Source organism: Thermobia domestica, chromosome 13 (genome assembly GCF_964235325.1).
Source record: "Thermobia domestica chromosome 13, izTheDome1.hap1.1, whole genome shotgun sequence".
Classification (NCBI taxonomy): Eukaryota; Metazoa; Arthropoda; class Insecta; order Zygentoma; family Lepismatidae; genus Thermobia; species Thermobia domestica.
In genome coordinates, this window is record NC_137466.1 from 8,021,634 (window position 1) to 9,175,066 (window position 1,153,433).

Below are 1,153,433 nucleotides of genomic sequence, written 5' to 3' on the forward strand. Positions count from 1 at the left end.
ATTTCTTGACCTAACTGGGAAGGAAACAATTAATTTATGTTTGTATACATTAGCTGCGTAGCTACATCCGTTAGTGGTCACTGTGTAAAATTCCATTTCTCTATTGTTTCAACTGAGGAGTTTACGAGGCGCTAAGTCAGCAGAAGTAAGGGAAATTTGTAACATGGAAAAAATTGAGCATCGAGCTGTCATTAAGCACTTGCATAAAAAAGGCTTAACACAACAGTAAATTGATGTGGATTATGGACATGGTAGAAACACTAAGAAACTCCACGCCCTCGTATTCCTTGATGAAAAAACAATATTGAAGATGACGCCCGCAGTGGAAGACCTTCAAAGTCGACCACTACAGAAAATGTCAATAAAATTTGTGATCTAACTTTGAATGACCGCAGAATCAAAATTTGAGAGATAGCTGAGACAGTGAGTATTTCCTATGAACGAGCACAAAACATTATCGCAAACGAATTAATATTTTCTAAGGTGTCCGCGAGATTGGTACCCAAGTTGCTTTCTATTGAACACAAACGCAATCAACTCACCCTTTCCCGTGATTGTTTGGAACTGTTTGAAAGTGATCCGGAGGAGTTTATTGGCAGATTTGTGACTATGGACAAGACATGGGAGTAGCTTATTTGCTATATGTCCACATACCATTGAGGCAGGGGGTCCTTTGTTATAACAATAGAAACCTTTTGTATTCATAACAGAGAAGCATCAGCGGGTTGCACCACAGACAATGAGTAGATAGTATAGTTGTATAGAAATACACTATTGTTTAAATGACATATGATGACAGGTAATGGTTGTTGTACTATTGTATGTATAGTAGTGACACAAAAGAGAATAATAAAAGATGTCAAAGTTGAAAAGATAAATGATTTTAAAAAAACCTTGGAAAACTTGTTGAACAATGCTAGCTTGTTATAAAGAATAATAAAAGAGAAACCTTGCAGGTGTATCTTTTAAAATAATAAAAGAGAAACCTTGGGAAAATTAATGAACAAGGGTAAATTGTTATAAAGAAAGAATAATAAAAGAGAAACCTTGCAGGTGTATGTTTTAAAATAATAAAAAGAGAAACCTTGGAAAACTTGTTGAAGAATGGGAAGCTTGTTATAAAGAATAATAGAACTATAGAATACTTTGCAGGTGTATGTAAAGAGAAACCTTGCAGCTGTGTGCGTTAAAGAATAATAATTTAGGTGATGAACAATAACGGATTGTTATAAAGAAAAAGAAAAAGAAAAAACTTTTTAACCCGGCGGCGGCGGAAACGCGGACGCGGCGCGGGAAGGCGCGGGGGCGCGAACGGAAAATACTCGCGTGCGCGGGCGCAAGCGCGTGACGTCATTTGAAATTTTTATTTAAATATTGGTTTTAAAAAATAGACATGTATAGTTTTGTTAGCGATGGAGAACCGTCAGTTTGTAGAAGACATTGATGTGAAGCATAAGTTAGTGAGAATGAATATCCAGATTCTCCAGATTGTACATTTGATGAAAATGAATTAGAAAGATATGAAAACGAAAATATAAAAGTTTATGCAAGTGATAGTGAGGCTGGAATAGATAATGAAGTGTATGAATTTTCGCAAGATAATTCAGATTTTGAGGCGGAATCAAATGACGAAGTGGTATCAAATGTGGATACGCCGCCATGTTCACCTGATTTATCAGAATTAAGTTGGAACTGTGAATGTGGTGTTAACTATGTGGATGTGAACTGTGTAAGAGACTGCATTGCAAAATGGAAACCAAATGATTATTTAATATGCTATGCATGCTATTGGCATGATACATGTGAATGGTCTCATGAATGTTTTTATTGTAATGAAGACGTTTTAGACATTCGTGTTTGGTCTGTGGTAGTGAATCCACGTGTACAGGAGGAATTATTTGATATTTATGCAGAAACACATACAGTTATTACAACATTAACAAGAGATTATTTTAATATTACATTTGGTGAACTATCAGTGGATGTGAATGTACGAAAAGAACTTTTAAGTATTTTCCTTGAAAAAGACAGATCGAACGACTATAGTGAGGTGTGTTAAGAAAACGTACTGTACATAATGTATTTAGAAAATAATTTTTGTGTATCATGTAGTGAAGAACATATTAGTGAAGTTTGTGTTTTAAAAACTATAAGTGCATACTTACGTTTTAATAATAATATTTGTTTTGAACAATGCTTGCTGCATCTTGAACATCAATGTTTATTTCACGATGATATTGGAACTTTTGCTGTAGGATATTTATCCAACGACATAACTCTTATTGATTTATTTGAAGTGTTTGAAGAACACCATAGTGAAATTTCAAGTATAAACTTTATACGCAAAGTGCGTGATTGTTTAAAGAACACTGAATTTGTTGGACAAATTATACCATTTTTCTTAGAACGTAAACATAAAATTTCACCATGTGTTAATGAATACATTATTGACATACAAGGTTTTAAGATTTCAAATAATGAATTTATTATACGTGAATTTTGTTTAACTGCGTGTGATGATACAGTAAATTTGCATTGTTTAATAAAATCACCAGTAGAATACAATATACTTCCATTAGGTTGTCAAAAACAAATTGAATGGTTAACATTAAACTTACATGGATTAACTTGGAATGATAAATGCGGTTATACTGTATCACACATACGTAACCTTATATATCAACTTTGTAAACAAGATGCAACCTTTTATTGTAAAGGTGCAGAAAAAACACTTTGGATTAAAAATATTTTTGCACTAGCTAATGTTATTGATTTGGAAAGTAAACAGTGTCCACCATTAAACACAATGCATGCAAACGTATTTAATGATTATTGTGCTTTTCATGAACAAAATATTAAACTTGAGAAAATATCAGGATGTGCATTTCGTAATGCACAACAGTTATGTTATTGGTGGAAGTTTCAACGTACTATAACATTAACTAATGCATTTGCAAAGTTGTAAAAAGGAAATGATATGTTCTTGTAAATAAAAATACAAGATTTTAAATTGTAAATAAAAAATTTATTAAACTAATCTACTTGTTTTTCTTTTTCATTATATTGGATACATGATTGAATACAATTTTATCATTTTGTTTAAGATTATTTTTTCTGAATAAATTTAAACATTCTTGAAAGCTTTTCTTTCGTACAATATGATGCAAAAAGTACAACACAAATTGTCCACACAAGATTGAATTATCATCTTGATATGCGGAACTATTTGTAAAATATATTTTACAATTTTTATTTTAAAAAGTTTTTATTTCTTTTGGAAATGGTAAAGCTAAGCTATCGAAATAGTATCCTCTTTGATTTTCATCAATGAATACACACACCCAATGTGTGCCACCTGAAGATGAATTGCTTAAATTTATAATAAGTCCAGCCGGTGGTTGTACAGTTTTTGGTATTCTATCAATAGGATAAATGCCATGCACATTTGCACCAGTAAGTTTATCACGAAGTAACACTTTTATTAAATCATCCGTGTACATAACTTTTCTTTTTAAATTTACATCACTTCACTTCACTTTACATCACTTCACTTCACTTTACATCACTTTATACGCGTATATGTTGGAAGACCTAGTGGAGTATATGGAATATTCTCATAAAACGAAATAATATGTTTAAAATATTCATGACAGATTTTTTTATAACTTTTCCAATAACGATGAATGGTGCTAACGCATAAAAAATACTTTTGAGAAACTTCATAGTATGATACCTTGCAACTCTTTGAATAATCAAGCAAAAATATTACAATATACAATGTTTAACACACTTTGTACCAGTAGGGCGCATGTAATTCATATGCTTAGAAGTGAACAATTATACTTCTTTTATTAAAATGATACTTTTAAAAAGTATTATCAGTATATATATTTCTATCTTTATCAATTTGAATTAAAGAATCAAACTGAGCGTAAACAATACATGTTATAGGCTCAGTTAAATTTTCAGAAAAGGAAACTTTAACATTTACAGGCGCATCACGCACAAGGTCCCAAGTGCAATCATCTAATGTTGCTGTAGGTGATAGAATAAATGCATAAAGAGTATAGCCGTGTGGATATTCTTCAGGAGTAATAGTATGTGCATCATCTTTATAATATAAACCAGTACCGGAAAACAGAGAATGGTAACTTAGAAGGTACAAATTGTTTTGAAAATCGGGGGTGAGGGGACTGGGAGGAAAAGATTTTGATCCAACTTGTAGCTGCAGTTTGTTAACGTTAAAGTGTTGAAAATGAAATGGATTTAGTTCAGATTTTCCATTAAATGCCGAATTGGAAACAAACCCGATAACAACACCTTTAGGTACGTTACCCAGAAAAATATTATCAAGATTGTATGAATTAACGTTTGCAGGAATAGTATACGATCTTGTTTGTACTCTTGTAAGGGGATATTTTGCTGTTTCATGATTCATATTAGTATTGATTTCCATTGCCAAATGAGGTGCAACATCAATGCGACGTATATGTAGAGTAACATCTTCAAGTTTTACTTTATAAGAAGTATTTGCAGGAGATAATAAACAAAAAGCATCTTTACTACGATGTAATTTTATACGAAGACCTACTTTATTTACAAGTGCTCTTGGTAATCCAGCAATATCTGTATACAGACGACCATACATTTCAAACGATTTACTATTTTTAATATAATTAGCACGTTGTTGAAAACCTACATTAGCATTACCAATGCTATCAAATTGTTTAGCAGTATCTTTATACCACATACCTAATTTCAAATGTGTATCAGAAGCATCACGGGAATAATTTAATAATGTTTCAAGGTACGCACGATAAGGATAAAATCCTGATGAAGAAGTAATTAATTTATCATTTAATGAAATGTCAATTTGACTAAATAATGAATGTAGGAAATTATTTGTTGGTGCTACAACATCAGTGTCAGCTAATGGTGAATCATCAGGTTTTGTAATTTTACAACGTACGTAAAGATAAAGATATGCAGTATGAATAAATTCTCCTGTTTCACCAGGAATAAAAAATTCAATAGGTCCATCAGAACTTAATGTTGAAATTGGACGGTATTCAGCATTAAAGCAAGATTCAATTGCAGTTTGTGTCATTGGAGTACTAAATAAATCGAAATCGTTGGTACAGCATTCCACACTGTTCGAATTAAGTAGTGCCATTATGAAAATATATCTGTAACACGACTTATTTTTCTTTTTACTTTTCTTTTGCTTTTGCTTTTGTTTGTACGTTTACGTTTAGTTGGAGGTCCAAAACGAATAATTGTCGGAGCTTTACGCTTGCGTGGCCGTCTCTTACCACTTCCAGTTAATAACTGACCAACTTTGTTAGCAGCTTTTGTCTTTAATGTTTCACCAGCTTGTTTTACACGTGCACGAACAGATTCTTTAAATGGTTTATCTTCTAATACATCACCCGCTACTTGTATTCCCGTTTGTAATGCTTGTCGACCTAAAGTTTTTGCACCCTGTTTAAGAAATGGTAATGCAAAACGAAATAATCCTTGGAAGAAACTACCTATACCATGTCCCCGTTGATATACAGGTCCTGAAAAGTATGGGATACCATGTCCGTAATGTCGTCTAAATTTCATTTTTAAAATATAATTAATTAATTACTTTTTATTAGGAGAGCGCTTAAAATGAAGTGTAACACTTAGTGTCCCAGAACGAAATGGCAAATTTCGTCCTGCATGGCCTTTTAATAGTATTTCAATACTGTTAAATGAAAACTTTGCAAGTGGAAGATAATGAATATCTTGAAATGTTAATGTTTTCACTTTACCGTATTTTACATTTGATATTGTTGCAATACGTAATAAAGGTGCTTTTGTATCACCTAGAAACTGATATTGTATGATATCAGTATAAATAAAAATTTGATGAGGATATCCAATATCAACATATGGTTGTTTAAATCCAAGTTTATACAAGACAAGATCTTTATGTTGACGAAGTCCTAATTGCATTGCTAATGTTGCTGATAATAAGGCCGATTCAACACGATCACTACAATCTACTTGTACAATATTTGATATAGAAAATTTTATATCTTTTGATATTTTTTTTAATTCATCAATGATATGATGTGCAGTGTGATAATATCCACTTACAATTTTACCTTTTTGTGCTTCTTCATTTTTTATTTTATACCACATAACATTTTCTCCATCGTTAACATTATAACATGTTAAAGGAACATGTAATTCACTTATTCCTACATGCCAATCGGTTTCTGATAATTGAATATTATTTTTTAGTTGATTAATAAAATGTGCTGGACTATTTGTAGGATATACATCAGTACTTGCGTTTGATACAAGTGTAATGTAAAAACTATCATCAATACTTTCAGAAATCATTTTCGTTTAAAGTGAAGTGTTAAGTTTGAAGTTCCAAATTGAAATGGCAATTTTAAACCGTGCTCATCTTTTAAGTTTACTTCAATCGTGTTAAAATAAGATTTTACAACTTTAACATATTGTGGTGTGTGAAATAGAAAACATTTTACATCCCCGTGCTCAATATTATATGCACTAACTTTACGAAGTACTGGTCCAATATTTTCTTGTTGTTTTACAATATCAACACAAACATTAAAAACGTTTGGTATATTATATTCTAAATTGCATGGAAATTTTGCGCGTGTTACGGTTGGAATATCTTCATTAACTGGTTTTACAAAAACAGCATCTGTAAACTCTGTTGTATTTTCATTTATAAATCCAAGTAAATGTTGTAACCCACGTGTCATTGCAATAACACAAAAATCTTTTAATTTTAAAGAATGTCTAATTCCAACTTGATTTTTATTTTTATAATATTTTAACATGCGTAATTCTTCAGGAATCATTTCTAAAATGGATGTAATAGAAGTATAGTATCCTGGTGTAATATCAACATCTACAATTTCAAGTTCATCATTAACGATGGTTTCAATTGTATTTTTTTCATTTTTACCAACATTATAAAAACTAAAAGGTACATTAAGTTGCGTTAAGGCAACATACCATTCTCCTTCACTTAAGAGAATAGGTTGTGCTAACTTTACTATAAATGAAAAAGTTGTATTATTAGTAAAAATTTCACTACTAGCATTTGAAGGAAGAGTAACATAGAAATCATGTTCTATCATTGAACTCATTTTGAAGACTGAACAGAATTTGTTTTAATCCATGAATTCATACTTGATGGATATCCCAACCACTTTACATACATCATATCTTTTTTTCGTTTTAGTACTTTTTCAATTAAAAATGTTTTGTTTGAATTTACATTTACTTTTTGTAATTCTTCTGTGTAAAATATTCCTTTAATTTCCTCATCATTCCAATCTTTTAATTTATATGTAATAGGATTTGTCGGAATACATTTATCAACAATAAAAATTTCTTGTGACCATTTTGGTAAATATCCCTTTTCTAACTTATGTTTATATTTACTAACACGCACATAATCACCAGGGTAAAATTTACATGTTAATTTGTTTTTATTCGTTTTATCACCGTACAACGTATTCAAAACTTGATCAACATTAGAGTAATTTACATTTGCTGGTGCCATTTTAATACTACTATGATAGGAATGATTATAATTTTTTACAAATTGATCTAAGACATCTATATAACGGTATGTATTTTTAGCCGTAAAATAACGATACAATTTTTCTTTTAATGTTCTTATAAAGCGTTCAGCTAATGCACATTTAATTTCTGAATGTACACTGTAATGATTAATTTCGTATTCTTTAAATAAACGTTTTACATGCCGATTATAAAATTCTGTACCTAAATCCGTTTGTACATTAAACACGGGTAGTTTAAAATTTTTTAAAATTTTTTTGATTGCTTTTGCCATTTCAGGACCTGTTTTTGTTTTTAAGGGAACACAATACGCATACCGTGAAAAAATATCAATACAACATAATATATACTTATAATTTTTGTTAGGCCTATACTTGGCAATATTTTGCATATCTGCTAAATCCATTTGTAATGTTTCATTTGGTGCACTAACATAATATTGTTTACGTTCAAACACTTTACGTGCTGGTGCATGTAATGTATATGCATCTTGAGATGCTAACCAATTTTTAATTTTCTTTTTTGATAATTTTGTTTTTGTTTGTAATGTTTTAATACTTGATAAAGAAGTAGGATTCGTATAATCATAATATAATTTTGACAATTTTCCCATTCTTATTTACATTTTATATTCTTTCCAGTTTTTAAAAATATTTGTTACTAGTGTTGGACTTTGTGATTTTTTAACTTTGCTATGTGATTTCACTATAGGAGTAGAAATAAATTCACGTGGTACATTAAGATCATCCAATAAATTTTTAAACTCGTGAATGCCTATAGGATTTCTTGAATATTTTCGTGTACGAACAACATCATTTATTAAATCAATAATATTAGAACCTGGTATTATTTTTCCTTGAATACGTACTGTTCCTGATTGATCCCAATGAATTTTATCAGAACTTGTTAACTGTTTTAATAAGAGATCTGTTTTCCTTCGTTGTGTTTTTGGTACTGATTGTAAAATGTCTGATACAAAGGGTAAAATAGAATTATTTTTTCTTCTTCTTGAGATAATGATGATGATGATGTTTGAGGAACATCTTTTTCAATAATAGGTAATGTAATTGGATTTTGTGAAACTGATGAAGTATAATTTAAATATTGTTGTAATGCTTGCTGATACAATTTCCATTTTTCTTCAATACTAAGATTACGACGTTGTAAAATACTATTCATTTCTTCATCTAAACGCGATTGATGTGAATCTATTGATTTTATATTTGCATGCATTTGTTGCATAGCATTTTCAGGCACTAATATCATTTTACGAAATTCCGACATACTTATCTTCCAAACAAACTACTTGCTACTGCACCAAGTAATGGTCCTAAAATTAATGGTAAAAATGCCCCACCTTTCTGCAATAAAATTTTCTTTTTCTTATTAAGTGCTGTACGTTGTGCAGATAAAGCACGCAAGATCTTTTTATGTCTACGTAAACGTTGCTTCTGACGTGAATTCAACGGAATGTTTCCTTTTATTGTGTTTTTAGCAACTTGTGAAATAGTACGTATTAAATCACCAGATGCATGTCGTATAATTTGTTTTCGCTTTGCGCTTTTGCATTTGCACAAAGCACGGAGAGTATCAAAGTGTTGTTTCACCTTCAACATCTTGAACTAAACTAAACGTAAACGACTGAATTACTGTCTTTTACATTTGCATATACATGCAGTGTTTCATTAGGAAAAATATTTGTACGTAATCGTAATGCATCATTTGTTTTTTGAGTTAAGTCAAATAACAAATAAGTGTGAGGTTCACGTGTTACATCTTCGAACACATTCACAACTTGTTTACTATATCGTGGCATAATTTGTCTTGCTAAATATTGTATTTGTAATTTATCACGAGGATTTTTAAATACTATAATATAATGTGCATTTAAACTTATATCACGAGCATGTTTTCCTTTTAGAAATAAATTTTGAACAATAAATATTACTGTTAATTTTTTATGATGTGCATATTTTGTAAATAAGTTTGCAACATCACCATTGGTTTCAGACATTAAGTCATCTAATATTAATAATGAATTTTCATGTATTTCAAAATTATTCATATCTGGAATACCTTCTATAAATCGAATTTCTGAACTTGCATCTAAATTTGGTATGACTGCACCATAACACCAAACAATTTCATTAAATTTCATAGTAAACATTTGATCACGATCATTTAATAATCGATTTACAAAACATGTTTTACCTGCACGTGAAGGACCAGCAATTAAAATGGTTGATGGATGTTGAAACTTTAACATCTTGTATTAAACTGAATGCACACAATAGATACTTTACTTTATATACAGTCATTCACACACTCACTCACACAGTTAACAAAATAAATTAAAAATAAATTAAGAATAAGTTAAGCAATAAATATTAAAGCTTGAAATGACTATAATCACAGCTTAGCTGTTATGAATATACTTTGGTTTACAATTTATAAGTTTGCACAGCAAACGATGGAATAAATAAATAAATAAATAGTGAAACTCTACTAATGATCTGTTAAAAATAAATAAATAAATAAATAAATAAAACCAATCACTTATAAGCCAAGCTAAAATTATTATTGTACATATCCATGAGGTAAACTTTTTGTCTTTGGTATTGGTTCGTCACTTTGTATATCGTCAATACGTTTACGTTTTTTGTTTACCTCTTGGTGTGTTTTTGTCTCTTTACGTGAAAAGATAGTGAAGCCCTGTTTCCGCACAATGCTATTTGGATTTTCTATAATTGTACAATTAATATTTTCTGTCACTAATCCATAGAAACTCTCAAAGTTTATTCTTTGAGAGGTCCTATCATTTAGTGTAATTCCCCGAATTTTGAAAATATTTCGAAATTCCCCTGCGGCATTTTTAAGCCGCATACTATAATTTTTTGGCCCTAACCCTATAAACGTTACAAACTCCCACCCTTCTTCAATTTCATCAGTAAGATCACCCAAATAGCTTCCAAGCTTTAACGGAGGTTCCCTATCTTGTTTACACGTAAACATAATACTGTCTGTGTCACAAGTAAATCATATAATTGTAGCCTGGCCCATGAAGTAATAAAACCAGCAAGGATGACATTGGAAAATTGTAAAGGTACATTTTCAGTTTCCAAGTCTTTATATGTTAGAATAAGATGTTCATCACCAACTGGAATAACACTATGAACCTCATATCTCGGTGCAGCAAGGTACCTATGGAACTCTGCCCCACTATCAATAATTACACACTGTGTCATATCTGTACGCTGTCCCCATTTTCCGTATAAGGAATTGAGGTACAACTTCGCGCATTGTCTAAGTCCAGGGTTCGTCCTAATATTATCTTTATTTAATTTTATGCCTTCGTGAGCATAGTAATCGTCAATATATTTATCTTTGTCTTCTTCAGTTTTACACCAAGCAGGATAGCCTGAAGCTTCCTGCTTCATTTGAAGAAACGTATTCACATAGTCCCGGAATAAACTAGGTGAATTCCGATCTTCAGAACCCATGAGTTCGAATTCCCATATTTCATAAATTTTGACGATTTTATATCCGTTTTCAAGAGCACGGTGAAGCTTTGGTGTACAAAAAGTTCCAGTTAATGCACGTTCAGTATCACTATGTGTGCAATTATCAATAGTTTCTCCTTCCATACATAGCCTACAAAGTCCAAATATTAATCGGCTTTGCGCTACATACGGTAAGATGGGAAAAAAGAGTTGTTTAGGAGCCAATACAGTACATTTTACAATCCCATGAATTTTTCCCACATCTGGGAAAACTGGCCCCTTATGCACCTTAGGTGCCCCCACCGGAAGAAGTTTCCTTGCCATTACGTAGGGGTATAATGATGTAATATCATAATAAAGAATGGATTCATCGTCCGCACAATTCACATATGAACGAAATACTTCAGTACGGCCTCCGTTGTAGCAACTCTTAGGAATAAGAAAGTCTGCAGTAGTATCACATTGTTCTTTAAGGAACTTTTGTAAATCTACATCTGTGCGTACTTTATTATCCCAAGAGCACTCCCATATTTCATACAAATTCATTTTTAGAATTTCTGTGAAATATTTTCGCCGGATTTCCGTATGTTCGTACCTTTTTTCAAATGTGTTGTACGGACCATGTGCATTATCTATTATGGCATTACGGTTATTTGGATAACACGTTTTACAGGCATGCCAGTAGCATCCCATAAATTCGAACACGGCATTAAGTTCTGCATTGTATCCGTCAACATTATACCTTCCAAAAGATTGTTCTCCGTTTCATCCAGCATGCTGGATTTCTATACCCAATTGGTGTTCCATATACTTTAGCCATTTCATTGCTTTTTCACTGGTTTTCGTTTTATAATGGTACCCCAAAGGTGGTATAATAGAAATACTTTCTTCTGGAAGGTATGATGTACGATATGTTTGCATGGCTAAACTTGCAATCGTAGACGATACTAGAAAACATTGTAACCCACCCGTTTTCTCTTCTATGATATTACTAAATTTAATAACAGCTTCTGTGAGAATTCTCACATCATTTTCACAATACTCCAGCATTTCCATTTGCAAATTAAATTGCTTTCCCAATTACACCTGTTCTTGGTGCCATCCCTCCAACCGCTTTCTTTCTTCACCAGATCGCGATTCAGGATCATAGTACTCTATTCCCGGATATGGTCCTACATAATTTTGGTTCTCTACTGTATTAAACAAGTATGGGAAATCTCCCTTCTTTAAATTTTCTGAAAGGCCTAACGTCTTAGGTAATTTTGATAATTTTACACCAACAAACAAATAACTATCTCTAAAAATGATTTTATTATGAATAGAAATACTAAAAATCTTTTGACCCTGAATTAAAGTTTTTGGAATGATATGCTGGGACTCAATGAGAGATCTCAAACAGAAAATGTTATCAAATCGACTACCATTATGACTTATGACACATACTTTACTAAATTGGGGTCTATCTAATAAAATATGTGTAATAAATTCATCAATGGTTTTAAAAGAAAACGAACGGTTACCGTTTTCATCACCACATGTACTGCAGGCTTCATCAATGCCTGTGTTCATACATTTATGACATACATGTCTAACGCATACCAAGCAAACAACGTGTTCTCGCTCCCCACGCTCATTTTCCGGTTTGAGCATGGTTTCTACGTCAAAGACAATATAAAGAAACCTCTTGATATGAGTAGGTTTTACTTTCTTCACATAACATGAATGACCTTCCTGTACATGTTCACGACACGTACTACAAAAGTATTCACCACATGTATGATCAGATTTACGTGTTCTTAAATCATAGAGTGCATTACAGTTGATGCAAACTTTCACATATTCACACACATTCTTGCCAATTTTATTACCTTTTAAGTGATTGTCGAAACATTCACCCCTAGTAAAATATCTATTGCATGCATTGCATTTCATTTTATACATCGTAACATCAAGTTTATGCATATGTTCGCAAGATGAACACATTAACTCACAGTTATGAAAACGATTCAAACCATTAAAACCCTTTAAACAATGCAAGCAGTACTTTTCTTTTCTTAAAAATGACGTTATTGTACGAATAGGACGGAGATGTCCAATACTTCCCCTTTCATCGTAATAAATATAGATTGGTTTTGCATTTTGTAACTCTGGTCTTTGTATTTCTGTTTCCGGATAACGTACTCTAAATTCACGCTTGCTTTCGGGTACTTTTTCATAAATAATAATTTGATAGTTTGGAGTTAAATGTTTCTGAAACAATTCTACGTCATTAAAATCGCAACCATCTTTTCCTTTAACGCTAACACCTGCCTGACTACAAAGCTTAATTGCTCTACCTTCTAATGTATCTCGAGTTGGATCTGTTAAATTACTCAAATTTTGACGTGTTTCGGTATGCTTTGCTATACCCCAAGCAATACTTTTAGGTAAACAAAGTTTTTCATTATCGGTTCCCGGGAGCTCAACCAAATGTTGTACTAAAAATTCATTTAAAGGTAAATATTTGTTTAGTATGGAATTATTATCTCGTGTTCTTCCAGCACCAAACATCGAATTTACTATGTGAAATCGAAAGAGGACATGATTACCTAAAACGAAGTCTTCATTACTATTTAACACTCTAGTAATAGAAGCTAAAACGGACTTAGCAGAAATGTCTTTGCGGCGTCTCCATGGAACATACACTGCTTTCTTATCCTTACTATTGGAGGAATCAATGTACATTCCAACAAAATCATTAGGTCTCGCATTGTTCAATACATTATCCAATGCGAAGTTCATTAGGTTTTCAATATAGGCCGCAGGATTTCTAATTTCTTCATTTCCCATTGGCCTTACCGCAATTTCATGTCCCACCAAGTTAAACTTAGTGAAACTTTTTCTGCTTTCATGTACTACTTCGAAATTACCTTCCCCTGTATTTTGAACATCTGTATGTCCGCTACGTTCACTTGGAGGAACGTAACCGGAAGTACTAGGCTGTGGAGAGCCCATTCCGTAACCACGAGTATCCCGTGAACATTGTACACTTGATACCTGTAGTTCATTATTTACAACATCCACAGGATTTTGTCCGTTTTCACATAACTCGTTTAATAAAGCCTCCACATAATCAGATGTTCCAAACTCATCGGAATTTACTAAAACTGCGGAATTTTCAATTGTTTGTGTACCATCTGTTGCTTCATTTTGTATTTGTTCATTAATAATTTCATCAATTAAATTAAAATCTTCTTCTTGAAGTATGTTTTCCAAGGGTTGACTTTCTTGGTGGACCGAGGTTACGGAATTTTCAACAGATGGCGACACATTATTATGAACCAAAATAAAACGCGATCCATAATTACAAAATTCGGCTACCTCTGCTGCATTCATCCTATCACCTTGTGCACAATTAAAATAATTAAAATGAATAAATTTATCATATGCCCACTGGTACATGATTTGCTCACGGAAAAATCCGTGAGCAAATAACTCAACAATGTCAGCACTAGACATTGTGTATTGTAATATAAGTGCTTGATTATCATGGTAAAAATTAAAAAGAGCTGATAACAAGGTATCATACCTTTCACTGCCACGAAATCCTTGGCGTTGCTTATCCATAATACGCCACCAAGTGTCCAACACGCGCTTCTTAGTGTGCAAGCCTTGTATAACACCAGCCAGGTAAATTTCATCAATTTCGTTGAACTCGTTTACGTATGATGCACCCAGAAATTCCATCTGTAAAATATAAAAACAAAAATTACTATACATTAAAATAAATACAACAATATATAAAAATATAGTGTTATTCAGTTAACAATATTATTTAGTTTTCTTCTAAGAAGCTCTACTTATTTTTTCTGTTAATAGAGCACTCATAGAGTGTGATCATCATTAAAATTCTGCAAGAACTTCATTGTTAAAATGGAGTGTGATCATTTTAAAATTCAGCAAAAAGTTTGTTCTTAAAATGATGTGTAAACATTTTTAAAATTCTGCAAGAACTTTGTTCTTAAAATAAAGTGTGAATCTATTAAAAACACGTTTTGTGCAATGGTAAAACAAATTTCGTATGTTTTAAATAAAATATTATTGTAAATATTTATCACATTACAATTTAAAAATAATATTTTTTTATAACTATATTTAATCAAAGTATAAAAACATTATCATTCAAATATGTATAATATATAAATATACTTACGATGATCTTCTAAGTAAATCTGGTATGTATTCTAAACTTGATAAAAATCAGGATTTCTTCCTTCCTTCCTTTCTTCTTTTGTTTTTTTCTTCTTTTGTTGTTTTGAATTTCAACAACTGCAACAATACAGTTAATATTAATACTCTTTTTTAAATATAATATTTTAATATTTCTTTTATTATATGTTTGTATAAATTTAATCACTAACTAAGTAAATATTGTGTTGAAGGTACGGTTACCAACATTCATATGATAATATTTCGTCAACAACGGGGGTATATATACACAATGCCTAACAAAAAAAAACAATAAAACCAGTTTAAACCAGTTTAAACACCTGCAGCAAAGCAAACAAATGAAATTCCTAGCATTACTAACAAAGAAATTTTTTAAACCCAGTAACATAAGGTACAAATTACATTATATTGTGTAATATTACTAATACTAATTTAAAATATGTTAAAGCACCTGCGTACGAGATTACAAAACCAAATGCCTTTGGGTACAAGATTACAAAACGAAATGTGTTTGGGTACGAGACTACAAAACGAAATGCTTTTGGGTACGAGATTACAAATTGTGTTGTAGCCTATACAAGTAATAGTGTTATATTCCGTGTTAACATTATAATTATTATTTTCGACGGCAAATTATAATACATTTTTATGTTTATGTTCGGTTAGGTTCGGAACCATTCGTGTAATACATGTATAAACATGTACACAAATTGTAAATAAACTCTTATGTTTATGTTTATGTTCGGCAATGTTCGGGAAACTTCGGTTAAGTTCGGCAATTTTCGTAAAACTTCGGAACCATTTGTGTGGTACATTAACCAATATGCACAAAATTGTGGATACATTTTTGTTTGTTCGGCAATGTTCGTAAAACTTCGGTTAAGTTTGTGTTAACTTGTATAAATTTTTAATTATTACTAATTTAAAAATAACATTTACTAAATATTTTCAAAGTTATACATATTATTAATGCAAAGAAAACACATTGAAATCCAACCGCCATCTTTGTTTCTTCAAACAACGCCATCTGTACACATTACATTCACATTAGTGTGTATAACACTGCGTGTGTGTACATGTACCATAGCAAGTTACCGAGTGTTTATTTTTATAACCGGCAATACCCCGCGCAGTTTCCGGGCGGTAATATTTTACGCGTCCCGCGTCCCGAAAACCTTTTTCCGGGCGCAAATACCGCGCGGCGCGCACCGGTCGCGGTAAAAAACGCGCGGCGCGCACCGGTTGCGGTAAAAAAACGTGCAAAAATGGTATTTATTTTAGTAATATTATTCATTTTATCTATTTATATAAAAATATATCCTTTAATAAGCATATTTCCAAAGTTTCAAAAAAATCGACGCCATATTGTTTATGTAAATTCATTAAATTTTTATTTTAAAGTTACATTGTTCTAATCTGTATAGTAGTGTTCGTTAGGTCCTAACGATTAAGAAAATACCTTTCTTTTGTTTGTATGACCAATAGTTTACCGTAAAAAGCGAAAAAATAAAAAACTGTACTTTTTGAACACCCGGTATATAAATTTCAAAAAAAATAAAAAGTGTTCAAGTTTATCATGTAGGGTGTCTTTGTATATAGATTTTGACCTGACAAATCGATTTCTGTAGTCCATTTTCACCTACGATGAATAGTTTACGAGTTACACCCATTTAATATTATTTTAAAGTTACATTGTTCTAATCTGTATAGTAGTGTTCGTTAGGTCCTAGCGATTAAGAAAATACCTTTCCTTTGTTTCTACGACCAATAGTTTGCCGTAAAAAGCGAAAAAATAAAAAAATTTACTTTTTCAACACCCTGTATATAAATTTCAAAAAAATAAAAAGTGTTCAAGTTTATCATGCAGGGTGTCTTTCTATATAGATTTTGACCTGACAAATCGATTTCTGTAGTCCATTTTCACCTACGATCAACCGTTTAGGAGTTACACCCATTTAATATTATTTTAAAGTTACATTGTTCTAATCTGTATAGTAGTGTTCCTTAGGTCCTAACGATTAAGAAAATACCTTTCTTTTGTTTGTATGACCAATAGTTTGGCGTAAAAAGTCAAAAATGTAATGGCACACCCCTTACATAACGAGCCGCCACTTTTAGCCCCCCCAAAAAATTGTTCAAATTTATTATGTAAGGTGTCTTTCTATATAGATTTTGACCTGACAAATCGATTTATGTAGTCCATTTTCACCTACGATCAATCGTTTACGAAATATGATCATTTAAAGTTAATATACGGAAAAATCTTAGTTATTTTGCATCAACGCCACCTATATAGCAACACATGTCAGTACCATGCATGCTTTTGTGCCGATAACATCAAACCGTATCGCTCTAGTGTTATTTGTACAAACGGCAATACCTCATACGCTTACCGACAAAAATATTTTGTCGTTTCCCGTCTTTTTTTCCCGCCATATATTAGTTCTTCGTATACAGTTCCCGTATGTGCTTCAATCATCAAAGAAGACATTTTATGTTAGGTAAGTACATGTATCAACATTTTAACATTTCTATACTTCACATGTGCTTTCCCATACACTATAATGTAGCTTTACATAGGCATATTTGATAAATCCATTTCTATTATTTCAAATGGTACACATATTTTTAAAGTAACGCTAAATAGCTAAAGAAAAAAATAGTCACTCAAAAACATTTACATATTCACTTAGAATCTTAATAAACCGCGCATATACGCCACTAATATTAACAGATAAATTATTCGTTTTCGTTCATTTAATTCAATCAATTGGTATTCGTTTTCTCATGGGTTACACAAACTTAAACTTTTCGTGTTCAAAATCAAGCTTTCTCCGTTCCTTTTTAAAGACCGTAAATTCCATTCCATTCAGCTAGGAATAAAAAAAAGGGCCTCAAGCATCATTCACGTTAACTCCGCGCCTCCCCCTCTCTTCCGCTCACCAGCGCATGTGTGCATTCTTCCCGCATTCTTTCTCTCTCTCTCTCCCTCTCTTTTTCCTCCCGTCTCTTTCGCTCTTGCTCTTTCCGTCAAACTACATACAGAAACTCCACTGCGCCTTTCCTCTCCTCTCACGCACACTAATGCATTTGTGTGTGTTTCCCGTATTCTCTTTCTCACTCTTTCCTTCCTCCCTCACGCCACACCTCCGCCCGGGTCCCTAGCCTGCACTCAAGCAAGCTTTTTTCTTTTTTTTTCCTCCCTCTCTCGCTCTCTTATGCTAGGTAAGCAATCTGTCCACTTTGGGCTTCTTAGCGTTTTAAATCGCCTCATAAAAACCATTGAGGAAATGCACAACATTTCCGGTTTGCGTATTTCAATCTTAAAATTTCCCGTAAAGAAATCTCAATGTCTTTTTCAATCATAACAACGATTATATCTGACATTTGTCCAATAAATAAAAGCAAACACAAGTCATTTTAATACATGTAAATACATTTAAAATCCAAGTTCAATATTTTTTATCATATTTATTTATATAAATGGTAAATTTTAACTTACCTTTTTCCTTCCAGTAATTCCAAAATTATTCTCCAAACAACACAGTCACAGAAAAATACACACACCAAGTTTCCACAGCGCTAAAAAGCACACTATATAATCTGGTCTCATTTCAACTTCCTTATATATATATATATATTCGTTAACCTGGGTGCTTCAAGCGTTCACACACACCCTTCCGTTTTTCACAAAAACAAGTACAATAGCTATTCTTTAAAGTTAACAAGAATCTTTTCCAGAAAAATGGCTTTTTCTTTCTTTCTTTTTCCATTCTATTAGGGTAGAAAAACATTCTAAATGAAACATTTTTCTCTCTAACAAGTCAGAAAAATCTTTTTTTTCTAAAAAGAGTTACGTTCAACTCAAAATTACAGGGGGTCTCAACCGTCAACAATAAATGTCACATACGTTTTCTCAAATAACTTTCTACATCCTAACAACTTAAAAGATCTTTTTTTTAACTATTTCAATTCTTTCTTTTCTAAAAAGAGTTAGTCATACAGGTAAGTCGCAAGTAACATGACGTTTTCTCATCCACACAAAATTCACTGTAGGTGTTATAATCCTTAACTATTGCCCTAACAAAACCCACGCCAATTTAAAACCAAGCCTTTGCTTAAAATAACAATACAGTTCCCATGCAATCTTATGTCCCGTCTCCCAGTATGAGGCAATACATTAACTTTTAAAAAGTATCCTTAACTTTTACCTAACAAGTCCCACGTTAATTTAAACTGGTCCTTTGCTCAAAAGGACATTACAGTTCCCATGCAATCGTATGTGCTCTCCCTCAGTATGGGGCAATGTAATAACTCTCACAAACTGACACGTAACTATCTCATTCTTAAAATCTCTCTTCTCAAAATAATGAGCGGTATCTCTCCGTAGGGTGCAAGTCACAGCCTCAATTAAACAAAATCTTTTACTCCATGGACACCACAGTTCGCCCCCTCCATCACCTTGGAACACACACATACAAGCAGATGTCTATGTTTCTTTCTTTCTTTAGTAGGCATCAAAGGGCTCTCTCACTCCCCCGCCATTCTAACCTATACCTAGCATATAGCTGTGCTTTTAACATTTGTTCTTTATCGAGAGTTTCCCATGTTTTCTAAATACATTAAACTGAATTATTTGACACGTTTAAAATACTCTTTTCTGACTTCCAACAGTTAAACTTTCTCAGACACACATATGTCACGTTTAAGTAACAATATATTCTTTCTTTAATTGACAGAAGGTTCAAATTGTAACAGTGTTACAAAAAGCTTGTCAATTTCAAATTCTATCCTTTTCTTTTATGTTTCCAATGTTTCTAAAAGCTATTTCACATGTCTCTCTGCCTTCCAACAGTTAAAGCATTGTGCAACATCCATATGTCACATTAAATTGACAGTTTTCTTCTTTCTTTAATTGACAAAATGATGGAATTATGTGACAGCTACATAAGACCATCTGTTACATATACAAGCCTTTGCTATACATTGAACAATGGACCCCCTGCCTCAATGGTATGTGGACATATAGCAAATAAGCTACTCATGGGTACACCATCATACACCGGCATCAAAACAACAATCGAAGGAATGGAAACGACTTTGATCTCCTGTCCCAAAGAAAGCCAAACATGTTTTTTCGGCAAACAAGGTTATCGCATCACTTTTTGGGATACTAGGGAGTGGTTGATTTTTTGGAAAAGGGAGAGGCTGTTAATTCTGAATACTACTGCACTCTTCTGCGACGTTTGCGTGTGGAAATCAGATTTCAAAGGCTAGGAATGCTGTGAAGAAAGGTGTAATTTCATCAGAACAATGCGCTCGTTCACACGTCCCTTGCATCCATAGCAGAAATACATTTCTGTGGGTTCGAACTATTGGCGCACCCGCCGTGTTCGCTTCATCTGTTCCTCTCAGACTTTCACATGTTTAGAAATTTTAAAATGTTTTCTGGAGATCAGTGATTTTCTTCGGATACAGAGGTGAAAAGTGCTGTACTGGGATATTTTGCCGGGCTCGAGGAATCATTTTTTAAAAGTAGTATAGAAGCGTTACCGGAGAGGTGGTATAAATGTATCTCGGTTGAGGGGGATTACATTTTCTAATATGTAGGTCAGACCACGAACTTTGCAATCCACCCTCGTATCATAACGTGAAAACAATATAAAATTATAAATTTGAATACAATGTGACTAACCTTCCTCCTTGTATGTGTCAGTGAAGCATACAGTCATGATTCTATATGAACATTAACAGGGCCGGATTTCTCAATAGGCCCGGGCCTATGGGCGCAAGCTTGCAGGAGGCGCACGGCCGAGAGAAAAAAAATATCTAGAAAGAAAAATAAATAGCCATAACTTAACATATTTTTTGAATTGATTAAAAAAATCAGGCTAATTAAGCATTCTGATTTTGAAGTTCATTGGAACAAATAATTGTTGGTAAAGTTCACCAATCGTTTGTTAATACATTAACGGTATTTTGTTAAGCCCAGAACCAAGTAAATTGCTCAAAAAACTTGCAATGATAAAATTGCATCGTGGAGTGGTGTTTAACCAATTAACATATAGGCCTGATATAATTTTTTAATAAAGGTTTTTAGGAAAGTAACTTTAACCAGACAAGGGGGCGGAAAAAATTATTGGGCCTAGGGGCGCCAAAATGCTAAATCCGGCCCTGAACATTAATGTAATCAAAATTAAAATTTAAGTTCTAATTTAAAGAAAGCACATAGTGGACAAAGGAAAGATCAAGGTTTTTCACTTACATCGAAGATTAGAAAAGGCAATTACGAGAACGTAAATGCATATTCACTGGAGAAATTATTAAGATGAAGATGTAGTGACATTGTTTGGTATGGTGGAAATTTATCCAATGAATTATCTATCTATTCTAGTGCTACAAAATTTACCCTAGAAACAAGGAAGTATTTTACAAACATATTCAATTTCACATAGTTTCCCTTATTACCAATAGAGGGAAGAGAAGTACAGATCACAACTTCTAAAAATGTGTGAAAGCTTCACTAGATGTCTCTGGCGTCAACATTTGAAACTGTGTTTAGCAATGATCCGTAAGAACTGAAATCTGTAAGAACTGGTAGAAAATACTAACGATTTTAAAATATACGAAATTCATTTTTATAGCTATGAAAATCATTACTCTTAAATACGATTTTCCATTAAATTATTTATTTCGTGCATGGCAACTTAATAACGTTTTGAGCATGAAGTTCTTAAAGAGAAAATTTTTGTTTGAACGTAGTTTTGTGACGGGATACGGAAGAGATAAGGATTGAAATAGGAACAGATACGTATACATTTCAAGACTGGACAGCACTTTCACGACACTTCTCGAGAGGAGATAGCCAAAATGTTGTTTCATAGGAAACACTATTTCTAATGTATTTGACCCCTATGTCTTCATGTGTTTTTCTCTATTAGTACTGTAAATGTTCAGTTATTTGATTATTAGTAATAAGAATAGCAGCTGTTAAAAGAGACGTGAACGTATGAGTTAATATGATGTTAATTGGAAGCAGGGGTGCACAAACGGGGATCCAGCGGATGCGGATCCCCTCTCAAAATTTCTTAACTCAGCATACGGTACATTTGTACATTTTGTCAATGAAACTATACTCGCTTAATAGGAAAATGGTTGATGTAACATAAAAATTTGATCGTACATTTCATCCGAACTCTTTCTCTTATAAAAACATTTTTTTAAATATAGGTGGAAGTATTTTACAATTACTTATCGGGTGCAGAATAATACTCCTTCAATACTGCGTCTCTGGCGGGGGGGATGAGGGGAACGCGTCCCCCCAATATTTTGAAGCACAAAATATTCAATATTTTATTCTAATTTAATTTATTTACTAACTACAGAATATCATATAATAATTAATTTATTTGGAATATAATATTCAAGCTGTGAAACGATTGTAATACAATTCTTGATATACCTTAGGGAGTCCGTGAAGGTAAACAGAAAGGTAACAAATGGAATCGAAGTTAATAAACAGGTTGGGCTAGGTAGTACCATTTAAATCACTTTCTTTGATGCCCCCCTTCCCCCAAATTTTACATGACAGAGACGCCATGCTAATACTCTAGCTTAAATAGAGTCTTTCCGAAGAAAATTGATATCAAAACAATTCCTCGAAATATCCAGAACATTTGAACATCAGAATTGAACATTATATGCAGCATAGAGCATAATAAATATGTAATCACTTAATTATTCTTTTTATTAAGCGCATTGTGTGTAAAAAAAAAATCTCAGTAGGAATCTATTACATGATTCATATTGTGGCTAAAACTAAAATTATTCGTTTTGGATATTATTGTAAATATCAACGATCTATGAAAAGCATATTGTCTCCCAGTTTTCTCCCTCCATTTTTTGCCATAAATATAATATTGTGATATTTTAAAAATCAGAACGAAGAATACTCAATAGTCCCTTGTTACATAAACTTTAGTTCTAGCATCTATAGCATCATTTAATCCAAATTTCTATAATTATTAGATCTTTGATTCTTGAAGGCAAAACGTTCACAAACACATTTTAGATGACGTGAACATGGTTTACATACGAACCCCCCTCCTCAAAGCTTGACCCTCCAAACACACATTTGTGGGTGTGCCCCTGGTAGGAACCAATGATCATGCACTGTAACTTTAATTCTGATCCCCTACACCTAGGGGCGTCATTTAGGGGGGCAGCGAGGGGCAATTACCCCTCCCCGAGTTTGAGATTTATATAGATTTTATCAATAGAACAATAGTAAATCAGTGAAAAACGCGAAATTGTACTTATATCAAGGAGTCTTGCCCCCCCCCCCCCCGAAACAAAATCTGAAATGACGCTCCTGCCTACACCTCAGGGAAGAGTACTAACCATTTAGCCACCAGGATTAATTAATACAGAATTCCTAAATTCTAGTGACCTTTACCCTGCGTTAACGTAAAAACGTGCATCAAAACTATGTAATTTTGATGAATGCTGCAAGCGTGTCAATATAATTGATTCCAAGAGGAGGACTATTTTTTTTTTTTTTTTTTTTTTTTTTGTGAATACTTGTTTCAGTGGTTACTAACTAGTCTCGCGACAGATTGGTGAGTCAAAAATCAATTTTAAAGATCATAAATTATTTTATAGTTAGTAAGAATCAATTTTAAGACAAAAGGATGTGTTTATCTGCTGTATCCTTCCTGTACTTCACACTAATATAACTATACATATCACATCTACTGTTAAGGAACTGTAAACGCTCCTAAATCCCATAGCACTGTTTCTAACAGAAATATCGACAACAACAATAAATGATAAAACTATCGAACGTTCTAGTTAAGTCACTTAGACCCTACTTGCGCTATTATTGAAGAGTACATGTATTCAATATGATAGATTTGTCGTGCAGGTTAGTACGATACATTACTTATACCTGAAATTGTTTTTCTAGAAGAGAAAGGTATTTCTCCAATTATTTTTTCGTGCTGCAGTTTTACACATCCGTCTCCATGCACAGACACTATGTGTAGATCAGTCATGTGCAATAACAGGCTCCGGGCCAGTCTCGGCCCACTGAACACTTTCATCTGGTCCACTGGCCCCTTAAATTTCTTACATAATGTTAAACTGAATAGAAACTATTTCCTGGATAATGGATGGCCAACTTGGGAAGTATCACCCGCGTTGCATCATCCAGTGTACCACAGAACACTGGGAAACATTTAGTGAGGAAGAACCAAATTCCTCACTAAAATGATAAATAAATAGATTTCTTTCTGCGTCTTTTTAGTAAATAAATATTTTGGTTACCGTTATAAAGATTTTTGTGTTCCTGTGATGCAAGGGCACCAATCCTGGAGGCCGGGAAGTCCCCCAAAGCTCATGTGGGCCCCACATTGTATTTATGAATGTACAATATTTGGCATAATTTGAATTCAATTTGTTTTAAAATCCTCATATATGCCTTCTGCATCTGAAGGAGGCCCCCAAAGTTACAGAGAAATCGGCGCACTTGCTGTGATGAACGAATTTCTCCATTAAATATGGCCATTCGATTGTTATGAAAATGTTGTACATTGTCTCATACGGCCCTCAACACCAATAATTCCTCTGTGATTGGCCAACTCCCTGTTTCAACTTGCACATACCTGGTGTAGGCCAACCACTGTAGTCAGTCAATGCACAAATAGAATAAAAAATCAGTAATAAAAAGCAAAAAATGAAAATAATATGTATAATATATATAAGTTTAGCCAATCATTGCCTTATTTCATAGAAATCATATACAACACTTGAATATACATTCTATGAAATAGAGTACCAACAAAAGTGTGGAATGAAATATACTGCTCAAGCGCATATGTTACTACTTTATAGACTAACTCAATACATAAATCAACAGTTGAACATAGAATTATCACATCCAAAAATTGATATAGCTATCTGTTGTGGAATAAATACAATAAAACTTCTTGTTGTAACATACAAATATATACTTACAGATAAAGTGCCGTACAAATAAAAAAGAATTATAATGACGTACAAAGAAATAACTTTGATATTGTTTATCTTCTTCTTCATACCCTGAGGTAGGGTCAGTCCAAACTAATTCAGATTTTACATCAATGGGGTAAATATAGTCATAGTAAATAGTTTATTTTAATCATGTATATTTCTCTTAATATTTTCCTAAATACTGTTTTCTGGAGTGCCAATTAGGAAAAGAAAGCCCCTCTACCCCTCTCATGTCGTTGTCCATACATACAGCTAAGTCGACAAGTCGAAGCTGAAGAAAATAGACAAAAATTCTTGTTTTTCAGGTAATCAAGGTGACCAAAAAATGGTCTTACCAAGGTTCCGCGTTCCTCATTAAAAGTGATTATATAGCCTGTACAACTCGAAGTTTTGTTCGTTCAACCTCTAGAACTAGAAATTCTGAAAATTCCTTAAATTAACGAAGATGATTAGCAAAAATAAAATATTGTACATGTAACTGTTTTGGAGGGGGTTTTCATGTCGAGATTAGTCATGAGTATGTCTAATCATGTCATGAGATTAGTCATGAGTATGTCATGTCATGAGTAAAACAGAATTACAGTACACATTAGCAACAATGATAATTACGTAAAAGCAGAGTTTTAACTTCGAGTTATCGAGGTCACATCAAGGGAAATTCAAATTATAGAAGTAAACTTCGACTCGTAGAGGTTCGTAGATACGGAAGCTCGAAATACCGATTTTTTAAAAATATGATTACGAAAGTCTTAAAGTTCGACTTATTTTAATACAAGTAGAGAATAGTACTTTTAGTAATATTGTGCAGCAAAATTAAACTTGGTTGGTTAGAAAGCGTACATTATATCACGCACATTCAAACGAACAACATGATATCGATGGACTTATTTTCGATTCTGAAGAAGATCTACAAGCATCTATCACTGCTAGTGACACATACAATATAAACCCCGAAAAAGGTAGAGAAGGTAGAAAAGAGGAACAGACAGATAGAATAGTCGTATTAAGTGTTTTCCACATGTTCGTTTCACTATAGGAAACAAATATCAATTCGGTATTGGCGCTGTGATGTTTTCGTTTAACCCTTTAATTGGCAAGCATTAATAGCATTACCATTAAAATATTTAGTTTGCTTTTATGCTTGAACCATTCTTCCTGATCATAATTTCGTAATTTTTAAAGTATTTTTGTACTTAGGTTACAAAATACAGGGTGTTTATTTCAAAGCAACATTGTCATAAAATAGGTTTTATGTGTAGCTATTGAGCAGCATTGCGATATTATGGTAAAATATCATAAGAATACTCTCACTAATTGCCAACAGTTTCGTTGAAATATTTTCCTAGAGAGCAAGAAACCACAAATAAAAAATAAAGAAAGAACTTTCGCGCAACGTAGGAGATAAAGCTTCTACAATACTAACTTTGACTGTCCCCTGTTGACAAAGATTAGAAGTATCTAAAGAAGCGACTCGCAAATCATGTATATGAATATTGTATGAAAGCAATAAGGCAAAATTAAATGATCACTGACGTTATAATTCGTGTGGATACCACAATAGAATGCGATGTTGCTTGAGAGCAAGAGTGCCCAATAAAGGGTTAAATTAAAATCTTTTTCTTAGATTATATTCTCATAATTTGAGATCAAGGTAATTTGATTTCAGAATAGTAAAATTAATTTTTCAAAACCTTTTATTTTTCTAGTCTATTCTTTCAATTTCTGATTGGTTGAAAGCTTTTTAGGCATGGTTTCAACTTCAATTGTTACACATTCGAAAGATAAATTGGTAGTCATTAGAGATGCAAATGCTTCTAAACTCTTGCAGATGTTTTCTAAGGAAAAATGTATTTTCACAGCTTTCTTAACTGAGGAATTTTAGATTATCAAAAACGGGTAATTTTAATAGTCAAACTAATATTTCATTTCTTCTTTCTTCTTATATTAAAATAGAAACAAGAATTATTTATTATATTCTGAAGAAAAAAGAGAAAATTTTCTGAAGGCAAAAAAAGGAAGAAAAAACGTTCATTTGATGAGAAAGTAGAAGTTCAAATAGTTCACAGGGTTCAGTTCCAGTAAATTGTTTGTAGAACTATCACAGGAAATCATTAACGACAAAAGGTTCTATGTATTACAGCAATAACCGTACTAGAAATATGATGATTAGATTTCGTTCAACGAAAGCAAATTGTTTTCAATTCAGGTTATGTTCTGGTTTTAGGGATTGAAGTTACATATGAAAACAAAACAGCCTATGTTGAAATATTCTTGCATCGATATTTTAAATTCGGATGATAAATACGTACTTTTACTGAACTTCCAAGATACTCCCAGGAGATTATTTTGCTAAAGTAAATTTACAACAATGTTATAGCTACTAAGTACCGAAAATGAATAGTTTTAATTTTCCAAACGAAACTCACATGAAGTTCTTCGCACGTAACATTGGAAAAAACGTGATATGAGCGTTAGCTTATACCAAACCAAAAATGTTGATGTGGCAGTCTCTTCTTTCGTTCAAGGTACTATTGTTTCCTTGGTACAAGTTTGAATTTAGGAAATCTCAAAAATGCATAAAAGGAAATGTATAACTATCAAGTACTGGCAAGATAGTAAGCAATCAAAATCACAACCATTTGAACGCTTTATGGTGGTTTGGATTCCAGTCTAAACTGTAGGTCCACGTCTCATACAGCCTCGGTGCTGAAAGGGATGCTAATCTCCAACCAACCAAAATCAATTAAGATAGTCCACGTCGGATTGAACAGATGAATCTCAAGTTCTGTATATTGTGTAGGTGTATTTTCAATTATAGAATGTTGTACACGATAATTGCGTGAGTGAGAGGATAAATTAAAGTGATAATTGCGTGAGAAAATAAGCAAAAACGAAAAACAAATATAAAAAATTCCCATTATTCTTGAAAGAAAACATCTTTTAATGGGAAATAAGCTTCCACTCTAAAAACAACACAATTTTCTTAATTACATCCCTACATAGTCATTACTTCCAAGAAGTGGAAAAGAAATTAAAGACTTTTTTTCAATATTCTTCGTGTTGAAACAACATTAAGGGATACATTTATTACTACCGACCGAAATCGTCAGTTCAATACCTCAATCAGGGACTTCAGGGCGTATGTCTAGTACAAGTTATTTTGTCCATGGAATATATTCAGTAATTCTTATGATTTGAAGACGATCCTTCACTTAAACATTGATGAGAAGGTGTTCGTCGAGTGGAAGTCCAAACTTGGCGAATTTCGATTAAAATTCTGACTCATGTCGAAGCTGAAAATGATGATGTGACAAGAAAGCGATGATTGTGGTGAGGTAGGTTGAAATACTCAATTTGGTGACGCTTGTAAGTGAGATCTGCATGTAACACATGGTCGAAAATATTTTTAATATCGAGGAAGACTGCCAGAAATAGATCGGTCGTTTAATCCTTGAGTTTCTTTTTCCACGATCTTGATGAGTTGGAGGACCTGGATGAACAGCTCTCATAATGCTTTCAATTTTTTCTCTCAGTTTGTAGATCTTTCGGATCAGCATTTGGCTAAAACTGATTATAAAGTTGAAGTACAAAGACTGCGGCTTTTTCTTCAGAGCCAAAGTCAAGTCAATTTTGATAGTGAAGTTGCTGAACCTGGTTATTGGTAAGATTGAGGAATGTTATCACCAACTACCAGAAGTCAGGTTGAGAGCCTAAAATGATCGTACTTTCTCATTTCACTGCTTGTATTATTGACGTTGAAAACGGTTTTTGAGCTTCTCAGAGAGGTGTTTAAAGGGTCGATTGTAGACTGTCAGACGAACATGTTGCCATTGTTTCCTTGTGTAATAGTTATATTACTCCGGAGATCATGTGGTGATGAATAGCTCGCACTGGAAGAACTTGTTATAGTGGAACGTGTATGAATACTTCGGATATGAGCAGCGAGTAAAAGCACAATTTGATCTATTTCCCCTGGCTTGGTCAAGGGCATGCCAATATCTATGATGGAATAGAGCAGTTACCTACAAATGTCTCAGTTCGTGATAGTCATAGATGGTAGATGTACTTGAAGAGTTGAATGCTGATGATGAATTGTGAACAGATGCTAAAGGTGTGACTGAGAGCGTATCACATCTGAAGTTGTTGAAGAAGTCTGAATCATGATGGGTGCTATTGTGGATTCTAGAATGCTAGGCTGGGGTCTTTCCATTAATGTCTCTAAATATAAAAAGTCTGTAAAACTTTCCTAGTCGAGTTTGTGAAACTTCGTGGAACCCTATGAAGTAATTAATGATTTCAATTTATTGTTTCTGCAAACAACATTGAACCGAATATTTTTGTTCTGGATATTGGAATCCACGCCCCAGTCTTGTGATGATATAGAATAATTCCAAGTACGATATGTTTTTTGTTGCCAGATCATAAACGTGAGATCTTTGTATGTACATAGAATGAAAAGAAACCTTCTTTCACAGATACAGAAAACAAAGTCCAAAATTTAATCAGAATTGTCTGCTAGAAACTGTTGAAGCTATTCATAATAATGAATTCACTTCCCACACTCTGTGATCAAGACACTCAAACCTGCTTTTACTATATATGAAATGATGCTGAGTTTCCTATGAACTACTTTGTATGCAGTTGCTATACCAATATCCTTCTGTTGAGCCAATTTTTGCATCTGCTTGTTGGGACTACGTTTCATACCAGCTGATATGTATTGCAGTTCTTCTCCATTAAGTATAGATGGTCTATCACTTCGCTCGTAGCCCCTTACCGATCAAGTTTCTCTATTAGTGCTTTAACATGAACCATCGTATCTGGAAATTTAATGGAAAAATGGTCTTCAACTTTCGTGTGTAATGTACGCACCATGCTCGTGGAAGACGTATTTCATGAAAAATACTTGCTGTTCTAAAGTTAATATCATTGTGAGTGTATACGGAAAGATATCATTCGAAAGCAATGAACACACAATGAAGAGCAAAGAACTAGAAACACACCTTCTTGTTTCAAGCTCTCTAGGCTGGCTGGCTCGCGGGAGTAAACTGCACACAAGGCAATATTCGCAGAAAATTTCTCGCAGAGCACGGAATACAATCTTTCAACATATAATCTTGTTTATATAGGTGTTGTTAGTTTTTAAACACAATGTATTAAAAGTATCAATATACTTTTGATTTAATGTCGTTCTAAATGTAAAAGAAAAGAACTAAATTTTATGTTTAAGCATTACACAATTCCGTGGAAACGCGCCCTTACGGGTCAGACTAGAACAAAGAGAATTTGAAAAGTATTTGGGAAGTATTTTTGATTAGAGATTCTTACTGCATCAAAGGGATCAGGTCAAGAATAGCCACAGCCAAAGAAGCACACAACAAGAAAAGATCACTCTTAACTAGCAGGCTCAATATTGGACTTAAGAAGAAGTTAGCCAAGTGCTATATATGGAGTATTGGACTGTGTGGTTCACAGATTTGGACATTACGGAAGTTAGAGAAGAAATATTTAGAGAGCTTCGAAATGTGGAGTTGGAGGGAAATAGAAAATATAAAATGGACAGACAGAGTAACAAACGAAGATGTTTTAAAACAGATAGGAGCGAAGAGGATGTTTCTAGTTAATTCGATTGGACACATCTTGCAAAGAATTTATCTTCTTCATACCACCATAGAAGGAAAGATGGAAGAAAATCGAGGAATGGGAAGAAGAAGAACACAGCTGATCGATAATTTGAAAAATAGAAGAAAATATTGGGAGTTAAAAGAGGAAGCTGAAGATCAAGAAACGTGGAAGAAACATTTCGAGGACCAAATCTAAAATAACAACAATAATAATAAAAAGACTAGTCCCAGGACCCGCCAAAAGGTAGAATACTTAATAACAATCAAAAAACTAATATACATGCACACATACATACATACATCTATATATATAATAAGTGTGACATATAAAGGTAACAATGTTGGCCCCAATTATTAACAACTTGCTAAACTTTTGACTCCTTTAACTACGCCATACAATATTATTTTCTAAATGCTGTTCTTCCGAAAGTTTATGGAAAGCTTGAAAATAGTTTACAATCCCTGTTCTTTTACATATCAAAGAACGCGCCATTAGGATTTATTGTTCGTGACGGAAGAGAGAAGTTTGACTGCTGTTTCCAACAGTTCTACAGTCTTTGCATAACGAAGTGGTCCCATTCTTCCTTCATTTCGGATTCTGTCCGCAGAAGCCTCAAACATCTGGATCTTGAAATGAAAAGAACTTTTACACTTCTCCGTGGCTTGTTATCCATTCTGTCACAGTTATAAAGTGAACGTTACATTATTCGTCTCTTGTCTTCGATTCGGAAAACATTTGGGAGCAAACCATGTTACACTTACAGAATATCAAATTCTTTTCTCTTTGTAGGGAACCCTTGTGCTTTTTCATTCGTTATAAATCCCCTTTAGTTCTGTATTTTACTGTTAAATTTTCCTTTTATACAATTATACGTACATGATGGATTAGATACAACTATCTGCCTCCGAAAACTAATGAAATAGTAGCTTGAATTGTTTGCATCATCAAAAGTTAAGTTGTAACTCCAAGTGTAATTTCCTTACCTTTTATGATATTACTCAGAGCAGAAATATATCCCCAAGTTAATGTACAGAAAGCGGTGAAAGGAACAGTAATACATGTATGTATAAAGTATGTATGTAGTGAATTTTAAACTAAAGATATGTTATCTTTTACTTTCACTGTCAGCCTCAATATACCCCACCCCTGACTAGTCTAATGGCTACCCTACTAGTTCGGCACATGTGGTCCCAGGTTCTATTCCCGTGGAAGAGCTATGAAATTTGAAGGCATTATTTTGCTTCGAATACCACTTTAAATTGTAGGTCAACGTTTTATACACCTAAGTGTTCAAAAAGTCGCTAAATCCTAATCTAACGCAATCAAAAATGAAAAATGTACTTCTTGTAACTTTTCAGTACCATAACAATGGCTTTTTTGTCGACGAAGAACATTTCAAGGAGAACATAATAATATTCCGAGTTATTACGAGAATTGCACTCTTAGTTTGTATCTTCAATTATTCTTTCTTTCAGCTTAACGTCTCACAATTATGGTCATTAGGCTAAGGGAGACGATGATTAAGGGAAATGAATGTTAATAGAAGAATTGGTGTAATGTTGCAGGACACTGAAGTATCCCGAGAAAATCATGGACATGATGTCCACCACAAACTTACTTGTTGGAGAATCGAACCAGGGACCTCACACACCAGAGGTAAGCGCTCCACCACTGAGCTACTATGCCTGCAACTATTGATTCAATGTTTGAATGTACGGAAAGTATTTATGACGTTCATTCTGGAAAACAAGTGAAAGTATTTGCCAACAAAAGGAAGAAAAATATTTCTCTTCTCTCATTCCAAGCTATCGTTCCACAAATTTTTGATTCAAACACTTTATCTGCTCCATCACACGTAGTGATGAGTAAATTCCCGGGAAGATATTTTTCGGGAATATTCCCTGGGAAGATTCCCGGGAAGATTCCCAAGATGGGAATTTATCCGGGAATTTATGTTCAATCAGAAAGAAAATTGCATTCTATTACTATATTACGATTTCAAAGTTGAATTAATAATTATATCACAGCATATTATTACTATTGGCCACAGAGGATTCTTTAAAATGTATATTCTGAACGATACCATGTTACTTTATTAACACTGTATTATATTTAGAGAGTACGCATAAATGTATATTTATTTACAATATGTTCTAACAATTAAATATGTGTGAAAAAATTATATAGCAACAGTTTAAATTTATATGTAAGTAGATTTGCTCAACTTGACTCGATTGCTGATATTATAAACACATTAAATTTATAAATGTTATAAACTAATTAGATTGGGTATATGCTAGAAGATACATGTCTCACCAATTTACCAACAATTGCGCATACATATTTATGTTCACAAAATTTGCAAGATACTTACTTATCTTTATATTTTAGCACTTAACATTGCCATACACGACCTTTCATTCTACCTATTTCTCGAAATTCCATACGTTAATTCACATGTAAAAGAGGTCCGGGTACTTCTTCAGAAATTCGAGTCAGAGAGAGGAGACAGACCGACGTCTATTACTAATGGTGGTTCAGGGTTTGTTAATAGTACTTCGTCTCTATTTCTACATAATTCTAAATTACTTTACAAAATGGTTCCTTTTCATCATTTGTAAATTAGTACTTTGCTAATTTTGGCTGTTCTTTAACATTGGGGACAGATTTGCACCTACTTTTTTTGCGATATTCTATTCCGATGCGGTTGTTTTGTGGTTTCATACGTTAAATTACGTTACCAACATTAAATTCAGACAGCGTTGCAGAGCGAGCGTTAGCGAATGAGGGTGGGTTAGAGCCCCGCATGGCACGTTGTTTTCTATCTTCGTTACCAACAATTCTTTTCTTTCGTTTCTCACATAAATCACTTCCACTTACCTTTACGTTTTGTATAAATCCCCTACTGCCCTAAAAAAAAAAGTGTTCGATACTTTCTTGACTACTTGAACATCACTATCAATTCAATTCTTCCGTAAATCATCCTAATTTTTGCTAGTTTTGGCCCCCCAATTCTAAACAATTACCTTACTTTTTAGTGCAAATGAAAATGGAACAAAAAAAATATTATTAGTTATATGAAGTACAGTCAAAGAATTTTGAATATTTTAACCTCCAAATTCTTTAAAACCTAAAATTAAATCATAATATATTAAAATAAAGTAATTAGTCATATGGTTCTTATAATTTGGAAGAAAAAGTAAAGAAATGGAAATAAATTCCTTCTCGGGAATTTCTAGGCCAGGGAAAAAACCCGGGAATATTGCCATTTTTAAATTCCTTCCCACCGGGAATATTCCCACTGCCCATCACTAATCACACGATCTCAACAGCATTTTTCCCCTGAAACTCCAGAACCTTTCTGAAATATCTACAAAATATTTTATCTAGAAAGAAATCTTTAACAAGTTGATATTTGATACTTCTAATGAAGGAATAAAAATAATACATTGATTCTTTGTAATAAAAATGTGTTTAGTAGAGCTCCCTTATGGCTACATGGTTGGCGTACACGCCTTTGATGCAGGCGGCCATGGTTCGACTACTGGTGGGGTAGTTCGGATCCCGTGGTGCGAAAAGAGACACTAAACCTCAAACCAACCAATAGGCACATTTAGTAAATAGTGTAAAATGTGGAAATGATGACCCCTCTATCTTCATGAGTGAAACCAAGAGTATAGATATTTTTTGTTCTTAATAAATAATATGGGGGTATCCTGGCTGAGTAGTAGAGTGTATATGTCTTGTCTGTGTGGTCCCTGGTTTGATCTCCAGCTAAGTAAGCTTGTGGTGGACAGTACTGTGTTCATGGGTTTCCTCGGAATACTCCCGTTTCCTCCCATATTCTCATTCCAGCAATTTTTCCATCATCATTCATTTGCCATAATCATTGTCCCCATTAACCTAAGCGGCATCTGAAAGATTTTATTTTAAATAAATAATTTTTAAAAAAAAGAAAAAGAAAGATAGATAGATAGGAAAAGAGAAATACTTACTTTCAGGGCTCACAGGTTGTCTGAAAAGTCCTCATCATAAGCAAAACGGTAAAAATATGTATTTCTTTTTTGTTCTTTTATTTTAATGAATGCTATTGTTGCAGGATAAACGTATGGGAATATTAGTGCTGCATGGCCCGTGAAGGTTACTCACACGGAGAGGTTACCACCCCGTGTGCAAAGTGTCGCCAACTATCATCGCTCTGCTGTCGCCTTTTGATGGATAGCCGCCGAAATGAAGGAAAAATGACTGTCGGTATCGGTCCGCTTTCGGTTTCAAGCGGAAAGCCACCGAAGCGGAAGCGAAGTGGCTGCCGTCGTCGTAAAGTTAGATGGCAATGTCGTTTTTCCGCCAGGCGGTGTTACACAGATTTTTCGACGAATGACCGCTGAATGATTGTGAGAAATCGGTAACGTCTGCTGCTAGAATATAAGAACAACAGGTGGCAGTACTCCTACTCATGTAACTGCTGTCAGTTCATAGGCTTACAAAACTATTTTTGAGACCGATTACAGCAGAACATGTTACGTTATTCGTTACTTTTCAAAAATGTCAAATATTCTGCGCAAAGCTTTGCTCATTGCAAACAATAAAATCCAATTAAAATTCTCACTGACGCTTACTAGTTACTTCTGATATGCCCAGGAGGCCGTGTCTTTGGTGTTAAATTAACATACAAGTATCGCGCTAAAGTGGTAGTTATTTTGTGTTTTTACCATGTATTGGCATAGAATTTTCAGGGTATAAGTACTAATACAATACGATGTAGGCAAAATTGAGAGTAAAGGATTAAAGGCGGCAGCGAAGAGCTCATGTGGCAGGATAATGCCGGTACTGGTGGTTTCAAGCCTGCACTGGCGGTTACATGGAGACCACATGCCTCTTTAATGGCGGCACTAGCGGTTCAGACGACGAGAAACGGTGGATGCCGCCTTATTACCGCCATGGCGGTAAAATTGCGGCGTGTGTGTAATTTCGTAACGGTACCGTCATCGGCGCTCCAACCTTTCGGCGGCAGGCTGCCGCGGTTCGCAGTCGATCCGACTACGTCTTGCACATGGTGCAATAACTTCAATCGACGCCATCTCGAGCGACAAGCATTATCCCATTCTACTATAGGACGATTGCTGGAGAAATTCAAAATAATCAAGAACATATGTGAAGTATTTGTCCCAGATTATGTACCCCATGTGTTCAGCTAATTGCGATTCCACCTATCAACATGTGAAACTCTATGGAGAGCACATTGAACAAATAGGTCTACTGGGATTTTGTCTATGGCGTGGCACTTTTTGGACACGTGTAAAATATATAAACATTATTAAGAGGTAATGAATCCCTTTGTATATGGGAAAAGTTAGTTGTATATTTCATGTAAAGTGGAAATAGATAACTAGTAATACATCCTGTAATGTTGCTAACTGAAGCGTTACACATTGAATAAACTATTCTCATTTTTTATCAGTCTCCTCCACATTTTAAAATTTTCTTCGTTTTTAAAATGTAGATTAATTTTAATATAGTGGCAAGACAATTTACATGATATTACGTTTTTTCTTCGTTATTATAGGCAGTTGTGTAGATATTCGAAATTGTGAAGAGACTTGAATGTTTGTTTCTGTTTCCATGACCATTAATGTCACGTGGAAACGATATATGGAGCGATAAACGTGCAAAACAAAAGGTTGAAAATTTATCAGAAAAGTAATTAAAGAGATCCTTGAGCAGCCGTTTATATTTTCGGAGCGCTGGAGATGCTACAGAGTTCAAACTCTTAAGGACATAATTAGCAATTTGTTCGTTGAAGAAAATTGCTTCTCTCAAGTCCTCTGTATATGAAACATTAAAGAAATTACTCCAGGAAGATAATTAACTGATGTTTCTTTTCTTTAAAATTACATAATGCCTGTAGCTTGTTCTAATTTTTAGAGCAGTGTATCTCAAGCTTTTCCAGCTTGGGATCCACTTTGAATGATACGGAACTTTACGGAATCCAAAAGTATAAAGTTTGAGGTTACTGCAGACATGATAAAATTAAACAAGTCCATGCGACGAATTAATAGCGTGAGAGGTCTCTAATTTGATTCCAGGCAATGTTAGTTGTGGTAGACAACATCGTGCCCTTAGCTTTATTCGGAGTTTTCCAATTTTGTCCCACAGGCTCCTTTCATCATTTTTTTTCACTTTCACCTCTTTACTTTACTGGCAAGAGCAACCTATGACGTCACAGAAAATCGGTTTGGAAATTAGTACCTTAAAGAAGGCAAGATCTAAGAGCATTAGGGCGGCTGCATATTGACCAGACGGAGGCAGGAGATGGTGTGGAGAAAGAGGTTTGAATATCTCAGCCACAACGTTAGAAAGAAATTTGACTAAGACGTGCTTCAGTGGATATGCGGTAACAGTTTTTGTTGTGTTGCTTATACTATTAAATCTCCGTTTCGTTGTTCTGGCCTTTGGCCAAAATACGACTGGCCTTAGGACAGTTTGAATAGGGCAGAGAGAGCTGAAGCCCACAATGGATTCAGCCTCTACAGTCCACACGTTTATTCACTATAATTACAACCTCTGACAATAAAGTTCGGTGAATGATCCTGTACATAGAAACTAAATAAAATATGAATGAAACTTACCTTGCTGTCCTTCGAACTAGTCTCCTCCCGCAGCTATACAATGCTGAGCACGGCTGTACAGTCCTGGAAACTTTTTGAAAAGTCTTCTTTCGGGATGGTGCTCAGGAGCCTTGTTACGTTTCGTTGTATGTCTGGAATATCGCCAAATCTTTTCCCTTTCAACGCGAGTTTGAGGGGTGAGAACAGGAAGAAGTCGGGAGGACTCAGATCTATCGAGTATGCTGGATGATCAATTTGCACCACCCCCTTTTGGGCCAGGAATTCTCTGATGATATTGGCTATGTGAGGTCGAGCATTGTCGTGAACCAGAAACCATGAGCCTTGTTCTGGGTAATGGGGCCGTACCCTTTGTACACGTTTCATAAAACGTCTCAAAATTTCAACGTACGTAGCAGCATTCAATGTTGTTCCCTCAGGTAGAAATTCCTTGTGGATTATGCCATTACTGTCAAAAAAAAAGTGATTAGCATCGTTTTGATGCGTGATTTTTCTGCTTTGACCTTTTTATGACGATGTGATGCAGAAGATGCTTTGCCGTTTTGTTTCCGGATCGTACCTCACACACCAGGATTCACCCTCAACAACAATACAGTTCAAGAAATTTGGATTTTCATACGCCATAGCGATAAAATCCTGTGAGGCAAGAACACTTGCGTGCTTCTGGTCATTAGTCAAGTAATGCGGCACGAGTCGATAACACGTTTTCCTTTTCCCTAAGGGTAGAGACATGCCGAAGAGACCTCGCGATCGAGGTCGAGGTTTAAGTCTCAGTCACACCCTCGATACTGGCACAAACACATGGATTCAAATCGGTAAGCGCATACCAAAGATGTACGCTATATCGCGACCTAGAGGTCGATCGCGAGGATGAATTAGTGGTCGCGGTGATGAATATCTGAGTTTGTTTTTACATCGATGTTCAGCAGAAGCATCGCTTTGGCTCGTGTTCTCATTGGCTCTCCCTGACGCGCTGCACGGAATAAAGTCTTCATTTGTTTAGAATTTCGTTTGCAGAGGATTGTGTGTGTCTATGCTCGAGAGGTTTTGCTGCACTATTGTATTTGATTATGAAAGACGTATTAATAGAACTAATGAGGAATGTTCCAGCTGTATGGAATAAGAAACACAAACATCATCATAATAGGCACGTTTTAAATAGAGAATGGAAGAAAATAGCAACTGAAATGGGAGACAAGTTATTCATATTTATATGAGAATTATACTGTAGCTTGTTATTATATACAGCGTGATTCAAACTGATGTGAACGATAAGGACACGTTCTATAAGTGATAATACTCTATCAACAATGAAATCTCTATGGAAATACTTTCAATATTATCCTCAAGTTTTGTTTGGAACGAGCGTAGTACTTTAAAATTTATCCGCTAGGTGGCAGAGTGATTAGTTCCAAGATGGCTGCCTGTGTTGGAGAGAGAGCATTTTGCGTTTTACAGTTTCACGTTTGTCGGTCTGTTGTTAGTGTTCAACGCGAGTTCCGCACAAAACTTCATAAAGATCCACCCTCAAAGAACTCCATACGCAAGTGGTATGACAAATTCAACAGAACGGGATGCATTTGTAAAGAAAAATCACCCGGTAGGCCGTCCACTTTTGAGGCAGATGTCGGTTGGGTTCGAACCAGTTTTCAACGCAGCCCACAAAAGTCAACAAGGAGAGCTAGCAAAGGGCTTCAAATGCCTCAAACAACTGTTTCGTGTGTAGTGCGTAAACATTTAAAGATGTATCCGTATCGAGTGGAGTTGTTAGAACACTTAACACCTAATGGTCACACGTGTCGCAAGACATTTTCTGAGTCATTTCAAGAGTTGTGCAGTGTTGATGATGATTTTTAGGGCAAACTTTGTTTCAGTGATTAGGCTACGTTCCATGTGACAGAAAGAGTGAATAAATTAAATGTTCGCATTTGGGGAATTGAGAAGCCTCAACAAATCTGTGAAATTGTGCGTGATTCACCGAAGATGAATGTATTTTGTGCAATTTCATTTTCAAAAGTTCATGGTCCATACTTCTTTGACGAAGGAACTGTGACTGGACAAATATTTCTACAAATGCTTACTACGTGGCTTATGCCACAGCTCGAACATGACAGTGCAAACTTCATCTATCAATTGGATGGAGCTCCATGTCACTTTCATCACAATGTCAGAAATTTCCTCAAGAACAGACTGCCACACCGCTGGATTGTGCGGTCAGGTAAAAATGATCATCAGCTTCTACGTTGGCCACCAAGATCACCGAACTTAAAACCTGCGATCTTTTTCTGTGGAGACATCTAAAAGACATTGTCTACAAACCCCCTCTACCTCAAGATATGAATGAACTGAAAGGGCGCATTACTGCTTCAGTGCAAACTGTTGATGCAAACATGTTGAAACGGGTCTGGGAGGAATTGGAATACCGAATAGATGTATGCAGGGTAATAAATGGGGCCCACATAAAACATTTGTGATGTACTGTTTTCATTTTTTATCACAAAAACTTGGAGAGTTTTAGCATTTAACTGTAAGATTTGAAGCTAATGTTATTTGGATGATTAATAAAAAAAAGTTACGAGGAGTTTCAATCGTTCACATCATTTTGAATCACGCTGTAAAGGAGTGGTGGTCACACGGAGGAAGCTTTCGGACTGAAGTCCGTAAATTGTAGAATTTTTAAAGAAAAAAGAAGCTACTGTTAGTCCTATCTATGTTTAAAAACTCCACGCCCCTCTCTCTCTCAATTCCGAAATTAATAAAAATGGTTTATTCTAAATTCGTTATTGATATAAGGTATACCTGTAAAGACAGGCACGTATCCATAGGGAGGAAACGTAGAATAATGGAATTGCAGTGCCGAAACTTCATTTGCTGCAGTTAATACCCTCTCCGCCTCAAAACCTGAAGACATACATGATTTATTTATTTATTTATTTATTTATTAAATTTTAGTGGAAAACGATTTCTCGCCTGAGTACTGGAAGACGGCATTTCTTCACAGAAAATTGAATAAAAGGTAAAAGTATTTGATTTAGAATATTGATAGGGATGAACAAGAAATGAGACTAAAATATTTTTGCGAATCAAGATACGAGACTTTGGTGTTTCTCATATCTCGTCTCGCGTTCATCCCTATTTATAAACTGGTTGGTTCTTTCAATTTCAAAATGGGTTTCGCAGTAATTTTTATGCACTGACGAAATAATTTCACATGCGTCGCAGCCATATTTCTCCTTAAACTGAGAATTTAACAGCGAAGGTGCGACCTCCTCGCTATGTGTGCCCTTCATACATCGTGACCTAGACATCGAGGTAACGAACGCGACTTAAACCTCGACCTCGATCGCGAGGTATCATTGGCATGTCCCTACCCTAAGTCGTTGGTGAGGATAAGTCTCGCAGATTCACGGCTAATATTCAATTCCCCAGTAATCATTCGCATAGTTAATCGACGATCGTTCGTTATTAATGTCCTCACCTTTTCAATGTTTCCGTTTGTGCAAGAGCTTGACGGCCTTCTGCTACGGGGGTTATCAGAAACATTATCCCGGCCTTCTCAAAAACGGCTGAACCACTCATAAACAGACTTCAAGAACACTGCTTGATCTTCGTAAACCTGTACCAGTATATCATGGGTTTCTTTCGGTATCTTGTCAAGCTTAAAACAAAACTTCAAATTGACCCTTTGTTCGTTCATTTTACTGTTATCAGTTAGGAACCGGGCACATTAGCCTTCACGTGGTATAAGAAATATGAGTGAAGTGCTGACTTCATCACCTTTACGACTCCCGATTTCAGGAAAGTGTGAAGATAAATACTCCTTGTGTTACCCACGAAACGAGATATTTCCCGTCTGGTCTCGTATACGAACCAAAAAGTATAATTTCGAAATCCAGACGAGGCGAGAAGTTTCGAAAGACTTTAGAGCAACATTAATTCACTCAACTCTTAGATGTTAAATATTGTTCTGGGAACACTGTGGCTCTGTGGTAGAGTGCTTACCTCTGGTGCATGGGGCCCCTAATTCGATCCCCGGTCAATTAAGTTTGTGGTGGAAACACCATGTTCATGGGTTTTCTCGCGTTACTCAACTTTCCTTCCATTTTCTCATTCCACCAATTCTTCCATCATCATTCGCTTGCTTTGATCATTGTCTCGCTTAGCCTAAATGGTAGCCCTATAATCCTGGGACCGAAAGATTTTATTTGATTTCAATCGTTGTTCTAGTGTTACTTCATTTATATATAAACATTATAAATTGATAAAGAAATTGTACGAGCCAAATAAAGAGCATTTATCGACATTTAAAGAATACATAAGTCATTATACAATATATGTATTCTAATAAGAAATACGGTTTGAATGTTGTTGCATCACACCTTTCGTGGACGCAGATTCCTAATAACTTTTAGTTGAAATTAAGAAAAAATTAAACATAAATTTTGTGCATTCATTTACAAAACGAGACGAGAAATGTTATTTATTTATTTTTATAATCTAGAAGACACAGAAAAATGTTTCGACAAAAATGTACGAAAACCATGGGCAACAGTAAAAGACTCCATATTATCTTGACTTCGATAGTCATGGAGGTGAAACAGTCACTATTTTATTCCTCAGGTTTCCATAGATATCCTTTCCGAAGAAGCTGGCTAAAGCTAATTGGAACGTTAAAAAAAAAAAAAAAGCGTGACCAGGGACAGAACCCGAGCCTCCAATTCAACAGACGCTTTAGCGACTAAGTTACAACGACTCATAACTAGAGACGCATCCACGAGGGTTTACCGAGTGCTGACCCTCCCTCCCCAAAGAAAAAAACTTCGAAACTCAACATACATGTGTGCACTTTCTCAATAAATGTATACTTTAGCAGAGAAATAGTTTATATAGATTAAAATTTGACCTTAGACAAGAGACCTGCACGGGCGGAATTTTTCGGCCCGAGCCCAATCCAGCCCGAATGTACCTAGGCCCGGTCCAGCCCGGGCCCGATAAATTTTAAAAGTTTCATTTTTCACGGGCACACTTCTTCAACGTTTGCCTTTATTCTAATTATCGTTTAACGAAAGTCAATAATTATTAAAGAATTGCAATTAGTCGACCCCAACCCGGCCCGACATAAAGAGAAATCAGTGTCAGCCCGCCCAAGCCCGGCCCGTGCGGATCTCTATCTTACACATCATCTATACTATTTATTTTCTGATAAAAACAATCTAATTGTATTATTTCTCGTGAAAATGTAGCTGTCATTACTTATAAAGTACTTATATTTTCTTTCTGCTGTAGAATAACACAACTTCGATTCTCCATAAACATAGTGTCTTGTATGATTGGACCTTTCCCCCAACCTTGGACTCCTCTCAACAAGAATTTCTCGATGCGTGCCTGTAACCGAATATATGACAACTTAAATACATCGTATCAGTCTGGCGACACTAGGGGAGAACAGATATCCAAAATCTTATGAATCTACCTAAAAATAATCAGTATAATAAATTTAAAACGTAATAAAAGTTTCACTTGTTTCTGTATACGACGCATGTAATGATTCTTCTTCATTATTTTGACTTAAATTTATAGTAGTTGGCAACATTGCTTTTCTGTCAACCAGGACTAAAAGAAATGAAACATGAATCATGGAAACCAAAGAGTTATTGGATGAAAATACGTTGAAAGACAGAAAAATAGTAGATACAAGAGATATTAGCCTAATAATATTGGATACAAAATTCCGAAAAACATGTTCCATGTTCTTCTTCTCAGAGTATCAATCATTCTTATGGCTTTTGTATTTTCAAAGCCAATCAAACTGAATGTATTCAATACAATTGAGCGTTAAATATTTCCCATAGTCTATCAATGTTCATGCATTCTCAACATTAGAAAATGGAATGTACTGTTTTCATGCACTCTGAACATTCGAGAACAGAATTTATACTTTATGCAATATTAGTTCTAACATCACTGGTGTCATGCCAAATAGAAGCAAGAAAAGAAGCTCTATCCGATCTTCATCTTTCTGGATTCAGTATTTATTATACTTTTATCCCGACTTTTGTAAGTATTGCATTCTGTAGCCTATATCTTTAAGTAACGTGAAGTTTACAAAACTGAGTTTGTAAATTACCAAAGCATAATTTTATCAGAAACTACAATATCTATTATCATTATACACTGCACACGATATTAACACAGTATGAAAAATGTACATCAACATCATCATCATAGGTATTTTGCCATTATTTGCAGGTTACTTAGTGCAACTGAGAAGCTTCCATGCTCCAGGATCTTCCACTAACCTTTTCGTCTTCACGTACTAATTTCCTGTTTTGATATTTTCTTTCAATTGTAGTCCCCTTCTCCCTCTTCCTCTTTTTCCTGCCACCATCTCCTATATCACGTCCCTCATGATAGTTTATTCTAATCCAATGTCCCAAACAGTTTATTTTCCTCTTTCTAATAAAATCTAAAATTTTTCTTTTCTTTTCTTCCTCACCATTAGTAACACACTCTGATTTGTTTTCCGCCCGATCCATTCTCCACACTTACATTTCAAAAGCTTCCTGTCCTTTTTAAATATTTTTTGCTCAATGTCTATATTTCTGCCGCATACAAAACAATATCTCGCACGAAAAATACGTAAGCTATGTGTAAAGTTTCTTTTAAATATATAATACAACCTCCAACTCGTATCCCTCTAATTTGGACACATTTTCTCGGAACGAGAGAAACTATTTGTTTCTATACATTTAATCCTCTATAACCAGCCTGTCTTGGATATTGAACATCCATTGTGAGAAACGTAGACAGCTTTTTTTTTCTAAGATACACTGCCGTCTCTGGCGGGGGACAAGTGGGACTCGTCCCCCCAATATTTTGAAGTACAAAATATTCAATACTTTATTCTAATTTATTTACTAACGACAGAATAACATGTAAATAATAATAATTATATTTATTTCGAATATAATACTCAGGCTATGAAACGTTTATAACAGAGTTCTTGATATACCTCAGGAGGTCCGTGAAAGTAAGCAGAAAGGTAACAAATGGAACCGAAAATAATAAACAGGTTGGGCTAGGAAATACCATTTAAATCACTTTCTTTGATGCCCCCCCCCCCCCAATTTTACATGTCAGAGACGCTAGTGCTAAGATGGAAAGCATTGTAAAGGGTAAAACCGTTGTGAACAGAAATAATTCCAACAGAAACGTGGACTAATACAGCAAACGATTTAGTAACCAGGGCCGGCCTTAAGCCGATTGGACCGATTGCTCCAGCATATTAGGCCCCAGAGCAAACAAGTGTGTTGTGGCTCCTATGACTAAATATTTCTCCTAATACATGTAATTAATACATGCCATTCTGCTCCCAGGACCTCCAATGCTTGCCGGGCCACCGACCAAGTGGTTATGGTACCGTTAAGATGGAGCTGTCACTCTTGGTTGTCAAGTGAACAACATCATATTGCAATACAGTATTCCACAAGGGAGGGTATGGCTTCTCCCTAACAAGTAAATGAATAGTTTGTATTAAGTTTGTGGGCATAAGCAAATATTTTCTGAATTTAATGCTGAAGTAGTTTATTTACCTTTTTTAACGTTTACAACTTCTGTTATAAAAATAAATATTATGTTCATGGAGTATTCTGCACACCCTAACACTGCTAACACTCCCCCAAATTTCCTTACACAAGTCCCAGGGGCATAAAAATATTGTTTTCTTTTAGTTTGTGTAAAAAATGTATATCATTAGGCCTATACTGGGTGCACACAATCTTTTATTTTAAACACCTCACTTGTAAGTAAAAGTTCCTGGCATTCTTACTGATTACGTCATGTGATACTAAAGTGAATGCCGAGATGACATCAAATAAATCAGCCTCAGTGCGATTTCTTTGAATATCCTTTCTCTTATTATAGCTATATTAAAAATACAAAACCAGAGGACAAATTTTGGCCTCTCCTGCGAAAAATTATGTGGATGTTTTTTTCTTCTTTCTTTCTTTCATCAAGTCAGGAAAACCGAATATATACTAGTGCGTACTGAATAGGTTTCTGCTTATGAAATGTTGTCTTCTAATTCGAATAATCAAATGGAAAATATGTGATCCATCTTCTATCTGTTCCTTAAGGTTTGTGATCGTCTCATCACCATTTCATTTCGTCTGCAGTCGATAACGATTTCAAGCTGATTATACCTTTGATAAGTAGCTACCTATGATGTTCTCACTAGCGAGGTAGCTCATTTCCTGATATGAATTCTGTTCAAAAAGATACAGCTGTTAAGAAATCTTTGAACCAACGAATTCATATCAATGTGCATTTCATTATGTCTTACAAATATAAACTTATGGAAACATCGACTTCACCATTGTATTTCTCGTAAAATTCTAGTCGAATTTGGTATATTACATAACCCCCTTCCTATTTAAAAAAGTTGAGCAAGATACAAGATGGCTGACTTCAAGATGGTGGGCATGATAACCATACCCTCAAATAGATGTCTACTTTCTCCCTGTGTCGGTTAATGTGTTTTCGTTTTTCATCCCTTTACAAGTTTTACAAATAATATGAAATTTTCAAATATGAAATACATTGTTATGGCTTATTCTGATCAATCAGGTTTTTGGCCACTGCGGCCGTTTTTATGGACGGAAGCACTTTAAATTTTACTCACTCTCATTTCTTCGTATTCCACACTTCTCTGCCAAGTTTCGTTAAGAAACTAGATTTCGATATTGATAGGTTTACTTGTAAGTGAAGAAAACTATGAAATACTGATGCAGAACCTTCTTGAAAAATTGCGAGGCACAAATGTGAAATATGTATTTTAATGTTTGCATTTCCATTTGAGTTATTTCTCTGAAAAATTTGCTGCTATAAGCAATGAACAGGGTGAGTGTTTTCACCAGAACATTTTCCAGGTGGAAAAACGTTATAAAAGGAAATGGGACCCTCCGTGATGTGAGATTATTGTTAGTTTTTCCTGACAAAGGAAACGGGAAGATGTTTCGAAACTGTCTTTGCCGTTAATCATTTTTCTTAATCAAACTTATAAGTGAACACGGAGGGTGTCCCGGGGATAAACTGACAAACTTATATATGTTCAGGATTAGTGTTGTCACGAGACGAGACGAGACGAGACTTCAAGCAGTCTCGTCTCGTGTCTCGTCTCATGTCTCGTCTCGAAAAGATATGCTCGTTTCGTCTCGTGTCTCGTCTCGAAGGGTTCTGTCTCGTCTCGTCTCGTTTTGTCTCGTAAAATTTTGTAGCATATCATACGAACGAAAGTAAAATGTAGCAGACTGCACCATGCTGAACAAGATACAACAAAGTTATTACTCAGAACACAAGACAAGAAATGTCACGGTAACTACACCGTGAAGCATTCGCCTCTGGTGCGTGTGGTAGTCGGTTCGATCTCGGTAGTGCCATGTGAGCTTTGTGGTGGAAAACGAGTGTGTGCGTTTTCTAGGAGTTGCCTCGTATCCTACCACTTTCTTCATTCTACTAATTTTCTCATCATCATCCATTCAGAGTGAGCCAAAGTTGCCTAAAGGCCTTAAAAATAAATTCAAAAAATCTCACAAGGCAAGGACAAATAGTTTACAAAATAATATTTCTCTGCTGTTAGTTGTCTGATTCTCCTCGACCCTGACTTCTTTTCTTTTCTTTTTTCTTTTTTCCTTTTTCTTTCTTATTTTTCTTTTTTGCATTCTGAAACTGAAATTTATTTCACGAGTTTCAGTACACGGATATACAGTAAAATGCTCATAATTACATCGAAGACGAAGACACTTGATTCCATATATTCCAGAAAGATATACCTAGGTATATACTTTGATTTCATATATTCCGGCCTTTAGGTTTTGCAGTGTTAACCCAGACCAATCCAAGAACTACTTTCCATTTTAGCATGTTTAGATGTGTTGCAATTATTTTTTTAAAAAAAAACAAAAGCTTGGAATAAAATAGTTTTATTGAGTAATAAAAAGTATGTAATTGAAATTTTATAGGTTACTGCACAATAAGCTCTATTTAAAGTGCCATAGCACTGTAAGCTGAACGATACATCCTAGGAAAGAATGCTTGGGGGACATTCTACACCCCCATTTTACAAATCTGTCCCCATACACACGGGGTCTGTGCCCCGTTTGTGTAACATACTCATGACGGTACACCCAGATTAGCTAGTGGTGTAAAAAAAATTATTTTTGGGTGGCCAGTTTCGATTAAAGATGGCGACTTTTTTAAACATTTTCTTATATTGTCGTGATCTATTTGTGATCGTACAATGTACATCTTCATACCAAGACGAGCAGTCTGCGGCGATATACCATCGGCTCGAAGGCCCCGGGTTGAGTCCCGGAAGGGTCATGTGTATAGATTTTAACAGCACTTGTCTTTTCGCATCAGTGTCAGAGGGCAAAATCGTGCGGGATAAGAGGATTTCAGTCTGAAATATTTGGGGAGAATATCCTCCCCAGGTTACTTTCATGGGGGTAAGAAATTAGTAAAAATATAGGATTTTATAGCAGGATTAAAAATATGGTTTGGTATCCTATTTCTTTCTTGTTAATTATGTTCTTTAATGTTCGAATTTTGCCCGTTCTCATGATATTTTCTGCTTTCGTTAGACTTCCATAAATTTGTGTTCATAGTTTTTAGGGGTACACTGGAAGTGTTCAAATTTTAAAAGAGCGTATCCTACGAGTTATACACCCTAACACCGCATATTTGTATACAGATGTTGTTTCATGGCCAAATGATAATGAAATATGAAGGATAACCATTTCTCCACTGTAAGATGAATCTCTATTGTTCGGAGTATTTTGCCCAATGAACACCATATATCATTGACATTAAAATTAATAATGTGTGTACTATATTCCCTAGTAGCAGAAACAACTTGAAAAACGCTTGCAGTAAGCTTGCATTGGAAGTCGGCAAGCTTGCATCCGGCTTGATTGAAAAGCGTGATAGCATACCGCAAGCTGAATTCCAGTAAAGAAGTTACGTGAGGTCAATTTTGGATTCAGTGTTCCATTCAAGCTGTGTAGAGGGCGCAAGTTCAGCTAACTAGCTAACTAACTCTATGGCCTATGGAAGTCGGAGGTTCAATGCCGCGTTCACAAAAGCTCTGCACTGACTTCTATCCTTAGCCAATTGGATCCAGTTTCTACTTTGTATTCCAATCTCTGCGAGATCCATCTTAATATTGTCCTTCCATCCGCGCCTAGGTCTTCCTAATGGTCGTTTCCGATTGGTCTTCCAGTCAAGACTTTGAAAGCGTCTCTACTTTCTTCCATTCTAGCTACATGACCTGCCCACCTAAGCCTCCTAGACTTGACGACCCTAACAATGTTGGGTAAACCCTATAAATTATGTAGTTCCTCGTTATGAAGTTTCCGCCATTCCCCATTCCTGTTCCTCTTGGGTCCGAATATTCGTCTCAGGATCTTGTTCTCAAATACTTTCAGTCTATGTTCTTCCCTCAGAGTAAGTGACCATGTTTCGCAGCCATACAGAACAACAGGCATGATTATCGTTTTGTATATTTTAAGTTTCAAATTCCTCGACAGAATTCGCGACGACAAGAGATTTTGAACCGAATATTAACACGAATTCCCTGCTTTGAGTCGACATTTAATTTCTCCATGAATATGATTTTCCTCTGTTCAACTAGTCTATATATTAAAATGATAGGTTTATATGTTTGTGGTTAAGGAAAGTTTATAAGTTTGTGGCCAATCCTTTCGGTTATGAGATCTCGAAAATTACAAACGTTCCGTTTTCGTTTGTCGATTCCAAATTTTGTGTACATTTGTCAGTTCTCATTCAAATTTTCAAAAAAAAAAAAAATCTTTATTTCTCTATTTCATATTTTATGTGTCATTTTGAGCCTATTAGTTTAATATTGCTACGAGGAAGTTACGGTTGATATCCTTGTGAAAGGCAACCAGTAGAAGAGTTACGTACAGTGGGTTGATGGACATTTCAGGCGCTTTGCTTTAATCTCAATGGCAAAACCTATTGCTTGCTGGCAATTTCGAAGGCTTGTGGATCCACAATGAGGCGTACTCAGATATGAATTCATAAGGAAAAATATTTGCATTTGGTATCATCTATCACTTATCCAGGTTTGCCACAAACTCACCCCAACATTCTATATATTATAATACTGCATTTATATTTTTGTCTATAGCAATTCACTCACTTTGAGAGTCTTCCTACCCCTCTTTACAATGCAGGGACTCTGAATAATTCCTATCTATTGGAATCCATATTAGGGTCTATTCCCTTTTACTTTCAATATAAATTATTGATTCAGCGAGGACCGTAGATCGAATTAAGTCTATAAAGTCAAATCTGACAAAAAACGTGCGTTTCTCTAATTCGCGTCTTACAAAATAAACAGTAGACCATATTTAACTTCGGAGATACAAATATTTCACATTTCAAGAGGAATGCAACTTATGCCGTCAAATGTCTGTTTTCCTTAACTTACTTTCCAAAAAACTGACTTGCGTCTCTTTGTTCTAAAAGGTATATGCAGTGCTAGTCTTGCAGTCATAGGATAGTGAGTAAAATGTAAGTTACATAAAGCTAATCAACACCTTAGGGAAGTACATAATAATAATAATAATAATAATAATAATAATAATAATAATAATAATAATAATAATAATAATAATAATAATAATCCAGACTGAATAGACGCACCACGAGATGTAATCCAATTGAAGGCAGTAGAACGGTTGAATGGTGGAACGCTTACCTCTAATGCGAGGAGTTCTGGTTCGATCCAGGATATGTGAGTTTCTGATAGATCGTGTTCATGGGTTTTCTTTAGATTCTTCCATTTCCTCCCACATTTTAATTCCAGCTCATTACTCGTTATTTCACTTTCATCAATTATCCGTTACTTTTAGCGTAAAGACCATAAAAGTGGGGCGTAAAATTAAAAAAAAATAATTTTATTTCAATCCAATTGTGAGCAATGGTGTCTGCGGCACTGAACATTCGGTTTCTTTAATCCATAAATTTGAAAGCCATTAAGATTGAGATGAATATCGATGTAGTTACTACACACATCACCCAAGCTAGATGGTGTTTCGTAGTGCTCCTGAGATATAACGGGAAAGAGTTTAGATGAATAAACCATTGAAATAGGCAAGGACATTCTTGATGAATAGAATTTAGTTTAACAAAACAAAATTGCTACTTATATCCAATTAGCAACAGAAACTATACACGTTTCATTTATTAAACTATTAAATAGTGAGTAGACAGTGGCAACACTGAATTTTCCCTGGTTGTGTGTGGGAATGAAAGGGAGAGTATGTGTATGTAGTTCTGCAGAGGCGTGGTTCCTGCGCAGGTAGGGAAGGTGGAGCCATTAAAACCAGGATCAATAACATGCCTCGTTCCCTTTCCCCCAAAATACTCCTGAACTTCCCATCCGCCCCTGACATTTCAACCCTTGACTTTAATAATAACATAATAGAAATAGGTTTTTCTACACCAACGCTTGAACCAAATAGTACAACAACGCCCACTGGCGGTTGTAGCAGAAATTACGATGCTCAACTTTTGTATAAAGCAGTGTTGGGTAAGTTACTTGCAAAAATGTAACGCGTTACAAGTTACTTTACTTTCTTTTAAAATGTAACGCGTTAGTAACACGTTACTTGCCCCCAAAAAGTAACTGTTACTTTACTTCGAAAGTAACGCGTTACTAACGCGTTACTTTTAGGTCCGAAACTTTAAAAATGTGAAAAAAATATGGCTTCAATTTTCCGTACTACTATTACTATCGCTATTATTATTATTATTATTATTATTATTATTATTATTATTATTACTGCACGTTCTGAATCGCTTTATGTAAATGCAAGGACAATTTTTTACTTGATATATGAACATTTTCATATAATGTAACATTGATAAAATGCCATACTGCGTTACTCGTAGGGATGGACACGAGCGAGTTTTCTTTGACACTCGATTCGACTAGAAACAGACATCTTTGAGCTCGACCCGAGAATTCGACTCGAAAAATTTCCTCCAGCTCGACTTGAATTGGGGTCGAGTTTCGAGTCAACTCGAGCCAAATCCGGTGTGTAGTTTCGAGTACATTCTTCAAGTATATTGCATAGACAGTATAATTATTATCAATTACACTACTACAACTTATAATAATAATAATAATAATAATAATAATAATAATAATAATAATAATAATAATAATAATAATATAATAATAATAATAATAATAATAATAATAATTATTATTATTATTATTATTATTATTATTATTATTATTATTAATTATAACAACAAAAAGAAAGATAGGCGGTTTGTATTTGAATACTAAAAAAACTAGTTGATTGCCAACCTCGGTAGCCGTGAAGTCTAGGAGTCAAGGACATTGTTCACGAGCTTCTAAATTTGGGTTGAGGGTTTTGAGTATTCGGGCTCGAGCCAAACACTTAAAAGTTATAGGGCACTGGCCAGATATCTTCAAAACTGCTCGGCCTGGGTTTAGAATTGTCAATGACTCGAGCAGCTCGGCTCACAGCTCATTCACTATCGACCCGAACCGAGAAGTGAGCCGAGCCAACAGCTTACAAAACCGACTCGGCTAGAGCCCTCGGCTCAGTTGAGCCGAACCGAGCAAATGGCTCATCCCTACCAAGCCAACTCGAGGCGATGGTTCACCCCAAGTGAGCCGGCTCGAGCCATCTTCTCAGTTGAGCCGAGCCGAGCTGAGCTTGTTACAAAAAATCTCTTGTGGTCTCGCTATCGAGACGAGACTAGATGCAAGCAGTGTCCCCTCTCGTGAGCAAAACTAAAAGTATTCCATATTACTGTTTAGCTTATATTTCTCATGGCTTTCAATTCCAGTGTAATCAGGCCATGATTTCAAGGCGACCTAAAACGAACGAGCCATTTATCAAACTCGACTGGACTCGAAAATTGACGCGAAAAACTGAATCAGCTCGGAACTCGACTCGAGGATATTACCCTTGACTTGACTCGAAACTCGACTTGAATTCGAGTCGAGTCGAGTTTTAGCTTGACTCGTGCTCATCCCTTAGCGTTAGAAAAAAATGGTTGCTTATTATTCTGCTAAACTAATTATATAATAATAATGTTGTTATGTAAAATTAAAAATAAAGAATATAGAGAAACATTACACTACTCTATAATCAACGGGACTGTAGGATAAGCAAACTGATCTGAAAGAACTCCAATATTACATACCATCAGCAAACTATTTTCTAGTAATAAAGTAGGCCTGCTCATCAGAACACAGTTTATTCATATTAACCCCTTACTGTAAATCGTTAATTATGGCACCCTAGTTGTTGATAAATATTTTCCGCCGGGGCACTTCAGACACTTTACTTTTAAATTCTGTCCACCATCATCCTCAGCTCTTAAGAAAAAAGTATTCTTAAGAGTTGAGTAAAATGTTCGAACGGTAAAATATTTTCGTTCTACACCTTTATAAAAACAACACCAATCAAAGTAAAATAGACTACCGGTATCATTGCACTTCTAGTTCACTCACTGAATGTATTGATTTGGAGCTGTCAAAATCTACGACAAAATCTTCCGGGTGCTTGCAATCAGTATACGTGATTTCCCTAAGGTTGTCCTCATCTTCAAAAAACAGCAAGTGGCACTACGAACTTATCTGTTTCTCTGTGTGTCTGTGACTGTTGGTCACTGACATAGGTAGTTCATGCTCGATTGTTTCATTCTGAGAAATTCACTTACAGGAAAGAAACATTTATTTCCGAAAAAAATATATACATATATTGTAGTTACTCATCCGAAATGTAACGCGAAAAAAGTAACGCAAACTAGGTACGTTACTTAAAAATTTGTAACGCGTTACCGTTACAGTTACTTTGTAAAAAATGTAACGCGTTACTAGGAAACGTTACTTAAAAAGTAACGCGTTACAAGTAACGCGTTACTTGCGTTACGTTACTTCCCAACACTGGTATAAAGTATGCCAAATATACTCCTACGTAACTGATTTCCAATATCAACCCACATACGTAGTTCTTTGCTTTCATATTCATGGTTATATTTACACGATGTTCATAAAGATAATTTAGCCAACTGAAAGCACTATGGGTGTAAAATCTCCGTTATTTATCTAGATTTGTAAAGTGACATGTTAAGCTAACTACAACTCCCTTATCGGTTAAATTTTGTGCATTTCCCCATTGTTAATAATCTTGAAGCTTAGATTTCCAGTTCGTATTGTTTTTTTTTTAATACCACACAGGAAGATTTATGTCCAAGGAATCTACAAATTATTTCAAACTAGACTTAAATAAAATGAATTTTATGGTCCAGGTAAAGGATGATTGTCGGTGATGTAATAATATGAAAAGATTCTGAAGTGACCGTAACTTTCTTTTATTCTTCCATTTCGTCTGAATTACTTTGAAACGTCAGAAGATGAATTCTCTACAATGTAATTTCGGCATTTTTCCATTTTGTTTCCATAAACAATAAGGAAAAACCATTTCGAAAATATGTAAAAACTTTCTGGATTTTTGTAAGTGTCCAAAATTGGGAACTGATGAGAACAGAATGTGCCAGCAACATGTTCGATTTACATTTGTAACTTAGTACCACACAATTGAAAACGAAGATTAGAGATAAGCTTAGGTAAATAAATGAAATCTTTTAAGTTTTACGTCCCACGGTTATGCCGGTTAGGCTAAAGGAGCGGTGATGATGAGTAATGAATGAAATGGTGGAATGAAGAAAGTGGGATGAAACGGGAGATCCCCGAGAAAACCCACGAGCACGGTGTTTCTCCACCACAAGGTCCACACGGCTCGAGCTGGGATCGAACCAGGGACCCCAAGCACCGGAGGTGAACGCTCTACCACTGAGCCAACGCCCTCCTTAGGTAACTAAGAAGTCATTGAATTATTGTGCACTTTTGTCCAATCTCAGTACATGTATAGTGGGCTTATGCTGTACATGTAACCTAAAATGTAAGTACCATTGACTTACAAGAATATTTGAAAAAGCAAGTTACGTTTTTAGAGACAAATATTCGAAAGTCTATGAGAGGAAAAGGACAATAATTCATGTTGTTTACACTTTAAAAGTAAGTAAATATTTAAAAGTAAGGATCAACATTCTTCAATGTGAGTTGTCGATCCTGGTTAAAACACAAAAGAATATTTCAAATATTCGATAACAACTGACACAGAATTCTTTTTTGAATAAGCTTCCCGGCTTTTCTGTTTAATTTCTAATTTTGATTTTGAGTTTAGTGCCCCTTTCAGCAACGATGCTATATGAGACGTATACCTATAGCTTAATGTAGAATCCGAACTACATGAACTCCCACCGGAAACCGAACTATCGGGTCTTCCAACCTGATTTTTCCGTAAATTTAGTCTACTTTTAGAGGTGAGTCTTCAAATTTTAATTTGAGTTATCCTCATAATGAATTTAGACCCCTACAGAAATAAATTCCTTCGTACGTCTCTTCACTCTAGATAGGCTACTTCCTTCTCGAATAACGTTACTCTTCCTGAAAGTATTTGAGAACAAGATCCTTAGACAAACATTCGGAGCCAAGAAGAGTAGGAATAGAGAATATCGGAAATTTCACAACGAAGAACTGTATAATTTATATCGTTTACCAAACATTGTTAGAGTTATCAAGTCTAGGAGACTCAGGTAGGTAGATTATGTAGCCAAAATGGAAAAAAGTAGGAACGCTTTCAAAGTTTTGACTGAAGACCACTCGGAAAACGACCATTAGGAAGACCTAGATGGGAGGACAATATTAAAATGGATCTCGGAGAAATAGGAATACGAAGTAGAAAGTGGATCCAGTTGGTTAAGGACAGAAGGCAGTGAAAAGCCTTGTGAATGCGGCGCGGTGGCTCAGTGGTAGAGCAGTTACCTGTGGTACATGGGGTCCCTGGTTCGATACACGGCCAAGTAAGTTTGTGGTGGACAACATCTTGTTTGTGATTTTTCTCGAAGTACTTCCGTTTCCTGCTACTTTCTCACTCCACCAATTCTACAATTCCACCAATGCATACTGAGTATCTGGCTGTGGGTTGGGTGGTAGCATACTTTAATGGATAATTAAAAAAAATTAAGGCATTCTGTTAGAAAAATTACTTTTCTCTTAAATTTATCTAAATTCAAGTTCAAATTTCGTGTAATTGGCAGAAAATTTCTTCTTCCTAATTTGAGGGTGAACATTATAATCTACGAAAGAAATAAACCAAAGAAGAAAAAAAACTTTTGAAATCCGTTCTCCCTATTTGTAAAACGCAAAGAGAAAAATGGGAAGTGAAGTGGATAAAACCTTGCAACAACAAGAGAAAGTACTTAAAATCTCTGCCGACAGATGTCTCTCTTCCCAGGACCCTCAGGACACTTTCTTCTCTATAATCTACTTTTACAGAACATCTCCATCTGTGGCAAATGTGGCGCCCCCCGGAGGAGAGGATTTAACGGATCAAGGGCTGCAGGAAGTCATGACTTCAGTCCGAAGGCTATATAACCTTTCCAAACAGCTCTGTTTTTTCCCATCTTTCTCTGTTGGTTTATAACAGCAGCAAGCAGTGAAGAACAGATTTGAGTTTTTTTTTTTTTTTTTTTTTTTTTTTTTTGGGCTCTGCTGCGGCATCTTCAAGTGTATAAAAGATTCCGATGTATTTTCACATTATTGACGTGTCTATATGTATGTTATGCTGCACATTTTTTTTCTTAATTTTCACAGACGTGCTGCCATTTCACCTTTGTTAAAAGTCACACTGATATCTAACAAGAATAATACTATTGATAACAAATAAAAGATCGATAGCTATTCGTAGCAAATACTATTTTTAGCATCAATCATTTTTATACCAACCGTATTTTTCGTGTAACTGACCGATGGCACTATGCTTGTCGAAGATTTATTTCAATTTTGGTGAAAAATAATTTGCTACATGATGAGGAATATTGGATACTTCAGCAGAATCTGTGAAGAGTTTTGAAGATACTCGCATGGTGGAATCTTTATGGTCTAAACAGCTAAACAAGAGAAGAATAATAAGTCTATGAAAACGCAGACTGGGAGCGCACTTATTACAGTCAGGCAGCCATGTTCAAATTGTGTGCCGAGAGAGTTGAAACTAATTACAGATATATATGCAGTATGTTACAAACTGAAAAATCATAAGAAAAGACTCAATATCCTTCTTTGGTTGACATTAGTAGTGTTTGTTTCTAACCGCTCCTTAAAGCAAAAGATGATGAGCAGCGTGCCTAATGTCCAGTTCAATCTCCGTGACGCACATTATCAACTCATTTTGAGCTGATAAGCGATTATCTGTTTTTGTTTTAATGCTTAACATGGAAGAAAAATCTCTTTCGCACAGGTACGATACAGCAAATGGAATTATTAGTTTTAAAGCAACAGATACCAGACCAAGTTATTCTCTCCTCTTCGTCCAGAACTTATCCAAGTATTCGTTACAGGAAACCAGGTGCAAGGACTTGTCGGTCTCAACCCATTCGCTTTTAGGGAAGTTGTTGTATCCACTGTATACAAGAAATAAATTCTACTATTATAGAAATAGATGAATATCGTGAGATCGCAATATCTATATTAAAAATCCCACAGAAGCTTATTACAAACCAGAAATTATAAGGGGGTTGCTGGTAAGAGGATGTGATAAAATGAGGGTAGTGATATGAATTAGGTTGAGAACCACTGGCGTAACCAATAAATTTTCTGTTTACTCACTGATAATTACTAATTGTTTACTATATTAATATGATTTTCTTTCTTTAATTCTTCTTGCTTTTTAGTTGAAGTTTTGCGTTCTATTCAGCATTGAGCCTACAGTTTAAGGTGAAATCCGAACAGCCATAATGCGGTCAAATTCCAAGGCTCTCTGACCGGAAATCGAATCTGAGATCATGTGCACCAAAAGCATGTGCACTACCCACTAGCCAGCAGGAAGGGCCTTATACGGTATCTTCTTAGTACTTTGCTCTTCGAATCCCATATCGTGGTTGTTCTCTTCAAGTTTACCTTGCCGATGTAAATGACCTCTTCCGATATATATATAAGGTGTCCAACAAGTTTCCATACAGAAGAAAATATTTTTTTATGACAACCATATTTATTTATGTAATATGCTCTGCGTGGCTGTCATTGTTTTGAAAAGGCATTTTGATGCATGTCCTCCACTGCTGAAAAACACCTGTAACCACACCTGGAGTTATGTATTAGGAAAAAATTCAAAAACAAAACTTCTCAAAGAACTTATTATAAGCATTATTCATGAGACACCCTATTTAGGATTCCTGTGATAAACAAGGGCATAGTTTCATTGTATTTGAGCAACACTTCTTGTCTCTGCAAACCTCGACACACATTGTGCCTTTTCGGATGCCGAAGCCATTTTCGTTTCGGTAATCCTACAAGCATGAAAATTTGCTGAACGAAACTTTATGAGTTTTCCTTTAAAATGCGTGATTTCTGTTTTCCCTATCTCTTGCCATACTGGAGCAACACACTTCGAAAACCGAAAGCCCTATTTTCGTCTTCTCCGGGGCACTCTCAGAGCTCCGGAGAGCAATAACCCCCCAAAAAGTCTGGAAGAAACACTGCCTATATTTCTCTTCTTTCAAGGTAGAAATAAATGTAAAGCTTTAGAAAGAACTTAGAATAATATTCTCAAACCGTAGTAGCTACGAAATTCTTCTACTGCTACATACGCGTATTCATGACCATTATTGCTGAAGTATTCTAGACAACAAGATTGTGTCTTCTTCTTCTTCTTCTTCTTCTTCTTCTTCTTATAAAAAATAAGTTGGATATATTTAACGTATCCGCAAAGATGCGTGGAACAATCCAGCTCAAGGGAATTTCATTAAGATGGCCTTTGCTACTAGGGATGGCCAAATGGCTGTTTCTATTGGGAAAGTTTTTTCTTGTATCTTGCCGTGAAAATTCTGTCTCGTCTCGTCTCATCGGCAATTCTACTCATAAAGATCCAGACCTAGGTCTTCGGATCTCGGTTCAAAACATCCCGGTCTAGGATACCAGTTTTTATAATGCTTGTATATTTGAATGAGCCTGGAACTATTTCGATTATGAACACACTTTCGTTTTAGGATTTAAGATTTTGATTTCTGGGCTTTCGTCATCTATATCCATGTTAGTTTGTCACGTATGAGGGATGATGTCCCTCGGGGAGCACACTATCCCAGGTAAGAAAAGGAAAGAAGCGGTCTGGGGAATATATCTTAGGCACTACCACGGCATTTGCCCAGGAAAACCTCATTCAGGATGTCTGGCCTGAAAAGATTTTATATTTTTTGAACAAATGCCCCACCGGGAATCGAGCCCGGGACCGCTCGCACCGAAGGCGAGAACATTACGGAGGGCCACGAATGCACTTCCGTATCTCCATAAGTGTATGCATTACACAGTATGTTCTTTACTTTTCATCTTATCAAATACATGAATATATGTCAGACACTATTCGGATATACCCGGACTGGACAGTAGTTGAGTATAATTTAATTAGATCCTGATTCGGATCCATTGCTCTTCGAATATTGCACCAAAATTGGTTTTTGATTCCGGATTCTTGGATCCAGATTTCGAATATCCAAATCTACATCCGATTCCAGTCCAGATCCATTTTGATCCCTACCAATAATACAGGAAATGCAGGGAAAATAATTAATTCACTGTACTTACCACTGAAGTACATTTTAGGAATGATCCAAAAATTGGATCAAAAGACTGCGATCTTGGCAAAGAATTTTAGGAATGATAAAAAATCCATCAAAAGATTGTGATCTGGGCCAATAATTAGTTTTTGGATGAGAGGCTACAAAATTTTTGAACGACCAGTAGATTGAGTTTTCATATTGTTTATGGAATAAGCGCATCATATTGAGTTAAGTGATAGTTTGGGTTTCGATGCAGTGTATGTACTTATCGAGATATGGGGCGTACAAGAAAATTTTTGATTGAATGGAATATATTGTTTTTTTTGGACCAGGGGCCACAAAGTTTTTGAATGGCCCCTAAATCGAGTTTTCGTTTTTTAAAATTTTATTTATTTATTTATTTACGGAATAAGCACATCATACTGAGTTAAGTGATAGTTTTGAATTTGGCTACAGTATATGTAGTTATCCAGATATAAGGCCTAAAAGAAAATTTTTGCCTGAAATACATTATATCTTTTGATTCAGAAATTAGTAAATTTTATAGATGATCCAATGAATGTGTAAAGTGAACATGATTCGATCATTGATATGTTTCGGTTTTAGATTGTTTCTAATATATTTCTTTATTGGAACTAAGCAAGCTTGCAAGACTACGTACGTAGGGAAAAATAATTTTTGCTTCATTTTGCATTACAAAAACTACACTCAAATGAAAGCAGTGACAAAATACGAGTGTATTGGAGACGATTACAGGAAGTACCCCATTGGCTGGAATCTGTGTGAGAATTGGTTTCTGTGCAGCGGGAGTAGCGAAAGAAGCGATGCTCCATCCATCAACAGTATTGACTTTGCTGTCCGTTTCATGCGCTCCTTCTGTATCACCTCTGTCACGGGCCATTACTAACTACCAACAACCACGAAACGCTGCGTTAAAGTACACAAATGCTCTCACACACTGAGGAATAGAGATAGATCCAGATACACAAAAGTGTCAGTCGATACCAAGGTCCGTCGACCCTACTGTTCCTGAGTCGATACTGTTTTTTAATAAACAATTATCATAGTAAGGAAACAGAGAGATACATCAGACTAATACAAGAAAGGATATATGATGCAAACATTTGCTGCTCTTATGTAAATATACTTTATACGGCAAATACGAAAGTAACATATAAATCGTTTGAATTATGATTAACAGATCATCATATTTTCCTAAAACATTAAAAATGATTTTAAAAAACTAAGCGCATGTATCTTTTGATATATTGAACGAGGTTGCTTGTTTTTATATTTTAATGTCCGTTTGTGGTCCCCATATTGTATGAGTCAGTAAACCACACTTTAACATTTATTTCAAATTATACGTCTCTAGTAGAAAATCGAATTGCAGATTATATGCATAGAAATCACGAATTACAATAAATCGGTAACTTGAACGTAGAAGACGTGTACCACTTAGGATTATAACAAATAAAAGCGACGTAACGTCATAAGCCATAGTCATGTTCACTTGCAAAAATTTATCGTTCAAATTCCTTACACCACACATATTATGGCAACTCATAAAGGCTTTTTTCTTCTGCAATTCAAGAAAGCTAACGAACTTTAACGTGAATGGTACACGTCTAGTTGCACAGCAAATGTCAAAAATAATACTGTACCTTAATCCAAAAGTTAGTAACGATGTTAATTTCTTTAACACTCTCACAAAGTTTTCATTTTACATAAGTATTTCTTTCATGCAAGGTCTTCCAAGTTTTGAACCTAAGTAGAATAGACTTGGGCCTAAATACATTCCTACAAGAAAAAGTCACACTCACACAGAAAGATCTGGTAATCGTTGGGACCATTTTATGAATTTCGAAACTTTTTCAATTCATCTTGTGTTCAAATGTTTATCCGAAGAAATGCGAAATCTCTGACTACGTTAGAAAACTGACATGGAGCACCGTCTTCTTGGAAAATGGCTTCGGGTGAGAGTTGGGGTAGGTATATTGTTGCAAGCCAAATTCCTCTGAACAAAATTTAAAGACTTCGATTTTACACAGGACAAAACACTTTTTGTTCTGGCGTTCACATGACTATTGCTTAGTAGCTGACATGTAGTTTCAACGACTCTGTAACTAGTGTGCTAGCCCTATTGCCACCTCACGTATTCTTAACAATACTTTCTCAATTATTTTTCACAATATTACAAACTTCCCGTCATTCTAATATAACGCTGAGTCATAAGTCTTGTAACATTCTGGCACATAATTGTATCTGAATTTATTACAGTACAATGTAAACAAGTTAACATTGAAAGTATTGGACTGTCTGCAGCCAACTTCCTGTGGGTTCTGCGATTCCATGTCGATAGTCGATACTACATCTTGTCCTAAAAGGCAAAGAAGTCAGTGATTGACGTTTCCACCTCCTGCTGATTAGTGAAGCATCGTTATTTCAGGAAGTGCGCCATGGGACCAGATAATAATCCGAAGGGTTAAGGTCACGACTAACTTATATGGCGAATGTGGCATCAATTCAATACCATCATGTACTTGCATTTTTGTTGCGTTTCTCGAGCCGATTGTAGTGTTGCGTTATCCTGTTGGAGTAGGATGCGCTTTCGGTTTACCAATGTACGAAATTTTTAGTGTACTGCAGCATACATCCCTAGTGATGCGCACGAGACAAGATTTGAGACTGTCTCGTCTCGAAAATGTGCTGTAAAAGTGATGTCTCGACTCGAAAATTATATATTTTTCTATTGGAAGAGTTCTGTCTCGACTCGACTCGAGCGCATCCCTAACATCCCCTCCAACTGTTCGGAATGAAAGTTATCAATGATGTTACGACCGTTCCGAATAACCCCGAAATGAATTATCCCTTCGTACTTCCACCACAAGCAGTACATGACTTTATGGTCGAAACGACCCGTTTAACGATCGGTTCTAGAAGTTGGTTCTTGCCCAACATATGGTTTTGCATATTCGTACTTCGGAAAATACTCACTTTTCGTCGCATGTGGCAATCCGTTTGAGGAAATACATATCACGTGTATTGTGCAGCAGATGTCGGCGTACATCCACTCTCCTCTGGCCCTGAGCTCAGGTCAACTCATTTGGTATAATTTGGTAGCTCTGATGGATTTGCAGAGTTTCTGAAGGTGACGCATTACACTAAATTGGGACATATTGAGTTGGTTGGATTGATTTTCGTCAATGGAGTGTTGCATGAGCTCAAAATCTGTTTCACTGGAGCAGCTGGATCTTGGATGATACTTGACATTCTTACAATCTGAGTGAATTGTCTGGAATCAACTAATTACTCTGCTATGGTTCAGTGCACCATCCCCTTTCATATGACAAATGTTTTGGGTTGCTGCCGTAGCGTTACGCCGGAATTTGTACTGATAGAGTAATCGTTGGCCTATCAGACATTGTTAAGCACTTCACTGCACTGAATGCAGTGAACTGCACGTCACCCGTTAGTGGTCGTGAATCGTTAATGTACATCACTGCACTGAAAACTGAATGAAGATATTGGCCGAGTGATGACCCAGAGTTAAATAGTCCGCTTGCCATAGTATCTCTTGGTCAGTCTGATCTTGTATTTACGGTCGATCACGGCGTATACATGCCCCTGCTCTTTGGGTTGTGAAAATGTTGCTAAACTTATGACTCTGCCTTGTAATTTGTTACATTGTTATGAATTTCTTTTTTATTATAGTTTTAAGCGAGACAGGCGCGTTAATATTCTTCCGGAAAGCAAGTTCTATCCTTCTCACCTTAACAAGGGCCACTAGAGTAATGGTAGGATAGCCAGTTCCTTTTCTTGTAATAAAAAGGGCTTCTGTTTTTCTTTTACATCCTTATGTATCAACGAGATTATCAAGGATTATCCACTAAATTTGGTGGGTGCGCAGATTATCAAGCAACATTAACTTTTACAGTAATGGATTATTCCCCACCACACTACATTGCTTCCAAGGAAACTGGGTTACAAGATTATGCCACTAGTCCGTACTGTTCTAACAATGCTATGGCAAATTAGAAATTAAGAGTTGGAATAGAAGAATAGGTTGAGAATTGGGATTAGGGTAACCACGTATACAAGAACTACGTGATATTGGCTTCATTAGACAAATAGTTAGTTATTCAACTATTATCCTTCCGAAATATTTTAGTTTAATGTCCTTCCATAATGCCATTAAGGCTAAGGGAAACGGATGATCAAGGCAAGTGAATGACAATGGAGGAATTGATGGAATGAGAATTTGGGAGGAAACAGGAGTAATGAGAGAAAATTCTCGGACACGATGTTGTCCACTAAAAACTTACTTGGCTGAGGAACAACTAGATCCCTCACGGGTCAGAGACATGCTCTCTACAATAAAGCCACTGTTTTTCCCTATTATGCCTTCGATATAGAGCACTTTCTATAAGATCGAGCAATCAGATTCTTCAAACAGGATTATTATTACTCGCATTAATTACATATATAATTACATATTTATACATTTCTTTATTTGAACAAATTTTTGAACATTTTTGATTGTTACTAGAATGTCCTACGTTTCTAGAGATCGGAAATTCTACCCCGATATTTTGATTAAGACTCTCGGGAGTTTAAAAGCATGTATAGGAAAAAAAAAAACCTTACAACATTTGTAAATTATTATCCCATCCAAATCTTTCACAGAGATAATTTACCTGAATACTTCACTACTGAATATATATAAAAAAAATCAATAAATATTTTATGTACCTATGGTAAATAAAAATAAAAGTAATACTAGGAACCATATTCTTACAAAATACCAGCCCTTATCATCCGATGTTACATATACTGTACCTTTATACCATTTTAAAAGCACTATGGATCCCTGGGTAATCAGGATACTGGGTCCCTTACAACTAAATTTTACACATAATGCATGTAATTCTGCTCGTGAGGTCCCCGGGCAAGTTATTTTCAGACTAATGCGTTAAGATGGCGCTGTAGTACCTAGTTCACATCTGATAATTGTAGGGGAGGTGCTATACTCACATACTGTATAGTAGCTAAAGAAAATTGGCCCCTTCATAAGCCAGACTACTGCAGTGCCGCTATCTCAATCTGTGAATCTCTCCTTCGTATTATTCTCAAACATCAGTTACCTAAGCTAACATCAGCACTACTAAAACACAGCAGCCCAGTGGCTGAGTGTTGGACACCACGTCTGATGTTAGAGATCCTGACTTCAATGTCAGGTCATGAGTTTCTATTTATGCGTGTTCAGGCTTTTTCTTCTCATTTTCTCATATTATCTCATTACACAATATTATACACAAGGAGAGAAGTTATATTTTCTCTTTCTGTAAAATATAATAGAGAGATAAAAAAAAATATATTATTCTAAGACATGAAAGCAAAGAACGTGTGCGCCCGAAAAAGGAAATGAAAGTGGGGGCTTGAAATCCCACCCTCAATCGAATTCTGTGACGCCACTTGTCTCACTTATTCATTACTTGATCTCGTTATTCATTTTCATTCCCCTTGGTCTCTTTTAGCTCTTACAAAGCATGTCCATTCACAGACGTGAAAAAAAAATATTTCATTCATACAGAATTGGCGGAGGCAGGGAGGTCAGACGGACAGTGCGTCATTAAAATTTTTAGAGCAAGAAGGACGAGAGAAATTAAATTGAAACTAGTGAGAAACTAAAAAGTAATTTATGGAAGAAAGTTTTTAATCAAACTATTCATGGGTTGGAAGAAGGGTGTCGGAGGTCAGAATCATTAAGAACGTTTAAAAGTAGGTAATGTTTAGAGAGGGAATTATGTCAGATGGATTTAGGTGGAAATACGTTATGCAATAATAGGAATGGACAATCTTAATGCAGCACTTAATAATTCTCGCTCATTTTCTTAAATATTATTTTTTATTAGTATTCGTTAAATCAATAGCCCAAGAAAACTAGTAAAAGTTCAAAAAATTCGAAACAAGCTGGATATTTGTTCAAACCTTTACTTTGATGTCCTCAGTACATCATGAAACATAATTTTGATTTGAGCAGTAGGTTATTGTTTTTAGGAAGAAAGAGAGCGAATTCTATTTGCAATCATCTCGAAAATTATCGATTTTTCGAAAAAAAAAAAAAAATACCCCAGGAAGCAAGCACGTCTACGGTAAATCAAAGTTTGCCCTTAATTTATTTTGATATACTTAACTTTAAAGATTGTGAGTAGAGGTTTGCCAAGTGTAAATTTCAAGTCATGCTTCGAGTTTTGATAGCCTTGACATATAAACATGTATACGATCAGACTAGATCTGAGAATGGAGGCTACATAAAATGCGTGTGCATTAGACTTAGCCTTCAGAGATTCTCTTTGCGTATGCTTTTGCCAAATGTAAGTTTTAGGTCATGCTTGACAAATGAATGAATTTAAAGGAATTTAAAGGCTAGACTTGTATGCCGTATTATTGATAAATCTAAAATAAGCTTTCAATCGCGGAACTAGCAAGTTTGCTATTGCCTTGGTTAGGACTACAGCTATGCAAATCTAAGCTTGTGCAAGCCTACAAACTTATCCTTGAAGACTTGAGTAGATCTATTAAAAGTCTGGAATGCTATTAGGATAGTTATGAGGAAAATTGTAGTTTAAAATATTCTATACAGAAACGTCCTTCGATTTTTTTTTTCCATAAAATCAACTGTTTGAATTATATAGACCGAATTATGTCTGAACAGAAGTAAAGTAAGATTTTTAACTTGGGACTGCAAAATATTTGGAAAAATAAAGATCGAAGGGAAAAAATGCTGGAAATAAAAACTTAATATTTTGGAGTAGGAAATTCTCCTCTGATAAAATTAGCCCGTTCCCACTCTCCTTGGGAATGGAGTAGGGACAGCTTTTAAAACTGAAATAGAATCCCCCATTTTTATTGCAGATTAGAATTGTACGAGGAAAACTAAGTAAATTTTATTCGAAATACTTTTCTGGATTTGTGTTACATGATTATGTAACGAGTGGAAGCTAGTTTCACTAAGATTTCTTCAATTGGGAGCCTCCTCGCACAGAAAAATTAGAATCAAAAACCAAAATTTCTAAAAAAAAACAATCCTCTGAGAAGACATAAAGAACTGAGTAGTATAAATAACGACGAGGTGTTGCTCATGTCGTTTTCCGAGTCAGCTGACACGAACGTTCTTTGCTAAACTTGGTCTGAAATGTCATCAGAACTGTAACCGATCACCTAAGGACCTCGAAAACTATGGATTCATCACTAATCTCAGTCATTTTGGACATTCTATTTTTCTTCTCTTTCTCGTCCTCCATGGAAATGAGGCTGAACTTGGACTTCAACGGTATCAGGAGTGTCGCTATTCACCTCATAACCTAGAAAACTGTGAATTCGACACTAACATCGAATTAATTTGAATTATTTTACGTTACCCCCTTCTCACTCCACGTCTAGCGGTGCCAGGAGTATCTTACACGCACAATATTTTTTCCATCATATGTCTATGCCCACGTATTTTTATAAATGAGTTTACAAACCTAATTTCATCTTCCTAATATGAGGAGCTCATGAGTTATTCTATTTTTGTCATAAAATCTTAAAACACCTCTTCCTATTTGAAGCACCTCTTTCTCTCTTAATGTACGCATCAAACAATTATACTGTCTTTTCCGAACTTCTGTCTCTTCGGTACAGGTACTTAGAAGTATGCCAAGCAAAGGTGTGGGATTTGTATACCGGACAAACAAACAAATACTCAGCTTATGTAAAATAAAGCATTTTTCCTCTTTGAATTTCTCCTCTCCTGTAGAATGTGAACCAAATAATTTTAAATGGCTTACCATCTCTTCCAGACTATGGTAGAGATGAAGTGGGTCAGTGGGTCGTGGGCCAAAAGGACTTGACTCACTGCGACCCACCACCGACCGTAATCCACTCTCACCCACCGATCCACGCTACTCAGTGCATTGTAGATAGGACTTACAATGTCCTTAATAGCAATACGACTTACTATTTGGCTTTCGACACAGTCGAATTTTACACTTTTTTAATATGTTGGCATACTTTACCTTAATTTGAGACTTTCAAATTTTATAGTATTTTCCACTCAAAAGTATCTGTAATTCAACAAGGAAATAATTATATATGATAATATAATAATTAAATTGAAATTGATCGTGATATGGTCTTGCGTCAGTGGGTTATGAGTCAAGTTTTCATTGCCCTACGACTTCTCTGGACTATAGTATCTTTAATGTAGTTACTTACAAATATGTGAAGTAAAAGGGATGGATTTGTACACCGGGCAGACAAATGAACAGACATTTATGTTTTTTGTAATATGGTAGTGGTGTGCGCTACTTCTGTTCATATATGAGGCTAATTCAGTCTATATCTTTGAAACGACTGATTCTACAATATATATATATATATATATATATATATATATATATATATATATATATATATATATATATATATATATATATATATATGTGTGTGTGTGTGTGTGTGTGTGTGTGTGTGTGTGTGTGTGTGTAAGGTGCTTTTCATGTCTTTACAAACTACAGTTTTTCTCAACTATAGGGTTTATTCCTCCAAAAATAGATAATTTTCGAGATAAAAGCAAGAAAATAGAAATCCTTCACTTTCGACTCTGTTCCCCAAACCAAAAAAGAAAACCTGCTCAAATTAAGGGTACTTTTCATGATATGCTGGACATCAAAATAGAAGTTTCTACAAAAATTGAATTTTTTAGGATTTTTTAAAAAGTTAGTCTGATTTTACTTTGCTATAAGTATATTCAATTGAAGTTAATGTCTTTTTAACAAGAGTATTGAAATGGTATTTCAAAGCAATTTCGCTGCGTATTCCTTATCTCAATTTGTAATACATTTTACTGATATTCCTAAAAGTATTAGATGAAAGAAAGTTATTAAAATATCTCAACTAAGATAATAAATATAATCCCGATTTTCATTGGGAAACTCCGCTTTAGCATTAGACTAAGCGCATCATCTACGTGTGCCATTAACTACAGCCTACTCTATGCGAACAAGAGCCTTTTTTAACCCAACATACTAACTTACCCGGAGGTTTTAATGGTTCTGAGAAAGGGAGCAGATTTCGCAGGGATTATGTCAATTTCTAATGGACGCATTATGACGTAAGACAGTGTCGCGCGCGTTTGTGTGCGTGTTTGTAGTACAAGGGCGAATGTGTGAAAGTTGGCAAGAGGAAAGGGGGAGTGAATAGTAGTATTGAAAATCCTGTCGAAAGTTCTCCCCTTTCCTTTCAGACGTCACTTCCGCATCGCAGAGCAGCTTGATAAGTGTTGTGTGTGAGTGAGTCAATTAGGAGCTCCCGTAGGCGTCTTTGCCCTTCTGCTTTCCTAGAAAGCGTTTATTCTCAACTGTCAGGAGGAGGGCGCTGATAATCAACTTCAATTAAAGCTAATGATCGAATTTGTTCTCGCTCAACCACTTATACTCACAAATACATACTCATAACTTCTGACAACGGTTAGGTTTAGATTTTTAACACTATATCATTATCTCGTAAGTATTTTGCAATCACTGGCAGAACGCTTCCTGGAAATTATAGCCTTCCAAGGCTACAGCTTTCTGCTAATTGTTCTTATAACAAACTAATTGTGATATGAAGTGCGAGCGTGAAATAAAAGCCAGGATAGGAGTGGCGAAATAAGTCTTTCGGAGGAAGAAAATAGCTACTATTTTGTGCGAACTTGAAAGAGTTGAGAGCAAGACTCATAAAATGCTTCGTGTGAGGTAGTGTACTGCAGGGGTGCCCACAAGGGGGGCTATGACGCAAACTGGGTCATTGAAATATTTGGGGGGTAAAAATCTATATAAATATGTTTGAGGGGGTGTAAAAATTAATCGAAAAGTTTTTTTTTCATGGAAGAACACCTACGAATATACAATGAGGGGTGGGTGGGTCATGGACATGAGGGGGTGGGCACCACTGTGTACTGTATGGGTCAGAAACATGGACATTACGCAAGAGTGATTAAAAATGACTGGAAGCTTTTGAAATATAGGTGTGGAGAAGAATGGAAAGAGTTGGCTGGGTGGAGCGGAAAACGAGTGAGAGGGTGTTATTAATAGTGGGAGAGAAAAGAACAATTTTAGATATTATTAAGAAGAGGAGGAGAAACTGGTTGGAACACTGATTAAGAAGGAACTGTATTATGAGGGACGTACTAGAGGGTATGGTGATAGGAAAGAGAGGGAGGATGCGAAAACCACTACAATCAATGGAGGATATAAAAACGGACAGATCGTATGTGAAGACCAAGACGTTAGCAGAAGACCTGGAGCATGGAAGGTTCTCGGTTACGACAAGTGACCTGCCAATAATGGCAGAATATGATGATAATAATAATGATATATCATCTCCGGCTTCTCTCTTTTACCCATTCCTTCAATCACTTCTCTAATAAAGCTATTCTTTTCTAATAGAAATAGTTTTATTAGAGTATTGTGTTAACTCTATTATGTAACTGTCTCTAGCATTGTTTTCTCCTTAAACGTTGCTAGTACTTTGTCTTTGAATTTTCATTCCACTCACTTCTGGATATCACTGCCTGCACCCCTTCCAGTCGGTATCCATCGCTCATCCGGAGCTTTTATCTTGCTCCTCTGTACGGACACACAATACTCAACACAAACTATTAACACTTAAGTAACCAAAAACTAACGAAATTTCCCAAAACAGTATTACTTTCTCTCACGTACACGAAAATACTAATAACAATGAATTCTTTATTATCAATATTTTTACGATGAAAGGGGCAGGATGGCTCAGTGGTAGAGTGTTTACCTCTGGTGAGTGAAGTCCCTGGTTCAATCCCTGCCAAGTAAGTTTGTGGTGGACAACATCGTGTCCATGGGTTTTCTCGGGGTTCTCCCGTTTCCTCCCACTTTCTCATTCCACCAATTCTTCCACCATCATTCACTTGTCTTAATCATCCATCTGCATTAGCCTAAAAGATATAATCATGGGATATTAAACTAAAATATTTATTTTTTTCACTGTGAATAGGATGGGCTTTGGATATTAATGTATGAACTAACGTTTCAGTTGCAAGCTTTTTACACATTGATTTAAGTTTAAACTAAAATTTGAAGTGATGAGAAACTTCAAATTATCTCAGCTCAAGCTTATAAATCTGAATAGAGACGAACTTACATGACTTTCAACTGGATTAAACTTTGACTTATTTTGGTGAAAGTAAACCATCATGGCTACTGACATTTGATACACAAAAGAAGCTCGTAATCTGTCATGAGGGCTAATTACGAAATCCACAACTTCCAACTTTCTCTTAAATATATCTTAGTGATTTATAATATCATAATTATTATGTTTAATTAAATTGAAGCGTTTGATGTAATAAGGGCGTAAGCGAGTTTACGTCCTTTTTGCATCAAACGCATTTATGGCTTTTGCCATGCTTGTTTAGCCTCCTGGTAACATTCCAATTCAATATCAGAATAAAATGCTGCATATTACATTGTTTTATGTAACAACAAAACACTATTGAAATGTTCAACATCGTTTTTCTCCAACTGCATGTTTCAGACTTACGCCCTTATTGCATCAAACTTCTCAATTATACTTAATATATTGCTCATCCATATCTTTTCCTATTGTTGCCTACCCTAAAGATCTACTTGTCAACATTGCTATACATTCTTTTCAGAATAGATTTCCCACAGTTACACTTTCATTCTTTTATGACGATCGAACATATTAATACCATGTTGGAATGTGTACTCGTATTAATGAGTTGATAAATTTTAAAAAAAGTACATTTTTTTGTCATGTATAATTATGTATCAATAAGTATACTTTCTTATAAATATTTTCACGATGAAAAAGATCGGCATTGGGTATCAACGTATAAATCTATACCAACGTTCGAGCTGCAAGTCTTTTAGGTGTTTATTAAAGCTTAAAACTAAAATTAAAACTGAGCAATTTCCCAATAATGCCTAACTATCAACGCCAATAAATGTTTGTAGTTCTCTTTCTTTCAGAATGACGTGCAAGTTAATTCTATCGTATTTCCTCTTAAGAAATATTTATAGTGAGGGATTCCAGATGCATCTTAATAAAAGAGCGAAATATTTAGATCTAACATTTGACAGTATATTGGACTTCATTTTAATATAACCAGCCTAAAAGTCAAATATCAACGAAATCGACTAAAGAGACTAACTGGTTCAACTTGGGGTCCATACTCGCATCTATCCAATGTACAGGGTGTTCCCAAAATAAAACGACAAACTGGGCCTCAATAAAAGAAAAAGTTTATCTGCGAATTTGGTCTGAAACGCCTATTTACGGACATGAGGCCAATTTAAGGCAATTAGTGAAAATGGTCGTCGGTTGGTTATCATGAATTTGTCCCATCTCCGTAATTAGGCGTTTTAGATCAAAGTTACAGATAATTTTTTTCCTTCTATTGACTTTCTGAACATGGGTCCAAAGTTTATCGATTCTTTTATTCGATGTAGCTATTTTTCGTCCGATTTCACTACTTACCTTAAATTGGCCCCATCTCCATAATTTGGATTTTCCGTTGCAAGAGGTAGATAAACTTTTTTGTTATATTGAAGTCCTGTACAATTATGCGAAATTTGTTGGTTTATTCCAGGAAGACCCTGTATATAAAACATTTAAACGTCCGAATATCTCATAAGGCCTGGGCCTCAGCTTCTGGAAATTATTTTTAAGCAGTTAATGTTACTTGAACGACATTTTGTCCGAATAACCTATCGCGTTCGAGTAAGTCTATGCTACACGGTTCCTACATAGTCTTACAAATTGGTTTCCACACAGAACACCTATAATAAATTCGAAAGGTACAGAAGTGTTGTTCACCATTTCATATTGTAGGATGCAATTCATCTTAGTGTGTATCACTATATTATTATACTGACTGGGCTAAAAGTACCCTTATAGTTATTTCATCATTAATTTCATATTTTAGAAATAATTTTTCAAAACAATAATTCCAAACCAGTGTTCTACATTCTTTATCTAAGTTTTAGAAATGTAATTAGGCTATTTTCTAATTTGTTGGTTTTGATTTTTATTGTCTTTTATATTTTACAGGTAATTATGGGTAACTGCAAATACTGTAAATCAAGAACGAATAAAGTGGGCTAAAGCAATATTGGAAGTAGAAAATGCGAAGGACGTGCACACAGCATGTCAAGGAGCATTTTCCACTCCGCAATCCAACTTCTACTTTGTATTCCTATTTCTGCAAGATCCATCTTAATATTGTCCTCCCATCTGCGCCTAGCTCTTCCTAATGGTCGCTTTCCGATTGGTCTTCCAGTCAAAACTTTAAAAGCGTTCCTACTTTCTACCATCCTGGCCAGATGACCTGCTCACCAGAGCCTCTTAGGTTTGATGACCCTAACAATGTTTGGTAAACCTTATAAATTAAGTAGTTCCTCGTTATGAAGTTACCGCCATTCCCCATTCCCGTTTCTCTTGGTCCCGAAATTTCGTCTCAGAATCTTGTTTTCAAATACTTTTAGTCTATGTTCTTCCCTCAGAGTAAGCTACCATGTTTTGCAACCATACAGAACAACAGGCATGATTATCGTTTTATATATTTTAAGCTTCAAATTCCTCGATAGAATTTGCGACGACAAGAGATTTTTAACTGAATAATAACACGAATTCCCTGCTATTAGTCGATATCCAATTTCTCCGTAAATATGATTTTCATCTGTTAATATTGATCCTAGATATTTGAAAGTATCCACTTTATCAAAAGTATTATTTAATAATTTACGACGAAGTCCATGTATTTAGTTTTCTCTGCATTTACTTCTAAACCCATATCCCTGCAAGCGTTTAATCCTCTGCATTTCTTTCTATTGTTCTCCTACGTATATCACCTATCAAATGTACATCATCAACATACGACATAACCTGGTGAATACCATTCAACTCTAGGCCCTGGTTGCTATCTTTGATTTTCCTTAAAGCGTATTCCAGGGCAAAGTTGTATAATAATGGCGACAACGCATCTCCTTGTTTCAGGCCATTGTCGACGTGAAAGCTCCTGAAGAGGAGGGGTTATTTAAGGAGGGGATCAACAATTTGACTTGTATCCGGGACCAGGCGAACCAATTGAGGCATGGAAACGAGTTATAATATTTATTTTTTTTAATTTTAAGATTAATATTTCCATAAACATCGGATAAGCATCCTATTTCACAGAATGTAGCTAGTTTAAAATGAATGTCAAATTACCTGCAGACACGAGGTAAATAAACAGTAAATTACTATCCATTGCCCACCGCTTCGCTAAGAGAGAGATTTCCTATACATTTTTAACCGACGGCCTATTAGGGTTATTTAAGTAAAAATAAGAATAATTCATTGTTACTCGCATCCAAAATGTTACCACTTTTGTAATGCTATCAGCAGGCACAAAGGGGTTTGTTTCGTATATTTTAAGTGATTAAGCTTAGGGTCTTAGTCTGTCATAATTGGTTGCGTAATGAACATATATAGGATGTTTCAAAACAACACTGACAAGTGATTCTTGACACCAAGGTAACATGAAAATTATAGATCAACCTGGGTGTACAATTTCTCCTTTCGGAGTCATAGGCTGCCGAAAACATGAAAAAATGAACTTTAAAGGTCTATAGCTCCAATGCTTTGGGACTACCGTAGTCAGGTCAATACTTCATTTAGGAAGTAGTATGTATACTATCCAAATATCCATGTTTCAGAATCCTGCGATATTTCCACATCAATTTTTATAGAGATAGTTGGTGAGTACTTCAAATTATATGCTCGCCTCTATAAAAATTCTTGCGTGAGTACCTTAGCATTCTGAAACACGCACTTTTGGAGAGCGCACGTATTAGTTCCTAAATGAAGTCTTGACCCGATTTCAGTAGGTCCCATAGTATTGGAGCTGTGGATCTTTAAAGTTCATTTTTTCATGTTTTCGACTAGCTATAACTCCGAAAGGAAGCATTTGTGCACCCAGGTTGGTCTATACTTTTTGTCTTATCTTGGTGTCATTAATCACTTCTCAAACATTATCGATGTTGTTTTGAAACACCCTGTATAAGGTATCATATATTTAAAAACTTAATAAGTTATATCACCTGCACGTGAGGGATCATTCTAAACTAAAATTGTAGATCGGTATATCCCTTTATGGGAGTTATTTTCTTGAAGCAACGATTGCAAAACAAAACAAAATATCGATTCTGAAAACAAGAGAATGAGCAAGTTCCTCACAGTGCTCTTTTGTGTGTCCTTATAGCAACATAAAGCCAAAATCTAACTGGATAAACAATTATTGTCTGCAGCTACTCTAAGTGTCATTGGAGACTTTCCTGATCACATCGATTAGTAAGATGAAGCAAGAAATAAAAGCAAACTTTAGTTAAATTAGAAAAGAAAAACAAGATTACAAGAGAATCAAATCCTCAACTTCAAGTGATTCCGTGCATTTTCACGCGGTGCAATTTCGCACGGTGCTCATTATCGAGCAATTTCACATGGTCCTGTTTATCGGTTTAATCATTCTGCAGGTGTCGTGCACTTTCACACGATCCATTTATCAATCACCTGATTCAACCTAAAACCGCTTTCACTATAAGGGGAGGGAAGACAGAACAAATATGAACTAAGAAAGAACAGAAAAAGAGCACACACAAGTTAAAATAATAGGAACAATTGCAGTTAATACTTGAGAAGCTGGGGAAAAGAAAAAAATAACAAACACAACTTATAATAAAGAAGAGGAAGATAACTTAAAAAATAAATTAAAACTAATAAGGAAAATAACAGCAAATTAAAGTAGATGAAAATAAAAATAAAAAATTCAGAAAAAAGATAATCTTGCAAGAACAGACTAAAATGTGTTATTGGTTTCCACTCCATTGTTTTCGGAAATTGATATAGTTTCTATAGGTCGGCTTTTAAGGCATTCTGTGGCTAATTTGATCAAAACCTGTATTTTCGGAAATTAACTCATGTCAACAATAAATTCACTCTCAACAGCAAAGAATAAAATAAGCACTTTGTTAATCAAATCTGAGCCCGTTGTTTAATAAATAGGAAGATGAATTAAATAAACTTTTATTTTGTGATCGTTCTCTTTCTGTTTTTGATTAGTTCGCTGTGCACTCTGAAGGACAGCAAGTAATGGTTTCTTGTTTAAGAGTTGCTGCAAATATTTTTCCCAATTGTGCATCACACATGCAGATATAGAAAGCACACATGATAAGACATTGGATCTACCAATCTTGTATGCATTGCTGCCAGATAAAACAGGACAAATATACAAGTAACTGCTTACATTTCTTAAAATATGGTCTGGCCAGAACGAACCTCGAGTGCTGAAAGCAGTGATGCCAATTCCTTCAGAGCCGTTTTCCCTTCACAAGCTTCAGAATTTCCCTTTTCCGGGCAAAATTTCCCTTCATCCAAACCGTTCAAGTACTGTATTTAGTAAACGAATTTTAAATCGTTTTCGCTTCCACCCACTCACCCCAATCTTATAACCACATACAAGCAGATATCTGACAGCCTTCCTTTTAGCTTACGCAGAATTTGAACTTGATTTGTTTTTTAAGCATCTAAGGCGTCGCGATAGAGGAGGGGAAAGGATATGGAAAGGTGTAGGCTAGGACCTATGTTAAAGGTGCAATCTCTGCATTTGCCTGGTGTAACTGAGGAAAAACCCTATAAATAACTCGGTGAGAATGGACAACCTAAATAAATCATAAAAAATATAAAATAAATATTACGTAAATTTAATTTTTATCCTAGATATCATGATAGATTTTAATATTAATGTAACCTAAGGTACAAAGAAAATATTAATTATATATTTGATATGTACTTACTTAAGAGCAGCATTCCCATATTTACTGAAAAGAACAGTTACAAAGAAAACTCTAGCTGCTACTGTCTTTGGGTGTACACGAGGAATGTTCGTAAGCACAATACAAACTAAATCAAAGTTTAGAGATGCGGAATTCTTAAGAATTTATCATTCTGTGCGCACAGTCACCAGAAAATGTGTAAACTTGTACAAACACACATACACTAATGACCCAGCATTCGCCCATATATACATATTTACATTCACGACACGCAGATTTTCTTCTCTTACATCGATTAATCCTCTTCATAATCAATTTTCTGGTTGGGAAAACCAAACTGATATAATAGTTGGAGTGATAATTTAATTGAGAAATATTTCATCTTATTGCATTGCATTAATTCAACAATGGGAAGACTAATTTTGATAAAAGATTTTAAATAAGCATTGTTGTAATGTTTCGAATTTAACTGAGTATGTTGATCGATGTGTAATGTTGATAAATATTAACGAATGCAAAGCAAGATAACTTGTGAGAATTTATGTGAAATATGTGCAACGGATTATGTTTGGAACAAATAGGGTGTTGAATTTATACTGCATTTTAATGAGTTTAATCAGATACGTAGATACATTCAATCTATAATTGATTGAAGAGAGGTTCAAATTTCCCTGCAATATTGAGAGATTACAAGCAATTTCCCTTTTTCCCTTTTCTCCAAAATTTACTCAAAATTTCCCTGCGCCAAGGGAAATTTCCCTTCAATTGGCATCACTGGCTGCAAGTGGATTTTGAGCTTCGTGAATCAATGCATTGTGTGCGGTGTTTCCTAATTCACAGGTTTCCGGCTGCCATTACCATTTCAACCAGAACATCTGGCGGAAGGTTCTGAAATAGGTCTCGTCGAAGAATGCCTCTACAATGAAGGTGTACGCCATCATGTTGGTACGTGTAGTGCATTAGCATTAATATGAGCAAGCAGGATCGATGAAGGTTGGCTCATCGTCATGGAGAACTGTCCGTCTGACCAGAAAGTCGAAGAGTTCAACGATTATTTCATTAAACAATGGATGGACATTCCAAATATTAAGAGAAATATGGAACTGCAATGGTCAAAAGGCACAGAACAACCCAGTGGAGGGTTGTAACAATAAGTTAAACCGCAGAGTACACCACATATCTTGAAGTTTGTGAGTGTACTAAAAGCAGATGCTACGTCTAGTTTTCATTTCTTTACGAGACAGGGCTTAGATTGTAATCCGGAGAAATGTAAAAAGTCCATTTACATCCGTCTTGACGGACAATTGGAATTAGTCCTGAAGAAACTAGAAAATGGCAGAGACTTTAATAAGTGCTTGAGAAGCGTTAGTTTTCTCCAAAATCTGGAATGGTAAGCTATGAATTGAACAAAATGGATTGACGATGTGCAGAAGTATGAAAGTTCCACCATAACGACGTGCTGTTCGCTCAGAAAATAATAAGATGACAAAGTTCTTAGAACTGCCTTGGAGTATGGAGCTAATGTTGTGTGTTTCACAAATCACAGCGTCTGTTTATGCTCTGAAGTGGGCATATTTTTATTCAAACAATGCAAATACTTACAGCCAGTAACGATGTATTTCTGATATGCTTTGAAGGCAATGTGGTTGATGTTGAATTGACACACAAGTAACACGCTAAAGTGGTAGTCATTTTATGTTATTTCAACACCTCATTTTTTGCTGTGTACTTTCACATTGAAGTCCTCTAATAGACATTTCGTATGGTATCACGGGAGTTGGTCAGATACTCGTCCTACTTCTTTGTAAAAATATGTCTTTTGCATCGTCACCTTTATCTTCTGCTTGGACATATACAATGATATCACACCACTGGCCCTTAAGAATAATAAAAGAAAGTATATAATTAAAAATTCAACCCACTTAATTTCTGATATTCGTTTGTGAAGAAAATAACTTGTTCTTAATTGATTTTTATTTCTTTCCCCGTAAAATTTCCGGACAGCACTACTTCCTTTCCTTCCCACCTAACTTTCTGAACTTCTAATAGGTCCGTCCTATATTTCTCTAACTTACTCGTTCCGGATTTTAACGCGCCTACCCTATAAATACTTCTTACATTCCATGTTCCTGATCTCATGTCCATTTTACTTTGCTTAGGTCATACCAAGTTATCTGTCCTGCTCCAAGGCTTCTATGAATGTTTCTGAGCAAGTATCCTTACAGAATGAGATTTGTTAGTCTCACGTCAAACCCCTTGTCGTCTCTCCGCGACCCCTTATTCAATCTATTTGCAGCTAACCTCTATATCTAGAGGCAACCTGAGGACGCGCCTGTCGTGGTGATAGAAATCAACGTTACATAGTTCATTGAGTTCTCCGTAATCAAACAAAGAACAAAAAGAAAACACAACATGAATCGTGTAACAGAAATATTTCCAGTATCAAAAATTTAAATTTCGGAAAGATGATGGCATAGATCAGACTCTTAAGAAGATTCCCTAAGCCATATGTTTCATATTTATTTGCGGTAGAAATATAGCAGAAATAATCCCGAATATATTAACTGTTGCTAACAATTACTGTTAGTAGTTGTAACTGTTACAATTATTACATATATTGTTTACTACCGGTACCATTCACATAGTTATAAGTGATTTTGACGCGGTCATTTTTAAAACTAGTCAATCATGATTAGCTCTACCTAAAATCGATTTTCATCATTATTTTTCAGCGATACAACAATGATTTTGTATTTGTTTTAAGCTCTTGAAATCCCAAATAACGATTACTTCAAGATATTTTACCGTATATTAACTGGTTTTAAAGTTACACATTTTAAGTTTTAAAATAAGATTAAGAATACAAATTTGTTTCACCATATTTGAAGATTCTGAAAGCGTATGACAAGTGGTTGTTATGTCTAATGTATTCTCTGTCAAATGAAGCAAAAATTTAGTTTTTATCTAGAAGTGTCAAAAAGATACAACGTTTTAAAATTTAAAGGATAAATACTGTCGGCAGCCATCTTGATGATGTCACATCTCGGTTTCCCCAAGCGGGATATATTTGAGCTTTGAGTATAGTGTATATAAGACAATATTTTCGGAACATTTTCATAAATTTTCACTTGTTATTGTAAATTTCTGTGTTACAACCTAAATGCACTGGGCTGTAAAAGTTCTTAACACATTTTAAATTATATGCAACCCAAAAGCCACTGAAGCCACTTGGGTTGTCTAATTTTAGAGGCTTTTGACATGCTCTACGTGATACACTTATAATACACATTTTAACAATTCAAAATAACCTACATCATCTTCCCTACAGTTACTTACAAGTTTTTCAAACTAAAAGTACGCCAAACGAACAATGTGAATTTATGTTAAGATTAAGCAAACATTCAGCTTTATACAGGGTGTCCCAGAAATTACTGTTGAAAAGCCCTTCAACATTGTTTAAGAAATTTACTCTACAAAAGATATAATCATGGAGTTTTTTCTTTACTTCTTAAAATAAAGATTATTTAAGTGCCTGCCATTTTCAACCTCATATATTCTTGTTCCTTCTAAGATGCTTTCCATTACAAATGTTAACATTTCCTCATTTAAGAGCCTAATTTCAGCTCGTATGTTCTCTTTCAGCTGTTCACGGGTTGTGGATTTATTGATGAAACCCACTGAAAAAAGTTGGAAGCTGTCAGGTCAAAGGAACGTGCGAGTATGGAATTCCCAAATTTTTCGAAACGATTCGTTCACTTCAAATTTTTGAAGACTGACCCATACCGTTCCACTAACAGTTGCAAGATTTCTATATTCTCTTTCTAAACTAAAAAGTCCTGTAACTTCTTGACCTCACACTAAATGAATATTTTGTAGGATGAAGTTGTCCTTCGTGCACAATTCTTGAGATTTCCGTGGTCCAAAATCTAAATTTTTTAATCAATCCATTCAGATGGAAGTGGCTCTCATCACTCATTATTAGTCTGTTGAGAAAATTGTTCTGTTCTCAACACAGTTCTTGAAGTCGTTCTTGGTGGTCTACAAGTAGCAAATGATTGACAAATAGAATTTTACTAGCAAATACATGCAAATGCCTCAGCATACGGTGAAGACTTGATTGTGACAACCTTAGCTATGCAGAACGGCGTCTGATGGATGTAATGATAAATGACGATTAGGCTGTAAATAGCACTGTATTGTTGTTTAGAGATTTTCTTTTGTTATAGTTATTCAGTAAAATTATTACACATTAAACTAGACAAGAATTAATATTCATTGTTTCACAGGAAGATAGGTCAAAATACATAAACTGCAAGCAATTTGTTTCCGAATCATTTTACTGTTTGTATATCGTAGCATTTTGATCAGTATTAATATGGGTACGCAAGAAAAACTTTGTGGAAAAGAATTTTCAGAACCTTTACGGATTGTGTGTTTCTGGCTTCGGAAACAATATCCAAGGTTTGGGTTTTCAGGCCAATACAAAATCAGAAACATTTCCGTAGCAACAACGTCTTTAAAAAGAAATAGTCAAAATTGTAAAAATTATTTTTGCAATATTTTAAGTACAAAGTTATGATGTACAGTAATTGAAATGTTCGTAAGCACATTAAATACTAAAAAGAAGAGAAACAAGTGTTATCACGAGATAAAGCTGAAAACATAAAAAAATACACCTAGAAATACGTATATAAAACGATTTTATCCTATTCGTAAATATCAGGTTGTCTAAAAAGTTTGAGCCCTGGAAGGCGAAAATTGAGAATTCATTTACAATGATTTCAAAACAAAATAATGAAACCACAAATGCACTAATCTACTTGATGATCTTTTGTCACTTTTTGGACAACATCATAATAACGTCGATATGGATCTTATGTGCTTTATAGTCAATAAATTGTGACTCGTTGTTATTACAGACCTCTTTTGAAACTAACTTAATTGAATTCAAGAACTTCTGCAGAACTGAAACAAATTATAGTCGGGCGATACCGTATCAGGGTTTTTACGGTGTATGGATTTAAACCTCTGAGCCAAGTTCTCTAAATTTTTGACGGGTTCTTAAAGTTGTATGCGGTCTGATTGTCAGTGTGGCATACAACGTGTTGACTAGTTCTGGCACTTTCTTTTGACTTCGTAGGTGCACTCACGCTAAATATCGACGATACAGAGTACAAGTCTTTCGTCCTACACAGTGGCAGCAGTTTGAGATGCATGATGCCCTTCCAATCCAACAAAACGCACAGCACAATGTTGTTGGGCGTGTGGATATTGTCACAAACTGTGAAGCTTCTTCTCGCTATAATCACGATCTTGTTTGCACATCGTTGTGGTAAGTTATCCACCTTACTTACTGATGATCAAACGCTTCAAAATTGGCTTGAGTTCATTACGTTTCAGTAGAGATTTGCAGATAGAAATTAGATGGAGTAAACGCTTTTGAGTCAGATCATGTGTCACCGAAATGTCGAGCTACTTTTTGTAACCAACTTTCTCCAAATGATGTAATATTGTTTAGTCATACATGTTTAAATGATTGATGATGCCATGACTGTTTATGTGGCGATCTTTCTCACTTTTACTAGAATATCATACACGTTTACTCTGAATGGTTGCTCACTGCGAGGAGTATCTTGGTCATCAAAATTTCCAGAACGAAAACACCTGAATCATCTTTTAGCTGTTACATTTGATAGCGTATCATGCTCTCAAACAGCAACAGATATCTTCACAGAGCTGTGCAACATTTGCGCCTTCATCGAATTAAAACTGTAAAATGTAGAGCTGATTGCGGAAAGTTCATTCACCTTCACGGCGCAATACCTTACGTCTAATTATAACAATTCTAACATTTCTTGTACATCTACTAGCTTCAACCTTCAGCTGTCCAATGACGTTAAACGTGATTCACTGCGACTGATATATGCTAAGATTTGAGATAGGAACGTCATGTTGTGCGTAAATGGCTCAATACTTTTTAATGTACTACCTGGTACAAAAAAGGAGGGTAAGTAAATATCTAGTTAAAATTTCTACGTGCATTTCCTTTTATTCTTAAGATATATATATCAAATGAATTAACATATACTGCTTATTACAGGTCACTTCTAACTTCTTTTTTTATTATTTATACACACATTATCCATCCTGTTTCACATTTTATGGTATACGCTATATACATAGCATGAACTAAATATTTATTCTCTTACATAGATAGAACAGATGAAGGCACTTTATACATTTTTCTTACAAATCCAGAGAAACATTAAACAATACTTTTAGTACTATTCTCTTATCATGTTATATATACAATAGGATATGGATGATTCAATATTAAATTTAACAATTTCCTCAATCGTAGAGAAGATGCTTTTAAATGAGACATTCCTGCAGCTATCGTTGCCATATCGTGCAGAAGGACCAAACAGAAAACATTCAGGGGATGAAACAAATAATAAAAATAAGATTTAGTTTGTTGTCTTGATAAATTAACAGCGAACAAGGAATTTAAAACATTCCAACTGTCCAATTATTAGTACTAAGTTGTATAACAATTTTTATTTTGTTAAAATTACAAATTACTGACTTCTTTGTTATTTCAGTATATCCTTATCAAAACACCGAGATAGAATCTTAGGAACTTAGTATAAACCTGAGAGTGGTATGCGGTTTTGGTTTTCACGATCAAATATGCACATATGAGGTTGAAGGATTTCCATGAGAATACGGGTATTTTTCGTGATTTGTAACTCGTATATTTAAGGAAATATACTTCATTTGTTTGTTTCATTTTTTTGTACATATTATTAACATTACTATCTTTGTTACCACTACAACATTATATTGTGATCCGGTTCAGAATTATCAGAGGTAGACGAAGTAGGATTTCAAATCACTCTGCCCTAGTAAAGAAAATGAAATGAAATCTTTGAGTTTTACGTCCCACGGTTATGCCGGTTAAGCTAAAGGAGACGGTGATGATGAGTAATGAATGAAATGGTGGAATGAAGAAAGTGGGAGAACCCCGAGAAAAAACACGCACACGGTGTGCACTAGTAAAGAGTAGGCCATGTTAACCAATAAAGAAAACACAACAATTTGGGATTTTTTGCATATTTGTTCGTATGTGTAAAATTTTTAAATATCGGGGTAAAGAATTTTGATTCTCTAGTGTCATATACATGTAATAATTTTTCCTAATATACGAAGCTCAAAATTAACTCTTTTGTGCTACGAATCAGGAAAGCCCATGGCATTTCCAACTGTACGATTTCATTTAATTGTAAACTTTCCACAAAATGATACCCATTTTACTGAGTTTGGAATGTTTATATGCATTAGTTAAAGAATTATCTTATAGGACAGAAGTTTGTGACAATTCCTAACATTTGTTTAAAAGTCTTAATTAGCAAATGCAATGCTGAAATGGTACATATGTGAATTTGTGTTAATCATTTCTACTATTTATTTTTCTTTTGACTACTCCAGATGAGTGCTTACAGGTTGATAATATTGTCCCTAAATGTCCATATATTTCATAAAAGTTTGCGCAATCGTAATGTACGTACTTTACCGATAAAGTTCAACAAAATGTTTCTGATTTAAATTTTTATATGGAATTAATTTGGTGTGTGCATGTGCTTGTCTTCAGTAAAGTTTGACACACACAATCCTGCATTTGCTTTTCGAATTCAAGTAAAGCCTGCAAATAACGTTGAATAATAGAAGTTACATTTTTAGCATTTTAATGTAATTTAGATTTCTTAAATTCAACATTCAATTTATTAGAGTTATTCCTTTAAATTAACTCCTACTGTTGTTTAGATAAAGGTATTTCATCAAGACAACAAAACAATCTTCTTCACAAGGAACGGAGAGGAAGAGAGAGGGAAGCTTGACTTTCGATTTTTATTTATTTATACAATTATGTGGTATTGTGACATCAAAATGAAATGCGATTTAACGTCCACGGTTACGATTTTTTATAGGTTAGTAGCCATTATTTTAAAAGTTAAAAAAAAATCTTCAATATTTATTAAAACAGTCATTATTCAGTGTTCGTAATAATGAAGAGGTTGACATATTATTATTACTATTTATTCTTTTTATTGAAATAAAGATTATTAGTTCCTATTAATTACAATTTAATTAAATATCAACTTCTCTTTATAAAAGAATTTAATTTGAAAAGTAAATTAGTTCCTTTATATCATTTTTTTTAACATGCGACCTCTAGAATGGCATTGGCTTATCCGTCAATTGTTAGTTTCGGATATAAAGATTGCAGAATTATATAAAGATCAATGCTTGTTGTATTTGAACTGAAATTTCACTCGTATCCGTAATACGTGAATCAATAACCTCACTAATTATGTTAAGGTTCATTGAATGTGCTGACCAAAAAATGTAGAAATAAACATGTATGTACATACGTCATTGCTATTCTAGAGGAATAATATATGCATATCAGAACAATTACAAGATTAACTTATTGACCTCATGATTCTGGATCAGAATATGGAAGAAAACATAATAATTAACTCGTCAATCTTATGTTATGTGAAGCTTCAAGTTGACATCTGTTTCTTCAACTGTTAATGTTTCGCAAGTATATCAGTTAGTGTAATTAAGAAAAGTTATATCCTCAGTACAAATAAAATAATCCAGTATCTAAACTTGTATATTTGTCTTTAAATACCTTACATATGAATAATTATGTGTTTTTAAGGTTTTAAACGATGAAGTTTATCATGCCAAGAAACGAAACATTAATTATATAACGACATGCTTTAAAACACGTTTCTCTTTCTTCATATACTGGCTCATTTAAATACTAGCCTGGGAATAATATTTAGAAACAACATATGTTCACTACAGTCCTTTCTCCTCTATTTAAAAGTAACATAATATTTGTTTTGTTCATTATTTATATAAAACTGTAAACTACTTCGTCGTCAAAGATTTTCAAATTTACAAGCATTTCATGACCATATTAATACTTGTAATTTAAATGATCATTTTTCGTTCATAAGTTTATATTTATGGAAGTATCGTTCTTACTTTTAAAATAACTTCATTATTGCTTTTAGATAGTTATTACCTTATTTAAAGAACTAGGATTATATTAAATTGTATGGGTGGTTGCTTCTATTGATCATGAGTATGGAGCGTCTGCTTAATCATTAGAATATTATATGAAATAGTAATCATGACCAAATTTCAAACACTAATTTTCATTTTGAGAGAATATACTGTTTTATAATTACATAAAAACCGAACAGGCGCAAGCTAGTGGTTGGCATTTGTGTTTCGCAATCGGGAGGTCCTGAACTCGAATCCTGCGACCTGTCATTCTAATTGAGACTTTCCTTTGTACTGTATAAATAAGTTCTATATATCTATATTTTAAAGTTTTATGAAATGGGATTCTTTATTAAAAGATTTCAAATCAAGGGAATAATTTGTTCATTTCTCATTTCCATCTCCTCATCCTCTCCTCGGGAAAAAATGAATTGGAGGACATATCTCATGGCTGAAAGAGGAAGGGTTATAATATATAAGCTCTGCTAATTACTCTACATTGCACTAACTACGGATTATTGTCAACTCACAAAGTAAAGTACCGAGGCATTTTTATATAAATACCTGGCATTCCGTATTGAAAGGTTAAAATAAAATATTTTAAGAAACATATTTGTTGTCATAGATACATTATAATACATAACACGACAATGTATTAGTATATCACACATGGTTTAGTTGAAAGGATGACTTTATATTACAGTTTATTTGTACAACAATTAACTTTATTACAAACTCTGTTATTCCTAGAATGAAAATACGTTTAAACTATGCTACCATTTACTGCACAGATCTGTAAGGCCACAAGGTATAGTATTTCACTGTATTACTTTTAACGAATAGGATTTTTTAAATAATTATTTTTGACTGTCATTTAGGATTCTTTTGTCACTGTCTAATGTACTTTGTTTCCGTTGGAAGCTACCAACTTCCATGTAATATTATAATATTGAGGAAACACTTCTTTGTCAATAATTACATAATCATAGCGATCAAAAGCATCTCATGTTCTAGATGTAAACAATACAAGACAATACTACATTGATTTGATCTTAGGAGTTCGAATCATATCCTATTCTATACCTTCTGAGAAGTTAGCATGAGGACTGACAAGGACACTTACGGAAGTGTCACTCGCCGATTTGAATGAAACTTTGCACGTTTGTAGAACATCGAAAATTAATCGACCCGTATTTTTTTTATTTCGGCAATGATGCGGGTTTAAGGGTAGAAACCACCCTTTGAACGTTAGAGGTGGTCTCGAAGCATAGACAAAAACAATCATTCAATATAGAAGAAAACATACTGTCATAGGGTCTTTAGGACAGCTGATTCAGAGTCTGACGTCAAAATGACAAAATTCAAAATGGCGGATCCAATATGGCGATTACAATTAAAAAAGGCTTTCTAATTTGAAATGCTGTACATTCAACCAAGAACTATCATAGTTGGCATGGATTACTGCGAGAAAGTCGCAGACCGTTTTGAAACCCCTTTCTGTACTTATTTTAACGAGATGCTTGATTAAATTGCGTCTCTGCACCTTCACTATTCGGGGTGCGTATTTAAAGTGAGTCCCCTTACCTACCACTTTTCGAGGTGCTTATTAAAAGTTACTCCCCTCCCCTCTCACTAGTCGGGGTGCATATTTAAAGTGAGTCCCCTCTCCTCTCGCTATTCCAGTGCTTATTTAAAGTTAGTCTCCTCTCCTCTGACTATTCCTCCAGCGTCTAATGCAAAATCGATTTGTTATTAAATTCGTGGAATGGTCACAATTCATCAATTTTTGAACCTATTTTAAGAACAAAGGAGTACTTCAAATTAGAAATCATTCCTGTATGAATAATTAGTAAGATTCATCCTCTTGATGTGTTGTTCTTTAAGCGATAGAAAAAGAAACTTCTTGAGACACTTTTCTGACATTATCCTTCTCTACAACTATAAAATTAGTTTACATCTCTGTAATAATATAACTAAGATTCTGTCACTGATTGCTAATCAGTATTCTTCTCCCAAATTTGTAAATCTTGTTAGGTATTCGTGGTACAAAAGAGGTTATTTGAAGAAAAAAACACCTGCATTTGAAAATCATATATCATTTTGTTTCAAAGATAGTGCAGCATTTTGCGATTTGGGCACAGTTATTGCCGTAATAAGGCGTGTGTGGTGTAAACAATGTTTATGCATCACACAGTTTTTTTTTTTTTTTTTTTTTTTTTTTTTTTTACGGAATATCATTGCTACAAAACGTTTTCTATAACAATTGAGGATAGACTATGAAGTCCTGACATAGTGAGAGTCGAGGGGACTTACTATACATGAATTAAATGAAATTTTTGAGGTTTACGTCCGACGGTTATACCGGCTAGGGTAAAGGAGACGGTGACGATGAGAAATGAATGAAATGGTGGAATGAAGAAAGTGGGAGGAAACCCACGCAGACGGTACTTGTCCACCACAAAGTTCACTTGGCGCGAGCCGGGATCGAACCAGGGACCCCAAGAATCGGAGGTGAACGCTCTACCACTGAGCCACCGCGGTCCTCAATATACATAAGCACCCCGAATAACACGGGAGAGGTACAGAGACTTACTTTAATCAAATATCATGTTAAAATAACTACAGAAAGGGTTTCAAATCGGTCTGCAACCTCCTTGCAGTAACCCCTGCCAACTATGTTTGTTCTTGACTAGCACAGTATTTTAAACGAGAAGGCTTTGTAATTGTAATCGCCATATTGGATCCGCCATTTTGTATTTCTTTAATTTGGCGTCAGATTCTGAAACAGCTGTTCTAAAACTCCCTGGCATTATGTTTTCTTCTACATTAAATGATCGTTTTCTGTCTATGCTTCGAGACCACCCCTAACGTTCAAAGGGTGGTTTCTACCCTTAAACCCGCACCATTGTCAAAATAAAAAAATACGTGTCGATTATTTTTTGATGTTCTACAAATGTGCAAAGTTTCATTCAAATCGGTGAGTGACACTTCCGTAAGTCTCCTTGTGAGTAGTTTACTGAGATCAATATAAACACTATAATATCTCTACTCTCATTCGTTCACTACGCAAGTCTAAGTCATGTAGATTTCCTTTCAGTATCGTATAAGATTTTTAGAACATTTTGTTCATACTGGCTACGTGTAATTAACGTGTGTGATAGTGATAATCGTGTCTGAAGTAAGTCTAGGTGTGAGTTGGATTCTTATAACTTTGTGAATAGCTTCGTGCGTTTTCTGTTATATTACTCCTTTTTAAAAATGTTTTAATATACGAATACTTGCATATCAGAGTACATATTACTGTTTCATCCTGAATATTGAAGAGCAATAAGAATTATACGAACATTTCTTCTTCATGCATAATTGAGGAATCACGCGTCCAGAGTGTCTTAAATATGTTGAAAGATAGGTGAGTCCTTAACATTTTTCATTTATCTTATCGACCCTTATACCAACTATATTTGGCATATTCACAATCTCTTTAAAATTTCTTTTTTCGCTACAAAAAGTATAGCAAAACTATATCAATTTTCTATAATAATTATAATAATTTCCTATAACTTGTCAATTTGAATTAACATACATAGCTCCTATTAGTGCAATTAATTTCATTCCAAGAACACACACATATTACCATTTTTCACATATAATGCAAAACATTCAATAGACATGAATACTATTTACAATCACACGTAACATTCAATCACGACATCCAAAACATCGTGTGCTGTATTTTGCACGTTACATTTTTTATGAATATAATTACATTTAGCTGATGTAGTATGTACATGCAGTAATAAGAAATGTAAAATATAAATAACATGTTTTCTATTTTCTTTTAATTGTAAACTTCTCATAACTAAAATGCCCATTCTACAAATGATTAAATTATTTAAATGAATTAGTTAAAGAACTAGTGTACGTGCATAGAACGAAAGTTGTTGAAGATTTTCCATGCAGTTTCAATGTAAAATATCTCTTTTGAAATATTCTCAGTTCAACAACTCAATACGCACTTACAGACTTCCAAGTTTAGTAACAATCAGAATACAAAGGTATAGGAAACATTCCTTCCTTCAATTGACAATACAGAGAGTTCTTGTATTTTGATATTCAATAAATAAAAGATGTCCCAGACAAAGGGTTGGGTAACATTTCGTTAAGGAGTAATTACATCATACTGCAACTTTGAAGTAATTTTTCTTCTTCTGTAATACTTACTAGTTAGATGCTTTCTTTCATAAATATATTTCATCCATAATAGTAATTATCTCTTTACTATAGATTTAGCAACAGCAGCATTGCTAAAGATTTGTGTATTCTTGAATTGTTTCTTTCTGAAATATCCACAATATATTAAAAACAACATAGTAATATTCTGACTTATTGTGCGATACCACTTGATGCTTGTTTCATAAAGTAAGTTTCTTTTAAACTTACAAATATTTTTCAATTAACGACTCATGAATATACTTTGCCGCGAAAACTCTGTTAAACAAGCAAAGACTTGGATCCTAAGCTCAAAAGAATATTAGAGAAAGAAGTTTATTGGAAATTTAAAATAATAAGTCCAATTAATAAGTCATGAAGACACTTAGCAGAAAGGATTCAATTAAACTAGCAAAAAGCCGGACACAAAGCTCAAAAGAATGTCAGAATAATAATACTGGTTAATATTTTGATAGTTTAATTGCGAGCCCAAACTCCAATGGCTTTCAATAATAAGATATAAATCAAAAGTTTGTATTATTTGCTCAGAGGAATTAAATCACAATCGCAAGCAGCGCCTCCATCATCGTTTTCACAAAGAACTTTGCATCTTTCGTCCCAATCATCTTGGTTTTCATCACCTTCCCTCGTGATGTCTTCAACCAGAACAGAAGTTGATGTTGTTGAAGATGTTTCTGACTTCTGTTTGACCGTTTGTTCACCAACGTAGTTCTTACATTGTGGACAACCATCCAAACTCACACCAGACATACAGAATGTACTACAAACTTCATACCAATCTCCCTCCTCCACAGTTCCTTTGACTTGGACTGAGAGAGTTTCTTCACAGTTGCAGAGTGGTTTACCCAATTGCAACCTACACAAAGTTGGACATAGTTCTCGTCTTGGTCTACCAGCAGAGTTTGAAGAAGAGGGTTTCTTGTTCTTTCCATAACTTTCTAGATGCACCCATTTTGAGAGTGAGCATTGGTCACCACAAGGCGGTCCACCTAAACCAGACACGCAAATTTGATCGCAAACAGATGCAACATCAACTGTTGATTTAATTGGTGGCACGTGTTGATTTGGGCCAACTGGTGATGTCTGAACCTCTGTTGTAATGGTAAAGGCCAGAAAACAGAAACAACAGAAAATAGCGTTGGAAACAGAATTGCCTATCCCTGCCATGGTAACCTTGGTCAGTAGTATCGCCACAACCTCTGTTTACTTCAAGAGTAGTAAAATTATCTGTAAAAATAAAAAGATACAGAAATGCTTAGTGATATTGAAAGAATAGTATCACATAAATAAAATATCAATACAAAGAGAATAAACCGAACTAAAAAATGTAGATCACAAGTATATTAAATTAGAAACATTTATATAAGTGTTATACAATCACTTTTAAAAGCTGTCTGTATTTTATGTTCGAAGAAGTTAAATACTCATTACGTATTATTTCAAGAATCTTCAAATAATACTAAATAAAGGTCTTGCTATTGAAGTCATCGTTATAGATCGCCGTACTTAAATTAAAATATAAGTATATTGTCTTTATGAAATATCGAAAACAACACTACAAGTTGATTTATGGGGCTAGAAGGTACTTTAGTGTATTGAGAGTTAAGAAAATAATTTAGAATATTAATACATAAAATTACATTTTCAGAGGATATACATATTCTGTGTCGAATTTTACTACTCATTCATACACAAAATATTTTCCTATAAATGTTCAACTCAATATCATTTTGTTGAAGATTTATTTCTACTTTTATTATTAATAGTAAGATGTAAGCGAATCAAAGTTTTGATTTTATCTTCAATAGTGAAGCGAAAAGTAACATACTAATTTGAGCGTTATAGACAACGTATATATATAGAAAAATGGTGAATTCCATATGCATTTTCTAATTTTTTTTCAGTAATACGACGGAAAAGCTATAGGTAATTTGTGTTTAAAAACTACTAAAAATATAAACTAATAAATAAAATATACCCCGATCTTGACTTTGGTACGAAACTGACACACTCTCGAAAGTTAGGATCTATAATGCTGAAATTAACAATGTATTATATTAGTTTTCACTCGAGCATGAAAGAGTAAATCAAAACTTTGATTTTGTAACAACACATTCATTCACTTGTGTCTTACTATTAAAAATAGAACAATAAATAAATTAACTCCCTCATGCTTTTTGTTAACCTTTCGGGGGACAGTGATTTTATGATCAAAGCAGCTATGCGTGTTACTGTAAAATTATAGCTTCCAGTACAGTGGTTTTAGGCTCTAAGCCGCTCAGGTTGTGAATATTAATATTCACTACCTTTGTTAATCGTAGTGTTCAGTTGAGTTTGATAGGGTTTTTGAGTTTTATTACATAGATGCCTATGTGCTTAGAAATGTTAACCAATCGAAAATAATTAATAAAAGGTACGAGCTAGTGCACTAAAATTTCTTTATCTCACGTCTTAAATTGAATCCTATTACTGTATGCTGTAGTTATTACGAGAACGTTTATTTGCTGAATGTTAACTAAATTATTATTATGCTACTGATTTTTATTCTTCTTACCTTTTATTTGTTTCTCGTATTCCTAAATGTATGTGAATATATTATGTGTTTATTAGTAATAATCTGTGCGTCCGGGTGTGTGAGTGTGTGTCTATGATTGTGATTGTAATTTTTGTTGTCATTTCAATGTGTGTGTGTGTGTGTTTCAATTATTATTTTATAAATACTTAATATTATGATATTAATTTTGATGTTTGCGTGATGAAGTGGGAGACAAGGCATGATTAGCCTTAACTTATCCATGTAAAATAAGACTAAATAAATAAAATAAATTATAACAGGCGCTTTCGGAAAACCATCCCGAAGAAAAGATCTCCAAGTGCAAACTACCTCTTGTGGATTTTTTCATGAGAAATTATTCAGACCATATTGTAGGGTTGTTAAAGAAATGTTTATTTACGAAAAAATTGGTTGAGTCGTTTTTGAGTGTCTGTAAAGAACTCACCCCGAAGAGTAAACTATCCTTGTGAATTTTTAAATGGTAAAAGATATATATATCATATTGTAAGTTTCCCTATGGACCATTTGTCAAGTGTGAATTAAATTGCCTGAGTCATTTCTGAGAAATTCGTCCAGGAAAAACTCACTCTCAAAGTAAACTACACAGTGGGAATTTTCTAATGAAAAAATGATTTGTATCTTAGTGTAGGTTTCTTAATAGATCATTTATTTATAAAATCTGAACAAAATTACCTGATTCATTCAAAAGACACGCTCCAAGAGTAAACCACCCCTCATGATTTTTTCGGGATAATTTAGTTACGACACATTGTGAGGATAGTAATGTAATATTTATTTCTCAAGTATGAACAAAGTTGTTGTAGTCGTTCTTGAGAAAATTGTCTATGAAAATTATTTGTATAGTATTGTAGGTTTCTTAATGGGACATTTATTTATGAAATATTAACAAAATTGTTTGAGTTATTTTTCAGAAAACTGTCCGGGGTAAACTCGCCCTGAAAAGTAAGATAACCCTAGTGAATTCTTAAAATAAAAGAATGATGTATACTATATTGTAAGTTTCTTAATACAACGTTTATTTATGAAGTGTAAATAAAATTGCCTGAGTCGTTTTTGAGAAAATCATCTGTGAAAACTTACTTCCAAGAGTAAACTAACCATGTAGTGGATTTTTTTAGAACAAATTAGTTATGACACATTGTCAGGTTAGTAATTAATATTTATTTATGATGTATAAACAAAATCGCCTGAGTTATTGAAAAAAATCGTCCAAAACCTCGTCGCTTCTGGATTTTTCTCAGAGAAACGTCTTATACCACACTATGGTATTGCTAATGAAATATTGATGTATGTAATATAAACAAAATCGTTAAAGGTGTTTTTGAAAAAAATCGTATATTTTTTATTTTAAATTTTCACCTTTTAGTAAACTACCGTTAATTTTAGGAGTAGAGAGAAACCCCCACTGAAGCATCATATAACACACTTAAGTTTAAAACTGGTCTGGATACATTGAACGGTATGGCCTTTGGATGAGGGACACTTTTAAGCCGGGAGGAATGGACGAACATCCAAAACTAACTTTTTCTTCTTGTTGGGACCACAGTACACGTAAACCCGTCAAAATCTCGAATTCGTTTTTTAAAGGACCGACACACTTGACACACTTTTTTGTCGCTCGAAGGAAAAAGTGATGAAGCAGGAGCTAACACGAAACTACTCGCGTCATTATATACATATATATACCGATCCAGCAGTAGGTGGACAAACGAAAGTAAGAAAATCAGCTTTGTCTTCTTGGTCAGACAAGAAACTTTATCCAACCACATGATGACCTATGATCCCCAATTCGACAAAAAAAATTACTTCATAAGACATACGACTAAGTTTGGAACATTGAATGCGGAAATTGTCGCTGATCACTACTACAAAATAATTGGAACCATCTGTGAATAAAACACACCTCTGTATATAAATTTGACCAAACTTTGTGGTTAATATATCTATCTATCTATCTATCTATCTATCTATCTATCTATATATATATATATATATCTATATATCTATATATCTATATCTATATATATATATATATATATATATATATATATGTGTGTGTGTGTGTGTGTGTGTGTGTGTGTGTGTGTGTGTAATTTTCCATAACAGCCGGACTGACAGAAACGAACATACCTCGTGTCTCTTGCCATCCAAAACGAGGTGAAATCTAGTTTGCTAAATTCGATAGGAGTTTAATCCCTAATTTAAGTGGGGTCGAAAATCAATTTGAAGTCAATTTGAAGCCGTAAACATTAAACGTTTGTAATCAAATAAATCATGAAGTAAATTATTAACGTCTGTCTATTTATTTATTAAAATTTGTAATCTAGTGGACACTAGAATGTTGCAATAATAGTTTGTTTACTTTTACCACCAAAACAAGCGAGTCTACTGGAACTGGCAACACTGCTAAGGAAGGAAATTGCTTTTCTAAAGGTGGCAGCACATGTCGACCCTCATAACCCTCGAAAACTGACGAATGAACAAAACGAAAGAAACCAGGGAAAACATAAAAACTTTTTTAATCAAGACGGCTTCTGTTGAAAATCATTTTCACCTACAACTCGTGCGCCACCAAGCGGGAAAAAGCGGAATTAATTTATGACGACAGTTTGATCCTCCAGGATATTTTAACCTCTACTCTCAGATCTCGTCTTCCTTTTCTTTCAATATTTCTTTTTCAGTGTTTGGTTGAATTTATTGATGGCATTACCCTTTCGTAAAGAAAAGAGATTTCTTTAGAGCAAAAATTATAGACTCCTCCAAGGGAAAATAAAACAATGAAAGTACGAATTTTGACGTCATTTTTTCTTGGTTGACGAAGTATTAACTTCTGGTTGGGATGAAAGAAAATTTGTAACTTAACTTGATTTTGCATAACTGATAACTTAAGCTTGTGTTCGAATCGTATGAGAAAACGCGTAATTTTCCTTAAAATTATAATTTGAGGGTTGATAGTTTCTAGTGACGTTAAAGCTCCACTGCAAATGTTATAAAGAGAACTGAAGTTTTGGCTGCATCCGGAAAGCTTCCAGGTCATCGTAAATTTTCAATTTGTCACGAACAGACAATAACACTGCTGTACTAACCTTCACCAAAGGAGCGTACGATTTTATAGTGCGAAGGTAGTTTGATGTTTTTAATTATTTCTGTATTACAATAGTTTTCTTTTTTATTTGAAATGATTTGGAAAGTTATTTAATGTTATTGCATAGTTATTTAATGACATTATGTGTAATTTAGACGCTGGAAACTGGTGTAACCAAAGGACATCCTGGAGAGAGTAGATCCTCAAAGAATAAGTTGGGTTCCTACTGAAAAAGTTAGAAGGTGTTTCATGAGAAAATTAATCCATGGGTTTCAAACAAAACTCTTCGAAATTTATTCATTCAGACATGCTGTATGCATATTTTATTTACGCGTAAAATAGTTATTGAGGTACATTAATGTTTCACAAGATAATATTCCGAACGAGTATTATTAAGTATTCCATATTTTCAACGAACTTTAAAGTTCGTTACTGAATTCTGTAAGTCTGTGTATCTCTCTGTCTGTTATCTGCGATTTTTTTCAATTATGAGCCCTCCATTCGATAGAGCATCAAAAACTTTCTGAGAAAGTGATGGAATTTCTCGCGTCACTCTTACCGTTCTCCAAATATTGGCCAAAAAAAGTTTGAATTTCGATAGATTTAAGGAACCATATTTCGGCAACCGTAAGTCATAAAAAGATGATATTTTGCGAATTTTTGCGAGAAAGAGAAGAAGATGCGTATTAAAAGATTTACTTTCGCCTATAGAAACAATCAAAGTTATCTTTCCCTCTTCATCTCTCCATTTTTTTAAAGTTCGTTCTGGCTATGCTCTTCGAGCATTCTTAACTGGTATAATATTGCATTGAAATTACTAACATTTTTGTTAACATTTATTATCTTTAAAATAGTAGTTGATTATGTACAGCAAAATGTTTTTTTTTTAATTACCAAGGTCTCTGATTTCACACTGCATAAAATTAAAAATGGAATTTCTATTTTACAACTTTAGAAATATTTACCAAAAATGCATGAAAGCTCAATCAAAACAATATTGAGATAAAGGAGTTACACGAGATAACTTAGACAATAATAATAATAATAATAATAATAATAATAATAATAATAATAATAATAATAATAATAATAATAATAATAATAATAATAATAATAATAATAATGAAAACATGTGAAAATTAAAGCACAAACATCTTGCGTGAAAATCTATATTTTCAAGACACATACTTATTCCAACATTAACAATAAATAAACGTGTATCTGCTATCGATTAGATTATTAATGGATTTGAATAGACGTAGGTTATGTGCGTAAATTAATAATCAAAATCGGTAACTACAATTCCTTCTAAATAATATTTTGGAGCAAAATTTGTTTGCAATATTTCATCAATTTTTCACACTAAAGTTACTATATTTCAAAACGTTTATAACGAAACTCAGCGATATAAGTGAATGGATCCTAGTTTGCACCTTAAGATCTAAAACTTGATATTAAGAAAGGAGAAATTATCTTTACATATCGAAACTTTTAATTTGGTAGTCAAAAAGGAGCAACCAACATTTCGCAGAAAATTGAAACAGAGAAGGATATGTTGAACTATCTATCTTATTTACATAAATAACAATTATTTAGTAGAAAATATCATACTATGATTATACGTAATCTTCTTGTCTACCATTTAATGAATCCACATTCTTCTGCAAATTTTGGAAAAAACGTCTGTCAAAATTACAAAGAAACCTATTCAAAAGTTTCTAAATGATGAAAGTATTCTTTTTCAATATGCACTCTCTCCGCCTTAACTAAATTTGATTTGATATCTTTCTCCTACGTACATGTTTTATACACTATTCCGCGAGGTTTAAAAAAAGTCTAAAAATCTCAATTTATGCATCAAACGTATCATTGTAGATAGTGTATCCTCTAGGGAAGATTGAGGAAAACAGAAATTTGTAATTTTTTAAACTTAGTTTAAGAACTTAGCATCTTGACGCTCCATCCTCCAAAGACTGCGACTTCAACTGAGTGTGTCTTGGTACCAGAGTCAACCATGTGCCAAGAGGCTAACGCGCCTGGTTTCTGTGCTCATAATCAAAGGTTCGATTACCGATGTAATTCTCCCCGTTGATCTAATGGCCCTTCCACTCAAATTGGAAGTGGTAGAAATGAACGATTTCCGATTTCAACGTTCATCGCTATAGAAAGAAATTGTAATGGATATCAACAAGCGGGTTTTACCAATCAATACAGTGGCTCTAGAGAACGTACCATTACCATCTACAACGCTCTACCAAAACCGGAAGTGATTGGAATTAACCACTACCTCCGGCTTCAATACCTTTCTCCGTAGAGTAATGACAGTAAGGTATATAAAAAGCACAGTTTTTTACAGATTCATCGCTCGAAGAATGACTTTTGTCTCGACTTTTATCTAACTGTTGATACCGGAAGAGGTGAAAATTACATTTATTCGTTTACAACATTGGGGAGGACGGTGGTTCAGTAGTAGAGCGTTTACTTGCTGCGTGGATCCCTTGTTCGATCCCCGGCCAATGTGTGGTGGAAAACATCGTGTTCGTGGATTTTCTGGGAGTACCCCCACCTCCTCCTACTTTCTCATTCTACCAATTCTTCCATCATCATTCATTTGTTTTTATCATCGTCTCCCTTAGCTTTTAAGGGGTATAATCGCGGGCATAAACTGAAAGATTTCACTTACAATACTGATCGCATAATGGATGAAACAAAACTAGTTACCAGCAAGTAGCCTTTTCATATGATTCAGTACCAAGAATACGTTTTATGTCTGATTTTATTCTTTTTATTGCAACTAGAGGTAATAGGCATCAATTGTCACTTCTGGTTTTAATGTTAATCATCATAAAGCAAAACAGTAAGGGATAGCGAGTAATGACTTTTTGATACGGATTCAGCGACCGAGGAACATAATCTATCTTTGATCTTTTAAATCTATTGCAACCAGTAGTTACTATAAATTTGTTACTTCAAGTTCAGTACTGAATTCCTATAGTTCGGAAGTCTACTGTAATTTCACTGTGAAACGAAACTCATTTGTTTTAAAATTAATTTTGATAACAACTTTAAAGGGTTTCTGTGTGCTTGTGTAATTATAGGATTAAAAAAAATGTTATGCTAACGTTTTGTTGTAAATAGATGTTGGCGTTCTTGTTTATCGTCCCTCGCAACAACCAGTATTTTCAGTTTGAATTGCGTAGCATTGAAGTTATAGTACACCTACCTTTCGACGAGCGAAAGAGCAAAAATAACTCACGCAATTGAAGGTTAAGCACCGATATACGTTTGAGTTTTTCGTTTCCTGCCTTTAGGAAAAATGATTTCGTCTTTTTTTTACGTTCAACATATTAATTAGGAATAATTGATTGAATTTAGTCTAAGACGAATTTTTCCAATAACCCTTTTCAAATCTACCTCTTTTAAGAAAATCATATATTTATTTGATTAAATTAAACTTTCAAATTAGGTTACCAATAGTCTTGATTAGGTTTCTTCAACATATTTTATACCATGACCCCCTTGCCAGTGATCCTCACAACTAAGTTCCGGTTTGTAATAAGCTCTTTGATTATCGATTCTTAACGCTCACATTTGTGTTTGTGTCTAACCCTCATTTTCAATTGCATTTCATTTTACAGCTTTCGATGCATTTGTGTTTGTTGTATTTCAGAATGCAATTTCTCATAAGTTGCATTCCTCTTTTCTGTTTAATACACAGAGAAAAATCTGTTTTCCGGACAGCGGTATATTGTACAAATATACGGTTTCCTCTTGCTTACTATAGAAATCAGTATGGAGCATATGCTATCCGTATGCTACCTAGGCACTGTCCTTAGATGTTACATCATGCCGTTGCAGGATGTCTGATATCTAACAGTGTTCCGTATATCACATGCATATACTTATGTTACCTTTGTCAGCTATTTGTTATATACGTCCATTTGTATATGAGATCCTGACCGCCTACATTGTTTCATACAGAAAGTACGTATAGATGGAACACTTATACAGAAAGTATTATAAAACATGCGTTTTCAGTTATACGTCTGCTGTACGTTAAGTTCAAAAACTACAGGAATTACACATGTAACCTATGTTTTTAAGTACGCCACCTACATTTTTTCTCAGTGTATACTTATCTATATTTAACAATAAGTATGATCAATGAATATCCCCATGAGCAATTGACCACGCAATCTGCCGTATCATTATCGGCCCGCAATCGTCAATTGGGCCCACCATCGACCCGAGGGAATCACGCTCGTGAGAATCTCTATCAAAATAAGAAATTGAAAATATTTTTTTAAAAAATTGTGATACTGTATCCTAATCTTTCCTAGAGGTCCCTGGAAATGGATTCTAATCACAGCCATACCCAATTTTTCCGAATTTGGTAGAGTGGTACAGGGGTAAAAACGCTTACCTTTGTTGCATACGTTTCTTGGTTCGATCGCGTCAAGTAAGTTTGTGGAGGGCAACATCGTGTGTTTTACCGAGATACTCCCTTTCCTCCCACTTTCTCATTCCACCAATTAATCCATCATCATTCATTTGTTTTATTTATAGTCTCCCTTACCCTTAAGAGCATAATCGTGGGACGTTAAACTGAAAAAGTTTCAAAGAAAGATTTTTTTGTACCGACTCCAAATTTCAAAACGTTTCTCCTTCCAACTCGCGTTCCGCATTGAACTTCGTATCTAGGTGCTCTACCTTGCATATTCATATGCGCGTATCGTTTCCATAATTATTGAACACCTCTTGAAACTCTACAAGTTTAAAGAAGATTTCAGAGAAACGTCCACCCTGCTAGCTACAATCTTTTTGGAAAAGCTATTACATATCAATATAGTTCCTTACATCTTATTATAGTTTTCGACCTCACAGGTGATAAGCACCCCATTCATCACTTCTTTATTATATGAATAACATTTATACTTTAATTTATATAGGGGCCGCGGTGGTTCAGTAGTAGAGCGTTCAGCTCTGGTGCATTCGGTCCTTGGTTCGATCTTAGCTCGCGCCAAGTGAGCTTTGTGGTGCATAAACATCATGTGCGTCGGTTTTCTCGGGGTTCTCCCGTATTCTCCCATTTTTTCATTCCACCATTTCATTCATTTCTTATCACCACCTTCTCCTTTAGCCTAGGCGTCGTAACCGTGGGACGTAAAGGTTTCATTTTTAATTTATACATGTTTCCCTTGTTGTAAATAGTATTCACTAGTTTGCATACAACATATTTTTAAATAATAACAACAAAAACAGGAAATAAAGGATCAAAAGAAATTACGAGTATAAAATTATTATTAGTAGTAGTATTTTTCTTATTACTTTAATTATTATTACTTTAGATTTACCTCTCACGGTAATGTCATGCAGATAATTGTAGATAGTAAATTGCCTAAGAGTTCGTAGAGTGATAATGTGAGAGAAAAAGGAGAACATCAAGAAAAATTATGGATCCTAAGCTGCGCACCACAAACACACACAGCCTGGTATCAAATCAAGGACCCCTTGCATCAGAGATGAGAGTAAGCCACAGTGTCCACATTAATTATTACTAGCCCTGCCCGTTGATCTACTGTATAGCACAAGTTCCTTCGGTTCGATTCCCGGTGGGAGGGCATTGAACTAATCACGGTGACCCTACACCAGAGGTTAGCGCTCTACCACTGAGTCGGCGGCCTCATTATGGTGATTGGAATTCTATTTCAAACTAAAGGTCAAAGTCTCATGGTCTCAATGCTGAAAAACAAGGCTAAACTTCAATGAATGAATAATAGTTATTATCTTCTCACATAACTTCTACTATATTGGTCGTATGATTTCAATCAATACCACACACACTCACGATTTCTGTGATTGTATCTGTTTGCATATTTTGTTGCTGTAAGATATTTCTGTCCATTAATTTATGAATCCAATTCTAATGTTAATACATTAATTTAATAACTAACACAGTGTCAAAAATACATTACCGAAAAGTAGTTGTTACTGTGTAAAAACAAAACAAAAAAATAATAATGTTCAGTACCAGTGTTCAATTTTTTTCCATTATCAGGGTTCGAGCTATTAAATGCGAAACGAAACTACCAATGAACGAATAGAGCTCATGCTGAGTTCAATAATAAGAGCTCTACATTCTTTATATCGTACAGAGTTTTGGTTAGCTGTACTCACTTGTATGTTAAACAATTAGTCTAGGAAACTATTAAATTTAGTTTAAAGAAAATGAAGATATAATTTTATTTTCTCTCTTTAGCATTTGCTTCACTTTAGGTCTATTGAAAAAAATAAACTGATTGGTAAATGTTCTAAAGGCTTTTACAATAAGAAATTGTATGATTCAGGGATAAACTGCAAGTGTTTGAGGCATATACCGTATATTAATACGTAATTTCTCTATAATACTATGAGTTAAATAGTATTGTTGTGGTATTGTATCTACCAATTGAAGAAAATTTATAATGACGAATAAAAGGTCAATTTCCAGGCAGATGAGTTTTCGTACAATTTGTGTCCACCACTGATATGGCTTTTCAAATACACTTTCATTTTTAATCCTTACTTTGTTCGAATAGGCAATGTAAGAATTTGTATCACAATTCTTACAGTAAAATATAGCATTGAAGTTTGTAACCGTTTGTGAATATTGGTCACTACATGATAAGGATCAAATTGTGTGAATTACGACCATTACTATAGCTTCATTTGATTGGCTTTTTTTTTTTTTTTTTTTTTTTTAACTGTCTAAATTGGTACATGGCAGGGTTTACTGCATGGGTTGCGAGCCTTGCAGGCTTAAACCTACTGCTTCATATATGTGATTACTTCAAGATCATATTGTGGCACCACCTTTACATCTATGTTAATGTTATATCACAAGTTAGTAATCGCCCATTTTCAACCATCCCTATTTCACAAATTAAGTGTTTCTGTGGAGTCTTTCATATTAAAAATCGATCATTTTGGTGTAACTCAAAGAAGAATCTGATTATCAAGAACACCTTATCATAACAACCAGGATCGTCCCGTGGGTGGGGAAGGTAAGGCGATTGTTCCAGGCCATAGATCCCGTGCCATAAGAGGAAATAGATAAATTAATAAAAATAAATAAATAAATAAATAAGAAGTTTACTATTTCTAATTCATACTTGAGATTCAAAAGACATTTTTATGAGTGTATAGCATTAATGTCACGAAAAACATTCATAGAGAAATATCATACGTAAAAAAATGTCGAAGTTCGTGCATAATAATTCTCATGCTGGATATGTAATTCTTACCTACATCTTTGATCCTGCAATTTACTTTTACCCCAGGCCTCATCAATCGATAGGGATCTCATAATAGTTCAATACACCGTTCAAAATCTGTAATGTGTACTATTTGACTTCTTTTACTTCAAGTGATGGAGGGATTTTGATCAACGTGGAATACGTCAGACATGTCAAACTGGGCTACTCTTTTGAATTGCAAGCTACAAATTCACGAACGAGAAATTAGGCCACTCCTTTGGTCGTGTACGACAAAGTACACCAACGACAAACTGTTCCACACTAATTCTGTACTACGTTTCAGTTTGGTTTCATGTTTCACGTAAGCACGACAAAATTGACCATATTTACCTTTAAACAATCAAAGACAAAATGAACTAATCTTATCAAACCACAAAACTTGGTATATTTTGCAGTGGTGTACCTTTGTTATCATCTCGGAAAATCGCTCTGCTTACTCCAAGAAAACTTGTGCCTCCATTTGTTGATTGATCCCAGAAACTTCCGTCGACTTACTTAAGATACGTCTATAAACGTTACTGAATCACGTTAAGAAATTTGAATAAGGTATTAAAGTTAGGTAATTAATTGTAATGACATGTTTTAACTACTTGTATGATGAAAAAGTATGTGAATAAAACTTACGTATGCTTATAAAACTTACTGATATAACATACTGTTTACGGCATGGTATGGTCTATCGATACTTGCGAATCCTTTCCAAGTACCAATGGCAGAGCAGAAGACAAAACTGCAGTAAACAATGAGATTGTCATTAATTTTAAGGTTATGCTGGTATCTTATTACACTTAACAGAGATAAGTTATGTCAACAAATTTGACAGGTATTGTCCAGCGGTTATCTCTACGAGAAGTGATAACACTCATTGGTCGTTATAATACCAAACTCATAGAAAGAAGGGGGGGGGGTGATCACGTGAAATTCCACGAACTACAGCACTTTAATTGAGTGATCGTGACACTGAATATAGTGGGGGAAACACACAGATTATACTTCCTAATTTTGGTATAATTGGGTCATCCAATGTTACTATGATTGACATATCAGGAACGAATGTTATTGTCTCTTTAACATCTCAACACGAAGTGGGAGTCTGTTATAAGTTTTATTTAGCCTTGTATCTAAGCGAAATATTGTAAAGTGAAAATTACCAATTTAATGTGCATGGTGACCTGGAGAAAATTTGTGTCACTGCAGTTCAGAAATGTGAAATGTTTGTTCCGAAGAGACGGAAGAACTTATTATTGTACTTCACTTCTACCATGGAAAGAAGACGTCTTCTCTTTCTTTCAGACATCTTTCTCCGAATTGTCTGTTAAGACTGAAGACTACGGACGTTACACCAAAATTTAGTCCCAATGATTGGGAATCAAGTTTATCTTAAAATAAATTGGAATACTGAGTTTTCGATTCACTAGGTATCGCCGGCACCATTTCACTTATTTTGTAGAAACGAATAATACTTTCACATAAAAACGAAATTGTAAACAATTGAATTATTTATTGTGAGAAGGGAATGTATCTTTTAAGCATATCAAAATATATTTCCTTTTAGTAAACATCGAGTCAATTGTATAGTCATTTAAGTCCCGTAAGTACTTGTGCTCTTTTTGTGACAGCAGTACTCGCGCGGGGGTCCAATAGACCCCTAAATTGATATTTTTACAATAAAAATAGTTTTTCTTTATAATTAAGACAATGTACCATAACTCTAGACATGTTTTTAAAAGTATTTGCAGCAATTAGATTTTTTGTACTCGTTTTGAGACATTTTTCTTATATTTTTTCGTCAGGACTTGTGGCTCATAACACAAAATTTACCTGTTTGGGGGTCTGTGTACACCCCGCGCGGGTACTTAAGGGTTTTAACCGTATGAATCCAGAGCCTAAATAACTCTCGATTCGATTATGGAAACTACTTACTGTTTTACTTGAAATGAATTCGTATGGTGATGATCAGAAAAGAGGTTTCCTTTGTCGTCACACGTTTTGTATAAATTTTATTCTATTTCAATTCTATGTATACAATATTAATTGTTTACCGATAATTTGAAAAGAATGTGTAAACATGAGATATATTCCACAAGGCAATCTATAAATGGTATTATTATTATTATTATTATTATTATTATTATTATTATTATTATTATTATTATTATTATTATTATTATTATTATTGTTGTTATTATTTGTAAACCTAAACATTATGTACGGTAACCCACCATCTATTAAGATGAACCTGATACTGAAGGCTTTTGATTCTAATAGTACCGAGATGACAATACATACGCAATATGTTTAATGAAATACAGGACAAGTCAAAATGTTTGACCAAATTTCAGAAATTTATTCCGCGAAATCTGATAAGCATATGTAATTGTAAGACCTGCGCTTCGAAAGGTTAAATTTCAAAGTTGAGTTTCCACTTCCTACCGTTAAGAGTGACCAGCGTGCAGTTAAGGAAAACGGAGTTGACTGCAGAACAAATATCTTTCTGTGTGCTTGATTATAAAGTATACAAGTCTGTGATTAGTGTGCAACGGCATTTCCGTACGAAATATCAGAGAGAACTATCTATATGGAAGGCCATTAGTAAGTGCTATGAACATATAGGCGTAAGAGATTCGGGCTGCATCTATAAACGAAAATCGACTGGTTCGATATTGACCACAATAAGCTACAAAAAGTTTGGCAGGAGATAGAATATCGGCTTTATGTGTGCTGTTACGGAAGGTGATCACCTAGAACACTTGTCACACGTTTAAAGAACACTTTGATAGTTCATCTTTCTTAGCGCATGTCTCACAATATACGTTTATTAGATTTCACAGAATAAGTTTCTGAAATAGAGTCCATCATTTTGACTCGCCCTGTATAGTGCAAAAGTATGATTAACTCTTCGAGTCTTGTTTAACGATCATACAACCAAATGGAATGAAATCTTTCAGTTTAACGTCCCACGATTATGCCCTGCAGGCTAAGGGAGAAGGGTCATTAAGGCAAGTGAATGATGATGGAAGAATTGGTGGAATGAGAATGTCGTAGAAAATGGGAGTAGCCGAGAAAATCCAAGGACACGATGTTGTCGATCACAAACTTATTTGCCCAAAGATCGAATCAGAGGTACGCACTCTACCCCTGAGCCACCGTCCTCCCTAATAGCTGCTTTCCAGCAGAACACTCAAACTATAATAAAAAGTAAATTGGAAAACCTCAAGAAATGGTAAGATAATTGTTCATTTCCTTTTGGGTGTGAAGAATACACTTTTATTCAGTTGAATCGAAAACCTCGAGAAATTCATCACCGCGACATGGACCACTCTCAATAAGGACTGAGTGTCCGCCTCCAACAGTTAGGCCTGCGTCTGCCATTCGTGACAGACCGTTTGTGATCCTTGACTTCTACTATGGAATAAGTAGCTCATGGCTACAGGTGTCTTATTTCGGAACGATAGTTAAATATTAACTTCACTTCACTTGACTTACTGAATTAAAGCAATAGAAATATTCAACTGAATAAAACGTATCTGTACTATTAGTCAATATTATATTATTAGTGTTTAATGTGGGTGTGAAGAAGAATGGAGAGAAACTGGTTGGGCCAAGAAGAAATTGTATTATGAGGGACGTACTAGAGACTATGGTAGTAGGAAAAAGAAGGTGGGGCGAAGGGGACTACAATTAATGGACGACATCAAGACAGAAAAATCGTACGTGTTGACGAAGTAATTAGCGGAAGTCCGTGGAGCATGCAAATTTCTTACGGCAAGCGATTTGGTAATAATAGCAGAATATCTATGATGATGATGATGATGATGATGATGATTGTTTAATTTAATAATTCAAATATTACTATGCGTTAAAACTGTTAATCGTATTTGCTACGTATAACATATATGATGTACGAGTTTGCTTTAATAAATCTAACGCGATCAGAATTGGAACTTCCTTTTCTTTTTTCTTTCTTTTTTCAGAAATTTCAAGCAATATAAGGTTTATCAGGATGATATAATTTTAGGCTCAGTTTTATATATCTGTTACCAGTATCCTGAAAACACCTTATCACTACTAAGGTCAAGGTGATATATGCATAGAAATGACGTAAATTGCAACGTTGAGAAACGTTGTAGAAATATACGATTTTATATCGGAAATCGCATACGATGAACCTTAACACACATTGCAGATTTCTTATTGATGTGTTCAAATTGTGACGCATATCTAAGTGTTTCAATTCTTATGAATTAAATTTCGCAAGTGACGCGTGACTATTAAGATTATTGTGACTCAAAATAATTTGTACAAGATTTTGTGTTACAGAAAAAGAAACAGTGTATATGTGAATGAATACAACAATTTGCATATAGGTATAAAGTAAAAAAGAAAAGATGAAAATTTCGCTAAAATCTGTTTCCGATCACTTAAACGCTGCCCTTATTCCTATGAACAATAGAAATCCTTCGTATAGAAACAACATTCTTTTTTGTCGGTGTGAGCTCCTTCGTGGCTAAGCGGTTATTGTACGTGCCTTTGGCGTGGGAGACCCGGCTTTCATTCCCGGCAGAAGCTCATGTGGTTCGGATTCCACGTTAATCAGTAGGTGCACGTCTCATATAGCCTCGCTGCTGAAAGGGACGCTAAACTAAAATCAACTCTTTTGTCGGTGACGATTAGTAAGGAAAACAAATACCGAAGCTTCAGGAAAATCGACCACTATGACACATGTGTTGTTTTGTTAGTGAAAAAAAGTAAATCTGAAGAGGAAACAGTAAGTGATAAGATGGTGTATGGATGTTGCAAATAAAATGAAATGAAATCTTTTCAGTTTTACGTCCTACGCTTATGCCGACTAGGCTAAAGAAGACAGTGATCATGAGGAAGGAACGCAATGAATAAAGTGGGAGGAAACGGGAGAACTTCGAGAAAACCCATACACACGGTGGTTGTCCACAGCAAAGTTTACTTGGGGCTTAATGGGATCGAAAAAGGGACCACTCGGCGACAAGATTCATTAAAATCCGAACTTTGTCCTACAGAAATTGAATATTTTTTGTTAAAGAACTCATGCCAGTACTAAAAACCTCCCACGCTTTGATAAATTTCTAATTGCATTGTTTATACTAATTATAGCATATTTTTTTACGATACTTATATTTAATTATAGTCCAAATTTGAAAAATAAAATGAAATGGAATATTTCAGTTTTACGTCTCACGATTACACTATTTAGGCTAAGGGAGACGATTGATTAAGACAAGTGAATGATGATGATGGAATAATTGGTGGAATGAAAGTGTAGGAGGAAACAGGAATACCCCAACAAAATCCATAGATATGATGTCCACCACAAATTTACTTGATCGGGGTAACCCAAGTTTCAGATCAGTTTTCTAGGCGCACCAGGAACACGTATTCGGATGTTCATGTAATGCCTAGAAAAGTTATTTAGATAATTTCCTATTTTCCCCTTTTAACAATTAAATCCTAGTCTTTTTAAAAATCGTAATATCTGAATGTCTTGCATCCATTTTCTAGCAGGCTGTCCCATTCTTTAAGTCATTTTAGGATCAAAAACCGTGAACTCCGCTCTGCCAACCTTTCTTTAGATCAAATCCCAACTTATTAATTCTATGTTGTAGTTTGAATTTTATTTTGAGTAATTTTCGATGTTGCTTATTGAGAAGAAACGATTCTTGGATATGCACTTTTTTTTAATGTGCATAATTTGAAAAAAAAAGAAAAAGAGGACTTTCTTTAAAATCGGAATTAATGATGATATTAGATCCTGCTGCTGAAAAGTGCATATACGTAAGAGCTCAACAAAACTCCTCATTTTAAGGTGGACCTTGAAATTCTAACTTCTTACGAATGTGATGTCACTTTCAGATAAATTATCAAGTGGAAACTGACAATCAAAGCTTTTGCAATATTGTTTCAACAGCTATTAAGATTGTACCAAAGTTTGTTTTAATTTTTCCCTCTTTTTATTTTATTTTATATTATTTTTTTCGTTGTTTAATAAAATAATACAAATGGTAAAAGAGCTTTGGCCTTTGATAAATGAAAAGTGATTGTCGCTTCCTATACACAACCTAATATCTAATGTCCACTTAATTTCAAGTGTTGTAACTATCGATGGTAATAGTCAGATTTTTTTCTTCATTCATACTCATATAAAAAAGAAAAAAGAGAGAAAAAATCCGCGTCTTATCAAGATTATCACTGGCGATAGATAAATGCGTCATTTTTAATTTTTTTTTAACTTCTTGAAGAGCTTTGCTGGGCTGAGATCAGCATATAAAGAGGACTTACCCAACTGCATTGAGAAACCAATCTAAGCACCTGAAGTACATTTGAAAGGAATATGATAATTTGTGTTGTAAACAGATTGATATGCTAATGTTATATGTAATGTCTGTCAATCATACTCTTGAAGATCAAAACACAGCTCTTAATCTAAAAATTACAAAAATGACTTGAAGTAAAACTCATTTCAGATTATTTTTCATCATCATATAAATAGGATTACTCAATCAGCATTGAGAAAAATCCGTTATCCGGACAGCGGTGTATTGTATATACAAATATACGGAAATCCATATGATTACTATGAAAATCTGTACGGAGCATACGTTATCCATATGCTACATGCGTACTGACTTTTTCCCGCTTAGATGTTACATCATGTCGCTGCAGGATGTCTGACATCTAACAGTTTTCCGTCTATATCTTACATACGTCCATATGTGTGTGAGATCCTAACCGCTTATACACTGTTCTTTCTTCCATACGGAAAGTACGTATAGATGGGACACTTATACGGAAAGTACGTATAGATGGAACACTTGTACGGAAAGTACGTATAGATGAAACACTAATACGGAAAGTACGTATAGATGGAACACTTGTACGGAAAGTACGTATAGATAGAACACTTATACGGAAAGTACGTATAGATGGAACACTTGTACGGAAAGTACGTATAGATGAAACACTAATACGGAAAGTACGTATAGATGGAACACTTGTACGGAAAGTACGTATAGATAGAACACTTATACGGAAAGTACGTATAGATGGAACACTTGTACGGAAAGTACGTATAGATAGAACACTTATACGGAAAGTACGTATAGATGGAACACTTGTACGGAAAGTACGTATAGATGAAACACTAATACGGAAAGTACGTATAGATGGAACACTTGTACGGAAAGTACGTATAGATAGAACACTTATACGGAAAGTACGTATAGATGGAACACTTGTACGGAAAGTACGTATAGATGAAACACTAATACGGAAAGTACGTATAGATGGAACACTTGTACGGAAAGTACGTATAGATAGAACACTTATACGGAAAGTACGTATAGATGGAACACTTGTACGGAAAGTACGTATAGATGAAACACTAATACGGAAAGTACGTATAGATGGAACACTTGTACGGAAAGTACGTATAGATAGAACACTTATACGGAAAGTACGTATAGATGGAACACTTGTACGGAAAGTACGTATAGATGAAACACTAATACGGAAAGTACGTATAGATGGAACACTTGTACGGAAAGTACGTATAGATAGAACACTTATACGGAAAGTATTATAAAACATACGTTTTCAATTATACGTTTGCTTCAGGATATTAGATATAATTGTACGTTAAACCCTAAATACAGGATTTACGCATGCAACCTACGTTTTCACATACGCCACATAGTTTCTTTTCTGTGAAAGTTTGTCAAAGTTTGAAGATTGGATTCACAATTAGAAAATATTTTATTCTCAAGTTCAACTAACTAGTAAGTAAACTGATTTCAATCGCCATTGTTCAATGAAAAAGAAAAAAAGAAAAACTAATCCATACACACACACACACACACAACAAAAACTACATTAAACTAAAGTTTGTAAATTGACATTACTATTTATTGTTGTTACACTTTAAAAATTCTAGTAATTTCTCCCCAAATTTTCAGTTCTCTGTACGCCGTAGCTTAAAATTGTGATTATTTAAAAGTTCTAATTCTTTGCATTTTTTCTCTAAAGTTTGCCCATTAAGTAATTTGCGGTTGCAGAATTTTAATGCTCAAATCTAAATGTAGTTACGGCCTGTTACTGGTAGTGTGCTGCATGTTGGTTGGCGGTAAATTTGCTAAATGTTGCACTGTCATAAAGGTAAATGGTAACAACTGTCTGTAGTTTATATACTGTGTTCATAATTCTTAGTTACTAAATTATATTGCACTTCACTTGTGGATTTTATATAAGTGATTATAAGCTTATTTATCTTTAATGAACGCCAAAATACACCCATGTTTAGCATTTTCACTATTCAATTTCAAATAAAGCCAGGCAAACAGGGAACGTAGTGAAACGGAGCCTATTTGCTGCTATCCTCGCTCGACTGAGTCGCAAACGCTTTCGCGTTTCGTGTGAGGTTCTGGGTTAGATTCTCGGTGAAGAGAGTCGGTGGGAAAGGAGTAACAGCTATTCAGCTCAGTCATTCTAAATGAAGTTCTTTCTGGGTTTTCTTTATTCACACCGGTCAAATGTCGGGATGATTCCTGTCATGTAGGAACCATGATGCTTGCTCTTATGAACTACCGTTATTCACAAATTGAGATCTTTTCGTTTTAGGTTTAGAATAATGGTTTTGGCTTCATACTTAAGCCGAACTATTCCACTTGAATTGTTATGTTTTGCTAAGATTTATATCACATATGAATAGACTATATGTAGAGACCCCAAAGAAATCTGTAAAGGATAAAAATCCTTATTGAAACCGGACAAAAAAAATCGGGAGTATTGTCAAAGAAAGCAAATAAATTGTCATCAGAGGATGTTAATTCATTTAGTTACGCCTAAACTTGATCTTTCTCTGGGCTTCTGATTGCTAATATGCATTTCCTCGACAGACGTTTCTTTCCTGCCATGCACATTCAGCGCTATATCTTTCCTAACAAAATGGTCGACTAGATTTTATAGTTTCTACGTCAATAATTGAAGCTTAAGTAAAAATTTTCAAGAATTTAGGCTGAGAAGGCCCGGATATGTAGAACGAAGAAACAACGACTATGTGGGAAAGAAAACTGGACAGACCAGGTAAAAGGAAGACTGGAAGACCTAGCTGCAAGTGAGATGCAGGGACAAGATACAAGATAATCTAAGGGAGAGGAGATGGATAATAGAGGATATCCAGAATAGAAGAGATTAGAGGAAAAGAATTAAATACGAGAACGTCGATCCAATATAAACATGGCAAAAGTTGGGGACAAAGAAGGAGGAGGAGAAGAAGAAGAAGAAGAAGTGATAATCTACATCACTCTTTTTTTTTTAAAAAAATATATATATTTAATCCCCTATTGATATTACTAATAACTTTCTCATAAAAGTGTATGATTTGAAAAAGATGGGAAATTTTGACCATGTATTTCAAGCAAAATAAATAGAGGATTGCACAAATTCAAAATAAATGTTTTTGATCAATATTTCCCATAACATTGTGTGTCAAATACAGTAAAAATAATATTACACTAAAAATAATAAAATAAATAATATAAATACATTATTATACAAGCTAATATTTACTTTTATCCATATTCAGGTTATTTAAATTGAAGATATTCCATTTTTTTGCGTTCTCAACCTATAATTAATTGAAGTTTAATGTTCCTTATGCAGAAGCTATTTCTGACAATTGTGCCTAATGTGTCATATGAGTTACAGTTTAATAAACGAAATATCGAGTTAAAATCTTCGTCTTTCCCGATATATGATTGGTGACCCGAAAATAACGGGCACATTTCAACATTATTCTGCAACAAGAACATTTCGTAGGATTGTACTCGTATATATGCACAAAGGAGTTAGATTGCTTTAGGTTACAGTACCTAAATGATGATTCCTTATTCTTAGCTAAGCAAAATGGACACTATGAGCGTTTCTTTCTTTCTTTCTTTCTTTTTTCTTTCTCTTTCTTTTTTCTTTTCTTTCTTTTTTTCTTTTTTTTTTTTTTTTTTTTTGCTAGAACAATATAGTTTTAAAGTAATATTTTAGAGAGAACAATGATAGCGTAACTGAAAATATCACACAGAACATTATTCATCTTTTTAAAAAAGACAAAGAGAAAATATAAAAGAAAAAAGAAGGGAGGAGAAAAGGCAACTTAAGCCAGAATATAGAATACTAGAAAAACCGTAAATAATTACTTTTTGGTTTCGACAAGCTTGACACTGACATTAGAACCAAAACTAAACTTCTAATTTTACAGAACAACGTATTTTGCTACTTAAAACATTAATTTTATTAATCTCTCCTCTTGGTTAATCTTGACAACCGCATTGTTCAGATACGGATTTAGTTGAATATATATAGGGTGTTTTAAAAATGGGGCCCACGGACCAGAGATTACTATTTTGCAGGTCAAAATAAGGCGAAAATGATAAATGATGGAATGCCCTCCGGGGCCTCCTTCAGCCGCTATGAGGAATCAAATTTTCACTATGTGGCAACATCGCATATTAACTTGGAACTATTAGCATTGCTCTACAAATCCATTATTAAAAATTTACATCGATTGTTAAAGTAATTAAGTGGTGCTAGTGTCAACGTCTATTGACTTTAACTGTCATCTGGCAAGAATCCATTTAATTATTTCATGGATTGGTAAATCTAATCTATGGTTCTTTATCTACTAAGTTGCTACATACTGCAATTCGCGTCTCTAGATGAGGATCCGAAAGGTATACAAATATACATATATTTTTTTGACTTGTAGAATAGCGCTATATGGTCCGTGGGCGACATTTTTAGAACACCCGAAGAAGAGAGAGAGCTATACATATGAGAAGAGCTATAACGCAAGTGGCTTAAAAGCCAGTTTGTTACTGAACTACAGAATATCTGAGACAAATGTTTGGAAACAAAGAAATAAAATAATGTGTAAAGGATAATTCTACGATTGTTCTCAGAAAAAGCATGACAACTTTTCTTTTTTCATTTTTTTTTTTTTTTGTTTGTTTACAAAAATGGAAACTAAGCAAGTTGTAAAATGAGCAAGTGGAATGTTGTAGATATTTAGGGAGTTGGATGAACAAACATATTCTCATCAGGATAAAGCACGAGAAAAACAAAGGCAGCAAATCGTTCATTTGATTCGTGTTTCAGCCCATAGGGCAGCGTGAGCAGAATCTTTTTAGCGTGATGCGGAGGGGAAGTACTGAAGCATCCACCATATTTCCCAGACTTTTCACCTTTCGATTTTGACCTCATACTAGAAGCGAAGTAGCGACTGTGTGGAACAAAGAATTCTCTGTATCCATTTTCCTCTTGCTATATCCTGATGCTTATATGTATGTTCATTCAACTCTGTACATGTATCGTTTACATATGCACTAGCCCAGTGGTTCTAACCTTTTCTTCACTGACGGGTACATTTTACTGAATGTTCAAGGCATTGTGACAGTGTTGTTTGTTTGATATTATTATTATTATTATTATTATTATTATTATTATTATTATTATTATTATTATTATTATTATTATTATTATTATTATTACTATTATTATTATTATTAATAGTAGTAGTAGTAGCAGCAGCAGTAGTAAAAGCAATTAATTTCTATAATGATTCTATGTAGCCCTGAGCGTTATTGCTACTACTAGAGGTGTTGACTGGTACAGTCTGTCTCGATTTTAACTAATTATTATTATTATTATTATTCTATTATTATTATTATTATTATGATTCTTACATTTTAAAATGTCACGTCACAGCTTAGGGAACTGTGTGATACATTTGTTACTCGCGACACATCGGTTGAAAAACACTCCACTAAAGTTCCATTTGCATATTTAATAATTTCTTGTTTCGTTCTTTAAAAAAAATGTCATGGCTTCTGTGGAATCCCTCATATTTGTAAGAACTGTTTTGTTTTTTTTTAATATTATTTATCCCTGGTTTTAAATACTTGTTTTGGTATATAGTCTGGTCTCTTAACAACAAAAAAGGCTCGGATCGTGACAGACCGGACACAAGTATGAAACTTGGCAGACTGAAAGTAATTCGGTATTCAATTCGCTTTAGGGTCGGGTGCCAAAATTTTCTGGCCGCCATTTTGAAATATGCCGCCATATTGGATTTTATGTAATGTTCTCTTAAAAGATCATTATCTCGGTAACCAATGGTACGATTTTGATGATTCTTTTTCTAAATTATAAGTTATGCCCGAATTTAATCGATTATAACAGTAATGAAGACAAGGAAATGTGATAAAAAAAACGAGAAAATTAGAAATATTTAAGATTTTATGAAACATATTTACATATAAATGAATTTTTCTCCAAAATGGTCCATCTTATGAAAGCATGTACCCTACAACATTTGAAAGAGCATATAAAGGGCTTCAATTTGATGTATAATATGTTAAAATGCGATGAAAAATAACCGAAATATGGTTAAATTAAGAAATCAGTACAATAGAATACAAAGAGTGTGCGGAGAGTCAACTAGACGAATCTTAATGTTATGTGATAACAAGCATGCTCGGAACCTGGCATATTAATATTTTTTCTCCACTTTTGTAAATTGTTATTCAAATCAATATTATTTGCATTATTGCTATTGTTATTAAATGAACATTATACTGTTCATATAAATTATATTATGTAAGACACTAAAAAGCCCATATCATAAATACGTCTTTGCATATATGTAAATTTTCAAACATAATAAATAGCTACTGAAAAACTGAATATTCCAAATCAAAATGCTAACAAAGTGACAAAAATTGATAACATCCAATTGCCTATTCCACAAAGAAAAAATACTTCTTAGTCACATTGCTGTTCATCACAGGAGCTACCGCAGCAGCATAGATCTGTATATTGAACACCATTCGTTGAAGTTCGATTCCCGGCGGGAGCTCATGTGGTTCGGATTCCACGTTAATCAGTAGGTCCACGTCTCATATAGCCTCGCTGCTGAAAGGGACGCTAAACTAAAAATCAAATCAAATCAACCATTCGTTGAACATACGCACTGTTTTGAGCAAAGAGAAAGAGCTTTGCAGCCATACTTTAGCAATTCTCTTGAACTTTTAGACACTTCTGGTTTGGTCATCCATAAGGGATTCCACGATCCACCTTCTTTCACCCAGCCGAAGTTTTCTGGACTTGAAAATATTCAGTAGTTCAGACTTGTTTGACGACAGTAAAAGATTCTCGTGATCAATGATGATAGCCAACTACGATTTTCATGAGAAAAAAGTCTTGCAGATCACCCTCACGCGGTTTGCATAATATACAGCCCACTGAACAAACTGTAATCATTTCTCAATTCATTTATCTTCTGTTAGGATGATCCTCTACCCTTCTTTAAGTTTTCTCAAGAAAAAAAAACTATTCCTTTTTATAGGAGACTAAATTGACTTGCTTCGTTTTACAAACACCGAGTAAACAAACTCTTCATATTGGTTTTTACCAATCACTTTTATTTCTGCGACAGTTTCTAAAGATCCTGTATTACCTGTTACGTACCTAAAATAGGATTTCCTGCAGCAGAAATTGTGTCATGCAATGTTTGACAAAGAGTCTTAAAACTTACATCACTTCCAACATAATTTTCGTTAATTATTTCCTCAATGTGTGCAGCATCTTCAAATTCTTTTGTGGGTCTGCATAACTCAGGAGCAATGAGCATCCATCGTTGAAAAGCACGTGGATTTTTTGTTAATGGCTCCACTAGAGTCTCTAACACTTCTGTTATTTTGGTCGAACGGCATGAAACAAAAATGTTGGTTAGTCTTTGAAAACATCCAGTTCTCTTAAATTCTGCCTTTCCTTCATTTAAACTCTTCATGACCCTGAGATGCACAGATAGAGGCAGAAGACGCTCCAACACAGTTACATATAATAGGAAGTTACTTTGTCGGTGAGCTCTAACAAATATCAAAATTAGAAGTTCCAATTACAGTACAAGATCCCAATATGAAAACATAGATCTGTTCTGTATCATTCCTTTCCGCCACTGTTGGAATTCTTGTTTACAGTTTCTGGACTCTTGTTCTGTATGGAACTCTGCCATTTGAAGAAAGCCTAGAACTACAGCTGGTTTCTGCTGTACTCTTCTGGTTCTGGTTAGGTGTGAGCAGTTCAGGAATGAATCAACTGACTCTGAACCTGCTACTCCGGCCTCAGCTAAGGAGCTACTCCTCCATTCAGTGCCATTTAGTATGTGGTCTAACACTCTTCAAAGGGCCATTTCTATTTGTAGCCCACCAAACATAACGATAGAACTTCTCCATAGTATGAATCGGACCATCTCCACTTTATTTGTTTTGCTATTGCAAAGAGAGGTTGGTCAAGGAAAATAACCTGTATTTGGTTAGGATTACATCGATCAGTAATTTTCTTTATGATAGACATACCATGCTTCACCATTGAAAGAAACTCTGCTTTTCAGTAAAAATTGGCAACATGACGTTGGTACCTTTAGTAGAACGTACACTTCCTGATTGAGTCAAATGATACTCTGCCCACAAGCATTTATTTCACCTAGCGGAGAATTTCTTTCAATCCACCACCTCTCTGTCTAAAGTGCTTCTTCGAGCCCTGACCGTATTTGTTCTTGAACTGTAATAGGAACTTGCAGTTTGTCAAAATCACATGATGATACTGATGGCACAATAACATAGACATCTGGTAATAAGTAATCTTATACTGATGAAGAAACTTCAGTTCGCATTGGGGGTAAACCAGGGTTGGAATCGGAAGGCAATTGGAATACACTAATACTTGTTCCATGGAAAGATCCCGTCGAAATAGTTGATGATGTGTTGTGGTATAAATTGTCCAATGCACCGATGGTGTAGACATTAGTCATTAATGGAAAGGGGCACACAAGACCCTCTAATTTGTAACGTCTGCATGCCCTGCTGCTATTTGATCTTCAATTTGGATCACACGATTATATGTTACAAAAATGTTTAAGTTATGTAAATTACTGACAATCTTTTTTTCTAGCAAGTAAGAGTGTGTACCTGTAAACCTACATACAGTGAGAGAGGGGGTTCATGAGATATGTTGTGCCTTTTTTTTCCTGGTGCTAATCTTCTGTTCTTAAAATTAAAGTATATTAATTGTCTTATTGTTAGGGCAGTTTGAGAATATGTTATAGAGATTTTTTCTATGTTAGATTCATACAGCAGCAATTGAACGAAATTCTTTAGACTTTCTGGAACACTTTCATCTTGACAGTTTTCTGTAAAGTATCCTGAAAATGTTTGGCACTCCCAGTTTATCATATTTCTTCTTAAAGGCTTTGAACACATTGAGAAGGCAAAAATCTCTCTTCATTTGATCGTTTAGACATGAAATCCTTGAGTAATTTCTAGCGTCCTTTCTTTAAATGCCAATAACATATTTTGCCATCACTGTTTAGTACAATCAGAAATAAAATGAACGAGAATTTTGTTCTTTAGTCTTGTTTTATTCACTGGTTTTGATAAACCTACCGCTCTCAACTTGTTTTCATATAGACTGTGCAGCTCCGACAAATTGAAAATGAAATGAACATCATCTATTTTACATTCCAAGTGATCTATGAGTTCAGCAAATACACGAGATTCTAAAACATCATCATCTTGACTTTCGGTTTCATTTAAAGATCTGTTTTCCCTTTTCCAACTTCTGTGCCTATTTTTATGCATCCATAAGCACTGTATATGGTATGTAGCCTCCATCGCTACCAAGTCTCCTCCGGAAATTTTGAAAGCAGAAATATATCCTGTAATTATTAAACCATTTCCTTAAGATTTTTGTCAAACGTAAGTGACAGTTTTTCTAACCCCTTTCCCAGAATTACAAAAGATATAAACCGGTGGAATTACGTTTCCTCTACTTTCATTTCTCCTCTTACGCTTTGGTTCATTATTTTGTTGATTTCTGTTTACTTTTTGTTTTCTATTCTTTTGCGATTTCTCTTTTTAGTTTTGAGACAACAAACTTCAGTCTGCACTGTTTATGCCACTTCGCTGCAGTGTGTTTACTAATTCTTCCTTTCCAGTGACAAGTTTCACAGATTTCTTCTAAGTTATCGAAATATTTATAGATCCTCAGGAATTCTGAACACGAATCGCCTAGAAAACACTTAATAAACATATTATTTCAAATACTGCAAGGAATGATATTTTTCAACTTAAAAGGCACAATACACTTTTAATGTGTTCACAGTTACATTATAATAACCAATATTATGAAAAAAATGTTCATGTTTACATAGAACTGCTGCAATGAAAACTCCCGTAACATTACAAAGTAATAATTAAACGTAGTTATTATTAAGTAATCATGACAAGAATAATAACTAGATAATTTAATGATAAAAATTTCTGCCAGACACCGCTAAATTTCACAACGTTGACCGATTACGCAGTCTTCCTATTTGCATTGGGTTTGTTTCAAGGCTTATATTTCGACTATTTCTCATCGCATTTTAACGTATTATACATCACATTAAAGCTCTTTTTATACTCTTTGAAACGTTATAGGGTGCATGCTTTCATAAATTGGACTATTTTGGAGAAAAACTCATTCATATGTAAATATGTTTCATAAAATCTTAAATATTTCTATTTTTCTGGTTTTTATCATACTACCTTGACTTTATTACTGTTATAATTGATTAAATCCTGGCTTAACTTATAATTTAGAAAAAGAATCATCAAAATCGGACCATTGGTTACCGAGATAATGATCTTTTAAGAGAACATTACATAAAATCCAATATGGCGGCATACTTCAAAATGGCGGCCAGAAAATTTTGGCACCCGACCCTAAAACGAATTGAATACCGAATTACTTTCAGTCTGCCAAGTTTCATACTTGTGTCCGGTCTGTCACGATCCTATCCTTAACAGACCAGACTAATAGCAAAGATAGTGTATGACAAAGAATAGTGAAGAGCTTCCCCCTTTAAAACTTCTTTATCTTCCTTTGACGAGGAGAGGGGCTGACGACTGAGATTGGACATCAGATGCATCACCCTACTCTTTCTGTTTTTGCACATCCCTCCCTCTTCCACTGATATCGCAATATGGTGGTCATCAGTTATAAACTATTCAGCTTCTCCCTCATTCTTCATTCACTCTACTCCAGATAAGTCACTTGTACAGTGTTGCAACTCTCAAGTTCAAAAATCATTTTTCACAAAAATAAATAGTAATAATAATGAAATTTGATATGTGGTTTCCAAGGTGGAGTCCCCAGTCTCCAAGAGTAAAATAAGACAAGTGTTTGTGATGTGAAAGTTCTTCTCCCTCGATCGCCGCCCTCGATTGCGTTGTCCTCTCAGAAAAGAAAGGTGATGTAGTTATTATGGGAACACCACACTCTAGTACTTAAAGTGTCCACGTGGTCCCGGGTTCGATTCTCGGTCGGTACTTCCTAATTTTCGGCCTTCACCCAGTGTTGTGAGGCAAACTGGGAAGTCACGTGAATAAAAGACGTAACGGCTACTAGGTCTGCAACGCTCCTGATTGGCCTGTTAGAAACGTGCGACGCAGCGCGCTGACCACGTGTTCGTAGCTTGGCTAGACGTAGTTCAGCTGGTCGCTAACAGATGGCGTTGGAGAGGATCAGCACCGTAAAAGAAAGGCTGTTGTGTTAAGTGGTTTGGATGTAGTTAAACTTTCATGTGATAAACCTTATTGTTCCCGTGTGAAGAACATTCTAGTATGTAGTATAATTAATAAGGAATTTATTTTACAAAATCTTAAATATTTCAAGAAGTTAATTAGATCTGTTATAACCACATATTTTCCATTTCCACCGTTCATTACGATGAGTCTCGAAAACAGTTTTCCAAGAGCAGAAGAGCGCGCTATCACTGGCTTAGAAGAATACATGCAGAGCGTTTTCATTTGTGCAACTTTACGCAGTTAATTTTACACTTTGAAATCAGCTGGTTTAGGAATTATTGTACGGTACTGAAATTAATCCATGTATGATAACTATTTTAGACTTCTTAATCCCTCGTTGGTGTCATGTAGTGGAGACGGTGTGAAATTGCCTTTCTCCCTAAGTTCCAGAGGTATCTGCTATATAGCACTTAGTTTAACGAGTAGTATAGCAACATACTAATAAAAAAAATGTGAAACTTTGCTCACAATGATGGAGAATCTTGCCCCCCCCCTCGTGAAACCAAAACCTCAAATAACAATCCTTTCATTTCTAAGGTTCAGAGGGAGCACGGTGGCTCAGCGGTAGAGCCCTTACCTCTGATCAATGGGGCCCGTGGTTCGATCTCCGGCCAAGTAACTTTGTGGTGGACAACATCGTGCGCATGGGTATTCTGTGAGTACTCTCGTTTCCTCCTACCTCCTCATTCCACCAATTCTTCCATCATCATTCACATCTCCCTTAGTCTAAAGGGCATAATCGTGGTACGTTAAACTGAAAGATTTCATTTCCTAAGTGTTAGAAACTAATTTTCGCATCCATACAAGTAGGTATTACAACAAAGAAAACTTCTGTTTCCACAAATTTTCAGTTTTAAATTCTGTAAAAGTAGACGCGACGCTTAATAGCCTCCATCGCAAGCAATCTATTTCTTCTTTCTTTGTGAACTCTTTGCTTAGTTTGTTTATTCTCGTAGTTGCGCTCGGTAGAATTATTTTCAGTGATGTGAGTAGCTGAACCTGCGCTGTGTACTCAGCGAATTATTCTGATATGACCATGGATCTTCTTCCCATTTCTTCGCTATATTTGTGATGTCGTTTACACACAGGCAGAAGTAAAGAACAGGACGACTTACAAAGAGAATGAATTGCTATAGACAAACATATAAACCTAGCATTTTAATGTATTAATGTTAGGTTGAGTTGGTAGCAAACTTGGAGAAGTAACAGATGATGTCAAAACGGATACTTTGTTCTCCTTATAAATCCATATCCGTCCGAATACGCCTCATTGTTGCAAATTACCAACATACAATAGGTTTTGCCTGCATGCAATACATTTAAGCAAAGCGCCTCCAATGTATGCCAACCCGCCATACCTAACTTCTCTACTGGTTATCTAACACAAGGATATGAACCGTAGCTTTGCCCTAACGACAATGTTAATCGTATGGGCTCTAAACGACCTACAAAATGTTGCATAAAACAATAACGGCTCACTTCTTTTTAAATTTTGAATTAGAACTAGCAGGTGTACACAACATTTGAAATAGACGAGTGAAAACAGCACGTTTCTAGAGCATGTGGTTTCCGAGATCGCATTGTCAAAAGGAATTGGCCACAAACATATAAACGCAATTGACCCAAACTTATTTTTTTTAACCCCAAATACATAACCCTACAATTTTAATATATAAATGCTAAAATTTTTGATGGGTATACACCAAACTGTAAAACTATGGCTTATAGCCACCCCCATATACGCTCTTCTGTCGTAAATTTAAGACAAGTATACGCTACACTTATTAAGTAGGTAAATACCGTATACCTCAATTACATTTTTTTTCCTTCTCACATTCATTTAATTATTATAATGTTTCCGTCAATTGCATGAATACCTATGGTTTCGACCTGTCACTATGTATTTCGTCTCTTCTAACCCTAGACAGACTAGATCTTTTAATTGAGTTGTTAATAGTCCCAGGTGCGATCCCAGAAATTTTTGTTGGGAGAGTCCAAGCTGTAAGGGGTGTCCAATAATACAAAGTACTAAGTATTTGTAATGTTGAACGGATACTATTCTCTACCAGAAAAGATATTAAGTAATTCTAAACCAGTTACATCTATATTTTCAGAAAAAGAAAGTGATGAAAACTAGATTGTTTTTATAAGGGAAAGAGTAAGGATGAAGTGGAAGATCAAATTTTGACGCTACATCAATTATTTTGCTCAGGCAAATATAATTTTATTGAGAACATGTACAAACGTACAGTCAGATAGAAAATGATGGAGGGGTTCCGGACCCAGCTCCTGCCCCTGTGATGCGTGCCTGTCCAGTCCGCTGTCGTGCACTCAAATATCCGGGATTTTGCAATAACAGTGTTAAATTCCTGCAGTAGCTAGCTGACTTGAAAATTACGAGGGCGAGTCAAAAATTATCACTTTTGTCATAATTTTTCTTACATTGCGCACTTTGTCTTCTGTCCTCGCATATTTTGTTGTTATACTGTTGTGCTAATGTTATGAAAGTGTGATCTTAATTCCTCCATTTTTCTTTCTTCTGTTGCAGATATATCATGGCTGCTCCATTAGAAGTTTGCACCAAAGAGGAGCAATGAACAATGATCCGATTCCTCTGGTCGAAGGGTGTCAAAGGGTCAGACATTCATCGGAGACTATCATCGCAATATGGGAAAATAGCACTATCACGTAAAACTGTAATATATATATATATATATATATATATATATATATATATATATATATATATATATATATATATACCATTATACGTTAGTAAATACGATATATAGTGTTACCTCCTATTCATGGGAGGGTTCGAATTCCATGTGTTTTGATGGTAGCTATTGATCAACTTAACACTTTCTTGATGTAATTCGTATGAATAACCTCCTGGAAAAGGAAATAAACACACTGAAAATAACTATGGGGAGCAGTGCATGATCATGGAAGTTGGCAATGTTTATTTACAGAATACTTAATGTGTCAGAAGTACAAGGGGAATAAGTAGAGTCTAAGAAATCGCAATGTCTACTCGCATGCCTAATACCAAAGATTAATACCTGTACTTAAGATATTGAAAGTGAAACTAATCGAAAACTGAAAGTAAGAATTTTCGTGGGGGAAAAAAAAATCATAAGAAAATCATCTGGTAGGAGAGAGAGACTCTGAATGTACGTGCACTTTACAGTATATCGAAATGTCTAAGATAGGGAACACAACACACACTACCTGCATTGTAACATGTGTGGAGGAATTTCAGTTGACAAAATGCTCGACAGACGATGCTCGATTGTTTTTGGGCTTCATTGGGTTCATACGAAGATACGTATGGGCAGATCCTCTATTTTATAACATCCTTGCAGAACATGAAGTGATAATAGGCGGTGGCGGAAGTGCTTCATCAGTTGCGTCAGGTTCCTAGTTCGATCCCCGGTCAAGTAAGTTTGTGGTGGACAACATCATGTCCTTGGGTTTCCTCGGGGTACTTCCGTTTCCTTCCACATTCTCATTCCACCAATTCTTCCTTTATCATTCACTTGCTTTAATCATCATCTCCCTTAGGATAAAAGGCATAATCGTGGGACGTTAAACTAAAGATTTCGTTTCTCTTTTTCACATTACTACAATATACGAACAACGAATTTAACATTTTATTTGCAGCAAGAATAGAGTTAAGCATTTCAACAATAAACACCTTAAGGATTTTTTTTTTTTAATCTTACATCTATATTGACATTTCAGTGAAGAATTTAAAACTATACTATAAGGTACTATATAGCGACGATTACCGGCTTCGCTGGGTTAAAATAAAACAATTAAATGCACAACTCTTTATCTCATGTGTTTGGTACTGTTTTTATTTTCAGCGACATAGATTTAAACGGTATCGAAAGTAGCACTGTCCCACCTTCCCCTTCCCCAAGTTGCGTAGCTGAATTTCATAAACCGCATCGGAAGTGTCACTGTTTATCTCAGCGACTCCAAAAACTTTGGATTCGAAACTAATATCTGTTATTTTCGATCATTTTTAAATATCTCGCTTTCCTTCCCCTCCGCTAAGTTGCACCATAAAAATGATATGATAAAAGTCATCCCAGGTTCGAACTTCATGAATGTTGAAACTTTTATCGAGATCGTTCGGGTGGTTCAAGAGATTAAATCAGAAACATAGCCACTTTCCATTTTAGTAACATGAAATGAAATCTTTAAATTTTACGTCCCACGATTATGCCGGCTAGGCTAAAGGAGACGGTGATGATTAAAAAAATGCATGAAATAGTGGAATGTAGAAAGTGGGAGGAAACGGGGGAACCCAGAGAAAACCCATGGACACGGTGTTTGTCCATCACAAAGTTCACTAGGTGGGCAAGATGGGATCGAACCAAGGTCCCCATGCATCAGAGGTGAACGCTCTACCACTGATTTTCAGAGTAAGATTATAATTTTAAAAATGTGTTTAGAATGTTTAGAATAATATTTGTATTTCATTATTTTCACTTATTACAAAAAAAAAAATAAATAAATAAAGCACAATAAAGCATATTTTACAAATAGACAAAACATTTATCAAAATAATAAAGTACAATATGAGTTTCTCTATTGATAACTAACATAAATATTTCAACTATTTTTTTCTTTCTCTGGCAATCTTTAAATTCAATGCTATATCTAGTCTTGCTTTCAATAAAATTACTTAGAGATCAATGGAACACTAATTGTGCCTTATATTTGTGGTTCTAAATCTCTTTTTTGAAGGAAATATACCTACTATCTGCAACCAGAAAACATAGTACGAGTCTATAAGTAAAAACATTTTCTGATCGGATTATTCTATTCTGTTTCCAACATCAGTTGCTAATGTAACTTCCGATTCCCTCCCCTTTTCATGTTAGCAGTTAGAAACACTGTCCATTGTTGGTTGTATCTCACCCTGGAAGTGAGCAGGCCTCCCGGGGGAGAAATTAACGCCTGCCAAACATGAAAAAAAAAAAAAAATGTATAAGTAGGGAGGGGAGAAGTTAGTCTTGCAATTGTTTGGCGACAAACCCAACTCAGAACTCGGCGGAATATCAATCTGCAGCAAGAGTAAAAGTTTAATCAACACTGTCAGATGAGGGCTATTGTTGCGCCATCTGAGGCCCTCCGAGCGAACAGAATAATGAAGAACAAGGGAATGATTGGGTCGCACAACTCACACTCTCGATGTAGGCAGTTAAATAGGAAGACGATTATTGAAAAGTGATCCGTTGAGATTTCTTTTCTATCTTCCTTTTTCATGATTTTAATTTTCCAAACCCAGATTCAGAACAAAAGAATAAGTACAATGTACTGCTTCACTATTTTAGCTTAAGTAAATAATTCGTTCGATATATATATATATATATTAAAGAACTTGCGTTCAAATCAGATATCCTACTCTGATATACAATTTGGTATAATTATATGAATGGTTCGGGGGAAAACAACATTAAATCATTTTTTCTAATCTTTGAGAGTAAATTGGAAAAGAATGTTCAACAATTTCATGCAGTGCAATTCAATGACATATACCAAACATGCTTGCACATACCGGACATGTATATTTCCAAAATTAAACCACCTACATACTGTTATGTGCTCCAGTCCCAAATCATTCTTCCTGATAACTCAATTTCATTGGATGTGGCACTTACTACTGTCTTCTCCGAAGCTTTACACACACACACGGTTGTATACGGTGAACTAAACATACGGTCATAGTGTAAAACGGGCAAATTCACTGATTTGCAAAGAGGAGAAATTGTTGGCGCTCGGTTATATGGTGCGAGTGTAACGAGAGTGACAAGTGTGTTGAATATGTTCCGAGGCTGCATGACATAGATATACAAGGTGGAGTTGCACGGGGAATGCCGCTAATAGGGAATTATAACGCTTTAGCACAACGTCAATGGTACCGCGAAGATGTACCATGTATTCTCGATTAGTGGAAACTTCTGATATGACCATCGTTCACCTTACTTCAAAGCAACGCCCTGTTAAAGAATGTAACCAAGGAGCATTTTACTAGTATCTGTCAGTTTGGTGCATTTAAACACACCACTCCAAAATGTAAGACTGGTTTAAAACTATAGTCACCCGTGATGGTGAACAAAAGAGTGTGTCTTTTATATGGTTACTTCTCAATTTATTGCCAAAGATGCCAGAGTACTTATTATTTTATTACTTGTATTTATAATGTAGTAAGTATTTGTATTTGCATTTTTAATTGGAAAATGAAATTATCCCAAATTGTTCCTTAGAGATGGTGCAGTCTTACTAAGAAATATTAAAAGCTACTGACATTGCTGAGAATTTATGGAAATGAATAAATTTTATCTTTGGTTGTGTATAGTGACTAGTATAGCGTAAACCATTACTTAATGAAGATTTTTTTTTTTATATATATATATCAGTCAACTATTTTTGTTTCAGTAGAAATGTCTGTATATCTCCTAAAAATGTGAAAGCAACATGAAATTTGTTTAATATGTTTATGAAACTAAAACAGTAACCGCGTAGCCCATGAAGAAAGACTTATTAGCATGTCTAGGCATTCTCGCCTTATGTTAGAGGGATATGTGGTAAGCCCATCGACTGCCACATGCCTCTAACGCTTTCTTTCAGATAGTTCTAAGTTAACGCTGCAATGAAGAAATAATCTGGTATCCGAAATAAATCATCTATCCACTTTGGTCAGCTGCTTGAACTAAAGTTTAGCGTCTCCCTTTTTTTAAGATGCGAGGCTATATAAAATGTTGACCTACAGTTTAAAGTAGAAACGGACCCACAGTAATGTATTCAAATTCCTATGCTGTCGCACCGAGAATCAAACTCACGGCCTCATGAACTAAAGGCTCACGTGTTAGCTACTAGCTGGGAGGGCACACATCCCTGTACTGACTCGACTTAGTACTGCTGGGCTTTGTGGCTCACTGAAAGCGGTAAATTAGTGCAGCTATGTCGTTGGGTATTTAAAATGTATATATTGTACTTAATAAAAATAGATGTTAATGAAAGTTTAATTTGCATGGAATTATTATGAATAACAAAATGTAATTCATAATAATTCAATAGAGTAAGCTTGTATATTGAAAAAACTCTCATGATGTAACATTTTAACCCTGGAATACACAGAGGGGTGCTGGAGCACCCCAGACGTTATACTCATCGGCATTGTGGCTCTGTTCTCCGGCACTTTGATTGGTGCTTCCATGTATTCTCATTTTGGTGCATGACATTCACGGTGGTGGGTGTGAAGCAAATTGTCTCGTTTTAGAAGAGAATATATTCAAGGGGTGGGGTTCTCCAGCACCCCACCTGTGTATTTACGTATGTGAAATTCAAATTTTGACGGAATTCGTTTTAGATACTTTGCGTTCATATTTGTTTAATTGAATGATGGTGAAAGTGTGCGCAGGTTCAAGCAAGTTTACAGACTTTGTACTGAACACATTAGAAGAAGATTATGATTCTGAAGGTAATTTCAAAGAGTCCGATGACAATATTGAAGTATAATCGGAAGTCGATTATGAAATTAGTGGAAGTGACACGAGTGACACTGAGGGTAACATCGAAAATGATCCAGCTATAAGGGGGCCTCTATATTAGGAAGAAACGGTCATAAATGGAATTCTCAACCATCCGTTCGGAGTTTCTAAAAAAAAAAAAAAAAAAAAAAAAAAAAAAAAAAAAACTTTGGTTGCAGTTAGCTAGACCCTACATGCTGGAGCGTCTCAAGAAAAATCTTCCGACTAATTTGTCTGTTTGTATCAGCAATATCCTTTTAATTCAAAAAGAGCTGCCATCTGTAATTGATTCAACATCTAGTCTTCCAGAGCAAGCACGATGTCGAACGTGCCCTAGGAATAAGGATAGAAATTTTTTTTTTTTTTTTTTTTGTTTCAGATGCAAAGAGGCTGTTTGTGCCGAGCACAGAAAGGAAGTTGCATTTCGTGCAGTAAGGAACAGCTGTGTCTGTTCAAAAATATGTACAAACTCATATCGTGTATTCTTGTGTAACTGATAAAGTAAAATAAATATATTTAAGTTCGTGTATTATAATTTTAGTAGCGTTTAATTATGTGGGGTGCGCTGGCATCCCACCTGTGTATTCACGTAAGCTTTTTTTGTCTGTGTATTCCAGGGTTAATATAAAAGTAGCTGAGCCTGCGCTATTTAAACAGCGCTCAGTTCTAATATGAGCGCTCAGTTCTAATGTGAATCAAATCCCCACTTCTCACTATATCTGTGCGAGTCTCTTTACAAACACAAGTGAAGGACAGGAAGACTCTCAAAGGGAGTGGATTGCTATAGACAAACGTATAAATGTAGTATTTTAATATATAGAATGTTGGGGGGAAATTGTGGTAAACTTGGTTGAGCGATAGATGATACTAAATGCAAATATTTTTTTCTTATAATTCCATATCCGAGCCTCATTGTGGGTCTACAAGCCTTCGAAGTTACGAGTTTGCGACAGGTTTTGTCATTCAGATTAAAGCCAAGTGCCTGAAATGTCCATCAACCGTAACTCCTCTACTGGCTGCCTTTCAGTTGCCTAATAGGGCCAAAACGACGCCTAAAATGTGGAATAGAAAAATAAAGACAAGTTATTTGAAAATTTGAGTAATAATTGGCAAATCTACACAAAATTTGGAATCTACCAGCGAAAATGGTACGTTTCTAGAGCTTATGGTTTTCGAGATCACAGGAATAATTACTTGTAACTCCAATATACTTTATCTTTTACATATTAAATTATCTAAACCGAAAACTACCCATGCAGTGACCTTCCTATCTATCAAAATGACTCAGTTAACAATTTCTCTAGATTAATGGTATGATACACTCCTAAATTACTATTCTTCTACTTATTTATAATTAATCGTTCAAATAATTTACTTTGATTTTGTATCAATTGCGATATTTTCTTCCATCTCTTTTTCCTTCTACCACTTTTTTTACCATGACAGCAAGCATATGATAACGAATGTACTTTTTCATGTAATTAGCTTCAGTATATTTCACAAATTAGTAAATTGTTCATTTTACTACTTTCAGTATAAAAGTTAAATTAAATGTATCTTCTGTTTGATAAATTCAGTTTTTCTGTTGTATTTGCTAATATGTCTTAAAATATTATTTTAACTCCCTATTTCCAAAATTAAAATAAAGTATTAACACCATTCTTTACAGACTAATTTCATACAATGATTTACCAGTTTCAGCTACTTTGTAATTTGAGCCACAATCACTGCCTTGAGTGAATCCCACACGAAGATTTAGTAAAGCCAGTCAGAGTTTAACTTACCACTTTTCAAGTGGGTTATCACTTAAAACCATTTAATTAGAAAAGTTAACTGAAAAGCCAATTCACTCGTTATGTCAACAGAACACGGGGAGAATCTTCTCAAATGCACTGACAACACGTTCTACAAACAAAGGTTTTAGTAATCTAGTGGTTGCAGAAGATTTTTCTTTTGAATTTCAAAATATATTCATTTCCACACGCAACCGACTGCTCGTGCAAACTTAGCTTTTGAATCTTCCTCTTTTCATTTTAGCTGAAGAGGGGATGACTACGCTGCCAGGAAGTAAAATTCTCTCTTTCCCTAACATATGCACAATGATAACTTGATGATTGTTGCCTAGAAACTGAAAATCTATAGTTGTTGCTATCAAAAAGACTTGACGAAAGAATATATCTATAGAAAGTTTCTTTTAAATAAGAACAACATTTTAAAAATTACTTTCAAATGAGAAACACACTTGATTTGCTAGAATGATGATGTAATATAGGGTTTGAATTCATTACTTTTAATTGCATTTGAATATTGCTTAATCTATTTAAGTGTGAAATATCGGAGCTCTACAACAAAGTTGTGTGAAAAATACGTTCATTCAAGAGTAAATTGGTTAGTTGTTTCTATATGTTTTTTTTTTTTTTTTTTTTGCCAAGAAATAAATTTTAACAAGACAACGTTCATATTACGGTTTGCATATTTTTTAAAGTGCATTTTCATTCCCACTCGAATATAGTTGGGCCGCAGAAGATAATACCTTCTCTTGGGCCATGAGCATTCGTTTATTGGTAGTTTCATTGGGAGATGGGTAACAGAATGTATTTATTTATTGATATATTTATTTGGTTATTAATACAGAAGGTGACCTGAACACGGTATGTAATATATATGATGAAATGAAGTGCTGGTAACAGAACAAAGGATATATGATGTTAGTTGCGACGATGGTATTAATCTTCTGCTCTGGGGCTACTCAGAGGGGCTTAGACACTTGGAGCCCTGTTAGAAAACAAAGGAGTGTATTCATGATAGACTAGTCAAATTTTCAGAAAAGAGGCGAGATAAAGATGCTAACGGCATTTTTGGGGAATTAGGTCCAAATATATTAAAAAAAAAAGACTATTGACATATTCGTATGTGAAAAATGGGATTGCCAAATTTTCTGACATGTAGGGGCGCTTTTATACTGTTACCAACCATTAGTGTTTATTATGAAGGAAACATTCAATTATTATTACAAATTGTTTTCAAATTGTAGTTTGTTGTTTCTTTCATTAATATATGAGTTATATTTAAATTGTGAAACATTAATTTTTAACATGTTCATGATGCTCTATCAAAAATGTCAGTGTTGCTATCGGTTCTACTATGTACTGTAGAAACTTTCCTCTATAAATTGGTTGTCCGCGTAGATACTTTTTTTTTCAGTATTGTGTTAAACACATTCCTCTATGAACCTTTGAATTATAACAACTTGCTTTTCAATATATTTTTCAAGCAGTCTTGAAGAACATTAAACTAGCTATCTTGTCGTTTTAAATGAACGTAATGGAGCCTATAGCATAAAACATAAATTTTCAGATACATATGATCCGGATAAATGTATATTTTGTCAAGTAACAAATAATGAACATGTAAGAGCGGCCAGCGACGATGGAGCTGATTTATTTTGAGTTTAACGTCCCTTTGTGCAGCGAGGCTATATGAGACATGGGCCTACTGATTAACGTGGGATCCGAACCCCATGAACTCCCACCAGGGATCAAACTCGGGTCTCCCACGCTAAAAACGCTTACGCTAACTGCTTAGCCACGAAGGAGCACTGCAGTGGCGATGGAATATTAAAAGTGAAGGAGTGTGCTGTGCGTAGAATGAAGACTCGGGATGTATAAAATGAAAATATTGAATGCATTCAGAACGTAATTGCAGAAAATACATATGTTAGTGTTCTATGGCATCATTCTTGTTATTCTAACTTTACTCATGAGCAGAAAATTGATCGTAAGCATCGTAGGTTTGATTTGCTTCAAAGCGGATCCTCAACAAGTTACAGGGGGAGATCACTCGAAAGAAAGAATAGTGAGAGTGTGGGTAACAACTATAGTGCATCAACATCTTCATGAACGCTAAGAAGTGATGTACAGCCTTTAGATTTTAAAAAGTGTTTATTTTGTCGAAAAGAAAGGAAGGACAAGTTACTTAATATTACCACATTTTCAGTTAATGACAAAATTCTACAAAAAGAAAAACTCATAAAACACTAACAGTCTAGTTAGGAGGAGTAAATGATCTAATTGCCACAGAGGGAAAATATGATTCCACTTGCCTTAAGTCATACTACAGAGAACCTTAGAAAATGATTTTAAAAAATTAAATCATGTGATATACCAATAGTGTGGCTTCTTCAGGAAATACAATGCCAGATAAACAGAGGAATATACTGGAACTAAACGATGTATGGGGTCGCTACATTGAATTAGCAGAATCCTCTTCAACTTCTATGTTTGTTAGCTATATAAGCCTACGCTCAACATTTAAAGACCATCTACAGTTAGAACTTGGGGATACAGCAATCTTCATAACCAGAGGAAAAACCAACGTCGAAACAATGTCCATTCATCTGATTCCATCTCAATATGCCTTTATGTCTTATTATGTATTCAAAGAATTGAACAATGGAGACAAGACATTCGTTCTCACTTGTAAGACTGGTGATAACTGGTTTCTTCCTCTCATTCATATAGCCTTGAAAATACGAACCGACATCAAAAACCATTCAGTCACAGTGTGTTCACATTAGCCGAGAAATTGCTCCCGATTTAGTCTCTAAAAGTCTTGTAATATTTCTAGGAATCATACACTGTTAAAAAATACTTTCTTAAATCTGAGAAACCGTTTCTTATCTGTGCACCGAGAATATCTTTTCTTAGAAACAAGAGTTTAAAACTCTCATTAATGAGAAATGAAGTAAAGTAGATGAGGTTGTATAAAGCGAAACGAGAAAATATACTGTTACTTTCCGTATGAATGAGAATTGCCAAATCTCATTTCTAAGAAAATATTATCTCGGTGTACAGATAAGAAACACTTTCTCAAATTTAAGAAAGTATTTTTAACAGTGTATTTGGAGGAATGGATGTACTGGATCTTGAAGTGGTAATGATGAGTGTGACATCATTTTTAATAGTATTGATCGCATCCTGAGCGTTGCCCAAGATATTATTTATTGTGTAAGCAAGGGAAAGCAACTGACTCCAAAACACATTGATCTTGCGTCAACTCTTCACCAAGCTACCAGAAACAAGCTCCTGGTGGAGCTTTTCCACAAAGCAGGCCATGTAATCAACTATTATAAGCTACAGAAGCTGGATACAGCATTAGCAGAAAGGACACTGCAATCTATGGATGGTATTACAGTATCCTCATACCTTTCAATCTTCAAACAATAAAATTCACTTCACTGTCAATAACATAAATATCCCAGACGCATCTTTAAGAATTGGCCAAAATTGTTTGTTGATGAAGGCATTAGTATCTGAGGAAGAAAACGTTCAAAATATTAACTTTTCAGGTGAATGAGTTATTATCATTGATGGACATGCCCTGATTTCCTCCTTAGGCAGCCCTAAAGATGAAAATACATTTGGTGATTTTGGTAATAGATTTTCGGCTTCAGTGCTTCAGAGTGCCAAGGTGTACGCTAGAATTGATGTCGTTTTTGATAGATATGACAATGTTAGCATTAAAGATGAAACCAGACAAAAATGAGCGAAACAGTCAACACAGATTCGTTGTGTTGTAGAAGATGAAAATGTACCTCTTCAGTCAATTGGAACAACTTCCTTGCACTTCCAGATAACAAAAAGATCTTTCAGCACTCTTAGGCACAAAACTTTTAGATATGTCTCCTTCTGATGAAGAAATTGTTGTAGTCGGAGCATTTGACGATCATCCAATCCGAACTTAGAAATTAAACCTTTACAAGAATTACACGTATCTCGCTTCATCTGGTAAACATCCCACATAAGACAGTCGTAGTCGCTTTCCGTAACACTGATGCAGTGTTTTACTAGTCCACTTTCAAAAATTATCTACAAAGGACGTGTGGACGAAGACTGGTACAAATGCAAACGGAAAGTATATCAACATAAATAAAATCCACATGACAATTCCATAAGGTTGTGAGAGATTTCTAATCCCATTTCACGCTCTCACAAGATGCGATGTGATGTCATTTATTACGGGTCACACGAAATTGTCGTCTTGGAAAGATTTTGAAACCCATTACTCCTTACTGGAAGGCGTTGGAGAAAGTGAACTTACATCGGCGAAGATCGTAGCAACACAGAAATTTATATGCTACATATTTGGTTATGGTGATGTTATATCTATTAATGATATCCGTTACCTTCTCTATTCACATGTTGGAAGTTAAAGACCAACAAAGGACACTCTACTTCGACACATTAAGACAACACAATACCAGAGCTTAGTGTGGAAGCAGAGTTGCGTTCCCTTTCCCAAACTTACAGAGCTTCAAAGCATAGGTTGGTATGATAGTGACGATATTCTTAAACCGATCGTAATGACATTGGATCCAATCTTAGAAAGTTATTTTGAACTTATTGTACACGTAAGAAAGAATGTTTAACAAAGAGGTGTAACTGTAAACGTAACATCAATGTGTGTACTAGTAACTGTAAATGTGGACGTGCTAGTATTAACTATAACAACAAACTTGATAGTTAAGTGTGAGCTGTGTGTTTCAATCCTTTTGTTCGTTTATATTTTTGGTTTCATTATTTCATATATCAAAACCTGTCATCTTTACGTGTTTACAATTTTCAAAATATGACAAAAACTTATTAGTAGAGGTATAGGAATTGTAAGCTTATCTAATTATGTATTAAATTCACTTTATGTTCTGTGTTTTGAAACGATTCTTAAATATGGTTCTTTTTCTGCAACCGCTATTGCAAAAATTCACATAAATCACAAGTAGTCTTCACGTATTTAAAGTTCTAAAAAAATTCAACAGCGCTTAGTGCATATATTTATGTGGTAGTGCTAACCCATTATTACGTTATACGCTATTACTTAAATTTCGTGTGCTTTAAGAAGAAATCGTTCTACATTTTCTGTACTAAATCAATGAATGATACTCATTTTATTTTAAAACTACCTGAAATATCCATTCTTCGCATGGAGGCTGTATTTGGATCCTGTGGGACTATCACCATTGATCTCAGCGACCGCAAAAAACTATGGATTTGACACTAATATCAATCATTTTGGATTATTTTTACATGTCTCGGTATCCCCCCTAGCAGGTGACCCCTGCCCGCAGCCGAATGGGGTGAATTTGGAAGTTAATGCGATCGGAGTCTCACCATTAATCTCAGCGACTGCAAAAACTATGAATTCGATACTAATATCGGTCATTTTGTACTACTTTTACAGGTCCCGGTAAACGCCACCCCCTCTCTTGTTTGAAATGAAAAAAAAAAACGCTTCGTCTTGGTCTGTGACCTGACCAAGGTACCCGTGACCTAAATTTGATAACTCTAGGTCCACACGTCTGGTCCCTAGGCCGCACACAGACAGACACATAGACAAACAAACTCTTTATTTTATTGACATTAGATATTGAGGACATATGTAGAAAAAATTGTTCTTGTTTTGAGTTTGCAACACTACAAAGCAAAGTTATTGTAACAGTGGCGCATAATTATTTATAAATAATAAAATATTATGTTTTAATATAATTAACAATATAGTTTATATAATTTCATAATACTATTTTTCATGTTGAAGAGATGGTAATATAGCAGTAGTTGGCAACACTGATATTTTCAAAACCACGCATTAGAATATTTGACAACCATGATTTTTTCTTCAGAACACTCAATTCTTTCAAGCTGCGTAGGTTGCTTCAAATTTCGCCTAAGTGCCGTAAGATGTCTCTTTATTTGAATTTTTGGCTAGTCTATGAATTATGTGCAATGGATGAATAGCGACAATACGGCGATAAAAGTTACAGTCAGTGGTGGATTGATGGTGTTTATGGATACCAAGAAGGTGATATAACGATGAATGTGTGTAACATGGTAGAATTGGGTCTGGTCTGAATTCATGGAGAATCGGATGAGCGTCTGCTATACAGCACTAAATGTAACACATAGTAATAGAATACAACATTTTGCCTAGAATGTCATATTCATTTACACCTGCTGTAACTTTTTTTTTTTTTTTTTTAAGAAAATTTCGTAACTATCTAATTGAGTCCTTCAATAGAAAAAATATATGCCTGTAAATTAAAATTAAACTTCGTGGCACGAAATACTAAAGAGATTAAGACAAACTAATCTGCAATCAATGCAATTCAAGATATGTATACCAAATTTAATCTTAACTTCGTTTGAACTAAAAAATTTAGGTATGGAGTGCCTGTATATACTTAGGGAGTAATGTTAATTCAAAGTTTATATTTTGCAGGAAACAAACAAGACCAAAATGTTTTCTGTACTATTATATACTTGTTGCATTTGGTAGAGAGAAAAATACAGAGAAATTTTCAAAAAGGAATTCTAGCTTGATCTTTCATTTGGTGAATAATGGATCATATAATCTATCTAGTAGATAGATGTGCTAATTAGCTCCGTATTAATTAGGAATCAATATTAAAATTTTGTTCTATTCTCTATAAACTCAAAATCATGTATTACTATCGGGTGTTAAAAATCTATCTATCTCTCGATACTCGGTCGGAAAAGTGTAACAGCTTTTTCAGGCCAGCCATCTTGAGTGGGGTTTTTCCTGGATTTCCCTCATTCACACCAGCCAAATGCCGGGATGGTACCTAACATAAAGATCCCAGGCCGCTTCCTTTCCTTTCGTCGGATAGTGTGCTCGCCGAGGGAGTCATCCCTCATATACGGGACGGGCAAAATGGCCTTAGATACCGACAGCCCAGAAATCTAATTCCTAATTCTATCTATCTCTTGTTAAAGCTTATCATTGACTGGTAGTTAATTTAAGGTGGATCACTATTTGTTCTCGGTGCTATGCTAAACTCTGCTTGAATAGTGCGGCATTGCCAGATAGTGTCGAGTGTTTACTGATGCCAAATAATAAAGGGAGTAATCATGGAATTCTGCTTAGATACTTACTGGAGAACTTAGTTTTCGACCTTTACCGCGATTCCGCTTCTCAAACTGCAACGCTAGAATCCATGAATTTTCTTATTCTGACTACTACAGTAAACGTACAAATTTGGCAACAACGTATTATGGCGTTCCGCGCAAGTTTCATCTCAAAATCTATTTCCTTAAATCTAAATTAATATTTAAATAAAATATGAAACAAAGCACGGAAAACAGTCAAACACTATATCTATTTCGTGATAAGGTTCTTAAACATTTCATAAAACTGAGCAGTTCTATTAAGATCTAATAGTCAGTGCCATCTTGTGTGCTCATTGTAAAACGAATCAAATATTTTTTTTTTATTTGTTACATTTTGGATATCAGGAGACACAACCAAATGAATCAATGAACTCCCTCTGAGCTAACTGCCTACCTACTGTTCTTTTAAGCACTTTCATAATCCATGTAATTTTGAGCATTGGTTTTTCCACTCTCACTTAATGTTCAAATGTTACGTCACACCTTTTCCCCATTCTATGTCCGATGTAAATGAATTGCACAAATTATCTTCTAAAATTCATTCAGTAGAAACATTTATGAAAGGTAAACATAGTTTTTACTTTATAAATTTGAATTTCAGAGCTAATAATAAGTTTCACTATACGTTTGACAATTTTAGTACTCTATCTGCGTAATCCTGAACACCTGCACAACGAGAATGGACAGGAAAATGGTACTGCACAATTGAGCAGTTGATTAAATAGTCGAGCGAGGACCTCACAGAAATGAAATGAACATTCGAAAGGCTGATTTGTGTTTCATTTGCATTACATTTTGTAAAATATCTCCCATCGTTAAGTTGCGTGCATTTTGCATAAATTTTCATTTAAATTGATATATATCTCATTGTATGTTTGTGCTTAGTTATGTAGAAACTTCGTGTAAACGCACAAAATTACATAGAGTTGCTATTAATTTTTCCATTGCTGTATATCAGTTATTTCTATTTGTAGGCAGCGCACCTTAGAAGCATAAAAAAGAAATTTTATGCTTCAGCAACCCAAAGCTTTATTAATATCTATTACCATTTAAAAATACGTTCATATCAATAACACTTTGAGCTTAGCTGTTTAGAGTATGATGAGACTGCCAATCCTGCAATGCATTCCCTAGAGTTGCGCATAAACCCTTGATAGAAATTCGCTGACGAGTTTAGATGCAAAAATGGAGTTCACGTGGAACAGCTTCTTAGTATATTGACGTTGTATCAGTTTTTTCAGAAAGGTATTCTACCCAAAAGGTATTCTATCCTTTTCTAAAAGATTCCTTGAAGAATCTGTTTGTATCTGGTTATACCAACAGCTTATCGATTTATGAAGCACAAGAACGCGGGTTATAGGCAAATTCTGTCTCCTTAAAAACCTCTATACGCTACTTTCTGCATAACGTCATCCAAAGATATAGTTTTATAGTCTTACTCTTCTCTACTAACAGAAATTGAATGATCGGAATATTCTTATACTCGTTTAACTTGTTTATGGTATAGACTAACACGCTGAAGACTAACAGAAAAGGGCTGACTGCAACATAGTACATAAAAAGAATGTCACTTCTGAAGTGTATCATCATGCAAAAACACTTTGTTGATCGACATTACTTTTAGTTAAGATTATCCATCTTAGTTTGTAGTAAGTTATTTCCACAGCCAACTTTACACAACTCAGCTAGTATAAAGAAGGAAATAGGCAATCTTTCGAATAGCCCTAATCATGACCTAATTAAACATTTTTCATCATTACTTTCGTAAATATTAATTGATTTCAAATGTAAAATAGATTTACTTTGAGGCTTCCAGATTAACCTATTTGCTTGGAGTTGAAGTCAGTAAAAAAGTAAATTATTAAGTTATTTCCTCCCCTTCCCATCAATACTTTAGGAAATCAGCTGCATGATAAATTTCGTAAAAATTCTCCAATCCTTGCTGATTTAATGATCTATGGTTCATTGTTAAGATTGGCATCAGTGAAAGCCAAGGGCGCCGATTTCTTTATAAATTTGGGGGAAAGCATTCAAATGCAGAAAGCATATAGGAGGATTTTAAGACAAATTGCATTCAAATTATGCCAAATATTATACATTTACAAATACAATGAGGGGGCCCACATGAGCTTTGGGAGGGCCGGGCCCCCTCGGCCCCCAGAATCGGCGCCCCTGGTGAAAGCAAAGGGGAGATTTTGGTTCCCAACTTTAAGAATGTACCAGGGCTATTTTTAGCCTCCGTTAAGCTACTGGAGGAAATCTACGTGAGATGAGAAAGCTGGGATAAAAGGAATTGTTCATTGGGCGCATATCTCTCGCATACCGATAGACAGACTATTCTAATCAATCATCGAGGAGTAGCAAGTGTGAACACGTATCGCGTATAATCGAAGAGCCCGCCAAGTGTGAACTACGTGGCTAACTTGATTTCTTCAGGCTGCTGAGTTCCCTGAACTTAAAGATAAGACAGTTCAGAAGTCATCGTCTACACCTTTCACGAACAGTCTACTTACATTCAATTCTCAGCAGTAAGTCAGTATGTCATTTAAGGTCTCATCAGAACTTGACAGCCATGAAGACACAACAGAAAATCATGAAAATGAGATGGGAAGTTGTCCCTTAACATCCCTACAGTCCAGATTTTGCTCCTTGGGGTTTCTTCCTGTTTGGTCACCCGAAGACCCACTTGCGAGGAAAAACATTTGACAATGATAAAGCCTTCATTTCTCGTATGAAATAATGGTGTAAAAGTGAGGCACCTGAATTATACCAAAGTGAATTCAAGGCATGGAAACAACATTGTGCAAGATGCGTCGCAGCACGTGAAGACTACATTGAGTGACATGGTCTTGTAGTTAAAGAATCAAAGTACGTTCACCTAAAATTTTATAATTATTTTGCAAATAACAAGAATACTATAACCATCTATGCAAAACTTACTGAACACCCCTCCTATGTTTCATTTTGTTAGTGTCATAATGAAGATCTTAAGACGGTACATCTCGGTATCACTTTCTCCTAAATAGGTGGAATAGTTCTTGTTCAGCGTAATTTTAGGTTTACAAATTATCTCTCTCCATTATCTCGCATGGGATTTTAGACTATATCATTTTGTTCAGCACATCATAGTTTATCGATTCGTCATTGGACATTTTTTATTAAGGGTTTTGACGGCCATGAGACTCAAAAAATGCTCAAGTACCACGCTTCGTGAAGCCGTTTTGGATCTCACCAAAATAAAAAGTTGAGGCCGTGATACTCCTTTGTGGGTTTCACTTGATATTTGTTAACGTGTGCAAACTGCAAACTAGGTTTCAGAGTGCTGCCTTGTGCTTTAGCCTGACCACGCAAAGCAGTAGTTGGTCATGCCTCATACAAGTGGATTCAAAATAATATTTTAGAATTTATTAGTTCTACGTCTGATATTGAAATTTATTATTATTATTGACTACATATGACAACATAATTATCTAATGTTTAAAATACAACAGTTGGTGTATCGCATCGATATTGAAGCACACAAAGTTCAGTTGTCTTCTGATGTTCCGCTATCATTCGTCCTTTCTTTGATTTCATCCTGCTGTGAAATGGCTTCAGACATACACTCTCTCTCTCTCTCTCTCTCTCTTTCTCTCATTCACACGCGGAAGAGAAGAAAGATTAGAGCAATGTATATTTACGTTTCCGTCTCGTCTCTGTGTGAGAGGTTCGTTGGATGGCGGTGGATGATGTCTGTTTTTGACATTGAAGAACTGCGTCAAACAAGTGAAGCGAGACAAAATCTCTTAAAGGAACAACCAAGTGGAAAATTCTGCAGACGACAAAAAGCATACAACCTAAGCACTGGGTGACAGTTACTACAGGATTTAAGGGGAGAAAAAGATGGGATTTTCTAAATCCGAAACACGTTTCTGATTATTTTTCTCTTATTTCGTTTTAAAAAAGGATTGCTTACGACTTGTGCTCGATGTAGTTTCTTTTCGCAGTAATTTGTAATTTTCCCCTTTGTTCTTTCGTAGATAGTTCTACGTTTTATTCCCAATCACACTTCATTTAATACAGTTAGTTTGCAGAGAAAAGTTAATATTTTTTATGGTAGCCTAAAAATGGAAGTTGTTCATGGTGGTTATTATTTTCACTCAAAACTACCCTGTCTAGCTAACCCTAGAACAGCAACAAAGTCCTTATGCTACTACCACTTTCTGTTAAGAATAAAGAGTTCACAGTCTGGCACGTTCAAAATAGCAATAGTATAATAAATTTATTAATCAGTAGGCCCATATAATATGAATGCCCACGATGGAAGAGTATAATGCAATACGTATCGTTGAAATTTCAGGATTTTCGAGTAGAGTACTGCAAAAGCACAACGGGTCAAATGCTATCGAGCAAATTGCACAGGAGAGAGAATCTGAAAGGGTTCAGTTCATGTTGCACCCAGCTGGAACGGTCAGAAAATATGTATCATTGTTTCCTCAACGTTACACAAACAATAATTACTATACAATAGTTACTAAGGATCTCTTTCTCTTCACCAATATCCCGAGATGCCACTGATAATCTCAGCTTTGCTCAATTTGGTGCTTGTTCCGTTGTTCATCCGCAATATTGAAATTTTTGAAACTCTCTAAACCAACAAGCAAATTAAAATTTGTATAAAACTTCAAATTTTGTACGAGTAAAACACGTTCTAACCAAGGACGTATCCAGAGAGTTATTCAGATTATTTGGAAGTCAGAACAACTGACGATGTTTAGAAGTAGTTGTACAGTTTTGAGGGGAACATTTCAACAGATGATTTGAGAAACACGATATGAACCATCGAGGAGTTGGGTACGCGTTATGAACCATAGAAGGACTAAGTACGCGTTATGAACTATCGAATGGCTGGGTACACGTTATGGACCATCGAAGAGGCGGATATACCGGATGAACCATTGAAGGACTAGGTACGCGTTACGAGCCATCGAAGGGCTAAGCCATTGAAAAAAAAAACAAAAAAAAAAAAAAAAAAAAACAGAAGTTTAACCGCATCTGTCTTCTAGAAGTCTAACCTGCGCACAACCAATAGGGAGCACTTTTTGCCCACCACAGTTTTTTTTCTTTTTTTAATCGTCTAATCGTTACTTTAAAATTGTAGAAAAAAAATGTTATTGCACAATATGTTTAGCAAAAAACGTAGATATACTTTACGGCGGTGCAAATTGAACGTTAATGTGTCTCATAAATTTGCTATTTTAAGTTGTTGGGCACAATGTACCCCACCCGTTGGTAGGAGTTATGACTGTCATTTAGAAGTATCACTTCTAGATGGCACTATAATAAATAGCAGTATCACGCCTTTTCTGAATTTAGGGATAGTATTATCCCGTGTACTGTTCATTTTGAGTTTCACGTTAGTGTTCTCATAAATTAGCTGTTTTAAGTTGGTGGGCAAAAAGTACCTCCCTCCCGTTGGTAGACTATGTGACTGATATTTGAAGTGTTACTCCTAGATGGCAGTATAATAAACAGTTGTTAGTTTTATCCCATGTACTATTCACTTCAGTTTCTGTAGATTTTTGTGAGAGGTTCTAATTTGTTTCTTTTGAGAGATTTATTTAATCTTAACAGGTTAGGTACGAAATGACCATTCTCCCCTTTTGTAATCCGCGTTACAAAAAATACTTAGGCAGTGCCAGAACTCCGGATTTTTTTTTTTTTTTTTGCTGTGGCTGATAGAAGCACTAAAAATTATTAATAATAAAAGAACCACATGTTTATTGATCCGTCAGGGCACCTGCGGCAATCTTTCGTTTTGTTGACCTCCTTTCTCATTATCTCATGAAGATATAATTCCCATATTTGTCTGCACAAACTCCAGAAGGTCATCAATGACGACAACTACTCAATTATTAACTTACATCTAACACTACGTCACAGTGGTTCACTCCGACTAAGAATGTAGGTTGTACAACTTTCGTGGGTAAGAGGTGAATTCGATTAAAACTTATCTAAAAGCCGACAAAGGACAAAGTAAAACAAAATTATCACAAGCACATAAACGGTAATCAATACTGTGCGTACGCTCGCAGCTGTCTACGTACGTAATCATCTCTGTAAACAGAAATCTCAATTGAGTAAACCAGCCTAAATTAGATTACTGACATAACATAAAAGTGTAATAATAATCCTCAATAGAACTAATAGTACATCGGAAGGTAATTTAATTATTACCTAAGCTTAGGTCAAAATTTAGTGCAATTGATCGTTTGAATGTAATTCAAAGACAAGGCCCACAGAAATTTGGAAGGGACCATTTCCTTTAAAGAAATTGTATTTATTGAAGTACGTTGTAGGCAGTTGAACGTTTTAGTACCGCAAAGGAACTATTTTTTTTTTATGTCAACTCCTTAAATTCTTTTCTTTTGCCACTTTTTGTACACAACAACTGTTTTTCTTTTCTTTAGCCTTAGCAAAATGATATGGGAGACCTTTTAATACTACTTTAACAAATTCAGTGATTATATAATTGAGATAGATTTAGAAAAGAGGGTGTTTTTTAAAACCTCAGTTTAGCCATGAGAGGAAAACACTTGGGATGGTGAAACGCGGATAAGCCAGATCTGTTCATTGGAATTCTCACATCTTCCCTCCCATACCAGAAGACAGACTCTACACTTCATTCATTGTGCAGTAGTAAGCATTTTAAACTCTCTGTAGCACTTCCTGTCTAGTAATAAATTATAACGTTCTTTTCATAATACTTAATCACTCGACGATGAAATGCGGCTGTATTATGCCCTTCTGAATGTAGAACTCGAATTACATAGTGTAGTTCACACTTGGCGGGCGCTTCAATTGCACTCGATACAGTTTACCTGACTACTCCATAATGATTGAACATCAGAGTCTGTCTTGTAGTTTGGGGCATGTGCAATTTCCAATAAGCAGATTTGAATAATTCGCGTTTCACCATCTGATGCCTTAACGAAGGTTGAAAAAGAAACCGTTCTAGATTAAATAAGCAATATACTTTACTATTTAAATAACTAATTTGAATTATTTAACTAAAAATATTCGAAAAATTTATTAAAGTGAATTTTTTAAAACAAAAACAAAAGCGTCATCTTCTTTCCTATCTGTTTTAAAACATCTTCGTTTCGTACTTTGTCCATTTTATCTTCTCTATCTTCCTCCAACATCACATTTCGAAGTTCACTAAATATTTTTCTCTAACTTCCACAATGTTCAAGTCTCTGAACCAGACAGTTTAATACTGACCAAATTCTTCATTCGTCCAATATTAAGCCTGCTAGTTAAGAGTGATCTTTTCTTGTTCGCTACGGCAATTCTTTGCAGCAATAAGCATCTCTCGTCGAAATACTTTCCACGTACTTGAAATTCTTGACCTCTTCAAGTTCTCTTTGTTCTACTCTGACTGGTAAGGGCGAATTTCCACGGGATATTCTCATGACTTTCGATTTTTCGATGTGATTTCCATTCCATATAATTTCCCAGTGTCAACTATTTACTCAATCATCTCCTGTAGTCCTTCGTCGGTTCTAGCTATAATAATCGTATCATCTGCATACCTGATCTTGTTAATGATCTGCCCTCCAATCTTGAAATCTCAAATTCCCATTAATGCTTCCTTCTTTAACCATTCACTGTAAATTTTGAATAATTGGGGCGACAATCTACATCCTTGTCTGACTTCTCTTCCAGTCTCCACACTATTGGTTTCTCATCAATTCAAACACAACTTCACTCGTTGTCCTGCGTACAGGTTGCGAATGAGTCTTCCGTCTTTCCAGTCTCGATTCCAGTTTCCAACTCTGATTTCTTTAAGCATTTTCAGAAGTTTGGTCCAACTAGCCCGGTCGAAAGTTTGCCCGTCGATGAAGCACAAACACTACTCTTCCTTTACGTCCAGAATTTATTCTGATGTAATTCTCATCAACCTAATAGAATCTCTGTGCCTTTTCCTTTCTGAAATCCAAATTGATCTTCGTCTAATAACTCTCCTGTCTTACTTTCCAGCTGCCTGTTCAGTATGCGCGCAATAATCTTTGCAGCGTGAGAAATAAGGCAATTTCTGCGATTGCTGTACTTCTTTGCTTGCTTTCTCGTTGAGTAATGCAATCATTGTAACATCAAGAAAATCATTATTCAACATTTGGCCATTCACCACTCAGGTAGATCTTGTTAATAATTGAAGGCAGTGGTTTTATTGCATTGTCTCCTAATCCCTTGAGCAAATCTGCTGGAATGTCGTCGTCCACAGTGGCCTTCCTCCTTTGCATGTCCTTGATGGCTTTACTACTTCACTTTTCAATATACTGGTTCCTTTTTCTTCATCATCCACCTCTTCCTCTGCTTCGATCGCAATATCTTTGAGGCAGTTCTTATGATCATACACGCAAAAAAAGAAAGGTTACTAGTAAACAAGAAAAAGGTGGACAGTAACCAAGTTAGTTTGTCAATATATAGACAACAGAGTCGTGTGTCCCAGCAGCCAAGCCAAAAAGGTTAACGAGAGAAGGTGATCGTAACCTTGCGTTACAGGTTAACATTGCTAGGTTACAGTGTAATAACTCACAGGGGTACGCTAACCGATCACGTAGTTACCACTATCAATCATAGCCTGTAACCGGTAACCTTGTTAGTATGTTGGAATAACCGACTGCTCGGTTAACGAAACAGGGTGCAACAACTTTCTAACCGTGTATTTTGATTAGTATAACTTATTTAATAAATAACAGTAACAGATATTCAATCAACCACGAGCACATCAAAAAATACAATAATAAAATAGATAATAACTACCTAAATTTATTTTCATTTCTAATATGTACTTTTTTTTTGTCGTCATCCCGTTTAAAGGGTAACGCCCTTTTTTTTTTTTTTTTTTTTTTTGCTAGCCGACTACGACTAGCACCCGTCCAAAGGGTACCGCCCTTTATATCGGGAAGTGGGGTACAGGGAATAGCTAGGAGTGGAGAACGATGGGTGGGTTTCTAGAGTTTCATTCAACTTTATTAAATCTTATATTTTACATAGCAAATTATAACTTGGTAGCAGTTATTTATTCATTCATCATATGAGCGGGAAAATAATTACATCGTGGAGAGTTGGACATTATGGCCATTAACCATAATCATTATTGAGGTGGGATGATAGGGATGACGGTGAGGTGCACTAGACATCACATCATCGGGTTGTGTTAGTAAAACAAATGCAGGTTATCTTCTGATTCGGGGGCAGCTCCGAATCTGATGAAGACAGTGGGAAGCCCTTGTAGAACAGTAGGACTACTGTGCAAATGATGGAATTATGCATGGTGGGGCTGTATCGGTGATAAAATCATTGATGAGAATGAGATCGGGGCTGTCAGGGGGGAGAGTATAGCGGTATAGTGTAAAAAGTAGTGAGAGGGGAGAGTGACGGAGTTGAGTGTGGGGTCGGATGAGAGCGCACTGATGCATTGTATCGAAAAGCAGAGGGTGGTGAAATTGATATCGTTGTGAGATGTAGCGAAGGCGTAATGTTTCGAGGTGGTATAGGATGTGCGGAAAAGGTGTTTGATTGTAAAGATCTCGGGTAGGACTGGGAAGGCGAATGCGAAAAGCAAGACGAAGAGCATGTCTTTCCAGGATTTGCAATCGAGTGTAGAATGATGGGGCGGCCGATATCCAGGCAAGAAAGCCATAGGTAAGGACGGGGCGTAAGAACATTTTATATGTAGTAAGGAGTGTGTGGGCAGTGAGTCCCCAGGTAGTTCCGGTTAGGCGGCGCAGAAGGTTAAGTCGATTATAGGCTTTCTTACAGATGGTCTTCAGATGAGGCGACCATTTGAGATGCCGGTCGAAGGTGATGCCAAGATAGGTAGCTGTATTCTGTGGTTGCAAGGGAACATGATCGACATGAACGTGAAAGTTAGCTGGATTGCGGTACACTTTAGTTCGTTTGCCAGGCGGAAGGAAAATGATGGTTTGTGTTTTAGCGGCATTGAGTTTGAGGCGCCAGTATCTGCACCAAGAAAGAAAAGTATCGATAGCTGTTTGTAATGTACGGTTAATCTGATGAATGGTTGGGGCAACAGCAAGAAACGCCGTATCGTCAGCATATTGATAGAGATTGATGGAGGGAGGAAGATTGGGAAAATCAGCCACATAGAGCAGATAGAGGAGGGGAGAGAGTGATGAACCTTGAGGAACGCCGGAATGAAGAAAAATGGGATGCGATAAGTGGTTGTTGATGGAAACATAGCTAAGGCGACAAGTGATAAAATGAAAAATAAAACGGATATAGCAGAGAGGAAGATCAAAGGAAAACAGTTTATAGAGAAGACCAAGATGCCAAACTTTGTCAAAGGCTTTTTCTAAATCAAATAGAACTAAACAGGACGGTTGATTGGAGTTAAACTGATTTGTAATGTGAGTGGTTAAGCGAAGGAGTTGGTCATTAATACTGAATTGAGGACGGAAGCCTGCTTGGTGAAGTGGAATGAGATTACGTACGGAAAGATGGGGGTGGAGACGGGAGACAAGGATACGTTCAAGTAGTTTACTGAAAACGAGTGTAAGCTGTATTGGACGATAGGAAGAGACTGCATGAGGTGGTTTGTTAGGTTTCAAGAACATTAACGTGGTAGAGGTTTTCCAAGGAGTCGGTATGAATCCAGTACGCAGTATAAACGTGTAGATGGTAGCCAGAAGGTAAAAGAGGACATAAGGTGCTTCTTTAATATGGCGGTAGGATATGCGATCGGAACCGGGTGCAGAGTTTCGTTTGCCACGAAGACTATGATGAATATCTTCGACGGTAATAGGTGAGGTAAGGGCAGAATCTGGAGGGAGAGTGTGAGTGGAATGGGGTTGGAGTGCAGGAGAAGAAAGCTGTAACCTGTCTGTAGGGTGACGACGCAAGGTAGGATCAGGAGGGAGAGGAGTAAAAATGTCTTGTAGATAAGAGGCGAAAGCGTTAGCTTTGCTGAGATCATCTTGGAGTGGCTGATTGTGATCAAGAAGTGGATAGGAAGTACAAGAGCTTTTGCCTGTTAGTCGGTGAAATCGCTTCCAGAATTTGGAAGGATGAGATGTGGTACTAAGTTGGTTGCAGGATTTAATCCACTGACGGCGTTTATAGGCGACAAGGTAGTTATGCACTATCCGTTGATATTGACGATGGAGGCGGAGTGCTTCGAGGTTGCCAGTACGAGTGAAATCTCTAAAATGTTGGCGAGAGCGATGGATGAGATGAAGATACTGTGGGGGAAGAGGTGGACGAAAGGAATGAAGAGTGCACTGAGGAATATACTGTGCAGAAGCAGTATGAATGGCGCCAGTTATAGAATCAAGAGAGTGATACATTTCGTCTTCTGTTGTAGGAGGGGTGATACAATCTAACTGTGTTTGTAGGGAAGTGCGGTAGGCAGACCAGTTAGCTTTGTCAAAGCGAGGTACAGTGCGAACTAGTGGTGCTGGACTAGGAGTGCGTTGCGGAGTAGGTGTCAGAGTGAGAAGAATAGGGACGTGGTCACTGCCTAGCGGATCTAACACTGCAAGAGTATGCCGGGTGAGTAGATTGGAGGACGTTATGACGATATCGGGTGTTGTGCCACTTTCAGGGCGTGTGGGTTGTGGTAGATCGTGAAAGAAACCTGTAGTATGGGTAGTGAGGTAAGTTCGAAAATGTTCCTGTTGACGGGCAGTACGACTGTGAAAATTAATATCAGCTAAAATGACATAAGTATGAAAATGATCAGAGATATATTGAAAGAAAGGATATGGTATGGGGTGACCAGGGCGAACATAAATTGTAGCAACGGTGATGTTAAGGGTTTTGAAATATAACGTAGTGATGAGATGTTCGGGAAGAGGAGCCAGAGAAGTAGAATGCTGTCGATATGGAATGGATGGTGAAAAGCCGATGGCAACACCTCCGCATGCTCGACGAGCGGGTGCGGTATTATCATGGCGAAGAAGAGTATAACGTGAGATGTGCGGGTTTAAGCGAGGCGTAAGATGGGTTTCATTTAGCAAAAAACAATGGATATTTTCCTCTATCAGAAGCTGTTGGAATAAGATTTTATGTTGCATGAGTGATCGAATGTTGAGAAACAGGAAATGAAGTGCCATGACTAGGGGAGAGAAAAGGAAGATAGAGAAAGGTAGACTTCCGTCTGGAGTTTGTCCGAGTGAAAGTAAACTGTTTGTCCTGAGTATGTGGCGTTGAAATTAATTTGGAGAATATCCTTAGCAGCCTGTTGAACTTGATGCAAGATATGATGGCGGAGAAGGGGATGGATGTTCTGCAACGTAACCGTGATAAATGACAAGAACTGCGTAATGGTGATAGGCTGATAAGCGTCTGTAGGTGGTGGGAGAGTTTGGGTAGCGTGTGGTCGTAATGGAACAGTTAATTCAGGTTTGAACGGATCGGCGGTTGGTCTTGCCTTGCATTTATAACTGTAGGTAGGGTGATCTGTCGCATTACAAGTGGAACAATGCGGAGGTTTTTCAAGGTTAGTGCATTGACGGGTGTTATGAGGCCCTGAGCAGAATCCGCATTTTAACTGATTTGGACAAGAACTAGTAGCATGTGCGTTGTAGGCTTGACATTTTTCACAGCGCATGGGTAGCGGTGAAGGTGATTTAGATGGTTCAACGCGGTGTTTCTTGCGGTAGATGAATGCTCCATTGGAAAGCAAGGAGTCAATGGTTTCTTTGGATTGGGTTAAGACCCGAACCATGTAAGTGTTTCCGGAAGCATTCTTAATGCGGATGCATTTGAGGATGGAAAGGCCGTCAAGACGAAGTTCTTCGGTGATTTCGTCATCTGAGTAAGAGGGATCGACACCTCGTATCACGACAGAAAGTGCAGGCTGTCGGCGTGGTGGAGGCGGTTGTTTGGATAGACGAGGTGCCTGATTGATGATCTTAGCTTGTTTGCCGAAGATTTCGAATGAATAGGTATTGAGGAGATGTTTGGCGAAGTCTGGATCAGTTGTCTTGATTATGATGCCTTTCTGAGTGTTGATGAGTTGAGTGATTTTTGTGCGTGGTACATACTTGACGAGGCGAAGATACAGAATTTTCAGATCTTGGTACTTGGAGTCATAGTTAGTCAGAAGGAAAGAATGAGTTTGAGGCTTCGTGTTGCGTTCCAGAGAGTCATCGTCCATACGAGATCCTGAGGATGAATGTGAAGATTCGCTGAGGGTATGATGACGTTTGGCCTTTGGTGCATGAGATAGATGAGCATGTTGATCGTCATGAATGGGTGGCCCAGTATCATTGGAGCGTTTTGAGCGGTCCTTCCTCATAGCTGACGAAGCAGCCGAAATGGAAGTGTCCGCAGAAATAGGTGATAGGCCAGAAGAAGCTGAGGCCATGATGATACAAACCAACAGATACAACACAAAGTGCTTAGAAAAGGTAGGTGCGTAGGTAAAGACCACCCATTCGGATAGTGGCCAGGTGGAGAGAAGCCCCAGTGTAAAATCTACAGCAGCAGTTCATTATATTTCCTGAACACATTGCAAAATTATTGTTACGAGTGTGTGAATTATTTGAAGACAATTGCATAACTAGTAGTGCTACCATCTAGTGTGGATATTTGTACTAGAAACATGTCACATAACATTTTATTCATTTAAATCTCAGAATATGCATAAACCTCCGTAAATAAACTTTCCTTCACATTTCTCTATTAATTTATGTAGAATCCATATTTTAATAACTGTTTTCCTATTCCTTCGGATGTATTCATAATTCTTAAAACTTTTCGTTCTTAAAATTGCAAATGGCGACCTTGCTGTTTGTACTTCTAGTAATGCAGTGTTACCAGTAAACAAGTTTCGGAGGGTTAAGTTTGCCTTGTGTGAAAATCGGTTGATAACAACACAGTGTTTTAAATTAAATTAACCTTCTTGAATTGGTTACCTTCTTCTAACCTATTTTATAGGTTAATAGCAACCAAACACTGGATTGTTTCTACACATTTTCTAGTAACCTTTCTTGATTGATTACCGGCGACCTCGTAAAATTAACCTTTTTTGTCTCAGAAGGGTTGTTACAAATTATTAACTGGTTCTAGCAGCTAAATTGTCCATTAACCCCCACTAGGTTACCACTTATTTTTCTCAGTGTACAGATCTTTTATGTATTCCTCCCAAATTCCAAGGATTCTTTGATGATCAGTAGCGATATGCCCTTGATTGTACGAGTTACAGAAACGAATTTAAGAGCTTTTACATTACAAACATAGAAGCTATGTTTTATACAGAGTTCATGGTGTTTTATATAAAGTTTAATTTAAAGTAGCCTATAATATTTACTATAGATTTTGAAATACTTCCGGTGAGAATTCCTAATCAATATTTCCGTCGTTTTTCAGGCAAATTGTTCTGTAAATCAATTACGATATAGATTTAGTTAGACATACCCTTTAACATCGTAAAATATGTTAGTCTGAGTACTTTAATGCCAGAAGTAGATTTTTTTCAGAAGTGTAAGAATATTTTCATTTTTTAAAGAAGTACTTTTATTAAAGACTTTTTAAATAAAACCAGCGAGTTTTATTCAATTGAAGTAATGTCTAAATGCACACACTCTTTCAATTTTTCTTTTTTCTTACTCGTTTGAATTGAAGTGGTGAGTCCAGTTTTTATCTATATATTAAAATGCTAGGATTATATGTTTATCTCCAAAGAAAAATTTACATGTTTTTCTCCAATCTTTTTGATATTGAGATCTCGAAAAGCACAAGGGCTAAGAAACGTGCCGTTTTCACTGGTCGTTTCCAAATTTAAAGTAGATTGTCCAGTTCTAATTGAATATTTTAAAAAGTCTGATTGTTATTTATTTATTACAATTTTTAGGGGTACACTGGAAGTGTTGACATTTTAAAAAAGTAAAACATCATATCCTACGAATTATACATTCCAACACAACAAAGTTGTATACATGGATTGTATATCTCTCAGGCGTTTGTTTCATGGTCAAATGATAATTAAAAACGAAGGATAACCATTTCTCCAGGCTAAGACGAATCTTTATTGCCCAACGAACACCATATATCAGTGACATTATAATTAATTGTGTATGTAATGTATTTGATTATTACATACTGCATGCAAGAAGAAGGAAAACATTGATCATACATGAATTAGAAACTCCAACCGGAAGTAGGTTCAATCTTGCAAATTGTGCGAGTTATTGAAAAAATAATGAAGAAACTTTTCCTTTATGGTACCACTTGCCGATTTTTATCAAGACTTCTTTCACTTGTGTCTGTGAAGGGACACGTACAAATATTGTGAGGAATGACAATATGATTCATTCTCATATGTGAATGATGCGCTGATACAGAGCACAGTTTCAGCTAGTAAACTTATAAAAATGTATTTATTTATCACTTTGCTAATTATGAAACCGTAATCAATAATGTTATGTCACTTTTTTTTAACACTTCTGTAGTAACTCCCAATGACACAAATGGTATTACAATACTCACGTGGAGAAACAGATGAATAAAAAAACAATGTATTAATTTTATTAAAACATAGGCAATTAAAACTAATATATTATTTATTAACTTCTCTAAAAGATTATCCAAGACAGATCTATGCTTACGATTTGAAAAGATTTTCTAGGGAGGGGCGGGGACTGAAAGTAATTTTACGAGAGTACTGGGAAACTACATTGAGCACGATAGGATATACAATGGTCTTGGGTGAAGGATTTTATGCTTCCGGGCGCACTGAGAAAAATAAGTGGTAACCTAGTGGGGGTTAATGGACAATTTAGCTGCTAGAACCAGTTAATAATTTGTAACAACCCTTCTGAGACAAAAAAGGTTAATTTTACGAGGTCGCCGGTAATCAATCAAGAAAGGTTACTAGAAAATGTGTAGATGGTGTTTGGTTGCTATCCAGTGTTTGGTTGCTATTAACCTATAAAATAGGTTAGAAGAAGGTAACCAATTCAAGAAGGTTAATTTAATTTAAAACACTGTGTTGTTATCAACCGATTTTCACACAAGGCAAACTTAACCCTCCGAAACTTGTTTACTGGTAACACTGCATTACTAGAAGTACAAACAGCAAGGTCGCCATTTGCAATTTTAAGAACGAAAAGTTTTAAGAATTATGAATACATCCGAAGGAATAGGAAAACAGTTATTAAAATATGGATTCTACATAAATTAATAGAGAAATGTGAAGGAAAGTTTATTTACGGAGGTTTATGCATATTCTGAGATTTAAATGAATAAAATGTTATGTGACATGTTTCTAGTACAAATATCCACACTAGATGGTAGCACTACTAGTTATGCAATTGTCTTCAAATAATTCACACACTCGTAACAATAATTTTGCAATGTGTTCAGGAAATATAATGCGTTTTACGTTGCTTTACGGTACAAATATCAAACTCCTTTTACGTCTTTGCTTATAGGGAAGAGTATCACCCAAACAAATTCGCACTGTTAGTTCTTAAATACTTGTGATATTGGTGGCTTATAAGGGTAGGGCGTTACCCTTTAAACGGGATGACGACAAAAAAAAAGTACATATTAGAAATGAAAATAAATTTAGGTAGTTATTATCTATTTTATTATTGTATTTTTTGATGTGCTCGTGGTTGATTGAATATCTGTTACTGTTATTTATTAAATAAGTTATACTAATCAAAATACACGGTTAGAAAGTTGTTGCACCCTGTTTCGTTAACCGAGCAGTCGGTTATTCCAACATACTAACAAGGTTACCGGTTACAGGCTATGATTGATAGTGGTAACTACGTGATCGGTTAGCGTACCCCTGTGAGTTATTACACTGTAACCTAGCAATGTTAACCTGTAACGCAAGGTTACGATCACCTTCTCTCGTTAACCTTTTTGGCTTGGCTGCTGGGACACACGACTCTGTTGTCTATATATTGACAAACTAACTTGGTTACTGTCCACCTTTTTCTTGTTTACTAGTAACCTTTCTTTTTTTTGCGTGCGAGGAATTGCCCCCAAGCGACCCCTGAAATCAGCACTGCTTATAAGCATACAAATAGTAGTTAATTTCTAATTTGTCCATTGCACAAACTATTCACTTTTCGATTTTTAAGGGATATTTAACAGATCATACTCTTGGATTTTCCCCTCATTATTTGTTTTAAAAAGACAAGTCATTCTCTGTATGTACAGTATAGCTCTTGTGAAATGATACACTTTTCATATCACAACTGTAATTGTGTTTATACATTAAAGGCTGTGACCATGTGAGTGACAATCTTTGCGTCTTTGCAACGTGACTTTCAATTAGTTTCTTTGTTTCAACTAGAGAGCTTATCGATATTGTTATACTTAAAAAAAAAGTAATTACTTACCGCAAGCCGTAATAAATGAAGTACAGAAACGCACTATAAAACTCTTAGTACTACGTTAATCCGTCTCGCAGTGAACCACTGGAGCCCAATATGTGAATGCCCTGTGTTTATATTGTGAGATAGATGGAAATGCAAAGATAACACAGCTCTGTTCCCTTCAATATGATTTTCCCCTCCTTCCGATCACGTTATCAGCGCAGATAGGATAATGGAAACTCACTATTATATCCGACAGGCCAAGATTTCTTTATTATTATTGTTATTAGCCTATCAGCATTAACAGTACTTGAGTATGAATTTACTTCGATACATCTCATCTAGTACGGAAAGCAGGAGGGGATACGGGCAGCAGAAGGAGAAATGTAAGATAACCAAATGTAACACTTCTCAAGATCTCTGGAAACGTAATTTTCTTCTTCTTTCTTGAGGAAGCATGACATTTCAGCAGAAATAACAAGTGGTTTGAGAAACGGAAGTAGAGAATGTTACACCTCGATATGCAATCATTCATTCATTCAACATTGAATTGACAAGATTTTTATCTCACTACTACCAGCTAGTGTTGACACTTGTGTAACATTTTTTATCAATTTTGTAGTTTCTACTGCATAGCTATCAAACTATTCCTACTGTAATACAGTATGAAGCATAGGAAATAACACATTTTTCAAAAGAAAAGTAATCTTGCAAGTTTAGTATGAAAACGGAACCAAAAGTTGCTACTGCTATTACAGTTCAATATTATTATTATTATTATTATTATTAATTATGCTGCCTTTCGGTCGGCAGGTTCTGGGACCAATAGGTATACTTTTATCAGTTTTAGGTTTGCGCCCGGAAATGTTTCTTCCTTGTTTCTCAACGTTCAGCTTCTCTCTTTTAACTCCCGATTTTCTTCTATTTTTCAAATCGTCGATCACTTGTGTTTTTCTTGTTCCTATTCCTCGCTTTTCTTCCATCTTTTCTTCTATGACGGTAAGAAGAAGACACATACTGTATTACCATCACACAAGATGTGTCCAATCTAATTGGTCTTCCTACGAAGAATGCTGGCTAGAAGCGTCCTATTCTCTTCTATCAGTTTCAAAGCATCCTCATTTGTTACTCTTTTTGTCCATTGTATCTTCTCCACCTTCCTCCAATACCACATTTCAAAGTCCTCTAAATATTTCTTTGCTAACTTCCGTAATGTCCAAGTCTCTGAACCACACACACTAATGCTCCATATATAGCACTGGACCAACTTCCTTAGTCCAATATTAAGCCTGCTAGTTAACAGTGATATTTTGTCGTTGAATGCTTCTTTGGCTATGACAATTCTTGACCTAAATTCTTAGGTACAGTAAACATCTTTCGTCAAAATTCTCAGGTACTTGAAGTACCTAAGACCTATTCAAGTTCTCTTTGTTCTAATCTGACCCTCAACGGCGCGTTTCCACGGGACATTCTCATGACTTTCGATTTTTCGATGTCGATTTCCCTTCCATATAGTTCCCAGTGTTAACTATCATCTCCTGTAGTCTATTTCGATTCTAGCTATAATAAACAGTTTAAATTGGAATCTTTTGCTGCTTTTTAATTTTTTTTTTAAAGGAAGAGGCTCTGCTGTACAGATTTGTGTTTTGGTTTGTATTCCCATTTTAAAACTTTCTAAGGGTGCTAACATCTAAATTGTATGTCAATTTCTGCATCCAACAAATATAATCTGATTTATCATTTTAAAAAAAAGAGCAAAAAAATATGTCATTACTTATATATATATCAAGAAATTGACGCATTGGAGCTAAAGATGCATCTTCCATATCGCGAACACTAAAAATACTTGTACATAAAATAAATATTAGTATCTTTCATTTTACGTATTTCGTACGTTCATTTTAAAACTTCTTATAAAGTGCTGAAATTAATGTAATTTAAAACCACGATGCTTGTAAACTACTTACAATATTTAATATAATGATTCGAAAATCAAGGAAGTACGCCCTCTTTCAAGTAAATGTTATAAAGATTTTTGAAAAAGGGAAACAAAGATGAAACGAAAAAAGAAAAAAAACAGCGAATTTTTCCGCAGACTCAAAATGAAACAAGAGTCACAAGTTCTGTTTGATAATAACTTTGAATAGTTTGTTTGAATAACAAATGAATTTTAAATTTGTTTCATTTAGTTACTTAATAAAGGAATTAAAATCTTGAGAGTTACAGATCTAGTATTATATTAATATAATATCATGCTTATTTCTTAAAACTAAATAAGTTTGCTTTCTCCTTTGTTCCCTTTCCTTGTCATGACAACCTTCCTAAAAGTAAAAAATGTTTAATTTTCGAATTTATCTTAGAAAGGGAAAATATCGAAAATGGTCAGAAAATAATATCCGAAAATTTGCAGGTCAAAATATTTGTTTCTGTTAATTACAATTATTAATAGGTATGTACAAATTTACAGAAATCCAAAAATTGACAGCATTAGCAAGTTGAGAAACCCGTCATTTCTCCTATAATTATTGTTTGCCTAAGAGATCTAAGACGTGTCCAACACATCTCTCCAGGCTAAACAATGTTCTCTACTTTTTTTGGGGGGGGTCATTGTTTACCACAAAGTATCAGACCTACATACACCAAATAATGTAAGTATCATGAAATCTTCATAATAGCGTCATATAGTGTTTCTCGCATTATACCAGCAGTACGTAATGTCTAAAATCAGTGATGAAATAAAACTTGCTAACATAAAGTATTCATGATGTATATTGCAGAAAAAGGGAAAGTTTACAGGTCCACATTTTGTCAGTCACAGTATTTGGAATTTGGTACTTTTGATGACGACACATTTTTAAGTGAAAACAGTGCGTCAAAACAAAACATAACAAAGAAAGAACAAAACAAAAATAGAACAAAAACCACAATGAACATGATAACAAAAAAGAAAGATCAGAACAAAGAAGAATACAAAAACAAATGAGAACACGAAGACCCAGTCGCCAACTCGAAACCCCATCGAAATTGTAGCCTTTCATATAAACGAAAATAAAATTAACAGAAGCAACACACGCCAAAATAGCCAATGGTTACTACGGTTATGGTCCTTTCTTCTACGGAAGATAAATTAATATATATTTATTTATTTATAACAGGTTTCAGATACAGCACTAGGCCATTTTACACTGAAACATTTTAACAATTTGATAACACAACAATTCAATAACAATTTGAGGTCAACATGATACAACACAACAGCGACATTACAAAAATAGCTTATTTATAGATGATCTGAAACTATACTCACTTGAAAAAACGTGTACAATTTCTGATAACTGATTATAGGTACTGACAATTCGGTTTAGGAGGGACCTTTGGACAATATTAACTCTCGCCGCTCGAGTGTAAAAGAGATCACTAGCCCGTGTTGTTTTAGTGGGTACACGAAAATTGATCTGACTTAACAACTGTTCACATAATATGTGGCCATTTACATTTTTTTTTTTTTGCAAAAATATTAGGTCAATTTTTTTTCTCACTAGGGGAGGTTTGATATTGAGAGATTTTAAAACGTCATTTTTTCAGAGGTAAGCTACTCGGTAGGATACAATGGCTATAAAGAAATTAATTACGGAATTTATCTTTTTTTAATGAGTAGGGCAGGCCCTAGACAGACATTAAAATGAAATCATAATTATTGTTTGTTCATATAACTCTTCGAAATTTCTCTTTATATTCCGCTTAAATTCGAACCAGTATCGGAAGATAAGTTTCTTTGTCTAAACTACCTTTCGATTCATATTTTCAATATTAATATAAGCACTATTTCAAATCCTAATTATTGTGAAAAATAAATTAGGCAGGTCCATGCAGCTTCTTTATATAAGTCAGCAACTCGCATACGTAATATGAGGCCAAACAGCTTAACCTAGAAACTTAAAATGTTGACACCTAGTGAGCTTTGTGATGGACAAGCAGCGTGTGTATGGGTTTTCTTGGGGTTTTCCCGTTTCCTTCCACTTTCTTCATTCCACAATTTCATTCAGTTTTCTCATCACCGCCGTCTTCGTTAGTAAACATTCTACAATAGTGATTCAAATAATAATAATAATAATAATAATAATAATAATAATAATAATAATAATAATAATAATAAATCTAAGCGCTTACTTGTTTCTTTGAAGAAGGAATAAAAAGAAAAACTAGAACGCTTTTCACAAGCGCAAAACCAACAATAAAAAAATTTTTAAATTAGAAACGTCAAATAAGTGGTAAACAGTAACTTTTGTTTCAAAATAAACCAAAATAAAATATTCACTTAATAAAACAACGCCAAGTCATTTAAAAACGCAAAAGACTTTAATAAAAATAAAACTGTATTTATAAACAATTCCTTCCTCAAGGCCTTCAGCTTCCGTGAATATAAAATTACAAATAAAAAAAAAATGTTTGTATCCTCCAAAAATAACTATAAAACCTCTATCAAATTTTACTAAATCATCATTCTCTCTCCATTCTGGCAATCAGTACAGTTCAGTGGCGTAGGGAAGGGGGGCAGAGGCCCCCCCAAAGAGGTCCGACAATGTACTTTGGTACTATGACGTTTGTAATTTTTTAAATATATTTTTATGTTTATATATTTCTTTGTTTGTAATGTTTCTATATGTACCTATAACAGCACTTGCCCCCCCCCCAACACACATTCTGGCTACACTGCTGCTACAGTTGGTACTTGGAATAAGTGTGCTCATATGAACTCATATGTAAGTACGCTTTTGCATATATCCTCTGTTTACCATAAAGAATCAACACTTAACAAACTTAACTTACACAAAAGGTCTGTCGTTTAAAATCACGTTAAGTGATCCCCAGCCTTAACCGGCGATGCATTGTATTCATTAAATTTTCCTTAATAAATCATTTACGGTGTTAGTAATGACAATTATATATCTATATCAATAAACCCTTTGGGTAGTGTTCATCTAAAAAATCTTTATCTTATCTTTTCAAAATATATAACGAACATGCTATAGTACCCACAGCAACAATTAATTATAATTTTAACATATTTTATTAGCCTAGCCGGCACAACCGTGAGATTTTTCCTGGAAGGTACCACTAAGGAAGGATTTTTGGAAATGAGACGTGGAAGTGGGAATGAGATGACAATTCTCGGAACTTCTCAACGTTAGAGACATATAATTTGACATATGGACTTTTCATCTAATATAAATAAAATAAAGTTTGTCTGTCTGTCTGTCTGTGTGCGGCCTCGGAACCAGATGAGTTATCAAATTTTGGTCACGGGTATCTTGGTCCAGGCCCCGGACCAAGACTAAGCATTTTTGAAAATTCGAACCAGGGGGGTCTCAGGGGAAATGTTTCCCGGGACAGGTAAAAGTAGTAGAAAACGACCGATATTAGTATCGAATTCATAGTTTTCAAGGTCGCTGAGATCAATGGTGAAACTCCGATCGCATTAACTTCCGAATTCACACCATTCGCCTGCAGGCGGGGAGTCACCGAGGTAGCGGATTGCGAAACACGTAAATGATGCTAAATGACCGATATTAGTGTCAAATCCAAATTTTTCCGGTCGCTGAGGTCAATAGTGACACTTCCATTAGTGATAACTTTCAAATACGGGAAATTACCTGCGAGGGGGAGGTATCGAGACATGTAAAAGTAATCCAAAATGACTGATATTAGTGTCAAATCCATAGTTTTGCGGTCGCTTAGATGAATGGTCATACTCCCACAGCCGTTGACTTCCAAATACAGCCCCCATGCGAAGAATGGGCATTTTCAGCTAGTTTAAAATAATTAGACTCATTCTTCAGCGTTTTTTGATATTTGACCTAGAAGGGACGAAAATGGGATGGGAAGTAAAAAAAAAAAAATGTTGGGATTGCAGTTGTTAAAATCAGATGTCTACATCTAGAAATTATTTACGGCTAAAAACATGAAATTTAGCATTTATAAGTTTTATTTAAAATACGTAATTAAAGACGTTTAATGAAATGAAATTAAGGTGGATCACCACCCGGAAGTCAGTGCATATTTTAGCTCATTTCCTTAACTACTGCGCAATGAAACGTTACATATTATAAATATTGTACTATAAGAGATAGTTATATTTCAGCTACAACACAAGACACTGATTCATTTGATTGTGTCTTCTGATATCGAAAAAGGTAGCAAATAAAAGAAAATATTTGATTCGTTTTACAATGAGCACACAAGATGGCACTTACTGTTAGATCTTAGTAGAAGTACTCAGTTTTATGAAATGTTTATTTGTATGTGTAAAGTATTTTAAAGTAATGATCTTATTATGAAATAGATATACTGTTTGACCGTTATTTATGTTATGTTTCACATCTTATTTAAATATTAATTTACATATAAGGAAATAGAATTTGAGAAGAAACTTGCGCAGAACGCCATAATGTGTTGTTGCCACATTTGTACGTTTCTGTGGAAGTCACAATAAGAAAATTCCTCGACGATTCTATCGTTGCAACTCAAGAAGCGTAACTTAGCTGAGAATTGCGATAAGGTCGAAAACCAATTTCTCCCGTAACTGTCCAAGCAAAATTCCATGATTACTGTATTTCCTTTATTATCTGGCATCAGTAAACACTCGACTCTATCTGGCAATGTCCTACTATTCAAGCAGCGTTTAGCGTAGCACCGAGAACACCTAGTGATCCACCTTAACATAATTTCAGCGTTTTCTTTTAATATTTCCTAGAAGGGACGAAAGAAACATAGGAAGAAAAAGGGTAAAAATTAAAACTATTGTAATAGGATGACCTATCTTGAAAGCATTGAAATCTTTTAAGGTTAGAGATACGAAAATTGGAATTTAGCGTTAAAAAAAAAAAGACATACAGCGTTTTTTTTTTTATGTTTCAGTTAGAAGGGGAGATAAAACGATGGGAGTTGCAGTTGCTATAAGAAGATGGCCATATCTTGAAATCTCTTGAAATTAGAGGCATGTTATGGATATGAAAGTTAGTATATAAAGTGTTGTATTCTTTTCCTCGATAAATAAAAATGACTTCGAGGTTATCAGTTTCATCATCAGAAGAAAACGGATGAACCATTTGAAATGAATTTTTGAACACAGCACTTGAATGGACATGAGTTTTCATCATTTCTCTTTGATTGAAATCTGAATTCTGAGGGGGAAAGAAGTTCAAATTTTAGCAAGGAATAATGCAATAAACTTATTTTTGCTGTGTAAAGAACGGGAGCAAAGTTTGAAATATGAGATGCAATGCCGTAAGTCGAGCAAACGCGAAGATCTAAGGGCTAATTCCCCAGCTAGCAAAGGTTAGTATATATATATATATATATATATATATATATATATATATATATATATATATATATATATATATATATACAGGATTTCCCATAAGTCCGTTTACATTGGCCATCTCGGTAACTACTGAAGATACGAAAAAATGATAAGAGAGCAATGTTATTGGAAAGTATGTGTTTTCTATCTAAAATGTTGGAATTTTCCGAATTGGACCAATCATTTGGGCTCTATACTGGTATAGCGCCCAATGGTAAAGGAAAATGCAACGTTGCCACATCTTTGTTCGGCAACAATGAAGGAAAGAGTGTGTAATTTGAAATATCCTGGACCAAGGAGGATAAAAGGGACGACCACAATGAAGGATATGAAGAAGAATCACACATGACGCTAATCCAAGGCGTCACCATCAGAAGGGAGGAGACAGGTACGAAAAAGAAAATGAATTGAATTTAGCCCTTTCTAATTTTATTCAATTGCTCTTGTATAGTTTCGTTAACACCACGTAGCCATTAATACCAGTTTGCCGTGAATAAATTCAATTCAATTTATTTTTCGTTCATAGGGGCCTGTGCTCAAAAGTCGATAGTTTTGGAGTTATAGGGTGCCGAAAAACGTGATACAAGTTAATTTTAAAAGTTCATCCCTCCATTATTATGAAACCTATCGTATTCGGATCAAGACATCACTGAGAAACTGATATGTGAACTATGCAAATATTCATGTTTAAAACAATGCTCCAGTACTTGTACGTCAATTTTTAGAGAAGTTTGCGGGGAGTGGTTAAGTACTCTCAAATAGCCTCTCTAAAAATGATTGTGCAGGTACCGTAGGTTCTTAAACATGGATATTTGGATAGTTCATATACTACAGTACTTGCTCAGTGATGTCTTGATCCAACTACGATAGGCCCTATAGTAGTGAAACTATTGACCTTTAAAATTCATTTTTGTCACACATTCGGCACCCTATAACTGCGAAACTATACACTTCCACCCACATGATCCATATGGACTTTTGTTATTTTGATGTGAGAAATCTATTCCCAAAATTTTCTGACAATTTTTTGTAACACCCTGTACATTGGCTAATATATATATGAAAAATATCTGTATTCTCAGATCTGCGCTCGTGGGGCCGCGGTGGCTCAGTGGTAGAGCGTCCACCTCCGGTGCTTGGGATCCCTGGTTCGATCCCAGCTCGCGCTGTGTGGACTTTGTGGTGGACAAACACCGTGCTCGTGGGTTTTCTCGGGGTTCTCCTGTTTCCTCCCACTTTCTTCATTTCACCATTTCACTCATTTCTCATTATCACCGTCTCCTTTAGCCTAACCGGCATAACCGTGGGACGTAAAACTCAAATATTTCATTTTTTCATTTCCAGATCTGCGCTCACGTTCAAGAAAATTCTGGTACATAACGAACGAAAAAAAAATATCAATTCCATTCTTATAAATGCGATCAATATACGACTTATAAAGGTTTATCTCGATCTGTTTCAATTGTTCGTTGCAAAATTACAAAAAAAAAAAAAAAAAAAAAAGTATAAAGAGGTACACGAGCATTTCATTTCAACAGCTCATCTTTTGCACCTTTTGCAGCAGTAAGGCTTTACGGAACAAGATAAAACATACAGTTTATTAAAACTGGATATGAACCATTGCAGTACGTTCAATAGCTTCTTATCAGAAATCTAATCCTGGACCTTGTGCACCAAAGATATCCAAGCTAACCACTAGACCAAGGAAAAAGGCGACCTCTTAGATAAATAGGTAGCGGTAGCAGTACCACTCTGACGATAGTATCACAACGGGCACCCAGTGAACAGACAGATACCAATAAAATTGCCCCTTCATGCAACTATATAATGTTTAATTTTATCATATAGTTTGAGCATCAGACTGCCTGGTCGTTCCTTCATAAGCGAGGTACACTATGCATTTGTGAGATGATGCGATAAAACTATCCTGATTTCTACTAAAAAAAAAAAAAAAAAAACATGACCATATGATCTATTTAACAAGAGGGCAAATTATATTGGTTGATTGGGGCTTAATCTTCGTTCAGCAGCGAGATTATATGAGACGTGGACCTGCCTTGTGGAATCTGAACCAGAAGAGCTCGAACCTGGAATTGAACCCGGATTTTCCGCGCCGAAGACAGGTATGCTAACCATATAACCACTACAAATGTCGGGAGCAAATTAGAGATGTTTCACTCCACACTCTGCAATTATCTCCTATTTGTGAAAATATAGGAATAATTTCTGCAGGAAAAGGCCTGTGACACATCCATAAGGTGTCTGGGCCAAAACAACCAATTTTGATGAAACTTCGGTGTAGACTAATAGAACACCTTGCAAAACTAATGTAACTAGCAGGAATTTGTCGAAAAAGCTGTAGTTTCTGAGATACAGTCGATTCATTAAAGATGACATTTGTCGTGATATCTCGAGAACAGCTCCACCGAGATCAAGCAAACTTTGCAAGCCATAGTAGATACATGATACCTTTAAAACGAAATTTAAACGAATTGTTTGCACCTGCGCAGACCTGCGCAGAATGCGCAAGTAATTGCGCGTATGTGCATGTCTCGAAAACGTGAGGACTGCGATATATTTTTCTCTTGCCTAGTTTGAACTATATGACGAGTATAACATAATGCAAGAAAAAAACTAGACTCAAAGGTGAGCGTTTTCAAGCAATTGAGGTGAGAAGATGTTGAGGTGGTCTGTCAGTCATACATTTCGATTACACCTGTGTAGAAGTCATATAGTTAACGTTAATAGTCGCCACATTCGGGTCGTAGTGATATCAAGTACTGTGAGTCATCAATGTTGCACAACAATAAAACAGTATTAAGAGAGCGTAAGGATAAACTATCAGGCTTATGGTCGCGACCTATTGAAACTAGTAGTAGCCACAGAAACGGTTTTCCAGTTTTCGGTTTTTAGGAAAACCTAAACCGGGTTTTGAAAACTTTCAAAAAACCCGATTTTTCACCGAAACCGCTTTTAACCGAAATCGGTTCGGTTTTCACCGAAACCGGTTATCCGTTTTCTACAAAGCAGGTTCGTTTTTTTTACCGGATCCGGTTTCGATTTTCTTCAAACCCGGTTCCGTTTTTTTCCAAAATTGGTTCTATTTCTGACCAGAATAGTATCCATTGTTCTCCGGAAATCGAATCCGGTTCCACAGAAATAGTTTTATGTTTTCACAGAAATCAGTTTTGGTGAGAAACCGAACCGGTTTTTGGAAAAAAAGCGAAACCGGTTTCGGTGATAAAACCGACCTGGTGTTGGAGAAAACGAACCCGGTTTCATGGAAAAAACGAACCGGTTTTGGAGGAAATGAAACCGGTTTCGTTGAAAAACCGAACCAATTTTGGTGAAAACCGGACCGTTCCTTGGAGAAAACCGAAATGTCGGTTTTTCGGATTTCGGTTTTTCTAGAAACCGGTTTCCAGTTTTTATAAAAACCAGTTTTGTCCATCCCTAATTGGAACAGGCTATAATTTTTGTGACAAGACTGTTTCACGCGACGAGATGAGACAACTTCAAAGGTCTCGTCTCATGGCCACACTAACTATATATAGGTAACCCTATGGCCTATGATTTTGCAAGTTTCTTTGAAGCATAGATGCCTGCATCACACTGACGTGTTCCAATAGACCGCGACAATAGGCCTGATAGTTTATCCTTACGCTCTCTTAATACTGTGTTACTGTTGTGTAACATTGATGACTCACAGTACTTGATATCACTACGACCCGAATATGGCAACTATTAACGTTAACTATATGACTTCTACACAGATGTAATTGAAATGTATGATTGAGAAGTCAGACAGAGTGCGTAACTAGAGGCGGGTGTCCGGGGGCAGACCACCTCAACATCTCATTTCAATGCTTGAAAACGCTCACCTTTGAGTCTAGTTTTTTTCTTGCATTAAGTTATACTCGTCATGTAGTTCAAACTAAGCAAGAGAAAAATACATCGCAGTCTTCACGTTTTCGAGATATGCGCATGCGCACAATTATTTGCGCATTCTGTGCAGTTCTGCTCAGGTGCAGACAATTCGTTTAAATTTCATTTTAAAGGTATCATGTATCTACTATGGCTTGCAAAGTTTGCTTGATCTCGGTGGAGCCGTTCTCGAGATATCACTACAAATGTCATCTTTAATGAATCGACTGTATCTCAGAAACTATATAGATTTTTCGACACATTCCTGCTAGTTAACATGTTACATTAGTTTTGCAAGGTGTCCTATTAGTCTACTAAGTTTCATCAAAATCGGTTGTTGTGACCCAGACACCTTATGGATGTATCACAGGCCCTTTGTTAAAGATAGAGAAATGCCATTTTGTCAAATGGAACCACACTTAGGAAGTCTGAAATTGGAACAAATCATTTATTTCTATTTATTCTTTATTTATTGACTTTATTTTTACATAAAAAATTAGGAATAATCTCTACCTTATGTAAATCTTTAGTCAAATTGGTTACAAACCTGTACGAATGAATATATTGTGGGTAAACATTGTTTTTTGTCGGCAAGTGTGCAATATACAGTTTAAACAAATATGGATCATTTGCATTCAGCGATGCGATTGGTGCAAGTTTCCGGTTTATTCAATGTTTGCTAATCATGCTAAGTAAACAAAATAAAATTTTTAAATAGAATTTTCAGTTCCAGTTAGTTGTCTATCCGTGTTGGTAATAACAGTGACATATCAAAAAAGGTGTTGTAACTCTTGCTAATAGTCATGTGAACTTGACTTATTTTTCAGGGGTAACACAAATTATCCTTTCTTAAATAATAATAATTAAAAAGCGCCATGGACAGAAAGCTTTGGACTTTGAAATTTAATTCCTAAGTAGGCCTACTTAAACCAACAGAAGTACTTGTATTTTGCGTTATATTTTTTCGTGGAAAAACGGGGAGCAAAGGCCAGTAACGAACTATCAGTGTCCAACTGTGTTTACTTTGACGTTTTTATTTTATTTTATTTTATTTTTTTAAAATTTTCTTTGTTATCTTCGCCAAGTACATTTCACTCAAAGAAACATTATCAAAAATCCTATTACCGTAAGTTATCTAATACTATATATTCCCCCCCCCCCTTAGGAATGATGACTGCAACTTCAAGTGGGTTTCGTGTCTCTTATCGACAGTCTTTATCGATCGACAAAAAATAATAAAAACACAGTTGCCAATATGTCTGCTTGTATGAGTTCTCTTGCAGAATGTAACACATTGTTTGGGAACACTGATGGAGTAAAGAATAACTTTGACATAGTACAGCTAGGTAGGTATTGACGAAACGTGCAGATGCATTATTGGTGTTGTAAAAAGATAAGGTTCAGTGAGTGAGTGATCGTAATTTAATGTCCCATTTAGCATCGAGCCTACACGAGATGAGACCAATAACTTAAAGTGACACCTCACTCAAGCTACTACTTGGGTTTATATATGAGGCTGAGAAACAGCTAAATACGGTAGATGACAATACCCAAAGTGAGGAAGGCGGATAAGTAAAAGAGTATTTGCCCTTGATGCAAGAGATCCCAAAACATTCTCATTCTACCATCTAATAGTCAATCACTCACGTATCCCTTAATCTATGTGGCATGTCCATGAACGACAAACTAAATTCATATCAGGACGCATAAATATAAACTGTTGTTCGATGAGAAATGCAAATACATGGAGGATCAAAGAAACTGGATACATTAAAAGCATAGCCAGTACCAGAGCGTATGTACCCAAATGTTATGAGAGGGGCGCGGTGGCTCAGTGGTAGAGCGTTCACCTCCGGTGCTTGGGGTCCGTGGTTCGATCCCAGCTCGCGCTGTGTGAACTTTGTGGTGGACAAACACTGTGCTCGTGGGTTTTCTCGGGGTTCTCCCGTTTCCTCCCACTTTCTTCATTCCGCCATTTCATTCATTTCTCATCATCACCGTCTCCTTTAGCCTAACCGGCATAACCGTGGGACGTAAAACTTAAAGATTTCATTTCATTTCATTTTTTTCCAAATGTTATGAAATGTTGACGCATAACAAAAAGTTATGTACTAAATATTAAAACTGCATCTTAAGAGCAATACATGAAAAATTGAAAATTCATAGTGAAAATGGAAAGTGAAATGAAATCTCTCAGTTTAACGTACAATAATTATGTCCTTTAGACTAAGGGAGATAATGATTAAAGCAAGTGAATGATGATGGAAGAATTGGTGGAATGAGAAAGTGGGACGAAATGAGAGTACCCCGAGAAAACTCAAGGACATGATGTTCACCACAATCTTACTTGGCCACGGATCGAACCAAAGACTCTACGCACCAGAGGGAAGCATTGTACCACTAAGCCATCGTTCCACCTATAGTAAAAATGGAATAAGATTAATGGGACCATTCAGATGGACTGAAGGATTTCTCCACATTTACACGCTGATGCATGATTTTAGGGAAATAAAATCTTTAAAGGCGAAATCGACGACACAGAAACAGCACTAAGAGAAATAATCACTTATTATTGTAGTTGGATAACATAATAAGAGAAATTCTAAAACTCGTCTGCTTGAAATGACAAAAACGGAAAGTCTTCCCTCGTTTGGAAGGAAATAGATGAAGCTGATAATGATGTCTATATATAAGAAACGGGATAAAAGTATCTTTAGAATGTATGTAGAATATCCTTATTTCTAAACACCTACAATATCTTGCCACCATTCATGCAGCACACGTTAACTCCTATGCATATGAAAAATCAGGAATCATTTACGTGGTTTCAGGGGCAAAACTAGAAATGATTACATTCAACACATGATATTTAAGTTTAGAGGAAAAATAATAATAAAACAGTACAGCATTCAGTAATTTTCATGCGTTTGTAGGAATCTGTCAAAGGAAGAAGCAATGCAATTCTTTGAAAGAATTCTAAAATGTTCAGAAGATTGAAATGAGAAAAGGGTTCTTAAGATTCTTGACTAACTTAATCTATAAAGGTAACCTGTCGCTTTTTGTGGAGGTCTGTGTTCAACTGGCCTTTACATCGTGAGTTGAATGCGAATGGCGATGAGGCGAAGGTCACTTGTTGTTGTAGATATATCCAACATACTGTCTGCTTGTGGGAGTTCAGTTACACCGTGAACTTACGTAAGGACAGAGTGAACATGGAACCTCCACAGAGCGTTATAAGGGCATTTATGCTGTACGAATTCAAACTGGGTTCAATCGCCGCTGCAGCGGGGCGAAATATATGCTAGACCTTTGGTGAGGGTATTGTGACTACGCGGATAGTGCAGCGGTGGTTTAACAAATTTAATGACAGTGACGAAACACTCGAAGACGCACCACGTGCCGGAAGAACAACACATGTACAAAATAAAGATCTTCATGCAGCAATTGAGGCGAACAGTGGTCAGACGTGTGAGGAATTGTGACTACAATTCAGTGTGAGTGGTGAAATCATTCGATAGCACTTCCATCAACTTGGGAAGCACTACAAGTTGGGTCAATGGGTCCCACATGATTTGACTCCGGACCAGAAGGCAACACGAGCAAACACCTGTGTTTCTTTGCTGTCTTGTCTGAGGAAGGAGCCATTTCTAGACAGGTTGTTGACATGTAATGAGAAGTGAGTTCTGTACGAAGCTCCACGGCATCATCATCATTGGTTACCATACCATGAACCGGTTCCAAAACAGCTGAAATCAGCACTGCGTCAGAAGAAGGTCCTCCTGTGTGTTTGGTGAACTGCTCTCGGCACCATGCATCGGTGCTACCAGCTGGTCAGATCGTCAATGCAGCTGTATACTGTCAGCAATTGAGCCGTACTCAAGAAAAATTCAAAAGTCTGGAGTTAGCACATCTGAATCGCAAAGGGGCCCTCCTGTTACAAGACAACGCTAAGCAATACATGACTAGGATGACCTGGACCCCATTCTATGACTTTGATGGGAAACACTATTGCATTTGCCATACTCCCCGGACATTACACCGTCCGATTATCACCTGTTCCATTCCTGAACAAGCACCTTAGAGGACTCCAGTTCAAATCCCTAGTAGAAATGCAAAATGCACTTGATACTTTTTTGTTTCTCGGCCCACGAAGTTCTACCGCAATGGAATCCATGGCCTTCCAGAACGTTAGCAGAAGGTCACCGATGTTGATGGGGACTATTTCTGATCTTCCAGGTACGTGTTAGGTAACATATCGATGTTCGAAGGTGGTGGCTAAAAAAGCGACAGAACTTTCTTGGTTACCTTTATATAACAATCCCTAGTCGACACTATACTAAAAGACATCAGGTACCTGTGGACGCCGGTGACAAACAAATCATAATACTAAAAACTACCGAGTAAACCGAGGAATCTGAATGGAAATCTGAAGCCCATTTTTGATAGCTCATTTCATTTATTATATACAGCCTAAGTATCCAACATTGATTCCTGGCAATGCGACTGGTCAGGACGTTAGGAATGCCGAGTAAATTTCGGGCGTCGAGTTATAGTCTGAAGTCCGTTTTTTAATTACTTTTTTTCGATAGCTCTTACGGTGCGTTTTAGATATATAGTGATGCTCCCCTGCTAATTTAAAATCATGGCATTGAGGAAACCTAGGTAAATGAGGAATGCTGATTCCGTATCTGAAATCCGTGTGTTGATATCTCCTTTCATTTTCTGGTGACTAACGTTGAAAACGGATGAATATATCGAAATGTTAATCCCTAATCTGATGATCGCTTATCAATAGCTGTTTTCGTTCTCGAAATACAGTCCGAATGGCTGACAGGAAAAGCGAGTTTTGTCATAGAGTAAGTATAAAATGTAATCATAATTTTTGCCGGTTTGTAAGATATAGGTGTGAACGTTGATATGAATGTCGATTAGGATTTTGGAAAGCAGTGCTGGTGAGTCACACACAGAGAAAAGCAAGTGGATGAATGCATAGAACCTCTCCATATATACAATTATTAGTGAATACAATACTGCAAATGAAATCGATACTTTGAAAATTTGCAAAACATGTATACTCATAACGAAATAAGCAGAAGATACTGAAGACATTGGAAATGCGTACCGAATGTATAAAGAATATGATTAGACCAAAATTAAGATGGGAGGGTTATATGAATCAGGACCTCTGGGAAGGAGCAAATAGTAAAACATAGATTGTCATAAGTATTCCAAAACACATTAACTGACAAGCATTTTTTTTGTTTGTTTTGTTTCAGTTGTCTCAGTCGATACGGATAGATGAGCACTGCATTGAGGTTGGAATTGGAACAACATAGAAATACTGATTCATACATGGAAGTGAACATTTCCTACAGTACAACAAGGGAATGTACGAATTGGTTTATCATAGACTGACCATGCTGAATAAATGTTTACTGTAAAATATTTCACATAAGTGCTGTAGAAATTTTGCTCTAGTCAAATTTCTTTAAGTGTTGATGTTTTGTAGATAATATGATGCTAATCAAATGGGGAAAAGTAGTTAAAAGGTTATGAGTTTTTGAATAATTGAGCATAAAATGAACAAAAAATAAACAATATATTTTTGTGCTTGTATCAAAGACGATGTAAACTTTTACCGGTTTATTGTGGTTTCGAAATATTTATTGCTGCTTTTATAATGTCTCAACTACATATCATTATAGTCTAATATGACCACAAAAAGGCCCAACGGATGAATCCAAATAATTCTCCATCTTTATTTGCGGAATAGTTCTTCTCCAGACTCATCTTTATTTGCTTTATCTTCACCTCTACTTCTTAACAGTTGCACACAATCTTCGTACTTTTCAACACCTCTAACAAACATTGACCTCAAGTTTTTGTCCAACCATTTGCTTCATAGTGTAATATTCCAAACAAATAAATCAAATACAACCATATACACAGTAAAAGTAATAGAAAATTGTGGTATTAAAACAACTCCCTGAGGTTACAATTTCTTCTTGTTCACCTCAACCATAGATTGGTGATCAACATGAAATTATAAAACATTTTTGCTCCCTTGGGAGAGCTATTTTATAGTTTGATAAGTTCTCTTCTTCGTAACTGTATCTAGATATTCTATCCTTGGTCTTCCTCTTCCTGGTTTTCTTTCTGCTTTTCTCTCTATCAGCACGGTGATCCAATCGGAATGCCAAATAAGATGTCCAGGCATGCTCTTTCTTCTTTTTGCTATTATCTTCATGATCTATTGTCCTTCATTAGCTTCTTTTACTATGTATTCATTCCTTTTCCTTTCGGTACATGTTATGCGCAGCATTCTGCGCCAACGCCACATTACAAATGCTTCCAGGTTGGATATTTCAGCTTTTCTCAATATCCACGTCTCTGATCTGTAAAGCGCGACGCTTCATACCACGGTCTGAAAAAATCGTTTCCAATGAATGCTTGTTTACCCTGCGCTATTATTGAACTTACGTCTTTTTCACTTCTTCCGTCCGAGGATATTAGATTTGCTAAATAGGGGGAACGTCTTAAAATCTTCGATTTTCTCTCCATCTAACCATACGTTTGCCACTTTCTGTTCTGTTCTTGTGCAGTTTATCATTTTGGTATTCTTCTTATTTATCTTTATTTTGCATGTTTTTTTCCAGTTGATCGTTTAAGTTTAAAAGTGAGGTTACCACTAGTGTATGTTACCGTCGACCCCAGATCAGACATATCTAGTAACTGACAGTGACAGTTTATATCATTTTTTTTTTAATTTTTTGCTGCAAGTAAAGCATTACCGGTATATTTGATATTTATAAAAAGTAACGTACAACGTATTATAGGTATTTCCGTTAGTCCCTGACGAAAATAGTGTTGTGAGCATATGAATTTTCTGGTAACATTTATGTATGTATACCAGTGCTATCATTGGTTGCAGATTTTGAATCATTGTGATATTTGTACTGTATATTTCTAGAGTAATATATTGGGACGACTTAATCATAACTTAAACTAAATTGTTGCAACTAAGTTATTTAGAAATGAATAATAATAATCAAAACATCAACGTATTTTGCTATTTATTGATCCTGCTGGGTCAGCTCCATAGTTTGAGAACAACTGGTCTATTGGATCTCGTAAATAATATATATATATATATATATATATATATATATATATATATATATATATATATATAATATGAGATTCGAGACATTGTGATTTATCTTATATGTTGTGAAGCTTGAGCACGCATTGAAAGGAATAAAAATCGACGCTTATGGGTGCTATGCAGCTTCCGTTCTTATTCCAAATATTTGGAGTTACATTAAAATTGAGGCAGTTGTGAATACATTTCTTGAAAGATAAGAAATATCATTTCTCGATTTAATGTTTTTCTGATTTTAGATCAGTTAATCCTAATAACTTACAGAAGGTAGTATTAGCTGCAGAACCGCAAGTTGTAAATATAAACCTATATCTATCTTCTATTTAAATAAATGGGCCGCGGTGGCTTAGTGGTAGAGCGTTCACCTCTGGTGCTCGGGGGCCCGGGATCGATCCCAGCCCCCGCCAAGTGAACTTTGTGGTGGACAAACACCGTGTGCGTGGGTTTTCTCGGGGTTCTCCCGTTTCCTCCCACTTTCCACCATTTCATTCATTACTCATCATCACCGTCTCCTTTAGCCTAACCGGCATAATCGTGGGACGTAAAACTCAAAGATTTCATTTCATTTCATTTCTATATAAAAAAAAAAGTAAAAGTGAATACGTTTCTGACTTAATAACTCTTGAACCACTGGACCGATCTCGATCAAATTTTCAACATAGATGAGATTCGGACCTGAGATGGTATTAATCATTTCACTTTGACGGAACAACGTAGGGCAGAGGAGAAGGGATATATTAGTGTCGAATCCATAGATTTTGGAGTTGCTGAGACGAACAGTGACACTTCCAATCCCGTTTAAATTAAATTCAACCCCACAACTAAGGGGAGGGAGAGGGGATATATATAACGATCGAAAATGACCGGCATGAGAGTGCGCTTCAGTAATAGTGCAAAATGACCGACTAACAGAACATATTTCTAATTTTTCTTATTTTAATCCAGCGAAGCGGGTAATTGAAGCTAGTTTTTAATAAATGCTCTTAAAAATTACAATGTAACAACATAAGGTTAACAGAAAATCTGACTGTTTATGTACAAATATTGCTAAAATTCGTTTTATGATGAGAATGTAAAATGAAACATGTAAGCAATGATACAAAACTAAAGTACATTTCAGAACAGAGTAAAGCTACATATCTTCAAATGATCCTTATTTTTCAAGAGCAAGTAATGATTTTTAACTTATTGTTAATACTTGTGTAGTTTTATCATATATATATCTATGGGATGTAACTTTTAAAGTAAATACGCTTATCTTGATGATAACCCTGCAGTTAAAAAAAAACTTTCACGCTTGTTTACAATGCAAAACCTTCCTCGCTTATTGTTTACGTTATCTGTCAGAAGACAAGGACCTTCTACACCTGCTATAAAAGCAACTGTCTCATCAAATCTCAAAAATATCTTAAGATAAACAAACAAGAAAAGTAATATTTTGTATTCTATTCAATCCAGAAAAATCTCACTTTCTGTTGAGGTTTGTTCCCAAAACTTCCATGGAGATGACAAATGGTGATGTGATTCAGAAGTTTTTCTCTCTATTGTTTTTTTTTTCTTTTTGTCTCGAACTAGAACTTAATTGGCTGCTCTCTTATTGACAATCATGTTATGTATTATCACTTATGAGTGGGTTTTCCAATACATTCAGAAAACTTCAATCCGATTGGTTTAGATTTTAAATGTTGCACTGGCTAAAAACGTCATTATCTATTGATTTACCAAGGATTTGGCTGATTGACTATCAAATTATCGAAGAAGGGAAAGGTGGAGGGAAATTCATTGTCAATTACAAAATAGATAATTCAATAGAAAAGAAAAAATAAAGCAATTTTCTGATCTTTATGAGATTGCACTGGCTATACCGAGATTGAATGATGACAAGTTAGATATAAAACAGAATACTACAACTATACACAATGGAAAAAAGTACAGTATAAAATATAAGACATATACATAAAATACATAAAAATCTATGCACAAAAGTAATGAATACATTCACTGATATGTGATACTGATACCAAGAACTCTATGATCATCTATCTAAATATATATTAAAATGCTAGAAAAGTTTATATGTCCGTGATCAATCTTTTAATAGTGATGTGGGAGTTCTCGGGAACCACAGGCTCTAGAAAGGTGCCGTTTTCACTGATCGATTGCAAATTTTATGTACATTGTTCAGTTCTAATTGAACATTTAAAAAATTGCCGCTATTTCTTTATTACATTCTTTAGGAGTACACTGGAAGTGTTGAAATTTTAAAAAAGTAAAGCATCATATCCTAAAAGTTATACATTCCAACGCCACATATTTGTATACATGGGTCGCATATCTTTCAGGCATTTGTTTCATGGCTAAATGATAATGAAAAACGAAGGATAACTATTTCCCCAGTCTAAGATGAATCTTTATTGTTTGGAGTGTTTTGCCCAATGAACACCATATATCACTGACATTATAATTAATTGTGCGTATAATGTATTTGCTTATTACATACTGTATGCAAGAGAAAGAAAATACTGATCATACATTAATTAGAAACTCCAACCGGAAGTAGGCTCAAATCTTGCAAACAGTGAGAGATATTGAAAAAATAATAGAAAAATCTCCCGTTTATGGTACTCCTTACCGATTTTTATCAAGATGTCTTTCACTTGTGTAAAGAAACATGTACAGATGTGAGGAATGACAAGGAGATTCATTATCATGCTGTGTAGAGAATGCAGGTTCAACCAGTATTATTGATAATGCATGTCCATCTATTTTTCAACAAACAGATGTGAATACAAAGAAATCTGGTATCATTCCTAGTACTGATCATAATTTACATTTATAGAAACAATCTACCATCAACAAGGTGAAATACTCTGTAAACACACAGCTCTTATTTACTTGTATCATTACGGAAACATTCGGAAAGTTATTTTAAGATGATTTTGATAGGAAATGGAAACACAAAATATAATTTTGTACCTCTCAGTAAGAAATCAGTTATCCTAAGAACCTGCTCAGTTAGTTCGCCTGTTTAGTAGCTGTGGGAACTGTGTTCAAAATGGGAAAAAGCAGAGGCGGCATGTTTTGTTATGATTTTGACCCGACATACCGGCTATCTAAATGTTGAGGGTTTGTTGCCTAAAAGATTACATTTCTATTTACAAAATGACTGAACATTATTGCAGAGCTTCTCTTTAGTTCCAGGGGGGGTATGGTCCCTCTCTCGTTGATCCCTCGCCAACAACTTTCTAAAAAAAACTAAAGAATATCCCCTTATATTGTATTATAGAGTATTATATACGAAAAATGCTCAAAAACCAAGTTTTTATATTAACAATTTCCTGCGGGATAGCTCCCAGAACCCCCACTCGATTGAGGAGTATTCCAATCTCCTAGAAAAATTGTCCCCACAGCAGAGAACTCCAAAATTCGGTCATGCTCAAAACCCTACATTTATATGAATTAAGACAATATATACACACACACACACACATACGACAGAAACAATTCAATATGGCACATCAAAATATAAACTAGATGAACTTTTCTGAAGACACCTCATTTTAAAAAGAAAAGGTAGGAAAAAGATAAAAATGTCGATGTTGTCAACTTAGAAGAAAGTATTTCTACATAAGAAATAAAACCTTTTACGTGCAAAGCTGTTCGTCAATTACTGTGTATAGAAATAGATTTGTTAAAGGTATTTAGCATCTACTTTCCAGTGACGGTATGTCTTGATCACTGAAAAATCAGAGGCGGTTACCACCACATACCGTCTCACTTCGACCACTGGTAACGAATCAAAGCAATTGTGTATTTAGCAAGGCGTCACAAGTAGAATTCAACGACAAGTCGTGAATTCACAAGTGTTTCAAGGTTCACCTGCAAATAGAACACCTGCAAATATGGTCACTTTTCGTACCAATTCGCCACAGACTATTTTCACTTGTTTTCTTTGAACCAATGTTGGATGAATATAGGACAAATACTTCAAATTTATGCAACCATGAAATCACATACCATTTTAGCATCGTACAAGTTCTTTAAGTTTGATTAAATCTTTTATACAATATTTGTTGGAAAATATTACATTATATAAAGGCTTTGGATACATACTATGTTTCGAAACTTGTTTTTTATAACAAGACTACGAAAGTAAATTAAAATGGGAAAATAACTAGTTTTCCATTCGATGATATAGCTCTTTAAGCGTCCAATGGCCTTTGGGTTTTGTGCAGTTCGAATTAATTTACGTGAACTTATTGAAATGATTTCTTTATTACATCTATGTTTTATATCATTTTATATTCATTTCGCTGACGTTTCCAAAAGCAATAAGATGTTAAAACTCATTAATTATTAAAATTTAAAAGTGTTAATACAACAAAGAAGTTTTAGTTTATTTAGTTACTTTGTTTAGAAAACATTTTATAGTTACTGCAGGTTATCTTGTAAAATTTTAAAACTCTCTCTAGGAAGCCGAACTGGGGTAGCAGGTTTCCTTTCAGAACGTTTTGGGGTCAAAGCCTCAATATTCAGTGGCGTAGGAGCACTCTTACATCTTCCAGACGATTTCCTCTTCAACGTCGAATCCGTTGTTCGGAAATTATCGAACCACTGCAAGATGTCTGCCAATTAGAAATATTCTCATTACGTGACATAGAAAACTTTGATCGTAATGCTCTTTGCACTGGAATTACAGAACTGCTGCTTTTGAAAACATTTTGACTGCTACCCGCGATGAGGACTGAAAACTGCAGAAGAATAGTGAGCGAAAGCGATTATCCCCAATTCTCTTGCCCCTTCTCTGACAGTCTGGTATTTTCAATTGTTGTGCCAATTCAAAAGTAATTACAAAATGTTTTCAATATAATTTTATATTTTTGAATAAACAAATTTCTATCTGCATACCTTTTGTTTCATTAACCTTTAAAATGTGGGAGATGTTATTGGGACATCTGTACAAAAGAGCAAACATGAATGCAGATCAAATTTAACACATTGACTGCCACATTATAAAAAAAATAATAATTTGCTAAGGCGCTCGGTGTCTTATTACGAAAATACATTAAGAATGTTTAGCAAAAACAGAAATATAAATAATTAAGACTTTGAGGACTTAACTGGAGAGTTTTGCTCAGGGAGCCACCCGTCAGGTTTAAATTATACAACACGGTAGTGTGAGTGAGCTATGTACCACGCACCTTCAAAGCTAATGATACGTGTGAGTTATATTTTATTCAAAAGGCGTTGAGTTTAAAACTTTCACGTGTTAAATAAAACTCTTAGAGCCGTTAATAAGTTAAAGGAACTAATTTTCCATTATCATTATTAGATTTGGAGGGAAAAATAACGTTCCCCACATTAAGTAGGGAATAGACGGACATTCTTTTGGACACGGTGGTAGAGACAAGGAGATAATGATAGATTGGATGCAGCATATACAAATACAGGCGAAGATATAGCGTTAAAGTTAAGAAAGGAATGCTTAGTATTTCAAGCAATATCTTTACGAAAGAATCACTACATGATTAAACGCTTTAAGACAATAAACTTAAAAAATACTATTGATTATCGTTTTTTTCTTTAACATCAATAAAGACGTTATTTAGAATCATGGATATCACTGTAAAACTGTTTAAATGCTATCAAAAAAAAAAAAATGTCATCAAAGTATTTGTTATGATGCAGATGTACATATCGTAATTGATCAACATATAAAAATTAACTTTAAAGTATAAATTAAAAAAAAAACACGAAATGTGCCAAGGGGTAAAATAATATTAACGCTGAGTATGAAGAGATGGTGAAAAAGAGCCTACATAATGAAGATGGCATTTCAATAGGAGGTAGAATGATTAGGTGTAGATGTTTTGCAGTTAATATAGCGTTTGTTGCAGTATCTGAAGAGAAAATCAATAAGATGTTGGAAAACTTGAAGAAGGGCTGCGAAGAATATGGGATGAAAATAAATGTGAGAAAGACAAAAAGTCATGGTGACTGGAACGAAGGGATCGCTGTCAAATATTTACACAGAAGTAGGAGGGGAGAAAATAGAACAGGTGACTAGTTTTCGATACCTGTGTGGTATTACTAGTGATGATACAAAGTGTGAAGGTGAAATAAAAGCAAGGATAGGAATGGCGAAAGATACTTTTAGGAGGAAGAAAATACTATTTTGTGGGACCTTGAATAAAGAGTTGAAAAAAAAAGATTCATAAAATGCCTCCTGTGGAGTATTGTCCTGTATGGGGCAGAAACATGGACATAACGCAAAAATGATGAAAAATGACTAAAAGTTTTCGAAACATAGGTGTAGAGGAGCATGGAGAGAATTAGTTGGGTCGAGTGGACAACGAACGAGAGAATGTTAGAAGTGTTAGGGGAGAAAAGAACAATGATATTATTGAGAAGAGGAAGAGGGAGAGAAACTGGTTGGGACATTGACTAAGAAGGAACTCTATCATGAGGGACGTGCTAGAGGGTATGGTGGCATAAAGAGAGGAGCTGGCGAAGGAGACTGCAATTAATGCATAATATTAAAACAGAAAAATCATACGTGAAGACGAAGGTGTTAGTGGAAGACCGTGGGGAACATGGAAGATTCTTACTTACGGCAATGGACCTGCCAATAATGACAGGATACCGATCATGATCATGACGATCTAGTCCTAACAAGAAGCATTCTTATTTATTGGATTCAATCGTAACTGGAAACATGTAGTACATGGTGTATACGAGTATTAAGAGCGTCTATTCGTTTTACGACATATTGAAAATGCCTTCCTAAGCACAAACTTTCATAAGATAGTAGTGTACAAAACGAAATGATTTAAATTCATACCTGAGGATTCCTTAAACCAAAATCAATGGATTTCTCCGAAACTGTAAGAGGAAACTATTCCATCTGTGTACACCAATCAATATGATTAATTAATGTTCATCTAAAACTACTTCTTTTGCTTCATCTTGGTAATTTTTGTTCCTGCATGACACCTGCAAAACAAATGAATTTTGATTAGTTTAGTAATCAATTAATAAATTAAATCGAATCGAATTTATTTGGAGTATTAGAGACATTAATCCACATATTAGGGTTGAAAATGTAAATAAACATGAGTTACTAATTAGTAAAAATCTTAAATCTGAAATTGACTAAACAAAGAAGGATAAAAATGGTGGAAAAGGCATCTAGGCAGAAGCAAAGCGCATTTATGTGCATCTTTCAGATAGAGTTACGAAAACTCATCAAATTGTTCTTTGTTTGTTGAAATCTCTTTTCTTCACCGTCCCTGTAGGTCCACGTCTTTTTTCTGCATCGAAACTATATGAGACATGGAACTACAGTTTAAGGTACAATTCGAACCAACATAATGCGTTCATTTCTTACGTTTTCCTGTCGAGAATCGAACGCGTTAGGTACTACAGCAGTGGCGAGGGTAGGCTAACGAGTTTTTATTATTATTATGAGAAACGCATTACGAAAAGCAGCTGGAAGCGTTCGAAATGTGGATGTGGAGATAAATTGCTAATATTCGGTAGAAAAGATAATGAATGTGTAAGTGTTTAGTGTGATCTTCCGTTTCGTTTAATAGCTTGTCAGTCGATTGTACGAATTTCTGCCATTTTAACTAAAATAGGAATTACCATCTTGCTTAATCCCATCTCACCCAAGTTTTGTTGTTATTTCTTTACCGCAGTCTTTGAAACATAATATACATAATTGTGGGTCACCCTGTACAGCAGCGTTTCCCAACCTGTGTGCCGTGAATGAGCCGCGAGGAAATCGAAATAAAATTATTAATTCTATAGCAATCAAATTGCAAGACATAGGGAAAAATGAATATTTGTATTTAACATTACTATGAACCTCTACTACGAATCTACAATTTTAAGTTTCAGACCTTTTTTACTTTTCTGTACATTTTTAATGTGGAAAAAAGTATTTGTTATCATTTTATGACCATTATTGCTTCTTTATTGTTGCAGACTATTTCGTAACTTGAAATTTTAAAATATCATTCAATCCTTTCGACAAACATGTATATAAATTACCTACATTTGTGTTTTAAAAGAACAAGAGATTTGTTTGTTCGTACGTTATTTAGTGATCTTCCTTCTTAGTGAAAGATTGGATAGAGTTTTCGTAAAAGAAAGCGTATATTTTAAAAACCTGAACCCAAGATTACATTGCATTTTTTTTCTATTTTTAAATTACAATAAAAAATAAGCATAATGATTAACCAGTGATCAAGCTTTTTCTCTATGAGAAGGAGATCAGTAATCACAGAAAAAAATACCACGGTATTTTAGGTATAAATACAAATACATAATAATATCTCTGAGTGTGCCGCGAGAATTCAAGTTATAACCGTAGTGTGCCGCAAGTTAAAAAAGGTTGGGAAACTCTGCTGTACAGTATGACATATATTTTTGTGAGACTTCTCAACCATACCCACTGTTTGAGTTTAAAACAAAATTTAATTCAGTCTCTTCCTCCCACGATCTACGTAATATGCTCCTCAATAGCTTTTGTAATAAATCTTCCACTTTGACAGAATATTGTGTAGAAATATATATTTTATGAGGCTTTCCCACAATTTCTTTTGTTTGGAGCTAAAATCAGTCAATAATGAGTGGCTGAATTTATTCCCTCTTCCTATTCATAGATATGTTTCTTGATACTTTCGTAAAAAATCTCTGATTTTTATGAAACACAGTGAAATTGGTAAAAGTAACGAGATGGACATTTCCAAGAAGGAGAAGAAGAAGAAGAAGAAGAAGAAGAAGTAGAAAAATTATCATTCACTTCTACAATGCGCCGCGTGACAAGTAGGGGACAAATATCCAAATTTCACGAGGTACTCAAAAAATAAAATAAAATAAAATAAATAAAATAAAATAAAATAAAAGGCCAACAGAACCTGTTACTCTTTAAATACCAAAAAAACACTTTGTTTCAAACAGTTTATCCATCGTCTTCGTGAATTGCAAGATTTATTACATTTCAATCAGCATATTGCAAATTCTCACTTGTGAACACAAATAGTAGATGGTAGGGAATAAATAGTTCAATAGATTTGCATATTTCATGGTTCATACACAGTGCAAAGTTACCCCTGATATATCTCTGTCTGTTCGTCAGTCGTCTATTATTCCGTTCGTCTATTAATAAGCAACGTATACCCCTAGAAACCAAATTTTAAGGTTTCCGTGAGATTCTACATAAGTGGCTTTTCGATATTTTGCTCTTCATCCAAGAATAAACGTAACACTCCTATACTGTAAACTGAAAAGCAAAATTCTATTTACTCAATAACAACTTTAGCAATTTTATTTATATTTTAGAACTCAATTTTTCATATTAATAATGTACCTGACCGAAACTATCAATATTGAACTTAGATTATTATTTTTCATATGAACGATTTCTGATAGTGAAAATAAATTTATTATTCATAAGAAAATACAGTATTTATATTGTTATTATTAGCTCTTATGCAATGCATAAAAATAAAAATGCTAAATGATTCAACAGACTGTAATATACAACATTAAGAATCTTCTCATTGTTATTTCAACGCAACGTTCAACAGTAAGGTAATAAAATAACCAGCGCAATAACAACAAAGGAATCTACATGAATTAAAAAACATTCCAATGAACATAGGACTAAATACTGTATGTATATATATCAGGTGAATGGCAACTAAGGAACTAGACACGAATAATTTTACACATAGAACTTATTTTGTATTAAGTCTGCTGGTAAAACTACAAAAGCTTATTTCTTTGAACAGTGTAAAATTTATATTTTACAGAATATTAAAATATAATTATTTAGTAATGTACATTATTGTGATAAGCTTTGCAACAGCATTTTCAAACTTTCGCCGAGATTACAGAAAAAAGATCTCCACTTCGTTACCAGAGGGTAGCGTTCCCAAAACTGATGCAACGTTCCCTCTTTGTATGCCATACTGATGCGTTGTAGTAGAAAAGAGGTTGCTCTAGCGTCTCCTGACGATAAATAAATGCGGTGTCCAACTTCTTTTATAAAGTTAAGGCCTTCGGGACCCCAGGAACCACCCGATTCGACAGCTATAGCGACAAAATGAAATTTGTCGAGTAAATTGCTATACTTCCTGCGCTTTTCTGTTTCCCGGCGAGCAGCCACGTTGCCAGCTTGTGCTGAGGAAGAATGTAAATTTAAAGGGGTGAAGGTGTCGGAACAAGTAAAGTCCCATAGAAGTGCTTTTCCTTTCTTCCACGGTATTAGGGTCATACCATCTGGTCTCTTGCCGTCTGCACGACTGCATCCCAACGGTTCACATATAAAAGGAACGCCTGCTGAAATTAGTGCTCTCATGATAATGTCGTTGACGCTGGAGTGGCATGAATGTCTGCCCGCACTATTGGCACAGGAGAGTCCATGAAGGCCCTTCTTGTTTACGACACTTCTACAGGCAGGACATTGTGTTGCTCGCAAACATCTGCTCCCAAACGCAGTGCACTGGCAATTCGAAAACTGTCATTGGGAAGATGTAATCCTAAAGAAGGTGAAGGGATAGCATGGAGCCAAGGAGATGATGTAGCTAGGAGTCTGGCCTTATTTTCTGGGTTATCGGATGATTGAAGTAGAGCTGCAAAGTGATGATTTATAAGAGGATCGTCCCAAGAGGATTGTTGTCCTCTCTTATCAAGATCAGGGGGATCTGATCCCACTCTAGATGACCACTTAGCAATGCTATCGTTGACATCCGAATCCGATACTAGGATAAGATCTTGTTGGAGAATGGTCTCGATCAATGGCTTAGCGCCATAGAATGAAATAAATAGTGTAAATTTTATTTAAAAAAATGTTTATGATTTCACAATTTCATAGGGCTGATAGTAATCTAGTACCGAAATTCCCTTATTAGTACTGAAATTCCATAGTTACCATTTCAGGCGAAATAGGATTAGTCAAAACGGGAACTCCATCTTGCCTAAATTGGGGCAAATTCTTATTTTGGAGAAATTAAAGACTGATAAGCTATTAGGTGAGATGGGATTTAATCCTGTTTGGAATGAAGTACAACAGAACAACAATGTTTGAAATAATGAAGAGGAAAGAAGAAGTCATTACGTCATTACATATCAGAAGGAGAGGAATGTAAGTGTGATGAAGAGACAGTTATTGTGTTGAAACTGTTAAGTTATTGTGTTTTTTTAATATATATATTATCATATAACCTTGCTCATTATATTGCTTTGAGGTGATTTTAGTTTAGCATCCCGTTCAGCAGCGAGGCTATATGAGACGTGGACCTACTGATTAACGTGGAATCCGAACCACATGAGCTCCCGCCCGGAATCGAACCCGGGTCTCCTACGCCAAAACCGCCTAGCCACGAAGGAGCTCTCATAATATCGTTGTGTTTAGTTTGATGATATGCAAACAAGGCCTGAGAGAATAATTATTTTTTAAAAATAAAAACATCTATTCTAAGATAGATTATAGAATGGAAAACGGGAAATGTTGAAAATTCGATAGTTGTAGGGTTGTATTCATCGGCGGAGCTATGGGAAGGCATAGGGAGCATCCCGCCAACTCTTTGACAAAAGTGAGTTATTCATATTAACTCCACACTCATCTAAGAAGTATTCCACAGATCCGAGACCGACCAAAAGGTCTGCTCCCCAGCAAACAATTCCTAAGTCTGCCCATGATTGTATTATAGCGGGCAATTCTTATACCAAAACAAAGAAATAATGGAAAATAGTTTTCATGGATTTTTTTTAAATCTGTGCCATTCAAATTGCCATCGGTGGCATAATATTTAAATAGTAATTGTAATAATTACTACACAATCACAAGGCAAGATGTGGAGCCATCTTTAAAATATTGAGAGCCATTAGCAAAGCAGTGCGCTGACACTCCTACCACCTCAAAAGTGCATCATATAAGAAAAGAAAACAACAAAGATATGTGTCAATTGATAAGATTTTACTACGCAGTTTGATTGTCTCCTTACTGTCGCACTAGTAGCATTGGGGTCGAGACAAAATGTCATGAAGCATTTCAAACCTTGTGTAGATCACATTGAAGATATGTATGTAATATTTATTGTCTGTAGAAAAAAAAATGTATTTAACAAAAAGTAGTTGCACCTATCGAAATGATTTAATCTTATCAAACAAATTAAATTGAACTGCTGTGTTTGTGTTAGCAACTAAACACTTGAATAATGTTTTCTCAACAAACAACCGAGCACTTGCTTGTTTTACTTATCTTTTTGTTCGTGTGTGACCCAGAAGCACTAGCCCATGCACCAAGGTCCGTCTATCCTACTATGCCCCCCACACCCTCTGATACACCAAATGGACATCCACAGGGTGCTTAAATAGAATATGAGTAGCCAATGGGTATCCAGTTTTCACTCTTTGGATATATACGTAATATTCATATTATGTTTCTGTTGAATATTTTATGGATGTCATTCACAATTGTGTTCGACCATTATTGGGAGGCCATTTGAAGCAGCTCAGAAGCTTCCATGCTCCACAGTCTCTCGCTTACGTCTTCGTCTTCACGTACCATTTTTCTGTTTTGGTGTCGTCCATTAATTGTAGTCTTCCTCGCCCCTTCCTCTCTTTCCTGCCACCATATCCTCTAGCACGTCTTTCATGATGCAGTTACTTATCCAATGTCCTACCCAGTTTATCTTCGTCTTCTTAATAATGTCTAAAATTCATCATTTTCCCCACCATTTCTAATACTCTTTCATTCGTTTTCCGCTCGACCAGGTAATTCTCTCAATGCTTCTCCACACCCACATTTCGAAAGTTTCAAAAGCAAGTTATATTGAATTTTCTATTTATACGAAAGAGAAATCTCTTAAGGACCTTACAATACTACTGCAACTGTACATCCACCCAAAAATTTGACCACATCAGGTCACAAGCGAATGAATTTTATACAAATATTCGAGCTTTCATTATACATTCTATGTATACTATTTACGTATATATTCTTATAATTTTGTTCCACTTCCATGTTATAATCTTATAACTATTGTTACATTGCGTAATTTGAGTACAGGTTAGCGGAGATACTTCGCTACTCTGTCTAAAATGCAAACAACAGTAACATTAATCGTTGAAATATAGCCAACATATCATAATTATGCTCAAACACAGAGTTAAGGATGAATTTTTAATGAATTACACATATAAATCACTATAGATAATGATTTCTTATAAAATGCTATACTGTATATGGGAAGATTGGTTGGGATAAAAGATTCCTTGAGTTTAGAGAATCCTAAGTTTCGGTGTATCTAACACTATGCCTCTTGACCTAAAGTTGCAGCTCTTTCCAATGATCCTCTCATCCACCTTCTTGCCGTGACTCTTTCTCACTTTAAAGAACATTCTCCCGTCAAAGAACATTCTTTTTTATCTCATGGGAACGTCATTGGCAATCGACTTACTGAGTAGACAAGCGCGATTCTCGAAAGATCTATCTTACGTCAAAAGGAAACCATAGGCTCATCAGGTGTGGAATCAGAAAGGTGAAAAACAGTTACGAGATTTATCTCGGAAGACTGGAATGAAGAAATAAGGTTGTGTATCAATGCTTAGTCAAGTTTAATACAACAAAAATGCAATGAAGGTATCACGGAAATTCTGTTTAACAAATACAGCTTTTAACACTTTTTGCTGTAGGAAGAGACATTATATATAAACACAATAATACACTGAGCAAGGCTATGTGATAACATGTAACAAAACCCACATTCATGTAACAGTTTCGACACAACAACTGTGTCTTCATCAGACTTCCACTCCTTCTGGCTGTTTGGGAATTGGCCACCTCTTATATACTCTCCGGAGATCAACTTTTAATTAGGCTCCGCTCCTTCATTAAAAGTAACACTTGTGTAGTTTCCACTTTCTCTTTTTAGCTTCTGCCTTTAATTATCCGTATTTTTCTTATTAGTTTGTTCTCTTTCTTTCTTCTTTCTTTTCATTTTTCTTCTTTAAGCAGAATCTTCTCCCACTCCTTATTAATCGAGAATCCTGCATTCCAATTCATCACCTTGTCTCCTGCCTTCATAATCTCCCTGCCTTCTTTCCATTCTCTCACCAAAGTTATCTTTTCTACTTCTATGACCTCTGCTCCTTCCCACCCTATTCTGCGTCAATATATATACCCCTTCCCCTCCCCATCCCCTAAGTTACTCTGCTGAACTTGAATTTGAATGGCATCGAAAGTGTCACTGTTCATAAGTTGCAACGTCAAAGCGAACTATCCCAGGGCCCAAGCCTCACCTAAGGTGAAAATTTGATCGAGATCGGTCGGATGCTTCAAGGTGTATTAGGTCCCAAACATACTTTTATTTTTATATGCATAGATTTAGCGCTTACACTGTCCCTAGCTGAACCAAATATGGACAAAAATAAAATGAGAATATAATATGGTAACTAAACTGTACCAAAATGAGGAACCCTACCGGTCCAAGTGTTGACACTCACTGGATACCCGTATATGGGTGTAATATGAATATCTATTAATCAAATGTGGACATCCGATGGATCCGCGTGTGGATTTAATATGTAGTTGTCCTTCCTTGGAGTATGCAGCCACTATACGATAGGTATGTCCACACTAAATCCATTTAATCCTTTCCTCTTGTCTAGTTGCTAGTGCGCGCGCCTTTGGTGCAGGGGTGCAGAGCCGTAGCTAGAGATTACAGTGCCCGGGGCGAAGTAGAATTCGGCGCCCCCTACATGTAAGCTTTTTTTAACATATAAGAAAAGCAGATTTTGTTGTTATTCTATACTGAATTTTTATCAAGCTTCTTGGGAAGACCATTCCAGCAGTTAAAAGCGATCAGTACGTATTCTTTTACAAATAAGAGCTGTTTTCAAGAGGCGTATTTTGGACTTTTTGTTAAACTTGACAAAACTACCTTTGGTTGTATACAAATTCAGTTAGAGAACAGTTATGGAAATTTACAACTATTTTCAATGTTTCATACTATCGATAAGAAATGAAATTTCAATACATTAGAAACTAGGTGTTTTTTTTTTTTTCGAAATAGGTGACAGCATTAATTTCTAATAATATTCGTAATTGTAAATTTTTGTAATAATTTCATTCTGTATGTAACCAGACAAATAGCTTTTTAATTTCGACTCTTTTACGTTACAAAAAATATTTGTGAAATGCAATGGAAATTCAGAAGGAGCATTCTTCGCGAATTTCTCAACATTGATCAATGGTTTGAAGAATATATTTAATGTTTGCATTTAAAATATAGAATATAGTTTGGCTAATGCTTACATTTGAAATTATAGTAACTACTTAATTTCTTAATAAATGACAGTTCCGAATTTAGTGTTACTTATTACTAATTAACATATTAAAATACACTAACACACATACACACACACATATATATACGAATAATGTTTGTATGTTTTGTATGTATGTAGAAAGATAAAAAATATCACAAAACTAGATACTCATGCATAAAAAATATCCTGGCGGTTCAAGTAGTTGGTGGAAAAATGATCCCAATAAATTCCTTCAAACTGGAAGCATTTCATATGTCAATGGAATAAAAAAAAATCACTGGTAGTGATCAGTTTTGAAAAACACAAAATTCGTTGGGTTAAGTTCTGATCCCTTAAGCCTATTCTACAACTGCTTTGAGTTCGAAAATGTTATTATTCCTCTTGTTTAAATTCGTTTTTAATATTCGAGCACACAGCCTGCGTGTACTTCCGTGTCTCTTCAGTCCTTTCATTTTCATACCTACATTCTCACCGTCGGGATTAATCTGATTGGGTAGAAAAGCATGATTAACTAAGCAAATGCATCACCATCACAACGCCGAACACGTATTTCAGACTTTTATCACTTCTGATTTTCAAAACGCTAGTGCGTACACTATAAGTCATTACTCGGCACCTTGTACACATCATCATTAACAAATCATATATAATAACTTCCTTTGAGTAATAAGTAATAACATGTTGTGACTCTTATCGAAACGTTTGGGTTGCAAGCAAAGCGAGCAAGAAAATTTTCACCAGATCTTTTTCTTTGCAAACCGACAAAAATATTGATTTAATAGGGCGCTATCTTTTCGGGGCGACCATCGTTACTCATTTCCAACACTTTTTTCCTTTCTTCTTGCTCGTTTGGCGCCCTCTTGCTATCAGCGCCCGGGGTAACCGCCCCGCTCGCCCCCCCCCCTAGCTATGGCTCTGATGGGGTGTCAAGTTCGATTTGTGGTGAGAGAACCATAAAATTCAACCAATTTATGTGATTTGGATTTCACCTTAAACTATGTATGGGTTATGTCTCATGTAGTCTCAATACTAAAAAAGGACGCTAAACTACAACAAACCAATATACAGTATCCATGACCGTTAAGACGTGCAATGAATGGCAGTGTACATAGTATGTGGGGAGAGAAAAGGAAAATTAATTTTAAAACGATTTCTGGTTTGTGCGAATGGGTGAATAATTTCTGCTCTATTCGAAATGTTTTCGAACTGTTTTATTCAAGAGATTACATAACGTAAGATATGTTGGAAGATTCCTTAAAACAAGAAAATCTTACGTTGAATCCGAATTGTTGAAGTGAAGTGAAGAGTGTATTGTTGCTATTGAATGTTTCATACCCGTAGTGAATTCCTTCCACTCTGTGAACCCATTTGCGACACGTGCCTTCGCCGTTTACTTACAAACCAAACTCACTCCCTGGAAAGAGGGAGAGAATCAATAAGTGTTCGCGGGAAGCAAAATCCTCTTCAAAATTAGCCTCTTACTCTTCAGGTCAGATTAGGCTAACCCTCCTTACAACAGAGTTTCTAACCAGCAGTTTTTTCATACTCCGTTACAAGATAATTCATTTAAAACTAGTAACATCTTTAATAGTCGTTATATTACTACCTTTACTTCAACTATTACTACTACTAATAAGAACAATTTTAGCTTAACGTCCCACGATTATGTCCTTTAAGCTAAAGGGGACGAATAATTAATGAAAGTAAATGATTTTGAAATTATTTTTGTGCTCTTCCACCTGGAAACGAATTCGGGACCACTTACACCAAAGACACACACGCTAGCAACTAGAGCAAAGGACAGTACATTTTATTATTATTATTATTATTATTATTATTATTATTATTATTATTATTATTATTATTATTATTATTATTATTATTATTATTATTATTATTATTATTCAGAAGACGAAGGACAAGAAGCAGTGGTGGTGGTGGTAATCTTCTGAGAAAGGATTACGGTATAACACGATGAAACAGTAAAGAGAAGATCAGCCACTCCGTTGCTTTTCTGTCATTCATTTAAGAACTCCCTCATATAGTCCAGTCCCTGTCCATAAGACCCGTAGGAATTTTGAGGTGGACTAAGTTTCTCTTCAGATCCAAGTAAGACACGTCTCAGTGATGGAAAAAATCTTGGGTGATCATCTGGCAACCCGGGCATAAGTTGGCAAATTGGAAATTCAATATGGCGGCCATGCGAAAATGCCATATTTACCTAAAACACGAATATCTCATCATTAAATGAAGCTAGAAACTTCATTCTTGTACCGAATTCAAGATAATGAACACTGTAATCAAGAAACATTCGTAACATCGAAACATAGTGCCGCCATTTTTAAATATGGCGGCAGGTTTTTCGAAATTTCGATTTTTTTCGTACACTATTATCATTTATTCGAAGATAACTACGAAACTATAAGAGATACCATAAACATACCTCAAATAAACGGGATAGAGCATAATGAGAGCTTTCCAACGGTACCAATATCTTTTCTCTATCTTTAAATTTGATGGAGTTATTGAAATTTTAGTAGCTCAAGGTGTTTGGCTTCAGATTAAGTTAAGAAATGTTAAGCGCTAAAGCGAAACTATCCATGATTTTTCTGCACAAGTTTTAATGCTGATAAATTACTCTAAGATCTTACAGTGAGATTTCTAGGTAAAATTACAAATGGTTAATAATAATAATAATAATAATAATAATAATAATAATAATAATAATAATAATAATAATAATAATAATAATAATAATAATAATAATAAATCGTGGTTGCTAAAACAATAATTCAACAATTTCAGTAGAAAAAAGCAATATAATTAAAAGTGATATAAAGTTAGTACACTAATACAAATAATAATAAAAGCACCATATTTATAATATAACAAATCTTTATGAAATTACTTGGTTTTGGTTTTCTTACAATCCTGTGATGAAATATTTTGATCGGTCTTGTTGAGGGCAACTAATTAATTGTTATTAATAAGTTCGTTGCATATTTTGTCTACATGGATTGAGTTACAGTTCGTAACGTTACCGATTATTACAAATCATTTTGCACTTACAGAAGGTCGTACAACTAACAATTTTTTTTAGGCATTTGCATCGTCTTGTAGAACAGCTCTTGAAAGTATATGTTCGAATAACATCTTCTGGTAGCTCATTAATGCTAATATCCGGTGTGAGCGATGGATCATCTGCATTGTATGTCCATCCAAAATCCGTTGGATCTAATGGTTCTTCTGCGCCTAACACTGTAGAATACGAATATACCATGTAAAAGGATCTTTTCAGGTGACCCTGTAATGACGAACTGGTGTAAGGTAATTCCTGTAAGCTATGAAGACTACTTTGATTCATAATTTCAAATCGGTAAGTGTCAAATGTCTTAGATCTTGAGCCTGATTTTACAACCCTGACCAAATATTCTTCAGCAAGTTCCAAGCACTCAGCACTTGGAGGAAGACTTCGTCCAAATTTGCACAGATACTTTTCCGGTTCTGCCTTAAGAGCGGATATTTTGTTACCTATCTTACTGGTAACATCAGACTCTGTAAGAAAGTGTGCTGCAAGAAGGGCATCTGTTGCTGCACCTATTTCGTTGACAAGTGTGTGAATTGGTATAATATCGGATCTCGATTTTCGCATCCATAATTCTGAAAGTCCATTTTCATGTAGGATTTTGTAAAAATGAATCAGTAAAACAAACACATCTGTGTCATTTGAGAGCACTACAACGCGTTGCATCCCATGCTTAACCTCATGGAAAACGTGAGGGATAATGCGTATGTCAGCCTCCTCAACAGCTACTTTGAGAGTTCCTGATATTTCCGTGAATCTCTTATCTTTGATTGATACAGCTGGAATAAGACCACCGTCAAGCAAGACGCCACTGAGAATAGTTTCTCAATCTCGATTTATTGTAACTGTCTTCAAAAATTCAGCCAGAGTAGCCTGAATCAAAACTTTGTTCTCAGATGATGCCCAAAATCTGTCCATCTGTACAGAAAGTGTTGTGGTAGTGCTTATTGATGTCAATGGTAGTGGCTGTACAGAAGATCTTCTTTCCCTCTCAGCACTTTTGATTGATGTTGGAAGATAGCTATCAAACACATAGTCAACACGGCTGAATTTGCAGGCGTTATTTACAATGGTGTCAAGTGATGTGAACAAGTCTTTATATGTGACATTTCCTTTAACTTTCAGTCTTCGAAACTGGTTTATTACATCAACTACAACACAGGTTTCGAGAGGATCATTTTTCTGGAAATTTATGGCCGTGGTATCTAATCTTTTTATCAAAATATTCATAAGCTGAGACTTTGAGGGTTTCGTAGTGGCGCCGTTCTCATCTAGTGAGGGTGAAGGTGAAATATCATAACTAAGAATTTCTGCCATCGACAATCCTCTCTCCTTGGCAATTTCTACTTTTCTTTGAACCAGTAATTGATCCTTAATAACGCTTCTCACAGTTTCCTTTTTCATCTGCATGCTAGGTTGTGTTATACTTCGAAATGTGGGAAGATTTTATCTGTGAATGGGTGCCATCAGTGGTTTCGAGCGAGATATAAACCTTTCCTGTCGTAATGTGGCAAAAGCTTCTTCGGCAGTCATCAAAAATTGTAAAAGTTTCTTAGCACTCGATTCCGGGACACACTCATTGGTTAAAAGGTTGTGAAGCTTCACTTCGCCATTCACGATATATGGATTTTTTCTCCTCTCAATGTACTGGAACATGTTTTGGATGCTTTCTTCCATTTTATTTCTGAGCCTTCCCGTTAATTCATGATGCATTTTTAACTCTTAATCACACGGTATAACATTAAGAACAGACTGAAATGTTTTTCGTATGAGCAGTACTTCATGGTAAGCAAGCTTCCATTCTGCAATATATTCCTTCCTTTTTGTTTGGCCAATAATTCCTCCAGCTGATTTTTGAGAACGATTTATTGTCTGTTCGAGAGCCATGTCAATACTCACAGCGTTAATTCATTTCGTACAACAAAATGTCCTTGTTTGAACTTCTTATATATTTCAGGATGGCGTGTTTCAAGATTCAGCATTTGCTCAAAGAATAGTGAACCCCATCTCAAATAGTTTATTCTGTCAAATACCTGAAAAACTGGAAGGATATCTTTTAGTGTTTGAAGATAGAGACTCCAATTACCTTCTCTGTCAGCTCTTATGAGGTTCTTTAAAAGACTTATTAGATGTAAGAACCCCTCAAGAAATTGACACTGCTCAGACATCCTCATCTGCTCCTCAGTGAAAACATTTAAGGCTTCCAAAACTTCCTGTGATGCTGCAATCAGCTCTTTAAACTTTGCTTGCGCATCTTCTGTTGTTGAGTGATTCATAGCAGTAAGAAGTGATTTTCTAATTAGCTTTCCAGCCTCTCTGACAGAAGAAAAAGAACATAGTTTGTCAGCTATTTCATCAATAGTGAGGTTTGATGAATAAACAAGTTGGGACTGGTTTCTTTGTAGTGGTTGGCAAAATTGAATAGTATCACCAAATATATTTTTCATGTATAGTTTGACCTTTTTGTTAGTAATTAAATTCTCTCCAGCCTGCTTGTTGACATAATCACGAATCTCAGAAAGGGTTAGGCCATAGCCATTATTTAGAATGTTCTGAAAAAGTAGTCGACTATCCTCCATTAATTGACTTTTTTTTTGGGTTGATTCTCTTTTTGTTGACTTTGCTTTTTATATTTTTGAAGGTACGCTTCCAAACAAAGTTTGTGGTAGTATAAATCTGCTCCAAACACAGCGGATTGATCTTCAAGATCACAAGTTCTCGTGTACATGCCATCTTGGAAGTACAAAGTTGCTGGAAGGAATAATTTAGCACGATTCGTTTCACTTATTCTATATTTTTCTTTGATATTATTGTGTTTCAAATTTCCACAAATAATACATGGAAGACTGGCAGAATCCACCTTAGGAGATGGAGGGTTACGAGACAGTACGTCCCCTCTTAATCTTTTATATCTTGATGTTGACGAATCTTCCATGACGTCTTCCTTTGGTTCTACTTGCAGATTGGCTTCGTTCTCTCGCTTCTTCTTCAGCAAACGATTTATATGAGTATAGTTTTTGTAACACTCATTTGAACAATGATATTTGAACTCAAAATCTCGTCCAAGGACACTGATTCGCTGGAAGGTCTCATCTTGCCATATTTCAGCTGCATCCAAGACTTTTTGTCTTCCTTCTATTGTAGTTGTGGTTTTCTCTTTATTCTTATGCTTTTGGCATATGATGCATTTGGAACCATCCACTTCTGTTTGGCTTCCGCTTCCACGGCCTAATTGTAGGCCAACAGGATGTTCATCATCATTCATTTCAATAAATGGGTCAGCTGAGTACTGAAAAAAAAAAGAAACAAAATGTCAATGCCTACATTTAACGTGTAGGTGGGTGAAACACTTGAACATTACACCAAAATCACGCGTTTAAAAATTACTTTGGTAGGTGAAAATTCAAGGAATATTTTAATTAAGATGCGGATTTAATTACAATAATGTCCCGTATTGAATAGTGATAAAATTATTAAAGAAGTTCATTAGTTAGTAATATAAACCAAGATTTTGCAACACTGCTTGTTGCAAACATTGAGACAAAGGCTTTGGAGTAAGAACAACAATCGTTGAAACTTGATTATTTTCATTTGAAAAATTTATTTCTTTTACAACAGGCAGAAAATATATCAAAAAAGCCATTCCACTGACTTAAATAAACTACCTGTTCTACTCGAAATTTATAGATTTAAAGTATTTACCCACTATTTACACACATTTAGCAGATAAACACTCTTTGCACTATCATCCTTGTGTAAACATTACTCGCCAATGTTTGCAACACTCAGGACAAAATGTTACTAACTTTTACACAGCAGTAGATATGAGGCACTATGGCTGAAATTTGATCCCTCCCGTTCTTAGAATTCGGTATCATTTCCTGGAATTGGGAGGCAAGTTTCGACAAGCCTTTAGTTGCTATGGTCATAGCCTTTTACGGCTACCAGAGAAGTGCGTGGGAAAATTTTGGTTTATCTGAACGTGTATGAGAACAGTTTGTTGTTATGGTGATAGTCTTGGATGGCTTTATCGTCTTGGGTGGTCATACTCTTGGAGGGATCATAGTCCTATCAGTTATCATGATCGAAGCTTCATGATTGATTGATTGATTTTTGCTTTTCGTTATGTATTGAATAGCTAGATGCTCTTGGCCTTCATAGTCTTGGATGCTCATACTGTTGGCCGGGTCAGAGTCCTATTAGTTATCATGATCGAAGCTTCCCAATGGATTGATTGATTGGTTTTTCGTTATGAATTTGAATCCCAAACCCCTCCACTTCCTCCTGCGAAGAACGTAAGGGAACGTTGTTACTATGCTCATACTCTTGGACGGCGAAGCTTCCCAATTGGTTGATTGATTGATTTTTGCTTTTCGCTATGTATTGAATAGCTAAATGCTCTTGGATGGATGAGAGTTCTATTAGTTATCATGATGGAAGCTTCCCAATTGATTGATTGATTGATTTTTGTCTTTTCGTTATGGATTTGAACCCCCACCAAAGCACATCCACTTCACTCCCTCCTGCGAAGAACGCAAGCGAACGTTGTTACTATGCTCATACTCTTGGACGTCTATCACGTTCGAAGCTTTCCAATTGATTGAATATCAAGTTCGAAGCTTCCCAATTGATTGATTGATTTTCGTCTTTTCGTTATGTATTGAATAGCGAAGAGCATTCTTAATGTCTTAAAATATTCAATGCTTTCTCATCGAGAATCGAACCTGTACACTAAATATGTTTTCATTTTGAAAGCTCTCTCATTGAAATTGAACGCAAGACCAGTACTTCACGATTTAGAGGGGTCAGAGTCCTATTAGTTATCATGATCGAAGCTTCCCAATGGATTGATTGATTGGTTTTTCGTTATGAATTTGAATCCCAAACCCCTCCACTTCCTCCTGCGAAGAACGTAAGGGAACGTTGTTACTATGCTCATACTCTTGGACGGCGAAGCTTCCCAATTGGTTGATTGATTGATTTTTGCTTTTCGCTATGTATTGAATAGCTAAATGCTCTTGGATGGATGAGAGTTCTATTAGTTATCATGATGGAAGCTTCCCAATTGATTGATTGATTGATTTTTGTCTTTTCGTTATGGATTTGAACCCCCACCAAAGCACATCCACTTCACTCCCTCCTGCGAAGAACGCAAGCGAACGTTGTTACTATGCTCATACTCTTGGACGTCTATCACGTTCGAAGCTTTCCAATTGATTGAATATCAAGTTCGAAGCTTCCCAATTGATTGATTGATTTTCGTCTTTTCGTTATGTATTGAATAGCGAAGAGCATACTTAATGTCTTAAAATATTCAATGCTTTCTCATCGAGAATCGAACCTGTACACTAAATATGTTTTCATTTTGAAAGCTCTCTCATTGAAATTGAACGCAAGACCAGTACTTCACGATTTAGAGTTGAATTAATTCTTGCATAAAAAAAAAAAAAGAATTTCATGTATTGATTTTAGCGTAGCATATGATATGCACATTGTTCGAAGCTCTTCATTTCGAAGCACTATAATGTTTTCAAGTGTTCAATGATCCCTTTCTCTCTCTATCATCGAGAATCGAACCCGGACCAAAGTGGTATTAAAACATAAATAACAACCATAAAAATAAAATTTAAAAAATACAGCATCATATTATTATTATTATTATTTTGGGAGTGAAAGTGAAGCAGACAACTAATCTTGATTGTAGCTTCGCTAACTTATGAAATAAAGACTTTACACAAAATTCTACTTTGGTAGGGAGCTGGGATCGAATTTGGTACTTCATGATTTTAAAGTTGAACTAGTCCTTGCATGAAAAAAAAAGAATTTCACTTCGTTTTCACGACAGAAAGGATCGAATGACTTTCATGTCTTAAAATGTGTAATGTTTTCTCAACGAGGATCGAACCAGCAGGACACGGGAATCAAACGCAAGACCTGAGAATCAAACGCAAGACCTGTACTTCACGACCATTGAGTTGAATTAATCCTTGCATGAAAAAAAAAAAAAGAATTTCACGTATATAGCACATCGTTTCACGACAGAAAGGAACGAAATAGAAATATTTAATGCTCTTTCACTAAGAATCGAACTAGAGTAAAATAATATATTTGTCTTTATTTTTTAGTCTTTGTCTTTAAAAAAAGAATAAAGTTATAAAGTGTATTTATTCATAGTTGTTTCGTGTGTGATAAAGAAACCAGATTCTACAAACAGACACAGACAGTCATACATATATATATATATATATATATATATATACAGCAGCGTCAAAGAAATGTGTTTTCCCAGTATCTTTTTTTTTCTTTGTCTGTTGCTTCGTATTCAAGAGAAGAGAAGATTAGCTTATCGAAAAGCAAAACACAAACCTATCTACCGCTTTATTAATCAAGCGATGATAAGAAAACGTTGCATTGAAGTGACAAAATGTCAGTGAACACCGGCTGACGTTTGTCTGTCTGTATGTAGCATATGCTAGGAAGAGGAATAGACCAATGAGTCATTGTGTCCCCCTAAATTTAGGAAAGGGAGCCGCCATAAGACTGGTAATTAGGATATATGTATAACACTAGTAACGGAACTTCTTGGTTTATTTTTAATAATAATAATAATAATAATAATAATAATAATAATAATAATAATAATAATAATAATAATAATAATAATAATAATAATAACTTCCAATTTTAAGTTTCATGGATATATTGACTAGACTGAAGAAGACGGTGATGATGAGAAATGAATGAAATGATAGAATAAAGAAAGTGGGAGGAAACGAAAGTACACCGAAAAAAAACCACGCACGTGTTGTTTGTCCAACACAGAAAGTTCACTTGACGGAGGGAGCTGAGGGTTTGAAACCAGGACCCCCCCCCTCAAACACCGGAGGTGAACGCTGTACCATCAATCAACGTACACTCAAAAAGTGGGAGGAAACGGAAGAACTCCGAAGGAAATCCACGCATACGGTGTTTGTCTATCATAAAATTCATTTGTTGAAAGCAAAAGTTGAACACGGGGAAGGAGGGCTTCATTTTCAACTCGGAGACCTATGCACAAAAGATGAACGCTCTTGTTCACCAGAAATTTCACTTGTTGTTAGCTAGGATCGAATTAGGGATCCCAATGCACCAGAAATATTCGTTCGAGTCGAATCATAGTTTTACGTCCAATTTTTAATTATGTCTGTTAAACTAGTAATTTTGTCTACCAGAAAGTTCACTTGTCCGGGGCTGGATTACAACCTGGATACACCATACATCAAAGATGAGCACTGTACCATTGATCCACTAGGGTCCCCACCTGCGATGAGAGAGAGAGAGGTCAAATCATAGTTTGACAAGAGAGTCAAAGAGAAAAGTCTTAGATACAATGTTGTCTAACACTCAAAGTGAGTTTTACGTTCCACGATTATGACTGTTAAACTAATGATTTTGAAAGACGGAACTTTATGATGTGAATGATGTAATAATAATCATAGCTTGTGTGTCTTAAAATTTTGATAATATGTCTACTTGTTTCTCCGTTTGTCTATGTATCTGTAGTACGTGGAGTCCAGACGAAGCGAAGATATGTGTGTTTTAGCAAATGAAAATAGTATAATCTGTGTGGGTGGGACAAGTGAAAAGTGAGTTTTACGTCCTACGGTTACGTCTACTAGGCTAATGAAGGAGAGGTGATAATGAAAAAATGAATGAAATGATGTAATGAAGAAAGTGGAAGGAAACTGGTGAACTCCGAAGGGAAATCGACGCATACGATGTTTGTCCACCACAAAGTTCATAGGGTACGAACTGGGATCGAACGAGGGACCCCCAAGCACTTAAGGTGAACGCTCTATCATTGAGCCACCGTTCCCCATGGAACGAAAAAATGAAATGAAATCTTTGAGTTTAACGTTCCACGATTATGCCGGTTAGGCTAAGTGTACTATGCTATTGGAAGACGAACGAGGGACCCCCAAGCACTTAAGGTGAACGCTCTACCACTGAGCCACCCTGTCCTCTGGAACGAAAAAAATGAAATGAAATCTTTCAGTATAACGTCCCACGATTATGCCGGTTAGACTGAGTGTACTATACTAATGGACGGCGATGGGACAAGTGAAAAGTGAGTTTTACGTCCTGCGGTTACGTCTACTACGCTAATGAAGGAGAGGTGATAATGAAAAAATGAATGAAATGATGTAATGAAGAAAGTGGAAGGAAACTGGTGAACTCCGAAGGGAAATCCACGCATACGATGTTTGTCCATCACAAAGTTCATAGGGCACGAACTGGGATCGAATCATGGACCCCAGCACTTGAGGTGAACGCTCTACCACTGAGTCACCGTGCCCTCTGGAACGTAAAAATGAAATGATAAGGACGGTTTTCCGGGGGCAGTCAATAGCATCTTTTCGTTAAGTTGTAAAGGAAGCAGGGAATTTGTGGTCGCTAAAATTAATGACAAGTATATAGAAAAAAAAGACGTGATTTGAACACGGGACCTCATGCACCAGAGGTAAACACTCTACCACTGAGGCACTGAAGTTAATTTCATAATTTTCTAATGTTAATAAGAGTGAAATCTAACGTTAAATACACATACACAAGTCAACGAACTGAGAGAGAGTTTCTGTATCTGCAATGTCTACTTGCAAAGAGCAGAAAAATAAGATAACAGAACATGTTTTGTATTTCAATGTTGTTCTCCAGCTGTCGCGTCAACATTATCTTAGGTCATGGTTTCAGACAACACGAAGCGAAGATATGTATGTGTGTGTGTGTGTGTGTTTTAGGTAATATTAAAACAGTGTTTGAGATCTAAAACTTGACAAAACTAGTGTTGCTTATACATCTCGGATGCCGTTACTCATGTACACATGATGTTGATTGATTTTTGAGTTTAACGTTCCGTTCAGCAGCGAGGCTATATGCATCACAAAGTTCACACGACGAAAGTTAGGATTGAACCAGAGACCCCCAATCACAGAAGGTGAACGCTTTACCACTGATCCACAGAACCCCACGATTTCATCATGGGGCACAAATCTTCAAGTTAAAACAATTGACTATTCTCAAATAAGAGAACATTTCTTCATTTCTTTAAGTGGATCTAGGAAGTTGAACTTTATACAGTTTTCTCCATATTATAGTCTAAGCTGTATGTGATATTACTTTAAAAGGACGAAAGTAGTTAAAATATTCCCTATTATTATCATCAATTTCTTCTAAAATGCTCAGATTCCCGTCATAGAATTCGTATACTAGCTATGTACACAGGCGTGCATTAAGAAATTTTTTGTTGGGAGAGGTCCAAGCTTTGGGCGTCGAGGCTCAAACACTACAAACCTCTGTGTAGTATTGAACGCGTATTATTCTGCACTCGAAAAGACAATAAGTACTATCTAAGTGTATATCTTTCTGTCTGTCTATCTGTATGATGAGCATAATCGTGGTACGTTAAACTGAAATATTTTCTTACGTTTCGAACGTAAGAAATATGTGAAAGTTTGTGTGTGTGGTTCAGTGATAAAGCAACGACGTATTCTTTCAGATGAATACTTAGAATAGTAGAGCATTGTTCCGCAACCCCCCGTGCATGCGGTCCCTAGTTCGATCTCCGATCAAGTAAGCTTATAATATTTTATTACTAATTGCCGCCCACTGTGGTCGACTTCCGAACATAGTGTCCGTGAGTTTTCATGGTCTACTTATATATTTTTATTTTACTAAGTATTCATTCATTCATTCATTTGTCTTAATCATTCGTCTTCCTCAACATAATGAGCATAATTTATTACTAATTGTCGTGCACTGTAGCAAAGTGCATGCAGTCCCTAGTTTCATCTCCGAACATCATGTCCGTGAGTTTTCATGATCTACTCATACATTCTCATTCTACTAAGTTATAGCAAATTCCGAATTCGTTATCTTTATTTTTTTTAAAAGTAATTAACTGAAGGTGTGATGATTGACAAAATGAGGCACGGATCGCCATTAAGTTCCAACAGGATGCATACCAAGAAGCTTCAGCATTTGAAAAACGAAGTACTGATTTTAAATCCTTTACCACTGAACCACCATACTCCTCAAACCTAAAATGTAATAGGTTTGTACATCATGTAAAGACCCTCGGAGAAATAAAGATACGCCCCCACAAATATACCCTTTCTCGGTAAAAGGACATATGATTAAGACGAAAAAATAATAGTTGATAGAATGACAATGTAAATAAACGTTATATCACAGAGTTATCATGCATCCTGAAATTCATTGAATTTATAAGTAGAAGAACAATACACGTACTAGAAAGAAAAAGATTCATGTTCTTCTAACCTGACATAATTGCTTTAGAAAAATAACAAACATAAAAATAAAAAATACAGGAATGAACAAAGTAGAAGTAAACAGGTGAACTAATGCTCACAGTTTTTGTTTATCACAATTACCTATTAACATGAACTCGGATTGAGGTAGGAACAGATTGCAAAGATGTGATCTGCACAAGAGTAACATTGTATATTTGTTTGGAAATTTTACACTTTAATAAAAGTAAAAGTACTTCACGATTTAGAGTTGAATTAATCCTTGCATAAAAAAAGAATTTCACATATATGGCACTTCGTATTGATTTTAGCGTAGCATATGATATACATTGTTCGAAGCTCTTCATTTCGAAGCAATATAATGCTTTCAAGTGTTCAATGCTCCCTCTATCTCTCTCTCTCTCCATCATCGAGAATCGAACATTTGAAAAAATGAAGTACTGGCTGTAAATCCTCTATCAGTGAGACACCACACTCCTCAAACCTAAAATGTAATAGGTTTGTACATTATGTAAAGACCCTGAACAAATAAAGATACGTTTCACAAATATGACCTTTCTCGATAAGAGGTATCAGCGTATAGAATTAAATGGGATGAAAGCATGAATTTCACAACAAATTTTATCTACAGGGAATTTAAATTCCTTTTCTTTTTATTTTAATATATGTATATATACACAAATATTTACAATTTTCTTTCATTTTTCTTCATTTTGGCTTTTTATGGTAGTCCAAATATCACTTCACCTTTAACCATTTCTTTTCTTTTATCATTTCACTTTGGTTTCGCATACACTTACCCTCTAAGTCTCATTTTACCCCCAAAATCGTTTTATCTACACTTTCTCTTTCTTTTTTTCCTTTTGATAAAGTTCTAATAGCATCACATTGACACAATCATCGTATGTGTGCCATCTTCTTTTTATCAATTTATTGTTTGGACAGACACTAGAAATATAGTACATCTTTTTGTTTCCTCTTCTTCTGATTTTATCTTCACAATACCCTACAATGGTCATTGCAACACTACGGGGGAATGGCATCATCTTTTCTGGAAATAAAGAAATACAAATTTTTATTATCAGAAAATATAAACTAATCTTCAAAAAGTACACTTATCTTATAGCAACATACTATACTTATAAAATTATTTCTTCCCGTAATGAGAAAGAACAAGAACGAGAAATAACAAGTATTCTTGACATTCTTTCATTGTATGTACATTTTCTTATACTCTGTTCAAAATAAGAAACGAATTGACATTTAGACAAAAACTGTTACTCTGTTGCCTCATAATGAGTATATCACTGAATTGTCCTCTTAAAATTATTTTCCATTAGAGAGGGTAAAGTTGTAGAGGATGCCTTAGTGGCCTACTCATGATTGTGACAACAGAATAACAGTTTTTCTCTAAATGTCAATTCGTTTCTTAATTTGAGCATAGTATAGTATAAAAACAACACCTATTCATTAGTTTTCTTTTCTCTTAAGCAAATACCACACGATAACAGTAAATATCACATCTTCATGCAATTTAATTATTAATTCGAAACTCTAGTTTAGTTCTTGAAATACTACAATAATTATGACTCACATAGCACCGATGTTGAACAAAACGTTAAACTATATTTACTTAGCACGAAAAATCAAAATTAACTTTTTTACTTCCATCCTTCCTTCTTTCTTATTTTTAAAAAAGAAATTCGTACAGTTAATACTATAAACTATCATTTTTTACCAACGATATTCCTATACTAACTAATAGTTTTCTCTTTTTTTAAAGCAAATACTATAAACTATCATTTTTTACCAACGATATTCCTATACTAACTAATAGTTTTCTCTTTTTTAAAAGCAAACAACCGTACCGGTGAATATTGCAACTGTATACATTTGACTTATACTTGGAACATCTGAGTTCAATTCCTGATAGTAGCTTATATATCATTTCAATTCCCCGTTTGAATCTTGTAAATATAGGTTTACATCTCATACATCTTTGGTATTGAATGTTATTAATATCTTTAACGAACCGCAGTAACCTATTCGTGCAGTTTGAATCTCTAATGATTGTATCTTGCAAGAAAAAAGGTTTTACGAATAATGTATTCTAATGAACAAAACACCGTATCTATAGGTTTTTCTTTATCTTAACTTAAAAATAAAAAGAAGCAAATGTTTCACCTAAAAGAAATAAGTAAATATTAATATTATCATACATATTTTAAAAGACGAAAAGCAGATATGGATCTTTTTTTTTATCTGAAAGAAAGATAAAACTTACCTATTCGTAAAAGAGAGAGAGTTGCGTCACTGCTCTTTGATCAGTGTTTCGTCTTCGATCAGATTTGACCGTAGAAAATGTTGCTTCAGGTAGTTTTCAGCGTCTCTTAAAGACGTATCCTCTTTTTTAAAGTGTACTGTAAAGAAACAAGAATAATCAGTTACTTTACGCGGTGAACATGAACTTGTTTCCTGGAAGAAAAACAAGTAACTATAATTGCAACACTAACAATCTTCATATTTTAAGAAGATATAAAAATCCTAAATAAAACAATACCTATCATTAATTGTCTTTTCTCTTAAGCAAATACCATTTGATACCAGTAAAGATCGCAATTTCAGTCAATATGCAATCTAATTATTCATTCAATAACTCCAGTTTACTTCTTGAAATACTACAATAATTTATGACTCACATAGCTTCGGTGTTGATCAAAACGTTAAACTATATTTTCTTAGCACGAAAAGTCAAAGTTAACTTTTCTTTCCTTCCTTCTTTCTTATTTTTTAGAAAAGAAATTCGTACAGTTAATACTATATATTTTTTACCAATGGTATTTTTTATCAATATTCCTATACTAACCAATAGTTTTCTCTTCTTTAAAGCAAATAACCGTTCCATTGAATATTGCATCTGTATGCATTTGACTTATTCTTGTAACACACGAATTCAATTCCCGGTGGTAACTTATATAATTTCAATACTTCGTTTTGAATTTTGTAAAAAAAAGAAGCAAATGTTTTACCTAAAAGAAATAAGTAATTATTAATATTATCATACATATTCTAAAAGACGAAAAGCAGTTATGGATCTTTTTTTTTATCCGAAAGAAAGCTATAAAACTTATTTATTTGTAAAAGAGAGATAGAGAGAGAGAGATGATCTTTGATCAGTGTTTCGTCTTCGTACCTGTTTGATCGTAGAAAATCTTGATTCAGTGTCTCTTGAAGACGTATCCTCTTTTAAAGTGTACTGTAAAGAAACAAGAATGAATCGTTAATTTACGTGGTGAACATGAATTGTTCCTTGAAAGAAAACAAGTATTTTATTTTAAATAAAAAGTAATTATTTATCTGTTATTGAAAACAGATATTTAAAACTTACCTATTGCTAAAAGATAGATGCGTCACATTCCTTTGAGCAGTTCATATTCTAACAGGTTTAAACGCAAGATAATCCTGTTTTCATTTCTTCTTCATATATATATATATATATATATATATATATATATATATATATATACGCATAATGTTGAGTAAAATACTATATATAGTTGCATATACATGGAAAGGTAAGGGAAATGACTAAGTGCTACCTTTGAAGTACAGTGAAATAATGAAAAGCAAATGAAAAGATAAAAGAGGAAAGCACAAAAGGGTTTTGAAAGTAATTATTTTTAAAAGTACAGAAATCACCTTGCATTTCCTCAGGGTGATAATATTGGCTTCTTGAGGAGTTTTGTAGAGTGCAGCAGCGCTCCTCACCCGCTGCTGAAAATTAATTACTTTCAAAACGAAAGTTTAACATTAAAAATGAATGACACCATTAAAAGATTGAAATCTATTGTACACGCTCATCATCATCATTGTTAAACATCGCAAGTTTACTTTTTTAATGAATGAACTACATACGTGTAAAGATAAATATTAAAAGTGAGAAGTGTTAATGTGATGATCTCACATCAAGTGACGTAATGCTGAACAACAAAAGATAGCATATATGTATAGAAAGAAACACTGACCTATCCTATATACAGAAGGAGTAGCAATGTAATATTCTGTGATATAATACATGATGCATTCTTACATAGCTCTGTACATGTTGACATTAGGTCCGCAATTTGAATTACACTATTAAAGATGTGCCTACACTTATATCCGGCTAATCGTTTCTGTAGCTATATCTGACTACCAAACTTTGAAAAATTGCACAAATCTGAATTTTTTTTCAGACGAACCTTTAATGCGAAAAAAAAGTTGCATCACATAATGGTCAACAAGATTTGATAAGTGATGACACTACGGATAAAAAATATCTATATCCTCCTAACTCTAACATTTCCTTAAGGTCAATGCTAGCAGGGTAATGTAAATCAAAAACCATTGCTGATAACGGGGTTGCGTGTACAAATTTCTAATTTCGATATCGTTTTTTCTAAATATAATGGTACATACTCTTTAAAGGAACATAAGATACCATAATTCCCTTGGTAATACTTAGATTGTGTAAACAAAGTAGCTGGAATTCCATCCGTTTGTAGTTTAGAAAAATGAACTGAATAGTTATGTACGAAGAACTTCATTTCAAATTCTATTTTAAAACAAACAAGAAAAACGTAATTCAAATGATAATACGTATAAGAATTTAAATAATCACTATCTATAGCAATTAGATACCACTTTAGAGTTGATTAAATTCCCCATTCATTATCAATTCTTTGAAAAACTTAGTCTAGAAGGCCTAGGTTTGATTATATAAGACATAAATCTACAAATCAACGTGGAATACGTACTACATTATCTATCATCGATAGTCGAAAAGCACTGAAATAATAATCAAAATCACTACTATTAAACTATATAAATACTATACTTATAAAATGATTTCTTCCCGTAATGTTAAAGAGCAAGAAATAAAGCCCTACATATACTAGCAGTAATAGTAACTAAATAACTAGCTACCGAATATATAATACAATGCTAATCACTATATTCGGGTAAATATTACATTTAAAATTCATTCTATTCTACAATAATCAGAATATCTCGATGCTATACGAAACATGAATCTACAGATTAACTTGGAATCCAAACATTCATTATCAATTTCTTTGAAAAACTTAGTCTAGAAGGACTAGGTTTGATTATATAAGACGTAAATCTACAGCCTAACGTGGAATTCAATCTACATTAACTATCATCAAGAGTCGAACTCAGGTTTCCCATAATATAGACACGCACATCCACGAAAAACAATGAAATAATTAATTCCAATACTAATACTATCTACGTTACGAAAATATCACTTAAATAAGCACTGAAATAATAATCAAAAATCACTACTATTAAACTATATAAATACTATACTTATAAAATGAATTCTTTCCGTAATTTTAAAGAGCAAGAAATAAAGTCCTACATATACTAACAGTAATAGTAATTAAATAACTAGCTATGGAATATATAATACAATGCTTAATTAAATAACTAGCTATGGAATATATAATACAATGCTAAACACTATAATCAGGTCAATATTACATTTAAAATTCATTCTATTCTACAAGAATCAGAATATCTCGAGGCTATACGAAACATGAATCTACAGATTAAATTGGAATCAATCAAGAGTCGAACTCAAGTTTCCTACACAGAAAATACGTGCTCTAAGTGATTTGACGCGAATATGTATTGTTTTCAGCAAGTAGTGTCAAAGAACAAGAAAATAAATTCCTACATATAATAACGTAATAGTAAACTAAATAATAAACCTGTATAACTCAATGCTAAACACTATATCCAAGGAAATATTATATTAAATTGCATTCTATTCTAAAAGAATCAGAATATCTCCGACGATATATCAGACAAAAATCTGAGCCATATAATCTTTCTGTACAAACGAAAAAGAAAGAATTCTATAATTGACAAATTTTCTTTTTCGCATTACTAATTTCAATATCGTTTTTTCTGAATATAATGTTACACACTCTTTAAAGTAACATAAGACTCCATAAATCCCTTGGTAATACTTAGATTTTGTAAACAAAGTAGCTGGAATTCCATCCATTTGTAGTTTAGGAAAATGAACTGAACAGTTATGTATGAGGAACTTCATTTCAAATTCTATTTTAAGACAAACAAGAAAAACGTAATTCAAATGATAATACGTATAAGAATTTAAATAATCACTATTTTTAGCAATTAAGTATCACATTAGAGGTAAATAAATTCCCCATTCATTATCAATTCTTTGAAAAACTTAGTCTAGAAGGATTAGATTTGATTTGATTATATAAGACGTAAATCTACAGCCTAACGTGGAATTCGATCTACACTAATTATCATCAAGAGTCGAACTCAGGTTTCCCATAATATAGACACGTACATCCACGAAAAACAATGAAATAATTAATTCCAATACTAATACTATCTACGTTACGAAAATATCGCTTAAATAAGCACTGAAATAATAATCAAAAATCACTACTATTAAACTATATAAATACTATACTTATAAAATGAATTCTTTCCGTAATTTTAAAGAGCAAGAAATAAAGTCCTACATATACTAACAGTAATAGTAATTAAATAACTAGCTATGGAATATATAATACAATGCTTAATTAAATAACTAGCTATGGAATATATAATACAATGCTAAACACTATAATCAGGTCAATATTACATTTAAAATTCATTCTATTCTACAAGAATCAGAATATCTCGAGGCTATACGAAACATGAATCTACAGATTAAATTGGAATCAATCAAGAGTCGAACTCAAGTTTCCTACACAGAAAATACGTGCTCTAAGTGATTTGACGCGAATATGTATTGTTTTCAGCAAGTAGTGTCAAAGAACAAGAAAATAAATTCCTACATATAATAACGTAAAAGTAAACTAAATAATAAACCTGAATAACTCAATGCTAAACACTATATCCATGGAAATATTATATTAAATTGCATTCTATTCTAAAAGAATCAGAATATCTCCGATGATATATGAGACAAAAATCTGAGTCATATAATCTTTCTGTACAAACGAAAAAGAAAGTATTCTATAGTTGACAAATTTTCTTTTTCGCATTAACTTGGGAACAAATGAATTAATCTGTTTTTCTTGTCACGTTATCTTTGGAATAGTCATAATTTGATAGCTTGTCAAATTTGGTACTGTAATAGGAAAAGAAATTTTCTCAACTGAAGAATACTTTTTCTTAGCTGTCCGTACGTTAAGTGATTACCCGTGAAGATGTATTGCTTTTAAGACAAACAAGAAAAGGTAATTCAGATGACAAATTACATTAGCCATGTGTTACGTTTTTTGAACAAATCTGCGAAAGCGGATAGGTCTATCAGTGTAGTATTCTGTGATATAATGCATGATGCATTCTTACACATTTCTTCACATGTTGACAATAGGTCCGCAATTTGAATTACACTATTAAAGATGCACCTACACTTATATCTGGCTAATCGTTCCTGTAGCTGTATCTGATTACCCACACCTTGATAAATTGCACAAATCTGAAATTTTTCAGATGAACCTTTAATGCGAAAAAAAGTTGCATCACGTAATGGCCAGCAAGTTTTGATAAGTGATGACACTACGGATAAAAAATATCTATGTCCTCCTAACTCTAGCATTTCCTGAAAGTCAATGCTAGCAGGGGTAATATAAATCAAAAACCATCGCTGATAACGGGATTGCGTGTACAAATTTCTAATTTCAATATCTTTCTTTTCTGAATATGATGGTACATACTCCTTAAAGGAACATAAGACACCATAATTCCCTTGGTAATACTTAGATTGTGTAAACAAAGTAGCTGGAGTTCCATCAGCCTGAAGTATAGGAAAATGAACTGAATGGTTATGTAATAGGGACTCCATTTCAAATTATATTTTAAAGACAGACAAGAAAAGTTAATTCAAATGAGGAATTACAACGTGAAATGCTAATACGTATAATAATTCAAATAATCACTATCTATAGAAATTAGGTAGCACCTTAGAGATGATTAAAAGAGAAAGAAAGAGAGAATAGCAACTATGTTTTATCTTACTAAAACGTAGAGTTTCAGTATGCTGACAATCTCTTCTAATACACAGATGAGCACAACACAATTCGTAAAGGTCTACTTCACACACTTCACTCTGTTCAATGGTTTTATTCTACATTCGTATGACGTCAAATAAAAACGTCACACGAAATTTAATCATTTCAAATATTACATTTCAATACAACCGTTTCTTCTTTCTTTTTAAAAATAATGATTTAATGTATACTTACACCGCAGCGACATGACGAAGCACTCACCTATCTGAGAAAGGAGCCTTACGAAATTTCACAAGCCCTAATCAGAATTTCATGTCTTTCATCTCTACATTCTTCAGGAAATGTCCTAATCGAAGAACAAATATATTTAATTACATCAACAAGAATAAACTGATACCAACGTGATTAAATGTACTCAGCGAAAATAGAATTTCTCACAAACACACGAACAAAAAATTCATAAATCCCATATATACATTAAAGGTAAACGCAATCGCAAAGCAATACGATCACTTATATCTGAAGTCAAAAATAAAGCAAGTTTATTATGATAACTGTTTTCAAGAAACATATGAGCTTTTCCAAACGAATAAAATCTCCCCACCTCTCCCCTGCTACATTTAATATCCTTATTCAATTTCATTTCCTTATTCACACACATTATTTGATAGATGTATCAAAATATCATCTTTAGTAAATCTTATCTATTAACAGACTTATTTTTCATTACACAAACTCAGCGTTTTCGCATTCAGATTACACTATCTTCAGTCGCACGTGAGTATGTTCGTATGTGAAGCCGACAACAAACATACATGTAATCTCAAATGCTGTATACGTTTGAAAATACGATATTCACGATTCATGCAATGCGATATTCCCCTGAGCAACTAAGGTCTATTCGATCAAAGAACAGTCTGCAAACAAATTCTATTCCCATGAACACTTACAAGTGAATTCGTGAGAATCCCAAGACCAAATTAGATAAAACAAATAGTTCATAACCTACAGACATTTCGTGGGGGCGTAATCTTTTGTGCTATGGGAATGTTATAGCGCAATATCTCATCACGGCTTCAACTTAAGTGATTTTAATTACTTGTCATGTGAATATCCATATAATACTTTTCACATGCAATACAATCAACCCTGATGATTTGAGCATACACATTTTCTCATCCTACGTTTTTAAAACATTATGATATGCTATGAGAAGTGCTTCCGCTACCAATACGTTTTAAAAACATCCATGAACCACAACAATCGTCTTATCAACTCAATTTCCTGAGAAGGTTCCAGACGAAAATTTTCCAGCCGTTTCGTGAGAATAAGATCAGGTCACACTCCTCAAAACTCTTCGCAGAAAACCTGGGAACTTCTATTCTTAGCATTACAAGATGGATCTGGGGGCTGAGGTGGGGAATCTAGCTACCCAATACAAGACGACTAGAAAAAAATACGATAAGTTTTTTTAAAAAAATAAAATCTAATCTATATGCGAGGCACTGACATTCAGTGAAAGAGTGTTCACCTCACGGTGGATTACTCCATGAAATTCTTTTTTTCATGCGAGGATTAATTCAACTCTAAATCGTGAAGTCTCGCGTTCGATTCCGATGAGAGAACTTTCAAAATAAAAGCATATTTAGGGTTCTGATTTGATTCTTAGTGAAAGAGCATTAAATATTTCTATTTCGTTCCTTTCCGTGAAGTACTGGTCTCGCGTTCGATTCCGATGAGAGAACTTTCAAAATAAAAGCATATATTAGGGTTCTGGTTCGATTCTTAGTGAAAGAGCATTAAATATTTCTATTTCGTTCCTTTCTGTCGTGAAACGATGTGCTATATACGTGAAATTCTTTTTTTTTTTCATGCAAGGATTAATTCAACTCAATGGTCGTGAAGTACAGGTCTTGCGTTTGATTCTCAGGTCTTGCGTTTGATTCCCGTGTCCTGCTGGTTCGATCCTCGTTGAGAAAACATTACACATTTTAAGACATGAAAGTCATTCGATCCTTTCTGTCGTGAAAACGAAGTGAAATTCTTTTTTTTTCATGCAAGGACTAGTTCAACTTTAAAATCATGAAGTACCAAATTCGATCCCAGCTCCCTACCAAAGTAGAATTTTGTGTAAAGTCTTTATTTCATAAGTTAGCGAAGCTACAATCAAGATTAGTTGTCTGCTTCACTTTCACTCCCAAAATAATAATAATAATAATATGATGCTGTATTTTTTAAATTTTATTTTTATGGTTGTTATTTATGTTTTAATACCACTTTGGTCCGGGTTCGATTCTCGATGATAGAGAGAGAAAGGGATCATTGAACACTTGAAAACATTATAGTGCTTCGAAATGAAGAGCTTCGAACAATGTGCATATCATATGCTACGCTAAAATCAATACATGAAATTCTTTTTTTTTTTTATGCAAGAATTAATTCAACTCTAAATCGTGAAGTACTGGTCTTGCGTTCAATTTCAATGAGAGAGCTTTCAAAATGAAAACATATTTAGTGTACAGGTTCGATTCTCGATGAGAAAGCATTGAATATTTTAAGACATTAAGTATGCTCTTCGCTATTCAATACATAACGAAAAGACGAAAATCAATCAATCAATTGGGAAGCTTCGAACTTGATATTCAATCAATTGGAAAGCTTCGAACGTGATAGACGTCCAAGAGTATGAGCATAGTAACAACGTTCGCTTGCGTTCTTCGCAGGAGGGAGTGAAGTGGATGTGCTTTGGTGGGGGTTCAAATCCATAACGAAAAGACAAAAATCAATCAATCAATCAATTGGGAAGCTTCCATCATGATAACTAATAGAACTCTCATCCATCCAAGAGCATTTAGCTATTCAATACATAGCGAAAAGCAAAAATCAATCAATCAACCAATTGGGAAGCTTCGCCGTCCAAGAGTATGAGCATAGTAACAACGTTCCCTTACGTTCTTCGCAGGAGGAAGTGGAGGGGTTTGGGATTCAAATTCATAACGAAAAACCAATCAATCAATCCATTGGGAAGCTTCGATCATGATAACTAATAGGACTCTGACCCGGCCAACAGTATGAGCATCCAAGACTATGAAGGCCAAGAGCATCTAGCTATTCAATACATAACGAAAAGCAAAAATCAATCAATCAATCATGAAGCTTCGATCATGATAACTGATAGGACTATGATCCCTCCAAGAGTATGACCACCCAAGACGATAAAGCCATCCAAGACTATCACCATAACAACAAACTGTTCTCATACACGTTCAGATAAACCAAAATTTTCCCACGCACTTCTCTGGTAGCCGTAAAAGGCTATGACCATAGCAACTAAAGGCTTGTCGAAACTTGCCTCCCAATTCCAGGAAATGATACCGAATTCTAAGAACGGGAGGGATCAAATTTCAGCCATAGTGCCTCATATCTACTACAGCATCATTTTGTGAGAGTTCATATTATTACCCCTCACACATACATAATACACACACACACACACACACATACACACACACACACACACACACACACACACAAACACACACACAGAGAGAGATTCGAAACCACAGGAGAGTTGAAATGGATTTTTCCCCCACTTGAGGTTACGAAAAAGTGAAATTTACTTAAATTCCCTTTATTTCCATTTGAAAAGTAACTTTTTCCCCTCATTTCTCCGCACATTTCGCACCCTGCACACACACACACACACACCTCCTTAAAATGTTATATATACTAACGTAAACACCATTCATTACTACCAAAGTAGTGTTACTTCCAACGAAACCATAAATTTTAAAAGGGCGTGTCAAAAAATAACGAAGAATGTTCTTACCTTTTCGAGGTGATGTGAGGTGATTTTAGTTTAGCATCCCTTTTCAGCAGCGAGGCTATATGAGACGTGGACCTACTGATTAACGTGGAATCCAAACCACATGAGCTCCCGCCGGGAATTGAACCCGGGTCTCCCACGCCAAAGGCGCGTACGCTAACCGCTTAGCCACGAGGGAGCTCTCTTACATTTTTGAATCTGAACTACAAAAATGGTGTCTCGCAATGTATATGGAGGTTACAGTAGATCTTAGTCGTATTTTTCTGGCACAGTCTACATAAAAATAAGGCGATGCCTATTTTTAATTATTACTTTGGATGAAAATCATGAGGAGATTGGCTTCACCTTACTAAATTTAATCTGAAGCCAAACACCTTGAGCTACTAAAATTTCAATAACTCCGTTAAATTTAAAGATAGAGAAAAGATATTGGTACCGTTGGAAAGCTCTCATTATGCTCTACCCCGTTTATTTGAGGTATGTTTATGGTATCTCTTATAGTTTCGTAGTTATCTTCGAATAAATGATAATAGTGTACGAAAAAAAATCGAAATTTCGAAAAACCTGCGCCATATTTAAAAATGGCGGCACTATGTTTCGATGTTACGAATGTTTCTTGATTACAGTGTTCATTGTCTTGAATTCGGTACAAGAATGAAGTTTCTAGCTTCATTTAATGATAAGATATTCGTGTTTTAGGTAAATATGGCATTTTCGCATGGCCGCCATATTGAATTTCCAATTTGCCAACTTATGCCCGGGTTGCCAGATGATCACCCAAGATTTTTTCCATTACTGAGACGTGTCTTACTTGGATCTGAAGAGAAACTTAGTCCACCTCAAAATTCCTACGGGTCTTATGGACAGGGTCTGTATTAATAGCCTCATGTCTAGAGCACCCGCTTCCCATATACATAATAGGAGGTCAAATATTACTGGGAGTGCAACTAAATCCCTAGCTAAGGTCGATGAGATTGCTCTAGGAGGTTGATATGTATTCCCCATGTTGATTCCCGTGGTTGCGTTTCGTGCCAGTCCGAACTTGGTTTACGGTGTCTTAATTCAAGGAGCTCCACAATTGACTCACGACACTGGGCAAAACCGAAAATTCTCTGCACTTGTCTCGAATAGAAAAGAGTACACGACGCCTCAACAGTAGAGCGCTCCTCTCTGTTGCGAGGGTTCCTTGTTCGTTCCCAGGCCATTTATGTTTGAGCTGAATAACATGGTGTTCGTGGATATTCCCGAGGTTGTCCCGTTTCCTTCCAGATTAAAATTGCATAAATTATTTCATAGTAATTTATTTTCTTTAATCACCTATCTCCTTGGGCCTAAAAAGCATAAATTTGGAAGGCAAAATTTAATTTCGTTAGAATGGAAAATCTAAAAAGTGAAATTTCAACAGGATGTACTTTTTAAGCTATATAAGGACGCAAAGCAAAATATCAACTTCCAAACCACAACCACATAGTTTTGTTTGACACTTTATAATGTTCAAACTAATCTGTTGCGCGTTTCGTTGGATGGGTGGAACAGAAATCTACGTTTTGCGGTCGTTAGAAGATTGAAAACACAAACTAAAACAAAGAAAAACACAAACTAAAACAAAAAACACGAACTAAAACAAAGAAAAACATACTCAAACAAAGAAAAACATTCAGTAAAACAAAGAGGAATACTAAATGAGGAAATAACACTAAAACAAAGAATGTTAATAATGAAAACGATAAAGAACATTAAAACTAAGAAGAACACTCACTAAAACAGATAAAAACACGAAATAAGCAAAGAACACTAACTAAAAAAATGAAAATAAAGTAAAACAAAGTACGTAACTTTATCAAATCTGGACTGGTCTGCATTAATGATCTGCTTTGGAGTCAACTCGTGCTCTGTGATGAAAGACAGTTTCTTGAACAAAGTCTGCGATGCCTTCAGCAGTAGTAAAAAGAGACTGACGAACAGAACAAATTACTAATGTTTTTTTTTTTTTTTAATTTTTAAATATAGGCAAAAAGACCAAATTTCGTACTGAAAGTTCCAAATTCATTAAAAGTAGTGTTTTAACACACACTAAATTAGGAAAAGGGAAGAAACCTAAAAATAATATCAAAATTCTGAACATTTCGTAATAGGATCTACCGGCGTTTGCTGGATCGACATTCTACTCTTTATATTAAGCAAATATGTATACAGTTCACATTTTGAAGAATGATGTATTGAGAATATACGTTTACTTTTGGCTACACTGTTTTCCTGAATCTCACCCTCGGAATGCAAGGGATGGTGGAAGAAATATAGGGGTTGAAAGCGGAAAGCAAATCCCGCATCTTCTACCTCATTGCTTGAGATAGTTGAAAGAGGGAAATCATTTGCTGTTATTTGACATTAAATTGGTAGGGGCTCTGGATAAGAGGATCTCCTTCCCTCCACTAAACACGGAACAGCCGTCCCCTCTCTATGAAGAATGGTAACAAAGTATTAGAGCTACGCTTCGACCCTCGGACGAAGGAATGTGCTCTGTCTGCTAGGTTAGGGTAACAACGAGCATACCGCACATACTACATCGGATTTTTATTTGTTGTATGTTGATTCCTCATGACGTCAAACCAACGAAGCTCTGATTCATGATAGAAATGTTATGAAACATATTCTATGTTTAAAACCGATGTATCGTTTACCTTATAATAAGCCTCTATGGAAAGCTGTTATAAAGGTATCCTTAGCGTAAAAAGGAAGTGTCACAGTCAATGAGCAACGCTAATTCCTAATAGTTAACACTTTCCGCTCTGCTTCCTCACTCCGATAGATGGTACTAGCACGGAGGTCTGACTGCCACAAAGGAAAGTAAGATGAAATGAAATGAAATTTTTGAGTTTTACGTCCCACGATTATGCCGGTTAGACTAAAGGAGACGGTGACTATGAGAAAAGAATGAAATGGTGAAATGAAGAAAGTGGGAGGAAACGGGAGAACCCCGAGGAAACCCACGCACACGGTGTTTGTCCACCACAAAGTTCACTTGGCGGGAGCAGGGTTTGAACCCGCGTCCCCATGCACCAGAGGTGAAAGAAAGTAAGATGAAATTGATGCCCATACCTAGAATAAACCTCAAACCTGCCCACACCTCTCAATCTTGAAGACAACTCTCCTCCCTTGATCCTCCAAAGCATTGTTTTACAACTTCATAAATATTTTGAACATCTCTCTCTCTCTCTCTCTCTCTCTCTCTCTATATATATATATATATATATATATATATATATATATATATATATATATATATATATATATATATATATATATATATATATATATATATATAAGGTAGATGCAAGTAAATACTCCATGATAAGGGTCTTGGATTTTTTTATGGCTTTAATTTCCATGAAACACAAAGAACAAGACATGTGCGTTGCAGAGTAAAATTTTCTGTGTGTAGAAGATGGCAACGATGTGACTCAATTCTATTTTGTACCCAAGGTAAAAGAAAAAAGTGTTACAAAGTGGCGTAATTACCAACACCTACAGATAATTATGCCAAGTATAGAATACTACTAGAAACCTGTAATAAATCTTTCAGCTGTTTACATCGCCTGTATTATATGAACTCAAATATTACTACACAAGATGGCTGAAGCAAAAAATAGAATAACCAAAATGCAAGTTAAATAGATATGCGCACGAGTCGAGACATATCTCGAATTTCGTCTCGCCTCGACTCTAATTCGAGTTGAGACACACTTTGTAAAATTCGAGACGAGTTGAGACAAACGTATCTCTCGACTCGAATTTTTGACTCGAGTCGAGACTGCTCGTAAAAATCTCAACTCGACTCGAATGCCACGAATTTTTTTCTATAATTTTTAATATTATTTTGAAGAAAGTACTCACCCAGAAACACTCGGCACGAGAATTTCGGAAACTGCAGGACTTATTAGGTGTTCGAGGAGTGCTGTGGTGAGTGTCTTCAACAAGTTGCGAAACCAAAGGGAAACGACGTCCAAACGTCGAGGGGTTGGGTACCCCACCTCATTAAGATGTCGGACGTCGTAGGCTGGGCAGACTGGTAAAACAGGACAGGCAGAGAACTGCGTCGGATCTAACATCAAAGTTTAATGCTGGAAATTGGGGAATTGAGGAAATTAAGAGAAGAATACCATCAGATAAAACATGAGGCGACAGCTGTTCCTGCGAAGTAGAAAGTCAACCCTGTGTTCGTAGAAAAAGGCAACCCAAAGTGAAAAACACTTCGATGAACTGGTAAAAGATAATCAGTTTTCCAACACAGAGGCTTGTTTCAGGGTTAGTGTTTACAATAGAGACTTCTAGATATTGCGTGCAATGAAATAGAGAACCGTTTTATATCGTTACAGACAATTCTTAATGAATTTTCAATCATATTCTCAAAAGTGCTTGTGAACATTTCGGACAAAGAAATTTTAGTTAAGACTGAAAACTACAAAAGAAGTACCAGCAAGACCATGGTCCATTGCTACCTTTGGAATTAATTTCCTTTCGCACTGGACTTAGGAACCATATTTCAAAGATCAACACTGTTCTTGAATGGGCGATATTACTATACGTCGAGTTTAATACTATTGCCTCAAGTTATCCTGAAGTTTTGACTACTCTTGTTTTGTTCCTGACTTTACCCGTGACTGTCACTTCCGCTCTCAGTCTTACAGAGGATCAAGAGCTATTTAAGGTGTTCAGTGACACAGGAGAGAATGAACGACTTGGGAATGTTGGCAATCAACCATGATAGGGCTTCGATCATTGAAAAGAGAGATCTTACACGGGAGTTTCTGGATATGAAGTCGAGTAGGAAGGATTTCTTGTAAAACGTAAATGTTTGAATTTCTATTCCATAGGAAATAGAACACTAGGAATATTTCATTAAAATGTACTATTAAAAAAGTACTGAATATAGAGGGGGCTCTTTCAAATTTTCTTCGGGGTGGGGGGGGGAGCGAAATTTCAAGATCCGGTGTCACAGGGATTTTTTACCCCTGGAAACTTTTACCCCCTGGAAAGTTTTACCCCCTGGAAATCTTTACCCCCCTGTCGGTTTCTGATAATTTCAAAGGAAAAGTCAAAAGTTACATTAAAAATTCATATCATTGAAAGTGATCTCCCAGTGTATGCACTCACTTTGGTCAAGATGGCTTTAAATCCGAAGATTTGGTAGGGGGGTAAAAATTTCCTAGGAAATTATTACCTCCCTGTCGGCTATTGGTTACTTCAAAGACAAGCTCAAATGTTACATTATAAATTGATACCACTCCCTAATATCTCTTAACAGACACAGTCAATTTGCGCAAGATGGCTTTAAATCCGAAGATTTGTAGGGGGGTAAAAATTTCCTAGGAAATTATTACCTCCCTGTCGGCTATTGGTTACTTTAAAGACAAACTCAAATGTTACATTATAAATAGATACCACTCCCTAATAATTCTTAACAGACACAGTAACTTTGGGCAAGATGGTTTTAAATCCGAAGATTTGGTAGGGGGGTAAAAATTTCCTAGGAAATTATTACCTCCCTGTCGGCTATTGGTTACTTCAAAGACAAGCTCAAATGTTACATTATAAATAGATACCACTCCCTAATAACTCTTAACAGACACAGTCACTTTGGGCAAGATGGCTTTAATCTGAAGATTTGGAAGGAGGTAAAAATTTCCTAGGAAATTATTACCTCCCTGTCGGCTATTGGTTACTTCAAAGACAAGCTCAAATGTTACATTATAAATTGATACCACTCCCTAATATCTCTTAACAGACACAGTCACTGGTCAAGATGGCTTTAAATCCGAAGATTTGATAGGAGAGTATTATTTCCCTAGGAAATTTTTAGCGCCGGTCGGGTTTGGTTACATCAAGACCAATTGCAATATTACATTATAAATTTATATTATTTCGTGTTATGTCTTAACAGACGCACTCACTTTGGCTAAGATTGCTTTGTATCCGTAAAATTGAGAGGGGGTAATTTTTTCTTGGAGAATTTATGTCCCCTTGTCCGTTCTTGATTTTTCAAAGAAAAAATCTAATGTTACTTTATAAATTGATATTATACTCTGTTATCTCTTAACAGACGCACTGACTGTCGGTATGATGTCTTTATATCAGGAATTTTATAGGAGTGCTTTTTCCCTATTGAATTTTACTCTTGTATTGGTTCTGTGTTACTTCAAGAATAAGGGCAAATTTTTACATTATAAATTGATGTTATACTATTTTATGTCTTAACAGACACACTCACTCTGTGAACGATAAAGGATGGCTTTATTTTCGGAAAGTTCATAGGGAGATAATATATAAAGAAAGCTAAAAGTTGTATTTATTTTAAATGAGATGTTAAACGCTCTGCCACACCTGGGGGGCGCGGTGGCTCAGTGGCAAAGCGTTCACCTCCGGTGCTTGGGGTCACTGGTTCGGTCCCAGCTCGGGCCGTGTGTAGTTTGTGGTGGACAAACACCGTGCTCGTAGGCGTTCTCGGATTCTTCTGTTTCCTCACACTTTTTTCATTCCATCATTCATTCATTTCTCATAATCACCGTCTAATTTAGCCTAACTGGCAAAAACGTGGGACTTAAAACTGAAAGATATAATTTCATTTCTTCTTAAGACAACCTCATCAGACAGCAAATCACATGCAAAATGGAAAAGCAATTATTTCCTATGAAAGCATTACGAACTATCAAGTTTTGCGTTATGAAGTCAAATTTTCGGACATAAAGCCACCTTGGCCAAAGTGACTGTGTCTGTTAAGAGATACTACAGAGTGGTATCAATTTGTAATATAACATTTGAGTTTATCTTTGAAGTAACCAATAACCGACAGGGAGGTAATAATTTCCTAGGAAAGTTTTACCTTCTACCAAATGTTCGGATTTAAAGCCATCTTGCCCAAAGTTACTGTGTCTGTTAAGAGATATTAGGGAGTGGTATCAATTTATAATGTAACATTTGAGTTTGTGTTTGAAGTAACCAATAACCGACAGGGAGGTAATAATTTCCTAGGAAATTTTTACCCCCCCTACCAAATCTTCGGATATAAAGCCATCTTGGCTAAAGTGACTGTGTCTGTTACGAGATACTACAGAGTGGTATCAATTTGTAATATAACATTTGAGTTTATCTTCGAGGTAACCAATAACCGACAGGGAGGTAATAATTTCCTAGGAAAGTTTTACCTTCTACCAAATGTTCGGATTTAAAGCCATCTTGGCCAAAGTGACTGTGTCTGTTAAGAGATACTACAGAGTGGTATCAATTTGTAATATAACATTTGAGTTTATCTTTGAAGTAACCAATAACCGACAGGGAGGTAATAATTTCCTAGGAAAGTTTTACCTTCTACCAAATGTTCGGATTTAAAGCCATCTTGGCTAAAGTGACTGTGTCTGTTAAGAGATACTACAGAGTGGTATCAATTTGTAATATAACATTTGAGTTTGTGTTTGAAGTAACCAATAACCGACAGGGAGGTAATAATTTCCTAGGAAAGTGTTACCTTCTACCAAATGTTCGGATTTAAAGCCATCTTGGCCAAAGTGACTGTATCTGTTAAGAGATACTACAGAGTGGTATCAATTTATAATATAACATTTGTATTTGTCTTTGAAGTAATCAATAGCCGACAGGGAGGTAATAATTTCCTAGGAAATTTTTACCCCCCTACCAAATATTCGCATTTAAAGCCATCTTGGCTAAAGTGACTGTGTCTGTTAATAGATACTACAGAGTGGTATCAATTTATAATGTAACATTTGAGTTTGCCTTTGAAGTAACCAATAACCGACAGGGAGGTAATAATTTCCTAGAGAATTTTTACCCCCCTACCAAATCATCGGATTTAAAGTCATCTTGACCAAAGTGAGTGCATACACTGAGAGATCACATTCAATTATATGAATTTTTAATGTGACTTTTGAGTTTTCCTTTGAAGTTACCAGAAACCGACAAGGGGGTAAAGATTTCCAGGGGGTAAAATTTTCCAGGGGGTAAAAGTTTCCAGGGGTAAAAAATCCTTGTGACACCGGTACTGTCGACTAGTATATGTTTCCTGCAGTAGTTAGGGCTTTAGTATGACGCTAATCATACGTCAAAACGACTCTGCATAAGGTCAAACCTATCTTGTGCATTTACTGCTTGTCCATGCCTTAATCAGAGTGTTATTTTGGAGAGAGAGGGTGCACTTGTAAGGTAGAAGTACTGTTCAGACAAAAATATAGAATTTTTCATAAGGTTAAATATTATTTTATAGTAGTGTTTTGGGGAGAGAAATTAGAAAGTTAGCATTAAACGAAAAAAATACTTTTTTCTTGAAGGTAATTGTCATGAAACATTTTCTATTTAATACATGTCTCAACATTATTTGCATGCTAATCTTTGTTTAATTTGTTGTGAAGTGATATTATTGTAATTATTCTTACATTATAATTAGAAGTTATTGCATCCAGTAACGAATGAAACATATGTATCCCTTTCCTTTCATTTCTTCTAATTTTAAAACAAAAATATGTTTCCAATTGCAAGTGATGTTAAACAATATTAATAAAGAACATTGCAATAAAAAATGATAAGCATTGACCGTGACTTTTACTGTAATAATTAATTCAAATAATACTGAAATTCTTTTCTCCATTCACAAAATCTAGTGAAGCACTAAATCAGAGCTTTCTATTTAGAATTTAGGCCTATTATTAATTTGTGAAATATTTTGTTGCTTTGTTAACAGCGTTCTTTTTCTTTACCATTTAAGTTTAATTTTATAATGTAGCGGATAATAGTGGAATTTCAGTAAGGGTAGTGGAACGTGGCGGAATTTTGACACCACAATAGCGAATTTTCGAGCTAGGAACCTGGCAATACTGGGGTCTTCTTTCTTCCAACATGCACAGAGAGCCATTTGGTTAGGATGTTTTTTGAGTTAGGTTTGTGGGTGGTGCCTCGGAAGGAGAAATCTTGCAAATACAGTGTGTTGGTTTTTACAAGGGCTTCCGGTATATCAGTACTTCAAATGAAAAGTGAAAAGAAAAGAGCAGGGTTGCCACACTTGAGACTTGCGAAGATGCCAAACATGGGCCTAAATTATCCTAGATTTTTGTAAATTATGCCACATTTTCAAATTATCTTCCTAAACTAATTTTAAAGACCCACCCCAAATATGATGCTGTCACGAATGATAAATAAATAAATTGGTAAATAGCAATTAGAATTAAATAAATAGGAATTAGAATTAAATAACTCTCAGGAATTAGAGAATTCCTTTTTCAAAAAAAAAAAAAAAAAAAAAACGCATCTTCAGTTTTCATGCCGAAAGATTACAGAGATCTAGCGAACAGTATGAAAAAAAATTAGCAATCGAATCTTTAAAAATTTTATCCTCAGTTTAGTATTCACAGAAAATATTTTGACAAAATTTAAATTTGATGGGGGAATTAGTTGACTTTTGATACAGTCACATTGTATCCACTGAGTTGCGAAATAGTGTACCTCCAGGCGCACTTTATTTCTCAACCATCCCCAGATTAATCGAACAGTTTAATATATTTGAATGTGGCTTAAATTTCTATTCGTACCTATTCTTATCAAACACGGAGATTATGAAGGAGCGGATATACTATACAAAATACAGCTTGGTACATAAGTCTTAGTGCAGTGGATTATTTTGGAAACGAACACGACTAAAGCAAATCTGACTAGCGGAAGGCGGACTTGGGTAAAGGAGCTACCGATTGCTGCATGCGAGGTGAATGGCGGCCAACTTGGATCCGGGTTAATTTTTTTCAAATCGGAAGGTAAGCATGTGACACATCAAATTAACACAGTTTTTTTGCAGGGGAATGCAGTCCCGCAAGCAGAAATGCGTTATCATGTCCCGTTCCATAGTTATGACGCCCCAAAGTCCCACCTACAGGATGTGCTCCACATGTTGCCTGTCCATTGCAACACACAACCAGAGTCTCTTAATCCAGTCCTCCTGAACCCGTAACAACACAGCTGGAGTGATGCTATCACAGGCGTCCTGAATACGCCCCTGTAGTTGTGCAACATCCCGAATCTTCTCCTGATACACCAAGTGTTTAAAGTGTCTTCATAAAAGATCCAAGGGAGTGAGGTCCGGCAACCGGGCTGGCCACTCCACAGGGTCTCGGCGACCGATCCGACGTCCTGGAAAATGTAGATATAAGCATTCTCGCACAGGCAGTGCATAGTGCGATAGGGAATTATCTTGTTGAAAATATCGCGGCAAGGTGGCAGCAGGGCGGAGAAGCAACGGAAACACCAACTCCTGTAACATGTCCAGATATCGGACACCATTTAGGGTACCAGGAATGAATAAGAGTCCTATGATCGACGTGTTTCATATGCCACACCACACCATGATATGAGCAGGGGTTGGTCGCATGTGGGTTTTCATCCGACCAATATCGCATGGTCTGGCGATTCACTTCCCCATCCAAATAAAAGTTTGTCTCGTCTGTGAAGAGAACGCTGGCTGGGAAATGCGGGTCTCGGTCATACTGTAACAAAGCCCGATTGACGAATTCCATGCGCCTGTCTGGATCATCCTCTGAAAGGTTGTGGACAAGATGAAGATTGAAGGGATGCCACTTGTTCGTAAGGAGAATCTTCATCACGGAAGCACGTGGTACACCTGTTGTCGCTGATAGTTGCCTTGTGCTGCGGTTCGGACTTTTCACACTTCCAGCAAGCACCATTGTGGGTGTCTCCTCATCTGTCGCGGTTCATGTTGGACCTGACCGTGGTCTGTCGGTAACATTACCAGTTACACTGAATTTCCTAATGAGGTAGCTAATGGTGTTGTTTCTTATTGCTGGTCTCTCGGGGTGGCGCGCGTTGAAGTCCTGGGCAATCACACGACTGCTTCTTTCCTTAGACATTACGATGATCTCAATTCTTTCCTTCTTCGTTAGTGCTATCTCGCTCTACCCCAACGGAAAGAAAACCTTTCAAATTTGGGGCGTCACGTCTTTTCCCTTGCAGCGTTAGTGCCATGTCGCTCTCCTTGCAAGGAAACAAACAACCGTCAAATTTGGGGCGTCATACCTTTAGAACAGGACATGATAACGCATTTCTTCTTGCGGAACTACATTTCCCTGTAAAGAACAGTGTTAATTGATGTGTCACATGCTTACCTTCCTATTTGAAAAAAATAACCTGGATCCAAGATGACCGCCATTCACCACGCGTGCATCAATCGGTAGTTCCTTTACCCAAGTTAATAGTTCAGAAGTTAGTATATAAGCCTATTGAGTTCATGGGACCAAAAAGACTATAACTATAAATATATTAAATTACTACTGACTGCCAATTTCTCACTTACGAAATTAGACATTTTATGAAGTTTACTTTACCGCAACAGTTTTATACCAATTCAATATCTGGATAGATACTTAAGTATTGTTAGTATATTAGTCAAATATCACGACATACAATTATTAGTTTTAATTAACTGAAATGAGATGAAAATTAAAGCTCGCTGGCGAAAGGTTAACTTGTAAGTTTACGCATTCTGTATCTTTTCAAAGTAATAAATGCTGGTACGGTATTGGTTTCAAGGCGAATAGCTGTTTCTGAGTGATTAGTTACTTCGAAATAATTTCGAAAAATAAGCTAAGATTTTCGATACATTCAAGTCGAATCAAGATTTTTACAAGCAATCTCGATTTGTGCGCATCCCTGCTTCTCGGTTCGGCTTGATAGTGAATGAGCTGTAAGCCGAGCCGCTCGAGCCGTTGACAACCCTGAATCCGGGCTAAGCAGTTTTGAACATGTTTGACAGACGGCCTACAATTTTTAACAAATTTTGGCTCGACCTCGAATACTTGCCCCTCGAGAACTCAAAATTTCAACCTCATGGACGATGTTCTTGCCTCCTAGACTTCAAGACTATCGACTAACGAGGTCGCAGTCAATTGGATTTTAGTATTCAGACACAAACCGCCTATCTTTATACACAGTGTTCTTATGTTAATAATAATAATAATAATAATAATAATAATAATAATAATAATAATAATAATAATAATAATAATAATAATAATAATAATAATAATAATAATAATAATAATTATTATTATTATTATTATTATTATTATTATTATTATTATTATTATTATTATTATTATTATTATTATTATTATTATTATTATTTATAGTAGAAGTAGTAACGTTGATAATAGTTATATTGTCTATGTAGAACAATTCAAGAAAGTACTTAAAACTACACAGAGAATTTGGCTCGATTTGACTCGTTTTGTCTCGACTCGACTTGAAACTCAACCCAAATTCGAATCGAGTTTCAAAGAAAACTTGCTCGAACTCGCTCGTGCCCATCCCTACCGTTTCCCTTTACGACGGTGCAATATTAACGAACTTTACCGTCAAACAACCTGCAGCATACTATCAGTAACAGGCCGTAACTATATTTAGATTCCAGCATTAACCTTTCTACGCCCGCCAGGGATTTGAACGAAATCGTAGACTCTCACATTGGGGTCCTATAACTCCCTATCACAGAGTCATGATTTATATATAATTGGAAGGCTTATGGAACACAGTTTCCAACGAGGCAACATTTCTCATTCGTACTTCACCTTCGGTAACAAAACTTCTTTTATCTTTTCCACTTGTCAACAACCACCTAAATTCCAGTAAACAATGACGCCTTCGCTGGCTTTCTATTTTTAGTTTAGCTTGTAGACAAGAATGTAGGGGTGAAAATGATGTTAGTTATTCTTTTGTTCCTACGAGAAATTATTACGTGTGTGTGTATGTGTGTGTGTTAAAGAAAATAGAGTTTTTGTATTTTACTAAAAAGAAAAACGTAATGAATTCGTTTTATGTATTGGGTTGGCAACTAAGTTCCCGCCGTTTTTGGTGTGAGGCACCCATGCTCCAAACTTCTGAACTTTGCTCATCGAGTGAAGATGCTTCTCTACAGTAGTGTGGGAGCAATTCATTGTCTCTGCCAGCTCTGTTGTCGTTTGACGCGGATTTTCATGTAAAAGGTGGTTCAATCGCTCTTCATCGAACTCAACTGGACGGCCAGAACCAGGTGCATCTTTGAGGTCAAAATTTCCTTTTCTGAGCTTTGCATACCAATCACGGGCGGCTCTTTCAGCTATAGCACCCATTCCATACACAGCACAAATATTGCGAGCACCTTCTGCGGCCTTAGAACCTTGATTAAAAGCAAAAAGAAGGAGGTGTCGAAAATTCTCATTCTTCTCAACTTGACATTTCATATTAATGATCTGTAAATGGCAAGAAAACGCATCTTAGTAAGAACGAAACATATATTTAGGTAGAACAATACATTCTCTTTCGAATGATGTACAACTTAGTGCCAAAAGTATTTAATGTCATACAGATATTTCCAATTAAAAAACGGCGGGAACTTAGTTGCAAAAAAATATATATGAATAGATGAAAAATTCATTGAATTTGACATTCGCCCCCCACCAATCATAGTACCACGTTATATGCACATCGTTTTTGCTGCATGCATCATATACAGCAACAAGAATTATGCTTCTGGACCAATTCATTGAAAAAAATATTTTGTATCATATGGAACCGTCTTGAAAATAAGGTTTAATGTAATTTACGTCAAACAATCTGAAAGACAAAAAAAATGGCCAACTTTACCCTCTCCTCCTCTATTAAAGCAATAAGTGCACACAGGGTATTAGTATGTAGTAGACTACTTCATTGCTTCACATAGCAATTTTATAAGTGAAGCCTTAAGAGATGGAATGTCCCCCCCTCAAAACAAATGGTGCAAAAAACAGGAAATCTTTTCTTACCTCCGCCAAGGTATATACATTCCATATGCATAAAATGCATATCGGCGGAAAGCTTTATCCTTCAAGTGCACATTGATACTAAAATTATATTCCTAGCTTAATTAGGGACTGAACTATTAAGTTTTAAAAGCCTTAGCGGAGCAGTTGTGTCAACGGGAGTTTAAAGGTTAATATTCACGTAACCACATGTTATTTGGTAGGCTAACAAAGAAAAAGTTAAGCATATACAATTAGTTATTTTTAATAGCACAACTTTAACCTAAAGCGTACAGCAAGCGAAAGGCTCGGTGAGAATACCTAGTTTAAAATAAATAAATTATATATATATATATATATATATATATATATATATATATATATATATATATATATATATATATATATATATATGCATAAACGTGAAATATGCAAAAATAATTAGCAACTAATGCTTGATAAAACTGTTTACTTACTCATTATTTACAGAAACTATATTCTCCAACATTAAGTTACAATAAATTTCTTTGTCTTGAGATACGCAATGGCTAGTAGTAATTATCTCATTCCGAAAGATCCGAATTGAATAGCATAAAGGAAACTTTAATTTAAAAAAATATGCGCCAGTAAATGTGGAAACTCAATATCTTGTTACATCAGCTAGAATTCGCAAGATGTTTGTGTGAACTTATTCGTCGCTGAATAAACTAACTTTCTACCAATGAAATTCACATTGTACCTACAAGGGCCAAATAAAACCATACAAAGCGCGCAGACCTCAAATACTTGACCTATCATAACCATCTTGCTTTACTGTGATCACTATTAAGATGGAGAGTTTAGTTATTAGTTTCAAATAGCTTTGGATAAATCGATAGTAATAAATAAGACAATTTTAGGCTTCAGTTGCTAAACGACACAATTTACCATTAGCGTGAAACTATCTGCACTATAACCGACAGCACCGCAGGAAGTTTGTTGAATATAGCTCTAGCTGCTTCTGACTAAGTCGGATAGAAAGACTAATAATAATATGGGACAACCTTTTTCTCACTATTTGTCAATGATATAATCAATCATAAGTATTTTGCCCTAAAACCGTCTACATTATGACATGTGAAATTAAGTCATTCTACCTCTAATGGTCTTGCAGAAATAATCTTAAAATAAAAACATATTCGTAATATATCAGTTCCCTTTTCTCAGATGAATAAGGACAAGGTTGTCTCAATACCCGTGCATACAATAGAAAACAAGCAAGACAATCCACTGAAGATCATCAAGTGATGATTGGAATTTTGACCCCGATGTTGCACTGTCGAGGAGGATGAATGAATAGATTTCCTTCTTAGTGAGTAGAAGCATTGAAGATGGCGTCAAATATTTCACAAAGGAATTACAGTTTCGTGAATGGATCAGTGGCGGTACGTAATTATACTAGCTTTGTTCATATAGTTTTGAAGATCTGTGGAAGTTAAAGATTTCGAATGACGCCCATAACCTCCTGTACGGGGAAATCGGCAGTGGCTTCTGACCAGCACCATAACATATATTTTTTCTGGAGGGCAACCATTAATATTTGGACCCCCTAGAAAAAGTTGTTTTAGGCCCTCCCGCAAAATTCAAAAATAGGCCCCTTCTTTCCATCTTTCTCTTACTTTTTGTCGTCCCCCCGGAGTTTGTGGGCCCTCTCGCATGCACTGGGCCTATTCCACACACGACAAATTAATTAAGGGGACAATATTGACAAATCTCAAAGTTATACGCATAGGGTCTAAGTATTATTTTTAGGGCCCCTAATAGTAAACATTCTTTTACTGAAATGGGCCCACGATTCATTTCTTTTATTTATCTTTTGTGTCCTGTTTTGTTTATGTATGTAATCGTTAAGAAAATTTTGTCTTGAAATAGGGAGCTTCCTCGGGGAAGAAGTTCCCCCCCTGCCTCCCAACAAGTTGCGGCCCTGGTTCTGACTTCTGTTCAGAGCTGCTCTATGATTATTTCCTCGAGAAAGTGGCTGTAGCAGCACAAGTATGTCCAGACCTATTTTGACCATTTCTGAGACAATTGTCTTATTGGATAAGCGGTTAAAAGTCTTTATCGGTGGTCACATCTTGATTTTTCATGCGGTGGCTAATAATCTTGTGTATGACTGGACATCCTTTAAAATTTCCTGGATGATCTCCTCCACAGTTTGAACAGGTGACTGTTGTTCTGATGCACTCATGAGTAAAATGGCACTTCATGTATCGTGGATGTGTGTTGGAAGAGGATTGGGTGTGTCCCAGACTATGACATCGATAACATTGTAAAAAACAGTTTTAGACGATATCGCTCCACTAAAATTCAATAAAATTCCAGAAATTGAAAATCGATTATCTTCGATGTTGATGTCATTTTCAGGGATATTAAAAATAACGACATGGGAGTGTGTCCATTATCCTCATTTGTTGAACTGATACAACTGAATATTCAGGACTTCTAGTTGGTCTTAATATAATCAATCTACATGCCGATAGGTAGATGCCGGATGACCACTTTGAGAACTAGATCTAAACCTTAAGAAATCACATTCCAAAATATTTCATCCTTATTAGCCAAGAGAAATGCAATGATAGATATCAAGTGCTTATCAACTCTATATTTCATATTTCCATCAGGATGAGTATTCACTGTCTTCCAAATGCAGTGTAAACGTAAATGACCGAACATAGTTTCCTTAATCTTACTGCAAAGTCGCCTCAAATCAGTCTAAAATTTTCTCACGATCAACTACTCTTACAAGAAAGACAAGTGAAATGGAATTTCTTTATGGTCCATGGCTATACTGAGAAAAGTTTTGAAGGAAGCGGAGTCAGTGCTGTGCTCAAGGTATTTTCGAGAGTATAACTGAACTTCCTGTAACTGAACTTCATGTTTCAATCAAGTAACTCTCTACTTTAAGCAGGTTTGCATACCCAGTCTCGTAACTATGAAAACATTTACGATCATTCGAACCACAATCTTTTCCGAGTTGAACTTGTTTTACATAAATTATTATTATGTAAAATTAAACGTGACTTGTAGGCAAAATGCATTTATTCATTGCAAGAGTTGTAATTTCCTATTATTCGCAATTAACATAGTGATACGGTTTGAGTGTGTAGTTTGTTAATCCAATGTTCGTGCGTTCAAAACAAACATAAAATCAATTTTGTGTGTATGTGTGAAATTAATTTTTTGGCGTGCACCTAACTTAACCAGAGGCTGAAAACATTTCTCTAAATATCACTTTTGCGATTTATTTCCTTCCAAATTCTGTTAGGCAAGAATATTATCCGAATTGTGAAAGTAAAATGCTATATTGAAAGAAGCTTACTGCTCGGTGAAAACATTGCTCTCTCCCTCCCAAATCAAGCTAATACTTGTAAGAATGTATACTGTATCAGAGAGTTTCAACCTCGTTATTTGGGTTGGTATCCGCTGTGTGAACCGGTACATTGCCAATGTTAACAGTGGCAATCACCGCTTCGCAAAGTTGAGACCATGTGCTTTTCATGCATATCTCGAGGGGATTGGTAGCTGTTTCAGATATGTCTTGGTACATTGGTGCAGTGCAGTTTCAACGTAGTAATTTTCTGTGGCTGTTTGTATTTCTTTCTTGTACATTTACAACCTATTACATTTCTTACAAGTCTATTGTTAGACAGAGTCTATCACAAATCTGTAATCTGTGATAATTTGTTTCCAGTAGATAATAGTTGTGCAACTAACATCTCTACTAATATCGTAACACTGTCTCAAATGCCAACAATTTTTACTTTTATATAGATGTACGTTTCATTTTGTCCTCTTCTAAGCGGGAAAAGTGAACTTTGTCATATCGGTATTAAAACTTGTTATATCATCAATATGTTTAATTGTTTTCTTTCTGTTTTGGTGTATAATGTGGCAGAATGTCCAAGTTTTCCATACGATGTTCAAACATTCGGTTATTGTGTTTTGTTCCGACAATATTATGCCATTTATAGTTTGTGTATCACTTTGCCCGCCCTTCCCCTGCTCGTGGTACAGACGTAATGTAGTACATGTTATGACTACAGTCATATTGCAGAACTGAAGAAGTGGCTTTTTATACCAGGCAGCAAATTTCAGAAAAGTTGTATTTACAACCTACCAAAGAGGAGAAAGATATGCAGTGTACGTACACAACAAGCAAGTATTAGGTATGACAATCAACTATTTTCTCTTCTGTTCCTTTAATACTCGATGAGCTTCGAAGTGCAAAATAGCATTTTCGTATTGTACAGATATCTAGTCTATAAAGTAGTTTTTCTTTTTTAAAAAAATGGACATTTTTTTTCTAGAATCGAGACGAGACGAGAGGTTTCTACGCTACTTTTCGACTTATCTCAATTTTCGTCTCGCAAACGAGACGAGGATTTTAGTTTACATTCTCTCGTCTCGAATTTGAAATATGAATTTTCGTCTCGATTCACATCTCGAGGACAACACTACCTGGTACCAAAAGATGGAAGTCAGCTTGACTTTAAACGCTACGGTCGGAGAAAATGGTAAGTTCCCATTCCGTACGCGAGTTTTCTCCACCAATAGATAGTCTATAACTAGAAGAGTAGTCTATCACTCTTAATCTCGTAAGAAAGGAATATTCTATTGTAGAGCGAGACGGGAAGTGTGTTTATCCTTGAAGGGGATGCAAGGTCATTGGGTACGACATACGAAGAATATGTAGGCATGAAGTTTTTTTACTAAAAGTAAAAATATTATGGAATATGAAAATTTAGAACACAGTATTTCAATCCAACATACTATGAAACGTTAAGATCTTGTTCCCATTGTGGTTTAAAATACGAAATTTCACATTTTGTCTTCCTCTTGTAGTAATATTAAAGTTCCCTATGGTGTATTCATGATTGCCCTATTAACGCAGTGTCCTCCGTATATTAAGATCGTACCAAAAAATGGAGTGAAAAAATGCGTGCAAAACAAGAATGCTTATTACAAGGACTAGAAAATTTCTTAAAATGTCATTTTATTCTGTGTAAACTTAAAGAATGTGAATGCTTTCCAACTGAAATATCTCCCTTTCTTCTTATCATAACCTTGTTTCACATAAACCGATTTCAATTTTGGTCGTTAATTCTACGGAAATGTTACAACGTCAAGAATATTGTGATTGCTAATTATGTGTCGTTTATAATGATCTCATTCAGGGAACATTAACTTTCAATTACAGCGATAAAAAAAAAGAACAATGAACCAATTGAAGTGTATCTTCTACCCAAGGAGATTTAACTGCAATATGCACGTGCATAACCCATTGAGATGTAGCCTCAAGAAAAAGTGAGAGAGCTCTTGCGATCTGTGTCCAATTATCAGTAAATTTATCTTCAGATTATGTAATGGTTTACACTACAGTTCATTACTCGCTTGAAAACTCATTGTTACAATTATTAGGTACGTACTTTTAAATCAGGCATACTGTATTGTACAGTAGTTCTAAGGTTTATTTTATATTACGAATAAGTATTGAATTAAACGTCTTGAATAAACTTGATTAATAACTGCCATTTCACAACGGAAAATCCAAACCCCCAGAGATAAGGTCTGGCGTGGGGAGGAAATTCACCACTCATGAAGATTATTCCTTCTTAAACATATTCCAGGTAAAGAAATAAAATAATTTAGTCACCGCCCTCTAAAAAAATATATTTTCCGTTTATATCACTATAGATGACATTTCACTGGTAACACGTGACTAGACGACCCGTGACATGTGACAATCACCGCTGGCGCATGACTATTGTAATTTACTGGAATCACGTTTGTCAACTGTATGATAATTTATTGTGATTTACGACATTTTAAGGCTTGATGCTATGTACGATAATGCCCTTGCGATAATACAGGGATGCAAATAACTACTCGCCCGGGGCGAGTGGTTCGTCGGTGCGGACGACTATTTAATATCATACGGAAGGTAAGTAAATGATTTATATTGTAGAATGTGGGCTAGCAGCTTTTTGCTTTGGCTAGTAAAATTTTGTTGCTTATTTGCATTCCTGCGATAATAGGTGAATATACGATAATTTTATACTTTTTTGCAGCCTTTGAATGTGTAAATAAATTTGTAGATGTGCGTTAAATAATTATAAAATACACACATTAAGGTTTTCAATAGCCATTTCCGCTAAAATGAATCAATAATGATTTGAGAATTGGCAAATGGCAACCCTGCGTCCATTCTTTCCATTCAATTATGTTTGCAAGGTGGTGGAAACATTGTTCTTGTTCAGAGTAGTGTTAATAAGGACATTAAAAAAAAAAAAAAAAAAAAAAAACGGTGAGGACAGTTACGCAGATTTGGAATACGAAATTGAAGATTACTGGATAAGTTTATTATATATTATTACTATTATTAGCAAACTGACACACAATCATAGTGATACGTCTTGCAAATAAAATCAGAAAAATAAACACACTGCTGAACAAGACTGCACTTATTAAATATATTAAATGTGTTTTTATATTAAATAAGCGTAGTCTTGTTCAGCAGTGTGTTTATTTTTCTGATTTTATTATTAACAGTATTACTTATTTCTACAATTATCAAACGAGTAACGAATATATGATAATTTTTTTGTTATACGAGAATTTTAAAGACGATAATTTTGTTCGCAACTCGGACTCGAATCAGTGTCATAGTTGTGTGGTGCTGCAGAAAGGCGTTGTGATTGCAGCGACGCATCTAGGCTAGTTGTCGCCCGGGCCAAGAACTCGCCTTCTCCTCCCCCCTCCCTCTGATCTACCAAACCAAAACGCTCTACTACACCTGATATTGGCATCACACAGTGATTCTCCTATTCCATTTTTTTCTTCAAGTGGTAAAGCTTGATTTCAAAATTGCAGTACACAATTTAATTTTTAGTACAAATAAAACACCAAACTAGTATTTGATTGCCAAATAATCTGAGAGTAGCATGGTTGACCTTTTCTTATAGTCCTATCATAATAACTGCAAATCATAATGCTTTTAGAATTATATCGGGATGAGCATATGTGCAGAACGAATCAAGTGCGTTGCTTTAGAATAGAATATTTAATTATGACAAACAGTCAAGCTCTTGTCTTAAGTATTATACTCGAACATTTTACAAATATCTTAAGTTAAATGAAAACACAAAAAGCTGGAACTAAAATTTAACTTTGTAGGCTCTTTTGGCTGCAAAGGTTTCTACAATGTCCTGAAAAGATAGCTTTGAAGCTAACTTATGCTCTATGGATATGATCCTAAGGTTGGTGAGTCATTTTTGTGCTGTTATGTTTCTCAGGTATTTTTTTTTATGATCTTTAGCTTGATAAAACTCCATTCGTTGCCTTATACTGAAAATAAATATTTATCCAGTTTTGTGCCCTCCCAATCCGGCGCCCGCGGCACAATCCCCGTTTGCTCCCGGTGACCCGCGACTCTTAAGCTGTCAGACCACTGACCACAGACCCAGGCCATGAAACTCAGTCATGCACACGGAGATCAACGAGTACCTTGTATATAATACAAAAACACCTCTCTGTGAGCAGGGGTGTAACTTGAAGGGGGCAGGAGGAGGTAATTCGGCCCCCTGAGTTTGAGAAATACATGTGTTTTTATCAGTTGTGTAGTAACATACTAATAAAAGCTTATAATTTTTATCAAGTGTGTAAGTTAACAATTCCCCCTCCCCAGGCTGCTGACGCTAAATCTGAAATCACGCTGTCTGTGGGTAATGTTAGTATCCTGGAATGTTATATAATCCCGCTTAAGATATGTGTAATGCTGGTTGTAGAAAGGCAAAGAGAAAAATGATCATTCCATATAACGATAACTCAAATATCTCAGTGCGGCAAGTTACTTCCTAATAGTAAAGAGTTATGCTAATAGATGTCGTTACGTGCCCTATCACTTACCTCCCTGATACTAATAGAAGTCACTACGTGTGAGGGTGTTGTGTACAGTGGTTCCCAACCAGTGTGTTGAGCAGTGCCATAGGATGTGTGAACCATGTTGTTACTGGAACCTACTAGTGAAGTCATTGTCTGTAGGTTGAGAATCAATGTAGTATAGAAATGTTGGCAGTGTACAAGTAACTATAGACGTACGAGTATAAAACCATCGATGTTCGTGTTTCCTTCTCATAACTGCTTTTCCTAACATCGCGGCTGCTCAGTTTGCTGCTTGTCTTCGCTTGGTTTACTGAAATTGGGAGAAACTGAGTACGATGTCAAAGAGCACGGAGTGAGAAGCGACTGCTCTAGAGAAAGTGACACTTTACTCTTTAACTGCATTCCCTATCACTATTTGAAATCACTAATTGCGGGTAATGAGCTTCTGTTCAAGTTAAGATAACGCAACTGCTCGTTGCAGTCTTTTCATAAATGTTATTTTAAAAAAAAAAGAAACAAGTGAACATATTTACTAGGTATTAACTGCGTTACTTGTATTATATAATCAATAAATTATTACGAATAATGCATAAGGTTTTTTTATATATAATTGAAATAAAACATTTAAAATCATATCTTTAGAGTAAGTATTTGCGTACGCGGAAGGTAAGAAAAAATATTGAAACAGCCAAATGTAACAGTAACCTATGGCCAAGGTTCTGTAAAATAGAAAATAAAATTTTTGACATTTCTTTCAGTCATGTCGGTGAAAGAGTTTTGACTGATTTTTTTAAATGGAGAAGGCATATTAAGGTAAAATAAATGTATTTAAAAAATAAATATTCCAAGCTCCATAGCAGTAGATTTTGACGTTCTCGAGAGAGGCAATTTGTAGATTGTAGAGAGGTTGATTCGGTGGAAGACTGAATGAATGATGCCTGAATCAACAATGATGCTTTTAGTTTGAAAGTCTGACTTTTATATGCACCATCGTCCTTATATAGAACTATTTTTGTTTTCTGGGAATTTTTTGAATTTTAAAAATAATAATTTCTGAAAATATTGTTATTAAACTGAAAGATAAAGTATTGATTGTATTTATTTATTTATTTATTTATTTATTTATTTATTGCAGAAGCACACATCGAGGCCACTTGGATATTATGTTTACGATTCTTCACATTTTTTAAATATGTTACTTTTTCTGTATAAGCTACTTGGTCTCTTTGAATAGTGCATTCTACTTTATAAGACCATGTGTTTTGGTCCAAATAAGCGGCAGGTCCCAGTGTTGAATTTCAGAAGATCTCCTACACGAGAGACTTTCAATACACGGAGGCTGAAAATAGTACTGCGAAAATAAGTTGAACACTATCAGAAATATGCTTCCAGGAGAGAATTTAGAATCTTCAAGAAAAAATTCAACCACGAGAAATCCCCTGAAATCATCACTGGGATGGTCCTATTGACAGATTTTATCCAATGTACGTGACTCTCTAAGTAATTTTGTTAACGTTATCTATTGATTCGAATAATCAGTATTTGGCCTTTTAAACGCAATTATACAGGGTGTTCAATATACAATGCAACCTCGAGTTTGGGATAGTAGAACTTTTGAACCGAAAACGGTACACAAATAATGGTTATACCAAAATGAATCATTGTACATGTATATATTTTTAAACTAGGGAGCAACGTTTGAAGTGCACTAAGAACCACACAGTGTTGCCAGATGTAACCGAAGGTGTAAATAATATTTTTTACAAATCACGTAAATTGGCTCATAACTCATACAAATAGATGTTTTGTCGTTAATTTTCAGTTTGCATAGTTGGAGTAGATTGGAAACTATGGAATGGAAAAAAGAATTTTTCATTTCCACTAATAACTAATCGGATGAAGCCTCTGTAAGGGGTTACTAGGGAAAACGTGGTTTTCATAAATTAACATTCTGAATTGGCAACAGTACTGATGTTTCAGTGCATTAAAAGGGATGTTAAAGATATGTCTACATTATGCAATTCCTGAAAAACAATGAAAAAGAAACTTTGAAATTATCATCATAAAACTTTTACTTACATGTACCCGGCAACATTGCTATTCATCATGAACTGAATTGTCAGTTCTACGGCAGAGTCTGGAAGTGCCTCCGTTTTGTTTCAACGAATAGCAGTGTTGCCGGTTGCATGTAAGTAAAAGTTTTATCATGATAATTTCAAAGTTTCTTTTTCATTAAGTAGCAGAGTTCCAAGCGGAAAATCTTGGTTCGATTCCCCGCCAGGTAGAATAACTTTTTCGCATAAAATAATGGCTGGAAACAGAGATTTTCCTTCTGTTGGAGAACTTACAAAACATCACTGGCGATAATTTGAGTAAACAGTGTGTGCGTTCTTCATCATACACTGTAATGATAAGTATGTTTCATATTTATATTCGTCTCTCTCTCTCTCTCTCTTTCTTGACGTTTCCCTATCCTGTCGTTGCATCTTTCACTTCTCTTCCCTCTCTCTCACGTACACACGCACTTCATGTGCGTGTGCATGTTCCAAAGTTAAAACAGAGCAAGAGACCGATAGACCTGGTCTGGAGAATGTAATTAACTGACAACTTCAACGTCGAGTTTTTCGTGCTCTTGGGATAACATCTCCAGTCCTGGTCATTTCTGAAAAAAATACTGTTTAAACGCAAGGGAATAAGCAAAATATCTTTTTTATCATCTGGGTTACCGGGTCACTATGGGTTTGAATCCTCGACTCAGTGGTGGTCCATAAGCTAACCAACATCATCCGACTGACACTATGATACGTTTGAGCTCTAGCGTGTTCATTCTATCTGTGCAAATTACAACGTTATATCAGCAAGAAATGAAAGTGATGCTGGATGTTCGGAACAGATAAATCTTCGGAAAAGACTAGAAAATGGCAACCTTTGGAAACAAAATTTTATTTATACTAGTTCGACACAAACTTGTTTCCATCCTATAATTAAATGTGATTTATTCACGTTGAAATTTGAAACATGCAAGGTCTGCTACATCTATAAGGAACATCCAATTTTCCATTTGAACATTCGTAACTTTTCATAATGATACGGTTTGGACTTTTAATATAGGATATTTCTGATAAAAATTTACCAGTATAATAGCACTCATTCAATTTTATCTTTCTTTCTTTCTTTTTCTTTTCGTTTTCTTTTCTTTTTTCTTTTCTTTTTTTTGTTAACTTAGCATTAGTAGTCTGGAATGGAAGATATAGCCTACGCTACCTACTGGGTTCATTAGAATATAGTTTGTATCAGTACGTCCAATGAACACTAACGAATTTACAACCGAACCACGCAGAAACAAAGCATGTGTGTTAAACTGTTGACATTATCTTAGATGCGCCTGTGAGATCTACAGTTCTGATGGAAATTGAGTATATTATCCTTTTTGAAAGAGACTTAATGAATGTTTCAAGCATCCTCTATATATCGAATAGTCCTGAATATATATATAAAACTAACGTTATTTCTATATTACTGTTGGATTTCTGGTAACGGGACTTTATAATGTTAGGTTCATTTCTTAGTAAGTTTAAAATTCCACATTTTTATCTGTTCTCATTTTCTTTTTCTTCTTCTCTTGCCTTCTCTCTCTCTCTCTCTCATTTCTGAACCTCTGTGTAATAGACATCCATTGGTTTCAGTTTTTCATTTTGTGTATTTCTCATTGTGTGTATTTCTCCCTAAATCAACTTATGAATCTTGTTTCGTCTCGGTTTTGTTATTTCATTTTATCGATACTAATACATGTGTAGTTTGAAATTAGAATTGCGTTCATGTTGTTAGCTAATTTTAGTATGGGAGAGAAGAAAGGAGGAGAGAGGAGGGTCTCTTTACCAGACAGGATTATGGAATAAGAAGATGTATATTGGGTGGCCTAGCTGCACGGCGTTGCTGTCGCAATTTTTTTTATGCGGAGTGTACCAGCCGAATGGTAACTCCATGCTAAATGCGACCAGAACTGAGCACACAACATGACTCTGCTAATGTTATCGTTTGTTGCCAAGTTGCACATCATGGATAGGAAGATTGATGTCTCATGCAAAAATGAGGCATCTATTGAGAGGCTACCAGTACAATATTATATGATTATGAGAACGTGATGCACCCTCTTTTACTGAATAACAGTTCCATAATAGTAAGAAGAAGCAGAGTATTCAAAGAAGTAGCCATTTGTAGATAGAGGTTTTTCGTTGATCCACCGTTTCATGCTTTCTGTTTTGCCCTCATTTTCACCAAATCAATTTGAAGACTAAGGTCTTCCGTTTACTAATACATTCTTCGGTTATCTGAGTGTCTATTATAAACAGCAGGGTTTTGTGAAAATGGCAGCGTCTGATGCGATATTATCCTTTCTAATTGTTCAGGACTTCAAAGTTACAATCGTCAACTATGGCTCAGTTGTATTGTTTACTTCTCTTATGGAATGATCTGTATCCAATCACTTGGTGGGAATTAAAATAACCCAGTTACGACGAATTTTAATGATATTTTAATGATATTTTTGTAATCATTGTTTTCAAACTGAAAGTCAAAAGATTGCCGAGATATGGTTTAACAAACAAGTCAAAATGCTCTAGAAATTGGAGTACTTCATACTACCAGTCATCATGTAAGGTAATTCATTTAGCGACTACGAGTTTAACAATTTACTCAAAAATGTGATAGAGTTCAAGTAGTAACAGGTATATATCAAAATTAAACACAACTGTGCGATAATACACTGTCATTGTGTTAAATTAACTCTGGTAGTTTTTACTGTGTAGGATAGAACAGACAAAGTAGACACTCATGGTACAGAGTGTCCAATATACAATGTAACCCGGAGTTTGCGATGGTAGAAACTTTGAACCGGAAGCGATACACAAATAATGGTTATACGAAAACGAAGCTATGTTCATGTATATATTTTTGAACTAGGAAGCAACGATTGAAGTACACGAGGAACCACACAATGTTGCCAGATGTAACCTAAGGTGTAAATCAATTTTTTACTAATCACGTAAATTGACTCATAACTCATACGTATGGATGTTCTGTCGTTAATTTTCAGTTTGTTTAGTTGGAGTAGCTTGGAAACTACGGAGCAGAAGAAAAGAATTTTTAATTTCCACCAATAACCAATCGGATGAGGGGTAACTAGGGAAATCGTAGTTTTTATAAATTAACACTCTGAACTGGCAACAGTGTTGAGGTTTCAGTGGATCAAAAGGTGTATTAAGGATCTGTCTACATTATGCAATTTATAAAATCAATGAAAAAGAATCTGAAATTATCATGATAAAACTTTTACTTACATGAAATTTTTCTTTTCCGCTTCATAGATTCCAAGCTACTGCAACTAAACAAACTGAAAATTAACGACAGAACATCCATACATATCAGTCAATTTACGTGTTTTGTATATAAAAAATATTTACGTCTTCGGTTACATCTAACAACACTGTGTGGTTCCTAGTGTACTTCAATCATTGTTTCCGAGTTTAAAAATATCTGCATGAACAAAGCTTCATTTTGGTATAACCACTATTTGTCAAGTTGAGTTGATTTTGAGTTTAACAGTGAAAAAGTGAGAGACGTATATGAGACGTGGATCTACTGATTAACGTGGAATCCGAACCACATGAACTCCCGCCGGGAATCGAAGCCGGGTCTCTTACGTCATTATTTGCGTATCGCTTCCGTTCCAAAATTCTACTATCCCAAACTCCGGGTTGCATCATATATTGGACACCCTGTAGTAGTAAAGAAAATATTGGCTAATAGCTTTGTATACATATCGAAACGACACTGAACGAACTGGAGATTCGAGTTGCAGTGCTGAAATACACAGAAAAGAGAAGCAAGAGGTGAGTTAGTGCAGAGAAACGAAATTTGATGTATTTTTGGTTACAGGAGAGAAAAGAAGAAAGTTCCGTGGCAAAGAAAAGAAAGAAAAGAAATTTCTGTCATTTGACGTCCTAGCCTAGACTAAAGTAATGCTGGAAAGAGGGATCCACAGAAGAACCAGATGTGAAGTAACGAAAGTGAAGTATCTAAATGATATGATTGGAGTAAAGGAAAATCACACCAATAGAATCAAATGGCTCACAATAAATATTAATAAAAAATCTTTTTCATATACTGTCCTAACCTCTGTTTAAGAAAAGAAATACTTTGGATGTATATACATTTGTTCATGTTTTCCTTAAAATTCAAAACGACATTGATATCACATTGAATGTGAATTCAATCTTCGCATATTCTCCTATGTTATTAAATAAAGCCATGTCTGCGATTATCGTTGTACAAATATTTATCGTTACACTGTATTTCCCATGTAACGGAAGAGTAATCCATTTCCGCGTGATGAAGGCGGTTTCCATGGCAACGCATGTAGTTGAGGGTGGAGGAATTTAACGATTGTTGCAGGTGGTTACATCCCCTGTATTTGAAATCGATAACTTCACTTTACAATTTTCAAATTTAAGCTTCGAACTGCTAAAGTAAAACGTGGGTAAACTCAAAGAATTAAAAAAAAAAAAAAGAAACAAGCAAAATTGATTTAAATTTGATTAAAACGGATGAAATTCCAAAATATCATCGCAATTATTGCAAATTTAAATCAAGTTCAAATTTAAATCAAGTTCGAGTATTCCTATTAACATTTGATTAGAAATATGCATCGTAGTAAACAAATCCAAGTTTTCAGTTAATTGTTCCGTTGGGAAACGTTATTCCCAATATAGTTATTACTGCTTGTCACATAAAAGATGGAAAACACACACACACAAAAAAAATTTCGTTTACTCTTGTGGTGCCATCTATTATGCAACTTTGTAAATAGTATTAAATCAGGTTTCTAGAAAAAAATAGTCGTCGACGAATGGATGGATACAAAATTTATATACAGTGTAGCTGCCTTGTATGTTTAACGGCCAAAATATACACTGCGTAAAATAGATGAAATGAAACAACATTTTATATATGAAATTTAGTTATCGAGGTTGGGTTAAACATAGTCATAATATCCAATTGCACTCTTGGAATACCCACTGACACACAAAATGAAGAATTTTAAAATGCAATGAGTTCTAAACACATTCATGGCCAGCAGTTACCCAAGGTATTTACATGCACAGACCACTCATTTTCAAATGCCGACGACAGTCACTCCCACTTATAACGTTCTGAATTAAAATTGATTTTACTCTAATGCTTTAAATAGTTTAAAAAATCTAAAAGTTTGTGCGTAACTGCCGGAAGTCAAACCCGCGTTTGTGCGAACCGTGACGTGTATACTAACCGTATAGGCACGAGCAAGCTTCCGACTCATATTAGATCAAATGTATAGCTTTTGGGGGTTGCTGAGATGAACAGTGACACTCGTGATACTATTGAAGTCAAAATTTAGTCCCCATTGTCATGGGGGATACAAAATGATCAATATTAATGCCAAATTCATAGCTTTTAGGATCGCTAAGTTCATTGGTGACAATTCAGATGACATTGAAGCCCAAGTTTAGGCAAGAAGGACGTGGCAGCTGATACGGGAAAGGCGTTGTTCTTAATTATTTTTTACATAGGTTGATGAATAAAGATGATCATAAATGTTTATGAGGTGAATACAACAGCAAGGCACAGAAAACGAAACACGTCTGTGTATTGGAAGAAATGACGAATAGATCGAGGAAGTTTGAAGGGCATGACGTCAGAAATGTGACGTTGGCAGCCGTTCAAGCACACGTAGTTTCAGTTTCGCATAAGGCAACATGGAAGTGACACGCAAAAAACAGTACAAAAATTCTGTTGACTAGCTTGCAAAGATCAACGTTCTGTGTGTACTCCATCCTCCTTATAGTCCTGATGTAGGCCCTTGTGATTTCTTTCCTCCGGAGACGGTGTTTGGCATCTTCAGGGACAGTGGTGAAAGCTCAGGAAGCGATTTTGAAAGATCTGTCTAAAAATTGCTTCCAGCATATCTTTGATGACTGGCAAAAATGTTGGGACAAGTGCATTGCATATAATGAAAACTATTTTAAAAAGGACCATCAACATTTGGAAGATTAGCAGCTAATTATGTTTTATACATTTACGATCATTTTCATTTATCAGCCCTCGTATTCCACTCATATTGAAAACCGTAGGCGTTCCTCTTCGTTATTTCTTTATTTACTTATTTATTACCATATTAACAGGGGCAACGCCAAAGGCATTGTTCTTCTTTATTTGTTTATTTCACTCACTTACTTACTTTCAAATATGATATATCGCAGATCGTGGGAAGAACGTGTATTTTAACTAGTATACAGTAACACAAATTATACACAAGCACATGTACGATAAGTACAGAGTACGTTACAGGGGCGGATCCCGAGGGGAGGATGATCGTCCCGATCGTACCCCCTCAGAAGAGGAAACTTGCTTATTTTATATATAAATAAAATCCATCCCAGAGTTCCCAGATATCTTAAAAGTAGCTCTAACTAGGTAAGTAGTAGTATTAGAACCCACCGCCCCTCACCAAGAAGTCAATTCTGGATTCTCCCCTGGGGGTATGTTATACGAAATTTTGATTTCTTTATTAAGTATGAGAGTTCTTAAATGTATTGGTAATTTTTCTTTCCTTTTGTTATGATCCTCGCTGAAGTATTTTTCGTCATTCGATCCTTTCACGTCTTACAAGGTACATTCGTGAAGTGTCCCCTCGGGATTCGTGTAAAATTGATTCAAATGCAAAGTTCTCCGCACTCCAATGTGTACTGTATTAATTTTAGCTGCCTATACCGGTAGTTTGCATATTTATGGGTCTTCACAGATAGTGTTGTAAAAAAACGGTTTTTTTTCTGTGAAGTTTTTTTTTTTCAATAAAAAACATCGTTCTTTTTCATGTTTTTTTTTCAAAAGTCTGTTTTTTTTTCTGGCAACTATTATTTATTGATTTATGTTGCAGATTATTGAAATAATCAACAGAACTTGAGTCGAAGTCCTCGTAACTTACAAATCGTTTGTTTCTTTCAACCTATACGAGCAAAATTGTGTGATTATTCCTTTCGGCCCCAGGTCATTTTTGGCGTTTTCCTACATTTCCAGTTAGTGACTTATTGCTCAAAAACTATTCATTCGATTGATATGGTTAAGGCCTTGTTTTTAAGAAAATGGATGTGGCTGTTTTTTGGTGTAAGCTGTATTGCAGTGTTGCCAACTGGCGGGAAATTACTGAGGGAAATGTAGGGGTGAAAATTTACAAAAAGTTCCCTAACCAGAATTTCAAAAAAATTTGTATCTAGCACTACTGCTGCTATATGGGTTCAAGTCACCTAAACAAATCTTTGGTGTGTTGACAAGGCACAGTGAAATCCTGAAGTCGCTGGCTTCCATTCAAAGAGCGAAAGAAAAAATTCTGTCATACACATGAAATTTTGAGCCTCAGAAGCAAAAATCAAATATGCAGGGGTACAGCTTCTCTAATTATCCTATTGAAACTTTTTATGGTGCGTTCTGTAGGGCAAAGAGGAAGCTTTCAGATAGTGGTACGTTTGTTTCAATGTAGCCAGTAAGAGGGTAATAATAGAGAGGAAAAGGGAAATTTTCCTAATTTTTCACCTAATAGCGGGAATTAATTGTTTTGGCTGGAAACGCCGCCATCAGACAGACGAAAACTATCTGAAAATAAACCGTAGTGCTCCAAGAGTATATCCTACAAGTATTATGGCGATATATAACAAAGTAAGCATGAATTTAAAAAAAATCTCATTCTACCTCAGAAATTCACCATATTCTTACCATTTCCAGAACATGGTTTATTATAAACCTCAACTGTACTTCCCCTAATTATTCTAGTAAAACTTTTTATAGTGCGCTGTGTAGGATAAGGATGAGGCTGTTAGACACTGGTACATTTGTTCGAATGTAGCCAACAAGAAGGAAATAACAGAAATAAAAAAGGTAATTTTTCCCAAAATTTGCCCCTAAAATCTGGAAATAAATTTTTTTTGTGTAGCTAGCAACACTACTATCAGACACACACAAACTATCTTAAATTAAGCTTTGGTATCCCTCTAATATATCCTACAAGTATTGTGACGATATCTAATAAAGTAAGCATGTCAATAAAAAATATATCATTCTACCTTTAAAAAAATCACAATTATCTTTCCAATTAGAGAACAAGGTCCACTGTAAACCGCAACTGTACTTCCCCTAATTATCCTATTGAAACTTTCTATAGTGCGTTGTGTAGAGCAAAGACGAGACTTCCAGATACTGGTACGTTTGTTCCGATATAGCCAACAAGAGGGAAATGATAGAGACAAAACATATAATTTTTCCAAAATTTTCCCTTAAAATCTAGAATTAAAATATTCTGTAGCTGGCAACACTGCTACCAAACAGACGCAAACTATCTTAAGTTAAACACTGGTACACCACTAATATATCCTACAAGTATTGTGGCGATATTTAAGGAACAAAGCTTTTAATTACCAAAAATATATTACGGTAAACAGAAAAGTAAGGGAAAACTAGAAAAATCAAGGGCTAGAACCTAATTACGAATTTTACGTGCGTCCCCTAATTACCCCATTGTAACGATCTGTACTTTCGTTTGTTAAGTAAGGACAAATATTCGATTGGAATAAGTTGACTTGCACTCGGACGTATAGGTACGGATTTATAAACAAAAATTTCTAATTTTTGCCCAAATATAGGATAATTTTTATTTCCCTAATCGGCAACAGTGTGCGCAGGCCCATCCAATTGATATCAACAGTTAGGTATCCATGCGAGGTATCTACCTTGCAAGATTTAAGGATGTCTTTCTACAACGAAGGAAGCTACAGGAAAAAAAAGTAAAGGAAATTCGAAATTAGAAAATTCTCGAATTTTTGACTGGGGTGAAATTTGAGAAGGAAATTCGACACCAGAAGAAAAAAAATTAATATGATAAACTATAGTACAACCACATTTTGGAAGAATAATATCCCGATATCTTAATTAGTGTTCACACTGGAGCGGATTAAACAAGTGACACACCCGTGTGTGCCACTTTGGACACCTGGGCCACCGAGTATACATTTGATTACATTTTTTTTTGACTACTAACTCGTGTTGTTGTTGTAGTTATAGTCTCGACTAATAATAATATCGTTGTAAACAATAACTTTATAAGGAAAATTTTCTCTCCTTTTTACATCTTAGTTCCAACACTGTTGGTGAGAAATGTAGGGTGTTTCAAAATAAATTTTGTAGTTTTAAATCTTCGTAGTACTTATTACATTTTACGTACAATTATAAGCAATGCATCAAGTAAAAGAGCACCTCAAACAGTCTTTGCTACAAGTGTTCAATGTGAGATTCATTCGTCACACGGCACACATCTAGTCGATAGGCGAGAAAGGCCCATAAACTTTTTGCCATATGTCACAAAACACATTCAATTTAGGGGAGTCTCGTTTCAACTGTACCATCTCCTGAGGATTTGCTGACGGCCAGATGCAAACATTATGAGTGTTCACGTTAGCTCTTAGGTGAAATGTCGATTTATCACTGACGAGGACACGATCCAGAAAATCTTCATTGTTATGCAGCAATATTTCACTTGCGAAATTGGCACGTAAACCGTAGTCTGTAGGCTTTAGACCTGTAGCAACTGCAAACGATAAGAGCGTAGTTGCAATCGCCTCCTTAATATTCTTCACACAGACGGTTGCACTGTACAGATTCAGTCTTTATTAAAACACAAAAAGCTTTCTGCTCTCTAGTCTCCATCTTTGATACTTGCTGTTTCTAACGGCAGACAGAAGAAACAATGCATGTACATGCTTGCGTACAAAACTGTTTGAGTTGCTCCTTCATTTGATATAATATTTATAATTGTAAGTTAATTTTAATAGATACTACAAAGTTTCAAGACTCTAATATTAATTTTGAAACACCCTGCATTACTTCAAATTGAGTCATCCTATATTCAGGTCCTAATCAATTTGTCGCCTCGTGCAATGGCATAATTTGCCGCCTCCCCCTTTCTCCAGAAAGAACAAATCTTAGAAGTCATGATTTTAAGTATGCTACTCCAGCATGAACAATGAAGGTGAGGGTAAATGCAGTCGCACTCAGAAAGGCATAAATACTTACTAAAAATGCAATTCCGTTGTGTCTGTTTTTTTTTAAATGTTAATCTATTATGATAGTGAAAGATAAAGCAAACACACCTGCAGAGGAAAGATGGTAATCCTTTTTATAGAATTTATTATCGAGCTTCAATCTCAATGTATCAGTTTCCAATTCCAGTGCAACTAGCTCTTTTATCTTTATTTCTTGATTTTTCTTCTACATCTTCTAACATTTAAAAAAAAAAAAAACTTGTTTCTATCTTCAATGATAAGGAACTTGCTTCTGACAAAAACAAGACTACTTTCATATCAAAACTGTGATAACTTACTAAATGGAACAGATATTCACTACTATTCGAGAATTGAATTCTTGCATTTGACAACAATCAAGCAATTTGTGCTCGGATTTGTTCGACCATTTGCTTTAGCATTGTCCATGTGGCCTTCAACTAATGCAACCTAAACATAATTTATGAATGTTGTATTCAAATAGAAGGTCAGCTTAATAAATGTAACTACCATCATCATGAAGTCTGTTTCCAACAAGAAATATTTAATTTAAATAATATACTTATGACAGATTTTGCTGGACCATCTAAGCTTGCCGTTCCACGCAAATGCACGTGTTGCATATATACAGTGGCGTATTTAGGGGGCTTCCGGGCTTAAGCCCCCCCCCTTCCCGAAATCTTACTTACTATAGTAAAGTATATGAAATATCTTGCAGAATTTTCACATTTTCAGGCAAATCCCCCCGAAAGTTAGCAAAGCCCCTCTCGAAACAAAATCGTAAATACGCCACTGCATATATGGTAGAGCCGGCTCTGCATATCATATATATCTAGTCGACAAATTATTTATATATGACATTTAGAAAAATACTATTAGGCAAATTAGTATTAGTTTTTACCTTTAGACAAGGTATTGGAATTTTATACTGTTCGTGACATTATTTTCGTACTTATTAAAGGCCTGCATTCACGAAAACACAAAATTTCATTTCTACTTTTATTTCTTAGTTGATATTGATGAAAACTGCTGAAACCCGAATTGTTAATAGGTATGGTATTCATGTAACTTGTAAAATATTTGTAGCGTATCAGTATCTAGCGTTTAATTTATGTTGCATTTTACGGTGATTACACCTACATAAAAATATTTTATACTTAAATAGACGTAAGATGCATTACAAATGACTATTTGAAAAAAAACGAAATTTAGAAAAAAAACAAGAGGCAATGTTTTTTTTTTCTAAAAAAACGTACATTTCTGAAAAAATACGAACCGTTTTTTTTTTTTTTATTTACAACACTATTCACAGAATTCAATCATACACTACTATAACGCTCGGACAAAATTACTTTTAGTTTATTTAGATGTAACTGCATATGAATATGCAAAACAAATTGGATCAAGTAACTGCTTCTCTGACACATGTTACCCCACCCCAGTAGCCATCTTGGATCCACCATATTGGATTCCACTTTCGGTTTCTCAAATGGGAATAGGTGCATGTGATACATCATATTTATGTACAATTTTCTCGGGAATTCATTGGTGTATCAGTTTGATTATAGCTCGTACCGTTTGGAAGGTATTGCATGTTAAATCTCTCTAATCACTTGGCGAATAGACATAAGTTACGCTTGCGTTTCTGATGTTGACAAATCAAAACAATTTCTTACTGAAAAAATACTGTAGGTATAAAAAACTCTTTACAACATTGCTGTCATAATCTTATTACATTTCTTTGAGTGATTGTTATTACTTCCATGTTATACTGTAACAAGGAAGTATTGTATTAGGTTCAAAATGCCTAGTGTAAATCCAGATACGACAACATTTGGGTGAAAACCCTTATGGACGTCTGTGTGTCTGTATGTATGTACGTTCTGAGAATATTTCGTCAACGATAAATCACTAAAACATTACATATACACACGGGGCCAACTTCTATTTGGTTCAATATTCGTGAAGCTCCTGACATTTAACATGCAATATATCTTCCAAACGGTAAAAGCTACGGTAAAATTCTCTACACCAATGAATTTCCGAGAAAATTGTACATAAATTTGATATATCACTTGCACCTATTCTCATTTGAAAAAACAAAAGTGGAATCGAATATAGCGAATCCAAGATGGCGGCCGGGATAGGTAATATGTGTCAGGGAAGCAGTACTTGATCTAATTTGTTTTGCATATGGCCACATTCATGTCCAGTTACAACTAAAGAAACTAGAAGTAATTTTCGATAGTGTCTGAAGAAGGATATGTTAGATATCCAAAACTGTCACATTTATTATTTTAAAATAAAACGTTGCTTTGCTCAGCATTTGTATTTTAATTTAGAAGTAATTTTGTGTCCGAGCATTATAGTACTGTATGAATTGAATTGCGGATATTTGAAGATCCATAAATGTGCAAATTACCGTATGGGCCGCTAAAATTAGTACAATATACATTGGGGTGGAGAGAACTTTGCATTTGAATCAATTTTACACGAATCCCGATGGGACACTTTGCGAATGTGTCTTGTTAGTGATAACGACGATGTAGAAAAAAAAAAAGAAATATGTTTTGACGGACGGTTAGCAAGACCATAGCGTCGTCTCTCGAAATAAACAAACGCAAGCTGTATAGCCTATGGTTGCACAAATCCTGACCAAAGGATGACTTGGTAGATGGTCTTTCTAGTTTTGCTCTATTATTATTATTATTATTATTATTATTATTATTATTATTATTATTATTATTATTATTATTATTATTATTATTATTATTATTATTATTATTATTGGTCTGAAACATGTTAATATCGCAGTAGTACATTCTAACCCGAAATATCATTTGTACTGCAAAACTAGAAGTTATAATGAATAAATCGGGGTTTGAATTGTGCTGAATCTGTAATGAATAAATAAATGGTAATAAGACAGATAAACTTCCAGTCTGGGATTAAAATTATTCTCATGATTTTACTGGGATGTTACAGGGGAAGTCCAAGTGACAATATTATGCTGTATTTTAGAAGCCATACCAAAAAAAATAAGAAAGTTTTTAAAAAATAAATCGTAAAAAAAATATTTGATTTGCAAGCTTTGAAATAACACACAAAGTGCAAGTCCATTTATAGTTTAAAATTCACACAGATTGCTGTTATCTGTACTCCTGAAATATATACAGAGACGATTTCTGGGGATTATATTTGCAATAGCGTCCTTGAGACGTTTACTTTGGTGCAAAGGTCTTTGGTTTGACTCCAGGCCATGCGAGTTTCTGGTAGATACCATGGAGATCCTCACATTTCCTTCCACATTCTCATTTCGTCGATTATTTCATAATTATTCATTTTTACTATTCATTCGACTTCTTTAGTTTAAAGAGCATAAAAGTGACACGTTAAAATTAACTAATTTCATTTCAGTACACTAGATAAATAGGTTAGTGCAGATGTCGTGTTCACTTTAACGTTTTGTGGGAAACTCACCTAAAGCATGTGATGTGATCCTCTCTACACGTTGAGCAGACTGACTGGGCCGGGAAAGTCAGAATACAGCCCGTTGTTGAAGAGGTTTGTAGGAAATTATGTCATAGATCGCATTCAATTGGGAGTGATTTTTCTTAATGATTTTAAATTGAGATCTTCTGAACATCAAGCTACAAAAAGCGCATTTGCGCCAGGAATAGCTCAAAAAAGCATCATTCGCTGTTGGTTTGTCAAATTTAGTTCGGGTGACAAGCATTGTAGAATGATCTTCATGGGCACTGACCAGCATCATGTTCAGATGAGCTCCTGAGGGTCGCCGTTAAAGACCTCGGAAAAGGATTTGTGCCACTGGAGACGAATTAGACATACACTATACCACTGTAGTTCGTGCAATCAGTGATGAGAAAAAGTTGGTTTCATAGGCTGAATGAGTTTACACTGACCAAGAAGAACAGCCGTCTCGAGATATGTTGTTCTCTGAGCGTTTGGAATAATTGAAAGATCTTTTTTTTTTTTATCGGATTGTCACTTCTGATGGAAGGTAGATCTCCAACAGCAATCTAAATGGTCAGGATACTGACTAAGTCGTGATCAACATCCATACACCTCTCCACCCAAATCATCCTTCTACTCGCAGAAGGCGTTGCTGTTGCTGCGAGTGTGATCCACCATGAATTACCCCGTTAAGGCAAAACCATCACTACGGATCGTTATAGTCCTGATTTCTATGAAATGTAACCGAAATTTGTCCACAAGCATCCATCAATTGTGAAGAGATGGTGTCATGATGTTACATGACAATTCATTCTCCGATGTCGCTCAAAGGACAATAGACTCTCCACGAATTCCCGTATGGAATTCTTCATCATCTCCTATATTACGCTGACGCCGTTCTCTCTGGCTACCACCTTTTCCGTTATCACACACTTCATGGGAGGAAAGATTTCCTCTGATGATTGGGCTGTGTCACGTGCGGTTGACTACTTCTTTGCATCGCAGAATCCAAGTTTTCTTCGCAAAGGAATTCATTCACTAAAAGAGCGATGACAAAATTGTAATTCCTGCCGGCGACTATTTTCATTAACCAGGTATTGTAGCTTCCTTTTTTCTTTTTTTATCCTTTTGAGGGAGGTGGCTTTAGAATTGACGTCCCTGGGACGGAAATTTCTTTGGCACTAACCTAATACCCTTCAGTGAACAACGTGACACATGAAAGTGTAAGGGTTACTTGATGAAATTCCGGATTCGTGACCATATCACTTGCACTTATAGCATGAATACAAAGTACAGCAAAGCGGACACAGCTTAAGTCTATTATTCATTAACCTGATGCATCGTAAGAATTTTCTGCCAGATAACAAATGATTATCTTGGAGTCACTCTGTCTCTCGTTCGTTTCCACCATCGAGGATTCTCAGAATGTCTGCGTTATAAACATGATTATTATCTTGTGAGACCAAATAACTTTAATGATTATATACATAGTTAAGCCAGGTAAACAACTCACCTATTGTCTTAGACAAAATTCCAATTTTTTTTAGCAGAAACAAACTCAGACAGACATCGTTCAGAATCAGAAGAATGAATTGTTGAAGCTTTGAAGTCATATCCGTGTTTTTGCTATAGTAATAATGTCGCTGAAGGCCAATATGCTTCAATCAAAAGATGGAAAGTTCTTACTAATTGTGGAATTAATTACGATTCTTGAATATTTTTTATTTAATATTTAATAAAAGAGAAAAATAATAATCTTTTAACCGCGTGAATTGGGAATTGTTGTTGGGAGTTCTAACAAAGATAGGGTTCGAATGGAAAGATAGAAGACTCATAAGAAACTTATACATGAACCAACAAGTAAGTGTTAGGATAGGGGAAGAACTGATGTAAGAGAGTGCAATTGGAAGGGGAGTTCGACAAGAATGCTGCCTCTCGCCAACACTATTTAATGTCTATCTAGAAGAGATAGTGAAAAAGAGCCTACATGATGATGATGGCATTTCGGTAGGAGGTAGAATGATTAGATACATAAGATTTGCAGACGACATGGCGATTGTTGCAGAATCTGAAAAGAAAATCAATAAAATGTTAGAAAACCTGAGGATGGGCTTTGAAGAATATGGAATGAAAATAAATGTTAGAAAGACGAAAGCCATGGTGATTATAACGAAGAGGCCTGAGTCAAATATAAAAGTAGGAGGGGAGAAAATAGAACAAGTGAATAGTTTTCAATACCTGGGTAGTATTCTTAGTAATGACATGAAATGCGAACGTGAAATAAAAGCAAGGATAGGAATGGCGAAAGAAGCCTTTAAAAGAAAGAAAAGTCTGTTTTGTGGGACCTTGAACAAAGAGTTGAGAAAAAGACTCATAAAATGTTTCGTGTGGAGTGTTGAACTGTATGGGGCGGAAACGTGGACATTACGTAAAGGTGATGAAAATCGACTGACAGCCTTCGAAATGTGGGTGTGGAGAAGAATGGAAAGAATTAGTTGGGTCGAGCGGAAAACGAATGAGAGAGTGTTAGAAATGGTGGGTGAGAAAAGAACAATGTTAAATATTATTAGGAAAAGGAAGAGAAACTGGTTGGGACATTGTCTAAGAAGAGATTGTATCATGAGGGACGTCCTAGAGGGTATGGTGGCGGGAAAGAGAGGGAGGGGGCGAAGGAGACTATAATTAATGAAGGATATTCAAACAGAAAGATCATACGCGAAGACGAAAAGGTTAGCGGAGGACCGTGGAGCATGGAAGCTTCTCAGCTGCGGCAAGTGACCTGCCAATAAAGGCAGAATACCTATGATGATGATGATGAATATTTTGGTGGGAATTTAAACTGACTACAAAACAGGGAAATGATACCATTATCAGAGTGATTCATAATTTTCCTTGTTGTTTGGCGTCAAGTATTGGCACCATGTAAACAGCGTGAAGGTTTGTATCACTCTGCAAAGCAAACTTCACTGTGTCGGATAGTTCTCTGACAACGTTCTACAGCCATGGCTGTAACGTTCGTGTATTTGGAGGAGAAAAACTCACGCATCCCGTTTCCTACATCCTCAACTGTTTGAAACCGCCGTCCTGTAAGGAATACACAAGGGAGTAAAATAAAAGTAATCTAAGAAACTTCACCAATTCGAATTCCTGCAGTACCTGGAGTTCCTGAGTAGCTAACTACTCGTGATCAGTAGCGAAGGAGTTTTTCTACCTGAAGAAGGATCATGTTTCTGATTAACCAATTCGGTTACTTGTGTCACGTTCACTGTGATTGTTTAGTATAAAAGCTTCCATTCATTGCCATCTGGAACGAATTCCCAGAACACTGGGTTACGCATAGAATAATCTTTATTTCAAATTTTTCCCTTTGAACAGTTATCATTGTTTCTTGGTCTAGTCGTAGCCACGCCTGAAATTTGTCTTCAACTCTCGTATTTGCTGAGCTAAATCGTGTAAACTAAATTTGCATTGTCCGAATATTCATGGTTCCTCTCCTTCCAAACAAATATTTACTATCCTAAGTTAGAAACATATTCCGCTTTTTGCATCACATACTCTGTTAAGCTATACGAATTTTAAAAATCTCTTTTTAGCAGAGTTATAAACAAAATTTTAATTACAGCAATAACTACATGTGAAAATGTTGGTTTCCCAACGAAAAACAAACAAATTATTCGTTTACATAGTATAAAAGATACAGATAATCCCTGTTTTACTGGTGAAAAATGAATCACGGGAAAGCACAGACTTCGTTTTAATAACAATAAAGCAGTCGTGTGTTTTCATGAATGTGCAATCCTCGATAGGAAATTGAGCTGCAATTCTGTTCACACAAGTCTTTTTTATTTACTTTTAAAGGGGAGTGTATTTACTGTTTTTGTGGTTAGTACAGGGATGGTTATTGGTATAGAGTGGAAAGTTGTGGGTAATATCAAACACTGTCTGCAGAAGATAACCGTCCAACACTCACTCACACCAATTCCCGCTTCTGCATGTGTACAAGAAACGCGCATTCGGTTTTGAATCTAACCGTAACTCAACTCTTTTGTGAGAAGCAAGAGGGTGGTTTTAATTGTGTCAGAGACATAATTCGCTCGAACAAGAAGTTTCCTTTGTGTGCAACCCTCCAATCCAAAACTATGAACTGCATGCATCCCTCTCTTCTAAAGCAAAATGCTGTATTGTTTCTGGTGTTACAAGAAAATAAGTTTTATTCCTTTCTCAAGTGCAACCGTCACAAACATTGCACGAGAAAATGACAAATGAATGCTTCCCACATATTTCTCATAGTGCTTTACACAGCAAACATCAGCAGAGATTTCACAGAGAAATGGCGTAAGCAAATACCACAGACTCGTTTCTGTATACCAGGTTGGAACGTCAAAATAAGTGTTGCTTTACATTCTCTTGGAAACTCAGAAGGAAATATTCTATTTTCTTTTTGTTTCGAGCCACATAGGGGTCGTATAATTAGGAAAAGAATCGGATCAACTCTCCCAAGGATTATTTATGCATTGGAGAATTACACTGCTCTGCATTTTGAAAAAAGTTCCGATGGTTTTGGTTTGAGTGGCGTTTTCTTATAATTTTGGGGCGCTGATTACGAACATAATATCAATTTTCCCCCCATCACGTCATGTTTTTCTGGAAATGGGGAGATATGTTTATATCAATACGTACAAACTACATTATAATATAGAGTACACAATATATATTTTTCATGTACATACAGTGGTTTCAAAATGACAAAAGTAACTAAATACATACAAATGCAAACAAATACCATAGTTTACTCAAAAATGTACAGTAAAAAAGTATTAAGTATACGTTGGAAGTTAAACAAATGATAGCTCCAACCTATACTTAATATTGTTTCTGACTGTACAATTAATCATACAAAAGCCTACTACTTATGAAACAATTTCCTTCGTTTTGCCATTTTTCCAGCAGTTACAACGCCTGTATTCTCCCTTTTCAGCAAACAACAGTAGTTGGCCATCATGTTACTGATCTAATCACCTTCATACCTCTTTTCAATATCATTTAAATCCTGGTGAAAGCGTTCATCGTGTTCTTCACTGTAGACACAAAGTTTGTTTGGGAAGTTTTCTAAATGTGCACGTAAACCGCATTGTTTGACACTCATATTACACCCAAGATTTCTAAGATCTTGCAGCAACTCTTCTACAATATATTTGTGATCAGGACTTCTTGTATTACCCAGGAAGTTTTTCACAACATTCGTGAAGCTTTGCCATGCTTTCTTCTTCATTTGGGTCATAGTATTCACAAAAAGTGGATAGTTGAGAAGTTTTCTTATCTGTGGAGCAGTAAGTATACCAGTTGTGAATTTTTCGATGCTTATAGTACTAAATACCATGCATATGTACTTAAAACACTTACCGTCCTTGTTTAGAGCACGAACTAACTGTGTCATGATGCCTACCTTTATATGCAGGGGAGGGAGTAAAATTTTTAAAGGTTTCACGAGTGGTTCATGTTGAACATTCTTCACTCCAGGTGACAGATTTTCGGAATGGCCATTCTTCCCTAACCCAATGTTCACCCTTTGCACGACTGTCTCATTCGCAGAGATAACAAGGGTGTTTGGTGTAGTCTGATTGAAGTCCCAGTAGGAGACCTATAACTTTAAAATCGCCGCACAGAAGCCATTGGTGTTCTATGTACTTCACACAATCTATTAAACACTTTTTTTCATATGTCTCTGTCATATGAATAGCATGTGCAATAGGAATAGACCCAAGGATATTATTTGTGGAGTAAGACGCCTTTGAAACTTGATTTCGATGAATCAATAAAAAGTCTCCAATCAGAAGCATTGTAGAGTCACACAAAACCATTCTAAAAGTTCTGGTATGTTACGACAGTAAACCATTGATCCTTATTCAGTAAAATAAGAAAAGGTCTCATGTTCTCTTTGCCTATACGAAAGAAAGTAGTGACGGGTGAAAGTAAGTTTTCGCTTTTAGTTTTGAGCCTGAAAGTTCAATACTTTCTTTCGATAGATTCAAATCACGGGTCAAGTCATTTAGTTCTTGCTAGTTAAATAGTTATCAAGACATCGTAGAACTTGCCCATAGTAAAATTAATGTCAATCTTCAAGCAATTACTAAAATATGTACATGTTTTTCAGTATTTTTTTTCCGATGGACATATGTAATTTTCCCACTAAACCTTGATTTTTGAATATGTCGAATCCTCAAAAAAACTGACGTGATAGGAAAAAAATGATTACATATTTGAAATCAGTGCAAAAATCCAGTTCAGAAAATGTTATTCGTTTGAAAACATCAGAATGCACGCAGAGCGGTGTTATTAATTAACCCTGTAAGTAAATATTTATTTAATGAGGTTATATTGACTTGTTTCATGGTATTGTGTTCCTTGAAATATGGAGGTCACAATGAAGTATTTTAACATATTTTCATTATCATTGCTCAAATAACTTCCTAATATGAACCACATACAGATAAAAATTTGAGGTTAAGTTGCAAAGTTGGTCGTCCGTTTCTAGTAAAATTTTGAAAATTTACCGTAAAGAAATATATAATTTGTTCGTTTATGTGCCTGACAATATGTAAGAAGAGCGGAACTTGCGTTTATTCTTTATAAGCGGATATAATCATGGAATTATTAGTCAAGCGGAGGGGATTACTTCGATCAAGTTACCGCAAGGTCGGATTGTCGGAAAGTAACGAGCATTTGTATTCTGAACATGGCTGCAAGTGTACAGAGACACTTCAGTTAGTATCCTTACGCAGAGACGAGAACTTACTCTCTATTAATTTTAACAAAATGAGGCCAAACTTCCCTAACCCTTACTTAATCCGATCCTACCCTATCCTACTTATCCCTACCCTATTATACCCTTTTATACTCTATTATACCCTTTTAAAGCGGTCCTAAAAATTGATGATTTTTAAATTTTCCTAGCTGTTTAAAATACATTTCTTGTCGAAAACCAAGCGGACGACTAACTTCGGAATAAATGCCAAAATTTGTTTACCATAAGGCCACTACTCCTCCTTTTTATGAATAAGTATGTTTAAGCAGAAAATTATATCAGCCTTTCCTTATTGTTCTAAATAGGAAAAGTTCTTCCTGGCTTCACACATTTGTTTCTCATATAAAAACAAATGTTTTCCATGATAGGCCCATCCTTTTTTCTCTCTCATCGTAGTAGAACTAACAAAAAGGAAATCAAAGAAAAAAGTCAAGTAAATCAATATTGATCATTCTCAAAGCCCTCATCTTTAGTCAGTCTAATAAACACCTACAACCAGTCTCAAAAGTCAACAATGCTATTAAGAAACAAAGTTCCAATCTCAGTAATTATAAGTTTTGACGTTAATTTCGTTCTTATCTTTCAGGTTTCTTACTCACGAACAATGTCCAAATATCAAATAAAAATCAAAGTTACTTTTGTAATACAATAAATAAAATGTTAGATATACAACCGTGTTTATTTTCGTTTATTTATTTATTGGCACTTACAATGTTTCAGTTTACTAGTTTCTAAGAGCTCTTCTTTCCAAAACTTTGTAAGAACCTCTTACTGCAGAAAGCAACATTTATACATTTCCGTTTTTTGTGACGATATTGGTTTGTTATAGGTCAATAGATCGTTTAGCACCGAAATGACACTTGTCCACTAAATAACAATGGGCACTGCGATGCCTTCAATTTTCATGTTACGGTGGAAATATCGTAAAGATAGTTTTATTCAGTTGTTTGCCTCTCCTGCAAACACTACGAAATGTGGACATGTTTGCTTTCTGCAGTAACCGGTTCGTTTAGGAATTGCCTATAATTAGCGATAAGGTAATCTCATAGCTACGCCATCTATCTGTTCATAAAACTTCCTTTGTATTTAAAATGTGTGTGATCACTTGATCAAGAGGATAACTATACATATTCACTAGCATATATGATGATTAAGCCTAACTACTTGTAATAGCAAAATACCGTAGAGATAGTGTTAGATACAATACACTTTAAAAAACTCTTATGAGTTTATTCTTGATGCTCTGACAATTCACAAACAACATCATAAATATTTGAAACCTTATCCTGAGATCACTAAACGTAAGTCATAAACTAACTGTTCATCTCATACAATTCACCATAAAAAATATTAACTGTATATTTCATGATTTTTTTATCTGGCATAAAAGCTAAAGTCTATCATTGCCAACCCTGATTTATCTAAGCATTTCAATACCCAACAACGTAGACTTTAATATTAATTGAAACAGGTTTATAATATATTCATGAAAACTTCTACTGAGAAAAGATGAAATACCAAAAGCCTTATGTGCTGGCTTATAAACATCTGCGTGAAAATTATGTGGAATTATAAGTTACTCTTTAGTTTGTAAATATTTCATCTTTAATTACCATATCATAATTAACTCAATAAAATAAATACAAATCTCTTTATCCTTATTAGTTATAAGCTACAATATCAAACTTTTACTCTACCCGTAGCTGCATATCTATACATGAATTAACTAACCACAATTCTCAATCTATCTCTTGAATCTATCTCCATACTCTTACTTATACTATTTTCTATCATAGACAAAGGAACTAACCAACTTGTCTCTCCTCAACTAGCATAATGATTCCACTAGCAAAGTTAAGCGGAATAGAACTTGTTATGAGGTAGAAAACTAACAAATCATCGATGAAGAGGCTAAGTGGTGTATCTTGATTTTTATAACTTTACAGGAGACCGACTTAAAATTTCTTGTTTAACGTTATTCCGTGCCACATTTCAAGAAACATCATTTTCAGAAAGTTGATATCTCCGTTAACATAAAGAATTCAGCTACGAAATATTTATGGTTGATGGAGGAGGTTAAATACGGATGTATGGTAGTCGTAACTCGGAAAATCCTGTTTTCTAGTTACAACATTTCTCCTTTCCACCGACGAAATAGCAATATATAATTTTTATACTAAGTAAATGAATATGACTACTATGCTTTTTTTGTCACTCCATTGAAAAAGGGTCTGATTTCAAACCAACTCCTAAACAAACTAACAAAAATCTTTGAATAAATGAAATGAACTATTTTTTATGTCCCACGGATATGGCTAGGCTGAAGGAGACGATGATGAACACTTTCTCCATTTCTTTAGTCTCTCGAAAATGCAGAGTGAGATTTGAATTATGTTCACTTGTATGGACAGAGATCAGAGATGGAGAAGGTCGTGGGTCAACAGGATGTGGTCCACTGCGACCCAGCACCCACCGTAACATACTGTGACATATCGACCCACCATGACCCACTCTGACATACTGACCCACCGACCCACTCTGCTGAGTGCATTGTAGACAGCATTCTTCTGAACACTGGTGAATTTTACACTGTTTTTGTTTTCTTTACGTTGGTCTACTTTACCTTGAATTGAGTCTTTCAAATTGCATTCTATTTTTCACTGAAAAGTATTTGTAATTCAAAATGAAAATAATTATATATGATAATTAAATTGAAATTTATCGTAATATTGCCCATGACAAACCTTTACTACTTTATATCGTAGGTCAGATCCATCTACATTGTAACTAAGCGATGCTTGAGCGATTGATCGTAGAAATTAAAACTTCGATTAGTGATAATTTTACAGCCTTGTTTTATTACAAGTGTAAATCTCTTCGTCAGTGCAGAAGAGGGTGTGAATCATGGGTCAGAGTTGATGACGATAGATTTTGGTGGATGATTGGTCTAGAGAGTTGTGGATCACGATGGGTGATGGGTTAGTGAGTCATGGGTCAAGTTATTCATTGACTCATGCCATCTCTGACAGATTTCACTAGCACACAATTCAATACACGAAAACATGTCTAAATGTAAGGAACTATTGATTGTTTAAAATTAGTCTTTACTTAATAAGATTAATACTTAGCTAATAAGATAGTTCTGGATGAACGAGTATTGGCAATTTATACTTTCTGGGAAATAATCCCAAATAGGCCAAGTGAAAGATAGACGAGGCAATCTGCTCCAAGAGATCACAAAATATTGTAATATTAGTACTTCTTAGTTTTGAAACATTTCTCTTCAATTGGACACTGGCTACGGTGTACAGAAAAATATATTGCAATAATTAACTGATATGATAATTTTTTATTTCACGATTCTCAATCAATGATGGAAGCAAATTCCGTAATTGGAAAGGTAGACTAGAAAAAAGGCTCCGGAGAACAGCTACGAAACTGTACACCCATTGCAAATGTCCAATGACCTATAGGTGAAGAGACTAAATTATTTACTGATACAGTAGGCCCTATGCACCTTTCAGTTTGGATGTACTATTTACGAAATGAGAGCCAGATAACTTTTATTATCAACGGCGCCGACTTTCTAAAATTTATGTGGGTGCATATCAATGGCGGCGCGTGTTACGTCTTCAGGGGAGTCTAGATATTTTTTTTATTGATTTCCTGTCAGTTCAAATCTTTTATGAACACTTCATAAAGAACTGCTGTGATAAAGTAAAATATACCATTACTATAAGAATAAGTTAGGGCTACCCTAGCTCAGTCGGTAACACGACTGACTTACACGCAAGAGAAACGGGTTCAAACTCAGATTCAAGCTTAAGGATAAGTTACTGTAATGAATGTTCTCAACATATATAATCATAACATTACACTTACATGATGTACAATGATTGCAAGAGGCATTTATATTACGACAACAGGTTACTAAAACAAACTATCACATTGATACACATAAAAATTTAAAAAATCTGCATAAAAACAAATAATTTTAATTGTATTGTAGAAAGAACTGTGCAAGGATTTTGTTGCAGTAAATTTTGCAAGAAAGTTTATTTATTTTATTTTGTTTCTATGAAACTTAAAATTTTGTAGGGGTGCTGGAGCCCCGGTACACCCACGTAATCAACATACATGATACAAATTATCATTAACGCGTAAGTATCATCATTTAAGTTAGTTTATATTGTTATTTAGAGTTTCAGAATGTTATTGTGGTTGTTCGTTGTTGCAAATTGATACTAATGCTCAATGTAACTTCAAGGTAAAATTGTAAATTGTATGATTCATATGATAATTAGGTTTAGACGTCATTTTATTAATCTAATTTACAACAAGGATAAAATAGCGGCACTATCTGAGCTCAAATGAAAGTAAACAAAGAAAAACTCATTATTTGAAAACGAGCTCGTTAAAAGACAATCTTAAGCACAATTAACTACCTTATTGGTCTCGGCTGATCACACAGGATTTAGCCTTTGAAACGTACAAGAAGTCTATCCTCTGTCTGTGATTGAGTGAAGATATAAAATAACTCTACTTACATAATCGAGGCGCGTAGACCCATATTGTGTTGAAGACATTGAGACTTGCACACAATTACACTGAATTATGCAGACATAGTTTCCTTTTCTGTGTTAACTTCGAGTTCAGTTCTGATGTCACGTCTTCTCTTAAGGCTGTGTCCAACACTCGGAATGCGTTGGGATTTCCCTATATAATAACATGGCATATTTCTTTCCAAAATATTATAAAAACAATTTATTTTATACACTTTAAAATTAGTCTAAATGTTTGTTAGTAGTAATATTGCATGTTCAGTTTTACTTTTTCTTGCTAGGGTAATATTAGAGCGCGCTAATTAAAAATTAATTTTCTTCCATTTAAACACTGTTTAATCTATGGTCTTCATGTTGCAACAGCGCAGAACATCAGATAGGAGGCTAACCAGGTAGGTTTCTTTCATTCTCTGTCCCCCGCTAGGTCACGTGCGTTGAACTTCGGGTTGACCCCGGAGACAAACAAATCGATGGAATGCAGATTGACAACAGACAAGGGCAAAGTCTGTTTTCTCTTTCTTCATAAATCGTAAAGATTCCGTTGATTCTATGTAAACATCTTCGCGAATAATTACCTGTAGAGGCATATTGAATCTGACGACAGACAAACGTTTCAGAAAATCTGTCTATGTTGCTTTCAAGTGAGGGAAGTGTTCATTTTATAAAAAATAGTTTCAAACTGTAGTGTAGAATAAATTCGCTTATTTGTCGCATCTACTGACAAACGTTTACGTAGAGATCAAAAAGGAGCGAACTGCAAAGTAGTTAATATATGTGTAAGAAGAAAACGACCGAGAACTGCTTTTCGATATATTGTATCGCTTTTGCTATGTGAAAATCAATATTGAAACTTGAAATAATAGTAAATTTCTATCAGTTTCGGTTTTCAATAGAGAGATAGAAATGAAGATGATATCTTTTCTAGAGACGTTGAATCAATTCCCTAAAACCGCTTGTCGCTAGCTATTAATTTTTTATTTACGATCCGTAAGTGATCGATCTCTAACACTTGATTGAGAAGATTGACGGAGGAGATTGCTTTCGTATCATCATTTTATCAATTTGTAGTTTTTTTCATATGAATGATGTGACACTCAAACAGTGTTTAAGTTCAAGACTTGGGTGAATTAGTTTTGCCCACGGGGCTCGAGAAATTTCTCGTCTCGAAAACGAGACAATAATTGCCTCGTCTCGAATTAAGAAAGGTACTTCTCGTGTGGTTTTCGAGATTATAATCAAGACGAGATGAGAAATTGCTGGTCTCGTGTACAACACTACGTTCAGAATAGGATGAGCTGGTGGAATTGCGCAGGTGCGTCTATAGGGAGCAGGTGTGTTAGCAACAGGGTCGGACTGAGAAGCTGTCGGAGGCGTTCGCTGCCTCTAACATAGAGACATTTATTAAATATGTGTATTCTATGTAGATTAAGTGGCTGATCAACAGTAGTATATAAAGTCCTCATACAAAAATAGACTCGCAGACCATTTAAACGCTCAACATGTAAGTTTCAAAACCACATAATTTTATTCCGTCACACTTAATAAAACATCTACAGTAAACATAAAGTGAGGACCACTCACTCCGGCGAATCCACTCATCGGTAGACCCTCGAGTGGACTGCGATGTGGCTAGTTTGCATATTGTGCTGCAGATAGTTCTTTTCTGGACATAAACAAACCTTATTGGAAAAGTTGTATATAAAACTTAGATATCGTGTGCTCTGGGGCCCTCAATTAAGCTGTCTGAAATCAGTGAATTAAAAGAGCAATCACGAGTGAACTACTGAGTTTTTCATGATTTGTGATAAAATAGCATTTTTGGAAATACTGGTAGATAAAATCATATGCAAAGTTGTAAAAATGTGGTAATCTATCTTTTTTGTGGCATCTGTATGCTGAGTTTTACACGTAATTGTTGACAGCTTGAAAATGCTGTTACGGTAGTTCATTTGGTTTCAGACAACTTAATTAGTATTGATGCAATGCCATATTATACACATACGTAGCATTCAAATCTTATTGCTTTCATCTGTTTACATGAAAAGAAAGAAGGACATTTTTAACGTACATCAGGAGTCTTTTCAATTCTGCACTATCATGACAGAGATTGTTAATTATGGCTTCATTATTCACTTTACTTAGTATATCCATTTCACACTGCATTAACAGGAACAATTCAAGGTTGTCTTGACCAAGATTCGCCCTTAGTCTAGATTTGCAGGAAATAATCTTGAGTTTGGAAAACGCTCGTTCACAACTTACTTGTGTCAGAACGATTGTAAAGAGAAATTTATACACTTAAAAGAGTTCTGTATAACATAAGAAATACATGCGATATTCATATGTAATTTTGAACGCACATGCGAGGTAAGACTTGCACGGTGTTTTTTAAATTCGATTTCCTGCATCGCTGGGTTCAATATCCCACTCTATTTCTTCTTCATACTCACTAGTTAATTCTTCACTATCATACTCACTCTGAACACCTCCTTGCGATATCTTGGATCAAATATCTGCAAATGATTTTAGTTCTTCAATAAGTTTCCTTTTATCTATGCTGGGAATTAACTCACAGATTTTGTCCATTGCTTTTGAGGGTAGTCCGTCTTTTAAATCAGAAAACTGCCTTGGATCAAAGCACGCCAGGTCTAGATAAAGGTTGTTGTGTTTCGGAAACCGGTTGGTCATACTTTGATTGATTTTGTCAAGGACAGCATTGAAACCCACAATCAGAACTTTCCTCTTCTGTATTCCCTATGATTTCATGATATGTCAGTTCACCACTCATTTTCTTTGCCTTAGATACTCTTCTTTTCGGAAGCTGTTTCAATCCAAAGATCTTCAAATGAAGGACATTTTTCAACTCTATCACTAATTTTTTCGGACACTGCTCTTACAGAAATCTTTGCGGCCAGACTAACTTTATGAAATTTATTCCTTGCTTTATTTAAACCATTCTGTGCAGTGGAAATGAACTTCCAAGCTTGGACATAATCATGAGTCTTGGTTTGAAGGTAATCTGAGAGTGGACTAGTAATTCCAAATATTAATAAAAACATATGATCACGGACACCTGCGGAACTATTCCCAAAAAAGCAAATGAAGTGAAAGGAATAATGTATACAAACACTAAGGATTGTCTGCAGAGATAGTAACTGTATTTAAGCGAAGGACCCAACTTTAACTAACCTGAAACCACAAACTTAATGGAACTGGGTAATGATCTTACCTTTCTTCAGACGCTACTACATTTTGAACTTGAATTTCACCATAAAATCATTGCTCGAGGAGTCTAAACAAAATCACAAATCCTGAAAGTCAAGGTAACTACTCTTTAACCCAAACAGCTTTTCATAGCTTTTATACAGTGTTCAACTTATCAGTTCAGTTTCAGTTATCTCAATTACGGGAGAATTATAAAGGAAGTTCCAGCCTTACAAGGTACATTCGCGAAGTGTCCCCTGGGGATTCGTGTAAAATTGATTTAAATCCAAAGTTCTCAGCGGCCCAATGTGTATTGTACTAATTTCAGCGGCCTATACGGGTAATTTGCGTATTTATGGGCCTTCATATATCCGGAATTCATACACTACTATAACGCTCAGGCACAAATTGCTTTTAGTTTCGTTAGACATGAATGTGGGTATATGCGAAACAAATTGCATAACGTACGGCTTCTCTGACACATGTTACTCACCCCAGCCGCCATCTTGGACCCGCCATATTGGATTTAACTTTCGGTTTTTCAAATGGGAATAGGCGCAAGTGATATATCTAATTCATGTAGAATTTTTTTGGAAATCCACTGGTGTAGTTAATTTTACCGTAGCTGGTACCGTTTGGAAGATAATGCATATTAAATCAATCCAGGCACTTCGCGAATAGACACTTTAGAGTAATATCAGTTAAGGTAACGATGTTGACAGATCAAAACAATTTCTAACTGCAAGAAATCTGTAGGCAGTAGCGTATTTAAGAGCGGGCTTCCGGGCTTAAGCTGTCCCCCAAAATTTTATTTACTATCTTAAAGTAAATGAAATATCTGGCAGAATTTTCTTATTTCCAGAAATAAAGTTGCAAAGCCCCCGAAACAAAATCGTAAATACGCCACTGACTGTAGGTATAAACAAACTCTTTACAAAATTGGTGTTATAATCTTATTACATTTCTGTGAGTGATTGTTATTACTTTCATGTTATACCATAACAAGGAAGTATTCTAAGTTATTACTGTCAAAATGCCTAATGTAAATGAAGATACAACCAGACTTGGGTGAAGACCTACCATTTCCGTATTTATGTCTGTGTGTATGTATGTATTTATGTTCAGGGAATATTCAGGGAATATTTCGTCAACAATAAATCGTTTAAAAGATTACATATGCACACGGGGAACTGCACAATTATCTATTTTTTCAACCTTCGTGAAGTGCCTGACATTTAACATGCAATACCTTGCAAACAGTACAAGCTACGTTAAAACTAACTACACCAATGAATTTTCGAGAAAATTTAAATGAATTTGATGTACCACATGCGCCTATTCCCATTTGAAAAACTGAAAGTTGAATCCAATATGGCGGATCCAAGATGGCGGCCGGGATGGGTAACACGTGTCAAAGAAGCAGTACTTGATTCTATTTGTTTTGCATATACCAGCATTCATATCCAATTATATCTAAAGAAATTAAAAGCAATTTTGTGATCGTGCTTTATAGTAGTGGTTGACTAAATTCCGGATATATGAAGGGGCATAAATATGCAAATTACCCGTATGGGCCGCTAAAATTAGTGCAATACATAATGGACCGCGAAGAACTTTGCATTTGAATCAATTTTACACGAATCCCGAGGGGACACTTCGCGAATGTACCTTGTTAGAGCCTTGTGGACTACTTCACTAAATTTGTTTTAAATCAAATTTGTTTGAAGTAAGCATATGTACTAAAATGGCACGTGCCAAAATGGCCGAATTTGCCTGTTTGAAATATAATTGTTTATCACACTATTAATGTAATAATAAAGGACAAGTGGCGCATGAATATATTAAAATTGAAAAACAGTGTATTAAGTCAGTCAAAAACAATAAAGTTGTCAAAAGTAAAGAATTATAAATAATAAAAATTGAGAGCAAAGCTCCCCAATACTTAGTGTTTACAGCGCCATCTCTTCTATTCAACTTATCTTCCTACAAAACAAAATGCAGTGAACGCAGAGGTGTTAGCTGTCCCATAATAAGCTACCAGAGTTAGAAATTAATCGAATCACAGATACCTACCGTACAGAATCATCAAAATTGCCACAAAGGCATTTATAACCTTTACGTTTGAAAATAAATGTTTTAACTATTATTTCCGATTTAGGCCTACGCGTCCGGGATAACAGTGCTACTAACTTAAAATGTGCAGAACATCGCTATAAAACCAAATATGTAAAAAATGTACAGATTTGGGCGAGGAATCCAAATTAAATAGTTGAATATGATACAATCACAGCGCTAGAGTACTTTATCTCTGTGGATTCAATGTTCAGAAAAACGATCAAGTGGCACTTCACTATCTTCGGCTCAAAAGAAGTTGCTGATAGGGGGGCGTAAACCATTAAATGAGGAGGGCGCACCGACCCGCGGGCCGGTGAGCCGGCAGGTCAGTCTAACGCTGGTTAGCAACGGTGGGTATGCGCGTAAATTAGAAGTTTATCCAATCATTTCGTGAACTAGAAATAAAGAACATATACGTTTTGAATTGCTACAATGTAAATACATCGCCAATATCGACCAATATCCAGTTTTTGGTTTTCTTACGCCATAGTGAAATATTTTCCAGTATAAACCGCCAAGGCGCTTGTAGAGATGTTAGTTTCAAATGCAAATCAACAATATCCCTGATATTTTCATTCAAGAGGTCAATCCTATGGGAGTTCGTTCGGCAATACCACTACAGTTACGAACATCTTACGTATTTTTATTTCTGTGATAATTCAGGTTTGAACTTCCTATAAAGTATTTCTACTTATAATATCGTTTCAAACGTTATCAAAACCAGTGGCGTATTTAGGATCTTGGTATCGGAATGGGAGGCTTGCGAACCAGTAAGAAGCATTTGTGTTGTACGGGAAAAAATAATAATGAAATTATTTCGGGGGGTCTTGAGCCCGATAGACTCCTAAATGAACCACAAATCAAAACATATTTGCTATAATTATTAGTGCATAAATGTAAATTATCCTTCATAATACTGTATTACTAAATGCTTATGTTCATTGCATTGTTCACATAGAACAACATCATGGCGATGGAAGAAATATTTCAGTGGTGTATCTAAGTTACATGAGTTACACGTTACCCGCCTTCATAAATGAGTTCTTCGTTTCTGAGTTAACAGGTTTTACCCATAAATTCCCTTCCCCCCAAAAGCGTCGGTTAAAGACATATTAAAGGAACTAGTACGCTGTCTATCTAAATAACCATGTTTCAGAGTTGAGACGTATCGGCGCAACGGATTTTATAGAGGGAGTTGCGGTATAGATTCCGCTCTTCCTCCCCTCTCTCTAAAATCATATGCGCCGGTAGAACCCAACTCTGAAACATGGTTATTTAGATATATAGCGTACTAGTTCCTCTAATATGTCTTTAACCGCCGCTGATATATCTCCTAGTTTTCCAGCTAGGCAGCCTCAAAGTTACAATTTTGTCGATTTCGGCATCTCGTAACTTTGAAACAACGCGTTTTCCGCCATATGTTCATATGGACTTCTTTTGTTGTCTAAGTGTGAGGATTTCACCAGCGGATTTTGGCTACATAATAAGTTAACATCCTGTATATATATATATATATATATATATATATATATATATATATATATATATATATATATATATATATACACTTTTCAGTCAAAATCAAGTGAAAACTATTTCACTTGCTTATCCTTGGAATATCAATATCGGGTGCAAATGATCTAGACCCTCAAAAATATTTTGATATTTATTTATTTATTTTGTATATAATGATTGTTCTTTCATCTTCCCAGATATTTCTTTTAAAGTTGCATTGCTTATTTTGGAAAGCAAAATATTGATGATAATGCTTTGTTTTGCGTTTCCTCTGACGTGTTTCCTTTTTTCACCGCACAAGAATCAAGATTTAGGGTCAAAAATTGTTCAAAAATAAAACTAGGAAAAGTGCACTCCACAAGGCTTGTAAAATATAAATAAAAAGATGTGTAGGTAGATGAGGTTGTCTCATTTCTGACAGCAGTCAGTTTTGCCTCCCGCAATCCTTTTTTCTTCCGACCATATGATCAGGTTGTTAACTAACAAAACTTCGAAGATATGCATTCTCCGTGCTTTTAGTTGAATGATCTTATCCCATCTTTTAACTTGTTTCCCTCTCCTTCCAACTTTTTGAAGATCAGTGAGGAGCAATGGTGTGAATAGATCAGATATCTGCACCTCCACGAACAGGAAAAGAAACCCTGCTTACAGCGCTGTCATATTTACTTGTAAAAAACAATATTAATGAACTATAAGAACTAGATTAAAAATAAAAAAAGTGAACATGTAGTATTGGGGTAGGTTAACATTTGGAGAAATTTTGAACTGCATAAGACAAATAGTTTTCATAATACTTTGGAAAGAAGTTTACCATGTTGATATATAGGGATTAATGATCTCAGCTCAAAAGGTTTGACATGGTCTTAACGTTAGCAGATGTCCGGCTCATTGAAGCGTTACAGTCGCTGACATTTGGCCTTGAACAAGAGCCTGGCAGGTGCTTTGAAGTTTATACCGTCAAATGGGGTGAATAGAAACACATTTTTGGCTATATGAGAATATAAGTCTGGTAATGTTAAAGATTTCGCGTATCAGATTATTCCAAAAGAAAGGTCTTAATATGCTAATGAATTTCAGTAAACGTCATATTAATTTATCAACTCCACTTTTCTTCACCTTGATTTTTCTTAATGTTTCTATTCACCCCTACCCATGGGGTGAATAGAAACAATTACTTTATTTTCATTGTTGTTTCTTTTATACTATTGGAAAGGTAAAAAAGAAACAGCGTATTTGTTGAAACGAACTATTTATTTGATACCTGCAAGATATTAGTTCAATAAGACCAATATTACATAGGTTACAAACTTATAAAACAATACAATGCACAATATAGGTATAAACGACCATATAGTTTTGATGATATTTGAATAAGATTTAAACCACTGAAATCATCAGGGAAACTTATCATGAGTTGAGTTGATTTTGAGGTTTACGTCCCGTTCAGCAGCGAGGCTATATGAGACGTGGACCTACTGTTTAACGTAGAATCAGAACTACATGAGCTCCCGCCGGGAATCGAACCCGGGTCTCCCACGCCAAAGGCGCGTACGCTAACCGCTTAGCCACGAAGGGGCCCGAAAGTTATCATATACTTAAAGCGTGCTGACGAACTCCTAATAAAACCGAACAGTTTCGTTCTGAAAATTTCATTGTTTATGTGCTCTCTTATAAAATACTCCCAAATATGCATCATGTTCCCATTTTCGCAGTTGGGTGCTGAATAGTCTCATCGAGTTTTAGCTTCTCATTTTACCACAGCAAAATCACCAGCTTTAGAAAACCATCATCTAGTTCGTGATCGTCTGGAATGTTGTCTTCTGAAGTGTTGTCTTTCTCCTCTTCCGACAATACAAAGGTAGGTTGAGTTTCGTTGTGATTTGATGAAAATATATCATTTTCAGAAAACAAACCAAAACTCTTACCAGAAACATCTATTCGTACTCTCTTCTTCCCTTATTTATTTTTTTCATCTTCTCTCATGCTCCTGAGAAGATCCATAAGGGAACGGTTTACAGTCTGAGATGACTTTTGCTGTTCTGTTTCTTCTCGTTCATTGTCTTTTTTTGGCAACATCCTCAGTATTTGGTCTCGACAAAGGGGAAAAATTCCACACTTTTCAAATCCAGCCCTGATATTTTCCTCCTTCAGTTTCACACTTTTTTTTTTTTTTTTTTTTTTTTTTTTTTTTTTAGAAGACTTGGAAATTTGTTCTTAGAGATGGTTGATACATTCCTATCAGGTCCTTTTTTCTGCTCCTAAAGAATTTTCCACTCCTTGAGGAATTTCAAGAATTTCCCAAGAAGTGTTTCTATTCACCCCACTAATTAAAAATCATAACAATAACCCAGTAAAGTTAAATTTTGATTAAAAATAATTTACAAAAGGAAAACTTTTACTATGAACGTCAGTAAATGAAACAACAAACTACAAAATAGGCATATGTTCAAATGCAACAAATATGAAAATGTCATACTTACCAAGAAAGTTTAAGGAGCGCTAAAATACCGTGTAAGATTTCAGTAACACATTAATGCTACTGCCGTCTACCTCAGTGTTCCCAACTCAGTAAAACATTTTGTCTCTGCCCTGGACACTTTAGCCGTATAAGACTATGTTAAGAAATTTCAGTTTTCTTGATTAATTTATCGTCCAGATAAATCCAAAACTAATCTGGGAGTTTTGTTTCTATTCACCCCCATGTTTCTATTCACCCCATTTGACGGTAGTAATCTCTCTAAGCGGTAGGTTGATCTATTTGTGGAAATATGCTGAGTGTGCTGATCACTGACCATGCGGTAGCGATGTCCTTAAATATAAAGGTGAGTCTGTTTGAAGTGCAGTCTGTTTATCAAAGTTCATCTCTGCAATTTTGGATCTCCAACGAATGCTGCACTGTCTTCTTGGGACTTCAAACCTTCGAAATCTTGAATCGATAAAGAATTGTATGCTAAGGCTGCTTCTGACTGAGATTTGTTTGCAATCCAAGATGTGAATACCGACTTCAAATTTTGAATATTCTATCGTTGAACAATTGAGTTTGTCCTTAGTCTTTAACCTCTTCAACAGTTGAAAACGTTATTTTCATAGTCGATCCTCTCCTTTTTCTGAAATCAGGCTATTTTTTCCTTTTAAGCAGGTGGAGGGTAAATGCTGGTTAAAGAGACCAAGAGTCACGAAGATATATTTGTTATTTACATGAAATTTTTCTATTATTTCATGTTAAAAAATTGATATGTTTCATTGATTTTTTAATTATTTATTCTCAGAAAAGTTTTTTTTCTAAAATTTTGTCTATAATCTAGTGTCAACTTTAAAATTATAATTAATTCTAACGTATATCACCCCTATTGAGTGTGCGCTCATTGCCACTCAAATAGCGCACACTCAACTGCTACGTGTTACTTCTATTATTGATAAAATATTTTAGTTTAAACAATGTGATTTGTCATAAATATTCGCTTAACATCTGTCTCCTATTTTGCTTTGTACTCTTCATGCGACTTTCCTTGTAATCACGCTAACTGAAACCACCATCTTTCCTGTATCATACACTGAGAAAAAAATGTATGTAGCGTACGTAAAATTGCATGATACATTTCTAAATGCTGTTGTTTCTGGACTTAACGTACAGCAAACGTATAACTGAAAACGCATGTTTTATAATACTTTCCGTATAAGTGTTCCATCTGTACGTACTTTCCGTATAAAACACTATAGGCGGTCAGGATCTCACATACAAATGAACGTATATAACATATAGCAGAAAAAGTAACATAAGTATATGCATGTGATATACGGAAAACTGTTAGGTGTCACATATCCTGCAACGGCATGATGTAACATCTAAGGGCAGTGCCTATGTAGTATACGGATAACGTATGCTCCATACTGATTTCTGTAGTAAGCAAGAGGATTCCGTATATTTGTACAATATACTGCTGTCCGGAGAACAGATTTTTCTCAGTGTTGTCTACGAAGGTTTATGGGCAGCTGAACACCTTCCACTTCAATAACATACTGTTTCCTTGGCTCCCTCTGTGTACCAATGCCGTAATTTACTTTTTCGTAATTCAAATAGCTCCTTACTTCACGTAGGTGGGTCAATTCCAAAAATTACTTGTTTGACTGGCGATCAAACCAGGAATCAAGCACTTCAACAAACAACTGACTTTTTCTTTAAGAAAGTAACATAATCCTTGCGCTTTAGCAATTATTTTTTTTTAAGAGAACAATGTAATACCACATAAAATGCATGGTTTTTATCCCAGAGACAGGTTAGTATATCTAAAACCAGATTATTTTGAACTAAAATTTTTTAACATCAGGTGTCGATGCTTTAAAATACAGGCGAAAATTGAAATTTTGTAAAGAGACGCTGTTTATCGCACTTTTCTTAAGAGGAAAGGTTCTCTGGTGTGAAATATGTATTTTTGATGAAATTATAGTCCATCGATTAGTTTTTGTGAATTGTGAAATCAACGGGAAAGAAACACTTCCAGTCACTACAATTTTCAGAGTGATGTAATTTTGTTATTTTAATAATATAGGAATGATTATAAAAAGCACATTACATCAAATAAAGTTACTTCATTAGTAAACATTATTATTACATACAGGTGTTTCATTTAATTGATTTTTGGATTTACTAATTATCACTATTATTACATGTATATGAACATATATAGAAGAGGCTATGAAAGAATTCTTTAATAAAAACGAGAAAAGCTTAGAAGTAAATGGCCAGGTTTTCAGCCCAATAAGGTTTGTTGATGATATAGCACTGGTAGCGGACAACGAAAAGGACTTGCAGGAAGCACTTTCAAAGCACCTGAACGACCAACTGGAAAAAAAGCATCCAAAATGAACATAAATAAGAAGGAAACCAAAGTGATAAAGTGTAAAAGAACAGGACAGGAAGGAGCAAAGTATGGTTAGATGGAGACAAAATCAAAGACATTAAGACGTTCCGCTATTTAAGAAGTCTAATATCCTAAGAAGGAAGAAGTGAAAAAGACGTAAGTTCCAGAATAGCGCAGGCTAAAGAAGCATTCAGTACGAAAAGAGGACTACTAACATCAAGAAATGTGTCCTTGGACGTTCCAAAACGATTTATTAAGATCCTGGTATGGAGCGTGCGCTTTTACGGATTAGAGACGTGGACATTGCGAAAAGCTGAAATATCCAAGTTAGAACCATTTGAAATGTAGTGTTGGCGCAGAATGCTGCGCATATCATGGACAGAAAGGAAAAACAATGAAGACGTACTACAGGAAGCTAATGAAGAATGACAGGTCATATAGATAATAGAAAAAAGAAGAAACAGCATGCTTGCCCATCTTATTCGGCACAATGATTGGATCACCATGTTGATGTGGGAAAAGGCAGAAGGAAAACCAGGAAGAGGAAGACCAAGGATAGAATATCTAAATGCAGTTACGAAGAAGAAACCTTATCGAAGTATAAAACAGCTCTCCCAAGTTTTAAAATTTCCATGTTGCCCACCAACCTATGATTGAGGAAAGAAAGAAAATATTTGAACATGTTATTTCCTGGGTTTGTGCAGAGGTACTAAGTTGTTGGAGACAAAACTAAAAATAAAACATGTTACAGAAAAATGGATTGTATGATGGAGTAGCAATACGATATATATATATATATATATATATATATATATATATATATATATATATATGTGTGTGTGTGTGTGTGTGTGTGTGTGTGTGTGTGTCTGTGTATGGAAACATTGCTGAAAATTGCCATGTCGAAAAAACACGCATCGTTTATAGTCTGCATAGTAAGCGGTTGAATTGGGATAAGATAGGGCTCAGTATTTTTTTTAAAACTCAGCAACGTCTCTTTAAAATCATTGTTCGCATCTATATATGGTCAATTCTGATGCATATGCTAACGAGAAAGAGCTCCAAAAGATGAAGAATTAAGGAATTAACTACACTAAGAAAAATCCGTTCTCCGGACAGCGGTATATTGTACAAAAATACGAAATCCTTATGTTTACTACGGAAATCTGTACGAAGCATACGTTATCCATATGCTACATACTTTTCCCGCTTACATGTTACATCATGCTGTTGGAGAAAGTCTGACATCTAACAGTCTTCTGCATTACATAGATATACGTATGTTACATTCGTCAGCCATACCTTGTATACGTCCATCTGTATGTGAGATCCTGACCGCCTATATTGTTTCATACGGAAAGTACGTATAGATGGAACACTTATACAGAAAGTATTATAAAACATGCGTTTTCACTTATACGTTTGCTGTACGTTAAGTCCAAAAAGTAAATGATTTATACATGTAACCTACGTTTTTATGTATGCCAGATATGTTTTTTTTAGTGTAATATATTAAAAATCCTGTATAATATTAAAGATAAGTTCTCGAAAATAAGTTCTTTGAACACAATTGTGCAATACCTGTTTTTGTGTATGTGTGTGTGTGTGTGTGTGATAAATTATAAAATAACAACCTAAAATGAGGGATCAAAATTGGAACCAACTACGCGCAAGCAGAATCCATTTTCAATGTCATTGTTCTAAGAGGTTTTATTTTTCTTTAGCCGAGTCATCCTCCCTGCCTATGCCACTGTTATTATCTATGTCATGCACTAAATTTAAATTAGACTATTCCATTCTGGCTACATGATCTGCCGACCTGAGCTTCCTAGATTGGATGACCCGAACAATGTTTGGTAAACGATATAAATTATGTAGTATATCGTTATGAAGTTTCCGGCATTCATTATTAACGTTTCTCTTGAGTCCGGTTCTCAAACACTTTCAGTTTACATTCTTTCCTCAGAGTAAGTGACTATGGTTTGCAACCATATAGAACAACAGTCATGATTATAGTTTTATATATTTTAAGCTTCAAATTCCCCGACATGATTTGCGACGACAAAAGCTTTTAAAGTGAATAATAACACGAATTCTCCGCTTTTAGTTGACATTTAATTGCTTTGTGAGTATAGTATTGGTCTGTTAATATTGATCCTAGATATTTAAGAGCATCCAAATTATTGTATTGTTTGATATTTTAACGCATCTATAATTTGCAGTAGAATATTACGATCTCGGCGGACTTCCATGTATTTACTTTTCTCTGCATTTACTTCTATAAATAAAAGGTGTCTGGGATTTTTTTAGACATGGTTATCTTATTTTAACAGCAACCTCCACTCTTTTTTCCTTCTCTTATGGAGAAAATATCAGAATACCTATCTTCAATTATTTTAATGAAAGTCTAAAAACCAATTTCCATGTCTCTAGCCTTAACGAAAATTTGACTTCCGTCTGATAGAGACAAATCTCTAATAGCAACACCAGAATAATCAGCACAGGGTAAATGTTAGGGTTTAGTTCGAAATTGTTCATGAACTTCGATATTTCATGCCATACTGTCCTCCTTTGTTTACAACCAAAATACATTGGTGGAAATTGCTGTGTTGAAATAAACAACATTCTCAGATTCAACAAAAATATAGTTCGTGTGTTAACATATTTCTGAATATGAAACCCTCCTCCGTTGTTTTCTTCATAAATAATGTATTTTAGGAAATTTTTTGAAGAACTCGAAAGTTCAAGCGGTTTGCTTACACTTAAAAATTTGTACTTAACGACTGCGTAGCGATTTCATAATTGAAACTCCAGGTAACAAATACGCTATTCTTAGAGATAATTAAAGCTGAGGTCAACACAAATGAGCATTAGGGTATGAGTAATTGTTTCTTTCGTCATTGCAGTACTTTGAGATAACTTACGAAACAACAGAATAGACATAATTCAACAGTAAGAAAGCAATAATTACACCAGTTTTGTTTTTGTTTTCGGTTGCAATTTAATCGCAAAATTTCAGATAAGTCATACAAGAGCTGCAGAAATATTGACAGTACAATTGGGCAATAAAGAACGCTTTGTAGGTATTAAGTAATGATTTTAAGTGAAGTAATCAACAATGTTCATACACAAAACATTTCGTGTTGTGTTACGAAATAAGCGTGGACATTTCCTTGGTCCTTTGAAGATTGACAGTATGAAAAAAAGTTAAAGAGGATAGAGATCGTAGGAAAACCGTGCATATTAAATAATACTTTCAAGAGAAGATTGGATTGAAACTGGAAACGAAAGAAAAACAGGTATGTTTTACATTTTTTAAACTTTGAATTAATTATTAAGTCCGTTAATAGGTGAAAATGCTGATACCTTGAAGGTCGTAACACTGTACATAATAGTATTTTTTTTTATCATTACGGTTATAAATACTATTGATAAAAAAACCGGATAATGTTATAAATCAACATAATAGCATTGAAGTTGACTCGTTCAAGGATAAAGGAAGTAGTCATGTTCCGAGACTGGAATTTCTTACAAATCGCGGGTAAAAGTGAATTGTTCTTACGCAAGTGAACTTCATTCAAAGGTGGACAATCACTTAATGTAAACTGCAATTCTATCTCTATTCAAAATAGGCAGCGCCTCTTCATTCTGTGCCTGATTCAAAAGAACCTTTCATCATCTTAAATGAGATTTCTGATGAAAAGAGTAAAACTTGGTTATCAACTGAAATGATTAGCTCTGAACAATTTCGTGACAAATACTTTATTTGTTAAACATTTTGCACTTATTTCAACTTTTGTTATATGTTTCTCGTAATCTTCTGATAGGCCATTAGGGGAAGGGTGAGTAAAAGAGCCATCCTAAGGAATTTTTTTTATTTTTTTCAGTTCTACAGAAACATGCTAGCAAGTAAGTAAAAGTTTTATAGTGTTATTCCATCCTTAAGTTTTAAGATATATTTAAACGAACCTGTTTTGAAGAAGCTTTACGGAGTAATTATTGATAATTACAAGTCATACAAAATGTCCACTTTACCCGAGCTAGTCGGGCGAAGTGGACATGCTTCTCCACAATATCTATTGCTTATTGGATATCATTTGCAGTGCACAATGGTTTGAAAACGGAATTTAGCAGGACAAAAATATTTGCTGTAGAATTGATGCTACGAGAGCATTGAAAATGTTGCAAAAACTTAAGGCAAACATTGCCCATAATATTGTAGGCAGTTTGGTCCAATACCTTTGTGTAGAATTGTAATATATATATATATATATATATATATATATATATATATAAGTAATTAATATTACCTGTGCTACTTTATGACGACGCAACTACATTTACTTTTTCTAATGATCGTGCGCTAACCGTGGCATGGGCAAATACAGAGACAATGTTAACAGAGAAATTATTAATTGAATTGAAACTTTTATTTTTAAATATAGATATTTAAGAGGGAAATGCCACAACATACACTAATAACAACATCCAACATCAGTGGCGGATCCAAGAAGGGGGCTATAGGGGCTATAACCCCCTTTGACGCTCAGGTATACACTGGATAAAATGGGATTCAATCCTGCTTTACACTGGATAAAAACGGCAAACTATGGTTTATCCCTTCCCTTGATCATAACCTGGATCCGCCACTGTCCAACATGATGCATGTCCTCCCACAATTATGATTACAGAAGCTTATTTCTGCTTGAAATGTTATGGTTTAAACCAATTAAACATAAAGATAGTAAGCATAATAAAACACGAAAATAAGTTCGATTTTATTGTGAATTAGAAATAGTATGAACGTCCACATGCATGTATCCCGATTATATCTGGAGCTTCATTCCGTATCATCATCGCTCTCATCATTTTCGTCTTTTGCGTTATCTGTGTCTACCCCTTCTTCAACTTCAAGAAATGCAGCCCCAGGTGAAGACGTTTTATTTCCTTGCAGCAGCCGAAGTACTTCCTGAGGCATCTTCCTTTTTGGCGTTCGCTTTGCACTAGTAAGGGATAAGATGATTGGATCCGACAACACGAGCAAGTTGTGTAGTATGCCTGTCGTGACATAGATTTGAGAAGTCTTCCTGGAATGGTGTGCCCGGTAGTGGCGGAAATCTTTGTTCCTAGATTCCTGTGCCTTCTCAAAAAGAATAACTATAGGAACTAAAAAGTGTTTGATCACCTACGATCCATGCATTAGAATTTTATGCACTGTTGGTGGCGTCCGATACCAAGCGTAATGTTTTACGTACAGTGAGACAGTTGCCTTAGTGTACTCATCAAATTTATCATTGTTAAGAGGCCGATCACTGGACATAACCATGAGAATGATGCCAAAGCGTTTTATTAGATCCACGTCTACTCCAGTTGCACTTGCAGCCTTTTCTGGATGTGCGAAAAATCGCCTTGCCACATTCCCCGTGTTTGACGTGCCTCTGCCTTAAACAATATTATCTACCGTGATGTCCAATTCTCTCCTAAGTGCTTGCTGAATAACTGTCTTTTAGTCACTAAGGTTTTTCTATTCATTTGCTGTTGTGCCTCTAATAGAAGTTTTCAGCAGTTTCAGCTTGTAGGTAATGTGGAGAACACACTCAAGGAATTTAATCAAAGCGTGTAAAGTGGAGAGGCCATATTGAAGAGTTTCTTCTCGAAGTGGACGATTGTACACTTGTCGAAGATCATTCATATGGGAGGGAAGGCACCCACAAATGTAACACCTCTGACTAGATGATCCGGTTAGAACGTTTATCACTTTGGTGTCTAGCACTGTACTAACTTGTAAGAAGCAAAGGATAAACGTTTACATGTTCTTCCTTAATAAACACTTCCACAGGTCTCAGTTCACTGACTTCCTTCCGAACTTTTTCCACTTCCTCAACTGTATACTGTGCGGTTTCTTTGACGTATTTAAATCTGATTGGTCTGCAGTACTTTGTGGAGGAGGGTTCTGGATTTTTCCACACAATTATTTTGGTACGGGAATTAGTTGCAGCGGTGAGTTATAATGGCACTAGAGTAAACATGAAAACTGTTTCTGTTGAAATCCTGTTGTGTTACTTCGTCGTGAGCACGAGCTGCAGAGCTAGGGAGGCTTAACATGAGCTTATTGTAATTGCTGCTGCCATCACAGTCCCATTTACAGAGCAGTTCCAAACGGGCGAAACACATATCTTCAGGAAATGGAATCGTCTCACACAGGCGCTTTGTGGTATGATTGATAAGACACTGCAGTGGAATAGATGCTCCCTCTTCTGAAACGACAATCCCTGTTGGATAACATTTCTTTTTCACACTTAGAATGTTATCGTATGGAGGGTAAATATCTGCGTTTCGATGTTTAGCCTTCTGTCTGGTATATGAATATTGGAACTTCGACATCCTTGTTTTTATTAGGAAAGCCAATGTTTCATCAGACAATGGCGTAGGTTGGTTTGATTCTACTATAGCTTTTCGCCAAACCTGGCGAACTTTCACTTACGTGAAGGAAGGAGAATATTCTAAGGATTGCGATTACAGATCTGCTGCAGCGTGTTTCCTTCTGAATGAAGAACTGTCTTTTAGTCTAGTTTAGGATCAAGTCATAGTAGCAAATATAAGCTCTTTAGTTGGTGTCCCCGACTATAGTTGTTATGGTTTTCGGCGCTTGGATCTATCTGTCACCGACGAAAAGTCTTTGGAATGTCGTCTTTTAGGCCTGGTACTGCTGAGTGGTTTATCGGGTGGTACAAAAGTCGGAGTAATCCAGGGTACATTGAATCTTCTATCTAGTCAACTACGGTTTTGCGAACGAAATAGGTGATCTCTGTAACCAGCTCTTACCACTTTCTCTGCAGAGTTGTACAGTAATCTTTGAGTCAATTACGAAGCTGAAGCTCGCTCACTTGTGCAGGATACTGTGTGAGCACGAACGTCACCAAGTACTCTAGAGAATCAGCTGACCTAGGTGACTACAGTTTGGAGTTTCGTTTGCGTAGGGCCTCAAACAGCGTTCCGTTTGTCACTACGATTCTTGATTGTTTTTCCTATAAGTACACAGAATAATGCGATTCTGTAATTTAAGACATAACAGTCCAAACATAACTTATAAGCTGACTTATTACAAAGCATCACATTCATACGATGTTTAATTGTTTCTTATAATGATTCCCCATAAAATTCACTACGCACGTCTGAAAATAAAAGTTAGTTGGACAAAAATACCGGCAAATCGTAAAAGGGAGAAAGTGGGACGAGAAAATACGTTGATTGCATACGGAAAGTACTCTTCAAATGAATTCACATGCCGCAAACCTTTACTAGCCCCTTCTTACAAGTTCTAGACTATTAAGAATTCAACTTCTAGAAAATTTATATAATCAAGTCATAGGATCATGTCATACTTAATAGTGTAAAATGTAGGAGCACCACATTGGTGAGAACAGCATAGGAAAGTGTCAACATATCATACATTTAGCCTCTAAAATTACTTTTCGAATGCCCCACTTGTCTTGAATTTATGAACCTTCATTTGGCACAGCTTTTCTTCGGATTAGCATATCTAAAACAGGAGTGGTAACAAAGAAGACAAAATCGCTCGTTCTGGGAAAAGACAGAAAGGGCTCCCGACAGAAATATCATAAAAATGGTATATCCAGTCTATTGGCAGCACAACCCACCAAGATTTATTCAATATCGTAATACTCAATTTTACGACTTTTGTCCGGCTTAATTCCATTTTCAGACCACTGTGCGGCGCCATGATACGCTCTGAAAATTTTTGGATTAGAATTGACTTATTAATTTAGGGGATTAAAGTGCATCTTTATACCTAAGGATGCGCACGTGTCGAATCAAGTCGAGATTTAAGCCTGTCTCGACTCGCCTCGAAAAAATGTTGTCTCGACTCGAAAATATGTTTCTGCCCTGACTCATTTCTCGACTCGACTCGACAATTTATATGAGTCAATTTACATGTTTTGCAAAAAAAGAAAAAGAAAAAGAAAAAAGAAAGAAAGAAAGAAAAGAAATTGATTTACACCTTCGGTTACATCTGGAAACACTGTATTTTTCCTATGTATAGTTCAATCGTTGCTTCCTAGCTTAAAATATATGCATGAACAAGGCTTCATTTTGGTATAAACATTATTCGTATATCACTTCAGGTTCAAAAGTTCTACTATCCCAAACTGCGGGTTGCATTGTATATTGGAGACCCTGTAGAAAGATTTTAGAGACATTTGATTCGAGTCGAGATTTTTACGAGGACCCTCGACTCGACTCGTGTCTCGACTCGAAAATTCGAGTCGAGAAATTCATTTGTCTCGACTAGTCTTAAATTTTACAAAGTGTTTCGACTCGTCTCGAATTTTACAAAGTGTGTCTCGGCTCGAATCTCCACTCGAATTCAAGTCGACTCGAGATTCGAGAATACCTCGACTCGTGTGCATCCCTATAAATACCCAATAGTCAAATATTAAGACTCACCAAAGTGTAAAGACTGGCAGAAACTGTTATTATATTAGGTCGTAAGAAAGGAAGTAGGTGTTTTAGTATTATAGTAGGTCTGTGATTATTGTAGGTCTTGTAGTCGGAAGAAAGTTAGGTGATACTGAAAACAGAGAATTCAAATAGAAACTACCAAAAGCCCACCTTTCAAAAGAGTCAAATGCATTCATTTGTTAACAAAACAAAATACCTTAATATCTTCTATATTACTTTGATCAAGTATATAGACCTAAGTCTATATGCGTACTTAGCATTGCAAGTATATAATAGGTGAACCACTCTTCTAAATTAAAATACTAAGCCTAATTTGTTACACAGTTTAGCAATATTTGGATCAATTGGAAGCGTCGGGCAAAGTGGCCACAGGCATAGTGAGATGGTCACTTTACCCGCCTCTGCCTTTAAATTTTACTGTTTCATAATGTTTTTTTTTTTTAAATCCGTTATCATCATGTGTATTCTGTCAGTGTTGGCAGGTCACTTGCCGAAGTTCAGTAGCTTCCCTGCTCCACAGTCTTCCACGAACCCCTTCGTTTCATGTACAACTTTTCTGTTTTGATATCGTTCATCAATTGTGGCTTTCTTCGCCCCTTACCTCACTTTCCTGCTAGCATGTCCCTCTGATACAGTTCCTTCTTAGCCAATGTCTCAAGCAGTTTCTCTCCCTCTTCTCAATATTATGTAAAAGTATTCCTTTCTTCCTCACCATTTCCAACAACCTCACATTCGTTTTCCGCTCGACTCAGCTAATTCTTTCCATTGCTCTCCACACCTACAGCGAAAGCTTCCATCGCTTTTACGTAATGTCCATGTTTTTGTCCCATACAGTACAATACTTAATTCTTTATTCAAGGCCCCACAAAATAGGCTTTTGTTCTTCCTAAAGCCCCTTTCGCCAGTATCATCTACCGAGGTATCTTATATCTTTTAACTGCTTAGGAATTATGTATGCTTTTAATCTTGGCTGTTAGCTTTAAAGTTGGCGTTCCTTGTATAAGATACTGTCAGATCACTGGTTTTCTCGTAACCGACCCAAATAGCATTACCATTAATTTTCCTATTAAGCCGGTTATCCGTCATCAAAACGTGTACAATACCAAGTTGTATGCAACGTTTGGATTGGTTACAACATTTGATATAACTGTTCTAAAATAAAACATGTTCTATTCCTATCCAAAATTGCATCAAAGAAAACAAATGACAATCACTGTGCGGTGGCACTAAATGTGGGCACGGGAAGCAATTGAAATGCTTATTGATGCCTACAACCAGTATTCTGTTTTGTATAATAGTAAACATAAAGAATATTACAATAAATACAAACACAAAGGAGGCTTACAAAAAATTGTGGTTGAAGTAAGGCTGGCAAGGGCAGAGAATGAGGTTGGTGAGGGCCATGGTTCATATTTCCAAATGCTCTTTATGTTAAGATTTACGATGTAAACAGTTTACTTTTAAATAACTTCCTGAAGCTAGTACTCTATGGCTATCAACAAATGTAACAATTGAATTAAGAAACGTAAAGAAATTAGCATACAAAACGAGAATACAAAATTGTTTTGTATTTGATCGTTTATAGTGCATGTAAAAGTTTTAGCCAACTTATTTGACCAAATGACATCAAAAGTAAGTTTGATACAACATTTGATGGAAAACTATGACCATGTGGGTATATATAATAGGCTTTAAACCCTTAATCAATCAATTAATCAAATGTATGGTTTCCACAGATTGCATTATTATAAGTTGAAACAAGTTTACTCGAAAAAAGGCATGGTTGATACTTTGACCACAGCAAAAGATATGTACAATAATATTCATCTCAGTTTCAAGAGTAATTGCAGTTTAATTGTCACTCTAACACTTTTAGTAGACACATCGTGAAGGGGGAAGATTCGTATTGTATGAGTGTAACTGTTTGTCATACTGGATAGAGTATATTGTTGTTTCACAAAGAGGATACTTCTGTTAATATTTAATTGATGGATGATGATACAAAATAGAATTGTACGTGTTTGTAATTATTTGCAGATTATTCAACCTCAAATGACTAAATAAACAGTTTTTCTTCTCTCTCTTACAACTTACTTCATGAGCTACATCAATTATATATACATGATGCAGAAAGGCCAGAAATCTAGTTCCTAATTCTTTCCTAATTTAGGACAAGTTTTAAGTATGGAAAGGTAAAAAATGGTAGATAAAAATTTATCATAATTGAATTTCCATTTAAATCATTTGGTTGGAATTCACAAGGAATCAGATAGAAGTAGAGCCATTTGATGCGAAACAAGCTGTGCGAAAAAGAAAGAGTGAGTACACACAGAGTATATATATATATATATATATATATATATATATATATATATATATATATATATATATATATATATATATATATATATATATATATATATATACTCTGTGTGTACTCACTCTTTCTTTTTCGCACAGCTTGTTTCGCATCAAATGGCTCTACTTCTATCTGATTCCTTGTGAATTCCAACCAAATGATTTAAATGGAAATTCAATTATGATAAATTTTTATCTACCATTTTTTACCTTTCCATACTTAAAACTTGTCCTAAATTAGGAAAGAATTAGGAACTAGATTTCTGGCCTTTCTGCAGCTATGGCCATGATGACCCATCGCATATGATGGAGGGTGTCTCTTGGTGATCAGGGAATTGGAATTGATTAATTGTGAGTTTAATGTCGCAGTGGTAGAGCGTTCACCTCTGGTGCATGACGTCCTTGGTTCGATCCCAACTCGCACCAAGCGAACTTTGTGGTGGACAAACATCACGTGCGTGGGTTTTCTCAGGGTTCTCCTGTTTCCTCTCACTTTCTTCATTGCACTATTTGCCGGATTCTGTGCACTACTTTTTAAATAATAGTTGTTTAGTTTGTAACAAACAAAATAGTTTTAACATAGTTATTAAAATTAAATACTTATGTTATTTAAAAAGTAGTTAACCGAATACCAAAACATCATGATACGTAATCAAATGCAGTTGACTTTGTTTCTCTAGTTGCTGCCTTAACTCAGATTTTGGGAGAACTTTAATTTTGGCAACACTATAATTTCTTTGGATGGCAACACTGAAAATTTTTCACGTTCATATTTTCTGTTGTAGAATAACATTATTTATGATTATGGTAAGTTGCATTTCATTATCTCCTTTCACTTATGAAAAACGAGCTAATGAAAAATGGTTAATTTTGTATTATTTTTAGTACGTCAGACTTTTAAGGATTTTTTTTTTTTTTTTTGCTATAAAGTCAGGATTCTAAATGAATATGAAGATTTGTGATAAGACAATACTAAATATCTTTATTTTCCTTTTGTGCATTAACTGCCTAAGCAAAATGTTGATTTCTGTAATTTTGTTCAAGTAATATTCGAAAATAGTGCTAGATGTCTCTTCTTAAGGCTGTATATTGTCGCCATCTATCAGTGTATATTTTAAATTTTTCACTCTTGACATCCGAGCGAGCACCTGAGAGTACGAAATGTATTGCTCTCCAAGCCAATGCGACTCATTGAGCTGTCACAGGTAGATGCAAGTTTTCAATGTTATTGTGAATCACAATATGCAAATTTACATTAATTTGTAAACTTAAAGTTTTATATTTGTGAAAAAGATGTTTACTGCAGGGACGCACCCACCAGAGGTCCATCAAGTCCGCGTCCCTCCCCCCTCCATTTCGTAACTCTTTTTAAATAATATAAAACTTGTGTTTTGTCTGCACGAGGGGCGCACTTACAGGCGGTCAGGATTCCATCCAAATTTTCGAATTTGCATCTCACAACCAAAAGTTATAGATGTGCGTCTGATTTACTGTATTATATATCTTAGGGAAGCCGCCTATAAAAATTAAAGTTTCTTTTGAATAAACCATTTTTGTTACGGTATCCCATCAAAACATCGATTGAAGATACCACCATCGACAGCCATAATATCGTGCGTTATGTAAAGTTGTGTATACTACGTAATAAGGTATTGCCATAAGGAAAAGGTTTGAAACCACTAATCTAGATAGTTCGATATAAATTAAAGTATGCTATTTGTGGCATTTTTCTTTGTCCAACTTTGCTCAGTACACCCACATTATACTCTTCTACGATGTGTTTACGTCTTTCAACTGTGTAAAGTTTATTTCTTCAATAGATGTGCAAAGTTTGTATCTAAAGGATGCCGCCTTCTATGTGTGGTGGATAGTGCAACAAACAAGTCATCGTCCACGGGAACTTGTGGAAAACACCCATGATAACTAAATGGACAAACAAAACACTCATTTCAAACATTTGACAGCTGCTTGTCAAGCCCACGTTTACTCTTAGTTGCCACAGTTCCAAACACTGTCCTTTCAGTCAGTGATTAGCTACTTTAACAGGTTGACTGCCAAGGTGATTTTAGGGTACTGGTCTCAGGAGGCCACAAATTTCTTCTTACCTTTGGCTCAATTATGGATAGTCATGTCACATTTTAGTCGCGATATTTTGCTTCTCCCGAAAATGTACCAACGATAGCCGAGTACCATATGTCATGCTCATGGTCTCACAGTAATTTGTGATAATGAGCATCATATATGATGCTCAAGAACCTGAATAGGTTAGTAATTTGTCATATCAAGCGCTCATGGCCCCACAGAAAAATAAGGTGAGCACCACATATGATGCTCATGGCAGTCAACCTGCTAAAGAAAATTGCAGATTCGCATTATTTTCCTTTTTAAAAGAAATGCCTGTTCACAAGATTAGTTTCCTTGTTCTTACATTGCCTGACATCTGTTTCACATTAACGATAGTATTGGGGGAGAGAGTGAGACACAGAGACGCAGTGGGTGTTCAAACATTGCAACCTTGCAAATGCGATCAAAAGAGGGTCGGAGGGAGGGAGGGGTACTGTTGTAAAATCCAGCATGGAAACTTCAAAGAATTAGCCGAATTGCACATCTATTGAAGAAATAAACTATACACCATTTTCTAAAAAATCTGGATCAACATTCTTATGATTGGAATCAAAATTAAAATCCCTAAATCAGCAAAAAAATAACGATTGGGAAACACCTAAGTACGGATCAGTGATTGACATTTTTCATGTTTCGTGTGCGTAATTCTCTACATCAAACAGTAATGTATTAATATTTGTAATTGAAACTCTAGGTACGAGTATAGAGGTATTTCGTCTATAATTTTTATATAGTGGCTTTGTTTATATTTCACTTTCCTGTTGAATGCATTCTTGAACCACTTTTTAATTTTCTTTTTAAAATTTGGATCGAGTTTTCATTTGAATCCAGATTAATTTAATAAGAAAAGAAAACAAATATTTGTACTGGAGATTATTTGAAAAAAAATTAAAAAGGAGAAACAACCTTCTACGTTAAAAAGAACCAGAACTTTACCTTCTACCATTTTTTCCTTTAGTTTTTTCTTTGTGTGTGTGTGTGTCTGTGTGTTTATCTTTTGCTTTCTATCTGCTTGTTTTTTATCTACTTTCTTTGTGTGGTATTTGCGTTTTCTTTTCATCAAATCCACATTATCTTTTCGCTGAGATTCTTTAAACAAATTTAAGCTGATAGGTGGATTTCTAAAAAACAAAGTCATCTTTCCGCTCTCACCCAAACTTCCTTCCGCACCCCCTACCCCTTCTCGAAATAAAAACAGAAAGGCCAAATGCACTTGCGCAGAGAATCCAATTTTTGTAGTACCCATTACGCGCACATGCTAGTGGAGGGAACGCAAATGTTTTCAGGGTGGAGCTGCCATGAGTATCCTGCGCGGTGCTGTTTTCCAGCGTTACATCCGTGGCTGTATTGCGCAGCTTTTCCTAGGATATCTGTTATGAAGAAGAGTTAACCTTTTGTGCAACGAGGCTTGTGTTGTTGTCTCGCTCATCATGTGAAATTTTGCTTTATATATATGTGTGTGTAGGAGTGAATGAGCGAGTGAGAGAGAGAGGGAGGAGAAAATAAGATACTATGAAACAGGGTTGTAAGGTAACTGTGAATTATTGTGTTCACATACCATAATTTAAATAAAATAAATATGATCTATTTGCCTTTTGTCGAATGTACTTGAGTATTTCTTAAGGTCTTTAAATATTTACCTATTATTCAGTTTAAAACCACAAAGTTATTGAATACGTGTTTACTAACAGATACGCGCCGTTATACTTCTTTTATGGAAAATGGAGTGTTAGACTTTCGGAATAAGAGCGTGCACGAGGATTCGCAAATTTTGGACTCGAAAGTGCAGCGTCGTTTGGATTCATCTAAAACTAGATCTTACATTTTGTATAGTTGTACCGTTGAAAGAAGACAAATAATCTAATCAACTGAAAATTCAGTCCGTATAAGGGTACATTCTAAAATCTTAATATGTGAAAAAATTCTACGATTTTGAGATTTATGTTTTATTACATACTTCCCACGATTCCATATTTACATACTACCCTCCAACGTGGCTATATGCACCAAAGGCACACGCACTTGCCTTATGTTAGACAAGCGGGGAGGGCTCCCGTTGGCCGATAAATGAGGATAAATTGAAGCACAACAATTTTATTATTTTACAATGAAGCATAGGGTCTATGGATGAGGTAGTTGATAATGAAAGTTAATTGTGGTATTTCTGATCTCGTTACTAGTGACATCAAATATTGAGTAGGGTGGACCTGGATTCGATTGATTGTGAAAATAAACCGAGTAGTAACCTCTGATCCCGCCTTGAGCAGTAAGTTTTGTTTCATATATTCTCTATGGTAAGATGTTTCACTGATGAAGGACCGCGGTGGTCAGTGGAAGAGCGTTCAACTCTGGTGCATGGGGTCTTCGGTTCGATTCTAGCTGGAGCCAAATAATCTTTGTGGTAGACAAACACCTTGTGCATGGTTTTTGTCGGACTTCTTTCGTTTCCTCCCACTTTTTTCATTTTACCATTTTCTTCATTTTTTATCATCACTGTCTCCTTTAGCCTAACTGGTATACGCGTCGGACGTAAAACTTCAAAGGTTTCAAAGATTTTACTGATAAAAAAGTTGATATATATAACTGCACGGCGTTTGGAACTCGGAGATCCAATGCCGTATTCACAAAAGTTCTCAAATTTAGTTCTCTCCTTAGGCAACTGGATCTAGTTTGTACTGTTTTCCTATTTTTGCGAGATACATCTTAATATTATTCTCCTATGTGCACCTAGGTATTCCTGATAGTATTTTCCTGATAGGATTTTCAGATAAAAATTTTGAAAACGTTTCTACTTACTTTCAATCTAGCTACACGACCTACCCACCTGAGCGTCCTAGACTTGATGGCAACAAAAAGGTTAGGTAAACGGAGTTATGCAGTTCTTCGTTATGAATTTTCCACCATTCCCAATTCCCTTCCCACTTGGGTTCGAGTATTCGCGTCAGAATTTAATTCTTAAATACTTTTACGCTGTGTTCTCTCCTCAAAGTACTCGGCCATGTTTTCCAACCATACAGCACAACAGACGTAATTATCTTTTACATATTTTAAACTTCAAATTCTTCTACAAGATTCGCGAACACAAAATATTTTGGATTGAATAATAACTCGAGTTTCTTGCTTTCAATCAACTTTCATTTTTTAGTGGATATGGTTTTGGTCTGTTAATGTTGATTCTAGTTGTTTGAAAGTATCCACTTTGTTGAAAGTATTATTTGATATTTTAACGTATCCATACTTTGCAGTATTACGGTCATGACGAATTTCCATGTATTTAGTTTTCTCTGCATTTACTTCTCAAGCCACGCCCCTACATGCGCTTAACAAAACCTTTGCAGTTCTTCAATGTTCTCATATAATCTCCTTTCAGATTTACATCATTAGCACACACCATAATATGGTAAATACCATTGACTCTAGACTCTAATTCCTAACTTTGATTTTCCTTATAGTGTATACCATTACAAAATTGAATAATAATGGCGACATATCCTTGTTTCAGGCCATTCTCGAAGTAAAAGCTCGTTGAGAAGTATTTTCCAGCTCGGGCATTACTTAGGTATTCATTTAAACACATGTTAATTAATTTAACTATCTCTCTCGGTGTACCAAATTCGGTAAGAATATTGTACAATGTTTCTCCCCTTTCCGGTGGTTCGATCCCAGCTCGCGCAGTGTGGACTTTATGGTGGACAAACACCGTGCTCGTGGGTTTTCTCGGGGTTCTCCCGTTCCCTCCCACTTTCTTCATACCACCATTTCACTCATCTCTCATCATCACCGTCTCCTTTAGCCTAACCGGCATATTCGTGGGACGTAAAACTTAAAGATTTCATTTCATTTTTCATTTCAATGTTTCCCCCCACAGAGTCATAGGCTTTCGTGAAATCAATAAGTAATTGATGTGCAAGAAAAACACACATCTTTTGAGTAATTGACGAACGGTAAATATCTGGTCGATAGTTGATCGATTTCACATAAAACCGTACTTATTGATTATCTCCAATCTCTTCGTCTGCATATGGTTTCAATCTTGTTAACAGAATGTTTGAAATGGTTTATAGGACGTCGACCGAAGAGCGAAGCGCCTTTAGTTATTACAATCAGTTTTGTCTCCTTTCCTGTGACTTGAAACAATGATGTATTATTTCTCCCTTTACAATCAGTTTTGTCTCCTTTCCTGTGACTTGAAACAATGATGTATTATTTCTCCCTTTAAGGTAATTCCTCCTTGTTCCAGATGAGAAGAATGAGTTTGTTTATCTCATTCTACCCACTCCAGTTAAAATTAGCTCAGATGGAATTTCATCTACACGCGGAGATTTGTGTTTATTTCTCATTTCTTGATAGCAATTTTTATTTCTACTCGGTTAGGCTCTGGTGTGTGCATTTCACTTCCTCCACACATATTATTTTTGACTCCGTATTAAATAAATTGTCAAAGAAACGTTTTCGTCTATTCAAAATTTTATTCGCATCAATAAGAAGTCCTTCGTCAATTATGTTTTAAGATATAAGCGCTAGATTAATAGCCATTTTAAATTCGTTGACTTTCATATAGATGTCCTTCAATAATTCTAGCTTTTTAAATATCATGTTTCTTTGTTCTAAATGTTTTGGAAGTTTTCTATCTGATGTCAGCGACAATTTGTGTATTTATATCTTTCGAAATTTGAAGCAAACACAGTTTTACCTGTTTTCTCTTCTCTGCAAGTTTAGTGTATTCCAGGTTGATTGTTCTATTCGACACTTCAGTTTGGCTTTCCCGCTCGCTTGACAATCCTGTAATTTCTTCAAATTAAACCTCTTCGTTTTCGGATGCTGAATATTTCCTTCTTTTCAACGATAACTTTCTCTTGTTATCGCTGCTACCAGGTAGTGTTCAGTGTCACAGTCAGCTCCCGTGACAACCAATTATGCAACAGAAGAACAGAACACAAATTATGCTGGACGGTCTTCTTCAATCTGCTACGATGTGATCAATTTGATTATGTGTTTTCCTATCTGATAGAGTCCAAGTGTATTTATGAATATTGCGTTGTGGGAATTTTGTACTCTACACGATAAGGTTTTCGGATATTGCAAAGCTCACGAGTTTAACGCCATTGTCATTACTTTATTTAAGCAGACTTTCGTTCCCTGTAATCTGTTTGAGAATATCTTCTCGTTCTATTTTTGTATTGAAATCCCGTAATAGAATTTTCATATGTATTGCGTGAGTTTATCAAATACCTACTCTACTTCTTCGTAAAAACTGGCATGTTGTCGGCATCCTTATCTACTTTTGGACATGTACTTTTAGACAATAACATCGCACCATTGACTCTAAAGAATAACAAAAGAAAGTGTATCATTAATAAATCCAACATTTTAAATGATATTTTTCGTTGATAAGCGATAAACCCTGTTCTAATTGGTGATTTATGTATTTTCTGTCCCGTAAAAGACATACAATTTACTGTCTGGATCGCTCACTTTCCTTTTTATCTAACTTCCTGAACTCCTACCAGATTCATCATATATTTGTGTAATCACTCGTTACGGACCCTACAATGACCTACCCTACAAAGACTTCTGATATACTATGTTTAAATTGTCATGCCCATACTACTTTGCTGAGGTCGTGCCAAGTTATTAGTCTTAATCTGAGGTCTCTGGGGATGTTTATAAACAAGTATCTTCTTCACAGGATGAAGTTGTTAGCCTCACTTCAAACCAGTGTTTCTTTCAGAAACAATGTTCCGGAGGGGATACTTAGTATTCGGGGGGCACTGCTGGTACTATTCTATTTATTATTATATTAAAGATGTATTATTTTTGGTCTTCTCAGGGGGGCACTCTCAGAGCTCCATGGGACAGTGTCCCCTTAAAAACATGCCTGGAAAACACATTGCTTCAAACCCCTGTGCTGGAGGTTTATCTCTTAGGTATGACTGCCTTTCAACATACTCGCAGTTAATCTCCATACCTAGTGGCCTTCTTCTCGATCAAAATATAAACTGAGCACGCTCAATACCGGTGACAGTGACCCAGTATTTTAAAAACTAAAAAGGAGACATAGAAACATACAAACAATATTGTCAGGATCCATATCCACATGCATTGCAAACTACATGTTCTCACTACGAACAGGTGTTTTCACTACCATAAACAAACAATAGCAGATTTTAGAAGGAGACTATAAATCTAGGAAGAAACGAAAAGGGTTCAAATGAAACGGTACACCAATTAACGAGCCTCATAACTATTTAGCGGAGTGATCGCCAATCTCTTGAAATACATTATAACTACGACTATCGTATATCACATTGAATAAAGTGGGATTCATTACTAAATTATATATATATATATATATATATATATATATATATATATATATATATATATATATATATATATATATATATATATATATATATATATATATGCATATTATTTAACCGGTTTCGATATCGGCCTTCCGAATATATAACTGAATCCACATTCATTTAACCGTATACACTGGCAATAACTCCCAGTTATGTCATCGTTCAGGTTTCGAGTTCAAGACAAAATAGGGAAAGATGGGGAATTATGTGGAATGTAAGAGAGGAAGGAGAAGAAGATGATAGAGTAGAAAGAAGGAAAAGGGTTTCATTGCTCTTTTAAGAGAGATCTGTTACCTCAGAAATAGTAGAAAACAAAAGAGAAGTGGTAATAAGAGAAGGATATCAGACGGTCTATGATGCAGATGGGAAGAGAGGAGGGGAAGAAAGAGGAGGTAAGAAAGGGAAAAAGGTGCGGAGAAAGTATTAAAGTATAGAAGAGAAAATTCAAGGAGTATTAGGGGCACTTCTTGTTTTATTAAATTTCCAAGAATCGAGCCTGAACGGATTGTTGTAAACACATGTTAGCTCATATAACGCTGATCTGGATCCAGGCAAGTCCACAAATCGGAGTTACTCAGACCCAGCCCAGGTGGTAAAAAATGTTAATCTGATTGTATTTATTATGATTTTCGATCAAAAGTAAATTTCATTCACCTAATGAATGTTACTCAGCAATTTGAATTCATGTTTGTTTGTCGAAGGAGAAAAAAAGTCAGGTGATAAGCTTACTATTCATGAATGGAGTTCTTGAAGTCTCTGGTTTCCACACCTAACATTGCTGATTTAGAATCATTGTTTCTGACTCCTTCGTAGAGCCGTTCTGTATTAATGAAGATTAATGACCTTCATGACCTAGGTCATGAACCAGACATAACCACATTTTTCAAATGTAAATATACACATAACAGAACTTACCAGTTTACACTACGTTGTAAATTTCTATTTGAACTAAAACAATCATTCTTTCAATAATCTATTCGCACGACATTATACAATGCATATATATACAATGCTGCTTACCAAGGAAACAATCAACTAACTACTGGTTTTACAACATTTGTTACATCTACGGACGAAAGAAAATAGAAAGAAAAACGGAAAAGAATATGCAAAGTAGTTACATACCATTATATATATATATATATATATATATATATATATATATATATATATATATATATATATAGATATATATATATATATATATATAGATATATATATATATAGATAGATATATAGATATATAGATATATAGATAGATATATAGATAGATAGATAGATAGATAGATAGATAGATAGATAGATAGATAGATAGATAGATAGATAGATAGATAGATAGATTAGTTTACGTAAAATCATTAGAGTATACCTAGGTACATTAATTGTTAGGTTTATGAAGCTACATGTATTTCGTAAACTGGATTCAGCTCATCACGTGAGTCCAGTGTTTATATCAAGAGATCGAATTTCTTTCATATTCACTACACACGAGTCCAATTTCTCGTTATTTTTCCAAGTAATGCTACTGATACCGCGTGTCCATGTTGTCACTTATTGAGCGTCCATGCACGCTTCACCTTTATTTAAAGGTACAGTAATTACTAGGTAACACATACACTAGTCCACAACAGACTGGTATTATTGTCGAAGATGTTAAGTTAGGTTCGCAGTATTTAAAGCTACTGAGTATCCAAATTTGCAGTTTAAAATGAGTTTAATTCGATGTCGTCACAAAATTGGTCACATAGTATATATATATATATATATATTAGCGATTATTTGACAAAAAAAATCAAGGTTAATTTGACATATTTCGAGCACAAAGAATCGTGAAGTCCTTGTCGTGAGGGACGCCTTAGATGGATTTGTAGAAAACTTTAATTATGGAGTTTAACATTACTAATCACTATTATAGAACGATCACTATAACTTCGGTTTGAATGAACAACACTATCAAGATTGTCTCTAGGTTCACAGGTCACAGAGAGATTAAGGATATGAGTATCTCAAAGAGTTTTTGGTTTCACAATATTGCATGGATTAGTGATGAGCAAATGCAAAACCAAGACCAAGACCCGGGTGTGGTCTTGGTCTTGGTCTTGCACATCCAGTCTTCGTCTTCGTCTTGCACTGGAACCTTTGGTCTTGGTCTTGGTCTTGGTTTTGCACACCCAGTCTTGGTCTTGGTCTTGGTCTTGCTGCAAGAGTCTTGCAAGTCTTGCTTTTAAGAAATCTTATGCTTTTCATGGGTAAATTTTACTCTGTATGAATTCTACAATGCGCCAATTGTAACGGAAATACAATGTATGTTTCTAAATGAAATATAGTTTACCTTCGTGTAAGAATGATGATAGTATACAACATAGGTGATAACTTTTATTTTATAGGTCCCCACGCTTCGCTACTTATAAGATAAATTACGTTTCGTAATCGTTTTATATTTTTTAACAGATTCAATACTCCACTGGTTCCCAAATTCGGGAGACGTATGAAAGAAAATCAAGACGGCACAGATTACTGAAATGCCATAAATTGCTAAATTATTTTTACACTCTAAAGGTGTCAGATATATATATATATATATATATATATATATATATATATATATATATATATATATATATATATATATATATATATATATATATATATATATATATATATATATATAAATTTTCAATTAAGATTAGCTAATCTTTGTATTGAACAAACTTCCAATTAAATATTGAGATTTTAGATTTTATTTTACTGATTCCCATATGTACTCTATGGGACAGAAACATGGACATTACGCAAAACCGATGAAACAAATGTTGGATGCTTTCGATAAAAGGAGAGAATTAACTGTGCTGAACGGAAAACGAATGAGAAGGTGTTAGAAATAGTAGCAGTAGGTAGGGGAGAAAAGAAAAAATTTAGATATAATTAAGAGGAAGAAAAGGAACTGGTTGGGACATTGGCTGAGGAGGAACTGTATTATGAGCGACATGCTAGAGAATATGGTTGAAGGAAAGAGAGGGAGGGGCAAATGAGACTGTAGTTGAAGGAAGGTATTAAACAGAAAATTGCTACGTCAAGACGAAGATACTAGCTGACGATAATCGTATATCGAAGCTTCTGAGTTGCAACAAGTAACCTACCAATAATGGAAGAATAGCTATGATGATGATATGTTAGCAATATTGCCCAAAAAAGAGAGAGAGAAATTAAAATAATAACGATTATAATCTAACCTCTTAATATTTTAGAATAACTTGAGTAAAAATTGAAAACGACTCAACTGTCCATGTCTTTTGTATAAACTCAACTTATACAAATACTTTTGACCTATATTAGAAATACAAAAACACAGTCTCAAACTCCAAGTTATTTGAAATAACTGTACAAATCACTCTCACTTGTGAATATGGATTATTTATTGTTGTATAATGTTATATAGCTCAATTCTCGTAAAACAATTATTCAACGTATAAGCACCCGCCCATGAAATCAAACTTGCGGTGGCATATACTAAGTTTTTGTCAATGTCATGAAAATGTTAGTTTGATATTAATTTTTGAGCACACATTAAAAATTTCTTACAGATGCTTGATCCTTGGAGCCAAGGCCATGTAGTCAGTACCTATGGTGTACGGATTACCGATGTTCAATACTACATTTCTCTTTAGTTTTAGAAGAAGAACACCACTAATATGTTTTGAAATGATGTAATATCTAGTTTAACGTACCACGATTATGCACCGAGGCTAAGGGAGATGGTGATGATGAGAAATGAATGAAGTGGTGGAATGAAGAAAGTAGGAGAAAACGGGAAAACCCTGAGAAAACCTACGCACACGGTCTCTATCCACCAATAAAGCTCACATGGTGCATGCTGGGATTGAACCAGGGACCCTAGCACCAAAGGTGAACGCTCTACCACTTAGCCGGTACTTGTGCAAGAGTCTTGGTCTTGGTCTTGATCTTGGTCTTGCATCGGGATTCCTGGTCTTGGTCTTGGTCTTGCATGCAAGACTCTTGCAAAAACTGCAAGACGAAGACGCTTGCACTCATCGCTAACATGGATAACTACGTCACAATAACCTGCCTTACGACACCCAATACGAAGTTAGTAAAGACTACAACATAGAGGTGTTAAACACATATATCGGTAATGTTAGAACACAAGGGAAAAATTTACACTGACTGACAATGACGGTACACTCAAACATTAAGTTTATATTTGGCGACAATACGAAAACTATGGCAAACAAACGTGTCAATCGCACAACAACCAACTGGGGGAATAAGAAAACCCTTCGTTTACATCGAAACGACATATTTCAACTTCATAGTATACTTTTCATAATACAGATACGTTTATCACATATTTATATCTCAATACACATATATTTAATCATCTTATACAACTCGTAGTTAATCACCCCGTCTATTCATATTTCAAGGTTGCCTAACTACACTACATACACAAGAAAAGGAAACTCGACAAATTAAACAAAAGAAACGAGTAACCGCATTAGAATATGCTAAATCTTAGTTGATCATCCATAATTTGGGATTTTAATTAGTAAGAATGACAAGCAGGTATACACGTAAAGTTGTTATACACTGTGTAATATGATAATAAATAAATACTACCAATTAGTTAGTCATACTAAGAGTTTTCAGAGTTTACTATACATAAGAATATGATGTAAAGTAATTTAGCTACAAGTTCGTGGGCCCACTAAATACAATCAGAAAAATATTTATCCATGCATGATACCCAAACAAACTGAATGCAATAGCCATGGTCATGGGTGCGATTCGGTACTTATGCATTGGTATAACACGGTTAAAAGAAAATCTGTAAAATATTTCAGAATCGTTCCATAGTAAAGGAAAAATTATACAACTAAGTCACCCATCGGAATCGTTCATGACTACGGTCGGTCAAGATTGACGATGGTAAACAATTTGTCCCTCGGCATACAACGGAGGTCTATAACTCTATGGATTACAGCTCACAACACCTAGTAAAAAAATCAAATCTTCAGATGATATCCTTAGGTTCAAATCAATTATACTATGCGAGTGTATAAGCTGTGAAGTTAAATGGGGGCAGGTTGAAAAAAACTAAGAGAAGAAAGTAGGAGGATAGGTAGAAGGGAAAAGGACAGAAGTCTACAGAGGAAGGTAAGATAAAAGAAGTTGTCTGATTTTAAAAAGTATACAACCATTGCTGATTCAAAGCCAAAAATATTTCTATGCTGAAAGATGTGCGGCCTTCGCCATCCAGACGTATTATCCGCTTGGAAATCGCCTTAAGTCTGTGCCCTGGGAGGTATTAGAAAGAGGAAAGTTACTGAAAACTCTACATTTCTAACGTGCCCTCTTTTCGCCGTATCCGGTTGAACACTCTCCGGAACACTCGAAGAAAGAAATGTATATTGCACAAGAAGGCGAAAACTAACTGTTTAACACATCATTCCTCTCGCTATTGGACCAATTTATTTTACCCGCAATGCTTTCATGCTTCTGAATAGTCGCTATGGTGCAATCAGGTTTCAAAGTATAAATATTAGCAATTATAAATACGACATTCCGTTAGTACGAACTCTAGATGCGGGGACCAATGTTTGAGCATTCATTATTTTGCACTATCATTCATACAACTACATGAAGAACACGACCCTAACCAGTGGCAAAAGAAAATCAATGGGCACACAGGTACAATACAGGTCCCATTACTCGACGATACGTACGTACTATACATTCATCTATAATTATTTATTTGTATTCACTTATTTACATCTTTATTTCATAGGAGGTATATCCCCGGGACTCCCACACTTTTAAAATGTCCAGGACTGCTTAAAGCATTAAAGTCCTATCCATTTATACCTAAACATGCCACTATACGTGAGTATCTAAGTACTAAGAGCTACTTCTTATAATTTGAATCCGTGTACCCGACGAAGGATAACCGGATAGAAATTATAAACTCGAATAAGAAAAATATTTCAAACACTGGCCATCGCATGTAAAGCTTCGAAATATTCAATATTCACCTTTAATAACAGAAATGACACCATGTGTTTACACTTTGTAACCTGTTGAACAGCATATACAATCCAACTTTATACTATTTATTTGTTTACATTATTGGGTAAATGTCATTTCGTAAACACGATTTCCGCATCTGCATCTCGAACTGAAATCTCTTGCTCGTAATATAGTTCGTGAACGTCAGTAGTTAACTTACCTTCTCTATGCTCAGTCACCCGTAAAATCCTAATGATTTCTACGTCAATATGCAAATCGTTATATGAAACATTTCATATTTCAAATCTTGTAATCACACCGATATGTGTACATACTTTAAGATGTATCACTATTCTATACGCACGCATCGATGTTCACTGTCTTTCATCTACGGGGTATTGTTTACATTCTCTGATCCCTTGTTAAGGAGAAACGTGTAGTTCATTTACTGTTGCTATTAGGTTATTTGCTGTCAAAATGGAATGAAACTCTCTATATATACACTTAATAATGTATTCTTAAAAGTGAACTGCCTAACAAATTAATGATGATTATTAAAATTTCATAATAATCAAAAAACAGTCAAATTCAACCTTACCGATCTCACTAACATGTAAGTTGTGTACGTTAACAAATGACTTATGAACTGCGACAATTGGTTCGTGTCAGGCGGTGCTACTATCGGAAAATGGGAATTTGTACTAAGAAAAATACCGTGCACTATAGCAAATGCATTATACACTTTACGTCGTCAAATAAATACACAAAACGTTAGATTAACTATACGGGTCTAAACTATATATATACTAAACGAGATACTGTTCAAGATCGCGCACTAATTTATTCCTAAACAAAGATGAACGATTCACAATTTTGAAATGCACTGTCAGTAGATGAGTAACCTAAAACATTCCATTCACACTCCACATTTACTCACAAAATGTCACATACTATGAATACACATATAAATACAGATATCTACACAAAGGAAAAGACTACATATGTATACTAAATATGGAAACACATTTTTTTAGTTTTAAGAGTCAAAACATTATGTCAAACGGCTCTAACATGAACAGAGGGTGAGCGAAAATGAAAAGTCGTTGTACTCGAATATGAAAGTTTCAACATTTCGTTATTAAATTTTAGGCACCAAGGGCTTGAGAGGGAGATTCCTTTCCGGAGGAAAGAAGCCTTCACTTCGTTATTCAACCCATATCAATTTTTTTGAACCCGCGTCAAATAGAACGTAAATAGGAGCCCCTATCGAAATTTACTGGTGCGTTTTTGAGTTCAAATTATTCAACTAAGCGAAACTATACACCACCATGTCCTGTGTAACTTAAGAAAACTACACATAAAATCTATCTATCTGACAGGTTACCGGTCGTAACTGAACTGTAAAAGGAAAAAAAATCTTAAAAGGAAAACAATCTCCAAATTTTAATTTTTAAAGTATATTTCACAAAATTGAAAACCACTATCTTTAACACAAATCCGGTCCATAAGAGTTTGTCCTCACCAAGGTGGCGGCTATTATTTGGGACTCCATATTTAACGTGTCTGCTTATATTTCCGTCGATGGATTTTTCAGTAATTTTGTCCTATTCCTCACTTAGACTGCCATTTAGATCATATGTGTAACTATTGTTACCTTATATAAGATGGATTTCCACATAGTTCTATATAAATTTAAGCAGCCAGCTTGTTGCTTGCTGTGTCGCTGGTGATAAACGCTATAGTATGCTTAGAAAGGCGCCAAAGCCCTGAGGTTGTGAGCAATTTTCCAATCACAAAACATTATTTTCGCGGGGCGGTATTATAAAACGAATAGAAAAGTGTTAAAACTGGATAAAACCAGATTTCAGCGGATATCGGTATCTCATCGGGCTGAAAAGGGGTTTTAAGTGTCCTACCTGATTTCGGATTGGTGAAAATTCAGAAGAAATTCTATTCAAGTACTGAAACGTGGATTACATTGAAATAATATTATACACTCTATAATTATCCAAATGAGATGCCCATATACGAGAAAATTATGGAGAAAATAATGAATGAATGACATTTTTCCCCGAACATCTACACACTTAATTATTCTGAAATTTTCAACTAAATTTTATTTAAACGAAGGCAAAACGGATTTGAAATATAAACTGCAGAAATTTATACAGTAAAACACAAATATGTTCTCTAATGTTATACAGTCGAGTGCAAAATTATCGGGACAGGGACCAGGGTTAAAAAGAATTTAACACTAGTAACACTGTAAATAGCCAGTTACACGGAAAACTACGAAGACGGCCGACTTTCCCTTCATAGGCCCTCCCTCCAAGAAGATGCGTATAAAAGAAGACGACGAGACAAGAAAACTATCAGTTCAATGCTGATCGCTCACCTTCCAAAATCCTTCTCCCGAGGCCCCGATGGGCTACGGAGATTAATTCTACAAAATACTTCTGAGGCTCTAATGAGCTACGGAATATTTCCGTTCTCCGTCTGAGATCGCTGTGGGCTAAGATACCTATCCTTTATTCCGAGGCCACGTTGTATGCCAACAAACATCAAATTTATTGTACACTGAAAACTTTTAGAGAAAAGACTTTGCAATTTTTTAAGCCTTTTATCTAATCTAATATAAATAAAGTAAAGAGTTTGTTTGTGGGTCTGTCGGTCTGTGTGTGGCCTGGGGACCAGATGAGTGGATCGAGAATTACCAAATTTTGGTCATGGGTATCTTAGTCTAGGTCCCAGACCAGAACGAAGCGTTTTTCTCAAAATTCGAACTAGAGAAGTCTCAGGAGAGAGTTTATCGGGATATGTAAAAGTAGTAGAAATGACCAATATTAGTGTCAAATTTATAGTTTTCGTGGTCCCTGAGATCAATAGTGAAACTCCGATCGCATTTACTTATATATTTACCCCATTCGGCTGCAGATCAGGGGTCATGGGGGGGAGGGGAACACCGAGACATGTAAAAATAATCCAAAATGACCGATATTAGTGTGAAATCCATAGTTTTCGCGGTCGCTGAGATCAATGGTGGCATTCCCATTAGTTTCAAATTCAGCTATCATTGTATGTGGCAGAGTTGGCGTGGGTCAATGAAAACTTGACCCACCACCCACCATGACCCACGACCCACTGATCCACCACCCACCATGACCCACCCTGACCCGCCGTGACCCACCACCCACCATGACCCACTCTGACCAACCACCCACGGTGACCCACTCTGACCCACCACCCATCATGAACCACTCTCATCCACTTTGACCCACTCTGACTCACAAAATCCATCGTCATCAACTCTGAACACGATCCACGGTCTCTTCTGAACTGACTAAAGAGTTTACACTTGTAATAAAACAAGACTGTGAAATTGTCACTAATCGGAGTTCGAATTTCTAGTCAGTCGCTCAAGCACCACTCTGTTACAATAACGGTGGATCTGACCTTTACGATATAAAATGGTAAAGTGTTTGTCAGTGAGGAAATTGAAACAGTTTGAGGTGGGGGAAATTAGTGTGTGCCTAAAATATACTTGTACTAAGATAGTATTCTTGCAAGTGTTAATTTCTGAACGCATTCCACAAGAAACTTCTATTCGCAGGAAAATACCCCTGTACAATATGGAAAAGGTTATGGTTTCTCAGTTCACAGTATTTTTCTCACAAAAGACTTGAAAAATCAGTTGTTCATAGGGTATAAAAGTGCTCGGGTACCCTATGTGAGAGAATCTCCATAAAGTATGCTCATAATTGTAATTTGTGTAATCACTAAAACACCACGTTAAATTTAAGTTACAAATATGCATAATTGAAATTATTATGAATATTTATTGAAAAGTAGTTTACCTAAAGCAAAGAAGAGAGTTAGTAAAAAGTAGGCCATTAGTAATACAAGTATACATTTTCCGTAACTCGTAATTTTCCACCTTAAAACAAATCTGAAATAGGATTTATTTCCTGTTGGTAACTTTTTGGCGGTAAATCATCCGCAGTGGAATGATGTTCATCCTTCAGCCAAGAAATAACTAGGTCGTCTACTTTCAGCTTGTCTAGCGGTGGGCCATTAACATTGATGAGCAACAAGTTAGACAATGTTTGAGCACTTAATCTATTTCTAATATCAGTCATCTGTAAATTCATAAGGGGAAATCCCCGTTCGCACTCTGTCGTAGAAATTGATAATACTTCTACCCGATTTCTGCAACTTCTCATCGACAATCTACTTGTTAGACTTAAGTCTGATAACGATTTTTCTCGGTCAGTTTTGAAATACTCAGCAAGAAGTATCATCTCTCTATCACCATACAACATCTTTTCCATATCGACCATGTTAGTTGGCAATGTCGACCCATGTAGAACAGAAACTTCATCTACCACGCCTTTGATAGGGAATCTTGTGAATAAATTATCAATTAAAGCCTGATAAAATGATGAATTTTTATTTGTTTATAAATTTAATTTTTGTAATTACACATGAAGGTTTGATACCATTACCAAGTTCCCTCCCTCCCTCTAGAAAGCGAAAGAGAACGAGGTTTCTGGAAGGTATTCAGAGGTGAATTGGAATTTCCCTCCTTCTTCAACTTCAATTACCACACTGCTGTTTGCCATGTGCCAAATTACGATGAATTTCAATTAAATTATGATAGTATAATTATTTCCTTGTTGAATTATCAATACTTTTCAGTGGAAAAAAGGATGAAATTTCAAAGTTCCAAATCAAAGTAAGTAGACCAACGTAAAGGGAAAAAAGGTGTAAAATTTTCCATACAATTATGCGTACAATCCAAACTTCAAATTTCCATGTAATTAAGCTTACAGTACAAATTTTATGCCTATTTTTCTCACAACTTTATGGGTTGATTGCCCTGTGCTGTGAGCGCTCCATATAATAAACATAAGCTTCAGGAATTATTATAACAGAAAGCAATGGATATATGAAGCCAAGCACTGTATTTTTTGTTTCTGATTTTTTTCTGAAATAACATCGATCATTTTCGATCATTTTTACAAACCAACTTACTACCAATTTTCCATATATAGAAAGTGCTCCCCCCCCACATAAAGGAGAATTTTAAAAAATGCTAGGACACATTCTGTTTATTTTCAATAAAGAGTTAATACACTGAATTTCAGCTCCGTTAGTTTAACGGGTTGCGAGATACTCATTAGTTTTCGCAAAAATTCGAATCCTCACTACCTCCTTAGGATATTATGCATTATAATGAAAGCAATATAACATCCCAATTTGGATTAAGGCCTAACTATATACCAAAAGTTCATTTGACTTTGCAATTTGACCGTGATGATCAGGCACACATAGTTACATTCAATTTTTCATAAATAATTTATATATTACAGTGATTCAAAAATGTATTTTTTCCAGTAGTTAACTCTAAAAACTCACAGATCTCGAAAGCCAAATTGTAGTGTAAGTCCTATTGCTATTATTACTATTAAAAATATCAATATCCAAAAGTGCCTGAAATTCTTTTTTCACTTGGTTAGATATACTCACCTCAGGTAAGTAAACAGAAACAAGTGGAAAAGAAAGGGAAATGAAGGTCTTGAAAGTAAAACGGAGACAAATTTACCAGTCTTCAGAAGATACTCTCTACAATGCAGTGAGCAGAGAGGGTCGGTAGATCATACTGAGTCGGTGGGTCGCAGTGGGTCACGGTGGATGGTGGGTCACAGTGGGTCATGGTGGGTGGTGTGTCGCAGTGGGTCACGGTGTGTGGTGGGTCACAGTGGGTCATGGTGGGTCGCAGTGGGTCACGGTGTGTGGTGGGTCACAATGGGTCACATGCCGTTGACCCACGACCCACTGACCCACTCAGAAAACTTGACCCACTTGACCCACTGACCCACTGACCCACTCCATCTCTGGTATGTGGGCATGATCTGGATACTAGGACATGTATAAATAATCCAAAATGACCGACGTTACTGTCAAATTCATTAGTAAAATAAGAGTTTCTTTTTCTTTCGTTGTTCAGTTTGTTTAGATAGATATTTTATCTGACCCATGCGAAGTGTGGGCATTTCAGCTAGTCTTTAAAATAAAATATGAAGGGTTAAAACTCTGCATACTGATTTAGACTCTACCAACCAAAACATTCCAATATAAAGCTAAAAAAAATTAAAAGGTTGCTTTTACGCAACTTTTCACTTTAATTATAATTATTTTAGAACCAGTTTGGCTGATATTATACTCGTAGATATCTAAATCTTACGTACAGTTTCATTGCGCATCATATTTATGTTCAAATTGCTCTCTCTTTTCTTCTTTGCCTCTGCAAGTTTAGTTATGTTTCTGTCATTTTAATTTTCTCAAGTAAACAAATTAGTGTTTGGTTGCTTTTTGATGGCGATGACCATTTTTCAATGGTGCTAATAAATTCATGATGTTCGCTTTCCCTCAATAGTTTTCAATTTTTACCACAAAAGCAACCAAATTGATAACCTGTTTTCAATTGAAACACCAAAAATAAACGTTGGTCATATTGTGAACATTGGTTGGTTAAATTCAACGAAATCAATAACCATAAATTCAATTAAAAGTGAAAATTGTTTTTACTTTTTAAATCAACGGTTTTGACTACTACAATTTTTTTTGTGTCTCGAAGTTGTTTCGTGTATCAGTTGATCAGCTGACTCAATGACAAAGAAAACTTGAGCAGGCCTTTTTGGTTACTTGGAATGTATCGTCACTTTTTTTCTATTAATTTATAAATTATCTTTCTTAACAAGTAATATAAGATCCCGTAGACCACCAAATATGTCATAAAATATAGAATATCAAAAGAATTTCTAAAGAAATGAAATGAAATCTTTAAGTTTTACGTCCCACGGTTATTCCGGCTAGGCTAAAGGAGACAGTGATTATGAGAAATGAAAATATTTGATTCTATTTTCTACATTCAGTGTGTTTGGGTGTGTTGGGTAGTCCGTGATATGTTATTACAGTATAAAATATATTATTTTGCATTGTTAAGCACCTACCGATTGTTGCCAGTCTAGAACATGGCGGGTCCATAAGTGGTAGACAATCGAACGTCCCTGATCTAAGTTGTAAATAATCCCCCGAGACAAAATTGGCGATATTAATTACCAATAATACAAGTAATAAACAAATTAATAAAATATAGTAACTTTAATTTGTAATAACCATTATAAATAAAATATTAACTTATCTGCATAGACTATTAATAATGTATATAGATGTATATATTTTAAAGCTAAGAGTTATATTTCGTTCCGTTTGTAATATTTTCGTGGTAAATTGGAAGGGTAATAGTGCTGTTACTGGATTCAATTCTCTGGAAATATCTCATTTGTATTGTCAAAGAGGATTAAGAACTATTTTTTCTCCCCTATTTCTTCTAGAGATTGCAACGAAACTTAGCACATATATTATGTATACACAATAGTATTTTTCAAGGTAGATTATATTCAGGCACCTGTACCTGGTATCGCTTCGGAGGTCCCGAATTTCAAAACAGGGTTCTTTGGAAGGAAATGTTCATATTTACCCCAAAATCCTTTTCTTTCGTACATTATAAACACATGCGCATAGTACCATTTAAAATATTGTTTCATTTTGGAAAGAATGACGTATTAACCATGATACTTGAATGAATAGTACTGTGTTGGAAACTTATTTTTTATATATGTCCCACTTTTTCTTATTTATATATGAAATTAGGTATTGTCAACCAGGATTGAGAAATATTTTCCCTCGTAACTATTCCAGATATTGCAATAAGACTTGGAACACACGTTACATATAGATCATAGTATTTTGCAAGGTAGATTATGTTCAGGTACCTATAGACAGGGTTGCTCCAAACGGCACCAATTCAAAAAAGGGAATTTTTGGAGGAAAAATTCCCTATTTTACCCCGAATTTCCAGTCTCTCGTACGTCATGCAAACATGTGCATGATAACACGTGAAAGCATGTTTTATTGTGAAGAACATAGAGTGTACTCCATGATAGTCGGATGAATAGTACGGAAGTAGTAATTACTTAACGTTCATTATTTCTGTCCATTTCTACATATTACTTGCAAAGACTATTCGGAGTAAATGTTTCATTTTAGTAACTTTTTATTTAAGCTTTGTCATATGATAATTAAAGTTTCAGATGTTTAAGTTTTCCTTTAGAAATGACTGACAATAACTAGAAATGAAGTTTCCTCTTTTCATAAAATTCTTGATAATTTTAACATTAGAAAAGACATAATTCTGAATTATTTGCAAATATTCAGGATGAGACGAATAACAACGAAACATCTTTGGAACAAATGATCGTTGTGTAGCAAAAGCACAGACACATTAAAAAAAAAAGAGAGAGAGAGATTACTTTGGACAATGGTATTGAGCTGATGATCATGGATAAAGCGGAAGGCCTGAAGGATACACGTTAATGAATTACTCTACCAAGGAGAGTTAAAATTTGCGAACTTGATAAATACTGTATATAGAAGCAAATCACTAACATAAAATATCTAATCTCTTCATACATTTTGTGGCTTCTTTCTATTTAATTCTTTGTTTAGATCTCAAATGTTTAATACCTATTCATATTAGACTGTGCTGTATGTATAGTAACTAACACTATAAGAGATTTGCGCTGTATATCAAATAAAGTTTAAAATTCCTTCTCTCTTTGTAAATTTCGATACACGTTTGGCACATTTACGAAAACGAAACTTAGAATGTGGCTATGAAAGTTTCAGAAATTTATTTTCCTAATTATAACTTTCATATCTTTTAATTTTATCTTATAATATCTTTGGAAATGTGTTTTCTTCTTCGGACATTACCAAGACGACATTTTCTCTCATAAGAAAGAGTTATTTATATTTATGTAATTTCTAAAGATGTGCTATACAAATTTTGGACATGAGTGTATCTAGTGAGATTCTAGTACGTTTTCAGTCCGCACCTGACAGGAAATTATCATTATCTGTTAGTAATAATCATATCATCAGAATAGATATTTTCTCATTATTAGTAGGACGCTTGCCGCAACTGAGAAGCCTCCATACTTCACGGTCTTTCGCTAACCTCTTCATCCTCATGAACGATTTTTCTGCTTATATGTTGTCCATTAATTGTAGTCTCCTTCGCCTCCTCCCTCTCTTTCCTGCCACCTCTAGCACGTCCCCCATGATACAATACTTTCTTAGACAATATTCCAACCAGTTTCTCTTCCTCTTCTTAATAATATCTAAAATTGTTCTTTTCGCCCCCAACATTTCTAACATTCTCTCATTCATTTCCTGCTCGACCCACCTAATTCTTTTCATTCTTCTCCACACCCACATTTTGAAAGCTTCCAGTCTTTTTCATCAATTTGCGTAATGTCCATGTTTCTGACTCATACAATACAATACTCCTCCACACGAAGCATTTTATGAGTCTTTTCACAACTCTCTATTGAAGGACTCACAAAATAGTATTTTCCTCCTCCTAAAGGCTGTTATGCCCAATCCTATCTTTCATTTTATTTTACGTTCGCATTTCATGTTATCAATAATAATACTACCCGGCCCGTGTAGCGTAGCCGTTAACGCTCTCGCCTTCGGTTTCAGCGGTCCCGGGGTCGATTTCCGGTAGAGCGCTAGCTCGAAAAGTGTAAAAAGTTTTTTCAGACCAGTCATCCTGAATGAGGTTTCCCTGGGTGTTCCTCATTCACACCTGCCAAATGCCGGGGTGATACCTACCTCATAGGCTACACTTAACTTCACTTACTTTCACTTCGCTTAACAATTGCCGTCATACTTTGTTGAATATCATCAATTGTTGTAAAGATACATAACTTCTGTGAGTGGATTTGGATTCTATATAAAATCTCCTTTAATTTGATGTATATATTATTGTAGGTTTGTGCATATTTAGGTATGAACTTCTTTGAAATCTTTATAAATGCGTAAGATTCTAAAGAGTTGTTATTAATTTTTGCATGACTGTATATACTTCACAGCCCTTCCACAAGTTTTCTAACACCTTATTGATTTTCTCTTCAGATTCAGCAATAAGCACCATATCTAATGATTGGAGATAATACAAAGAACGCCGTCAAGTATATGCAGCCCGTTTGACAATGTTGTGAGGCAGGTTACCTAACACGCTAGGGTTAGAATCATTTTTTGTCTCTTGATGTCTTCAGAACGAGACAGAACATATAGTGCCATGCTTATTGCTCTCAGTTCAGCAAGAATGGTTCCAGGGTTACGTTATCTGCTCCCCCCCTCAAATTGTTCGAAACTCCAATGTTCCAGCTTTTCTGCGAGACACAAGTTGGTATCATTCGTATCATTGATATCACCTTTTTAATTGCTCACTTTTGAGTGTTGGCCTGTTATTTAATTAATTCTGATGTTTCAGCAGAAACGAGTGTATAGCTATGACTATACTGTGAATCTGCATAAGGTTCCCCGGTTAACCTACGATTGGTCCACTTCAATATGTACCATATTCATACAGAGTATGAGAATACAAGTACTGTCAATTGTACTTTCACTATGGGAGAGACGGTGGCTTAGTAGTACACTGCTTACCTCTGGTGAGTCGGATCCTTTGGTCGATTCCCGGCCAACTAAGTTTGTGGTGGACAGCATCGTTCGTTGGTTTCCTCAGGGTACTCTCGTTTCCTCTCTCTTTCTCATTCGACCAACTCTTCCATTATGATTCACTTCTCTTAATCATTGTCTCCCTTAGCCTAAAGGGCATAATGGTAGAATGTTAAACTGAATTTTTCATTTCATTTCATTTAATACTTTTCACTGTTTTTTTTTTCGTTCTTGAGACATTAGAATCACAAAATTTGATTTTTCGTTCCGCTTTTAGTCTCTATTTTGCGCGGCTGTCTCAATATATACATTCTCTGCAACTGGGAATTCTTCCTTCTTAATATTTTACTCTCCAATCCTATTTCTTGTTAATTTCATCTTCACGTTGGGGTGTTCTTTCTTGACGATTACAAAACTTTAGGTCAACCATTCCTGATTTAAAAATAAAACCAGCAACTTCCATGCGCACTGTGAGAACTAAATCCAATATTAACTGAAGCAGGGGTTGATACGGAGCCCTTAGAATTAACTATAAAATATGATAGTATTATTCTTCTACTTTGAAGCAGTGTAGGAAGAATTCTGCACAAGAATCTGCATTTTCACCCGCATAAAATAATAGTGATCGACAAACTTAGTATCACAAAACAAATTGCATGGTTTCTTCTGAGACTTTTCTTAGCATATTGAACAATGACATTATCTTGTTAATGAGTGTCCAAACAAATCTTCATTTATCGGATACATCAAATAAACTAATTTGTAGTTATCAAGCTGCCAGCTGCTTATGACCGTACATTGCTTAGTACATGTGTCACTCTCTAGTATGGTACAATCATATTTCTTTGATGTTAATTGGCAATGTGGAATAAATGTTGGAAGACCATGGTTCCAGCAAGAGAATAAGATATCAAACTGGCTGAGCATCCAAGAGAAATTGTGAGCTCAATGCACCATTACAGTAAAAAAAAAAAAAAAAAAAAAATGCTCCTATGTGAATATATGGTCAAAAGGGCCATACAAAATCTCCATGAGAAACTCAAAGGCGGAGAGGATTTTTTAAAATGTATTGTTTATAATAAGAGGGTGAAGAGAAAAGTGGCATTGTAACGAAACAATCCTTTACAAAAATACTTGCATCGTATTGACCTGTAAAGTAATATTTTAGTTAAATTTCAAAGTATTTTAAAAGCATCACATTTCAGGTTCACTCTGTGTATCTTCCTCATTTTAGCTGCAGCTTGTTAATCATAAATTGAGTCTTCGTCAATCACCGATTGATTATTTGTCATTAATTGAAAATCACCCAACAATCACTATAGTCATGAAATGTCCACTTCAACTGTTCTCTCCTTCCCCTCCCCCATTTGCTTCCGTTCTATATTCAACTAAGTTTCTTTAGATAACCCCAATCTTAATTTTTCTCTCTTACTATCTCTTCTAACTCCTTGCGTTTCACATAACTGATTCTCTAAATGCTTATCTATATTCACACTTCAAAACTTTAAGTTGTTTTACTTTTTAAAAAATCGAAATCTAAAAGATGGAATGCGATAAATGATTCTTGAAAATCAAAACGCAAAGCTTCCTTTATCAGATGTATGAGAGCTTTTGAAAGCAAAAGCTAAACGTTCTGAATACAAGATAAGAAGTAATTATGAAACAATCGTGAAATATAATTTTGAATAAATTAATGCAAAGATAATTGGCTTATTAAGTGATCTGTTGAACTTAATCAAGGTTGATCAATACTAAAACCATCAAATGTGCCAAATGTAAACTAATTTTATGATTTTAATTTAAATCATTCCTTATGGTAATAGATAATATTAATTTAAGTTACTCTGAATCCAAGATTGAGATTAATTGATGGATATCGTATTTTTGTCAGTATGTAGTCAAACTTAAATAAATATAACCTAAAAGTGAACGTAAAGAGAGTTCGAAACAGCATATGGAAAATTATTTCGATGAACAAGGTCACATTCTTAAAATTCAATATAATACATTTTTATTTTAATTTATTTTTTTTACGTGAGAATCTGGCACCTTAAATTAGTATTTTTACCGGAAACTCAAAAGATATTCCTTATGTCCAGGAATAGAATTTTTATGATGAAATATCTTGAATTGATAGTGCCATACTTTTACTGTAAATTTTTAGACTATTCCCTGCAAATATATATTCTACTGTCCTTAAAACAGCCACTCACTCATTTGCAGAAAGCCCTTTAGTCCCCAACAAAGCAAATCCGAAAAATTGAATCTTAAGATCTTTCGTTCCAAAATAATATAAAGTTGTTATGTACTGTTGTAATAATACGGTCTCTTAACAAGATGCGGGTAACCAGGAGCATAGAAGCAAAACCCGCTAAATCCATTTTTCAATTTTGTCAGGGAACGAAGAAAAAATGACGGCCTTATGTTTCAGAATTGTTGAACAACTTTTCTTGTTTAGTGGCAGATTTCACTCATCTGCATTAAGTAGTGACCACTAAACAAAAACAGTGTTCAACACTTCTGAAACTAAGGGCGTCGCTTTTTCTTCGTTTCCTGACAAAATCGAAAAATGGATTTAGCGGGTTATGCATCTGTACCCCTGATATGAAACCTACATTTTCTTAATAAGATCGTTACAGAAATTTTGTTCTTTAGTGTTGAATTACAAATCCCAAATTAAATAACTGCTAAAACTTTAAACAAATATTACGTATAAACGTAATATTATGTATCACGTATTACGCTTTGATTACACTTCCAAAAAATTCGTGTTTTTTTAATGTAATAAGATATGTCTTTTACTTTAAAGAGCATACATAACCCCTGTGGAATTTGCATGAAAAATCGATTTTAAAGCTTGATCTAAACAAAACGAAAAGGCGAGTTAAATTTAACTATCGTGTTCCAGAAACAAACTATTTACAGAAGCAAATGTATACAAACAAAACCTTTAATTTATTAAATTTCAATACATAAAAAGAGTTGTGTTCCGCAATTTAATAGGAAATATCCATGATTTCAGAGAAATTATTTGTTTCCCTGTTTCTCTATTTCAATTCAAATTATTTTTTTGTTTCCTAAAATATCATGTAAAATTATAAGAGAAATTATTTATAAAACTCAATATAATTTACTTCCTATTTCTTTGAACAATAAATTACCACGCGAGTGAACCCTTCTCCTATCCTTTTCTTGACATAATTGCAATATCCACCCTCGCTTCTGATCAGGCTCCGCCTTCGAGGGCGACTAGGAAGCTTATTGATTGGTTCTTTTCCAGAACGAATTCCATTGGCCTAGATAGCGCTGACGCAGGTTAAAGATCGAAACAAATGCTCACACAGAACCGACATGGAATAAGTGAATCTTCCGTTGCTTTCAGGATTGCCAACTAAACGAACATTAAATTTACTAAGTAGACATTATTATTATTATTATTATTATTATTATTATTATTATTATTATTATTATTATTATTATTATTATTATTATTATTATTATTATTATTATTATTATTATTATTATAAGTAGTAGTAGTAGTAGTATTAGTAGTAGTAGTAGAAGAAGAAGAAGAAGAAGTTATTTTCATTATTGTTATTAATATTTCTGTTCTCTTATTAACAATTTTGTTGTTTCATCGTCATCAAAAGTTTACATAACGCTTTAAAAAAAATCTCATACTGAAACAGAACTCTGTGAAGATTTGGTATTTTCCTTAATTTCTTCTCAGATGAAGTACACATAGTACAATAAAGGCTATCCAAGTTGTAGAACAGAGACTGTAGATATGTAAGACTCAAGCGAGATCTTTGCTCGTTTCCTAGATAAAGCGCACACGGTTCAGATCCTACGTTAAACATGATCACCGTGCTGAAGACACTAAAAGAAAAATACATGAAATGAGGCTCATATTTTTCATAAAGCTTTAATTTTGTTTAACAATTTTCCTTTACGCATTATATTTCCAAAAACATAGTAATAACGTTTTTACTTTGAGATAATTATAAAAGTTATTGGACCATCTTTGACTACTGACAATATTCGTGCCGGCCAAAACATTTATGGCGTAACGCGAGTGACATATCTTCCAGGCGTATTCTACTTTAGTTTTCCTCATTTTATACCAAGTTGCACCGCGAGTATCAAACCATGATCAAAATATATTCTAGGGGGGTTGGTGATACTTCTATAGTGGAAAATAGAAGGTGGTTACTCAAACATAAAGCAAAATTTTTGAATTTGAATATTTTCGACACGCTTGAAATTGAAGGGAGAAATAGATTGTTTCTTGTTTTTCATAAGGTACTTGAAGCAAAGCATATTCATATTTTGTTTAATCATCGTAACTTCAGTCGTTTCCGAGATAGGAACATTTTTTTTTATTTTCAAAATTTTAACATTAACTTCGAAATTCGAAGGAATGTGAAGTTGATTTTCTGGCCGAAGTTATGTTTGGATATGAGGTACCTTTGATATAAATATCACAGCAATCCGTGTAAAGGCACTTTTCACCGGCTTATCCGCCTATACCCTTTTAACAGAATGTTTTGTCTTGAAAACCATACTATTTAACGTTGAGAAGAGGTATAGGCTAGCCTCAATTGATTTCTTTGATTAAACCTTAACGTTTTGATTCAGTACTGAACCTATTGGAACATTGGATTCCTACTATATGGAGGTATTTGTGCTGGGAATGAAACCTGGTGCTATCACATCACAAAGAAAAGAATGTAATCTAAATGCACACAACGTACAAAGTGCAACAGCAAAGATTGTAAGTATTTTATGCTTTAATTGATATGATTTGTATGTAAAACAAATTCCGACCTAACAAAATTTAGGAGTTGTCATGGTGGCTCATGGTAAAGTGCTTACCTCTGGTGTGTATGGTCCCTGGTTCGATCCCAGGCGAAGTAAATTTGTAGTAAACAACATCATGTCCTTGAGTGTTCTCGGGGTACCCCCGTTTCCTCCCACTTTCTCATTCCACCAATTCTTCCATTATCATTCACTTGCTTTAATAATCGTCTCCCTTAGCCTAAAGGCATAATCGTGGAGCGTTAAACTAAAAGATTTCATTTTAATTTTTATTAACAAAATTTGAACTGTGCATTTCATAATATGCATATGCAGGATGGTCACATGTTCTGGTGTTACTGGCATAGATATAGGTTTCTTGAATGTTATCTTGGTGTCTGAAGGTAGCTTTTAATTAGGGATTGGCAAAACCGGTTTTTATAAAATCCGGAAACCGGTTTCTAAAAACCGAAACCCGAAAAACCGACATTTCCGTTTTCTCCAAAACCTGTTTGGTTTTTCATCGAAACTGGTTTCGGTTTCCTTCAAAACCGGTTCGGTTTTCACCGAAATTGGTTTCGGTGAAAACATTTGGAAAACATAAAACTATTTCTGTGAAATCGGATTCGGTTTCCGGAGAACAACGAAACATTAGTCTGGTCAGAAATAGAACAAATTTTAAAAAAACGGAACCGGTTTTGAAGAAACCAAATCCGGTGAAAAACCAAACCGGTTTTGAAGAAACCGAAAAACCGGTTTTTGTGCCCAACACTACTTTTAATACAAGAGTTTTATTTCTAAAAACAACGATAAATTTCTTCTGACAATTTATTCATGATAAAAGAAAACGGCACTATTTTTATCGAGACATGCTGTAATTGTGTAAAGACTTCTCGTAAAGCGATTTCTATAATTATGCTGCATAAATCTAAATGTAGATTCATATATTTAAAGATTCATTCAAGATAATAAAATATTGTCATCAAAGAAAACAGTCTTTATCGACTTAACATACCATACTCGTGAAAGTTTTAATACTCGTGTGTTACCAGTAATAAACGTTTAACCATAAAAAGTTTAACCTTTTCTTGTGATAATTTGCTAAATTTTTTCTTAGTATATCTTGAAAGCTTGTAGGATATATATTCTTTCTTTTCTAGAATCAACAATCTTTTATTGCCTTGACACAGTTTTCCACTTTTCCCTATCCTGGGTAATATTGCCAACGAGACGAGACGAAATCAAAAATAAAGTTTTTTTGTTTTCCCTCGTAAATTTATGTCCAATTTTCGTCTCGTAAATCCATATATTTCAGTCGTAGGCTTTCTCTAGTTATTTTTTCCTTCCGCCATTGCCTCCATAGCTATTAACATATGTTCATGTTTTCTGTGTCGAACTGTCCTATCTCTTCTTTGGATATTAGAAAATATTTATGAGATTACTAACAATATAAACATTTACATCAACTTTCAGTTTATTAAACATTCAGAAACATTGCAAAAATCTCTGTTCCCAAACTCTTCAAAATTTAATAGTATTTTGTATGGTGTTAGATTTTAGTAATTAATAAAATGGTCATGGTAGCTCAATGGTGGAACGCTAACCTCTGGTGTGTGTGGTTCCTGGTGCGATCCCGGCAAGTGAGTTTGTGGTGGAGAAGATCGTATCCATGGGTTCTCTCGGGCTATTCCCATTTCCTCCAACACTTCATTCCACCAATTCTTACATCATCGTTCAGTTGCCTTAATCATCCGTCTGCTATAGCCTTAAGGACATAATCGTGGGATCTTAAACTGAAAGTTTTCACATCATTTCATTTCATTTTAATAAAATGTTGTCAAGGATATGGCATGATAATTAATATTATATTAACATGCCGAAGATATGTTGATTGTAACGAAAACAAGCTTTCCAAATGGAAATTGGGCGGAATAAGCTATAAAAAGTGGCTACTTTAAGGTGTTTAAAATGAAATGAAATGAAATTTCTAGCTTTACATCCCCACAATTATGCAATGCGAGCTAATAGAAACAGGTGGTTAATGGAAGAATTCATAAATTGAGAATGTGGGAGATAAGGGAAAATTCTAATAAAGGTCATGTATACGGTGTTAGCCACCACAAATTCGTGGAATCTGGGAGCCTTCACATCTGAAGTGAGTTCTTTACCACTAAACCGCTGTATCCACATCAGTAGAGAAGATATGAAACATGAGGAGGAAATAAAAACAAGTGAGTTTCGTTTCACAGTGTGAAAGTACAGTAGACTTCCAAGCTATAGGCATCCAGTAGTCAAACTTTAAGTAGTACATCTGTAAATGCTGGTTGTAACATGAGAATAAAATTAAAGATAGAACCTCTTTCTCGCACGCTGAGTCATTATCAAATAGCCATTACTCAGCATCCTTCTGTTTTTGTTCCTTGGCGATAAAGGTTGAAAGTAGAAGTCGTTAATTTCAACTTCTTCTGCTTTCAATTGAGGCTCAACGGAGGACCTGAAACCAATACTTAGCACGCTAAATTGATTGCTAGAAACTGCATCGGAATATCTCTTACCAGTTTTGCTGTGCTGCATGTCACTAGACGGACGAACGGATGGACAAAAACGTTCTATAAGACTTCCAACAGTTATGCATAGCATAGTTTGGAAGTCTTACAAGGATTGGAATGTCGATAGAAGTTTTAGAAACAGGAAAAGTGCAATTTGAAGATAGTTAAATAAAAAGTTACCAAATATTTTGTGTGGAGTATTGCACTCAATAAAGAATGCACATGGACAGTACAGAAGAGGAATGAAGTGATGAAAAACATTCGAAATGTGGTTATGGAGAAAATCATCTAGTTAGAACGAAAATCTAATGAAGAGCCGCTCGACCATCTCCAAAAAATCTAATGTTTTCATGAATGTTTATCCTATATAAGAGTACTTCAAAACCACAATTAATTACTTTCTACAACATCCCATGGCGACACAGGGGCTATTGGTTTTGGAGCACTCTCATATAGGATAAACATTCATGAAAAAAATATATTTTTTGGAGATTATCGAGCGGCACATACTTGATCACTTAGAATGGATTGACCTTATTAAAGAGAATACACAAGAACGAAGAGATTAGTGGAGAACCACAGTGTTTGGAATCTAACACGTGACAAGTGACCAGATAATGATTGCAAAATATTGTACTTACTAGTTAGTCTTATAATGATCATGTATAATTAGTGCTGTAGCATGATTTACTACTCAGGGTAAGCTGCTACTTTTAAAATATTATGCTTAATATTTAATGCATTATTCTTAACCTTAAATCATTTTAGCCCTATTTATTTTAATACATTATTCTTAGTGTATCTTTTCGTATACTCACTGGAAGTGGCGCTTTTACAGCTTCCATGGCAGGCGCGTACCCAGAAATTTTTGTTGGGAGAGGCGATAGCGTTGGGACCGGTTTCAATACTACAAGCCACTACATTTATGTAATATTTAACGGATATTATTCTGATCCCGAAAAGACGATAAATAATTGTAAAATACTTCCACCTATATTTTCAAGCAGAATGATAGAACTTGATTGTTTTTATAAGAAAAAGAATACAGATGAAGTGTAAGATCAAATTTTCATGCCACATCCAAACTTCCCCTGGAGTTCCTTCGTGGCTAAGCTGTTAGCGTACACGCTTTTGGCGTGGAAGACCCGGGTTCCATTCCCGACCGGAGCTCATGTGGTCCGGATTCCACGTTAATCAGTAGCTGATTAGGACGTTAAACCCAAAATCAACTCAACCCAAATTTTCACTATTAAACAAATATAGTTTCATTGAGAAAGTGCCAAATGGATGCTGAGTTATTAAGTTTCGGAAGAAAGGCTATACGTAACTTCCCAAATAATGTGAAATATTTTTTACACTTTGGACTGTATAATTATGTGACACGTAATTACAGGATGTCTTGAGAACGATTCTGTGCGTCTTCTCATCAATCCGTTTTTCCGCTGATAAGATATTAAACCTAAAACAGTGACAGAGCAAGAAATGCTTTTCTAATATGGATTCTACGGCTTAAATGTAGGCTTCATATCTGTTGAATGTTTATAGTTTGCAAGCCTATCATAGTTTCAAAATGCGAATCAAAATTTAGTTGTTGGATATTCACTATTCATTGTATTCAAGTAAGTGAAAGCAGCGCAATGAAGAACCTTAAATTAAAACTTCAAGATTCAAAGGAGAAAAAGATAACCCAGTCCAATATGTCCATAGAATTTCGTTTGTATGCCCAGCAGATCCCATATCTGTTCCGGGATATTTAGAACGAAAGTAGAAACTCTGATGACAAGACAGTTTTGTTTTATAATGTGAAACTCCAGTAAGACTTCCAAACTATAGGAATTCAATATTCAAACTTAAGGTAGTACGTCTATAACTACTAGTTACAATGAATTAGTAAGGTCAAAAATACAAGCTGTTCCTCGGACGCTGAATCCATATTAAAAAACCATTTATCGCTATGCCTTACAGTTTTTTTCTATGACGATAAAGGTTGAAACCGGTAATCGTTAATTTAAACCGATTCCAGATTGAAAAGATGGTTATGATAGAAGATGGAAACAATTCTTGAGAAGCTGAATCAATTGCAGAAAACTGCATGTCGATATCTCTTACCGTTTTCGATCTATAGAAATTAGTATTGAAACCAGAAGTAGTAATAAATTTCACTTTCGGTCTTGGTAGATGTTGTGGGTTGGGACAATGTGCTCTGTTGAGACATCGAATTGATTGCATAAAACCGCTTGCCGCTATTTCTCTATCTGTTATCATTTTTGGTCTGTGGTTATAAGTGTTGAAACCGGAAATGGAAAATTTTGCACTAATTCTGCTTTGAATGCTGATTAGTCGATAAGGTTGAACCTATTCTTTAGAAGCTAAATGGATTGAAAAAAAAAAAACAACGCATCTTGATATATCTTACCATTTTTTCTCTGATAACTGTCGATAGACGGACAGGCAAAACCGTTCTATAAGACTTCCGAGATTTATGCATCTAATAATCGAAATTATTGGGGATTTCCCTACAATTTAAATGGGAAAATGATATGAAATCTTTAAGTTTTACGTCCCACGAATATGCCGGTTAGGCTAAAGGAGACGGTGATGATGAGAGATGAGTGAAATGGTAGAATGAAGAAAGCGGGAGGAAACGGAACAACCCAGAGAAAACCCACGAGCACGGTGTTTGTCCACCACAAAGTCCACATGGCGCGAGCTGGGATCGAACCAGGGACCCCAAGCACCGGAGATGAACGCTCTACCACTGAGCCACCGCGCCCTCCACAATTTAAATGGGATTTACCTATCAAAAGTAAGATAGTTCTTTGGTTATCCTGCAAAGAGTCCTGAAAAGTCCCACAAGAATCCCGCAAGAAGTTATGTTTCCTGGACATAAACGGACATTTGCAACTCCACTGGATGTCCCACTGGCAAAAATGAGGTGCTTCATGAACGTCTATACATCCCCGGACTAACATCTATACGCCATGTGGGAAACTGCATGTGTAAATCTATACTAACCGTACAGTCGGTGGTAGAAGTGAGTATTGACTTATATAATTTCTTTTCTTAAAAACTTTAAAATGACCTTAGAATATGAATTTGCAACGTAAAGAGGACATACTTTCCTTTAAGTTATATAAAATCGTCTCACACGCTGACTTTATTTTTGAAAAGAAACTATCCAGGTGCATACTAATTTTGCTATCAACTGTGCAAGTGCATTCCTGCCATCAACAATACACGAAATATTTATGCATTTTTTTCATTCTAACTGAATATTTGTTATCGTCAACTGAGAATGCAACCGCCTGTCACCGCAGCGGTCAATATTTTGCAGCATTTCTCTTTCTTTCTCTCTCTCTCTCTCTCTCTCTCTCTCTGTGCGCGGCCCCCTCACCACTCATATTGAGCTACTGTAAGTGGATGATAGATTCGTATTTTGTGAAGCCAAAACCCACCATCTACGAAGTAGCATCTTTCATATTGTGAAACTATGGAGATGGAATCTATTCACAGGACACTGAATCAATTAAAGAAATCTGCTTCTCTTGTCTATTATTTTTGTTAATTAGTGATCAACGTTAAACTGAAGATTATCGATTTCTATCATTTTCAGTTTCAACAGAGGATTAACGGTGGAATATATTCTTGGAGCTTCAATTCGATTACGAAAAACCGTTTCTCCTTATCTGTTACTTTTTTCCCCCTCTGATACCTATTCATAGACAGACAGACTGAACAGTTTTATAAGACTTCTTATATTAATGAATACCATAGTTTGAAAGTCTAATAACTAAAATTTTCCACTTTTCCTACTCTTTTCGGATGAAATCTCCCAAAGTTGTGCAAGTGAATAAGATGTTCGTATTTTGTGTATAAAATAGTTCCCATATGCTAAAATAACTGTTCGCACAGTCATTTTTTGTGGCTCCGCGTAGCGTAGTCGCTAAGGCTCTCGCCTTTGGTGTGAGCAATTCCCGTGGTGACACTCGGTCCAAATGATATAACAGCTTTTCCAGGCCAACCATCCTGTCCTCATTCACACCAGACGAATGCCGGGGTAGTACTTCCTTTCACCCTTCCCTAGGTAGTGTGCTCTCGAATGAACGTCATCTCCCATACATGACGAGCTTAAGGCCATAGATGGCAATAATGTCAAAAAGTATGTATAAATAAATAAAAGTACAGTCACTTTTTCTTCCATTGTTTTTATGAAAACGATATTACATAGGCTGATTCATCGCCTTACATCTTACTATACGTTAAAAATTCTTTTCAAAAGAACATTTATTTCCACGATTTATGAAAATGAAAGGTCTATATAAAGCAATAAAGAAGTTTCATGCTTAAACTTGGCATCATGTGGCTTGATATTGAACTACCATTCTAAAATAAAATGAAACGTAATGTCCCAGAGTTATGTCATCTAACCCAAGGTGTAATCAATAAAAGAGAATTATCCAATAAGAATTGACGGAAAGACAGCGTAAGAGGAAATGAGAGAACACCAAGTAAATACATGGACACAATGTTGTCCTCCGAAAACTTACATTGCCTTGGATCGATTCAAGGGCCTGCTGAACCACCGTATCCCCTCCCCCTAACCCGGTATTCTGCTTATGAAAGATGAACGGTCTACCAATGAGCTATCTCATTCTCAATATATAAAATAAAAACCTGTCAATGAAGTCACATTCATAAGTTATCTGGGTTATTTTAGACACAATTCGTGTGATCTGACTTGGTAACTCAAATTGTCCAGTCTAATATAACGACTACTAAAATCATGTCAGCTCTACAGCAATATCTCCAAAACTTCATAGTTTCTAAGTTCATTACTCGATTTCGAGTACTCTAGTATTCTATTCTCAATATGACATTTGAGCTTCCTCGTTGTTATGCGGATAGCGTACACACCTTTGGCATGGGAGACCCGGATTCGATTCAAGGTGGCAGCTCATGTGGTTCAAATCCCAAGTTAAGCTGTAGGTACACATCACATATAGCCTTACTAGTGAACGGGACGCTAAATTCAAATCAAATCCCAATACTAATGTGACATGTGTCTTACTTCGGAATCATGATACATTTGATTTGGTTATTTCGACTTTGCCAATTTTAATAAGTCATATTATTAATATGATATAGTCGTACTACCTAGATTATGTAATATTTAACACTCCTTCTTCAGATACGCACAAATAATATAGATACTGAAAGCGTCTTTCTACGCTTATTAAACTAACACTTATATTTCATAAAGATAAAGAAATTACCTTTATTTTGATGTATAAAAATTTGCATTTTGAAGTAAAATAATTAACATTTCGTACTGTATTTTAAGAAAACACTAAAGCATGGTTGAGTTTTTCTTAGTTATTATGTATTTGGTCTAGGAATTAATTCGTGCGGGTGGACAAGAGATGGCGCAACGAACGGAGCGTCCCACAGTTCCGTGTATCCACACATGTGTTGCAAACCCCTGTCATCGCGTATCGTTCGTAGTATAGGGCAGTGGATTAAAGCTTCAACAACACCAGTTTGTAGTTAAGAGAACATGGCGCAATTTGTGCCTGATAAAGTGTTTTTGCGGGGTGTCCTGCTGCATTACTTTAACATGCAGAAAAGTGCGACTGAAAGTCATCGTATTTTGGTGGAAGTGTATGGTGACCATGCTCTAGCTGAGCGAACGTGTCAGAAGTGGTTTGCACGGTTTAGAAGTGGTGATTTCGGCTTGGCAGACCAAGAGCGAGCTGGACAGCCAAAAAAATTTCAAGACGAAGAATTGACAGCATTGCTCGAGCAGGATTTGTGTCAAACGCAGGAACAACTTGCAGCAGCATTAGGCGTTGATCAAACAACAGTCTCCAAACGCTTGAAAGCCATGGGAATGATTCAAAAGATGTCACATTGGGTTCCACATGAATTGAAAGACAGAGACGTTGAAAGACGAAAAACCATTTGCGAATTGCTGCTTCAACGACAGAGCAGAAAGGGGTTTCTGCATCGAATTATTACGGGTGATGAGAAGTGGATCCATTACGAGAACCCTAAACGAAAAAAGGCCTGGATGAAACCAGGTGAACCAGGCCCATCACAACCAAAACGAGATATTCACTGTGCAAAGGTTATGCTGTGCATATGGTGGGATATGAAAGGTGTGGTGTACTATGAGCTGCTGCAACCGGGTGAAACTATGAATGGAGAACGTTATCGACGACAATTAATACGTTTGAAGCAAGCTCTGGCCAGAACACGACCAGAATGGGAGAACAGACATGATAAACTTATTGTTCAACATGATAACGCTCGCCCACATGTCGCAAAACCGGTCAAAACCTATTTAGAAAATGTCGGATGGGAAGTTTTACCCCACCCGCCGTATTCACCAGACGTTGCTCCTTCGGACTACTACTTGTTCGATTGCATGAACAACGATTTGATTGGACAGCGGTTTACTTCTTCAGAAGATATCGAAACATGGGTCTCTGACTGGATCGCTTCCAAGGATGAGGACTTCTTTCGCCACGGAATCCGTACATTGCCTGACAGATGGGCGAAAATGGTGGCTAGCGATGGACAATATTTTTCTTAAGGTATTTATGTATTTTGTGTTTGTACTACAGCTTCAATGTGTGCGTACCAACGCGCACGAATTAATTCCTAGACCAAATATTTAAATACTTTGGGATAAAATGTTTTAAGCCAGTAGTGACACATAGTAGGCTCCCTAATCTGCGTGTGCCGCTAGCTTTTGTGGGTTGTGAGTGGGTATGGGTAACGGTTAGACCGTGTCTATCCGGGTAACCGGGTGTAATTAGCAATGGATCTAGGAAATGCGGTTCCTGAGTCACGGGTCACAAATAAAGTGATTCGTTCCATCACTTCTTATAAGAGTGACTGACGTTAGTCGCAGTAATCGTAGGGCCTTGATTTGCCGAACCACACGCACTGAGACTTCTTCTGTTCCGTTTCCCATTTCCTCCCACTTTCTCATTTTACCAATTTCTCTGTCATCATTCATCTGCTTTAATCATCGTCTCACTTCGCCTAAAGGGCATAATCGTCACACGTTCAACAGAAAGATTTTATTCATATCGTTTTCAGTCTCATCTTAATAGGTCGTGTAGATTTCGCTCAGCATCAATTGTTTTCCAAGACAATTCTTCTCAATTTTCTCAAGAACTCTGCATGAACTTTTTCATTGACGATTTGTACTACTCACTAGGGATGATTCCATATCGGGACCAAGTACCTGGGAGAAAAGTATATATCGTCTGAAGCTCTTGATATGAAAAGTACGAAACCGTTTTCAAATTATGGGCAAATCCGCAACTTGACCCTATAAGGGGCCGGTTTGTTGGTGTTTGTGACCCTATGTAGGGCATATTTGACAGAATAAAAATGAATGTTACGCATAAGCGGCTGAGGCCATCATGTTCCTTTTTTGGCTCATTGCTAGAGCGTGACTCGATCAAGTGTTTGATAATATCACTTTGCACCCAGACATACCCGTTTGGTCAGTGTTGCCAACGAACTATAAATACAATGTGGAAGATGGTTTCTGCACTACTGGATGTATATAGATGAAACGTGGTATAAACATCATTCGTCATTAGAGAAAATATACTGTGGACATATTCCTCTCCCAAGTACCCCAGTTTGTCAGTGTTGCCAACCAATTGTTAAATGAGAAGTTGTAAAACAGGTTCCGTACGATGAGACGTTTATACACCAAGCTTGACAGAAACATCACACGACAGTATAGCAAAAAGGAGTTGAGTGTTACCGTCTCCCAACCATTCTAGGTTGTCAGTGTTATATACAGAAGTACATCCAGTGGTACAAAAACCATTTACCACATTGTATTTATAGTTCGTTGGCAACACTGACCAAATGGGTATTTCTGTGTGCAAAGTGATATTATCAAGCTCTTGTTCGAATCAGGTTCTAGAAATGAACAAAAAAAGGAACATGATGGCTTCAGGCGCTTACGTGTAATATTCACTTTTATTCTGTCGAATATGCCATACATAAGGTCAAAAACACCAACAAACCGGCCCCTCATAGGGTCAAGTTGCGGGTTTGCCCGTGATTTGAAAACGGTTTCGTACTTCTCATAGCAAGAGCTTTCAGACGATATATAGGTTTTCCCCAATTACTTGGTCCCGTTATGGAATCATCCCTAGTCAGTAAGGTCTATCGTTTGGTATACGAAGATTCAAGTCCACTTTTTTTTTTTTTTTTTTTTTTAATCATGTTGAACTTATTTCATATTTAAGAATTAAGATCTCTACCTGAAGCTTCTTTCAGTACTTAAATTATCCGCGTCCACATAATGTGAATAACTGAGGCAGGTAAATAGGCCATGTTAAGGGTGTTTGATTTATTATCACCTTAATTTTCATGAAACACAAAGAACGACGCATGTGCATTACATAATAGCCTTTTCCGCGTGTAGAAAAAAATGTTGCAATGATGCGACTCACTTCTATGTTGTACCCAGGGTAAAAGAAAAAAGTGTTACAAAGTGGCGTATTTACGAACACGTGCAACTAATTACGCCAAGTCTAGGATATTACTAGAAACATGTAATAAATCTTACAACTGCTTATATCATCTGCATTGAACGAACTCAAATATTACTACACAACATGGCTGAAGCAAAAAATAGAATAACCAAAATGCAATATGAACATAAAAATATAAAATGTAAAAACGATAATCTCCAAAGTTCAAATGAAGTTCCAAATTGAAAAGTTTTAGTCCATAAGAAGATAAACAAACAGTGTCGTTGTAAGTAACTTAAAAAGACTATACCGATAGTACATGGAACATGTGAGACAAATGAAAATATCTTTGTCTTCTGCGGTCAGTCCTGCACAAGCCCTAGTGTATTTCGCTGCACCATGCTTGGTATTGATTTAGTAGCCATGGAATCACAAATACTGAAATTACACTTACAAAACAGTGTTCCTAGACGAACACGAAATAAGGCGTATATTGCTGTAAACAATCGACAATTTCTGAGTTAGCACGGTACTAATAACGGATTCTTACCTGTGTTGAAATAATAACGTTCTTCCATGGAACCTTCCCGAAGCAAAGAATACTGCACGGCGTGGCAGTCTCAGCGATGTTTTCCGGAGTATTAGTCAAATTGGACTTGTCCAAAACTGTGGAACATATTGGAAGTATATTCTAGCGAGTTTCATCGGAAACGTCCCATCACTGAACATTGGCGTATTTAGCTGCACTGGCGTATATACCTGCAGTTACCTTAATATAATGAAAAAAACAGTGTTCACTTTTCTATGCATTTGAACGGAGCGTACAAATTTTTCTCTCTTTTTGTAACAACTTTGGTAGTTGGAATTGAGCCCTTGTATTCTGAATGCTTCATATGTCTGATCTTTGCAGATATGTTTCGTTAAATACTAATATAATATTCCAGAATGAAAAGTTACGAACTTGGGAGAATAAAAAGGATCAAAAAATAAATAAGATCGGTTTATATAATCCGATCACGCATTTGCTTTAAATTTCGCTGAATTTAGAAGCATTCACACTTTGAGATACTTTTCTTAAAAATTGTAAGAAATTTAGGTACTCATTGTAAGAATTGACATCCGTTACGTGAGCGGAATACCTTGACCAATTTGAACAATTATTTTTTTCTAAATCATTACCGGTATCGGCTCGAGTAAGATTTGACTACAGGTATTGAATTTAAATATTAACAAGTTACGTAAGATTAAAAGTATCGTTGAAATATGATTTTTTTTTGTTTTGTTTTCAAATTCGGCAAACTTTAGAGCACATACGTGACCGGAAGATATAAACCGATTGTATTTTTCTTTTTTTCTCTTCTTTTCAGTCTCTCTAATTCGCAAGTTTACTCGATATTACCACTTGAGAAAACAGTTTTGCATTTTATCGGCCCACTTTAATGAACAACACAATAAATACATTTTTTTCTAGCACGTAACGCAGCTCAAATAAAAGTGAAGAGAGTATCGGCTTCTATGGCGTAAATGGTTACTGCTTCGGTCTACAAACTTGAAGGTTTGAGAGTACGCCTTTCTTATAAGCTTGCTTTTTTTTGTAATTTAAATAAAGGTTACTTCTAATTCCTACTGCATCCTACCCGTAGATGTGACCAAGAACGTCTCCAAGCAACCCTTTATAATAGATTCAGCTAGAAATTGTTTATTCAGCGATTTTGGTGCTTTATTTCTACATCCACAAGGACAGATAAAATATCACTGTGATGAATTAGCTTATTTCTTCGTTGTGAATCGAAGTTGATACTGCTTTTGTTCTTCATTCTCTGTTTCAAGAAAAAAACTCTAAAAAACAGAGAAGCCTGTCTGGAATTTTTAGTTTAGAATGAGGATGATGAAATTTCCCAAGAATTTAAATAATGAAGCATTATACAGAGTGCGGAAAAAGTCTCGGAACCGTCCAATATTTCGCGAAATATACAGATCACCAAAGCAAACAAAAGCACGTGTTAAATATTTTTATAAGGGTTCCAAATGATACCAAACCCAACTTCCTATCCCCACCCCCTTCAGGGGTACTGGGGTAAATTTAAAATCTTAAATGGGAACCCCCATTTCTTATTGCACATTTAGATTCTCCATAGAAAGGGACAGTGATTTGACCCAGAATTGAAAACAGTGCCTTCATGGATGGCGCTTGAATCCACATACTAAAAAGTGAGGTACTAAAATGTTGTGAAAATATGGAATATCAGTCCCGTACGCAATGGTCATACAGTTAGCGTACTGAACTGCGGAGTCAGAGATTTTGAGTTCGGTCCCCACTCAAGGCAACTTTTTTTTTTTTTTGTTATTTCCCCAAATAATGTCTATACATTTTAACTTCAATTAGTACTTTATTCAAGTTACATACAATGCAAATTTTGATAATTGTTCTGCAAACTAACTTTATGAAGTGGTTCTTAGTAATAGGGATATTAGTTTTAATACGGCTGTTTACAACAAAAACAAACAATTTTTCTCAGAATTTGTACTTTCTTACAAGTTAATAAATTATGGACAAATACATTATTTTTATCGAAGTTAAAATGTATGAATTCATTATTTGGGTGCAAATAATACACATAAAAGATGTTACTCTAGGCAGGAATCGAACTCAGCACCTTTGACTCTGCAGCCCAATACACCAACCGTATGGCCACAGAGTGCATGAGTGCCAATTCGCATCTTCATAATGTTTGGGTACAAACATTTTTTGTGTGTCGATTCAAGCGCCATCCACGAACGCACTGTTTTCAATTCTGGGTCAAATCACTGTCCCTTTTTCTGGAGAATCTAGTAAATGTGCACAAGAAAAAATGGGGGTTTCTATTTAAAATTTTAAAGTTACTCTCGCACCCTTGAAGGGGTGAAGATAGGAGGTTGCATTTATCCTTTACCTTTGGATACCTTTACAAAAACTATTTACCACATGTTTTTGTTTGTTTTGGTTATCTGTGTATTTCGCGAGATATTGGACCATTCCGGGACTTTTTTCCCGGCGGGAGCTCATGTGGTTCGGATTCCACGTTAATCAGTAGGTCCACGTCTTATATAGCATAGCTGCTGAACGGGACGTTAAACTCAAAATCAACTCAACTCATTCTGGGACTTTTTCCGCACCCTGTATATATGTGCACCACGTAACCAGTTACGAGAGAACAATTTCCGAAGTTTAATTTCTTAAAATATACGAAACATATCTTTTTGTGTCAACCGAGCGCATGACGAACACGATAATGTCTTCGATGCATGAGATTCGACCCTACTTTTCTTACTTTCAGTAAAATAACCCTCAAAAGCATTGTATTACGGGTATTGGCTAAAAAATACATAAGAAAACTAGGTATCTCTACTTAAACGAAACAGAAGGCAATGGATAGTAATCTACAGTATATTTGCCTCTTGACGGCAGGTAATTCGACATTTACTTTAGGCTAATTGTATGTTCCTCTATGAGATATGATGCCCGCCCGATGTGTACAAAAAATTTGAAGTTTGAGGAGTAATCACAACTTTTTGAGGACTTTCATATTGTGTGAAACAGTTTTCAATTTTCGATCCGTCATGATCTTTATACAAAGTCATCCCTTAAATTTGATATTTAAAAAAAGCCAATAGTTTTCATGCCATAACTTGTGCGTCTGGTCCTGAGTTCGATTTCAGGTCTGGCAGAGCGATTCGGAGCCCACATTAAATTGCAATTCCCGTCCTTATACAGCTTCACTATGAAAAAAGGTCGTAAAACTACAAAAAATCAAATTACATCGAAGTTTGTAGCTATCCACCTGAAATATTTTGAGAGTTCCACGCAACAAGAGACTAAATGAGTCATTACCATGTTCTTGATAATACATAAATTTATAATGATAAATTTAATTTTCATCGTCATAATTCTATCATGAACAAAACTAACATATCTGTCTTACTCTACCTTAAAATATTAAAATGTTTGACAGCCTATCAAGCACCGTAAAAACTATAAATTAAAAATTGTTCCTTCCACGAATTCATACTGTTGCACTTTAGGTTGGTAGTGTGTTGCCTCAACCAAGAGACCACAACCACTTTCCCCTGAAGACGTTGTCATTAACGTCTTTACAGGCAATTTCAATGTTGTTGTTACTTATTTCTAATATATGCAGTTTGTATTTACAACTTCTGTCCCAAGCATGTGTTTTAGGCTAGAGATGCGCACGAGACGAGTCGAGACAGGATTTTCTTGACAATATTCGAGTCGAGACACGGCTCTTCCAATAGATAAATATACATTTTTCGAGTCCAGACATCACTTTTACAGCACATTTTCGAGACGAGACAGCCACAAATCTTGTCTCGTGCGCATCCCTATTTTAGGCTTTCATTTTCTCTCTCCACCAAACTACAAATTTGACAGATTTAATTCACATGCTCACCATATCAGTCAGTGTATGGATGCCTGTATCATAGAAATGTGTACAGTTTCTATCCTCACAGATAGTATAGTATGTCTTAATAATAATGTATCCTGTAAATTTCATTTAAGTATACATAAATCATTCTCAAAACACATTGAGTTTATTCCACTTTGCTTTTTCGTTTATAGAAATTTTACAATATGAACAGAAAGTCTTCTTTGAATTTCAGCTTTCTGTTGCATCATATACTAAGGTGGAGCTTACAAACACATTTTCTAATATGATTTACGGATATAGGGGGAAATCGTTCGAATCATCATTGGTGTTGTCTTTCTATCGTAGCTATATTTTCACCTCAGAGACTATTCTATAGACGTACTTCATAGATTAAACCAAGCAGATATTTCCTTTAAGTGAGTATTTATGATATATTTCAGTTAGAATTTCAAGTTTTGGAGTTCATAATTTATCTTTCGTTTCGATTTCGTAGAATTGCAAATGCCCCCGGTGTTGCTACGGGCAATATTTTTCGTTCCTCCTTCTGTGTCTTTCATATTGAATTCGTCTAAACTCAAAGTCTTTCACGAAATACGAACATTTCGATACGGCATCTTACTAAACCGTCCCAACCCCCGTTTCTTCCTATTAAGATCAAATATTTAAAAGAAATGCGTCAATACGTGTTTAATTATTTTAAACTAGCAGAATACCCGTTTTTCGCACGGGAAAAATAGTATAATTATGGATGTAAGAGACTGAATTTGGATTTAAACAACATCGGAAGCGTCACTGTTCGTCTCAGAGACCTTGAATATTACGGATTCGGCTAAAATATTGGTTATTTTTGATAATGCTTATACATATCTCTCCTCCCTCTCATTAAGTTGCACCATCAAAGTGAATAGACAAAAACTATCTTAGGCCCAAACCTCATCTATGTTGAAAATTTGATCGAGATCAGTCGGGTGATTCAAAAGTTATTAAGTCACAAACATAGTCACTTTGATTTTTATTTATTTTTATATATCTTCCCTCTCTCCCTCCCCTAAGTTGCACCGTCAAAGTGAAATGATAAAAATCGTTGCAGGCTCGAATCTCATCCATGTGGCAAATTTGATGAAATCGGTCGCGTGGTTCAAGAGTTATTAACTTTCATTTATTTTTATATATCTCCCCCTCTGCATTTTACCGTCAAAATGAAATGGTAAAAAACATTCCAGGGCCGAATCTCATCTATATTGAAAATTTGTTCCAGATGGGTCGGGTGGTTCAAGTGATATGAAGTCACAGAACATAGTGAGTTTTATTTTCACTCATATAGATTAAAAATTCAAATATTAAATTTCATAGACGTCTTAATATAGTAATTGAATCTTTCCATCGCCTCATTGGACGCCTAATTTCCAAAAATCCGTCCTTAGTGGTACCTTATGTCGCAGAACCTATGTACTGTCCAAATTTTAAAGTTTTTAGCTTAAGCAGTTTAACCTAGTGTTAATGAGTCAATAAATCACAACTTCGTCTTTTATGTAGAGATAATAACGTTTTAGACGTTTACTAGATATCAACTTTCAAACGTTTTTCGGCACATGATGTGTAGTGGGAAAAAGACAGAATTTCACTTTGTTTTACTCAAATCTTATATATATATATATACACAGTGGCGGATCCAGGATATGATCAAGGGAGGGGCTAAACCATATTTTGCCGTTTTATCAAGTGTAAAGCAGGATTGAAGTTCATTTTATCCAGTGTATACCCCAGCATCATGGGGGGCTATAGCCCCTATAGCCCTCCCCCGCCACTATATATATATATATATATATATATATATATATATATATATATATATATATATATATATATATATATATATATCCATTATCTAATACCGAATTCCAATCGAAGCTCTTTTAATTTCCAAAATTTTGAAAGGAGAGACATTTTGCCAATCGTAACATTATAAATAATCAGGGACAGAGTCTTTTAACAAACGAACCGATGGTCACTTGTCTACGATAGCACGACCGCAATTACATATATTATGTAATGTAAAATGTAGTTGCAGGGGCCTCAACAAACTGATTTTGTCAGGACCCCATAATCCCGTTAAGATGACATTGATGAAGGAGGAAAACGGGAAATGTTAGTAAATCGATTGTTGAAAGGAAAAGGCAAAAATGCAAATTACTTCCGAAAAATAAAACGATTAGAAATAAAATACGACGTTACTGCTCGCTGGGAGAAAGAAGAAAATTACAAGACGTATAGTTTTTAAAAAAGTTTGGGAGGAATATATAGAAAGCGAAAGTTTTATTACAGAGAAAAAAGTATGTGGCGTACGTAAAAACGTAAGTTACATACGTAAATCCTGTAGTTTTTGGACTTAACGCACGGCTATAGGTAACATGCTCTAGCAAAGGTATAACTGAAAACGTATATTTTCTAATACTTTTTATATAAGTGTTCCGAATAAACATATTTTCCCTTCGAAATAAAGAACTGTATATAAGCGGTAACGATCTTACATACAGATGGACATATAAAACATACAGCTGACGTAACATAGGTATACATATGTAGTGTATGGAAGACTGTTAAATGTAGAATCCTGCAGCGGTATAATGTAACATCTAAGCGGAAAAGAGGCAGTATGTATGAAGTATATGGAGAAGGTATGCTCCGTACAGATTTCCGTAGTAAACATATGGATTTCGTATATTTGTACAATGTAGCACTATCTGGATAATAGATTTTTCTCAGTGTACTTATGTGGATAATTATAAGAAGCTATTATTTGTAGCCAAGTCGGAAAGTCTTTAACTAGGTGTCACATTAGGAAAATTTAAGGTAATAAATTTTAAAAACAAATGTTAATTATGCTTAAGGGAAAACGAAAGAACAAAACACTTGATTCTAGAATATAAAGCAACAAGGAACCTAGCAGTAGCGACTTTTGATGAAAATCAATTTGGTAGCGGTTGAATTTTATCGCTTTATGCTAAGGGGGAAAATTACATAATATAATAATTCTTCTATGCAGATTTCGTCAGTTAGCTTTAAACGATAAAATTCAAACCTTTACCATTGTCGTTTCCTTCAAAGGTCGCCACTGAACCCAAGAAGGCTTAAAATTCGGAAAGCAAAAATGAAATGAAATTAAATTCTTGAGTTTAATTTAATCGACTTTCATATGTAGCCTAATTATAGGAATCAGTTTACGAGGAGTCTTCAGAAAATTACAGCGTCTCGAAAATGCTAGTGCGTTTTTCTTTCATCATGAATAAATTGCCAGACTAAATTTATTATTTTTTTTTCCTTCTGCTTAAGGCTTCCTTGAGACACCAGAACAACATTCAAAAACCCATAACTATGCCGGTAACACCAGGACATGTAACTATCCTTCATATCAAATTCTGTTAATGAAAATTAAACCCTTTAGTTTGAAGTCCTACGGTTAAGCCCTTTAGGTTAAGGGACATGATGATTGAAGCAAGTGAATGATAGTGGAAGAACTGGTGGAATGAAAAGTGGGAGGAAACGGGAGCACCTTGAAAAAATCTATGGGTATTCAGCAATGTTGCCCACCACAAACTTACTTGGGCGGGGATCGAGCCAGAGATCTCACATATCAGAGGTAAGCGCTCCACCAGTGTGCCACCGTTTCCCCCGAAAATATAAGGGAACAGAAAGATGGATTAAAACTACCATTGGGGCTAGGTTATAAAGTTAAAAAAAATATCGCTAAATGGAAAAGAAATAGACAGTAAACTAGAATTTTGGAGGAGAGCTAGAACAAAAAATATAGTTAACGTCATTAAAGAAATTCAAGATAAATTAGAGTTCCAAAAACAGGGAATACAGGAACTTGATCCTTGGTCCTTTATCCAATCACGATCTTAAATAATCGCAGTAACTCAACATAATAAACACACATAACTTTCCTGTAGAAAGATGCAGGTTTATTATTTAAAACCTATGTGGCTATAAAATGTTTTAAATTATTTAAAACTGATAGTAAGCACCCGAGTGGTTGGGTCTTAATTCGGAAACTGGAGAAATGAGAGGAACAAGAATTTTAGGAATGATAAAAAAAAAAAAAAAAAAAAACTGCATCAAAAGAATGTGATCTTGCCCAATAATTAGTTTTTGGATCAGGGACCACAAATGTTTAAATGGCTCCTAAATCAAATTTTCGAATTATCTACGGAATGAGCACATCATACTGAGTTAAAAAAAGATAGTTTGGGTTAAAATATTTGCACAACCCTTCCATTACTCAGCTATTTATCCTCTGCTGTTATGTGAATCCGTAACAGAGAACCGTAGTGCTCGTTGCATACGGGCCGGACGTTCATAGAAACCAGGATTGATATATTTTCATCCCCCTGGAAAATCCCCACTTGAACCCAAAATCGAAAAGACTTCGTAGCCGATTAGCTATCCGTCCACCAAATTTGGTGGATCTAGGTTACTCCTCTTAATATGAAAAGCTGATGACAGACTCACATGTATTATTATTATTATTATTATTATTATTATTATTATTATTATTATTATTATTATTATTATTATTATTATTATTATTATTATTATTATTATTATTATTAAAGATTTCCCATCACACTGACAGCCTATTTTCCTTGTAAATTTGATTTTTACTAATATTTGTTATCGATTCGTAAATATTTATATTATAAATATATTAGTTATGTTGAAATAGAGTCAAACAATATACTTATACATAATATATAGCAAAGCCACTCAGAATTTGGATTACATAAAATGCACGAAAAATAGAAATTCTAATACGGATATTGACTAAATCAACACAAGCTTCAAAGAAGAAATTACGATATTTTTTCGTAGTTTGCAACACTTCCTTTTAGCTTTAGTGGAATGTAATGGTAGAATGGTATTGGCGTAGTTTCCAAGTATCACGTGATTTTCTACGCATAACGTAATTGGTTGTCGAAAACACGCGAGAAATGGAGATCATCCTTCACATGTTTTTAACATTATGTCAACCACGGCCTTATGTACACATAGTAGTAGAATATGTATACTCGTTTGTTTAAATGTATCTATAGAGTATGTGAAAATCAGTCCCATCACAATATATGTGTGTGTGTTTGTATGCGCGCGCGTAAAAAAGGGTAATTTTCACCCACTTAAAAGAATAGATTACGTGAAATTATATTCGCCTACGCACTGCTGTTAAAGTTTATATTCTTGTTTGTGCACTATCATCGTCAATCTGTCTAGAAATAACCACTTGTTACATTAGACAATAAGAAAAGAAAAAGACTATCAATCACAGCTATCGTTAACAGGAAACCGCAAAGATGTGGGTAAAAAATTGACTTAAGATCCGCTTACCTCTTGCTTTTTCTACTTGCAGTCACAGCGACGTCCTTGCGATGAGACACACATGACGGTGTCCAAACCAGGAAAGGACTGCATAGGATTTCACGAGTTATCCTTCTGGACCGCTGCACCGCCGACACCGGCACGACGCTCGGTGAGTCACACACACAGACATACATACTGAACGTCGTGGGAGGTACCTTTCCCAAGGCCACGCCCACCGAACGCCTACGTTTGCCTTTTGAAAGATCCCTGGAACTGCGCGTCCTGGAATCTGGGCTCGGAGAGGATTCACAAGTACAGAAGCCCAGTGCAAAGAGGGTTGTCTCGCAGCCACGAACCCAAGATGTCTTCTTCAATTAAACCTCCTAGTTCGCCTCTCAAAGGAGAGCCTAGGATTGCATATGGACTGGACTTAAGCAAGTTAAAATATACCGGTGAGTAGATTTTATAATCTTAAGTTCCAGTGTTCTAAGATTTCTAGTAAATCCTCAGTGGAATTAGCAGTCTTTGTTATTAGGTCAAAGGGGCATTCAAATGACCTTGAAGGTCATCCTGGTCTTGGTAATTATTCAAGGTAAAGCTTAAGCTTTCTTAATTTTGATTTATAATTTCATATGAATAAAGCAAAATCGTGAAATAGTAAATTCATATCCAGATCTGTAACAACATATAACTAATTGTATATATTCACATGTTTAAAAAAATAGTTTAATGACGTCTATTTATTAATTTTTTAAAAATTTTTTTGTGTGCATGTAATATGTAATTTGTAATGCTAATCTACAACTTCCCTTTATTTTTGCGAACATTTAAGTGTCTCACTTTAAAACAAAAAGTCGCACCTATTTTAACATTCTGTATAAGCAGAGATTAATCACAATTATTATTATTAATAATAATAATAATAATAATAATAATAATAATAATAATAATAATAATAATAATAATAATAATAATGAGAAAATCAACGGATGAGGGATTCACTTAGAATACTATGGAGACTAATTGAATATTTTAACATTCTGTATAAGCAGAGATTAATCACAATTATTAATAATAATAATAATAATAATAATAATAATAATAATAATAATAATAATAATAATAATAATAATAATAATAATAATAATAATAATGAGAAAATCAACGGATGAGGGATTCACTTAGAATACTATGGAGACTAATTGAATATACTTTATTTTTTTTCATCCCGAGTATATATGTTTTTTTAAAACGGTTTCGTTTTCAAATATAATATTCCAAACACATTACAAACTTCACTTGTAAAGACGTTTTTTTTTTTTTTTTTTAGTAAATATCTTAAATAATATTAAGGAAGGAGCCCAGTGCATAGTGCATAGTGCTTGAAGTTTAAGAGTAGCACTTGATGAATCAATAATCAATAAATCGCATCTTTAGATAAATACCAGTACGAGCAGAAAAGTACTTTCCAAAATGGTTAATAGTATATTCTAATTAATGTTGTATTATAGCTAATTCTTTACAACTTACCCAAGGCTCTACATCTTCAATCGAGACATTACACTAATAATTGAGCACTGACAAAAAGTGAGTCTCAACACACATTGCGAGTCCATTAGAATCTCACGGTGTTAGATATCTGTGGAAGTAACGAAGGTCTTTCATTGGTAAATTCCGGCAGAGGATCCCATCGCCATGTAAAAGCCACAAAGACCACGCCCACTTTAGCTTTTACCCGTCCCCTTCACCCCTTTCCAATCCTCTATGCCCAAAACAGAGGATCAATAACTTCCTCCCCTGCAAACACCCCTAAAAGTGGACCCAAAATGGTTAGCCCCTTTTCATAAATGAACCAAATCTAATTCCCTTTCTCCATAGATTTTAAAAACTAACCCTGAATCAAAGGCACAAGTAAATGAAATAAGAGGTGTTTGTCAGGAAAGTTACCAACTTCAGCATAGTGTTCTAGAATTGAGATTAGTTTTTATGTTTAGTGTACATTAAATCAATACATGTACTACAAGGAAACTCATTAGCCATTGCTCAACGATTACTTACATGGTTTTCTGATTCTTAACTTACAAAAACAAAACCTCTTCTACCTCACTCATTTTTTGTTTACATGACATCCACTATTTTAGTAATCAATGCTTTCAAAATCCAATGTTGACGTAAGAGACACAATCCACTTTGCGTTCTCACATTTTCTTTGGTAGTGGCTGTCTCGAGATACATTTTCTGTAATTCGAGATACAGTGCACAATTTACAAGGCGTGATTTAAGAAAAATACGGTGAATATTTTTTTTTATTAGAAACAAAGTAATACATGGGATTTGATTTAATCTCCTTCAAAGTACTATCTTTGGCTTGCAATGCAGTTATCCCAGCGTTCAATCCATGACTGGAAACATTTCTGGAAGCCTTCTTTTGGAAAGGCGTTCAGCTGCTCTGTCATGGCCCTCTCAATGTCAGGAATGGTGTCAAAACGCTTTTCTTTAAGCACAGTTTCAATTTTTGGAAAAAGCCAGAAGTCGTATGGTGCTATACTTAGAGAGCACAGTGAATGTGGACAGACAGGAATATTTTTTTTTTCGGACAGAAACTCACAAATCAAAGCAAGGTGCGGCACGGCGCGTTTTCGTGGTGAAGAAGGAAGTCATTTGCCCATTCAATCGGCGATTAAAATGCTTTTTACGGACCCATACGAGACGTTTAGTTCTTCGAAAATCTCTCAAACAGTCGTTTGCCTGTTTGAACAAACTATTTATGCCACTTTTTGCATGTTTCCATCAGGCCCGTGCTGGCCCACCGGGACACCGAGGTGCAGTGCGCCCTTTACATTAGACGCTCTTGCGAAACCCCATCAAAGATAAACGATTTTATTCACTCTTCTGTACACCACAATCCTGTAAATAAATACTTACAGTTACTGTTGGTAAAGAAACCGTGAAAGGTATAGTGCGCCCTTTACATAAGGCGCCCTATGAAACATCACATTGTAGATAAGTGGTTTTAGTTATCCTGTATACCAGCTTTGTATAATAAATTCAAATAGCGGCTGTTAATAAAGAACCTGTGAAAGATACAAGGCGCCCTTTATATAAGATACCCTGCGAAATATCATATTTCTTTCAATTTTATTCTTCTATATTTCAGTTTTGTATTACAAATTCATACAGTTTCTATTGTCAGAGAACAGGTAAAGAGTATAATCACTTACAAAAATATTATAAAGTTATGTCGCTATAAAACGAAACCATGTGATATATCAAGAATTGTTCGGATAGTCAAACGTACGATGCATTCATGAAATACTACATTGACACTAGTCTCCAATTTACGATTTTTACGGCATCATAACTTTCACAGTCTTAATACGCATACATATATCCGAGCACATTGATTGTTCCTGTGTGTTTTAAAGCAGTCACTACCTATTGTATTTCTAAAATATAGCTATATTAATTTCTGTGAAATGTGGTCTTCCTGTCACCACGACATGGAGCGTCCTCAGGTTGTGGATCGAGGAGAAGGCCTCTAGATATGAGGTTAGCTGCGGATATACTGAATAAGCAGTCGCCGACAGACGACAAGGGGTGATCCTCCAGCTTGGGGACTTGATGTGGGGCTAACAACCTCATACTGTAAAAGAAGGCTTGTTCAGATATATTCGCAGAATTCTCGGATTAGAACTGATAACTTGGTACGAACTCAGCAAAGTAAAATCGACATGAGATTTGGAACATGGAATATAAGAAGTCTCTTTAGGGCAGGCGCGTTAAAATTTGTAACGAATGAGTTTAGAAATAGAGAGTGGACCTAGTGGGATATCAGGATGTTAGATGAGATAGTTCTTTTACGGGGAACGAATTAAAAATTACAAACTAGGAACAGGGCTTTCCGTTCACAAACGAATAATATAAGCAATTACATGGGTTGAATTTGTTAATGATAGATTTTCTTTTACTTCACTTAAGGGTCGGTAGTGTAACATTATTGTTTTAAATGCACATGCCCCAACAGAAAATAAGGATGACGATTTAAAAAAGACAATTTTTACGTATTTGATCATCTCCCGCATTACCATATGAAAATTCTGTTAGGCAGTTCCAATGCGAAGGTAGAACGAGAGGGTATTTTCAAACCAATCATAGGGAATAAATCTCTGCATAAGGAAGGTTGTGACAACGGCATTAGACTCGTGAACTCTGCAACATCCAGAAACCTTATCGTGAAGATTACAAAATTCCCACATTGTGACATTCATAAATATACTTGGACTTCATCAGATGAAAAAACACAAAATCAAACTGATCACGCTCTAGCAGACAGAAGAAAACAGTCTATCACAACTGATGTTCGGTCGTTCAGAGGAGCTGATTGTGATACTGATTATCACCTGGTAGCAGCGATAATAAGAGAGACTATCGTTGAATAAAGGAAATATTCAATATCTGAAAACGGAGAGGTTTAATTTAAAGATATTAGAGGAGAGTCAGATGAGAGGGAAGCCAGATTGAAGTGTCGAATAGATTCTCGTTTTTAGAAGGTTCGGAGTGCACTAGTGTTCAAGATACTTGGTTGAAATTAGAGATAACATTAAAATTTCAGCAAAAGAAATAAAGAAATGTTATGGCACGCAGAAATACGTAGGAATAAACCATGGTTCAAGCAGGAATGCACTAAAGTAGTAGAGAATAGAAAATAGAAGAAACAGCTTTGGCTACAAAATCCGAGCGAAATAACTACATAAAATTTCATTGTCATCTAGCGGAAAACTTCCAAAACTTTTTAGAACAAAGAAACGCAATTTTTGAAAGCTAAAATTAATTAACTTAAAGATGATAGTAAAAACAAAAACATTCGGGACATGTATAAATGCATCAACGAACTTAAGAAAGGCTATCAACCTCGTGCTTATGTATTAAAGAAAGCCAACAGAACAGTTCTCAGTGATCAGAATAAAGATTTCTTTGACGATTTGCTTAACACATAGCCAGAAACTAATGTTCGTGGAGAAAGTGAAATGCACACAGCATAACCGTATATTCCAGAACCTAACCAGACGGATATAGAAATCGCTATTAAAAAATTAAAGAAACACACATCTCCGGGTGTAGACGAAATTCTGTCTGAATTAATCATAGCTGGAAGGGAAAAATTGTAGAGCAAGATACACAAACCCATTCTCCTTATCTGGAACAAGGAGGAATTGCCAGAAAAGTGAAAAAAATCAATCATTGTTTCAGTTTAGAAGAAAAGCAACAAAACTGATCGTAATAATTATTGAGGCATTTCTCTCCTGTCACTATTCAATAAATCATCTTAAACATTCTATTAGCAAGATTGACTAAATACGCAGATAAAATTATTGGAGATTATCAGGGCGGATTTAGGTAAAATCGATCAACTATCGACCAGATATTTACCATTCGACTAATACTTGAAAAGAAATGGGAATACAATATCCTGGCACATCAGTTATTGACTTTAGACTCGGATAAGAGGGAAACATTTACAACATGTTTACAGAATTTGGAATACCGAAAAAGGTAGATTAATTAAGATATGTTTAAATGAATCCCAAAGTAAGATTCAAGGAGAGAAATTCTTGTTCACGAGCTTCCACGTTGAGAATGGCCTTAAACAAGGAGATGCGTTGTCGCCATTATTATTTAACTTTGTTCTGGAGAACACTGTATGGAAAATCAGACAGCAATCAGGTCCTAGAGCTGAATTGTATTTACCAGGTTATGGCGTAAGCTGATTATGTAAATTTAATAGGGGATGAGAACAATAGAAAGGAATTCAGAAATCTTAATTAACGCTTGCAGAGATATGGGCTTAGAAGTAAATGAAGAGAAAACTAAATACATGGAAGTTTGTCGGGATCGTAATACTGGATTACATGGATGCGTTAAAATACCAAATAATATTTACTTTCGACAAAGTGGATACTTTCAAATATCTAGGATCATTATTAACAGACCAAAACTACAATGACTACGAAATTTGATGTCAACTGAAAGCAGGGATTTCGTATTATTATTCAGTTAAAAATCTTTTGTTGTCGCGAATTCCGTTACAGCTTAAAATATAAAACGATAATCATACCTGTTGTGCTGTATGGTTGCGAAACATGGTCACTGCCTCTGAGGGAAAATCGCAGACTGAAAGTATTTGAAAACAAGATTCTTGGACGAATATTCGGACTCCAAGAGGAACGAGAATAGGGAATGGAGGAAACTTCATAACGAGGAAGTGCATAATTTATACGTTTACATTGCTAGGGTCATCAAGTCTAGGAGGCTTAGGTGGGCAGGTCATATAGCTAGAATGGAAGAAATTAGAAACGCTTTCAAAGTTCTAACTGGAAATCCAAATAGGAAAACGACCATTAGGAAGACCGGGCTCAGATGTGAGGACAATATTAAAATGTTTCTCGCAGAGACTGGAATATAAAGTAGAAACTGGGTCCAGTTGGCTAAGGACAGAAATCAATGGAAAGCTTTTGTAAACGCGGCACTGAATCTCCTATGTCCATAGGCCATAGAGTTATTGATATATTTAGCTATATATTGCTATATTGAGTTATTGATATATTTAGCTTCTTTTTATTTGACAGAAATGTTATTACAGGAACTAAAAAGTTTTTCTCTAGTAAAGAGGATTTCGATTCGAGATTTCCACAAATTAGCCTTTTACGTTAATACTAAAACAAATTTGATGGTGATTTTGATATAAAATGACACCCATACTTTCTTTTAAGTATAAAGTGTTTAAAATATATATATTCCCGTTTGTATGTTTGTATGTTTGTATGTTTGTATGGCGCCCTTTTAGTAGACTTGTCCACCGCCCTCATGAGTATTCCAGCACGGGCCTGGTTTCCATCGCTTTTTAACATGGAAAGAGGTCTCGGTCGTTGCTCGTTTTTAACCAACTCCTTGCTGCTTTTTAATCGCTCACACCACTGTAAACAGTCTACGATGCCACCGCTTCATCGACAGACTCTGGTTTTGACACTTCGTGAGCTTCTTTGGCAATTTTTTGAAGCTTAGAACAAAAATGAATGTTGATGCACGACAGACACTCTTAACACGTCTTCACTCTTTTGCCCCTGGAAGCGAACTATTATGTCACAACTCGTTCAAGCTGGACACTCATTGTACCAAAACTTTTGGCAACCGGGCTTACTATTTGAAGTGAATACAACATCGATAGATGGCATTGTGCAACTACATTCAGCGTACTTTTTGATCATGCCTTGTACATTGCTGACGAAACATCATGAGCAATGTTGACACTTGAATTAAATAAGAGTTAGCGAACTCCGATCTAGGAAGTCAGAAATAACGATGAGACGAACCGATGTGTTGACAATACAGAATCCAATGAAAGCTGTCTACCAGACTATAACCCTTCGTGGGTAGGGGCGTCATTTAAGGAGTCGGGGATATTCCTCTTGAGATGTTGATTTTAGTCAATAATATAGTAACATTCTTTTAAAAAAAACGTAAAACTATTTACGCCGGTGAAGAGTCTTGTCCCTCCCCCTCTTAAAGCGAAACCTATAATAATGGTATTATTCGTAGCTCTGACGCTATAAGGAGTCTAATTTCAACTTAGTTTAGAAAGAGCCATACTAGTATGTGAATTCTCTCGAAACAACAACAATAATAATAGAACTTTCTTGCTCCTTTTCTTAAAATGAATCATGTCATGCTGTAGAGAGGAAACAACTATTTATGAAATATGAATAAAATTATAATTGCCGTTTTCAGAATGTTTTATCTGAAGAAAATTTTATTTCTATAACAAACAAGGCCATGTGGATTGTTATATGAAGCGCCTTGTACTATATGGTAGAGGTGTTACAGAAATATTTATTTATGAAATACAAACAAAATCAACTGCCTGAAAAGTGAACTACCCGCTGTAGATTTTTTCATGAGAATCTACTTACGCAACATTATAAGGTAGTTCAAGAAATATGAACAAAATTGCCTGAAATTGTATTTGAGAAAATTGTTTCAAACGAAACTCACTCCCGAAACTAGTAGGGATGCGCACGAGTCGAGTCGAGACAGGATTTTCCTGCCAAAATTCGAGTGGAGACACAGCTCTTCCAATAGTGTAATATACATTTTCCGAGTGAAGACATCACTTTTACAGCATTTTCGAGACGAGAGAGTCACAAATCTTCTCTCGTGCGCATCCCTAGAGACTAGATAATTGTTTGTGGATGTTCCAAAAATGAAAAATCGGTTACGTCAGATTGCGGAGTTATTAATGAGATATGTGTTAGTGAAATATGAACAAAATCAAATGAGACGTTTTTCAAAAACTGTCCAGAAACAATTCATGCCGAAGAGAGAACTACCTTTCAAGAATCTTTCGAGAAAAATGACTTATATTCATCATAGGATTGTTGAAATATCGAATTTTGGAAAATAAAGAAATTCGTTAGAGTCATTTCTTTTAGAAAGTCATATTTTTTTTCCACCGTCCTGTAACTAGTCTTATATTTGAGAGTAGGAAGAAAACTCTGAAGATTCTATTGAAACCTTAAGTTTAAAGTTTCGTCCCGATATGTTGAATGGTATGGGCTCTAAATGAGTGTGCATACTTCAGAACGAACAGACACCCAATAATTGGTTAACCGGTATGTAAAGGGTGCATTGAAATATCAAATTCGATTCTTTTCACTAATACTTTATTTTCTGCTATCCTATCGTCGCTTGAAAGTTTTTATATATTTTAGATTGTAATGTTTAACTCAAATAATTATAATCAATATTTTTTGTTCAGTTTCACTGAAGGATTTCAACTCTATTTTAATATGTAAGTCCATATCTCATATCGCCGCGGCTACGTCACGAGAATTTATGCCCAGTGGGGCGGAAGCACAAGTAACTTTCATAGAATAGCGTTTCATGCAGAACAAGCAACAATCTAAAATCAAGATTATCATTCAAGTGTCTCATTTTTCACTAATAGCCACTGATATTCTTCCTTCTTTTGAACAAACACTTTAACTAATTAATAGGGAAAACCATCCGCTCGCGTCCCACCCCTGGTTGCGGGAGTTGTTCAGACACTGCTTTTAAGACCACGTTTACAATATGAGTATCTTTATAGACTGAAATCCAGTATATTTTCCTGTAATTCTTTATACCGGGTGTTCAGAAAGTAACTATACAGTCATGTTGTGGTGTGCTAAGGAATGATTGTCAATTAGAAAACATGCAGAAATGTGTGCAACTGTGATTCAAGTGCAAGGGGATCACTTCCAGCATCTCTTATGACTTCCATGACATTAAACTTCAGCTTCGATTTAATTTCTGTTGTTTAAAGTGGTTTATGGAAAATAAAATACGGCAAGTTGTGAACTGCATAGTTACTTTCTGAACACCCGGTATATATATATATATATATATATATATATATATATATATATATATATATATATATATATATATATATATATATATATATATATATATATATATATATATATATACTAATATTTCCATCTCCTGGCTAAGTTACCAAAGGAACTGAGGTAGGAAAGTCGTAGGTTTGTCACAAAAGGAGTGCTGCTGTTAGGAGACAACGCACCAGCTCATTCCGTACATACATCCATGATGATGAAGGCAATGGAATTAGAATACGAAATATTGCCTCACCTCCTATACTCACCAGACCTACCACCAAGCGACTTCTTTCTCTTCACAGCATTGAAGCGTCCACTCAAAGGACACAATTTTGACAGTAGGGACGACGTCATTTCTGTGGTTCAAAGCCAAACTGCAGACTTTTACAAAACAGGCTTGCGCAACGTTATGAATCGCTGACAAAAATATGTCGCTAGGCACGGTGACTACATAGAGAAGAACTAATACCATCACGGTGTCACAGTTCTCCAGAATGGATGTCTTATAAATGGTTGCACAAACTTTTTGATACCTCTTCGTATATTAAGCTATAAGCTAAAACGGGTATGAGAAAGTAAAACTAAAGCGAAGTGTTTAATGTAACAGGCGAAATCAACACTGAAAGGGACTGTTTTTTACATTACTTCAAGAATGATGGGATTATGCATCCGACTGTTCCACGTTCCTTTAGGAATTCTTTGGATACTTTGTTGATCAATTATCTCAGCTCTAGGGATGCGCGCGAGACGAGACGAGACGAGAAATGCAAAGTCTCGTCTCGTCTCGCAAATGTGAAGTCTCGTCTCGCGTCTCGCATAAGAGATACGATATGAAACTAATGAGAACTTCATATTCAAATAACAGAAAAATGCAAAAGCACTTTTTTTTTATCATATGACCCATAATAGAGAAGTTTTAAAATTTTCAAACGGTCTATATTTTGCAACAGGATGACGGATCGGATTCGATATTTGTAATACGAATGAACGTACCAAATTTGGTTTTAATCCACTCGTTTTTAGTGAAGTTACTGTATCCACTATATACAAGAAATGGATTCTACTATTATAGAAATGGATGGATATCGTGAGATCTCCGCAATAGGTATATTAAAAATCTGACACAAGCTTATTACAATACAGAAATTATAAGGGGGTCGCTGGCAAGAGGATGTGATAATATGAGAGTCGTGATCGGAATTAGGTTAAGAACCACCGGTATAGGATTATTATTATTATTATTATTATTATTATTATTATTATTATTATTATTATTATTATTATTGTTATTGTTATTATTATTATTATTATTATTTCTTTGTCGTCTTTGTCTTATTGCCGACCGTATTGTTCGTGTTGGTTGAGGTTTCAAGCCAGCGAATCCGGCTGGGATATGATTGTTAGTGGATTTTAAAACCTTTTTAGCAGTGATAGAGGACACTTTAAACGGACCGTAGTCCTTCGTTACTTAACGGGCCCAACAATACATTTGTTGTGTTCTTCGTATCATTATTATTATTTTTACTCATCATACTGCTCATATTACTACTACTACTACTACTACTACTACTATTACTACTACTACTACTACTACTACTACTACTACTAATAATAATAATAATAATAATAATAGTCATACTAATAACAATAATAATATTCATAGAAAGCTATTTTTGCGTTGTGGTTTCAGCGTGTCCCTTTTGTCCACCAGGTAAACTTGTTCGTTTGGAACTTACGATTAGGGATGTGCACAAGACGAGTCGAGACAGGATTTTCCTGACAAAATTCGAGTCTAGACACGGCTCTTCTAATATAGAAATATATATTTTTCGAGTCGAGACATCACTTTTACAGCATATTTTCGAGACGAGACAGCTACAAATCTTGTCTCGGGCACGTCCCTACTTACGATCGTGTATCGTGTTCCATTTAACATCGGTTCGCATCAAAGGCGTACTAGAGATACCAATCGCCACCGACTCTTATCATCTTGAGTTTGAAATATTTATCTTCGTGAGACAACAGGTTCCAGTGTTTCACATTCTGGCATGTATGACCAGAGTACATAACTTTCAGGGGTATGGGAGAACGATCACCTCACTTCTGGTTCGACGGCGTTGCGAATCGTAAGGGTAAGCATACTTCCATCTTTCAATATGTCCTTCCACTTGTGCAAGTTTCAATACGATACTCGTCGAGGAGTTGGAGAGCTTTAATTGTCAGAATAAGTTTCAGCTCGAACTTTACCCTTCTATTCAAATCGGAAGTGGTCAACATCTACGGTTTCTGGTTTGAACCAGGGGTAAAAGTGAATCTGAAAAGGTAGTGGACGCATTACGTCACGCCGTCCACCGTGCCTATCTTTACCCATTGTAATTTTTTAGGAAGTGGGGGACGCCACAGATATTTTCTGGAAGTGGGCGAACGGCATCCGCCCGCTTTTCCCCTCAGTTTTATCTCTGGTTTGAACATTAATCGCCACAGTGGAACAAACTGTAATAGATTGTCGCTCAATCTCCATTTAAAGGCTTTCTGATGAAGTGGCTCTTCCCCACGCACACACTTTCAAATTTCGACTCAAAACCAAAATCAATTGTTTATTATTGATTCTTTTAAAGAAGTATGGTTTCTTTCGAAAAAACATGTATATAAGAAAGTTGAGTGCCAATTTCATACTGGCCCCGAAACTTTCAAATTTTGATTCGAAATCGAAGTTTCGAAAACTGTAAGGAGATATTTACAAACTAAAGTTGGGGTGTAGCTAACTTCACCCTCGTCCCTCAAAATTCAATTTCGAACCAAAATCCAAATCAATCGCTTGTTATTCATTCTTTCGAACAGAAAATAGTTTGTTTCGAAAATTTTCTTCAAAATAGTCAACAACAAACTCATATAAAACGATTGATTTTCTGGTCTTGAATCGAAATTTGTAAATAAAGGGGTTAGGTTAAATTTGGATACATTTATTTTGTAAATATGTCTTTGTAATTTTCAAAACAAAGATATTTTTCTTGGAAATTTTCAGTAACAAACGATATGCTTCGGTTTTGGATCAAACTTTAGGAGTGGGTGGGGAGCAGTGAAGGTATAAACATATCTTTATAGTTTTCGAAAGAAATTATTTTTTTTCTGTAGAATAATAACAAAAGAAAACCCAACGATTGATTTGAATTTTGAATTGGAATTTGAGAATTTCCCAACCTTATATCCCAACCTTAGTTTTAAATATCTTCTTACGTTATTCCAAACAAACGATATTTCTTCAAAACAATTAATAACAAATGGTTAATTTCGGTATCGAGTCGAAATTTGAAAGTGTGAAGTTGGTTCGTTTGTTAAAAAAAAAAAAAAAAAAATATATCTCGGGAGAAATGGTATCATCCTGTCGTACACTGTTCGTTATTCTCGCGATTTTTAATACACTCAAAATGCTGAATATTTGCATTGATTTGTTTATAGGTATTATCTAAAAATTTTATATAACCATCTTCGACACCACTTTATTTTAAAATGATAATAATTGTCGATATATTTACCGAATAGAAAGTTTTTTTTATAACCGATGAACACTGCACATAACGGTAATTGACAATGGTTTCATTCAAATCATTCAATAACCGGTTGTATGATCAGTATATTAAGTTGACTTAGAGTTAATATTATTACTGTATAATTACATTATAATAATAATAATTATTATTATTGATATTATTTATTACAAAGATACTAGTATGACCAGGATTAAGTCACACAGCAATTTCAAATTGATATCTTAAACATTGATTTTTAAAATAGTACTAGGGAATGAAGTTTATTTAGTAAGTATTGGATGTAGATGTAAAGAGACAATTTCTCAACCGATTCCAGAAGATGATAAATTTTAACAACCACTTCAATTGAACCGACTGAACAACTCCGGATATAATTCATATTTTTAAAAAAAATTCTATTAGTTTCCTTCCTACTTGAATATGGTTTACTGCGCTGTAACCACTGCTAGATCCAGCTTGTTCTCTTGAATGGATGAAATCAAACGGTTTCTTTAATCTGAGCGTCGATACTGACGAAAACACTTTGTAATTTGCAGGGAGTAGATTAATAGGTCTACTCAATGAATGTATAGATCTTCTTTGTGTTCTTTTTTCTGCAGTAACATGACAATGGCACTTGTCCACTTCTCGGAAGCTCGATCTCTTCTTAGACGTTTAGTATAAAGCTGCACTAGAACATCTTCCGTTTCTTCAGCTTCCTTTAGTATGTCTAGTCCGACTTCCATCTTCTCTTTGTACCTTTCCTCATTTCAAGCTTTTTAGTGTACGCTACTTCAATTTTCTGGAAGAGGATGGATACCATTGTTTCCTCTTCACTTTCGCTTTCTTCCATTTCCAGTTCAAAGAGTAGTAGAATTTCCTTCAGTATTTCTTCGTGATTTCTAGCGCTTGTGCCATTTTCTTTTTTCTGCGACATAAGCTGATTTTGTCCATTGCTGAAGTCTCCTTTCCCTTACTTAAGTCCATATTTTCTTCAATCGCTTTTGACCTGAGCTTTCTGTTGAGCTTCTTCATATCTTCTGTGGTACATATTGCCTTGCAAAGTCCCACATATTCTATTTTGTATATTGCCTTGTCATTATTAATCTTCATTTCTATTCTTTCCTTTATCAGACTGTTTCTCTTTTCACTCTTTTTCGCCGTAATACTTCCTATCTTCGTAACTATATTCATCAGAATTTTTGTAATATTCGTGTTAGATTCTAAAATGGTTATATCAGCCTCGTTTGTGGCAAAAGGTTTTTCAGTTCTAGCTTAAATGCGTTGGGTTGCTCTCTGAGTATTTTCCTTTCTACACTTCTCTGTTGTCCTACAGCTTACTTCTTTCCACTTTGATTTTCAGGTACAGTTTACACTTTATCATTCGATGATCACTTTCCTCTTAAACATGTTCATAACGCTTGAGTCTTCAATGTTGTATTTCCTGTCTGACATGATGTGATCAATTTCGCTTATCCTTACACTTGAATGTCAGTTTCCTATGCGGCTTCGTTTCAGAGAAATCCATAATGTACAGGGAGTGGACATTGAGATTGAAATGCTTGGCAGAAAGCTATAATTTGTATTTCATTTAGGTGTTGGGTGTCTTTAGCTGCCAGTACAGGAGCAACGTGACTTGAGTCAAATTGATGGAGGCCCTGCACCGTTTGCAGAGGGATTTTCAGCCATTCTTTTTGAAGTCCAGTGACAAGTTCAGCATGTGCACTTGAACGTATCCTCACTCGATCCTCTAAAAAACTCAATAAAGAATCAATAATATTTAGAGCGGGTCAAAGCAGATGTTCAACCTCACTGACATACACTTCGAACCACTCTGTGACAAGTTTAGCAGTGTGAATGGGACCTAGAATACCGCACCAACGTTCGGGAAGAGTGTTCGAAACATGGTGTAAATGGTCCTCCAGAATGGTCCTATAATCCTTGACAGTGCTGTAACTCTCTAGAACAATTATGGGGTCCAAAATATGCCATGATATTGCTTCCCAAACTATTAGTGATCCGTCTACATATTTGACTGTTTGCATCAAGCAGTTTGAGTTGTATGCATCAGAGGAATTTTTCCAGACGAACACTCTCCCTATTGTTTGGAAAACAATGTAGCTGGACTCATCCGAGAATACGACACGTTTAGGTCATCCAGCGTCCAGCATTTATGCTTTTGGCACCACTGAACCTGATTTGAGGCATTTATGCTACTGATGAAAGGCTTCGGTATCGCAACCCTGTCATTTATGTTAGCTCTATGCAGATATCGACGGACCGTTTTCATGTGTATGGGTTCCGTAATGTGTGTATTAGGGTGGAGCGTTTTGCACTTTTGTTGGAAATTCGATGACGGTTAGTGCGGAAAAGGTGCTATTAGTGGCACCGACCTTACTGATTTATTATTTTTTTTTTGGACAACCCCTTACCCTGCCCCAACGGACTTAAAGTTTTTTAAAGTGTTGGGTAGGCAACACGCACAACACCAATGATAGAAAAGCTACTTGTGATCATTTTTAGAGTTACCTGATGGCTATAATACAATTATTTTTAAAAAGAAACTTGTAGCAATGCCAGTAAATTTTAAATGTTTATGAGACAAAGTACAGCCATATTAGCTCAGTTGTTGGAATTAGTGTCCAGATTTTGTTTGGAATGCTACGTTAACGATGATTATAGGCATAGCCCTTGATATAACACGATTTTATTTGTGCAACTCTTCGCTTATTTTGCTCTGTATGCAAAATAACCCAGAACTTACCACGGGGAAGTGGTTGCACATCGAGTTCCACTCACCCAGTAAGCATACGTTCACATTTGACCTTAGGTCACGTAGTTCTTCTTGGTCTCGAAGTGGGGCATTCTTGTTCTAGACTTCAGTTTGGCTCTAACGTAGATATCTCTTGCGTTCTGGCCGTGCTTTTTCGACGCTGCCTCGGACACCAGCTTCAGTGTGCGTTCCACAGCTTGAATATGCAATGGAATGTTGTTGTTAGAGTAGCTGAAGTTCGGATGATTTCCTCAAGCTGCTGATCCGTTATGTTTCGTGTGACGGCGGCTCTGTTAGACATTTAGGCCAATTAATCATGTAGTAATTTTCAGCTGTAAAGTTTAATTTAGGAACAATGAAGTCACGTGGGTGGCTTGATCTTGGAGTCTTCTGGCTGCGGCACTTTTTTATCCTTCTCCAGCCTAACGTTCGAATATGTGGATTTTCATCTGCTGTCATCGCTATCAGCAGATTTTCATGATGAGCGTAGTATCCGTTTATTTGTAGAACAGAATGAACTATGTGTTGTAGATTTTCTGGCAGACTTAACTATGCTAAACAGATGCATGGCGTCCATTTCGCACGAAGGATTTCGCCGTATTGGAAACCAGATGGGAGCGTATACTTTAACAATGTACTGGCAAAGTAGACACAAACTTGAACTAGGTTTATCAGTACTGATGTAGTGGCGAAGCATCCTACACGCCAATGTAAGCCATCGTGAATGTGATAATGGTCCTGGTTTTCTGTTTGCTAGATCGGTAGTACACATTCCTATAGCAACAGCCTTACAAATTTCAAAGAAATAATTCTGGTCGCTGCTTAAACCAACTGTTTTTTCCATTTCAGACACCCGTTCAACGGGAATGGGTGTAAAGGTGAACGTTCACAATCCTTTAATTTCTTTCAGATGGGGCTAGAAATGCGTTGGGTCCGGTCGTCCCACCATCCAATTCGGTAACCAGGTGTCTGAAGAAGGCAAATGAGATGCAACAGCTCCTTTCCTAGGGATCTTCGTAACTGTCTTATCACACCGTTATCCCATCCTGTGTTCGTGGCTTCACCATCGCTGCCGACTGCCTCAAGGCTTGACACGTCGCACTGGTTCTTGTCTAAAAGCTCCAGTATAGAGTCGGCAATATCCTTGCCAGTGCCTGTCTTAGGTGTGGCATGACCCAAGTATTCTGAACCTGGCTCCGATACAACTGTGGTATGCTTTTATGTAACTCGTAGTTTGCCGTTACTTTTTCTAGCACAAGAGTTGCCTCACTTTTTCCATTGAAGTTGATACTTGTAATCGCCCGGCCTAGGTGAGCCTTTTCTTTCTGGATCTTCTCACCCAGTTTATCGTTTCCTCTTCGTATCTTAGATCTGTCAACAACAAGATTTTTGTCCTCTGGCGTTATGAGTCTCGCGTCCTGAAGTACGCTAGAAGCGATCAAAGCAACCTGTCAGTCTGAAGCTCCAGTTCTAAACGCTGCCTCCGCTGTATTTTGAAGACAGATGCGCTTTAGGCTATGTTTCCTTCCCGGTCGCGTCTCGGAGTCAGATCCCGACGTGTTTCCCGATTCAACAGCATCGCAGGATTCCCCTGACGACGGCAGTATCTTTGACCTGTGTCTATGCCTAATATCACTAGTTGATAGACTTGCTTCAACACTTCCAGCGTCTTTCTTGGTTGTCTGCCTCTTAAATCTGCTCACTTCAGGGGAAAACATCTTTGACAGAGATTTGCTTGTTCGGACGTCAATGTTACCAATGCTCATTTTCCCTGACGTTGTCTGGCCTAAAAGAAACTTGATTTCTCGTTTTGGAACCTTGCGTGTCCTCTCACAGTTGCAATCTTCGGCCGTTTTACATTTGCAAGACGCAATATCAAAAAGAGACTTTTCCGCGTGTGCAACAAAACCTGCACGAAGTGTTGCTTCTTGTCCTTGTCGACTGAAATGTATTTCCTTGGAACGACACTTATAAAACGTTTTCAGCATGTCAAAAACTCTCTTCTCTGAAACCACAGGAATGCTTGCTTTACACCAAATATGTGTAACTCTTTGTCCGACTAGTTTACAAATATCAGTCACTGGTAATTTAGTTACACTTTCGTCACCACTTAAACCACTTCGAAACCAATGATAATGTCGCATAATGTTAGCGTACGTGCGTAACTGCCGTTCACTCATTTCACTTGGAGCGCCAAATAAGCCTCGTTTCACACTTTCCCGCGTTGGTCTGCTATGAGGCTTTTTCTTCATTTTGCTTTCCATTCCTTCCTAACTTGGAAACCAAAGTATACAAAATATCTCTGAATCATATGTCACTAAGAAGACTGTAACTTTAGGTACAATGCACAAACTCTCTGTCTTAACAGAAACAGTAGCGAACTAAAACCGTTAAAGCTTAAGCTGCAATAAACTGGTCTGTTGGGTTGGTTGACCAAAGTACGCAATATTTATACCACCGCCGAACTTCGAGCGAGAATATTCTAGGAACGTTGGCGTAGGTTCTGGAGCCAAACGAGGCGAGCGGGAGGTGCGCGAATCTTCTGGACGGAGCCGGACGTTGCGACGATGCTCGAAGAGCGTGGCCAAAGTAAGCAACCACGAAGTTGGGTAGCCTTCTGCTAGATGGCATTTGCTGTCGGTGTACATAACAAGCGAAGAGTTGCCAAAAACAAATCGTATTATATCAAGGGCTATGCCTATAATCATCGTTAACGTGGCCTTCCAAACAAAATCTGGACATTAATTCCAACAACTGAGCTAATATGGCTGTACTTTGACTAATAAACATTTTAAAATTATTTACTGTCATTGCTACAAGTTTCTTTTAATAAAATAATTGCATTATAGCCATCCGCTAACACTAAAAACGACCACAAGTAGCTTTTCTGTCATTGGTGTTGTGTGTGTTGCCTAACCAAACATTTAAAAAACTTTAAGTCCGTTGGGGCAGGGTAAGGGGTTGTCCAAAAAAATTAAAAATCAGTAAGGTCGGTGCCACTAATGGCACCTTTTCCGCACTAGCCGTCATCGAATTTCCAACAAAAGTGCAAAGCGCTTCACCCTAGTGTGTATTCACTTAAGCGGTGATTGCCCATGCGATGGTTTCCGTGCGACAACCTAGTAAATGTCCTGACGTTTTCTACCTTGGCGACTTCCATTTTCCCTTGCAGTTGCTCTTCCTGTATGTGGTTTGCCCTTCCTGTTCATGTGCATACATCACTCCTGGATGCTGTAGCTCGTGAGATATCACAAAGTGTTGCAATTTTGTACACAGATGCACCTACTAGATACGCTCCTACAATCTGCCCTCCTACATTGAGGTCGAATATATCCCCCATTATACCGCTCTAAATACACGATTTGACGCTCACTGTCAAACCTCTTTTACTGGAGTGATTACCAAGAACCCGCACACGTGACTTATTGTCCAAAAGTACGATATAAACTACCTGGTGAGCCTCGCAAACATTCTATGCTATTTGCGCAGGTGTTGGAGTTTCAATGTCCACTACCTGTACATCTGCTCGGCTTCGTGGAATTCTACTCACAATTTTCCATGTTCGCCTCTTGCCAGATCCTAAATTTCCCACTATTTTTTCTGTTCTATTCTGGCATTAAAATCTCCATTCATAACTTTACATAATTAGTTTTTCTATTATTAATCTCTATAAGTTATTCGTAGAATTCTACCACTTCCTTTTCTGAGTGGCTTGTTGAAGTAGCATGCAGTTGGATAAATTGTAATGTGTTATCTCTGAGAGAATTTGACGACAAGCCTCGGTACTCGACTAGAGGTATTATTTATTTCAAATTAAGTTTCGTTTTTAATAATTTTAAGGCTAAGGATGTTTTCATTTTACTTCAAATTAGAGTACATATTGCCCTTCATCCTAGTTTTTTATTACAGTGTACAAGGTTTCGGGTTCGATTCCCAGTGAGAGAGCTGGAACGTACTAAAGTGGTTCAGACCCCAGTTTAAACTGTAGCTCTCGTCCTACATGGCTACACAGCTGAAAAACCATGTAAACAACAATCAGTCAATCAAATTACTTATTAACTTTTTCTAGAAACGAACACATACAACGCAAAAAATGGTTTAATCGTCTAGCAATTTTCTTATTTACTTTTTTCTAATTTACCCTCGTCTATCTTCTTTACATACATACATGAAAGTGAATATGTTTGTGACTTAATAAATCTTAAGTCACGACACCGATCTTGATCAAATTTTAACATAGATGAGATTCGGACCTGGGATGGTTTCTATCACTTCACTTTGACGGTGCAACTTAGGGTAGGGGAGAAGGAGATATATCTTAAAATGATCGAAAATGACCTTTATTACTGGCGAATAAATAGTTTTCGGGCTCGTTGAAATGGACAGTGACAATTTTGAAGCCATTTAAATCCAAATTCAGTCGCTAAACTTGGGAAAAGGGGGACGTGGAGATATGAGGCGCTTAGTATCAAAATCAGCCACATCCATTTAGCTTAGTTTCGAGTTATTTTGCAAAATGTGCATTGAATCTTCATATATACGCATACAAAGACCCGTATTTGAACTAGGTTTTTAGTATGATATATTAAGCTTTTAATCAAAATACTTTTTCCATGGAATCCCTTTAGATCAAATATATATAACAAACGATATATAACTCAATTTAGGTATTAAAAAATGAATTTGACGGTTTTTGATACTAGGCGCCTCATATATAAAAACGGCATGAGAGAGCGCTTCAGTAATACTAAAAAGTAACTGACTAACGGAACATTCTAATTTTTGTTATTTTAACCCAGCGAAGAGGGTAATTGACGCTAGACTGAAATAAATAAGTAAATATGTCTTGCTTTTGAAATGTAGTATGTAAATTATGATTTTTTAAATGTTTGGTCGTTTCGAGCATCAAATATATCTTCTCAGCGCCTTCAGCGAACACAGAGCCTAGGAGATATGCGTTGTCTCCTCCATCCTTGTTGTGACCCTGCTTGAACGGGTCAGAGATTGTTAGCAGAAACAAAATCAGACAAGTCATGCAAGTTAAATGTATTGTCCTTGGTTTGTTCTATCCCCACCCTTATTTGGTTGTGCAGCAGTGATGCCAAATACAATTCCATTGATGATTATTCGCTTAATAGTAAGGAATATGGTTAACTAAGAAGTGTGACCCTTCATATCAAGGTTTTGCTATTTGTTTGTCTACATAGTTTCACTTTGCTTCTACAAATGAATCGAGTTGTATAGTGATTAAATGGTAATTACAATTTATCAGATTGAGGATACGATAACAAGAATTAGGGTTGTCATCTTCCAGGAATTGGAAGATAGTTTCTATTGGATTTAGTTTTACCAGAAGTTAACTAAGAAGTGTGACCCTTCATATCAAGGTTTTGCTATTTGTTTGTCTACATAGTTTCACTTTGCTTCTACAAATGAATCGAGTTGTATAGTGATTAAATGGTAATTACAATTTATCAGATTGAGGATACGATAACAAGAATTAGGGTTGTCATCTTCCAGGAATTGGAAGATAGTTTCTATTGGATTTAGTTTTACCAGAAGTTAACTAAGAAGTGTGACCCTTCATATCAAGGTTTTGCTATTTGTTTGTCTACATAGTTTCACTTTGCTTCTACAAATGAATCGAGTTGTATAGTGATTAAATGGTAATTACAATTTATCAGATTGAGGATACGATAACAAGAATTAGGGTTGTCATCTTCCAGGAATTGGAAGATAGTTTCTATTGGATTTAGTTTTACCAGAAGTTAACTAAGAAGTGTGACCCTTCATATCAAGGTTTTGCTATTTGTTTGTCTACATAGTTTCACTTTGCTTCTACAAATGAATCGAGTTGTATAGTGATTAAATGGTAATTACAATTTATCAGATTGAGGATACGATAACAAGAATTAGGGTTGTCATCTTCCAGGAATTGGAAGATAGTTTCTATTGGATTTAGTTTTACCAGAAGTTAACTAAGAAGTGTGACCCTTCATATCAAGGTTTTGCTATTTGTTTGTCTACATAGTTTCACTTTGCTTCTACAAATGAATCGAGTTGTATAGTGATTAAATGGTAATTACAATTTATCAGATTGAGGATACGATAACAAGAATTAGGGTTGTCATCTTCCAGGAATTGGAAGATAGTTTCTATTGGATTTAGTTTTACCAGAAGTTAACTAAGAAGTGTGACCCTTCATATCAAGGTTTTGCTATTTGTTTGTCTACATAGTTTCACTTTGCTTCTACAAATGAATCGAGTTGTATAGTGATTAAATGGTAATTACAATTTATCAGATTGAGGATACGATAACAAGAATTAGGGTTGTCATCTTCCAGGAATTGGAAGATAGTTTCTATTGGATTTAGTTTTACCAGAAGTTAACTAAGAAGTGTGACCCTTCATATCAAGGTTTTGCTATTTGTTTGTCTACATAGTTTCACTTTGCTTCTACAAATGAATCGAGTTGTATAGTGATTAAATGGTAATTACAATTTATCAGATTGAGGATACGATAACAAGAATTAGGGTTGTCATCTTCCAGGAATTGGAAGATAGTTTCTATTGGATTTAGTTTTACCAGAAGTTAACTAAGAAGTGTGACCCTTCATATCAAGGTTTTGCTATTTGTTTGTCTACATAGTTTCACTTTGCTTCTACAAATGAATCGAGTTGTATAGTGATTAAATGGTAATTACAATTTATCAGATTGAGGATACGATAACAAGAATTAGGGTTGTCATCTTCCAGGAATTGGAAGATAGTTTCTATTGGATTTAGTTTTACCAGAAGTTAACTAAGAAGTGTGACCCTTCATATCAAGGTTTTGCTATTTGTTTGTCTACATAGTTTCACTTTGCTTCTACAAATGAATCGAGTTGTATAGTGATTAAATGGTAATTACAATTTATCAGATTGAGGATACGATAACAAGAATTAGGGTTGTCATCTTCCAGGAATTGGAAGATAGTTTCTATTGGATTTAGTTTTACCAGAAGTGATCAGCTGATCACAAATGCATGACTACTACTAGTAGTTTAACAATTCTATGACTCATACAAAATGATTGCTAACAAACAACTACTTTGAATTTCCAAGAAGGTTGTAATGAAGAAGTCATGTCCTTCTGCTTCTTTCAAAGCTGCTTTTAGATCTATTTTTAGCGTGATTACTCTTGAAATAGTATAATGTTTCGTACTTTTAATACCACCAGTCCGTGATCCTACAACGGCTGGATGCTCATCAACAATCGATTTGCTTGCCCTTCTCATTTGCAGCTCTGAGAATCTCCCTGCTGCTGTCAATTCGAGCTGTTTCAAGCTTCGGCTGTTCCATTGTTAACGGGGAAAATAAATAGCGGGGGTTAATCTCACCACCAAATTCGCTTCCACAAGCTTCCATTGTCAAATCAAAGATCAGTGCAGATAGAATCCGAGTAAGGATACTTCTTTTATCTGTGCTACATGTAAACGGAATCATCATCTCTTTTTCCTCTTTAAAATAGACGGAGTTGAACAAAAATGTCATTCTTTTTTTGAGAGAAGAGTAACAGATTACATCATTCTAATCTTGGTGCCGAATTCTGGATTGTCGTATAGCTGAGTATTGATTTCAAACTCGTCTCTTATGAAATAAGTTGTACAAAAGGCAACTGATCACTCATACTCTAGATTTAGTTTTCAAAAATTTTTGTATTGATTTAATGCGTTATTCTTGTTTTGTTTTTCTCCCTTCATATAACATAACACACATACGTAATTTTATCGGAAATACTAGCCCTTCAGATTGCCAGACCTTACGTTATTCGGTAAGTTTTACGTTTCTCTGGTAGATTTTACGTTAGGTTTATACCATTTTTATTTTCCACGCGAAATGATTCCTTCCGTTTTTTTAATAACTAAAACAATCGATAGTCCTGAACACTTTAAGGATGTTTTAATAAGTTAATGCGAAAAGAAAATATTTAAAGAAACTCATTTCTAGCATACTGTAAACATACTCCAGCATCTCAAAGGGGTTGAGCATGCACTCAATGTGTAACACAGTTCCATTTTTGTAAAAGGAAGAAAAGACTATTTTGTGTGACGTTGAATGAAGAGTTGAAAAATGGTTCATAAAATGCTTCCTGTGGAGTATTGTATTGTATGAGGCAGAAACATGAACATTACGTAAAAATGATATAAAGCAACTGGAAGCTTTCGAAATGTGGGTGTGGAGAAGAATGGAGAGAATTAGCTGGGTTGAGCAGAAAACAAATGAGAGGGTGTTAGATAGAAATGGTGGAAGAGAAAAGAACAATTTTAGATATTATTAAGAAGAGGAAGAGAAACTGGTTGGGACATTGGCTAAGAAGGAATTGTGTCATAAGGTAGGTACTAGAAGGATTAGTAGCAGGGAAGAGAGGGTGAAGGAGACTAAAATTAATTGACAATATTAAAACAGAAAGATCGTATGTAAAGACGAAGAGGTTAGCAGAAAACCGTTGATCATGGAAGCTTCTCAGTTATGGAAAGTGCTGCCAATAATGGCAGAGTATCTACGATGATGGTGATTGGTGACATCAAGTAAATGAAAAGAACTCGATGTTCTCTTTTTCCTAGCAGGTGCGCGACGTGTTGGTGGAGTCGAAATCGCACGCGGAGCTGTTTACTAATCCAATGGTGTGCACAAACTTAGTATTCAGAGAGAAAGTGCAACAGGTTGCGTTTATTTCCATCTGACGACCACTCCCAAGCTTCTATTTAAGAATAATTACATTTTAGCATCTTAGCATTATTCTGACAACACTATTTCGATCATATCACAGTTTTGAAATGATAGTATATACTGATATCAGGAACATAAGCTATTGTAACCTAACAAAAGCAGAACTCCAAGTGATTGTGAATTTCCATATGTTCTACAGGGATATTTTGAAAGCATATATGTATAAAGATGTTAAACTGTTAAGAGATGCAAAGTCGTCATTAAAACATAACAAGGATTTGTGTAATATACTGGTCTCATGCAAAAGTTGAGGGAAAACGTGGAAATATCAGCCAGAGTTGGTGCTTGCCGGATTCATATACGGGATATCGACAGGCAAGAACGTTGATCATTAACCTGCACATGTTCTGGATGCGTGATATTTCATACTCTCTAAAGTGGACTTACAATTTTCAAAATAAAAGGTGATATTTAAGATTGGCTTAGAATTCTAATCATCGTCGTTCAAATGTTCGTTTGAGCGTACTTTGATGGATCGTGTGTAAGGTAATAATTGACGACAAGTCGATGTCTGTCTCAATAAAACTACCACTGTTGGATCACGTTATTGGACAATATCTACACTAAGATATTTATTGTTAGGGTTACCGTGTTTTTAAATTTAAAAATCGGAAGCATTTTGAATAAATGATATTTATTATGTAGTCTTAACATATTTTCCCCTACTTGTTTATTCAGAAAATCTGTCGTAGATACGATATGATTATAGTAACTTTGTACATGCTACATGTTTCAAATTACACAAATATATTTACATCAATCTTACAATATTAACATTCAAGTTACTTTTCTCTCGTCTGTCCACTGCATTTTTACCGTTTACCTCAATACCATATAACGATGATCCTGCGGCGAGGACCACCAAAAATTTCTAACGATCACAGTTCATATTATTTATACTAGCTGAACCTGCGCTCTCTACACAGCGCATCATTCGCATATGAGCATAAATATCCTTCTCATTCCTCACATCTGTACATGTCCCTTTACAGACACAAGTGAAAAAAGACTTGATTAAAAAAAATGGCAAGGCGTATCATAAAGGGGACCTCAATATTTCGCACCGTTTGCAAGAGTTGAGCCTACTTCTGGTTGGAGTTTCTAATTCATGCATTACCAGTGTTTTCTTTCTTTTTCCATGCAGTATGTAATAAGCAAATACATTACAGACGCAATTAATTATAATCGCAGTTATATATGGTGTTCATTGGGCAAATCGCCCCAAAAATAAAGATTTATTTTACTGGTTAAACGAGAAATGCTTATCGTCCCTTTTTCATTATTATTTGGACATGAAATCAACGCCTAATACATATACAACCCCTATATACAACAGCGTGGTGTTGGAATGTATTACGCGTGGGATATTGTGCTTTAGTTTATTTTTATTTCAACGCTTCCATGCGTACCCTAAAAAATGTAATAAAGAAATAACGGTCATGTTTTTAAAATATTCAATTAGAAGTGGACAATCTACGCAAAATTTCCAATCGATCAATGAAAACGTCATCTTTCTAGAGCCTGTAGTTTCCGAGATATCACTGTCGAAAGGATTGCCCAGAAACATAAATTTCCACAACATATAGTTTAAAAGAACTCGGAAGACAGAAGCACAATTCATGTGAATTGATTTTAGAGAAGTCTTATTAAAATACAAAGGCTTTGAAAAACAATTTTATATCACAAACTTTATGAAAAAGATCAATTTAACTGATTTATTTAAAGTACTCGTACTTAAAATGTTTGTCTCTGTTAAACGTGAAATCACTCATGACCGTAAATGAGATTTGAAAGCCATAGTTATACGTTGGAGCTCGGGCGCTTTTAAAGCCCAGAAGAAAGGGTGCAACCCTTTAACCGGGTAGACGACAAAAAAAGCACTTTTAATTGCTATTGTAGCATTTTAATAGATAGATAGATAATAATAATAATCATAATAATAAATATGTGCAAGAAAGTTGAAATTTGGCTTAATACGGGAGGCGAATCACCCAGGCTGTTTGCCGGAAAATAAAACTCGGATCCCTAACACAGAAGCGCATATATTAACGGCTTAGCCACGAGGTGGCTGATAACAGAAATAAACAAATTCCAATATTTTTACTTTTCGCTCACGTTTGAAATTGCTGTTATTGCAAGTCACGTTTTTAACAAAACTGTTCTAACTACAGGAGTGAAATTTCAACCCAAACCATGGCAAACCACTATGTATAGAAATAAAAAAATATTTAACCGGAGTGACACGGAATATACATAAAAACTCATCCATGTTTTTTCTCACAACCCCCCCCCCCCCGCCCTCGAAAGAAAAGATAGGTTTATTGCATCTTTCCGGTCCGATGCATAATCGTAGCAGATAGGTTAAAATTTCATGGGACTTCGTGCACACTATAGCAACAGCAAAGTATATGGGAAGGAACGGCAGAAATCCGATAAAACGCGGTGTTGGCGTGTGCCTCCACGGTAGTGAAAGAAGAATTTCTTTCTGTGAACACGAATTTTTCTCAACGAGATTAAATAAATAAATAATTTAATAAAATTAAATACTTCTAAGGGAAGAACACAGCAAATGAATGAAGAGGTAGGTAAAAGTTCCAAATTGAAATACAGAGCTGTGAAGTTCGAAATAAATAAACCATTATCATACTTAAAAATATGTGGTAAAAATTAAAAAGAAAACGTTGTGATAAGACCTTTGTTGTACTCTCAAGAGAAGATACACACATCGTCTGGAAATGTGAGTCGATAAAAGCTCACAACTGTGAAATAAAACAACCAAATTTAAAACGAAATCACCACATAAGTGTAAGCTAATGAAGTGCAACAAAAGAAAGCATACGGTAAATTGTGGCGGTGATGGAGGGCGCAGTTACCGTCATGTAAACAAGTCCATCCACGCTTAAGTTTAACGAGAGCGAGAAGGTAAACCATGTCGGTGATGGATGGCTTAGTTGCCATCATATAGAGAAACCCCTACCTATCATGAGAACCATGTTCCTCTTGCTAACACTTTTATGTATGTGAAAAGAAGTAAAGATCGGCAAGTGTGAGCGAGTGGGAAAAGGTAAAGTCGGCAATTATGAGCAAATGAAAAAAAGTCAGTAATTATGAGCATATGGAATATTCCAAATGGGAGAATTAAATAAAAATTAAAAGAACATAAAAGTCTGATAAGACACTTGTTGTACTCTCAAGAGGAGATATATAACATTGCGTTATGTATACACATCGTCTGGAAAGTACACAACAACTGTGAGCGAAAGTAAGCAAATTAAGAAAGAAAACAGGACATAACTGAAAGCTAATGAAGTTCAAGAAAAGAAAGCATACGGTAAATTATGGCGGTGATGGAGGGCGCAGTTACCGTCACTTAACCAAGTCCGTAAGCGAGAAGGTAAGCCATGTCGGTGATGGATGGCTTAGTTGCCGTCATATAGAAAAACCCCTGCCTATCATGAGAACCATGTTCCCCTTGCTAACACTTTTATGTATGTGAAAAGAAGTAAAGATCGGCAAGTGTGAGCGAGTGGGAAAAGGTAAAGTCGGCAATTATGAGAAAACGAAAAAAGTCGGCAATTCTGAGCATATGGAACATTCCACATAAGACATTTGTTGCACTCTCAAGAGAAGATATATATATACCTCATCTGGAAAGTACACAACTGTGATCGAAAACAATCAAATTAAGAAAAAGAAATCACCACATAACTGTAAACTAATGAAATTCAACAAAAGAAAACATACGGTAAATTGTGGCGGTGATAGAGGGCGCAGTTATCGTCATGTAAACAAGTCCGTCCACGCTTAATTTTAACGGGAGCGAGAAGCTAAACTATGTCGGTGATGGATGGATTAGTTGCCGTCATACAGAGGAGCCCCTGCTTATAATGAGACAAATGTACTATTTCTGGGAACAGACACATTATATGGAGGTGTATGCCACGTGTACTTGTCGGTGATAGTAAGACTACTGTGGTATCTGGTGTCACGGAGGCAGTACGGACTGGGGTAGGGAATTGACGGACGAGGTCGCCCCTGTCTAAAGTAGGTTCCCTTTAAAGATCTCGCCCACACTTGCTGCGAGGTTCTTCCAACTCTTCCATCTCCTGTAAGACCGCTTACCCGCAAAACACGCGCGGGTCAGACACGAGTCAGACACGTGCGCGTGAGAGGAATGATCAAACGAATGGCACTAAAAAGCGGCCGGAGAGGGGGACATGGTCCCCCTTACTAACCCATTTATACATGGGGAAAAAAGTCAAGTAAAGATGGGCAAGTGTGAGTGAGTGCGAAAAAAGTAAAGTAAAATTCGGCAATTATGAGCAAAAGTCGGCAATTATGAGCAAAAAGTCGGCAATTATGAGCAAGTGCCAAAAAAGCAAAGTAAAATTCGGCAACTATGAGCAAAAGTCGCCAATTATGAGCAAGTGCGAAAAAAGCAAAGTAAAAGTCGGCAATTATGAGCAAGTGCGAAAAACAGCCAAGTAAAAGTCGGCAATTATGAGCAAAAGTCGGGCGAAAAAATTAAAATAAAGCAATAGTGCCTATGTTTTTTAAATATTCAATTAGAACTGGATAACCTACATGAAATTTGCAATCGATCAGTGAAAACGTCATCTTTCTAGAGCCTGTAGTTTCCGAGATCTCATTGTCGAAAGAATTGGCCACATACATATACGCGTAAATTAAAAGAGCTCCAAAGATGGCAGCACAGTTCATTTGCATTTATTTCGGAGAAGGCTTATTAAAGGCAAAGGTCTTCGAACAATAATTTAAAAGGATAAAAATTTTCTGAAAAATATTTCTTTAGGTAATTTATTTAAAATACACTCTTTTAAAAATATTTGTCTTTGTTATAAACGTGAAATCACAAATAACCGTAAATCAAAGGTTTGAAAGCTAAGGTTATAAGTTAGAGCTCGGTCGCTATGAATTGGCATACCTTAGCAAGAAACCTAGCCTCTCTTGTGTCTGTTATTGTGTCAGTGAGGACCAGGTATTGCAAAACGTACCTGTGAGCATAACACAAATACTACACTTAGTTGATTGACGAAAGTTAGCACTTTCGAAGGGTTCCTTGATTTTTGACCTTCATCTAATCATCTTTTCATCTTCTTTCATCTTTGTTTGGGCTTCGGCCCTAGTACTCTTCATCCTTATGGCGGACTCAGGCAATGCTCCCGGACAGTCGAATCTGGTTCAAACATCTCCATTAAATATCGGGCCACATGGTCGGCAAAAAACGCAACCGCGTATTGTTACCGGCACAGCACGACTAGTACAAGCTATCACCGGTGTTCCAACTACTTATGCAACCTGTGTAACTAACGGACAAAGAATTCGCTCGAGATCTCTTTCTGATGGTGAGCAAACATTGGATCCGAAGAAACAACGTCTTACACCAATCGCAGATCCTACTGCTTCTAATACGAGCACTAATATGGATTGGACATCCACTTCTGCTGAAAATCAAGTTTTGCTTCACCAAGACACCATTTATAACTTTTTGTTAACTGATTATGATCCAAAATACGACACAGTGCGCGCTGTCTTTCAGCAACTTGTAAAGTACGTTCCTCGTCCAGAAATACGAGAGATCATCAAGACGCGTCGGGGTATAATCCTGAAATCGACCAATCCAAACTTTGCTACTCACGTCCGCAATAAGGCTACTTTTGAAATTTTTGGGTCGAAAGCGAAAATATCTACTTTAAACTCGAGCGGACGAAAAACCCCACCACCACCACGGCGTCCTCCAATGTTATCAGTTGTCATTCGTGGCGTAGAACCCGACATCACCGATGAGGAAATCTACTCTGAATTACATCAAGAAGGACTACCTGTCAAGCGGTGTATACGTATCAAGAACAACCAGGGTCCAACATACTTAGTTCGCATTCTTACTGATCAACAACAGTTGATCGACCAACTTCTTCTTCACGGTGCATATATCTACAGGCGTCGTTACAAAGTGGAACCATCTCGCACACCAGCACCTCTGCCGGTTAGATGCGAGAAATGCCAACAATACAATTCCCATCCGACATCTGAGTGTCCGAATACCATCAAGTGTGGCTATTGTTCACTGGAACATCCAACAAAAAGCTGCCCTAATCTTAAGGAACCACCACATTATGACCGATGTTCTGAAAAACATCCTACTTATAGCTACAAGTGCAAAGCTAAGCCTAAACCAGATCCAGCTAAGCCAGAACTTGTTGTACCGATACGTTCTGTTGACACTCCAACACCACCAGCAAATTCGCTACGCCACCCAATAACTGTTGAAGATCTATTACGCTTCCTTACAATTTCTTTACAAAATATTCATCCTTTTGATCGCAACCACATCCTGAATCAGATTATGTATGCAGCCAAATTACTGTTTAACTTACAACTTCATGCTACCTATTCCGGACCTACAGTTCATTTTCAAATTCAACCAATTGAAGTCTATGTTTAATATGGGTGCTGCTACATACACTTGTATACTACGTATCATTATGGCTTATAATTTACTTTTTCTCAACATTCGATCAGTCTTAACCCATCACGTGCTCTTCACACAACTTCTCCAAGAAGAAAACATAGCAGCCTTTGCACTTAACGAAACTTATCTCGCACCACATCTTTCCTGTTATTTTCCGAAATATCATCTTCTCCGACATGATGCTCCATCTGGTCCTAGAGTTTACGGAGGTACAGCTATAGGTGTTAGCCAACGACTTCCTTATCGAGCAGTTACTGTTCCACTCCAGCTCGCACACCATCTTCCTGAGCATAATGTCACAACTATTTATTTTCGAGGCCGTACTGTCACTTTCGCCACCATATATTTTCGTCCAGGCAAGGCAATCCACTATGACTTCTTTCGATATATCGATTCTACCTTTAGGCATTACATTATAATGGCGGATCTAAACATCCATAGCCGGTCACAGCGAGATAAAACTAATTTTCTTGAGTTTCTTCACAATGAAACAGTTGCCGAGTTCCATGCTTTACCGAAGCCTACACGCCCCGTCAGCAATACTACTCCTGATGTCATCACATCAACATCTCTCTCGCAGAGTATACATATCGATGTGCTCGATTCTATAGGTAGTGATCATGTACCTATCAAACTTGCACTTCACTGCTCTCCTCGCTCTCAACCGAAGCTACCTCCTCAGAAAGTATTCTGTTACAAACGAGCTAATTGGGAGCAATATCGTTCTGATTTGGACAATGCTATTAATACACTACTCATGCCTACTACACAATGTGATCTTGATCACACAATAGCCGCTCTTACTGAATCTATTCAAGATGCAGCACACCGTTCCATTCCAACAACAGAAGTACAATTACATAAACCAAAATTGCCTCCGCACTATTTACCTTTCATATCCGCTTCTCGTCGAGCACATCGTGAGTACCTCGCTACGGGTAATCTTGAAGCGCTTCGACTTCATCGCCAATACCTTAGAATTACGCACAATTATATTGTTGCCTATAAGAAACGCCATTGGATTCAAACTTGCAACACACTTGCAAGTGAATCACACCCCAGTAAATATTGGCGCAAATTCCATCAACTCACCGGGACAGTATCCCGCACACCATATCCCATCGTTCACAATAATCAGGCAGTGCTCAGTGATATGGATAAAGCAAATACGTTTGCTTCATTTTTTCAAGATATTTTTACACCTCTTCCTGGTTGGTATACACCGCAGCGCCTACAAAATTCAATAAACCGACGTACAGATCCAACATCTGCTTCTCTGCGCCCATCTATCAGCCACTCTTTAGAACCCAATAATCAACTTACCACTCCGATCCAACCAGATGATATTCGCCAAACATTGCTCCGTAAACGAAACACTGCACCAGGCTTTGATTTTATTACCTATGTTCTGATCAGGCAAGCATCACCCGCTTTTCTAATTTTTCTTAGCGCCATATATACTTTCATCCTACGAACTGGATTTTTTCCAATCGACTGGAAATACTCAAAAGTTCTGCTATTTCCCAAACCTAACAAACCTCCAACTGACGTACAGTCCTATCGCCCTATTCATCTCACCAGTTGCCTTTGCAAAATATTAGAACGTATTCTAGTCCGCCGCATGCACGCTCATCTTACAACTCATAATCTACTTCCTATTCATCAAGCCGGTTTTCGACCTCATTTTAGTACGATGGATCAGTTATTACGACTATCTACGGCTGTTTATGATCAATACAACACAGGTTTTCCTTCTTGTCTGGTAGCCTTTGATCTAGAAAAAGCTTTCGACAAAGTTTGGCACCCTGGTTTACTATACAAACTCCATAACTATTCTCTACCATCCTCGTATATCAGATTCATCCATTCTTTCTTAATAGGGCGACTAGCATATATCTCTATTAACGGAACACTTTCCCATCCGATCTTCATCCAATCTGGCGTTCCTCAAGGCTCGTCACTGTCTCCTTTATTATACCTATTGTATGTTGCCGACCTTGTTGTTCCAAACAACGTCAACATATTTCAGTTTGCTGACGACACCGCCTTTTTCACGACAGCCCGCATAGTGCAATCCATCAGTAAAACTATGCAAACGGCAATTGATGCATTCGTTGACTGGTGTAATGTATGGCACTTAAGTATTAATTCTACCAAAACTCAGGCTATTGTTTTCCTGCCACGTAGACGCCGTTCACGTATATACAGGAATCCAAGTCGATTAAACCTCCAAGTGGATCATACACCTGTCGTGGCATCAAATACTCTTACTTATCTTGGTGTCATATTTGACTCCAAACTTACTTGGACCCCACACCTCACCAAGATCATACGCCAAGCGCAAAATCGGCTCAACCTCCTCAAGCGCCTAGTTGGTACAACCTGGGGATTAAAACCGTTAACAGTACTTCATACATATAAAGCATTTATGCGCAGTACATTAACATACGGTCACACTGCCTTGAAAGAAAAACGTTAAAAATAAAAAAAACGAAGATAAAAGAGCTAATGTAGAGGAGTCGCTACAATTTAATTCTCTTTAACGAGGACGATTACGAAACATCACCTACTGATCGAAATCCGAATTATTTTCCATATCGGACTCCCGAAGAAAACTCATCTAAACAACTTATTGACCGTGCCAATAGCGACTACTCTCAATCATGACTCCGTTTTCTTTCATTTAGAAATAGAGAAGAAAGTAGAAGGGTAAATGAAGGAGGTAGGAAAAGAAGAAAGAAAAGAAATAGGGTATGTTAATAAGAAAACAGATTACTGGATAATTCCGGAAATATAGTAAAAGGTCGGGAAAGTCGTTGAAAGATGAATCATTCTAAACGTTATTAACGACTAATCAATTTTGGAATGCTTCGGAATAGACACATGTTCCCTCATACCACCCAGACCTAGCTCCAGGCACCACGACCGTGGGGTTGCCCAGACCTAGACCTGGAAACGAGAAAGGTGAAATCATTCTTTGTACTGTTATTCCAACCGGTGATTGATAACCATCCAGCATCTGAACTCTGTTCTCTAGGATCGACCACACATATGAATTAGCCAAGAGGAAAAAAAAAATCAGACTTATAACTCAATATAAATTTATGTATCGTATCAACGAGAATTTCAACTTCCTGGAAGAAAGATGTCGTATTTAGGCTCATCCTGCTATTTTTGTTTCACTCCTAGAGCCGATTTAAACCTTTAGTGACGGTCCTTCATGACCTAGGTTATTTACCTTAACATATACGTTAAAACATGACACATATATTACAGATGTTAATATGACAAAGGATATCACTAAAATTACCTAAATTAAATCTATCATGCATTCACACGCTCACTCACTCAGGACAGTGTATATATGTTTAAAGGAAAATCAACTAGCTACAAGGGTACAAATAATTTATTACATCCATAGTGAAAAGAAAAGACAAACAAATAATTATGAAGAGAATATTACAAGCACAAGTTATTGGTTATATATATTAATAGAGTACATAGTGTTATATTCTAGTAAGTTTTTATATATTCAATCATCTTGACAAATAAAAATAATTGCATATATTGTATCTTAGGCATGCTAAATCAAAATTATGATTTGCGACATACGCAAAGAAGACATTTATTTCACTTAAAAAAAATTTGACAAAGAGGAAAGAAAAAAAACTTTTTGGTGTATTAGAACTTATATGAGTCTCTACCTCACATTGGGTAATAAAATATTAATGATTTTGAGCGTGCGAATCAAATCACGCACTACTCATAGTGTCCAGAACATTTCGCTCCATTTAACGTCGTTCGTGTTTATATATATCTATATCTATATATATATATATATATATATATATATATATATATATATATATATATATATATATATATATATATATATATATATATGTATTGGTTTACAAAACCACTCATCGCCTATACTTGGTTTATAACTTTTAACAGTTTATATCTGCAATCGCACACTGCGACGCTTTATACCCATCCGGGGATTTCGAAAAATCACTATCGCTAGAGGACGTTTCTCCTCTTAGACGGTCCATTTCCAAACTTATTAATTGAATAGTTTTAAGTTATTTATGCAACACTGGGACACGTTATGAGGCCTTTCCTTAGGATCACTTTCGTATATATTTGTATATGATTCGGATTTTAAAAACGATCTCCCGCAGGTGTACGGAGTATAAAGGTTCAAATTGAGGATAAAAAAAAACTGGTCAAGTCACAGGATACATCTGAAGGTGAGAAGGATTCAAGGTGCACTTTCCACAATGGTTTTAGGTTGGTAGTTCAGGGATAATATGCGTTATGATGTGGGTTACGTTTAGACCTGCCGTTACTTTCCAATACATGCCATTACATAATTACATAAGGTATCATTTACATTTATTCAACAGAAAAGGAAAATTACTTAAGTGCACGGCGGTATTCTTAACAAAATCTACATTCTTACATTCGTCGGAGAACTTACTGGTAAACTATAGCAACCAATACACGTTTTTTAGGGGGACAGACACAAGCGCTCTTACATATATTCATAATACATTTAATATCATACTTTTACTTTAAAATCATATTCACATACTAATTACATATACATCTCGACGTATTCATTTCTCTCTATATATATATTTATATTCAATAAATGCGCACACATTTAAATTAATCACCCCAATAATAAAATTTTTACAAGGTTGCAAACATTGTCCAAAAACAAATGACTTCCGACATTACATATGAAAAAGAAAATAGCTTTTCTACCTGATACCGCGCATCTATAAATTTTTCACGTTTATATAATCAATTCGTGTTTAAATCATGAAGGAAAAAAAACTTTGGAAGGCAGGCACGTAACACAGAGCATTTCTAAAGATATAACTAGATAAAACCAAAGTACAATTTCTGGGCCCAGGTTAACTACAAAGTAATCGAAAACCAACACAGAAAGGAAAGTGACCAACGGATTACGAAAAAAAAAACTTAAGAGGAACGACGGTGAAAGAACGTAATCGAAGTGTCGTCAAATACTAAGTCTTTGTTCATTTCAGCGATAGGTCAAAATGTGATGGAGGACCCGATCATTATCTACTCCATTCATGAATCGTGTCTTGCAACGTCTCAGCTGGTAATTTCAGATCAGAGTTGTACGTTAAATAAATCGTAAGTAACAAGTTCAAAATCTTGGGGGGGCAGAATTCTGAGATCTACCTGCACAGTTATTGTTAACATTACTGCCTTGATCATTACCGTTTTCTCTTCTCCGGTACGCCCCGTTAAAGTTCCTCCTATTATCGTCCCTATTCGGGTTCGATTCCCCCATTGTGCGGTCATAGGGGCGATAACCTCGGCGATTGTTAAACATCGGTCGGTTACGGAACAGACGTCGACCGTTATATTGATTGCTTTCTGAGCCACTCCCACTCGGATAGCGAGATCCAGCTTGGGTGTAACTCAGAAAGTCCGTTTGGCAACTAGCCGTTGCCTTGCTTTTCACGGGTTTCACAAGTTTTGCTTGTCGGGCGAAATACCTCTTTGGTGGGCCTCCAGTTTCTTTCCCACACAGGGCAGCTAGGCGTGACGTAACTTCTCGCACCGTTTGGCACAAGTGGGAAGCAATAGCCCGCGACTCATCTGGTGGAAGAGCGTTCACTATTATGTCTACTAGCTCGGCTTGCGATGGATTTTCCGCGATCTGATAGTACAGTTCGATGATCTTCCAAGCATAGTCCAAAAGGGACCGATACTTGGCTCGATCATATCTTAAAGATTGGAGGTTGCGTTTCTGAAGCCTCTCTATATGTTCGTTGCAGTATTCTTCCTTAAAAAGGATCAGAAAATCATCAAACGTATGAATTCTATATTTAATAGAAGCAAACCATGCGCCTGATGCTGCAATTAAAAGTTTTTCAACTATTTGTAAACGTTCTCTATTTGTCAGCCGATACATTTCTAAACACTGCTGCAATCTACGCAGAAAAACACGAGGCTGTCCATTTTGGTAATATTCCCGTCAAAAGTGGGAAAACGTTCGATGTCCCTCAGTGAAACCTTGGAACCCATACTAACATAAGCAGGGGAATAGTTACTGGGAATTAACATATTATCCTGCACAATCGGAGTCGTCACCGGATTTACCACCGACGACGTCGTAGCGGTGTTATAATTACCCATGTAAGTGAAAGGGATTCTGTTGGTCGTATTGAGTATGTTGGGCTCCATCCCCGGACCAATCGCACCCATGAACAACGACTCAGAATGGCACCCATCTCCTCTTCCCGGCAACACGCTATGTGATTGTATACCTCCATGTAAGGAGGGAGCACTCACGCTAGTGACCGTAGTCGTCACAACACTCGACTGATTCGGCACACTATTGGAATTGAACCACGACTTTGGTTCTGACTGATGCATGGGGTAGTGCGTCGCAATATCCCGTGCATCAACTGACGTTAAATTTTCTTTTCCTGCGCCACGGGTAGTTGTTATAGCGGGTAATATTTCTAAAAAATCGCTACCGGGGAAAGGATAGGTTACCTCTGATTTTTCGCGACTAGATTTTGTCATTTCTTTTTGAATATTTGCTATCTCGTTTTGAATTTTCGAAATTTTCTGGTCAGTTACTTCCAGTTTGGTTTCCAATGATAAGTCTGACAAGGTTGACTTTAAACTATCAATTTCGGCCTGCTGTGTTTCTAATTTATTGTTGATTTTATGCAATTTGGTATCCATTTCTTCAATTTCAGAATTTACATGCTCTAATTTACCCTCAGTCTCCTGCTGAAGTTGCTTTAGGGATTGCTGAGCCTCGCATCTGACCAAATCAATTTCAGTAGACGTTTGCTCCCTCAATGTGGTTATTGAGGAAGCAAAGTCCAAACATATATTGTCAATTTTCTGGGTTAATGCCTCGAATCAAGATTCGGTTTCTCGTTTCGAGGTGTCAAATTTTTCATTTATTTCGCGTCTTATCTCTCGGCTATTTTCATTTATTTCACGTCTCATCTCCAGGCTATTATTATCTATTTTCTCATTTATTTCGTACCTCATCTGTTGATTATCCCGATCTATTTTTTGTAGCATCTGTTGTAATGAAAGGAGGAGAGCGTCATTATTAGATGACACAGTCTTCCTTTGCTCTTCTTTGGTTTTATCACCAATTGAATCCCCATTTCTTTCATCATCATCGAGGTCAGATATCTCCACTGGAGATATTTGGCCTCGGTTCTTCGGGGTACTATACCCTCGCTCACCGTCCGAATCGGGATGTTCATTTTCTTTTTCAGAGGATAAACTCATGGGTTCACGCGACTGGTGGAGCTTCCCCTCACATTCTTTGCAGTATTTAACTATCTCACCAGCCCGGACCTTTTCTGCATTTTCAGCAGTATCCTCTAAATTAATACAACTGAAATGAATCCATTTCAGCCCACATTCGTGACACCTCACTAGCCTACGGGAGACGCGAGCTCTTTTCTCACTACTTTCTAAAGTACATTGTGTACATGAGACTTCCGCGTTCTCGTGTGATACTACTTCCCTATTAGTTGCCATAGTTTCCATATAAAAAGACACAATATAAACACATGCAATTATATCCTTATAAACTAACAATACTTATTAATCAGGTACTATTCATAAATTAAGGGACTCCTATCTAATTCCCTCCTTGGGTCAACTTCCAGCATTTTCAAATTTTAGAATTCACTTTAGCAAATTCCTTCATTTCCCCCTTTCTACAGAGAGAGACAAAGATAGCAGAACAGCCAATGACTATAATTATTTAATCCCACTGTAACTTTTTAATTATGCACCTTTTGTGGCCAAGTCAATATGTGCTCGATCCTAAACAGTGTTTAATAAATAATTTCAAATTCGTTACCAGGGAAAACAATTGTTTCCATGGTAACTGTCCGATGTCAACGGTCGCCAAAATTGAAAGAAAAACGTTAAAAATAAAAAAAACGAAGATAAAAGAGCTAATGTAGAGGAGTCGCTACAATTTAATTCTCTTTAACGAGGACGATTACGAAACATCACCTACTGATCGAAATCCGAATTATTTTCCATATCGGACTCCCGAAGAAAACTCATCTAAACAACTTATTGACCGTGCCAATAGCGACTACTCTCAATCATGACTCCGTTTTCTTTCATTTAGAAATAGAGAAGAAAGTAGAAGGGTAAAAGAAGGAGGTAGGAAAAGAGGAAAGAAAAGAAATAGGGTATGTTAATAAGAAAACAGATTACTGGATAATTCCGGAAATATAGTAAAAGGTCGGGAAAGTCGTTGAAAGATGAATCATTCTAAACGTTATTAACGACTAATCAATTTTGGAATGCTTCGGAATAGACACATGTTCCCTCATACCACCCAGACCTAGCTCCAGGCACCACGACCGTGGGGTTGCCCAGACCTAGACCTGGAAACGAGAAAGGTGAAATCATTCTTTGTACTGTTATTCCAACCGGTGATTGATAACCATCCAGCATCTGAACTCTGTTCTCTAGGATCGACCACACATATGAATTAGCCAAGAGGAAAAAAAAGAAAAATCAGACTTATAACTCAATATAAATTTATGTATCGTATCAACGAGAATTTCAACTTCCTGGAAGAAAGATGTCGTATTTAGGCTCATCCTGCTATTTTTGTTTCACTCCTAGAGCCGATTTAAACCTTTAGTGACGGTCCTTCATGACCTAGGTTATTTACCTTAACATATACGTTAAAACATGACACATATATTACAGATGTTAATATGACAAAGGATATCACTAAAATTACCTAAATTAAATCTATCATGCATTCACACGCTCACTCACTCAGGACAGTGTATATATGTTTAAAGGAAAATCAACTAGCTACAAGGGTACAAATAATTTATTACATCCATAGTGAAAAGAAAAGACAAACAAATAATTATGAAGAGAATATTACAAGCACAAGTTATTGGTTATATATATTAATAGAGTACATAGTGTTATATTCTAGTAAGTTTTTATATATTCAATCATCTTGACAAATAAAAATAATTACATATATTGTATCTTAGGCATGCTAAATCAAAATTATGATTTGCGACATACGCAAAGAAGACATTTATTTCACTTAAAAAAAATTTGACAAAGAGGAAAGAAAAAAAACTTTTTGGTGTATTAGAACTTATATGAGTCTCTACCTCACATTGGGTAATAAAATATTAATGATTTTGAGCGTTCAAATCACAAATCACGCACTACTCATAGTGTCCAGAACATTTCGCTCCATTTAACGTCGTTCGTGTTTATATATATCTATATGTATATATATATATATGTATATATATATATATATATATATATATATATATATATATATATATATATATATATATATATATATATATATATATTGGTTTACAAAACCATTCATCGTCTATACTTGGTTTATAACTTTTAACAGTTTATATCTGCAATCGCACACTGCGACGCTTTATACCCATCCGGGGATTTCGAAAAATCACTATCGCTAGAGGACGTTTCTCCTCTTAGACGGTCCATTTCCAAACTTATTAATTGAATAGTTTTAAGTTATTTATGCAACACTGGGACACGTTATGAGGCCTTTCCTTAGGATCACTTTCGTATATATTTGTATATGATTCGGATTTTAAAAACGATCTCCCGCAGGTGTACGGAGTATAAAGGTTCAAATTGAGGATAAAAAAAAACTGGTCAAGTCACAGGATACATCTGAAGGTGAGAAGGATTCAAGGTGCACTTTCCACAATGGTTTTAGGTTGGTAGTTCAGGGATAATATGCGTTATGATGTGGGTTACGTTTAGACCTGCCGTTACTTTCCAATACATGCCATTACATAATTACATAAGGTATCATTTACATTTATTCAACAGAAAAGGAAAATTACTTAAGTGCACGGCGGTATTCTTAACAAAATCTACATTCTTACATTCGTCGGAGAACTTACTGGTAAACTATAGCAACCAATACACGTTTTTTAGGGGGACAGACACGAGCGCTCTTACATATATTCATAATACATTTAATATCATACTTTTACTTTAAAATCATATTCACATACTAATTACATATACATCTCGACGTATTCATTTCTCTCTATATATATATTTATATTCAATAAATGCGCACACATTTAAATTAATCACCCCAATAATAAAATTTTTACAAGGTTGCAAACATTGTCCAGAAACAAATGACTTCCGACATTACATATGAAAAAGAAAATCGCTTTTCTACCTGATACCGCGCATCTATAAATTTTTCACGTTTATATAATCAATTCGTGTTTAAATCATGAAGGAAAAAAAAAACTTTGGAAGGCAGGCACGTAACACAGATCATTTCTAAAGATATAACTAGATAAAACCAAAGTACAATTTCTGGGCCCAGGTTAACTACAAAGTAATCGAAAACCAACACAGAAAGGAAAGTGACCAACGGATTACGAAAAAAAAAACTTAAGAGGAACGACGGTGAAAGAACGTAATCGAAGTGTCGTCAAATACTAAGTCTTTGTTCATTTCAGCGATAGGTCAAAATGTGATGGAGGACCCGATCATTATCTACTCCATTCATGAATCGTGTCTTTCAACGTCTCAGCTGGTAATTTCAGATCAGAGTTGTACGTTAAATAAATCGTAAGTAACAAGTTCAAAATCTTGGGGGGGGGGAAGGTTGAAAATTAAAAAAAAATATCGAAGTAAGAAGGAAGAAGGAGACAAGAGAGAGAAAGCGGCGCCAACAAAAGGAGAAAGATTAAAGTACTACTCACTACACAGAAGAGTGATCGAATTTAAATATATAACAACTCATAGCCAAAAATATTCACATATGCCGAAAAAGGGTAGTTCACTTAAATACGTAAACTAGGAGGTAGTCCCTGCTGCCAAGGATGCAAGTCTGTGTCCATCAGATCCCAACCCTACAAGAATTTGCTTGTAAGATTGAAATCCGATCCCCGTATCCGGCCCAGACCAGCAGGATAAAAGGAGAGGGGGAAGGGACCAGGTAACTGCGTCCCCAATTTTGAAATCTCTAAGTAAGAGAAAAAAAAAACATTCGACCCCTCAGAAGAACTAAGGAGGTTCTAGGACAGTAATGAAACTAGAGTAATAGCTAAGATATCCCTAATTAGTGATTTGCCGAAAATAAAAAAAATTAAATAAACTGGATTTTGGATCGGTGATTTCAATGGCCAAACCTCACCGATAGCTCCCCTTCGCAGAATGCGCTAAATTCTGAGGCATCGATTAATTTCCATCACTATCTAGTTTGGAAACTAAGAAAAGAAAACGAAAGTACTTAAGGGGGGAGAGGTCGATGCCCGGGTACGGAATAATAAATTTCAATAATTAATTGTTTTGATTCTGTAACCAAGTCAGAGCTGTCGCCTCCATGAATATCGTAAGCTAGCCCGAGTAGGTAACGTGAAGAAAAAAAAATCTTACGGAGCAGGATATTCTATTTTAAAACCGACCAGAAAATATAATTCACTACAGCCCTGTTGTATAACTACTATTGTCTTTTCATAACTTATTATTCAATATGTCTAGTCAACGATTATATGATGCTACCTATTCTATCAGATGGTATTACTATGGTTGATTAATATTATAACACATAAAACTACAAAGCATTACCATAGTCCGACTATATATCGCCCTCCGGTCCACGTGATATTATGGTGCAGGGGTCAGAACCTGAGATGTTTGTAGCTACACGTATCTATTCAATATTTATATATCAACACACGGCGAAGTATTCACTGGGCTACTATATATTTAACTATATGGGTGTCCTATATTCTATATTCATCTACTACAATATTCATATACTTATTAATATTCATATAATATTCATATAATCATTCTTTTCATTTACTACGACGCTATATTTTACAAACACCCTGTTTCCTCTATCTACGCCCAGCCTATATACACATTTCATCATGACACTTTAAAATCTATAATCACTACAAACATTTCCCGTTCCGATCACCGCACGACAACCTCACTCGAACCCAAGACTCTTTCACCACACACACAATACTACGTAATACCTGGTAGCTTTATTAAGAACGAAGAGAAAAAAAATCCTACGTATATTCACTGAAAATAGGATTATCTGCGATAATGTTTAATGTTTATAAAATTCTGCAGCAACAATGAACTTCTGCAGCCACGAAGAAAAATGAACATCTAATATAATTCCAAAGCGAAGAACTAGCATCATATCGCCCGACTTCTGTTAAGAAATTACGGATAGTTTATTTATTTAAATATTTCGATTTCTAGACTAGGCAGAGTGTTGAAATTTTCAGAATATATTAATTTTGGGTCACTTGACCTAACTGTACATTCATATGGGCTGTGAATTATACCTTCTAGGTTTTATTTCGGAAAGAAAGGTCAATTTCATGAAAACTAAATCACTAAGTACCTCGACAGAAGAATGGCGGTTAGTACTGACTTTCGACACTAGAGGCTAGCGACGATATAATCAACCCTTGAACAACTGAATGTGACCTTGTACACGGAATTATTATACTATATTACGTTCGCTTTTGAATATTGTGTATGAGTTCACTTAATGACGGAATAATAAAGATTTATCGCATAGCAAATACTACACTGTCCATATTTAATTATCTCACACACTCTTTCATCACTGAACTACCACTACCACTGATACTACATTACAAATATACACATACTACTTAAACTACAAGACACATCATGCCAATACACACCAATCGTCACTATGATTAATACATGTTATACTAATAAATATACACAGAAAACATTCATATTTTACCATTTTAAATCGGCTCGAAAGGAAAAGGAAAGAAAGGGACAGGGCCAGCTGGCCCTTGTTTTCACTGAATCACATTCTTTACTCAACCTATTTAATTAATGCCCTGAGGGGACATATCGAAGTATTAGCTAACAATTCCCTGAAGGGGCAGGAACCCGGAACAAACTAAATGTTCAACTCATCCCGCTGGAAGCCGTACTCCCAATTTGGGAGTCAGATAGGAGCCCCCTGCTTAATTTACACGTACATGCTGATGGTTACTAACACTACAAACAGACCTAAAAATACCGCCATATATATATATGAAAAAAAAATCACGTATTAACTACACAGACAGATTACTGAACGGACAGGTCTGACCGAACCTACACTGATTCAGGAGGGGCAAGAGGGAAATTTAACTATTTGATTCACTGAACTGCAAACTGGGTTTGGGAAAGGAGATTAAATGCACACACTATCCTGAATTCTGTCCATCACGAACTATATCTGCACAATATGGCGTCAGCGAGTTATGCTTCCTATTTCAGCTTTTTAGTTCAGTTTTTACTATGGAATTTAATAGTTTCTGGCTCCTAGAGACTTCCAACGATGTTAGGTGTTAATGAAATCCAAATATTACCTTGTTTGCAGCTTTCTACTCCCTTTTCAACTTTATGATCGAGAAGATCCGAATCTGGCTGTTGTCAGTAAAATTTCCTGGCGTGGAATGGAATAATTGCGCCCTAATATCATAGCGTGGGTTTATCAGCCAATCAAAACTAAGCATTTTGGCGGTGGGGCTTTGAAACGAATAAAATTTGGTAAAATCTGGATCAAACTAGATTTTAGAAGGACCTAGGTATCTAAAAGAGAGGTGAAGGGTGGTCCTGAAAATTCTGTCGAATTTTAGATTGGTTATTTGATCTGGAAAGTTCCGTCCAATAGTGGATCTATATTTTCGGATAGCACTGACACCGTAAGAATTGTAATAATCCATTTACATATACATATGCAAGACTTATAACTAATTTAAAATATAAATAAAGATATTGATTCCCAAAACTATCATTCCCAATGAATTGTTTACAGTTTTTCCATGTTAATTTGAAATAGAATAATGAACAATATTACGAATTATGTGAACAGCCAGAAATTTTTTGTTAAACGTCAAGTACAGTCGGTGCAAAAAATTTCGGGCACCCTCCTATTAAGAACATAATATCATTAGACTGTAATGGCATATTACAGCCTGGACATCTGCACCGCCAAAATTCTATCAGAAGTTGGCTATCCTAGAGCGCCATGCTCTACGTCTCGCACATCGCATCAGCTTACCGCATCCGACACGGTTACTTTACGAACTGATTGACTTTCCACCTTTCGAACAGCTTCGTACTCGGTACGTTTGCAAGCGAATAAACCAACAGCATCCCATGTTACTTGATATCCTACGGTACGATCGAGATCACGACGCACCCTCAACTTACGTTGATACTCCCCTACAGCACTTCATGACTCTTTATCATTTGCAACTGGATGATGCTGTAGTAGATCCCGAAATCTTTCACATCTACGAACCACGTGAACTTTCATCATTCATATATCCATCATACGCACCGTAAATACCTATTAACATGGGCTTCCTCTGTCTTCATCAGTTCCTGAATCGCCCCAGGAACAGAAGATAACATGCATTCGTCAGTACTAACAAATACCTTGTGATGTGGCGTTCAGAGCACTACATTTCATCTTCATCTCCTTCTCTCCATACTGCCTCCCGTACTATACTCATTCCCGTTTTGCATTCGCCTTACCTCAGCACTACATGGTAATAAATGTATTCTTTTCCACAATATTGTTGCCTCATGCTTATATCATGCTTGTATTTCATTAGATGTTATTGTCACCCTTCAATCACCTCTCTGTGTGTATATGTATTTAATAAATAAATAAATCTTATATACTTGTGCACCTCTTAGACCAGCCACAGTAACATGCAAACTACCTTTTCTCTAAAGCACTTACCCGAAGAAAGGGCAAAACCCTTTAGCGGGCCGACGGACAAAAAAAAAAAGCTATGAATTGGTATTGTAGCATTTTAATATATAGATAGCAACTACAAGGCTTCGAAAATCACATAAACCAGTTTATATGGCATTTAATTTTCCTATTTTTTTATTGTGACACACAATAACTAAAAATAAATACACACCTTTAAAGGTTATATGTATACTCTTTTATAAGATGGTTCCGGAATTATATCATTTATTTACAATTCATTGCTATGGCAACTTAAAGACAAAAATTCATCAAATCACCATATCTACATAATATATAATAATAATCTCAGAATCAATCTGATTTTTTCTTTTTTCATATTTTCTTCTTCTTCTTCAAACTGGTTAGTGCATATTTTAAAATCAGACATTGCCCGGAAATATAAGAAAAGATATTTAAAAATTATATAGAAAATACAAGATATCGTTACAACCATGTGCCATTAAGTTTGCGCATTAATAGTATAATCACATCTTCCTGTATTTCAAATACACTCCATAACTCGAACATTCCAAAAGAAATATTAAAAATATTTTTGTTAATACACAAATGGCAAAATTTCACTCTACTAATAATAAAATATACAAATACTTGTAAATGTAATAAAAGTACGTGGAGTTGGAAGCACTTCAGATCACTGGGGTTAGCAACGATCAAGCGCCGATTGCAGCGCCAAACTGTTGGTGGTGATATGTTAGAGCCAACTGTGTACTACGTGAAAAGCAGTAGAACGGTACTACGTAGTGAACGGAGGAGACAGCAATATTGTAAAATGTTAGATATTATTTGAGGAGGGCAAGAGGGTAATTGATCTCCCTGAGCTTGAAAAACTCTTAAATTTTAGTAAATTGTACACTAATATACTAATAAATGCGTGAAACTTTACGTCGGTGGAGAAAATCTCCTGCCAAAATCTGAAACGACGCTACTGTGTAAAATAAACGATCTTTCTATTTTTTAAAAAAAAAAAAAAAACGGGAAATTATTGGTGTTCAATTATGTTTTCTAGTATGAGCATGGCGAAAGTGAAAAATGTGTCGAGTGTGTTGCGAGGAACAGTCTCCAAGATGATATTGACAGTAAAAGGTGACATTAGTGGTTTGATTAGAATTGTTATTCTGCAAGTGAATTACGAGGGTAATTTAGAAAGTAATGCCTCCAAGGTAATACCTTTCTTTTTCAACATAGTCCCCATTACGGGCAACACACTTGCGTCAACGCGAAACAAAGTTTTTCATGTCGTTGGCGAATAATTGTGGTGGCTGCTGGCGACACCATTGCCGAATTATAGCTTTGGCCTTAAGACTTAGGCTATTTGAGTAAGCATTACCCTCTGTAGCGAACGCTGCCAAAGTGGCTATTCAATAATTTTACTTTCACCAGATGTGTAAATCATACTGTGAGCAGTCAGGGTTTCCAGGTCTTTTTGGCAGGTCCAGGTGTGTAATAGCAGAGTTCCAATACTCTGCACAAACCATCTTCCAAGCAGCTGTTTCTTGCTACAATCCCTTTGCCTGGCAACGCGTTTGTCCTTTTTTTCTCTTTCCTTTTGATATTTTTAAACAGCAGGCAGTGTATTGTTCCGACCCGCACCAAATACGCTCGAGCTGACGTTTTCTCAGCGATTTGATTGCTTTCACGTTTATGATTAGCCATCTACATTTAAATACATAGTCAGCTTATTCCAAGAGTACGCATGAGCAATAAATACGCTTTGCGATCGCCTCAAATAGCCGGATACTAAGTTTGGAAAAGAGCCAAAATTCGCAGGTCGCAAGATCCGGACGTAGATAGAGGCAGATTAGGCAGGAAAGAGGCTGAATATTCGTGAACCTCAGGAGCTGCAATGCTTCCTGAGTTTTGTGGCTTGTGCGCAGACGACCAATGTCGTGTTGCAAAATAGCCTGTTTATCTTTGCGAGTGCGTTGTAATCTGGCCCCCAGTCGCTTTAGGATGTGAATGTTCCTGGATACACAACCCTCCGCAATCACAAATTCAATGACAGCCCGCTGTTTCAACCGGATGTCACCACTGGATATCATGAATTGCTCCATTACTCTAGAACGAGAAGAGATAGGAACGTGAAACAAGCAACATTCTATAACTTAAACATCAGTGAACTAATGGTAAACAGTTCAGAATGTTTGCAATACTATTGGCCAAGTAGTGGGCTTGGAGACATTACTTTCTGAATGCTTCTCTCATTTCTTTGACCTTTCATCACACACTTTACAATACCTTCTTTGGATGAAGCTATGGTCCGGACATCGATGCAAACGGTTCAGAAATGCTACACATACTTCTACAACGCTTTACGTCCCGATACCTAACGTCTTTCTTATTGATGTCCAGGAATGATCATCATCATCATCATAGGTATTCTGCCTTTATTGGCAGGTCACTTGCCGCAGCTAAGAAGCTTCCATGCTCCACGGTCCTCCGCTAACTTCTTCGTCTTCGCGTATGATCTTTCTGTTTTTATATCATCAACTAATTGTAGTCTCCTTCGCACCCTCACTCTCTTTCCCGCCACCATACCCTCTAGGACGTCCCTCATGATACAATTTCTTCTTAGGCAATGTCCCAACCAGTTTCTCTTCCTCTTCCTAATAATATCTAAAAGTGTTCTTTTCTCACCCACCATTTCTAACACACTCTCATTCGTTTTCCGCTCGACCCAACTAATTCTTTCCATTCTTCTCCACACCCACATTTCGAAGGCTTTCAGTCGATTTTCTTCACCTTTACGTAATGTCCACGTTTCCGCCCCATACAGTACAACACTCCACAAGAAGAATTTTGTGAGTCTTTTTCTCAACTCTTTATTCAAGGTCCCACAAAACAGACTTTTCTTCCTCCTAAAGGCTTCTTTCGCCATTCCTATCCTTGCTTTTATTTCACGTTCGCATTTCATGTCATTACTAAGAATACTACCCAGGTATCGAAAACTATTCACTTGTTCTATTTTCTCCCCTCCTACTTTTATATTTGACACAGACCCCTTCGTTCCAATCACCATGGCTTTTGTCTTTCTAACATTTATTTTCATCCCATATTCTTCAAAGACCTTTCTCATTTTTTCTAACATTTTATTGATTTTCTTTTCAGATTCTGCAAGAAGCGCCATATCGTCTGCAAATCTTATGCATCTAATCATTCTACCTCCTACCGAAATGCCATCCTCATCATGTATGCTCTTTTTCACTATCTCTTCTAAATAGAGAATACATAGTGTTTGCGAGAGGCAGCATCCTTGTCGAACTCCCCTTCCAATTGCACTGTCAGTTCTTCCCATACTTTAACACTTACTTGTTGGTTCATGTATAAGTTTCTTATGAGTCTTCTAGCTTTCCATTCCAACCCTATCTTCGTTAGAACTCCCAATAACAACTCACAATTCACTCGGTCAAAAGCCTTTTCTAGATCAATAAATATAACACACACCTCTTTCCCTTTTTCTATAAATCTTTCACCGATCGCCCTTAATAATCCAATTGCATCTCTTGTGCCCTTGCCTCTTCTGAACCCGAACTGCTCCTCCTCAACTTCTTTATTTGTTCTGTCATAAACCTTCTGTTCAGTATTCGGAGCAGAATTTTAGCTGCATGAGATATGAAACTAATAGTTCTATAATTCTCACATCTCTTTGCGTTCGATTTCTTAGCCATCGGTGTCATGATCGTTTTCAGAAAGTCTTTCGGCTATTCTCCTGTTTCATATATTTCATTGCATAGTCGGAACAATTCTTTCTTTCCCTTGTCTCCTATATTTTTAATGAATTCGATTGGTATGTTATCTATTCCGTTTGCCTTTCCATTCATAATCTCGGATATAGCCTTTTCAAACTCATCCCGAAGAATACTAAATTCTTTATCATCCTCGCCTACTTCATTTTCTACTTCAACATTTAGGCTACACGGTCTATTTTTACTTTCATATAAGTCTTCAACGTATTCTTTCCACCTTCCTATGACCTCATTTCTCTCGCTGACTACCTTTCCATTCTGATTTTCTACTGCCATCATAATACCCCCTTGTTTCCTCCGAAATTCCATAGATTTCACCTCCTTGGACATTTCCTCATATTTCCCAACTCTTTCTAATTCTTCTATGTACTCGCATTTTCTTTTGTAAAACTCTTCCCTCCCTCTGTCTGTTTCTCTTCGTAATTCATTATTTAACTTTCTGTACATCTTTCTGCCCTCTTCTGTATCAACCTGTTTCCACATCTTTCTGTCCCTTATTTGTTGTAACATCTGCTCTGTAACCCATGGTTTCTTAGCAATTTTGTGTTCGCGGTAACCTACTGCTTCTGCTGCAGCCTGCTGTAAGCAACGTTTAATATGTTCCCACCGTGCGTTACTACCTGCGCCTATCCTTTCCTCGTTTGAACATTTTTCTTCGAATTTTTCAACAAAAAGATTTCTTATTTCCTCGTTTTTCAACTTTTCAGTATTCAACACTTTGTTACCTACTTTTCTTCTGCCTACATTTTTCAGTTGAATATCTACTTCGGCCAGCACAAGATTATCATCAGAGAAAATATCAGCCCCGGGAAGCTTTCTTTAAGCTATTCCGATACCTATCCTGAATCATAACATAGTCTATCTGATATTTTCCGCCGTCTATTGGTGATTTCCATGTATATCTTCTTCTCTTGGGCTGATTGAACCAAGTGTTCCCAATTACTAGTGAATTCTGTCTACAGAAATTCACCAGTCCCTCTCCCCTTTCATTTCTTTCGCCTAAACCATATTTGCCTGCGACACTACCTTCCTGTTTTTCTCCCACAACTGCATTGAAATCTCCCATTAGAATTATGCACGCACCCTTCTTCTCCCTATCTATAATTTCTTCCATTTTCTCATAATTTTCCTCTACTTCTTCAGTTGCATGCGACGTCGTCGGTGCATATGTCTGTATCACCACTAGATCCTTCGTTTTCCCTTTAAGTCTTAACATCATAACTCTATCATCAATAAATTCTACTTTCACTACCTTCTCCTTTAAGCGCTTTCCAAGAATTATTCCTACGCCATTATGACCGTCCTTTTCATTACCTGAGTAAAACATTCTATATCCTTCGCTGTTCAATACCCCATTACCTTCCATCTAACTTCACAAACGCCTACCAAATCTAAATTATTTTGTTTCATTTCTTCTTTAAGATTTTCTAATTTTCCTCCCTGTAACATAGTACGTAGGTTCCATGTCCCTGTCCTAAACCTTTTGCTCTTCCTTGTCTTTCTTTCTCTGTCTGTCTTCCCCCATTATTACTTTCTCGTCCAATAGTTCTTCCCAAGCCATCCCCCTCCCGGAGATCCGAATGGGGGGATATTTTACCTTCGGAACTACATTTTGACCTGCGAGAAACCATTGTTCATATGTTCTCTTTCTGCTACCAGCAAACTAAGCAGTGATGCCCACCCCCCTTATTTCCATGACGCACCCCCCAATTGTCTACCCGTAGGTGTTCTTCCATGAAAAAAATCTTCTTTTCGATTAATTTTTACACTCCCTCAAACATATTTATACAGATTTTTAACCCCCCCCAAATATTTCAATGACGCACTTTGCGTCATAGCCCCCCCTTGTGGGCACCCCTGAACTAAGGAAAATAGAGTGGTGGTTTCCCGTTGCCTTCCACCCCGCAGTATCCCAGCCGTTAAAGTCACTCTGACTACGCCTGAGGCTAATGTCCAAGTTGCCGTTGACAAACATTAGCCATTTTATACCTGGGCAGCAAGGAAACACTGGTCGCGACTCGCGACAGCTGATTTGCACTTAAATGATGTGTAATCTAATGATTGAATTTTGTATGAAAGCCAGCGTTTTCAATGTTATCCTCTGTATCTGGGAGGTGCCGATAATTCCATTACGGGCTTGGATCTGTTTCTTACGGCTTGGTGAAAACCATCTTCAAAAAAAAAAAAAAAAAAAAAAAAAAAAAAAAAAAAATTAGAGGTATAGTTTCTTGTTTGATCTTAATAGATTCCGTCCCCGACCCTGAATTTTCGAAACCAGCAACATACTCTACCGTCAACTGGATATCTTCCAATATACTTACCGAATGTTGAGGCAGGCATATCATAATCAAAAAATAAACAGTGGTTGATATGTTCCCTATCAGTCTCTGTTTCATCCACATGTAATTCCTCGTTTACATTTAGTGAATGTTGTTTCTTAAAGGTTTTTATTTTTTGATTACATAACTATCGATTCACACACGGCAGTGCCATCTGTGAGATAGGTACTCAAAGGTACTCCACTAAATCGAGGCCTATCAAAAATAGGTAGAATTTTTACTAGTACCTACTTAACACATTTATTATTGCGTAACATAATATTTCGCAGCCAACATCAAGATTCGACATCTCTAGCAAATATGATTGAAATCAAATGTTTCCTGCAAGTAGAAATTTTACACGGGGAAAGATTGGTTACCGTGTAAATATAGACAAGAATTTGGTATCGCATCACCAAAACAATTTTTATATAAGTTAAAATATAGATTATACTACCTTACACTGTGGTCGAAATATAACTCACATTTCACCTTTTTTTATCTCTACACACCAGTTCTGCATTTGTAGCTTGAGCATTACGTCAGAAGTCATGATCGGTTACTAAGGAAGTCATCAAGAAAATATTCCGGTTAATATTTGCTAGATATTTATCCTAAACGAAAAAAAAATGATTCTGTATTTGGCTACACTGCGATGCTAAAACTCCAGGAAAGAAAGCGGAGATTGGGACAAAAGCAAAAGGAAGATTATTCCTGTTTCCCTCTCCTTCTGTTCTTATATAAAATCGCTTCCCTCCCCCTCGCATGCCGCCAGATGAAGCCGAGAGGATTACAACACGAGAAAGATTCGACTTCCCTCCTGTTATCCTTAGTTACAAATGATGGACTTTTTCTCTTTCTCTTGGAATTACGAATCACAACATTCACAAAGCAAAAGAGCGACCAACTTACAAACATTAAAGAGAATAGTCCGGCATTCTTTTGGTTTTTGACCCTTATGCCAGTACGTTTTGTAATTCTACACTTTTGTTTTAACTTTGTCATGATCAAAACAATTCATCATTCACATAGAAAGAAAATATGCGATTAACATTAACACAACGTTTCAAGATTGTGCAACATGTAAATAAAAGCAAATTGCTCCGTACAATGAAAATAGAGGGTTCCTTGGCTTATATCTGAAAGATTTTCAAAGTGCAATTACCCTGTGAAAAGTCTGTCGCCACCACTGGTTGTGCTCTATTGAATAAACAGCATTATGGGCTATCGCCCGACATCAAATATCCACTGTAACAAACTATGTTGGGTGTAACAATAGAAATTCCTTATCTTTCTTCCATGCAAGTTTTCCCTAGACCAGTGAGGGCGATGCGTATAAATGCACTGGTCTGGCGTTAGGGCTATTTAAAGGAACTTCATGATAGGAACATAGGCGTGCCCACCAAAAATTTTCTGAGGGGGACAATACGTTTCATTCAACATTGTGACCCGAATTTAAAGAAAGGCTGATGACACTGCACCCCTCCACAAATTTTCAAAATGCCATATGACATGTATTAAAGTGTTACATTTTGGGATAAATCGTATCAATGATGGGTAACAGATTTCAGGGGCATGAAAAATCCTATTTGTGGTAGTGTTGACAAAATTTATTAAAATTAATGGGGTTTCCAGGGCGATGATATTGACTTGCATGTTTCGAGACCGCACAATGAATTTAAGGTCAGTGACAGAGTATATTACTCAAGTTTATGTCTTCATTTATGGGTTGCATTGTTCCCCATTTTGACACTTGAAGTGGACCTTGAAGTGTCCTGTTAAGAAGCTCCAACTTCTTTAGATAATATCTTTAGTTATTATGAGCGCAAGAAATGCAGATCCTTCTTCAAAAAGCGCAAAAACCCAGCTGCTGATATAAAAGATGTGTTGTATTTCCTTCAGTTTCCATCTCTTCCAACGTATAGAGAATTTCTTTATAGTGTTCAATAACTCCCGTTTTTTGACTGAGTCTACGAATATACCTAGTGGGACACAAGGGTTTAATGTTTACAATGTTTGAGACGAAATCACCTTCATCAGTGCAGCAAATCATGATCTCACTGGAAGTGACTGCGAGAACAGTACTCCTAGTTTATGTACTCTTTGCAAAGAATTTCTCAGTACTTTTTACGCACAACAGGCATTCTTAATCACAAGATTAGCACAATGAGTTCCATAACGTGCGTACAAGGCAAGAGATTGCTGTTTATTTATGGTGGATTGAACACCAGTGTTTTGCACCATTTATATTTCGAGCGCCATAGAAAGTTTGTTCTCTAAGTTGAACAATGGGATGCTGGAGTCTTACCATAGCATCCAGAATAACTGAAATTATAAACTCACCAGTAGTTTTTGATATACTGTAGAACTCAAAAAAACTTTCATGAGGACAGAGATCTTCATCAACATACTTGCCACAAGTACTTAATTGTTCTTCACCACTCACATCACGGGAACCATCACACATGATAGAGGATAAAGGAGAGTTTTGACATTTAATTTTGTTACATTTGTGAAAAACAATTTCTTGGTCCATGATTTCCAGAATTTTGTTCCGGATCTTACCATCTATGAAATTACATCTCTTGTGGAAAATCTTCAGAGCGAAGGCTCATCAACTGAAAGAAATTCCCGGACCTGAAGTCATGTCCTCTAAATGCGAGTCCCTGGCCCTCAAGATAGCGTATACTTGAAATTATTTTTTCCAGACATTTGCTGGCTTTCAGTTGATCATCTGATACTTGTTTGGTTGGTTGGTTTTCTATTGATTTTTTTTCTCTGAGTGTAGCGAATTCTGAAGTTTCGTGTATACTAAATTTATCCTTAGCCTTCTTCTAGTTGCAAAATCCTACAGTAGTGAAAATGTCTTCCATGTTTCTAGTAGTGGTGTTCTTTATTGTTTTTCAAGAAGTCCATACAGTAAAAACAGAAATGCCGTTACTTTTGTTTTGATCGACGTGCAGCCAGTGAAATGACTGGAATCAGGTTGGCATAAATTTCAATGTTTGACCTTTCAGTGAGTATTGTGGAAAACTTGTAAGTAACACTAAAAGCTGATTGGGTTTCGAAAGGTTCAAAGGTATGAAAAAATCTAAACATGGAGATTGAGGGGTTTCTCCCATAAACACTGATGGTGATGGTGACCTCTTACGGAGATTCGAAATTCCATTGTCAGTTTCAGGTTATAATCCATCATCTGAACTATCATTTGAATTAATTTTTCGCTCGTTTTTTTCCAATAATGGCAGTGCTTTGGCCCACAGTGCTAAATTTTTCTTATCAGAAATTTATCCATTTAAAATAATAAAACAACACTAAACACAAGCAACATAAGAAAAATTTCAGATTAACGTTATATTTACAGCCACACACATCGTCACAGCTATCTAAACAACGTTACTGTTGGCGAAAACACGCTGCAAAATAAATCCTCTCAAAAACAGTGCCACACACGCGCGCAGCCCAGTTGTCGAAGTTGAACAGTACGTTAGAAAGAACACGCAAACAGACCTATACATCCGTACACTAAGAAAAAGGTCTCTTTAGGTAGGGTTTCGAAATATTTTTGCTTTGGGAGCAAGTTGTAAGTCTTTTACAAATCGGTAACTGTACAAAATAAAAAAAATGCACTAAGAACTGCGTTTTTAATTACAGTCTAATATTTTCTTAAATGTTGGTTTTCAAAACCTTCTTTTTGCTGCAATTGAACATGTGCCAGCTTTATGGTAATTTTTGATGTATCTAATACAGTCACGCTACGTTCTGTACTTCATTTATATACCATGGTAATTGTTGCAGAATTTTTTTAAAAGAAATTGTAATTCATTACCTATTCCAGGAATCATTAATTGACAATCGATTTTTCCATTTCAATATTTCATCATTTTGCCGAAACATTTGAGGAAGAATCCCACTATAGAATTTCTCGAGGGGCAATTCCCTCCTGGAAAATTTCTGAGAGGGGCGCGTCTCCCTCATTCCCCCCCCCCCCGACGGGCATACCCGTCTTAGGAAATATCATGGATTCCCTTTACCTGGTTCATCCTATGATAAAACCGAAGACTAAGGATGAACACTATCCAATGTGGATCTACATCTGCTTCTTGTTCGCTGCGTACAAAAGAGGAATGTTTCTCCAATAAATTGGAGTTATAATGGATTTCTGGAAGTAATCGGCATTTATCTTCACCTTTTTGCCACTTTACGTACCTCTAAATTTCCTTCATAACCTTATCCATCGGCAGTCATGATTCTCTGCGGAAAACTGTTCCCGCATTGGCTGTGAAACTCACTTGCCAAGAGTATCATAATAACTAACTAACTAACTAACTCTATGCCCTATGGAACCCGGAGGTTCAGTGCCGCGTTCACAAAAGCTCTCCACTGAGTTCTATCCTTAGCTAATTGCATCCAGTTTCTACTTTGTATTCCTATCTCTGCGAGATCCATCTTAATATTGTCCTCCCATCTGCGCCTAGGTCTTCTTAATGGTCGTTTTCCTATGGGTCTACCAGTCAAGACTTTGAAAGCGTTTCTACTTTCTTCCATTCTAGCTACATGACCTGCCCACCTAAGCCTCCTAGACTTGACGACCCTAACAATGTTGGGTAAATCGTATAAACTATGTAGTTCCTCGTTATGAAGCTTCCGCCATTCCCCATTCTCGTTCCTCTTGGGTCCGAATATTCTTCTCAGGATCCTGTTCTCAAATACTTTCAGTCTATGTTCTTCCCTCAGAGTAAGCGACCATGTTTCACAACCATACAGAACAACAGGCATGATTATTGTTTTATATATTTTAAGCTTCAAATTCCTCGACAGAATTCGCGACGACAAGAGATTCTGAACCGAATAGTAACACGAATTCCCTGCTTTTAGTCGACATTTAATTTCTTCGTGAATATGATTTTCGTCTGTTAATATTGATCCTAAATATTTGAAAGTATCCACTTTATCAAAAGCATTATTTAATATTTTAACGCCTCCACAATTTACCGTATTATGATGCGTATGAGTATCATAATGCATGAGATAAAAGTACGCTTCATCTAATGTGACAGCCGTCTTCCATTTTGACCTGCCAAGTTTCTTTCGTTGTGTCTGTGGCAGTTTCTCTAACATCCAGCAATGTTGCTGAAAATGAACTGATAGAGATTAATCTCTGGGCCAACTGACGTAGATGTGAAGAATTCTCCTGGCTTGCCAATTGTCGAATTCCACGAAGCACTTCAGACGATACTTTCGTTGTTACTCTTAAACAGACCTCTCTGATATCCAATGTTTCAACATGAGCTTCATTTGTGTCTGCTTGGCCACGATATCTTTAACTGTGGTCACTTTGATATTTCTTAAACATTTTCGCTACACTATTTAAGTATTCAGTCGTACGTAAAATGTGCGTTGAAAAGAGTCATGACGTTCAGTTTCCACTGATGGTTCACTTTTGATAGCATTACATTAAAATGACACTCTGCTATCTGCAAGCTGAGATGACCTCCTGCTGTCATTTCGGAGATATCGGTTGATTGATTGAAGTCCTCTTTCAACACCAAGGCTACAAGAGCCTGGAACTATCGATTAAAGTGAAATCTCAACCACCTCTAGGCAAGCACTTCCACCGGAAATCGAACATGGGAACACGACCGCAAGTATCTTTACCACAAAGGAACCTTTGAGGATAAAGTCCTTTTTAGACTTGTAAACTATGTTATGCTTAAGTATTGAAAGTGTTATATAGAAAGACTGTGCCCGTCCGTCGACAGGTATCAGAGCAAAACGATAAGAGACATCAAAAAACGGATTCTTGCAATCAGTTCAGCGTCCCACAAATAGATTCCATCTCCTCTGTTAACCTGTTATTTAAAGCAGAAGTGGTTGAAATTAGCCATTTCTGGTTTCAACCTTTTTTTTTTTTTTTTTTTTGCTATAGAATGAAAACGCTAAGAGAAAACGACAAGAGATATTTTGCTAACGGTTTAGCGTCTCAAGAGAATATATCACTACCACCTGCAACACCATACCAAAACCAAGAGTGGTTGAAATTAACTAATACACTCTAAAAACGGTATAGTTACATTCAACCATAATTATGATTGAATGTAACTATACAGTATTGTTAATATAGCGCCAGCAAGCATTATGATTCGGAGTACAATATTATATTGTTAAAAAACTGTAGCTGGGCCAACAAAAAGTGTGGTTATCCTAGACATATTTATGATATTAGCAACTATGTTAATTATGGTACTTGTAATTATAAAATCGCTACACAGTTGGAAATACCATATAGAATGGTTGTCGAAACCATCACAAGATTTATTATGGCTGTTCCAAAATATAAGACATCTTGCTTTAACCATACTCAAAATGTCAAAATTGCTGCTGTAACGTATTCATCTTATTATTGTAACAATCTATTTGGTGCTGTGCTTACCTTAAGCTTAGATATAAAAAAGTATCTTTAGGCTGGTGTTCTCCCTTCAAACACACTGTAATGGTGCAAGAACAAGCATAAAGGACAGTGCGACAATACATCTGAGATTATCGTTATTTATAAAATTGATTTTTTTAAGGTAAGGGATTAGGTTTAGGAAATTTCTCTAATCATCTATTTTTGTTTACTTTATCATACTTGGCTTCATATCAAACAAACTAACCTCAGCCATTAGAGGGTTACGCCCTCTCTTTGGCATAGGTTTCAATATATGTTGGTGGTGCTAATACAGATACAATAGATGCAGAACAACAAGAAATTGAAAAAAAAGAAAAAACTACGTAAAATTAGTCTTGAAAAACAAAACAATATATAATGTTCTGCAAGATATCATACTAATGGTGCAAATATGCAAATATAATATAATTAAAGATAAATGTAACTAGGTATACAATATGATAATGAAATGAAGTGCATTAACGTCAGAAACACATTGGGAACATTAGTTGGGACACATGGTGGTTATATCTTCTGTCTCGGGGCGACTCGAGACTGATGTAAGACGTAATGATAGACCAATGTTAGTGATGAGTGAAGAACACAGTATGTACTAAAATGAAAAATATGAGGTATATGATCTCTGACGACGTAAATCTCAAATATTGCTCTCCCTCTGTGGCGTCCAAATTTGTTGTCTTAACATAGAGTGTGGCGAGTATGTTGAGCGGTGAGTGCTGGTATCGAAATGGAGCATCCGTAAGGGCATCAAGTCTTAAAGTGTCCAGATAGAGTGGATGGGCATTTGTAATGCGTGATTGAATGTATCTTGTCCGGAGTGTAGCAAGATGATCGAAAATGGCTGGAAAGTCTATGTGTTCGTAGGTCATGTAATTTGGATATGGCAAGCGAATCCGATATGCCAGGAGAAAAAAATGACGTTCCATGACTGCTAACTCTCGTAGAGTTTAGGTGAAGCGTGACATCATGCAGTGTGGCCAAAAGTGAGGAAAGATCGGAGGAAAACTTTGTATGTCTTTAGTAAGACATCCGCACTTAGTCCCCAAGCTGTGCCCGTAAGGCGGGGTAGAAGATTTAATCTAATGGATTCTTTTGCGACAGTTTTGGAAGTGAGACTTCGTATCAAATACCACACCAAGATACGTAGCAGAGGCGCTTGGTCGAAGAAAACGCCTTTCAACTGATATAGAAAGATTAGTGGGATTTCGGCGTACTTTAGTTCTACTTTAGGGGGAAGGAAAACAAGGGCTTGTGTTTTCTCTGAATTGACCGTTAATTTACACTTCCTGCACCAAATGAAAAGATTGTCGAGTGTCAGTTGTAGGCTTCATCTGAGTTGAAGCATAGTTTTCCCGAGAGATAAAAATGCTGTGTCGTCAGCATATTGGAAAATATAGACATTAGGCGGTGCTCGAGGCGTATCTGAGGCATATAAGATATATAATAATGGACTAAGGTCAGATCCCTAAGATACGCCTGTGTGCGGAAAAATAGGTCTATATAGGACATTTGCTACTGAAACGTACGCTATTCGATTACTTAAAAAAGAGTAAATGAGACAAATGTACCAAGCGGGTAATCGGAGTGACTGTAGTTTGCGCAGAAAGCCATAGTGCCATGCCTTATCAAAAGCTTTTTCTAAGTCCATAAGGACTAGACATGATGGAAGAGCTTTATTGTATTAATTGGTGATAACCGTGGTTAGGCGTAGGAGTTGGTTGTTAATAGAAAAGTTTGGCCTGAAACCTGCTTGATGTGTTGGTAACACATCGTGTTCTTTAAAATGAATATGTAGTCTGTAGACGAGAGCCTTTTCAAATGGCTTGCTGAAAACAGAAGTTAACTGAATGGGCCTGTAAGAACTAACATCATGAATGGACTTGTTTGGTTTATGAAACATGCACACTTTTGAGACTTTCCAATGTAACGGATAATATCCAGTGCTGAGAATGAAATTATAAATAGATATTAATAAAGAAATACAGAGAGGTAGGGATTCTTTCAGTATCCTGTAAGAGATGTCATCTATTCCTGGAGCCGTGTTGCGTTTTCGTCGGAGAGCTGAATGTTATTCGGGAACTGTAATTGGTCTGGTAAGAGGATTGTAGTGAGATTGGAGAGTGGTCTGTAAGAGAGAGGTGTGTTACAGAGGGTTGTAAAGAAGGTACACTGGAAATATCAACACATTCACTCTGACATGGAGACTCATTTGGAGTGAATACTGCTTGTAGTTGATCTGCAAAAGCATTTGCTTTATCTGTGTCTGAGAGCAATGGAGTTGAGATGAAGCGGATAGGTTAATTGATGAAATTTTTTCCACTAGCGGGTAGGATGTGCTTTGTCTTGCAACTTATTGAAAGCACTAATCCAGTGTCTCCGTTTATATGGAATAAGGTAGTTTTTCACTGCTCATTGCCATTGTCTATAGCAATGAAGATGTGCTTCGTTACCACTACGATGGTATTCTCGAATGTGCTGCCGTGCACGTTTTGCAATGGCCAGATAGTGAGGCGGCAACTTTGGTTTATAGGAACAAATTTTGTCCATAGGAATAGATGCTTCAGCATTAGAGGTTAAGGTATCTGTAAGTCGGGAGATAGTGTTATACAATTCAGATTCAGTAGTTGGTGCTGTAAGATCAGTAATATATTTTTCAATGGTTGTCCTATTCGTATTCCAATCAGCTTTATCGTAATGTTCGGCGGTACGGAATACCGAAGTAGTGTTGCAGTGGCGGCTTTTATTGAGCGTTAGTTTTACTGGACAGTGATCGCTGCCTATTGTGTCTAGTACCTGAATATTACAATCGCCGGCCAGGTTAAGTGACGTAATTACAACATCTGGTGATGTTTGACTATTTGGTCTGGTATGACTAGGTAAGGAATGGATATGTAAATCCAGCTGTTGACTTACGTAGTTTATAAATTGTTGTTTTTCTCGGCCGCTGCGACTGTGAATATTGATATCAGCCATAATGATATTTCGAAAATTATGGGCAATGTAATTGAAAAAATCAAATGGTATTGGGTGTCCGGCCGGATATAGACTGTAGCAACGTTGAGAACAATGGACAGATAATAAATGGACAACAAAAGATGTTCTGGATGAGTGTCAGATGCCTGTGGATGATATTGTCGGAATGGTAATTTTTGTGAAAAACCTACTGCAACTCCACCTTGAGCTCGGGCGGCAGGTCCTATATAGTCATGTCGGTGAAGGAGATAACCCTTGATACGAGTTGTGACATTAGGTTTGAGTGCAGTTTCATTGAAAATAAAATTGCCAATTTGTTCTTCCAGTAAGAGATGCTTTAAGAGAAGTTCGTGTTGCTGGAAAGATCGAATATTAATAAACAATAAATCCATAATTAGGGTCAGAAAGGATATGGCTTTAAACGACGGTTTCAGGAGGCGCAATTTGAAAATGAGCATACTGTCTTGAATATGTACCATGCATAATGATGTTAAAGAAAGATTTTGGAGTGGCAGTTATGGTGTGAAGTATATTACCGCGTTGAAATGGCAACACGTTCTGGAGCACTATAGTGAAGTAACGAAGAAAATCTTCGATACTGAGTGGATGCAGAATAGATTGAGTTGGAGGTGTAGTTATACCAGAATTTCGAATGGGTGCAGTAAACTCTGGGCGAGTAGGTTCTGCCGGGGGCTTCGCCTTGCAGCGGTAGCTGTATGTGGGGCATATCTCTCCACATGTGGAACATTTTGGAGGTTATTGTTGATTTTGGCATAACCTGGTTTAATGTTGGTTGCCACAAGTTCCGCATCGCGGTTGATTTGGACAGCTGTTTGTGAAATGAGAGTTGTAGGTCTGACATCTCTCACACTCAAGAGGCACTGGCCCAGGAGTTTTAGAAGGCTCTACCCTATGAATTTTCTTATAAATATGTGCACCGTGTGCCAGAAGATGATCGATAGCCTTCTGGTTTTGGGGCAAAACACGAATCATATATGTTGGCCCTTTACTGTTTTTAATGAGTGTGCATTTATGAATGTTATTATGAATGTAATTTATGAATGAGCCCTCTTATATAAGCTCTTCGCGTACTTCGTCTCCGTAAACTCTGGAAGAAAACCACGAATAACGACATATAAGATGGGCAATTTCTTAGGTGGAGGGGGTTATTTAGGCCTAGAATCAGACTTCTTTTGTTAGTTTTGCGTTTTCCCCGAAGATTTCATAAGATGCCTTATTACGTAAATAGGTTCCAAAATTTGGATCTTTTGATTTTATAATGTATGCATTTCTAGTGTGGACTATTTGTTCTACATTTGCACAGGGAACTGTTTAATGACCTAGAGAAAGATCATCTTTGGATGTGTATATTTCGGGTCTAAGTCAGTTAGTAGAAAATTGTAAATGGGATCTGGAGTTATGCTGACAGTTGCGGATAATGATTCTGAAGGTGACGATCCAGTGTCCATTGGTTGCACGTTAGAAGATAGAGATCCACCGCGAAATCTCTTTGCAGACTGAGTTGACTCAGTAGATGGATGTCTTTCTTTAGATGTTGACTTCCCCAGGAAAAATGTCGAGTGCGACTGGTAGTTACAGTGGGTGCATCTTGAGCACGCGAAGTGTTAGAATTTGTAGAAAGAAAAGCTGGTAATCCTGTATGTCGACCGAGAACCGATTGTCCGTTAGTATTGCCAGAGTCCGCCCTCACAATGAAGTATCCTAGGGGCCGAAGCCCAAACAAATGTGAAAATGAATGAAAAGATTATGAATGAGATTCAAAAAGCAAGTTTGCTCTCCGAAAGTGAGAACTTCCGTCAACCCTCTAAGTGTTGTATGTGTGCTGTGCTCGCAAATGCGTATGCAACACCTGGTCCTAGCTAGCACATTAACTGACACAAGAGAGGTTAGACTCCTTGATTGAGTTGTAAAAATATGCTTTTTTTTTGCTAGCCCAAAGCTACCCCCACCCAAGGGTTACGCCCTCGACTCGGGAAGAGGTCATCGGGAAAATGGAATATGGACTACTTTTGTTGGGATAAGTGATATTGGTTTATTTATTTATTCATTTATTTATTAACATTTAATTGTCCTTGGATTTTATGATCTTGTGATCATAAACATTAGCATAGGTAGATATGGAATGATTATGTGGTATGAAAGTAAGGAGTACGTGCAATACACATCACAACACATAGGTGAGGTTAGAAAAACAAGTGAGGTTATCTTCTAGCCCCGGGGCAACGCGGGGCATTGATGTAAGACAGTTGGTGCCCTGTTAGTACAGTAGGATTACTGTGGATAATGTGATGGAAAGATGAAATGTGAATGAATATCGAGATGAAATGCATCGAGAAGAGGAATGTCGGGGTGATTCGGAGGGACAGTGTATCGATAAAGGGTAAAAAGCAGAGATAGAGGGCTGGGGCGTAATGGTGTGAGAGTAACGAAGTCGGCTGCAGTATATACTGTGTCCATGAGTAGAGGGTGGTTCATTGTCAGTCGATCAGTGATATATTTTAAGCGAAGATGTTCTATGTGGGAAAGAAGTGTGGGAAAAGTAATGCGACTATAGAGATCGGCAGTGGGGCTAGGTAAGGATATACGGTAAGCGATTCTGAAGTCATGACGTTCTAATATTTGTAGTTTTTTTATAAAAGAAAGGTGCTGCAGGTATCCAGGCTGTGAATCCGTAAGACAGTACTGGTCGGAGAAAGACTTTATACGTAGTGAGAACTGTAGAGGCTTTCAGACCCCAATTGGTGCCAGTCAAGCGACGGAGTAGGTTAATTCGATTATAGGCTTTGGATAAAATAGATTTTAAATGAGGTCTCCAGGTGAGATGTTTGTCCAAGAGAAGTCCTAGATATTTGGCTGTGTTGGAAGTGTGAATTCTTGTTCCGTGAACATAAACATTCAGCAGTGTTGGGTTGAGGTGGACCCTAGTGCGTTTGCCAGGAGGCACAAAAACAATTGCTTGAGTTTTGTCGGCGTTGATCTTAAGTCGCCATTTGGAACACCAGGATGTGAATAGATCGATAGCTTCCTGAAGATGTTTGTTGATGTGCTGTATAGTTTTGCCAAGTGCCAGAAATGCAGTGTCGTCCGCGTATTGAAAAGTGCTGAATTAAAAAAAAAAAAAAAAAAGATGCAATACTCCTTGTATCCATACCAGAAATATCTCAGGAGTAACAGTGATAACCTAAGTTGGTCGTACGTTTTGTTATATGCAAAGCTTTACAATATATATTTTTTAAAAAAAGTTCTACAAAGGAAGATAAAACATGTTCTATTTCTTGTAATCCTTTATGAAAGAAGTGTTATGAAGCGAACTTTTGAACAACATTTACAAGAGTAACAGTGTTGCCATCTCATGTGCTTATTTGTATTAGAAACATGGTTCATAATATTATACTCCTTTACATGCCAGAAAATGCATAAACTTCCGTAAATAAACTTTCCTTCACATTTCTCTATTAGTTCATGTACAGTTCATGTTTTTAATAACTGCTATGCTACTCCTTTGTACATATACGCAATTGGTAAGACTCTTCGTTCTTGAAATTACAAATGACGTCTTTGTTCGTGTTTCACGTTGTTCAGGCCATGCGCGACACGGAATGACATACAACCAGTGGCGCTATTCAGCCGGTTCGCACCGATTCGCTAGAACCGGTTGTTAAAAAATTTCCAGTTAGCAGAACCGTTTGTTATACCCATACATGATAGTAAATTTTACCGTTATACTCAAGATCAGTAAATTTTAGTTTAAGTATCTTTATTATTAGAAATCCTTACAGCTATAAGGTTAAACATTGATCTCTCAGAATAAGGTATAACCGTTTATTTGTTAATCTCAAATGCTCAGACATCAAGAATGAGAACTAGAATCACATGAGTGTAGTATTGAGGGTTATTTATATTTGAAACGCATATATATCATTATCAACAATTGTTGATCCATTCCTGAATTAAGATCTTTTCAATATTTTTTTGACAAGCATCTATCTTGGATAAGTTCTTTCCAAGATATTCGCAGTGCTACCTAATTTCGTCACACTACCTTGTATTCAGATGCTATATAGGTCTGTACTTGTCAGTTGTGGTATTGAGTAAAGAATTTGCTTTTCTCCACCTTCTATGTTTTTTTTCCTAAGAAAGCTACTGTATATCCACATATCTACTCTCTTTCTCTCTCTCTCTCTCTCTCTCTCTCTCTCTATATATATATATATATATATATATATATATATATATATATATATATATATATATATATATATATATATATATATATATATATAGGCTATATATATACATTACACAAGTTATTACAAAATAAATAGATTACTACAAAATAAATACAAATATTATTTAAAAAGTAGTTAACAGGGAACATAGACAGCACGATAAGTGATCAATTGCCGTTGAGTTCATTTTTCTAGTCGTTGCCTTAACCTAGATTTTTGGGTAATTCAAATTATAGTCACACTAAAATTTCTATAGATGGCAACAATGAAAATTCTTCCGATTCGTATTTTCGGGTGTAGAATAACATTATCTATTATTGTGGTAAGTTACATTTCATTATCTCTTTTCACTTACGAAAAACGAACAAAAGAAAAATTGGTAACTTTTGAAAAATATTTAGTAGTCTGCCCCTTAAGGTACAACACCTAAAATTCCTAGTTGTAATCATTAGATTCAAGCATTGAGGGAGAGTTCCTCCAACGCTGAACTGCTGATTGGAAGGAAGACCCTCCTTACTTGACTTAGGCATTTGTTTGTCCGGATACTCCTCCGAAATGCCTGAATTGTTCTTAATTAAATTTGACATGGCTATTCGAGAGCACGCGCTGAGTGTCGTAATATCTTGTATTATCGATTGAGTATACTATTGAGGAATAATCACGGAAAAATGGGTTGCCCATACGGTTAACATTGGAAAAGCATTTGGCGCCCGAATTCTCATGGTAAACAATCAAAAACAGAATTTTCAGCATTAGAGATATTGCGAAGTCCTTTTGTTTGCGTTTTGTTCTGCGAACACAATTTTTCCAAGCCATTATGCTTTTGGTTGATATACCAAATTCAACTATTTGCATGTCGTGTTCGTTTACGAAAACAATTCTGCACTAAAAACAATCTATGAATAAGCAATAAATTTCGATCGCTTCAGTCCAAATTTGTAATTATTGCATAAATACTAATAAGTAAATTGTGATTTATACCATTTAGATTATATAGAGAGCATAAAGCTATGTATTCTGTTACGCAATGCCTCCACTAGTAAAAGCAGACAAGAATCGAAAAGAGTAAGAAAGTAATTTTATGGCATGATTAGGAGACGATGCTTATAAGAATCAGGGTCCAGTAGCACAACCGGAAATTGAAAAGTGAACAACAACAGATTGTAGAAGGAGGGAAGGAAGCAAATCGATCGATCCAATCGAATGTTCTCTGTTTCGTTGTAGAATGACGTTACATGCATGGAAACACAGGTCATTGTTTCCTGTTATTTTCTGTCTATACTTACTCCTCTCTTACACAGCCCTCCTGCCTTAACTAATGTCATACCTTTCTCTCTATCTTCAATATATTTCTTCCATATTGAGAGGGGTAACATTTCAATTTCCTTTCTACAATAAAAAAAAAAAAAGACTTGAAAAATGAACGCTTTATTCCGAGATGGAGAGTGAATGAACTACCCGCAGGCAAAATACTTGTCTGTTGACGCACACATGACGATCACCACCGTTATCAACGTTGCAAATATACCAAATATACAGGTCTTTGTTCAGATATCATCCCTCAAATAGGGAACTCAGAGAACAGATTTTCAACCTGCTAGGATTCTACTAACATGCATTCTTCAGCGTTACATACATGTGATCTTTAATTTTTTGCAATATGTTTGTCCAGTATGAAAAAATAACTTTGTTGGCTTGATACACCTCTAAGTGACTGTATCAAAAAGACCGGAGTCTGACAGAAACCTTAGGTTATTAAGAATTTCTTGTTGCGTATCCTAAGGTTGAGAAGAGCCTTACAAAGGGAACAAATGGATTAAAGTTTATGTCAAAAATACGTAGAATATCGTACAAGCTTCTCATGATAGAAAGATGAAACTGCATATGCAGACTTATTTTTAAAATTACGTTAACATATACAATCTGAAAAAATCAGTGCAGGTTTAGATTAGGGGCGAGAAAAGAGTGACATGTAAAACTAATCAAAAATGATCAATATCATAGTTTTGGTGTTTCCTGAGACGAATAGTGACACTACTAATGCAATCTTAGTTCAAGTTCATCTTCATCGGTATAGGGGTAAAAAAAGAGGGTTAACAATAAAATGTACAAAATGACCGAGATTGGTTACGTGAACCTACTGATTAACGTAGAATCCGAACCACATGAGCTAACGCCGGGAATCGAACCCAGGTGTCCCACGCTAACCGATATTATTGTTGAATACATAATTTTGGGGTCGTTAAGCTGATTGGTGACAATTTCCATGATATTTAAGTTCAATGTTGTGAAGAACGTGCATATCAGCTGACTCGGGAATTGATAGGAGCAATGTTGAAGGCGATGCACGTAGTTATTTACTCTATCAGTTCTTAATTTTCTTACAGAGGCAACGCCGCAATACTTATTCTGCTTAATTCTTTGTTTTCCAACAGGGCAATACAAAAGACGTTGCTTCTTGTTATTCATTCTGCTCAAATTTTTATTTTCTGTATTCAAGAAGGATATTTAGAATTTTTTGATAAGTATCCCAAGGGACGAGGGAATGAAGAGGTCATTTAAGATGTAAATCAAAAATCTTGAGTATCTCGTGAGTTCCTCACTTTAGAAAGATGAAATTCGGTCTGTAAACACGACTTACAATCAGCAAAATAGAACTGTGGGAGTAAGTTATCTGTAACACCCCTAGATGTGGATGGGGATGGCATTTAAAAATAACCGAACACAACTGATATTAGTGTCGAATACATAGTTTTTTGGGTCTCTGAGATAAATAGTGACACTTCTGATCCCGTGTAAGTCCAAGTTAATCCCAAATAAGCATGGGAAAAAGAAGGGATGTAAAATAATAATCCAAAACGACTAAGAATTTATCGAATTCATAATTTCCGAGGTTGCTAAGCTGGTTGATGACAGTCAATCTGACATTTAAGTCCAACTTTAGTCAAGATCGTACACGTCAGTCTGCAGGGCAATTGATTGGTGCAATGCCGAATGCGTTGCTTGTTGATATTTAGAAAATATTCTACTCAGTTCTTTATTCCTTCCTCTTCGAGTTCGTCTTAAACGTTAATTTCTGAGGTTTTTATTGTTTTTACTATTGTTATTGTATATTTTCTTTATTGTTACGATTATTACTATTTACTGTTATTGTTATATATTTTCTCTATCGTTACTATTACTATTATTTATTGTTATTGATATATATATATATATATATATATATATATATATATATATATATATAATTATTATTGTTATATATTTGTCATTTTCATATACCTATTTATTATTTTATGTAATCTTTTAGATTTTTATTTCTCTTTTGTAGCACTATTTTGCTTATTTTGATATTTTGGTTTTTAACTTTTATTTACGTCAGTTGTGTTGATCGTGACGGGAACAATTAGCCTCGATGCTGACGTTCTCATTAAACCTCAATCAATTTTTGTTCTTCGTTTCTGCTATACTTGGTGCTTATTTTCAAATGCTGTACATAAACATTCCTCCCGTGCGAAGCCGGGCACATTTGCTTCAGTTACATAGAATTGCAATTTTGTTTCTATGTCTGTAAACGTGGCAATGAACCTACAGGTGCCGTAGACCATTGAATTAGTTTTATCATAGATCCTTATTAAATGATGTCCCAGGACATTAGAATTAAGAATATCTTTTGGGAAAATAATGTGAAAACATTGTCCGTAGAAAGTTTACCTAGTTCAATTTATCCAGTGAAATTAATAGGAGCCTGTTTCTCAAAACAATAAATCTTGTAATATGCTTTTTACAAATCGTAAGATATCACGAAATACGAGGAGAAGTCAAAAAGTAAAGGTACTTGGTAACACTGCCAGTATCTAGCGCTGAATTAGTATCGTCTGCAGCACTTCTATGTAACGTGTCACTCTTATTCCCGCGTTACCCTGCTGCGTCGTTGGAGTGTAGCAGACCGTTAAATATGCAGCTTTATTGTCGATCTGCACCAAGAAGGAGATATGAGCAGTGATTCGCTTTTTGTTCGCGGCAGGTCAAACCTGCAGAAAATATTCGTCGAATGCAAGCGCAGTATGGTGTTAGCTCTTTATCGCGAAGCAAGATCTACGAATGAATAGAGCGTTTCAAAGACGGAAGAACTTCTTTATGTGACGAGGAAAGATTGGGCAGGCATCGACTTCAACGACTGAAAACAATTTGAAAGTCGTTGAGGGTATGGTGATGGAAAACAGACAAATCACAGTGGACGAAATCGCCAATACTTTACATGTCAGTCATGGTTCAGCGTATTTCATCTTACACGACAGGCGATAGTGTGTGTAACGTGGGTCCAGAAAGAATTGCAACCGATGCACAAGTCATTGATGCAGTGCAAAATTGGTTACAGCTGCAACTAAAAAACTTTTTTTCGACGGAATAAAAAAAAAAAAAAAAAAACTTGTGAAACGTTGGGAAAAGTGAATTGATGTGCAGGAAGATTATGTAGGAAAATAATGTATGTTTCAGTTTTCTATCATTAGAATAAATGTACCTTTTCCCAAAAGTCCATTTAGTTTTTGACTTCCCTCATAGAAACACTAGAATAACGGTAAAAGCCATTTCTAAATACTAATGGCAATACTTCTAATTTATCATAATTGTGTATGTAGTTCTAAGATATTTGATTTTGAAAAATTTAACACTCGTCTTCCATGACTAGTAGTTTTGGAAATAGGCCCCAGCTTATGATAGATACATGTCCTTTTTGTGCTTATTTCACATTTTTTCTTTTTTTAAAAGAATAAAAACCTGTTTCTTCTGCACTAATCGTTTGTTGAAGTTTTTATCGATTGTAAGAAATTAACTTCAAAAATTCATTTGGCTATGCTTTTTAGGGATGCGCACGAGACGAGTCAAGACAGGATTTTCCTGACAAAATTCGAGTCGAGACACGGCTCTTCCAATAGAAAAATATACATTTTTCGAGTCGAGACATCACTTTTACAGCACATTTTCGAGTCGAGACAGCTACAAATCTTCTCTCGTGCGCATCCCTAATGTTTTTCCTGCTGTAGTGTCTTCAGATGCAGCTTCTCCCACAATTTTGATGTTGTGGAGTAATAGTCGCATTTTAAATTTCTTAAACCAAACATCTGATGCTTGAAATTCTCCAGTTGGATGTTCAGTTATACGTTCTAGTCGGCTTTTGGTGATTTCGAATTCGAAGCAATAAAAGAATTAATTTTGTCTTCAGGTTTTTTGATGCTTCGTATAATTGATTCGTTGCTATTAAAAGAACACGATACGAATGCAAACGTCTCACCAAGATGTTAATGATCAATAATTTATATTTTAATCTCAAACGACAAACTTTTCTTTCTGGGTTCTAACTTTCTTCCCTTCACTTTTAAACATGTTAATGTTCATCGTAATTCATGAAAATATCTGGTAATCTCTTGAAAGTATTGTGAAAACAATGATTTGCGAAAAGAAAAACGAAACGACAAGTGAAATAGCTGATACTCGAAAGTGGTATTGACAATCGACGTTAAGTCAAATATATATTAGTGTGTGTATATGTAATAATAATAAATATAATAATAATAAATATAATAATAATAATAATAATAATAATAATAATAATAATAATAATAATAATAATAATAATAATAATAATAATAATAATAATAATAGTAATCATCATCATCATCATCATATCGATAGCAATGAATGTGTTTGAGATAATTAATTAGTCTCAATGAATGCCCCCCCCCCTAATGTTGAAACCGCGAATAACTATATTTTATTTTGCAGGAGAAAGCAAATAAATAATATTACATGATGCAGTATTGTCTTTGGAGTGACAAAATTATCATTATTTCAAATTATTTTACATGTGCAGGTTAAGCCTATGGTAACACTACTTACACCTAAACATACCAAAATCAAGCTATTTAATACAGTTGAGATGGTTGAAATGGTTGAGTGACCTCCGCTTACGACATTTCACAATTAATTTAATTATCATTAGCAATTTCTCATCACTACTTTAACATAATAGTGAAATGGGACGTTAAACTCAAAAATACAATAACTACAATAGGATCATTTGATTTCCGCAAACAATTATTTGATTCAAGCAACCTTGGACAGTCATCCAGACACAGCATGAAGCAAATACTTGTGTGATGGAAGTTCTTTTTAATCCATATAATCATGTTAAATTAGAATTCTTAATCACACATTTTGAAATGAAAATTAAATGAAATCTTTAAGTTTTACGTCCCACGCTTATGTCAGTTAGGCTAGAGGACACGGTAATTATGAGAAATGAATGAAACGGTGGAATGAAGAAAGTGGGAGGAAACGGGAGAACCCCGAGAAAACCCACGCATACGGTGTTTGTCCATCACAAAGTTCACTTGGCGAGAGCTGGGATCAAACCCGGGACCCGAAGCACCAGAGGTGAACGCTCTACCACTGAGCCACCGCGGCCCCAGTCACATATTTTGTACCTATTCAGCACTGAAATGGATAGATGAAAGAGCCTCACTTTTCTCTTTAAATTTAATTAAATAAAGCAAACTTACATGTGCGTATTAAATACGAACACTTATGTCTTTAAAAACGCCATATAGCAACACTGCAATCCCCATCGATATTGTTTCGTTTATTAAAATCGAAGCACCATCTGTGCCAGGACTTCCCCCTTGCAAGAACATGACGTCAGTTCTTCCGATAGAAAGATTCGGAGATATGCAACAACCAAGAATAGCGAAGGGGGAGTCCCTGCTTCACGGCTTCCGTCAACGACCCCTACCTCCAGCACCATTCGCGGTCTCAGGAATTTAGTTATTGCATTCCGTAGGTCTGTTTTAATTAAAAACTCTCCCCTTCTTTTCTCAATAACATATGACCCGATACTGAAACCATGTTACCATTTCCTTTCCTGCGTCCCTCGCGGGGAGTCCCCAGGCTATTGGCAAATAATTTAACGAGCAGCCACTTTGCCAGAGAACTCCCCCTGCTGTGCTTTACGCTCCCCCAAGACCTAAGCGCTCACATCTCTCGTACGTTAAAAACAAACTAATGTACACCCACACGTAAACATATATTCGCATTCCAACAAACTTTTCTCTGAATTGTACGTACGTAGGTATGCCGTAGAAAAATATACAAATAAGGATGTTTGATATCGATATATTGTAATGTTTTTAAAATGATATTGAATATATTCTCATAGGAGAAAATGTTTAGCAATTCACTTTATTTTATTTTTGTTTATTTCTTCCTTTTTAGGTAAAAATGAAATGAAATGAAATATTTCAGCTTTACGTCCAACGATTATCTTGTATAGGTTAAAGGAGAAGAAGATAATGAGAAATGAATAATACGGTGTAATGAAGAAAGTGGAAGGGAACGGAAGAACGAGAGAACAACGCACAGGGTGTTTGTTCACCACAAATCTCATTTTGCGGGAGCTTTTTTTCGTAAAAACTGTGAATATGATTATATTCTAAATTTAGTTCTTGTTAATTTTCAAATTTGTGTTTTGAACCCTTGAGCTTCAGCTCCCCTGGACCCATTGAGGCCTCTAGGCTAGAATAGGCGCAAATCAAATTACCACTGTTTTATTCAATTACGTAACACTATGGAGAGGCAGTTTCCTGGCAGACACTTCTTGTTTCTTTCAAATCGTTTCAGCCACTTAGGAATATTCTTATCTGTTGGTGGGGATTTCTTATACTCGCGAAAGTATAAGAAGTGATCTTTGACTTAGTTTCAATTAACCAAATAACGCTCTATGGTTTCTCGACTGGATTCGCCATCGTTCTCCTGACAGAAACCGTGAGGCCAAAAGTTTTAGATACAAGTCAAGTGAAGATGAAGCTTGGTTACGCAGAAACCTAAGGCAACATTGCAAAACTAAAAATGAATTAGTTTCACACACAAGAAAAATGACAATACGTTTAGAATCAAGTAATTGTTTTATTTTTTAAAAAAAAACAGATACACGATGTTCTCTTGGAATTCGATTTGATTTCAGTTTAGCGTCCCTTTCAGCAGCGAGGCTATATGAGACGTGAACCTACTGATTAAAGTGGAATCCAAACCACATGAGCTCCCGCCGGGAATAGAACCTGGGTCTCCCACGCCAAAGGCGCGTACGCTAACCGCTTAGCCACGAGGGAACTCCCGGGAATTCGAATTTAATGCATTCCAAAACTTCGTTTGAGTTCCAAGAAAATAGTAACAGAAACAAGATTAACCCGTTTCTCGATCCCATGATCTCCAAATTTCAGAAGATTTTAACAGTAAATTCTATGATTAAAAATATTAACAAATAATAATAATAATAATAATAATAATAATAATAATAATAATAATAATAATAATAATAATAATAATAAAAATAATAATAATAATAATAATAATAATTGACTAAATATAGCAATGAGCATCAAATGAGAGTTTCACTACGATTTCCGACAACTAACTGATCAATAAAGGGGCCCAAGCGCTGGAGAAACGAACGCACAAACATATACAAACAAACTGCTGACAAGTGACATCACCCAATTGTCCGGTTCCGATTTTAATAATTTTTTTTAATAGAGGACATGTATGCATTATTTGTGATGATAGAAATTTTTGCCATGGTGCATGTTTTCTATTTTCTTAAATATAATTTTTAAGAGTTGTGATGTGGTTATTAGAGATTACTGGAGAAGTCCTTTACTACCCTTTGTAAACGGATTGTTAATGAAAGAATAACCATGTAGATACATATAAGGCCTAGGAGAAGTCGTATGGAAAGTATGGTCTTGACGGCAGCCATCTTGAAATCCGCCATTTTGAATTAAAGTCGTTTTTAAAATAAGAATAGGGTAATATTGATACATAATTTCGGGCTAGAATTTAATCAGGAAAATAATGGTGAAGTTAGTTTTAAGATACGCACATTTAGAGAAAGGTTACAGGCATATTAATTGTTTACTATGTGCATAAGACACTTACCTCTCGCGTATTAATAATAATAAGTGGATAAATCTTCGGTAATACATATTATGGCTAGAAGCAAGTGGTACGGTAAGGGTAACCTTGACGGCAACCATCTTGAAATCCGCCATTTTGAATTAAAGTAAAGTTTTGAAAAATGAAAACCATAGCATGTAACACCTCATTTTAATAGCAAACTTTCCCAAAAAGCAAATGTTTTGTTTATTTTTGTTCTATAGTTAACCAGTATGAATTTAAGGCTGCTTCTAATATGCAACAAACGTCCATTATTCGATCTTTCAAATTGGCAACACTCCTAATTTTCACCACATGTTTTAAGATTCCAACTGGCACTTTGCAATTGTTGCCATGGCTCATGTTTTCTAAATTTATTACATTTTTTAAGAGTTGCGATTTGTCAGTTAATGAATAGTGTTGGGATAAGCATCAAGCAATCTTTCTGAATTTTCAAGACTTGCAATGTAATTATTTATTTTAAACTAGAATACATAAGAAGCCTATGGACCTACGTGACGTAAAGAAACACAAATGAAATTATAACAAATTGTTGTTATATGAACACAAAATTATCAGGAAATGTCTCTTACATGTTGCGCAAAAGACAGACAATAAAATATGTTTATTGAATACAACTTTAAAGGAACAGCAGCAATGATAGAAAATATCAAAGAGGCATAATATGACTCCTCCCAACACACTGTTTGTACCGTGAACATAATATGAAAACAGGTAACTTGTTTATAAAGAGGTGTAACTTAATCGAGTTCCCGATCAAAACTAATTATAAATCTTACAAATATGAACCTTCGACAACAGTCACTAGAAAACGAATTACATTTTTCTCTGTCTAGCTGAAAAATTGCCATAGAAAATAAATGAATAAATAAGCAATAAAGAAATAAATATGAAACAAAACAAAAGACCATTGATTTACACAACAATCATATTATTTTTTTCCTTTTTGAAATAAATTTTCATTTGATTTCTCGTCTCCATTACAAGCTAGGTCTTCGGTATTACCTGAAATCAAAGTTGGAGTTGTTTGGTTGTGCGACGATTCATGTCAGTAAACGAGTATGAACGGAAGATATAGGAAATAAACAATTACATTGCAAGTCTTCAAAATTCAGAAAGATTGATGGATGCTTATCCCAACACTATTCATGTACTGACAAATTGCAACTCTTAAAACAAAATTTAATAAATTTAGAAAACATGAGCCATGGCAACAAATGCAAAGTGCCAGTTGGAATATTAAAACATGTGGTAAAATTTAGAAATATTGCCAATTTGAAAGATCGAATAATGGATGTTTGTTGCACATTAGAAGCAGCCCTAAATTCATACTGGTTAACTATAGAACAAAAATAAACAAAACATTTGCTTTTTGGGAAAGTTTGCTATTATAATGAGGTGTTAAATGCTATGGTTTTCATTTTTCAAAACTTTACTTTAATTCAAAATGGCGGATTTCAAGATGGTTGCCGTCAAGGTTACCCTTTCCGTAGCACTTGCTTCTAGCCATAATATGTATTACCGAAGGTTTATCCACTTATTATCATTAATACGCGAGAGGTAAAGGTCTTATGCACATAGTAAGTATAAACAATTAATATATGTATTGTAACTTTTCCCCAAATGTGCGTATCTTAAAACTAACTTCACCATTGTTTTCCTGATTAAATTGTAGCCCGAAATTATGTATCATATTACCATAGTCCCATTTAAAAAACTTGACCTTAATTCAAAATGGCGGATTTCAAGATGGCTGCCGTCAAGGTCATACCTTCCATACGACTTCTCCCTAGGCCTTATATGTATCTATATGGTTGTTCTTTCATTAACACTCCGTTTAGAAAATGTAGTAAGGGACTTCCGCAGTAATCTCTAATAATCACATCACAACTCTTAAAAATTATATTTAAGAAAATAGAAAACATGCACCATGGCAAAAAATTTCTGTCATCACAAATAATGCATACATGTCCTCTATCAGAAAAAAAAAATCACTGAAATCGGAGCCAGACAATTGGGTGATGTCCCTTGTGAGCATTCAGATATTCTGGTGGTGGTGTCCCTGGTGGTGTCCCTGGGTCAATTTTACGTTTTTTTTTTTTCGAATTCCTAGCTGTTCAGATTTCGGGCGCAGTACTCTGTATGAAAGTGTATATACATTATAATCTTGTATAATCTGTTGTAGCCTACGGGCATAATCATATGTTAAACTGAAGAGTTCATTTCATTGAATTTTTCTTTTGCATCACCCTTCAAGTAAATTTTCTTTTAACCTAATAGTTACCAAACTTACTTCTGCCAGTGCCACTGAAATCCTTAGAGAGAATTGGAGCACGGGACTGTTTGATTACCAAAAAAAAGGACTAACTTACATCCTTTACTGTAGAGATTACAGAAAGGATATAGTGAAACTAATAAAGTTGCAATAAAATAAATATGCAATAAGTTCTAGTAATTACTCGGACTCATGCAGAAGTTTTGAAATGTTTAGTATTTGATGAAAATTAGGAGATTATTATTATTATTATTAATAATAATAATAATAATAATAATAATAATAATAATAATAATAATAATAATAATAATAATAATAATAATAATAATAATAATAATAATAATAGTAGTAGTAGTAGTAGTAGTAGTAGTAGTAGTAGTAGTAGTAATAGGAATAGCACGGTTGAATAAATTGAATGAGTATCTTACAAATGGAGAAGATGTAGCCTTGTTAGGAACCATAGACGATCTGTGCAACAAACACGCAATATCCCTCAGGAGACGTGTGAAGAAATCTGTGTGAAAGTGAAGATGCGCACACTCGCTGGGATTTATTAAATTTAATCATATCATGCTGCAGTTATTAGTGATCTATATATTTATCTATGAAACACAAATCAAATCACCTGAGTCATTTGTTAACAATTGCCCACATCTAACATGCTTGTATGAATAAACTCTCCTCTGAACTTGCTCCACTTCCCAAAAAATTATTTATACCATAATATAGGTTGAGTTGATTTTTAGTTTAGCGTCCCTTTCAGCAGCGAGGCTATATGAGACGTGGGCCTACTGATTAACGTGGAATCCAGACCACATGAGCTCCCGCCGGGAATCGAACCCGGGCTTCCCACGCCAAAGGCGCGTACGCTAACCGCTTAGCCACGAGGGAGCTCTACCATATTATAGGATTGCAATGAAATATTAACATAAACAAAATCGAAAGATCCATCTCTTAGAAAATAGCGTTTTTTTAACCTTCACCCTTTAATATTCTACCCTTGTTTTTGAAGAAGGTACAAAAATTTTACAAAATGCTTAAGTTTAAAATTTGGTTATGTTACGGTGAATATTGGGGCTTCTACGCAAATATACATATATGTAGATACAGAGACATCTAAAAACACAGTTTTTCAGTCTGTAGGGGGATATGAAATATGTAAATCCGGTGAAATTTCGAATTCGATTTTTTTAAAAAAAGATTACATAACCTACTTTCTTCTTTTCTATCGTTGCTCAAAACTAAAGATGCCTAGAAGCTTTCTATGCGTCATATTGTATGGGTATGATAGTTCATCGCTGACGCGCAGAGAATAGGAGAAAGGGTTTCAAAAACGAAGTTTTGAGAATAATATTTGGGCGAAAAGATGAGCAAACAGGAGAGTGAAGAAGACTACAGAGCATTAAATTTTACAATAGCTACAGTTCATTGAAGATGATACAGAAGAGACCCTGATTTCGGTAATAAGCGCGGCGTACATAAAGTTCTGATTGTGAAGTCTAAAAGAAGAAACCCTCAAACAGGTCTACAAAAATTGAGAGATAAGTTATACATGAAAGAAAATCAAGCTTTTCTAAATCTATGTAATTACTTGTATATCTGAACTTCCTATAATAACAAATCACACATAAAGTGAAAGACTACAGAGGTTGTTCAGCCTATGTTTGGCCGATTGGGTTTCTTCCCCCTCCCGGGCAGAATGGACTCAACCGACCTGGTTCATGGCGTCCTGCAGTATTGTGCAGTGGTTTCCTGGGAACGGAATTGGAATTGTTTTTCCATGCGGACGATAATAACGCACAAAACAGGACCATTTGTTTCCAAGTATGTGGGTTTCCGCTCTGTGACCAAAATGCCGCCCAAACTAAGCCGATTTTGGGAAGGCTATGTTGCGGCTCTTTATGACGCTTACTTTTGTGTTTCTATCATTAGAAAACCGTGCAAGAAGAATGGTTGCAACATCAGTTTAAGTGGAATAAAAAATGTTATTAAAAAGTACAAGGGCAACGAAGCTCCACTATTTGGATCACCAACGAAGTTGCCTAGAAAGCGGGAATGCACCAAGGCCACCTCCACAATGCAGAGGAAACTTTCGCAAAATGGCAATGCAAGAAAATCCGCCAACACAAAGGTGTATGGCTAATCGTCTTGACGTATCTTTGGGGACTGTGAGCCGGACGTTACACCATCAACTCAAACTGGAAAAAGTAATGAAAGCTCGCGGCCCTCTTCTCACGGTTGCCCACCAAAAGGAACGAAAGTGTAACGCCCGGAAGCTGTACGAACGGCATCTGGCAAACCAAAGGTAGATGTACGTCGTAACGCTCAATGAAGTATGGATTTATCTTTCCGACTGCGCAAACCGAGAGCCATCATGTACCGAGAAAAAGGCGCCAAGAACTTCAGAAGGTGGGTCCGTGTCTGTAAAGAATCCTTCCCAAAAGCGTTCATGGTTGTTACTGGCTACTGTTACCGAGGTAAACTGAAGATTCGCACTATTTTCAGGAGCAGATCATGCGGCCGATCTACGAGCATGAGATTCCAACAATGTACGGAAATGACGGCAATCTGGTGCGTATTCACATGGGCAAGGCCTCATCATATACCTCACAATCGTCCCTCGCATTCTACTGGTTGATGGAGGAGGCAAGTGGTATACAGGTGATATCTTTCAATGAGGTGCCTGTTAAATCTCCAGATGCAAGTCCTGTAGACTATTGTGGATTTGGATTGCTGAAGCGGGCTTTTGGGAAAACGGCATGTGACAACTGTGGAAGGACTTTGGAAAGTTGTGCAAAGGGAATGGGAAAAGATTCCCCTCCCAGTTCTTCAGAGAAGATTATTACAGCGCAAATTACGCTATCGGGCTATGGTTAGGAACCAAGGGAAGCACATCCAGAACTTACGGGACTAACGCCATGGATTCTTCTAAATTTTTAGGTAAGTCGAAATTGGCCAAATGTACACTGAACAACCTGTGTACTTACTACCAAACGTTTTACCTTATAAATGTTCAATCTGATTACCTTTCTCAGTGTCACGCAGCACATTTTCAATCGACAAACGAGTTCTTGTAGTTTAACCCTGAAGTAATCAAAGCGACAGCCGTTTCAATGCTGCGTTGTAAAGTGGAAAGGAAACGAAATAGTCTATGCGCATGCATATAACTAAAACTTTGGTCTTTGTTCTTCGATTTGGCCGTGATTGAACACTGTAGGCTTACCTTCGAGACATGATAAAAGTTGAAATTCAAATATCTTGTATGTGCACGAGTATAAAGTTGGATCTAAGAAAGATATGTAATAGTAATACAAAGTAGATTATCTTGGCACAGGACATAACCTAAAGTAGATATTTTTCTATCTGCGGCGATAAATCTTTCGATTTCCTAAACTTAACAGTTATAATAAAACACTATAATAATAATAATAATAATAATAATAATAATAATAATAATAATAATAATAATAATAATAATAATAATAATAATAATAATAATAATAATAAGCATAGTGCATCTTTCTTATTTGTAAAAAGTAACAGGGAAGGATAAAGTGTAATAAACACTTTTGCAAGTTTGGGGTTTCCTTAGCACTTAAGCTCTCCACTGACTTCTATCCTTAGCCAACTGGATCCAGTTTCTATATTGCATATCTATTTCCGCGAGACCCATCTTAATATTTTCCTTCCATCTGCTCCTAGGTCTTCCTAGTGGTCGTTTTTCAATTGAATTTTCAGTTAAAACTTCTTCCTACATGACCATTATTGTCGCTACATGACGTGTCCACCCGAGCCTCCTAGACTTATGACCCTAACAATGCTTGGTAAACTATATAAATTATGCAGGTCCTCATTATGAAGTTTCTGCCATTACCTATTCCCGTTGCTTTTTGGTCCGAATATTCGTCTCAGGACTTTATTCTCAAATGCTTTCAGTCTACGTTCTTTTCTCAGAGTAAGAGTATGCAGTATACAGTATATTACCCTTTAAAAATCCCGGACTGATTACCCTCACCAACGGTTGCGAATTACCCATTAAAAATGTTACCAATGTGGTAAGTAATAGTTACCAGGACAAGTTTGATAGCAGATCCACACTTCTTCTGCTTTCTTCATTAGAATATGCTCCTCTCATGAAGATGGCAGATATTCTCCTTGTATTTCCCCTTCGGCTGCAAATAACTGAGATACGTATTCCTCTTTTTTCTTCCGCAACGAAGAGATAAAAAAAGGAAATCCCAGTTAATAAATTTACGTATCAGAAGTGTCAATGGAGGGTATTAAGTGGGATGTAACTTCCGCCGGGTTAAAATAGATAGTGGGGGAATAGATCCCCCTATTCCAACAACATTTTCTATTCAAATGGAGCTCTAGAGATCTGTGCTACCCCCAACGCAAAGATTGATAGCTGATCATATGAGTAAACTGAAAGAAGATAGACCGCATTCACTGAGGTTATAAAATGAATGGAGTTGGAGAATGATCAGCCTACTCCCAGAGGAGACTTCTTGGAGCCGAATGGAGGGGAATAAAATCAATTTTGGCAAAACCACAAAGAAAACAGTAAAATGAAAGGAAAATTGTGTTAAACATACACAATTATACATAAACAGAAGAGTTTCATAAATAGTTATTAATTTAATTACATTAAAATATCGTGACGAAACTTAGTAGGTACACTCGAATCGCTAATGCTCTTGCTCTATCAGGAGTCCTCGCGTTCAAACGCTGTGGCCAGCCGTTCTCGCTTGTGCTTTTCCAGAATTTTCATCAGTTGCACCAGCCTAATGTCGAATCGTACCTTTGAATATAAACCCTAGTCAATTCCACTTCTTTCCCATTGTTATGGGTTTTATTCTCGATTGAAGCAGTGCATTCTATAAAGCACAAGTCCACTTTTTGTCACTATATGAGTTATATATATCGTTGTAGTTGTTTAACTGAGCTCTATCGTTTGACATTCAAACAACTCAGGTTCCTGTATCTTCCTTATGTGTTGAGTTTCATTAGCACACAAGTACATGGACCTGTGTTTTCCTGGAAAGCAAATAGTCAAAGGTGTTAGAGAGGAACCTTACTTTTAGAGTCTTCTGGACCAGTATGTTAAAGATCAGACTTCCAGTGCTGTGGAATCAGGAAGTGAAGTGTGGGATTCTAATTAAATCAAGGGAAGATGTGAATAAACTAAATGCGTTATTTGTTGTATAACATTAATATGAAAATAGAAACTGCGTTTAAGTATAGTGACTTTTGTTGTTTCATTTCCAGACATTATTGCTTAAACATAAGTATATTTTTTTCCAAATCAGAGTTATAGTATCTAAAACCAATGTAACAAAGTTCCCTAATAACACAAATAAAATATTTCATTATTTTATTACAGGCAAATTACTTCTAATACTCGTTATTTTAATACTTAGTGACACTTGCTATTGAGCAAAGTGTAAGCATAAAAAAAAGTATAATTTCCAAGTACACATTTCTAAGAAATATTCTGTTTTTATACCTAGATTTTCTAAATATTTCTTCAGCTGGACTTGTGTGGTTATGGAAGTCACTGCTTCAATTGTTAATGTAAATTGGCCTGGGAGACTCTTCCTGGAAGTTTGTTAAATGAATAATTAACAATCAGCGTGGTAGGCACCGCGCCCTGGTGCATCTTATCTGACTTACACGAGAGACGGGAAATATTTGAAAAGTTTCACCTAATGATACTTTGCCCACGTTGTTTTCAAGCTCCACTTTACTTTTGCTCATAAAAAGTAAATTTCGGTTAAAAATAAATTCAACTCAGTAATTACGAAAGTAAACATGATCTTTTGATTGTATGTATGGTTGCATATACGGGGAGAATAAAATTTAAAGAATATTACTTTTATACGTTCACATGCATGATTGCGTGTGTTATCGGCATTCTTCCGCCAGGCTGAGGAGTTGGAGCTATTTTCGACTCGCATCCATACGTCTCACAGTGGGGCAAAACCGAAAAAAAAAAGTGCTAAACACTAGATAACGGAAAAATTAAGCTTGAAACTTAAAAGTTCGCAAACTTGCTAGACTCATCTAGCACGTCAATCGTTTAGTGGGTCAAGCCGATTTGTTCATATTAAGGGATTCAAGATAAAAAAAAGTGTGGAAATAAATAAAAATTAATTTCAAACTTAACATTTTCGATGTTGTTTTAACGATTGATAATTTGGTGGCTCATGTATGGAATTTCCTCCCTAAAGCTACGAAATTTCCCACAGAACCATGTCTCCTATCGTCCTAAACGTGAATTTTCAGTACTTTTGTAGTACGACTTTCCATTCCCGTGTGTTGAAATTCCTCTCCCCCTTCACTGCTTGTAACCCTCAGATGTATTTTAGAGTAGAAGAATTGCCTGGCCAGCAAGAATACGCGACAAAACGTACTAGCGACAAAACGTACCACCGACAAAACGTACCACTTACCCTGAGGGATGCTTGTGAAAGGTTTTCTAAAAACACTTTAAATAATGACAAGCGACAAAACGTACCACTTGCCTGAAGGGCTACTTGTGAAGAGTCTTCTAATCAGTCATCAAATAATGACAGGCGACAAAACGTACCACTTGATAGGACGGTATATAAGTATATACCCACCGGCTAAAATAAGGTTAAAAGTTGAACAGATTGCTGGTGAGAAAAGTAGCGATGCAAGACCAAGACTAAGACTAAGGCTAAGACTAACGTAAGACCATGCCTGCAAGATTCTCGCAACACCAAGACAATACCTGTAAGATTCTCGCCAGACCAAGACCAGCAAGAATCTTGCAAATGCAATATTTGAATATTTGCTGATTTCCATCACACTTTATCCAGGCTTTGGACCAGAGACGGATAGGCATTATTAGAGGGACGCGGGCGCTTTCTCCCACAAGGGCCACCAGCATCTCAATGTCGCAAATCAATTGCAGTTTTCTTTCTACAGTAAGTCAATAGTATTAACAATTGACAATTAAAACCTGATATTCTTTCATCAATATATTATTCTCAATTGTTCAAAATATTATATGAAGTTCAAGGAGAACGTATACTATATTACAAAATTAGCAGATGTTTTAGTGTACTAGTTTTTGATGCTACTGTATCTATCACTTTTGTATTCGAAATATTTTTTAATAAATCTTTTTCAATAGACATCAACATAAATGTTTTCAAATGTTCCTGAGACATAGTACTCGTTATCCTATTTTTAATGTATTTCAGTTTATTTAAGTTTTGAAAAATTTCTTTTACATGTTACCTGAGTTACGGGCAAAGTCATTAAAAATTTGTATGCTGGAAACCTGGATAAGTATTACTGCACACATTACAATTCTGCAAAATTAAAAAGCAGCACATTGGACAATTTTGCAACACGTTTTGCATTCGCTTTCCTTGTAAACAAATGTATTTTCTCCTAATTCTGAATCACTTACACCATCAGGACAGTCATTTTTTCTCGGTTGTGCTCGTCATCAAGACTGACTTTCAAGGATATCCACGTCCTTCAAAAGTCCAAGAGAATACATTTATAGTATCCTTGGAAACTTCTTTACTGAAGTTTTTCAGAAAATATGTAAGTTTATCGAAAGGCACGTCTGGAAATTCTGTTACTTGGTTGAAGTGGCTAGGGTCCAAATAATCCATAAAGTACATTGCTTCTTGAATCTTGAAGAAATACTCGAAACTACCATGTCCAATATTGTATGAATGCTTCGATGCAATTCCTGGTCATTGGATAGAAGCAGTTTCATCTTCATATTTACAAGAAAATCTTTGTCCATCTCTGAAGGCGAATTGTCGACAGGTCAATAGAAAAAAAAAAAAAAAAAAGAAATCACGTTCTAAGTCTTTAAATTTGTAATTGGTCCATTCTGCAAAGCTTAATGCTGCATTCTTAACGGATTCAAAATCATCTCTCTACTCTTTCACTTGGAACAGAGTAGTCTGCACCATCCGATAGGACTACACTAGCAGCACCCTCTATTTGGAGATAGGTTGACAGAGAGGTCGTCACTTGAAATATCTTAAGGAACATTTGTGCTGTCCGAGTTGTTTTGAACTTGAGAAAATCTTTTATATATCCTTTCGCTTTACACCTAGCTTTTGGTTTGATATTTTCTGTAGAAGCAATTTTCTTAATTATTATGGTCAACTCTATATACAAAGCACTTTCTGGGTTCGAAAAATGACCAAACATTTTCTGAAAAACAGTGTGTTTTCTACCATATTGTTTCCGCAATAACTGTAAAACGCCTTTGTTAACATTTGATCTTCCAAATGTCCATTCGCTGATAAGACTCACGCATAAATATTCAGCACAGTCATTCAGCAGAACAATGACACAGAATCAATGCAATTTTTTGTCAGATCACATATGACATGATTGAGTATATGAGCGTAACACCACACGTGTAACTGAGTTTCTTAGTGGTTAAGCGGTTAGCGTATGCTCCTTTGTCGTGGGAGACCTGGGTTTGATTCCTGGCAAGAATTCATGTGCTTCGGATTTCCCGTAAATCAGTATGTCCCGTATAGCCTCGCTGCTAAAAGGCCGTTAAACTCAAAATCAATTGAATCACAGTGTAACTAATCATAGGTGAATTGAAAAAATCCGAATATTGTCCTTCCATGTTACTTGAGCCATCGGTTGAATTTCCAATACACTTCTTAATATCAAGGTTCAAGTTCTACAGAATTTCCTGCAGTAAACCGCAAGAACACTGGCCTGTGGTAGATATGCATTTTACAATGACAACAATACTTTGTTTAACAACCATTTTAAGAACATACCGTAAAACAACAGAGCACTGGCCTGAAACTACTATATCTTGAGTAGTGACTAATAGAACAGAAAATATTGAAGGTTGAGAGACTTCTTTCGAAATATCTTCTCTGATAAGTGTGTTGATAGCATTCAAAACAAAATTCACCGTGTGTAGTAAAAGTTATGCGACAACTATCCTGCTTACTTCCTCGTATATGACTCTTCTCGGTGACCTTATCTAAATTACTTTTAAGCGGAAGATCAAATTTGCTTAAGAAAGGAATAATACCCAAAAAGTTTCCATGATCTATAGCTGTGTCTTTCAGTTTATAGGCTGCTACATTTCCTCTGTAAATGAGCCCTCTTTTACCAATGAGTTTCTACACTTTGACAACTCGATACATTACCTGTCTGTTCTTGTCAACCTAATACTGCCGTTATTTTACCTGTCCATGAGGAAGTAGTTTCTTAACATTATGCTCTCTTTTGTTAGATATGTAAGCACCCACATTGGTCTAATGTATTTTGGAAGACTCGTGTTCTCTTACTCGCTGATAAACGTGTTTAATGTTACGTTTGTCACGTACAGAACCTTTAAGAGAAGTTTGTTCGATCTGGAGAATAATCTGTGAACACGCTGAAAAAAAAAAAAAAGCTTGAAGTGGTACGTTTTGTCGCGGATTAAATATCCGAAATGTTTTAATTAGTCCAAAACAGGTTGTAATTTATATAAGTGGTACGTTTTGTCGTGGAATAAATATCAGAAATGCTTTAATTAATCCATGACAGGTTGTTATTTATGACAGGTCGTCAAAAGTGGTACGTTTTGTCGCGAAAATTCAAGTGGTACGTTTTGTCGGGATACCGGCCAGCAAAGCATATTTTTGGATAAGTATCTTTATGTGACAAAATAAATATTAAATGATATAATTGTGTTAAAAAGAAAAGTATGTTTACTTCTTTTAAAAGATCAAAAATACCTGCTCAGAAATGTTTAACCAATGTTTTTACAACAATTAAATCGCATATTCATGTATGTAATGAGGCACATACCTACTTCTTAATGCTAAGTTAAAGTGATCATTTTCGTATCGACAAAAAAAGTATGAAATGAAAGCAATTTTGTCAAGACTATTAATTAAAAGGTATGAACGTATCTACTAAAATACTTAGTGATAATCAATCTTTATGGGATGAAGCATAGCTCTACTTATTTCTTCGACATTATCTACCAAATTTTCGGCGTAACCATCGTCACTTTCAAAAGATCCATTGTTATATATAAATACATCTTGAGAATAACTGATACCAGAAATCCATCTTCCTCTCCGCTTGATTATTTACATAGCAAGAATTCGAACTTGATAGCTCGTGTTTGCACGATATTTTGGGCTTTGTATCCAAAGTGTTAAAGTTTGTGCACCTAATCATGGTAGAGCTTTTCGATTCACATTTCAAAATTGTTTTTAATCTTGAAATGAATGAGACACAAGAAGGTCGAAAAATTGCAGAATAAATGGAAATTCTGCAATTCAGCAATTTTTCACTTCTGACCTTTTACTTCAGATTTTAAATGTTTAAAAAACTTTTTCTCACTTGTGATGTTATACTTTGACCAGGCCAAAACATTCCGACTAATACTCAACTCAAGAAAACAATAGAAAGCAATATTCTTGTACATAAAAATTTACTAAATATTTGTGAATTTTCCACTTTTCCGTATTGCAATAAATCCCCAAGATGTTGAAATCAGTTTATTTTTCTGAAACTTAAATTCTGATGTCCCCAGGTGGTAACCAACACATTTTAACGCTAATTTGTCTGAGGAAAAAAAATTTAATATGTTTTTCAACGTTTTGCTTCACTTGCGTCACCTCTCTCTCTCTCTCTCTTTGTATATCAAATATTTAAAAAACGAAGAAACTTGTATTTAATTATTTAAAATGAAAAATCTAAATACGAAAGGTCATCAAGAGACAAGCAAACGTCGTCATGATAAAAAAAAAATGGACAAAAATAAAAATTAATCTCAACATCACGATCAAGGAGCAAATATTGGCCTTAGGATAAGGGAAACGATGCATAAAGGAAGTAAATGATGATGGAAAAATTGGTGGAATGAGAAAGTGGGAGGAAACGGGAGTTTCCCGAGAAAACCGCAGACACGATGTTATTCACCATAAACTTACCTGGCAAGAAATCGAACCAGGGACCCTTACACCAGAGGTAAGTGCTGTACCGCTGAGCCAGCATGTCTCCCATTTGCTAATTTAAATTGATTTTTCTCTTTCTTCTCAAATTCTAATGGCGCATTTTTTCCTTGTGGGCATCCTTGCATACAGAAAGCTGTAGTTATTTGTCAGATACCAAATCCTTGCTTAGTTTGCTTTATTCATTCCACATTTAGGACATTAGAACTAAAATGAGATGTTTTCTCCATTGATTCTCTTTGTTATGTATTCGTCACAATTAATTTTCATTTAAAAAAAATCTAAAGCTTAAAGTTGGTACTTATAATTTGGATCTTCCTTTAAAACATACTCTCATAGTTCTTCCTAGGTGTATACCGTTTGCTTAAATAAAAAGAATACACGAAAATTATTGAAATCAAGACACTAGCATTTTTAAAGTCTGTTCACTTGTATAGAGTATTATAAAATCAGTTGAGGATAGCTAAAGGACAGTAAGTCGTAGTTAGTAGCGTTCTAAATCAACTAGATGTACGCAATTGAGCAGAGGAAGACAGTGGAAACAGTTTGCTTTCTAAAAATTAGGACTATCACACTTTTATCTTTCTTTCCGTGTACTCTTCAGAAGGAAAGGTTACTACTTTTAGAAGAGTAAAGAGCAGAAAGTGACCAAAAATTTAAGTGAATTTTCTTTAACCAGCACATCTGCCCTAACGCTTAGATCGTGAAATTTCCTCATACGCACAATATGTTCTTTGACTTTATGAATTTCAAATGAACTGTCTGTTATCGACAACGTAGTAGCTGAGCACTGTTGACAGTGTTTTAGAAATGCAAATAAGAAAGAAGGGTGTCCGCTGCAGACGGGTGAATGATGTAGTTTCTCCCTTTTCCTATGTAAACATAGCAATTCTTATCTCTCAGTTACAGAAGTTTCTCTTAGGAATAACTTTACTAAACTCCATATTCATGCACAACATCATTGTGTCTACATTACTAACACATTCAATATCTCGTTTCACACATGTACAATGTTTGGAATATTGCTAAGGCATTCGTAGACTTGAGTAATCAGAAACCATACGACTACTTGTATGTACATTATACATTCAAGTAAGAGAAACTTTGTCATTTTCGCACGAACTTAGCCGTACTATTTGTAGTCTACATTCTAGAATACATCAGTTTGGAGCACACTATAATGCCAGATTTTTAACTCAGTTTTTTTTTAGTAAGGTACTAATATTACACCATTAAAAGAGCTTAAGTTCCTGCAGTTTTCCCCAACTGTTCATATCTTTCAACTCTTTACATAACGTTTATTATGAGTCCAGAGCCGTAGCTAGAGATTTCGATGCCCGTGACGAAGAAACATAAAAGTGTGATATTTTTATCTATCTATATACACAGTGGTGCCCCCCCCCCCAATTGTCTATCCGTAGGTGTTCTTCCATGAAAAAATCTTTTCGATTAATTTTTACACCCCTTCAAACGTATTTATTTAGATTTTAACCCTCCCAAATATTTCAATGATGCAGTTTGCGTCATAGCCCCCCCCCTTTGTGGGCACCCCTGATATACATACATTTTGTATGTATGTAGATAGATAATAATATCACACAACTAGATACGAAAACAAAAAAATCTGATGATACAAGTAGCTGATAGAGAAATGATCCCAATAAATTCCTTCAAGTTGGAAGCATTTTATATATCAATGAAATAAAAAAAATACTGGTAGTGATCAGTCTGAAAAAGACGAAATTCGTTGCGTTCGGTTCTGATTCCTTAAGACCCTATTCTACAGCTGTTTTAAGTTCAAAAATGTTATTATTCCCCTTGTTTACCTTCATTTATTTTAATATTCTAAAGCAAACAGCAACTTTGCGTGTATTTCTTCACTCTTCTCATTTGCATACCTTCATTTTCACCGTCGTAATTAATCCGATTGGGTACAAAAGCGGAATTAACTAACCAAACTTATCACCATCAAAACGTTGAACACGTATTTCAGACTTTCACCGTTTCTAATTTTAAAAACTCCCCTGCGTACCGCCATCAGTCGCACCATGTCATACGACAGTCTTCATCAATAATTTTTTGGCAGAAAAAGCATTCCTGTAGTTGTTCAACCCTATATTGACCGGATTATAGTCCATGTGACTTCCTTTTGTTCCTCTTGCTCAAAAAATCATTTGAAAGAGCTCCTTTTAGGTACTTTGGATAATATCTGTAAGACTTTAACCGATGAATTGAAAGGTATCCCAGAAGGAGCCTTCCAGCACCGCTACGAAATCTGTAAAAAAGGCCTCTTCCGCTGTACAGTTGTTCAAGGCGACTAATTTGAAGGAGACCTATAAATTATTTTTCGTTTTTCAATTGTGCCCTGTGTTCTTCTTTCCCCTACTATTCTCAATGTATCCTCTTTGGTTTTCTTTCCCACCAGCTAGAGGCACGGTGGCTCAGTGGTAGAGCGCTCACTTCTAGTGTGTGGGTCCCTGGTTCGATTCTCGGCCAAGTAAGTTTGTGGTGGACAACATCGTGTCCGCGGGTTTTCTCGAGGTACTCCCGTTTCCTCGCACATTCTGATTCCATCAATTCTTCCACCATAATTCACTTGCCTTAATCATCAGTCTCCCTTAGCCTAACGGATATAATCATGTTACGTTAAACTGAAATATTTTTTCTTCTACCAAGCTAATTTTCTTCACACCTATATTTCAGGCGTCGTTGGTCGTGTTTTCCTAATGTCTATGTCACTACTCTGGATAGTACAGCCCCACGGAAGAATTTCATGAGTTCTTTCGCTCTTCTTTATTTAGCGACAGCCTTTTCTTTTTCCAAAAGTCCTTCACATTTTATATATCCACTAGTAATACTACCCTATGCACACAAACTAGTTATTTTTTTCTAATTTATCTTCAACACTTTTGTTGCCGCAGTTATTTTTCAATTATCATCTCACCATTTGAAATAATTACAACTACTGCAAAATAACTCAGTAAATTCGTTACAGTTCCTTTGTGGTTTTTTCACATGCACTTGAGCCAGTTATATGAAAGGAACTTCATGTTTCAATGTGCAAAGGAGATTGAAATATTCAGCCAAATAATTCTTTCTCTAAAATATTTCTCAGAATTATAACAATTTTGTTACTTCTTTATTTTTAATTGCAGCGTTTCTATCCAACTTGGTCTCTATTGAATTTGATCTTTTCTGATAGGACTGCAACCCAAATAGCAGAAGGGATGTGCAGTGTACCATAACTCCCAGGACACAGTGCACAATTCCCCTATAACACAATTTTCTTAGGGCCAGTAATTGAGCTTAATTAATCGTAAATTAGGTTTATTATAGCTAGAATCGAAGAAATACTGCACGAGATGACTGACAAAATAGTTGACACTGGGAAACTAAATGAAATGGAAATCAACATCGACAAATCGAAAAGTCATGACAATATTCGATGGAAACGCGACCTTACGGGTCAGAGTAGAAGAAAGAGCACTTGAAGAAGTCTATAATGGCAAGTATCTTGCAACTATTTTAAGGAAAGACGCCTGCTGCACCAAAGAAATCAAGTCAATAATTGCCGTAAACAAAAAAGCATTCAACAAGAAAGGATCGCTCTTAATTAACATTCTTAATATTGGACTAAGGAAGACTTACTTTCTGGTCATATAATCAAACGCCATGATTTACGTAATTATACCATGTTTGCACCAACACCACACGAACCTAGTCTAGTTTAAAAGATCTTATTAAATAGATCTTGGACGATTTGATCTGTAATATAAAATATCATTGGTTGGTTCCTTCCCCATATGAGCTTTTGGTAGGCAATATATAAGCGGCTCGGGCGAAAATAATGGTACATCACATTTTCAAATTTTCGAGTAAACTGGAAAAGAAGGTTGATTATTCCCATGGAAGTCAATGCAATGCCATATAACAAACAAATTTCCCCTGCCATCTGCAGGTATATTTCCAAAATAAAACTTCCTACATACTCTTCTGTGGTTCGTTCATAATCCATTCCACCTATTATAATAACTCAATTTCATCGGTCGTTGTGTTTACCCGAACCATTTATATTATGCATGTTTTCTTTCTTATTCTTCCACTTTCACATTTCTTCAGTTGCTTGTCTGTCATTCAAGGGAGCACGGTGGCTTAGTGGTAAAGCACTTACCTCTGGTGCATAGGATCTCTGGTTCGATCCCCAGCCAAATAAGTTTGTAGTGGACAACATCGTGTTCGTAGAGTTACAATCGTTTCCTCCCACTTTCTCATTTCACTAATTTTCCCATCATCATTCATTTGCCTTAATCATAGTCTTTTTTAGCCTAAATGTTATACTCGTGGGATGTTAAACTGAAATATTTCATTTTTGTCTGTAATTTACTCTGTTTATTTATGTTTCGCAATCATTCATCTGCGTTTATCTTACAAGGCCCAACCGTAAAACTCAAGATTTCATTTCGTTTTTAAAACTTGTCTATGGCTACATTTCAAGAAAAACATTTAGAAAGAACATAAATTCTTGTTTCATTAGAGAACTGAAGTCTTTTATTAATACAACTGCCTATTATTCATTTAATGATGTCATGAAAAACGAAACTTTAGTATAACATTTTAACTAAAGTCACTCTATCATGTTGTCGTTCAGTATTGAATATTCCGAATAGCCAAAGCATCACATTAAACATTACATCAAGAGCAGGAGGGGGAAAAAGTGGAGACAATAACTGTCCACACATTCAAACTGCCACTTGTTCCTCTGGGTCTGAAGCCTCCATTCTCTTCTCCAACCCTCGCGACATTTCAACGTCATCTATCTCCCAACAATATGTTAATGGCCAAAGCAACGATCGATAACATGTTTTAATTACATTGCTATCTGCTATTACCCCGTAGACCGAAACAATGTCGCCTAAAAACTCTTATCTGCAATGCGCACTAACTGGTCAGAACATAACAGGGCAGGAGGAAGGTATTATTGTCAGGAGGGTTCATCCGCTAATCAAATACCTAGACACGCACATGATAACAAATATGCAAATTGTTTAAAATATAAAAAATATAAACATTCTGTATGTCCTATGATTCACCAATATTATATGTTAGAAGTAAAACTACTTTTCGTAATACAATTCAATACATTTTTAAACAATTATAATTTATCAAATGCAGACATTATATATGTAGAGATAAATGTCCTGTAAATAAGAGAACAAATATTTCAAGTATCTTTTCGAAACAAATGAATGGAAATTAGTATTTTCAACACCACAACTATGTTCATTTAACTCTGTCAAATTTACAGGATATGTATTTTTTACATTATATAAATTGTGAATATGAAAGATATGTTTTTCATTGCGCTTAAAATTTGTTCACGTTTGAAGCTTTTATGTGTAGTTGATACTTTTTTTTTTACAACTCATACATTTAAGGAGAATACGACAAAACTACAACGTTAGGCAAAAACTTAAACATACATATCTAATGGTTCTTTCAAACAATTTAGTATCTGATTCATGCTTGTCCTTTAATTTATAATTCAATATACCTAGTTATGCTATTTTGGAGCAGCTTAATAAACGTTTCTAAAGATATCACTGAATGGAAACACGCAAATCATTTTTTTGCTAAATTCTACCTAAGTAAAATTTTAGAATGAATGAAAAAAAATGAAAAAAATTAAAAACAAGATACTCCATTTATTAAAAACATCAGGCATTGTTTTTGCAGCTATTATACAGAAAGCCAGGACGCATTTATGGAAAGAAAATCCGGAATTGCTTTGGTTGTGTTTCCACCTCAATTGTGCCCTATGTGACATCCTTGACTAATGACAATAGCTCGGCAGTAAAGTTTCCATTCGGGGAGGATTTTGTTGAAAGTAGTCTGATCAAGTTTGTCTATTTTCTTCTAGCAAACTTTCCACAAAATCAGGCAGTCTGGATGGACGATGACTGAAACACTTTCATATGTTTGATATGTTTCCCTTAAACACCCAACTCACGAAAAGTCGTTCGATGAAGAACCCAACTTTCTACAACAATGTCAGAATGTGGTATAGTCCACATGTTGAATTCATATGTCATACGGCCATATATGCAAGAATTGTTCGAGCCCTTTTGTAGAAAACGTTGTATTGATGAATACATATTTGACACTTCATCACCGCAGAGAGAAGGAATATCTCATCGGACGAAGGCTCAAGGACGCGTTATTGAAAGGATACTGACTTCATCTTGACATTCGGGGTAACCCTGTACAGAAAAAGAAATGCTTTATGACTGAAACCTGCCACTACCACGAATCCGCAGAATAGAACTCCCGTGGTCATACGTGAACTCACTTTTCCCAATAACTTCGTCCTTGGGATAGTAGCAAGTAATACAAATCTGCAAATCTGCCTACAAAATGACAAATAATTCCAGATCTCACCCATACTTACAACATATCACAATTTGGCTCCAGATAAACACCACTCATATAGCCGTTTGCACTACATCTCGTATTTCTGGGTGTGTGCCGTGAAAGAAAAAAGGGAAATATTTAAGTTTTACGTCCCATAAAGTTCGCTTGGCGCGAGCTGGGGTCGAACCAATAATCCCATGCATCAGAGATGAACGCTGTACCACTGGGCCACTGCTGCCCTGTGCCGTGGAAGAGTGAAGAAAAGGGTTTTATGTTACACTTCCAACTTTAAATACTGATAAGTGATCCGCTGCAGTTCTTTCGTCATCTTACACTCCTGGCGATGAATCTTGGTGGAGGTGGATTCACCTTGCTGCCTAGCAGACGCATTTGTCTGGCAATATTCCCTGTACGATATGGTTTTGGCTTGGAGTATCCTTGCCTCTTTAAAACAACCTGTTTCCTCTTTATATTCTTGTTGTGTTTGATTATATAGGTGATACCCTTCTAGGTATTGTGAAGCCTTTCAAAGAACATTGTTCTTAATTACATTACAATTATGTTCAATGTCGGAATGATGTGTAATGTACGTACCCCGTTAGAACAATGTTGTTTTTGAAGCCATTTTACACGCAACGAATTTAATTTTGCGAGTAGGTGCACTCTAATGTACAGGCTTATTGCGTCTACTGTGCTTCTCTTTCAAACATCTCGATTACAGCGCCCTCAAGGATCGTTCAAAATAGTTTCTTCATACGTGGACCAACCATCGGTGGTAATCTCACTTTCTCGAATACGGCTTACCTAGTGCTATTGGTCATTTACTGAAAGACAAAAGAATACATTTTCTACTTTAAATTTCACATAACCTGCTTGGAGCAAGCTCAGACAATTATTTTACCATCATAAACGATTTTAGTTACAGCCTCAATCACAAAAAGTAAAACATGGAAATATCATTAATCAGTGTAATAAATTCATCCTCGTATGCACTTGAGTTAGGTAAGTATCTCTTTGTTCGATTTTAAAAGGGACCTTAATGTTTCGATACTGATTAATTGTCACGAATTTCATTTAAAACTCACTATTTATTGTTTGTATACTTTGAAAATAAGAATCTAACTCTGCAAACTAACCCCATATAACTTTAAAATACAACCGATACCAAACAGTAAATTCTACTAAAATATTTTGGGATTGACAATACACTATATATCAATAAATCTGACTTAATAATTATCAGTAGCGGATCTACGGGGAGGTAATGGAGACGATCGTCTCCCCGCTTTTTTATTTATTTCTTTATTTACTTATTTACAGAATTATTTCATTAGGGAACAGAAACACACTCTTTGTTCCAATTGATGCAGTCTGTGAGATAAACCTGGTAGAACCTAATCAAGATTTATGTTATGTATGCAGGCAACTCACTTGAAATGTGGATATTTCTTGCCCCAGTTGTTTAGGCTGGTCACGATAATCTCCAAAGGCGCGAGCTTAGACTTCATTCTTTGCGCGAATAACTGAGACAACTCAGACTCTTCGAGTTAAAAATTTATATTTTATCCTTGTGTCACAGAAATGGGATAGAGATGGTATGTAGGATCCGAAACACAAGATGTTCAATTTCATCTTGATTAAAAGAAAATAAAAGGAGAAAGGACAGTAAAATCTTCAGAGTTCTTTACAGAAAACCTCATCCAACCTAGAACTTATGGGATGATTGTTTGTTGATCAATAGTGTGCTATATAGGAAGAGGCGTACATTTCAACACATAAAAACTAAACATAAAGCACAATAATAATGCACATTATTTGTTGAAAATTTCTATACACATTATTACATTTTATTTTGATTTGGGATAAAACTGGTATTTCATATATCTATCCTACATTCACCGTCTCGGAGGCAATCCGCCTCTCCCAAACGACACTTTTGAATCCACTAGTAATAATTATGGAATGGTGTGTTAACTTTAAAGATATAATTTTATTGCTCAGACAGTTTTTATTATTTGGTACGTTCCTATCACAATAGTTAGTAACTTCGTTTTAGTATCGCTAAAAATTTCTGTAAAAGCAGCGGTGGGGTAGTAAGTAAGCGTCTACGTATTAACTTTGAAGCTCAGGTTCGCTCTCCAGCCAGGGCTCGTTCCAATGCGAGTCACCTCTGTAAATCGGGTATCTGAGATATTGGGGGAACCTTGATGCTGATTACATCCCCTGCTGTGTGTGCTGAAGGCCAGAAAGAGTGAAGTAACCCTGTCGAAAGTTAGGTCTTCATTGACACAGTGTCTAGATTGACACAGTGTCTTTTACGTTTATCTAGGGATCTCAGACGTCCCAGTTTATCCGGGATAGTTCCGGATGTACATAATTTACTCAAATAATTGGAATAATGTGCTCAGTTTGTAGCATTACGGAGCGACTGACTCTCCTTAAAATGTGCAAATAACATGAATTCACGAGAAACGATAGTGGTTGGAGATTCCCGTAGAAAACAGAAGTGTACGGTAGTATATGATGACACTTAAAAGCGAAATGGCATATTTTTCTAAATACGTTTACGTCAAATTGTGAGAAATTATTTGGTGAAGACTAGGGTGGCCAGATGGCGTAATTTTAGCCGGAAAATCCGGCTTTTAGAAATCCTATCGTGTGTCCGGCTTAGTAGTCGAGCCGGACACCCATTTGTCCTGCTTACCAGTTGTCTCATTAAAATGTTTAACTTTCCATTATTTTGATAACTCGGTGGTTTCAGTCTCATACACTTCAGAATTTGCAAATTATCATCAATACATTTTTGTAAGTTGTAAAGTAAGAAAAGTTTAGACTTCCAACATTTGGAAGGAAAGCAACTAGGTTGACAACCCTGGCCAGACCATATCAATTATAAATATCCATCTGCTTCATAAACAGTCTTCTTCAATAGTTTTAAAAAGAGGTGTGATCGCGTAATATGCACCTTGGACTGCGTAAGAGTTGAGAGAGTTGACAGAGAAAGATTAGCAGAAAGTGGGACGAGTTCTTCGTTTGTGTGGTTAAGGCAGTGATAACTAGGTTTACATTGTCTTTTTACTTGGATTGTTCGTGTTTTATTACGAATATACCGAAGCGAAAATCAGTGTTTTCTAGTGCGTGGGCGAAAGAATTTTAGTGCATGAAAATAAAAGCTCAAAGGTTTGAATTACGCATTTTGTACATATTAGAGAAGTCATATAGATGTGTCGAACCGCGAGAAAGGTGACATTAGCAAACACATGGAAACAAATAACTATAAAGCCAATTCCAGAGATGTGGCTTCAAGTTCAAATTTACAATCTTTTTTCTCTAGTAGTTCGTCCTCAATATGTCCGGCTTTCTAAGTTAATGTCCGGTTTTTTAATCGTTGCTTTCTGGCAGTGCCGTCCCGTGGAATGTCAGCACCCGGGGTGAGAGTATACGACGATCCCCCCTCCCCGGTAATATGAGTGAGGGTGACAGACCAGCCGCGAAGCGCCACTATGGTTGATGTGAACCCTAAGAAAATTTTCAGAAGTAAACCCTGCTTTTCCTTGATTTTGAGCACTTTTTTTTTATTACTTTTTCCTTCCATTTTATATATATATATCTTTTTTCCTCTCGAATGTTGCGCCCCTTACTTCGGCGCCCGAGGCCGTTGCCAAGCTCGCCCTCCTCCTTCCAAGGCACGGTACTGACCACTTTAGTGAAGTCAGCGTTCATACAACAATGAAACTCCATCATTTTTCGGTAATCTGCTTTCAACGTAATTATACCTAGAAAAGTTTCAATACTTACTTGAAAATTACAATCTCATTAACATATGAATAAATCTTTGCAGTTAATGATAAAACACTTTTTTGTTAATTGTTGCAGATCTGCTCCCAATGAACCCAAAAGGATATCCAGCCACTCGAGAGTTCCTTCTACAAGTGGTGGAGACGCTGCTGCAGTTTATAAAAGAAACCAATGACCGAAGCGAGAAAGTCCTGGAATTCCACCATCCAGAGGAGATGAAGAAGATTCTGGACCTAGACAGGCTGGACAATCCAGTGACTTTAGAACAGCTGATCACCGACTGTGGAATAGCCCTTAAGTACCAAGTTAAAACAGGTAAGTGAATGGTTATCTTATGAATAAATTATTTATTCATTCAATCAAGAGTAGTAGGTCAGGATTTACCATTCGACACTGTATGCATTTGTGAACCTGACACCTATTTTTCTGTCCGTTTGTTCATGTATTTGCCTGTTTGTCCGTTTGATAGTAATTTACGTTAAATGTGTTGTGAACAGTAATCCCCGACTTACGGAACTTAAATTTTAGATAAGTCGAACTTGTAAATTGTTAAGCGTAACTTCGTGACAAACAACAATATTAACTATTATTATTATTATTATTATTATTATTATTATTAGTAGTAGTAGTAGTAGTAGTAGTAGTAGTAGTAGTAGTAGTAGTAGTAGTAGTATTTATACCAGTATTATTCTATACTGGTCAAGTGCTATGTATGGAGTATTGGAATTTACGGTTCAGAGATTTGGACATTACGGAAGTTAGAGAAGAAACATTTAAAGAGCTTCGAAATGTGGTGTTGGAGGAAGATAGAGAAGAGAAAATGGACAGAGGGAGTAACAAACGAAGATGTTTTAAAACGGATAGGAAAGAAGAGGACGCGTTTAACCAGCATTCTTCGTACGAAGGCCAATTGGATTGGACATATCTTGCGAAGAAATTATCTTCTTCACACCTACATAGAAAGAAAGATAGAAAAAAAGCGAGAAGTAGGAAGAATAACACACTGATTGATAATTTGAAAAATAGAAAAAAAATATTGAGACAAAGGTGGAACAAACATTTCCAGGCCCAATTAAATTAACCTTAAAAAATCATTAGTCCCAAGACCTGGCAATATATTATTATTATATTCCATAATAATAATAACAAAGAAATGCCTAGGAAACTCAGGACAGCGGTGGGTGCGATATATCGTGTTACATCCTATCCCTAGGATGAGCAACTTTCCCTAGAACTGAGGAAAATCTTTGGAAAGTTTCGATTCAGAATTCGACTTTCTGACTTTCCGACCACCAAACAACATTTCTAATCATTCACAAAACATTCGATTGGTCACTTTTATAATTCTGGAAATTTTTATATTATTATTATTATTATTATTATTATTATTATTATTATTATTATTATTATTATTATTATTATTATTATTATTATTATTATTATTATTATTATTATTATTAGCCTCCTTGGCATGGTGACTAGCGCGTGTGTCTTTGGTGTACAAAACCACGAGTTGGATTCCTGATGGGAGAACATCGAATATGTACAGTAGTTGAGATCCCACCTTAAACGGGAGGTGTTATCTTAAAGAGTCTGCTGCTAACAAAGGAAATAAATGTCAAATCACTAGTAATTGTGACATAGTACATTCTGATATGTAACAATTGGCCCAAAGTTCTTTTTCTTTGACTTAGGCGTTCGTTTGTTCGGATCCTCCTCCGATATGCTTGAACTGTTCTTAAGAGTCTTCATCCCGGCGAAATTAAAATACCGCTAATTTTACAGTAATTATATGATATCTTCAAATAGATAAAAGATAATTGAAATATGGAACAAGAGCGCCCTACACAATATTATTGTGCGTGAGGTACCGTTATCACAAGTCACCTAGTGGCTTTATGTTTTCAGCTGTTTAGAAACGCGAATATAAATGCCGATTTTCAAAATGGCTCGAAATCGAAAGCAGATAAGTGAGTCGTGATAATGGTATCTCATGTAAAATGATATTGCCTAGGGCGTCCTTCTTCCACATTTCGATTATCTTTTATCTATTTGAAGATATCACATAATTACTGTAAAATTAGCGGTATTTTAATTTCGTCGGGATGAAAACTCTTAATGAAACTAGACATGATGATTGGAGAGCGCTCGCTGAGAGGGGTCGCATATCCCGATCGGACATACCATTGAGGAATAATTACCGAAAAACGGGATGTACCGATAGACATAATCTTGGAAAAGCATTTGGTAAACAATGGAAAATAGATTTTTTTAGCATTACAAATAGGGCGAAGTCTTGTTTTGCGAACACAATTTCTTATTATGCTGTTCGCTCATATGCTGAATTCAACTATTTGCATGTCGTATTGGTTCACGAAAACAATTGATTCGCTAAAAAATTTTATGAACAATCAATAAACGTTGATCGCTTTGCTCCAAATTTGTAATTATTGCATGCCTAGTACAAATTGCACAAGTAATATCAATGTGAATTTTGTCACGCTCGCACCAATAACATAATAAAGATGCACTAATTTAACAGTTTGTCCAAAATGGATTTTTACTTATGAAATTAAAAGCTATAATAATGGATAGCGAAGATCTTTCGCTAGAAAACACATACAGCCACTATAAGACATTTCTTTTCTCTGGTTATATTCTGGGAGATTTTTCATTCGGGATCTCCAGCTGTGAGTGACAGTAGTATTACTCGAACTCCATTGAGCCGAGACAGGGGAGGGAGAAAAAGTTTCCCCTGGCGAGAAGCAGGGCAGACACTCACTGATAAAAGAGCAAATAGAGGAGGATTAGTGTCGTTCATGTTTGCTGGACCTTTCCACTCTTCCCCTGGCTCTGTTGGTAAACCCAGGATTCTCTTGGAGCAACGATCCCCAATTACAGCGCCATTCAATGCGGGTTTCTCTCCGTTGACAGATGTCAGCCTCTATCGGAAAACACGATGATTTTCCTTCCTTTATTCACAGAGTTAAGATTCATTCTCTGCTCGTGCGAAACATCTGAGCCCAGCACAACATGTTTCATAAAGTTTCAAGTTCCCCATGCCAGGTTTTCATTTTTCCCATAACATCTTAAAGTATCTCAAACTAATTTGTTTTCAATTTAAAAGGGAGCTCATCATTCATTTAGAGCTTGTTAAAACTGCCTTTGTAAACAATATAACTAGAAAGAATGTAGCAATTTCTTTGACAATAAAATGAATGTAATGTCTTATAATTATGTTGTGTGGTCTGTGGTTGTCAATCCTGGGGTCGACCCCCTAGCATCTTTTTTTTTTTTTTTTTCTTGATGAGCACATCATACTGAGTTAAGTGGTAGTTTGGGTTTGGCTACACTATATGTAGTTCTCCAGATAGAAGGCGTACAAGGAAATTTTTGATTGAAATCTATATTGGATCTTTTGATTCAAAAATACTACAAATCATACTGAAAAGTAAAAGATGATTCTGTTTACAAGAAAATTTTGTTTTATTTTCTATTTATGCCTGGCTACAAAGAAAAGTATGGATAGCTTTTCATAAACAATCAAGTGAGCGTTTCCCATGCTTTTCTCTTTAGTCAGGCATAAATATAATTTTGAAAAAGGGATTTTCTTGAAAAAATATATTGGACTTTTTAGTACGATCTGTTTTATTATTTCAAAAAAAGTTCTTTAAATGTTTTTAAAATTTTATTTTCTACTTTCTAGTCGTAATTAAATAGATTTTCTATTTGCATTTTATTCTATTTCATGCGTTTATTATTAACATTTTATTTCGCATACGATTCATTTCTGAACAGTCCAACTAAAAATCATTCTTAGTTAAAAAACAATATGCAAATATATAGAAAAACATGAAATTAGCAATAGAATATTGTGCGGTCACCTGATCTCTTACTTTGTGCAAATTGTTAGCATTATATGACATCAGAAAATAAATTAAGGTTGCAAAATTTGAGGACAGAGCTTTTTAAATGAAATCTTTTCGTTTTACATTTGAAGCTTTGTAAGTTAAAGAAAAACATGCAAAAACAAAACAGTTCCATCCGTAAAACAAGATGAAGCATACTTGTAAAAGTTAAAGATAAAAAATGTGACATAGAAGAAGGAATTAAGATATGTATATAGTGTAAATAAAAGTTTTCCTCAGTGTTCATTTTCTTATCCATCAAACTAACTAACTAACTAACTGTATGACCTATGGAACCCGGAGGTTCAATGGCACGTTCACAAAAGCTCTTCATTGACTTCTATCCTTAGCCAACTGGATCCAGTTTCTACTTTGTATTCCTATATCTGCAAGATCTATTTTAATATTGTCCTCCCATCTGTGCCTAAGTCTTGCTAATGGTCGTTTTTCGATTGGATTTCTAGTTAACACTTACTTTCTTTCATTCCGGCTACAAGACCTGCCCACTTAAGCCTCCTATATTTGATGACTCTAACTGTAAATGAACTCTTGCAGTTCCTTGTTGTGAAGTTACCGTCATTCCCCATTCCCGTTCCTCTTGGATCCGAATTAGGGATGGGCACGAGTCTAGCTAAAACTCGACTCGACTCGAAACTCGAAGCGAATTCGAGTCGAATTCCGAGCCGAGTCACTGTCTTAAGGTCAAGTTTCCAGTCGAGTCGAGTTTTATAAATGGCTCCCTCGTTTAGCTCGTTTTGAAATCATTGCCTGATTAGACTGAAAAGCGAAAGCTATGAGAAATGTAAACAATAATGTGGATTATTTTTAGTGTTCTCACGAGATGGGACACTGCTCGCATCTCGTCTCGTCTCGATTAACAAGATGGTAATGGATTTTTATAACGAGATAGCCTCAAATGTCGTGATCATCAATATAAGTATATACTGTAGTTCTTACGATCAAGGCTGACACCTGCACGGTCGAAGTTTTGAGCCCAAGCAGAAGCCCGGTTAAACTGAATGAACAGCTCGAGCCGGTTCGGTTGAGGTGAGCTGTTGGCTCAGCTGAATAGCTCGAGCCGCTCTTGCCGTTGACAATCCTAAACCCGGACCGAGAATTTTTGAAGATGTTTGGTCGGCGCCTTCTAATTTTTAACAATTTTTGGCTCGAGCCAGATACTTGTTCCTCCGGAACTCAAACTCAGTACCTCGTGAACGACTCCTAGACTTCTAGACTTCACGACTACCGAGGTCAGCAGTCAATTAGTTTTTAGTATTCAGATACAAACCGCCTAACTTTCATGTTTATACACAGTATTGTTATAATAATAATAATAATAATAATAATAATAATAATAATAATAATAATAATAATAATAATAATAATAATAATAATAATAATAATAATAAGTTGTAGTATTGTAGTAAAGTATCATTTATAATAATTATATTGTCTATGTAGGATACTTGAAGAAAGTACTTGAAACTAAACACAGAATTTTGCTGGATTTGGCTCGACTCGACTCAAAACTCGAGTCAAATCCGAGTCGAGCTGGAGGAAATTTTTCCAGCCGAGTTCTCGAGTCGAGCCCAAAGATGTCTGTTTCGAGTCGAGTCGAGTTTCAATGAAAACTCGCTGGAACTCGCTTGTGCCCATCCCTAATCCGAATATTGGTCTAAAGATCTTGTTCTTAAATACTTTCAGTCTACATTCTTCCCTTAGAATAAGCGACCATGTTTCGCAACCACATAGAACAACAGGCATGATTATCGTTTACACAGGTTGTCTCAAAAGTCCTCTTACATAGGGTAACTCTGTTATTATTAGAGTAACGACAAAATGTAAGACGAAAAACCATATCCAAATATGATGTTTTCAATCTAAAATGAAGGATTTTTTTAATCGTTTGGACTGTACAGTCTTTATGCATCCAATGTTAAATGAAAATGTATTATTGCCTTTACCTGGACCCACAACAGAAGTGAATGAAGTTACTGTTTGAAATGGGGCTGGCCATCGACATGTTAGCGTAAAAGACTGTAACGTCATTCACTTGTGTTGTGGTTCCAGGTACATGACAACGTTTCATTTTCATTTAACATTGAGCACATAAAGAGTGTTCAGCCCAAACGGCTCGTCCGAGTTAAAAAATCCGTCATTTAGATTGAAAACATCATATTTGGAGATGGCTTTTCCTGTCACATTTTGTTGTAACTCTGATAATAACAGAGTTGCCCTGTGTCAGGGGACTTTTGAGACACCCTGTATATTTTAAGCTTCAAATTCCTCGACAGAATTCGCGACGACAAGAGAATTTGAACACGAATTCCCTGGTTTTAGTCGGCGTTTAATTTCTTCGTGAATATGACTTCGGTCTGTTAATATTGATCTTAGTCCTCATCCATTAATAGCAATTATTCACCTTTCCTGTAATTTATAACCTAAATTACTTTTTAAATAATAAAGGGTGTTTACAGTAAGGCAATCATAAGTAATACTATATTAAAACTTACCAGGACTTATTTATTAATTCGTTCAAAATTATTGGTATAGAAACACAGAGATTGGTGTCTTTATATATAAATCGAGATTCTAGTTTATTTTTTCTTTTTTTTTCTCTTTTTAAAGTGAGAAACAAATCTGAAAGAATGTGCAGAGAATGCCAATTTACGTATAAAGAAGGCAGAGCATGCCTTGTGGTGCCTTACAAATAGCATCTGTTTCAAGTGATGTGGATTGCATTTCATCTGATGAGATGCTATTGTTGCTATAGAAAATAACCCCTCAGTCAAGTTGACAGTGTCTTCAGAGGCCCCCCCTAAGCATCGTGTAACTCAATAAAACTCGAGCGGTGGCCAGCCAGGAAGAAAAAAGGAAATGAAAATGCAAGGGAGAAGGGGAAGGGAATTATGGGAAGGGGGCACTGGTTGAGTGAATTGTGTGGATAACAAGGTTGCAAGGACAGTAACAATATCGCAGCAATTTAATTTTGAGTTTTGTGGTCTTGCTGAGGGGAATGTGGCGCAACTTCCGACACGTTTTCCACGCGACAGGAAGTAAGAAGCAAGTATAGAAAGACAACGTACGTGGGGAGTCATTGAATAGCTACGTAACCCAATTTTCGCGCCACAAGGGACAATTGAAAAGACAAGATAGCGGGAGATTATGTCACATAAACACAGCATAAAAGTTCTTTTTACTTACAATATCAGCTCCCTCTGCTTGAGGTACAATACGCAATCTTTTGGTCAAAGATCTATGAAAGTTCGTTAGACTTTTCTTTTAGTCTGGGCGAAGAGACTTTAGCAAAGAGAGTTTGCTTTTTCCGGCAGCAGGATTTGTTTTTCTGTCTTTGTTTCTCTGTTTGGTTTCTTGTCATTTGTTTCTTCAAGAGTTAGATAGGACGAAGCAATGTCTAATGGCTATTAAATGTACTCCACCATCTTCTGAACGTCTCTTATGGCTATGTGGTGAGCGAAAGCGTTTTTGGTTCGAGAGACCAGAGTTCGATTCCCGATGGGAGCTCGTGTGGCTCGGATATATGTTAAGCTGAAGGTGCATGTTTCATATAGCTTTGCTGCTAAAAGCGTCGCTAAACTTCGAACAGAGTAATAGACCATCTTGTGCTTTACATGTGCTTTTTCTACTGCGAAGCCTCAGTGGTGGAACTGCACTACTCAAACGCCTATTGCTTTATGTAATCCATCTCCACCTGAATTGCCCTAAAGTGATCGTCCTGTGCAAAGTACGGTAAGCTGGGGGAGGAACTAGAGACTAAAAGTTTATCTGTGACTTTGGTCGTAAACACTTATTTATGGTAATGGTGCCAACTTAAATAACCACACTACCATCAATTTCACCAAGTCACATATACAGGGTGATTCAGGAATAATGTCACATAATTTGTGAGATCATTCTACATGTGAAAATAAATTAAGAAAGTCCTATCAACATGTGTCCCATTTTCGGTCATTACGGAACTGGAACGGGTTGAAGCCTGCACATGCCCATGAATGATTATGAAGACAATTGTGAATATTATTTGCCAAAATGCTGTGTAGGTGCTGTGGTGCACATAATAAATGGTTGGACAGATGACTGATCCATCCTACAAGAGGTGTAGGGGTTCTCCAACAGATGGCAGCACTGTGACGTTGCACCGAGGTAAAAACTGCAAACGTACCCACTGTGCAATCGTGGGTTGGATCAGTGATCAATCGTAAGGCCGTGTGCGTGTCATGCTTGAGTGTTGCACCGATGCACTGCCAGACAAGTATTCCAGTGTCAGAATATCACATTTCCTTAACGGTTGATTGGCCGCGGCGGACCCATTAACTGGCCTCCCAGATCACCCGACTCTCATCTTCCGATCATCTTCAATTAGACTTTTGTTATGAGGTTGATTAAAGGGAGGTGGATACACGTGAAGAACTTGTCGCTCGCATCACCGACGCTGTTGTCCGCATTAAAGCCCGCTGAGATGATGTTCGATGTGCAATACCACACACCCTCCAACGCGTTGACAAGTGCATTGAGATGGGTGGGGGACTATTTGAATACCTCTTGTAGTATGAGTCAGCCATCTGTCCCACCATTACTCTGTCCAGCACAGCGCCTACACACCATTTCGGTAAATAGTATTCAAACTTGTCTTCATAATCATTCATGGATGTGTGTAGTCTTCAACCTGCTCCAGTTCCGTGACGATCGAAAATCGGGCGCATGCTCATAGGACTTTTCCGGTTTATTTTCACATGTAGAATTACCTCACAAATTGTGTAACATTCCTCCTGAAATCATATATATATATATATATATATATATATATATATATATATATATATATATATATATATATATATATATATCCTATACTGATTGTGAGTTCTAAACAAGTGTACGAAATTTGTCGGTCTCTTCCCAGAACACCCGGTATATATACATTCATACGTAGGAGAGAGAGAAAGACATTAGGATGATCCTTCAAAATCAACTTCCAAGTTTTTTAGTCGTATCCCCTAAAATGTTGCATATCAGGTCAAAGCAACCCATACGAGAAAAAAAAAAAATAACAGTTGAACAATATTAAATGGTACCTCAAGCGAAGTCAAGTTTTGAATCCATTTACAGCTTACGATATGAAGCAAATGTCTGTAATAGACCCTTATAAATTGGAAACGGCTGGTGGGAGTAAGACCATATCTTGTATAGAGGTAACGGAAGTGGAACTGCATCTATTATGGTACAATATCAGCATGACGCTATATTAAAATCCGCCATCCTGGATTCGGGTCGAAAATTTTTAATTGAAAAGGGTCATCAGATATATCGTTTTGGGGGTATTTGTTTACTATAAACACGTATCTGACGTTATTTCCAACTTATCTTTGATAATTTAATAGTCTTACCTTTCCAATGTTTGTTTATTAACATTTTCTTTTGCGATTTGCACACAAGTTTGACAAGTTGCAAACAAAAGGTAAAAAGCAAACTAGAATGCTATTTTATAAGTTTTAAAGTAAAATTATAAGAAAATATAAGATTCATAATGCTGCAACAAAATTACTGCTACTTGTACCTAAGAATATTACTTATGACGTATAATAAGTATTTTGTATTAAATTGTATTATTGAATCATATACAATAGTATAAAGTATACAGAGCAATGAAAATAACAACCACATTTACAATGCAAGGAAGATGATAGTTAACAATAGAACTGTCTAGGGTCACGGTGGCTCAGTGATAGAGCGTTCAAATCTGCTGCATAGGGTCCTTGTTTCGACACCCAGCTCGCGCCAACTGAACTTTGAGGTGGACAAACACCATATGCGTGGGTTTTCTCGGGATTCTCCTAATTGCTCCCACTTTCTCCATTCGACTATTCCAATTCATTTCTCATCATCACCGTCTCTTTTAGCCTAACCAGGATAATCGTGGGACGTAAAACTTAAAGATTTCATTTCAAGAGCTGCCCTCTTGCTATCGGGGCCTTTTCTTTAATTGCTAACAGCTTGTAACAAAATCTGTTTCATATTTTTATGCTGTGTTAAAATGCCACTTATTGTTGGATTAATTCGATACAGCAATATCGTTGTTTATCTCTTTTGTCTTCATTGTCAGTATAAGGTCTATGTATTTTATTTCTTACCGTTGATGGATTGATGAAATTTATTCCTGAAATACTTTAATATTTCACATAGTAACACACTAAGAGAGGGGAAAACTTTAAGCAATATTAAGGAGTTTGAAAAACACAACTTTAAAGAAAATATTGAAAGAGAAGTGAAAGAAGAAAAGAATTTGTTGAATTTACTTCTTTTAAGGGTTTTCAAGAAAGAAACATTAAGCCTTATAGAATTCTCAACGCTAATGGTCTCCGACTGAGCACACAGCTTATGACCTAGAAAAAGAAAGAAAAAATGTGGTGGGGAGAAGGTATTCAAATTGAGCTTTCTCTTGGATTAAGCGAAAGTGCAGCCAGTGTTGCCATAAGTATCTAATATAATACGCAAACAAATATTATCACATCATTTTCCATTGTGGTACGAAAACAGTTTAACGTAATCATTTTAATACGCAAAAAGTGATGCAATGGAATTAATGTTTATGAAAACAACTGTCCAAGAATTGTAGACCTACATATACGAATCGATAGACCTCAAACTGAAGAAAATGACTTGGGTGAGTGTAAATTGTGATGAGTAGTTTTTGAAAAAATTGAAAAGTTATTTATTCATAAACCTAAAAATCAATGTTGTACAATAAACATGTCAGCTATTAAAGCGAAACTAATCATGACGAAAGTTTTCATTAAGCTTTTCATTACGACACTAGCACGGTGACAGCATATACACTATGTTGCCACAACCAGCGGACACCCGGTACTGTTGGTTAGAAAGGTACTACATGTATAACTCACGGGATGTTGGGCTTCTTTTTGCTTGAATTACGTTTATCCTTCAGAGTAGGTTAGCCACTAAGTTCTGGTAAATTGTTACCAGATTTCTCCTGTAGCATGGTGAACAGTATGTTTGATTCTTGGCCGAGTGTGTCTGCAAAGCTCCAACTAATCCCAAAGATGTTCTATAGGGTTTAGATTGGAGTTTTGCACCGACCAGGCAAGCACTTCCACCTGATTATTGTGGACCACGACTCAGTGACGTCTGCTGTTAACAGGAGTATCACTGTGTTGATAGAAAAAGGGGCCTATCCTAAACTTATTTTCCTATTGTGAGCAGCATGCTATTGTCTAAACTTTCGTACACACCAGAAGTCATCGACTCGGCAATTGAAAGTAGCAAACCCTATCCAAACCAGGAGAAACAGCCCAAATCATGACATTAACACCACCAATTTCACGGTTGACACAATCCATTCCGGTAAATGCCATTCGACAATTCTCCAGGTTCACACACGCCAATTAGAGTGCCAGAGCATGTATCATGATTCATCAGTGCACATTACATTCTTCCACTGCTCCAAAGTCCAATCATGGTGCTCTTTGCCCCATTGCAAACGCCTCCGTGCATTGGTGTGTGTGATTAGAGATTTCCTGGTGGCAGCATGACCATGAAAACTAAGTGCTAGCACCTCTCGGCGAACAGTCCTGTCACTGGCCTGCCTATCTGAGCTGAAACAGAAGTCCACTGCAACCTCTGACAAAGATGTCTGCCGCTTGTTTCATACAATACGCTTCAGTCCTCCGGTCTCGATCACTTAGTTTCTTGGGAGGCTTCGGTTCAGTAGTCCCATGGCGTTTCTACTTGACTATGACATCGCTAACAGTACACCGGAGCATGTTTAGTTGCTGAGAAATCTCTCTGACCATATGTCCAAACTTATGGGCACTTAACAATCGTGGTTATTTCGAATGTATTCAACTCGTTCCTTTGACTCACTGTGACAGACAACATTCGTTCCATGCTGCAGCATTTCTACTTTCACCTATATAGCGTCGGTGAGGTATACTGACGTCATTCTGGGACCATTTACTTGACATAAAGGGGTGTCCGGTGAGTTGTGGCAAAATGGTGTAGCATGGTTAGTGAGATGTAGGCCAAAATTAAGATTTTACATTTGGTTAAAACTGTAATATTAGCCAGAGATAGATAGAAACATATAACAATGGATCCATCACATCGAGCTAAACAAAACGAACTGTGTTAAGTCTTATATTATGTAGTAATATTTTTAAGAACTGGAAACACTGTTTTTACGAAATTTAGATTTCATTTGTTATTCAAGATGGAAAGTGTTGAAGAGAGAAGGTGCATAAGGCACGTGGCACGAACATTTCTTCCAGAATTTTTAAGTTAAGTTTGTTATTTAAGTGCAATGAACACAGTGAAGTTGTTATATGTACTTTGTGGTTTATTTTAAGTGTTGGTTGAAAACCAGCGATTAGTAAGGTACAATAAAAACTAAAAACAAGTATTGGAAGTTTCCATTGTTAGAAGACAGTCCATTACCAGTAAAGTAAATGACGCACGTTTAAGAACATAAGCATAAACAGTTTTTTTGGTCCTCCTGTGCCGAATGGAGGAAGTGTTGTGCCAAGAAAAATAATAAGTGAATCATTCAAACATTCATATTGACTATGTGTGTGTAAAGACAGTGAGTGTTACGAATCAGAAGCAAAATTGACCTAGTGGACTTATCACGTACGCGCCTACGCATTCAGCTGTGCATTGCAATCTGAAGAAAAACAAAGGCGCAATGTAGCAGTCACGTAGCTAAGTATATTTTTTTGTTTCTTTTACTTGTGTAAAGGTCTGTTGTTATAAGGACTTCAGGTAGATATATCACAAGCAATGGATTCAAATACTAATTCTCTTATAAAGGCAAGAGGCCTAGCTAAAGCTTCCCTTACAAGAATGAAAACATTTGTTGAACAATTTGGAGCAGACGGTGATGTAATGCAAATTAAAGTTAGGTGTGCACGTTACCCAATATATTCAAAGAATATGATGAAGTGCAAAAACAGCTTGAATTAAAGGACGAAAACGATGAATACACACAGGATAGAGACTTGTTTGAAGCCACTTACTACGATACTCTTGCAAAGATGACGTCAATTGTTGAAACAGCTGAGAAGGCTAGTAGTAGCAATAGAAGTTCGTCAGATGATTCAACCGCGAATACAGGGTGTCTAAAATTACCAGTCATAAAGCTACCAACATTTAAAGGTCAAGTTATAGATTTCAGACATTTTCATGATACTTTCAGTAGTTTGGTTGTAAACAATCAGAGTTTAGATGATATTCAAAGATTTCATTATTTGTTGTCCTCATTATCAGGTGAAGCAAGCAAATTAGTTGAGAATATACCCGTGACAGGTGAAAATTTCAAACTTGCTTGGGAAATGATATGCAAAAGGTATAATAATCCAAAGCTAATAGCAACTGCTCATGTAAAGGCATTGTTTTCATTACCAACTGTCAGTAAAGATTCAGTGGCGGACTTAAGGACATTATTAAATCAAACTATAAGTAACGTAAATGCACTTAAGGCGTTACAGTTAGATACTCCTTTGGAGGATATATTGTTATCGCACCTAGTTTTGGAAAAGCTAGATGAACAAACACGTAAAGACTTCGAAAATCAAACAAATAGGGAACAGTTTGCTAGTTTAGAAGAACTTTATGTATTTTTAGAAAATAAATGCCAGGCCTTAGAATTGGTAAAATCTACGCAATCAAAGTCACATCTCAATAAATCCAATGTTGTCAAGGAAGTAAAAAATGCTAGACAATCTTATGTGAGTACTAATGTTTTGTGTTCGTTTTGTCAACAAAGTCATGCGTTGCACAAGTGTAATGAGTTTAAGAAATTAAGTGTATCTAAAAGATTAAGTTTTGCGAAACAGAACAAGCTTTGTTTTAATTGTTTGAAAGTTATCAACCATGTAGCGAAAGATTGTTCGCTAAATGCATGCAAAATATGTAATCTCAAGCATCACACGTTATTGCATAGTGATTTTAAGAAATCAAAGCCTAATCATGCTGTAAGTGTTGAAAATGATTCTGTTACGGAACCTGTAGGTGAAAAGTCAATGTCTCAAGGACAGGAAGTTGTTAATACTAGTACTTATTGCTCTGTGAAGCCTAAAAGTAATGTGCGTGTTTTACTTTCAACTGCAGTTGTTCAAGTTAAAGATTGCAATGGTAAATTACATATGGTTAGGGCTTTGCTTGATAGTTGTTCCCAATCTCATTTTGCAACAGAATCTCTCATTCAAAGGTTAAAATTAAAGAAATTTCCTATCAATGTTCCTGTACAAGGTATTAACAATGTAAGTTGCAACGTTAAATACGGAAGTAAGTTACAAGTATTCTCTGCTGTAAGTGATTTTAGTGTAGATGTTGAGTGTTTTGTATTGCCAAAAATAGCGGGAAATTTACCTGATGCTGATATTGACATTAAAGAATGGAACTTTCCACCGAATTTACAGTTAGCGGATCCTAATTTCAACAAGTCTGGTAAGATTGATTTGTTGTTAGGTGCTGGAATTTTCTTTAGTCTACTCAAAGCAGGACAACAGGTGCGTCCAGGAGCATTTCCAGTTCTCCAAAATACAGAGTTAGGATGGATAGTTTCAGGACAATATCAGACGCCAAAGCACAACAACTTCACGCCAGAACATCGAACATTCTTTTTGCACAACAACGATGATTTAAGCCATCAGCTGCAGAAGTTTTGGAAAATAGAAGATATTCAAGAAACTCCTCTATCCAAAGAAGAAAGGGAGTGCGAAGAACATTTTATCGCAAACACTAGAAGACATTCAACAGGACGCTTTATAGTGAGACTGTCATTCAAACAAGAAGTGACCCAGTTAGGTGATTCTTATAAGACAGCTGTTCAGCGTTTACAACAACTAGAAAAAAGGTTAAATAGATGCCCCAAGTTACGCACAGATTATGTGGCATTCCTTGAAGAGTATGAAGCTTTGGAACATATGAAGGAAGTGGAAGGCAACTCTAATATTACTCAAGGATATTACTTGCCTCATCATCCAGTTATTAAGGAAGCTAGTACTACTACGAAGACTAGAGTAGTATTTGATGCATCCGCATGCTCAACTAGTGGCATTTCACTGAACGATGTTCTCAAAGTTGGTCCAACTGTGCAAGACGATTTGCAGTCAATTATATTAAGATTTCGCACCTACCCTATAGCTTTTACTGCAGATATAGAGAAGATGTATCGACAGATTTTGATTGATGAGCGTGACTGTAAATTTCAGAAGATCTTGTGGAGAAGATCAGAAGAAGAACCCATTAAGGTATATGAATTAAAAACTGTCACATACGGAACAGCCTCAGCGCCTTTCCTTGCTACTCGCTGTCTCCAGCAATTAAGTGCAGAAGAAGCTTGTGAATGTCCGAAGGCAGCACAAATTCTCAAGAATGACTTCTATATTGACGATTGTATTTCAGGAGCTGAAAGTGTGGAGGAAGCTTTAAAGATAAAGGACGAATTAATACAAATGCTACAAAAGGGTGGTTTTTTGCTAAGAAAGTGGTGTTCCAACAGTACTGAGTTATTGGAATCCATCTCTGAAGAATTGAGAGAAACACAACTTCCATTACGCTTAGACGATAAGGGTCAAGTCAAAACATTAGGATTACTTTGGCATCCAGCAACTGATCAACTTCAAGTGATGAATGGATTCACTCTAAATCAAAGGTCGAATAATAATTTAACAAAACGCAAGATGTTGGGTATTATTGCTTCAATCTTTGATCCGTTGGGAATTGTTAGTCCAATAACAATCGTATGTAAGATAATTCTTCAAGATCTGTGGCAAGCAGGATTGGAGTGGGATGAAACACTTCCTAAAGAACTACAGCAAAGATGCAAGACAGTACTTGAATTCATTCCTTCATTATCAGATATCAGTGTAGACAGAATGGTTCTTCAGTTGGGTACCTTGATAGACATTCAAGTTCACGCTTTCTCAGACGCTTCAGAAAAGGCTTATGGGACATGTGTGTATTTAAGATCCGTCAGCAAGGATGGTCAAGTTACTTCGAAGTTATTATGTGCTAAGTCCAAAGTGGCGCCCATAAAGAAGATTTCCCTGCCTCGCTTAGAGTTATGTGCAGCAGTGTTATCAGCAAAACTTGTCAAGAAAGTAACTAAGGCATTAAAACAACGAATATCCCAGGTGTATATGTGGACAGATTCTATGGTGGTCTTAGCATGGTTAAGAGCAAGTCCAAATAGATGGAAAACATTTGTTGGCAATCGAGTTGCTGAGGTACAAGAAGTGGGAGGGGAATGGAGACACGTCGCTTCAAGTGAAAATCCTGCAGATATTATATCAAGGGGAACAAGTCCTGACAAGTTAATACATAATAATTTGTGGTGGAACGGTCCTCAGTGGTTACAGTGTTCTTCACTTGATTGGCCTAAGACGGAGCCTGCCCCACTCAGAGAGATTCCTGAACAGAAGAAATTAAAATCAAGTTACTTAGTGACAACTCAAGATAATAGTATGATCGAAAAATTCTCTACTTTGAACAAACTTCAGAGAGTCTTGGCTTATTGCATGCGGTTTTTCAAGAATGCTAAAGTAGAAGCATCGAGAAGAAATGTAGACGCTCTTACTTTGGAAGAAATTGAAGAAGTTTTAATCAGACTAATACGAGAAGTTCAAAGTTCAGTTTATGCTAAGGAAATGGCTGATCTTAAAGAAAGTGGAAGAGTTAGCAATAAGAGCAAACTCTTGTCTCTCAATCCTTTCATATGTGATCAACAATTACTAAGAGTTGGTGGAAGATTAAAAATGTCTGAACTTGAATTTGACGCTAAACATCAAATTATTCTACCACCAGATCATCACCTAACAAGACTAATTATGGAACATGAACATAGGCGATTGCTACATTCTGGATGTCAGTTAATGCTAGCATCACTAAGGCAAAGGTATTGGATACCTAATGGTAAAAATGCCATCAAGAAAGTTATTAGAAGGTGTATTACATGTCAAAGATTAAAGGCGTCTGGACCAGAACAATTAATGGGACAACTACCAAAACATAGAGTAGAACTAACAAGACCTTTCACAAATTCTGGAGTTGACTTTGCCGGTCCTATTTACATTAAAACTGGTACCAGAAGGTCAAAAACAAAGGTGAAGTGCTACATTGCAGTGTTTGTGTGTTTAGCAACAAAGGCTATCCATCTCGAAGTTGTGAGTGATCTTACTAGTCAGGCATTTTTAGCTGCTTTGAGAAGATTCATATCTCGTCGAGGTAAATGCAAGCATATCTATAGCGACAATGGAACTACGTTCATTGGTGCCAACAAGGAACTTCAAGAAGTCGAAAAGTTGTTGCATACAGCTGACCATCAAGAAAGGATTAAGAATTTTGCAACTACTGAAGGAATCCAATGGCATTTTATTCCGCCATATTCTCCCAACTTCGGTGGTCTTTGGGAGGCTGCAGTTAAGTCCTTTAAATACCACTTAAGAAGAGTCATGGGAATGTCATATCTCACGTTTGAAGAGTTAACAACATTAACCACACAAATAGAAGCTTGCTTAAATTCGAGACCTCTTGTAGCATTATCCAATGATCCTAATGATCCAGTAGCATTAACTCCTGGTCATTTTCTTATTGGTCAACCATTGACAGCGCTACCAGAACGAGACTTACATCACGAGAAGATTAGTTCAATTCAAAGATGGCAAAGGATCCAACAACAATTTCAACAGTTTTGGAGAAGATGGTATATGGAATATTTGTCACAACTACAAGGAAGAAATAAGTGGAAGAGAAGCTGTGCAAACATACAGCCAGGTCAATTGGTGGTTCTCAAAGAAGATAAGCTACCTCCTCTATCGTGGAAATTGGGAGTCATCACTGAAGTGCATTCTGGACCTGACGGTTTGGTTCGAGTGGCTACTGTTAGAACTTCCAATGGTTTATATAAACGCTCAATTAGAGGACTTTGTGTTTTACCAAATAATGATGAATCGTAATGTCATTCATGTTAAAGTATATTTATTTCCTGTTTTAGTCTATTTTATTTGTTGTTATGTAAAGTTTGTTTTCTTTTCTTTTTTTAAAAAAAAGGTCTCTAGCCCTTTTTTGGCGGGCGGCATGTTAAGTCTTATATTATGTAGTAATATTTTTAAGAACTGGAAACACTGTTTTTACGAAATTTAGATTTCATTTGTTATTCAAGATGGAAAGTGTTGAAGAGAGAAGGTGCATAAGGCACGTGGCACGAACATTTCTTCCAGAATTTTTAAGTTAAGTTTGTTATTTAAGTGCAATGAACACAGTGAAGTTGTTATATGTACTTTGTGGTTTATTTTAAGTGTTAGTTGAAAACCAGCGATTAGTAAGGTACAATAAAAACTAAAAACAAGTATTGGAAGTTTCCATTGTTAGAAGACAGTCCATTACCAGTAAAGTAAATGGCGCACGTTTAAGAACATAAGCATAAACAAACTGTTTGAGGCAGGGCTGCATCCACATGGTGGGCTCCATCGGGTTCAGACCCCCCCTAAAACTTCGTATACTCGACATGCATTTGCACCCTTTCTTAACAAAACTATACCCTTTAGCATAGAAATTATGACTTAGCATAAAAATTTGATTATAATTTCATCTATGTTCTTTCATTTCTAAGAAAATACTCTAATGCTATATTTTTTCTAACAATATAAGTGGTAGTACTTAATAATAACTTATCGTCCTTTTGGGCGCAGAATAGTACAAGTTCATTACTATATATATATATATATATATATATATATATATATATATATATATATATATATATATATATATATATATATATATATATAGTGTCTTGAATAGTGGACTACTCCCAACAAAACTTTCTATTTGCGCTCCTGATTTGAGGGTAAACGTTCATGAGTAGTTTTCAAGAAAATTGTAATAATGAATTTTTACGACGCTAAAATTATCTCGATCGTTGCCAATAACAATTTATTTTTTAAAAAAATCTGCTTTCAAGATCTGAAATTTTCAGTTAATTTCAACCATTTTCTTACTTTTGTATGATAAGCGTTGTTTTCTCCTTTCTTCTCACATGCAGTATGTAGAATACTAACATAATATAATACACACACAGCAAATAATATCATTGATGTATATTGAAGAGTAACCAGGGGAAAATTGCCTTCCAGAGCTGCAAAATGTCTTTCGAGGCAAATCTACGTTCGTGCTCAACAAGTATTACTTTTATCTTTGTATTATTATTTTAAACTCCAGCGTATTGATAGCCCCACCCAGGGCCGGATCCAGGATTTTCTGACGAGGATGCATCAATAACTACCACTACCTTTGCATTTTTTAAATTCCTTTAAGCATCTTTTGTGTAGATGAGGAATACTGGTTGGTGAATCATTTTCGTTCAACCTTCAGAAAATCGACTTAAACAATTGCTTTTAAAAACTCCGCTTTCTTTTAAGCCCCAATGAGAAATGTGAGAGTAGAAAATTTCGGAAAATGTTGCTACTTTCATTGCTAGTTCCTCATTTTAGATAGTATATATATATATATATATATATATATATATATATATATATATATATATATATATATAACGAAGGGGGTGCACGTGCACCGGTGCACTCCTACATCCACCCTTGCCCCACCCGTCTAAAATCATTCGTGATTGTTGATATTTTCACCTATTTCCTCAAATATTAAATCGGGATAGGTCAATTATTGGTATTTTTAAGTTTATGAGCTTTAAACTACACTGAGAAAAAAAAAAGGACTAGGATTTCCGTGTGGATACATCGTATTTACGCGGGTGCGCAACTTAAGTAATGTAGTTTCATATATAAAAGTACAGCAGGTGGAAATACCATGCCAAGTCTGGAGTTCGGCGTCGAACTAGACTCGCTGTGATTGGATAATTTTATTCACATGATTGATTTCGTGTTAAAAAACTATTACTCTCGTAAGGTAGGGAGTCGCAGATTTAGAAAGAACCAAGAGGGGATACTCGTAGGAAGGTAGTAACAACATTATATACCTAAGTTACCACCGTCGGAATGACTATGGCGTTAATTCTAGATATGAAATGGTGGTCCGACAATACAAAATTTTCGCTGGACGGTGGTGTAGATCGTACTACTGATGAAACAACATTACTTAATGTGGTGACCCGCGTAACCTGGTAAAACAGCATTTACATGCCGACTGGATTATGCATTTTTCTCCGTGTAATTACATTTAACAGGAAGTGCAAATTAGAATAGGTTATGCATCTAATTATTCTGGAACACCTTGTGATTTTTCTGCTTGATATCCTTAAGCTATGTCTCCAGACCCCACCATATGTGTGGTCTGCGGATACATATCTCCGTCCTCCCTCAGTATTGAAAATTAAAAATAACATTCCTTATTTCCCGCAGCATCTGATCTTTTATAAGTTGTTATGTTAATATATTAAAAGAATTATGGATATATAATATGTGCAACATTGATATTCAGCTAAAGAAGGTATTCTTCCCTTCTCAATCATCTACTTGCATAGAAGTTTTCCAATATTGGCTTTCTTCCCCTTTTCGACGGCGCCAACCAATCAGAACCCAGACAGCTTGAATCTGTTAACTTTTAAAGCTGTTCTGAGCGACATTTGCGACAGCCGGTGCGATTCTAGGCGTTAGATATATATTAAAGAAGGGTTCCTCAACGTTCGACTCTCAAACTTTATGATGTAGACCTCGAAGAACCACCAACATCTGCACGATGACAGTTATGTTTTAATATTCAGTATTTGCCTATTTTCCAAACACTTCAGCTAAGAAAATGTACATAAAGTGGCGAGGAAGAATGAAGAGATTCTAATTCATGCAGTTGAAAATTTAATTTCATTTGGAATATTGATAAGAGACCAAGATAATTTTAGGAGCAATTTAAGCTGTCAATGCCAAATTATAAAATCCGTAAAATCAAATTTTGTAACTTATAAAAGCGATAAGTAAGACCAACAGGTGTAGCATGATGGCTTTGTAGTACAGCACTCACCTTGGTGCAGGGGGTCCCTAGTTCATTCCTACGCCATGTCAGTTTGTGGTGAGTAACATCATGTTCGAGAATGTTCTTCCACATTTTCATTCCACCACTTATTTTACAATCATTCCCTGCCATTAATCACCCGTCCCCTTTAGCCTAAAGGCTATACTCCTTGGACGTAGAACTTGAATAAGATCAATATATTCAAAGTGATCATTGTAACCTATATAGTGATGAGCGAAAGTTGCTTTGGTCTAATAAGTAAACAAACAATACAATATCCTAATCCTACATTAACTATATAGCGGATACCTCCGGTTTGACGTGGAAAGTTGAAATTTAGCATGATTGTAGTGTTTCGGGACTAACCAGTGGCGTAGCAGCTGCCCCCGCAATCCCCGCAGTGCAGGGGGCCCCCGAGGTATGGGGGGCCCCGAAATCTTGCGATGAATAAAGATTTAAAGAAGTAGAACTTCAACCTTACTTCTATCGGCTTTACAACTAGGGCTCCTTCTCTATACTTTGCGGGGGGACCGCAAAAGTGTGCTACGCCACTACAGGAAAATTATCAAAAGAGAATATTTTTCATTTTTAGGGGTTGTAAAGGGGGTGATGAAGAAATTCCCCATGTTATTTAAACAAGCCATTTTTTGGACCTATAATCTCATGTTTTAGATACTTGAATTGGAATAAAAACTTTAATTTGGTATGCTTGTACGTTTTCTATAAGATTATTTAACAAAATTACTAAAAATAAAAGATTCCAACTTTAGAATGGTTTTATGAGGAACTAAACTAAAAAATCTTTCCAATGTTTTTTTTATATGAGGCATCTTCTACATTCCTAAATGTTTAGGTACTTCCGGTAGGATTACAATGATCAAATTTGGCATGATTGTACCTTTCCGGGACTAACTCACAAGAATATTTTCAGTTTTCTAGGGGCCTAAATGGGAAACTAAAAATCTCCATGTTGTTTAAATGGACGTGATCTTGGAATACAAAATCTTATCTTTTAAGTACATGCAGCTGAAATAGGAAAAGAAACTTGAAATTCAGTGGAATTTTGGGTTTAAGAGGTCCGACGAGACCGTAGGCCTCTTAGGCTAAAATGGGTCTAACGAAAAGCTGTTTTATGTCCTCATTATAATGTTAATTTCCACGGTTATTGTTATCTTACGTTATCGTTATGGCAGTTACTGTTACATATAAGATGCGAAGCCATATAGGCCGAATAGGCCGAGCAAACGTGGGGGTCTGGGGGCGAAGCCCTCCAGCTGGCCAAAATGCTAGTTTACATATATATATATATATATATTAGGAGGTCCAAGAGACAAAACTAACGGTGGTCAGGCGTCCACAAGGCTTGATTCCTTCTGCTGTATACAATGAACGAACGAAATTTCAGTGAGGTCAACTGCCAAATATTGTCCTCCATTATATTTTTCGGTTTTCTGGCAAGGAGTTGAGAGAAAATCTGTTATTGTACCACATATAGTTAGTATATAAACATTTCTTTTAGACAAGTGTTAAACACAATGTGGAAAAACTATATTTACTTAAGTTATTAATTTTAAAAAAATGAAAGAAAGTCAAAATTTCCATTTTTAAAAGAAGTGTCTAAATACCGTCCCCCTGTGTTTTCTTAACATAACCAAGCAGAATGAGGTAAAAAGCAGTGAAATAAAACAAGAAACGTTTGTTTAATTTTCTATATATCTTATTTTGCGAACACGTACAACGATGCTTCAGTTTAATAAGCGAACTAAAGTCTGAAAACTGATTATATTGTAAATAGAAATCAAAAATGGTAAAATTCTCTTTAAAAGAATGTTAATTTTGGTGCCAAGTTCATAATAGACATTGAGAATCACGTTTATCCGTACAAACAGATATCACAGATAAACCTTTTACGTTCTTTAGATGAAGAACACGCTTCGTGACACCACACAAAACACTTAATGTACCTAATCCACTTTGTTGCCAGTTTAGCCTGTGAAAAGAGCTTTCCACACATTGGGTAGGTTACGTCATTGTCGCTATCTTCCTCATCAGTGGAAACACATTGCACTGCTGTAGCTTCATTGTCGCTTTCACTTGATGAGTTTAACGGAAGTCTCTTCCTTTGTCGAGGACCAATATTCTTCATTGATTTTTTTCTTTGCTTCTGTATTTGAGATGTAGATGGTTTAGCAGCAGTAGATGATTGTTCCTGCGTTTCTTAAAAATTGCGTTTCCTATGCAATGTAGACTGAACACTGCTTTGTTGGATTGATTGCTCTTTCTTTTTCTTCTTATCTGATTCCATGATTGTTTCTTTGTGCGGTGAATCAGTGACCAACAATGTAGCTCCAGTCCTATTTGACATTGATGCAGTGATCGCTGGGACTGCCCTAATAGCTTCAGGACTGATGATTTTCAGGGATATTGGGAAGCATATATTTGTTAACAAGTTAAATATTTGAATGAAATTCTGGCCTGCTTGCTGTTTTCTTCACAGCTATTTCTTCCCTTGCAAGACACGGCGTCAGTGAAAAAATATCCGGGTTCAAAGAATGAATACCCGTCTTTCTGAGGCCACTTACTGCAATTTCCAACGTAGCAGCACGTAGATATAACTCTGAAAACGGTGGAGCAACTTGCAATTTGCGAACTATCCATCCAGGGTAATCTCCAAGCCAGTTTTCTATAGCTTTTGCATAATAGGTCTTGAGCGGGTACATGAAATATACATCAAGGGGCTGTAATTTATCCGTAGAATATAGTGGTAAGCATACAATTGATATTACCAATTCTCCAGCACTTTCAATCAGTGCAATGCTCCTTGTATGGGAATGATGACCGTCCAGTATTAAAACTAATGGACGCGTTTTCAAAGGTCGCACTGTGTCAATGAAGTGCTCCAGCCATGTCAGAATAGTGATTCAGTGATCCAACCTGATTCTCTGCAACCACCGATAGAACCTGGTGGTGGTCCATCTAAAAGTTCTGCCTGCCACTTCTGCGGAAATATCAAAGGAGGTTACGCAAACTAACTAATTGCTGACATGCATGTCACAGCTGTTGTTCTTGCCCCTTTCTCAGCCAATGCCAACTTGTGTACCTGCTTCTATCCTTTAGTTGTAACAACTTTAGACGATTTATACTGCACGACAGATATACCGGTCTCCTATGGATTGTACACACGAGTTGGATCGAAATGTATCTTCTGCAATTCACCTTTGATCATCAAGAAAAATGTTTGCACACTTTTTTTGTTGAACCCTTGTATTCTAGCCAAAGACAAATCCTGTGGTTTTCTCAGTGTTAATTCCGGATGTCTCTTGGAAAACAGACGGACACCATTTTTTCCCCGCTGAGTTTGTGTTATCACAAAATGGATGAGGCGCATTGTTTTTGATTGCCAATTCGTGAGCCACTCTTCTTAGATCTGAAATAATTAATACGTAGTAGTGAGTATCCATTTTAACGCAATACGCACCAAGACGTTTCTCAATCATATCAGAAAGAACAGTTTTTCGTCCTAATTTTCTTTCAACACTCAGCCGTTTGTTACGATTTAACGTAATCTTTAAGAGTAGCTCGGGATTGTTGAAACACTTTATGGAAATCGTAGGGTCCCTTACAGCCTTAATAGCAGCAATCATATCCCCCTTTTTTCGACTTCTTGTGGTTCTCCATCTGAAAAATGCAAGAACATATAGGTCGTAATATCATTCCCGGGACGATATTCGGAACTTAATAGAGGGACGGAATTTAGGCATACGTACACTGTGAACATCGCGGTATTTTTCCTGACAGTGACCACCACTACAAGGTATCGGTGGTTTTTAACTTAAAAGTAATACTATAACCTACAGAGAATATCATAACTGATAAAAAAGCAACATACCTTAAGTGAAGCTATCAATATGTGAAGTTGCTATCAAGAATTGTTTTCGGATCGACTAAAATGATAAAACACTACAATTGCAGCACACTTGACATTGCCTCTTTTCACAACACACATACAGGTAATGGCGTTGTGACTCATATGTTGCACTGACTTACACTTTACAGCAGCACCTTCTATCAGAGATAGAGTGGGGGCACAGATTTAGGCACGGGGACGGTTACCGGGCACTTGATCTTACAATAAGTCATATTTACAGGTCGCTCCATTTTGTCTTTTTTTTTTCAGTTGTCAAAACTTTTAGAATAAATGTCACTATTTGTATTCTCAATTTACAAAAACGCTTTCTCCTGTGGAGCAGGAAAATTTGTATGATGGTTCTCAACCAATCGAAGATTAAAATGCTTCTGTTCGTCATCTTTTGTCAAGAGCCCCTTCGTGGCTAAGCGGATAACCTTCCCCGCCTTTGGTGTGGAAGAACCGGGTTCAATTCCCGGTGGGAGCTCATGTGGCTCGGATTCCACGTTAATCAGAAGGTCCCGTCTCATATAGCCTCGCTGCTGAAAGGGACGTTAAACTCCAAGTCAACTCAACTCACCTTTTGTCAAGGCTTCATTATACTTTTTGATGAGACTTCTACATTTTTCAGCTACATCATTCACCACAGCCATTTGTTTTAATAATTCGCAAAATTCTTGGAAAAAAGGATTATCTCGCCAGTGTTGTGGAGTTTGAGAAAAGATTGAGACTTCTCTTTCTTTTTCCATTAGGACATCAAATCTCGACGGTGTTCTTTCTGTTATTAGATCCTCCAAAGTTCTTCGGGTTTCTTTGTCAACTTAAATCGTCGTGGAATGTTCCGTAGGTGTCAATACTATAATGTAATTTAACGCAGTCACTCTGCTAATAGCTGGATAGATATAAGTTCGTAGCTTTCAATATGATCACTAGATGGCGACAGGAGAAGTAATAGTTCATGAAGCTCCAGTTGCCAACCGAGGCTCTCTCAATGGCCTTAACTTTTTGTCAGTTCTGAAAATTTATCTAGACGAATGTATTTCCAGTATTGCATATGCATCATTTTCAAGACATCTCTGCTTCCTGTCCGAACATTTATCAGGATTAGCACTTTTTGATGACAGAGTATCAGAAGAAACAAAGGAAAAGATGGTCCAAAGCCTGTAGCCAGCAACGTTAGGGAACATTACACGATTATTTAAGCTGACAAAGAAACCCAAAGAACTTAATTTGGAGAATCTAGTAGCAGAGAGAACACTGTCGAGATTTGATGTCCTAATAGAAAAAGACAAAAAGAGAAGTCTCAGTCTGTTCCCAAACAAACTTCAAAACATTCGCGAGATAATCCTTTTTTCCAAGAACATTGCGAATTATCAAAACAAATGGCTGTAGTGAATGATGTAGCTGAAAGATGTATAAAACTCCCAAACATGGGCGCCAACTACGTGGGTGCTCAGGGGCTCTAGCACCCACCCAAATAATCTTGTGGGTGCGGCACAACCACAAGATTTTTAGTTTGATAGAAACAAAATAAAATAAATATTTCTCACTTGGCGTCATCGAAAAAATAACAAGCAATTAAAACATTGAGATGGAAGTTAAAATTTCCAATCTCTAAAATATAATTGTTTGTTTCAAATGTGTTTGTGCAGAGGCAACCAAGCAACATACTTTTCCCTTCCTTGCCTGTCTCTGGCCTAGACAAAGGCAGTTCCAATAATAATAATAATAAAAATGGAAATATATTGTGAATAGAATCGAACACAGCCCTTTATGATAATGTTCATAAAAGATTTTAACTAACAGGAAATAAATGAAAACATATCGAGACTCCCTTGAAAACATATAACACGTCCCGCCATTAATATGCACCCACATAAATCTTGGAAAGTCGGCGCCGTTGCTCCCAAAAGTGTAATGAAGCCTTGACAAAAGATGAGGAACAGAAGCATTTTATTCCTAGATCGGTTGAAAACCATCGTACAAATTTTCCTGCTCCACTGGAGAAAGCACTTTTGTAAATTGAGAATACAAATAGTGACTTTTTTTCTAAAAGTTTTGATAACTGAAAAAAAAGACAAAATGGAGCGATCTGTAAATATGTCTTAATTGTACTGAAATTTCGTTCGATCTTTGTATACATCAGAAGGAATCAAATAAGCCTTGTGGACGCCCGACCATTGTTAGTTTTGTGTTTTGGATCACCTTAATATTAATATCTCACTAATTTAGTATTAATAGTTTCTATGTTACTAACGCCTGTATTAGGACTTTTGTAATACATTTCTCTGTTTACATTGACAGTGAATTTCATAGAACGAACCCCATAGTCGCGCTGATATACATTCCTCTTATCTTGACGCTGGCGGGAAATGGTTGGCCATATGGGGATGGGTGACAATTTGGTAAACCAGATGGCATTAGCGTTATCATATTAATACAGCGTCGTGAAAACAATAGGGAACTCCTAAAAAAAAGTAAAGAAAAGATTCTGGTGAAGAATACTAGGAATAAATGGTGATAGGATTAGCTTCAGCTGTACTCATTTATGCAGTGCTTACACGGGCATTCTCTTTCTCAGAACAAGTTTGATATGGTGATCCGGAAGTATCCAATGCAATACAACTTAGAGTGAAATATCCACGTGTTTTGATTACTGGTGTGGCATTTCTTAATCAATGTACGGTGCCTTCAATAGTTGCCTGTTTATTCGCCTTCTCCTAATGAAAAATAATAGTTGTTTTGAACACAGACCATACAAAAAGATTTAATTAAACGCAAGTTGAGATCAGTAATACCTCATATTCCACACAAGCTTTACAGGTTGACTGATTAAGCTTTGAAGCCCCTCACAAGGAAAATATGTAGGCTTTTTGTCTCTAATTCTCACGCACTTTCATTTTGTTAAACCTTGTAGTTATTTTTCAGTGCAATGTTTTGATACATATATACAAAAGAATAAAAAGAGAGATTTAGTGAGAAGAGAGCGTTGTGTTTGTTACAATTACAATATATTAACAGTCTCAAATATACTTACCATAATGACGATGTTTCGTTGCCCCTGGTCTACTAGTCCACACGACTCTGATTTCAAATCATCTGTTGACCAGCTAAAGCCCAAAGAGTTTAATTTTTAGACTTTGCAGTCAATTTCATAAATTATGTATATAGTCTTTGTTTACGTAATTATTATAGGACACTGCTTTTCAGTTAACTTTTCCAATTACGAACTCTCTTTATGCAAGATATATTTAATTGCTTTAAAATGTTTAATTAAGTTTCCACATCAATAACGAGAAATTAAAGTGTAGAAATGACTTCTGTCATATCCTTGTCAGAATATTATTTGTATGTAATAACGTAATGTACATTTGTATTATGTAGTGTAAAACAAATAATTAATTATGTCTATCGACATGTGTGAAACTTTATCTGTATCTTCTTCAAGTTTGAAGAAACTGCTATCTATGTTGCTGAATAATAAGACAGGCTATTAGTGTACTATCGAAAGAAGTGAGAATTGAAAGTTATAAAATAAAAATAGAATTTGGGAAATAAAAGAATAATAATTTGCTGCTAATAGTTTTGGGGGTCGCTAAGTAGATTGAAGGAAGCTCCAATGACGCTTAAGCATAAGTTTATTCAATGACGTGCATACTAGCTGGCCTGGGAATTGATAGAGGCAACGCGAAAGGTGTTGCTTGTGGATCTTTATTTTACTCAATTCTTTAGTTTTGACAGGGCAACGACAAATGTGTTGCTTGTAGTTACTTATTCTACTCGGTTCCTTAATTTCTGACAGGAACTGCGTTGCTTGACATTACTTAAACTACTTAATTCCTTATTTTGTGATAAGGACAACGCCGAAGACGTTGCTCTTCGTTATTTATTCCACTCAGTTCTTTATTTTAAAATATTCTATAAACATTATTCTTCCCATGCCACTTCGGGTATTTCAGCAAGTACATTCATAAATATTAATACCCTTGTGCTACACATTTTATTTAAAAAGATCTACGAACATAAAGCTTACATACCGTTCAAATAAATTCCATTATGTTCTATGGTATTTAGCCAATATTGAGCCAAAATAAATTCCGACATTCCTTTTGGTTTGGAGGAAAATAACTCCTGGACCCCGACTTCAGTCCTTTGTATGCGCTCATTTTGCGATTTTGTGTAGATTCTGCTCTCAGAGTACACTTACCATTTCAATTTATTAGAATTAGGAGGGTTAGGAATTAGATTTGTATTCTTTCGGCATGTATAGCCATGTTAGATCGTCCCTCAGCGATCACACTACCCGGAGAATTGTCAAATTGGGGAGGAAGATAAAAATGGAAAAGGAAGAATTCGACCTGAGAACATTATCTTAGCATCAAGGCATTTGCCTGGTGGGAGTGAGAACAAGTCGGGGAAACTTAACTCAGGATGACTGGACTGAACATGTTTTACACTTTTACGACCGCGTGTCTTCGCCGGAAATCGAACTCGTGACCGCTCGGGCCAAGGCGAGAGCGTTAGTGACTCATTTCAGTTTATTAACCGCATATATCTCCCATCAGTAGTTCTAGTCATGCTATCTTTATGCTTGGCTCAAATTTCAACTTCAAATGCCATGACATTAGTCATTCTGTTCATTGAGGAACCGAAGTAAACTTTTTAAATCAAACTTGCAACATAGGACGATTTTCCTTCTTTAGCATCTTAATGTTGATGGATTCCAGTTCCAAACAATAGGGTTGTTTACGAAGGTTGTAGGAAGGTAAACCAAGTTCCAGTAAAATCCGATTAAGTGTTATGAGAATTATCCTGGAACACAAGAACGGACAGACATATATATGCTGGTGCTGGCTGAGTCAAATGGTAAAAGTTCGATACAATTGTTTCCATTAACTATAATAATAATAATTCACTAAGATTGTAAACTTGGTTTCTGTTAATCTACAAGGAGAACTATCTAACGTTTTGAGAACAAAGTCAATTGTATCTTGAAAATAAGACCTTCGTATAATACATGTGATAAAATCAATCCCGAGAAATAAAAATATTGTATTTTAGATCAAAGGTTTCAGCTGGCTGTTTCTAATCATTTTTTTTTAATGAAATTATCTTTTTAATGTCCCACACTTATGACCTTTGGCTGCAGTGGACATATAATTAATTAAACTGAATGGTTGTGAAATTAAATGTTCGTGGTCGGCCACCGGGAATAGAATACGGGACCACGTTCATCAGAGGCACACGTGTTAGCCACTAGCCCAGCGGAAAGGACATCAAATTTAAAATGCAGCCAAATTAAGGAATGGTTATCTTCCTGAGAACTTTGGTCAATGTCGGTCAACCTGCTAATGAGTAATAGCTTCACAGACGAAGGGCGGCATATAGAAGACTACAGTTCAAATCTCAAGTCACAAAACGTGATAGATTACCACGTTTACTTACCTGTGCTCAAGGGAGAAGTTTGTTCTACTTCTACTTTTGTAGACATTCTTTCTCAGTGCAGACACTCTTTCCGATAACGCTGAATCTCGAAGGAAAAGAGCTCAACAGAATATTTTTCTTTCTATTTTATGTGTATCCTTGATCACTGTCTTATTTTACCCCCTTTTCCTTCCCCTATTCTTTTCTATTTTGTTGCAAAGGACATAATTTCCTATTTTGATAAACCCTTGGAGTGAGTAAGTGCTTCCACCCTCCGTAGATAAGCCTCGTGGTGCATCTCCTGCCATCAAAATCTGTGAGCAATTTTCGCGAGCGCTTTAATGTCCTAATTGAATGTCAGTGGAGTGAGACAATGGCATATTTCACTCCACAAAGCCATCTGCTCTCCACCAAAGTCATTGCTCCTCCCTCACAAGAGACCTTAATCCCTGGGATCAAGGGTGGATCTTGTGGACTGGAGGGGCCCCTGCACTCTTTTCTTTCCATTTCCCTTTGTAAGCATCGGATAATTCATCTTGATTGGGCTGTAATGGCATAGATATTTCCTTCATAAACAGATACAACCATTGGTTACTTCTTTTCTTGCGCTTAAAATTAGGCATAAAACAAAAACCATTAAAATAGCTATCACATTAATCTTTTTTTTTTAAAAAAAAAAGGAGGGAAGGAAACCACATTTATTAAAAGAATATGCAGTATTGCATGTATGGCAAAAAAAAACTTTACAATATAACTTTTGTATTGTATTATACTACTTGTACTTCCTGATAATTCAATAGTACCAAAATACTGCATAGTTTTACCACAAATTGTACCGCATCTGTCAAATATGGTGGTCAACAAGAAGTAGAGTCAATAACAGCCTAGAGGCCTAGTTCTCAAAATTACTAGTCTTCTAAGACAGGTTTGAAATTCTTCTTAATCAAACATGTTACAACAAAGTATTAAATCGTGATAAAGTAGAGGAATCAGTATTAGTGTTAAGAAATGATTTGTACTACTTCATAATATTTTACGACTTGTAAAGGAGCATAATTATTACGAGACTAGTAGCTTTGAGAAATACCTCTAAATAAATAATGCCATTACTGAAACATATGCAAAGAAAATGTGCTTTAAGAAGTAGTTCCCATAGAGTGATGTAATTTTTTTATCATAAGGATCACAAGTTGCTCCTAGAAACCAGTTTGCTTTCAGCGGTGATTCACAAATAACAAGACTTTTGAAACGAATTATCTTTAATTTCAGTTGCACAGAGCACATGAACATTCCTCAGTTGGTACATTCCTAGAGGTAGAGAAAGCTTTTGACAAGTTGTGATACACTGGCTGCATCTATACAATATATGTCCTATCATTTGCATTATCTTGTATAAATATTCCTTATTTAAGGCCGCACATTCAGAGTTAAATCTCCAACGACTTACTCAACATCACACTGGGATACCACAAATCTCCTTTGTGATGTCTCACCTGTCTTGTGCTTCATATACATTGCAAATAGGAATATTTGCTGATGACATCCTAGTATTTGTATAAATCACAAACATCAGTTACCTCATCTCTGATTGTAACGTATTTTGGATAAAGTACAAGAGTCGATCCCAAAAAGAAGAATTAGCAAGTTAAGTGGCAATAAAATGCAAATTGTACGTTGTTTTAACAGAAGGACATTTATCAGTCAACATCACTTTTCACAAGGTTAAACTTCCTCTCCAACTGAAAGTAAGATCATTTAGGTTCTACTTTAACTGGAAGCTCATCTTTCAGGAACTCCTAAGGAATGCAAGAGAGATAGGCTTCACACAGATTTGAAGAGTTCTATTGCTTGCAAAAATTCCATTAGTTTTCATTCAGTACCACAATCCACGTTCACAATACGATGTCTACTTACATTATATGTTCGGTCTTGGAACGCAAAGTTTCTTTCTACAAATTGCAGCTTACTAGTTTAAAACCGTGCTGCAAAAATTCGGACTTGCCGTAACATAATTATAGTCAAACGTCATGAAGACTTTAGAATATCACAGAGCTCCTTCGTGGCTAAATGGTTAGCGTACGCGCCTTTCGCGTACGGAACTCGGGTTTGATTCTCGGCAGCAGCTCATGTGGTTCGGATTCCACGTTAATCAGTAGGTCCCACCTCATGTAGCCTCGCTGCTGAAAGGGACGTTAAACTCAAAATCAACTCAATTCAACCTTAGAATATCACAGCTACGTGAAGTCATTGCAGAGCAATCATACACATTCTGGAGGCGATTGCACGACTCTACGCATGGCATTTTCTACAAAACATCAAACGCCTGGAGTCATCGAGGAACACCTTCGTCATTCCGTTCGAGACTAAGAATCAATCCAACTGAATTAATTCAAGAGAAGAAGCTTATAAAAATTAGTCTTTTGAATAAATTCACAAGACTAATTAAATATACCAATCTAACTTAGATGCAAAAAAGTGCTATGGTGTGTTGCAGCCTATATTGTTCATTTACACCTACATCATGATTAGTTACTATCACTAGGGAACAAGAACTAACATTAAACAAAGAAATGTTATAATAAAACTTGACTTAAGCTTGAATAAGAATAACTATCCAAACGCAGTTAATAATGTTTCGTGGGCTAAACATTTCGAAAAGTTCGATGTTTAATGTACCAATTGCGTAGAGACAAGAGTTTACCAACGGAATGGAATAATTCTAGGTCTCTCATTACGGTTTTTTGAGGAGTTCAATAGTAGCTTTACTTACATTCATTAATATTTCTGCCACTAGATCAGAAAACGGTTTTGAAGTCTATGACCAAATAGTTATTTAATCTTCTGTTCAAGCAGCAAACGTAGAGCTTCCAATACGTCTTTCCACATCCTTATAAAACTAAGCCGACCTTGAATAGCTTTTGCTGAATATGCTGAATGTGCCGAACTTTATATATCTACCCTCAACACACTAAACTTTTGAAATGTAGTCCATATTTGACAGAATTTCTCACAGGAATAGACACATCAGTATTGCCAGCGTTAAGCATTCCTTGTGCAGACTGAAAAGAGCAGAGAGCTGGAAAAAACAATCTATGGGTTGTATTCATAAGTACTGAATCTCAATCATACCATGCGATCCAAAAGTTGCGCAGATCCGAATCCAATTGTCTATACAGAAGGTTGTTCGCTGTATGTCCGACTATTTTCGATTCGGTGCCACCTAGCATATCATGTTGGAACTCTGGGCTTGCTGATGGGAGCAGTGTTGTGTATCACTTTTTAGGTGCGTGAGTGTTATCAAATGACGTCGAAAAACAACCGAAATTGGGAAAATTACTTAATGGCCCTATTCCATGCTAAGTTTTCATAAGTAGGTATTGTGAAACAGTGTTGAGAAAATGGATTTACACCCGGAGTGACTACTGCGAAAACTATTGTGACCCGTTACACACAACAAGCTCCCCTTGCGAAACATTCACCCACGAAAACCACCAGGAGAAGTGATGCAAGCAAAGTGGCACCCGTTGTGCTAAGGGGATCCGTCGATTGGCGTGCCAAGAAATTTTCCTGACACAAACGTAATACGGGCCACAGGTTCCACCTCGCACAAAACAACTGTAAACAGAGCAACTCCCAAGCGCCTCAGATTGAAATATGTGCGGAAGGTACTGAAATATGTACATCAGCTGCTACCGCGTCACATTGCCGAATGTAAGACAAACTGGAGTAAACTGTATGAAAAGTACCTGGCAGGTTCCAAATGGAAGAAAGTTGTCCCAATGAATGAACCATATCCATTTCATTAGTTGTGGTCACATTCAGGCGATCACATACCTTTAACATTCAAGGCAAGGAACTCAGCAACTTTATTCGTCATGTTTCCCTCGTCGCTTTATGGTTGTTACGGGATTCGGATATGAGGATAAAGTTGACAAGGTGGACTGAAACGTGAAGGTGAATGCAAGATATATAGGTATTTCGTACGCCTATATATCGGAGAGACATTCCACAATTGTATGGAATGGACGCGAACCAGATGTATTGCGTATGGACAAGGATGGAAGTGAGAGAGGAATTATTAATTCGTGTCATTCTATTTGAAGACATTCCTGTGAAAAACCCAGATGCCTGTCCAATTGACTTTTGCGCATTTGGACTTTTGAAATGACGTCTTCAACATCGCTGCCCGCGCACGCTGACTTGGATAGTCTCTAGAATGTTTGCAGGGAGGAGTGGGATAAAATTCGCATGCCTGTTCTGTGCCAGAGCTTGTTACTATGGAAACTGCGATACTGTATGATAATCGCCATTGCCGAAGATTCAATAGAACATAATCGGTGGTGGTAGCGCGGTAGCTCTTAAGGTGAGTACTCATCAAAAATGGTCGTATATAAAGCGAACAACCTTCTGTAAATAGATTATAGTTGAAAAATCTCATTGGCTACCGCAATATGGTACCATGAATATTAATAGCAACACACCTAGACGCCATTGAGATGTGTATTGAGCACATGGCGCTTGCATTAGTACTTTGTGTATTCCTTGGTGAAAATGCTATTTTGCCAAGAGGAGATAATTTGTTGAAAATTATTTTGACAGTGGATATTCTTATTCTCATGTTGGAGATGAATTTTGTAGGAAATATCCTGATGTGACAGTGTCCAAAAAGTCAGCCATTACGAAATTAATTGCTCGTTTTAGAGAATGTGTATCTGTTGCAGATAAGAAGAGAACTAGGAGACTGCCCGTTTTGAATTATATTAAACTGGTTAAGGTTTAAAAAGTGATACAGTTTTCGCCGTCAAAAACCTTCAGGAGTCTATCAGCACATTCTCAGATTTCATATGGAAGTGCTCATAGAGCAATGAAAAGGTTATACACTTTCTTATATATGATGTTCGCAGTGTTTATGAATAAAGGAGACCGATAGCCATGGAATTGCAGAGCTTGGCCATGTTTTCTTCACTGTTGACACGTGGGTTCACTTTAGTGACTACGTGAACAATGAAAACATTCGAATTTGGTCAACTGAAAATCAACATGTGTTACACGAAACCCTCCTGATGCCTTCAGAAAATTGGAGTTTGGTGTGTCGTATCATGTCGTCGTATAGTGGGACCCACTTTCTTTGAAACTACTGTGAGCAAGTACTTTGTGTACCAAGATATTATGACACAGTTCACTGTACTTCTTGACAAGGATGAACGTGATTACTGCAGGACAGTGCCATATATCACACATCTAACGACATCATGTATTTCTTACGCGAGATTTTTGACGAGCATATCATCTCTAAAGGATTATGATCCCCACGCTCACCCCATTTGAGCCCGCTGATTTCTTTCTGTGGGAAAATTTGAAAAGAAGGGTCTATAATAACATGCCTTACACAGTAGAGGAACTATAGATGAGCATAACAAATGAGATTACACGTGTTCCACAAGTAGTCTCAAATATGGTAAAAAGAATTCGTGCTTTCATTACTGGACGAGGCAACCATTTCGAGCACATGTTATGAAAATAAACCTTAACATGAGTTCATATGATTTGAAAATATATCATACTATATCAATAGTATTACTTAATCTCGTCTGGTTTTTATTATTATTTTGATGTCGCGACTTTCGTATTATTCGTTAACCTTAGTAAAATATCTTAATAATTAATTTGTTAAAATCCGGCTAAAGAATTTACTGTCCGAGTGGTTATTTCAAGATAAGACGCAAATGGAAAACCTTGAGATTATTGTACATTCTTGAGATTATTGTACATTCTTGAGATTATTGTATAAAACTCTCTATAAGAGACAATTCCTGTACAATACTAAATATCAACTGTTACCTAATTCAGAAAGACCTTTACCTATTTCAATCTTCAATTCAGACAGAAACAAGAAGAAGGATAAAATGTTGAGCAGTTCAGAACATTGCTCTTCTGAAGTAGGTGTAGCGTCCAAAGACAATCTGCGATTCTTATTTACAACATAATTTGAGGTTTGCAACACTTAACCAGGACAATACAGGTTTCAGGAAAAGTACTGTATATAGTTCAACAATTCAAGCATATAGTCCGTAGCCAGTCCAAAAATATAGGGGGAACTCGGTAGAGGTTGGGGGGCCTACTGTTAAAATTTTAGGGAGAGTACAATAAAAATTTGGTTTGTCCGGTACGCTATAGGTTCATTTTTCTCACATATGGCTTTTGTTTTCTTGGTGTTGCAAGTTTCATAAATTTATTAAAGTGTATTTCCATTTTAAAGGTTCCTTGCTTCAAAAATCTAAACAGAAATTACGGTTTTCTTTTTTTTATTATTTATTTATTTATTTACCATCAACAGAGAAAAAATCTCCATTTACAGAAGGCTCTTACAATCTATTACATACATTAAAGGAACAATTACTAGATTAGTAAGTGATAAAAATTAAAAAAGAAAAAAGATAGCATTAAAAAGAAAAATGAAAATAAAAATACAAAAAAAAACACAAAAACACAAAAATGGCAAGAAACATTGTTCTCAGATACACAAAATTAGATAATAGATATCGCTATAAACAACAGTTATGGTTTATGCTTCTGAATATTTCCAGATACACATATTGAAGTACATACCCTACAGGTATATAGGTTTTATATGAATACATACACATATAAGTACACGCACATATACTTAAAAGCAAGAAGACATCAATACATATATAAAGTACATAATTACACCTATATTATTTTATCCTGAACTATTATTCAGTAAAAATTTATTTTTGATTAATTTTATAAACACTTGCTGGTTAAGATTAAGGTCAAATTCTTCTACACTTTGTGCTATATTATTATACAGCTTACACATTCTGACCAATGGTGAATTTTTGTATGTATTTGTTTTGGATGTTTTATACCACAACAGATTTCTTGTTCTTAACGTTCTGTCACTGATATTAAATTTAATATATTGTAAAAATTCACTATTATCAAATATGCCATTTACTATTTTGTGTAGACATATTTCTTGTGCAATGATACATCTAGCAGAAAGTTTAATATAATTAAATTCACTTAACAAATTAGAGTAAGATATTTTATTTACCAGAGCAGACTGTCCTGTTTTCTTATAATATAAGTACCTTAGGAATCTTTTTTGTATTGCTTCTATCTGATTTTCTTGAGTCTTACATTTAGCTGCCCAGATCACTGACGCATATTCCAATTTTGGCAGTACTAGAGTTTTAAAAAGAGTTCCAATGACATTTACGTTTGTAAACAGTTTAGTGCTTCTGATTACAAACCCCAATTGCTTGAAGGCATCTTGTGTGATCAATGAAATGTGTTTATTAAAAGACATTTCGCTGCTAAATGTAACTCCCAAGTCCCTATATGTAAATATACGCTCCAGATATTGATTTCCTATTGAATATGGCAGAATTTCAGTTACAGTTCTTTGTTTTGTAAATATCATAAACTTACATTTTATAATGTTAAAATTTAATTTATTTTTTATACTCCATGTGTATATGTTATTTAAATCTTCTTGCAGTTTTAATATATCAGAATTCGTTTGTATTTCTTTATACAACTTAACATCATCTGCATACAATATGCATTTTGAGTTCTTAACATACCTTGGCAGATCATTTATAAAGTGTAGGAATAATAAGGGCCCCAAGTTTGAGCCTTGTGGTACCCCGGAATTCATATTATAGCAAAATGATTTTGATTGTTGAAAACTTACATATTGTTTTCTTTGACTCAAGTATGATATAAATAATTTGAGTAACTCTGATGAAAATCCTAAGATTGAAAGTTTTGTAAGAAGTATGTCATGGTTAATCATGTTAAAGGCCTTTGCAAAATCAATATATATTACATCTACACGATTACGATTATGAATAACCTCGTGAACAAATTGGGTAAAATTAAGTAAATTTGTTACTGTTGAGCGACCAGGATAGAATCCATGTTGATTTTCACAAATGTAGCTTTTTATGTGATTGAAATTACGATCATATAATATTTGTTCAAGAAGTTTCACCGGTGCACAAACTATGGCTATTGGTCGATAATTTTCTACTTTGCTATTATCCTCACTTTTAAAAATTGGCGATACCCTAGTTGTTTTCCAAATATTGGGAAATGTTTGTGTTTTAAGCACTAAGTTAAATAATGTAATCAATGGCTCATGTAAAATTTCTGAACATGCTTTTATCAGATATGGAGGAATTCCGTCCGGTCCACATGCTTTCTTGGGTTTTAATTTTTTAGTGGCTCTTTTATATTCCTCATCCGAGATTTTATTCATTATCAAAGTATTACTTACTTCCATTTGCATTGGGTCAGAGCAGTTATATGATGCTACATTTTTATCATATACCGATCGGAAATAATTTGCGAAACCGTCAGCTACTTGCTTGTTTGTATCCAATACAGTACCATTCAACGTCATAACATTATTACTAGAATTACTGCTATTTCTTTTACCTTTTATAAAAGACCAAAATGACCTTATATTTTCTGTAATTCCCATCTCACATTTCTTTTATAGTATAGTAAGTTAGCACGAATTAAAATCATTGTAAATTCCACATGTACATTCTTTGGAATCTACCGCAAAAAATGATGCCACAAATCAATTGGTGCCAATTTGTATATAACTTTTATGGCGTCCCATTCAGCTTTGTCAGATATCACTCAGCAACACACGAATGAGGGTTTTAATACAACGTAGCCAATCAAACTTGAGGGTGACTAGTTCTCTAAATTCCCCCTTCAGAGTCGGTGCCCATACAAGAGATTTCGGTTGAAATACGCCATGTCTGACCCATCGATAGGAGTGACGTGCACAGAAGAATATCCTACGAAGTCTCAGTTACGCATTTATTAAAGTATTTTCTTTTTCACTTTCATTATCGTCTCTTTCCTATTCCTCTTTACTTATGCTCCTCACTCTCATATTGATCCTTCTCTTTTCCCTTTTACCGTTGTCTTTTTTAAAGGAGAACTAAACAATGGAAAGAGAAGAAAAATGTATCTGTAATCTCCAGGTCAAGTCCTTTATTCAGTGTTGTCAACTGTCAGCAAAATATCTCTATTACTCTATAAATATATTCATCAATAGAGGATAAAACTTATAATCTAGTGCTTTAAATATTTTATTTCAGGTCAGATCTATAATTACCAGAGATCGGAGACATTTTCGATTTCCATTAAGAACTGTCTTCTTTGCAGTAAAATTTAACTCTTGTCTTGATTTTTCTGAAGTTTAACTTCGTTGGCATGGGGCTTGAGTCCATGTTTTCTGAAGACGGTTCACTGAGTTCTATACCCGGTGAAGGTATTTGCTACCATAAAAAAACAAGTAGTGATTCGAATTCCACTCTCACCGCAGAAGGTCTTGTCTCATGAAGCATCGATTTTGAAAACAGACTTAAACTCCAAGAAATCAAATTAAAAGAAATCAAGCATTTTTTGGGGATCAGACTTAGGAAATTTATTTATTCATTGAAAGACTGCCTTGCAGCTAGCTGGTATTTATAGTATATATTGAGATTTAAATAAAATGTAATTTGTAAATTTATTATTACGATAAAGAGATTAGATTTCTAACGACGAAGAGATGTATACAGGGTATTCAAACCACAAAGGAATCAAATCCAATTAGAGGTTAGGATTAGGATTAGATTTCTGGGCTTTCAGCATCTATGGCATTTAGCCCGACATGTATGAGAAATGACGTCTCTCGGCGATTGCACTATCCGATGAAAGGAAATGAAGAAAGGATTCGGGAGAGAAGCAAACGGCCTCGGACCTATATGTTAGGTACCAAACCGGCATTTGTTTGCTGTGAATGAGTAAAACCCAGAAAATCCTCACTCAGGATGGCTGGTCGGAAAAAGGTTTTACACTTTTTCGACTGAGTGCCCTCACCAGGAATCGAAGCCGGGACCTATCCCTCCAAAGGCGAGAGAATTAACGACTACGTCACAGTGGAACACACAAATCCAATCATCAAAGTTGTAAGGAAAAGTGACAGAATTGTACGGCATGCTTAATTACTTTGAACAGTTAAGACTGTTTTTCTTTTCTCCCCCCCCCCTTTTTTTACGTTGTATGAGTTTTACATTTACAATATTTTGAGATGAATCTTTTAGGGTCTGAAAGGAGCTTCTGATAGAGATTTTAAAGAGGAAATACGTCAAAAATGGCCAAAAATGTCTTTGATTCCCTTTTGCCGTGAACTCGCCATATGTAGGCTACTGTACTTAAAATAATTAGTTTTGTTGTTATTTATAAGTTATCGATGTGCGGTTGACCGAAAATTACTCTTGATCCGTTCTTTAATGTAAAGTCCCACGATTATGCCGCTTAGGCTAAAGGAGACACATAAATAATGAAAGTGAGTGAAGAAATTGATAGAATGAGAATGTGAGAGGAGACGAGACAACTCCGAGAAAAGCCTCCCACACGAGTTGATCATCAGAAACTCGCATAGCATGGAATCGAACCAGAGACTCCTCGCATTAGAGGTCAGCGCTTCACCACAGAGCCCCTGTGACTATTTAATTAATCTTAGGACTGATTTCATACAACAAAGTCTTAGACCATAGGGAATAATGTGTGATTAAATACGATTATATGTGAAACATTACACTGAGAAAAAAAATGTATGTGGCGTACGTAAAATCGTATGTTACATTTGTAATTCCTGTAGTTTTTGGAATTAACGTACAGCAAACGTATAACTGAAAACGCATGTTTTATATAAGTGTTCCATCTATACGTACTTTCCGTATGAAACAATGTAGGCGGTCAGGATCTAACATACAAATGTACGTATATAACATATAGCTGAAGAATGTAACATAGGTATATGCATGTGATATAGGAAAACTGTAAGATGTCAGATATCCTGCAACGGCATGATGTAATATCTAAGAGCAGTGCCTATGTAGCATACGGATAACGTATGCTCCATACTGATTTCTGTAGTAAGCAAAAGGATACCGTATATTTGTACAATATACCGCTGTCCAGAGGATTTTTCTCTGTGTAGATGTAGCATAAATGACGTATTGTTTGTACTTATAGTTTATCTTCCACAAAAACATTGGAAGGTGTATTTTGTCTTTAGGATTCAAATTTTATCGATTTTTCTTATTTTATGGTTCCATTATCCGTAGGAAGACAGAGCCTTTATGCCGAGTAGACAATAAATACTAGTCTCAAAGAAATGCTAATACATCAAAAACTATTCAAATAAATCCCTCCCCCTATGGGTTAGATCAATTAAATCAACCTGTCATAATTATATATTCTTAAACAATAAACAACATCAATATTTAACATCTAACAATCTGTAATCAACACATTCTTCAACGTTCTTTCCTTCTCAGATCACACCAGATCTGTTCATTAATACAATACAATTAGGTACTAAACACTTCCATTACTTAACAAACATGATTATAACTTAGCGTTTTTGTTGTTGCCCTGACTCAGCATTTATGCTCCAAATTTCAATTCTTTGGGTTCTACTTTAAAGTTGCACATGCCTGTCGCCAGGACACTATGACAGGGGAAGCGTAAATCATTTTTGAGAGGTCCCCTACTGAACGAAGTCTCTTGTGATTTTCAAACTGCTGCTGAACTCGCCTACATATTTCTACGGTTTTCATTCGTTAGTTAGCAGTTCTGGCACAACTTTGCTAAAATTTCTCTAATATTGAATTATACAGAAAAAAAATTATCGTAGTTTCATACAACTGTTCTGCAATGTTGAAGCCCTCATACCTAGTCTTGAGTTGTAGTTCATTCAGTAGCGTTACTTCCTGGTGTTATGCCAGTTGATGATTATCCTAAACGACCACGTGTTCTGTGATACGTTTAAACAACTTATAAGAGATTCACCAGAAGCTTATTCTAACGGTTGGTGAATTTCTGCTTCGATTTCCTGGAATTTAAAACAGGTTTCTTACAGATACACTGCTCATTCATACTGGTCATCGCAAAATCACAATCTAAAGAATCCACAACAAACAAAAATCTTCACTGACAGTTACATATACTTAGTATGAAGCTGCTTGGCATAGTGACAATGACGACGCCAAAGGGAATAAGAGGATGCGAGCGTCCCCCTCATTGCCTACGCATAGCCCTTTAGACATGGTGTAGGTAAAGTACCGCCATAGTGCCGGATGTAGCCCGGAACCGGGGGGGAGGGGTATAAGCCCTCTAGTTTTCTGAGCGTAAAAATATTTGAAGTTTTTTGAAAGTTTATATTAAGCGTTGCCTTTTATTGTTTATTGGAAAACTTTCAAACATTAAATACAGTTTCAATTGCAGTTTTTCTGTTATGCAATGTTTAAAACAATACTTGAGGTCCACGTCAACGTCCCCCCCCCCCCCATAGTATCCATAGGGAGAGTTAACTTGGAAATTTCTGCTGGTCCCATCAAAAATTGTAAACTCAAGATATACCTATCATACTGTGGGTCAGTTTCTTACTTTCTATAGACCCGCCACTGAGCTGCCCTCGAGAAAACAAAATATGTTGCCGTTACTGCTGGCATTCTGTTGTACTCGTTCTCTTGTTTTTAGGAGTCAGTGAGGTATTAATACGAACGAGGATGACACAGAAACATTAACGGAACAGAAATACATACCTCTGCTTCATTTCACTCGCAACAAGCAGTCAATAACTTCTTATAATGGAATCAGTGACTGCTTGACTGCTTCGGATAGGGACAATGACTCAATAGTAATCCTGTCTCCAATGTTGCTATGGGGTCAATAGGATTCTCATGCATTAATTTCCATCTGTCTGCACTCAGAAAATGCGGCTGACCAAATGTTTGTTAAAACTGATGAGTATCTAACAACCGCTGTGAACTATTCACTTAGTATTCAGGTGGCAATTCTCTTCGAGATAGAGATACAAAAACTCATGTCCCACAATATTATCAGTTTTAATACGAGACAAATGCGTAAAAAATAGCAGTGATAAGGTATAACTTCTATATACTATAGTAACTTTTGTGTAATATCTGTTACCTGTTTTGTAGCTCTCATAAAAATTCTAGGAAAAAAATGTGTGTTGCGAAGTAAAAAGTTTTCATAACCATAATAGTAAAGGTCATTTGTTTGAGTTGGAAACCTTGTTATTGTTAGAGAGTGTTTTCCAATCCACTTGACTCCCTTCACCGCGAGAAAAACGGAGGATTATCTTCTCCCTCACCTCACGGTTAGATGGAGTAATCTGGGCCAATCTTCTGACGCATCATGTTGCTGCAGACTGTTTCTCTTCTTTGTTTTTCACTCAGCCATTTCGTGCGTTCTAGAGGAGGAGAGGGTGTTCAAAAATTCCTGCTACACGCAATCTTCACAATATGACGTCCGGAATTCAACAAAGTTGCGCAACGCGGGATAACACAAAGTGCAGGAATTTTTGTATATGCGTTTTGGTGAAAATGCACATTCTTATACCTTCGTTCCTTCACTGCGTCTCACACGGTATTAGCCCTAGTGGTGCGTGCATTCATCCCTCTATGTAGTCTACAGTATGTCAACATAATGTGAATGTGGGACAAGTGGAAAGTCGTTTGAAAAAATAATGATGCCGCAAAATAGACGCTTAAGAACTCAGGAATGGAATTATGTATTTAGAAAAAATAAAGCTTAACAACTGTAGTACAAAAAGTAGTAATTCTCAACTGATTCATAACTTGAAGGAGTTATTTTGATGATGCATTCACAGTATTCGTTCATAATCATCTAGATGCTGGCCTTTCCCAAGGGTAGAGCTCCCAGATTTTAAGACTAGAAAAATGGGCATACCGTGCAAATTTATGGTGAAAATCGATAGATACTATGAAAATTTTCATATATGAAAATTTCTCCACTATGAACATTTAATTATACATTTGCTTCTAGCTTATATATCAGAAATAATTAAACAAAATGAAACCTCGATAACTCAAAGGTGAAGAGAATAGACAAAAATTCGACTTATTGAGTGTTTCGAGTAATCACGATTCGAGTTATGAATGTGGCCTCAACAAAGTTCGTGGTATCGAAGTTCCTCGTTCCTCATTAAAAGTGACATTCTATAACTCGAAATTTTATTCGTTCAACTCCAGAACTCGAAGTGGTAAAAGCTTCTTAAATTACGTAAGATAACAAAAATAAAAATTGTGTATATGTTTTATAGAGGAGAGGACTTTCATGTGTAGATATGAGTAAAACACAATTACAGTATAAATTACCAACAATGACAGGACTTGCAACAATGATAATTACGTAAAAAAAACACACACACACAGAACTATAGCTTTGAGTTGTCGAGGTCACATTATAGAGGTAAACTTCGACTTGTAGAGGTTCTCAGACACGAAAGTTCGAGTTACCGAGGTTTTACAATATGATTATGAAACCCTTAAAATTCGACTTATCGAGGTTGTAATTTTTAAACATTTGATTTATAGAGGTTATTTTAATATTGAGTATTATGGAAAGTTCAAGAGAATGTGAAAAAATTCGACTTATCAAGGAATTCGAGTTATCGAGATCCAACTGTAATAGATCAACACTTACCCCAACTGTGCTATTGATGAATAATAAAAGCAGTATTTTTAAAATATCGCACGAAAAATATTATGTTTTGGAGGAAAACCTGCATATTTTGAGTTGTGAACTATTTCCGGGAGAACCGATCGTAAAGGGTTTAAATCAGGGATGTAAATAAGCAACAAAATTTTACTCCACCAAGAAAAAAACTACTAGCCCACATCCCATAATAGAAATAATGTACTTATTTTCAGTATGAATAAATACTCACCCGAACGGATGAACCACTCGCCCCGGGCGACTGGCTATTTGCATCCCTGGTTTAAATGGAGTATCGGATTTTCGACTAGGCAAACAAGGCATGCTAACTAGGTCCGCGGACCTGTGAAAGATGTTCTGGTGTTCAAAACTTAGACATATACTAGTGTTCAAAACGTGAGCACGGAAATTTTGGCAGATGACGAGTGAGGCGCATTGAACCGACTGTACCAAGCATCTGCCTGACCCTGTATTGGAAGAAAGCGAACTTAGTGCTTGGAGCTGAAATAAGCGCTTTCTGTTATAGTGAGCGGAGAATACCGGTACTGCCCAATTCAATGTGACAATATATAGCAGAAATCTGCACAAAGACGTAATTTTGACGCGTTTATGTAAGGATTACATCATCGAATGCATGGAAAGAAGTGGAACTCCGACAGCAATAGCACAGGTCATCAATGTACTATAAAGTGTCGTGTCCGGGTTATGTCCGTAATGTATTGCACTTTAACGACACAGTGGACGTCAGCCGTAGCTGCGGTGGGGGTCGCCCATGTGTGCCAACTCCACAACAGGACTGGCATCTGACCGTAACTTCGTGTCAGAATTGAACCATACAAGGCAACTGTCAGCGGAGCTTGAACCGCCTCCAGGGTAATACTGCCGCACCAAACGTAGTAGTAGAGACTGAGTGCCAGTGGTCTATATGCCCAACGACAAGTTACATATTTTCCAATCACTGAAATGCACAAAAGTGTCAGTTTACAGTGCTGTCGAGAACATCGTCAGTAGACCTACAAGTAATAGAGCCGCGCACTGTTCACATATGAATCTGGATAGAATTTCCAAAGCAATTCCCACTAGACTGATTGGAAGTGAACAATGAACCTCCCGTATTTCTTCGAATATAAGGCGCACCTTTTTATCAGCTATTAGACGTCCAAAATTCAGGTGCGCCTTAGATTCGATAGCATCTTGGATTTGATGTATATACTGCAATATACATATTTATTCATTACACGTAGGTTACAACATAGAATCTACTGCAGTCTTTAATACTGGTAGTTACAACTAATTGCTTAAAATTGGTTGTATTACAACAATGACAGACTGCACAAAGATGGTAATGACTCACGAACGATAAACATTTCGTTTTACTGATAAGAAAATACTTATCGAAATGGGAATGTATTTGTACATTATTTGTGTGCCTTAGATTTAAAGTATTTTAATGAGTTTAAATTAGGTGAAATTTCAGGTGCGCCTTAAATTCGATGGCGCCTTATATTCGAAGACATACGGTAATTTAATTCCATGGACATCGTGGAAACAGATCGGCATGGAGTTGTTGCATAGTCTGGTCTGGACAGGCTAGTATGATGGAAGTCGAACGGTCTTGAACATCTTCGATACAGAATCCATGACTGCCCAGAGGTAAAGAAACGAGGTATACCTATACCTATGTAAGGCTTGTCAGCTTCACAGTCAGAACATAACCCCGCCTCATGAATGACAATGCCTGTCCTTATCTAGCTAACCTAGTGGATAACTATGTGACCGTGGAAGACATCCAACGCATCGAGTGGCTAGTGCGATCTCTTGACATAAACCTGACTGAATATGCTTAGGATGAACTAATGACACATATTTGAGCCCTACAGTCTCACCCAGAGGAGCTTTCCACCACTCTTGGTGAGATTTGGAATCAGCTGCCACAAGAAGCCTGAACAACCTAATTTTCAGTATATAACGTCGGTGGCAGAAATGTATTGATATTCCATGTGCCGTATTAACTTGTTTCCGGTGCGAGCAGTATTTTTTAATGTGAGTTCTGGTCTATTTTTGCGTTTGTGTTGTGTGACCCCTGCTACGATGGTTCTTGCAAATGCGGCCAGTTCCGTCTGATGTATTTGGCTAGGTGGTTCCTTTTGATGCGATTTATTTACGTTCTTCGTGTTGTATGTCCTCAAACAGCCATTATGCTTAAGTTTTGGACACTAATGTATATTAAAGAGTTTGGTTTGGTAAAACTCCTTTATATGTTTACACTGTCCAACTATCCGTTCGTCGGGGACATAAAACATCTCAAGAACTACTTGACCAATCATCACCAAATTTGGTGAAAATGTAGAGAATCGAAAGTTATGAATTGAGTACTTTTCTGAAGTCGTTACTCAAACCAGAAGTGGAAAAATTAAACATTTCGTGTTTTAATGTTCATCGCTATAGGGTGAAGACGGTAACTGATAGTGAGAAGCTGTTTTCTATAATAAATTAAGTGTTTCAAGAATGTATTTAATCTTCATTCTAATCTCTCTACCAAAACTGCTAGTACACAACTCTACTCTTACCTAAGTTCTTCACATGCTGTTCACATGGCACTGCTACTTTTAGATTTCATTGTTCAGAGGCTGCAGAGATTGAGGCAGACCCCAATAGCCCTGTGATGAATGAAGTACGGACATCTTCCTAATCCAATACTTTATATTAACACAGCAATGTTCCGAAAATCGAGTCAACCACTAGGTCTACGTATTAGAATGACATGTATAAGAAAATACTTCCTTCCTTTCTTAGAGTAGCGTTAAAATCAACAAATATACGCCGCTGAAGTTTATTCAAGAAATTCTGATGACAGCCTTCACATATTAGGACATTATTGTAAGACGTATTATACCGCTTTCGTTGTCGCCCGTTATGGCGAGAATGCAGATATTCAGATTTATCCTTTATTTTTAAAGCAATGCTGCATTTATGACCTGTCAGCTCGTTATAAGGCCTTAAATGCATACGAGTGGGGCCTTTCGTTGCTCAATATTTGATTTTCTTGCCAGGCCTGCAGCCAGCCCAAAAATGTAGGGGGGACCCCGTTGCAATCATATTATAGTTCATCACCATATTATAGTTCATTTGCCAGTCTACCGTGAAAATTTTAGGGGGACCAGCCAAAATTTAGGGGGACTCCCTAAACCCTCCTGGACTCTGGATACGGGTCTGTTTCTTGCCACAGATGAGATATTGTTGATGTTTCTAACACTTTTTAATCGAACGTAGAAGAATCATGCTACTCGGTAAAATTGTTAATGAAAGGTTTAGTTATAAAATCCAGTAAAGCTTCCAATTCTCTAAAGAATAGAATCCTCCAACGAAATGTAAAGCTACAAGTCCAGTTCTTCAAATATACTCTCAATTCTAACTTACTATAGTTCAGTGGCGGATCTTGAAGGTAAAAAGTGGGGGCAGCCGGAAAACAACTATGATAGGTATATTATGAGTTTATTATAAACTTTCAAAAATATATAAATAACATCTTAAAATGCTTTTGTTAGTCAACAAACTGGGGTCCTAGATCCCACCGACCCAGAGCTAGATCTACCACAACTTTAACTTAACAATGTATACTATAATGCATTTTATTACTTTTGTACTTTGGATTTTCAATATACTGTTGTAATTTTGTACTATTGTGTTCTTCTTCTTTCTTCCAATAAATTTCAGTTTCAACAATAGAAACATTTGAATGAAGTCTGTTAAAATTACTCGTACTATCCACTTTTCTTAGGATAAAAAATAATAGCGCTTTTGGAATAAAATGCGTACTACCGAAAATAGAGATACCGTGCGTAGCAACTCTATACATTTGCGTTTACTATTGACAATATCGACAACATTATGCTTCTACCAGAGTCGAAGGTGGAGTTCTCAATGCTTAGCCTATTAGTATATTGATAAACACAACTATTGGAGCCGTCGTGTGAACGAAATCTAACTAATTCAGGGAGGAAGAAATGGGTTATATTTAATATGATTTAAAAAAATAATTGGCAAGAGAAATATTTGTTCATTTAGCGTATTAAAGGTAATTTGTGAAATATTCTTATTTTGAATCATTCATGCTGCAGGTCATTTACACGGACTCTCGACAAACAAGGACGTACAAACAAACAAACACAAATTCGTCATGAATGACATTTCTTAACAAGGAAATAAGTCTCAATACGCAAGGCCTGCCGAGTCAAAGAAAAAAACTGTCTTCCTATAACAGTGAAACTACGAAATGAATCTGCAATACCAAAGGATTCGTGGAATCAACGAGTGAGAAAATTCAATCTTGTTCAAGTTGAATATTCAATGTTTAAGTTCAATGTTCTAGAAAAGTACTATTAAAATTGGATTAAAACCATTACTCGAACAATGTATTCTTCGAATATTTGAACAAAATTCGTTATTGGAAAAATTATTCGAGTAATTTTAACAGCATTGCTAAAAACGTCGTCATCGTTACCAACAGATTGCTCTGAGAGTATTGGTGAGTACAATTTTCCAGTTTCTAAGTACCGATTCAGGGGTAAAAGTGAGGGGGAATGTGGAACGACGCCGTCATCTCATTTCTAGAAAATATCTGTGGCGTGCCCCCACTTTCTAAAAATTCACAATAAACGAAGATAGGACTGTAACGTTATGTTTTTATATTTTACCTTGTTACATTTATAGCCCACAGTTCGAATCACAAATATTGATAAATACGATTAAACACCTAAATTGTTTACAACTGACTTTTATTCTTCTTATTGTATGAATGAATTATTCTGTTGCCATATCAACAACAGACAAATACCTATCTTCTTTTTAACAACTGACATTACATGATTATCTATATAAAATCCAAGGATCTTATAAAATAGAGGATCTGCCCCATATAAATCTTCATCCTATTAAATACTGAAGCCAAAAAACAACTGAGCATCAGCACGTCTGATTGGCTGCTCTCGTTTCCGCCATGTTTGTTGGCTCAAAACTTTGCGATCCTATTGGGCGGAGTGGGCAGAGTAGGGGTGGCGAAACTGTGACGTATGGCTTCAAGATTTTATTGTAAGGGCAGATCCTCTATTTATAAGATCCTTGATAAAATCAAAATATATTCTACATTTTTCTTCTTCTTCTTATCAACAAATTATGCACTTTTAAGCGCCGTTGCCCAAAATAACTACAAGAAAATGGAAGTAATTTATAGGTTAGATATACAATCTCGTTGTAGGACCGGGGGACGACATGATGTCATGCGTCCCCCTACCTTTTCAGATCTACTTTTACTCCTGTACCGATTCACCAGTTTCTGACAAGGCCAACTCAGAATTCAACTGCTACCTTCATACCGAAGAACATCTCTATACATTTGATTATGTTCTATTTACAATACAAAGAAGTCTCTGCACCACGTTGGAATTCCAGCTGAATCGAATATTCATTGCTTTATTCCCTCACAATTGGAACTAAACCCACAATCCCTATGCTAGTTGCTTTAGTAATTCGTTTGTCTGGGTGTGCGTGACCAACGCCCCCATAGAATGAGAATTACGATACTAAATTTCTTAACTACGCAAGGTCACATTCTAATATAGTAGAAGATTTTCTTTTCCTTCTTTAACTGGGATAAATATGAAAAGTGAATGAAATCGTTACAGCTGTTGTATGAAATATGATCCGAGAAAATCTCACGAACACCAAAAAAGTACTCTTTGTGTATAGTACCAAGAGAAATGAGTTATGCCACGTTAATGAAATATTTATTTGTAGAATATAAACAAAATTTTCGAGCTATTTCTCAGAAAATAATCCATACCCAATGGTAAAACAGCTCTTTACACAATCTATTTAATTTGTGTAAAAGCAGTGAATAACAACATACTCTGAGGCGTAGGGTCTATGGAATGATCAAAATTATGAGAGCCATTTTTTAACAAATTGACAGTTTTCGACTTTCGGTTTTCAGTGAACTCCTTTGTGTGTGTGTGAAGGAAGAAAATGTGAAAAAGCCCTGGTGAACTCCAAATACACAATCTGTAATTTAAGATATGATCTAGGCACATTGATTGATATGGCTTCACAGACAAATGGATTAACTGAAAACTTTTCAGTATGATAAGTGATATCTTGAAATCTTCAAATGAATTTTCTTCAATGATAAAGAAGTTGTTTCACTTTTATCGTTGCTCGGAACTGTTGGAAAGCAAATCTTCGACTAAATTCAGCTAACCTTACAACATGTAGACTATATTGCAATATCCCTCATATTTGCAAATATTAACATGTGCTTCTCCACGAGATCATCAAACAACCGACAGACGATGTCTACGAAGAAGCACGATGGGGATACGGAGAGCCCCGATGGATCCCTACAACCTCTCGACGGCTATAAAAGAGCAATTGAAGAGGCAGAAAACATTAGTTCCAGTTGATCAATCCTACCTTTCTCATCGCGCTGCACTGGACAGGAGAAACTCCCTAACCTTACCTCTGCTCAGCTCTGCACAAGAGGTTCCAATCGTATCTCCGCGCTGCACTATGCAGGAGATATTACCTACCTCCGCGCTCACACTAGGCAGAAGATACTACCTACCTCCTCGCTCACATTGGGCAGGAGATATTACTTACCTCCGCGCTGCTACGGCAGGAGGTTCCTTTCGTCCCTGAGCTACACTGGGCAAGAGATACCAACCAACTTCTGCGCTGCTATGGGCAGAATATTCCTAAGCATCAACCTCAAAGACCTTCGTATTGCTACGGGCACGAGGTCCAACCTCATAGAGAAAGAATTATTATTTAGAGATACTGTATCTACCTATTTATGGTCACAGTCCACAAAGAACTTGTATAGAATTTTTGGTAATAAAAGGCAAAGGGAAAAAAGGAATCCGTGTACCGTCTCTACCATGTAATACAATATAGTCGAAACGAAATCAATTTTATTCAAATTATGTATCTATTTGAAATAAATGTGTTTATTTTGAACATTTTCTCTTATCTTAGCTCAATTGTCATAGCTAAATTAATATTTTTGTTTACTTTTGAATTTGTAGTGTTGTAATATTAATAGAGTTATCGTTAAAATGTTTATACTAAATAGAATTCTTTAACTACTCTCTAAAATATACTGATAAATAATATAGCAATACCAATATAGATACATAATTGGTATCCATGCTAAAATCTGGAGTTATGAAAATACCAAAATTTATTGCATAAATAAAATGTAAGCTAAACTTTGTATAATACATTTTGATATATTTGTAATAGGCTAGTACTTAGTATGATTTGAAAAAAAGGTTAACACTATAATAATCATACTCATTTTTACTACGATTTTGCAGTGAATTAAATTTCCTAATGGTTCATTAGAATTACCTTGTAGTGTGTTAACTGTTTTGCAGAAATTCAAAATAATGAGATATTTTTTTCTGTTCTATTTTTCAGGCCATCCTCGTTTTTTCAACCAATTGTCCTGTGGCCTTGACCTGGTCTCCATGGCTGGAGAATGGCTGACAGCTACAGCCAATACGAACATGTTTACTTACGAGATCGCCCCTGTATTCATCCTCATGGAACAAGTGGTTATGGAGCATATGAGAGAAATCATCGGGCCAACTTTTAAGAATGGGGACTCCATATTAGCTCCCGGTATGTCTCACCAAATTTCTCCATTTAATATTCCTTTTATATCTTTAGTTTTCGTTTAAGTTTCTCTAAAAAGAATTAGTGGCTCAGTGGTACAGTACTTATTATGGGTGCGACGTGTCACTGGTTCGATCCCAGGCCATATGACCTTTTGAGGACAACATCGTGTCGATGGATTTTCTGGTTCTCTCATTTCCTCCTACATTGCCATTCCACCAATTCATTTACTTTCATTAATCCCCTGTTTCCTTTAGCCTATAGGACATAATCATTAGACATAGAATTGGAAAATTTATTTTCATTTTTTATTTTTCATCCATTGATTTATATGAGGAATCAATCTCGTCTTTGGTTAAAACATCAGTGATTTTACAGTTAATGGTTAAATTTTACAATAGCTTTTTCAGGTCTTTTAAAATGTCCAATTCCTTTGTAAACTCAATTTGTTTTCTTTTTTATATTTCAGATTAATATGATTTCACTTACAAATATTAATATCATGCAAAACATATTTAAATTTTAACCAAGTAAGGACATTAAAACAAATGTACAAATGTAAGGGAGAAATTGGAAATAACAAACCATTAAAAGCCCCGTTCATTTGAAAAGAAAAGAAAAGAAAAATAGTTTTGCAGGGATACGCACGAGACGAGTCGAGACAGGATTTTCCTGACAAAATTCGAGTCAAGACACGGCTCTTCCAATAGAGAAACATACATTTTTCGCGTCGAGACATCACTTTTACAGCACATTTTCGAGACGAGACGGCCACATATCTTGTCTCGTGCGCATCCCTTTAGCTCACAAACATAGGGCCTAGATGGTGGGGATTCAGTTGGATGACAAACATAGATGTTGGGGATACTGAATTAAATGTAAATGACCTGCCATGGTTGTCAGACCTTTGACTATCAGTAGACAGTTAGGGGTGCATACGAGACAACAGTTAAGCCTGTCTAGTCAGGAAAAGGTATCTTCAAAGTGGTCTTACTCAGAAATTGAATGTTTCTATTGGAAGAACTGTCTCGTCTCAAATATCATCACGAGAATTATGTCTTGACTCGAATAATATATATATATATATATTATCGGAAGAAATATCTCGTCTCAAATTTCGCTACGAAAATTATGTATCATGTCCCAAAAATGTGTCCGTTTCTATTGGAAGATGTGTCTGGTCTCAAAAATTATCTTGTTTAGAAAAATGTATTAGTTTCTATTGGAAGAGCACTATCTTGTTCTAAATCTCATCACCAAAATTATCCTTAGTCTCGTAAAATATATCTGTTTCTATTGAGAGAGATTCGTTTCATGTTGAATCTCGTCCCGAAAATTATATCTTGTTTCGAATAATGTATCTGTTTCAGTTGAAAGAGACCTGTTTAATCTCGAATCTCGTTTCATAAAAAATCTCGTCTCGATATAGGTATATGTTTCTATTGGTAGAGATCTATTTTGTTTCGAATCTTATTACGAAAATTATAACTCTCATCTCGAATAATCTATCTGTTTCTGTTGGAATAGATCTGTTTCGTCTCGAATTTCGTCGTGAATATTGTCTCATCTTGTTTCGTACGCAACTCTATAGACATTATTTTAGGGTTATATTAATACTTCTGGGGACAACACAAACACAGAGACTTTATCACCATCGAATCTACGTAAAAGTTTAGTTGCTGTGGTTTGAAACTTTGACCCACAAGTGTAGCTAAACCCATGTGTAACCCGCTTAGTTACTGTGCTTAGTTTTAAATTGCATACCTCTGAGCTTTTAGATCCAAAGGTATGTATGAACGTGCATTAAACATTTATAAAACACCCTCTCTAAAATATTTCCTATACTCATTACTACTACTGTTGTTGTCGAGTTCATGATCTCTGCACTATTAAGTAAGCTTTACAGTCAACAAACACTTTGTCGTTGTTTCGGAACACATTCAGTTTCTTGTGTTTTATATTCTCATTAGCCATTCCGCCATCATTCCTTCGGCTTCCCTTACTAAAATATATCTCATCAAGCATTAAAATGAAACCTTCTTAGACATTAATTATTGACGTCAACAGCGTAAAGAAATTTTTGGAAGAATGAAATATTTAAGGCACAATGTTTAATATTTTAATTTAAAGAAGTTGAATCATGTGATTACGTTTAGAACAATAATTTATTGTTTTCCCTGCTTTCATTAATTGTGATCTAGAGTTATCAACGTAATATTAACAATTATTATTAGGATTATCTCCCAAAATCGAATCACTGAAAACATCATTTCGTTTTGGTATTAAAGTGTCCCTATGTGATCAGGAGCCTTGCGAACGTGCCTTCTGTATTCTGCGTGAGGTCCCGTGTTCGATTCTCGTTGGAAGTCAGCTTCGGACAGAAACCTGAATAGAAGTTCTATTCCACTGTAAACAGTAATGGCTACCACATATACGTAGCCTCATATAGCCCCGAAGCATTAGGAATAAATTAAATTTCAATTAACTCAAATATTTGTATTCAAATGTAATTATTTCTAACAATTTATCATTATTAAATGCCTATAAGGTTTCTGTTTTCATACTATAGCTTATATTTTGTAAATTATAGAAGCAGGTAATTGTATGAACGACTCCAAAAGTGCATTACCACCTACAGTTATCTATTTCCTGCAATAGTAGGGAACCCAAAAACAGGATCGTTGGGGTGGTTGAGAATTAGAAAGGCATTGGTCCAAACCTCAAATTTGTTACAAATATATCAGTGTAGCAAACCGCAAATAAGGGAATAAAATAAATTGTTAAGAATGACGATTTTATTATGAGCAATGGATGACATAAAAAGTTACAAAATGATCTTACTTAAGCAGTTCAAACAAAGTCAATGGTAAGAAATAGATATCAGACGAAAGCAGTTTCTCTCCTTTTTCCAAAAAATAAAAAATAATCTCGTAAAAAAAGAAAAATGTCACATAGTGTAAAGGTTTAATATGAAAGCCTAACAGCACAAAAACAGTCATCCACACGAAACAGAAAGAAAATGAAATGAAATGAAATCTTTGAGTTTTACGTCCCACGGTTATGCCCGTTAGGCTAAAGGAGACGGTGATTATGAGAAATGAATGAAATGGTGGAATGAAGAAAGTGGGAGGAAACGGGAGAACCCCGAGAAAACCCACGCACACGGTGTTTGTCCACCACAAAGTCCACGAAACGGAAAGAGACACAAACACAGGATAAATGACACCAGTGCACTGGTGGCGTAGTAGACTTGCGGTCCTCTTATTCAAAATAAAGAGATGGACCCAATAATTGTAAACCCTATTATTATTATTATTATTATTATTATTATTATTATTATTATTATTATTATTATTATTATTATTATTATCATTAAAAACTCATTTTCTTTACAAAATCTCTAACTCTGCCTAAGAGCATGTCGGCATATAGCGTTCATGTGTGCACTTTTTGTCAATGAGCCGTCCGAAAGGCCAAAAGGCATGGAAATCTTCGAGAGAGAGGAGCAAAAAAAAAAAAAAAAAAAAAATTCGTATGGTAAATTCTAGGTCAAAGTTCGAAACACTTGCTTTTGACAGGTGCTTTTATGTTTCTTGTCTTCAAGAACAGAAAAAAACTGGAGGCTACTGGCGGCTGAGCACAATACTGCAAATTTGCACGTGGATTTATTTACGTTGCAGATTGTGGTAATAAAAATATTCTCCCTAGAAGACATTATTGTAAAAATTAAGTTTTATTTCTTCATCAATAGCAAGTCTTAGGGGCTCCCTATACCTCTCCTCTCCCCGTCTTGAATATAGATATCGAAAATTTAGGATGTTGATATATTGATGCCGATACATGTGCAATATTGAATATTGATATATGTCAATAATGATATCGACAATTTCGAAATATCGACATATTGCACAGGCCTAGATCCGAGAAATGATGCTTGAAATAAACTGGAATCACAATCAAAATCTAAATATTTTCTTCCATTTTCGCACCCAAGGTTGAGGTGGAATTAACCTTTCACTTCCGTTTCTGATTGTCACCATAAATCAGAGACAGCACATATACTTTGCACAGTATAGCAGGAGCCGCGGTGGCTCAGTGGTAGAGCGATCAACTTTGCTGCATGGGATCCTTGGTTCGATTCCAGCTCGTGCCAAGTGAACTTCGTGATGGACAAACACCATGTACGTGGGTTTCCTCGGGGTTCTCCCGTTTCCTCCCACTTTCTTCATTCCACCGTTTCATTCATTTCTCATCATCACTTCCTCCTTTAGCCTAACCGGCATAAAAGTGAGACGTAAAACTCGATTTCATTCAGAGATTTCATATAGCAATATATTATATAATTGTTCACAACTATTCAAGCCGGAAGATGACATTCCTGTGATATTAAAGTGGAATGTTCTACAAAATAATCGTAGTACATTGTCCTTATTTCTATGAGTACTTTTGTCACAGACTCAGAGCTACAAGACTAATAGAAATATAAATTAGAGATTACATTCCTTTTTTCTCAGACTAAAAGACTTCTACATTTTTCTGAGATTGTCATTTTGAAAAAATATAAGTTCCCTATTCCGCAGTAATTCTGGCTACCGGGGTTTCGAGGTAATCGGTATCGGAAAGTGTAAAGTTTGTCGACTCTCAAATCTCGACAGTTTGTTAAAAGAGATTTCACATTTCATGTTGTTATTTCTTCGTTACAAAAGCTCTATTCATGGTGAATTGCTTATACATTTACAATTATTGGAAAATGAATAATTATTTTTAAACATAAAAGAATCATTACAGCTCGGTAGAATGGAGTAGTAGACACATAAAAATAGTAGGGGAATGAAAATATTGTTTATTTGTTGAGACGTGCAAACTAGATATTAGTAATAAGTGTTTATACATCCATACTCTTGTGTAGCAGAGTTCGAAGACATGTGGCTCGTGTGATTACTGATCCTGCTTTCTAAGGATGGATATAGGCATGTTGGAGCTAGTTTATTTTGAAACTTGACTCGACTAGCAAAATTTTCTCCAACTGAAGTCGAATGCATTCAAATTTTGTGTATAGTTTTAAATTTTTTTTCGGAAGAACACATGAGGACGTGAGGCACAAGAATACGAAGGATCACACACTGCACTTCAATTATATCAATAATAATAATAATAATAATAATAATAATAATAATATACAGAGGGTGCTTGAAACATTCATTAAGTCACTTTTGAAAATGAATACCAAACTTGGTGGTCAAATAAAATACTCAACTTCAAGTAGAACGATAGATCTCCGAGACAAATATAGCATAATGTCAAAAGTTTAACACATGCTTTGTTTCCGCGTGGTTCGGTTGCAAATTCGGTAGGGTTCATTGGATGTACTGATCAAAAAAACATTTTAATAAAGCCAGTACGTAACGTAGGTGATACGTTCCATTCCAGACTATTATTGCAAACTACAAGAAAGAAAGAAACGAAAAAAGGGAAAAAATGAATGAGAGCTAGTTTACTGCTAAATTTCTATGACAAACGCCCTATATTAAAAGTCCAAACTGCACCATAATGAAAAGTTACAAATGTTCAAAAGAAAAATTGGATGTTCCTTATAAATATAGCAGACCATGCATGTTTCAATTTTCAAATGTGAATAAAACATATTGAATTATAGAATAGAAACAAATATTTATCAAACTAATATAAATAAAATCTTGTTTCGAAATAACCAAGGAGGGGCCATTTTCTAGTCATCTTCGAAGATTTATCTGTTCTGAACATCCAGTGTCGATTTCATCTATTGTGGATATAACGTAATTCACACAGAATGAACACGCTAAAGCTAAAACGGATCATCGCGTCAGTTGGATGATGTTGGTTAGTTAAAAATTATCACTGGGTCGAGAATTCGAACCCGTAGTGACCCGGTGATTCGATTCAAACTCAGTAACCCACACGATAAAAGAGAGATTTTACTTATTTTCTTGTATTTAAATTGTATTTATTTCAGAGGTGACCAAGACTAGAGATGTTATCCCCAGAGCACGAAAAACACGACGCCGAAGTTCCCAGTTAATTAGATTTTCCAGACCGGGTCGATTGGGCTCTTGCTCTGTTTTACCTCTGGCATACACACATAAAGTGTGTGAGAGAGAGAAAGAGAGGGAGGGAGGGAGAAGGGAAAATTAAAAGACGATAGGGGAACTTCAAGAAAAACAGAGAGAGAGAGAGAGAGAGAGAGATAAAGACGAATATAAATAGGAAACCTACTTATCATTACAGTATATGATGAAGAACGCACACACTGTTTAGTCGGATTCTCGCCCAGATACCTTATAAGTTCTCTAAACATAGATGAATCTCTCTTTGCAGACATTATTTTATACGAAAAAATAATATTACCTGGCGCGGAATCGAACCGAGATTTTCCACTTGTAAGTCTTGGACGATACCATTACTCCACCGATTGCTCTTCCCTAACTTTGTTTAACAAATAGTGTAGTATTTCTTTCTGAGAACGATAACAAATAGTGTACACTGCAGATTAATGAAGTGTTTCGAATGACATGGTAATTTCCCTGCCCTTTCACAATCAACATTCGTAAATCGTATCTATCATGTTACAGGTGTTTGCTTCTACTTTCTTAAGGATTGCTCTAGTATGAAAAGTCGATTCTTCACGATCACTATGTAGAAAGACGAATTTGGCGTGAACAGAATTTGAACCTACGTTGGATGACTGTACTACTCGTAAGTCCACTACGTTACCCCTACGCTATCAGTTCACCTCGAAATTAACCCAGATATTACTAACTTCAGCCCTGATCTTTCTTCTGACAAACCGGCTTCTTCCTCTAAGGTTATTATTATTATTAATGCACAACGAAATTCATTTATTCGACAACCTAGAGACAAAATAGTGCCCAATAATAAACGAAATAACATACAATCCAGGAAAAATCACAGAAATAATAACATTATGCAGTAATTTCACCGTGCAAGTTCAAAAGTACGCGAATAATAATAATAAATGTTCACCTTCACAGTATAGTTGTCTATTATTATTATTATTATTATTATTAGCATCAATTACCCGCTTCGCTGGGTTAAGAAAAAAATTGCATTATGTCCCGTTAGTCAGTCAATTTTAACTACTACTAAAACGCTCCCTGATATCGGTCATTTTCGATGATTTTTATATTTCTGCCCCCTTCTCTCCATCACGTGGCGTGACTGAATTTAAATTTAAACGGAATTGAAAATGTCACTGTTCTTAGCAAGGTTATCTAAGAACTTATTATCTAGATTGTAAGAATTTATATTTGAAAGTATTGTATAACATGTTGCTTCAACTATTGTTAAAGATAATTGTGCAGGATTAACTAATATTTACGTTATTATTTCCACAGATATACCATCAACTAAATCTTTACATCGTACATGAAGGGTTACATTTTCAATCTTAACTTTATATGAAGTATTTTCGGCAGACATTAAAAAAAAGTATTTTTACTACGATGTAATTTTAAATGTACATTTACTTTATTAGGTAGCGTACAATCTAAAGTAATAATATCAGTGTGAAGATGTATATACGTTTCAGACGAGTTACTATTTCTTACCTTATTACTTCGTTTATTAAAACCTTTATTAGTATTATATAAAGCATTAAATTTGTTTGACTAGCATCATCAGAATTATTTAATAATGTTTCAATGTATGCGCGATAAGGATAGGAATCTGAGGAAGGACTAACTAATTTATTATTTAATGAAAAATCAATTTGATTAGATATCGAATATAAGAAATCATTCATTGGTACAACATCATCATTATCTAAATTTCGTCATCGAGTTTTACAAACTTACATCGTACATAATACTAAAGATATGCAGAATCAGTAACTTTAGCTGCTTCACGTGGAAGTACAAATTCAATAGGTCCTTCTGATGTGAATGTTGAAATTAGGCTGTATTCTGTATTTATACATTCTTCATTATAAGCATATTGGAACAGAAAATAAATACATTTGTACAGCATTGTGTACTTTTTAAACTTCGTAAAGACGTTACGAGAAGATCTCTTTATACTTACGTTTTGCTGGTAGTCCAGAATCAAGAGCTTTACGTTTATGTGACCCTCCCTTACCGCTTCCAGTTAACAACTAAGCAACGTTCTTCATAAACTTTGGTCTTTAATGTATTGCCAGTTTCTTATACTTGTGCACGAACAGCTTCTTTAAACGGACGGCCTTCGAATACATTAGCCGCAACTTGAATTTCCGATTCTAATGCTTGATGACCTATAGCTTAGGGATGCATTCGAGTCGAGTCGAGTCGAGATTTAAGCCTGTCTCGACTCGTCTCGAGAAAATGTTGTCTCGACTCGTGTCTCGACTCGAAAATATGTTTCTGTCTCGACTCGTGTATCGACTCGACAGTTTCTGTCTCGACTCGACTCGAATTCGAGTCGAGACGTCTCGAAATTCGAGTCGAGACAAAATGTACGAGTTAAAATATACGCACACATCAGCCAGACCATCATGACTACCTACCTAATTTTCAGTATGTCGACTTTTGGCATGGATAAAAACGGCGACACGTCTTGGCATACACGCAATGATCCTTGATAGGTCGCTGGAGAGAGCTGGCACCACATGTGCTCACTCAGCTCACCTAATTCCCGTAAATTCCGGGAAGGGGGGCGATGTGTTCTGACGTGACGTTCAATCACATCCCACAAGGGACATCACTCAAATGTCCGGCTCCAATTTCAATGAAACTTTTTTTGCTGATAGAAGGCATGTATGCATCATTACTTGTGATGAGAAATTTTTGCCATGGTGCATGTTTTCTATTTTTTTAAAAATAACTTTTAAGAGTTGTGATGTGGTTATTAGAGATTACTACAGAAATCCCTTACTACCCTTTGTAAACGGAGCGTTAATGGAGAAAAGTGAAGAAAAACCAAGTGGATACATATAAGTCCTGGGGGGAAGTCGTATGGTAGATATGACCTTGATGGCAGCCATCTTGAAATTCGCCATTTTGAATTAAGGTCAAATTTTCAAAATGGGAATAGGGTAATATGATACATAATTTCAGGCTAGAATTTAATTAGAAAAATAATGGTGAGGTTAGTTTTAAGATACACCCATTTGGGGGAAAGTTACAGGCATATTAATTGTTCTTACTTACTGTGTGCGTAAGTCCCTTCTTACTTTCGTCTCAAGACCTGTAAATCGATCGCAACGGCAGAGCCCGGTTTCGCACTAGTGTTTAGAAATCTTTAAACTCACTTGAGGCAATATTTGAGGATTATTGTATTGTATTTTGCCTTTAATTAAATTTGAACGCACTTCATGATCTTGTGTAAAGTATCACTAAAAGAGAATTTCTGTCTTTATGGAGAATGTAAGCATAGCAATTATAAAAGGTGAGTAAGGTGCGTATGTATTTATAAGAAAGTTTATTTTACGAGTCTTTTGTGGTTCCGTCAACCTATTCTTTAGTTGTTTTTTATTTTCAAAATACTCATATCTCATAAATAAAAGAGCTATTATAAAATCTCTTACCACTATTCTTTAATACTTATAAAATTTTATTTATTGTAAAAGCACTGGCGAGATATTTCTTATCGCCCACTAAAATTATGGTGGAGCTCCTTCGTGGCTAACGGTTAGCATACTTGCCTTTGGCGTGGGAAACCTGGCCTTGATTCCCGGTGGGAGTTCATGTGGTTCGGATTCCACGTTAATCAGTAGGTCCACGTCTCACATAGCCTCGCTGCTGAACGGGACGTTAAACTCAGAATCAATTCAACTCAAAATTATGGTTTTGACTTTATTATGATGTCATTAGTTTAAACGCCCAACTGCCCAGTAATTATAAACATTGACTACATTATAAAATTGTAATTTGTGACGACTAAAATATCAGAAATTAAAGATTATTCTTTGGGTTTTGAAACATTTTGAAAAACGTGAAAAACTGGTACTGCACCGATACAACACACCTTTTGGATTTGTCATTGTGTAAAGTGATACAAACTAAAGAAGAATTACAACTTCATGAAGTTGTATTAGGACTTATTATTTAGAAATAAACACCAAATAAGTGTAATAGTTCATATCCGTATCAAATACCAAGTTTATGATGAATCAACTACACAAAGTAGGATCCAAAAACGCTCATTGCAATTTGTTCCATCCTTCAGTCGAACCAGGAACTGAAACATAAAGAGTGACATTTTCTTTTTAAAGATACTTTGTCCAGCTAACAAGTAAGGGACCATATGGTTGTCGCGCAAATCAGATGCAGACATACGCCATCTGAGTGAGCATGAAAAGATATGGAGAACACAGAAATTTAAGGTGCTAAGGGCCATAGGGAGCGGAGCGAGGAAGGGGGAAACATTGAATGTCAGCAAAATTGAAGAAAGTCAGGAATGACGGGAAAAGTTAATTTCTTGCAAACAGGGAAAGAAAGTCAACCAAAAGAAAGAAACTAAACATAACAAGGGCATCAAGGACGAAGAAAGATCATAATCAGGGTTGCCATCCGGACCCCAGTGTTGCCAGCTCTGCATAACATTGATATGCAAAATATCGCACACTATAGCAATTCATGCACAAGGAAAAATATTAGTAACACAAAAGACAATTGAAAAGACTCTGTACACGTGCGTGAAAAGGTTTAACGATAGTCGTGAGTGAATAATGTACATGAGGGAGGACAAATATAGACATGAAAATGAAGGGGGTACACATGATAACACAGAAACGAAAGTGTTTGGGAGCATCGTTCCATCATGGTGATGATGATCGTTCATCACAGATACATTAGTGTTCTCCAGTATTAATGTGTGGCAACGTGAGAACTTTCTCCGCCTTCAGTCATTTGTTCATTACCAGTTTTCCTCTAGGCGATTCCAAAAGATGATATCCTTTGCGTTTTTCAAATGTGGCTACTCCAATGAACATCCTGGACAGTTTGAAACACCTTCCGTATATTGCTTTGAAAAAGGACTCACAGAGGAATGCTGTAGAGACGCGTGTGACCAGCTTGCTTTTATCCGCTGTGCTGACTGCGAGAAATGTTTGTGTGTTGACCACGCATTCATTCGTGATCTTCACATCAACTGCAATTAAACTACAAATGGTGCGTACTGTTCTCTATTTTTCTCCATTTGTATTCACGCGGGTGTAATATTCACTCACGACTATGTTAAACCTTTTTACGCACGTGTACAGAGTCTTTTTAATTGTCTTTTGCGTTACTAATATTTTTCCTTGTGCATGAATTACTATACTGTGCTATATCTTCCATATCAATGTTATGCAAAGCTGGCAACACTGCGGTCCGGATGACAACCCTGATTATGATCTTTCTTCGTCCTTGATGCCCTTGTTATGTTTAGTTTCTTTCTTTTGGTTGACTTTCTTTCCTTGTTTGCAAAAAATTAACTTTTCCCGACATTCCTGACTTTCTCCAATTTTGCCGACATTCAATGTTTCCTCTTTCCTTGCTCCGCTCCCTATGGCCCTTAGCACCTTAAATTTCTGTGTTCTCCATATCTTTTCATGCTCAATCAGATGGCGTATGTCTGCATCTGATTTGCGCGACAACCATATGATCCCTTACTTGTAAGTATTGTGAAGGTTTATGTCAGTAGAAGGAATTGCACTCCATTATACAAGCGCAATTTCACAACTTTATGTACACATTACTAAATATCGAACACCCTTGTTGATATGATTAGCGTACGCGTCTTTGGTGCGGGAGACCTAGGTTCGATTTCCGATGGGAACTCCTGTGGTTCTTAACCCACGTTAATTTGTAAGTTCACGTCTCATATAGCCTTGATGCTGAAAGGGACACTAAACTCTAATCTAATACTAAATACAAATATTTAAAGAAAAATGATGACGCACCAAGATGACGTGAATTTGGCTATCAAATCCATTTTGTGTTTTCAGTTTGTATTTTTTCTAGGCATCCTTTCAAAAGACAGTGATGCAAATTTCGTAACTGCGAATTCCTGTTAGAAGCCATGAAATTATCCGATTAGATGCAAAATTTCCCGTCCACTAAACTAGATACCGTAAATTTACAATATCTAACAATAAATAATTTTGAAACATATCGCTTTCGAGGGAAAAAATGAAGTGAAATCTTTGAGTTTTACGTCCAACGGTTATGCCGGTTAGGCTAAAGGAGAGGGGTGATGATGAGAAATTAGTGAAATCGTGGAATGAAGAAAGTGGGAGGAACGGAAGAACCCGGAGGAAACCCACGCACACGGTGTTTGTCCACCACAAAGTTCACTGGGTGCGAGCTGGGATCGAACCAGGGTCCCCAAGCACCAGAGGTGAACGATCTACCACTGAGCCACCGCGGCCCCGCTTTAGAGGGGCCATGACGTATAGTTGAACTCATTCTCGTAGTATGAAAGGCATTATTTATAATTATGCATGATAGGATCACAAACAAAATTTAAAAATATTATGTGCACTTTCTTTTAACAAACATTATATTGTCTTTTATGGTGTGGAAGGGAATGTTATGTTCGAAAAAAAGTCCTTAACACGATTCTTGTTGCTACACACTGCATGTTCCTAGCCACAGAAAAGATGCAGCGATAGGTAGGCTATTTTTCAATTGCTTTACATTAGCTTGATGTTTCAAGTCTTTTGTGTGTTTCTGAAGTTCACTTTTACCACAAAAGAGCTCAATATTAACATGTCTTACATAGCTTTGGTTCGATTCTCAACACGGACTGCAAATACCCGTTAAATTGTGCATCCGAGAGGCACTCTTTGTTAAACCGCGCTTATCACCGCTCATCTTAATAATATATATAACTTCACCGCGAAGCAAATGTTGCATTTCTCTCTTTCATCCTAACACAAAACAAAACTAACCACAGCTGTGACACGAAGGAGCTATTTCGAAAAGAAACAAGCTGTGCTTCATAGAGATGTGTACCAAATGATAGAAGTTTAAGTATTTTTTTCTTTCCTGTTTATTGATATCAGTTGGTGTTCTTAATGAGTTTACTCATTAGTTTAGAAAGAGTATATATAGAATTTGGACATATGTTGTACGTATTCTCCTGAGAAATTGATGAGACCAGAAAAATTATATGGACAGATGGAATAGGTTTAAGCGCATCTACGTGACTTTATCAAATATTTATTCTCCATAATGGTACCACGCGGAAAACTTGGTATAGGCCTACTTTTATCTTTGCCTCCCTCTGTTAGCTGTTTTGTATCATATATATCGGATGGTTTTGATATTTCTTCTGATCATTAAAACAACAATGGTACCTGTGTGCGTGCAGAAATGCAAAAGCACAAGGTAACTTCCTATTTGTTTTGGAAACAACAAACCCATTTCACGTGTGCGAGAGAAATTGAGCACAGCGAGATCGGGTGTTTACTCACGGTCAGTTCGCAGGAGGAGTCCATGGTAAAAGATTTGACTATCTCGAAAACACTCGCAAAACCTTACAAATACAAAAGACTGCGCTTCAAAGAAAGTTTAGACACAGATGTTTCAATTTTCTTTTAGCATCTTTCTTCAGCAAAAGAGTCGGTTCATTGTATTCGAAAAAGGAAAGGGAGAAAGGGTGAATTTATATTTTATGTTGGGGGTAACGTTGTAAGTAGTATAAACAATACATACCGCTTCCGACTCTGTACTGAAGCACTTCCTTTAGCGGTATATCACTAGATCTATCCTGACCCTCATCCCACCTCAAGTTGTAAAGTAGAAAGGGACAGAAGTATTCAACATGACTGCACACTTGAGTTTCAGTTCACAATACTAAAACCAGTGAGCAAGTAAACAGTCTTTTGTAGGATCGTGTTTTACTTCTTGAATTTATTTTTGAACATTTTTGTGAATTCAACAACAGAACGCAGTAGAAATACGGACTAGTTTTTACTCCAACCATTACTTTCGCTCCAACCCAGGGATGCCACATTTATGATTTCGTACTAGATTTAGTGATTTTACTATTGAACTAGTGATCTAGTACGTACTTTGGGTAAATAGGCACATTCTAGTGATTTTTTTGCATTTTTGTTTCTGATGCAAACAAATGAGAAGGAAATGGTTCTTAAAATAAAAGGAAGAAGTATATTGCACTTCAAAACAAATGTAGAAACCTTAAATTATTTTTTCTTTTCCCTCTGACTGAATGAAACCCCTGCTGTGTCACGACCTTAGGTAAACAACGGCTATCTTTGGTCCGCTACCTCCTTTTGTTAGCCGACATGAGATGGGTTACTTTTTTTTCTGGAAGAAAGTGAAGAAATAATTATCCAGTACATTTACGTTTTGTCAGGCACACAGGCGCAGTCTGTACTTGTTTCCTAACGAATTTTAGCAACATAACATAAATGAAACATATGTACCAGAAAATAGAGGCAGTACAAACGGAAATTTTCATCTGTGACACATTTGATGAGAAATATAGTTAGATGTCACGTGCAAGCACTCTAAACATGTCCTATCCTGTAATTCTATTCGTATGTTTATGTAGGTGAGACTGAGAAATCAAGAAACAATAATAACTGGTTTTCTTCCAGGGGAAAAATCTAAACGTGAAGGGGTTTTACACTGGGACTTTAATTGCGTCCTTTGTACAAGATTAACAAGTAATAGCAATATTTTAATTTATTTTAGTTCTTGGGGAGAGGAAGATGGAAGCGAACCCTCGTAAGGACCTCTGCAAGGAAACATGAATACTATCCGCCACTGTTTGTTACATTACACAAACTAGTTTTATATATATATATTGAGTTTTAGTCAGGGTTTTCATTCTGCAGGAGAGGGGGGGGGATAGTAATACCTGACGAATATTTTCTATTCTCAGAGTGTTGCAATGATAGCATTTCCTCCATTATAACTTGGCCAAGCTAGTTGCATTATATGTAAGGATTAAGTTAGCCTAAAAAGCTTAAATTTCTTTGGCTGTTTTACTCTGTAGCCATGTTTCTCATTTTCGGTCTACGGGACTCTGTGTCCGGAAATTTTCGATGGCTTCCAAGTCGGAAAATAAGTGTATCAAAGGCATATATATTATATCTATGGTTATATGAGGCATAGATCTACAGTTTACCGGTGACCGTGGGATACCGGTAACAACTTCATGAGCTTCCACCGTAAATCGAACCAGAGTCTCCCCGATCAAGGCGTATGTGTTAACCATACAGCCACGAGGAAATTCACATAAGCACACACATATATATATTGTTGAGTTGATTTTGACTTTACCGTCTCTTTCAGCAGCGAGGATATATGAAATGTAGACCTACTGATTAACGTGGAATCCGAACTACATGAGCTCGCGACGGGAATTGAACCCGAGTCTTCCACGGCAAAGACGCGTACACTAGCCGCGGAGTTCACACACACACACAGAATCAGAGTCTTCACACACCAAGGGTGAGAGCTGTGCCACTGAGTCACAGCTGCCACGGGGCTAGGTCGAGTCCACTTTACGTTCATACTTTCTTAGTACATAAATGTTACGATTATGAAATAGATTTTCCTTAATGAGCTGCATAAAAACAAAAGCTTTCGAAATGCATTAAACAATTAGCTCGATTTGAGTGTGAACTTAGTTATATCAGAGTGTAAATACGGATACGCAAGAAAGCTCGAAAACTTAATACACTATTTCTCCTATATAGTCAGCATGTATCAAGCAATCGTTCAGCTTTCATTTGAGAGGATGGAAATCGAAGGCCCCTGAACAACTATGTTACTAATGTGCGGAATGTATTTATCTTACAGTGAACTGCTTTGATGCCAAGTGGCCTAACTCCAAAATTGAAATTTTCCAGGAGTGAAAGTTGAAGTTCAATATCTCATGAACAATCCATATTTCTTTTATGTTGGGAACCAAAACCATAACTACTGTATGTAGTTCATTGTTTTATAACTTAGTGTTTACAAAAATCCTTTAAAAAATACCTATTCATAGAAGTGAATGGTACTTATCTGTACTAGTTCTTGGCATCGAAGCAGTCCATTTATTGTAATACTAGCTTAATATACCCATTCTTCGCATGGGGGCTGTATTTGGAAGTCAACACCTGTGGAAGTATCACCATTCATTTCAGTGACCGCGAAAACTATGGATTTGACACTAGTATCAATCAATATGGGCTATTTATACATGTCTCGGTATTCCTCACCCGCTGACACCCGGCCCGCATACAGTAGTAGCTGAATTTGCAAGTCATCGCTGATGGAAGTGTCACCATTGATCTCAGCGACTGTGAAAACTATGGATTTGACACTAATGTCGATCAATTTGGATCACTTTTAGTACATGTCTCGCTAAACGCCACCTTGAGACCCCCTGGTTCCAATTTTAACAAAAACGCTTCGCCTTAGACTGGGACCTGGACCAAGGTACCCGTGACCAAATTTTGGGAACTCTCGGTTCACTCGTCTGGTCCCCAGGTAGCACACAGACAGACAGACAAACACACAAACAAACTCTTTATTTTATTTATATTAGATAAGATATACTATGTAAAATAGTCTCGTATCATAATATGTGATGTACAACAAATGTTACATTATATATTATCCGTAGCTCGTGATATGCTGCAACATATTAAAGCCTCAGAATAGTTGGGCAAGCGAATAATCCAGAAGTTACGTAACCCTATTGCGTTCATGGGAACGAAAACACAATAATTATAACTAGGCTAAATTACTATAGACTATCAACTGCTCATTCAGAGAATTTATGAAGTTCACTTTATCGCAATAGTTTTATACAAACTAGATTTAGACTACTGATAATAGTTTTATACAAACTAGATAATCAATTATTATTATTATTATCATTATATTTGCAGTACAACCAAATACAACGACATTAACTATTAGTTCTAATTAACTGAATTGAGCTGAAAATTAAATCTTGATCTTTAAAGATTAACTATTAATTTTATGCGTTCTGTACCTTTCTGAAGGAATAAAAGCTGGGATTGGTTTCAAGGCTGTTTCTGAGTGAATACTTTCCTCAAAATAATATTAAAAATTATAGAAAGATTTTCGAGACATTCGAGTCGAGTCGAGATTTTTAAGAGCCGTCTCGACTCGACTCGTGTCTCGACTCGAAAATTCGAGTCGAGAAATACGTTTGTCTCGACTCGTCTCGAATTTTACAAAGTGTGTCTCGACTCGAATCTCGACTCGAATTCGAGTCGAGTCGAGTCGAGATTCGAGACATGTCTCGACTCGAGCGCATCCCTACTATAGCTTTAAAACCTTGTTTAGGAAATGGTAATACAAATTTTATTAACCCTTTAAAGAAACCCTTATACCGTGTCCCTTTGAAATAATTGTCCTTTAAAGTAAGGTATTCACGACCTCGTTGATAATATATACATTTCGAGATCATGTTGTTTTGTTTAAGAACAGAGTGTTTAAAATGAATTGCTTGGATCAATGTCCTAGAACGAAATTGGAAATCTTGTCCTTCGCGATCTTTTAGTAGTATTTCAATAATGTTAAAATGTTAAAATGGTAAATAATGACAATCTTGAAATGTTATTCTTGTAACTTTACCACATTTAATATTGTATGTTGTTGATATACGTAATAATGGTGTTTCTGTATCACCTTAAAATTGATATTGTATAGTATTCATATAAATAAAAATTTGATGTGGATATCCAATATATGTATATAGTTGTTTAAATCCATAAGGTTGTGCAACAAATTTTGTATTTTCACTAAATCCTAATTGTAATGCTAAGATTGGTGATAATGTTTCTAATTCAACACATTTATCACATTTACTATATACAATATTTGATGCAATAAATTATATTTTCTCCTTCTGGAACATTACAACATATTAATGGTACGTGTACTTCACTTACAAATACACAGTAGTCAAGTTGAGACAAACGAATATTGTTTTAATTGATTAATAAAGTGTTTTATCCAACGCCCTTCTCTATTTCTTCGGATATTTCGCATCTAATAACATCATCCGCAAATAGAAAACTCCATAGTAGTCTACTTTTTACCTCCCTCGTTAACACATTCATTACATAATTAAACAAATATAGACTGAATTGTCCGTGATGCAAACTAATTTCCACAAGAAAACCTTCTGCCATTCCCAAACTACTCTTCATTTGAGTCTCCGCTACTTCACACATATCGTTTACCAGCCGTGCATATTTCTCAGAGACTTTCTTCTTTCTCGCGTATAACTTTCGTTCTTGTCTGAGCACTCTGTCGATACCTTTTTTCAAGTATATGTGAACGACGTGTAACTTCCCTTGCATTTTCCTGCATAGCTCCATCAACTGCCTTGATGCAAATATCACCTTGTTGATCCTCTTACTGGCATGAAACCAAACTGTTCCTCTCCAACAGTCTTCTGTTGTCACATGCTTTCTCCAACTATTTTTTTCCCAGACCTTCATAGTATGAGACATTAATTTCCCATGTTATTTCGACAATTTTGCACTTCACTTTTACCTTTATAAATTGGTACAAATATACATTTCCTTCATTCATGCGGTATCTTCTCTGCTTCCAAACTTTTTCATGAGATCCCATTAAGATATCTATTCTTCTTTGCCCAGGCTTCTCCAAACCTTTACAAGGATTTGATCATCACCTACTACTTTCCTGCTTTTCATTTTCCTAATTCCATTTTCCACTTGTATCCTGCATTGGTTATGAGGTATAACAAAGTCTATAACTTTAATTTCAAATATCTTTCAATTAATGCATTCAAAATTGTACGTCTTTCTTGTAATAATAATAACAATAATATATTCAGAAATCACTTTTTTCCTTTAACTCTTATAACTTTTTCCTTTCTACCAGGTGGTTCGATATCTAACTTATATGCCTTTTTGGCCGCCAGACATAAGATGTTCCCCGGATACAAAGAGAAGGGTCTCCATTCCATCAACGGCCAATTAGTTTTGTATACTTCAGATCAGGTGAGGATACATAGTAGTTTATTAGGAATAATTAGATTCTTGAATAAGTGTATGTGTTTAAAGTGGTCTTAGAATTTAAATTAGTAATCAAAGTGGTTTTTCTCAGTCATCATAGGAAAAATTAAATTTAATGCAGTGTAGCAGAAGAAATTCCATTTTCGTTAACACAAAATTATGGTGTTAAAAGTAGATTTAGTCATTCTCACAATCTTAGCTGGATCTTTTTATTTGAATGAATGAAAGTTAAAATGGTGTAAGTCATATTTTCTTGTCTAACTAACAGCGCTTTTCTGAAAAACAAAACAGCTGTTTCCTTTATCACAGAACTTCAATAATCATCTGTTGAAATCAGCCATCTTCAGAGTGAAACTGTGATCTACTTCACATTTCTGTTAACAGGTTGACTTACCTAGATCTCGTTTTGTGTCTACTGATAAACCATTTCTCTGACAAAGTGATATACACCACTATTAACCTTCACTCGTCCATTCAGTGAAGAATATGAAAGAAAACACTCTGGTTAAGATTATGAGGAATTGATTATAGCCAACTAAATGGCACATGTTCAACATCCAATATTATTATTTCTGACTTTTAAAACTAACGTTCTCTGCATCTCATTTCAAGTAGCTCTTTATACTTCACAAGTTGCGTAAGCACCGAAACCCTGTTTATCTACTCAATTACTACTCGTACTAAAGATCCCAGTTTCTAACGTTTTACTAGTTTAGAAAATGGCTTGTTACACGCCCTAAGTTTTGCATAATTATTCAAATACATTACTTTGAAAAATTTACAAAAAATCCAAAGCACATAGAAAGTAATTCGTATTCATTAAGTATCATTGTAAATTACTTAGTGTCGGAAGAATATTCACGACTATCACAACCACTGCGGTGAATTAAGTCGGCATGACTGTATGAGAGATCACAGAATTTCCTGATACTTCTTTCAGAAAAATAGCATTCATTTTCCTTTTTTTCTTATTCACATCTTAATAACTCAAAAAGCCATATTCTCTAGAGAAAATTTGTTCATTCTCATTATACAGATATTTTCACATCACTTGCATACTTTATGAAAAGAATGAAATGAGTTTTAGAAAAAGTTTGGAACTGTTTATGAAAGAATTTTCCAGTCACACGAAAGTATCAAGAATTAATTGCTGAGATCAATTTTTTAATAGTGTACATTTTTCATGTACTTTACTTCATTAAAATTGAAGTAACTATTTTTAAATTTCAATTACTATCAATATTATATTACAAAGACATAATTGTATCAATAATAAAATAACTATAAACAAATATTTTAAGTGAAAATCCGATTGACGTAATTTCAGTGTTCGTACTAAAAAGAATAGCTTTGAGGTCAGTTTATTACAGTATATTCTACAGAAAGGTTTAATTTTATCAGAACTCCCTAGTGGACAGATGTTAACATACCCGAGTTTGACTCCAGATAGAAGCTCATGTGATTCGAATTTCACGTTAAGCTGTAGTTTCACATCTTATATAGCCTTGTAGATGGAAGTGGACAGTAAACCCAAAACTAGCAAAACAAGTTTAACTTAACTCAAACAGTATATTTCCATCTACGCTTTTATTTGACGTTCACAGTCTGTAAAAAGTTTATGTTTACAGTGCTTATGTTATCGTTTATCTGCTTATGTTAATTCTGAATATTATACCAGTTTGCTTTTACTATTTCCATTTAATATTTTTTCAATTAAATTTGATTTCCACAGTGCCATTATTCCATAAAGAGCTGTGCCGCTGTCTGTGGTTTGGGAACAGATCATTGTGTTGAAGTCCCATCAGATGAAAGGTTAGTGTATTCATATTTCAATGTATGGTAATAATTCCTGAGTTTTATCTGTTTCTTTTCCCCCAAGGCAGGTTCTAGACATGGAGAATGTATATGGGAAAAAGAGGAGGACTTGTCTTTGACAGTCCAGAAGTTTTACAAAAGAATATAAAGAAAAGTTAATGAGTACAGGAGGATGAAAATAACTAGGTGTCTTCTTCATTACTTCTATTTATATTTATTACTTTGGACTGCCTCTATCCGTACACAGAGAGCACTCGTATTGCACGTTTTTACATTTCCTTTTCATTTGTACTTCATATATCATTGTACCTTTGTCTATTAAAATAAATAGTTTTATTGTATTTATTTCGTAAGTACTTATCGGAATTTTTCTCAGTTTTTAATGTGCTAATTAAATGGGGTAAGGTCTATATCACATTTCATTTAATTCCAAGGAAATGAAACTATTTTTGCCGGTACACTATTTCATATAACTAATACATACAGGGTTTTCGTGTGCACGGTTAAGAACGCGTAAGAGATTAATCTACTCACAGAAACATGAAATAAATTCCAGAAAATATTTATTTGTAAACTCTTAGTTTCATAGTTACAGGCTGCGAAAGCATGGGAAAATGAGTTTTAGGGAAGTATATCTCTAAACCTATCAGCTATTGAGCTCAGACGGCATGTTATCGTCTTAGGCTTGTGATATGCTCTATTCAAAAATGTATGATTCAGAATCTTTTAGGGCCGGCGCAAAGGACATCACCACACGAAGTAAGGGGTTCCCGGGTACTCAGTTGGGTTAGATAGTTTCTATTCATGATATATGGAACGATGTCTCAGCAGATAACAAAAGTTCGTTGAAAGAATATCGATATCTTAATCCGAATCAAGATGGCGAAAGATTTTTGGTGTGTTGTGCGTGGTTGAATATCTTTTTCAGACATACTTTATACGTTTCAGGGGCCGAATGATTCCCTCCGAATTGGAGCGCCTTATAATAGAAAGGAAGTCAAAGGGCCATATACCATTCTTCGTCAACGTGACGGCAGGGACCACTGTTCTCGGAGCCTTCGACCCCATCGAGCCAATTGCTGACATCTGCGAGAAGTATGGACTGTGGCTACACGTCGATGTAAGTATTATATGCGTTTACTCTTATGTGTATAGGTAGGAGGATCACATCGATGGTTTAGTACAGACAAAGATAGATAATTTCCCTAACACTCACTCACCGTCAGTCTCAATCACTATTTTTCGCTCGATCTCATCCTTATTTTCAACAAACACTGTCACCTTTAAATATTGAAGTTGTCGCTCTCCTTGGGATTAAATTGAGGTTTTCACTTTGTAAAATACCCATGCTAGCCCTCACCTTCATGTCATGAATGATGAGGTATGAATGGGAACAAAGTCAGTTAAAAGTGCTCATATTTAAGCAGGGATGAATTCATTAGAGGGGGTTTTCGTTGGGAAATTATTGAACATCTGAATTAGATGGTTGTATGAGAAAATCTCTTCCTCTTTCAAAGGATTCATGTAACCCTGCGGGTGAAAAAAAAATTTAAACCAGAATAACTTTTCGAAATTCATGGAGGATTATATCTTTAATACGTCCAGAAAATTGTATTCAAATCGATCAGAAAACTTATGAATGGGGGTTTCCGCTAATACTTCGGGCATTATTTATTCCCGGTAGGTTCCAAACATATCAGCTACATACGAAACTTACAGAGGTAATGTTTTGTATTGGTTTATAAACATTATAATTAACAGATGGAGGAAAGTGATCCCGAAAAGCCGACCCCAAGTAACTGCGAAAAAGGTTTACAAGATGAAGAGGGAATTGAAATTTTTGTTTAAATTTCCGAAAGAAAAAACTTTAAAGAGCAAATTGGTGAAAGATAAGGTATGTAAGAAAATGTATTTACAAAAAAAACGCATATTGACCTATGCTTTATTTACTTAGCAGACGTATTGTTTTCATTGAAAGTAATATAAAACGAGTATGGATACATTGGCGTTCCCAAAACTATAAAATCAGATAATTTCTTTCCGATGTTTGCTGAAAATAATTCTCAACTGGTTAATACATTTTAACATATTCAAATTCTTCTCATTTTCTCTCATTCAGCTAAATAGAGATTTCTCTGTGCTATAAAATGAAGTTCAAGTTTCCTTCAAATATAAACGATGGCCTATTAAGTATTTTCTTGTAGTGGAAGCACTCAGTCACAGAATACCAATTAAGGTTTCCAGATAGCATTTATAAATCGTCAGTGTCACCCGTTTGAAACATATAAGAGGAACTGCACCTCGACTAGTAAGGGCACAATGGAGATAAAAGAATCTAAGGTTTCGTTTGTGAATCGTAGGATATTTCTGTACTAAATAACCAACTAACTCTATGGCGTATGGATCCCAGAAGTTCAATGCCGTGCTCGGAAATGCTTTTGTCATTAGACAACTGGATCTAGTTTCTAATTTGTATTCCTATTTCTGCAAGATCCATCTAATATTGTCTTCCCATCTGCGCATCCTAAGTCTTCCTAATGGTAGTTTTCCAATTAAACTTACAGTTAAAACTTTGAAAGCGTTCCTACTTTCTTCTATTCTGGGAACATGACCTGACCACCTGAGCGTCCTGAAATTGATGACCCTAACAATGTTTCGTAAACGGTATAAATTATGCAGTTCCTCGTTATGAAGTTTCCACCATTCCTCATTCCCATTCCTCTTGGGTTCGAATATTCGTCTTATGATCTTGTTCTCAAATATTTTCAGTCTACGTTTTTTCCTCAGAGTAAGCGACTATGTTCTGCAACCATGCAGCACAACAATTATGATTACCGTTCTTCTGTATATTTTAAGCTCAAATTTCTCGAAAGGATTCGCGACGACAAGAGATATTGAACTGAATAATAACACGAATTCCTTGCTTTTAGTCGACGTTTAATTTTTTTGTGAATATGGTTTTGATCTGTTAATATTGATCCTAGATATTTGAAAGTATCCACTTTGTCGAAAGTACTATTTGATATTTTGACGCATCCATAATTACCAGTATTTTCTATACTTGATTGATTTGATTTTTTTTAGTTTGACGTCCCTTTCAGCAGTGAGGCTATATGAGACGTGAACCAACTGATTAACGTGGAATCCGAACCGCATGAGCTCCCGCCAAAAAATGTCTCGGGGTACTATCGAATGTAATAGTATGTAGAGCCGTCTTTGCTACTTTTAGCCTATTGATTTATATGGAGAATTGTTTTCCTACTTTCTTTAAGGTAAGTGTAAAGAATCGAGTATAATCAACAGATGGCAACACTTATCCCCTATCTTAACCTTATTTTGTAGAAAGTGACAATATTCAAAATAATTCAATCAAATTAAAGAGAAAATTAGAGAATAACCCGTGCACTTTTTGATTATTTCTGATTTATTCATTGTTCAGAGCAGTTAATTTAACTCTATAGATCCACGCTTCTAGCAATAAAACTTCCTCAACAATGAAACGAACAAAATATCACAAAAGTGCAAGGATTATTCTTTAGTCACTGATTCAATTTGTCTTCGGAGAAAGCTGGAATATTCTTTTCTTTAATTCGATTCAATTTGTCTTCGGAGAAAGCTGGAATATTCTTCTCTTTAATTCGATTCAATTATTTTGAATATTGTCACTTCCTACAAAATACATTGTTAAGATAAGGGATATGTGCTGCCATCTGTTGGTGATTAGCGGTCTTTTAAACTCGCCTTAAAATAATCTGGAATTTTAATCATTTCTTCTTCAAATCTATTTAAATAGCCCTTACTTCTTGAAAATTACATTTTACAATAGCTTTATAATGATCTTTAATAGAAGTAATTTTACATTTACATGTAATGCAAATTCCTTTTATAAAAGCGAGGGACTTTTAACTGGACTTGGAAAATAAATCAGTAAAATAACAGCAGTTTCTCAGTAAGCAATGAACAAATCGTTACAAAAATTTCTATGAAGTCCGGTCGATAGTAAAGGATTGGATTCACGAAGTTATAATTTTACTATAAATCTTCAATTAAATTATCCATTCCCCCTTTTTTTTACATGTGAAGATTTGCAACACCGCATTGACAACTCTAAGTCCCCCCCCTTTCTCTCTCTCTCTCTCTCTCGTAGCACATTGCAGTAACTTGGACGATCTTTGAATTTGGTCCACAACGGAGGGGCGGCTCTTTTCAACAATGACATATTTATGGCATTTTTATGGGGCGGCTTTGGAGGGTTTCTTGTTTATGGAAGTTAAAACCTCGAAAAGATGTGAAATAAAATGTCAATCAAAGAAGGTGATGATAAACAATTTCTGAAAACCCTTACAATCTTGTTTTAAACTGATGTAATAACGCACTACAACTAATTTCAGAATTTTCAGTTTTAATTTTGAGGCTAATGTATACAGTATGCATTCACCAGTAGTAAATGACCACTCATAGACCTTTCTTTTTTTTTTAAAAAAAAAAAAATTGTATTTAAGAATATTTATATATTGATTTTATTATATTTCAGGCAGCTTGGGGAGGTGGCTTGTTATTTTCCAAGAAATACAGGCATCCGAGGTTGACAGGAATCGAAAGGTAAGTCCCTTGTTATATGTATATCAACAGCAGTAGGCACAATTAGTACAAGTAACACTAGATACCACTACGAGCGGTGCGATATGACAACAGTTAAACCATATTTATTATTGAAATATATTATGTAATGACCTGCGTATCTTTAATCGTTGATGAATGATCATTGTGTTCGTACAATCACATTATCAATTTATATTTTTTGTACTATGAAAACTATAAATTATGTACAAAGGTAACCAAGAAAGTTCTGTTGCTTTTTGTGGAGGTTTGTCTTTGATTGGCTCTCACACAGTGAGTTGAATACGAATGGAAATAAGGCGAAGGTCAGTTGTTTGGTGTGGGTATATCTAACATACAACCTGGTTGTGGGAGTTCAGTTACACCGTGAACTTGCGTTAGGGCAGAGTGAACATGAAACCTCCACAGAGCGTCATAAGGGCGTGTATGTTGTACAAGTTCAAACTGGGGTCAAACACCGCTGCAGCGGGGCTAAAGATACACCAGGCCTTTCGAGAGGGTATCGTGACTACGTGGACAACACAGAGGCGGTTCAACATGTTTAAGGACGGTGATAAAACACTCGAAGACATACCATGTGCTGGAAGATCAACATGTACAAAATGAGAATCTTCAGGCAGCAATTGAGGCGAAAAGTGGCAAGACAGTGAGGAACTGGGACTACAATTCAGTATGAATGGAGAAGTCATTCGGCAGCACCTCAATAAACTTGGGAAGCGTTACAAGTTGGGTCGATGAGCCACGTGATTTGACTCCAGGCCAGAAGGCAACGTGAGCAGACACCTGTGTTTCTTTGCTGTATCATCTGAGGAACGCCCATTTCTGGACATGGTGTTGACATGTGATGAGAAGTGGGTCCTGTACGGAGCTCCACGACGTTGGTTAGCATCCGATGAACCCGTTCCAAAAGAGCCGAAAACAGCACTACACCAGAAGAAAGTCCTGTGTGTTTGGGGGACTGCTCGCGGCATCGTGCATCGGGAACTGCTACCATCTGGTTAGAACATCAATGCAACTGTGTACTGTCAGCAGTTGATCCGTATTCAAGAAAAACTTAAAACTTGAAGCCAGCACTTGGGAATCGCAAACGGGTCCCCTTAATCTCGTCTCGAATTTGAAAAGGCACATATTGTCTCGGCTTTCGTCTTATTCCAAAACGAGAATCAAGTTGAGACTAGAAATTTCTCGTGTCGTGGTTAACACTATACGTAGACTACATGGGTGCCCGAAAGGGAGAACAATGTCAAACCCGGTTCCCTAGCTAGGTCACGAAAATGTATACGTAATACAGCAAACCTATTATACTCGTACTAAATACTAGAAATAGCAGATATAATATAGCAACCATGGAGATGCCAAACTTAGAAAATTTTCTTCGGGCTCCCCTGTAGACAGTATACTAACGATCAGAAGGTTGAGTTTTACCTCTGACTGAAAGTGGTTACTTCACATAAAAGTGAGCGACTCGCAGTTCGAATATAATAACTTTAATTACTTTTACTAACCTTACTTACAATGGCGGATCGAAGTGGGGCTAAGGGGCTATAGTCCCCCTTGACGCTCAGGTTTATACTGGATAAAATGGACTTCAATTCTGCTTTACACTGGATAAAACGGCAAATTATGGTTTAGCCCCTCCCTTGATCATATCCTGGATCCGCCTCTGCTTACTTATTACAGTTTTGGTTGAGTGGGAACATGTAACTTTTGTAGTCTATCGGAAATAATACATCGAATTTAAAACAGAAAAGCAAATATAATTGGCAATATAATTATAGTTTGAAGACAATGTACTTGAACAAGAAATTTAGAAATGATAAAAAAAAAAATGGATCAAAAGATTGCGATCTTGGCCAATAATTAGTTTTACACAACCTCTAACGACTGCTCCCAGAAAACTATCTATGGCCTACGCTCATGTCACAATTTAATCACAATGGCAACAGGAAGCGTGTTGGACCAGTTTTTATTTACCAATTAATAATTACTTTCTCCAGATATCTATAAGGCCTACAAGAAAATTTTTAATCCAAAAATATAATGGAACTTTTGATCCAATAATTAGGTTTTGGGTCAGGGGCCACAAAATGTTTGAATGGTCCCTAAATCGAGTTTTCGTATTTTTATACGGAATAAGCACATTATACTGAGTTAAGTGATAGTTTGAGTTTGGCTACACTATATGTAGTTCTCCAGATATAAGGCCCACAAGAAAAATTTTAATTGAAATATAATGGATCTTTTAATCCAAAAATAAAACAAGTCTTACGAGCTTCACTGGGGCTGGTAATGCCTCATAAGGCCTACATATTTTACTGGATCTGGATGCTTTATTTAATTGGGAGATGTAGCTGAGGATGAAGCAGTGCTTTCGAAAATGTACTTCTGTTGATCTTTAGCAGTTTTGATAAGTTCAGTAAATTTTCCTGACTTCAACTCTTCAGCAAATTCCGCGCACGACAGGTCGATATCAAAGCGAATTATATAAGCTCTGTTTTAACCATGTTCATCAACAAACGATCTTTTCGTCACTCCAAAATAATTTGAATAGGACAGAGAATAGGACTAGAAGGAGGAAAATTTACCGGACATTTAACGTCCTCCGGACACCGGACAAGCAGGTCAAAAACCGAACTGTCCGGTAAAATACTGGACGGTTGTCAATTCTAGTTGCTGCAAGAAAAAATATATTGGAATAGCTATTTCTATTTTTTTTTTTTTTACTTTGTATATATTTACATAGATATGTAACGTATAGTTTATACATAGGTTACATATTATTGAAATTGACTAGATATTTTTATTATACTGTATATTAAATGTTGTATAGAGCCTATAAGATTTAGCTTGTCTAAGTTTTCCTTTATCAATTATACATTATACGCAGTACAAAGACCTACTACATTATATTATTACCGAGAAAGAAAAGCTGGTACATCTCCCCCTTTGACTCCGCGCCAATAACTGCTCGAAGTGTTCTTACATTTTGCTTTGGAAAGGTTTAAACGCTAGCACGGACACTGTGTTTTTTTATACCGCTGATTAATATATGGGGAGTTATTTTTCTGGTTTCTTGTATTTCAACTGGAACTTTCAAGGTTTGATTTTACTGATTACTAGGGCAACCCAAAAGCATAAAAAGCATAACAGCAATTTACACATAGACATGGTTGGTACCTTGAACATGGTTGTGGTTCTCTAAGGGTCTACAAGAAACTAATTTTAAAGCATAATTTTAGAAAATAAAGCACAATGCATAATTTAAAATATATAGCACAATTCTTGGAAAATTTTGTTTAACTGTAAGTTTAACACACTTTATTAATATTTTTTTAAAAACAATATTTACAATACAAAATCATTGAGAACACAACAGTGCAACAATGAAAAGCTTATTTTTATTTCTGTAAACTTTTTTGTGTAATCCTTTGATGTGGAGAAAAGAAAAAAGGAAAAGAAGAAAACTTTCCGCCAACAATGAATAGTGCACAAGAACTCCACACTATATTGTTATGTGTACATCTTGAACTTTAGGACTTCCTGTACTTTTGGTGGCATCTTTTACTTTCCCTTTTTGTATATACAGTATGCACCTCTAAGCTGCACAGAAGGGATAGCAAAAAAAAGCTGACTCGAGTTAAGCATATCTCTTTACAGTGCATTAAATAGAAAGTTCATTAAATATGAAAGAAAGTGGTTGCATAAAATATTAATTAATAGATCAAGATGTTTAGAATATTTAATGTATAGTAAATATTATGCATTATACACGATTAATGTAAAACAATGATTGAAATTAACAACAAAGCATAATAAACCATGATTTGAAAAAAATAAAGCATAATGTGGGTTGCTCTACGGATTACTCTCTACATCTGTTTAAAGTCCCTTTCAACGTGAAAATTAAATTTCGTTGGATGTATTGTTAATATTTAATAATCAAATTTAGTTTAACTAATATCGGGCCTTATGCAGAGACGCTTTTAGCATTGTATTAAGATCTTGACTAATTTCCGTATTTAGTAACACTTAAGTGAAGTTAACAAAAATTTATATCGAAAGAGAACAATCACGACTTTTCAGCAGGGTTGTCCAAATACAATAGGAGAAATTAATATAAAAAAGAAGATAACTCATTTAACTTGATTTTTTCCAAAGTGTTTTGTCCTCATTAAAATCATTGATAGAATGTACAGCTGTTTCTCTTCATATTCAAAACCGAATGTGTGAAGTTGGCCCTGCAAATGTTTGGTATAATCTACATTTTTGTTGGGTTGGACAATTTTTCCATTTGGAAGTGATGGAACTAGCAACTTTTAGCTTTTGGGCTACTCTACTTCTAGAGATATGGGTTTCTATAAAATGAGTTTTTTGTGTTTCCTTTGTTACAGATATCTTCACTGCTATATTTAGCTGGAATTCTTAAATAATCAGTACTCTCCATAGGTAGTTGAGTTAATCGATTAATTAGTATTTACATTATTAATGAGGCCAGGGCCGGATTTACGTATAAGCTAAACAAGATGTAGCCTAGGGCCCCCAAAAACTAAAGCAAAAAATTGAATACACATTTCCAAAATATAAGAAAAAACAATAAATTATGTAAAATATACATATAGCAACAGTGTTTCGTTTGTGTAGGCCCCTATGATGTAAGTAATGGGCTGCTAGCCTCCTTCCTAAAATATCACTAGTTTTTTTCAATTTTGTATATGTGGTCCTACGTTCATCTGGACACATAAAGGGCCCCATTATCTTCAGTAGCTTAGGGTCTCATCAAACCTAAATCCAGCTCTGAAGCAGGCTATGTAGTATTAAACTTACAATACTACATAGTCAAAATCAGTCATAAATTCTTGAATACGAAATTGGAAGCAGGAAATCTTGTTATTATTATTATTATTAATTATTATTATTATTATTATTATTATTATTATTATTATTATTATTATTATTATTATTATTATTATTATTATTATTATTATTATTATTTGCTGAAGCATGTATGTTTATATACAATGAGTGATTTTTGCTTTGCAAAAGTAGAACAAGAGTGGAAGGAATCGTCCCAAATATACGTGTACTGGTATACTAGCCATCTTGACTTTCTTAATTATTTATGAAATAATTTCTTTGTTACTTGCAATTTGTATATGTGATTACAATATTACGATGGAGTCAATTTCCAAACGATGGGATCAATTTCTCAACATGTAATATAAATATCGGCGTTTCTCAATATCTAATACAAATATCGGCACACTTCCGCTGCAGGATAGATTTTCCACAAACCTATGTGAAAAATAAAATTTTTCATCCTGCGAAACAGGAGCACATTCATTGGGTTATTTTTCTGTTCTTGGAAACACGGCAACGCTCAGCTGAAAAAACAGTTTGAACTCCTTACTGTGAAACAGGAGCATACGTCCCCGACCGAGTAATTTTGTGGTGGACAATATCGTGCCCGTGGTTTTCTGAGGGGAGGGCACTCCCGTTTACTCGCACTTTTTCATTCCACCAATTCTTCCGTCATCATTCACTTGCTTTAATCATCGTCTCTCTCAGCCTAAAGGGGGCGTGAAACTAAAAGATCTCATTTCGTAACAAACGTACATTTTCTCAAAGTTTATAAGGTCAACTTCACGCCAACGTTTTCGTACTGTTGTGTGGCCAAATGACTAGCGTGCATGTTCTCGAGTTTGATATCCACTAGGAGCACAGATATTCTCCCATTATAAGATAATTGGGGAGTATCTGAGTAAAGCAATTGTGATCTCCGGTCAAGAAAACAAGAATAATGACTAGAGATGCAAGGGCTCGGAAAAAAACCGGCTTTTTTGAAAAAAACTCGGTTTTTTTCTGCTTCGCTTTTTTGCTTGGGAAATTTTGGACTTTTTTCAAAATTCTGCTTTAAATTGATAAAGCAGATTTTGTTTCACTTCTCTATAACACAAAAAGTCATTTAATTAGTGGTTGATGCCGATAATAATATAAAACCTCGAAAATAAACCATGAATTTCGAAAAGATATTACACACAGTTTTACTTCTCAACATATTTACATTATGAATTCCAAAGGATTAACCAATGTATATAATAAGATTTTTTTTAACCTCCTACATACAAAAGTAAGCAGGGTTGGCAAGAACCATGGTTGTTTTTGAAAACGCCAAAAACCCGTTTTTGGGGGGGGGAGTTTAAACTAGGTTTTTCTTGTTTAATCCAGGGTTTTTTGGGTTTAGATATTTTGCTTTATGTATTTATATTACATATTGACAGAAATAAGTTTGTTTCGCCTTGGTGTTGTTATGCAACAACGGGGTTATGCTGGAGGAGGTCACATAAGCTTAAAGAAGTCCGGCCAGTAAATTTCTTAAATTGGGAAACTCCCGCCCTAGCCATCGGGAAAATCCCGTCATTATTCTAAATGTAAAACAATAAGGGAGAAATCCTGTTATTGCTTTGCATGTAAAATTTAAAGGTCAACGTATCATAATCAGTACACTAAAACTGAGGTTTTAAATTACAAATTTAGTACGTACATATCATTGAAAGTCCAATCCAAGCTAATGTTGGAAGCTACGTAGGCAATCGATAAAGTTTGCAATTTCTATCAATATATTTAAGCAACCTTGGCTTCTTTATAAAACAACAGGCGTGCAGAAATATACAATTTGGTTTTGTTTCGTATGTTCAGGCTTAACATCCTTACGTAATACCGAGGTTATCAAGGAGAAGACTTTCGCTTAAAGTTACATCCGAACCGCTACTTTGTTTACGCATGACAAAAGGGTTGTGGTTCGACCGAGAATTGAACATGGGACACTTTGATTAAAAGGTGAAAAGGAAATAAAACTAATGCAGATGGTTTGATGTTGGGAAACGTCAGCATGAAGTTCATACGATTCGCACTTTTCGTTCTTTTTGTTTTTTGGTTTAAACCAGTTGTTTATTTAAAAAAAAAAAAACAGTTAGTGTAAACCAGCCAACCCTAAAAGTAAATACTTCTATTAAAAATACACAAATAACTAGCAAAATTCTATGTAGTAATTTTCAAAATATTCCATACTCTCTTTTTGGAACAAAATAAAATTAAAATAAAACATAAGAAAAATACTTAGATTTATATGATACACTTAAAGGCTGCACATCTAGAGCTTTTGGTTTTGTATATTCTTGAAATTCTACAGTTTTATATAACCACCATCACGGTTTACTCAGTCCTCAAGGTTTCTGAATTTTTAACAAGAGGGATTCAACATATGAAGGGTGTGAGGCAAGAACATGGTAACCCACAATTTTACTATTTTAAGAAATTAGAGATTTTCTGCTGCACAATCCATTTTTAAAGTCGGAAAGCTGATTTTTCACATAAGACTATACATGAAGGATTAAACGAAACGGAATGCGTTGCTGTCTATCTGATGCTGCATAACTCAGCAATTGAAAATTTGTTAGTTACCATGTTCTTGGCTCATACCCTTCATATCATTATGGAACTCTCCCCACCCCACTACCACAAAAAAAAAAAGGACTACGGAATATATTTAAGTTAAGATAAATACAACTGCACATCAAACATGACTGAGTGGCGCTTTTGCGCTTCTGTCGGGAAGTCCGGGATTCAACTCAGCATTCGACCATTCTGACAAAGCTTTTCTTCATTCCATCTGTGAAGTAGAAATAGTGCGTGTACTGTGAGTTGGCCGACTTCCTTCCTTATTGTTTTTAAATCGTTATTATTACTAATTACCAGCAGTGACGGTTTTGCGAAGGTTAGGGGAGCGGTCTTTCGGACTGACGCCTGTTATCCAAAATTACGGAATGTCTAAAACAAACGAAATATCTATTAGTCATGCCTTTACTCATAAACTTTAAGCTTCCGTCAAATGAAAATTACGAATGTTTAGAAAAACTAAACATTAGTAAGAAAAAAATCCCAAAATACTTTTCTAAATCCGCCACTGATTCTCAGTATAAAATGATCTTCAAGATTGTATCCGGAAGATTATTGATAAATATATAAACGAAACGAAATATTAGTTACGCTTGTACTCAAACTTCAAGCTCCTCCCAAATAAAATTAGGACATTTTAGAAAACGAAACTATCAGAGAAACCCCTCCCAAAGTACTTTTCTAAATCCGCTACTGATTATTTGTATAAATTAGTATTCAAGGTTGTGTCCGGAAAATTATTGCTAAATCACTTCACAGCTACATTATAACAGAAATGTTGAAGTACGGTTTGACGGATATATAGAAAAACGTAAGTTTAACTTTTGCGCTAGAAGCTAGAGCACTAAGTTCTTAGAAATGCAACACGGATGACAAACTGAAATGACCCCGAGAAGAAAAAAATATCGATAACTCAAAAGTTAAAATAAAGTTAAATAGCCTCTAAAATTGCCCTCAAATACTACATTCTTCATATTAGCTTTAATTCGTAAACCACGTGCTCCATCCATCTTGATGGTGAATTTTAGAGCGAAATGTGGCATTCAGGTCGTGGAATTCTTATCTAACTATAGAATATACTATAAGAAAGCTATTTAGATAGAAAAATCATGAAAATGAAAAAAGCCAAAATTTCCAAAATTCTCGTTTTTTCCCCTAAAAGACCGGCTTTTTATGTGAAAAAGCCATCGATTCAAAAAAGCCGGCTTTTTTGCATCTCTAATAATGACACCCAGTGTCATGTTCTGACCATACATCACAGAGTTTATCATGCGTCGTCTGATCAATCGGCCGTAACTATTAATTAATTTAATTCTTTTAGTTTTAAATCTTAGGGTTTTAGAATTTAGATTTCTGGGCTTTCGTCATCTAAGGTCATTTAACCCTTCACGTTTTTGAGGGATGACGTCCTTCGGCAAGCACACAATCCGGGGAAAGGGAAAGAAGAAAGGATGGGGAAGGAAGGAAGCGGCCAGGGACCTAGAAGTCAGGTACCACCCCGACATTTGCCTGATGTGAATGAGGAAAACCCAGGAAAACCTCATTCAGGGCGTTTTTACACTTTTTCGACCGAGTGCCCCCACCGAGAATCGAACCCGGGACCGCTCACACCGAAAGCGAGAGCGTTAGCGACTACGCTACGCGGGGCCACAGTTTTAAATCTTAATGCCAATACCAATAATATATATATATATATATATATATATATATATATATATATATATATATATATATATATATATATATATATATATATATATTTCATTGAACGTTCTTATCCCTCTCGAACCCAGTCGCTGATCTTACGCTTACATTCTAATAAATCTGTTTCGCAGTGGGGGAAGGAAAGTTCTCTTACTCTCTCTCTCTTCCCATTTCGCCCAGATGGTTTTTAATAAAAACATCAACAAATTTTGCACTTCCATGACTAGGCTAATGCTAGGTCCATCTATGTTCCATTGTATTTAATCCTGGTTGAAGAAGGGAAGTGGGGATGCTATGAGAAGGAGGGGAGGAAGTACAATGGGAAATTAGCTTTGTGACGGGAGAGTTGTTGTTTCACGCGTGAGAGGCATCGTGTGGCTCACACGTGTCACAGCAGCTTAGCTCAGTTGCTCATCTAAGTGGAAAGGATTATCAGAAGGGAAATCAAACACTTCACATTAGCATTCGGTGAATAACATTAATACCAATATGTGAAGAAACTTCATTGGATTTAAGATCTAAAAGTGAAGAATTTGTGCGCGGTAGCACTTGTGCATCCTAATGGCTAACACACTCAGCAACGTCATTCAACGGTCTAGGAGGAGTTCGCGGAGGATTTTGCTTGGAGGAGGAGGCGTAAGTTTGTCCACCGACATAAGAGTTTCAGTGTTTTTAGTGCCGTATTATTATACAACTGATTAAACGTATGCCTTTCTCATATTCAAAGGAAGGGGAAGGAATTGAACTTACATGAGATCATTCGGCTTCTAATCCTTGGTTTCCTTTAGCCTCATAATCAGCACAATCACAATGTGCTCTCATTCCTAGGTGAAGACCAGTAGCGTAGCCAGAGTTTTGTTTGGCGGCCTTAGTGTTATTATATACCGGTATATTATATAGATGCGTTTGTATATGTTTGTCAAGGAAAACATTTAGTATACACTATTAATAAAACGAAATATAATAAATTTATATAAAATGTTAAACTGCATTTTACAAGCAACAGAAATAACCACAAAATAAATTCAAAACTCTGGCTTTGATAAATGAATAAAACAGAATAAACAATGAGCAACGATCGAGCCTAAGTATTCACTAATAACTAGGAATGCAATGGATATACCCGATTGCAATGAAATGAGCTGAGCGAGCTTAAACTACGTAATCATGACTTTTTCCCCATGTTAAGTCTATGGAAGCGTTTTTCGGTGATTATTCCTCGATGGTACATCGGATTTTTGATTTCGACCTATGTTGTCACTCAGCACGACATACTCTATCAGCGTGCTAAGTTTGGTTGAGATCGGCCAAACGGTCTAGGAGGAAGCGTTTTTCGGTGATTATTCCTCGATGGTACATCGGATTTTTGATTTCGACCTATGTTGTCACTCAGCACGACATACTCTATCAGCGTGCTAAGTTTGGTTGAGATCGGCCAAACGGTCTAGGAGGAGTTCGCGGACAACCAAACGGCTAACCCGAGTATAAGAGCTTCGCTTCGCTCAGCTCAATAAATTGCACAAAAGAAGACAAAAAAAATACAAACATCAAAGTACATTGTCGGAACTCCTTGGGTGTTCGGCCCCCTGAACCACCCTTTCTTACGCCACTGGTAAAGATCCTGCTGGAAATATTATATAACCTCCAGACAGAACAGTGTTTCGGGTCTCCCACTCTTTCACTAGCTGTTTATTCCACTAGCGATGGCATAGGCCGCGGATAGCCGGGTCTAGATCTCGTTCCTCAGACCCGGTCTAACTCGGACAGTCCCGACCCGGAAGGAGCTGAAATACCAACTCTACACCATTACTGCAGATTATAGTCGCTTAATGTTGGACACTACTCAAGCTCACACATCCACGTGTTTTGATTGCTTGTGTGGCATTTCTTAATCAAGTTACCGTGTCTTCAATATATTTTCCTGTTTGTTCGCCTTCCCGTAATGAAAAACAATACAGTGGTTTTGAACACAGACTACACAAAAAGATTTAACAAAGCAGTGTTTGGACCCAGAGACATCTCTTATATCCTACTGTCCGTTTTAAGACATAAGAGTCTTGTTTCATAAGACAACCTAACTCTTGTTAGGACGGTGGTTGGTGGATGTTCCCAGATGTCTGATATCATTAGGTAGAAGAAGAGAGAGAGAAAAGGAAAGGAAAATAAGACATAATGTTATTACCTTTTGTGATAAATTAAAGCGAAACGTTTAGAGAAAAGGGGACGTTGCCTTTTCTTTCCTCTTTCCAACCGAGGGTCACGTATTGTTTTCTTAGATTTGTGATCTGTTGGAAGGGACAGGGCCGTCTGGGTGTTTTGTGCATTTCGAGGAATCGTGGCTCTCTGTAGTTACTACAGTATGACATGATTCAATTATAAAAGTTTAGTGCGGCGATCCGTGCCCTTTTTTATTTATGCTGAAGTAGGGCCTAAACTTATTTTAGACTTATTTCGTCGATGTTTTGTACGTAACCATATAAACACATTAAGAATGTAAAAGAAATGTAGTAAAGAGAAAGGTCAGTAAAAATGTATATTGGGGAAAGGGACAATATTAAAGTCACGTCAATGAACGGGGGAAAAAAATATTCAGATTGTTGAAAAGAAAATAAATCCTCAGGAACGTGACAGGTGGAAGGAGAAGTGAAAAAGTTAACAGAAACGTGACAAGTGTAAGGAGAAGCGAAGAAGTAAAGAGGACGTGACAGGTGGAAGGAGAAGAGAAGGAGTAAACAGGAACGTGACAGATGGAAAGAGAAACAAAGAAGTAAACAGGATCGCGACAGGTGAAAGAAGAAACGAAGAAGTTAACAGAAACGTAACAAGTGTAAAGAGAAGCGAAGAAGTAAAGAGGAAGTGACAGGTGAAAGGAGAAGCAAAGGCGTAAACAGGAACAGGACAGGTGGAAGGAGAAGCAAAAGCGTAAACAGGGACGTGAAAGGTGGAAGGAGAATCAAACGAATAAACAGGGACGTGACAAGTGGGAGGAGAAGCGAAGGAGTAAAGTTCATCTGATAGTTCGTGTTACAAAGGTAATTCCTGCAAAAAGATGAACAGGTTTGTGGAGAACTGTAGTGAGTGGAGTTTTTAATGTGGTACAAGTGGTCCTCTAAGAATAAAAGAATGATTTTTATGCTTATTGTAAACAAAAAAAAACTTTATTACTCAGCAGTTCGTAGATTGAATGACTAAAGATTAACAATCTTTTCATACCACTGCGAAATTATGTAATAAAGTACCCTTAGACTTGACTGTGATCCCCCGCCTGTTTTTTTTTTATTTGAGACAAGTAGTAAGTACTATCGAGATCGAACCCGTGACACGCAAAGGGGCTCTAGTACATTGTGGTGTTTACAACAAATTTTCTTGTAACACCATATCAACGTAAAGTTTATCTGATGTCTGTGTTGTGCATTCCATTTTGCTTACACTATTCTCTCTCTCTCTCTCTCTCTCTCTCTCTCTTATATTTGCGTTCGACCATTTTGAAGAAGGGAGAGGCAAGAATAAAAATCTGTCTCATCGAGCGCCCGCTGTTCAAACGACAATATTTTTTAAGAGATTCAGGAGAGGATTTCGGCTGAGAAGGCATAACATAAATCTGTTGCAGCATCTCTCTGTTCCCAGCATCTGTTGGCCTCCGTCCCTTGACACAAGTGGCGCGCATATAAAGTACCATTTCATTCAGCCACGCTAAGAAGGAACGAAGGGGAAAATGTCTCTGGGTTACTTTCATTCAGAGTTGCCATCAAGTAGCAAATCCAGTGCAGTCTACTGACACTCTGCATGGGAAACAAAACAAGCCACTCTTCTCTAACAATTTTTTCACTTCTACTTTAGCCTTACAGTGTTGCCAAGTCACAATGTTTCTTTCCTGTTTATATTGGCAACTTTCTTAGTATACCCATAAAAACTAATGGTGCGATGCATGCTTTTCGAGTTGGTGGTTTCAGCGATTGCAATGAAAGTTATCAGAGTAATTCATGGAAAACTAACACATGCCACGTTACAAACCTTTTTTTTTTTTTAAATTCTTTTCGTACGAACTTTTTGAGATGGGGTAAATTCACCCAACTGCACTTGATAGATTTATATATCAAGCAATAGGTCTATTAGGAAGTCTGAAAGAAAGCCATGTCTAAAGAGCTGAGCCGAGGCTGTCCCTGACCGAGCATGACCACTAAATATATTGATCTTTATTCCTTAGAGGATAGGCTACTGGCCCATTAAATTTCGTTCAGATCCGGTCAGTAGTTACCCAAAAATAAAGTAACATGTACACACACAAATACATAACCTGTAGTAAAACAATAACCGTCTGTATGCTTACACCGGGAACTAATAAAGCTTTGAAAAATTTATTGGCAGTATAATTAATAAAAATCAAATACATTTAAAGAAAATAATTGTTTAAATTTCTCTAGGATAAGACCACTCAACTTATAGGACTACTGACTGATTGTAATCCGAAATGATTGTCCCCGTAAAACAATTTTTAAGAAGAGGTAGTGAGACGTAGAAAGTACATTACTAAAATTTAATTTTATCGCGACATATTAAGGGAAGAAAGTTTACCTACTTACTGAACCTATGTGAAGCTTGTAGCGAGAAAGTTTATTATTTTTTACCAATGAGACTTCCCTCAAAAGCCACCATTAAGGTAGAAGAGAATGAATTCACTCACTATTTTATCCAATTTCAGCTCGAAGTGGTGAAAATGATTGTTAAATCTCAAAGGAAACATACTCAATGTTTGATCTATAGGAAAAGCACTTTTTTCTTCAACGAAAATTATCGCGAAAGAGGCAAACACAAACAGGTTGTATGGGAAGCAAATGGGCTGGCCTGAAAAAGCGTTTTACACTTTTTCGAGCGAGGGCCCCCACCGGGAATCGAACTCGGGACCGCTCGCACCGAAGGCGAGAGCATTAGCGACTACGCTACACGAGGCCACCTCATCGATGGTGCACTGGATCTGAACTTGACGCATGTGGCATCATTTAAAGCATTTTTTTCTATTAACACTTGCTAAATATTTATGCACCAAACATTGAAGAAAAATCCACCACTAAAAATTATTCCTAGACCTACAAAGCTTAAATAAAGTGTTATTGAGAAACGTGGGTTGGGGGGGGGGAACGGTGACTCAGGTGCTTGGGTCCCTGGTTCGATCCCTGCCCAAGTAAGTTTATGATGGACAACAGTGTGTCCATGGGTTTTTTCGAGGTACTCACCTTTCCTCCCACTTTCTCATGCCACCAATTACCGGTATTTCATCATCATTCATTTGTTTAATCATCGTCTCCCTTGGCCTAAAGGAAATAATCGTGGGACTTAAATTGAAATATTTCATTTTCAAAAGTGGCTGAAAAAGTTGATTGCAAAATTTCAATATGGAAAACAAACAGCAAAGCAAAGAACCGTGTACAAACATAAACTTCAATTTTAATCCGTTGAACGGTCTGGCAGCCAGTCTCTGCTTATATAAAGAGACCATGGGCGTCCGAAGGGAGCAGGAGGCGCTCCCTGGTTCATGAAAATGTATACGTAATATAGCAAATCATGTATATTAAATACAAGAAATACCAGACGTAATGTAGCAACCATAGAGATGGGCCTCCCTAGAAAATTTTCTTCGGGTGTCAGTGGAAGAAACGCACATAAGAAAGTTAGTTTTCCGTAGTTAAATATTATAAAACGAGTAATGCGCTATAAATCTCACGATTAACTTTCTGATATGTTCATTGTATTTGTGGGCATAAACAAATAATAATACTAAATGTTCTCTTATATTGAAATGGTTTCTGCGTGATGTCTCGGATTTGATTGCCAGGGGGCCAGAGTTTTACATCATTACTCGAGGACCTGGACCAATGACAGAGCAATTTGAAATGAAATGAAATTTTTGAGTTTTACGTCCCACGGTTATGCCGGTTAGGCTAAAGGAGACGGTGATAATGAGAGATGAATGAAATGGTGGAATGAAGAAAGTGGGAGGAAACGGGAGAACCCCGAGAAAACCCACGCACACGGTGTTTGTCCACCACAAAGTTCACTTGGCGGGAGCAGGGTTTGAACCCGAGACCCCAAGCACCAGAGGTGAACGCTCTACCAGTGAGCCACCGCGGCCCCCGACAGAGCAATTTGAATTAAGAGGATTGAAAGTATAGAAGAAACAGAAGTAATGGTGTTAAAGTCTATGCACTGGCTCACTAGAACTTCTATTCGGCGAGCCGTAGCACTTCATGGAGTATGCGGTCAGGGATTTGAGCTTTAACAGCGGCTGACTTTAATAAATTGCTACACTGACTTTTTAAGATGTGGTCAAGAAAAATTAATGGAATCATTTCCTTAAAAAATCATTTGTATTGTGGCTATATGTATAGGATACCCACCTGCACGGGAGACTCAGATTTGATTTTCGGTTCGAGCTAATGTCTTTGGAATATAATTAAGCTGTAGATCTACATTTCATAGAGCCTTGTCGTTGAAAAGCGATGTTAAACTCCAAACCAAAGGAGGAGGGACAAAGTAATATAAAAAATATCAGTTATTGCGGCCCGCTGTACACTACATGTAAAGTTGTGCTTAATTAAAAGCTCTAATTAAACAGATTTATTTAATTGAGTTTCGCCACCTCAAATTTAAAACAAAATTTTTGACAGTTATTGAAGGATACACAAAGAGTGAAAACTGCAGGACTGCAGCAAGACTCGAACCCGGTCCATCGCCATATCGTGCTGATATGTTAACTACTACGCTACCCAGTCTGCCCCTCCTCACTCCGACTTCAGGAGTAAGAAAGGGAATGAAATAATCTTTCAGTCCATCCCATGATTATGCCCTTTCGGCTAAGGGATATGATGATTAATTCAAGTGAATGATGATGAAACAATTCATGGAATGAGAAAGTAGGATAAAACGGGAGTATCCCGCGAAAACCCACGGACGCGATGTTGTCCACGTAAACTTACTTGGTCGAGGATTAATCGAAGGTCCCCACCCATCAGAGGTAAGCGCTCTACCACTGAGCCCCCCTTAAGGAGTAAGAGAATGTATGGCTGTTCTGGGGGCAGACAGGGTAGCGTGTGGTTACAGCATCAGCACGGTACGCCGAAGATCCCGGCTTCGAGTCCCAGTCCAGTATTTATTTTTTTTAATTTTTGTATATCATTGAACTCACACCTATAGAGGAGTTGATGGGTTAAAAATCGGTTGTTTCCTCCTTCCATTAATAAACTGATACTCAAAATCTCGCAGACAGCGACATCTATTAGTGTTAGCAAAGCAAGTGATAGCGCACTAGCGACATCTATTAGTGTGAATGTTTGGTAATAAGAATTAGTGTGAGCCACAAATGTTTGCGTTTATTATAAGGAATTCTCATAGTGCCCCTTGTCTCTCTACAACCACATTACACATCTCTTAAGCAGGGTCGTATAACATTCCAGGATATTACCGTTACTCATACAGATGTTTTTAGAAATGTATTCTTTTAAAAACAACGTGGAGATATCTCGGGAGGTTTAGAGGGCGGATCGTAAACAGTGAGAGAAAGAGCATCCCTCGATAAATGAATGTTTTCCTTCAACATTGTAATAGAATTTAGGAAGTGGCCAGTAGGTTACTTCCATCTAAATGAAGAAACACATACAATTTTGGAAGAATGTTGATTGTTGGAAGTTAGCAACCCTGGCGCTGTGCAAACAGTGTATGAAGGGAAGAAGAACGAGATTTCTTCCAACATGAGCACGCGCCAAGATCGTCATCTGTTACTGACAGCAACCACATTCTGAATGACGGTAATTGAATTTTAATGCTTGCTATTAATCATACGGGGATGCGATATACGAAGAGAGGGGAACGAAGAGTGCTTACAATGTGTTTTGTGGAAGAATACTGTAAGCCCTTTCTAAACAGAACGTAGTTCAACACGAGGAAACTAGATGGGAGCACAGTCTAGAAAGAAATCTATCACGCACTGAACTCCTAGATTCCGGTTCCAAGAGTACCTGTGACAAAAGTGAATTGGATGCTTTCATTCAGCATGGCACAGAAAGACGTTGGCGGGTGATAATTTCAAATCCAATCCTCACTTACCTTGCAGAATGTTATCCCATTCTAAGCAAGCTTCTCATCTTTTAAATATTCCTTCATATCAAAGATAATAGCATAACGATTTGTTTAAGTACAGTACTCATAAAGCTTTACCATCTTCACTATTATTCTAATAAAGTACTTAGGCCTGAACACCAGTTAGGTATTATTTTTATTTACTGTTTAATTATACTATTTTTCAGTAATTACTGTATGTTGTAAAGGTTATTAAAGTTCTTTTATAAAAGTGACTATTTATAATTTAAACACTTGTTTCAGTGCAGGGCCGTGCCGTGGGGGGGCAACGGCCCCGGGCGCCGAAGAAAAGGGGGAAATTCTGGAGAGAAAAGGAAAAAAAGATAGGAAAAATTGCTTGGAATATATGTATGAGGCCACCGTCGTATACTCTCGCCCCGGACGCTGATTTTCCACGGCACGGCCCTGTATTCAGTGTTTACTTTCTTTTCTTTTCTTTTCTTTTTCTTTTTCTTATATATATATATTTGACTTAGAAGAGTAGAAAAGAGCTAAAAATGGTTCATCAAGATGCTGCTTCGAGGTGTTCGAATTTCGTGCGAGACTTTCAGTTGACACGAATTCTACAGGACACGTCAAAATGGTGAAGCAGATTTCAGAAATGGTGAAATGTAATAAACGTATGTTATTGTGAGAAATGTGCGCTTTTAAAGGTTAATTTTCAAAGTTTAGTTTCTACGCAGTGTTTCCACTTTCTATCGCTAGGAGTCAGCAGCGAGCAGTTAAGGAAAATGGCGGTGACCGAAAGATCGACTCTCCTTCATTGGCCACCTCGTTATCCCCAACTTGTTTCCATGTGATTTCTTCATTTTTTAAAAGGACTATGCTTACGTACCATCACTTCCAACAACATTGAATGACTTGCTTGCCCGCATCACAGCAGCAATTGCTCCAAACAGGCGCGTAGCCAGGATTTCGTAATAGGGGAGTCCGTGACGAAATACTGTGGTTATCACACCAGGGGCTTGATCATTCTAAACTATTTTACTGGCAACATATATTGGTTCGTTTAGCCAAGATTTCACAATGGGGGAGGGGTTAATACTGTGTTTACACACCAGGGGCTCGATCAATCTAAATATTTTACTGTAACATACCCATATTGATTTGTTAGGACAATAAACTGAGGATATGTTAGTATTTTAATAACAAACTACGAAGAAATCTCGAATAAGAGAACATAACAAGTTATTGAAGAAGATAGTCTTCCGAGGTCATTCGAGCTCAGTTCTTCTTGTATTCTTCTTTTTCTTATCTTCGTTTAATGCCGTCAAGGATAGTAACGAGATCTCTTTTGACATAAAAATATCCTATAAAATGGACTAGTGTTGCCGCAAAATTGAAAATTTGTTTAACAAGTGTAACTAGAATCTACGTTGCCAGGCTTATATTATTGGTGATTGTGGACATTTCTAAAGTTCTACGTGAGAGTCTATTTGATCGAACTGGTTTATCGATCGTCATTTGTAGTCCATAGGATTAGCATGGAGCTAGATTGAATTCGGAATACTCCATTACAATAATATGCATTTTCAACTGGACCCCACCTCCCGTTTCTTCACACAAAGCTCCTCACAAGAAAGAGTAACCAAATGCTTGCTGTAGCTTTATATTTTTAACGCTGATTCTTCTTTTTCTGTTTTCTTTTTGTTTTATTCTTTCTTAATTTTTTCATTTGTGGTTCCGAAGGAGGGGTTTCCGGACCCCCCGGACCCACCCCTTGGCTATGTGCCTGGCTCCAAAAGTTTTGGCAGGAGATAGACTATCGGCTTGTTTTTTGCTTTGTTACTCGAAATGCTCACATAAAACACTTGCAGTGGCGTATTTATAATTTTGTTTTGGGGGCACTATGCACAACACGGATAAGCAGGGGGGCAATTGCCCACCTAAGTTTGAGAATTAAATAGATTTTAATGTATGCATAAATTGAAGGTTTAATGGCAAGAATTGCAGACTGGCGGATCTTATGTGATATAATATTACAAAAATTAGCAGTGAATCTAACCTTTTATTCTATTCATAGAAGTAGAAGGAAGCATCTTCTTGGCCTACCTAATTTCATGGGCTACTTTCCCGAATTGATTTTCTTTAATTCAAACATTTAGGCCTATCTTTCTTTAAAACTAAACGATGTAAATGTTTCCTTGCTATAACAACTAAAGTCCGTGATGTTGATATCCGTGCAAGTGGCTCTCAAAACCAGTTTCTCTTATCAGCTCCTCTTAGTTTTGGTGTTACTGACGATGGCTGGCTTGAATCACAACTAACAATGGTCGAAAGTATGATAGAAGAAACGAAAGAAAGTAACAACTAAGAAAAAGAAACAGAAGAGTAGAATGGACGAAAGAAAGAAAAAAAGAACGCAGTTCTTACAAGAAATGAAATTTGACAAATACAGTATTATTTCTCAACAAAGACGATAAGAAAATGAGAAGTCAATGAAATTCTTAGAAATGGTAAGAATTGTTGTACATGGTATGCGACAGAGTAACAAATTTATTTCGGGAGGGGGGACTTGAGCCCGATAGTCCCCCGTAAATACGCCACTGAACACTTGTGATATGTTTGAAGAAAACTTTGACAGTTGACCTTTCTTAGAACATGTCTCAAAATAACAATATTTATTAAATTTCACACCAGATGCATCATTTTGACTTGCCGTGTATATGAAGGACGAAGAAGGAGGAACGCAAAATATAGTCCAGAACAATCTATGGGAGCATTCGCTATGCTCTGCTTTATGCTGGTTATGTTGTTTTTTTTAGATTAATGCTATTTCTGAGCATGAAAATTAAGGAAAAAATCTCAAATTACGTTTTGCCCTATTTCGCCACTTAGTGGCATCTTTTTTCTTGGACTGTACAAGCATCTTATAGTAATTATATCCCAGAATCGATCTTTGAAGTGATTAGGTCTATTCTGCCATTTAGAAAGGATAAGGAAACTGTTGAACGACAAGTTGATAAATGGTTTGGTAATTAGCATCCTCTTTGATTGCTCTGCCAAACTCGCAACGGTGCTCTAATTTTAACAAAAGAACAAAGCTTTTAAAAACTGTCAAGGGAGAAGTGAAGGGTCGACAGTGTTCCTTCCTGCCTATTATTTTGTTTAGTCAATTGAATCTATCAATTACAGTCATTAACTCATTACTTCCACTCTCTGCTATGGAAAGGACATTTTTTTATTCTTTTTGGATCAAATCCCACTGCCCCTTTTAGTAACAAACAATGAATATCCTTTCTCTTTGCACTATATCATATTCCCAAATAACATAGTGTGTGTGTGCATGTTTTTGTGCTGCTTTTCCTGCCATCTAACGTTTCATAGTGTAACTTCGCTGAAAGAAATGAACAACGTCTGGATCTGGATTTCAGTTCGGAACTGGAACTTCGAAACTAACTTAGCTTTTCAAAGTTCCAACAAATTGAACGATCACGTGATATCATACAATCTTAAGGCTATTTCATGAAATATGTTCGATATAATGAGATTCCAGAACTTCATGACACTCTCATTCTCCGTACACCTGATATCGGATTTAAGCTCTGCTGAGAGTAGTTCAGGTCACATTTTAATTATGCATGGTCCCATTTTAATAATCCCTGTATGCTTTCCATGCCATTTTCCTCGATGTTCCATAATTGCGTGTCATAAAGTAAAAATTACCATAAATTACATCCTATATGCAGGATCGGATTTACCATAGTCCAGGGTCTAAAGACATACGTTGAGGGAAAACTAAATAAGTAAGGCGGAAAAACTGCAAAAGTTGAATAATAATAATAATAATAATAATAATAATAATAATAATAATAATAATAATAATAATAATAATAATAATAATAATAATAATAATAATAATAATAAAGTCAGAGTAAACGCTCTCCGATTATAATAATTCCTTAACAAGTCTATTCGATTCAGTCATCGGTGGTTGAAATTGACTTGACCTCTAACGTTGTGCTTGCAGTAGGCACTTGCGCAGAAGCGAGCACGTAACGTTCCTGCGCACGTGTGCTTCACAACATCCTATCACTATACCTAAATTCATGAAAATTCATACAAAAATGTTCTAACGAAAGTATACATCAAATATGTTTACATTTCATTTATTTATTTTCTGCTGTGATAAAATTTTGTTTGTAGAGGTGAAGAGCATTAAAACTGGCCTAGGGGAGGCGAAACATTAAATCTGGCCCTGCTGATTATTTTAATGGAAAATAATTATCGTATATACGTCACTATACGATGACCCTGAATACGACTTCCATCCTCCGATTTTTAAAAGGTTTCTTGAGAATTTTCTTATTTTTAACTGTTCTTAATAATCAAAATTACAATTGATATAAAATATGTTAAGATACAGAAGAAAAGTTAAAATCTACTTATTTCATCAAAGTTATGGATATGATTTGTATGCATTATCGATCGCTACAATTTCCGTCCGTCCCTAGGCAATGGTATAATTTGCCGCCGCCCTCCCCACCTCCTTTCTCCAGAAAGAATAAATCTTAAAACCCAGGATTTTAGGTCAGTTTTCCCATCACAATTTTATTTACTGTATCGTTAATGAAAACAGAATTCACTGAATAAAAATAATACCTAGTAAACTATTAATCAAAAGATTATAGCGTCCCTAAGAACGTATAAAATACCTCATGTTTGTCGGGAAATAAGTTTGAACTACACACATTATCTCGGTGGGCACATGCTCTACCAATTTCATACCGGAAAGAAAGCGAAACTTGAAAGTGAGTGAGAAAATTACGTTTCATGTTTTCATGAGGATACATTTAGAAAAATGTTAATGATTGTGGTCAATTCAGTCACGGATTAACACCAAGGCTGAGTAGGCTGGAGTCTATGGGGGGTATCCAGTCTAGGAGCGGGAAATTTGTTTTCCTATACCCACCTTTATGTATTAAAGAATAAACTATTTATTGTATTACATACCTTCCACGTCGATGTTTCCGCATTACAGATTGTACAGGGTGATTTTTTAAAACTCAAGGATTTCATTTGAGTCTAGAATTTCTAACTGAAGTCCGATTTTCATGAGGTTTGTGGCGAATGATCAAGGAAGGATGGGAAATTTATGAGACTATGTTTACTGGTTTAAATTCATCTGGTTTAATATCAGCCACGTCTCAAGAAAGACACCAAATATTCGCCAGTGTACAATTGGAATGAAATGCGGTGCGGTGTGGATATTTGAGTTTTTCTTCGCTAGATGGGAACCTCTCCAAGGTCTATAAGGAACAGGAAACTCGGCCGTTGTATTAGGAATTGTTCTGTACAGTTCTGTGCTACTGTGTGAGTATCATCAGGAGACAGTGAGAATAGTGTACTCTTTGGAGCAATATGAGTTTATCGTTAAAAGTTTTTGGAGAATGGAATCTGTTGTTGCTACGCAAAGGGTATTTGGAAGGAAATTTGCCGCACGTTCTGCCCCAGACTGGAACATAATATAGTCGCTAGTGAATTAATTGGGAGAAACAGGATCGCTTCTGAGTGAGACAGGGAAGCATCGGATCCCACAGGCTGGTGGACTGGAAGATGTCAGTTATTGACTCCTTAGGTAGCCCAAGAAATCTCTCCGTCGTTTGTAGGAAGAAACTGGCTATAGCTATTCAACATATGATTTATGAGTGTTACCACTAACGCTTAAATTGTATACTCACTAACACTTAATTTGTATTCTGCAATTTCGCTTTAAAAATCCAAAATCTCATTCCAGTTGTAAGGTACACTAGCGAATATTTGCTGTTTTTCTTGAGGCGTGGTCGATATTACCCAGGATGAATTTAACCAAAAAACATAGTCCTATAAATCTCCTACACTGAGAAAGAAAATTTAGGTGGCGTACTTAAAAAGTGAGTAATTAGTTACATGAGTAATTCCTGTAGTTTTTGGACTTAACGTACAGCAGACGTACAACTGAAAACGCATGTTTTATAATACTTTCTGTATAAGTGTTCCATCTGTACATACTTTCCGCATGAAACAATATAGGCGGTCAAGATCTCACATACAAATGATCGTATATAACATACAGCTGAGGAATGTAACATAAGTATATGCATGTGATATATGGAAAACTGTTAGATGTCAGACATCCTGCAACGGCATGATGTAACATCCAAGGGCAGTGCCTATGTAGCATACGGATAACGTATGCTCCGTACTGATTTCTGTAGTAAGCAAGAGGATAACGTATATTTGTACAATATACCGCTGTCCGGAGAACGGATTTTTCTCTTTGTATCCTTCCTTGATCATTTGCCATAAATCGCATGAAAATCGGACTTCATTTAGAAATTCCAGACCCAAATGAAATCCGTGAGTTTTTTTAAAAAAAAATCGCCCTGCACTGTTTGCCTTTTTCCAAATCAAGATTTAGAATATTCTGAATGTATTAAAAAAGTGAACAACATCGTCTTTAAATTTGGTATGGAGAAATATGTTTAACATTACTTTACACTACTTCTTCTAGCATAAAAAAAGAGTAACGAATAGGGGTCTAATCCAACCTTCAGTCCATTAATACACACGAAAATCATTTTTAAGTTAAACAATAAGGATAATTATGTGTAAATAAAATTCAAAAACTCAGATTTAAACTTGTGTAAAACTGGTACACCCACGAATATAAGGATCTTTCTCTTGACAAAATTTATACTTTTAGCAGCATCTATATTGTAGTGATAGCCGATGGTGTTCAGGATTATAATGTATTACTTTTTGTAGATCCATATTAAAAATATGTAGATTTTAACTGAATACAGATTGCACATAAAAATACGAGTAATCTATATCATAAAATTGATAGTAATGATGTTTGTGACTCTTAATCTCTTGAACCAGCCGACCGATCTCGATCAAATTTTTAACATAGATGAAGTTCGGGTCTTGAATGTTTTTCATCATTTCACCTTGACGGAGCAACGTAGGGGAGAGTGAGTGGGAGATATATAAAAATGAAAGTGACTTAATAACTCTTGAACCACCCGACCAATCTCAATTAATTGTCAACATAGATGAGGTTCGGACCTGGATTTTTTTTATTATTTCACTTTGACGGTAGAACTTAGGGGAGGAGAAGATACATAAAAATAAATAAACTTAGTCCTACTGAACCACCCGACCGATTTTGATCAAACTTTCAACGTAGATGAGTTTCGAGCTTGGGATGGTTTTCATCACTTCACTTTGACGGTGCAATGTAGGAGAGGGGGAGGCAGATATATATATATATATATATATATATATATATATATATATATATATATATATATATATATATATATATATATATATATATATATATATATATATATATATATGAAAATGAAAATGACTGTCTTTGTGGCTTAATAACTCTTGAACCACTCAGCCGATCTCGATCAAATTTTCAACATAGATGAGATTGGGATCTGGGATGGTTTTATCATATCACTTCGACGTACAATTTAAAGGAGGGGAATATATTTTAAAATGATTGAATATGGCCGATATTATTGTCGAATCTATAGTTTTCGGAGATCGTTGAGATGAACAGTGACACTTCCAATCCCGTTTAAATCCAAATTCTGCCCCGCAAGTTGGAGAGGGGAAGGAGAGATAATAAAAATGATCAAAAATGACCGATATTAGTGTTGAATCCATAGTTCCCGGGGTCACTGAGACGAACAGTGACACTTTGATGCCGTTTAGATCCAAATTCACCCGCCATTGCCCTTTACGTCCAAAATGAAATGTATTCTTCCCGTGCGAAGAACGACTACTCAGCTACGTGTAATAAAATTACATCTGTTATACTTCTTGATCTTTTACTTTTTATTAAACAAAAATTGTGCGCTCGAGGTATATTTTCTATACCATGAGCATATACTTTCACTTCTTTGTGCGCTAGTGGATTGCACCTACTTTTTAAAACAAGATGAGTAATTAAAAAGTATCAGGTTGACCCATTCGTTGACTTGTTGCTTAAGAGGCCCAATCACGGTGAAATTAAAATACCGCTAATTTTACAGTAATTATGTGATATCTTCAAATAGATAAAAGATAATCGAAAAGTGGAACAAGAGCTCGCTAGACAATATTATTTTACATGAGATACCGTTATCACGACTCATTTACCTGCTTTCGATTTGCAGTCATTCAGAAAATTGGCATTTCTTTTTGTGTTTCTAAATGGCTGCAAACGGAAAGCTACTAGGTGACTCGTGATAACGGTACCTCATGCAAAATAATGTTGTCTAGGCTGGTCTTGCTCCAAATTTCGATTATCTTTTATCTGTTTGAAGATACCACATAATTACTGTAAAATTAACGGTATTTTAATTTCGCAGTGATTAGGCCTCTCATACAGTAACTGTCTAGTGAAAATAAAACTATTTACAGATTCCTATGCAACCTGCGCTTCCTAAACGTAAGTCGTGGTCACATACCATGCAAGGCGATGTAGACACACACACACGATGTAGATTTAGATTGTTTCTTTTCTGTTGTTGGTTTATTGTTACGATTATTACAAACAATAAAACAAACATTTTCTACAAAGAGAGTTAACATGGGGATTCGAAAAAAAAATGTATTTTTTGCCATATTGACTTCATATCAGCACAACGAGAACATGCATCGCGAGACACTCAGTGAAGTATATGCCATCGGTTTCTACATTCTAGTGTCCTTTGCTACCTGCTGGGTACCTTTTTTCAATTTTATACCAGTATCGTTCTGGTAGTTTTGAGTGACGGAACTCCTGGAATTCAGCTTACACATCTTCCAGGTTATCGAAGCGCGAACCTCGCATGAAATGAACTATCGAACAGAACTATCGATAGGCGAATGCCATAAGGTCGCTGCTCTACACTGGATGCAGAAGAAATCCCAATTTTTCCAATTCAGATAATTCGGTTGGACCTTTCAAAATCAGTGACACGGGCCGTTATTGATTTGGAGCAGGATGCGCTTTCACCTCACCATAACCGGGTGTTTCTGGCCAGTGATAGAATTTTTGGTAGGTTGACCGTTTTCAAAAATATACCCACTAAAAATATAAAATATTATACACTCGTTGTTTCGTAAATTTAAGTAAGCATGCGCTGAACTACAAAAATGGCAGATGGGTATATGTCGTATGCTCCCGTATAACCAATTTCATCCGTGTTCCTCACACAGAACTCGGTACACACATTCCAATTGCTCAGCATAGATTCGTGTTTACAGCATCCCCACTCGGAGTGAGTTCCAAGTGATACTTGTTTTATGGTTATCCTTCCCAATCCCACGTTCTTGATACCACACACCTCCACCTATTATTTACAAATCTTCTTTCTTCAATTTTCTTTACAAGTACAGCCGTGCAAATACAATGCACGATCATAGTTCACATTAAAACATATGACCTGTAAGAAACAAGGAATATACCCTCCGACAGCAGAACAGATGACCTAACGCAGCAACACAAACGTGTCGCACATGTTCCGATATCAGAGCAGAACGTTATGTCACACGAGACCCGACACATGATCAAAAAGGGTTATTTTTACAGCAAAGCCTGCCTAAATGACCTACACTTGGAAAGTATTAAAAAGTTTTTAATTCCATAAGTAACCCAAGAAACGAGTATGAGAAACAGAGCTCCTTACAGCCACTGATTGCGTTACACATTTTTCCTGTTTTCTAAAATATCTCTATACGAATAAAAAGTAGTTTTCATTTGACATACTCAATATGCTTAAAATTACACAAAAACAGTAAATTTAAACAAGCACTGAGGTTATAAATGTGATTACCTGTTTTACAGTATCTATCAGTTTTCTATGTGTAGAATGGTACTTACATATAAAATAGTATTGTTCCAGTTTAAAGCAGAAATGATCCAAATTCAATGTACGTGACAGTCATACAATCATGATAAAAATCTCAAAAGTGAATAAATTAGCTGTTTATTTACATGGGTCTTCAGCAAATCTCAAAGTTAGAGATTTATTAATGATAGTCGTTGAGATTATAGTTGATGAGATGTTGGATGGAGCTTAGCATCTCCTCTTACAGTTTAAGATGGAATCCCAATCATCGTATTTCAATATTTTAAACAGATTGTTAGAGTGTAAAAGCTGAATTTGCGTCACTGCCGTCACTGCAATGCGTTATTTTTACTCCCGTCGTTATTATTTTATCGCGGTGCATCATTTCCCCACTTTTCGCTATCTTTTCGATGTAGAATTTTAAATTTCTTTGCAACTGAACAAGGGAGTCGTATGCTGTGAGTTTATAAGACCCCTATACCAACTTCCCTGATTCTTTGTGCTGGGTTTAGGAAGAGGTGTGAGGAAAAGTTTCTAAATTCTCTTCCGCAGTTAGTAGTCGACTGTGGCGAAACCTCATCCTATCACATAGGCTGGAGATCGGAAACATTTATGTAAAATTCAAAGTCTTTGGTTTCGGAGATCTGAAGTTCGAACGGGCGAAAACCTTTAACTCCTTCTTCTCGTCTTTCGTTTCTTTTTATGGGTTCTATTATTACTATGTAGCCTAGTACGTGTCTGACGTATGGCTAAAAAGGTAGTTTCGCCTATAAGAAAAGAGTTGAGGCTATGTCGTCTCGAAAGTACTTCTATTGGAAGACTTTTGTCTCGTCTCATGGTCAACTAAATTAAGAAGATTATTTGTGTACATTTTTTGTGTTCTCATTGTTCTGAAACTAAAATGAAGGGTTGATGTGTATTGAGTGCTATCTAAAGCCATAAATTCATATTGTTAAAAAAAAAAATATCATTGCGCCAAGAATCGTGAACGCAGAGACGTGATTTGGTTTTAAGACCTATGCCGTATGCTACATAAAGAATTCATGGTAATACGTAAAAAAGTACGTGTGGCAGTGCGTATGGAAAAGACACACACACACATAGCTGTAATTCAAATGAACAAGGAAAACAGTATATTGCTGACAATAACGGAAAGGTATATTTTGCAAACCGACTAGGTGGTGGTATAATGGTATCAAAGGAATATCAGGGCGTAAGCAACTATATATTAGGTTGGTGCGAGAGAAATGCCCGCTGACGTCTGGTTTTAACACCTCAGTAACACAATACAGGGAAGGACTGTTTCAATTATTAAAACAAGATTCAACTTGCTCGTCACTTTTCATTGCATTTACTCTCTTATTAATGTGCATATTTATGTAAATGTAAATTATTAATAGGAGTTAACTGACGTGCTTTCAGTGTATAAGAAAACAAATACAAACTGAAAAATATTTACTTTGTTTCTTTAGGGCTGACTCCGTCACGTGGAATCCACATAAACTCATGGGTGCGTTACTACAGTGCTCTACTATACACTTCAAAGAAGACGTAAGTATGATTCATACTAATACCTCAATTGTAAAGTAAAAAAGTACCAGTAAGAGAATGCTTGGTATTATCATTTAGAACGTTTAATATTTTTAGAAATAACCCCTATTAGAAAGATTTCGGCCTTCAATCAGACTCCTCCCCCAGTGGGTAGATTCCAGACCGCAAATCCAGTGAATACAGTATATCCGCTAATCATTGATCGCCTGCCCCCTTATCAGAGACTTATTAGCAAGGAAAATGTTCAACAAACTTAAAAAGTTCGTCACTGAATTCTCTATGTCTGTGTGTCTCTGTCTATCTTGTCTATACGTCTGTCTGTTATTTGCGATTTTTTTTCAATTTTGAAGCCTGCATTCGATAGGGCATCAAAAACTATCAGAGAAAGTGATTAAATTTTTTGCGTCACTCTTACCGTTCTCGAGATATTGGCCATAAAATGGCCGACTTTCTGAGATTTAAGGAGCCATATCTCAGGAACCGTAAATCATACAGAGATCACATTGATGTTGATCAATATCTAAAAGGATGGTAATATTTTAGTACTAAATAGTAACTGTGGCCACTGTCTGGCTAATGGCCAGGTGGCCAGTGACCACCAATTAATATCGGTACCAAAATGTTTACCATCCTCTTAGGTATTGATTAACACCAATATCATCTCTCTATGACTTACCGATCCCATGATATTGGGCAAAAATGGCCAATTTATAGGTATTTAATGAGCCATAGCTCGGGAACCATAAGTTGTAGAGAGATGATATTGATCTTGATCAATACCTAAGAGGATGGTGAACATTTTGGTACTAAATAGTAACCGATGGCCACTGATTAACTGTCTACTGGCCAACTGGCCACCGTTGCCCAGATATTTGCCAGAAACGTTCGAATTTGTAGATATTTAAGCAGCCGTATCTCGAGAACTGTAAATCATAGAGAGATGATATTTTGCTAATTTTTGCGAAAAAGAGAAGAAGGTGCGGATAAAAAGGTTTACTTTTACATCTAGGAACAGTCACAGTTATCCTTCCCTCTCCATCTTTCCATTCTTTTTAAATTCGTTCTGGCTATGCTCTTGGAGCATTCTCAACTGGTCTTTTACTATTGTATTGTATTGCTTCCTAAATTTCCATATTTTTATACTGTATTGCAAAACCTCCACTCCTCCTTGCTAGCAAATAAGCAAGTATTAAAACAATCTGAAATACCCTGGTTAGCGTGTAGTACCCTGGTTAGTTTAGTAAGCAGTATTTTCTGTTCTGAGGAAAATTAAACAAAGAAATTATAATACTACACTTTTATTTCTAAACTACTTTAAAAAAAAAGAGAGAGAGAGAGAATGCAGCTCTCAAGACCTTAGGACATATCAGGCGTGGACCTACGGCTAAACAACCAATCCGAACTACATAAGCTATTAAGGGGAATCGAACCCGGGTATGCTAACCATACAGCCACGAGGCAGCTAAGTGTCGATATCAAGTGAATAATGCATGATAGCGCAAAAGCTGGCTATGCTTACTTGTGACATATCAAGCATAGTCGCATCGAATTTATTTCTATAAAGCAATCTGTCACTAGCGTCTTTGTAGCAACTTGTGACTCTTATATTTGATCCTTCAGTCCTTATCAGTTTCATTTTTCTTTTCCAAAATAGTTCACAAATGAAAGAATAATATTAAAATATATACTAGTTGTGTAATTTTCAAAATAACAGAAAATACAAGTTATTAAACTAACTAATGTTTCTTCATCTTTGCTTAGTTTGAGGGCCGCGGTGGCTCAGTGGTAGAGCACTCACCTCTGGTGCTTGGGGTCCCGGGTTCGATCCCAGCCCCCGCCAAGTGAAGTTTGTGGTGGACAAACACCGTGTGCGTGGGTTTTCTCGGGGTTCTACCGTTTCCTCCCCCTTTCTTCATTCCACCATTTCATTCATTTCTCACAATTACCGTCTCCTTTAGCCTCACCGGCATAAGCGTGGGACGTAAAACTCAAAGATTTCATTTTTTTTTCCTTAGTTTGATTTCTAAGCCAATAAAGTCACAAATGAATTGAAGACTTATTCTTTGAGAACGACAGAAATACCAACAGAATAAACTATTTCACTATGTGGTATTTTCTAAGTTCTAAATAATTACGTTGAGAAATTTTAGCAACAATTTTAACCTTCGCTATTTTTTCAAACATGTGAGAAAGTGACATCGTAATTGATGAGTAACCAAAACATTAAAATTGCACAAAACATAAATTATTATTGAAGTCAAAGTTGGCCAGCTCAAAGAGACAGAAAGACATTGCTTCTTCATGTTTTCTTTCTCCGTCCGTCTTGTCTGATCATCAGTTGTGATAATTACTTATGACGTGTGATATTTGTTTCATGTTAATTAGAATGTTGCAAATTTCCCACAATTTATACTTTTATTATGTATTTTAACTAAGGATGGGCAAAACCGGTTTTTATAAAACAGGTTTCTAGAAAAACCGAAATCCGAAAAACCGACATTTCGGTTTTCTCCAAAGCTGGTTCAGTTTCCATCGAAGCCGGTTTCGGTATTCTCCAAAAACTGCTTCAGTTTTTCACCGAAACCAGTTTCGGTTTTCTCCAAAACCAGTTCGGTTTCTTCACCGAAATCGGTTTAGGTTTTCTCCAAAAATCGGTTCGATTATTCACCAAAACCGGTTTCGGTTTTCTTCAGAACCGGTTCGGTTTTCACCGAAACTAGTTTCGATGAAAACTTTTGGAAAACACATGACTGTTTCTGTAGGAACGGAATCGGTTTCCGGAGTACAACGAAACACTATTTTGGGCAGAAATAGAACCAATTTTGAAAAAAAAATGAAACCGGTTGTGAAGAAAACCGAAACCGGATCCGGTGAAAAACCGAACCTGTTTGGGAGAAACCCGGTTTTTCGGTTTTCAGTTTTTAGGAAAACCGAAATCGATTTCTTTGAAAACCCGGTTTTTTGAAAACCGAAAGCCGATAAACCAGTTTTGGGCCCACCACTATTTTTTTTATATCACGGGAGTCCGGTGGCTCAATAGTACAGCGCTCACTTCTAGTACGTAGGTTCCCTAGTTCGATCTCCGACCAAGTACATTTATGGCGGACAACATCGTGTCCATGGGTTTTCTAGGGATATTCCCGTTTTCTCTCACCTTCTCATTCCACCAATTCTTCCATTATCATTCACTTGCTTTAATCACAATCTCCCTCAACCTAAAGGGAATAATCGTGGGACGTTAAACTGAAAGATTTCGTTTCATTTTTTTTTCGTCTCGTCTGGAAATTCAAGACGAGATTAGATAAGAGACCGTTAAGTTTCGTCTCGTGTTTCTTGAGAATTGCCACAGTTACCAATTGTTTTAGAATTTCCTTTATCAAAGCTATTTAGACATGGTTATTTGTAGCAAGGCAACCCCGAATTATCTCACGCGGCACTTCATTAATAAAGTTTCTGAACTAAGCTGTCTAAATTCGCGACATTATGCGTATGGAAAGAATGTTGGAGTTTTAGTTGAGAAGTCTTTTAGAAAAAAAAAAACTTTGGTTTACCGAGAAATAGGCAAAGAGCCACGTATAGATGGATGTCACAATAGCATAGATAATAATCATTATCAAATAGCCTAAGTTGACTTTACATAGAACAATATTCACTCACGAGGTTTCGTTTTCGTGTCGATAATCCTTGGAAGTCTTTAAATCAAACCATCATCATCTTAGGTATTCTGCAATTATTGGCAGGTCACTTGTCGCAATTGAGAAGTTTCATGCACCATGGTCTTCAACTAACCTCTTTGTCTTCACGTACGATTTTATCGTTTTGATACTATTCATTAACCGTAGCCTCTTTCACCGCCTCCATCTTTTTCTTGCCACCATACCTTTTAGGATGTCCCTTATGATTGAAATCTTATCATTAATTCCAAATAATTTAAATGTATTTGCAAAGAGATCTACATGTATTTTTACACAAAGGCATCATTTGTTAGTTTGAAGCTTTATTGGATTGCGTTGAAAAATATGTTTCATTTCCAATCGAGGCTTTTACAATGCACCAATAAAGAAACGATATTTTTCATGGAATAAAAAAATATGTTGAACTGTATGTACATAAATTGGATAAATTTCTGAGAAAGAGCCATCATAGAGATTTTTGAATTTAATAAAAAGTGAAAAATAATATCCGACAGATTTTAAGCCATTTATCATGAAGTTCAGCTTTTGGGAGTAAACTTCCTTCGCTGCTTCTAGTAATGTAAGCACTCGACCGTATTGAAAGAATGCTTTTATGTGGGATTTGAGAGCAAAGGGAAAGAAAAGGCTTGCTTTCTCTCATAACGAGAACTGTCAATCACAAAACTTCTTAGCGTAGAGAATATCAGAAGACTTACTTTAAGAAGAATGGGTCACTTATCCTTCCTTCTGCTTTGATCTTCTTATCGATCGCTCTAAGTAATATTATCGTGGTGTTGACTATAATATATTAAGAACGTAAGAATGTGTCAAAAGTAACGTACTTCCGTCAAGAGTAACGTACTTTCTGACGCTTATACTTTCTGGTGGTTCTACACTAGCAATGGCACAATGGTAAAGCGTTCAGTTGTGGTGCGTGGGGTCCGTTGTTTGATCCCAGGCCGGGGGGCCGCGGTGGCTCAGTGGTAGAGCGTTCAACTCTGGTGCTTGGGGTCTTGGGTTCGATTCCAGCCCCCGCCAAGTGAACTTTGTAGTGGACACACAGTGTGCGTGGGTTTTCTTGGGGTCCTCCCGTTTCCTCCCACTTTCTACATTTTCATTCATTACTCATCATCACCGTCTCTTTAGCCTAACTGACATAATCGTGGGACGTAAAACTGAAAAATTTCATTTTCATTTTTTTCCCAGGCCGCACCAAGTGAGCTTCATGATGGGCAATCACCGTGTGTGTGGATTATCTCGGGGTTGTCTCGTTCCCTCCTAAATTCCGGCAATTCTTCCGCCATCATTCAGTTGCCTTAATCACCTGTGTCTCTTAGCCTCGACACGTAAACGTGGGACGTTACACTTAAAAAATACGCCATCCAAAAATGCACATATCAGGAATGTAGAATGGATACGTAATAGCATATAAAGGATTCCTTTAGGTCCAACTATATCTAGGAAAATACGAAATAGATAAAAATGAAAAACGAAATATTTTAGTTTAACGTCCTATGATCATGCGTTTTAGTCTAATAGACGGATGATTAAGATAAGTGAATGACGATGGAAGAATTGGTGGAAAGATAAAGTGGGAGGAAACGACAGTACCCTGAGAAAGCCCATGGATACTATGTTGTCCACCAGAAACTCATTTGGCCGAGGATCCAACACACCAGAGGTAAGGTCAAAAATTAAGCGTTGATAGCAGTGAAAACGAAATGCGTCAGTGGAAAATCGGAAGTGTTAGGGATCGTCAGCTCCACGATTACTTATTTTCAGAACAACACTTTGTGTGACGTATTTTTTTCACGCTTTCGGACAACCGGAGTAAAATAGAACCCCTAGCTCCCAAACTATGTACTTCTTCTCTCATACCGATGTGAACTTTTTTTTTTAATTATTTATTTTGATGCAAGACAGGCTCACAACCAGACTTTCTATTACGTAGAGCAAAAACGAAATTGGGTGCCCCGTCAATGTATACATATGTCTCTTTTAGGAACCCCACCAACCTAGCGCTCGGGATACGTGCACCGCTTGCTCCCGTCCTTCTGATTATGGCATCTGTTCACAGTTTTTTCGTTTAATTCATTAACAATCTGCAAAACCCCTATCCAGTGGCTTATTTAAGGGGGCTTCCGGACTTAAACCCCCATGAAATTTTATTTACTATTTTAAAGTAAATGAAATATCTTGCAGAATTTTCACATTTCTAGGAATAAAGTTAGCAAACCCCCACCCAAAACAAAATCATAAATATGCCACTGCTCCCATTTATTAAAGACTTTCCTAAAAGGAAGAAGGGAAATCTACGTACTCAGGCGCACACCTACCAATTTTTGTTGGATAGGGTCCAACCATTAAGGAGGTTCAACACTACTAGCCACTACGTCTATGTAGTATTGAACGGGTATTATTCTGTACCCGAAAAGACGAGAAGTAATTGTAAAATACTTCCACCTATATTTTTGTTAGGAGAGGTCTAAGCTTTGGGTAGGAGGCTCTAATAGTAAAAGCCACTACGTCTATGTAGTATTGAACGGGTATTATTCTGTACCCGAAAAGACGATAAGTAATTGTAAAATACTTCCACCTATATTTTTGATGAGAGAGGTCTAAGCTTTGGGGAGGAGGCTCTAAAAGTAAAAGCCACTACGTCTATGTAGTATTGAACGGGTATTAATTCTGCATCTGAAAAGATGAGAAGTAACTGTAAAATACTTCCACCTATATTTTTGTTAGGAGAGGTCTAAGCTTTGGGTAGGAGGCTCTAATAGTAAAAGCCACTACGTCTATGTAGTATTGAACGGGTATTATTCTGCACCCGAAGAGACGATAATTAATTGTAAAATACATCCACCTATATTTTTGATGAGAGAGGTCTAAGCTTTGGGTAGGAGGCTCTAATAGTAAAAGCCACTACGTCTATGTAGTATTGAACGGGTATTATTCTGTACCCGAAAAGACGATAAGTAATTGTAAAATACTTCCACCTATATTTTTGATGAGAGAGGTCTAAGCTTTGGGGAGGAGGCTCTACTAGTAAAAGCCACTACGTCTATGTAGTATTGAACGGGTATTAATTCTGCATCTGAAAAGATGAGAAGTAACTGTAAAATACTTCCACCTATATTTTTGTTAGGAGAGGTCTAAGCTTTGGGTAGGAGGCTCTAATAGTAAAAGCCACTACGTCTATGTAGTATTGAACGGGTATTATTCTGTACCCGAAAAGACGAGAAGTAATTGTAAAATACTTCCACCTATATTTTTGTTAGGAGAGGTCTAAGCTTTGGGTAGGAGGCTCTAATAGTAAAAGCCACTACGTCTATGTAGTATTGAACGGGTATTATTCTGTACCCGAAAAGACGATAAGTAATTGCAAAATACTTCCACCTATATTTTTGATGAGAGAGGTCTAAGCTTTGGGGAGGAGGCTCTAATAGTAAAAGCCACTACGTCTATGTAGTATTGAACGGGTATTATTCTGCATCTGAAAAGATGAGAAGTAACTGTAAAATACTTCCACCTATATTTTTGTTAGGAGAGGTCTAAGCTTTGGGTAGGAGGCTCTAATAGTAAAAGCCACTACGTCTATGTAGTATTGAACGGGTATTATTCTGCACCCGAAGAGACGATAATTAATTGTAAAATACATCCACCTATATTTTTGATGAGAGAAGTCTAAGCTTTGGGTAGGAGGCTCTAATAGTAAAAGCCACTACGTCTATGTAGTATTGAACGGGTATTATTCTGCACCCGAAAAGACGATAAGTAATTGTAAAATACTTCCACCTATATTTTTGTTAGGAGAGGTCTAAGCTTTGGGTAGGAGGCTCTAATAGTAAAAGCCACTACGTCTATGTAGTATTGAACGGGTATTATTCTGTACCCGAAAAGACGATAAGTAATTGTAAAATACTTCCACCTATATTTTTGTTAGGAGAGGTCTAAGCTTTGGGTAGGAGGCTCTAATAGTAAAAGCCACTACGTCTATGTAGTATTGAACGGGTATTATTCTGTACCCGAAAAGATGAGAAGTAATTGTAAAATACTTCCACCTATATTTTTGATGAGAGAGGTCTAAGCTTTGGGTAGGAGGCTCTAATAGTAAAAGCCACTACGTCTATGTAGTATTGAACGGGTATTATTCTGTACCCGAAAAGATGAGAAGTAATTGTAAAATACTTCCACCTATATTTTTGATGAGAGAGGTCTAAGCTTTGGGTAGGAGGCTCTAATAGTAAAAGCCACTACGTCTATGTAGTATTGAACGGGTATTAATTCTGCATCTGAAAAGACGATAAGTAATTGTAAAATACTTCCACCTATATTTTTGTTAGGAGAGGTCTAAGCTTTGGGTAGGAGGCTCTAATAGTAAAAGCCACTACGTCTATGTAGTATTGAACGGGTATTATTCTGTACCCGAAAAGATGAGAAGTAATTGTAAAATACTTCCACCTATATTTTTGTTAGGAGAGGTCTAAGCTTTGGGTAGGAGGCTCTAATAGTAAAAGCCACTACGTCTATGTAGTATTGAACGGGTATTATTCTGCACCCGAAAAGACGAGAAGTAATTGTAAAATACTTCCACCTATATTTTTGTTAGGAGAGGTCTAAGCTTTGGGTAGGAGGCTCTAATAGTAAAAGCCACTACGTCTATGTAGTATTGAACGGGTATTATTCTGTACCCGAAAAGACGAGAAGTAATTGTAAAATACTTCCACCTATATTTTTGTTAGGAGAGGTCTAAGCTTTGGGTAGGAGGCTCTAATAGTAAAAGCCACTACGTCTATGTAGTATTGAACGGGTATTATTCTGCACCCGAAAAGACGATAAGTAATTGTAAAATACTTCCACCTATATTTTTGTTAGGAGAGGTCTAAGCTTTGGGTAGGAGGCTCTAATAGTAAAAGCTACTACGTCTATGTAGTATTGAACGGGTATTATTCTGTACCCGAAAAGACGAGAAGTAATTGTAAAATACTTCCACCTATATTTTTGTTAGGAGAGGTCTAAGCTTTGGGTAGGAGGCTCTAATAGTAAAAGCCACTACGTCTATGTAGTATTGAACGGGTATTATTCTGCACCCGAAAAGACGATAAGTAATTGTAAAATACTTCCACCTATATTTTTGTTAGGAGAGGTCTAAGCTTTGGGTAGGAGGCTCTAATAGTAAAAGCCACTACGTCTATGTAGTATTGAACGGGTATTATTCTGTACCCGAAAAGACGAGAAGTAATTGTAAAATACTTCCACCTATATTTTTGTTAGGAGAGGTCTAAGCTTTGGGTAGGAGGCTCTAATAGTAAAAGCCACTACGTCTATGTAGTATTGAACGGGTATTATTCTGCACCCGAAAAGACGATAAGTAATTGTAAAATACTTCCACCTATATTTTTGATGAGAGAGGTCTAAGCTTTGGGTAGGAGGCTCTAATAGTAAAAGCCACTACGTCTATGTAGTATTGAACGGGTATTATTCTGTACCCGAAAAGACGAGAAGTAATTGTAAAATACTTCCACCTATATTTTTGATGAGAGAGGTCTAAGCTTTGGGTAGGAGGCTCTAATAGTAAAAGCCACTACGTCTATGTAGTATTGAACGGGTATTATTCTGCACCCGAAAAGACGATAAGTAATTGTAAAATACTTCCACCTATATTTTTGATGAGAGAGGTCTAAGCTTTGGGTAGGAGGCTCTAATAGTAAAAGCCACTACGTCTATGTAGTATTGAACGGGTATTAATTCTGCATCTGAAAAGATGAGAAGTAACTGTAAAATACTTCCACCTATATTTTTGATGAGAGAGGTCTAAGCTTTGGGGAGGAGGCTCTAATAGTAAAAGCCACTACGTCTATGTAGTATTGAACGGGTATTATTCTGCACCCGAAAAGACGATAAGTAATTGTAAAATACTTCCACCTATATTTTTGTTAGGAGAGGTCTAAGCTTTGGGTAGGAGGCTCTAATAGTAAAAGCCACTACGTCTATGTAGTATTGAACGGGTATTATTCTGCACCCGAAAAGACGATAAGTAATTGTAAAATACTTCCACCTATATTTTTGATGAGAGAGGTCTAAGCTTTGGGGAGGAGGCTCTAATAGTAAAAGCCACTACGTCTATGTAGTATTGAACGGGTATTATTCTGTACCCGAAAAGACGAGAAGTAATTGTAAAATACTTCCACCTATATTTTTGATGAGAGAGGTCTAAGCTTTGGGGAGGAGGCTCTAATAGTAAAAGCCACTACGTCTATGTAGTATTGAACGGGTATTATTCTGTACCCGAAAAGACGATAAGTAATTGTAAAATACTTCCACCTATATTTTTGATGAGAGAGGTCTAAGCTTTGGGGAGGAGGCTCTAATAGTAAAAGCCACTACGTCTATGTAGTATTGAACGGGTATTATTCTGTACCCGAAAAGACGAGAAGTAATTGTAAAATACTTCCACCTATATTTTTGATGAGAGAGGTCTAAGCTTTGGGTAGGAGGCTCTAATAGTAAAAGCCACTACGTCTATGTAGTATTGAACGGGTATTATTCTGTACCCGAAAAGACGAGAAGTAATTGTAAAATACTTCCACCTATATTTTTGTTAGGAGAGGTCTAAGCTTTGGGTAGGAGGCTCTAATAGTAAAAGCCACTACGTCTATGTAGTATTGAACGGGTATTATTCTGCACCCGAAAAGACGAGAAGTAATTGTAAAATACTTCCACCTATATTTTTGTTAGGAGAGGTCTAAGCTTTGGGTAGGAGGCTCTAATAGTAAAAGCCACTACGTCTATGTAGTATTGAACGGGTATTATTCTGCACCCGAAAAGACGATAAGTAATTGTAAAATACTTCCACCTATATTTTTGTTAGGAGAGGTCTAAGCTTTGGGTAGGAGGCTCTAATAGTAAAAGCCACTACGTCTATGTAGTATTGAACGGGTATTAATTCTGCATCTGAAAAGATGAGAAGTAACTGTAAAATACTTCCACCTATATTTTTGATGAGAGAGGTCTAAGCTTTGGGGAGGAGGCTCTAATAGTAAAAGCCACTACGTCTATGTAGTATTGAACGGGTATTATTCTGCACCCGAAAAGACGAGAAGTAATTGTAAAATACTTCCACCTATATTTTTGATGAGAGAGGTCTAAGCTTTGGGGAGGAGGCTCTAATAGTAAAAGCCACTACGTCTATGTAGTATTGAACGGGTATTATTCTGTACCCGAAAAGACGATAAGTAATTGTAAAATACTTCCACCTATATTTTTGATGAGAGAGGTCTAAGCTTTGGGTAGGAGGCTCTAATAGTAAAAGCCACTACTTCTATGTAGTATTGAACGGGTATTATTCTGTACCCGAAAAGACGAGAAGTAATTGTAAAATACTTCCACCTATATTTTTGTTAGGAGAGGTCTAAGCTTTGGGTAGGAGGCTCTAATAGTAAAAGCCACTACGTCTATGTAGTATTGAACGGGTATTATTCTGCACCCGAAAAGACGATAAGTAATTGTAAAATACTTCCACCTATATTTTTGTTAGGAGAGGTCTAAGCTTTGGGTAGGAGGCTCTAATAGTAAAAGCCACTACGTCTATGTAGTATTGAACGGGTATTATTCTGTACCCGAAAAGACGATAAGTAATTGTAAAATACTTCCACCTATATTTTTGATGAGAGAGGTCTAAGCTTTGGGTAGGAGGCTCTAATAGTAAAAGCCACTACGTCTATGTAGTATTGAACGGGTATTATTCTGTACCCGAAAAGACGAGAAGTAATTGTAAAATACTTCCACCTATATTTTTGTTAGGAGAGGTCTAAGCTTTGGGTAGGAGGCTCTAATAGTAAAAGCCACTACGTCTATGTAGTATTGAACGGGTATTATTCTGCACCCGAAAAGACGATAAGTAATTGTAAAATACTTCCACCTATATTTTTGTTAGGAGAGGTCTAAGCTTTGGGTAGGAGGCTCTAATAGTAAAAGCCACTACGTCTATGTAGTATTGAACGGGTATTATTCTGCACCCGAAAAGACGATAAGTAATTGTAAAATACTTCCACCTATATTTTTGATGAGAGAGGTCTAAGCTTTGGGGAGGAGGCTCTAATAGTAAAAGCCACTACGTCTATGTAGTATTGAACGGGTATTATTCTGCACCCGAAAAGACGAGAAGTAATTGTAAAATACTTCCACCTATATTTTTGATGAGAGAGGTCTAAGCTTTGGGGAGGAGACTCTAATAGTAAAAGCCACTACGTCTATGTAGTATTGAACGGGTATTATTCTGTACCCGAAAAGACGATAAGTAATTGTAAAATACTTCCACCTATATTTTTGATGAGAGAGGTCTAAGCTTTGGGGAGGAGGCTCTAATAGTAAAAGCCACTACGTCTATGTAGTATTGAACGGGTATTATTCTGTACCCGAAAAGACGATAAGTAATTGTAAAATACTTCCACCTATATTTTTGATGAGAGAGGTCTAAGCTTTGGGTAGGAGGCTCTAATAGTAAAAGCCACTACGTCTATGTAGTATTGAACGGGTATTATTCTGCACCCGAAAAGACGAGAAGTAATTGTAAAATACTTCCACCTATATTTTTGTTAGGAGAGGTCTAAGCTTTGGGTAGGAGGCTCTAATAGTAAAAGCCACTACGTCTATGTAGTATTGAACGGGTATTATTCTGCACCCGAAAAGACGAGAAGTAATTGTAAAATACTTCCACCTATATTTTTGTTAGGAGAGGTCTAAGCTTTGGGTAGGAGGCTCTAATAGTAAAAGCCACTACGTCTATGTAGTATTGAACGGGTATTATTCTGCACCCGAAAAGACGAGAAGTAATTGTAAAATACTTCCACCTATATTTTTGTTAGGAGAGGTCTAAGCTTTGGGTAGGAGGCTCTAATAGTAAAAGCCACTACGTCTATGTAGTATTGAACGGGTATTATTCTGCACCCGAAAAGACGATAAGTAATTGTAAAATACTTCCACCTATATTTTTGATGAGAGAGGTCTAAGCTTTGGGTAGGAGGCTCTAATAGTAAAAGCCACTACGTCTATGTAGTATTGAACGGGTATTATTCTGCACCCGAAAAGACGATAAGTAATTGTAAAATACTTCCACCTATATTTTTGATGAGAGAGGTCTAAGCTTTGGGGAGGAGGCTCTAATAGTAAAAGCCACTACGTCGATGTAGTATTGAACGGGTATTATTCTGTACCCGAAAAGACGAGAAGTAATTGTAAAATACTTCCACCTATATTTTTGATGAGAGAGGTCTAAGCTTTGGGTAGGAGGCTCTAATAGTAAAAGCCACTACGTCTATGTAGTATTGAACGGGTATTATTCTGCACCCGAAAAGACGATAAGTAATTGTAAAATACTTCCACCTATATTTTTGATGAGAGAGGTCTAAGCTTTGGGGAGGAGGCTCTAATAGTAAAAGCCACTACGTCTATGTAGTATTGAACGGGTATTATTCTGTACCCGAAAAGACGATAAGTAATTGTAAAATACTTCCACCTATATTTTTGATGAGAGAGGTCTAAGCTTTGGGGAGGAGGCTCTAATAGTAAAAGCCACTACGTCTATGTAGTATTGAACGGGTATTATTCTGTACCCGAAAACACGATAAGTAATTGTAAAATACTTCCACCTATATTTTTGATGAGAGAGGTCTAAGCTTTGGGTAGGAGGCTCTAATAGTAAAAGCCACTACGTCTATGTAGTATTGAACGGGTATTATTCTGCACCCGAAAAGACGATAAGTAATTGTAAAATACTTCCACCTATATTTTTGATGAGAGAGGTCTAAGCTTTGGGGAGGAGGCTCTAATAGTAAAAGCCACTACGTCTATGTAGTATTGAACGGGTATTAATTCTGCATCTGAAAAGATGAGAAGTAATTGTAAAATACTTCCACCTATATTTTTGTTAGGAGAGGTCTAAGCTTTGGGTAGGAGGCTCTAATAGTAAAAGCCACTACGTCTATGTAGTATTGAACGGGTATTATTCTGTACCCGAAAAGACGAGAAGTAATTGTAAAATACTTCCACCTATATTTTTGTTAGGAGAGGTCTAAGCTTTGGGTAGGAGGCTCTAATAGTAAAAGCCACTACGTCTATGTAGTATTGAACGGGTATTATTCTGCACCCGAAAAGACGATAAGTAATTGTAAAATACTTCCACCTATATTTTTGATGAGAGAGGTCTAAGCTTTGGGGAGGAGGCTCTAATAGTAAAAGCCACTACGTCTATGTAGTATTGAACGGGTATTATTCTGCACCCGAAAAGACGATAAGTAATTGTAAAATACTTCCACCTATATTTTTGATGAGAGAGGTCTAAGCTTTGGGGAGGAGGCTCTAATAGTAAAAGCCACTACGTCTATGTAGTATTGAACGGGTATTAATTCTGCATCTGAAAAGATGAGAAGTAATTGTAAAATACTTCCACCTATATTTTTGTTAGGAGAGGTCTAAGCTTTGGGTAGGAGGCTCTAATAGTAAAAGCCACTACGTCTATGTAGTATTGAACGGGTATTATTCTGCACCCGAAAAGACGATAAGTAATTGTAAAATACTTCCACCTATATTTTTGATGAGAGAGGTCTAAGCTTTGGGGAGGAGGCTCTAATAGTAAAAGCCACTACGTCTATGTAGTATTGAACGGGTATTAATTCTGCATCTGAAAAGATGAGAAGTAATTGTAAAATACTTCCACCTATATTTTTGTTAGGAGAGGTCTAAGCTTTGGGTAGGAGGCTCTAATAGTAAAAGCCACTACGTCTATGTAGTATTGAACGGGTATTATTCTGCACCCGAAAAGACGATAAGTAATTGTAAAATACTTCCACCTATATTTTTGATGAGAGAGGTCTAAGCTTTGGGTAGGAGGCTCTAATAGTAAAAGCCACTACGTCTATGTAGTATTGAACGGGTATTATTCTGCACCCGAAAAGACGATAAGTAATTGTAAAATACTTCCACCTATATTTTTGATGAGAGAGGTCTAAGCTTTGGGGAGGAGGCTCTAATAGTAAAAGCCACTACGTCTATGTAGTATTGAACGGGTATTAATTCTGCATCTGAAAAGATGAGAAGTAATTGTAAAATACTTCCACCTATATTTTTGTTAGGAGAGGTCTAAGCTTTGGGTAGGAGGCTCTAATAGTAAAAGCCACTACGTCTATGTAGTATTGAACGGGTATTATTCTGCACCCGAAAAGACGATAAGTAATTGTAAAATACTTCCACCTATATTTTTGATGAGAGAGGTCTAAGCTTTGGGGAGGAGGCTCTAATAGTAAAAGCCACTACGTCTATGTAGTATTGAACGGGTATTAATTCTGCATCTGAAAAGATGAGAAGTAATTGTAAAATACTTCCACCTATATTTTTGTTAGGAGAGGTCTAAGCTTTGGGTAGGAGGCTCTAATAGTAAAAGCCACTACGTCTATGTAGTATTGAACGGGTATTATTCTGTACCCGAAAAGACGAGAAGTAATTGTAAAATACTTCCACCTATATTTTTGTTAGGAGAGGTCTAAGCTTTGGGTAGGAGGCTCTAATAGTAAAAGCCACTACGTCTATGTAGTATTGAACGGGTATTATTCTGCACCCGAAAAGACGATAAGTAATTGTAAAATACTTCCACCTATATTTTTGATGAGAGAGGTCTAAGCTTTGGGGAGGAGGCTCTAATAGTAAAAGCCACTACGTCTATGTAGTATTGAACGGGTATTATTCTGCACCCGAAAAGACGATAAGTAATTGTAAAATACTTCCACCTATATTTTTGATGAGAGAGGTCTAAGCTTTGGGGAGGAGGCTCTAATAGTAAAAGCCACTACGTCTATGTAGTATTGAACGGGTATTATTCTGCACCCGAAAAGACGATAAGTAATTGTAAAATACTTCCACCTATATTTTTGATGAGAGAGGTCTAAGCTTTGGGGAGGAGGCTCTAATAGTAAAAGCCACTACGTCTATGTAGTATTGAACGGGTATTATTCTGCACCCGAAAAGACGATAAGTAATTGTAAAATACTTCCACCTATATTTTTGATGAGAGAGGTCTAAGCTTTGGGTAGGAGGCTCTAATAGTAAAAGCCACTACGTCTATGTAGTATTGAACGGGTATTATTCTGCACCCGAAAAGACGATAAGTAATTGTAAAATACTTCCACCTATATTTTTGATGAGAGAGGTCTAAGCTTTGGGGAGGAGGCTCTAATAGTAAAAGCCACTACGTCTATGTAGTATTGAACGGGTATTATTCTCTACCCGAAAAGATGAGAAGTAATTGTAAAATACTTCCACCTATATTTTTGTTAGGAGAGGTCTAAGCTTTGGGTAGGAGGCTCTAATAGTAAAAGCCACTACGTCTATGTAGTATTGAACGGGTATTATTCTGCACCCGAAGAGACGATAATTAATTGTAAAATACATCCACCTATATTTTTGATGAGAGAGGTCTAAGCTTTGGGGAGGAGGCTCTAATAGTAAAAGCCACTACGTCTATGTAGTATTGAACGGGTATTATTCTGCACCCGAAAAGACGATAAGTAATTGTAAAATACTTCCACCTATATTTTTGTTAGGAGAGGTCTAAGCTTTGGGTAGGAGGCTCTAATAGTAAAAGCCACTACGTCTATGTAGTATTGAACGGGTATTAATTCTGCATCTGAAAAGATGAGAAGTAATTGTAAAATACTTCCACCTATATTTTTGTTAGGAGAGGTCTAAGCTTTGGGTAGGAGGTTCTAATAGTAAAAGCCACTACGTCTATGTAGTATTGAACGGGTATTATTCTGCACCCGAAGAGACGATAATTAATTGTAAAATACATCCACCTATATTTTTGATGAGAGAGGTCTAAGCTTTGGGGAGGAGGCTCTAATAGTAAAAGCCACTACGTCTATGTAGTATTGAACGGGTATTATTCTGCACCCGAAAAGACGATAAGTAATTGTAAAATACTTCCACCTATATTTTTGTTAGGAGAGGTCTAAGCTTTGGGTAGGAGGCTCTAATAGTAAAAGCCACTACGTCTATGTAGTATTGAACGGGTATTATTCTGTACCCGAAAAGACGATAAGTAATTGTAAAATACTTCCACCTATATTTTTGTTAGGAGAGGTCTAAGCTTTGGGGAGGAGGCTCTAATAGTAAAAGCCACTACGTCTATGTAGTATTGAACGGGTATTATTCTGTACCCGAAAAGACGATAAGTAATTGTAAAATACTTCCACCTATATTTTTGATGAGAGAGGTCTAAGCTTTGGGTAGGAGGCTCTAATAGTAAAAGCCACTACGTCTATGTAGTATTGAACGGGTATTAATTCTGCATCTGAAAAGATGAGAAGTAATTGTAAAATACTTCCACCTATATTTTTGATGAGAGAGGTCTAAGCTTTGGGGAGGAGGCTCTAATAGTAAAAGCCACTACGTCTATGTAGTATTGAACGGGTATTAATTCTGCATCTGAAAAGATGAGAAGTAATTGTAAAATACTTCCACCTATATTTTTGTTAGGAGAGGTCTAAGCTTTGGGTAGGAGGCTCTAATAGTAAAAGCCACTACGTCTATGTAGTATTGAACGGGTATTATTCTGCACCCGAAAACACGATAAGTAATTGTAAAATACTTCCACCTATACTTTTGTTAGGAGAGGTCTACGCTGTGGGGAGGAGACTCTAATAGTAAAAGCCACTACGTCTATGTAGTATTGAACGGGTATTATTCTGCACCCGAAAAGACGAGAAGTAATTGTAAAATACTTCCACCTATATTTTTGATGAGAGAGGTCTAAGCTTTGGAGAGGAGGCTCTAATAGTAAAAGCCACTACGTCTATGTAGTATTGAACGGGTATTAATTCTGCATCTGAAAAGATGAGAAGTAATTGTAAAATATTTCCATCTGTATTTTTAAAAAATGGTAACACTAGATTGCTTTATAAGAGAAAGAGTATAGATGAAGATCAAATTTTCGTATTATATCAATCATTTCCCTGTTAAACAAGTAGACCTATAGTTTTATTGGCAAAGTGTACATATATATGTTGAGTTAGGAAGTTTTTTGGGGCAGGACGCGCATTCTCCCTCTTCATAGGTGAGTGAGTCCCTGTATGTACTAGAGATACTTAAAACGGCCTTTTCGTGTGATTTTCGTGATAAGAAAGGAAGCAGTATATTGTGACGTCAGGGCATTTACTTAGAAATGACTGCTTTATAGACTGTAAATTTAATTAAAATACTTGGAACACGCTGAAGCACTGTAGTCAAAGAGTATTCGGAACCATAAGCGGCGAAACCTCCCGGGCTACCCGGGTAGTGCCAATTAAAAAATTCACGACGTATTCAAAATGATTGTAGAAATCAAGTAATGAATAAGCACCCTCGCTTTCTCCGTGGAATCAGTTAATGTGAACTCTGTAACAATAAAAATAACGTTCTACTTCCAAATACTATGTGTGCTGCTTTTGTTTGTCATTCATCATTCCTACCTCCCGATTGTTTTCTTTTTCCTTCTTTTTTCCGCTTTCAACTACCACACGAACACTGTAGAAATAACATTTTGTCAAATAAACTAAAGCACCATAACAGGAGCATTGACAGTACTGTTTCGTTTTCGCTTTGTCGCTTCTCTGCTCTTCACCCAACCCTGTTGAACTCAGTGTCCACCGAGTAAGTAACAACGAACAGATACAAGAAAAAAAAAGAAACTTCATTTTTCGGCACCCTAAAATCAAGTATAGTCGAACAAAGCTCTTGCTTACTCCACAAGCTTCTGCTTTTCTCTCCTGCACTTTGTTTAGGCTAATTAAAGAACCTCCTTCTTTGAAAAAATGGAGAAATCTAAAAATTATAAGTCCCCTTTGCCGGTGAAATACCTTCTTAATATTTCTAACGTCTCTCTTGGTGCATGTCCCACGAACGAACGAGTACGAGACAAAGGGAATGAACTAAGGCAATAACAAGTACCTGTGTAATAGTATTGATATATATTTTCACAATTTTCCTTAACAGAATATTGTTCCAAACAATTACAGGAAAGCAATATCAGTGCTGAAGCTGAAGTGATGAAGAGACGAGCAGAAGTAACGATGCATTCCTTTCAGTCGAAACTTAACTACTTCGTTCAAGTTTATGATAAAGTTTTGGAGAACGCAGAAAATTTAACTTCTAGTCCTACATTACCACGGCAGAGAAAAATCATCTTTAAAAAAAAACTTGATACGGCAAAATACGACACTGGTCATATTCAGCACCGAAAGAATTGCCGTGAAAAATACTTTGAAGCCTACGATTTGGTTTTAAACACCATGATCAGATTTGAGGACTATATTTTCTCTGTGTTGTAGGATATTGAACAGTTGCTAATTAGTAATATTAATGAAAAATCTGTTCACATATCCCGTTTTAATCAAAATGTATCCAAATGACATACAGTTTAATAACTTAAAAGCACAGTTAAGGATGATTTCCACGCTTTACCAAAGCAAAAATGACTCTTTAAACATCATTCAAGATGATCAAGATCTGGTTGTGTTATTGAAATCTGAACCAAAAGAGATAACTCATTATTTGTTTTCGGAAGTTAATAAGCTAACAATTCTTTACCTTACTGCTCCTATGACTTCAGTGACACCAGAAAGATTATTTTGGGCTCTATGAAGAATGAAATCTTACCTTCGGAGTACCATGACCAAACATAGACTAAACCACTTGATGATTCTTCATTCCCACAAAGATCTTCCCAAGGAAGTTACGAAATAACCAAGTAGCACTGCCGAGGAGCTCATATTAGTAAGAAAAGAAACCGTATTATGGGAATTTCAGGCCAACTAACTACGACAACTAGTGAATGAATATTTTTCATCTTGAATATATTGTGATAATGGTCAATTCTTATTTGATAATGTCACTTTTTAAAAATAAGACTCTCATTCGGGTTACTGAAAAGAGTCTACAAGTTGAATCTCACAGTGTATATTGAAGAGGGGGAGGGATTACAACGTATGAAAAACTTTGCTTCCTATCCGATAAACAAAACCTTTCTTTGCAAATTCAGCCCGGGCAAAGATTTTTATCTCTCGCCGCCACTGTTCGAGACCAAGCAAATTGAAATTTTTTGCTCAAGTCTTGAGGTTGTATACAGTTAGAATTTGTAGTTCTGTTTTTTTGTTGAAACACTCTTGAATTACCCTCTATTGATTAACATCAGGCAACCATGGGATAAAAATGCAATTAATACGTGTTAAAACTTAATTGTCCTACAATTTGCTTTCTTCGAAGACATTCGGTCCGACACACAATGGAGCAAAAATGCAAAACATTTTCCGGAAAAATAGGTTCATGTCACAAAATAAACAATAAATTATATAATTATGTTAAGAAGAAAAACTATTTACACTTCTGTTTTTAAAAAATGATGCATATCTACTCATAGATACTTAACCAATGTTTTTACAACAATTAAGTCGCATATTCATGTAGAAAATAAACAACATTACTTCTTGGTGCTAAGTTGAAATGACTATTTCTGCATCGATAAAAATAATATTTTTTTCAAAAATAAGGCTATTATGAAACTAAAGCGATGTAATCAAAACTATTAATTAGAAAATATGAACATATCTTCTAAAATACTTACTAAATTGTAGTATCAATCTTCATGGGATCAAACAGAGCTCTACACTACTTACTTGTTCGACATCGTGTACCAAATCTCCAGCGTAATAATCGTCGCTTTCAACAGATCCATTGTTATTCGCATCCTCAGAAAGAATGATATATAGGACTGCATCCTCGCCTTTGCTCGATTATTCACATAGCGAACGGGCTGAGTCGTGTTTGCGGGATATTTCGGGCTCCAGGTCCACAATGTGCAAGTTCATGTACCTAATCATGGTAGAAGCTCTTTATGCACACCTCAAAGTAATATTTAATCCTGGAATGAATGAGATATAAGGAGGCAAAAATAAATTGTAGGATAAATGGAAGCGTTTAATTCACATGCGCCGCATTTTTTTCAGTTTTGACTATTTTATTTCTGATTGTAAATGTCTAAACAAAAACATTTTTTTTATTTGACGATAGCAAAACATTCCGGCTCCTACTCAACTCAAGAAAATAATAGAAAATTGCATTCTTTTATATGAAAATTTACTCAATATTTTAAATTTCTTACACTTTTTAGTACTGCAACTATTCCCTTACGGTCATGCAAACAACACAATCTTCTGAAATTTGAATTCAATTGGCCTCAAGTGGGGATCAACACTTATTGAGAGCAAAGTAATCCGAAAAAAAAAATAATTTTAACGACTTGTTTGAGTTTTAGCCTGTAGCATGGAAATGAGTTGTGTTATCTTCACCTGTAGAATTTGGCCTCATTCAGGACAGTTTCAGTGAAAGTCATAATATTGGAGGATTATCAACAAAGAAAACTAATTTAAACTCAGAAATAATATTCTGATTTCTTCTCAGGACCGCTGCGACAAATCTTTATCAAACACCAACTTGGAAAGCTGCATAAGAGATTATGGGTGCAACATAATGATACAAGATGATATACTTTTCGCCCAATAAAGAAAGCATTAAAGAGTCCCTAAATTACCACACTCACCTTATTCTCCTGATCTAGCTATAACCTCTGTGCACAGGAAATTTTAAGTACAAATTTATTGGAAGACATAAGGTTGCAGGTTTCATATTCAATGCTCACGTAATAGTTACTAGCCTGAACTGCAGGGGCTTAGTTCATAGACCGAGCCAAAAATCTTGCCAAATGTCTATGACAACTAATGCCGATTGTGTTTTTCTTCCCTTAACATTTGACATTAGGTTTTAGCTATACAAAGTGACTGTGAACTCTTTCAAATATTACACAATTTTATTACGAAGAAACTGTTGCATTTATAATTTTACGGTTTGTAGCAAAAGAGAAACAAACTCGAAGATTTTATTGCAGTGTCACATGTATTGAGATATGGCTTCGTTGCCCTCAGTAATCTAAGTGATATTCAATTTCACAATGTGCTTATAACATTTCTTAAGTCACACTATTCTCTGTTCAGCTTAAGCTCTAAACTCCGATAAACAAAATATTTGTATCCTTCCGCTTGTCACAAGGAGCACGCCACGGGGAGGAGCAAATTATATACTGCGTTTTGACAATACTGTCTCGTGTTGTCCAGATACTTACAGCAGCAACAGAAAAAAAAAACTCGAAAGATTTTTAAAAAAATATTTGAATTTCGCTCGTAAACAATTGTTGCTTAGTGAGTAAAGGTTTGCCTTGTTGGTGTTTCACCACAACACTCGCGGAACAGGGATTCATGCCAGCCATCTTTTAGACTTTAAAAGCAGAACAACCGTCCACAGTTGAGTTGGCGCCATAATTACTACACATGCTTAGTGTTTATTTCTATTGTTTCATTAGCCACGCTCGATTGTAGTATTATTAGATAATCCGTATTATATTTTTGTCATTTATAATAATATAGCAGTTTTATGTGGAGCTTCATAGTAAAAGTAATAATCCAATCACATGAACTATTTTGCGGAGGAAGACAAGTGTCGGTAGGACAACAGCAAATCAGCGAAATTTAGTTTCACGTGGCTTTCTTTATCGCAGTTTAGAGCTTACGCCGAACAATGTTTAGCAATAGACGCGTTATCATTTTATTATCTATGTCCATGTCGAATACACATATTGCATAAACTCTACCTTTGATACTTCAATAATAAACAGATGATTGATATGAGGCAATCGTGAGAAAATTTGTTTGTTGTATTGTTGTGCTCAATCCATCTGTCGGAAAACGTCTCTTGCAAGAAATCTCAAATGAGTAATTCCCAATGGCAGAACACTATCTTGACAAAAAGCTTCCGTGGGTTACAAGTCCTTTAGTTGAGGTGCAATGGGGTTTTCCAGCTTATCCAGAAACACCAGTTGTTACTGTATGTCACTAAACAAGGAACCAATTGGTGTCGTGTATCAAGTCTTAGGCTTTCTGTGTCAAGTTCTATGACGAGACGAGAATTTTCTGAACTCCATATTTGTACACTGTTCACTTTCCAGGAGGCGTGGAAAGCAGACTCATTTGGTAATTAAACACTACTTTGACACTCACTGTCCTCAGCGATTCGACGCAAAATTTTAGTTGTAGAAACGGAGCGTCAAGGAAGGTGTTCGGACAACAAAGATTGGATTATCTGTACATGATACGCATGCAAATGTAGGTGCTTGTGTAAACTTTGTGCTCTGTGAACCGGGGAATTACAAAACTTCAAGTAAACGCAAAATCTATCAAAAACAGTTGGAAGAAGTTGGGTGGAGCACTTCCCATACGGTCTACACATCATCTTCACTAGCGAATTAGCATCCCGTCCGCAAAAGAAAAGTCACAATCTTGCTTCTTTCGAACTTTGCTTATCATGCAACAATGCTTTGTAACGAGTAAAGATCCTCCATGTTCTCTCCCGAAATTCCAATCGACAGCCAAGTTTCATGATACTACATAACACATGGCGCTAGTGGGCCTTATAAAATTGAAATATTAATGCGTCTGTCCGTCCGTTATCCCACACGGTAACTCTTGAAGGAGAGCTAATTTTTAAACGGGCTGTTTCTTGCCACAAAGAGCTCCAGCAATTATTTGAGCCAAGTTCGCTAATGGGGTCAGTCTGTTGACAACTTTACGGGAATGATGACTATCTTATCCCAAACGTGAAATTGCATGATTCTCTTTGCTGTCTTCAGTAGTTTATTATTATTATTATTATTATTATTATTATTAGTATTATTATTATTATTATTATTATTATTATTATTATTATTATTATTATTAATAATAATAATAATAATAATAATAATAATAATAATAATAATAATAATAATAATAATAATAATATTCAGTGCTGACACAGTTTCCACCATCAGTGATGATTGAAAGGCCTCCTGTACGAATGCAACTTCCAACCTCCTCTTTTTTGCCACAGCTGTAATGATTCCTATATGACAAAAGTTTGTAATGTTTGAAAAGAGTATAGACGATGTATATAACTCAGGAAACTATCTAAAGATTTGCCCTTATCACATTTTTATCTTGTGTATTTGTTCCGAGCCAAATAGATAAATATACAAAAATGTTTTGTTTTAATATATAATCACGTACTTCGTTTTGTGAGATTGTTGATTAAGGAAGACATTTTCTTCTTTAGCATTCTACACCATATCTATTTAAAATCAGTAAAGACATATACTCCAATACTAAAGTGACGTTCTGCTTCATCACAAGAAGAGTCTATTGACTGAAGTAGTGTGACGTCACATTCTTTTCGTTGCCATGGTGTTCGCCATTTTATTTCTAAACAACAAATAGCCTAAATACCTAAAGGACCCAAATGCAAAGCAAAAACAGTGATGAAATATTTCGGAATTGCAAACATTAGAGTGAATGAAATATTTATGTTTTTTTAAAATTTTTCTATTCAACAAAACTAAAAACAAAAAAAAAAACAAAAAAAAAGTAGAGATATAGAAAAGAATAAGAGAAAAATATACTTATGTTGTTCATAATCAGATATTAACCTTAAATACTCTGGAAACTTTTTGATTCATTAACATAAGTATCATAACATTGAATATGTGTACAGGATTAATGTTTAACAGTTGTTTAGAATACATGCTGAACCATTCATAATTGGATGTTTTCTTATTGTACTGTTTCTAATTTTTCAAAAAAAAACACTTGATATGGACTGTAAGAAAAAAAAAGATGTCACCTATATCCACTGATGGTTCGGACTAAAAATTTCCAAAGGCTTGCTTTTTTCCTCTTTCTTTTGTAATATTGTAGACACTAATATTGTGGACTTCCATTATCAAAAGTGGACATAAGAAAAGTAAATGGTCTAATAGAATTAACATTGTTCTAAAAGATTTTTTTTCTTTTAAAAAATCTTATATTTGTACAGTTTCCTTTGTACCGATAGTTTCTGAATCTGTATGTTAGAGAGTTTATATTGTGTATAATTGTTTCTTAAGGTGGATTACATAATTATGTTTACATTAATTATTTGATTTCTACCTTAGCACGTAGAGATGTGACGCTTTTAGAAATAAGTTCCTTAGATATTAGTCCTTCATTATGAATTTTATTGATTTTATTCACAGTTTCCTAAATGTATTTCCACATTCTAAATCTGTACCCTTCCTCACCAACTATATTAGTTTTAAAACATTTTATAGTTGTAAATGAATTTAGAGCCGTTGTCCTTGTTTCTACTAGATCTTAAAATACACTATTCGCTTTACACGTTTGTATAGATTAAAAAAAAAAAATCGATCACCATAGTAACGGAAAGGAAATGACATCACTATTTCAATCTATTATGAAATGTGTTTACGTAAGGGATTTATTTTTATCTACATGCGGCATTTCTTTCTCAGGTTCCTCCTTATATACAAAATTTTTCGATGTAATTTTAGATTTAAATTATTTTATGGTGTGTTATGTAGTGCTTGGAATCTCCTATATTTTGGCATTTTGCTATGTTAACTGTTTTTAAAGGTAAGGGTACAAAGAAGCAATACTTTCTATCAATTTAGTACTTACTACACGTCATAACTTTGATTATTCCTTAAAAGAGTACTCGCCATTACGTGCCAGAGTAACTTCCATAAGAAAATAAGTGATATCCTTACTACTTTTCATACTTATTCCAAATGCAAACTCAAACTTAACGTGTAATGCTTTCTTAATCCAAATTGCTATCCAAGCTCCCATGTTGTTACCAGAGTTTAAGATTATATATATATATATTTGATTAGTTGTACTTAGATGTACGCCTTTTGTTGCAGGGCCTTTTGATCAGCTGCAACCAGATGAGCGCAGAGTATCTTTTCCAGCAGGACAAACTCTATGATACTAATTATGACACGGGCGACAAGGTGATTCAATGCGGTAGACATAATGACATCTACAAACTTTGGCTGCAATGGCGAGCAAAAGTAAGTCCATATAACAAGATTGAAAGTAGCAATAATGATACCTAGAAAGAGAGACACGAGAACATTATATTTTTTCTTAAAGCTTTTACTCTTTCAGTTTCGAGAACAATTCTGTAATACATATAAGTGCTTTAATCAAACGTATGCGAAAACAGTAATTGTAATTAAATTATCTTCCCTGTTAATAAGAATACAATGATTTTAAACAAAATACGTAAGTATAATTGTGAAATTGCAATAGTTTTGATGAAAGAAGAGAAAATGCAGTCTTGTCTTCCCTCGTATTTCTTTTCAGTACTAAACGATTTATAAAAGTCTATTTTATATACAAATGTTTGAAGAAATCAGAAGTTTAGAACGTTTAAAGAATCAAAATAATGTAATAATACAGAGTTCCTACTTACTGGTCAGGGAAGTCAGGGAAAATGATGCAGGTCAGGGAGGTTCAGAGAAAAAGACTAGAAATCAGGGAAATTTTGTAAAATATATTTTTTCTAACATTAATTGTACACCAATTTCAGATTAGCCAACCATTATAATACATATTTGATTTTTATTGTTATTTTCTCTTCTACACGTAATCTTGTTTTTATTGCTGTTTATTTTATCTTCCACATGCAGTGCTTTTTGTTTCAGGTTATGTTATTAGTGACATTTATTCTTTATTTATATTTCAACGTCATCCGACACCTGTCATGAAAGTCAGGGAATTTCCTGCCAAAGGTCAGGTAAACTCAAGGAGAAGTCAGGGAAATAGACTTCTCCAGATCAGTAGGAACCCTGTAATCTAAAATACACAAAGGCTTAAAAATTCAAAATTACACAGAAATGAGTCCCATATCTTTTCCCCTGAAGAAAATAACCCTCAATCCTATGTGTGACTGTCAGTTAGTGGAATCTATTGCGAAAACTTACTGCTGCAGTCTATAAGTCAAAAGAATCCTTCTTAGGTACCTGGTATTCTACGGGACATTATATTTTAATATTCCACGGAATCCAATTATACACATTATAACAATTATCCCGCCCATTTGACAAAGAACTGAGTCAGAACAATAGTTTTACATTGACTATGGTTTTTGTTTTGCTATCTTTGAATTTCAGATTAAAGTTACTCTTTTGGTTTAGAACTTGTATTATTTTCTTTATATGTTTCATTTTTGATCATACATTAAACAAATACCCATTTCCACTAACCTATTTTAGTTGTCAACAATGTGACAGTACGCAACTGATATTAAATTTCATTTCTTTTCTTTTACAATATTAAACAAATAACTTATTTTATTTTATTGAATTACTAGTAAATAATTTTATAAGTTCTTAAATTATTATTACTAAACTTATATTATAAAATTCTTGTTAAATATTTGTTATATTTCTTTCGTCGTATCAAGAAGTTGTTTTTATGTTGTTGTAGGGAACAGATGGTTTTGAGAAGCAAATGGACAGATTGATGGAGCTGACTGAGTACATGGTAGAAAAGATGAAGCAGATGCCGGATAAATTTTATCTCCTCCTTCCAGAACCAGAGTTAGTCAACGTCAGCTTTTGGTACATCCCCACGCGCTTGAGGACTATGAAACATGGTCCAGAGAGGGAAAAGATCTTAGGAGAAGTAAGAATTTTTATTATTTATTTCTTAGGTGTAATGATCAATGACAAATATTTACTCGTACTTTCACTGTTTCACAAGTTACGTACGTTATATCTTTGAGAACACGTTTCATAGACGTACAAAATCAGTTCTCCATTCTAGTCACTATTTTCATGTGCGTGGGTTTTCTCGGGGTTCTCCCGTTTCCTCCCATTTTCTTCATTCCACTATTTCCTTCATTTCTCATCATCACCGTCTCCTTTAGCCTGACCGACATACCCGTAAGACGTAAAACTGAAAGATTTCATTTTATTTTTTTCGAGTCACTATTTTCTCTGTTTAATAATAAAGAGGATTTGAAATCATAGTGCTTCGGCCAGACAAAAAGGACTGTTTCTGTTTAACGACTGTTTTTGAATCATAACTTGTTAAACGATTACATTCATTGGCTGTCTACAGTAAATTATCTGCCTAAGAAAACTTTTTCAGCGCAGGAGTGACTCATGGAACAAGGAGTTCCAGATTCTGCAGACGCCTATAATCACGATCATAAAATGGGTGATCTGGTAGATTGCCTAAGATAAACTAGCTACTATCTACTCACTTTGAAAGAAAAAGATGAATTTTTGCTTTGCTTTCCTCCATTAGAACACAGAATATCAATATTGTTCTTGCTACCAGGTGTTCAAATTTTTTTTTTTTTTTTTTTTTTTTTTTTTTTTAACGAACTACTTTAGTTGGATATAATGTTTAAGTCGTGAGCCCCGAAAATGTTGACTGTTGGAAACAAATGCGGAAGACATGTCGTAAACTTGATCCTCCTTGTGGCAGAACCTGTGACGCTTGTCGAACTTTCAGTGACCATGGATGAAGTATGAGTTCACCACTTTCAATCCGAGTCTAAGGTGAAATCAAAACAGTAGAAACACTCCTCCTACTACCCTAAAGGAAAAAGTTTAAGTCATTAGTTGGCAAGGGGATGTTCTGCTTTTTTGCAATGTGACGGATTTCATCATACAGATCTACTATTCCAATGTTTGTCATCGAGTCCTGTGACTTCGAACTGCTTCTGCATCTTCCTTATTTGACTCTTTTACAGTTATTTTCTGATTTAAAAGCTCTTTAAACACTTTGCTAAAACTTATTTTCCATTAGATGATGATGTCATAGCGACAACGGAGGACTTTTTTAACATCCAGAATGAAAAGTTCTATCAGGAAGGGATCATGGGTCTGAACAATACTTTAACAAAATAAACCATATCCATCAAACGTAAAATCGCTTTCTATTCAACTTATTTCTGAAAAACCACTTCTGAACAAAAGTGTATATTGATGAATAAAAATAACTTTTCAGTGCAAAAGTTTGGATTATAAATAAGTTTAAAGAATTTTAACTCTTTATCACTTTATCATTCACAATGTAAGTTTACAATTCTCTCACATGCACCTTTGTGAATTTAACTTTTCCAGATCACACCTATATTGAAGCATAGAATGATGGAAGCAGGTACTATGATGATTGGTTACCAACCCAACTACATTGGAACAGAGGAGAAGCCAAACTTCTTCCGAAACATCATCTCTAGTATAGCAGTATTAGAATCAGACATCGACTTCCTTTTAGTCGAACTCGATAGACTGGGACATGATCTTTAATGTTGAACAGTGCACTTAGTAGAGGGTAGTCGACTCCCACTTAGTACCACATGTTGAGTTCACAGAAGTTGTTAAATCTTCACAATGTTTGATGTTGAAAATAAAGAGAGAGAGATATGTTATAATTTAAGAATTATATATATATACACATAGAAATATATATATTTGAAAACGAAACCTGCATCCTCAAGCAGAAAAATATATAGTGTAGTATTGCAATAAATGTACACTACGTAATCCAACATACGACTGTTGAAACCTCTTCTAGCGGTTCATCATCTGAAGATAACTATTCTAGTCTTGGTTGCTTTAAACTACTACATTAGGAAAGTATTTTAGTATAATGTACAGGATACATGGTGTGCTTAAAATGTGTAGGTATTTAACTAAATAAATTTATACATAATTGTGTGCTTCTTATCCTGTTATATTCTGAAATATTGTGGTATAATTATTATTATTATTGTATTTTTTTCTCTTGTATGGTTAAAACTACTTCAGGGATTCATATATTATGTAAATATAATAAATCATACAAAACAGAGCAAAATAATTGCCCAAAACGCACGGTTGTATTTGCAGAAGTGTACTTTTAAGTATAGAAAGTGTTTCTTGTACTAATTCGTTAAATCAGAAAGGTAACCTTACTTTCATTGTAACCTGTTGCTGAGCACGAAAATCTGTTTAAAATCAACTTTTACATGAAGCGAAAGCATACTTCAGTATATTTGTCCAAATATTAATGTAGCAACACAGTTTTAATAAATTGTCAATTTTAAATATTTTGTGTAATACTAGATGAATAGAAAGCTGTAAGTCTCGTGCTATTAGACTACAAATTCTTTTTTTTTTTTTTCCATAGAATAAAATATTGTTTTAATACGTATATGAACTAAAATCTGCTATAGGTTCTCAGCAATAACATACAAATACGTTGATCTTAAATCCAATAATAAAATATCAAGAAATAAGTATTGAGATACAAATGTGTGCTAATCTGAGATAAGATAATTATCTGTAAATCAGTATTTGTTTATGTATTAGATTTGATTAGCAGTATAATCTGACATACTTCGAGAACAAAAAGAAGCTTTTAAAAATCTCTTATGACAACACTGTAATATATCAGACGCAGTGTCATTAAACATTGGCAAATGAAAATTATCAAAACATACTAACTTGTTTGCATTGAACAATATATTTATTCTTGAATGAAAAATTTAAACAATAAAAAGTTTAGAAATAATAAACATAATACATGTACAGTGAATATTGGCACAGAACAATAATTATACTACGAATACAGCGTAAGTATAAAACTCAGTTTCGACAGAGAAACTTGCTCTTTTATCCTTAGTATATATCTAATGAAAATTATAGAGAGAAAATATCAAATAATGTGGAAACAAGAATTCGAACATTGGTTTCACAACGCACTGCATTTTCTTACAATTACATTTAAAATTATTTAACATTTGCATTTTTAGAAGATAACCCTAAAATATTTGACATTTGCATTTTTATTTCTTTTCATGATTATATTATGTCTAAGGTTTTTATTTGCTACTGAAGGACCGATTATATTTCTCTGCTACTGAATATTGTTGAATACTGTAGTATTTCTTTTGAAGTAAAGGTTTCCAGAGAGATAAGGGTCAGTCTCTTTGAAAAAACTTTACAACTATTGAAATAGTACAGTGTTCTCAATATGTCAGAGGAATCCCAGTTATATTCTGTATTACTCCTGGAAACCTATCGTATTACTTCCCCTTAGTAACTCGATTTTCAAATGTGATAATAAAACTCGAATATATTTTTCCAATGAGTTTTCGATCAAATGTAAATGGAAGAAGTAACATCTAAATCTGATAATATGGACAATTTATGTTTCATGTTTGCGATCTGTAAACTAAACTTTAAACAAACAAACAAAAAAAAAAAAAGAAAAAAAAAAAGAAATTCTGTTTATTGTGAAATTTACTTTATAGTGTCCAAGAACAGATTTTTAAGTTTTCTAAGGAATATTACTTTCTGTTATCAAAGACTATTACATTATTATTATTATTATTATTATTATTATTATTATTATTATTATTATTATTATTATTATTATTATTATTATTATTATTATTATTATTATTCATTCCTTTTAATCCCTTCTTTGGTTAAGTATGTTGACATCTTAAAGACACCAAAAAGTAAATTGCTGGATTGTTTCTAGGTATGTCAGAAAATCTATTGCCAGTAAGTCAACGATTCAACTTCCCTGATATTGTTAGTTTATTTTTCATATTGCACTAAAACTTCACATTGAATGTTAGGCATTGCACGCATCCAATTTTATACACGATAATTATTTCATTTTAAAGAAATAACGGATTATATTTTCTTCAAATACTTAACGATACTATTTTAAGAAATAAAATTAGTACCAAGTTCTTAACTCTCGGAAGCCCAATGGGATACATTTTGTACCCACACTTTCAAATTTGCTTCTGTTTCCTGCATTTTTTCTGCGATTTTAGCTGTTCTTTTCTTAGCTGAGTACATCTGGCCCTTCTATATTTTCTACATGAAAGCTCCGGTGAATATAATTAATTATTGAAATAATTGGAAATTTGTACTAGTGGTGTAAACAAATGTGCTCCCATGAGCTTCCATGTTAAGATATTCTTTTCTAATAACAGATGTCTCTGTTCTTTGTGATATTAGTAAGATGTTATTCACCAGTAATGCAAACATGTAAGAACTTTACAAAATTCAATGTAAATGGATATTTCCTTCAATCTTTTGCATTTTTGTTTCTTGGAGTTTGCTTTTCTAGGTCCATGCATTTATTTATTGAACAAAATCTCTTGTTATCATAATAATCTTAATTCTCTTTTTGCTTTTCAAAAGATTGTATCATATAATTGAATTTACCAATATTATCAATAAAAGCTGTGCATACAAACAAAATAATAATCTTAATACTTTTCCCCCAATAGTAAAGTAAAAAATAAGTTGGGGTACAAAATCTACCTCACTGGGCTTTCGCGAAACAAAAGAATTTTAATTATTGTAATCTTCAACTTAAATCAGCTACTGACAAGATACTCAACATAAACAAACCAAGGATTTGCTTTAATTATTAAGAGGAAAATATGGTATACATATGTATTAAGGATGGTTAAAATATTGTAACACATACTTTATAAATATGAAATTCCTCTTAAAAGAAATCCACGGTATTGTGTAAAAAGGCAAAAAGAAGAAAAGAAGATATGTTTAAAATATACACAAAAAGTTTTAATTGCTTGACTTTCGTAGAATGACAAGTTCTTTTCTATTTATTACAATAATTAAGACCATTTATGATTAATTTCACAATTTCTGAATTTCCTTCTTAAAACTTAAATCTAAATTTGAGAAACATGATTACGAATTATAAAATGAAAAAAATAATAATTTCTATTTATTGATTTTCTGAAATTGAGTGATTCAATAAAAAACCAACTTTCAAACGGAAACAAAATTTATGTTATAAATGCACATGTTTTATATATAACATGCGTAAACAGAAAAGCAATGACAGAGTTCTAGAGTAAATATTGGAGCTTTCAAGCAACAGACATGTTTAAAAACACCGCAGAGGTACATCAGTCATGGACAACGTAGTGTTAATAAAAATAATAAAGACAAAGAAAAATATGTAAAAAAAAAATAGTTAAAACTGTAGACCAAACAACGTTAATTAACATATATGCTAGCGGTGAAAGTGAATTGTTGTGAGACAATATTGAATCTATATCTATATTTCACATGTTTTGGCACAAATATACTGTATTTTCTTGTCAAAATTCATGCTTTGGGTGCAATTGAAAGAGATTCATGTTACATGAACACATTATATTCACGAATTTATTTTCGTAATGTTATTACTAATGCATATGCTTGGTCTTCGTACAGTTGAAACATATGTCTAAGTTTACCATGAGATTTAAAGGCATACAATATTTGCAATCATTTCTTATCTTATGCAACTAACTCTTTCTTATGAACTGCTTGTTAGAATGAGATCACATTGAATGCTTCAAGAAAAATTAAGAATAATAACAATGTGAAATGTAAGACACAATTTACTTCTATTTAACTTTGCTTCAATATAATTAAATCTAATAATACTATTCATTTGTCTGGCTAATTTTTTTTAGAAAATTTCAACAGTGTACAATGTTCACAATCCTGATACATTAGAGACCTACCAATTCAGTGGCGTATTTAGGAGGCCATCGGGCTCAAGCCCCCTTCCCGAAATAAATTTGTTAGTTTTTCGCATTTCAAGTACAACAATAATCCTGGTTATCATTTCTAAGAATTGCATTGACTTTCCATTTTCTTATGCTCTTTGTTCAGAAATAATACTGTAATTGTCAAATTTCATTCCATAAGAGAAGTGTTTTTTTTTCTTTCTTTCTTTCGTCCATTCTACTCTTCTGTTTCTTTTCTTAGTTGTTACTTTGTTTCGTTTCTCCTATCATACTTTCAAACGTTGTTAGTTGTGATTCAAGTCGGCCGTTGTCACTAACACCAAAACTAAGAGGAGCTGATAAGCGAAACTGGTGTTTCTCACCAACTTTCACGGATAGCAACATAACGGGACTTTAGTTATTATAACTAAGGAATATTTGCATCGTTTAGTTATAAAGAAAGGTAAATGTTTGAATTAAAGAAAATCAAGAGGGGGAATAGTACCCCGTTAAATTAGGTAGGCCAAAAGGATGCTTCTTTTTCTTCTATGAATAGAATAAAAGGTTAGATTCACTGCTAAATTTTTGTGTGTATCATATCATATAAGGTTCACCAATTTACAATTTTGCCATTAAAACTGCAATCAGTATATTTCAGCTTCAACTTATATCAACATTTTCTTTCAAGAAAAAAACATATACAGATAAAACTGAATATGTTCATTCTTTTTGAAATGAAACCAGTTAATTTCAAATGAAATTAATTCAACATGTGTTTGCAGGAGCACCATTTCGGATTTGCCTGGGGAGGGGGGAGGGGAGAATAAGATCCTACCGACATACGAGTTTCACGCTTTTTCCTAGTATATTGTAAGGATTAAGAAAATAGACTACTATCGATTTTAATGATAGTAGACAATCGATTAAAATATATTTAATTCTCAAACTCTCCCTGCTTCCGAATGTTGTACATAGCCCTCCGAAACAAAACCCTAAATACGCCATTGTACCAATTCAACAATACATACATTTTGTTGGTTAAAAATAAATCATAACATTGAAGGTTTAGAATATTAAAGTTACAATATTAATGTATTGGTTTCTGTCATGTAATAGAGACAAAAAGAGAACATAAAATCATACGAGCAACCATTATTTATTTCGGGCATAAAGTAAATAAGTAACTTTAATATAAAAGTTAAAAATGAGAAACCCACCTCATATTAAGAAACCTGATAAACTAAGCTACTTTGTCTTAATTACAAAAGTATTACTTTATTTTAATCTACCAGCCATAATTCTTAATTTCTCAAAGATATATATATATATATACTGTATATTGAGATTTAAACAAGATACTGTACGTTAATCAAGTATAGCAATCTAAGTATGTGCTTTACTCACTTCCCATTTCTTTTCTCTTAATCAAGTTCATTTATAAGTAATTATCTTTAGAAATATTTCAACAAAATTTCCATGAATATCTTTCCACTGCTTCAGGGCAACCAAACTATATCATAAAATTTTAATTATTTTATGAAAAGTCCTTTAAAAATTCACTTTCATACGCATATATGTACCCACTGCCTGGTATGTTGTATATTGCTGTGATATGTTCTAATGGTTACTGCATAGTAATCTAGAGTCATATGTAAATAAGAGATCTATATAAATTAATAAATATACATATATATATAATACATAGAAATCTCTATATGTACAGTGTTGCAACTTTTCTGTGGTATCAAATTTGAAAAAATAATATATATGGTGTCCATCACGTTTGAAACTAAAACATCGTTGTAATTAGAGTCCGTAATATCATTGATTTATGATTTTGAAAACTGAAAGGAGTATAATACAAATATTAAATAAATAAATATTATTTTTGAAATATATGTGAGAATGATCGAATATTTGTTCTTTGTCATGTTATAACGTTTTTGCAGTTGCTTATTCTGTAACTCATTTGTAAGTTATTGTACGACAGATGGAAACTGGTTCATATATTTTTGTAGGATTACTTGAAGTAAGAAAAAGATTCTTTTCTTAATATTCGTTAAACAGGTTTATTAATATATTATATATAATACAGAGGAACATACTAACAATGTTGAAAGATAACATATGTATTATTATTATTATTATTATTATTATTATTATTATAGTTTTAGCAGTATATTTTGTACATATTGTTATAGTTAGCATTGAAATGAAACCGGCTATTTACATTGTAATTCGTTTCGATCTACACTATTTGTTAATGTCTAATTAATACTACAGCCACGTCACTATTATTGGGATCATATCAATAACTGGGAAATGCTATAAACTTAAAATTTTAATCTAAAATCAGGTTTATGTATTATTTAGTAATTTAACATTAAATATGCTTAGTATTATTGTCCAAGGGATAACAAACCACATAAATTGTGTAAAAGTAATAAGTTATTGCAGATTTTTGGACATTTGCACAATACTAAGGAGTGATTAAATAATTAATACATCGGAAAATAGGATTGGCTTTCACTTCTATATTTTAGACAATATGTGTATACATAAGATGAACAACCTATATATAAGTATACAGAAGATGAGGAGCGGAACACAACGAATAATACCAAAACGTTTGAAAACGTACATATGGTATTTGAACTGTAACAAAGAAACAAAAAAAAAAGTAATTTTCAATTGGCACAAAGATGTTCTATCAACTGAATTTATAGTAGGAAAAATTTTTAACATTCTTTTATGTATGCAAGATAATTTTTTGGGGGGGCGGGGGATTATGAGAAATTTTATTAAATTAGAATAAAAAAATAGTACTATTATCGGATCTATATATCGAACTTCAGTATCTTTCAACGACCAAGGGAAAAAATATAAAGACGCTATTTTATAATTAGGATAAAGGGAAGAAAAGTATGAAAATTAAATATTTGCAGTTAGTAAAAGTCAAAAAATACAAAATTTTACTAATATTTTTCAAATTTCCATATTTACAAAAGTTTCAATCTTCTCGTATTAGATGTACACATTTATTATAGAAATAAATAAATAAATAAATAAATAAAATATAACATATCCAAACTACAATGGCTGACAGAGATCGCTTGAGTTTAAAAGAAATATTTTGTTGGTAATTCTCACGTTGATTATCTAAGATGTTTCCTGTTTCAAATAAAATATTTCTTCGAGTGCACTTCTTTGTATATCAAAAGTTTTGATTAAGAAAAGAAACTTTTTTATTCCCTACGTCAGTTTCCATCTCTTGCGATATATTTTCTTATATTTGTTGCTATGTACATATATATATTCATTATTGATGGTCTTTTAAATAAATAAACCAGAGATCATATTTGTTGTACAGTATGTTTTATGAAAATGAAAGAGTGAAAAATATTATATCATCCAAGAGCAATATTTCAGAAAAATTCCAAACAAATTTTTCTGAGGCAACATCCATGTCTTCCAGTGGAGCAGGGAGCATTGGTTCAGATCTCTCTATAAAAGAGATGACCAGCTCCCATCCACCAATGTTTAACAGCATGCTCTAAAACTAAAAGTGCTCAGTGAAAATATCAAGTATCTCATTCCTTTTAAATATATTTTAAATACATCATATCTCAATGTTATTTTCTAAATCATTATTATAGGAATCGTGTGGTGAAAATGTAAGCATGAATGTATGGGTAGATGTAGAATTGTATCTCTCAGTGATTGGTAGTCATTTAACATTTGTTTGCAGCAGTAAACTGTATGTGACATGGTCTGCAGCTTGAAGTTGGATCCACATCACTACTAGGTTTTTATCCAAAGCTCTGTGCTCCCAACTGTGATCGAATCCGTGAATATGCACACAGAAAGATAGCGCGTTAGTCACATGGCCACGAACGAGCAGTAGTATTCTTGTAGTTCGAAAGATCGTAAGCAATAATCTGTATAGCAATGTAGTAATATCACGCATTTCAGTGAACTAGTAATATGTAGAAGTGGCTGGCTGTTTCATCAGTTACAAATCTTATCCATCTGATTAGTTATATAGTATAGTTATATTTACTCAACATTAAGAAGTGGAAATCAGGGACTCTATTTAGAAGCTAGAAAATACATGACGCTGTTCGAATATGGTCATTAACGGGAGTGTGTCTTTATATTACAACAAAAATTCACTATACGCAAATCTCAACTTTTATTTTCTTCAGCGCTTATGGAACAAGAAAACAATTTCTTTTGATCGAAGAGGTATTGCATTAGATTCAGTTTCAGTTGGCTTGTTATTAACATGCAAAACCAACGAATATAATAACTTTTAGATGAACCTTTTTGTTTTAAACGTCTGCAGAATCTAAATCAGAACTTTTTTTAGGGAAGAATGCAAAAATATGCATAATATGTTTGTCTTCCTGCAAAAGTAGTTTCTATGCATTCTTTTATAACATCATGTTGAAAATATTACTAGGTATGAAGTTAGGAACAGAAAAGTTTTGTTAATACAAATTAATTCCCTAAAACTTAATTAGTAAAGCTTGAATTTATGAAGTTATGTGCGTGTATGTGTGTATGTGTATATGTGCGTTAAGTACATGTCTCCTACATGCTTTTAGTATTATGTATATGATGAAAACAAATTTCTCTAACAAAAAAATAATTTAAATAGTATTCATATAAAACTAGAAAGATAATCTACTTTCATTCTCTCATTCATTTAAAATATTGAATCATGGATCTATATTTTTATGACTCTTACAGAGGTATAAATTGTGATAAGACAATATAATATATTCACTGAGTTCTTTTACGAAAAGACTTGCTGTTCTTTTAGCAATGTAAGTTTTGAAGAGTTAAAAAATGAAAACAGTACGATTGTTGAAAGTATACGTGTTAAAGTACGATGTATGTGTATTTAAAAGTATGGGTGAATGGGTGTAACAGTGTATATTTTTTGCATAAGAAACTATAAATGTGCACACTGTACTCTTTCATTCAGTGTGTGTGTATAATCATAACATATATTGTTCGAACTTTTGAAACCACAGATAAAAAGGATAAATATGACGTTGTCTCAAAACAGTCTTTTAGAAAAGTAAAATATGTACTTAAAAATCTCATACCCCCTTGTGACCGGGGACCAGGTAGTACAAAACTAACCACACACGCAACTGAACTGAGTCTTATACGGCAGTACCAACAGCAGCAGTAGTTGTAAAAATGTAGAACAAAATAAAGTAAGTGTAAACTTAATGTTTTACTCAAGCGACAGTAAGAACTAGTTTTAAAAGGGAAATGTGTGCACAATATGAAATCGATAAAAATCTTGATAAAATAAAAAATTGAGTGCCGTAGGAGCGTGAGAAATGCATTTAATGAAAACGAAATAAATGAGTGTATGTAGACGCGTAAAACAAAGAAAAAGTGAAATGGGAGAATACAAAAAAGCTGTTAGTTGATGATAATGTTGTGTCCATGTGTACTATTGTTGATTGTGCTACGACAGTTCTTAACAATGTCAGCACAAAGTCATGCTTCTTGTGTAATGTCAGAGAAATATTAACAATGTACTAAGAAAATAAATTATGTTACAATAAAATAACTACTTTTGTTTTCTTCTATCTTACAGTTTTTGCATAGCCATAGTCAAAAGTAAAACAAACAACATACAGGCGACACAAAAATTGCTAGAAATTATTATACTACCCAATAACTTTGAAGAGAAATCAGACAAAGAATAAATGAAATCTTTGAGTTTTATGTCCCACGCTTATGCCGGTAAGGCTAAAGGAGACGGTGATGATGAGTAATGAATGAAATGGTGGAATGAAGAAAGTGGGAGGAAACGGGGGAGCCCCGAGAAAACCCACGCACACGGTGTTTGTCGACCACAAAGTTCACTTGGTGGGGGCTGGGATGGAACCCGGGACCCCAAGCACCAGAGGTGAACGCTCTACCACTGAGCCACCGCGGCCCCCAAATCAGACAAAGATGTAATATGTCATCCCAATTATTCAACATTTACAGTGAATGTTTAATGAAGGAAGCATTAATGGGAATTGGAGATTTCAAGATTGGAAGGCAGATCATTAAACAAGATCAGGTATGCAGATGATACGGTTGTTATAAGCTAGAACCGAAGAAATATTGCAGGAGACGATTGACAAAATATTTGACATTGGAAAACTGTATGGAATGGAAATTAATATCGAGAAATTAAGTCATGAGAACATCCCTGGAAATGGACCCTTACGGGTCAGAGTAGAACATAGAGTACTTGAAGAGGTCGATCATTTCAAATATCTGGGAAGTATTCTGACGAAAGACGCGTACTACATCAAAGAGATCAGGTCAAGAATTGCCATAGCCAAAGAAGGATTCAACAAGAAAAGGCCACTCTTAACAACTAGCAGCCTTAATATTGAACTAAGGAAGAAATTGGTCAAGTGCTATATATCCGGACCTTAAAGGCAGAGGAGAGTAAGTCATGTTTATTAAATTTTCAGGATAGACAGAAAACAGTGACTTACTTCATTTTGCCTTTAAGTGCGTTCGGACTTATATCCAATTTTATTGTTGCTATTTGATAAAGTAATACAACTATAAGCTTTCGAAGAATAAGAGATATCAGAACACGCGTTTCAAATCTGGCAATAACTCATTTTCAGAAAAAAATGACTTACTCCCCTCTGCCTTTAAGGTATATGGAATATCAAACTTTATGGTTCAGAGACTTAGACATTACGGAAGTTAAAGAAATATTTAGAGAGCTTCAAAATGTGGTGTTGGAGGAAGGTGAAGAAGATAATAGACAAAAAGAGTAACAAACGAGGATGGTTTAAAACGGATAGGAGAGAAGAGGACGCTTCTAGCCACCATCCTTCGTAGAAATTGTCTTTTTCACACCGCCATAGATGAAAAGATGGAAGGAAAGCGAGGAATAGGAAGAAGAACACAAGAATCGATGATTTGAAAAATAGAAGGAAATATTTAGAGTTAAAAGAGGGAGCTGAAAATCGAGAAACATGGAAGAAACATTTTCAGGCCGAAATTGAAAATCAAGAATAAAAAAACTCTCAATAGTCCTAGGACCTGCAAAAGGCATACTACTTAAGAATAATACCCAATGAATGTAAAGCTCTTGTATGATTACATACCAAGTATAAGATATTTCAATTTCTATTGTGCGGTACTGAAGGACTGAGACGTTGATCTTGAAAAAAGCTCATATCCGTCACAAAGAATGTCATCAAAGTTTGGAAATATGCGTTGTAGGGCCAGGTCTATTAAGAAAATCACCACAGTATAAAGTTGCAGACAATTGCTGTAGAATATATTCTGATCTGAAATAAAATATCACCGAATGATAAACTATAGGTTATCTGAAATTAATGTACACACTCTTTAAACAGAATATCTTAGTAATTAAAGCAGAGATATCTAGAATCTTTTGTGATATTGTGTACCTTAATAGGTGTTTGTAGGCTTCACAAGCATTTTCTGTCAACTAAATCATTTTGATCTGGTGTCTGATTTAAGACTATCTTTCAACTATCGATCGAAAATAATGTGAAGTCTTTCAAAATTCTGAAGTCAATCTTTTACTGCTCGAAGAAAACCTTGTCTATGAATTATTCAAATGTCCTCGATGTACCAGAATGCAACCAATGTACAAAGGCTGTTCCAACACAAGCTATAAAATCTGTCAGGCAATCACGATTACTTTCGACAAATCCAGATTTGATACAATTCAAAATATCAGATTTATTGGACGGTTTACGAAGCTTTCCACTCACTAATTGATGGTGGGTAGAACTGGTTTTCAAGTGCAAATAGTGTAGCAATAGCACCATCCCGTCCTTGAGTATGTACATACAATTTGCAAAATACATCTGCATATTTTCGTAAATCCTTCATATGTAACGCTTTCACTGATTTGGTTGTTCTACTTTTCACCTTAAACAATGTTAAATTGCGCTCTTAAATAAGCATTTCCTTTACATACATATCGTAAGAAGTGATGTCTTTTTCTTTGAATGGAGATTGCTTCAAAAGGGTTGTCATGCTGTTGAAATGAATTAACAAAATCACTTACATGCTTCTGGAATTTTTTCAAAGGAGTTCGTGTTCTCTCTGCGTCTGTTATCCAGTTCATTTGTATATCCATCCTGTCAGTACAGGCGTTCAAATTGCTTAAGTGTCTGGTTTACAGTTGGTCCAGCAACTATCCATTTCAAAAGTGCAGATAGAGATTCAAGAACGCCTACTGTACCTGCTCCTCCCCTTATTTCTTGGTTATTTCGCTCATGTAGTTGGTCAACAGATAGTGCAGAGAATTTTCTGCTTGTTTTTTGACTTACAAAATTTCATGAATTCATCATGAATGTTTGGTTTACGATTTTCTAGCTCATTCAATGTCTTTACAAAAACTGGTAGTCATCTTGCATAGTTCAAATGGTTTAATGCAAACATCCATGGACAAAGTTTTCCAAGAATTGTTTAGCAATTAACCAAGTTTGCCTCACGTATATCTATCTATTAAAATGCTACAATAGCAATTAAAAGCGCCTGAGCTCCCACTTATAACTTTGACTTTCAAATCTTTCATTTACGGTTGTGTGTGATTTCACGTTTAACAGAGACAAACATTTTAAGTATGTGTACTTTAAATAACTTAGTTAACTAGATCTTTTTCATAAAGTTTATGATATAAAATTATTGTTCAAAGCGTTTGTATTTTAATAAGCCTTCTCTAAAATCAATGCATGTGAAATGCGCTTCCAGCTTCCGAGGTTTTTAAAACTATATGCTGTGGACGTTTATATGTTTGTGGTCAATCCTTTCGACAATGAGATCTCGGAAACTACAGGCTCTAGAAAGATTATGTTTTCACTGATCGATTGGAAATTTTGCGCAGATTGTCCAGTTCTAATTCAATATTTAAAAAAAAACAAAACATGGGCATTATTTCTTTATTACATTTTTTAGGGTACACTGGAAGCGTTGAAATTTAAAAAAAAAAAAAAAAAAAATTAAAGCATCATATCCAACATTGTTGTATATATGGGTTACATATATCTCGGGTGTTTGTTCCATGACCAAATAATAACGAAAAAGGAAGGATAACCATTTCTCCAGTCTAAGATGAATATTATTGTTGTGTTTTGCCCAATGAACACCATATATAACTGCCATTATAATTAATTGTGTATGTAATGTATGTTTATTACTAGAGACCGGATGTTTAGGCACTAAAAACCTAAAAAAATAGGCAGGCAAATAGGCACTAAAAATTTAAAAAAATAGGCAGTAAAATAGGCACTAAAATGTAGATCGAAATAATGAAGATAAATACTCAATACCATTAAAAAATAGATTCAAGTCATAAACAATGCTCAAAGAATATAGAAACATACTTCTTTGTCAATATCTTCTTTTATTGTATATAAAAAACAAAGCTTGTTATGCATTCCATATATACTGTGTGAACCCGGAAGATGTGTACATACATTTGGGAGGTGATTCGTGACATCAAAAGAATACGAAAAGTACTCTTGCATGTTGTGGAATTCCGCGTCGTATACGAGTGACAGGGGGGCCAACTTGGAATCGGAAATCGAATCCTGACAATTGGAACGAGACATAAAAGTGCGCACATACTTTGGGAGGTGATTCGTGAATTCAAGAGGACTTTCTGTCTTCTTTTCATGTCACGAATCACCTCCCAACATATGTGCACATCTATCTGTTCCGTTCCAATTGTCAGGGTTCGATTTTCGATTCCAAGTTGGCACCCTTATCACTCGTACACGACGCGGAAATCCACATACAACATGACTTTTTGTCTTCTTTTTATGTCACGAATCACCTCCCAATGTATGTGCAAATCTAACTGTTCATTTCCAATTGTCAAGATTCGATTTTCGATTCCAAGTTGGCATCACTATCACTCGCAAACGACACGGAATTCGACAAACTACAAGAGAACTTTTTGTCTTCTTTTGATATCATTAATCACCTCGCAAGAATGTGCACATCTTTGAAGTTCACCCTGTATATATGTTGTATTATTTATGCTACATAAATTATATATTTTCCCAATGAAGGCTTATTTTGAAGAAAATGCATAGAATAGGCAACATTAGGCACTAAAGCAATTATTTAGGCAGTAAAGGTCGAAATAGGCAAAATAGGCAAAATAAAATTGGCTTAAATCGAAACTATAAACCCCTATATAAACTTTAAAACGTTATTTTTGATCATATCTTTAATATTAAAGAATAGGCATTTTGCCTAACATCCGGTCTCTATTTATTACATACTGCATGCAAAAAGAAAGAAAACACTGGTCATGCATGAATTAGAAACTCCAACCGGAAGTAGGCTCAAATCTTGCAAAGGGTACGAGATATTGAAAAACAAATAATCGATAAAATCTCCCCTTTATGATACATCTTGCCGATTTTTTTTCAAGATTTCTTTCACTTGTGTCTGTAAAGGGACATGTACAGTTGTTATGAGGAATGAGAAGGATATTTATGCTCATATGCGAATGATGCGCTGTGTAGAGAGCGCAAGTTCAGCTAGTGTATATATAAAAATATGTAAAGGAAAGAAGACTATTATAAATTCAGATTAGACGTTTACATACTAATTATCACAGACAAATGAATAACATCTCATTGGAAAGACAATTAATTGTAGAATAAGGATGAGAAGTAGAATGTGCGAATTAAAGAGCAATTTACGGGAGAATGAAGTGTACATACGAGAAAATTAACATTGGAAAATTCACAACTTATGGGAAACATTAAGTTCTACAGAGGGAAATTTCCGCCTTTTAACTCTGGTAGTTCCCACACTGGCTAAGATAATTCCAATATCGGTCATTTGACTGATCTAGAATTTGAGCCACTAACTAGGCTTGTAAACCCCTTTGGGGACTTCACCTTTCCCTTACAGTGGAGGAAAGCAAAATTTTGAAAATTTCAAATCCTTCTTCCTGTCTCCCCTCTTGGGGCATTCGAGGGGGTAAGATGTATACAAGACGTTAGCTGGTTTCTTCACAAAAATTAGGATCACAATCATTCTTATATCATAATTAGATGTGTAGTTATATCGTGCGAGAGGTATGCTTTAACATGGAGTCTTTGCGCGCCTAAGGCAATTTTTCTCCTTCCTCCTCTGCTCGGAGGGGGGATACGAGTTGTGTCTCGACGCTTTTTGACTAAGAACAAGATGTAGATATCTTGTGCAAAATTTCATGCTGGTATCCAAATATGAACTAAAAATCGAAAATCTTAAACTAACAGAATGCACTATAAAAGCAATTATTCGCAATTAAAGCATTAAGCATTACTAAACGAGCGTAGAAATTAACACATTTTTAACTTCAAATTTATTTTCTCGTACTATTTTAGCCAAATTTTAACTGTTCATGAAAGCAAAATAGATGCTTATAAAAAAAAATCTTAATTTATTGAGTTTCAACGCGGTTTCAGTAAACACTGTCACCTTCCTCAGCTGGCGAAACTTCGTGTTAAATCATTCTCATCTCCTAAATTCGTATGTGTAATGTCTTCGTTTCAATAAGATTGACACTAACCTGCTAAATGTGAACAAATTGTTCACCTCATATTGCGTTCACTATGCTAATTTTTTTCTTTCCTTAAATTACACTAACAAAAATCACCTTCCTTGAGTTGAGAATCTGCAGAAATCACTGCAAACAACTAAATAAAAATGATAAGAAGTTTATACTATCAAAATAAAAACCACAGTCTCATGAAGATGTGTATCTTAAGTCAACGTTGCCAGATCAACTGAACATACAGAATTTGTTACTTTAGTTCGTATTCGTGGTGATTATAATAAGTTAGTACTAAGTAAGTACTAACTACAATTCCTTTTATTTCCTGTACATCAGTAAACTGACAATACACAATGCAGCATTTCCTTTTCACTATGTTAAGTACGAGTATATGAACTTAAAAGTACGTTAAGTGATTTCAACTTTACGAACCCTAGCAAGGTCAATGACAACGATGCGACCATCTACCTTCCACTCCTTCGCAAAACTGACTCTCACTATGCGCCATCTTAGCTATGACATGACTCACTCACTGTACCACTTTTTGTAGATATTAGTTGTGCCCTTACCGTTAGACTTTATTGGCAATATGAAAAATATCTTGAAAGTGATGAGAATGAAGAAAGGTATAAATAATGCTACAACTGATGCTAGAACTGGTAACTGTCGTAGCCACAATACTAAGACATGGGTAGCCAAGAATGTTTTTTGGGGGCCTGACAAGTAAAGGGTCCAAATAGATGAGACATAGTGCGCTTGATAGAGGATGTAAAATATGTATGTGCAAAGTTATAGCGGCTGAGCAACATAAGAAACAAAGGGAAAGGGGGTCAAAGTTGGTGGGAGAAGGGCTATGCTATGTTATTGAAATACATCAAATGAACTGTTGAATCGTGAAAATAGTGGAAGATAGACAACACAAACGATGGTAGTTTCACATGTTGGCGAGAGAAGAATGGGCAAAGTAGATCACGAACTTCCGCTGCCATCTTGAAATCCGCCATTTTGAAATCTGATATTTTTTGAAATGGAAAGGTAGTCATGTGATATATCAATTAGGGTCAGCATGATCTCAAAAAGTCAATTATGAACTTTAGTGATCGTTATTTGCACTTATTTGGAAGATTTAGGATAATCTTTATAGTTATTTACGAAAATCTAGGAGACTGATACTCGTATATTGAAAGTTTTGGTTATCGTGAAAACACATGTAAGTTAAACATATCTACAAGCCAAGAAAACTAACAGTGAAATTTGATAATTATAACAATATACAACTTGAATATCAAAACCGTTGGCTCGAAGCACATCAAAGAGGAGGTAATCGGGAGGAAAAGCTGCGAGATGTCTACGAGCATGTTTATGACAAGTTCATTAAAGCCAGACACAATTGCGAAATCATCCATGACACTCGAATCAAGTACTGGGCAAATGCAAGAACGAAAGAACTCGGTGGTATTCCGAATTTCAAAGCGAGCGACCGCTGGATTCAAAGATTCAAGTGCACCTACGACTTGACATCACGTAAAATCACGAAAATCATCACACGTTCAAAGTTGGTCAAAGAACCTAAACGAACCGAGGAATTGGAAGCATTCCGAGTGCGGGTCAATGGGAAGATCGAGCGGTACGGTGTCGATAGCGTTTTCAACATGGATCAGTCTGGTTTTCAACTGGAAATGCACACAGGGCAATCAAAGGTTCACGGCACATCGAAGCCGGTGTCCAAAACGTTGATTCTACAAAGCACAGTTACACAATTCAACCGATTCTGTGTGCTAACGGGACTTTACATCCAACGTTATTCATCGTACTCAAGGAAACATGGCAAAATTCCTGCCAATCCAAGACCACTACTCGCAACATTTGCAAATCTTTACGTTGTCGCCTCAAAGTCCGGGAAAATGACCAAGGAGCTCCTGGAAAAGTGGCGCAAAGATGTTTACCCCAACGCAGCACCTCAAGATCGAGTGTCGTGTCTGATCATCGACTCGTGGAAGCCATACGCAGACATCGGTAGTACTACATCTTGTGCGACGAGCCTGACATTGATTTGAAACAGTGGAATCAAATAATGAAACGGCAATCTAATACATCATCAACTGTTCTCTCCTAGATTTCGTGAAATGAATCGATCGGCTTGGACAAAGGCTGGCTTCGACGTCGGCGATGCTGGGGCATTCATCACTCCCAAAATGTTCTGCTTCGATCAAATTACAGGTGAATGTTTCACTTGTGATGTAGCTACTTTTATTGTATGTGCTTGGTGTAAAGAGAACTTGTATTTCAGACATTTTTTATTATGATCATCATTACCATGACAATCTTGAAGATTATGTCGAGTAGAATTACTGGATGAAATCCTGTACTCATTTTCTTTGTAACCGAAAATAAACGGTTTATGTTAGGCCCAGAGTAACCAAAATGGTCGTGCTGGTTAGCTGTAGTGTACTACATCCTACGACACCTACATTAACAACTTGCGCCTTCTAGCGGTCGAGAAGGAAAGGTTAGAACTTTTCCACATTTATTCTTACTCCACCTGAACCGGAAGTCGGACGGGGTCAAACTGGGGGTTACATTACTGTACTCATAGAGTATTATTTGCGGATATATAGACATGAACCCTAACCACCCTGCGGAGGTCAGAATCGAACAGTTCTACAAAAGTTCCAACGACGTTTACTCCTAAACCAGGCTTTAGTCTGGCGAATGCCAACCCATTCCGCACATCGGGAGTCAAGGTCTACAATGTCCACTACGTTTGGTCCCAAAAGGGGCGGGACAACTGTGTCGCGAACCTTGTGAGGTCATATGACACGTCATTGAAGAAAATCCATTCACCAGCTTAAGACGCTTGTCAAATCAACTTGGCATGTCTCGGTACACTGTAGTGAGTTTCCTGAAACAGATTTTCACATGCGACGAAAACTTAGTGTTTTCAGAAATCTGAAAGTCGTATGACCCCTGTTCTTGGATGGTCGAAAAACAGTGAGAGCGCGGGCAAACTTCCAGAACCGGTCGTTAATGTCATGCTCTGTGTAAGATGGAGCTATAAGCGGATAATTCACTTCAAGTTCATTCTTAATGGTCATACTATCAATGACGACCCTAATCCCGAACGGTTGGGGCGGATGTATGGTGTGTTAAGTCAAAATATTCTGCGTTGTTAAACCGAAAACGCGCCCTGCTGCAACAGGGTAATGCAAAACCACACTTGCTCGCAAAACAAAAAAAATTGAAGAACTTGATGGCATCGAACTAATGCCACACCGGCATATAGTCCTGACCTTTTCCCGTTTGATTACCATCTCTCTCGTTCCATGGCATACTTTCTGAAATCACAATGCTTCAGCAACCAGCAGAAGGTGGACTGGCTTCTTTGTCTCTAAGGACAAAATGTGGTAACAAGGGAACAAGTAACTGGCATGGATTGCAAACAGTCCAACACGAGGGGTTATGCTTTGAATGTTCACCTGCTTTCATTGTACTGTAATAAATAGAGTGAAACCTCTCTAAAGCGGACAGCCAAAGGGGAATCAAAAATTGTCCGCTATAGAGAGGTGTCCCCTTTACAGAAGTTTCAATATTTTATGACGTAAATTAGTAAACAAGGTAATACGCAATTAGAAAACAAATATTTTTGCATGAATCCTGTATTTACGAATATTACAAAAATACCTGAATTATCCTCCGTCGCCCAATACTCTATGTTCGAGGCACAACATGGAAATAAGATTATATAGTTCTCTGCTCTTTACACTTGCTATTACTTACTACATTTTCGGTATGTTGTTTTAATTTGTGAGTTAATTGCAGTCCAGTAGTGTCTTTTTTCAGACAATATGTGTACCCGCGGACCAAAGACACCAAACTTGTCTTCTGCTTGCTTACAGATTCTAGCGGAACAGTACCATAACGTGTCATCCCAAATTGTGGATAACTGTGCAACACTTTTCTGTCTAAAACAGTTTGGGTGGGAGTGGATGCAAGCAAAGGACATGAGAGTGTTGTTAAACAGAGACTTCGTCTGGATTGCTGAGCAGCCAGTTGAGGCGGCAAAATGTCACAATGCTTCCTTGATGACACATGTATGAATTACTAAAAATGTATTTTTACTGCACTTTCCAACTTGTTTCTAGAGAAAGTGTCCGTAATACGGAGGTAAATAATACCTATAAAAGACAGGAAAGACTGTCCGTGTCCGTACTAGAGTGTCCGCTTTAGAGAGGTTTATCAATATGTTTTTTCCTATTACAGTGTTTGGGGATTACAAAATATGACCGTTACGGGAGGTGTCCGCTTTATAGAGGTGTCCATTGGTAGAGGTTTCACTGTACATGTATGTTGTGTATCAGAGTATTGCAAGACATATGATTGTATTGTATTGTATTTATTTCTTTTGTATGAACTTACAAGTACGAGGAATGTCCTCAAGTAAGTGTAACATGCGTCATATGTACAAAAAATTTACATGAGTAAAATAAAGTAATATTACCTTGTCATGATATTTACGTACTCCTCAATCGTATAACAAGAATTTTCTAATAGAAATAATTTTAACTTTTGTCTGAACCTTTTCATATTTGCTTCATACTTTATATCAATAGACAACATGTTGTACAACTTAACACCACCATAACTTACACTTTTTTGATACATTGCTGACCGGTGATTACACAAATGAAAATCATTCTTATTTCGCGTATTATGATTATGTACATCCTTATTTGTTACGAATGCCGATGAGTGTTCTTTCAAATACAAAAAGAGACGATACAAATATAAACTATCCAGAGGTAGTATATTGACCTCCTTAAACAAATGTCTACAAGAAAAATTCGGCTTCTTATCACAAAGTATTCTTATGGCTTTCTTCTGAATTTTGAAAACATTAAATCTCTGACTTGAATTTCCCCAGAACATGATACCATATTGCAAGATAGAGTTAAAACACGAATGGTACAAGGTTTTACCTAATTTTAAATTTACCTTCTTTCTAATAATCCTTAGTGCATAACATATTCTATTTAATTTATTGATAACTGACTCTATATGAAATTCCCATGTCAGGTTATGATCTATAGTAAGACCTAAAAACGAACAGTGTGTTGTATAGTTAATTTTATTTTGGTTCAGATATAGGTTAGGGTATATTGGTTTACTGCACTTGTTATGAAAATTTATAGCAATGGATTTTTCAACATTAATAAAAAGATTATTGTTCTTCATCCAAAGAGATACTTCATTTAATGTTTGCCTAGCATTCTGTTCCAATAATTTTTCATTTTTTCCACTCACTAGCAGAGTGGTATCGTCAGCGAAAAGGGTAACATCTGCTGAAGATATGCTTTTCTCAAAATCATTAATATATAAAAGGAAAAGCAACGGCCCTAGAATAGATCCTTGTGGAATTCCGTGTTTTATATATAATTCATCTGATAAATAGTTTTCTACAATGTTATTATTCTTATGCGTTATTTCTACGACCTGCCTACGATTCACTTTGTATCTAAGTAATACAGCCTGCTGCAGTAAGCAAAAGAGCATGCTAAAGAGAAATGCGTTTTGCGCGGCTAATAGGAGGGGTGGCACATTCACGCACACAAGAATTTTGACAATATTTACGGAATGAAGGGGACGCTAAGTCCTAGATTCGCATTTACCAAAATTGTCCCTCGGACCAGTCCTGTATAGAGTTCTTTACCACCCTTGAGCTGAAAATGAAATAATGGTGAGTGTTCCACAAGGTATATATAGTTTTCTTCCTTCAGTTACACCAACTGAAACTAACTACAAATAATGTTAACTGAAACCATAGTGGATCTCTAAATCAAGAAGTTTTGTTCGCAAGTATTAGTTTTATTGATCTAAATTTAGTTAAACTGGAATCATAATGTTTGCTTTCAGTATTTAAGCACTACATCATTTAACACTATTTCTTGTTGCATATCCAAATGAAGATATAATGTACTCTCATTAATGAAAGTGAAATGTCAAAGTATTGATTGAATCCATTTTACTGTTACCAGCGAAATGAGATACATAATATTTTTTAAAATAATTACTTCTTAACGAATATTTTTTAAATACAAACTTCTAATTTCTAGACGTTTCACATTTTTTGAGGCATCTGAAATTGGAACATCAGTTTGCTTCAATCAATTTCTATCTAGTGCTGCTCTGTATTTATCTTTTCCACATTCTACTCAGAGCCTTCTTTTGTCATACGTGGAGAAGGTAGTAGAGATTTGAAAATTAATGTTATAGGTTTTGTAATTCAAATACAAAGTAAATATTTGAGGGTCTAAATGTTCTTATAATGGTGAACCAGTTTCATTGAAAATAATACATAATGTCTTACTAGCACATTTTTAACTTCTTGCAGAATTTTTCATATTTAAATTTATAAGTTTCGCTGTAAAGCGTCGAACATTATTAAGGACAAAAAAGATAAGCTAGAAAATAATGAAATGTGAACATGGATCAACATCGGTGAGTATATTTTAAGGTAAGCGATAATTATGATTCTTCCCAATGCTTTCTTGCAAACTTTTAGTATGTCTGATCATATTAAAGTACTCTTAGCAAAAGTGCCTTTGGGGAATCAGGGTCTAGGAGCCGGCTTGTTCCTCTCATATCTTTGGGGTGATGTGTAGTCAGCAGTTCGGCTCCTCTCGCCGTTAATGCTACTTCTTTCTTTCAAGCAGCTCCACAATTGTCCTCATGACTCTAGGTGGACCACACAATGCCAACACCATCTGATGAGTGTGGACGATCAGCCATCTTTCTTCTGGTCACAACTTCCCTCACGAGAAGCGATGTTCCAATGCAGCGACGGAGTTGGCATTATCATATTAAACAATCGTATGAAATGCTCCTAGAAATTTCCATGTATACCTAGATTAGACCAGCTGCACATTGACCAGAGTCGAGGAAGTCAAGCCGTGGCACAGATAAGGCAGGAGAGGGTGCAAGGGGAGAGAGGCATAGAGGCGCATTGACTGTGTGGGTCTCAGTCACAACGTTGGAGAGAGGAATTATTCTAGCGCTTGCTCCAATAAGTATGAGATATGAGATTTTGTTACATTACTCCTAACACTGTACCTTGGCTCGGCTACCCTGTCTTCTGAGCAAGCTGTGGCTGGAATTACTATAGTGACTTACAGATTACTTATGACTCAGTCCTATACGAATTCGCGATACTAGTTCCTTTTTTTAATGGCTGCTTTAAAAAAGTAAAATAGAAGGGACCAAGATACATACTTTACACAAATTAAAGACAAAACGTTGGGCAACAATATACAGGAGCAGAAATGTTCACCCTCGCGAGGGTGGCCCTCTCGAGGGCATCCTCACCCTCAAGTTCCCTCGCCCACAGTGACGCGAGGGCGAGGGAGCGCGAAGGCGAGGACAAGTTTTGGCCGCGAGGGCGAGGGTGCGTGATGGCGAGGACAAGCTTCGATGGCGAGGGTGAGGGTGCGCGAGGGCGAGGAAAAGCTTCGACGAAGAGGGTGAGGGTGCGCGAGGGCGAGGACAAGTTTCGGCAGCGAGGGCGAGGGTGCGCGAGGACAAGTTTCGGCAGCGAGGGCGAGGAAAAGCTTCGACGAAGAGGGCGAGGGTGCGCGAGGGCGAGGACAAGTTTCGGCAGCGAGGGCGAGGGTGCGCGAGGGCGAGGAAAAGCTTCGACGAAGAGGGCGAGGGTGCGCGAGGGCGAGGACAAGTTTCGGCAGCGAGGGCGAGGGTACGCGAGGGCGAGGACAAGCTTCGATGGCGAGGGTGAGGGTGCGCAAGGGCGAGGAAAAGCTTCGACGAAGAGGGCGAGGGTGCGCGAGGGCGAGGAAAAGCTTCGACGAAGAGGGCGAAGAATTCAGTAACGAACTTTTTAAATGAATTAAATGTAGACACCGTAAACTGATAACACTTAGTGTAATCCAAAGTCAGTTATTAGTTGATCAATAATTTTAATTGATCTTAAATTAGGATTATCTTACAAATCACTACTGTTAATGGTTTAATTGAATTGTCAATTTTGTAAATAAAATCTCATTCTAAGATAATTACGTTAAGTGTAGATCGCAACTATCTAGGCCAGCCCACAAACTGTTTTTAATTGAAATCCTATCCGTTTTCCAAGTACCCAGTTACAAAACTATTAAGTCAATACTGAAAACTAAAAACGAAAATATTTATTGCAATTAAACGATTAACACGATTGGTATTATTGGACGGGAGCACGTTGGCTCAGTGCTACAGCCAATCTCTGGTTTCAGGGGTCACTCGTTCGATCCCAGGCCAAGTGAGTTCGTGGAGGACGATAGCGTATACTTGGGTTTTCTCGGGATTTTCCCGTTTCCTCCCGTTTTCTCATTCCACCTATTCTTTCATCATCATTCACTTGCAATTCCATTAGTCTCTTTTAGCCATCGATGGCATAACCGTTGGAAGTTAAACTAAAGATTTATTTTTTTATTTTATTTTATTTGTTTACTTTTTCTTTAAGATTGGTATCTTTGAAAGCGTTTTTAATATAGTGTAAGAATATGCAGCGCACAGTCTTGAAAAGGGAGACTATTTTGGGCGTCCAGTAGGCTTCTTTCTGTGACCTGTTCCCCTTTATTATCGACGTTTTTATTATTTTTTTTTTTCGCTAAATAGGATATTAAAATAGAATGATTTGGTTCTATATCGCAAGTTTTAAAGCTCCCTGACAACTGATATTTAGTCAGCAAAGCATAGGAAAACTTAGAAATAAAGAAGCAAAACTACCTAAAGTATTCGGCTATGGTTCATCTAATCATGGGCGTCGTAACGAGGGGCTTGGGTGGTCGCGTTCCTCCCAGATTTTCGTCACACGTATGTAAGCAAACTAAGAAAATAAAAGCATATATTCAGGGGTGTAGTCGAGAGTATACGAACGTGTATTGCTCAATCTTAGTCATTTGCGCATACTTTCTGCTTCAAGGCGTGTAGTACTATATTCAAAACTAGCATATATAACCTGTGAAATTTTTAAGACTAGCGTATACTCTGTGAAAATTTTAAGACTATGGTGTACGCCGTGTGAAATTTTAGGACTTGAGCAGGAAGTTTTTGATAGTCTATTATTGCAATACAGCCCCTGCCCGCTGCAGTCCCTAGTTATTCGCCTCTACTTTCTAAACATTTTCTATATATTTTACATCCCTGGAGTTGGTGGCCCCGCATCGTGGAGGTTGTGGGGACATGATCTAAGCCTTTGGTCATGTGACCTTACATTTACATAGATTACTATTGAGATAAGTGGGTAAAACTGCATTCAGGTTTACACCTATAATTTCATGATTCTTAGTGTTCATCCTCCCGAAGGGGAACTTTCGAAGATGTCCTCAATTCTAACTATAGAGAAACCTTCTCACACAACAGAATAAACATAATATCAAACCGTTCATGATCTATATTTAGGAAAAAATAGCACTCTATTAACGTAATTTACTGTTTTGGAAAATATAAGTTTTACTTATGAATATCTGGGAATCAGTCGATCTGTCTGTATTCTGACGTATTAGAGTTAATGTCCCTTTATAATTCATCACCGATGCCGATGCTAAATGGTACGTGAATCTATAGTTTATGGTAGGATCCGAACCACAATAATGCGTTCAAACTTCACTCAAGGGAATCGAACCTGAGACTTGCTGCAAAGCAGACATGCTTGCTAGACACTATACTAACTTCCTTTGTATATTTCAATATCATTAACTTTCAGTAATCACTGGTAATCGACCTATAACCAGAGTCGAAGTCTAAAAGGGAGTTATTGAAAATGTTTAATTATCCTAATTTTTATGTAAATATTTCACTTTAGAATATTAGCGTTTAAATACTCCTCTCCCCCATACAACCATTACACACGCTAAACGACTACATATTATCAGGTGCAACATTTAATCAATCAACATATAACATATAAAGCTTATAAAATTTTAATTAGTCAGCTGGATTACATCTTATGAAAAAAGTTGAATAATTTCCACCTTATATGTTAGTTGTTTGACGTAACGTAAGCATGAAGGTAAGCTTAGATCTTTGTTCGAAATTCACATTGAAATGATATTCGCAAAGAATCTTCAGTGGGCTGAATCTCTTTCGTTCCAGGTTGACTACAAGACTGCGATAATCGTAGGACGTAAAAATGAAGATTTTATTCCCCAGTCAGAATTTTTAAACTATCCTATCTCTTCAAGTCAATAATTGTCTGTTTTGTATTATTACTTTCCAACCACAGAGCAAAATAATTCAGTCACTCTACTCCTGTTTTAATGATGTATGGCAGCGTGTAACAAATTGTTGCGAGGTCCTGGGCAAGAAAAGTTTGTGATCGCCCTTTCAGTTTTTAATTGCTAATTACAATAAAATTTCTGGAAATCAATTAATCTATACATTTAATTATTTGTGCTAAAGAAAATAAAGGTTTGTTCTCTTACTTTCCCGTTCCACCATTTCTTTCATCATCATTCACTTGCAATTTCATCCATCTCCTTTAGCAGTTACATAACTCTGGGGCGCTAAACTAAAGATCTTAATCTAAATCGTGGGATCTTAAACTAAAGATTTCATTTTTCATTTGCCTTTACGTATTTGTAGTGTAAGGAATCCTTGAGACAACGTTTGAAAGATATCACTTCATAATTGTGGGAATTACTGAAAATAAACTTTCCAACAATGATAGCTGCCAAAAATGAACCAAGATCAAAGTGATAAAGTGCACAAATTGGCCCCTAGGGTAGTTTCTTAAGACAAAGTTTCATATTTATGGCAATTATTGAAAAAAATTAAAAATTTTAACATTGTTAAGGTAGGACAAATATATCTCTATTAGTGGTGAATATTAACAATATTTGAACTTCGAAATTAACCTTACAAGCACATTGACACATATCAGTTTATATTTTAAAATACCAATTAACTTAGATTCACATTCAAATAAATGAAGTCATTCATGTTATACGTTAGAGTGGGTATATATTTCCGAGTGATAATTCAACAATAGTGTTCTGAAGTATTTTATTTGTTTGCTGACGGAGTTTCAAAATTAAGCTCTTTAGATCTTTCCCTTTGAATTTGTTCAAATTCCTCAGTTACGCTACATACATCAGGGATGGCCAACGTGTTGACTGTCAAATTCTGACAGATAGTTTGCGGCAGTCACTCTACCGCCACTCATCAAACCTTGATTTCACCCTCACCCTCATGAGAGCCGCCCTTGTGTGGTTGAATATTTATGCTTGCATCGTAGTTCAAGAAACATTTTGAAGTAAAGGCATTGGATACTGTTGATAAATGATGTAAACGTCACTATCGACCGAGATCTCCATTGTAACAGTTGTTCCATTTTAGGTGTTCCACAGTAAGTTATACGATGATATGTTTAGTTTCCTTTCTTTAGGACGTATGTTAAGCAAGGGCGGATCCAGGACGGACTTCTGGTGGGGGTGGTGGGTTGTAATACTGCTACTTAGAGCTACTTTTAAGAGCTCCAAACTCTGGGATGCGTTTTATTTGTATATATAAAATAAAGAAGTTTCCTCTTCTGGGGGGGAGCGATCGTCCCGATCGCCCCCCTGGATCCGCCACTGACGATAAGGAAATAATTCAACAAATAGGTTGAATAATTGATGCTCTGATCCTCACGAAGGAGGCAGTCTCGAGGCCTCCTCACCCTCAATTACCCTCGCCCTCAATGATATGAGGGCGAGGGTGCGCGAGGGCGAGGAAAAGTTTTGAGCACGAAGGCGAGGGCGAGCGAGGGTAATGGACAACTCCTATCGCGAGGGCGAGGGTGCGCGAGGGCGAGGACAAGCTTCGATGGTGAGGGTGAGGGTGCGCGAGGGCGAGGACAAGCTTCGACGGCGAGGGCGAGGGTGCGCGAGGGCGAGGACAAGTTTCGGCAGCGAGGGCGAGGGCCAACTGCTACTGCGAGAGCGAGGGTGAGTGAGGTCGAAGTAAAATGAACATCTATGTACAGGAGATGATCTTCACATAGTAATTGTTTTATAATTGAATGCTCATCTTAATAGATAGACACTACAGCTAGAATAGACATCTATGGACGGCCCTCAAATGAAGTATTCCGCATTATTAATCGTGAATCAGTTTATGGCTTGGTCCTTCCTATTGCTAAAGAACTGTTTATTTTTAGAATAAATTGACAACGTATTTATTTTACCTTATAAAGAGCTTTATTTCTAAAATTGAATTAGTTCAAACTTTTGACAAGTATATAGAACACATTAACGTCTGTACTTAAACATAATTTTACCTAAAATTACCTACATAACAAAATTAGGTACCAATTAATGTTTCTTATTATTAATTATTATACTTTAACACTGAAAGTTTGACACACTTAGAATACAAGTTTCGAAACTACAGTTAACATAGTGGATGGTTGTATTTTAAAAACAGAATATTAACAAGTTTCAGAAATTGTGTGCACTTCAAATTGCGTCCTTATGTGTAAGTGTCTTGCCAAAGGGAGTCTGTACCCAAAAGGATCCAGAAGGTTTCATAATAAAGAATTACTTTTTACCCTCTCTTTGATACATTATTTTCACTTGTGAATTATGTATTTTGAAGTTTTGTTTTCACAAAAGGTTCAGGTATAACGTAATTGCTCTGCATGTAACGAAGCAGGGAAGTTGTTAATTGTTCTACAAAAAAGTCTATAAATGATAAAACTTTTTGTATAGTGTCATAATAAACTTGACATATATGAATATTATGAATTCATATTACTTTTAGTGATATCTTTGGTACAAAATACAGATAGTAGCAAAACACAAATACAAAACATTAGTTAATTGTGTAAATTGTATACTTTTAGTATATGCTATTTAATTTTATAAAGTTTTATGTCAGTTAAAATTTTGATAAAATTGCTCTTTAAAATATTTTATCAACATTTTTGCAGTCTCGAAGCATATTTCTTCATACAATCTACTGACGAAACAATACTTGATAATTAACGATTAGCACTAGAACTAATAGTAACTGCTATAGCAAGCTGATATTTAAAAGTACATTCCTTCATAATGCCACGATTGAATTGATTTTTACAAAATTTCCTTAATATATGTTGAGAAATTCAAAGTTTCTGAAAAAATCTCAAAACTTATGATTTTCTTCTTTAAAACATAAGAAATAAAATAAAACTAGTGAAAGGATTAGTTACAGATTCATTAAAGAACTAGCGAAACTAACTTATTTTAATCTTGTCTATTTTAGTAGATTGAACTTCCTAGACATTTCCAGTATTCCAAGATCGTCATTTCTGAAATAAAATACAGAAATAATTAATTAACATGCTATACCATTGACTGAAATAATACTTCCAAGTACAATTAATTTACTTGGACTTTAAGTGTAGATTCGTCCGTTCCGAACCTTGATCTAATGCTAATGTTTGTAACAAGCATGACGAACATATGGCAATCCCTGATATACACCACTCTCCTGCTGAAATAGAAGCTTTTTATCTGTGAAGGTAATAAATTTCATTAAGTTAGAACCTTTTCCATCTACTAAAGGGGGTTATTATTCTCTCTCTTTCTGAGATGGCCGAAACTGATTAGTTTTTAAAATTTTGTTTGATACTAATATTGTACCGGTATTTTATTTGAAAAAGTGGGAAAAGTTTAAAAAATTGATATTTCACTTTTGGTGGAACATATTTATTTCAGCCCTCTTAGAATAGGAGGGCTACTTTTAGAAGAGAAAGACGGATGTTTTATTTTGAACACAAGCCTGCGTGACCAACATAAAAATGGAAAGTAGACTTATACAGGGAGAAACAATATAAGGTTAGATTTTTCTAACGGGTTGTTATAATTTTCAGTTCTTAGTTCTGATTATCCTGCAACTGGTTGGAAGAACTGGAGATCTCGTCGCTTGTCTCCTTTAGAAAAGTTGGTTTCGTACGCTTGATTACTTTGACCAGTGCTGACTTCATAATTATACACAGAGAACGCTGAGAGAAAAGCAAATAGCTGAAAATGGAAGGACTTTCGTAAGTACAACAGAAAGAAACTTTTTTTCCTTTATCGAAACAAGGAGCAACATTGAGTTACGGGGGCAGGCATGTTTATGTTCAATGTTAAGGATGGTCTCTCAAACAGGCCACCATTACATGTAAATTATTAAGATTTGATCTATGATTTTTTTATTTGGTTAACTGTGTACAAAAAATAGTTCATATGTGAAAATTCTAGAAGTCTAAATATCTTTATAGTACTAGAAAACAGTTTTCATAAAACTGTTTTGCAGAAATTTTAATATTAAATTCTTCATTTGTGGAAGATTCAATCTCTCCTGAAATCTGGAATCCTCATTTGGAAGTGTGAATCTAAATATTTTGCAAATCTGTATTACTGTTTACAGTTTTTATTGATATAATGTACAAACTTGAGAATAAAAGTTTTATTATATGCTGACGATGTAAAACTTTTTAAAACTGTGACAAGTGTAAATGACAAAACATGCATCAAAAGGCATTAGATAGCATTTATAAATGAGTGTGTGATAACGGTATGAATATAAATAGCAGTAAATGCAAACATCTAACGTACACAAAGAAAAGTCATTACTTGGTAACCAAATCTAGTATAAATAGTAAAATCATAATAAAGGTAGAATCTATCAGAACCTCATAGTCAATCTCCATGTGCATGACATTATCAAACATGCAAACATCGCAACAGGCAATTTACTTAGAAATTGGTCGAATTTCAAGAATCATAGCGCGTATATAAAACTATATAAAGTTCAGACCTAAACTTGAGTTCACAAGTGCGATTTGGTCAAACATTAGCAGAACAAATAATCTAAAATAGAAAGAGTCCAAAACAGGTTGATAAAATATGTATATTTCCATTTCCATTTGTACCAATACCATTGAGCGTATTGTTTTAGAGTCTATTCTAGAAAATAAATTGTACAGTCAGTACTTTGTAAATAATCTCATACAGAGTACCAACTTACAAAGTAAAAAAAAAAAAAGAAAAGAAAAGAAAATTTATTCTGTAAGAACGGTACAAAGAACTCAATATTAAACACCTTACTTTCTATGTTTAATAACAGAAGACTGGACTCTTAGAAATTAAGGTTATGTTAGCTTTCTAGTACTTTTATAATGTTTTATCTCGTTATAACAATAGTTAACACATGAATTTCTTCTATAAATAGCTATACTTATACTTTATTATTAGACAATCTAATCATTAAGATTAGAGCTATTTTACTGTTTTACCTTAAATGACTCAGTTTTAAACTATGAAAAAATACAATTGTACTTTTATATGATACTAACAATGAATTCTAAGCCTTTAATTGTATTATGCACAAATATTCAATTACCTTGTACAGTGTTATATTTAGCTAACTCTGTTCTTAGCACGGGGGCCGCGGTGGCTCAGTGATAGAGCGTTCACCTCTGGTGCATGGGGTCCCGGGTTCAAAACCCGCTCCCGCCAAGTGAACTTTGTGGTGGACAAATACCGTGTGCATGAGTTTCCTCAAGGTTCTCCCGTTTCCTCCCACTTTCTTCATTCCACCATTTCATTCATTTCTCATCATCACTGTCTCCTTAGCCTAACCGGCATAACTCTGAGACGTAAAACTCAGACTTCATTTCATGTCTTCTGTTCTTAACACTTTAAATATATCATTATTATTATTATTATTATTATTATTATTATTATTATTATTATTATTATTATTATTATTATTATTATTATTATTATTATTATTATTATTATTATTAAAGAGCAAAGCGAAGAAATAGTCATATCAAATGTTGTGAGGACTATCAAAGATACTGTTTTGACATTGTAAAAGTGCCATATCAAAAGAATGTTTAAATCAATAGTTTATAATTTCAAACGAAAGAAATTCGTTATTCTGTTGGAACTCAAAGGAAAATGTTCGAAAATTATGAATATATTTTCTTGTACTACTAACTGCAAACACAGTACGATATGCATCAAATATAAGTGTTTACAAATTAAAGAACTAAATTTATTACACATTTATATGAAAAAGAAGTGTGTGCTTAGAAAACAGAGCGAGTCCTTGGAACACATACTCACTCTATGACTAAAACAAACCAAACCAAAGGTTCGTCACCGCCAACGGAGTCTGTCTTGTTTCTAGCTAATCCATCAGAGTTATTCAACTTTAACTACCTTAATATTATTCTCCCAAGAGCCAACTTTACATATTATCCTACTACCTTCTACTCAGCTCCCTCCAAGTTTCTTTTCGAGGCATTAAATACACATGACGAAAGTAATCATATGTGAGTAAACTGAACATTTCAATATATTCAAATAAAGATATATTTTTTTCATAATATATATCTGATAGTTATGTTTCTGTATGTAGTGGCCCATTTTGGGTTTTCATGTGGTAAAATCATTATTTAATTTCGTCTCCCGTTAAATTTAATTAAACGATCTAGTAAATATGAATTGTGTGTCTGTCTTAACTACCTTAAACTTTAAATAAATAAATAAATAAATAAATAAATAAATAAATAAATAAATAAATAAATAAATAAATAAATAAATAATAATAATAATAATAATAATAATAATAATCATCATCATCATCATCATCATCACCACCACAGAAATTTGATAAAAATCTCCTTACGTTTTTAAACAACTTTTGACACTGTGACATTCTGGTATTTCTTTTTGAAGCCGATAAGTTCCTCAACTGTTTTTGGTGCAAAGTGTTCAGTGCTTCCATCTCTCTTCTTAGTAGACAGCACAATCCCATCAATTCTTTTCCTCACCTGCAATCGATGTACAACTTTAGTATACACAGAAAAAAAATACTATAAATACTCCCAGTACTATTCAGATTATAGAAAAAGAAATAACGTTGCTGCAAAAATACAACAGCAATGATTCACAATTACTAATATGAACATTTAAACTTTACTAACTAATTACTATAATTTTAAACCTTACTAAGTAACTGAAATGACAAAAATTCCAAGAACGAAATCTCAGAAATGAAGTCAAGTTACTTTAATTACATCTATTCGTTTCATAGCTTCTCATTGGTACTTTTACTTACTCCGTTCTACATTTTTTACGATTCTGTTAACTGCACTAAAGACAGTTACTTAACTGCAAGACTGCGATATTGCAGGTTATCGAAGGCTAAAATATACGTATATTATGTTAAAAGAAAAGTCTCATAATTTCACACTGGGAGTGGAGGTATCGAGCAGAAAAGTTCAGAAAGAGTAAGTAACACTTCGCAGGGACCGCGAGTATAATTACAATGATCATTGTATTTTGATCAGATTAGCATCGATATCTGGTTATCAATTAACTTTCATTTTTTTTCCTTTTGTTAAACCACTGCTCTTTCGTGTACAGAGAAGAACAAAGGTGTTTTCCTATCATACGATTTTCTTTAGCCAAAATTTGGAGATGAATTGACAAAGTTAAGTACAGTTTTATTAACATTATGTAATTATATTCTTTCTTCGTCAAGGAAACTTATTACAGATATTGATTAGATATTCCAAAGTTATTGATCATCAACATGTAACTGGTTGCAAGAGGGAGGGGTATACAATTGGCCAGCGGTTATATGGTGAAACTTGTTAATTCGACCACTGGTTTAATGAGGTTGCAAGCATATTGAAATTCTGTCGATACAGCCATGTGTTGGTGTTACTCCGTGATTTAGTCAGCTCTGTTGCTCGGTTTGTTTGATGTTTAATGAAGCTTGAATCTACAGCTAAATATGAAATTCAAATAAATGAACTTCCACGAGAATCGAATTCAAGTCTTTCACGCTAAGGGCAGATATGGTAATTGAGTAGCCATAAGGAAGCTTTGGTCAGCTTCGTGGTCAGATCAGAACAGCATACTTCATCTGAAATATGGATGTCCAGAAAAGTGAGGACCATGATGAATACGGTAATTGAAGAACACGCCCTGTAGTCATGAGTTATATGTGATGTACAGTCCGCAGCAAAGAAATTGCAACATGAGCATGTTATTTTATTGCGAAACTACGCCTAACAGCGCATGGAATCAACATAACCTCTAAGTGGTACGAATCACGCCAGGAGAAACCTCAGCGTCCTCCCCTGCACACTTATTTTGGAGCAAAATATTCGTAGTTTTACAATAAACTTATATGCTCATGTTGCTTCTTTTTTTCCTGCGGATTGCACATTTCTACTCCTATAATATTAATCCTCAAAGGAGTGCATATACAGGGTGTTTCAAAACAACACCGACAACGTTTGGGAGATGATTCCTGACACCAAGATAAGACAAAAAGTATAGACCAACCTTGATGCACAAATGCTTCCTTTCGGAGTTATAAGCTGCCGAAAACATGAAAAAATGAAATTTAAAAAGGTCCATAACTCCAAAACCATGGAACCTACCGTAGTCGGATCAAGACTTCACTTACAAACTAATATGTGAGCTATACAAAAATACATGTTTCAAAATCTTAAGATACCCATACAACAATTTGCATAGAAGAAGTTTGGCTACGGGCATTAATTTGAAGTACTCACAATTACCTCTATAAAAGTTGTTGCGGAAGTACCGCAGGATTCTGAACCTTGAATATTTGGATAGGGCACATGCTGGTTTCTAAGTGAAGTCTTGAGCCGACTACGGTAGGTTGCCTAGTTTTGGAGCTATGGACCTTTAGAGTTCATTTTTTCATGTTTGTTTGCAGCCTATGGCTCCGAAAAGAAGCATTTGTGCACCCAGGTTGGTCTATACTTTTTTTCTTATCTTGGTGTCGGTTTTGTTCTGAAACACCCTGTACTAATCTTCTGATTAATATTATGCATTTAGCATTCTGTAACAGATATGTGCAAAAGGGATGATAATTAGACGGCTCAAGTACCGTACGTATAGGTTAAAACTATTTTTTGATGAACCCTTGATAAAAAAAAGAAGAAAAATATTTGTACGTTTCATTTTTAATTATAACTAAATCGCATTGATATGTCCATTGCTACACTTCTTTCATTAAAAAAGTAACAATTTTTACCAGTTTTCTTTCTAAGAAATACCTGTTCAACATCGAGAAAGACTTATGTAATTTCATAGTTGGATACAATGGAAGAACAAAAACTAAAATAAAGTAAAAAAAAAAAAAAAAAAAAAAACGTTACCATAGCAAACTAGTCTCATTCATTCTAAAGACCCAAACTGGAAGCCAAAAACCCAGGAACCATCTATAAACAAGATATGAAGGGAATCCAAGACAAAGTGATGCCTTGTGCACACATGAATATAATCATACGAAAACGAGTAGAGGTTTGTGCTAGAGTGAAAACGCATTATCAAAGACAAAAGAGTAATAATAATCCTGTCAGATGTTTTTGACTGGAATTCCAGAAATTTCCTTCGTTTATTTTTAACTAGCATTCATGGCTATGTGTTACCACACATGAATCAGTATAGCTGTTTAATCGTGGGACGTAAAACTTAAAGATTTCATTTCATTTTTTCAGTATAGCTGTTGAGGTAATTTTCCCCTCAATATAAAACAGAAGAAAAACATACACCAGCATACAAAGAAACTAAATAATTCAGTGTCGTTTTGAAACGATTACGCAGTGATCGAAAAGTAAGAAAAAAACATTTTTCACATCGTCTAAACTGAAACTAATGCTGTTATACTAATAATTGGAAATTATAATATGGCAACACAATTACTATTTGAATACTTATTCGAGTACTTTTAACAATATTAAAACACCAGCTTTACCACAGGTAACAATTTTAAAATCAGAAATTGAGATATAATGAATATAAAATATATAAATGTGGCATTCAGAAATGAAAATGAAGTCAGCTGTCTCATGAGTCCTCATGCTATGCATTGGATGATGTACGAACGAAAGAATCGCCAAAAACGTATACCATACTTACAACTAATTTTACAGCTTAAGGAACACTTTATTGCCGAAGAAACAAATATCCTATTGGATCCTACTACCCTGCGTCAAACCAATTCTATACCCCACTTCCCGAAGTTCTTGTTTTATATTTATTTGCCATCTTCGTCTGAGTCCATCCAAGGAAACTTCTACAGCCCACACGAGTTTTTCATGTGAGCGACATGTTCTGCCTAATTTCGGAGTCTTGATCTAATAACTGTTACATATTCTGTTGACATATAGTGATGATTGTAGAGTGTCGCGTTTATGTAGCTTCCTACATTTGCCAGTTTATTAATCACTTTTGGATACAAAAATCTTTCCTAAAACTTTTCTTAATACTCTAGATTTGTATTGTCGCGTTAATGATAAATTTTCTCATGGATAGAATACTACACACACACACACTCACACAGTGCGTCCACAGCAGGACTACCTCGAAATTAAATGCTTAACAACGCCAGAAAAATTTATTACCACGTTTGTTTTCTACGAGCATTCCTTCCCGCCCCACAGTCATACAGGGACTGTATCGCCCGAGAAATGCTGTCCGGCGACATCGTTATGTTCTTCGTTCGTTGTCGGTGTTAAGAGAATGGAGCAACTTACTCCAATCAAATTTTGTATTAAATGCGTATGGATATGATTTAGTGAATCTCCACACCAGTTTTCTTGTGCATCAATTTTTGGCTAAAGGAAGGATCGCAGTCCTTGAATACTCTTCCCTAGTCATCTGATTGGGCCCCAGCGGACTTCATGTTCTTTTATAGCTCAAATCTGTCCTCAAATGGGGAGAGTTTTCAAGTTGTTGCGTCGATTCAAGAGAATATGACGGCGGTGTTGAACAGCGTTCCAGTGAACGACTTTTATCGGGAGCCTCTACGATCGGTCCTACGAGTATGTAGTACGGAAAAGGATGTAGGCAAAAAAAACTAAAATGGTAATAAATTTTTCTAGAATTGTTAAGTATATTTTTTCGAGGTCGTCCCAGAATCTGTTGAACGCACCCTGAACAATACATACTATTTTGAGTTCCTCGGTATTAGTTGCAACAATAAGGATTTTTGTACCGAGTAGTAACATAATCTACTAGGTGGCTAAGATGTATGATTATTGGTGCCATAAAATGAAATGCAGAAAAGACCTAGTACTATTGATGATTACTGAGACAGGGGCGGATCCAGGGGGACGATTGCCCCCCAGAAGAGGAAACTTTCTTATTTTATATATAAATAAAACCCATCCCGGAGTTTGGAGTTCTTAAAAATAGCTCTAAGTAGCATTACCCCCCCCCAGAAGTCCGATCTGGATCCGCCCCTGTACTGAGACCGATTAGTGCGATTTTTGTGTGGGAAAAGCAAGAGCCTACTCAAGCTCACTGAAGTATAGAATCAAAGTTTAATGTTTGTAGTTAAGATATGTACTAAAGTAATATTAAGTAAATGTGTAACATATTGGTAAAGTTGTGTCAGAATAGTCGTATTGGTCTTGATGTATAGGAAACATCTGTAGTTCAAGGACTAAAGATTTATTTAGACCAAGTTTGAAGTAATCACATATACCTGGGTAGTGACAGTTTATTAAATTGAATTTTTCTTAAACTTCACCAAATTAACATTTTTTTAAAAAAATATTCTTGTCTCATATAGAACATTGTTCCAATAATCTTGAAGTGCTTCACGCAATCTATCGTGCTTTATGTAAATTGATTCTCCACAATTACTTCATCAGCATAAAGTTAATGTTGGAACATTTACTCAAATTTTGTAGACGGTTAAGAGCAATGAAAGATGCCGGTAATTACTGGAATACATTTTATCTCCTTACTTAAATAACGGCATTATAATTGAGGCGTTCAGAAGCCAAAGCGATTAACTCCATTTTTTTGCTGTTTAGTTCTACATATTTTTGACTTAGAAAAGATACATTCTTTTCATACAGTACTCGATTAACTCCATAGTTTAACAATTGGCCACTAGAATGCGTAAAGATTCTGATCACTCTCATTTAAATACACTGTATCTAAGTTCTTGAAATGCTCTCTACTGAAAACTCTCGTTTGGTGGAGTTAATCGGTTTGGCATCTGAGTGGCTCTATTCTTTTCATTCCTTAGAAATTTATTATTTCTGCCATATATTAAGCAGATCAATATGTGTACTTCTTGCAGAACTTACGAATATATCCTCAAAGTTTGCTGAATAATAGATTTATTGGGTACGAACTGTAAATTTTATATGCAGAAAACAATGTATCAGAAATATCTGTTCTTAACAAGTATTCTTTATAAACTTTCTGATTTAACCAGCAACAGCAAACGAAGTCGTGATTTACTGGAAACATTACCAAAGTGTCAGGAAAATAAGTCGACACTTGCCAATTATGACCCTTGAACGAAATCGCAAGTCTTTTTTCCAACATACAATGCGAAACTCATTTGGGCAATTGAGGTAGCGGCAATATTATTTACCTATAGTTTACAATTTACAACCGTAATTTGAACGGGAAAATATCATGTTTTTTTATTGTTTCAAAAGAAGTGTCGATTCTTGATGCTACAGAAGTTCCAGGAAGTTCGAGATAACCAAAGATTTCAATTTCATCAAAATAGCTTACCTTTCTCATCTGTCTCTCAAAGTTTTAATGCTACTTGTAATACAGTAGTTTATATAACGCAATCCTCTTATATCAACTAAGGGAAACGCCCTTTATAACCCAAACTCTGTTCAGAATTACATTTGAAATATTAGAGTAGTAACCAAACCACTCTGTGATTACCACTTCTCATGCCTATATTAATGGCTGGTAAGAATCTTTCTTCTTTCCCTTAGAAAAAAAAATATAGTTTCAAAATAAAAGTACGATTATTTCGACTATTCAGAGTGCATTTTCAGGAAACAAGCCTTTGTTGAAATCACTCTCAGTATCCAGAACATCTTATGTGTTTTAATTACTTTCACGAAAATCAAACAACAAATATAGAAACTGACTTCGTTACTACATATTTGATCAACTGAAATTGAAATTCCATCTGTAAGTGATCAACAATTTGAAGTATTAATTCAAATTGAAATTTTCGAATGATACCACTTAGGTCATCTGTATATGCTTATAAGCATTTTAATGAAAGGTCACTCAAATTATATAGTAAAAATATAATTTTCTCAAAATTAAGTATATTTCTTTATAACTCAAAAGTGTGTCCTTGAAATATTATACATATGTGTGTGTGTATGTATATATATATATATATATGTGTGTGTGTGTGTGTGTGTGTGTGTGTGTGTGTGTGCGTGTGTGCGTGCGCACAAATTTAATGTATTTATAAGTTATATACAAATTCGTAGAAAAATAAACATATCCGCAGAATACACATTATACAAATTATAGTTAAATCATCGTACTAAAGTTTTTCATATAAGATCTCAGTTGCATTGCATATGGGCAATTTCAACAAACTACCTCAATACAATAAAATAAAGTAAAAAAATTAATATATTTAGTATACAAAATGCTTATAAAAAGTAACTGGCATTTTGAAAGTATAATTTTAATCACACAAGTTTCATGATCTGAAATTCATAAAATTCAATGCAATGTCTGGAATTTACACTTTTGTCCTAAAAGGGAAAGAATATATGAAACAGTTGAGAACAATGTATATCACATACTGCAACTAAACTAAAAGGAATATAAATATAATACCTAACTACTCATTCACTCTATGGCCAGTGGAACCCGGAGGTTCAATGCCGCGTTTACAAAAGCCCTCCACTGACTTCTATCCTTAGCTAACTGGATACAGTTTCTACTGTGTGTTCAAATTTCTGCAAGATCTATGTTAATATTATCCTACCATCTGCGCCTAGGTCTTCCTAATGGTCGTTTTCCGATTTGTCTTCCAGCTAAGACTCAAAGCGTTCCTACTTTCTTCCATCCTGGCTACACCTGTCCACCTGAGCTTCCTCGATTTGATGATCCTAACGATCTTTGGTAAACGGTATAAATTATGTAATTCCTCGTTATGAAGTTTCCGCCATTCCCTATTCCCGTTCCTCTTGGGTCCGAATATTCGTCTCAGGGTCTTGTTCTCAAATACTTTTAGACTATGTTCTTCCCTCAGAGTAAGCGACCATGTTTCGCAACCACACAGAACAGGCATGATTATCGTTTTGTATATTTTAAGCTTCAAATTCCTCGACAGAATTCGCGACAACAAGAGATTTTGAACCGAATAATAACACGAATTCCCTGCTTTTAGTCGACATTTAATTTCTTCGTGAATGTGATTTTCGTCTGTTAATATTGATCCTAGATATTTAAAGTATCCACTTTATCGAAAGTATTATTTAATATTTTAACGCATCCATAATTTTCCGTATTACGATCCCGATGCACTTCCATGTATTTAGTTCACTCTGTATTTACTTCTAAACCAATGTCCCTACAAGCGTTTAATAAGACCTCTGCATTTCTTTCTATTGTTCTATCATCCCCTATTAAATTTACTTCATCAGCATATGCCATAACCTGGTGAATACCGTTCAACTCTAGGCCCTGGTTGCTATCTTTGATTTTCTTATAGCGATTTCCAGGACAAAGTTAAATAATAATGGCGACAACGCATCTCCTTGTTTGAGGCCATTCTCGACGTGAAAGCTCGTGGACAAAAATTTTCCTACCCAGACTTTACTTTGGGATTCATTTAAACATACCTTAATTAATCTAATTAGCTTTTTCGGTATTCTAAATTCTGTAAGAATGTTGTACAATGTTTCTCTCCTAACTGAGTAGTGTGCCTTTCTAAAATCAATTAATAATAATAATAATAATAATAATAATAATAATAATAATAATAATAATAATAATAATAATAATAATAAAAAGGAATGTACTTACATCTACACTCCAGATAGCATCCATAAATGAGCGGAGTTCCTCTTTCGATAAAAATTCGTCCCTATTTCTATCAACTTCCATTGATCCTATAATAAAAATTAAGAACATTTGTGAAAGTACACTCGCACCTCTATGATTTCAGTACTTAGTATCCGTATTATTAAACACACTATGTTGTATGCATCATATACATGTTTTCATCAGTGTTCAATTCTTGCCAGAGATGTAATGGAGGGTATACGTGGGTACACGGCGTATACCCACCTCTAATTTTTGAAAACTATCATATAACCACCTAAAATTTAGGAAGTACGCGGGTATACGCTACATTCGATCAATAGTACACTCACTTCATTGGAACAAACAACAACTGTTTTTCATGTACTGTATTTCAAAACAAACAAAAAAATCACTAAACGGCTGGTCGTTAGGTTGTTGCATCGAATGATTTATAAATTCTTTTAAAATGTTTGCGTTTTCGGGGTGTGGGAATCGAGTTTTCCGAGAATCCCTTCTACAATGGAAAACAGCATTCTGAACTTGCAGTGTTTTTTCCTTAAGATGTCAGATGCGCTGTCCCTGCCCTGAAAGCTGACTGCTGGTATTATTATATAAAGACAAACTGTTTCCAAATGCTTTTCTTGGAAACTCGTAGAAACTCTTTTGTTTCTAACTCCTTTTTCGGCATCACCTTATCCGCTGAATTGTCTTGTATACATAATTCTATACTATATGCAATATTATCATATATACTTCTATTTTCATATTTATATTGTCAATGTAAATAGCAGCAATACAAAATATAACTATCAATATTGAAATACGGGTATGTTTTTTGTAGTTTTACTCAAATCAAAAAGGTCAGATAATCGGGGATAAAGGCCAGCTTACGCACCCTTTCGCATTGTTTGCTTAATATATGGCCAAACATGTCTTGAGGATGTGAACTATGGCATATTTTACGTACTGCGAGCAGTGGTAGTTTTAGCGGGTAGGCCGGGTAGGCACGGTCCTACCCAAAAAATCTGAAAAATATGTAAACACTAAGAGATACAATAAAGAGTATATAGAGAGTAATATATTTAGAGAGAGTATATAGAGTAATATATTTTCCACTTTTTATATTAATGGTAAATAATTATTTAGTAAACAGCATCAACTACTACTGTAAAAGTAATTTCCTATTGTCATTAATCAATCAAATGTGCATATGTGTACATACGCGAGGGAGCGGGGCTACCCAAAATTAAAATCCTTAAGGCGCCCCTTACTGCGAGCCTTAGCATGTTGGAGATGAACTACTGGAAAACTGAATAAAATTTTGTTGTGAAATGACTTGATACTAGACCGAAGTAAGTTTGTTTTATCTTCGTTTCAGCTACAGTGTCAAACTGCTTTCTTGCAACAGAGTCAATCAATTTTTCATTTCTCTGCAGGTAGCTTTTTCTTAAAATCACATTAATTTTTACTGAAATAGATGTGAATAATACTGTTAATAACAGAACTGTAACTAGTCATTAGAACAAGTAGAATAACATCTAAAATTTATGATAAAACTTAAAGAAATAGTTATTCTTCTTACAGAATCTGTTACAAATACTAAAGAAAAATTCTCTTGAAGAAATCCCTCCCTGGTCAGAATTCCTCGTCTCGAAAGATTAGGCAGAAAGGAAATTACCGTTCTGCCTAAAGATAAGATCATTTAAGATATTTTCTACAAAGTACTGGAGAGCCTTATGCAGAACGCGAAGACGCCATTAAATATCTTGCTATTTTTGTTTTTAAGTGTCAATAGAATAAAACAACTTACTTTTGGCAAGATAAATTTTCAAGCAAAGCACGCAACGCAAGATTGAATGGAAATCAACATTTTCACAGCTGTGATCGTCACAACGTTTGATCAATCGATTGCCAACGATTTCATCTCGACGTCACACCAAGCATGAGAAAGTCGATGCTAATTGGCTCTGGCTGAGGAAGGACATCCAATGCAATTGTTTGTTGCATCAACGAATTTCAAATTTTGTTTAAAAAATAATAAAAAATAAAAAAAAGATTGTAGTACGATCTTAATGCAACATTGTAACCCCCAGATTTTTTGAACACCCCTTTAAGTTCAAAATTCTGGATAAATCACTGCGTGTTGGTCCCTTCGTGATTCTCCGCGACGAATCGAAGGAGCACGGACCCAAATGAAGTCCTCGCTACTACTGGTGATGACTAACACTCCAACTCTAGATACCTGTTTCCACTCGACGAAGCCCTGTCGCCAGTGGCACACTAGCGGCAATCCGGCAAGTGAGCCACTGGACGTTGGCGACGTTTACGGCATGAGGTATGGTACATTCAACCACCGATTCACAACTATTAGTTTTATGTCTAGGTTACCACTTGATTCTCCTTAAAAGAAGCACTTATTTCCTTCTATTTAATGTAAAGAAATAAACAGAACTTCAACTAAATATCCCATAGTTCAATACATAAATATGTTACATACTTATCTTCTATAAACGCCTAGAGGCTAATTAATTTATGGCTAGATATAGTAAAAGAAGTTATTATTATTATTATTATTATATTATTATTTAATGATAATTTAATCATTAGCGGAAATAATAATAATAATTTTAATTCTTAAGCAGTTTATTGCAACAGTAGTTTGACAGCCACTAGTGGACCAAGAATAATACAAAATGCAGTGCGTACATTGCACCTTAATTATAAAAAAAACAGTTATACATAAAATAAAAAAACATGTTATAAATAAATACACGATAAATGAATAAAGTTAAAGACGAACTTGTAGTGTCTGCAATTAAAAAAATACATGCATAAAGGGTAAATGAGGAAAAATTACATGCATGTATAGAAAAATCAAATGTATAAAGACAAACATTGAAATAAATAGAAGAAAATATATACGTATATTAAAGAAACTCATCCGAAGAAAACTAACAACTGTTAAAAAGTTCACCGAATTGATGATGAACAATTGGAAATTTAGATTGAAATAGATCTAAATTACAACAGAATTTATTAGCTGTCTCAATACAGCTATAAACAGAAGAATTGGAAAATAGCCTGGAATAAACAAAAGGAGTAAAGTTCATGGTTCAATAATAAGGAACTTTTAACGAATTAAAACTAACTAAATAATAACGTCCATGTAATAGATTAGGTAAGAATTTTAGATTTAAAAAGCCCATCTATCACTAAAAGTAAGTTTAAATCCTTGCATATAACACTTAAGCTCATATTAAAATGGAAATTCAAGCAACATGATAACTACGCAAGAAAATTATTCTGAATAGATTGGAGGAGAGGTATGGCCAGTTATTTAATGTTAAAAACTGTTGCTGATTACTGCTATATGAAAGAGGTATATAAATAAAGTGAACTTACTAGTATCAGTCAGTTGGAACTTGGGTTTCACTTTGTATCTTTTAAATTCTATTACTTCTTCCACAGTAGACGGAACACGAGCCACATCACGACCTTTGTAAATGCCCAGCAGCACTGCGCCATGGATCTTTTTATTTAACTGGAAAAAGCGTATTAATTAGAGAAAGCTTCACAAATTGAAAATACTTGTGAAAACTAGAATTTAATACTTCAATTATGCAATTACATAAAAACACAAACAATGGTTGTTCTGCTTTTAAATGATCATATTCTTTGTAAAGGATCATATGCACAATTTGACTTATTTTATATTTTGTAGTCAGAAATATCACGAATGCGTGTTTTATATTACGTAAACAAATACGAAATGCACCAAGGATTCAATTACCAATACAATATTTATTGTTGGATTGCATTCTCGATTTTATTGTAGTAAGATCTGCTCTATTTAAATTCTATTTTATTTTAATCCTACATAGTATTTGTCAAAATGAAATGAAGTATTTTAGTTTAACGACTCACGATTATGCTCTTTATGTTAAGGGACACAGGTAGTTAAGGCATATGAATGATGGAATTATTAGTGAAATGAGAATGTGGAAGGAAATGGGAGTACCCAGAGAAAACTCACGGACACGATGGGTTAAATTCCAAAGTTGGGCGTCTGTTTCCAGCAAATTTTTTAAAATTTACAGGAAAGATATGGATAATTTGATCGTTTGTGTGCTTGATAATATATAAGAGTCTCGAAAAATTTGTTTATTTGTTGTATATAAGCGGTTATTAACATGGGACTATACGGCGAGCGGAGGGAATTACTTGGCGCAAGGTAACCGAACAGTTGCATTGTGGGAAGGAAACGAGCATTTATGTTATCAACATGGCGAATGTACAAGGGCAATGAACTAACAGATTTAACATTTGTGAAGCAATACGTTGATAACGAGAAAAATCTTTTAAAAGTTTGTGAAGAGCACGGATTAATGAACCTAATAACAAATTGCAGAAAGTGTGGAAAGGCGATAACAGCGAAAAAACGTGGCGAAAGCGGACGCCCAACTTCGGAATAAATGCCGACACCGATATTGGCCATCACAAACTTACTTAGCCGGAGATCGAACCAGAGACCCCAAGCATAATCGCTCTACCAGAGCCACCGTCCTCCCTCACCCTACATTAGTATTTAGAATACCAATTTACTTCGTAATGTTCATAAAGATGATATCAATGTTGAAGTCCAGCTATGAAACTATTGATTAAGCGATGTGTTAGCTTCTTCTAAACTTTTCACTTATAAAACGTAGGATTACCGAATGTCCTCTTTTGCCCTGAAAAGTCATTTTATTTTGACTCTAAAAATTGTTCCGTTGTGTTTTTAGGAAAGTATCATCAGGGGAGTACGAGTAATTGACACATTTTAGTCAGTATAGTAATGTCCTAAGGAAACAATGAAACTGCTTTCTACTGTGAAACCTCAAATGACGCTACGAGTAATATAAATGTTTTCTTCTTAAGATCTAAAACTATTCTCTTTTGTAAAGTCTGCCGTATATTAACTCTAATAACACGTTAGAACAAAAGCATTGCATAACTCAAAGCCATTACTCACTCATTCTATAATGAAAAGTACGAAAGTTACGATGACTAGTTACTTAAGAAGGAAACAACCAAACTATTCTGTTCTATGTTAAAAACAAGTAAATGAAAATATTTAGTTCTTAGAACTAGAAATACATTATTAATATCGTGTAACTAATTACATTATGGCTTTAATAAAAACTTCACTTATCACCACAGAAACAAAAATCTAATATTGAGTTCTATCCTATTGTAAACTAATAAGTGATAATTATTTGTTTTGTTTGTTTGTTTACTGTTCCTTTTCAGTATTAAGGCAAACTACAGAAAGACCCACAACTCAATGGGGCTTCTCAAACTCTGGTCTCCTAAAGTTGTAATGATCATTGTTGTCCTCCATTATAACATCCATTCATCTTTTTCCTGTCCGTTTAGATGAATTATTTTCTCAAGAGATAGAAGTAGGACATGATAATCCCCGCTTGTATTTCCAATGTGTTCTTACAATCTTAAACGTTTTCATTGTATTCAGGAGTTTCTGGATGCAGGGGTGCCCACAGGGGGAAACATGACAGGGGAAAAATGTTGTGAATAAAGAACGAAACATTAAATTATTGCAAATAAGTTAACTCAGGACATTTCGCAGGACACTTTAAAAAAAGGACATTTCTCGATTTTCTAGGTGTCTTTGCAATACGCAGGACAGATCTTTAAAAAACAGTACTGTACTGCGAAAATCAGTACGTCTGGTCACTCTAATGAAGATAAAACAGTATTACAATTATTGGTATTCTTTCTCAATACCTTTATTAAATCTTCTGTATTGTATTCACTTGAGTTTTCTAGAATACAACGTAAAGGTGAAGAATTGATATTGCACGAAAAGAAATGATATTAACATTAGCACCCTAATTTTGTTCATATTGTAAACGAAATGTATTTTATAATTATATCCTGATATTTAGGATAAACTTGGCTAGAATTTGATACTTTTTTAAAAACTAATTTAGCTCTGTGCTGAAAGTAGTCAGAGCCATACCCAAGGTCTATCAGCTCCAAGGCTAACTGCGCCAACTTCACGAAACGGTAAAAGAAAAAAATTCTAAAAACTCAAAAATTTACAGATTGATTATGCTTCGTAAGTGATTTTTGTAGTGACTTGTAACATTTTTTACGCCAGAAGGAAAAACAAAAATTTGAACTTTCAAAAATATTATTTTTGTTTTCAACCTCAAAGTAACGCTTTTCAACAGAACCACCCATCAGCGAACAAATGACATACATTGGCACCCCAGAAAGACTTGCAATTAACTATAGCTCTATTCAAATTCCAAATGCCGCTTTTACTATTCTTACATCGAGTTTCCAAATTCCTTTGACAAGTCTGGTAACTTCAGAGTCTGTCATCAAGGAATCTTCAAATCGTTTCCTGTCTCCTCTGTCCCTTCTTCGGTAAGGATTCTTCTCAAAACCTTCAAGTAGAAAACAAAAATGATATTTTAGTTTCCTTTCGTGTAAAATGGCGCAAGTCATCGTAATTGAATTCAAATGACTTGTGTAAACAATGATCTCGGAAATACATTTTTATAAATTTCTAAACTGAAAAAAAGATTGGAAAACGTTATAGCCAAAATTTTGCCTACAAGTTAAACATGATATACTGGATGAATTTCACAAAAATGAATTAAATTTATAACGCACATTTATCAGTATCATTAAAGTCAAGTGGTGATTGATATATAGTGTTATTTCTAATGTTATCCATTGACAGCATAAAATTAGAAATAACACGCCGCTTAATAATCACTTTCAAGAGTCAGAAAAAATGAAATCTTTAAGTTTTACGTCCCACGGATATGCCGGTTAGGCTAAAGGAGACGGTGATGATGAGAGATGAGTGAAATGGTGGAATGAAGAAAGTGGGAGGAAACGGGAGAACCCCGAGAAAACCCACGAGCACGGTGTTTGTCCACCACAAAGTTCTTCAAGAGTCAGAAGTTGTTAAAAATATTATTCTGCTAAAATTCGAGTAATTCTCTATTTGAATATACAAACAGTACTAAACTATTACTTCCAATACTTCTTTTCATTTCAGCTTCCTTCGAGAAACCTTCTTCATGAGGCGTAGATCGTTCATCCAAATCGCGTAAGTCTTTGAGATGTACCTTCATCCAATAATTGCTTCGTCTCACTTGTCCTAGGGTTCAAAAGGTGTATTCCATTGTCTAACATTAAAATATTTTCTTGCAAAGGAATGGTTTGAGTTATTCTTAGTATGTAAATATGTCTCTCTCCTTATTAATTTAGAACCCGTCGATCAGTCTTTTAAATTATTAAATTTAAAATTGTTGATTGATGTCTCTGTCATAAAAGACTGGCTAAAGAGTATGGTTGTTTTCTTGTATGAAATTAAAGTTTTTAAAAGATCTACAATTTTGGACGCTAAGATAAATTGAAGATTGAGTGGCGGTTTGTTCGTAAATTTCATACAAGGTTTCGAGAATTTTGTAAATAACTTACAGAAGAATATAACATAAATTAGGAATGCAACTTCTTCGCATCAAAACATGTCTTTTTCCTTCTTATGAATGAGATTTAAGTTGACTGGCAACAATGCTGTATTGAACAAGCATGTAAAAGAATTCGTTTCAATGATGCCCAATGTGAAATTACTTTCCACAGATTCGTATCTTTAGATTCAATAATTTTCCAATAATTTTTAACTGGTCATGTTCTGTTTCTAATTTTCCATTCGGTAATTTTACGTGCTACATACTCCATGATGATACATTTAAAATTATTATAAAGTATTTTAATGTATGAACTTTGTCCTATATCGACTTCTGCTTTAGGCAAAGTAATCTATTTCCTCATTCAGAATTATGCCAAGATAAGTCTTGTTCGCACAGTTAACTATAATAATCAAATAATTAGTCAACAATTACAATAATTTTATAAATCATTATTTGAAAAATGAATAATGGTTTAGCTAAAGAAAATTGTGTTTAAGTTTATATAACTTGGATTTCCTTCACTTCTACAAGAACAGAACGGAATAAATATTTTCCAAACCATTCTGTTAATATACATCTAGGAAGATTAGACAGATGAGAAATATTGAAGAGTTGATCTGATTATACATAAATTCTTATCTGCGTACTTTTAAAAAAATACATTAAGGATTATAAACGTCAAGAAGTAGTTCAATAAATTCATTACCTTTGCTTCCATACTAGGTGACGAGCATATAATTTAAAGTGCTCACCAACTACCTCTGTAAAAATTACTATGGAAATATCGCAGGATTCTGACACACGTATTTTTGGATAGGGCACATATTAGTTCCTAGGTTAAGTCTTGACCTGACTACGGTAGGTCTCATAGTATTGGAGCTATGGACATTTAGATTTCATTTTTTCATGTTTTTGGCAGCCTATAACTCCGAAATGACAGGTTTCTGCATCCAGGTTGGTCTATACCTTTTGTCTTATCTCAGTGTCAAGAATCACCTCCCAAACGTTGTCGGTGTTGTTTGAAACACCCTGTATACGCAATTGTAATTAACTATAACAAAATAGTTACAGTCATGTCCAAAATTATTGTCGCATGACTATAAATATGTTTTTGGAGGAATATAATTTGATAAATTCGCCTGGTATTTCTTATAGTTAGTATGTGTATAATCGGCAAAGACATATATGTGGTAAATTTCATATCAAAAGAGCAGTAAATAAGAACAATAAAACGAAAATAAAATTTTCTTGGCCATTTAGCAACATTTTGTTTTACTCATTCTAAATTTCGTATTTATAATTCTTTTCCTATGAAATTTACCACAAATATACATTTCCCGATTGTACACATAGTATCAGTATTAAAACTACCCTGAAAAATCATTATCAAATTATATTCTTATAAGAAGACAGTTGTAGATATGTGACAATCATTCTGGACATGAGTGTACATAGAAGTAAGTTTCTGTAAAACTGTAACATGTATAATATCCCTGTATATCAAGTAGAATATATTTCCAATGTTTGTACAGAAATCAGAATTCCCTAATGATCTGTCCTAGGATCACTGTTCAGTTTCAGCAACAAACTGTGAAAGAAAATTAGAATGTACCTGAGCTGCTTCGTAACATATCTTCTACTTTAATGTTATCTTCAAATTCATCAGCGTCTTTATCATCATCTTCACTATCGCTTTCAAATCTCCTGCAATTGATAGATAAAAAAAAATACTTGAGAGTATGTCTATAATGTTTAAATTTATTTACAAAATTTAGTAAAAGAAATGCTTTACAAGTTCGACCTGTTAAGTTAAAACTGAATGCTTTAACACACAAAGTTATCATTAGCTATAACAACTCGTTTATAGCTTCTCAAAAATCTGATAATCAAATACCGGTGTTTAAGTGTTGGAGGAAAATTCGTTGTTTGATTTCTTTTTCACAGATTTTTCATTCCTTCAAGATGTATTATATTGTTAACCCCATTACAAGAATAAAAATCAACTCTGTAATATGTATAATAAAGTTAAAATAAAAAATTCTGATGAAAGCGTGTACTATCTAACAGTGTTGGGCAAAATCAATTGAAATCAATTGCAATTGATCAATCAATTGAGAGTAATTGCTCTGAAAATCAATTGCAATTGATTTCAATTTGTAATTGACAATTAATTTCAATTGCAATTGAATTCAATCATAAAATTTGCAATTAAATTTTCGTCAATTGTTAATTGTTAATTGGTCACCAGGCAATTGAAACTTTTAATTGTTAATTGTCAATTGCAAAGGGTGCAATTGAAACATTTAATTGTTAATTGCAATTGACAATTGAAACTTGTAATTGTTAATTGTAATTGTTAATTGCAATTGAAATCAGCAATTAAAACTGAAGATAAGAAAATGTATGTGTATTGTATTGTCCACTTGTTACTGTTTTACATATTTCAAATAAGGTACTTATAAGAAATGCTGGATACCTATCATCCCTTCCCCCCCCCCATGGGAAGAAAGCCGGGAAACTAAGTATTTTTTAAAATATATTATGTTTGTGGTTACTATCCCCCTCGAAAGAACTCTATATGCCCGTCATGCATACAATAGGAATGGGTACCAACGAGTTCGAGCGAGTTTTTTTTAAAAACTCGACTCGACTCGACTCGAAGCAGACATCTTTGAGCTCGACTTGAGATCTCGGCTCGAAAAATTTCCCCCAACTCGACTCGAATTGGGATCGAGTTTTCAGTCGAGTCGAGCCAATTCGAGCTAAATTCTTTGTGTAGTTCCAAGTACTACTATCTTCAAGTATCCTACATAGACAATATAATTATCAATGATACTACTACTACTACTATAATTAATTATCATTATAACACCGTGTACCTGTATAAACATGGAATATAGGCGGTTTGTATCGTAATACTAAAAATTAGTTGACTGTCGATCTCGGTCGTCAAGAAATCTTCAGGAGGCAAGGACATCGGTCACGAGGTTCTTGGTTTGAGTTCAGGAGGAGCAAGTATTCGGGCTCGAGCCAAAAATTATTAAAAGTTATGGGACTCCAGCCAAACATGTTCAAAACTGCTCGACCCGGGTTTAGGGTTGTCAACAGCTCAAGCGGATCGCTCACAGCTTATTCACTTATCGAGTCGAACCGAGAAGTGAGCCGAGCCAACAGCTCATCCAATCGAGCCAGCTCGAGCCGATGGCTCACACGAGCCGAGCCGAACCGAGCTGATTGCTTACCCCAACCGAGCCGGTTCGAGCCATCGGCTCAGTTAAGCTGACTCGAATCCAGCCTATGGACTCGTTTCAACGGAGCCGGTTCAAGCCATTGGCTCAATTGAACTCAGTCGATGGGTAATCCCAACCATGCCAGTTCAAGCTGTACGCTCAGTTGAACCGATCCGAGTCGGTTGACATCACTATTCCGGTTGGGCTTCTACTTTGGCTAAAAAATTGGACCGTGCAGTTCTCAGCCTTGATGGTAAGAATTACAAAAAATGATGTGAAATCTTTAGTTTTACGTCCCACGATTATGCTGGTTAGGCTAAAGGAGACGGTGATGATATGAAATGAATGAAATGAAGAAAGTGGGAGGAAACGGGGGAACCCCGAGAAAATCCACGAGCACGGTGTTTGTCCACCACAAAGTACAAACTGCGCGAGCTGGGATCGAACCAGGACCTCAAGCACCGGAGGTGAACGCTCTACCACTGACTCACCGCGCCAACTGGTAAGAACTACAGTATATACTTATATTGGTGCTCACGGCGTCATTAACTTGTTCCGCCACCAACGAATTTCAAGGTACTTTGTTTTGCATCTTTTGTGCGTGTTTTGTGTCGCTTTATGCGCCTATTCCCACATTTTGTGGATCACCGGAAGTGGGTCAAAATGGGCCTACAAATATGGCGGAACAAGTTATTGCTCTTCCGCCACCAATGAATTTCGAAATCGTTTCCTTCACATCGTTTTGTGCCGTTTTGTGCGTCTACTTCCGTTTTGTACGTCGTGGGATATGGGTTAAAATGAGTCCCCAAGGTGGGACGAAAACGACCAAGAGTTCCGCCACTATTAAATCTCGAGGTTAATTTCACATCGCGTACCCTTTTGTACGTCTATTTCGACGTTTTGTGCGTCACTGGAAGACGGTCAAAATGGGCCTCAAAGGTGGGACGAAAATGGCCCACTGCTCCGCCACTACCGAATTTCCAGGTTCTTCCTTTCGCATCAACTAGTGAATGTTTCGTGCCGTTTCGTGCCCTTATTTCCACGTTTAGTGCGTCACCGGAAGTGGGTCAAAATGGGCTTCCAAGATGGGACGAAAATGACCGAGAATTCCGCTACTATCGAATTTCGAGGTCGTTAATTTCACATCGCGTACCCTTTTGTGCGCCTATTTCGATGTTTTGTGCGTCACTGGAAGATGGTCAAAATGGGCCTCGAAGGTGGGACGAAAATGACCGACTGCTCCGCCACTACCGAATTTCGAGGTCCTTCCTTTCGTATCGACTACTGAATTTTCGTGCTGTTTCGTGCCCCCATTTCCACGTTTCGTGCGTCACCGGAAGTGGGTCAAAATGGGCTTCCAAGATGGGACGAAAATGACCCACTGTTCCGCCACTATCGAATTTCGAGGTCGTTAATTTCACATTGCATAACCTTTTGTGCGCGTATTTCGACGTTTTGTGCGTCACTGGAAGACAGTCAAAATGGGCCTCGAAGGTGGGACGAAAATGACCCACTGCTCCGCCACTATACGTACCGAATTTCGTGGTCCTTCCTTTCGCGTCGACTAGTGAATGTTTCGTGCCGTTTCGTGTCCTTATTTTCACGTTTTGCGCGTCACCAGAAGTGTGAAAATGGACCTCCAAAGTGTGACCAAAATGACCCATAGTTCCGACACTGTCGAATTTCTAGGTCGTTTCTTTCGCATCGTTTAGTGATTATTTTTAAAAAAGTTTTCTGTGCCTACTTCCTCGTCTTGTGCGTCACCGGAAGTGAGTTAAACGGGCCTTTAAAGTGGGAGTTAAATGGCTCACTATTCCGCCACTATCGAATTTCGGGGTTGGTTCTTTCGCATCATTTAGTGTGTATTTTGTACCGTTCTGTTCGCCTACTTCCACGTTTTGAGCATCACCAGAAATGCGTCAAAATGGTCCATCAATGTGTGAGAAAATAGAGCCATTGTTCCGCCACTATCGAATTTGGGGGGTCGTTTCTTTCGCATCGTACAGTGCCTGCTTTGTACCGTTTTGTGCTCCTATTTCCACTTTAGTGCTTCTATTTCCACTTTAGTGCGACAACAAAAATGGGTCAAAATGGCCTACAAGTATAGCGGAATAACTTAATGCTGTTCCGTCACCATCAAATGAGGTCGTTTCCTTCACATTTTTTATACATGATTTGTGTCGCTTTGTGCATCAGTGGGAGAGGTCAAAATGAACCTTGAAAGTGGAATGAATATGTCTTTCTCTGCCATATTTGTAGGTCACCTTTGACCCACTTTCGTTGGCCTACAAAACGTGAAAGTATGCGCAGAAACGGTATAAATATGCACTAAACAATGCGAAAAAAGCGACCTTGAAATTCGATACTGGTGGGAGAGTGGATCAGTTTTCTTCCCACATTGAATGCCCATTTTGACCCACTACCATTGAATCACAAAACGTGGAAATAGGCTTACAAAACGGTAGAAAACACGCACAAGGCGATGTGAAGGAAACGACCTCGAAATCGTTCCTGACGGAACAGCATTAACTTGTTCCGCCATATTTGTAGGATAACATTGACCCATTTCCGGTGACGCAGAAAACGAGGAAATAGGCGCACAAAACGACACAAAAATGGAAATTTAGCTTAATTACATGGAAATTTTAAGTTTGTAAGCTTAATTATATGGAAAATTTTATACATTTTTCCTTTACGTTGGTCTACTTTACGTTGATTTGAGACTTTTAACTTTAATCATTTTTCCACTGAAAAGTATGTATAATTCAACAAGTTGATTTGATTTTGAGTTGATTTTGGGGTTTAACGTCCCGGTCAGCAGCGAGGCTATATGAGACATGGACCTACTGATTAACGTGGAATCCGAACCACATGAGCTCCCGCCGGGAATCGAACCCAGGTCTTCCACGCCAAAGGCGCGTACGCTAACCGCTTAGCCACGGAGGAGCTCTATAATTCAACAACGAAATAATTATTAGTTATAATTATAATAATTATCTATATAATTGAATTCATTGTAATTTGGTCCATAACAAACACTTTACCATTTCATACTAGCTGTTATGCCCGTTCTTCGAACGGATCAGATAAAATATCAATGTAAACAAACTGAACAACGGGAGAACAATTAAGAAACATTTCTAACATTGGATATATTTTGTGTGAATATATATCCAACAACGTATATATGTTTTCATTGGGAAGGCTGATGGGGGCTGAATTTGAACGTAAACACTATCGGGGGTGTCACTATAGGTCTGAGCAACCCCGATAAATATGGATTCGACACAAATTCTACTACCTTTACATGTCCTGGTGAACGCCCCCTCAGATCCCCTTGGTTCGTATTGTGAAAAAATCTCCTCTGGCCCCCACCAACCCCCAACCAATACCGCGAAAACTATGAATGTGACACTAACATCTGCCATTTTCTACTACTTTTTACATATGCCGGTAAATGTCCCTATAATCCTCTGGTTCCAATTTTGAAAAAAAAAAAAAAAACAATGCCTCTGGCCCGCAGCCGATGGGGGCTGTATTTGGAAGTCAACGCCTGTGGAAGTATCACCATTCATCTCAGCGACAGCCAAAACTATGGATTTGACACTAATATCGGTCACTTTCCATTATTTTTACATGTCTCGCAATTCCCCACCCCCGGTGACTCCCGGCCCGCATACAAAGGTGGCTAAATTTGAAAATCATCGCTAATGAAAGTATCACCATTGATCTCAGCCTCCGCGAAAACTACGGATTTGACATCGGTCATTGTGGATTATTTTTACATGTTTCGTGATCCCCGTTATAATGCCCCCGTTTCTTATCTGATGGGGGCTAAATGTGAAAGTAAATGCGGTCTTGAGTTTCACCAATCAGCTCAGCTACCCCGAAAACTATGAATTTGACATTAATATCGGTCATTTTCGATTATTTTTTTTACATGTCTCGGAATTCTCCCCTCTGGTGACCCAAGGCCCACATACAACGGTGGATGAATTTGAAAGTCATCGCTAATGGTAGTGTCGCCATTGATATCAGCAACCGCGAAAACTATGGATTTGACACTAATATCGGCATTTTGGATTACTTGGACGTTTCGGCATTCCCCCCCCCCCCTTCCGTTGACCCACGGCCCGTAGCCGAATACGGTGAATTTGGAAGTTAATGCGATCGGAGTTTCACCATTGATCTCAGCGACCGCGAAAACTATGAAATCGACACTGATATCGGTCATTTTCTACTACTTTTACATGTCCCGGTAAACGCCCCCCTGAGACCCCCTGGTTCGAATTTTGTTGAAAACGCTTTGCCTTGGTGTGGGACCTAGACCAAGGTATCTTTGACCAAAATTTGGTAACTCTCGGTCGACTTGTCTGGTCCCCAGGCCGGTCCCGGTAAACGTCCCCTGGAGACCCCCTAGTAAAGAATTATAAAAAACCTCTTCGTCTTGGTCTGGGGCCTAGACCAAGCTACCCGTGACCAAATTTTGAAAAGTTTCGGTCCACTCGTCTCGTCCACAGGCCGCACAAAGATAGACAGATAGACACACGAACAAACTCTTTCTTATTTATATTAGAAAGGTCAGATCCGCCGTTATTGTATTAGTGCGGTGCTTGAGCTATTGATCGTAAAAATTCAAACTCCGATGAGTGATAATTTTATAGGCTTGTTTTATTACAAGTTTAAACTCTTTAGTCAGTAGAGAAGAGGGCGTGAATCATGGGTCAGAGTTGATGACAATGGGTTTTGGTGGGTCTGTGGGTCACAGTGGGTAAGAGTGGTTTATGGTGGGTGGTGGGTCAGAGTGGGTCACGGTGGGTCGTGGGTCACGACGAGTGGTGAGTCAATTGGTCTTGGCTAAAGTTTTCATTGCCCCATGCCCTCTCTGAACTACAGTGTTGAAAATTAATCAGTGAAAATCAATTGCAATTGATCAATCAATTGAAAGTAATTGCTGTGGAAATCAATTGCAATTGAATGAATTGCCAATTAATTTCAATTGCAATTGAATTACAGAATTCAATTGCAATTACTTTCCACTGCAATTACTTTCAATCAATTGATCAATTGCAATTGATTCTCCTTTTTTAATGGCCAACTGCAATTAACAATTAACCATTACTTATTTCAATTGTTAATTGCAATTAACAATTAATCTGTAAATTTAATTGTTAATTGTTAATTCAATTGAAATTTGCCCAACACTGCTATCTAATAAATAAATGCGTTACAGATTCGGCAAAGTATCTTTGCCTTCATCAGACACATTATGGAATGCAATTTTTAAGACTACAGATTATATATCTCAGAAAATGAGAGGAGGCCATATTTAGGAACTAGTAAGATCCTTCCTTTCAATAACTTTTAATTGATTTTAATTAATTAGTTTAGCTTTCAAGTGAAAGTAGAATTATTAAAATCTGCAAACATGAAATCAATTAAAAATTGTTAAAAATGAAAACTTTCTTTAAAGCACAAGAAAGAAAATTCCCTGTCCATACAGTTTTATTTTTATCTGTTTCTTATGCAAAACTAATATATCAGAAAAAAAAACATCAACTTGTGTCAAATTGTACAGTCTTGAATAAAGTAATTCATAGAATCGTCCCAAGCAGATGCAATAACGTTTGACTAGTATGAAAATATATATACTTAGTCTAAGCTTTTATGTCCTCGCCTTTTTATTTCACCCAATGTTACAACGGAATTTTAGTTTTTGAATTTGGATTTATGTTGATCAAAATCAAACAAATTTTAAAGAATCAAAGTGCATTTCCTTTTAAGTAGTAACTATACACGTACTTCAAATACAGCAAAGTGAACAATTTTCGGCACTGAGAATAGAGAATTTATTGTAGATAAACCAGTTTGGTTTTATACACGAAAACACATTCATAGAAATAAAGTGTTATACTTACACTTTTGAAGCTCGCTTTTTCTTAAAGTCAGTTTTAAATTTTCCTCGACTGCAATCTTCATGATACCTGAAATAGAAACAGTAGTAATCAACATCATATTTAAATAAAATAAAGAACGAAGTCATACTTTCAACTTAAGATACAACATTACAATTCAACTCTTATTTTCTTTATTTCTTAAAGTTTCTGCTGATAGAATTTTCGATTTTTAATGGTGTTTTTTCTACCTCAATTTTTGAAAAAATACAGTTCTGTATAACATGAATGTTTGATCATAAAACCTGTTAATTATCTACCTTACGTATAACAGAATTCGAGAAGTCACTAGCACTTTATTTCAACCAATACAGGTGGCATAATTAACATACATTGAATTCTATTATTGATAATGGTATCTAATACCGTAGTATCATATAAACCACTTCCACAAAAATTTTCATGTGGATAATAACTGTTAATAGTCATTCACACAAACGAACAACTTCAAACTTTGAAAATCATCTTCCTTTATAATCAGTACGGACTGCTCTACATGTTTCCTGTAACAATGGTGCTGCTTTTATTTTGCCAACAATGGACAGAAAGAATAAGTGAAAAAGACATTGTTAAAAGAAGCAAAGATAAACCAATGCATTTCGGCTACAATAGAAACAAGAAATGGCATTATCGGATCTGATTGGTTACTGGCTTCATCAACAGTCTTCTGCAGAAAAGAGAGAGAAAAAAAAAACTACATGCAATGGGAACATACCACCTACATGAACAGAAACAAATACACAATTTTAATTTTACAGAAAGAGTACTGAGTCAAACTTAGAATGTAACAATATATCTGCCTTAAAGTTACATGGAAGTACAAGTAATGACTTACAAGAAGAACCATCATTATATATGAGACAATAACGTAAATTAAATCCGTTGCTTATTAATAAAACAGCAGTATTGAGCTACGAATGATTTACGCTACAAGCTCAGAACAACATTTCGACCTCTTGTGAATGATTAAGGATTTAGAACTTAGATTTCTGGACTTTTGGCATCTATGCCCGTCACGTTTGAGAGATGACGTCCCTCGGCAAGCACATTATCTGGGAAAAGGGAAGGAGGAAAGCGGCCTGGAACCTATATCCTAGGTACAACCCCGGCATTTGCCTGGTGTAAATGAGGAAAACCTCATTCAGGATGGCTGGTCTGAAAAAGCTTTTTACACTTCTTTCGACCGAGTGCCCTTACCGGGAATCGAACTCGGGACCACTTACACCAAAGGCGAGAGCGTTAGCGACTACGCAACGCGGGGCCACTTGTGAATGATCAAAGAAAACAGTTCATACACAAGAAATAATCTAAAATAGGAAAACACTTTCACCTGAATTATAGGTATTCTTTGTTCAAGATGTGAACATTACAATAATACTGTTACTGAAAGGACAAAAACAATTTATTCGTTTGTTTGCTAGCGTTTCTAAGTAAATCAGTGTTCTTATCATTGACGATCTCATCGTCAAACGCGAAATTACATAATGCTTCAAGACGCATTCCTTGTTGATCATATTTACGACATATCTTAATGACACTGTTAAAGCCATGAAGGTAGAGTTTAAATACTACAATATTTAGTGTCATAAAGAAAGACGTACTTTACCAATCTCGTATTGGTAATCAGTTTTTACGAAGGAATTGCTTGACACAGAAGTTAGTTTTATATCTGAAGTTAATAGTCTTTCAGTAAACATTGAGGAAATATAGTGTGTTTGATGTGGTGCAGGGAATTTGCGTATGCGAGGAACACACAAGACCATGAAACTCCCAACTCACAAGCAAAAAACAAGACCATAAAACTCCCATTAAATATCTAAATAAAAATCACATCAAATTCACACAACAGCACGCAAACGAAGCATACCTTACACAATTCAGAACTTCAAACATTTCTCTAACCAAATTCAAAAAAATAATAAAGCCAGCTACAGATAGAAGTGAGCAACGAAACAGATCGTCATCTGGGTTATTTCAGGTCTAACACTAACACTATAGACGACATCAACGAACTAAAGAAATCAACAGAAACTTCTATCTTATTAACACCCGTATTTTTCTCTATTACAAAATTAGACATCCAGAACCACATTCCATACATCAAAATACATAACAATCATACATAGTTTACTTTAAAATAAATAGTTTGGATTCTGCTTTTTGCAATTTCTCACGATATTCAGATACAAAAGAATAATATCTACACAAAACAGAAGAAATAAGTTACAGGCCACTGCAGTAAAATTTTTCGATCCTTTTTCTTTAATTCATACCATACTGTAGTTATTACTTAACATTAAAATTATAAATAGGCATTATCGGTAAACTAGGTATGAAGAAAACTCTCACCGATGGCAAGCTACCCTCCTTGTGGATCTGTTCATAAGAAATCTCTTACGCCACATTATAGGGTCCCTAATAAAATATTTCTTCATAATAAAACAAATGAACAAGATTTGTATGCAAAAATTGACCCGATCCACTTACTTTGTGAATTCTCACCGAAGTCATATTTTCCTACTACAGTACAACTCTCTCGCGAACTTCACGAAAATCTCTAATTACAATTACAAATGTATTCCTCTTTCCTCTCTCTACATTCTATTATTTTTTTTCCCCCTAATTTTCTTCACTTGTTTAGGCAGTAGTCCCTATATATGTTTGTGTCAATACTGGCTTTTTTAAGTTTTATCATCATAACTGAACTAGATCAGCAAACAAACAACAGCTTATACTTTATTTGCATTTCCTTTCAGACAATTTTTCAAAGGCAATGTTACATCATTACGGCAATTCTTTTTATTTCCTAGGCAAAACATTTTATATTTCTCATTCCTTAATTCTCATTAGCTTTTCGTTTAATTTAATCTAATTCCTATCGATTCTAAATTGTGATCATTTTGTTTTATCTCTCTAAGATTATCTGTTCCTCCCTTCTAATATAATGTGTGTTCATGTTCCTATAATTTTCCTTTTGCTCTTTTTCCCTTCACTTATATTCGCAACACTGTTGTTCTCAAGTTACTCTCCTCTCAGAGTTCCGAATGGGAGATATTTCACTTGGGAGTTTTTCGCGCTGTGAAAGTGTATTGTACAGTCAGAAACAAAATTAAGTATAGGTTGGAGGTATACGAATTTATACCAAGAAATGATAGTATACTTAAAACTATCTCTGACTGTACGGTTTTTTTTTTTTTTTTCTGGTTTTGCTAGAATCTACGAAAAGTACTGCTGTAATTCCTATTTGCTTTTCAGACAACAGTATCTCACGCCTCCAAGCATGCCTGGTACTAGTCAAGCTGCTGTACCAATCACTATAATTTTGATCAACTTAATTACTAAAACAATTTCCGAATTCTTTCAAGGAAAAAACTGTTCGGTTACTCCATTTATACCAACTCGTAAGAGGTATTTCCTCCTAGCCATAATTGCTTCCCACATCGCTCTAAATTTCAATGTAGTGCCCAATCTTTCTCAACTAACACAAGTGTTTTATAGAGAGTCTTTATTATGTAGTTTAAAATACAACTACTTAATAATTATTGAAAATAACCAAGAAATGGAATTTGCTTTACATCATTATAAGGAAAAATCTTCAAAAATTACAAAATCAAAGACAGAGTCAAAGAAATCAACTTGGCTGAAATAACATTCAAGTTAAACAATGTCTCATATGAAAACAACTATCCTCACTAATTGGGATCTATATTTAATAAACATGAATTTAGAAAAGCCGAAAGGTTGAAAAGTTACTTTTAAAATGTACAGTTTGTTCAAAAAAATCCTGCCAACCACTTCATTTGAGAGATGTAGCCTCTTAACTGTACGCAAGACATTCAGTATCTCGGATTAAAATATAGAATTTTAATAGCTAAAAATGATTCAGATTACTTTATTTACTTTCACTTATGGATAAGAGTGTAAGACATTTTTTTAGAGACGTGGATAGCAGACTTTCTGGAACAAGACTGTACGAATTATTATTATTATTATTATTATTATTATTATTATTATTATTATTATTATTATTATTATTATTATTATTATTATTATTATTATTAATGATATTTCAGGTATACCATTCATCATGGTAGCTTTCTGCATCTCTTCTTCCTCGTGAAGCACTACGTTGATGACCATAATCTCTTCTGGAATATTCGAATCTGCAAACACCAAGATGCGTAAATTTTATTGATAAATAATCTGCAATATACCATCTAAGAATCTAATTAATTTTACTAAATTGAATTAATATAAAGGTGAGAACACATATCTCTTTTCTATTTTTAAACCTCTATTTCTATATTTTGTTAATTTATTTCGAGAAAAAGTTAACTAACTTGAGCACAGCTTTTAGCAGCTTACGGAGAATTACGCTCTAAGTTAACTACCTACACATAATAATATTCTATCATTAGTTCTGAAGCGATCAAAGTTCTAGCTTTATCAAGTGTAATAGACTAATAGCTTTTTTTAATAGGAAGGTTCCATGTTCAAATCCCGCTGTCGAACTTTCTGCTGAAGTACTAGCAGACAAATGCCGGAATAGTACCTTTAAATTAAGCAGGTCCCAGTCAACTTTCTTTTCACTGTTGCTGTTCTTCTTGGTTAATAATTGTATACATCCGATACAAATTGGTCTCGTAAGGAAGTTTGATAAATGCATACAAAGGCCGGCCAAAAATAAATACAATAGTTCGGTAATAGTAAGGACAAGAGAAACGAAATTTTGTAGGTAGAAGCATTGGTCCTTTACCACTTAACTTATACCTAATTTGTATTTCTTGTTGCTGCATGGATGATCAACGTCACACCCTACTTCGTCAGCATGCAGTGATTTAATTCCTCTACAAATCTGAGGAGAACATCGATTCACAGTAAGCTGTCATCACGGTGTGTTGATTGGAACATTCACGACCACCCATGATCAGCTAGACTGTCAATCATCACAACTGTTGAAAATGCATCACACATTGAAGAATTCATCCAGATGGACAAACGCATCAACACGACACAGATCATGCACCACACAAGAACGGCGAAAAGATCTGCGTAAACGCTAATATTGATCTCAAGATTGGGATACAGAAAAAAAAATGTGTTAAATGGGTTCCATGAGTCTTGACAAGGGAGATTATACACACAGGAAGAACATGCGAGATGATCCCTGGGAATTGTCCTAAATGATCTCATGGAGTCATCAAGTGTGATGAAACCTGGTGGTTTAATTTCATTTCCGAGAACAAAAGGCAGTCGATGGAATGGAGAAATTCAGGAGCTCCGCCTAGAAACAAGCCGGGACTTGCCATATCACACAACAAATTGATAGCGATTTTTATACTTTTCCTTGAAAGTGAAAAGACCATTACCGAAGAATGACATCATTCGTACTTGGATAAGCTGTAGCGTAGCCTATGAACAAATAAGTAAGTTTCGTTTCACAGTCTGAAACTACAATAAACTTCCAAATCGTGGGAAATCAATACTCAAACTTGTAGTAGTACATGTATAACTACTGGTTGCAATAGATTAATAGGATTAAAGATAGAACCTGTTCCTCGGACACTGAATCCGTATCATTTTTTTCTTTTTTTTTTTAATGGCTAGAAAAGGTTGAAACTAAAAGTAATATGTGAACCAATTCTGGATTAAATAGATGGTTAAGGGAGGAGATAGAACCTACTTTTAGTAAGCTGAATCGATTGCATAAAACTACATATCGATTCGCTTACAGTTTTTGCTCTACGGTAATCATTATTGAAACCGGAAGTAGTAGTAAATTTCAACCGCTTTCCGTTTTAGTAGTGTTCTGGGTTGTGATGGTATGTACTCTTAAAACCCAGAATCAATTGCAGAAAACTGCCTATCGCTATCTATTACCATTTTTGTTCTACGGCAGTAAATGTTGAAATCGGAAATAGTTATTTTGAACCACTTCCAGATTGAATAGATGCTTAATGTAGAAGGTGGAACCTATTCTTGAAAAGCTGAATCAACTGCAAAAAACGCTTCTCTGTATCCCTTATTGTTTTTGGTATGTCGACCGACGGACGGACAAAGCCGCTCTATAAGACTTTCGAGACTTATGCCTAGCATAATTTGGAAGTCTAAAAAAGCAAGAGTTACACGCAAAGGAAATCAAGTTGTCTCACAATAACGCAAGACCGAAATGCTGCATTCATGGCATTTCAAAAGATTGGCCAACTGGGATGGACAGTGGATCCACAACCTCCATACAGTACTAACCTAGGGCCATCAGATTTCTGTGCGTTTGGACAACTTGAAAAAACAGTTTCGAGATGACAATGAATTCATTGCATGTGTAAAAAGTGATGTAATGACCAACCCCAAGAGTTTTATAAACGTGATTCGTGTCATGGAAATAAAGATGCTGCAGCACTATGAAAAAAATCATATATTGAGCAACATTTCCAAAGAACTAAGAGGATCAATGTTTCAAACTACAAAATCTCATTTTTCCAGTGCTTGTAATTACCAAGCTACAGTTGATTGTGAGTTACGTTCTGACCGGCCTTTGTATGTGCTTAAAACACAGTATCTACAAGGAAACCTATATATATAGGGCATATGAACTTGTAGTGGCTACTATCATACTCCAGAAGCTAAGGAAAGAGGGCATAATATAGTTTTTACTAAATAGGAAAGGTCGTTTTGCCCATCTATGTTGGCCACTACGGTATATAACACAATAAATGTAGCAGCCTGAATTAAATAAAAGCTGACATTCATATTTATTGATATCATAAAACTACATTCAATCGTAGTTATGGTTGTTTAAAATGAAGTATTTTACTCCAGTGTTGGCTTCGCGGTGTGTAGTTTGAGGAACATGAATTTAGACTATTGTTCCTGATTTATTTCTTTATTTGTATTATTTATATGACAGTTTGTTCTGTATCTTGTTCTGTTCTGTGTTCCATGAATGTGGTTTTAGCAAAGATCAAGATTTCTACACGATCAATATCTATAAGTACGACAACGAGGTTGGACTTGTAGTTACTGATGAAGGTACAGCAAATTCTCCGAAACTGTTCAGTGACTACGCCAGACTTGGAATATTTTCAAATTCCTTTAACACTTATCCTTATTTGATGCATTTTGTGTTCATGTTTCATTCAGTTAATTCACCTTTGAGACAGATTTTCCATATGTAACCGTGTATTTGGCAGCTGATATTTGGTTGACGTGTTCATTCATGTTCTAGTAATCAAGGCTGGTGGTGGAGAAATATCCCATTAATACTAATTATATTTAACTGCTAGGTATTTCTGAAGGCGGAGGCAATTGTTCTTTATACTTAACATTTCAGTCATGTTACACTTAGTTTTGGGGAAACTAAGAAAACTTTCTTCTTTTTCTTATAGCACATCCCCTCAAGGCGAATAGAAAGAAAGTTGTGACTCGGTAAAGTAAAACTATCAGCATGCGAGGTTCTCTCTTTGAGATTAAAAGTGAGAGAATTGAACCCAAAATCTTACAATAAAAGAGTGTGGTTCCAAGATTAAAATATATGAGATTACGATGCCCAAGGATCGAACAAGTTATCCAGTTTTAACTGGTTGGCATCTAACTATTTGTAGAACCGCCACTGTTATATGAATGGCGTCCAGTTATCGTGGGAGATAACACTAAAGAATTGTGTATATCCATTGTGGGCCAGAAGCGCAAGGATCGAACCACGGATGGTACAGATATAAAGAATGAACTTTCTGTTGTATGAGCTGTACTAGTCGTAGTGGAGTCTCGTTCTAAGCTGTGATAAGTGATGTCGACCCAGTTTATTGTTATTACCAGTTATAAACTATTCGTCTTTTTAACACATTACGCTTCTTGTTGTCTGTTGAAGTTTCGTGTCCCATTTCGGCATCGAAGCTATGATACGTAGTCCTACAGTTTAAGATGGAATCCGAACCACCATAATGAGTTTAGATTATCAGTGTTCTCCCACCGAGTAACTAACCCAGGACCCATGCCCGAAGTGAACGCACTAACCACTAGAATATTAGGAAGGATTTTAATACATCGCTATCACACAATGTGCATATAGCAGTAAATCACGAGATATTTGTTATAAATTGAAAAAAAAAAAAAAAAAAAAGAAGAAGATTTTAGGAAGACCTAACTATCAATTCGAAGAAAGATACCGATCTCGGTCTAAGTTAAAATTGATTTATATATAAAACTAACTTTCCACTACTAATCAGTTAATTGAACCACATAGGTCTTTGTCTTACCTTGATTTTCTAGAATGATATCCCTCGGCTCTGTTATCACTACGCTTCTCACTCCAGCCTTCATTATCAGGGGCTCCGTACCGGGTATTAGAACTTCTGAAAATATGTTACACTTCACTTAGTTATGCAGTATAAGAGTATTGGCGATATTTCTTATTAGCAATGATCCTAACCATACTATCAGCTGTCAGTTACAAGCTTTGCACTGAACAACAAAATTAATCTTTTTAATACTATACTTTATTGTACCAAGTACGTGTTTCTTACGACTAAGCGCGAATCTGCCGTTGGTTTTTCGTTAGCATCCTGTCTTTTTTTCTTTTTTCTTTTTTTTTTAAGAAAATAGAAAAAAGAAAAATTTACTGATCATTATTATACGTATTAGCTTTATATGAAGTTTAAACGATGGGATTTTGTCTAACAATTTGGCACTGGAAAATCAATACAAAAAGACAATGTTCCTGAAATATTTTTGTATAAACCTATATCATTTTTGGACGTCTGCTACGTCTATCTTACTTATCAACAGTAATCCGACATCATTAGGTATCCAAGGCTGCAAATCATCAACCAACGTAGTGTTTCTCCAATGTCTGTATGGTCGGATGAAAGTTTTCACTATGTTTATCACTGATTTGTCCAAGAGCAACAGCAGAAACGATTCAAAGTGGGAGTGAAGAACATGTATTTTTCAATGGCATGTTACAACCAAAATTACAATCAGACTATAGTAGTTCGTTGACTAACACATCGCAATTGTTTGCTCTCTTGTTTCCGAAAAAAAAAAAAAAAAAAAAAAGTCAGAACAATTTTTTGAAGGAATTTTAGCACAAGAGGGCTTAAAGCTCTAAATTAGGATAGTGAATGAGCTGTCTAATTTGGGGGCCAACTAACACACTGCTTTCATTTTGGCTTTGCTCAACGCAGAGAATTTCTCACGTAAATAAATAAAACCAAGTCCAATCTTTGTCCATTGAAATGACGAAAGACTTCTTCAAAAATGGACTTAAATTTTTCAGTTATACGTTCAATGGTTATGTCCTGGAGGCTAAAGGACTGATGCTAAGAATGAGTGAAATGGTACAATGAAGTAAGTGGGAGAAGAAAAACTTGATCAATCCAAATGTAATAAGTGGTGGTAACAAAATATCTTTCAACTTCACTGATGGAGCATTTACTACGTTTGCACCTTGATACTCTATCATTTCCTTGAAGGATTATTGTCCTACTGTTTTTCTTGTGTTACTTTTGTTCATATATCCCAGTATGTTACGTAGTACACAAATCCATTATCATCTTATGACAAAATATACTTATAAATATCAATCAATGAATGTCTTTAACATGCAAAACTTCAAGACATTTTAAAATAAACCTTTAATGTTCCACTTCATAGTTTGTCGTCTGTTTGTTACTAACTTTCAAAATTTGATTGGGAAGTTGAATATTTGGTCTAGGAATTAATTCGTGCGGGTGGACAAGAGATGGCGCAACGAACGGAGCGTCCCACAGTTCCGTGTATCCACACATGTGTTGCAAACCCCTGTCATCGCGTATCGTTCGTAGTATAGGGCAGTGGATTAAAGCGTCAACAACACCAGTTTGTAGTTAAGTGAACATGGCGCAATTTGTGCCTGACAAAGTGTTTTTGCGGGGTGTCCTGCTGCATTACTTTAACATGCAGAAAAGTGCGACTGAAAGTCATCGTATTTTGGTGGAAGTGTATAGTGACCATGCTCTAGCTGAGCGAACGTGTCAGAAGTGGTTTGCACGGTTTAGAAGTGGTGATTTCGGCTTGGCAGACCAAGAGCGAGCTGGACAGCCAAAAAAATTTCAAGACGAAGAATTGACAGCATTGCTCGAGCAGGATTCGTGTCAAACGCAGGAACAACTTGCAGCAGCATTAGGCGTTGATCAAACAACAGTCTCTAAACGCTTGAAAGCCATGGGAATGATTCAAAAGATGTCACATTGGGTTCCACATGAATTGAAAGACAGAGACGTTGAAAGACGAAAAACCATTTGCGAATTGCTGCTTCAACGACAGAGCAGAAAGGGGTTTCTGCATCGAATTATTACGGGTGATGAGAAGTGGATCCATTACGAGAACCCTAAACGAAAAAAGGCCTGGGTGAAACCAGGTGAACCAGGTCCATCACAACCAAAACGAGATATTCACTGTGCAAAGGTTATGCTGTGCATATGGTGGGATATGAAAGGTGTGGTGTACTATGAGCTGCTGCAACCGGGTGAAACTATGAATGGAGAACGTTATCGACGACAATTAATGCGTTTGAAGCAAGCTCTGGCCAGAACACGACCAGAATGGGAGAACAGACATGATAAACTTATTGTTCAACATGATAACGCTCGCCCACATGTCGCAAAACCGGTCAAAACCTATTTAGAAAATGTCGGATGGGAAGTTTTACCCCACCCGCCGTATTCACCAGACGTTGCTCCTTCGGACTACTACTTGTTCGATTGCATGAACAACGATTTGATTGGACAGCGGTTTACTTCTTCAGAAGATATCGAAACATGGGTCTCTGACTGGATCGCTTCCAAGGATGAGGACTTCTTTCGCCACGGAATCCGTACATTGCCTGACAGATGGGCGAAAGTGGTGGCTAGCGATGGACAATATTTTTCTTAAGGTATTTATGTATTTTGTGTTTGTACTACAGCTTCAATGTGTGCGTACCAACCGCACGAATTAATTCCTAGACCAAATACTTTGTGAAAGCTTACTAGTTAATTGTAGAAAAAGATATTAAAAATGGGGTCATCCTAGGCGATACTCGTTTTAAAACGAAATGAAAAAATTATCTCAGTTTATCGTTCAACGATTATGAACAACTCTCGTGAAATTGCACAAGATTTCAAGACAGATTTTCGCTTCCAAAGCTCAGATGCCATGTCTTTACGGAGGCAAGTGATGCTTACCTTTTAGGGCTTTTTGAAGATACCAACCTGTGCGCTATTCAATCACAGTCAGTCACAATCATACCTAAGGACATCCAACTTGCAAACCGTATTCGTAGAGAACGTGCTTAAGTTTTAAATTTTACCACTTGTTTTGGTTTGCTTCAATAATAATATAATTTTTGCTTATGATTAAAGAAGTCTTTCTAAACACATACTGTCGAACAAACAAATTCATGCTAACCATAGTATCAACAATTTCTTGTTAACATGTAAGTACATTGATTATTTGGTCAGCTCATGAGATGTATATTTTGCGTGTCTGTAAATTATTTATTTATTTATTTGCTTGATTTGCATAACAAGCTACAGATTCCGAGAGAACTAAATCTTTAAAACACAATAGAAAGTAGAGAACTGCGGTTTAGGGGTCAAAAATGCTTCTGTAAGCATCAAAATACATCACATGAGCTGTACCACTTTCCAATTGAAAACATAAAATGAAACACATGCATGTAGATATTATTTATTTCTTGCCAAATAAATAGTAAGACACCAAAGTTGGTGAAAACTAAATAGCTTCAGTGTAGGAGGTTTAGAAGTGAACTAATAATTTTCAAATTTTATAACCAATTTTAGTTTCCTGTAAGTCATATGCACTCGACTAGAGACTTCTTTTTCTAGAGAGAAAAAAAAAATCAAACTTTAGCTTTGCACAATAAACAAAAAACAAACAAACAAAAAAAAAGTCTTGGCTAAACGTCTAGTGACGAAAAAATACATCTCTGTAAACATCTAAAATATTCGACTTCGAGGGGTTGGTAAGCTATATTAAGGTTTTAAAGAAAAGACATGTTCATTCAATCAACAATGTTATCACAAAAAGGATAAAAACTGCGAAAGTGTCCATGTACTGTATTGACTAAGTGTTGTGTGTCAAACTGACGATGGTTTCATTTGTTCTTTCAGTGGTAGATGTATAGAGGTACTGGCTGTTCAATATCAGCAATTTCATGTAGGGTGGTCTTTTAGATACTGGTAAATATGAGTGAAATGGGTGAGTAGCTTAACTTTCTAACCACAAGAGTAATATTTTCTTTTCCACTGTGGAAGTAGAAATTGAAACATCCAGTAATCTACATTTCCAATACAATCTTCATCTGTCTCTTTTCAGTACGATTTTTGTTTTCCACTGAAACTAAACTTCATATCTTCATATTTTTCGATCGCTAACAGAGGGTCCTCGAGCAAATAAAAATGTAGAAACATTTCTCTAAGTAAATCTACGTACTATTCAACACAAAACACACACCACCAAACTCTGCACAGAACGGACTTAATATGAATATGTATCTTAAACATTCTTCATTGTACAAGCATTTTTCAACGGAAATTTTAGATTAAACGTATTATGTACAATGTATTCAATAAAATTCATCCTAGTTTCTTTAAAACCCTGTAATCTAAAAACCCAGGTATGATAATCAGTATTTTGTCTTAAACTAAAAATCTTAAATAGTTAATCATGTTTATTTGATTAACTTAAGCTTACGGGTAGAAGTATTTATTTATTTGGCCAGGTGGATGGCAAGGATTTTTTTTTTTTAAGACTAAACATTTGGATATTCAAAAGAGTTATGTACAGACCTAGAAATATGAGGCCACGGTGACTCAGAGGTAGAGCTTTCATCTCTGATGCGTGTGGTACCTGGTTCGATTCCAGCTCGCGCCAAGTGGACTTTGTGGTCAACAAAAACCGTGTGCATGAATTTCCTCGGGGCTCTCGTTTGCCTCCATTTTCTTCATTCCACCATTTCGTTTATTATCATTATCAACGTGTTACTTAGCCTTGGAGCATAATTGCGGAACAAATTCAAAAAAGAAACCTAGATATGTGCTTTATGGATCCACTTTATGCTTCTCAAAAAGTTGAATTTATGTCATAGATTAAAATTTACCAAACTTATTTCTTCAAACATTACTTATTGCTAAATTTAAAAATTAACTTGGAAGTATTTTCAGTTTGTAGCCTGTAACGAATAAATTTATTCCAATATAAAATACATATACTCTTACAAATGAAATTATTTAGAATTACGCTACATTGTACAATCACTAGCAAAATATTCTTTGTCAATAATTTACGGTCGAGACAACCAATTGTAATTCAGATTTAATGGACTAGAAAGAAGGTAATTCTATGTGCGTGGAGTTCAGAAGTAGGTCTTATGGAAAGTCAAAGAAAGTATGAGATCGCACTTGCAAACTACGTACGTAGGTAAATGTAGTAATTGCTATTTAAAAAAAAGCCAATATTACAATTAGTAGTGCTGCCTCGTCGATTTATTCTCTGAAATACCACTATATGTATGAGAGAAAATAAGACAGACACGATTTATCATTAAAATTTATTTACAATATTTATGTATATCTTACCTCCAATTATCATTGTTCGGTCTACCTATGGATCGATCCCTAAAAAAAGAAGAAATATATAGTAGATATAGTAGTTACTGTATATGTTAAGTGTGTACGTTTTAATATTAAAATAAATTCCAAAACAGCATAAGGAAAGTAAATTGTACTTTAAAATCCAGATAAAAGATGCAAAGGAACAGTAATAACTTATCAGACTAGAAGATGCGTAATGGCATTCAAGATATACACTACATTACAACTTCTTTGCGCTGTGAAACAAAAATTTTAGGAATATATAAAAAGAAGATCAAAAGATTGCGATCTTGACCAAGAATTTTAGGAAAGGTAAAAGAAAAAAAGTAGATCAGAAGATTGCAATCTTGGCCAAGAATTTTAGGAATGATCCAAAAAAATGAATCAAAAAATTGCGTTCTTGGCTAAGAATCAGTTTTTGGATCAGGGGCTAGAAAATTTTTGAACGGTCCTTAAATCAACTTTTCGCAATTATTTTCTTTTTTAATGGAATAGACATATCATACTGAGTTAGGTGATAATTTGGGTTTGGCTACACTATATATAGTTATCCAGATATAAGACTTACAAGAAAATTTTTGATTGAAATATATTGGATCTTTTGATCCAAAAATATCAGTCAAACCAAGGATGTTATAAAATAGAGGATCTGCCCATATGTAGCTTCATCCTATTAACTCAATGAAGTCGAAAAACAACCGAATATCCGCACGTCTGATTGGCTACTCTCGTTTCCGCCATGAATGTTGTCTCAAAACATTGCGATCTTATTGAGTGGAGTGGGCAGAGTGGGGGGGGGGGCGAAACTGTGACGAATGGCTTCACGATTTTATTGTATAGGCAGATCCTCTATTTTATAACATCCTTGAGTCAAATACTATCGCACTATATATTAATGCAAGGAGGGAACAACCGATTTATTTTACACACCACAATCCTCTGTAGATGCGAATTAAACAACTTACAAAGAGTGAAAAGGTGGCTTGACTGGACCGGGACTCGAACTCGCGATCTCCGGCATACGCATCGGCACGGTATGCCGGAGATCCTGGGTTCGAGTCCCGGCCCAGTCAAGCCACCTTTCTACTCTTTGTAAACTATCGCACTATGTTCAACAAAGTTTGTTCTTCACATGGATTATAGATTTCAATGTTTTAGACAAACCGAAATCTCAACTCACAGGGAAACAAATTCAATTGTTTCTTGTCTCATTAGGAAATTTTAAAGTATACTATTTCGTCAGTTTGATTTTTCTTCTGATCGAAAATAGTAAGTACATCTAAGAGTTACGTTATAATTGAACAGCGTTTTTCTCTAACGCACATTGAAATTCCATGCATTTTTAAAATTTGAAACAAGCTTCCTATGTGCTCCTTCCTTGTAAGTGGTTGTGGTATAACTCCGATCATGTCTACTGGCAATCAAAGAACTTAATTCACAAAATTATATTTTAGCTGGCTATAAAATCAAATTAATATTGATAGTCAAATATTATAAAGAAATGTGTCGTTGGACGTTTGAAAACGATTTATTAAAACACTGGTATGGAGCGTGGCGCTTTACGGATCAGAGACGTGGACATTGAGAAAAGCTGAAATATCGAAGCTGGAAGCATTTCAAATATGGTGTTGGTGCAGATTGTTACACATATCATGAACTGAAGGAAAAAGGAATGAAGACGTACTAAAGGAAGCTAATGAAGGACAATGCATCACGAAGATAATAGGAAAAAGAAGAAACAGCACTCCGATTGGACCACCGTATTGATAGAGGGAAAGGCAGAAGGAAAACTAGGAAGAGGAAGATCAAGGATAGAATATCTAGATGCAGTTACGAAGAAGAAACCTTACCAAAGTATAAAACAGCTCTCTCAAGAGAGAGAAAAGTTAAAATTTCCATGTTGCCCACCAATCTATACTTCAGGTTAGAAAGAAGAAGTAGTGAAGTATTGCGATGTCAAATCGTTCCTTGTAATCAAATACTCAATCGTTCATTAATCTGTTAATATTATCGGAAATCAAACTTATAAACAACATTATATTCATCGAGTATAACACAAACTCGAAAAGGATCTGGTAGACTACTACTGACTTCGTAGTTGTAAGGTTCTTTAAATTTAATTACTTACAGTAATCTACACTGCAGTATCATTATTCTATGTTATCCGAATTTCTGCTATTTATAGGAAAAATTAAATTTGATGTCTCCTCTTAAAACCTCATATTAAAAATGATGGGCAGAGATACGGTATATTCAAAGGCTCCAAATACATATCCTTTTTATGTGATGCTGAAAGTGGGGAGTACGTAAAATTATGACAAATATTCCACTGAATTCATAAATTAAGACTGTCTTATGATATAATTATTTAGATAAGGGATTATGTTTGCTTCTGTAATTAAATCATTAAATCAGTTAAGTCATGCTCCAGCATTGATTACACATTCAAATACTTCACCACTGCATTATTAGAATTTGCTAAATTATACAACTCTCACAACTTACAAAATCTAATAAACCTATACTTTCGTTTCTTTATTTACCTTCCTTTTCTAGGCTCAAACTTCACTTCTTCCCTCTCACTAAATTTCTCTCTTGCCACTAAATCATCAAGGTGTTTCTGCTCAACACTAGATCTTCTGAAAATAAAATTAATACTTCTTATATATGAATACTTACATACAGTATTATCTTTTATCTTTACAGAAAATCCAAATGTAAGCGCGAGATTAATGAAAATACGTAACTAACACATAAATAATACTTAATACAGTAGCCAGGAAAATGGAAATGAATCAATTTTATGTTGTCAGGAACTTGACAATAAATGCGTAAACTCTTCGAGTTTTACTGCATATACTGCATATAGCAACCATATAAGATGTGGACAGGCTTACTTTTACAATTTTCTAAATAATAAAATTAGCAAACCTGTCGTATTTCACTTCATCTACAATCATTAGAAAACATTACGAGGAAATATTATTTAGAAAGACACAAACACACTGACATGAAATATATAGTTCAAAACAGGTAAGTTTAAAAGAAAATAAGGTTTCTAATAATCTGTTCTGACATAGTAAATGAGGAGTATTTAACTTTTTCCCAAAAAGGATCACAGAACAACAAGCATAAGACCTTCCATGGGGCAACTAAGATGAGCGGTGAACAAGTTGGTCACCAATATACCGTTATTATGTAACATATTTGAACCAATAATGCTCCCAGATTACTTTGATTATTAAACAAGTTTTGCAAGCAATTTCATCTGTATTTGATACTAGCAGACATCTTCAATTTCGCTTTAACGGGACGGAAGTTTTAAGTAGCTTGAAAACCCTTATAGAAATCAATAAGATTTTTCCGATTTTAGTGTGAATATGTTGTTTCGCTAAGTCGAAGTAAATACGGTTGAATCCAGGAAATGAATTCGTGAAGAAACCTGTGTTTGATAGAGATGTTTCTTCAAATATCTAAATTCTTGATAGAAGTTTTTATCCATTTGTAGGGCTACACTTGAATCATCTGTCAACGTCAGGTACAGTTTTCCGGCTGACTTCTAGTAATTTGATCTAAGGTCATGATATTCATCGAATTTGTAGAATTCATCACAATGTTATTTTCAGTCATGTAATTCCTATGGAAATGGAATTCTGTTATAGGCATATATGCAGGGTTCTGATATCATATCCATTACTTAAACAACTAAACAAAGATTCCAATTTACCTTTGTATTTCTTACGTATAATTTATTAGAACATAATTTGAAAGTCCTCAAAAATTTCCTAACACTATATTTGATCATATGATAGCAGAATATTTTTGTAGTTAAGATTTATATTTTCAATTTACGACAGGGGCGGACTGGCCACCATAGGGCCCACCCTGCTAAACTGAAATGAGGGCCCATTGTATAAAAATGTAAAAAATGTACTTGGCATTCTTCATATGTATTACATATAAAAGTCCATCTTTGAACCCATAAAATTTGGCAAGAAGAAAATGTTGGAACCCACATACACAAACTCGTCTAAATATTGATGTATAATCTCGAGGAAGTACGCCCCGCTCTTAGCAGACAACTCCCCCCTCCCAAGCCTGTCAGGTGAGACAACAGACATCGCGTCAGTGTTGGAAACTTGAAAAAGCTGTAACTTTGTGGCTTCAATGCAACACAAAGAATGCGATTGGAGGTAAATTTGCGATAGATTTCGAAACGCAAGATTTTCCTTGACATAAGTAAGTCATAATATATCTTCATGTCGCAGAAAGATTAGATATCGTCTATCGTCTAGTGTAGTCCGCTCATTTCTCGGCTGGCCCCAACTTCTCTTTTCATATGAATACCTACTTTGCACATCACAAATAATTTTTACATTTTACTACACTTTTATTTTAAATTAACTTTAAATAACTAAAGGGAAGTTAACATTTACACGATATACACACTGATTTGACTGACAGCATAAGTGTTCAGCACTTTTAGAAGTTAAACCAACGCTTACTGAGCCCAGTGCCGGCAGCCAGTGCTCTCAAACGGGTGAGGTCAGTCTTCATCGGGTCAGGGCTCGAGTCGAACCTCCTTGGGTCACAGGTCGGGTCAGGGCTGCTCTAGCCACGGGTCGGCTCGGGTCAGCTTTCTTATGCGTCGTTCCGGCTAAAACCTATTCGGGTCATGAGTCGGGTCGGGTCGACGTTCAACTCACCCGACACTCTCGACCCGAGAAGGATTTGGTCGAAAAGGCGCATAAGAAAGTTGACCCGAGCCGACCCGTGGCTACAGCAGCCCTGACCCTAGCGTAGATGACCTGACCCGACCCGTGTCTCAAGCAGGCTTGACTCGACCCCTGATCCATGAAAGCCTGATCTGACCCGTTTGAAAGCACTACGCGGCAGCAAACAGTTCAGTTAATTTGGTATTCGCCTGTTAAAGTTGTGTAATTTCAAGTAAAAATAGCCATAAAAGATAAGCTACAATTGACTGAAATCATCCAAAGACATTATAATTTAGACATTATAGTGGTGTAGACATTATAATTTATAAACACCTTAGACAGAAAAAAAAAAAAAAACTGACAACTGTCCTGCAGTACTTGAATGAGTCACGTCACGCTCATTTGTTTCTTGGGGCTTCACAGATTCAAATAGCCTACGTTGTTTTGGGTCAGGTGCAGCTTTTTGTAAATCACATCTTCGTTTGTGTTCTCGCTTTTTAGCACCACTTTTATATTTTTCTTTAAAGTAATCTTACAATCACTCCTACCATCCATACTGACACAACCACATCTGTCTTCCACGACAAACGACACGTAACTGGTGTTCTAATAATTGAATTGCTGCTATCGGATTTGCTCTTCGATATAATATACAAATGAAACACGAGCCGAGGGCAGTAACTTCATAGTAATTATTTGAGGTTTGTATAAAACAATCGTTGATAGTGGCGACTAATTTCTTTTCGCTTTATAGCACTGAAAAAAAAAAAAAAAAAACGAAGCCTGATCCGATTTCTTTCTTCGAAGTTTGGTCTGAGGACAATGCAGTTCAAAAGCGTTCCTGCTCCACCTTCAATTTGCACAATAACAATATCTACGAAACTATTGTTTCTTTAAAACATCGCCACTCGCCGGCTTGTAAAAGGACCGGAGTAGGCAATGGTATACAAATCCAATAACAGCCTGAAATCTACTGTGTTTCTTATATTTAAAAAAGTAGTAGTTAACGTGCTCGTTTTTAACAGCTGCTGTATCACAAACCCCGCAATGTTTTAGGGCCTGATTGTCTCATAGACGGAACCTTTTCAAGTCGATAAACGTGAAGAAGAATAAGGTCTGTTCATGAAAGTGTAACTTTACGTCTTTTTTTTAATGCAAAACAAGTTTGCGGGAGTTACCCTGCCATATTTTTGATGCTGGTAGGTTTAATTGAGCACATCTTATTAGGGTGGAGGGGGTCCACCTGTTTGGTGGGCCCACCCTGCATTTGCAGGGTAGGCCAGTCCGCCCCTGATTTACGAAAAGAAGGCAAATGTTACTTTATTTGGTTCATAATATGCAATTTTTACTTACTTTATCGAATTAATGCAGTCAATATATTTCATCATCCTGTATGAAAAACTTCTTTATGACATGTTAGGTTTCAAGATTACTAATTAGCTAAATTATTCTATATCACCCCATAAGTTTCAAGTATCACATCCGTTAGATACAACACTTCATTCAAGTATAGAGACAAAGAATCTACTGTTTCCTGTACATTATTCAATTCAATTTTCACCAGTAAACAATCATTCGAATTCCAATTTTTTTACACTAAAATTTTGGAAAGAATAGACTAATCTCTAGACCACTCTTTCTTTTTCTGGAAACTTTCTGGATGTAATTCTGGGAAGCAATAGTGGGAGTTTTACTGCTCTCTTCATTTCATTTATGATTCATATTGAATTCTTGCAATAGCTATGCTTTAGCTGTCCTGGAGAATTGATTAGATATTAAATTAGTAAAAAAACAATAAAATGGAAGAATAATAAAATGAACCCTCCAAAGAACACTGCATAGATATTGTCCTATATGACTACTGAAATTGCATGCAAGTGTACTTGGACCCATTGTAAACTAGTCAAATTATGTATTCATTTATTTGGTAAATACAAGTAACCAATATTTGTTTGTTTGGTCTTTTCTGTTAGTATTTAATGTATTTTGAAAAGAGGACATCTCGTTTATTCTTTGAGTCTTGATTGATTTGAGGAAGTAAATGCTCAAAAACTATTTTCTGAATTTCATTCATAGCTCCAAGTAAAATTCGAATCTGAGATATAATGTGCTTATGCTAAAGTGTTGACACCTGAAATGTGTATTTAGTCTGCACTCCATTAGATGCGATGCACTTTTCCAGTCTTCTTTCCCACTATCTAAAGTATGTCTGGAACTCTCCAACTTTGATATCGTCCAGTGTTCTTTGCGAAGCTCCTTTTACAGCCTTTTAAGTCATCAAAACACTTCACTTTTAGATGTTTTCATTCTCAGGAACAGAAAAAAGTCTCAGAGGGGCTAGGTCTAATGAATACGGACAGTGGGGGACAATAGTCCACCTCATGAGAGCCTAAATATCTGTTCACAGATAATGCCGTGTGTGCATGGGCGTTGTCATGGTGAAGGAACCAGACACCTGATCGCCGGAGTTCAGGGCATTTTCTCCGCACATCCTCCCGCAAACGTTTTAAAACTGGCTGACAAGAGAAAACAAATTTCTGGTGCACAATTTCACGAATATATATATATATATATATATATATATATATATATATTTCTTCCACTGGATAGACCCTTGTTTGGTTTCGGACCACCACCATCTGTAACACGAACTTTCATCACCTGTAATGACCTTGGCCACAAAGTTTGGATTGCTTTCAATCTGATTTTTTAAGTCGTGAGATGGATTAAAGAACTCAGACGCAGTTTTATTATTATTATTATTATATTTTTAATCCTGTGAGAGCAGGCGAGGAATAAACTTAGCGGTAACACTTTCATTTGCAATTTTCAGTCAAAATCCGCTGTCACGAGCTTCAACTCACTCCTGTCTGTTCTGAAATTTTGTCGATCGTGAAACAACGATCCTCGTTGATTTTTTTTTTGGGGGGGGGGATTTTTTTCAATGTTTTCGTCGTTTGGAGATGAGGAAGGGCACCCAGAAAGAGCATGATCTTCAGCACTCGTTAAAGGACCCAAACCACTCGTGAACTTGCGTGCAGCTCATAGTATCCTTCTTGAAAGCCTGTTGAAGCATTTGGTAAGCTACCGTTGCAGATTTTTCAAAGAGGAAGCAAAAGTTCAAACACACACACTCTTTGTTCCTTTAAATCTGCCACAACGAATTCACAGGTGGTGAATGGGAACAGCTGAGACAAACAACACTATGATCAAACTTTTACCTCCTACGCAGATGCCGCTTGGACAACTGATTTGGGACGGTCTACTAGACCCACTAGCGGGGGAACTGTCTACTACGCCTAGGAACGACAGTGCCCTTTCAATCTAGTTGCTTTTGGGGGTCTCTTCGTATATATCTCAATTATATATCCTTCTTGGCAACTCCCATTTTATCTTATGGACCAATTATTTTTTAATCGGCACTCAGTAAGACTTCTTGAATTAAACTATATTTTTCTCCAAAATATTGGACAATTTTAACATTTTTCATAAATCATATTGTGAATTAATTTATTCAATCTAGTTGTTTATCAGGGGAATAGATAATCCTATTTGCTTTCTCCTGATTAAACTATTTTAACAAGCATCATTAACTTGGGCATCCGTTTTAAAATATTGAGATTCACAGTACAGCAATTATGTATTAAAACCGACAAGGGAAAATTAGTACAATACTCAAAGATAATGTACAGAAAATGATAAAGATAATAAGATGAATGTATCCATATAAAACTAAACAGAAATACTTTGCATAAATAGCTAGAATCATCAAGCTACAGATTTGTACAGTCCGCAGCAAAAAACCTGCAACATGAGCATGTAAGTATATTGTGAAACGAAGTCTTTTGCTCCAAAATTAGTATGCAGGGGAGGACTCCGAGGTTTCTCCTGGCGTGATTCGTGCCACTTAGACGATATGTTGAGTCCCTGCGCTGGTAGGCGTATTTTCACAACAAACATACATCTTGATGTTTTAGTGTTTTGTTGCGGACTGTACAATATCGAAGAAAGGAGAACACGATATCCAAAGAAATATCGAAAACGCATTTTCTACTCGTAACTACTAACGTAAGTACAGGAACGGAAACACCATTCACAATTCCTGGAAATCTCACGTTGAACTTCACGTGTATTTTATCTAAGTTGCGAATTTTCTCAGCAAAAATGATGCAAAGTTGAAAATTAAGAAAAATGAGATCCAGAATGTGGATGGAATAGTTCTCACGAGTTGAATATGATATATTTGAAGATTGACCTAAAATTTCAATAGAAATAATAACTATACGTCCAAAAGATAAAAGAGACGTTCGTGCTAGAACGTTCCGTAGTAGGGCCTAAATCAGGAGAATCAAGGTACCGACGTAACACGTACTGTTAGGTGTTTAACTAGCATGTTACGCTATGTGCAAACTATATCAGAACTCAGGATGTCTAAACATGTAGTAATACAATTTCTTTCATTCCATTTTAAAGAAGTTAATTTTTCCCATTTACTGTAGACATTTACTCTTTGTAGACACATTCGTCAACATAAATTACGCTGCATTGGTTGCAGCTAATAATAATAATAATAATAATAATAATAATAATAATAATAATAATAATAATAATAATAATAATAATAATAATAATAATAATAAGAAGAAGAAGAAGAAGAAGAAGAAGAATATAATGGATTAAAGATCAGTTGTTCACTGTTCATAAAATCAGATTCTTCTGGTTAAGGTAAGCATTATTTCATATAGGTAAAGTCCATTCTATTAACTTAATAGAATTACATAAACTAACTTTCACACTTACTTTTGTTATGATTTTGACAAATTTTATATACTTCGATGGACATATGACGACAAGTTTAGGACTAGGCCTGATTTCTTAGTTAGTTATATTGATTATGATTCTAGGACAAACAACAGACTTAGAAATACCAATACAATGAGCAGTATTGTAACTAATAACTTGTTGTTTGCAATGTTGATGTGTTTGCAATTTTCTACGTTAAAACTTATATTACAATATTATTAATGTCATGTTTTCGTCGATGAATTCATTTACAAAAACTGTTATATCTGAAGAAAAAGGCGAAAAGTGAAATACATCTTTCTTTTTTTTTAAACTTCAGCGCATTCGTACTTCGTAACATAATTAAATTTGTGTACAAAATATACATAAATAAAACTATTTTTTCATCAATTAAAGCAATCAACAGGAACAAAGGTTTAGTATGAATAGAACAAAATAAAATATAAAATAACTATTAATTCATGAAATCGAATAAATCAGGTACGACGATTTAACAGGAAACGGCAAAATGTGTTGAGTGAAAAGGCGTCTAGCATTGATCTATAACAAGGACTAGAACAGGTCCATTACAAACCATTGCAAGAATATTGATCCCAACAACGAAGTTGTAGAAGTTAATGGTTTAATGAAATAAAATCTCTAATTATAATATAGTCGCAGAGATGCTTTCTTACTATCATCATTCTATCTTCGTATTTCAAATCTTGACCTTGGCTTGTGCTGTTTGCGTTATGAGGAAACAGTTTCTGAACCATTGCCTGAAAAAATACTCCAGCAGTTTCTCTGTCCATGTACCCTAGCTGCCCAAGTCAGCGATCTCCATTCAGGTCTTGATTCTGATCTCCGCTGGATTTTAGTTTGGATGGTTGACCAGAGAACTATTTAGAATAGCCAACCATCCAGAACCACACCCACAAAGAAAAAAAGAAAGAAAGAATTATTGTAGCCCATTAAGAACCGACCGTCGGGTGCCACGTATTAACTTTTCGCCCCGACCACGAACCAGGACAGAGAATTCGATAAAGAAAGTACGAGGGACTATACTGTGAGCATTCGCCCAATTCGGACAAGAGTCATGCTCATCGACGGAACTAACAAACACAGTATAGTGTGCTACTACCAGCATGATGTACTGTAGCTATATAAGGATGATGGGCAACTGGAGCTATTAATAAACTAATCGTAAGCCACTCAAACTTTATATCCTCGGTTGAGCATAAGAATGCAAGTATATTCATTTATTTACATAACATCAGACAATATAACAGTTAATTTAACACTCCAGTGTTAATTCGAAGTCCACAGACAATACAAACTGTAGTTCTTACAAATCGGCACATTCAATACCAGTTACTAAGTCAAATATCTGGGAAAGTTTCCTGTTTCTGGGAACTGATTTATTCCGTTGGAAACAGATTTACAGAACGAGATAGACAAGCTATCTAAGACTAGCAGAATGCCGGTTCTTGGAAGGGGAAGAAATGTTTATGAAAATACTTGGAAAGTATATGCAAAGTTTTCGTGGTTTTCAAAGCACTTGTTGATGCAAGTTTGATTTCACTGAAGCTATGACAACTCTCTCACACTCTTTCCTAAGTAACTTTCGGCAGAGTTAAACAAACTTTTTTCATACCTCGAACCGATGGGTTCATCCAATTCATGCAAATCGTTAGGAAAGATCTTCAATCAAGCAGAATCAACCCAAAATCCATTTTTTGAGGCGCTCATAAATGTTTTGTCAAAGCTGGGACCAAGTTAAATCGCCTTCTTGTACTCTCAACCGGAAGATTATCAGGTTTTGTGAAATTAGTAAATATTCTTATTCCTAAAATAAATTTTCTGAAAGTACTCAGTCTTTTTTTAATTTCCAAACGTAGCCAAATAGACTTCTCGCATGTGATATTCACATTTTGCAGTATGGAGCATACTAATTTCGAGACTATATGCTCTAAGTCTCAAAGAAACAGTAATAATAAAAGAGAACTTTGAAACTCCCTACGTAGCCTTCGAAGTGAATTTCTTGTATACAACTCAAGAGTTATGATACTAATCTGAATAAAAAACCAGGGTCCAGGGGAGGGGGGAATGTCAGAAATGTATACAAGTATTGCCAAAAGAAATAATAATAGAAAACATTTTAGTCATGCTAAAACAAACCGTCGCTGGTCTTCTAACATATTTGAAAGGAACGAAACACAATATCACATATATAAGAACTTTAGTTGGAATCAAAAGTAAATAAATAAGTTTATCCTTTTAAATAATCAAGCTTTAACACAGACAATATTCCAACTGGTAATTGGAAATCTGATTTAAAATGCATCGGTGGCACAAAAACACTGACAAAAACTCGTAACCGAACTTTCCAGAATAATCCAAAATCTGGATATTACTTTACAATGATTCAGGCCAACATTTGACAAGAGGTAGTTTAGTAACCATGTAAAACTAGGTGTCTATTGCGGTGTTTTGCCCCTAAATTATTCTTTTTAATGGAAATTCAATCAGTTTTACTTCTTAATACTTTTATTGCTTTTGACGGTATTTTTAAAATACCGTAAAGGGTTCCAGAACAGTACCGAAAGTTAGGCAATGCAAGGGATCTATATGAACAAAATTAAAATAACAGAATTATTGAAATTAGTTAAAACAAGAACACTACTATTAATGTCAGCTGAATGTGTTATTTGTAACCGAAAGAATCTCACAAATCATTACTTTTTTTTTTTTTTTTTTTTTTTTTTTAATACTAGCCTCTGCGTCTGGATCTAGTCGTACTTAAAAGAGGTTTCAATTTATAGAAATAGCCTCAATAAAGTCGAAGTTACAATCTATCAACCATGGAATCCCATAGGGATCACTACTAGGGCCAACTCTTCATTTTATATATTAATGACTTATCCACTATGATAAATTTGCATGCCGACCATTCGAAAGTGCTTTTAAATTTCCCAAATTAAGAAATACCAAAAGTCATCATCTTGTGCGCAAGTTTGTGAAACAGTAGAAAACCGGACAGCAAACGAATGAAGGCGAAACAAGAGTAATAAATTTTAGTCAACGACCCAATAATGGGTTATATCATAATTCTTCCTACAATAGAAGTATAAGAGTATAATTTAATAATCAACCAAGATATTTAAATTTGTACGTATCTGAAAATCTGTCATGCAGCATATCACAGGATTGTTGGAATTTAGAATAAGAAAGCTTTTTCTTTAATTCAACCAAATATTATAAACCATTAATTTAGAACATCACATATGCATTTTTCTTCATTTGCTCTTAACATATGGAATTCTGTTTTATAAGAATGCTGCTCTAGAGAAGTGTTTTTATTCTACAGAAGAAAATATCACGAATAATAATATCTCGTATATTCTGTGCCTCATACGAGTCCTAGCAAAGGTTTGTTGCAAAGCCTAAACATAAAACACCAGATATCTGTTTATTTTGGAAACAGTTTCACACCTTCGTTCAAATAATATTTTTGTAAGTGAGTGGACTTTCACTCTTATGATGCTAGAATATTTACACTTACCAAGATTTCACCTAACAAAAGCCAATTACACAATTCTATTAGAGAATAAAACTATAGAGCAAACTACATACCAGTATAAAAAATTGAACTGCAACATTTTTGAACACGAGGCCGAAAAATTACTCTGGAACACGATTTCAGTGTTGTTAATTGTTTACATGGAAATTTAAAATGATTACTTAAATTAGGAACTATCCTACGTGAATTTTACTGTATCTGAGAATTTGTGTGTATGTATTATATGTGTATATTTGTATTGGTTTTTAAATGGTATTTTAATGTATGACGAAAACATTGAATATAAATCCATTACGGTAAATAAAATCAATCAATCAAATAGGAGAACTAAAAAAATTACAGCCGATTTGTATAAGGATAAAGTCCTCTCCTGAGAGAAAAAGTAATTATTGATTCAAATATTAGGGAAAGTTCAAGAAGGGACAGGAAATTTTATAGTCTTCCTACCCAATTATCTTCACACTGGTCTAAGTTCTATGATGTGCTAACACAGTTCTTTTTAAGATTGACAGTATCCTATTGTTGGAAATTGCGCATTTCACTCAAATATACCATATACCATTTCACTTAAATATACCACATATATATTTAAGTGCGGGATCGCAGGAAACAAACATTCTAAATTATTTGAAACTGGTTACAAGTGCCTATTTGAAACCTTGTGTGAATAAAAGTAAAGAGAAAATAACGACGTTTGAGAATAAACAATCCTTGTAAATATCACAGTATTGCGAGTGATGGTGATATTTAATGAGAAAAGCAAAAAGTTTTCTTCTACATAAAGGAGGTAGGGTAGTGAACAAGCCTTCATATGTATATTTCCTTTAAATTGTTCACGGAGGTTGGAGAGATTGCTAATGGTATTGCTTTTTGGAAGAGGCTTACCTTTTTCCCTCCGTGACCTAGTCTGTCGAGAGTTTTCTTGACAAAAAATATTTGTTTTTACATTTCTTAACCTTCTTTTACCCTTCCAAATTCTCCTTCCAAGACATGAATAAAACTCTACTATATATCTTTTGCGGTGAGTATTAGCCTTTTTGTTTTTCTCATTAAATCCTTGTAAAATATGTAGCATTGTAAATCCCTCAACCAGTGACGCAGGAATGGAGATACAGAGATGCATGTACCCACTTTTTTTCCCTACTACGTTGCTAAAATTTTCCTTGGACACGTCTCTCCAAATTAGTATTGTTCCCATGCCCCTGCCATCAACTCTCGAATTATGAAGCAATCTGTAATTTCATATCTGTTTTATATCCTTATGCAATACAAAGGTTGAGAAAGATGAAGTGGATTACATTTTATCTAAGGTGTCGTACTTTTAGCAAGACAAACTTGTAGCTAAGCAAGCGCTCTAGGCATAAAGCTAATTATAGGTCAAAGAAAAGTTAAGGAAATTTACTTAAATAACGTCATTGAAACTAAATACCACAAATTTTAGGCTACGATGAATATCTAATAGCTACAAATAAATTAATGTTTTATTCCTTACCTTAAAAATTCTGGTCTTGATTTCTCTTCGCAATGTTTTCTGTGAACATAAAGAGAACAAATACATTTACTTTTTTTTTAACTTTATACTTTTGAAATAATTTTTATTTCCTACGAAAGAAAGACTTTCCTAAATACCAGATACCAACTTTATATAGGTAAAATAACATTTACTTGGCTTCAAAACTTGGCCGGAAAATTAAAGACTTTGAGGCAATGAGATAATAACTACACACTTAATAGTTAGCGAGCCGAATTCTGAAAAGGAAAAATGGGGAAAACAAAAAATGGAAAGTGGAAACCAAAGAATGGAATGGAAGAGAGAGAGACACTTGCACCAACTTTACAAATAGCCTCTCAAAGACACCTAAAAGTAAAGATTTCCTGCTAATATTAGATATGATAAATGTATGAAATTGTATGAAACAGTGCCTATAAATATAGGAAAGCCTTCAGGTAAACACAAACATGTAAGATAAGAACCAATTCTCTCTACTATTATGTAAACCGAAATGAAATGTGTCGGGAAGTACGAAGACAAATAAAAGTACATATTTATTATCCAATGTTGAACTATAGGTTGGCGTATTAAATAGTATTTGAGCTGAAAACTTCTGTTAAACTCTAATCAATCAAAATAAGGGAGTCGCATGGTTTATCAAAACTCCTTTACCTTGTCTTTCTGTGTGTCAGTCCGTCCGTCCGTCCGGGAGAGACGGAATCTCTAGAACTGGTTCAATCACAATCAATTTTGGTCGGAAGTTAAGAACAGAGTTTGTTGAGGCAAGTGATATTCAAACTAAGTGGTAGAAATCAAATCATTTCCGAGCTTCACGTTGATTACTGTAGAGCAAAATTGGTAATATATATCGAGAAGTGATTTTCTGCAGTAGATTGGGCGTCTCAAGAATACATTTCATCTCTATTCTTAACACTCTTCTAAACTGGAAGTGGGAGCACGGCGGCTTAGTGGTAGAGTGCTTACCTCTGGTGCATGGGTTCGCTGGTAAATCTCCGTCCAGTAAGTTTGTGATGGACATCATCATGTCCGTCCATTTTGTCAGGATACTCCCGTTTCCTCCCACTGTTGCATGTTATGAAGAAAAAAAGTCAGATATTCAATGTTTGAGTGAAACAAGAGTTGATAACACTGATAAGTTTGAAACAGTGCCATCTTGCGACTGAAGTCAAAATCTGCGTGAAATTCGGTTGGTATGATTTGCATCAGAATTCAGGGAAAATTGAAACTGGTCGGACCCTTCTTGACCAAATGTTGTAAATGTTATAATAACATAGTAATGTATATTCGTAACCATGAGTTGAAAACAACTATTATTTGTGATATCGAGAATGTACTCAGTATTATATCATCTAAATTTGGTGAATCTGTTCTATGATTTTGATTATGTAACTGTAACTAAATCTTTAGATTCTGTTAAAATAGGGCGCTATTCAATTTAAATGAACCAGTATATGCTGAAGGTTTAAGTGTTATTAGGGTTCACTCATTATTCCAGCTTTTGACTAAAATTTAGATATTCTGATATAAAGAAGATTCCAAGGATAGAAATCAGTACTAGAATTTGTTAAAATGAATAATACCTGAAATTATAATGATTACAGCTTTAAAGCTCATAGGGTAGTTGATTACTGAGTTCCGTTATTTTAATTTGTTAATTTTCTTGTATTTGGTTATAGTGTTTAATAATTATATTCGAATATATAATTATTTAAAATTATATTCACGCAACTTGTTATTCAACCTTACGAAAATTAGAATTTAGGTAATTGTGAATATTAGAGTATCTTGGGTATGGGATTGAGAGGCGGAAACAATATATTTAAACCGCCATTGCAGATTAATGCATTTATTTAAAAAATTAGTTGTTTGTAACAGTTTATATTTGCATTATCTATATGCTGATTTACTCTCTCGCTACTATTAATTGGGGGTGGCGTTTTGTGACCCTGACCAGTACTTAAATATTACTCTAATTATATATATATATATATATATATATATATATATATATATATATATATATATATTATACGCACGTTACACCACACTCTCATTCCTCAAATTCTTCCATCATCATTCACTTGCTTTATTCATCGTCTCCCTTAGCCTAAAGGGCATAAACGTGGGACGTTATACTAAAAGATTTAATTTCATTTTAAACTGGAACTGATAGACATCCACTACAAGTCCCGGTTTCACTATTGATGTACATAGAACATAAAACAAGAAGTGATTTCTTTAAGAATCTGATTAGCGTTCTACGAATCGGTAATATATTCTCTTAATCCTCTATTCAAACTGGAAATGATAGAAATCAACTACTTCTGGTTTTAGCGATCACTACAGTGTAGAAATAGTAATAAATAGCGAGAAGTGGTTTTCTGCGACGTTACACACATAGATAGCACTTGTGCCAACCAATCGACTACGAAGGTGCACTTGAGTGTGATCAATATTAAAATTCTTGTCATTCTAAAACTTGTTTACAGTTAACATTCTACTTTTTATTTTATTTTATTTTATTTATTTTTTTTTAATATTTCTTATCCTATATACTGATACACACCAACAATAAGATATACTTTTTTCGTTGAATTATAAAGATTCCTATTGAAATGAAAGTCAGTTAATATACTAAATGAAAGGATTTATTCTACAACACAGTTTTAGTTTATACATTTACGTACCTTTCCGATTCCTTTTCTACTTTCATTTTCTTCAGAAGATCTAACAACACTTTCACTTGCTCCATCTCCTCTTTTTCTAAAAAAGCAGAATCATATATTGAATAACATAATACTTTATAATATTTCATTGGAAAAATGTATTGCACTATTTTTGCGATAGATGTGTTTTCTTAGAAAGTATTCTACATGTATGACAAACGGATAAAACATCCCTCTGGACAACCAAACAGCAAAGAAATCATTCTTATAATTACGACCAATTTACTGTACAAATGAATTGTTTCCTTACGACGAAGATATTCTATAGCTTTCAGTTCTCATCACGACCAGCAATCACAATTTTTTATTGAAGAAAAAGAAAAAAATATTTTACCCCTGTTAATAAGATCGCTTTATTTCAAATATATACTCTATTAGGTAAAATATTCTTAGTGTTCAAAGTACTGGCCATGTAATAATAATAATAATAATAATCTTAACTCATTCCGGGCTCTATTCCTTTTCCTTTATTCGTCCATGGTGCGAAAGAACAATATACTCAAAGATAAGAAAAGATTTCAATATACTCAGAAGGTATGTCAGGATGATCACCGATTTAAGTTTGATCGACAAGTTTCTTAAAGTCGAAATAATAAAGTGAATCCGTATGTAAATGTGTAAAGTTTGGTCTAAAAATAATCAGACCCATCTACATTAAAAATATAATATATATATATATATATATATAAACAAAGGAATCTTTATTCTTTACAAATTAATTTAGTTAGGGTACTTCTTGTTTATTTCTTTTCTTAGTTTGTCACAAGCTAGCGGCAAGAATCTCCGTATCTTTGTATTTTCTTCACATATGCAGTGTCAGTTGCAAAGTAAAATTTTAATTAAAGTTGTTTATTCAACCCATAATTAATTAATCCAATATATTATTCTACTTCCAGATTTCTGTAATTCCTGGATGTTTATAGTTTCAAGCTTTCGACCCTCCTCTGTAGTTTTGGTCACGGAGGTTAAAAACAGGAAGAAATATAGAATCATCAAGGAATAAAAAGAAACGGACTTACCAAGGCAAGGGCTGTGTTGTGTAAAAAACAAGTTATCCAGTGAGTCAGCGATCTCCAAATGAATTGAAGCGAATTAAAATATGTCGGAGTCAATTCGCGCGACTTTCGTGTTCCTTGTTGAAAGGTTGCCAACTCATGTTATTTTTATTGCCATGCCAATGTTGTGAAAATTTTATAATCGTCACTTAACCACCCTTTATCTAGATTTAATTTGGTTTTTTAAATTAATAAATAAAAATTTTCAAAAACCAGTCTCTATTTCATTTTTAGTTCCAAGTAAAATTATTGAACCTTCTACCCTATGTTGCATTTCTTTTAAATGTTTCGATGAACCTGACACTGGATTTTCCGCTTTCGAATCTCTAATGTGTTCCTTAACTCGGACTTTTAAATTTCTTTTCGTTTTGCCTATATAACTCTCTTGACAACTGCACTTTATTTCGTAAATACCTGATTTTTCATTGGGATCCCTTTAATAACTCTTAAATTGTGTGACGTTCTTTTCTAAAGTCTTGGAGGTTTTAAGGCTGTACGGAAAATCTATTGTGTATATATTCTATTTAATGCAGTTGTCAATCTGGGAAAAATAGATAATCCAATCCATTTTTTTAATCGTTTATGTCGGTTTCAGGTTTATCAGAACTTAAATTTCTTTTAACCTGATTATACCAATTATTTAATAATGAGGCTGGGTACCCATTCACACTACCCAGTTTCATCAGATATTCAATCTGTCTGTAAATCTGTTTTTAAGGAAGTAAGACATATGACACGTAAAAATTTAGGAATTACAAATCGGAAATCGGTAAGTAGAATAATTGTTAGAATTCCTGAGCATGGTTTGCAATGTCATGTAATGTGGTTGTAATGTCAATATAATTAGTTCACAACCAAAGGCTGATATGAACCGGAGTTTGTTTTACTTCTCAACAAGACATGTAGTAATTACCATCTTCTCTTCACAACATTCAATCATCTTCTATAATGAGAATACTTTACAACAATCTCAATCAGAAACTTATTACAAATGTAAAATTTAGAACAAAATTTCCATACATTTATTATGGAGAACTCAATCCAAAGCTTCACTAATTAACAAAAATGTGAGTCAAGTTCTAGTCTCTATCATTCTGAATTCAGATTTTTTCTAGTTAATTTTAAACTTATTTATTACCAGAAAGTATTCAACCAAAGTAAGTATAACATTTGATAAGAGAAATGTTATGTTCCGACAACTCTATAAACACGCATTTTTTATATTAAAAGTTACCTACTAACCTTTGACTCTTTCCTTTTCAAGAGTTTCAATTTTCTTTTGAAGTTCTTCACCTAAAAGTTGATAAAAAAAAATGCATTTTCAAATTAACATTATTTGTACACATATTTTTAAAATTTACTTTAAGCACACGACAATACAAGAGAAATATGAGTAATTAATAATGCTAGTTAAAGATACGAGCTCGTATTATATATTAGACTACATTATATATAGTCTCTTCCATATAAAAGACACTGTATCCGTACTAAACCATGTTTATTGAACTTTTTTTTTTTTAAATAAACAACGCTGTTCATATAAGGATACGAAAATTCATGATCTTGTTGGTATGGAGACAAATTTATTGAGAAAAGCTACTTGGCAATAAACAGGAGATAACTAATGAACAGACAGTTAACGTCACGATTGGTTTGATGCATCGTTTTAACATCCAGTGGTGTATGTATGAACCCTTGTCAGTAGTTGTATTTTCATTTGAACACACAGTTGACTATGAGCTATTCAATTGTGCTGTAATATGGGCAAAATTATATGCTAATCTGTGAATTGCGATCTTACTGTTTGTATTCGCATGAATTAGTTGAATAGTGTGAAGAACATGAAAATAGTATAAAATGTGGAAGAAAAAACAACTAAGAGTCAAAGCACGTATTCAAGTGGTCATTTTGAGAGAAGAGTCATTCTCAGCGATCGAGTGGAGCAGTACGTCAGACTTCTGAAAGATAGTCACAAAGTAGCGTAAATATTACACGGAAATGCACTGATTATTCAGAAATAACTTCTCTTAAGGACAGGTTCACTGAAGAAAAAAATAAGCAAACAAAACAGACGTTAACCACTCTGGAAGAACCGACACAACTATGGAAGAGTCATTTCCAAACGGTATCAAATAGGACGGTGGCCCAGCACCTTCAGATCTGTGGTCTTGGGGATTGCAGTAAAGAAATCATTCCTTCAAGCAGGAAACAAAGATACCGGTACTCCTGGGACAAGAAAAAAAAATCAAGTAAAATAAGTAAGACAGACTAGAATCAAGTAAGACTAGAATATCAACAATGGAAAAAGACACTCTGGAGCGACGAATCTAAATTTAAACTTTTCGCTTGTGGTGGCCATACACCGTGCTCGTGGGTTTTCTCGGGGTTCTCCCGTTTCCTCCCACTTTCTTCATTCCACCATTTCACTCATCTCTCATCAACACCGCCTCCTTTACCCTCACCGGCATAACCGTGGAACGTAAAACTTAAAGATTTCATTTCATTTTTTAAACTTTTCGCCCTCTAATGATAAAAGTTTGTGCGTCGTCACCCCGAATAGCGCTTTCATCTCGATCGTGTAATACCTACAGCAAGGAATGGAGAAGGTAGCGTCACCGTTTGAGATGGTTTACAGACTACCAAGTTGATAATTTAGTTTGAATTAATGAAATAATGGACAAAAAATGTTCATAATGTTTAATGAGGTATGGAATTCCATCAGGAATGCGAATTTGGGGTAGTAACTTCATCCTAGAAGATTACAAGTTCTCCAAGTTATGCAGTAGTTATGTGTAATGCAAAGAAGACGCTTCCACCACTAACAAATGGAACAGTCGCTATAGTCATCGGATTTGTTACCCTTGAGCTCTTGTAAAATGAATTTGACAGGGCAGTCCGTAAATAGATGCCAACGAATACTGAAGGTCTTTGGAAGACTTCAGAGCTACTTGAGTGGCACAGCTTCGCAAAAATTGGATAAATTAAACAAATGGATAGAATTTGTAAAGCTCTTATCAAGACAGAGTCGGCATTTCATTGAACGCAAACATACTCAATAAATTTGTCTCAGTGGAAACAGGACTATGTTTTAATTTCTTTATCTAGGCAGTGATTTTACAGAAAAAAAAATCAACAAACTGGGTTACATTTATTTATTTTAAAAGTTTTGAAAAATTAGTAGTGTGCTCAGACTTTTGACAAGGACTATATTATTTATCTATATTATATAGTTTGTAGGCAGTTAATACATAGTTATATCCGAAGAATATGAAAGTAACATGGTAAGTAATACTTTTCATATCAAAATAATTTAGTAGGTACACTCATGTCCAAAATGATTGTCGCATATCTATAACTGTCTTCTTGTAAGAATATAATTTGATAATGATTTTTCAGGGTACTTTTAATACTGATACTATATGTATAATCCGGAAATGTACATTTGTGGTAAATTTCATAGGAAAAGAATTATAAATACGAAAATTAGAATGAGTAAAACAAAATGTTGCTAAATGGACAAGAAAGTTTTATTTTCATTTTATTTTTCTTATTTACTGCTCTTTTGGCATGAAATTTGCTACATACATGTCTTTGCCGATTATATAGATATTAGCATTATAAGAAATACCGGGCGAATTCCTTATCAAATTATATTCCTACAACATATTTATAGACATACGACAATAATTTTGGACATGAGTGTACATATGAAAGCGTGAGTGGGCTTAGCAGAATTACTTTGTTGCTGTCATGAAGTTAACCCGGACGGAGAGTGAGGAACTTAAAGCAACATAACTCCGTTCATATTCAGTAACAGTGGAATTACATACAACCACGGGAAGGTCCCACAAGTTGTCGCTAAAATCTGATTGCCACATAGCACATCTGATAGGGCATCATGAGAAATGAAAATTAGCAAAATTTAAGGTGCTATGGGCCAGAAGGATAGGAGCTACGGGCTTCAAAATTTAAATATCAAAAAAAAAAAAAAAAAAAAAAAAAAATCATGAAATTACGTATGTTTAAAGTAAATATATAAAAAAAACTTTAAAGCAATCAAAAGTCGCACAATATAATGAGAATAAATTGCCCTATCGAAAACCACAAACAGTATTGCCATAAGTGAAGCAGTGCTGCCAACTCAACATAAAATATTTTGTTTGAAATAGCACCATATACAAGTGTTCACACATTTAATATGCACTATTATCATTAAACATAACAGTGAAGTGTAGTAGAATAGTGTTGCACACTGTTGGAGCTACTGTGCTGAAAATGTACAATGGAGAAGTCTGATATGTGGCAACAAAGGGTAATAAAGGAAGCTATATCTCATACTATGAATTTAGTTCAAATCCATAATACATAATGTAACATAGCAAAATGTCAAATTTGAAAAACGAAATTGAGTGATGCCATTTTTACGTCCTGTGTCAGCTCCGAAGCTATATAGGACGGGACTTATAATGTAAAGTGGGACCCGAACCACTAAAAAAGAGAAAGATAACTATGAAATGTAAGGTGAAAAGTATAACATAAACATGTCCGAGTCGGAATTGGAACCCGCGATCTCTAATGTGTCGGTTGTCTAGCCTTCTAAACCACAAGGGAATTCGGGCCGATTAAAAACGAAATGAGGTAATAATAAAATAATTATATTTCTAATGTGAATATGGTAATATTACAATGTACAAACATAATCATATGGTATGTAGGAGACGAAGTAAAAGAATATGTCACTCAACACGAAAGACATAAAACAAGAAAGTACTGTTCCAAATATTGATAAGATAATCTGGAGAACCAGTTTGAAGAATTAGAAAACATGGGTTTCATTCCTCGCGTGTATCATTTTGTTTTCGCGAGTTGTCTGCTTATTCACCGGGGCTACAGAACTATAATGTAAAACCCTCAATTTTTTCTAATGCATTCCTTTATTACCCTTTGTTGCCACATATCAGACTTCTCCATTGTACATTTGCAGCACACGTAGCTCCAACAGTGTGCAACACTGTACCACTATACTTCACTGTTATGTTTAGTGATAATAGTGTATTTTAAATCTGTGAACACTTGTATATGGTGCTATTTCAAACAAAGTATTTTTATGATGATTAAGCAACACTGCTTCACTTATGGCAACACTGTCTGTGGTTTTCGATCAGGCATTTTATTCTCATTGTATTGTGTAACTTTTGTTTTGATTGCTTTAACGGTTTTCAAGATATTTACTTTAAACTACATAATTCCATGATATAATTTTTGGGGATAATCAAATTTTGAACCCCCGTAGCTCTTATCCTTCTGGTCTATAGCACCTTAAATTTTGCTCATATTCATTTCTCATGATACTTTATCAGATGTGCCATGTGGCAATCAGATTTTAGCGACAACTTGTGGGACCCTCCCTTGTCAGACATCATAATTATTGCAATGAAGTTGAAATTTAAAAAAAAAAAATCCTTGGTATGATTTCTTAACTAGATCTTTACCCACGGCGTTTCGTGGAATATTACGTCGCTATGGAACAATAGCTGATAAAACTGTACTATGCTAAAGAAGAACTATATTATCACTCAGAGTTGATTTATAAATTCCAACAGGCGAAGAAATTTCCCCAGAAGTAAATTTTTCAAAAAGAAAAAAAAAAAAAGAATAATTGCTATTCAGAGAAGTAGATTACTATCCAAAAGGCAAGGATACTATCCAAAGTTCTAACGGCCGTAGATCATAATTATTATGTTGTAGGAACCCACGTAGTCAATTGTGCAATCAGTCATAATTGCAGTATTATGAGGCCATCCGGCGATAAAATATAATTAAACAGAAGTTGCCTGAGTAGGTGTGCAGAAAGCATCCAATGATCAACTGAAGGATAATAAAATAAGCTTATTATATTTCATTTAGTCCACTAACACTCTCTTCACCTGGTTCCACTAAAATATTCACAAATCACATGGCGTCCACCATTTCAGTCCTTGGTTCTTCTACCTTTACGCAGGACAAGGTAATAAATATGTGCCATCACACACTATGCGCACAGCAGTACAAAAACGGCACGCGCTAACGGTACAACAGGTTGCAAAACTCACTGATCGATTCTTTCCAGTTCCAGTTACCTCCCTTACGGGAGAAGTCCCGGCCTTAGAGCTCTGTGGACTGTTTCACTAATTTTTGTTTTAAATGAACATTGTTTGAAATAAGATCATGTATTAAGATGACTCGTGCCAAAATGGCCGAATTAGCCTGTTTTAATTATAAATTGTTTTTCACACTGTTAAATGTAATAAGGATAAGCGCCGCATAGACATATTGAAATTGAATAACAGTATATTAAAATTGTAACAAATAACAAAATTGTCAAAAAATATTGAAATGTAAAGAGTAAAAATTAAATAAAAACTGAGAGCAAAGATCCCCAATACTTAGTGTTTACAACGCCATCCCTTATTCTCCATCGATTCTTTCAAAACGGTGGAAGATTCCACTAATTTCTATGTCAATTTACGCCATTGTTATATATTGAGTAAATAGCCAGAAATAACAGTATTATTTATATGACTAATTGCTCTTTATTTAGGATTTTTCAAGTAATTTATTTATTATTTATCTATTTATTTTGCGTTCAAGAGATCAGAGTATTGTACATTTGTATATACAGTATAGAACATGTCAAATCATATTAAGCTCTATGTAATAAACTACTACAATAGTTTCTTATCCATCATATTAATCTTACAACATGAATCATATCTATACATAGATATACCACACCTTATCTAATCATCTACAAGGTTTTATTCATAGTGCAAGAATCTGTAGGATTTTTGGCATTTATTCCGAAGTTGGGCGTCCGCTTTCGCCACGTTTTTTCGCTGTTATCTCCTTTCCACACTTTCTGCAATTTGTTATTAGGTTCATTAATCCGTGCTCTTCACAAACTTTTAAAAGATTTTGATCGTTATCAATGTATTGCTTCACAAATGTCAAATCTGTTAGTTCATTGCCCTTGTACATTCGCCATGTTGATAACATAAATGCTCGTTTCTTTCCCACAATGCTACTGTTCGGTTACCTTGCGCCAAGTAGTTCCCTCCGCTCGTCGTATAGTCCCATGTTTGTAACCGCTTATATATAACAAATAAACAGATTTTTCGAGACTCATATATTATCAAGCACACAAACGATCAAATTATCCATATCTTTCCTGTAAATTTTAAAAATTTTGCTGGAAACGGACGCCCAACTTTGGAATTTAACCCGGATTTTTACTTATGCACTTTTATTAACTTGTGTACTTTTCGAATTATGCACATACATTCCAAAATATTAGTTTTTCCTGCTACTTATCCTCCATGGACGGAATGAGGCCATTCTCCACTGGCATCGCCACAGACTAAAGCGAGGATAGCTACCATTGGGTTAGAGAGCCGCCATATTGAATCCCAAAATCAAATATGAATATTTAGTGGGGCGCAAGTAAATATGAAACGAATATGACAAAAAAAAAATATCTGTTACAAGGTCACTCGTGACATTATCCGACTAGGTTGAGAAAGACAGTCGTCTACAGGGACGACATTTTCTAACCCTTGACAAAGTGACCGACATGTATATACTGAACGACTTAAGAAAGTTCCACTGACTTTTACCATCGTGGACTCTATGGTCTGCCCGAATTTTGAAGACTGGTTATTAGTACTAATGAGAACTATTTAGTTTTCAGTAAGTTTTACTTCATATTATTGTTTTCTTCTTTCTACGTGCAAAATCCGACAGAACTTTCTGGATACATAATGGAATGAATATTGATTTTTACTGATGTAATTGTCTTATGGAAGCATCATAATGTTTACTCTGAGTTAACGGAATATTAAAATTATGATTATCGTTATTATTTCATTAAGAATGTCTCTTTAAAAACAGTCGCAGACATCATAATATTCTGAATTATTGTGGTATTTCGACTATAACCACTATTGGGTATTTTGTCTAGTCAAACTAAGAACTATTTACATGACACCTACCGGTTCACAATGGTGTCTACAACCAAGGAGAAAGCAATTTTTACCACTGATATGAGAATATTTCATGATATCTCCAACTCCAGTTTAAATACATTTACTAATTTTACTCTGGTAGTGTGGCAAACATTTTATTTGTGGTTCTTTATTCCATAAACAAAACACTGGTACAACAATATTAATAACTGATTCAATAAATGGCGAGAGACATACTTCATGTATTGAAAATTTTGATAGCTTGTATGTTACGAAAATGTGTTGTGAAGTTCATTGTTTCAGCGTAGCAATAGTTATTAGGAAAAAAAAAAAAACTTTTTGTGCTACTACGGATTAAAATATAAACGTAATTCTTATTTCCAATCAAATCTCCTTTCTTCGTTGTAAGCTCTCCCACGCCCCATATCGACCCATAGGAGAACTGAAGAAAGCTAAAGGACCAAAATACGTGAAGCAGAAATATGTTAATTTAGTACACATATTTGGCCCGTTACTTTAAAAATCTCCACGAAAAGATTGCCTACCGAAATTACCATTGTCTCATTGAGAGTACGGAAAACTAAACATCAGTTCAAATTATGAGAAAATCACGTAGTGTAAATTAATGCCACGCACTTTCAACTTAGGATGCCGACTCATGTCATTTGTTAGGCTTTGATTCTTGAGTGTAAATCTGGTTTAGATGTTGCGGTTTGTGTGCCCTGTGCAAAAGAAAGTTAAATTAAAACTAACTAAAATAGTTATGTCGATCTATTGAAATTAAGTTTACAAAATAATGTTTCGATTTACATGCTAAAAGTATTTTAATGGTACTGAATACCTGCCTATATTTCTTGATTTATTTTAATGCTTTATATGAAAAATATTTTTCTCTTCTCTTTGAAATGAACCGGAATTTCAACAGTTTTACTGATTTCTTTTTCAAAGCTATTTCAATGTTCCTTTCTTCGTAAAATTAAGTTTGTTCCATAGAATTTAAATGTTTAATAACTAAATTTCATTATTATCATCTATTCTGCCTTTATTGGCAAGTCACTTGCTGCAACTGAGAAGCTTCCATGCTCCACGGTCTTCCGCTAATCTCTTTCTCCTCACGTACGATTTTTCTGTTTTGATATAGTCCATTAATTGAAATTTCCTTCGCCCCTCTCCCTCTTCCCTGCCACCATACCTTATAGCACGTCCCTCACGATACAGTTCCTTCTTAGCCAATGTCCCAACCAGTTTCTCTTCCTCTTCTTAATAATATCTAACATTGTTCTTTTCCTCCACTATTTCTGACACCCTTTAATTCGTTCTCCGCTCGACTCAGTGGATTCTCTCCATTCTTCTGCACACCCACATTTCAATAGCTTCCAGTTTGTTTTCATTATTTTTGCGTAATGTCCAGGTTTCTGACCCATACAGTACAATATTATATACGAAGCATTTCATGAGTTTTTTTCTAAACTTTATATTCAAGGTCCCACAAAATAGTATTTTGTTTCTCCTAAAGATACCACTTGCCATTCCTACCTTTGCTTTTATTTCACATTTGCACTTCATATTATTACTAATAATACTACCCAGGAACTAGTCATCTGTTTTATTTTCTCCCCTCTTACTTCTATATTTGACAACGACCCCTTCGTTCCAATTACTCTATTATGGCTTTTGTCTTTCTAACATTTATTTTCATCCCGTATTCTTCACAGCCCTTCATCAAGTTTTCTAATATTTTATTGATTTTCCTTTCAGATTCCCCAACAAGTGCTATATTATATGCAAACCGTATACTCGTAATCATTTTACCTCCTTCATGTTTATTAAATATCGGAGGACAATGTTAAATAATGTATATATAGTTCAAATCCATTTTGAAAAACATGAAGGAACATTTGAAATCAGGTCACTAAAATTCCAGTTCAGTTTAAAAAAAAACTCCCCATATGAGTCAATGGAATGTAGTAAAAAAAAAAGAAAAAAAGAAAAGAAACTGCGTAGCTACTGTGTACGATTAGTTACAGCAAGAACATACGATTATGATTATAATTATGTTACGCATACCTATGAGCAGTGTGCAATTGTGTTAGACAAGTTTGTGTGTTTCCAGTGAGTTTCGGGAGTCTTCGGTTCCGATATGAGCCGAAATCATTCGTGTTGTCTCGTGGTGTTGAACAAAAATGTGCCTTTGTTAGTATGAAGTAAGGAGACATAGCTTTTTTGGTTGTGGTTAAAGAACATGGACTTATGCTGGGAGAGAATGCATTAGGTAGAAGGCATGTATGTGGGAATACAATAAGGCCTGAGCACAGGATTTTACCTTTTCAAATTAAGTCACATGTGAGTGAACTACTTAAGAAGATAGAAGATCGTACAAACCACATCTATATTGGGGCAGTTTTTCAGGAGACAGTCACAGCTAGTGGTAGTGGAGGTATCTACGGTACGCAGATAAATTTCACAAATCCAGTACTTGCAGTACGAACAAGGTAAGAAACTGTTTTTCCCAATCATTAGTAAAACATTATGTTGGTACCGGTAGGCGTGTTCTATAACACTGTGGATACTCTGATAATTAAAGATAAGTAGCATTGGACAGCCATGAATGAACACGTGCTTTAAGAATTATATACTCAAAGTGGAAAAGAGATTAGCTCAGAACTACAGTGACATATTTCCAACATGAACAGGGTCTTGTAAATTTCTCCCTCACATTTATTCTTTCACTTCATATGTTTGCAGTCAAGCAACAGTACAAATAGCAGAAATTACCGTCTTTAACGTTTAGCAGAGTCGCATCGTACAAAGGAATGAGCTTCTTTATATGGTTTTAGGTCTATAAAATATTGTATTTGCCATATATTGTGATCTTGTAGGAATTACAAATGATTCAAATACAAACCAGGGCCAGCCCTAGGTAAGTTGCCGCTCCGTGCAATGACATCTCCCCCCCCCCCTCTTTCTCCAGAACAAATCTTAAAAGCCACAATTTTTATTTGCCTCCCTTCGTTGTTTGTGATGGGGTAGGATAAGGACACTCGAACTTAGAAAGACCTAAACACTACAATCTCGTTGTGTGATTTTTTCTTTAAATAATCTATTATGTTAATGAAAGAAAGGAAACACCTGCAGAAAAAAGATTGTAATCCCTTTTATAGAATATCGAGCTTCAATCTCAAAATATCAGTTTGCAATTCCAGTGCAACTAGCTCTTATCTTTATTCCTTCTATATTTCTTTAAAGAAAAAAATCCACCTTCAATGATAAGGAACTTATTCGTGACAAAGACGAGACCAGTTTTCACATCAAAATTGTGATAACTAATTAAATGGAACAGGTGTTCGCTACTGTTCGAAAATTCAGTTCTTGTATTTGACAGCAATCAAAAAATTCATTCTGAGATTTGTTTGACTATTTGCTTTGGGACTGTCCATGTGGCCTTAAACCGACGAGACCTAAACATGATTTATCAATGTAGTATTCAAATAGGTCAGTTTATTAAGTAACTACGATCATCAAGTGTTTCCAACACCAAATATTTATTTTCACTAATATATTTATAACAGATTTTGCTGCCTCGTGTAAATGCACGTGCTGCACATATGAATGAGCCGACCCTGACCCAAACCAATGATCGAAGTGGTGATTGTCAGTTCTAGATGTATCAGACTCCAACAGTATTATCCACAGAATCTTGCGTAAGAAATGAAGCAAAGAACCTAGCTTTCAGAAAGGTATTTTGAACGAAGATGATAAAAAGCGGAAAAATAAATATAGTAAGTTGAGATTGGAGAAATATTAACGGAAACCAATTCCTTCAATATAATAGATGAGAATGATAAAGTTACAGAATACATAAATTAGTGCTGTTAATATCGTAGAATACTAGCAGATTAGGATATACTGAAAGGTACTTGTAATGTAGATTTCAGCAACCGATGTAAATAATCCTCAGAGGCGGTGCAAAGTTGAAACTTAATTGATAGCAAATGTCACCTTCTGAAGTAGAAATAAATGATGGGAAACTTATAAGAGGGAACGGAGTATATTAAAAGCTAAAATATGTTAACCATACCAATTATATTTCCTTGTCTGAAAGTTTCTACCTGCCTGGTATTTTATTATAATAGGAAAAAGTTTTGACTTTTTATCAATAATCTGAATTTAAATCTGGAACCAATCTTGACTTAACCTGTTTTTTTTTTTTTCAATCAATTAGTGATTGTATTATAGCTATTTTTTTAAAAATCTTCAAATTAGCATTAATTTTATAAACTACAATAATTTAAGTCATTTCTCCTCTCGGAGGTATAGGACACTATGCCCATTTTGATCAAAATTCAGTTTCTTATACACCTACGTCAATAAAAAATACAACAAATGCAAATCAACTCAACTCTGTTTCATAAAGAACGTAGTGGTAACATTTTGTTACAATAGTTCAACAAACGGTAGCAGAAAATAAATAAAAGCAACAATTGGCATGATTAAAATTACTCTCCTCTAAACTATAATAAATGTGACATAATGTCCTATACCTCCGAAGGGGAGATTTCTAAATCGTATTGAATGGAATTTCAATATATTCACTATGGCATAATTTATAATAAAGAATATCTTGCTTACTTTACATTACGAGAACTTTAGTTATTCTTGTCAAGGATTTAAAAATTATAGTCAAGGATAAATAAAATTTATGCAATATAAGGCAAGCAGTATACTCTTTATTATAGACTTTGCCGAAAATGCGAATCTTAATTTACTACGCACAATTTATACATTTTTCTACTTTTTTATTTTATTTTATTTTATTTATTTATTTATTTATGGTTACATATAGATCACAACAGGTATATTACCTATTGATAATGACCTAGTCACTTTGTATATAGTTACAGCATGCATGAATTCACATACATAATTACAAATACACATTTATAGATATGGCCATTTTAATTAATGAATCTTCAATAGGATTGCACAATAGTTCTTAGAGAACGGTCATTTATGGTAAATATATCAAGTTCAGGGTTACTTTCAGCATAGGAATTAAAAATATAACACATTCTCCTAATAGGTGACATGTATAGCGTATTTGTTCTAGCAGTAGGTAAATGAAAAGTAATATTTCTAGGACGCGTGCGTTTACATGGAACATGTAATTCTAACTGGAATAGTACATACTCAGAGTCTATATTATTTTGCAATAATTTCATTAAGAAAATCAAAAGTTGGGCGGTACGTCTGTCTTCGAGAGATGAGATATCGTGCGTACGAAGGAGGTCGGTATATTTTTCGAATTTTGGATATAGTCCGGTTTCCTTATAAGTTAAGTACCTCACAAAACGAGGTTGAATCGCTTCAAGACGTGTTTTGTTTTTCTGACTGTTGGGATGCCATATGATTGAAGAGTACTCAAGTTTGGATCTAACGTAACTATTGAACAGGGTTTTAAGAACATTAGTATTTGAAAAGTCAAAGCCAAGTCTGATTACGAAGCCGAGGTTTCTGTAGGCTTCACTAACAATGCGATTGATATGATTGTTGAAGGAAAAGTTGGAGCTAATAGTGACCCCTAAATCAGTTACAGTGTCCACTCTTTGTACAGGAGTGTTGTTTATACTGTAATTAAATTTGAGATTATTAGTTTTCTTAGTGAATGTAATAACGTTACATTTTTTAATGTTAAGATTAAGTTTGTTCGATATACACCAAGTGTGTAGTGCGCTTAGATCTTCTTGTAGTGCGAGAGCATCGTAGGGCTGGGAAATTCTTCGATAGAGTTTTACATCATCAGCAAATAATAATTTAGTACAATTTGGTAGCACATTTGGGAGATCATTTATAAAGATTAAGAATAATAATGGACCAAGGTTTGAGCCCTGAGGGACCCCTGACGTTACAATGAAACTTGAAGTTGTTATATTTTTATAAATTATATGTTGTCTGCGATGAAAGAGGTATGACATTAGGAACTGTCTCGCTTCAAGAGTGAAGTTGAATGAAATAAGCTTGTTCAATAATATATCATGATCCAGTGTATCAAAAGCTTTACTGAAATCCGTATATATTGCATCAACTTGATTTCTATTGTCAATTTGCTCCGCAATGAAGTGTTTGAATTCAGCGAGATTAGTTGTAGATCTCTTCGGCAGAAAACCATGCTGATATGAGGATATTAATGGTCGAATATGATTAAAAATTCTTTGATAAATGATAGATTCAAATATCTTAGCTGGGGCAGATATTAAGGCAATGGGCCGATAATTTTGAACGTCATGGTTGTCGCAGTTGCTTTTTGGTATTGGTAAAATATTCGAAATTTTCCACTTAGATGGGAACAGGGATGACGATAGCGATTTATTAAATATGGTTAGCAGTGGATATTTTAGAATTTCAGCGCATCTTTTTATTACATATGGAGGTACATCGTCCGGGCCAGGGGAGCTTCTAGGCTTGAGATTTTTAATTGCATTTTCTAGTTCGGTCAGATGTATGGGGTGAAAATTTAGGTTGTCAATTATTTCAGAAGTTTCACGATTTGAAGTGTTTTGTATGTCGTAAGTAGGTGATGAGTTGCTGACGATTTTTTGAAAGTGCTGTTTAAAAGCATTTGCAATTTCTAAGTTATCTTTTAAAATATTGTTTTCAAATCGAAGAGTATTATGATCTGATTTTCTAGTTTTGTTTTTTACATACGACCAGAAAGCTTTTGGATTTTCTAGTATATTTTGTTCACAGTCGTGTACATAGTTTTTATAAGCTTCGTTGATTTCTCTATTTAGGCAAGCTCTAATACTACAAAATTTTTCGTGATGATATTCTGAAAAAACTCCTCCACGTTTCCATTTTTTATGGTGGTATTTCTTACTTTTCACAAGTTTAATTATATTTCTAGTGAACCATATGGGATAGTTACGAGAATATCTTTTTGATGGAACACATTTATCAAAGATTGAGTATAAAATGTTATAGAATTCTTCTACCGCTAGGTCAACATTAGCACAATCATTTACCAGTTTCCAGTCAGCGCGCGAAAATTCATTATACAAGTCAAAAAAGTTTGCTTTGGAAAAATTATAACGCGGTTTTATTTCAGAAGTTGAAGATTTGGGCTGTTGTGCCTGTCTAAATTCTATTAAGAGGGAAGGATGGTGAGAGTCTTCTGGAACTAAGGGGGGCTGTTCGTGAGAAACAGTGGCATTAGAGATATTGGTAAGCACTAAGTCTAGTGTCTTGCCGTAGAAGTTGATTATGTTATTAATACTATTCAAGTTGAGGTAGCACATAATATTATAGAGGTCATTGTAGGTACCAGTAGCAGTGTCAAATTCAAAACTTGAGCCTTGTATTTCCGGTAAGTTCCAGTCACCTATTAAGAGAAGGTTGTCGTTTGGGTTTACAATAGCACATAGAAAATCGATAAATGATAAATACACTGAAGCTTTAGTGGCAGGGGGAAAATATACTAAGCACAGGGTTAATGACATGTAATTATTAATAGCGATCTTAGTTATGACAGAGTCCACACCTAATTCTGGGGAAGGAATTTCGTATGTACGGAAGTTCTTTTCTACAGCTAGAAGTACACCGCCGCCAGATTTTTTGCCAGACATAATTAAATTACGGTCAGATCTAAATATTAAATATCTTTCGTCTACAATTTCCGAATCAGTGTGGGTGTTTGTAAGCCACGTCTCGCTTAGTGCTATAATATGATAATTATTACTTAGTATGTTATTATATATGTTGTTGAGTTTTGTGCGAAGGCCACGAGTGTTTTGATAATAGACACTTATGCACTTGTGTTTACGATGCACTGAAGAGTCACTTATAATAAATGATGTTTCTATACTTACACTTTCTTGGTCTTCTACCGGAGCCTTGTCACAGTTATTTCATTGTTTCCGTACGAGATATTCCGTACGGGAAGGGGGAGGAGTTTTGAGAGGGGGATAGTCCTTTTGTTCATAGAGTTCTTGTGTACTCGCTTGACGGGTGGATGACCTTAGAGCTGAAGGGGGTGGAAATGCGTTTTCGCTCTCTGCCGTTGCATTCGAGATGGAGGTTGAACATTTCTTTTCCTCTTTTTGTCCATTATTTAGGTCTGCCTTCGGGGGTTGAGGGTTCTGGTGGTGTTTCTCTTCTTTCTCTGGGGACCGCTGCCTCTCGCGTGTTTGGTTCAAGGTCGTACAGACTATAACGCTTGGCATCAATGTAGAGATAGCGATATTGGAGATAGGCAAAGCTACCGTTCCTTCTTGCCTTAATCATATGCTGATTTAGTTTTTTGCGTTCCTCGCGAACTCTGTAAGAGAAGTCTTGTTCAATATATATATTTGTGCCTCGAAGTTTGTTCCTGTTTCTTAGGACAGTCTCCTTCTTTTTGTCCGAGAAGAATTTGCAGACAATTGGGCGCGCATTGCCATTTCTCTTCCTTCCGGTACGGTGCACACGTTGTAAGTCATCATCACTTAATGAGATTTTTAATCGATCGTTTATTGTGTCCCTGACTTTTTTCTCAGTTTCCTCCCAAGTTTCACCATCTTTTTCCGGAATGCCAAAAAGTACTAAGTTCTGTCGTCGCGATCGACCCTCAAGATCATCAAGTTTATCTTCTAGGTACCTTGCGTGATCTTGAAGATATCTTAGTTCTCGGTTCACAAGTTCGAGATCACTTTCAACACTACTCACTCTGTTCACTAGTGAGTTCATTGTAGCACTAATTTGCTTCACTTCTTTCACCAGTACCTCATTAGAGGTGACGAGGTTGTTCAAGATTTCTTTTATCTCGGCAATTTCACTTTTTCCACTTTTTTGTGATTGCGGGGGGCCGGGGTGGGGTTCGACCCCTCCTATGATTAATAGTACGAGAATCACTAAACCGTAAGATAAGAACGCCCGTGATACTTTCATTTTCGGAAAGTTTAAGATCGGAAGTTTTCTCGCGGCACTACAAAACAGGCCAATTCTAGCTCTCCACTGCTCGGTTGAGATTCCCATCGCGCAGGTCACTGAACTTACGGGCTTCACAAAAACACGTCCGCGCTCGACAACTGACAACTGACTGTTAACCTTTACTAAATTCTAGTAAGAATTGGTTTGAAAGTTTTCCAAAATTGAAAGAAAGCAATGTGCATTAATATTTTATGTCTTATTAAATATGCACTGGACATTATATTAGTAATGTGACACTTTGAACAAAATTAACAATGAAAGAAAAATAGTTGGTCCTAATGATCTTTCTCAGACGCAATTTTTTCCAAGGTGTTTGTGAAATTTAAATCTTCATTACGAACGTTATCAATCATTTCAAATATGTACAAACTTTTTGACTTTTGACCATATCGTTTAATGATGTAATTGAAATACATATGACGTTAAAACACAAGTAGTATATATTTGTAACGAATTCCTTTGCTCAATATGAACTTCCATGAAACATTTATATCTTAAAGGAAACAACTGTCGAGTATGGTTTAGAGCAATTGGAATTAAAAAATGTGATTCAGCCTTCTTCATAAAGCACGTTCGCTCGAGAAGTACTCGCTCATTAGAGTGGAAAAATTGCCACACATAACCCTGATATGATACGCATTAATTCACAGGTTATGGTAATAGTGCTTGAAACAAGGAGCTACATTCAAATCATTTCGATTATAACTAGTAAAGTAAGAAAATATGAATATTCTTTATTGAAAGTAACGTAGGAATTAACTCAAATGCTGTCGTATTTGACAAAGTCAATGTTTGCGGCGCGTAATTAGAATAAATCAAAGGGAATAACATCTGGTGTGAGATTCCTGGTTAGATCCTAGCTCGCACCAAATGGGCTTTGTGATGGATAAACTCAATGTGTTTGGATTTCCAGTTCCTTCCTTTCTTCATTCCATCATTTAGTTCATTATCACATTCTTCTTAAGTCTCAGGGTATAATGGTAGAGCATTAAAAAAGAAAAGGAAATAAAATGAAATACCGCAATTAGTGTTACAAAATAAATACGTACTTCAACAATAAAGTGTCTTACTATATGCAATTTAACAATTCTTTCACGTCTTAATCTTTCTTTACGTATTCAATGTGTAATCTACTATTTTCTTTGTTAAAGACTGAAAACCTGTTGATTCACAGGAAATTTTCGATTTGTACAAAATTGACAATATGTGCTTAATCTAAAGGCCACAAGAAATAATAAATATATATTAGCGGGACTGTCTCCCCTTGAATCTTTCGTAGCGCTATCCCTGTCATAATAAGCATTCATCACTGTTCATTTGTGCGTATAACAATCCTTTTAATTGCACAGCGAGACGTAAATAGATTTTCTTTTATTTCTACGCTTTATAGCGTACATTTCATTATTAATTAATAGTGCTTCTCATGATGATTAAAGTAAATAAATATAAAATCAATTAAAGTAATTAATGAAGACCGGGTAAAAAATTATCAGTAGACGAGCCTCATACAAATGCATAAACAAGATCTGAAAAAATCAAACAATATTCAAATGTGTTTTAGTAGGCTCAAGTTAAAGAAAATTGTAAGTTTTACTGAAATGATGCAATTAATTAATCTTGGAAACTAACCTTTCGCCTTCTCCAGTTCAAGTTCTCGCACTCTCTCTTTCAATGTCCGTGCTGCAACAGAATAAAAAATAAATAAAACAAATCAGTTTATATTTCAAGCTATGCAATTTTTTTTTAAGAAAAAAAGGCAGATTATTTCCTCTCGTTAGATGACCATATTTTCAAAAACATTCTTAGGGAGCTTTATATTTTGGCTTAGAATAAAAATTTCAATTGGCCAAAGACAAATCACGTTTCTTTGTTGTATAATAGTTTGAGATAAGAATACAGGAGTTTTTAAAAAGATTGGATGGCCAGGATTTTTTAGAACAAGACTGTACATGTTACGAACCATTCTCAATTAGGTACAACAAACACTTAAACTAATTTTAAGAGCAATAAAAATCCAAATCAGTGTAATATGTTCTGACGAGATGTCGATCATTTAGCATAGTCACACTTTGTATCTCTGAGGGAGAAATTGAGCATTCGGAAGAAGTAACGAACTATCTTACTACATAATTCTAACCAGACTGCTCCAACATTTTGTTTGGGAGAATTAGAACATTCAATCATTCAACGTAAATTAAAGAGCTGTGGTTTAGAAATTTTGGCTGACTACTCTTGTTTCTATTCATTTATTTTAATTTAATACTGTCACATCTTCTGGTCACAGTGTATATCAATTTCAAAATGTTTAATTCTCGGAATCAGAAAACTACACACTATAATATTTGTAAGATGTTTCTAAATTTTCAACTGCGATCATAAATTTTGCATAATTTACTTTGGAAACTTTTATTCTAGCATGTACATTAAATAATAATATTATTTGAATGTTTATGAAATTTTCCGAGATGAAATAAATAGTAACAAAATCATACACTACACAATGGGTACACGACTGTAGAAAGTAGTAATCACTGCAAAACATGTGAATGATTGTACAATCAGCGACAAAACTTCTTCGCATTTGGTAAAATTTATTTTGGGAATAACGGTATGACTGCAACGTTCAGAAAATTACATTTTTTTTTAATTTACTGAAAACTTCTCAAATTGTGCTTCCATTCTGAAGTTACTTACGATACTAATTTCATCAAACGGAAAGAAGTATTGTCGCTGACTTACAAACATCCCAGAAATCTCTCGTGGGAATGGCCGATAGGTAAATGAGTAAACAATAACAAGCTACTGTGGAATCAAATAAAAATACAAAATTATTATTGACAGAAATTGAAAAAGATTAAATATTTCCGTAAGAAAATTTCTATAAATTAGTCTATTTCTAATTAAATGTTGCATTAAGAGTAGAAAGAAAAAGACGAAGAAAAAGAAAACACTTTGTCAAAGTATATTAAAAATGAAAATAGAGAAAGTTGAACATAGCTTCAGAATGAACCAAGAGGAAAGAAAAACTATTTAGAAGTCTGCTGGCTGAAGTGCGATATCAAAAAATAACAAAGAACTGACCTAAGTTGGAAGCACTGTGGTAATACTATTTTTAATTTCAAATTAAATAAGTTATACTAAAACATAAATAATTTACATATTTAACTAACCTTGCATAATTTGAGCCTGAAGATCTCTCATCATATTTTCCATGTCTGCGACTAAGAAAGAAAGTAAAATTAATATCTTTAGACAACTGCTTTTCCTAAATCAGATATCTATACTTGTTAATAATGGTTACTGTGTAATGTGGGCTATGCTCACTACGGTACGTGCAACCAGCTAAAATTCAAATGAATGATTGAAAGTTAAAAGACGAGAAAAAAAGACAATTGCAATCTAGGAGGACGGGGAGGAGAGTGAGAAAGAACAACGGATGAAATTTCAAAAGTAGGGCTGCATTTCTTTACCAAAAAGGCGGGAGGCTACTGCATTAAAACTATTTTCCATTGAAACAGCTTCTAACTGATACTGTTTATTAAGCCTTTAGCAGAGAGAATACATAGCTGTCCTTGATGTAATCTATTTGTCTGTAAAGTTCTATATTTATTCCGTTTACCAAACATTGTTAGGATCATCAAGTCTAGTAGGCTCAGGTGAGTAGGTCATGTAGCCAGGATGGAAGAAACTATGAACGCTTTCGAAGTTTTAACTGACTGGAAATCCAACCGGAAAACGAAGGCGCAGATGGGAGAAAAATAATATGAATTTCGCAGAAATAGGATAGAAACTGGATTCAGTTGGCTAAGCACAGAAGTTAATGGAGAGGTTTTGTGAACGCGGCATGAATTTCCGGGTTCCATAGGCCATAGAATTAGTGAGTTACTTAGTTATGATTAATAATAATCAACAATGGGAGAGAAATGGAAGAAATTCGACTAGGGTCTACATTTAAAGATACTATCCTAGCATTACCTGATAGAACTGAAAAGAATCATGGAATGCAGAAACACTAACCACTAATCTATGCCAGCTTTGTAACTCCGAAGCGCAGAAAATTTGGAAAGGGCAATATTCCATTTATATTAATACGATCGTAGAAATAAATTGTTCAGAAACTAGTAGAGGGAAGACCAGAGCTACGTTAAACGCAGTGACTAATCTAAACCGGCAGATAATTTCTTTTAAAGAAGTATACGAACAGAATGGGAACCGCAATGGTTCAGTAGCAGAGCTGTCATCTCTGACGTGTGCGTCTCTGGATCGATGCCATCTCACGCCAGGTGTTTAATGGTAGAAGAACATAGTGTACATGTGTTTTCTTGGGGTTCTCACGTTTTCTCCCACTTTCATCGCAGTTTCCCTTAGCATCGTTGCATAATCGTAGGACGTTAAAGTAAACCAGCAAATGACAATATTTTCACTTTTCTCGATTGGAAATTGTTGTACTTCCTTGTGATCGTTTATTTTTGGATGATGCTCTTTCTATATTTCATTAGAGTGTTAATACTACGTAGGTATATTTGGTGAAAACTATTTGAGAGATCATAACATATTAGCAAGAAGTACTCCTATTGGTTTTACAAAAAGAACAATTGAAATAATAAAATGAAAGGTGTTACTTCGTAAAAGAATGAAATGTTCAGATTATGATAGTTGTTGCTTAACTCAGAAAGAATTCTAAGGAAATGATAAATGCATACTGTAAACATATTGCTGATATTATTCTTTCTCACTTCAACATAGGTTGGTAGGCAACAGGAACATTTTACAACTTTTCTCTCTCTTGGAAGACCTGTTTTATACTTTGATAAAGTCTCTCCTAAGTAACTGCAACTAGATATTCTATCCTTGGTCTTCCTCTTCCTGATTTTCCTTCTGCCTTTCCCTCTATCAGCACGGTGATCGAATCGGAGTGCCGAATAAGATGCCCAAGCATGCTATTTTTTTCCTATTATCTTCATGATCTGTCTTCCTTCCTTCCTTGCTGATATTAGTATAAAATATCACGTCACTTCTTGAATATAATTTCTACTGAAGTATATGAACAAAAATATGATAATTGTAATATGAAATTCACAAATGATATTTTAATAACTGATACTAATACTACTAACAAATTTTAAGTTTGTTTATGGTTAGGGTGTTGGTACATATGTAGTATTTAACGATTATAATTGGCAATTTCATAATACCTTATCCCTAGATAGTATTTGTTACACAGATTAAGACTGCAATTTAAAAAAAAAAAAAAAAAAAAAAAAAAAAAAAAAAAAAAGACGAGCAAGTGGGTCCCTGTTCTCAATATTCAATTTAGTAATTACGTAAAAAATTTCGAACATTATGCAAATTAACATAAGTTACCCCGTATTTAAATTAACCGTATAAAGAATGTCCAAAGTTCAAACCGGTAGCAATACTTTGTATACTTGCAAGAGTCCTTGAACAAATTTTTATATAATCGTCATCTTGAATCATATCTAAAAAGAGTTATGTAGCTGAAAATCAGTATAGATTTTTCCCATAGAAGTTGGAATAACAAATCTTGTGCATTATGTAAAGAATGTATATTCTGCATTATATGCACGTTCGTACATTTCTGTTGCTTGTCTAAAGCTTTTGACACGGTCAATCATAAAATTTTGCTAAGATGGATGACTTTGGATTTTCTGTCCAATTCTTGGAGCTCATTAATATATATTTAAGAAATCGCAAATACTCAGCAGCTGAAAAATTATACCAATACATTGTGTAAATGGAGTTTAAATAATTTTACTTCAATATCAGAGAAGTGTTCTTACATGGTCGTAGCTAAAAGCAAAATTTAGAATACTCCGACGTATTCTAGAAATAAAGAGTCAATAGATTGCGTGTAGTCTATCAAATACCTAGGAGTTATTATAGACGGCAAATTGACATCCGATGGTCATATACATATAGAGTTGTAAGTATTCAGGGTTTATAATAAGGAATTCACTGAATTTCATTCAATCCAAATTTAGTCATCCATGGTACAATATGCTGCATCATCATTTGATTAGTGAGCAGAAGCTTGGATAATGTTTTCGTACTGCTCGACCCTGGTTAGTCTATTTTATTTTCCTGATTTTTTTTATTCCTCTTGTTTCTAATAGTGACCAAGGCTGTAGAGCAGAGCCGAAAGCTTGGAAGTCCAACTTGTTTTCAGGAATTACAATTATCTGTAAGTAAAATAATTGTAAGAATTCCTGAACATGTTGATATAATGCCTATACTTAAAATTACTTTAGCCAATGTAAAGATTATACATACACTTTGTAATATTTTGGGAGTGACATTCTTGGAGCCACCTGCCATGAAAAATTACAGGACAGCAATTTTTGTTGTAGCGGATGAGGCCGCCAAATCCAAATCCTTCCTAGAACATAAGTTATGTGTGTGTATGGTTATGTGGTCGAACCTTCTTAAAAAATGGAAGCCTCAAGAAGTAAGTATACCCGTGCATGATATAAGCATTGGGTCATACAGCAAAAATGTATGCACCGGATATGCAAACGGCGTAGCTCAGTAATTACCCTACAACACAGGTAATTCCGTACTCCATCTTACCGTTTGCGCTGCGGAAAGAAGTTTTGTGGACTCCATACTTGATATTGAAATATTTGTTACACATATACTTTTCTTGCATTTATTTGTGAAGGTTGTGTTTTAAAACTAGTATTGTCAAGAAATGAGAACGCTATGAAGTTCTCTGGTTAGCTTTTCTTGATAAAGATAAGAAAAGAGTAGTAAACTACATGAATTATTTCAAGCCAGTGTACAGTACTGATTCTGAAATGAAGACATATTCTTAAGTTTTCCTTTAAATTAACCAATATTACTCAATATTAACCAATTAAATAAACCAAATTTCGTTTAATTTTTGATAATTCACAGATGACCAAATATTTAGTCGAGATTTATATATATATATATATATATATATATATATATATATATATATCTTGATTATTTGATAATCTTAACACTTGACTACGCTGAACAAGGTTTGGTCATCTCTTACGAGTTCGGAGATGAAAATTGGAAAATTATATGAAATATTAGTAGCTTTAATCTTTTTTAAATGAACTAAAATTCACTACTCTCTTAATCAAAGTAAGTTGTACTTAAGAGCTGATAGCTCAAAATAGTAAAACTTGAAAACCAAGAAACATGAGAAAAATTCCTCCGTCATAGATCACTTCAACTCTAAATTCTAAGGTAATAATTGGTTAAAATTACGTTCGGAGCGACTAAGCTTCAACTAAAGATTAAAACTTTGCTAGATCTTTGTTTGGGCGTTTGGTCAAAGGAAGAAGGGTCGACCAAAAGTCACTTGTTGAACAAAGGTTATTAAAAAGTGAAAAGCATAATTAATTTGTCGCAGTGAATAAGTTGAAGTTCATGATGAGTCCGATTAATTATTCACGGGAAGAACTATACCAAGTTCTTATCTGAATCGGCTTATATGAATTAAATTAGAACAAAAGAACAAAATTTTGAATCAAGGAAGTTACTGAGAATAATCCAGAACTAAGAAACTTTATGCAACTCGAAGTGGTAACAGTTTCACTGTTCGTGAATTATTGAAGTAAAACGAACATTATTTTTTTTATTATTATTTTTACTAAAAAGTGCCATACGGAATAATGAAAATGACAAAATAAACACATATTTGCATTATTTTGATAAAATACGATCACAGCCTAACTTCCACTATGACTGTGGCTAAGTTGATAAGATAACAGTTATCAGATTTTACATGAAAATAAATTCCAAATTATTTCGAACATTTTCTGTAGGAAGAAAAAAACTACAATTTAACTTTCATACTTCTGTAATATTTTCTATAAGTAGAAGCTTTGCTTTGTATGTACTTAAACACAAACAAACTATTTGCTGAGCAAAATAATATATTCACATAAAAAACTACATACGTGTTAGAGTTTCGCCAACTAACATTTTGGCTTCATCAGACACTGAGATACAGGAGAAATATACATAATCTCATATACAAACAAGATCCGAGACATTTTGCTTCTGATTGGCTCCTGGCAGCAGCCATACTCCTTCAAATATTCTGATTTGAAAATTTCTATACAGAGGCTTTCTATCTGTTGCCAATAACACACACATCTTAGCCAAACTAATCTAAACTAACGGTTAATTAACATAAATAATTAAATACAATTTTATATATATGAACTGTAAAGATCCTTAGCTCGAAAACTACGGGATCTACTGTAGTCGGTCAAGACTTCACTTAAGAACTAATATGTGCGCTACCCACAAATGTATGTTTCAGAATCCTAAAGTACTCACAAATCATTTATATATATATATATATATATATATATATATATATATATATATATATATATATATATAAAGGGAGTTCGGCTACGGACATATAATTTGAAGTACTCTCCAACTACCTCTATAAAAATTGTTGTGGAAGTACCATAGGATTTTGAAACACGTATTTTTGAATATGACACATACAGGGTATTAGTTTCTAAGTGAAGTCTTGACCCGACTACGATAGGTCCCATAGTTTTGGAGCTATGGACATTTCATTTTTTCATATTTTCGGCAGCCTATAACTCCGAAAGGAAGCATTTGTGTACCCAGGTTGGTCTATACTTTTTGTCTTATCTTGGTATCAGGAATCACCTCCCAAACGTTGTCGGTATTGTTTTGAAACACCTTGTATATTATAGATAGATAGATAGATAGATAGATAGATAGATAGATAGATAGATAGATAGATAGATAGATAGATAGATAGATAGATAGATAGATAGATAGATAACATAATAATGCATGCACTTAAATATGCACATATATACACATATACAGGGTGGTCGGGAAGCGGGTGTACCCCCCTTCCTCTTGAGATACAACAGTATAGTGTTAGTTATGGTAGAATGTCTGTACACGGTTACCATGAAGTCTTAAGCGTCTTAAGTCATAAACATCGGTATGATCACCATCCATGTTGTAATATACCTGAATTCTGCGCAAAGTACTCGCAGATGTTTTGCGGAGATACTCCGGAGTCACGAGAGTGAAGGAGTGTTCTACAGCTGCTTGCAATTCCCGCGTTGTGTGATATCGAGTGTTTCTTACTTGTTGCTTTATGAAATCCCAGAGAGCATTGTCTGGTGTCGTCAGATCGGGACTTCTTGGAGGGCAGGGAAAAGGAGCTGGTGAAGATGAACTTAGGTAATTTCGTCACCGGAAATTTCGCCACCGGAATTTTCGTCACCGGTAATTTCGTCACCAAAATATTAGCATGTAGGTTATTTCGTCACCGGAAGTTTTGACATAGTAATTTCGAAACCTGTAATTTTGTTACCAAAATATTTGAATGTAGGAAATTTTGTCATGGTCATTTTTCCACCTTTGTTGAACTAAGTAGAGACAAAGTAAACGACAAAAACAGATAATCTTATCTTAAACTTAGAAAACAATTCAGTTGGTGTTCGACTCTGGAAAATCGAAGTTTCGGATACTCGACGCAAGAACAAACAATAATAAAAGAACATAATGTCAGCTTCAGCAAATGTTAAAAGCACAGGCAAAATGGGCCGCTAATGGATTTATATATCACTATTTACAAATATTAAGTTTTCAAAATTTCAGAACAGAAAATAGAAAAAAATATAACTTGTTATAATGCAATAAGTATTTTACATGTTCATTTTCTACTATTCATAACATGATAGGAAACAACAAGCAAAATTTTTTTCAAACATTTAGTTCCAGTGTTATACGTTGTGCACAAAGACTGGAGCCGTTTCTACAAAATCTGAAACACTCTTCTAGTTTTCTTTTTTGGTGGTTGACCCACAGCATCCTGAGGTAGCGCAGTTGAAACCGTTGCGTCAACTTGTTGAATTAAGTACTATCAAAATAATCCAGAAGTTCCAGCTCTTTCTCCGAAGCCTCTGGAATTCCTGATGCACATCTTCTACGGGAAGAAATGCCAATCCATTCATTTTCTCGCATAATAGACGAAAATTTTCATTGCTCTTGTACCGTTCTGTGAATCCAATCTCTTGGACCTTTCTCCACGTTTAGTGAGTCAGGTGAAAAAAAGCAATGCTGTACACGAGTTGAGTTTCCGAAAGTAGCCTTTAAAGTCTGCATTTCCTCTATCTGGAAATCCATAACCATAGTTACAGGGTCCGGGTATTCACTAAATTCACTGCACTGATGCACCACCGCAGCACAAAACAGTTCTTCATATGAATGTTGTGTCTCGCTCTGCATTAGGGCATACACCTAGTAAAGGAAGTCTCACTTCAAATAACATATAGGGCCTACGTTTTTTTTTTCGTTTTTTTTTTCTTTCTTTTCTTAGGAGCCATTGAAAAGTAGTCCGTCCACCATCTATGTTTCACTTCTCAAAATCTCCATAAGGCTATATTTAAAGGAAATTGTTAGAAATATTTACAGTGTATGTTTTTTTTCTTCCTTTATATAAATTTGTTTTCTTTACATATATATCCAATAACAATTTGCCAATGTTTAATCAGAGTTGAAATATAACATTCTTCTTTCAATAGCTCCTAAAAAAGATCACTTTTCACATGACTCAGTTAACGTGGATGAAGGTCCAAGAGTTTGGGCTCAGAGAACGGTACAAGAACGATGCAAATTTCCATCTAGTTTGCGGGAAAATGAACGGATTGGCATATCTTCCCATATTTGTTTGCAATTTTCTGTTCTGAAATTTTGATATTGGCGAAGCTTAATATTTGTAAATAGTGATACACCCAATAGTTCCCCACGTTGCCTTTGCTTTTAACATTTGCTGAAGCTGGCACTATTTTCTTGTACTGGTGCTTGCTCCTGCGTCGAGTACCCGAAACTTAAATTTTGCAGAGTTCAACACCAACCGCATTGTTTTCCAAGTTCGATTAAAATAACGTAAGTTGTTTAGGTCATTTACTCTGCCTCTACTTAGTTCAAGAATGATGAAAAAAAACCATGACAAAATTTCCTATTTGATAATATTTCTGACAGAATCACTAAAAACTTTTATCTCAAATACGATATACAAAATGTGACTATTTATTTAATAATAATAATAATAATAATAATAATAATAATAATAATAATAATAATAATCATAATAATAATAATAATCATAATAATAATAATAATAATCATAATAATAATAATAATCATAATAATAATAATCATAATCATAATAATAATCATAATAATAATAATAATCATAATAATCATAATAATAATCATAATAATCATAATAATAATCATAATAATAATCATAATAATAATAATAATAATAATAATAATAATAATAATAATAATAATATTATTATTATTATTATTAATAATATTATATATTTCGATTTGCTTCAGTTGAAGATTAAAGAAAGCAATTTCAAAAACTTTTTCGATTTATTCATTGTACTTGTATTATGTTCTAAAAGACACTGGTGATGAAATCTTTGAGTTTTTTTTACGTCCCACGTTTATGCCGGTTAGGCTAAAGGAGACGGTGATAATGAGAGATGAGTGAAATGGTGGAATGAAGAAAGTGGGAGGAAACGGGAGTACCCCGAGAAAACCCACGAGCACGGTGTTTGTCCACCACAAAGTTTACTTGGCGGGGGCTGGGATCGAACCCTGGACCCCAAGCACCAGAGGTGAACGCTCTACCACTGAGCCACCGTGCCCCTCACTGGTGATGAAATTATGACAAAATTTTCGGTGACGAAATTACCTATATGGTAATATTTTCGTGACAAAATTGCCGGTGACGAAATTACCGTGACGAACTTTCCGGTGACGAAATTACCGCCGCCCGGTGAAGATGCACAACCTTTTCCAATCTAGCGGCCAGGAAACGTCTGATTCGGATAATTGCGCACGTGAATCGAGAAGTGCACTGGTGTACCATCCTGCTGTATCACAACAGTATCTTTGATACAATTTTCTTCCAGTTGAGGCACCAACCACCAAGAGCGCCGATTTCTCTGTAAATTTGGGGGAGGCTCACTCAGACGCAGAAGGTATATATATACGTATATGAGGATGTTAAGAAATTGCATTCAAATTATGCCAAATATTGTATATTCATAAATACACTAGGGGACCAACATGAGATTTGGGGGGTCAGGCTCCCCGGCCCCCCCAGGATCGCCGCCCTTTCCAACCACTCATTAAGCATCTCCAGGTAAGAATGTCAATTAACATTGTCTTCGAAGAAATACATCAATTAGGGGTACGCCCACTTCCAGACCACGCTGTACAAACACACACACACACACACACACACATTATATATATATATAGAGAGAGGATGGGCAATAAGTCCCTTACCACCCCTTGTAAAATCCGTGTTCGTGGCAAATAGTGAACAACAACCATATAGTAACATAGTAGGCCGAGGGGGAAGTCGGATTGTGATGGTGACCAAGATGGCGGCCATCTTGAATTCACGTCAAGATTTTTAAATGGAAACATGGTCATGCGGCACATCATTTTAGGCTAGAATTTAAAGGCAAACGCAATGGTGAAATCGGTTTGTCGATATCTTAATGTGTTCAAAAGTTACAGGCATTTCAAATTGCTAATTTTACCGTACTGTTTCTGTTGTTGCAGGTGAATAATTATGCCGCTAACGACAGCAGAAAGGAAGGAGTTGATCAGGGCATGGGGAGGAGGGACTGCAAAGGCTGTAGCAGCTGAACTCAATGTCAGGCACAGACATCCTGTGTCCCATGTTAGTGTCGCCCAACTCTTCCAGAAGTTCATGGATACTGGTTCCATAGTAGATAAACCCAGTGTGGAAGACCCACGACCGAAACAGATGAAGCCACATCAGTAGCAGTGCTGGCATCATTTGCTACATCACCACACCGCAGTACCCATCGTCTGTCCATGGAATGTGGTGTCAGCCATACATCCATCAGACGTATCTTCCAGAAAAGCAAATGGCATCCGTACAAATTGCAACTTCAACATCATCTATCTGAAGATGACCCTGATCGTCGTGTGTAATTTTGAGGCTGGGTCGTTGCACAGTTGCAAAAGGATCCCACATTCCACACACAAATTTTATTTTCAGATGAGGCCAATTTTTATGTCACTGGGGAAGTGAATAAACAAAACTGTCGCCATTGGTCCCCGACAAATCCTCAGTGAGTTGACCCTTGCAAAATGGTAGATACAGGCAAATTAATGATGTGGTGTGGTCTATGGGGCACCAAAGTAATTGGTCCATTCATCATTCCTGGTACCCTCACTGCTGAACGGTATTTGGATATATTACGGGATGTCATCCTCCCTTCCATATTGTCCGAGGACGACACATTTCCACTTTTTTTCTAGCAGGATGGTGCCCCTCCGCATTACGGATTACAGGTCCGTATCTATCTGGATGAATAATTTTCTGGACGTTGGATTGGGCGCCGTGGTCCCATTGAATGGCCAGCACGATCACCAGATCTGACACCCTTGGATTTTTATCTGTGGGGTCATCTGAAAGCAAAGGTATACGCCGAAAAGATCCGGGATTTTGATCACCTGGAAGAACGCATATTTGCAGCCTTTACCGATATTTCACCAGAAACTCTTTTGAGGATCATGGACAATTGGGTTGAACGACTTACCTTGTGCATAACTCGGGATGGGGGCCATGTAGAGCATGTGCTCCGCCATGCGTGACAGGTAAAATTAGCAATTTGCAATGCCTGTAACTTTTGAACACATTAAGATATCGACAAACAGATTTCACCATTGTTTGTGTTTAAATTCTAGTCTAAAATGATGTGCCGCATAACCCATGTTCCCATTTAAAAATCTTGACATGAATTCAAGATGGCCGCCATCTTGGTCACCAGTTAGTACAGTTGTTGTTCACTATTTTCTAAGAACACGGATTTTACAAGAGATAGTAGGGGACTTACGGCCCACCCTGCACATTACATATATATATATGTATATATATATATATATAGCGAGAGAGAGAGAGAGATGTGTTTGTATATGTGCACATTTAAGTGTATGCGTTATCATATGTTTATCTGTTATATATTTATGTGTATGTATATATATTTAAATAATTATGCATTTAATTATCTATGTTAATTGTTAGTTTAGAATAGTTCGGTTAAGATCGTCAGTTTTGTGTGTGTTATTGACAACAGATAGAAAGCCTCCGTATAGAAATTTTCAAATCAGAATACTTGAAGGGGCAAAGAGCCAATCAGAATCAAGATGTCTCAGCTCTTGTTTCTATATAAGATTGTTCATTTCTCAAGATAGTGTCTGATTAAGCCAAAGTGTTAGTTAGCGAAACTGTCACACACATGTAGTTTTGAAATGTGAATACATTGTTTTGCCAGCAAATAGTTAGTTTGTGTTTAATTCATACTTCTATTTAGAAGAACATGTTTCAAACCTCTGAGTCACACTAAAATTACAATTAGACGAGAGATGGAATAAAATTAACTATAATAATAATAATAATAATAATAATAATAATAATAATAATAATAATAATAATAATAATAAAGTGCCATGAGACTTTTTGGTGAACACATGTGTCGCAAATAGTCTGAATTCGGCCATCATCGACATCCATCATTTTGGGCAGTGGTTAAGGAATGCCGCTATTTCACTTATTTGCAATGAACGAACATTTTCTAAATTAGTTCCTAAGTAGTATACCACAAATCACGCAAAAATAATTTATGTTCGCCAATACATTCCCCAATACATTCATACATATATATATATTATATATATATATATATATATATATATATATATATATATATATATATATATATATATATATATATATATATATATATATATATATATCAGTCTGATGTAAACACTTTAAATGTTATCCTACCTTTTTCTGTGTTAAAATTAAAACTGAGTTAAAAATGAGAGTTCAGGTCCTAGGAGTGATTGTCGAGAGTCTTACCTCTTGAAAAGTAAATTTCTGTGCAGGGAATCGTGGCTTCATCTAGAGTTGTAACATCCAGAAAAAGCGGAAACATGATTACCTGTTGGAAGTACAGCAAGCACGAACATACATAGGTTTTCTATATGCTAGCGTGAAACTACTTGAACCATACATAGGAAAATTTGCTACAGTATGATACAGGAAATAGCAGCAGGAAATAGGTGATCAGAAGAACAAAAATAGCATTTTTATACAGAGACAATAACTTACACTGAAAGCATTGCAGACTCATGATGTCCCCCTACCCCGACATTGAAAGAAGAATTGAAATAGTCTTTTTCTTTTTTTTTTTTTTAAAGGATGTCTGATCACCACAGACAGCGATGCATGCTGGAACCATTAGCATTGCTCTACGAATCTCTCAAATAGTTACATCGATTGTTACATTAATAAGTGCTGCTAGTGTTAACGTCTAGCAACTTTAACTGACATCTGAAAAGTATCGATGTGACTTGGATAGAGATGCAAGGGCTCAAAAAACGGCTTTTTTGGAAAAAAAAAACTATTTCTTCTGCTTTGCTTTTTTGCTTGAGAAATTTTGGGCTTTTTTTAAAATTCTGCTTTAAATTGATAAAGCAGAGTGTTTCGCTTCTCTATAACACAAAAAGCCATTTAATTAGTGGTTGATGCCGATAATAATACAAAACCTCGAAAATAAACCATGAATTTCGAAAAGGTATTTCAAACAATTTTTCTTCAACATATTTACGTTATGAATTCATAAGGATTAAACAATGTATATAATAAGAACTTTTTAAACCTCCTATATATAAAAGTAAGCAGGGTTGGCAAGAACCATGGTTGTGTTTGAAAATGTCAAAAACCCGTTTTTGGGGGGGAAGTTTAAACCAGTTTTTTTTTTTTTTTGGTTTAAACCAGTTTTTTTTTATTTAGATATTTTGCTTTATGTATTTATATTACATATTCACAGAAATAAGTTTGTTTCGCCTTGGTGTTATTATGCAACAACGGAGTTATGCTCGAAGAGGTCCCATAAGCTTAAAGAAGTCCGGTCAGTAAATTTCTTAAATTGAGAAACTCTCGCCCTAGTCATCGGGAAAATCCCGTCATTACTTTAAATGTAAAACAATAACGGGAAAATCCTGTTATTGCTTTGCATGTAAAATTTAAAGATCAACGTATCATAATCAGTACGCTAAATTGAGGTGTTAAATTACAAATTTAGTATATAGATATCATTGAAAGTCCAATCCAAACTAATGTTGGAAGCTACGAAGGAAATCGATAAATTTTGCCAATTTCTATCAATATATTTAAGCAACCTTGGCTTTATAAAACAGTAGGCATTCAGGCATGCAGAAATATACAATTTGGTTTCGTTTCGTATGTTTAGGCTTAACATCCTTACGTAATACCGAGGTTATCAAGAAGACTTTCGCTTAAAGTGACATCCGAACCGCTACTTGGTTTACGCATGAAAGAAAGGTTGTGGTTCGACCGAGAATTGAACATGGGACACCTTGATTAAAAGGTGAAAAGGAAATAAAACTAATGCAGATGGTTTGATATGTGGAAACGTCACCATGAAGTTCACATGATTTGCATTTTTCGTTCTTTTTATTTTTATTTTTTTTCTTTGTTTAAACCAGTTATTTAAAAAAAAACAGCTGGTGTAAACCAGCCAACCGTAAAAGTAAACATTTCTTTTTTAAAAAAATATACAAATAACTAGCAAAATTGTATGTAGTATTTTTACTTCAAAATATTCCATACCTTCTTTTTGAAAGAAAATAAAATTAAAACATAAGAGAAATACTTAGATTTATATGATACACTTAAAGGCTGCACATCTAGAGCTTTTTGTTCCGTATATTCTTGAAATTCTACAGTAAAGTTTTATAGAACCACCATCACGGTTTACCCAATCCTCAAGTTTTCTGAATTTTTAACAAGAGGGATTCAACATATCATTACGAAACTCCCCCCTTCCAAAAAAAAAAAAAAAAGTACTGAATATATTTAAGCTAAATACAACTGCACAACAAACATGACTGAGTGGTTAACTTTTGCGCTTCTATCGGGAACTTCGGGATTCAACCCAGCATTCGACCATTCTGACAAAGCTTTTCTTCATTCCATCTGTGAATGTAGAAATAGTGCTTGTACTGTGAGTTGGCCGACTTCCTTTCTTATTGTTTTTAAATCGTTATTATTACTAACTACCAGCAGTGACGGTTTTGCGAAGGTTAGGGGGCGGTCTTTCGGACTTAAGCCTGTTCTTCAAAGCTAAGGAATGTCTAAAACAAACGAAATATCTATTAGTTATGCCTTTACTCAAACTTTAAGCTGCCGTCAAATAAAAATTACGAATGTTTACAAAAACTAAACATTAGTAAGAAAAACTCCTCTCAAAATACTTTTCTAAATCCGCCACTGATTCTCAGTATAAAATGATCTTCAAGGTTGTATCCGAAAGATTATTGCTAAATATATATAAACGAAACGAAATATGCCTGTACTCATAAACTTCAAGCACCTCCCAAATAAAATTAGGACATTTTAGAAAACGAAACAATCAAAAGAAACCCCTCTCAAAATACTTTTCTAAATCCGCTACTGATTATTTGTATAAATTGGTATTCAAGGTTGTATCCGGAAAATTATTGCTAAATCATTGCACAGCTACAGTATAACAGAAACGTGAAATACGGTTTGACGGATATATTAAAAAACGTACGCTTTGATGGATATATAGAAAAACGTAAGTTTAACTTTTGCGCTAGAAGCTGGAGTACTAAGCTCTTAGAAATGAAACACGGATGACAAACTAAAATGATCTAGAGAAGAAAAAAATGTTGATAACTCAAAAGTTAAAATAAAGTTAAATGGCCCCTAAAATCCTCTCAAATACTATATTCTTCATGTTAGCTTTAATTCGTAAAACATGTGCTCCATCCATCTTGATGGTGAATTTCAGAGCGAAATATGGCATTTAGATCATGGAATTCTTATTTAACTATAGAATATACTATAAGGAAGCTATTTAGATAGAAAAATCATGAAAATGAAAAAAAGTCAAAATTTCCAAAATTCTCGTTTTTTCCCAAATGTGCTTTTTAGTGCCGGCTTTTTATGTGAAAAAAAAACATCGATTAAAAAAAGCCGCCTTTTTTGCATCTCTACTATTTGATGGTTTGGTAGATCCTCTCCATAGTTCTTTATCTGCAAATTTGCCACATAATATAATTCGCGTCTCCAGACGAGAGCCTAAAAGGTATACAGTTACATATGTTTTCCGCTTTATTTTGACTTATAGAATAGTGCTCTGTTGTTCGTGAGCGCCGTTATTAGAACACCTGATATATTGCAGAAATATCACACCTGTCCTGAAAAGATTCAGTAATTGAAAATCCCTTGAAATTCTGCGTACGTCACTGCATGTGAGGCAAAACATTACAGGAAAACTACGAACGATTTTGTCATTGCATAATCATCTATTCAATATGTCCCATATACACAGTTATTTAACTTAATACTTAATACTGTGCATAATTTACTGGACACAAAGAATTCAAGTTATTCAAGAAGTGGAAAATAATTGGTTGGATACATTGCTCACACTACTACTTCCATTTGTATTTCTCAACCGATTCTGTAGAAATCATTTGGTTACATATTATTTAACACGCATACTTATTAATAGTGTGGGTAGAAACGGATTAAAAAAAATAAGTAATGATTGAAAAATTAACTACCTTAATAAATACATATATCATACGATTAATGAACTTATAAAATAGGAACACTATAATATTTTCATGATATATTGAAATTCAAGTGTGCATTCGATTTCCACCATTTCTAAAGCAAATGAGATTTCATCCGGCCACTCATTTTCAGCAGCAAAACGTAGACCTACCGTTTAACGTAAAATCTGAATCACATGTTCTACCTGGAGTCAAACTCTGGTATACCATGCTGAAGAAGCGTTTCCCAACCATATATCCACAACGAAGCTTCGAAGTATACATTAATTTAGAACAAGTCTAGTGACCAAATATGCTTAACCCCCAGTGAGCTTTCTCCAGCTTAAACCTACCGTACATGACAAATAAACTATTCTCTACTTATTGGCATTTTATAATTATTACTTAATTTATTATTTCAATCAAAGTGTAACACTTTCATATTTGTAGCCTTACATGATTGCTTTCAGAGTAACATTTCAGAGGTAAGACAATTTATAATGTAGTTCAAGAACATTCATTTATTACCTAAATGCTTGAGAGAGAATAAGAAAAAGCTGTTAAAATATCAAATGTTATTAAATTCCGAAATTTTCAAGTGTATTAATAAAGTGCATTTTTTCCTTCACAATAACTGGTATATGAGCATGGCTAAGCAAAGAATTCTTCAAAAGTGTGCTGCGAAGTCCTCTCATTCTTGAAACAACATGAATTAAACGGCGGCGTGACAAACATCTTGGCATTTGAAGGCGGCGCTCCAAGTTCCCTTTAGATGCTGTTAGCAAATGAGAGGCCTGTGGTATTGTCACGTTTATTTTGTACACATTCACTTCAGGTTATTCCCTGCCACCTGACCGCGCTGTAGTTCGTCTGTTTAGCTAAGTCATACCCGCACCCCTTTACCACTTGGCAACGTCGCGTCAGAGCTTGCGATTTATTCGTTTAGCTGAAATGCCAAGATGTTTGTCACAGGCTTTAGTTCTCTCCTGTGACAGGCAGATCTTTCCTTTCCCATCAGGCCCGCAACTAGGGTCTCTGTCACCCGGGGCAAACACACAATTCGGCGCCCCCCCAAGGTTTAGTCGAAAAGTATCACTTATGGATTGCAACTGTAAATAACATTCTTAATGAAACCAGTTATATCGATTTTTAAGTACTTTAACCCTCTAATACGCGCGCGGGCTACCATTGTAGCCCAGCGTTTTTATTTTCCTTGCCGCAAAGTAATTCGAGATGATAACTCAAAGGGTGTCTGTGTACCTTTCTATCAACTATCATTCTACGTGTTTAGGGTGTGGTCAAACGTAAAATCGAAAGGACCTCATTGTTATTCTGCTTGAAAGTTTCATGGGCTACATCTGTAGCCCGCGCGACTATTGATGTCACGGGTGTTCCAAAGCGTCAAAGTTTTTTCATTATAATTTGAGTGTTGATCAGGTGGTCAATGAGTTTGCAAAATGCCAATTCTGATGAGAAATGTTTTTAAAACCAATATTTACGATCCAAAATCATTGAGAACATAACAATGCAACAATGAAAAGATTATTTTTATTTCTGTAAATTTTTCGGTGTAATCCTTTGATGTGGAGAAAAAAAGAAAACTTTCCATCAACAATGAAGCACACAAGAACTCCACACTATATTGTTATGTGTACCTCTCGAACTTGAGCACTTTCTGTACCTTTTGGGCACCTTTCTGTATACTTTCTCTTTCTGTATATATGCACCTCTAAGGTGCACACAAGTGATAGAAAAAACTGATTCGAGCAAAGCATCTCTCTTTACAGTGCATTAACTAGAAAGTTCATTAAATATGAAAGAAATTGCTTCATAAAATATTAATAAATAGATCAATATATTTTGATTATTTAATATATAGTAAATATTATACATTATACACGATTAATGTAAAAAAATGATTGAAATTAACAATAAAGCATAATAAAGCATAAGTTGGACTGATAGATAACAATTAAAAATGCCTCGAAAAGCTCTCAAGCAAAACTAATAGATAAAGCTTCATACAGCCTTCACTCGCAAAATCTCTTGGTAGGCGTACAAGAAACAATTAAATACACCGAGGCGTGTAAATTATCTTTTCCGCCATAAAACTGCCCTCTAGTTTAAAAACATCACAGCAATTGCGTAACATTACAGGGAGCGCGTCTGAGCTAAACTCTTCAACCACCAGCAAGCAACAAAAATCGGGAACTTTTCGCCCCCGCCCCTATTGATAACAGCGTTTTAAACTTCAGAGCTGTTCTCAATGGAATTATACAAACAAACAGCTCCTTGTGGTAGGAAAAGGAAAGGGGGGCGGATCCTCTGTGGTCGCCCAAGGGAACAAATGCATGCAATATTAGGTTTTTAATGTATGACATTACACCTATTTAGATGAGACTCTCTCTCTCTCTCTCTCTCTCTCTCTCTCTCTCTATATATATATATATATATATATATATATATATATATATATATATGGGACGAAAAGAGGTCCCATGGAAAAGGCCAAGTAAACTTTTGATTTCTTTTAACCTCTAGAATAAGTTCCTCAAGGGAAAGGGTGCGATTTTTTAAACAATTGATATATCTTCTTTCCGGCGCCCCCTCCAACCACGCGCCCGGGGCACGTGCCCCCTCTGCCCCCCCCTAGTTGCGGCCCTGTTTCCCATCATTCTGTAGAGCGTGCAAACCCAGCACAGGCTGAGACCTCTAGCTCCACCCACCAACCCGCTTCCTCTCTCCTCCTATCGGCTGCAAGGAGGTAGGTAAAAAGTTTCTTTTAGCCACGTTAAAAGTGTATTTACATTGTATATAAGGGCAGGAATTTAAAGGGTTGCTAAGTGACACAGACTACCGTGAGAAAAAGCTAAGCCAGAACGCGTGGACAATGGGTAACATCAAGCATCATGGCTTCAGTTATATTGCTAAAATGTCTCGTGGACGTCAATCAGGGTTGAAGATTGCATTTTAAAATAATTCAATCTTAGTTTGGTCGTAAAATATAGGAATAAATGTCCATAAATATGTTTTTTGATTATTACTCTTTGTACTTATTGAGAAAGCACATAACTATGTGACTACAATACAGAGCCAATTTTCCTCCATGTAGCCAATTTTTCCTCCATGTATACATATCATTTGAACTTGCAAATGAAATACGGTAGAAACAAACAGAAAAAAATATTTAATAGTTAACAAAACGGCCCAGGTCAGCTGTGCATCAATCCTCTGCCATCTATTGCTTCAGCTGATTTACTCTTGCTACGGACGAACGCATGAAAAGTTTCCGGTAATGGATTATGACCATAGATAATGTATATACTATATTTCCCAACAAAAACATTTATGTTGCCATAGTTGAATATGTTCACTATCTTATTGTGAACACGGACAACTCTTGATCTGGTAATCTTGGGTGTTAATTTGTATTTTGAGTACTGACTGTTTCTTTAGTCCTCGAGAGTTGGTTAGTAGTGGTTTCCAATGTATGTCGATAGATGAAGGATTTCAATTAACTCACCTAAATAATTGAAATACTAACCTTTGGTCTTCTCTGATTCTAGCTGACGAACTTTTTCCTTCAATTCTTCAGCTAAAATGAAATTTAATAACATGTGTTAAGTACAATTTATATAAACAATGACTATATGATATATATATATATATATATATATATATATATATTATATATGGTGTTTCAAAACACCGACAACGTTTGGGAGGTGATTCCTGACATCAAGATAAGACGAAAAGTATACACCAACCTGGATGTACAAATGCTTCCTTTCGAAGTCTTAGACTGCCCAAAACATGAAATAAATTAAGTTTAAAGGTTCATAGCTTCAAAATAACGGTGTCTACCGTAGTCGGGTCAGGACTTCACTTAGCAACTAATATAGACATTATCCAAAAATACATGTTTCAGAATCCTAAGGTACTTATCCAAGAATGTTTGTAGAGGGAGTTTGGCTACAGGCTTATAATTTGAAGTAGTCACCAACTACCTCTATAAAAACTGTTGCAGAAGTATCGCACGATTCTGAAACAGGGGTATTTGGATAGGGTACATACTAATTCCTAAACAAAGTCTTGACCCAACTACGGTAAGTTCCATAGTATTGAAGCTATGGACCTTTAAAGTTCATTTTTTTTTTTTTTCATGTTTTCAGCAGAGTATAATTCCGAAGGGAAACATTTGTACACCCAGGTCGGTCTATATTTTGTTTTATCTTGGTGTCAGGAATCACTTCCCGAACGTTGTCGATGTTGTTTTGAAATACCCTGTGTTATATATCTAGTTAAGCATTGTTAAATCCGTATTTATTTCCTGCTATAATATCACTTTGTATTTATAAATTAAAAATCATGATGTGCAGTGAAAATATTTTTACCTCAAAATTGAATATAGAAAATGGGGTGCTCATCTTATATGCCGGCAAATACAGTATTAATAACCTCAGAAACGTTACCAGCAAGATTTTACTTAGGAATACAATATTTCAGTAGAAACAATAGCGTATACAGTTATTATGTAATAATAATATGTATTAATGCTGCTAGTAGTAGTTGTTGTTGTAGTAATTGTTATTTTCAAAGTTCAAGCAAAGCAAATACTAAACCTTTGAAACTTAATATTTGTCTATTCTAGAAGAAATTGGATTAACTAAACGTTGTGGCTATTCCAAAGATTCTAGTCTGTTAACGAATTTGGAAGGTGTGCAGTGTGAATTGGATGCTCAAAAGTTCAATATTGACAAGCCTTATGTAGGCATAAAAATGACTTACCAGTACATTTCGACACAAAACTTGAAACTAAGTCGTTAATCATTACACATCGGAATTAAAGCAAAAGCAGTGAAGCATAATCAATCTACAGGGTGGCCCAAAAGTAGGTATACACCCCTGCATTGATCAAGATTCTAGTTTATGGCTTCGCTCCTTCCGAGCTTCAGATATAAGTAAAAGCATATTAAGAACAAATAATAAAGAAACTAAGTCTATCAGATGGATAACAATAAGAAATCATACAAAAAGCGATGAGCTGATCAGTACGGGACGGTATACCTACTTTTGGGCCACCCTGTATATTCATGAAGTATCAAAATTGATGTCTGAATACATATCTAAAAGTGGCTCAAAGCAAATTTAGAATTAAACTGAGACAAAAGAAAATTAAATATTTGAATAAATGTTCATTGTAATTGAAAAATAAAATGTCAGTTTACAATTATCTTTATAAAGTTTTAATACAATTCTCAATGTCTTCTTTTTAACTGTTTTTTTTTTTTTTTTTTTTTTTTTTTTTTTTTTTTTGTCAGAGAGAAAGCCTATATTATTAAACTTTTCGATTACATTTTTCACATTTGTATTTTACTTCATACATTGATATATTATATACAGTGATGTAATGCTAAAATTTTTTGTAGGTATACGCTTGATCGCTTTCAAAAGTATAGCGTATACGCAAGATTACTTGGCGTATACGCACCCAATATACGCCCATGCTTTCGTAAATTTAAGGTGAATATACGCTGGACTATAAAAAATTTAGGTGGGTATAATCACTTAAAAAAGGAGAAGGGTTATAAGAACGAAGACCAATTTTAATTACTGTATACTTACCTTCTATTTTTTCCGTGTGAAGATCTTTTATCAACTCCTCACCTACATAAATACAAATAAACGTTACCATAAACTCTACGGGTAGGAATGTTAATATTAAGGCAACATTTTCAGTGCTTTCTATTTGTAAGTTTACTGGAAAAATGTTAAAATAAACTCTCGAAATTGTATTAAGTCTTTTCATTTACTACATAATATCTGTATAAGTAAACAGTTCATAGTTTTAACTCCTTTTTCAACACATTTTAATATTTGCTGAAAGAATATTCTGTAAATACGTACTTTCACTACATCTTTCGTTAAATAAAATATTAGAACTCTAAGAAATAATTCAAAATTTACTGTAAAAGACAAAGGACATGCTTCATGGCTTCCAATTTCGAAAAGAGGTCTGGCCAGTCAAACTACATGTTGGGCTATGGGTGATATACAGTGTGTTTGAAAAAGAACTCCCTAGTTTTAATGTGTCCTAGAATCTGTACAAAGTGACATACACTATTCTAGTTTGTGGTGTTTGATTCATTAACTCTCCAAGTTTTGTCTCCTTGCAGTTGGCAGGTCTGCTTGACCTTGAGACGGCACCAGTGCTGTCTTTTTCCTCAGTTCAGTCCAGGCAGGCGTGCAGTGCAGAGCAACTCAGCAACAATGTACTCCGCAACACAAAGCGCAGAGTGGTATTTGGTTTTTGAAAACTGAGTTATAACAGTACAACGTAATTTTAGAAGTCAGTATGGTGGTGAACCACCTAAATAAGAATCTTAGCTGCGGTTGAGACAGTTACACCTGAAATGTTAGTGAATACGTGGCGAGAAGTGGAATATCGTGTCGACGTGTGCAGGGCCACAAATGGATTCGATGTTGAAGTCTATTAACATTAAACAAGACTTGAAGGAATTCTCTTTCATGATATGTATTCATTGATGTAAGTTTTCATTCATTTCCCAATTAAATTTGTACTTAAAACTAGGGAATTCTTTTTAAAACACCCTATACATTGCTCTTCTATCTACGTTTCTAAACAGATCAATCTCAAATATTATGTACCAGGGTGGAAAAAAAATCATGATTTTTTTTCAAAAAAATCATTTTTGTTGATTTTTTTGATTTAAATCGATTTTTTTGATTTAAATCAAACCTTTTTCTTCGTATGATACAAGTCGCGAACTGAAGAAAAAACATTAGGAATTAGTATTAAATGTTAATTATGTCATTTAAGTGAAAGTATTGGGTTTTAATTTTGAATTAAATCCCAATCGTTAACCTATTTCAATCCCAAACAATGTTTCTTAAGCATTAAGGAAAAAGTACAGCAATGTATATCAACATGACACTTTTCTTTTCACGAAAGCTACTGATATTTGGCAGGGGCATATTTTTAAACAATTGGAACTACGAAATACATATAAAGTACATAAATTTAGCCTAAAATTAACTAACTCACTCTATGACCTATGGAACCCGGAGGTTCAATGCCATGTTCACAAAAGCTCTCCTGACTTCTATCCTTAGTCAACTGAATCCAGTTTCTATTTTGTATTCTTATTTCTGCGAGATCCATCTCTCCCATGTGCGACTAGGTCTTCCTAATGGTCGTTTTCGGATTGGACTTCTAGTTAAAACTTTGAAAGCGTTCCTACTTTCTTCCATTCTCGCTACATGTCCTGTCCACCTGAGCCTCCAAGATTTAATGACCCTAACAATGTTTGGTGAACGGTATAAATTATGCAGTTCCTCATCATGAAGTTTTCGCCATTTCTCATTTCCGTTCCTTTTGGTTCCGAATATTCGTTTCAGGATTTTATTCTCAAATACTTTCAGTCTGCGTTCTTCCCTCAGCGTAAGCGACCATGTTTCACAACCATACAGCACAACAGGCATAATTATCGTTTTATATATTTTAAAGCTTCAAATTCCTCGACACAATTCGCGATGATAAGAGATTTTGAACTGAATAATAACACGAATTCCCTGCAGGAATTCCAAAATAAAAAAATCAAGATGATCAGTTCCAGAAGAAGAAACACTTGTGATTGTTAAAGATATGTTTTATGTGACGTGAAAAACAGTTCAAATGCGAGTTGTCCGTGCATTTAAGACATCTATACATAGCAGGCACGTTTTCATACTTTTCTGTTGGCTATTTTATTTCCTCTTACAGTTTTTCCTGCACAGGCGCGGCAAATTTTCTGCGATCACATCGCAGATCGCGGCATGTTCTGCAATGGGGTCAAGTATCCACTTTATCAAAAGTATTATTCGATATTTTAACGCATCCAAAATTTGCCGTATTACGATCCCGAGGAACTTCTATGTATTTAGTACATAAATTTCGCCCAAAATTTTAAAATCTAATTTTTTTGTTTGTTTCGGAGAGGGGATCGAACCCTCTAAATACGCCCCTATTATCTGGAAACAAACAAATAGACATGAACACAAAAGAGCTTTCATCTTAAATGTCCATGGTGATTTCCCCGTTGGAACAGAAATTTTAAAACCCTGTGTTACAAAGAGAAGAAAGCAGGGTTCACCCGTAACCGGTTCAAACGGGATTTTCCCTGATAGTTCCCACATGATACTCGTTTCATGCTGTGCTTACATACATTTGAGTCTCACTGTATTATGATTATTATCTTTCATAATCGGAATAACAGAAGAGAAACGGGATTTTACTTACTTTCACTTTAAATTAATTCATTTCGGAATTTGATTTAAATCAACGATTTTTATTTAAAAAAATCAACTGATTTAAATCTTGATTAAAATCGTGATTTAAATCAGACTGATTTAAATCAATCCACCCTGTTATGTACTCACCGGAAATCAAACTTCGGAACATGCACACCAAAGGCAACAATACCACCAATTTTATCTAAATTGTCAATAGGGATCGATAAAATAATACATTTGTTAGTAACTTAAGTCGATTAAGATTTAGTATAGCAATGTGAGCTAAGTCGTGAAATCATATTGATTGGTGTGGTATGGGTAAAGCAAGAAAGTAATCGCCGAAGCACTGATGGAATGTGTCACTTTCTTCGTGACTCATGATCCGGAAGACACATCCATAGGCAATCAGACCCATGACGCATTCTGACCTGCACAGACCCATGACCCACTCTGATCTGGACAGAGTTAGGACTTGGTCTGACCCGGAGACGTACGTGTGAGAATGCAATTCTAACAATGTTTCTCTCCTCTGTCATTGCCTTTGTACCAAATATAATTTTCTTCCTCACTTGTTCAAGCGTGTCAAACATTGAGCTCAGATATAAGTTTATTAAGAGTACAAACGCACCAAATCACAGAAACAAGCCACACGTTTCTGTATGAGGAATCATCAAAGTTTAATCGATTTGTAAAACTTGTTTAGAATATACAAGATGCCACTGAGCCGTAAAAGTGTTTTGGTAAATTTTTTCATGGTCTGTGTTCAAAAACCATTTATATGAAAACTAACACACATTAAATTATATTTATCAAACGGTATCCTGATGAAATATCACGCCAAGAATCAAACAAACGAATGTTCGAGTTTAAGCAATGAACATAATCAGCTGTAAAATTCTGACGTAATGCTCCAGAGATATTATTTTGGCTGCTTCTGGGTCATTGAGTGTCTGAGTAAACCGAATCTGAGAAGCGAGATCCAGACCCGGACAAATGTCGTGGCAAAATGTATGTTTGACGTCCCACGATTATGCGCTTAAGGCTAAAGGAGACGATGAGTAAGGCAAGTGAATGATGGAAAAAATGAAATGAAATCTTTCAGTTTTACGTCCCAAGGTGACGTCGGTTAGGCTAAAGGAGACGGTGATGATGAGAGATGAAGGAAATGGTGGAATGAAGAAAGTGGGAGGAAACGGAAGAACCCCGAGAAAACACACGAACATGTCCACCACGAACTTACTTCGCCGGGGATCGAAACAAGCACCCAATCACCAAGGTAAGCGCTCTACCACTGAGTCATCGTGACCCATGACCTATTCCATCACTCCATCCAAAGACTTACTATGACTGTAATTAAATGTAATCTATATATATAAAAGAGAACGTACAAATCCTTTGTTAGCTCATCACGCTAATACGGCTGAACCAATTTCTTTCATTTTTGGGGGGTTATTAGGATTTGGACCCTAGATGGTTTTTATCATATCACTTTAATTTTTAATTACCAGTGTCTTGAGATAATTGACCATTCAAGTGTCCATAACGTACAAATCCTTTGTTAGCTCATCATAGCTAAATCTAACCGTATTTATATGCAACCCACATGACCGTGTCACTCGGCGGGTTAACATAAATGACAGGCGATATAATGTTAACATTTACTGCAATCTTCTATGGTTTTTATCATATCACTTGAAAGCGAAAAAGTAAAAATTATCTAAGTAACAAAGTTTATTGCGTTCCGGGGTGACCCCAGCGAAGCGGGGTGAACGCTGCTAGTAGGCTATATACATATTTTTAATTCTGTTGTCTGTCAGTATGCATTTTGTACGTAAGAATTTCGGCTGATACTCTTCTCTCTTCAATAGGAGCATGATATAATACTGTTAAAATTACCAACATGTTGGTTTAATACACTTCTATGCCAGTAGCGTACGCAGGAATATATTTCGGGACGGGTCCAAACTCAATATGCGGTTATTGTGTATTAAACTTCCTAAAATTGCCCCTAAAATTAGGCTAAATTTACATAAAAGTCGAAATTTCGGGGAGGGAGTACGGACCCCCCAGAACTCATCCCCTGCGTACGTCCCTGCTTCTACCTTCAGAAAATTCTGACTTATTATGCTTTTAGAGGCTGTCATGTAACTTTTATACACGATTTAAATGAATCCTTTGCAGTTCTACATGTTCTCATCTGGAAGAAGTTTAAGAAATAATAATTCCTCTCTTGAGAATTCCTGAGGTAAATCAGTAATTTTGCACCCAATAATTTTAAAGACTGACCACAGTTCTTCGTGGGCAGTAAAGACTGCGAGTTTAGCTTTTAGTCTGTTATACTGTTTTCACATTATCAAATTCGCTTATCTTTATAAAAGAATGCAGAGAACAAACTTCCGTATTAATATCTTATTTGTTTACTTTCATATATTAATAAAGACCGCAATATGTTCTTATCGGTATTCCCTCTAAGTAATATTTAAAAGACATATGCATTAGGTTCCGATGGTATTCACTGTTTCGCATAAGCATGAATCAGTAAAACATTTTTAATACATACATTTTTCTTTTAAACTTTCTTTTTCAGCTTCTGTAGTGGATAGTTCAAAACTCTTTGTCCTGACAACTGTATTGAATTGTCTTAGTATATCATCCAATAAATCCGCTGCAAATAAGAAAATCATATTTGTAGTGTTGAGTTTATTGAAACCAAGGATGTTACAAATAGAGGATTTGCCCATATGTATCGTCATACTATTAAATCGATGAAGCCAAAAAAACAATCGAGCATCGGCACGTCTGATTGGCTACTCTCGTTTCCGCCATGATTGTTGGCTCAAAACATTGCGATCCTATTGGGCGGAGTGGGCAGAGTAGGGGTGGCGAAACTGTGACGTATGGCTTCAAGATTTTGTTGTAAGGGCAGATCATCTATTTTATAAGATCCTTGATTAAAACAACGCAAATAAACACAGAAATGAATTACGATTTACAACAATTAATACACAAATATAGTAATAAAAACAACTGTAATGTAATAGCAAATGTCAAAAATCTGGAACTGTATTGCGGAGAGTTTCAATGTGTTCCCTAGGGATCGATATTATGACTAACTATTTGTTATATTCTAATGATTTTCTAAATAACATAAAACTTACGAATACTAATATGTTTGCTGATGACAAGCCTAACAATCCAGGATTGTTTTGTTTAAAACAAATGATTAAAACTTATTTCAAACAATTGATTTTGTTTAAAATAAATTTTATATACGTTTTAAACATTTTGTTTTAAACACTTGTATTTTTTAAGGCTTGTTTTAAACATACGTTTATTTTTATTTTATTTTATTTTTGTAAAAGAAAATTGCCAGAGAAAGAAAGTTGTCTAAGAGTGCTCCCATTCAGAAGACTATTTTCTTCCCATGTGAATGTTTTGATTTCTCGTGGCTACAGCAGGTCAATGTGGTGATCTACAATTTATTTTGTCTCTTTTTCCCCTTGTTTTTAACGTTTATTGTATTGTTTAAATGCTTATGAGTTAACTTGCGAGAAAGTGTTATAGTCGAAGGTTGGAGTACTTGTAGAACTGACATTTTTTTAAAAAAAAATAATAATAAAAGAATTATCATGGAAACAAGTTTACGTGTTGTATTCAGAAAACAAAGGGTTCTTTGCTAAAATGCGATTTTGGAATTAAACTATCACAGGCATTTGTTCGTACAATAGGCTACATGTTGGTTCTCAGTCTCCGTACAACTTGGAATCGTTTAACGTAAGTTTTACGGGAAGAAAAAAGGGCATCATTTGGAGCAAATTTATTAAAGTAACTCAAACTCCACCAGATAAGAAACTGACCATACGAGCTCGTTGCAAAACGTGTAAGAAAGAAATAGTTGGTTTAGTTCAAAGAATGAAGAATCATGAAATATGCAATGCAGTGAAAAAACTGGAAACTTAAATGATACTTTTAAAATACATGGTAAAAGTGTTGATTCGAAAATTGCTTCTGATGATTTTAACGTCAATGATGTGGTTGAGATGCAACTGGGAACCTGAGGTAAGAATTATTTTGTATCACCAATTTATTTTTCATTATATTATGAAAATTTTATTTCGTCCCTCTCCCACATCCGTTCTAAATTTTAAAAACTTTACACTCTGGCATAGCTCGTATGAAAGGATCACGCAAGAAAGCCCAAGGTATGGCAATCACGTGCGTAAATAACCATTAAAGCGACACTTATTGTCACATCATTGCCAAACGCCAGTGAGGTTCCTGGGACGACTTTATTTACATTTGTCTGTCTGTATGTATGTATGCGCCAAGCTTCAAGACGCAATTTTCGGTCTTCTAACATTAAATTTTAAGGGTAGAGGCACGAGACGTCCGGTATTTGCTGTATAGATTTTGACTTCCACCCGACGTAAAATTTCAAAATTAATGGTTCGTATCCCACTTCAAACAATAAGCCCTGTTTCATGCTATGCCTTGGTGCAAAACTGTAATCAAACTAAAACTAATTTTATGCGTTTCGAACAAACTTGGGTTGCAGGATAAATTTCTCCAACTTTTAAAAATATAAATATATTTAGATACGAAGCGTTCAGAACACATGGGATCCAAGTCCATTTTCAGAAAGGTCCACTTTTGCTCAGCGAATGTAGTATCTTCGTAGTCAAGAGTACGAAATAAATGAAACGAAACCCGTGAAAAGGTGTGGACTAGTTTCATAGGACAACCGCTAGACAAGGGAATTGATGGAATGGGGCAACAAGAGGGCTAATTTCCCTCTCCTTGCTCATCAGCAGCGTAGCTAGAATATTTTTCAGGGGGGGCCAACGAAGGGCCAAAGAAAATTTTGAGGGGGCCATCTGCAATGAATGAAAAACTTGATTCACATAAATTTATATTATATATATATATATATATATATATATATATATATATATATATATATATATATATATATATATATATATATATATATATATATATATATATATATATATCTGGAGTCACAACGTCAAAGGGAATAAGTCAAAAATGCTACTTTTCAGGAGAGCGATTTGAAAATTTTGATGAATTTCTGTATTATATTGCATCTATTCTAATTAACACATCGAGTTGATCTAGACATATATTGTCATTCATACTGCTTTGTTACGTATTAGCTGCAATGCTTCGAATTTAGTTTCAATGGGGAGTGGCAATGACGTCATTTTTGACTTATCTCCTTTTACCTTTTCAGATATTCAAATATAATATATATAATTTATTATTACTGGTCAAAAGGAATAAGTCATACATCAGTAGTTTTTTTTAAAAGATAATGGTTCCATATTTTAAGCAAAAATAGAATAATAGAACTGTAAAAATATCCATATGTCTATTCTAGTGTTAGAAATATATCTACATCAAAATAATAAAATATACAAAAGTGTTCACACCAACGTTCATATGTTAATCGCTGATTGCTCGTGCTCATCATCTACATCATCTATAACACTAGGGTCTGTAAAAGGAACACCTCTGCATGAAGTTAAACTGGTATAAAATGAATGGTAGATTGGACCCAGCAAAGGTAATAGTGAAATTAAGTCTCTGTGTTTTTCCGAACTAATAGGGTTGGGTCCCAAGTAGGTTACAGGTACTGGTACGTTTCTCACTGATACTGACCCACGGCGTCGCAAATCCATACAAAGGAACTTGTCTTTTTCATCACAAGACTTTTTGTACTGAACAAGTCCAAATTCTTTACAGTATCGTAACCAGCGTATGTTAAGCAATTTTACTTGTTCCCCATGTGTATTCTGATGGCGATGAACAAGACTGGTCTTCAGAACTTCGGAATAAGATCGAAAGTCTTCTCTCTTCATTTCAACTACTTTGAGTGGCTTCTTTCCTCGTGCCATACGGACCATCTTGTAATCTTGTGGAATCCTAATTTCTACTTGAGATTTTTTTTTTTCTCTCAATCCGGGCATGAACGCTATCACACTCCATATGTGTATGGCCTGGTTCAAGAAATTTGTGATTTATTAACTTCAAACTGTCCTTCTCGGTCAGAGCATAAGAACACATTGCTGCAAAATTTATGTTTCGGTTCTGTCCTACGCAAGTGTCAGAGTACATTATCAAATGTGTCACTGAATCTGGCAAGATCATGATATAGGAAAACATGCATGACGCCATTTGATCTGAACCTCTTCCAGCGATTCCTTCATGCCACATGTAACAAGTCACTGTATTGTCATTGAACGCATGAACTGTCGAGTTGTAAGTCCACAAAAGTCTTTTATAAAATGCCACACTTGTATGTAGACTAGGTGTTGGAAGGCACTGTTGTAAGTCAAAAGTAATTCCCAGTCTTCCCATTATCACTTTCACATTTTAGTTTACCCTGTCTTTTTGCTTCGTAACAATTTTCGACTTTAGATTGATTATTCAGTAGTTGTTGATTTAGAACTTCTTTTCCATCGGATGACGCATAACTTACTTTATTTTCATTTGAAGCACATCGCATGACTTGCAAGTATCTACTTTAGGCGCTTTGACGGAAATAAAATTAAACTCTTTCTACATGAACTTCATGTAAAATGTATAACTTACTTGAGTATGATTACTTGACCAACTCTTCTTTGTATAATTCATATATTATTTGCTTATTGAGATAGCTTAATAAATAATTCTTATTACTTTTTGTTCATCCATAATGAGATTCACATATAGGAAGTTTTTCGAAATGGGAACGCAGATTCGCCAAACTTTCTCTTACAATCTTATTCGGGGGTACTTTGAAGCCTTTTTTATCAGAAGAAATTATGCCTGACTCAGATGATTTTTTCTTGTCAATAATAACGTTAATGTATTTAACATCAATTGAGAACACTTTTAAAAAACAACCTTTAGAAATCTGCACAACATTTTCACCAGCTGTAAGAAAATATTGACACGTGACTTCTCGAGAACGTGGGTTTGGTGTCCGAGGTCTTGACAACGTTTTTGGAATTAACTTCACACAGTCTGCAAGATACTGAGATTGCACATTATGATCGGCAAGATTCCAAAATTCCCGAAATGTAGATTCAAGCTGATCTTCTGTTAGTCTTTTACTACACTTCATACGACACGAAGAAAGAGTTTTTGCTTTCCTTTCTGGCATAACATTTCCTTTTCTAGAAACATTCTTCTCCGAGGTCCTTTCCTCTTTTAGCTTCTGTTCTAGTCATTTTTGGTCCTTCACTGACTTCAGTCTCACATTGATCTTTGTTCCGCACACTATAAGAAAAGCAGCTTTCGGAAAGATAGTTATCATTAAAAACAGGTGACAATTGCCTCTTAACTGCTTTTGAATGAACACTCATAGGTTTAGATACTTTCCTTCGTCTTTTAACTTCAGAAAATGTTGATTTTTTCTTCCTCTTCTTTGTTCCGAGTTTCACAAAGTTTTTCATCACAGTTTGTCGAAGAATAAGATGAAAGTTCAGTTTCATCAGGATGGTAACTTGATCCAGAAAGAGAAATATCGTCCAAACTTGATTCCGACGGCTCGTTAAGAGCATCAAAAATGGAACGTTCATCAATTTTACACTACGTCTCAACTAAAGATATACACACAAGGTGCTCAAATACAATACTAAGTTCTGTGGTGGGGGGGGGGGACAAATGATTCGATTGCATTAAAAACAATAAAAGTTACACTGTTTTTTCCTTCCTCTTTGCGACAAGAAAATATTTAAAGTAATTTTTCCTTATGCAATTATTGTTATGGGAAATATATTTCTGACGTTTTAAGTATTAAACAAACATCAAAGACTCGCCGCCAATATTGTTTTAAACTTTAAACAAACCGAAAACGAAACATACATTTTGACTAATCCCCTTATACTGAGTTGTATTTTGAAAGAAAAACACACTTCTCCCTGTATAAGGGAATAAGTCCGACTTACCCCTTTTACCAACACAAGAAGTACATGATTATGACTTGTCCCGAAGAGTTGTTACGTCATAACTCCCAAACTAAGAGCGATAGAGCCATCTCGTTTCTACCAGAGGAAGCTCTTGTCATATGATATCGAATGGTGAAATAAAAAAAAAAATTGACATTTTTGACTTATTCCCTTTGACGTTGTGACTCCAGATATTATATATATATATATATATATATATATATATATATATATATATATATATATATATATATATATATATATATATATATATATATATATATATATATATGTGTGTGTGTGTGTGTGTGTGTGTGTGTTCAAGATGAATGTTTCCATCTTTGTTCATGATTTTACTGTTTTCAAAACAGCGAAAATATAAGAATTTACTACCTCAAACAACTAGGGCACATTTATACAATTGATTTCCATTCTAATATAAGTAGTTACTTAATCACGGCGTTTAAAATATGTGTGGCTGATTGATTTAGGTGGAACGTAGAAGCAGAGAAATATATACACATATACTCAAAATCAAAAGGGAATAAAGTGCCTCGTTGAAATTTGCACTTATATCATGATGCTAGTTATTTTAGGAATTTGCTTATTATATACGAAGGCAGAGCTACCAGAACTTTAGCTCTACTTTCGAATCAAGCTGATATGCATACTGCTATGTTAGGTTTTCACAAACAGACTAGTGGAAACTCCATTAAAAGTAAACTGAACTTATTCTATTTATTGTAATGATTTTCCTCACTCTCACAACAAAGAAAAACATTAAATATAATACTTCAAACACTTGTATAAACTATACACTTTCGTTACCTTTCTAAATCTTTTATAAACAAGTATTATTACGTGACAAGGCAAATTATTTTATGTTGTATTAAACGGTAGTACGGACAGTGTTATTTCAGAGAAGGTGGAAGATTATAAATTTCAAAAACAGCGCTTCGTCTATATTGTCTTGTTAAAATAGCTAATTTCACTTGTGTGCTTGGCAGCTGTAACACATAGAAGCATTGATCAATACCAGTTTGTAATAGTTTACATTACCAAAAAAAAAAAAGTATGTAGTTTATTTAGGTAGTTAATAAAACTGCTTATGAATACAAAAACAAAAGTATGATCAACCATGTGCATTTGAGCTTAGCGGTATTACAATGACTTCAGATTCGGAAGATGATGTGATCGATCCCTCGTGGGCAAATATTTCGACTTAGGAGTTTACCAAGATTCTTCCTTAGTTCACTAGCGAAATGTTTATGGCCCAATTGACTCATTTCCCTAATTTATATTCTCTGAGCCTCGGATGTTTCAAAGCCTTAAAATAAATTCAAATGTAGTTGTAGCAACTTAACGCTACTATCCTGTAGTCGATGCTAAATTAATATTGTTAGTTTTGAGATTGAATATGAAGGCACAGCATTAAGTAGTAGGCTTATATCCTGTTCAAAATTCACGTTACCACTGATTTACTGTTCTGCATAATTCCTACAATGTAATTTTCTCGGAAATGGTTAAGTATATTTTGACGAAGAACAAATATAAATCTGCGATAAAATTTGGTATTCACTGAATGGAGTCTTTATAGACTAGTTCCATAAACTCCTGATATCTCTGTGATTACTAAGTATCAGATAAGATAACGGGATGACAACTTGGTCACGGGAGTAACTATTACTTTTATACAAAATAACATTACTGCCGCGACCAACTTGTATCATCTCGGTATCTTACCTGATTGTTAGTATTCAGGAGATTGTAACACTGGCTCTGTGATAAACTTTGGAATTTCTGTATGAGGTAGCATTTCAGGGATGAAACTACAGTTGAAATTTTTAAAGGAAAATATTTCTGAACGATTTATTTACAAAGAATCACTGAATTTTATTACATTTCTCCAGGCTTTAGTTAGTAGTATCGGTCCATCAAGCTCTGACTCAGTTTTCCTGGAGGCCGCTAGTATCGCTTGTTAACATTGTACCAGAAGGATTCTACAGAATTGCTAGACGTACTAAGGCAAGACCAGAAGGTAATCGAGCGGGAGAACCAGTATCGGTAGCAAATAGTAGTTGTTCGTAGTATTCAGCATCTAATTTTTCTCAAACGATCGGGATGCGAACAACAGAGGGAATGATTATTTCACAAGTAATAAAAACTTCTGCTCTCTTCTTTTATTGTTAATTAAACAAGACGGCTCGATATTAAGATGCTTTGAAAATAATAATGCCAAATTATTTAATGGATGCTATGCATTTGTTCTATGTCGCCATAATCAATGGTAATTAATTACTTGGTGCACAAATTTTAATAAGTAATGTACGAAAACTTCTTTCTTTCAACGCAAGTGTAATGTTTTTCTGTAGTGTATGTTATTTGTAAGTAAGCATCTCATATTTTAGTATGACTTTCAACATTGAAGCGAATGAGAATGCCGACTGATTTGATTTTTCTTTCTGGTTCTTTGTCTAAAACAAAGGGGCTAACTAGGTAAGGGACAGAGATGAAAAATGTTCAGGCGGTGAGGTCAATGCATATGCATCGATGCATATACACCCCACAGATTTTAGTGAATTAGATCTTGCTGAACTACAAGCAGAAACGAGTAATGATACCGGTATTTTATTCGGAACGCAGACTATTGCAACATACGGAATTCTGCAGTTGGTAATTCTGTTGTCGAGAGAGGTTTTGGCAATAGTTTCACTTGTAGTAACGACCCACTCACCGTTTGTCGACCTATAGCAATATCACTTTGTAGGGGGCCACTAGGGGGGCCAAGAATTTGAGCAGGGGGGCCTGGCCCCCCTTGGCCCTCCCTTAGCTTCGCCACTGTTGCTTATAGATATAAAATATTAACATTATATTGTTTACGCTGCAGTGTGGGAATGATTAACGAGTCTAAGTCTGAATGCCATAGTCAATGATGCACAATTACGTTAAATAAATGCAGGGTGTGTCAAAAAGAATACACCTACGGGAAACGTCATATCTTCGCAACTATAAATCCGAAATGAAAGAAAGAAAAAACTACTTGATGAGGTGTAATCTAGAGATTCATATGATTGCCGCTGGAGAGGGACGTCCGTTTAGACGTCTTCCGCCCTTACCCTGAATTTCAGATTTTGGGGGTAGTAATGCAGATTTAGAAACCTTTCGCTGAGCAAAGTCAGACATAAAAAAAATTGAAGTCCTTACACCGAATAAATACGGATTTTGATAAATTATAATCCATTTCCATTGGCCGGAAGGAGCTATAGGCCTATACTGCTCTCTTGTATAGTTCTGAAGGTGGCTCTACTTTCGAGTTTCGGGAGTAGTATGGGCCCCACTTCAGGACACTTTTTGGCCCCTGGGTCCCTGCCTCAGGACCCATGGTCCCTGGCCGGGGTCAATGACCTAGGGGTACATAGGACCACCCCCTCTAAATTTTGGCAGGGGTACCATGGCCCACCCCCTAAATTTTGGCAGGGGTACCATGGCCCACCCCCTAAATTTTGGCAGGGGTACATAGGACCACCCCCCTTAAATTTTGGAAATTGCCAAATTAAAAATTTGGTATGGTAGCCTAGGACCATAGTATGTACCTCTATCGGTATTGGGGGTCTATGTCGTTCCCTTTCATGGGTAAAAAATTGCCAAAAAGTCAAATTTCGGAGGTTTTTGACCTAATTTATCCCCTTGGATGAGGTGTTATTACCCTATATGGTTATATGGGCGTATACAGGGGTCCATTACCTTTCATAAGACATGGGTATATTAATGCACCCCTTGAAAAATTTGGGAGGGGTACCTTGGCCCACCCCTTAAATTTTGGAAATTGACCAATTTAAACATTGGGTATTATAGTACAGGACCCTAATATGTATTATGATAAATTTGAATGGTCCACCTTGTTCCCTTTTAGGGGTACAAAATTGCCAAAATATAAACGTAAGCAATACGTAGTACCACGTGTTTGGTTTTTGGTCGATTTTATCCCCTTTGATGAGGTGTTATTATCCTATATAGTTATATGGTCATGTATAGGGGTCCATTACCTTTCATAAGATATGGGTATATTGGTGCACTCCTTTAAAAATTTGGGAGGGCTACTTTGGACCACCCCTTAAATTTTGGAAATTGCTCATTTTATATATTTGGTATTATAGTATTGGACCCTAACATGTATTATAATAAATTTGGGTGGTCCACCTCGTTCCCTTCTAGGGCTACAAAATTGCCAAAATATAAACGTAAGCAATACGTTGTACCACGTGTTTGTTCTTTTGGCCCAATTTATCCTCTTGGATGAGGTTCTATTACCTTATATGGTTATGTATAGGGGTCTATTCCCTATCATAAGACATAGGTACATTTGTGCACTCCTTTAAAAATTTGGGAGGGGTACTTTGGCCCACCCCTTAAATTTTAGAAATTGCTCATTTTATATATGTGGTATTATAGTACTGGACCCTAACATGTATTATGATAAATTTGGGTGGTTCACCTCGTTCCCTTCTAGGGCTACAAAATTGCCAAAATATAAACGTAAGCAATTTGTTGTACCACGTGTTTGGTTTTGACCTATGTTATCCCCTTGGATGAGGTCATATTACCTTATATGGTTATATGGTTATGTATAGGGGTCTATTCCCTATCATAAGACATAGGTACATTTGTGCACTCCTTTAAAAATTTGTGAGGGGTACTTTGGCCCACCCCTTAAATTTTAGAAATTGCTCATTTTATATATGTGGTATTATAGTACTGGACCCTAACATGTATTATGATAAATTTGGGTGGTCCACCTCGTTCTCTTTTAGGGGTACAAAATTGTCAAAATATAAACGTAAGCAATACGTTGTACCACGTGTTTGTTTTGGCTCAATTTATCCCCTTGGATGAGGTCCTATTACCTTATATGATTATATGGTTATGTATATTGGTCCATTCCCTATTATAAGACATGGGTATATTGATGCACCCTTTAAAAATTTGTGAGGGGTACCTTGGCCCACCTCTTTATTTTGGAAATTGCCCAATTTAAACATTTGGTATAATAGTATAAGACCCTAATATATGTATATATATTACTATAAATTTGGGTGGTCCATCTCGTTCCCTTTCATGGGTACGAAATTGCCAAATTTTAGTACAACCACGTGTTTCGTTTTTCACCTAATTTATTCACTTGGATGAGGTCCTATTACCTAATATGATTATATGGTCATGTATAGGGTCCATTTTCTATCATAAGACATAGGTACATTGATGCACCCCGGGAGGGGTACCATAGCCAATCCCTTAAATTTTGGAAAATTTTTCAATTTAAGCATTCGCTATCATAGTACATGACCTCAATATGTATCATGATAAATTTGGGTGGTCCACCTTGTTCCCTTTCATGAGTAAAAAAAAATGCCAAAATATAAACACAAGCAATATGTTGTATCACGTGTTTGGTTTTTGGCCCAATTTATCCCGTTTGATGCGGTCTTATTACCGTATATGGTCATATGGTCATGTATATAGGTTCATTCCCTATCATAAGACATGAGTACATTGATGCACCCTTCAAAAATTTGGGAAGGGTATCTTGACTCATCCACTCAGTTTTAGAAATTGTTTAATATAAGCATTTGGTATCTTCGTACAGGTCTTCAATATGTACCACTATAAATTTGGATGGTCCACATCGTTCCCTTTCATGGGTAAAGAACTACCAAAAATCAAATTTCGGAGGTTATTGACCCTTTGATAAGTATTTAGCACGTTATATGGTTTATTACCTTTATATGTTTTTGTTCTCTTTTAAATTTGGGAATTATAAAATAACATAATTTGGTAATCGTTTTCTAGGACCCATTGGTGTTCCTCTTATGGCCAAATATTCAAAATTTAAAGGTTATTGACCGGCTTTATTATTGAATAACTACAGGATTTATTACTTTTTCATAAGACACAGGTGTATTTGTGTACCAATCTTAAATTTTGGGAGGGGTACATTTCTTATTGTCATATCAATAATTGGTAATTGTTCTTAAAATTGGATAGTATTTCATTCATTGGGTAAATCATTATGATCACGTGATCAGTTATTGACCTATGATGGGATTAGGAGTCCAGGACATTGGTACATTTAAACTTTGTAGGATAATTTGAGAATGCGTCATTGGTATTGATTATTACAGCCAAATATAAACGTAAGCAATACGATGTACCACGTGATTGACCTTGATGAGGTAGTGTACAGGGATACATAGCTAACCTTATTGAATCTTATGACTCATAGTCTTAAGGGAATACATGCTACAACACTGGCAAAGTTATTGTTGATGTAATTTGATTGGTTGATCACTATCTTTCGTGCAATCTGATTGGCTGATCATTATCTTTCGTGCAATCTGATTGGTTGCTGATTTTCAAATCTTTGCTGCATTCAGTTTTAAGTTTTGTTTAACATTTAAAAAGTTTGAAACTTTGGTTTGACATTTTTTCGTTTGATATTTTTAGTTAAAAATGTTTGTTTCAGAATTTTGTTTGAAATTTATGTTTCAAAATTTTTTGTTTGAAAATTTTTTTGTTTGAAAATTTTTAATTTTTTTGTTGCAAAATTTTGTTTAAAATTTTCGTTTGAAATTTTTCGTTTCCAAATTTTTTTTGTTTCGAATTTTGTTTTTTCAAAATTTTGTTTGAAAATTTTTTCGTTTTAAAATTTTGTTTGAATTTTTCGTTTCCAAATTTTTTCGTTACAAAAATTTTGTTTCAAAGTTTGGTTTGACATTTTTAAAAGTTTGTGCACTCATTAGTAAAGAACCGGAACTGTTTAGAACTAAAACCTCTGGCAACATTGTGGTGCAATAGTACACATCAGAATATGGGGTTGTACTTGAAATGAAAAAACACAATTCATTGAAATGGATCATTTTATTACACTCCACATACATCCATACCAGATAGTGGTTCTGGATATTGTCGATACAATGTATTTTGAACTTCTTGCACTAGTTTGTCTTTAGCGTATAATTTTAATTCCAATTGAAGTCTTTTAAGGTCTATTGCGATATCAATTGGTGGAAACTCAATGTCCATTTGATCACAAATAAACTGTTTACCAATACAGTTATGCACCGACGAACGATGTTGACAACCATCACAATATCTAGATACATGTTGTACAATATGCATAACACATTTTTCAAAATAGTACTTTTTCAGGAATATACTTGTTTTGTTGCACACTTCCACTGCATGTTTAACACACTGAAATACGCTGATGAATTTGTTCCATTCCGTTTGTGTTAGATACACCATGTTGCGAGGGACATGGAATGTACTCTTTTTACGTAACAGCACCATCTTCTCTTCGAGGACTGTACGCAGCACCACTTCATGATTTGAGCCTAATGATTTGACTATGGTCACATTTAGCTCATCATGAAAACAATCGTTCATTTGGTCGATTCGTGAACATAATATTTGCCATTCTTCACAGGTCAGTTGTACACCAAATTGTTCTGCTTTGCCCAATCGAATTACTGGTTCAAATGTTCTAGCACTGATACCAATCATCACATGTTTTGTTTGAAATATATTTATTGGATAATAGCTTGCGAAGATGAACTCTCTATCGTTAGAAGTACACATCTTTCCTCCTGAAAAGCACTTGCTCAAATGATTTCGTGGGATGACAGTGTATTGGTTGATTTATAGAACTACGGCTGACGTCATTGGAAAGGAATGTGCTGACGTTTGAATTCATGGTTTCATCACAGTTGCTGACGTCATGCTGACCAACCAAATTCATACAACTATGTCTGACGTCAAAGGAATGTGCTGACGTTTGAATTCATGATTTCATCACAATTGCTGACGAATCTGGCTGTGTACTAAATTCAAATTGATGACTTTGACCCAAGAATCCTTTGTAACATAAAGATACAGATCCAGTGTTTAAGAAACGCAGCAGTTCTTCTTGTTTTGATGCTTCCATGGGAAAATATCTTGCTGGTAAAATTATATTCTTATCATTTTCAAGCTTCACTACGATTCTTAATCCAAACTTTGTAGGGATCATTTGGCTAGCTAAGATTCTATAAGGTACATTCTGTTGTAAATCAGTAATCTTGGTAAATGATTTCATCACATCACGTGTGTTTAGAAACTGCAGACAAGTAGCCATGATGATGTTATCATGAATACTATCTCGAACGATACTTATATATGATGCAAAACTGATGACGTTGCATCATGTTCTGACGTGTACTATTGCACCACAATGTTGCCAGAGGTTTTAGTTCTAAACAGTTCCGGTTCTTTACTAATGAGTGCACAAACTTTTAAAAATGTCAAACAAAAATTTCAAACAAAAAATTTTCAAACAAAAATTTTCAAACAAAAAAATTTGAAACAAAACGTTCCAAACAAAACTGTTCAAACAAAAATTTTTAAACAGAAAAAAAATTTTGGAAACGAAAAATTTCAAACGAAAACATTTTAAACAAAAAAATTGAAACAAAAATTTACAAACAAAAAATTTTCAAACAAAATTTTGAAACAAATTTTTCAAACAAAAATTTCAAACGAAAAGTTTCAAACAAAATTTTGAAACAAAGTTTTCAAAAAAAAATTTCGAAACAAAAATTTTCAAACTAAAAATATCAAACGAAAAAATGTCAAACCAAAGTTGCAAACAAAAAAAATTCAAAAACTTTTCAAATGTTAAAACAAAACTGAATGCAGCAAAGATTTGAAACTTATCAACCAATCAGATTGCACGAAAGATAGTGATCAGCCAATCAGATTGCACGAAAGATAGTGATCAACCAATCAAATTACATCAACAATAACTTTGCCAGTGTTGTAGCATGTATTCCCTTAAGACTATGAGTCATAAGATTCAATAAGGTTAGCTATGTATCCCTGTACACTACCTCATCAAGGTCAATCACGTGGTACATCGTATTGCTTACGTTTATATTTGGCTGTAATAATCAATACCAATGACGCATTCTCAAATTATCCTACAAAGTTTAAATGTACCAATGCCCTGGACTCCTAATCCCATCATAGGTCAATAACTGATCACGTGATCATAATGATTTACCCAATGAATGAAATACTATCCAATTTTAAGAACAATTACCAATTATTGATATGACAATAAGAAATGTACCCCTCCCAAAATTTAAGATTGGTACACAAATACACCTGTGTCTTATGAAAAAGTAATAAATCCTGTAGTTATTCAATAATAAAGCCGGTCAATAACCTTTAAATTTTGAATATTTGGCCATAAGAGGAACACCAATGGGTCCTAGAAAACGTTTACCAAATTATGTTATTTTATAATTCCCAAATTTAAAAGAGAACAAAAACATATAAAGGTAATAAACCATATAACGTGCTAAATACTTATCAAAGGGTCAATAACCTCCGAAATTTGATTTTTGGTAGTTCTTTACCCATGAAAGGGAACGATGTGGACCATCCAAATTTATAGTGGTACATATTGAAGACCTGTACGAAGATACCAAATGCTTATATTAAACAATTCCTAAAACTGAGTGGATGAGTCAAGATACCCTTCCCAAATTTTTAAAGGGTGCATCAATGTACTCATGTCTTATGATAGGGAATGAACCTATATACATGACCATATGACCATATACGGTAATAAGACCGCATCAAACGGGATAAATTGGGCCAAAAACCAAACACGTGATACAACATATTGCTTGTGTTTATATTTTGGCATTTTTTTTACTCATGAAAGGGAACAAGGTGGACCACCCAAATTTATCATGATACATATTGAGGTCATGTACTATGATAGCGAATGCTTAAATTGAAAAATTTTCCAAAATTTAAGGGATTGGCTATGGTACCCCTCCCGGGGTGCATCAATGTACCTATGTCTTATGATAGAAAATGGACCCTATACATGACCATATAATCATATTAGGTAATAGGACTTCATCCAAGTGAATAAATTTGGTGAAAAACGAAACACGTGGTTGTACTAAAATTTGGCAATTTCGTACCCATGAAAGGGAACGAGATGGACCACCCAAATTTATAGTAATATATATACATATATTAGGGTCTTATACTATTATACCAAATGTTTAAATTGGGCAATTTCCAAAATAAAGAGGTGGGCCAAGGTACCCCTCACAAATTTTTAAAGGAGTGCACAAATGTACCTATGTCTTATGATAGGGAATAGACCCCTATACATAACCATATAACCATATAAGGTAATATGACCTCATCCAAGGGGATAACATAGGTCAAAACCAAACACGTGGTACAACGTATTGCTTACGTTTATATTTTGACAATTTTGTACCCCTAAAAGAGAACGAGGTGGAGCACCCAAATTTATCATAATACATGTTAGGGTCCAGTACTATAATACCACATATATAAAATGAGCAATTTCTAAAATTTAAGGGGTGGGCCAAAGTACCCCTCCCAAATTTTTAAAGGAGTGCACAAATGTACCTATGTCTTATGATAGGGAATAGACCCCTATACATAACCATATAAGGTAATAGAACCTCATCCAAGAGGATAAATTGGGCCAAAAGAACAAACACGTGGTACAACGTATTGCTTACGTTTATATTTTGGCAATTTTGTAGCCCTAGAAGGGAACGAGGTGGACCACCCAAATTTATTATAATACATGTTAGGGTCCAATACTATAATACCAAATATATAAAATGAGCAATTTCCAAAATTTAAGGGGTGGTCCAAAGTAGCCCTCCCAAATTTTTAAAGGAGTGCACCAATATACCCATATCTTATGAAAGGTAATGGACCCCTATACATGACCATATAACTATATAGGATAATAACACCTCATCAAAGGGGATAAAATCGACCAAAAACCAAACACGTGGTACTACGTATTGCTTACGTTTATATTTTGGCAATTTTGTACCCCTAAAAGGGAACAAGGTGGACCATCCAAATTTATCATAATACATATTAGGGTCCTGTACTATAATACCCAATGTTTAAATTGGTCAATTTCCAAAATTTAAGGGGTGGGCCAAGGTACCCCTCCCAAATTTTTCAAGGGGTGCATTAATATACCCATGTCTTATGAAAGGTAATGGACCCCTGTATACGCCCATATAACCATATAGGGTAATAACACCTCATCCAAGGGGATAAATTAGGTCAAAAACCTCCGAAATTTGACTTTTTGGCAATTTTTTACCCATGAAAGGGAACGACATAGACCCCCAATACCGATAGAGGTACATACTATGGTCCTAGGCTACCATACCAAATTTTTAGATTTGGCAATTTCCAAAATTTAAGGGGGGTGGTCCTATGTACCCCTGCCAAAATTTAGGGGGTGGGCCATGGTACCCCTGCCAAAATTTAGAGGGGGTGGTCCTATGTACCCCTAGGTCATTGACCCCGGCCAGGGACCATGGGTCCTGAGGCAGGGACCCAGGGGCCAAAAAGTGTCCTGAAGTGGGGCCCATACTACTTCTGGCCTGCTTAAAATTCTGGAAATTGAGCCTAAGCAACTTTCCAGTTTTGATCATCTGTATTTTCTCATTTATTCGGTGCAAGGGCCTCAAAACTTTTTCTGTTGGACTTTGCTTATCAAAAGGTTTCTAAAACTGCCTTACTGGCCCCAAAATATGAAATTCAGTGTGGAGGTGGCTGCCCTCCTGCCCCACTGACGCCTCAGCCTAGCGGCTGTCATATGTAACTATCCAATTCCCTTTCACATGGTTTTAGTTACATTTATGTCGGACTCTTGACTGCGTGAAGATATTACGTTTTGAAATAGAATCCATTTGCTGAGCAAACCTGAACTTTATTGAAAATGGACTTGGATCCATTGTGCTCTGAACGCCTCAAACATTACTTTTCTTCAATAAATTGACTTAAAAGAAACAAATTACATAGGCTTGCAGAAAATATTCTAAAGTCACCACAACATGAAGAGTGCTTCAAAAATTACTTTTCAAAAACATTATTTTAAAATAATTTTACTAGCATCAGTGTTCTGAAATAGTAATCAAATTTTACAACTAAAATCTCACCCGCCTTTACGAAACGCGAGCTTAGTCCCTAACGGCATAATTAGAAAACCTTCAGACGCGGTAACTCCGAAATGACTTGTTTTATTGCTAAAATACCCGCACAAGTGTATTTCTGGTAAAATTCTAGCCTTAAAACATTTAACATGACTCCCTTCAGAGGCGCCCCCCCAGAAGAGGAAACTTTTTTATTTTATACATAAAACCCATCCCAGAGTTCGGAGCTCTTAAAAGTAGCTCTAAGTAGCAGTATCACAACCCACCGCCTACCCCCCCCCAGAAGTCCGTCCTGGATCCGCCCCTGACTCCCTTTGCATTTGAAATTTCGAATACCAATCAAAGAAAACCGCCATGATGCTTGATAGTACCAGCTGATGTGTCAGACCACTTCTAATATTCATCATTCTCCCTCAACCCGTTCTCAACGCACAAGGGTGGTGAGGACTTTTGTTTCATCATGTATATTGATAGATTGTCTGAAATCTCTATAGTAGATTGATTTTAAAATCTACCTAAAAAGTTTATTACAACCAAGAAAGTACTTATGAGAGTTACTGGCAAGAGGGTGTAATAAAAGGGGGTCGTGACATGAAATAAGTTGATAATTACTAATCTACACTGAAATATTCTGTACCCAACACAGTGAAGTGTTAACCAGGATAAAATAAATGAAAAGGTCGTTGCAAGTAAAGAGCAAAATATCTTAAATAAGTTATTACACGATTTTGAAATATATATTTAAAATCACGTTTTAAACTGTTCAAAATGTTTAAAACATGTTTTTTCAAGTTTTAGAACATGTTTAAAAGATTCTGAACATCTTTTTTTATATTTTAAAAGCATTGTTTGTTCTTTTTAATTTTTTTCAACCCTGTTAACAATAACAGAATGATGTAACCTTGAATTAAATTGACGTGACTACTCGTAGTTTTGAAAGTTGGTTTGACCATAAACTAAGAGAAGTCTGTAACCTTAGAATTTCCATCATGTGCAAAATAAGCATTGCGTAGATATTGAAATAATGTTACGTACAGTAGTGACAAAATATTTTACTCAAGTTCAATAAAAGTTTTAAGTATTTGGTTAAATCATAATTTTTTCCTGGGAATCACACACAAGTTCCCTTTGCCAAAAGCTCAACAAAATGCTCTATGCCAGTGTTTCCCAAATTTTGGTCCGCGGATTCCTAGAGGTTCTAGGCATTTATATATTTCAATTTATAACGTTGTAAATAATAGCATGGGTCCCCTGTATGTATGCACTATATACTTCGAGCTATTTCAGTTTCTACTTCCGTATGGTTCCATGAAAAATATGTTGTTTGCTATTCATAAGAGGGTCTTGAGGACTGTAACACCGAAATAAATGACTCGTGTAAGCCAATTTTCGAAATATTACATTTACACTCTTTATGAATTTCGTATGTTACTCAAAGTCAATATTAACCTATTTTACACTTCACTATAACTGACCAGACGTAAGTATAAAATTCCCAGTAACCAACATTATTAAGATATGCACGAGAGAAATCCAAGATGTACCCATATATATATATATGGGTACTATCTTATACAACGAACTTCCTTAATGCATTTTACAGTATTGAAATTGTGTATTTTTGTGTAACCTCATGATATTCTTATTCTAAAAATACAATTGCATATGTTACAACTAAAGATAAGACAGACTTGAGCCGTTATCTTCTTTTTCTTATGACTTGCAACATGCATCCAGCGAAATGTATTCTATATGCTGATGACATCAGTATGATATCAGAAAAATCAATAGAAGAAGTTGAGAGGAAATCTGACATTTTTACGGACAAATTAGTAAAATGGTTAACAGCGAATAGGTTAATTATAAATCATGATAAGCTAATTCTCTTACATTTTCATTTTCCACGAAAATCGCGTATATCACCAAGAATAAAAATATCTTCTAACTTACTCCAATATTCTTACATAACAAAGCTTTTAGGTGTAATCATAAGTGATGATCTTTCATGGTCTGCTCATATCTCCACTTTAAACAAGAAACTAAGTAGCGTGTGTTTTGCCTTATACAAACTTCAAGGTACTGTATCGAGAGAAGCACTTCTTAGCTTTTACTACGTCAAGTTTAATTCATTAATTAACTTCGGCATAATACACTGGGGATCTGTTGAAAATAGTTTAAGCACTTTCTGATTGCAAAAGAAAGCGATTAGAATAATTTTTGGGTTACCCACAAAATCGACATGTAAAAAGGTTTTCAGAGAAGCAAAAATTTTAACACTCCCCAGCTTATACATCTATAAATCTATTCTTTTTACTGTGAAAAACAAGCATTTTTTTTATCTTTAACAAAAATGTTCATAGCCATAATACAAGACAAGGTAGTGACATATTTGTGATGCATCAAAAATATGCTAATATAAGCAAAACCGTGTACATGAATTGTGTCAGATTGTATAATAAACTTCCTCTGTACTTGAAAAATATGACCAATGTTTCCATTCTTTGTAAGACTTTATATAATCTATTCACTGAAAAGTGCTATTATACAATTAAAGAATATTTAAATGACTCATTAACTGAAGAGTTGGTAACAGATACTTACCCGTGAGTACATGCCTGGTGTGGTAGAAACAGTTACCTAATTAGATGTAAATTGTCATGTTTTTATACTTAATATATCCTATTTATGTGGTTTTGTGTTTTTAGAAAGATTGCATGATGTATACTTCTGGTACTTGACAATATTCTATGTTTTATTTTTTTCTTTCTGACAACTGTAATGCTTACATGAGAATTTCTCATGCTTTGTAAGCTAATGAAACAGGCAAATAAATGAATGAATGAATGAATGAATGTAATAGTAATTTGTAAGGTACTCATTCTGAAGTCTCCAGACGAAAAATGGTTCGAACACGTGAAAAAAAAAAGAATATTTAGTGCTCCGGATTCAACTATCAAATCTCAAAGGTGTTGAAATTATAAAATATGAATGGCGTGAATCTGTTCATACTGGCCAGTAAAAGACAAAAAGTAATATATCAGAACCGATGTTTCCTATGTTTCTAACAAGTCACTGTTGTCCTCTATTCTTTAAGTACACATTGATCTTTCGTCACAAGAAAGATGTAATGAATGAAATGTCACTACTACTGTTGAATGTCAGTTTAGTATATTTTAGAATTCAACAAACGTAAGCAGATTTAAAATTATCAACGCCAAATAAGCAACTTTCAAGCTCGACAAATGGCCAACTTAGAACTAACATGTAATTCAAGTATTATAGGAAAATGTAGGTGTCCAATAGATTTTATTATATACAGGGTGGGCCATAAGTCCCTTACCACCCCTTGTAAAATCCGTGTTCGTGGAAAAAAGTGAACATCATCCATGTAGTAATATAGTAGGCCGAGGGGGAAGTCAGATTGTGATGGTGACCAAGATGGCGCCCATCTTGAAAACCGCCATCTTGAATTCACGTCAAGATTTTTAAATGGGAACATGGTCATGCGGCACATCAGTTTAGGCTAGACTTGTGAAATCGGTTTGTTGATAACAATGTGTTCAAAAGTTAGAGGCGTTTCAAATTGCTAATTTTACCTGTCACGCATTGCGGAGCACGTGCTCTACGTGGCCTCCCATCCCGAGTTATGCACAAGGTAAGTCGTTCAACCCAATTGTCCATGATTCTCAAAAGAATTTCTGGTGAAATATCGGTACAGGCTGCAAATATGCGTTCTTCCAGATGTTCAAGATCCCGGATCTTTTCGGCGTATACCTTTGCCTTCAGATGACCCACAGATAAAAATCCATGGGCGTCAGATCTGGTGATCATGCAGGCCATTCAATGGAACCACAGTGCCCAATCCAACGTCCAGGATTTTTTTCATCCAGATAGGCACGGACCGGTAATCCGTAATGCGGTGGGGCACCATCCTGCTTGAAAAAGAGTGGAAATGTGCCGTCCTCGGACAATATGGAAGGAAGGATGAGATTCCACAACATATCCAAATACGGTTCAGCAGTGAGGGTACCAGGAATGATGAATGGACCAATTACTTTGGTGCCCCATGGACCACACCACACCATTAATTTGCCTGTATCTACCATTTTGCAAGGGTCAACTCACTGAGGATTTGTCGGGGACCAATAGCGACTGTTTTGTTTATTCACTTCCCCAGTGACATGAAAATTGGCCTCATCGGAAAATTAAATTTGTGTGTGGAATGTGGGATCCGTTTGCAAGTGTGCAAGGGCCCAGTTGCAAAATTTCACACGACGATCAGGGTCATCTTCAGATAGATGATGTTGAAGTTGCAATTTGTACGGATGCCACTTGCTCTTCTGTAAGATACATCTGATGGATGTACGGCTGACACCACATTCCATGGACAGAGGATGGGTACTGCGATGTGATGATGTAGCAAATGATGCCAGCACTGCTACTGATGTTGCTTCATCTATTTCGGTAGTGGGCTTTCCACACCTAGGTTTATCTGCTATAGAACCAGTATCCATGAACTTCTGGAAGAGTTGGGCGACACTAACATGGGACACAGAATGTCGATCTGCAGGCCTGGCATTGAATTCAGCTACTACAGCCCTTTCACTCCTTCCTCCACATGTCCTGATCAACTCCTTCCCCTCTATTGTCGTTAGCGGCATAATTATTCACCTGCAACAGCAGAAACAGTACGGTAAAATTACCAATTTGAAATGCCTGTAGCTTTTGAACACATTAAGATATCAACAAACCGATTTCACAATTGTGTTTGTCTTTAAATTCTAGTCTAAAATGATGTGCCGCATGACCACGTTCCCATTTAAAAATCTTGACGTGAATTCAAGATGGCGGCTTTCAAGACGGCCGCCATCTTGGTCACCATCACAATCTGACTTCCCCCTCGGCCTGCTATGTTACTACATGGATGTTGTTCACTAATTTTCACGAACACGGATTTTACAAGGGGTGGTAAGGGACTTACGGCCCACCCTGGATATATCCTTAAAAACGATATATATATAAAGGAATATCCTTCATTCCGGTATTACGGTATATTACCTTAATGAAGGATTCTTGAGTAATGGCTGTTACAGATTTCCTTCAGAGCTTGCTGGTTGACGGGCACTGACTTGACCACTAACCGGCAGGTAATTGACCGCCGGAGGGGGTGCTGAACTCAGGGGAGATGATGCTGGTGTATGACTGGTTGATTCTGAAAACATTCTTCCCATACAAAGTCTGGCTGCTAGCCAAAGAATATGAATCCTGAACGGCAGTTCTCTCTTTCCCCCCCGAAGCCTAAACGCATTGCGGTCCTTGCGAGGAACGGCAGACCCCGAAAGCGTCGAGCCATGATCTATGAGAAGGCAAATCTGAATAATCAATCGACATATTTCCGCATAATGTAGAACCTGCTATCTCAATTTCATTCTGCCAAGCCTGATGCTAGAAACAATTACGACATGCGAACTTCAGTTTTAACCTGCTCCAGAGTTTAGAGACTCTTTTTTGGCTCAGGCCCGTATTTCAGATCCGGCATCTGAATCTTTTGACCGGAATGGGTTATCACCATTGCCATTTATTTGTTTTCTTATCTTTACTGTATATCCATGTTTGAAAGAAAAAAGGTGAAAAGGGAAAAAGGAAAGAACAAAGAAGCCACAGCACAAGAACAAAACAAACAAACAAGAATAAACTATTAAAAAAATCAACAAAAATTTCCTTGCGAAGTGCTATTCAGCTGAACTCTAGCTCTTCGCAATGAAGAGTTTAGGGACTCAGTATCTGTTCTGTAGTGGGCTCAAACTCCAGCATCCTGATTATGAGCAATAGGGCATCTAGATTTCTGCTCTTCGTTGTTTGACTTTACCCGGGTTCCGTAGTTTTATCAGATGTTTGAATCTAACCGTGGAGTGTTTTTCCAGCTTGCTGAGATTTATCCACCTATATCCTTCTCTAACGCTATTGGTCTCAGTTTCTTCATCTTTTGCTTCTGATATCCTGGTAAACAGCCTTTCGCAAGAGTTAAAATTCATGAATTAATACATCCCACATCCTTATGAATTCCTTGTAGAATAATTCCATGGGACCTGGTAACTACATTCAGGTTTTGCATAGAACAAGGCACTGCGAGATTTTTGAAGCAGTGTCCAACTACATCTATCTGGTTCCAGCTGTCGCACATGTTACCCTGATGAAAAACAATGTAGTCAGTTCCCGAAATGTTGGACAGTGTGCGTTTCACCTAGTTCATATCTCGAGAACAACTATATTCGGTGTGAAGGATACTTGCAGGAGTAAAATGAAAGTCCCCTTGCAGAAATGTTATTAAGAAACTTGAAATAATGACTCTTTCCTCAATGTATTTGTCTGAAATATTAACATATATAACAAATATAGGAGTGATTTTACTGTTAACAAAGACAAGAAAACTTATACGAATTTGCATGGGAGTGAGTAGTGAGATAGGAATTTGTCCGTTTCAATAAAAGTCATAAAATCTTTTATATACAAAGGAAGATCATAAAATCTTTTGGTAATGTAGATAGAGAAGAATAGGGTATCAAAAGTTATTGTTAATGTATATGTTAAAGTATAAGTTATAAAAACCTATTGTTAGGGGTATAATAAAATCCTTTGTCAGCGTGCGAACAAAGAGAATAATGGAAAGGGGGTGGGAGAAGCTTATATGTTAGGCTCTGACGGTATGTAAATAAAGGAAGAGTGAAATGAGGTGAAAAGAAGCTTGTATTTTGTTGTGTAAATAAAAGAATAGTCGGATTGGTTTATCAGGGAGAAGTATTTTGTTACAGTGTATCTGTTTACCTTCAGGTGTTTTTTTAAAAAAGAAAGGAAATAGGTTTTCTTTGTATGAAATTTTGAAAAGAAAATTATTTAATGTAAACATAAATAACATTTCAAACATTTTATATAATTAAGCGGTAAACATAAAAAGAATAATAATCGTATTCTATATGAAAAGAAAACATGCATATAATAATAATAATAATAATATACATAGAATTGACCAATTATTTTGAACATGAAATTGCTTACTGTAAACATATAACAATTTTTAAAGCTTTGTAATTAAATCATAAAAACATAAAAATCATAAAAAGCGGTAAACAGAAAAATCAACCTTATTGTATACAAAAGAAAAGGAGGGCGCATAGATAAACACGTATAACTGTTTATTGTTAGTTACAAAATATCATTACCCTTACATTGTTTATTCGATAAGTATAATAATAAAATTATCATATGCAAAAGAAAACGATACATCGTAAGAAAACATTTTTATTGCACTAATTATGAGTGGAATGCTGTTAAAAACATTTTTATAGTTAACTATTTGCTTAATATACAATTAAGTTGGAATTATATTATGCATAATATTATAAAAACTAATTATTACTATTATATTCCCGTGCTGTATATGAAAAAACCGCACATAGACTTACCGTAGGTATCCCATGAATTCACAGAAAACACTATATATATTGGATGTCAACATTATCGGAAAGAGGGAAAAATTGTTTGAACATGCAGCCTGGCGGTTGATCCTGGGAAAACTGGACGGGAACGGAAAAATACGTGGAGGTATCCGCGAACGGATGACCTCCGTGCAAAAGAATAACATAGTGAACGCATCACGTGATTGATTCGTCAGCATAGATTTTTTAAACACTTTGATTAAAAAAATATAAAGTACCGATGCAAGTATGGCACCAGAAGAACAGATTATTCAACGCAAGATTGCATCAGCCAACGAATTTGAGTGGAACTCCGGTGTTTCATGGAGTGATACTGAAGAAATAATTTATATTTTCGATGATGAAGCTACACCTTATAATGTGAAGAAGTAGGAGATGAAGATAGCAAATCTTTTCCAGAATTAAATTCGGAAGAAGTTGAAACACATATAATCAGTGATTCTTCAGAATCTGGAGAATCCCCTTCAATAATAAGTAATGTATTATCTGTCAGGAAAGTAAATGTATACCTGTGTTTCGAGTCTGGCATTCCTGCGCTCCATCCGTGGAGAGTATGAGAATTAAATCAATCAAATGTTTACTGAGGGGCAAAAAGAAAAGTTTAATCTGAATAAGACATTGCAAGGGGCACAAGCTGTGAATACGAATAGTGCATAGTGTAAATAAAGGACGACACCGAAAGAGAAAGCCAGAAACAGCTGTTAAACTTAGAAAAAAGAGTAAAAATTGTCGAAGTGGGAACATAAATCTCAAACACAACAAATACGCCGACAACTCAAGGTTTACCATGCCATGATCTTGGTGTAGTGGTTAAGGTGGCTGGCTAAAACCGGACAAATTCCAGAATGCGGAAAATTCTGATTTTGGAATAATTCCGGAATTCGGAAAAATCCGGAATTTAGAAATTTCTGATTTCGTTAACATTTTGAAATTTGAAAAAATCCGGATTTTTTCAAAATCCGGAGTTTTTCTCAATTCCGGAATTTTCTAAATACTGGAAGCTGAGGTATGAAGAATTGTATTGTGTCTTATACAACCCTGCAAACCACTGAATAACTAAACGGCTTTCCTTAAATCCAAGTTTTAGTACTCACAGTTACATCCATTTGTGTCTATATGGTCGTGTTACTAAGCTTACTATATGATAGCGTTAGTAAGTCTTTCTCTGCTCTCCCGTAAAGTTGATACGATCTACTACAGAATAAAGAACCAATTATCAATTTAACCAAGTTGATGTATTACTGCACATCTGCTTCCGCCTCTGTCAACTCTAGTCGATCTCGTTGACGCGACATGTTTGCTTTTTTATACCCCTTTCTTCGTTTACTGAACTAAACAGTAACTATTCTGAAATATACTACTGCGCATGCCTCGTAGATAAATATTTCTGATGCCAATAGTTTCCATTTTGTCCAAGGAATGTTCTTTTTCTTATTCCCAGATTGACCCTTTTATTACATTGTATGAAGAGCATGTAGGTCTAAATACCTCATGTATTACATAGAATAAAGGCCGATTTTCATGCCCGCGTTAGAACGGAAGCATCACATGTAGCGTATTCACCGTAAATTATTTTCGTTTTCATACATCCGTGCGTGTATTGCGGCAAATTACTACTCCCTAGCTAATGCGCATGCGTAAAATAGAAAGTTTGCGACTTCCGCCATGTTAGTCAGTGAATACAATAGTGTACGCGCGCTACTTCCGTCAGAATTGAACAAATTTCTACTCTGACGCGAGTGTAGCGCGCCATCTCCGATGCGTGATTTCATTGGTTGTTTAGCACAATCGCTCGCAACTCACGGAGGTAAAGGACACATGAAAATCCGCCTTAAAGGTTTAACTCTTCCAGCAAAGAAGAAACATGTGATCATAGTATACAACCCATAGAAGTGATAGCTGGCAATACAGTGGTCGTAATCCCTAACGACACAGGGAGTGAGCGGTGCCCTCCCTGCTGGTCTAGTGGCTAGCACGTGCGCCTTTGGTGTATGGTGTCCCGGGTTCGATTCCCGGCGGGAGAGAATCTTTGATTTTTAACTGTTCCCGATGTTTCTGTGTTCGTGTTCCTGTCGTTATAAGTTATTAGAAAAAGCCAATTAAACGAGTGAAGCAAGTAAAATTAGCAATAAGTAAGTTACTGAAACACGTTCGGTGAGTCAGTTAAAAAAAATGTGGACAAAGCACTGGCATTTCGCGCCGTCCATGCGAGTTCGAATCTATCTCGGCTTGGTTTTTTATCCATTTGTGAGAAAGTATTGTTTCAGGTAGTCACTCTTTTCGTATTTTTCGCCGTCGTTCACACTTAAAGAAACTGGCTATTATTATTCTTTCTACGAATGATGGATCTTCTCTTTGGCTTCATGTCAAACATGCTCACGTAATGAAAAGACGCTGTCGATAATAATAATAATAATTATTATTATTATTATTATTGTTGTTTTACTTACCACTAATGTTGCCTACCTTTATTTGTATTGCAATGTATTACTAAAAAGAAATCAAATAACAGTCCTCGCCATTCACGCTCCCGAACTCAAAATACATGAGTCCCGGGTTCGATTCCCGGTGGGAGCTCATGTGGTTCGGATTCCTCGTTAATCAGTAGGTCCACGTCTCATATAGCCTCGCTACTGAACGGAGCGTTAAACTCAAAATCAACTCAACTCAACTCGAAATACATGATTTACAGTTCTCTTTGTTAGAGGAAAGCACATTTATTATATTATTCTTTCAAATACCACGTTTCACAAGTTACTTCACTTTCAATGTGTAATTTCATATCATCACTAACAATCATCTTATTATGGGCGAAATTTGGTTCCCTTGGAACTTTCTAAGAGTTTGAAGGGCCGCCATTTTGAACATTTTCATCAGATTATTCTGATTAACGAACGCATCAATATATTTCAACAATTAATGTTTGTGCCAAGTTTCGTCTCAATCCGCTGAAAATTAGGGTGGTTTTGGCATTCACAAATAGCTTTATATATATGCACAGATAAATAGATATATAGACACACAGAGGGAGAGAGAAAAATTGTTTTGCTCCCTTCTCGCACTTGTGGTGCGTCAGAGCTAAACCGGGCCCCTTTGCAAAACGTACTGACCAGCCTAACCTAAACACAAGCCTCTTACTTGCCTCTTACTTGAAATGTGGTCGAGAGGTGTAAGGCATGTAGAAATTGTATTTTTAGTAACCAGGAGTATAGTCCATTTCCATGTTTTTCTTTTTACTTTTTGCAGCTACTTCGGAACGTTCAATTTTTATTCTTTACTAATTGCAAATGGCGTTTACATTCAAAATAAGAGAAATTTTGGTGGCATTTGTTCGGATATTCTTCTCTTTCGAAATGAAGAAAAGAATAAAAGCAATACGCAAAGACAAAAAGTATTATCAGTACTAAACATTACCAATAATAATTGCTACGAAAAACTAAATACGACCTCTTTTACCCTCTCATGAGCTGTATGTATTATCAACAAAAAATTTTTAAAAATGTCGTTGACTGGGATCCGAACTGGGGACCTTTGTATTCGTAAGCCAGCACCTTAACCACTACACCAAGATCATGGCATGGTAAACCTTGAGTTGTCGGCGTATTTGTTGTATTTGTGTTTTATGTTCCCACTTCGACAATTTTTACTCTTTTTTCTAAGTTTAACAGCTGTTTCTGGCTTTCTCTTTCGGTGTCGTCCTTTATTTACACTATGCACTATTCGTATTCACAGCTTGTGCCCCTTGCAATGTCTTATTCAGATTAAACTTTTCTTTTTGCCCCTCAGTAAACATTTGATTGATTTAATTCTCATACTCTCCACGGATGGAGCGCAGGAATGCCAGACTCGAAAAATAGGTGTACATTTACTTTCCTGACAGATAATACCACACATCACATGTGGATGTACATATAATAACGTTGATGTGGACTTGTGAAGGGCAGAATTATAAAGGGCGACCAGATTATGCGCTAATGTGTAGCGGATGTGCACGTGGAATTTATAACCAACATGGAAATTGTTTGATGGTGGACCCTATTTCATATGAAACTTGGGTATGGTGCCGTTATGACATTGGAAAGAGTACCAGAAGATCTGTTTTGTGTGTAGTGATTCCCATATGATTGGACATGATACGCAGAATCAGTATAATAAGAGTTATGCAAGTCTAATAAGTTATGCGTCATATATTTCGGAACTGGCGAAGATTCTTCGTGAAAAAGATATTGAGAATGGTTATCTATTACATATCCTTTAACGATATGAACTGCGAAAGAAGCGAAGTGTTAAAATACTATTATCTCTTGCAGTGTAGGGATATTTCACAAAGTGTGAATTATATTTTATCGTATTGTTATGCTACTATTTGCAAGAACATTTGTAGAAGACAAAATTATGTTTTTGTGAAATTAGTGTGTGTTTTTGGTGTTTAAATTTTTATCTTTTACCTATTATTTGCTCACCAATTTTGTTGTATGACATTTTTCTTTTTTCATAATTTATTTGATGACTGTATGAACGCAATATAATCTTTGGTGTTACATGTGTGATGTGCAAATGTTCAATTTATATAACGAATAACAATTACTACGCGCAACTTTAGATTTGAAAAATAATAAATGAAATTGTTAAGACAAGTGTTACGAACTGCAGTGCTAATGAATAAACATTTCAAAACTAAAATTGTTTTTACCAAAAACGAAGAGTGTAACTTAAGGGAAAAACGTGTGATTTTTCCTGTGATGGTGATGGTTTCCGGTTTCCAGTGGTGTATATTATCGGAATCAGAAAAACTTTTACCTTCAGCATCAATTTGGGCGACGTGTAATTGTTCATATGAATTCATAACCACTGAATGTATTAAACAAAATTTCAAAAAGGCTAACTTGAAACCTTGTCAGGAGTTAACACTTGTCTAAAATAGTAGTAAAAGTATTAGTGTAATATAAATGATTTAATTTGAAGGGTATAAATAAAAATTTTATTATTATATTTTTTTTGTTTTTTTATTATTTGTTTATATGAGTAAGCTTAGTATTATTTGATTAAGATTAGTTTTACGAACGAATTTATTTCATCTTAAAAAAATTTTTTAAGTGTACACACAGTTCATCTTTTTATTTACACATATCTAAACTTGTATAAAGAAAATTTAACGTAACTATGTAAAGAACTAAAATAAAATATGAAACTAATTTAACACAAATAAAGAAATAAAAGTATTTAGAATTATGATAAACTTATTTGACTAACATGAACGAACTTCACTCTATACATTTTAAGAATTAAACTTTCACACAATCAAAGTACGAAGTGTATTTTCATTTGTAAAAGGTAATTTTTATTTATGCAATATGCATTTCTATTTTCATATTTAAATTTTTATTTATAAAACTAACATTTTTATTTCTTCAGAGCTACATTTTAGTTTTAATATGCATTTTTATTTTTAGTTACTTTTTCACTTTGCAACTTACATTTTGAAAAAGGGTTTCATATAATGGAACAAAAAATATTCATAATTATATTTTAATTTTGCAAATCGAACTTTACTTTTGTATAGATACAGTTTAATTTCTTAAATTACATTTTAGTTTGCGACTTACATTTTAAACATACATTTTTAATTTTCGTTTACGCATTTCAGTTTTCTAAACATGCATTTTTATTAAAGTTACACTGAAATAAAGGGTTCCATGTTATGAAGCAAACATATTAAGAATTGCATTCGTATTTCTTGAAAATTACATTTTAATTTTCCTTCTACCATTTTTAATTTTCAAAATTGCCTTTTTGTTTTGCAAATCGTATTTTCAATTCCACAACTTGCATTATATTTTTTCAAACAATTTGAATAAAATTTTCATGTAATAAAAAGAACAATTACATTTTTATTTTTTAAAATTACGTTTTAGTTTCGTGAACATAATTTTATTTTCAAATTGCACTTCCATTCTTCACGTTATTTTTTAGTTTTGTGAACGTACAATTATATTTTCAAATTGCACTTATTCTTCAGAATTACATTTTAGTTTTCTAAAAATACGATTTTATCTTTAAATTGGACTTATTTTTTACAAAGTTAGATTTTTGTTTTGCAAATTGCACTTTTATTCTTTCAAATAATTTTATTTTCTCAAACTTGCATTTTGTTTTGAAAATCGTATTTTAGCTTTTGAAACACAATTTTAAGTTACATTTTTAAATTCAGTTTTGCATTTTTATTTTGCATTTTTGTTTTTAAGTTACATTTTGTAAGTTTCATTTCTCATTTTCAATTTATACTTTTATTTTTCCAAAGTTGCATTTCTTGTTTGCAAATTGCACTTTTGTCAAACACTTTTAACTTACACTTGTTATTTTCGTTTATGCATTTTAAATTGTAAAGATACATTTTATTTTAGCTTACATTTTGTAAATTGCATTTTTATTTTTGAAATGTATTTTTCAAACTGTTCTATTTTTTTAATTTGTATTTTTAATTTTGGTTCTACCATTTTAGTTTTGTAATGATACATTTAACTTTCACTTTTAATTTTATTTTTACATTTTTATTTTTTCAAACATTTTGAATTAATGACTTTTAAGTAATGAAACAAACATATTAAGAATTACATTTTGAAATTAAGAGTTTCATGTAATGAATAAGTTATAGGTTTACAGCATATAATTTTATTGGATCACAATCAAAGATTGTTCGTTTCTTATACAAGAGATAAATTACATGAAGGTTCACAGCGCAGCTCTTCTTAGGAGTTTACGTAGTAAAATGAAACAGCTAAAATTGCACAGCATATAATTTCACTTGATGTTAATCGAATATTGTTCGGAGATTATAAAAGAAGCGAATTATTTGTAGGATGACAGCTTAAATGTTTCTATGAGATTCCGTCAGGAATCGATCGTATTCAAGTTAATGAGTGTAATTATTAATAACACGAATAAATAAATAACCTGAGCTTCCTAAGGCATTCTACTAACACAGAAAGTGTTCGAGTAGTACAGTACGAGACATTAAAAATGAGATTCTTCTAACCTTTTACATGAATTTAATATACTCGCTAGTATGATGCTTTTAGGATGTTGCTATGCAACTATTTAATAGTTTACAGTGTATAATTTCACTGGATCACAACCGAAGATTTTTCGGAACTTATACACGAAGTGAATAATTTACATTTTTACAAATGAAATTTGTTTCGCTTAATTTATTAGAATATAAATAATATGGGCTTATACATGAAGCGATCAAATAATAGTTTACAATGGAAACGAACCAATTAAACATTCATTGCTATTACAAATAACATGAAAAAATGTGTAGATTCCCAAAGATTGTTCTAAACTTTTACAAGAAGCGAATTATTATTATATCGCAACGATGTTGCTCTAAGAGAATTATAGTAAATAATATGAAAGAACAAATAATTAACATCGAAGTTTTAGAGTTTCATATAATGAAACGTACGAATAATCACACACTATGAATGGTCTATGAATTTTAATATGTTCACAGCATACCTGTTCTTGTTTGATTGCAACATGAATCGAACGAACTAAAGTTAAAAAATAAGTTGATTTTGTTACGCAAACGAACTTATTGTTCTTTCACAACTGAATAAGTAAGATTACGAGAAATAAACAAAATTTCATATCATACAGTTCTTTTAAAAAGTGTCAAACTACTTCTAAAATGTTGGGAAAGGTTTTCTTTCAAGATATTTCGTTTGATTTATTAAGTAAAAAGAGAAAATAGTTTTTAATCGAATCATATTTATAATTATAAAATTATTCAAATAAAATTCAAAAGTGAAAGTAATTACAATGTTATCTTTCTTTCATAATGCATACGATTTTGAAATATAAATAATAGTAGAAGTTAAATCATTAATACTGTATATCAAGAATGTAACTGTAGCAAAATTTAGTGTAAATATTTTTAAAAAATTAATCACAATATTTCATAAAATATTTTTCCATTGAGAAATTCTATTAGTTAAATTATTTATATAATTAAAACAGGAAGTTCCTGTGGAATTTTTAATGACATCCTTTTTACTACAATTTAATTCTTAATTTATGCCTTCAATTTATTTTCTTAATTTATTATGTTTCAGTATGGATGTGTGAGTGTATATATACTATAAATCAAGTATTTGTAGTATGCATTCATTTTCAAACAAGATAAAGTTTCATCATACATCTAAAATTTCAATTTTTGAACCTTCACGTGCAAGTAAAACCTGTTTTGTAAATCGTCTATTAAATGAACGTACTCAAATGTTTACTATAAAATTTAATGAAATTGTTTGTTGGTGTTTGGTGCAATAATACCAAACTTGGATCCAAGTTCACAAATACGATATGTCGAAGGAATTTCAGATATGAATAATTTGAAATACATGAAAATTCGTTATTAATATTAGATGACTATTATTAATATTAGATGATGATTAATATTTGATTGATGCAACAAATGATATTGCAAACTTCTTTACAAAATATGCACATCATAAAAAATCACTAATATTAGTTTGTAAGAAAATATTATTATTTGTGTGTAAATGTGTGTAAGTGTATCTTCGTGTCTACTGTTTCCTCGGATGTTCGCTTTCTCTGGACCCAGGTGCGCTTGAGTACATCGCCAGTTTAACCAGCTATCGATCTATGTGGCCTGCACAGAAGAATAGCTCGCAACCAGAGATATACTCAATCACTCCATAGTCATGGGAGAAAGAACCGGAACTCAGAAGACCTGCCCTACAGGTGTAATATCTAAAAAGCTTTGCACAACGGAAAAAAATATAATATAAATAAATTCGCAAAAATTTGGAAAAGTAAAATAAAAAAATCAGGATTCGTGACATTCACTGATGGGTTCCCCGTAACGTTTCTCTCATATTTCCCCTTCGATGATTCATTTATCAGATTGATAGGAAGATGGACTATTTTGATCTTGACCAAAATCATGTTTTACTATCCAAAAAATATATTCTACTCTACTGTATCCTTGCTATATGAAATAAAACATAATTGTCAACCAGAAGCTTTTACTTGTTTCACCGAAGCTCTTCGTTATACAAATTGTTTACATTCACGTTAGGGGCACAACGGTACATCGCATTATGCTTTAGATAGCCATTTTACCGTGCATGTCACAATTCGTGACCAGACATATTGAAATATTACACGCATACACACTTATAACATTCAATTTATTATATATTCCCAATATTTTATTAATATTCACTTATTCTTAACTATATCAATGAATGTGCCTTTTATTCTGGCATTCATATCTTTCATTTTTAAAAAATCATAAATCATACGTTTTGGCTGTTCACAGCAGCTACTATTACCAGGCACCCTTTTCACATATTTATTTATATCTTGCCTACACATATTATCACAAAAAAAATACACATGACATTACTAAAAGCTTAACCTACACTAACCTAAAACACATTCACTCTACACACTCACACCAACAAATTTGTTTATATACCGTAAAAAGGTTTTGGTTGGCAGTCCAGGCCAAATTTCTTTTAATGGGAATCGCATTTGTTACTTTTCTGCACTTTTAAAATGAATATTTGCACGGTATAGAAAACCAGTTGCCCCTATCGAAAAACTTGTGACAAAACGACCTATCGTGCTTCTTTTTATCAAAGCACAGCTTTGGTTTATTTTCTAATACTTTAGGGATACGTTGTAGGTTTTAAAAAACTTTAAAATATATATTGTATATATGTTCTATACCAGAGAACGTCATTCCTATCCTATTTGTCTAGCTTGGTTATAATAGACAGCCAAACGATGCATAGCCAAATAAAAAAATCACAATAATAAAGAATACTGCATATAATCTTACACAAGATTAAGGCTTTCTTTGAATTACAGGAATTTAGTTGATCACTCTAAACGAAAATTTTACATTCCCGTCAGTAGTTTGATCTACCTTTTATTTTCCCCCTTTTCTATATAAGCTTAAGCCGTCACATATTATCTCAGTAATTGTATACATCCTACGGGAAAGGAATTTACGAAGACATGGTTATATTATTATAATTCACTGAACACCATATTTGCAACTATGTAACTTGGTGAATTTCGAGGTCAAAAAAGTACTTCCAATCCAGGTTACCAAGTTACTTCGATTGAGCCACTTCAGAAATAAAGTAAAACACTACTTACAGTTTGGGTGATTTTATATGCATGAAGAATCCAATGGTTGTCCTTACGAGTACCAATTCCTATTGACCCTTTTTTGAAGTTTTCGTGGTGAATTTCATGGGGATTGAGTATAGCCCGCTCCCCCAGTCATTTTTAAAGAATCATAGTGATTCTAACGACTCATAGTAGTTCATAATGAATCGGAATCACATGTTATAAAGATTTAAGATGTAAATCCTGCGGTAAGAAAGCTCTTTTAGTATAAGTAGTAGTAGTAGTAGCAGTAGTAGTAGTAGTAGCAGTAGTAGTATTAAGTAGCAATAGCACTAGTAGTAGTAGTAGTAGTGGTAGTTAGTAGCAATAGTAGTAGTAGTAGTGGTGGTAGTTAGTAGCAATAATAGTAGTAGTAGTAGTAGTGGTGGTAGTAGCAATAGTAGTAGTAGTAGTAGTAGTGGTGGTACTGAGTAGTAGTAGTAGTAGTAGTAGTAGTAGGAACGGGTTAGAAGCCCCGCAGGGGTTGCTTGGGTTCTGTTCTCGATATAAGTAGTAGTAGTAGTAATAGTAGTAGTAGTAGTAGTAGCAGCAGCAGCAGCAGCAGCAGTAGTAGTAGCAGCAGCAGTAGTAGTATTAGTGACTCTTCCAGTTCGGTGACAAAGAACTGGGGGGAGCGAGCTATACACAAGCCTTTCATGGATCCTGGAGAAAATAACTATCACACACACACCTTTTTATAATATGGAATCTAAATTGAACCGGTTAATATCCATTAACCATCACGGTTCTTCAAAAAATTCAGAGCCCTACTCATGTAGTAATCAGCTGTCGTCCATAGTTCATACAGACGAAAATTCACAACATTGGGCTGCTTCACTATTTCTCCTCGCTACTCGCTCCGTTCCGTCCAAACAAATAAAAAAAATATCGCAAATTCTGCAATTGAACTCTTTTACATCTTTTAGTAGAAACTTCGTTCTGGAGCGGCTTTCTTTACCACTTTATTCTGATAATATCTGACGGGCAGTAACTGGGAACTGCTCTCTTGAGGCTGACGCCATTAAAGTACAACAACAATGTGACGTAACATTACGAAGATTGATGATGAGCTAATTATCAGAGACTTCAAAGGAAAGCGACCAATTATAGATAATTCTGTAAATCTGTGCTACTGACGTCACACAAGACAAGATTGAAGATGATGCACCAAAACCGAGTGAATTTTGACGATTTTCTATCAAGATGGCTGAAAATCTAAAGAATTTTATGAAGGATAATTTTAGAATAAGATTTTAAAGAAATTTCTGGGAGAGTTTTCAGAATGTTTGGAAATAGGAAAAGCGTTCTACAGATGAAAAATAAAAGAGGTAAGCAGAATCTTTAAGAAATATAGGAAATTAAGATAGAAATGAACAAAACAGATATTAAATACGAAATAAAATCCTAAACCTACTTTAATGCACTTCCTAACTTAATCCTACCTTCTAATATTACGAGAAAAATTAAATGACAACATTACATCCTTACATATCCTACATCATATATTATTCTAAACTATTATGCAGTGCGTTCGAAAATTTTTCAACATGATAACTCCATGTTGGGAGGTATTACGTTGTACAAAACATTTCCAAAACGAAAATATGCACGTGATATAAGTTTAAAAGCACATTATATTATAGTATATAAAATCCACGTGATAAGTTGTAAATTCAATATTTAGCTAGACAAATTATGCCACGTTATAGTAAACAAGTTCTGAATCTGTTCGAAGATGTAATACGTGAATTTCACATGTATTTATTATTTAACGCAAAAAACAAATTGTGCATTAGGTTTGCGTAGAAATAATTTTCCTGATGAAACACTGCATGTTTATGCAAATGTAAAAGAAAATCTCAATGGTTTACGCTTAGTTTAGTTAAAGATGTTGCGGTGAATCAACACAATGATACTCTCCTGCTATGTACAAATGTAAAAGTGCAAAGCGGAAACAAATTATACGCCATACATCCGGTGATTTAATACGTAGTATTTCACAAGCTGCTAAAAATACAATAAAATGAAACATTCCGCTGAATTCACTTCAGAAGTAACGTTTACGTAGACATAAAAGGATCTTGCGTGCTTTAACTGCGCAACGAACTGCGTTTTGCAACTAATAATAGGAAAACATTACAGGTGCAGTAGCAAGTAGTTTATTTGGAAGGTAAATGACAGAATTTCGTAAAATAATTTTAGTTTCTGAAAATGCAATGGAACAAATGCATACAAATATGAAATCTATGCGAAAGGTGTAAGTAGACATCAATCCCGTTTAGATTAAGAAATGAATAGTATCTTAAAACATAATGATGTTACTATTAAAGGAAAATGGAAATTGTATAAGCAATTGTAAAAGTTTCGCAAAATCCGATTTCATTGCCGATTATTGAAACAGATGTTCAGATTATCTGAAGAAACTAAAAAATAATTCCATTTTACCATTTGTATCGGAGATTTTATAATCAGTACCAAAAGTACCTCGAAGGAAAACAGATCTATTATTAAAACAGTTGACAAGTTCGAATAAAACTCATTGGGATCAATCGGGAATTGTACTTAGTCAAGGAAAAACAATAGCAGGTTCTAATATTATAGATTTAATAAATTATGATGTTCGTACACGAACATATTCAAGAAATCCAATAGGTATTCATGAGTTTCAAAGTTTATTAGGTGAACTTAATGTTCCGTGTGAATTTATATCTACACCTTTAGTGAAAATACATAGTAAATTTAGAAAATCAAGAAGTCCTTTAGTAGTAGCAAACATATTTAAAAATTGCCAAGAATATAAAATTTAAAAATTGTAAAATTGTCAAAATTATACTATGACTACGAATCCTGCTTCTTTCAAGTATTAAAACATTACAACAGAAAACAACTATAAAAATCAAAGATTGGTCAATATCTCAAGATGCATATACAACCAGGTGTCTGCACCAGCATGTTAAGTGTTTGAACCTTAATATTATGTTAATGCACCGAATGAAACGTTACAAATAGTTTTAGAAAATATGCAAAATATTGAGTAAATATACAAAATATTGAGTAAGTATGCAAAGTATAACAAAAATTATAAATATATTTTATATTGTGTAGATATTTTTCCCGGTACGCGTATTGAGTTCTCTTAAAAAACAAATCCTGAAATGATTAAAGTAATAACAAAAATTTAAATTAAAGTATCCGCGTTTAATGTACAAAGTGATTTTAGCACGGAATTTTATAATCAACATGTAAAACGTTTATTTAAAAAAATATGAAATTAATCATTACAGTGTACATTTTGCAATTAAATGTGCATTAGCAGCACGATTTATAAGAACATTAAACGAAAAACTGTATCGATATTTTACTGCTAAAATACATATCGTTATATAGGTTTTAGATCAAGTTGTAAAAAATTGTAATTACGCTTATCATAGTAGTATTAAAATGGTAAATGATTCTAATATCGATCAATTTTGGAATACGTTGTACGTTGGTAAAATAAATAAAGAAATTAACATGTAAATTTCATCCGTTTGATTATGTAAGCGTAAGTAAATATAAAAAATTAAAAAATGATATTTACCAAAATGATCAGAAGAAATTTTTACTATTGATAAATGTATTTCATCGAACCCAATTACATATATATTAAAAGATTGGAATGGGGAAGAAATTAAAGGAATATTTTATAGAGAATAATAACAGAGTAAATCTTAATACAATTTTTTTAATTGAAGAAAATATTGAAACGAAAGAAAAGTATGATGTAAGTAAAATGGTTAGGTTATCCGTCAAGTATGAATTCGTGAATTAAATCAAATTTTGTTTAGTCTTCAAAATGGGTTCAACGATAAAACATGATTTCTGTTACTCTACCTTCAAATGCTAGTAATGAAATTTTTAATAATAAGAATAGAAGTTCTTCATTTATAGTGAAGCTTGGACAACCAATTCACTTAAGTGATGGAGAAGGGTATGTTGCATTATCACAACTTAATATACCATTTAGTTTTTATAATCGTGAAAACGAAAAAAAATAAATCAATAAATTATTGATAATGAACTTGAAATTATTAATATTGATATCACATCAGGATATTATTTTTCCGTTCATTACTTTCAGAAATGATTCCTGAACATGCACGCATGTTAAAATATTATAAAAATAAAAATAAAGTTGTTAAAACATTCTTTAAAATTAAAAGATCTATGTATAATTGGAATGATCCTTGAAATACATTTACTTGGTTTTATAAATGAAAGTACAAGCGATGTTCAAGATGCTATTTTTGTAAACATTCTAATCAATAAGATTCTGTAGTAACAAGTGCAAGATTTCAGTGTAATTTAGAATACATCATCATTAATGTTTTTGTTGATATTGTGAAACTACAGGAAAATATTGGACCAATAGTTCCTAAATTTGGTGCTTATAATCAACATGGAAATGAAAAATATTTTCTATTTCACACACCACATTATGTAAAAGTTGAAAAATCATATTTTAACACGATTATAGTAAACTTAAAAGAAGAACATGGTTTATAATGCCATTTGAATTTGGAACTTCGCTTTAAGCGAAAATAATTTCTGAAAGTATAGATGATAGTACATTACATTGTTTACCAATGGTAGTACTGAAGTATATCCTAAAATTAATCCATCGCATTTTATATATATTTAAAAATAACATTCAATTATCAGAAACCGATTGATATGTAGGACTAAGTAAATTGCTTATTTCTTTAGCATGTTATAATGTTACAAATGGTGAATGTTTGGTATGCACTAAAAATGAACCGCAAAATAGTAAAATTTTAAGTGGATATTATCCATCCATACATCATATCATTGAAGAATTAAATATCAAAAGATATGAAATTTTATGTATCAAATATTGTACGAGTGAAATGTAGTGAACGCGTTGAATCTGTTACTTTGTCACCAACATTAGCATTACAACTACGATTTCCTGAAAATAACAATCTAAGTTCATTCTCGCGGATTTAAACAACCGTACGTTGATATTGGTTATCCACATCCAATTTTTATTTATACTGATACACAATATCAGTTTTAGGTCATACAAAAGCACCATTATTACGTATTGCAACAGTATCAAATGTTAAGCATGGTAAATTACGAACAATAACATTTCAAGATATACATTATTTACCACTTGCAAAATTTTCTTTCAACACTATTGAAATACCATTAACAGACCACGCATCTCGAAATTAGCCATTTCGTTCTGGGACACTGAATGTAACACTACATTTTAAGCGCTCTCCTATTAAAAGTTAAATTTATTTAAAAATAAAATTTAGACGTCATTACAGTCATGATATTCCATACTTTTCAGGACCTGTAGATCAACGGGGTCACGGTATAAGTAGTTTCGTTCAAGGATTATTTCGTTTTGCATTATCATTTCTTAAACAAGTTGCAAAACCATAGGTCGTCAAGCGTTACAAACGGGTATACAAGTTGCGGGTGATGTATTAGAAGATAAACCATTTAAGGATTCTGTTCGTGTACGCGTAAAAGAAGCTGGTGAAACATTAAAGACAAAAGCTGTTAACGAAGTTGGTGAGTTGTTAACTGGTGTGGGTATGCAAACAAAGCTCCGACAAATATTCGATTTGGACCTCGTACGAATCGTAACCTCAACAGCAACAAAATAGTAAAAGAAAAGTAAAAAGGAAAATATGTCGTGTTAGAACTATATTCTCATAATTGCATTACTGAATTTCAAACAGTGTAGAATGTTGTATTAATGATTTTGATTTATTTAGTAATCCAATGACAAACTGCAATAGAATCTTCAAACAATGCTGAATATCGACTAATGTCAACATTAACTTCTGATGGTTCTATTGAATTTTTTATTCCTGTTGGAAAAGTATAATTTATTCATATTGTATATCTTTATGTACGTTGTAAAATTACAAAAGCTGATGGGACACCTTAGGTGAAAATGATGTAGCAGCAACAACAAATAATTTCTTGCATTCATTATTTAGTCAAATTGACATTTCATTAAATGATAAAATAATTACTTCTTTATCCGGATTTTATCCTTATCGTGCATACCATGAAACATTATTAAATTATTCACATGATGCTAGTGATACACATTTCAAATTGGGTATGTGGTACAATTATACCGTTAAACACTGATACAATAGGTGCTGATAATGCAGGTTTTCAACAACGTTCTCTGTTAAAAATAGTAAATCATTTGAAATGTATGGTCGTCTATATACAGATATTGCTGGTTTACCTAGAGCAATTGTAAATAAAGTAGGTCTTCGTATAAAGTTACATCGTAGTAAAGAAGCATTCTGTTTAGTGTCTTCTGCAAATACTTCTTATAAATTAAAACTTGAAGACGTTACTTCACATATACGACGTATAGATGTTGCACCCCATTTAGCTACGGAAATCAATACTAATATGCTTCGTGAAAACAAAATATCCTCTTACAAGAGATCAAACAAGATCTCATATTATTCTTGCAAATGTTAATTCATACAATCTTCATATTTTCTTGGGTAACGTACCTAAAGGTATTGTCATCGGGTTTGTTTCTAATTCGGCATTTAATAGGAAATCTGAGCTTAATCTATTTCATTTTCAACACTTCAACGTTAACAAACTGCAGTTACAGGTCGGATCAAAATCTTTTACTCCTAATTGTCATACTCCGGATTTTAAAAAAAAATGTACCTTCTAAGTTACCGTTCTCTATTTTCTGTACTGGTTTATATTATGATGATGCACATACTATTAATCCTGAAAAATATCCACACGGCTATACTCTTTTCGCATTTATCCTATCACCTACAGCAACATTAGATGATTGCACTTGGGACCTTGTGCGTGATGCACCAGTGAATGTTAGTTCCCTTTGCTGAAAATTTATATGAACGTATAACGTGTATATGCACAATTCAAATTGATAAGGATAGAAATACATATACTGATAATATTAATTGAAAATAATCATTTTAGTAAAAGTATAAGTGTTCAATTCTAAGCATCAAAAATTACATGTGCCCTACTGGGTCAAAGTGTTTCATATGCTATATTGTAATATAATGGCTGTTTATTATTCTTAAGAGTTGAAAGGTATAATACGATGAAGTGTTTCAAAAGTATTCTCCTTGCGTTAGAACCAATTATTATTGTTGGATTATTGTATAAAAATGTGTAAATAATATATTCAATAGGTTATTTCAATTCATGAGAATATTTCATATGCACCACTACGTCTTCCAACATATACCTATATAAAATGTTTTCTGAAGTATTGTGATGTTTCAAGAATAGAAATAATTTACACAAATGTACATGGAATTTACGCGCTTGATAGAATACCTTAAACTGTGCACCCACCATGTGGACTAATTATAAACCTATAATAATCGAATTCAACAGGATCGCTAACACAAGAGTTTCAGGTAATAAAGTTTATACTTAAAATTTCACTGTTCTTTTTCAAACAATTCATATAATCCAAGAAAAGTTTCTTCACTGGATAAATACTGCACTGCGTAAAGACCAATGTTCTCAGGATTCACTAATAGCGGATGAAAGTGTAAGTATACATTTATTGTTTTTAGTAGGCACAATTCACTAAAATGATTTTCATTACCCTTATATAATCAGCGCCATTACCAAATATATTTTAAACACAAAAAAACTATTCACAGATAAAGAAAATTTTTACACTTTATATCACTTTAGTTTGAATTGTTATATGCTTTTTCCATGTGGAGCAAATCAAAAAATTTCAAAGATTTCCTGCTTGTAGTTCCCAATTGTATGCGAACACGAATAAACATGGAAGATCTCTTCAATTTCACATGATGATAACGCCTATACTGCCACTTGCTGTAGTTTCTCTACTGACAAATGGACAGTCATGGCCCATCCGGTTGTCAACCCCTTCACTACAGTCCATGCATATTAATGTTTTTGTTGTTTCTCTCCAATTATTGCATCCTTAATACATTTAGGATCCACATTATGAATAGTATATGAACAGTTCCAATTGTAAATTCTCGATATGCGTGAAAGTAAAGATGGAGATGACGCTGGTGTTACTGATAATGAATGCACAGCATCACTAGTGGTTTCTTCTTCATCTCCTGATGATAGTGTAAATTTCATTTTTATCAGATGAGACGTAAAGTACTTCGATAGAATCTGAAGTTCTAGACTTCTGATTTTTTCATTGATTCCTGACTCCCAAGCTTTTGCTTCTTGCCTGTAGATGGCGGAGAAAAAGTCGCTGTCAAAGACAAGTTTCCTGAAATAGTACTGACAGCATTCCTGCAAGATACTCCTGAGACCGAATATTTAAACGATTACGATAGAATAAGATGGCGTCCTAAGAATCTCGAGTCTATACAAGTCTTTGAGCGTTCAAGGTTAACATTGCAACAAGTTCTTGAGTACAATCAAACAATGTATCCAGTTCTTAGCAACAACAAAGAAAAAGTGATCTCTATTGTTGTTCTTTGGTGTATTATCTTTCACTGTATTCGCGTAAACGTTCGCGCCCGCAGGTGTTTTTCCACGCGCGTCCGCCAAACTTCCGGGCGTGGCACAAGTCCGTAAACAACCGCATACACGTCTCTACCCCGCAGGCAATATCCAATTTGGCAAACAATACTTAAATGAAATAATGCATTTATTTCGTTCATTAACATTTAATATTTGTACTAAAGAATTATATTATTATAATCCACCAAATGGTTTATTACCTGTCTTAAAATAATCGCACCACAGCCGCCTAACAGTGTATGTAAAAGTTATGGTTGACTACAGCGCCACAAGTGCGGTTGTGTTAGGCTCTAAAATTATTCAGTTTACAAGTTAATGTTTACATGTTAACAGTGCTATGTTAGTTGTTCCTACATTGTGATTTTTGCCTAGCAATACTATGGTATCTGGTTTAGTCTACCGTACAAGATTTGTGAATAAAAAGACGTTATTTTTGTGCTTGCGAGTAAACCTGTATATGAACACACATCTATCTTTTAAGTTTATATACACAGATACTGGAACTAAGGTATGTATTTAACATATTTTAATATAATAATACACTTTAATACATAGTTATTATTTTCAACTCAAAATAATATTTTCACGTTGTTATCCACATCGTATTTAACGTTACCGAGTAATAATCATGTAAAATGATAGTTTTCAAAAAAGATCGACGCCATATTGGATTTTTTCAATAAGGATTTTTCGTATGGTTGGTATGGCAATCTAACTTGTACCAAAGTATTGGCTAGTTCAAACGTAACACAAAAATGTCTTTCTTTACTCTACGTACGATAGTTTAGCATTTACATTGAAATATATGACTAACCTGTTAAAATATCATGGTTACTAAATTTTCAAAATTAGTGACCAAACTTTGCAAGCCTATAGTTATCAATACCGCCAATCAAATGGTACAGTTTATTTCTCTGCAGCATATAGTTTAGCTACAATAAGCATTTGAATTTCTGTCTCTCTGATCTCTATAAACTAGCTCCATTGTAATCATTGGCAAAAACATTTGTCTAGATGTATCTCATTCACTTTGACCGCAACATTCATTTTTTTTAAATTTTTATTTGACACTTTATGAATTGAACATCAGGAAGTCGATTATGATTATTTTTTTTACCCAGTCTTTCTTTTTTCCACTTTTACGCGCATCCGCCATGTTTCATATAAAAATCTAATTTTTCTATAATTTTCATTATTAATCCATGAACGCTTGTTAATAACAACGCTATATACTTAGTTTCAACCAATCAAATGCATGCTTAACAGAAATATATCTAACAAAAACATTTAGGAGTCCTCCATGGGAACAGGGGATATCCCTCCTTCCCCACACAGCAACATGTAAGATATGATTGAACCCATGTTTTTGCTATCTTTTTATTATGTCATATATATGTATATTTTATCGCTCATCCAACATTTCAACAGTCCAATCATTCATACACCCAGCCAAGTTTGCATCTCTTATGCTTCATGCACACTGTATTGAAATACAGAAAAGGAGGGAAAATGGCAAAAACAATGATTGCTGAATGCACTATTTACAAATTAAAGAAAATAGCCTATTCATATTCTTTCATCAATTATTTACACTTGCAACAAATATTTTATCTTTCTGTCCCACAATTTCGGCCATATTAGTTTGCTCTTCAAGCAAGAAAGAAACCACACTATCGTTGCGTACACGTGGACGGTGACACCAATCATTGTTCAACCAGGTTGGTGCGAAACCCAACCGGCCAATAATCTTCGCCCTTTTACGTTCGCTCACATGGTCATCTCTCGCGCGCGAAAAGAAAAAGAGGCTGATGTGTGATCTATGCACGTGCTCGTTGATTCACCGAACTTGGCGCGGAAGGCAACCACCCAATCATATTCAGGCTTTCATAGAACCATATTGTTCTCTCGACCACGTTGTTTGAGGTCTCTAGTCAGTGAACGGAGAAAATTAACTCAAGGCAATAAGGACCGTGGAATATTATACATAAAATCATGCAGCGATTAATTTTTAATAAAATTAATAAGTGAGTTAGTGTTCGTGTCTCTGTCTGTGTGTGTGTGATTTAAATACTAAGTATAGGAATACAGTAACTTGGCTATTGTAAGTACATATTTTCCACTGTTTACCGGTCTATTCTGAGTATTAGCTGGATATATTTATTCTTTGCATTAAAACTTAGTGTGTTTTCTCAAGCACTGTCTAGATCTTTTCAACACTGCTAAAATCCAGTTACCTGGGGCAAGCAATATTCAAGCCTGAACATCAAAAAATTGTCAAACTATCTGTGATGCTGAGTTCTTTTCACATAAATCGGTATATTTATTCACCTGTGGCCCACATAGCAGTAATATAGGGAGGTACACCGATCACATAATGGCTCGACACGGTGACCATCAAAGAACGTTATTATTCCAACAATTGCGGTGCAGACAACCCAAATACATTATCCAATTGGTTTCTTCCAGAAATATATTTTATAATTCTGTTTGCTCCCTTATACAATATTGTAACAATTATATAGAGGTCATTACCGCTAAGGACCAAAGAATAATATTATAACAATTAGAACACAAAGAAAACACATACACAACTCAAATTTTCTTATAAGTCTGTTTACTAGGTTTTTTATTACTCTCTTTTATATCAAACGGCTAATATAGCCACTATATAGGCCTATTGTAATAAAGCCAATTATGACCTTCTAGCATTGTTATTTCGTTAAATAACAATGAAATTTTGTGACTCCTATTGAAACGGACATATTCCTATCTCACTACTAGGGTGATTATCTGGCTCAAGCCCCCGAAATAATTTCGTTAATATTTTTTCGCATTATATATACAACACAGATGCTTCTTACTGGTTCTCAAGTCAACCCCGAAAGACGATCCTAAATACGCCACTATATATATAACTGGCATGTTCAATTTCGTTGTATGATGATAAACGGATGCAATGAATTATGATGACAACCGATAATTTCAAAGTAATAATTTAACACCATCTACAATATTACATTTTCTCGTACTGAGAATAACTACAGTATTGCATATGCTGCTTTTTTTAAAACTTTATTGCCACATAATCATAAACCTTCCATCCATATAGCAAACCATTACTTCCAACAGATCTATAATAGGAACTTTTTCTTAAATATGTTCAAAAGAACTTTAAGCTACTGGGGAATGAAGGAAATTTCGGTTGAAATCTCTGACTCGGAGAATTTCCTTCTAAATGGCCCCTGCTCGGCCTATTTCCTCTGGCATTCAGCTACTTTGGGTACACTACTTTAAGTTAGAAATAAAATAAAAAGTAGACAGAAAAAATGAAGATAACTCACGGTCATAGTTGGATGGTGTATAGCTGCAACTTGGTGTGCTTGTTCTGTGCATGTTTTTTTATCCACATACGATTGTCTTTGAAATACGGTTCTTGAGAATCTAAAACGAAAATTAAGAAGTATTACTACTTAAATAATGACTGTCACTACAAGATTCTGGTATTTTAGTTTTTAGTTTGACTTTTATACCAATAAAACTATTTTATGGAACTTCTTAATAGAAACGTGGATAAAATTGGAAAGAATATACTTTATTTTTCAAACTTGAAATGACACTAATAACGTATTTGTGGGAAAATTTAAAAGCGACAGTTTCTTATCTTTGCTTGGTAACATTACATCAATACTTTTGGTAACTGTAATTACAAATTCTCATAATTTTGTAACTTTAAGCAGTGTTCCAAACTTCACCAATATTTGTATGTAGATTCTAGATCTTGAAATACCAAGCAGCAAGGGGTCTTGTTATAATGTTACGGAAGTAAAGGAAAGAACTATTATTTTCGAAATTTCCCACAAATAAGTCATTTTAAAAGAGTCTAACAATCTGTATCCATATTTCTCATATCTTCGGAACAGGAGATATCCAACTGCTGTAAACGACACTATCATATTTGGGTCTATTGAAAACCATTTTCAAAATAAAGCCTTTTGAAAAAGTCAGATATTTAAGTTTCTCGTATTACAATTCATTTGAAATATGTCATATTATGATCGATCTTAAAGTACTTTGGATGTGCATGGTCCTGTTCATTTCACTTCCGTTATTACTTTTACCATAGAGGCACCCAAATATTTCGATTAGTGTTGTAAAAAAATATTTTTTTCTGTGAAGTTTTTTAAATAAAAAACATCGTTCTTTTTCATGTTTTTTCAAATGTCTCTTTTTTGGTAACTATTATTTATTGATTTATGTTGGAGATTATTGAAATAATCAACAGAACTTGAATCGAAGCCCTCGTAACTTACAAATAGTTTGTTTCTTTGTTCCTATATGAGCAAAATTGTGAGATTATTTCTTTCGGACCCAGGTCATTTTTGGCGTTTTCCTACATTTTCAGTTAGTGACTTATTGCTCAAAAACTATTTATTCGATTCATATGGTTAAGGCCTTGCTTTTTAGAAAGTGCATGTGGCTATTTTTTGGTGTAAGTTGCATTGCAGTGTTACCAACGGGTGGGAAATTATTGAGGGAAATGAAGGGTTGAAAATTTAGAAAATATTCCCTACCCGAACTTCAATTTTTTTTTGTATCTAGCACCACTGCTGCCATATGGGTTAAAGTCACCTAAAAATTCTTTGATGTGTTGACAAGGTACAGTGAAATCCTGAAGTCGCTGGCTTCCATTCAAACAGGGAAAGAAAAAATTCTCTGTCATCATATACATGGAATTTTGACACTTTTTACGCCTCAGAAGCAAAAATCAACAGATATGCCGGGACTACAGCTTCTCCAATTATCCTATTGAAACTTTTTATGGTGTGTTCTGTAGGGCAAAGAGGAAACTTTCAGGTAGTGGTACGTTTGTTTCAATGTAGCCAGCAAGAGGGAAATAATAGAGGGGAAAAGGGAAATTTCCGAATTTTTCAACTAAAATCGTGAATTAATCGTTTTGGCTGGAAACACTGCCATCAGACAGACGCAAGCTATCTTAAAATAAACCTTGCTACCCCAAGAATATATCCTAGAAGTATTATGACGATATCTAACAAAGCAAGCAAGAAATTATATATAAAAATCTCATTCTACCTCAGAAATTCACTATTTTCTTACCATTTACAGAACATGGTTTATTATAAACCTCAACTGTACTTTCCCTAATTATTCTAGTGAAACTTTTTATGGTGCACTGTGTAGGCTAAGGACGAGGCTTTTAGACACTGGTATCTTTGTTCGAATGTAGCCAATGAGAGGGAAATAATAGAAATAAAAAGGAAATTTTTCCAAAATTTCCCCTAATATTTGGAATTAAAATTTTCTGTAGCTGGCAACACTACTATCAGACACACACACAAGCTATCTTATAATAAGCTTTGGTATCCCTCTAATATATCCTATAAGTATTGTGACGATATCTAATTAAGTAAACACGTCAATAAAAAAATCTCATTCTACCTAAAAAAAAAATCAGTTATCTTTCCAATTACAGAACAAAGTCTACTGTAAACCTGAATTTTACTTCCCCTAATTATCCTACTGCAACTTTCTATAATGCGTTGTGTAGGGCAAAAACAAGACTTTTAGATACTGGTACGTTTGTTCCGATGTAGCCAATAAGAGGGAAATAATAGAGACAAAACATAATTTTCCCAAAATTTCCCCTTAAAATCTGAAATTAAAATTCTCTGTAGCTGGCAACACTGCTACCAGACAGGCGCAAACTATCTTAAATTAAACATTGGTACACCATTAACATAACCTACAAGTATCATGGCGATATTTAAGGAAGAAAGCTTCTAATTACCAAAAATATATTACGGTAAACAGAAAAGTAGGGAAAAACTAGAAAATTCAAGGGTTAGATCCTAAATACGAATTTTTAGTGCGCCTCCTAATTATCTCCATTGTAACGATCTGTACCCACGTTTGTTCGGAAAGGGCAAATTTCACTGGCGTAAGTTGACTTGCACTCGGACGTATAGGTACGGATTTAAACAAAAATTTACAATTTTTCGCCCAAATGTAGGGAAATTTTAATTTTCCTAATTGGCAACACTGCGCGCAGGCCCGTTCAATTGATGTCAACAATTAGGTATCCATCCGAGGTATCTACCTGGCAAGTCTGAAGGAGGTTTCTCTACAACGAAGGAAGCTACAAGGAAAAAAGAAGTAAAGAAAATTCGAAATTTCTCGAATTTTTGACGGGGGAAATTTGAGAAGGAAATTCGACACCCAGAAGAAAAAGAAATTAATATGATAAACTATGGTTCAACCATATTTGGCAAAGATAATAACCCGATATCTTAATTAGTGTCCACACAGGAGCGGATTAAAAAAGTGACACATCCGTGTGCGCCACTTTGGCCACCTGGGTCCGAAAGGGTTATGAGTGTACATTTGATTACATTTATTGACTATTAACCCTTGTTGTTGTAGTAGTTATAGTCTCGACTAATAATAATATCGTTGTTGTGAACCATAACTTTATAAGGAAAATTTTCTCTCCTTTTTACATCTTAGTTCCAACACTGTTGGTGAGAAATGCAGGGTGTTTCAAAATGAATATCGTGGTTTTAATTCTTCGTAGTACTTATTACATTTTACGTACAATTAATTATAAACCACGCATCAAGTAAAAGAGCACCTCAAAAAGTCTTTGCTACAAGTGTTCGATGTGAGATTCATTCGTCACACGACAAACATTTAGTCGATATGCGTGCGTACAAAATTGTTTGAGTTGCTCTTTCACTTGATATAATGTTTATAATTGTAAGTTAATTGTAATAGATACTACAAAGTTTCAAAACTCTAATATTAATTTTGAAACACCCTGCATTACTTCAAATTGTGTGACCCTATATTCATGTCTTGCACATACATATCATCAGGGCCGGCCCTAGGCAATTTGTCGCTCCATGCAATAGCATAATTTGCCGCCTGTCCCTTTCTCCAGCATGAACAAATCTTAAAAGTAATGATTTTAAGTATGCTACTCCAGCATGAACAACGAAGGGGAGGGTAAGTGCAGTTGTACTTAGAAAGGCTAAAATACTTACTAAAAATACAATCCCGTTGTATCTGTTTTTTCTTTAAATATTAATCTATGATGCTAGCGAAAGATAAAGAAAACACAAATGCAGAGGAAAGATGGTAATCATTTTTCTAGAATTCAACATCAAGCTCTAATCTCAATGTATCAGTTTGCAATTCCAGTGCAACTAGCTCTTTTATCTTTATTTCTTTATTTTTCTTCTATTTCTGTTAACATTTTTTAAAAATAACTTTTTTCTATCGTCAATGATAAGAAAGTTGTTTGTGACAAAAACAAGAGTAGTTGTTATATCAAAACTGTGATAACTAACTAAACGGAAATAGATATTCGCTACTATTGAAGAATTGAATTCTTGCATCTGACAACAATCAAACAATTTGTGCTCGGATTTATTTGACCATTTGCTTTAGCATTGTCCATGTGACCTTAAACTAATGCTACCTGAACATAATTTATGAATGTAGTATTCACATAGAAGGTCAGCTTAGTAAATGTAACTACCATAATCATGAAGTTGTTTCCAACAAGAAATATTTAATTTAAATAATATACTTATGACAGAAATTGCCGGACCCTACAAACTTGCCGCCCCATGCAAATGCACGTGTTGCATATATGGTAGAATCGTCTCTGCATATATATATCTAGTCGACAAATTATTTATATATTATATTTAGAAAAATACTAGTAGGCAAATTAGTATTAGTTTTTACCTTTAGACAAGTTATTTGAATTTTATATTGTTCGTGACATTTCCGTACTTATTAAAGGCCTGGTTTCACGAAAAAACAAAACTTCATTTCTACTTTTATTTCTTAGTTGATATTGATGAAAACTGCTGAGACCCGAATTGTTAGTAGGTATGCTCTTCATATAAATTGTAAAATATTTGTAGCGTATCAGTATCTAGCGTTTAATTTGTGTTGCATTTTACGGTGATTACACGTGCATAAATATATTTCATACTTAAATAGACGTAAGATGCATTACAAATGACTATTTGAAAAAGAAAACGAAATTTAGACAAAAACGAGAGGCAATTTTTTTTAAAAAAAAAAAAACATTTCTGAAAAAATACGAATGTTTTTTTTTTCTATTTACAACACTAATTTTGATATCTGTGATATTGTACTGTCTTTAGCTTATGACATCGAGTAATAGATGTATAGGCTATATACATATATTTGAAATATGTAATAATCTGACGTGATGCTATTTGAAAAAAAAGAAAAAAACGACTTTAAACTGACAAGTAAACCTTACGTTTGGGTGAATCGAGTGGCTGACTGAGACACATATGAGAAAGTAGTACTAAATGTGGTCAGTATTTCAGTGAAGTTATAGGTGCGAAGCTCCAGGGGTTTAGGAGATACAGCTACCAGAACATCACATGGAAGTACAAAATAGTCTTCATACAGTTGAAAGTAAAAGCTCTGTAAGACCTCTTGTAACGACAATAGGTGAATAACAAATATATGGGTACATATTAGGACTAGGTGGAAGTCATATAGTAAGGGTAGACCTGACGGCGGCCATCTTGAAATCCGCCATTTTGAATTAAGGTCAAGTTTTTAAAATAGGAATAGGGTCATGTGATACATGATTTCAGGCGCAAATTTAATCAGAAGAACAATGATGACGTTAATTTTGATTTACGCGCAATTGCTAAAAAGTTACAGGGAAATTAAATATTGTTGCAGCATATGTATTAGTCCTTTACCTTACCTTGTAAATTTTGTGTTAATGATAATAATTAAATAAAAAGCAGGTGGATAAATACTAGGTCTATGGTAACAGTTTCCTTGATGTCGGCCATGTTCAAATCCGCCATTTTGAATCAGACAAAAGTTTTAAACAAAACTCATAACATTGACACCTTATTAATAGCAAATTTTACCGTAAATCCAACGCTATAATCTTTTTTGCTTTATCATTAACCAGCATTTGTTATCGCATAAACAAGTTGCTAATTTAAGGAAAAATTACCAAAGTGGAATTGAGTCATAATTGAACTTGGGTCTTTCTTCCAGAAAAGTCCTCAATTAGTACAATCAATATGTAGTTCAGAAAAGAGTGCATAACTTGCACAAATGCTCTGCTCACAGTGAACACACCTGACAAAGGCAAACGAGTTACACTTGACACATTTGTCGTTAGCAATTCCGTTAAAGCAGTAGTCGTAAGGAGCGATCCATTTAATTTTGTGCTGGTTAATGATAAAGCAAAAATGGTTATATTGTTGGAGTTATGGTAAAATTTGCTATTAATAAGGTGTCAATGTTATGCGTTTTGTTTAAAACTTTTGTCTGATTCAAAACGGCGGAGTTGAACATGACCGCCATCAAAGCAACTCTTACCATAGACCTAGTATTTATCCACCTGCTTTTTATTTAATTATTATCATTAACACAAAATTTACAAGGTGGGGTAAAGGACTAATACATATGCTGCAACAATATTTAATTTCCCTGTAACTTTTTACCAATTGCGCGTAAATCAAAATAACCGTCACCATTGTTCTTCTGATTAAATTTGCGCCATAAATCATGTATCACATGACCCTATTCCTATTTTAGAAACTTAATCTTAATTCAAAATGGCGGATTTCAAGATGGCCGCCGCCAGGTCTACCCTTACTATATGACTTCCCCCTAGTCCTAATATGTACCCATATATTTGTTATTTACCTATTGTCGTTACAAGAGGTCTTACAGAGCTTTTACTTCCAACTGTATGAAGACTATTTTGTACTTCCATGTGATGTTCTGGTAGCTGTATCTCCTAAACCCCTGGAGCTTCGCACCTATAACTTCACTGAAATACTGACCACATTTAGTACTACTTTCTCATATGTGTCTCAGTCAGCAACTCGATTCACCCAAACGTAAGGTTTACTTGTGAGTTGTCGATTCTGTTAATCTGGAAATGTTGCAAAACTATGATGATTGTATCAAAAATGAAGTACTGTTTATCTCAGCTTAAAATCTCTCGAGCATTCCAAGATAACTAAATGATTATTTACATATTATATTTACGGGCTCCTGCGTTTCGCCGAATGCCTTAAAATATGAAATTAACGCACATGTGACCAGTCGTTCATGTTCGGCGAAACAGGAATTCTGTGAACTAGTTAGAAGGGAATTTTCCTATTTAAGTCTTCATTTTCTTATGGTTAATTTGTACAATGTTGCCAATTTTCATGAAAATCCATGCGTACCGTCGTCAAGCGTTCCACTCCACTTAGATGCTGTTAAGTACAGAATATGTTTTTCTCTTTTAAAATAAACTTCTATATTAAGTGTACTACTTCGTGATTCTCGCCTTTTAAGTTTCAAACAGTAGCATTTTAATTAAAGTTTTAAGTTTCTCATTATCATGACTTCCGCATCCTCCAGAAATTTCCGTGATTGTACATTTATTATCTTTTTGATTTATTTATACTGAAGTATGGATATTACCGGCAACTACCGGTACGACCTTAAGCCCATGAGGTATGATACTTGCCGGGCTCGCTTCTTCAGCACGGCAGTTTCTTCATATGGTTTCTTCTCTTTGTTTCCTCGTTGTATAAGTCATCTCCCGCGGTCTCGGCATGGTTTGGTTTGAGCAACACTTCAATTGTTAGATGGGCCTAAAAAGGGCCAGAATTTCAGCCTTTGTGGGTAGTACTAGTTTGTGGGATTGGCCTAAAGAGAGCCTAATACTCTTAATAATTGTATTTGTTTGTCCACTACGCTATCCCAAAGAAGTAATGAATTCTTGTGCCGTTGATTATCGGAAGTCTGTCCTAATTGGTCAAAACGTCACCGCGAGTCAGTGGCGGATCTAGAAAGGGAGATCGCCCGCGCCCGGAAGAAGAAACTTTCTTATTTTATATACATAAATAAAACCCATCCCAGAGTTTGGAGCTCTTAAAAGTAACTCAAAGTAGCATTATTAAAACTAGTGATGAGCAAATGCAAGACCAAGACCGCGATGGTCTTGGTCTTGGTATTGCACCGGAACCCTTGGTCTTGGTCTTGCACACCCAGTCTTGGTCTTGGTCTTGCTTACAAGAGTCTTACTTTAAAATAATCTTATGCTTTTCTTAAGTAAATTGTAACCTGGATATAAGGGATAATAAATTCTACAATGTGTCAACAGTAACGGAAATACAATGTATGTTTCTAAATGTAATATAGTTTACCTTCGTGTAAGTATGATATCGTACAACATAGGCGATGAACTTTATTTTTTTTTTTTTAATAGGTGCCCACGCTTTACTACTTATAAGGTAAATCACAACGTTTCGTAATCTTTTTTTTTTTTTTTTTTTAACAGATCCAATACTCCACTGGTTCCCAAACTGGAGAGGCTACCCCTGAGATGCATATTTCTTTCACCTACTACCCTAGGCAACTGTTTTAAGTTGGTCACAAGGAAGCGGGTGACGTTAGATTTGCACAACACGATGTGAAGTGATGTCAAGTGGTATTATCATAGGGGTCAAGGTGGAACAAAACGAGCCCTGCATGCCTTCTAACCCCATTCGGTCGCTGACGCTCGCTCAGCTATGTTTCGTAATGTAAATAAATCACTTTTATGCATTATATATTACTAGAAATACAAATGAATATTATTTTTATGTTATTTTAATGATAAAAATGTTATGCTACATGGCGAGAAACGAATAACTTCAATCAATCAGAACCGTGTATTTAGCTCATATGGCTCGAGTCGAGCGTGATTGAAATATCATATGCCCCTGAGACGCATGAAAGATAATCAAGACGGCCTAGATTATTCAAATACCAACTTCCAATTAAATATTCAGATTTTGTTTTACTGGTTCCAAATGTACTTTATAGGGCAGAAACATGGACATTACGCAAAAGCGATGAAAAAATGGAGATGTGGGCATGAAGGAAAAAGGCGAGAATTAGCTGGTGGAACGCAAAACGAGTGAGAAAGTGTTAGAAATAGTAGCAGTTGCGGAGAAAAGAATGTTAGATATAGTTAAGGAAAGAAGAGAAACTGGTTGGGACATTGGATGAAGAGGAACTGTATTATGAGTGACGTGCTAGATAGTATGGTGGAAGGAAAGGGAGGGAGAAGCGATGGAGACTCTGGTTGAAGGAAGGAATTAAACCAAAAATTGCTACGTCAAGACGAATAAATTAGCTGAGGACCACCGCACACCGACACGTCTACCAAGTGACTTGTCGAAGTGACCTGCCCATAATGGCAGAAAAGCTATGATGGTGGTATGTTAGCAATATTGGCCAAAAAGAGAAAAAATTAAAGTATTGATTATAATCAAACCATGTTTAAAGAAATTTTCGAAGCACGCGTGAAATGAACTTTTTGCGCTCGCCTCTTGCGGTTATTTTGCAAATTTCTTCTTACTGCATGTTTGTGGCGTTTCGTCTGCAGATTGCATGAGGCAAAGCATCTGAAGGGTGAAAAACAAATCCCTGTTAAGTTAGGTACCACCCCAGCATTTGCCTGGTGTGAATGAGGAAAACCCAGGAAAACCTAAATCAGGATGGCTGGCCTGAAAAAGTTTTTTACACTTTTTAGACAGAGTGCCCTATCGGGAATCGAACCCGAGACCGAAGGCGGGATTATCCTAGGACGAGTCGACAAACTTTACCACCTCGAAGGTCAAATGATTAAGTTTACTCCAGATAACATACACCTGTAGAATAGTGTCTGATAGTGTCGGGAATTGCTACAGTATTTCCCGATAAGTAATTCTCATCGTTTAGAAACGCAGGAATGCATCATAATCCAGCACCAATGATACACTTCTTAATGTGCAACAATCTTTGGTTAGAATGATACCTGTGTGGCTTGAAAACGTGTAATAACTACAGAAAATGCGAACAACCGATTCAGAAAATGAAATACTGTAGCTATATGCTACAGGAGCAGATCGACTCACACACATTGCATAAACTACTGGGAACACATTCACTCTAGCGGCATTTTTACTGAAACCAAGAAATTCAACTGAAAGATGTAATGCTTTTTCCCCTTTTTACATTCCATAAAAAATTCAAGCAGTACCGGTACTTGTGCAAGAACTGTCTAAATCACTTTTGTCATCCGTGAAACGACTAACAATGCTCAGGACTCATAAATCGAAGATACACGTGTCTACACTATTCATGCGATTTGCATTTTCTTACAATGAACCTAGAACAACAGTTCTCAGTCTTTTGAACACTGTGACCCATCTTTTGTTGCCTTTTTATGACCCCTCTTGGTCATTGCAAATAAAAACATATTAAAGATCTTGACGCCGATCCCCTTAGTGGTCGCAACCCACCAGTTGAGAATAGCTTATCTAGAAGAACGTTCTTACTGCCCCCGGACGACGAAACTACGATTATTATTATTATTATTATTTTTTTTAAGCGTCAATACTTCGTGTACCTTGGTTTATGAGAATCACAGTTCTTCCTTCAAAGTGGAAACGAAATATTTCAGTTTGTCCCACGATTTGTTCTTTTAGGCTAACGGAGACGACGATTAAGGCAAGTGAATGATGGAAAAATTGGTGGAATTAGAAAGTGGGAGGAAATGGGAGTACCCCGAGAAAACTCATGGACACGGTCACCACCACAAACTTACTTGGCCGGGGATCGAACCAAGGACACACGCACCAGAGGTAAGAGCTCTACCACTGAGCCACCGTTTCCCCTCCTTCAAAGTGGGAGTCATGTTGACTCAGTGATAGAGCGCTCACTTCTGGTCCGAAAGCTCCGATTCGAGCCCAGATTATGACAATTCTAGTGGATAACAATGTTCGTCAGTTTTTATCGAGGCTTTCTCGTTTTCCACCATCTCCCATTCTACGAATTCTTCCATAATAATCTTTCATTAATCATCCGTCTCTATTAGCCTAGAAGATGTAATAGTGAGAAGCTTAAGACCGTTTAATTTGAGCTCTTTCCCCGACAGTTTATTCTGCACATTAATCCAACATGTGTATCTCTCTTCCCTTCGAATTCTAAAAGAGTGTTCTAATTTAATGTACTATCATTTTTACTCATTAAAATATGCACTTGGTTATAATTTATTTTCTTCGTTCAACTTTTGATAAAAAATACTCATAAAATACTCCATTTTCTTTAAGGGTCATCGTTGCGTAGCTCCTACACCACATCCAATTGTGCATTAATGGACTACGACTATAAATAATGAAAATTCCCTTTTAATAGACTGATGTGAGTTATGACTGCTTTTTATTTTATTTTATATATTTATTTATTGAAAAATTTTCGGCTAGTCATAGCGTCGAAAGACAAAGCAAGCAATTCTACACCTACTATGTCTATAATTTTGTTTTATGTCGAAGTTAGAAAACATCTCCCAAACGTTCACAGTGTTTAGAAATGCTTTGTATGTAACAGAAAATCAAAGTTGATTAAATGAAATGAAATCTTCGAATTTTAAGTCCCACGGTTATGCCAGCTAGGCTAAAGGAGACTGAGGATAAGAAATCAATGGAATGGTGAGATGAAGAAAGTGGAAGGAAACGGGAGAACAGCAAGGAAGCCCACGCACACGGTGTTTGCCCACCACACGGTTCACTTGGCGCGAGCTGAGATCGAATCAGGGGCCCCAAACACCAGAGGTGAACGATCTACCACTCAGCGACCGCGGCCTTCTAAGGTTGATTAAATGTAGGCCCTTATTTTCGACTCTATAGAGGGGTGTGTTCTCTACATTCTTCCGTGAAGATTAATTTGAATATTGTAGTTCAATTTCCTTTATTTGCATTTTTATTCGCATGTTAAGATATCTTAAAAGCACATAAGAAATTTCAGAGCAAAACCATTAAACTTTTAACGAATAATGATGTACTTACTTAATGAGTTTTCGACTCCAAGTGTGCAGTACACTTATTCAATCCGCAGAAACAAAGTATACCAGCAGCTTCCAATCTGAATATTCAATTATTGGCCAGAATACATATCAATTGTTTATCTAGGAATAGTTTGACAGACAGTACAACGCTTTCTTCACGCGGTAAGTATTCATGTGATACTAAGAGTGGATATCATCTGAAAACAATATCTGATAATAGATAAGATAAAGGAAAAAAATACTCGACGAGTAACAATATGTACCGATACAGTTGTACCTGTACAGTTGTCTTCGGGATAATCCCGTTTTGTTTTCAGATTTATTCGGAAAATTTTATCGGACGCATATAAATGAAAAGGGAAATGCATTTAACATAAATGTAATTACTTATTCTCGTGTGTAGTTGAGACTGAAAAACTCAAATTCACGAGTAAGTGTTCTTGCACTGTAGAAATATTTTGAACAACAGATTCTAACGAGTTATAAACATTCATGTTACACTGCCGTGCAACGTCCTATTATTATATTCTAGTAGATTCAATTTCAAACTAGAGAGAATTTATTTTCTAGTACATTTATATTTGGTATAAGAACATTTTCATCCCGCTGTGTGGGTGTGTGTGAGAGAGAGAGGGGGGAGAGGGAGAGAAAGTAGGTGACTTGAATCTCTCGTTGTCTATGACTTGTATAATTTATGTCCCGTAAGTAGTTTGTGGTGAGTCCTGGAGGAACTCCTCGCCATTCACAAATTTGTTAAACCAGTCGAATACTGTTTTCTCATATACCACATTTCTACCGAATGCCTGGCACATACATCTCCCCGTTTCTCTAACGATTATGCCCCGTAATCTTAAAACATACAGGTCCGTAAGTAGCGCTGTTTGGGGTTCCCAGATTTGACCCAAATTACTCTACAAGAGGAGACACGCCGAGAGATACGCATCGCAGTCGCTACATGGCGAAAGGTATCTCTCAGTTTTTACGAAAGACGTTTCCCGCAACTACAGGAATACAACTTTTTACACTTCTATGCGGAAAAATATAATACTACAAGCAAGCCGGAAAAAAGAAATGTAGTGGAGAAAAATAAAAATTATTTCTCATTTTGAATTTTGTAACTTAACAACAACAATATTCATTTATTTCACCATATTTATAAAGGTAACCAAGAAAGTTTTATCACTTTTTCACCTATCACCTTCGAACATCGATATGTCACCGAAATCATGTGGGACCGGATTCAAATCATGTGGGAACCATCGACTCAACTTTTATTGCTTCCCAAGTTGATGGAAGCTGACGAATGGTTTCTCCACTCACACTGTAGTCCCAGTTTCTCATATGTGGCCACTGTTCGCGTCAATTGCTGCCTGAAGATCTTCATTTTGTACATGTGTTGGTATTTCGGCACGCGGCCCGCCTTCGAATGTTTCACCACCGTCCTTAAATTTGTTAAACCACCGCTGCACTGTGCGCGTAGTCACGACACCCTAACCAAAGGCCTGGCAGATCTTCCGCCCGCTGCAACGGTGTTTGACCCCAGTTTGAACTCATACACCATACTCGCCCTTATGACGCTCTGTGGAGGTCCCATGTTCACTCTGTCCTTACGCAAGTTCACGATGTAACTGAACTGCCACAACCGGGTAGTATATATCGGATATACCCATACCAACAACTGACCTTCGCCATAACTCCATTCGCATTCAACGCACGGTGTGAGTTCCAATTGAACAGAGACCTCCACAATAAGCGACGGAACTTTCTTGGTTACCTTTACAGTTTCATTTCTGCTAAACGACTGGATACGAAATGCTGGAGGACGGAGATCGTTACCCTTCGTCAACTGTTTTATTTAAACAGTTCATATGTTCTATCTTACGAATAAATTAAGAAGTAGATAACAGATTTCTTAAGAACTTAGTTCGTGTAAGAAATATGAATCATATTATATTTACAAAAAAAAAAAAAAAAAAGAAAAGAAGAAAAGAAAAGAAAAAAGAAAAGAAACCTAAGATTTAAAGAAATCTTTTACTAAAAACTAATACTTTCGTGCAAGAAAGGTAAAATAAGGAACCTTCTTTTCTTGTATTATCAATATGTAGGCCTCATTGTATGATTACTTGGATAACTTTTTTCATTTTGTTTTGTTGAATGTGATCTGATAAATTAACATCGTATGTGTCCATCCCTTATTCTAATAATAGCTTTCAACAATAGAGTTACACAAAATGGCACATGCGATAACTGATATGATAAATTCAAATAGAATTTCTACAAAATTTTGCCCTTATCAATATGATCTCCAACCATGAAATAAAAAATTGTTCATGAATGTTACCCTTACATCATCGTAAAATTAATTTGATGGGTTGACAGCACCATTTCTAGACAAAAATGGTAGTCACTAAGCTTTTATCTATCATATTCTTGTTTCTTAAGCATAATTCTGGATTTCCTAGAACTTTTCAGAGAGAGGTACATACCTATTTCATAATCATTATTACAGAAACAAGTATCGATGCCACGTGTACACTACGTAAAGGAGTTTGGTGATATGGGATATTTTCTCAATATTGAAACCAGAAAGGATAATAGATCTCTATCACTTTTGATTTTAGTAGAGAAAGTACGAGGCACATTCGGAAAGTAACCTCCGATTGGTCACTGTGTGTGAAGTAGTGGGGGCAGCGCATTCATCTTTGCACAGACATGCGCAGTACATCAGTCTGCATCCAGCCGTAGTAGAATGAATGTTGTCTGATCACTAATCTCTTTCCAGCCTTAGAAAAAAGTGGATGTAAACAAACCCACCTGACTACCAGTGGATCGATGACCACTGATTGCTTGGTTGTTGGTCTCACTGCACTAATATTCTATCGCAATATAATCCCTACTAAAATAATAATTTCAAATGAAAATATCCGAATTTATCATGTATTTTGTGATAATAAACGCAATATATATAATATTTAACAACAGATATAGCTTTATTTCAACTTCACCCGTCGTTGGACATATAGTATATACTGTGCATGTGTATGCGTTCGCGCGCCGACCCCACTCATTTGAAATTTTAGAATGCGGAGTGTTCCATGCCGAAAAAGTGTTACAATAATACACCTTCCTCTCGTGTTATAAAACACAAAAGAGAGAAACAGGAATAGAGGCAATCTCGTTTATATAATGACTAGCAGCGTTCACCCCGCTTCGCTGCGGTCACCCCGGAACGCAATAAACTTTGTTACTTAGATAATTTTTACTTTTTCGCTTTCAAATTGCAGTAAATGTTAAAATTATAGCGCCTGTCATTTATGTTAACCCGCCGAGTCACATGGTCATGCGAGTTGCATATAAATACGTTTATTTTTACCTATGATGAACTAATAACAAAGGATTTGTACGTATGGACACTTGAATGGTCAATTATCTCAAGACACTGGTAATTAAAAATTAAAGTGATATGATAAAAACCATCTAGGGTCCAAATCATAATAACCCCCCAAAAATGAAAGAAATTGGTTCAGCCGTATTAGCGTGATGAGTTCACAAAGGATTTGTGCGTTCTCTTTTATATATATAGATTTAAGAAAATATGTATTTCCAACATAACAGTTAATGTCGGTGCGTCAATTATACACCAACGAACAGAGCCTTACACTTTGGAAATTATGCGACGACAGTAAGCTAGCAGCAGATCTTGCTGTTCACGTCTCTCGCTGCCGAAACACGTGTTAGCCGCGAAGTAATACATTTCGCTTTGTTTACATCTACTTTGTTCTAAGGCTGGAAAGACTTTAGTTCCACTTTTGTAGCATGTCAAAATGTGTGCTGCACTAGAAAACTCCATTAAATGCGATGCGTGAGCTGTTATACATTTTTTACGGCAAAACATATTCGGCAAGAGCTATTCATTGGGAACTTTGTGCCGTGTACGGAGCGAGTGTGATGATTGAAGGAGTTATTCATGGATGGGTTCGTTCATTTTAAAGTGGACGAAAAAAACATTCATAACGAAGAGAGGAGTGGCAGGCCATCAGTGGTCACTGGTGAACTCGTTCAGCAAATTGACGGGAAAGTTCGTGAAAATCGAAGTGTTATCATCCCTTCATGCATATGAAAAGGTGGCTTGGATCTCAGCACTTTGGTGATGATGAGGAGCTGAAAGATGTGGTCACAGGCTAAAGATTCTTATGCTGATGGAAATGCTATGCTAGTGCAGAGAGATAAGTGCTTTTAATGTTTATGAAAACTATGTTGAAACAGAGCAAAGAAATAGTTTCCAGATGTATATCATAAATTTTTATTTACTTTGGAGTTTCTTTTTTAACCAATCGGAATTACTTTCCGAACGGCACTCGTAGAAATGGAATGTATTTTTGGACGCTTAATAGATGGTAGAAACCCACTTCTCGCTATTACCATTTTTACTCTACAGTGATCAACGTTAAGACAAAGTGGTTGATTTCTGAAACTACCGGCTTGAATGTAATGCTAAGAGAAAGGACGTTACTTATTCTTAGAACGCTAAAACGATTTCAAAAGAACTTTACTATTTCTTATCATAGTTTTATGTCGATCAATACTGAAACCGGAAGTTGTAGTAGATTCTATTAGGTTAAAGATTGAGATGTATTCTTGAGACGCTTAACATATTACAAGAAACCGCTTCTTGCTATTACAGCTTTTTTTCTCTACAGTTATCAACGTTAAAACCGGAAATGGTTTATTACTACCACTTCCAGTTTGAACATAACATCCATCAAAGAACTCTTTGCTAACTTGTGAGCTATATCCTGGCCAAAATTGGTAGTGATCCATCAAGTAGTCTACCTACTTTAATCTAATTTAATCTTGCACCTCAGATTTTTTTTTTTTTTTTTTTGTTTCCCGATCAGACAAGGTAAATTCTATAAAAGATTTTCAGGAACTAAACTTCTTAATGAATAGAACGAATTCTAGTACTTTGAGGTTTAAAATTCTTGACGTTTGCACCTTACAATCGATAGCGCAGAGTTCGCAGTAGGCCTGCCTTTGAGAGACAATGAAAAGTAATGCTCTTTCATTGTACAACTGCTGCTGCTGTTTTCCCAAATTACAACCAGAGGTAATTTCATTTAATAGACGTTCACAGAGTCACTCACATTTTCTTGAGTGTATGTCTGTGCGTTTGTGTCTTCCCTAGAGTTGTCGCCATATGACGTCATAATTCGACCGTTGCTTCCGTTGAGAAGAAAGAGGCATGTCTGACCCTAGAATTGTATAAAGTAACCTTGGATTCAATCTGCTGTCTCTGATGTCTTGTGTAACTATTGATTAGAACCAGCTGCATACAAACAGAAACATTAAGACGTCACCTTCCTTTTCGAAGCTAATGGGAAGGAAGAGCGTACAGTGTGAACGTGGAAATTCCACAAATTTCAGGCTACTTAATTATAGAATATTAGCGCTTAGCGGGTAAAAGATTTCCCAAAATGAGACATGTACCACTCAGTACTAAGGTGCATCCCGAAGAACTAAACAATATGGGTGAGTAAATTTGCATATGTTGTCATTAATGGCGGCGATTGGACGTCAAAAGTAGTGGGAGGGCAAGACGATCTGAATTTTTGGATCTGGTTGTTTCTAACATTTTCTTTGACGAAAACCTGTATACTATCTTTTTCGGTTAAAATACCATATATCGTATTTCATATTTTATTAAGTAAATTGACAAGAGCAACGCAAGTGGGTACTAACCCTTTGTACACCCAACTACAAAAATATCTCCCCCTAAGTGCTCCAATTCCATTACTTGGGGTCCAGGTCATTTTCAGTTGTGGGAACGCCTAGACAGATGCAACACGACTTACACGTAACTTTTCTCGGCACTGACGGCAGTCGCTAGCACTGAATCTTTATGCAAGTAAAATTGTGAGTAGATGACGCACGAAACATTTCTCCATTCTGAAATAAATCTCTTTGGTTCAGAGCGTGTTGTCCAATGAAAATCATATATTAATCTCAATATTGCTGTGTATGTAATGCATTATTTCTTTATATACTGTATACTAAAAAAAGAAATAAAAACTGATCACACATGAATCAGAAAATGCTTGGAAGTAGCTGAAAATATCAAATCTAAGACAACTGCTGGAAATAAGTTAGTAAATGATAGCCTCCATTGAGAAACCTTCTCCAATTCTCCTTATTCCAACATATTTTTCTTTCTAGGGAAGAAAAGATCTTGCTTGTGACACTGAGTATGCATTGAAATTGAAATGGAAACAGGAACACTTGAAAAAGTTTCAGCCTGGCCGGGATTCAAACCCATGTCTACCGAATAGAAGTTCAATGCACTAAGCACTCACCTACCGCGCCACTTTATCTTCCGCCCAAACTAATATCTAGTTAAAATCGTTTCATGGAGAAATATAAACAAGATACTAAAATATAACAAAAACAAACAAATATAAACAAGATAAATAAAAATATAAACAAGAAAATATAAGCAACTTGCGTGAGTGTCTTAATGACTTACTCCAGATTTCCTTGTTTAACTCAAAAACAAGTTATATGGACGTTCCTCAATGAGGAAAATATCACGAAACGTTCAAGTTGAGGCCACGTCATCGACAGATCCGTAACTTTTGGGGGGCAGTGGGCATCTGCCCCCAGAGTAGCTCCCCGACGCTCGAGGGGGCCCATTTTGAGACAAAATTTTCTTACTCCATATACGATAGGAACACGAAATTAGAAATGAAGCATCAAATAGGGTCTCTACGTTACATAAACAAACCAGTACACAAAAGGTAAATAGAACAAAAATGAGTCGTGGACCATTTTCAGTAAAAAATGTCTTATTAGGGGCTCTAAAAATAATATTTATTCGTATGGCTTTGAGATTTATCAGTATTGTCCTCTTAATAATTTTGTCATGTATGGAATTGGCCCAAGGAGTAACTAACGGAACCGCAGATCTTGCCGTGCGGGAGGGCTCACAAGCTCCGGGGGACGATAAAGATCAAGAGAAGGTTGGAAAGACGGGCCCAAGAATTAGAAAAACAGCTTTTTCAAGGGGGGCAAATAAGCTTATTAACTCTTGACCCCCCCAGAAAAAATCTAAGTTACGGCGCTGGTCATCGGTTGCAGGGATGGTCCCGATTTACATTACATTTCGTCTTTACCATAACTTCTAATTTCCAAAGAAGAAAAGACAACAGAAATTATTTTCACATTCTTTGAATTGTATCAACACATGTAGAAATAGACGGTTCTATGTTTATGTTCCATAAGTACTAGTTTATTTTCTTATATTCATATGAGGAATTTGTGGCAAATTGAGCCGGTTGTACTAGCCGAGTAATCTCCGGTGTTCGGCTTCTGATCATGAGGCACAACCCATCAGGGATTCGAATTCCTCTGAAGAGCAAGGTAGGAATTTTCACTGTCTTCAGTATTTGTGTTCGTGTCCTTGTAGTGTTTGGAATACGTCGAAAGGACATGAACTGCTAGTGGCGAACAGTACCCCGGTTGGGGCGATTTGTTTAAAAAAAATGTGAAAGCAGGAAACTCCCATTGCAGCTACTTGGGTTCAAATCCCGTCATGGCAATTATTAATTTTTCTGAATGGGTAGATAATGTTTATGTAATTATTATTATTATTATTACACAGAAGGAAAGAGAAAGTAACATAGTATAAGGTATTCATAGGAACAGAAAAGATATACAGTATGTCAGGTGTTTCTTAGGTTTATACATGAACGCAATAATATTATTACGTTTATGGATTTACAGATAGAATTATCATTTTATGACAAGAAATGGAATATAAATATTTGTTAGCTGATAACAATAATACATTTTGTTTCGCCCTTCATCTAGGTAGAAAGGTGAGGTGACGTCTTAAATAGGATCATTCTCGTGACTACCGTTGTAAGTTCGATCACTATTTGCAGTTTGTGCACAGCTAGGAACAATTCCTTGGAACTCATTTTTGGCCCATACTACAGCAGTAAAAACGTGTTTAGCCCTTATGTATTCATCAATTCTTGTCCAAGCACGTTATTTCCCAGAAAGATACGAATGGCGTTGATACGGATGACGTAATTTTGTGTTGGCATTAGGGACAAAAACACAAACATTGAGAACAGTAAAAATAAACACTATTCTCACGTTCTTCCCTTGCCTGAAGTAAAACAATAAAATATGGAGAACATGCAATTTTTGGTCTTCCATCTTCTATGTGTTGTCAAATCTGTAAAACTAAGCCAAACAAAGAGCAATATTAATGCACAAAACGCTCAATATCTTAGCTCATCATAACTATTGCATGATCCAAATAACTCCAGTATATCCACAAATCATCATTTGTCATATTTTACCGAAATACGTCATAACTTTTCAGACAACCTGATACTTTAAATGTTGTTAATACGTAAAGTTCATTGATCTCATCACTTATTCACTTACTCTCTTATGATCATCAAAACCTTTAGGGCACTTCCCGTAGATATAGAAAGGTGAAATGTATCCAGGCTTGGTGTAGCATGGAAGTAAACAAAAAGCAACAGGATGCTGTTTCCCTCCGCCAAGTCCCCTTCAATGGAGTGTTGATTATTCAACAAAAAGACGTGAAATCCAATTAGAAAATTCATAAAACATAAAATATGTAGCCAAGTCTCGACTTTGGAATAATAATAATAATAATAATAATAATAATAATAATAATAATAATAATAATAATAATAATAATAATAATAATAACGTAAGCAATACCTTCCAATAAAGAAAAGAATAAATGTCATCCCGGAATTCGAAGCCGGGTCACTGAAATGGCAGTTCTCTGCTTTCACACTTTGCCATCAATTCCTCATACAAAGATAAGAAAATAAACTAGTAGTTATGTTACATAAACATAGCACACACTATTTCTACTCGTGTTGATGTTCAAAGAATGCGAAAATAATGTCTGCCGGCTTTTCTTCTTTAGAAATTAGAAGTTACAGTGAGGAAGAGTTACAGTAATGTAAATCGGGACCAATTAAAAACGATGAGGTAGCCTCATCTTGAAGAACGTTTCGTGATATTTTTCCTAATTGACGAAGGTGTGTATCACTTGTTTTTGAGTTAAAGAAGGAAACCTCTAGTAAGTCATTGTGACACTCACAAGGTACGTCTCCTTATACGAGTATTATCACGAGTATTTTGTGTATAGTCTTACATGCAATGCTTTAAACTAGCTAATAGTTTAGCTTGAAGATGAAATGAGGGGTTAGTAAGTGGTTAGCGCATTGAACTTCTTTTCGGCGGACCCGGGTTCAAATCCAGATCAGGTTATAACTTTCTCATGTTTCAATTTCAATACATACTCAGTGTGACAAGAAAGATCTTCTCCAAAAAGAAAATGACGTTGAAATGAGGAGAATTGGTGAAGGTCTCTCAATGAAGGTGATCATTTACCAACTTATTTCCAGCAGTTGTTCTAGATTTGATATTTTCAGCTCTTTTCAAGCATTTCCTGATAAATGCGTGGTCAGTATTTTTATTTCTCTAAACACACAGTATATAAAGAAATAATACATTACATACACAGCAATATTGAGATTAATATATGGTGTTCTTTAGAAAACACGATCCGAACCATAGAGATTCATCTTAGAATGGGGAACTGTTGTGATAGTCAACTACTTTACAATTTTGACTGCGTAAACACCTGGATCAGGTCTAGCAACTGCTGTCAGTGCCGAGAAAAGTTACGTGTAAGTTGGGTTGCATCTGTCTAGGCGTTCTCACAACTGCAAATGACCTGAAACCCAAGTAATGGAATTATAGCACTTAGGGACGGGAGATATCTTTTTGGTTGGGTGTACTATTTTAAACAACGGAGGTGTAAGAAGGGATTTGATTCCTTGCTCATGAACATCTTAAAAATCTGTCTTGAAAATTGTGATCAGATTATTTAATAAATTTGAAAAAACAAATACATAAAAAGTCTAATATTAATCATAGTAATGAATAATGAGGCTTGGTTTGTAGAAGTTATATTGAAACTAGGGATTAATGAACAAGTTGTATTTTTAATTCCACACATGCTATTATGTTATTACTCTTAGAAAATGAAAGACGGTATATAATACAAGCATATGCTAGGACATTTAAAGAAATATGCAATTGCAATATTACTTCCTTCGAATTGCAATTAAAACGCAATTCTTGTAGCTTTCACTCCACGGGAAGGCAACTAATGTGTACTCATGCAACGGCAAATATTATATGGCATCATTTCTTTCTATGAACCACTAATACATACAAAACATTTATATTTCCAAATAAAACTACAGTATATACCAAATTTTACAATAGTAAATCCCCAGGTTAAGCGGGTTTGCATATCCAGGCTCCTAACTATGAAAACATTTACGATCACTCCAACCCCAATCATTTCAGAGATTCAACCTGTTGCATATAAGTTATTAGGACGTAAAATTGAATGTAGTTTATACGAAAAAGACCTTCATGCATTCCAAGACCTGTAACGCCCAAATATTCACCACAAACTTATAGTGGTATCGACATAAACAAACAGTGTGGAGCAGGAAACTACTTTACACAAAAGTCTAAAGAAGCTCAGTGAAGACCTACGAACTGGTCTAGCGGTTTGGGTCAATAGTCTATCAATCATAAAGTTGTGTGTTCAAACCCTGTAGGAAGTATTGGTTTCGTTTTTTTCCTTAAAAGTGTGTTCCTATTTTGATCAGAGGATTGAAAACAATTCTTTGAATAACTCTTTGGCAACTAGTTTTCTCTAAAATTCGATTAGAAGGAAACATTACATGAATTGCAAATCTAAAATCCAAAAGTGAAAACAAAATATTAAGTATGTTCAATATTTCATTATTATCCTTTGATTTGTAATGAAAAACTAATTATAAACATTGATGATTTCAGAAGATTCTCCCCGGGTAATGGTCAATATATGAATGAGAGGAAATTGATAGAACATCATTAGTCCACTTTGAGCATGATCGAAGATATGGCCACGAATTTATGTCGACAGGGTCTCAAATTCTCCCACAGGTCATGCCCTGAAATCATCACCGTTTCAAAAGGTTTCCTTAAATACCTAGGTAGAATATTACATTTATTTTTCGTTCTACGTTTTGAAATGACAAAATCATAATTTTAAAGATAATTATAATACGATAAGCATAAAGGTTTATAGAACTAATGAAGTAAATAGTACTGTGTAAGTTATCGGTTTCTAATCGGATTAAAACTAGAATATTCTTTTGCATCGCACTTTAAAGTAAAAATTTTCTATATAATTCTTACTGGAAAGCATGTTTAACTCCAATGACTTAATCAATATTTTTAATAATATATTTTTATTGTAATATTTTTACTATTCAATGACATATACACTTCATTTCCCAAAGCAAAACCTCGCAAATGTATAGTGGGCTACTGAACATTATCACCTAAATTATCATTTAGTTTACGTAAATAGTGCATCGCCTGATTTGAAACTTCGTACTTTAACTAATAATAATAATAATAAAAATAAAAAATCATAGCCATAGCTTATAAGAATTTCAGGCTTACTCAAACGAATTCAACGTAGTCTTTATTCGAAGTTCTATTTATTCGAATCCGATAGAAATACAAAGAGAAACTTCGAGAACAGGTAAAAGAAGAATGTTACTTTGCTGGGACTGGAACTAACCTTTATGAGTTCCTTTCAAGTTACAAATGCCTTAGAGACTTTGGGCTTTATGCAGACTCGTTTTGACGTCTGATTAACGCCATACTACGGGGTTGACTAACGGATGGTTATCAAAATTGTATTCAGAGTCTGATTAGGACGCAGTATTTGATGAAGTTAATCACATGTGACTAATTAATCTAAAGCATAGGCTAATCTTTTACCCACGGTTTAACGTGCGACACAGCATTTCGTATATCGTATTTCATGTGTTTTCATTTTTACAGACTACGCATGCGCTGATCTACTTTTCCGTAGTTGCCACATTTATTTTTCTTACCCGATGCATTGGAGTTATATAAGTTAATCATACCCAAAACATCTTTTTAATTGTACTCAAAGTAGACTCTGAATACCAAAAAGTGCACCTTCCTTAGTAAAGAGTTAGTATGCTACTAACCAGCGGCGTAGCGTAAGAGAACGCCGGTATGCCCGGCATCCCCTGTTAATAAGAAAAAGTACGTATTTCATTATATATAAATTGTTTGCTTGTAATTATCACAATTATTTCCACTGCAATCTTCTGGCGCGCTATCTCGACTTACTTTGACAAGAGGAACCTACGCATGCGCGTCGCTCAGATGCACATTTTCTGTCTTTTCTCCTGTCGTATGCTATTTTCCTCGGGCTTCCAGGCCTACTGAAAGCATCGGGGTTTTCGTCTGCTTTCTGTTGAATGCGCATGCGCAAAACTTCCCTTCTCACTCCTCCTCATCCCTTGCAACCCTACATTTGCTTTAGATATACGCTGGCATTTTCAAGTATTTCCAACTGTATATATTTTGAACTAAGCTATAGTTTCTGAACAGAACGTACGAGTCCTAATATAAAGGAAATAGAACAAAACGGAAATGGTTAGTTCAACGCATTTTTGAAGCATGCCGGTTATGTAAATAATAGTATTAAAATAGTTATGCCTTAATCACAACTAAATGCATCGTAATTGTAATCTTCACCGTAAAGGAGCTCAAAGACACAGGCATAAATATAAAGCAATCTGTAGAATTACGATCACCGATCTGGTAGGACAAGAGAGCCACCACTCCCCGTCACTCGCAAAGATTGTGCCAGGGCCCTTCAGTCACTGGCACAAATCTCGGGGACATAAGGGGAACATGTTCCCTACAATCTTGTCCACCTCCCCAATAATCCGATTTGAGATTGTGATGATGATTTCTATCCGACTGCCACAAACGAAACTGATGTCCTTTGACTTGTTTCATTTTTAAAAAAGAATCGTATTCTTTAATATTTCATTGTCATTAATTATTAGTAGTCTATTTTTAACTATTTGTTTAATTCCTGTAACAATTCCTGTAATGCTATTGTGGTAATCATAATTTTGCTCAGATAAGAGTATTGTTGCGCCAAATATAGGCCTGATTGATTTTCTTTCATAGTTTTGGGGAAGGCATTATTTGTATTGTTATAAAACAAATGTCCTAAAATTTTAATGTGGATCATTGTGGATGCGTAAGTAGAAACATGTCAATTATTATTATGCATATATTCAAATTTCAGAATGTGCTCACGGCACTGAGTTGTAATAATGATATGTACCACTATTTCATCTACATCATTTGGTATATAATATACGAGTACAACAGGTTTACCTCAGAAATCTGATTCATCTACTGTAATATGAGTCTCTTCTCCCCTCCCCCCACAATACGCCTTAAAATGTACCCTCCTGCCGATGTTATAGACAACTCTGCTTCCCTAATCCTCCACAGCATTTTTTTCAACTTCATAAATATTTTGAACATCGTTAAAAAAGGAAAGGATTATGGGAACAGTCTTACCCATCCCACGAACGTTGAAGACAGATTTGCGCCCTTGACTTCAGTATCTGGATACAGAAACAGGCCCCCAGAGTTGGTTTAAGTGCTTTGTATTTACATCTTCAAATGATATATACAATCAGGCCCATATTCACGAACGGGCGTCTGAGTTCCGGACCCAAGATGACAAATTTCTAGGGGCGATTTTTTTTTGAAAGAACGAGATTGACGTGTGGTATGTGGAGATAAAAGCCGCCCACGAGAAAGAAATGAAGGGAACGATACTGGAAACAATGTTCATACAAAAGTGGGGCCTAGTTTTCTTGTCACAACGGTAGTGGCAAGAAGGAGCTGAGACAATTGGTTATTAAATTCTAACGTAATCCACGCATTCGCTTCTCTATGCCCCACTAGGCCTCCAATTAGGGGGGCTTCCTCCTAAATTTTGTATAACCCTATATTTCCATTCGGAATAGCTATGTATTGCTGCTTGCAGTAGTACTATATCGCACAAATGACTAACTTTGGCATCCCCCTTTCGGAATATCACGCTACGCTACTGCTACTAACCAGACTGACTAACACTCGATTAACGAACTCTCTCTGAATACCGCCCTTTGTTTCTTAAGTTAACTGATTCACTGAACGTATCTAAGTTTTCTTTATTTTCTACTCGGTTATACACGTTTTACAATCATTTCCTCTAAGCTTGAACGACAGGAACACGAATGCAAAAACATTTAGGTCAATTAAAATTCCTCCACCGGGAATCGAACCGGGGACCCCGTACACCAAAGGCAAACGTGCTAGCCACTAGACCAGCGGTAAGAACGAATGAAGTCTGTTTTGAAGTGTCTGAAATGTATGCCTATTTCGCCCTGATGTAATATATCTATTGATGTTATGTTTACCGTATTCGGTACTTTGAGGAACGATATATGTTATTTATATAGGTTCTATTACGTATTCGTCCATAAATACTATATAAATTATCAGAATTATTCATGATCTTTCATGGAAATTCGCTGGTGCATGCACAGTAGACGGACAGTGTAATTGGAAGGTGAGTTCAACAGAGATTATGTATTTCGCCGACATTATTTAATAGCTATATGGAAGAGATAGTGAAAACTAGTCTACCAAATGAAGATGGAATTTCGGTAGGAGATGAAATGATGAGGTGTATACGGTTTGGGGTTGATATAGTTGTTGTTGCAGAATCTAAAAAGAAAATAAGATGTCTCAATGTCTTGAGGAAGGCTTCTGAAGAATATGGGATGAAAATAAATGTTAGAAAGACAAAATCCATGGTGATTGAAACGAAGCGATCGGTGTCAAAAAAGAATTAGGAGCGGGAGAAAAGAACAAATGACCAGTTTTCGATATCTGAGTAGTATTATTAGTGATGATATGATATGCGAACGTGAAATAAAAGCAAGGATAGAAATGGCGAAAGAAGCCTTTAGGATGAAGAAAATACTATTTTATGGGACCTTGAATAGAATTGAAAAAAAAAGACTCATAAAATTCTTCGTGTACTGTATTTTACTGTATTTATAGGACATAAGCATGGACATTACGCAGCAATGATGAGAAACAATTGGAGGCTTTCGAAATATGTGCGTGGAGAAGAATGGAGAGAAATAGCTGGTTCGAGAGGAAAACGAATGAGAGGGTGTTAGAAGTGGAAGGAGAAAAATATTATTAAGAAGAGGAAGAAAAATTGGTTGGGATATTGGGTAAAAAGGATCTGTATCATGAGGGATGTGCTAGAGGGTTGGTGGCAGGAAAGAGAGGGAGGGCATTAATTAGACTATATAGAAACAGAATTAGGCTATTGGCGATATCAAAACAGAAAAATCGTATCTGAAGATGGAAAGGTTAATAGAAGATCGTGGAGCATGGCAGTTTCTCAGTCGCGGTAAGTGACCCGCTGGTAATGGCGGAATACTTCTAATATAATGATGCCGATAATGCACACTAGAAACAGAAAAATCCACTTTACTGTCACTGCTAATACGAATCACTGCAAATTTCTACAGGCTGTTGGTAACCCTGAACATGGTTGTGGTTGTCTAAGGGTGCAGAAGAAACTTAAAATCATAAAGCATAATTTAAAATATATAGCACAATTCTTGGAAGATTCTGTTCAACTGGAAGTTTACCATACTCTATTAATATTTTAAATAGCCAATATTTACATGCAAAATCTTTGACAACATAACAGTGCAACAATGAAAAGCTTATTTTTGTTTCTATTCTGTGTACTTCTTGAACTTGAGCACTTTCTGTACTTTTTGGTAGCTTCTTTTACTTTCTCTTTCTGTATAGGGGAGAGGAGGGGACATTGGTGGTGGTGCACGGGGCCCATAGGTACAAAGTACATATTTTTTCCACTGTGAAAAGGTAAATGGACAACAGTTTGGTGTTGACAACATTGGTGAGAAACTAACATCGTGAGGCACACCTGATGGATGGTCACAGCGTTCTTTTTTCTGCGCAGAAAAAAAAACTTGATTTCTTAGAGCAAAAGTAGGTTTTCACTTATGTCTTTGTAAGCTTATATTTGTAATAAGCACTGGATTTTTGAAAACTTATGTATGTCGCATGAAAGTGTAATTCTTTACAAATAATTTCATTTATGTTAAATTGTCCTGCATGGAGTAATTTTTCAGTTATAGGAATTAATGATCGCGAAGTTCGGTTGGGGCACATTAGTACACATGCATGTGAGGAAGATTGGTACGGACCAATGTGCCCCCACTGCTCTGTACCAATCTACCCCTTCCATTTGTAATTAAAAGAGTAGACTACTCTTTGTGCATTCCCCATATATATCACAGTTTTCATTGTAATTAATATCAAGTAGAAAAAGTTACTAATAATATAGGCTATCCCTTGTGTGATCGTTTGATTCCATAATCAAAGAATAAAAATAAATTAACCAAAATAATACGGGAAACTTTCCTATTATATTTACGACCTTACAGAATTATAGGTACAGCCGATATACAAAAACTTTCGAATGGAAAATTGTTTAACCATTTAGCAGCCACGATAGCGAAAATCTGAAGATTCTTCGCCCCCATGTGAGTGATTTTAATAGGCACATGTCTAACAAAATCAACCTCAAATATATATTTGTACATAGACGCTAAAAGCCAGCATATAGTAAGAGTCATATTTATTAGTCTTTCAGCAACTTATTTGAAACTTATTAGGTGAAGTTCTTGAAACTTTAATATTATAAAGGTAACCAAGAAAGTTGTGTCGCGTTTTGGAGGTCTGTGTTCACTTGGCACTCACACCGTGAGTTGAATGCGAATGGAGATAAGACGAAGTTGTTGGTGTGGATATACCAACATACTACCTGATTGTAGCAGTTCAGTTACACAGTGAACTTGCGTAATGATAGAGTGAAAATGGACCTCCACAGAGAGCCCTAAGGGCGAGTATGGTATAAGAGTTCAAACTGGGGTCAAACGCCGCTGTAGCAAGGGAGAAGATATGGCCTTTGGTGAGGGTGTCGTGACTACACGAAAGACGGTGACGAAACATTGGAAGACGCACCACGTGCCGGAGGACCAACACATGTACGAAATGAAGATCTTCAGGAAGCAATTAAGGCCAACAGTGGCCAAACATGTAAGGAACTGACACTACAATTCAATGTGACTGAAGAAACCGTTCGGCAGGACCTCCAACTTGGGAAGCACTACAAGTTGGGTCGATGGCAGGTGGAAAGCCTATCATACAGGAGAAACCTAGACTCAATGAAGATGATCATAAAAAAGAAAATAGGTGGAAAGCCTATTAGAGGTGAAATCTAGACCCAATGAAGAAGATGATAAGCATACAAGAAAGGTTAAGTATGATAAAAGCAACGAAGATGAAACAATTGAAGACTAGTAAATTAAACTTGAGTCAAGGATAGAATAGAATAGAATAGAATCGGAAAGTTAGAAGTGTTTAGAACTTCTAGTTAGAACTTTTTTCATTTTTTCCTTTTGTTGTGTTAAAATTTATCCTTGTGTTGTATTTTAATATATATATATATATATATATATATATATATATATATATATATATATATATATATATATATATATGTGTGTGTGTGTGTGTGTGTGTGTGTGTGTGTGTGTGTTGACGAAAATGAGTTTGTGGGGAGCTTTTGAAGAATACACACCTGGCGAGTGGGGAACGGTTTTTCCATGCGGGGAACAAAGTCGGATCCCCGGAAGAAAAAAATAGTTTTAACCGTCTCATAAGGACCAAAATATGCTGGAAAAAGTTTTTTTTAGCGACTTCTGAAAAGTTACCCAACGTTCCCCAAGTAAAGGGTTCTATACCCGTAAACTTTACACAATGTGTGTAAAATAGTTATAATTTTCTTCAATAGATGGCAGCACAATCGGTTCCCTGTGTAAGCGACTTCCCGCTCTCGAATGAGTGTATGATGATTTTCGAGTTGATGGATTTCCGTGCAATGTTGCCAACTCTTCCAGCGTTTTTCCTCTGAAGCAAAGGTGTGTGTTTCGAGGATTTACGATGGTATTTACTAGAAAAAAGTCTCGTGTTGAAGAAGGACGTATACATTACTTATTTAACCGTTTTAGGATTTATTGTATATTTTATACTATGGCGTAGTATCGTCTTCGACCGTTTATTTAGGTTCTATAACAGGTATTTAAGCCAGATTTTTTATTGGTCAAGCCAAGAATGGAACAAAGAACATCTCAGATGTGTTTTGGAAGCTGATGGTCAACTTCGCGGCGCCAAGTGGGGCGGAGGGACGTGACTATTTTCTTTCTTAAGGAAAATTTCAAACATTTTTCACGTCTTTATTTTTCAAGATATCAGTTTGAAACTTAGCATACGGATTATGTGTACCTTTGGCTATTTCTACATTTTTTAGATCTATACGTCAAACTGGGCCGGGCCCCAGGGGGTGATTTTTTCAGAAAAAATTCCTGTTTTTAATGATTATTCCATGTGAGTGGTGCAGTTGGAAAGGGATGGTTAGACTGAAGAAAATATAAATGACGGAGTACACTTTTGAAGTATATATATATATATATATATATATATATATATATATATATATATATATATATATATATATATATATATATATATATATATATGTGTGTGTGTGTGTGTGTGTGTGTGTGTGTGTGTGTGTAGGGTGTTTCAGATAAAACTTCCAGTGCCTATAAATCAGAAACGGATAGGAATAAAAAGATGAAACAAAAACTGAGATAGCAAAAGATCTTAGAGCACATCACATGGTGTTGTTGTGGTGGCCCCCAGGGCCCTCCTTCAAGGGGACCCAGGGGCAAATTTCAAATTTTCAAAAAGGAACATGTATTGAATCATACATCATTCGGTGGTCCTTGAGAAACGAAGCAACTTTTGTACGAAACAGTTTTCAATTTGGGCCACCGTTTTCAAAATAGACGCAAAAATGTGTCCTGTATCGGATAAAACGTCCAGTGCTTATAAATCAAAAACGGCTGAGAATAAAAAGATTAAACAAAAACTGAGATAGGAAAATGTCATAGAACACATCACATGGTGCTGTTTTGGTGGTACTCAGAGCCCTCCTTGAAGGGGGCCCAGGGACCAACTTCAAATTTTTAAATAGAAACATGTATTGAATCATATCTCATTCGCTGGTCCTTGAAAAACGAAACAACTTTTGTAGGAAACAATTTTCAATTTGGGCACCGTTTTCAAAATGGCTGCAAAAAAGTGGGTCCTGTATAAGGTAAAAAAATCAAACGGCTAAGAATAAAAACAATTTTCGTTTTCAAAATGAATATAAAATGTTGGTCCTGTATCAGATAAAGTGTCCAGTGCTTATAAATCAGAAAAGGTTCAGAAGAGAAAGATAAAACAAAAACTGAGATAGGAAAATGACATAGGGCACTTAGCATGTTGTGGTGACCCCCAGGGCCCTCCTTGAATTGTCGCAGGGGCCAACTTCAAATTTTCAAATGGGGACATGTATTGAATGATAACTCATTTGGTAGTCCTTGAAAAACGAAACAACTTTTGTAGGAAAAGATTTTCGATTTGGGCCACCGTTTTCAAAATGGAAGCAAAAATAAGTCCTGTATCGGATAAAACGCCCAGTGCTCATAAATTCGATTTTAGTTTTTGTTTCATCTTTTATTCTCAGCCGTTTCTGATTTATAAGGACTAGACGTTTTATCTTATACAGGACCCACTTTTTGCGTCCATTTTGAAAACTGAAGCCCTAATCGAGAATTGTTTCCTACAAAAGCTGTTTCGTTTTTAACAACTACCGAATGAGGTTTGATTCAATACATGTTCCCTTTGAAAATTTGAAGTTTCCTCTGGACCCCCTGTATCAGATAACGCGTAAAGCGCAAAAATACAACTTGCTCTCTCTTCGTATTACCAATCTAAACCACTCAATCGTTCCGATCTCAATAAACCCTGCCTGACAGGAAAAACATTCTGCAAGAAACGTATCTTGTTCAGTTTTTCAACCATGAAGTAAACTACAAAAATTCCCCTTACAATGGTCTGGTCTCTACAATCCTCCCCCGAAAGGTGAAACATGTTGCGCCTTTTGTGGGAATAAAGAACGTTGTGTTCAATGCACTCTGACATTTCCCAATTGCACTAATTCAAAATGGTGGACCAAATCGAAATTTCCTTCCAACAAACGTCGTTTCTTTTCATTTGACTATTTAATAAAGTATGAACCACCCAATGTTCCTATTTGAAACTTGGAAGTAGGCAACCTTCACGGAGGGCCTTGGGGGTCACCACAACATAATGTGATGTGCCCTTGACATTTTCCTATCTCAGTTTGTTTCATCTTTTTATTCTCAGCCGTTTCTGATTTATAAGCACTGGAAGTTTTATATGATACGGACCCACTTTTTGCGTCCATTTTGAAAACGGTCGCCGAAATCAAAAATATTTTCCTACAAAAGTTGTTTCGTTTTTCAAGGACTACCGAATGAGGTATGATCCAATACATGTTCCAATTTGAAAATTTGAAGTTGGCCCCTGGGTCCCCTTCAAGGAGGGCCCTGGGATTCACCACAACAATACCATGTGATGTGCCCTATAACATTTTCCTGTCTCAGTTTTCGCTTCATCTTTTTATTCTCAGCCGTTTCTAATTTATAAGCACTGGACATTCTATCTGTAACACCCTGTATATTATATATATATATATATATATATATATATAGTCATCTTCAGACTTTCAAAAATTTCTCCCGACCTTAGTTTTCAAGATTCAGGATTGAAATTTTGCACACGTATTATGTACATAACGATTTTTTTTGTAAAATGTCAGATTCCTACGTGAATCCAGGTCTGGGCCAGAGGGGTGCAAGTTTCGAATTTTTTTCGAAAAATCTTCCAATTTTCCCGATTTTCCTGGTTCTGATATATAATACGGACAAGCGAGTGGTGCCGTTACAAAGTATAATCTACCTTGAAAAAAGACTAGGTATGAACCATGATTCTACGATAGACAGTAAGGAAGCAGTAGCTGTTTTAGTGAAAGCGTAAAATTTACCTAAAAAAGCGGAAATCCTAAAAGGGTTGGAGTCTTTTATTATGTATAAGGACATCTTCCCATTTTCGATGTACACTATAATATAGTAAGACGACATTTACATTACTTCAATTAACATTATTTGTTTTAGTGTGACCATGTGAGCTATTTTACAACATAAATTTGTAAAATTTACGGAAGAAATGTGTATGTTGTCCTATTTTACGACCACATAAGTACGTTCATGAAATATTAACTTCTTTTAGCATCAAATGAACTGTTACAGCGTCTGTGTTAGAAAGTGTTTCTTAGGGGAAATTTCATTGAAATTGTACGTTTCGATTCAGATCAAGATCATTGAACAATATAGCCTAATAGTTCTATATACGCATATGGTGCTTTGGCGTGCATTTACAGTTTTAAGACACTTTTCTCTAAATTTTACCTACCTTGAGAAATGATGTTAGATATTTTAACTTAGTTTGTTCTCGTACTGAATGTGAATCCCTCAAAGAGCTTTCGATCTTTCAAATAAATTCCTGCCTACATCTTTGCAAAGCAGTCATGATTTTAAAGAATGGTCAGGGTTAATGCTTCTCTGCAGCAACATTTCCTTAGATCTTCACTAGTTCTCCCCTAGTACCCTAGTGAGCCCCAGACCAGTTCGGCCGATCTTGGACATATACCACATCTGGAATATCATTATTTATGTTAGTGATCCCGAAAACTATGCATTCGATACAAATATAGGATGTTTTCGATTATTTTTGAGTGTCATTCCCACACTCTGAGCGTCATGCCAACTAAGGCCAAACTTAGAGTTACGCAGCATTTATAGTGTCATTATTCATTTTTGCGACCCCGAAGACTATTAATTCGACACTAATATCGTTCATATACCTTCCCCCTCTGACTTTCGTTGACTACCTCCACCCCTTAGTAGGGACTGTTTCAGCGTCTCGCCCCCACAACTACGGAGGAATTTCTACCAACTTAAATATACTTATAAATTACCATCTGAAAAACAACTATGCGGGCGATTTTTTTCCGAGAGAAATTCGGCAACTACTTTTTCAGTATCATTTTGGTAGCTCTTTTCGCTTTACATGCTGAAGACGGTCAAAGAGCCCAACTTCATCTGCACTATTGTACTATGAATATAGGTTTCAATGGAATTTAGTTGAATGAATGCTCGCTTAGATGTTGCTCTCATCACAGAAATGTGAGATACGGTTATAAAAGAGTAATAGTCTAAACAAATACGGAACACTACTAGCAATGACAGTTATCTAAGATTAAAATTTTAGATAATTCAATCTAAGTTGAAAATTCATTCAATCTTTTCCTTCATTAGTGTTCGAAAATTTAAAGTTGTTGCAAAAGAGGTAGACTTCACAGCCTATAGGTTCTTTCACTACTTCTTGTTCATCTGAAGCTAAAGTAGTGTGCATTTTAGACAATGAGGAAAAAGTGTGAAATTATATAAAAACCTGCAGAGTGGATTTACGAAACTTAAATAGGGCCTCTCTTTCCTTGGAGCTACCCCACCTTTCGCCGTCCAGTGTGCATGATGGCATTTCCCCTTTTTAGGAATATTTTCTAAGGCAGTAAGGGTTTCTTTTTTGCTGTAGGAATTGAGTTGTATTTGGTAGAACTGTCTGATAAAGGAGACAATATACTCAGACAAAACATATTTCGAAGCTCTAGCTGAGAATGCAACAAATCGTCGTAAATCTGTCGCGTTTTCGAAGAGAAAAAGAACAAAACAGTTATTGCTTATACGCATAATGGTGTCACTTGGATGCAGGTTTATAACTTACAAAATGTCATGGTTACGTCATGGCTTGTTAGATAAAAGGTTAGTGAAAGAGGTTCCTACGCTGGTGGTCCTGACCTCGAAACTTGGCCGTTCATGTTACTATTTTCTTCTAGCTACACTTAATTTGTGCATTCCAGACCTTCAGGTTTGAATTAAGTATAAAAGCAGCTAGTTAATTAAATATAGCCAAAATTATTTTCAAATATGAGACTACTATTACATGTTTTTTCTTTAATTTGCGTTTCAACTTTGATATAAAATCTTGAAATCTTAATTTAACTCATCTTCCGCTGTCAAACAATGATGAACATTTTTACAACGACGCCAGTCGGGTGAAAATACTATATTCCATTGTTACTCGTATATACCTAGGTACTTGTTTATTTGTTTAGTTATTTTTGAATTGTTTAAGTAAAAACGTATGGCGGACCGTACAATGTATCATGTGACGGAGCTACGTAGGCGGACATAGCAGGAGGCGTAATACAAATCTCCCTGGTGATAAAACAAAGTACGGCAATTCTTCGCAAGATTTGAACCACTGCTTCAACTAATATTGGTTTACATAGTAAGCGTAATACCACTCTGCCATAATGTATCACAAATTAGTCTGCTTATTAGTGCAAAACTCATTGAGACGTACATTTACAGGTGTCGCGTAAAGTATTTGATAAAACTTTGCTAATAATTGGGTCGAATTAGGTACCCTTCGAGGCGGCTGATCCTCTTGTGGGCGAGCGTTTATTAATAGTATGTATAGTTGCCTTAGGACTCCATCATAGCTGCCGTACGCTGTAGCATTGAATCCGCCAGGCGAGAGATATAGCGTTGTGTACAAAAGATTGACCACACATCTTCAACACGTTCCCATAACTCGTCGTATCTTCGTGGAGTTTTGTTTAATCACGTTTCCCGCAATGGTCGGGCAACAGAGGCCTATACATTTTCAATAGATATCAGATCTGCTCCACGAGGAACTCAGTCAATTGTTTCGACATCAGGTTGCCTCTGCAACCATGTCCGAATCACATTTGTATTAAGTATCAAGGTATTGTCCTGTTGTAAGTATGATATGCCGTCACCTACATGAGATTTTATTCCGAAAGCGTTTCTTCCAGATTTTCCGAATCCTTGTACATACATAACTTTTACAGCACATTTTCGAGACGAGACAGCCACAAATCTTGTCTTGTGAGCATCCCTACTTGTAGACGTTCAGATGACAAGGAATCTTGTAGATTCCACTGAAATTTGAAGTCTTGCATACCCACCAGCAGCAGTGGATTGTTACAGTACTTTTTTGACCTGAACGGCAAACGCATTCAGAGGCATAATTTTTTCCATGTGGACGGTAAATACACTTGGCCCGATTTTTGCACTGGAAAGTATTTCCTCCCATTGTTGTATATCATGTCCACCTGTAAAAACTATCTCGTTCCACACAGTGCAATATTTACCTGCCCCATATTCCAGACGTCAAGCATGTGGTCGTCTGTTAACCGCTCCTTAACAGCAGCCCTGTATGACATCAAACTAAATAACAGTCGGACAGGTCGGATAATTGTAGGATCGCCTGGAAAATTGGTTTCCTCTCGCAACTTTCGGGCAGACATGAAAGGCTTCTCACAGCATTGGGCAGTTAACCTCTTTTAGGCAAAGAAAACTTTTTGAGCCCAGTTCCTTTTTTAGTCTTACATCTCATGTTTCCTCATATCTCCTCCTCCAAATCCGTGCTGTTGCAAGGTTAACGCCATATCACGCTCCTGCTTCACTGCACTTCATGCCCATATGGTCAACTAAAGCAATTATCCTGCTTTTAACAGAAACTTGGTAATGAGCTATTTTCATACCAGTAGGAAAATGGTAGCTTTACTTAGGTGTTTGAACGGAAGGTAATTCATGTGACGTCACACAATAAGGCGGGGTTTCCTCCCATTGTTGTATATCATATCCTACACCCTCTGCTGGATGTTTATGAATTTCAAGAAATCTACTGCCGTAATTGACAGTTTCCATAGATTTCACAAGGACCATCTTCTTAGCTTGTAGTCTTTGTAGAAGGGAAAGAATGCAAATAAAGGCCTTTGTAAAGCTATAGCAACGTTTTGTAACATTTTTAAATTCAGGCTCTAAAAAGGCATTTCAGAACAAACGAATGAAAGAGACGGTTTTAGAGCTATGAAACTTGAAAACCTAGTTCCTGTTTGTTCCGTCTGAATGGAAAGAGTATATTACGTCATACACTGCCCTAGAAAAGGAAAATGAAATCTTCCAGCTTTACGTCCTACGTTATGACGGCTAGGCTAAAGGATACGGTGATGATGAGAAATGAATGAAATCGTGGAATGAATAGTGGGAGGAAATGGGACAACCCATGAACATGGTGTTTGTCCACTACGAAGCCTCACTTTGTGCGAGCTGGGATCGAACCAGGGACACCACGCACCAGAGTTGAACGCTCTACCACTGAGCCACTGTGTCCAATTTAGACAAGGAGAGGTGAGGGAGTGGATAAGTTGGATTCAATGCCAAACCAAGTAGACGATCGAGATGTGTGTTTCTGAATGCATAAGCTAGCCGGGCAAGAGCTTGTAATTAATTTGGGTTTAAAATTTTTGTAACGATTTCTAAGCAGCTATTAGTAAATATAAACAGACCTGACGAAAAATATCAATAAAATAATATTATGGTCACAATATTATGTAACGACTTTGTCTATCGTCGGTCCGTGCTGCAAGTTGATTTCATACTTAATATGGCTGGTGAGGTCTGGCACGTTATTTCATTTCGTATGGCTCAGATACAAGTTGATTTAAGTCCGAATTTTAAATTTTTCTCTACTAGTGTTAACTGCAGATAATAGCGATACGCAATCTCTCTTGTTCATTCAGTATAGGTTTTGGCAAAATTTTAGATTGGCAACGTGGTATGCCGATAACAACTATCCAAAAAGCAAGTTTTTCGTTGTGTCTAAGCAAACCAGTCCGGAATGAGGCCCTCTTTCAATATTTGGTAATGATATATTTAAGAAATATGATAAACGCTTCGGGTTCTATAGAGTCGATTTGACGTAGGGGGCGCGGTGGCTCAGTGGTAGAGCGTTCAACTCTGGTGCGTGGTGTCCCTGGTTCGATCCCAGCTCGCACAAAGTGAGGCTTCGTAGTGGACAAACACCATGTTCATGAGTTGTCCCATTTCCTCCCACTATTCATTCCACGATTTCATTCATTTCTCATCATCACCGTATCCTTTAGCCTAGCCGTCATAACGTAGGACGTAAAGCTGGAAGATTTCATTTTCCTTGTCTAGGGCAGTGTATGGAGTTCCTGGTTCGATCCCAGCTCGCGCCGTGTGGACTTTGTGGTGGACAAACACCGTACTCGTGGGTTTTCTCGGGGTTCTCCCGTTTCCTCCCACTTTCTTCATTTCACTCATTTATCATTTATCACCGTCTCCTTTAGCCTAACCGGTATAACTGTGGGACGTTAAACTTAAAGATTTCATTTCATTTCATTTTTCGTTTTGACGTATGATTAGCGTCATATTAAAGGCTGACTACTGAAGGAAACATATGTTCTTTGAACTCTTTAGTATGGAACCAATCATGCGTCAGAACTTTGCATAAGGCATTTCATGTTTAAATTTTCTTTTTATATATATTTGCAGTTGTTTTTCTTCTTGATAGGTTGACAACGCAATATGTAACAAATAAGCAAAGAATCATGGACAACATTCCATATCAGCCTTTGCAAAATTTGCATATCGCAACCAAACACAAACAAAGCGAAAGCCAATAATAATTGCAATGCTGACTACCGCAAACTAAAACCCAAGTTTTGTGTTGCGTTGCTGCACACCAATACGGAATGAGGCTGTAAGTGTAAGCGTGGAATATTAATAACCAAAATTTTAGCAGAAATATACGAAGAGTTTGCAACAGTTGCCATGACGTATTGATAGACCGGAAGTTCCCCAATGTGTACGTTTTAACTGCAATGTACAAAAATGATGGAATCGTATGTTTCCCCACAAGATGACAGAGAAAAAAACTGTACTTACACATTATACCCCAATGTGGTACATGTATGTAGGTGTGTTTACATGTTTCCCCAATAGCATAGTGTTGTTTGCGGAAGTTGCATGACGTACTTCCATTCCCCGATAATAACTTTCTCAACGTGTTAGTACCCCGGATACATGATTTTACACACGTGAACTTTAATCAATATATCTCGTAATTATTGAGCTTTTCATGGCAATGTCAGACTTGTAGCTGATTTTTTTCTCTTTCCGCAGCTTGCAAAAGGTACGAGAACCCGATACACCCGGTTACCCGAAGGCAGTAATGAAGTGAGGGTTCCCGCAATTTTCACACTGCCAACCATAGAGTGAGTGTGAGTGTGTGTGTGTGGGTTTTTTTTTGTTGTTGTTTTGTTTTCAAAACAACACTGACAACGTTTGGGACGTGATTCCTGACACCAAGATAAGACAAAAAGTATAGATCAACCTGGGTGCACAATTGCTTCCTTTCGGAGTTCTAGGCTGCCGAAAACAAGAAAAAATGAATTTTAAAGGTCCATAGCTCCAAAACTATGGGACCTACTGTAGTCGGGTCAAGACTTCATTTAGGAACTAATATGTGCGCTATCCAAAAAAATGCGTTTCAATATCTTAAGGTACTTAAGCAAGAATTTTTATAGAGGGAGTTTGGCTACGGCCATATAATTTAAAGTACTCACCAACCACCTCTATGAAAATTGTTGCGCAAGTACCGCAGGATTCTGAAACTTTGATATTTGGATAAGGCACATACTACTTCCTAAGTGAAGCTTGAGCCGACTACGGTAGGTCCCACAGTTTTGGGGCTATGGACCTTTAAAGTTAATTTTTCATGTTTTCGGCGGTCTATAACTCCGAAAGAAAGCATTTGTGCACCCAGGTTGGTCTAGCTTTTTGTCCTATCTTGGTGTAAGGAATTACCTCCCAAACTTGTCGGTGTTGATTTGAAACATCCTTTATTATATATATATATATATATATTAAACGAAATAATTAAATATCGAATAGTTATTCACTAATCTAAAAGAGTGATGATTACTGTAATTAAATGATTGTGAAAGAATTTGTGGAGAATCCCAAGGAAACTATTGTTCTTCCACACAAGCTCACATGGTCTGAGTTTGAATTAAGATTCTCTTGTACTGTACCTAGGAATGAGCGTTCTATTATTGAACCACAGTGACTTCCAATAAAACATCTAGTTTTAAAATAAGCTAGGTTGCCAAGCTGGAAGAATCTTGTACCTGTCATTATAAAATCTTGCAACCCTATCTTTCTATTTACACATTACAACCCTCTGAAAGCAAGAAACATATCTCCGCTCATGTAGCACTGCACTCTAGTAGACAAATAGTGAACTTCCTAATTAAAAACGTGTATTTTGGCGCGCTTCCCCATCCCGTCGAAAATAATCCGTCGTTTCGGAAGCGGCAAAACTTTTTTCTTTCCGTCAGTGAGTGGTCCAGGCCCGTATCCACGAGGATCTAGGGGACCCGGATCCCCTAAATCTTTACTGGCTCCCTAAAATTTTGGCGGTAGGCATGCAAAAGACCTGTTACATAGTGAACTATAATATGTTGGATCCGGACCCCTAACATTTACCGGCTCCCTTCCTACAGTTTTGGGCTGGCTACGAGCCTGGGGAGGGCGATAGGAGGTAGCCAGCAAAACGACCCAGAAAGCTGAACATGGTTTGACTCCTTGCAAGATTAAAAATATTACATGTCCCTTTCAAGATTATGTTTACATGGAGAAATATTGTAGGATTGCAAGGTTTTTTTAATGACCGCTACAAGATGCTTGCAGGATGGCAACCTAGCTATAGATACACAAATTGGAAATTTCGAAAACTCGAAAACTCGAAAGCATGAAAGCATCAAGGGCAGATTGTTCTAAATCAGTGATGTGCAACAGGTGGCCCCCGGGCCGACTCCGGCTCACTCAGTCCTTTCATCCGGCCCGCCTAACTAGTTATCCTTGGTCCAGCGGGGTCCGATGCTTCCCTGTCTTACTCAGAAGCGATTCTGTTTCCTGCAATTTGTTCACTAACGACCATTTATTATGTTCCTGTCTGGGGCAGAACGTGAGGCAAAGTTACGTGTAAATGCCCTTTGCGTAGCAACAACAGATTCCGTTCTCCAAAAACTTTTTAACGATAAAATCACGTTGCTTCAAAGAGAACATTATTGTAACTGTGTCCTGATCATTCTAATACAACGGCCCAGTTTCCCGTTTCTTATTGACCGTCGCGAGGTTGCCATCTAACGAAGAAACTCAAATCTCCACACCGCACCTCACCTAATTCCAATTCGGTACAGTGGCGAATATTTGTTGTTTTTCTTGTGGAAATCTGACACTGCGGAAACTGCATGAAAATCGGACTTCGGTTAGAAATTCTAGACCCAAATGTAATCCGTGAGTTTTAAAAGAATCACCTTGTATATGTTCTATGATGTGCTATAGGAAAGGTGTCTTTAGTTGTTCCTATAACTATTCTCTGAAATTATAGTTGTAATTGTTTTATTTCTGACAAAAAGTGTCAGCTTCATTGTGTGATGAAAAGTAGTTTATAGTAATACCCCGCCAAAGACATGCAAGAGGTATTGGACTCAAGGCAAAAAAATAAATTTGCTTTTCTTGAAATACGTAATATTTTATTCGTTACATTTTATGGTTTTCGTTTTCACAATATGAAGTGTCGTAAATTATCGTAAGAGATAATATGTATTACACCGAATCTACCTTACACCTAAATTTCCGCACACCGAGTTTTCCGTACACCGAATTTTCCTAGACCCGGGAGGCATATTTTATATATATATATATATATATATATATATATATATATATATATATATATATATATATATATATATATATATATATATATGTATGTATGTATGTATGTATATGTGTATGTGTGTGTATGTGTGTGTGTGTCTAAATATATAACACTGTTTATAAAATGAGAATTATAATACATTGTAATAAAATTTTCAATTCTTAATTTTCCCGCCGGTCCACATCCGCCTGGATTCACCCTTAATCTTGTGGAGCTTAAAGCTGCGAACCACTTTGTGTCTGTATCTAGCAGCTAAATCATCCGATTTTACTTGTAACTTAAGGGCTCATCTAAGAAAACTATGTACACAAAACAAGTTTTAATTAAATAATCTCAAACCACAGCTCATTCCAATATGAAATATATTTACATTTTAATGATTTTTAAAAATTTAAAAAAAAAAAAAACGAAAATAACACACTTCGGGATTCACCACTGTGGAACATTAAAAGAATAATTGTATAATCACTTCAATAAAATGAGTGGAAATATACCAAATTCAACAACAGCTGTTGTGATCCGTTTATCGATAGTACTTAAAAAGAGTTGTTCCTGCCTATCTTCGATCGCTCTCTCTCGCAATTGTGCAACATGAACGCCAGAAAAGATACAGAAGATAAGAGGATTAATGTTTTGATAGTAACTAAGCAACGCTGGTCGAGGAATATAATGGACTGACAATGTAGTAATGCTTTTAAAAATGAATTTAGCTACTACACACACAATTCACTACATCGACAGACATTATTATTATTATTACTGTATTTCTAAATATGGAAGTTATGCATCCTGGCTCATTGGCTGGTTTATTGTATAGCTACATGGTAAAAAAATAACTCGGGATATAATACAGTAAAGAGTTTTATTACGTACAGTCACAGAGTTATAAAATAATCGCTAGAGGCACAATTGGAGCTGCAAATGCACTGCCTTTTCAACCGCATTGGTGTATGGCAAAATCGCGAATGAATGACCTTAGTTTGTAGGAAGAAAACTCAATTTCTTGTGCAGATTATCTCTATATAGAGACAGGGCCGGATTTCCCAATAGGCCCGGGCCTATGGGCGCAATCTCCCAGGGGGCGCCCGGCCGAGAGAAAAAAAATTAAAAAATATCTAGAAATAAAAATAAGTGGCCATAACTTAACACATTTTTTTGAATTGATTTTTTTAAAAATCAGGCTACTAAAGCATTCTTTATTAGTTTTTTTTATTTATTTGCCCAAATGGGTAAATTGAACAAAACCAAAGTTATTCACCAATCTTTTGTTAATACATTAACGGTATTTTGTTAAGCCCAGAACCAAGTAAATTCCTCAAAAAACTTGCAATGATAAAATTGCATCGTGGAGTGGTGTTTAAGCAATTAACATATAGGTCTGATATAATTTTTAAATAAAGGTTTTTAGGAAAGTAACTTTATATATATAATGCTAAAAATTTGTACCATATTGTGTGAAATATTGAAGGAAAAATTTTTCTAGATACTCTGCAATACCACAAGATAAACAAGCAGTATTGCCAACGCAAAATAAAGTTGTATTTTCTCAAATTGCACTATGTAAGGTATTACCTATTTCTAATTTAGATATTAAATAAAACCACAATACCACATACATTATTCAGTCTAACAAAGGACAATCACCAACATCAACATTTTGGAGATCTCTAATAACTCAAATGGCATAGACGGTGCAATGCGCATCATTTGTACCTTAGCGTCAAATACTATGATCATGGTATAATGTATTTCGAATGAATGAAGGATCAAAGTTACAAGAAATGAAAAATTTAACTTTTTCTAAAGACTTCACTTCAAAAACGTGCTGACATATCACGTTTCATCATGTAGATGCTTCCGAAAGACTTAAGTGATCATAATGTCACTTACAACAATTGTTATTCCAAACCGTTTCAGAGATAGCAAATACATAAATAGTGATTGTTGTACTGCTTAAAATAACGTATTTGTGTTAAATTTTTTATAATGATTGTTGCTTTAGTTTGCTTCTATAACATTACAACAATAGTTTTTAGTGGTTTTAATTACAAGTCGCAGTTCCATTATTTTAAGCAGTGTTGCCAACTTAAATTGGTAAATTTTATTCTAAATATAGTGCAAATAATGCAGCTAAACTGCAAAATATTTTAAAATTACTCGTAATTTGTTTTATGGTGCAAGAATATTTTAAAAAGACGATGTTTTTCGTAGTCTTTATAATGTTAATGTTAATGTCAAAGTTTTGGTTCCAGCAATACATGTAAATGCAAATTGTAACTGAAATTAAATGTAACTGATAACTTTTCAGTAATCCTAGTTGTTTCCCTAAGCCTTAATCGTGATGTACACAAAACCACGGTTAATTAAAAGTTCTAATTACACCCTAGTTACATTTCACTTGTTTTAGTTTGACCACCGACCACCTCAAACTCGATCCATAAAATAGCTGTATGCAGTAATTCAAGGACTTACAGTTAGTAATACACATTGTGTTGATTTTTGGTTTGGTTTGTTTTAGCTTAATGTCCCACGATTATGCTAGGGCGTCTAAAGGAGACGTGGAGCTAATGATTATAATGGAATCCGAACCACTTCGGTCGTTCAACTGTACTCCCACCGGAAATCGAATTCGGGACCACTCGAACCGAAGTCAAGCGTGCTAGCCATTAGACCAAATGGAGTCCTCACATTGTGTTGATTTAAATCATTGAGTCAGTGTTGTCAGATTCGAAGATCAAAAACTAGCGTATCTGTGCTCCAAAAGTAGCGGATTTGAACAATTTCGAGGACAAATATATATACAGTAGAAATGAATTATTTGGCAACTAATGACTGGTACTAATGAAATGATTTTTAATATGGACTGGAAAATGTGCTGGACATATTGCAAGAAATTATGATCGATGAACAAAAACAATTCTAGACAGGATACCACGAGATAAAAACAGCCTAGAAAACGTTCTTGTACAAGAAGGTTTGACGAAATCAAGAACAACTGGGGAGTAACCTGAGAAAGAATTGCTCAAGCTTAGTTGTAGAGAAGACTTGGAAAGAACTTCATCCAGCAGTGGGCTGATAATGGTTGATTATGATTAAGATTTTATTATATCTGGACCTCAGAGATAAACTAAACCAAGTTATAATTTCGTAATTTTACAGTAGAAGCGAAAAACCGGTTTCTTAAGTAAGACCTATAGTACTGTTTTTCAAACTATACTAAGTAGTTACAAAGTAATAGGATGTTTTTAGACTCATTATTACACCACTAGAAAGAGGTATTGTTAAATCAATTTCGACCAAAAAATGACTTTGCATAGTCTACACTAAAGTTCATATATATATATATATATATATATATATATATAACTTTTACTGGATAAGGTAGGGTAAAAACGAATCCAAAATTTAACGAAATTCGTACAGGGAAAAATATTTTTGACTTCATATTGCAGCAAAACAAACGAAAATTAATAGAAAAAAAACTAGAAAGTTAAAAATCACTCGTATTGCCGGGACAAAGAAAATAGATACACATAGCTCGAATTACCTATATGCTTATATAATATGTATGTCCATGTTTTGCAAGTAATTTTCAATCAATATAAAATTTCAACATAATGAACGCACAATTAGTTTTCTCGAATAAAGATCACATGCACCGCTGATAGCTCAGGAATAAGCTTAATCTATGTTAAGGCACTGGACATATGCTTATGTAATACATTACGACCTTATGAACTTGTATAAGAAACAGAATGTACTTAAAGTGAGACATGAACTATACGAAACATCGGACTTTGAATCTAACTTGTTTGGTTATCCAACCCGAGACCTCAGATAGCAAAGATGAGTGTCGTAGCTCCCACCACAAGGTTAAGGAAGTTCCTGATTTAAAGTGTCAATTAAACACTGAGATGTGAAACGGTAATAAAGCATTTGATCATTTTGAAACAAAATATATTGTAGTAATAATTTACTCTATTTGTTAAGGTAATGAATATGAAAGTCAAAGCAGAATATATTGGATAACTGAGAAATTGTAAAATTCCAATTTCGGCGCGATTAAATACATTCGTGCTGCTATGTGTTGCGTTATTAGTTAGGAGGTATTGAACAATTCTGATTCAAAGGAAGGAAATAAACTACTGTATAGTACTGGGGTTAATTTAATAGAGTTTAATTGTATAGGCAGTACAGAAGCTTTTTGAGACAGTCTATTGCTGAAAGTGAAATATGAGTTACTATTAGGGTTTTGTCCCGGGTATGTTATACCCACTGATGATTGAACCTGAAACACAAACATGGAAAGCATTAGCGCTAGCAAATTAGCTACGAAGAGGTATATCATACCATAATTCTAAGTAAAGAATGAAGGTTAAAAATAAGAAGCGGAAACGACAGACTGTACGATAATAATAATTTCACAATTCTAATTTCACACTATATATTTCGAGACTTTCGAGACGAGACCGAGACTTGGCCTTCGAGATCGAGACAGGCATCCGTTGACCGAGACGAGACCGAGACGGCGATTTTTGACTCGAGACGAGATCGAGACCGCTACTTATCAACCGAGACGAGACCGAGACTGTATAAAGTCTCGTCTCGTCTCGATACCATCCCTACTCCAAAATCCCGACTTTTCTGTAAATTTTAGGAGTAATTTTTAGTAGGTTTTTATGCATGTATTTATGCAAGGGAATGGCTCAAGGAAGGATTCGGACTTTCAACTACGGCGTCATAACGGTCTTTTAATTGGGTTTAGGATTCGGGAACTGGCCTTGGCCTTTTAGAAGATATAATTCCGGCCTTCGCCTGGTGGGAGTGAAGAAAACCTTCTCAAACCAATGACAGCGTCCCGACGTACCATTACGAAAGGAAGTTTGTGATCAACTCTTAGAGAGCAAAGTGATGATTACGTTTATTTGGGATCAACATGGAGTATTACTACTTGCTTTCCAGGCAAAAGGAACCAAATTACCAGGATATACTATGCCTCACTGCTGCGTACGTTGCGTGATTCTGTGAAATCCCAGAACATGGCATGCTGACAAAATGTGTCCGCCTCCTGGAAAGCAACGCACCCGTTCACTGCTCGAATGATGGCCAGACAGATAGATACACGACCCTGACTATGAAATTCCTCATAGTTCGCATTTTCTATTGACCGCACAGCATCTTCATTCCACCTCTTCCCAATCTTGCAGTCATTTCCTAGGAGCAAGTACTTCTGCGATGTTGCCACGCTGCTTTCTGACTTGCAATAATGGATTTTGGACCGGTACACCTAACTTCGCGCTCGGACCTATAACACAGCAACGGTGCAGAGTTACAAGCTGTACATTACCACACGACCAACATAGGTATGCAGAATTACACATGCAAAATTTCATTGCTCTACGAGATGTGAAAGTGGATCAGGGTAAAATTTTCTCGCGCACCTCTCATCAGCCGGCAAATTTCAAAGAAGTCATACATGTGCAAATTACTCAAACTATTGATTTGGGATCTCTGGTTCATATCGGTGAAAATGTTCCAAAGTACTTGTAGAATATCCCCTTGCAAGGAATGCGTCGAATTACCAGTCACCCTACTGTATATATAATGAAAAGGTTTCTATCCACAATTGCAAAATTTTACGTGTTTTCATTCCTGGTGAATTCTCTGGCCAAACTTTATATCCCTCCTTTCTGCTCTATGAAAATGTCGGACCCTACTATCATTTAAGAAATGCTGTAAAGTATTAGATTTTTCTTTTTTGATTAGGGGGTTGAATCGGAAATCGAACCCGGATACTGGTACACTAAAGGCGTGCCAGTCACTAGGCTAGCGGGGATGGCATAGAGAGAAGAGTTAAGGTCCTTCAGGAAATTAACAAGTTTACTATTTCTACTTAATTGGATTCAAAACATATTTAGAAATGGAATTAAGTATCTCAGTTCAACATGCCATGTTTATGCTGGTTTTAGATTAAGGGAGACTATGATTAAAGCAAGTGAATGATGGAACAATTAGTGGAATTATAAAGTAGAAGGAAACGGGGGTACCCTGAGAAAACTCACGTTGTCCACTACAAGCTTACTTGGGTGGGGATCGAACTAAGGACCCCACGCACTACTCACAGGTAAGCGCTCTACCACTGAGCTACAGTGTCTCCTAAAATATATTTAGAGATGACGACCCATTGCTTGTAAGACAATTTTAGAATTTATAGTGTCAATCCCACGAAATGCATTCATAGAATATCAGTATCATTGCCATGAAACAGAAAGGTCTCGCAAAATAATTGTTTGGATATAAAATTCTCAGCTACATTATTCGTACCACAATTAATTTTAATTTCAGATCCCGAGAAAATGAAATGAAATCTTTGAGTTTTACGTCCCACGCTTATGCCGGTTAGGCTAAAGGAGACGGTGATCAGGAGTAATGAATGAGATGGTGGAATGAAGAAAGTGGGAGGAAACGGGAGAACCCAAAGAAAACCCACGAGCACGGTGTTTGTCCACCACAAGGTTCACTTGGCGGGGGCTGGGATCGAACCCGGGACCCCAAGCACCAGAGGTGAACGCTCTACCACTGAGCCACCGCGCCCCCCTTCAGAAGAAGAAGAAGAAGAAGAAGAAGAAGAAGAAGAATGATTATTTCAAATTGTTTACTAATTCATTAGACAGACTAACGTTGCTATTCGGTACTAGAGAGGCTTCATATAATGAAATTCTATTTATTGAAATATGTTGAAACATATAGGCTATTCAGCATATTTATTGAAATATGTTGAAAGTAGCGTTAATTTGTTTTATGAACTTTTGAAGTTTTTCTTTAACCACAATTTATTCCGCACAAAATATTAAACTATTTTCTCCTTGTGCTGGGCAAGAATTTAGCGATCATAAAGTGGGAAAAAGATTAGATTAAATAAGTAAGTGTAACAGTCTGTATTATTTGAAAAAATATAATAGCCTAGAAACGTCATAAAATGTATTTAGAAAGAAAGAAAATAAAATATACTGACCATCGAACTAAACTTTCTCACTTCCATTTTCTATCTAAATCAAGTCATGCTGCAGTAATTGTTACATTTATGTACGAAATATGAATAAAATTATAAGAGGCGTTTCGGAAAACTTCAAAGAAAACTTTCCTCCAAGACTAAATTACTCGTTGATTTTCCAGTTTGCAAGTTTCTTATTGTATCGTTGAGTTGAGTTGATTTTGAGTTTAGCGGCCCTTTCAGCAGTGAGGCTATATGAGACGGAGCCTACTAATTAACGTGGAATCCGAACCACATGAGCTCCTGCCGGGAATTGAACCCGGCTCTCCCACGCCAAAGATGCGTACGCTAACCCCTTAGCCACAAAGGAACTCCTATTGTGTGGTTGTTATTGCCTATTCGTAAAATAAGAACAAACTCGACTGAGCAATTTCAAAAAAAAAAAAAAAAGTCCGCAAAAAAAAAAAAAGAAAAGAAAAACTACTCGTGTGGCAATGGTCCCCAATCTTGTTTATCTCGCGACCCTTCACCCCATCCCCGGTGGGCACGGTGGCTCAGTGGTAGTGATGGGTAAATTCCCAGGAAGATATTTTTCGGGAATATTCCCGGGAAGATTCCCAAAATGGGAATTTATCCGGGAATTTATGTTCAATCAGAAAGAAAATTGCATTCTATTACTATATTATGATTTCAAAGTTGAATTAATTTTTATATCACAGCATATTATTACTGTTGTCCACAGAGGTTTCTTTAAAATCTATATATTCTGAACGGTACTATGTTACTTTATTAACACTTTATTATATTTAGTGAGTACGCATAAATGTATATTTATTTACGATATGTTCTATCAATTAAATATGTGTGAAAAAATATATAGTAAATTATATAGTAACAGTTTAAATTTATATGTAAGTGGATTTGCTCAACTTGACTCTATTACTGATATTATTTGGTCTAGGAATTAATTCGTGCGGGTGGACAAGTGATGGCGCAACGAACGGAGCGTCCCACAGTTCCGTGTATCCACACATGTGTTGCAAACCCCTGTCATCGCGTATCGTTCGTAGTATAGGGCAGTGGATTAAAGCCTCAACAACACCAGTTTGTAGTTAAGTGAACATGGCGCAATTTGTGCCTGATAAAGTGTTTTTGCGGGGTGTCCTGCTGCATTACTTTAACATGCAGAAAAGTGCGACCGAAAGTCATCGTATTTTGGTGGAAGTGTATGGTCACCATGCTCTAGCTGAGCGAACGTGTCAGAAGTGGTTTGCACGGTTTAGAAGTGGTGATTTCGGCTTGGCAGACCAAGAGCGAGCTGGACAGCCAAAAAAAAAAAAAAAAAAAAAATTCAAGACGAAGAATTGACAGCATTGCTCGAGCAGGATTCGTGTCAAACGCAAGAACAACTTGCAGCAGCATTAGGCGTTGATCAAACAACAGTCTCCAAACGCTTGAAAGCCATGGGAATGATTCAAAAGATGTCACATTGGGTTCCACATGAATTGAAAGACAGAGACGTTGAAAGACGAAAAACCATTTGCGAATTGCTGCTTCAACGACAGAGCAGAAAGGGGTTTCTGCATCGAATTATTACGGGTGATGAGAAGTGGATCCATTACGAGAACCCTAAACGAAAAAAGGCCTGGGTGAAACCAGGTGAACCAGGTCCATCACAACCAAAACGAGATATTCACTGTGCAAAGGTTATGCTGTGCATATGGTGGGATATGAAAAGTGTGGTGTACTATGAGCTGCTGCAACCGGGTGAAACTATGAATGGAGAACGTTATCGACGACAATTAATGCGTTTGAAGCAAGCTCTGGCCAGAACACGACCAGAATGGGAGAACAGACATGATAAACTTATTGTTCAACATGATAACGCTCGCCCACATGTCGCAAAACCGGTCAAAACCTATTTAGAAAATGTCGGATGGGAAGTTTTACCCCACCCGCCGTATTCACCAGACGTTGCTCCTTCGGACTACTACTTGTTCGATTGCATGAACAACGATTTGATTGGACAGCGGTTTACTTCTTCAGAAGATATCGAAACATGGGTCTCTGACTGGATCGCTTCCAAGGATGAGGACTTCTTTCGCCACGGAATCCGTACATGGCCTGACAGATGGGCGAAAGTAGTGGCTAGCGATCGACAATATTTTTCTTAAGGTATTTATGTATTTTGTGTTTGTACTACAGCTTCAATGTGTGCGTACCAATCGCACGAATTAATTCCTAGACCAAATATAAACACACTAACTTTATAAATGTTATAAACCAATTAGATTGGGTAAATGCTAGAAGATACATGTCTCACCAATTTATCAACATTTGCGCAAACATATTTATATTCACAAAATTTGCAAGATACTTATCTTTATATTTTAGCACGTAACATTGCTATACACGACTTTTCATTCTACCTATTTCTCGAAATTCTATACGTTAATTCACATGTAAAAGAAGTCCGAGTACCTCTTCAAAAATTCGAGTCAGAGAGAGGAGACAGCCCGACGTCTATTACTAATAATGGTTCAGGGTTTATTAATAGTACTTCATCTCTATTTCTACATAATTCTAAATTACTTTACAAAATGGTTCCTTTTCATCGTTCGTAAATTAGTACTTTGCTAATTTTGGCTCTTCTTTAGCATTGCAGACCAGCTTTTGCACCTACTTTTTTTGCGATATTCTATTCCAATGCGGTTGTTTTATGGTTTCATACGTTAAATTACGTTACCAACATTAAATTTAGACATAATTGCAGAGCGAGCGTTAGCGAATGAAGGCGGGTTAGAGCCTCGCATGGCACGCTGTCTTTTATCTTCGTTACCAACAATTCACTTTCTTTTCTCACATAAATCACTTCTAGTTACCTTTCCGTTTTGTATAAATCCCCTACTGTCTTAAAAAAAATATCTTCCATATTTTCTTGATTACTTTAACATTACTATCAACTCATTTCTTCCGTAAATCATCCTACTTTTGCTAGTTTTGGCCTCCAATACTAAACAATTACCCTACTTTTTAGTGCAAATGGAAATGGAAATTTAAAAACTCATATTATTAGTTATATAAAGTACCGTCAAATAATTTAAAATTTTTTAACCTCCAAATTCTTTTACTCTAGAAATAAATCATAATATATTAAAATAAAGTAATTAGTCATATGGTTGTTATAATTTGGAAGATAAAGTGATGAACTGGAAATAAATTCCTTCCCGGGAATTTATAGGCCAGGGAAAAACCCGGGAATATTCCCATTTTTAAATTCCTTCCCACCGGGAATATTCCCACTGCCCATCACTACTCAGTGGCTTACCTTTGGTGCGTGGGGTTCCTGTTTCGATCATCGGCCACTTAATTTTGTGATGGACAACATAGGTTTTCTCTCTTTCCACCAATTCTTCCATCATCATTCACTTGCTCTAATCATCGTCTCCCTTGGTCTAAAGGGCATAATCGAGTGACGTTAAACTCAAAGATTTTCACCCCATCCCTCCCTCCCAGTGGCATGTGATGCTGTTGCCGACCCGGACACGGGTCATGAATAAAAATACACCCTTCGACAATGTCAAACACAAGGTAATATTAATAGCGTTTAACATGGGAAACAATATTCACGGGTTTCCTCGAGGCTCTCCTATTTCCTCCAACATTGTCATTCCATGAATTCTTTCATAATCATCCGCTTTCTTTAGCCTAAATGACATAAGCGTGGGACGTTACAGAGTTCATTTCATTTTTACACATGCTCGGTCAATACTGCGATTTCCAGTAACATCTATGACTAATGGAAATTATTTTTTCACTTGTAATAGTGTTCCAAGTTGCTACGGTTATTATTTTGTGAAATAATTTTGCAACACTGACTCATAAAAAAATGTTAAGCAGGTGGTCGCTTGACGATGAGTCCAATGTCGACGTAATTTCGTAGGCGTGCATTTCATCGGCGGGCATGTAAATTATTAGAGTTGCAATGATTTGTGATAGCTAGAATGGCTAACAGCTTTCACTATTGATGTTATCACGAGACTGTTATCATGCCTAAGAGAGTATGTAAGTAGAGTGCGTATCATCAGACCGTAATTGAGCACTGTGAAATTCTATGTAAAATGCCGTGTGCTTGTTGTAACAAAGTTAGCAGCACTTGACAGATTTTGAAAATGGCGTCATTATGGGTCTGTATTGGTGCTGTTGAAATCGGTTTTTTGAAAAAACCGAAAACCGGTTTTTGAAAAAAGTGAAATTTCATAAATCCGAAATGTCGGTTTTGAAAACCGCTTTTGCGGATTCGGTTTTGAAAACCGCTTTTACGATTTCGGTTTTGAAAACCACTTTTGCGGTTTCGGTTTTGAAAACCACATTTATGGTTTGTTTTCAGAAAACCGGTTTTCTCAAAAACCGAAAATCGCAATGTCACAAAAATTCGACAGCACTAATATCAAGTAACGACGAGAAAACAGCAAAGAATCTTTCCCCACTTCGGCTCACAGTTGCCAGATGGAGGGAAATTTCCCTCGGTACAGGGCGAAAAATGTCCCAAATTTGCAGAGGGGAAAGAAAGCATTTTTTCCTAAAATGTTTTAAAGTGTAGGGAAATTCTTGTTGAGTATACTTTTACAATTAGCAGAATAAAAAACTAAGTTGCAATTTCTAACAAAGAGGCATGTCTATTACTATTGGGAATTAAAAAGATACAGAATAAAACATGATCGGTGTTTCCTTCACGTATAAACTATTGCAGGTGTCTGGAACTTTCGATAATAAACCAGTCAACACATGCAAAACCACAACATTCACATTTATCGGAGTGGCAACAAATCAACAATAAAATTGTGTATTGCGATCTAGATTTTCTTTCTTTCTTTTCTTTTATCTTTTTAAAGAAAGGGAGCTGGTGCTTTTTTTGTTAACCCTGTGTTAGGCGCGTACGTTTTTGTTGCACGATTAGGCGCGTGGGTGACAGGTGTCACCCACCTATTAAAATACATCTAGAATAAGTAAAAGAATTTTTGAATGACGATTCTTTCATTTGTTTGATAAAAGGTTAATTACAGGCTATAGTTTTGGTTGTACACAGTGTTCTGCTGAATAGAACGGATATTTTTCTCATGACAACTAGACTGATTGCAAGCATGTTACATAAATGTCTTTGAGATGGTCTCTACACATCCATCTCTTACATTTGAAGCACCACTTCCTTGCGGTTTGTCTCTTCCTCTTCCACAGGCATGGCAACGTCCTCTGGAGCCTGATGGCTTTTCAAGATCAACCATTCTTTCTTCCTCAACACTAAGTAAGAATCGAAGTCTGCTCCTCTTTCTGATTTCAACTGGAACTTGGAGCATCGGCGTTGTATTTGAGATTTAGTCATTTCCCAGGCGATATACTCCAAAATAATCTCATTCGTGACAATTGAGGTAAACTGGTATTGAATATCAGGGTGAAAAGTGCATTCATTGCACATATATTTAGAAGACCAAAAAATATCACAATGAGCCTTCTTGTTCCGTTTCACTATAGGGTGTCACTTGCACTCATGTGATCAATTTCATAATCAATGTCATCAGAACACACCCCAGGCTTCTCCTCTTCCTCCTTAGGACATTGCCGAGCAATATTTTTATCTTTTGCCGTCTCTGTCTTCCGGCGTTCTGATATTTTACTTGTTACGTACATAGGCGCGCGGTTGACAATTGTCACGCAAACACGCTGTCGCAGAGATATTTTATTTCTTACAAACTGTAGACGGGGTACAGAAGTATACTGCTGCCGCCACATCAAACACCAACAATTAACGTTCAGCTACTGAAAGGCGCAACCCCGAACACCAACACACAGTGTTGCCAGTTTGAGACAAAAATCACTGGGGGACACCTGTCACCAGTGGTGTAGTGCTAGAATTTTTGGTGGGTATACGCAAGACTACTTGGCGTATAAGCACCCCAATATACACTCATTCTTTCGTAAATTTAAGGTGAGTATACGCTGGACTGTAAAAATTTTAGGTGGGTATACGCCGTATACTCTCGTATACGCCCCATTACATCCCTGCCTGTCACCCACGTGCCTAATCTAGGGTTAACAGAAGAAAGCCCTAGATTCTTCCTGCCAGTACTATTTTTAAAAACAAGGGGAAAGAGTAATAATAATATAAAAGATCTCAGTCTAAGTGGATGATATTTCAAATTGAATTTCATGAGTTGCATGTGTAGTGATCTTAAATAGAGATATCCCTTATTTTCTATTTAGCTTAGTGTTGCCATATTACCCGATTTTCAGGTTTTATATTCGTCCCCCGCTCAAACATATCTTAATCACGAAAAAACACCTGCTTTTTGGGATTGGAGAAAAACCTAAGAGGACTTAGTTGATAAAGTGTTGGTATATTCAACGCAAACCGCTACACCTCTGACAATCTCAATCGCGATTGAGTTAAATTTGGACTCGCGCTCAGGCTCAGGCTGTGGGCCATTTACTAGTAAGAGATCTGCTCTAATGCACAATGGTTTTCTTTGTGTAGTTCATGTGTTTTTAATGTAATGCATTGGAGGTTCTATACGAATGAATATTCTTTTGTAGATGTTGTGACAAACATACTTGAATTATTCGTGCCTTCATAAGACACAAGAATGCCGAAAGACAATTTCAAGTGTAACTTTAAATCAAGACAAAAAGTCAGCATGCAAACAAAAATCAACGACAGCTCTACTGCAGACCTGTTAAAATTGTTCAAATGTTCGTTATTTGAATAATTATGCAATTCAAATAATTGTTAGTTATTCAAATAGGTTGCTCAAATAACTATTTTCTCAGAAAATCACTCGAATAACGAATATTCAAAGAATATGTTGTTCAAATATTTCAATATTGGATTATATGGACTTTCACAGCACCAATAGAAACATCTTTGTTACAGCTTCGTATCCACGGAGGCCGCCCCCCAAAATCTTTACTGGCTCCCTAAAATTTTCACGGTAGGCTTGCAAATTGTGATGAACTATAATATGGTTGGCTCCCCCTTCTACTATTTTGGGCTGGCTATGGGCGTGCTTTCTTAGGAAAATGTATAAACAGTAGAAAATATGAACGCAAATCTCATTTCATATTGTTTTTCTTACAATTAGACCAATGTATGATTCCGTCTGATAAGTGTGAGAAGAACAAACTACTTGAAAAATAAGTAGGACGTGATATTGTTAGTGTGGAATATGTCACAATGAGAAATTACCTATTATTTTGTTTTTCTTTTCACGATGTTTGCTTACTTGTGGTATAGAGGTTTAGGTCTATTATATGAGTTCTTTTCTTTATTCGTCCGAAAGAGCAGGAAGGATAATTTTTCATTGATTGTGAATATACGAATAAGGCCAAAAGGAAAAGTGTAGAAAGCGTTCCCAATTCCTTTATAAATCTATCATATTCATATGAATGATACATCAAAAATGGCCGAAGCATTCAATGTCAAGGCTAGTCATTGTGAACTTCTTCTGAGTTAGTGTAGATTTAACAGTTCGTGTTGGTGGAATCAGTCGGATTCTGGCCTAAACATTACAAATATTGAATAATTTGAAGAATAAATTAAGAAGGTAAGTGAATAAATTACTTCTGCTAACATCACAATTATTCAGAACGGTAAAGATTAATTGTAGTATACTAAATGTTAGTTCGTTTATACGAAAGAGTTAAAATTTGTTTCTATTTGATTTTCAGTTTAGCGTCCGTTTCAGTGGCGAGGCTATATGAGACATGGATCTACAGCTTAACGCGGAATCCAAAGCACATCAGCTCCTTCAGGGAATTCAACCCAGGTCTCCTACGCCAAAGTCGCGTATGCTAACCGCATATCCACGGGGGAGTTCAAGAATTAAAATCGTAGCAAACATTATTCACATCTTAAAATATTGATTTGATTTTTAAGAAAATTCTAGATATAATAAAAGACCAATTTATATTGAAATACATCACAACTTCATAACAAAATGAAATCTTTAAGTTTTACGTCCTACAGTTATCTAGGCTAGGGTAAGGAGACGGTGCTAATGAGAAATGGTAGAGTGAAGAAAGTGGGAGGAAACGGGAGAACCCCGACAAAACTCACGCACCTGGTGTTTGCCCATCACAAAGCTCGATTGGCATGAGTTGGGATCGAACCAAGAACCCCATGCAACAGAGGTGAACGCTCTACCACTGAGCTACCGTGGCCCCAACTTGATAACAGAAATAACACACGCCAATAACTGCAAGTTCAACAGCTAAGAGTTAATACAACAAGAGATCTTTCAATTAGAGTGACATCGTAATACAGAATAAATGCAGCTTCAGAACTGCATAACTGAATAGGTGTGTCAGATTAGTCATTCATCTTTGGAAGCATATGAAAAAAGAAAGCGTTAGATGATTCATAATGGAGATCAATTTATACAAAGAAGCGGGTGTCACAGATCGTCTGGGAGTAATGTTTCAGATCTAAATTCACCATATCTAAGTTTGGAACAGACATTTAGGGTTAATAATTTTCTAACAGATCTTATGTGGTTGAATATCCAGTGTTCGTAAAATTTCTTGTTGTTATGATGAGTGTATGAGGTATTTCGATGCGTGCAAGAAAGAAGTTTAAAACTAAGTTCAGTTTAGAGAGATAGTGTTGTACTTGTTTCGCTGAATGTCTTAGATTACTCAATTATTGTAGACTTAGGTAGTTAGTCGTCTTCAGCGAAACAGAAATTTCTGTTTCTTCGAAAACTAGTTGGACAGAGTTTATACTCACAAGGGACATCACCCAATTGTCCGGCTCCGATTTCAATGAATTTTTTCTAGCTGATAGAGGGCATATATGTATTATTTGTGATGACAGAAATTTTTGCCATGGTGCATATTTTCTATTTTTTTTTTTTATAAGTTTTAAGAGTTGTGATTGATTATTAGAGATTACTGCAGAAGTCCCTTACTAACCTTTGTAAACGGAGCGTTAATGAAAGAACAACCATGTAGATACATATAAAGCCTAAGGAGAAGTTGTATGGTAGGTATGACCTTGATGGCAGCCATCTTGAAATCCGCCATTTTGAATTAAGGTCAAGTTTTTTTAAATGGGAAATGGGTAATGTGATACATAATTTCGGGCTAGAATTTAATCAAGAAGACAATGGTGAAGCTAGTTTTGAAATACACTTATTTGGGGAAAAGCTACAGGCATTTAATTGTTCACTTACTATGTGCGAAAGTCCCTTACCTCCGCGTCTAACCCGCGTATTAATGATAATAAGTGGAGAAAAGCTTCGGTAATACATATTATGCTTAGAGGGAAGTGATACGGTAATAAGATCCTTGACGGCAGCCATCTTGAAATCCGCCATTTTGAATTAAAGTGAAGTTTGAAAAATGAAAACCATTGCATGTGACACCTCATTTAATAGTAAATTTTCCCAAGAAGCCAATGGTATACTTATTTTTGTTCTATAATTAACCAGTGTGAATTTAGAACTGCTTCTAATGTGCACCAAACGTCCATTATTCGATTTTTCAAATTGGCAACACTCCTAATTTTCACCGCATGTTTCCAGATTCCAACTGGCACTTTGCAGTTGTTGTCATGGCTCATGTTTTCTAAATTTATTACATTTCTTTTTAAGAGTTGCGAAATATGATTGTTGTGTAAATCAAGGGTCTTTTGTTTTGTTTTATATTTTTTCTTTATTGTATATTTATTTATTTATTTATTTTCTAAGTTAATTTTTTAGCTAGTCAGACAAAAAAGTCATTAGTTTTCTAGCGATTGTTGTCGATGATTCATGATTGTAAAATTTATAATCAGTATTGATTGGGTACTCAATTAAGTTACACCTTTTTATAAACAAGTTGAATGTTTTAATATTATGCTCATGGTACAAACAATGTTGTGGGAACAGTCATATAATGCCTCTTTGATATTTTCTAGCATTGCTGCTGTTTCTTTATTGTTGTATTTATTAAAAATATTTTATTGTTTGTCGTTTGCACTACATGTAGGCTACATTTCCTGATAATTTGGTGAACGTATAACACCAATTTGTTATAATTTCATTTGTATTTCTTTACGTCACATAGGTCCATAGGTTCTTCATGTATTCTCGTTTAAAATAAATAATTACATTGCAAGTCTTCAAAATTCAGAAAGATTGCTGGATGCTTATCCCAACACATTCATGAACTGACAAATCGCAACTCTTAAAAAATGTAATAAATTTAGAAAACATGAGCCGTGGCAACAATTGCAGAGTGCCAGCTGGAATCTTAAAACATGCGGTGAAAATTAGGAGTGTTGCCAATTTGAAAAATCGAATAATGGACTTTTGGTGCACATTAGAAGCAGTTCTAAATTCACACTGGTTAATTATAGAACAAAAATAAGCATACCATTGGCTTCTTGGGAAAATTTACTATTAAAATGAGGTGTCACATGCTATGGTTTTCATTTTTCAAACTTCACTTTAATTCAAAATGGCGGATCTCAAGATGGCTGCCGTCAAGGATATTCTTACCGTATCACTTCCCTCTAGGCATAATATGTATTACCGAAGCTTTTCTCCACTTATTATCATTAATACGCGGGTTAGACGCGGAGATAAGGGACTTTCGCACGTAGTAAGTGAACAATTAAATGCCTGTAACTTTTCCCCAAATAAGTGTATTTCAAAACTAGCATCACCATTGTCTTCCTGATTAAATTCTAGCCCGAAATTATGTATCATATTACCCTATTCCCATTTAAAAAACTTGACCTTAATTCAAAATGGCGGATTTCAAGATGGCTGCCATCAAGGTCATAACTACCATACAACTTCTCCCTAGACCTTATATGTATCTACATGGTTGTTCTTTCATTAATGCTCCGTTTACAAAGGTTAGTAAGGGACTTTTGCAGTAATCTCTAATAAGCACATCACAACTCTTAAAAATTATAAAAAATAGAAAACATGCACCATGGCAAAAATTTCTATCATCACAAATAGTACATATATATCCTCTATCAACTGGAAAAATTTCATTGAAATCGGAGCCGGACAATTGGGTGATGTCCCTTGTCAAGAAGGAATTTATCTATCCGGTTTCCAATTATTTATTTACGAAAATACTATGCGTTAATATTAATTTTCGTACAACACTGTGCTGCGACTATCAAAAAACTACATCACTTACAAGAGTTTTAAGTACGGAATGTGTTTTCTTTCTATAAAACTTCTAAGTTGAAGCTACAACCTTCAGATTGATTGTCATCCTTCATAACCCTTTTAATACAGACCCTTATTCAAACCAACTCTTTGGCGTGGGAGACCCGGGTTCGATTTCCGGCGGGAGCTTATGTGGTTCGGATTCCACGTTAATCAGTAGGTCCACGTCTCATATAGCCTCGCTGCTGAAAGGGACGTTAAACTCACAATCAACTCAACTCCAATCAACCCTTGGGGCACGGGGTTCAGTGATAGAGCGCTTAACTCTGGTGTGAGGAGTCGCTGGTTCGATATCCGGTCAATTAACCTTGTGGAGGAAACATCGTGTCTGTAAGTTTTCTTAGGTTAGTTCCATTTCCTTCCACATTATCATCCCACCTATTCTCTCATCACCGTTCTTTTGATTTAATCATCCATCTCTCTTCGCCTAAAAGGCATAATCGTGGGACATGGAACTGAAACATTTTATTTTATTGTTTCAAATCAACCCTTACTATTATAAATTCAAGAAGTGTCTATTTAAAACGATCAGAGATGGGAAGTACGCAGTTATGGCGGTATTATTTGACGTATTCTGGCGTTCAGGTACCGATTACAGCGTTTTTGCTTTCAAGTAAACCCACGTCGTGCCTACACTTAATTTTCATCAAGATAACTTGTCAATTGGACCTAATAATCACACACGATTCTTTGAAAGACTATCATCAGATGAGAATGAGCAATCACATAAATAAAATCAGTTGCATTTTCTCGAAAGAAGTCTTGACTGTTACAGTACTCCAGGGCCCTGTAAAGATCTGTTACAGTAGTAGGGAAAAGGAATTGCTATATGAGTATGACCTTACTATATATATATATATATATATATATATATATATATATATATATATATATATATATATATATATATATATACTAATATTTCAATTAGTGAACAATATCAAACCTAAAGCATAAGAGTATGTATTTGTACTGACACAATAAAAGTAAAACTCAGCGCCACCCTCTACATTTTTCGGTTAAGAAATCACTACTACAAAAACAACAATTTAAATGCATGTAACTGCGTTGCGTGGATTGTGTACCGCATTGACCAAAAATATACCACTTAACTAGCAGTTTTAATATTGGACTAACGAAGAAATTGATCCAGTGCTATAATTGAGCATTGGACTGTATGGTTCAGAGACTTGGATATTACGGAAGTTAAATAATAAATATTTAGAGTGCTTCGAAATGTGGTGTTGGAGGAATATGAAAAAAATAAAATAAACCGAGAGAGTAACAAATGAAGATACTTTGAATTGGATAGGAGAGAAGAGGACACTTCTAGCCAGCATCCTTCGTAGGAAGAAGGCCAATTGGATTCGACACATCTTGCGTCTTCTTCATCAGTGCCGTGCGGTAGGGAGGTGAGCGGGGCAATGACCAGAGCGCTGAAGTAAGGGGGCGCAAAATTCCGGAGGAAAATGCATTGCACATATATAAAATGGAAGGAAAAAGGTAATAAAAGTGCTCAAAATCAAGGAAAAGTAGGGTTTATTTTTGAAAAGCATCTTACGCTTCGCGCTTTGCGACCGGTCTGACGACCTCATTTACATGTATGAGGGCGCCGTCGAATACTCTCGCCTCGGGCACTGATTTTCTACAGCACGGTACTGTTCTTCATATCGCCACAATAGGGAAAATGGAAGGAATGGGAAGAGTAGGGATAAGAAGAATACAATTCATCGATGATTTGAAAAATAGAAGAAAATTTTGGGAGTTAAAAGAGAAAGCTGAAGATCGAGAAATGTGAAAAAAATATCTTTAGGGTCAAACCTAAAATTAAAAAAAAAAAGAACTGATTAATTCCAGGATCTGCAAAAAAAGACAGAATACTTAATAATATAAAATAAGTCGCACACTTTACCTACATTTGAATTCTGAAAAGTCAAGATACAAGTTAGTTCGCGACATTATAAAAAGTTGCTTTTAGGACATTTCGTTCTACTCCTTGCTATTTAAACTGCTGTTTATTTCAATTTTGAACATCGCATTATTCCACATTCTCATATCACATCGTGATCTTGTGGAACGCAGGTTGTTGTTCAAATATGGTATGTAGTAAAATAAAATCGTTACTACTGCCATCTATATTTTTAGAAAAAAATGATAGAACTAGATTATTTTTATAAGGTAAGAAAGAATACAGATGAAGCATAAAATCAAATCTTTAGCCAATATCAATCATTTCTCTGTTACACAAGTATAGTTCTGTTAAGGAAGTCTACGAATGTTAGTTGAGTTACGGAGTTTGGGGGACGGGGAAGTTCGGGCCCGGTGGACCCCCTCCCCGCGAGTCCGCCCCTGCTCTCAGTATTGACAACGAATAAAGAAAGACGAATGTGACGTCGGTGCTGAACAGTATTCCAATGGATATCTCTCCTAAGGTTCATAAGTCTCTACGACCGGTCCTGTGAGCGTGTGGAACGGGAAAGTATGTAGGTAGAAATTAGCATATTAATATTTCATGGTTACGTATTTTATTTTAAGGTAATCCCGGAACTTTTTGAACGCACTGTGTATGTGTATATGCCATATACCAGTAAATGACTTTATGCAGATACGTACTAATGGCAACACCTTTAAATCTCTTTTCTGTGTTCTTGTATAGGAATCCTTCATGTACAGTTATATTTGATAGTTTGTATCGTACTTATTGGATGAAGATGATGACATGACTTTGCAGCGCTTTACTCATACTAGTAACTGTTGTCTGCTTGAAGTAATGGAGACGATTAGAAATGATGACAAGCAACTTCTTTATGCTCCGTTGTTAACAACGCTGGAAAAGAATGGAATACCTTTCTCAAATGCAATTCAAATGTAAATGGAACTTCTACTTTTAGTTTCTTTAGTTACTAATGTGTTGTCGTAGAAAACGTAAAACTGGAAGTAAATAACAAAACAAGAAAGTACCTTCTGCGTATTATTAAAAATGAGAGGAAACGTGTCCCAGCATTTTCGAAACTTCCTCTTTTAAGGGAAGTGGGTTATTTATATATAAATCAGATCCATGATTGTGCCTGCAACCAGCCACTGAAGTTTAGGACCACCATGAATATTTTAGTCGTGAAAAATTCTGAACTACTTTACATCAATAACTACTGAGATCTCATAAGCATGTAAACTATGGTTCTCATTACATTCCTTCACATTAGCTCCTTACTACTACTACTACTACTACTACTACTACTACTACTACTACTACTACTACTATAATAATAATAATAATAATAATAATAATAATAATAATAATAATAATAATAATAATAATAATAATAATAATATGAAACTAATCACCGATTCCAAGCCATACTACAAATACCAGCCAAGTTCAGTACTTGGAAATCACAAACACAAATTCCACTGGGATCGAGAAATCAGAACAGGTATAACGGTACCTGCAAACAGATCTGACTTCACTATTATCAATAAAATGGAGCAAGAAGTAACCTCATAGATGTAGCAGTACCATTAACTCATAACATTCGTAAAACATTCAGTATGAAACTAAGCAAATATAAAGACCTGGCTGACGAAATCAAGAAGCTATGAAAATGCCAGAAAGTTACAGTAAGACCAATCATTATTTCAACTACAATTATCTCTAAAAGTACTCTGACACAAATTGAACAGATAAATACAAAACATCTCCTAATAAATCTACAAAAATGAGTAATGCTAGACACCTGTTATATGGTCAGAAAGTTCTTTGGACAAGGAGAACTCTTAAATTATCCGCACTTGCCAGAAACGGCTGTCAGATTACTAAGGAGAAACCGGTTCAAACCGAGATACAGCAATAGTAATAATAATAATAACGGAGATTTGAAGAACGTTTACTAACCCACTGCATACATAAGATGTATATACAAAGAATAACACTTCTATTGAATGTTTGAGAGGTTTCCTTTAGTGACATTCTTTCATTAAAATATGATATAAGCAGATTAATGTTTTAATAACGTACTGAGACTATTAATTTTCTTTATCAAAATTGCGTTTCTTTTGCTATAATTCCTTTCACACCAAATATCGTTCCTTAACGTGAGCGTGGGCTCAAATAACTCTTATTAATTTATTAATTTTGAAATGGAGATAGATTGGATTAGATTAAATAAATATAATACTCTACTATTTACAAATATTTCAATAATAATATTCGAGAAATCTATTTAAAATATACATTTAAATAGAACTACAATTAAAGGTACGAACCAGTGGTTCTTTCAGAAAAAAATGTACCGGGAGCCACACTTCGTATTCCGGGGGGCTCTGCTGGTACCATTCTATATATTATTATATTATAGACGTAATACTTTTTCTCCTCTGGGGGGTTGCAGTACCCCCCTGAAGAAAAGCACAATTGGAAGAAACACTAATACGGAGTATGGTACTAAAATTCCTCATTCCCATTTGTTAAATTAAATACAACCGTGCTGCATTCACTACAAAATATTTTTTCATGATATATGAACAAAATTACAATATACTTTTATCGAAAACTGAAGATAATTCACTCCAAACCAAAAATTTGTTGATTGTTATTTAAGATTAGGATTAGGAATTAGGAATTAGATTTCTGGGCTTTTGGCATTCATGGCCATGTTAGTCCATCACACATATAAGGGATGACGTCCCTCGGCGATCACACTATCCAAGGAAAAGGAAGGAAGGAAGCGGGTTGGGATTTACATGTTGGGTACGATCCCAGTATTTGATTATTAGAATGAGTAAAACCCAGGAAAACCTCACTGAGGATGGCTGGTAGGGAAAAGCTTTTACACTCTTTCGACCGCGTGTTCCCACCGGAAATCGAACCCGGGACAGCTTGTACCAAAAACGAGAGCGTTAGTGAGTACGCTACGCGGGGCCACTTGATTTTTACTTGAAATATCATATATGCTATACTGTAGCGTTTCATTGTGTTTATATTTATGAAATGTTAGCCTCAATTATCTGCTTCACTGGGTTAAGTTAAGATAAAATAGTGATATGTTCCGTTAGTCAGTTACTATTACTATTACTAAAGCAGTGTCTAGTATCAGTCATTTTCAACCATTATATATATATCCTTTCCCAAAACTGCCGGGCTGAATTTGGATTTAAACGGGATCGAAAGTGTCATTGTTCATCTCAGCGACCCAAAAACTATAGATTTGACACTGATATCTGTCATTTTCGTTCGTTTTTAAATATATCTCTCCCTTTTTGAGGAAATAAGTTAGTGTGTGTTTTTCTATATGAGATCACCACAACTTTTCTGAAGAAATTTGCAGTTTTGCTTTCTTTGGTTCAGTGGCATTTTGAGCCTTCTCAATTCGCATCCTATCAAAATTTTGACAGGTGATCGTGATACAGTATTTTGTATTCTAATATCTACTGTTGCGTCATCTGGTACCCGATATGATAACTAGATAAGTCAGTTATTAAAGTTGTTACACTACACTATGTTACACGAAATATAAAAAAATATTTAATTTATTGAGTACCTTCTTAGTCTTATGGGGGCATATTCAGAGACAATGTCACGTTTTATCAGTGTCGTATTAAGAGTTTGGGTAATATGTGATTATAATATCCGTATTCAAAAGCACGTTTGTGATATCCACGACTTATACGGAAAGATGCAAAACTTAGACTTCTTTGCACGGATGTACAAATATCTTACGAGAAAAATAGGATATTGCTGTTTTATTTATATATTGTCTTATCTTCTCTCATGATGAGTTTGAGCAACCTTGTGGAAAAGTGGTGACTTATTTCTTTCGATATAAGTCGTGAACAGCATAATCAAGTTCTTGCTTAGTAAGAAAACATAATCACATGTTAATCAGAAAGCTTAGTACGATGCTAATCACACGTAAAATCATCTCTGAATATTCTCCAAAAAGTTGAAGAACTATAACTAAAATTACTTTTTTTAAATTGGATGTAAGTTTGTGAACTTCACATTATCTATATGAATATTATAACTGTATACAGATGGAAACTATCATAGAATATTGAGAGGTATATCTTGAAGTAAATTTTTATTTCGATTATGCATAACTTATTTAAATAATTGAATAAATTTTAGATATGTAGCCATCCCATTCTACCTTCAGCTGTAAACAGCTTCACTTGAAACCGACCTATTCTTGTCTGGAATGAGCAAGAAATAAGGAGCAAAGAAATAAAATAAAATTCGCTGAAAGAACGCCCCCCCCCCCCCAACAAAATAAAATTCGGAAGTTGATCAATCCATGAACCGAAGGGTCTTTAGTTTATTCTGTTAATTTTTTCGTGATCAATAAATACGGATGCGATTACTGAACGATATTGATGGCATACCAAATATATTTTCAACATAATCTGAATGAATCCTTAGACATTTTCTATCGCGCTTCCACTTTTTAAAAGATAATATTTAATATAAGAGAGTGACAACTGGTGATTTATTATTAGTTTCTCGTCAGTGGATTATGGTGAAAGTAAGGATTATCTTTTAGCATGACACCAGCCTTTTCTTTGTTTATGTTCGTCATTTGTGCAACACCAAATGCGCATAATGAAAGTGAGGCTAACGTCTTATTCCTAGGCTAAATGACGCGTGAGGGACTTTCACTGAACGATGTCAAACATACCGTGGTCGGATCTGCGTTTGTGGTCGTCCGTGCCCTAAAATGCTTTAGGTTTCGTTGACTACAGACCATAGCCCTTCCTCCCTTAGGTTTTGCAAGCAGTTTCTCCATGACTAATGGTGATCTGTCGGGGAGGCAATAGTTAAGATCTCGTGCTGCGCTGCACTCTTGTCTTAGCAAGATAATTTTCAATCACTGTTCTACTTTCGTCAATGCTATCCATGTATTGTGTCACCTGGGGCAAGATAAAGACGATCATAGCCAGGAGGGAACGAAGCATACCATTCAACTCGTGAAGGGTTTTCCTATCATTCAAGATTAACTTCAAGGCAGCGGTTATTTTCGCTAAACCCGTTTTCCTCCGGTCTATAACAAAGATGCAGTATCCGTTTCACTAAATTGCACTTCGCTTAATTTTTATTCATGTGTCTGACACATTTGGACCATTCTTATTATATTTAAACGCAGTTCTGAACTTATAAGACTTCTCTTTGTCCAAATGTGCGATGAATATGTCATTCAATCTTGTAGCATTTAGTTCTATCAATATCTTATCAGCTCTCCCTAAGTTCTTTGTATTCTGCTTGTTGCTTCTTTCAATCCTCTGAAGTTTTATTGTAGTAGAAGTTAATATTTGTTCTTTGTTTTCTTTCTTCAGAAAGTTGCGAACGCGGATTTAACTGTTTTCATCTCGTAACTTCCAGATGAGTATAATATTTCCACTGTTTAATACAGATCTGTTGTATACAACTCTTGTAACACTCATAACTAATGATTCCGTTGAAGTGTCCCCCAGACTTTTGTATAACCTGAAAAGGAAACTACAAATACTATTTTTCACTTCAAATAAGTTCAGAAGATTGGTGCAGGCAGATCTAAGGCCTGTGAAAAACGTCTTGGCATTTCAGCTAAACGAATAAAACGCAAGCTCTGGCGTGACGTTGCCAAGTGGTAAAGGGGCGTGGCTATGGGTAAGAAGACAAGCTACAGCGCGATCAGGTGACAGGGGATAGACGTGGATGTGTACAAAATAAACGTGGCAATACCGTTGGCCTCTCATTTGCTAGCAGCATTTAAAAGGAACTTGGAGCGCCGCCTTCAAATGCCAAGATGTTTGTCACCCCGTTTAGTTTTAAGCCTCACAGTCTCGTCAAGAGCTTTGTTTAACTGGAAAGGAACACAAGATCATATGCACCAGATTGTACCGGAGAACCAGACTCTGACAAGTTACTTGATATTTCCTTTGCTAAAGATTTTGTTGCGGTACACTTTCAAGCGACTTGCCAATGATGGTTATTATATGAAGAGTGATGAAGAATTGTAACAAATTCCTTGGTATTTCACGTAGCGAATCCCATGGTGTTATTTCAATCTCAAAACTGTTGTTCTCGTTTTAAAAAAAAATGTTATTTTTAGAAAAGAAAGGGCAGCCTGCTAATATATGTGTAGAAAAATGTTGAAGATGAGAAAATAAAGAAATTTGAACGAAAGCGATCCATGTAAGCAATTAAGAAACTATCAAAATAAGAGAAACTATGGTTATAAATAACCATTGTTAAAATAATTCTTGTATTATTTATAATGTTAAATCGTCTTTTTTGAAAATTATTTATTTATCCATTTTAACACAATTGTAGACAAACGAATTTGTGATGTAATTAACTTTAGAAGTTTTAATCAGTGATGATTTCAGAGGAAGCGCATCATTTAGGGGCCAAGAAACAATTGCCCCCCCCCCTCATTGAGTTGTGACATACATACATTTTAATCAATAGTATAGCAATATACAAAAAAAATTAACTACTTATATGTCAGTTAAGAGGCTCCTCTCCCTGGAAGCAAAATCTGAAATGACCCTACTATTTCTGGAATGAATGAACGATTTTGATTTAATGGGGAGTCAGCAGCGAAGTTGTTTGTTCCCGTCATGATAAGGCCGCTGACTGATAGAAGTTCCACATGAACAATTGAAAATAAAACGTTTAAGAAATAGTGTAGAGCAAATTAACGTACTAAAAAAATAAGACATTAAAACAGAAAAAAATAACAGAGGTCTGAGACTAGAACAAAATATCTACCCTGTAACAAGAAAATAATTTTTAAAAGTAAAACTGTTAACAACACATAATTCGAAAAATTTCATAAGAAAACTTCAGAGCACGTTAGCTTACCCAATGTTACAAACAAAAATGATCATGGAGGCACTAAAGATTACATTATGTTCCAAAATCTATGATTTTCAGACATTCCTAAGCGTTCTCTGAGGTCTGAGTATTATGGGCATTCTACAAAAATATGCCGAATAGTCAGTGAAAATTACAAAAAATGAAAATTAAATTAATCTTTCTGTTTTACGTCTCACGATTATGCTGTGTACGCTAAATGATATGGTGGTGATTAGAAACGAACAAAATGGTGGAAAACCCATGCTCAAGGAGTTTGTCTACCACAAAGTTCACTTGGCGTAAGCGGAAATCGAACCAGGGATCCCACCCAACAGACGTGAGCCGCCGCGTGAATCGATACAGTCTTCTGCTTGTCCGTGAGAGTGCATCCAGTGAGTCAGAGGAGGAAATAAGATCAGAGCACGGAAGAACTCCCATGACCAGCATCTAGCAAACAAAAAACAGCACTGCTCTACTGTAATATCAGGGCCGCGGTGGCTCAGTGGTATAGCGTTCTCCTTTGTTGCATGGGGTTCCGGGTTCAAACCCTGCTCCCGCCAAGTGAACTTTGTGGTGGATAAACACCGTGTACGTGGGTTTCCTCGGGGTTCTCCCGTCTTTTCCTACTTTCTTCATTCCACAATTTCATTCATTTCTCTTAATCACCGTCTCCTTTAGCCTAGCCGGCATAATCGTGGGACGTAAAACTCAAAGATTTCATTTCATTTCATTTCTACTGTGGTATCAGTAGCATCTCACAAAAACACCTTGCACTCAGGGATGGTTGGTTAGTAAGGACATCCTATATAATGACGGTTTGTGAGTCAGTGCAGAAAAGCACATGACATATTGAAAGTTGAAGCACATGGTCGAAGGCAAGCTTACCTGCTGTTAGTTCAGCAGTAAATACTGAACATAAACGATGCAGACTAAATTCTGAACTGTCCTCGTATCCCACTGTTTCTGGGGTGGGGGAGACTTTTCCCCAGAACTACGAAATTACACCCAGGCATATTCCCAATCGTGCTTAACTTGAATTACCGAAGTTACATATATCATACAGGGAGATCCAAAATTCCCGTCACCTCTTTAATATTTGAATTTTTTCTCATTACAAGTTGTAACATGTAAAATAGCTTACGAGTGAACCTATAGGCTAGAAGAAGAATCGTAATAAGTACATGGATGGCGTACGTTTCTACGCAACGAGATAATTTCTAGTTGGATAACGACTCCTACAGTGAAGGTTTCATAATATAAGTTGTGGTGTTAGAAATGTGAAAACTAACAAGGAAACTGGATTGATTGGTTTTAGCAAATCTTTTGAAAACTACGCGTAAGTCTTCATGAAACGTGGATTTACATCTTAAATTGTAGTTCAAATTACGTCAGCTCCTATAGGAAATTGAACTCTTATCTTCCACATCAGTTTGTGGTGATCTAGTAGCTAGTGCTTGCGTCTTTGGTACACGGGATTCTGGCTTCGGTTTACAGAGCCTTGAGATTTAAGCGCTTACTTTGGCTCAGTCACTTCGGTGCTAAAACGGACGCTAAAATTCACTCCAACCAATTAGCCTTGTCTTCTACACTAAAGATAATAAAGAGTCACGAGAGAACAGGAAGGACTATAAAGAAACTATCTGGCATGACTGGTAAATTGCATGAATCTATCTAAATTGCTTCCTAATTAGAGCAAATTTCATTGATGTTCCCTCGTATAATTCCTAAAAGAGCTCTATGGAATTGTACCATAAACAGAAATATGTTTTGAACTAATATAACTTTTATAGATCCTTTTTTCTTTTAACAGAATGACAGTTGCGAATGCAGTTTTGCTGCTTGTTCTTTGTGCATCATTCTTAAAAGGACAGGAGAATAGTACAATGGAAGAAGAAGCTGAGGAAAGAGAAAACAGAAGTAAGTGTTTACTCAGTATAGAAAGCCATATTGTTACATTTCTTTTGGAGATCACCTTAGATGCTCATGATCAAAAGTTTATCAGAGTATATAATCCTTCAATTTAAAGTACCGACATTTACAGGTAGAAACAGAGCATTACCGACTGTTTGTCCTAATTGAAAGAAAGATTGGTCTATGGAATGATTTTAACATAATTTTTATACTGTTAACTATGTAAATATATTTTTTAAGCGTTTAGGCAAAATACAGAAGGTCGTTCCACGTCCATGCTAACGAAGTTTGAACTCACCTCATCTCAAAAAAAAAAAAAAAAAAAAAAAAAACCTGGAACGCCATCAGCGATTGTGTTCCACGTGATAGTGCTGTCTTGCAGCAATTACCTTGCAGCGGAGTTTCTATTGCAGAAGACTGCGTTGAAGAACACTTTGGTCCAAACGATCTCATCCCTCCCAACAAGCTTTGCAATTGTGCGGGCACGCCATCTTCCCAAGGCTCGTTTCCACAATGGAAACCCACAAAAATCCGTGGGAGAGGCATCAGGGATTTAACAAAGATGTCTATAAAGGGTATTCCATGAATGGCCGTTTCACATGACATCCGATCCACGTATATCTACGTGTACTTTGCCGTATGGCTGGATTCCTAATTAAACAGTGTTATACCTATAACCAATGTCGGAACGAGTACAGATGTACCCGTTCCAGAAGACTGGGATGTTCAGTGCCATGTAACCACTCACGCACATACGATCCGTCGTCTTTACAAGTCAACACACAATACTTTCGCACTATAGCAGTTATAGTTGCTGTCTGTTGTAAACACGTGCTTCTCCCTGGTGTTCGAAATCGTTAACGTGAACGTGAAACGACCTTCTGTAATTCGAAAACAAAGCACTTGGCTTATATTATCGATACTTCTGAATTCGGAAAGAAACAAAGGTAAAACAACAAAGTTACTCAATTTTTACTAATCAGTCATTTAAAAAAATCTTTCAATAATTTATTAGACAGACATGTTTTCAATTATTTGCTATCTTTCATGTTATCTTTGTAAAGAATGTCTTTCCTTGGAATTCGTAGTTCTATTTGGACCGAAATTCAAGGATTGATCAATTCCTTATTCCTTTTGGTCCAGAGAAATTCTCAATCATGATCTTCCCTATAGCTCACACGTATTTCTTGCGAATGCAAGCTTTAAATTTTGCTGTTTGAGCTAATAGCCCGTAGCTCGAGATTGCAACGTTTCAACTTCGATTTCTTAATATATATATAATATTTCCAGAAGTCACTGTAATTTGTTTATAAGCAAAAAGTATGGTGATCTGTCCCTTCTCTTTCCTATAGTATTTCTGTAAAAATTAAAGCATAATGGAAGTTCTGTATTGTATGATTTTATGCCTAATTCCTGTATAGTAACTGGATGCAAAAGTAATTGCTAAAATTAGAATTTATTTTTTTATTTTCCTAAGTTACAAAGTTACTTCTGCGAGACAAAGGGCAACAAAGTATGAGACCAGCAACTTGCAGCAAACATTTTCATGTTTTTAAGTGAGTTATACAGAAAGAATATGAAAGATGATAAACGGTGGGAATTTATTCTACAGAAACCATTTTTTCTTTAGAACATATTGATAAGAGATAAAAGTGTGGTATGGGAAGACAAAAGCTCGGTCTAAGATAGTAGACGTTTGGCTGTACTCCCACCTTAAAACGCCAAACTGGGCAGCTGATGATAGTAAAACCCACATGATCTATCACTTCACATTCTAAAGTTCCTAACCATTGAGGATGGTACTCTATCATCAAGTTAGGCTGGTAATCCGAATTATATAAATATATGAAATGTATGGTTCTCAGCCTATAGAACATGAATTATACTTGAAGTCTCATTACCTGAAACGTTAAAAACATAGACGATGGTAGAGCTATTCTTGGGAAGAGACAGGAGATAAATGAAGACAACCATAAAAGAGTAAACGGTAGGAGCAATAAGAGTAAATGGGTAAAAGAAAATTTGCTCTGATATTAAACAAGTGCCTCATACCAGCCTCATTTCGATGGCTGTCCTTACTGTACCCGCTGTCTGTTTCTCTAAGTGTCACTCATACACACTGATGTGAAATTCTCCTGATGTCAGACTGATCTCTTGTTAAGCACTCCTCCTTCAACACTGAACCCCTAAATCAAAGTTGTTATTACTATAGTTGGTCTGATCTCGGATGATCATCTTCACGTGGCTTTCACCTCATCATCTTTCAAAATCGACTTCAACAATTCTTCAAACGTGTATGGTTCAATTGACACAAACAGTTGTTGTTCTCACAGTCAGGTTGAGGTCGAATCCCGGAACTTGAATATACATGGCTTCTGGTAACACCAGGCTGACAAAGGTGGTCAAACAGCAATACTCTATGGACGTCCTTGGGTTTAGGAACTCTCATGGAGTGATAAACTGAGTTTTCTGTCATTCATATCCAACAATTTCTTGTGTTGTTGACGTTGACGATAAATACTGAATCATTCCTCGCTTCGAGGCAAGGCACGCAACATTCACGTGGGTGAGTGATGATGAAAGAGGAATCGCTCTCGTTGAAGCGAAAAATTGGTAGTTTCTCGTTCGAACCTGGACGGAAGCTGCATTCGAATGTAAATCGCTAGACTGTTGCTGCATAACAATATTATCTTAATTACATCATCTTAACTATTAAATCTGTATTAATAGGTAAATACAGGGGCGTCATTTCAGACTTCGCTTGAGGGGGGCAAGAGCACCACCATCATAAGACCTTCGCGTTTTGTACTAGTGTATTAGTAGACAATCGATTAAAGTATATATATTCCTCACTCTTGGGGGGGACCAATTGCCCCCTCCTGCCCCCCTAAATGACGCCCCTGGGTAAATATAATTTGTTTCCCTTTCACTTCGGACGTAATTTTGAAAATTCTTTAACTTTTGTGAACAAGATATTCGTATTTGAAAATAAAGCTAATTTGCCACTTCTCAAAGTAATAATAGGAAGTTGCAGTTGCAGGAAGTATATATAGGAGTGGTTCTTATTTTTCCACTTAAAGGTTGTTTGAGTCTAGCGTTCTAAAATGATTCTGTGTCAGACCAAAGTAACTCATGAGAAAAATTAGCTCAATTGAATAATATTAGATGGTGTCCCAAGCGACCTTAAGTTTTAAGGCAAAGGCATCTTATAAGTTTGAGGAAAGACAATTGTAAGTTAATAAACTGATATTATGAAGGTAATAACTGTTAAATGATTAGAAATAAGTTAGATACAACGTCAGACATGTGCTTATGGTGTAAAACACCCTGAAACGTGTCATATGACTCTTTGCTATTAAAAATATTAGACCTGAATCCAATACAGTAGATTTCAAGATGATAATATGCACTAATAGACGCGGTAGTACGTTTATTATCCCTATCCAAGATATGGTCACTATCTCTAGCCGTTCTAAACTTACAAGGTACTTTTTATTGTACCTTGTAAGTACAATAAAGCAGCCAGCAACAGGTACGGTATACGTTTTTAGGCCATTCAACACTGCGTTGATGCCCCTCTTTAACACATGTAGTGCATGGAGTTAGCGTAAAAATATTTCACTTCCGGCTACCAGTCTGCAATTTTACACAGTTCTTATATGTATACCAAAGGACAAGAATCCGCCGGGAGACACTTGATCTGACGTCCGGAACTCATGTGATGACGTCATCAAAATGGCCGTCAGCTCGAGTCAAAAAAATAAGCCATATCTCCGTTATTTATGAACCGATTTTCTTCAAACTTGGCTCATTTTAAAGGAAATTATATTTTCAATAAAACATGTTATTAAAATATTTCCCCTAAAATTAACCGTTTCGGAGTCATTTAAGAATTTAATAAATTAATGAGAATTTATTGAAGAAAAATACAAAATAAATCCAAAACCTTTAGTTTTAGACGAAACACTTAGGTAACGTGTTATATTCTTAATTTCATTACCTTTAAAATGAGCTATTAACGAAGAAAATCGGTCCATAAATAACTGAGATATGACGTGTTAATTACATTATTAAAATGGCGGTCACGACTTCTAACATATAGCGACAAAGTCAGCCAAAATACTTCACTTCCATATACCAGTCCCAAATTTTACACAGTATTTATGTACATAATAAATAATTTTAAAATACCTAGGAGACACTTGATTTAACACGCTGTACTCCTATGTTGACGTTATCAAAATGGCCGCCGGGATTAAAAACATAAGTTTGCTTAAATTCAACTATCTCCGTTACCGATCACTTTATTGAGTCTTCCAATTGTTCCATTTGAAAGAGCATGAAATAAGTTACAAATATGTTATTCAATTTAGTTTATAGGTAAATCGTTTATGAACTATACTACATGAACTATGCGTCATGTCGGCAAATGCTACAGGGAAAAGCCAATTTGATACGTTTGTCGAAGATCGGTTGATCCTTCCGATGTTTCGAATAGTTTCCGAAAAGTTTCCACCCATGAAGTCATCAAAAGAAACAACCCTCCCTTCATTAGTGCTACGAAAGTTACAGGTAAGTCCAAAGACAAGCAGAAAATAGTAGACCTGAGAAAAGACAGTACTCTTTTTGCCAAGTCGTACGTTGCTAGTCAATCAAGGGGAATTGACGTCAGAAAGTTCTTTGCCCATGAAAATAGCTCATGTCCATCTTCCATATCCGACCGCGGTAAGCTCAGAAAACCAATAAAAAAATCAAGTCAAGTGGAGTTCGGGTGATCACTGCTCATTAGCCCGAAGTTTCTTCGCTCATAATCGATGCAACAGCCTTGATCCATATGCTTGTCTCTAAATCTAGCCGGACATTTCAAGAGTACTGCAACCAGATTGTTAAACCATACATTCTAATCAGATTAAGATCTGTGGAAAGAGTTGACCTAGTTTTTGACCGCTTCCTAGAAGGAAGCCTAAAAAATGACGTAAGACAGTCGAGGGAGTCTGGGCTCAGAATAAATGTAAAATCTAATGTTGTCATCCCCAAGTTTTTCAGTAAGTTCCTTGCTCATAGTAAAAACAAAGAAGAACTCTTTGAATTTTTAGCTGAAAACCTGGTCAAAATGGATCTCCCCGCCGGCAAAAAAGTCATTTGCACCTACAGAGACACGGTAATTGGATCACAATTGAAGCTATATCTTCCGAATTCCATGTAGAAGCCGATGCCCGTCTCCTACTTTATGTATGGCATGCCATGGAATACTCGGGTTGTTCTAAGGTCATGGTGCAAACTGTTGATAGTGATGTGGTAGTAATTGCTATGACTCAATACACTGAAAGAATATTGGATGGAATACGGCAGTGGAAAGCGCCTACAATACCTTCCGTTCCACGAGTTGCACAACAAAGTTCCACGAGGAGTTCCAGATCTTTTGCCTTTCTTCCATGCATTTACGGGGGCTGACTAATGTGTCAAGTTTTACAAGTATTGGTAAAACCACTGCATGGAAAACGTGGATGACTTTCCGAGATGTAGACAAAGCTTTTTCGGCATATTCTCAAGTTCTGGACAACATCTCTGTAGATGACGACACGTTTTTACTCATTCAACGCTTTGTAGTTCTTATGTACCATTCATCAAGTTCTGCAGAGTCCGTCAATGAGGCCAGGCGGATTCTCTTTACCCAGCAAAACAGACCCATTGAGAATATTCCACCAACCAGCAACGCTCTGTTGCAACACTTGAAGAGGGTCATCCTACAATGTTCTTTATAGACAAACTGTCTTCAACGGAACAGTCAACGCTTGGATCTTTGTGAGTGGGGATGGAAGAAGACCGCAGATGACTACGAGCCCTTCTGGTCGACAAGCCCAAACTTCACCATGGAAAAGCTAAAAGAGTCGATAGCATGCAAGTGCAAACAGATTTGCATGCCCTGTCGATGTGTAAAAATACACGAACTTTGCACTTTACTTTGTAGTTGTGAGGGTCATTGCACAAATTAAGTTTAATCTTACAAACTTGTCACTTTGTTTAAAGTTTACATTGTTTTCAATAGTTGTGCCTTCTGCGTTAATAATCCATATGGACTGTACATGTTTTCATTGTGAGAAACTGTTATAAATGTCTGTTACCCTTCCTAAAAAAAAAAAGTATTTTTTTTTTATTTTTGCCAATCAGTAAAAAGAGGGCATTGATCCACAAAAAGATGTAAATAACTATTTTTATTTTCATGTTCACTCTTTTGTGGTATGATTTACAATTAAAGATGAATCACTCGTAAAAAAAATATACAAGCATGCAACATTGCAATGGATGTAATGTGTATTTACTTGAGTTAACGCTTCTTGTAATAACAGAAATGTCATTGCAAAATATATTAAGCCAACAGCAACCATTTTAAAACATTGATTTTTTACCCCCTTCCATGTTGTCATCGCCATAAACCATTTACAATCGAACAAAATTTTTGTAGCTTATTTCATGCTCTTTCAAATGAAGCAATTGGAAGACTCAATAAAATAATTGGTAACGGAGTTAAGTGTATTTAAGCAAACTTATGTTTTTAATCCCGGAGGCCATTTTGATGACGTCAACATAGAAGTTCAGCGTGTTAAATTAAGTGTCTCCTAGGTATTTTAAAATTATATGGACTGGTATATGGAAGTGAAGTATTTTGGCTGAATTTGTCACTATCTGTTAGAAGTCGTGACCGCCATTTTAATAATGTAATTAACACGTTATATGTGATATCTCAGTTATTTATGGACCGATTTTCTTCGTTAATAGCTCATTTTAAAGGTAATGAAATTAAGAATATAACACGTTACCTAAGTGTTTCGTCTAAAACTAAAGGTTTTGGAGTTATTTTGTATTTTTCTTCAATAAATTCTCATTAATTTATTAAATTCTTAAATGACTCCGAAACGGTTAATTTTAGGGGAAATATTTTAATAACATGTTTTATTGAAAATATAATTTCCTTTAAAATGAGCCAAGTTTGAAGAAAATCGGTTCATAAATAACGGAGATATGGTTTATTTTTTGACTCGAGCTGTCCGCCATTTTGATGACGTCATCACATGAGTTTCGGACGTCAGATCAAGTGTCTCCCGGCGGATTCTTGTCCTTTGGTATACATATAAAAACTGTATAAAATTGCAGACTGGTAGCCGGAAGTGAAATATTTTGGTGGTTTCTGACAATAACTCCATGCACTAATGGAAGGCTTTGAAAATTTAGGTTCCTTGGTTCACAATTTAATATTACTGAATTGAGCAAATTTTCCATAAATGTTACTTTGATATGATATTGAACTGTTTTAGCGGTAAGTTTGGATATTTTGTGTGTTTGTCAAAAACTAGAACTTATATATTTTTTTAATTTATGCATGTGGTTTTTACACTGTGAGTTTTAAATGTCGTAAATAAAACTGTATATTCATATATCAGGCAGAACCTTAAACAACTGTAGATTTTAACTGGTACTTAGTTATGATAAAGAAGTTGTTTCTAAATTTAATTGCAGTTCTGTTCCATACTTTTCTCCTTCCTCGACTTTCTTTCGTCATTCATATACTGTACTTGGTTTTATTTCCCATTCACATTTCAAATCTTCACTGATAACACCAGTCAGGAAGCTAAAATTAGTCATTAGGGAATTCTTCACTAACACATGATTGCTTTGAACTTTGTAATTTATTTCTTCCACATTTATTTAATTATTTATTACTATCCTTTGTGTCTTTTCCAGAAATCTCTTTGTTTCCAACGGTATTTATGTCCAGTGGAAGCAATGCAGCAGCTAAACCTCGTATTGAGAACACAGTTTGTGAATCAACGGAGGGACGCAATGTGGGGACTTGTTATTCTTCAAAGAAATGCGAGTCCATTGGAGGGACAAAAGTTGGTACTTGCTCAAAGGGCCACGGTACCTGTTGTATGGGTAAGTGATGATTGCTTCGTCCATATTTTCTACAGAACAGTGTCAAAATCTACAGAAAATACATCGAAAATAGAGATTATCAGAGTCACTTTGCATACAAGTATTTTATTAGATGGTTAGGGCTTGAATGTCCCATTCCAGGACCGTACCAACAGTATAATATGGGATGCGAATCACATGACAGCCTTCCTCGCTGATCTGGAAGGTAGTGGATGTTGAAAAGAAGCCATTGTATCCAAGATTTGATTTTATTGAAATTTGGAAGCATCATGATGGTTCGGATTCCAACTTACCTAAATAGTTGCACGTCTCATATAGTCTCAGTGCGGAAAGGGATGCTAAATTTCAAGCGTTATCTTTTACACAAAAGATAGTAAAATTAATCATTTAGTGATGAGAGAACAAGGGGGATTATATAGCGACTATGACATAAGAAGATATGGCTTCCAGTGTTAAAGCCTCGAATACTTGTGAATCATGTGAAGTAGAGTAAAAGAATAACTAGAACTAGGAACTTTCGGTGTAAAATTTTGGTTTTAAGAAGGTGCAAAATTTTGGGGAAAAAAGACAAATTTCAAATGTAAATATTCATACAAAAAGAACCAAAATTAACTACATCATACGTAAGGAGTAAAAGTTCATTCATGTATTAAAATGTTTCCTTGAAACAAGTCCCAGAATACAGTGTTATTTAAGTCACAAGTTCAGAAGATTGTTAAAACAGATAACATTTAGCGTTTCAATGAAGTTCACACAAGTCCGAAAAACTGTAAAAACAAATAGAATTTAACATTTCAATGTCATTTTTTTCTTAACTTGACGCTTGACGGAACTACATTGAAGTAAAAGTAATGTTATGCTGTAGCATGGGCGGCGATTAGAGGGGGTAAAGGGGGGCAATTGTCCCCTCACTTTTTGGAAGTGACCCATTAATATATATATCATTTGAAAATATAAAGTTATTGTATATATTACTGGTTCATAGAAAAATGATGCCATGTAATATTTGCCGTTATGTGAGTACCTATTGGTTGTTTTCCCGTGGAGCTAAGAAAGCTGCAGGAATTGCGTTTTAATTGCCACGAAAAATGGCCCAAAAATTAACCTATTGGAGCGCAATAATTCCAGAGCACTTTCATTTCTTCTTACAAAGGGTTCGATGTGTTAGTCAGTCGCTTTGAAACTAATTGAAATAACATTTCGAAAAAAAAAAAAAAGATTTCCCAAGTTATTGTTCAATTGCACAAAAATTGACAGTTTCTAAAATGTTTTTTTACGTTTGTCTAATAATAAGAAATATTGATTAAAAAGAGAATAATAAGAAACAACTTCTACCTTTTCCATTATTTTGCAGTATATGAGTGAAGTGGTGTGTTTAGGGGTGTACGAGTGTATATACAATTAAATTTAGTGAATTCAACATAATCCTAGGTTTTAGGATTATTTTGTATAACTGAAGTGTGGAGTAATTCTAAATATTGTTGAGTTTTGATGGGCTCCAAGAAAGTGAAAATTGGACCTAATGGGAATGAACATGTTTCAGGAAGCTGCAAATTTAAATATTTCTTTAAATATCGTAGCATATGCTTGCAGTATTTACTGTCTTTCTAAGAGTAATAACATGCATTTAATAGTACGTGTGGAATTAAAAATATAAGTTGTTCATTAATCACCAGTTTGAATATAAATTTTGCAAAACAAGCCTCATTATTCATTACTATAATTAATATTATCCTTTCTAGTTATTTGTTATTGAATAATCTAATTACACAGTTTTCCAAACAGAATTTAAAGATGTTTATGAGCAAGGAATCAAATCTTCCCATACATCTTCATTGTTTAAGAGTACAAAGGACTAGTACCAACTTATGTTCATGTTGTCAACATACGGTATTTTAAGTGAAAAGATAGTATCCTATTAGTTATACAACCTTTTGTTAAACAAAGGTTAGCATCAACCAGGAAAACTAAGATTGATATAAAAATATTCAGATCATGTCTTCCCCCCCACACACTTTTAACGTCCAACCGCCGCCACTGCTGTATAGGTTCAGTTCCTTGCTTAATTATTATAGGAATAAAATGTTGAAAAGAAGTAAAAAAAAAAAAAAAAAGTTGAAAAAGTTGACATTGAGGAAAGGTGCTTGCATTGAAAAAGTGCAACCAAAACACAGTTAGGGTTGTTTATTTAATAATTTCTTTGCAAGTCAAGCCAATTTGGGCATTTTAATAGCAAAATAAACAAACAAAGTTAGAATAGGATGCAGTACCTAAAATTTATAGTTCTAATAATAATAATACGCTTTATTTATAGTACTAGAAATAGCAATCAGCCAATCCACAGCACTTTGTCAAAATCATAAATATGTATATTCAGAAGTATGTTCATTTAAAAAAGAAATAGAAGATAAGTGTTCACATACTTGCTACACCTTAGAATAAATAATTACTACAGCTTCCCCGCTTATTACATACTGTTGTTTTAAATAAATTCATGAAAGTATAATTATCGTAATATTATTATGTTGTTTTTCTTTAGATAGCCTAAAATTATAGTTTCTTAGCAACTTACCTAAAATAGACCTACTATACCTATTCACATACGTCATTCTTTGTCATGCCCAATAGGCTGGAACAAAAAAAGTCGAATTTTAAAATTTTATTTTTAATATTTCGGAAAAGTTGCCTTTTGATGTAAAAGACAGAAAAATAAAATTTTAGGTTAATCGAAGTATGCTTTGAGATGCCGCAATGACGATAAAGTTTCACAAATAGTATAAGGCATTTCTTATTCCATTTCAGCCTCTTTTACTCTTCTTTTATTTGAACTTTAAAAACATTGATTGTAATTGTTATTTCTTATAATTGAAGATACACTTTTTAGGGGAAGAGGGAGAAATAGTTCTATCTTCGAATAAAGTCATTTTTCGTTTTAAAATATTTTTTTGCTTATTTTTGGTTTATGATTTACTTTCTTAACTTCATCATAAATTTAAATCGCTTCATTTCACACACTCCAGAAGTTTGTTTTCTATCAATAAATACGTATAACAAGTGCAATAAACGCTTTTTTAGTGCAAATAAAAGAGCGTAAGAGACTGAAGTAGTAAACGAAATTTTAAATGTATGAAATATTATCGTACTAGCGGGACCTCAAAACGTGCTCCGATTACCCTAAAATTTTATTTTTGTCTTTTCCGCATCAAAAAGTAACCTTTCCACACTATTAGGAATAAAATCTACTTTTCATAAATCGATTTTTCAAAATGTCAAGTTTTAGAATATTTCCTAGTAACTATAAGTGCTCAAATAATATCTGGTTATTTGTTATATAAAATGGTAAAAACCTACGTTTTCAGTTCAGAAGACCTGTCGCAACATGAGCAAGGAATCTGTGGCTTATTTTGTGAACCCAAGCTATCCCAATCCGGATACTTCTGGCACCTTTTGTGATTTCCGAATAGAAATCACCAGCAAAGATGTTTGTCAACTTAGGTAAGTAAACAACAGCTAGACAGCACAGGATACTCAAACATTACTACTAAAAATACAACAGGTTGTGCGCTGTAAATGGTAAAAAATGATATAGAAGTGGATTTCATTTATTTCACTTTTATACCACATTGTCACGTTAAATGAATCTTGTAGCTGTCATTAAAGAAAACAACCTTGAAACCCGATCTTTCTGTTTAGTGTTTAGGTATTACAACTTCCTGAAAGCAAGAAAGTACCTCCACACATGCAGCACTGCACTCTAGTGGATAAACGGTGAACCTCCTCATTAAAAACGTGTATTTTGGCGCAATTTCCTTCCCTGTCCAAAAGAATCCGTTGTTTCGGAAGCGGCGAACTGGTTTTCCCTTTATATTAGCGGGAGGGCGATAGCACGTAGCAAGCAATACGTCCCAGAAAGTTGCACATGGTTCAACTCCTTGCAAGATTTTTTAAAAAAAATGTTGTGGGGCCCTTTCAAGACTATGTTTACACGGTGAAATATGGTAAGGTTTCAAGATTTTTTTATGACAGCTACAAGATTCATTTAACGTGGCAAAGCCCCTTTACCAACATTTCTTGCAAGTTTCAAAAATAATAAAATTCAAATGAAAGTGAAATCTATTGTCCCACGGTGATGCTCTTTAGGTTAAAGTAGCACAATGGTTCTCAACTTAATTCCTATCACGACAACCATTTTATCACATCTTCGTGCCAGAGATCTCCTTATAACTTCTGCTTTGTAATAACCTTGTGTGAGATTTTAAATATACCTATTGCGGAGGTCTCAAGATATCCATCTATTTCTATAACAATAGAATCCACTTTTTTTTTTAATTTTTTTGTTTATAGTAAAATACAGCATCTTCCTAAAAGCGAATGAATTTGGTCAGTTCATTCAATATTGGAAATATCGAATCCGATCGATCATACTGTTTCAAAATGGAGGCCGTTTGAAAATTTTAAAACTTCATAACTCCTTTAATTTTGGGTCATATCATAACAATAAAGTGATTTCTAATTTTGGTTTAAAAATACTTGGTTAGTTGTTTAAAAAGCTATTGAGTATTTTAAATGACTTGATAACGTGCGTCACGAAGATTGAACCGGACATTGCCCCACTGGTGAATTCCCATCATGCTCAGGTATCTCATTAGCTTTCAATTTAATTGTATTTCAAGGTATTTTAATATGCAGTTATCATTGGTTTCATATCGTACCTCTTTCATTTAAGTTGATTTTTAAACAACTCTGCACCTGTTGAAAACGTTTAGTTGGCCTATTTTTTGTTGTTAACAGTATTCATAAAAATACAAATGTGCCTATCAGAATAAAATTCAAAATAATATTTTAAAAAAATATTTTGCGGTATTAGATTCTAATTATATTTATCTCTTCCGCTTATGTTCGCGACCCCAGGTTGAGAAACCCTGAAGTAGAAGAATAATTAATGAAAGAACGGTTATAAAACAATTGGGAAGTAAGGATATGGATAACGTGAAAGAATATCCATTATCATAATGTTATGTAATACAAACAAACATAATATGGGATCAGACCAGGGCTCCTATCCATGAAGCGCTCCGAAAATTAATTCAGTATTTTTTTTTTTATTGCCACCTTAATTATGAAGGCTTCCTGGTAAGAAAGTCTCATTGCATGTGTCACACAGTAATGAAAATTATGATTTTTAATCTTAATTTTAAACAATTAGTTTTGACCTCTCTCAGCTGCGGCAAGTGACCTGCCAATAAACGTAGAATACCTATGATGATAATGAGTTTTGAAATTAATATGATATTAAAGCTGCCTTCACACTAGGATCTTGTGAGTTGCTCGCGTAAGCCTCTCACATAAACTATAGTGTGAAGGCATTGAATACTTCCGAGCCCTCAAAAGATCGTGATACCGAAATGCTAGCCATGGTAGAGTCAGAAGAAGCAACAGCTTTAATCTTGGCGATAAATTGCAATTAAAAAGGAAAAGAAGATACAGACAATGTGGATTCATCCTATAAATCGATCAAGATTGGAAGAATGTTCTTTTCACAGTGTGTTCTCTAAATTGAGAGAAGATGAAAGAAAAAAAATCCAATTACTTCATGATGTCTATATCTTCGTTTGACGAACTGTATAATAGAAATATATAAAATACGAATTTCGTCAGAGTAACAACAAAATGAGAAAATTCTGAACTTCAAATATTTGTACAATTTCTCCATTCCACCTAAGTTCACGTTCACGTGTGAAGGGCTCTCATAAGACAGTATGTTATTTAGACTTCCAGAAAGCGGTAGCATATTGACAAACAAACTATTCCAGTAAGTGTATTTTCTCCGTACTAAATAGTTAAGGACAGTGATGTAATGGTAGAATTAATGGTAGATATACGCTTGATCGTTTTCAAAAGTATAGCGTATACACAAGACTACCTGGCATATACGCACCCCAATATATGCTTATTCTTCCGTAAATGTAAGGTGAGTATACGCTGCACTATATAAATCTTAGGTGGGTATATGCTGTATACTTCCGTATACGCCCCATTACATCCCTGGTTAAGGAAAATGTAGAATCAGTTTTTAATTTCTTTCTTTTTTTTCTAATGTGAGAAAGTGAAGACACGACTCATGAGTATCCCAACATCAAAATTTCACAAGGCATAAAAAGCTATTGACATTTAACTCAGACAGCGTAGAAAGTAGAAAATAAACTGTATGGGCATCGTCCTTGTCTAGTTGTCAGTTGCTTACGTCATAAGTTGTGATCTTTGCTTCATGTTGATCAGAACGTTGCAAATTTACCAAACTTTATTACTTTAATAATGTATAATTTTCGTCTCATTTTAAAATTCGAGACGAGACGGACATAACTTCTCGACACGAGACAGGGATTTATATATGAGACAAGACAATATTCTGTAGAGATGGCACGAGACAACGTAATGTCTCGTCTCGTGAGTGAAAAGGGAAAAAAAAGAGAAACAAAGAAACAAATGAGGGGGAAACGTTTGTATCGTGCAAATGAGATAAATGGAAATGAGTCGTGAGTGGGAACCCTTCACCCCTGGTGGGGGAATATTCATGAAGCTATCAGCTTATATCTAATTTAATAGGAATATATAATCCATTTCTTACTTTCGAACATACAAGGTTCAACCAAAATGAGAAAACTTTTATATCGGACTTCCGAAGAAAAATAAAATAAAATAAAATAAATACATGATCGTGTTTATTATATATAGAATTCCCAGTCACGACTCCCTTTTCAGTTTTATTAAAAATAGAAGAAGTAAAGAAGAGAAGAGAGAGATGGGATAAGAAGTAAAGAAAAAAGGAAAGTAAAGAGATGAGGAAATAGGGAAACTGTTACTGGATATTTTTGAGAAATATGGCAAAGGAAAGTGGATAATTCTAGAATTGGGATTATTTCCAATAGCTATTGGGTGAGTATTTAGTATTAAGGTGATCACAGGTAGACACATGTTAACCCATACCCACCAGACCTAGATCCATTTAACCCCAACTACCGAATTATTCCAATCTAGCTCTGAGATAGATGAGAAATTTTAATTTAACAATTTATTCAATATTTCCGAAAGTTCTTGACTAGTATCCAGTATTTAAAGTATAAATGATGAAGTTAACGGCAGCTAGAATTGACCACAGGAAAAAAATCAAAGCAACACACACATTTGTCGAAGATTTTTACCTTCAAAGTTCTCCCATGATGATCATTCGTTCAGGCTATTTCCGTCCTTTTTTGCTTCCTTTATAGAGCCAACTTAAGTTGAGTTAGTATTAACTTTTCAACGACTTTAATTATCAACTACCATTAATTAAGTAAGTCACACACATATGTCAAAAGAATTGGTGCACTTAATACTAAACCTACATTTCACTCACACACACATTCATACAGGACAATGTATACTTCGGGATGCATTTAGTTGAATTAAACTAACCTAACTACATTTCTATAGACATTTATTACATTTCAAGAAAACTTAATTTGACAGCACAGGAGAAATTTCGATACATGAAAAGAAAATAATAATAGTAATAATAATCTAGTTTATAGACATGCATAGAAATTTGTTACTTTTCAATATCGAATAACACATTTCTCTTTGTAGATACATTAAGAGTTGGATTACGTTTTAAAAAAAATCGACAAAACGAAAGAAAAAGAGGGAAAAGAAAAAACAAAGGTTAATATTGAACATATTTAAGATTCAGTACGAACTACTACATATCAATGTGAAAGAAAAAAATAATTGGTTAATCATTTAAAAAAAACCTTTAGTAGCTTTTTATTGAGTCTCTATCCCAAGAGGGAAAATTTCGACAATTTTACGAGTCCTTTTCTCACGTCGATAATAACTCCTTTATCAACTCTCTTTATGCACTATGATTGACGTCCATGAGAGTAGTTAATCGTTTTTCTTATTTACAGACAAAATAGTTGCTTCACATTATATATATATTTTTCATTTTGTCACTTCACGCACTTGGTATGAAAATTCAACATTTCTTGAGATTTAAGAATATCGAATCCAGTCCCCAAACATTGGGAACATATTTCCATTCTACTATACGATATCTCAATGAAGGTCTTTGGACCCATCCTAGGTCCTGTATTCACTTTACTAAATTATTAACCACATTTCAGTTCAAATTAAGATCACTGAATTTTATTTCTGGTTTATATCGTGGAGTCAAGAGATTCTAGTCACTGAACTGACGAATGACAAATAGTTATGTTTCCGGTCGTAGGGAAAGGATTTGGGGCACACTGTTTCATAATTCACTGATTTCGTTGTGGTTTCACAAAAATAACTTTAGATACGGATTAGGGTTATTTTACGGCCTGTTACTTGTTCTATTTACATGCAACATTTAACATAGTATTAAAATTAATAGTTACGAACATTAATAACAAATCCGTAAGGTGTTATTTATTACAAATTACGCGGTAATACTCTACAATCACAACTAGTTGGTCAGTATCGGGTGTCAAAAATCTATGGCAACCTAAAACAACCAGGGTAAATACCGAGTCCTTTACACACATATTCGCTCATGAATATATATGTTGATATTACTCAATATAATAAACTTTATTCTAATATCAATCTTAGTATTTCGTCGACACTTAATTTTCTACATAATCTTTTCATATTCAATAAGTATTCACACTTTCTTGGCTCAAAACAAAACAAAAACCCTGACTAACAAAATTATTTTTCTTTTAATAAGGTTGCAACATTGAAATATATATATATATATATATATATATATATATATATATATATATATATATATATATATAAACCCGATAATCGACAAAGATTCAATTTACTAAGATCGGCGTATAAAGAAAAGGTTGATATTATTTACTAAGTTGAAACAAGAAGTTGAAATACAGCAAGTAAAACAGGCACGTAACTTTTCAAACTATGTAAGCATACATATATAAATGTATATACAGAGAAAGAAAAAATCAAGATTATTTGAAATTAGTGGGCCCAAACTACTAATACATACACACCATATAACCAATCAATAGAAAGAAAGACCAGAAGTCAGTAATTAATGGGTATAGTTTGTACGATCGATGAATAATAATCAAGCTTCTGGGTATCTGAAATCGTAGTGTACCCTCTCGTCAGTCCCTCCAATGGTGGGTTGAGTATCGTGAAAAATGGTCCTGAGTTGTTCTGAAATACCGGGAAATACCTCCACGAATTGTATCCCTCGATGTCTCAGTTAGTACATACGATCGAAATAAGTGATATGAACATTGTGTTTTCATGAGTTTCAGAACCGGGGGGGGGGGGGAGTTTGAAAATTAAAAATATCCTTTAGATAAGGAGTAGAAGAAGAATAGGTAAAAAGAGAGGAGACAGAACACTGCAACTACGAAAGATAAGTGGTCGAATTTATGTATGCAACATACTATAACCAAATATTTTCCTTTATGCCAAAAGGGGTTCGGCTTAACAAATAAATAGCCGAAAAACAAATATCTTCAACAATGAGACGAGTCTGTGCCCTCAATGGGATTTTCGGAAAGACAAAGGCTTTAGGGAAATCCCACCACTCACCGTATCCGGTCAACGCCATTGAAGACCCCGGCCATGCCGGAAGGTTAGTGCAGAATCTTAATTTGGAATTTCAAGAAAGAAAAAAATCATCCGACCTCTCAGAAACTAAGAAAGTCCAGAATAGTAATTAAACTAGAGTAATAGCTAAGACATCTCTAACGAGTAATTTGCCAAAATAAAAAATAAATAAATAAATTTAATTTTGGATCGGTGATTTCAGTTACCAAACATCTCCGGTCTGGGACGTCGTTAATTTCCATCATCTAATTAAACTAAGAAAAGGAACTTAAGAGGACTAGGGGTCGACGTCCGGGTACGCAATGAACCTAAAAAAATTTAGTAGCGGTTAATTTAATTTGATTTGCCCCGTCTGTCCTATTGGCTGTATGAACACTGTATGGTAAATAATGTAAGCAGCGTAGAAAAAATCTCGGAGAGTCAATAAATATTAAAGGTACAAATGACCAAACCCGTACCTTCCTATGATCACAGGATATAGCTGTTATTTTTCTTAATCATCATTTCTGTAAACCTTCAAAGGTAATTCCTACATGATGCTACCCTATCTGATGAAATTCTTAAGAACCGGAGCTGTTAATATGAGATATTTAAATGTGAAGTAACATATAATTCCCAACTACACATTACTATTCAATAGCAAACTCGGTTAAATGAATGCATTGGTGTAGGAGTCAAAACGAGAGAGATTTTCAGTAAACATATTCATATTCTCAATATATAATATACACTGGGCCTATTCACTTAAGTACAGGTGTCCTATCATCTCATTCATATTTTATATCATAATCGTATTATTACTATATCATTACATTTATTCTTTATTTACTCATTTCCACGCGAAGTAATATTTTACAGACAGCCTATTACATACATTTGCACGCAGGTCATATACATATTACATTATGCACTAATAAATCTATAATTATCACAATCCGTCACGCTTAAACTGCTACACGATAATATTCATCGAACCACGGACTCTTTGTTCCGAAACACCAAATTATATTTACTTCGCTGTTTTGAAAAAAAATCATACGTGCATTCACTGAAAGTTAAAATTGTCAACGATTATTTTATTTCTGATTTGCTGATAGAACTAAAGCAACAATGGAATATCTTGACAGCAACGGAAAAAGAAAATTTAATATTGCATTTTGAAACAAACAGTAACATCATGTAGGCTTACTTCTATTAAGAAAATAGGCATTCTTGATTTCAGTGGATATTTCGGTTTCTAATTGAGGTAGCAAGCTGTAATTTTCGAAACTACAAGATCTCATGCCATTTCATTGAAATGTACACTCATATGAACCGAAAACCATGTCCACGGGATGTAATTTAGAAATAAGGGGTCGAAATCAAACAACCTAAATCGCTAACTCATGCAATGACGTGATGTCAACAAACAATTGATTACTAAAAACGAACACGATGGCGCTGTGGTAGAGAAATAATTTACTGTGTAATAAAGTATACCCTTACACTTATTAATCAGAACTATAATATTTACTCTTGTTTAGTATACTTCGAGTTAGACAAATGGTACTAAATTAACGCATGTTTATACACTGTCCTAACAGTAAATTCACGCACTCACACAAAACTACTAACTACATACAACACTATTAGTACTACACATAAAGACGACTAACTAAACAAGCACCCTTTATTATATGCATATTAAAGGCAAGTATCTGATATATTAGATTTAAAACACATTACTCCCTTGTCGGTATATAAAGCTGGCTCTATTGAACTTTAGGGGGACAAAATGAGAAGTTTAACCCTAGGTCCAATTGACCTGACCAATTACTTCAAACATGTTTACTAAAATTTGAAGCCCTGAGGGCACATTAACAAAATGTATTGAGGGACCTTTCCCCTGATAGGGAAAAAAGCCCTAAAATAAACAATAACTAACCCATTCCCCCGCTAGAAATGGTTCAATTTGGAGAGAGAATAGGAGCCCTTTTGTTGGATTATGCTGCCATTCTGATAGTTAACATTACAACTATGAAACCTACTACGTACATGCACTTACTGAATAACAAAAAAAAATCACATCTACCAAATACACGAACAAAATGCACGAAACAGGTCGTATTTCCCTAATCCCTAACTGAATTTATGGTTTGAAAGAAGAGGAGGGTAAAATCACACTTCCATTATGTTTGTTCTAAAATGACAGCCTCATGGCGTCCTGTAAACAGAAATCCGGGATTTGATATTTCTCCTTGGTTTTGCAGTTCTTTCAACAAAAGTATAGGTTTGCTGGCTCCTCAATAATCACGCGGCGTTTACGATGACATTTAATCTAATTTTTACCTGATTTTCACTCGAAAATTTAAGTCCTTACCAGCAAATATGGAGCAGTTGATGTCCCCGGCTGTGTTGAGAATGAAAACATTGCACCGAAAACGACAGGGATAGGAGGATTCCTCCAATCAGGGCGAAATCTTTCAGCCGCGGAAATTACAAAGCAAATAGAAATTGGTGAAATCCAGATATAACCGGATCTGAAAGTGACTATGGACTAGTGAGTGGGGGTGAGGGAAAGTTTAGTTACCTGGCCAAATTCTACATTGGTCTGAAATTAAGAAAATTTATATCCAATAGCGGAACTATATTTCGGTATGACGTCAGAATGGTAAACCTTGTAACTATTCAACTTGTGTATGCGAAAGTGAGATTTTACAATTAATCAGAATATAAATAAATATGTTATTCCGTGAAAATATGATTCCTAATAATACCTTTCGATTCATTACATTAATTTGAGGTAAAGAGGATACATACATCTTGTAATTAAACTGAAATCGATTTTTAAAAAATTTCACTAGGCACAGGGTGAGTACAAAAAAGTTGCCATTGCTCTCAGCTGTAATGGTACATTACATGAGCATCATTAATAGCACTTTTTGCATTTTTTGCGTTGCGTTGCTGAACGCAGAATTTTGCGAACCGGTGTCAGGAAGGAAAAGGGTAAGACAATCAGTTCGAAGGTTAAAGGTAAGCATAAAACATCATTTGAGGATAATTGTAGTTTTTTTTTAATAACTGGTTAAATATGATGACATCAGCATAAATAGGGGGCGCGGTGGCTCAGTGGTAGAGCGTTCACCTCCGGTGCTTGGGGTCCCTGGTTAGATCCCAGTTCGCGCCGTGTGGATTTTGTGGTGGACAAACACCGTGCTCGTGGGTTTTCTTGAAGTTCTCCCGTTTCTTCCTACTTTCTTCATTTCACTCATTTCTCATTTTCACCGTCTCCTTTAGCCTAACCGGCATAAACGTGGGACGTTAAACTTAAAGATTTCATTTGATTTTTTTTCATCAGCATAAAAAGTGCCACTAACTTGTCAACGAAAAAATGAATTATCGGACTTGTCATTTGATTCTACCATGAAAACAAAATTTCTCGACACTCTAGTACAGTCCTTTTCAATTTATACACGTTATCAGTAACCCACAATCACAAAGAGGGCCGTAAAACTTTTGCTGACGTTTTTCAATGTCATATTGTGTGAATCTCCATCTTCTACAATGCAATGAAAATAGTAAAATCTGAACAGAGGAACAGACTGGTACGTACACTCGTGTCCAAAATTATTGTCAAAAGCCTGAATCCCTGGCTATATTTTCCTTTTAAATAAGAAAGATCTCCATGGCATTTGAATTCACCTCTCACCATTACTATCACCTCTCACCATCTTGTGACATCTTACTCTCCTTTCTAGTGAACATCATTTGGGTTTAAAAGACTTAATGTTCTTGGTACTAAGGCCGATCTTCATCCTCAGGTCCCCTACAACTATTTAAGAATAGTGTAAAGAGACAAGTTTTGCTGATATACGTATGTCGCTACAGTCTTCGTATCTCTCCCATGTATTTTTTACCTTTCAGAAAATTTACAATTTCCCTTATAAATTTCAACCTAGAGACTTCAAATTTTTAGAGAAGGAACTTCATAACCCATTAAAGGGAACAATCCGTGCCGATTTTTTATTTAGAATTTTCTTCACTGTTGAAACAGTTTCATTGTTAAAGGTTTGGGTATCCATTTCAACAATCAAGCCATTTCAGCAATGAAGAAAATTCTAAATAAAAAAAAAATCGGCACGGATTGTTCTCTTTAATAGGTTATGAAGTTCCTTTTCTAAAAATTTGAAGTCTCTAGCTTGTAATTTGTAAGAGAAATTGTAAATTTTCGTGAAAGGTAAAAAATACATGGGAGAGATACGAAGACTGTAGTGCCATCTATCGGCAAAACTTGTCCCTTTATACCAACCTTAAGATAAAAAACTTCTTCCATAATAGGATCTGAGGGGAATGATTTAAAAATACAAGTTGCGTTTGCCCACTGAATTGCTAAACTAAGTCTCCGTATTAAACATTGTTTGCTCCGCGGATCTCCTGTTTTCGCAACCATAGCTGTAAAAATATTTGTTCCACCAGATTCTTTGCCTCTTTGCTGAAAACACCCATTGTTTCAACAACAAAGGGAATGAAAATATGGTCCCCTTACTTGTTACATTGTTACATTTTATATTTTAATTTCTAAAGATCAAATATTGTTACAATTTACGGTTCAATTAGAATTTATAATTTATTATAATTGACATCCTGGTTAAGGCAGCGGACAGATAAGTAACAAAAGTTTTACATTCACTTTTAATATATATTTTATATTTTTTAACAAATTTATTTTAGACTTTATCTGTTCTGTTACAATTTTTTAATATAATATTTAGTTGAAATAAAATATAAGAAACGCTAGTGCGAAGATCTTATAACAATTTAAGTATTTAAATATATCACTCGAAAACTGGCAATCTCGAACTCATCCATGCCACTTCAGTTATAGTATGTTATGTAATTACTAAAATAAATAATTTATTACAATTAAAGTTTATTATAGGCTCCTTGGACTTATGCCTGCAGTCATATCGTTACATTTTATGGTATAACAAATGAAAATGGAAGAATTTATAATTCTGTACAGCTGTAATGATAAATCCAGTCAGTGTGATTGAAAAGTCAATTATAATAAATAAAAGATCAATAAAACAGCAAATATGTTATTTGATTGATGTGAACTTGTTTTTACAGACTGGATTTGGAAGAATTCACCATGGCTGGACCTCATCGTAATATGGGCATTTGCAGACATGATAGGTTTATGGTGCTTACATCATTGCCAAATGGATTTGGATTGTCAGAACTCTGTGGTGAAAATGGTGGACAGCATAGTAAGTGAAGGAACGGTTTAGTTGGAAGATATCATAATCTTGGGTCAGCAATCTCTCTATTTGTTTCACTCAGCTTTTCACTCTTCTCTATCCTGGGCAGACTTTTTTTTTTTTTACTTCCTTGTAGTTTTCCTTTCTTATATCTTGTATTAGTTCTTAGACCTATATTTCAATCAATGCCTTCTAGGTATTTTTCCTTCTACATTTCCCTCCATAGCTACTAACGAGATTCCTCCATGTCAGGGGCGACTTTAGGATTTTAATTTTGGGTAGGCCTGCTCGCTTACTTATATACATTTGATTGATTAATGACAGTAGAAAATTATTTTTACAGTAGCGGTTGATGGTATTTATTAAATAATTATTTACCGTTAATATAAATAGTGGAAAACACATTTACTCTTTATTGTATCTTTTAACGTTTATATATTTTTCAAAATTTTTAGGTAGGCCCGTGCCTACCCGGCCTACCTGCTAAAGCCGCCACTGTTCCATGTCTCATAATGTGTCCAATCATCCTCTCTCGTCTTTTATATTCGTCAATATAACTTCCTCCTTTTTTAATCCTATAATTTCTAATACTCTTTCATTTGATATGTTGTTCACTCATCTAATTTTCAACGTTTTTCTTTAGCGCCACATTTCAAAGGGTTCCAATCTCCGTTTTTCCTCTTCTCCTAAACCATGCCTCTCACCCACACCATTCCGCACTCCACATATATACTTTTATCAGCTTTTCTTCAGTTCTATGCTGATGCTTCCGGTTAGAAGCTTCTAGTTTTCTTCAAATACCATCTTCGCCTGAGATATTCTGGTTTTTACATCTTGTTTGCACCTGTTATGCTCGCTATTTTAGTCCTTTTTGCTCTTGTTGATCTTCATGTTGAATTTGTTCCTAAGTATCTGTTGTATACTGCTTAGACCTCTCTCTTAATTTTTTTCTCATTGTCTACCAACATTATGATACCGTTCGCAAATCTAAGCGTATGTAGAGGTCTACGTTCTGCTCATGAGCAGTTATTCTTATGCTAACGAGTGACCTTGATTTCTTTTTGTTAACAGGCAAAAAGTAGGAGAAACTGAGAGCCTTGGATCGATTCCAGTTTGTTGTAATTTCTAACAATGGTCATGGGTTCAATTCCAATAAATTATGTTCTTATAGAAAAAAGTATATATTAATGGAGAATTACTGTTCAACAGTAAAGAGCTTACTCGAAGGTAAAGATAGACTAGATAGGTGGGAACTGATCCCCCACTAGATATAAGAGCTAGAAATAATTTCAGTGCTAAGATTAAATATTAGCAAATATCAAATTACTCTGGATATCAAATAGAATTGAAACTTGACTAATTTCGAATTCTAAACAAGGATTGGTAGCAGCTCGTTGAGGTAGGTATTGCAATTTAATAAGTTGGATAAATCTTACCACATAGTGTTTACATTAGCAGGCCAAATAGCTAAGTCCAAAATGCACTCCGATTTCTCCACAATGACATGATGTGAGTAGTTCCAACAACAAGATGCAATTCCCTCCAGATAGGAGGCCCGAAGGGATTTTGTCTAAGCTTGAATTATAATTTCAGATGGGATGACTTGTTTTATACACATAGTGACCACTTCGTAAGACCATGCAAGTGTACCAAATGCCAAGTCAGCTCACCACTCTCCAGTTCTCCAAATCCAAAGGCACCTTGTCCAGTTGGATGACAATTGTCCTCCAACATGTGACAGAAATTGACATACGAATAACTCAAAGGAATTCGGTTGCCAACTGTTTCCAATAGACGAGCTAGTGACACATCCTTCCAAAGATGATGTGTTTGTATGATGGTGATGAATCAATGTATAATTATGCCTTGTAGATAACCTAACAATGGTGATTTTGTCATAACCCAAATAGCCAAGGTAACATTGAAGGACGAAGTACATGACTTTATCCGGTAATGAACTAATAGAACTAGTAAAGGCGATGATTAATCTAGGAACAAGGAGCGACGACAGAAGACAAGTCGCAAGCTAGGTAATAGGAAAATTTAGGAGCAGAGAATATTAGCTGCTTAGCTGTGATTTATTGTTAATTTTTACAATGAAGAATTTTTTTATAACATGTGGTCAAACGTTAATTGACAAATACTTGAGTTTGTTCTTATGTAATTAGAGGGGCGAAGACCGATGTTTCTCTGCATGACGCAAACAGTTAGAAGTACAATGTCCTCTTGAAGAGTGTTTGAGAGTAAAATAAATGCCCATGATTGCTTGGCTTCTAAGACTCAGGGCTTTCTGTTTTCCATGACTCAGGATCGAAGCTTGATGATGAATAAAGTTCCAAATAAATAGAGACTGGGAAGCTGTCTCTGAACTTTATTGCTTCTTCAATGTGGAGATTAAACAGAATAGGCGACAATGATTATCCTTGTCTAACCCCTTTCTGAATTGCTGCTTCTCTCTTTCCTACCTCAATTAAAAGATATAACACGACAGAATCCATATCAGTGATAGACTAATTACAATTTTTGTTTGGTATATACCAACAATGCTGAACCTAATAGTACCTATATTCGTATACTGCCTAAACAAATGGATCTCGTGTTTGGTTACTTTATATTAAGCGATTTCCGATTAAATAATAGCATGGGACCTGTTCTTGCTGTCCCGGTTCACCCAATTTGTGTTCTCTTTGGAACCAGTGTTATTTTCTTTAATAAATCGAAAATAGATTAGATCTCAACGTCGTTAATGTGGTAGAAAGAAACTTCATAGTGTTATAAACTTAAAGTTTAATGAATTCAACGTATGCTGGAACTGAGGAAAACCTTAGCCCGGATATCCAGTTATCGAACTCGAACCGACAACCTCTCAATTGTGAAGCAATCACCTAACTGCTAGCTAACCATGGTCTCCCGAAGAAAATTTTCTAGGGGGGAGGGGCTCAAATCCCTGGTTGCTATATTACGTTTGGTATATTTTATTTGTATTAATAAAATCTTAAGAAATTTAACACATTTTCGAGAGACAGGGGGTCGGGCCCCACCCTGCTCTCCCCTTCGGGCGCTCATGTAGGTAACACTTGCTCAATTATTCGTTTTAAGATAATAATTGTCTAATGTTCTCTAGAGTAAGAATACCTTTTAAGTCTGTACAGATTTATCCAAATATTAACTGCGGCAATAAATTCATATTCTTATAAAGTAAACCGTAACGAATTCAATTTCTGAGGTTAACTTATGAGTAATACTGTTCTTTTGATTCACAGTCTATTTACCTGTTGATGCATCTGTGGGTAGTGCCTCTGTGACTTTAATGGTGATGACATCTGGTGGCAATTCTTATAATTGGCGAATCCGTTCCACTCAAATTAATTGTAAGACGGACCCAGAAGATGTAGGTAAGTACTTTACAAATACTGTATTAAAATACTTTAGTTTTCTAGTTTCAATTCTTCCTTTGGAAAATATTTAAGACTTATTCAAACTTATGTGATAACAAGCTACGAAAATATTGTTAGTAGAGCGGATAGATGAAATAATTCTGTCTTTATTGGTAGGAACATACAACTTGGTGCACATATACAAGGGCTAGATAAAATGAATTGAGTTGACTTCAACTTTCCTTTCAGCAGCGAGGCTATATGAGACGGACCTACTGATTAACGTTGAATCCGAACCGCATTTTTGCACTTATCATTTGGTGTTTGTTTCGTATCAAAACATTATTTTTTACGACCTGCTCGGGAGAGTAATACTCCCGGAAGTACGTTTTTTCACGTGCTATCCTAACCAGCTGTTTCAAGTTGGTCACAAAATTTACGTATATCATGGAGTAAAGGTGGAACAAAACGAGCCCTGCGGGTCTTCTAACCCGTTCCTACTACTACTACTACTACTACTACTACTACTACTACTACTACTACTACTACTACCAGTGACGTATTTACGATTTCGGGAGGCTTTGTTAACATTATTCCTAGAAATGTGAAAGTTCTGCAAGATATTTCATTTATCTTAATATATTAAATAAAATTTCGCGGGGCTTAAGCCCGGAAGCCCCCTTAAATACGCCACTGACTACTACTTATCTACACCAAAGTAAGTAAATCACTTTTTTGAGTATTATTTTTATCCTTTTTTAATGATAAAAGTGTTATGAAAATTTTAAAAAATAAAAAAAAAAAACTTTCCTTGAAATCACGGCAAAACCGATTTCCGTTACTAGACCGTAGAACTAGCACGTTTTTCTACATTTATTGAACTGTAATTACAAACACTGATGTTACATTGCAACAGACAAGTATATTACGGAAGCTTACAAGATCACTTTGAGAAAATTAGCGAACACAGATGTTTCATTCAGATTGGTCATGTGAAAAGTCTGATGACGAGCATATTTTAAGTACGAATAATATTCCTTCACGATACACTTCAGCGTAGAGGACATAGTATAATAGATAGTATGCCCAATAAGCCAATTAATGGCATTGAATTTTGTATAGGGATACCACACATAGCCCGGAAAAGCAAGCATACGGAGATCAAAATAGCTAGCTGGTTTACGACAGATTACTGCAAGTAATCCACATAATGAGGTCCAGATGCGAGTCGTATCAGTGCAGTCTGACACATGATGCAAAAGAGTATCCAGTCAACCGCAGTGCACACAATTAGGAGATTCAGAGCGACGAATAGTATGAAGTCATTCATTGGTAGGGTGTAAGTCATGAATAAAGCACAACCAAACACTACGAATGTCCGAAGATAAAATTTTGTGTGCACATTTCGCCAGATCATATGCCAGTCATAGGTGGGAAATATATTACAAATTCGGGGTATAGAAGGACACAAAACACTGTTGATTAACGCGACATACGACATTTTAGTTGACATGGTGCAAGCCTCAGGTAACTGTGGGACATATGCTCATGCGTAAATGAGTTCCCACACATATGCAGGGCAATGAGAAAAAAAGCGAATGTATGGCGGATTATTTTCAGTTAATGAAACAGTCCAACACAGTATCTATTGTGATGTATATGAGTCAGAATCAAAAATAACATCAATCCATTACGAATATAAAGAGCTTCGCATTTTTGTCTCACATTATTGACTTGTAATCCGCCTTTAAAATATGAGCAATAGCTAACATTTCGTGGGAGTCGAAAATAAAATCCAACCCACAGAAACTAGCCTATGAGAGAGTCAATCTTCCTCGCATAACATTTAGGCAGAGGAAAGATCTGAGTTGCATACCACACTTTAGAAAGAATGTAAGTATTAACAAACCAGGTGCGTTGGATCAAATTTAAGCTTCGACATTTATTGTCTGCACTACGCAGGCATAATTTCTGAAGAATAGGGCCCCAAATTATATCTATCAGCACGTCAGTTCTAACTGTCAAGGTAATACCAAGGATTTTGATGTGGTCATCTATCAGATAATGGTGGTTAATAGAAAAGAGTGACTGTACCATGGAAGCATTATATAACAATAACGTTGATTTACTCACATTGATTTTTTCACCACACCTGCACGAAAGTCTGTAGACACTGTTCAATATGCGCTAACTGTTCATTCGTAGTGAAGAGAAGTGTCACATCGTTAGCATAAGCTTGAACGTTGAGAGTTTGAAAATCATGATCCACTGACGAGGGGAGAGATATTAAATGGTAGAATAGAGGTTCAAGCGCTAAACTAAATACGTACATAGATAGAGCACATCCTTGTCTTACTCCACGACCTATCGAAAAGGGAGCTGTCAGATGGCCATTTATTTCCATACGGGGAGTGGCTGAAGAGTACAGCGTATAATTCAAGTCAATAAACGAATCAGGAAACTTGTAGGCTCATAGAACAGTGTAGAGATAGACGTGGAATAAAAAGTCAAAAGCATTTTGGAAGTCCTCTGATAATAAACATGCAGGTATGGGCTTGAATTTAAAATATTCAGTGATGTCACGGATCTTGTAAGAGCAAAAAATATATTCTTGGTGGGATGAATTGCTGCCTGGAAATCACTAATAATCTCGTGAGAAACAAGTTTCAAGCGTTGTGCTAAAACTTTAGAGAAACGTTTCATATCAGTATTGAATAACGTGATAGGACGGTACTTCTGTATGGTCACCGGACAGTTCTTTCATAGGAATAAGGACAATGGCACCTTGATTATCAATGAAATTGCGATGCCTTAAGAGTTCATTAAGAAGGTGGCATAACTCCGCTCCAACAATATCCCAATAGGCGACATAGAATTCATAAATTATTCCATCTGGACCGGGACTCTTGCGGTCTTTGCATGTACTCAATGCTTCTCGGACTTCCGTCGGAGTAATGTCTACCATTAATTGTTGGTGTACGTTGGGAAACAGTTGGGGCATTGGCTCCGGGAAATATGTCTCTAGTGCAGTAGCATTGATTTCACCAGAACAATATAACAAAGAAAAATGTTCATACACATAAGTCTTAAGATCATTAAGATCCGTAACTTCGCCAGCATCATCCACCGTAATAGCTTCAATGTAGTTTTGTTGACTTCGCTTCTGCGATTGAATATAATGGTAAAAGGAGATGTGTTGAGATTTACAAAATGTTTCAGATGTGGAAGCCTTCTGATAGCGTTCAAGAGCCCGAAGTTGCATCCGTGTAATCTGCGCTTTAACCCTATGAATATGACTGAGATTTTGAGTGATGCTAGGTTGAGACAAGAAATCGTTTTAGACAGCGTAGTAATATTCTAATGTCTGATGAGTCTCGCGCTTAATTTCCTTTCCGCACCATTGGAAAAAACGTTTTATGTTGGGTTTAACGTAAGAAGTCCACCATTGAAAGATAGTTTAAAAAGTAACGTCGTTGATGTACCCAAAATTGCCAACGTTGACGAAAATCATTCCTAATCGTAGCTGGATGGAGAAATTGAGCATTTAATTTCCAGTAATTTATACCATGCGTATGCGAAACGCCTGTCGGAATTTTAAGAACATAATAAACTGCTGCATGGTCACTAAACGAAACTGGACGTATGTCCGTTTCAACTATATTTGAACACTGAGAAGACGTTATGTACCACCTATCTAACTTGGACATCATATGACTATTCTTAAAAGTAAATTTAGGGACCGTTCAATGTTGCCATCACACATCTCTAAGCCGCAACTGTTGGATAAGGCGGATAAAAGTGACACTAGGGTGGAAGATGCCAGTGATATATATGGCATAAGAAACTGAAGAAACGTAAACGGTGCTGACAAGAAGCTATACACAGTAACTTACTAAGCAGTAGGTTCTGTATCACCACCCTTCTCACAAGACTCGACTGTAGCAGAGAAGTTGTTACAAACCATGTTAGAGTCAAGGTCACCACCGCCGCTAAGTGTTTTCGGGTCACTCACACTATCTTGAATTATTTGGCTAACACTGTTTGTTTTATTTGAGAACACTTTTCGTTTTTTAATGTAAGATCGCCGTAGTTGATTTCCATGAGCACTAGTAAAGGACAAAGCAGATTCAGGTGCAGTTTCAGTAGTTGTGGCTAATTTCTTAGTAAGTTGAACATGAGAGGTAGACAATGGTACATCATCCTGCGATGTTGCCAGATTGGGCGGGGGAGTAGGTAGCATTGAGTTGGTCGAGGGCTACTAATCGGGTCAACACTATCTTGTAAGGCCGTAGTAATGGCTCAGGTTCAGTTATGACATCATGTCATAATGTAGGAAATTCTGTAGGATCATGCACCAAGGAAGGGGGCTCGAGACATATCACGGACACTCGTGGAAACATTGGGCTGTAAAGAAGGAGACAGTGAGTTTACCGAGTATTGCCGGGTTTTCGGGAGATTACCAGTAGATAAAGCTGTCATACGAAGGTCTTCCTGTTTCTGCTGAGGACGAGGTAACTGACGAGGTGGGACCTTGCATTGGGAAACTAGATTATCTGTACTTAAACATTGAAAACAAGTATGAAGCTGTCCAGGATACACAATTGAAGTCTAATAACCCATAAATTGGAGTTTAGAGGGTATATGTTTCCCCAATTCTATATAAACGGCGCGAACACTATTCAACTCAGGGTATTTTAAGTGAGTGTCCCACTTTTCATGTACTATTTGCTTAATCTCACCATATTCACGCAAGGTGTCACGTACTATATCATCACTAAGTTCACACAGTAATTCAAAAATACGGACTCTAGTATAATTAGTAGTAGCATCCAAAATATTCACCACAGAGGGAACACCAGTCGAATGACGGAAGGAAACAGAGTCTGGCAAAGTACGTAAAGCTTATTCAAAATTCAGAGTTGTACCCAGTTTAACATATACACAGTAGTCTTCGTTGTGTAATTGAATTGCAATTACTTTGTTCATCAGATCGGAAAAATGTTCACTGAACCATATGTGTATTGCAGCCTTTGACGGCCGCAATTGTCTGAAATTTCTGTCAAACTTAAATTTTAACGTGTTTTGTCGAATGGTATTCATGACGTCGTACTACTTGACACAATTTCCAGTAATACTCCGTACCACTACACAGTCCTAAGCACAAGACAAAAAAGAAATAGACTAAAGAAGAACAAATGAAACTCAGGATATGCTTGCACGGAGCGCGCAACATCACCTCCACACACCATGAGAACTCACGGTGAACTGACCAGGAGGGCGGACGACAACAAGCGCTTGATTTCTGTTGTATGTATGCTACGCGGCAAGACACGAATAACGCCAACTAATCAGAATCGTAAGTACTTCTGGGAGTATTACTCTTCCGAGCTAGTCCTTTTTTTCTGGATGACTTCTGAATTTGCCGTATAAGAAAATTCATATCATTTGAAATAAAAGTAATTTTTTCGTCCCTAGAAATGAACAAAAAGCCTGAATCGATATTCTCCCGGCCACTTTGGAATCTTACTAAATTTCATCTGACGCCAGTTAAATTATACATATTAAACGTATCATAAGTAAGATTTTAAAGAAAATATACTTCCAGAATTACTTTCAATTGGTATGTTCCCAGAAGGGAATTGTTTCGAAGGTACACATCCGAATAGCTTGTAAATGTTGGTATATGACTCCAGCCTGAGTCTAAAACCTTCTTATTTACATTATATATTAAGTAATTTTAATCTTCTCGTCACTATGTTTAGTTATTATAATTTTTAAAATTTTCAAAATTCAAAGATTTATTTTCTTTCCCTTCCCTTCAAATCATATTCAGTTACTTTAAATTTTCTATATTTTAGCTCCAGTTGGTTGCTTGCAGTATTATAAGGATCTTAGTGGAACTATCGAGAGTTTTAATTATAACAACGGAGATGGGCAGTATCAATCCAATTTGGATTACGCGATTTGTATTCGGCGCTCACTGAACACATGTATGATGGAATTCCAGCAGTCTCCAGGATCAATATTCTCAGTAGCTTCCAGTGCAGATGATGCCGATGGATTCGGTCGAGCGGGGACTGCTTTCTGTGATCTCAGCAGCCATGACTATCTTTATATTCCTGGAGGAGGAATTGGTTTTCACGGAACTCCCACTGCAGAGAAATTCTGCGGTAAAAGCCTCTCAGGAGAAGCAGTTGTAGCAGCTGCCAAAATGCTTGGAGGGCCAGCAGTTGAACATCGAGAAGACAGAGGATACAACGCGACTTCCTCACCTGTAAGAAGTAAGTTCTAGATGCTGAATACTCTGTAGTAGTGACTGGTCTTAGCTATTAGCATACTGTAGATTAAGAAACTATCAGATATAACCTTCGTATTATATAAATGTCTTCCCGGTTTTAGCCACGTCTTCAAATAGTTTGTCTACTGAAGTAAAGATGTACCAGTGTCTTATTTATTTAAATATTGGTACCCCATTCTAATGTCACATACGAAGTATTTGAAAATGTGGCTAAAGCCATGGATATATTTACGGCCATTGTCAAAAGTCTGAGCACATGATTGACTTTTTCGAATTTTCCAAATAAAAGACACTGTCCATAGAAAACCACGTTTATTGGTCTCGTTATTGAAATTAAGCAACGTTTTTTTTTAAACTAAACAACATTGTTCATATAAGGTAACGAAAATTCATGGTCTTGTTTGTCGACGTCGAGACAAATTTACATTGAGGAAAGTTGCTTGGCAATAAACAGATAACTAATGAACAGACAAATAACATCATTTCAAGCAGAAAACATTCCAGAAGATACTCCTGAGCCAAAAAAGTAAAATAAAATAACGACTGGAACAATGAACAATGGAAGAGAGCGCTCTGGACCAACGAATTTAAATTCCAACTTTTCGCATTCTAATGCTGTTTGTCCCGAGAGCGCTTTTATTTCGATCGTGTAATACCTACAGCAAGGCAAGGAGAAGGGGATCTAGAGTCATTGGTTAGGGATGCTTTACAGACTACCAGGTTGATAATTTAGTTCAAAGTAATAGAATAATGAACAAAACTGTGTTTCACAATGTTTAAGTAAGGCGTGGAATTTCATTAGAAATGCGGATATAGAACAGTAAGTTCATAGTAGAATATTACCAATTCTCCAAGCTATGCAGTAATTGTGTGCAATGCAAAGGCGACGCTTGTATGACCAACAATCGCAGTCACCAGATTTGTTACCCACGAGCTCTTGTAAGATTAATTTGCCAGGACAGTCCCTAAATAGGTGGTAACGAATACTCAAGGTCTTTGGAAGGCTCTTCAGAGCTACTGTAGTCGCATAACTTCGCAAAAGAGTTGGATAAATTAATCAAACAAATTCCTGGAATTTGTAATGCTTTCATCAAGGCTTAGGGTCGGTATTTCATTGAACGTAAACATAATAAATTTGTCTCAGAAAACAGAGCCGCATGTTTTAATTTCCTTATGGTTGTTTTACAGAACAAGTCCAACAAACTAGGTTTTCTTATCGATATAAGTCTTTTAATTCTGAAAAACCAATACTGTGCTGAAACTTTTAACGAGTACTATATAATAGGAAGCATATATATGGTATTAGAAAGTCAATATTCTGTCTCATACAATTATTTCTATTTTGGTTGCTTGATTGACTAGAATTCAGCGTCTCTTTTCAGTACCGAGGTTCTATAACGTGTGGACCTACAGTGTAAGATGAATCCTCTTGCTCTCTAATAGTAGCAAATGCTATTTTGGTAGTCCTTTCGAACTTTTAACAGACAAAATTGGCTTAGGTACTTTCAAGACGATACATCAAATTACATTTTCCGTTGTACTTGATTATCGCTAAAATAGTTTAATGTTTTATACAGTTACACTGGATAGGCCATCTGTAGGCTAATGGTAGGCACGATTGCGTATTGGTTAGAACAAAAAATAAAATTAAGAAAAGAAAATTGTCCCAATGTCGTTTAAGGCGTATGTTCACCAAGCATCTATTTGCTGTCATTTATCCAACCGTTTCGATCCTCCACTCCTAATTGCAATTTAATTCCCTTCGTCGGGACTGTGTTGACAAATTGTCGAGAGAGCGGTGAACAGTAGAGCAAATGCTAGTAGGTGGCTAACATACCGTTAGTTAGATTTCAACTTAGTATTCCTTTCAGTAGCAAGGTTATATGAGACGTGGACCTCCAGCTTAACATGGGATTCCATCTATATCAGCTTCCACCAGGAATTCACCACGGGTCTCCCGCATCAAAGGAGATACACAGAAAATGAAGAGGTGTTAATGCAATACAAAATGACTACCACTACAGCGTGTTACTTGTGTTATTTCAACAGAAAGGACGTTGTCTCACTCCCCAGCTTATCATAAATAACTAGTAACTCGCAATGAGAATTTAGATTTTTTTTTTTTTTTTTTTTTGCTTACTATGAGTAAAGTTACACAGTACAGGTGTATATTTGGCATTTGCACCTAGTAACGAATAACGTACTGTGTTTCTGTAATCGATCACGAAAAAAAAATGTAAGTCTATTACTTCTTTCAGTTTTACGTCCCACGCTTAAGCCGGCAGGGCTAAAGGAGACGGTGATGATAAGAAATGAATGAAATGGTGGAATGAAGAAAGTGGGAGGAAACGGGAGAACCCCAAGGAAATCCACACACGCGGTGTTTGTTCATAAAGTTCACTTAGGGCGAACTTAGATCGAACCAGGGACCCCATGCACCAGAAGTGAACGCTCTACCACTGACAAGGGAACATCTTATATTGATAGTAGCATTGCCCAATCAAACAAAGCGCAATTGATAGAGGAGTGAAGAAAAGTGAAAAATACAAAATTTTACGGGCCGACACCGAGAAACACAGGAGATACAGAGGAAAGAAAAATCTAGAAACATGTGAAGATAGCAATGCAAAAGATACACTGACACAGAAATAACTTCAAAATGATTAAAGTAATCAAAATGATATTTACATAACAGTATAGTAAGCAAACATTGTGCCCACTGGCATGCTCAATAACATTATATGTGATGCAGTGTTGCCAACGGAGACAAAATGAACTTTTGTTAAACGGCATGGAATACAAATTGTAACAAAACCATTAATGTGTCAGGTTATACAATATTACGTGCATTAGAAAAGTGAGCCTGCTAATCAATTGTCAATCCAAGTGCATGCATCATTTCAGTTTTGTGTTTGATACTATCCTGATTTTCCACTTGGGCAAAACTGCTTCGACATTCTGCTTCGTCACTTATTTTCGTACTTCAGTGATTATCTTCTTGTGTGTGATCTTATATTTTGGTTTTAACTAGTTCGAATCGTGTTCTATGTGTATATCTAAGATTCATATAGGCCTATGCTCAAACGTTGTCAACACTATACATCAAGACTTCCCAGATATAGTTCTACTCATAATCAGATTTGCTAGATGTTATAATTTGTGTTCCTTGCCATTTAACAAAACTTCATTTTGTGCTTAGTTGGCAACACTGCATTACATATGATGTTATTGAGCATGTCTGTGGGTGCAATGTTTGTTTACTATACTGTTATGTAAATATCATTTTGATTACTTTAATCATTTTTAAATTCTTTCTGTGTCAGTGCATCTTGCATTGCTATCTTACATGATTCTAGATCCTTCTTTCCTCTGTATCTCCTGTGTTTCTGGGTGACGGCCCGTAAAACTTTCGATTTCTCACTTTTCATTCTTTCTATCGATTGCGCATTGTTTGATTGGGCAATGCTACTATCAATATAAGATGTTCTCTTGTGAGCCACCGCGGCCCCAGCCTATGAGTTGCCTGACAACATTTACATGAGTAGCAGTACTGATGTATGTTATTCTTATGTGCTAGGAACTTCGTGCAATAATGCGTTTTTCGTTACTTTTTAAGTGCAATAACATAACTTAACGTAACACCACGTTCGTACAAAAATCTCGAACAAATTCCTACCTCTCTACTGTCTAGTTCATAACGCGTGCGCCTTTGGTGATGTTGATCCCGAGTTCGATTCTAGATGGAAGAGCGCAATGAACACATATTGGTTCGGATTCCGCCTGAATCTGTAGGTTCACGTCCCATATAGCCTCGGTGTGCTGAAACCATACACTAGCTGCAAACAAATAACAAAGAAACTCAATTATTCTTCATTGTTGCATCATATTTATTTATTTATTATTTCCAATTACAGGTTATGCCTCTGGTCCGATCGTTTTGAGATTTCACAGCGATGACGTCACAAATCCTGAAGTGGAGAAAGGATTCAGAATACAATATATGCAAATGGGCACTGGCTGCATGCGATTCTTTTGATCGTTTATTTACATGTTTTATACATTTTTATTTATTTTATTTATTAATGAGTGACAAAAAAAAAATAACGCCGTTTGGAACCGATGCAATAGGACGTGCACGATATCGTGCTGCCAGAACCCTTCATGGGAACAACAATACAGTTTGGTTACTGTACTGATCTCAACGTGTAGTCAGTCCATTTGTCAGAAATTTATGAATACACCAATAAGAATATGGTTGTTATTTTTATTTTTATAAGAAGGAATAAATGCATCTATAAAATGCAAATGCTCGTGTTTCTCAATTAATATTATTACACTAATTTTGTTAGTTATCTATTTTTATGCATCCTTGAAGACGTAGATACAAAGTGCTCTGATACCAGTAGCGTAACTAGAATACCAAACAGTGTTAGAACAGACATTTAAATCTGGACTCCTTACAGCAAAAGAAGTATACGTGGTCCTTTTCTTTCTTTCGTTTGTTTACCTTCACTAGTTTTTAGAATTTGACGTGAATTCAAATACACAAACACTTCACACCCACACCGAATGGCCAAAGCTCAGCGGTAGAACATCAGCCTAAAATTCGGAAGATTGTGTGATTGATCCCTCGTGGATAAATATTTCAACTGAGGAGATTACCAACATTCTTCTTCGGTGGCCCTATTGACTAATTTCCCTTATTTCTATCCTCTGAGTCTCGGATGTTTCAAAGCCTTAAAATACATTCAAATGTAGTTGAAATAACGCTACTATCCTGTAGTCGATGCTAAATTAATATTGTAAGTTTTGAGATTAGATTTGAAGGAGGGACATTAATTAGTATATCCTGTTGAAAATCCATGTTACCAATGATTTGCTGTTCTGCATAATTCCTACAATGTAATTTTCTCAGAAATGCTTAATTTTCTCAGAAATGCATATTTTGACGCAGAATTAATATAAATCTGTGATAAAAATTGGTATTCACTGACTGAACTTACTGAATGGAATATCTGTAGACCAGTCCTACAAACATCAGATAACAGGATGATACAATCTGGTCATGGGAGTAACTACACTTTTACACAAAACAGCATTACTGCCGCGACCAAGTTGTATCACCTCGGCATCTTACCTGATGGTTAGTAATTAGGAGATTATAGCACTGGCTCTGTGATAAATTTCGGAATTTCTCTAGTTGTAGCATTTTTGGGATTAAGCTACAGTTAAAATAGTTTAAAAGAAAATACTTCTGAAAGATTTATTTATAAAAAATCACTGATTTTTGTTAGCCTCATTTCCCCAAACTTTAGTTAGTAGAATAGGTCCACCAAGCGCTGACTCCGTTTTCCTTGGAGATCGCTAGTATCGCTTATTAACATCGCAGCAGGAGGTTTCTACTTAGTTGCCACGGCCAAGAGCGTTAGGAAATTAGACGTACTAGAGACAAGACCAGAAGATAGTCGAGAAGGAGAACCAGTACCAGTTTCAAATAGTAGGTGTTGATAGTACTCACAAGTAAACCTTACGTTTGGGTGAATCGAGTTGCTGACTGAGACACATATGAGAAAGTAGTACTAAATGTGGCCAGTATTTCAGTGAAGTTATAGGTGCGAAGCTCCAGGGGTTTAGGAGATATAGCTACCAAAACATCACATGGACGTACAGAATAGTCTTCATACAGTTGGAGGTAAAAGCTCTGTAAGACCTCTTGTAACGACAAAAGGTGAATAACAAATATATGGGTACATATTAGGACTAGGTGGAAGTCATATAGTAAGGGTATACCTGACGGCGGCCATCTTGAAATCCGCCATTTTGAATTAAGGTTAAGTTTTTAAAATAGGAATAGGGTCATGTGATACATGATTTAAGGCGCAAATTTAATCAGAAGAACAATGGTGACGTTAATTTAGATTTACGCGCAATTGGTAAAAAGTTACAGGGAAATTAAATATTGTTGCAGCATATGTATTAGACCTTTACCCCACCTTGTAAATTTTGTGTTAATGATAATAATTAAATAAAAAGCAGGTGGAGAAATATTAGGTCTATGGTAAGAGTTGCCTTGATGGCGGCCATCTTCAAATCCGCCATTTTGAATCAGACAAAAGTTTTAAACAAAACGCGTAACAGTGACACCTTATTAATAGCAATTTTTACCATAACTCCAACGGTATAACCATTTTTGCTTTATCATTAACCAGCACAAAATTAAATGGATCGCTCCTTACGACTACTGCTTTGACAGAAATGTTAACGACAAATGTGTCAAGTGTAACTCGATTGCCTTTGTCAGGTGTGCTCACTGTGAGCAGAGCATTTGTGCAAGTCATGCACTCTTTTCTGAACTACATATTGATTGTACTAATTGAGGATTTTTTCTGGAAGAAAGACCCAAGTTCAATTATGACTCAATTCCACTTTGGTCATTTTTCCTTAAATTAGCAACTTGTTTATGCGATAACAAATGCTGGTTAATGACAAAGCAAAAATGGTTATACCGTTGGATTTATGGTAAAAATTTGCTATTAATAAGGTGTCAATGTTATGCGTTTCGTGTAAAACTTTTGTCTGATTCAAAATGGCGGATTTGAAGATGGCCGCCATCAAGGCAACTCTTACCATAGACCTAATATTTCTCCACCTACTTTTTATTTAATTATTATCATTAACACAAAATTTACAAGGTGGGGTAAAGGACTAATACATATGCTGCAACAATATTTAATTTCTCTGTAACTCTTTACCAAGTGCGCGTAAATCTAAATTAACGTCACCATTGTTCTTCTGATTAAATTTGCGCCTTAAATCATGTATCACATGACCCTATTCCTATTTTAAAAACTTAACCTTAATTCAAAATGGTGGATTTCAAGATGGCCGCCGTCAGGTATACCCTTACTATATGACTTCCACCTAGTCCTAATATGTACCCATATATTTGTTATTCACCTTTTGTCGTTACAAGAGGTCTTACAGAGCTTTTACCTCCAACTGTATGAAGACTATTCTGTACTTCCATGTGATGTTTTGGTAGCTATATCTCCTAAACCCCTGGAGCTTCGCACCTATAACTTCACTGAAATACTGGCCACATTTAGTACTTCTTTCTCATATGTGTCTCAGTCAGCAACTCGATTCACCCAAACGTAAGGTTTACTTGTCAGTATCTTAAATTTTCTCGAACTATTGGGATACGAACAGCAGAGAGAATGACAGAAATAATAAAAACTTCTGCTCTCTTATTTTACTGTATATTAAACAAGACCTCTCGATATTATTTAATAATAATAATAATAATAATAATAATAATAATAATAATAATAATAATAATAATAATAATAATAATAATACCAAATTATTTAATGGATGCTATGCATTTGTTTTATGTAGCCATAATGGATGGAAATTAATTAGAAATTAATTACTTAGTGTACGAAGATTTCTTTCGTCCAACACGAGTGTAAAGTTTTACTGCAGTGCATGCTATTTGTAAGGAAGCATCTCTTATTTTAGTATGACTTTCAACATTGAAGCAAATCAGAATGCAGACTGATTTTGCTTTTTTTTTTTTTTTTTTTTTTTTTTTGTTCTTTGTCGAAAACAAGACAACCAGATAAGGGACACAGGTTAAAAGGAACGTTCAGATGCTGAGGTCAATGCATGCATCTTACAGATTTAGATAAATTAGATCTTACTGTACTCCAAACAAAAAGGAGCTTAAGATTTTTGCTCGGAACGCAGATTATTGCAACATACGATATTCTGCAGTTGGTAACTTTGTTGTCGAGATATGTTTCGGTAGTAGTTTAACTTGCGGCCACTATTAATTCACCGTTTGTCGACCTATAGCAGTATCACTCTGTGTGGGGGGCCGCTAGGGGCCAAGATTTTGAGCAAGGGGGCCTGGCCCCCAGGCCCACCCTTGGCTCCGCCACTGTTTGATACTAATTCTCTTAAACTTTGATTCGACAGAAACGATTACATAAACCAGTGAAGAGTACGAATAGTTTTTTCTTAAAAAAAAAAAAAAAAAAAACTAGTGTATGTGCTACAATTAACAAATTAACAAAAACTGTAAAAATGCATGTATTGGATCTGGTATATATACATTTATACGCTAAAAGGATATTATCAGAAGAGCAGTAAATGAAATCGTGTACGAATTGAAGTGTTGTGATCATAAAAATATACAGATAGTCATCAAAATAATAGAAAACTTATCTACTGCAACATAATCTTTAACAGTTTGCAATTCTGAACATTCGTACATTACAGGCTTGTTTGTCTTGTTTGTGTTGTCATACTGCAACGTGTATAGTATGGATTTGTGTGTGCAATAGGTCAGGCCTTGATGGCAGGGCCGAATTAACACTTATGCCCTAGACTATATTCCTAGGCTTTATGGCAAAGACTTTATTTCCGGAAAAGCTCCTCCACTCAAAAAATAATGTTATGCATTTTCCGAATCTGGGATGAGTTTTTCACCTTTCTGTTTTAATACATTAAGAAAACTGTACCTTCTGATTGAGAATTTATACTTTATTGCAATTATTATTTAATTTTATTCTGATTAATAATATAAGGTCAGAGTTAACGAGTGTCCTGAAGAAGAAAAATAATTGAAGAAATGTACAGAATAAAAAGTAATTGCTTTATTAAATGTTTCGGGAAAAAAAAAACTAAGCAGTTGCGATTCGTGTGTTTGTAAAGAACAGGTCGAAAGAATGTATTTCTTTATAATTATGCCTTAAATATCGAGAATATACTTTTTTTTATTGTAATAACATAGATACATTTTAAAGCTACTTAATGAAGTGATATAACATTTATTTCATAACCAAAACTTTTCTTAAAGGTAAGCTATTATGGTTGATTGTGTATTATAAGTAGCACCCTTAATTTGAGTTGACCTTGTATCAGTAGCCAAATTGGAAACAAATTACTATTGGTATGTTCGTATGGTTATATATATCTTGTTTCAATATGGTAGAGCTTGTTTCTAAATGTTTACTGCTGGTAAACCTGTAAGGATTTTGCCTTTAATCCAAAAGACTACCTCTGGTGCATGGGGTTCCGGGTTCAAACCCTGCTCCCTGCAAGTGAACATTGTGGTGGACAAACACCGTGTGCGTGGGTTTCCTCGGGGTTCTCCCGTTCCCTCCTACTTTCTTCATTTCACCACTTCATTCATTGCTCATCATCACCATCTCCTTTAGCCTAGTTGGCATAACAGTAGGACGTAAAATCAAAATTTTCATTTCATATTTTTCGAGTCCGAATTGGACGAAATTTCGTATAGATACTAATTTGAGATCGGTGAATAACGTGGAAGTAGTCATTCGATTCGCTTTTGAGTACTTTGCTAGGTATACAGGGTGATGCAAAAGTAAAATAATATAGAAACATTCTGTAATTCACCGGTATAGAACGATGAAAGTCCACACGTGAATTCCAAAATGAATATGCGGAATCTCATGGCGATAGTGAGGAACGCAGTACCGTCGCAGGGAAATCTTCCGTTGAGTAAAGGGGGTTCCACATGAAAATGAAAAGGGAAACACTGTTCGATGTCGAAACTTGAAAGAAGCACGAGTCTTTGAGAACACATGTCCCTGAAATCGCACCGTTTACCAATTGCAGTAGCACCTTGAAAGGTCAACATTAGAATGGAAACTGGGTTCCAGCGACTGTAAAGTAAACAGTAATAGACAAAATTTGGCAAAAGATACAGCTCAACTAACATGTACGCTTGCGGCACGCCGCGCCCTACTTGTCAATGTTGCTTCCTGAGCATGTCAGACTGTCATTCTGCATACACGATACAAATATACCAAGTCTCTCTCTTACCCACGAACAGCAGATTCATACGACAGGCTAATCCAAGTACATTCGAAATCACCGTTGGAGATGCGTACGCCGATCACGTGATGCACAAATGAAATCTTAATCTCCGCCGATAGTCATAAGTCATAACGGATGATATACGAAGGATCAACATGCCTGGTTACAGTTTCTTGCTGGACTCGGATTACATAGTTGTCAATGTTGCATCCTGTTTGCATCACCCTGTATATCTCGTAAAATACGCAAAAGCGAATCGAATGACTATTCCTACGTTATTCAGCGACCTCAAATTAGTACTTATACGAAATTTCGTCCAATTACGACTCGGATTACATAGTTGTCTTATGTTGAATTCTGTTTTGCATCATCCTGTATATCTCATAAAGCACGCAAAAGCGAATCGAATTACTATTTCCACGTTATTCACCGACCTCAAGTTAGTATCTATACGAAATTTCCTCCAATTCGGACGTGTGAGGTTGGCACCATTTCCTTGCAAGACAGGGTTTATTAAAGACGCAAATCAAAATAACAAGTGAAAAACCAAACAACAATAATAAATGCGATTTCATAATCTGCATCTCCTTTAGCCTAGAGTGCTCACCTCTGGTGCTTGGGATCCCTTGTTCGATTCCAGCTTATGCCAAGTGAACTTTGTGGAGGACAAATACCGGTACCGTGTGCGTGAGTTTTCTTCGGATTCCTTACATTTTCACCATTCCACCATTTCCTTCATTTGTCTTAAAAGTGAAGTTCTTCATGAAGTGATCTGACGTAAGTTAGCATAGGCATGGGACGTTAAACTGTGTCTCTGTTCAGGTCAAATAGATTTTTTCATTTTAAGCATAAATCAAAAGGAGTGTAACTGATCGTCTCATATAGCTTGTAAAACAAACTTTTAAGTGCACCGTCTCATATAGCCTTAATGCTAAAAACAAAAATTAGAATTTCAGTTAGCAAAGAATATTGCATAACAAACAGAATAACAACAAGTATAACACTTTCGTTTTCCACCTAACAGTAAGTAATAGAATCAGATTTCTTTTTCTAGGTATACCAATTGAGAAGACAAGATTCACATTTGTTGAAATAAAACAACAAACTTCAACAATCAACTACAACTAATTCACTATTTTAAATTCTTTATTATTATTATTATTATTATTATTATTATTATTATTATTATTATTATTATTATTATTATTATTATTATTATTATTATTTTACTATATACACTATGTAGGGTAAATGTGCCAGTAGTCGGCCATTTAAGGAGATTTTCAATTTTTACTAATAACTTTTACTGTATATGTAACTAGCAGCGTTCACCCCGCTACGCTGCGGTCACCCCGGAACGCAATAAACTTTGTTACTTAGATAATTTTTACTTTTTCGCTTTCAAGTGATATGATAAAAACCATAGAAGATTGCACTAATGTTAACATTATATCGCCTGTCATTTATGTTAACCCGCCCCGCTTCGCTGCGGTCACCCCAACCCGCCCCGCTTCGCTGCGGTCATCCCGGAACGCAATAAACTTTGTTACTTAGATAATTTTTACTTTTTCGCTTTCAAGTGATTTATAGCGCCTGTCAGTTATGTTAACCCGCCGAGTCACAGGGTCATGCGGGTTGCATATAAATACGTTTATTTTTATACCTATGATGAACTAATAACAAAGGATTTGTACGTATGGACACCTGAATGGTCAATTATCTCAAGACACTGGTAATTGAAAATTAAAGTGATATGATAAAAACCATCTAGGGTCCACATCCTAACAACCCCCCAAAAATGAAAGAAATCGGTTCAGCCGTATTAGCGTGATGAGCGGACAAAGGATTTTTTGTACGTATTGACACCTGATTGGTCAATTATCTCAAGACACTGGTAATTGAAAATTAAAGTGATATGATAAAAACCATCTAGGGTCCAAATCCTAACAACCCCCCAAAAATGAAAGAAATCGGTTCAGCCGTATTAGCGTGATGAGCGGACAAAGGATTTTGTGCGTTCTCTTTTATATATATAGACTAGCAGCGTTCACCCCGCTTCGCTGCGGTCACCCCGGAACGCAATAAACTTTGTTACTTAGATAATTTTTACTTTTTCGCTTTCAAGTGATATGATAAAAACCATAGAAGATTGCACTAATGTTAACATTATATCGCCTGTCATTTATGTTAACCCGCCCCGCTTCGCTGCGGTCACCCCAACCCGCCCCGCTTCGCTGCGGTCATCCCGGAACGCAATAAACTTTGTTACTTAGATAATTTTTACTTTTTCGCTTTCAAGTGATTTATAGCGCCTGTCAGTTATGTTAACCCGCCGAGTCACAGGGTCATGCGGGTTGCATATAAATACGTTTATTTTTATACCTATGATGAACTAATAACAAAGGATTTGTACGTATGGACACCTGAATGGTCAATTATCTCAAGACACTGGTAATTGAAAATTAAAGTGATATGATAAAAACCATCTAGGGTCCACATCCTAACAACCCCCCAAAAATGAAAGAAATCGGTTCAGCCGTATTAGCGTGATGAGCGGACAAAGGATTTTTTGTACGTATTGACACCTGATTGGTCAATTATCTCAAGACACTGCTAATTTAAAATTAAAGTGATATGATAAAAACCATCTAGGGTCCAAATCCTAACAACCCCCCAAAAATGAAAGAAATCGGTTCACCCGTATTAGCGTGATGAGCGGACAAAGGATTTTGTGCGTTCTCTTTTATATATATAGATTACAAAGAGCAGAGTTTAAATTTTACGCTTGTGTAGCTCACATAGGATATCTTTTATAAATAATTACACAGGTAAAAGAAAATACCAGAAACCCTAAAATAACCAGTAGTCGGCCTATGAAAACCAAAGGTCAGCCATCACTTTAACCAGTACTCAGCTACACTATAGAATTGACTTTTTAATGGAATTTAAGAGACCAATTCCACAGTTATCAAATAAAGGGACAATTATATTGCACTCAGAGTTCCTACAGGGAAAAACTACGTGGAAAATCTACTGCGATATAGGAAAAAAGACTTCTTGTATTTACCATAAACTAAGAAAAATGTGCCTAGGCCTAGACTAGTCTATTTAAAACCAATATATAGGCCTATTTTTGTTTACATTGATTTATACTTAGCTATGACATTAATCCTTTAATATGAAGTTCACTAAGGCACATTCAGGAGACACAAACACGTATTTAGTAACTTCTCCGTACGATATTTCACTGAGGCATGTGTATTTCAAGTGGCACCAGTGATCACAAAAATCACACCCAATATACTTAAGTGTGTCGCCCTCAATGACACTTATGAATTCTTCTTAGATCTTACACTTTATACGGCTTTCAACAACTTCTTGCATCTCGTCTTCCGAACTACTAGCGCTACTTGGCTTGACACTCTTTTTATTTCTGTTTGACTTTTGCAGATTTTCCTTTCTTTTTTATTCTCTTCCTTTTTCGTTTTAAGCGTTCCTCTTCTAGTTTTCTTTTCTTTTCATTCTTTAACATCTGATAATTTCTCCACTCTTGGGAGGATATCGCACTTGGAACTTTTTCTCTGGGCACATTTTTGATAGTTTGGAATTAAAAACATGCAGAAAAGCGACATTGTGCGGAGTAAAAAAAAAATTAAATTAAATTAAATCTTTAAGTTTACGTCCCACGGTTATGCCGGTTAGGCTAAAGGAGACGGTGATGATGAGAGATGAGTGAAATGGTGGAATGAAGAAAGTGGGAGGAAACGGGAGAACCCCGAGAAAACCCACGAGCACGGTGTTTGTCCAAATTGTGCGGAGTAATTTAAATTATCAAATCAATTAGATATTAATATCTCTTATTTCCTCATAGTTACCTTAGATTAAAAGACTAACCTAGGCCTATGATCAAAGTAACAAATTCTAATTACCTGTCCTTTAAATTTTAGAGAGAGAATTCAGACCAGCCATAAATTCTTAACCTTTTTTCCTCTCAGTTCAAGGAAAATATAGAAATTGAAATGACTGGTATTATAACTGTACGGTATTATGCTTGCATGATGCAATTAGTGACTTCATAACAGTTACTTTTTCATTAAATCGTTAGGAATGTCTTCTACGTGTTAGTCAAGTGTCTCAGTTGTAGAAATGTGCATTTATATTGAATGAATGATAGGTGGCTAACTACTGGAATATATGCATCCAGTAGTCGTCCGTTGAAAGTAATGGGGGCTGACCAGAGCCGTAGCTAGAGATTTCGGCGCCCGGGGCGAAGTAGAATTCGGCGCCCCTCTACACACACCAAGCTTTTTTTTTACATGTAAGAGAAGCAGCTTTTGTTGTTATGCTAAATTTTTATCAAGTTTCTTAGACAGACTATTGCAACAGCCAAAAGCGATCATTATGTATCCTTTTACAAAAAAAGAGCTGTTTTTAAGATGGTTATTTTGTATTTTCTGTTTAACTTGACAAAACTACTTTCGGTTGTATACAAATCCATTTGCAGAACAATTGCATGGAGCCAATTCTCCTACACCAGGGAAACCGTGTTAGACGTTTAGTTGGGGGACACGGGTAATGGCGTTGGAAATATCCGGTTTCCCTGAGCATAGCAGTAATGCCAGAAATCGAGCCCAGGCCCGGAGACCCCAGAAATGGCCAGGTTTTGGGCTCGGGTTTCTTCTATTTGACTATTAAACATGAAGTTCTTGGACGCGGGTGGTGGCGTTGAAAAGATCTTTGTCTCCTTAACACATCGGTTGTCACAAATGGAATCAGGCACTCAAGACTCCAGAAATGGGGTCCTGAAGCTTTTGCTTTGAGTCCCTTCTATTCACCTATTAAACATGAAGTTGTTGGACGGAGTTAGTAGTGTTGGAAAGGTCTTGGTCCCTTGAGCATAGTGGTGATATCAGAATTCTAATCCGGACCCCGAATCTATAACGATAGGGTCCTGAAATTTTGGGCTCACGTTCATCCTATTCGACTAAAAACCGTGGGATTCTTGGACGCGGATGGTGCCGATGGAAAGGTCTGGATTTCATTAACACATTGCTGATGTCAGAAATGGAGCCCGAAGCGGGAGAAATGAGGTTCCGAAATTTTGGATTCGGATCCATTCTATTTGCCTATTAAACATGGAGTTGTTGGACAAGGGTAGTAGCTTTGGAAAGGTTTTGATCCCTTGAACACAGTTGTGACGTCAGAAATCGGACCTTGGCCTTGAAGCTTCAGAAATAGGATCTAGAAGTTTTGAGCCCTGGTCCCTTCTATTCCTCATTTAAACATGGAGTTGTTGGACACAGGTGGTGACATTGAAAAGGTTCTAGACATCTGAGTACAGTGTAACATCAGAAATCGGGTCCTGGTCTCAAAGCTTCAGAAGTGGGGTTCCGAAAGTTTGGATTCGGGTCCATTCTATTTGCATATTAAACGTGGAGTTGTTGGAAGAGAATGGTAAAGTAGGAAAGGTTTGGGTCTTCTGAGCACTGCGGTGATGTCACAAACCGGGGATCGGGCCCTGAAGCCTCAGAAATGGGGTGCCGAAGTCTTTGGCTCGGATTCCTTTTATTTGCCTATTAAACATGGAGTTGTAGGATGAAAGTGGTAGCGTTGGAAGTCTTTGTCCCTTGAACAAAACGTTGATGAGAAATTAGTTTCGGACCCCCATTTTGTGTGTGTGTGTGTGTCGTAAATCTTTTGTCTAATTTGATCTCAGTACCTGATTGTGCAAGATAAAACCATATTAATAGCTGAATTAATGGTTTTATCTTTCGCAATTAAGTATTGAGATTGAGCCATTTTAAAGGTTTACAACACAACCCAAACTTCGGGACCCGGGCCTGATTTCTGACATCACCACACTGCTCAAGGGATCAAGACTTTTCCAACGCCACCACCTGCGTCCAGAAACACATTTAGTAGCCGAATGTAAGAGACCCGAAAGCAATATTTCGGGACCTCATTTCCGGGACCTTTGAATCCACGGCCCGATTTCTGACATTACTTCTGACAGACGACCAGAACCTTTCCAACGCCATCACCCTCGTACAATAGTTCATGTTTAATAGGCGTATAGAAGGGGCTCATGCCCAAAACATCGGGACCCCATTTCTGGGACCTTATGTGGGGGCCCGGTTCCTGACCACCACTGTCCTGACGGGAACCGGATCTTTCCAACGTCACCGTCTGCATGCAACAACTCCATGCTTAAACGAGAAATAGAGTGGACTCGAGCCCAACATTTCGGAACGTCATTTCTGGGGCTTCGAGGCCAGGGCCCAATTTCTGACATTACCGCTTTCGTTAATCGACCCCGACCTTTCAAGCGCCAACACCCTAGTACAACACCATGCTAGATATGCAAATAAAAGAGACCCGAACCCAAACTGTTGGGACCTCATTTCTCGGGCCTCAGGTCCCGGAGCTTTCCAACACCACGATCTGTATCCAATAACTCCATGCTTAAAAGAAAAATAGAGTGAAACCGAGCTCAAAATTTCGGGACACCATTTTTGGTCCCTTGAGACAAGGTCCCACTGTCTGACATTACCACTGTGCTCAGACGACCCGAACCTTTCCAACTTCACCACCCACGTACAATTCCATGTTTAATAGACGTATCAAAAGAACCCGTGCTCTAAACTTCGGGACCCCATTTTTCTGGAGCCTCATGGCTGGGGTCGAGTTTCTGATATCACCACTGTGCTCAGGAGACCCGGACTTTTCCAACGCCACCATCTGCATTCACTAACTCCATGTCTAACACGGCTTTCCTATTGTAGGAGGATTTCAATGGAATTTTCTCCAGGATCTTTACAACTATTTACAACGTTTCAAACTATCCATAAGAAATGAAATTTCAACACATTAGAAACTATGTTCTTTTAAACTGTTCAAAATGGGTGACAGCATTGATTTCCAGTCATAATTGTAAACTTTTGTAATTTTATTCTCTATTTGAATAGTATTTTAATTTCGAATCTTTTACGGTAAAAAATATTTTTGTGAAATGTAACGGAATACATACGGATATATAATGTGTGTATATTTTGTATGTACGGTGTATGTAGATAGGTAAAAACATCACACAACTAGATACATATGCAGAAAAAATATCCATGGAGAAATGATTCCAATAAAAACATTCAAATTGGAAGCAATTTGTATGTCAATTGAATTTTTAAAAATTACTGGTAGTGATCAGTCTTTGGAAGACAAATCGTTGGCTAAGTTCTGACCTCTTAAGCCCCTATTTTACAACTTCTTCAAGTTCGAAAATATTATGATTCTTGTTTACTTTCATTTTTAATATTCCCTCGCAAACAGCAGCTTGCCTGTTCTCTTCACTCCTCTACTTTTCATATCTTCATTCTCACCATCGTGATTAATCCGATTGGATAGAAAAGCGTGATTAACTAAGCAAATTTATCACCATCAAAACACGTTTCAGACTTTGACCGTTTGACTTTGAAAATGATCCTGCGTAATCTATAAGACATTACTCGCCACCTTGATGTCACATCGTCATTAATAAATCATATATAATAAGTTTCTTTAATAAGTGAAAAACTTGACTGTTATTAAAACGTTTGAATTCCGAGCGGAGCGAGCAAGAAAATTTTTAACAAATCCATTTCTTTGCTAACCGACAATATTGATTTAATAGGGAGACAGAAATTTTACGTTTATTTATTTTCAACACTTTTCCTTTCTTCTTGCTCGTTCGGCGCCCCGCTGGCCCACTCTAGCTACGGCTCTGGGGCTGACCACTGGAAAATGAAGTAAAGGGTCATTTCTAGTAGTCAGCCATTAGGGGCTGACTACCAGGAAACGTTATCAAAAATGCAGTCTGTAGTCAGTCCCCCTTATTTCTACGCAATATCTTGTTTTGCATCAAGAACCACGAATTTTTTAACAAACTACATACATTCATGCTTCGAAGAAAGCAATAACTCGTACCTTTTTACAATAATATAGTTTTAATTTAACTTTAAAGTAAAGCTTCTTCCTTATTCTTTTATTAACAAAATGCTCATTATGCTCACTTGCATCAACAGACCTCAAATAATCATTTTTCTTTTCTGCTACGAAAAGTCACACCAGGCCAAAACAAATGAGGTTGACTACTGGAGCTCTGATTTAGGTTTTAGTTGACTATTTGTTTGGTAACAGGTTACCGCATGCTTATTTAATTGCTTGTTGCTGAAAAATGGCTGACTACTGGAGACGGCTGACTTTAGGCACACTTACCCTACCAAAGATGTTATAAAATTGAGGATCTATCCTTTCAATAAAATCGTGAAGGCATACGTCACAGTTTCGCCACCCCCAATCTGCCCACTCCACCCAATAAGATCGCAATGTTTCGAGCCAACAATCATGGCGGAAACGAGAGTAGCCAATCAAACGTACCGGTGTAACGGTTCAGTTTTACCCCCTTAAATTTTTACCTTCGGTAATACTGTCCCGTGAAATTTTTACCCCCCTGCCAAATTATTCATACTAGCTTACATAGGTAAAAGTTTACTACATATCGTCGACAGCGTCACAAACTGTCGTATCTCAGTTTTCTAAACTTTTCAGGAGAGCGATTTTTAAGTTTTCACACAACTTTGAACAGCCATAACTCAAAATCTATTTTCCCGAAAGGAGAGAAAATTGACCAAGTTATAACTTAAATCATAAGAAATCAGTGTAGAAAGTTTTATGGAATTTGCCTGTAAAAGCTTGTGGAAAATTTGGCGGGAAAAAGATACGACAGTTTGTGACGATCCTCTCTTGTATGAAAGATACGACGCATATTTTTTATACTGAGAACTACATTAATAGATGAACAATCGGAATATATTGCACCTTTATTGAAAAACTTTAACTTTATTGAAATAATTTAACAAATGCTTCCTGAGATTCTTGAGGGTAAAACGAAATTCCTGAGAACACACAAGAAACACAATATTAAGAGCATACTAACCATAACATAAAATAATGCTATCAAGTTGTCATTGCCAGAATATAAAATCTTGCAAAGTAATTTGCAAATTGCATGCTTTGATATTGCACTTGAGAAGGATGGCTAATGTGGTAAGTTTCTGTAAAATTGAACATGTTCAGGGTTTCGAATGATTGGAGTTGGACCCGGACACAATGATAACGAGTCCTCACAGGCGTGGGAGACCCGGGTTCGATTCCCGGTGGGAGCTCATGGGTTCGGATTCCACGTTAATCAGTAGGTCCACGTCTCATATAGCCTCGCTGCTGAAAGGGACGTTAAAAATCAATCAACCAATCAATCAAAACGAGTCCTCGTACTTCTCTGGAGCGATAATTTTTGACAAGTCTGCAAAGTAGGAACTTCTATCTGGTGAATTCAATCTGCGTTCTTTTCAGTGAAATAGTTATGTAAGTGTCCTCAGAATGACTTGTCGTAAACTGAATGCAGTTTGGATAGTCTTGGTTCACTTTCACTTCGCGCATTTCCGTCCAATTGATTGGATCTCCATTTTCGTCACGTCTGACAGAATACAAAGACATTGGGCAGAGATCTAGTCTCATACATCGCTTCTGTCAACACAATGAACGGTATATGGGTTATTTTTCCTTGCCAGTTTAACAATCGGTTCAAGTTGCGAGGGTACAAAGGACCCCGCACTTTTCTTATGGAAAGTGGCTTTCGGCTAATGTTGTTGAAACTTCGCTGGTTGATAGCTCTTAACATGTAGATCAAAAGTCTCAATGGGCACAAAGACCGAAATCCACTCCTTTTCCCCCAAAAACCGCCTCCAAGTAGCTGGGGGGATTGAACTGATTTCAGCATGTAAAACAATTTGTTGTTTTAATCAACTCAACAAGGACCCCAAACAACCACATGTTAGACTATCAAACTACCCCACTTGACACAGCCCTTTGCCCCCCACATTTCCCCCCCGCGAATTACCTTACGGATGTTCCATATTACTGTAGTTTATAGTTGCGCGTATGTGTTGAAATACCTACAGTTTTGGTCTCACCGACGATATAATGGGTTTCACGTATCGCTGATTACGAATCTGAGGTGAGAGTTCTAGAATTCAAGATGGAGGATCAATATGGCGAATCAAAAACACGAAACTCCTGAATGTAGCCACAAATAGCTTTTTACTAGGGTATTTTGGGTCGTTGGTTACGAATCTGAGGTCAAAATTCTTGAATTCAAGATTGCAGATCCAATATGGTGGATAAAAACGTCGAAGCCACAAACCGTAGTAGACTAGAGTGTTTTTAGATCGCTGTTTAACTACGCAACATTCCTTGATACTTCAGCCACTATGTAGAATTATTCTGCACCCTTGCCCTTTACCAAAACCCACCACAGATATCTTAATGCTGAACGGTGTTAAAATAATTCATCAATTATCTGTTCATTATTTTCATCATTTCGGTTTGCCGCATCTAATGTGGTACTTAGCAATGAGTCATCGGGATATCTAATATTCTGTAAATGTAGCCAATGATGAAGATGACCAGGATTATGATCAAAATGTTATTCAAGATTACTACTGTACATGTCAAAGCGGTGCTCGTACATTAGGTACATGTGCGCACGTTGCAAGTGTCTTGTGGTATTTAGGTCATGCACGACCAACCACAAAATTACACCTGCCTCAATACTTCCAACAATGAGAAACACAAGGGGGTAAAACTGTCCCGGGAATTTTTTACCCCCCTGCCACATTGTTCATACTAGCTTACATACGTAAAACTTTACTACATACATGAAACCTACATCCCAAAATAAAACCAACAACAAAATTTCACCCCCCCCAACAATTCCAACAATGAGAAACACAAGGAGGTAAAAATGACCAGGTATATTTTTACCCCCCTGCCACATTATTCATACTAGCGTACATAGGTAAAACTTTACTACCTATATGACACGTACACTCCCCCCCCCCAAAAAACACAAAATTTCACCTCCTCCAATACTTCCAACAATGATAAACTCAAGGGGGGTAAAACTGTCCAGGGAATTTTTTACCCCCTGCCATATTATTCATACTAGCGTACATAGGTAAAAGTTTACTACATATATGACACCAACATTCCTCACTAAAACGAGTGCGGGATGAAATTTTTGAGCGACAGATCAAAATGAATTCCTCAATGGTTATAGGAGAGTCTAAAACTTTTCATAATGTTACTATAAGAATGGTATAGTAATCTAATTAATTGCTACTATTATATTCTATTGTCAATATTTGTATGTCTTTTTTATTTATGTTTGTTTTCTTTGTTGTAATCTGATCTCTGTAGTAGTAGAACTTGAATGTACCAACCTGCCCCCAAGCCAGTAAAAAAAAAAAAAAAAAAAAAAAAAAAAACCTCCAATAGGGCGACATTGGTGTTTAATGTAGACCTTCAGAAAATGTTGAATAACTTACAGTGGTCTTTTGCTAGAATAATAATACTGTGTTCTCAATGTAGCCCATAAACTATAGTGAAAGATCATCATCATCATCATCATCATCATCATCATCATCATATGTATTCTGCCATTATTGGTAGGTTACCTGCTGCAACTGAGAAGTTTCCATGGTCCACAGTCAACCGCTAACCTCTAGTCTTCACGTACATTTTTTCTGTTTTGATATCGTTCATTAATTGTAGTCTTCTTCGCCCCTCCCTCTTTTTCCTGCTATCATACCCTCTAGCATGTCCCGCATGATACAGTTACTTCTTATCCAGTTCCTTCATAGTAAAAGAGGATAATAAAATATATTCATAAATCTAATAGAAAACCCAGCTACCCAGCATCTCCACCATAACAACTATTGCTCGTGTCGTGCCTAAATGCTGGGATGTAGAATGCTCTTTGACACGATATTAGTTGCTTCTGTCTATTATCCGTAACAGACAGGAATTATGCGAGAGGTTGTATTGTAAATCATGAACTAAACACTTACTATTAAATTGATCATTTATTGTCATTAATGAATGTTGGAATTAAGTGTACGGTGTATGTTAATGTATCGTTAGTTAAATTGTTTGATCACATCAGATAGACTGTTGGTTATTCATTCATCTGAGAGAAACCAGAGATGTAATATCACATACCTTGACGTTGATGGAATCGAACTCATGGACTCTGAGTTAGATGTCTGCGGTGAACCACAGTGGAAGGATTTCCACTGAGAACATGAAGTTGATCCTCTACAGCTGATGTCCCAGAACTGATCCTCCTACGGGTCTCTAGGAACTGATACCCATGAACTGATCTCCACAATGGATACCCAGGAACTGCCCCTGATTCTCTTTGACATTACCTTTTATGTCATTTACTAGACGATGATCTCGTGGTTTCTTTCCTTACCGAATTTCGATGTTATTACATCTCTGTGCTGAAACCGTAGTTTCTACATTGTCTCTCAGTGGCCAAATCTCCAGACAGTCTACGTTTGCGATTTCCACAATTTTACCCAACTTTCAGAATGTGTTGGTGTTAACATAAATTACAACGTTTTACAATTTCATCTTGCTCCAATGTTTGTTTACATGGTGTTGACACGTGCAGACTCGTGTCTGTATCGTTACTTCATTCATAACAAACAACCATAAGCATAATGTAATCTTATGTGTTAATTCGTCTGTCTGCATGATTTCTCATTTCTGAATGTAAGCCAATTTTAAAATATAATTTAGTTTTCATCTTTAACCAAATAAATGAAATTTAACATAGAAATTTATATCTGAAATTACCGTTCCTTGACAATATTCATAAATCTAATAGAAAAACTACGATCCATGATTTTTTAAAAATTGTACCAATGTTTCTCCTTCTCCCCTACTGTATTACACTCGTTTCTTCTTGCTCTCGAAGATTTATTTCTAGGTGTTTACGTGGAATATTTCTGGTGCAAGAGTAGTTTGAAGTAGTTATACAGGGTGTTTCAAAACAACACCGACAGGGTGTTTGGAAGGTGATTCTTGACATCAACAAGTGCACAAATACTTCCTTTCGGAGTTATAGGCTGCCGAAAACATGAAAAAATTAACTTTAAAGGTCCATAGCTCCAAAACTAAGGGAGCTACCATAGTTGGGCCAAGACTTCACTTAGGAACTAGTATGTGCCCTATCCATGATTCAGAATCTTGCAGTAGTTCCGCAACAGTTTTTATAAACATAGTTGGTGAGTACTTCAAATTAAATGCGTGTAGCCAAACTCCCTCTGTAAAAATTGTTGCATGAGTACCTTAGGATTCTGAAATATGTATTTTTTGATAGCGCACATATTAGTTCCTAAGTGAAGTCTTGATCCGACTACGGTGGGTCCCATAGTTTTGGAGCTATGGACTTTAAAGTTTTTTTTTTTTCATGTTTACGGCAGTCTATAACTCCGAAAGGAAGCATTTGTGCGTCTAAGTTGGTCTATACTTTTGTCTTATCTTGGTGTCAGGAATCACCTCCCAAACGTTGTCGGTGTTGTTTTGAAACACCCTGTATATATAAATAGATACGTTTGTATGTGTTTGTCAAGGGAAACAGGTTTAGTTTCAATAATACATCATTCTCTGAAGTGTTGGCTTTTTATATATGTTTCTTAGTTGTTTCTCGATTGCTGCTTTTACCTATTTTCTTCGCCGAAATTACCACCACCATTGTCTTTTTTTTTCGTTCTAGCTTCTTTTCTCAAACGTTTTTAGAGTCTTTCTCTGAATTAATATCTTGTTTAGATTTTTCTTCAATGTTTTTTTGGATTTTTTTTCCACATTTTCCTCACCGAAATTAACACAATTGTCCTTTTTCTGCTTTAATCATTTCTGTACAACGTTTTCTGACATTTTGCAATTACAAAGTAAGTTCTTATTTGGACATCCTAAACACGTATAATTCAAGAAAATCTTCTGAACTGCTCTAACTGATAAAATATCAGAGGTTGCTGTGGCATAGTCACACACTACAATTCTTTACTATTGTTTTCCACTCTCTCCAGTTAACAATTTTTCCTCAAATATTTTTCATATCAATGAAACCAAAACAACAAAGGAAAATCTTTATTTTTACCCCTTTTCTTTCTTTTTTTCTTGAAGGTTAAGAAAACTAGCTGCTGAGCATTTATCGAAATACTGTACATTGATCACCGCTTTCTTTGATGCCAATCACGGCTAGAAGTGGTGGTATTAAATATGTTTCCTGTTGACGGTAATCCTATTGGAAACGATGGTGAATGATTCAAAATAGGCGACGACAGGTCACTTTTTTTGGTACTTTTGTCGAGGTCAATGATTTCTTGGGCTCAAATATAAAGATTTTTTTTGTCAGAACCTCCTTTTATGATTAGAAAGGAACGATTCTTTTCAATATTGCTTGTCTCAGTCTGCAAGCTTTGGCTTTGGCTCAAAGAAGACACGTGAAAAGTGTGGTGATTGCTATGAGAAACAGTAGAACAAAAACTTCAAGGTCACCATATGCATATATCCTCCTCACTCTCTTTACCGTCTTCCCTTTCAACAGCACAGGCAAAGATTTTTAAAGAATAAAGTCGACGTTAGCGAACACAGCTTGTCTAGAAACTGTTTAGTTAGTGATACATATTTTGTTTTGAGATAGAGTACATGAAAGGCAATTGTTGTTTGTTCAGAGAAAAAAAGTACAAACATCAAAGTACATTGTCGGAACTCTTTGGGAGCGGCCCCCTGGGCCCACCCCTTCCCCACGCCACTGATAGGATACACAAGATCCACCTAAATTGTCCACACAACCACCAGTACTAATTTATCTGTTAATAGTAATAACAAAACCAGCAGAATAGCATTAAATTGCAGCCCACTACAGAACAGAGCCTTCATCATATATAACGTTAGGAAGTGGGCATTCCGGAACATAAGCCTCTTTGGGCGGGGATCATACATAAACATAGGAGCAGCTTGTGGAAACATAGGGAAAGTTCACTCAATGAACCATATTACTCCCTTTCAGTCATTGGTTGTCCATGTTTCATGTTTTCGGTATAATCTTTCTCGAGTTACTGCGTTGGTTCCAGTAATCAAAGGTTTCGGAATTGCAACCCGACCATGTATGTTGAAGTTATGCAGCTCTTGTTGGATTGTGATTACAGAAACAGCTTATTCCAGATCATGATTGAGTTCTGCAGTCGTTTGTGCCGCATTAGCTTCATAGGTTTTGGTGACATTTGGCGATCTTTCTCACCTAGGCTTGGTTTCTGCCCATTACTCCTCTTCTCCAATAATGGCTTGCCACCTTGGACAGACACTGTTGCTCTTGATACAACTAACACAGTGACAGTATTAGGTAAAGTTACTTCAACTAACCGCTCGCCTAGCCAACTGAAAACGTTTCGTTTTTTCATTAACACAAGGAGTCTTACCAGCGTGGAGCTCAAACAGATGGAGTGATGGGAAAATTTTGACCATTTTAGACTGAAAACACCTAATTCCAACAACCATCCTGTCTTTCCATTTTCTCATACCATTACTCACAACGGAGTTGGCCTTTGGCCCAGAACTTTTGGTATACCCTGTACGTTGAGCGATTGTATTGCATACACTGCGAGTAATGTTTTCTGCAAATGTTAGCAATCCTGTATTGCGTGAAGTTTGCTTTCGCTAGCCAATAAGGTTGGTAACTTTGATTTAGAAGGTGCGTCTACTTCTTTGTTGTCTATTGTGAGTTCATATCCTTTGAACGATTGAGACCATATCTTTCTGTATGCACTCAGAAGAGTGTTAATTTTAGAGCAGCAAATATTTTTCGTTAAATACACTTTTCCGTTAGATTTCCAGGTACACCGGTTCCTAATCTCCTATAGAACGTTAACCGAAAATTTTACGGAAATTGGATTGGTAAAGGGCTATGAGCGAAATGGAAGACCGTCAGTATGCGATAAAATAAACTACAAGATGTATCAGCTGCTATGTTACATAATCCCAACAAATTCACACGAAAATTAGCACAACAGAGAAAAAAGCCTAATCTCATCCCATGTAAAGTGAAAGCTGTTCAATATTTATTGGCCATAGATGTAAGGAAAGAGATTTCAATGCTGTGAATAGTCTCAATAGTTTCTAGCAAACAGTTCTGATGATGTTTTAGACTATATTTTCTTTATGTATGAGGCACGGTTCCGTTTATTAGGTATGTGCACCTCAGAACTCATGTTTTGATCTGCCAACAACTCACATCTCGTACATTCATTGGTGAGAGTTTGGCGTGCCTTCTCAACATCGAGGCTATATGAGATGTGAACCCACAGTTTCAAGTGGAGTCCCAACTACCTTAATGCGTTCAAATTTCAAAGTTCCCTCACTGGGAATCGAACCCGGGACCACATGCTACCAAGACACGAGCGCTAAACCACTAGATGAGCGGGGAGGGCATATGTCGTACATGAAACTCCTCTACATGACCAGAATATTGTGGTCTGGATTGCCATATCCAGGAGCAGGGGTGCCCGAAGAAGATTTTCTAGAAGGGGGCTCATCTCCATGGTTGATATATTAGTCTGATATTTCTGGTATTTAATATACGTGGTTTGCTATATTACGTATACATTTTCGTGAGCCAGAGGGGAGCCCGGGCCCCACCCTGCCCCACCTTCGGGCGCCCATGTCGAGGAGGAGGATTGGAGTTTAAAATTCAGATTGTTATTGTGTAGTCATTCATGAGCTGACCAATGACCTAATTAATAATACTTGAAACTAATAGGATAGTGCGACCACGCATACAGGTATCCATGGAGTTACTGGCAGGAAGTTTTCGAAAATTGAACCATTTCTAAGAGCTTGTGGTGAACTTGTTCTCCAAATTAAGCCACCGGAGTATTTCTTCTGTAGTTATGCAAAAAGTAATGTTTATCAAAGAAACTCACCCCCACGTTCCAGAATAACTTCAAACTACTCTTGCACCAGGAATATTCCACGTAAACGCCTAGAAATAAATCTTCGAGAGCAAGAAGAAACGAGTGTAATACAGTAGGGGAGAAGGAGGAACATTGGTACAATTTTTAAAAAATAATGGATCGTAGTTTTTCTATTAGATTTATGAATATATTTTATTATCCTCTTTTACTATGAAGGAACTGGCTAAGAAGAAACTGTATTATGAGGGACATGCTAGAGGGGGAGAGAGTGAGGGAGGGGGCGAAGGAGACTACAATTAATGAACGATATCAAAACAGAAAAATTGTACGTGAAGACTAGAGGTTAGCGGTTGACTGTGGACCATGGAAACTTCCCAGTTGCAGCAGGTAACCTACCAATAATGGCAGAATACCTATAATGATGATGATGATAATGATCTTTCACTATAGTTTATGGGCTACATTGAGAACACAGTATTATTATTCCAGCAAAACACCACTGTAAGTTCTTCAACATTTTCTGAAGGTCTACATTAAATACCAATGTCCCCCTATTGGAGTATTTTTTTTTTTTTTTTTTACTGGCTTGGGGGCAGGTTGGTACATTCAAGTTCTACTACTACAGAGATCAGATTACAACAAAAAAAAAAACAAAACAAACATAAATAAAAAAGACATTCAAATATTGACAATAGATTATAATAGTAGCAATTAATTAGATTACTATACCATTGTTATAGTAACATTATGAAAAGTTTAATACTCTCCTATAACCATTGAGGAAATTCATTTTGATCTGTCGCTGAAAAATTAAAGTTTACCGAGCGAAGTAGCTCAAGTGGTAGAGAGTTGGCTTCGTATTCGGGAGGTCGTGGGTTCGATTTCCGCTGCCGACCATCTTGATTGGGGTTTTCTAGGATTTTCCTCAGTCTTACAAGGCAAATGCCGGGATGCTATCTATTAAACAGGCCCTGGCCGATACCTTCCCATATCCTTTCCTTTGTTATTGTTGTTGTTGGATATCCAGTATAAAATGGCCTCTGAGCTGTATCTGGTGGTTGTTAAGTAAAAAAAAAATAAATAAATAAATAAGTTCCTTCTATTATCGACTATCTAAATATAAACTGAAGATCATTAAAAAATACATCAGAAACTTAACATAATAACAACGACTCATCAACCTTAGTATCATATCCATAGTTCATAACTTTGCTTCAAAGTTATCTTCTGAAAACATTGTAAAAAGGTTTGCAGCCAAAAGAGCCTCAAAAGTTCAATTTTAGTTCCAGCTTTTTGTGTTTTCATTTAACTTACATCGTTTTAAGAGATTTGTAAAATGTCTGAGTATAATACTCCAGACTACAGCTTGACTGTTTGTCATAACTAAATATTCTATTCTAAAGCAACGTATGTTGATTCATTCTACACATACACACATCCCGATATAATTTTTAAAAAAATGATTTGCAGTTATTGTGATAAAACTATACGAATATGTCAAGCATGCTACTCTCAGATTATTTGGCAATCAAATAGTAATTAGTTTGGATTTTATCTTGCACTAAAAATTAAATTATGTACTGCAATTTTGAAACCATACTTTACTGGTTTGAAGAAAAAATAGAATAACAGAATTACTGTGTGTTGCCAATGTCTGGTGTGATCGGGGATCGTTTGGGTTTGTTTGCTTAGAGGTTGCGGGGGGGGCTAAGGCGAGTTCTTGCCCCGGGCCCCAACTAGCCTAGTTACGTCACTGCCTAAACAGAATACAGAAACCCGAATCGGAAACAAATTCAAAATCATATATACATCTTATTACATATTATACTAACCTACTAACCAAAAAGACACGATTGTTTTCGTTAGAGAAGTGCCTCTTGTCCCTAGAGAAAGTAGAAATTTAGCTACGATATTCCTTGCCTGTGTATGCAATATTTTTATCTTCAATTTCTGGAAATATGAATTTCCATATCTACCATACCTTATCACGAAGAAAAACTATTTCATAATAGGAATGTTTCACGTACTCGGCCTGGACACATAATGAATGATGTTGCTTTGATAATAAAACACTCCAAAATGAAGTCATTGATGTCCAATTCATGTAGGACCAAAAAAAAAAAAAAATCAATTCAGGAGATAAGGGAAACGAATAATCTTTTCACGTAGAAATTATCATAAACTAAAGCCAACTCTTTTGTTTTAATGAGTTCAATACGTTAGAAATCTTTGAGTCTATTTATTAACTTTTGCCTATTTTGAAACCTAAGTTGTATTAACTATGAATCATGGGCGCCCGAAGGGGAGGGCAGGGTGGGGCCCGGGCCCCCTCTAGCTCACAAAATGTAGAGCAAGCCACGTACATTAAATACCAGACGTAATATAGCAACCATGTAGATGGGCCCCTCCCTAGAAAATTTTCTTCGGGCGCCCCTGCTATGAATGTCTCATTTTAAAGATTCGTCATTTTCCAACACCTCTTCTTTGCTTTCTCTTCCTTCGACTAAATCTAGGGTAATCGATTATAACTTCAGGTGATATTGGTGGAATGGTGATGTTCAAAGATGCACCTGATGATCCAGGAGATCCCAGAAGCTTTTCTACGCTGTGATTGGGAATGAAAATTTTTGAGAGAATTTGATCACTAGAATTGTGTGATAAGTTGTTTGCAAGAATAAGAGACAGAGAAACAAGTTAGAATCGTGTAAAAATATCCTACATCTAAACAAGACATGTTTTTCTCCGTTTATTTTTTTATCATCATAAGGCAACTTCAGAACTTAGAAGAATCAAAAGCAATCAATTACTTTTTTATTTCGTTTCTTTGTTTGTTTGTTTATAAATTTACTTCCGTAAAATATTTATTCTTCTTTATTTATCTCAACGTTTTGACTAGAGAAATAGGTATCTCATAGAAAGATAAATAGATAGCTTTACTTTTTATCCTTGAATCTTATCACGCAACAAATTTTTGTAGGATATTGCAAGAAAGAGCTTGTATTTGCATGATAAAATCATGGATAGGGTAGAGTGACAAAGTATTGGGGGACATTGGTACATACCGTTGTACCTCCACAGCTTGTGTAGTAATATGTCCCAACGAACTTCACGTGAAAAAAAAAAAAAAAACGGAAACATATTCCGGAAGTTCACTAATTATAACTTGTATATTACATTTAAAGTAACATATATGTCTTTTTAGCAATGCAGTATACAGGGTGTTACAAAAATGTGACAATCTTTTGTGAACAGATTCCTCACATGAAAATAAGAACAAAAGTTCATATAGACCTGTGCTCAAAAGTGGATAGATTCGGAGTTATAGGGTGTCGAAAACGTGAAATAAGTCAACTTCAAAAGTCCATAGGTCCACTACTATGGGAGCTATCGTAATCGGGTCAAGACATTATTGAGGTATGTGAACTATCCAAATATCTATGTTTAAGAATGCTCCAGTTTTAGAGAGGTAGGTGAAGAGTGATCAAGTACCTTCAAACAGCCTCTCTAAAAATGATTGATTCTCATACTAGTTCCTCAGTGATGTCTTGACTCAACTAAAATTGGTTCTATAGTGGTGGAATTATGACCTTTAAAGTTCATTTTTTAAAGATTTCGGCAACCTCCCACATAGCACAAGTACGTCCACGGGATGTCCGAGACTGAGCCCGCAACGGACGACGGGACATCCCGTGATATCCGAATGTGCTCCTGGGACATCCACAGGATATCCGCGGGAGATCCAGATGTCCGCTAATATCCCGGGATACGGGATATTCAACGGGACCACGAAGGGATGTCTATTTGTTTTCCCTCGGACCTCCTGTCCCATCTGGGACGTCCTGTGGACATCCTACATGGGAATCCTTCAGGACGTCCATGCGATGTCTTCTCATTGTCCCGATAATCCCGGGAACCGAATGGGATGATTGGGATCAAAATGGGACATCCCAGAGACGTAGTGTGCTATGTGGGCTATAACTACGAAACTATGCACTTCCTACCACCGGTCCCTATGAACTTTTTTTCTTATTGTGGCAAATTTTTGTTATACCTTGTATATTAGATACATCAGTTTACAACGATAAAAGTGAAAACTTAATTTTTCTCCAAGAAATTAAACAATTCCACACCAATAAGTTAGAACCTAACATCGCCATCAACCATCAATTTTGCTTCAAGACATTCCTTTATCAGCAATATTATGAACACTGTCTTTAGTCACCTTTCTACTGTGGGAAAAAATCAAACCTCTACTAATATGCTCCGTGTACTAATGCTCCCCTCTTCCCTAAGGGTAATGCAACGTTGTATTGCACTAATGCATGACAACTACATAGTATCTTTTCGAACGCACTATATAACACCGCGAACCTCAAGCAAAGCATTCAAAAGATCATTGTCAACTTTACTGAGAATTAATTATACTGTATTCATACGGACGTACGGGTAAATTGCACACCGGTTTGATGTACTGCGCACAAGAAATTATATATATAGCTTAAAGATAATATTGGACCTCATACGTAAGTATGTAGTTACAGTAAAAATTACCCATAGGCATCCAATAGTGCTGCAGACAGTGACAAACTATTTCAACTAACTACCGTCATCTTCGTCAGTATACAAAGGTTGTTCAGCCTACGTTTGGCCGAATTCGTTCCTTCCCCCTCCCGGGCAGAATGGACTCACCCGACCTGGTTCGTGGCGTCCTGCAGTGTTGTGAAGTGGCTTCCTGGGAACGGAGTTGTTTTTCCGCGCGGAACGCACAAAACAGGACCATTGTTGTGAGTGTTGTGTTAAATTTGTTTCCAAGTGTGTGGGTTTCCGCTCTGTGACCAAAATGCCGCCCAAACTAAGCCGGTTTTGGGAAGGCTATGTTGCGGCTCTTTATGACGCCCACTTTAGTGTTTCTGTTATTAGAAAACAGTACAAGAAGAATGGTTGCAACATCAGTTTAAGTAGAATAAAAAATGTTATTAAAAAGTACAAGTGCAACGAAGCTCCATCATTTGGATCACCAAGAAGTTGCCTAGGAAGCGGGAATGCACCAAGGCCATCTCCACCATGCAGAGAAAACTTCGCAAAATGGCAATGCAAGAAAATCCGCCAACACAAAGGTGTATGGCTAATCGTCTTGACGTGTCTTTGGGGACTGTGAGCCGGACGTTACACCATCAACTCAAGCTGGAAAAAGTCATGAAAGCTCGCGGCCATCTTCTCTCGGATTTCCACCAAAAGAAACGAAAGTGTAACGCCCGGAAGCTGTACGAACGGCATCTGGCAAAACAAAGGTGGATGTACGTCATAACGCTCGATGAAGCATGGATTTACCTTTCCGACTGCGGCAAATCGAGAGCCATCATGTACCAAGAGAAAGGTGCCAAGAACTTCAGAAGGTGGGCCCGTGTCTGTAAAGAATCCTTCCCAAAAGGGTTCATGGTTGTTACTGGCTACTGTTACCGAGGTAAACTGAAGATTCGTAGGGTGGCGAAGAACTGCAAAATAAATTCGCAGTATTTTCAAGAGCAGATCATGCGGCCGATCTACGAGCATGAGATTCCAACAATGTACGGAAATGACGCCAATCTGGTGCGCATTCACATGGACAAGGCCTCATCACATACCTCACGATCGTCCCTCGCATTCTACAGGGAGATGGAGGAGGCAAGTGGTATACAGATGCTACCTTTTAATGAGGTACCTGTTAAATCTCCAGATGCAAGTCCTATGGACTATTGTGGATTTGGATTGCTGAAGCGGGCTTTGGGAAAACGGCGTGTGACAACTGTGGAAGGACTTTGGAAAGCTGTGCAAAGATAATGGGACAAGATTCCTCCCCCAATTCTTCAGAGAAGCCTATTACAGTGGAAATTATGCTGTCGGGCTATTGTTAGGAACCAAGGAAAACACATCGAGCACTTACGGACCTGGCGCCATTGATTCTTCTAAATGTTTAGGTAAGTCGAAATTGGCCAAATGTAGACTGAACAATCTCTGTAGATTGAAAACAAAAACAGCTGCTCAACATTTCACATTATGCAGTTACCGCTAACTCATATTGATATATAATGGAAGATTACATAAGATTGAATGCATTAGTTCTTGAACACCATATATAGATTAAGTCGATACATTTTGAATTCCTTGAACTGAAAAGAAAATGACCATGTGATAAAATTTGCACTTGTTCAAAGAATAATCATATAAAAAAGAAACAACAGTTACAAAATTCTACTACCTGTTTTTATTCAACGTTATCTACACACAATAGTGGTAAGTCGGACGTTTTTAGTGATTTTTGCGTGAGTTGTAGCAAACATCATCATGTGAAGTATTCAGTAGCTTAAGTTTTTTTTTTCTTTCTTTTTAAATCTATATTGACGAAGACTACAGCAACACGTTGAAATAGTTTGACACTGTCTACAGTATTACAGGATGCTTATATGTGATTTTTTTAAAGTAAATAGTACGCAAGTTGAGACTTGGTGAATTATGATACACTTATAATTAAATACATCAGTTATTTTCAATCAATCTGCCTTCAGTTATCATGGACGAGGAAAAAGAACCGATTCCTGACGAAAATATTGATTAAAATGAAATTATGTACTTTGTTAAAGTTGTTTCTCTTAGGGCCAGCCTATTTCTTAGTTTCACATTTATTTTATATATACATTTTTTTAATGTTTTTATTTGGAAACTCATCTTTTAAAAGCCTGTTGTCCATTACCTTTCTTTCTTTTATAGAATTTTTGTGAACTTCTTTTTAATTGCCTTTTGAATTATGTTAAACGAACTGAAAATTTAAAACAAAACATTGAGAGTGTACATAATGCTAAAAATAAATTATGTATAAATGCATTAAATATATGTATGGTACGAGGGTGATTCAGAAAGTGATGCCTCCAAGATTACCGATACAGGTATTAGTGGAAAGCTTTAAATGGTGGCACCACATAGTCTCCATTACAGGCAACATACTTGAACCAACCCGCAAAACAAGGTTTTTCGCGCCGTCGGTGAAGAATTGTTGTGCTTGCTGGCGATACCATTGTCGAACTGTTGCTTCCACCTCCGCGTTAGAACTGTATCGTTGGCCATTAGGGTGATCCTTAAGTTTGGGGAAGATCCAAAAAGTCGCAGGGCGCAAGATCAGGACTATAAGCAGGATAAGGCAGAATATCAACAACATTTTACCAGCGCTTTGAACTTTTTGGCGGAGAGGACGTGTGGTAGTACTCCATCTACTGACGCTTCCTTTTGAATCGTAATAGTGTAATACCGCCGCCGGCGACGAATGTTCCTGAGCACACAACCTTCCACAGTCAGAAATTCAATGACAGCCCGGTGTTTCAACCGGACGTCCCCACTGAATGCCATGGATTGCTCCATTATTCTGGAACGAGAAGAGATAGGAAGATGAAACAAAGGGCATTCTGTATTTTAAACATGAGTGTATTAATGATAAACAGTTCAGAATGTTTGCAGTATTATTGGCCAAGTAGTGGGATGGAGGAATTACTTTCTGAATCACTTTCATACTTACATCATTCATCCTGAGCAACTGAAATAAAGCTTGGCGCCAGATCAGGTAGTGATTGAATCTTGCTGGATTTAGTAAATAAATTTAATTTAATTTCAATTTTTCTTTATGTATTTCATCATTATTATTATGAGCTTATTTTCGTGTATCAAACAAGCTAATTATTGATGCTAGTCGAGAACATTTAAAGAACTGAAAGAGCTCACATTTTAGAAGAACGGAAAAGAAATTTGTCTAAATTCTTTTGCCTTTAAGGTTGACTATTTAATTTGTTCCTATAGACTTGAAATTCCTGTTTCGTAACAATAGCAGCATTTCATATTTTCCCAGGGGGAGGAGCCAGAATTGTTCACGGACATAGGAATGTCAGGATTCTTTTAATATACAAGTATACAATTTCTTAAAAAGCTTATGTTTCTCGAATTCAGAGGGAGGACCTTACTCCGTGCCCTTCCCAAATGATATCCTTGTTTCGTAGTCATACTTGATTCACCTTTGTTATAATTGAAGATAAGAATTACTATGTTAGTTGTTATGTGTATAGTACATAATGATTACTGCTTATTGTTATTGTGTACTGCTTAGCAATAAGTAGGTTCATGTACAATTAAAAAAAATAGGGATTGTTGGTATAAGAGATAGATTGATACTTGGTTTTATCTGTTAAACTAAATCTTATAAACAAGGTTACAAATATGTGTTGGTGAGAAGTGTCAATAAAGGATGGATGTAAGTGGGGGGGGGGGGGGGAACTAACATATTTTATCATATAAACTAAGATTCAAATAACAACCTAAAACTCCATCAAATCCTAAAAATCAGGAAGAAACTTTTCAACATTAACAACTAAAGCTTCAATTAAAGGTATTTGCGATCCAGGTCAAAGGTCTACACCAAAAATGAAGAAACCTCGAGAGAGCTCAAAATGAACGAGCAAACGATTTTATTTCTTCATAATGGGTGACAAGAGCGCTGTCAATCGAATGACGTCCTAGAAAAGTGAACGTAACTGTCTAGAAAACTCCGCGTATTCGGAGCTCCAAAAAGGAAAGGTGAAGGAAGAAAGGGTTTGCCTTTGGTAAGGAAATTTTACTTTGTATTATTCTTTTCCATAACTTCATAGATTTCTTTTGGAAATCATACAGGGTTAGCCTAAATGATTCATCACGTTCAATAAAGGCCCCTGGGCCGGCTCTACCATACTTGCATGTGCATTTACACGTGGCGTCAATTTTCGAGGAGCAGCAAACCTGTCGTAATTATATTATTTAAAATAAATATTTCTTGCTGGAAACAAACTTAATAATGATGATACCCGTAGTTAAATTTACTAAGCTGACCTATTTGAATACTACACAGGGCCACGGTGGTTCAGTGGTAGAACGTTCATCTCTGGTGCAATGGGTCCCTGGTTCGATCCCAGCTAGCGCCAAGTGAACTTTGTGGTGGACAAACACTCTGTGCGTGGGTTTTGTCGGGGTTCTCCCGTTTCCTCCCACTTTCTTCATTCCACCATTTCATTCATTACTCATCATCACCGTCTCCTTTAGCCTAGCCGGCATAACCGTGAGACTTAAAACTCAAAGATTTCACTTCATTTTTTGAATACTATATTCATATATCATGTTTGGCTAAAGCAAATGGCCAGACAAATCCCAACATGAATTTTTATCAAATGCGAGAACACAATTCTCGGACAGTAGCGAACACCTGTTTCATTTAGTTAGTTATCACAGTTTTGATATGAAAACTAGTTTTGCTTTTATTACAAACAAGTTTCATATCATTGAAGTTGGAAACAAGTTTTCTTTTTTAATTTTTAACAGATGTAGAAGGAAATCAAAAAATAAAGATGAAAGAGCTAGCAACTGGAATTGCAAATTGATATATTGAGATTGAAGCTTGATATTGAATTCTATTAAAAGGGTTACTATCTTTTCTCTGCAAGTGTGTTTGCTTTATCTTTCCCTAACATAATAGATTATTGGTTAGAGGAAAAACAGACACAATGAGATTTCATTTGTAGTGTTTAAGCCTGTCTGATAGTACACTTTCCTTTTCTTTCGTTGTTCATGAGGGAGTAGCATACTTAAAATCGTTATTTTTAAGATTTGTTCTTTCCCTGCAAGCCCACCTACATCGCCAGATCTCACGCCATGTGTTTTCTTTCTGTGGGGTTATATTAAGGACAAAGTTTATGTACTCCCAATGTCAAGAACGCTGCATGAACTACAGGACTGCTGCTGTGACGGACATAAATGAAAACATGTTAGTGAAGTAAGAAGGAACTAGATTATAGTTTGGATATATGCCGGGTGACCAAGGGCACACGCATTGAACATTTGTAGAATATAGCAGAAACTTGGTGAGTGTATGTATCATTTCATGAATAACCCGTCTTTGTACGTCGCATACTTGTAAATAAAAAGTGGTTTGAAACCCGATGAATCATTTAGGCTAACCCTGTATATTAAAGTAAAATCTTTTAGTTTAACGTTCCACGATTATGCCTTTAAGGAAGACGGATGATTAAGGCAAGTGAATGTTGACGAAATAATTAGTAGAATGAGAATGTGAGAGGATACGGGAGTACCGGAGACACAATGTTGTCCACCATAAACTTACTTGGACGGGGATCGAACCACGGACTCAACACACCAGAGGCAAACGCTCTACCGTTACGTCACCGTGCCCTCCTTATACAGTGAAAAAAAAACAGATTATGCTTTTGATGCTATAGAATTTATCAAATCCATTGAATTTAACGTTTGATTTTATTCATATTTATGTCCTAGCAGGACTTGTCTACAATTCCAGTGCAGAAGAAGTGCTTTGGATTATAATGTAATGAGTTTGTGTCAGGTGGTGCAATGAGATTACAGAAAATAGTGAAATCTTTCAGTTCAATGTCCCACAATTATGTCCTTTAGGCTAAGGGAAATGGATGATTAAGTAGGGTGACCATAATTTTAAGAGCTAAAAACGGGACAATTAAAAAAAGTAGTAGTAGTAGACCACTGTATGTATGCAACAGGAAATAGTTGGAGGTCGACATGGTGTCGAAAACCAAGTCATTGAATTGATTCAATCTTTGGTGCATGTGGACAGGAGGTGGACTGCCAGGAAATTGGCTAACGAGGTAAGAACATCCTACACTACAGTGTTGAATGTTTGCACAATGTCCTTGGTTGCCGAGAAATTGCATCCCGGTGGGTAGCGCACCACCTTACAGACGTTCAGAAATTCCACAGATACGTCCTCGTCGGTGATCATTTGGTACGTTACAGACGGGAAGGTCGCATGTTCCTGGACAGAATCATACCACTTGACGAAATATGGGTGCGCTCTTTTGAGCGAGAACTTAAGCGCCAATCAAATGAATGTGACCACCCATCATCTGACTCAAGAAGCTGTGTGAGGAACCGGGAAATGTGAAGGTGATGCTGATAGTGGCATACGATGTACACTCATGTCCAAAATTATTGTTGCATGTCTATAAATATATTGTTGTAGAAATATAATTTGATAACGAATTCGTCCAGTATTTCTTATAGTGTTAGTATGTGTATAATAGGCAAAGACATGTATGTGGAAAAGTTCATGTCAAAAGAGCTGTAAATAAGAACAATAAAACGAAAATAAAACTTTCTTGTCCATTTAGCAACATTTTCGTATTCATAATTCTTTTCCTATGAAATTTACGACAAATATACATTTCCTGATTATACACATAGTATCAATATTAAAAGTACTCTGCAAAATCATTATCAAATTATATTCTTACAAGAAGACAGTTATAGATAAGCGATAATCATTTTGGACATGAGTCTACATGGTGTCATATTACGGCATGCAGTTCATCTGAATCAGACCATAAATGCAGTGTACTACCGCACGTTTCTGGAACATCATCTTCGTCCTGGACTACGCAGGAAACGACCTAATTCCATAAGGGATCCATCCATTGTTTTGCATCACAATGCAGTTGTTGTTAGGGGCCTATTTGCACAATGGGAGTGGGAGGTTCTAGAGCACCCACCCTATTCACCGGACATGAGTCCATGTGACTTTCATCTATTCCCCAAGATGAAAGAACCATTGCGAGGGATGCCATAGATGCCATATTCCGACCTATAGGGCTCTCTCTTGTAGACATCCACAAAGAGGGCAACGCTGCTAGTATTCTGCGACTTCCTTACATCTGGCAACATGCTGCAGGAGATTACGTTGAGGGCCTATAGAAGTCTCATGATTGTACAATACACGGTTTAGGAACGATTTATATGTTCCCACTTATTTCTTTCTAGCTCTCGCAATTTTCTATTTTAAATTTGTACAGAATTTGCCTAACAATTTGCATGAATTGGGTAAATCCATCGGTTTGGATTGTGAGAAAACGATTAGACGTATTCTTGTTTTAAATTGTTGTTGAGGGTTTACATAACTTCGGTGAAATCAAACTTGCTTCAATAAGTATCTTAAAAACCACGAAAAGTTTTTACTTATCTTTTAAATATTTTCAATAAATCTTATTCTTCCAGTGGGAAGAACGAGCATTCTGCTAATTCACTGTAAAATATAACAATCTGTCTCAATTGGTGGTCTGTGAACTCTCAGGGGGCCGTGGAACAAATTAAAAAGTATTTGAGAAATATGATAAGTTTCACGCTATATATACGAGGTATGACACACATATACATACACACAGAAGTAGTGGATTCATAAGCTCTGGTACTTACCGCATTATTACCTGGTGTGGTCATCACCTTCGAAATAGTACCTTTCGGCATTCGCACTCTTTTGCATATGCTGTTGCCCTGTTGGTAACAATATTAGAAGTCATTTTATGTGAGTTCAATTAAGAGAACTTCCACTTCCGAAAAATGAAATAAAATAAATTTTCTAGTTTTACATTCCATGTTTATGTCCTTTAGGTTAAGTAAGACGGAAGATTAATAAAAATGAATGATTGAATTCGGGAGGAAATGGGAGAATCCTGAGGAAACTCACGGACACGATTTTGCAGTTTTTACTTGACTTCTTCAACTGAGGCAAAATGAGTTCCCTTTGAATAGAAAGAAAGATCATATATTGCGAGAGTCAGCGAGTATGGAGAGTAATTTTATAGCAGACAGACAGAACCTTATAGGCCGGCGCGTTGTTCTGTTGCAGAATCCATCCGTTTTTCCGCAGTGAGCTCTCACTTTTTTGTGTCGTCTGGTCAAAACCTCAACGTTGAAATGCTGATTGACTGTTTTCCCAGTAGAAATCCTCTCAAACGATACCATTTCATGTACATCAAAGAACAAAAACAGCGTTGTCTAAATCTTTGAAGGTGGATACATGCTTCTTTCGATCTGGGAAACCCAGGGCACTTCTACTCCATAGATTGTCGCTTAGTCTCTGGGTCGTACTCAAACCATATATGTTTCGTCGAAGATGATTACAGATGTTCCTGCGAGAGATTTCTCGGCACAGATTTTCTTCATGTTTAATTCTTGTGTGATAATCTTCCGAACAAATTTCCTGTCCAAGTTTAATCAGTTCAGCCACTGCATCGGTTATTTTTGACCACCCCACACACTCTGTTGATATTTGTGTCAATAACTGAAAGAACATTGCCTTGAACACTTTACCTCGCTTCAGAGAAACGTTTACACCATTGAAAGACTTGTACTATAGACATACAAATGTCATCAAACGCTCCGATCAGCATTTGGAATGTTTTATTTAACAACCTTTTAACTTGCACAAAAAATTTGATGTTAATCCTTTGTTTCACTTTCACACTGACCGTTTTCCGACACAGCATGGTTACGCATGTTGAAATGAAATGAAATGAAATGAAATCTCTGTTTTACAGGGTGTCTACTGGAATACCAGAAAGTAAATTCATGACTTTTTCATGACTTTTCATGACCTTTTTGTTCAAATTTTCATGACCATGGCGATAAAAATTTACCATTAGTAATAATAAACCCCTACCATCAGTGGTGCATCGGTTAAGATGAAGATCACATTATGTTCTTATTTGTCTAATGTACATAATGTCGATTAGCTGACAACTAATTTTAAAATGCAAGAGCAATTTAAAAGGCAGTAAACAAATTTTTAATTGCGGTTCAAGTATGGCTTACCAGGTTCTATAGATTTAAAAAAATCTTGTGAACAGTCCCGTTACATTCAGCTAGGTTTTTTATCTGCATTTTATGTACTCTGAATTCTAAATTTATAATTTTCGTTTACAAGAAAAGACTGATTACGTAAATATACAATTCTTTTCCATCGTGTCATATTTGAAATTAGCGTACATAAACATACTGGTAAGACCTACTGAATTTGTTCATAATGGAACCTTCATCCTGGATGGGGTCTGATGCCTTCTTTCTTCTCTTTTTTCAAGGGTACTTTTACAAATTTTTTTTTCTCATAGTCTGCATACTACTATCACATGAAAACTTTAAAAAAAGTGAACACAAAAATGGACTTCTTGATTGAATATCACAAGTTCAACTTCTTTTTCAATGAGTTAATTTGAACATCAATTCCATCAAGTTCTGAAGTTACTGAGAGCTTTACGTTTCAGTTCCAAACATTTTAAGTCATTCAACATGGTGCGTTTTGCTTTCTCTTGTTCTTCGTAGGTGTCTTTTTGCCTTTTGAGGACTTCTCGCCTTCGTGAAGATGCATTTCGCACAGATAGTATCAAAGGCTTTGTGACTGCAACGGCCTTCACACCACCTGCTGCTTGGATTCCACCATACACTGACCGCTGAGCAATGAGAGTCTTCTGCCAGATTCTCTACAAGGCATTCCTTGTTGACAGAGAAGCACCTTTCTACTGCAGCATTACCATGAAATAAGATCAGAAGTTGCTTGAAGAATTTCAGTGTAGCTGGTTCAACAAGGCTGGTTTCGGTGATCAGCTTCATTAAGTACTGGTCAAGTTTATAATATTTCCTGGAGAAAGCTTTTAAAGCTTCTTTCACCTTGCTTTTTTCACAGAAGCAAATGTAGTTGTTTTTTTTACCAGATCAGCAACTTCAGGAGCCATGTACTTCTTATCCACAAATTCTTCCAGGGCTGAATTCACATGTGAAGAACGGAGGTCCTCATTCAACATCACTTCAGGATCCAAGCAAGTTGCGCCTCTAACAAGCTTCATCTTGAGAGGGCATTTAACACTCAACTTTGTAAACATAGTACCTAAAAACGTTCTGCAGTCATTCCTGAACTGTAGTACATCAGCTTCTTTCAAATTCTTGCATGCATTTTTTGCTCCAAATTCAATATCAATATCACGGGCCAACTTCAAATTACTTTCTTTGGAGATGTCTAGTTTCATTAACTAGTTTCATTGGAGGACTTGTCATTTCTACCATCACATTTTCCCTCACAAAACGATCAGCCACCTTTCGCAACAAGGAAAAGAGTTCCTGGTACATGAATGGTAGCAGACAGTCATTAGATTGAAACAGTGTCAGAAATGGTTCCAGCATAACGGACACAAACTATTGTGTACCACAATGTAAAGAAACATAATATTTAATTGGATTTTAAAATTTGTATAAAACAGGCAATGTATGAAGTGGAGGCAGTTTGAATATTCTTTAGGATTCATAATCCAATGGAAAATTTAGAGTGCCTTGACTTCTACAATGCAAATGACCGGCGATGACTTCTAGAACTAGGAAGACTCAGAAAGAATGTGCAAGAATGTTGACATGACGGAAAAATCATATAAATACTACCGGATTCTCTTCCGGGTAGGAGAAGTTCTATTTTGACGTCGAAACTCTGCGAGTCAAATTATTCATAATTAGTTTCTGTCACTCCGTCATTTTGTCCATCAGAGGTTCTGCTCGTCATCGTTATTAAAAGTAAGTGATTATGCATTGTCTTCTCTAGTCTTTAAGTCATACCAGTCCACATCATGCTCTGTAGTTTTTCAGTCATTCAAGATCAGTTCATTAAATTCTTGTTCTAAATTATTTCTGTGTTATCGAATTTTATCTTTGAAATTCTACTCCCATGTTTCTAATTCTGAGCTACGCTATCTACGCCCCCAAGACTTGCATTAGTTTAAATTACTTCTTGGAGGAACTGGGTGGATGTTAAGGCCATTCAGTAGTTTTCATGTATGAGAATTGTTTGGGGTTTGCGACCCAGACAAGAGGTCTCCGTTCGACATGCCTCCAGAAGTTTCTAACTGCCTTTTACGTCACAAAACCGGTCACGTTTGAGGTAGATTGCAAACCTATTTTTAAGGTTTTAGCATGGTGGAGTGCGCGGTTTTTTGGATAGTGTTACAAGCTATTTTGTATGTTGAGATTCACTGTTCAAATTGATTTCGGTATCGTAATGTTTCACCAAGAGCGGGAGTGTGCAATCATATTTCAAAGTGTATTTAAACGTTTTAGAATTTAAGTGCTAAGGTTGTATTTAAGGTGGTTTAGAAATTTAAGGTTATATTACATAGAGTACAATGTTATATTAGTTATTTAAGTTAAAAGATTATTTTCTTGCCTTATTTTGCTCATGCCCATTGATGAGTTAACAGAATTGTTAGATGATATACATTTACATGTAGTGAAATTAAAGAAAAAGTCAGCGCAAACGCAAACAAGATTTCCACATAAATATAATACTAGGCTAAACAGCAAAATGAATCAAGGAACGAATACAGAAACTCCGGCAAACAATTCGGTTAAGGTTGAGATTGCTCGAGATTTGTTGCCTATTCCGAGGTTCGATGTCAAAAGTGGTGATGATATACGTTTATTTATGGAAGAATATGATGACGTATGTAGGATCAATGGTTGGGACGAAACTAAGAAAAATGAAATGTTACCGTTAGCATTTACAGGGCAATTTAGAAAAAGGTTACGGGTATTTTTACAGAGACAAAGTGAAGAGCCACAATCTTATGACAATTTAAAGACACTTATTTTTAAGGAATTTGGTAGATCTACACTAGGTTTAGACATAGAAGATCAATTGCGAGAAAGAATACAAAAACCTGATGAACCAGTTACGAACTTTGTGTATGACATGCTTTTGCTGATTCAGAGATTTGATGACAAGTTGTCAGAGGAAAGGGTGATTGCTCTTATAGCCTCTGCATTACAACCTTATTATTTAGAGCGCATTGGAGTATATGAATTTACAACTGTAGAAGAAATGTTAGGTGTTTTAGTTAAGCTTGAGAAAAATAAAGCTCGTGTACAGAGAAGGGAAAAACGCGAACGTAATACTTCCGTTACGAAACAATCTTGGAAATCCGTACTTCCAAAGTTGAAAACTTCATTAACAGCAGATTCTTCCGAGGTCGAGTCAGATAGTGAAGTAGAGGTGAAACCGCTGAACAATCAGGAAAACAGGAAGAAAAAGAAAAAGTTAGTTAAGCAGGAGGCTAGTGAACCGAAAGTGCAGAGTCAATCAAGTAATCAGGCACAAAGTCCAGTTAGCTCCGATCAATTGCAGTCGTTAGAGGAAAAGTTAGAGAAATTAACTTTACAGATTAGTCAGCAACAATCTGATCAGAATAACAGTAATAGTAGTAATAAAAACAATGGTAATAAAAACAGACAGAATTTTCAAGGAAGAGGGAATAACTTTTTCAGACAAAATAGAGGAAATCAGAATCATAACTCTAGTCAAAGAGGAAATTTTAGAGGTCGATTCCGTGGTAACTATAGAAATTTTAGAGGCCAGTCGAGAAATCAATTTTATCCTAGAGGTAATTTTCATAATTACCAGTTCCAAACACCTATGTATGGTAGTAATTATCAACATTATCCGACTCAGGCACAAACACATCCCATTTGTTCTGTTTGTGGTCATGGTTTTCACACAGAGGATACATGTTTATTGCGGAAGCAGTCTTTAAACGCGTAATGTCTGTAAATGTGGGAGGTACATTTACAGATAACGCAGTATTCGGGAAAAAGGGTCATGTTGTAAAAGCCTCCATTACCACTCAAAACAATATGATTTTAATGCCAATACTGATAGAAGATAAGAATGCTCATGCTGTGTTAGATTCTGCTTCACAGATATCAATAATTAGAGAAGATTTAGTTTCACCAAAGGCTAAGATTTTGAATATTGATACACGCATAAAAGGAATTACTCAAAATTCTCTTTTGATAAATAAAATAGCAATTGTTCGTTTTAAGATTAATGGGAGAACATTTCATCATGCTTTTCGCGTGCTAAACAATTTTTCCCAAGACATGTTGTTAGGGAATGACTTTTTAGTATCCCAGAGAGCACAAATAGACTTGAATAGAAATGTTTTGTTGCTACGTAGATTTGGAAAACCTCCTAGGTTTGTTATAAGTGATAACAGGGATATTTCAAAGGAATTATCACCACAGGCTAATAATTTAGTTTGTAATAGTATGAACCCTGCGTTTGTTTTGGTTAATGATGTTACTATTCCGCCTCGAACGAAACAATTTGTTGAAGTAAAATTAGCGAATTCAAAGACAGGAAAAGAATGGTTACTTGAACCAAACAAATCGTTACAAGACAAGACAGGAATTTTGATTCCTAGGACAGTTTTATCTCCCAAACAACACTTTGTACAAGTTATTAATCCTTTTGTGTCTTCAATTTCGTTAACGAAAAATGAGATTTTAGGGTATGCCGAAGATCTAGCATATTTAAGTGATTTTCAATGTTTCAATGTACAGTCAGAGGATGTAGATTCAGAGCAGTTGTTGAAAGATCAGAAATTGTTTGATAGTACAAAACTAGATGTTGGTACAGAGGTTAAACCTGAGATTAGAGAACAATTGATTGATTTATGCTATAGATATGCCGACGTTTTTGCTTGGTCAGAGGATTCTATAGGGAGAATTAAGAATTATGAGCATGTAATAGAATTAAAAACACAGGTTCCTTTCTATAGAAGACAGTATCCCATTCCTGCGGCCCTTAGACCACAAATTAGAGAACAAATCAATCTTCTTTTAGACCAAAAAGTTATTGAATATAGTGAAAGCCCATATAACTCGCCCGTGCTGTTTGTAAAGAAGAAAAATGGAGATTTACGTCTATGTTTAGACTCGCGTCTCCTTAACTCTCACGCAGTGTTACAATCCGTCTCTTTACCACCAATACATGACATTTTATCTACTATAGGAGGAAGACTGTACTATTGTTCGTTAGATATCAAGAATGCATTTCATTGTGTTCCTTTGGCAGAACAATCTAGACCTTATACAGCTTTTAATTTGCCTCAAATCGGGTCATTTCGTTATCGTTCAATTCCCCAAGGTTTCTTAAATTCTCCAGCAATATTTAGTAGAATTATGTCTATGTGTTTAGCGAACGTTTATCCTGAACATGTGATGTGTTATATGGATGATGTCCTGATTTCAAGCAATTCTCAGGAACAGATGATTGAGATTTTAGAAAAAGTGTTTCAAAGATTACGTAATGTAGGTCTGAAGCTTTCTGTTGAGAAATGTAAGTTTATCCACGATAAAGTAATAGCGTTAGGACATGAATTATCCAGGTTTGGTTACAAAATTTCGGACAAGATCATTAATTCAATCAAAACATTTCAGACACCTACATCAACTAAAAAATTAAAATCATTTTTGGGACTTACGAATTATGTTAGGAAATTCGTAAAGGACTATGCAGAAATAGTGGACCCTCTTCAAAAACTGACGAGAAAAAATGTGAAATTTCATTGGACAGACGAACACCAGAGAAGTTTTGATAGATTAAAATCGGAATTGATGAAGACACCCATACTGAAGCCGTACGATGCGAAGAAACCTCTAGCTTTATACACAGATGCTTCCCGAAAATCTGTGAGTGGAATTTTGATGCAATGCGATGAAGATAAGAAGTGGTATCCAATAGCCTACTACAGCAGGAATTTGCGAGACAGTGAGAAGAATCTGGACATTTATTCTTTAGAGTTACTCGCAGTGCTAAGTGCATTCAAAGCGCTTAGAGTATTCTTAATTGGTCGAGAGTTCAAGTTGCTTTGTGACAATAGGTCAATTACCTACTTGAAAAATACTCCTAATTTACCATCGAAGTTAGCGAGATGGCAACTACAGCTAGCAGAATATCAGTATATTCCTATTCATGTTAAGTCTTCAGACAATGTGGCAGATGTACTTTCCAGGGAAACAAATAATCAACCAACAAAAGAGGACTTTGATGTTGAAGACCTGAATACATTCATTTCATTCAAGGAGGACGTTGATGTCGGCAAACTTCAGAGGGAGGACTCTTTTTGCGGTCCAATCATCCGAGTTTTGGAAGGAGAAGAACCGAAGGACGCGAAGACGGAAAGACAATCGTACTACTTTGAGATCAAGGACGGACGTCTTTTTCGTAAACAAAAACATCCTGGAGGAATTAATTATTTATTATGTATTCCTTCTTCTTTGAGAGACTATGTTTTTGACTGTGTTCATTCTTCTAATCTAGGAGGGGGACATCTAAGTTTTTCAAAAACGTATTCAGCCGCAGTTAAGAAAGTTTACATGCCAGCCTTAAAGCAGTACATACAGAAACGTTGTCAGCAGTGTATATCTTGTCAGGTGAACAAACGAAGATCTGGTCGAACACCTCTACATCCACAAACCTATCCAGCATACTCTGCTATGAGTACAATAGTGATCGACGAGTGTGGGCCTTTTCCCTTATCGGCTACACACAGACATAAATACATTTTAACAATGGTGGATGCTTGTACAAGATATTTGGTGACTAAAAGTCTTCCTGACATTACGGCAGAAACGATAACTAATGCCATTTATGAGGAAATAATTCTCAAGTTTGGTATTCCTCAATTAATTTACTTAGATAGATTGACATCCCACAAATCGAAGATCATGGAAGAAATGGCAGAACGATTCAACATCAAGTTGAAGTTTGCGAATACAGCTAGTAGCTATACCATTGGATTAGCTGAGAAATTTAACGACAAAATACAAACATGCCTTCGACATTTTGTAAACAAGAAATCAAATGACTGGGACACGGCTTTGGCAAATATAACATTTTGTATTAATACCCACAAACATGAAGGTACCCGTTTTTCGCCTTTTTATCTTCTTTTCGGATTTGAAGCGAGAACGATGTTGGATGCGAAGTTAGATCTTCCATGCAAGTTCGTGGAGAACGAAGTCCGAATCAAGAATGTACAGGATGCGAGGGAGATTGCAGCGAAAAATCTTTCTAAGAGATTCGAATCGCAGAAACAATACTTTCAGAGAAAATACTCCGATCAAAAATTTCATTTAGGACAGAAAGTCCTAATCCAAGATGTTAACCCGCAGAAAGGAGTTCCGGCTTGCTTTGGAAACAAATTTAGGACGCAAGGGACAATTGTTGAAAAATTGAATGAAAATTCGTATCGAATTCGCTATCGAAATTCGAAAAATGAAGAAGTCGAGGATTCATTTGACATTAGAAGACTACGTCCGTTTTACGAAGATTCCAATTGCCAAATGGGAACGTTAGTGTAAAAAAAAAAAAGAGTTTATGAAATATAACATTATCTAGTATAGGTATTAACTGGTGGTGGACTATCTTATTATTTTGCGTTTTGATATGCTTCAGCGAATTCTGGACGCTGAACCTCAACCAAGTCCAGACAATCGACGGAAGTTGACATAGAAATATGTTAACATTTTCTAAATTTCAATATCAAAACGTAATTTAATAATCTTCAATTGTGTCGTTTTCTATTCTATCCTTTTGGGTTAGATTAGGAATTATGGATTTTTCTTCCACACTTAGAGAAACGAATCAACATTAGAGAAAAAAAATGATCCTGTAAAGTAAATATTAGATTAGAGAACATCCTATAAATAAATTTTAAATCTGAGATTTCATTTTCAACAAGCCGCTTAGTGGAAATTTTTATTCATTTCAGATGAATTGGATTTCCTTGACTCTGATTCTTGTATGGTCCATGAGTAGCTACTGTGAGCTAAATCTTGACCCTCAGCAACAAATTACTTTAGCAGAACTAGGCATTGCTATTTCGCAAGCAGGCTTTGCAGTTCATGATGCAGAGAACATCTATACTACGCTTCGGATTCATTTGGATATTAATTTCACGTTACCACACAATGATAGTTGTACAGATTGGACTCAATTCAGGCAAGAATTATTGGAACATGAAAGAGAATTTTTTGCAGAAATTAGAGACGTTATACCATGTGCTTTCCAATTTTCGAACAATTCAGTTCATTGTGTACCTAAACAACGTAATCGGAGATCAATTGTATCTTGGATACTTGGTCTTACATCTTTAGGTCTTTCAGGTTATAATTTTTATCAAACTAGTCAATTAAAGGCATCTGTAAATGCGTTACAGGAACATGATTATTTGTTAACAACTGAGGTTCAAAATCTCAAGAAAGCTTTTAATCATGAAGTTAAAATTGTACAGAATGTAGCCTTAACAGTCAAACACACTATGCTGAAAATGAAATCACAGATAGAAGAAGGATTTTGCAAAGTAGTTAGCATAGAAACCTATTTGCTTGCAATGTTTACGTACTATCAATCACAGCAAAGGATTATGAAAATGATATCTGATATTCTTCAAAATAGAGTGACTCACGAAATATTAAATTCAAAGCAAGTTTTAAGTTTAGTTAAAAACCATGCAATTTGTACAATACACGGTTTAGGAACGATTTATATGTTCCCACTTATTTCTTTCTAGCTCTCGCAATTTTCTATTTTAAATTTGTACAGAATTTGCCTAACAATTTGCATGAATTGGGTAAATCCATCGGTTTGGATTGTGAGAAAACGATTAGACGTATTCTTGTTTTAAATTGTTGTTGAGGGTTTACATAACTTCGGTGAAATCAAACTTGCTTCAATAAGTATCTTAAAAACCACGAAAAGTTTTTACTTATCTTTTAAATATTTTCAATAAATCTTATTCTTCCAGTGGGAAGAACGAGCATTCTGCTAATTCACTGTAAAATATAACAATCTGTCTCAATTGGTGGTCTGTGAACTCTCAGGGGGCCGTGGAACAAATTAAAAAGTATTTGAGAAATATGATAAGTTTCACGCTATATATACGAGGTATGACACACATATACATACACACAGAAGTAGTGGATTCATAAGCTCTGGTACTTACCGCATTATTACCTGGTGTGGTCATCACCTTCGAAATAGTACCTTTCGGCATTCGCACTCTTTTGCATATGCTGTTGCCCTGTTGGTAACAATATTAGAAGTCATTTTATGTGAGTTCAATTAAGAGAACTTCCACTTCCGAAAAATGAAATAAAATAAATTTTCTAGTTTTACATTCCATGTTTATGTCCTTTAGGTTAAGTAAGACGGAAGATTAATAAAAATGAATGATTGAATTCGGGAGGAAATGGGAGAATCCTGAGGAAACTCACGGACACGATTTTGCAGTTTTTACTTGACTTCTTCAACTGAGGCAAAATGAGTTCCCTTTGAATAGAAAGAAAGATCATATATTGCGAGAGTCAGCGAGTATGGAGAGTAATTTTATAGCAGACAGACAGAACCTTATAGGCCGGCGCGTTGTTCTGTTGCAGAATCCATCCGTTTTTCCGCAGTGAGCTCTCACTTTTTTGTGTCGTCTGGTCAAAACCTCAACGTTGAAATGCTGATTGACTGTTTTCCCAGTAGAAATCCTCTCAAACGATACCATTTCATGTACATCAAAGAACAAAAACAGCGTTGTCTAAATCTTTGAAGGTGGATACATGCTTCTTTCGATCTGGGAAACCCAGGGCACTTCTACTCCATAGATTGTCGCTTAGTCTCTGGGTCGTACTCAAACCATATATGTTTCGTCGAAGATGATTACAGATGTTCCTGCGAGAGATTTCTCGGCACAGATTTTCTTCATGTTTAATTCTTGTGTGATAATCTTCCGAACAAATTTCCTGTCCAAGTTTAATCAGTTCAGCCACTGCATCGGTTATTTTTGACCACCCCACACACTCTGTTGATATTTGTGTCAATAACTGAAAGAACATTGCCTTGAACACTTTACCTCGCTTCAGAGAAACGTTTACACCATTGAAAGACTTGTACTATAGACATACAAATGTCATCAAACGCTCCGATCAGCATTTGGAATGTTTTATTTAACAACCTTTTAACTTGCACAAAAAATTTGATGTTAATCCTTTGTTTCACTTTCACACTGACCGTTTTCCGACACAGCATGGTTACGCATGTTGAAATGAAATGAAATGAAATGAAATCTCTGTTTTACAGGGTGTCTACTGGAATACCAGAAAGTAAATTCATGACTTTTTCATGACTTTTCATGACCTTTTTGTTCAAATTTTCATGACCATGGCGATAAAAATTTACCATTAGTAATAATAAACCCCTACCATCAGTGGTGCATCGGTTAAGATGAAGATCACATTATGTTCTTATTTGTCTAATGTACATAATGTCGATTAGCTGACAACTAATTTTAAAATGCAAGAGCAATTTAAAAGGCAGTAAACAAATTTTTAATTGCGGTTCAAGTATGGCTTACCAGGTTCTATAGATTTAAAAAAATCTTGTGAACAGTCCCGTTACATTCAGCTAGGTTTTTTATCTGCATTTTATGTACTCTGAATTCTAAATTTATAATTTTCGTTTACAAGAAAAGACTGATTACGTAAATATACAATTCTTTTCCATCGTGTCATATTTGAAATTAGCGTACATAAACATACTGGTAAGACCTACTGAATTTGTTCATAATGGAACCTTCATCCTGGATGGGGTCTGATGCCTTCTTTCTTCTCTTTTTTCAAGGGTACTTTTACAAATTTTTTTTTCTCATAGTCTGCATACTACTATCACATGAAAACTTTAAAAAAAGTGAACACAAAAATGGACTTCTTGATTGAATATCACAAGTTCAACTTCTTTTTCAATGAGTTAATTTGAACATCAATTCCATCAAGTTCTGAAGTTACTGAGAGCTTTACGTTTCAGTTCCAAACATTTTAAGTCATTCAACATGGTGCGTTTTGCTTTCTCTTGTTCTTCGTAGGTGTCTTTTTGCCTTTTGAGGACTTCTCGCCTTCGTGAAGATGCATTTCGCACAGATAGTATCAAAGGCTTTGTGACTGCAACGGCCTTCACACCACCTGCTGCTTGGATTCCACCATACACTGACCGCTGAGCAATGAGAGTCTTCTGCCAGATTCTCTACAAGGCATTCCTTGTTGACAGAGAAGCACCTTTCTACTGCAGCATTACCATGAAATAAGATCAGAAGTTGCTTGAAGAATTTCAGTGTAGCTGGTTCAACAAGGCTGGTTTCGGTGATCAGCTTCATTAAGTACTGGTCAAGTTTATAATATTTCCTGGAGAAAGCTTTTAAAGCTTCTTTCACCTTGCTTTTTTCACAGAAGCAAATGTAGTTGTTTTTTTTACCAGATCAGCAACTTCAGGAGCCATGTACTTCTTATCCACAAATTCTTCCAGGGCTGAATTCACATGTGAAGAACGGAGGTCCTCATTCAACATCACTTCAGGATCCAAGCAAGTTGCGCCTCTAACAAGCTTCATCTTGAGAGGGCATTTAACACTCAACTTTGTAAACATAGTACCTAAAAACGTTCTGCAGTCATTCCTGAACTGTAGTACATCAGCTTCTTTCAAATTCTTGCATGCATTTTTTGCTCCAAATTCAATATCAATATCACGGGCCAACTTCAAATTACTTTCTTTGGAGATGTCTAGTTTCATTAACTAGTTTCATTGGAGGACTTGTCATTTCTACCATCACATTTTCCCTCACAAAACGATCAGCCACCTTTCGCAACAAGGAAAAGAGTTCCTGGTACATGAATGGTAGCAGACAGTCATTAGATTGAAACAGTGTCAGAAATGGTTCCAGCATAACGGACACAGACAGTAAAAAATTTAGCTTCGCACTAAGGAGTTTATCTTTCAGGAACTCTTGCACCTTTCCAAAGTTCTTTGATACAGGTGGATTTTTTTTTCTACGCTTTCTACATACTTTTTTAATGCACCAAGAACTTCAATGACTCGCTGGAAAACATCAGAGTTTTGTGTCCACCTGATTACGCAGAATTTCTTCGGGAACTTTGTTGATCCAGAATAATGAATAAAATCAGCTCTTCTGCTGGGAAAGTCCTTAAAGAGATAATAAGCTGAGCGACAAAATGTGTGCATTTCTCATCCAGTTTTTTCATGAGCAGTTTTGTATGAACCATGCACAGTGTGCAATATACAAGTCCCTGTGTCAAGCATTTCAGGATTGTCTGGAGATAATTCATCCTTCAACATGTTCTTCATATCTGTCAAAAATCGGTGGTTGACATTTGGACCATCCATAGAAATTTGGATTATGTTGTTGAGAGAAAGTCCAAAATTCCCCAAAGCTATTCTAAATGCTTCACTTAAATCCACAGCCGTTGAGTGTCCAAGAAAGGCAGACGTCAAATAGCTTGTTGATACAGAATTTGCGTCACTGTTCCAATACCGAAGAACAATATCCATTTGTCCTCGCTGAGCCACTTTATTTAGACTCTCATCAAATGATACGGTGTACCATAAAGAAGTTTTAACTTCACGAACAACCAAATTCTGGAAGTAGGGACCTAAACCATAGGTTATCATGTATGCTAGCTTATCTTTTTGCATATGGAATTTCTGAGCTATGGCGCTATCACTAAACATAAGTTGAGAATTATTATATTATTATATAGGTTATTATATATTATATATATAATAAAGACAAAACAAATTATAAAAGAAATTCGTTTTAAAAAAATAGATCATCAAATTTAAAATCTGCAAACTCAAACGAATAATATTATTTGCATAAGTCTAAAGGCCCAAAAATACACAATTTACATTTCTTAGAAGTAAAGAAATAGCAGATCAGAAAGTTGGACAGTAAAAAGTTGTTACTATATTACAGAGACTAGAAGATGAAATGGGGAGCAGCTAGGACGACAGTAGATGAAATGGGGAGCAGCTAGGAAGACAGTAAAGTACCAGTTAGCCAGCACTAACTGGTGGGGGAAATTCTCACAATTACTGACCTGATACAACTGTTTCAGTACATGCAGTATGAGGTATAAAAGTATGAAGTATAAAAATATACTCTGAGATTTCAGATTTTCATGACCAGTTGGGTAAATAAAGAACTTTTTCATGGCTTTCATGACCACTAAGCAAAATATATGACTTTTTCATGACTTTCATGACTTTCATGACCAGTAGACACCCTGTTTTACGTCCCACGGTTATGCCGGTTAGGCTAAAGGAGACGGTGATGATGAGTAATGAATGAAATGGTGGAAGGAAGAAGTGGGAGTAAACGGGAGAACCCCGAGAAAACCCACGTACACGGTGTTTGTCCACCACAAAATTCACTTGTTACGCATGTTGAGACGGAGTGACACCCAATTCAGAACTACAAATGTTATGCGAGTTTAAACTTAATGCAGATGAACTGAAATGATGGTGCTTCAATACCACATTAACCGATGTAGTATATCTGCTTCCGTTTATGAAATATAAATTTGGGAACATGATCACAATACTGAAATCTACATTAGAGACTTTCGCTAACCTGCTTCATTATATGGGGAAGAAGTTGGGAGAAAAGCAAGACAAAAAGAACAAACAAATAGCTGAGAGGTATCCAGATGGACGGCATATTGGAATGCAAGATAATATGGTAGTGTTACCAGGCTGTAAGTGGATGTAGTTTGGTGGAGGAAGATAATGGGACGAGTAGGTCGGTAGGAGTGCAGGAGAGCAAAGGAATAATAAGTGATAATTAAAAAAAAATGCATGATAAAGGGAAAGAGATTGAAAAATGAAAAATACTGAAAATAATAAATAAAGTTGAAAATACAAAATGAAATGTAAAAATGAGAAGGTAATATCTGTTTTTAATTTTTGTTTATTTTTATTTTTAATTAAAGTTTTGTTATTTATATAAAAATACAAGAGAAAATATACGGCATCTCACTTCATAATTACACTTTCACATTGTAAAAATAATAGCTTGTTAGTAATCTGAAGGAGTTGAGTCTTTTCAAACTTATATTTTATTTTCTATTGGCCAGAGATGACAGACTACTACAGTTTTTCATAATATGACTGAAGAACATGTAAAATCTGGGAAAGTTGTTTAACCCTCTGCGTTCCGGGGGTCATTTTCCTATGTGCGTGCTGTAATACCAGGTTTTCATTTACTTTTAAAAGACTGTTTAGACCGTTATATAAGACATAGTTATTATGCACGCGCGAGGAGAGCATTCATATTATTGATATATATATAGCGGTATATGTATATGTCTGCATTGTGGAACAATTGGACTGAAAAAGGGAAATTTTGATGTTCTGAAGGGATTTTATGCTCCTTCAGGTTAACAAAACTAAAACTGACCGGAGATCAAAGACAAATTTTCTTCTTTCCTCTTTTTCCCGATCTCGAATTTGCTAATTGTTTATCGTAATAAAAAAAAAAAAAAAAAAAATCTTGTGTCGTAATTGAATGCTCCCTTAGGCCTGTCATCTACTGAGATAAGACTTTTTTTCTGTCAGTAAGGTGCTGTCACCTAAAGAAAAACAGTAGAACTAACTTGTGCAGTGCATCAACTAAAAAAAAAAAAAAAAAAAAAAAAAAATCACCAGCAGGATACGACCCTTAATAAATGATACTTTTTCATGACGTCCGCATGGATATCACTGTTATTTTGCAACGGAGTATTTTATAACACCTACATGGATGTCACTGGTACGCAAGAAGTTAATATTTCTCTTACACTTCTTCCTAGATCGTTGATGAGGAGATTAAATTATGTTCTATGCAGTGAGCAGATACAGCTAATTCCTCAGTTTTACACACCAATCTCATTGAAATTTTGTTATATCGCTAGTTTCAGGATATATTTACGTCCAAATGCAACTTTTCAAAATAACACTAAAGTTGCGATTTCAAATGTAGTCGGATTTTTTTTTTTGCATAAATTTCAAAAATTGTATATTCTACTATATATTTACATTTTTTTTAAAAAGTTTCTGTTACTCTTTTAAAACATCTATAACGAATAACAATAGTTATTTTCTCCTTCTTTGACAAGTATTTTTATTTGTTTGTTTCCTTAGAGTGTTGAACGTACAGTTTACTGTAAGATAAGAATCCTTTGATCTTCCACCAAAAATCGAATCCGAATCTCTCACACCAAAGAAGAGATTGCTGTTAAGCTAAGCAAAAGGTTTAGTACTAATACTCTGTAGAACCCACTTTCTACTTTTGAAGCAGGCACAAATGATCTGGTTTTGAATTATCTAGAACTGAGATCCACTACTATAATATAGCCTCAGGTAAACTGGTCGTTTGTGAGATTGTGAGATCACATTTACCTAGTAAATACAACATACACTAAAAACTTCTGTTATAGTTCACACCATTTATTTTTTGCCTAAATGCTATATATATATTTCATCTGAATAAATCGAAGAATTTTTGAAAATATTAAAGAACTTAAATTTTTTTTTTAATTTTCAAAAATGATAAAAAATTCCTCAAATGTAAAGCAATTACCACGCATTCTATTTTCTTAATTCAGTTCCTTTCTTTTATATTATTGGGTTGGAGCGTTTGAAGTGTATAAATGTCTTGCATATAGTGTATTCTGTTGTATATTTTTACAAAATAAATATTAGATTATCCGAAATTTTCTAAATACTTTATTACAAAACTAAAGGGTGATTTAAAAAAAAAAACACGGATTTCATTTGGATCTAGAATTTCTAACTGAAGTCCGATTTTCATGCGGTTTGTGGCAAATGATCAAGGAGGAATCGAAGATTTATGAAACTATGTTTACTTGTTTAAATTCATCCGGGGTAATATAGGCCATACCTCAACAAAAGCAGCAAATATTCGCCAGTCTACCTTACAATTGGAATGAGATGCGGTGCGGTATGGAGATTTGAGAGTTTTCTTCGTTAGATAGCAACCTCGCCAAGTTCAATAAGAAACAGGAAACTGGGCCGTTGTATTGGGAATTGTACTGTACAGTTATGTGCTGGCTACTGTGTGAGTATGATCGGGAGACAGTGAGAATAATGTACTCTTTGGAGCAACATAAGTTTATTGTTAAAAGTTTTGGGAGAACAAAATCTGTTGTTGCTACGCAAAGGGCTTTTAAAAACAAGTTTACCTCACGTTCTGCCCTAGATAGGAACATAATATGGTCGCTAGTGAATAAATTGGAAGAAACAGCATCGCTTCTGAGTGAGACGAGGAAGCACCGGACCCCGCAGGCGGGTGTTGTGGAAGATGCAAGTTATCGACTACTTAGGTCGCCCAAGAAATCTCTTCGTCGTTTGTCGCAAAAAAACCGGCTATAGTTATTCAACATGTGATTTATGGGTGTTACCACTAATATTTACTTTGTATTCTCACTAACACTTAATATGTATTCTACAATTTCGCTTCAAAAATCCGAAACCTCATTCCAATTGTACGGTACACTGACGAATATTTGCTGCTTTTTGAGATGTGGTCGAAATTTCCCCGGATAAATTTAAACCAATAAACATAATCGCATAAATCTCCCATCCTTCCTTAATCATTTGCCACAAACCACATGAAAATCGGCCTTCAGTTAGGAATTCTAGACCCAAATGAAATCCGTGAGTTAAAAAAAAAAAAAAAATCAGCCTGCAGAAAAACATGATAGGAACCAGTGAACTGAAGAATAAAATTTACAACAAAGGACCCCGACCAGTGTTCGAAGTGGAAAAAAAGCAGAGGCGGTATATTTTATTACGATTTTGACTCCACATACCGGCTATCTACATGCTGAAATACAATAAGGGTACGTTGCCTAAAAGATTGCATTTCTGTTTACATAATGACTCAAAACCATTGAAAAGCTTCTCTGTAGTTACGCGAGGGACATGGAGAGACTTTCATCCCCCACCAACAACTTTCTTTAAAAAAATTAAAAAAATATATTCTTGTGTTGTATTATAGAGAATTATACATGAAAATTCTCAAAAACCGAGCTTCTATATTAACAATTTCCTGCAGAAAAACTCCCAGACCCCCTATTTGACTGAGAAGTACTCTAAACTCCCAGAGTATTCGCCCTCCACAGCAGATATTTCCTAAATTCGCCCATACTCAAAACACGACATATGCATTAAGGTAAGACACACACATACATAAGAAAGAAAAAAAAAAATCAATATGACACATCAAAATATAAACTAGATGAGCTTCTTTGAAGACATCCCATTTTAGAAACAAAAGACAGGAAAAAGATAATAAAAAAGTCGGTGCTGGCTACAGAAATTATTTGTAACTAAGAAATAAAATCTTTTTACGTGCAAAGCTATTCGTCAATTAGTACGTATAAAAATGGATTTATTAAAGATATTTAGCAGTAACGGTATGTCTTGATTACTGAAAAACCAGAGGTAGTACGCCTTCAACACTGAAAAACCAGAAGCGGTATGGCATACCACCGCATACCGTCTCACTTCGACCACTGGCCCCGACTGAACTGTGTTAACTGTACTGTTTCGGCACTCCACTGAACTGTACTGTTTCTCAGTAGATCTCTAGAACTTACGCACAATTTATCTCACTTGTTATAATTTTACTTTGCAATATTTCGTGTGGACGTACAAATAATAATAATAATAATAATAATAATAATAATAATAATAATAATAATAATAATAATAATAATAATAATAATAATAATAAAATAAAATATGAAAAAACTGTTAATGTAATCATGTAAATTTCTTGCACTAAAATCACCTTTTGAAAGTGTTGTTACTGTGAAAAGCTTTTTCCAGTTGTGTGTGTTGCGAAGTTAGGGGTAGTAACTAATCTTAACAAATTTGACTAGTGCTCCTAAACCTATTTCTGAATTCTGAGGAGTGTGTTTGGCTTACGAAATGCTTACTATAGATAATTTTGTCTTTCGTTTCACCTCTTTGTGAATATTGAACTTCATTTGAATAATAAACATTATTACTTTCATATTTAAATCCCACTGAAAGCTCCCTTTGTCCAGATTTAAACTTCGAATCTTTGTTCTGATAAAAAGTGATTCACATACATTTCTTTCAATGTAAGATGACGATCTACGTAACACTTTAAACTATCCAATATTATGTCTAAATACAGACGTTTCGAGATACCTGACTCAGCAGTATCTTCACTTCATGCGTCTCTAATGTGTTCCTTTAACTCTGTTTCTATGTTTCTCTTTGTCGTTCTAATGTAATATTCCGAACATTCACAATTTACCCTGATATACTCCTGACTGAATTAATTTTTATATGTATCCCGGGCTAAACCTGGATGGGAACTCCGAATGCGCTGGATGCGTGTGTGTGAGTGTTTGTGTTCACACTAGGCGTTTCTTGTGTGCGCGCGTGTGTGCTACAGGAACTGTTACCTAGCTAGGGATTGGATGGCAGGAGTATCTCAGACTGGAATAAGGTTAGCCGGTGTGCGGATCTCAGTTCGGATATAGGTGGTAGGACACAACGGACCAGGGCTTGCACTAAGTGCTCTGAGTGAGCCCTGGATCTCAAACCTGTATCACTGAGATTACTCGACAAGGATACTCGACTGAGAACACTCCTCCATTGGACAAACATAAACCACTAGGGTCAGCTAAAACTAATGTAGCCATAGGGAAATCGTGTGTGATTACAACTATATTGGAATGTGTTGAAAAAAGTGAGAAGAGTGAATATGTGCAAAAAATCTATGTGACTGTAGCCAGTGGTAGTGCTTAGTGTTGTTATTCCAGTGTTAATCAGTGTTTACGGTGAAATTAGAAAGACACACAGGGAAAAACCAAGTGAAAATCGTTTAGTAAATTAGTGCATTTTTTAGTGAAACACAGGAGAGAAGCCCAAAACCATACAAGGATTAACCAAAAATCATACAGGGAGAAACCGAAGAAAGAAGAGGAGACCAAAAATAAATAAATAAATAAATACATAAATAACAAATTAGTGTCCATACAGAAGTGGATTAAAAAAGTGACACACCCGTATGTGCCACTTTGGCCACCTGGGTCCGAAAGAGTTATTGTACATTTGATTATTTTTTTTTGATTAGTAACTCGTGTTGTAGTAATTATAGTCTTGACTAATAATAATATCGTTGTAGTAAACAATCACTTTGTAAGGAAAATTTTCTCTCCTTTTTAAATCTTAGTTCCAATACTGTTGCTGAGAAATGCAGGGTGTTTCAAAATGAATGTCGGGGATTTAAGTCTTCGTAATACCTATTACATTTTACGTACAATTATAAACAATACATCAAATAAAAGAACACCTCAAACAGTTTTTGCTTCAAGTGTTCGATGTGAGCTTCATTCGTCAGACGGCACACATTGAGTCGATAGGTGAGAAAGGCCCATAAACTTTCCGCCATATGGCACAAAACATTCAATTCACACAAACGGTTGCACTGTAACTACAGATTCAATCTTTGCAAAATTAAAACACAAAAAAGCTTTCTGCTCTCTAGTCTCCATCTTTGCTACTTGCTCTTTCTAACGGCAGACAGAGGAAACAATGCATGGCATGCGTGTGTACAAAACTGTTTGAGTTGCTCTTTCATTTGATAATACTTATAATTGTAAGTTAATTGTAATAGATACTACAAAGTTTCAAAACCCTAATATTCATTTTGAAACACCCTGCATTACTTCAAATTATGTCATCCTATATTCATGTTTTGTATGTGCACTCATGTCCAAAATTATTGTCGCATGTCTATAAATATGTTGTTGTAGGAATATAATTTGATAACGAATCCGCCTGGTATTTCTTATAATGTTAGTATGTGTATAATCGGCAAAGACATGTATGTGGCAAATTTCATGTCAAAACAGTAGTAAATAAGAACAATAAAACGAAAATAAAACTTTCTTGTCCATTTAGCAACATTTTCTTTTACACTTTCTCATTTTCGTATTTATAATTCTTTTCCTTTGAAATTTACCACAAATATACATTTTCCTATTATACTCATAGCATCAGTATTAAAAGTACCCTGCAAAATCATTATCGAATTATATTCATACAAGAAGACAGTTATAGATATGCGACAATCATTTTGGACGTGAGTGTACATATCATCAGGGCCGGCCCTAGGCAATTTGTCGCCCGTGCAATGACGTACTTTGCCGCCTCCCTCTTTCTCCAGAAAGAACAAATCGTAAAAGTCATGATTTTAAGTATGCTACTCCAGCATGAACAACGAAGGGGAGGGAAACTACACGCACTCAGAAAGGCTTAAATACTTACTACAAATACAATCTTGTTGCGTTTGTTTTTTTTTTCTTTAAATATTAATCTATTATGATAATGAAAGATAAAGCAAACACATCTGAAAGATGGTAATCCTTTTTATAGAATTCATTATTGAGCTTCAATCTCATTATATCAGTTTGCAATAATCCAGTGCAACTAGCTCTTTTATCTTTATTTCTTGATTTTCCTTCTACATCTGTTATTTTTCTTTAAAAAAAAGTTGTTTCCACCTTCAATGATAACGATCTTAATTGCGATAAAGACAAAAGAAGCTTTTATATCAGAACTCTAATAACTAACCAAAGAGGACAGGGGTTCGAGAATTGAGTTCTTGTTTTTGACAACAATCAAACAATTCATGCTCGGGTTTGTTTGACCATTTGCTTTAGTGCTGTTCATATTACCTTAAACTAATGCGACCTATACATGATTTATGAATGTAGTATTCAAATAGAAGGTCAGCTTAGTAGATTTAACTACCATGATAATAAAGTCTGTTTCCAACAAGAAATATTTATTTTAAATAAAATACTTATGACAGATATTGCAGCCCCGTGCAAATGCGCGTGTTGCACATATGGTAGAGCCGGCAATGCATATCATATATCTAGTCGACAAATTATTTATATATGATATTCAGAAAAATATTAGTAGGCAAATTAGTATTAGTTTTTACCTTTAGACAAGTTATTTGCATTTTATACTGTTTGTGATATTATTTTCGTACTTATTAAAGGCCTACTTTCAAGAATAAAAACAAATGTTCATTTATACTTTTATTTCTTGGTTGATATTGGTGAAACACCACAGAAACCCGAATTATTAGTACGTACGCTAATCATATAAATTGTAAAATATTTGTACCGTATCAGTATCTAGTATTTAATTTATGTTGCATTTTATGGTAATTACACCTACATAAAAATACTTCAGACTTAAATGACGTAAGATACATTACAATTGACAATTAGAAAAAGAAAACGAAATTTAGAAAAAAACGAGAGGCAATGTTTTTTTTGTAAAAAAAATGTACATTTCTGAAAAAATGCGAACGTTTTTTTTTTTTCTATTTACAACACTATATGTGCAAGATGTGCATTTGCACGGGACAGCAAGTTGCGAGGGGCGACAACATCTGTTGTAACTATATTGTTTAAAATAAATATTTGTTGTCGGGAACAGACTTCATGATGATGATAGCTAAATTTATTAAATTGTTCTCTATTCGAATACCACATTCATAAACATAGACTGAAAATGATATCTGTGTTAAGTGCCAAAAATGAAAAGTTCAGTTTAATGTAAAAATGTAGGCTATGTGCCTAACATTGCTCAGTTAAAATCGGGCTATCTAGTATTCACTGGAGAAGTAGTTCCAATAATCGCCAGAAGAATGCGCGTGGACCTATGTGCTTCAGCTCTGAAGTAAAATCTGGGCTTTTTACTCAACATTTCCATTTTGACATTTAGCACCGATTTTATAGTTAGTCCACAAATCACATTAGTTTAAGGTCACATGGACAGTGTTAAAATAAATGATCAAACAAATCCCACCATGAAATGCTTGTTTGTTGTCAAATACAAGAACCCAATTCTATAATAGTAGCGAACACCTGTTCCATTTAGTTAGTTATCACAGTTTTGATACTAAAACTAGCCTTGTCCCTGTCACAAACAAGCTCCTTCTCATTGCAGATAGAAACGAGTTTTTCTTATTTTTTTTAAACAGATTTAGAAGGAAAAGCATGAAATAAAGATAAAAGAGGTAGTTGCACTGAAATTGCAAATTGATATATTAAACTGAAGCTCGATATTGAATTCTATAGAAAGGATTACCATCATTGCTCTGCAGGTATGTTTGGTTTATCTTTTACTAAAAAACAGATTATTATTTAAAGAAGAAAACAGACACAACGAGATTGCATTTGTAGCGTTTAAGTCTTTCTTAGTGCGAGTACTATTTTCCTCATCTTTCTTGTTCATGATGGCATAGCATACTTAAAATCATGGCTTTTAAAATTTGTCCTTTCTGGAGAAAGGGTACGGCAAATGATCCAATTGCACGGAGCGGCAAATTGCCTAGGACCGGCCCATGATATGTAACAAAACAATGATAAGATTCTTTAGCAAGCACAACAATGATGAGTTTCTTTGGCAATGAATCTAAAATGTATACTTAAAAAAATAGAAATTGTTGGCGTATGAGATAGATTGATACTATGATTTTATTTCCGTTAATTTTAATCTTATAAACAAGAGGGATACAAATATGTGTTGGTGCGAAGACGATATTGGGAGATTAAACTATATAATTTTCATCTCAACACGAAAATTTAACAACAATTCTGATCGCATTTAGGTTTTAAAAAATTAAGAAATATGCATTATCAACAACAAAGATGTGTCAATAAAGGATTATATAAGAAAAAAATCTATAATATAAACCAACTTATCTAGCTTCAATAGTAAATAAAAATAACAACTTTAAACTCCATCAGATTCTAAAATCAAGAAGAAACGTTTCAACATTAACTTCTAAGGCTTCAATTAAAACATATTGGCGATGTGGATGAATGATCTACGCCAAGGAAGAAGAAACCTCGAGAGAGCTCAAAATGAACGAACAAACGATTTTATTTCTTCACATTGGATGACAAGAGCGCTGTCAATCGAATGACGTCCTAGAAAAGTGAACGTAACTGTCTAGAAAACTCCGCGTATTCGGAGCTCCAAAAAGGAAAGGCGAAGGAAGAAAGGGTTTGCCTTTGGTAAGGAAATTTTACATTGTATTATTCTTTTCCATAACTTCATAGATTTCTTTTGGAAATCATACAGGGTTAGCCTAAATGATTCATCACGTTCAATAAAGGCCCCTGGGCCGGCTCTACCATACTTGCATGTGCATTTACACGTGGCGTCAATTTTCGAGGATCAGCAAACCTGTCGTAATTATATTATTTAAAATAAATATTTCTTGTTGGAAACAAACTTAATAATGATGGTAGACCAATTTGAATACTACATTCATATATCATGTTTGGGTTGCATTATTTTGAGGTCACACGGACAGTGCTAAAGCAAATGGTCAGACAAATTCCAACATGAATTGCTTGGTTGTTATCAAATACAAGAACACAATTCTCGAACAGTAGCGAACACCTGTTCTATTAAGTTAGTTATCACAGTATTGATATGAAAACTAGTTTTGCCTTTATCACAAATAATTTTCATGTCATTGAAGGTGGAAAAAAGTTTTTTTTTTTTTAATTTTAAACAAATGTAGAAGGAAAATCAAGAAATAAAGATAAAAGAGCTAGTTACACTGGAATTGCAAATTATTTGTTGAGATTGAAGCTCGATATTGAATTCTATAAAAAGGATTACCATGTTTTCTCTGTAGGTGTCTTTGCTTTATGTCACGAACATAATAGATTATTGGTTAGAGGAAAAACAGACACAATGAGATTTCATTTGTAGTGTTTAGGTCTTTCTGAGTGCGAGTGCATTTTCCTTTTCCTTCGTTGTTCATGAGGGAGTAGCATACTTAAAATCGTGACTTTTAAGATTTGTTCTTTCCCTGCAAGCCCACCAACATCGCAGATCTCACGCCATGTGGTTTCTTTCTGTGGGGTTATATTAAGGACAAAGTTATGTATCCCCAATGCCAACAACGCTGCATGAACTACAGGACTTCTACTGTGATGGACATAAACGAAAACATGTTGGTGAACGTATGAAGGAACTGGATTACGGTTTGGATATGTACCGGGTGACCAAGGGCACACGCATTGAACATTTGTAGAATATAGCAGAAACTTGGTGAGTGTATGTATCATTTCATGAATAACCCGTCTTTGTACGTCGCATACTTGTAAATAAAAAGTATATTAAAAAAAAAATAAATTTAGTAAAAAATCTTTTAGTTTAACGTTCCACGATTATGTCCTTTGGGTTAAGGGAGATGGATGATTAAGGAAAGTGAATGGTGATGAAAAAATTGATGGAATGAGAAAGTAGGAGGAAACGGGAGTACCCTGAGAAAACCCACGGACACCATGTTGTCCACCACAAACTTATTTGGCTGGGGATCGAACGAGGGACTCTACCACTGAGCAACTGTGCCTCCACAGAGAATAATGAGAATAAATATTTAAGCGTGCTTGCAAAGTCATTGTCAATATATAAAAGTGAAAACGATATTGTATGTCTTTTGTCACGACAAGCAACTGTACTATTTGAAACCTGAAACGTGAATTTTTGAACATAGCATGTGAATCGACATGCAGTTTTGTAATTTCACTTTAAGTGAAATAAATATCATAAGGAGATTTTTTTTTTTTTTTTGTTCAAGATGTGGCATTTCACAAACCCTTTAAGCTAAATAGATGAAACTCGGTATATAAACTCGTCATTAAAAGCAAGCGAACACGTGCTTCAGTGTTTTCGAAAATTCCTCTTCTAAACGGTAAAAAGGGGAATTTCTATAATATTCTACGAAGGCTGGGAAGAAGCAACACTATTTTATCCCCGCACAGGTACTTTTGTTCGAGCTGCTGTTAGCAACACATGTAGAGGGTAGGTGGAGCTATACAACTCGGGTGGGGCCGCTAGTGTAGGTACTGCAGTGATATTAGTGGAGTGTGTTGAATGTAGGTTGTCAAATCACACCTCTCTAAAAGGGCTGTTTTCCAAGGTAGAACAACGTGAATGGATAAAGATCGAAGTGGCCCGTGGAAAAAACGCCAGGGAATGCCACTCAGGATTACGTGAAGCATGCGGTAATGACGCATTGACATATCGGACTGTGGCGCTTTGGGTTGCAGCATTTCGTGCAGGACGTGATAGTGTGCAATAGGAACCAGGTGGAGGTCGACATGGGGACGACAATCGAGTCACTGAATTGATTCAATTTTTGCTGCATATGGACAGGAGGTGAACTGCCAGGGAATTGGCTAACAAGGTAGGAACATCCCACTACAGTGTTGAATATGTTGCTCAATGTCCTTGGTTGCCGAAAAATTGCATACCAGTGGGTACCGCATCACCTAACAGATGTTCAAAATTGTCATAAATACGCCCTCGCCGGTGATAATTTGGCATGTTACAGGCGGGAAGGTGGCGTGTTTCTGGACAGGATCACCGCACTTGACAAAACATGGGTATGCTCTTATGAGCCAGAACTTAAGCGCCAATCAAATAAATAGCGCCATCATTTTTCCAAACCAAGAAGCTGCGTCAGGAGCCGGGGAATCTGAAGGTGATGCTGATAGTGGCAGAAGTGGATAGTAATACGTAGTGTCATATTACGACATATAGTTCCTCCGAACCAGACCGTAAATGCAATGTACTACCACAGGTTTCTGGAACAACATCTTCGTCCTGCACTGCGCAGGAACGATCCAACTACATAACGGATCCACTCATTGTTTTACATTAAAACACCTGCTGTCACAACGCAGTTGCTGTGAGGAACGTGTTTGCATGGGGGGTGGGAGGTTCTAGAGCACCTACCCGACATGAGTCCATGTGACTTTCATCTGTTCCCTATAATGAAAGAACCACTGCAAGGGATGCGTTTTCTCACCAGAGATGCCATATTTCGAGCTATAGGGCGCTTTGTTGCAGACATCCACCAAGAGGGCAACGCTGCTGGTATTCTGCTACTTTCCCACATCTAGCAATGGGTGAAACATGCTGCAAAGGATTACGTTGAAGGCCTGTAGAAGTCTCATGATTGTACAATACAAGGTTCACGAACCATTTATATGTTGCTACTTATTTCTTTGTAGCCCTCGTAATTTCGTATTTTGAATTTCTAAAGGATTTTGCCTAACGATTTGCATGAATTGGATAAATCCATATGTTTGGATTGTGAGAAAACGATTAGCCCTATTCCTGTTATAAAATGTTATTAGGGACAATTGTGTGAGAGTTTACATAACTTCGGTGAAATCAAATTTGCTTCAACAGGGTGTCTACTAAAATTCCAAAATGAAATTTCGTGACCTTTTCTTTACCAAATCGTAAAATTTGGTAACATTTTCCAGGGCGAATTTGGGTGCGAATTAGGCCGAATTTTCATGCATGCGATAAAACCGTGCTTTGCTTGCCATTTGGTAGCGTCTAAAGCCGACCACAAGCATTTTTGGTAGTGGATTTTGACGTTTTATAGAACACAATTTTCCAGTCTGTTCTTATATTTGTACAGATAAAAAAAAATCGTGACCTGAAAGCTAAATTTCGTGACTTTTTCATAACTTTCGTGATAGTAAGACTATTCATGGCTTTGGATTAATTATTTTAACAAAAGAGACACTGACCTCTTTCTTTCATTTATTTTCGATAGTGTCTGAAGAAGGATATGCTAGATATCCGAAACAGTTACAAATTATAATTTAAAATAAAGTGGATTTTAAGCTTTGGTCTGTGTCTCTTTTGTTAAAAGACTTTCGTGACCGATAGACACCCTGAATTCAACAAGTATCTTAAAAAAGGAAAAGTTTATATTACCTTTCAAACATTTTCAATAAATCTTATTCTTGCAGTGGGAAGAACGGGCATTCTGCTAATTTACTGAAACGTATAACAATCCCGATTGGTGGTCTGAGAACTCTTAGGGGACCGTGGAACAAATTTAAAGGTTAGGTGTATATGCTGTTGCCCCGTTGGGAACAATACTAGAAGTCATTTTCTGTGAGTTAAATTAGGAGGTCTGCGTCTTCCTGAAAATGAAATAAAATAAATTTTCTAGTTTTACGTCCCACGTTTATGCCCTTTAGGCTAAGTAAGATGAATGATTAATAAAATTGAATGGCTGAATGTAGAGGAAATGGGAGAATCCTGAGGAAACCCAATCTCTTCGATTAAGGCAAAACGAGTTCCCTTGATCTTAAGACTTTAGTCTAGGGAAAAGAAGAAAAAGCCATGTATTGAGAGATCCAGTGAGTATGAGGAATAATTTTATTGGAGACAGACAGGACCTTATTGGCTGGTGCGCTGTCCTGGTGCAGAATTCATCCATTTTCCCACAGTTGAGGCCTCTTCTTTCTCACCTTTTTTTGCGACGGGGGTCAAAATCTGAACGCTGAAGTGCTGATTGACTATTTCTTCAGTAGAGCCACTCAACTATTACAATTCCACAAACAACACAAGCAGCATTGCCTCAAGTTTTGAGCGTAAATGTGTGATTTTATCGATCTTGGGAAAGCAGGCCATTTCTACTCCATGGATTACTGCTTAGTCTCTAGGCTATAGGGAAATTATATATGTTTAGTCGAAGGTATTACAGATTCCAGCTAGCCTAGATCCTTTTCGATGTATTGTAACATAACCGCACACAATTCTTCAAGCGCTGTCTTTGTTCCTGCGGGATATTTTTCGGCATAACCTTGAAACAGATTTTCCCCCTGTTTAATTCTTTTGTGATAATTCTCCAAACAAATTCCCTGTCCAAGTTCAATTAGTTCAGCCATTGCATCTTTTTATTATTATTATTATTATTATTATTATTATTATTATTATTATTATTATTATTATTATTATTATTATTATTATTATTATTATCTCGCATATCTGTTGATGTTTGTGTCAGTAACTGAAGATTGTGGTTTACCTAAAAAAATATTGCCTTGAAGACTTTCTTTCCATTCAGATAAACGTTTACGCTACTGAAAAACTTGTACTATGGACACACAAACGTCATCACACGTTCCGATCATCAGTTCGAATGTTTTAGTTGAGAACTTTTCAACTTTCACCAAAAAAAAAAAAAAATCCTTTGTTTCACTTTCACACGATCCATTTTCTGACACAGCGTGATTATACATGTTGACGAAGTGACACCCTATTCGGAACTACTAAGGTTGGGCGAGTTTAAACTTCATGCATTAGAGCAAGGATGGTGCTTCAATACAACATTAACCGATTTAGTGCATCTGCTTCCGTTTATGAAATATAAATTTAGTACTACTTTTATGTATGTCACGTTTTGCATAAAAAATTAGTTATCAGAAAATAGTGGAAACATGATCACAACGCTGAAATCTGAATTAGAGATTTTTCGCTGAATTACTCCACCATATGGGGAAGAAGTTGAGAGAAAAGCAAGACATAAAGAACAGACAAATAGCTGAGAGGTATTCTGATGGACGCCATATTGAAATGCAAGATCATGTGGTAGTGTTATCGTAGATGCACTTTGATGAAGGAAGATAGTGGGACAAGTAGGAGTGCAGGAGAGCAAACGAAAGTAGCGAAAATAAATAAAATGATGAAAATAGCAAGGGAAATATGAAAATGAAAAGGTCTTTATTTTTAGTTTATTTTTATTTTTCATGAATGTTTGTAATTTATATTTAAAAAAGTACAAGATAAGATATACGGCAGTTCATTTCATACTTACACTTTCACATTGTAAAAGTAATAGCTTGTTAGTAAATCTGGAACAGTTGAGCCATTTAAAACTTACATTTTATTTTTTACTTGCCAAAGATGAAAGCATTACAATTCTTGATACTATGACCGAAGAACATGTGCAAAGCTTGGAAAGTTGTTTAATATTTCTCTTTCACTTCTTCCTCTACCGTTGATGATGAGATATAATTATGTGCTATACAGTGGACAGATACAGCTAATTCCTCAATTTCTACACACCACTCATCATTGGAATTTTATTATATCACTAGTCTCAGGATATATTTACGTCCAAATGCAACTTTTCAAAATATCATAACACTACAGTTGCGATTTTAAATAAAATCGCAGTTGCTATAGAACATGTGCAAATCTTTTACATAAATTTCCAAAATGTATATATTTTTTTTAACTCAAATCTACTAAGTCATTTTTAAAATTTCTCTTACTCTTTTGAAACATTTATAATGAATAACAATAGTTATATTATCTTCCTTTCACAAGTTTTTTATTTATTTGTTTGCTTAGAGTGCTGAACGTACAGTTTACTTTAAGATTAGAATTCATTGAGCTTCCACTGCGAATCGAATCCGGATCTCTCACAAAAAAAAAAAAAAAAAAAAAAAAAAAAAAAAGCTGTTAAGCTAAGCAAAAGTTTTAGTATCAATATTGTGTACCAACTACCTTCTAGGTTTGAAGCAGGCAACAGATGATCTGATATTGAATGACTTGGAACTGGGATGCACTGATATAATATGATCCTCAGGTAAACTGTTCGTTTGTAAGATTGTGGGATAAGATTTAGCTAATAAGTGCAACATAAACTAAAAACTTCTATTACACTTCTCGCCATCTATTCTTTGGGTCTTCTAAATGCGATCTGAATAAATCAAAGAATTTCTTGAAACTCTAAATCAAATGTTGAACTTCAGAATTCTTTTACTTTTCAGAAATGATAAAATTCCTTCAACGTAATGCAATTACCGCGCATAAGATATTCTACTTTCTTAATTCGTTTCCTTTTCTCTCTATTATTGGGTTGGAGTGATTGAAGTATATAAATGGCTTGCATATAGTATATTCTGTTGTACATCTTTTATAAAATAAATATTAGATTACCCAAAATTTTCTAAATAGTTTATTACAAAAATAAAGGTTGATTTTTATACCGTACACACGAAATATTACAAAGTAAAATTCTAACAAGTGAGAAAAGTGTATGTGAGTTGCAGAGATCTACTGAGAAAGGTGTCATGATACGCCGAAACAGTTTATTGTAAATTTTATCCTTCAGTTCGGTGGTTCCTATCATGTTTTTCTACAGGGTGATTTTTTTTAAACTTACGGCTTTTATTTGGATCTAGAATTTCTAACTGAAGTCCGATTTTCATGCGGTTTGTTACAAATAATCAAAGATGGATGGGAGATTTATGGAACTATATTTACTAGTTTAAATTCATCCTCGCTAATATCGGCCACTCCTCAAGAAAAACGGAAAATATTCGCCAGTGTGTCTTACAGTCTGAATGAGGTGCGTTGCGGTGTGGAGAATTCAGTTTTCTTCGTTAGATACAACATGGCCAAGGTCAATAAGAAACAGAAAGGTGGGTCGTTGTATTGGGAATTGTGCTGTACAATTCTGTGCTACTGTGTGAGTATGATCAGGACATAGTGAGAATAGTGTATCCTTTGTAGCAATATGAGTTTATCGTTAAAAGTTTTTGGAGAACGAAATCTCTTGTTGCTACGCAAAGGGAATTTAGAAACAAATTTGTCTGACGTTCGACCCCAAAGAGAAAAATTATATAGTCGCTAGTGAATAAATTGGAAGAAACAGAATCGCTTTGGAGTGAGACAGGGAAGCATCGGACTCTGCAGGTGGGTGTTGTGGAAGATGTCAGCTATCGACTCGTTAGGTCGCCCAAGAAATCTCTTCGTCGTTTGCCGCAAAAAACCGGCTATAGCTATTCAACATGTGATTTATGGGTATTACCACTAACATTTACTTTGTATTCTCACTAACACTTAATTTGTATTCTGCAATTTCGCTTTAAAAATCCAAAACCTCATTCCATTGTAAGGTACACTGGCGAATATTTGCTGTTTGTCTTGAGACGTGGTCGATATTACCCCGGATGAATTTAAAGAAATATACATAGTCCCATATATCTTCCATTCATCCTTGATAATTTGCCACAAACCCCATGAAAATCGGACTTCAATTAGAAATTTTAAACCCAAATGAAATCCTTGAGTTTTCTTTTTTTTAAAAAATCAGTCTTATAAAAACATGATAGGAACGACCGAACTGAGGGATAAAATTTACAACAAAGAGCCCCGATTGAAATGTGTTAACTGTACTGTTAATTGTACTGTTTCGGCGTTCCGTGACACCTTTCTCAGTAGATCTCTGCAACTCACGCACAATTTATATCACTTGTTAGAATCTTACTTTTCAATATTTCGTGTGCACGGTATAAAAAAATAAAATAAAATAAAATATTAAAAAAGTAAAAAAAAAAAAAAAACTTGATAATGTGATCGTGTAAATTTTTTGCACTAAAATCACCTTTTGAAAGTGTTGTTACTGTGAAAAGCTTCTTTCAATTGTTTGTTGCGAAGTTTCCTTGTATGTTGTTCAAGTTTTGGGTAGTAACTAATCTTAACAATTCTGATTAGTGTTCCTAAACCTATTTCTGGATTCTGAGGAGTGTGTTTGGCTTATGAAATGCTTACTATAGATAATTTTGTCTTTCGTTTCACCTCTTTGTGAATATTGAACTTCATTTGAGTAATAAACATTATTACTTTTTATATTGAAATCTCACTGAAAACCCCCCTTGTCCAGATGCAAACTTCGAATCCTTGTTCTGATGAAAAATGATTTATGCACATTTCTTTCAATGTAAGATGACGATCTATGTAACACTTTAAACTATCCAATATTGTGTCTAAATACAGACGTTTCGAGATACATTACACAGCAGTATCTTCACTTCATGCGTCTCTAATGTGTTCCTTTGACTCTGTTTCTATGTTTCTTTTGGTCACTCTAATATAATATTCCCAACATTCACAATTTGCTTAACATACTCCTGAATGAGTTCATTTATTTAAAAAAAATGTGTACAGACTACAACTTTTCAAAACTGCACATCCTCCATAGCGTTACAAATTTACTGAATCACAGTTGACTTGGACGATTCCTTCCTGGCTTTTTTTTTTTTTTTTCAGTGAGTGTTATTGCTAGTGGTAAGGCAAGGCTCCAAAATTTTTATAATTTTCCTTATTCCTAAATCGTTGAACTGGATTGATTTAGAGCCATTTCTGAGTGCATTCGATAGCAAGATTGAACGGAGTGGAATTATACACGTGCACAACGTTCAACGTCGTTCATTTTCAACTACTGACATTGACTAATGAGCAACTTCCTATTTTAACTTCAACACTGTTATTTGTTTGGTTTCTTCCGTGTTTAAATATAGACCTATAGTTGGATAACCACTTCGCTTTTCTATAAATGGAAGTTATAAAGTTCGTATCTGGAACTATGAATCATATAGGGACGCCTTCTTTATGCACTTTCGGTAAACCAAAGATTAGTAGCAGAAATGGGGGATGTGTTTTTAGACTCTTAGCTAGTTTTTCGTCTATGACCTACGATTCATCCAATAAGTTATTTACTTTCCGTGAACTTCATTGAAAGAATAGGAACTAAAATGATGTAGTTGTTCTTAATTTTTGTGTAATCCTATCTGTCTAAATCAGTAAACGTAACTTCTTTATCTGGTTTTATGTACCAGCATTCCATTGTGTCCAACCAATCTTTTAAACTCTGAAATTTCAATTTTCTTAATTTTGGCTGATGATGTTGATGCTCTTTTTTTGTTAGAAAATTTCGTATAACCTGCCTACAGTCTGCTGTCATACGAAATAGTGCAAGAAAAATTCTAAGAAATGAGCTGAATTGCATGTGAGTTGACCAGGGTGCTGAGGAAGATGTCAGGGAACACCGAAACAGTACAGTTAATAGTAAATTACTTTATTATGATTTGTATTATTATTATTAACATGATTATTGTTTGGTTGATTTGAGTTGAATGTGTTTTCAACATCGAGGCTATATGAGACATTATTTACTGTTTAAAGCAGGATTCGAGCCACTGCTCGGGTTTGTGTCAGAGGCAATTGGCCCCAGTACGTATCACACTCACAGTATACATGATTATTATTTGAACATATGCTAGCTTTTGATCTGATTCAGATTCACTTTTCACCCCAGAAAATAAGTAATAATAATCAAGATACGTAAAACAACTTCTAAAAATTCAACGGGTTTGTTGGTAAACATCACCCTTTATCTGAGCTATTTTGCAAATTGTGTATATACCGAAATGAATTGTCGTTTTGTTTATATCATTTGAAAAAACACCATTTACTTGACAGCACTTAGTTTTACAGATAAAACATTTTTTGACCCCTAGGAAGGAAGCATTCATACTCCACACTTCATTCCTCCTACCAATTCATTTCACTATTATTTTATTAACAGTTGAACAGCATCATTGATCTTAAGAGAAGTGATCATAGCTCCCATAGCATGTGCAGTAGCGTTTTCTAATATAATGCAAAGGAGCACTGAATACAGCGAAATTATTGAAATTGTGCCATCGTTCATTTTAATATTCACTGCATCTCACCAAGCACCTCAGAAATATGTTTTCCAGCTTACCATTTGTCTTCGAAACACATCAAATCATGGCACGTAAAACCTTCATAAGATGAACGTAATCAATGATTAAACAAATTCAACACATAAAATGAAATGTAATGTTTTGAATATAATTACTCACCTTCACAGTAGGCGCTGAAAGTGTTCTCCATCCTGAAAGTATCCTCCGTATTTAGTAGATGTGGTCTGTTCCTGGGAGTAATTTGAACAAATCCTGTACGCCGCAATTTTTCAATCAAGTCCTGTATGGTGCTTTTTGCTGAACACACAGTTCTGGAAATTTCTCGTGAAACAAATTCTTTGTTTTCGCAAAAGGTCCAGCACGAATGAACGCTTCAACAATGGCAAGACGCTCGGTTATTGAGTACGGCATTATCACACACTCACCCGACCTCACACAACGAGGCTTACTTCTCAGCTGGTTTGGACACGTTTCACTGGCTGGGCTGCAGCTGCTTTACATGTGCACCTGCAAGTCACGTGTCTTGATCCCGGCTCGACACGCCATCTCTTGGTACGAAACTGAAAGTAATTTAATTGTCGCCAAAATTGCAATATACCATGATATTACGACGGCCCGGTTTTACGTGCCGCACGCTGTATAGGAACAACAGCTCAATAGAAAACTATTTTTATTTTTATTTCTGAAAGATAAGAGAAGTAATTACGAATCTTACTGAACTGAGCGAATCCTGTTTTATCTGTAAGTATGAGGGGTAGGCGTCAAGCGTTTATTTTCTCTTGTTGTAGTTTCTTCAGCCCACTCTTAATTTTGTACTGTATCTGGTGTTTCATTTAATATTAGCTAAAAGCAAATGTTCAACTACACCAACAAGACATGTTTCGGTTCGAACGCAAGGATCAACATAAAACTTGGTAGACATATACAGGACAAAGTACTGACCACTGTAAGGGGAGTCATTCCCGTGTAAAATTCGTTTTCCGCCGACAGCGTCACCTATCCTTCAAAACACTAGCAGTTAGATTCCGCGTTCTAGACGCTGAGTGAAAATCAGCCAGGTGCATCAGTGTGTGGTAGTAAGCTCTAATTAGTGTTAGGTGTGGTAGTCAGTGTGGAAAGATGGGGCGGGCTGTTGGCATTAACCGCCTTCATGTAGTTGAACTGTTAAAAGGCAAACTAAGAAGCGAATTTAAGGATCAGACGTCAGTTGGAGTGAAAGAGGAGTCATTTGCGACATTTTTGTGCAATGTAATTATCAGTGAGTACGAAAATGAAGTAGAAATGATATACACATCAACACTCTACAGATATTATGAATCGTTCGTGAAATAACTCTTGCATGTTTCTAAAGATTTTCAATGAAAGTCGGCGACACTTTGAACTCCGATAAGCCAACTTCTTTTGCCGCTTGGAAACCCCAGTAATCTACTGATACTTCATGCTCTCTGATGACTTCACATTTCACTGTTTAGAGTTTCATTTCCCGATTCCCTTTGAATGAAGCAAAGTTCGTAAACAGCGCGTATTCATAATCCAAAATTGGTTTGCAGTTATTTAACGAAATATATTTCTTATGTCGTTCCAGAAGCTTCCTATACGAGTTGTATCTCCCTTCATGAAATTCTTTGTAGATACTCCGGATTTTCCCTTCCGTAAACTGCAAAAAATCTGTACTTTTCAGTTTACGTCTGGAGATACGTCGTATTCCCTTTGAATACTGTCTTGTTTCCGCTCTGGAATACTGTCTTGTTCCCGTTCTGAACTGCTATCATTGATGTCTTCCTTTGCCCTAATATTTTCTTCATAGCATCTGTAGAGTGTCGATTTGTGTATCATTTCTAATTTATTTTCGTACTCACTGATAATTAAATTGCACAAAAGCGTCTCAAATGACTCCTCTTTCACTCCAACTGACGTCTAATCCTTAAATTTGCGCCTTAGTTTGCCTTTTAACAGTTCAACTGCATGAATGCGGTTAATGATCCATCTTTCCACACTGACTACCATACCTAACACTAATTGGAGCTTACTACCACACACTGACGTACCTGACTGATCTTCACTCAGCGCCTACAACGTGGAATCTAACTGCCAGTGTTTCGAAGAATAGGTGGCGCTGTAGGCGGAAAATGAATTTTACACGGCAATGACTCCTCCTACAGTGGTCAGTACTTTGTCCTGTATATGTCTGCCAAGTTTTATGTTGATCCTCGCGTTCGAACCGAAACATGTCCCTTGCAAGTGGAATTTAGTAACAGTTATAAAAGTAGACAATTAACTCAAAACTCGATACAACTATATACAGGGTGCGGAAAAAGTAGCGGAACGGTCTATTATCTCGCGAAATATACATCAACAAAACAAACAAAAACACGTGTTAAATAGTTTTGAAAAACTGTCCAATGATACCAAACGCAACCCCTATTCCCACTCCTTTCGGGGATACGGAAGGTAACTTCAAAATTTTAAATGGAAACCCTCATTTTTTATTGCACACTTGGATTCTCCAGAAAAAAGGATAGTGATTTGACCCAGAATTGAAAACAGTGCCTTCATGGATGGCGATTGAATCGACACACTAAAAAGGGGGTTATGAAAATGCCAATTGTTAGTCCTGGCCTCTGTGGCCATACGGTTAACGTCCTGGACTGCGGAGTCAGAGATCGTCAGTTCAATACCAGTCCAAGGTAACCTTTTTTTCTTTTGTTATTTCCCCAAATAATAAGTCCATATGTTTTAACTTCAAGTAGTACTTTATTCAAGTTACATACAATACAAATTTCGATAAATGTTTTGCAAACTAGCTTTATGAGGTGGTTTTTAGTAATAGTGTTATTAGCATTAGAGTTCATAGAGTTATTTACAACAAAAACAAACCTTGCAAATTAATAAATTATGAACAAATACATTATTTTATCGCAGTTAAAATTAACGAATTCATTATTTGGGTACAAAAAATACACATAAAAATGTTACTGTGAGCGGTAATCGAACTCAGAACCTCTGACTCCGCAGTTCAGTACGCCAACAGTATGGCCACAGAGTACAGGTCTTACAATTTCCATTTCCATAATGTTTTGGTACCTCCCTGTTTTGTGTGTCGATTTAGGCGCTATCTGTGAAGGCACTATTCTCAATTCTTGATCAAATCACTGTCCCTTTTTCTGAAGAATCCAAATGTGCAATAAGAAATGGGGGTTCCCACTTAAAATTTTAAAGTTACCCCCTGGTACCTCCGAAGGTGGTGGGGGCAGGAAGTTGCGTTTGGTATCATTGGATAGTTTTTTCCAAAACTATTTAACACGTGTTTTTGTTTGCTTTGATGATCTGTATATTTCGCGAGATATTAGACCGCCGCACACTGTATATTCTTTTTGGCATTGACGTGTCTTTGCAGGTCACTCAGTGACTCAACTCTTTGAATCTTTATTTGCCTTACAATATCCTCTCTTTTTATTAATATATCTAACTCCTCATTGTATCTTATGCGCCAGATTCCATCTTGCCTTACAGATTTATATATTTTCATTAGAATGTTTTCAAGCTCATTTCGTATTTCCTTGTGTAAACCCATATCTCTGCCCCATAGGTCACCATGGGTCTCATGACTGTGCGAGTGTACGAGTGTACAATACTTTGACTCTTTTACAAACTAATTTACTTCTCGGAAGACTAAGACTTGCATAATAAGCTTTGCTTCCGACTTGCATTCTATAGTGCATATTAATATATACCGAATCTATTCCTTTTTGTTCATTCCATTGCTTGTCTATATTACCTTTATCTAAATTTAATTTGAGTCCTTGGTTCTCATGAATTTTCTTTTCTATAAACGTTTACGTCTCTCTATAAACAAAGAAATTTTGTGCAAAATGTTGGTTTGTTTAATGGAATACTAAGATTCACTTAGGTGTTATGATAGTTCTGAAACCGCCTGATTCTTATCTTAGAGTCTTAAATATGAATATGTTACATTCTAGATTCAATGTTTCTCTCCGTCATACAATTTCTTTTTTTCCTCTCTTATTCGGATGGCTTTATTCTGCGTCCAGATGTTGATCAAATATCTACAATAGTTCAGTGTTATTGTTATTATACCTTTTGTGTGTAACTGGTCTAGCCAAAGTGTCTTGATCATTAGTAAATGTTTGCTAGGGAATTTATCGATACTTTTATTAGATAATACACGAGGTTTAAGATGGAGTCTCTTGTCTTAATATTGTGATTACTCTTCTAGTGTCTTAATAACCTAAATGCCAGCTGCTACTGTACAATTTTTAGTCATAATAATTCTGTGTTATATCTCCATCTCCACAGGACAACTCCATCAACTAATAGAAAACCTCACGTTATCTCCACTATATTTATTCATGCTTCCATTTCTTCTGGCAGCTACTATTTCTGATAATAAACCTCAATCAATTATTATACAGTTATTCTAGCTTTTACATTCAATATCACAACTACTTCAACGTGAAAAACATATTAACAACGTCGCAAAACGTAATTTAAAATTTCGTTTTCCCCTTTATAGTACAGTCACTATTTTAAAAACGTTTATTATCCATCGCGAATTCCACCCGACATGCAGGATGTTAGTGAACCTGGCCACATGATTTGTGGTACACTCGTATGAAATGCTCTAGAACCTTTAAGACTGTCTGGCTCTGAACTCAGTGAAAGACTACCAGTTTTCCTCTCTATATTCAAACGTGGCTTTTTTTTAAGTCCCTATCTTCAAATAGCTAATGCACACAGTTCAGGGTTTGTACCTTGGTGAGGATACAAAGCCTCACATATAAATCGAAGGAATGGCTCGGATTCTACTTCAAGAGTTAACTCCCAGTCACCTACAGGCTTGGTGCTGAGGACATTAAATTCCGACAAGTCAATCAAATAAGGGAAATGTATACTTGTAAGATTCTCTATGGTGAGTTTCATAGTTGTCAATTGAAAACTAGAAATAGAAAGACATATCAAGATTCAATATGGACAAATATAACAGAAACCGCGGATTTGTGGTTATGAAATATCAAGTAGACTATCTACTAGGGTCAGTCAAAAAGTTAATTGTACTACTTCAGAAATTAAAACAGGATAGAAATTTTACAATAACTTTATTTGTACCGTAAAGTTCCATTCACAATCTACTTTTCAATGTAATTACCTCTGTTATTTAAGCATTTGTCGAGGCGTGGTACAAGTTTTTCTATGCCTTCTGCAAAGAAATCCTATCCAATGCCCGATAACTATTCTTGGGCTGCAGCTTTCACCTCGTCATCCGAGTGGTATCGTAATCTTGAAAGTTCGGCTCTTATGGAACCAAACACATGGAAGTCTCACGGTGAATGGTCTGGGCTATAAGGACGGTGATCCCACACTTCCCACCTAAACTTTGTCAGAAGTTCGCACGTTTGTTGTGTTGCATGTAGTCTTGCACAATGCCTTTAGACAATTTACTTGGCCGTCGACTTTTAAATGCTGATAAATTTCAGTGCAGTTACGCCTTTTCGCCCACAAAAAACGAATCACTGCATGCATTTCCAATTTGGACGCCACTTACAGCTGTCGACACGTTATTACAACTAATTATCAGAGCACCTCCACTTGCCTCGTGAAAGAAGCTATTTCACACGATACAGCTACATGTCTGCAGTGTTGATACACAATTTCATCAAAGTAGCCTTTAACTGAAAATATTTACGAAGAAGTGCAACTAACTTTCTGACTGACCCACGTATTTATAGAAGCTATAGGGCACGTATTCATAAGAAAAGTAACTCACTTTGTGCCTGCCTCTATGTTTAATATTTTAATTGAATATTTTCTTCCTCTCTGGGAATGTCAGCAGCATCACTTTTATTACTGTGTCACCGGATTCTTACTTTTATATGTCATGCAAAAATTCTTTAACTTACAAATTGGCTAAGTCACTAACATATTTCATTTCTGACACCACACCTTTTGAATACTCCATCAAGAATGGTATGGAAGTCATTCCAGACATCACATCACTAGTTAATTTACATCTACCTTCGCTGGACGTCAAAGCTGTGTTTACTTCAATACTAATCAATTTAGCTATATCCTGTACATAGAGGAAACTAAGAGAAACAAGGTATCCGATCTCATCATTTATGAAGTCATAAAACTCCTTTAAAGCTATCTCGACAATAATAATCTAATTTGAAGAATATATTCACAACCAAAAAGATCTTGGGATGAGAAGCCCATTTTCTCCTCTACTTAACTATATAGTTATGGATAATTTCGAAAAGAAAATTCTTAGCCATGAATGCAGGAGAACCCACTCCTCCTGCAAGGCGGTTCCAAGTGCGGCAGGTAAATTTGAACGAGTTGGTCTGGATTTTAAACGCCGCTCCAATTCATCCCACAGATGTTCCATGGCGATTGAGAAGGCCACTGGAGTCGTTGCACATTGTTCCCGTAATACCACAACATAACATTGACAGCTTTATGGCAAGGGGCATTATCATCTTGATAGTAACATCGGTCCATTCCAAAGAATTTCCACAATGCGGGAAGCACTGAATTGTCCAAAACTTCCACTCTTCGTGTTACCAGGTACAACAACAAGCGGGCCTAAGCCGAACCCACATCATTATACCATCACAACCAAATTTCACTGTTGGCACAATGCAGTCTGGTAAGAATCGTTCCCCGGGTTGTCGCCACACCCACACTAGACCATCTGACATGAACACGTGTAGCGTGATTCATCATTCCATAACACATGTTTCCATTGGTCTAGGGTCCAATTTCGATAAGCCTTCCACCATGCCAACCTCCTGGCTTTATTTGTTGGAGTGATATGTGGCGTGTGGGCACCTGCTCCACCATGGAAACCAAGTGCAAGAAGTTCTGTCCTGACAGTGTTCAGTGAAACTGATGTGCCCGATGCAGTGTGAAACTCCGGTTGGATGACAGATGCAGTTTGACGGGGACTGCTGGATACCACTCGTTTCAGCAATTTCCGGTCTCTGTTCGTCAATTTTTTGGGTCGTCCGGGTTGTTTAGGAACACTGATGACAGAGTGACGTTTCCATTTCAGGATTACATCAACCCACCGCTGATTTTGGGTGGCGTAATTGGGCACTAACGGCACGATTCGACAAACCCGCATTATGAAAACCGATGCCAACTTCCCTATCGAATTCACTAAATTCTTATCTGTGTACCATTCTCAGTCAAATGGACTCCTCGCATGACGTACGATCACTGATAATGCGTTCTGCACTTAAACAAATGACTGGCGTCGTGCAAGTTGCTCTGGATTCCTTACGGCGATGTCCTAGCAGAATGACCGGTGACTTTTTGGTAGATAGTGTATGTTGAGAATTTTTTGATCTACAAAGATAAGAACACTTTCTCAGACCTAATCAAAGAATTCAAGGGCATTCGCAATAGTATAAAATTCATCACAGAAGAAAATTCAGAAAACAGCATTAACTTTCTGGACCTCCACATTTATAGGAAGCACAACAAATTCTTCATTTCGGTCCATGAAAAAAAAAAAAAAATAAATAAAAACTCGGATTTTATTATTTTTCTTTTCTCACAAAGAATCGGCAAATTTGCACCCCATCAAAGAAATTATTTGGAAAAAACTTCTTTTGAGGGTCTTCAGGTATTCTACAAAAGGAACAGAACTCAATGAGAAGATCGAAACACTTTTTGAATAAGGAAGAAAAATGACTAGAAAAAATGGAAAAGCTCAGCATGGGGATATTATTATTTAAAACAAAAATAAACACGAAAGTTGACAAAAAATTGGTTTCTTATCTCTCTGGCCAGGCATTTCTGAAAGGTTAAAGAAAATAGGCAATGCCTTTGGAATTAATTTCTCGTAAAATCTGGTACCACTTTCGAAAGTTTCTCATCAACATACAAAAATAATTTTAAAGATGAATTGGTTTCAGGGATCTACAATATTTCGTGTGAATGTAATGAATCCTATATTGGTATGACTAAAGGAATATTTCAACCAAGGTTAAAGAATATATCAAGAAAGGGAGACCCCTCCCACTTCCGGTCTCTCAAATCATCTGCAAGATACAGGACATAACATAGAATGCACTACGTTTTCATACCTTATTCCAATAAGGCAGAAAGAAATGTTTTTGAGTCCATTTTCATCAGACCCAAAAGACCTAAACTCAGTTTAGATAAGGACATCCTAGATCACAGATGAAACAACTTCTCATCAACATCTCAAGAAAAACATAAAATTAATGGAAATATTTATTTATATTTTATTGCATTATTTATATTTTTGTCACGGATTGTTTCCAGTTTACACAACTTCACCGTTAAGATTCACAGTCTTATCAAGGACCTAAACAGAATCTCAATAAATGTTTTCTGAGGATATTTTACATTACTTCAAACATTGGATCTGGACACACTGCCTTCGCTTGGAGCTGAATCGTCAATTGAAAATTATTTCACAAATTCACACTTTGATTATAACAAAAATTTAAACTAGCTTTCAGAATAAATCTAATTGACAAACTACACAAGCTACAATAAGTGTTCAATGACCTTAGTCCAAAAATTCACTAAATTTGCGGAATGTTAAATCTGCCAGTGGAATTAGTGTTTACAATAGCCGAAAATGAATTGAGGAACATCCACATTGAACATAAATTAAAGACATATTGTGGAAGTCCGCTGTTAATGTAAATGGTATTTTTTATAAACATAGAGAATTGACGTAAAATACACAATTATTAATCATCATCATCATAGATATTCTGCCCTTATTGGCAGGTCATTTGCCGCAATTATTAAGGGTAATCAAAAATCAAAATTAAGTTACTGAATACCTTGCACTAATTGTTAATTAAAGAAAACAAGATTTACAATAGGAAATATACGTCGGTGGTTGAGCATGGTCCGCTCCTGACCCATTTCTAGTGATAGTAAAGACTTGTAATTTTATACATAATATTGAGCATACTTTAGACTAATATCCACAAAGTTTCAAGACTTTACAACAATTTCTCTTTTTTTGTTACAGGCTGGTGATCAGTAAGAAGTGTAGCCACATTTGAAGAAATGGAAATATCAGAGGTCCGAGCAGTGATAAAATATTGACTCAAGAAAAATCTATCACCGAAGGACATGCAGATATGGTGGGAACTCTTGGAGACTCTAGCCCATATGACCTAGTGAAGAGATGATGCCATGAATTTTAAATGTGGTTGACTGACCTGTAAAGATGAGCCGCTGCAACGTGACCACATCAGAAATGATTACAAGAGTGCATGCCGTGATTTTAGTAGAACGGTGAGTGACTGTCTGCCATATAGCTGAGACATGTGGCATCTCAACTGGCAGTGTGCATTCCATTCTACATAAACATTTGTTAATGAAAAAAATCTCTGCACGTTGAGTGCCACCGATGCTGACGGCCCAGTAAAAAAGGACACGTTGTGTGACAAGTCAGAACCTGATATGGACCGGTTATACAGTAATAAAAATGGTGCTGATATTCCCTGAGAAAAAGAAACTATTCCGTTCTAGTAATAAACGCAGAGCACAAGGTGAGCCACTTTTCTTACCAAGTAGACTATTTTGTTTTCCTTGCCTCAAGACACAAACAAATCAATAGCCTCGATAAAAGTAACATCAAAATAACGATGTTATTTTTTAATGGCTGAATTAAACTATAATATTAGCTTAAGGAGTTAGAGTAATTCTTTAGTAAGTTTTACATATAAATCTATCTACCTATATAGTAAGTAGAAGTTAATTTCGCAGATTACACTGGGTTCGATTCTATTCTCGACTGATGGATTCATATTTTTAATATAAGTTACAATAGTGGAAAGCCCCGTGAAACACAGGTAAAAGCTACTTAAAATGAGCATATACCTTTAATAATAATAAACGGTAACATTGTCATTTATCTTGAATGCATAGTTCTTTTTATACGCAACTCCTTATCCGTTATCACACTATGTTGTACACATTGCCATGTTAGTATAAGGACGAAACATGGCTGAGTATTTAAAATAACTACGCAGTCAACGTAAATAACAATTTTATTATGTATATTTTAATTTTTTATACCTTTACTGATTTTAGGCTCAACTTACACAGTCGTAGTCCTCTTCGTAAAATTTGACTCCAGGTGCCGTTGAATCTTCCTTCAGGTGAAGTTGGCCGGCCGTACATTTTCCCTCCTGCTTTTGCAACCGGGCTTGGGACCGGCTTAGGCGAGTTAAAAATGTACTGCAGACACCTCTGCAGTTTTCCTTAAAAATAAAACATACATTAACTAAACACTAAATAAAATAGAAGTCACAAAAGAATATTACATATATTTCATTTATGTGTTTTTATTCATAGAGTATGTGTTTGTTTGTGTTTCGACTCTTAAGTTGTTTTCGGTGCAACTGTAGACTAAACTTTGCAAAATGAATTCCGATTATTAAAGGACATTAACTATTCATTCCTGTTACTGAATTGGTTTCATTGATTAATGCTAAAAAAGTGAAATATTAATAAGGTACAAGATCGGAAAACTTAATAATAATTCATTAGCTCATGCCATCAGGTCTCATTGCTAGTACGATAAAACCATCATATTCTTTTGCAACATCTATTTTCCTTACAGACCTAATGTACTACACACTACGTATTATGTAATAATAATAATAATAATAATAATAATAATAATAATAATAATAATAAATAAATAAATAAATAAGAACTGAAAACTCTAAGGCGACGACCGCGGAGATTTTTTTAGATTTAAAATTATGAAATATAACAGAGGTTTTCAATATATACACAGAGATCGGCGTATATTTTTAAGACTCTTTTCCTTACTTGGGAAATCCACCTTCAAATAAAGGTAAAAATGAAAATCCTATCCTTGCTTATATTTATGGTGTCTAATTATTTGAAAGGAAGGAGCACGCGTATGTCTAGATGGAGAGAAAATCGAAGACGTTAAGACGTTCGCTTATTTACGAAGTCTATTATCCTCGGATGGAAGAAGTGAAAAAGACGTAAATTCAAAAATAGCGCAGGTTACGCAAACATTCAATATACAAAGAGGACTACTAACATTAAGAAATGTGTCGTTGGACGTTCGAAAACGATTTATTAAGACTCTGGTATGGAGCGTGAAGCTTTACGAATCTGAAACGTGGACATTGGGAATGCTACACATATCATGGATCGAAAGGAAAAGGAATAAAGACGTACTAAAGGAAGATAATGAAGGACGACAGATCATGAAGATAATAGGAAAAAGAAGAAACAGCATGCTTGACCATCTTATTCGGCACTCTGGATTACTGTGTTGATAAAGGAAAAGGCAGAAGGAAAACCAAGAAGAGGAAGCCAAGCCAAGGATAGAATATCTAGATGCAGTTGCGAAGAAGAGACCTTATCAAAGTATAAAACAGGTTTTTCAAAGGAGGGAAAAGTTTTAAAATTTCCATGTTGCCAACCAGCCTATGGTTAAGAACAAAAAGAAGAAGAATTACTTGGTACACACAGTGCAACCAATCGTCAACCCTCAATCGTTTATTAGCCATCTCCACTGGTCAGCGGCTAGAGTGCGCGCCTTTAGTATATGTGATCTCGAGTTCGATTCTCGGTGGGAGGGCTTTGAAATTTGATCGTTTTACGGAAATGTGTATTGCACTTTATAGGTCTACATCTCATATAGCCCCGGTGATCAAAATGGATGCTGAATCAACAAATCAACGGTTTAACTCAGTAATTACTAGAAAATGTGAGTTTAGGTTTATCTCGGATCACAAAGAACCTGGGTAATCGCTATTTATTATTATTATTATAATTATTATTAAACTTAATCTATTACCAGTCCCCTATATACTAGATAAATGCTATGATGATATCTTTCTTCTTTCTCATTCCTGGAAAAGCCACAAAACACGAACATGAAACAAGAATACCAAGATTATAGCAAAATAACTCTTAACGAAACGTTTAGTTAGAATGTTTGCTAAACTACTAGTTTTAATTTTAGTTTTAACCAAATATTTTAACTATTGTACCTTCATAACTATTTGCTAAGCAGTGAGTTCTTGCACAAGTAATGCAGGATTTGGGGTACCTCAATGTAAAACATGACTGTGATCATAGTGATGTTATCTATATATACCGTGTTATATATCGTTCAACAGCTTATGTGTTACTTGTTTTAGCTATACACCTCGTAGAAAGTATGGATTGTTTCCGTTTTGTGTATTGAAACCATTTCTGTCGAATCTACCTCCACGAATTTAAACTTCAGTGTAGCGTGCATAAATAAATGAGCAGCATGTCAGCTCTGTCATTGGTATTTCAGCCTCAAGATACAGTAAGTCTCGAACATTGGTTTAATGCTGGTTACAAAGTAAAGAACATCCAGAAACAGGGACAACGATGCGAGAAGTTGTACGGAATTTCCGTCGCATGGCATTGGAAATATTATGAAATGTCTAAAAGATGGACACATTCGTAGCACAAGAATGTACAAAGAATCGAACATATTGGTACTTTTAATTAAGAAAAACAAAAGACTGGAGGCTTTCTAAATATAGTTTGAAAAAGAGTAGAGAAACTTACCTAGGTTCAACGGGAAACGAATGAGAAAGTGTTAGAAATAGTGAAGGGAGAAAAGTACAATTTAGAGGTAGAGAAACTGGTTGGAACATTCGCTGAGAAGGCATTATATCATGAAGGACATGATAAAAACTAAAATGAAGTGGAAAACGGAGAGCGAAAGAGCCTACAGCTGATGGACGGTATTAAGAAAGAAAATTCCTACGTCAAGACGAAGAGATTAGCTCAAGAACGTGATGCATGGAAGCTTCTTTGTTACAGCAAACTACCTGCAATAATATCAGAATATCTATGATTATGAAATAAAATGAATGAAATATTTTTCAGTTTTACGTCCCACGGATGTGCCGGCGAGGCTAAAGGAGACTGTGATGATGAGAAATGAATGGAATGGTGGAATGAAGAAAGTGGGAGGAAACAGCAGAATCACACACGGTGTTTGTCTACCATGTGTGAGCTGGGATCGAACCAGGGACCCCTTGCACCAGAGGTGAACGCTCTACTACTGAATCTTGATTATGATGGTAAACGCTGCTCCTGCACAATAAAACAGATTCGGTTTTAGAACGCGTTGAAGATCTTGTCTGACATTTCGCGCGATAGCTAGATTGCGCTTCTGCTCCTAAACACTTTCTAAAACAACAGTTATACCCGAAGATCATGGCAATTGTGTAGTGATCTTTAGATGGAGTGAACCCCTCAATCCGCGCGAATCCATCACGATTGAAAATTATCAAGAAATTGACCAAATGCATCAAACTTTCAACGCTTATGGGCAGCATTGTTGAACATAAAGGGCTCAGTCATGTTAGTAACAATAGTGCCGTACAGATGATGTTGCAGAACACTTATTAGGATACAAAACTCAACATATCGTCCAACATATTCGTCAGACCTCTCGCCCACTATCACCTTTTTCTAATTAATTTCGTTCAGTTTCATGTAAGTTATGGCCATTTGAACCTGCGAACCAAGATCCTGCATTACTTTGCACCAATCTAATAGGAAATTAAAGAAGATTACAATACTTACGATATCAGTCATCAATAAATATACCTTTTAAATAGTTTCTTCCTATGAAGAACTCCAGAACAAACTGAAAAATTAGTCTCAGCGAAAAAAGATTAATTATTTAAATAACCAAGGAGTAAAGCAAGATTATTTGAAGACAGAAACGGGACAAAATGAGACCTATAATACACAATATGTCAACTGAAAGTTTTACTGAACAAATAAACAGAATATATAATGACGAACACAGACGGACTCTCAACATGCGGCGACAAACACCTTATGCAAACTGGGCAAACCCCAAAAGACTAGACTGAAGATACACAAAACACATTTCAACTTAATATATGTAGGCAATTGACGATGTTGTTAATACACCACAGATCAAAGGTAGAAGCCAGAGAATAAGTTTCCATTTGATAGCAAAAGAGCATTGTATAAAATTAATACAATGGATTAACAAGTGACAAAATCTACTAAACTAAATTCTTTTAAAAGTAGCATATAGGGAAATTATATTATCGTATTACTTAGATAATTTAAGCAATATGAATAAAACCACACTATTACTTATTATGTTGAAAACTTTCTACGTGAAACATTACTTTTATTACAACCTTATATATATATACCCATAATGACCTCATCAATATTGGAAACCATCAAAATATAAACATAGTTGAAAAACTTGTACAATTTATCTTTCATCAAAATAACACATGTAACCTTATTTACTGATATGCAATATAAATGAAATTTGAATAACAAAATTACCTCTAAATTACCAGTCTGCTGAAACGAAATTAAAATTTAGTTAAACAAGCTTATTATATTATTCTTCAATAGGAAGAAAGAGAGAGAGAATATAATTTTTCGTAGAAAGCGATGAAGTACCTACTTATTTACCATCTAACAGGCACGTAGCCAAGGGGTGGGTCTGGGGGGTCCGGACCCCCCCTTCGAGACCAGAAATAAAAAAAAATAATGAAGGACGAAACAAAAAGAAACAAGAAATAGGAAGAATCAGAGTTAAAAATAAAGATAAGAATAAAGCTAAAAATAAAAATAAATTTTTATCATCGCTTTCCTGTAGTATCAAACATGTAATTGCAGAGACAGTTTTCTACTGTTCCTTTAACCTGTCATTTGGAACAGACAGTAGTTGACAGAATAATGAAAACAAAAATGTTATGTGGAAAGCAAGTCCTGTTAACATTTGATTCAACAGAGAAGGAACGCAGATATAAAATATTTTACAAGACATTATTGGATACTTACTTTTTTTTTTTTTTTTTAATAGTTGAGGTCATAATGAAAGGAAAATTGTTATATTTGGATGAACACAAGAAGGAACGTAGATATTGAAATTTTTTAAAAAAATATTTTTATAAATATTCTTTTATTCGAGAAGATTTCTTCATAGTTTGTTACTAAAATACTTACTAACATGCATGGGCGCCGATCCTGGTGGCCGAGGGGTCCCGGCCCCCCAAAAGTCATGTGGGCCCCCTTGTTGTATTTATGAATATACAATATATTGGCATAATTTGAATACAATTTGTCTTAAAATCCTCATATATGCCTTCTGCATCTGAATGGACCCCCCCCCCAAATTTACAGAGAAATCGGCGCCCTTGCTAACATGTCATAATTTTAAAGTCTTAACAAACCAATATATGTTGCTAGTAAAATAGTTTAAATTGATCAAGCCCCTGGTGTGATAACCACAATATTTCATATCGAACCCCCCCCCCTATCACGAAATCCTGACTAAACGAACCAATATATGTTACCAGTAAAATAGTTTAGAATAATAAAACTCTGGTGTGATAACCACAGTATTTCATGTCTCGGACCCCCCCCCCCCCTATTACGAAATCCTGGCTACGTGCCTGCATCTAATCTTACTTTAAACACACACACACTAACTTGTTAGTATTCTTTAGCAAACAACGTCATATACAATTTAACCCACTTACCATTTTTTTTAAAAAAATACATACTCTTTTACAACAACACGAAATAAAAAACAGCATATACCTGGAAATAACTGCGATTTGTTCTAATTTTACAACACTATGAATGCAAAAACTAAAATCCAGTTCATTCATTCATAAGACTACTTGTTTTAATACTAATTTTAAAAGTGCGCCAAACAACATTATGCCAAATAACTCAATTTTACATTAACATATTTTTATATCTGCTCCAATGTTACTGGATACTTTTTTATTTACAAGCATTATGTGAATAATGTTGAAATTATAATTTCCTATTTTATTCCAAGTAACCGATTCTTACGATGACCTCTACATCTATCTACCTACCTACCTCTACACTACATCCTATTTTAGCCCGAGTGAACAATTCTTAGGATTTAAGACTGTCTCTGTATTTACCTACCTACCAACACACTTACAAACTATATTTATGGTATATCTTATTTTGGCCCTATGTCTATTTTTTCAACCTCTAGGTTAATAGTTTTGGAGTATCAAACGTAGAAACATCAAGTGTAACCGTAGAGCTCACCAGGTGTGATCTAATGCTGTAAATCGCTTTCTCGAGGCTTCAGCCACAATTTGTCATCGAATGAATGATCTCTACAGCGAGAACTTAATGAATGATAGTTGTGTGTACGAGGGCACAGAAAGTTTTAAAAGGGACGTACCAAGGTAAATGGCAATGGTAGTCACGGGCGGAAATCTGTGACGATGTGGTTGATTAAAGACGTAGATTTTCGTCTTCTGAAATGTCTGCTGTCTTCCCTGAAATTTCAAGATCAGATCTCTATGGCTCTTTGACTGTAATGCTTGAGTACAAGAAACTTTGTCCACTGTGAGTTCCAAAAATTGATTACTGATCACCACAAGTCTCAGCAAATAGACTCGGCCTTGAAATTTTTGGAACGCTACGACGCGAAAGGAGAGAGTTTCCTGAACAAAACTGCTACGAGAGACGAGATGTATGTGCAGTTCAAAATTATAGAGATGAAAGTCCATCTCAAAGCTAACAAAAGCTTATGGCGTCTATAGCTAAGTAATCACAAAGAAATCTACTTTGTGGAGGACATAAGGAACTCTTGCCAAGGTATGATAAATACTTTAATCACAACGGCTCCTATGTGATATATCAGAGTGTGGTGTCTTGAGTTAGCAACATTAGGACAATGTTTAGCAAGTGAAAAATAAAGTGTTGTTCGAAGATTTATAAGTTTCTTAAGAGGAATATTTAAATTTGGAGCATAGATATGTATCTTGGTTGGCATTGCCACAATTTTTAGTTGAGTATCAGCAAAGTTGAAAACAATACACTTTAGAAGTTGCGTCAAAATGATTCAGTGGAATATTCGTACCGGTTCTTCATAGCAAGTTAATGAATTTACAAATGTGCTGAGGATTCTTATATCAGTTGCAGGGCCCCATTGAACTGAGAAGAAATTTTGAATTCAGGTAAGGTGAACAAATAAAACAGATTTAAAAAGTAAACGACCCGTGATTCAGTGGGGAATCCATACTAGTTTTTATTTTTTATATCAAGTAAAGCAGTATTAACAAAGCAGCATTGTATAGATATATAGCTCACAGGCATCTTTACCTGACATGGAAATTTAAAGGCAGTAATTCAAGATTTATTAACACTATTTCTACAGTAGATCAGAATGTGTAGTTCCACAAGCAGTTGATGTCTTAAAGAAACGTGTACTGAGAATGACAACAGTTGGTCGTTGAAACGTGTATGTCAACTTGTTAAATGACTACTTTGATGAATCGATTTATTCTTATTAATTTATATATTCATGTTCTTATTTGTATTTTACTAGAGATTGAGAAAATAGCCCTCGTGTGTGCTTATATAGTAATAACACATCAACAAGTTACAAAACAAAATACAATATCTTGTTAAGATATTGTTTACATCTTCGTAAGTACAATGTTTGTTTTCCTTTCCAACAGAAAGTTTATCACAGACTATCCTGCTTTGAGAGCTTAATTACTCACTTCACAAAATTCACTGTTAAGGTACATTCAATATTTAAAAGCAGGAGTAAACATTTGAGTTAAGTACTAAACCATAAAAATATGAACGAACAAAACAACACATTTAAATATACAATTACGCAGTAGCGTAATCATATGAACATTTCATAATTATCTATTCATAGAACATACACAGATAAATATTTAGAATAAATTCTAACATGAAAATACGCACACATATATATATCAAAATATTTTCAATGAAATTACAAAGATAATTGAAAACATGACATACAATTAATTATTTTGTCGTTTTTATGGATATTTCAAAAATATTACTCTTACGCTTACATTAAAAAATAAAAAATACACTGTACTAAACTCACTCAATGCTTATGAACTAAACTTAGTTAAAACTACACTAATTATAACTATATTAATTACCTCTTACCTCTAGTGGGCCCTTCGCCCCAGGGATAGCTTCATCATATGAAGAGGTGCTATTCCTGGACACCCCCTTCGCCACGAGACACTGCACAACTATTATTAAGCAACAGCCAACAGATAGTAGTACAATTTCTAATTTTTAATAAGCAACAGCCAAAAGATAGTGCAATTTACTAATTTATCTTTTTTACGAAATAATATCTATCAAATTACTTTTTGATGTTATACTTTGAATATGAAACTTATGAACGCAAACTGGAGAAATTCTTTTTTGTTGTCCAAAGGAAACCACTATCTGGTTATTGGTTTTCTTTGTTTACTTCTAAATAACTGCACAAGCTGCCTCGCTGCAACAGATTTCTACTGAACAGAATTCAGTAGATATCATTTTGCACGTGTAGGCGTCCCACAGGAAGGGGATTTTATTTATTTAAAAAATATATAATAAATATGTACATTTATGTGCCACTGCTTGACAAAATTACTGTGTTAATGAACAGAGTAAAAGTGTAATGTTGACTTCCAGGTTAACTGTTTATTATAGTATTTTGGATTTGTGAAAATTATGAAACGTAATGCATCATTGGTGCTATAGTAGTTAAGGCGCTCGAAAAATCAAGAGGTTTTCAGACATTTGAAGACACTTTATGTATCAATATGAGTTAAGATGACGTATGAGAACTTATGCAACCACTTGAAGACAAAGAAATAGCTGAAATTAGACGTAAAGATAACCGAAGCTATTAGAAGAAGGACGAAGATTATAATATTTTCTAGAGATTTTTTAGAAGAAAGAATCATACAAGTAGTACCACAGAATGAGAATGAGTGCATAATTTATCACTCAGGGTTGTAATGGAAGAGAATTGTTCCACTCAAATTTCACTGAGATTTGGCTTATCTTTCACAACATGACTGTTTAGAGAAAGAACTAATACAATATCACTTTAACTGAAGGAAACCCTGATCATGACGTCAGAACTGAAGGAAAAACTCAGTGAACTGAAGGAATTCTTTCAGTTCAGTCAGTTCTTCATGCGGTTATTTGGACTGAAGAACGATTATTTTGGACTGAACAAACCAACCGTCTTTTGCTATTATAACTGTGCTATTAACTGAAGGAAACACAAAGCTGTCTCAGTTCAGGTCCTTTCATCATGACAGCTAGTAAGAGAAAGGCATTATTGACTTTTATTGAAGGCTATCGTAATCATCCCGAACTTTGGAACGTGCATCATGTGCATTATGCGAATAGGTATAAAAGAGGGGAGGCATATGATGTGTTACTTACAAAATTAAAAGAGTTGGAACCTCAGGCGACACGCGACACTTTTATTAAAAAAAAAAAAATAAACAACCTACGGTCGGCGTTTAGGGAAGATCTGTGGAAAGTGAACGAATCCAAGAAATCTGGGACTGGGGGTGAGGAAGTGTACGTTCCAAAACTTTGGTACTTCAGGGATCTTAGAAGTGCACTTCATAGAACCTTCGATGAAACTGAAGGACTGAACTCGATTAACTGACGGTAGTCCACACACTGTCAGTTTAATTCATCGTAGGATCGGTTAAGTAAGTTTCTAGCTCAGTTGGACTGATCAGTTAGAGCTGATAGTGTATGGGCCCTATAACAGAAGTAATTCTGTCACTCGTACAGGGTTCCCATTCTAACTAAATAATCCAATTCAGTGCTTCTGCATGTTTTTATGGTCCAAGATTTACGGTAGGGAAGGAAGTTCATAAAATTAATCTTTACTGATCGCACAACGACAACAAAAATCGTCTGAAGGTTGGCATGTTGCAATGGAATAACTAAACTTGTCTTCATTAAGCCTTATGTCAACTGTGCATACAAGAAACAGATAAATACTAAAAAAGAAAATAGCATTTCTTTTGACTTTTACTTTTTTTGATAAGCTATTCCTATTCATTTGAAAACTTTCTAGATTTTTGAGATTTGATAATGAAATTCACGGTTCCACGGTTAAGTGAGCACCCTGGTGAAATGTGTAACATAAGAAGGAGAAGAAATCTCAGCGAATGAAAATGATTAATTACGATTTTTAACATCTCTCTGATCGACGATTGATTGAAAATCAACATCCCTTTGCAGCATCTGGATAATATTAGACAGGCATCCGAACAACTACTCAGGGTCGAACCCGATATTAGGCGCAATCAAAGAACCACTCAACCACGAAATGGTACTGTAGACTATAAGAGTCACTTTTTTTGTGAATTGCAGTCCTTTCCTCGTGAAAAGTCTCCATCATACTTTAAGTCATGTTTCCACGGATTACAAAAGAAATAACTGAAACAAATGTAAGGCCAGTAGCCAACAAGGATATGTTCGCTTTTATTGAGAAGAACATTGTTAACTGAACCAAGTTCGAGTAATGAGCATAGGAATATGTGTAAGTGAGCTAAGCTCAATGATGCACTACAGATAGTGTGTGATTTTTCTTTTTTTGTTTGGTTCTTTATATAATGTTTAAGTAGAGTCAAAAGATGCATGACGAAAGGGAACTATTTCGTCTATTGTGCATAAAGTTTTGATCCGTTATGTTTCAGTAATTAATTTTATGTTTCTTTTTTCTTTATTTTATTTTGTTTATTCATTATTTATTTATATTATTGTTATTATTATTTACAAATAAGTATTTTAGTTGAAAAATCCGTGAAGAAACATAGCTATTTCACCTATTATGCATAAATCTTTTCTTGTGATGGTGATTCTGAAACTATTATTGCAAGAAAGGTTGCAATAGTTATTGGGACTTACCAGCTTTTCTGAAAGAATCTAGGAAATTTAACAAGTAATAAAAACAATTCTTAGTGTTATCAGAAACTATTTGTAAATGGCCTTTCTAGAAAATTCAAGCTGTTACATGCTTTTTGTAATTTTAGTAAAAATTGTATGTACATTCTATATATATATATATATATATATATATATATATATATATATATATATATATATATATATATATGTATAAAGAAAAGTGTGTGCTGTCATGTTTGAGATTATTGAAAAAGCTACTGATTTACAGCTCAGAACTAACAATTCACATTTTGGTATAAAGGAAGATCGTTTGAAATCATTGTGCAACTATTTTGATAGCACACGTTTGATTAATTTGAAGATTCAACTTGCATGTAAATTAGTCTCGATTAAAATTATTTTAAAGTTCAATTTTATTATTGTTTGGCCACGAAGTCGTCTTAGAGACATATGTGAAGGTATTGCCGACATGAATGTTTTGTTTATAAAGTTACGTAAGAAAAATTAGATTCCCCGTGGAGTAAAGGCTAAACGTTCCATGACTGTCAAAGAGTATTAGATGTAAGTCTTCCCTCTTCTTGTTGATGCTAGATGGGGTAAATTGTGAGAGTGATCTACACAAACAACAAAGAACTCGTGATAAATAAAAGATAGAAGGATGTTAATTTTGGTACTTGGCAATATTGATGGTTCATGGAAAATGGAAACACTGTCATAGGGTGAAATAGCGGGAACACGGAAGGCAGTCTCAGCTTGTTTAATTTATTACAACAGCTTTTATTATGGTCTTTAATTAATTCTAAGTAATGGAATATACACCATGAAAATCGAAACAAAAGAAATTCACCAAAAATATGCCAATTAATTTTAGTAAGCATATTTTTTTAAGTTTGTCAAGCAGTGTAGAATGTAAAATTTGTCAAGATTTACGAAATATATGATTCACATCTATTCCAAGCGTAATGATTTCCATTTTTCAATTAATCTAATATTTATTTTATTACAACAAATACTTTAATTTTAAACTTTTTATTCTTTAATTAACTAATATTGATATGAAGTCTACACTATACTATATTTCTACAATCTAATCCTAATGCTTTTTGGAAATTAACCCTAGAGTACAATGATCATGAGAAAAGATGTATCCGTATTATGTACTCCAATTTACCATTCAAAGAGCGCCATAGAACACGTGGACATTCTCATGAAAGCTCTTTGCATAGCATAAGAATTTGACGATACGCACGGAATAGGAATAGAAATTTGAATAAAAGATAAATGGCTTTTAGGATGACCTACAAATACATTATAGTGAAGAAGCATGTGCAGCTTCAAGCATGACGGGAAGACATAATATCATGCGAAATACCAATTGATAAGGTCAATTATTTAGAAAAGAATCATATCTAGATGCCGTTATTTTGAGAAGGTGATTTGGAAGATATGCTACATACATTGATAGTGAAATCGATGTTTGAGAAAGAGGTCATAAAGAAAAAGAATGGTGTCAAGAGAAGGTTTATCAGTTTTCATAAAATGATGCCGATGTTACTGTCACACAGTAAAGTGTGTTCAATATAAATACGCACAAAACTTCTAGAGGACAGCACCTGTCTCGCGTGGTACATGAAATGCGGCAGACTTATCAGGACGATGAGCCAGTAGTGCACCAACAGATACAGGAACAAGTGGTGTTATCGTGACCTTGTTTGACGGTGAGAAGGGAATCAAAGGAAACCCTATTGTGGGTACGTTGTTGCGTTGATCTGGATTTGCTATCAATGCCCAGACGTACCTGGTACAGTGCATTAAGTATAGACTAACACCGTACATACGTGCAAATTATGAACCAGGGACATATGTGTTCTGGCCTGATCTAGCGTCCGCGCATTAACCCAAAATTGTGACTGAACATCTCAATCATAAGAAACTTAATTTGTAGCGCAACAAGGTAACCCAGCTAATGTTCCAGAAATTCGACCCATCGAAAAATTTCTGGACAGTTTTGAAGGCTGCTTTCAATGCTAAGAGATGATATACTACAAACCCGGATCAGCTCATTCCACGGATCCGTTACTGCTTGAAAAACATCGATCTATTTCTTAAACAAAACCTTGTAAGATCCACCAGACATTGTATCGATAAAGTACGTCGTGAGGGATGAATTTTAGGAAAACGAAGTATAAATCTGCTTGTCTGTTTAAGTAAATTGAAGAAGAAATTTGCTCTCATTGTGCAATGCTTCACAAAGTGCATCTAGCACATTTCCGTTGGAATATGTTTTCTAACTTTTAAAGGACATTATTCTGATACATTATCTTGATTGTTGTTGATCTCTGATATATTTGATGTTTTAAGCACTATGTCAATAAATAAAATATGGCCTCAGAGAATTCTATTGAATGTATGCAAAGGCAATTAATTTTTATTTCTATGTAGGATTGTCAGAAATCCAGTTGTGAAAAAGGAGCAAAATTGATGTTATGACGCTTAGCAAATTATTCATTTTCTCCTGACTTGTACTTAGGATTAATCATTTTTTTCTTTCTTTCTTTTTTCTACTTCGCTTGGAATCTATTTTACTTTTGTTTTCCTTTTGTTTCTCAGATTTCTGCATTACTCAATATATTTTCTATTTCTATATTATATACATGTTCTACGGTACTACTACACTACGTTTTAATTCTACACAACTATTCTACTTTAACACTACTTTCTACCTACTTCATATTTTTTTATTTTTTTTATTTTTTTAAATTTTACATTTTTTTTTGCTTTTTATATTTTTTTTATTTTTTTATTTTTTATTATTTTTTAATTTTTTTTACTGATTTCTATATTGAGTCTATAACAGTGCATATGTATTGTGTAAAGAAACAGTTGGAATATTTGTATTACATGAAAATGATGTAAATGGCAATGTAGAGCTTGCTCCCTTTAGGTTATCCTCAAACTGAGTGATGGGATTCTCAACTTTCGATCACTAAGTCTGAGGCTTGAAATTCGTAACCATTTTTAACTTTTACAATAAATGAAACTCTTTTGGTAAGTGTAGCACCATCATGTGTAAATACATTGACCTGAATTTTTAACACTATGTACTAGATAATTTTATAGTCCTCTTTTGTATTTAAAATCTATAGTCGCTGAAATATTTAATGTGACTCAGAGTCAGTATGTTTCTCAGAAGTCAACCCAACACATTCAGGCACTTGTCCAATTGTGATAGTGTTTAAATCCCTCCACACAGAATTCGGGAGGTTGGTCTTTGAACCACTGTTGTACGGTGGCCTTTATTTCATCATATGTGAAATGTCATCTCATCAAAACCTGTCACCTTAGTGGCTTCTTCAGCAGACCGAATTGTGAAGGTCCCAACGTGACAGGCCAATGATGTAGGAAGGATGACTCAACATTTTTCACTTGAATCGTTGGAACAAGTCCTGTACTACTGGTTCTATATGAAACTTATATGAAAGAATTTGAAACATTCTTTGATCTTCTGAGGTTAAGTAATGATGATTTTTGTTTTCTTGAAGAATACAAGTGTAACAATAATCATTAAATACTGTTATAAACTCAATACAATATAAATTTCATGCAGAAATCTTTCTACTACAGTGATACCTTTGAATAACGGGCATTGATCGGACGTAACTATTTGTCTGTAAATGAAAGTTGACAGTTACAGACAAGACATGTTCCAATTGTTGGGGGAGTAAAGCAGAAATTTGTTTTGTAAACAAATAGAAGTATCATTGAAGAGATGTGTTTATGTGGAGTTGCAGGGAAAGATACAAGTACCAAGGGAAACACAAGTAGTGACTTTTTCAGGGAAGAAAAGAAATTTCGTGTAGAATTCTTGGTCTTATAATTGGTTCTCCACCATAGAAAGTGTTGAAGGAGTAACGCCAGGAAGCAATTTAGTTTGGATAGATGTACAGGAAAATGAAGAATGTTATGTGTAGTGGTTCGCCAATTTATTGAGATTGAATTTGAAAGATGTTTTGTAGAAAAGAGAATTTCTGTTTACTTAGCGTGACCACGTTTTATTTTTAAATTGAAGGAAGCATTTTTTGTGCTGAATATATATAAACTGAGAACAAAGAGCTTACTAAAGCATTATGAGAAAATAACACTGCTGAGGCTCCTGTTCTATTATAATACAAACAGTTTTATAAAATCTGTCCGTATTATGGAGGTGTCCGTTATTGTGAGGTTTCACTGTATTAGATTCTACAAAACGACTTGTCGTTAAGAATTAGCAAAAGCTTACTATTGAATTTTGAGTAACTACAATTACTACATAGATTATATACACATATGTACATCATCCTTTGGTCTAATGGATGTAATCTTGAGAGGAAGTGGAATATTCTGAGGTAAAAAGATCGGTAGTTTAAATTTATTTTATAAACATAATACTTAACCCTTCTGCAAAATGACAACCTAAAGGATTGAAAAACATGAATTAAAAGTCGCCGAGTTGAGAGTCCGTCAAATTACCCGAAATCATAACTGCAGACAAGTAATACAGAAAATTCGAGACACAGACGTCAAAGAGAAATATCGAAGACTTACAAATACATAATACAGATAAGGACATTAAAGCGAATTGATAAAACGAAAGATATATTATGTTTAGAAATGCTTATCTTTTTACCTCAATTCCTCTTTAGAGGAAGCACTCTCGCTCATCGTCGCACCAAGGAATGCAGCAGCAGCAGGGGCAAAAATAAAACTTGAAGCAGCGGCCACACTGAGATTCATGGCGGAGATGGAGTAAGTTGGGAGGAAGATCCCTGGTTCCATACTGTCTTTCCCACCTTCTTCTTCTTTCCTCTCGTTGATCTAAAATGAACAAAAATATAAAAATAATGAGGATTTGAATTATTATATTTTATACAATTTAAATAGCATTATTTCTAATTTCAGTTTTTGTACTTGGGTTCATCTGAGAACTATTAGTACTCATGGGGACTAATGATATTTAGAGGGAGGTTATATGTTGAATACAGTATTATATAATGTAGTCTAAAATACAGTAGGCTTTTCGCGTACGAAATGGGCCTAGTGTCTCAAGTCTCTGGGTATATAAGTCGCAGCGTGTCCGGCCTAAGGTCATTTCACAGTTGAAGCTAGTAGATGTATAAGTGATGGGATTCTTACAAATAGACGTAAGGGGATACTTTCAAATATCTAGGATCAATATTAATAGACGGAAACCATATTCACGAAGAAATTAAATGTAGACTAAAACCAGGGAATTCGTACTTATTCAGCTCAAAATCTCTTGTCGTAGCGAATTCTGTCGAGGAATTTGAAGCTTAAAATATATAAAACGATAATCATGCCTGTTGTGCTGTATGGTCGCTTACTCTGAGGGAAGAACATATATTGAAAATATTTGAGGACAAGATCCTGAGACGAATATTCGGACCGAAGAGGAACGTGAAAGCGGAATGACGGAAACTTCATAACGAGGAACTACATAATTTATGCGCTTTACCAAACATTGTTAGGGTCATCAAATCTAAGAGGGTCAGGTGGACAGGTCATGTAGCCAGGCTGGAAGAAAGTAGGAACGCTTTCAAAGACTTGACTGGAAGATCAATCGGGAAACAACCATTAGGAAGACCTAGGCGCAGATAAGAGGGCAATATTAAAATGGATCTCGCAGAAATAGGAATACAAAACAGAAGCTGGATCTAGTTGGCTTGTGAACGCGGCATTGACCCTCCGGGTTCCATAGGCCATCAAGTTAGTTAGACGTAAGGTATTGCGCCGTGGAGATAAGTGAACTTCCCGCAAAACTGCGCTACATTTTCCAATTTTATTTCAGTAAAGGTGTAAATATTGCACAGACCTGTTAAGAAATTTGTGCTGTTTACGGGCAAGATAAGATAACAGTCACTTTCTTTGTGGAAATTTTTATATCCAAGATGCTCCTCACAGTAGGCATCCAATCACACAAAAAATAGGTGATATTCGGGCAAAAGTCGAGTAAGACCGACATATAAATAGTCATGGCTTCGCTAATGACCTAAACGTTCATAATCAAACTACCGTGTTCACTTGCGTAATAGTAGCATTTTTTTTTTTTTTTTTTTTTTTTTTTTTTTTTTTTTTTAAATGCGAAAATCCAACTGCGACTATTAAACGAGGAAAACTGCCATTTACTTATCGCTATGATCAAGACAATTTCGAATTTTGATACATACAACATTGTGTCAACAAAAAAATGGAGGGTGGAAGAAGTAGGTTGCTTGATCTCTATTGACAGATGGGTCACGATGTTACGTGTCAGTAAACACGAAAAGTTCTTTTGCAATTTCGAAGGAAGTCACGTTCACCAAGAGAAAACTTAAATGATTAAAATATATTTATATAATTTGAAATAAATGAATATAGACAACTAGACTTGTTTACCACAAAAAGTTGCAATCTACTGGACTAGGTATGAATTAGTTGCATTTCAGTTCAATGGATAACATCAGTAATCAGTGCTATAAGATGGTTTCACCGTGTAACCAAGTAAACATTTGTATACTGGTACATAAAAGATTAACTCATAAAGATTAATGATCATAACTCTTATGGTGATAACACTAATTTGTACAGATTAAAATATGAAAATAACTTACACCAATTGTCGCACGGGTCCACTTCATAGCCCAAACAAGCCGAAAACGGGGCGACAACGCATCTAGCTGCACAACTGATTACACAGAGAAGTCTACTTCGCCAAGATATGGGATATGGATACGGCGGCTCCTGAACTGGGTGTTCCCTCAGATTATCATCATCGACTTCTCGCGGTGACCTCTCGGTCACCTCTTGTCGCTGTTTTCTCGGTCTTGGTTCCTGTTGCCGTTCGTGCTATAATAAAACAATAGAAATTTAATGAGAATAGAGAAGCATTATTTATTATTCTTGAAATTTCATATAGAAAACTATATATAATGATAATTCTAAGCTACTTGCGTTTCGGAAAAAAAAAATCAGTATCAGTGATGTCATTCAGCTAGTTCGCACTGATTCGCCCGAACTGGTTGTTAAAATCACCTCTCCACCTAATAGAGGAGCACTTATGAAAAAGAAAAAATTAGTATTGTTCTTGAGAATCTAATATATTTATTTTCCTTTCCTTTCCAGCTTTCAAAGAGATGATTAACACCACATTAAATAATTTTCAAGTGTTTGTAGATAGTCAAGGTTTTCCTAAAGCAGAAATTCATCAAATCATCAAGGAGGCAAGAAAAATAATTAAAGTTATTGCTGAGAGTCAAGGCATTCAGTTTAATAAACAACGTAACTACAGATAAAAGAAACTACCTCCTTGCTGAAACTCGTATCTCACCTCTGAGAATAACTTCTTGTAGGAAAGCCTTTAGAAGAATGGGATGCAACGCACTGGTAAAAACGTGGTTACACCAAGGGTATTATACACGTGCCGATTGTTGGGTTAAAAAGAAAGCAACATCCGAGTATTCTAAACATCGACTTTAATTCTAGGCTTATCTCAACATCGGCGAGTTTTGCAAACTAAATATTAAAATAAGCTTTTGCATGACTTCAATCTAATACTGTTATTAGTATCATTGGAATCAATCAATCAATAAATAAATAATAAATCAGTTTACCTCCTTGATCTCCTCCACGAAAACTTCTTTGACCATCGTCTCACGATCCATCTGCGAGGTCTCAGGAGGAGAGGTGGGATGACTTCGTTCCTCAGTTGGTGGTGGAGTGGTCCGTTTTCGTGTTGCTTCCTCCTACGAAATATAAATCAAGTTATTTTAGTTCCAGTCCAAATCTGTTTCATCAATGACTCATCTTACTTGTAACAATACCCCTGTACTTTTATTTCCTACGTAATATCTCTAGTTGCATATAAACAGCATTAACAGCTAGGAATTCAGCAGTATATGCGTAAACAGTGCTGTGTCAACAATAAGTACAATCTCCTACTTCAAGTGAATTTTGCCACATGTGTAGTATTATTTCTTCCAGCATATTAAAAACAGTCATTTATTATTGGTAAAGAACGACACATTTCTTAGCGCCACAAAAGTTAGTATCTTCCTTTTTTTCGATTTTCCCAAAAACTAAGCATAAGAATTTAGCTTAAAGCATATTATTTCGTTCATTTCCAAGGGATCTATCGATTTATGTATGTCTTATCCATCGGCGCAAATCTGTCTTCAACATTGGAGGGGGGGGGGGGGCGGGTAATACCGTTCCTTTTTTTAAGCGATGTTCAAAATAGTTATGAAGTAGAAAAATAATGCTGTGGAGGATCAAGGGAGCACAAGTGTCTTCAACATTGGGAGGCGGGCAATTTGAGGCTTATTCTGGAAGGGTGGGGTGGGGGGAGACAGAGACTCATATTACGGTAGATGAATCTGATTTCCGAGGTGAACCTGTTGTATATTATACAGCAAGGAACATCAATTTAATCTCTCTTTCCTTTGTAGCAGTCGGACACAAATAATATCATATTTCTTCTCCTCACCCCCAAAAATACACATTTCAAATCGGATTATTGGGGGGACATTCCCTCCAACTCCAAGATTGAGGGGATTTGCGCCAATGCCTTATTTTTGGACAATATATTAGTTAAATAAAAATAAAAAATTTAAGAGTTCATGATAATTTCGGGCTATATCTCATTAAGAATCTATGTCTTAATGAAAAGCTTAATGAAAGGTTACTTTAACGTTTTACCTCAATAAGCTCTCGTACAGGATAAATTATTTAAGTTTATAAATTAATTATTTTTTCCCTCCATTTTCTCAAAAACTACGCATGACCTTTTACAGTCGCACATATAATTTTGTTCTATCGATTGGTGTATTTCTCATCTGTGAACATTTTTTTTTTTTTTTTTTTTTTCCATTAAACGCTAAGAGTATTCTAGAATTGGGTTAAGGTACAATTGATTAGTGGATTTCGCTTTATTTCTGTAATAGAAGATCGAACTATAAGTATGGATGACAATTTCACTTCTTCCTTTTCAGAGGTAGCAGCGAAGGAAAAAAAACTGAGTTAAACTATATCCTAACCAACTATTAAATTAAACTCCGGAATGCGTCTAAATACCAGTTGTCAATACCGAAATTTTCAATGGGAACCTCCATTTTCTTCAGAAGCTTATTTATTTACATAAACACACATTGCTCTTTTCAATCACATTTTATGGTTTCCATCACATAATTAAAAGAAATATATATTTCAGATATGGTTAAGCTTACATCTAACATTACATAGCTTGTAGCAAATATGGTAATTCATAATACATAAATGTTTCTGTTTCAATTAATTATTGGGGTTTCATCTGTATTGTGATTTTTTTTGTTTTTACCTGTGGAGTTATGCTTGCTGGTAATATGGTGAAAAATAAAAATAAAACCAATTAGTTCAGTAAATAGTTTGTATTAACTAATAAAGCTCAGCTGATAACATCATTTTCCCTGATAGCTTGAAATAATATATATGATTTGCTTCAAACTTTTCAATCTGCAAAGAATATTTGGGTCCTGGTTCTCTTGATGCAATGATCCATTATACGCTGAAGAAGATGGCGGCTTGTATTGAATTTTTCGGCATTAACGAATAGTTAGAACTGTGAGCGTCAGTTTAGTTTCTTCAGAAGTTATATCTTAATATCTTCACACTCACAATTTATACCTTTTGTCAGAATTTTTACACTTAGCGTTAGTACAAATAGAAAAAAAAAAATAAATTTATAAATTTCATAAATATAAATAAATAAAAAATAAAATAAATAAGAAACTACTGATTATAAATTAATTTCTATTTTATTGTCTTACCGTTCCGCTTTGTCTCCGCCGGAAGATTAAGCTTCTTATCCTTTGGAATCTAGATAAACTAAGATAAAAAAGAAATTAGAATTCGTGTGAACATAAATTCAATTTAGTGCACTAACAAATAATAAAATAAATTAATTTATTGTAAATAATTTCAATTAAGTTTTTGAGTCTTATTAAGTCCATTAATATAATTCTCGGGTCTCTAACAAGCTGGGCATGAGAAATACTACGGTCGCTAAAAGTGCATAACCCACAACCATTTTCAGAAATAATATATATGAATAAATAAGACTTTGAAGTATTACCTGGAACGGGGAGGCGGTCGAACAACTGGGCCATACACACGCCTCCTCTCTTCATCCTTAGGCCTCCTCTCTTCATCACTGGCTTCTTCCTCTCTGTGGCTGCCATTAGAGTGTGATCCTTCCTCTTCTTCCACTTGCACTTCAACCTCAGCTTCACCTAGTTGAACCTCTACTTCTGGAAGTGCAATTGCTGGGGTTCCCCACCTCTGGAACTGGAGGATTCGCCACAAGCAATACACACTTCTGAAGAAGTTAGTCATAGGAGAGTCTTCTCGAGGAATGCCACTGAGATCGTAATCGGGCAAGTCCACGATTTGCCATGGCATTCCAATTCGAATCCTCTCAGAACTTATTAGGTAAGATAAGGACACTCCAAGGACCGAAGTCTCTGGAGTGGTCATTATCAACAAAATCTTGAGACCGCTGACACGCTGGGCCTCAGACATGTTGATAATGGCAAAGATGGTGTATGATGAATAGCCATACAACATTCTCAGCCATGGTACAGACACTGGCTGCGAATGCAATGACATGACTGAGGTCGAAGTGTCAAGTATAGAACAGAAGCTCTCATCACTACTGTTGTCATATGAGTGCTAAATCAAAGAAAGAAAAACAGAGGTAAGTCACATAAAATGGACAACCATCAACAATACATTACTTTAAACACATTAGCAATTCTTGAGAAACCTAGTTGGAGCGCAATTATGAGAAATCGCCTCAGCCCATGAGCTGTTACCAGCCTGATAGCTTGAGCATGGTTTGGGCATCGGCTTCCGATGTGATTTTTTCGGAGGTTAGAACCTCGTAATTCAAGTGACTCCCCAAATGTCTGACGATACTATATCAAAACCGAAAAACATGTACTTCCAACATAGATAGTAAATTTTAATTTTTCCGTAATATCTTGCTCAGGAGGGGGGTTAAACCTCGAACTTTTTCCTTCATATATATATATATATATATAGTGTTTCAATAAACAACACTTACAACGTTTGGGAGGTGATTCCCGAGACAAAAGAAAATTCATATGGACCTATGGAGAAAAGTCTTAGTTTTACAGCTAAAGCTGCCCAAAAGTATGGAAAAGCTATATTGCAACACTCGTTATTTCGAACACGAGAGACCGTGGAGTGGTGGTTCATACCAGTGTAAAGGAAGTTATGCATATGCATCCAAAATACATTATTCTAGTAATGTACAATGTGTGTGCAAGGGATTCCCTCATAACATAAATCCCAGACATGCTACCACCAGAATTTTTAGATATACTGTGACTTAAAAGGTGAGTCTACGTAGGGAAAAGGTAAGCTTTGACAACAGTAAATACGGAATGCGTAAGCGGGACATCTGACGTATTAGGGAACGCCAGCTCCGTGGTTACTCGTGTTGAGAAATAACGTACGCTGAGATGTGATATGCCACAGTATATTTCACGTTTTTTAATACGTAAAAGCGTCAAATGATATACTGTATCACTTTATGAACGTTGATGGTGTTGTTTTGCGCACCCTATATACAGGCTATTTCAAAACAACACCGACAGTGTTTGGGAGGTGATTCCTGACACCAAAATAAGACAAAAAGTATATATCAAGCTGGTTGCACAAGTGCTTCCTTTCGCAGTTATAAGCTGCCGAAAACGTGAAAAAAAAAAAAAAAAAAAAAAAAAACTTCAAAGCTCTATCGGGTCAAGACTTCATTTAGAAACTAGTATGTGCTCTACCCAAATATCCAAGTTTCAGAATCGTGCGGTACTTCTGCAACAATTTTTATAGAGGTAGTTGGTGAGCACTTCAAATTATATGCCGGTAGCTAAACTCCCTCTATAAAAATAGTTGCGTGAGTACCTTTGGATTCTGAAACATGTATTTTTGAATAGCGCACATATTAGTTCCTAGGTGAAGTCTTGATCTTACTACGGTAGGACCAATAGTTTTAGAGCTATGGATCTTTAAAGTTCATTCTTTTCACGTTTTCGGCAGCTTATAACTCCAAAAGGGAGCATTTGTTCATCCAGATTAGTCTATATTTTTGTCTTATTTTGGTGTCAGGAATCACCTCCTAAGCGTTGTCGGTGTTGTTTTGAAACATCCTGTATATAGAAATCACGCTAGTCCTGAAAGTATATGAAATAAAGTCCTTGAAGCCCCCTTCTCCCCGTTGATTTTATACAGCGTATACCACTGGAAAAATATATTTAACAACTATACAGAATATAATAAATAAAATGTTTGAATAAGAAATAATATTCATATTAAATACAGTGAACCCTTGCGTCCTGAATTTAATCCGTTTCGTAAGCTGTTTAAGAGCTAAAATTATTTTTGCCATTTAAATTAATGTAAATATACACAATTGATCTGTTCTGGCCACAGAAATGTGTTTTTGTTTTTATCTTTTTAAGCGTTTTTTTTTTTTTTTTTTTTGTGATGAAGGATATAAATGAAAATATTCTTAATTATCCTAAATTAGATATAATGAAGACTAAAATAAAACAAAAAAATGCAAAGAAATTTTTGGACACAACACCCTGACAAATAATGTGTATGACAAATGCTTGAAAGCACTACTGATAGCATGGATACAAATGTGTGTTCATAGCCCGAAATATCATTCGTGAACCGATATGTGGACGAATAGAGGGAGTCGTGAACTGTGGTCCACTGTATTAAATAAACGAAATATTATTAAACAAACAAGTTTCGTGTGAAACTACGGTAGACTTCCAAATTATACAAATTTAATACTTAAACTTGAAGTAGTACCTCTATAACTACTGGTTCCAACAGAGGAATAAGATCAAAGATAAGACCTGTTCCTCCATCCATATTAAAAAGCCATTATTTGCTATCTCTTGCTGTTTTTGTTCTATGGAGAGTCGTATTAAAACCGGAAGTACTTGTAAATTTCAACCACTTGTGGTTTTGGTAGAGTGTTGTAGGTTGGACGGTATGTTCTCTTAAGACGATGATCGATTACAGAAAACCTCTTATTGCTGTTCATTACCATTTTTGTTGTATGGCAACCAACGTTGAAACAGGAAATGGTTAATTTGAACCTCTTCCGGTTTGAACAAAGAGTTAAGGGAGGAGTGTTTGCGAAAAATTGCTTCTTGATATCTCTTACCGTTTTTGTTCTGATATCTTTCGACAGACGGACGGAAAGAACTGTTGTATAAGACTCCGACATTTATGCACAGCATAGTATGGAAGTCTGATAATTCGTTCATATAAAGCTACATTTATTTTCGTAAATGTTAAGATAAAAATTACAAGGTACTAAAGTAGTAGAAACTGATGCAGACATACCTCAGAAACAGTAATCCAGCTACCGGTACTACTACTAGAGTACCGTCTGTCTCCAGTGATCCCTTCCTCCAGTGAGTCTTCTGTCAAATCCGGGTTATTGTTTTCTATCGTCATATCCAGGTAATCAATTGAGTGGAAACTCTCCGTTGAACTATCCTCCTAAAATAATAATAATAACGTAGAAAATTAATAATAATGTAAATATATATATATATATATATATATATTTAAAATTCTACAGCGTTAAGTCTACTCAAAGTGTATACTCATTTTTTTAAAGTTAATCTGTATTTATTTAAGATTTAAGTACGAGGTATCCCTATAAACTTTAACAAATACAGCTGCCTCCCTTTAAAATATTACCATAGTATAACAACACTGGAAACACCTTTGTCTAAGCTTCCTGTTAGTTTGATGCAGTCTGTATCTGGATATGCCTGTGACAAATGTATGTAGTGTGAAGTCATCGTACGAAACACGTGTAACGAAATAGAGCAATATTCTAACATTATGCTTTGTTACAAATTGGATAAATATTTTATTGAAACGTTGCAGATGTAGATACAAAAGTGTTGTGGATGATACTAGGTCACAACTCCATTGAACGTCAAGAAATGAGGTAAATATGGAGAAATATCGTTGAAATTTGATAAACATATAATTCCACAGCAATTGTCAACCATGTTCGAGATAAACAAAGAAAAGTTTTGGTTAATTTTAAGGAAGGACCTGAAAATGAGGAAGATGTGTGTTTGTTTTGCAAATGTCTCTGATTTTTTAACAGAACAGTAAGAAAAAAAAAAGCCAATAAGAAAGAATAATATGAGGATTCGGTGGCTACTGCAGTACAGGACAACACCTTTCTGAAGTACATTGTGGTGGGCGATCAAACCTGACGTTCAAAACTTTTGTACAACGACATCACACTATGTGCATTTGTCGAACGTTTACTCAAATACAAATTGCACAAAACTGGTTTAAACAGGCACTAATAAAAAATCTTAGACAAAAGTATTTCCAGTGTTATTTTACTTTGTTTTAGGTTCAATTGAGTTGATTTTGAGTTTAACGATCCTTCCAGCAGCGAGGTTATATGAGACGAGACCTACTGATTAACGTGGAATCCGAACCACATGAGCTCCCGGCGGGAATCGAACTTGGGCCTCCCTTGCTTAAGTTCGAGTACCTTTATAGGCGCATCTCGTAATATTAAACCTTAGCCGTACCAATCACTTACATCCCTAATAAAGTAGTTGGATATTTTAAAAATGCGAGTAACTAACTTAAAACCTGTGACAATGAAACTTATCATATAATTACCTCTGTATAAACATCTATAAATTTTATTTTATTTGTGGGGCCGCGGTGGCTCAGTGGTAGAGCGTTCATTTCTGGTGCTTGGGATCCCGGGTTTGATCCCAACTCCCGTGTGGATGAGTTTCATTGGGGTTCTCCCATTTCCTCCCACTTTCTTCATTACACCATTTTTATTCATTTCTCATCATCACCTTCTCCTTTAGCCTAGCCGGCATATCGTGAGACGTAAAACTCAAATATTTCATTTCATTTTTTTATTTTATTAATATTTTTACAATTATAAATAAATAAATAAATAAAAATATATATTAATTAATCTTTAAGGTAACGTAGAAGAAAGAAATACAAGTGGCAACATTGAAGAAATTTAACAAGTTTGTTTTAAGAGAAAGTGCCTATGTTCAAATATATAAGAGAAAGAATTCATCTATTTTTCTGCTATACTCGTACACGAATTTTTAAATATTTTGAATAGTAATTAAATATTCTAGAGCTCACTGATAGAACGCTCACCTCTGGTGAGACGATCACAGACTGTGTGAATTTATGATAGACAGCATCGTGTCCGTAGAGTTTCATAATGTTCTTCCGCATTTTCATTCCACCAGTTTTCTCATATTCATTCAGTTTCACTAATGATCCGTTTCCTTTAGCCTAAAGGGCATAATCATGGGACGTAAATTTAGTTTAATTTTCTATAATAATAATAATAATAATAATAATAATAATAATAATAATAATAATAATAATAATAATAATAATCCATTCTAAATTGAATAAGCAAAGACATGTATTTTTTAATAATTGGTTCATATGAAAGAAATCATTTCTAAATATTAAACAAAATTTCATTTATTTTCGTATCAAAATTTACAAGCTACCAAGGCAATAGAAACGTTGTGATAGGCAACAAAATCTCACAGAAAGAGTATCCAAATTAATGGAGTCATGAATTAAGTTACGTGTATATGTATAATACGGATATCAGGGAAATTTTAGGTCTTCAGATTAAGAATCGATTTACGCAGACAAGTTGAGTTGAGTTGATTTTGAGTTTAACGTTTCTTTCAGCAGCGAGGTTATATGAGACGGGACCTACTGATTAACGTGGAATCCGAACCACATGAGCTCCCGCCGGGAACCGAACAAGGGTCTCCCACGCCAAAGGTGCGTACGCTAACCGCTTAGCCACGAAGGACCTCAAGCAGACAAATTGAATAGTATGTATCATTTATTAAAAATAATAAAAAATGTATTACGAAAATCTATTTGACGATTCTAATTGATGTTTTAATTCTTAATATGGTATTAATTTATTTTAAGAACATCACAATAGTTAAGTTTATATATGTTTAACTATTGTAATAATCGCCACACAAACACACACACACACACACACAAAAAAAAAAATGACCAGATAAAGCAATTCTAAAGAAAGTTAAAATATCGCTTTCTACATTTCACCTTATTACTGTCATTAAATCACATATATTTATCTTTTATGATGAGAAACATGAGGTTATTATCCAGATAAAAAGACTAATTTCTAATGCAACAATATTATACAATGTTGAACAATTCAAGTATACTGACCTCGTGTTCACTGGTTCTGCGACAACTTACAGTAGCAAGCTGGAGATCCAGAACACAGGAACTGATATCAATCCTCGCTCTTCTTATAGTTTCCATCAGATATTCCTCTTCTGTGGCCAATCTCTGCTCCAAGTCCATTCCACGGTTGACGAACTCGTCGATCTGAAAAAAGAAATAAATACACAATGTAAAGCTTTTTGTTTATAAAGTATATAATATGGAGTGTCCACAAAGTTCTCTACCATTACAATGAAACATAGCTCGTAAACTATACGAGATAGAGACATGCGGTTTTCTGCAATATGTTCTATAAAAGTAACCAAGAAAGTTCTGTCGCTTTTCGTGCAGGTCTGTGTTCCATGGCCCTCACAACATGAGTTGAATGTCAATGGAGATAAGGCAAAGGTCAGTTATTGGTGTGGGTATATCCAACATACTACCTGGTTGTGGCAGTTCACTTACATCGTGAACTTGCGTGAGAACAGAGTGAACATGGAACCTCCACAGTGCGTCATAAGGGCTTGTATGCTGTACGAGTTCAAATTAGGGTCAAACGTCGCTGCAGCGGAGCGGAAGATATGTCAGGCCTTTAGTGAGGGTGTCGTGACTACGCGGACAGTGCAGCGGTGGTTTAACAAGTTTAAGGACGGTGGCGAAACACTCGAAGACACACCACGGGCCGGAACACCAACACGTGTACAATATGAAGATCTTTAGACAGCAATTGAGGCGAACAGTGGTCAGACATGTGAGGAACTGGGACCACAAATCAGTGTGAGTGGAGAAACCATTCGGCAGCTCCTCCTTCAACTTGGAAGGCACTGCAAGTTGGGTCGATGGGTCCCATATGATTTGACTCCTTGCCAGACAGCAACACGAGCAGACACTTGTTTCTTTACTGTCAAGTCTGAGGAAGGAAAAATTTCTGTGCAGGGTGTTGACATGTGATGAAAAGTGGGTCCTATACAAAGCTCCACGGCGCCGTCATTATTGGTTAGCATCCTATGAACCGGTTCCAAAACAGCCGAAATCAGCACTGCACCAGAAGGTCTTCTTGTGTGTTTAGTGGACTGCTCGCGGCATCGTGCACCGGTAACTGCTACTAGCTGGTCAGAGATCAATGTAACTGAGTACTGTCAGCAGTTGAGCCGTGTTCAAGAAAAACTCAAAACTCTGGAGCCAGCACTTCTGAATCGCAAAGGGATCCTCTTGTTACAGGACAACGCTAAGCCTCACGTGGCTAGGATGACCCGGGACACCATTCTGCGCCTTGGATGGGAAATACTATTGTATCCACCATATTCCTCGAACATTGCACCGTCCGATTATCACCTGTTCCATTCCTTGGACAATCCCTCAGAGAATGCCAGTTCAAATCCCTAGTAGAGGTGCAAAATGCACTTGGTATCTTCTTCGCTTCACGATCCACCAAATTCTACAGCGATGGATCCATGGCCTTCCAGATAGTTAGCAGAAAGTCGTCGATGCTGATGGGGATTATTTTTGATCTTGCAGGTACATTTTAGGTGACATATCGGTTTGAAGGTGGTGAGTGAAAAAGCGACAGAACTTCCTTGGTTACCTTTATACATCTCTACAAAGTTTTATTGCCAATTACACTACTTCTACACGTGCCAATCTATTTGCCTTCAGGATATCGAGACGATATTCAAGCTCTATCCATATATGCTGCAACATAGCAGCATCAACAAGTCAGTTAAGTTTTCGCAACAATCTGTGTACGAAGTGCGGCAAGATCTGGAACAGGGGTTTCGTAGGCACTAACCTTGACCACCACAATCCGTCTCTCAGGGAAACGTCATTTCAAAAAGTTCCTAACATCTCGAGACCAATGAGGAGGTACTCCATCGTGTTGGAAGGTTATGTTTGGCCTTCAGTTCCATCATCTGAGAGAGTAGGTGCTCATGCAACATGTCATAGTAAGCTGCCCATGTAACCGTGTTCTCAGCAAAGAAAAAATGGACCGATTACTCTACGATACATAAGAGCACACCAAACTTTAAATTTTGTGCTAACATGAACATGTTCGCGAATGACATACTAATGTTCAGAGCCTCATATCTGAACGACCAGAGCTGACATGTAACTCGAAAATTGAAAACATGGGCAAACGGCACGTAATATTGGTATACATCTCGTATTGTAAAATTTTTATTATACTGTATGTACTCTTTTAGGGGAAGACAGATGTATGATTTACCTCTATAAATGAATGATTTAATTATTGTCAGAGGAACGGGAGAAATGATTGCCAGAGTTCAGAAAGAGGTCCCATGAAACCACAATCAGTCAATAGATGACGTCACAAACATGCTTGGACTCTCTCAAGGATTAGTTGACGCTATCTATATATATAATCGGTATACGCGATACGGAATTACACGTGAAAATACACACGGTACTAACACTATCAGCCGTGAAGGAGTTGACCAGTCCAACTCCAAAGAGTCATTAGATCATGAAAAGATTTATATGAAGTCTGTGAGAAAGTATATTCTTTAAAAGTAAAAAAGAATAATCAAAATCAGTACATCTGTGCTGAAGTTATGCGTGAGCATGCTCACAGTGAAGTCGATTAATTACGATATTAACACTATCCATTGAGGAGTTTCATGGTTTAGCTCCGATGATTATCATCAAATCCTAATAAAAATTTATATAAAATAACCATGAGAACATACTTTTTTAGCCAAAAAGTAAATCAATAAAATAGGTGCATCTATGTCGAATTCATACGCGATCGTACACACAATTATAGTACGAAAACTCAGCCATTCAAAAGTTTCATGACCTAGTTCCGAAGAATATGATTAGATCCTCATGAAATTTATGTGGAACACCCGGGAAAGAATACTCTTTCAAACAAACAAACAAAAACATTAAAGTCAGTGCATATGTGTCGATGAATTATGCTTGATTATGCGCACAACACATATATATGTATAAACAGGTCGAATGAGAACATCATTTTGTTTTGAAGCGGCTATAAGGGTATGAGTTGAGTTGATTTTGAATTTAACGTCCCTTCCAGCAGCGAGGCTATACGAGACGCGAACTACTGATTAACGTGGAATCCGAACCACGTGAGCTCCCACTGGGGATCGAACCCGGGTCTCCCACGCCAAACATTAAGACATTCAAGATGCTATAGCTCAACTGATTTCAGAGTTAACCACAAATCATGACAACCTACCTTTTCAATAATTTGTCCCACATTAAAGAACTTCTCAATAATTTTCCTGATTTTCTCTAACAAAAATCAAATTCCCTGATATTCCCTGATTTTTTGGGTCAGTGGGAACCCTGTTATATATAGAAAGATTACTTCCATTACCTCTGTAGTGCGGGCATCCAACATCATTTTTTTAAAGTTACGAAATATTGCTTAATTTGTCAGGCTTTGTTAAATTTATCAAAGACGTAATCCCTTGCTACACCATCCCTAGGAAGTGCTAGTAGTGTGTTACGCCACAGTAATTTTTTTTCAAGTTGTAAAACATATGTGTAGATATATTTGTAGATGAAAGTTTTTAATTTTTTTTCTGATACTATTCTGTAAATAAGCTGACGAAAATTAATTATACTGTGAATCAGCTAAGTCATTAAATGGATTCTAACCTGGCCTTCGGCATTTCTTCTGCCTTCGTCTGGTCCTTGTACGGCATCCTGGAGTCTTCTCCCTTCCGCTAACAATGTGCGGGTAGACTCCTCTATCTGTCTACGAACAGACGCAAGAATTCTTATACACTCATACATTCTCCTATCTGTAAAGAAAGGTGATAACACGTTAGGAAAATTTTGTTCATTTTCGAACAACTTAGGAACGCAAATTAGATTTATATCTTGCGCGAGTAAAAGTCATGCAATCCAATGGATCATGTTAATTAAAAAAAAAAAAAAAAAACTATCGGAATCTTATTTGCGCTCCTATGCTAAGTCTTATTTCTAGAGAAGTCTACCAGTATCTACAACATCCGTTAGTGACCTTTTTGATTTTGCGTTATACCATTTGTTATAACAGCTACTTTTTGTACAATACAACTGCTTGACTGATGACTCAAATGTTAATTTCATGTTGGTTTCATGATTCACCTTAAAGGTACAGCAATATACTTTAGCGTGTCAGAAAATATCTGCTATTTGATTGTCCTTTCCGTTTTAAGAAATATTTATAAATAATTTAGTTCTGTTTTGAGATTATATACATTGTTTATTATTATTATTATTATTATTATTATTATTATTATTATTATTATTATTATTATTATTATTATTATTATTATTATTATTATTACTATTTTAATATAAAATAGAGGTATACTATTCCAGAAATAAATGTAAATAAATAAATAAAGATAACTTGTCTTTTTCCTTCTCTTTTAGAAATAATAGATTAAAATGTTACAGTGAAGTAACTGAAATGATGAACAATAATCTTACTTCATTTACAATTTAAACTTTAATGGATACTAGCAAATTGAAGGGCATATTAACAGTAGCTGAATTGTTAACAGTTTCTGTAGGATAACTTTTTATTTATTTAGCAGCTGTTATTAGTTGATAATCGATAACGTTTTATTGATTTAGTAACTGTTATTATAAGTAGGTCAGTAACGGAATGTTTACTATATCTACTTTCTTCATTATTTTGGTTTGTTGGGCTACATCCATAATCAACTATTTACTACTCACAATCTACGTTCGTATCTAATGGATGTATGCCCTCTAGAACCTGCATTATCTACAATACCATGAACTACTTTACTTGTCAATTTAGTTTAATGCAGGCTTTGCAACGTTATCTACTTCACTCACAATGTACAACAAATTCAAGTCAAGAAACAATGTTAGAAAATTGTCTACATTAGTTGATTGTTCCGAAGCTATATTTTCCATTTTAGTGGTAAGGAAATATATAGTTTGTGTAGGGTCCCAGCCACATGCACTAGTACACAAGAAAACGAAGTTGGGTCTTCCAACTAAAAGCGAAAACGCTAATTATTTTGTCATGAAGCACTTCTAACGGATTGCGGTTGCTCAGTGGTAGAGAACTCACCTTTAGTGCATGAGATTCCTGGTTTGATCCCAGCTCACGCCAATTAGGCTTATTGATATGGTGGACAAACACCGTATCACGGACGTTTCAGAGGTTCTCCCGTTTCCTCCTACTTTCTTCATTCCACTATCTCGTCCATTATTATCATCACCGTCTAACTTAGTCTTGGAACATAATCGTGGGACATTATTTTTTTTAAAAAAAGTAAAGTATCTCTAGTGTCTCCTCAAGAATCACATTAGACTATATTTCCAGTAGAAGCTAAATAAAGCACAACAGTTTTCATATTGGAAACATAATTCTTTGCTTGAAATTTGGTTCGAACGGGGGAAAGTGCACCTAAAAAATCTTCAGTGAAGACAATTTACAAGCACATTTAAAAAAAAGTTTTGGTAATTTTTACAGAGTTGTTCATGTAAAATACATAAATCGGCTTTTGACAAATTTAATGCATTTATTTCATTTATTTAATTATGTATTTTGGAAATTAAGTTTTAGGAGCGAACATTTACCGAAAAAATAAGGATAAAATATCCAAAAACTATCTATATTTCGACAGTATTTTTTAAATATTTTATATTTATTACCACTTTATTATATTTATTATTTATTATATTTATTATTATATTTATTATTTTATACTATTTTATAAAAACAAGAACTTTGACTTGAATTAACTGTACATGTAAGTCTACTGAATTCTAACTACGCTACTTGGCCAAAATGAAATATGTGGAAAGTCTGGAGAACATACAGCAGATGGCACAGTGCTAAGATGGACCAGCACTTCAGGAATTAACATTCTGATTGAGATCTGAGAACTGGAACAGCTTATTTCACTGAAAGCATTGATGGTTTGATTCGGAGATATCAGCGTGGACTTGTAACGGAGACATTGGCTATCGAAGGCGATGAACTGGAAGAATCAGAGTCAGTAATTTTCGACGTTTGTGATAAATACCCCCCTCCCAGTTTTCGACGATCTTAAAATGTAGTACCCTTCCGAACTTTCGACGATCGCGACAATTACCCCCCTCCCATCGTTATATTTCGTTTAGATAATTAATTAGAATTAAACTTAGTAATTAGAATTAAGCATAGTAACTTATCATATTTTAAAAATAGTAAACAACGAAATGCAATATAAAAATCAAATTATAAATAAAAACAGTATACAAAATTTAAAATATCTAAAAATAACATTATGTAATGAACAATATGTAAATTGTAAAATATCAAAAAGTATAAACAAAATTATTATAGAGAATAAGTACTCAAAAATATATAATACAGAATTCATTAAAACATCCTTCCAAACATAGGTAAATACACACAAAAAGTAATCACAAAAATACAAATAAATGAATAAAAATTATGTATAAGATGAAAAAATATCATAAAGAAATATCAAAATTGGAAACATATATAATTAAAAAAAAATAGCTGCTAAGAAACATGGAGATTTCATAACTATAAAACACAATCATCGACGAAAGAAAATAAAGTTTCATAGGAAAACTGTATACATATACAAATATTTTAAAACACACAAACAGAGTAATACGTACGTACATAAAATATAAAATTTGAAAGTATATCTGAAAAAAGATTGTAAAAAAGAAATACTGTAAAACAAAAATTGTAAACAAAATTCAAAATTCAAAAGAATAATAGTTAAGAATATGGTTTAAAATTTTTAAAAAAATGTAAAATCATGAATGTACAAGTGCATACGAATAGTATAATCAAAATATATTAAAAATTGAATTATAAAAATGTTATAAAATAGGTAAAAAGAACCAAAATAATGTCAATAAACATAAAAGAGATTGAAATGTAAATATATCTAAATGTAAAAGAAATTATAAAAAATAAAACAATAACTGAAAAGAAACAGAGAAAGGTATGTATTATACATGAAAATACACAACTTGAGAGAAATAAGTTATAATAAGAAGATTCAAGGGTATATTACTACGAAAATTAAATTTAGAAACAAATAAGAAATCATCAGTTTTTCAACTTATTCCTAAGGAACCTGTATTGAAACGAAACCTTACTCCGAGAAGACAGAGTACAAAGTTTTAGTAAAGTGAGTTATCCGAAACGCTGAAAAGAAACCTCTCCTGAACACTGAACTACTTTGAATAAATATTCATAATAAATACAGTTATGCATATCTGTAACTTAAATTTAACGTGATGTTCTAGTGATTACAGAATATACAAATAAGATAGAAATATAATGCAAATACAATAACAAGAAATGGTAATAAAGAAAAATACTGTAAATAATTTAACGCAGAAAAATGGACAGTACGAAAAATTTTTACACACAAAACAGGAAGAATAATATTACCAGACAGCATTGCAATGAATTTGGAAAAGAAATATATATATACTTAATCCGTTCATAATTGGCACTAAAGAAATCACACTTCATAAACACTTATTAAAGTAAGTATATACAGAAAATTAAAGCAACAAGTGGAAAGAGACAGAAAATAACCCAATTATGTTCATAACAAAAGCAATATAAGTCTAATATACTTCCTTACTCGTAGTATCTATGGATATTAAAAAGGTGGATATTCAAGCCATGTTCTAAGTATTCATAGGCATCAAGTGAATGGAGGACATTATTCATATAATGCCCTTCAATGGGGTCAGATTTGAGAAATTTATTCTTTATACAATGTAAACAGAAATGATGTTTACATTATGCATAGTCATCAACAAAAGAAAATAGCATCTTACATACAGGCTGTATGTAAACTATTATATTTTCTTCTGTTTCACACTAGAAAACACAGAACTCAAATTATAGGCGTTGGCATGGAATCAAGAGGAAGAAAGAGCCAAATTGTATTGTTCACAATGAAATAAGACATAAAAATCATATAATATATAAAAACAATATAAAAATTATCTATAAGTCACGTTATGTAATAAATAATACAGAAACTTTAAAATACCTAAAAGCATTTAAAAATATTTTTCTTTTTAAAGATTTTATTACTTCTAGATTATTTAATTGCCAACCTTTTTTTATTGGACACTACAGCTCGAAAGATGAACCCGTATCGTGTCGCATCTAACTTTCCTTCAGTCATTTTATAATTGTTCCTACTATCTTTAGAAGCAGTAGCAGATATAAAAGAAAAGTTCAAATGAAAAATGATTTTCTTAGAAACACATCACAATCAGGATATGGAAAGGCTGAATAAAATATCAACGGAAACTTATAGGAATTCACGTGGGCTGGTGTACCTCACGTTACATAACCAGAAAGCCCTAACCGCAATAGAGAGAGACGCTATTCAATGGAGAACTGGCAGCGGTCTTGGAACTTATGAATATTCTAAAATGGCAAACATAATGCTGCAATACGACATAGAACACTGATCAACTCCCATCTAAGACTGGTTATTCTGTATGAAAAGACAGTGTCAAAGAAAGCTGTTTCAAGTAAGTCATGAAAACTCGTCGGATGACACACAACCCGATCGGGCATACACTTCATTGTTCTCCCTAAGATCTTGCATGGGCTAAGGAACACGTGCAGAAATATTGATAAGTAAGCTTTAAATTATAGAAGTAGGAGGGGGGGGGGAATAGAACAGGTGACTAGTTTTCGATACCTGGGTAGTATTATTAATAATTATATGAAATATGAACGTGAAATAAAAACAAGGATAGGAATGACGACTCATAAAATGCTTCGTGTCGAATATTGTACTGTATGGGTCAGAAACATGAGCATTACGCAAAAATGACAAAAAACGACTGAAAGCTTTCAAAATATGGAAGTGGAGAAGAACGGAGAGAATTAGCTGTATCGAGCGGAAAACGAATGAAATGGTAAGGGAGAAAAGAACAATGTTAGATATTATTAAGAAGAGGAAGAAAAATGGTTGGGACAATAGAGGGTATGGTGGCAGGAAAGAGAGGACTATAATTAATGGACGATATAAAAACAGAAAAATCGTACGTGAAGACGAAGAGGTCAGCGAAAGAGTGTGAAGCATGGAAGCTTCTCAGTTGCTGCAAGTGACCTGCCAATAATAGCAGAATGCCTATGATGATGCTGATGATGATGACGATTTAAATGATAGATCTCATCCTATACAGCCTCGCTGCTAATAAAAGACATAAATCAATGGAATCATTGTCTGTATCGAGGACACCTACAACCCTTCAGATTGACATTTTAGCATGAGAAACAAACCAAAGTTGCTAGCTAGTAAGTTTGGAATTCAAGAAAGCAGGTTATGACTTGCTTAGACCATTATTATCTTCCGTCCTATTTTCTATAATCTCATTTAAAACCCTACATTACTTAAGTTCACAAGAATAACGGATAAAATGAACAATTATATAATAATGCCAGAAAGTGAAATGTTCACGTTGTGTTTATTAGAATTAATTCTGAATACATCGTTTGTTAAGTATACCGGAAATTTTAATGTCTACTGTCAAAGAATTCTTCAAAGAAATAAATAGTTCACAACGTGTTGTTATACAATAAACGGGACAACAACTTCAAACGAACTTGAATGATTTAAATCTAAACTGGATCTAGACCACTGAACAATGGTTAATACGAAAAGAAAAGTTAATCTGGGAAATCTTATAACTCCAAGTTATTTATTTATTTTAATTTGGGAAAAAATCGAAAGTTTTCGTGTAATGAAGGATGTAATCTCACTGATTCATCACTAATTCTCGAAATAATTCTTTCTAAAATATTAATAAGAGCACCGCTAAAATACGAAAATTTCACATTTTTTTTAACTTTAAAATGATCTAATTTTATTATTTATGAGTACAAGTGTGAATTTTTTTCTAGCATGTTCTTATTGTTTCTGAAATACTTAAGCTAGTTTTTACCTCCCCTTTCAATTTTCCAACTTCAGAAACGTGCACATCCCTTTTGATTCATATTACATACAGATCGAACACTATGCCTTGATTTCTGAGATACTAAAATCAAGGAAATTTATAAGCTTTTGTTATAAACTAACACCGCTTGATCGAAAATAAATAATAATCCCTAGGTACTGTCTTATTAATTTGGTTGGGTAACCATTTGCTTTGATATTTCAGGTATAATTTCTACCTTTTTTCAGCAACCAAGATATTATGACTGGGCTGTATAAAAGGAAAACCTAAACGAGATGACATTTTAAGACTACACAATATTGGAGAATTAAAATGTATCAAACAATAACACGTATAAAAATATTTGAAAATAAACCACAAATACATGACGAAATTTCAACTTTAAGATATAAAAAAGAAAAAGAAAGGAAAAAGAAAAACTAATGAAATTACATGCTATATTCTAACACTAATTATCAACCTGTGGGTAAACTACTGTAAAATGAAAATAAATAAATAAATAAATAACTTATCAAATAAATAAAATAAATATAATCTATATAAATTGGAAATCGAAAACTTTAAGTTACAAGTCACATCCAATCTGTTGGTTAGTGTCTACACCTAAAGGAACAAAACACATCGCAAAATTTCAAAGTCAGAAGCACTTGCGATGGTCGTCAGTATCTCTCACGTACAAATTATGAGAGGTTCTCCTCCTCGACGGCCTTTGGATTATATCAGGGCATAAAATTTCAAAATCACACAATTAGATTCAGGATAATCAATTTTGAACTGGGCAATTCACATACATGTTAAAAAATGTCTTACCTTAAGACTTCACGTATCTGTAACGCTCTCTCTCTGCACTGAAATACCAGTTGTATATTGCAGTGATAATGGTATCTCATGCAAATATCTATTTTTTAAAAAAAATATTTTATGCATTTATTATCACTGACATCGTGACATGATTGGTTAATCTATTCTAGGTACTGGGCTGTCCCCCCAGCTGTTCTACCTTCAAACAGCGAGGGAAATGATCCCTCGCGTTGGTACACCGGGAGGCAAATCATTTCGATTGAGGGTGGGACAGGAGGGGTGAATTACAACGTTGTGAAGACTTCCTCTCCATGTCTGTTGTGAAGGCTTCACATTCTCTCGCTCAGTGACAATTATTTTCGTGCGAAACAGGAACTGTGTAGCCCTGCGAGTTTAAGCAGAAACCATTCCTACTAAACACTGGTCGCCAATGACGACCTGGCGACCGGAAATTTTGCGCCCTGCACAAAGTTAGTGCTATCACGGAGAGGAACGTGTGTACGATTTCCTAGATTTTTTTTTATTAAATTGAGGTATTTACCATTATTTTATGCACAGATATTAAAGTAGTAGAGTCCTTGCGGAATCGCAGGGCTGTGGGAAGCATACTTTGAGAATGGACTTTATGAACAGACTTGAGAAATAGTTGCAAACTCAAAGAACACCTATAAGTTCAGTATGTTCAAAAGCTGTTCGTCATAAAGGGAAAAGTCTATTACATTCTTTTTCTTTTTTTTTCTTTTTTTTTAATGTAACAGCAGTTAAGTGTTAGTCCCGTCATGAAACGTATTTCAAAGGACAGCAACTTCCAAGTAGCACAACCAAGGACGATCCATGCTACTATCATTGTGGATAACCGTTAATTCGAGCGTTTCGCTCGTAGAAGCATTGTGATGTCCGTCCATTATAGAAAGATTTCCAATGCGCACTCTAAGTATTATGAAGGGAATACAATATTCTGAGTTAACTATCAAGCATAGAATGTCTTAATTCGGAGAATTTTCATGTTACTCAAACGAAAACGAAAGGCCTGTATTCATTAGCAATAAGTCACTTGGGACATACATATATACGAGTATAAGTCGCTGAAGGGGGGTTGATTCCATTACTGCTGGTCGAAGGAGAAGGTACGGATAATAGGGAGGAAAAATATTTTGTGTTACACACAACAAATGTTTTCTTTCAACAATCGGCAAAATTTAGTAAAAGAAGATAAACTCCAAAGAGCTTACAACTGTACAGGTCTGAGAACATAAGACTTAATTTGTGGTCGGAAAATAAAAGTTATTCTGAAACTAGTAACATATTGTATATATAAACAAACTAGTGGAATGAAGGTTTGTTCATTTGTTAGGGAAGTAATAAAATATACATTTTTGCTTTTGAAATGAGTTCTCAGATCTTCAATTAAGGAGGGGAGGGAGAAAGAGTTGGACTACTATTTTACGTCACACACTTTACCACTTACAAATCGCGAGGCGTACTATTTTACGGCAATGCAATCCTACTGAAAGCCACTTTTTTTTTTCAAAAATTCTTTTATATTTTAAAGAAAATCAAGCACGAAAGTTGGTTCTTTTGGCCTAATTATGAAAAGGGTGGGTGGGGGAATAAATGAAAGGAACTAAGACCATCGACTATGCAACCTATCCTTATATTTAACATTGCGTTCTCTCTGCAAGGATCTTTCCGTCTGGAAATCACTGGAAACTTCCCAGTGTTTCGGAGACAGTTTTCACCTTGTCCACCGAGAACAAAAAATCAAAAACATAAACAACAGAAATACACTAATAATTTTATAACTAATCATTAAGATCACTAACATTTTGTTTGGTCTACAGAATTACTTTATGGAAACAAACATAAAACTATTGAACTATCAACATACCGCCTACTTAACAGTTGTCTATCCAACAGCAAAGGAACTACAGACATCTACAACTTCAATAATTCTAATTTATACACCTAATGTATATATAAGTTCAAGCTTGTAAAATACACCGGAGAGTTAGGGTTTCCGGCAATGACGGTGACAGTTTTAATTTCTTGGGGCGGCAAACGGCGGGTAGAGAAAAGTTTTGGACGGGCAGCTATTCTTTTGTATACCGATAAAGGTAGTTTTATATTACGTGACGTACATTACAATACAAGATGTCTGGGGAGCAGTCGGGGGTGGATGCAGTCACCAGGGGAGTGTCCGACTTCATCGCCCCTCCCCCTTCCTCTGGTGTTGTCACTAGTTCCTGGACTTTTCGGGGGGGGAAAGGATATTTGCACCCTTGCCCCATAATCAACAATATAAAACACTTAATTTTTGGGTTTCAATATGATCTTTACTTTTTTCTATCTACAATTTAACAAATCGTAAGTTCTTTCCTTTTTTTTTTAATTTCTCAAACACGAACGTAGTTAAAAGGGAGTTATCGTGGCCCCCGTATTTTTCAACATTTTTGGGTTTAAAATGTAGATTTTGATGAGCTGTGCCCAATGGCGCCACTTTTGATATCTGTAACCGACAGATTCAGGATCAAATTAGGTGTCAAAAATAAAAGGTACGATCATTCGGGCAATATGGACCAGTGACTGACTGTGACAAAATGCGTGTCATTCGATTTGCATTCACACGCACATGAATAATTGATATGCCATTTTACTGAAGATTCTATTTTAACCTCGAAAATTAAGGAAAATCCAAGATCCAAAATTACAGATTTTCCTTAATTTTCGGGAAAATGTCATATCAATTATTCATGTACGTGTGAATGCGAATTGAATGACATCCATTTTGTCCCAATTAGTCATTGGTTCGCATCTCCCAATTTGTCTTACTTTTTATTTATGAACTCTAATTTGACCTTGAATCGATCAGTTTCAGACATCAAAAAATAATGCCATTGGACACAACTCATCGAAATTACATTTTAAGCCCAAAAAAGTTGAAAAATACGAGGTCACGGTAATTCCCTTTTAACCGAACCTCGGTCTTCTGCGCCAAAGGCGTGTATGCTAACCTCTTCGCTACGAGGGAGTTCACTGTTTTGTACAAATGTAAGAGAACTAAGCAATTCAAGGTCTTTTCTATAAATCAGAAACTGCAGATCTCAACAGCTATGGCTATAACTACAATGGTCAGCATTTTTTAATTACCCTCCCTCACGTTCTATTGTATCTGGTAGCAGGCGTCCCTACCTGCATAACTAACTATCTTTCTTTTCTAAATTTATTCTTAGTTTCTAAATTTATTTTTTACCTTCCATATTGATTTCCTAGGCGCGTCATGCAATCCTAACGTTGAAGAAATCTTGCTTTAACCTATTCTATGAAGTTTTCACCTATTCAATGTAAATTGCCACCGAAAGGAAATATGAAATAACCACCGCACCACACTAAAAGCCATAAATTAGGCCTAAATGCATTTTCTGCTGATTATAGTTGTAAGATACAGCTAAGTTTTAATCTACAAAACTACTGAATCGACTATTAGCTGATTAAACACAGCTATACTGGCAGAAAAGTTGGGCTTTAGATATTACACTAATGTACAAGATATTCTTCATCTATATTTTTAGGCCTAAACTACCATGTAAACCTAAGTTCAATAGATAATTATAATCTACATTTTACTTTTAATACTCAGCTAGCTTAATCTGACCTTTATCAATGAATTTAAAACTTCTTTTCCGTTTTTCATATGATTCAAAACCATTAAAAAAAAAAAAAGACACATTAAAGTTATTAGTTCACTCACTGATCTTGATTCCGATCCAACCACCATCTTGACAACTTACACTGCAATGATAATTTCCATAGCATTGTAGATAAAAGAATAACGATATCCGATATATCCATTCTTAGATAGCTCTCAAACAACAATGAAACGCATTTTTGAAATAAAGACTGCTAAAACCAATTGTAGACTAGCAAAGTAAATTATCCTATCATAGCAACAAACATACGGTTTATTTCTTTTGCTGAGGGTTGCTTATGTAAAACAGAATATAATCATAGTTTTTATTCACGTATGAAAAAGTCGTATTAAACAGGACATTCGATATACTGGGTGTACCAAAAGTTCGGTGTCAAAGACCAACTCCGTTATGTGTAAAAATGCGGAAAATGGAAAGCATGGAAAGTTGTTGGAAATAGGCAGTATTTAAACTAAAATAGTGTGTTTTTTTTTAAATCGCACCAGCCGTTTGGACTCCACGCTGGTAAACAGTAATGTAGCGTGTAGTTTTGAAATGGAAAGGCTGAAATAACTTATCGGAAAGTGGTGATTCATGTAATATATTATTTTACAGTTGACTGCACAATGCAAGAGAAAATATATAACTTTGCTTCTGTTTCATAGAGTGTTACTGCTTGAAATGAACAAGTAAAAAACTTTTGGAATTAACTATTCATCATCCAAACACGAACTTAAATTATCCACTTCACTCATAACCAGGGGTAAAAGTGCATCTGAAAAGATGGGGTAGGTAAAGGCATGACTTCACGCTGTTCAACCTGCCTTTCTTTGTCCATTGTAAAGTTTTAGGAACTGGGGGGATGCCGTACATATTTTTTTTCGAGGTGGGAGACGCCGTCTTCTCGCGTTCCCCCGCACTTTTACCCCTGCTCATAACAAGAAATATCGAAGTGCTAAAACAAAGTATTACTATTGCAGAATAGCACACAATACTTTATTCTACAAGGGTCACTACGAAAGTTTTGAGATGTGAAATAACTTACACACTTAAAATCAATTTAACACTTAGCCCTACATTTTCTCAAAGTATTCATCATTACACTGTATCACTCGAAAACCACTTTTGGAAGCAGTGTTGCCAGTCTTTTTCTTCAAGTGTTGAAAGTTCATTCTCGTAAGCCACTACAGCTTTTTCAGGGCTGCAAAATCTCTTCCCACGCATGCGATCTTTGATCCTGGGGAACAGAAAAATCTCACGGGGCCAGATCAACGCTATACGGCGGATGTCATAAGTTTGACCCCCGTAGATTCTAAAAACTGAATTGTGATGTTGACCTGTGTGCGGACGCGTTGTCACGATGAAGCAGGATCCCATGCAATCCAGTTCTTGGACGCCGTTTCCGAAGCTTCTGGAACATTTTTGTTAGGGAAACAGTGGTGTACCACTGAGCAGTGACAGTCCTTTGTTCTTCAAGTGGAACAGTTGCAACATGGCCAGATTTGGAGATGAAAGTTGCGACCATCTTCTTCCCCACACTTCGCGGCCGCTTCACTTTCGTGGGTGGATTTTCGTCTGGAAGGATCCAAACTGTAGACTGGCGTTTATTTTCAGGGTCAAATTGATAGATCCAAGTCTCATCACCAGTAACAATGTCAGAGACGCGTCGAGAATTGCCTCCATCAAATCTTGCAAGCATTTCTTCACACCATTCCACACGCATGCGCTTCTGCTGTTCAGTCAAAGTGTGAGGCACCCAACGAGATGAAACCTTCCTGAGCCGAAGATGATCATGAAGAATTTTTGTTACTGCTGGCGATCCAATGTTCACTGTAGATTCAATGTCCTTGAAAGTTGTTCGAGTATTTTCTCGAATCATTTGTTCCACAGCGGCAATGTTTTCATCTGACACAGCTGTTGCCGGACGTCCAGCTCTCTCTTCATCTTTAAGGAATGTGCGGCCTCTTCTGAATTCACCAAACCACCGAAAAATTGTAGCACGGGAAGGAACAAGGTTCTCAAATGCCCCCTGCAAACGGTCAAGGCTTTGTGTCTCGTTCAAACCACTTTTGAAATCGTAAAGGATCATTGACCGAAAATGTTCCCTTTCGAGCTCCATTCTAGACAGCCGAATACTGCTCACATCAACAAATATGTGAAGGCGATCCGGCCACGCCGATAAGCGAGGCGAGTTGAAACTTTCTTCGCTCTGGATACCACTACCGAACGCAATTGTTGGAATTCAAATACTGTGCCACAACAATGCGCATCTCAAAACTTTCGTAATGACCCTCGTATTACGAGCACAAGTGCACGTTCTTTGCACGGGAAGAATAAGTTTTAATGAAGATCTGAATTTTGAATATTGCAGAAATGTCCCTTGAGAAGCAAAATTGTCGAAAACGATTGAACACTTGTTCTCGTATTTTTAATAGCTAATGAAAAGTTCAAATAGCGAATCCAAGGAAAGGGAAATTTTAATATATAAAAATAATCCATCCTCTCTGTTTAGACAATGAAATAACGTATTTCACAGTGTTCCTTGGGTCCTCACCATAACAACAATATAGCATTGTTGGAAAACGGATTAGAGCTGTTCTAGATTCCATCGCGTAATAACGTGCTCTTCCCGTCTCACTTTTTTTGTGCCATTACATTCCTCTTGAACAGCCTACTGAAGTGGAAACGTTACGTTTTCATTCAACGTAGGGTGTCTTAGCAGTGTTGCCTACAAACGGCTGGAGCAATTGAAAAAAATCCACAATTTTAGTTGAAATGAAATGAAATGAAATCTTTACGTCCCACGGTTATGCCGGTTAGGCTAAAGGAGACGGTGATGATGAGAGATGAGTGAAATATAGCATTGTTGGAAAACGGATTAGAGCTGTTCTAGATTCCATCGCGTAATAACGTGCACTTCCCGTCTCACTTTTTTTGTGCCATTACATTCCTCTTGAACAGCCTACTGAAGTGGAAACGTTACTTTTACATTCAACATAGGGTGTTGTTGTGTGACTAAATTTATTTGTTCTGGGGGAAAAAAAGTAAAGAAGCTTCAACAGAAGTAAACCTCTGGGATAGGTAAATATCCTAGAAGTTTACGAGTTGGCTATCTTGTGTCATGACTGTTCTGTGGAAGGTGCTGCCCTCTACGAGCTTTCGTGGTTGTGCAGCTAGCCTCCCCTCTTCAGTTATGAACACTGGGTACGTATCGTTACACCTACTTTTTCTTTTGTAGGCAATTTTTCTTTTATAAGCATGTTATTAGCAGAGCCGTAGCTAAGAGGGGGCCAGCGGGGCGCCCGCCCCGGGAGCTGATAGCAAGGGGGCGCCGAACGAACAAGGAGAAAGAAAAAGTGGTGTTGGACATGATTAAAGATGAGTCGCCCCCAGAAAGTATTAGTGCCCTATTGGATCAATATTGCTGTCGGTTATCATTGAAATACGTAGATTTCTTAAAAATTTTCTTTCTCGCAATCCAAGAGTTTGAATAAGTCACAACAAGTTTTTATTTATTACTTAAAGAGTTATTATAGATGATTTCTTAATGACATGTGGTATACAAGGCGCCGAGTAATGACTTATAGTGTACGCAGGAGCATTTGCAAAATCCGAAACGAGCAAAGTCGTGTTCGGTGTTTTGACAGTGATGAGGTTGCTCAGTTTGAAACGTTTTTCTACCTAATCGGATTAATCACGAAACACAGTGGGGCCAAAGCACTGAATTCTTGACAAAAATAAGAATTCGCAATATGAAGCAGAACACTGAAAGAAAACCAATTAGTTCAGTGTGTGCAGTTGCTACAATAATATTATTTCGACATTATTTAATCAAAAACATAGAGTTTTACATCATAAAAGGAAATATTCCTTATATTCGCGCCTAAATTATATAACAGATTATATGATTGGCATAAAGAAACGCATGGGCAATATGCTTTGATTTGCCAATTTATGATTGGCTTACATTCTTACGCATGAAAGGAAAAAGTGTACTTATTCATTTTACAACTGAAGAGTAATAAAATTGAAGAAACGTTTTTGCTCCTCAAAATTATTTCAAAGTTGGAGAGGATTCGTTATGACAATGAGGATGCAAGGACGCTTCAATGCATAAATATTATCTCATTACAAGTTCTCGATATGAATATATTATCAGATATATTAAATATATGATTTACAAACATCAGTAACCTGTTCAGGTTGTTTCATATATTGCATCGTGCATTACGTGAGCTCATTTCAGGGATTGATTGGAACACTTCTGTGCACGCGTCACAGAAAATAAAAAATAAAATAAAATAAATAAATAAATAAAATAAAAAATAAAAATACTGAATTGATCAACACCATTTTCAATATGGTTCTACCTTATGGTCTATAGATTGTTTAGCAAACATTGGCGTTTCAAAATGTCGCCACCATTAATCAAATATGTTTGACTAGAGTTTAGTTCTGTTGGTGAATGCCAGAGAAATATGACTAGATGTTGGAATCAAGATGGGTCCTGGGGACGAAGCCCCAACGAGGCCTGGGGACAAAATTACCAGAATCGACCTATATTCAACCTTGTCACTGCGTACATGTGGAACACAAGTGAAATTCTTGAAATCGGCAATGGAACATGTTTAGTGCATCTAGTAACAAGAAACATAATTTTACACAGAAATGAGCAGAATTCACAAAGTTGAATTTAATTTGGTAAATATAATTGCAAGAATTTCACTGCTTTTTAGTCAGTTTGAAAATTCTCTGAGTTATTTTTAGAGGGGGCAGTGCTCCCTCTAGCCCCTTTCTGACTACGGGCCGGCGTTTTGGTGTAAAATCTTTGCAACGACACATAAATTATAAACTTACTTGAGCACACACTGGGCTTGTACAGAATATTCAATACTTAATTCAAAGTGTGTGTGCTTCTTCTAGATTTTAAGCCAAACTTTCCACCACACTGCTTCTTTCTCGTCTCTCCTTCATGCGCGGCGCGGATGCGCGCAACTAGCATAATTTGTTTCCCGGTATAGTTCCAATTACGAATTTTCCACACAAAGTTCGTAGCGTTTTGCGGTGCAACGTCACAGAATGAATGTTCAATAGCATTTTTTAAGAGTCCAACACACAGTATGAGTAGCATGAGATGTAGGAAAAGTCTTACTGACACTTTTGAAAATGTGACTATTATTTTTTAAATGGTGCTGAGTTGGGTAGAATTGTACCAACATTTTTACGAAAGGGGCTGAAAATGTTAGCGTGGTACCAACAGGATGATGAATGACAAAAAGGGCTGAATTGGGTACAATTGTACCAAGTGTGGCAACACTGATGCTGCACTACGCCAAAAAATCCTACATTGGTGAACCGAAAGAACACCCTGCTGCAAAAAAGATAACGCAAAACCACACTCAGCTAGAAAAATGCGACAAAAAGTACAGGTACTTGATGGTATCAAACTGATGCCACATCCGTCATATAGTTCTGACCTTACCCCTTCGGACTACTACTTCGACGGCCATGACGTCGAAATAAATAAGATCGATAATCAAAAACTAACATGTATCTGAGGTTATCTTTGGAAAAAACTAAATGAAATTAGTTTAACGTCCTACGATTATGCCCTATAGGTTAAAGGAGATAATGATGAAATTAAATTCTGTGCTCGGGAACCGAACCCGTGACCACTAGATCAGTGGGAACTGGTGTCCTCCCATCTTGCCTAATCCCATCTCGCCTAACGATTTATCAGCCGCTGATATCTCCAAGATAAGAATCTCCGCCATTCTAGGCAAGATGGGAGTTCCCATCTTGCCTAAGATGTAAGAAAGGAATTTCTGCTCTAATGAGGGAATTCCTGTACTAGTATTAACCACCAACACTAAGAAATTGTGAAATCATACGCACATTTCAGAAAAGAAATAATCTATGAATTAATCTTTCTACATAAGAAAATCAATAATCTAGTTTCAGTATGTTTCACTGAATATTTGCAATATCTGTTGACTACAATATGAATATACAAGAAAGCACATTAATGCTCATGTCACAATGATTTGCCCCATGAAATAGTATATACACACAGAGAAAGAGAGAAGCTACCCTATGTGAACGTTATGGGATACTGCGTTAAGGTAAGTGAACAAATCAATATTTCCGCTCACTAGTCTTTGTTTTAAGTTTTTTAGCCTTTCATCAATTATTCTCCACTTCTTCTTTTGTTTTGTAGGGTTATTGCCCAGCTCCAACATTCTTATAGCTAATTCATTCGAAGCTTGCTCTTCTTGTAAGGCTTGGATACATGAAAATGTGTTGGGATGGTGTCCTGGAAATTTTCTGTTCCATTTCGCATGCCATCCTTCCGCCGGATTGTTCGTCCTTCCACTATCAGTTTTGAAATGATTCCACATCTTGCTGGAATGAATAAAAAGATGATATAATCTTGAATACAGACAGACATAAGTATATACCTAAATAAAGGACACAACCTTTAGAGGAACTAGACCCTGTGGTAGCATTATAAGAAATAAGTAAAATTATACTAGCTACATACTACCACCTACGTAAACAACACATTTGATATAAGCAAAAAAAAAAAAAAAAACTCAAATCACAGCATAAGATTAATTACAGTTAATAAAGGATTTTAGGTGCACAATACTAGTTTATACTATTAGATGCTCTGTCTACTTTGTCACGACTGATAGAATTTTTCTTGTCATATACAAATTTAACTATGAATATTAATATATGGAACTATCAAATAATATTCTTATAATTTAAGCAGTTCTTTATTGTAACTCTGTATGATCAATATGATCAGTAGCTTGCTCTAACGAACCTGATGTTCATATCATAATTAGATCAAATGAAAAACAAGCCTTGAAACTTACGGTGGAAATAATGCTCCACATTCGTCCAACCAAGTGTCCACCAGATAGTCGTGAAAGGCTTCTTTATTACGAACGTCGGGTGCATTTTCCTGAATGTGTAGGAATGCATCACTAACATTATTTAATGGGACGAGGGGAAGCGCTGCTGCACGTCGAACCCATTTCCTAACCTCTTCATTTTCTTTATAGTTACAAACTAGTCCCAGATCTTGTACAGCGGGGGACACTTCTAAATGGTACAGCCATATGGAGATTTACGGCTAAGGTGTACCATTTAGAAGTGTCCCCCGCTGTACCTTCCTCCATACACACTGAGTGAAAGGAAAGAAACACCCTCTCACGCTAACGTTGGGAAAAGACAACGTAAGTGCATTTATCGCAGCCGTTTCAAAGTCTGTCGTGACACATTTCAGTTCTAAATTCATACCATTTTCTGATGCCTTTGCTTTTATCAAAGTTAGCAAACGCAGGTATGTTTCCTGGCTTTTATTTTGAAGAAGACAAAACAAGAGTGGAAACATCTGCCCTAAGTACTTGCCGTGAAAAGTGTATAATTGGGTGAAAAGACGCGGTGCAGACTTAAAAGTGCCATCCATCAGCACGTTCTCACTCTTACATAATATTTGCAAGTTACTTGTACCAAAAACCTGGAAAGAAAACAAAAACGTGTTAAAAAAAGGTAGATTCACATTTTAAAAAAAGCCACCCCTGCACAATAATTTCAAATATCTAATACACAAATGCTTGTTTCTGATTACATATAAAATGATTTGCTAGTATTTAACGGTTTCCTGTAATCTAGAAATAATTACAAGCCTTCATAAACGAACTCAGAATTTTGGTAATATGAGTGCAGTTTGGCGACGGATTATACAGAATAAAACTAAAATCAATTCTGTACGTAATAAAAATGTTTACGGGGCAACGGTTGCTCAGTGGTAGAGTGCTTACTTCTGGTATGTGGGTTTCCTGATTCGATCCCCGGCCAAGTGACTTTGTGGTGGAGAACACCATGTCTGTGGGTTTTCTCCGGGTACTCCCGTTTCCTGCCACTTTCTCTTTCCACCAATTCTCCCATCATCATTCACTTGCTTTAATCATCGTCTTCCTTAGCCTAAAAGGCATAATCGTAGGACATTAAACTAAAAGATTGCATTTCAAAAACGTTTATGCACGGGTGCCCACAAGGGGGGGGGGCTATGACGCAAACTGCGTCATTGAAATATTGGGGGGTAAAATCTATATAAATATGTTTGAGGGGGTGTAAAAATTAATCGAAAAGATTTTTTCATGGAAGAACACCTATGGATAGACAATCCGGGGGTGCGTCATGGACATAAGGGGGGGTGGGCACCACTGGTTTATGTACATATTTAAAGAAAATGCATACATGGTTACACGACCTGTTAACTATAGGTGAATTCAAAGAAATATCTGAGAAAATCTAAGTGTGCAAGAGTATAGATATACGTTTCACAATTTACTGTATAAGAGATTTTATAACAACATTCTTGTATTCCATGGAATTGTATTCCTTAATTTGATTAAACGGAAAGTAAAGTGCTGTATAATAAAATAAAATATAATAGAGACTTAATCATTACTCAATCTTAGCCAAACACAGAAAAGATTAAAACTGAATGAATTGTTGTAGGACAAATGAAAACCGGAGTTAACGTGAATGTTGTTACACCCATTGCAACCACTGTGTCGCTGTCTATATACGCCTTTTAATCATACGGGTTAATGAAGTAAAAATTAAAAAGATGAAACAATAATTCGGCTAGAATCCTGTTGGTCGTCAATCAAGAGAAAATCTCTCCCATCACTTGTTTGTCGCCATCTTCCTTCTATGCTCAACTCCTCTACTGTCTTGGGTAGCGTGGGTAAACATTTATTTCGAGTTCTGTACAAAGAACTTTTAATACCAGAATAGTTAGGAATTTCCGGCAGCACTTCTTCAGAAATACTTCCTCTAGTCGTTTCCCGGCTGCAACGAACAAAATAAACAATATTTAGATTCTAACTTTAGGTGATGTGGCGTCATTTGCTAGCATGGAGAAAATTTCTGTTCAAGTACATCAGTAGGCTTGGTGGTATATGTAACCTTCGTGTGTGGCAATATAGACAATGGAATGCCGACAAACACCATTGTAAGCGTAGCAGATGCTTCTTTTGGAGCTGTCTCGTAATTTGAACCTTGTGTTAATTAAGGAAGTAAGAAAGTGTCAATTTAATGTGAGATATGGATGTTGCACAATACTTTAACTGTTGGAAAGCAGAGAGACACGTCAAATAATTTTTAGAAACATGAGAAACATAAAAGAAAAGGATAGAATTTGAAATTGGCAAGCTTTTTGTAACACTGTTACAATTGGAACCTTGTGTCATTAAAAGAAAGAATATATTGTCACTGAAACGTGACATATGGATGTCGGAGAATACTTTAACAGCAGGACATGAGACAGACATGTGAAATGACTCTTAGAAACATGGGAAACTCTGGATAAAGAACAATTGTTAAAAGACATTGACTGTCTAAGATGGAAGGTGTAGGAGAAAGAGAACCCATTGATAGGGAGTAACGAAAGGAACATAGACACCTGCTTGTATGTGTGTGTTCCAGAATGCTGCAGGGGTGAACTGTACTCTCCTATGGAGTAAAAAGATTTTGCTTAATTGGGGACTGTAACTTGCACCCTTAATTGGGGAGAGGTACCGCTCATTATTTTGAGAACAGAGAATGTAAGAAAGAGATAGTTACGTGTTACATTGCCCCATAGTGAGAGACGGGGCATACAATTGCATAGGGGAAGTGTAGTGTCCTTTTGAGCAAAGGACCAGTTTAAATTAACGTGGGAATAGTTAAGGAATTTGGCATGTAGAGTGAATTTTGTGTGGATGAGAAAATGTCATGTTGGTTGCGACTCACCTGTATGTCTAACTCTTTTTAGAAAAGAAAGAAAGAATTGAAATAGTTGAAAAAAGATCTTTTGAGTTGTTAGGATGTAGAAAGTTATTTGAGAAAATGTATGTGACATTTATTGTTGACGGTTGAGACCCCCTGTAATTTCGACTTGAACGTAACTTTTTTTTAGAAAAAAAAAGATTTTTGTGACTTGTTAGAGAGAAAATTGTTTTTACTCCGATAGAATGAAAAAAGAAAGAAAGAAAAAGCCATTTTTCTGGAAAAGATTCTTGTTAACTTTAAAGAATAGCTTTGTACTTGTTTTGTGAAAAAACGGAAGGGTGTGTGTGAACGCTCGAAACACCCAGGTTAACGAATATATATATATATATATATAAGGAAGTTGAAATGAGACCAGATTATATAGTGTGCTTTTGGGCGTTGTGGAAACTTGGCTTCTGTATTTTTCTGTGACTGTGTTGTTTGGAGAATAATTTTGGAATTACGTGAAGGAAAAAGGTAAGTTAAAATTTACCATTTATATAAATAAATAAATATTGAACTTGGATTTTAAATGTATTTACATGAATTAAAATGACTTGTGTTTTGCTTTTATTTATTGGACAAATGTTAGATATAATCGTTGTTATGAATGAAAAGACAATGAGATTTGTTTGTGAAGATTGAAATACGCAAATCGGAAATGATGTGTATTTTGTGGATATTTAAAACACCAAGAAGCCCAACGTGGACAGATTGCTTACCTAGCGTAAGAGAGCAAGAGAGGGAGGAAATGCTGGAAGCATGCATAAACGCTGAGTGCAGGCTAGGGACCGGAGTGGTAGGTGTGGCGGGGCGGGAGGTGTGTTTGTAATTTCAAGGAAAGAGCAATAGAGACGTGAGGAGAGTTTAACAACAAGAGTGCATGCGAGAGGGAGAGAGAGAGAGAGAGAAAGAGAATGTGTGCAAGAATGCATAAATACGTTGGGTGCGTGAGAGGAGAAGACAGGCGCGGGAGGATTTTCTGCTTGTAGTTTGACAGAAAGAGCAAGAGAGGGAGAGAGACAGAGAAAGAATGCGGGAAGCATGCATACATGCGCTGGTGAGCGGAAGAGGGGGTGAGGTTAACCTGAATGCTGCTTCAGGCCCTTTTTTTATTCTTAGCTGAATGCAATGGAATTTACGGTCTTTAAAAAGGAAGGGAAAAAGCTTGATTTTGAACACAGAAACTGCAAAAGTTTGTGTAACCCATGAGAAAAGGAATACCAAATGAACGAAAACGAATAATTTATATGTTGATATCAGTGGCGTATGCGCGCTGTTTATTAAGATTCTAAGTGACTATTTTTTTTCTTAAAAAATATGTGTGTCAATTGAAATAATAGAAATGGATTTATCAGATATGCCTATGTAAAGCTACATTATACTGTATGGGAAACCACATGTAAAGTATAGAAATGTTAAAATGTTGATACTTACGTAAAATAAATTGTCTTCTTTGATGTTTGAAGCACATACGAAGCACTAATATATGGCGGGAAAAAAAGACGGGAAACGACAAAATGATTTTGTCGGTAAGCGTATGATGGAATGCCGGTTGTACAAATAACACGAGACCGATACGATTTGATGTTAACCGCACAAAAGCATGTATGGTACTGACATGTGTTGCTATATAGGTGGCGCTGATGCAAAAAGACTAAGATTTTTTTCCGTATAATAACTTTAAATGAACATAAATCGTAAACGATTGATTATACGATAAAACGGACTACAGAAATCGATTTGTTAGGTTAAAATCTATATAGAAAGACATCCTACATGATAAAATTGAACAATTTTTTGTGGGGACTAACAGTGGCGGCTGGGTATGTAGGGCTCTAACATTACATTTTTGGCTTTTTAGGGCTAACTATTGGTCGTAGAAACAAAAGAAAGGTATTTTTTAATTGTTAGGACCTAACGAACACTACTATACAGATTAGAACAATGTAACTTTAAAATAATTTTAAATGTGCGTAGCTTCTAAACTATTCATCGTAGGTGAAAATGGACAACAGAAATCGATTTCTCAGGTCAAAATATATATAGAAAGACACCCTACATGATACATTTGAACCATTTTTATTTTTTTCGATTTTATACAGGGTGTTTCAAAAGTACATTTTTTTATTTTTTCGCTTTTTACGCCAACTATTGGTCGTAGAAAGTAAAGAAAAGTATTTTCTTAATTGTTAGGACCTAAGGAACACTACTATACAGATTAGAACAATGTAAATTGAAAATAATTTTAAATGTGCGTAGCTCCTAAACTATTCATCGTAGAACAAAATGGACAACAGAAATCGATTTATCAGGTTGAAATCTATATAGAAAGACACCCAACATGATAAATTTGAACAATTTTTATTTTTTTCGATTTTATACAGGGTGTTCCAAAAGTACAGTTTTTTATTTTTTCGCTTTTTTTGGCCAAACTATTGGTCGTAGAAAGTAAAGAAAGGTATTTTCTTAATTGTTAGGACCTAAGGGACACTACTATACAGATTAGAACAATGTAACTTTAAAATAATTTTAAATGGTCATATCTCGTAAACTATTCATCGTAGAACAAAATGGACAACAGAAATCGATTTGTCAGGTTGAAATCTATATAGAAAAACACCCTACATGATACATTTGAACAATTTTTATTTTTTTCGATTTTATACAGGGTGTTCCAAAAGTACAGTTTTTTTTAATTTTTCGCTTTTTTTTGGCCAAACTATTGGTCGTAGAAAGTAAAGAAAGGTATTTTCTTAATTGTTAGGACCTAAGGGACACTACTATACAGATTAGAACAATGTAACTTTAAAATAATTTTAAATGGTCATATCTCGTAAACTATTCATCGTAGAACAAAATGGACAACAGAAATCGATTTGTCAGGTTGAAATCTATATAGAAAGACACCCTACATGATACATTTGAACAATTTTTATTTTTTTGATTTTATACAGGGTGTTCCAAAAGTACAGTTTTTTATTTTTTCGCTTTTTTGGCCAAACTATTGGTCGTAGAAAGAAAAGAAAGATATTTTCTTAATCGTTAGGACCTAAGGAACACTAGTATATAGAACATTGTAACTTTAAAATAAAAATTTAATGAATTTGCATAAACAATATGGCGTCGATTTTTTTGAAAGTTTGGAAATATGTTTATTAAAGGATATATTTTTATATGAATAGGTAAAATGAATGATATTACTAAAATAAATACCATTTTCGCGCGTTTTTTATTGCGACCGGTGCGCGCCGCGCGTTTTTTACCGCGACCGGTACGCGCCGCGCGGTATTTGCGCCCGGAAAAGGGTTTTCGCGACGCGGGACGCGTAAAATATTGCCGCCCGGAAACTGCGCGGGTTATTGCCGGTTATAAAAAACAAACAACACTCGGTAACTTGCTATGGTACATGTACACACACGCACAGTCTTATACACACTAATGTGAATGTTATGGTACAGGTGGCGTTGTTTGAAGAAACAAACATGGCGGATGGATTTTAATGTGTTTTCTTTGCATTAATCTAATATACATTATTTTTAAAACACTAATAATTAAAAATTTAAACAAGTAAACACGAACTTAACCGAAGTTTTCCGAACATTGCCGAACATAAACCTAAGAGTTTATTCACAATTTTGTACATATTGGTTAATGTACCACACAAATGGTTCCGAACTTAACCGAAGTTTCCCGAACATTGCCGAACATAAACCTAAGAGTTTATTTACAATTTGTGTACATGATTATGCATGTATTACACAAACATTAACAAACTTAATCGAACATAAACATAAAAATGTATTATGATTTGCCGTACATGTGTAGTATACGTATACTTTGCATTAAATATAATTTAATTACCGTTAAAAATAATAATTATAATGTTAACATGGAGTATAACACTATTACTTGTATAAGCTACAACACAGTTTGTAATCTCGTACCCAAACGCATTTCGTTTTGTAGTCTCGTACCCAAAAGCATTTCGTTTTGTAATTTCGTACGCAGGTGCTTTAACATATTTTAAATTTAGTAACAGTGATATTACACAATATGATGTAATTTGTACCTTATGTTACTGGGTTTAAAAAATTTCTTTGTTAGTAATGCTAGGAATTTCTTTTGTTTGCTTTGCTGCAGGTGTTTAAACCGGTTTTAAACTGTTTTTTTTGTTAGGCATTGTGTATATATACCCCGTTGCTAAGGAAATATTATCATATGTATGCTGGTAACCGTACCTTCAACACAATATTTACTTAGTTAGTGAATAAATTCATACAACCATATAATAAAAGAAATATTAAAATATTATATTTAGAAAAGAGTATTAATATTAACTGTATTGTTGCAGTTGTTGAAATTTTAAAACATCATAAGAAGAAAAAAACAAGAGAAGAAGAAAGGAAGGAAGAAAGAAATCCTGATTTTTTGTCAAGTTTAGAATACATAACAGATTTACTTAGAAGATCATCGTAAGTATATTTATATATTATGCATATTTGAATGATTATGTTTTTATACTTTGATTAAATATTGGTATATAAAATATTATTTTTAAAAATTGTAATGTGATAAATATTTACAATAATATTTTATTTAAAACATACGAAAGTTGTTTTATCATTGCACAAAACGTGTTTTTTAATAGATTCACACTTTATTTTATAAACAAAGTTGTTGCAGAATTTTAATGATGATCACACTCTATTTTAACAACGAAGTTCTTGCAGAATTTTAATGATGATCACACTCTATGAGTGTTTTATTAACAGAAAAAATAAGTAAAGCTTCTTAGAAGCAAACTAAATAATATTGTTAACTGAATAACACTATATTTTTATATATTGTTGTATTTATTTTAATGTAAACTAATTTTTGTTTTTATATTTTCAGATGGAATTTCTCGGTGCATCATACGTAAACGAGTTTAACGAAATTGACGAAATTTATTTGGCTGGAGTTATAGAAGGCCTGCACACTAAGGAACGCGTGTTGGAAACCTGGTGGAGAATTATGGATAAGCAACGCCAGGGATTTCGTGGGAGTGAAAGGTATGATACCTTGTTATCAGCTCTTTTTAATTTTTATTATGATAATCAAGCACTTATATTGCAATATGCAATGTCTAGTGCTGACATTGTTGAGTTATTTGCACACGGATTTTTCCGTGAGCAAATCATCTATCAGTGGGCACATGATAAATTCATTCATTTTAATTATTTTAATTGCGCACAAAGTGATAGGATAAATGCAGCAGAGGTAGCCGAATTTTGTAATTATGGATCGCGTTTTATTTTGGTTCATAATAATGTGTCGCCATCTGTTGAAAATTCCGTAACCTCGGTCCACCAAGAAAGTCAACCCTTGGAAAACATACTTCAAGAAGAAGATTTTAATTTAATTGATGAAATTATTAATGAACAAATAGAAAATGAAGCAGCAGATGGTACACAAACAAATCAAAATTCCGCAGTTTTAGTAAATCCCGATGAGTTTGGAACATCTGATTATGTGGAGGCTTTATTAAACGAGTTATGTGAAAACGGACAAAATCCTGTGGATGTTGTAAATAATGAAGTACAGGTATCAAGTGTACAATGTTCACGGGATACTCGTGGTTACGGAATGGGGTCTCCACAACCTAGTACTTCCGGTTACGTTTCTCCAAGTAAACGTAGCGGACATACAGATGTTCAAAATACAGGGGAAGGTAATTTCGAAGTAGTACGTGAAAGCAGAAAAAGTTTCACTAAGTTTAACTTGGTGGGACATGAAATTGCGGTAAGGCCAATGGGAAATGATGAAATTAGAAATCCTGCGGCCTATATTGAAAACCTAATGAACTTCGCATTGGATAATGTACTAAACAATGCGAGACCTAATGATTTTGTTCGAATGTACATTGATTCGTCCAATAGTAAGGATAAGAAAGCAGTGTATGTTCCATGGAGACGCCGCAAAGACATTTCTGCTAAGTCCGTTTTAGCTTCCATTACTAGAGTGTTAAATAGTAATGAAGACTTCCTTTTAGGTAATCATGTCCTCTTTCGATTTCATATAGTAAATTCAATGTTTGGTGCTGGAAAAACACGTGATAATAATTCCACACTAAACAAATATTTACCGTTAAATGAATTTTTAGTACAACATTTGGTTGAGCTTCCGGGAACCGATAATGACAAACTTTGTTTACCTAAAAGTATTGCTTGGGGTATAGCAAAGCATACCGAAACACGTGGAAATTTGACTCATTTAACAGATCCAACTCGAGATACATTAAAAGGTAGAGCAATTAAGCTTTGTACTGAGGCAGGTGTTAGCGTTAAAGATGGTTGCGATTTTAATGACATAGAATTGTTTCAGAAACATTTAACTCCAAACTATCAAATTATTATTTATGAAAAAGTACCCGAAAGCAAACGTGAATTTAGAGTACGTTATCCGGAAACACAAATACAAAGACCAGAGTTACAAAATGCAAAACCAATCTATATTTATTACGATGAAAGAGGAACTATTGGACATTTCCGTCCTATTCGTAATATAACGTCATTTTTAAGAAAAGAAAAGTACTGTTTGCATTGTTTAAAGGGTTTTAAAGGTTTGAATCGTTTCCATAAGTGTGAGTTAATGTGTTCATCTTGTGAACATATGCACAAAGTAGATGTTACGATGGATAAAATGAAATGCAATGCATGCAATAGATATTTTACTAGGGGTGAATGTTTCGACAATCACTTAAAAGGTAATAAAATTGGCAAGAATGTGTGTGAATATGTGAAAGTTTGCATCAACTGTAATGCATTCTATGATTTAAGAACACGTAAATCTGATCATACATGTGGTGAATACTTTTGTAGTACATGTCGTGAACATGTACAGAAAGGTCACTCATGTTATGTGAAGAAAGTAAAACCTACTCATATCAAGAGGTTTCCTTATATTGTCTTTGACGTAGAAACCATGCTCAAACCGGAAAATGAGCGTGGGGAGCGGGAACACGTTGTTTGCTTGGTATGCGTTAGACATGTATGCCATAAATGTATGAATAACGATATTGATGAAGCCTGCAGTACATGTGGTGATGAAAACGGTAACCGTTCGTTTTCTTTTAAAACCATTGATGAATTTATTACACATATTTTATTAGATAGACCCCAATTTAGTAAAGTATGTGTCATAAGTCATAATGGTAGTCGATTTGATAACATTTTCTGTTTGAGATCTCTCATTGAGTCCCAGCATATTATTCCAAAAACTTTAATTCAGGGTCAAAAGATTTTTAGTATTTCTATTCATAATAAAATCATTTTTAGAGATAGTTATTTCTTTGTTGGTGTAAAATTATCAAAATTACCTAAGACGTTAGGCCTTTCAGAAAATTTAAAGAAGGGAGATTTCCCATACTTGTTTAATACAGTAGAGAACCAAAATTATGTAGGACCATATCCGGGAATAGAGTACTATGATCCTGAATCGCGATCTGGTGAAGAAAGAAAGCGGTTGGAGGGTTGGCACCAAGAACGGGTGCAATTGGGAGAGCAATTTAATTTGCAAAAGGAAATGCTGGAGTATTGTGAAAATGATGTGAGAATTCTCACAGAAGCTGTTATTAAATTTAGTAATATCATAGAAGAGAAAACGGGTGGATTACAATGTTTTCTAGTATCGTCTACGATTGCAAGTTTAGCCATGCAAACATATCGTACATCATATCTTCCAGAAGAAAGTATTTCTGTTATACCACCTTTGGGGTACCATTATAAAACAAAAACCAGTGAAAAAGCAATGAAATGGCTAAAGTATATGGAACACCAATTGGGTATAGAAATCCAGCATGCTGGACGAAACGGAGAACAATCTTTTGGAAGGTATAATGTTGACGGATACAATGCAGAGCTTAATGCCGTGTTCGAATTTATGGGATGTTACTGGCATGCCTGTAAAACGTGTTTTCCAAATAACCGTAATGCCATAATAGATAATGCACATGGTCCGTACAACACATTTGAAAAAAGGTACGAACATACGGAAATCCGGCGAAAATATTTCACAGAAATTCTAAAAATGAATTTGTATGAAATATGGGAGTGCTCTTGGGATAATAAAGTACGCACAGATGTAGATTTACAAAATTTCCTTAAAGAACAATGTGATACTACTGCCGACTTTCTTATTCCTAAGAGTTGCTACAACGGAGGCCGTACTGAAGTATTTCGTTCTTATGTGAATTGTGCGGACGATGAATCCATTCTTTATTATGATATTACATCGTTATACCCCTACGTAATGGCAAGGAAACCTCTTCCGGTGGGGGCACCTAAGGTGCATAAGGGGCCGGTTTTCCCAGATGTGGGAAAAATTCATGGGATTGTAAAATGTACTGTATTGGCTCCTAAACAACTCTTTTTTCCCATCTTACCGTATGTAGCGCAAAGCCGATTAATATTTGGACTTTGTAGGCTATGTATGAAAGGAGAAACTATTGATAATTGCACACATAGTGATACTGAACGTGCATTAACTGGAACTTTTTGTACACCAGAGCTTCACCGTGCTCTTGAAAACGGATATAAAATCGTCAAAATTTATGAAATATGGGAATTTGAACTCATGGGTTCTGAAGATCGGAATTCACCTAGTTTATTCCGGGACTATGTGAATACGTTTCTTCAGATGAAGCAGGAAGCTTCAGGCTATCCTGCTTGGTGTAAAACTGAAGAAGACAAAGATAAATATATTGACGATTACTATGCTCACGAAGGCATAAAATTAAATAAAGATAATATTAGGACGAACCCTGGACTTAGACAATGCGCGAAGTTGTACCTCAATTCCTTATACGGAAAATGGGGACAGCGTACAGATATGACACAGTGTGTAATTATTGATAGTGGGGCAGAGTTCCATAGGTACCTTGCTACACCGAGATATGAGGTTCATAGTGTTATTCCAGTTGGTGATGAACATCTTATTCTAACATATAAAGACTTGGAAACCGAAAATGTACCTCTGGAATTTTCCAATGTCATCCTTGCTGGTTTTATTACTTCATGGGCCAGGCTACAATTATATGATTTACTTGTGACTGTAGGACCTGAAGACGTAATTTATTGTGACACAGACAGTATTATGTTTACGTGTAAAAAAGATAGGGAACCTCCGTTGAAGCTTGGAAGCTATTTGGGTGATCTCACTGATGAAATTGAAGAAGGGTGGGAGTTTGTAACGTTTATAGGATTAGGGCCAAAAAATTATAGTATTCGGCTTAAAAATGCCGCAGGGGAATTTCGGAATATTTTCAAAATTCGGGGAATTACACTAAATGATAGGACCTCTCAAAGAATAAACTTTGAGAGTTTCTATGGATTAGTGACAGGAAATATTAATTGTACAATTATAGAAAATCCAAATAGCATTGTGCGGAAACAGGGCTTCACTATCTTTTCACGTAAAGAGACAAAAACACACCAAGAGGTAAACAAAAAACGTAAACGTATTGACGATATACAAAGTGACGAACCAATACCAAAGACAAAAAGTTTACCTCATGGATATGTACCATAATAATTTTAGCTTGGCTTATAAGTGATTGTTTTTATTTATTTATTTATTTATTTTTTTAAAAGATCATTAGTAGAGTATGACTATTTATTTATTTATTTATTTCATCGTTTGCTGAGCAAACTTATAAATTGTAAACCAAAGTATACATTTCATTCTAGTCATTCATTTATTCTAGTCATTCATTCATATTCTAGTCATTTCAAGCTTTAATATTTATTGTTTAACTTATTCTTAATTTATTTTTAATTTATGTTGTTAATTGTGTGAGTGAGTGTGTGAATGAGTGTATATAAAGTAAAGTATCTATTGTATGCATTCAGTTTAATACAAGATGTTAAAGTTTCAACATCCATCAACCATTTTAATTGCTGGTCCTTCACGTGCAGGTAAAACATGTTTTGTAAATCGATTACTAAATGAACGTGATCAAATGTTTACTATGAAATTTAATGAAATTGTTTGGTGTTATGGTGCAGTCATACCAAATTTAGATGCAAGTTCAGAAATTCGATTTATAGAAGGAATTCCAGATATGAATAATTTTGAAATACAAGAAAATTCATTATTAATATTAGATGACTTAATGTCTGAAACCAATGGTGATGTTGCAAACTTATTTACAAAATATGCACATCATAAAAAATTAACAGTAATATTTATTGTTCAAAATTTATTTCCAAAAGGAAAACATGCTCGTGATATAAGTTTAAATGCACATTATATTATAGTATTTAAAAATCCTCGTGATAAATTACAAATACAATATTTAGCAAGACAAATTATGCCACGATATAGTAAACAAGTTGTGAATGTGTTCGAAGATGTAACACGTGAACCTCACACTTATTTGTTATTTGACTTAACTCAAAAAACAAATGATGCATTACGATTACGTACAAATATTTTTCCTAATGAAACACTGCATGTATATGCAAATGTAAAAGACAGTAATTCAGTCGTTTACGTTTAGTTTAGTTCAAGATGTTGAAGGTGAAACAACACTTTGATACTCTCCGTGCTTTGTGCAAATGCAAAAGCGCAAAGCAAAAACAAATTATACGACATGCATCTGGTGATTTAATACGTACTATTTCACAAGTTGCTAAAAACACAATAAAAGGAAACATTCCGTTGAATTCGCGTCAGAAGCAACGTTTACGTAGACATAAAAAGATCTTGCGTGCTTTATCTGCACAACGTACAGCACTTAATAAGAAAAAGAAAATTTTATTGCAGAAAGGTGGGGCATTTTTACCATTAATTTTAGGACCATTACTTGGTGCAGTAGCAAGTAGTTTGTTTGGAAGATAAGTATGTCGGAATTTCGTAAAATGATATTAGTGCCTGAAAATGCAATGCAACAAATGCATGCGAATATAAAATCAATAGATTCACATCAATCGCGTTTAGACGAAGAAATGAATAGTATTTTACAACGCCGTAATCTTAGTATTGAAGAAAAGTGGAAATTGTATCAGCAAGCATTACAACAATATTTAAATTATACTTCATCAGTTTCACAAAATCCAATTACATTACCTATTATTGAAAAAGATGTTCCTCAAACATCATCATCATTATCTCGAGAAGAAGAAAAAATAATTCTATTTTACCCTTTGTATCAGACATTTTACAATCAGTACCAAAAACACAACGAAGGAAAACAGATCTATTATTAAAACAGTTAACAAGTTCTGATAAAATTCATTGGGATCAATCAGGAACAGTACGTATTCAAGGAAAAATAATACCAGGTTCTAATATTATTGATTTAATAAATGATGTTGTTCGTACACGAAAATATTCAAGAAATCCGATAGGCATTCACGAGTTTAAAATTTTATTGGATGATCTTAATGTACCACGTGAATTTATTTCTAGTCCTATAGTGAAATCACATAACAAAATTAAAAAATCACAAAGTCCAACACTAGTAACAAATATTTTTAAAAACTGGAAAGAATATAAAATGTAAATAAAAATGGGAAAATTGTCGAAATTATATTATGATTATACGAATCCCAGTTCTTTATCAAGTATTAAAACATTACAAACAAAAACAAAATTATCAAAAAAGAAAATTAAAAATTGGTTAGCATCTCAAGATGCATATACATTACATGCACCAGCACGTAAAGTATTTGAACGTAAACAATATTATGTTAGTGCACCAAATGAAACATTACAAATGGATTTAGCAGATATGCAAAATATTGCAAAGTATAACAAAAATTATAAGTATATATTATGTTGTATCGATATTTTTTCACGGTATGCGTATTGTGTTCCCTTAAAAACAAAAACAGGTCCTGAAATGGCAAAAGCAATGAAAAAAATTTTAAAAATTTTTAAACTACCTGTGTTTAATGTACAAACGGATTTAGGTACAGAATTTTATAATCATCATGTAAAACGTTTATTTAAAGAATACGAAATTAATCATTATAGTGTACATTCAGAAATTAAATGTGCATTAGCTGAACGCTTTATAAGAACATTAAAAGAAAAATTGTATCGTTATTTTACGGCTAAAAATACATACCGTCATATAGATGTGTTAGATCAATTTGTAAAAAATTATAATCATTCGTATCATAGTAGTATTAAAATGGCACCGGCAAATGTAAATTATTCTAATGTTGATCAAGTTTTGAATACGTTGTACGGTGATAAAACGAATAAAAAGAAATTAACATGTAAATTTCACCCTGGTGATTATGTGCGTGTTAGTAAATATAAACATAAATTAGAAAAGGGATATTTACCAAAATGGTCACAAGAAATTTTTATTGTTGATAAATGTATTCCGACAAATCCTATTACATATAAATTAAAAGATTGGAATGATGAGGAAATTAAAGGAATATTTTACACAGAAGAATTACAAAAAGTAAATGTAAATTCAAACAAAACATTTTTAATTGAAAAAGTACTAAAACGAAAAAAAGATATGATGTATGTAAAGTGGTTAGGATATCCATCAAGTATGAATTCATGGATTAAAACAAATTCTGTTCAGTCTTCAAAATGAGTTCAATGATAGAACATGATTTCTATGTTACTCTTCCTTCAAATGCTAGTAGTGAAATTTTTACTAATAATACAACTTCTTCATTTATAGTAAAGTTAGCACAACCTATTCACTTAAGTGAAGGAGAATGGTATGTTGCCTTAACGCAACTTCATGTTCCTTTTAGTTTTTATAATGTTGGTAAAAATGAAAAAATTGTAATTGAAAACATCGTTAATGATGAACTTGAAATTGTAGATGTTGATATTACACCAGGATACTATACTTCTATTTCATCCATTTTAGAAATGATTCCTGAAGAATTACGCATGTTAAAATATTATAAAAATAAAAATCAAGTTGGAATTAGACATTCTTTAAAATTGAAAGATTTTTGTGTTATTGGAATGACACGCGGATTGCAACATTTACTTGGATTTATAAATGAAAATACAACAGAGTTTACAGATGCTGTTTTTGTAAAACCAATTAATGAAGATATTCCAACCGTAACACGTGCAAAATTTCCATGCAATTTAGAATATAATATACCAAACGTTTTTAATGTTTGTGTTGATATTGTAAAACTACAAGAAAATATTGGACCAGTACTTCGTAAAGTTAGTGCATATAATATTGAGCACGGAGATGTAAAATGTTTTCTATTTCACACACCACAATATGTTAAAGTTGTAAAATCTTATTTTAACACGATTGAAGTAAACTTAAAAGATGAGCACGGTTTAAAATTGCCATTTGAATTTGGAACTTCAAACTTAACACTTCACTTTAAACGAAAATGATTTTTGAAAGTATTGATGATAGTTTTTACATTACACTTGTATCAAACGCAAGTACTGATGTATATCCTACAAATAGTCCAACACATTTTATTAATCAACTAAAAAATAATATTCAATTATCAGAAACCGATTGGCATGTAGGATTAAGTGAATTACATGTTCCTTTAACATGTTATAATGTTAACGATGGAGAAAATGTTATGTGGTATAAAATAAAAAATGAAGAAGCACAAAAAGGTAAAATTGTAAGTGGATATTATCACTCTGCACATCATATCATTGATGAATTAAATAAAATATCAAAAGACATAAAATTTTCTATATCAAATATTGTACAAGTAGATTGTAGTGATCGTGTTGAATATGCCTTATTATCAGCAACATTAGCAATGCAATTAGGACTTCGTCAACATAAAGATCTTGTTTTGTATAAACGTGGATTTAAACAACCATATGTTGATATTGGATATCCTCATCAAATTTTTATTTATACTGATATCATACAATATCAGTTTTTAGGTGATACAAAAGCACCTTTATTACGTATTGCAACAATATCAAATGTAAAATACGGTAAAGTAAAAACATTAACATTTCAAGATATTCATTATCTTCCACTTGCAAAGTTTTCATTTAACAGTATTGAAATACTATTAAAAGACCGTGCAGGACGAAATTTGCCATTTCGTTCTGGGACACTAAGTATTACACTTCATTTTAAGCGCTCTCCTAATAAAAAGTAATTAATTAATTATATTTTAAAAATGAAATTTAGACGACATTACGGACATGGTATCCCATACTTTTCAGGACCTGTATATCAACGAGGACATGGTATAGGTAGTTTCTTTCAAGGATTATTTCGTTTTGCATTACCATTTCTTAAACAGGGTGCAAAAACTTTAGGTTGACAAGCATTACAAACGGGAATACAAGTAGCGGGTGATGTATTAGAAGATAAACCATTTAAAGAATCTGTTCGTGCACGTGTAAAAGAAGCTGGTGAAACATTAAAGACAAAAGCTGTTAACAAAGTTGGTCAGTTATTAACTGGAAGTGGTAAGAGACGGCCACGCAAGCGTAAAGCTCCGGTAATTGTTCGATTTGGACCTCCAACTAAACGTAAGCGTACAAACAAAAGCAAAAGCAAAAGAAAAGTAAAACGAAAAATAAGTCGTGTTACAGATATATTTTCATAATGGCACTACTTAATTCAAACAGTGTGGAATGCTGTACCAACGATTTCGATTTATTTAGTACTCCAATGACACAAACTGCAATTGAATCTTGCTTTAATGCTGAATATCGTCCAATTTCAACATTAAGTTCTGATGGACCTATTGAATTTTTTATTCCCGGTGAAACAGGAGAATTTATTCATACTGCATATCTTTATCTTTACTTACGTTGTAAAATTACAAAACCTGATGATACACCATTAGCTGACACTGATGTTGTAGCACCAACAAATAATTTCCTACATTCATTATTTAGTCAAATTGACATTTCATTAAATGATAAATTAATTACTTCTTCATCAGGATTTTATCCTTATCGTGCATACCTTGAAACATTATTAAATTATTCCCGTGATGCTTCTGATACACATTTGAAATTAGGTATGTGGTATAAAGATACTGCTAAACAATTTGATAGCATTGGTAATGCTAATGTAGGTTTTCAACAACGTGCTAATTATATTAAAAATAGTAAATCATTTGAAATGTATGGTCGTCTGTATACAGATATTGCTGGATTACCAAGAGCACTTGTAAATAAAGTAGGTCTTCGTATAAAATTACATCGTAGTAAAGATGCTTTTTGTTTATTATCTCCTGCAAATACTTCTTATAAAGTAAAACTTGAAGATGTTACTCTACATATACGTCGCATTGATGTTGCACCTCATTTGGCAATGGAAATCAATACTAATATGAATCATGAAACAGCAAAATATCCCCTTACAAGAGTACAAACAAGATCGTATACTATTCCTGCAAACGTTAATTCATACAATCTTGATAATATTTTTCTGGGTAACGTACCTAAAGGTGTTGTTATCGGGTTTGTTTCCAATTCGGCATTTAATGGAAAATCTGAACTAAATCCATTTCATTTTCAACACTTTAACGTTAACAAACTGCAGCTACAAGTTGGATCAAAATCTTTTCCTCCCAGTCCCCTCACCCCCGATTTTCAAAACAATTTGTACCTTCTAAGTTACCATTCTCTGTTTTCCGGTACTGGTTTATATTATAAAGATGATGCACATACTATTACTCCTGAAGAATATCCACACGGCTATACTCTTTATGCATTTATTCTATCACCTACAGCAACATTAGATGATTGTACTTGGGACCTTGTGCGTGATGCGCCTGTAAATGTTAGTTTCCTTTTCTGAAAATTTAACTGAGCCTATAACATGTATTGTTTACGCTCAGTTTGATTCTTTAATTCAAATTGATAAAGATAGAAATATATATACTGATAATACTTTTTAAAAGTATCATTTTAATAAAAGAAGTATAACTGTTCACTTCTAAGCATATGAATTACATGCGCCCTACTGGTACAAAGTGTCTTAAACATTGTATATTGTAATATTTTTGCTTGATTATTCAAAGAGTTGCAAGGTATCATACTATGAAGTTTCTCAAAAGTATTTTTTATGCGTTAGCACCATTCATCGTTATTGGAAAAGTTATAAAAAACTCTGTCATGAATATTTTAAACATATTATTTCGTTTTATGACAATATTCCATATACTCCACTAGGTCTTCCATCATATACGCGTATAAAGTGATGTAAAGTGAAGTGAAGTGATGTAAAGTGAAGTTATGTACACGGATGATTTAATAAAAGTGTTACTTCGTGATAAAGTTACTGGTGCGAATGTGCATGGCATTTATCCTATTGATAGAATACCAAAAACTGTGCAACCACCGGCTGGACTTATTATAAATTTAAGCAATTCATCTTCAGGTGGCACACATTGGGTGTGTGTATTCATTGATGAAAATCAAAGAGGATACTATTTCGATAGCTTAGCATTACCATTTCCAAAAGAAATAAAAACTTTTTTAAATAAAAATTGTAAAATATATTTTACAAATAGTTCCGCATATCAAGATGATAATTCAATCTTGTGTGGACAATTTGTGTTGTACTTTCTGCATCATATTGTACGAAAGAAAAGCTTTAACGAATGTTAAATTTGTTCAAAAAAATAATCTTAAACAAAATGATAAAATTGTATTCAATCATGTAAGCAATATAATGAAAAAGAAAAAACAAGTAGATTAGTTTAATAAAAATTTTTTTATTTACAATTGAAAATCTTGTATTTTTATTTACAAGAACATATCATATTCTTTTTACAACTTTGCAAATGCATTAGTTAATGTTATAGTACGTTGAAACTTCCACCAATAACATAACTGTTGTGCATTACGAAATGCACATCCTGATTTTTTCTCAAGTTTAATATTTTGTTCATGAAAAGCACAATAATCATTAAATACGTTTGCATGCATTGTGTTTAATGGTGGACACTGTTTACTTTCCAAATCAATAACATTAGCTAGTGCAAAAATATTTTTAATCCAAAGTGTTTTTTCTGCACCTTTACAATAAAAGGTTGCATCTTGTTTACAAAGTTGATATATAAGGTTACGTATGTGTGATACAGTATAACCGCATTTATCATTCCAAGTTAATCCATGTAAGTTTAATGTTAACCATTCAATTTGTTTTTGACAACCTAATGGAAGTATATTGTATTCTACTGGTGATTTTATTAAACAATGCAAATTTACTGTATCATCACATGCAGTTAAACAAAATTCACGTATAATAAATTCATGATTTGAAATCTTAAAACCTTGTATGTCAATAATGTATTCATTAACACTTGGTGAAATTTTATGTTTACGTTCTAAGAAAAATGGTATAATTTGTCCAACAAATTCAGTGTTCTTTAAACAATCACGCGTTTTGCGTATAAAGTTTATACTTGAAATTTCACTATGGTGTTCTTCAAACACTTCATATAAATCAATAACAGTTATGTCGTTGGATAAATATCCTACAGCAAAAGTTCCAATATCATCGTGAAATAAACATTGATGTTCAAGATGCAGCAAGCATTGTTCACAAGAAATATTATTATTAAAACGTAAGTATGCACTTATAGTTTTTAAAACACAAACTTTACTAATATGTTCTTCACTACATGATACACAAAAATTATTTTCGAAATACATTATGTACAGTACGTTTTCTTAACACACCTCACTATACTCGTTCGATCTGTCTTTTTCAAGAAAAATACTTAAAAGTTCTTTTCGTACATTCACATCCACTGATAGTTCACCAAATGTAATATTAAAATAATCTCTTGTTAATGTTGTAATAACTGTATGTGTTTCTGCATAAATATCAAATAATTCCTCCTGTACACGAGGATTCACTAACACAGACCAAACACGAATGTCTAAAACGTCTTCATTACAATAAAAACATTCATGTGACCATTCACATGTATCATCCCAATAACATGCATAGCATATTAAATAATCATTTGGTTTCGATTTTGCAATGCAATCTCTTACACAGTTCACATCCACATAGTTAACACCACATTCACAGTTCCAACTTAATTCTGATAAATCAGGTGAACATGGCGGCGTATCCACATTTGATACCACTTCGTCATTTGATTCCGCCTCAAAATGTGAATTATCTTGCGAAAATTCATACACTTCATTATCTATTCCAGCCTCACTATCACTTGTATAAACTTTTATATTTTCGTTTTCATATCTTTCTAATTCATGTTCATCAAATGTACAATCTGGAGAATCTGGATATTCATTCTCAGGGTTTAACTTATGCTTCACATCAACGTCTTCTACAAACTGACGATTCTCCATCGCTAACAAAACTATACATGTCTATTTTTTAAAACCAATATTTAAATAAAAATTTCAAATGACGTCACGCGCTCGCGCCCGCGCACGCGGGTATTTTCCGTTCGCGCCCCCGCGCCTTCCCGCGCCGCGTCCGCGTTTCCGCCGCCGCCGGGTTAAAAATCTTTTTATAACAATCCGGTATTGTTCAACACATAAATTATTATTCTTTAACGCATACAGCTGCAAGGTTTCTCTTTACATACACCTGCAAGGTTTCTCTTTTATTATTCTTTATAACAAGCTTCGCATTGTTCAACAAGTTTCCAAGGTTTTTTTTAAAATCATTTATCTTTTCAACTTTGACATCTTTTATTATTCTCTTTTATGTCACTACTATACATACAATAGTATACCATCCATTACCTGTCATCATATGTCATTTAAACAATAGTGTATTTCTATACAACTATACTCTCTATCTATTGTCTGCAGGGCACCCCGCTGGTGCTTCACTATTACGAATACAATAGGTTTCTATTGTAATTATCTCCCCTTGTTTTGGTTACATACTGCCCTAAGCCTACTTACATCGGATACGGCCATTGAAGCTTGCAAAAGTATCTACGCGTTATTTATGGATGTGAAACTGATAGGCTAAACTCGATTCTATTCAATGCATTGCAAATCCACCTTATATATATGTGAAAGGATATGAAGGATATGAAATGTAACATTTCAAGCAGTATTAAAATACCAAACTTGAGCCAAAGCTATTCCTGATCTCCAAATTCACAGTGCATAAATTGTCGTTCATGACAGTTGATTGTACTTTACAATCGGCAAAATAACACATAGACATATGGGTCACCCCCGACCAAATCCCTGAAAAGTCTCTTTTAATCCTTATTACGAAGCAAATCATATTTCTTTGCGCTTCCACATTTGAAGTTTGCAATCTCAATTAATGTGGGGAAAGTTGTTCTTGGAATGAAGAAGATTTAATATACAGGGATTAAATTACTCTGATAGAATATTAGGACACTAAAATCCAGACACTATAAGTAGTGAACCGTAGTCTATGACTTTTTTTTGTATAACTTCTATTCGAATAGTAGTGAGGGCGCGCTCGCCATTGAGGCTCTTTTTTTTTAAAAAAAAATACTTTTGAGCGACGATAGGACATAAGATTATATTATGCCGAATCGACAGGAAAAGCATCTCTTCAAGTCCAATATTTTAATCCTCCTTAAAACGTTACATTTTAAATCCTTTTTAAAAAGCTCAAATCATATGGATTTGTAATGAATTGAATGGCATCGAGCTATGCCTAGCACTTCCACATGGCCATAAATAACGCACCTACTGGATCTTAGGTATTTTTGCACATAACCAGCAATGGCTGGATTTGACGAACTTGAGCAGAAATTTTAGACTAAGTATAGAACTGCTGAACTTCTTTCGTGTCAAAATGTATGGTACTACTATACTGATTCTCAAAATTAACAAAAGTTGTTACACTGGAGGTTACCTTAATATAAATGTGCACTGCTAATTCAGATTCCATCCAAATAATTACATATGTAAGACTCTGACAACATTTGGTTTTAGTTTACTTAACATACCTATATATTGCTGGCACAGTAGAGGTAGGATTTCTTCTTTCATTTTGTTCACCAATATTTTCCCTCGTTTCCTTGCAGTATTGGGCTCATGTGCATGCAGACCCGACGTACGCACAACAGAATTTTCCACTAGAACAATAGTAGCCTTACAACCTTCACTGCACTTCCAATAGGTTTTATTACCACAAACTTTATTAATACGATGTACTCTTCATAACACACTAACTTCCCACCGCGTATACTCTCCAAGTAAGTCACAGCCATGTTTAACTACAACAATCTCATAAAGTGTATCTGCTGCTACTTTTATATATATCAGCAGCACAATTCATTAAAAGTATATATTTTTATCCTGTTTCTGATTGGCTCCTGTCAGCCAATCATCTTCCAGAAATTCCCAAAACAAGCTAAAAGTGAACTAAATTCACTAAATCGCCTTCCCCCCTGTTCTTTCTTGTTGTGTAGTGTTTATTATATATTTATATTCTAGTTGACAGAGATTCCCAATATTTTATTAATTTATTTAGTCTTATTTTACATGGTGAAACTAAGGCTAATCATGCCTTGTCTACCACTTGACTATGCAATCATCAAAATTAATATGACAATACGAAGTATTTATAAAATAATAATTGAAATGACGAACATTGAAATCACAACAAAAATTACATTCACAATCTCACACACACACACATATATATATATATATATATATATATATATATATATATATGTCACATTCACACATAGATTATTACAAATAAACATGTAATACAAAGTAAGTATTTTTAGATATATTTAGGGAAGAAGAGAAAAATAAAGGGTTAGAAGAATTTTTAAAAATCAGCATTTTCGTCAGATCAGTAAGCCTGGAGCAGTGGCAATTGCACACTATTTTTATTTCTCAAGCAGAAATTCAAAGTGCTCTGAATAATTTTAGCAGTGATTTGTTATAACAAAGTTTGCACCAATTTCCAAGCTGTACATTCATCCATTTCTGTAAGTATTTTGAAACGGGAGTTGTGATCAGAATATCGAACATGACAAAAGGCATGAGAACATATTCGAATTTGGACTATTGCTTTATCAGATTTATGAACGCGAACTTTGATTTGCAATCCAAGCTTCCATTCAATATTTTATTTAAAACGTTCAACAAATGGGTCAACTTTCCTGAGTTGATATCACTTATCAAAAACTGTTCGTCAATAATTGATGAAAGTGCCGTATGCTTACTCCACCATCTTGTGGCACCAATTTTTGAGTCTGCATAGTTTGGTGCTGGCTCTGTTTGTTTTTAGTCTCTTTCTCTCAGACAGTCATTCTCTTGTAACAAGAACTTATAAAAAAACCGATTCCTCTACTAAACCAAATAAATTTTCTGCTTGGAGCAAGTTTACTGTAGAATCAGCTACAACCAAATTTAGTACGTGCCCCATGCAATGTAAATTAAATACTGATTCTCCCTTTTGAAATGCGCTTGAAGACCGTTGTAATAGCCGCTCATGTTACTCGCCCCATCTAAAGAACACGTAATAATATTCGAAATTTTAATGCCACATTCAACTAGCTCTGACTTTATACATTTGCACAAAGCAAGTCCACTTGAATCATCACAACTGTTAAATTTAAGTATTTCATATACCTTTCCTTGGACTATGTAGCGGACACAGATTGCCAACTGGTCCATAAAAGCTATACCTTGTGTACTATCCACTATCAAGTTATCAACAACACTATCTTGAAGGTCTTTCAAAATAATATTTCATCCAAATGTATTATCTTGATTAACTTTTTGATGAACCTTTAAAAAAAAAATCCGGAGCGAGCCTCGTCCAGTTTGTCCTTTTGTCGATTTTCCTTCTACTTCCTTTTTTTTCTTCTTTGTTTTCAGTTTGTGCGCTTTGGTGTCTTCAATACACTTTGTAACATGATTTTGCAAAATCACATCATAATTTGCAATGAACATGACTAATTCAAGGAAATTCCCATGGTTTTTGAGAGAATCTAATGAATGCGACCCTTCTGACTCCCCCTCCGCCCCTCTGTAAACAAAACCTTATCTTCCTATAAATAACACTATGTCGATTAAACGCTGTATAACCAATCTTCTGGTATGAATTTCTGCTTCTCTCTTTTTTATCTGATTGGAAGCTAACAATGTTGAAGTAACATGTCCGCTTTGGCTTTCGTAAAGGTGCCATCGCCACGAGGATGCGAAATCAGTGCAACGACACCCGAAGTCGTTAATGTCGCTTTCTAGACCAGAGTAGGGGTGTTCGATAAGGCTGAGGACCTATCGAAATTCGGGAGTGAAAATTTATCGAGTTGTCATCGGTTACTCGAAACCGTTCGAGTATTTGAAATTATCGAAGTTTCGGTTATTATCGAAATTTCGAGTATTATCTAAGTTTCGGGTATTATCGAAATTTCGAGTATTATCGAAGTTTCGGGTATTACGACATTTCGAGTATTATCGAAGTTTCGGGTATTACGACATTTCTAGTATTATCGAAGTTTCGGGTATTATCAACATCTCGAGTATTATCGAAGTTTCGGGTATTATCGACATTTCGAGTATTATCAAAGTTTCGGGTATTATCAACATCTCGAGTATTATCGAAGTTTCGGGTATTATCGACATTTCGAGTATTATCGAAGTTTCGGGTATTATCAAAAGTAGTGATGAACAGTTCGGTTCCTTCACCTCTCCAATGATTTCTTCTTGCAGCCAAACTAGTCAAACATTTTTTTCATCTGATAAGTTATTGCAAAGTTGTATTTGTCGAAATCATATGTAAAATTATTTTTCTGCCTGCCCCGTTATTGGCGCAATCGGCAAAGTGACTATTAATAGACTAATATTGTCTTGGATTCCAATTCCATTCGGGTGATGCATGTTTTCTCTTCCTCTTTCTCTCTTCTGACAGACTGCTTAAACCTTGTACATATCTGTGTGGAAAAAATTTTTCCTTCACTACATTGCTAAGGAGAGAAGTTTTAAAATGAACACTCTGCATATATGTAATACATAGAGATGCAAGGGCTCGGAAAAAAACCGGCTTTTTTGAAAAAAAAACTCGGTTTTTTCTGCTTTGCTTTTTTGCTTCGGAAATTTTGGGCTTTTTTCAAAATACTGCTTTAAATTGATAAAACAGACTTTGTATCGCTTCTCTATAACACAAAAAATCATTTAATTAGTGGTTGATGCTGATAATAATATAAAACATCGAAAATAAACTATGAATTTCGAAAAAATATTTCAAACCATTTTTCTTCAACATATTTACATTATGAATTTCACAGGATTAACCAATGTATATAATAAGAATTTTTTAACCTCCTATGTACAAAAGTAAGCAGAGTTGGCAAGAACCGTGGTTGTTTTTGAATATGCCAAAAACCCGTTTTTTGGGGGAGGTTTAAACCAGGCTTTTTTGGTTTAAACCAGGCTTTTTTGACTTAGATTTTTTGCTTTATGTATTTATATTACATATTCACAGAAATAGTCTAAGTTTGTTTCACCTTGATGTTATTATGCAACAGCGGGGTTATGCCGGAAGAACTCCCATAAGCTTAAAGAAGTGCGGTCAGTAAATTTCTTAAGTTGAGAATCTCCCGTCCTAGCCATTGGGAAAATCCCGTCATTACTTGAAATGTAAGACAATAACGGGAAAATCCTGTTATTGCTTTGCATGTAAAATTTAAAGGTCAACGTACCATAATCAGTACGCTAAAACTGAGGTATTAAATTACAAATTTAGTACCGGTACGTAGATATCATTGAAAAGTCCAATCCAAGCTAATGTTGGAAGCTACGTAGGCAATGGATAAATTTTGCCAATTTCTATCAATATATTTAAGCAATATTGGCTTCTTTATAAAACAACACGCATTTAGGCATGTAGAAATATACAATTTGGTTTGTTTCGTATATTTAGGCTTAACATCCTTACGAAATACCGAGGTTATCAAGGAGAAGACTTTCGCTTAAACTGACATCCGAACCGCTACTTGGGTTACGCATGAAAGAAGGATTGTGGTTCGACCGAGAATTGAACATGGGACACCTTGATTAAAAGGTGAAAGGGAAATAAAACTATTTGAGTCTGATATCTGGAAACGTTACCATGAAGTTCACACGATTCGCATTTTTCATTCTTTTTATTTTTGTGGTTTAAACCAGTTATTAAAAAAAAAAAAAGTTGGTGTAAATCAGCCAACCCTAAAAGTAAACACTTCTTTTTAAAGAATACACAAATAACTAGCAAAATAGTATGTAGTATTTTTACTTCAAAATATTCCATACCCTCTTTTTGAAACAAAATAAAATTAAAATAAAACATAAGAGAAATACTTAGATTTATATGATACACTTAAAGGCTGCACATCTAGAGCTTTTGGTTCTGTATATTCTTGAAATTCTACAGTTAAGTTTTATAGAACCACCATCACAGTTTACCCAATCCTCAAGTTTTCTGAATTTTTAACAAGAGGGATTCAACATATCATTACGGAACCCCCCCCCCCCCAAAGAAAAAAAAAAGACTACGGAATATATTTAAGTTAAGCTAAATACAACTGCACAACAAACATGACTGAGTGATTAGCTTTTGCGCTTCTATCGGGAAGTCCGGGATTCAACCAGCATTCGACCATTCTGACAAAGCTTTTCTTCATTCCATCTGTGAATGTAGAAATAGTGCGTGTACTGTGAGTTGGGCGACTTCCTTTTTTATTGTTTTTAAATCGTTATTATTACTAATTACCAGCAGTGACGGTTTTGCGAAGGTTAGGGGGGCGGTCTTTCGGACTGAAGCCCGTTCCCCAAAGTTACGGAATGTCTGCAACAAACGAAATATCTATTAGTTATGCCTTTACTCATAAACTTTAAGCTCCCGTCAAATAAAAATTACGAATGTTTAAAAAAACTAAACATTAGTAAGAAACCCTTCCCAAAATACTTTTCTAAATCCGCCACTGATTCTCAGTATAAAATGATTTTTAAAGTTGTATCCGGAAGATTATTGCTAAACATATAAACGAAACGAAATATTAGTTATGCCTGTACTCATAAACTTCAAGCACTTCCCAAATAAAATTAGGACTTTTTAGGAAACGAAACAATCAGAAAAAACCCTCCTAAAGTACTTTTCTAAATCCGCTACTGATTATTTGTATAAATTGGTATTCAAGGTTGTGTCCGGAAAATTATTGCTAAATCACTTCACAGCTACAGTATAACAGAAATGTGGAATTACGGTTTGACGGATATATTGAAAAACGTACGCTTTGACGGATAAATAGAAAAACGGGCAAGTTTAACTTTTGCGCTAGAAGCTAGAGTACTAAAAGCTCTTAGAAATGAAACACGGATGACAAACTAGAGAAGAAAAAAGATGTCGATAACTCAAAAGTTAAAATAAAGTTAAATAGCCTCTAAAATTACTCTCAAATACTACATTCTTCATGTTAGCTTTAATTCGTAAAACATGTGCTCCATCCATCTTGATGGTGAATTTCAGAGCGAAATATCACATTCAGGTCATGGATTTTTTATCTAAATATAGAATATACTATAAAAAAGCTATTTAGATAGAAAAATCATGAAGTTGAAAAAAGCCAAAATTTCCAAAATTCTCGTTTTTTTCCCAAAAAAGCCGGCTTTTTATGTGAAAAAACCATCGATTCAAAAAAGCCGGCTTTTTTGCATCTCTAGTAATACATATTATATACAACTATGATAACCTCGAATACATCGTTTTTTTTTCGAACACTCCGATAATCCCGAACTTTTCTAAATATTCAAGCGACTCGACAAATGCGATCATATTGATATATTTCTGTATTTCCTGTTTTCAAACAATTCGAGATTCTCGAACAGTTCGAGTGTCTCGAAGTTGTCTAATGTTTCTTACATTTCGAGTGCCTCGAACACTTCGAGAGTCCCGAACATTTCGGGAGTCTCGATCATTTCGAGAGTCTCGATCATTTCGAGAGTCTCGAACATTTCGAGAGTCTCGAACATTTCGGGAGTCTCGATCATTTCGAGAGTCTCGAAAGTTCGATAATTCGATAAAATTAAAATTCTTTATCGATGAAACGGTTTTGAAATTTTATCGAATTGTTTCGATTATTCGATTATCGGAACAGCCCTAGACCAGAGTCCGTTACCTCTTAATTGAGATAGCTCTCCAATTGTCCTTACGATGCTGGTCAACACTGAAATTTTTGAGTGTCCCCATTGGAAATCGAACTCGAGACCATGAGCATCGTAGGCACGTGCACTAACCATTTAGCTAAACAATACTAACCCTTTCAACACGGGGAAACACAATTGTGCGGGTTGGTTAAAATCGATATAGAAGTGCCCCCTATTACATTTGTGTTTCGAAACGGCGTGCAGTGATTGTGTAAGTTTCGTTCAACGATTTGCAGTTGTTTTGGTCTGTGATAGGTCATTTTTGGCGCGAACAAGAAGAAAGAAAAGTAGTGTTCTCAACGAAGCCATGACTGCCGCCGTGTTGAAAGTGCCAATCGGCGAAAATATTTTTAATTCCCAACGTCTCTTGTATTTTGACAATTCAAAGGGGGCCCCCCAAAACAGAAGAAAATGGTACCAAAAATTGCTAGTAACCTAAAATTTCACAATAATTCTTTCTCACACATAATAAACGAATAACAATATAAATATTAAGTACGGAATAATAAACGGGTTGAGCGGGGGCCCTTGTGCGTCCCAATGCTTCCACTGTCGCTATTCTTTACTGAGTATCACTAAGTTATATAAGTTTCATATTTTTGGTCTAAAATTCAGCAGCCCACCAGGCTTGCTTTCTTTCAGAATTTCAACCAAATTTGTGTACTGCAAGGTAAGTTTATATTAATGCTTATTACAAACATGAGTTAGTGCGAACGAGGCATAGCCTTACAGCTTTGAAATAATTTTCACACATCCTATGCTTGAATGCGATGGAGTAGTGAACGTTTTTAATACCAACCAAAAATTTATCGTATTGTTCTTGGGGGCCCCACATCTCCGGAGCTCTCGGCTATTGCCGACAAGCCGACCTGGCCAGACCGCCCCTGATCTGGATCTTCTATGATCTTGGTCCATGTGCAGTAGGCCGTTTACCGTTGTTACCACCATCTATAAGTAATGCTTATCAATATATATAGATATACAATTTACAGTTTATGACAACTTATGAATATATGAAAGTGCAACCAAATATAATCTAACATCTTTTGAAACATCGAAACTACCCAAAACGTTTTTTTAAAGCTGCATATATGGTTTTTTGTACCTTGCAAGCTGAGATACTTTACGTCGTAAGCATGGTCACTTCTCCTGGCTTCTAACTTGAGAAAACGGACTAATTCGATGACATGAGGATTTTGCTTATTTAGCAGAGTATTTAATCTATTATCCCAATCCTCTGCGGGATTATTTGTTCTATGGCGTTTTTTATGACAGTACCACATGCTAATTAGGACTGTAGAATTTTCTAGTCACTGGTCAATGAAATAACCATAGAACTGCTCAAGCTTAGGGGATGTCTTCTTGAATAGACAGTCAACCACTGTCGACCATTTCTAACAGAAGAAAAGCTAATGACGCAAACATTCGAACCTGAAGTCATTGTTTTTGTAGTCTGTAACCAAGAACAAATCCTGTATCTTAAACCAAAGACTCTGGTTAAAGTGAAAATTTCACCCACTTATGGAAGCTGAAGGGAAAATTGTGCTAAAAGAATTTATTACTGCTTCCTTGAAGTCTACCATTACAACTTCAGGATTCCAATTCAGGACTTTAACCTTTCATATATATATACTTTCTCTTGTTCGGGAGAAGGCTAAAAACCACGGGAATCACATTAGTTTCCTCTATTGAACTTTCAATATCTGCATGAACTACAAAAAATTGGGAAGAAAGTTTGTTGTAGCTCTTAAATGTCTGCCAATAAAGAAGGTCGTGCTGGCGTGCAAAATGAAACTATTCAGGGGCTCTTATTCGTTGTGGCTGCTACTCGAAACGAAACCTTTAGATTCCACATCCAGCTCTGCTCAAAAACAAACAAAAATTCACAGAAATAGTACCAGCTATTGAACCTGTACGGAAATGGGAATTCTTATCTCGCTTTTAAATCATGACATTTCATTGCACCTGGCACTTGTACGCAACTGGGAAGGATTTTGACATGTACGAAAATGGGAACGTACTCAAGTGGGAAGACACAATTTTTTGTTGTTCTTAATAGTATGTATAAAAAAATATGCCTATCAGAACAAAATTCAAAATAATATTTTAAAATACTTTTCTGTATTAGATTCTAATTATATTTATCTCTTCCAATTATCTTCGCGACCTCCATGAAAGCTTCTTGCAAACCCTAGGTTGATAAACTCTGGCCTAGAGAGACCCATGGATGGTCTCCTCAACCGACTTCTTGAATAGACTGATTGACTGAGATTGTCGTATGTTGGGTGGAAGATCATTCCATGCACGGACAGTGGATGCAAAGAATGATTTCTAGTAATATTTAGAGGAGTGTAGGAGAAGTGAAAAGAGTTTATTTACACCTGATCTTGTATCGTGATCATGATGAGCATTTAATGGTTGCAATCGTTGAAATAAGTAAGAGGGTTGTTAAAAGCGCAAAATCTTGGAGAAGTGTGAATCGATGCAGATAACGTCTATCGGAAAGTTTAATTAGTCCCAGCTGTTTGATCGTTTAAGATTATAAGCAAACCGTATACAGGCGTTTTGGATACGTTATAAACAGTTCTTCATTTAAGTCTGATAGAGTTACATCATAATATTCGAGGTGAGGAAATATTAGAGATTTTACAAGGAGTGATTTTGTGTCAATGGTTAGAATTTTCTTTAGTCTGGTGAGTGAATGAAAAGACCAGAACGCTTTCTTACGCACAACGTTGAACAGGGTTTCCACTCAAAATATGGATCAATTGTTATCCCGAGATTTGTGATGGTTTCAGAAAATGTAATTATTGTTCCACGTATCTGTACTGCAGACATATTCGAACGGCGAATATTGATTGAAACATCTGGTTAAAATGATTCCTTCTTTAATGGAGAAATTCCCTCTACAGAAATTCCTTCTTTAGTGCAGAAATTCCCTTCTTATATCTTAGGCAAGATGGGAGTAGGCAAGATGGGAACTCCCATCTTGCCTAAAATGGCGGACATTCTTATCTTGGAGATATCAGTGGCTGATAAATCGTTAGGCGAGATGGGATTAGGCAAGATGGGATGGAATCATGGGAACTTAACCTCTTTCTCTTTCACATCAATTCATTCCCTGTCATCATGACCGGTTCTTGGTGTGGGTAAGGAACCCAATACAACTACTTAAGTACTCTTCGTATTTTTGGATCAAAAGATCCAATCATGCGCGCCGACTACGTGGGTGCTCCGGGACTCCGGCACCCACAAGATTTTTAGTTTGGACCCGGCTTTGAACCCGCTTCTCTTGCGTTTAAATCAGCCGTGTTACCGACTGAGCTAGGGCAGCACCAACTTATCCTTATAGTACTGGAATATTTTACTTTATCACAGCACAAGCTTTTATGACAGTGTTCGTAAAAGATTTTAACTAAAAATAAATCAATCAAACATTGAGACTTCCCTGAAAATATACAGGCTAACACGTCTCCCATTGATATGCATCCACCTAAATTTTGGAAAGTCGGCGCCGTTTTATCCAATTTATTTCAATCAAAAATTTTCTTGTAGGCCTTATATATGGAGAACGACATATAGTGTAGCCAAACCCAAACTATCACTTAACTCGGTATGATGTACTTATTCCGTAGAAAATACGAAAACTAGATTTACGAACCGTTCAAAAATTTTGTGGCCTCTGATCCAGAAACTAATTATTGGCCATGTTTGCAATTTATTGATCCATTTGTTTTTTCTTTTTTCTAAAATTCTTCTTTCCTTTATGCTCTACAATAACCGGTATTGCGATGGATCAGTTTTCAGAAATCCTTCTTTCCTAATTATATAAATACCTATTTGTTATCTGCACTATCATATAAAGATATAATTATCCAGTTTCTCACATTATCTATGGTGGGCAAAGGCAGGCGTCGACTGAAGGGACACCTACGACTTGAACCAATAAGATAGCGTAGTTTTCCGAGAGAATTCGGATGGTATTTCTTAGCTTGATATATTCAAATCAGTGGCGTATTTAGAATTTTGTTTCGGGGGCTATGCACAACACGTAAGTAAGCACTTATATATTTCCTTAGAAATGGTAAGAAGGATTATAGTTGTACGGGGAATTTCATGGGGGCTTAAGCCCGATAGCCAGCCCCTAAATATGCCACTGATCCAATTACTGAAATATGTTTGAAGAAATATTTTAATTGACATTTTATATCAAAGTTTTACATTTATCTTTGAAGTTAAATATAAATTCAATCCGTATTTTAGTGGAAATACCCATTTACAGGGATAGAGGCTGCGGGTGTTGGAAAACGAAGCGTTGAGATATATATATATATACTTATGCGGTGAAGTACGCAGAATTTCATCAATGGTGTATTCAGGTACTTCATCTCATATCCTTCCTGAACAGGCGTGAGCTGTCGCTGGTTCGATTCCTAGTGGGGACACACGGTCATACTGCGTGAAGGTTTTCCTCATTCAGACCAGGAACGCCGGGATGGTACCTAACATAAGATCCTAGGATGCTTCCTTCCATTACCCTTTCCTGGATAGTGCATTCGCCTAGCGACGTCTTTCCTCATATGTGACGGGTTTATGGCCTTTGTTACCGGTGATGCCCAGAACTAATACGTGATTAATAAATTAATAAATAATGCGCCCATAATGTACAAATAAATAACGCATGATTTCTGTATATACAAGGTGCGACCAAAAAGTCTTGAGATAACTGTAATTTGTAAAACACAGATCAATGTTAATATGGACATTTTAATATTTATTCATTAAAATACACTCCTCTTTAATCGATGCACTTGCTTGTACGTTTCTTCGTCGTCTTGATGGGCTGTAGAAAACCAGTTTTGGGAATGTTGCAAAGCTCCTGTATCACGGTGACCCAGGAATATTGAAATGAGGTTTTAAAAAAGTTACCATGAATGCCATCTAGCAGCGGACATCGTAGCTACGAAGCCAAATGGTTTGTGTAACATGTAACTGAGTTTCAACCGTTCTCAGTGTGACCACCGTTAGTACTTTCGTACTAGATCTAGTACCTTTTATAATATTTTAGTGTTCTAGTACGTTCACCAACAAATCTAATACTTTTCTCCTGCTCTTCTTTTCTCATAAATACATTTGGGAGAGAAAAAGGAGTCTCATGAAAATTTGGCAATGGACGAAAATTTCACAGTTCCTGGTAACTTTTTCTGCCTGTTTTTTTTTTTTTTTTCAACAGTGTATTTACAAGAGCGGAAGTGGGACATAACTACCGTCTGGTCGCCTCCTCCAACTAATAAATGACCACAGTAAACAACATTGCATATTTGGTGATCCATTTAAACAGTAGGCTATTAAGGAATTAAAACTCTATTTCCTCAATACACCAATTTTATGATATTTCTTGTTTTCTCCCGACATCCTCTATATTTGACATATCTACTTGTGTTACTTTAGCGGTTTTACAGTGAATTCTAACACGACAATTAATTTATTTTAACAAAAGAGACACTGACCAAAGCTTAAAACTTTATTTTAAATTATAATTTGTAACTGTTTCGGATATCTAGCATATCCTTCTTCAGACACGATCGAAATTAATGAAAATACAGACATATATATAAATGTTGTTATAACAGAGTTTAAATTCTTTAACCGTCATATATATATTAACGACAATTAAGCAGAGATCCCGCCAACATTTTTAGTTTGTGGGTGTAAAATTCAAAATTGGGAGGTGGTAAATGGTTTGCACGGTTTGTATCGAATTTTGACTGTAAAAAGAAATGAAAGTTGAAGGTTTTCCAAGAATGTGGATAATCACTTCCCCGCCCGCAGGGGAGAGGGAGCTGTCGGAAAACTTCTAATAAGAGTTGAGTTGAGTTGATTTTTAGTTGAACGTCCCTTTTCAGCAGCGAGGCTATATGAGACGTAGAGCTACTGATTAACGTGGAATCCGAACCACATGAGCTCTCGCCGGAAATCGAACCCGGGTCTCCCACTTCTAATAAAATATTAATCTCGTAAAATGTCATAAATAGGGTGACACGGGAGCAGGTAAAATTTTAGTACTTTTCTCCCAGATCTAGTACCTTTTTTCTGCATAGGTTAGTACGAAATATTTTTGCTCAGTGGTCACACTGACGGTTCAAGGTCATGAGCCTGTGAAGACGGACATGGTTTACCAGTAAATATTATTCACCTTGTCATCATCGTCATGGACAAGCAGAGAATGGTAATTAAACTTTTTCTTAAAGCGGGCAATAATGCAGTGGCAACCACCCTACTCACCAGATCTTGCCCTTGCCGATTACTTTCTCATCCTGAAATTGAAATTTTCCTTAAAACGATGCCATTTTCAAAAAGTGGAAGGTGTTCATAGCACCATGACAAAGGAGCTCACAACATCTGCAAAACTTATTTTCTACACCCAATAGCATAACCATTAACTAAGGATGCATGATCCACCATCAGCCTCGCGAAAATGTCAGAAGGGACTCACTATTCCTACGTTTATGACTGAAGACACGTAACATTTATATAGGAATAGGAACATTTATATAGGACTTTGAATGTTCCATCTAGTCAGTCACTACTTACTTTTATTATACAAAAATTGCTTCTTCTTCTTCTTCTTCTTCTTCTTCTTATTATTATTATTATTATTATTATTATTATTATTATTATTATTATTATTATTATTATTATTATTATTATTATTATTATTATTATTATTATTATATTGTGATGATGATGCCCGGCTTGATTTTGTTCTTATCGTTACCAAGCAAGAAAGTAAATTTTAATTCAGTATCGGGTAGAGAGGTATAAAGGTTCAGATAAAACCAGCTCTTTGTTCTGTTTTAAAAAATCGATTTTTTTCCCCGTGTCATTTTTGTCTGGGAAATTTTGGGCTTTTTAAAATATTTCAATTTTAGTAGAGAGAAAACATACATTCCACCTTAGTCTTCTCATCATAACACGAGAAAACTTTTAATTACTGCATTCTGAAGAGAAAATCCTGAAAATGTTTTAGAATCAAAGAAAATTGATCATTCAATAGGCTTGAAAAAAGTGCAAATTGGTGGACGCAGTGGGTTTTCTAGATTCAACGAATTGTTTACAGAGCTGTTAGATTAATGTTGAGCGACAAAAATGTTTTAGTAAAAGGTTTAATAATATTATTGATAACCAGTGGCGTCGGAAGTATTTTTCAGCTGGGGGGGCAAACTGCTGTCTTGAAAATAGACACAGAAATGTAACATAGGTCAGATAATACGAATATATGTTTGTAATGTAACAATAATTTGATATGATTGGTTAATAATAATAATAATAATAATAATAATAATAATAATAATAATAATAATATAATGAAGCTGTAAACAGTTTCGTGAGAGTGAAATTCCCATCTATGAGAGGCATCTTAGTTTACATCTTTAGATTAATTAATCCCATGTCAGTTTTGTGCTGGATTTTGGTCTGGTGCAGAAATTTTCAACCACTGAAATCAGAATTAAAAATGGTCACACGGACACTATTACAGAATCTTAAAGCTACTTAAATCACTTGGAAACGATGAAATTAAAATTATATTTTTAAAAATCCAGTTCTAGTGTTACAGTACACTGTAATGTTAGAAATTGCTATTTAGAACTACAAACTTTGTAGCACTTTGTAGTAGAAAGTAACTTGAACATTATAAAATAGGCTATATAATCAAGTAAAAAATAAGAAAACATTTTTTCTATCTACTTCACTTCGTGCCAGAAATGGAAAAATGGAATTTTCACTAAAGACTTCTTAAAATGTGTATAGAAAATTCAATTACACTGATTATCCAGAGTTATTTGTATTTTTTTACTACACTTACTTCAGTATATCCAGTTTGTTATTACATTCACCTCTCTTCCTAATCTCATTATATTCACTCCACTTCACACTAATAAAGTACGACACTATTAATAAGGAATAATTCAAGTTTATATTGAATTTTAAGTGCTATTTTGTAATTTAAATAATTGGTTATATAACGCATAAAATTTTCGCTTACGTAATTCTACATTTATTTCTTTTCAAAATTGAACAAAAATATCTTTTCTTTCGCTTGTCTTTGATATGAATTCTCTTGCAACGATGTTTAAATCTGTCTCATCGCTACACATATGCAACAACAGCAGATGAGCCAATCATTCCTGCGACATGAACGTCCTCAAATATGTCTTTAGACGACGCAAATAGCTTAATGATCTTTCGCAATAAGCTGGTATAGTGAGAACGAAAGTCCCTAGACAAACAACTTGGTCGAGAAGTCTGCGTACAGTTGGTGTTTCAGCACTAATAGTTTTTAATATTCTGATGGTCGTCAGCGACTCAGTCGTCATCAAAGTAGGTGGAAGCAGCCTGAGCTGAGCTCATCTATTCAGGTTAAAATCCGACGCGTGAACTCCCAATTCCTGCTTCAAATAATCTCTTGAGAGAGGCCCACCAGCACATATAGTTCCTCTAGAAAGTATCTTCTAGAGTTTTATGAGTTGTTTGAGGCCTGGCTGATTGAAACGACGCTGAACTTCATTCAATAAATAGTCAATGGTTTCGAAGTACATTTTTGGAAGGTCTGATACAGGTTCTAAAGTAGGTGCTATAGAAGGATTATCAGTCTGCTCCAACCTAATTGGTGTTCTGTTTGATCTTGATAAAGTGGGCAATTTCAAGTGTAGTCTGTCTGAATTTTCCTTTGCTTCCTTATAGATGTTTTCAAATGCACTGTCCGTTCGTAGGTTTCTCAGAGTATCCTCTAGATAGAATTGCTGCTGCTCGTTTAGCTCCAGAAGCTCGTTTAGCGTCGTGGAGTCGGCTATGATTGCATAAAATGGAGACTCTCTAACTTCTGCTACCAAGTCTCTCTATATTGCATGTCCCATAATCTTTAAAATTTCATTCTTTCAATCAGCACTAAGCCAGTTATCCTGTCGATTAATCCATTGATTGAGAACAGAATTTTGAAGCAGTTTCGCCAGTTGTCCGCAAGGTACGAAAGCACGTATACTGACTATCAGAAAAAATATCATTGCGAATTTGTTCATTCTTTTCAAATACCCTTTTAGAATTACTTTTTGATCGTGATTTGAACCACTTGTATTACTGATGATTCTTTTCCAACGTGATTTGAATTCGTTTGTAGTAGATTGAAATCTGATTAGAGATTTTCGCCTAACACACCAGCGAGTAGGACAAAGAGGCAGCAAATGTTTAGGATTACTTTCGTTGATACGAGAGGGTTCAAGAACAATGTCGGCGTATGTTGTCTATCGTTTTGCAGAACCCAGATTGATGTTTCAAACGTCTTTCACTATGGCCCGTACGTCACACAAAGATTAGCATTTTCGTGCTACTTCCTGCAATGGAAGTTCTAATGCATGCTTATTGCAATGAATGTATACAGCTTTGGGATGTTGAGTCGAAATTATCTTCTGCACACCATTCATTCGTCCTGACATAATAGTTGCACCATTATGACACTATTCACGTATATTTTCTAAATTCAGGTTAAGTTTCGTTAGAATATCTTTGATCGTGAATTCTGTTTGGGCCATGTGGGGTGATCATTCCCAAAAATATTTTGTTGGGTTTGATGAATCAGAGTCAATACAGCGCACACAGAGACAACTGCTCTTTCTTTGAAATATCAGTCGTGGAGTCGGCTATGATTGCATAAAATGGAGACTCTCTAACTTCTGCTACCAAGTCTCTCTATATTGCATGTCCCATAATCTTTAAAATTTCATTCTTTCAATCAGCACTAAGCCAGTTATCCTGTCGATTAATCCATTGATTGAGAACAGACGCATCCATTTTTCTTTCAGCCAGGAGAGACATCAAATTATCCGTACTATGCAAATGTCCACTGATTGCTTGACCACTGCAAGCTAAATATCTAACACTACTAGTTATTATAAGCAGTGACTGTCTTCCTTATTCTTCTTTACGAACTTGCTCTGAAAGGAGAGCTGAAACAGGGACTGGGACATATGTGTCCCACGATACATTCTCGGAGGACCCGTGGTAATTTACCGCATGTTATTGCTATGAATCGATGTTCCACTAGTAAAGACAAGCCTGCTAATAGTTCACAGAATTGTTATGGACATTATCAAATAGACAGTAGTGGAAGTGAACGTGAACAATGAAATTGAGGAACAATGTGCTAGTGATAAAGCAGTGGTTCCATGTACTGTCATTTGGGAAATGATGCCGAAATGTAAAATATTTGTAATCATAAATACGACTTTTTCTTTTTTACAATATATGTATCATAATTGAAAATACAAGATGATCATTCATGTCACTACCACTGGGACATATAGGTCCCACGTAAAAATATCAGTGGGATACATAATGTCCCACCCTTCCCACGTCGAAAAACGAAACGGAGGAAAATGTTATATATGTGCGGTGTCAAAAATTTCCACCGACGAACTTCGGGACAGTAGTACCCGCAGAAATTGATCGCGTTTTGGACTTTGACCCCGACCTTTATGACGTCATAGGTCAAAGGTCAATGGCCTTGGCCCGGGGTCAATGGCCTAGGGGTACATAGGACCACCCCCTCTAAATTTTGGCAGGAGTACCATGGCCCACCCCCTAAATTTTGGCAGCGGTACATAGGACCATCCCCCTTAAATTTTGGAAATTGTCAAATCTAAAAATTTGGTATGGTAGCCTAGGACCACAGTATGTACCTCTATTAGCATTGGGGATCTATGTCGTTCCCTTTCATGGGTAAAAAATTGCCAAAAATTCAAATTTCGGAGGTTTTTGACCTAATTTCTCCCGTTTAATGTGTTATTATCCAATATGGTTATATGGGCGTATACAGGGGTCCATTACCTTTCATAAGACATGGGTATATTAATGCACCCTTGAAAATTTTGGGAGGGGTACCTTGGCCCACCCCTTTAATTTTGGAAATTGCCCAATTTAAACATTTGGTATTATAGTATAGGACCCTAATATGTATTATGATAAATTTGGATAGTCCACCTCCTTCCCTTTTAGGGGTACCAAATTGCCAAAATATAAACGTAAGCAATACGTAGTACCACGTGTTTGGTTTTGACCTAAGTTATCCCCTTGGATGAGGTCCTATTACCTTATATGTTTATATGAGCGTATACAGGAGTCTATTACCTTTTATAAGACATGGGTATATTGGTGCACCCCTTTAAAAATTTGGGAGGGTACCTTGGCCCACCCCTTCTATTTTAAAAATTGCCCAATTTAAACATTTGGTATAATAGTATAGAACCCTAGTATGTATCACTATAAATTTGGGTGGTCCACCTCGTTCCCTTTCATGGGTACAAAATTGCCAAATTTTAGTACAACCACGTGTTTGGTCTTTTGAGAGCTCCTTCGTGCCTAAGCGGTTAGCATACGCGCCTTTGGCGTGGGAGACCCGGGTTCGATTCCTGGCGGGAGTTCATGTGGTTCGGATTCCACGTTAATTAGTAGGTCCACGTCTCATATAGCCTCGCTGCTGAACGGGACGCTAAACTAAAATCAACTCAATTGGTCTTTTGACCTAATTTATCGCCTTTGATGAGGTGTTATTATCCTATATGTTGATATATGGGCGTATACAGGGGTTCATTACCATTCATAAAACACAGGTATATTAATGCACCCCTTGAAAAATTTGGGAGGGGTACCTTGGCCCACCCCTTTAATTTTGGAAATTGCCCAATTTAAACATTTGGTATAATAGTATAGGACCCTAATATATATTTCTATTACCTCGTTCCCTTTTAGGGGTACAAAATTGCCAAAATATAAGCATAAGCAATACGTTGTACCACGTGTTTCGTTTTTTACCTAATTTATTCCATTGGATGAGGTCCTATTACCTTATATGGTTATATGGTCACGTATGGGGATTCATTTCCTATCATAAGACATAGGTACATTTGTGCACCCGTTTAAATTTTTGGGAGGGGTACTTTGGCCCACCCCTTTAATTTTGGAAATTGCCCCTTTTATATGTTTGGTATTATAGTATAGAACCCTAATATAAATTACTATAAATTTTGGTGGTTCACCTCGTTTCCTTTCATGGGTACGAAATTGCCAAATTTTAGTACAACCAAGTGTTTTGTTTTGGCTCAATTTATCCCCTTGGATGAGGTCCTATTACCTTATATGGTTATATGTTCATGTATATATTGGTCCATTTCCTATTATAAGACATGGGTACATTGATGCACCCTTTAAAAATTTGGGAGGGGTATCTTGGCTTATCCACTCGGTTTTAGAAATTGTTTAATATAAGCATTTGGTATCATAGTACAGGACTTCAATATGTATCACTATAAATTTGGATGGTCCACCTCGTTCCCTTTCATGGGTAAACAACTACCAAAAATCAAATTTCGGAGGTTATTGACCCCGTTTGATAAGGATTTAACACGTTATATGGGTATGTACAGAGGTTTATTACCTTCATATGTTTATGTTCCCTTTTAAATTTGGGAATTATCAAATAACAAAATTCGGTACACGTTTTCTTGGACCCATTGTAGATGTTGGTGTTCCTCTTATGGCCAAATATTCAAAATTTAAAGGTTATTGACCTATTTTTTGGTACGGCTTTATTATTGAATAAGTACAGGATTTATTACTTTTTCATAAAACACAGTTGTATTTGTGTACCAATCTTAAATTTTGGGAGGGGTACATTTCTTATTGTCGTATCAATAATTGGTAATTGTTCTTAAAATTGGATAGTATCTCATTCATTGGGTAAATCATTGTGAAATATTAGTATGATCACGTGATCAGTTATTGACCTATGATGGAATTAGGAGTCCAGGACATTGGTACATTGAAACTTTGCAGGATAATTTGAGAATTGTCAAATGAAATTGCGTCATTTGTTTTGATTATTCCAGCCTATGGACCAAATATAAACGTAAGCAATACGATGTACCACGTGATTGACCTTGATGAGGTAGTGTACAGGGATTCATTTCCTTTGTTATGGTACTTCTTAAGTTTGAGTACACACTTGCAGAAAACAGTTGGTTCTACTCAGGTAAACGATTGACGCACAATATTGCCCTTATTGAACATATAATGATATGATTAATTCTAAGACTTAGGTATATCGAGAGAAGTATTCTTTAAATTTGGGAATTGTGATAAACAGAACTTTAACATAAGGCGCGAAATTTGAAACAATACTTTGAACTTTAGTCACAGCTCATAGTCTAAGATCATTGGTGGTGATTGATTTGACCTTGAGCTTTAGAAATCTGATAGCTAACCTTATTGAATCTTATGACTCATAGTCTTAAGGGAATACATGCTACAACACTGAAATTTAGTCACAAGGTGATGTAATCTGACACTGGCAAAGTTATTGTTGATGCAATTTAATTGGTTGGTCACTATCTTTCGTGCCATCTGATTGGCTGATCACTATCTTTCGCGGAATCTGATTGGTTGATGATTTTCAAATCTTTGCTGCATTCAGTTTTGTTTTGTTTAACATTTAAAAATCTTGGTTTCTTTCAACATTTTGCACTCACTGATAAATATGATCAAAACCGTTTATTTGTTAATCGAATAGTTAAAAACCGGATAAAGTTTGACGGTTAACCGTGAAACGTAAAATTTTTAGTTTGAAATTTTTTTGTTTGAAACTTTTCGTTTAAAAATTCTTGTATCAAATTTTTGTTTGAATTTTTTTGTTTCAGAATTTTTTTTAATTTTTTGACGTTTCAATTTTTTAAATTTTTTTTCAAAATTTTGTTTGAAACTTTGGTTTGAAATTTTTTGTTTGAAATTTTTAGTTTGAAAATTTTTGTTTCAAAATTTGTTTGAAAAATTTTTGAAATTTTTTTCAAAATTTTTGTTTGAAAATTTTTTGTTGAAAAACGTTTGTTTGAAACTTTTTGTTTGTAATATTTTTTGTTTTGAAATTTTGTTTCAAAATTTGGTTTGGAATTTTTCATTTGAATTTTTTTGTTTGAAAATTTTTGTTCGAAAGTTTTGTTTGAAAAATTTTTGTTTCAAATTTGGTTTGACATTTTTAAAAGTTTCTGCACTCATTAGTAAAGAACCAGAACTGTTTAGAACAAAAACCTCTGGCAGCATTGTTTATCATGGTGCAATAGTACACCTCACATGATTATGCAACGTCATCAGTTTTGGCATCATATATAAGTATCGTTCGAGTTAGTATTCATAATAAGGTCATCATGGCTACTTGTCTGCAGTTTCTAAACACACATGATGTGATGAAATCATTTACCAAGATTACTGATTTACAACAGAATGTACCTTATAGAATCTTAGCTAGCCAAAAACTCCCTACAAAGTTTGGATTAAGAATCGCAGTGAAGCTTCAAAATGATAAGAATATAATTTTACCAGCAAGATATTTACCCATGGAAGCATCAAAACAAGAAGAACTGCTGCTTTTCTTAAATACTGGATCTGTATCTTTGTTACAAAGGATTCTTGGGTCGAAGGCATCAATTTGAATTTAGTACACAGCCGGATCAGTGAATTTGGTTTCATCAGCAATTGTGATGAAATCATGAATTCAAAAGTCAGCACATTCCTTTGACGTCAGACGTAGCTGTATGCAGAATGCGATCTATGAATTTGGTTTGTCAGCATGACGTCAGCAACTGTGATGAAATCATGAATTTAAACGTCAGCACATTCCTTTCCTATGACGTCAGCAATAACTCTATGAAATCAGCAAATACAGTGTCAACCCATGAAATCATTTGAGCAAGTGCTTTTCAGGAGGAAAGATGTGTACTTCTAACGATAAAGAATTCCTCTTCGCAAGCTATTATCCAATAAATATATTTCAAACAAAACATGTGATCATTGGTATCAGTGCTAGAACATTTGAACCTGTGATTCGATTGGGCAAAGCAGAAAAATTTGGTGTACAACTGAACTTTGAAGAATGGCAAATATTATGTTCACGAATCGACCAAATGAATGATTGTTTTCATAATGAGCTAAATGTGACCATAGTCAAATCATTAGGCTCAAATCATGAAGTGGTGCTGCGTACAGTCCTCGAAGAGAAGATGGTGCTGTTACGTAAAAGAGTACATTGCATGTCCCTCGCAACATGGTGTATCTAACGCAAACGGAATGGAACAAATTCATCAACGTATTCCAGTGTGTTAAACATGCAGTGGAAGTGTGCAACGAAACAAGTATAATCCTGAAAAAGTATATTCCTGAAAATAGTACTACTAGTACTATTTTGAGAAATGTGTCATGCATCTTGTACAACATGTATCTAGATGTTGTGATGGTTGTCAACATCGTTCGTGGGTGCATACCTGTATTGATAAACAGTTTACTTGTGATCAAATAAACATTGAGTTTCCACCAATTGATATTGCAATAGACCTTAAAAGACTTCAACTGGAATTAAAATTATATACTAAAGACAAACTAGTGCAAGAAGTTCAAAATACATTGTATCGACAATATCCAGATCCTTTATCTGGTATGGAGTTATGTGATTAACCAGTGCAGTATAATAAAATGATCCATTTCAATGATATGTTTTTTTTCAAGTACAACAAATGTTCTGACGTGTACTATTGCATCATGATAAACAGTGTTGTCAGAAGTTTTTGTTCTAAACAGTTCTGATTCTTTACTAATGAGTGCACAAACGTTTAAAACGTCAAACCAAACTTTGAAACAAAAATTTCAAACAAAATATTTTTCAAACAAAAATTTCGAAACAAAAATTTTCAAACAAAAATATTCAAATGAAAAATTTCAAACCAAATTTTCTTCTAAGCAGTTCCGGTTCTTCACTAATGAGTGCACAAACTTAAAAATTTGAAATCAAAATTTTCCAGATTTCGAAACAAAATGTTCAAACAAAAAATTTTTAAACAGAAAAAATCGAACAATTTTTTAAACTAAAATTTCAAACAATTTTTTTTTCAGTTTTGAAAAGAAAAAAAAATTAAATTTCAAATGAAAAATTTAAACAAAATTTTGAAAGAAAAATTTCAAAACAAAAAATATTACAAACAAAAAGTTTCAAACAAACGTTTTTCAACAAAAATTTTGAAACAAAAATTTTGAAAAAATTTTCAAAAATTTTTCAAACAAATTTCGAAACAAAAATTTTCTAACTAAAAATTTCAAACCAACGTTTCAAAAAAAATTGGAAAAAAATTCAAAAAAATTGAAACAAAAGAAAATTTCAAACAAAATTCTGAAACAAAAAATTCAAACAAAAATTTGAAACAAGAATTTTCAAACGAAAAGTTTCAAACAAAAAAATTTCAAACTAAAAATTTTACGTTTCACGGTTAACCGTCAAACTTTATCCGGTTTTTAACTATTCGATTAACAAATAAACGGTTTTGATCATATTTATCAGTGAGTGCAAAATGTTGAAAGAAACCAAGATTTTTAAATGTTAAACAAAACAAAACTGAATGCAGCAAAGATTTGAAAATCATCAACCAATCAGATTCCGCGAAAGGTAGTGATCAGCCAATCAGATGGCACGAAAGATAGTGACCAACCAATTAAATTGCATCAACAATAACTTTGCCAGTGTCAGATTACATCACCTTGTGACTAAATTTCAGTGTTGTAGCATGTATTCCCTTAAGACTATGAGTCATAAGATTCAATAAGGTTAGCTATCAGATTTCTAAAGCTCAAGGTCAAATCAATCACCACCAATGATCTTAGACTATGAGCTGTGACTAAAGTTCAAAGTATTGTTTCAAATTTCGCGCCTTATGTTAAAGTTCTGTTTATCACAATTCCCAAATTTAAAGAATACTTCTCTCGATATACCTAAGTCTTAGAATTAATCATATCATTATATGTTCAATAAGGGCAATAATGTCCGTCAATTGTTTACCTTAGAAGAACCAACTGTTTTCTGCAAGTGTGTACTCAAACTTAAGAAGTACCACAACAAAGGAAATGAATTCCTGTACACTACCTCATCAAGGTCAATCACGTGGTACATCGTATTGCTTACGTTTATATTTGGTCCATAGGCTGGAATAATCAAAACAAATGACGCAATTTCATTTGACAATTCTCAAATTATCCTGCAAAGTTTCAATGTACCAATGTCCTGGACTCCTAATTCCATCATAGGTCAATAACTGATCACGTGATCATACTAATATTTCACAATGATTTACCCAATGAATGAGATACTATCCAATTTTAAGAACAATTACCAATTATTGATATAACAATAAGAAATGTATCCCTCCCAAAATTTAAGATTGGTACACAAATACACCTGTGTCTTATGAAAAAGTAATAAATCCTGTACTTATTCAATAATAAAGCCGTACCAAAAAATAGGTCAATAACCTTTAAATTTTGAATATTTGGCCATAAGAGGAACACCAACATCTACAATGGGTCCAAGAAAACGTGTACCGAATTTTGTTATTTGATAATTCCCAAATTTAAAAGGGAACATAAACATATGAAGGTAATAAACCTCTGTGTATACCCATATAAAGTGTTAAATCCTTATCAAACGGGGTCAATAACCTCCGAAATTTGATTTTTGGTAGTTCTTTACTCATGAAAGGGAACGAGGTGGACCATCCAAATTTATAGTGATACATATTGAAGTCCTGTACTATGATACCAAATGCTTATATTAAACAATTTCTAAAACCGAGTGGATGAGCCAAGATACCCCTCCCAATTTTTTAAAGGGTGCATCAATGTACCCATGTCTTATAATAGGAAATGGACCAATATATACATGAACATATAACCATATAAGATAATAGAACCTCATCAAAGGGGAGAAATTGGGCCAAGAACCAAACACGTGGTATAACATATTGCTTATGTTTATATTTTAGCAATTTTTACTAATGAAAGGGAACAAGGTGGACCACCCAAATTTATCATGATACATGTTGAGGCATGTACTATGATACCGAATGCTTAAATTGGAAAATTTCCAAAATTTAAAAGGGTTGGCCATGGTACCCCTTCCAAAAATGTAAGGGGCGCATCAATGTACCCATGTCTTATAATAGGAAATGGACCAATATATACATAAACATATAACCATATAAGGTAATGGGACCTCATCCAAGGGGATAAATTGAGCCAAAACCAAACACGTGGTTGTACTGAAATTTGGCAATTTCGTACCCATGAAAGGAAACGAGGTGAACCACCAAAATTTATAGTAATTTATATTAGGGTTCTATACTATAATACCAAACATATAAAAGGGGCAATTTCCAAAATTAAAGGAGTGGGCCAAAGTATCCCTCCCAAAAATTTAAACGGGTGCACAAATGTACCTATGTCTTATGATAGGAAATGAATCCCCATACGTGACCATATAACCATATAAGGTAATAGGACCTCATCCAATGGAATAAATTAGGTAAAAAACGAAACACGTGATACAACGTATTGCTTACGTTTATATTTTGGCAATTTTGTACCCCTAAAAGGGAACGAGGTAATAGTAATATATATTAGGGTCCTATACTATTATACCAAATGTTTAAATTGATCAATTTCCAAAATTAAAGGGGTGGGCCAAGGTACCCCTCTCAAATTTTTCAAGGGGTGCATTAATATACCCATGTTTTATGAAAGGTAATGAACCCCTGTATATGCCCATATAACCATATAAGATAATAACACCTCATCAAAGGCGATAAATTAGGTCAAAAGACCAAACACGTGGTTGTACTAAAATTTGGCAACTTTGTACCCATGAAAGGGAACGAGGTGGACCACCCAAATTTATAGTGATACATACTAGGGTTCTATACGATTATACCAAATGTTTAAATTGGGCAATTTCTAAAATAGAAGGGGTGGGCCAAGGTACCCTCCCAAATTTTTAAAGGGGTGCACCAATATACCCATGTCTTATGAAAGGTAATAGACTCCTGTATACGCTCATATAAGTATATAAGGTAATAGGACCTCATCCAAGGGGATAACTTAGGTCAAAACCAAACACGTGGTACTACGTACTGCCTACGTTTATATTTTGGCAAATTGGTACCCCTAAAAGGGAACGAGGTGGACCATCCAAATTTATCATAATACATATTAGGGTCCTATACTATTATACCAAATGTTTAAATTAGGCAATTTCCAAAATTAATGGGGTGGGCCAAGGTACCACTCCCAAAATTTTCAAGGGGTGCATTAATATACCCATGTCTTATGAAAGGTAATGGACCCCTGTATACGCCCATATAACCATATTGGATAATAACACCTCATAAAACGGGAGAAATTAGGTCAAAAACCTCCGAAATTTGAATTTTTGGCAATTTTTTACCCATGAAAGGGAACGACATAGACGCCCAATGCTAATGGACGCGTCATAGACGCGTCAATGTCCAAAACGCGATCAAGTGCTGCGAGTACTACTGGGAGGTAAATCCTCTCATACGAAGAAACAAAGAAGCTCAGTAAACATGGGTCCGGAAACTCGTTGTGTCGGAGGTATAAGGCGCCGAAACCGTGGGAAATGAATCTTCAAATGCGTATATTTCAGAAACTATTCAACGTAGACGGTGCGGTTTGAAAACTCACCAGGGAAGTCATATACCTGCTCTGGTTAAACATGAATGTTTCATAATCTTGCAATGCCTGCGGAAGGAATTCCCCAAAGGAGCATAGGGATTCCCGGATAATCTGCTGAGTGAAGATGGCTCGAAAGGGGTATGAATGGACGACTTTCTCACCTCTTAACAGTACTTCCTTGTACCAAGACGATAACTCAAACGGATACAAAATGGTGGACACTTGTATACCTGCTGTGTGTGGTTGCATAACCGCCACATACGGATGGTGCCCAATAATGAAGTTCGTAATATGAAGTACTGTGAATATGCAGTCGAAGTTACGTAGTGAGGCACGTGCGGTGTTGCTACAGCATAACACATAAAGCAGAGTGATTGAGACCAGTTGAAACTAGATGCAAACCCGCTATCAAAATGTACATAAATTATCGTGGACAAACGTATGTTAACATATGCAGCATTGTGGAGTATAGTATTAACATATTTAAGAAGCAGCTGACAAATGACCTCCTGGGAACAGCGATAATGTGATTCGCATATTAATGGCATAGTTGGTGGCGTACAATGCTGTAAAGCATAACCTCCAGGCACACAAATAAAATATAGAAAGCACAAAGACAGAAGAAGACGAGTCAATACAGGAAATGGTGTTTGTAATTCACTTGTACCTTACAACGTCACGAAATCTACTAAAATGTGAACGATTGACTTCAATGCACAAGAGATAGCGTCGAAGCACTTCGTCTCGCACACGAGAAAAAACGTCGTGCTTAACACGAATTCTTGCGGAAGCCTCCACAATGCGCCCACAAGGTCCAATTCATTATCCACTGGTGTCTGGTAGACCAACTCCTTCATGTGTCCCCATAGGTAAAAGTCCATAGGTGACATATCCGGTGATCTAGGAGGCCATGCTACAGGACCACCATGCCCGATCCATCGATTCCCAAACATATCAGAAAGTACATTTTGAACACACCGCGGCCGATGGGGTGGAGCTCCGTCATGCTGGAACCACATTTGTCGCCGGACTGCAAGGGGAACATTTTCTAGCAGTTCCGGGAGTACCTCTGAAAGAAACACACTGTAAGTATGTATACTCAGTCGTGGAGGTAATACATAAGGTCCTACTAAGACATTATCCACTATACCGGCCCACACATTAACTGTGAATCGTTCTTGATGATCTCGGCGAAACATTACATGCGGATTGTTTGCTGCCCACGCATGCCTATTATGAGCATTGTAACATCCGTCACGAGTAAAACTTCTCTCATCCGTTAACAACATATACCGCGCGAACTGCGGATTCTCCACACACTGCCGCAGGTACCATCGGGCAAATCGCACACGTTTGGGATAGTCTGTAGGACGCAAAACTTGTACTCTTTGAGGATGATATGGATAGAGATGTTCTTCATGTAGGACGTTCCACACTTGCTGGTGCTGAACATGTAACACATGCCCAACGGCCCGCGTGCTTGTTGAGGGATTTTGTTCAAATTGGTCCAAGACATTATCTTCGAATGCTGGTGTTCTCACTGTTCGTGGTCTTCCTGCATCAGGCCGGTGAATACGTAAGGAATCTGATTCTCGCAGCTGCCGATCAATTGACGTAAATGTAGTGTGATGGGGGCACCGTCGTTCTGGAAAACGTTCTCTATACAGTCTTTGTGCCTCCCTTGTATTTCCCAAAGCTACACCATATGCCTGATGCATATTACTTAATTCTGCCCAAGTAAATTCCATTTCCCACTACGGTGTTTTATAAAGCACAGACAGTAAGCGCTGCACACAAGCACAGTCGCTTCCAGAATACACGTCAGTCTTCGGTAGACTAGCTTCTTTAGGTGCTCGTCTGTCATATGGCTTAGAGTCGAATCCCACTAACAGCATGACTCTGTTAGTCAATGTTTATTTTATCTCTTCTATCGTATTTTTGTTCCTATAAACAGTTTTGGGCATAAGAAAAACACTATGTACTGTCATTTCAAGGACAATGTCTTTTTGTTGAATATTCTGGACTCAGTTAAAATTATCGTGTGAAACTGAAATATCTCTTACTTTTTTTAATATTTAAAAAAGACCAGAAACCAATTTCCTTACACACAGTAAAATGATAATCAATGTTGTTTTTGTTTTTTAAAGATCGACAATACCCTCCAGAGTTCGACTGCGTGTGCATTTGAATGCAGCCTAAATCTGTTTACATTATGAGAGTTAATTACATCCGACGACTAAAGTTCAGACACAAATGCAGGCGATCTTGCGGCCAGAGCGTTTATAGAGGTAGCATCTTGGCATTCGACTTGTGAAACTGAAGAAAGCCACTCAGAATGGTTGAACATAGAGTGGCGAACCTAGGCTAGGGTCGGGGGGCCTTGGTCCCTCAATTTTGCTGCGTTACTAGAAAATTACTAATGTCATAAATACCAAAACGCAGTCCAAATTACGTATTTTACATAGTAAAATACTGACACCCCCTCCCCCTCCAGTTTTTACTTTCAAGATCGGCTACTGAACACAAGGATCGTACCCGGTTCTCTCTACACTTAATCTACTCTGGTGTGCTAAATTGGAATAGGCGTATAGATTTGAGGCTCCACCAGTTGTATTGTAAGTAAAAATAAGCATGAGAAGAGTATGACGTAATGATTATTATTTTGTAATAACGTCCCCACCTTATAGACCTAACAAAATGGACACGAAGACAATCTTGATGTAACTTTAAATGGCGGAATAAAGACAAGGTATAAAATATGAAGGTGGTTTATTGTTCTCTTTACATATTTTGGAATCCGCTAACCAATTCATTTAGATATCACATTCGCGCACTACAGTATCATTCAATTGTACGTTAATAACAATTGTTTATTGTTTGATTGTTTGTTTAAGATGTTCAACGTCCCTTTTCAGCAGCGGATCTATATGGAGACGGGACCTAAAGTTTCAAATGCGATCTGATCCATCTCCTGGTTGTTGAGTCCAAAGCTTGGACTCTTAGTGGAGATTGACCCCGCGACACGGCGCATCAACGTGCAACCTTGCTTTCTGTTGCTTCCTTGCTTATTCACGTAACGGTGTAACAACTGAACGGAACAATTACCATTGAAATCAGGTAGACGGTTGCAGACTTATTAATATAATGCATATGATTTCAAATCACAAATCTTATACATTTAATCAGATCATTCATGTAATGTACTTAATATTGGGTCTCGTTCATTAGTGACATTCACTCAGTTCACTAGACATAACGATATGTCTAGCCATTGCTAAACATTACTCATATCTAGGAATGTGCTGACTGTATTCGCTATCGTACTATTTGGGATTTTCCTTTGAATTAAGTGTTTTCACAATTTCAATTACTCTGCTTCGTGTGTTATGCTGTAGCAACACCGCACATGCCTCACTACGAACCTTCGACTGCATATTCACAGTACTTCATATTCCGAACTTCATTATTGGGCACCATCCGTATGTGGCGGTTATGCAACCACACACAGTAGGTATACAAGTGTCCACCATTTTGTATCCGTTTGAGTTATCGTCTTGGTACAAGGAAGTACTGTTAACAGGTGAGGAAGTCATCCATTCATACTCCTTTCGAGCCATCTTCACTCGGCAGATTATCCGGGAATCCCTATGCTCCTTTGGGGAATCCCTTCCGCAGGCATTGCAATATTATGAAACATGCATGTTTAACAGAGCAGGTATGACTTCGCTGGTGAGTTTTCAAACCGCACCGTCTACGTTGAATAGTTTCTGAAATATAAGCATTTGAAGATTCATTTCCCACGGTTTCGACGCCTTATATCTCCGACACAACGCGTTTCCGGACCCATGTTACCTAAGCGTTTTTGTTTCTTCGTATGAGAGGATTTACCTCCCGAAGTTTGTCGGTGGAATTTTTTGACACTCAATATATATATATATATATATATATATATATATATATATATATATATATATATATATATATATATATATATATATATATATATATATATATATATATATATATATAGAGAGAGAGAGAGAGAGAGAGAGAGAGAGAGAGAGAGAGAGAGACGGTTACCAAAGAGTACGCACGCCCTAAGAGCGCGCAGTGCCAATTACGCTGAAGTGGTAACACACAGAATTGTTATTGCTACGCTGTTTGATGCGTCTTTGTGTGAGAGTTGATACGAAGAAAAGGGAAGTTAACGGATCGCTGCAAACAGAAAATACAGCTAAAATTAACTTTTTTGAATTCTTGATGTAATATTTTAATACTCTTAGTTAAGAAATCATTCTGATATAGCAGCTAACTACAGTACTCTTGTTGCATGGTAGGAAACATGAATGCAGATAGAATTGTTTACCATGGCTTTGTTTCGGGGGTCTTGCATATGCAGCCACATGGATGAATTTTACTCGAGTTGACTGCTGTTTCCCAAAGAGTGCGCGTTAGTGAGTTACCAAAGAACGCGCACGTACTCTTTGGGAGAATTTCTTTGATAGCGTGTGTGGGTAGCGGCATTCATATTACAGACTATGGTTATTCTCATCAGTTACTCTCGGAGTGTAATATAATGTTTGAATGGATTGTAGAATTATTTGTAATTGTTTGTCTTCGATTCAAGCACCAACTGTAAATAATATATAAGAAGTATTTTAAATTCACAAAATTTCTTAAATTACAATGATGTGGTGTTCTGCCCAAAGGTAGGCCTTTGGTCCATGGTAGTTTGCCATTGCCTTTCATGGTATGATGATGTCGTCCTAAGTAGTGAGGAAATGATCAAAATAAAGATTCTGGAAGTGTTCTGGAGGAAGATGCTGAGTGAAATATGGCTTCGATTACGATTGTAATGAAACCGCAAACTAAGAATTTAAAGAGACATACACTAAAGGTATTGTTCAGGATTTTTTTTTTCAGTTGGTGGAATAATGTAATGAAACCACGAACTAAGAATTTAAAAAATCATCATTAATTTTACTCATAAAAATCATAATTTGTGGGTGAAACTAAACGAAGATTTTCTCTAGTGTTTTAAATTTCGTGTACGTTCATAATAAATTCTTTAAAACCACATGGACGTGTAATGAAGAAATTGTTGGAAGCAAAATAGTTTAGAATTGCCTGTATACGAACAATTGGAAGCAAACCTTAGAGTAAATTAAAGTTTACGAAGGGGTTTAGGTTTCAAGTATGATAGGTGTTGAGTGCGCCCTCTTAGGGATTTCAAAACGCACTCTTTGGGACACTGGTCCTTAAGAGTACGCATTTGAGTTTTTTAACTTTTTAACGTATATCTCCATTTCTACATCTAGTAGTAAACTTTTCTATTTCTTATAATGTAGCCTAAACTTCAATTAAAATTTTGTACAATTTATATAATTTTTGCTTCATTACTTTCGGAGCTATTTGAAAATGAATATTAAGTGCGTGCTCTTTGGTAACCTTCCTCTCTCTCTCTCTCTCTCTCTCTCTCTCTCTCTCTATATATATATATATATATATATATATATATATATATATATATATATATATGTGTGTGTGTGTGTGTGTGTGTGTGTGTGTGTGTTTGAAAACAAAGTAGCCATATATTAATGTTTCTCACTCCGAAAAAAAATTGTAGTGGAAGGGTTAAACGAAGGGAACGACAATGGAATTCGCATTTTTCATGTGCTCTGAATTATTAATCCTATCTTACACATTTTTCCTCCTCACTATAAAAGTTACTGCACTCTGCATGGTGCCGCGGTGGCTCAGTGGTAGAGCGTTCACCTCTGGTGCTTAGGGTCCCAGGTTCGATCCCAGCCCCTGCCAAGTAAACTTTGTGGTGGACAAACACCATGTGCGTGGTTTTTCCCCGGATTCTCCCGTTTCCTCCCACTTTCTTCATCCCACCATTATCACTCATCATCCCCGTCTCCTTTAGCCTAACCGGCATAAGCGTGGGACGTAAAACTCAAAGATTTCGTTTCATTTTTTGCACTCTGCATATGGTTTGCAAGAACATTAACTTTATGGAAAATGTATTTATGCCCTAAATGTTCTGTTACTCATTTAAACTGTTATATTTTTCAAACTTTAAAATCTCGCTCTACGACTCGTTTCATATTGCAGACTTACGATTACTTAAACAATTTTTAAAGAATTTACAGTGTTTTGAGAATGTACACTAATGGAAATAAAGACAATTTTCAATTCTTTTTCCTAACTCTTTCTGTCTAACATGGGGCAGAAAAAGCGCCCGGTCCCTTGTTTCAAAGAGAAAGATGAATCTGGAATAGAGAATTTTTTGACATTATCATAAAAAGCAAAATTTAGTTCATATAATCAGTGTTGTGTGATGTTTTTACAGTCTGAAAGTGAGGGGGCAAAACGAGTATCTTGCCTCCTCTGAAAATTTCAGGAGGGGCAACTGCCCCTTTGTCCCCCGGTTCCGGCGCCCCTGTTGATAACTGTTCTGAAAATATATCAGAATTCGTGGAACAAAATTGCCATTTAAAATTAATGAACTACAACTTCATTATAATTATATATGACATTTAGTGAGGCCGCTAAAATTAAGGGGCTGAGTGTTAAAACGCTATCCACAACTTTCTTACGAGGGAAAATGGGAAACTAAGGTTACAAGGTCGATATTTCTGGAGTTTCCTCTGTTATACAGGAATGAAGAGTGTAATACATGGAGTTGGCAACTGTGCATAGTTTCAGCTACCCATCACTTACGGCGTTAGTTGTATGTAAACACAAATGGCGACTCGTTTGGAAAACTAATCTCGTGAAGATGTTCGCTCAGATATTCTATTTCTGTTGGCGAAACATATAACTGCGGCTGAAATTCACCGGTGGCTGATAAAGGTTTATGGAGAGACTGTAATATCTTGTCAGCATGACGTAGACACAGAGATTGAACCAGGGACTGCACACACCAGAGTTAAGAGCTCTACCACTAAGCTACCGTGACCCCTGTAACAGTGTGACCACCGCTAGTACTTTCGTACTAGATCTAGTACCTTTTATAATATTTTAGTGTCTAGTACGTTCACCAATAAATCTAATACTTTTCTCCTCCTCTTCTTTTCTTATAAATACATTTGGGAGAGAAAAGGAATCTCATGAAAATTTTAGTGTCTAGTACGTTCACCAATAAATCTAATACTTTTCTCCTCCTCTTCTTTTCTTATAAATACATTTGGGAGAGAAAAGGAATCTCATGAAAATTTTAGTGTCTAGTACGTTCACCAATAAATCTAATACTTTTCTCCTCCTCTTCTTTTCTTATAAATACATTTGGGAGAGAAAAGGAATCTCATGAAAATTTTAGTGTCTAGTACGTTCACCAATAAATCTAATACTTTTCTCCTCCTCTTCTTTTCTTATAAATACATTTGGGAGAGAAAAGGAATCTCATGAAAATTTTAGTGTCTAGTACGTTCACCAATAAATCTAATACTTTTCTCCTCCTCTTCTTTTCTTATAAATACATTTGGGAGAGAAAAGGAATCTCATGAAAATTTTAGTGTCTAGTACGTTCACCAATAAATCTAATACTTTTCTCCTCCTCTTCTTTTCTTATAAATACATTTGGGAGAGAAAAGGAATCTCATGAAAATTTTAGTGTCTAGTACGTTCACCAATAAATCTAATACTTTTCTCCTCCTCTTCTTTTCTTATAAATACATTTGGGAGAGAAAAGGAATCTCATGAAAATTTTAGTGTCTAGTACGTTCACCAATAAATCTAATACTTTTCTCCTCCTCTTCTTTTCTTATAAATACATTTGGGAGAGAAAAGGAATCTCATGAAAATTTTAGTGTCTAGTACGTTCACCAATAAATCTAATACTTTTCTCCTCCTCTTCTTTTCTTATAAATACATTTGGGAGAGAAAAGGAATCTCATGAAAATTTTAGTGTCTAGTACGTTCACCAATAAATCTAATACTTTTCTCCTCCTCTTCTTTTCTTATAAATACATTTGGGAGAGAAAAGGAATCTCATGAAAATTTTAGTGTCTAGTACGTTCACCAATAAATCTAATACTTTTCTCCTCCTCTTCTTTTCTTATAAATACATTTGGGAGAGAAAAGGAATCTCATGAAAATTTTAGTGTCTAGTACGTTCACCAATAAATCTAATACTTTTCTCCTCCTCTTCTTTTCTTATAAATACATTTGGGAGAGAAAAGGAATCTCATGAAAATTTTAGTGTCTAGTACGTTCACCAATAAATCTAATACTTTTCTCCTCCTCTTCTTTTCTTATAAATACATTTGGGAGAGAAAAGGAATCTCATGAAAATTTTAGTGTCTAGTACGTTCACCAATAAATCTAATACTTTTCTCCTCCTCTTCTTTTCTTATAAATACATTTGGGAGAGAAAAGAAATCTCATGAAAATTTTAGTGTCTAGTACGTTCACCAATAAATCTAATACTTTTCTCCCCTCTTCTTTTCTTATAAATACATTTGGGAGAGAAAAGGAATCTCATGAAAATTTTGCAAACGAAAATTTCACTGTTTCTGGTAACTTTTTTCTGCCTGTTTTTTTTTCAACAGTATTATTAACAAGAGCAGAAGTGGGTCATAGGTGCCGTCCGGTCGCCTCTTCCAACTGATAAATGACCACAATAAACAATACATATTTGGTGATCCGTTTAAACAGGAGACTATTAAGGAATTAAAACTCGATTTTCTCAGTAAGCCCATTTTATGATATTTCGTGTTTTCTCCCGATATCCTCTATATTTGACATATTTGTATTACTTTAGTGCTTTTTTTTTAAAAAAAAAAAAAAGCAAACGCCAAAAATATAGGCGGGTTGCGCGCGCATCGTACAGCTCACTGTTGTCAATTCTCCCTTGTCATGTGCCACATCCTTCCCCTCAACACGCGCGCGAAACATGAAACCTTGACAGTGACTGAGCAAGACACATGTAAATATGGCAAGTGCGTAGGTTGCTAGTTGGCTGTTGCTCTCTCCACCCACTTTTTGTTGCGCGCGCAACCCGCTTATATTTTTGGCTTTTGCTTTTAGTAGCGTAGTCGCTAACGCTCTCGCCTTCGATGCGAACGGTCCCGCGTTCGATTCCCGGTGGTGGGCACTCGGTCGAAAAAGTGTAAAGCGCTTGTTCAGGAAAGCCACCTTGAATGAAGTTTTCCTGGGTTTTCCTCACTCACACCAGGCAAATGCCCCGGTTATAAATAGTTATGAATAGCTATTCATAACTTTCAAACAGTGACTCTCATAACTAAACTACACTTATAAGAAGACAAGCTGAACGAGAAAAATGGCCATGTATAGATCGCCACCGGGCACGCCAGCTAGGGATCAATCACCAGTCGTAAGAACTACCAAAATTGACGAAAACACGGAACAAAGAAAAAGAGGGAGAGAAGAGATGGAATTGCCTGAACACCAAACCAAAAAAGCCACAACGGAGGAGCCGGGCTTTGACACAATTCTGCAAATGGAACAGGAAATGACATACTTGGAAGGACTGCTCGACTGGAAAAAGGTAGGTAGGGGCCATTTAGAGAAGCTCAAGAAAAGAGTAACAGTCTGGGTCAAAAACCGTTCACAGCTTATTGGAAAGATCGAACAATTAGAAAGGATGAATGATAAGATTCAGAGTAAATATGATGACCTGCAGAAGGAGAAACTTATCACTGAAATGGAGCTAATGTCGGGAGCAAAGGGTGGCCGAATAGAAGATAAAGCTCATAGAAGAATTAAAACAGAAGAATGAAAAACTGGAGAAAGAGATCGAAGACCTCAGAGAAGAAAAAATAGAAATCAAGCAAGACCGAGACTGACAATATAAAAGGCTGGAGGCGGAAATAGCAGAGATAACAGAAAGTAGGAATGAAATTAAGCAGCAACTTCAGAAAACGTCCAGAAAATTAAGGAAAGCAGAAGAGAAATTTTTGGAAAAGAAGCACGAAAAGTTGAAAGAAGAATTGATCCAGACCCAGCAAACATTTGGTAGATCGGAAATCGCCTGGGAAAAACAACGTCATATCTTACAAGAAAAGCTACAAGAATTGGAAAATAAGCAAGGCACGGATACAGAAGCTGTAGTTAAAGAGATACAAGCGCTTTCAAAGAAGATAGAAGATACACATGAAAAAAAGGAACAGGATGAAAACCTAACATGGTCGGAAGTGGTTAAGGGAAGAAAGGTAACGGAAAGAGAGAAGAAAATAATGGAAGTCACGGCAAGAACAAAACCTGCGTTGATAATTAGACCAAACGAGGGAGAGACCATAAAACAAACAGTAAGAAGACTGACAGAGACAATAGACCCTAGGAAAGAGAAACTAAAAATCACAGGGATGAGAACAACAAAAGACCTGGTATTCCTGGAAACAGCTACCAAGGAAGATTTGAATAAAATTGTCTCCAAAGAACAAATAAAGAAGGATTTTAGAGTCGAAGAGACTAGGAGGCGAAACCCTTTAATGATAGTCTACGGCAGCCCTGCCCACGGCGAGCAGATAATGGAAACTCTCCTCGTGAACGCTCACGAGCATTCTACGGGCAAATACCATTGTTCGTGCTTCGTGGATCTTCGGGTTTCGTCCTTAGAGGAGCGGAAGTGTTGTCAACCTTGGCGGGAATCACTAGCTTATCAAAAAAAAAAGTATGTATGGTAACTGATTGCCATTTAGTGTAAAGTGTTTTTTTACAATGTGGTAACCGTTAACTATAGACAATACAAACTTGTAACAGCAATCAAATGATAAACTATGTACGTTCCTTTTCTTTTTTCTTTCCTTTTGTTAAAGAAGGATGTGGGTTTGTTACATTATGTTGTTTCGCTTTTTAGAAAAAGAGATAATCTGTTGATACAAAAAAAAAACTGTAGCACTTGTTTGTAATTATCTAAGTATTATCTCCAGAAAATTAGCTTATGCATGTATGTGTGTACGAATAGGCTTAGCAAGGGGTTGGTTGTGGAGATTAGAAGCCACTATTACACTATCAATAGGAAGAATAGTATTTCTTACTCCACTTTTAAAAGTTACTTTGATCGCAAAGAATCAGACAAAATATTAAGAGAGCCAAAGAGATTTTCCATTTTTAAGAGTGACCGTTAGTGACTGCAATTAGTTTTTTTTTTTTTTTTTTTTTAACAAGGAGTGTCTTTTTAATAAGGAAAAATGTATTGTCCCTGGCTGGTTGCTTGCCGGTGGCTTGTTAAAAGTGAAAAAGAATGTTAAATCATTTCAACGACTGAAGCTACACGCTTGTCTTTCTTCGATAGTTACTGACTGATTTTGAAAGTCACAATGTTGTAGGCCTACTGTAATAGCGTAAATTCGGAAGGAAACGTTCCAACTGAATGATACGAACAATTATTCCCAATGTCTTGAACATGAAACGTGGGTTGCACGGATAACGCTTAAAGTAGGCTGGACTGCACTGGGATTTCCTTCCGGCAAATTAGTGTTTGGTCGGAACTCAGTTCTTCTGTGTAATTGTCTCTTAACAACATTTGAACATTTCTTTTAGATAATAATAACTAACTAACTCTATGATCTATGGAACCCGAAGGTTCAATGCCGCGTTTACAAAATATTTCCACTAACTTATGTCCTTAGCCAACTGGATCCAGTTTCTACTCTGTACTCTTATTTCTGCAAGATCCATCTTAATATTGTCTTCCCATCTACGCCTAGGTCTTCCTAGTGGTCTTCTTCCAATTGGGTTTTCAGTTAAAATTATGAAAACGTTTCTAATTTCTTCCATTCTGGCTACATGGCCTGCCCACCTGAGCCTTCTACACTTAATAACCCTGATAATGTTAGGTGAGCGGTATAAACTATGCAATTCCTAGTTATGAATTTCCTCCAATCCCAATTTTCATCCCTCTTTGGTCCGAATAATAATAATAATAATAATAATAATAATAATAATAATAATAATAATAATACGCATTATTATTATTATTATTATTATTATTATTATTATTATTATTATTATTATTATTATTATTATTATTATTATTATTATTATTATTTTAAACCTCCCGTCGTTTTCCTATCAATCTAGCAACGAAAGGCGTTTACAACTTAGCAAACGTGAAGCGAGTGACAAGTTACAGACCGAATGCTAATGTAATACAACGTCAGGAATTGTGTAAGCAAGCTAAAAAGGTCTGAAACAATTAGTTTCCGATTTTTGCAGTCGTTTTTACGTCTGTAAGATGACATGTTTAATATTAGTTTCTTTCTTTCTTTCTTGTTCATTTGTTAGTTACTTCAACGCTAACTGTAACCTCTATCATGCGTCTTCCTCGACCAAAAAAATTACCAATTTCCTGCAGTGTTTTCGCGTCACTGCTTTCGAAATGGGGAGGGGGAGAGCACACCTGCACATTTCACGCTTGCGTCTGCTCAATGCTTATCATCGTGCGAATTTCTGGCCAGGCTTGGCCATAGGTTTTTTGCCATCATGTATGGTTGGCAACACTTATCGGATGCAGTGGAAGAAGCGAAGCTAGCAGCACCTGTGCTCACCTGTTATCATCTTCGCTCGTGCTCGCTCAAGCTTTGGCTCCGGGAGCCAATTCATGGACAGGCCTGGTCTACGGCATACCATCAGATGCCAAAGATGAGGAAATTGTAGCTACCATAATAGAACAGAATTTTGAAGAGGAAGAAATGGAAGAGGCAAAGAAGATGAAAGCCAGATTTAGAGCAGGCAAGAAAGACAAAAGAAATGCCATCTGGTGATTGAAGTAACGCCAGGTATAAGGAAGGTATTAATAAGCAAAGATAGAGTATACGTGGACTACGAGTCACACAAAGTCAAAGATTTCATCACAGTGCTACGTTTGTCAGGATTTTGGCCATGTAATGAAGCACTGTGATGCTAAAGATAGAAAAGTGTGCAGATACTGTGGCTCAAAAAGACACAATAGCGACGAGTGTGAAGATAAGAATAAAAACATATGCGTACCGTGCAGGTTGAGACATAAGGAATGTCAAACACCCAACACAGAAGAATGTGTATCGTACAGGATGTCACGAGAACGGATAATAAGCAAGATCAATTATGGATAAAAGAGAACAACTAAAAAATAAGAAACGCAACAAACCGCCCAGTAAGAAAAAAAGGGATTAAAGAAGATTAGAAGATTTTTTAAACAGAAAGAGAAAACAAACTACTTCAACCAAGGACAAATTTATTCAAACTGACATAAAAGAAGAAAAAGAATTAAAAGGGTCAATTAGGATGACTAACGTGGAAATGGAACCTGAAAACAGAATAAAGAATACAGACATCACACCAACTGAGAAAGGAGATACAAAGAAGAAAACATTAATCTCATTCACACAGGGAGAACAGAAATATCTGTTTCCACCATAAGAGGAAAGGATACAAGACAACACGATAAACTCTACTGAAGAAGAAGAGAAAACAGTATTTAATGAGCCCAAAATGTTGTACCCCAATATGAACCATCTATACAGATTAGCCAAGCTTGAAGATAAAAACATACTGAACGTAGCATTTAGACAACTAGTAAGAGACATCCACGAAAAAGGAAGAACGATTACATATCCGGTCTTAGAAGAAATAGATAGATTGGAATTAAGAACGTTTGATCTGCCAGCTAATGGATGGGAGTTGTTAGATCTAATAGATGAGGTATACGAAAGAAGAGGCATCCACTGGGATCTAGAGAATGTCTATAAACAACTGGTAAATGCGCATGGTAGGATTTGTTTCGACTACAGTAAAACGGGGATGGATGCCTATGTTTATACCAAATATGCATAACACGTTAACAACAATTAGAATAGCACGAAACAATTCGCACAAATCGAAAATAGCAACAATGGAATTACGAAGATTTACAGAAACAAACAACATAGATATCTTAGCCATACAGGAGCCATATCTGCATAACAACAAGTTAACAACTTTCCCTGTAACAAGTAAAATCATATACGGAGGTGAAGAACCCCAAGCAGTCATAGTAATAATGAACAGGAACATTGAAGCTTTAAAACTTTCACAATATTGTGACAATTCGATAATCTGCATAGAAATAACGAAAGGAACAGACAGACACCTTTTGGATAGTCAATTCATATTTCCAGTATAGCAAAGACATTGAAATATTTATAGGTAAACTTCAACAAATCATTTGGCAGAATCCTGAAAAGAAAATATTGTTTGTTCTAGACTCGAATGCTAAGAGTACTGCTTGGGGATCACCCTCTACAGATACAAGAGGAGAAATTATGGAAGATTTCATAGCACAGAATGGATTAGTAATCGTAAATACTGGAAACAAACCAACGTTTGTGGGGTCCCGAGGAGAATCTTATATTGATATAACACTCTGCACACCAAATTTAGTTGATAACATTACAGATTGGGATCGAGAAACAACAAGTGATCACGAAATAATAGCATTTAACATGGAATTAAATACACCAAGTAAGAATAAAGAAAGGTTAAACATTAAAAAGATAAATTGGGAAAACTTGAAAAAGAAGCTTACCTTACCACAATTGGACATAGACAAAAGCAGTGACGAATTAGTACAAAAAATTGAACAGGCTACTAAATTGGCAATAGAGGCATCCACTCCTAAAACCACGCAGAGAGTAGGATATGGCGATTTTTGGTCACCTAAACTGGAAAGATTAAGAAAAATCGTGCGAGCAAAAAGAAAAAGTTACCAAGCCACAACAATTTCAAATTTGAAAGAAAGAAGACTCTTAGCTTATAGAAATGTCAAAGAAGAGTATGAAACAGAAATCATAGAAGCAAAGAAAAGAAGCTGGGAACTATTCCTAACCAAAAACATACAGCTTGATCAGTGGGGATTTCCATACAAATTAATAATGAAGAAAATAAACCCCTTAACACTTTGCACGTTAAGAAAAAATGACGTATCTTATACAGTAACTAGAAAGGAAACCATTGAAAATTTAACACAAAAGTTTTTCCCGAAGGATATAATGGAAGATGAAACAGAAGATCAGAAACGAATAAGAAGAAAATTCGAAGAGCCGACACAAGTAGAACAAGTAAATAAGGAAGACATGGCAACAAATGAAGAAATCGAAAACATCATTAGGAAACTAAAAACAGGAAAATCACCAGGATTGGATGAAATACGAAATGAAGTCTTCACGAAAAATAGAGAAATATGGACCCCGTACCTGACAAGACTTTGCAATGTACTACTACAACGGCAAGAATTTCCGGACTCCTGGAAAATGTCAAAATTAATAATCCTGCTAAAAAAACGAAGACAGGGACCCAACTGATGTAAGCTCATATCGCCCAATTTGCCTGCTAAAAAACATAAGTAAAATATACGAAAAGATTATATCAAATAGGATTAACAAACATAGGAATATGAGTGAAGATACACCACAGTTTGGCTTCAGAGCGGGCAGATCAACAGAAGACGCTCTGAATGAGTACATAGAACAAATTCGAATGAGTAATTCAGAAAGTAAATATGTCCTGTCGCTCTACGTAGACATAGAGGGAGCATTTGACAACCTATGGGTCCCATCATTGGTCGATAAATTAGTTAAACTAGAAATGCCAACCTACCTGATAAATATCATTAAACACTACTTTGGGAATAGATGGATCTAAGTACAAATGGAGCAAGAGGAGTTGCAAATTCGTAATGAAAAGGGCTGCCCACAGGGCTCAATAGTAGGACCCTTAATGTGGGACATTTTGATACAACCCTGCCTAGAAAAATTAAATGCTAACAATCTAATAGACAAAATAATAGCCTTTGCAGATGATATTGCGATAATATTATCAGCCAATTCAAGAAGAGAAATAGAAATGAAAACAAATGCAATAGTTGAAGAGCTAAACAATTGGTGTCAAGAAAATAAACTAAAATTATCTGTCAAAAAAATACATGCTTTTCGGTAGAAAATTGAATAGAGGCCCACAAATAAAACTAGGCAATCATAAAATAGACAGAGTTAAAGAATTTAGGGTAACAATCGATGAAAACCTGAACTATGGTAAACACATTCAAGAAACCGTTACGAGAGGAAAAGGTGACAAATAAATTTATAACCCTAGGTAAAAATAAATATAAATTGCCTAACAAAATATTAAAATTGTATCACGAAACCCTGCTATGTGCTACAATGACTTACGGATCTAGCATATGGGTGCACAGACTGCTTCAAAACAAGAGAATAAAAGAAAACTTTATCAGACCACAAAGAAACCTTCTGATGAGATTAAGTGGTGCATATAGCACCACCCTCAACAATGCCCTGTGTTTGTTACTTGATGTCAAGCCTTTGAACTTAATAGCAGTACAGAGAGCGGCAAATTATTGGATGAAAAGGAATAATAGAGAAGAGGTAAGGGCACTGTTGGGTGATGTTCTTGAAAGCGCCCAAGAGATTGAAGAAGGGATCAAAAAAATGTGGAATATTGAATGGACGCACTCTGCTAAGTCACAGACTTAGAAATATTATACCAACGGTAGAAATCAGAGAACAAATAAAGTTTCTTGACCCAGCCCCAGGACTCATTCATTTTCTAACGGGACATGGTCCATATGAAACCTACCTACAAAAAATACAGGCCAAAGACAATTCAATTTGTGAATGTGGTGAAACGGGGACACCAGAGCATCATATATTTTGGTGCCCCTTTCTCGAAGAGTTATTTAAGGAAAGAGTGGACATAAGACAGAAGACGATAGCTGATATAATGAGAAGCGAGAAAGATTGCAATATCCTGAAGAAAATAACAGACCTTTACTCGAAACTAAAAAAAAGAACAATTCTATAGAGAAAAACACATAAGAAAAACAAGAGCAGAATGAATGTGGAAGGACGAATGGAATCCAGTTTCTCCTCAGGACCGGAGACCTCAGAACGTCTCGTGGAAGATACTGGAACTCCGTATCTGCCGGAGAGGACGAGTGCGGTTGTGCTAGTGCGTCTCCAGGCATAGGTGACTTGAAACGGAACTCCGGACGCACTAGAGTGGTTTTTGGAAGTGTCTTTCCTTCGGGTGGCGGGTCCATCTGTGTGTCCGTGTGCGTGTTGGCTGTGACAATGTCCCCATAAGAGACAAGTTTACTTCGTGAATGACTCAATAACGGTATGTTAATAGAGATTGATCCCTATATCGGCACAGGTGGAAGGATACCTCGGACCAGGGTCCACACTAAGTACTCTGAGTGGGCCCTGGACCTCAAACCTGTGATATTGGGAGGAAATCTATTGCAACTACGAGAACATTCAATAAACGAAGGCTCAAGGGACTATTAAGAGGAATGCGGTATGGATTAGTGAAGACTAGTGAGGCTTAGTGTGTTTTGGTGAACGCGGTTTATGTGTCAACTTAGTGTTCTTAGTGCTTTTAGTGTGTGAAACGGGCAAAATATACAGGGAAAAACCAGTGTATAACTAGTGAAAGAATTACATATGATCACAGGAGAGAAACTTGAAATAGCAGGTGAAAACCAAGCTCATACAGGGAAAACCTGAAGATAGAAGAAGTCCATCAAAATAAATGAAATAATATAGTAAAAAATAAACACTAAATAAATATTAAATTCAAAAATAAATTAAATAAAAAAGAAATAGAATAAATCAATAAAGCATATTTTTTAAAAAAAAAATAAAACATAATAATCATAGTTAATAAATATGGACTCAACCAAGCTAAGTAAAGAAACAAAGTTTAAATAACTCCAATAATAATAATAATAATAATAATAATAATAATAATAATAATAATAATAATAATAATAATAATAATAATAATAATAATAATAATGGTAATAATAATAATAATAATAATAATAATAATAATAATAATAATAATAATAATAATAATAATAATAATAATAATAATAATAATACGTATAGACATAAATATACCAAAAATACAAGTAGCTAAACAGTTAGAAGTAACTAACTAAATACTAACAAGATCAGAATCAAATAAATAAAAATACCAAACAGAGGTAGGAAATGACAACGCAGATCAGAAAGAGTTTAGATAATTTTGATTTGATTAGCAAACATGGAAATAGTATTAGTAGATAGTTGAGTATTGCATAGTTAAATATTAGAATATGTTAGGGTCAAGCTCAACGGTTATAGTACTTTGGAAATTGCAACAATCAATAGTTGAGTTTTGCACAGTTTATTCTTTGTTCATTTTTTGTTTTGTTTTGTTTCGTTTTTTGTCTCTTGTTTCTTGTTTGTGGTTTCCTTTCCCTCCCTTATTCAAATCCCCTTTCACCTATTCCAAAATGCAAAACAAAATAAATTAAAGAAATAAAAGGCAATGATGATAACCCGTGCCGGTTTTAATTTTCAGATACCGGTTCTGAAAGACGGGCTTGAGCCTAAAAAAAAATGCCCGGGTGGTACTTAACTTATAGGTCCCAGGCCGCTCCCTTCCTTCCCCAATTCTTTCTGCCTTCCCTTTCGTCGGATAGTGTGAACGCTGAGGAACGTCATCCCTCAAACGTGACGGGCTAAATGGTCTTAGATGCCGAAAGCCCAATAATCTAGATCCTAATCCTAATCATTCAGTGGTTTTACAGTGAGTTCTAAGACGACAATTAAGCAGGGATTCCGCCAGGATTTTTAGTTTGGGGTGTAAAGTCAAAATTTTGGAGGCTGTAAGTGGTTTGCACGGTTTGTATCGAATTTTGACTGCAAAAATTTTAAAGTTGGGGTTCTTTCAAGAATGTGGGGTCACCCTGTGGGTAGAGAGGCTTCCGAAAACCTTCTAATAAGATATCAATATAGTAAAAAGGTCATAAATAGGGTGAAACGGGAGCAGAAAAAATTTTAGTACTTTTCCCCAAATTTAATACTTTTTTCTGTATAGGTTAGTACGAAATATTTTTGCTGGGTGGTCACACTGCCCTGAAACTTTATTATTATTTATGAGTGAACTAAATCCTCATTAGCAAGTAATGAGGACATTGAAATTTGAAAGTGAGAAAGTTAAGGCTTTTCATAGTTCAAACATTTTAATATGATATAACAATAAAGTAAATAGGAATTTTGTGAATAATGAAGATGTACTGCTGTGTTGAGCTAATATCATACACAAAACAGCCATTTATGGCTTTAATTTTATAAACTGAACTCAGTTAAGTTCTTACGGAATGTTTGAATCTCACAATAAAGTGTTTCTCGAACGAAGAAATAGATGTAAGCGAAATTGTATACCAAAAGAAAAAATTACTTTCTGTCTGTTTCTTGGTTTATGGTACTTTTCTCGCCTCGCATTTTGAGTTTAAGCAGCCAGGAAATATATAACCTCCAGACACTAGATAAGTAGGCAACCAATACGACACTTGTGTTACGATGTGTTGCATAACTTATACTGGCTGAGGATAAAGATAATATTAATTTGAGAAACAATCATGACACTCACCCCTGGACTGAACATCGGACTCTCAAGTATTTAATATTGTGAACGCACTCTCTTCATTGTAGAATATACTATGGGGAAAAAGAGGAGGCAATTGAATGAGAAAATAGCGAAAAGCTAAGGAAGCAAAAATTTTCGTCTTTTTCCCCCCAAAAAAAGCCGGATTTTTAAAAATTATTATTATCTACAAGTACTGTTACAACTTGTAGATTTCATATTTTACGCACTTATTATAATGGGTGTCGTACTCCAAGGTAGCCCCCAAAAAATCACGTCAATACGTAAATATTTGATCAGTTACGGTGGCCCCGCGTAGCGTATTCGCTAACGCTCTCGCCTTCGATGGAGCAGTCCCGGGATCGGTTTTCCTCATTCACACCAGGCAAATACCTAAGTTATAGGTCCCAGGCTGCCTTCGTGCTCGCTGAGGGATGTCATCCTTCAGACGTGACCGGGGTAAATGGCCTTAGATGCCGAAAGCCCAGAAATCTAAATCCTTTTTGATCCGTTATGAGAGAATGTAATGTATTCCTAAAAGAACCTGAAGCGATAACACTATTTTGTAGCCATTGAGGAAAGGCGGCAACAGAAAAGTTCTCAAATCGTTGGTGCATCGTGTTTCCAGTGAAGTGTCATAAGTGACGTAAGATGCTTGCTTCTTTTCGCGATATTCTGTTCTGTCGAATAGCACATGTATATTGTAAAACATTATTAGATCAGTAGTTCCATTTAAGACATATCGGGGGAATGTTTGATTGGAGAACACCTGCCGTGAAGCAGAGGCAGACTGGGAGTACAAGGGCCCACTCGGAGAATGATGCTTAAGGACATTGATAAATACCGAGTTGGTCTGGAGTCTGGACTGCTCTTTTAGGAATTAACCCTTAGCTGGAGATTTCGATGACTAGACCCCCGCCCCCACGAAATGCAAAATTGTGTGTGCGTATCTATGGCCAAGTATTATTTCGCTTTCTTTAGTTCTACAGTCTGAAAATCTTGTATTAAAGATTTCTTCGTATTAAAGCCCCATATGACCTGTGTAATCCATACATTTCCCTAGAATGAATTATTCCACATAACACATGCACAAATACACTTCAAATTATATTTTTTATGTTGCTATTAGTAGTGTAACTAAGATAGTGTGTCCCAACCACCCGCAATATTCGCAAATGGGACCCTGTCAATGTTATTGCACTATTGTTAGGTACCCCATGTCGTAAACGTCGCCAACACCTAGTGACCCACTTGCCGATAAATGTCGATCGTCACTATATCGATCCGTCGAAGGACTGCCGCTAGTGTGCCACTAGCGGCAGAGTTTCGTCGAGTCGAAAGAGATATCTAGAGTCGGGGTATTGAAGTTATCACCGCGTAGCAACGAGGACTTCATTTTGGTCCGCGCTTCTTCGATTTGTCGCCGAGAATCGCGAAGGGACCAACACGAACTATCGCCAGTCATGTGCATGCGGCTATTATTATATATTATTTTTCCTAACGAATTGTTCCTAAAGTGAGTTACGGGGGTCAAGAGTAACCCCTGGCTCTACATCATAAAGTGAAAAATCTTGAGATGAGTGCGTATAATTATATGAATTTACATGACAACTGTAGTCAATCATTTGAAAGTGAATATGGGAGAAGCATGAAAGAAAGTAAATAGACGGGCATCATTTTGCTATAAAATTACATGGAAAACGGACTTTATCTGATCTCAAATGGTTATCGTCGAATATACATGGTTACAGAAGCACTCTGATTAGCCAAATTAAAAATACCTCAAGGATTTATGCCTCTACAAGCGACTTTTTCCTCATCGCCTCCGTGGCCAAGTCGGAAGAGCAAGCGCCTAGTAATCCAGAGGTTGATGGTTCGCGCCCAGCGCGGGACACTTTTTTTTTTAACTTTTTTAAAAGTATTTTTCAGACTCCTTAATGTAAACAAATTACGCATTGTAACGGATGAACGATACACATATAATCTTTAAATAGCCCCCACTACCCACAGTCCTGCAAGAACGGACGTCACCCCACTTCCCCCTTTAGAATATAAGAATTTTAAAAGGAGAGAGAAAGGAGAATTCCACTCCCCCACGGCTGAGAAAATGACGATGTGAAGAGTGAGGTTCAATACTGGAAAAGGCTTATACTGTATGCAAAATATCCTATTAAGATAATCAGGAGAATTTCTACTACTACTTGTAAATGTAAAAAGTTTTCTAACAAAATGGAAAATTTTATTATAACAAATCCGAAACGTGATATATAAATATAAATATAGAAAAACATTCAACAAATTTAACAAGTAAGAATAGCATTAATCGAAATCTCCGTTAGCAAGCAACATTAATTTTCCAAAAGTATTTTTTTTCCAAGTGACAAAAGTTTCTGAAGTAAATACTATAACCAATCGTAAATCCAAATATAGAATTTAGAAACCTATATACAATAATTTCATCAAAAATGTATGAAACTCGAAGTTACTGCAAAGTGGCTTTCTTTGGAATGAAAATGTGGGAGGAAAAGATTCCTTATATATGAGTCAAAATACATGAGTTACAAGCAATAGCTCATCTGTAACTCTATAGATTCCTCTTTTTTTCTTTTCCTTTTTAAAGCGGACCAAAGACATATATCATTCATTTGAAGTCTCCACTAGCCTTAATATTTTCCGTAATTGCAATATATTCAACTTCCTAACTAGCGACTTTTAACTAGTTTTTCAAGGAAAACAAGAATCAACATGTTTTTAACAAAAGGCATAACTTTGCCTACACAAAACCATGTACATTAACTGATCGAATAACTATTTTACTTTTTTTTCTTCTCTTTCGCAATATTTTAGAAATAAATGCTTCCAAATATACTGAATAATAATGATATCTTCTGAATAACAACCATAGTCAGGAACTGTTATAGATTTCAAAAGAAGTTAACAAAATTATACGATTATACGGAAAGAATATTAATTTTATGACCCATTATCTATTCGAAGGACCTAACACTCTTACCTCATTTTATACACTGCAAAGCGCTTCAGTCTTAGAACAAGAACCTCGGATGCAACGTGACGTCATCCCGAACGCCACGACTCGCGCAAACCAACCGAAGGTTAAGCAGTGCTTCCAACTCCAAGAGAAATAACCAACTTAACAGTAAACTGGAGTTTCATCTCACAAAATTTTCCTTTTACAAAAATTTCATTTTATTATGAAACTTGGGTGGGTTACATAATATCCGAGGGTCGGTCAAAAAAATTCCTAACCATAACAAATCCCAAGTTGAATAATAAAATTTTTTCAATATATTACTAAATCTTCCATAAATATTCAAATGCTAACGCCATCTTTACAAACTTCTACAGTAATTTTCCAATTCCTTACACAACAGACACAAAGGATGATGATGAGGTATTTACAAAATGAAAAGGGTTGACCTCTCACTTTCTCGGACGAGGCATTCCTGCAGGAATAAAAAAATATATACAACACACAAAATTTGTTCGAACAAACATCCTAAAATATATAAATAAGTACAATATTAATAATTTACTTAACCTCAATTCTCACATCAAATCTTTTTTTTTCTGTGTTACCTTATGGGTTAGGTTGATTAACTTGCCTTGGTGGAAAATATTTCTTACAAAAACGAACATGGCGTTTTATATGTACATATGGTCGTTCAATATTTTCTAGCCAAGCTGTATTGGGTGTCGGTTTGGAAATAAGGCGATATGGGCCTTCCCACTGAGAGGCGATCTTTGGATTGAAATGTTTCTCTGCTGAAATTTTCATGAACCTTTTAACCAATACTAAATCATCAATATTTAAATTAACAGGACTATGTTTTTGACTATATACTTTCGCACTATGTTTCCAAGCGCGTTCAATGTTATTATTTATATTGACTAATTTTTGTTCTTTATCCTGGTCATCGTCTAAAAGATCTAAATCCATCAACCATTTAACATCTAATGGATGGTAAAATTTCCGTCCCATATAAAGTTCACATGGACTGGTCCCAGTAGTTTCATTCATACTTATGTTAATAGTAAAAGCAATTTTAGATAGTAATTGGACCCAATTCTGTTGAGACTTATCAACATAAATACGAATTAAATTTTTAACCGATCTCGTCGTACGTTCGGCTCTGTTCGATTGTGGGTTATATGGGGAGAATTTTACACTCTGTATACCATAGCTATACAAGAATTTTAAGAAGTAATCACTCACGAAATAAGAAGCGCCATCATTTAGGACTTTACCAGGAAATCCGTATCGAAGAAATAATTCCTGTAACTTATTACAGATGATTTTTGAGGTTAGTCGTCTTAAAGGTTCTAAAAAGACAAAACGACTATAGGCGTCAGTGACAATTAAAATATATTCAAATCCAGAACTTCTAGGCAATTTCCCCGCAATATCAATAAACCAGGTATAATTTGGGTGCATTACCTTTTTTGTAAAATATTGACCCATAGGTTTTCGATTAGAATCTTTACAGGTTTGGCACAAATGACAAGATTGTATAAAATTCTTAATGTCAGAATATAAAGTAGGCCAGGTATACTTTTCAGCGACCTTAGCAATGGTTTTTCGATATCCCATATGCCCTCCATGAATTATTGGACAATGAGAATACTCAATAATCGACTGAATTAAAGAATTAGGTATTACAATTCTAAATCCATTATTCCCTTTACCTTTTGTCTTTTTAAACAAGATCTTATTTCTTAATACATACGGAGGAACTTCTTCCTTTCGCTCTAACTTATTGATAATCTCTCTTAATTCAGGATCCTTCGTCTGGTGATCTGTAAGAGGCACATTAAACACAGGATTTTGCCAAAAATTAATGAAAGACAAATTTACTGTTTTATTATGATCTTTTACGACTTCCATTGTATTATCGTCTTTTGTACAGAATTTTAGATGGTTTCCAACCCTTGAAAGGAAATCGGCTATACTATTTATTTTTGATCTTACATGGACTATACGAAATTTAAACCTTGAGATTTTCTCTAAGATAGTTCCATATCTCCTTTGTCTTTTATGGTTATTAAGTAACCAAGTTAAACTCTTACTATCAGTATATACTACGAAAGGATTTGCCAAGTAATACTCAAATTTTTCCAAAGATAAAGAAAGAGCCTTAAGTTCTAATTCGTATATATTTTTACTCCAGTCAGATTGTGGAATTGCCCGACTAAACATAGATACAGGTCTGAGATTCCCTTCCGAATCATATTGGCTGAGAACCCCAGAAAAATGACGCAAAGAGCTATCACAATGTATTACGAAGTTGGAATTCATATCTGGGACTTTCAAAATGACCTGACTACAAAAGGCATCCTTTAATTTTTGTAGGACTTCATCATGAGCTTTAATCCATTTAAAAGGCTTTTTTACAGATCTTAATTCTTGAAGGGGAGCAATTAACTCTGAATACCCATAAATAAATTTTGAATAGAACGAGAAAAATGAACATATTCTGTTCACTCCTTTTCTGTTCTTTGGTTTTGGTATCTCCTGGATAGCTTTAATTCTCTCAGGGTCTATTGACATGTTGCCATTTTCAAAACGAAACCCTAAATATTTAATACTAGTTTGAAATAGACAGGACTTCTTTTCTGATATAGTGATTCCCCAATTTCTTAGTCGAGATAATACCTCCTCTAATAGAGCTTTATGACTCTCAATATCTTTGCTAAATAAAATTATGTCATCAAAATATATATCTAAATTCTTACCAATTAACCCTTCAAAGACTTTTGACATCACATTACTTAAAACAAAAGGTGATAACACTAATCCCATTGGTACTGATTTATATCGATAGATTTTGTTTTTTGTCACAAAAGCAGTAATATTTTTACTCTCTTCAGACAGAGGAATTTGATGAAAACAGGATTTACAATCAAGTTTTGAAAAAATATTATTGTCCGAAATACTAGATATTACATTCTCCATGTTAGGAGAAGGATAGCTGTTTACCATCACCTTTTTGTTCACTTCTCCGTATGAAATTACAAGACGCCTGCTTCCGTCTGAATTTGTTACTAAAAAACAGGGCGATGTGTAGGGAGAATAATCTACTTCCTCTATAATATCGTCTTTTAAAAGCTGGGCAATAAAAGAATCTAATTTCTTTTGCTTACGCGTTGGAAGTTGATAAGGTTGCAATCGAATGGGAGTTTTATCGGCAAGTTCAATTTTGTAAGTGAAATTTTTTACTCTACCAATTTTGTTTCCAATAACATCAGAATATGAAGTTAACAAGTTATTAACATATTCCTGTAAATTAGAATCACATTGTAATAATTGATCAGGAACCGTATAATTACCTTGAGATTCCTCCGGTCTCATCTCCGGTGGATACAATATGGACTGATCAAAAACGAATTCCACTCCAGGGTCAAACGTGGTGTTAACTCCGTTGTCTCTAGTTACTGATGTCGATGGAGTCAAACTCTGATTAGAATTACCAAAAGATCTAGGCTGAGGTGTAGCTTTCGGACAACCAAGGTCGCATGGCGGCTGCTTTCCACTCACCCCATTCCTAGAAGTATATGCAGAAGCGAGAGAAGTCTGGGCACACAAAAGTTCATCAGCTCGGATCATAGGAACCACTAACTTCCGAGCTTTTATTTTATATAAATTACCAGCAATGTCTATTATGGCATCGTATTTTGTATGAAAGTCATTTCCAAGCAGAAGATCAAACTCATTAGAGTCCACGATGAAGAAAATTTCACTAAATTGATGTCTTCCAATTTTAATATATAGTCTTACTCTCATATCCACTGTAACTTGGATATTTCCTAAGCCGATCGTCTGAACATTAACCTTTTCTGCTTTTATTTTACATTTTTTTCTAAGTTCATCATAAAGATGTCGAGCCAAATAAGAGTTCGTACTCCCAGTATCAATTAAACACTTAAAACGCATACCCGTAATGTAAACAGGAATCGCTAACAATTTTTTCAAATTACTATCATTTTGTTTTACGTCTAAGTTATTTTGAGTTAAGTACTGAGATTCTAAATTATGGTTATGAGAAAATTCCGCCTTATCAAAATTTTTATAGTTAGATGGTAAAGAATACATAGCTGGAGAAACTAAATTTTTATGCAAATTTATTGGTTCACGCGATTGCAACACTACTTGCTGTTTTGTGTTCTTCGCTCCGATAAAGGAAGATGGTTTACGGAGTGGTACCAAGTCCCGTACGCTACTACCTTGATTACGTAATTTATAATAATCTTTCCTATACCTATGCAAAGCATCATAGTGTTCTGCCGCTAAATACAATTGATTTAAATCGATAGGCATACCTCTTTCAGCTAGAAATTGATGGGCAGAAGGCGTTACCATATTAGTGATTAAACTACAAATGGTGGCTTCATCAAAGGACATATCAAGTACGTGAATAATCGATAATTTATTATCTACGAACTCATATAATGAATGATCCTCCCGCATGGGAACGTAGAAAAATAATCGCATGAATTGTGTTCTACCAATAGTGGAAATAAATCGCACTACTAAATGTCTACAAACTGTTTGCCAAGGGGAAGCGTCCCAAATGAACGATTGTATCACCTCTTGCATTTCTCCTTTTGTACGAGAAAGACAAGCTACCAACACAAGATCTAAAGGCAAACCCTTACCTCTGACAATACTATCAAGTTTTAATAAAAACTGAAATGTAGACTCAGTATTGGTACCATCTATTATAGGTAGACTATTAATATCATGCAACAAAGATTTATAGATTCCTTCCGAAGCAAATTTCTCAAAATTTAAATTTAATGAAGCTGCCATATTAAATAGTCGATCCCTATATTTATTTTGAAAGATCTGACTTCCTCCTGCTCTTAAATTAGGCGAGGAATTCGCAAACCGTGAACTGTGTCCCACATTACTTTGTGGATTCACGTTATAATTTTGATCCTGAAATGGTCTACTTTGACCACCTAGTAAAGGTTCGTGAGGATTCACTTGAATATAGGCTGAAGGCCTTAAATGATCAAACATAGGATTACTAAATTCATAAGAATATCCAAGAAATTCATCCCCACTAGAACTTGAAAAATCCGAAAATCTAGACTTTACATGCGTCTCCTTTGACTGTGCCATCCTTACAAGCACACCACAAAATATTGAGCACAAAGAAACCAAAAGGATAATTAATACTATTTTTACAACCTTATCAATAATTATTTGCTTATTACACAATGACCTACTAAACCATAAATTTTGTATCCGACCCCGGCAACACTGTATTAAGTATTTTACGTTAACATTCATATACAACATTTATATTAACTCAACAAGAAAGGCATAGTATAATGAAAATATGTTATTTAATTTAGAGGTTAATTTGACCAAAGAAATACACATAAATTTTAGAATATAAAGGGAAACACTTTTGCTGGAACTCCCCGAACCGGACCTCGAAGCCAGCATAAATTTGCCTTTCCAGGGCAGTGTATAAAATTTAATTTTATTTAAAAAATATATATGTAACGGATGAACGATACACATATAATCTTTAAATAGCCCCCACTACCCACAGTCCTGCGAGAACGGACGTCACCCCACTTCCCCCTTTAGAATATAAGAATTTTAAAAGGAGAGAGAAAGGAGAATTCCACTCCCCCACGGCTGAGAAAATGACGATGTGAAGAGTGAGGTTCAATACTGGAAAAGGCTTATACTGTATGCAAAATATCCTATTAAGATAATCAGGAGAATTTCTACTACTACTTGTAAATGTAAAAAGTTTTCTAACAAAATGGAAAATTTTATTATAACAAATCCGAAACGTGATATATAAATATAAATATAGAAAAACATTCAACAAATTTAACAAGTAAGAATAGCATTAATCGAAATCTCCGTTAGCAAGCAACATTAATTTTCCAAAAGTATTTTTTTTCCAAGTGACAAAAGTTTCTGAAGTAAATACTATAACCAATCGTAAATCCAAATATAGAATTTAGAAACCTATATACAATAATTTCATCAAAAATGTATGAAACTCGAAGTTACTGCAAAGTGGCTTTCTTTGGAATGAAAATGTGGGAGGAAAAGATTCCTTATATATGAGTCAAAATACATGAGTTACAAGCAATAGCTCATCTGTAACTCTATAGATTCCTCTTTTTTTCTTTTCCTTTTCAAAGCGGACCAAAGACATATATCATTCATTTGAAGTCTCCACTAGCCTTAATATTTTCCGTAATTGCAATATATTCAACTTCCTAACTAGCGACTTTTAACTAGTTTTTCAAGGGAAACAAGAATCAACATGTTTTTAACAAAAGGCATAACTTTGCCTACACAAAACCATGTACATTAACTGATCGAATAACTATTTTACTTTTTTTTCTTCTCTTTCGCAATATTTTAGAAATAAATGCTTCCAAATATACTGAATAATAATGATATCTTCTGAATAACAACCATAGTCAGGAACTGTTATAGATTTCAAAAGAAGTTAACAAAATTATACGATTATACGGAAAGAATATTAATTTTATGACCCATTATCTATTCGAAGGACCTAACACTCTTACCTCATTTTATACACTGCAAAGCGCTTCAGTCTTAGAACAAGAACCTCGGATGCAACGTGACGTCATCCCGAACGCCACGACTCGCGCAAACCAACCGAAGGTTAAGCAGTGCTTCCAACTCCAAGAGAAATAACCAACTTAACAGTAAACTGGAGTTTCATCTCACAAAATTTTCCTTTTACAAAAATTTCATTTTATTATGAAACTTGGGTGGGTTACAGCATATAGGCGATTTAACATATTTTGGAGGAGTAATTTTATTGTTCATTGGCGTTTCGTCGCGTCTCTGCCGCTGGTAGTATAATTTTCAAAACGGATGAGGGGCCATCGTGGATCGTCGCTTCGCGGCCGCCAATTTTTGGCGAGATATATCTAGTTGTCCATCGGTGGTGCACCGACGCTTACTGCATAGGGTATACCGAATTAGAAAACCCATCTTGATACCCCCCTTCCTCTTCATTGACTCTAACTCTAAAAAAAATATGATTGCATCAACAATTGAGACTTTCTTCTACCCGAGTTTCGAAAATAAGTAAAACTAAATAAATAAAATAAAAATCATAAGTTAAAAAATAAAGATTTGCAAAAAGGAGTAGTGTATTTCCCTTGGGTTCATTATATCTCATGTACTTTATATATACCGTAAAAAGAAAATTGCCCCAATCTAATGCCATGTTAAGTCCCACAGCTTTGAAATGTCTTTGTTACTCTTGAATAAGAACATGGAGAATATTCCATGAAAATACAGTAAGGAAACCGTGTTAGACATGGAGCTGGAAACGCGAATTGGAAGTTCTGAGCACAGTGATAATGTTAGAAATCGGTCCCGAGGCCTGAAAACCAAGAATTCGAGCGCACATATTTAGGTTCAGGTCCCTTCTATTTGATAGCAAATATATTGCGCTTGCCCTTACTAACATGCAACATCACCGTATTGTCTTGTAATGTTCGGTTGAATAACAATCAGGCAGGATAATAAGGAAACTTACTTTTGTGAGCAAAAAGCATGGAGAATATGGCATGAACATCCTTTGGGGTCCGATTTCTTGGATTTCAGGCCCCGGGCCAAGGGCGCCGATTTCTCTGTAAATTTGGGGGGGCATTCAGATGCAGAAGGTATATATATGAGGATTTTGAGACAAATTGCATTCAAATTATGCCAAATATTGTATATTCATAAATACAATAGGGGCCCACAGTTTTGGGGGAGCCCGGCCCCCCAGGATCGGCGCCCTTGCCCCGGGCCAGATTTACGACATCACCGATGTGCTAAGGAGAAACCGCCCCTTTCCAACGCAATGACCCACGTCCAAAAACTCCATGCTTCATTGGTGAATAGAAGGGACCGATATCTGGGGATATCACGCTCCGGATTCGATTTGTGACATCACCGCTGTACTCAGGAGACAAGGACTTTTCCATTCCCACCTCTCACGTCCAAGAAACACATATTTCACTAGTGAATAGAAGGGGTTCAAGCTCGAAACTTCGGGCTCCGTTTTCTCACATCACAGTTGTGCTCAGGGGACCATTATTTATCTTCACCACTCGCGTGCAAGAACTCCATGTCTAATTCGGCTTCCTTACCGTAGGTGAATCCTCTCCATGCACTTTATATGTTATCGACTGCACATCACATTATTGAATACATAAATTATGAACGAGATTACATTTTCAAACTAGCAGAGAAGAGAAAACAGGAAAAATTACGCTGGCTACAAAATCCGAATGAAATAACTACAGAAAATTTCGCAGATGTCAGGCGGGAAACTTCCAAAACTTTTAGAACAAAGAAACGCGATTTTTTGAAAGCTAAAATTAAGGAACTTGAAGATAATAGTAAAAATAAAAACATTCGGGACATGTACGAGTATAAGGGGATCAGCGAATTTAAGAAAGGCTATCAACCTCGTGCTTATATATTAAAGTAAGCTGACGGTACAGTTCTCACTGACACGGATAGCATCTTAAATAGATGGAAAGATTTCTTTGACGATATGCTGGACACGCAGCCAAAAACTAATGTGGAGAAAAAGAGATACACACCGCAGAACCGTATATTCCAGAACGCAACCGAATAGAAGTACAAACCGCTATAAAGAAATTAAAGAAACACAAATCTCCGGGTGTAGATGAAATTCCGGCTGAGTTAATTTTAGCTGGTGGCGAAAAATTGTGGAACAAGATACACAAACTCATTCTCCTTATCTGGAACAAGGAAGAATTGCCACAAGAGTGGAAAGAATCAATCATTGTTCCAAATCATAAGATAGGCGACAAAACTGACTAATAATTTTCGAGTCATTTCTCTTCTGTCAACATCCTACAAAATCCTTTCAAATATTCTATTAGCAAGATTGACCCCATACGCAGATGAAATTATTGGAGATTATCAGTGCGGATTTAGACGAAATCGATCAACTATCGACCAAATATTTACCATTCGCCAAATACTCGAAAAATAAGTGGGAATACCCGGTACATCAACTATTTATTGATTTTAGAAAGGCGTACGACTCGGTTAGGAGAGAAACATTATACATCGTTCTTACAGAACTTGGAATACGGAGAAAGCTAAGTAAAGTCCGGGTAGGAAATTTTTTGTCCACGAACTTTCACGTCGAAAATGGCCTGAAACAAGGAGATGCGTTGTCGACATTATTATTTAACTTTGTTCTGGAGTACGCTATAAGGAAAATCAAAGATAGCAACCAGGGCCTAGAGTTGAACGGTATTCACCAGGTTATGGCATATGCTGATGATGTAAATTTAATATGGGATGATAGGAGAACAATAGAAAGAAATGCAGAGAAAACTAAATACATGGAAGTGCGTCGGGACCGTAATACGGCAAATTGTAGATGAGTTAAAGTATTAAATAATACTTTTGAAAAAGTGGATAATTTCAAATATCTAGGATCAATATTAACAGACGAAAATCATAATCACGAAGAAATTAAATGTCGACTAAAAGCAGGGAATACGTGTTACTATTATGTTTACAATCTCTTGTCGTCGCGAATTCTGTGGAGAAGTTTGAAGCTTAAAATATATAAAACGATAATCATGGCTGTTGTTCTGTATGGTTGCGAAACATGGTCACTTACTCTGAGGGAAGAACTTAGACTGAAAGTATTTGAGAACAAGATCCTGAGACGAATATTCGGACCCAAGAGGAACGGGAATGGGAAATGGCGGAAACTTCATAACGAGGAACTACATAATTTATATTGTTTACCCAACATTGTTAGGGTCATCAAGTCTAGGAGGCTTAGGGGGACAGGTCATGTAGCTAGGATGGAAGAAAGTAGAAACGCTTTCAAAGTCTTGACTGGGAGACCAATCGGAAAACGATTATTAGGAAGGCCTAGGCGCAGATGGGAGGGCAATATTAAGATGGATCTAGCAGAGATAGAAATACAAAATAGAAACTGGATCCAGTTGGCTAAGGAAAGAAGTCAGTGGACAGCTTTTGTGAACGCGGCATTGAACCTCCGGGTTCCATAGGCCATAGAGTTAGTTAGTTAGTTGGTTATTACATTTTAGAGTTAATAACTTACATGTATTTTTGAGATTTTTTTATATTCTTATTGATTTTTGAACAAACAAGGCTAAGGGTTGGACAGGAGCCCCTTTCCCTAGTGCCCTCTTCCCTTTCATAGCGCTGCGGACTCGTTAGTTACGCCACTCGTTACTATAAACGAAAACGGAGTTTTGAATTATCTATAACTAATCAAGCAACATCTTAAGTGATTTGCAGATGGCAGGGGCCCACCCGGAAATTTCCGGGTATCCGGGCGGCCCAGTCCGCCTCTGCCGTGAAGTCCAGGCAGTGTCAAACAAGATTGTGGCAGCCAAATTCCCAATTGCAATGTCGTGCTCTAATGTGTTTAGAAGCTGAGGAAGTAACATTTCCAGCACCTCTTGTGATTTCATTTCCAACACATGTCGGTATGTCGTATACGCACGAGTAAAAGTGCATTCACATTTCCAATTTGCATATCCTTCAACGTTATACAACAAACAATACTGTTAAGCTTGCTTGGTTGAGAGCTACATAAGGCGTTCTACAAGTGCTATAGTTTGTTTGAAAAATATCAGTGTAGCAAACAGCAAAAAAAATTTTAAAAATCAGGCACAAGACACCTTTCAGTATCTATAGAGTGATTGATGAGGTAGTTACAAACAAATCTTATTTAACCTTAGTCACACCGAGGAAAAATCTATGTTGGTCAAACAGTTATTTTTATTCACAGATGACAGTATTTGGTAAAATCTCTGAATGTTTTACATTACTCGTTTCAACGTTACCTTCACTTTTGTTATCAGTTTTAATATATCTACTAAAACTTTGTGAAAAAAGTCGAGGTGATTTGACTCACATCTTTGTCTTCCGAGAATATTTTTTTATCAGCAAGACCAACGTACTTTTTGTTTTTAAATTTATTATTATTATTATTATTATTATTATTATTATTATTATTATTATTATTATTATTATTATTATTATTATTATTATTATTATTCATTTACACACTAAAGCTAACAAGAATATTTTCTGGAGTTATATTATTGGTTTCCAGTGTGTTTGGAAAATAAAACAAAAGAAGAAAAAGAAAAAATGAAAAAGAAAAAACAAAAAAGAAAAGGAAAAAGACAATCTAAGTAAAAACAAGATGTGCAGTGTGTGATAGTTCAATTTGCGAAAACTATTGCGTTAGCAGAAAACATGCCATATGTTTCAAATATGACAAATATTCATATTTTTTGTGCACATAACATGAGTTTGTGTAAATTAATCCCCATTAATAATATAAACATGTTTTTAATAGAAGCATACACAATATCAAAAGAATACGAGAGTGTTGTAATACACCGTAATGTACAAGGATCTTATAAAATATAGGATCAGCCCTTACAACAAAATCTTGAAGCCATACGTCACAGTTTCGCCACCACTACTCTGCCCACTCTGCCCAATAGGATCGCAATGTTTTGAGCCAACAATCATGGCGGAAACGAAAGTAGCCAATTAGATGATGCAAGAAACGAGAGTAGCCAATCAGACTTGGCGATGCTCGGTTGTTTTTTGGCTTCATTGATTTAATAGGATGAAGATACATATGGGCAGATCCTCTATTTTATAACATCCTTGGTAATGTATCATTCACTATCCCTTCCTATATTCTAAGTAATCGAGAACTGTAATTTCATAAAGAAGAATGAACAAAAATGAACTAAAACCTACTCAAATATGAATATCGATGAATGTTTCGATAATATTTCAATTGGAGATATCTCCACTCTCTATTTCTCTCGGTTAATATGTGCATGATTCTTGTATCTCATCTCTAAGTGGAGAACTTTGAGCAATGGAAGTCATCACACAACTTGCAATAACAAATTAAACTTATAAGTATTAGAGTGGATTACAGTGGATTTGAACCCAAGACTACGGGATTTCTGGCCTAGTGCCTATAACACTTCGCTTATTGTTTCACTACTTACGAAGCCTCGTAACTTGAAAGTTGTGTCAAGAAATGACGGCCAGAGAGGTAAAGAATGTAAACAAAAGTTTGAACTAAAAAAACAGAAATAAACATAGACACTTTCGGTTTGCCGAATGAAGGCTTAAGTAGCCAAGTCTCGATTAGGACAAGCCTTTTGAAGAGATTCTGAGTGTGACACAATATTTCTTTTCTACCATAGAAACCTGTGTGTCTTGGTAGGTATTCAATTAATTACGCTGAAATCTAAAAGACGCGTCTTATGTGCTAAAATAATACATTACTGTCACAAACAGTGGCGTCGGAAGTATTTTTCAGCTGGGAGAGGGGCAAACTGATTTTGAACTACTGTTTTGAAAATAGACGCGGGAATGTGACATAGGTAAGATAATATGAATATATGTTCGTAATGTAACAATAATTGGATTTGGTTGGACAATAATAATAATAATAATAATAATAATAATAATAATAATAATAATAATAATAATAATAATAATAATAATAATAATATAATGCAACTGTGAACAGTCTCGTGAGGGTAAAATTTCTAGCTACGAGAAGCATCTTGGTTTCCATCTTTAAGATTAATTAATCCAGTGCAAATTTCGTGCTGGATTTTTGTATGGTGCAGACATTTTCAACCACTTAAATCACCGTTTAAAACAAATAAAATAAAATTTGTACTACTTACAAAAAATAGCTATTTGTAACTACAATTTTTACCATTTTATATACATATTTTAACTGTGTTGGAAATGCCTACACAGATATTATTTGGACAATGGAGTTCGCTTTTCTAATGGGCTCTGAATTTGTCTGTGGCTTTTTTCACTTTTTGAACCCTATGGCGAAAGAAAGTCAATTCAGCTCCTTGCAGGAGCATTTTACCTGTCAAATGATATGCCGTATACAATCAAAACACAAAACATAATCTCTGACTGTATCATAATGTAACCAGGGAATGTATGAAACCATTCCGCGTGACAAGATCGGCGTGCAGTTCGTGAAAAATTGAAATTCTTAGTTGGCTGAGTTTCATTTTCTAAATCAGGAATTTCAAACTTTTTCCCGTGATCGGTTACACAAGATCTTTCATCAAATTCTTTAGGCAAGTCCTGTGTGGGAGTGTTGGGGGAATTTGTTGCAATTTGCCTGACGCTTTACTCAATTTTATGCTTGGAGGTGCTCGTGAAATCCTGTACTTCAAATGAGGCACATTACAGAGAATTCTGAGATGCATTTTGTTGTGAACTTTCTGTACCAATGCTGACACTGGTTGTTGGTGAAGTTTTTCATTAGACTTGTATTTTTCGAAACTTTCTTTGTTAATGTGTCAAGAAGGGTTCACATTCACATAAAGGGTCAGGAAACATCATTACGAATATTACGATGTTGACATAATGTTCACAGTAAATGTTTTCACAGAAGAACGGGAATTGGAACACGCGAAACTCCGCCCGCCCCCTTTCACGAAAACAAACTTTTTCGCAGTAAATTCTCTTCGGAAGTTAGGCATGTACGTAGGATTTTATTTCCGAAGGGGTCCAAATGTTTATGAGGGTCAAAATCCAACACGAGAATAGATTATATTGTAATATAACTAACGTTAATTGGTAAAGGGCAAATCATATTTTATTAATTTTAATTTTAATATTTTGAAATTTTTTATATTTTAAACTCAATTCCCACAATCTGGTGCTGTTAGGTCATTCACATTTTTAAAGCAATTAAAAAAAGTTTCTTTACAACTCAAAACTATGTCTGAATAAATCAAGTCAGTAACAAACACTTCCTACTTCAAGTCATAAAAAGAATCTTGAAAATACAATTGTAAGCACAAAATAATGCTACCAAAAACTAGAAAAAAAGGTAGGTAAACAAAAAGAGTAGTAAACTCAAAAGAGTTTTAAAGCAACCATCACAAAAAAAAGTTCAACCTCTCAAATCTTCAGCAATCAAAATCTTGGTAAGTACATGCTGGTTACAAATCAATAACACACTTCTATTATTCAACTTCATTACCAATTTCATTCACATCAAAATCTAACTTCTAATTTAATATAACAGTTATTATTAATTTTGTCATAGGCCACAGCACCAGTTTTAAGTAATTATCTAATCTAATATCTCTAATTTTATTTATGCAATCAAAACTATCCAACTTAACAAATTCATCACTCAACCTAAAATTAAATAATTAAGTTTCGTTATAAAAATGCAATCTAAATTGCCCCCATGCTAACATGGTTATTATTACATAAGTATGTGTAAATATAAATTGTGTATGTCAACGTCCAAATTTCAATCCAATAAGTTGCATACGTTAATATTAATTAAATATACAGAAAAGTCGGATTTCGGGGAGGTAATGACCCGCAGGACCCACTGCGTACATCCCTGTTGGAAGCGTCCTTGCTGACGTTTGTGAACGTATCCCCGCCCTGCCCCTTCTTCAAGCAAGAACGTCCTAAATACTGTTATACGTTGGTGCTCATAAGGGACACATTTAAATTTATAGTAAATATATTTAAATCCTGTTATCAAGGGCGCCTATCCTGGGGGGCCCGGGCCTCCCAAAGCTCATGTGGACCCCCTATTGTATTTATGAATATACAATATTTGGCTTAATTTGAATGCAATTTGTCTTAAAATCCCCATATATATACCTTCTGCATCTGAATGGGCCCCGCCATATTTACAGAGAAATCGGCGCCCTTGCCTGTTATGCATTTAAACTATTATCTTTTTTAAAGTTTAAAATCTCGCTCAACGATTCGTTTCATATTGCAGACCTACGATTACTTACATAACAATTCTTAAAGAATCTGCAGTGTTTTGAGAATGTACACCAATGGACATAGATTTTTCAATTCTTTTTCCTAAATCTTTCTGTCTAACATGAGGTCAGAAAAGGCGCCAAGTCCCTTGTTTCAAAGAGAAAGATTAATCTGGAATAGAGAATTTTTTTCACATTATCATTAAAAAATAAAATTTAGTTTATATAATCACTCTTCTGTGATATTTTTATAGTCTGAAAATACAGGGGCAAAACGAGTATCTTGTCCTCCATGAAAATTTCAGGGGGCACTGCCCCCTTGCCCCCTGGTTCCGACACCCCTGGCCACAAAGATTTTTGTCACAGGTCGACATTGTTTAACCCTTTCTGGAATCGATGTTATGAACAATCAGTCTATAGAATATGTATCCACTTCGTAATTTAATTATGTTTAACAAAGGTATTGAAGTAGCAAATATGAATAAAATAGTTATTTACATTTATTTTACTGTTGTAGTTCACACAACAAGCTGTGAATAGATAAAAAAAATCAGAACAAATCTTCATAGCTTAGCACTTAACGTTAATCCAACAAAAGAGTTACAACTAGTCCCAGATATTAATTTTGTTACAGAAACTCCTGTTGTTTATTGTTGGGTGAATGGATATCGCACTTGACCCCTGATATAGCCATGAGGTATCTTGGGTTCGGATCTCCACCACACCTATTTTATGATTGTTTTTTTTAATGGTTGTTAAAAAGGGAACTATAAATAGAGGGCAACACTTCAATCATTTCCATTTGGAGCTGACCACGTAATCCTTGTACTTCAATACTACGTCAAACAAACATTTACTCATACTTTTCGTCTTTTTAGCCTGCAAACTATATTCCTGTAGTCTGGTGTGTGGATCGCTCGATGAGTGTCCTAGTTCAATTCTCGCCTTGGACATGGATGTTTTTAACTGTTTACTTCTACTTGTATTTTTATTTGATGTCGTTAAGGCTACGGAATACTCCGTAGAGGGCATTTAGATGTTATTTGTTGGCGGTTATCGTTTTTGTCATTTATGAATGAATATTATAATTGCCTACCAAATGGCCATGTTGGATTCAAATCAATAGTTCCGCCGAACAACGTTGCAAGCGACAATTCCTGTCACATTGAGATTTTAACAGAACAACGGTACTGTAATAGAAGTTCCAACTCTGTGTAACACCATTTGATATAAATACATAGTTTGAAACTGAAAGAGTAAATTCAAAGCCTATACATAGTCAACGTATAGTTTTGTGGATTTCTGTAAACTTGGATTGTTGTCGCTTGCAACATTATTCGGCGGATATATTGATTTGAACCCAATATGGCCATTTGGTGGGCAATTATAATATTCACTCATATATGACTAAAGTGATAGCCGCCAACAAATAGCTTTCTCTTTTTTAACAGCTATATGCTCTATTTTAGATAAATCAACGTATCTAACGCCGGAATTTTGTTCAAAAGATATTCCAGGGAGAACATGTAACGTCAACATTTCATTAGCAAATGATCAAATTGAATAATGGCAAAAATAGCATACTTTGCTTGCTAGAATCTATTTTTGATGTAGAAGTTCCTACATCATTTTTGTTTGTTTAGATGTTTGAATACTTCGGAAGGTTTTACTGAATGCTTGTTATTATAGTCTACATATATGTTTGTCCTGTTTGGGACGAAAAAATTTTATTATGAAGAAGATGGTCTGTAGACCTCTTTCTATAATGTATGTTAGTTGCAGTAGTTGATTGGATTTTAGCGTCCCATTCAGCAGCGAGGCTATATGAGACATGGACTTACATCTTAACGTGTGATCCGAAACACTTGAGCTCCCGCCGAGAATCGAACTCCGTTTTTAGAAAAACAAAGTATCTGACCATAGTCAGTTCTTACCCGTTGAGGTTGGAACCGACCCTATTATTATACTGGTATTGGGAAGCAGTGATGAAACTAGTTAAGAATTTCGTGACATGGAATCGATGATACTCATGTCCCGGTATGACCGGAACAGACCTTGATACGACGAAACGTCGTCATACACACGGATAACTTGTAGGATACTGTTATTAAAACTCATATGCTTTCTGCTGGTCTAGTGGTTAACGCGTGCGTTTCCAGTTCTTGTAGTCTCGGGTTCGATTTCCGTTAAGGGCCAATTAAAATTTTACTTTAACTGGAATTTATTTTCATTAATGATCCGTCTCTACTAGCCTAATGGACTTAAACCTTGAGAAAAATATCTGAAAAAATGTTAAAGACTATACATGCAAAAGACAGATGCTAGGGTTTGTAAGCTATTGATAAAATAAAAGAAAATCTCTTCAGAACTGAAGCTGAAGAAAGTTTTAGCATTCGTGCTCTATTTGCTACTAGCGTGGCACATTAAATTCAGTGTAATATAAATATTACACACAAAATTCGCTGCTTGATCGTTGATAACATGGAAAATAATAGGTATTGTTAAACGTTAAACATAACACCTCATTTTTATATCAATAAAGACATTAAATAAATAAATAGCAAGATAGTAAAAATACTATTAATCTGTATATCGACATAAATGAAAAAGACGTTGTCTATCATAACGAAAAATGGCTGAACCGTTCGAAATGAATTTTATTAGCATAGTTAACACCTACCTCGGACTGGGATGTTGTCAGGCCATTTTTTTTTAAAATTAGTATTCTAACAGAGAAGGGAGGCTTAAAAATTTATGCCAAAAATAGAATATCTCACGTTTGTGAGATGAAATTTGATACATATCAAGTAAAATCCTTATTTGAAACAAGTGTGCACGCGTCCGACCGTGTGTAGAAATTTCGGTATTAAGTGGAGAAGAGAGGCAATTTGTATCATTTTTTAAAATCAATATTTAAGAATGATGACATCTAGATTTTGTCTTGTCATCACAGCAAAACGGATAAAGCACTTGAAATTATCTTTTTAATATTCTCTATTTAGCATTTGGTCCAATCGGGTTTTTATCATTCATTAACACATATATCATAGGAGGAAGATATGAACATGAATACCTTATTTTAATATATATGAACCTATCTTCCGTTGTTCTTAAAAATCCGCTTTTGAAGGGAAAAGGGGGAAAGTTCTAAATACACAGTCAATATGTGAAAGTGACGTCTTGATTGTCGGTTCGATCGTCAAGGGAAATTGAATGAACCGTTTGAAATGAATATTTAAATACATTTAGTACTTGGAAGAACATGGTTAGCTGACGTTCGCTGGTAACTTGACAAAACTTAGATACAATTTTGGAGGATGATCAACTATGCCTAAATATAACATTTCAAGTGGAAGTGAACAAGAGGAAAGAAGTAATAGCGGAGTGAAACTTAGCATTGGAACTCGATGAAAAACAGAATATGATGCGCGCAAACGTAAAAAAGAAAACGCAACTTCTTGTAAGGTTTGAAGAGATGATTAACAGATTATTTACCCCAACCGCTCGGCTATTTCTTACGCGTGTCTGAAGTGTTTTGTTGCGCTCTCAATTGGTGCGGACTGATTGCAGCTACATTAAAATTTGTTTCTTATTGATCTGAGTTGGTTCTGAGTTTAACGCCACTTTCAGCAGCGAGGCTATATGAGACGGGACCTACTGAATAACGTGGAATCCGAACCACGTATGTACCCTCTGAGAATCGAAACCAGGTCTCCCACGCCAAAGGTACGTACGTTGGCCGCTTAGCCACAAAGGAAATCATTTTGTTTCTTATTGAGTTTCATTATTAAACTTCACTTCAATCTAAATAACAACTTCTAGTGTGTATTTCTACCTGATTTTTTAAACTTAGGCATAGCTGATCATTCTCTAAATAGTGTCCAAATTCGCCAGCGGGTGTTCTTACAAGGGGAAAGCAGACTTTGGTAAATGAACTTCGCGGTCAACTTCGCGAGGTAGTAGTGTACATTTAAAGTGTTAATATTACAAACTGGGAGAGCGCCATAACCAGAAATAGCGGAGAAAAAGCGTGTTAAAGATTCTGACTTGCGTATTTATGATACGACACGTACAGTTATCAAGCGACTGCGTGGCAGACTGAGGAGTATCTACAACTCAGGTGTACAGGGTCCCTAGTTTGATTTCCGGTCGGATCAACTCTTGTTTTGTTTTTTGCTTTAACCAATAAAGTATCTATTTGTATCTACAAGTAAAATATTAATTTACCATATGTTTATAATGCATAAAACAATAAAAATGTTCAAATCAGTTGTAGATCCTTTCAATATTCCACGTTAACTAGCAACAAAATGTAACCTATTCCGTAAATATGTGAATGTCACAATTTATATTATGGTTACCAAGTCGTGTAAAAATGTTCTTAAAGCTTCGTGTCTATATCTGTAAATAGTGTGCGAATTAATCGGACTTTGCAAGGAGTAATGGATTATGCTTCAGACGACAATAGCATGGGAGACTATGACAGTTGTAGTCAGGAACCTCATTTAGGAGGAGCAGGAGGAGCAATTGCCTCACCAAGAGTTTGAAGAATACATGTTTTAATCGCTTGTCTACTAATATACTAGTACAAAACGTGAAAGTCTTATGTCGTAGTGCTCTGCCCTCCTGAAGCGAAGTCTGAAATAACGGCTCTGGTTATAGCATACATTTAGTATTACCAAAGGGGATTTCGCCCTCATCTCTTGTAATTCACACACTGTCCACAGATAAGACACGAAGCGTCAAGAACATTTTTTACACAATGACTGTGGTAACCATAAAATAACTCCTGATATCAATATATTTACGGAATAGCTTACAATTTATTAATAGTTAACATATAATATTGAAAGGTTTTACAACTGATTTAACATTTCTATTGTTTTATGCATTATAAACATATGGTAAATTTTATTTTACTTATAGTTACAAATGGCTACTTTATTGGTTACAGTAAAAACAAGAGAAAGATAGTTGACTCGAGCGGATTGGAACAAAGGACCCTTTGCACGTGAGTCGTAGATGCTCCTCAGTCTCTCACGCCGTCACTTGATAACTTTATGCGTCGTATCATATGGTGTCTTCCCACTTCCGACAGTCCTATTAGCGACAGGAACTGTTAACTGCCCTATGAGCGACCGATTCGATCTGTTAATTGTCCTATGAGTCACCGATTCGTTCATACTAAGATAACGGAAGAAGATAAGGTTCTCTCTTCTTTAACTTGTTTTTATGCTACTGTGATTTAGAACCTAACAAAATGTACTATGAAAAATTTCTCTCTACCTGAATTTAATACGTGAGAATGCTCTCATTACATTAACAATCTTTTATACGTTTTTCCTAATATTATATTTTGAATTAATTTCTATGAATACATTGACTCTATCAAGGGGAAAACTAATTAAATATTTAGAGTTTAGAGCCTTTGTCTATGATTCTAATATAATTAAAAATTTCATGTTAAAATGATACGGAGCATAAGTTTAGACTGAATATGTTTATGGCATATAAGAAAGAAATCAGAAAGAGGTAAGGGCGCCCGAAGAAAATTTTCTAGGGAGGGGCATCTCTATGGTTGCTCTATCACGTCTGGTATATCTGGTATTTAATATACGTGGCTTGCTATATTACGTATACATTTTTGTGATCCAGGGGGGCGACTCCTGACTTCCCTTTGGGCGCCTATGGAAAAAAGATGTTCACCATTTGAGGATATCAAAGAAATCTAAAAACACGGTGTATTCGAAGAAATTATTACACAAGTTACAAATCTCTAGCAGGACTTAACAGTTCGTCTAGTTATAAGGGATTATTTCAGATTGTTATACGACAAGCTTTTATATGTCAAAACAAGGGAGGAATGCAAATTAAGCAATTAGTTTATGTTTTAGTAGCTTACAATAGGGGGGAAGGTTGTTTAAAGAGTTTGTTTACCTTTTGGATTGTTTAGAGTGAACTGCATTGTAATTGGTGGGGTTGGTTGAGAATAGCCAATCAGATGTAAGGGATCTCAAAAGCTGTCTTTTATCATTGACTTTTTTTTTTCATTTTATTCATAGTCTTAGGAAGTCTAAAAAGTAGATAGTTGGTGAAACTGTTACACGTTTCAGTTTTTCAAAATAAAATATATTACTGTGTTTAGTGAGTAATTAGATTTGAATCAAATTAAGTACAGAAAACAGAGCTTTTCAAGAAAGGGGATATTACAACTGGATTTTCAATAATTACATAGGAATATACTTTTCATGGAAATATCCCTGTTGTCTCGTTGTTATTTGATATGTTTTATGTCAAATCTAACTCAAAATTAAAATAAGTTTTATTTGCACTCACAGTAGAGGAAAAATATATTTGACCAACAGTATCACTGGCACGTACATATTTCATACCAAGGTTGTTCGGGCGCTAATAATGCCAGAGGCAAACATATTTTACGAGATGGAATCATATCATCTTCCATCATCTCAATGTAAATGAATCGGTCGCTCATAGGACAGATAACAGTTCCTGTCGCTAATAGGACTGTCGCTTCTGGGACTAATTCGTATCATATATGTGTGATTCGAAAACTTTAAGACACCTTAATTTTTTTTTCTATTGCGCTTTCCCGTGAGCAAAATGTTTGTAATATAAACTTTAAATGTGCACTACTACCTCGTGAAAGAGAACATCGAAGTTAAGTTATCAAAGTCTGCTTTATCTTTGTAAGTGAATCACAAACGAAATATTCCAGAGGATGAATGAATGTGGAGGCGTGTGTTAAGGATCAGAGTAATATTATGTGTTGATTTATTTATTGACGGATCTTCATTGTATTATTAATTTTATTTTTATATAAAAAAAACAAGTGTGTAAATATAAATATAATATATGAATATAATTGTAACTATATTCTTTTTCTATTTTTGAAAAAAGAATACATGACGAGTGTGGATTTTATGTTTGTTTGTTTTGGGTGTGACACTGTTGACCCAAAAAAAATTTCCTTCAGTAATAAGGTACTACTTATTCAGTGAGTCATCACTAAACGCTATTGGCAAAGAAAGCAAATAATATTGCTTGAAGCGTTGTTTAAAATACGTGTCTTGTCTCTGTTTTACCTGTGAAGTGAAGGCACTTTGGTTCTAAAACGAATTTCTGACACACATTATGTCAATAGAATATTGGTCTGTCTGTGAGAACAAAGAAGAGAGGAAAGAAAAAAAAAATTGAGGTATCCGTGTCATTCTAATAAATCTGTAAGCATGTCGGAAAAATAAACCATGTCCATTATTTAACCAAAATATGGTTAATAAGCTAGCGTTATTATCGAGTGGAAAGACAGTATGTCTCCTGACATTTTATATTATATCTGGAAAAGTTCGTGTCAGAACCAAAAGAAATGTAACTTTTAATTTAATATTTTATGATTATGACATTTAGACTAAGAAAAAAAAAACAATGACGAATTCTCATAAACTTAAAAATAATTATCGCAACGATAAATGGGAAAAATGAAAGCACACTCTTAGTCTTCGGTGCGGAAGACTTGGGTTCGATTCCCAGTGTGAGTTTATCTGGTTCGGGATCCCACGTTAGGCTGTAGGTAATTGTCTCATATAGTCTCGGTGCTGCAAGTTACGTTAAACCCCTAACCATCCAACCCATCAGTCTTAGAGCTCATAAGATTGTGGGAAGGTGATTGATTTGTGATCCGTGATGAGTTGCAACTAATCTAAAGAGCCAAAAGAAGAATCGCAACACTGAGTATAAAAGTTGATCTCTCGCTGAAGCATCATCACTTATAATTAAATTTCAGATTTCTAGCTTCCAAATATTGTGAATGTAGGTTCCTAATACAGGATTGGAAAAGTAGTTACGTCTATATTATAAAATTGAAAGTGACTATTTTTGTGACTCTCAATCTCTTGAAACGCCCGACCGATCTCGATCAAATTTTCAACGTAGATGCGGTTCTGGCCTGGGAGTGTTTTGCTATTTATTTTGACGGTACAACTTAGGGGAGGAGAGGGGGGACATAGAGACTAACGCTTGAACCACCCCACCGACCTTGATCAAATTTTCAATTTAGATTAGGTTCGGGACTGAGGTAATTTTTATCATTTCACTTTGACGGAGCAACGTAGGGAAGGGTTTCAAGGGGCAGATACACAAAAATCAATAAATATAAAATAAAAGTGACTATGTTCGTGCATTAATTACTTTTGAACCACCCGATCGATTTCAATCAAATTTTCAACATATATCAAATTCAAACCTAGAAACTTTTTTATCATTTTATTTTTACAGTAGATCTTAGGGGAGGGGGAGGGGGAATATATGAAAATAAATAAAACTTAATAACTCTTGAACCACCCGACCGATCTCGATCAAACTTTCAACATAGATACGGTTCGGTCCTGTCATGTTTTCGTTATTTCACTTTTACGGTACAACCTAGGGGATGGGAAGGGGGAGATACACTATGTGATCAAAAGTATCCGGACACCCCAAAAACATACGTTTTTCATATTAGGTGCATTGTGCTGCCACCTCTGCCAGGTACTCATTATCAGCGACCTCAGTAGTTATTAGACATCGTGAGAAAGCAGAATGGGGCACTCCGCGGAACTCACGGACTTCAAACGTAGTTAGGTGATTGGGTATCACTTGTGTCAGAAGTCTGTACGCGAGATTTCCACACTCCTAAACATCCCTAGGTCCACTGTATCTGATGTGATAGTGAAGTGGAAACGTGAAGAGACACGTACAGCACAAAAGCGTACAGGCCGACCTCATTTATTGACTGACAGAGACCGCCGACAGTTGAAGAGGGTCGTAAAGTGTAATAGGCAGACATCTATCCAGACCACTACACAGGAATTCCAAACTGCATCAGGATCCACTCCAATTACTATGACAGTTAGACGTGAGGTGAGAAAAACTTGGATTTCATGGCCGAGCGGCTGCTCATAAGCCACACATTACACAGGTAAATGCCAAACGACGCCTAGCTTGGTGTAAGGAGCGTAAACATTGGACGATTGAACAGTGAAAAAACGTTGTGTGGAGTGATGAATCACGGTACACAATGTGGCGATTCGATGGCAGGGTGTGGGTATGGCGAATGCCCGGTGAACATCTGTCAGCGTGTGTAGTACCAACAGTAAAATTCGGAGGTGCTGGTGTTATGGTGTGGTCGTGCTTTTCTTGGAGGGGGTTTGCTCCCCTTGTTGTTTTGCGTGGCACTCTCACAGCTCAGACCTACATTGATGTTTTAAGCACCTTCTTGCTTCCCACTGTTGAAAAGCAATTCGGGGATGGCGATTGCATCTTTCAACACGATCGAGCACCTGTTCATACTGCACGGCCTGTGGCGGAATGGTTACACGACCATAACATCCCTGTAATGGACTGGACTGCACAGAGTCCTGACTTGAATCCTATAGAACGCCTTTGGTATGTTTTGGAACGCAGACTTCGTACCAGCCCTCACCGACCTACATCGATACCTCTCCTCAGTTCAGTACTCCGTGAAGAATGGGCTGCCATTCCCCTAGAAACCTTCCAGCATCTGATTGAAAGTATACTTGCGAGAGTGGAAGTTGTCATCAAGGCTAAGGGTGGGCCAACACTATATTGAATTCCAGCAGTACCGATGGAGGGCGCCACGAACTGTAAGTCCGGATGTTTTTCAGCCAGGTGTCCGGATACTTTTGATCATATAGTGTATATATAAACAATAAAAATAAAAGTGACCGTCTTTGTGACTTCATCACGCTCTGACGCTTTGACCGATCAAATTTTCAATATGGATGAAGTTTGAACCTGTGGTGGTTTTTATCGTTTCCCTTTGACGGTAGACCTTAGGGAAGGGGGAGGGAGGGGAGAAATCTATAAAAATAAATAAAATTTAATAACTCTTGAACCACCGAACCGATCTCGATCAAATTTTCAACCTAGATTAAGTTCGAACATGAGATAATTTTTGTCATATCACTTTGAAGATGTAATTTAAAGGAGGGGAAAGACATTTACAAATGATCGAAACTGACCGATATTCATGTCGAATCTATAGTTTTTGAGGTCGCTGAGATGAACAATGACACTTCTAATGCCATTTAAATCCAAATTGAGCCCCGCAAAAATTGTGAAGTAGGAGGGGGATATACAGGGTTTTCATAAAGTCTGGACGGATTTAATTTGCTTATAATTTTTATAAAAATGCTCATAATGAAATCAAATAAAGTGCAAACGGTAGCGGAAGGACTAAATTTTTAGTTGGCAACACTGTTAGATAAGCGGCAACTCTGAACACGTTGAGAGAGGGAGAGGGAGGGCAAGGGTCAGTTTCTTACCAAATTCCATCCATTGTTGTTTTCATTATTGTTTCAATGTTGACACAACTGTCGCGTTTGGGGCACGGAAGACCCAAAGGAATTTGAGACACATGAGAGAGATAGCCCTAAAGTGAACGTTTGGTGCGCTGTGTCCTATGATCATCTGATTGGACCGTTCTTTTTTGAAGAGGAGACCGTGAATGGAGATTCGTACCTGGATATGTTGCAGAAATACCTCATTCCGGAACTGGAGGCACGTGGAATCCAGAACGACATCGTGTTCCAACAGGACGGGGCACCCCCTCACTATGCAATCAAGGTGAGACAGTTCCTTGACGAAATTCCCTAACCGATGGATTGGCCGCGGTGGCCCGACCGCTTGGCCGCCAAGATCACCCGACCTTACCCCCTGCGACTTCTGGCTTTGGGGTCATGTGAAAACGGAAGTTTATGCAAAGAAGCCAAGTGGTTTGGAGAACTTAAAGGACAAAATCAGAGCGTCTGTGGCTGGCATTTCGGATCAAACACGGCGGAACGCTGTGAGTGGATTCCAGCGCCGCCTACGCGAATGTGTGGACGTAAATGGCGCCCAATTGGAGGTGTGGCGGTGAATGAACTAAGCTGGTGCAGATTACAGGTAAAAATTTAATCCTACCGCTACCGTTTGCACTTTATTTGATTTCAATATGAGCATTTTTATGTAAATTATAAGCGAATTAAATCTGTCCAGACTTTATGAAAACCCTGTAGATAGATAGATAGATAGATAGAGATAGATAGATAGATAGATAGATAGATAGATAGATAGATAGATAGATAGATAGATAGATAGATAGATAGATAGATAGATAGATAGATAGATAGATAGATAGATAGATAGATAGATAGATAGATAGATAGATAGATATCTTTAATAATGGTGAATTCATCTATGGTTACAGAGTCTATAGTCGAGATCTCAAGCTAAGCTGGTTCCACCTTGAGAAAAGGGGCCTGCATTAATCAAAATCTATTGCGAAACCACCCGGAAAATAATTGAAATAGACCTATGCCATAAAATAATTTATGGAAAACACCCATTTCGCATGTTTTTCGAGAAAAAATTACAATTTTTTAATCATTATAAATTTTTAACAATTATCAATTTAAAATTAACTCCTAAATTTAATTGACTAAATTAAAAATTAACAAAACTTTTAACCGACTAATTTAATCGTTAATTTTATAATGGGTTAATTACAAGTCTGGTATGTTGAAAGCTTTTTGTTTTTCTTCCAATGCCTTCTTCGCTTGAGCAATTCTGGATTTTGAAATTTGTTTGGATATCCTATTGCTTGTTATTTTACTCCTTACAATAAATAATAAAATTCTTGCACGTCTATTCAATCAAGTCATGTATTTTGATCTTCCTTTTTCTTCTTGCTTGCTTTCTTACACATCTCAGCTTTTATTTTGCTTTCTTGTTCTTCATATTGAATTTGTTGCTAAGAGCTTACTGCATTTTATTTAAACCTGCTTCCATTTATTTCACTGTTTGCGAAAAACGCGATATTGTCTGGAATCTAAACGTGTATGTTTTCCATTCATGAATAGTTATTCTTAGGTTGTCCTGATTACTTTTATTGTTTCTTTAATGTAAAGATTAAACAAACTGGATAGCAATGGCCTTGCCTGTCTCCTTTCTGAATTGTTGCTTTTCTCTTTTTATTTTATTTCATAATTGTTCTCTTCTGTAATTTGTATGAGTTATATATTATTCTTTAGTTCTTATAGTTTATTTCTGATTCCTTCAGAATCTTAAATATTTTGTTTCATTCTACATTATCAAACGTTTTCTGCAAGTTCACAAACGCCATAAGTTGTTTTCCAATTCGAATAATTTCTTCAATCAATCTTTTTGATGTATTTTCTTCCGGCGTCGCGATATTCTTTCTGAAGCCAAACTGGTGTTCTGATAGGACATCTTCTGGCTTTCTGTCTTCTATAGATTGCTTTAATAAGGTTTTTTGAAGCATGAGTCAGCAAATTTATCGTTTTATGTACGATGCGCTCATTTCTCAGCATCTGCGTGTTTCGGTATTTCTACTATTTTGCTGTTCTGTAAGTTTGGGAGCATTTTCCTTTTTTCATCAATGTTGTTAATTAATTTATAAAGCCTGTCCTAAACTTCCTATCTCACATTTTATATGGCTTCTACTGGTGTCCTATCAATACACAGGATTTTCAACGTTTCAGGACTTTTAATACTTCGACAAACTTGGATCTGAGTATGGATTCTTTTACCACTTCTTATTCTACTTGCTCTATGATTTTTGGTTCTCCTAACTGCTTGTCGCTTTCATGTTTTCACTCTTCAGCTTTCGTTATGGCTCTTTCTAGTTTATCTTCCAAGTATAATTGTTTGGTCTTTGTGGTTCGAAGTTTCTCTTATTCTTATGAGCTACATTTCTTCTTCCCAACTCCTGTGTTTATGTATTTTTTTATTCTTTAATAATTGCTTTATCCAATCATCATTCACAAGTATACATTTTCGATTGATTTAATTTCTTATTATTTTATACTACTGCTTAGTCTCCTTTCGTTGATAATATTTAGTTTTGTTTTCTTGTCCATTAATTCCTTGGTGATCCATTCTTTGTTACTACTTCCTCTTCGTGACCTAGTACTTCTTTTTCGGTAGCAAGTAGCCCAGTTTCTGTGTGTAATAGTTCTCGGTTAACTTCTCCCTTCATTACTAGTTGTTATCCTACTTTTTTTTTTCAAAACTTTCTCGAATTTCTTTGTTTTGTAGTTTTCCCTATCAAGTTTTCCGCATTTTCTTTCTTTTTCTACTTCTTAAATATCAGTTGGGTTTCATTACGACTAAGTTGTCCCTAGTATACATATCACTCCTGAAAAACTTTCACGGTTGTTAATTTGGTTCCGAACCCTTTCTTAATAAGTGTGTAAGCTATGTAGTATCTTTGTTGATCTCTTCCTATTTTCCATTTGAACCCTACATACATTTTTTTAACAGATTTTTTGTTATCACTAGCTTTATAATCATTTACTACCTCCCAGTCCTTAAAAAAAAATAATACTGAATAAGCATTAAAACTGCGATCTGGCCTGGAAGAGTAGTAATAATCAACGACGCAAATCTGTCTTTAACATTGGGGGGGGGGGGGCGGATAAGACCTTTCCCATAATCTTTTTTTTTCTTTCTTTCTTTCTTTTTTGTAGCGATGTTCAAAATATTTATGAAGTTGAAAAACAATGCTGTGAAGGTTCAGGAGAGCAGAGTTGTCTTCAACATTGGGAGGTTGGCAGATATGAAACTTATTCTGGGGGGACATCAATTTCATCTCGCTTTCTTTTGTTTCAATCGGACACAAATCACATTTCTCCCCACAAAACACATTGAAACCCGATTATTGGGAGGACAGTCCTTCCCAGTTTCAAGATTGGAGAGGACATGTCCCCCTCATCCCCTTCCTTGGGATTTGCATCAGTGGTAATAATTACATACCTCAGTCAATGAAATCTCTCTTTGGAAATCTAGTATGTTAAAGAAAAAAAAAACTCAGAGTACCCTGAGTGGTCCGAAAATTGAACATTTTCAATTCTCGTAATGTATAGGGAAAGACTATAGTTGTATATCTTAAATATGTAGTAGGTATGATTTTTTCCTCTTCGAACTGGTAAATGTCATACATGCAACGATGTAGGGGGTACATTACATGTCAACAACTATGTAAAAGAAATTAGAATACTTCACCTGGATACTGAATATTTATTGTATATTTCCAGAAAACGATATATGAAAATATAACACATGAACATATTACGCGCAATATTACAATGTAAAAATATGAATAATGGAAACACTTATTGTTTATTACTATTATTATGCGCTTTCATTGGAATCCTCACTTTAAACTTGTGGAATTGGTGGTTATCCAAGATTGCAATGAATTCCACTTCTTGTCATGATAATTCTACTAGCTCTCCAAGCAGGTTGAAGGTGGATGACTGGACAACCACAACTGTTTGATGATCAATCCAGTAACAACTTCACACTATGTAGCTGGTGAACAACGGAAGAAACAATTCAACTTCATTTTCATAATTGAAAATTACTAATTGCCGCTTTACCACATTTTTACTATACTATAGCATGTTTGGCTAAAATATAAACGTTGAATACTATTGTGTTATATTAAGTGCATGAACAACTGTGGCTTGCTATAACGGAGTACACGGATGCATTGTCATGAGAAACACAAAGTATTTCAGTGCTATGTTTGGACATTGTCTATAATACTAGAAATTCCCGGTGTTGTTAATAATTTCTTCAAGATGTTATGTACTAGTATACATACGAAAAGGTAGATATAACTGTACGATAATTGCCCTTATTCTAATATACTCAATTCGAAGAACAATGATATTCAGTACACGTTTTTGTTTCCTTGAGAATAGGGCCAACAGGTATTTTCCACAATTTACAGTTTCCTATAAATATTCCAAACGAACTTCAATGGGTATATTTTGTATAAGTTGATTAAATGTTTTAGGTTAACGATACACAAAAAAGAATTTGAAAAATAATCAAAATTTGTCAATTCTGAATGTGTTATCGTTCGTTTAGCTTTCTGCCTAATTACGCTTTGAACTTCAGGATAATACTATTCCACTCTTTCTCCTCCCCCCGCGCAAAAAAAAAGAAAAAAAAAGGGAAAGAGACATGCCAAGCCTTATCAAGAGTTGCTTGGTGACGAGTAGTATTGAAAACATCTGGCTAGTTTCTTCAATAAAAAAGTACATTGTTCGAAAAGAAAAAAAGAAAATTAAAATTTCTGTGACAAATGTTTTTGCGTTTCTCACCGAAAACAACATGTATTACGAAGAAATAAATGCTGGTTAAAATGCATTGTACACTCGGATAAAAAGTTAGGAAACTGTGATTCGGTTACAATTGGCACTCAAGATGGTATAACTTGCTAGTAGCATACTAAACCAAATTAAGAACGCTGGCCGTGAATTGTTTCAAAGTTCACTGAAACGAAGTTTTGAAAATTTTCACTTTCACAAAAAAATTATCTTGGCAACACTGTTCGATGATAAATTTTTTGTTATCAGTGTCAACGTTGTTTCCAAATGTGAATAACTTAAATTTCGATTGAAGTAACGAAAAGATTTTGAGGAAAAATAAAAATTGTAAACTCTTTCGCACTAATACTTCATCAAATGAAAATTGGCGAAAAGTTTGATAAATGATATTATTTCATTAGTGAAGAAATATATGAACAAAGTCTGTTTCTCACCGATTAATAAATATTAAGGACGATATTATTTCATTTGATAGTTGAAATTACACTTGTTCTTCCTTAAAATTCCTGGATTCCGATTTTCATCAAATTCTACATTGAAAAATAAATTCTCGAAGGACGACCTACGTTGATAAAATGAGTCCAATATTCTCTTGCAAGTCGGGAAAAAGGAAATAAATTCACTACGTGAGAATTTACTTTTTTTTATTATCGCTGGTAAAATTTAATTCTCCATTCACTCGTAAAGTTCTATTTTCATTAAAGCATTGTGTAAAAATGTTATTCAATTAAAAAAGTGTTTATTAGAAGTCATGTTGGTTATTACTTTTAAATATACAGAGTGTCTTTCGTTCAGTCACTATTGTTTAATTACAATTTATTTTAAAATAACAAACTCTGAATACATGATAACATAAACATTGTTTTGTATTAGTTTTGTTTGCAAAAGTTTATATGTCCATAATTTGGTTAATTTGCATTTGTTTATTCAATATCTGTATCATTTTATTTTTTAAGAAAGTTAAAATATACGTGTATATTAGAAAAGTACATATAAAATATTATAAATTGTAATAAACATGTATGAAATAAACCACTATCAAATTTACGGTACGTAAGAAAATACAAATACAAAAATATCAATACCTTTACAAGCTATGCTAATGCATGTTGAATACGTAAAATAATTTTATGCATAAGAATATAAGAGAGACTTACGTGAAACGGTTATATGTAAATACAAATAGCGATCTGTGTAGTAAAATGAAACAATATATTGTTTCTAAAAAATTGGATAACTTGAAAATTATTTTGAAAAAAATATTCATCAGGCAAGTATTTTTATAAATTCTGTTTCTCCAATATATATATATGTAATATATCCCAAACTTCCAATCATTTCATGTATGTAGTTCGTATTAGTCATAAGTTATATTTATTACGTACTATAGTTTTCGAGTTTATATACCTATATATATATGTGTGTGTATATACTTGTAAGTTAATGGAAAAGTTACCAAGAGAAAATATAAATTAGTTGTTATTGAACACATTGCAAAAGTATATTTGAACTTGTTGATATTTAAAATGTGTTAATAGTAATCATCAGCCATACTATAATTTGATAAAAACATGTAAATCAATATTATATTTAAAGTTATCAAAATATATTTTTAATTGGTATTATATTGTTACTCCTTTTAAAATATTGATAGTCTCCACGGTGACTACATAACATTATCATATAATTAATGAATTATCAAGAATAATGCATAAGGTGTTTTCTATATAATTGAAATGAAACAGTTACAATCATATTTTTCAGTGCAAGTATTTGTGTACGCGGAAGGTGAGAAACATTTATTTATTTATTTATTTATTTATTTATTTAAATTCGCTGACTCCAACAGCAGAATCCCAATTACAGGAGTCTTACATAAAATATTACATCTATGTTATCAATTTAAAACAAACACTAGAATCAGAAAAAATACAAAAAATAGAAAGAAACATAAAAATAAAAAATACAAACACGCACAAGAATGACAACATACATAAGTATGCATATTTCGCGACCTATTACCATTACCTCCTACTATTATGTGCTGCAATTTGCAGACAGGGGTTTACGTATACTCCAAATTTACATAATCAAAACAATCAAAAGTGAGAGTGACCTGAGGTCAAGGTTGTGTGAATTGGAAAATAAACCTTCCCACAACAACGAAAACAATAACATAGCATGCAACTAACCTCGATATTTGCTTCTGTGATCTATTGTTTTCAAGAAGAGTTAAAAACAAAAACATTTAGTGACATTGTGCTGTAGAGAAATATCAGATGAATTTTCCAAAACTGGACAGAAAAGTAGCAGCAATCAGTATTTCATATTTTTAACTGTAATAACAATATGTTTTCAAAACTATTATTTTAAACTTTCTAAACTCAAAATACAGGATCAAAAACTATCCAAAAAGCAAAAATAATTGGACAAGATAAAAACAATAGTGCATATAAAAAGACCAAAATTTTCAACCATAGCATCATTCTACGACTTCCATCTTTCTACTTCGAACATTCGGTCTAGATTATTTAACAACCAGAGCTTCAAATGGAAACGGAAAAGTCTCTGAGTAGCAATCGTCAGGGCATTAAGTATAAACTGAAAAAAAGTATAACTAATGTATGGTATAGTATAACAGGTTAAAATTATCTATTAGCAATTTGCATATTCTTTGTAGTAATTGTATATTTCTTTCTTTTGGTATTTTATTTAAGTATTAACTTGTATGTTATTGTTTCATTTATATTCAGAATAGTTAATCAATTTTGTTATGCAAACGTTAATCTTATTTTATCCAGTTTCTTTTATTTTACCATTTGTCACATCTGAATGAGAACTGTCATGGATCACTTAGGTATTGGTCTCCATGTGATAAACAATGCATTATAATCCCACTATACTACTAACTAACCAATCTTTTGTTGTGTTGTACTAATACACTTTACCAATTACACTCTAATAAATATTTTTTTTTTATATTTTAATATAGACGTCTGACAAAAATCAATTAGTCATATGAACATATTGGAAATACTGTAACATCCCAGTTGGATATTCCAATCTGGATTATACATGGAGCATTCGGAATATTCCGCAAGAAAATCCAAATGCTGAAAAAAAAAAAAGTGAAAGTAATGTCAAGCATGGAGCATGAGAATATGCTCATTTAATGATCCATACTAAAAAAAAATAAGAAAAACACACTAAAGTGAAGACTTTTAAAAGTTACCCATTATGCAATTAATTTTTTTCTCCATATTATTTTTATTTATTTCAATATTTTATATGTAGAAGAAAGGTAGGGTAGGATTTGTTGTAATAGTTTATTATTTCATACAGTTTGTAGTAAGGAAATTCATTTCAAGAACTTTTTTTTATTTATTTGCTTAGGATTTTCGAAATTACTAAGAGGGAAGGAGGAAATGGATTGAACTAGGTAATAACCGAATTTATTTTAATCTTCAAAATTTCTTGTTGGGCCATATTTAATATTTTACGTTCTTCGAAAACATATTTCTTTTCTAATCCAGGTATCCAATAATCAATTAGACTCTAGAGGAATAAAAGAAAGGTGTTTAGATTTAATTGGTTTTCAGTTACGTCATCATGAAAACAATTCTATGATTCGCTTTTAATTACCCATGGTTTTGTTGTAAGACTCTTCTAGACGCTTGTATGGCGGGCTGCTGTATCATAGGAGGGACCCGTACTGAATGGTTCCTGGGAGAATTTCAGGAAAACAATTAAATAAGTGATTCAACCCTCAAAATAAATAAAATTATGTTTGCAAGATGTTAGGAGAATGTCTACAATTGGAACGTAAACTGATTTGTCAGTAAGGGTTGTATAAACAGTTTTATATTTGTCATCTGCTTCAAAGTTATGTTTGAGGTGTGGGGCGCCATGTGTGAAGGTGTTTTCAGCGGATCCAAGTCACTGGACAGTGAGAGCTATCATTATTGTTCATAGCATGCTTAAATATTCTTCTGGAGAGGCAAAGAGTGGCAGACGACATCAAGATAAAACATGGCTTTGGCACAATTCATTTGGACTTATTTACCTTGTAGCAACGAAGTAACCAGGAGGCTGGATTACTGTTTTCTTGGAGTGATGGGGTGTCAGTATCCAAGTTATTCCAACTAGGACAGCAAGTAAGTCTCATTTAGATTAATACGTGTCTCGTGAACTACGGAAATTTTCGTCAGTGGAAACTACGAGAATTAGTGGATTTTTAAGGTGGATTTTTTTTTATTTTACGGCATCTTCAAAATTGATAACCTTGACTAACTCCTTTGTTAAAGATTCATATGTGCAAGGATCATAATGGCAATGATGGTGTAATAAGCTAAAGTTCCCTCAGATACCTTCGATAATATATTCCACATGTAGTTCGAGAATATACCTTTTGGGGGATAGGGGGAATTTGTATCATAACTTCAAAATGTGATCATAGTTTGGCTACATTGATATAGATAGTCTGTAAAAAAATTATCATTGCTTCAGAACTAACAACCTTCTAAATTAATATCGTAACAAATAATTGGCTTTTAGAATAACCATTGAGATTATTTTGTGTTATGATGTTTCGATATTTCAATATAAAGTAAGGAAGAAATCAAAGTCAATTGGGTACTAGAAATTAACAAGGTTCGATCGTCATTTATTTTCTTCAGTCTTCAGTACGTATGATGAGCTTTCCCTATATAGTATTCATTTGTTTATGTTGACATTTTCCTGAATTAAAAACTCAGTTTTCTTTACACTGATAGATTATTCGGAATGCTGATCTAAAAATTTGTTGGAGGAATTCGATACTTCATATTAGTTCCTATTGAAAGAAAGCTAAGTAAATTAGTAAGCTGAATAAATATTTTCTCTCTCTGTCAGATATGAAGAATGTAACACTTGCGGGATATAGTATACGTAAAGCCGCGTCAGTTCCCAAAGGAGCTGGACGCTCATACTTTCAGGGATTATTCATTGAGTATCTACGAACTTACCAAGGGGGTAACAAAGCGACTTTGATTTACTTATCGACTGATACGAAAATAAAACAGAACGTACCTGTACTTCATATCTGCATGTGTAGTGCCCTTGTACTTTATCTATGACTATGTGTGTGTAAGGGGGGAAGGGGGGAATTTAACGCATATCGCATGTCTTGTGCACATGGATACTTCTTACTATTGCACTACGTAGAAAATTTATGGTATTTCATGTAGAAGTAGTAATAGAACACAGAAGAAACGCAGATCACGACGTTCTCATGTATACTATTATCCAGTTGCGTTGTATGATTGACAGTTGTATTGTATTTACATTGAAGATCAGTGCCTGTAATATTTTTCGTGTGTGAGTATTTATGTATGTGTATTTTATATGTGTACTTAGAATAGGTCTTGTAGTAGTAGGTTAGATTAGGTATTGAATAAAATAAATATTGTGTCCCTTGATAATGTTGAATGAAACCTAAGAATGGGTAAAGGGACTGAAGGTAGCACTGACATTTACCCTGATTCTCTATAAGTCTATTAATCCATACTGTACAGAGCTGTTTCGAAAGCGTAGTATGCGATCCACAGGTTGCCAATGCAGAGCAGAGATACTTCATGTTTTAAATTCTTAATATGCATTTTACAAACTTTGAATTACTTCTATATTATTGGCAAGAAACTATGTAAACAAGTTCAGAATTATTTCGAAAAGGGGACATTCAAAATTAAATCCTGTTTTATTTGAAGTACATGAAACTATTTGGATAAACCTGTTTTGGAAGTTGAATAATGTAACTTTACTGTGTATATTATTATTATTATTATTTGGATTTGATAATCAATAATTCAGTGGAAGAAACCTTTCATTTCACAAGCAGAACTGTATTCCTATTGCTAAGTAGAGATTTGCTGGTGGTTTAATATATTTTCGTTAGGAAGCGGAAGCTAGTACAAGGGTTATTTCGAATATAAACAAACCTCATATTTGCGTTGTATGAGAATGAAATCGTGCTTGAAAAAACAGTTTATGGAATCTTCTTCATGTTAGACGACATTTGGCTTCAAAAATGAACATTTTATTGAATGATTATTTTTATTTTCGAGTTTACATTTTTTTCTGTGAGCGCTTGCTTAATCTGGAAAGTTGAAGTGCTCGCGTTTTGTATTCATGCCTGGCAATTGATTAGGTTCTCAAGTCATAGTCAAAGGTTGGAGGTATGCATATGAGCCGTAAGAGTCAACGACCAAGATTCAGTCAAGGCTTTGTCCCGAGTTCGAATCCAGGCTTGTATTTGAGTCTTCCATTTCATATTGCACTGAAGTAGAATATACACGAAGGGCTTGTTCTCTGAACGGGTGTAGGCCTAACCTAGTACAGAGGACTGACCCCTTCGGGTAACTGCTTCTCCATGGTAATGTGGAAAGGTGACATCATCATCCTTATTATCAACGAGTTGCGCAATACAGTAAACAAGTAGTAGTAGTAACAAAAGTCAGAGCATAGACAGCCCATAGAGCGTAGTTAGTAATTCACTCGTTTACAAACGAGTGTCGATCTAAGCTATTAATAAAAATTCAATCAATCATATATTTTTTTAAATATTTTTTTATGAAAGTTAAAATACACTGTCGTAATATGAATTTCGATAGTTGCTCAATAAATGAACTTTCATGTACACTCCTAAAAATACAGACTTCCATTAATAACATTTATAACTGTAACATCGTAATACGTGACAAATATGTGTTATTTCGTAAATATTCGTCTTCCTGACGTAATAGAACACTACTCACCTAATATCCTAACTACATACTCTTTTACCTGGCACCAAAAAATGTTTATTACACATAATATTTCCTTTAACATTCATAATCTCCTCGAAATATATATATAAAAATTGAGGTATGCCCATATGAAAATGTAATAAGAATATATTTTGTATTTTTTTTCATGTAGCACAATATAACAACTATTTCAAACTTTCTGAGCACACGTACAAAATCATACTAATGGAATATTCTTCGTGGCAGTAAATGCTTTTATGTATTAGTAAATATGACGTCATGGTTGAAGTAAGATCATGCTCCTAAACTTCAAGACATCGAAACTACAAATGCCGGTAGATATTTCAACGAGCTTTAGGATTCCTCTGTATGACTGAAAATATGATAATGTTGATATAAGTTGGTAAATTTCAAATTAAGGTCGTAAAAGGTAACTTTATAATTGTTCTGTATTATTTACAAGAATTTGTTGTTAAAATGTTAAAGTTTTGCTTCTGACTAACTGAAGTTAAATAGTTAATAAAAATTTAAATTCCTGTAATTCTGCTATTAATTCCTGAAATAAATCTCAAATACAATAAACAGATTCAGAATTCTAACACAGTCCTCATTCGAATGAAATAAACACAATATTTCTCTCCTCAAATGCTAAAACAGAACGCTATGATATTGTTTTAGACTTGCTTTGAAAATATTCCCTGTAGATACATATAGTAAAATATTAAATATAAACTAGCATAATAAGAGAAAAATGTTAGCTTATTGCACGTGAATATTTGGGATCTTTGGTGATTAGTTGACAAAAATTCCTTAAATGCAAACATTTCAAAATGTGTATAATATCTATATGATTGGATTCATATAATCTTCAAACAGTTCTAACTCCACTGTGAAATCTTGAAAAAAAAATCAATATGATTATTAGAATAATGTAAATATAATATAAATTATTGCGTACTTGTCTTAAAACTAAACAAGTATGTTATTTGAAAATATTTCAGTTTACTGTGAGAAAAATCCTTAGATCTACACATACATTACACTATTAATATTAAGCATTATTTCTAGAAATAAAATCCTTCAAGTTACGTAACATACATAAGGCATGTAGATAGTGTTAATTTCTGGCAGAACATCCCTAAAGTTTACAAACAGCGTTAATCGACATGATAAAAGTTCAAACGCATTAAGACAATATAAAATGTTAACGTACATAAATTCACTACTTCGTTTACTAAAATATTTTTCATGCTTACATAAAACAAGTTTTCCTGGAAAGAAAATGTATTTAAGATTGAAGTGGCGTTAAAGAAATATGAAAATATATCTTTTTGAAATAATTTCTGTACTTTCCGTACAAAATTTATTTCAATCAGAAACTACAGACTCGGATTATCTTTAAAAAAAAAAAAAAAAAAAAAAAAGTTAGTGAGCACAGGAAGTAACATTATCTGTCTGAACTTATGGCAATTCAACTACGTAAATTGTGCCAAGATCTAATAAAATTGCTTATTAGAACAGCTGAACGTGAAACCCACATACCTCACAATTTGTCGATTCTGGTTCCACGCGATGATGGAATGAGAAAATCATAGATACCACATTGTAAAAAGAAAAGAAAATGTTGTTAAAAGAATATGCCCTTAGAGTATTTGTGTACAATACACAAAACTTGCAGGAAATCAATTTAGTTTTGAAGAAATATATTTACTTAGCATACAAAATTAATAAATTTCCTTCAAAATTACGTCTGCTTCAACGCCCTGACGCTTACGTAAAATCGATGTGGTTATAAACCAAACTTACGTTTTTAATGCTGAAAAGCAGTCAATGTCAAAAACAGCTGAAACTTCGAAAGTTTAGAAGACACACACACACACAGAGTATAACTGGCACTCTAGTATAATAATAATAAATAGTGATTCCAGAACTATTCTAAAAAGATGAAGCACTGGCGATGTATATGTCGCCTTGACAAGATTCAATCAAAAATCTTATTTGTCATGTCCAGTAAAGTCATATCCTGAAATAAAAGTATTGTACTCAGTTAGTTTCAGCAAGTTGAATTCATAAATCCTCAAATCATTAAAATAGAAAATTATTAGTTTCTGAAAATAAAATATTCAAGTTTTATTAAATTAGATTCAAAAGTGTGTAATTTCAAAAAGAATTTTTGACTTGGGTTTTAAAATTTAACGTAAATAAACGATGTTTATATTTTATTTTAATACAGTACACGAGAATTATTTAAAAACCTTGAAGTCCTTGAATTTTAAATTTATATTTCCATTAAAGATATTTTATATATGAAAATATTGGACAAAAATGAATAAACGTTACAAGAAAGAATGATTTATGTTTACTTATTCCTCGAAGTAGAATTAATTTAAAACAATAGTTTAGTAATATTAATCAGTTATACAATTATGATTATCAATTTAAAAGCTAAATTTCAAAATAATAATTTTTAAAATTTAGGCCAGTGAATGTAAAATAAAAAAATCACTGATTACGGGACCTGAGCCAGACATCATTCTCCTCCACGTGATTTCTAATACGTGTCTGTGAAGTTATTAACTACTGCTACTATTTTATTATTAATAATATTATTATACATTCACTGCTGTTATTAGTCTGACAATTTAAAATGAAGAGATTGTAGAAGAAAATACTACTAAAACAAATTTCTGCAATTATTATTATTCAGCAAATCATCTCTTCATGGCTAAGAACCTAAGACTATACACACAAGTCTTCGTTTCTTTTAGTAGGAAACACCTGCAAGGTTTTATTTATGCCTGCAAGGTTGGGTTGTTTACTCAACGTCATTAAGTATAAAAACGAAGTTTTCATTATTTCAGGTTTTATTTTATTTTAATTTTATTCCAGAATTATTATGTGTCATAATTAAGAATTGTGTTATGGCATTATTTACATTACTCACATTACTTCCCAAGTAACAGAACCTATATGAATCAACTGTCTCTCGTCTTTGAACATCTGTGATCCTAAAGATCTCAATTTACAAAAATCTATCATGTAAGGGTGACCTAACCATTCATATTCAAAGTATCTTTTCTTTTTTGTGCACTTACTATGACAACACAACTTGATTTCTTTTCTAAGGTCACTCTGTGCTGTTAGTATTGATAACGTAAGTTAAGTGCTTTAGGTTAACGATACACAAAAACAGTTTGAAAAATAATCATAAATTGGCAATTCTGAATGTATTATCTTTCGTTTGGCTTTCTGACCAGTTACACTTTGAAGCTCACAAAAACACAATTCGACGCACTATTCCACACTCTTTCCGCAAGGATATATTCCATGTATTATCAAGAATTGTTTGGCGATGAATAGCCTGGAAAACATTTGGCTAGTTTCTTGAATGGAAAAGCACATTGTTCGTTGGGAAAAAAAGAAAAAAAAGAAGGGAAGAAAATTATTGATTTCAGTATGTTTTAGACGAAGAAATAAATGCTGGATAAAATTCATTGTACACTCGGATAAAAAAAGCTTATTCTTCGTACAGGACTCGATCAGCCTTTCTCCTCTTTTGTGTTTCTCTTGTTCATATTTTCCCACTATTTTCCAGTCTGGGTCTGCAACAATTGTTCTACCAAAATAACATCTCCATTTTTATGTTTTATGAAGTTTTCGATCATTTCATACATTAGTGTGCATCTTTATCATTGTGTGCTGTCGTTGCCATATATACTTGGATAACAATTGTATCCCTTGATTTTTAGGTAATTTTACTGCTATACTGTTGGCGTTTGCTATGTTGTAACTTCTTACTCGTTATCCTATCTTCTGTTTTACTGAATCATGAATCCTACTTCAGCGAATTCGTTTTCTGTTTCAGAATTAATTTTGCACTCACCTGACCAGAAATTATGTTGCATCTTCCGTTTTCCTTCACTGACTCCTACTAAATTCACTTTGAGTCGTTCTACATCTCTTCACATTTTTCAACTTATCTGCTATGTTAGGACTCCTGACGATCTATCTCCTAATGTGTATTGCCTGTCTGAGTCCCTCCGTCTGCAACTTTATACACTCAAGAACGGCTTAAGCTCGGCAAATTGTGAAACATTTAGCCTAGAGAAGAGGTGTCCAGTATTTTTACAGTGTGATTCTGCGACTGAAGAGAATTTCCGAAATGTTACTTTTTAATGCTAATTACTTATGAAGAACTACGAACTAATAGATTCTTGTGTTAGGGAGAGAAACATAGTTTAAGGATTGTAATAAAATATATCATATATTTTTATACGATAGGGTAGTAACCTTAGACGGCGCCACAGTGGGTTCAGCGGGTGCAGCTACACTCACATTAACTTCGATTTTCAGATTTCCTACAACAATCCTTTCTATTTTGTACATTTCTTGTTTCCTATGTTTGGATATATTTGAGCGACTTCTTAAGTCTCTCATAAGTTACTTGCTATCATGCCGTGTATTTTTAAAGCTAAACCTTAGGGATTATTTTTGAGATCCTAAGGCTCAATAGTGCAGAGCGTTCTGGCAACAATGTTAGAATGTGTTGTCCCATCCTAGCCTGCACCCATAGGTGCCGCCTATGGTAGTATCTTCATTATTTGATTGAAAAAGTACTAATAAAACTTTTTACTTTTTTTTTTCTTTACAATATTAAGATGGATCTCGCAGAGATAGTGATACAAAGTAGAAACTGGATCTAATTAGCTAAGGATAGAAGTCAGTGGAGAGCTTTTGTGAACGCGACATTGAACCTCCGGGTTCCATAGGCCATAGAGTTAGTTAGTTAGGTTTTTTTTCTTTTTTTTTTTTTCAAGCGTGGAGGCATTGTTGAACACGTAACGTATTATTTCACGACTTTCTGTGTCAAGACATAGGGTGTGTTGACGTCATAACTTAAAAGAAACGAATTTTTTGTTAGGTCTATTTTTATTTTATTTTATATTTATATTTTTATGGGGGGGGGGGGAAGCGGGCTTACTTTTGCATCTACAAGTAGAAGATTGAAATTTTGCTCACATTCAGTGAATCCCTTAGTATTTTAAAGATTTTTTCAGATCTCTGCATTAACACAGGGAGGGGGGGGGGGTTAAGGCAAAAAGTAAAAATAGTTGTTTTTAAAAAGTACCTTTTTTCACGATTTTCCGGCCTCTAATACATGATGGCGACATGTGAATGGTACCGTTAAGTCTGTTCTATTCTGAAGAGAATGAGGTATGAACCATGATCCTAGGTTAAGTAGCGATGTCTCAGGAAATTTTACCTGAGATCCTGTTTTTACTGGAATCTGAGGAAATTGTATGATATTATTTTTGGCTTGCTTTCTTTAGCATCTAGGATATTGCAATTTTTCACACACGTTCAGTGCACCCTTTAGTATTTTTTCAGATTTGTTTTAGATCTCTGCGTTAACACAAGTGGGTCCAGAGGGAAAAAAGATAAAAAGCGAATATTTTTAAAAAATCCTTTTTTTTCGCGATTTTCTCACCTCATATACATGATGGAGATATGTGAATGGTACCATTTTAAAGGGTATTCTATTCTGAAAAGAATGAGGTATCAACCATGATCCTAGGACAAATAAGGATGTCTCAGGAAATTTTACCTGAAATCCTGTTTTATACTGGGATCTTGGGTATTGTGGGGATATTCTTAGCACATTGGTAAATATTTTTTACCTTACTTTTTTAGATAGAAGCCTGAAATTTTGTACACTTGTTTAGTGTATCTCTTAGTATTTTTGAGTTGATTTTTAGATCTCTGCGTTAACACAGGGAGGTCCAGAGGGAAAAAAAAGAAAAAGAATATTTTTTAAAAAGTCCATAATTTCCCTCAAAATTTCGAGCCTTAAGGACATGATAGACAGATGTTAATGTTACCGTTTCAAATACTGTTCTATTGTGAAGAGAATGAGGTACGAACCATGATCCTAGAATAAATAATGATGATGCTGTAGCTGCTTGACTGAAAGTCTATAATTTCTCTTTAGAAAGCCATAATTTATAAAAGATAAAATAATAGCACAAATATAAAAGTTTATAACATCAACACCAATATTGTATAAATATGAGGTCAATACTCTTTGACCTCAAGGCATATGACACTTGCCACATACCTCAAGTTGTGATGGCAATACACAACATACCTGACACTTATCCTTTATAATATTTCTGCCTTGTCATCACATTTGTAATTTAGTAATATTGGGAAAATTATTACGAATACTACCGTACTAGAATATTTTAAAATACTTATATCGTTATTATTATTTTAATAGTAAATTTAGGATAGTGAAGAGTAAAAATATGCAATTATACAAGTATTATTTTGATGGTAAAGGGAAATTTGATTTTCTTTCTTTCTTTCTTTTTTTTTAAAAAAATAAAATACGCTTTTAACATTTTTGAACCCGAAACAACAGTGCATGAGAAGTATTCATGCATAATTTTACATGAAATCTGTAATCTGTGAAACTGTTATTTCGATTAGTAGTTCAGTATATAAGGAATCATAGGGAGGAGAAGGGTTCTGGATATTAAGGAAGTATTGGAAAATGACTGAACAAGTGTAAAAGGATGAAGACAAAAATAAATGTGATGTTATACCTAATGCTGCGTAAAAACAAAGTATCTATATATTAAAATTCTAGGTTTATATGTTTGTCTCCAAAGAAAAGTGGATTGTTTGTCTCCAGTCCTTTCGACAAAGTGATCTCGAAAACCACAAGTGCTAGAAACGTGCCCTTATCGCTGGTCGATTTCAAATTTTGTGAAGATTATCCAGTTCTAATTGAATATGAAGGGGAAAAAAACATGGCCATTATTTCTTTATTACATTTTTAGGGGTACACTGGAAGTGTTGATTTTTTTTAAAAATGCATCATATTCTACGAGTTATACATTCCAACACAACATTTTTGTGTACAGGGGTTGTATATCCGTCAGGCGTTTGTTTCGTAGCCAAATAATTAGTGTTGTAAAAAAACGGTTTTTTTTTCTGTGAAGTTTGTTTCAATAAAAAACATCGTTCTTTTTCATGTTTTTTTTTTAAAGTCTGTTTTTTTCTGGCAACTATTATTTATTGATTTATGTTGCAGATTATTGAAATAATCAACAGAACTTGAGTCGAAACCCTCGTAACTTACAAATCGTTTGTTCCTTTGAACCTATACGAGCAAAACTGTGTGATTATTCTTTTCGACCCCAGGTCATTTTTGGCGTTTTCCTACATTTCCAGTTAGTGACTTATTGCTCAAAAACTGTTCATTCGATTGATATGGTTAAGGCCTTGTTTTTAAGAAAATGGATGTGGCTATTTTTTCGTGTAAGTTGTATTGCAGTTTTGCCAACGGGTGGGAAATTATTGAGGGTAATGTAGGGGTGAAAATTTACAAAAAATTCCCTAACCGAAATTCAAAATTTTTTTGCATCTAGCACCACTGCTGCTATATGGGTTCAAGTCACCTAAAAAAATCTTTGGTGTGTTGACAAGGTACAGTGAAATCCTGAAGTCGCTGGCTTCCATTCAAAGAGGGAAAGAAAAAATTCTGTCATACACATGGAATTTTGACACTGTTTACGCCTCAGATGCAAAAATCAAATATGCCGGGGTACAGCTTCTCTAATTATCCTATGGAAACTTTTTATGGTGCGTTCTGTAGGGAAAAGAGGAAGCTTTCAGGTAGTGGTACGTTTGTTTCAATGTAGCCAGTAAGAGGGTAATAATAGAGGGAAAAGGGAAATTTTCCGAATTTTTCACCTAATAGCGGGAATTAATTGTTTTGGCTGGAAACGCTGCCATCAGACAGACGAAAACTATCTGAAAATAAACCGTAGTGCTCTAAGAATAAATCCTACAAGTATCATGGCGATATATAACAAAGTAAGCATGAAATTTTAAAAAAATCTCATTCTGCCTCAGAAATTCACCGTTTTCTTACCATTTCCAGAACATGGTTTATTATAAACCTCAACTGTACTTCCCCTAATTATTCTAGTAAAACTTTTTATGGTGCGCTGTGTAGGCTAAGAATGAGGCTGTTAGACACTGGTACATTTGTTCGAATGTAGCCAACAAGAAGGAAATAATAGAAATAAAAAAGGGAATTTTTCCATAATTTGCCCCAAAAATCTGGAATTAAAATTTTCTGTAGAAACTATCAACAACACTACTATCAGACACACACAAACTATCTTAAAATAAGCTTTGGTATCCCTCTAATATATCCTACAAGTATTGTGACGATATCTAATAAAGTAAGCATGTCAATAAAAAATATCTCATTCTACCTTTAAAAAAATCACAGTTATCTTTCCAATTAGAGAACAAGGTCCACTGTAAACCTCAACTGTACTTCCCCTAATTATCCTATTGAAATTTCTATAGTGCGTTGTGTAGAGCAAAGACGAGACTTCAAGATACTGGTACGTTTGGTCCGATATAGCCAACAAGAGGGAAATAATAGAGACAAAACAGATATTTTTTTCCAAAATTTTCCCCTAAAATCTGGAATTAAAATATTCTGTAGCTGGCAACACTGCTACCAGACAGACGCAAACTATCTTAAATTAAACACTGGTACACCACTAATATATCCTACAAGTATTATGGCGATGTTTAGGGAACAAAGCTTCTAATTACCAAAAATATATTACGGTAAACAGAAAAGTAAGGGAAAACTAGAAAAATCAAGGGCTAGAACCTAAATACGAATTTTACGTGCGCCCTCTAATTACCCCATTGTAACGATCTGTACTTTCGTTTGTTAAGTAAGGACAAATGTTCGATTGGCGTAAGTTGACTTGCACTCGGAGGTATAGGTACGGATTTATAGACAAAAATTTCTAATTTTTTGCCCAAATATAGGAGAATTTTAATTTCCCTAATTGGCAACACTGCGTGCAGGCCCATCCCATTGATGTCAACAATTAGGTATCTATCCGAGGTATCTACCTGCCAAGTCTTAAGGATGTCTTTCTACAACGAAGGAAGCTACAGGGGAAAAAATAAAGGAAATTCGAAATTAGAAAATTCTCGAATTTTTGACTGGGGTGAAATTTGAGAAGGAAATTCGACACCAGAAGAAAAAGAAATTAATACGTTAAACTATAGTTCAACCACATTTTGCAAGAATAATATCCCGATATCTTAATTAGTGTCCACACTGGAGCGGATTAAACAAGTGACACACCTGTGTGTGCCACTTTGGCCACCTAGGCCACCGAGTATACATTTGATTACATTTTTTTGACTACTAACTCGTGTTGTTGTTGTAGTTATAGTCTCGACTAATAATAATATCGTTTTAAACAACAACTTTATAAGGAAAATTTTCTCTCCTTTTTACATCTTAGTTCCAACACTGTTGGTGAGAAATGTAGGGTGTTTCAAAATAAATTTTGGGGTTTTAAGTCTTCGTAGTACTTATTACACTTTACGTACAATTATAAGTAATGCATCAAGTAAAAGAGCACCTCAAACAGTCTTTGCTACAAGTGTCCGATGTGAGATTCATTCGTCACATGCTACATATCTAGTCGATAGACGAGAAAGGCCCATAAACTTTCCGCCATATGGCACAAAACACATTCAATTTAGGGGACTCTCGTTTCAATTGTACCATCTCCTGAGGATTTGCTGACGGTCAGATGCAAACATTATGAGTGTTCACATTAGCTCTTAGGTGAAAGGTCGATTTATCACTGAAGACGACACGATCCAGAAAATCTTCATTGTTATGCAGGAATATTTCACTTGCGAAATTGGCACGTAAACCGTAGTCTGTAGGCTTTAGACCTGTAGCAACTGCAAACAATAAAGACTTAGTTGCAAGCGTCTCCTTAATATTCTTCACACAGACGGTTGCATTGTACAGGTTCAGTCTTTATTAAAACACAAAAAGCTTTCTGCTCTCTAGTCTCCATCTTTGCTACTTGCTCTTTCTAACGGCAGACAGAAGAAACAATGCATGTACATGCGTGCGTACAAAACTGTTTGAGTTGCTCTTTCATTTGATATAATATTTATAATTGCAAGTTAATTGTAATAGATACTACAAAGTTTCAAAACCCTAATATTAATTTTGAAACACCCTGCATTACTTCAAATTGAGTCATCCTGTATTCAGGTCCTAGTCAACTTGTCGCCTCCTGCAATGGCATAATTTGCCGCCTCCCCCTTTCCCCAGAAAGAACAAATCTTAGAAGTCATGATTTTAAGTATGCTACTCCAGCATGAACAACAAAGGTGAGGGTAAGTGCAGTCGCACTCAGAAAGGCTTAAATACTTACTAAAAATGCAATTCCGTTGTGTCTGTTTTTTTTTTCTTTAAATTTTAATCTATTATGATAGTGAAAGATAAAGCAAACACACCTGCAGAGGAAAGATGGCAATCCTTTTTACAGAATTCACTATCGAGCTTCAATCTCAATGTATCAGTTTGCAATTCCAGTGCAACTAGCTCTTTTATCTTTATTTCTTGATTTCTCTTCTACATCTTCTAACATTTTTTTTTTTAAACTTGTTTCTATCTTCAATGATAAGGAACTTGTTTCTGACAAAAACAAGACTACTTTCATATCAAAACTGTGATAACTTAATAAATGGGACAGATATTCACTACTATTCGAGAATTGAATTCTTGCATTTGACAACAATCAAGCAATTTGTGCTCGGATTTATTCGACCATTTGCTTTAGCATTGTCCATGTGGCCTTAAACTAATGCAACCTAAACATAATTTATGAATGTTGTATTCAAATAGAAGGTCAGCTTAGTAAATGTAACTACCATCATCGTGAAGTCTGTTTCCAACAGGAAATATTTAATTTAAATAATATACTTATGACAGATTTTGCCGGACCATCCAAGCTTGCCGTTCCTCGCAAATGCACGTGTTGCATATGTACAGTGGCGTATTTAGGGGCTTCTGGGCTTAATCCCCCCCGAAATCTTACTTACTATAGTAAAGTATATGAAATAGCAAAGCCCCTCCCGAAACAAAATCGTAAATACGCCACTGCATATATGGTAGAGCCGGCTCTGCATATCATATATATCTAGTCGACAAATTATTTATATATGACAATTAGAAAAATACTATTAGGCAAATTAGTATTAGTTTTTACCTTTAGACAAGTTATTGGAATTTTATACTGTTCGTGACATTATTTTCGTACTTATTAAAGGCCTGCATTCACGAAAAAACAAAATTTCATTTCTACTTTTATTTCTTAGTTGATATTGATGAAAACTGCTGAAACCCGAATAGTTAATAGGTATGGTATTCATGTAAATTTAAAATATTTGTAGGGTATCAGTATCTAGCATTTAATTTATGTTGCATTTTACGGTGATCCCACCTACATAAAAATATTTCATACTTAAATAGACGTAAGATGCATTACAAATGACTGTTTAAAAAAAAAAAAAACGAAATTTAGAAAAAAAACGAGAGGCAATGTTTTTTTTTCTAAAAAAAAGTACATTTCTGAAAAAATACGAACCTTTTTTTTTCTATTTACAACACTACAAATATAATGGAAAACGAAGGATAACCATTTCTCCAGGCTAAGATAAATCTTTATAGTTTGGAGTGTTTTGCCCAATAAATACCACATATCACTGACATTATAATTAATTGTGTCTGTAATGTATTTGCTTATTACATACTGCATGCAAGAAGAAAAAAAAAACTGATCATACATGAATTAGAAACTCCAACCGGAAATAGGCTCAATCTTGCAAACGGTGTGAGATATTGAAAAAATAATCGAAAAAGTCTCCCCTTTATGATACCCCTTGGCTTATTATAATCAATACGTCTTTCACTTGTACCTGTAAAGGGACATGTACAGATGTTGTAAGGAATGATAAGGAGATTCATGCTCATATGTGAATGATGCGCTGTGTAGAGAGCGCAGGTTTAGCTAGTTTATCATAAAATGTCATACATATCTTACCGCTACGGTTTTGTTTGACTCATATTAATTACATAAAAATACTTTTTAAAATAACTAGATGCAAGTATAGATTAGTTCATGTAAGAATCAAAATTTATCATATTTTATGTCCAAGCCAAGTCTCATAATCGATATATAGCATATACAATTGTTGTAGTTCAAATAAATCGAAAAGAAGTGCTTAAATATAAATAATCTAAAAGCGGTATCATTATGAAAACTTGGATTCCTAATACAACATTAGAAGAGAATGCCATGCATTATTTTACTGTTCACTTGTGGTACCTAAGTAAACAGTAACTAAATATTTTTTTATCCGTCCATGTCATAACAAACATGAAATATAGAATTTTATTCTATCCGCTTATATACGATAACAGGTAATATATTATGACTTCTATTACCATACTGAACGTGAGGAAATATTTTAAATCTCAAGGTTTTAAAATGATACTTAATTTAGAAACAAATTGTTCCTTTCACTTCAAATTTCATGATACTACTGTTTAAACATGAGTATCTGGCGTATTATTCTTTACCTGTCTAATCCGTCACTAGGGATACAAACTCTTTCATGTCTAGTCCAAAATTCGCAGGGTTCTTTAACTTTTGGAATAACATACCAAAGAATAACTATTTTAAATGCCAACTTCTGTTTGTCGCTGCTGACTACATGTATCACATCACAGTTCTCTACGCCTTCATCATATATCAATAATAGTTACATATCTTTAGTTGAGACCTGCTCTCTGTATCAAAAGAGATGTTCTTTCATATCTAAGCTTACTATAATATTAGTGTAATGTGTTTTGCAACCTTATCCAAGAATAAACGTATAAAACTCAAATCATTATATAAACTTAATAGATCCTGAAATACCACGAGCAAAAAAAAAAAAAAAAAAAAAAAAAAGTTCAGTTCAGTTCAGTTCTCTCCCTTTCGGAAGATTTATAAAGGAAGTCCCAGCCTTAGAGCCTTGTGGACTATTTCACTAAATTTGTTTTAAATCAAATTTGTTTGAAATAAGCATATGTACTAAAATGGCACGTGCCAAAATGGCCGAATTTGCCTGTTTGAAATATAAATGTCTTTCACACTGTTATTTAATAATAAAGGATAAGCGGCGCATGAATATATTAAAATTGAAATACAGTGTAATAAGATTGTCACAAATAGTAAAATTGTCAAAGGTAATGAATTATAAATAATAAAAATTAGATAAAAATTGAAAGCAAAGCTCCCCAATAATTATTGTTTACAGCGCCATCTCTTATCCCGTGAAAAAGAGTGAACTGAATCGAAGGAAGCACAGTGTCTATGTTACGTCACTATTGCCAGATTCAAAATAAGCATCAAAGGTCGGTAACCAATTTCTATCAATATTGCCAGTATCCAGATTTAAAGTAGGTTTATATTTATGAATAAAGAATGATTCTTTAATCTCCTGTTGTTTCTTTCTTTTTGCTGAACCTATTATATTGACCTGTTTTAATATTGTATGCATGTTTTTTTAAATAAATATACATTGCTTTAAGTGAATATAAAATATGTTGTGAAAAGTGGTCTTGACGATAAACAACAGTTATCATCATTTGTAAGTGCTAATGCCGTTTCACTTGCATCCACAGACGTTGTTGATATGTATCCGTCCATACCACTGGAACTCACTATCAATAGTACACGATGTTGGTTATTACAAAACGGTGTATCTGCCTATAAAACTCATTTTTTATTACAATTAGTATTCCAATTTGAAAATCATTACTTTTCTCAAAATGATGGCTTAGCCATGTGTAACACACTATCCCCGATATTCTTTAATACTGTTTTAAATCAGATTAAAACTTCTATTTTACAGCAGGATACATTTAAGTACATTAGATATTACCGTTATGCCGATGACATTTTACTACTTCGTGACGAAAATACACTTTTTCAAATATTCGAACAAGCTAACAATCAGGATCCTAGGCTGACGTTCACCCTCGAGCGTGAATATTGATAACTCTTTCATTTTTAGACTTACTGAATACCCGATCACACAATAAATTTGTAACAAAAGTATATCGAAAACCTAATGCAGGTACTACTTACATACATCAAAAGTCAGCTCATCCGCCAGTGTACAAGGCCAATATTTGGAATAATTTCTTTCGCAGGGCATTATAAATTTGTGATCGTCCACAAAATACATTGTTATACAAAATAGGACCCCCCCTCCCCCCCCAAAAAAAAAAAAAACTTAGAATTTGCGTACTTTATGAAAGTGGTTTAACCAAACAAGTAGATCAGTGCAAGTTCCTAAAAGGGTTGTTCTCAAAGAAGCAAAAAACATGGATAGGGATACCTTACTTTCCACAATTATCGACAAAAATTCAACGTATTCTTGCAAAGCATAACATCTCTGCTTCTAGTATCCCCCCGAAAAGTCTACAAAAACATCTCACAGGATTTTTAAATTGTTTCGTTGATCCACTCATTTACATTTACCGCGCTCAATGCGAATGTGACTCCTCATATATAGGCCAAACGATACGCAATATTAATATTCGTATTAAACAACATATTAGACAATCAAAAAAGGCACAAGAAGAGGGGATATCGGGATTAGCGCTTCATTTAAAACAACATATACATAATATAAAACAGGTTAATGTAATAGGTCCGGCAAAAACAAAGAAATAACGGGAGATTAAAGAATCTTTATTTCTAAATATAAACCTCCTTTAAATCTAGATACTGGCAACATTGATAGAACTTGGTTACCTACCTTTGATGCATATTTTGAATCTAGCAATAGTGACATAACATAGACACCGTGCTTCCTTCAATTCAGTTCACTCTTTTTGTACTTTGCTCTGCTCGTGACATTCTTCACGTTACATTTATTTAGTGGTATGTATTCCTTATTTTACATCTTTTATCTCCTGTCCGTTATTATCCATGTTATCTTGCCACTGAAGACGGAACCAGCTTAACGTTCCGAAACGTATGAAAAATATTTAGGGTTTCCAAGGGAAGAAACATTGGTAAGTAGCCAATTTTTTTGTTAAGTATATAAACTGTTTAATAAATAATAAATATAATAAATATATATTCATAAAGGACCTGATCCGTAATATCTGCTCATTACTGTACAAAGCATAGCGGTCTATGTTCATAGATCTCCTAACTGTAGAATTGTATATTTTAAGATGATACAAAAATATCGAGCATTTGTATACAAAGATAGAAGTATGATTTCTGTGTACTTACATATTCAGTTTCTGCTACATAACGTAATAATACCTCGTTAAGAAAAAAAAATATTACAAAGTTTATAAAGATAGATATATACATTTGATTTGATTTGAGTTCAGCCTATAATATATGATTGGTAGACAATCTAGACACAGACTGAATGAGGTAATTGTAGGAAAGCGATGATTTTCAACGCAAAATTCTCATTTTTGCGGAAGCACTAAACCCGTTTTCAACAGCTACGAGATGCTTTAGGTCAAATTTCAAAGATATAATGAAAGCTTTTTACAAATTCTTTTTTTATTGGTGGATATGAAAATTCTATTAGGAGATTCCAATGACCATTTCCATTTTCTTTTTTCTTTTTTCTCTTCTTTTCTTTTCTTTTTTTTTTCTTTTTTTTTTTATAAAGAAATCTTCAACTGTCCCAGGTCACCGCTTTTGTGGTACGTAGCAGGCGTTGCGCGGGGAGAATAGGTTTATATTTCAAAGTAATATTTGAGATTCGTTTTTACTATAATGTTTATTTTATTACTAAATGTTTTATATGATACTCTCGTTCTTTTCTCCGAGCCCCAGTGTTGCCAATGATTTTTTCGTAAATATATATATATATATATATATATACACAGAGTGAGTCAAAAGTCCTTGGACACCTGCATAAGTTTGAAAATCGACGGGAAAAGTAAAAAGTGATGATGGGAACAGAGGTTTGATGAGGGGCCGCAACTTTTGGAATGTATGTCATTTATGGCCGCCATCTTGAAATCCGTCATTTTAGATTCGTCAATTTTTTAAATGGGAAGGGGCTGTATGACACATCACGTAACACTAGCTTGAGCTCAGGAATTTAGTGGTATAATTTGTTTTTTTCTATCTTGTACAGTTTAGAAGTTATTAATGTTCAAAGGTGGAAAATTACCTTGATACTGACCCAGTTCTCTCTTTGTTCCAGGTAATCTAAAATGGGTCTGACGCGTGAACAGAAGATCGAAATCATCTTTATATCAGGGGAACGCAGCTACCGAACAATAGCAGCTGACTGCAACAGAGGCATCCAGACAGAGAACCGGTATCGCACAGCACGGTGGCTCACGTGATCGCCAAATTCCGGGAGATGGGCTCTGTTCAAGATAGGGCACGTAGTGTGCGACCAAAGACTGCCACCAATGACGAAACTGCAACGGCGGTTGTTACGTCGTTTGTGAAAAGTGCTAAACGAAGTACCCGTCGTGTGTCCCTAGCATATGCAATAAGCCGTTGTCCGGATATTGCACGCCAATCAGTGGCATCCTTACAAGCTGCACATACAACATAAACTGAATGAGGATGACCCTGATCGCCGGTTGAAGTTCTGCATGTGGGCTACTGAACAACACGAACTGAATCCTGCGTTTGCCAAAGGCATACTGTTCAGCGACGAGACGTATTTCACTTTGAACGAGGAGGTTAATCGACATAATTGTCGATACTGGTGTGACGCAAATCCGAACTGGGTTGACCCGAGTCGAGAACATAGGCCAGCGAAGGTGATGGTGTGGTGTGGCATATGGGACACCCGCATCATTGGGTAATTTTTCATTTGCAACACTTTAACTGTACTACAGTATCTGATGCTGCTGCAGGATCTTGTGTTCCCTGCCACATTGAACGCTGACGGCATTTTCCCATCTTATTTTCAGCACGATGGAGCCCCTCCACACTATGGACTTTGTGTCCTTGAATGGTTGGATGAACAACTGCCAGGGAAGTGGATTGGTAGCCGTGGTCCCGTGGAGTGGCCGCCCAGATCCCTTTACTTAACGGCCCTTGATTTTTATCTATTGGGACATCTTAAACAGATAGTGTATGCTGAGACAATCCGTGATTTGAGACACCTGGAGGAACGCATCCAACAAGCCTGTGACCAAATTTCAGGAGACATTATCCTCCGTGTGCAGTCAGAGTGGTTGCGGCGTCTACAGTTGTGCATTACACGGGATGGACAACACGTAGAACATGTGTTGTAGTATTCAGTATTAAGGTAAGTTCCCACCTTTGAACATTAATAAATTCTAAACTGTACAAGATAGAAAAAAACAAATTACACCACTAAATTCCTGAGCTCAAGCTAGTGCTATTTGATGTGTCATACACCCCCTTCCCATTTAAAAAAATTGACTTGAATCCAAAATGGCGGGTTTCAAGATGGCGGCCATGAATGACATACAATCCGAAAGTTGCGGCCCCTCATCAAACCTCTGTTCCCATCATCAGGTGTCCAAGGACTTTTGACTCACCCTGTATATATATATATATATATATATATATATATATATAAACATTCTTGTTTTATAAATATCTGGATTTTTGTTCTATTGATTCGGTGTATTATTTGATGCTTATACATGAAACAAAAAGCCACACAATCATTTGTAAACACATCTTGTTTCAGTTAACTATTTTCTATGAGCGATTACACTGTGATATATATATATATATATATATATATATATATATATATATATATATATATATATATATATATATATATATATATATATATGTATGTATGTATTGCGTACAGAAACGAAGTATATGTACACCGTGTGAATACAGAATATTTTACTGGAATGTGTATTCTGATGTGAAGTTCTTTAAAGAAATCACATATGATCATGTAAATTTTGTTGTTATCAACTACCAGTTTGTAAAATAGAAATAATGGAATGTAAGTTACCTATCAAAAATATATGCAAAATTTATAAATTCTGTTTGAGTTTTATTTATTTGCTTCATGTATGAACACCACTAACCCGGACATGTCCTTTTTTTCGGGCTTTAAAAATGTCCCGGCAAGTTCTAGAAAAAAGAGCAATGTTCTCTTTTGGGGATTACAGACAACCGCTTGAACCTAAAAGCCATCTCAGTTTAATAAAGCAGAAGAATATGATTGATTGACTGATTTCATTTTGTATTTTAATAGGGTTGAGGGGACTTACTTTCTTAATAATATTGAACTTGGACAACTTTATTTACAAATTTACACATAAAAATAACAGAAAATATTCTAATTTCACCCTAATATGAAGTCGTTTACCTATGCTATAGTTTAAAAATGAAAAATTATGACAAAGATGATAATACACAACGCAAAAAGTTAGTGTGTTTAAATGAAACGTGATGAAATATTACAAATCTAAATTGTAATTGAAAAATATATAATAGACGTTGACCCGGAACACTATATTAATATTTCCGTAATCGGTATTGTAAAAGTTTAGTTGTATAAGTTTTTTTTTTTTTTTTTGTATTTTTTTATTACATTAAGACGCTCCTCGAGTAATAAATAAGTATATATTTGTGAAATCTAATTTAAAAAATTGTCTTCTTTTTTACCGGACAAGTAGTGACACGAGTTCCAAAAACCGCACAGTGCGAATGAGGGGGAAGTGACTTGCGAAAATAAGAATTCCACTATATGAAAGATAAATTACACATTAGCAAAGATATTGTCTCATTGGCGTTAAAGTATTCATTAGCATTATTTAATTAAAAGTTGAATTGAAGAAATCGTTAATAGCCTTATTTATTCGATTAACTAGCAATAACTAAGAAGGGAGGCAAGCATATCTCAATTTTATTCATTTTACTCTGCTATGTCTCCCGGCCAGGGCCGGCTCTACCATATGTGCAACACATGCATTTGCAGGGGGCGGTAAGTTTCGAGGGGCGGCAAAATCTGTTATAACCAGGGCCCGGATTTTGTTGACAAGTCAACTTTTTTCTGTTACGCATAAAACAAGGCAAATTGTAATAAAAACGTTATCCATCTGAAGTAGAGGGATCAAAGGTTGAAAAAAGGTTTGTTATCACTTTCAATTTATAGTTGTTTTTTTAAACTCTAGGTTCTAAAAATATATATTTTTAGGGTCAACTTTTGGTCACTTTTTGCCGTTTTGAAATTTCAGGTCATTTTTTAATATTTTAAGGTAACTTTTAGGTCACTTATTGTCCTTTTATTTTTTCTTCTACATAACGAAATCTTTAAATGAACACGGTTTAGAGTTGTGGAAAAGACGAAGTTGAATAATCTCTTTTCTTGCTTCGTGACTATTGGGGGTGAAAAAACTGCATTCTTAACAAGCTAATGAAAACTAAACTGTAACTCGTTAACGAAAGGTGGGGGTTGATAGGTGTTCAAACAGATAGTTTTGGGTTGTTGACCACAAAGGATGTGATCACATGAATAACTAAAACTGAATTAGAAGGCGTACAAATATTTTAAACAGAGTTTTTATCTATTATTCTCATGTAGTCTACACTTGCGAACTTTTATTATTTAAGAGTGCTTCCTAGTTTCAACTCGGGAGTGAATTGATGCTTTCAATACTTACAATGCCGTACAATGGACTGATCAACGGACATAAATGATCAATAGACTGCAACTAACTGAAACAAAACTTTTTGAATATGAGTGATAAACGTTAATTAAAATCCAATGGATATGTAAAAATGTCAATGTTTTACGAAATAAACATTTAAGAAAACGCAAGTTTTAGGTCATTTTGTGAATTTTAGGGGCATTTTACAGGAATTTTAGTGTCATTTTATAGGTCACTTTCTAGAAAATTTAGGTCAACAAGATCCGGGCCCTGGTTGTAACAATATTATTTAAAACAAATAAATATTTCTTGTTAGAAACAGACTTCATGATGATGGTAGTTAAATTTATTATGCTGACCTTCTGTTTGAATACGACATTCATAAATCATGTTTCGGTCGAATTAGTTTAAGGTCACATAATCAAACAAATCCTTTCATGAAATACTTGATTGCTGTCAAATACAAGAACTCTATTTTCGAACAATAGCGAGCACTTGTTCCATTTAGTTAGTTATCACAGTTTTGATATGAAAACTAGTCTTGTCATTGTCACAAACAAGTTTCTTGTCATTGAAAGTGGAAACTTAAAAAAAAAAAAAAAAAAATAACAGATGTAGAAAGAAAATCAAGAAATAAAGATAAAACAGCTAGTTGGAATGGAATTTCAAACTGACGTATTGGGATTGAAGCTCGATATTGAATTCTATAAAAACATGGTTATCATCTTTCCTCTGCAGGTGTGTTTGCTTTATCTTTCATTAACATAATAGATTATTATTTCAAGAAATAGAACAAACTCAACGAGGTTGCATTTGCAGTGTTTACGCCTTTCTGAGTGCTAGTACTTTTTCTCTTCCCTTCGTTGTTCATGATGGGGTTGGATGCTTAAAATCATGTCTATTAAGATTTATTCTTTCTAGAGGACGGGGGCGGAAAATGATACCATTGCACGGGCCTGAAAATTGCCTAGAGACGGCTTTGCTTATGGCTCAATATTTATTATTTGTCTTTATGCTCATGTATGGATCTATCACGTATTAAATGTTTTTTACGCGAATCGAAAATCTAGGCATAAGGATTCAATTTTTATTCTTTTGATTTTGGGTACCCGGAGGAGTCATTTCTTAACGATTTTTTAAAAATATTAAATATTAACGTGTCTGAAAAAGGCAATAACACATTGCCGAATCTAATGCTAGTAATGCTAGTAATTATTAAAAGTAAGTTAAGGTAAACATTAAATACATACTCACCATATTCTTATTAATTGCTAGATAACAATTAATAACAATGAATCATATTTTTTTTTTATTTTTTTCATCTTTATGCATTCATAAAGTATTATATCTACAATACATATATAAATAGGTGATTAAATAGTAATGTATGAAAGCGTAGGCGGCTCTTTCCATACACATAGGACACATTAAAAATATCTATATTTTAGAATAATAACAGAAGTCATAAAGGCATCTATTTGTTAATTTTATTTTATTGATTAATTTATTTATTTATTTTTCAGACGACAAGTTCACATCTAGAATGAATCTATCTCTTTCTCTGTAGTCAAGTTTCATCAATTCTCGTCAATATTAAAAAAAAAAAAAAAAAAAGTGTGACCTAATATAACATATATTCTGTGACTGCATTTGTGTTTACTTACGTAAGTGAGTGGAGGCGCACGTGACCTAAGAATAGAACCGCGCTTGTACTTTAACATTTATTGTAGCACCCTAAATTCTTTATAGTCGTTACATACTTTCCTAACACAAGAAATTACTCAAATTTTTTTTAAACTCAAAGTGGAAATGAGAATCAAGTGGTGTGGTTTTATCCAGATTGGAGATTTTCCATGATTTTTCTTTAGACCAATGAGATAAATGCCGTCTCATTATAATGTTTACAGTTTAAAATAGCTCTGGTTACATCAGTTTATTTGGAAGCTTGCCAAGAGACTAATATTCATGCTTTATTTTTCTGTGAAAATTTCATAATGTCAAATGTTGCTTTAATAAAATATTTAGTTAAGAAAAGGAACAAAGTTATGTTTTTTTTTTCCTCGACGGAAATCAATTACTTCATAACATAGAACGTTAAATGTTTTTATTTATGAAATATGAGCAAAATCGTTTTAACTGTGTTTGAGAAAATTGTCCAAAAGCTCACTCCCATTTTAGTACTTACAACATATTGATTGCCACTGTATTTTTTTTGTGTGTGTTATATAAAAGTGGTTATACTATAGGATTAATTAACAAACTATATATTTCAGTAGCGGTTCGTGGTCACCAGAAGCAGTGGTTACAGTATCAAAGGTGTGTGCTTACGCGCGAGTGTTCCCCTTCCCCAGCGTTCGTGAGTCTTACCCAAATAATATTCAGAAAATGTGAAAAGGAAAGACTTCGAGCTCTATTTGTATATTCATTGATTTAAGTACATTCTCTAATATTACTTTAATATATACAGTGTGTCTATAAAGTTGCGAAATTCAAAGCGCATAGTCTTCATTTTTTTTATAGATTACGTATATCTTTTGAATCAAGAAAGATAAAGACATGAGACTTGAAACAAATGTAAGTATGTTCTATGTAGATATTTTCGAGATCATGACCAATGTTCGAATTTGTAACATTTTTATGTAGTGATGAAAGGAAGTACCGAAATTGTAAAATTAAATATGTACAAAATGAAGAAAATCAATATTCAATTGCACAAAACTGATTTTCTGTGGATGAATCCCTGTGTGAAATTTGCGATAAAGGAAAATATTCACCTGGCAGTTGGCATAAAAACTCAGGTTATCAATTATGTGTAAATTCTCATTGATTATTACTAATTAACATAAAATACACCTGTTGCAGTAGTTTTATGACAACAGTGTGGCCAGGGGTTGAGTTTCTGCCAAAAAACACACATTTTACTGACTTGCATTAAATAGTCTTTTTGCATGGCAACACTGCATCAACTTTGTCTCATTTACGTACCAATGAATAAATGTTGATGTATACAGCACATATACACAGGGATTTACAAATAGGAAATCATTTTGTTGCAATTGAATATCGATTTTCTTCATATTGTACATTTTCCTATTTTACACTTTCGGTACTTTCTTTCGTTACTACATAAAAACGTTACAAACTCCAACATTGGTCATGATCTCGAAAATATCTACATAGAATACTCTTACATTTGTTTCAAGTCTCAGGTCTTTACCTTTCTTGATTCAAAAGATATACGCAATCAAACTTTGGGTTGCGCAACTTTACGGCCACCCTGTATATAGACTATTTTCTTTTTTATCAAACAAAATCAATAACTACTGTCATTGTGCATTTATACACTGTTTATGTACTAAACTTCTATACCAATGTTATTGAACAAGAAATAAATAGAATATATATAGCATGTACTGTAAGGCATGGATAACGGTGTTACGAAAAAATGCATATACTCATATATGCAGTTAAACAAAATTATTTAAATAAATAAACCACATACAGAGTCCGCCAGAAAAAATGCATACACTGTTTAAGAAAAAGACCTATACCGGTATATCATATTTCTTAATTACATTTAATTATTATTCAAACATGTATTACAAACTTTCAAGTAAGCATATGTTAACATTAACAGAACGACGAGGAGTCGCTGCAGCTACAGCAGTTAATGTATCAATGGAGACAGATGCAATCTTCTGGCGAAGGTTCTCGAGAGTGCGCGGCTTACTTCGATACACTTCATCTTTCAGAGTTAGCCACAAGAAGAAATCCACTGGCGCTGCACTTCGATGGCATTCCCAAACCTGAAAAAAAAGAAATAAATAAATAAAATAAAATAAAATAAAATGTACTTACGCTGTTTGAACATCAATAGTGTTCCTGGCATTTTTTTTTATCTCACTAACCGTGCTGACAGTACTGACATCTGTTAAGCGAAACACTGTACTACAAAATTAACTGAAAACAATTGACAATGCTGACATCTGTTGGGCAAAAACCATACTACAACATACTTAAATTTCGGAACAATTATCAATGCCAGTATCCTGAAAAAATGACAAAAAGTATATGTTTTTTTCTGGCGGAATCTCTATTATTTACAATGGAAGTTCATTCTTGGTTCTCTTCTAGTTTATTTTTTATTTATTTATTTCATTTTCCGCCGTAAGAACTTAGCGTTCATGGCTTCGTCAACAGATACAGTTACTATTACAATTAATAATAATCATAATTACAAGAGAAACGCTACAATTAATAATGCAATTATTTAAAAATATATATATAATAATAATAATAATACAAAATATATACGTAACAATAAAAGTAAAAGTATATTTTTAGAGAAAATATAAATTGTATTTTGTTTTGTATATTTCAAAATTCAAATAAATCTTAATATTTACATTATAAAGAAAGATCACACTGAAGATATCCATCTAAACCATAGAAAAGATGTTTAAGTAACAGTAACTTGAGGTGCCTTTTAAACTGCAAGTTTGGCATTCTTTTGACACGATCTGGTAATTTATTATAAAGTTTTATTCCTATGTGGTGTACCGAATTTGGGTTCTTGTTAGGCAGAAATTTTGTATATGAATATGATTGGTTGTTCCTGTGTTGTATTGGTGTAGGTCCGAATTGAGTTGGAAGTTTCTTTTATTCATATGTTGCAAATTTTTCTATTACGTTCTGCTTAAAATCTTGAATGCTGCCCACCAAAGTCTCTCTACTTTCTTTAAGGTAGAGAAACATCTCTCTCTTCCAACAATCGGCATTTTGTTAGCATTTTTTATATGAATATAAGGAAGAGAAGTCCAATTTCCAGTAACCATGTACTCTACTGTAAAAAAAAATATATGAAATCTTAAGATTTTTACGTTCGAAAATCAAAAATAAATAAATAAATAAAATTTTTAGTTTAAGGCTAAAGGACATAGATGATTATTGGAAATGAATGATGGTGAGATTATTTTTTGTGGTCTCCCACCGGAAATCGAACGAGGGACCAGTGGCACACGCGCTAGCCATTAGACTAGCAGTAGAACTTTTTCTCTGTCGCGACATCATTTAATGAATATTAATATTTAGAATGATTTGTCGGTTTTCAATGAAGGGGGAATCGCCGTGAATTGGAAAACTATTGACTTTGATGCTGAAACTACATTGAATATAGGATTTTTTTTTTTTTTTTTTTTTTTTTTTTTGTGAGTGGTAGGAGTATATTTCGTGATGGGGAAAAAGAACGAACCGCAATTGCAAGCACCATATATTTCTGCTACTATCAAAGTTTATTTGATTTGATTTGATTTATTATGCATTTTGTACATTTTATTGCATGTATGTTTGAGTCTTCCTGAAAAAAAAAAAAAAAAGGTGGGAATACCCGGTACATCAACTATTTATTGATTTTAGAAAGGTGTACGACTCGGTTAGGAGAGAAACATTATACATCGTTCTTACAGAACTTGGAATACGGAGAAAGCTAAGTAAAGTCCGGGTAGAGAAATTTTTTGTCCACGAACTTTCACGTCGAAAATGGCCTGAAACAAGGAGATGCGTTGTCGACATTATTATTTAACTTTGTTCTGGAAAGTTAATAGGGAAAGCTATAAGGAAAATCAAAGATAGCAACCAGGGCCTAGAGTTGAACGGTATTCACCAGGTTATGGCATACCGTATGCTGATTATGTAAATTTAATATGGGATGATAGGAGAACTATAGAAAGAAATGCAGAGATCTTATTAAACGCTTGCAGGGACATGGGTTTAGAAATAAATGCAGAGAAAACTAAATACATGGAAGTGCGTCGGGACCATAATACGGCAAATTGTAGATGAGTTAAAGTATTAAATAATATTTTTGCTAAAGTGGATAATTTCAAATATTTAGGATCAATATTAACAGACGAAAATCATATTCACGAAGAAATTAAATGTCGATTAAAAGCAGGGAATTCGTGTTATATTCAGTTCAAAATATCTTGTCGTCGCGAATTCTGTTGAGGAATTTGAAGCTTAAAATATATAAAACGATAATCATGCCTGTTGTTCTGTATGGTTGTGAAACATGGTCGCTTACTCTGAGACTGAAAGTATTTGAGAACAAGATCCTGAGGCAAATATTCGGAGGACCCAAGAGGAACGGAAATGGGGAATGGCGAAAACTTCATAACGAGGTAATACATAATTTATACGGTTTACCAAACATTGTTAGGGTCATCAAGTCTAGGAGGCTTAGGGGGGCAGGTCATGTAGCTAGGATGGAAGAAAGTAGAAACAGTTTGAAAGTCTTGACTGGAAAACCAAACGGAAGATGACCATTAGGAAGACCTAGGCGCAAATGGGAGGACAATATTAAGATGGATCTCACAGAGATAGGAATACAAAGTAGAAACTGGACCCAGTTGGTAGAAGTCAATGGAGAGCTTTTGTGAACGCGGCATTGAACCTCCGGGTTCCATAGGCCATAGAGTTAGTTAGTTAGTTATATTCATACAAAGAGATGCTTAAAAGGACTTCCCTTTTCATATTTCCTGAATAATTTTTGAATAAGACTCAAGAATGCTGGGGGAGGGGAACACTTGCGCGTAACTACATACCTTTGATATTGCAACATTGCAACCGGTGCTTCTACAGACCACGAACCGCTATTGTGTGTATATATATATGTAATCCCCGGACACTTCCCTGAAATTAAAATGATAATTGTGAATACCTTCTTCAAGAAAAAGGATTTAGGACTTAGATTTCTGGGCTTTCGGCGTCTAAGGCTATTTGAGGGATGACGTCCCTCGGCGAGCACACAATCCGGGGAAAAGAAAGGAAGAATGGATTGGGGGAGGAGGGAAACGGCCTGGGACCTGTAAGTTAGGTACCACCACGGCATTTGAATTTGCCTGGTGTGAATGAGGAAAACCCAGGAAAACCTCATTCAGGGTGGTTGGCCTGAAAAAAGCTTTTACACGTTTTCGACCGAGTGCCCCCACCATTCTTCAAGAAAGTCCCACAGAAAATGGACATAGAGACACTTAAGTGAAAGAAAGAACCGAAATTGATTATTATGTCAAACGAGATATGTACGATCATCCTGCAATGTTCTGAACAGAATCAATACAGGAAGTGGCCAAAAATGGTAAGGTGTAGACTGCAACTGAAGATTGAACTGGAAAAAGGAATCATGTAGGACATGTAAAAAGGAAGGCTAGCTCCTCCTAGGTACGAAAGTACGACTTATGATACCTCTTTATACAAGGTAGTGTGACGAAATCGAGTAATACTGGTGTGATGGATTAAACTATTGTCCAAAATAAATGGTCGTTGATATATAAACTGATAAAGAAGTGAAAAAGTATTCCGAATATTTTCCCTGCTTTAAAGAAGAGCATTTTAGTGTTATTATATTAACTTAGTAATATTAACAGAGCTATCGCACTTTAGCAGCTTCTTGATTCGACTGGCTGCTGTCAATGTTGCATCAAAGTTTGGTCGAATACTGAATGAATTATCTAATGTATGTCATACCTTTAGTTCTGAAACTGCCTGCTCATAAGAAAGTGTCTTAAGAGATATTCAGTCAGGAAGTAGTCTGGTTTTTAAAAAAAAAGAAAGAAAGAAAGAAAGAGCACATTACTCTCCGTTTTGTGTATTTAATTATTGTGTACTAGCATCAATTACCCGCTTCGCTGGGTTAATTAAGAGAAAATAGTAATATGCTTCGTTAGTTAGACACTTTTTACTATTACTAAGCGCTCCTTGATATTGGTCATTTTCGATGATTTTTATATATCCCCTCTTCTCCCCATGTTGCGGGCCGCGGCATCGGAATTGTCATTGTTCATCCCACCGACCCCGAAAAGTATGAATTCGACCCTGATATTGGTCATTTTGATGTTATATCCCTCCCCTCCCACAATTCTTGCGGGGTTGAATTTGGATTTAAATGCCATCAGAAGTGTCATTGTTCATCTGAACGACCTCAAAAACTATAGATTCGACACTAATATCAGTCATTTCCGATCATTTGTAAATGTCTTTCTTCTCCTTTAAGTTACATCGTCAAAGTGATATGACAAAAATCATCTCATGTTCGAACTTCATATAGGTTGAAAATTTGATCGAGATCGGTTCGGTGGTTCAAGAGTGAAGTCGCATAGACAGTCACATTCATTTATATATATATATATATATATATATATATATATATATATATATATATATATATATATATATATATATATATATATATATATATATATATATATATATATATATATATATATATATACAGTGCGTTCCACGAATAACACTAAGGTCCACCTCCTGAAGAAATCAAGGCAGATAGAAACATGAAACCTTTTGGAACCTTCAAGGGACATAAAAGGCAACATTATGCTGAGAAGGTGAATCCCCCACAAGGAGGGCTAAAGGGGGTTACTGGGGGTAACTAAAAAATTTTAAATAGCAACCCCCATCGTGTTGTACCTCGTTTGAAAGGTAATCACGAGTAAAGACCACCTGTGAAAATTACAAGTCGCTAGCATGTCCGTAGCCAACATGGCGGCCATCCGTAAAGGACGGTCCAAGTGCGTTCAACGAATAACACTAAAGCTCGTCTCCAGAAGAAACGAAGGCAGATAGAAACATGAAACCTTTTGGAACCTTCAAGGAACTTAAAAGGCAGCATTATGCTGAAAAGGAGAATCCCCCACAAGGGGAGCTAAAGGGGATTACTGGGGGTAACTCAAAAATTTTAAATAGCAACCCCCATCGTGTGGTACCTCGTTTGAAAGGTAATCACGAGTAAAGACCAGTTGTGAAAATTGTAAGAAGCTAGCATGTCCGTAGCCAACATGGCGGCCATCCGTAAAGGATGGTCGAAGGGCGTTTAACGAATAACACTAAAGCTCGTCTCCAGAAGAAACGAAGGCAGATAGAAACATGAAACCTTTTGGAACCTTCAAGGAACTTAAAAGGCAACATTATGCTGAAAAGGAGAATCCCCCACAAGGGGGGCTAAAGGGGATTACTGGGGGTAACTCAAAAATTTTAAATAGCAACCCCCAACGTGTGGTACCTCGTTTGAAAGGTAATCACGAGTAAAGACAAGTTGTGAAAATTGTAAGAAGCTAGCATGTCCGTAGCCAACATGGCGGCCATCCGTAAAGGATGGTCGAAGTGCGTTTAACGAATAACACTAAAGCTCGTCTAAAGAAGAAACGAAGGCAGATAGAAACATGAAACCTTTTGGAACCTTCAAGGAACTTAAAAGGCAAAATTATGCTGAGAAGGAGAATCCCCGACAAGGGGGGCTAAAGGGGATTACTGGGGTAACTCAAAAATTTTAAATAGCAACCCCCATCGTGTGGTACCTCGTTTGAAAGGTAATCACGAGTAAAGACCACCTGCGAAAATTACAAGTCGCTAGCATGTCCGTAACCAACATGGTTGCCATCCGTAAACTATGATCGAAGAATCATTGCAAACCTGTAAGCTGAGAGTAACATAGTATGATTTGGAACATACCTCATTAATGCAGGAGATGCTCGAAGTGTGCACCGCCCACTTCTTGGCAGTAATGTAAACATTGGACGAACTCCTCTCGAACACGGGTAAAAGTCATTACCGGTATAGAATGACAGGCATCAACTATGCGTTGGCGCAACTCCGCAATGCTGTTCGGCTGCGTACGGAACACTATAGTCTTCAAATAGCCCCAGAGAAAAAAGTCGGGTGGAGCAAGGTCTGGCGAACGGGCCGCGACGACCAATCCATCGTCGCGGAAACTCAGTATCTAAATAGTCACGTACAAGGCGGTGAAAATGGGCAGGACAGCCGTCATGCTGAAAAACGGGCGGAATCTCTTCAAATTCTTGCGGATTCTCTTCCATTGCCTCGACAATCAACGGTGCAATAAAGTCTTGCAGCAGCGCCAGATACTTCTCACCCGTTAATATTCCATCGATGAAGAGGGGCCCGATTATGTGATTACCTAAGATACCCGCCCAGACATTCAGCGACTCTGGGTGTTGAGTGTTGCCTTCACGAAATACATGAGGATTTGTGTCACACCAATATCGGCAGTTATGCCTGTTGACCTTGCCATTCAAGTAGAACGTACTCTCATCGCTGAAACACACGTTTATCAGCACAATGGTCCCACGTGCCAATGCCTCACACATCTGGTCACAAAACTCGATACGCATATCGGGATCATGTTCACTTAACTCCTGGACCATATGTAGTTTGTATGGATGGAAGGTATGTTTTTTTAAGATTCTGTATGTCGTTGTGCGTGACACACCACACGTTTGAGCCACAGTTGTTATGGACTGTTGAGGATGCACATTCAGCTCCGCCAACACTTGTATCTGTGTTTCTTCCGTAGCAACACTAGGGTTTCGAGGCTTTGGGTCATTGGTCACACTGCCTGTCGTAAAGAATTTGATTAATAAATGGCGTACAGAAGAAACACTAATTGGGTTGTGCACATTTTGTTCATTGAACAACCGTGCTGTTGCACTGTACGAACGATTTGTAGCACCAAAGAGTAACACAATTTCATTTCTCTGTTCAAGAGACCACATTATGTATGCAATATGGGATGGTCAAACGCACCAGCACAAACACACGTCTACGTCCTTCAGACCTACTGTTCCGGGTTGTAATGTAGCGCACTGTTGGTCGGAAAAGCACATCTGATAGTGGTGCATGAGTAAACAGAGTAGCTTTGATAAAGTACGTGTGTCCAACACCAAAGCGCCACCACGGGCAACTCGCCGTCATGAACTACATCTCCTCGTCCGTAAGAGTAGCAGTTCGACAGTAGCGCAATGGTAAAGTGTTGGTTCAGTACACGTGCAGTCCGGGGTTCGAGCCTCGGAGGGTTCAGATTTTTCAATAATATTATGGTACTCTCTTTTCTATCGGTTTCAGTTCAATTTGCATGTTTTGTATTTGCATTACTGTTATAGTGTTAGTTGTGTGGTATGTGTATTGTGCATTCGTTCCGAACTAGACCTACGTTAGACTTTAGAGTTTGTTATGGACACGGTCTGGTCTCTATACGCGATTACATTTCCAGCGAGGTACCACACGATGGGGGTTGCTATTTAAAATTTTTGAGTTACCCCCAGTAACCCCCTTTGGCCCCCCTTGTGGGGGATTCTCCTTCTCAGCATAATGTTGCTTTTTAAATTCCTTGAAGGTTCCAAAAGGTTTCATGTTTCTATCTGCCTTCGTTTCTTCTGGAGACGAGCTTTAGTGTTATTCGTTGAACGCACTTCGACCATCCTTTACGGATGGCCGCCATGTTGGCTACGGACATGCTAGCTTCTTACAATTTTCACAACTGGTCTTTACTCGTGATTACCTTTCAAACGAGGTACCACACGATGGGGGTTGCTATTTAAAATTTTTGAGTTACCCCCAGTAACCCCCTTTGGCCCCCCTTGTGGGGGATTTTCCTTCTCAGCATAATGTTGCCTTTTAAGTTCCTTGAAGGTTCCAAAAGGTTTCATGTTTCTATCTGCCTTGGTTTCTTCAGGAGGTGGACCTTAGTGTTATTCGTGGAACGCACTGTGTATATATATATATATATATATATATATCCGCCTCCCTCTCTCCCTCCCCTACGTTGCACCGTCAAAGTTAAATGATAAAAATTATCCTAAGCCCGAACGTCATCTATGTTGAAAGTTTGATCGAGATCGGTCGTGTGGTTCAAGAGATATTAAGTTTTATTTATTTTATAATTTCTCCCCTCCCCTAAGTTCTACAGTTAAAGTGATATAAATAATACTGTACTTGCATTAATATTCACTGCATAAGTTGCTGTACTTTTCATTTCACTATGAATTTTGAATCTACAGTTGCTATCCTGTTATATCTTCCTGTGTCGAAGTCCTGGAAAATTGGTAATTTGTCCTGGAAACGTACTTTTTTTCTTTTTTTTTCTTTCTTTTTTTTTTTAACACAGTGGGAACTTTGGTAGTCACATACACCACTGTCTGGCATCCCTGTGCTCAAGGTCACTTCGAGTATTTCAATGGAAAATCATGGTTTCAGATACACTGTTGAGGAACGGTTAATAGTATATGTGAGGATGCACGAACGACCACACATGAGGCACAAAAATTGACAGGTAATGACTGCGTTTAGCGATCGCTTTAAAAATGACCTATTTCGTAAAGCAACCCTGCTTGATTGAAAGAAACTGGGAAAGCCTTTCGAAAGATGATTCACTATATGTCAAGTAGAGCATGAAGACACATCCATGTGTACAGCACGATGAAGTTCATAAAGATGCACTGAAAACATAGTTCGTGTACGCAAGTACTCACTAAATAAATAAACTAAACTACGTAAGTATGTACTAAATAAAAAAAAAAAAAAAAACTAAAATTTTACAGACATTGTTATCTGTAATACTCAAACCTAAGCATACGGCAACTTCTCGGTTATCCTATTCTTCTATTATTTTATTTATTTATTAAAACTGTATACTGTTTTCAAAATGTGTAGGTGTTCTTTCGGAAATTGCTAAGATCAGAACTATTCTATTTTGTTTTTATTTCAACATAAGTTCCCATGGTTACTACATCTTACTCGTGGTTACTTTACTCATATGCTTTAAGTATCTTTTTTTATGGCTTTGTTTAAATCTAGTCTCTCCGGAGAGCATCTAACTTTGTTTGCATAGGAAAACACTTTCTTTTATTTTTTTTAATTTTTTTATTTTATTTTATTTATTTATTTTTGCCTTCACTCTTTCCATCGAACATTCGGTCTAAAACTTTATGAATCAAAAATGGAGCAGATATCTTAAAAATAATCAGTTTCACTAAAGTGGTCTGGAAGAATGAAGTATTTAAATTACTGTGCTATGTATCTAACCATTCATTGTTATTAGGATATACTTTACAAATAGGCAATAACATGGCCGACTTGAAAGGTGTGCTAGGAATGGAATTTCTGCTTGTTAACGCTCCGGTCTTTTCGCGTGGATCGGATCAAACAAACAGGATTATTGAGACTCGAATTACCGACACTTTGTTGTATTTATCAATTAATCACATTTACTGTATTTATATAAATGAACCCCAATATTATTTTTTCTTGAATTTACTTTGATTCCCTCAAACATAAGAATTACAAAAGAATTTGAGACTAATAATACCTCAGGAGGTTCATAAAATCCGTAAGTTTTGAACAAACATAGAAACTATACAACGTTGTTCAAAATGTTATTTTGTTATAACAACAATAAGAATGTTATTTTTTGCATGCAAAACATATAACAAGTATCGAGAGACCGCAGTGGCTCAGTGGTAGAGCGCTTACCTCTGACGAGTGGAGTCCGTGGTTCTCCAAGTGAGCTTTGTGGTGGACAAACAGTGTGTGCGTGGATTTTTCTGGCGTTCTCCCGTTTCTTCCCATATTCGTCATTCCACCCTTATCATGCATCTCATCATCATCACCTTCCTTACACAGTGCTTAATTGTGAGACGTTAAACAAAAAAAAAAAAAAAAAATCCATCAGATTTATGAATACTCCACAAAAACGAATCTGTTTGTCCGATGAGGCCGTCTTTCATACACTCGGAAAATTTAACGAACACACTGTACGATCCTAAGATTCCGAGAATTCCCAAGAATCACGTAAAGTACTAAGGTAAATGATTTTGGTTGAATGGATTATTATATTTTAACACCCCGTTTAAGCACTGAGGCTGTATGAAGTGGGATCTACTACTTGTTCAGAGCTACTACTCGGGCTACTCCACTAGAACGAACCCGGGACTAAATATGTGATCTGGTATCGTGCATCATCATGTTACACATAGTTACTAAAATAATGGAAACTCCATAACTAAATACATAACAAAATCTGGTATTCCGGATTCCAGAAAGTAAAATTTCCGGAATTGGTCATCCCTGGTCAAGAGCATTCTGTTACTTCCGTTTCTTTTTGTTTGTTTACAAGTTCACTTCCATAAAATATTTATACTTGTCCATTTATCTTAATGTTTTGACTAGAGAAATAGGCTTTCATACAAAGATACATAGGTAGTTTTACTTTTTGTCCTTGGATCTTATCACACAACAAACCTGTGTAGGGTAATGAGAGAAAAAAACATGTATTTCTATGATAAAACTATCGATAGAGTAGAGTGATAGAAAACACTTAGGGAACATTTGTAGCCTCACATCTTGTGTACCAATCTCGCCCAACTGAACATTATGTGCACGAAAATCTGTCAAACGGAAATATGTTGTCGAAGGTTCGCTTATTTCAACTTATATTATATATAAAGGAACAAGCTTTTATGCAAGGTATATGTTCTTTTAGCAGTGCAGTATATTTTAGATACAGAAGCAAACAAACACAAAAGTGAAAACTTAATTTTTTTTTCATGGAAATGAAACAATTCCACACCAATAGAAACTAACATCACCATCAGCCATCAATTGTGCCTTAAGACATTCCTTTGTTAGCAATATTATAGCACTGAAACTGTCGTCTAGTTACCTTTCTACCGTGGGAAAATATTAAAGCTATACTAATGTGCTCCGTGTACTAATGCTCCCATCTTCCCTAAAGGTAATGCAACGTTGTATTGTACTAATGAATGACATGTATCTTTTCGAACGCACTATATAACACCAACGTGTGTGGAATATTGCGAGCCAGAAGCAAAGCATTTAAAAGGTCATTGTTAACTTTTACTGACAATCAATTACACTATATGCATACAGACGTAAATTGAATACCGGTTTGATGCACTGTGCACAGTTTCAAAATAATTATATCGGGTCCATACTTAAGTATGTAGCTACAGTAAAAATTATCTATAAGCATCCAAATAGTGCTGCAAACAGCGACAAACTATTTCAACGAACGATCGTAGTCTTCGTCAGTGTAGATTGAAAACGAAAACATAGCTGCTGAACATTTCACATTATGCAGTTGCTGCTAACTCAAATATGATGGAAAACTACATAAGACCAAATGCATGAGTTCTTGAATACTATATATAGATGAAATGGATACATTTTGAATTCTTTGAACTGAAAAAAAAAAGACCATGTAATCAAATTTACAATTGTTCAAAGAATAGTCACATAAGAACGAAACAACAGTTACAAAATTGTTCTTCCTGTTTTTGTTCAATATTATCTATATGCAATGGTGATAAGTCAGACGTTTCTAATGATTTTTGTTTGAGTTGTAGCCAACTTCATAATGTAAAGTGTTCAGTAGCTTAACGTTTTTTTTTATTTCCATTGCCAAAGAAAACAGCAACGCGTTGAAAAAGTTTGACACTGTCTACAGTATTAAAGGATGCTTATATGTGACGTGATTTTTTTACTTTAAAGCAAATAATACACATGTTGAGACTTGATGAATAACGATACACTTGTAATTGAATACATCAGTCATTTTCAATCAATCTGTCTTCAGTTATCGTAGAGGAGGAAAGAGAACCGATTACTGAAGAAGGTCTGAATAAAATGAGGTTTTGTATTTCGTTAATTTTGTTTCTCTCAGGACCAGCCTAATTTTAGCTTCCAAATCTCTAATTTTAGATGATTCAACGAGTACAGCTCTTAAAATATCTGATCCCGGATTACCTATTATATACAGCCTGCCAAAAATACATAAGTTCCTATTAGCTTATTATATCGGGTCAACGTCATCTCTCTGTAAATTGGTTAAATGGCTTGTTAATGAGTTTAAGTGTTTTAATATTCCCCTTACTTATTGCGTAAAAAATAGTTTCGAGGTTAAACAACAAGTATGTAATTTAATTAATGCAAATAACATTAAAATGGTATCAATTGATGTAATTGACATGCATCCGTCCATTCCTTTGCAATTAGTTTTTTAATCAGTTACTAACATCTTGTAAGCAGTACTCCAGAAGTGAATGAAATTCTTAATCTTCTTGAATGTTCCCTTAAATACAATATTTTCTTATTTAAAGGTAATGTATATTATTAAGTTAAAGATTTGGCTATGGGAAACCCCTTATCACCATTGTTAGCTAATCTAGTGCTCAGAGGCGTCATTTAGGGGGGCAGGTGGGGGCAATTGTCCCCCCTAAGAGTTTGAGGAATACATATACTTTAATCGATTGTCTACTAATATGCTAGTACAAAACGTCAAAGTCTTATGTCGATGGTGTTCTTGCCCCCCTCAAGCGAAGTCTGAAATGACGCCCCTGCTAGTGCTTCATATGGTTGAAAGTAGAATTTTGAGAGAATGAACACTTTGTACAGTTCGATATTATAGATATGTTGACGATGTGCTTTTCTTGTACAAGGACAATTCACAACTGGATTACCTATTAAAAGAATTAAATAATATTCATAGGAATTTGAGATTCACTGTTGAGAAAGAAAAGGACGGCAGCCTTATGTACCTAGACCTTAATATAAGAAGCTATAACAACTCATCACCAGTGTCCACCACAAGCCAATAGCAGATACACAGTACGTTCATTATAAATCTGCACATTCAGCAGGTACCAAAGCAAACACTTGGAACAATTTATTTTTACGTGCAACACGTCTTACTTCCTTAAAAACAGATTTACAGACAGAGATTGAATACTTAATATAAGTGAGTAATTTGGATGGGTAGCCAGCTTCATTGTTAAATAATTGATATGATCAGGTTAAAAGGAATTTAAGTTCCGATAAACCTGAAACCGACACAAAGGATACAAAATGGATTGGACTAAAACTTACCTATTTTTTCCAGATTGACAACTGCATTAAATAGAATCTGTACACAATACGGTTTCCGTACAGCCTTAAAACTCCGCAAAACTTTAGAAAAGAACATCACACAATTTAAGAGTTATTACGCGGATCCCAATAAAAAATCGGGTATTTACGAAATAAAATTCAGTTGCCAAGAGAGTTATATAGGCAAAACGAAAGGAAATTTGAAAGTCTGAGTAAAGGAACACATTAGAGGTTCAAAAGTGAAAAATCCGGTGTTTGGTTTATCAAAACATTTAAAAGAAACGCAACACAGGGTAGAAGATTTAAGAATTTTATTTGGAGCTAGAAATTAAGTAGAGAGACTAGTTTTTGAAAATTTATTTATTCATTTACAAGCACCAAAAATAAATCTACATAAGGGATGATTGAGTGACGAATGGGAGGCGGTAATTACAAAATTTTCCACAGCATTGGCATGACAATAAAAATAACAACATGAATTGGTAACCTTCCAACAAGGAACAGGAAAGGCATATAAATTGACTCCGCCATATTTTAGTTCGCTTCATCTCATCTGGAGATCGCTGATGTACTAGACAACATGTTTTTTGTACAACACAGCTCTGCCCTTGGTAAGTCCATTCCTTTTATTCCTTGATGTTTCTATTCTTTATCTTCCTGTTTTTAACCTCTGTGACCAAGACTCCAGGAAAGAGTCGAAAGCTTGAAACTATAAAACTTCAGAAATTACAGAAATCTGTAAATAGAATGATAGAATTCCTGAGCGTCGTTTTGTAATGTCTTTATATATACGTTTTCATTTTATGTTTTTTATTTACAAACTCATGTTTCAAAAGCGAGCTCTCCATTATTTTAATTCCTTTTATAGAATTTTTGTGAACTTCTTTTATTGTCTCTTGAATTATGTTAAAGGAACTGAAAATTAGAAACAAAACATTCAGAATGTAAATAACGATTTAAAACTTCTACTGATTTTCCAATTCATTTGAAGACAGTGACATGAATATGAATAGTTAGTGATTGTGATAATACCATCTGTAGGTGATAGAAGTGAATATATTTGTCCAGTTTAGGCGTTTAGATACAGATGTAAACAAACAACTGAGCAGAGCTGTGTCTGTGTCTGAGTGAAATTATCATGAACAAGTAAGTTGAATAGCTATATGCTAGAAGTTGAATTTAGTAAATTGCTGAAATTTATTTTCCTTCACTAAATACTATTCCTGTGATTCAATCTTAGTTTTAGTACTGTATATAGCATATAGAAATTTTTAAAAATCAAGACTTTACTCAGATTACATGCAATTTGTTACACTAAGGACACAAGTAAAAACTAGTATTGAAATAGCTTTTCGTGATTATAATAACGCAATGGAAGAGCAAATCGTAAAGGAACCTAGGAAAGTTTGGAGCTATATTAATAAGAAAAAAAATTCAAACAAATCAATCTATACTTGAATATGACAAAGAAAAAGTTGTTGACAATGAATTGAAATGCGAAGTTTTTGCTAAGCACTTTGAATCAGTATATAATTCTGAACCACCTAATATTAAACTATCTGATATTTTTTCTGAATGATGTTTCTTCGATTGTAGATACAATGTTACTGGATAGGATCACTGAAACAGAAGTAATCGAAGCTATTGACAAAATGAAGGGTAAAAGGTCAATTAGTTATGATGGTATACCATCTTACATTTTTAAAGGTTGTAAGTAATTTCTTGTTAAGCCATTGACCTATGTATTTAATCTGTCTATTACTCAGTTTATTTTCCTACAAAATTTAAAATATCAGCGGTAGCTCCAGTTCCCAAAATTAATCCTGTAAAATTAATGCAAGACCATAGGCCGATAAGTTTGATTTCTTCTTCAGCTAAAATATTTGAAACAACAATTTGTAATCACCTGTTTAATCACATTTCACGATATCTCTCTGATTCACAATATGGTTTTAGACATAACAGATCAACAGTAACAAATTTGTTAATTTAAGTCAAGCAATTATTGAAGCTCTTAACGTAAGATCTCAAATTGATGTAGTGTATACAGATTTTAAGCGAGCCTTTGATTTGATTAATCATGAGATACTTCTTAAAAATATTAAAAGATTTGGTATTTCAAATGAATTAATCCGAGTATTTAAGTCATATTTAAGCAACAGAACCCAAACATATAACAATTGTAAATCTAAACAATATTCTGTATATTCTGGAGTACTTCAAAGATCGAATTTAGGTCCTTTACTGATTTTAATTATGGTAAACGATTTACCTGAAGAGTTCCAATATTCTTCATCTCTAATGTTTGCTGATGATACTAAGTAATACAAACAAATTTCTACAAGAGATGATTGTGAAAAATTACAGAGAGATCTGGTGAGGTTGAGTGAATGGTGTGAAAGAAAGAAATTTGAACTCAATAATTCAAAATGCAATGTTGTAACGTTTTCGATAACCAAGAAACCTGTTATATTTAAATATATTATAGGAAATTAAGTACTGAAAAGGAAATAAATTGTCAGGGATCTGGAAGTATGGTTTGATGTAAATCTTAAGTTTACATGCCACATGACTATCAAAACAAATGAGGCGTTTAAAATGTTTGGATTTATTAAACGATCGTGTTGTCATTTTAAAAACATAAAAAAAACAATATTAACATTATATAACTCTTCTGTTAGAACAAAGTTAAATTAGAGTATACTTCTATAATTTGGGAACCATTCTACCAAAAACCAAAGCAACAAATAGAAAAGGTACAAAAGAAAATGTTAAAATATATTAGTTATAAAATTGATAATATACCAACTCATTTTGCATCTTATAATATACTTCTCAGGAGGTTTCAGCTTTTGCTATTGGAGGATAGAAGGTTTATTCAATGTGTATTGTACTTGAAATGATAACCAAGAGGATAATATGTCTTTCTTAGGTAAATTATCATTCTATTGCTCTCGTCAAAATCTGAGATTCAGACAAATGATTTGTATGCCTGATAACAAAACGAATTTAGCTAAAAAATCTCCGTTGTATAAGATATGTGATAGAGGTAATAAAATACATTCTATGGGTCTGGATATATTTCAATTGAAATTCTCAATATTTAAACAAAAATGCGTACAAATGTTACTTAATAAAGTGTAAAGATTGTTATTATTATATCTTGTAGAGATGAGTCGTTCGTGAATGATTCGATACAAAAGATCGAATCTTTTAGGTGAACGAAATGAATGAATCTCAAAAAGGAACTGATTGATTTGGCTGAACCGTTCGGAGTTGAAAGTGTTGGGCTCGGTAAGGAATGAAAAGATCGAGTTTTCACAAGCAATAGAATGGAATGAGAGCAACAGAAATTTTCGCGCATGCGTATAAAGCAGAAGAAAGCATAGCAAATGGTACTCATTTCCTGTGTGGTTTCCTCCGGTAAACCTTTGTCCAGTGTCCTTTTGCAAACTCCGTCCGGACATTTTTCTAGCTAATGGATGGGTCGAGGCTCCAGGGGTAGCGGATGTCGCAAAATATCACTACACTGATGTATCATGCCCGATTAATGAAACATTCCGCATTGTTCTGTTTTTAACACCTTTTGTTTCATTCACTTTTTCGAAAAAATACTTCCAAGATACGAATAAAATGATAGGTCGTAATGACCAGTATTGTCTTGTCGCTTTTACATAAAAATAAACAGTAAGTTTAATTCTTCTCCTAATACTATATATATATATATATATATATATATATATATATATATATATATATATATATATATATATATATATATATATATATATATATACCGTAGTGGGAGTGGCATTTACTGCTCCGCTCTCAAACTCTTGTATGTTTCTGATCCGATCTTAAATAGTATATCTTGTGCTTAAACCTTGCTCCATTCGGATGAAAATCACAAATCAAATTTCAATTTGAGATCGACTTACATTCAATAGACTGTCTACAATTTGAGATCGACTTAGTTGCCAATACACTCCCAAAAATTGATTCAATACAACCATACGAACCTTGAGTATGAGTGAATATTTAGTCAGTACAAGGTTGAGTTAGGACCATCTTAATTCTAGGGATGTCGGATGGATTTTAAAAATATAATCACTAAAACACATATTTGCTTATTCCTTTCCCTTACGAAGATATTTTCAGACCTATTCCATGCACAATTTCTTGTGATCCAGTGTTAGCGTAATGCACGCGTCAAATTGAAAGAAGGCTGTGTTGAAGCAATAGCTTATTATAACATTTATTAAATATTTTTGTCTTAGTTTCCTTACATATTGTATATTTGTAAAAAAAAAAAAAAAAAAAAAAAAAAAAAAAAAAAAAAAAAAAACGTGCTTATTAACGGCACCCGTGGTTGGGTGAGTTGGATACAAGTCGCTGGGATTCTCCTCACCCCACAAAGTTAATACCGAGATGGTCCTCCAAATATTGGCTGGGGCTGCCTCCTTTCATATCTTCTCTTGCTTCATAAAATTAAACAATCACATGAGACGGCATTTCAGAGGCGTTATTTAGAAGGAGTAGGAGAGGGCAATTGACCCTCCCCCTAGTTTGAGGGATACATATACTTTAATCGATTGTCTACTAATATACTAGAAAAAAAAAGTGAAAGTTTTATGTCGGTGGTGCTCTTGCCCCCTCCAAGCTGTCTGAAATGACGCCGCTATTGCATTTACAGTATGATGTAATTAGTGTGGTAAGAAAGAAACAAATATCAGCTAGGATTAATACGTGTACCTTCTCTTCTATTGTTGTGAATACACTGTTTCCCAATTAGGCTAGTAGTTAGCGTTCTTGCTTTGTAATCAGGATGTCCTGGGTTCGAATCCGGAGGCCGGCCATCCTGACTGAGACTTTCCAGGGTTTTCCTCAGTTTCACCAAGCAAATGCCGGGATGGTACCTTAACCTACAGACCGTGGTCATCTTCTTTCTGCTTCCTATCTCAATGTTGTTATCCCTGCTGATCGCTCGTGCAAAATGACCTGAGGCTATATCTGGTAGTTTACTAATAAATAAGTAAAAATAAATAAATAAAATCCTGATAAAGACAAAATTTGTACCATTATCAGTGTGCAACTAGTAAAAATTTGTGTAACTGAAAAAGTAGAGTTTTCTTTCTTTTCTTTTCTTTTTCTTTATAAAAAAGAAGTTTAGGGCTAAATCCCGCTGCATTTGTTCCGAAAGAAAAAAAAATAGCACAGCAGTTTCTTTCTAAAATGACCTCAGAAAAGAACTGGATTGATTTGGTTGGATCGAGATTGGTTGTGTGGAAGGCGATACGCGAACCGATTCTCAGAAGGGGATCCAGATGGTGGAAAATGGTGAATGAAAAAAAGAACTTTGTGCGTGTTTTCCGACTGAAAGAACGTGAAATATGAGTAGAGTATACAGTGTGACCCCCATTCAGCCCGAGATTGTCTCCTTCTCATCTCTCAAACATCTCATCTCATATTTGTTTCTCATCGTTTCTTAGTTTCGCGCGAAGCCAAAATTAAGAAAGAATAGGGGGATGGGGATGTTAGGGGTTTGCAGACGAGAAATATAAACGTCTCTTTCTCCCCCTTTCACACACGCATAAACACATACAAAAACTATTGAAAACTATGTGTGTGTGTTTTATGGTTGAACAGCCCGAAGAAGCACGACTATTTCCGAGACAAACCGATGCGCGGAATGGAATTGCAATGAGAATGAGATTGAGATGGGTGAACGAAGGAAGCAAACTACAGAAGTCGATCAGGAATGAAATGATGGAAAAGATTCGTTCTTTTTAATCAATCTTTCAGATGAATGGAACGAAAAGAACTGAATCCGAGAAAAGAATGAAATTTCCCATCACTAATATCTTGTACTTATTAACTGTAAGTGAACAAAATATGAGTAATGGTTAATTGTTGGAATTACTTCACATGTAGCACATTCTGCACCATTATAAAATTAACAATTCGTACTTTCTAATTGCCTTCGGGTGTTAAGTACAAATAAATAAATAAATATTATTATTGTTATTATTATTATTATTATTATTATTATTATTATTATTATTATTATTATTATTATTATTATTATTATTATTATTATTATTATTATTATTAACGCTAAACATAAATGAATTAAATATATGCATGGTACGAGGGTGATTCAGAAAGTAATGCCTCCTTCATTTATGTTTGACAGCACCTATAGAGCCTATACAGCACATTATGTTTGACAGCAGCATTTATTTATTTATTTTTTACGAGAAGCGTCCAATAAGTCATCTACCTAGACAGGAAGGGGGAGGAAGAGCATAATGACGCCCAGATCACTATTGCGCAATTTGAGGTCAATCGGAGCAGTACAATGACCGGAAGTAGAGTGTTTGTGTTACGCCGCGTAGTGAATCTTCGTGTGGCATGGTTCAGGCTGCCATTGCTGACTCTGGTTTCCAAGTGTTGAATCATCCTCCTTACAGTCCGGATATGACCCCTAGTGACTATTTTCTCTTCTGATGTCCAACAGGCTGTTTCCTAGTGGTCTGGCAATGACAAAGAATTTTTTTCTCTCTCTCTCTGGGATTTCTTTGCTGTCCACGAACTGCGACGATGCTTAGACCTCCATGAGGACTACAACTAAAAACAGTGATGACCAGGTGAGCCTATCTGCATTCCATCCTGTCTAGGCAGATAACTTACTAGCATATTATTTCTTTAAAAGCATGTGTTTCTCAAACTAAGAAGGAAGAAATCGCCTTCCTCAAATGACGCCCTTGTTTCCAATCATACTTGATTCATCTTTATTATAATTGAAGATAAGAATTATTATGGTAGTCGTTAAGTATATAGCACATAATGAGCGTAAATTCTTATTGTTTACTGCTTAGCAATAAGCAGATTGAAGTACATATTAATCGTATGGTAACTCCCATGTATTATTACCCCAGTTATATGAGATGTAACAAAAGAATGATACGTTTCTTTAGCAAACGAAACTATGATGAGTTTCCTAAGCAATGAATCAAAAATGTGTACGTAAAATAGGGATTGTTGGCATAAGAGATAGATTGGTACTTTGATTTTATCCGTTAAACTAAATCTTATAAACAAAGAATGTGTAAATATGTGTTGGTGCGAAGTGTTAATAAAGGAAGGATCTAAGAAAGAAAAAATAACATATTTTATCATATAACTTCAATAGTAAATAAAATTAACAACTTAAATCTCCATCAGATTCTAAAGATCAAGACGAAACTTTTCAACACCAACAGCTAAGATTTCAATTAAAAGGTATTGACGATATAGATGAATGATCTACGCCAAGGAAGAAGAAACCTCAAGAGAGACCGAAATGAATGAACAAACGATTTTATTTCTTCACATTGGGTGACAAGAGCGCTGGCAATCGAAGGACGTCCTAGAAAAGAGAACTTAACTATCAAGGAGATTCTGTGTATTCGGGGCTCCAAAAAGGAATGGTGAAGGATACGTTCTATTATTCTTTCTCGTAATTTCATAATTTCTTTTTGAAAATCATACTGAATTAGCCTAAATTATTCATCAGGGTGTCTAATAAAATTGCAAAATGAAATTTCGTGACTTTTTCGTGACCTTTTCTTCACAAAACAATAACATTTCGTAACATTCTTACGACCGAATTTGGGTGCGAATTAGGCCGAATTTTCATGCATGCGATATAAGTGAGCTTTGCTTGCGATTTGATAGCATCTAAAGGCGACTATAGACATTTCTGATGGTGAATTTTGACGTTTTAAAGAACAAAATTCTCCAGTCTGTACTTATATTTGTACAATTAAAAAAAAAATCGTGACCCAAAAGCTAAATTTCGTGACTTTTTCTTGACTTTCATGATCGTTTTCTGATTTCGTGACATTCGTGACCGACAGACACCCTGTTCATGAGGTTTCAATCAAGCCCCCCCCCCCAGGTCGCCAAATCTCACGCCATGTGATTTCTTCCTGTGAGGTTATGATAAGGAAAAAAAAAAATATCTAGCCTCAATGCCAACAACACTGCATGAACTACAGGACTGCTGCTCTGACGAACACAGGCGGAAACATGTTAGTGAACGTATGAAGGAACTGGACTACCGTTTTGATGTGTGCCGGATGACCAAGGGCGCACATATTAAACAGTTTTAGAATGTACCAGAAACTTGATGAGTGTATGTATCATTTCATGAATAACCCGTCTTTGTACGTCGTATACTTGTAAACAAACAGTGGTTTGAAACCCGATGAAACATTTATGCTAACCCTGTATTTAAAAAAAGAAAATGTAATGTAATGAAATCTTTTAGTTTAACCTTATAGGATTATGTCCATTAGGCTAAGGGAGAGGTGATTAAGGCAAGTGGATGATAATGGAATTGGTAGAATGAGAATGTGAGAGGAAACGAGAAAACTCAAAGACACGATGTTGTCCACCACAAACTTATTTGGCTGGGGACCGAAACAGGGACCCCCAGGGGCCTTTACCTCTGGAGCGCTCTACAACTGAGCAACTGTGCCTCCATAGAGAATAATGAGAATGAATATTTAAGTGTGCTTATAAAGTCACTGTCAATATATAAAAGTGAAATCGTCATTGTATTCCTTTTTTTGCAACAAACGACTGTATCATTTGAAACTTGATACGTGAATTTTTGAACATAACATGAAGTTTTGTAATTTCACTTTGACTGAAATACATATCCTAAGGAGAGAAATTGTTTGTCAAGAATATAGCATCGTACAAACCCCTCAGCTAGAGAGATGAAACTCGGTATATAAACTCGTCATTACAAGTAAGCGAACACGTGCTTCAGTGTTTTCGAAAATTCCTCTTCTAAACGATAAAAAGGAAAATTTCTATAATATTCTACGAGAGCTGGAAAGAGATAGGTGGCAACACTGTTTTATCCTGGCGCAGGGACTTTTGTTCGAGCTGCTGTTAGCAACACATGTAGATAGTGGGTGGAGCTATACAACTCGGGTGGCGGCGTTAGTGTAGGTGCTGCAGTGATCACAGTGGCGTGTGTTGAATGTAGGTTGTCCAATCACACCGCTCTAAAAGTGCTGTTTTTCCAAGGTAGAACAACGTGAATGGATAAAGTTCAAAGTGGCTCGTAGATAAAACGCCAGGGAATGTCACTCTGCACTACGTACAGCATGTGGTAATGACACTGCCTCATCTCACTATGGCGTGTTGCAGTGTTTCGCGGAGTACGTGATAATGTGCAACAGGAACCAGCTGGAGGTCGACAGCCGAGTCATTGAATCGATTCAACCTTTGTTGCATATGGACAGGAGGTGGTCTGCCAGGGAATTGGCTAACGAGGTAGGAACATCCCACACTATAGTGTTGAATATGTTGCACAATGTCCTTGGTTGCCGAAAAATCGCATCCCGGTGGGTGCCGCACCACCTTACAGACGTTCTAAAATGGCACAGATACGCCCTCACCGATGATAATTCGGCAAGTTACAGGCCGGAAGGTAGCGTGTTTCTGGACAGGATCATCATACTTGACGAAACATGGGCGTGCTCTTATGAGCCAGAACTTAAGCGCCAATCAAATGAATGGCGCCACCCAGTGGTCGAAGTGAGACGGTATGCGGTGGTATGCCATACCACCTGTGGTTTTTCTGTAATGAGGACATACCGTCTCTGGTTTTTCAGTGATCAAGACAATAACTAAATAGTCGGTATGTTGAGTCAAAATCATAATAAAACATACCGCCTCTGCTATTTTTCCACTTCAAACACTGGCGCCACCCATCATTTTCCCGACCCAAGAAGCTGCATTAGGAACCGGGAAATATGAAGATGATGCTGATAGTAGCATATGATGTACGTGGTATCATATTACGGCATACAGTTCCTCCGAATCAACTGTAAATGCAAGGTACTACCGCAGGTATCTGGAATATCATCTTCGTCCAGCACTACGCAGGAAATGGCCCACATTCATAAGGGCCCCATCCATTGTTTTGCATCACAACGCAGTTGCTGTGAGGAATCTCTTTGCACGATGGGGGATGTGAGGTTCTAGAGCACCAACCCAATTCACCGGACATGAGTCCATGTGACTTTCATCTGTTCCCTAAGATGAAAGAACCACTGCGAGGGATGCGTTTTCGCACCAGAGGGCGCTCTCTTGAAGACATCCACAAAGAGGGCACATGTTGCAAAGGATTACGTTGAGGTCCTGCAGAAGTCTCATGATTGTACAATACAAGGTTCACGAAAGATTTCTATGTAGCCACTTTAGGGTGGTCCATAAATATAAATTTTCAGATCGGGCTGGTCTCACCCCCCTAAAATGGTTCCATATGGGCCTAAAATTAAGCCAGGAGAAAAATTAGCTTCATTGAATAATATTAAATGGTGCCCCAAGCGACCTAAAATTTTGAATCCGATTACAGTACATAGTACACTATATGGAAAATATCTGCAATAAACTCATATAGTTTAGAAACGGCTAAAGGTAATGCGAAGATACCCTGGATAATAGAAATAGAGGAAGAAACATACCTAATTTTGTATAGTACTGTCATTGAGGTCATCTTGAAGTCCACCATCTTGAACTCAGGTCAAAATTTTCAAATAGAAAGAGGGTCATGTGACATATCGTTTTGAGGTATCGTTTTACCAGAAGCACAAATCTGGCACTATTTTAAAGATAGCTTTAGTCTTGTCAGAATTATTACCTGTGAAAAGATTTCTCCTTTTCAGAGGTAATAATTCTTACACGAGAGTTTGGCGTGAAAAGAAAGAAAGGGATATACACGGCTTCAAAAGAAAGAAGAACGCGAAAGAAAATGCACTTCTGAAAATGATTTGTTTGAACTTTATACACTAAAAGACATGGAGCAGTTCAAGTAATGCAGAGAAAAACCCAGTTGCGAATGTTAGAGAAAATGTAAATACGGATGCGTGTGTGCCCGGACTGTCCAAGAGATGTAAAAGGGGGAGAAACTAATTTTATTACTCAAAGATTGGTGTTGCTCTTAATCAATAAAAGGTCACCGATAGCGCAGCAATACATATTCTGACAGCGACGGCAGAAGCATTAGGCCATAATGTAGAGGAACTAGCAATAAATGGGTCTTCCATTCACCGATGCTAAGAGAAAACCCATAGCGAAGTTGCACAGAACCACAAGAAACAATTTCAGAGTGCATCAAGTGCGTTAGTTGCACATTGAAACGGAAAACTACTGCCGAATTTGACTGGCAGAGAGACTGCCGACAGGTTGTCAATAATTATTACAGGAGATGGTCATGAGAGGCTAATTGGTGTTCCCATTTTGTCGTCATCAAGAGAAGAACATATTGCTTCTGTTATAGTACATTCGCTTGAAGAATGGAACTTGGTAAAGTTCGTGCAGGCAGTTTATTGTGACACTACTCCCTGCAATATGGGTCATGTTAACGGTGCTTGCATTCTGCTAGAGCAGTAGCTCCAAAATACCCTTCTATACCTTCCTTGTAGACACCATATTTATGAATTAGTTTTAAAATGTGTATTTGATAAGTGTTGTGTTTTGTTTGCATTAGGACTGGACGTTCTCCTATTGAAGTGTTTTCAGAACGAGTGGTCTAGAATAGATTGCACTAACTTTATTCCAGGAATTGATGATGATGTAAGGAACAATATTTCCAATGTAAGAAATGAAGTGTTGAATTTTGCCAACGCCAACAATTTCGTTTAACGAAGCAAATAGAAACGGGTCTTCGGAGAGTATGCACTTTCTGATCTGACTATATGTTCACAGTTGGCTTAAATGTGATCAAACATGCCATTCACCATTACAAGATCTACAATTTTTGAAAGATTTGTACAGTTAAAGACAAATAGCTAAATTACCTGAAGTGGCTCTTTCTAAATTTTCACGCCAGCTCTGGTACTTGACGGAGGAACACGTAGCATTGTTTTTATTATTATTATTATTATTATGGAGTTACCATAATGGAAAAACAAAAATTGATTGAAAGAATTAAAACTATAAGGGGAAACCGTGAAGCAGCAAAGAGGCTTGACGCAAGAGACCATACCATAAAAATTCTTGTGAAAAGAGAAATCAGTGCTTTTGTTACAACAAACACACAAATTTTCTTCGAGTGATTTAAAATTGTTGTTGTTGTTAGATATCCAGTATAAAATGGCATCTGACCTGTATCTGGTGATTATTAAATAAATAAATAAATATAAAAATACGCAAAGGGTTTTTTGAATGTGATCCGACTTCATCACCAAATAACAATGACTATCTTCAAGGAAAGACAATAGTTTAATTCATCCACGTAACAAACGATGTGCTGAAAGGGGAGTGTAACTAATAGAAGATTACAACAACGTTCTTACGAAAAATGAGGAGCAGAAACAGTTTTTCTTGCAGATAGTGAAGGCCCACAGACAATCTTTTCCTGTATGCGACAAAGTGAACTATGTAGCAAATAAGATTCATAACTTACCAGAAAGATACTACATAAATAAGGGATATTTCAATTTCTTCTAAGTTATAATTTTTCTTTTTCCTCATAATAGTCTATGAATCATCTTGATGGAAAAACTTATTTGTAGTTCAAAGCGAAACAAGGAATTTGTTTCAGTTTATGTAAAAGACTTTCAAAATTCTTACAAATCTGTGTTCCATAACTACAATAAAATAACATTACATGAAGCATTTTGTTTTTCAGACGTAATAACTCTTACACGAATATAGGTAACTTGAAAATAATACCAGATTTGTGCATCTGCTGAAATGCTACCTCAAAAAGATATGTCACTTGACCCTCTTCCTATTTAAAAATTTTGACTTGAATTCAATATGGCGGACTTCAAGATGGCCGCCATGACAACGCTATACAAGATTAGGTTGTCCTCTTCCTCTAGTTCCATTATCCAAGATACAGTATCTTTCCATTCCCTTGAACCGCTTCTAAATTACAAGTGTATATTCCAGCTTTTCCCTATATACTATGTATTATAAACGCATTCAAAATTTTATGTCGTTTGGGGCACCATTTAAAATTATTCAAAGGATCTAATTTTTCTCCTGGGTTAATTTGGTTCCATATGGAACCATTTTAGGGGGCGAGTCCAAAGAGATTCCTAAATTTACTTTTCCCCATATAAATTTGGACCACTCTAAGCCACCTATTCCTTTCCAGCCCTCGTAATTTCCTATTTTGAATTTATAAAAATCTTGCTTAACGATTTACGTGAATTGGGTAAATCCATCGGTTTGGATTGTGAGAAAACGATTAGACTCATTCTTGTTATAAAATGTTATTATTGACAATTGTGTTGAGGGTTTACATAACTTCAGTGAAATCAAACTTGCTTTAACAAGTATCATAAAAACCAAGAAAAATTTGTACTTACCTTTCAAATATTTTCAATAAATCTTATTTTTCCAGTGGGATGAACGAACATTTCGCTAATTCACTGTAACATACAGTGCAGCCTACTTTTAACAAATTTCAAGGGATTAACACAATGAGTTCTTTATATCCGAACTTCGTTATAAACAAACTCATGTATTTTTCCGAATTATGGAAAACACAAAGGATTAGATAATAAGCAAATACGTTTAAGGAAGAATATACAGTAGTATAGTTACATCTGAAGATAATTTAATTGGGTTGTTATCTAGCCTATTGTATATATTGCAGTTCTTCCTACCTGTTCAAGCACGCTTGAAGAAGTCTGTAATTTTCTTCTGAATAGTGTCTGCTGCCGCTGTTCATAGCACCACCACTTCTTCTTCATCAAATGCCCGAAATGCATTGTCTGGCAACGTGTTTCTGTATTCGAAAAGATAGCGTTGCAAGTTTTCCAAACTTTGGACCTCTTCTTTAGAACTCACGGGTTGTTTCACATTTTCTACTTCTCCCTCATCATTGGAATCTGCTTCATCATCCTTCGTAGCCTCCCTCACGCTTTCTACTATTGACTTATCAACATTGGGATCCTCAGTTACAAGCGACGTACTCGACAAACGTAATTCCTTGTGTCGATGCTTCCTGAAATTAACTTCAAGATTCAGGATCAACAGCCTCTTCCACCGCATTTGTAGCAATGACATTAGGTTCATCACGAAGATTTGGGTGGCGCCAATTTGTAACGACCTGTGGCTTCAACTATGCCATGCCGCTGCGAGCATTTGAATTGCTACATGCAGAGAGATGCTAGTTTCCCTCTCAAGGTGGGTGTTAATTAACATCCTTTCAAGCACTCTCTTGTGGCAATGGCATTTCAAGGCATTTATGATGCCTTGGTCCAAAGGTGCATCTTTAAAATGCAAGGAAGAAGGAAAAGAAGGGTTGTAGAATTCAGAGCTGCAACCGTATTGTGTGTGGTGCAATTATCCAAAAGCAGCAGTACTTTCTTCCCGCATTTTCCAGCTTCTTATTGAAGTCCAGAAACCACTCAGCAAATATTTCCTTCGTCATCGACGCTTTCTTGTTGTCATTATACTTAACAGGAGGATAATTAACTCCCTTAACAAAGGGCGCATTTTTACATTTTCCTACAACAAGTAACTTTTGGAAGTCTGACCCGTCACTGTTACTGCACAACAACACAGTAATGCGAATGCGAACTTTACTGTTTGTTCTTCTTTCACACTTGTCTCCTCTAACAGAGTCTTTTACGGCAAAAGTTGGTGGAAAAAAGAAAAAACCGTTTCGTTCACATTATAAATGTCACAGATTTTCTTTGTGTTTAATTTTTCTGTGATGATCCTCCGAACAATTTTCCTGTTCAATTTAATCAGTTCAACTATTGCTTCGGTCATTTTTGACCACCCCACATACTCTGTTGATGTTTGTATCAGTAACTGAAGACCGTAATCTGTCTGAAAGATCATTGCCTTGAACATTTTCCTTTCTTTCAGAGAAACGTTTACACCACTGAAAGACTTGTTCTATGTACATATAAATGTCATCGCACGCTCCGATCAGCATTTGGAATATCTTACGTTAGTTGACACCTTTTAACTTGCACAAAAAACTACATGTTAATCATTTGTTTCATTTTTACAGTACCCATTTTCCGACACAGCATGGTTATACATGTTGATGGAGTGACACCCTGTTCGGAACTACCAAAGTCAGATGAGTTTAAACTTCATACAGATGAAGGGAAAGAATGGTGCTTTAATATAACATTAACCGATTTAGTGCACCTGCTTTCGATCATAAAATACAAATTTAGTACTATTGTGTATGTCACACTTAGTATAATGAATTACTTACTAGAAAATAGTGGAAACATGATCCCAACACTGAAATCTACATTAGAGACTTTCGCTAACTTACTTCATCATATGGGGAAGAAGTTGGAAGGAAAGAAAGACATAAAGAACAGATAAATAGCTGAGAGGTATTCAGATGAACGCCATATTAGAATACAAGATCATGTGATAGTGTTACTGTGTAGGATGCAGTTTGGTGAAGGAAAATAATGGAACGAGTAGGTCGGTAGAAGTGCAGGAGAGCAAAGGAATAATAAGAGATGATTAAAAAAATGCATGATTAAAGAAAAGGATTTAAAGTTGAAAATTATGGAAAACAATAAAGAAAGTTATAAAATATAAAATGAAATATGAAAACGAAAGGTGTCATCTTTTTATTTTTTGATTATTCTTATTCTTAATTAATGTTAGTTATCTACATATTAAAAAGTACGAGATATGATATACAACACTTCGCGTCATATTTACACTGCCACATTGTGAAAATAATAGCTTGTTGGCAATCTAGAAGATCTGAGCTTTACAAATTTACATTTTATTTTTCATTTGCCAAAGATGAATGAGCATTACAATTCTTGATTCTATGACCGAAGAATATGTGCAAAGCTTGGAAAGTTATTGAATATTTCTCTTACACTTCTTCCTCGATCGTTGATGATGAGATTAAATTATGTCTATGCGGTGGGCAGATACAGCTAATTCCTTAATTTCTACACACCACTCATCATTGGAATTTTATTATATATATTACTAGTCTCAGGATATGGTTATGTCCAAATGCAATCATTCAAAATAACAAGAAACACTTAAGTTGCGATTTTAAATGTAGTGGGATCTTTTGTATAAATTTCCAAAATACATTTCTTTTCAACTTAAGTCTATTAACTAATTCTATTTTCTAAAATTTTTGTCACTATTCTGAAATATTCACAAGGAATAATAATGATCATTTTGTCTCTCCTTGACAATTGTTTTATTTGTTTGATTACTTGGAGTACTGAACCCACAGTTTACTGTAAGATCAGAATCCTTTGAGCTTCCATTGGGAATCGAATCCGGATCTCTCACACCAAAGAAGAGATTGCTGTTAAGCTAAGCAAAAGTTTTAGTACTAATATTGTGTACAACCAACCTTCTAGTTTTGAAGCAGGCAATAGATGATGTGATTGTGAATGACTTAGGACTGGGGGTATAGTGTAATTCTCAGGTAAATTGGTCGTCTGTGAGATTGTAAGATCATATTTAGCTAATAAGCGCAATATAGATATTATTGAAAGATTAAACAACCGATTATATTAAGACACCATATCCTCTATAGATGTGAATTCAATAACGGACAAAACGTGAAAAATGACCGATTGAACAGCGACTCGAACCCAGGACCTCCGGCATACCGTGCCGATACGTTAACCACTACGCCACCCAGTGCACTTCCCAGAACACCCACTCACTCTCGAGATCTGTGCTCTCCAATCAGACCACGTGGGTTATACCACAGCCCCCTGCTGATTGGACAATCTCTGTGTCCATATATTGAGCACCTATGAAATCACAACTGTCATAGGTTCGAGTCCCGGTCCAGTAAGTCACTTTTTCACTCTTTGTCCATTAATAAGTGCAACATAGACTAAAAATTTATATTTCACGGGAAAGGAACAGTCTCAATAGAGACAATGGGTTTCAGTTCAGCCCCATCTGGTCGGCCCTTTTCAGGAACAAAAACTGACATTCAACAAAGCCTTTCTCGTAGCCACAACAACAGTTAAACAGGAGGAGCCAGCATCCCTCAGCCAATCACAAGCCCCCATTCATAGCTCTCTCTGCCCCTAAGTAGTCACTATATATACCTGCTCACGTCTCCGGTCTCTTCATTACTATTCCTGAAAACGAATGTGATGTCTGCATTCGAAATGTCGGATGTCAATACCTTCACTTGGATGATAGCCCGAAAAGAATTACTAAAATCACTGTTCTGACAGTTTACGATTGTTATAACACGCTCATTTTTCATCAATAGTAACAATACGATGCAGAGAGTTGTTCCTTGTACTGAGTGAACTGCGCACCTCCAAACGGAGATCCTTGTTGGTTGGTATCAACTCACATGTTGTCCGTGAGTTCCACTTTTCAATTTCCCGATTCTGCCGAGACATCGAACGACAATGGTACGTTGTATGACTAATTCATCTGTAATTGCAAGATTATTCATCTGAGGGTCCACACCCTATCAGCCAATGGCCATGGGGCTCATTTCTCAAAGTTGTGTCACCGGCGCAAAATTTCACAAACCAATGGCATTAATTCACCACCCCTTGCTCAAATGCACTGTTGATGTTTCTTCACGGTTTAAATGTTTAGAATGTCCAATTGGAACTTGTAAAGGAAAAGCACTCTTAATTATGTGTTCTCCATGGTACACTTCCCTCATCAACAACACACTCCCTCCTGAGTGACTGGGTGCCTCAGCCTGTTTTCTGAACATGTACAAAATTTGGGATCTCGATTCATTTATTCAACGCGTTACATAAAATGATTTTGTAATCGTTATTTACGTCGTGGTTCGGATTAACTTTTATTTCTTATATATTCCCCTTTTCTTAATTGTGAATCCCAGTTACACCATGACGTATACGATCACTTGCCCATGCCTACAGTTTCCATTTACGATGACTGGGAACATGGTAAATGAAAATGTAAGCAACGTAAAGTTTGTTGTTTAGCTACACGTACAAAGAAAATTAAGTATTAAACATATAACAAATGATAAAGTCACTTTTCAATAAAAGAAATATAATGTTACTATAAGAGCACAAGTATTACATGTTTTTAGATTTTTAATGTATTTATTATTAACAATTTAATACTAACGACACTATGGTGGCTTGGCTTTAGTAATGAATAAAGTGGTGGCTTACAATGTTAATAAACTCACGCGTTTCTTCGGCTAGCCTGTTGAGGTTGCTCCCTCCTTGTCCCGTGTTCGAGGATGTGCGCTGGTTCTGGAGTTAAAGTCCCAAGGTTAACTTCCTACTACTGCTTCTTCAGTGAGAGTTCCAAATAGGAGCTACAGATATAGGTTCCGCTCCAGGAGGTCGTTGTCGCCGTATTGTCAAACAAGTACGCTTACGTAAAATTTGATATGAGGAACTACGAACTGCCACTTTCACATATAGATATAAAACTTCATCACTTTTAATTTAACACAGAACGTTTACGTGTACACAATCGTCTAATAGTACAATAATTACAGGCAGCCTGAATGCTGCTTTCAGGAAAACGGGTCCAGGGCAAACAAAACGTCGACGAGTTCTTCGTCGAATCGACGCAGAGTAACTGCCCGCCCTGTCCAGTCAGCTATTGTGTATATGTTGTCGGTGCTAGAGCGCCCAGATGATGACGTATACTACCAAGTTCACACTCTTTGGCTGAAGAAGTGCGGACATTTTAAATAATCAAATCAGCGTGGAGCAATGACAAGAAGTAAAGTGCTTTTGCGACTTTCCCGATCTTCCGGAGTTAAAGAACGTTCACAAAGAGAGTCGTTGTTTCTGCGTCGTATGTCCGTATATGGTTACGAAATCTAACGGAAGTCTACTAACACAGACGAACAGACATTCCAAAGCGATGACAAAGAGTTTCTAGAACATTTGGGTTTATACGGGGGTTGGTTAATAAAGTTCAGGATAAATCTATTTTCTCAATGTTTCTTTTAAATCGCAATAAATGAGCTGTAGGACGGTGACAACCTATTGGGGCCCGAGCAGTGTCCGAGCAAATTGCTTCAATTTGTGAAGAGAACCCTGGTCGTTGAAAGGTTAACGATCCATACTGGAATATCACTTAAGGGTCGCTGCATTTTGGAACGTCCTGTATATGAATCAACTGTCACTGGAAATTCTCCATAAAGACTCAATATATCGGGATTATACTGTATATAATTCACTCCACTAGTGTACTGAAGTGTTATTAGAAAATCACTATATTGGGGAACACACTGTATGTGAATCGAAGATGGTTGGGGACTCACTATGAAAATTCGACGGATTGGGACTGCACTGTGTATATAGCACTTCACTTATTAACTGAGAGGTTATTCACCCTGTATGACACAAGCCACCTTTGCTAAAGCCACATATTACGTTCTTTAAAGCCACCTTCTACTTTGATATAGCCACCTTTAAGTTCTAATTAAGCCACCTTTTATTTATATGAAGCCACTTTTAAGTTCTAATTAAGCCACCTTTTGTTTAAACAAAGCCACCTTTATGCCACCATTAGTAAATTGTTCATCCTTAATTCACTTATTTATATTTCCAGTTTATAGTTCCTTTTATTTGTTTATTCATTTTTTTTTCAAATATTGGTTTCTCACTATAATTCAATGTACGTACTTTAATATGCCTTTCAATTATTTTTCACTAAACACATAATATATTCAAGCATACAAAGCCAGATGAATGTACAAATGAACATTGGGACAGTAAGTACTTAACTACTAAACAATAATGACAATGTGTATACCAATTTCGGAAGTCTAGCTTAACAACGAAATAAACGATAATGTCGGAATTCCTAATATGTAATTTGTGTAGTGTAGTATGTGTATATATGCACCTTTTACAACAAACTTAATTAATACTCAAATTTTCTAAAATAACATCAAAATGACTATATTAACTAATATATATATTCATAAATGCAAAATGTTAATAATCCAAAAGAGTTTTCAAAACAAAAATTCGTAAAACAGTCATGAAGTAGATTACATACTAATTATTCAAAATACTATATTCTCAATTTACTAAAAATCAAAAGTACTAAAAGAATGCAAAATCAAATATACTATCAAGTCTCAATAATTGTATTGCTCAAACAACAAACAAAAGATTCATTGATTTGTTTCAAATAAATTTAGAATCATATATCAACTCACATTTTTTTTAAATTATCAACATTACTCACAACAAATGTACATTTTTATTTTCCTTATTTATTAATTGCAACAAGTATGCGGGCATCAACATTAGTGCACGGATCTCGTATAACATTAGCGAACATACGACTTTTGGCTGATACAATCATTTCCGAATCTCATTTTCAACAAACATCTCATTGGCAAAGGCAAAATACAATTCCATTTTACGGGCATTAAACGCAAACACATATCACATAATAAGAGGGATTTACAATCCACCTCTAAACGCATTAAACACTTAAAACAAACTCTCTCTACTCTTCTAGCATTCCCAAGCTAGGTATTCAAGGAGTGACAGGGAGCATATATCTCCAAACGTGAACCGCCCTCTAATGGCCTTTGGTTTCACGGTAAAGTACACGTACGCCGTAACAATAAATTCATAATAATAAATTCACACAAGGATGCCGCTCTATACAGCCTTTGACATCTCAAAAATAGCCCTAACTTACTCGTAATGCTCAATTGCCATTCGGTTGAAAAACGTATACAGCTCAAAATACTTTGCACACAATCATTTTGTTCGCTCGATGACCATTATCAATATCAACGTGCCAAATAGATTTAAATCTGATTGCCTCAAGATACTATAAGCAATGGGATCTGTTAATTACTATTAAATTGTACAATAAACCAATTTCTTTCCATTATTTATTTATTTATTTATTTATTTATTTATTTTTTCAAATTTTCAACTCTCAAAATTCTCAAATTCAATCTGAATTTTCGTTATAGTTGTGTGAGTTTATTGACAAGTGCTGATTTGAAACGATATTCTCTCCTTTTAAACTTTCGAACACAAAAATAATCGGATAAACAACAAAATACTTCGTTAATCACAATCGTTCTATTCAAATGAACCATGTAGCGAAAGTTCCAACTAATACTTTTCTCATATTGAAATGAATGAAACTCTAATAAAGTGAATTAAATTAAAATTTTTTCACCTGTATGAATTATTTAAAACAAAACAAAACTAAATTAGGTATTCTCTCCTTTATGTGAGTCGTTGAGCAACAGATAGACTTGTAAAAAAAAAACTATAAAAGCAACCCTTTTTTTAAATATGTTTTCCATATTAAGACTACTTCATTTCTAAATATTTGTTTTTCAGAATAACAATTAAAAATTATACGAATATATTATGTAAATATAGTACGATATATGAACAAAGTTCAAATTCTAGTTATACTTTCTCACTGAATATGCAAAATCTATTCATAAAACTAGTAAAATTCAAAACTAAACAAAATTTGCCTATATACTGACATTTTTTTACGTATTATATCATAATATGCAAAACAGTTAAAATATTAATCTATATATTTGCATTACCTAACATAACTAGTAAACTTTAAAACATTTTAATATATACATGAGTTAAACGGCGGTCAAGCCTTTCGAAGTGCCATCCTGAGTGTCATTGGTTGACACCTCAGGTCGTAAGTCGTTAATTAAACAAAAATATAGGTTAATGAATTGGTCTCGAGAACCAAAAGGCACCGACTTACGATCTCATAGCTAGAGTGTGCGGGAACGCTGAACTTCCCGACGATTTGAATAAATCGCTCTTGCACTAAATCCTAGTCCCTCCCAGCTGAATGCTTTGCGCATTACAGCTATGTCATAATCGGGTAAATTGTTCCAACCCCAATTGGACTGTCAGTATCTAGACCTAAAGAAGGTGTTTCAAGAAAATAAACATGAAAAGGACAATAAGAATACCCTGGGGGTGGGAAGTTCGATACTACAGCCCTGTATCTTAGTACCATTAATCACTCATTAATTATTATTTTCGGCTCGCTCATACCTACAAAATTAGTAGGTTTACAATCGTATCCACTGAAAGAGCGCTAGCCAATACAAAATGTGCGGCCAACTGACAAAATGCACTTATCATTATCAGGAGTATAGTCGCATCCGGGAGTAAGTCACAATCGGGAATAAATCATTACATTTGACCATATCGGGTTGTGATCATATCACTTACAATCAGAATGTCATATTCGTTGTTCAATTAATTTTAGTTTAATAATTATTATTCACGTTCCCTCAATTTCTAAAATACACTCATTTTAAAATTTAAAACAATATTTATCAAATTTTATCCAAAATCAAACCAATAACATTAATGAATTCAAAAGTAATGATAAAT

The 1,153,433-nt window shown here is 35.4% G+C and overlaps 6 protein-coding genes across 13 annotated transcripts; 2 read left to right on the forward strand and 4 right to left on the reverse strand.

Moving 5' to 3' along the window:
* Window positions 1-82,250: 82,250 nt before the first annotated feature.
* LOC145668009 (uncharacterized) lies at window positions 82,251-336,800 on the reverse strand. Of its 8 annotated transcripts, XM_081735459.1 has the most exons (7): window positions 335,165-335,296; window positions 209,567-209,651; window positions 204,430-204,492; window positions 203,521-203,656; window positions 202,037-202,287; window positions 179,344-179,495; window positions 82,251-90,765 (listed from the first exon to the last, which is right to left on the reverse strand). In XM_081735459.1, exon 7 carries the CDS (start codon window positions 90,703-90,705, stop codon window positions 90,055-90,057), a length of 651 nt encoding a protein of 216 aa, XP_081591585.1. In that variant the 5' UTR covers window positions 90,706-90,765; window positions 179,344-179,495; window positions 202,037-202,287; window positions 203,521-203,656; window positions 204,430-204,492; window positions 209,567-209,651; window positions 335,165-335,296; the 3' UTR covers window positions 82,251-90,054. The 8 variants fall into 8 exon arrangements, with proteins under 8 accessions (XP_081591585.1, XP_081591586.1, XP_081591588.1 ...); XM_081735460.1 differs by lacking the exon at window positions 209,567-209,651 and having other exon boundaries at window positions 335,165-335,297; XM_081735462.1 differs by lacking the exons at window positions 209,567-209,651; window positions 335,165-335,296 and adding an exon at window positions 103,137-103,223 and having other exon boundaries at window positions 204,430-204,725.
* Gad1 (glutamate decarboxylase) lies at window positions 335,373-578,613 on the forward strand. Its single transcript, XM_081735456.1, has 11 exons — window positions 335,373-335,589; window positions 433,315-433,551; window positions 485,557-485,760; window positions 504,618-504,736; window positions 506,484-506,563; window positions 507,515-507,686; window positions 511,101-511,168; window positions 539,766-539,844; window positions 565,387-565,536; window positions 566,957-567,154; window positions 568,606-578,613. The coding sequence occupies exons 1-11, from the start codon at window positions 335,499-335,501 to the stop codon at window positions 568,789-568,791; spliced, it is 1,584 nt and encodes a 527-aa protein (XP_081591582.1). The 5' UTR covers window positions 335,373-335,498; the 3' UTR covers window positions 568,792-578,613.
* Window positions 578,614-596,810: 18,197 nt separating this feature from the next.
* LOC145669112 (uncharacterized) lies at window positions 596,811-763,497 on the reverse strand. Its single transcript, XM_081737453.1, has 21 exons — window positions 763,334-763,497; window positions 751,766-751,865; window positions 704,707-704,811; window positions 699,480-699,521; window positions 697,399-697,449; window positions 678,284-678,334; window positions 676,743-676,793; window positions 659,395-659,445; window positions 657,059-657,134; window positions 654,351-654,389; window positions 642,325-642,420; window positions 639,767-639,805; window positions 634,406-634,501; window positions 630,230-630,313; window positions 626,115-626,180; window positions 618,579-618,670; window positions 615,810-615,925; window positions 612,876-613,014; window positions 609,474-609,559; window positions 601,291-601,435; window positions 596,811-597,913 (listed from the first exon to the last, which is right to left on the reverse strand). Exons 2-20 carry the CDS (start codon window positions 751,815-751,817, stop codon window positions 601,295-601,297), a joined length of 1,473 nt encoding a protein of 490 aa, XP_081593579.1. The 5' UTR covers window positions 751,818-751,865; window positions 763,334-763,497; the 3' UTR covers window positions 596,811-597,913; window positions 601,291-601,294.
* A 58,415-nt stretch (window positions 763,498-821,912) lies between these two features.
* LOC145669113 (uncharacterized) lies at window positions 821,913-858,808 on the forward strand. Its single transcript, XM_081737454.1, has 7 exons — window positions 821,913-822,088; window positions 829,826-830,017; window positions 833,377-833,512; window positions 844,742-844,881; window positions 848,136-848,267; window positions 854,108-854,530; window positions 858,462-858,808. Exons 1-7 carry the CDS (start codon window positions 821,983-821,985, stop codon window positions 858,581-858,583), a joined length of 1,251 nt encoding a protein of 416 aa, XP_081593580.1. The 5' UTR covers window positions 821,913-821,982; the 3' UTR covers window positions 858,584-858,808.
* A 93,850-nt stretch (window positions 858,809-952,658) lies between these two features.
* Window positions 952,659-969,657, reverse strand: LOC145668011 (uncharacterized). Its single transcript, XM_081735465.1, has 8 exons — window positions 969,081-969,657; window positions 965,442-965,603; window positions 962,532-962,690; window positions 959,221-959,816; window positions 958,916-958,973; window positions 956,726-956,857; window positions 955,727-955,961; window positions 952,659-953,933 (listed from the first exon to the last, which is right to left on the reverse strand). The coding sequence occupies exons 1-8, from the start codon at window positions 969,216-969,218 to the stop codon at window positions 953,758-953,760; spliced, it is 1,656 nt and encodes a 551-aa protein (XP_081591591.1). The 5' UTR covers window positions 969,219-969,657; the 3' UTR covers window positions 952,659-953,757.
* Window positions 969,658-985,945: 16,288 nt separating this feature from the next.
* Window positions 985,946-986,871, reverse strand: LOC145669114 (uncharacterized). The gene is made up of 2 exons (XM_081737455.1): window positions 986,788-986,871; window positions 985,946-986,308 (listed from the first exon to the last, which is right to left on the reverse strand). Exon 2 carries the CDS (start codon window positions 986,302-986,304, stop codon window positions 985,993-985,995), a length of 312 nt encoding a protein of 103 aa, XP_081593581.1. The 5' UTR covers window positions 986,305-986,308; window positions 986,788-986,871; the 3' UTR covers window positions 985,946-985,992.
* Window positions 986,872-1,153,433: the final 166,562 nt, after the last annotated feature.

Excerpts from the sequence above, each read along its gene's own strand:
- LOC145669112 (XM_081737453.1), bottom strand. The coding sequence starts at position 751,817 with ATGCACAGAACAAGCACACCAAGTTGCAGCTATACACCATCCAACTAT. Across the intron at positions 697,450-699,479 it reads TCACACGGAAAAAATAGAAG|CTGAAGAATTGAAGGAAAAA; the intron begins GTAAGTATACAG and ends ATTTCATTTTAG. Across the intron at positions 601,436-609,473 it reads ATGCTATCTGGAGTGTAGAT|GTGAGGAAAAGAATTGATGG; the intron begins GTAAGTACATTC and ends CATCGATTGCAG.
- LOC145669113 (XM_081737454.1), top strand. The coding sequence starts at position 821,983 with ATGACAGTTGCGAATGCAGTTTTGCTGCTTGTTCTTTGTGCATCATTC. Across the intron at positions 822,089-829,825 it reads TGAGGAAAGAGAAAACAGAA|AAATCTCTTTGTTTCCAACG; the intron begins GTAAGTGTTTAC and ends TGTCTTTTCCAG. Across the intron at positions 844,882-848,135 it reads TGAAAATGGTGGACAGCATA|TCTATTTACCTGTTGATGCA; the intron begins GTAAGTGAAGGA and ends TTTGATTCACAG.
- LOC145668011 (XM_081735465.1), bottom strand. The coding sequence starts at position 969,218 with ATGTATGAGTGTATAAGAATTCTTGCGTCTGTTCGTAGACAGATAGAG. Across the intron at positions 959,817-962,531 it reads GCTGGATTACTGTTTCTGAG|CACTCATATGACAACAGTAG; the intron begins GTATGTCTGCAT and ends TCTTTGATTTAG. Across the intron at positions 955,962-956,725 it reads TCGTGGAGGAGATCAAGGAG|CACGAACGGCAACAGGAACC; the intron begins GTAAACTGATTT and ends GTTTTATTATAG.
- LOC145668009 (XM_081735461.1), bottom strand. The coding sequence starts at position 90,705 with ATGGCAGGGATAGGCAATTCTGTTTCCAACGCTATTTTCTGTTGTTTC.
- LOC145669114 (XM_081737455.1), bottom strand. The coding sequence starts at position 986,304 with ATGTGGAATCATTTCAAAACTGATAGTGGAAGGACGAACAATCCGGCG.
- Gad1 (XM_081735456.1), top strand. The coding sequence starts at position 335,499 with ATGTCTTCTTCAATTAAACCTCCTAGTTCGCCTCTCAAAGGAGAGCCT. Across the intron at positions 511,169-539,765 it reads AGGTTGACAGGAATCGAAAG|GGCTGACTCCGTCACGTGGA; the intron begins GTAAGTCCCTTG and ends TTGTTTCTTTAG. Across the intron at positions 565,537-566,956 it reads GGCTGCAATGGCGAGCAAAA|GGAACAGATGGTTTTGAGAA; the intron begins GTAAGTCCATAT and ends ATGTTGTTGTAG.